General features: G+C 40.0%; 11 protein-coding genes across 30 annotated transcripts; 6 read left to right on the forward strand and 5 right to left on the reverse strand.

Moving 5' to 3' along the window:
* Positions 1 to 4,971: 4,971 nt before the first annotated feature.
* On the forward strand, positions 4,972 to 92,212 carry ITSN2 (intersectin 2). Its single transcript, XM_074895539.1, has 40 exons — positions 4,972 to 5,021; positions 19,822 to 19,885; positions 37,982 to 38,074; positions 41,460 to 41,523; positions 43,273 to 43,436; positions 44,770 to 44,967; positions 45,251 to 45,347; positions 46,975 to 47,117; positions 48,409 to 48,472; positions 50,300 to 50,437; positions 50,532 to 50,617; positions 51,594 to 51,856; positions 52,539 to 52,688; positions 52,917 to 53,057; positions 53,864 to 53,951; positions 54,540 to 54,679; positions 55,554 to 55,634; positions 57,590 to 57,726; positions 59,628 to 60,073; positions 61,162 to 61,283; positions 62,882 to 63,057; positions 63,341 to 63,485; positions 63,936 to 64,141; positions 65,015 to 65,079; positions 66,006 to 66,172; positions 66,483 to 66,528; positions 66,717 to 66,838; positions 68,299 to 68,395; positions 69,503 to 69,694; positions 82,921 to 83,042; positions 83,943 to 84,049; positions 84,681 to 84,864; positions 85,702 to 85,800; positions 85,970 to 86,137; positions 86,998 to 87,210; positions 87,947 to 88,068; positions 88,590 to 88,672; positions 88,835 to 88,918; positions 89,215 to 89,388; positions 90,557 to 92,212. The coding sequence occupies exons 2-40, from the start codon at positions 19,855 to 19,857 to the stop codon at positions 90,712 to 90,714; spliced, it is 5,376 nt and encodes a 1,791-aa protein (XP_074751640.1). The 5' UTR covers positions 4,972 to 5,021; positions 19,822 to 19,854; the 3' UTR covers positions 90,715 to 92,212.
* A 1,805-nt stretch (positions 92,213 to 94,017) lies between these two features.
* On the reverse strand, positions 94,018 to 108,240 carry FAM228B (family with sequence similarity 228 member B). 6 transcript variants are annotated; one of them, XM_074895541.1, is made up of 8 exons: positions 108,151 to 108,240; positions 106,491 to 106,575; positions 104,321 to 104,425; positions 100,418 to 100,492; positions 99,540 to 99,737; positions 95,732 to 95,809; positions 94,804 to 94,891; positions 94,018 to 94,698 (listed from the first exon to the last, which is right to left on the reverse strand). In XM_074895541.1, the coding sequence occupies exons 3-8, from the start codon at positions 104,411 to 104,413 to the stop codon at positions 94,514 to 94,516; spliced, it is 717 nt and encodes a 238-aa protein (XP_074751642.1). In that variant the 5' UTR covers positions 104,414 to 104,425; positions 106,491 to 106,575; positions 108,151 to 108,240; the 3' UTR covers positions 94,018 to 94,513. The 6 variants fall into 6 exon arrangements, with proteins under 6 accessions (XP_074751642.1, XP_074751643.1, XP_074751641.1 ...); XM_074895542.1 differs by lacking the exons at positions 106,491 to 106,575; positions 108,151 to 108,240 and adding an exon at positions 105,916 to 105,970; XM_074895540.1 differs by lacking the exons at positions 106,491 to 106,575; positions 108,151 to 108,240 and adding an exon at positions 105,357 to 105,455.
* A 10,761-nt stretch (positions 108,241 to 119,001) lies between these two features.
* TP53I3 (tumor protein p53 inducible protein 3) lies at positions 119,002 to 123,325 on the forward strand. The gene is made up of 5 exons (XM_074921870.1): positions 119,002 to 119,139; positions 119,805 to 120,072; positions 121,283 to 121,495; positions 122,085 to 122,281; positions 123,047 to 123,325. Exons 1-5 carry the CDS (start codon positions 119,002 to 119,004, stop codon positions 123,233 to 123,235), a joined length of 1,005 nt encoding a protein of 334 aa, XP_074777971.1. The 3' UTR covers positions 123,236 to 123,325.
* A 1,453-nt stretch (positions 123,326 to 124,778) lies between these two features.
* On the forward strand, positions 124,779 to 129,841 carry SF3B6 (splicing factor 3b subunit 6). Its single transcript, XM_074895549.1, has 4 exons — positions 124,779 to 124,926; positions 125,241 to 125,359; positions 127,719 to 127,857; positions 128,358 to 129,841. The coding sequence occupies exons 1-4, from the start codon at positions 124,897 to 124,899 to the stop codon at positions 128,445 to 128,447; spliced, it is 378 nt and encodes a 125-aa protein (XP_074751650.1). The 5' UTR covers positions 124,779 to 124,896; the 3' UTR covers positions 128,448 to 129,841.
* Positions 129,842 to 129,985: 144 nt separating this feature from the next.
* FKBP1B (FKBP prolyl isomerase 1B) lies at positions 129,986 to 222,832 on the reverse strand. 3 transcript variants are annotated; one of them, XM_074895552.1, is made up of 5 exons: positions 222,604 to 222,832; positions 181,983 to 182,063; positions 176,717 to 176,764; positions 136,406 to 136,518; positions 129,986 to 133,823 (listed from the first exon to the last, which is right to left on the reverse strand). In XM_074895552.1, the coding sequence occupies exons 4-5, from the start codon at positions 136,514 to 136,516 to the stop codon at positions 133,695 to 133,697; spliced, it is 240 nt and encodes a 79-aa protein (XP_074751653.1). In that variant the 5' UTR covers positions 136,517 to 136,518; positions 176,717 to 176,764; positions 181,983 to 182,063; positions 222,604 to 222,832; the 3' UTR covers positions 129,986 to 133,694. The 3 variants fall into 3 exon arrangements, with proteins under 3 accessions (XP_074751653.1, XP_074751652.1, XP_074751651.1); XM_074895551.1 differs by lacking the exon at positions 181,983 to 182,063; XM_074895550.1 differs by lacking the exons at positions 181,983 to 182,063; positions 222,604 to 222,832 and adding an exon at positions 179,482 to 179,637.
* Positions 193,862 to 212,382, forward strand: LOC141955904 (WD repeat and coiled-coil-containing protein-like). Of its 3 annotated transcripts, XM_074895548.1 has the most exons (4): positions 193,862 to 194,363; positions 194,895 to 195,955; positions 206,696 to 206,816; positions 210,497 to 212,382. In XM_074895548.1, exons 1-4 carry the CDS (start codon positions 194,039 to 194,041, stop codon positions 210,655 to 210,657), a joined length of 1,668 nt encoding a protein of 555 aa, XP_074751649.1. In that variant the 5' UTR covers positions 193,862 to 194,038; the 3' UTR covers positions 210,658 to 212,382. The 3 variants fall into 3 exon arrangements, with proteins under 3 accessions (XP_074751649.1, XP_074751647.1, XP_074751648.1); XM_074895546.1 differs by having other exon boundaries at positions 193,862 to 195,955; XM_074895547.1 differs by lacking the exon at positions 206,696 to 206,816 and having other exon boundaries at positions 193,862 to 195,955; positions 210,497 to 210,659.
* A 123-nt stretch (positions 222,833 to 222,955) lies between the features above and the next one.
* On the forward strand, positions 222,956 to 233,389 carry WDCP (WD repeat and coiled coil containing). Of its 4 annotated transcripts, none has more exons than XM_074895553.1 (5): positions 222,956 to 223,059; positions 223,534 to 223,648; positions 226,057 to 227,938; positions 230,582 to 230,699; positions 232,774 to 233,389. In XM_074895553.1, the coding sequence occupies exons 3-5, from the start codon at positions 226,076 to 226,078 to the stop codon at positions 233,040 to 233,042; spliced, it is 2,250 nt and encodes a 749-aa protein (XP_074751654.1). In that variant the 5' UTR covers positions 222,956 to 223,059; positions 223,534 to 223,648; positions 226,057 to 226,075; the 3' UTR covers positions 233,043 to 233,389. The 4 variants fall into 4 exon arrangements, with proteins under 4 accessions (XP_074751654.1, XP_074751657.1, XP_074751655.1 ...); XM_074895556.1 differs by having other exon boundaries at positions 230,585 to 230,699; XM_074895554.1 differs by having other exon boundaries at positions 222,957 to 223,059; positions 223,573 to 223,648.
* Positions 233,390 to 244,969: 11,580 nt separating this feature from the next.
* MFSD2B (MFSD2 lysolipid transporter B, sphingolipid) lies at positions 244,970 to 284,077 on the reverse strand. The gene is made up of 14 exons (XM_074921883.1): positions 283,943 to 284,077; positions 278,488 to 278,604; positions 274,439 to 274,563; positions 269,907 to 270,030; positions 267,841 to 267,919; positions 262,649 to 262,818; positions 257,823 to 257,913; positions 257,609 to 257,730; positions 255,181 to 255,264; positions 253,420 to 253,500; positions 249,181 to 249,290; positions 247,766 to 247,909; positions 246,048 to 246,224; positions 244,970 to 245,027 (listed from the first exon to the last, which is right to left on the reverse strand). The coding sequence occupies exons 1-14, from the start codon at positions 283,985 to 283,987 to the stop codon at positions 244,970 to 244,972; spliced, it is 1,527 nt and encodes a 508-aa protein (XP_074777984.1). The 5' UTR covers positions 283,988 to 284,077.
* A 1,774-nt stretch (positions 284,078 to 285,851) lies between these two features.
* UBXN2A (UBX domain protein 2A) lies at positions 285,852 to 303,202 on the reverse strand. 2 transcript variants are annotated; one of them, XM_074895557.1, is made up of 7 exons: positions 303,080 to 303,202; positions 299,900 to 299,953; positions 298,323 to 298,458; positions 296,416 to 296,525; positions 294,699 to 294,839; positions 290,122 to 290,286; positions 285,852 to 287,479 (listed from the first exon to the last, which is right to left on the reverse strand). In XM_074895557.1, exons 2-7 carry the CDS (start codon positions 299,938 to 299,940, stop codon positions 287,191 to 287,193), a joined length of 882 nt encoding a protein of 293 aa, XP_074751658.1. In that variant the 5' UTR covers positions 299,941 to 299,953; positions 303,080 to 303,202; the 3' UTR covers positions 285,852 to 287,190. The 2 variants fall into 2 exon arrangements, with proteins under 2 accessions (XP_074751658.1, XP_074751659.1); XM_074895558.1 differs by lacking the exon at positions 303,080 to 303,202 and adding an exon at positions 300,405 to 300,435.
* Positions 303,203 to 311,431: 8,229 nt separating this feature from the next.
* ATAD2B (ATPase family AAA domain containing 2B) lies at positions 311,432 to 389,801 on the forward strand. 3 transcript variants are annotated; one of them, XM_074895559.1, is made up of 28 exons: positions 311,432 to 311,846; positions 326,539 to 326,693; positions 328,174 to 328,220; positions 329,260 to 329,413; positions 331,623 to 331,725; positions 332,177 to 332,285; positions 333,554 to 333,670; positions 335,130 to 335,205; positions 337,435 to 337,533; positions 338,687 to 338,798; positions 339,422 to 339,537; positions 340,320 to 340,494; positions 341,274 to 341,362; positions 342,377 to 342,536; positions 343,511 to 343,601; positions 349,178 to 349,489; positions 353,240 to 353,372; positions 355,312 to 355,498; positions 356,174 to 356,359; positions 356,919 to 357,054; positions 357,363 to 357,559; positions 360,060 to 360,219; positions 363,900 to 364,022; positions 368,681 to 368,818; positions 381,246 to 381,941; positions 383,566 to 383,693; positions 384,835 to 384,963; positions 386,340 to 389,801. In XM_074895559.1, exons 1-28 carry the CDS (start codon positions 311,691 to 311,693, stop codon positions 386,379 to 386,381), a joined length of 4,326 nt encoding a protein of 1,441 aa, XP_074751660.1. In that variant the 5' UTR covers positions 311,432 to 311,690; the 3' UTR covers positions 386,382 to 389,801. The 3 variants fall into 3 exon arrangements, with proteins under 3 accessions (XP_074751660.1, XP_074751661.1, XP_074751662.1); XM_074895560.1 differs by having other exon boundaries at positions 357,363 to 357,544; XM_074895561.1 differs by lacking the exons at positions 368,681 to 368,818; positions 381,246 to 381,941.
* Positions 389,802 to 398,206: 8,405 nt separating this feature from the next.
* Positions 398,207 to 801,526, reverse strand: KLHL29 (kelch like family member 29). 5 transcript variants are annotated; one of them, XM_074895564.1, is made up of 15 exons: positions 801,410 to 801,526; positions 733,915 to 734,021; positions 649,719 to 650,024; positions 547,086 to 547,199; positions 540,666 to 540,807; positions 539,367 to 539,909; positions 472,242 to 472,380; positions 456,605 to 456,804; positions 449,917 to 450,176; positions 436,881 to 437,079; positions 434,010 to 434,192; positions 431,025 to 431,205; positions 420,871 to 421,064; positions 412,460 to 412,604; positions 398,207 to 400,551 (listed from the first exon to the last, which is right to left on the reverse strand). In XM_074895564.1, exons 3-15 carry the CDS (start codon positions 649,977 to 649,979, stop codon positions 400,368 to 400,370), a joined length of 2,745 nt encoding a protein of 914 aa, XP_074751665.1. In that variant the 5' UTR covers positions 649,980 to 650,024; positions 733,915 to 734,021; positions 801,410 to 801,526; the 3' UTR covers positions 398,207 to 400,367. The 5 variants fall into 5 exon arrangements, with proteins under 5 accessions (XP_074751665.1, XP_074751663.1, XP_074751668.1 ...); XM_074895562.1 differs by lacking the exon at positions 801,410 to 801,526 and adding an exon at positions 759,080 to 759,190; XM_074895567.1 differs by lacking the exon at positions 801,410 to 801,526 and adding an exon at positions 754,456 to 754,497.
* Positions 801,527 to 1,153,433: the final 351,907 nt, after the last annotated feature.

A 1,153,433-nucleotide genomic window follows, 5' to 3' on the forward strand; every position in this document is an offset into this window, starting at 1 on the left:
GCATTTGCTCAAAAGGAATAAAACAGTTGAGTACTGATGTAAAAAATTAAACCTGGCAGCAGCATTAAGTGAGGGCTCATTGCTTCTGTATTAGCCGAAGGGAAAAAGAAGAGGCACAAAAGGAAATTTAGCATGAATAATAGAGCTGAATCTAATAAAGGGGTCAAAGCTGTCACTCATCGGGTAGGTGTGGCTGTTTCTAAGTAGTTCTTTATAGCTGTGACAACAAGCTGAACTCTGCCGATGAGGAAATGCCTCTCATTAGCAAACAAAATTAAACAGGACACCGCATGAGGAACATGTGCAGATCACTGTGCTGCAATTACTACTTTTTGAAATTCAGAAATAGTTGTTGGTTTACTTTAGTTTCCTTGATCCCTGATCAGTAACTGTACACAAAGCATGGCTTCCTCTTGGCAGTAACTGATTTTTGGTGTTCATTTATGTTCTGGCTTAACTTTACATGTGTTAAACATACACTTGCAGAAACATGTCTGTCAACAAACTTAGACAGTGCCTGGTCAGAGGGCTTGGACAGGGAGAATAATGCATTCACTTCTGGTGTGTTTTTCTGCACTACAGCAGAGAAAATAATCAGTATTATGGAATAAACTGAGAGCAGGGGAAAAGTCATATTATCTACTGCTGCTCAGTTCAGGCTAAGCAACTTTACTCGTGATGTCTTTTGCTATCAGTGGAGATCTTCCCTTGCTACTCTAAAGATAGCAAAATTGTTTGTAACAGGAAACTGAGGACAGAGTACAGATAATGATTGAAAAGTAAAGCCTTAATGTAAAACTTGTGTTGCTTTTAATATTTCTAGTTTCTCCATCCTCATTATATCTTGTTAGCTTTTGCTGTTGTATGTTGGTTTTGGCTCAGATATGACAAGGATGTGCAGGATAGTAAATGATAACATAGTAATACTAGAGGATGAGACATTGCTTATAGTAAATTCTGCTTCTCCCACACATTTCGTCTTAATTGGTCTCCTCTGGGTAGCTGCTGTGCTGCAACCCTGCCCCTATGTCTGGAACAAGTCCCTGTGTTATCATACCATTCATTGGTTTCTTCTCCTTTCAGCTGTCTTTTCTATTACTCATCAGTTATTATTAAGTAATTCCCCTTAATGGCTTTCTGAGACAAACTAATTAATTCCCACTGTTTTAAGTTCTTTTGCAACTGTCTACTCGTTGCTACAAGAGTACTACCCAGCACCAGATGGGACTTTTATTTCACCTGATACTTGACATCAGCCCCCAAAGCTGCATGTTGAAGCTTGCAAAAAGCACCCTCCCCAAACCCTGAGATGGCCAAAGGCAGCATCTGCAACAGTGCCTTTAGAAACTCCACCTTCATAAAAGTAGTGGGTTTTTTTGAACCTACTTTAAACAGGAGTCAAACTCTGAATGGAAACAATTTTCATTCTAGCAAACCAGAGGACAAAATTCTTCATTTTAAAGAAATGGTAATGCAGTTACTGATTAAAACAGAACAAAGCAAAAAATTTAGGCAAAGTAGATGTAGTTTGTGCCTCAGACATCACTAAAAAAAACCATCCCTGTAAGAGTCTTCCCAGGTGGGGTAAGAGTTCAGCTTCACTTTGAGTATGCATTTTTTATAGCTCATACTAAACTTTGGATGTCCATACACTCCACTTCCAAGGAAGAGTGACTGAGGGGCTGCTGCATTCAAATGTGTCTTCAAAGCAACCTGTGAGTCCTGCTCCTCTTCCTGTTGCTTAATTCTTACAGATATTTATTGTTCTAATACGTCTGATTAGCTCTGGTTGTTTGTGGTAATGCCGATGAAACAGCATTCAATTTGTCTAGAATAAAACACACAAAGCTTTGATATGCTGATTTTTTACAGAAGGTTTTCTCTCTACGAAGTCAGCTGAATTTTTCATTTTCTTTGACTTCTCCCTTCCCAGGCAACACAGTTTACAGTATTGTAGGTTTTCCTGGCTTCAGTTTTGTATCAAAGAATGTGTTAGGCAACATCTATAGTTCCTGCAAATGAGGTGAATTGCTGCTTTTCTATAGGGATCTCACATAATATTAATAACATAGAGGGGTCCTTCCCCATCTGTCATATTTACAGAATCAAGTATCCCAGCGTTCTTTATACACTTCCTGCTTTGTGCACTTTGTCCCCTCAAAGTCAGTGGTTAAGCACTATCTTTGGCTGACATTTTTTTAAAAATAAGTTTAATAACTTATCTTCAGATGGCAGTATGTTTTCAGACAGTAGAGAAGAAATTTGGGATTTTTTTCAATATCATATAAGGAGTCTCATTTCCAGTAGTTAAGAAGGCATATATATAGCCACTATTGCCTTTATTTAGCATATGAATTATCTAGTGTGGGGAGAGAAGAATTTTTAACAGTAAGAACACAAAATATCAAACTATGTAATTAATAGTTGTCAACATTATTAGGCTACAAAATTTCACATGGTGTTCTAAGGTGGTATTCAAAGCTAAGATGTTACAGCTTCTAGGTATCCCTTATTTCTGCTGGAGTTCGCAACAGAGGCATCGGAGGCAGCAAAGCTGGTAATGAGAGTCACTGAAGGTCATATTCTAGCCTAGTCATAGGCTTAAGTAGTTGCAGAACTGTATATAAAATTAAAATCAACGAAGTATACCTTAAAAATCACCCCCCATATGATTCATCTTCCCTTTGATCGTGTGCACCAAACACACACCCTACCACACACCCGGCCCCCTGCGCAGCTTCCCAAATCTCCCCCCTGACTTTCTACACAGCCTTTTGTCCAGTGGGATGAATATCACACAGCACAAGTCTGCTCACTTGGCGGAACCTGGCAGTGACATTTATTACAGAATAAAGCTGTGAGGTTCCTTGAGAAGACACCTAATTCGGTGTTCAAGCCAGGATCAACTGTATTTACTGGACTCCTCATAGGTTATCTGTCTAACCTGTTTTTAGACACTTTTGTTGATAGATTTTTCCACTGCCCTTCCCAATACTTAACCACTTTAATCAGTAACCTAATCTTTTTCTTTCTATGAGAAGAAACATGTTTATCTGGTTTATTGTTATCTTAATTCTCTCTCATAAAGTAGCCTTTATGAACCTGTAGACTGTTATGTCCGATGTAAGCACTTGCCTTGGATCCAGAGCAGGCTGTAGGTGTTGTCGACACAACAAAGTCACATTTAGGAGTATTCTGTATCACTATAATGTATACTAAATGGATTAACAGCTGCATTTTAAGAGCCATAAGAAAGTAATTCAGATGAAAAATTGTCAGATAAGAGACTTTTTAAATGAGCTCCACATAAGTCTGCTCTTGACCCAGGGCTGCTCTGTTATCTCAGTCAATCATTAAATGAAGCACTGCTCATGAAATCTGCAGGTCACTTCAAAACAATCGAAAGCCAAAGGCCACCTGTGCTGGAGACCACTGAGTGATTTAAATCATCAAGTCAGCAAGGACCCCTTCAGCAACATGTGTTTTAACCCCCTACATGGCAAATATCTACGCATCAAAGATGAGGCCCCTGGCTGTGCACAGGAACAAAAATACGAAGCATGCTTTGGGGCTGGGAATAAGGAAGGAGAATACTGTATCTTCAAAAGCATTAAATCAGATGGGAGCTGAGGAGATCATGAGGGATAAATACATGGATGTGAGCTGCCAATGCAGCGGGGCAGCTGTAACAGCAAATGCAAACATTAGGTGTCTAAGCAAAAACATTGAGGAGTGTATGTGCTATTATGTGAGTATGACCATTACAGGGCACAGTAACAAGACTATAGGGGAATCACAATGAAAGATAAAAGGTGTAACAAACTGGAAAGGCTCATTGAGATCCCAGAAGAATGAGTCAGTGGAAAAATCTGCTCTGTATGAAGGTGGTATGTAATTATCTACACAGCAAAACCATAGCAGAAAGGCATTGTAATCTTCTGTACATAGCAAGATCCACTCAATGAAGACGGAAAATGATTAATGTTTAAAAATGATGGCATTTTTAATGTACTTCCTTTCTATAGGATTCTTTAATTTTCGAAAAAATAAATCCCTGAAACCCTACCTATTTCAGTATGCTGAGCAGTGCCTGGTGTGAGCCAAATTTAGCTCCTTGTGCCATCCTCCTCCTCCCCAGTGCAGGTGGCCCCGAGGGACAGGCTTCTCCCGGGGAGCACCACCAGGCACTGCCACGGGCGCCGTCATCCCTCTCCCAGGGGTGCAGAGTGTGGAAAAAATAAATTAATCTGAGAGTCCGGCCTGTGCAGAATGATCAAACCAGAGGCGTTAGCTTTTCAGCTTCCACAAGAAACCAGCAGTTAAGACTGAGATTATTCTTGTTTATTACCTTCTTTTCCTAAATATATACAGCTAGAAACTAAAGAGAAAGTACTTTATGGAGCAGATGGGGAGGCAGCAGTTAGAAGCAACAGTGAGAAAAAATTCAGCAAGGATGTGGTAAATTTTCAGATCTTTAAACAGCAGCTGAGCCCTGCAGGAGCCACCCTGCAGAGCTGAGGCCCCGGGCCGGCGCTCGCCGCCCAGGTCAGGCCGGGCCGTGGGCACAGCGCTGCCCCCCAACCCGCGGATCCCGGCAGCGCTCCGTTAGCCCGGGCCAGACCCGGGAGGCGGCACCCCAGGGCAAGGCACAAGACCCTTCCTTCATTTAGGCTCCGGCCTTTCACCCCGCGTACCGGTGCTCGCCTCGCCCGGGGCTGCCCGTCCGCCTCCCGGGACGCGGTGGAGCTCCGCCAAGGGGCCGCCGCCAGCCCCACGCCCCCAGCCCCGGCTGCCGGGCACGGAGCCGGCACCCAGCGGCGCCCTCGGCCCGCGCCCGCGGGGCCCGGCTCCCTCCCCCTCTTCCTTCCCGGGCGGCCCCCGCCTCCGCCGCCATGTTGTGGGGCTGACGCCGCCGCCGCCGCTGGAGGAGGAGGAGGAGGAGGAGGAGGAGGAGGAGGAGGAGGAGGCGGCGGCAGCAGCAGCAGCCCGCGCGGAGCAGGCGCTCACGGGCAGCGCAACAGGTACCAGCGCCCGGGCGGCCTGCGGCTCCTCCGCGCCCGGAGAGCGGGACCACGGCCCGACCCGACCCGCGGGGCCGCCTCGTCCCCAGGGGGCGGCCGGCGGAAGGGAGGTCCGGTCCGGGGCGGGTGAGCGGGGGGACGGGGAGTGGGGGGCGAGCTCCGGCGGCGCGGAGCTGTCAGCCCGGCCCTCGCTGCGGGCCTGGGGCGGCCTCGGCGGCGCCGTGCGGGGAGGCGCCTGTTCTGCCGTCCTGACAGCACCGCAGCCGCCCGGGCGGGGGGCGGTCCTGGGCAGGAACAGGCGAAACTCTGTTACACCGAGCAGTTTTATTTCGGGGTTTTTTTTCGCCGCTTTGAGCGTGGTGGAGTTTGGGGTTAGTTTTTTTTCTCTTAAAAATAGCGATTTGCGGACGTTTCTCTCTGCCGGAGAGCAGCTGACTTGCCGATTCCCCGGCGAGGCCGTGCGTGCCCCCCCGCCGGCGGCGGGGCCGGGCGCTGTCAGGCAGCCGGGTTGGGCAGCGGCGGCCCCGGCCCCGCCGCCGTCCCCGTCGTTTCTATGCGAACTGCTCTTCCCGGGAGCCGGCTCCATCGCCGGGCCCTCAAGTTTGCCTGGTGAGCTCCGCTGCCGGTCTGCGGGGCAGGGGGGAGGCGGCGATCCGGGCAGGACTGCCGGGAGCGGCGGTGGCTCCGGCTGCCAGCCCTGCCGCCCGGCTTTGCTGTATTACGGCTCTGCAAGGGAAGAAATACCGGTGTCGGTGCCTAGACAGCTCCCTGCCCGCCCAGGTGAGGTAACTCGGACGTGTGAAGAGACCCCGGTTTGCTGTGGCGGTGGTGATTTTGTTTCTTGTTCTGTGAAAACCTAGAGTTTGGAGAAATTGAACTGGTTTCTGCAGTTAAAGTTTGTAAACTGTTTTGTCTGTAAATAAGACTGGCTTTCCTCTGTCTCAGCTTTGCACTGCGGCATGTAGTAATTCAGAAAATAAAATGAGGCCAAGATACCTGATTCGGTTCCCTAAACATTAAGATACTATTTTGAATATATTAACTGGTTTTCACAGCAGTTGCATTTTGACATCTGTCACAAAGCAGAACTTGAAAAATAGATGGTGCTTTCCGTAGTACCTATGATCTTTAACCTGTGCTCATAGCAGTTCTCTTGAGCATCAGCTGGAAATTCCCCATCTACAGCACTGGAATGAGAAGTTACAAGCTGCTTATCCTTGTGTTCAGGCTGCCCTATTGTACACATCTCTTTTGGGAACATGTTTTTTAAACTTGTTTTTGTTCATGCTTGCCTGTGGTGGCAGCAGCTCCCATGCTTGTATGTACACAGGAAAACACAGAAAGCACGTGAAGCAGTACAGCTTTGCCGCGGTGTGGGTAACATCAGTGGCATAGAAAATGGAGCTTGCATTCAAGATTTTTAAATTGTTCATCTGAAATTTGGTTGAAATTTAAACGCTTTTTACAAGGGCATGCACTGATGGGACAAGGGGTAAGAGTTTTAAACTGAAAGAGGGTAGATCTAGAGCAGATGTAAGGAAGAAGTTCTTCCCTGTGAGGGTGGTGAGGCACTGGCACAGGCTGCCCAGAGAAGCTGTGGCTGCCCCCTCCCTGGAAGGGTTCCAGGCCAGGTTGGACGGGGCTTTGGGCAACCTGGGCTAGGGGAAGGTGTCCCTGCCCATGGCAGGGGGGTTGGACTGGATGATACTTAATGTCCCTTCCAGCCCAGACCATTCTGTGATTCTCTGACTATAGCTGCAACATCTGTATCCACTGAAGCGATGGTGATGTTTAGAAATAATGAGCATTACGAACTAATTGGATAAATAGCTAGCTGGGCTTCATTCTACTACTAAACTTTGTTAATTTTTATTTCCTTGTTTCTACTCTACCTTTCCTGTTTGGTTTGTCTGTATTTTTGTAGTCTGGCTAAGCTGGGAGGGGCATTCACACCACTGTACCCCTGGATACTTAGAGAAACCTTAGTTCAGACACTAGGCTCTGTATGATGTTAAGAGAATCGGATGCATCCCTGCAAAAATGGCTTCAGGCTGCTTCGTGCTCTCTGTTATGCAGACATTTTGGTCGGATTAGCCTCCTAACTCAGATACCTAAATTAGATCAAGTGAATATGCTTCTCCTTTTAATTACTATCCTGAGGGAATTGCATGTATTTTTTTTCTCCTCTGTCTAGACAAGATCTAGGGTATGGGATCTGTCCCTGACTGAGTTGTTGGCTACCACTGTAATAATATAAGCAGAAAGTATGTTCCTGTGGCACTAACAATAACAAAAATTTGGTACCTATGGCTTGTTCGTGCTAATCACCATATGGGGTTATCTACCATAGGTGGTGCTCTGCTATCAGAGCTTTATGGCTACTTACTTTTTTCAACATTCTTCTTGTGGACGGAGTGAGATAGTGACCCATGGATGATTTTGAACTATGTTTTTGAGAAGACTTTACTTATTGAGATTCAGGTATTACAGTGATTGGGACCACGGCAGTTTTTACAGTAGGTTTTTTTACAAGTATTTCTGTTGTAGTCTTTAATATTGAAAAGTGAATTAATTCCATGCTTTAATAGCAGAGTAGCAGCTATTAAAAATGAAGCTAAGTTCTGTAGGTGATAGTAATTCTTCATTGAGCTACTCATGTGGAGCTGGTGGGGGAAACGGGACAGCATCTGAAAAGTGAAAGGTGATGTACGCACTTTGCTTGGGGCATTATCGCAAAGGTTCACACCCCTTGAAAACAGGTGTCTGTCAGGAAAAGACCTTGTGATTAGTTCCTAAAGAGCAGTGTAATCCAGATCACTAGTCTTGTTAAAAATTGAGATAGAGGTCTCTGGTCTGAGAGATAACCCACTAATTAACAGTTTACAAGTAAAGTCTCTGCTCTTAACTCAAAAGATTTAGTTTGATCAGCATGTATAATTTGTGAAATCAGCACTTAATGAGATTCTTTTAAAGTCCAGAGCTGTTCTCTTTACCTTTTTAAAACTGGTTTAAAAGTTGGGCATCTTTAGTTTTAATGTTCATTTCTTGAAAGGAAATATCTCCAGTATCTTAGTTTTAAAAATAGCTTTTAACTGCTTCCATTAGCTTTTATTTACCTAAAATGTAGTCATAGAATAATACCATTTTGAAGGAACTTCTGGAGATCATCTGGTCCAACACTCACTAAAAGCATGGCCAGCTTTGATCAGGTTGCTCGGAGCCATGTCTGGTTGTGTTAGGACTACGTCCGATAGAGCTTCCACAGACTTACTGGGCAGCCCTCTCCACACTTGCTCAGAGTATATCCCATCCTGTTGCCCAGATTGTCCGTGAAGACATTAAACAGTACAGGCCATGGTATCAACCCCTGGGGAACATTATTGGTTCCAACCAGATGGATTTTGGACTTCTGGTCACAGCCCTTTGAGTCTAGTGGTCAAGCTAGTTTTCCACTCAGTTTATAGTCAACCTATTCAAACAATATTTCACCAGTTTGGCTCTAAGGATACTGTGGGAGACGTTGTTGAAAGCCTTTGTAAAGTCAAAACAAGCTGCTCTACCTTCATTCACAGAGCCAGTCATCTCAACACGGAAAGCTATGTGCCAGGCGTGGTTCGTCCTGAAGAGATGCGTGCTGGCAGCTTCCCATCACCTTTATGTTCTTCAGGCACCTGTAGGTGGCTCCCAGGAATATCTGCTCCATAATCCTTCCAGGGACTGAAGTCAGATTTAGCAGCCTTTTGTATTGTTGAACTGTCCCTCTTGCCCTTTTGAAGATGGGTGTGATGTCTGCCTTTTTCCAGTTATCAGGATCCTTGACCGATCACCAAGACCTTCCAAAAATCATAGAGCTTGATCTTGCAGTGACATCAGCCAGTGTTTCTGGCAGCACCAGTGCTGTCATATGTTCCATATATATAAATATATATATATATATATATGCAACTGCTATACTTCCTTGTTTTCAAGTTACTTTATTTTGAGTTCTGAAAGCTGCTTTCAGTTCAGTGTAATGTCACATCTCTTGACAGGGTATATTAGATGATGGATCCTTACATGTTTTTAAATTCTTGGGGGAAGCTTGATGTAAACATAGTCCTTTTGAGAAGACTGAGAGCAGTAGGTTGTTGACCTTGTGAATTTGTGATGTTGCTTTTAGATTGGAGGGCTTATTTCATGTGACTGAATGATGTGGGAAAGCCAGTGACCTTTCTTTACCTTTTTCATCTTAGGTGATGGTTGGTGATTATAAAGATAACAAAGATAATGTAGAGCTAATTAGAGAATTCTCTTTTTTTATGACTAACCTACTTCAAGTGCTATCACTTGTACGTAAAACACTAAATGTACTTTGAGCTTCAGAGGTTGATCCTTGGTATGCAGTGAAATAGGGTAGTTACTGTATTCTTTTTAGCTTTAAAAACACATTGGCACCCTTTAACTTCATCTTTTATAACTTCATTTTCCTTGTGTACCCTGGGTGATGACAGATGATGCAGCAGACTATTTTAGTGGGAAGAACCCTTGTTAAAGTGCCTGGCTGGATTTTTTGGAAGTGCTAAGCAGCTGGGTTAAGTGATCCTGAAATTTTCAAATGCTTAGCTGCACATATTGCAGATGCCTGAATTACCTCTGGAAATCTGATTTTTGAATCCTGATAAGTATAGAACTTAGAAGCTTATCTCTAGATAAAAGTTCAAGTTCCCTCCAGAGACAGACCAATGTAAACTGAAATTTTAAGCCAGCTGTGAGCTGGTGAAGCCTTGTTTTCTGTGGTGTTGGCAGTCTGAGTCTAGTCAGATGTAAGCGTGTGCTGAAATTTTTCTTGTGGTTAGTATATTTAGAGCAGCTTTTAGCCATATGGATTTTCTGGTGTCTAATACTGGTACCCAAATGTCCAGCAGCCTTTCTCATTGAAGGAGGGCACTACATTTGGTAGTGTCTTCTCTGGTTGCCTATTTTCATGAATCTTGTAGATCTTTGCGAAGTACACCTTTCTGTTAAATTTGGATCATGTTGGATGATGGGATTCATCAAAGTACATACTAACTACTTGTGTCTTATACCCATAGAAAGCTAAGCTAAGAATTTAAGCATGCTGGTTACTTGAGTTATGAGCATATTACTCTTTTAGGGATTTTGTCTATCAGGATTGGGGTTTTTTTATTATTCTCAGATTTATTTAAGCGTAAGTCTTTCTCTAGAAAACCAGATAGGTGTTTTTGTTTCATGAGGAGTCTTGGATTCTTCTTACAACCACGCATACTTTGTTTTATTGCTCACTGCAAGATTATACAGAGACTGTAATAACTTGTTTTTCTGATACAGTTGTGCCATTAGCATCAAATCATAGAATGGTTTGGGTTGGAAGGGACATTAAAGAGCATCTCATTCCAACCCCCCTGCCATGGGCAGGGACACCTTCCACTAGCCCAGGTTGCTCAAAGCCCCGTCCAACCTGGCCTTGGACCCTTCCAGGGAGGGGGCAGCCACAGCTTCTCTGGGCAGCCTGTGCCAGTGTCTCACCACCCTCACAGGGAAGAACTTCCTCCTTACATCAAATTCTAAATGTTCAGAAGGTGAGGGTTAGGTCACATAAAAATCATAAAGTACAAGTGGAGCTGATGAAATTTAATTTTTCTTCAAATTCAGAATATTTAAGACTTTGTCAGTACAGGAACACACCTGGCCAGGTTGGTTACTTGGATCCTAGAATTAATAGATTGAACATTAATATATAGGTGAGCACAGTGTTGTGTAACTCTTATTTTCAGAACACCAAATGAAATTCAAATGATGTAACTTGATGACAGTAGCAGCACAATGCATTGGAATTGCCTAATAGAGGACAATTAACCTGAGAACTATTTTTGAACATTTTTGCAGTTACAGCTAGTTGAAAAAACATTGTTGATCCAGATAAGTCACAGCTTCTTTGGAACAGTGATTCTGAGAGCAGCCAGTTTGACTTGAGACATTTTGGTGCGGGCTGTTATTGCTTCAGTAGCAGATAATAATTCTGAGCTGGCTCTTCTAGTGAAAATTTTCAAGGCTGATGCAAGTGGAGCTTGTGAAATGCTGTGGCATCAGTCATGAGCGATATTGGCAGTTAGTAATTCAACAGCATACACATGAAATAAGGGAAGAACAGGAAATGGGAGTTACTCTTCTTTGTTTCTAAAAATACTACAAATGGAATGCAAAAAAAAATGACCTATTATGGCTATGCTAATAAATGTATCAAAAATCAGAGCTGATTTAAATAATACTTTTAGTCTTAACTTTCAAAGGTCAAGAATTTTCCGAATCAAAATCTAAAACTCTTGCTTTTTTCACTACGCTCTTAGCGTAGTCATAATATTAGGAGTTTCTTAAGGTGTAGAACAAGTGTCTTTCTGACTGAGATATACATTTGCTCGTAGGGTCTTTACATGATGTTGAGATGTGTGTCTAACCCAGGTGATACTTGATTCTCCAAGTTACTTAATTCATTTGTAATGGTCAAAACCTTTAACGCTGAGCTCTACAGTATACAGTAATGATGTTAAGAGACCAAATTTCAACTGGATGCTTTGAAGGACTGTATTTGGTGATACAGCATGGATGAGACTTGTGGCTGAGAGCAGGTCAGAAGCAGGAGGCTTCAGCTGGGGCAGGTAAGAGGTGCTGTGGCCACACTGCCCAGGTCCTGGGTCCATCTCGGGACCAGTGTGCCCCCCAGGGCTCTTGTACTGGGCTGGATCTCTTGGACCTCCGTTACACCCACACTCTTCTCACTTTGGACAATGCATTTTTACACATCTGTTGCCCGTCCAGAGTAATGCTACCTAATTAATTTTTCTTATTTTGACTACCTTACGCTAATCTTTGCTTTTTCTTCCATGAGATTTCCCTGGGTTTTTTCATCAGTGATAAACTAGATTTATTGGCTTTAAAGGTCTCTTATGGTCTGCATCCTCTCTGTTTGTCATTTCATTCAGTTTTGAGAAGTTAAGGTCATGACAGTTCTGTGCACCTGCCCAGTTTGAAAGCAGATAACTAAATTGTAAATCCAAGTCTCGCTGAATGTTATTACTTTCATTAATTTTACAAATAGTAAAAGATTGTTCTGTGCTGAGCATAGAAGACTGCCTGTGTATTCTATATCTTTTGGTTTATGCTTAGCTATAGCAATCCATTAGATGTTCTGTATGCTTTGCACTTTTACCTGGGACTGAAAGCTGAGCAACAGCAGCAGTTCTTGTATCATAAGGAGAAGATAATGTAAGAATTCTGCTAGGTTTTTTTTTTCTCTGTTAGGAGGCTTATGCTTCTGATGGAAGGACAGAAGGGGGCTCAAAAATTTCCTCTAAAATGTCAAGATTTCAAATGGATAAGCTCTTAAATAATATTCCATAAATATTTCCAGTCATGGTTAAGGTAAGAAAAGCAAAAAAAGAAACTCATCAGAGATTTCTGTCTCGTCTAAATCCACGTTAGCATAAATTAGGAGTTGCAGTGTGGGAGTGGAGAACTGCAGGATTCAAGGTGTGTAGACCCCACCAAACAGCATCTTAGGGCTCCTGTACAATGCTTGGAAATGAATTAGATGTGAGAATTGATGTGTCTCAAAACAGGATCTAGAAAAAACAGCATATGGAGTGGGGAGTCATGCAAATTAGAAAGTAGGAAGCAAAAAAGACAGGAGTGTATTTTAAGTTACCACCCGTTCAGGAGAAAGTGTATCTCACTCAGCTCTCTGGAAAGGTTATGATATGCAGCCTGGAGTTCCTTCTTGAAGGTAGAAGCGCAGAGCCTTTAAAAAAAAAAACCCAAACCAATTTATACGTAATCCAGCCTCTGCTTCTTTCTCTTTTTTTGTTCTTTTCCTTTTTTTTTGTTCTTTTTTAAGCGAAGCAAGAGGGGTGGTGATGTCTGTCTGTGTCTGGGATCAGGTTAGTGAATGTATTCATCCAGGGCGTGACAGAGCTGGGTTCAATTCCCATTTTTTCCTGAGGAAGTTCATGTCTCCTGGGAGAAGGGCCAGGGATTTAAGTAGTGAGCTTCCTGAAGTGGGATTCTCATTCCCTCCTTCAGAATTTCTTCTTCTTTGCAAAGAAGAAGCAAAGCCGGAGGGACAAGGACAGAGAAGGACCTGCGGCTCTCTGGCTTAATGGTAATTTCATGTGGGGAGGTTGAAGTCCCGAGTTAATATTACAGTTTCAAACTCTGTGCCTGGGTTTCCTTAAACGACTGTGCGATAAAATGTGGGAAAGCCTTCTCCTAGGAGGAAGGAAAGGTCGTTTTCAATCTCCAGAGATAGAGGAGAGAGTTGAACTGGTTCTTGATATTTTGAATGGGTGCTTTCACAGCTGAGCAGCTGTGTAAGAAGCAAGAGTAAAACCATCAGTACTGACTACACAATTATGTTTTTTAAACAGAAACAGAGATTCTTGTATTTTGTGTGGTATCCATTTTGTATGGTCCGTATATTCAGAAAGCCTGTTATGCAGGCAAGGTGGGCAGAAGGATATTTATCAAAAAAAGTATTTTTTGTGTTCTCTCTTAATCACTGTTTGGATGCAAGTTGCTCTATAACAGTGAGCAAGGAAGGGACTTAGTACCATAGGGTTAAGAAGTAAAATATTTAACTTTATTTTTCCTGCAACGTCAAAATATTAGCTAAGGCTTGCAGTACTCTTATTCACATTAACAGCAGGGAGCAGGATCGACTTCTTCGTTATGTTACTGATGTCATTCATTTGTTATCAGAGTGGGTGGACTTTGTGAAGCTGGGCACAGTACATTTTGAAAAGGCCATGTCACTTAGTATAACTTCACTGTATAAAGAAATAAATTTTTGGCCTGCCAAAATGGTGTGGGTTTTTTTTTTACTTTTTTAATTGGTAAACTTTTCTATGTCTTGAACAAAAAGAAATTCTAGATTGTGCTGGTTTATAATGCCTTACTAATGCTTATTATTCTCTGATTTTCGAGGGGATAATCCCAAAAAAGCACAGAACAACCACATGGGCTATTACACTGTCACTGCTTGGAAACACTAATGAGTAGCTTTTGTGTTGTCCACATCTACAGGTGTTGCAAAGAGTAAATTGGTCACCTAGTACTGCAATCTCTGTCCTTTCTAATTGGTTCTTACAGCAAAATCTGCGATCTATCTTCTTTCTGTCCTTGAGAAAAGCAAAAGAATAGTAGTGTGTCCACATTCTGCTTTTACGGTATTTGCTTTCTTCCAGTTAAAACTAGTGGGAGAGAGCCTGATGCACCAGACTTCATTCCTACTAAAACTATGTGGCTGTGGTTTTTCTGAGAAATACTTTGAAAAAAACTGATTCGAGTATAAATACTAACAAAGATTGTGGTAAGGCTGTTCTTCATAAAATGGCAATATGCCTATGATGGAAAAGAAATTTTTTCTTTTCCCTTTCTCCTGCATTCTGCTCAGCTCTAATGTTTTCTAATGTTTCTGGCGTAGTTGTAAGGTCCCCCTTCATTGCTTCATTCAATCTCTTAATTTCATTTCTCAACCTGTATCAACTATAACGAACACTGAGTGAGGGAGCAGAAGCTGCAGTTTGGTAGGTCAGTTTGTGAAAACAATTAATGCTTTAAACATTGGGACTAGTCAGATGGTTTGTTTACAAGAACTTGCCGTTCTGCCATTTAAACGTAACAGCCAAGTTTTCCTGTTTTCACTCTAAATGGCAGCAGAGCTTAATGTTGTCTACAGTGTTCATGGGGATGTTTGATCCTGTTTTGTTACAACAGGGACTTCATACTGTGGCTGCCACAGTTTCTTAAGGCTGATAATTGAGTTCACCAAGCACCTCTCCTAGAACATTTTGCAGAAACAAATAATTTTCTGTGTGATATTCTGGTTGTGCTGGCCATTTTTTCATAAATATATGTTTGAGATACTGGTCTTTTCCTGAGTTTTTTTTCTTCAGTAAATATTTTTATATGGCATTGGGTTTCTCTGTAGTATTGTATAATAAGGTTCTCTGGAAATTTATAGCTTTCACCTCAATTAATGCTTAAAAGTTATCAGAGTTGTTCTAAAAAAAGTAAGTTTGGCCTCAAGTGAGAATATTTTGCTGAGATTTCCTTTAGTAAATAAATGGTGCACACCTGTGTCCTAAAGGTGCAAGGTGCTTTTACAGATGGCAACTAAAGTAACTTTATTTGGAATTTGTGAAAATTAGCTGCTTTTAACTTTGATATATGCATAATATCCAAGCCTTTGGGGCATGCTGTGGAAACATAGAAGACAGAATACTTGTTGAGGCAAGCTCCATTTTTTGGGAAGGATCGTTTCCACAGACCTTTGAAAAATGTGTGTAGACTTTGAGTTTACTGGGCTGTTTTCTCCTTCCCTGAAAGATTGAATGAGGGGAAATTATATTGCAGTGATATTTTTATTTTTCCTTTTTTTACCTTTCGATACAACTTCTGCATCTGTCACCAGAGAAGAGCGAGTGCTTGGTGTAACCCTGGTGTCTGGATGAAACTTGTTTGTGCAAAGGGATAGAATGGGTTCTCAGTGCTACAGTCTGAAATCCTGTAAAAATTCTTTTCATGATTCTTGGTTGTTTCTCTAAGGTCGTAGTTTTCATTATTATTTGTGGGGGTTAATATAGGAAGGTTTTGGTGCCCTCAGGTCTAATATTTTAAAATATGACAAGATCTGCCTATAGACCTAATAGTGAGATGACAAAGCTAAATCGTGAGTTAATTGCATCACGTTGGTGTAATGTACTCTTAGTACAGATCTGTTGGGCAGTTCCCTCTTGGTTTTGGACCTAATGTTGGTGCATCTACATGGCAGTGCCTGGTGCAGACTTAACAGGCTGGGTCGGCCCAGGCTTGGGAAACTTGGGGAATTTTTGGGCATGCTGAAAAAAACCTGTGTTGATAACTTGGGCTGAACTGTTCATTATTTTTGAGAGTGCTGCACTGGAACAGACTATCAAACTGTGGTATTAGGAACATCTAATCTTGGACTCCTTCTTTTGAGAGGACAGATAGTGGTATGGATGATAACTTGGGTGTGCTCTACTCGGTATCTGACTACAGTTTCTAATTCTGCTTGACATGACCTGTGTGTTCTATTATCACAGAATGTTTTGGGTTGGAAGGGACCTTTAAATATCATCTAGTCCAACCCCCCTGCCACGGGCAGGGGCATCTTTCACTAGATCAAATTGCTCAGAGCCCTGTCCAACCTGGCCTTGAACACTTCCAGTGATGGGCATCCACAGCTTCTCTGGGCAACCCATTTTGGTGTCTCACCACCCTGTTTGTAAAGAATTTTATCCTTGTGTTCAACCTAAATCTATCCTCTCTTAGTTTAAAACCATTGCTTTTTGTTCTGTCACTACAGTCTCTGGAGAAAAGACTCCATCTTTCTTAAAAGCCTCCTTCAAGTATTGCAAGAAGGTCTCCCCGGAGCCTTCTATTCTCTGGGCTGAACTACCCCAACTCTCTCAGCTCTTCTTTGTAGGAGAGGTGTTCAAGCCTCCTGATGATTTTCATGGCCCTCCTCTGAACTCGCTGGAGAAGGTCCATGTCCTTCTTATGTTGGGGGCCCCAGAGCTGGATACAGCACTGCAGGTGGGGTCCCAACAGAGCAGAGTACAGGGGCAGAATCACCTCCCTCAACCTGCTGGCCACACTTGTCTTGATGCAGCCCAGGACAGAGATCACTTGTTTTACACATTAGTGAAAGGTGGTTGCCTATATACATGTTGACAACAGTTGGCTGGAGTTACTCCAGCTGACGAACTAGGAACACAAGTGCTCTGTAGATGCAGAGCTTTCATAAATAGGAAAGACCCTCACCAAGTTAATGTGGCGGGTTTTACCACAAAATATTTCATTTGAAATTGATTTTAAAATGCGGTATCATTGAGGCTCTAAGGGATGTCAGAATGAGGGAGAGGGGTTTTACACCTTTTGTGTGCGTGAAACTGGGTTTGTTACTTCTCCCCCATGTGGTCAGCAGTTGGGAGTTTAGAAAGCTCAGTCTACGTGAGCCATTTCAGCAAAACCAAAGGCGGTAAAGTCTGACTTTTTAGCTGTAAGTTGTAGAAAGTATTCTAAAAATATATGTTAAAATTTTGGGCCTTAAGAGTTAATTGGTTTGTTATCAGACTTGTAGTGCCTGATAATTATCTGACTTGTATTGTGAAGCCTCACCTTGAGTACTGTGTGCAGTTTTGGGCTCCGCAATGGAAGAAGGATATCAGAATGTGTCCAAAGGAGGGTTACAAAGATGGTGAAGGGACTAGAGGGCAAAACTTATGAGGAGCAGCTGAGGATACTAGGTTTGTTCAGCTTAAAGAAGAGGGGTGACCTCACTGCTGTCTACAGGTTCCTCATGAGAGCAAGCAGCAAGGGAGCTCTCCTCTCTGGTCATAGGATGCCAGGGAATGGGTGAGAGCTGTGTCAGGGGAAGTTAGGATTGGATATTAGGTAAAAGTTCTCCACTGAGAGGGTTGACGTGCACTGGAACACGTGGTCATGGCCCCAAGCCAGTTGGTGTTGATGAAGTGTTTGAACAATGCTTTTAGATACATGGTTTAACTTTTAGGTTGTCCTGTGTGGAGTCTCAGGTTGAACTCAATGATCCTTGTGGGTCCCTTCCAACTTGGGATATTTGGTGGTTCTGTGACTCTAATTACACATTTGATAAAAGCAATTCAAAAATAAGGGAATGAAATAAGTTGGAGGAAAGATCAAACGTGTAGCCTTTATCCAATAAGACTGTAAATCTAGAACAATTCACGTGCAGTGGAAATGTCTGTCAATGCAGAGCTCTCCTGAGCTTTGCTCTGTTGATTCTGGGGATATTCTCCTGCATCCTGCTTCTGTGTCGCAGTTTCAGGTTTTCGTTTAGCCCTCCTTGACAGAACAGCTTTTGCAGAAAAGCATGCTGTAGAAATGTTTAACAACATTGGAAGCATTTTTCAGGAAGGCTATATATAGATTTCAAGTCTCTCTTGGTAGGTTGCTGGTAAGGCCTAGGAAGGGATGCTGGAAGCAACCTAAAAATACTCCAGTTTGTTTTAGAATTCATGTCTTGGAATAGATCCATGCTTCCTCTTTCCATCTTTCTGCAGCTGATACCTAATGTCACCCTGAGAGATCATTTGGACTCACCCATCATTCCATTTACTTTTTTTTTTAGTATGTATGTATATGTGTGTTATATAAATGCATACATTTGTGTATAAAAACCCCTGGAATATCAAGCATCTTAATGACACTGGTCTGTAATATGTCAGATTTAAAAAAAAAAAAAAAGTTTATTCCGCTTTTGACAGTTATAAATAAGACACAGCAAGATAACTTCAGATAATACTGTTCTTCATTCATTTTAGGGGGGATGGCCAGGTGTGCATGTGGCTATGAGGTTTATAGATGACCCAGTGACAATGAATTATTTGTGACTTGTTACAGTAGTATGATTTTTAGATGTTATTTATAGGATATAGGAATAATAATATAAATAATATATAAACATATAAATTAATGCTATTATAATAATGTAAAATATATATAGAGAGAATTATTAGCCACTGATCCCAGACATTTTTATTGCAGAAATGTGCAGTAGATACAAAAAATGCTTTCCTGTCCACATGTGAAACCGGAGTGCTTTCCAGTTGTGTGGTTTTTGTGACGAGATGTGCAAGAGTTTTCTTGGAGGAGGGAGTGTGGGGGATGTGTATTTCTGTAATTAATTTAAAAATCTATAGTTGTATTAAGAGGTGAAGGGTTTTTTGGTGGGAGGAGAAGGTTTGGTATCTGAGGTGGGATTCTTTTTTTTAAAAAATTAAAATAAAAATTTCATTTTTGTAGCTTAACAACAACATTTTCTCCGTGTAGAGGGCAGGATAATGATGTATAAATTTCAGTATTTACCTAAAATTATCTCGTCCAAATCAAAAGCTTGTTGCATTGTCTTAGTTCTACATTTGTGAAGCAGTGCTTATTGCTTATAAATATTAGTGAATATTTTGCAATTCTAAAGAATTGATAACATGAATACAGGTATTCTTAAAAGGATACATACTAGAAAAACAAAATAAGTCTTAGTACCCTGGTACTTATTATGAAATTAAATTATATTGAGACCCCTTTAAATGCTGCTTTTGAGTCTTTATGCAGTAGCTCAAGAGAAGGAATAACTTTAGAGTGTTGGTTATGGAAAACTGTCTCACCACAAATTTGTATTAGGCCAAGTCATTTTTTCGAAATATATCATGTGAGAGCATTTTCTTTGTAAATAATGTGTGGAGTAGTGGAATGCATGAATTTGAATAATAATTCTTCCACTTTTCTCAGCAGAAGCATTCAGTTACAAAGCTGTGCATTGAACTTTTTTTATGATATGCATAAATATTTACCAGGGAGAGCTGGAAAGGATCTGCTAGGACCCTGAGTCTGTCCTCCTGCCAGGAGAGGGCTGTTCTCCACGCCATATGTTCTGACATGTTGTCAACTGTTTGTGTACATTATGCAGCAGTTGCTAAACAGTTGGTACTGTTTTCCTTTAAGAATGTGCCACTAGCTTCAGGACTGCACTGCATACCCTATAAAAAAATAGGGAAAAAAAAAAAAATATCCCCCACCCCCTCCCAAATGTAAATTCAGCTTGTTCAGCAGCAGCCTGAAGCCCGGCATTGTTTGCTATCGGAAGTGTGAGCTAAAGGGGACAGGCATTCCCCCTGCTCAGCGGGAGCAGAGCTACGTTTTGCCCTTGTTGCATTATTAATGGCACAATGTTTTTATGTTGCAGATGGCTAAAAGCTAGCAAGGCATATTCAAGACCATGATGGCTCAGTTTCCCACAGCTATGAATGGTGAGTAGCTCGGATCGGTTTGTTTTGGTAGGGGTGGGAGCATTTCTCTATTATTTTATTATTTAAAAAAAAAAAAATTAAAATGCTGGTTTTAGTACCTGCAGCAGTGTTATGGTCAGTTCGCTCCAGATTGCTTCCTGGAGCCTAACTTGTACTGTAGGACTGGGAGAAATTCATGGAAGCATTACCGCAGTGTGATTTACAGTACACATAAGCCTGGAGCATCTAGTAATCTCAGATCGTTTAAAGGGTTGAGGAATGTGTGACTTGTAGTGTGAATACTGTCTGACTTCAAGTGGGGAATATGCTAAGTAATAATTGATTGAACTTGCATACCTTTTCTGTTGCGTCATTCAGCACAAAATTTTTTTCATTATAATATGCCATTTATCTTAAACCAAAATACTTTAATGCGTTAAGCAATTTGCTACACTGACAAAAATAATCGGTCTTTCTCAAAAAAAAAGGTTAAGAATTTTCCTCTTGATTCTGTTCCCCATCTACTATAGAAACTTTTGGATTTGTTTCTTGGTGATTTCAAAGACATATGAGAGTTGAAACCTTAGAAGGTTTTGTGTGTATGTATGTGTTGGAGCTCTTTATTTCTAGAGCTAGCTTATTTTTGAAGACACAGTTTGCAAATATCTGCTGAAAAATTTGATGTTTACATGTTGTTTACAGAGCTGGTCAAAATGAGAAGTATAGGAACAAGGCTTTGCACTTAAGATATTCCAGATGGGGAGTATTTCTCTTGATAAAAATAGGGGAATAGATATAAGAGAAAGTATTTCTTTTCTTATTTACCAGTGAAAGTTACTGCAGGACTGGGAGGTCTTTATTTAGCTAATTTAGAAAATCATCACTACTGAGATAAATTTCGTAAGGAAAGTGATTTCTTTTTTTCAGAAGAACATGCAGATTTCAAATTAAACCTCTGTTTTAAGCATCTGTTTCACATGTGCATAAAACATTTTGTGAAAAAATAATTGATGTGATGAACGCCTTTTTTTTTTTTAATAAAAAAGTTTATTCCAGACTTTGTTTCACAGACTTAACAATAAAAGAGAAGAGTCAATATATTGCATATAATAGGGAAAAACCTAAATACCACATTTTTTTTCCCACGTTCTTGGACATAATGAAAAATATATATTTTTTCTTTTTTATTGGCACACATGTTTTGCTCCTCAATTTAAAATAAACAAACATAAGTGCTCTTCAAGGAAGATATGTGCTTGTCTGTCTCCATGGTTGGTTTATATATAAACTGGTGTCTTTTTGGTTTGGCTTTTTTACCCCTTGGTTCTGTTGGAGGATTGCAAGTGTGTTGACAGCATTGAGCGTGTACGTGACTTGATGTCAGAATTCTTAGTTTGGGAGAGCAATCCTTTCCTTGATCTGAAATCCCTTGGCCAGTACTGTCCACCACTCTCAGAAGGAACAGTGCCACAAGATGCAGCCTTTCCCCTCACCGAATTTTTACTGTTGAAAAACATAGTAAGAGAACACGAGTAAGAGGGATACCAGGCAATAGTTAAACTATTGCTCATCACAGAATATTTGAATGACTATGTAGTCTTGCTGTCATATTTCTTATCAGAATCGATTAAATTTCAAACAAGTTAGGTGGGGAAAAAAGAGTAGTTTTAATGTGATTTCTGGATAAATACTGAGCAACCTCTGCTGTTGAAATAGTTCTCTAATCTGTGTTCCTCTTTGCTACTTCCTACCATTATTGTTTGCATTTGAAGCAGATCACCTGCATTTACCACTCATTGCTAAGTAGAAACCTCTAATTATGTTGTTAGGCATTGAATGACTTCAAGCATGAGATGAAGAATGAGGTTATGTGTGAGGCATCTAAACCATTAGGCATGGCTGCAGCCTGAGAGCACTGGCTGCCTGCCACACCTTTGTATCAGCAGAGCGGTGACCCTTTCATTTTGTATCCTACTAGAAGGAAATGGTCTTTTACTTCTGGGGAAGAAAACTCTTACCAATGTACAATATACTTAGCTTTTAGTTCATTAGTAGTGTAAAGCATGAAGTAGCTTCTGTTTCAGAATTATTTTAGGCATTCTGTGTTATGTAAGTGAGTGGATAGCATGGAGCAGATGTGTGTACAAATACATGATTATATGACAAAGGGTGACAGAACACAATACAGAGTCTCAAAAATATACAAGTAGAAGATGCTACAATTTATTTACCAACCTAAGCAGAGAAAGGGAAATCTGTGCAGGACTTCAAGAGTTGTGTGCTTGAGTTCCGGTTGAGAGACTCCACTGAGGACACCTTGAGCTGTTACTCAGAATATACCGCTACCAGGGCAGGCTCCAGGGCTATCCTGCCTCAGCACATGGCTGATGGTCAGGCTGAGCGTTATACTGAGAACTGGCATATTCTTTTTTAATTATGTGGCCACGTGTGAACTTCAGTTTGTTTTGGCACTGTGCTCTAGGGCACGTGCTCTTGCTAAGTCGCTTACCTTTCTTCTCTAAAGTCATGAAAGGACGCAGTGAACAGAAAGGAGTTCCCTTTGACTCTCCATTTCTGCCCAAGGTGACCTTTGCAGATGCCTTACTAACAGGCTAGAAATTCAAAGATGAAAAGCAGGACTTAGAGTGCCTGTTGATTTTTCTGGAACTCAGGCAGACCTGCCAGTTTTGCACAGGAGATAAATTTGTAAAGGTTGTGATGACATTTTATATGAACAGGCAAGGCTAAGTAACATGTTTCTTCTTATGTAGAAAGGCTGCCAATTACAGAATATACATACAGCACCAGATGGATAACAGACATTTATCTCTGTGAAGTCCGTTTCTATCAAAGAGCCCCTCCAGGCATATCCAATCTCCCCAGTCCGCAAACAAGATCAAGGATTCCTTACTGAGGATTTTGTTTTGTCCTGTAACTGTCTGAATATTGATCATTATTTCTGTGAAAATGATAAAACTAACCCAGTTTCTGGTAACTTACTTTCCTTACGTGCAGTTCTCCATTTGGACAAAGCTTTCTTAAGAATTCATCCTGTGTCTTGCAAAAGCCTTTGGAAATGGCACTTAGTTAAGCTTAAAAAATACCTTCAACAATTGTATTTCTAAAGAAGGAGTTAATATACTAACCACAAACAGCAGTTAAAAGGATAAAGGCTCCAATAGGTTAAAATGTACTTCTACTTAATTGGTCTCTGTGATTGCTGTCTTTATCACAGAGCAGAAAAGTAGTGTTCAGTGATGGCAGATGCCTACTTTACACCTGGAGAGCAGTTGCAAAATGTTGCTGTTCTCCTAACTCCCCTTCTTCTAGAAGGCTAGATTTTTTTAAGGGTTTAATATCCATGCTGATGCTGGGTCTTGGTTTGGGGAGATTTAATCTTGACGGTCCAGCCGGAACAAGGAAAGCAGTATTTGCCGATCAATATCTTTCACATTGTTTCCTTAACTACCATTGGAATTTTTGGGCTGTGCTTTTTTCTGTTTATGTTTTTATTTGTCCTTCCTCTTCCCTCCTACCACCTGTTTCCTTTTGATACAATTTTTTGTGGTCCAGCAGGAAAATAGCTCTGATAAACTGAGGTGCATAAAATAATACTCATAACTCATTTCACATTCTTCTCAGCCTTTATAAGTCAAACTGGATTTTATGCTGCTGTGAATAAAATTTAGTTTTGTGTCCCCACACTTGGGTGTCTTGGAGTGTAGGGTAGATGTGAAGTCCTGGTTCTGCTGGTGTCAAGGGTAAACACTCACCGATGCTAAATTCTGCTGCATCTTTTTTATTTAGAAAAGTTTGCTTCAAGATCTGTGGCCTGAAGTTTTTTGAATTACAAGGAGCCCTGGTCATCACAGTTCAATTAAAAACTACTCGAATGCAACCTGACTCTTAACGTTGTGTGCACTGTAGATTCGGAAACTGTAGACTTGGATATCAACAGATGTAGATAAAGACACTAAGCTGAATTAGACCTTGCAAAGAAAATATCAGAACTTATTCTCCCATCTAAAAGAAGGAAAAGGAAATAAATTCTAAGGCAAGACCAAATATTTTTTGTGTCCTTACTTATAAATTAATCCTTCCTGTCACTTTTCAGTGAGGACAGTGGTGTCAGTTGATATGGAGCAAAATTCATATGCTCAAGTCAGTGGCATAGATCTTCTGCTATCACACCCTGCAAAAAATTAGTTTTCCAATTGTGTGTGTTGCAACAAGTCAGAATGAATGCTATAGGACTGTGGAATACAAAGTGTCTTATTTTTAATTATGAGGATAATATGATTCACACAGGAGATGTAAGAGGAAATCTTGGAAGGAAGAAGTAATTAGACATGGAGGTAAATGTTAAATGCAATAAATAGAACTAGGTTTTAACAAAGGAAAGTTTCACCTTATGCCTTCTTCAGTAACTGAATTTTGTAGACGAAGTGTAACAGATCCCATGTTTGGACTTCATTAGATAAATAACTGTCTAAAAGGAGAGAAAATACAAATTTTAAACTAGGATGTTGTAATAGTGATATTCTTCATGGATTTTTATCTTGACACAAGTCTTAGTTGTTATTATTTGTGGCAACATCATCAGTAAAAAGCAAATGCATGCTGGTTAAATTGGTTGATTACACAAATTTAGGAGTAATTTTCCATCCAGAATTATACAGTATGAACTGCCTATAATTGGTTAAATTTCATCACGTTTCTGTTGTGCTGTCTTCAAATAGCTTTTTAGTCATACCATTACAGGCTAGAAGAATTTTTGCTGTATGCTGGGAACTTGGCTGTGACTAAGGAGGAAGAGAACCGGATGTATTAGATGATCACAGAATAATTACATGATTTGAGGGAAAGGAAATGCATCCTAAAATGTGGTGGGTGAAATAAGGAGTACTGTTGGCTATTGCATAAGGCACTGTTGAGACACCTTGTGGGTTATAGGGTGGAATTTGGGTTATCTGCCTAGGAGAAAAAAAACACCAGGAAGTGTAATATAGAGATGAATCAGCTGTTGGTGCAGTTGGTCTGGAAATGGGAATGGTTCTGTCAGCAGTGATGTTCTGGACCATGGTCAAAGAAAGAGTCTGATTCCCTTAAGGCAGAGCCTGCGTTTTAATTAGGGTTTCTTGGAGTAGCAGTGATCTGTACATGGTGACATTGGAAGTCCCTTTCTATCCTATGCTCCTGAAATGTAAAAAATAAATTTAAAAATCAGGTCATAACCTAGTGAAGATTCGTGTTCAGTCTTAATCCATTAATTTACTTTAAGCCTATAGCTACTTTGTCTTGCGAAGATTTTGTTAGTATCATGTGTTAGCATTTATAAGGTAAGATACACTGAGTGGGGAACACAGGATGGTTTTTATCTGGAATAATAACACTATAATGTAAGCTGCTTTATTAATTTTGGATGTCAGTGAGAATTCCTGATGATTTTTCATCAAAGCATATAAAAACCTGAACAAAAAAACCCAAGATGATCTACAAATACTTCCCCAAAATGGGGAACTGAAGGCTTAACTGAAGGGACTCAGAAACATAAATCTCATATGGCTGAGCTTTAATGGTCTTTGACTGTTAAAATTTTCATTTCCTGAAAGTTTAGCTCCAAAAGTTTGGGAAATGTACTACTCTGATAAACCACTTTGTATAGTAGTTGCAGTTTAGGGTTGATGGACATTGTGTGAGGTGGTACCATCTTAACATCTACTAAATTCCATGTTGTCTGTGATTGTTTCATGGCTGCTTTGAACAGGCCATAGATTATATTAATTGGTATTGACAGAATGAGTTCAGCTTTAGCCCTGATTATAAGGGTAAGAATAAACATGTTTTTTGACATTGTGGTCTGTCAAATGTATTTATATAGTGCTGTGTTACTTTAATTAGCAATCTTGTATGTTCAGGCTTTTTAATATACTGCATCAGTTCTTTAGGACATCTGTTCTTCCTACAGTGGAACAGTAACAAATCATAATTGAGATAGCTAGAAAGGGTGAAACCCTGGAAAGCTGAAAGAATCAGACTAGCATTCTTATCAGGTACCTTAAGAGGAGATAGTTTAGTAACTTAAAAACATTTGTGGTTTTGTTGGTTGTGAAGTCCTCTGTGTGCAAGTCTCAAGAACAGGTAAGATTAACTAAATATCAAGAGCTGTCAGTGCTGTTTATTGAAGTAATTTGTTTAAAAGTTTGAGGGGGTTTTTTATTAATAGTTGGTATATTTTAAAGCACGTACCACAATTTGCCCTGCATCTCTTCTCATAACCATAATTTTGTGTTTAGCTGTGATCTCTGCATTATAGTTTTGTTTCTTTAGGAAATATATATTTCCTGAAAGTCATGGCTTCACTATTATCAAAGAACTCTGCACTTGTTACAGTGTGTGTTGATACTTGTATAACATTATGGAAAAGGATACACATATTTTCTTAAGAGCTACAGGTAAAATTTGCTGTACAAAAAATGGTAGTGCTTTCAGAACACACTATTTCACAAGAAATCTTGGGGGGAAAAAGTACAAGTGCGAGTTAATGTATAAACTGTTTCTGATTTAGATTATGTGGGTTGCAAGGCCATCAGAATTACTCCTGTTTCTCATGTTCTTTGTGTTCAGACTGGATTAAGAAATACACGGGCAGTACTTTTTTAACCTATCCTGAAGATAACGTCCACTAGGCTCACCTTTCTGGAAATGATCCACTCTGCTATTGTCAGGATCTGTTACACTCAAGGCTCTGGAAGAACCTAGAATTAGACACAGAGTAAGGATACCTGTGAAAAAATTGGCCAAAGAGAGAATGTGGCTCCTGTGTTAAGGGAGACTAAATGGATTAGAGTTGTTTAGTTTAGTTTAGAGAACAGACAACTGAGTTGACGATATGACAGAAATCTGTAAAGCCATAATAGGGTAGAAAAGTCTAACAAGGGAAAGAATCTTCACTGTTTTTTTCATAACTGTAAAGGAAAGCAATACTTACTGAAATTATTGAGCTCAAGACGGGCAGAAGAAAATGGGTTGACTGGTTGGTTTGTTTGTTTCCCTGTAATGAACAACTCAGTTTTGAGACTCACTGTCTCAAGATGCTTTGGAACCAAAAATTCCAAGTACCTGGGATCAAAACTTGAGGAGATCTATGCCATGGCTTTTAAATGCTCTGTGTGTGTGTGTGTGTGTGCTTTTTTTGGCTCAAGAAGTCTGACAAATTGCTGATTTCTGACAGTTGAGGAACTGTTAATACCCAGGGAAGAACCCAGTTCCTAATTCTATTCCCTAGGTGGCCCTATGAGCCATTGTGGAGGCAGGATTAGGGACTATGGTATAAACCAATACCAAAGGTCTTAGGAACATAAATCAGACAATTTTTAAATTTATTAATATTTAAAATCAAACTCCCTAGGTTTATGGGAAAGTAGTACTGTATCTGTATTGGATATAGTTGGCAGGTTCTGCTAATTACTAATTTAACATTATAAGGAGTACTGTTTAAGCACACTGTCTTATTCTTGCTTTTGTTACCTTTTCGTTTTCTTCCAGCTTGCCCTAAACATTTTCTTCCTGTCAGGACTAGAAATTACAAAGAGGAGGGTAACAAGAATGATCAAAGTTACAGAACAGCTTCCTTGTGAGGAATAATTACATTGACTAGGTCATTTCAGCTTGGAAAAAGAATGGTGGGGATGGTGGATACAGTAGATGTCGCCTTCTCAAGGTCATTTGTCACTTTGTAGGCAAGAGAATGGTAATTAATGTCTGATAACACGAGAATAACCGGTATCAAATGAAAATACCATTGGCAGATATCAAACAGAGCACTTTGCGCAGTGTCAGATAAACAGTGAAAGCTGTAGGAAGCTGTGGATGCTAAAAGGTTACTTGGATTCCTTAAGCGATTAGAGACAAATGGATTTTCCTTCCATTAATGAGGTACCATCTCTGGGGGCTGAGAAAGACGTCCTGGGGAAGTACTGCCACGTGCTTGCCTCAGCCTGTCACTCTGTGCTGGGAGCTTAGCTAGGTGAATATTTGTTCTGTGCTGGCAGGGTTGTTACTGTGTTTTGTTTCCTAAATTAAATTAGGAGCTAATTTTATTCTACAGGTCATTCAGGAAATGCCTCTTCATTTTCCTTCTCTCCCACCCTTCCTGCGTAATTTTTTCTTTTTTTAAAAATTTGATGGTTCTTCTCTTTCCTCTTTCCTTTCAAGTCTGTATTCCAATTCTCCATTGTAAATATAGCCCTTCAGCCTTCCTCCTGGTCCCAGACTTCCTCCTCAAGTCTCAGAACTCAGAAACGTCAATTTTATTCTAATGGACAGCTAATAAGAAGAACTACAAAAACTACTGTGAAGGATCTAATATTCCTTGAACAGAGATCTGCTCTGATTTTGTGTCAGCATATGTTTTTTAGGAGAATCATTTCCTTTACTCCACCTAATTTTAAGCTTCATTTCGCATCCTCTTGCTCGGTATTTTTACTGCCAGTATTTCTCCTGGTGTGGAAAGATTTACTAGCTGCTGCAGATGGAAACTCACCTGAATCTTATTAGCTTTGCTGAATTTCACAGAGATTTGCTAAACAATAATTAAACATATTGTCCTTTTGTAAATTTTTAATTAAGTTGTCGGGGTTTTTTTTTTTTGTGAATGCAGAAGCAGCATAAAAAATGTTTTCAGAACTAGAAAAATTTAATTTAAGCTCTGGTGGCCTTTTTCCTCAAACATAGTGACTGAAACCCTTTATTTTCCTCATCAAAGACTTTGATGCTATACAGGTTGACAGGAGTTTACTCAAAAAAGCTTCTCACTTGTCCTTAACTCAAGGGTAAGCATAACTTCCATCTTCTGTGTCATGCTGGGAAGGAAGGCAATGGAGTCCGTCAGCTGGAAGTATGCTTATCTTAACAACAAATGGAGGCAGGTCTTGCAGCTGGTAGGGGAGAATTTGGCAAAGTATGCTTATTTTATGCCTTGATAATATTGCTTACTTTGAAGTTTTCATACTTTCCATTGGAAAAATCCTTGTTGGTGTGACTTTTTTTTTCTTCTTTTTTCCATCTCTAACATCCATTTGAAAGTATTAATTGCAGGTTTAGGGAAGTGATCTTACCCCTGTACTTGGCACTGGTGAGGCTGCACCTCGAATACTGTGTTCAGTTTTGGGCCCCTCAATACAAGAAAGACACTGAGGTGCTGGAGCATGTCCAGACAAGGGCAGTGAAGCTGGTGAAGAGTCTAGAGCACAGGTCTTACGAGGAGCAGCTGAGGGAACTGGGGTTGTTTAGCCTGGAGAAAAGGAGGCTCAGGGGAGACCTTATTGTGCTCTACAACTACCTGAAAGGAGGTTGATCAAGATGGGGGTCAATCTGTTCTCTCAAGTAACAAGCGATAGGACAGGACAAAACAGCCTCAAGTTGTGCCAGGGGAGGCTTAATTTGGATATTAGGAAAAATTTCTTCACTGAAAGGATTGCCAAGCTTTGGAACAGGCTGCCTGGGGAAGTGGTTGAGTCACCATCCCTGGAGGTATTTAAAAGTGTAGATGTGGCACTTAGGGACATGGTTTAGTGGCAGACTTGTCAGTGTTAGGTTAATGGTTGGACTCAATGATCTTAAAGGTCTTTTCTAGCCTAAATGATTCTGGGCAAAGACATGACTTATGTCACTGGATAGAAGAATGGACTTGGTTTATGTGCTGCATCAGTGTTAGAGACTCAAGAACTATAGATGATGTCAATGGCATTGTTTTTCCAGTATTAGGCAGAAAATACTTTCATATTTATTGCTAGTACTGAATCTATATATGGGGAAGGCTTAGGTTAAGTCAGGTCTGTGTACCAGCTTTTTCCTATAAGAAAAGGAAAAGTTAAATTAGCTTTCAGGAATAAAGAATGAATTTACCACCATTGCAGGTTACAGTAATTGCACTTTTTGATGAGAAATAGAAAACTTGTTTCATTAAAATATCAGAAAATACTGTAGAATGAGTTGTCACAAATTCTACAGAAAACTAGTATAAAAGGTAGCATGCTAATGTGCAGTTGAGAGTACTGTCATGCTTTTATACATTTCCCAATGTATTTTTTACATCAGTGGAGCTCTAACAAAATTTTCCAAAAAAATTGGTTTTTTACACATCTTCAAGTAAAATTGCTGCAATTTTTTGCTTTTTTTAAAAAAATTATTTTGCTTGCTTGGTATGTTGCTTTGTTTCTAGTGGTGCTTGGCAAAAATTAAAAAGTAGCTTCTGAAAATGTATAGCCATAATGAGCTAAATGATTCTGTGATTTTTATAAAGTGTAGAAATACTATCCTGTTCTTGTAAACTGATAGTTTAAGTGCTTTGGAATCGTCAAGTTCTGCTGTAAAGTTCAGAAAACAAGTGGATCTTTACTATTACTGTGGTCTAGACTATTACGTATCTCTAAATTGTTTAGGGATTATACTCATTCTGAAAGCAAGGATTATGTTTCTACATTGAGATCATTGCATGACACAGAAATTTGAATGTTCTTCCTTTACAGACAGATTTTTGGTATGGAAGTGGCAGGATGCCAATGACCATATCATCAGGCAAAATACTGCATCATATGGAGTTCTGTTCCTGTTTTGTAGGAGCAGGTGGTTAGTTTCAACAAGCTCAGTACATGATTTTGGTGAACTGCTGAACCCAATATGCCAAAATATCTAGAAATCCTGTATGTAATGTAGAGAATATGAATTGTGCCCTGAAATACAATGTGTCTGCTGCTGCTTTGTCCACATTTCTGTAAGCGTGCTCTTCAATTAAGCAAGTATTTCTTTGCCAAATCTGTCTAGCTCCACGCTTGCCTTATGTTATTTAACAGCCTGTCTGCAGGTAACAGTTGTTTTTGGATAGCACATCAGACACTTGAAAATCTTTAAAAACTCTCTTGGCTTCAGTGGACAAAATTCTTGTAATTTTAGTGAAAATACAAAACTGAAGGAGAAGCGTGTTTCCCTCTGTTTAACATGCTTTAGCTACAGGTGTTTCCATTTAGCTGTGTGTACATTAAAGAAGCTGCTGAAGTTGTTGTTAAGTGTAGACATACCCTTTTCTTCTGGCAGTTGCTGCAGTGTTGCTTAATATGCCAAGGGCCTCCGTGAAGCATTTCTGATAGGACAGGTAGTAGTGGGATTAATGTGTGCATTGTGAAAGGAGCTTGCATGTGACTCCTGCCATGGCCCAAGAATATGGGAGCTGGGAATAGGAGGCGCATTCCTCAAGGAAGAGCAGGTGCTACTCTGGGATGGATCCAAAGCTACTGCGGTAGTGGTTCATAACAGGTTTGCACACCTAAATAAAAATAAATGCCTGTTATCGTTCAGCATTTTCTCCTACATTTGATATAAAGAATCAACAACAAAGGAGGGAAGCAAATATTGAAAATAGCAGAAATGCTGATAAGGAGTCTGGAAATTCAGACTAATGGTAAAATGTTCCGTATATTTTCAGACTCCTGGAGTGTTTACTCACCACTGAGTTAAAATTTGAAGTATGATTGAACATCTTAGTTGGGAACACTAAATCCGATCTGTAATAAGGAATTCTGTGGTAAACTTACCTACAAACACAGACTGAGAAGGAATGGAATTATTAGATTTATACCAATATATCTTATACCAAATAACTCTCTTGAGGCTTCTAATGGGAGACAATAATGTGATTGCTGGTTGCATTAAGGAAAAACCCTTGTTGTGCAGCTCGGGGCATGCTGTTGCATGCCTGTGTTGAAATTTCCCCGTCTTTAAACATGGGGATAAATATTTATTTAGGGTCATTATGAAGCTTAATGTTAGTTTTTTTGATGGTTAAAAAGGTGGTGGTATAATCACTCATCCTTGTGACTTACAAGGAATGCTCTTTCAATTTAGGTTTATTATGTCTGCGGGGTTAATTAACTTTGTAGGTCGTAGAAGCATAGTTTTTATTGGAGAAAAACAAGCAACGCCTATTGGTGAAAAACAAACACAGTTCTTTGGAGAATGTGAGAAATGTCTTACGGTTTTCCACAAGTGAAAAGTTGCCTTCCTCCTTTTTACTAATCATACTGCTCTTGGTACTGCCATTTGCCTAGGTAGTACTAACCAGTGGCAGAGGTCTTACAGAGCATTTTCACATCTATTTACATATAGGATTGCACTTTCTTTTCTCCCATCTTTTTCAATGGCAGCTTACCATTTTAAGGAAAGAACACTGTTTGTTTCCGTTTCTGATGTTGGCAGCCCATCAAAGCAAGTCCTTTATTTTCTTCAGAAGATTATCTGTCTAATGCAGTGTTGTAAAGACATTTCTGGAGCTGCCCTACGAAATGCTGTGATCCTGCCATAAACAGGTCCTCACTCTCTCATAGAGAAATATCTTTTATTTTAAATGACCTTGAAGGAACAGAAAATGTTGCATAATCCCCAGCATAGTCGCTTGTTTCCAACACTGTAAAACTGTGAGTGTTGGCACATTGAATTATTAATACCTGCTACATGAAGGTGAGGTCGGTATGTATTTTGTCATCTTTAGAGAAGCCTTGAAGGTACATTAAAATGATGTTTAGCACCGGGTTGTTTGTGTGTGTCTTTGTCATTCCGTATGGACTTTTTATGTGGGTAGAATCCACATGTGACTTTCAAGTCTTGAACATGTTGTAGAGCTGTGGAGTGGGCAAGTAAAGGAGCTTTCTCTGTTTATTTTCTGACTGGTATAAGGAATCCACTGAGAACTTTCTGGACCTCAGCTCCAGGTTTCCCACAGTGGATCCCGTGAACAGTCCTGATGTTCATCCAGAGTCTTCTCTGAAAGTACCAGCCTTCTCCAAAAAATAAAGACAGTTTGACATCTATATTCCAGAAGTATTCCTAATATAGAAATGTGTTTTTTCATAAACAGAAGAATCAACTGAAGGCAGTAGTTACTCTATTCTAGGGAAAATCTTTGTGGGGAATATCTCCCAAGTTCATAATTTCTTGTGTGTTGATTTCTAAAAATGCAGTGTACTCAAATACGGTGTTGGCTTCATCCAGGTGGGTCTTGCTTCATGTATGAAGTTGTGAGATTGCAAAGTAACCTCTTTTGAAGAATAGTGATTTTTGTAAGATATCTTCTTGTCAGAGAGATTGTACTTATTTTTTCCCCTCCAAAATTGTACCATCTGCCATTGGGAAAAAATTATTTATCTCTTGAAACTTTCCAGAAAATTTAAGCCAAGTCAGAAAAGTAGTAATGTACTATTCATTGTCTGCAGTAAAGACTGTCATGAGAGCATGTAGTGGCAACTGTATTTTGATTTCTGATGCTGAACTGATTTGTAAAAGTACTGTACTTCTCTGATGTTTGGTACCAGCTGAAAGTCACTGGAGAGCCAAAGGTTCACCATTGCTCCACCAAGGAGATGCATGCCTCTTGCCCCATCCTGTGCTCAGAGAGGTGTCTGTGAAGAGGGGATGCCTGCAGTTTGGTTTTGTGATTTGTGTATGACTTAACTGTGAGTAAGGGCTGGGGCTGTGAGGAAGGAAGATGTCTCTGGGCAAAATTAATTGTTCCCTTCAGCTGGATCTGGTTTATGGGCAAGACGTTTCTCAGCCCTGGGAATGAAGGCGTGTTATTGCAAAAAAAAATGTTGAGGTAAGCCAGATAAGTTTAGATGATACATTTTGGATGGCAGATGTTTCTGTTTGATTCTTCCTGCAGCGCTGTCCTTCCAGGAAAAGGAGTAGTCTTCCCTTTGTCACAGTTCAACATGCCCAAAACTTGGTTGTAAACCAGGCAGTGTAATTTCTCTCAACAGTGATGCTGAGTGGCAGGTTTTACCACTGATGGTAGCTTTGGGAAGCAACCCACAGTATTTGTGAGATTTATAGTATGTTTTGATGGTGATTGCACAGGAGAACCAAGTTTCAAACTAATTTTGTCTGTGGTAAGTCTTTATTGTGATGGTCTTGGTTGTACTGTAAGTAAACACAGCAATTACTTTGAAGAATGGTTTCATGACGTGCTTTGTGGATTTGCCAAGACCTTGTGATCCCCATTGTTCAAAGTGTTAATTTCAGGTAGACCAATGTGGTATTTTTTGCTTGGTATTTTGAAGAATCCTAACTTAAATGACACTTACTGTACATAGATTTTTCTTTTCTTATTTGTATCACCAAATGATAACATCAAAAGACTCATGAGCACCTGCTTAAGCTAAAAATAATGGCTCACAATGCTTTTAACCTTCCCTCTTGTGCTATACCCTTTATTTTGTTTCTGTTGGATATTGGGGTAGGAGTTGGAAAAAACAGTGAATCCTTTAAATAAGAAGTGTAGGGTGAGGCTTGAATGCCCACACTGTGGACCCCTACCCTAAGTACTGGGTGGGGGTTTTTTTCTTTTTTTTTTCCTTTTAAACAAACATTTTCATTGTCCGGTGGTTATTAACCTGTATTCATAAAACAATGACCTGTTCTAGTTCAGGCTGAAAATGGCAGACACTCTCTCGTAAATGATATTAGGTTAAAACTTAGTTTTTTGGGACTTGGTTCAGTTATAGACAAGCACCAAAAAACTCATTATCAGACTGGGAGAGCTGTGCCGACTTGAAGGTATGCTGTTCTCCAGTCCTAATTCCTGCAAAAAACCCCCTCCAACATTACTTTCTAGACTTAGCTTGTAAGGGATCACAGCTTTGGAAGGACTTTGTTTGGACACTGCTTTGCTTCTGTTGCCCCTCCTTCCAATCTCATTTCTGGTTGGAATTTAGTATGTTTGTATTCAACCTTCTAAATTAAGACATGCTCTATCTCCTTTTAAACATCTAAATTTCAAGGTATCGTTGAACATTGATAGATGTTGAGAGATGTGGCTAACACTGTCTGAACTATATTTTCTTGAAATTTATATTTACAAAGTATGAATATTTGTATATATTTACTTTTAAATAAGACAATCAAATTATGTGAGAGGAGATCTGCTTTGGATTTTAAGACTTACTACATTATTTTCTTCTATGCCTATAAAAAAAGCAGTGGAGAGCATATCTTTATGGAATTGGTCATCCAAAAAAAAAAGTTCAGTCCCTGTCCTCAGGGATAGGTAAAAGCTGGAATTTTTCTTACCTTTGACAGTAAATCATTAGCAGGTTGGTCTTTTCACGATATATATTCAGGTTTTTTAAGCATTCACACGATGTACGTTTGATAACATGTCTGTTCAGTTACCGCTTTGCTGTGACAGTAGCTGCTTGCACTGACTTGCTTGCACTATGCTAGAAGCACTTGTTGCTATAATAATCTGGGTTATAGCCAAATTTTTTTTTTTTTTAACTAAATTTATACTTGCAAGAAACCTGTCATGGAGATGATTGCTGAAGAAATGCTTTTGCATAGTTAATCTGGAAATGAATAAACTATGCTAACAGCATAATTTTAGTAGTAGAGCATGCATCTAAAGGCCATTTGTTATGGCTGCATCGAAGATTATTTTTTTTTTTTCCTAGCATCAGCAGTGTGAAGTATGTGGTGGTAAGTCAGCAAAGCTGGAAATGGGGTGCGAAGAGCAGTCACGAACCCCACACACTCTGCCTTTTAGAGAGCTCTGTGATGATCCTGAGGTTATGGAGGCAATGACAACACTTCTGTGCTCAGCACCTCTGGCTGTGAGAGAAAAGCCATCACAGTTTGAGCAAAAGTGCGCAAAATATTCAAGGTGCAAAAAATAGTGAGATTCTTGGGGAGTCTTAACGAAGGCAAAAATGAGAATGAAGGGTGAATGCAGATCTTGAAACATTCCCTGAATGAGATGGTAATTGTCGTACCACTATAGGTTTGAATCTGGTGATCCAGTGAACTGCAGAATTTTAACACATTTGAGATGATGCCATGCAGAACTTCAAATTTCGTAGTAGGAGAGGAAACATAATTTACCAGATTGAATTCAGAGATATTTTTCTGAAATATATTAGAAGAGTTTCAAGATTGATTGCCATCTTCTTGCTTACTTTGTGACATATAGATATGAAATGGTGCATTTGAGGACATGTTTAAAGAGAAGTTCCCTTACAATGTAAATTGGATTCTTTGGAGAGGCTACAGTAGTGGCTGTAACTCCAGTCAAGGAATTCTTACTGTGTTTTTAGCACTTTGCAGCCACTGGCCACATGAATATATTATGGGGGTCTTAATCCTTCTGTCACTGATTATAAAAAGCTGAGGAGTGTTGTAGCTACCTGCTTCAAAAGATGATCAAAGCATGGTATTTCATATAAAGAATATGTGATGTTGCTAATACTTTATTTTCCATATATGAAAAAATAGTCCGGTTTTCTGAAGTTGTTGCTGACAACTTTAGGAGCACTTCTTCATTTTGTCCAGATAATTTCTATAAGCGTTAATTTTAATTTTAAGTGTCACTCTTATTTTTGCCATTGGGTGTAAATTGTCCTTGTTTGTGCATTACAGCAATACTCACACTGCCTATCCACTTCTAGGCATCTGATTTAGATTTATTCAGATTTATTTTTGGTATCTAATCTAGATTTATTTAGGTTTATTTAACCAGAAGAGAGAAGGGCAGTGGTTCTTGAAGTGCAGTCTTGCGTGCAGCCTGCAAGATGGCCCTTTTATTGAGGCCACGCTAAAAGAAATTGGTATATCCTTAAGAGAGGGAAGCAAAACTCCAAATTCAGGTGCATAGAGGTTGCATCCTAATGCCCTCCCACTTTTCTGTCATCATATCCCCAGTTAGTTTCTCATTTGGTTTGGGTTGGGTTTTTGAACTGTATTTCCCTACTACACAACAGGGGTAAAAAATAAATTTGTACACATGCGAGTAGAATGACAGTCCAAAACAGAACCTTCTTAAGAGGAGACATTAAGTCTTCTTAGAAAGTGTTAATGAGAGATGAATCTCATGCAAGATGATTAACATCCTTAATGTGTCTATATTGGCATGGGTGACAGCTTGCAGTCCCTTCACTTTGTTGTTATTCTCTGAAAAATAGTGAAAAAAGCTGTTGAAATTTTGTCGATTCAAAGCTTTGAAATTAGGTTTATGTAGGAAAAGAAACATTTTATAGCAACTTTCTTTCAAAGTGCTGTGGTTTTTAAAGCAACTTGTTAATATCTTACTAGAAGAATCATTTGCTCCCTGGACTGTCTTTTAGTGAGCAATACTTGACAGATTAACAGTTCTTTGGAAGTGGTAATGCTCAATAGAATGTATTTTTAAAGGTGGTATTTTAAGTAATAACCTTTTAATGCTGTTTTAGGGGTTTCCATTCAGAATTTTGGCTAATTCTTGCATTCGTTGATTTCAAGAACTTCCTGACTAAAACTTCCTCCTGCCTGAAAACCAAACCCAGTTATTTCTGGCAAACTGCTTTTCCTGCAGAGGACGCACACCTTGACCTTTATACAGCAGGTTGGAGCATTTCTGAAAGTCACTCTGGTTCTGCCTGGTATATCAGCACAGCTCTGTAAACATGATTATTCTCTGCAATTTCTCTTTGTTATTTTGAGGCTGTAATATTTTATACTTTTTTTTTTTTTTAAGCATTGAAGAACGGTAAATTGAAATTGTATGCTGTTTTTAAAAAAAACAATGTTACTCCCTTGTCAGACAAAACCAACATAGTCCCAATTTTGTTCTTAGAGTATTGGCAAGACAAAGCATGAGTCTCTATGGCAGCTGTAGAGTGTTAACCCTCTGTATGAGAACCTTTAAGTGACACCGAACACCATTTGTTTATCGGTGAACCAGAGGAGTATTTGGTTCACACAGGCTATGGTGAGCAACGTGCATCCTGCGCGGGCTGCAAACAATCAGCAGCAACAGGAAACTGCTTTGCACCAGCTTTGAAGGACGACAGAGCTAGCTTGAAAGCCGAGTGTAAAGCAATCTAGCGGAGGAATTGTCTCAGCTAGTGCTTGCACATCTGGGAAGCAGGTTTGTGTTTCATAACGCCCTTGCCAAACTGGTAGGAGCTGGGTGTGTCTAGATCTAACTTTGTCTCTTGAGAAGCCGAGCTTTTATTTTGCAAGCAACATGCTTTATTTTAAAGTCTTCAATCTCTTTAGTTGTTTGGTTTTGTTGTGTTGGTTTTTTTTTTCCTTTAGGAGGTCCAAACATATGGGCCATCACCTCTGAAGAACGAGCCAAGCATGACAAGCAGTTTGATAGCCTTAAACCCACAGGAGGCTACATTACAGGTTGGTCTGAGATTCGGTATTATACATTAACTTCTGTGTACACATAAGTATCTTTGTAAAACAATTTGAAAACTACATCCTATTTCTAGCCCTTTGTTGTGTGACTAATAACCATTCTAGGGCAAACAGCTACAGGTTATTACAAAACTTCTACAAGCTTTGGGCTAAAGTCTCGCACAGGAACACTTTTATTAACCCTGTCACTTCTGCAGCTAGTGGTTATGTACTGTTACTCCGTCTAGTTTCAAAAACCAAAGAGTATCAGGCAAAATCTCTGTTCAGATGGGAGGCTGCCAAGGAGAACTTACAGTAGCTATTGTGACAAGTGACGCCAGAGACACCAGAAGTGGCTCTCCTCTGTCTGAACAGTGTTAGAAAATACTGTTCTGTTAGATATCTTTGTTTTGGGGGAGGAGGCAGGGAGTGAGATGATGACAGCTTGTCCTCATTAATGACTGCTTGAAATTCATTAACCCTTGGGCCTTCAGCAAGTTCTAGATAGGCTAATAGCATTTTGCAATGGCCTGCTGTCAGTTCCAGTTGCATTCAGCTGCTTCTCCTCTGAAACAATTGGGTCATATTGCTGCACACCTCAGAATCTGCAGTTTTCAAATTTAAGAATCTGCTTGTGACATCAAGAAAAGGCTCAATTTCCCTAGCAAAGACGAGTTAATTTAAGAATGCCCCATTCTTTGTGTGCAGGTGGGCAGTAAAGACCAGCCCTGATAACTATCTGCTAATGCCCTATCTGGTGACTCCACTGACCACAATTTTCCTCATTTTGGTCAAGAAAAGACTGAGGAAGGAGTGGGAAGTTGTCTGTGTGGAACATGCACATCTTCTGGTTAAGTAATATGTAACTCTTGCTTTGGCCAAACAGCTCTGGGATGCTGGGGATGCTGGTGTTTACCACCAGCTGAAAAGTATGCAGTCCCAGGGACTACCTTTAGGCCATATCTGGGCTCTTACCTGCACATACGTCTGCAGACTTCATTATTTATTTGGCAAGTGCTTGAAATGAAAAGCTTTGTATGAATACAGAAATCAGGAGGTCTAAAGCCCAGCCAAATTAATCTGGCTTCAGCAATCAAGGACAACAAGAAATATTTCTATTAAGAATGTGAGCAGCAAAAGAAAGACCAGAGAGAGCCTCCATCCCCTGCTAGACACAGGAGGAAACATAGTAACAAGTGATGAGGAAAAGGCTGAGGTGCTTAATGCCTTCTTTGCCTCAGTCTTTAATAGCAGAACTAGTAGTACTGAGGGAATCCAGCCTTGACCCCCAACATTCCAGGAGGAGACAGTCAGTGACCTACTGCATCACATAGACACACACCAGTCTATGGGACTGGATGGGATACACCCGAGGGTGCTGAAGGAGCTGGCTGGGGGGATCACCAAGCTGCTTTCCATCATTTACCAGCAGTCCTGGCTGACCAGGGAGGTCCCGACAGACTGGAAGTTGACCAGTGTGACACCCATCTATAAGTAGGGTTGGAAGGATGATCCAGGAAATTACAGGCCTGTCAGCTTGACTTCAGTTCCTGGGAAGCTGAGGGAAAGGTTGTCGATGTTGTCTATCTTGACTTTACTAAGGCCTTTGACACCATTTCTTCAGCATTCTCCTAGCAAAACTGGCTGCTCGTGGCTTGGATGGGCTCACGCTTTGCTGGGTAAAAAACTGGCAGATGGCCGGGCCCAAAGAGTTGTGGTGAATGGAGTTAAATCCAGTTGGCGGCCGGTCACGAGTGGTGTCCCCCAGGGCTCGGTGTTGGGGCCACTCCTGTTTAACATCTTTATTGATGATCTAGACGAGGGGATCGAGGGCACCCTCAGTCAGTTTGCAGATGACACCCAGTTGGGTGGGAGTGTTGATCTGCTCGAGGGCAGGGAGGCTCTGCAGAGAGACCTGGACAGGCTGGAGCCATGGGCTGAGCCCAACTGGGGGAGTTTCAATGAGGCCAAATGCCGGGGGCTGCCCTTGGGCCACAACAACCCCCAGCAGGGCTACAGGCCTGGGGAGGAGTGGCTGGAGAGCTGCCAGTCAGAGAGGGACCTGGGGGGGTGATTGAGAGCCGGCTGAACAGGAGCCAGCAGTGTGCCCAGGTGGCCAAGGTGGCCAATGGCATCCTGGCTTGTGTCAGCAATAGCGTGGCCAGCAGGGACAGGGAAGGGATCTTGTCCCTGTACTCGGCACTGGTGAGGCCGCCCCTCGATTCCTGTGTTCAGTTTTGGGCCCCTCACCCCAAAAAGGCCATTGAATGATTCGAGCATGTCCAGAGAAGGGCAACGGAGCTGGGGCAGGGTCTGGAGCACAGGTCTGCTGGGGAGCGGCTGAGGGAACTGGGGGGGTTTAGTCTGGAGAAGAGGAGGCTGAGGGGAGACCTCATGGCCTCTACAGCTCCCTGAAAGGAGGGTGCAGAGAGCTGGGGATGAGTCTTTTTAATCAAGTAACAAGCGACAGGACAAGAGGGAATGGCCTCAAGCTGCACCAGGGAAGGTTTAGACTGGCTATTAGGAAGCATTTCTTTCCAGAAGGGGTTGTTGGGCATTGGAATGGGCTGCCCAGGGAGGTGGTGGAGTCCCCATCCCTGGAGGGGTTGAAAGGTCGGGCTGACCCAGCGCTGAGGGATCTGGTGGAGTTGGGAACGGTCAGTGTGAGGTCAGTGGTTGGACTGGATGATCTTCGAGGTCTTTTCCAACTTAGATGATTCTGTGATTAATATAATGAAAGAAAGAGCTGAAGGAATAACAAAGTCTTAGCTTTAAGCATCTGTAATTTACTCACAGATAAGCATAAACACCGCTGTCTGTGGTTTATTACGACTTTGTTTAACAGCGCTATCAATACTACTTGATGTGGAGCTTGGTATGGAATTGCACAACAGTTCCCTTTCCATACCTGAAGGACTGAAATAGTGGATGTTCTCTGATGGAACAGAATATTATTTAGGACACTGTTTTTCCAGTTTTTCTGGAGAGGCAGTACTGGCTAAAGTTAGATTGGATGAAGAAGGAAAAAAATGGCATGCACTTCCTTTCCTGTAAAAGTAATTGGGTCAGGACTAAATTTTCAGTTATTTTTACTTCTTTAAATCTTGTATCTATGAAACGGTTGGCAGCTGTTGATTTGTGACCTTTTAAAACTTTTTATAGCTATTGGAAATCACTTCTCAGAGCAAAGATTCAGGATTACAGAATACATGGGTATCTCACAGTCACTGTTACCAGGGAAGGAGTTAGGTGGTACAAAATTTGGAAGCTTGGCATCTAGTGTGTTGGTTCCTTTTGAAATTCTGTTCTCACAAGAGAGTGCTGAGGTATTCTAAAAATCTATGTCTCTAGTATAAAAGTTTTATCTTTCTTTCTTTCTTGTTTATCATAGGTGACCAAGCACGTACCTTTTTTTTGCAATCAGGTCTACCAGCTTCAATTCTTGCTGAAATATGGTAAGGTATTTACTTTTTTTTTTTTTTTTAAAGATAGGAGATGCATAGCATTCAAGTACTATCTTTGTTATGTTGTGTTGTCTCAGACTTTCAGCAGTCGATAGGAATGTTGTCTGAATCAGTTTTAATTTTTCTAAATTTAGAGGAAGGATTGAGCCCATATGTGTACCAACACAATTAAAAAGCAATATTTACAATCATTATTATGATGTTAATTCAAATTAGTTCATATCGAACACAGCCTTTTTAAACTGTAGTAAGTGCTTGAAGCAAAAAGTGATGATAAATTTCAAGGCTTTTATAGAGGGAGGTGCTTTTTGGACTGCCACAAAGGTAACTCCTAAGTCTTGTCTTTATATTTTAAATACTAATACAGAAAACAAGGTAGAAAATAACACTTTAAATATAAACATGGAAAAAGAGTTAAGTAATGGGTTAATGAATTCCTGGAGATACCAAATTGAATGATGTTTGAAATACCAGTAACCACTAAAAAATGGGAGTAAGATTAAGTGTGGGAAAATTATACGTGACTAAACTGGGAGTGGAAAATGCATTGAAAGTAGAAGACAGGAAAAATATATAAAGACACAGAAAATGTTGGTAGGAGGTCAGTTATAATACACTGTTAGATACCAACCAATGCTGTAATACAGGAACTGGAAAAAGTGCCGCTCTTTGCTGCATATATGTGGTGGTTACACCTGCAACATTTTCTCCTTTGCAACTCAGTCTTCACCAGAATACTGTGTTCATTTTGGGGTACTTGGTTGTTATCAAGCTGTACACGTGCTAGAAGACATGGAGTGGAGGCTCACAATAATTAAGAACAACTCAGTTGTGAAAGAATATTAAAGAAACTCACTAAATGCAAAAATAGTTTCGTCTTCAGAGACTTAAAGTGCCTAGAAAAGAGTGTTAAGGAAATTTTTGTGTAGGGCCTTTGTGTTTGATACTGAATAATAACAGAATGAAAGGGAAAATGTAGCTTAATATTAAATCTGATTTGGTTTTCCCCTATTTTATTTACATTCCTGTGCCTGGCCCTCGCATGTTTAAGTATTAATAAGATTTTATATTTTCTGTCTGACCAGAAATTTTGTCTACCAGTGTATGCACTGTTGCATGTATTTCTTGTTTTATTTATTTGGAAAAGTGTCAAAGGCATTGTGGATATCAGGCTTAAAAAAAAGCACTGCTGTGAATTAATTTAGTTTTCATAGTGGTATATAGTGCCTTTAGCAGATTTTTGCATCTTCCCATTTCAGATTCTTGCATTAATTCCTTAAGTTACCAGACATTAATTTAAAGTAATTAGGCTGGCTAGTAGTATAGAAAGAAACATAGTAGAGGTGTATCTGTAGCAACAATCCACTGAGAGGAGACTACTGCTTTTCTGAGTATCTTCCTACTTTCTCAGGTGTTAAGCATTTAATATCCAGCAACTTTAAAACTGAAATCTGCAGAAGACTACCAAGTGTATTATACTTAATACAGCTAGACGAACATTATGTTTGGAAGTCCAGGTTGACCTTCAGTACCTGTAGATTGGCAAACCAGAAAAATTAAGATCTGAAAACTGCTGAGAGTTTGACTGTTGTAAAAAAATCTCCAAATGGTTGCAATAAGTTTGTTGGTTTATTGTACAAAAGCAGTCAATAAATTTGTTAGAAAAGCTTCTCATTAAGTGAAAGAGTTTACATTTCTTCCTTGGGAGTGTGTTAAATTTAAATTTATTTTATTTTTAAGGACACTATCAGACCTAAACAAGGATGGAAAAATGGATCAACAGGAGTTCTCTATAGCCATGAAACTCATCAAGCTGAAATTGCAAGGACAGCACTTGCCTGCAGTTCTCCCTCCTGTCATGAAACAAACTCCAGTATTTTCACCGCTAATGTCAGCTCGCTTTGGTATTTATGAATATATAATTACATAGTGTTCAGAGGTAAAAAAACAAAGTTAATTGCAACCAAATACAAGCATTAATCTTACCATGACAGTTGAGTGAGTCAGTAAAAAAACCCCAAGGATATTCTGATTTAGGAAATTCACAAAGTAATTTTCTTGACATTTTTGATAATTTCATTCTTTGAAGACATTTAATAATAAAGAAAAACCTTCTGTTGAGTTTTGACATGAGGTGCAAGAAGGCCATTCACATTTGCCATCTGACTTGTAGGCTGTCATCTTGTACTGAAGGTCTTTTTTTGTCTCCCTCCTACTCATTCCCCTATTTATACTTGGGGTTTTTAAAGTTAAACTTAGTGAAGGTCAAAGTTTTGGTAGAACACTTCTTTTAAATATTTTTTTCAGTATCAGTCAGATTGTCTATTTTGGTTATATGATCAATTGAGTATAATTATTTTTAACTTTTTATTAAATTAAATTTTATTATATTAACTTTTTTTTCTCTTCTGATGGCGTTTTGGGATTCAGTGCATGCCTGTTACTCTGTCCTTTCGTAGAACAAAATATACATGACTTCAGATGGATTACAAAATCAGTGCATAATTCTATGCTCAAATTAAATGTATGCATATATTAATTACATACATGATTTTAAATATCTGCCCATCGGTAAATCTTGTGTGTTGGTATACAAGTGCATGAATGTATAGGCAGCTGTGGTTGGCGTATGATTACTTCCTATTAACTTTCTATCACAGCATCTGCGTACTGTTGTCTTACACAAAATTCAGCCAGTAATTCAAGTGCCCTTATTTGCTTCAGGCAGCTGCCTTAAAGAAACCATTTGCTAGGCATGGTCCCTAAGTATGGACTTCTCGCCCATATAGATTCTTCCAAGGCTGGTGCTTGGAAGAGACTTAGTTGAGAAACAGTATCAGCTTTTCCCTGTCACAGATTGTCACAACTCTTGAGTTGCATTGTCATTTTCTCTCAGGGGCCAGACATGGAAAGGCTTGTTGAAGAACTAGTTATGGCTGCAATTACAGAAAACTAGATCTTACTCTTACGTGAAATGCTAGCTAAATCTACCTTGAGAATTAATTGTTTGTAAGGATCTTCTGTTCTTTTAATTCATGTTCTTCAGTATATTTTCCTCTGTGAGCTGTCTTGTCTAAACTTTAGAGAAAAAGTAAATATTATACACAAGCATCTGCTTTAGCTCATTGTATCTCTGGATGCAGGTTTCTTTGTGTAGTTTCTGCCTAGCATAATGGAGCCAATTTCTTGCTGGACCCTCTGCCATATTAAATCATGAATTGTTGGATTTTGCTCTAGGAATGGGTAGTATGCCAAATCTGTCCATGCCAACATCTATGTCTACGATCACACCATTAGCTCCCATGTCTCTGACCTCCATGACTTCCATCCCTCCTTTGGTTATCTCTGCTCCCCTGGTGCCTTCTGTCAGTACTTCCTCGTTGCCAAATGGAACATCCAGCATTCTGCAGCCTTTGTCCATACCTTTCTCTTCAAGTAAGTATAGTACAGTCCAGTACTCACTTTCAGAACTGTGAATCTTATTTTCTCTATTACTAATTTTAGACAGGAATGTTAATACTTGCATGTGACTTAAAAAATAAAAACCGGTATTTTTTCCAGAGTTTACATTTGTCAAGTTGTTCCTAACTGGTTAATCGTAACAACAAAGCACTGATTAGTTTTCCTTCTGTCAAAGTCTTGAGTGTTTATTACAAAGCATTACCTTCTACCAGGTTGCTTTACATTTTTGGTTTTGTTTTTCGTTTGTTTGTTTCAGCACTGCCTCACACTGGTTCTTTAGGTCCCATGGCAGGAGGGTTTGGTGGTACTAGTATACAGAAGGCACAGTCACTAATTGATTTGGGATCTAGCAGGTATGAAAGTTAAGTTGGTTATATCTTAAACTTGAGTATTATGCCTTCCAAAACTTATGTAGCATTTCTATTTTCAAAATATATTCATTAAAAATTAGTCGATTGAATATGACTTACGAAGTCTGAAAATAGATTGTTTTGATACGCACAATAAACAATATTTTCAGTAAATCTGACAAAACTATCCCAACTAAGTGAGGAGTTCAAATGAGAAAAAGTGTTGCCAAAAAGAAGGGAATGCACCTCATTAGTAAACAGAAGTAAAACTTACCAAGTGGATACAAAAGCAATGTTTATGGATTGATGTGCTCATTCATTATAGAGGACCTCATGTAATTAGCAGGCATGTAAGAACAGTATGTTATAAATATTTATGTGCAAATTTGTTTTATGAATAATAGAAGATTGGGAGTCTTTGTAATCAGCTTCTCTGTACCACTGATTTTAAAGCTTTGCCATAGACAAAGTGAGAGACTAGGCTTACCTATGCAATTGGTCATCCAGGGAACAGTCTCCGAAAAGACAGTCCAGAGGGCATCTCAGCCCCAGCTCAGTTCCAGAAAGTGACTGAGAAATGCTTGCACCTCTCTACTGCTAATACAAGACATCTAGGATGAACACATGCCTAACTTTGGGCTCCTTCTACAGACACCTGATGTTAGCAGATGTTCAATAAGATGATTGTAGGCGTGGTGTGTGCCTGTATTTTTTTTTTTTTTTTTTAACTGGAAAGCATTCTTTTGCTGCTGTTCCAGCATTGCAAAGTAGCTATTCATCACTGTTACTGTTGACAGCATTTTCACCATAATGTCATCTAATTCCATGCAAAGAAAGTGTATCCAACATCATGCCCGAAAGGCTTTGTTTATATCAATGTTCTTTACTTTGTTGCCTCTGATAACACTGCAGATACTTTTTTATTTGACAGAGTAGGGCATTACCTTAAACAAGGTGGGCTGGATGCACCTGGTTTTGTCTGTTCTTCAAAGATGAGATACTGTGAAAATGCTGGGACTTGCAGGTAGAAGTTTTATAGGTATAACTAAACACTCCATCAAGTGCTATTCTGCAGAAACAGTGAACTGGAAAAACTCCATTCAGCCTGTCATTGTCACTAATAAAAAGAGTAGGTAGAGGTGGAACATAATGGCTTTAGCAGCTTTGGAAGCTGGTTTTGGTTGTGAGTTTGTAATTTTTATTTTATGCTCGTGGTTATTCGTTTGCATACATCTTAAAGTTACTTAGACATCCACCCAGTGCTTCACAGCCCTTGTAAACATTCTTGTGAAAGTGGAGATGTTTTCCTGTGGTTTCCTGTAGCAGTATTTTGCAGTGGTGGACCGATTAATTATGTGGCATAAGTGCATGTGATACCAAGGGAACAATATCTTGAATTCAAGATTTAGTTTTTAGATATGTGTCCCTACTTTCACAGTAAAATTCCATATTAACAATGAAAATATTTATAGCAAATTAGCAGAGGCAAAACTTTGTGGAAGTTGTTTCATGTTGCCAGCAAATGTTACGTATCTTCTGTTCCAATGCCTGTTTATTAAACCAAGTGACTTAGAGTTTTCTTTCTTTTTTGTTTTTATTTATTTATTTATATTTTTTTATTGTATTACAGTTCAAATTCTTCCTCTAGTGCTTCACTAGTTGGGAATTCACCAAAGATTGCATCCTCAGACTGGGCAGTTCCTCAGGCCTCCAGATTAAAATACAGACAGAAATTTAACAGTCTTGATAAAAGTATGAGTGGATATTTATCAGGTGAGTATGGCATTTGATATGGAGGGGGAGAACCAGCAGTGTTTTCTGCCTCTGGAATGTTGCAGGCTGAGGGATGGAATCCCAGCTTGGGATTTGACTGCCCTATGAAATAAAAGCTGAAATTGTTGACATTCAGGTTTATGCAGGAGAGGGTGGTTTTCAGCTATTGGTTCTAGTCAGCCAAGAAACAGAAATAGCCATCAGTTGATTGGCTTGGGCTCTGTGTTTAGACCTGGAGGGGTCTGAGGAGATAGCAGTCTCCCCAGGTAGACTGGGGAAGCTACAGCAGCAGTTGAGGGCAAGATAAGAGTGGTGGTGGTGGTATCTAACTAGAAGAACCTGAGAACCATAAGGCTGGGGAAGATAGCTCCATAAAGTCAGCAGTCATAGACTCTAAGGACTTTGTAAAATGAGGGACATCTCATCATTTTTCTGCCATGTGCTGCTATGCATATGTCTTAGTAATTGCTTAGATATTTGGGCTTTATCTTTTCAAAGAAAGCAGTTTGCGAAAGACACTGCAGTACTGCACCTGTTGATTGGAATTTTTCAAAAGGAATTGAAGGGAGTAATTCCTTGTTGACTCTTAGTGACATTTGTGCTGTGCAACAGCATTATGGTGGTTTCAAAAGACTTCACACAAAGTTAATAAGAGTGGAGTTTTATGAAAGTTCTTATAAAACTGGATTACTCACTGTAACACAGTGAGCAGAAGGCTGGCCAAACAGATGATATAAAGTCAACGCTTATGTCTGTAGTTGATTATATTTCCCATTTTGAATAAGCACTTATCAAGCCTCTGCCTCAGCTTCATAGCCCACAAAAAAGGAGGACAATTCTCTCTTTCAAGAAAGGAGCTCAGTGCTTTTTATCTTCTTCAGCAGATTTTATGCTGAAGGTTTCATCAACCTGCCTAGAAAGGTATATTTCTGTGTTATCAAAAGGAAATCTGACAGCTTTCCAGCATGCTAGTTCAAGCTTTAGTGTAGACAGTCAGCTGTGCTTTTGTAACATCTGTGAGGATTACCATAAATACCCCTTTTTCATGTCAGTTTTTCTGTTAGGTGCTCTGAATGAAAAAAAGTGTGTGAGAATACTTACATCTTCATTGTGTCCAGGTTGTAATGCCTGTTGTTAAGCCTGGAAGTAAAGCCAACTGTCAGCCACTGATGAAAATGGATTAGATTGATATTAAAAATAAACATGCCCTAGTTCATGACTCATTTTTTTGCTACATGTGAATCTTTGTTCAAATAATTTATTTTTATTTATCTTTTGCACTTTCACTAAGGATTTCAAGCAAGGAATGCCCTTCTGCAATCAAACCTTTCACAGACTCAGCTGGCTACTATTTGGTAAGTTTAGTTACTGATTATGAGTTCAGTGCATTTGTGGTGTTAATAGAGGAAACATTGTCTTTAACAAGAAATTATGAAGGGACACCATAGATCTACAATCATAAACTGAAACTAAGCTACTTCTTAAACTAGTTTGTTCATTAGTACATTTTCAAAAGACACTTTGTAATATAATTAATTCTTTTCACTCTTTGTTTAAGTCCATATAATAGTACAGGTATTCATTTCAGTTTCCAATTCAGTGATGCGCTAGTTTAGATGAGACAAGGGTTTGTTAATTTTAAAATTAGAATTCTGAAATCAAGCTTGTTAGTTTTAAAATATGGAGAAATATTAAAAATGAAGTAACCCTTTAGATTTTTAGAATTTACTGCAGTTCCAGTAAAGATGTCTGTGTTTACATATTTGTTAAGACTTGCCTTTACTGTGGTGATGGAAATGGTTACAGTTGTCTGAAGTCTTGAATAATCTGCCCTGCTAGATATGGGAGTTTGGATTACGCCTTCAGACATAACTTGAATGTTATACATAAAATGTACTGGCCCAGCAGAATTCACAATAGCTTGGTGCTTTCCATCCCTTTCTGAGTTCCCTTTCTTCTTCATCTTTATCCCAGGGCAGTCATTTGACTGTCTCTAGTAGCAGCAAGCTGAAACATTCCTTATATTTGTTCAACTTGCTTGGTTTCTTGCCTTGAAGGTAAAAAAGAGAGTGTTGGGTTGTAGTCCTCCACTCTGGAGTATGGGGAAAAAGCATTATATAAAATTACTGGCTGTTTTCCTCCTGGGTGCCGAGCCTGAAGATAACAGTAGCCAATGCAAGGAGGTCTGTGTACCCCTGTAGAGGATTAACAACTCAAGTTTCAGTTTTGAAGGAGGTCTGTGTACCCTTGTAGGGGATTAACAGCCTCAGTTTAGTTTTGCCCAAAGTAAGGAATTACCAGTATTTCTACTGGGGTACTGTGTTCATAGTAATTACTGTAATAATGGTACTGTTATGTGTGAATAGTGCTGGTCTGTAAACATAATAAAAATCTTGTTTCATCATCTCCTGCTTTTGTTTTTCACTGTGGGGTGTGTGTGTGTTTGATCGTGTTTTTTGGTGGTGTTGTTTCCATTTTAGTAGGGTTTTTTAACAAGCAGTTATTTTATTAAGCATTTTACTTAAGCGCAGTCTAAGGACACAGTCCTGTAATTGTATCTACATAGATAGTTTTTTGAGAAAGGTTCCTGCTTTCTTGCCTGCATCTCTGGAAACATTTCACTGGTTTCCCACTCACCCCTCCTCACCCGCCCCAGTTGTGTAGGAAGCATTTTGTAGGCTAATGATATGATTGTGTGCTTTGCCTTCTCCTTAGAGGGAGTAGGTGATCCTTTTCCTAGGTACTCTGGGGCAGCTCATGTCTTCCCTGCACTGTCAGGGAGACACAGGGGAAAAAATGTTCCTGTTGTAGAATTTGATGTAATTTTATACAGTATTTTCTTTTGTTTTTTAAAAAAAAACCTTTGAAAAATTGGTTTCTAGCATTTTGAACTGGTTACGAGCAGTCCTGGATTCTATTCCCAGCTCTTCTCTTGGAGATGCAATAAATCAGAGAGATCTTAACTTTTCCTATCCTTTTTGCTGTATTTTATGAAAACATCTGAATAGCAGTACATTATTAAACAAAACCATATCTCCCTTCATCAGCTATTCATGTTAATAATAGTAATTATTTTTACCAGACATTTCACAGGAATTCTCTATTATTTTACAGTGAATTGTTTCATTGGTGAGTGATTGTGATGTTTGGTTTTAATTCTTATTGCTGTTAACACTGTGCAGGTCTTTAGCTGATATTGATGGAGATGGACAGCTGAAAGCTGATGAGTTTGTGTTAGCCATGCACCTAACTGATATGGCCAAAGCCGGACAACCTCTGCCACTAACTCTGCCTCTTGAACTGGTACCACCTTCTTTCAGGTATATCACTGAGAGCAGTGAAACATAACCTATTTTCAAAAAAAATTAATGTGTTATTTCCCTAACAATGGTACAAGTTTTTTTTTCTCTCCAGGAGTGGAAAATATACTGAAAATATAAATGGAACTCTACCATCTTATCAGCCTGTGCAAGAGGAGGAGCCACAGAAAAAACAGCCAGGTAAAATAGGGTTCACATTCTTAATGTATAGTGCTGTGTTTGAAGGGCAGTGAAACCTTTAGAAAGTGGAAGACTTCATCAAATCTCTCGGGAGCTTCATTTCAGGAGCTAGATTCCTTTTAACTTGGATGGTAGGAAGGTTGTTAAGTGGATGTGGTCAGCCTATTACATCTAATAGAATTGAGAAGGCAGAAATAGGAGCTATTTTTAGTTCTAGGAAAGGAAAAGTGTGCTGATTAATAATGTATTTTGGAAAAGAAATTCTTCATGGCCAAATACTGCCATGCCGTTGTAAATTTTTTTTCAGTTGAAAGTTCCTGGCATTACTTTGTTCTGGACATTTTGAAAGCAATTGTTTCCAGGGTAGCTTTATTCTCTGTAAACTAGCTGCAGTTTGCACATAACATAGATTCTACTATTGACTCCCTGATGCTACCAGCAAAGGTCTCTTACATGCACGCTGCAAGACATGACTTGCCTCTTGGAAGGGTGGTTGCTGGGAGCCCAAACCATACTTTTGTGTCTCTTTTTATTCTATACTTCAGTAATTGAAGTTTTTTTCCTGTTTTGTTTTCTGCTGTTTTTAACTTCAGGAGCTCTCACAGGGAACACCCTTCAAAATTAAGCTCTTTCTCTGTGTTAATGTTTCTTGTGTGGTAGAAAAACTTTCTAACAGAAGATAGTCTCCTAGCTTATAAAAATGCTTATTTTATGTTTCCTATAAAATTAGAGTAATTTTTGTGGATGGTTTTAAACTACAGCTTTTTTTTTCAGTTGGAATAGACTTAGGAAAATATAAAGGTATTTTTGAAAAGAAAAATAATACTTCAGCAAATGCAAGATGCTTATATCATCCATGACCCAACAACCCAAGCTTGCCAAAAAGAAAGTATCTATCTTTAGTGGCATAACTGAGATACTTGTTTGAGAGCAGTGTTTTGCACAGGACAGAAATAACTACCTTTCCTTATTTTAGTGACATTTGAAGACAAAAGGAAAGCCAACTATGAGAGGGGAAATATGGAGCTGGAAAAACGCCGTCAGGTGCTGTTGGAGCAGCAGCAGAGAGAGGCTGAACGTAAAGCTCAGAAAGAAAGAGAAGAACAAGAACGAAGAGAGAGGGAACGTCAGGAGCAGGAACGGAAGAAACAACTTGAAATGGAAAGGCAGCTGGAGAGACAACGAGAGTTGGAAAGACAAAGGGAAGAAGAAAGGAGAAAAGAAATAGAAAGGCGGGAGGTTGTTTTCTTGAAATTATTTTTTAATGTTTTAAGTAATATGTACATGCATACAGTATCCACTTGAGAGAGCATTCAGGATTTGAGTGCTGGCTTTGGTTCTGTCTCCTCACATGGCCATTGGCAGAGAGATTGTAATTTCTGTCTGAAAACATTGTGTCTGTTATAAATTAATCAAGTGTTGGTATAGGCTGAAGATTTTCAGATACTTCATAGGTCAGAAGAGATTTTCTTGGACAGATTTTTTGAATTTATGCAAAAATCTCTGTCAGACAAGACTGTACTGCATTCATAATTGATAATATTTTGACAATTGAACTTGAAACAAATTTGCTTCTACTTGGTGTTTCAGCGCATGCATAAGTCTTGCATATTTTATGTAGTTCTAGGAAATACGCAGAAGGCGGTTATGAGTAATATCTGTCAATGTGCTCATTTATGGGCAGTATTCCGAGCTAAACAGACTTTTTCTCTGAATTATGTAGCTTTTTTTCATCCAGAGTTAAGAGCATGGCATGAAGAATCTTATAGGATCACTTCCTCCATTCTTTGATTCTGAAGTATATGAGTACTTTTTACAAAAGAAAATGTGTTGCTGTTAGAAATAGAGTACATTATATTAAATCGTGGTCTCTGAGTTATATGTCTCCATTGTAATTTAAGGTAATGTAACTTTTCTGCAGGCAGCAAAGCAAGAACTTGAGCGCCAGCGACGATTGGAATGGGAGAGAATTCGTCGCCAAGAACTTCTTAATCAACGTAACAGGGAACAAGAAGAAATTGTCAAGTTGACCTCTAAAAAGAAGAGCCTTAATCTTGAATTAGAAGCCCTGGTGAGACAAAGTTCACTACACATCTTGAAATACAATATTTTAAAGTATACAAATCTTGGAATCTACATTAATGGCCCACTAGGAGTTTCACTCTGTTTTGGATGAGGAATCTAAAGCACATCTTTTGCGTTGTTTTAAAGAATTGATCGTAAACCAGTCTGCACACAGATTTAGTAGACAAGCAATTTTTGTTGTATGTGGGATCATTTGTCTTTGCTTTCTTTCTAGACGGACAAACATCAGCAAATCTCAGGCAGATTGCAAGATATTCGAAGCAAAAAACAAATTCGAAAAACTGAACTGGAGGCTTTAGATAAGAAATACGACCAAGGAATAATGGAAGTCAAGCAACTACAACAACAGCTTCAGGTATATAACTTTTTGGTTAGCTTGTAGTTTTCCTCTGCTTCCTGTTCTGTGTTTCTGTAATGCTGTTGATAATGCGTCCCATAGGGAGGAATAGCTTATAGTGGAGAGGGGAAATCGGCAAGGCCGTCAGCATTGTAGAGTGGTTTGGTTTTATTAGTGTTAAAGAAATGATTACATGTACAGCTTGTTAGCTGATAGTTAAATGAGGATAGTTGTCAAAACCTCAGCTGTTTTGTTGTGAACAAGTAATAGTGACTTCTCTTTAATTATGAATTCTTTTATGACTCCAGACTCAAATTTTTATGAGGAATGTTTTCGTATATGCAGAGCGAGTTGGTCTTTGGGCTGAATTACCTTGCTGCTCTTTTTTTCTTTTTTTCTCTCTTTGAATAGCAAAACATGCATTTTTTCAACTCACTTGACGAGCATAAATCATCCTCTACTGTATTTTTATGTAATGCTCTTGCATGTCAGGGTAACTTCTCATGTTCCTGTGTGTCACAGAGTTACTGTTTTATGTTAGGCTTGGGGCAGTCAACTTAAATGTGCTCATGATATTATTTACACTTTTAGCATGTCTGCTATTTTTTTTTCCAGCTGTGTTAATGTTTTCTGGGTCAAAAAACATTAAATTTTAATAGTATTTATGTTGAGAGTATAGAAGTAATTTTTTCCTCTACTCCATAATGATAACTTACATCCACATTTCATTAACATGAGTTGAAGTTACATATGAAAATTCACCCATTTTTACTTACTGATTTATAAACAATGCTAAAAATTTATGTTCTCTTCAATATCTGCAGGACTATCAGAATAAACTAATTTATTTAGTTCCTGAAAAGCAATTGTTAAGTGAAAGAATAAAAAACGCTCAACTTGAAAACACTCAGAGTAAGTACTTGCAAATGTTCTTCTGTTTGCTTTGCTAGCTTTTCATCACTTGTAAAAAAAGGCTAAAGAATGCAGAGGTGTTAATAGCACCTTCACTTTTATATCTTTTCTGTTAATGCCATCTTGGCATTGTTTCATCTGCATTTCATTATTTCATTCATGTTCTAAATAAGGGGCTAAACCCACATTTTTGTGAGAAAGCACAGATTTTGTTTGAAACTTTATACAGACTATACAGCCCACAGATAATGTTATACCTTGTCTTTTTTTGGTAGTGTAAACTCAGCAGAGTTCATTTATGTAAAATTTACACTGATCTTTACATCAAATCATATTAGAAGTCTATCTAGAGAAGTTTGCTATGAATTGTTCTGATATTAAAAAAAACAATTTGTAAATTATTCTGTATGTATTACATGTAATGCCTGTGTATCAGGTGTTGGGACCACTTGGTGTTGTATATGAATAGAAAGGTAAATCAAGGAATTTTTGAGGAAAGCAGTTGGGACTCTGTGTGTATTCGGAAAAGAATAAAATAATTAGAGAAAAGAGAAATCCTTGTAAAATTGCTTGTCTTTCCTCATGCAGGTACAGGAATCGGTTCAATTCACAAAAAGTCCCTAGAAAAGGAAGAATTATGCCAAAGACTTAAGGAACAACTAGATGCCCTTGAGAAAGAAACTGCTTCTAAACTTGCCGAAATGGATGCATTTAACAGTCAGCTTAAGGTACATCTGTTCTCTAAATACTTAGTTTTACACTGGTAAGCAGTATCTTTGTTTCTTCATGCAGTCATAAAGATTAGTGACACTTCTACCAGGCTCCCAAAAAGCTTTTCCCAACTTTCAGTGTCAAATAAGAACTAGAAAAGTCTTGGAGTAAATAGTGCAATAAAAATGCATTTAAAACTATTGCTAATGTACTAAAATATGAACCTCTTGCTAATCATTGCTTTGCATGAACCAACTGTTGCTCACTCTCAACTTTTGCCTTCTAGAATTCATTTTGATTTAGAATTAAAGTTTTTCAGGCCTTTGCAAATTCTGTTCTTACAGTACTGAGGTTCTGTTGGCTACTATTTTTGAATTGTGGACTGAAAATTTAGCTTTTATGGAAAGAAATACAGGATTTCATAGTACATTGTACAGGATCTGGTAGCAGACTTAGGTATTGTGCTGAAGGCAAGCACAGGTCACTTACTTGTGTAGAAGTTAAGGAATATTGACCACTGACCCTGAAGGTGTTTTTGTTTCAGAGGCAACTCTTCACTTGCCTAAAAACGCATGCAGCTCTCAGGCAGAGTAACATGCATCCACTTAACTTCATTTAGCAGTTTATTCCTCATGGCACTGAGGTGAACTTTGTTCTTATGTAATGGCTTTACGCTGGGCCGGCATGAGAGCTCTGCAGTCTGAATAAAAAGTTTAAGGAGTTTCTTTTCTTTTTAAAAAATGGCTATATACAACATGCATTTTTAGTTACTTGTTTCTTGCATGGCTTGCTGTGTTCAGTGGCTGAATCCACCATTTACTCTTCCCTAAAATATGTTTTTCAAAATACAGTGCAAAGATTAATTGGCTTTTTATCTGCCTTATCTTACAGTGTGAGAATATGGATGATTCTGTTCTTCAGTGCCTTTTGTCTCTGCTAAGCTGTCTCAACAACCTCTTCCTCTTACTTAAGGTTATTTTCTAATCTTTAGCTCTTTTGGTTTTTAATTATTTCGCAATTTTTCTCTGCTTACCCTTTCTGTTTGGTTGTATTAAATACATTTTCCTAAAACAAAATCAATAGTCTCTTTTTCTTTCTGCTAGCTTTTACATCCTCTAAAGACTTAAAATTTTCTTACCTGCTTAGAAATGCAAACTGTAAAATACTGATAGCCATTTTATTTTTTATTAAACTATGTTCAGTAAGTTGTTTTACCCAGATATTTTTCCTTTTAGTTAAGGTAACATCAACCAAAAAAATACTGGGTTAGATGGAAACAGTGTCTTCCACTTTTCCTTCTGTTGTTCTCTACCTATATCCATACATCTTTAAGCTGTAAGTCAGGTTATATGAATTCTCTTCCAAGTTTAAAGTCTAGAAATAACATCAATATCCAGAATATGACATATGACATGGCAAATGCAATGATATTAAACCTCCAGATTAACCCAGTACTAAAACCTACTTGCTGTCTTTCCTCAACAGTGCTTTTGTCTGCTGGGGTCAGAAATCTGACTTTGAGAATAATTTGAGGGGAAAAAAAGTCAGAATTACTTAACTGACCTTTCCATTTTGTATAAGGGTTATTCTGTCCTTAAATCAAATATGTGAGAGTTTTTATAATTCAAGTTTGTTTCTACAGGGATCCTCAATTTTTATGCAAAATAAGAAGAAAAGGTATTCTCAGCTGTGAAATATGTTTAGGGGAAAATACTAGTCAGTTGTTGGTTTAGCTTGTTGCTACAGAGACTTTCACTGATGTAGAAATCTTGTTATCTTGCCCTTTTCATGTAAATTGCACAGTATCTTTTAGGCAACATGATTATTGGTAGAGGTGCATATTGTAGTGGGAATAGATCATTCTTAATTGCTTTATTTGCATTTATGAGATCAGATATGGAAAGTCAGGGTATACCTGTTGCATTGCTCAGTCTGTATCAATAGAATTCTTAAGAAATAATAATGTAGCATCTTACAGGTGTTCTATAACACAGTGAAGTACAATCTGAAGTAATTCTATTGTTGATTTTTTTTTCTTCTGTAAATTTCATTATCCCAAAGATTCATGCTGATTTTCTGCTGTAGCAAAATTTGTTATCAGAGCGAGGTGGAATAGGAATTGAAGGATGAAAGAAAAAAGAGTGAAATTGTGAAGTTTACACAGAATCACAGAATTGTCTAGGTTGGAAAAGACCTTGAAGATCCTCCAGTCCAACCATTAACCTCACACTGACCGTTCCCAACTCCACCAGATCCCTCAGCGCTGGGTCAGCCCGACTCTTCAACCCCTCCAGGGATGGGGACTCCACCACCTCCCTGGGCAGCCCATTCCAACGCCCAACAACCCCTTCTGGAAACAAAATTACAAATATAGGAAAACTACAGTCTGAGTGTCTTTAGGCTATGGCTTCCCACAGTGATAACCTTACTGATATTTTCATGAAGTTTTTCTGATTTCAACAGAATGGGTCTAATCATTCAGATGGCGAAGAAAAGGTGAACACCCTACTAAAGGGATGCATTCTCAGGTTTATGGTATTCTGTTGGCTTTCAGTTGAAGTCTGCCTCCTCAGCAAATGCATCTTGCAGTTATTTAAAACATGCCTGATTGCCTTGCGTGTCCTTAGATAATGTTGTGTTTGAACACTGAGTTTTATATCTTCCCTTCTCTGTTGTATTTGCCATTTCCACAGGTGTATGACTCTTTGAAAGCCTAAGTTATGTCAAAGGCTTTGCAAACCTCCTCACTGCTTTGATACTTCTGTTTATTTGACTTTCTTTACAGTGACCTCCAAGGACTATTAATAACTTAATATTCCTTTGTCTATTCGTATTAAAACGTGGTTTACAAAGTGTTAAAATGCCTGGATACTTTTCTCTAAAGATTGGCTTTCCTTTTGATGTACTTCATTGTCTTTCCTCTTTAGGACCTGAGAGAAAGTTACAGTACACAGCAGTTAGCCTTGGAGCAGCTCCACAGGATCAAACAGGACAAAATAAGAGAGGTAGAAAAAAGAAGAGCTGAACTTGCACAGAAAAAGCGACTGGAAGATGAGGCTGCAAGGTACCATGTCTGAATGTACCAGCATTTCAGTTTAAAGCAAAAGAATGCTGTGGTGACTTGTAAGACACTAACTGTAATAAACAGGAGGTCTAATCAATAACAATACATTCTAGTGAGTTGCCTTAGAGTAAGCATTTTATATGGAGTACCATGACATAAGATGGTTTGAATTTCCTCTTTCCAATCTGTTTTTATCTTCTTTCAAAAAAAGACAACTTATAATTCAGATAAACCAAGTAGTCACTTTTGCTGATAAGATTTCTAGGTCCTTTAACAGATAATCCTCACACTTAAAATTCCTTATATTTTCTGCCTTGTTTTGCTGGCCTTCAAAAGATCTGACCTGTTCCCTTAAAAGCATTTCTTACTATGAGCAGGTACTATTTTTTTGTCGTGTGCATCCATACAGTTGTGAGATTGATACTTAAGACAATAGGAAGGGCATTGACTGCTTAGTTCCTGTGTTAATCTTGAAAGCTGGATGAGTGAACAAATTTTGAGTTTTAAATTCAGTTCCTTTTTCAGGAAGACAATGAGAAAATTCAGATATGTGCCAGAGAGGATCATCCCTTCAAGTATATGGTCCCAGTTTTGCTCAGCCCAGACTTGTATCAATCACCTCTTACTTCTACTGTTCTCAGCTTTTCATTTCTCATGATCTTGTTCCCAATTCATTTTATTTAATTTTGTTCCACTGATTAAGAAACCAAATTTTCTAGGGTTTGATGCTGGCTGTCTTAATATGCCACTCTGGTTTTCCTCTCTCCAGACCTAATGCTATCAGCTGCCTATTTTGTGCTTAGCAGCCCTGGATTAAACAGTGCCAGAGAGAGGATGGATTGGCACTCTGGATGGCTAGTCCTCAGCTCTGGAGTTTCTTTGGTGTACTACTTCTGACTTCTCATTCAGAGAATAGTTGTGGTTTTGTCTTTTTAATTGGAGAGAGCTTTTCTTTTTCAATGATTCATATTTGCTTTGACTTTTTAATGAAGCAGACCTAGTGACCTTGTCGCATGTGTCATTCATGGTCTTAACTCATGACAGCATTTTTCTGCAACAGTGTGATGGAGTTTCATAACATTTGTGACAGCTTCTTTAAAAGAACCGTATCCCACATGTATAATGACATCCCATTAATTTTTCTGTTGAACATGGCTGTCTGCTAGAGTAACAGCTCCTACTAGATCCTGTCATGTCCTTGAAAATACAGTAAAATGGCCATCAGATAAGTGGACATCCCACAGTCATTTGATGAAGCAGTCTCCAGTAGTCATGGCTTTTCCTCAGCAACCTCCTCAGAAGGTGGCCCAAAGGGTTAGGTCTGCTCTCTTCAGAAGAAAGATCTCAACAGCTAAAATACAGTGATTTTTAAGGGTGTTGAATTGGATAATAACTTCTTTGGAGAAGTGAGGCACAGGATAACATCTGAGTAATTTCAGAGAATACAGTTAGACTTCCAGATTCTGTCTGCTGAAGAGTGTGACAGTGGCAGGGATGAGCATATTGAATAGATTACAACTGTTTGGAAATTTTAGTTTCCAGTCATGAGATTTGGTGGACAGCTTAAAACCACCTTTGTTCAATTAACAGATGACTTCTTGATCATCAGGATGTAGGTGAGCAGAAGTGCTCGTAAAGGCACTACACACATAACCACATGGCAGTGTTTTTATACCAAGAATTTTAATCCATTTATTATTTATGTGTGAAATCTACTGGCGGTCATGTTAAGACAAAGCTTGGTCTTGCATGGAAGAACTTATTGCCCAGAAAGAAAATTAGTCAGTTGAGTCTCTGATGACTCAATTTTACTTAAAAGTGCAGTCGATTACTCTGTGAACACAATCTCATTTGTTTTTATCTGAATGTTCTCCCACTCCTCTCTCACTGTTTTCTTTCAGAAAAGCAAAACGAGAAAAGGAGAACCGATGGCAAGAAAATATCCGAAGGGAAGAGGAAGAGAAAAAGAAGCGATTGGAGGAAGAACGAATGCAGGAAAAAGTTCAGGAAAAGCTGAAAGCTGAAGAAGCGATTGCTCTGATGAGAGAAAGGGAAAATAAACAACAGCTTCATGCAGACGAGGAGAAAAATAGGCAAGCTACAGTCTTGAAGGAAGCAGAACAACAAAGGCAGAGGCAACTGGAAGAAGAGAAAAGAAGGCAAGAACAAATTGCAAAAGAAGCTGAGGAGAGGCGTAAGCAAAATGAAGAAATAAAGAAGATAAAAGAAGTGACCAACTCACAAGAGGTGGAGAAACACACTTCTAAACTAAACATAAATGAGAAGTTTGCAGATCTGTTGAAACCAACAGAGGGTAAAAGTCTTAAGCCACCCTGGAAAAAAGAAGGTAATCTCAGTCTGTTAGATTTTTACTCTATTGGCTCTGATTCTCCTGAGTGTTGTTTCATTCATTGTAAGTATTACTGCTAATGTGACACTATGGCAGGCTTATTGTCTAAAATATTACAAAAAACAACCATGTTCCATGTCTTCATTTAGGTATAAATCATCCTATTAACTTAGGTTACTTTTATCAGTTTTCAGCACCTATGACTCTGATGACAAATCTTCCAGTGATCATGGAGAACAAATCACAGATGCTGGAAACAGGAATATTTTGGTTTTTTCCTCAGGCCTGCACTTGCTGTCATTGAAGCAGAATGTTAATATAGAGGAGTTTGCTCAGTGATGAGTGGATGGACACATAACGCTCAGCAAAGTGATTTGTTAATGTTGAAATCTAGTTTATTTCTGCATTTCTCAATGCCTCTTAATGAAAAACAGAGAACCAAGGTCAACATAACTAGCTGTGGGACTTTGAAAAACAATGTTTTAACCGTATTTTTGCTAAGGCAGTTTTGATTAGTTCCATCCTTCATTAGTTCTTGTCAGTTTTTATTAGCTACTTTTATCACTGAGTTTGACAAGAACCAAATTAGAACAGTGCTGAAAGGTGTTTGCACACCTCAGCTATACCTTGTAAAACATTCGTTGTTAGCAACATCAGTTGAAGCTTGGAGAACACAGATGCAAAAAAAATAGAAATCATGATGTTTTAGGTTTACAAGTAAAATCTTCACACCTACTGCTGAACACTTACTGTTTTAGCAGTACTCTTTTCAACTTGGAAAACTGTAATTGTGTTAAACAAGACTATATTAAAACACTGGCTTAGCCAGAGCAGTTGGACATCGCAAGATGAGAATACAAAGATGTTATTTTTTGCTTCAGAAAACAATGCATTTTATTGCCCACATTATGGTTACTACGATTACCACGTTAAACTCTTGAATTGTATGCAATCTATCAGCTTGTTGTAGCTGGTGATCTCCTTTGGTAGTTCTCTTATAGTCATACCTGTTGCTTAGAATGGTGGGGCTCCACCTAAGTGCATATTTTTCAGCTAGTTTTTAACTAGTTTTCTTATCCTTTCAGGCAATGCAGTTACTATCTCAGAGTCTAGGAATTCGGTTGTCTTGGTAAATTATAGAGCTTTATATCCATTTGAAGCAAGGAATCATGATGAGATGAGCTTTAATACTGGAGATATAATCCAGGTAAGATTTGCCATTGACATTTAACTTGCAAAAAACCAACACTGCTTCCCCAGCCTTGATATACACCAAGGTCTTAAGTGTCTAAAGCATTATTTTGATATAGTTTAAGACTTACTCAAAATGTAAATTTGATTGTTTCTTTTGGTTTGATTTGTTTTTCTTTAGCAGGTGAAATTAGAATTAGTTTACCTAAAACCTGCCTCTGGATCTTACCCATTGTAGAGGTGTCGAGAATCTGTTTAGAAAAATGGTAGTGAACTCTAAACATTAAAGTTATGAAATTAGTTGATCAGGAATGATGTAGCTGCTGCAGTTTGTTCTGTGTGTATGGGTTGGCCTTTTAAGTGTCTACTTGAAATATGAGTGTAGAAAATAGAGACGTGAATAACAAAATTATTAATGCCATTTCAATTCAAATTAAACAAACTAGCTATTCAATGAGTAGATGTGAAAGGTTCTTCTGAATCTTAATACCATTTTCTTTGTAGCACTTTTCTGGATTCAGCTGAATATACTATCTATAATATTACAGCAGGACCATAAGATTGGAAATGTCTTCTTGCTTCTCAGTTGAAATCTGTGTTATTTCATGTAATTATATCACTTGTCAGCATACATGTTTTTGACACAATGTGCATTCAGGGGGACTTGTGAAAATTGACTTACAACTGTGGTAATACAATTAATATATATGTATCTAATACATAAGTACGTATTGTTCCTCCTCATTCAGACTCTAAGCAGTGCAGGTAGGTGATAAGGGAGAATTTACAAAACAATGTGACACAAAATATTAAAAATTAAGTATTAGGCTTCAGCTTAACAGTGTTAAATCATTTATTTGCATTTTCATACCAGTGAAGCATGGAAGAGGGGACAAGAGAAGTAGGTTTTGTTTTGTCTTCTCAGATATAATTAACTGTGTCATTTAACTAATGACTTATTCTATAAATAGGCTAACAGTCGCCACCACTGCTGCCTCTTCCTCTTATACCCCAAACCTCAAATAGGGTAACTAGCTAATGGTATTTGACAAGCTGCTGATTTTTAGCTAATTTTGACAAATTTGCTAATTTGCAGCATAATGGAGGCTCCAGTATTGCTATGAATGTTTAAGGATGCTCTTAATCATATAGTAAATAATGGGATTTTTGAACGTGTTTTGGATACAGTCGAATGACACAGTTAATTATATCTGTAAGCAGAGCTGCAGAAGGTGTTTTCATGCGGTTAGACTCTCCAGCTGCCGCCTCTTGGCTGTGCATTTGGCAAAATACAACACAATGCACTGTAACATTTGGCAAGCCGGAGTGGCTCCAGGTATCAGTGTGCATGTTGGGGAACCCTTTGAATGAATATAATGTCTTTGAGGCCTGTCTCTACCTGTGTCTAAAAGCAGTGCAATTGCATCACCCTGTTTCTTGAACAGGGCAGAATCAGCTCAGTTTTGAAAGGGAAGAGAATGAAAATGCTGATCCTTGTACGAGTGCTGCTCATGGTGTTCAATTCAGAGTGCTAGCAGGTGCTGATGCACTAGATACACTGTTTGTTTCACACTGATAATTTTGTTTTCTTTGTATTTATCCTCCTGTCCATAGGTTGATGAAAAAACTGTGGGAGAACCTGGTTGGCTTTATGGGAGTTTTCAAGGACATTTTGGTTGGTTTCCATGCAATTATGTAGAAAAAATAACAGAAGGAGAAAAATCTTTATCTCCTAAGAAGGCCTTACTTCCTCCTACAGTATCTTTATCTACTACCTCAGCTGCTTCAGAGTGAGTTTTTGTTATGTTTGTGCTAAAATTTCTTTTTCTAAATTTAGCTAATATGTAATGTGCTGTATAGTTTCATTTGGTGTTTGTTTTTAAAATATAAATGCAGAAAAGTTATTGAAGAACCTACCTTGAAAGTCTTAGCTTGGAAATTTTAAGTATTTGATAGTGTGCTTCACATTATATAGAGAATCTGTTTTACGTACATTAAAAATGGTTATTCTGCTGGAGGTACTTCTTCAATAAAAATTGTAATATGTTGAATATGCCTGCATTCAATTTGCAGACCACTTTCACCAAGTAAATCTGCAGAAGAATCTGATTACCAAAACATACCTTTTTCTAGCCTGAATGTTAATACAGCATGGCAACAGAAATCAGCTTTTACTCGCACTGTGTCCCCTGGATCTGTTTCGCCCATTCATGGACAGGTATGTTGTGTGAGAGTGGAGAACTTGCTGTATTTTAGATTCCTGTTAATGATACTGATTTAAAGAAAAACAAACCACAACTTTTCTAATACGGCGTGCACTGAACAAGCTAGAGGATAAAGAAGCTAGTCTGAATGTGCCACTGCTGTGTATTGACATAATTCCATATGTTTCCAGGGACCACTGAGCTTGAAGACTCATATGTTTCATAATTCTCAAATCATTTTCACTTGTAATTAGGCACACAAGATACTTCTAACAAATAAGAAACAGAATTGAGAGATTGTTCCTCAGTCAACAGCTTGTATACATCAGTGAAAAATACCACTTATTCAGCCATCACTTAGGAATGAAGTTGCTTATACTTCAATAAAAGATACATCAATGTTTGACACTTGCACCAGTTTGGGGTAGTGTGGACAATCAACATCTCCGCTTCTGTTTTAACAGGGGCAGCCTGTCGAGAACTTAAAAGCACAAGCACTTTGCTCTTGGACTGCAAAAAAAGATAACCACTTGAATTTTTCAAAAAATGATATCATTACAGTCCTGGAGCAGCAGGAAAACTGGTGGTTTGGAGAGGTACATGGAGGAAGGGGTTGGTTTCCAAAATCATATGTCAAGCTCTTACCAGGGAGTGAAATCAAGAAAGAGGAGTAAGTGCTACTTTTATTTTTGTTTTATTCAACGGTTTACAGAAATAGATGGTTCAGAGTGCAAAATTCTCTCAGCGCTTTAAAGTGCAGAATATAAATACTGTTTACAATTTACACCGTGCCATTTTAGGCTTTTATTATTTCATTCTGTCAAGCCAAGTAATGTTGGGTTCACTACTGTGTAAATAGACAGTCTTCCAGGGCTGAGTGTTGTGAAAAATCAGTGGTGTTTATTCATCAAGTGCCAGACTTTGTTCTGGTTCCTTATGAAGTCAGCTCTCTTGCAATCTGTCTCTGACGCTGCCAATTTCTAAGTGACCTACAAATAATTGTAAGCTTATAAGGCACATCTTGCAGAACTAATATATTTTTCTTTACTTGAAAAGATCATTATGCCTGTTCTAATGCTGCAAGGTAACTGTTCAGGTAATAATTCAAAGTCTAGTTACTGCTGGGATGGCCGCACCATTGCGTGTGAGTTGTTCTTTTCATGCATTATGACCAAATGTTCTTAGAAATTCTCTAGAATGAGAGAATTTAGACAAAATCTTTAATTTTTTCTACTTTTGGGTAGTATAATTTGTAAATATATCCTTTCATCTTTCATCACATTACGTTGTTTTGGGGGTTTTTTGGAAGTGGTGTGCTCTTGGATGGCATATCTTAATATCAGTATCTTAATCATATCTTAATATCAGTATCTTAAATATCAGTAATACTTGTGTGTGTTTGGCAGTCAGGGAAGTCTTTGTATTTAATTCAGAGGCAATGTCAACTTTGAGATAACTAAAGTGATCTTAGTCTCATCCTAATAAAGAGATTTGTTCTTGATGAGCCTTTTAGTTACTCTAAACTTTTTTTTTCTTTCTGCAGACCAGAAGCTATTTATGCAGCTGTAAACAAAAAGCCTAATACACAGTCTTATGCAGCAGGAGAGGGTAAGACAGCATGAAATATGCTACTTAATGATACAGTCTGTTTCTGCTTAATGGCATGTGAATAAGCTTAAATATGTGAAGAGTTTCTGAGCAGACCTTTTAATGCTTGTCCAAAAGGTAGAGTGCAAACGTTTTGAGCTACTGTTCTGAGAATTATAAACCAGGAACTTCAGTAAAGTTTATATCAAATTCAGGTTGAGCATAGGCCTGGGCTTTGGTTTTGTTTTTAAGACTTTTGCTCAAGCATTAATTTATTTCTGAAAACTTAAATATCTCATACCTGTAAGCCAAGTTCTCTTCCTGCTGTTCTCTACTATATTATGTTATACTGTAGAGACATGAGAAGGGATTTTTAGTCTCCTGAGTATGGATCCTCCTCTTTTAATCAGTAGGGAGTAAAGAAAATAAATATTATTGAAAAAAAAATTGTGGGAAGCACTCTCTAAGGCTTTTTAACCCAGTGTATCTCCTTGCTTCCCCAATTATATTCTAACTTTGCTTGTGTTTTTCATTTTTGCTGTGTTAGTCAGATATGAATGGTTTTAATCAGGTTTAAGTGTGGAATGTACATGCTTGCTGTGAAACAGAGCTAAGGTGGAGTACTTAATGCAAGAGATGAGTTTTCAAACTGTGGTCTACAGGCCTCTGCTGATCTGCAGGATGATCATAGGGTAGTAACTCTCACTGTGCCAAATTCATCTATCTGTTCAAAGTTGTGTACCCATAATTCAGAATTGTAAGCATGAAGTGAGATGTGATTACAATCAAGCAAGTAGGTAGGTTGATTCACAAACTTGTGAAGACATGATCCATGTTATGAACACACTGATGAACGCTGATATCGGATACCTTTTCTTGCATCTGATGTACTTCTGTCCTCTTACCTGAAACTGTTGTCTCCTTCTCTACATGTGCTTTTTGCACAGAGTATGTTGCGCTCTATTCATATTCAAGCTCTGAGCCTGGTGACTTGACTTTCACGGAAGGTGAGGAAATCCTAGTGACCCAGAAGGAAGGGGAATGGTGGACCGGGAGCATTGATGGCAGAACTGGAATCTTCCCCTCCAATTATGTCAGACCAAAGGATCAAGAAGTGAGTTCCTATGCTGAGAATTAACACACACTGCTTTCTCTCAATTTTATTGTATTATTGGTATTGTTATTTAGCTCTTAAATAGTGATTTTAAGCAGAGATTATTGTGCTAGACAGAAAAGAAAAGCCTAGGTAGCTTGAGTGCTAAATCACTGCTCTCGCCACTGTGTCACACTGTACAGGATGGTACTTTGTTCAATACAGGCTCAAAATTTAAATCTCCATGTCCTTTTCTGTCCACATGCTTAAAGTTGGTGTAAACTCTGCTGGTTTTATTGCACATTAAAAGATGATTGTTGTGTCTTTGTAGGCTTCTAGTAATGCTGGCAAAACTGGAACAATAAATAAGAAACCTGGTAAGTGTGTGATAACTTTTTAATGTTTAGGACTGTTTCTTAAATGACTGTAAGCATTTAAGTTCATAGCAGTGTTTTAATGGTGGCTAATGGGCTTAGCTGCAAGATACGTATCAGGATATTTCTGTGGATGTAGCTCTTACTGTAATGAGAAAATAACAAATGCAATTAATATATTATCTTTTCAGAAATTGCTCAGGTTACTACTGCCTATGCTGCATCGGGAACTGAACAGCTTAGTCTTGCTCCAGGACAGCTAATACTTATTTTGAAGAAAAATGCTAGTGGATGGTGGCAAGGAGAGTTGCAGGTAGTTATTGAAGGAGAAATAATTTTGACTTCATGAATGGCAAGGAGGTGATCTTGGGATTAATTCAAGAAAACAACTAGTATTCTAAAAGCTGTCTAGAAAGTTATTTTCATCTTGTATAAATCTATTTGGGAAAAAATGTTTTTAATTAAACCTGTGGTTTTGTGCTCTGGTTTGGTTTTTTTTTATCACAGAAAATAGTAAAACTGTCAATGAACATACACATAGGAGGGGGAAGAGGGATATTAACAGTTGATAAATTGGTTAGGATTTAATTGGCAAAACATTAAATTGTAAAATTATTCTAATGAAAAAACAGGATTTCTTGGAAGTTAGAGTTGGAAGCTAGCATTGGCATTCAGTTTTGAAGTAACATGCTTAAATTCAGGCTATTTACAATATTGGGACTGAACAACACAATAGAAAGTTCTGTCATCTTAGTATACTTAATTGTCCTTTCCAGAGGTATTCTACAACTGCACACACTCTGTTTTGTGTGAATACTCTTGTTAACACCTGTCTTCCCTCTCCAACAGTTTGAACAGGGCTGATCTAACTATTCAGCATCTGTTTTTAAAATCAGCCTGCTTTATAGATACAGAAGGAGAGATTGCAGTGACCAAATTCAGAAATTGGTGCAGTGAGTTTCTGTCAATTAAAAGCAGTGGAAAATTTATTCATAGCATGTAAAAAAAACCCCAAACCACAAAACAAAAAAAAAAAACAGAAAACAATAAATAGTTTGTATTTTAAGACAAATAGGCCCCATGCTGCTTCAGGAAGACCTTTCAAAGAATCAAATAAAAAAAAGGTGGGGGAAGGGAAACTGAGATATGTAATTGTCAATTTTTGCTAGTTTGAATTTCTGTTTTCATGTAATAGAGCTCACTCTGCAGTTACTGCTTTCTAAAATCTATGCTCACTTTTACATCCTGACTTTTTTGTGCACTCTGAAGTATATTTGTTTCTTCAGTGTGCAGAGATGATCTTTACATGTGGGACTAAAAAAACCAAAGACTAACAGATGAGAAAATTCTTTTCAAACCCTCACATGCTGTACTAGGTAGGAAGTGGTATCAAACACTGAGGTCAGAATATTCAAAAGTAGCTTATGGTAATTGTTACCTCTGTTCTGGGTATCTCATCAGAGATTGCTTATATGATGCATAAGTGGAATGTTTATTGAGTGAATTTTCAGCCCTGCAATTAAATTGCATACTGCAATAATTAGCCACACTTGAAAATTTTGTATTAATACATTTGCCAGAACATATTAGCGTGAAGCTTTATTTGAATTGGGTTGTTTTATCCTTTAGATAGATTTTTTTCCTTTTGAGATCTGTTTAGTATTTAGTTGGTGTTTTTGTTGGCAAAACCATGAGACACATTCATTGCATTTTTTGTAGTCTATAGACTATTTGGTTTCTTAATTATGTAGTAACTATTTTAAACATTTACAGGCAAGAGGAAAAAAACGGCAGAAAGGATGGTTCCCTGCCAGCCATGTGAAATTACTGGGTCCGAGCAGTGAAAGAACCACATCTGCTGCTCCCTCAGGTGAAAAAAAAAGACTTTATATTTTGTTCTGAGTATTTTATGTAACTGCTTCAATTGTTCACATAACTAGTGTAATACTGTGTTTGATGGCTGTATCTAATTGTGGTGTCATTGTGGAAGGTAAAGTCCTAGTCAGAATCTGCGTCCTTTGACAGCCTTCTCTATTCAGCTCTTATCTCTGTCCAAGAAAGGTAAAATCTTACAACTTCTTAATCAAAGCTGTTCTTCATAGGGTCCCTCCCTAGCGTATACTATCCTCTACATGCCTTACAACAGAAAGTCTCAGTCGTACAAAGATGTTTATATCCATAAATCTGTGAGGATCAGCAGTCCATATTCTATGGCAAGAGTTTTTTAATTTTGCTGAATGCACTGAAGAACCACACTCTTCTCATTTGGAAACTCCTTGTCTCCAAATACTAGCAAAAATCTTATAGAAAACTAGCAATCATTGACAGACACCTTGGAATTACATGCACTGCTCCTCATAAGGAGGGAAACTAAGCAGAGATTTTCACTAGATTTTTCCAATTGAATGGCTGAGTACAAATGAGATTATTTCACAGAAAAGGAGCTTTTTTGGTTCTGCATGCTTAAATTGTGCTGTTCTCCACAGCTATGATTTGCTTATACAACAGCTTCCTGGGTATTACTGGACAAACCTTCCCTTTGACTAAACTAGCAGCTCACAATTAGCTAATGCACATTTCTTCTTCCTTTGCCACATTTTTCTCACAAGTATCAGCTAAGATAATCAAACTCACTTTCTTTTCTGAGCCAGTAAGAGAGATGGAAGCATACTTGATTATATTTTAAAATGTTTAGAAGGTCTCTCGATGCTATACTAACTGAATCAATTCACTGTGTAAGTGCATAGATATATAAAGTGGAAATAAAGATTACTGCCTGGCTCAGTTTTTAAAAAAAAAAAAAAAAAGTAAAAGAAAAGGGAGGACAGTTCCACATCAAGATAAGATCATGTGGCATTTTTCTTATGTAACAGTGTATGTGAAATTGCTGTTTCTTTCCTGTGGTTATGTAAAACACTCAAAAACAATCTTAATACTTGTGTAACAGTGTTCTGCTATATTTGGTTTTGATTCACAGTGTGTCAAGTGATAGCGATGTATGATTATATGGCAAACAATGAAGATGAGCTCAGTTTTTCCAAAGGGCAGCTTATTAATGTACTGAGCAAAGATGATGCTGACTGGTGGCAAGGAGAAATCAGTGGTGTGACAGGTCTCTTCCCCTCAAACTACGTGAAGATGACCACGGATTCTGACCCAAGTCAGCAGTGTAAGCAACTTTTATTTTTTTAATTAATTTTGTTACTTGTATTTCAAAGGTGCATTGCTATTCTTCTGCTTTATGTTGAGTTTGGAGTTCCAGGCATCAGCTGAATTTATTGGCAGTTTAAATAACCTTTCTTTAAATATTTTACTATAGTACTGAGTACTTTAAATACTTTTCTGTTTAACCTACAAACAACCAGCACATTACCAACCAGTCAGTGTGTAACAGTCAGAGTGCTAGGGTGAGCTAAAATAGTAGATTTGGTAGATGTTCCCCTTCCATTAAAGGTGCTTTGATAACTGCCACTGACTGGAAGTCAGTGCAGGCATACTGTGCTCAATTATAGAACTTGCTCAGGTTTTATAAAATACATAAAAGTGTCTGCTGTAGTCATCTTTAACTGCCATTTAAACTACTGATCAGTTAAGTAAAAATAGCCATAAAAAGTATAGGGAAAAGATTCATTAGCAAGCGTTCTAACCTATGGTAAATATGTTTGTCCTGACTCCCAGCAATACAGCTTTCATCCAATTCTGAGAAACCAGATATATTTCAAAACACATGTTAAGCTGAATATTATCAGCAGGGGCTGAGAACTGAATGCTAGAATATATAACTATCCAACAGTCAAAATTTTCTCTGCCTTTTTTCATGTAAACATAGTAAAGGTTTCTGGTGTCCTCCCCACTTGCACTCCACCATTTTTGCTCCCTCAGCTTTTCATTCTGGGGCCCTGTGATTAAACCAACTTTTATATCAACCCATGCCATCAGTGAGCTTGGGAACATATCTTGATGTCAAAAGTTGCTCCTCTGACATAACAAGCCTTGTCCCTTCACTTAATGTTTTTTCCTGAGGCATCATTTGTAGTTTTCTCAGTATAAAGAAGTACATCCAGAAGTCTGGTTAACTCTTAATAGCCTATAGCTGGTGTGTACAACCAGTTTGCACCTAAGATTTGATCAACGTAGTTGTGTTCTCAATTCACAAACTCAATAATGAAGGTACAGCTTGGATTGGAAAATTAAAATATTTTTCCCTCAGTAGCTTGTTATGGTACTTAGGCAAAACAGTATGCATCTCTGCTCACATTTTGTAACACATTGATTTTATTTTTTTTAAATGCCTCTGGCTGGTGTGGCTGTGATGTCAAAAACTTCTGCATTTAGATTGAACTTAACATTCATTTGATTAGGCATATCCAAGTCATTAAAGTGATACTTTGAAAGTTTTTTTGTGGTTTATAAAATCTCAGTTTTGCGGCAGTAGTATAGACTAAATCCAGATGGGCTATAAAATTAAGATTCTGGCTGAGTATTAAAGCTTCCTGAATTTTCAAAAATTATAGAGATACTAGTTTATTACACCATGTGTTGCCATTTAAAGTTATGTGGCTGAATGTGGTAAGTGCAAGGTGATTATATATACCACTAATTTTAAACAGAAGCAGTGCTAAGACCACATTGTAATTGGAAACTTCAGATGTGATGATTAAGTTTTTCTTATTTTTCGCTGATATGTTGTTAGGCTTTTTCTCAGATTTCAGTGTTGTGGAGTAAAAATATTTCCATCCACATAAAGCTGTGGCTGTGTGAACACAATTTTCCTTTGAAAGTGTATTGACGCAGGTCAGCCAGTGACAGTCAGATAGTAGACGTGCACCAGGTCACCTGTACTCGCTTGTTAAACGTCTGTCTATGAGTTAGTCTGCTGTGAAGCACATATGCTGGTGCTTAATTAACAAAACCCACCTATTGGTGTATGAAGAGTATGTTGAATTTTTTTTTAAAATCAAATTCTCTGAGTATTTCAAATAAACTAACTTAGATATCAGTTTTGTGCTGGGATTTGCCACTTCTGTGATATTAAAAAAGAAAGTTTGGAAACTTCAGGAAAAATCCTGCTTTAAAGTTCAGAGCCTGCTGAAAAGCAGCATGGCTTGTTATAACAGCTCAGGTGCTGCATTGTACAAATATCATCATTACACAGATTTCAGCTGTGCTGCTTTCATATGGTGTGAGGCCTGCGCTAGTAAGTTGCGTTAGCAGTATGCTAGTGCTGTACCATTCCTCTGTACCAGAGAAATATTTAAATACGTACTCACTGAACTTCAAAACTTCCTTGGATTTCCTTAAAATATTTTTTGCTCTTACTTAAACATAGTGCAGAAACTATCACTAGTATTCTTGAGAAATCACTAAGGAATTGTCCCACAGAAATGTTGATGTGGCCCTCTAGGGACCAGTTTAGAGATATGACAGAATATAATTTAAAAAAATGCTTTGTTATATTTTAAAGAACTGTTAATCTGAGTATGGTAATGTTTCTGTTGAAGAATAGCAGTTTCTCCCACTGTCTTTTCTAGATGGTCAAGTATTTGAAAGAGAGCAGGCAGATTTGGTTTACCCAAATAATTTTGCAATTTAGGAAAATTCTGCTTTTCCCTCAGATTTAAACACTATACACCTTTGTATCCAGAGTCTTTCCTGGAACTTACTGGTTATAGTTGTAATGGCAAACTTCCCTAGCAAAGAAGGAACTTGGGGCAGTGAGATGTTTCTCCTCTTAGGTTGCTGAAAAAGCTCTCTGAACAGAGTAAGCTGTGCTGACAAGATCAATTTTCCTGCTGGTGTAGCTGCACATACTAGCATGGGGTCTCTGCAAGGAAAAACAAATAACATCAATTAAGGGTGTTATAGGTCTGTTAACAGGTCTTTTAAATACAGCTGAGTTCGGGTGATTGCAGGACACAGAATATTCAAGAGTCATGCTCTCAGTGACCTTGGTGATGGTTAGACTTACTCATGTTTTAATGGCATTTTAATAGCCCTTATTCTAAATGTTTGCACTAAAGTAATCATAAAGAATAAGTAAGATACACAGAAGGTTTCAACATATAAATAGCTATAGATTTAAAGTAAAGGAATACACATAATCTCATCATCTTCTCTTCTTAGTTGAGTGCTTGTGCTTGGTCCACCGTTCAGGGTCAGATCTTCTGTGTACTGCCAGTACCTGTTTAGGACATGTCTACGTTTTCTTCACGTTCTTGCTAAGGGCTGGGTAAGGCAGGGTAGGTAGGCATGGTGCACTTAGTGCTTTACAGTTCTTCCCAATGGCCTGATCTGGAGAGAATTTTGTTATTTCAGCCAGTCTGCATCTGCCTTAAACAGTTTCTCTTAGAAACTTGTTCTCTCCTTCTTTGTTGGCTTTTTCAGTGAAATAGGTTTTTTCAGTTTGTCATCTTATTCATGGGACCAGTCTGAGCTTTGTTCTTATATTTTCTTTTGTTGATATTTTCATCCCTCACGTACCTCAGATGGAGGCAAAACAGATCCTCCAGCTACCTCTGCATACGTGATTGCTGGATATCTCTTGGTGTTAGAGATGTGCTCATCTCTCAGAGACGTTCTGGCTCAGGGCTGTACAACTCAGCCAGGTGGATATACCTGTGCTCAGTGTGCCAAGGCTTCTAGCTCATCTTACCTGAGGTATCTCATCTCCCTTTGTGAGACTGGGCTTTCATAGAACTGAATGGTGTACCAGTTCTTACTTCTCCAATGTACGTACTGTCTTCACTCTTTTTTCTTTCCATAGCCTAGCATTGCTGCAGTTCCTCAGGCATCTAAGTTACTTCTTCAGGTGCTCAGACATGAGCTACAGGTAGTCCCCATAGCCCGAAAAACACCTCCTGCCCTCGTGTAGACCTGCCTGCTCTGTCTTCTTCAATACAATGACAAAAGTTGGTTAGACTGGGAACAGATCCTCACTGTAGACTGTTCTTGACACAAGTATGACAACAGTGTGAATTTCCTTAGGTACAAACTTGATGTTTATAGTAATACCACTAGATCTACCTATTTTCTTTCCTCCCCAAACCTTACATGTAGATGTGACATGTTACATATATGAGCAAGTCCTGTCCTTTCAACAAAGATCTGTATTTCTGGAAGTTTATCTCCATGCACAAAAGATCATTAGTAATTCCTGGCCACCACTGTCTAATGAATGAAGCTGACCAACTTTCAAGGGTATTCATAGTGAAAAAACAACTTATGGACATGCTTGTGGCAGGTGCATTTCTGTGTCTATATATGGGCAACACAATTTGAAGTTCTCTACTTACTGCCAAGTAACTTCTCTTTATGATTATGTAGTAAGAGTTTGTGGTATCAGTGGCTTTGAGGTGGTGCATGTTGCAGGTCCACATTAATTTTTTAACACATGAAGACTAATAATTTATTCTAAGATTTTACTCAACAGTTCCAGAATTTTACCCCTTTTACCAAGGATCAAATACAAAATCAATCCCTTAGTTCATAGTAACATAGTCATCTTGTGTTTCTAAAACTATTTGGTGACTGTCAGTCAGGCTTGATAAAGCTTCCAGGTTGAAATCCTGGGGTCTGGAGTAGTCTCTGGATTGCCCACAAGGTGTGTGCAGCTACAGCCTACGTCATACATTGCATTTAACCTGACTTTGCAGTGCCTCGTGTAGATGGTGTAGTGGGTGTATTGAGTGATGTGGTGCATCCTACTTCATGGATACATATTACTGAGACAAGGTTTTAATTTATTTCAGGCTTAGAACGGAGTCAAACAAGTTAATTTTTATGTGCCAATATGAATAAATTCCAGTGAGTCTTTCCTTTACAAGTTTAATTTTTATTTGATTTTCTAATGTCTCATTACAAGTTTCTCAGGAGAAATCCTAACTTTGTTGAAATCTCAGGGAATTTTGCCATTGCCTTTTAAAAAAAAACCTAGAGCTTGGCCTTATGTAGTTGAGTCTACATAACAGAAGTCTTCCTTGGGAAGAAACTCTTCGAGTAAATCAGCTACAAGTGTTTTTCAGAGTCAGTGATGACTGGTCACAAGTACTTAAAGCTGTGTGTGTTTTATAAGTATGAAATTGCAAGAGTTGGAAGCTCATGATGTCTGTTTTCAGAAAGTTGAATGTTTGTCATTCCTTTCTGACCTTTCGGTGTTGTTCTGTCGTTGTCCATAGAACTCATATGTTTCACTCTTCAAATTTATGTTCATTTTATCCTTCATTTTTTTTGTTTTTTTTAGGACCCAATGTTGTCTTCCAGTGTGAAAGCACCTCAGAGACCCACTATCCAAGTTTGACTGTAGCGTGGAGGCAGGGTGGCCAGCCCTGCTCACATATCTCTGACACAATCCTTTTGCTTCGTTTGAACGTTAGATCCAGTCAAGAAATTAGGTTTTTCTGGGTTTTCTTATAATCTACAGTTACAGTTGATTTGTAAAAGCAGAAAGGATAGTGGGTCTTTGTGTGGCTTTCACTGCTGTTCATTCTTGTTTCCTTCAGTATTTTTTTTTGGTATTGATAATCGTAGATCATTAGCATGCATATCAAGTTATCGTTTGCATGGTGGGATTGCAGACACACAAAGACCCACTATTTGCACAGTTTCTGAGCTGTTTTGAATGGGCAGTTGTGTTCTTTTATGTTGTAATGTACATACTTTGCAGAATTAAAATGTTCACTCATTACTGTTCTAATGGACTTGATTTAATCTCTTACATATTGAGCTTTTAAAATTGGCAGCCTACAAGGCTCATCCAGAAAACAAACCCTACCTGTCTCTGCTGCTGATAGGCACTGTGATTACAAACATGCTGCAAGATCTAAGATTTAGATCTGGTGCAGTCCATACAGCCTTTTAATACCCTTTTTAACTGGGGAAAGAATTAAGCATAGAGTGGAGGATATTTGAAATTTTTCTTCCTTCACAGTAGTACTATAGCAGGAATTCGAGCTCGATATGTCCTATCCCTAAACAGTCTCCTTACTTTAAATAGTTTATTCCGATAATTCATATTTGTTTTCAGTTTTAGCAAACATGTACTAGCTACTGCAGTAAGTAGTTACACAGCCTCTGTGCTGCTAGGCCCTTTCCCTGTCTCTTTTCATTAAATAGCTAACAATACTGAATAGTGTTTTTATCTGGCTACGGTCTGCAGTGACTTAAAGTACCGTCTGAAAGTTGCTGCTCTTTGTTAAATAAGTTAGCAGCCTAGTACATAGGTAACCTCGATAAAGAGGTGTTGCCAGGAAAAAAAAAAAAAACAAACACTAACAGCCACTTGGAGCTGAAGGCAGAGCATTTGGGTTTAGGAAATGGAACCATACACCTCAGCTCAAAAGTGGTCCTTAAAGGTACAGTTATGGCATTTCAGCAGTATGGTGCAGTAAAGGTGTCCATGTTTTATTAGTTTGAGGGGAGGGAGGGACCAGGATTTCAGGACTATAACTCTGATACCCCTTTAAATAAAAGGGTTAATTTAATAGGAGACTATTTGTCTGATTAAGTAGTTCTGTGCTCCTGTAACAACAGGAGAGATCTAGTAGACACGGTATTTAATTTAGTTGGTTTCCTGAACTTGGTTATGAAACGTTAAAGGTCACTTATGCAATCAGAAATGTTTACAAAACACTGCTTGTTTACTATATACATATATATATATATATATATATATATATATGAATGTTGTGAAGGTACTATCAGGAAAAGGTTAGTCCAATTGCAGAGATTTAAAAGCCTTTCTCCAAAATTTCTGTGTTATGTATTTAATATACTTGATCGAATAATGTATATGTGCCCTTTAGTTCAGAGATATATCTTTTGTGCAATACGGACTACAGCAATGTGCCTACATAAAAGTACAAATGGATTTTTATTCTGGATGTATTTTGTCTAAACCTTATTTTATTATAGAATGAAATCATGTTATTGTAGGCAAATAATGTGCTAGATAATTCCTAAAGTATTCTAGCTGACTTGATTTTCTTCTGAAACTACATTTTAAGTATTTCTACTAAAATATGTTAATCACCCTGAACTGCCTTCTCTGAATTTCTGACTTTGAAAGCTTGTTTAATACAGGCTGAAGCATGTAGTGCTACACCAGTGGCATCAGGCAATCACTTACTGTAATCTAATAATTAGGTGATCTCATTTCTAAAAGGCACTGTTAACCTGAGGGATTTGAGCCAAACTGACTTCCCAGTGTTCAGTGACAGTTTTTCTTGAATGCCAAGTTACCACTAATTGTCTTTGAAAACTTAAAAACAACTTCACATCCTACCTGGGATGTTCTAGGAAATAGTTACATGGCATTTTCCAAAACCAACTGGCATTCTACCCACTTTTTAACTGATACAATTGGCAATCAGGGTAGTATTAAGGTCAAGTTTCACACAAGTACCCCTGTTGTTGGGTATGTAGGTATAAGCATAGATAATTATTGAAACAGCTTCCCCTCAGTTTGAACTGATGAGTATTGAAATGAAGCATTTGGGGGCTTTCATGGTTACTTTTTCATGTTTCAGTATTACCTGAGTACGTTCTAAATTCTCTAATAACAAAGATAATAATAATAAACCTTAATAATGCTGATTGAAAGAGACATAGTCCTATCCTTCAGTATTTGTCTCTACTGCAAAAGTCTGCCTAACACAGCTCAAGCACAATCACTGAGAGCGCTGCTCTCCTCTGCACACTGGCACAGAAAGAATTGAATACATACATCAGATCATTCAGAGGCAGGACTATGCCAAGGATATATTTAAGGCAAGATTATTTTAAAATAATGTTCTGTATCAATGAAGAGGTGTAGCTAATAGAAGCTGGGTTTAAATCAGACTTTTTCTTTCAAAAACGTTACTTTTTCTCTGGTTGTGTGCAATCCACTCTTTTTGATAAAAGTCCGTAGAGTTGAGTTCAGCTCTCATTCCAGTCAGCCAGGTAAAACTAGCATTCAAATGTTCATCCCTTATTTGGGTGAAGAAGGTTGGCTTTGGAACTAAGGACAATTGAAAAATAGAGATTTTTGTCAAACTGATGGTCCCCAGTCAAGAGATGAGAATCTAAATGTCGCTCAGAGGTGCACAGGGTTAACAGTTAAAACTGAAGCCAACTGGGAAAGCGAAATACGATGCTGCCTGCAACGTAGTACTTGCTTAATATTGTTTCCTGTGGGCCAGCAGAGATTAGGAGCCATGGTGTAATTGGGGGCAAGAATGTAAACGATGCTGTAAATGCACAAGAACAGGTACTGAAATGCTTCCTAATTTTGTAGCTGCCTAGTTTGCATAATGGACTAACAACCTCCAGAAGTGTAGTTTTACAAAAGCTTAGTTTACAGAGCTGAGTTCCTGATCCCGCAGTTGGATCTATGCAGGAAAGTCTTGTGCCACCACCAAGACCTGATTTCAGGGCTGGGGTGTGCGACTAGTCACTGATCCTGAAGGGCTGTGAAAGCATACGGCACACTATCGTAATGTCAGCGTTAATAACGTTACAGTTAGGAGTGCAGAAGGTGTAAAACACCATCAAAAAAGTTACATGGTAATAATTGAAATGTCTCCTACCAGTCTATTTATGCCATCTAGATGCTTGGTCAGATCGTACCCCTGTGTGATTTTTGGGTTGAAAACACTTGTAAATAAGTCTGCTCATAGGAATGCCGACAAACCTTGACCTGTAGTAGTGTTGGGAGCTGCTACAGGGTCATGCTACTTCAATGTAATGAACTAATAAAACTGCTACGTAATGGTGTGTGCTGCCTTAAAATTTCTTTTGTTGTTCTTTTCAAGCTAGAGTATTAATGTTTGGGGATGATTGTTAAGACATGCAAATGCAGGCCTTGCTTAGCATGAGGCAATTGTTCATCTTTGTTTTTAAACAAAGTTGTAAGATAACTATGCAAATGTATTTTATTAAAGGGACACATGAAAGGATCTAGTTTGTCTGTTGTGGTTTTTTTGTCCATCTGTGGAGGACTTTTTCCCATCTGAATAGCTTGATATGAGCATTATGTTATGTGGCTTTGTGGCGGAGAGACTTCATTTTGCTTTTTACCTCTTGAAAATTGAATCATAAATATTTTATGTTGTAGCAGAGAGAGTATACTGCATTTACTGATTAGGTGAGATCAGATAAAAGTTTTTATTATTTTTCCCAGGGCCTGATGGAAACCAGCTTTTCCACAGCAACAGATTTATTGGATTAGTTCCTTTTATGGGTTTCAGTAGGCACAGAGACTACTGACAGCTACAGACAGTGACAGGAGTACATCACAAGTGAGTTAGCCTTATGTGTGCCAGCAGAGATTGTAAAATGGCTATGGGTGATGTCCTGTGATACCATCAGTCTGTTCTCTGGCTGGACTAAGGGGACTATTTTAATGCCAGACCATGGTACTTAAGGTGAGATGGAGTCTTTCTATGGTAGCCTGGGAAAATAGAGGCAGGCTAATACAGGCAAAAAAACCCAACCCTTATCTTCTTTTTCCAGCCATATCAACTGGCCTGAACTAAAAAAAAAAAAAAAACAAAAAACCAAAAAGTGTAAAAATCAAACAACCCCCCCCAAACCACCAAAACCCACCCCAAACCCAAACAGCCAACACCTCCCACTCCAATAAAAACCCAAAACCAACCAAACCAACAACTCACAACCCTAAACAAACCAAGCTATTTCCTTACAAATGCAGTTTATACTACATACTCTTCACTGGTGACCCAAAGCAGTGAGGCCTCTGATATAAGATAGATCCTTCAGGACAAGTGCCTTAACTCATGTTTGAGGCTTAAGCTGACTTTCCAGAATGGTCATTTTTAAGGTGTTTTTCTCATTCTTCATTGTAGGGAAGTTTGTTGGGGAAGGGGACAAAGCACTCAGTGCCCAAGAAGATCTGGGAATCATTGGAAGCCTTTTATCGATCTGGTTTTTACTTAAATTCTCTGGAATTGGCTTTTAAGCAAAGAATTTTAATTCACTCCCCTTTTTTTAACAAAAAATAAGGTGGGGGTTGTTTTGAAATGGTGTTAGGTCTTGTTCATCTTTCTTTCATTTGAAGATTTCTTCAGAAAGTGTCATTGTTCCCCTTGAACATACTCATATTTTTGATTTGAGTAATTGGAAAGTTGTTCTCCCCCAGCCCCCATGTTTTTCAGGCATTTGAATCTCCTGCAGAGAAGAAGATCTTTTGACTGTGAAACTCAGTAGATTCTCACGCAGGGTTAATTATGTTAGTAAGAAGAAAGTATTTCTTGTTCAGGTATATTTGGAGATGAAGTATAATTTTAAACACAACTTTAGAGACTGGGATTTCCTGTTTATAAACTCTCCAGCTTGTTTTACCCTGCCCCTGCAAGACACCTGCTTCCTCGCCTTGGAGAGCAGGATTTATCACAAAAGGTACCACCGTTGTAGTAGACATCCCTCTCTTGCTATGCCCTGAGTTTCAGAGGTATCATAGCAGACACCCACTGCTTGCTCTGTTAGACAATGTTCTGAGGGGGAGCTAGGCAGGTCCTGCCCCAGATTGTCTGAAGAGCGTGGCAGTACCCTGCTCTGGGGGGCACAAGTGGGCTGGCTTGTCCTCCAAGGGTGATGTAAACCTCTTACCCAGTCAACAGAGGGAGGTGAGCCCCCAGCGAGGGCAGCTGAGAGTCCCCTCTGCAGGTGCTCCCCAAAATCTCACTGCTTTTCTTTAGCTGTATGGGGAGCTTGGGATGAAGCTTTACAAGACAGAAGCCAAACCAACAGCTTTCTGCTGCCAAAAAAGGCAGTTTTATTGCTTCCACGCACATTCCTGGCTGCTAAACTAGCAGAAAACTACTGTTTTCTTTTTTCTCATCAGGATTTCTTTGCTGCCAGGATGTGAGCTGGGAGTCAGATAAGTGCCAAAATTGATGCAAGGAAAGGAAGGAACAGGAATGGGGGAGGAGAGTGAGTAGAGATGCAGGTCCACCCTTTCTGTACCAGTGAGCCTATGGGTTGCTATGCCCACTTTGGGAAAGCATTGGCAAATGTGCTAGGCAGGTTGTTCTATTCTTTGTCTTGTTCGCTTTTCTTCCCTTCAGATCCAAATGCCTGAATTCACCCTCTAAAATCAGATGTGTGAATTGTGTACTATGTTTTCACGCCAGTATTATCAGACCCATCAGAATTTGGGGCATTTTCACTAGTGCTTATTTAAATATAAGATAGCACCCATCCATTTCCCAAAAGCTGACAGTCCAAGTACAAGGTTAGTGCAGGAGCCAGTTAATTTAATTGCATTTTTGTATCTGATAATGAGCTTATAAACCAAACCTATTTTAGGTCCATATAAAAAGGCCTGTTTTCCTTCCAGTGTTTGCTTCAACTTCAAGTAGGCAGCATGAGACAGACACAAATCTGAGCGTGTGGGTTGTTGTCACAGTTCTGAGATACAAGCAAACAGCAACAGGAGCTTCAGTCTGTCCCTGCTTTTGCTGCAGGAGTGTACCTTGCAGTAGAGAAGAGAACCACATGGTCAAAGCTGAGACTTCCAAATCTGGACAGATAAAGTCTGGTTACTGTGCAAGCCCTTGATTTTCCTCAAATTTTATGTCTTAGGAACCAAGTGGGCTTAAACTCAGTCCTATACAGACTAAAGGATGAGGCTAGAATCCAGAAGTAGCACATATTGGCCACAGTCCATCTTGATGGATTGAGATACCAAACTTCACAGGAATCACTTTGATCTGTAACTTTACTCCTTTTCCTCACCTAATTTTGGCTTAATTGTAACTTTGGGGATAACTAAGACCAGAAGCAGCATTCTGCATGATCAAAAGAGCTGCAATCCCAGATCTGTGCATAAAAAGTGGCTTTTTTTTTTTTCAAATCTTGTCAGAAAGCTTAAGATCTGTGATCTTCCTTAGGGGTACAAAACAGAACTGAAAAGTCCTGATTTTAAATCTAGCTATTGTCTTTACTGTTTTACTTCTTTGTGGTGTTCAAAGGATTTCCCTGTTCAAATACTTCAAATGGTGTCATAAAACTTCATTTGACAAGTGTTTCCCTTTTGCTGAAGGATGCTGCTTCTTCAGAGCAGCTTGATGCCTGTTCAGCAGGAAGGGCACAAGCCCACGAGGTTCTCCTTAGGCCACAGTCACATCAAGTTTAGCCAAATGCTTACTGTTTCTTGGGTGGTTTTCCCCCCAGATTTATTACGAACCATTTTAATTTCATTATTTAGAGCAGCCTTCCCATAAACAGATCTATACATTGGCAGTGAATAAAGTCACCTTCTGTGTCGTAGATGTGTTAGAGTGGCAAGGGAGATGTAGCCCTTCATGCTGTAGGTCACACTGCCTTTCGTGACACCTGTAAAATTTCAAAAAGTATCATTCCTCTAGAAATGACAGATCTAAATGAGTGTCCCTGTGATGTCCTTCCTGCTATTCTGCACAATCCACAGTTCACACTTTTTTAAAATCCGATGCCATCACATCAAGTGATAAATGTATGTTCTCAAATGCTCTGTAACTGTTTCTGTTTTTATTTTTCCCCACCCTGCTACTTTGCAGTACTCTGCTAGCATGGGATCAGAGTTTGACTGTGGGCTCTCCTTTACTCATCTAAACATGTGCTCCACTTTGTTTTTACCAGTTTTTGATTCAGTTACTAAATTTCAAACATTGCTGTCATGCTACTAATATGTACAGTACAGAAAAAGCCACGTGAAGCTGTAGGGTCTGCATGTTATTACAGAAAACTTGGGGTTTGTGTCATGGAACGTCTGTGTGTCCCTCTGTATGATTTTGATCTTTCATACTCGATGCATAAAAAGAATTCGACGTATTTCAGGCTCATTTTGTTTCTAAATGAGGAAAAAAAAGTTTTGCAGCTATGAAGTTATGCAACTATAACATTATGCTTTATAATTTTACAAATTTGTACTGGTGGTTTGTTTTATAAATTAATAGCCAAGGCAGAGTACTTTAGGAAAGGGGTGGAGATTAAAGGTGCAATGTCCTAAGTCAGAACCAGACACATTTTAGATAACTTCATCTCACAAAAGACATGGCATAAGGTAAGACAAAATCACAGTTTTTAAACAGTATGGCAGAAAAGGAGAAGAGATGAGAAAAATCATGAGACAAAGTGGCAGGAAGTCAGGAATTCTTATTCAACATCACAGTACAAGAACAAGGGATGCTCAAAGAAATAAAAAGGTAACAGACTGAAAAAATGACATAAAGGGGGAAGGGTTCAATCACTGCATCACTCGATTTTGAAACCTGCTGCTGGTGTGGGCAGGGTGTTTAAAAAGAACAATTGAGTATATAGTCTGAACCACAGGTTGGTGTATGTTGGTGCAATTTTGTTAATTCATCAGATCTGATGACCTGAGTGTGTTCTAAACTTCTGGCTTACTTCTTGTAGGGTGTGCTGATCTCCAGAGCCTTGACACCATGCAGCCGATGGAAAGGAAAAGGCAGGGCTACATTCACGAACTCATTCAGACAGAAGAAAGGTACATGGATGATCTTCAGCTCGTCTTAGAGGTGAGATGTGTTGGATGTGAAAATGCATTTTGAATAAGAACACCTCTGTCCTACTGAATAATGACAATAAAGGGATTTTTATGCATTGTGAAATGCTAGAGGAAGAATGGTGTGTGAACACCTTCTTTTCTAGCGAATGTTACGTGGTTGTCCACCAGGCAAAAACATCCCCTTGTGAAAGCCATCGTCCTACAAGCACCTTCCTGTTTTCCAAATCCTGTTCTTAGGTGTTTGAGCTCGGTGTAAAGATGATGGGCTGGGCCAGGGTGTCTTAGCAGAGCTGCACAGGCTCAAGACAGAAGGTGTATAAGCACCATAAAAGTTTATCATCTGCTTTTGTCTCCAGTTTTATTTCTGGAAGCAAGACCATCTCACTAGAGGCAGGGCAGGAACAGGCCAGCATTAGGTGGGCTTGGGCTGGGCGTCTCTGTGTAGAACAACTGTGTGGTGAAGTGATGAAGTGCTGAAGATGTTAAATAGACTGAGTTACACAGGTATTCTGCTATCCAGAGGTACTGCACTGAGGGCCTCTGAAAGAAGCTGTATTTCTGCACGCAGGTTGACTATGACTGCTCTGGATATGGGGATGGATGTGATGTGTAAGTGTAATTTGTGTAGCAGTTGACTCTGAAATCATGGGAATGCTCTGCTGAACTGTCAGGCTGCAGGTCCCAGTGCTTGTCCCTGCTTTGCAAATGGTGGCGCCGGTGTCAGAATGAGGTCACACGCTTAGGAAAAATAGTGACAGCTGTCACAAGTGCTAGTAAGGAATTGCTTTTAACTTCTGAGGAACTGGACACCGAGCATTCAGAAAAAAAGTGAGATCGCTGCTAGGCTAAATGAGGCTGAGTCATTTTTGATTCTGAAGAATTGCTCACCTTTCTGATTGTTTGACTGCAGGTTTTCCAAAAACCGATGGCTGATTCGGGTTGTCTCACAGAAGGAGAAATGGGGCTGATCTTTGTTAACTGGAAGGAACTCATCATGTCAAATACAAAGTTACTGAAGTGAGTACTTATCTGCATTTTTATGTTTTCCTCTTCATCTTTATTCTCTTGTTCCTCTCTCCAGGAAGCTTTCTGATTTTACAGTAAATATTTCTGTCCTTGCTGATTATTGCCTGTGATGCATGCATTCAGAACAGCCAAATGCATTCAGACTACCTCATAAAGAGGGAGTTTTTATGAGAGAGAGGGGTGGAATAAACAGCAAGAACAGATGCACATTTGCTATAATACCTTAGAAACAGAGCCTACGCAAAAGCATGTGCACAGGAGGCGTTCTTCCCAGTTTTCTGCAAAGCAACCTTTTATTCTCTAAAAATAAACTCTGGAGAGACAATTCCATTGAAATGGAATGCTGCTTGAATGCAGAGATTGATCCTGCTTGTTCCAGAAACCTCAGAGGAGAGTCTCAGTCCCACAGACCCATCAGGCAGATTGTTCAGCTCAGCGTGTTGTGCCAGTGACTTTGGGGGGTCAGGCAGGGCCCGGCGCCACCTGGAAGCGCCTGTGCTGTGTAAGGGCGTTCACCTCGCGGGCCTGTGTCCTGTCAGAGATAGATGGATGGTGTAAGGATCTTGATTTAGGCCTCGCAGACTTGGCAGCAAAGTTGGATGGTGATTTCTTTCCTCTTCAGAGCCTTGCGAGTGCGTAAGAAAACAGGAGGAGAAAAAATGCCAGTGCAGATGATTGGGGACATCTTAGCAGCAGAGCTGTCTCACATGCAGGCCTACATTCGGTTCTGCAGCTGCCAGCTTAATGGAGCTTCACTGCTGCAGCAGAAAACTGATGAAGATGCCGATTTCAAGGACTACTTAAAGGTATCTTGTTCAGTAGCTTTTGTGCTTTCTCCTTTCCTCAGTGACAGGAGCCCATCGAACCAGCATCGACCAGACCAAAATAACCCAGAAGAGTAAAATCTTATAAAAATACCTAAGAACCAAGGTGTATTTATATGATAACCATGGTTAACACTGTGTGTGCTTTTTATTTATATACATGTCTTTCTCTCTAACTAATTTATTACTCCATTTCCCACTTCCATTGCTTGTTACTTCAGTGTAACGCTAACTCCACAAAGTTACGGTGCCGGTGTCTGCACCTTCCCAAAAATTCCTGCTGTCAGAAGGGTAAGAGCCTGTGGAGTTGAAAGAAAAAAGCTGTTCTGAACATGCTTGTAATTCAGTGGGGCATGCAGTGTGTGTCAACTGTGGGGCTGCAGCCAGGGCCAGAGGTGTGCTGTGTCACAGACAGGCATGTTGCAGAAATAAATAAGGAATTGCTGCCATACTGCAGCTGATGTGTTGGCTTTGAGGCCATGAAAGGAGAAATGCCAGAACTGTTGACATCAGGCGTTCGTTTGTTTCATCGCTTTGGGTTTTTTTTGAACCTGAGTAGAGCCTGTAATGTCAAAATAAAAGCTGGAACGGTTTTGAATGTACGGGTTCTGCATGAGCAGTGATCCTATGGCTGGCAAAGCGTCTGAGTACAGTTTGTTCTAGATACAAGTATTGTTTGCTCACTGAAAAATCTTAGGATTTTTTGGAATGCCTGGAAAAATTAATCTGATCAGACAGTTTCAGTTTTCAGTGCAGTGAGGCAACTGTTTCTTGATGAGTAATGCAATGTCTCCATTAAATCTCTGAATTGCATCGTAGAAACTTGCCTTGGACCCTCGCTGCAAAGGAATGCCCCTCTCCAGCTTCCTCCTGAAACCTATGCAGAGGATAACCCGCTACCCTCTGCTCATAAAGAGTGTGAGTACCCTAAGTGAGGTTTTGTAGGTGAATGCTTTTGCATTTGATCTTGATAGCAAAAGCAAAAAAAAGCCTTGTCCCTCTATGGGGATTTCTCTGAGAGTGTGGAGTAGTACCTGTGTTTACCTCTGTTTTTATCTTGTTTTCTCCCCTTTTTGATCCATACCAGATTCTAGAGAACACTCCAGAAAATCACCCCGACCACAGTAACCTCAAGCTTGCCTTGGAACGTGCAGAGGAGCTGTGCTCTCAAGTTAACGAAGGGGTGCGTGAGAAAGAGAACTCGGACAGGCTGGAATGGATACAGTCCCATGTGCAGTGCGAAGGTCTTGCTGAGGTAGCTGCATTGATATGCTGTACGGCAGAGACTTCTCCGAGTCACTTCAGAAAGGCTGGGGGAGGGAATAGGGTCCTTGCTCACATCTGTTATTAGAATGTGATCCACTGCTGAGCTGCTGGCAGAGAAGCTTTTATTAAATTCAGCTCACAGCCATAATGTGATGAGCCCTCGTTTTTGTGTGATTTTGGAAGTGGAAAAATCTTGATTTATCAGCTTAAAACTGACACCATTTAAACTGTTAAATGAACAGAAATAACTCTTATCTCTGAAGTTCTGCTCGTGCTGCCACTGGGCTAAGTCAGGTGCTACTCTGTGGAATTTCACTTTGTGTGTGTTTCCCAGGGATTTTGTTCACACAGAAAGGACACAGAAGCCCTCAGTGCCAGATCCTCAAAGATATGTGGGGTTCAGGCTCCTGTACCTTTCAGGACAGCCTTCAAAATGAGGTGTTATGACAGTTCTCCACTGCCTGCATAAGGAACTGGGGCTTAACAGGCCCAGGAGGTCTGTCCTAGTTCCATCACCTAATTGTGCACCCATAAGATGTGACCTGACTGCCGACTCAGCAGGCTCTGGACACAGCTTCTGGACAACAGAAACGTGGCCACTAGGTAGATGTCTTCACCCAGTCAGACCCCTCTGTGTGTTGCTGGTAAAGCTTAAATCTCCTTTAAATTGGGAGTAGTGCTGATACCATGGCAGATTATGAAGCTCTTTCCCTTCTCTTAATTTGTAACTAAATTCATTAAACAAACCAGAACAGCATTTTGAGCAGCTTGAGCGATCTCCACTGTGAAGAGGACGGGAACTGATGTCTGCATTAACTTGCTGCTGCTAATGGGTTTTGTCTCTCCTAGCAACCGGTGTTCAACTCCCTTACAAACTGCTTGGGACCACGGAAACTCCTGCACAGTGGCAAGCTGTACAAGGCCAAGAGCAGTAAGGAGCTGTACGGCTTCCTTTTCAATGACTTCCTCCTGCTCACCTACATGGTTAAACAGTTTGTATCTTCCGGCTCCGATAAACTCTTCAGCCCCAAATCCAACTCCCAGTTCAAAATGTACAAAATGGTGAGTGAATTGAAGTGCCCCGTGGTCATGTTGATGCAGTGGGACCTGGCTTCTGATGAGGAATGCTCTTCTCCCTGCTGGGATTGGCTCTCTGGCCCCACCTGATCCTTTGCTGTCACACGGGTGTGTGCTGGCAGCCAACATGCACGAACGGCATTGGCTTAGTCACTGGAAAAGGACAGGCTTCTGTGTCTTGGTTTAATAAACACTTCTGTCCACTTTGTGCTGAAGGGCAGAAAGAGCATCGTGCCTGAGCAGCTGAATGGGATGTTGGGAAGCAGGAGCCTTGACCTGAGTTTGCACAAGCTCCTGCATCCACAAGAAAATACCTGTCCTTCTTTAGAAAGCAGTAAAAGGTGCAAAACTTTGGTCTGTGTGTCCACACAGTGCATGGACTCTCAAGATTCTGGAGTTGGGGAGATAAATGTAAATTTCAGGTCTGCTTTCCAACAGAGAACCTGAGATATTCCCAGATTTCCAAGCTCTGCACTGTAGCTCTGCTTACTCAGCCCTGCCCTTTTCACAAAGCTCTGTATCTGGGAAGACAGAATGGGGTTATCGCCGGAGTTTTTCTCACGGTTCTTTCTCACATCCTTTACACGGTGATCTGATTATTTGTCCTGTGTCCTAAGACTTTCATTTTCCCTACAGTAAATCAGTGTATTTAAACATTCTTGTAGAGTCTCCACTGACTGTCAGGGTGATGCTGCCACAGTGATGCCTGCTTTTCTTTCAGCCTGTTTTCCTTAATGAAGTCCTAGTGAAATTGCCCACAGACCCTTCAAGTGATGAGCCAGTTTTCCACATATCACACATTGACAGAGTTTACACGCTTAAAACTGACAACATTAATGAGCGGTGAGTAGTGAAAATGCAGATCTGACCTTAAACTTGTTGATCATGGCTGTAGGCTGTGTTTCCAGTGAGTAGACTTGGGGATCTCTGAGTTCAGGGACAGGGTTTAGTCTCTTGCTCAGGAAATGAACTCATTTGACTCTCATTTGAATTACAGTTTTTCTCTGATTTTGTTCTGCTTGTGTGGCAGCTTTTGTAGTGGAATCCAGTCACATCTACTGCTCCTCGATGTTACAGTTGTACAGAAGAATAGTTTAGGCGGCAAAATCAGTCTTTAATGTGACCCAGCAGTCTTTAATAAAACAGCATCTCCATCTTCATTTATTTAAGCTGATGTCTAAATGTGGCATAAGATTAAATCCAAAACCTCCACTGCATTAGTCCTTGAACTAACCTGATTTGTTGTAATGCCCCTGAAACCTCGTGGGGGGAGAAAATGACAGAAGAAAATGGGGCAGAGTTGCTGATACTGAAGAATTTCCTGCCTGTGGTATGACCCTGACTATAGGGATTCCTCTTTGCAGTACTGCCTGGGTCCAGAAAATCAAAGCAGCATCAGAGCAGTACATCGAGACTGAGAAGAAGAAACGTGAAAAGGCTTATCAAGGTACCTGCTGCGTTCCCTATTTCTCTCTCATCCACACGGACACGTGGGTAGGGCCTTTTCTGGAGGATGACACAGTGTCTGTGTAGGATCTCCCTCTTCAAATCTATTGCCAGTTTTTACAGTTACAACCAATCCATTTATTTGCTATTTCTTTGTTCCCAGCTCGCTCACAGAAAACCTCAGGAATAGGACGGTTGATGGTGCATGTGATTGAAGCAACAGAACTAAAGGCCTGTAAGCCCAATGGTAAGTGAAGGAAATAGTGTCAAATTACTTTTATTCCTGCAATGTTTGGAATGCCTTGCTGCGAGTTGTTCGGTGATTGGGGAAACATTGTGGTTTCAGCTACAGCTTCTGAACAAATTAGTCATTATTTAGTTTAGAGAGCCGAGTGAAGAACCAGCTCTGTGCTGCTCTAGGCTATAGGGATTGCCTGACCCACATCTTCTGGACAGCAGCGTCGGTGTGTGTCCAAGCAGCCTCCAGACAGGGAAGGAGGTTTTTGTGCTGCAGAGGTGTTCCACTGCTCCTTCTGTCTTTAGGGAAGAGCAACCCGTATTGTGAAATCAGCATGGGCTCCCAGAGCTACACGACAAGGACCCTGCAGGACACCCTGAACCCCAAGTGGAACTTCAACTGCCAGTTCTTCATTAAGGACCTGTACCAGGATGTCCTGTGTATCACCATGTTTGACAGGGATCAGTTCTCACCCGATGGTAAGTGTGAATATTTGTTTGAGGACACGAATGCTCTTTTGTGACTTGGGGTACACAGTTCCTCACCAGCAGTTCCAGGAGCCTGTAGGTATGGTTGCTTCCTGAGAAATGTTGTGTAAAAATGATGCCTCCTTTCTCAGGAGGTTCAGTAGCCTTCCAGAGCCAACAGCTCTGGGCAGGCACGTTGGATCCTGGTCTGGCTTTTGAATCAGACACAGAATTATTTTTCTGTCAGGCTGAGGAGACAGAGAAGTTGAAAGCAGAAGCTTTTCACTCACACTATAGGTGCCCGAAAATAAGGTGCTAAATTATATTTGCACAGCAACAGCTTGACAAGCTTTCATCTTTTGCTTGGAAACATGTTTTTTGTAGTCAGTTGCTTCTCTTTAAAAGGTTAAGGGCTTTTTCAGGGCTCAGACACATGAATTATTGCAGATTTGCAAGGTACTGCCTTGACTTGAGTTGTCCTGTGTGTAACTGTAGCTCAGTCTTTTCTCCTGTGAGGTAACATGATTTTACTAGGCTGCTTCTCCCAGTTGGACAGCCAAGTCTGGGGTTTTTTCAGTTCACAGTAAATCTTTTAATGCACACACACACACAATATATATCAAATTGCTACAAAGAGGGTATATAATTTCAGAATAGGACTGTAAACCTACTAGTGGCAGTAATTGTTCAAGGTCATTGTTCATGTGAAAAGAATGATATATGAGCCTAATTAAAAGTTGGCTGAGCCGAAATAGATTTTTTTTTTATTGCCTTCATAGCACCACAGCTGACTTGTAAACAGGTTCCATCACTTAATCTCTGACCTTCCAGCCCTAAGACAGGGTAACATTTGAAGAACCATATGTCCTTCAGTTATTGTATCATTTGAAATTGTGTTCCTGTATTTTTGAACTGTATTTTTAAAGCCCTTAGATCAAACTGTGACATGAAGGCATGTTTTCCGTCCTAATTCCATAGCATTTTTGTCTTCTGAAGAAAACCTTTTTTGTCAGTGCTGGCTGATACACGCAGGGCTGGTGGCGAGTCAGACAGGAAGCTTGGGACCGGTGCTCTGGAACTGAATATACACTGTGCAGCGTTGCTGCTTAACCTGACACTTTCAGATTTTCTAAGCTTAATGTCTTTGCATAATGAATTTTCTTATTCACTTGCCCAACAGATTTTTTGGGTCGCACTGAAGTTCCAGTAGCAAAAATCAGAACAGAACAAGAAAGCAAAGGCCCCACGACCAAACATTTACTGCTGCATGAAGTTCCAACAGGCGAAGTCTGGGTCCGTTTTGACCTGCAGCTCTTTGATCAGAAAACACTCATCTAAGAACACTTTTTTAAATTTATGAAGGACAACTGAAGCTGACAGACTGAACTTTTTCTGTAAAAGATTCCCTGCCCCACGCTGGTTATTAAGAGTTCCTGCTGCTTCCATATTTCCTCTGAGTTACTGGGTTGTGTTTAGTTCCTTGCAGCGTTCAAATATGTTGTTGATCTATGCAAACACAAATGTTACTGTATATACAGTACTATAGCTCAGTGCCTTTTTATTATGTTGGAATATCTTGGTTTTGGATGCCAATGTTTCCATTTTCAGGGCCATAAAAAGTATTAAGTAGAGATGTGACATCAAGATGTATGTATATTTTACCACTTAGTCTAACATATAGACTGAGGAATGGTTTAAGCTCAGCACTAGAATCATTCCATTTGAAATCTGAAAAGTGATATCCACTGGAATCTTCCCATCTCAGGATGATAGCTGTAAAGATTAAATGCTGAAGAAGCCTTAGCACTGGAGAAGTCTCCGCTACATTGCATATTCTTTAAGAACCAAGTATAGTTCTTTACTTGACTTAGTTCTGCACTGAAATCAGTAACTGCTACTTGATTTTTCTTTCTGCTTCAGTTTGATTCATCATTCTCTGCTGAGACAATGTGGTTGTGAAGAATAACTAAAAAAAAATATTTTAAATACTGTGACCCACAATAATGTGGAAAAATACTCTTCAGCTTTTGTTTGTTTTTTCCAAAATGTAAGTTATTTGTGTACATTTCCTTGGTCTTGCAGACCTCCATGTGAATCTTGAAGCTTTGACATTGCCAACATGTATATAGAGAGTAAAATATAAGTTTATTAATGTAATTTGTCTACAGATGTTTATTGATGCATAGTGATTTTTTAAAAGTATATTTTATTGTACAGGGGAATGTGAAATAATGAGGAAAAACTTACAGGATTAAATTCAAGAAGAGTTTATTACAAGTTTAAAAGGTTTGCTCGGGGGAACTGTTACTCCAACACAAATCTGGACAATGAGACTGATTGAAACAACTTTCTCTTGGCACCAAAATCAGGGATGGTACAAAAAGAAAAAACAGAAAAGTTTGTTTATAAAGGATTTGATACATTCTAAGCATTTTACTGCCTCTTTAAACTGCTCTGTTGAAAAAGCCCAGCATGCAGTTCCGAGCAGCGCGCCCGTTCCCGCGGGTGCAGCGATACTGATGTCTGACGGTGTCACCCCCCGGCGCCAGCTGGGTACCCTCCTGTTGCAGGGCTGAGTGAACCTCTCTTACTTTTAACAGTTTTCTGTGGTTCAGTATTTCTAATGCTAAATAAAACTAAATCTTGGCAACTCTTGAGAGATTGTGTCTGTACAGTGGGAGTTTGAAGCTTCTTGAACAAGCACAGAGAAAATTCTGTTTTCCAGCTTTGACAGCAGCTGCGCAGCCGCTGGAGCTGGAACCAGAGAGAAGCTGAGCTGCGGGGCACTGACTCTGAAAAGCACTAGACATGTTGTACAACACCTTCCACCTCCTCTCTCCTCATTATTTCCTGCCTTCTCAGAACAATCAGTATGTATGTTAAAGTCTGATTTACTGCTCGTACATTGCCTCCAGGAGAAGGTCCTTTGAAACCTTGGTAGTACCCTTAACATTATTTTGCAAATATTTTGCAAGACATTCACTATGGGAGTTCTGATAAACATTTGAACAAAGAAAACCCAATCATTATTTCCCCATCAGTGCTTCCTAAGCTGCTCTCCTGTACACATCTGCTAACCATGCACATCGCCAGTGGCACCTCCTCCTCCTGCTCATTCAAAGAAGGTTTGTTCTTAAATCTCAAGGTGACCTTTTAGCTTCATGCAAAATTGCAACAGCTGCAGCTAAAAATTTTGCAAGCTTTGCCATTCCCTCTGCCCACTGCTTCTTGTAATGTGAAATGCAGCAGACTCACAGCTGTAGCTGCTGCCCCAGCGAGGGGTAACAGCCAGATCCTGCTCTGGGTAGAAGAGGGGTGAGCAGCCTTCAACTTTTCTCACCAGTTCATCTCCTTTAATACAAAGACTCCGTCACCCAGAGAACATCAGCACTGTCTTTGTAGGGCTGAGCCCAAGTTAAACCTCCTAAAATAGTAGGGTTTGGCCTGTAGAGCATTGGGGACTGGAGCTGGAAATAACAGGAGCAGCATCCCAAACATTTCTTTGGCTGCTGGGTTCACTCCTTCAGAACCGTGTATTTAAGACAGCGAGTTTACTGCAGTTTGCCAGCAGACCAGGCCTGTCGTCACTTGCTTTGGCAGAAGATGTAACATTTTGCAGGTGGTACTTTGTTGGCTGTGCTTGCCACTGCAGTCAGCTCGAGGATGGCTGACAGCACTGGCTCTCTGACTTTCTGCCTTTAAACAGAGGTAAAAAAACTCTTGCCAGTCCGTGCAGCATGAAGGCAGCAGTAGCCCAGCACAGCTTCCTGCACCAGCTCTTTTCCCTGCTGAGTCACTCCAGGAAATGTTTGTCTTTGTGACCAGTTTTCCTTCTAGAATGTGCCGTTATCCTATAACGGCTCTAAACATGCGCTGGTAGGAGGCATGAAACTCTAGGGCAGGGGCTGGGGGGAGAGAGTGGGTCAGGTTCAGGACATCAGGCTCCCAGTTCAGCTTTCATGTTTTTGTCACTGGGGAGCAGGAGTTCCCTTAAGGGTTGTGTAGAACACAGAGCTTTCAAGAGGGGTGAATCAGAGCACTGAGACTTTAAAAAAAACAACATAATTTTAAAAAAATAAATAAATCACTTTGCTGACGGCAAATGCTCCTCTGTCAGGGCAGGCCAGCTGGGTCTCTCTAGTGTTCCCAGCTTGGGCAGCCGCATCCCTGCTCCAGATTAGTTCACTGTTAGCAACCTCTACTGCATTTTGAGTCCAACCAGCCTCTACACCAAAAAACCCTGTGAAGAAGCTTGGCTATAGGATGCAAGTTTCTGGAGTGGTGGAGCTCCCTCGGCACGAGTACCAGCCTCGTGGCTGGAGGCAGGATGCAGACCCTACCTCAACGGTCAGGGGACACTGGTTGAGCAAACATGAGACGAGGCCAAGCAAGCTGGGACTTGTTCAACTGGACCAAGTTCAGCCTGGAGAAGAGAAGGCTCAGGGGGAGCCTCCTCAGTGTCTACAAATACCTAATGGGAGGGTGCAAAGAAGACAGAACCAGGCTCTTCCCTGTGATGCCCAGTGACAGGACCAGAGGCCATGGGCACACACTGAAACACATGAGGGTCCCTCTGAACATCAGGAAACACTTTTCTACTGTGAAGGTGACCCAGCACTGGCACAGGTTGCCCAGAGGGGTTGTGGAGTCTCCATCCTTGGAGATATTCAAAACCCATCTGGTCATGGTCCTGGGCAACTGGCTGTAGGTGGCCCTGCTTGAGTGGTGGGGTTGGACAAGATGAGCTCCAGACATGCCTTCCAACATCAACCATATAAGTGTGACCTCGCTCTGCTCCCAAATTCTAGAAACTAGTAACAAAAAAACCCACCAAACCCAAAGCAAGTATGAACATGAAATACTTTCAGATCTTCCACCAAAGCACCCAGGAGATACTCCATGGCTTGACCTGTAGGGCTGGCTGCCAGGCTGCACGCAGAAAATGCAGGAAAAACTCCCCACCAAATCCACTTTATTTCAAGACTCAGCTTGGCCAGCAATGCTCTACTTTAATACATCCTGTTATCCACTCCATACCTGAAGGTTTCCCTTCACCAACACTCCTTTCTCAGTAGAAATATACAATTAAACAATATTCACCATGAAATGGAAGTTTTAGCAAATACTTTGCTGCGCCTCATCCTGTGTAGCTGTTGCACTGCCTCTCAGTAAACAACCTCTTGGTTTTGTGGGCCTCACTAGCAATGTAGGCGTGTGGGAGCTTGGGCCACGCAGTCGCGTCCATCCGCTGCCGGCCCAAAGGGAGCAGTGGCAGTTCTGCCTTCCTGAGCTCCTTCAGCTCTCTGGTAGAGCACGGTCTTCCTGGCAGGAAAGTAACAAGTGTTTTGTGTGAGCATCTACTGTCACAAGCAAGGATGGTCCCCCCAATATGAAACACTTCCAAGGGATAACAACTGTTTAAAATACCTGTCTCACACTGCTTGATAATGCCTGTCTCAATAAGCTTTCTTTGAATGTCTTTTAACAGAGGATCCTGTAAAGTTGGTATTGAAACCTGTGACAGAGACAGTTATTTCACGCTTATGCACCAACACAAGTACTCTGTTAGAGAGTCTCAAAAGACCAAAGTCAGAAGTGAACCACTGGTTAGCAGGGAAGGAGCATCAACCTCATTTTTTATGAATAAAATCATGAGGCACAGACCTGAGAAACGCTGAGCATCTCAGCTCCTCAGGCAGACCATAATGCATTCAACAATTCTGCCACTAAGCCAGAGCACAGATGCGAGATCTGATCTCCTGGAGGCAGCTGATCTCCATGAACCCTGCGTGGCACTTTGCAATGAGGTGTCGGCTCAGTCCCCACAGCTGCTGAGGGCTCAGACCATCCAGAAGGGATTTAAAGAATTGCACTTCATGGATTTGTGTCCGAGTCCTCCCTAACTCTTGTACTGGGTACCCAAGTCTTTGGTGCATTTGAGTGAGTTTCTGTAAAGATCATCTGAACTGTCAGATGATTTCCTTTTACAGAGCACACACCCAGCTTGCCTGGGAACTCACCAACCCCCGTTAGACAGGACACTTCCCACACTGCCACAGCGACTTTGAAATGAGGAAAACAAACCTCCCCCACTGCCACTGCCTATTGTGCCTCCAAATCTGCCTGAGTCTGGATCCAAACCATGTTCCCAGTGAAAATCATTTTCAAATGCTCTTGGGCTTAAATGCATTAGGAGCTGGGACCCTTCTTTGTTCAGTTAATAAAACTACAATGTGTTGCTCTACACCAGTCCCACAGCAGCACGTCAGTAACACACGCTGCCTCCTCTCCAACCATTAATTTCCTGCTGATCAAAGGGTGCCTGTAAACCTCACAGCATAAATAACCATCACACCTTCCAGCAGTCTGTACTTGTCTTCAGGAAGAACGGATCGTACTCTGACGGGTCATAAGCTTCCAAAGCCACACAGCCCTGTGGGAGAAGCAGGCAGCAGGTCAGAAGCTGCTGGTGGTAAACGAGTGAGAGAGCAGCCAGCCCAGGTATTCCATGGCCAGGCATGGTATGAACACTGCACCAGAGGCAGCGCAGAGAAGGACTCCCAAATTTTCACACACTGCACCTCTGAATGAAGGTGACTGAAGTGTGACAGAAAAATTCCTCCATCCATTTTAATTTATCGTAGGCATAAATATATAATAAATTTATTTCAGGAAGCATCCAGAAATGATTACAGGCTAAAATGCTAATCACAGCCAGGGCAGTCAAGAAAATGGAAATTCCATTCAATGGAAAATGTTTTGACTGAGAAGGAAACAGATATTAGAAAGAAAAAAAATTAAAGAGGTTGCTGAGCCCCCACCACCATAGCCCCAGGCAAGTTACTGGTCTGCAAGATGTGAGCTCCACGTCCAGGTCATGAGCATGCTTTTCTGTCTATAGATACGCGTAAAGACCTGAACCATACTCAGTGGTCCAGACCGCAGCTCCACCTCAAGAACTCTGCCTGCAGCAAACTTCATAGTCAGCAGCTCCAGCTCCCCGTGACCAGAGTTAGCTGAGGAACAGCAAGTACCACCGCTTGGTGTTCACTATTGATGCCAAGACCAAAGAACACCAGGTGGCACAGGCTACCAAGAAGCTGAACAGAGACTGAGGTCGACACACTGATCAAGCCTGATGCTGAGAAAGGTGAATTACAACCATTTGTCTCCAAATTACAATGCATTATTTACAGCCAGTAAGCCAGGACTTACCTAAATTGCATCAAAGAAGAGCTCTACAAAAGAGAAAGCAAAACATAGAAGTAAAAAAAACCCCAAAAACAGAGGCCACAAGTGATGCCCTAAGAATAGTAAGAACAGGGCAAGCATATAAAATACTCCTCCCTACTACTCTCAGTTATTCTTTCAAAACCTTGCAAATGAAGTTTTTCAGCTTCCTTGTGCAGATGATTCTCCAGGGGTCCCAGGAAGGAAGGGATCATCCCATGGCCCTCTGGGTCACAGCCCTACACAGCCCCCTTCTTTTTGGCCATCTGTGGATGTGCTTTCAAGTTGAGAGTTGGAAAACCCATGTTTTAATGTGAACAGTTCAGGAGTGCTACAAGACGAGTCCAACCCAAAAACCTGGCAACTCTGCAGAGAGCAAGCAGCGGCCTATACTGTCTGTCTCCTCTTTCCATCCCTGGAAGCTTTCAGCCCTAACATGCCTCAATTTGCAGAGTTTTAGTGCCACCCCTTGGTTTATTATTCCATATCAGCCCGTTACAATGTGCTGAGACCTCGGTCGATTGTGGTAGGTGCTGCACAGCACATCCGTGTTTGATCCCTTCACGCAGTAGACGTATTCTCACTCACACACCCCTTGGCAGACAGCAGAGCAACAGCCTGATCTTAAAAGCAAGTCGGAAGGGTCTGTTACTCTGCAGCACCTCAGCAGATAGCCTACGCTATCCCGGACTACCAGAAGCTGAGTTGTGGCTAACACAGCAGCAACCCAGGCTGGGGAAACTTCCTCCTCCTTGTGGGCTGCAGAGTGGCACTTTTGCCAAGGCTAGGAGAAAAGTAGAACTGCTGCCATCTTCATGCTCTGACCAGCCATCTCACTATACATCTGCAGTCTGTGCCCCTGGGACTGGAAGTAAGGGGGAGGTGAGAATGGAGGTGAAAAGGAGGCAGATTTAAGGTGAAAAAAACCATGTACGAGCAGGTCACAGGAACAATGGAGAGTCAAGGAAGGGAGGTAAAGAATGAAGGCTCAGATGGTGTGAAAAAGGAGGCAGAAAAGTGAGCTAACAAGAAGGACTGAGATGGAGGAACCTGGAAGGACAGTGAAAGTGTTAGAGGGAAGGAGGAGAATGGACGAAAGGGGGAGAAGACAGCTTTGGAAAGCAAAGGACAGTGGAGAACTTGGAGGAATCATCAGAAGCAACAAGGAGAGGGAGAGACAACACTGGGGAGTCTGACAGAAGAAAGAGGGGCAAAAGAGTGGGAGACTTGGGGATGGAGTAAAAGGGTGGACTGGAGACAGAAAGAGAATGAGAGACTGGAGGACAAACAGATACGGAAAGGGGGAATGGACTGGTGACAGACACAGGAAGGTGAGGAGATCTGGGGAACAGGACAAGGAGAAGCCTAATAGCAGGGGAGAGAGCAAAAGAAAATGGACAAAAATAATATCCCTGGCTATTAGGAAGCATGTCTTTCCAGAAGGGGTTGTTGGGAGTTGGAATGGGCTGCCCAGGGAGGTGGGGGAGTCCCCATCCCTGGAGGGGTTGAAGAGTCGGGCTGACCCAGTGCTGAGGGATCTGGTGGAGTTGGGAACTGTCAGTGTGAGGTTAATGGTTGGACTGGATGATCTTCAAGGTCTTTTCCAACCCAGACGATTCTGTGAAGGGGGGGGGGGGGGGAACGCACAGCCAGAATTCAGTAGATCAACCAATCCACAGAATTGTCTTAGATTCTGCAAGATTTATCACCTGCTGCCACAATTAATGCAAATTTATGCAAATCAAGTGTCCTGTTACTCTGAAAGGTTGCAGCCTGCTTTTCAGAAATGCTAATGATCAAGCCACCGCAGAGCAGGGAGAAAAGCTGGAGGCTGATCACTGGTGCTGTGCCTGTTCAGGGAGAAGGACACACCCCAGTACACCAGACACTGTGCTTTTGGAGGAGACCCAGCAAAGTCCTGACCTGACACAGAAGCTTGCAAGATGGACTGATGCAGACCCAGACACAGACAGCACACCCAACACGTCCTAAATCTCAGGACTTGAGTCCTTTGTCGTTATCTGCAGTTTAAATGCATGGGCCTTTCACACAAGATCTTTATAAAAGAGATCATCTGCTCTCATTAAAACAGCACAGCTCCCATGACATTTTCATTTCTGGATGGGAAGCTTGTTTACAGTCTCATAACTCCACTGTGCAGTGGTTTCCACTGACAACAAAAGTCTGCTCTATATAAAATACTATTCTCTTTGTGGCAGATGATGGAACTGTTCTTACTGCTCTATATATCCATTCCTCAGATGCAGAAAATTGAGTCATGGAATCTCAACAGTGGTGTGAAATTCAGAGCAAAATGATCAAAACCAAGCAAAGATTTCCTTCAGTGACTGCAATTTCTATGAGTATTGAAGCACACTGAACTACAGAATCCACGAGCTGACTCTATTCACCTACATGCTGACTTAAGAAAATTGTTTCTGTCATCCTGTTCCCCCCTTTTTTTCTTTTATAAAGCTGGATCAGTAGCATCCAAAGCCATGAAATGGTTTAACTTGTGCTCTGCCAACATATTGCAGTACTGCTCTAGCTGAACTCCTGAGGCATGAGACTGCTGTCTGCTCCCTGGTCACAGACTCAGCCTTCGGTTTCCACTGACAGAGCTCAAGGGTTTCCCTCTAACGGGTCTGGCTCACAGAGGGAAACTCACCCCAGTATGGTCTCTCACCATATCCAGACCCCAGCACATGCTCACTACACCAAACAATGCTACCGTTTGTATCTGATGGTGATCTTAAACAGCTGTAATGATGTGTCACCACTACAGAAGTCCTTGGGAAGCAAAATTACAGGTAGGGCATATCTGAACTCCAGGCTACTCAACAGAACAGCAAGTAACAGCTAAAACCCTGATCTTGTCCACAACCCTCTGTACGCAACCCTCTCCATGACAGAAATTTACTTCTTATTGATACCTTCTTTTTACAGTAGCTTAAATAGAGAGAGAGTTGTTCTTCTTTCCTTTTCCGTATTTCTTCGCTTGACTGCCTGTCCATTTTGTCCTCAATTTTCTGCAGCAGTGGCTCTGAAACATCCTCAAGCCATTTCTTGTACAGGATCTCCTTCTTTCTCAGATTTAAGAAATCATTGTGCCTCAAATATCTGTCCACCTCCTAAGTAAGAAATGGAAGATAAAAACCATACAACCTATTGGCCAACCACATTAAAGATTCCACAGGTGAAGCTACGCAGCCTGGCTGTCCTGATCTGGCTGGTCTCTGAGACAAGGGCTCTGTTTTCCAGCCCTTCTTTCTGCTCCTCCCTCTCCACTTCCCATCACTTGTTTCCAAGCTCTCCCTTGCACAGGCTGTAGCATTCAGACTCTAATTTTTCAATCTGTAGTGCAAGACTGGCAGAAAATCATTCACTTTCTCTCACCGGGTTAGTGAGCCGAAATCACTTCAGACTGGGGGTCTGATAAGCACCAGGCTGTGCAAGACAGGCAGCAGGACAAGGACCTTCCCCCTGCAGCGCTGGCGATCTGCTAGAACAGACCAGCCCTCCTGCCCTTAATCCACAGGCCCACAGTGACCACCTAATCACACCCAGAGAACAGAAGTGAGCTGCAAACAGGCGGGTAAATCACCAAAGGCGGATGATCCCTAAGCCCATATTTAGGTTTACCACTTCAGTCCTATCCCGAGGAGACTGAGGAGGCCAGAAATTTGTACTTCTAAATTTAGTTTTTCAAGAATACAGACAACTGACATTTTCTCCTAAGTCACTGATGGAGAAAAAACATTGACATGCAGGAAAGCACAGAGCAAATGAGAGAAGAGATACCACTTCTTACCCTCACAAAATAATTTTCTCTGTCCAAGATGCACTGGGCAGAAGCAATGATGTCTTGACTTACATCAGGTGCTGCCTAACAAAACATAAAAAAACCCACATGAAGTCAAAGCAGGACTTTGGAGTCAGGACAAAGCAAGACTTTGGACAAAGCAGGAGTAGGAGTTGGAATTACCTTTGAATTCAAAATAATTACTTGTGTTGTGATTAAAGGCACATTATACCATAACCCAGCTGGCAGAATAGCACAGGCAGACAAACCCTTGTGACACTTCCTCTGAGTAATTGGGTTAAATGTAGCAACGGGAGAGTGTTGGAAGAACTGGAACGTACATGTTCAGTGGGACCAGACCATACACCTCCTTGGCTGCTCCTCACTGCACCCACACCACCGCTTGCTGCTTGCCGCTGCTGCTCCCACGCACCCCAGGAAGGTAGCAAGAGGCATCATTTTGCATCTTCATTTTCAGAGACAGCCACAAAACACAACTAGCAATCAAATAAATTTGATGAGGTATTATGTCAAGGAATTCATAAAAATATAGAAGAAAAAATAGAGAAAAACAGTGAAGTGTAAGAGGAAAGATAGTGAGAAAAACCTTTCCAAAGCAGGAAACTGCCTTGCTGCTGTCTCTGCTCATGAATTTGTCTGCATTTTAAATCTCAGTTACTTTTGTGACATCAGCCACATTCTCCACCTGCATCATCCTCATCTTACTCATCCTGAAGATCAGAATAGGGAGAAACTGTTCCCTGCATCATGAATATGAGGACGCTAAAACGTGATTTAAAACCAACAGCACCAGCAGTGCACTGCTGTTGTCAATTTGAATTTTAAACAGGTAATTCCTTGTAACGTGGTTTATTGGCTGCAACTCCTGCACTCTGGCCAAAGAGCACAAGCAATAGAGGCCGAATTTGTCTATCGTTGGGGGATGGAGTCTCTCCAGCCAAGACTAGAGCAAGCATGCCATGGGGGTATCTCCCCTATGATCAGGCAGCACCAATTCTGTGGGTTAACCAGAAAGATCTTGTCTTCGTGAGTCAATAAGCAGCTTTTATAAGCAGCAAATTCATGAAGAAGTTTAGTTCCACAGCAAAATTTATCTTGAAGAATCCACTATAAAAAAAAAAATTACAGGCTTTTGAGCATTACACCAAAAAGTCAGGAAGTTGCAATGCAGGAAACTAAAATGCAACCTGTTTTAGACAGACTATCTCAGTGAAGCTAAAACAAATTTACAATCTGTTCTGCTTTCTGGGACTAACCCTCAGTTCAGACACTGATAGGAACTTGATTCACTTGCTCCAGCTGAGCCGAAGAGAACAGGCAGGCAACTTCACAAACCACCACGTTGGCTGCTTCGCTGCACATGACACGCTCACAGCCTGTCCCAGCTGAGAAACAAGTCTCAGTTTACTGTGTCTATGACTGCCATCACTTTCAAGTTTGCACTTCACATGAGTTGCACAGATGCTATTACCAGTTTAGTTATCACTAAAAGTTTAAAATCAGTTTCAGCACATCCATATTAAATATTTCTACCAGCACAAGTTAATCCTGGTGTGACCCTGTTTTACTTGGACCTAAGGCAGAGACAGGGCTGAAATATTCACATTTGACCTGCTGCCTGCCTCCTGTGGTTTCCATAGGTGTATTCAGAGTCATCCCTGCTGTGACTTCCTTGTGCCATTTAAAAACTGAGCTACAGCCACCACACTTTTGCACAAGCCTACAATGCTGGTGGCAGTGCAAGACTCAAGGAATGCAACTGATGCACAGAATGGAAAAATACTCCCTGTGCTTAATATTAATTTTTGATCCCAATAAACAGCATAGTTTCCAGTCATGTCTTGACCTTGTTGACCAGCCCCACACTCCAACAGGCTTCTTATCCTGACATGAGCAGGACATCAAACATAAGAGTAAGCAGGGAGGAGATAAACAGCATAAAAAAAAACCCAAACCAAACAAACAACAAAACAAATGAGAAGGGAGAAATCTAAATTTCTGACATGTTTTGAGACACTTTCATCCTACTGGTTGAAATAACCAGCATGTTGCGTTACACCTGACAGATGTTATTTCACATAATCACAGAACTTTCTAAATCTAGTACCTTAAGAGCACCAGGGAGACACAGCCCCCTCTCCAGCTGAGAACCACTAGCAGAAGGTACTCAGAACACACACTGGTGAACAGGTGAAAAGTTCTCCGTCATGATGATACATGTCTGAAGAATCCTTACAGAACCAAAGGAATTAGGTCTCTGTCAACTGAAGGAGTTAGGTCTCTTCTCCTTGGAGAAGAGAAGGCTCAGGGGGAACCTTATCACAGTATTCCGGTACCGAAAGGATGGCTACAAAGAGGTTCGTTCTTCACAAGGAGCCATATGGAGAAGACAAGGGGCAACAGGTTCCATTGGGAGAGGTTTCATCTCAGTGTAAGAAAGAAATTTTTTACAGTGAGGTGAATCATTCACTGGAACAACCTCCCCAGGGCTGTCGTGGGGTCCCCAACACCAGAGGTTTTCAAGATGTGATTGGAAAGGGTGCTAGATAACCTCATCCAGTGTCTCTTTCCCAAGAAAGGTTGGACCAGATGATCTTCTGAAGTCCCTTTCAGCCTGGGCTGTTCTATAAGTCAGTAATTCCAACTAGTCACAAGCTTGTTTAAAGGTTTTATGGGAAACTTTTCCACACACCAAAATGCATGGAACTCAGTAAAGCTGCCTCAAAAGGATGCAAGGGTTCAATAAACACCCTTGGATTGCTATTTCCAGAGTTCTTTGTTCCCCTTCCCAATGACCACTATATCTCAGATTTTACAGGACTTTGCAAATAAGCATTTTTCATTCCTCCCTTTATACCTTCCATTCCATTTCACTCCTCCACTCATACCTTCACATAACAGAAGCCCTTCCGTGTTAGCCAAACTTTGGTATTATTTTTCTCCCCAAAATGTCTACTGAAGTCAAAAGTATTTGCTGCACCGCTCTTTGCTGGTGCTGAAGAGAAACTCTGGATAAATGTAAAAAAAGGGAGAGGCCTGTATAAAAAGCCAACCTGCTTTACATAGATCAGGTTCTCATCTAGGTTCCACAACCAGGCTACGAAGTGGGATAGACTGGTAAGAAGTGGTAAGAAGTCCACCTAACACCTTCACACTGTGCTGCCTTGCAAACTTCATTATTTCTGTGCAGGAAGTACAACAAAACATCATTGTAGCAGCTCCCAGGAATACTCCAGGATAGGAGATGGAGAACATTTCACACAGATGAAACAGAAACAACAGAGATTGGGATATCCCAATTTAAAGCCATGGTTTTAATGATTTGGGCACTCTGCTTTGAAGAAAGATATATATAGAGAGATATATGTCCAATTCTACCCACTCACAGTTTAAGCACCTACTGTAATATCAGAGTGCCTCTTACTGAATCATCAGCCTACTCATGCAGATGTAGATGGGCTCTGATACAACTTCTCAATGTACTCACGCTGCTGACCAGCTTTAACTTCTGGGATTGCTCTTGAAGCCTCATGCAAAACTTGGAACAACAGGCAGACTCTGACAAGTTAACAAGAACAGAGCACACCCATCTTCCTGTAATACACATTTCTGAGTGTGCCTAGAAGGGACAGGCTAAAGCACAAATTTCCTGCTCAGGAGAACTCATAAATCAATTCAGGCACATGCTGGGGACTGCAGTCCTGGAGCACAGACAGACCAACCAGATCGCTGTCCAGAACTTTGGTAGTATTAGGTGGCCAGTTCCAAGACAGAAGCTCAATTACACCCAAATATTCTGGGATCCCAGTTACAGATACTGGTTTCATGTGTCCTGAACTTGGGTACTTCACATTAGAATCTACAACTGAATGAACTGAATGAGTCACTCACCTGCCAAGGCCTTTGGTGACTGTGTTCTCTCACAGGTCTTGGACATGTAAATCTTAGTAGCCAGGGAGTCTCTGAGCTATTCACACTATGCATTGTTGGACTAGCCTGGGAGAAACATTAAAATATTCAAAAACATATTAGGCTATTGTATAAACAGCAAAACCCTAGTTTTCTTACAATTCCCACCAAACAATGAAACAAATCTCTAAAGGAATTCTAACTGCTGATACCAGCAGCATTTCCCTAACACAGTTAAGTTAAACAGAGAGATGAAGTATCAGGTTTATAGTCAGATACACTCTCTCATAGTAACTGTCTGTCCTCATCTCCATGAGCAATGGATAGTAGTACACTGTGTTTCAAAGAACAAAGCTATTCACAAATTATTCCAGAATGCTTGTCAGCTTTGAAAACATTCCACCTCCTGACTACTACTTCTTTCCTTTGTGTCTTTTTCAATTACATAAAAGTCACTCTCAAATAACCACTACATTCCACCATAGGGATGGTTGCATTTTAGTGGATTTGAAAGTTAATTCTACCAGACGAGGCTTATGCTGACGCACTAACTCTGAGCTCCAGCCAGAAAATTCCATCTCCTCTACTGTACGTGCACATATTTGTATCAATTTATTACAGACAGTAGAACCACAGAAGCAAAATGGCCTTTACAGGAACCTCCATTTAAACCTCTATTTATTGCAGATTCTGAAGGCACACTGCTTCCAGGAAACAATGTATTCACAACATTCCTTAGGTAAAGAGTAGACCAAAAGAAAAGCTTACTTCTGCAGAGATACTGACCTCCACACTCTTCAGCCACATCTTTCAGCTATGAAAAAAAAATCTGTTCTTCAATTATTTGTGGCAACATCTAGCTAAATGAATCTACAAAGACTCTCTGAATCAGGTATTCATACAAGAAAACAACATTCTTTTGTACAAGACAACACTTAAGAGTTTACTCTGTCCAACCCAGCACTTCAGTTATACTGCCTGATTCCCACCTGACATCTCTGGACTGCAAATCTCTTACCATTCGTTCAAGGTGAAGTCTTTAATCTACATCTTTCTTTGTTTCATTTGATATTCCCCCCTGTGATGCACTGACAGACTCATCTGCTAGATATTCCGGCCTCCTCACAGAAATGTTTTCCTGTCTTTTCTGACTGAAAGAGTCAGAAACCACAGGAAAGCACATGTTGGAAGGGGCCTCTTAAGGTCATCTGGTCCCACTGCCTGCCTGAAGAACAACCAACCTCATAGACAAGATTGCTCAGCACCTCATCCAGTCAAGTTCTGAAAATTACCTTACTTGAATTTGCAAGCTCATGTCCTTCACTTCACCTGCTTCTATAAAAGAAAAATCCTCACTTCTGCCATGTAGTCCAGGACAAACCAAAGCAAGGAAAAAAAACAATGTAACGCACATGGTATGAAAGACTTCCCTCCTGCGTAGCATTGAGAGACTTCTATTCTTTCATGAGACACAAGGAAAATCAAAAGATTCACAGTGGAATAGGTCAAACATTGCAATCCTCTACTGTATTTTTTTCAGCCCCTATAAAACAGCTTCCAAAAGCAGAAGTACATACCAGCCTGAGCAGTGTGGCAGGCTAGCAGGCACTTCCTGTAACATGATTTCCTGCCTGCGCTGTACAGAGGAGACAAAAGACACAGCGTAAAATAGTGGCTTACAATTAGGACACTACTACCTGATTTGGAAAGCAGGTACCTTTCTCCATCTGGAAATGCAGATTTTTTTGTGTGTACATGTGCCCCATGGTTTCTGCAGTGTCGTGCCTGCCATGGAGGCTGATATTCCCTGTGAGAAGTTCCCTGCTCAGAAAACGATTTCCTCTTTTTCCAGACAGTCCAAAACAGTCTACTGAGTTCCAGGGAATGCTGTAAACCATATCCAACCTCGTGGTCTCTGAGGAGCAGGGGAAGGATTCTCACCGTTTATTCTTCATCCTGCAATGACTGATTAGAGGAGGCTGTGCACTACATTACTGACATAGATAAAGAACAGCAAGTGCACCCTGATTATCAGTGAACTAATTTCCGATATAAAATGAACAGGCAAACAGAGGACCGAAAAACATCCAGATGCTGGAGGTGCTACAAACTTGGCATTTCAACACACTTCCCTATGAACAATATATCCTACCTAGCTGCAGCAGTGCCACACTTCAGGCCATCTTTTGCAGATTTCCTTCCACTCAAAGCAGTTTAGTTCTTCTGAGATACAGATGCTGTAAATCCCCGGACAAGATTAAGATTAGGAAAATACATATTTTTATAGATTCTAAGTTTACAAAAAACAAACACCCCCACTAGCCTCCTTTTCATGTGTTTTCAGTAACTAGTACTAAAACTTCATCTGTCTTAAAGGCTGATCTTTTCTGTGAGCACAAAGCAAAGGAGATGTTTGCTCTCATCACAGAGGGCTGGGACCCCAGGAGAGACAGAACAGGGCAAACACAGAAAATCTGCATGCTGTAGCAATCTGCCTTAGAGAAATCACATGTGGTAAAGTCTCTAGCTGCAGATTTTTTCCCCCAATATTAATAGCTAAAGCTGCCACAGAATCTTAATTCTTCCTCCTTCTGTTTTGTCTGGCTCTTGCTATGAGATGCCAACTCTCTGTGGCTGGGAAAGGCAGGCTTACTTACATGAGACACCGTTTGTTTTGCAGGTCTTAAAACCAGAAGTTTAATCATGTGTTGGGATAGAAACACAGTGAAGGATTTCCAAAGTCTGAGCAGATATGAGATTTGAAGTTAATTTAACAGTTGTGTCTGCAAATGCTAAACCCCATGAGCTGGCTGGCTGTTCTGTATTAGGATGTTATGAGCAAATCTGAGAATAACCTGCCTAAAATTCCTTGCTAGATATACCTGCATCCTACTTTGCTGTCAGCAGTACAGATTTATATCAGTAATTTTTTTTTAATACAGGTTTCTCTTGCCTCGTGAGTCCTGTTCAATAAAGCAGAACGTTCTCCCCCAAACACCCATCTGCGGAAATTTACAGTCTCTGCCCAAACATGAGTCTTTGCAGCAGCCTTAAGACAGATTGTGATGTTTTCTGTGACAAAAAGTATCCTCACACATGCCTCAGCCCTCTCAAAAGCCCCTTTCCGACAAAAACCTTTGTGCTGGCCACGCCTGTAGGCTTACATCTCCTGGCATTCGGGGATGCCAAGCTTTGCAAGCACAGCTGCCTGCCTTTACTGGTGCTTGGTCCCCTCTGATTCCCTCAGGTGCCAGGACAGAGCAGGAGGAGAGCCCCGGCCTCTCGGACAAACAGGGCAGCTCTCTGAACAGAACCTAGCGGCAGTGCATGCTAAGCTAACCGATAACGGGGACACGTCCAGACGGCCCAAAGGCCTGGCGCCGCCTTGCACCTCAGAGGCAGCGATAGGGGTGACAGCGGTGAGGGGAAGGCGGGGCGCCCGCAGGGCCGCAGGGGCCCAGCCTGCCCCGCAGCCCGCCCAGGCTGAGGCGAGCCCCACGGGCCCGAGGGCAGGCGGGGGCAGGCAGCAGGGCGCCGCGCTCCCCCCGCCGCCACACCCCGTACCGAAGTCCCCTCACCGGCTCCAGCGAGGCTTCGGGAGGCCCCAGGGGAGGCGGGAAATACCTTCGGTGGGAGCCACCGCCGCGCCAAGGGGCAAAGCCCAGCCGTGGGCAACACGGCGGCGGCACCCCGGCACGGTCTCAGACCGCCGGAGGAAACAGCCACTCCTCCCTCACCGCCAGCCGCTGGGGAAGAGAAGGGCCGCCCGTGGGGACAGCGACCCGGCTCCCCGCCCGCAGGCCAGCACCCACCGCCGGCCGGCCCGGGCACAGGCACGGCGGGTCCCTCCGCGCCGGGCCGCCCTGCGTCCCTCGCTGCCATGGCAACCCGAACCGGGGCACGCTCCCCCGGACCCGGCCGTCGTGGGCAGGTGTTCCCACCAATCAGAAAGGCAGCGCCCGGGTGTGCGAGCCAATCAGGAGCGAGGGCAGCGGCCTCCCGGGCAGGTGAGGGGCAGCGCCGAGCCGAGCGCGTCCCGCCCTCCTGCGGTAGATGCCGCGGGACCACAGCTCCCAGCGCGGCTGCGCACGGCCCCCGCGGCGGGGCATGCCGGGAGCGGTAGTTCAGCAGCGCAGGGGGGGGCGCAAGGGGCGGCGCGCAGGCGCAGAGGCCATTCCCTCTCGTCCTGGCGCTGGGTCCTCGGCTCAAGAGACTCATCCCCCCTCTCTGCACCCTCCTGTCAGGGAGCTGTAGAGGCCATGAGGTCTCCCCTCAGCCTCCTCTTCTCCAGACTGAACCCCCCCAGTTCCCTCAGCCGCTCCCCAGCAGACCTGTGCTCCAGACCCTGCCCCAGCTCCGTTGCCCTTCTCTGGACACGCTCGAGTCATTCAATGGCCTTTTTGGGGTGAGGGGCCCAAAACTGAACACAGGAATCGAGGCGCGGCCTCACCAGTGCCGAGCCCAGGGCTCAGATCCCTTCCCTGTCCCTGCTGGCCACGCCCGTGCTGACACAAGTCAGGATGCCATTGGCCTCCTTGGCCCCCTGGGCACACTGCTGGCTCCTGTTCAGCCGGCTGTCAATCACCCCCCCAGGTCCCTCTCTGACTGACAGCTCTCCAGCCACTCCTCCCCAAGCCTGTAGCCCTGCTGGGGGTTGTTGTGGCCCAAGGGCAGCCCCCGGCATTTGGCCTCATTGAAACTCCCCCAGTTGGGTTCAGCCCATGGCTCCAGCCTGTCCAGGTCTCTCTGCAGAGCCTCCCTGCCCTCGACTTAACAATAAATGCTCTAAGCCGATGTCTCCATGACAGGCTGTCCACTGCCTGATAAACCCAATAGCTTTCATTGCAATATTAATGTCATTCCCAATGCCCTCGTGTAAAATAAACCCTTCTAGGTTACATAGCAATAAAGCTACAAGGTTTATCCAAAGTTAGTTTACTAAGTTCTATTTACAAGATTTCATAAATTATCATGTAATACTGACTTAATGAAACGAAAATCTGACGGATGATACGGCTGCACTCTAGTGATAAGAAAATCCTACTTTTCTACTAATTTTGACTTGAGCACAATGACACAAACGGAACTATCAGTCTGAAATCTTTGCCAGCACCTGGCAGCTGGCCACAACTGAAGTACATAAGATGTGTAGTGGCAATTCTCTGAAGATTTAATTAGCATCTAACTTTCCTTATTCAGACAACCAGAGATACCATCACATGAGAGAAATGTAAGATTTATTCCCAAGCAGCACCCCAGTAGTGTTGCAGTGACCAGAGGTCTAACAATAACCATGTTAGTGCTGACCATTTAAAAGGAAAATAATTTTTGGTTTTGGTCAAGCTGGGACCAGAATCCACCCACAAGATCTGCTGGTTATAGCAAGTTTTATCTCATTTCTTAGTGTTTTCACTGCAGACTGTTTCCTCAGTGAAACGAAAATTAAATGCTGGGAAAAAAAGAACCCAGAAATACTTACACTATAAAAATATAGCTGGACTTTTGTGGCCTTTCTGAGAAAGACGACCATTTTCCTCCTGGTCTGTTCTGCTGCTCTCTTGTTTTTAGGATTTTTATTTTGTTATCTGGGGCCTAGCATTACTTCTGCTGAAACTCTGAATTCCATAAGGAGGAAGATCTGGTTTCAAATATAAAAGGGAAGGGGAATGAGCATTTATACATTTATTTCTTTTTACAGAAGAGAAGGAAAATGAACTAGCTGGAGGCTTTGCTAAATAACAGTCTTATCAGAACAAAGCATGTGGAAAACACAGCTATCATCGACATAATGGAAAGGTAAGTCTGTGCATCAACCTTTGACTTTAAAGTAAGAGATCAAAGAGCGTCCTAGGAAGCAACAGCAGAGGTAGAAACTCCAGAAATCTAGAGCACAAAGTGGCAATAGTGGCAGGGAGCACAGCGCTCTACTAAATACATTTGCTTCTTTCAACCTCACAGACCGAGTTATGGGTGTACAGCCTAGCTGCCGTGCTGAGAGGCTGACTTGTGGAGGTGATTGCTAATGTCAAATGAAAATCTAATTTTTTGTGATCTTTGGAAGAAAGATGCCATTTAGCTGGCATTTACAAGGAGTCCTTTTTCACCACTTTGTGCTCAGTGATTCTACCGGTAAAGCAAGATATATGTAGGTGCATTCTCTGGTGTGGAGTGACCAGATCTGCTGGTGTGGAGTGACTCGTGCCCACACTATAACCCCGAGCAGAGTGGCTGTACCAGGGTGCCTATGGGGAGCAGTCCTGGGCCATTCTAATTTTGCAAATTGTGCCTCAGAATTGTTTGGGAAAGTGCTTGCTGGCCCAGGCCAAAACTCTGCCTGTGCTGTTCTGACAGTACTGAGAACCCCTCCCCGGCACTTTAAATTTGCTGGTATAGATGTAGCTTATCTGTTTTCATTGTCCATCAGATGACAAACAGCAGAATAACAGCACTTCTGGTCATGTTATGTGGTGAAACTAATATGCACTCCCTGACACTGTCAAAAATGCTCCCGACATCACAGTCATCCATATCCTCTCCTAATCCCCATGATACCAGCTCGCAAATGCTTCCAGGCAGTTTTTCCAGGGGTACCTCTTGCCACCATTGGCATTCTCAGAAGAATGTGTTCAGAAGATGAAGCTCTTGTTAAGACAACCCCATCCCTGGGGGCAGATTCTCAGCAGAGGGAGTCATCAGGTAATAGTGACATTGTCTTTTATATGTAAATTATCTTTAATGTAAAGCACAGTTTTTAGAGATGCCAGCCTGCTGGCTCTTCAGCAAGGCAGATTACATGCTGAGGTCCTCAGCCAGTGTAAATTATCACCAGCTCCACTGACTTGAAAGAATTCCAGACCAGAAGGGATCATTGGATCATCTCAGCCAACCAGCGGCATATAGATCTGCCAAACCAGTGACCCAGTTACACATGCACTGAGCCCAAGAGCTCACTGACATGAATAGATTTGTGACCTGTGTAGACTACTCCACTGAGCTGTGATGATCTGGTTTGGACTTGCTAAAAGTTCCCCATTGAAGACTAAGAATATTTGAAACTGGCATCCTTTGGTGGGCTCTGCTGAAGCTTAGGGAAAGCTGCATCCTACCCTATATTGCCTTTCATAGAAGCATCTGGTTGCCACAGGACACAGTGGCTACCTAGGGAAGTGTCACTGAGTAACGGGACTACACAGATAGTAATCACAGACTAAGCAGATTGTTTCAAATGAGGCTTTGAAAATATAGTGGACTGTACAGAAACTTGGTCTAGTTTCAAATCCAGGCAGATTTTTTTTTCTTTATTTTACATAATATTTTTAAGTGAACTATAAAAGACAGTGGGAGGGTGGAAAGCAGTTCATTATTGCAAAGAGGTGCATTTTTGGTCCATAACACTGTGTTTTGATAACATAGGTGCCACCAGAGAACATTTTAAACCTTATCTATGCTTTCTACAAGAACTTATGACAAGTTAGAAGGGGAAGACTTTACTTGAAGGAGAAGTACTATAAATACGTCCATGCGGATGAGCATTCCATCTGTCTTCAAAATATACTTTGACAGGAGCTGTGGCTGGCCTGAGAAATCTGGAGACTTCCTACTTCCTTCCCTCCCTGGCTGTGTGAATACTGTAACACAAGTAGAAAACCTTCACATGCTCCTTCCTTCCTTCCTTCCTTCCTTCCTTCCTTCCTTCCTTCCTTCCTTCCTTCCTTCCTTCCTTTCCTTCCCTTTCCTTCCCTTTCCTTCCTTCCTTTTCTTTCTTTATTTTCTTTCTTTCTTTCTTTCTTACCATCTCACCTTCCCAGCAGGTGTGAAATGGAATTAGTGCCGAATACAAAAAAGTGTTGGGTATATAATAGAAGTTTAATGGCTAACACCATTCATTTCCCTAACACCAGCTGCAGGGCTTGTCATGTTCTCTGTTCAATTAGTTCATTCCTCTAAGCTGAGAAAAAACTATCACTTCATTTTTTCACTGGGTTGGTTTCTTGCCTCATTAATGAATTAATCAGGTAGTAGGAGGGCCAGAATAAGGTAACAGGAGCAGGTGAGGGTAGAGGACAGACATAAGTGAGCAGGACTTTGTTTGACAGCTTACTTGTGGCACTCTGGCCTCAGTAATTCACCTATGAAATTCAGAGACAGAGGACACAGCTGCATGCAGCCATGCTCAGGATAGCAGAATACTGCCAAGTCACACAATCTGAAGTAAATACATCCAACTGATTGTTACTGGTGTCTTCTTAATTCTTCCCCTCCCCAGTAAACCCATCCTGAAATGAGCTAAGCAACTCACAGAACAGGCTGAGCAGCTTTTAAATTTGGATCCTGTTTCAGAAAAATGCAGTACTTGCAATGTCTTTTTCCATTCCTTATTACAAATGAGTGAGGCAGAGTTTGGGAGGCAGGGTTCATAAAACACTGGGCAAGCTTTCATGTTTTATTTGCATTTATCAATGCTTTTGCACATGACGCTGAGCACTAGGATAACACCTCTTCAAAATGCTGTGCGATAATATATTAATCAATGGAAGTGAGAATAGGCAATATAATAAAGCATTTGACTTTCTTTAATAGTCAGCAGTCTTCAGAACATGCACTGTCACTGTCTGCATCCTGGCTTAGACTTTGAGACAGTATTTGCCTTTTCTTCCCCAGGAAAACAGGTAGATTGGCAAAGAAAATGCCTGTAATTGGCCCAAATTGTAAGGCAATATGTATACCTCTATTTTTTTAGAACCTTATAACTTCATACCAATTTTCCATCTTATCTAGGCAGACAGAGGCCTGATAGTTGTGAAGACAAAGGCATGTATCCCAGTGTGTGCATGGAAGCTGTGGAGACACTAGGTAAGAGAAATGCCTGTATCTGTGTGCCTGCATGCTGGCATCTCATTGATTAGCTCCACCTTGCAAACACCTTCAAAAATTAATCTGATGAAATACCAAATCCTGAAAACCTGTGAAACTGAATACAGACACGGGTTATTGCTCCATGGCTAAACCCTCTTCTGACATCTCGTCCCACTGTGCTAGGTACACGTGCACCATAACCTCTACAGGTGTGAACAGGTTGCAGAACTCTCTCTTTCCTTGGCTGTTCTGGCACGCATTTTCTGTTAGTTACCCTTTCACAAAATGGGACCTGACAGTCAAGTTTTCTTGACCTCATATACTGAGGTTTTAAGCAAACTTTTGTAGAGCATCAGCTTTGATACTCTCTTTCACAGTCCACTTCTTCAATGACATGAACTCTCTAAGAGTTTCAGACTTTCTCTAGAAAGCCTAATCTCTAGAAAAAAGCTGGAGTCTCTTTTCCTACATGTGGATCTTGAGACATCGTGAAGCTAGTTTCCTTGTCTCACAGTAACAAAGGTGTGTCTTCTCTATAAAAAGTGCCCATTTCCTTCCCTCTCCTGCTCAGGTTTTGTGTGTGAGTCCTCTTAAATTCCTCTCTCTTGGGCTCAGTGTTTTAAAGACCTGGTGTTAACGTCTCTTTGATCCCCATTAGGGAATATTGCAAAACCCAGCCCTTTGCAGAATCCTGATTTCCCTTTGTGTGAGGTGCTGGCAAGGATTAGCCACTCTTCATTGTCCTTGGTTCAGGAGATCAATAACAGTTACACATTTTATTGATGTAATATATGGCTCACTCCATATCAGGGATACAATCATTTTATTGCATAGTCCCAGAATAGCCTTGATTTTCATGGGGTAATTCTAAGGAATTTCAAGGGTATTTCTAAGGAATATTTTGTAAAGCAGTAAGACTAAGTCTATGCATATGCCCATCTCCTTTGACGGAAAATTAATGAAATTGTAGGCCCACTGTGCTCTTAGCTTTTGTTCCTTATTTAGATGTCTAAAAGTAAGTGGAATGCAATTCGTGTTTTGGGGCATAAGCTGTTTCAGCTGGAACGAGCTATAAGACTCTCAGTAACAAATTTGTCATCAGACCTTTTTAAAAAGGCTTTTACAATTCAAAGAACTAGCTTAAGGACAGGATTTTTAGAGGCTACAATGCAGGTTTTAAAACAAACTTGTCTGCTGGACCCTCAGAAGCCTGGTTCTTGGCTGGTGGGTCTGTGCTTGGTGCCAGGCTGGAAGCAACTGGCTTCTGCTGCAGCCTCTCCAGTTCACACTTCACAGCCCCTGCACTTCGTTTAACCAGAACACATCTGACTGCAGACAAGCCAGGAGAAGAGGAAAGTGGATTGCCTGTGGTTTTTGGATCTTTCCTATGTTCATTCAGCCTCAGCTACCAGAGCACAACCTCATTGTTTTTGTCAGCATCTCATAGCAGGTTGAGCACAAAACCACTATACCAGCACTGCACTGCCTAGAGAGCCTTGACTTTCTTGTGCTCCAGACATGATTCTGCCTCATCCTTGTCATATTTAGCAGCTGTGAGGGATCCATTAGAAATTAGGTATAGGTCTTTGTCACTGACATGTATGGCCAGCACATTAACTTCAAATTATATGAATTTTGGGGGACATTTATGTGCTGGGCTATGAACTGAGGAACAGAGAGATTTACCATCCTGGTAATGTTTGGCATAAGGTAAGGACAAACAGCTTCAAGCAGTAACCTCAAGGACATCCACTGGGTTAAGTCTACTGAGAGCATCAATAGGAGTTTTTAATCACTGGGACAGAATGGGTATGAAATACTACCAAACCAGAATGGTCCTTCCAGGTGTGGAGTGTTTTCAAGGGACTGTTTCCATCTAGAGTGACATTAATGAGACTCACTAAATCTAAGAACTGGGCCTTATATTTTAAGCTAACTTCAGACTAACTATCCTAGTCATTTTCTCCAGTACTACAAATAGAGCTTGTGCAGATCCAAAAGGTGTCACTGTGTTATTTTTATTTAGCCCCACATCTGTTCAGCTGGCTCAGTAATACATTCAGGAGCCATATCACAATTGATTCTAGCTTCTTTGCTGTCATGGGAGGAAGGCAGAAAGAGTAAAGTTGGGAGATTGCAAAAAATGCTAATACTTACAAAATCCTCTAACACTTTGCACATAAGTTATTTGGTCTTGCAGATAGTCACACTTGCCATAACTGGCCACTGCTCCTGAGTAAAGTCTAAGGTCTAAGTGTTACCAGAGCCAGATCTGCAGTGGTTTTGACAGTGTGTATTTTCTGGGGTTTATGCTTGCTGTCCTGGATAATTTATTTGTAAAAAGAAAACAAAGTAGCTTTTCTTCAAATGTTATGAGAGATTCCTGAAAATTATTTAAAGTATTCACTGTTTATTCTTTAAAAAGGGTAATACCTCATGAATGTAGGTATTAGTATTTTAAATTTTTAGCTAGAAATACAGCTGTCTTCTTTCGAGTACAGTAAAGTTTGAGGTGGATTTGAACTTGAAAAAGAGCATCTTAATTAAAGCAATTCTGTATATGATTTTTATTATTGTTGACTTTTTTCTCCCTTGTGTTATTATAGCAGACTACTTTAGAGAGAAAGGTAGCTGAATCAGCAGAAAACTTGAACTTCATCAACCTCAGAAGGACTGCTCACAAGGAAATACAAGTCTAGAATTTTGAAGAATTATCCAGTTTAAACCAGAAACTACTGCTTTACAACATTCCAGCTGCTGAGTTACCTTCTGTTTTTTCATGAACACTTGAGGGCTCACTGCTCATAAGAGGACTACCCTATGCTTCTATCATCTAAGTTTCTTAACTGAATTGAAAGTAATGTCTTCAAGATTTGGTTTAAGATGCTCTGCTTAATCCTTGTAATGTGGTCTTTTAGCCTGTTTCCAGGTAAGAAAATTATTAATTTCCCTAAGCAAAGAAACTTCTCTCACAACATTAAAGCTATTAAAGCATCACAGACCCAAGAGACAAAGGAAATTTTTACATTAACAGATTTCAGATTCTCCTGTACATCTTTCAATATTACAAATAAAACACATTTTTAACATGTCAGTTTGCATTGTAATTGACTGCTATAGAAGGTTATTTTAGACTGTGGTGGATTGCAAAGTTCTGGGAGGAGGGACAACGTCTCTACCAGGCTTGAATCAGACTGTGTGTGCTATAAGACATCAAAGAATCCACATTTGAGTGAAGCCATTACTGTACAGGGGACAGCAGAGACTCTGCCTCATCTCCAGGTGAAGAGCTGTCTCCAGAGGACCAGGCTCCAGGATCTTTTCATCTGAAGAAACGAATAAATTACTAGCTCTTGGAGTCACATGAGAACAAAAGAATTTTTAGCTAGATTTAGTCTAAATTAGTTTAGTTTCAAAGAAGAGTTTAAAAGCCTTAATCCAAAAATCTCAAAATCCACAGAAGAATCGCACACACGGACAGATGTATGATCTATCATGTTTAAATATACTGGAGTGTCAGTTTTATTCCCTTAGGACACAGAGAAAGGCATGATCCTTCTCCTTCTGGGGGAAACAGCAAAGCTCAAGGATAAAACATCAGGTGGAAATGCACGGGGCTGACAGACATGAACCAGTAAACTCTGAACACTGCGGTCTTACAGGAACGAGAGCACAATAAGGCCTCCTCAGGTGGATATATAGCACAAGGACTGTCAGAGCTCACGTGCCTTTAATGCAAGTTAAGTAAATCCGGTCTGCATTACTCGGAGTTCAGGGATCACCCCCCGGTTCAGTGCTCTGCCTGGGAACACACAAACGCGCACACATCCAGCGACGGGCACAGCCAGGGCATCGCACCAAAGCTCCCTGCGTTCGGGGGGAGCGGCGCATCTCCACCTCAGTGCCCCAGCGGAAAGTTGATTTCTGCCTCAACCCGTGGAATAAACCAGGTCCGTGGGTAGAAACACTGTTGAGATATTCTAATATTTGTGACTCTGCTCGTGTCTGTCTCTCCGAATTAAAACACAGGCTCGTCCTGGTTCCACCCCTGGACTTGCTGAGGAATGGCTGACAGCAAGGGCAGAGCTGGGAAAGGAGGAACTGGGGTCAGATTCTGCTCCCGGGGACACGCTGGATGTGTTCCGGCTGTGGAGAACGCCCTCCCTTCTTTACAGGAAAAAGGTGAGTTACAAATTGTGCTCGGGATCCACGGAACTTCTTTCAGTCATTGTTTTGGGCCACTGCTGGCAGATCTGACAGTTTGAAGTTGTTGCACTTGGTTGGAAACTTGGGTTTCAGTTCCTGCCATTTTCTGTGCATTTGTAAGCAACGTAGGCAGTTGGATCCTCACTATATATATATATTTTTAATCTTTGTGGGTCTGTTCTAGCAACAAATACAAGCATTTATAAAATGGAGGTTAGTGGAGTGTGTTAGAAGAAGGACAAAAGCTTCTTTCACATCTTCTTTTTAATTGACTAAATTCAGACACAGTTAAGAGCAGAAGCATCTCTTGTGGGGTGATATCGGGTGGGCTTCTCATTAAATTTTTGTTCTAATACATACAAATTTAGTGGGACTGGATTAAATAGTTCTGCTGAAAACAACAAATAGCCCCTGAAAGAACAGCCTTTAAGTTACACTTTATGTGAATAACTGAAAGTGTTTATTCATGGTAAAATAGCCATAGAGCACCACCCCGTGGGGATTTACATTCCTGGGGTTTCAGGGTGTTTATTATTACATGTTTTCAGTCTTACAACAAATAATAAAGTACATACTTACCTTTTCCTGAGCAGATACCATAATGCAAGTGACTTTTACAGCGGGCATGGTGGTCTGGCACACAATGCTGTTTACCTGAAGAGGCTCTGACTTGCCACCCACCCTACGCACAATCTTGGGCAGCAGCCATATACTGTATTCAGTATAGTACCAGCTCTCGGGAAGTAATACAGTTGTTTCTGTTGTGATTCTCTCTTCTTCTCATCTCCTTCCACTCAGCACCCAGGGGGCAGAGGGAAGACTGCTCCCGATTTGATTTTGCCAGGCAGGAGGAAGCTTGTCATATCGGCCCATCTCAACAACCGCTGGTGCCAAAACTGAGGAACCCAGGAGCCGTGTCTGAGGAGTCACTTGAAAGACTCCTGCAACAGGAGGACCCTCTACCAGAGCACATCGGGCACAGAAGAATCACCTGCTGAGGCAAGGGAAATAAATAGGATTTTTTAAAACCATTTGTTATCTTTTGTCCGCACTAACCCCCTGCCACGCCTTTGTGTATCTTCAAGTTGTCCTCAGTGGGCTGAATCATTAGACAACACTTATGTGGTGTTAAATGTGTCAGATAAAGGCTCTTTCTGCTGAGAGGTTTAAAATCCCAGTTCTGTCTACTATTTTAAGGGCCTGTGTCCTTTAGTCAGTTGAGCACTGGCGCCCTAATCATGCAGGAAGTCCAGAGCAAAGGATTTTCTTTTCATTTGCATGCTACTTTTTACAGTGGGAGGCTTTGTGCAGGGTTAAGCACTGTGACTGGATGCAAGGTGATCTACAGGGTTTGTGAAATGGCTTTTGCAACAATACGTTGTATCCTATTATTAATATATTTCCTTGCATACAATTCAGCTGTCTCTGGCAGCTCTCCCCTCTTCTGCCTTCGAACTGTGTCACAGTTTGCATTGTCCATCTGCAGAGCGGAGTGTGGAGCTGTGGTTGCTGATTACTGAGATTTTCCAGCTGCACATGAGTGTGCCTGCATTCATGTTGGGTTTTTTGGTTTGTTTTTTTGGTTTTGTTTTTCCAGAGAAATGTTGGCAGCCTATTTTGATTCCCCAGGAGGCCCAGAAAATCTCTATGTGAAAGAAGTGGAGAAACCACATCCAGGAGAAGGAGAAGTTCTTGTGAAGGTCTCTGCAAGTGCTCTTAATAGGGCTGATTTACTCCAGGTATATATATATATATGTGAAGCAGATTTATGCATGTGAAAACTATACCAAATTTTCAAGCCCCTATGTGAAGTCTTGACAAATCTGAAGAGTTAAAAGAGCTTGGGCCTGGTGAGCATTGGGATGGGAGAGTTCACAGGGCTAAAAAAGATGTCTGTTGATTCAGCAGATAATTGTTTTTACCTGGGTCACTGCAATGCTGGGGTGGCATGAAAAGGCAGCTGCCTTTCAAGAAAAGATGTAAAACTGAGCTCCAATCTTTCCATATTCTCTGGGCATTTGATATGAACATGAAATGCTCTACTAGCTCAGTTCCAGTGTGGGGAAATCACATTCAGTTTGTTAAATCTGAGCTGCTTTAATTTGAGCTGAAAGTCTGCAACTGGGGACCATAATACCTCCCCAGCATGCATTGGCATGGACAAAGGGGACTTGCAAGAACCTGAATTTGCACACACAGTTTTAAGAATAAAACATACTTTGGAAGCGAGAAGTGTTGCCAGAGGATAGAAGATTCTCAAATTACTGGAACATTTGCACAGTGCAAAATCAGGATTAAATAAATAGGAATTTAGGTTAGAGGCATGTGAGTAAAATATCACAGGTCATTACATTCATTGATGTGTGGCTTTTCCTTCCTTGCCCTCTCTTTTCTTTTGTTTTAGAGGAGAGGGAAGTACCCTCCCCCCAAAGGAGCAAGTGATATTTTAGGCTTAGAAGCAGCTGGAAGTGTGGCTGAGCTCGGACCTGGCTGCAAGGGCCGGTGGAAGACTGGCGATGCAGTGATGGCTCTGCTCTCCGGAGGTGGCCAGGCAGAATATGTTACAGTACCTGAAGGCTACCTGATGCCAATTCCCTGTGGTATGACTTTCATTCAGGCTGCAGCCATTCCCGAAGCCTGGTTAACAGCCTTTCAGCTGCTGCATTTTGTAGGTGAGAGGTGTATTTGCAAATCTGTCCCACCAGAACAGCTCATCTTCCTTTCTGTTATGAAATCCTCTCTTTGTTGCCTCCATCTGAATGCTGTTTGCCTTCAAAGAACTCCGTCACTCCATTCACATGGGTCAGAGTCCAGTATGCCAGACCCAAATCCTGAAACCTTGACCACATCTCCCCCAGTCACAACTTACTCTGCTGATTGCATATTTACAAGGAAGGGTATGGAAAGATGGTCAGTTTTTCTTTTTGTCTGTATTTCTCAGATTGAATGGCAATTTCCATTAAGCCTAAACCCTGAAATAACTTACATGTTCTCCAAACAACTGAAAATGCATCCTACTTCTAAAGATTTGACTTCACTGAAAGCATGACCGTATCATGTACTTTCTCACTAATTGCCCATGGATCTACAGTAGTACTTCTTGTACCTTGTTTCACAGAGACATTAATTGTAGGTAAAATCTGCTCTGAGCTGATTTAAACCAGATGTAAACTCACACTCTTCGTATTGAAAACGTGCTACAGAGGCACTAACAGTAGCACTTGCCAGGGTTTTCCTCCGTTGACATCCTTCTTCTGTTCTTCAAATATCCTGTCTTCAGCAGTAGCACCTAAATCTCCACTAAAGAACAGGAGTTACAAACAAGTAACTTTCCTCACTATCCAAAATGCAGACTCACTTCGAGCAGTTTTGCGTGGTCAAATAGGACCATGCACTCGGTGCCTCACTTCCAGCAGCAATTGGTGGAACACAAACAAATGTGTTAGGGCAACTGGTAGATAGTAAAATGAAAGAACTGGTCTACCTTTCTACCCAGCACTTTGGGGTAACACAACTTCGTTGTTGAGTGACGTGATTTCTCAGTATTGACATCCTCTGAGTCTGTTTTCTGACGGTGGCAGTGGACAGTTCTGGTATAAAAAGGCTGACTGCACTCACCTAGGCAGCTTGTTCACAGATGCCCAGAACTGGACACGGCCAAGCCAAAGCCATTCCACTGAAGTCAGTAAAATGGAGTCCTGTCAGTACGCTGCGTGTTGTGTTAGTGCTGGCTTTGTTTCTTTTATGAAGGATATGAAGATGTAAACAAATCCCACTCAAGGGCATCTCTTTCAGCTTCCTCTTCAGTATTTTCCACCTGATCATGTTTTAATCCAAAGGTGATGCCAAAGAGGTGAACATTCCCCTTATGTCCTCCTTCAGGTAAAGTACAGAAGGGCGAGAGAGTGTTGATCCATGCTGGAGCTAGCGGAGTTGGCATGGCAGCCATTCAGTTGGTAAGACTGGCAAAAGCTATTCCCATCGTGACAGCAGGAACTCAAGAGAAACTGAAAGCAACAGCAAACACTGGAGCAGCTGCGGGGTTCAACTACAAGAATGAAGATTTTAGTGAAAAGGTCTTGACATTCACCCAAGGTAAGAACCTGTATGTGAAAGACCTGGTTACAGCTGAGGAGGAGTGCGTACCTCCTAACATAAGTGCCCACACACTCCATTCCAACTGTCACCTCAGTTGGTGAAGGAGCATACAGTAATGACCCCATTGGTACAACTTAACGTACTATTCAGCCCAAGAATCTGTCTTTCTTTAGTGTAATTGTGCTGTTTTCTGTATGGACTCTCTTTGGCTTTGTGTTCATTTGGGGCATAAATATTGCACCTGTGTTATTGTTGCCTCCACAAGGAACTGTGGGACCTAATCCTCATACTTGTCTTTGTGTCTGGATATGGAAACAAAATTTAGTTATCTGTTAGAAAAATTTAGCTTTTCTAGGCATTTCAGATGATTTATGACAAAGTCTGCATCTGGATATCTATGGTTCTTTTTTTTGGTGCTTGATTCTAGAATTGCTTAGAGGTTGAGCCAGTTCCTAATTTCAGTAGGAAGATTTAAATAGCAATTGCAGGATTGATTCTGTACCTATAAAGAAGATTTTAGTTTTCCCTGAAATTCTCCTGCATTTAACGCAGCTCACTGCTGAAATCTTTTCTGTTTCTACTTGAGGTTCTGGAGTAGATATTATTTTAGATTGTATTGGTGGCTCATACTGGGAGAAGAATCTCAACTGTCTGAGTACTGATGGCCGGTGGATTATTTATGGACTACTGAGTGGAGGTGAAGTACATGGACATTTGTTTGCAAGGCTGCTTTCCAAGAGAGCAAGCATTCATACAAGTCTATTACGATCACGAGACAAGGAGGCAAGTAATGGCTATCAACAGTGTATAGAGCTTGACCTTAAAATCGATGACAGTTCTGAGAGCTTTTGATATCAGTGTTAAAGCTGAATCTAACACATTATTACCCAAAAAGCACCACCTTGAACTGTTACTACATACTTTGGAAAACATTGCAAAATTAAGTTATAATATCCCTTTTCTATTTTTATCAAACACCTTCCTTTTACAACTACTGAATCAGAGGAATGATACCCAGGACTTCTTAACGTGCTTCATGAGTACCATAATCTAAAGATTTGGCCTAAGGAGAAACAAAGCTCAAGTGATCAGGCAACTTGATCAAGTTGGGGCTGGAGGAGGGGGAAGGGAAAAACCTCTAAATTTTTCAAAGTAGAGACTGAAGCTATTTGGATGCCCAGAAATTACCCTGTAAATATCATGTGGAAAATTCTCAGATATTACAGTAAAAGACAGCAGTGCAGATCCCTAAAATAGATTCTGTCCATGGTCTAATTTTTCTCAAGAATTTTATTGGTTTAGTTTAAATGGCTCTGCACTGAGCTTATACCACTTGCTTGGAGAATTTAATTGAATTAAAATATAATTAATCTAAAAGTTTTCTTGTTTGTAATTTACACCTGTGAGGTGTTTACATGTCTGTCTTACTATGCAAATGTCAAGTCTCCCCGAGAAGTGTGTACATTTTGTACAGTGTGCTTAAAGAGATACCTCTGTGAACAAAAATCATTGGAAATATCTTCAAAGTGCTTTTATTTTTTTCTGCAGTATAAGGAACGGCTGGTGAAAGCCTTCACAGAAGATGTGCTGCCATATTTTTCTGGAGGAACCTCCCCTCATCTCCAACCAGTTGTTGACAGCGTTTACCCTCTGCACGAGATTGCAGAGGCACACAGGCTCATGGAAGAAAACAAGAATATTGGCAAAATTGTCATCAAAATGCCTGCTTCATCTTAGAGAAAGGCCTACTGCTGTAGTTGTTTCAGGGACGAAATTGTTACGGGTGTTTGACAAGCAGAGATCTGCTTCAAATCTGCGATGATCTGTTGTGGGAGGATGACAAAAAGTAGGGGTAAAGCAACACCTTACAGGACGCACTTAATAAAAGGTCCATATTGCAGCTGTGGCAACCACGTCTTGAGTAAGTAAACAAAATGCTGGTGAGCGCTTCTCGGTGGAGAGCAGCCTGCCAGGCACGGACGGCCAGTCTCAGCTCTGAGTTCCCTCGCCACCTGCACTCCAGAGCCTGCTCACCCTCCATCATCACTAGCTGCGGCCTGGACCATCTCCCCTGACAGGAACCTGGCTGGACGGCCGGGCCCAAAGAGTTGTGGTGAATGGAGTTAAATCCAGTTGGCGGCCGGTCACGAGTGGTGTCCCCCAGGGCTCGGTGTTGGGGCCACTCCTGTTTAACATCTTTATTGATGATCTAGACGAGGGGATCGAGGGCACCCTCAGTCAGTTTGCAGATGACACCCAGTTGGGTGGGAGTGTTGATGTGCTCGAGGGCAGGGAGGCTCTGCAGAGAGACCTGGACAGGCTGGAGCCATGGGCTGAGCCCAGCTGGGGGAGTTTCACTGAGGCCAAATGCCGGGGGCTGCCCTTGGGCCACAACAACCCCCAGCAGCGCTACAGGCCTGGGGAGGAGTGGCTGGAGAGCTGTCAGTCAGAGAGGGACCTGGGGGGCTGATTGACAGCCGGCTGAACAGGAGCCAGCAGTGTGCCCAGGTGGCCAAGGAGGCCAATGGCATCCTGGCTTGTGTCAGCACTGGCATGGCCAGCAGGGACAGGGAAGGGATCTGAGCCCTGGGCTCGGCACTGGTGAGGCTGCCCCTCAGTGAGTGGGTTCAGTTTTGGGCCCCTCACCCCAAAAAGGCCATTGAATGACTCGAGCGTGTCCAGAGAAGGGCAACGGAGCTGGGGCAGGGTCTGGAGCACAGGTCTGCTGGGGAGCGGCTGAGGGAACTGGGGGGGTTTAGTCTGGAGAAGAGGAGGCTGAGGGGAGACCTCCTGGCCCTCTGCAACTCCCTGCCAGGAGGGTGCAGAGAGGGGGGATGAGTCTCTTGAACCAAGTAACAAGCGACAGGACAAGAGGGAATGGCCTCAAGTTGTGCCAGGGCAGGGTTAGACTGGATGTCGGGAAGCATTTCTTTCCAGAAGGGGCTGTTGGGCGTTGGAATGGGCTGCCCAGGGAGGTGGTGGAGTCCCCATCCCTGGAGGGGTTGAAGAGTCGGGCTGACCCAGCGCTGAGGGATCTGGTGGCGTTGGGAACGGTCAGTGTGAGGTTAGCGGTCGGACAGGATGATCTTTAAGGTTTTTTCCAACCCAGACGATTCTGTGACTCTGTGAACCGCCACTCACCGCCCGCCCGCCGGGGCTGGCGCCCGCGCCCCTGCGCTGAGACCGGGGGGCGGGGCCTGGGGCCGGGGGCGTGGCCACGCGGTCACGTTGCCCGCCCTTCGGGGAGGGGCGCGGAGACGGGCGGGCGGGCGCTTCCGGCGCGGTGCATGCCGGGATAGCATCCGGGCCCCGGTGAGGCGAGCGGCGCGGGAGGCGGCGGGCGGTTCCTTGCGGGTGTTTCTCCTCCAGGCCGCGGCCCCCCTCCTCGGACCGCCGCCATGGCGATGCAAGCGGCCAAGCGAGCCAACGTGAGTGCTCTCCCCTGCCCCCTCCCTGGCCCGCCTCAGCCCTCCAGGGGCGTGAGGAGGGGTCCCGGGCCCGGAGCCGAGAACAGGCCTTCCCGCCCGGTCTGGGCTCCTTCCGCGTCCCTGGCCGAGGGAGCTCGTCCCCCTCCAGGCAGGCCTCTTGACTGGCAGAAGCTCGTCAAGTTTGTAGTTGTGGAAGATTATAAAAAGACCAGCGAAGCTTTGTTAGCCCCAAGATTTAGCACGTAGGCTGCTGCTTCTTTTAAGGTTTGAAGTGAGTGCTCTAGGTCTAACGCCGTATGTTGTTCCTGCATCAGATTCGGCTGCCTCCAGAAGTCAATCGGATCCTGTATATTAGGAACCTGCCATATAAAATCACAGCGGAGGAAATGTATGATATTTTTGGGAAATACGGGCCTATTCGACAAATCAGGGTGTAAGTATTTCTGTTTTCTTTGAAAAGTTAAGGTTTTTATGTAGCTTTAATATAGCTGTTACATGTCACTAATCCTATTGCAGAAGGTAGAAACTGAATTTCACAGCTGAAAAAGTTAAATGCACTTTAGCGGTATCCCTCTGTGCCAAAGGTGGATGTGATGATATTTCTCTGTGAATTCCTTAGACAATAGCATTGCTGGCAGGTAGGGTGAAAAAGCTTAAACTGGATGTGAACTTAGGTAAGTTGGCAAAAATATGAGAGACTTACTCTCAAGTAAAGCTTAAATACAGCTTGAATACAAGCAGTTTTCATGTTTAATGAGTGTTAGATACTTAACTAATGGGAAAATAGAAATGTTACTATTGCTGCTGGACCTGTTGAGTAGAAACAAATACTAGCAACAATTCCCTGTCTGTTGAATACAGCTTGTCCCTGACCCACACGTTCTGGATAATGGTGATCTGACTGTAACTTTGTTTTAAAATGCATTGAGGTTATACGTGGCTACAGCAAATCAGATTCTTCTCCTTAGTTACTTCAAATATTGCAGAACCGAGCTCTGATATTGCTTGTTATTCTCAGTACTGTCTGATTGTTGTGGATTAAACCATAACTTTATCTGGTTAGTGTTTTGTTAAGTTTCTAGGGGAAAGAGTTGGCTGAAGCTGGAATTTGGGAAGAGCATTTGAGAACCATAGTAAGACTGGTTGGAGTATGACACTCATACAAAAGGATTTTTTTTTTTCCTTTTCTGAAAACTATATAGGAAGGGGAGGGAGAGGAGACAAAATGATGTTTAATACTTAAAAGAAAACATTGTAAGTCACGTTTCAATAGATGTACAAATAGAAATGAAATGTAGATTATATTTGATACGGGGTTTTTTGTACTGCTTTTATCTGGATGGTGGCAAAATAACCTGCAACATGAGTTCTCGACTAGGTTGCTGATCAAGATTAGAGCAGAATGTATCCTTGTCACATCACTCTCCATTTCCCTAAGCTCTGAGACTGGCGTGGGTAATTAATCCACGGTATGATTGTTTTGACTATGTAGGATGTAAATATGTAAACAGTTGAACAACAGTTAAAGTTAGTAGAACTTCACTAACCTAAATAGAACTGCTCATTCCAGAGCCATAGAGATTAAAAATGGTTGTTCAGTGTATAGAATAAAGTGAGTTTTATGTATAGAATTGCCTTCAGTAAACAAACAAGGACAGGGTGATGTACTGCTGATGCTGTGTTGGAACGTGTAGCTAGTGAGATCCTTTTTGACCAGGAAAGGGCAACAGAAGTGACTGGGGAAGTGGCTAAAGGAACAAGGGGCAGCATAAACTTACTGCTTGGCTAAATATGTGGAATTCTTCTCTAATAAGCAAAAAGACAACAATATTTAAGGTTTCTGAAAACATGTAGGTTGGAACAGTGTGACAGTGGGACACAAAGAATTAAGGCTTGTTGGGGGAGCTTTCCATCAGAGCATTGTGTTGGCGTATGTGTCTGACACGGAGCTGTGAACAGCCTCCCCACTACTAAGCTGTGTTGTTTTCCACAGAAGACCTGACATCGTGAGACAAGACATAATGTGGAACTCCCTTTGTAATTACTTTCGTGCTTTGTGCAGTTCTTATCCCACTCCTCTTCATTTTTGTACGTACCCTGGTGTGGACACATGTAATATCATTTGTCCTCAGGCATTTTCTTCTAAGAAGCAAGCACTTTAGAGACAGTTCTCATTATTAATTTTGCTATAACTATCTTTTAGCTGAGATTTTTTGGATTTAGGAACTCTGCAGTCTCTCTGGGCTAGTTAGTGTTATGTGCCCAGACATGTCTCCTGTCCCTCAGGCAAAGGAAATTGAATTGACAATCCAGTAGGTGATGGTTGGGTGTCTGAAGTGGTCTTGTACCAGTGGGGCTGGATTGACTCTCCAAATTGACTTTGTGATGTGCCGAGAGCCATAGTCTGTCCTAGGGAGACATCTGATCCAGACAGCCATTAACTGACAGCCTAATCTTGTAATATTAAATAAAGCAAACTAATCACCATAATAAAAACCTAAAGTATTTCCAGAAGTAGGACAACCCCTGACAGCAGCAGCTTCTGATAGTTGTTGTGAAGTGAATTTCCTTTAATACAGCACATGCCTCTGTCACATTTTCCTGTCATCTTTGACTCTGAACTGTAACTGGAGATTGGTGTGGAAAGCAGGAATGTATTTTAATATCTAGAAAGAAAAAAAGTTGGGTTTTTAGTGAGGTTGCATTAGTTAATCTAATCTGTCACCGCTAAAGATTAATAGAACTATTTCCCGTTCATTTTGTTTAACATTAAAACTGATCTTGCTCTGCAGTGGAAACACTCCTGAAACTAGAGGAACAGCCTATGTGGTCTATGAAGACATCTTTGATGCCAAAAATGCTTGTGATCACCTGTCGGGATTCAACGTGTGCAACAGATACCTCGTTGTTTTGTACTATAACGCAAACAGGGTACGTACACTTGGGGTTTTTTTGAATTACCTGTGAACATAACTAGCCCCCCAAAAAGTTGTTTGAAAAGATAGTTTCTTGGATATTTTTAAGAAATAAATGCAAACTGGTAGAGGGAGTGGATTGGATAAATTGTTAGCATCTTTACTTGGTGACTTGTGTGCAAAAAAAAAAAAGTGCCTTTGGACGAAGCGTGTGAAAAACATGTTTCTGGTGAGTGTACTTTGGAGAAGAGGAAGCAGGGGCCCTAAAACTGCACAGTTGCAACAGGATGTGAGATCTTGTTTGCAGGTAAAAAGCCTCTGGGTCGTGATGTTCCCACCTGTTACTGACAGTACCCAGGATCCTGTGGCGTCCTCTGAGGTCCAGGACTAAGCAACGCTGTTTGTGTGTGGTGTTGGTGTAGTTCAGAGTGACGTTGGTTGCAGTAACTGGGAAATAACATGTCATCAGATGAGATTATATTTTTCTTCTCACATCTTTTATTCTCCTAATTACAGGCATTCCAAAAGATGGACACAAAGAAGAAAGAGGAACAGCTTAAGCTTCTCAAGGAAAAATATGGAATTAATACAGACCCACCAAAATAAACTGATCTTTTTGGAAAACTGTTTTCAAGCCCTGCCACTGAGTTCTTGAACTAAACGTAGGAATTCTCAATGAAGTATAACTTTTTTAAAAAAAATTGATAAGCTGTAATTTGAAGCTTTAGATCTTCACATTAGAATTAAATGTAAAACACTGCAAGATTTGCTTTAAGATTAAACCCCCTAAATGGACATGGCTTCTCTGTGTTGTAAGGGTGACCTGGTAAATGCTGCATGACTGCAGCCCTGTTTCTAGCGGGACCTTTCAGGATCAGACCAAGCAGGTTGAGTGTTTCACACCTCCTGAAGTTCTGCCCAGTCTCCAGGGTGGATTTTAAGGGTGGCAGCCAGTTAACCCAGAGAGCTCAGGGGGCTCTGTACCAGCTGCCTACACAGAGGTAAACTTGTTACTCTCTGAAAATGGAGTGTTACAACTGGTCTGCCTGCCACAGGGATTTTTGTGCTTTTTTTAAAAAAAGGAAGTATGATTTGATACTTCATCACACCTGAATATTGTGCAGAAATTATTGTGCCTTTCTCCCTCTGGGAATGTTTGAAGGAACCTGACTCCATCGCATGATCATGAGGTTGCTTCTTGCTAGAAACCAAGCCCAAATCCATCTTTATAACGAAGTTTCTTTTACAAACTAGAAAATGAATAGCCTTTTAAAATGATCTAACTGCTGAGGTGACTTCAGTCAGAATATCTTGTTTCAAGTGATTCAGACAAAACTGGTAAGCTGCACTAAAATAATCTTGCTCTAATAGTGTGTTGCTGCAGGGCTGACAGTGGCGTGCGAGATCTTTATTGCTTGTACCCGGTTTGTACTGAGGTCAGTAGCTGCAACAGGAACACACTTCACACCTTTTAATGTTAAGTGGAGAACACCCGACCAAAATGAGATGATAGATGATGGCAGTAATTTTAGATACATGTAGTGTGATTGTTTTCTACTCGGTGTGGTTGAATTGTAATATATTTCATGTAGCATCTAGTGGAGGAAAAACATTTGACACTTTTCAGCACTTGTGTCCTGTGAATAAAAATTCGTGTGTTACAGAATATGCATAACCAGTATACTTTGGAACTGGAAAAGAATTAACTTCTGCCCCTGCTCTGAACCACCTGGAAGTCATGTGAACATTGGTAGTTTTCCTGCCTCGGGAGGATTTATTTTCCTGGATGTGATGTTTAACTCCCTGACCAGACAACTTCCAGCCCGTGCAGAACATGAGCAGATGCAAACATACTTTGCTTGAGGATTTGTAATTTAAGTTAAATTTTTTCAGTGCATTATACTGTCATAATGTATCAATTTCCTCATCCTTAGATTTGTATTGAAATCTGTCACTTAACCATGCTGTTCTGTCTGACTAGTAAAAAATAAGTGTGACTACATTGTTTTGCTTTTTTTCATCCAGGCTTGCTTTGTGCTGTGCTTCTGCATGTAGCCTTTCCTGTTGGAAAGGAAGTGATTTGTCACCTGCATGTTTGTGATACAGGTAAGAATTTGTAGAGCATCCCTCCCCGTATGTATGTGAATGCTCACGCGTGATCGGCCCCCGAGTGCTGGGGAAGGATGCCTGGCTGTGGGTACCAGCCTCGAGCTGAGGAGTTGCGTGTCACTTCTCAGCTGGGAGGAGCATGAAGGATGGTGGTGACGCTCCCAGCTGGCTGTTTGGCCCCAGAGCAGCAGGGAGGAGGCAGCTGACACTCGGGTGCCATTTCAGCTTTGAGTGGGTGCCCGGAATCCCACCTTGTGCCTGACCCGGGAGCGGTCTTGGGGACAGGGCTGCGTGTTCTGCTGCAGCTGGGACGTGAGCGAGAGCTACATTTGGTGTGTGTAGTGAAAAGCCTTGCCCTTACGCTGTGGCTTTTCCACACCTCTGTCCTTCCCGTAAAACTGACGCTGCTTTTTCAACAAGCAGCCTTGCAGGCCCCAGCGCAAGGGAGACTTGGAGCCTGAGAGCAGCTGGGGTTATGCCTCTGGACTACAGAAACGTAAAGCTCTGTGGCGATGTCACTGCTATCCCACTTGCCCAGCCCTGTGCTGCTTCTGTCGGGTGCAGCTGTGATGCACGTACATTAGAGCAGCTGTGATCTGCCGTCGTCCTTCTTAGGTGAGCAGTACTCCTGCAGTGCCAGCTTGGTTTTCAAGTTTTGCCCATCAGATTAATACAAACCTAAGGCAAAAACCAGCTTGCCTTAAAAATGTCTTAAGTGAATGAAAGGCTATTGGAGGCCTTGCTTCTGTGTGAACATCTGGAGCTTTTTAAAGGTTAGAAACAGCGCCCCCCCCGATATATGTGTACACATACGCACCATGTAGGCACATACACACACCTGCCAAACAGCAGGGTAACGGGGGCTGTTTACACCATGTGCTGGGCATTTGGAAGGCCTCTTGCTGTAACAGGAGCTGGGAGTGCTTGTTACCAAGCTGGATTTTGCCTCTAATAAATAATAATAAATACTACTAATAAAATATCAAAATGCTAATAGTTATGCCACATGCTGCCAGCCTTGTTTAAAATCATATGCAAATACCACATTGCTTCTGTCAATACCAGAGAGCATGGTGCTTGCACTGCAGTGTCTGTTTTGATGAGGATTTGATGCTGTTTGAAAAACATATATAAAAAGCAATTCTTTAGGGTAATAAGATTAATAAAAATTCCTTCAATGAATCCTCAAGATCAGCAGCTTTTGATTTCTCTGAGAGCTCAGCTGCTGCCTTTCATTAAATATTCCATTTCATACTTTTTCTTCTAGTGCCTGTTTGGGGCTTTGAATGTCCCTGCACATGTAAAATGAAATAATAATTTGTACCTGCAAGACAGAGGGAATGGAAATCGAATGCCCGGAGGATTGTTTTGATGAGGTCTGCTCAAGATTTTGTTTGAAATGTAATATCAAAGGACAGGGAAATGAGTTTAGTTATATGAATGGCAGAGGGGGCAGCAAATAAGGCAGATGTTACCAGCCTTGTACTCTGCATCTGTGCTGTTTTTTGTGTGTGCTCACTTCCCATTTAATTTTTCAGGAAGTAGGGCATGAAATTAAGCCTGGAAGGTCATTTTTTTCCATAGATGTTGTTCAGAAATTAGTAACAAGAGGATATCTGATTACACAGGCAATGACAGTAAATTTTTTCCAATCCATTATGTAGTGTTAATAATTATATGTACTATGTTGATCGATGATACAATTAAATAAATTAACGCATTTGCAGTCAAATAAAGAGCTGAAGATTACATTTCCTTGAAGACTTAATTTCCCTAAGTATCACAAAGCACAATTAGTTTTCCTTTCAGATTTTTTCTTTTTAATGAAATTGGCATGAAAAATGTAATAATCTCTGCTTCCAACAAAGGTCTCTGCAGAGAAAGGGTGATGAGGGAAGAGAGCTCCATCACCCAGCTGTAATAAGGATTTTACAGACTCGGTAATGGCTGGGTTGTACCGCTGAGGGCAAAAGGAAAGCGCACAGCAACTCTGCAGATACAGACGATAAGACTGAATATAATCAGCTCTTAAAGCCCAGCAGAAACACGTTTTCCCCTGGTAAGAAACGCGGCAGAAGTGGCAGGGCAGAGCGATGCCCTGCCCCTTGCTTTAGACGCAGCAGAGCGTTGCCAACGGCAGGGCCCAGGGCTGATGGGGAGCACGTGGCCACCCCAGGAACGCTGAGCCACTCCTTGGCACTGCTGCTCGCTTTCGGGGCATTCAAGAAAGGCCCCAAACCAGGTCCTTTATGTTGTTTTTTTCTTTTTTTTTTTCTTTTTTTAATGAGCAGCTAACTTAAACAGGGCCTGGTAGGAGCGGCTTTAGACCGATGTGCTGAATCAGCCAATGTTTGACAGGCGCGATGGGGCTGTTAGGTTTAACCAAGTCATCTACAGGAGCTCACACATCTGCCACTGCTGCGACCCAGCCTGCCGTCTGCAACCCACCGCTGAAATCACAACCAGCGACAGGCCAGGACAGTGCCAAAGGAGCCCGGGACCTTTTAAAAGAATTTGGGAGAGCTAGTGGGCACCAGACCCCAGCAGGTCTAATTCCCTAATTATTAACAGGAATTTAGCCTGTCCTAAACAAAAGAATTATTATGGAAAAGTGGATGTGTAAGGTTGCTGCTGCAGCGATCCCAGATTTCCACCAAAAAAAGGGTCCTAAAAGGCTTTTCATTTCTTTACAGAGAGGGGAGCAAGAAAAACAATTATTCCACCAACCCTTGGTGAATAATAGTCTGTAAGTGATGGGTTTTACAGGCTTATTAATTAACAAACAAAAATTTATTTTCTAAAGAAAGAAAAGCGTGAGCTGTAGTCGCTGCCAGACTGCCAGTCTTGCTTTTCTGTACTCCTTCTCTCTCAGCTCCAGGAGCTATCACCTGGAGACACCTGTGTAGCTTTGCCGTCTGTCTGCTCACGCTAGGTGTGTTCTCCTTACACACGCTCACACAAGGAAACAGCTCACCACCTGCTTGAAATCCTTCCATCAAAAAATCCGTTAGTTGACAGCTACGCAAAGAGTTTATAGTCAGTTTAAACAAAAATAACATCGTGACCCTGTGATGCTCTATTTCTTTGTATGAGAAATAATTAACAAAAGAGTTGATGAGTGTCTGAAGAACTTATACACCAAAAAATTCCAGTGGCCAGAGGAGAAAAACAGGAAATTGAAACTGTAAATATTGAGATTTTATTTGTTTTTATATATACTTTTAATTCTTAAATGAGACTATATTTTAAAACAGCAGCAAGCAGAACGTACAAGTTGAGAAAAGTGGCAGCGCAGGTAACTCTGTTTGGCTAATGCCCGTTCATGTACAAGGTGTACATTGGATTTTTTTTTTTTGAGCACCTTTTGTGTTTCTTTTTTCTTGGTTTAAGTGTACAGTAAGGCAGTGGTTTTTCAATAAGGAATATATATATATTTATATTTTATATATATTTTCAGTCATCACTGTGAATTCTTCTTACATGCAAATTAAATAAAATGTACAACTTGAAAATGTTACAACGGTAGACATTTTTCCCAAAGCAAAGCTTCTAATAAAAGGCAAATACGGACACCACAAAGTTAAAGAGAAGGAAGGCGTAAGAAACCAAAGGGCAGGCGCTATTGACAGGACAGCTTGAGCGGGGAAGATTGGGATTCCAGTGGAGATTTCTCCCGCTGCTGGCAAGGCGAGAAAGAATGGATGGTTATTAACAGATGTCTGCAGCCAACTCCCTCGAGAAGATTCACTCTAACCTGAGAAGCTCCACATCAAAGAGGAGAGTTGCGTTGGGAGGGATGACCCCAGGGTGGCCTGTGGCTCCATAGGCCATCTCAGGTGTGCAGGTCAACTTTGCTCTTTGTCCTAAGCTCATCTGGGTTTTGAATGTTGGAGAAAGAAAAAGAGAAGACAAGAAACAGTTATTAGGAGGAAAACAAAGGACAAATCACTGCGTGGCAGATTTACAGAATTGAGGAGAGTTGGGACCATCAGACTCATCTTTCAGCTTCAGGCTGAAGCTGCCCCCAACAGCTCGGACATGGGTCTCCTGACTCCTCTGGCTTCTCACAGCAGTTACTGAGGTTGCCAGAGCCGGTCTGGGAGTCACACCAAGGCTTTTAACACAGACTTTGGTCCATCCTGCCTATGCTGGGGCCAGCTGGAGGTGTGAGTTTTCCTTCTGCGGAGCGCAGGTACATGTAACACCATCAGCAGGCATTAGGAAAAGGCTCAATAACAGACAGGACCGGAGCTTGTATTCAGGAGAGATCAGTGCCGAAACACAGTTTGGTTCAGATTCTGGAAAGCACTCAGCAACATTTTTCCTTCTCCAGGCACCACCAGGGACAACTTCAAAACCATTGCTCAAACACTAATGCTGCAGGCACACAACCTGCTGCTGTTGGGCAGATGCAAAGCAAACAAATCCTACTTGAAAGAGGTACTTACTTCCCTAAACTCAACCCAAGCTCGAGGACAGGCATCTCTCCTCAGGGACTGCTTATTCTGGCAGAGAGCTCTTGCCCCTGGGATGGACAGAAATGCTGATTTCTCTCACTCCTGACTAGCTCTGAAGGTAACAGTGCTCACTGAGATTTGGGGTATCAAGAACCAAATCCCTGCTCTTCCAACAGAGCATTTTTGAGGTGGAATGTTTTTAAACTGCTATTCATGCATCATGTACAGGTGATTGAATATTCACTGGCCAGGAAATAATCCCTGCTTTGAAGCAGTGATTCAACTTGGGCCTCTCTCCCAAGATTTGGGCACATCACTGGACTACAGATTACATGGTATCTCCTGCTGATTTTTTTCAAGTCCTACAAAATATAGCAAAGCTTTGATCACTTTACGTGGAAGAAAAATGTGACTGTGAACTTTCCCACAGTCAGGGAGTATTCATACCATGGGGCTGAGGGTGTAGGGGCTGACGACCTCCCCTGGTCCCTGCAGGGGTTAGTGTGGGGCAGGCTGTGCTGCTCCGACAGCCGGTAAGCCATGCACGGGTTTTAGGCACGGGGCAACCTTGAACTGTCAGAAGTTGAGCAGAGAAACACAGACGCTGCTGAAGTGTCAGTCATTAAACCAAGGTTTGAAAAATCGACGTCCTGCACCCTGTGAACTGCCTTTTTCCAAGTGCCTAATGTCAATCACGCTCCTCAAACCCCTCAAAAGCCTGGGGTGGAAGGCAACAGCCACAAGCTCAACTTCAGACAGTGTTCCACTAGGAGGAGCAGGAGGGCAGCGCGTTGCCTCACCGATTACTGGAATGGCTTTCAGCCGCTTATTCATTAAGGGACAGGAGTCGGGGAGACAGAGCAGTCAAGGAAGGGATAAACAGATTCACCCAACACTCGTTGCCACTTCCTTATCTGCACTGGCGTCTGGTATCTACAGCATCCTGGGGTCCTGAGCTCCTCTTAGGCCTTACTGCAGAGCAAATAATAGAGTCCAACTCAAATCCTTGAGAGGAAGGTGGGTATTTTTCAGAAAGTCTAGAATTCCTCAAATGGGTTTCTTCTCAGGCTGGAGAGAAGGGAATGCTTGCACTGCTTTCTCCATAGGGCTGGAAAACATTTTTCTCTTCCACCCCTCTCTGGAAAAACATGGTCGCACCAATTCTCAGTGGATTGTTTCTCATTTAGCATTCTTCCCTTCTCTCTATTTAAGCATAAGAAGTTGTTCCTATTATAGTTGTCCCTGTAATAATATTTGAGCAGTTTCCTCCTACACTGAGCTCTAGGACCCCGAAACAGGGAGTCACGAGGAATTTGCACCCTGATCTCATTCACTCTTGCACTTGATCAGCCTGATCGCATCCCTCCCGCAGCGTGCCCTCACAACACTGCAGACAGAGCAAGAGTTGGCAATGAATTGCATTGTGTGGCACTTTTAAGGTTCTGCTGTGTTGGCACTCAAACTGCAATTAATGGAGGGCAGTTTCCTTTTTCTCAGCATAGGGCTGGCCAGTGAATGTTAAGTTTTGTAGCTGGGAGCCTGAAGTCATAAAAAATTTAACAGTGCAGTTTGGTACCTTATTCAGTAAGGGTCAAAATCTGTAGCTCGGTCATGGATGTCATCAAAAACAGCAGCTTGGATTTTTATGGAGTAACTGGATAGAGGTCACTCCATAAAACGCTGCTACCTGGAACATTTTAGAGGCCGCTGTTGTCTATTTGTGGAGCTGCCCATGGGAAACACTGGCACTTGGGGAGGGGACTTCTCATCTCCCCTCCCAAATGCACACCACGTGGAAAGCCTCATGAGTAGGGGACATCCCTGGATGGATGGAGGAGAACTACAGGAATTACTGTGCTCAAACGGACCATGCTTTCAGAAAACCACTCTATCTTACACTGTGATTTCCCACTTGGTCTTGTCACCATTGCACTGGACGTTGCTGTGCTCACACACCCTTCACCTGGCTTGAAGTTCAGCCAGAGTATTTCTTTGTACCTGTGTAACACCTTCTTCAAATCCTTTAATGACTTCTTGCCTGCCAATCTTGAACCTGAAAGGCTTGTTTCTGTCTCTGGAGGAATCAAACTTCTTTCCGTTCTGTAGCATTCCTGCCAAAACAAGACACAGAGTTTCAATCTATCTAAGCTACATCTAAATGTAAGTGCTGGCGGGGAGGGAAGGAGTGAAAAATTAATGTCTTGGTCACATCAGCTGCTCATTTCCATTTTCACTTTGAAGCCTTACCCAAAACAGATAAGGCAGGAGAGTCAAACGCAGTGGTACCATACTGTTACCTTTGCCTTCTAGTAATTTAGGCTCTAAAATGGAAATATATTCTTATTATTAATGCATTAGGTTATAACTCATATCATAACAAACACTGCACAGACATACAGAAGAGCTGTTGCTTGCACAGTGGCATTCCCCTGCTAAAGAAGATAAAAGCAGGCAAGCAACAAGTGGGACACAACAGAAGAGAGAATCCCAACGCAGATGCCTGATCCAGGCCTGCTCCTAAACACAAAACACCTCCCTAAAACCTACAGACAAAGAAACCAAATTTAATCTAAATTCAACTGGGCTTACTTCTCATCAAATACTTGTATTTTAAGACATTGTATTAAATACACGTATTTTAAGACATTCTTTTAACATCATAACTAACTAAAGGGAATAGTCCTCCCAAGTACACGTCGGGTAACCAGGGACTGTTGCTATGTGTGGTCCAAAGCTCACCCCAGTCAGCAGGACCCTTCCACCTTTGGGTGGGAACGTAGAGTAAAGTTTGGGAACTTTTGAGGCAAATTTACTGCCAGTTAAACATCTGCAAATACAGAGGAGCTCCTTTGACTTGTTCCTACAAATTTACCTGAGAATACCTAGAAGGAATATTTGATACTTTGGGCTGTTTAACCTTCCCTCCTTGAGATACTCAGGAGTAGTAGAATAATGTGCATTACACAAGCGTGGCCATTCCACAGCACGCATGTGAAACTTCTACACAGCGTTACAGCTTCATGTGTCTCCTCCTCATACAGAAAGAACAGGAAAGACTCTGCATTCAAAAATCTGAAAATAGCAAGGACATTTATATGAATACTCTACTACCCTCATTCTTTATGTTTTCATTCAGCCACAAGAGACAGTCACAGGAACACCTTACTCATTCCTTTTGATGGGCACAACACTGTTCCAGCCTATATATTATGAACACATGCCCAGATTCTACGGCAGTACTACCTGATTAGGTATTTTCATTCTTTTTTCAAACAGTGGATAATTATGGTCATTTTAAACTTAAAAGTCCCTGGTAATTATTCTTTCAAAATGCTATACTCTGGATATTGCAAGGTTGGTCTGATATTTATATATCACAATAAATCTTTTTTTTGTAATGCTTTAGTGCCAGTATTCTGGGCATATACCATGACTGTCCTGTGCAAGGTGCTGCACAAAGTTCATGAATAAGCAAGTATCTGAAAAAGTTTCTAGTTGAAAAGAGCATTATCAGGCACAGCTTTGACAAAACATGCTGAGAAATACTGCCTTTATGATTCAACATGAAAAATACAGTCTTACAAGTTTCTTTTCATTAAAGCAGTTGATTAAGAGACCAGTTTGATGCACAAGTTTTATTTTTCAATGAAAACCATCAGTTATTGTCTGGACAACAAAGAAAAAGTCATATTTTACTTGTTTAAAATGTCTGTGTTATGAATTAAAGGTAAAATATATGAGATGCGCCAGAATGAAAAAGCAAGCATAAAAGAGTAGGATTCCTCTTACTAACCTTTATGATTCTAAGATGTAGCCAGCTACTTTTGAGCTAATTACTCTGCTTCCCTCGATAATCAAGTCAGAGAAAAATGCACTTTCAGGGGGTAATTCGTCTAACGAAATCTAGGGATCTACATTAGGACATAATGAATTGCATCCTAGCAGTGCCTATTTCTCTGCAATGAACATAAGGGGAGTCCAAACAACTAGTTCAGACATCGATGTCTCCAAATTCATTAGTAGTTAAATCAGTGGTGATGGCATTCTGGACTTGCAGTAACGAGTACACAGTACCTGATCCTTCCAGTGGGGTTCTGCGCCTATAGATATTTTACACCAATATTAAAACCAAATGCCATATTAAGGCAAATAAGCTGTTGACCAAGTCCAATGTTTGTCAAAGTCGGTACTTCAGAGACGCACGTGTCTCTGTGTGTGTGTGTGTATAAGGCCTCAGGAGGAAAATGATGGAATAACCTGCCCGTAAGGTATGTTTCATAACCTTCACCATTAGCCTTGTCACATTCCTTAAGTTCTTCACCATAACAGTGAAGTGTCTTAGATGTATCCCGATGAAAGTACATACACATACTATGAAATGTATCATCTCAGTGATACCCCTAACCACCACCACCCCTCCACACACACACAGGCTGGGAAGTCGCACCAGCTGCCTGCACGAGGCTTTCCAGTTACAGACAAACATGGGTTCATTTGTAATGCAGAAAACCAGCCTGCGTATGGAGGAGGGCAGGCAGGGAGAAGCAGCTCGGGGGGGGGGACATGGACTCTCAGGCACATCACATAATCCTTTTTGAAGTATTTGATCTTAAATTTAAATGGCAGTCCTTCCTCACAGCAATTTTATTTTTAAATATATCATAAAACCTTATGAGTCTATGAAATGGAAGGAGACTATTACAGAATCCCAATATTTAGTAGTTTTAATATAAAAACTTAGCACTGTCATTACAGTCTGCCTGTTCAAAGCAGTATGCAAACATTAATTATTCTTCACAGCAGCTCAAGGAAGTAGAAGAAGATATTGATTATAAAATAGCCTCAGTCTGGAACTTCAGATTCAGATGCAAGTTCCACAACACTTTAGTATGCTTTCACTTATTCTGTAACTAAATCCTATTAACATACTTAGCTTAAAGGTCTGATGGTTTACTAAATACTACACATCAAACTGGTAGCGGAACCAGAATTAACTCTTCAGAGGTCCTGACAAGAGCTACTGGACAACATTGCCCATTTAAAATAATGTTTCTATCTGCCCAGGAGCTCGCTAGTCTAACATACATTATATAAACACTGACTGTCATTTCACCATCAAAAGCCTACAGAAGATGTGTTAGGCCTTACAGAAGAAAACAGGCTGCTTCTGTGCTTACAGCAACATCCTATTTTCAGCAACGGCTGAAAATTCATCAGGCGATGAATTCAGAAATGTAACCTCCTCTGTCATCACCCCACCTTATTGCTTTTGGAGGACAAACTGGGATTCAAAGAGTCAGATGTGTCCATATGCGCTGAAGCTCTGTCAGGAGGGTCAGTTTTTATACGACTGCCCTTTAAATGCACATCTAGTTTAGAAATGAGTCAGAGTCCCCATGTGCCCTGGAGAAGTTCCGATCCGGATTTAGATCTGAACTTTAGATCTTTTTTATCTCTCTGCTTCTGAAAGTTAGAGTTGACTATTCAGGCTCCTGGGAGCTAAAGCAGCATAATGTTTTATTTTCTCTTGCTAATGCATCAATTGATTTTCTTTTTGTGAAAAAAATTGATTTGGTTAATAATCTTCAACAAGGATGGATGCCCATCTTCAGCCTGCTAGCACCTGTATTTATCTAGCAAGGAGAAAAAAACCCACAATTTGGAACTGAACGACAACACTGTTTTGCAAAGTCAGAACAATCAATAAGAGTTTTGACTGAGCAAGGGCATCTAGATGCATATATGCTTACTTGCTGTAATAACCTTACATTTGATTCTGAAAGTTAACAATCATTGTGTTAATTAATCGTTCAAACTCAGTTATCATAATATTGTGCGAATTTGAAAGCATTCTGATCTACATGGTGTCCTAATTAATAGCTAGGCTTTAAAAAATTAGGTGGCTGTAGAAAAGGAGAAGTTTCAGATCATGTGTCCTGCTGAATCACTGCAGTTCAGCTCATTGAAGCTGAAGATCAAAGAGTAGGCAAATCATTTTCTTAAGGAACATGACTAGGGATCCATCTAAACTGCCAAAAATACAATGCCATTTGGGCTAAACCAGCATGAAACCAAAACTTCAGTCTAGGTTTAACACAAGCTATTATTTCTTATTAAACCATAGGTGTGTCTGCACTACTCTTTTAACACGAACTCACTAACTGAGGTCAGTCAACCTCAGCTAAGATTGCATCATTTAAGTCTGTTTCCTAAGGGGAGAGGGCTAATGACACTGTCTGTACTTGCCTAATAACTTTTGACTCTTTTAGCCTATTGCAACCAAGTTTGACAGAGGAGTAGGGTTCATACTGACATAAAGATCCTATGCATGTAATGAAAAGAAATCTGCATAGGAAGAATATTCTGTAAGTGCTTCTACCAAGAGAAAGGGTCAGTCTTTTTTTTATCAGAGAACCTGTATTATTGAGAAGAGGTCAGGAATGAGAAGACATGAATGCTGCTGCTGGACCACAGTCCAAGTTTCTTTCTACCAGAGGGCTCCTTCATCTGAGAACGATTCAGCTGGGAATTCAACCAACCACATAACACAAATCCACAGAGTCAGCCCAGCTATTTAGACATGTAATTTACACCCCTGGACCCCAAACCATTATCTATACAAGAGATGGATGGAGAGAGAACACAGAAGGCCCTCCACAGATAGTCTGTCAAGCTTACGTGCCTGAAAGGTAGACACTGTGTCCCAGTGTGCCATCTAGGCTACTTCTACAGTTAATGGAGAAAGAGAGGTATCTCCAAGAATGATTCATCCCACCTAGATTTAGGACTGCAATAACCTCCTAGAATTGCTTACCATTCTCAGTCAACTAACTCAAAAAAGATAAAAAAGTTAACAACATTAATTTTAAATGCTAGACTGCCAGCTTTTTATAGGGCCCTAGTGAGGAGGTGTTAACTCATCCATCCATACCTAAATGAACTAGACCAAATTGCATCCCAGGCTTCACTGGCTCCAGTGTTTACTGAATTATCTGTCTTTGCAGCGTTGACACATTCTGGGAATCAGAAGATGGAGATTCTAATCCAGGACAAATCCTTTGATTTCTCTAGTTGCTCTCCTTTTATCCCGTACAATGGGATTCACTTACCTCACAAGTATTAAGGGGATAAATTGAATTGGTGACTTTCAAAAAACAGCACCATTCACCTGCAAGTATTCCATTACCTTATTTTTTCAAACTGTAGTTACCTACACAATGTAAAGGCAATACATACACTTGAAGACAGATACTTTCTGAACATATGTTGGCAGCAGAAAGAGGGGCAGATATTCAGAAGGTGTTTCTAGGACACTATCCTGTTTCATTTTATGTAGACCGGAGGTTCTTCAGGACAGGGACTGTATTTTGATGCCCTTTAATGCAATCACCTTTCCAATTATGCCTTGTAATAAATCTGGGCTGTTATAAGCTTGTCATTCGGTTTGGTTCCTAGGACTCTTGGAGGCAGCATTTGCTGCAGTCAGTGTTGCTGTGGGTTAAGAATTTTTGATCTCAAGGGTTTCTTTTCTTCCTTAAAATATATTGTTTCTGTGTCAAAACACGTCAATATTCCGTCAGGATAATATCACAAAGGCTGAAAATTCTGATTTTCCCCCCCATTTACAACATGTAACTGTTACTAATACACACTTTTAGTCTGGAAAATGTACTATTGTCAAGTTTCTGGAAATTGTACAAAAGCCTTTGTGTCAACACTGACACCTTCAGAATGTATAGAGGAAGGCACAGTTCAGCAGAGTTCAGCGTAATTGCATGGGAGTGGCGGGAGAACCACAGGCACAAAGTCACAAATCACATCCCAGGTTGCTTCACATCAACAGAACTCCACTGATTTCGGTGGTGTTATTCACATTTGACATTAAAATAGATCAGTTCTCTTCAGGACTCAGTTCTGACATACTGTGGTAAAGCAGGACAACTCCTCCGTGCTCAGCAGCACTCCCTCCTAGCGCGTGGCTGAGTCTCATGCTAACACACCTGAAAAACTTGTGGTTTCCCATCAGGAACGAGCACAGTTCCCCTATGTCTTAGTGTTAAATGGAGAGATCCAGGCAACACTTTTCTAGGGAAATAGAGTTGGTGCTTTGTGTTTCTGCTTCCCAGGGAAATGCCTAGAGGACCTAACATGCCTCAGCTCTCCATGCCACCAGAACCCAGACCTGTGTAAGCCGGGTATCTCACACCTCTTACATCTTCACTGGCCATTTCAGTAGTACCTCAAAACGCAGTTCACTGTTTTACACCTTTTCATCATAACAACAGCTCCCAGCAATCTCTAGTTATAATTGGCCATGAGCCTCCTTCTGAACAACCATGCAGTAAGTAGCCTATACCTCTAATCTCCTTGATTTGATTGCAAAGCAAACTATTTTCTGGAAAGATTTGGCATCTCAGCAATTTCACTGATGAAAATTGTTTCCATCAGAAATAATGATTGTGCTAATGGAAATAAAGAGTGTTGAATGTGACCTGGAGGATGCTCTCATTTCCCACGCTAGGTTTGAGCTGTGGGCCATCTTACTGTGTCCTCTGTGGGGACTTGGGCAACTGAACTGAGAAGGGAAGCACTGGCTTTTCAAGGGAAAGTGGTTTAGTACCTCTGTAAACACAAACTCGATTTTTCCCTGCTAATGTTTCCTCTGCTTAACATAAACAAAGCCTTATGAGGAAAAAAGGATTTGCTGGCTTAGACTGTATTTTTCTGACAGTTTACAGACACTTAACAAAAAATGATTAATCTTTTTAGGGGAATTTTCAGTCTAGAGGGCTAATAGTTGAAGAGACTGGGGGGGTGCATTTCTGCAGCATATCAGCTCTTTACCACAGTTTTGTTGTTGTTATTTAAAAAGGCAAGAGCAATGATTTGAAACTGCCATTTGTTGCCATGACAAACAATCGCTGACCCAAAGTACTGAAATGGGAAATGGATAGTGGTGGTGGTCACTTCTTAGCTCCAGTTACCGCAGTCCACTTCAGTAATGGTCGATCTTTTCAACACAGGCAGCCTTGCTGCTTCATTTTCTTCATGTATTATATACTCATATATCTTTAATGTGGAGTAAGAGCAACATAATCAATTATTTATTATGCAGCTGACAGCATGCAATGAAGACACAACAGACAACTACTCAATAATGCATTACCATGCACTATATATCAGTGTTGCGTACAACTACAAGACAGTATGAAAGAGCCTTGCACTTAACTTGACTTCACAGCCAAGAAAATTACATGCAATTGTCTAGTTCACTCTACTGAAAGGCATTATTCTGTCCTAACGGCTTTATAGATTTGCATATTTTTAAAAGAGAAGAAAAAGTAGATTTACCCTCAAGGCAGATATGAGGCTCAATAAGCATATTCTGCATGAATTGTAAGGAGACCAAAACGATTCCTCTGGTATCCCGTTGCCTTAAAACAGTCATTTTATTTTAGGGTTTGATTCTGTTGCCATTACAAAGTTCAGCTGTAAAAAATACATGCTCTGCAGCATAAGGCAAATTTCATTTGAATAAGCATGGCAGAATCAGGTCACTCTGGGTATGCTAATGAGTAACACAATAGATGTCTAAAGCAACATTTTAGAGACAATATACTACTACAGAAATACTTTACATCTCTACCCCTAAATACCATGTCCTGTAACAGAGGTTCTGGAGGGAGAGGGAATGTTCCTGATCGAGCTAGGTCTTTCCGTCCCTGCCCTCTGGTATCAGCCAAGAAGCACAAAGAGTAGTTCAAGAGCGTAGCTGTAACACAAAGACAACATCTTGCAAGATTTCCCACCCAAACACATGCAGCATGGCTTGGCCGAAGAATCCTGGCTGTCTAGTGCACAAAGATAATAGAACAATACAATTGATCTTTTTTCTTTTTTTTCTTGGTTTCATCCTCTGTCTCATCCTATGCCACAATACACACATGTATTTCTTTCCCCCCACCCCTTTTGTTTTATGATTGCCTATGCAATGGTGGTATGGATTTGACATTTTAGCCTGTAGCACATACATGAATGTTGCAGATGACCTTCCACTGGGGAGTTACGCACTTCAGTAGGGGGTTAAACCTCACTTGAAATAGGTGAATATGATCACCACCTGTGCTTCAGTGTAGAGAAGGTCTCCAGCTAGGTCACCAAAGCTTCTGAATATGGATCTGGGTAGAGGGAGCATGGAAAAACACCACAGAAAAAAGATCTTCAGACATTTAGAACTGTAGAATGGTTTCGGTTGGAAGGGACCTTAAGGATCATCTAGTTTCAACCCCCCTGCCATGGGCAGGGACACCTTCCACTAGCCCAGGTTGCCCAAAGCCCCGTCCAACCTGGCCTTGAACCCTTCCAGGGAGGGGGCAGCCACAGCTTCTCCGGGCAGCCTGTGCCAGTGTCTCACCACCCTCACAGGGAAGAATTTCCTCCTTATATCTGACCTAAATCTACGCTCCTTGTTCTATCACTGCATGCCCTTGTAAAATGTCCCTCTCAGCTTTCCTGTAGGCCCCTTTCAGGTGCTAGAAGGCTGCGATAAGATGTCCCTGGAGCCTTCTCTTCTCCAGGCTGAATAATGCCAACTCTCTCTGCTTGTCATCATAAGGGAGGGATCATTTCTTGGGAAAGCTCTGAGATCACATGAGAGAGAAGCTCTAAGAGAAAAGAACCAGCTACCCTACTAGTTAATTCCTCCTCTGCTTAGGGTAAGGGGATATTAAACAATCTGCCAGAAGAAACACCTTCCCAACCCAGTATAACAATGCTGCATCAGCAGGTAGGTGTGCTTTAATGACGAGCTACTCCCAGATTGGACATCCTTTTATTTTTAACTGTCTAGACTTCCAGTATGTGTGTCCATTTCTTTCTGAATAAAACATGTGCTGAAATCTTAATTTATCAGTGCAACACTTCATATTCCCTTGGATAGATCTAGTAACAGCCTAGTGAAAAATCTACCCATCTCTAGTAGGGCGCTGGATTAAGAGGCTGTGCACAGCCAAAGACAGTAAATTTGACCATGGAAAAAGTATATTCATAATGTGTTACCACTTAACACCAAGATGTTAAATGGCATGTTGGCTTTTGGGGCATTCAGAACTGAAAAATAACATTTCTCCCCACATCCCTTGTGAATGAATGCTTTTTCTCTCCTGCAGGCCCCTGTTTACCCAGTTCTTTGTCACATCCAACCTTCTTAACGCATAGCATGGCCATACCTCATTCACAGAGGAGTGTTTTACTGAAACTCATCTTGACAAACACTTCAATCATATAACGTCGTGCAAAGGACTTAGCTACTGCTCTGTCCTCAAATAAGACGGAGAAAAAGAAAAACATTATTGGAAAAAGACACGCACAGAAGAAAACCAGAGAAGAAAACACAGTTTATAAAAAATGGGTGTTGTCTGAGCCATGGAAGAAGGCACAGTCAATACGCCAAGATTACACAGACTGTAAATAAGTCAGAAGCAGACACTACCTTTCCGTCATGATCTCATATGTACATAAAACATACATAATGCAGAATTCAAATGCTTTTTATCCAGGGTATCCAAGTTTCCCAGACTGGTCAGATATTCCTGTAATGTGTCTTATTTTAGAGATGTGGTATAACTTTCCTGTCTGGCATTATGCAATACCCCCTCCACAAGCGTTCGGAGAATTCCTGGGGAATCGTCTCCTGCCTGTGATTCCACGTGGGAAAATGAGACATGACTTCACTGGCACCAATTTGGGGCCACCATATAGGGCCTCACTTCAACATAATACACACAGTTTCCAGGGTAATCAGGTAAAACACACTGCTGTTTCACTCAAGGAACAAGTCCCTTGCTCAAGAGTGGAGAAGAACAGGTATCTAGATGCTGCGCTCTCTCCACTGACATGGACAGACCGTAGACTTACAGGTAGCTAAAGACAGTTGAGATTAATTCCACCCAAAACAACTTGATCGCAGTCAAGTGAAAAAAAGTGAAAGTTAGGGAAAAAAAAACCAGTTTAAACCCAAGCTGGTTTGGTTTGTGTACCAAATGCCTTCCTGTGGATTATTTTGCCTAAGGTCCTTTAGTTGTGGTGACCAGAGATCTACTTAGATCTACCTAGTCACTTACTGTACAGCAATGCATACAGTAAACATGCTGTAGAAATAATAGAAGATAAAAGCCACTTCCAGCCTTTGAATGAACTCTGAGAAGTTTTTATTACCAAGTTATGTATTGGGTAACCTTCATTATGTTGTCAGAATTTCAGCCTACCATTAAGATCAGATAAAAACCCAGCATTTTGCTAAGCAGTCTTTATCATTTGCTGCAACACTCCAGTGGAAGTACGTCTTATTTGGATACCATTATTTTTCTAGGCTGTCTTTTTAAAAGATATATGAGATACACTCATCAAAGGAACAAATCTTTCTATAGCTGTATAGTTTGTTCTTCCCACCTACTAGGAACACATCTACTTTCACAAAAAAGAGTATTTCTGCAGTATTGTTTTCAATGTAAACAGTGTTTTACATGCTCCAAGGCAGACCCTAGCAGTGTCATAAATACCACTCTGCCTGTAAATGATGAGAGTATTTTCTGAAATAGTATTAGCTACAAAACTCTTCTTTTGCCACATTCATTTCCTATTTTTGTTCATTGTTTCTGGTGTTGCAGATTCTCATTGGTGTAAACTGGCACAGTTCCCCTGATATTAATGAAAGTACAAAAATATATGTAGCAGTTTAAGACCTGGATCATGGTAATTTAAAGCTAAGTTGAATGATGCACTTGGGACTGTTCTCCAGAGCAGAATCCTGCAAGAATATGGAATAGTGTAGATTTGTGATCAGAGCAAAATGCTGGATGTCAAAAAGAATAGGTTCTGTCACCAGACAGCTGTGTAAGTATAACTCACCTTCATTTTATTCCCTGTGAAACAACAACTGTAGTTTCACCAAGGTCAGAAAGAGAGTCACTAGCATATCCAGCAATAATATTATTAATTAATATACTTTGCCTTAGGTATCTTGAAAGGCTTCATTCAGTAATCCTGTAAAGTATCTTCAGAGCCACAGTGGAAAGGAGCTATTAACAGCGCAGTTTGTTATTATAAATAGGTCTTTTCCATCTCTAAGTTTTGATCTTGGTGATCTTATAAACGAACTATGGAAAAAGTGGCAGCTGTTATCTTGACAGATGGGTCTCAGCCATTGCTCTGCTGGACATTAGACAGTCGTCTCTCTGGAGAACAATAGGAATTTCCAAGTGCATATATCTATTTTCATCTACTTAACAAGCCACTCATGTCTTGGACTAGTGAAGGGAAAAAGCAAGGAGAATGCAAAATAAATGTTTTAGGGGAAACATCTCTGAGAAATGGGTGAAAGTCAGATGAGTATCACCTATTAGTGACTTCCCCCTTGAGTTTTACTGAAGTGACAAGACAGAAAAAGAATCAGATGTTTCTCATAGACACAGTGGAGACAGGCACTTCCAGAAGGTGGGATACAGAAAGCCTTGTTCGGAGTGAAGTGCAGCCTATAAACAGCTAGCAGGACATGGTAAGTACAAGGATGCACCTACATCTTCCTAGAATTTAGTATCATTATCCATTTTGGACGTAGAGCTTTCAATCCGATTTTAAGGACAGCCTGAGGAAGGTTCATTTTTTTTTAAAGGGTGGTGGGTAGAAAGGGTGGTCCTGCCCACCTTTTCTAGTATAAACACTTGCCAAGAGCACCACGAGTTCAACCCTACCTCAAGCCTGAATTTAAACCCATGTCCTTCACCTTTTCCGATGGTATTCTTGCCATTGGACAAACAAACACTCAATGGGATCACCCTTGAATCTGTGTGGTAGCTGGAAATGGAAAATGATGAAGTTAGGGAAAAACTAAGCAAGTAGTAATTAGGAAGGTTAGTGGGATGGGCAGAGACCTGGATCCCAATCCTTGCTCCCAGGACTTGTTAGATCAGCTGTGCCTGATGTTGTGTAGGGTTTGTCCCTGCATTGTTTTCATTAATTTTAGTAAGAGTTTGAGCATGGACTGCACAGACCATAATGTTTTTCCAAAAGCAAAACTATTTTCACACTCGGGACTGTTGCAAACAAAACACACTGTAAATTAAGCCAGTTTAGATACTACAAATAGAAATAGTAGTCCATAGACACACAAACAACAAACATAAACACTGCCCAAAATACCTCAATAGCACAACAGAGTGGAAAACAACACAAGTTAAAAGTGGACCAAGAAGTGAAGCATTACATAAACAAATGTATTATTACACCAGCAATGAAAAGCAGAAGATTTCAGATTCTGAAGCGAAATGTACATTATCATGTCTAACAACAAAGACAGAGATGGTGAATACATTGCATAACTCAGAGGAATCGCTGTAGACCAGACAGCTCTCTATCACAGGTCACGCTATCTTTTATCATCCCAGTAAATGTAACTGAAAAAGTAGCATCCTGTATGAGTGACTTACTATATGAAGTCAGTAAAAATCTGTTCCTAACAAATGGCAAAAACAAACAAATCACAGTAACAAAGGATGTTTTTCTGCAGAAAAATAATGGATGTCCTGTTCAATTTTATCCAAAACTCCAAAGAAAATACAATTCAGGGTTGAATGGAATGAACCATTTTGCTTTAGGGAAAAAAAAAAAAGCACCTTCTGTTCATCTGAAATGTTTCATTCTAGTGAGAATACATTGCTTTGTTTTCAGATTACTAATACGAACTATTTACATTCAGCTTTGTTGGGGTCTAGGGAGTTCTTGAACACCACCACCATTCCAGTTATTTAACACCAAGTATTGTTTAGCTACATCCAAGCTAAAAGACACCAGAGCTATTGAGGAGAAAACATAAAAGGAAAAGAGAAAAGTTAAAAATCATAATGACCATCTGAAGGGGAGGCATATCAGATAAAATTCAAGTATCCAGACAGCCAAACCAGAGAAAAGAAAGCCAGAACTGACCTAAATTTCGACCAAAGAAACTGAGATTTATGTGAGAGGGATACAGTTATCTTTTCTAAAATAATAGTTCATCCAGACACTCAGACATATTCTACAACACTTTTAAAAATAATTGAACAGATCTCCCCTGACCAGGTAACATGGTTTACTCTGTAATCCATAACATGCAAAGTTATGGAACGTGTAAAGGCTCAGTTCATTTAGGCTGCTGCTTCCATTTTCTCATTTTGCACACCAAAGAAAAAGGTTTGTGGGAGTTAATTTATCTCAGTTTTGTGTACCATTTTAATGCTTAAACACGTATCTGCAGATTTACTGGCTGCCTGCATAGGGAGTTTTAGTGATCCTGCCCACAAGGGCAGCAATCACCCAGGCTACTGAGTCTTTGGAAATAATTAATCAGAATTTTAAGTATTCTGGCTGTTCATGTTATCAAACAGTTGCCAGGAAAAAAAGGAAATAAAATGGAAAATTACATAAAACCAATGAACTTAAGTAATCTAAGTTTCAAACAAATTAAAAAACCCCTGCTGATTCAACTCAAAATTGACATGGTTACAAATCTCTCTCCTAGGAAAACAATTTTATTTATGGCTTTTTCAAGAAAAAGGATGCAGACAATTTAAATTTCTTGGTATATCTAATCTATGTTCCCTAACACAACTGAATATCTGCGAGCTTCTGCCTGCTCATGTGACCAAAGATCGCTACGGACACAGCCAGGCACACTTAAGCCATAACTCTATTTTAACAGGAACAAACCACATGAAAGCATGTTCTGCATCTCATTTTGCATCTCACGTGTTCTGCAGTCTGTGGGCTCAGGCAGTATCCTAGAGACACAGAGCACCATATATTACATTCCTATTTTGTCTATTATAAGCATCCACCTAGCACAATAAGTATCACCGTGTAGTAAAAACACTATTTTCACCAAATCCACCTACCATTTTTGGCTCCATTTTATGGCTTTCAACTTAGTAATCTGCCCTGAAGACAGGACTTTTGATTCATGAGAGACACCTCATCATCAGTACTTGGTCTTTACCCACATGTAATTTGAATGAAGACTTCTGTAAGTCCGTGTCCCTGGCTAATGCTCCAGATAAACCTGTGGTTTATTAGCTTATGATGTGCTCCCAAATGACAGCTTTCAAATTTTTTTGAGTCTTTCTTTGATACCAGAGTCTCTGCTGAGATCCTTCACTGGCTATATTTTCTTGTTGATAAACTGAAAGGTTTAGCTGACTTTTGGTCTTGTCTTGTTTCACATCAGTGGTTCCTGTCTCTTGCAGACATCATGGCATGATGAGAGAGCTCAGGTAGTGCCTGTGGCTTTTCCTGACCACCAGCTTTGTGATGGTACCATGCAAGCTCTCTCTGCTGTCTTGTGCAGCTACTTCACTATTCCATCATACCCCATATGTAGGGGAAAGCTTCATTTCTATTACGAGCAGGGTTTTCAATTCTGATGCTTAGTGGAGAACTTCGTGTCAGGCAGGTTGTGGCAGGCAATCCTAATTTCTGTTTCTGAGCTCCTTCTGCCCTACTGTACAGGTTTCATGGGATGGATCTCAGGACCACCAGTCCCTGCAGGCTTGCAATATGAGTCTCTTCTCTGCCTTCCATAAAGTGTGGCAAGTCACTGATGGATGGACACCTGATCTTACATATATAGGGCACTGCTGCTTGCCCCCACATCCCGAATGTCAGCCTCACCACTTGGTGAAGGAGAGAGAGATATCTAACGCTATCATATTATTTCCTGGATCAAAAGTCTAAGCCAGCCATAACAATTTTGGTAATTCAATTCTTGATCTATGCCGATTTCTGTAATTTTTGTCTGCTTTGCCTTTTCAAGTCAAAACATCATCTGCCTTGCTTGTGCCCTATGTGCCCTAGTGTGTACCTTCTAGCGAGAGGATTATATACTGCTTGCTGTTCACGGGCTTCTTAGAGAGGCAGTCACATCTTTCAAAACCCAGTATGGTTGGTATTGCTAAATACCAATTGCCTGCTAAGGCAATTGTCCAGGAAAAAAAACCTGCATATAAGTTTTTGCACGGCTTGTGAAAGAACCCGCGAGCCTTTCTGTGATCTGCCCTTAGTACTAAGGTGGCTTCCATCACATAAACAGCCCTTTCTGCAAACATCTAAACACCTGACTCCTCTGAAGATTATGACCTAAACAGCAAATCTCAAATTAACATTTTGCTAAACAGTTTCAGAAATATATCTTTCATCACTGCTTTCCCAAGGTTTAAAAGAAAGTAGTGTGATTTAAAAAAAATCTATAAACCAGCTGCATTTGAACTGTAACATTGCATCAAGCAGAGAAGTAATTTTTGGAACAAATATAACAGCCTGCTTCTTTTTACATCCAATATTTTTCCTACTTCTGTTACACCAAATTATGTTGACAATACAGGTGCAGAGCTCCTTGCCAGGAGCCAGAACTCAAACAGTGTTCAGTTGCATCTCTTTGAATGGACCTGCTTTATAACACCGTGAAACCTAAATATTGGTGCATTGCAGATTGTCATTTTTAGCTGCTGCAATACCACGTCTTGTTTTGGTGCCTACTGCCAGATGACATCATCTTGTAGCACCTTTTTTGGTGGAGCAGCCAAAGCTGCTTTTCCCAGGGTATTGTTGACTAGAAATTCAACAATACCGTATTTTCTTTTTTTTCTGTCTTCCTGCTGCAAGTAAGACTGGAAGGATGAGAAGAAGGAGAAAAATCATAGAATCATATCAGCAATGATCACAGATGGCCCTGGGAAAGGCAGTGATGCAGATACTGTTGTAGTACAGCCTAAAGGTAGATCATATCTACACCCAATAAACACATAAGCAATATCAATTCTCCAGAACCAGTGCAAAGCATGGATACATAAAATTCTATTTTCTCACATTAGCTTGAGCTCTGTGTCAGGTTCTCTATCTAGTAATCCATTAATGGCTAGAGGTGAAGCCCTAGCAGAGAAAAAAAACCAACATAAAGGCCTTGTTTGCCATGCTACAAGGATGATTTCTGCTACAAATGCTTCACAGGCTGAGAGCATGACACCAGACTGTCATGTAACATGGGCTGCAGGTCCCGACTGCGTGTCTGAATATATTTGTCTTGGCCTCCATGTCAAGTTTGAATTTTAGAGATGCACTGTGCATGTTCAAATCAAATACCAAACTTCCTCTGGGTGAGCTCCACGACCTGTGTTGACTCTTGGTATTGCTTTATAAAGAGGGGAGGCCAATTTAAACTACAGATTTTTGTCATTTTTTTCAGATGATCTAATGCTTTCCACAGCCATAAAAATGATACGGATTTTCACACATGCCATGAAGTTGACAGTGAGCATGTCTAGCTATGGCACAACGTATGTTTTTACTCTAAGGCAGACAGATTTTGTCCCAGTGACTGGGAGAACACGTTATCTGATCCCTAATTTGTTTAACAGTCCATAGAACCATTTTAGGCTGGTGCCCAGATAGGATCTTTATTTCTGTCTTTGCGGTGACAGTGCTACCAGACTAAGTGCATTGGACAACGTCTCAGTTTGGTTGCTTACATCTCAATCATTTAAGGTCTCAGAAGAGAACTCAGATCAGCATCACCTGTATTTTTAAGGTTTCAAGAACTTCTAAACCTTGTTTTGATCTCATTCAGAACAACTTCAACATCCTGCTTGCTCTGCTGAGTGTTAAAGAATGCAGTGCAGAAGCACTACCCTTTTATCTGCTTCAGAAGCTTTCATGGAGATTAGGAAGTGTTGCTCCAGTCTCTCCCAGTTCTATGCCACCTTGCTATCTGGACAGAAAAGGTCAGATTTTAAGCTGGGGTAAATCAGTTGAACCTCAAAAAGGTCAACAGAGCAATGCTAGCTTGTTCCAGCTGAGGACAAATTCTCACTGAGCCATTCCTGAGATATGAGACTTGGGATACATGTTTTTTTCCACCATACACTTTCCTATAACCATTTTCTACTCTCCTAGGCACTGTTTCCCTAGCTCCATAGATACTCTGCTCAATTTCTTGCTATATTTTTTTTTCTTCGTTCACTGTGTTTAAAGATAATTTGCCTTCATGGAAGCCAGAAAATTAGTATGTTTTAATCCTTGCTCCAGTCACTTTTTCTAACATGGATTTATTCTGTTGGACCCTGGACTAATAAACCTTGGTGGGATCACAAAAGATACAGTGAGAATTTTTACTCACAACTACTTCTTTTTAACAATAATGAACAGCACACCTGGATCCAAACTCCTTCTTCATTTGTCCTTGCATCAAGAGCCTTCTGAGAAGGTAGGAAGGAGAAATGATATAGCCTCTCTTAGCGTCCTTGCATACAGATTTTGAAAAGACCTGAATTCAAGAGGTCTTTGTGGTTTAATTTGTATGAAGAAAAAAAAAAACAAAACCTGTGTACGAGACATGAAAATAGTTAGATCTCAACACTTTCCACAGCAAAAGCAGAACATCTGATGCTAGATGGTCGTATCAGTTGGGGACTGCAAGAATAAAGGACATTGTATAAAACTTCCCACTACAGACATACAGACTAGTGTGTTAGCTGAGCACAGAATTAGATGAGTAAGTTTCATTACCTTAAGATAATGATTGTTTTGGGCTTTTTTTTTGTTCACACAAATTCCAAGCAAACTGAGCCAGGTTTAGCTTGGCTGGTTTTGCTGCATTGGTGTGACTTTGCTAAAAATAGGTAAATCAAACCAGAGCTCCCTGCTCAAGTTTGACCCTATATTAATAGAAAAATGCATGACCCTGAGACACTCCTACGTTAAACAGTCTGACTCAGGGCAGACTCCCTGACTCATCCAAATCGCTTTTTTCATTTTGGGTAACTTGGAAATAACAGTGGCATACATGTTGCAGGAGGGGCAGTAAGCGATACTTGTATTAACACCTTCATTTTTGGAAATTTGGTGTGACTGCTACAGACAGCGAGAGGAAGGAAGGCAAAAAATAAATGAATCAAACTCTGGCTTGTATACAGAGACAGCCATCCTTCCCTATGAGTGGGGAAAGTGCCAAGGAACAAATTGGATAGTGTGTACAAAAGAAAGAAAAAACCCTCTATCCTGCTGTTTACTTGCACCAGCACATGCTATTAAATGCGTATGTCTTGGGGGAGTGCCAACCTACCCCTAGGAAATTCCGGCTCATCTTGAAAAGAGTCATCATTTACTATGGGGAAAAAGAAAAAAAAAGAATTAATAGGGGCAGTAAGAGGCTAAGATGATCGGGTTTAACTTTTGCTGGCCCAAAGCCAAATATGCAAGCAAAGGCTTAAGAGAACTTTCTTCTGATGTGTCTGTGCCAACAATAGATGTGGACAGGACAAATATTTACAGACCTAAAGTGGGGGGAGACTAAATGGGGGGAGCCAGACTCTGCCCGAAGTGCTTATTATAACGATTAGCCCGTGGCGGCTTTCTGGCCCTGGAGTGACTGCTCCCCACAGCCGCAGACGGGATGGAATGACTCAGTGACGATGCCGCCAGCACAAGATGTCTTTTCACATGTACTGTACCATGCACATCCTCCCTTTCCCTGGGGGTGTATTAATAGCAGTGTAGTCATACTGTACATACTACAGTATAACCACCTCTCTCTGAAGTGAGCACCGGCAAGGCTGCCAGAGGGCTAAACCACGTTCAAAACAAACAATGATTTGGAGACCCAGAGGAGGTGTTGACTCTTGTGCTCCATGCCCTGACTGTTCTCTTTGTCTCTGAGCATCTCTCCAAGGCCACCTCCCTCTACAAGCATCTCTCCTCAACACCCAAACGTGCCCTAACATTACAGAAAAATGAGTTATTAAATGGATGATTTGGCTGAGAGATGTCTCTTACTTTATTTACCTTTGAAAATAGAAAGTCAGTATAATAGTAATGTATATGTGCATATCTGACTGGGTCCTGTCCTCCAGTGTTCTCTGTTGTTCACCTTCCTTAGCTGTCTGGGAATGAGAGTTTCTCTTAATCTGTTTTTTGCAGAGTTAAGCACAACAGAGCTCTTGAATGATGCTATGACACAAACATAATCAAATTATCTTTTCTCTGTTCCCAGAAACAATGATGATGCTATTAAAAAAATAATGGTGGGAACATCTACAGTAGGGGGGGGAATGGTTGAGAGCAGAACTTTGTCCAAAAGCACCTGCATTGAAAGCAACCAAAGGATCATGAAAATGGTTGTTTAGTTGTGATAACTGGATAGCTCATTCCTTATTTTTCCAGAGCTGAACTTGTCGCTCCACCCTTAAAATTGCTGTGGATAAATTTGATCTGAAGATCTCCACAGCTTTGCCTTCCTGAATATTTATGTCTGAAGTCCAAGAACTGTCACTGGTTGATCACTGCAGGATAGATCTTTAGCAAAAAGGACCTTGAAATGAACAGCTACATCCTGTAGCATCTGATTACAGGGGTTTATTTGCATTATTTTCAACCACTTAAAAAGCAATTATTCCCCTTCTTTCTACACACCCATGTTTACTAGAATAACTGGAAACAGTCAGAGATGCATGGAAAAATACAGAAATTTTCTGAAAAAGCAGTTACGTAAATTAAACATGTCTTTTCAGTGGGAGGTTAAATAATGAAATATCTTCTGTTTCTCAGTAACCTTGAGCTTTCATACAGGAGTCCTGATGTCCAATGCATGCCAGGGTGAATAATTTTCTATTTACCTTTTCTCCTAAGAAAATAAAATCAGTAATGTAACCCTACAAATCTCACAAACTGCAGCAACATGCAGTCTGCAAGAGGTAGAGAAACTTTCTTCCTATGTAGCCCTAAGAAGACCCATAAAACAAACACAACCCTGTGTTCTCATAGATAAAACACTGTTTACCTTGTGTGCCCCTCACATTACACTGCAGAGTACCAGGACGGTGTTCCTTGTGACTACTCCACAGTGCTCATTAAATACCTTGCTTTCCCTCCCTCTGCCCTTACATGCAAGAAATTAGATGGGCATGTCCTGACCATCTGCAGCAGCAAAATCATGCACTGGACATTCTTGTCATCAGGCTCTCAGTCTGCCTGAAGTAAGAGTAAATAAAAGAAGCAATAAGCTGCCCAGTGAGGCCAAGTAGCCAGCCCTGTGGTTGGCTCCAGAGCCACGCTTAGATTTGCAAGTCAAGCGAATGCTCTGACATGCAGCCTGGATGCTGCTCCGTGAGCATCTTACGTGCTGCCTTGAGGAAGCAGCTCCCAAATGCTGCATGTGTGTGTAGCTTTGCTACTGCCAAGACAAATGTAACTGTTCTCAGACTAATCCTAAAACTTTTCATTATTCTTCTGGTTTGAGCTGTTTCTGTTCCCCAGTCAGAAATGTCTAAGCAGGAGCTGACCTGTCTGATCCCAGCTGGGGTCTGAGCCAACACGGATTATCACCAGTGGAGAGCTACAAAATCATGGCTGGGGCATGTCGAGGTCATGGATGTTTCCTCAGCTGAAATTGCTCTCTCTTTCTCTCCCTCCTTCGTAGCCACGTATCTTCGACCTAACTTTCCAGCTTAGAGAGCTGGCTATGCTCTGAGACTATGGGTATTTCCACATTGCATGCTGGGGTCATCCAAAGGCTGCCCTCTGGATCAGACTTACTCTATATTCAGACAGCGAAACTACAAGTGCAACCCCAGGCACAGCCCAAGGGACTCTATGTCTAAGCCTGTCTGGCAGTTTAATATTCTGCCAGGCACCTTAGCACACCCGACCGGGCAGTCTGCAGAGTGCCTGCAGGGCAAGGCTGTGATCAGAAGTGGTGGCTCACACAACTGTCCTGCTCCCGGCCCTTGTCAGCTGTAATGTAGACACGGCCTGGGGTGGTGTTCAAGAACCAGAACGTGCTTGTCTCCGACACAGCAGATCCTCTCAAGCTAGAGGCTGAACGTGCCATGTCTCCTAAGCCTGTGAATCACACACAAATACATAATAAAAGGCAGTCAAAATCTTTATTAAATAAACTAATAAGTACTTAAAATTGCAAGCCAAATGGGACCAATCTTCATTTAATGTGGCCAGAAATGTTTTATACTCCCCTGTCTCTATGACTCATAACATCAAAAGCCCAGTAAAAGCCGAGAAACACTTAGTGCCTTTTACAGAGCAGCAGACAATCTTCTTTTAACTGCAAAAGTATACAAAATGCAGTATAAATTAATCAGATTAAAAATGTCATGCCTATCAGGATAGAGAAATGTTGGTTGAAGATACAACTTTCTCTCAATACCTCTGCAGTGCTCCCATCAAATGTATCTACATATTCCTACCAGAAAACACACTAGCTACAAATGGCACAGGTTTTGCAAGTAAACACAGCATAAAGGGCAGATAGTTGAAGATAATTAGGCATCTAAAGGTGCAATAGTCATACTGTGGGCATTTCAAATGCATCTGGGCATCTAACTCCTTTGATTTCAACTAAATTATTTTAAAACCTTTTCAGCTCTAAATACCTTCTTAATTTCTCCCCAGTCACAAAGTTACAGTAATTACCATCACTCCAAACCTAAACATCTCATTTAAAAAGTTCAACTTGCTAAGCCGCAATGCTGTGTGAAAAACATGCACGACATTTATCACTTAAAAAGCCCCAACTCTTAAAAGCGAGGAAGTGGACATGCAAGAACATTGCAAATTTTATCATGTCCACATAGTACAAAACATATATTTTTATTATCTGGTATGAAAAACATACACTGCATCACAGCAGGCAGCCATAATTCTGATCTGATGATATTTAAAGTATTGTTCTCCTCAACTTCAGTGTGTAGATATTTTAAGAAATATTGGGTAGTGGAAAATACCAGTTAATATGTGTATTAATAAATCATTTATCATTATTCATGCTTACATTTTGATAGAGTATTCATAAATACTAATTCTGAGTCAGTTTTGACCTGGCAATTCCCATGGAACAGACTGAGGTCCTACTTGGCTGAACTTGCTCACAAGGCACATCCATCGTTTTAAACCTAAATTTATTTCTGCCCTTGTCAACCTGCTATCTCATTATCTCACTATTCACTGACAAAAGAAATGATGAATCATGAACACTGGGGTACAGGGAACCAAATACACTCAATAAAATTAACATCATTATGTCAGTTGTGTGTAGCATGATGAAACCCTCCAGTGGGACCTCCAGGGGTTACTGTAACACACGTAACGACTAGTTGCATTGTATTGAAAATAATGATGAATATATACTTCAAGAATAAAATACATACCATGATTGGTGCATGGCAAAATCAGGGCTACAGGTGGATTTGCATTTGAGAGTTACTGCTGTGTGATATTCACAGAGAAGAGAATTTTAATGTCTTTCACAAAGGTTTTGTTATATATTTAGTTTGATCACTAGGCAATTCCCTCTAGAAAATACACAAAGTAGGTATCATTTTCTACTTAACAGAACAAAACTATTACAAAATCAAGTGAAAAGTCTTATATTCAAACCATCTATGGGATAAAGCTGTATTTTACCAAAACATCAGCTGCCAGTCTATCCCTGCATCTATTATTTTATGTAATATCCATGATACCAAGGTGCTCAGGACTGTCATGCACCAACTGCCCCACCTGCATTGCCCGAGGACGTGTGGGCAATCCCAGGCTTCCAGTGTGTCCACGCAGCCCCCAGTCATGTTGTAGCTCCATCCGTCTCTGCCTGCACCTTAGTGTAGTCATGTCACAGGTCCTCTGGTGGCCCCAGGATTTGTCCCCAAACCACTTCCAGTGTCAGCGGGACTTTAAAATCAAGGTGAATTTCTGCGCTAGGTACACATCATATTTTTAGACGGGATTATTTTATTTTACAGTCACTCTCTAGAGAATTTTTCCATGTGCTTTCCAGCATGGCTATTTTTATTTTTACCATACACAGATGTCCTTGAGGTATGCTTAAAGCACAAACTGTGAACGCCGTTTGGCAACGTAGGGTTTTCTTGTAACGCGATACAGTTCTGATGTGCGTGCAACGTACAGAACCACACAACCGCACGCCCTGCGAGTGCGACCACGCAGCAGAGAGTCAAGCAGTTCTGCTGCAAAACAGGGCAGAGCTGAAGGTGGGACAGGGCTTCAGATGGCCAGTACTTAGCTCCTGAAAATACCTGCTGCAGAGACTTGCTTTGCCCGTACTAAATTGATAAGGCAGAGTTTTCCAGAATACTCAAAGTTTTTCGAGAAAAGCAGACTAGTGGTATGTCAGTTAAATGAGACATGATGACTACAAGGGGATTTATGCAAACAGCTTTTGTTACCCTGAACAGCACACTGGCTTGTCAATCTTTCTGAGCTGCAAATATTTCTGTGCATTGCAGATCATGATGAAAAGCCTCCCTTCTTGTAGATACTGCTGTCTTCTGCTAGGGATTTCTAGTACTCACCTGTTTTTATAGAAAGAGCTCTTACAGCTGTCTGGTCAGATTCACAGCACTGATCAAAGGTTTCTGCCCAGTAATCCCCACATCAAAGGTGTATCTTGAAGTCAAATACTCATCTGTTTTGATGCGACTATTTTGTTTTTCATATACAGCAAGCACTATCTAATAAAAATCATATCAACCAAAGCAGCGTAAAAAAATAATTAAGGCCTCTGGCTAAGCATGGAAAATTATTTTGAGTGAAATGTGATATTATGTTCCATAACTGATTAATCATTTTGTTAATCACCTTTTAATATGGTCTGATTACTTTTTGGAGAAGTGACCAATTCTAAGGATGCCCAATGCAAGCTGGTAATCAGAATGCAAGTGGATATAAATGGTTTCAGAGCCCTGTACCAGCTCATTTTTCACAATATGGAGCATCTCCTACAAAATGCTGACTGTCCTCTGATGTCAGTGTACTCCACCTGTGGCAGAGCATTTATCTGACCATCATAAACCCCAAAAAGTTGAAAAAGCAGATAACATTTTGATCTACCCCATTTTTAGTTTTCATCCATATATATACACGAACACATCTCAAAGATATGGACACACAAAAAATGAAATGCAAAAGAAAAATAATTGATGTCATTAAACCTAGGGAAGCAAATGAGTTCAAGCTCAAACACTGGTATGTGGGAAGTCAGACTAATTGCCATCCCAGCCTTAAAAACTATGAATCTAGGAAAGATCTGAAGCCTCCAGGACTAGGCTACAAGAGGAAAAGACCACTGAACAAGCACGCAACCAGAGCTTCCAAACTACATGACAAAACTATTAATTAACGCACTTATATGCCAGAAGTGATCCTTGCAATCTCTTCATCTGACTGCCTACTTCAATGCAAGCTGTAGGATTTGCACTAAATAATTCCTGTTTGAATTAAGAGCTGATTTAAAGATTTCTCGGGGCGATGAACTGACTGCAATTATTGATTGGTGTTCATTTATAAATCAGTATTTCCAGTTCAAATGTATTCCTTATTTTAAGGTGAATTTGTAAAATTTCACTTTCCAGCTATGGTATCTTAATGTATCTTGGTGAACTAATAGACCAATTCAATTGTCAATTTTTTTGTTCCACAGGTAAGTGCCAAAGCATCCCTTAACCTCTGCCGAACAAATCAAGTATTTCATGTTCAGGAAGGTTCCGCAGTACTTCTACCACCTCCAGCATCGTGAGCTACAAAATTGAGCACACTGGTTTTGAAACAGCCATAGTAGTGTGAGGCCTCTTGACCAACTCCCTTTTCCTCAGTGCTCTTATTTATACATTCATGGATTGCAGTCAGCTTTTGGGCTAAAGAACAGCTCTGGAGCTTGTGTTCAGTTGATAATCAACCACCACTCCCCAGATCTTTTTCAGAGTCACTGCTTCGCATGACAAAGCCCTCCTATCCGTAAGCACAGGCTTCATTCTTTGTTATTCCACCTACGACTTCATAAAGGGTTTTACAGAAACTGAAGTGTATTATTGACTTCTAACCATTTTACACAGTGATCCCTATTACTCTGTATCAATGACCTATGGGATGAGACCCTTTATTTAGGATATATTTGTTAATTCTTATCACCTTGATATCTTTCTCTACTGATAAAAATGTCACAGTGGAGCTAACACCAGTCCATTTTAAGGCCTACTGGAAAGTCCTCTACTCAAAAAGCCAATTTTACATCCACTGGCATGTTTATTTTGTACCTTTTTTAGTTTATTATTCAAAGTATCATGAATTCCTTGCAGATCATGATGGCAAACCTTATGATCATATAGAAATATTGTCCAGTCATCTGTATACCTACTGCTAGAGAGCCACCTTGACAACATTTGCTATCTATAACCCCGAAATTGCCTGTCAGTGTTTAAAAGGCATTTGGACAATGCTCTTAACAACATGCTTTAAGTTTTGGTCAGCCTTGAGGTGGTCAGGTGGTTGGACTGGATGATCCTTGTAGGTCCCATCCAACCGAAACAGTCTATTTTACTTCTTGTCTGTTCTATCCTATTCTACTCTATCCTATCCCAAAATCAGAATTTTGCCACTATAACTGATCAAAACCACAAATAAGAAAGACTTGCTGAACAAGGTACAATACAATATAATAAATTTCTGAACTGCAATACTGAGTAAGAACAAGAATGAGAATTTATCTTAAAATGTTTTGAATACTAAAAAAACCCCACTCACTTTGACCTGAGATTTTAACATTATGATCTAAGATCTTTATACTTCAAGAGTACACTACATACACCTGTATTAGAGATGACTTACTCAAGTAAAACCAAGAGCAGGAAAACAAATTGTAGGAATCCACACTAACCCACCTTAAATATACAAATGCTGATCCCATATTTAGGCTAATACAATATTCTGTTGTATAGGATACACACCACAGTTTAAAAGTATTTGGCATCCTGATTTAATTTTTTTCTAAGTTGTCTCCCCAGCTCTTTGGCAAACAGCAGATAGAAGACTCTGCATGAGTTGTCACTTCCCACTATAAAAAAGTCCTAAATATCTTCCTCATATGCAGGGGCAGTCATTGAGTCCATCCTCACTCAGCTCAGTCAAAAGAAGCATTTCAAAATTAGAAAACACTGCTTCACGAGGAGCAGTAAAGAAAGGTTCAGCAAAACAGAATTTCTTGACTTTTAAATCTAAGAGCCATGAATATTTTGTGGGGGGAAAAAAGTAGGTGGATCATCTTGTGCAGCACTGCCAGTATTTCACAGTAAGGTGGGGGGGGTCTTTAAATACTTCACACTGGTAGGACTTACCACATGCAAGTTGTTACTGCTCCTTGATCAGGAACAAATGCAGTTCCGACGAATCCTGCTCAGTGACAGATTTATGCAAGTCATGTTCAGATGTTACCTTGGCTAGTGACATTGATTTATTTTCTGATAAGAAGCTAATTATAAAGGCATGAAATTTGCAATCACTCAGTAGAAGGGCAAGAATGCTTCCTTTAAACAAAGTCATGTACACTCTACTAATAAACATATTAATAACAATAATTCTTTCCCTGTGTATATCTTGTCTGCCTATTCAAGGTAAAATGCTCTCATTGTGAACCATAATCTCAGCCCTGAAATCATTGTCTACCCACCCACTAAACAACTGTACACCAAAAATGTGCTTTAGTGCAGAGACTCAAGTAGGAAATTTTTTGTCTTCTTTTTTTGAGGGAAAAAAAAGTCAAAACCAAATTTATTCTGAGATTAATTGTATAAACAAATAATAGTACCACTAGATAGTCCTCACCACAGCAGAATTTCATATATGAAGCCTGCTAAAAAGATAAATTCGTTCCAGTACATTATTGCAATAGAGAGACTGCGAGTGTGCTATGGGAAGGTCCCCAAACTGGACACTACTGAGAAGTCTGACAGGTCAAAAGTGTGAGAAGGAAACGGAAATAAATATTCCCCCTCACTCCCACAGGTAAGTCACCTTCTCTCTTCTCTACAACCACCTTAACGCCTTGGTTCCCCACATCACTGCAAAACTCTGGACCTGCAGCAATGTTGAATTACAAGCGTTGCTGTTGCTCTTTCCATCACCCTGTTGTCCTGCTGTCCTTCACAACCACTTCCTCCCTCCTTCCCCAACTTGTTTTTCATTCATGTCAGATTTTCAGCCCATTTCATAGTGCAGCCACTGCAACATTTCTATGCACAGGATGGAGTGGTGCAAAGGCAGGAGGAAATAGCTGGGCAGGTTTCTGCATCCCCTGTTTCAGCCCTACCTATTCACCTTTGGTGCCTATGACGAGCAAGTTATGCTGCAGAACAAGAAACATTTTCAAATGTGGGCTGCACTCACGTGTTCTTTGGGAATGTGTTAAAACTCTTCACTGCTTCATCCTCTGAGGATGCAATCAGAAAACAAGTCCTGTCATTTAATGTAATACTAGAACGTGCTTAGAAGCTGCATGACTAGTAACACTGAAAACTGTAGTAAAACTTGCATATGACTAAACAAACAGACTAAAATTTTTTTCTAAGAGTCTGTTGCAACTTGTTGAAGTATCGAAGAAAAACTAGAAGGGTGGTCTTACACATAGTAAGAGAGTAACAGGAGGGTGCAGTGGAAGGGCACATGGGGATATTCTTTCATTCATTCATGACAATGTCTGGTTTCTCTTGGATGGCAGGCTCCTTGACATCAAATCCACGGAACACTTCACATTTGTCTGGCTTTTGTCAGCTGACACCCCCTTGGCCTGTATTGTACATCACTTTCTCAAGGGAAAAATAAGCACTAAGATAACTATTGCCCCAGCACACCCCACTTTTTCAACACAGCTACTTGTCCACAAAACGCAGAGGTGTCCGAAATCTAAAGTAGATGTGGCAAGTACTGAAGACTAGGAGCTATTCTTATCTCACAGTCTTCCATTAACACAATGGCTAACCATGTCCTGTACTGCCTAATACAGCTGTCATCATTTAAATGCTTTGTAATCTACAAATGGGACAGTCCTATGGTGACAGACTGAATAATAGAAAGATTACAGGTTGTATAACTCCATTACAGTATGGAGGAATTTTGCAGTCAGTCAATGTTTCTTCCCACGCTTATGCAGGGAAAAATCCCAGCCCAAGATTTCATTGCTCTTCTTTTCTGCAAGGCAAATAATTTCTCAGCTCTCCATCTCCTGACTCCTGTGTTTATGGCTACAAGCTCTCTGAGGCCCAGTCTACTTTGTTTGATATTGTTCTTACAAATGCTTTAGAAACTTTTGCATCTGAAGAGGATCTTTGAATGTGGTATGATAACAAGCCTTAGGAAGGCATTACAGAAATGGCTCTGCAGTTTTAGTCAATCAATGTATTGCAAGCTTTAGTTACTTTATTGAAATAGTGAATCATTACAATCAAATCCCCTATTATTCTTTACAGCAGAGAAGGATTGAGCCCTTAATCTGTTTATAATGCTTATATAACCAATCAAATCAGGACTGGTTAGAGAAAGACAGAAAACCTAATAAAAACTAAAGTACTACGTGATTTTCCACCATTCATCTTAATTTGAATAGTTTGTTCTCAGAAGTTAAACACTTCTGAGGTCTGGAAAAAAGAAATAGCGCTTCTAAAGAGTTGATACAGCCTATATATATATATATATATATATATATATATATATATATAAAATACATAGGCTGGTGATGTAATAAATAAATAGATAGGTAAATATAATAGGTAAGGACTTTAAAAGCACATAAATTTCTACCCCCAGCTTTATCAGAGGCTTACTGTGTTGCCTGGACAAAACTTCCCCTCTGAATTTCCCTGTCTTTCCAAGGTGAGTAAACACTGCTCTTCCCTTTCCAAAGGGATTTATGAATGAAGGGTGTAGCACTTTGATCAGACTCAACTTTTTGAACTGTCCAGAGGGGATTAATGACAGCAGTTCTTCATGATTGTATCAATCCTGAATCTGCATTTGACTCATAAGCATTTAAAACTCCTATGCTCCCAGCCAGGAATTGGAATAAATGTTGAAAAGGTGATGAGCTATATAAATGGTTTCACATAGAACAAGTCTTAATGGCACAGGTAAGGACCATTTTTTAATGAGGCATTTCCATCCTCTTCTAATGCCTTTTCAACACCTCTTCTTATATTTACAGGCTCTGGAATTCTCTAGCATTCAGATATAAAAGGTCCTTTGAGATCCAGACAGGAAAAGGTAGTTTAAATGTGTGTGGTCACATACAGAGGTACTGCAAACTACAGCTGGATGCTCCCAATGTGGCTGCACACGTGTAGTAAGGTGGCCACTATGTAGTGTAAGTTTCAAGCAAGAAAGGGTTACAGCAGGGTCAGACAGAATAACTTCCTAGTAAGAAAAAAAAATTTTGCCTTAAAATGAAAATGGGCAGAAACCATGTAAGACTTAATTCAGATTACAACTGAAGATAAGCCTGAGATTCTCAGATTCACAACCTTAAATGCTGCCATAAATTTTGCTTAACGTACAATACTTCAGCGCAGACCAATATGACTAACCTGATGGCCTTCTATGATGGAATGACTGCAGTGGTGGATAAAGGAAGAGCAACTCATGTAATCTGTCTTGACTTCTGTAAGGCCTTTAACACAGTCCCAGACAACATTCTTGTCACTAAATTGGAGAGGTATGGATTTGATGGATAAGGAATTGGCTGAATCCAGATGGCCACATCAAAAGACAGGTATTCAACGGCTCAATGTCCAAACGGAGATGAGTAACAAGTGGTGTCCCTCAAGGGTCCATATTGGGACTGGTACTCTTAAATATCTTTATTAATGACATTGACAGTGGGATTGAGTGCACCCTCTGCAAGTTCACCGATGACATCAAGCCAAGTGGTGCAGCTGATTCGCTTGAGGGAAGGGATGCCATCTGGAGGGACCTTGACAGGCTTGAGGAGTGAGCCCATGTGAACCCCATGTGAAGCTGAGCAAGGCCAAGTGCAAGGTCCTGCACATGGGTCAGGACAATCCCCAATACCAATAGACAGGAATGAATGGATTGAGAGCAGCCCTACGGAGAAGGATCTGGGGATACTGGTGGATGGAAAATTTGGACATGAGCCGACATTGTGCACTCACAGTCCAGAAAACCAATGGTACTCTGGGCTGCATCAAAAGAAGTGTGGCCAGCAGGTCAAGGAAGGTGATTTTCCCTCTCTATTCTGCTCTCATGAGATCTTCATCTGGATGGAGTACTGCATCCAGTTCTGGGGTCCCCAGTACAGGAAAGACCTGGACCTGTTAGAGCGGGTCCAGAGGAGGGCCATGAAAATGGTCAGAGGACTGGAACACCTCTCTTGTGAGGAAAGGCTGAGAGAGTTGTGGTTGTTCAAGCCTGGAGAAGGCTCAGGGAGATGTTATTGCAGAGTTTCAATATTTAAAGAGGGCTTATAAGAAAGATGGAGAGAAACTTTTTACCAAGGCCTACAGTGACGGTACAAGGGGCAACAGTTTTTTAACTGAAAGACAGTAGGTTTAGATTAGATATAAGGAATAAATTCCTTATGATGAGGGTGGTGAGACACTGGCACAGGCTGCCCAGAGAAGCTGTGGCTGCCACCTCCCTGGAAGGGTTCAAGGCCAGGTTGGACGGGGCTTTGAGCAACCTGGGCTAGTGGAAGGTGTCCCTGCCCATGGCAGGGGGTTGGAACTAGATGATCTTTAGGGTCCCTTCCAACCCAAACCATTCTGTAATTCTACAATACAGAGTTGGCAGCTAGTCTATAAATTTCAGTCTCAGTTCCTCAACCTTCAAAACAAAATTCGTAGAAAGGCTTTTCCACCAAAATTACAGTTTTCACAACAAAAATTTACTTCATTTTTTCAGGCTGAAAATTGTACATTCCAGTCTGGAAACAGCAGCACTTCAAGGTGATGCCTGAGGAACTTGTCCACTGTGTGACTCATCTTCTGTTTTCTTTTATGCACCCTATAAATGGCTAGATTTCACCTCCCAAAGTACAAGGCCCTCCTCTCTTCCTGGAAATCCCTGCTTATAACATAAATAGAAATTTATCCACAAAGAATGAAAATATAAATTCCCATAACTACAATACCTATATAGTAGTATAGTGTAATTTCCACACAACCACTTGTTAGTTTTGTAGTTTGGTTTTGGTGGGTTTATGTTTTGGGTTTTTTTCCTAATGTAGGGTAAAGAATTTCAACAGAAAACTGCTACTTTTACTGTTACAACAGCAGGAACTTCAGTGGGTTTGGAAGTAGCAAAACAGCATTATCACTTTGGTCATTTAAAACTGGACAGAACCAATGCATCAGGGGGTTTGTAGCAGTCATAGATTGGAAAATGAACTAATTAAGTGTTAGATCCTTTCCTCTGTTCAGGAGGAAACCACCCTTACCAAACCAGAAGTCTTCAGTTTCTCACGGAGAACAGAATAAAAGAAGATGATCTTGATAAATCAAGGTAGTTGCATCATTAAATGTGCAAAGGGAAGTGAATTAGAGCAGCAAGAGACAACTGAGAACCAATAACTATGCAGGATTAAAAGGAAAAGATCTGGAAGGGGAAACCAGACTTGGGATAGCATAAGCAGAGACAGATGGAGAGCTACAAATCAAATATGCCTCAAAACCACTGCTGTAACAGAGTTTTAGAAGACCCAGGATGTTGGACGGGAGATAAGGGACTACACTGCCTGACTGCATGGATCTGCTGCTGCCTCAGCTATAAAGATCCACCGGCTCTGCCTGATGACACCATGTCTACATTTAAGATCCCTCACAATGAGTGATGTGCAAGGGAGTACAAACTTCTTCAGCCAGCACTCTTGTGAAAAAAAATTAAGTAAGATTTACAATGCCCTTGAGTAACTAAAGCTACATAATATATCTCAATTGAGAGATGTTGCTTTCAATATAAAGCCCCCTAGCAGCCCCCTGGCGCTGGTTCAGCAAGACTCAGCAGAACTCATGCCAACGCCGACTCGCTGCTTCCCACAGCGCTGTGTGTCTCCTCCAAGGCTGCCCATTCAATTGCTTACCAGCGCCAAAAGACGGGCACTGTATGAGCTCCCTGGCAATGGTCCTCCCCAGGAATCTCCCACACACATCACGGCAGCACTAGGACCAACCCAGTGAGCTCTGAAGATCACAAGCCTGCAGAGATCTCTGGCCGCACAGCGACTGCTCGGGGGATGCACCTGAAACGTGGCTGCCAAGCATCCACTGCAGAGAGATGACACCGCACATTGTCTAGTTCAGAAAATACCACCCCTTCCACAAACCCTGCTTAGCTGAGTTACCTTAGGAACCGTATTAAGGTCTTTATCTAATGAAGAGAGAGGTGTATCCAAAAGCTAACTATTTAGGGAGTCTAAGGTAACTAAGCTCTCAATTTAGACTTCTTAATTAGGTAAATACGGTGATGTCAGTTCTATTTTGTCAATAAAGGGAGACAAGCCTATCACTGGTGCCAGCTGAGAGTTTCTCATTTAGCTGATGTAGTAACCATTTGAACATTTTAAACTAACAAATACTATTCACTGCAGAGTTGTTTCAGCAATTCTTTGAATTGGGGGGGGGGGGGGGGGCATAAACTATTAGAAAACCATGTCATTCTTGTGAGGACCTGGAATTCTAGCGATCAAAAAAATCGATGCAACCCTTTCAGGTCCTATTCCTTAAATATATGTATGAGGGGTAAGTAGGTAGAGTGGCACAGTGGGATCATTGAAAACAAATGCAAAGTGTTTGAAAACAGCAGTCTAATTTTTTAAAAGACGGAACTATTTTGGATCAGTTCTGAGCTTTTAAAAACTTGATGAACAGAGGCTATTAGTTCTCTGGTACTCTACATAATCTACTTTGTGAACTTTTTTTTTTTTTAATACCTTGAAATCCAGTTCTTTAAGGCTTTTGTGAGGTTTAATTACTTGTAAGCAGTTTCATTTCTATGCACAACAGGAAGGGAGCACGATGCTACAATCCCTCCGTGGAATGAAATCCTGTAGAGGTTAGCAGATGCTCCAAAATCAAACCTGACAGTCACCAAATCATTCAACATGTTTCATACTGACAGAGAAGTCTCTGTCAGGGGAAAAAGTGCCTGTGTATGTTATCTTGAAGAAATCTCTTTATAACCATCTTTACTCTGCAAGAAACAAACTCATCCTGTCTTTTTCCTAAATGAACATAAGACAAGTGTTTACAGATAGTCCTAAGTCTTCCCTTTCTTTGCACAAAGCGTATTAGCAGCTGTCCAAATAACACCTCAATGCCATGGAGACCACCTTCAAGGGGAGAGACTTCCAATTCTTAGTCAAACCATTGCTTCTCAGCTGAGGTTGAGTTGGATAATGTCAAGCTCCTTTTCTGTTTCACTTACCCACATTAAATAGCATCTAATGCCACAAGTAATTTCAGTGAAAATGATGGGCACAGTACACAGCAATGCAATGTTCAGTGCAAAGGAGAAGCAACTGGGAAACTCAAGGCTATGTTTATTACACTGATCCTTTTCCATCAGGGAACAATCTGGTATGTTCAATTTAAACTCACTAATTCAGCATCTGAAGCTGATAGATTTTTTCCATACTAACCTCTAAACCTTTTTTATTCATCAAATCATTTTTTTCACATCAATAGCCTCTTCTTACAGCAAGTCTCACAGTACTTGCAAACATTAATTTCATGACAATTTTGAAAGGCACAGCCCCCTTTTTCCGTCAAATTTTAAAAATGAAAGAGCAAGTAATATACTTGAAATCAGTCATTAAGCTGGCAGCAAAATGCGTAGGAGAAATCTCTTCTTGAACTTTTGCTTCTGGACTCTGATCACTATCAGCCTGAAGTCACCGCTAAAATACTTCCAGAGGTAACCAATATACATTAAATAAACAAAGATTAGAATTTTACTCCTTTTATACAGAGAGTTTTAAGACTTGGAAATCGTTTCTGAGGGGCAGCAAAAGACCACGTTCTTCAGCAAGGACTAGAGCTACTTTTTGCAGTTATGATTCAGCAAAGAAAAAGGATACTTGTAAGTGCTTAGCTGCCACCAAGATCTCCATAGAAGAAAAAGGCTTTCATCCTTTCAAACCAGGACAATTTGAAGAAAAAATGAAAAAAAATGAAGAAAATTGGCAGGCCCCAAAAGATGGGCAGACATCACACTCTCCTGGTATAACATATCTTGGGAACACGCTTGATAAAACAATTTAAGTTCTTTCTAGGTAAGCAAGATTTATTTGGCTATAATTCAAGGCTCAATTATTATGTCTGTTACAACACAATTCTTATTAATGATAACTCTAATTGTAGTGTTCACTATCCTCTTCCAAACCCAGCTAGACAGCTTCCTGGAGACAAAGAATTTTGATTTAATTCCTTACTCAGTTCAATTTTCCTCTCAGATACACATGCACAGCTCCCGCCGAAGTGGTACAGATGTTTCTGAAAGCGCGACCAGAGAAATAAAATATTCCTGTACTCTCCTGGCATAAAGTGCTCTCACATGAAGCTAATGTACATCCAGTCATGCAGATACTGAGGCTCACAGACAAATACATGACACTCTGCAAAGTTATTCTGAATTTACGTTAGTCTTCTTGAAAGTATGTTGGTATAGACAAATCTCTGGCTATTACTACATACACTTAAGACTGAGTTGATTTTGATCCAAGAAAAATAGGCAGACTGTTCTCTTTTTGGCAAGAGTTATTTCAAGAGAATTGCATTATATTTGTATTGTGTTAAATGGATTTTTTTTCAATAGTGATAAATCAAGCATATTCTATAAATTACTGTTCATCTGCATCTATGCAGTATGCTTTTGTTATAAAAAAGGTAAAAAAAAAAAAATACTTTCAACTTCACGGACACAGCCATAACTCTCAACACTACACCACTGCCAAAGCTAAAGAAACAATATACAGTAATGTTGGCAATACTCAGGGAAAGAAGGTGACAGGAGTTGGTCCTCAGATCACCAGGAAAAGAACAATTAATCATTTGTTCTGCTTTAAATAAAGGTCTGCTTCCTAAACTGAATGAACTTTTACAGCTCAGCTGAAATAAATGGAGTAGTATTCATTTATTTCAATAGGGAATTGCACTTTAAGCATTTAAAAAAACCAATCAACTTCTTGGTATTGAAATACTGAAGTGGAGAGCGAGGTGCTGATCTCTTCTCCCTGTTATCCAGTGACAGGACTCGTAGTAAGGGTTCAAAACTGCACCGGGGCGGTTTAGACTGGTAATTAGGAAGCCTTTCTTTACTGAGAGGATGGTCAAACACTGGAACAGGCTTCTTGGAGAGGTGCTTGATGGCCCAAGCCTGTCAGTGTTTAAGAGACATTTGGACAATGCCCTTAATCACATGCTTTAACTTTTGGTCAGCCCTGAATTGGTCAGGCAGTTGGACTGGATGACTGTTGTAGGTTTCTTTCAACTGAAATAATATTCTATTCTATTCTATTCTATTCTATTCTATTCTATTCTATTCTATTCTATTCGGTGCATTTTTGTGGCCATTGCCCTAGCCTAAAAAGTCTATGGAAAAATCTTTTGTGGAAGTCCAATTTACTAAGTAATTAATGATTTAATGTGCCTTTATAGTTTCACTCAAACAAATCTATTCCAGCACACTACAAATACTGAACATCATCAGTTCCTTAAAAAGGGTAATTGTATTACTATCACAGATTTACAAGTGGCCAGGGAGAAAGATGAAGAGGTTAAGGATTCAGCACTGCTACAAGCTACATGGGACAACACAATAATTCAGCACCGAATAACCTGGAAAAAAAGCTGCCCTCTCACTATTAAGAGCAGATTTGGGACCAGTATACACAAAGCTTGTTTGAGAGCAAACCATCATCCAGCAGGAGGGCCAGGAATAGGATTCAGCTTCCCCAGAGTGCAGGTTTTACCCCACAGTGTCTAGACAGAACATTCACAACCTCAGCAAAGGTTTTGTTCTGGGGCATTTCTAATTGAAAGTCACATTTCGTATCACCTTCATAAATCTTTGAAAATTTTGCACTGCTAATTCCCCATTGCCAGAGTCAACAAATTTAAATAATGGGAAACAAAACTGCAGAAAACACCTCAATTCTGTTGATACACTCCAGGACTAATGACACTAATTTGTTTACTCGTATTACTATCAGTACCATAATGTAACCTGAAGACCGAATCAAGATTAGGACATCATTACGTTAGGCCTGAAGAAGGAGGCAGTTCATATCTCAAATTGCTTGCAATCTATCTACACAAGGCAGACGAAGTACAACTATCATTTTGCAGATGGAAAACAGAAGGAGTAAGCAGATTGCCAAAGGCTTTCAGAAGCTTGCTCAATGAAATCTCTGACAAAAACATGACATAAACCATTGCTGCTGGAAATGCATTTCAGTGCCAAAGCACTACCTTATCTATTAATCCCATTACTTTAATATTGTGTCAGGTAACTTTTGAGACACAACACAGATGTTGGATGATAAGAAATTACTATATTTGTTATATTTCTTAACAAAAATAAAACATACGAGGATCTGACCACATTCTTCTATCATATACTAAGGTCAGGGCTCAGTTTCATGTTCTATCACAGTCCTCCTATCTAATCTTCTGCAGTGATCTGCTGCATCTATTTGTGTACTTAACTCAGGCTGTGCAAAGCTGAAAAATTAACAGGTGATTTACAGTACCAAAGTTAGGCACTAAGGCGTCTTATGTAGATAGAAAGGGCAATTAGGTACTTCTAAAGGATAATCCAAAAATCCTGCTCTAACAGTAAAGCAGCCAAGAACTACTCCTTAAGGGAAGAAAAAAAAAAAGAAAAATATTTGCTTAAACTAAGAGGTTCTTTCTATACTGTTCCCCAGTGAGGTTGCACCTTAACTCCTGCTGCCACTGGAACTTAGGTCTGTCCCTTAAAGCATCACAACGCATTTGGGAATCAAGCCACAAAGTCTGCTCCTGCGATTATGCATCTATTTGAACAAGGAGAGAAAGATGCAAAGCTGCCACATATAACAGCCTAATAGCTGGAGTGCTGACAGCAGAAGTGTAAAACTTGATCACAGTTCTCCTTCATTTTGAGGAGATTCCAGTTCTCACTTCCCACTTCTCTGCAACATGTAGGGTCGTCAGACTAGAAACTACCCTGCTGAATCCCTGCCTTGGCAAAGCATGGATCATAAGATCCTGGGGGATGAGCAGACAGGACTCTATAAAGTTCTGCCAAACGCCTAGGGTACCAGCCTTTGGTCCTCTCTGAACTTCTTCTGCATGGACTGCCAGGACAACTCATACAGACAGCTTGCTCCTAAAAACCTTTCTCCCAAAGATACTTCAGAAGCAAGCTACAGGCCTTTTACTCCTGTGGTGCCAGCAGTCCCCTCCTGTCCGTGCTCGCAGCCATCATCACCCCATCACATGGTAAATGCACATCTATGGGACATCTATGAGGGAAGGCAACAGAGCCCACAGCCCACTTCTTGTTTGAGTCTCCTTAAAAATCCTAACTTGATCTGGGCAGAAGCAAGCCCCTTCTAGTCTTTTCCTCCTCCTTGCTGGAAACTCTTGAGACATGAATAATTAGTGGACATGCAATGTTTTTTCTACTCATGGGCAAAAACTAGCCCTTCAGGGAATCATGGAACCAACCATGTTTGTGCTAAGGAGCTGTACTGCCACACAGTGTGTGCTTTGGTGTGACAGCAGAAGGGCCACCACAAGAAGTTAAATGGCCTACCAAGATGTCAAGACTAGGCACCACCGTTTGGTAAAATCATTGGATTAAAAAAAATATATATATAAAATTAATTCCTGAAGGCAGGGACTGGAATACAACTCCTTCAACACTCTTGCACGAGTGCCTGTACCAATTACCCTTTTGCCTGCTCCTTTTCTTGCCCGTGGCTCCTGCATTCTTCACTGCTGAATGTCCCAAGCTAAACTGGAAGGAGCAGGAAATTTCAGCTTCTTCCCTCCCCAAGAAAAAAATGGTTGCAGTTAAGGATGTGGCAAGTAGAGCTATGACCCTCTTCTGTTGGAAAAGGCAACTAAGGCTAAGTTTGCCACGTCTGGAACAACTGTTTGGTTATTAGACATAAAGTGGGCTCCCACAGGCTGTGTTTTTGACTGGAAGTGACAGTCTCTGCCGTGCTTGATGCTGGATGTGCTCAGAGCACTCCAGTGACGTTAGGCTTTTCTGGGGATCCAAGTGGTCTCTAGATCTTGGTTGAGCCCAGTCAGTGCATGGTTCCCTCACTTCCCAGATTACAACACTTCCCTACAGGTATCTGTGCCTAGCTCCTGAGTGTTCACAGTTCACAGGCTGAACATGGAGACAATTTGTAAGCTTTACATGCTCTCAGTATTAAGCAACTTTTTTTTTTTTTTTTTTTTTTTTTATTTCTGGATCACTTTCTTGAACCTACCTATCTTAATTTTTCCTAACTCCCATTTTAGGTGACAAGACAGATGTTCTGGATATCTATGTGGATGGACATCTCTGTAACTTAGCTATCCACTTCCTAAAGCAGGACTCACAGGAGCATGGTGAGGATAAGCATTAAGTATAGTGAGGCCTAATAAGACCACAAATATAAGACAGATCATTTCAAGATGAATCCCAGACATACCCGGAATTGCATCAGTATAAAAACAAGTTATACTGTATTCAGATAAAATGGTTTTAATTTAAAATTTGACATTCATATGTCATCTTTCCCACAGACCACCGGAAGAAAACACTTAATCCACAAACTATGGGCTCCCTTTAAAAATATCACCAGCAAAGTCTGCTTAGACATTGCAACAGCACTGGAACTGAGGCAATGAGCTTTTTCTGATATCTGTTCTAACCTGGAAGTTAGAGAGGTTGCACAGCACCAATAGCAAGATATATGGAAAAAGCACAGTTTACACTGGAGACTGATTTAATGAGTTTTCATACGGTCTTTTATGTCAAAGACAGCTTATGATAGCCTCATCGAAGATGGCATCTAATATCAATAAGAGCATGCAGTATCTTGTTATCTTTCCACATTTACTGTTCACACCCTCTTTGAAGTTATCCAGCAAAATTGTACTTTGTGGGAGCCACGGGTCTCAATTTTTTTTGCCTATTTCAGTTCAGACATATAAATTTATCTTGAACTAACTGTGGGTGGGAGGTGACAATTTTATTTCATAGAAACTTTTGAAGTTTGGACCGGAACAGAAACGTATCTTTCGGCATCTTCACAAAAATAGTTTCAAAACATCTATTTTCAGATCTAAGTTACAGAGGAACGTCTGTAAGAGCCGAGACTGACATGGGAGACCCATGTGTTTAACTACTTCTGATTCAAACTGGAAATCCTCATCAGATCAAAATACTTTGAATACACTAACATGTAGGCGCTTAAACCAAGACATCCTACATCCCAAGCCAGTGTACCATATAACCTTTTGAAGAGTGGTATTACTGAAACTATATCAAAAAGCTTCTTGAAAATACAAATAGGTTTACTTCATTAGTTATATTTACTGAAAAATGTTCCCACCTTGCTGCAGCCGTGAGCTACAGAACCAAGTAAAAAACTGAAAGAAAGCAACAGTTACCAGTGAGAATTTTCTTATAATACTGAACGCTAGAGGAAAACATTCACAGATCTAGGCCCAGATCCGTCGCTGTCAATCCTCACATCACCTATGTTTTGTCTTCTTAAGGAAAAGATCACATAAAATGGCAGGTCTTGATGTGACGTTCCCAGCTGGGGACTTGGACTGCAGAGGTCTTTGCATCTTTTGACAATTTACATAACTATGTACAAAACATAACATTACAAACTGATTTAAAGGACATTTTCCCTCTGCACAAAGGTGCAGCATAAACAGCTCCATTAACCAACTCTCCACTTAAGATTCATGTAAGTCTATAAAGTACATGTTAAATAGACCTTGCATTGATCTCTTCAATCTGAAATGAATTTTACTGCCAATACACAGACCATGCTTTTAAGATATATACAATCATTAATTATCTGTATCAAGATCAGAGGGTGGAAAAATATGAGGCCCGCATTTTCTCTGTTTCATGCTGGATTTCATTAGCTAGTACAATGGCTTAATGAATCGGGTCCACAGCTTCATCTGTTAACCTCTCACCACTGAACGCTGCACTTGGCAGATGTACTAGCATGCACAACTAGATACTGTAGCCTGAACTGCTCAGTTTGAAGTGAAATATTCAGGAAGTCCATCAGAATATAATCAAATGGATTATGAGTGACAGAACAAAGCAATAAATACAACAAACACACTTGAAATGGCAAATCACTCTTGGACACAAGGCAGTTGGCATTGAGAGAATATTTAGAACACGCCTTACCTGTGTAGTGCACCACACACGTCTGACCCTTCTTTGGAAACGTCCGTCCTGTTAAAATTATAAAAGGTTATTCTTTTATTTTCTCTGATTAATCTGTATGGCTAGGCAGGTTTATCTTTTAAGAGGAAAATGTCAGACTGAGATTTGTATTGACTATGTTTTATCAAATCACTAATATGCAAGACAGGAATGGGTATGGTTTATTGTAGAAGGTCCCAGCTTGTCTCCTATTTAGTTAGACCAAATAATATCTTCCTTACATAATTTTCCCTATATATGTGGGCATTATATAGGCATTTACATTCTGTAAGTGCAAAACGACAGTCAAAACTTCACAGATTATAGCACTGAAATTCTCAGAATGTTTTTGTTAAATTTTTTCAAATAAAGTCTTCATTTGACATTGTGAAAATATTCCATTTGTATTCACATTTCTAATGCCTTTTACTCAAGACAGCTCTAACAAGTGCATCTTTAATTAGCCAGGAAAGGTTTTAAAATATTTTTACATACAATGGCAGCTTAATATTGTAGCATCCAGCAACACTAAAGCTGTGATACACTGCTTTCTTGTAAGAGCTTCCTAAAATTTTCATACTGAAAGAAAAAGAAGGCTTAAACTATTTTCTTTCAACTGGAAGACAAAATTACCATTTTCATTTTGCCTGTTCTAGATACTGCCAAAGGCACAAAAAATTAGGGGAAGATTTTCCAGGCTCAGTTAGGTGCCAATGGCATATTAAAACAAGCTAACCTTGGTTTCTCAAGTAATGTTGGCCAGGGGAGGGCCCAGGCTCAGAAGAACTTAAAAGTATGAATGAGACGAATTACTAAGGAACATCCTTGCCAGAAAGCTAGAAACTGGAGATTCAGATAGAAACGGAGGCTCGTATCTTAGTTGGCTTTCTGGTCTGCTTAGTCTGAATTAACATGGTAACTTATGCACTAGAGGGTTAATCACAGGGTATAAAACATTAAGTAACATATAAACTATAGGGCTTATATGCCGAAACCACCATGAGCAGTAAATGGCATGAGGGCAGGCTAATATAATGAACTGAGATTTACAAGATGAAATTGAGAAGATGGTTCTTCCAAGCATCATCTGAACAGCCTTGTTCACCACCTCATATTTGGCTGCAGTACCTCTAGCTGTGGGCTGCATAAAGCACAGCACAATAGGTATCCAGTCAGGGAATCACTGTAACTCTGAAGTGAGATTCATCTCATTTAACTTCAGCCATCTAAAACACTGGCAACTATCCCATGCCAGTCTCCCGGGCTTCCCCTATTGACAGCGGAGAATTAGCAGTGCTTTGAGAAAAACCCAGCCTATCCAGAGAAAGGCGAGATGAATTATTCTCTGGAGAGGACTACAGAAAAAAAACCTAGAAAACTGCTTTAGACTAGCCACCTAACCTGAGAAAAGTTACGCGAGATGAATCCTACCCTTGGCAAAACAGGTATTAGTCAAATGATGCATTATTATACAGAGATCTGAGAAAAGGAGTGTCAGACCTTGCTGACACATATTCTGTTGTGCGAGTAGAACACCAGCAAAGTCAATGAAGCTACATAAATTCACATCAAAGCTGAATTAAAAGCAGAGATTCTCAAGACCACTGACTAGCTGTGGTTTTAAGACAGTGTTTAAAAGTCAGCTGATTTTGATTAAGACTTGCAACCAAGAGAACTAATCCATATAACCCTATTTGGAATAGCATATTGCTTACAAAGACAGCCTTGATATATTTAATAGGTAGAAAGTAGCATTATATGGTTAAGTTCCACCCTTCTTTCTACCTGCTACCCAACAATGTTACTTATACCCACATAAGTGTTCTGCTTTTACGTCTGTGCAACCAAGAGAAGAATTCGATCCCCAGAGCTAAACAGCACGGAGGAAGAAGCCAATTTCAAAGCATACACAAAGAAAGAAAATATACTGGGCCAAGAAAGTTAAGCTGAGATCGACTTGAACAAATTATTTACGGTTGTGTATCAGCCAAGGATGAATCTGGCCTATTAGAGAGATACATACGGCTGTATGTTAGAAATGACGTCCTCTTAGAAAAAAACCCAAACCTTATGAAATGAGATCGTAAGGCCACGGAAGAGCGGAACAAGACAAATGGGCTCTGGAGAGGAGAGTCTGCGCCAAGCAGCGGGTACCGCCACCCGCGCTGCCCCGCAGCCCTGGCCAGCACCACCCGTTTCACCGGGAGGAGGCGGGCGGCCGCGCCGGGGGGGATGCGGACACAAACGGCCGGTGGCCCCCGGCGAAGCCGGGCGAGGAACCGGGGAAAGTTTGCGGCGGGGCGCGCTCCCGGCGGAGCCGCTGCCCCCCGCGCCCGGGTCTGTGCAGCTGTCAGCGGATGCCAGAGAAAAATCCCCAGCCCCCTCGCCGCCCCTGCTGCCGCCGCCGGGAGCCGCCGCGCTGCCGCCCGGGGAGCCGCCGGCTTCCCCCGCCGCCGCCGGGACCCCCGGGCGGCCGCCCGGCCCCGCTGCCCCTCTCCCGCAGCAGCGGTTCATGCCTGCGACCGTGGGGGGTGCGGGGGCGGCCGTGCCCCCCCTCCTGCACCGCCGCCTCCCCGCGCTCCCTCCTCTGCCCGGCGGCGGGGACGGACGGACGGACGGACGGCGGCTCCCCCCCGGCCTCGGGGCAGCCCCGTGCGGCACCCACCGGGTCGGGTCGCCGGTCAGACCCGGCCGCCTCCGCCCCCCGCACCGCAGGGCTGCTCCGCCCGGCCGCCCCGGTCCCGTACCGTCTCCCGGAGAGATGACCTCGATCTCTACCCCCATGGCGGCACCGGCGCGGCTGGGCTCGGCTCAGCACGGCTCGGCTCGGCGCGGCCCCACTCCCCGGCGCCGCCGGACCCCCAGTGCAGGCATGTCCCTCCGCGCCCGGCTGACAGGGGCCTCCCCAGCTGCCCGTCAGCCGCCCGCAGCCAATGCGGGGCAGGGGCGGGCAGCCCGGGGAGGGGAGGGGAAGGGGCCGCCCGCCCCCGCCCGGCGCGCCCGGGGGCCGCCGCGGCTGAGGGGCACCCGGCGGCGGGACCCGCCGCCATCACCCCCCCGCCTCCCCCCGGCCCCCGCCCCGGCCGCGCCGCTCCCTCCCCCGGGCAGGGCTCGCTCTAACGGGGCTCCCCGGGGGGTCTTGCCACCGTTCCCCTGCCCCCCCCCCCCGTCTGACCGTGCCCGCCGCGGAGTGTGAGGGGGGTGCGGGGGGTGCGGGTGCGGGCAGGCAGGGGAGCGGGCAGCGCGCTCCAAAAATCCCCCCAGCCCGGGTGCGGGGGTCGGCGTTTTCCCCGTTAACAAACGCCCGCGGAGGCTGCACCCGGCCGTGCGGGTCTCGTCTGCCCGTTTCTGTTGGGGGGCAGCGGTGCCGCCCCCCGGCAGCCGCGGGTCTCCTGCAGGCCGCTTTGAGGAACCTTTGAGTTTCACTGCAACACAGTTTATAACTCCCTGCCCGAATCCCTGTTTTAAATAAGAAAATCTCTGTAGGTATGTATTGCTCAGGTGCTCCCGTGGTGTGAGATTACAGATTCAAAAGCCCATGTGAGAGCTACTACTTCTGACAACTGTACCCGAAATAGATGAAAAATACTGTTCCCTCATAAACTTACTGTGTACGTGAATCTCAACGGTTTCCACTGACTCTAAAGGAATAGTTCTGTTTACAGTTCTGCGTGTTCTGGGTTAAAAGATACAAATGGAACCTCAACATCATCAGTTTTCCAACTGAAAGAGCTGTCTGCATCCATCTAGTTCCAAACTGGGTTTCCCTGACATTGCTCTTTCAGGATTTTTATCTCTTACAAATTGGATTCCATTCATGGAATAAGATCGTCATCTACACGGGGCAGTTGTCAGGATGATGGAACTGGTGGTGAATTACTGTTTTGTAACTGTGATAATGTGACCATTGCACATTGCACAGTGACATTGCACTGAACCGTACTGACCATCTCCTCGCTGATTTCCACACTGCTCTGATCAGACTGTTCACCCCGTGCTTTATCACATGGGTGTTTTCCTGGGAGTCGGACACTCCAGAATTACTGGGGCTGGCTGGGTGAAGCTCCCCCAAAAGTGGGCAAGTGAGGAAAAAGCCTGAGTTTGCATGAGTTTTGAAGCAGTAATGAGGACTGGACAGGGATTCCTTCAGCCTGCCTCCCACCCCAGTTAATTCTGCATGTTTATGTAGGATATATAGAATAAGCAGGCATTTACTTCAGTTGATCGGAACAGCTCTGAAAAGGGATTGTTTTCAGTGCCAACCTCAGAATGTTATTTGTTTTCTGGTTAGTAAAAAGATTCTAAAAGCGCATCTGAGAAACAGGAAAATGCCAGGTAGGAGATAAGTGGCATGGAAGTATTAAGACATGAACATTGCTAATTCCAGATGTGCCTCAGAGTCATTACAGAGCAACAAGGATGGCACAGCCAAAGCTGAGCATCTAAGGGGAGTTGTAAAGTGAAATTCTAGTAGTAGGGCCTTTGACTTTACAAGAAAGGGCTGCTTTCATCCAGGCTCCAGGTAGATGTCTATGTCCTCACAGACAATCAGAACATCAGAAGGCATAACTCTGATAGATAAAAACAATTTATACTTTGCTGGATTGCCTTTAGCCTTTATAAATACATGCTTTCTTTGATCAGGGCTACACATCTCTCCATGAATCTGTGATTCTATGATGATGGGAGAATAGCTGTTCCCAAGTCATGTCTTGTGACAGGAGGAGATTGGACTCAATCACATAATAGATATAGTTCAGAAGGGACCACAGAATATCTACTCCAAGTGTCATCACAAATAACAAGCCTTAAACACAGATCCCAGCATCCTCAGGCAGATTTACAACCATAATAAAAAAAGCAAACCCACCAACAGCAAAATGCACAAGCCACAAAATGGGATTAGGAGGGACCAAGAAGTAATCTAGGTCTAGATCTGTGGTATTTATAAGCACCTTATCCTATGGCCTCTTACCCCATGCTGGATCCCTAAATGCAGACATAGAGATTTTTTGGGGGGAGCATGAGCTCAAAATGAGCTTATGTAGATCCCCACACCTGTATTCCCAAGCACATGGAAAGAAAGGTGAGACCAAATTCCAAGATAGAAGAAAGGATCTGTAGAGGGTATCTCAGAATTGTTGGGTGAATATTTTAAAAAATATTTGTCACCACACACATTGAATAACAAATAATATTGGTTTTATTCACCTTATAGTACTAAACGGAAGCATTGAGGTTCTCAGACCTTGTTGTTAACTACAGAGCACATGAAGATCTTGGAAGAGAAGACTGAAAGAAGGAATGTCCCATATCTTCAGGAAAGCCTCTGAAATACAAAGGAAAGTGGTTTAGGATTGGCAGAGAATTGGAAGAGAGGCAAAGAGGACAAAGCGGCTAAGAGGGAAAGTCCATGAGCAAGGAAATTGCTAAAAACAAGTTATCAAGGCAGACCAGGAGATTAGTGTTTTTAAAAAAGCTCTTTGAAAGCTTTTGCACGATATCCCCCTCCCCCCTCTTTTGGATCCAGCGTATCTGTATCAAGGGTAAAGTCCATTAGTCTCAGCTTTCAAGGCTCTATAGAGTTCACCTTCCCTGAACAGTGGTTTACCACAAGATCTTCCCACAGCACGTCTTTCTACCCTGGCAATAAAAACAGCGGCCTGGAGAAGCACAGGTTCTCTGAACCTTCCTTCGTGAATGTTATGATGGAACCACATGACTTCAATGTCTAAGATTCCTCAGTGGTCACAAAGAGGACAAGTTGATCACAGTCGTTATGAGGTTTTGCAGAAACACAAAACCTCAAAGTTTAGCAGTAGAGTATCTAATTTTCTTTAGTTAAAGCCCCTACAGCCTGCACTGTTTACAAACTATTTATGCATTTCCACTTTTAGGAAGACAAACAGTTTTCAAATTTTTTGGGTGTTTTAGTTTAGTTCATAGTTCCTGTATTGTGAAATACCATTCTTCACTATTTTTAAAATCTACAAAGGATCTACAAATCATTTGTAATGGATTCCATATGCACACAAAGAACACCCCTGGAAAGCCAAAGCACTAAATTGCCCATAAATGGAAAGCACAAATTCTGAAAATGTATAAATTCATGGAGGCCACAAAAAACCCCAGACAATACACATTCCCTTCACTAGCATCCACGTAAAAGGACTCAGTGTTACTTTGAAACCCAACCGCTGTTGGGTTGAATAATGAAAGTGAACTAAAAATGTTTTACAAATACTGACCTTTCACCTCACTGAACCAACATGCACCATCAAGTCATTTTAATCCAGAAGTGTACAGGACATGAAAAGCAGCACCACGCCAGAAAAAAAATGACCAAAATAAACACCAGCCTGCACAGCTCAGCAGGTCATGTCACTGCGAATGTTCCTGTGCATCACTAGCCTTGATTGAAAAAACAGAATCATGCCAGAATCAGTGATTTCCCTCAAAGCAGGTGCCCTGGACAATTCTGATAGCATACCCACAGTGATGATGATTTGATGAACTGATCAAAGCACACCAAAAATCTCAATGTGCCTGTCATAGGAGGGCCACCTCTTTCTCATCACTGCTGGTTCACAGATCACAGAATCATCTGGGTTGGAAAAAACCTTAAAGATCATCCAGTCCAACCATTAACCTAACGCAGATAGTTCCCAAATCCACCATATCCCTCAGCGCTATGTCGACCCAACTCTTCAACCCCTCCAGGGATGGGGACTCCACCACCTCCCTGGGCAGCCCATTCCAACGCCCAACAGCCCCTTCTGGAAAGAAATGCTTCCCGACATCCAGTCTAACCCTGCCCTGGCACAACTTGAGGCCATTCCCTCTTGTCCTGTCGCTTGTTACTTGGTTCAAGAGACTCATCCCCAGGTCTCTGCACCCTCCTTTCAGGTAGCTGTAGAGGTTGATGAGGTCTCCCCTCAGCCTCCTCTTCTCCAGACTAAACCCCCCCAGTTCCCTCAGCCGCTCCCCGTACGACCTGTGCTCCAGACCCTGCCCCAGCTCCGTTGCCCTTCTCTGGACACGCTCGAGTCATTCAATGGCCTTTTTGGAGTGAGGGGCCCAAAACTGAACACAGGAATCGAGGGGCGGCCTCACCAGTGCCGAGTACTGGGGTAAGATCCCTTCCCTGTCCCTGCTGGCCCACAAGTTATCACAGGTCTGCAGCACAGTCACCTCCTCCCAGCTGATACTTGTTCCAAATGCCCCAAAACAGAATAAACCTTCCTGAAGCAATTATTTTGAATCCTCGTTTCCTCTTGGATCTCCTCATGCACATCTGTATCCGTAGTTTGTAGCTATGAGTGCAAAACTGCAGCCGGAATTTTTCAGCAGCAGCACTAAAACTGACTTGAAAGCTGCCACCACTCTCCGGCATTCTCTTCTGCCTCATCAGGCTCTTCCCAGCTCAGATACTCGTTCTCTATCACAGCACTTACATGTGAGTCATTATGAAGGTTTTCATCCTGATCTTCAAAGCTTTCTACAGGACTATGTGCGGTCACCTCAGATATGCACAGGGAAGAGCTCCAGCTCCTCAGGATATACATCACCAGCTGCTATAGCCATGATATTGGTAGCTTATGCTCCATAATGGAGGCAAAAATTCCACAACACCAGGACCCAACTAATGGAGCTCACTTCCAGAAGAGATTTACCAATGCAATTTACCACTTCCAAAAAAATGTGGGTTTAAATTAACGTCTTCAGATGGAGTCACACCCTGATAAGCTTCCGTCTCCCCAGTACAAGAAGAGACACTGACATAGTGGAGCAAGTCCAACCAGTCCAATGTAGCTAGTGGCTGGAGAATGCAGAGAGGGCAGGAGCTGGGTTTGTTCAGCCTGCAGAAGACAAAGCTAAGGAAAGATCTCAGGTGCTGGAGAGGATGGTGCCACGCTCCTCTCAGAGATGCCCAACAGAAAGACAAGAAGCAATGGACACAAGTCACAGCAAGGGAAATTCAGAGTAAATATGGGGAAAAAAGTCTTCACAAGATGAGATATCAAAGAAAGCCTTGAGTATCCTGATCAAAATCTGAAATCAAAAGCAAGCAGTTGGACCATATGGCCTCTAAGGGCCCCTTCCCCTAAATTGCATTGAGTCTGTGATATTTTTCTTACAGAATGAAGAACAGAAGGAAATAAAGAAGTGGTAGTGAGGTTAACCACAGTTCTGAAATTGGCTGCATGATTCTAAATCACTTTGGTTCTGTTTGCAATGCATAATGCTCCAAAGCAGCTAATGCATTTACTGGGCACCTCACCAAAGTATGCATAAAAATTAGCTAGCATCTCAGATGCAATATAAATATGAAATTGCAGCACCCATCCAGGCTAATTAGCACGCATGCAGATTGCTGCACTGGTATTGCTTCACTGCCTACCGTTTTGAAGCCAGCTTGCTGAACTGAAGATATGCTCTGAATTGCTCTGTGCCTCAGTATTTCATTTATGAAATGAGAATGATCATCCTGCCCATTTAGATTGCAAAAAATTCAGGGACAGGGTTTCTCTTTTGGACCTCTGTAACACCTTGGGGTCCAGAGCCTAAATTTAGGGTCATGCAGTGTGGTCTTACAAATAAAATTTCCAATAATAACATATCATAAGCAGACAGCCCAAGAGGATTAAATTTTCTCTTCCATCCAATCTTACATAGCAAAAAACGGATTAAAAAGATGTAAGTCTATCTTTCAAACTGAACAAACCAGAACTGGAATCACATCTATAAACAGTAAACTAATTATTCCAGCTCTGTCATTTCCTTGCCATGGAAGTTAGAGAAGGAAGTCAGTGACTTTGAGAAACTTTGTATTTACAGTGCAACACATTTGCTGCTTTCTGCAGTAAAACTCTTTTCTCTATAGTTTTGGTATTTATTCTGCTTGTTGAAGAAATGTCACTGGCAAGACATATTGGAAGCAGTTCAAACAACAGGAGAAAACCAAACAAACCACAAATATTAGCTACAGGCTTCTGATTAGTCTTTCGATGATTTTGGAAAATGTAACTGTGGAAAAGAAATTAACTGGCGTTCTCAATCCTCCAGATAAATGAATCAAGGGAGCTGGGTAATAGATTCAGAAAATTAAGGCTGTATTTGTTTTCCTTCATTCTGCATGTGCAATTATAACACTATATAATGAGTTTCTAGAACCTTCCAACCAAAATGATCTGAAGTTACAACTAAAAGGTCAGCAGGCAGTCAGGCAGGTTGTACGCATACCAGGACAGCTACAAGTAGGACACCACAGAAAAACCGTAAAAAGTTGGGGGTTTTCTTGCATGATACTCCAAGGACAGCTTTAACTCTAGGGAAGTGTCCACAGATCGACAACAGCCACTAAAAAATCTCAGCCTTTTCCATTCAGCTCTGAGACAAACACAAACACTGATCTTTCTGGTATTCAGTTCCTCATCAGGGTTGACCCAGCATTTGGCCTTTATATCTCTTACAGAAAGGCAATGCTGAGTCAGCTGTACTGGGTTTTCCAACTATGGAGTCAAGGTGGCTGAATCCTGGACAACAGGTATTTAGGCTTAAACTGACCCTCAAGTGGAAAAATTTCTAATCCTTCCTACTAGTGAAGTAGGATTTACCTTTCTAAATTAGGGCCTTATCTGAGATGAAACAGAAGGATAAAACAGAACCATTGCAGCCTTTTAGTAAAAATTTAGACACAACAGGACCTTCAGTACAATTCTACCTAACACTTAAACTAGTTTAAGGGTTATGGATTAAAGTCATCATTCACTGTAGCTCTGTTTCAGCTTACACAGAAAGTTATAGGTGAACTATTAAAAAAAGCATGTGGATAGCATAATGTTACCACTGTTTCATTTTAATTATCAGGTTTGTGTTAGAACACATTCACCGATATATTTGTCTATATTGTGGGGATGGGTAGGGAGATCCTGCTAAGTCTAACTAGCGAGAACATTTCTAGGGAAAACCAAGTCAAAGGTGATTTGTTTTAAGGGTTTTCAAATAAAGCTGGGAGGCAGCTCTCTTCAGATATTTCTGAAATTGCCCCATAAACATCCCTAAAGTAGAACAGCTCTACCAGTGACAGCAACAGCAAAACTGTTCATGCAACCTGGCCATCAGAAGTGTTTTCATCATACACACCCCATTCACCAAGCAAAATTAGATTCAGAGAGAGACCCCACAATCCTTCTCAGTCAATATGCTCAACTGTGGTTGAACTGCTTGAATAGGTACTGGAATTCATGTGATTCAGAAGCAACCGATTTTGATATATGTTATGAAATTTCCCTTCTAGTGCACTTTCCAAAATAGATGTTGCTAAGAGTTTGACTCTGTCTACACTGTCAACCAACCAGTTTCAATGCAGGGTTATGTCAGGCTCATACTGTCCTGACTTATGTTACAATAATAAATTATTTTCCCAGTGTAGACAGAGTTTAAGTGACCCTTACAAATTATCAAGCTGTATCTGCTAAAAATATTTTTATCCTTTGTTCTTTTCAAGTCACTTTCAAATGAGAGTGATCTATTTATCATTTAGCCATGCAAGAACTTCCTAAGTCATCTGATGTCTTTGGTGCAAATGATAAGAACATCACTTCAAAGTATAAATTTACCTTATCATGTGAAAAAGAAGGTACTAATAAGAGACGTCTTCAAAAACAAATACAATTTAATGCTTATGAAAGAAAAAAGACTGGCATAATTTGGAAGCTGAATGTTGACTTACAGATGGAAAGACCTATTAGATCATTCACTCCCTCTCTTTGCCAAGGCAGGAATGTTTCCTAAAGAACATTTCATACTCTTCTGCCTAGTCTAATTTTAATAACTTAAGTACTGGAGTTTCTGTCACTTTCCTTAAGATTCTGTTCCACACAAACACGGCTCAAGATCAGGAAATACTCCTTTTTAAGAACATCATCAAAAACTTGATTGCTTTATAAAATGAGCACAAGAGACTGGCATATATGGATGGGAGTATTAAGTCACAAAATAGTGGTCTGAGACAGAGGGGGCATTCGGCAGTGGGAGGGATGGTGGGATGTAGGAATCATGCAGCTCTAGAAAGGGCTATCAGTGGGCCGATCATTGATAAATGTGCTAGTTATAACAGACGTGTGTAATGACTGCGCAACTTAGCATTCATCTGCCCATAACCATGTCCTATCTGGGTACTTCAGCTAGACTCATAAAGTAAGAGTCATTTATCTATTTTAGTTACTTGAGGATGGAATGAATCATGCCCTAGAAGTCTCTGCTTCTCACCACGGACTTTTAAGCAAGTCAATAAGCAGGATTAGACTTAGACAACTATAGTGTCTGTGTCTAGAGATATGTTAGAGAGGTGAGCCTCAACTCAGTTTCCCAGTGGGAGCTTAGGTACTACTTTCATGTAGGCAGCCATACGTATACACCTCAACACAGAAATGTTAATTTGTGAGATGAATCCCACCCCTACATTTAAATCAGAAATGAATCTCATTTTCTGTGACCATATTTGCATAAACACCCTTTATGTGCTTTCCTTCCCAATTCCTCACCTATTTTGCTTTAGCGTTGTGAAAGCCAGAAAAACATCGAGCTCAACAGTCTTGCTGGGAGCAAGAATGAAGTGGCCTTCTGAAAAGATTTGGTTCTTTTCTCCCCACCCCAATGAACCACAAGAGTCTCACTCTAAACCAAAAGGGAAGGCTTGGGAGTTTAACAAATGCTCTGCCAACTTCACTCTCCCAAACTCGCTGGACTGCTGTGTTAGCATTGCATGATATTTGCCTTTCTATTACAGAAGAGAAGGAGTTCCAAGAAGCACAAACATCAAGAGGACTGTTGACAACACTCCTGCAAGATTGATGGACAGCTCAAATTGGAACAATATGATGGAGCATCTCTGGTGGCTTCCCTGAGATCCAGGGGGATTTCAGAGAATTGGAGGACAGATGTCAGCGATCTCCCTGCAGTCAGCTATATACTTACTACATTTGGAAAGTTGCCATCTAGCAGCATATCGCTGAGTGTGGAAGTGAGTTCACAGAAATGGTGAACTTCTACAAGAAGCTGCAAAACTTTTGTCTGTACTCTAGCAGCATCTCCTCCATCATATGTGTGCCCACACCAGATGCCTCTATTTAGCAGATGACAGACCAAGTTAGCCTGTTACATTTGGCCCAGGCAGTCACTCCAGAAGGATAAGACCATGGTGCTACAACTATAAAAGAAGTAGTCTTAGAAAGAAGCTGTGACTTTCCTGCCTGAAGTCTCTTTAAGTTTGAATATAGCTTGCATAGAAAAGATCAGGGCCTTACCTTTCCATAATAATTTGCATAACTGTTTTTTTAATTAACCAAACTTCTAAACAGTCTCCTTAAATATATTTATGTAAAAAAGATAATCTTCCATTAGATCTTTCCCACTTTACGTGACATACATACAAAAACGTGCTAGCTAGTGGGTTAAATCCCATTTTGAGAGCAGTAACAGCACACAGACATATCACTGTCAAAAGAATGCTGATTTACATAGTGTGATCAGTAGATCTGCTCTGACAGATTACGTATTTTGTATCTTTATTAACTGTGCATCATTTTTACATTCTGTTCCAGTTAGCTTGTGACAGTTAACTATTTTTTAAATCAGATCTCAAGGCAAAGAAATGTCAATGTAGAAAAATAAATACATTACTCAAGCTTCTTCAAAGTATTGAACTAAATGACACATCAACTTAAATTGGTGAAATCACAGTGAATAGCTTTAAATAGAAATATTTTTGAAGTAAAAATACCACAGAGCATTAGATATTTTATAAAGTTGAGTTAAATTAGTATTAGAAAAACTATTACTCTTATGTTTTTATTACATATTGAGCTGGATCTGTCTTCCTCTGAAGTCACCAGGAATATTAACATCAATTTAATTAACTTGAAGCAAGATTTAGCCCGGAAAGAATTATTTTACCATGAATAAAGGAGCAAATGAAGTCTGAATCTCAGCTTTTTCCAGCAAGGCATTGAACTCAGATCCACAGAGATATTTAGATACCAAACTCCCACTGGACAAGAAATAGGTAAATATATTTAAGAACCCGGAACTTACTAGCTCTGATCCATATTGAACACAAAATGTATTCACCGTTTCCCAAGACAGGTGAATAATAAGTATAGCAATGTGGGAAACAGCAATATAAAATCAGTATTATAAGAAAGGGTAGCTCAACCTCTGCAATGATGAGGGCTGGATTAATTTTCCAACATTCATTACGAACCATGGGAACTCATGGCTACTAACAGCTACATGCAGCTCGGTGGGTGGTGGTCAGTTTTGGACTTTGTAGGCTGTTTCTAACAACCACCTCCTCCAAAGCAACAGAGACAGGCTGGCTGGAATCACTCTGCAGGACAGACCCGGCCAAGGTGCACCAGCAAAAGCACCACCTTGTTTAAACCACACGTGACATTCTGATCTGAGTTATACCAAAGTTAATCAGAGGCACTGAGATGCTAATAGGATCAGAATCTAGCTTAGTATCAGTGTAAAGACTGTGGTCACTCACTGAAGTATCTCAGATTACTAACAGATTACTCTGCATTGCTTTCTCGGGTCTCAAAGGAAAACTGCAGTATTGCCAGGACAGTTTTCAATTACCAGCCTTTATTTTGAGCGTGCACTATATAGATCTGTGCATGCCAAGGTGACACAGAAATATTTTTTTTTTCCCGAAAAATACACTAAGTGAACAAGGGGAACTTGGTTTTTTCCCTCTATTTTTATCCTGTTTTCAAAAAATGAGGCTGTGCTAAATGAAAGTTCATTGTATCTTCCATTCACCTTGTGCGAATCTGGAATTTGCTTTGATTCCAACTACAACTTGTTTAAATTCTGTAATCATGGCATAACTTATATTTTTTTTCCCCTTTGTGTATTTTGCAAGTGTTCCATTATTTACATAGTTTTTAAAAAATACACTCTGAAATGTAATCTTATCTGAAATTAGTTTCATCATATATGGTGTTTACGGAGGTACTAGATGATTCTGTTCTCACAGAAGTTTCTTGCACGCATTATTCCCGCCCAACAGAAAAACCCACAGAATGAACCATGGGAGGAAATTTTCCTTGCAATCTTCAAACATCCCAAATGGAGCCTGAAGCTCAAACTCAGTTGCTACAGAATAGGCCTTGTGGTGTGTCCAAATCCTACAGATTTCAAGGAACACTGAGCCTTAGAGGCTTTTCTAAAAGGCCACAGCAAACTCATCAAAGGTTTTGTGTCTCTTCATGAGTCTGGTTTCTCGGTGGGCCTCAACTCGCTGAAGTTGTATTACAAACATTCCATGTAGTCAGAGATCTCTGAACCTCCTTTCCTTTAAATGAACTGTGTAACTATCTGCTAAGCACATTTACTGATTGCCTTCAGACTTTCTAGAAAAAATCTACCACAGGATGCAAAGATATTATGTGATAGGAAACAGAAGGTAAATTATCCTGGTGAACTAAAGGTGCTAGAGTTTGGAGAAAGAAAGATCTTATCACCAACAAAGCAGTAATCATCTGTGAATGTATCATGCCTTCCTATGTCACCACCTCACTACCATGCCAGTGGAACTTTGTGGATGTTGTAATTTTTATATCTGCGTATCTTAGAGAATTAGCTAGAAATAAATTTGAGTACATCAGATGAAGTCCTTTTCCTAATGCTTTCAGAGATAGATGAAAACCTTACTGTGGCTCGGCTACAAGTATTTTTCAAGACCTCGGTGTTTGTGAGACATCCTTAATTCCAAAATTGAGGATGATTCTGTTACTGGAAAATCTCATCGATTCAGCCTTGTATCACCCTCTGATAATGTCACAAACACTGCTGAAGAGAAGATGCATGCTATGAGAGATGATGAAATGAAAAAAACCTAGCAAAGGAAGTGCAATCTTCCACACGAGTAGTCCATGCTCTCAAGATGTCTGCAAAGCTGGCAGAACACACATCATCCTTAGTGAAACATCTGAGCATTTCAGTCATACTGAGGCAGAAGTTTCTGCATCAAAACACATTTTAGGTTGCTAGAATCCAGCTGCAACATAGTTTTGTTATGATATTTAAAGCACCATTCAGAATGTAGATGAGATGGCTGTGCTAAAGAATAGCTTTATCAGTTTCAGTAAAATACATCCAGAAGACAGCAAAGCAGCAAAAGCAGCATTTTTTTAAAGCAAAACAAAAATATCTTATACAGACTCTGCAAATTTGTAGAGCTGCTGGGATTGTATTTTAATGCAATCTATTCATTATAACTACTATGGGCAAAAAGCTACTGCTAATATATTACACAATAATTCTGCTATCACTTTGAGAAGTATGGAATAGTCAGAGCTTCTAGTGAAACAGGTATGAACAGTGCAGCATCTTAAGCATGGCCTGGGCATCTGTGTAAGCAATGGGTAAGGTAAAATTTAAAAAAAATGGTTTCACTGCAAGCACAGACAGGGACCAAAAATTTATGAGTCTTGCATAAAAAGGGATCTTCTAATGTGTATTTAACTTTTAAATTTTTACCTAGTCCAGTCATCACTGCTGACTTGTCCTTGATGAATATAAAAAAAAGTCTTGATTTTGAATGTAATCTTCATGAAATAATCTACAAAAATGAAGTGGCTGTGAATGAAAATATGATATGATTACTTTACATAAATTTGGGAGGTCTTTATTGGTACTCACCATCCACAGGAAATACACCTGGAAAAAGGCTACTAAAAAATTCTTACAGCAGAGGTCCAACTGCCATCAACAAGATGTTTGTTTTTCCTTGGTATATAAAAATATATAAAGTATAAATCAGCCAAAAATGCAGAATGTGTATAATTAAGTCTTACATCTTTAACCACAGTGATTATATTGATAATTTGTAAACCTCTGCCCAGGTCTAATTTATTCACATAATTTATTTTTTATGTAAACAGCAAGAGACACAAGTTACATCAAAGCAGAAAGGAAATGCTGGCAAAACAAAAACTACAGAAAGATGCTGAGGATGCGATTCAGTTATCTGTATATAAGTTTCTAATGGCATCTTGAACAGTCTAGGGACTATCTAGGGATCATCTCTTTCTCACCTGCTGCCACTCCAGAATGGTACTACTTCTCTGTAAGTCCTATGCCATACGTGACAGACCAGTGTGGCTGTCTCAGATATCCTAAGGCATTGAAAATAGTAATGGTTGCTTATATTTAAGTGACGAATCCCACCCTGACAATTTATGTTCAGTGATACGCAATCTCTGTCCGAGCTAACCCCAGAAAAAGATGCAGAGGAGGGGAGAATGGGGACACCCAGGGTAGTCCATCTGAACCAGCTCTGGTCCTGAAACAATACAGCCAAACCAAACTGGAGTATCCTCACACGGCCCCGCTGTGCTACGTAAGTTTATTGGTTGGGTTTTGTCAACTCAAGGATCTTTTCACGATGTTACGTTACGTATTGTAGAAACTGCAGAGTTTAGGGAAACAGGAAACTTTTGTCTTCCTCTGCATTTTGGCTATATGATGAGGGAACAGTCCTCAGATACAGGTGGCTGAGAAGACCAAGGAAGAAATACATACATATTTGTAGCTAGGAAATCTGTCCCAGTAAAATGAACACTAATCAGCTTCTAGACTGCTTTGCTTTTTTTAAAATCTCACCTTCCTTCATTCTCTTGTAACTACTAACAGAACAGAGCATGATTTCGCTTTTCTACTTTCCTTTCATAGCCACTTAGGATCTTGTATCTCTGAAATATGCTGTCCATCAGAGATTGCAATCTGCCTTGTACAGTTCTCAGGTATGTTTAAATCTTCTTTTAGCCTTCAAAGGCTGGCTGAAAGAAGTGCCATTATTTCAGGCTGTAGCTTAACAGTGTATGATCTCTCTCCAGCCTTCGCCAAAGACCTTCATTCGTTGAAGGTCAAGGTATTAGAGTGTTATTTTTAAATATACTCCCAGCAGTGAAGAGTTAAAAATAGACTTCTACAAAAACGTACAGTAATTGGTTAAACCTTGTTAGCCATCACATGAAGATGATAAGTCCTCCCAGGAAAAGACATAGTAAAAGCAGCTTTGACATGGATTTATACTTAGAAGACCAGCTGCAGGCTTACTGGGAAGAGGTTCACAATGTAGGCTCTTGGATTATTAGCAGAAAAACAAGCTTGATTCTGGAAAGGAAGGGAAGAAGATACAAGAAAAAATTTTCCTCATTGTGATCTCCAAGTGAATTCCATGGATTCTCTACTTTGGAACAACCACCAGTAGACAGAAAGCTTGAAAAGATGGAGCTAGGAAAGGCAAAGCTGCTGAGAACTGGCCTCAATGCTTTATATCAGGCCATCCACCCCATGCATGGAATTGCCTGGACAGACGGGAAGCAAGTGATACTGACTGGTTTACACTATCATAATGGAGAGCTAAAGTTTGGAGACTCAAGCGTGGTTCGTCAATTTGAACATGTTTATGGGCTTTATTGGGGCCCATGTTGCTCTACAGACACCCCAGCTTTGCTTGCTGTTCAGCATAAGAAGCATGTTAGCATCTGGCAGCTGGGCTACAGCACTGCAGAGAAGAACAAACCCTTGATTTCTCAGACTTGTGAAGTTGGTGAGCCGTTTCCACTCCTTTCTCAGGGTTGTGTCTGGCATCCAAAGAAGGAGGTCTTGGCTGTGCTTACAAAAAGAGATGCTTCAGTCTTGCATGCTGTTCGTACTGACAATACCAGAGTTAAGGCACATATCAAAAGCAGTGGGCTTATTCACTGTGCTTGCTGGACTAAGGATGGTAATCGTTTAGTAATTGCTATAGGGAGTGCCCTGCATTCCTACATATGGGATGATGCTCAGAAAACTCTAAAGACCTGCTCCTTTTGCCCAGTTTTTGATGTAGGAGGTTATATCTGTGCTGTAGAAGCCACACTGGATTTCCAAATTGCTGTAGCTACCGAGCTTCCTTTAGATAATATCTATGGTTTGAAGGCAGGCATTGCATTTGATATTCTATCTGGCACAGAAACTGGTTCTTTAGCCTCACAGTCTTCTCTGGTGTTTGGTGATGAGGAATACTCCATGGACCTGCGAAGAAGGTCCACAGATTCAGGTAGATCAGGTGCTGATTCAGTTGCTTCTTCTTCATCAGGTCCTGTGGATTTAACCCGTATCCTTGCAAACCACCGTCGATCTGATCCCGGTCCTCTTATTACTCTGAAACGCAAAAACTCTGCAGCAACAGATGGTCAAGATTCTTCTCATTTGATCTTGGTGACTTTTGAGAGGAAGGTAACCACCACCAGAAAAGTCACTATCCCTGGTATTCTGGTTCCTGATATAATGGCTTTTGACCTTAGAGCTCAGATTGTGGCAGTAGCCTCTAATACTTCTAATATTGTTTTAGTGTATTCAGTAACCTCTTCCTGCATGCCTCGTATTCAACAAATCCAGCTGGAAAAAAATGAAAGACCAAAGGGCCTCTGCTTTTTGACTGATAAACTTCTATTGATTCTGATCGGCAAGCAAAAGTTCCCTGAGCCTAGTCTTATTCCATCTTCAAGTTCAGACAGGTATGTAATGCGTTTGATGATCAAAGAATTGATGCTGGAAGAAGGTTCTTCAGCATTGTCTGAGACTAAGCAGAATATATTTTATAACTTTGAATCCTCTGTTAATATACCTGGAAAAAGAAATCTCTTTGAAAACCTTGCTACAGAAGACCGACCTCAAAACAGGGGTCTGTTAATACCAAGAAGCACAGTTCTTCAATCTCCTAGTGGCAGAAGAAGACTCACTGAAGAAGTAAAGATCCCTAGTTATGATCAGAGCTCTTCATCAAGTGTGAGTGACCTGGATGAAAAAAGGCTTCCAGGCGACTTCTCAGTGACCTTGGAAACATCGGATGCTGAACCTACCAGTTGTTCAGTGTCTCCTCCTGGTTTTGGAATACCTACCAGGCTTTCCAGCAGACCATCTTCCCCTAAAGTGCAGTTCAATGTGATGCAAGAAACATCAAGTTCTCAAAAGAACAATTTGCCAAGTGAAGGAGGAATGAGTCACATATCTAGAAATTTAGAGAGAATTTGTGGCAGCTTCAATGAGTTACAACTAAGTCTTTCTGAAATAACAGACTTTGCTAAGAATGGGAGGAGGATATCCTTAGCCTATCCATGTTCACAGGAACCACCTGTCATTCATGTCACTTACCAGGTAACTTTTTTGTCATCTTAAAGATACTGTGATAGGACACTGAATTTTAAACAATCTTGTATTTATTTAGCTTTAAATCAAGAGGATGCAGTTTAATTCTTATCAACCCATGAGAAATGTAACCTGAGTTTGGCATCAAGCTTCATCTATAATGGTATTATAATTTGTCATTGAAACAATAACTCAGGATCATGTGGATAACTTGGAGAATACTTCACATGGGAGATTTGTGTCTGTTCATTCTTCTTTGATTATGCACAACTGTCTTGGATACTGATACTCTGTCACATATCTGTCTTGGATACTCTGATTTTGTGCGCATCTATCAAAATGAGAGAACAGAGCCAAACAGTTGTCAAATGTACAAAAGGTTTATATGTTAGTTTAGTGTAGAGATGCGCCTATGAGTAGGGTGGTACAGTAACCCACCAGAAACATAATAAATTCAAACCTGAGCTCAAATCCAAAGTTTAAAGATAACTAGACTCTCATGAAGACTGAAACAAAGTATTGAATCCCAATTTATGGAAAATTCAGATGGGCATGGCAAAAAGTTGTCTTATTTCTACTTTAATTTCTCACCACTAATCTTCACAGAGCTGGACATACTCAATTTGTAAAACATATTACCACTTCAAATTTTCTGGAAGAAAAAATAATCTTTTAATATGTGATTATCATTTTATTAAATAAACAGATGAATGTCAAATCATCACATTCCTATCCCACCTTGTTTTGGCAAAATTCCTACTGGCTTCAGTAAGAATTTCAACTAAGGAATGTAGGTTTGGTAATTATGTCTGGTTATTATTCTTAGTATTATTCACAGTAATACTAACATTATACTGATAATATTTTTGGTCATGCTGATGCTAGTGGTATTGTTGCTAAAACTGGGGTCCCTTTCAGGATGTAGATGCCAGTTAGAAACTCATTCTTATCTACTGCAACATAAGCAGCATTATGTCAGAGCAATACATTACATTGTGATGATGCTGAAGTATGTACTTCTCAAACAAATCTGACTTCCTTTTACTTTAAAAGAATCCATACAGACATCTAAGTACCTCTCCTTAAACACACATTAAGGGAATGGTTACTCAATTCAATCATATTCATTACTTTTTAGCAATTGTTTACCTGGCATTTAAACAGATTCTAGTATGTTAGGTACTCTGGATAAAAGAAAAGCTTTCAACCTGAATTAGTCAATAATTTAACTCGAATACATTATACAAATTCTGGTGAAAAAAGCAACATGTCTATTTTAAATAATTTAGGATTTTATTTGCCAAGAAGCAAGCCCTTCTGTTCTCCAGCATGTTCAAATTATTTCTGATCTCTTAACATAAATCAGCTTATTTATTTAGCAAGCAGCCCTATCTCTTGGATTGGGTTGGATTAACCTTTGCAAAGAGAAGTTTTGTTTGTGACACGTAACATTAATCTAAGATCTGAAGTCATTGTGCATGTTTGGTTGCACAAGCAGTAAGAATTAATTATCCTGATTTTTCTTTGGAAGGAAAAAAAAATATTAGTGCTTCTAAAATATTGCCAGACTAACCACATTTAGAAAGGAAGACTCTTATTTATCTGAATAGGTTAGTTTCACATTGAGCCAGCAGAAAGCGCTGGTAGTACCACATTTTAATGACTCAGAGAAAGTACCACTTAACGTCTTTCCGACACACATAGCTTTTCTGTGTAAGTCTCAACTAATGCCTTGCATAGCTCAGCCCCTCTTCTGAAATCTAACAGGATCACAGCATGATGCCAAAGAAGAATGAAAAATAGACTGATGGCAAAAAGGCCTCCAGACAGACAAGGAAATATTTGCTTCATAGGCAGCTAATAATTTTCTCAGAAAATAGTTGTTTTGATTAGTTTGGATTCAGACATCTGAACCTTGTTCCTCCTTCAGGAGTTGATTAGCGCTCTGTGAGCTCAGAGACCAGCTGGGCTGTGGGTTCCAGCCAGGCTCTGTGTTCACAGTGCAAAAAGTCAGGAAATAGCTTTATTGCCTTATGATATAAATATCAGCCTGTGGAAAACATTCTAAGCTTTAGGAACACTGCAGTCCAGTCAATAATATGGCCATTATCTTTCAGCTTTTTTGTGCCAAGAGCATGTCTTCTTAAGTCTTTGTATAATCCCCAACACAGCAGAGGCTCAATCTTGATTGAGAAATCTATTGTACTATAAAATATAATAATCAGTACCGCATAACCATATTTATGCATTAAAAACATAGAAGAAAAGTTTAAAACATGATAGATAAAAATGTAGCAATAATTAACGGGCAATTGTTGTGCAGAAGCATTATTGACATATTTATGTATGTTTTCAGTTCTGCTTAGAAAACCATAATGTAAAGCAGAATGTGTATTACTTAATAATTCATAACGTCTGCTCGCAAAATAGCCTTCAAAACCTTTGTTTATTCTGTTAGTGCTAGCCTACCTATAACTCCTCTGAAGTCACATCCATGCAGTACTACCAGAATTTATATTCTTTGTAGCCCATAGCCACAAAAGAAAAACATGATCACTCACACTTCGGAAATGTCACTGCACTATCACTTGTGTAATAGCATTCAGCCACCAGAGGTGACTTGATCATTCAACCCTGAAAAGCAAATATTATTGCTCTTTCATCACATACAGACTTGTGATTCAGGATAATGTGGGAGGGCAGACAGACGAACGCAATAAGACGATATTATTTAAAAAGAAAAAAAAAAAAAAAAAAGAAGAGCTGAGGATCTGTCACAGATTTGTTTCTGTTTCATTTTGCAAAAAGATACTTTTATCATCCTTTTCCCCCAGAAAAGAAACAGCTGCAGAATATTTAAACTAGCCTCATTCAAAAGCTAATTACAGTGGAAATAAAGCCAATCTGGATTTGAAATTAATGGCATTTAGGCAAATCTCTCCAGGAGGAATAAAATTCATCTTAATCTGAAGAATATCTTAAAACTCCTACATTTTGCTTGCAAGCAGTATTATATCAGAAGTGTGTATCACTGAGAGCATATATTGCATAATTAAACAGGAAATAAATATCTTTTCAGCAATTAGTCATGATGATTTCCTTTTCTTAGCACTCACCAATAACTGTATACAAGTCAATTTGTACTTTTATAGCATCTTCATACAATTTACTATGGGAAACTTTATTGCCAAGGTCAGCTATAAAATAAACAATTTTTTTACACAGAGCTGAAAGATGAATAGAAAGGGTCCAAACACATGGCAATAAAGTTCTTCTGATAGAAATACATGAAGTAGAGATAAAGGAGGGGGGTAATAAGGGTGGCACAGTAAAATGAGCAAAGACCAGGCTGCAATGATCAGCTGTAATAAGACCATGAACCTTTCTGAAATCCAAAGGGCAATTTTGACTCAGGTTGAGCAATAGAAAGAAAGTCATGAAAATGATGGAAGAGGAAGGTGATATGACTGCTCCCTGGAGTAAGAAACTAGTCAGCCATCCTGAAGTTTAGAAGGAAGAGATTTAGGATGACCATAAAAGAAAGACCTGAAGTAGTCAAGAGAAGGTGTGATTAATGCATGGATAACATTTTGAGCAAAGGTTGAGGAATTTGTTAGGAACAAATTCTGACAATAATGTTCTGAAACCGATCAATAGCAGACAAGCAGGGCTTGTAGAGGAAACACAATACTTTTTATTAGAGATTATTTTTTTGTTGGATACATAGATGCAAAAGAAAAGGAATATGTAATGTCAAAAATTAATCCATGTTTTCATACTGTGCAAAGGAAGTAAAGATCTGAATTAAAAAAAACCCCACGCTCAAATCATAAAGATCATGGAAGCACAAGCACGAGGAAAAAGGCTGTAACTTAGATGCCTATATACCTGAAACAGTAGTTGTATGACTATTAACAGGGAGCCTAAAGTAGAGAAATCCTAGCATCCTATCATCTGAAATGTTGATATGCACTATAAATGCAAACTGCACTGGGATTTAATCACCCCTGAGCACCTCAGATCTCTTCCAGCGTAAACATTTTACAGGCTTATGCTTCTCTGATGGGTTAACTAAGGTTGCAAATGGAATGCCCCACATAAGGGCAAGGAAAGATATTAAGATCTCCACCAAAATAAAATCAGGATCCCCCAAAAATCAAACAGGAATCACAGCAACAGCAGAACTAATGACAGGAAAGGGGAGCAGTGCAGGCTGCCAAACCTGATTAATACTACCTGGGGCAATGCAGCACAAGGCTTAATGAGACACAGTACTTTGAATGTCAGAAATCATAGTTCTTATTCCTCTTCAGTGCTCTTGCTTCACCATGTAACTCTCTTTTTGTTGTCTTCTGGGCCAGAACCCCCACATCTATAATTTACTAGCTTTTTTCTCATCCCACACAATTAATGTGGGAGCAACGCAAAAGCAAGCTGACAAATGGGTACTAAGGTATCAAAACTGAAATCACCACTGAAGCACAACACAAAGAGCTGAAATCAAGGGTTTAAGAAAATGAAAACAGAGTTCTAGGCAACTACAGCACTATTCATCTTACAATGCAGAGATATCACTGACTAATGTGATACCTTTCCTTTGTAAAGGAACAGATTATTAACACCAAGGATATGAGGAATATTTAAAATACATGTAATTCAGTACAGTACTTGAAATCATGCCACAGGGGAAATTATTTGTTCAACAGCAGAGAATAGGGATTAATAGAAGAAATATAAGATGGTTAAGGAATTAGCTGGAAGGAAGATAGTAAATCGTTATAGTAATATAAAAGAAAATGGAAGAAATTTGCTAGTGGATTTTCTCATAATTGATCTTCAGGCTAATCTAACAGTTTCATTAATGATCTGATGAGATATGCTAATAAAATCTGTGTATGGCAGAAAGTCAGTAGTATTTTCAATAGAGGACCAGGATATCAGGCCTATAACTTGACGACCTAAGCATCTAAAATTTAAAAAAATGTATTGAACTAATATGAAGTGCATAGTGATATATTTCAGGATTAATAGAAGGAATTTCTGCTGTAAACTGGGTATTCATTAGCTGGAAACAACCAAGGATGACAAAAGCTTGCACATGCTATGTGACTACAAGATAATTATGAATCAAAAATGTGATATGTTCATGAAAAGAACAAAGGCAGTCTGTGAGTACATCAGTGAGGTTCATCCCGTATGTAATGCAATACTGGGCAACACAAAAGCAAAAACGGGGCCTGGAAGAATGAGAACCACCCGCTGTATGAGAAGGCCAGGTTCAAGACTAAGTAACTTGAAGGTGCACAAGTCCTTGGGACCTGATGAGATGCACCTGGGGGCACTGAGGGAACTGGCAGGTGAAGTGGCTAAGCCACCATTCATCGTATTTGAGAAGTTGTGGCAGTCCGGCGAAGTTCCCACTGACTGGAAAAGGGGAAGCATAACCCTGATTTTTAAAAAGGGAGAAAAAGAAGACCCAGGGAACTACAGGCCAGCCAATCTCACCTCTGTGCCCAGCAAGATCATGGAATGAATCCTTCTAGAAATGCCAGGACACATGGAAAATAAGGAGGTGATTGGTAACAGCCAACATGACTTCACTAAGGGCATATCGTGCCTGACCAATCTGGTGGCCATCTACAATGGGGTTACAGCATTGGTGGATAAGGGTAGAGCAACTGATGCGATTTACCTGGACTTGTGAAAACCATCTGGGACTGTCCTGCACAACATCCTTGACTCTAAATTAGAGAGACATGGATTTCATGGATGGACCACTCAGTGGATAAGGAATTGGCGGGATGGTCGCACTCAAAGAGTTGGGGTCAACAGCTTGATGTCCGGGTGGAGAGCAGTGACAAGTGATGTTCCTCAGGGGTTGGTATTGGGACCGAAGCTGTTTAACAATTTTGATGGTGACATGGACAGTGGGGCTGAGTGCACCCTCAGCAAGTCTGACAATGACACCAATGTGTGTGGTGCGGTTGACATGCTGGAGGGAAGGGATGTCATCCAGAGGGACCTTGACAGGTCCGAGAGCTGGGCCTGTAGAAACCTCATGAAGTTCAGCAAAGCCAAATGCAAGGCCCTGCATATGGGTTGAGGCAATCCCAAGCACAAATACAGGCTGGGTGATGAGTGGATTGAGAGTGGCCCTGAGGAGAAGGGCTTGGGAGTAGTGGATGGAAAACTGATTATGAGCCAGAAATGTCCGATCTCACAGCCTAGAAAGCCAACTGTATCCTGGGCTGCATTAAGAGGAGTGTGGCCAGTAGATCGAGGGAGGTGATTCTCCCCTTCTACTCTGCTCTTGCGTTCAGCTCTGGATAAGAAAGGCATGGACCTGCTCAGGCAAGTCTAGAGGAGACCACGAAGATGCTCAGGGGGCTGGAGCACCTCACCTGTGAGGACTGGCTGAGGGAGTTGGGGTTGTTCAGCCTGGAGAAGAGAAGGCTCTGGGGAGACTTTATAGTGGCCTACCAGTAGTTAAAGACGGCTACAGGAAAGCTGGGGAGGGACTTTTTACAAGGGCATGTAGTGATAGGACAAGGAGCAATGGCTTTCTTTCAGAAAGAGGGTAAATTTAGACTAGATGTAAGGAAGAAGTTCTTCACTTCTGTGAGGTTGCTTGAGACACTGGCACAGGTTGCCCAGAGAAGCTGTGGCTGCCCACTCCCAGGCAGTGTTCTAGGCCAGGTTGGATGGGGCTATCAGCAACCTGGACTAGTGGAAGGTGTCCCTGCCCATGGCAGGGGGGTTGGAACTAGATGATCTTTAAGGTCCCTTCCAACCCGAAACATTCTATGAACAGGGCCATGAGGCCTCAACTGGATAACATTTTACATTTCTAGACATCCATGTGCAAGAAAGACACATTCAAACTGCAATCAATCATTAATCCAGTGTTAGTTAAAACAATTCTGATTGATAGCATATTCTTATTTACCCCACTGTTTTATCAGTCATTAAATTTATGTTCATGAAGATGATCTTAACATCCAGGCAAGTGTAGGCAGTGCATTAGAAGATACAAGATAAATAGTGAAAAAAGTCAAGAGGCAGAACTAGCTGACCGCTCAGTGGGGTTCAAAAACGTGATAGAAGACATGTTTGTTTATTGTGCAAACTTACAGCATATAACATAACTAATATATATATATAATGCTATATATACATAACTAATGCAGGAACCCCATTGCCTTAGTAAATGATTTTCTTCTTGTATATATTTGCATTCCAAAACATGAGTTTTGAAAGACAGTTTGGCAATGCTGTAATGGGCTGGCTACTGCCCAGAAGACCCTTTATAGGCTATAAAATCTGATCAAGGGGCAGGCTGACACGAAGGAAGGGAAACAATTATTGAATTGATGGTTTCTTTCTGTTGGATTTTTGTTGAGGGAGAGTTGGATTTGACATAAAAATTGCATTTAAACATTTAAACTGCATTTGACATTTAAACTGCAATAGAGGAGGTTTAGACTGTCCATTAGGAAAAAAAAATTCACAGAAAGAGTGGTCAGACAGTGGAATGGGCTGCTCAGGGAGGTGGTGGAGTCACCATCCCTCGATGTGTTTAAGGGTCGTTTAGATGAGATGTTGGGGGATGTGGTGTAGCGGAGAAATTTGTAGAGTTGGGCTGATGGTTGGACTCGATGATCCCAAGGGTCTTTTCCAACCTGAATGATTCTGTGGAAAAAAAAGAAAAGAAAAAAAAAGAAAAGAAAACATACTAAACATACTACAGGAAGTTGGTTAAAGAAACTTAAATCTGAAACAATCTGAAAATATCTTCTCACATATATGGAAATACATTTGTTTCTTCTGTGATTAATATGTTCTTGGTCTACCAGTAAACTCTAGTTTAGGATAAAGCAACTAACATTAAGGAATTTTAATCTGAGATATGCAAGTCCTCTGGCTTCTACTGGAGATAAATAGCAACATAGTAAAACCAGATACATATTTTGAGAAAAGGTGGATTAAATTTAGATTTGGCTAGAAAATTGACTTTAGGTTAAGGCAGGAAAATGGGAAGTGCTAAGGTGAGATTTTAGCTGTATTTCTAACTCTGTCATAGATTACTTCCATGACCTTGAGTAAATCTCTTAATCTTCCTGTGTAATAGTTTGATCATCTATAAAAAGGGAATACTAAGAGTTACGTGTCTCTCAAGAAGGCATGGATTTAAATCAGTTAATCTATGATATGATGTGTGTGAACATATTCCTCAAACAGAAGGCATGTTATCATCACTTAAACAAATAAAGGCTAAATAATTAGAAGATTAAAACAGAGGAGGATTCTTGACCTGACAGAATTTGCTAGCAGACAAAAATAAATGTAAAGATGATTAAGTTTATCATTATGAACAGAAATATATGACAAAGACAGAGAGAAGAGCCAATATGAATGCTCACAAGTAATGAAAGACAAACAACTCTGAAACTTAAACTTTGAGATCTGTACTTGAAAAACTGGTTACGATAAAAACTAGATACTGTGGAGTTTTGTATTTACAAAAATGTCTTCCACTTCCAATGGCTGTTCTAGTAATAACTTGCAAGGCTAAGTAGGAAACATACTAGAACCAAGTCATCCTTAGTATACATTTCCATTCAACTGATTTCAAGTCAACAGAGACAGAGCTAGATTGTTTTCTGATTATTCTTGAGTTGAAGCATATCTACATGAAAAGAATTAATCCCTTGGATTAAGGCAATGTGCCTGTCTCATTTACAGTCCACCTTTTTCTATAATTCATCAACTGAAGTATAAGTTTGAATAAACTCTGCTACTTCAGCCTGAATTCAGGAAAATTAAATAGTCATGAGATGTGCTAATCCACAAAATGCAGCAATGAAAAGCTTTGCACAGATACCTGTACAGGCAAATAGCATCTTTGCAATGCAAATGCAAAGCACAGGCTCACCACTGAACATTCAGCCCATTGAGTTTTAAGTGTATTTAGGTTCAATAGAATCTAGTACTATATAATCTGAAGAGACCTAAAAATGACAAGGAAGTTCTGTTATATAGTTATAGCAGTAATAAAAAGTTACTATAAGTTTATGATGAAGAAAATTATACTTCTTTGATGCATTCCTTAGGTTTTTCCCCATTAATCACACAGCAACAAATTTCTGGATGTTTTTAATAGAGAAAAATACAAGAAGACCTTTGAAAGTTGGAAAGTTTACACTTTTAATGGAAAGATATTTTTACAGTTCTTACATCTTCAGTCAATCATAATATATAAATAAACAATCAGCCATAGACTATCTGCATGGCCAATTTATGATAGAGTGGGGAAAAAATATTTTGCAACAGTTGGTAGACATTCTGATTTACAGAATCCAATGTGGTTGCATGACAGCACACATACTATGTACAGAAAAATGAAAGGGATTGATTTAGAAAGGTTGTTACACAGCAGAAAAAGCACATGTTCTCTGAGAGAGCAACTGAGTCAAAAGACAGCACAATTAGAAATGAAGACAAGCATTACAAGAGACATTTATTTAGTCAAAGATTAGATTACTATGCACAGAAAGAGAAGATGCAGTTGTGAATTCATTCAACTGTAAGATTCATATTGGCAGGAAAGATTCAAGGCAGGGTAGGACTAGAATAAGAGTTAGGGTAGATGACATCTTTTCAACCCATTCTAAAATGTTAACTCGGATCCCTTCTGAACGTACAAAACAGAAAGGTCTAGGAAATGGGATAAATAGCCATAAAGGATGCCAAAGGGAAAAAAACCCCAAACATAACACATGGGAACTACACAGATGGAAAGTACAGAGAGGAAAGAACAAAATGAAATCCACAGGATAAAGTATAACAAGATGATTTAGAAGAAAAAGTCCAATTCACATATATTTGATAATGGCATTGAGTCCCTGGAAAATTCTTGAAGCTAAAATTACTTTCAAATTATAGCAGATAGGAAAGTGTAAATGCAAATATATACCCACTCCATAACCATATTAGTTCAACTATTTTGTGATCCTTGCTCTTTCTAGTAATCAGAATGATGGAACACAAAGGTGTTGATTCTCAAGGCCAGCTAAACTTCATGAAACACAAATATGCCACCTCTATATTCAAGTGTGTTGTTTCAGTGAATGTCAGAGCAAATTCCAGGGCTGTAAATCCATACATTCCCTCTCAAAGAAAGTCACAGGATTCCCAAGCTACCTTGTTATGACAGCTTTTCAGAGAGACTGTCACTGTCGCTATGTCCAGTCTCTCTGCAATTCTCTCTGTGCCAGAACTGAGGTTATTTTACTGGGGTGGAATAGCTGACCAAAGACTATCAAAACCATCCATGCATACAACTTAAACTGAGCAGAGGACTCATTTGCTCTGGTAGCATCTTGGACAATTCTATTCCAGGCATGATATATTCCCTTCCACTGAACTGACTCTTCAGGCAGAAATACCCAACGGACGTGTATATGCGTGACCTAATATATGATATATACAGGGCTGGTGCTGTTTTTTGCTGCATAAGCACACAAAGCAAAAAGCAAAGGGTTACATTCCTCTTCACATGGGACTATGAGATTGTGCTTAGAATTGTAGTGCATGATGGTGTCATCTATAAATTGTAGCAAAGATGGACAAACAAAAAGCAAAATGACTGAAGAACTGAAAGGAGTAAGAGCAGACAAACGGTTAAAAGAACCCAGGCACAATGTCTAAGCTTTTAACAAGATCTTTTCTTTTACATGCATGCCTTTGAAGAAAAGTTTTTCAAATGGAGCAGTTACTGAAGAAACAAAAGATGTTCTCCTCTGTAATGGCAAGATCCATTTGAACTTAGTACAGCAGCTGTTTCATCTGGCTGTTATTGAAATGAAACATGGTATGTTTATTTTACTTCTGGTATCTGGTTTCACCTGGTTTTTAGCATAAAAGAGGCATTTGTGGTAGACTAATTAATTACCCCATACTGTAGTAAGCTGAGATAGCTAACTTTTTTTGGTAAATTTTTTTTTTCCTTTGTCTGAAATATGTAAGTGTCTCCTGAAATCACTTAAATGCTAAGTAACTGCAGAGCTACCTATTAAGAGACTAATATGTTACATGCCTCTGCAGAGGAAGACTGAGAAAATAATCAGTACAGTGTGTTGCCTGGAAATAGATATGCTTCCTTGAGACCTTTTGGCATTTTGCTTTGCCCACCTTTACAAGCATGTCCCAGACCTGATAATAGAGAGTAGGTTGGAGAAAAATTCATTCTCAGAATATTATACATACATGCATCTTGTAGCATTTGGAATTATTTAAAAGATAAACAATGAAGCTCAATGTTCTAATTTGCCAATCTCACATTTCTACCACCCACCACTGATTAACTGGTAAGGACAGAAGCAGCTAGGGAAATCCTAGCCCCAAACTGGTCTCTGAATTACCTCGTCCCTATCTGTTCATGTATGCTACCTTCTCAACAACATACTGTTATTTTTTAGCCATTTCTCTATAATGCTTCTGATGGCTTTTCTCATCACAGTCGAAGTATATGATGATCTTACAGTACAGAGTAGTTGGCTATAATTATGATCTCCTTGCACAGTTTCCACACTGAGAGATTCATAAATTACTCTCTGTCTTACCCCTTGTTTTAGCCCCTGACAAGCTGAGACATACTGGCTTAATCGGTATACTCTGTCTTATGAGAAATGAATTCTACTATTGGTGAAATCAAAAAGAAAAGGAAAGTAATACTCTAAGTTATAGTTGTCTAAATAATGACAGTTACATGCCAGATTGCTATATAACAGGCTTGTTGATGAAAAATAAACCAGGCCTGGATGTTACTCGTGCTGGCACCAAGGACTGTGGGAAAAAGAGATGTAAAATATGCACCATTCTGCCATTCATATTCAGTTTATCTCCTTGTTGATGTGACCACAAGAATGAAGAAAAGGGGCAACAAATACAACACAGATCAGGGGAGCTGCCTTTATAATGGCCTTTATTGGCCCATTTCTGTTTTGCCCTAGCTTACAGCAGTTCCTGAGAATTGTTCCAGAAGGTAAGGATATACAGGTTTGATATTTTTGTCAGCAATCTCTCTTGACTGTACAGTGCAGGCATATATGAAAAAACTCTACTTGTTGAGGCCTGAGCTATTTCCCAGCAGGCTTCTGCAATAACACAAGGCTTCGCGGGGCAACAAGGCTAACATTTTTGGCCTGTAAGTCCCAGCTCTTGATTTTGGAAACAAATGCCCACAAGGAAAAAAAAGGTTTAGAATTCAGTATAAAAATAATAAATAATAGGCCTGAGAAAACCTAATTTCAGCTCTACAGAACAGTTGAATATTTAATATTTAATTAGCAGAACACCACTTCTTAATTTCATGCATTAGACTTCAGAGATATCAAAAAGACCATGTCTCAGAATCATCCTAATGTGTCCCTCTTTCTGTTCAATGTGGTGCTCAAGATTTTCTGAAACTGAGTCTGTTTGTTGACAGCAAAAAGAACAACTGAAACAGGAATCTTTCTAAAACTCACCAAAATACTGCAGAATTATCAGGTTTGGGGCAGAAATAGTTACATAGCTCTTTATTCAGTTCTGACCACTACAGGTTTATATTCATAAATCTTTCCTTTGCCACAAGGCATGAATATTAAATGGGATGTTTAAAAATATAACTCCCATCCTTTAATACTATATAATTAAAGGGGATGTAATGAAGAGCATGCTTATATTACAATGACAGCCTGGCATATTTTACTTTGAATAAACACTTAAACTTGAATATATTGGGGGAAGAAAGTTCACAACTGTAGGCCAAATTCATACCCACAGCAAGGCTATTAAGATCATCAGAGTTATATGGGCAAGGAACTTGGCCTCATCGTTTGCACTTTAATCCCAGGACTGTAATACCATTACCTGTACTAAATATAGCCTGTCATATAGTGCCCTGGTATTAGCACACAGAAGTCTCTCTTTTCAGCAAGTCATCATCATAATAATAGTGCATTGCAAAAGGGTACTACATTCTGCATGTTTTTCCACCATTAAAATAGTTCATGGGACATGCTCCAAAGCAAGTGTTAGCAATGACACAGAGAATTTCAAACATTTCAATGGATAATAATAAAAAGTCCCAAGAATTTGACAGAAGAGTGTGCTTTATCAATTTGACCAACAGTGTAACTATCAATTTGGACAGCAGAATTTCCACTTTCAAGTCCATTGCTTACAGAACCTGAAGACTGTCCAGAATTGGAAAGCAAGTGTTAAGAGTAGAAGATTAAAGATTCATGGTTTGTAATTGCAATCTTCTTATGATGTAACAGGTGACACGACAGCATGCGATAGCATAGAGCCTGGAAAAGTGCTTTGTTAATAGTGTAAGGAGGGGAGATTTGTCTTGTCCACGAACATGCTTTGTTATGACTGACAAAAATTAAGCATTGTTCTGCTAGATTTTCTACACTTCCTTTTCAAAACACAGTTTTATCTCCCACAATGAAAAATTTCAACAACAGAACATATCAGGGCTTTCTTTACCTCATATCCCAGGTAATGCCCGTACTCAGTAATGACAGGATCATATGCTCTAAGAAAAACATGTGATACAAGGACTCCCACAATGCCCTTCAGTTGCCATGAATTTTTTTCTTTTCCATACAACGTCAAACTGAAAAGAAGGCAAAAAGAGAATTCACTATTTTCTATAAGAAGTGCAATATCCAGTCCAAAAGGAAAAAGATGAATCACTAGAAAAAATATATATGGTATAGATAGCTTCATTTTCAAGCTGACTTGCAAAGGAAAGTAAAAAACAAAGAGAAAGGTAGGTTTATTTTCTGCTTCTATGCAATACAGAAAGTGAACCTCAATGATTTTGATGTTTTTGTTTTTTAATCTTGCTTTTCTTTTTCAGAAAAAAAAAAAGGATTAAAAATGTCATTCAGATTTTGTTCATTCTCTTTGAAAAGATTTGATAAATAATTAAAGGACAAGAAATTTTATTATATCAGCTTTTGTAAATCATCTTCAAGGTGTAACTTCTGCTTGCTATATGAATTTGAAAACATACTGAACAATCTTGGCTTGACAGTAAAGGAGATGGAAACCCCTACTTCCTTCTAGAACAAATACAGCACAATCAGTTTCTTTGCCAGCTTTTTCAGTTATGATCTCTCCATCATTTGGGTAGAGCAGATGAGCAAAAAGGATAAGCAGAAGTCACTAGAACAAAAGTCAGCATGGGAAGGCTGGATGAGTTTTCAGAAAATGGAGATACCTATAGTTTATCAGAACTAGGAAAGATGCACCTTGGCTTTCAACTTAATTTAAATAGGGGCCAAAATACCTCAAAGCTTTAAAGAGCTTTCAATTAGCCCCCCCTTTGCGTTTTCACAAAGGTGTGTTTAGCATGGATTGTCAGATCTTAATGTCATCAGTGTAATAAGGGCTTTAGTACACAGAAAGAAGCCTGCGTACTGGCTGACTTTTTATTTACAGAACCAGAGCAGTCAGTACACTCATTTTCTTTTTTTTTTTGCTTAATTTTTGTAGGCTCTTCTTGGATTGTGCTCACTGCAGACAAGGACGGCTTTGTGCCATTAATATTCAAAGCAACACAAGAGATAATCATAAGGGATGGAACTGACAGTTCAGAAGTCCATGGAGGTCACTCCTACAAGAAAAGCATTCAGTGCGACCACCAAGCAGAGTGATGTAATTTCTGAACAAAGAACACTAATGACCTTCTTTTCTAATAAAACACAGAGACATTCTTCAGTGTCAGAAACTGAGTGACTAGAAAGCTGTCTTCATTACTTTCAATGTATTTTAACTGTTAAGTCTGTGGCATTGTTACACTATAGCTAAATCCTAGGGTTGGCTGGTCTCTCATGATTTTTCCTGAAGGATCAGACCTAGAGTGAAGTTTACCACAGCTGCTGCTATTAATAGCTGCCTGTGGACTGGAGCAGAGAGACTAACCTCTACTTTAACTGTGGTCAGGATGTTCTTGGAGAAACAATATTATGCTAAAAATCATGCAGTAACAACAAGTCTAGCTAATACAGGTGTAGAGTCCACCCAAAAGCTCAAGAAAATACAATGAAAACTGGGAAGGGGAAAAACCCCACCTGCTTCAGGCTCTCTTTGTTGTTCCAGTTGGATCCCATGGAAACCTACAACGTTTTCAGAAATGCTTAATTTTTATATAAAAATGTTCAGTTACTAAAAAGGCTGTATCACAGGCTCTTGTCAGTGTCTTACACAGCACATAGATTTATACACACACACAGAAGAGAAACAAAAAACCTTGCAAGGTAAATTAAGGATCAAAGACAGTGAATGTAAATTTCATTTGGCTCAGTGCTGGTGTCTACACTGAACTTGTCATCTAGATTCCTGTATGATCAGTCAAAAAAAGCAAAGCACTTCTACAGCAGATTACTCATGCCCTAACAGATTTCTAAAACTGATCATAGTGAACCATCCCTATTAAGTAAGTAAATAAATGCCTATTCCTTTCCACAGACTGCAAAAGCAAGCTTGGGTGACCAGTTTAAATATAAACATTTACATTTAGTCAGATGCACCTCACCCTCAGAGTCAAGAGGCAATACAGATACATCTGAGAAGCAGGCAGACAGATTCATGAAAATTAAACTACCACGATTACGTGACAGAAATAGGCATAAGGGAAGAAATGAATGAAGTCCCTAACTTTTCTTCCTCTAAATGCAGAGATGGGCAAAGTGTAATGAGCAGCCACGTGTGTGAGGCTGAGCATTTCGTACTGCTGGACAGGCCCCAGCAGAACCTGTGGAAAGGCATGCCTGCTTCACCCTGTACATTCGGGGAAACATAGAAGGGTGAGACTTATTTAAGCTACTATTAAGACTTATTTTTCATACTGTGCATTTTGAGTCTTGTTAATATTCCTAGAGAGTCTTTTTTCCCTGCCTGGGAACCACGGCAAGCCTGTTTATGGGGCACAGATACGCTAAAACGCAGTTAGAGTAATTCACCCCATACCAAGGCTGGATAAAGAAGGCAGATCTATGGTCTGAAGGCACCTAATGGGTTTGGAGGTTTGGCATTAGCACTATTCCAGTGATGCAGCCAGAAATCTCATGAGGAATAGTTTCAGTTCCGGAAATTAGGAAACAGTTTCAATTCACTAAAATAAATAATGTTCTTCTCATGCAAGTATTCTCCCGGAGACAAAGGAATCATCATTCTAAATCACCTACAACCACAGGTATGCAATGTAGCCGGGTATCTTTGTACTACCTTGTTTGCAATGATCTTTTTAAGTAGCCTTGAGGAGCATTCCTGTTTGTAAAGCAAAACAAAATAAATCTGACCTTTGAACTATTAAACACATCTATTACTTTACAGTTATTTGGTTAATTGGATTGCCTGCTACTTTACATTAAAATTGTGTTCAGAAAGGTATTTGTATTATTATTTCTTTAAAAATTTGGTTTAAGTCCTGCTTTCCTTCACTGAAATCAGCACAAATCATTGAAATCAAATAAGTAACATGGAGGTTCACAGACTTAGCATGGTGAGGGAAGACATTATCAGATTTCTAAGAGACATAGCACATTTTGAAGCAGCAGATGTTTCTAATCCTGCAAATACACACGAACAACATCCTTGTGACTCACAAAAGTATCTGGTATTTACAATACTTCTGTTATGGCCAAGCAAAATAAAACTCAGTTATATCTAACTAGAATAATAGGAGGATATATTTAAGAGGACTACCTAGGCTCAACTAAAGGAAGAACTAAAAGGAAATTTTTCTCACAAGTATCTTCTACAGGTTGTAGTCCCATAGTTTGATTCACTTGAAATGAGGCTAATGAACCACAAAAAATGTTACATGGAACAGTCCTGCACTCTAAACATATGAACTTGATGAAAAATGGGTTGATAATACACCAAGACGCTTTTGTTTGTTCTGTGTAGTTTGAGTTAATTATATACATTATTCATAAGGACTTCCTTGCTGCTAGAGAAATAGTCACGTTCCACCCTCCACCTTACGCCTTAGTGCTGTCCACCAGCCAAAAGGGGATTTCTGAGAAGGTGAAAATCTTAACTAGCCCAGGTCAGCGAGTATCTAGGCATCAAAGATGACTCATAACTTACCACTAGACATTTAATTGTCAGTTTGTCACACTACCATTTTAATTTTTCACATATTACTCTTCTACAAAACAATCTGTTGAGAAGATCAGGAGTGAAAGGATCTGCTTTGAATGGCTATCAAAGTTTGGTCTGGTTTGGTTCAGTTTGGTTTGGTAGAGGTAAAAAGAGGCAAATAAACTTTTAGATGGCAAAACAACTAGTTTCAGGGAATAGCTGGCTGTAAAATTCAAAAACTTAGTTCTGTGATGCTTAAGGAACTTCTGGATTTGATATACTTTGGTGACATTGTTTCCCACTGCTCTATGATTCAAGGGTTATTCAACCTAATCTGCCTGAAGGTGCTATCATCAACGAGCACAATTAGTTAGGTAACAAATGAGGATCCCAGTTAATCTTGTTGGACACTTACAATTTTATAGGAAGGCTTAAGAAAAATATTCTACATACCAATTAAAATTTTATAATGTTAAAGAACAGCACTGCCCGCCCTTTATGAACACACTATGACATACATGTAGTTGAAAATAAGTGTTTAAATCAAATACATGCACTTGATGTATTTGATCGAATGAAGAAATATTTGTTTTCATGTAATGATTTAGAAGTGCAGTGCAGAACTATCTTACATAGTGTCTATCACAGGGCTGTAAAGTTAAAATGGAAAGTAATAAAAGCACTGGAATAAGTGCTGAAGAGATTTATGCAAAGCGGAGGATAAATTTTCAGCTTTGGTTTGGATGGAGAACAGATGGAGAATCAGTGAAGTAAGAGATATAAGATGACTGTTCTATTAAGCACAAGCTGTACAGAAGATTTTTGCACAAACAGTGATAAAGGCATGTGGAAAGATAGAAGGAGTTTGTACTAAATGAATTGAGCAGACAGTAGGCTGTGAAAAGGAGAAAAGCATGGATTGAAAGCATTCACCATCCTCCAGAACTGCTATTTTATAGGGCCAAAATTGATCAGTTTAGAAAAAGGGGGGTTGTTCAGATCACCTAAATTTCACAAAGACACTAACACTCTCTTTTAGGTTCCTTATTTCACCAGCAGAAAGGACAGACTCCTTTGAAAGAATAATGAGACTACTGGTGCTAGGTTCCTGTCCAGTCACGCAGTAGGGGAGTCTGTCTTCTGTAATTAAAACAGAGGAAAGCTAGGAAGACTAGGAGCTTAAATTAGAAGTCAAAGCAGACTGACTACATTCAGTATGCTGTACCAGTGGCGCTCAGAAAACTAAATGGTGTACCAGCTCCTCCCCACATTTCCCCTGTGGGGAATAAACAGCATACCAGAAAGTCTAAATTTCCATTTTAATTACTCTGCATCTTTATCCAGCACATTTATATGCATCCTAGTATATTTTTAGGAGTTGGTATATCTTTACTTAAAAGTACAATCTGCTTCAAAGTAAAGCTAAAACTTACCTTACATTTTCCATAACTTTGCTGCTAAGCATACAGCAGTCTGCTTTACTCTTCATGGTTTCTTGTATTGACCCACTTCTTGAGAAAATGCTAACAACGGGAGTTCTATATGCCAGACAGGCTTTTTCTTTTTTGATTTTGAAAACAATTTTGTGAGAACAATAATAAAACAATATAAAAATTAAATGCAACAAAATCAAAGTCAGCTGAATTTCTGCTGGCCATCTATGATGCTGACTTTGCACAATGAAATATTACTTTGATATTCTCCATAACAGCTAAAAAGTGAGAGATCAGTCCAAGAAGCGTATAAAGTAGGCCCTGCATGACCCTCAACTAGTTCTTTCCTTTTCTCCTCTGCTACTCCAGAACAGTATTAGCTATACTCATGTGAAAAATCTTAAGTATCAATTTCCTTTAAAATATTTTCAACCACAGAAACAGTATAAATAGTATCGTCAAGCCTAAACTATTTTTCCCCAATCCTTATTTTTATTTATGTTTTCTCAGGTTGGACAATGAACTTATTTTTTGCCATTTTTACTTTCAGGTTTTCCTAGCTTATCAGAAAACCACAAGCACTGGACCTTCTTCTCTGTCCAATATGTAGCTGAAGAGTCCTTCTCTCTAACCCAAGACAGTGCCAGTTATTCTTAAGTAACTCCTGACAGACGTTTCTCTAACTTGTTTTTGAAAAGCAACATATAGTACCAGATTGCAATTATGAAACCAGTCCTCTAGACCTGGACTCATCTGACTTAACTTTTAAGCATGTGAAGTCAGGTGAGGTAAATCCCAGGGGTTATGCAATCTCACACATGAAAGTATGAATTTATTTTCCATTGTCCCACACAACAGAAATTAATATATGTATTAGTGTTTGATATGTTAATAGTAATTGTATATGTTTATATATATGCTAATTAGTCAGTATTATGGCTTCATTTTTCTAAGGCAATTTCACAGTCTTTATGTTAAATGCAAACTGACTTTGCTGAGATTCAGTACTCCCCTGCTGGTGCTATTATCTAACGGACAAGTAGAGGACTGCCATTATCTCCCAGCTAGTGACATTTGGGTACCTCTCATATGAGTTTCCAAAGTGCTCAGTGCAATTCAGCTTCTGCTTGCAGCGAGCCAATACCGCCCTTGAACTCTATGCTTCCCTTTCCTCCACTATTATTTGACACATATGTGTGAACAGCCAGGTGTGACCAAATGTTTGGAGGCATGTGGTGCCAAAGTTCAGTACTGGCACGGAAAGACTTCCTGCACAGGAGGTGACATTTGCAGTGTTATACAGACTTGCCAGTTAAAACCATTAGTACTCGACAACCTCTGTCCTTTGGCAAGGATCCATCCCACTTGTCAGCAGGCATTGTGATATCTTAACAGGCAAGTGATACGCAGCCAGAGGAGCAGTCCATCTAAACACCACAGTGTAATACTACAGGCAAAAATGAACCAGACCTCCAGACAAATGCAAACCATTAGTTTGTTTTAGAGGCAACAGCTACTTTGTTCAAAACAAATATACTTAATACATTTCAAAAATATAAAAGGCAGTACAGAAAGATACAGTCCACAAACATTATTTTAAAAATCAGTACAAAATTCAAAATAATGTACTTATTTCAGGAATCAAAATTTAAACTTTTGCCATATAAGAAAAGCTCTAGCATCCTAACTGAAATTTATCTGTGGGATGCTGAGGTGAAGTTTTCCAAAGCAATACCGTTGAAAGGCCTTCTCATTCTCCACTCAACCCCTGTTCATTCATCCTACAGTCCCCGGATGGAAATGTATGGACCCCCAAATTTATATGGCTAAAAAGACCTGCCAAAACAGGTCCACTTTTCAAAGTGGATCAGTTTCTCAATTCAACGTGCAGCTCAGCTGCACAGTTGTGCCAGCAAGTGGAGAAGGCGTCATGACTCTCAAGTCACAGCAATCAATTACTAACATGCCCATTGCTATCATATCTCATACCTTTTATCTATCGGTGAATTCTGATTACAGTGTCTCTGTAACTATCAATAAATTTCATTTCCAGTTCAACACTTTGGTGCATTTTACAATAAGGCTAATTTTACCTACCACAGATAGCATAACCAACAATTAACAAAGTAGTCACAATTTGATTTGTAAGTATGTTGCTAATTGTTTCCCTTGCTATCCCTCCCTCAAGAACTTAGTTCACAAAAAAATGTCAAATAAGTCAAAAAAAAGTATAAGCCATTGCAAATTATTGTCAAAATTTCCCCTGAACTTTAAACATGCCACGATTTCACACTCAGTTTGTAAATACTCTTATACTCATGTAACTTGTATACAGCTGTCATCTGTTTCCATGTCTACCTTTCTTATTAACATTTTATTTAGATACTACTGACATTGTTATCAACACAAAATGTTGCTACGCTGATCTTCATTGATACACTGTTATCTCAAAACACTTGTACCTGTTAATAGCATAAAAGAAAACTGCATGGTAACAGTGTGCCTGAAATGCAGGATTAACCTAAGAAGTAGCAAAGATGAAAGTAGTGCTTTTGCACATTAGTTACATAAAAGGAAAATAGAAAATGCAACAGTAGGAGATAGAAGTATCTAGGACAGAATTGTTTACTGACACAAGGAAGGGTTCTCACAGCAGCGTTTATGGAGAAGGAGGAGAATAGATGTCTCTATATGGTGACACAAGTAAAATGGAACTCCAGGTGCCTCCTAGAAGGATTAAGATTTGAACAATCTCTCTTACACGATATTGCTAAATATCTGTAAGGATATGATTTGTGTATTAGCTTGGTTCTGGACTAACCACAGTTACAAGGATGTGTAATTTAAAAGAAGGTATTATTTGTTCTGAAGAAGTAGATCTGAAAATGTCCTTGGAAAGACTATTCCAAAGGAACACTGTCATATAAAAAAAATCCTTATTTACCACATAATTGTTTCACTCAAATCAATTTTAAAATGGAAAGACTCTCAAAAGGTATCTCATTTTTAATATACATTATGTTATTTTGGTTTTGCATGTTATTTATGGCACACAACAAACTGTGTGACTAGTCAGGAGAGTAATTTTTACTTCCCAGCACTTTCACAGCAGTGCAAGTACATTAGTTGAACACAGAGCTTTATGCTAGTGGACTAGCAGGTCCGTTTTCCTGCCCCCGAGATTTTGACTAGTCGCGATTTTTGTCCTTTGCCTTTTTCAGCTGTCTGTTAAATACTTGAAAACTGGTATGCCCATTACACCTCCTTTTAGTCTTTAAGCGATACCGCTCCTTCAGTTTCTCTCACAGACATCCACCCTGGGCCTCTTGTTGCTTTGGCCCTATGCTAGCATTCAGTATTTCTCTTAAACTGCAGCAAAATTAGTACAATTTAGTTGCAGGCCTATTTCAGACCTAGAAAAAGCACTGGTGTGGGTTTTTACATATGGAGGAAGTGGGCTGTCACAGCGTGGACAACTGCAGGGGATGACAAAACATTCCTGTATGAGTTGTCTACATTGCCTAGGCCTTCTTCCCAGTGTAGATAATAATCAGCTGTTTGAAAACTAATTTAGACAACAGCCCGCATCTCCTTTGTCTAGGCAACAATCAGCAAAGTATTGGACCTGCTGAAGTCCAACCTGCTAAGGCAGGTGTCAGGAGAGGTGGAGTGGCAGCTGCTTTAGGAGATGAGGCCGGTAGCTACTGCTGCAGAGAAAAGCAGTAATTCCCACTCACTTTGTCACTGTCCGAATTTCCAAAATTTTCACTGATCCTGTCCATTTCTCAAAGCTTGGAGCCACAAGGAACCTCCTGCAAGACCCTGTGCTACAGAGCACAAAATCCAGTTTTGCCTACACTGTGGAAATACTGTGACCCCTTCTGGCTTTATGAAGCCACTGAGAACAAACCAGATACTTGTGTCTGGCACACAGTGATCCTGTTCACCATGTTGCACAACAGTGTCTGCCTTCTTGTAACAGCATATATATATCTACTCAGGTCTGGGTAATTTATGAAAAATTGCTCATTTTATATTAGCTTTATCACTAATCACCTCCCAAAATTAAGAAGAAACATTTTTAACCTAATGACAAAAAGCACATAAAATATCTGTATCTTTTAGCTACTGATCTTAGGCTTTAGCACATCATACTTTAGGGGTCTAAATTACATGACAGTGCCTCATTATATTTTCCCATTAAGAAATATGATTAGACCAACTTGCTCATTCAGTAGTGTCCATACTATGGATTAAATATATATTTTTTTAAATTACGCTTACAAAGTTAACAGGAAATATTTTCAAATTATTCTTTTCACTTATAACACTATGTTCTCTGAATGTGTACACATTCATTAAGAACAAAGAAAAAAAATCTACAGAGTGCATAAATACTAACTCTACAGCACATCTCCCCCCCATTACAACTGCTTCACCTTCTTTCCCTGCCGTTCTTTCCCTATAACAGGTATTCAAAACTCTTCTTTCTCACTGTTCTATATTCTTATTGTGTTTCAAGCTAATTTGAAAAGCAGACACCCAAATGATACAAGAAATTAAATTATAAGAATGGAAATCTGTTCTCGGTGCAGGGATTGAGAACAGATTTGTGAGACTGCTCAGTGTTTAAGGATAAGCCTGACTCAGTGCAAGCACATATTTTTAAAAGACAAATTGTGTGCTTTAAATGAGCATGACCAGAGGAAATTATTTCTATAATTTCAGCTTTTTAAACACTTTTCCTTGCATAATTTCATTGCCCCACTTTCTACCTTATATACATTTCCTAAGGGGTTCTGCATCATTTAAATCACTGAAGTAACAGAGACATCATAAATATCAGCAGTAAACAGCTTGAAAAGTCGGGAAAAAAAAAGAAAGAAAACAAGAGATGTTTATTTGCATTACAGCTACTGAAAAATAACCCCTCTGGCTATGCACATCACGGCTGTGTGACTAGCCATGGCTAGTGGCTGCTGGCCAACCAGCCTACAGCAATTTTCATGCTGTTCTAAGTTGCAAAATAAACAGCCTGTGGTTACACAAATAAGATACACACTGTTGCACATGGAAATAAACACTAAGGTGTAATAATAGCTACCTACATACCACCCTGACACTCTGGTAGGCTGGGACAATTCCATTTCAATCAAAATATTATATAACTGACCATATTTTATGGATTTGCAAATAACTACAAGTTTTGGTGATAGTTTTGGTTCATTTGTAGAACTCAATTAGCATTTATACATATAAGGGAATTTACATGATGAAAATAAAAGTCTTTAAAAATCCCTGTATAATTTAGCCATAGGAAACCAAAATAAACATGCCATGTCAAAATATCTTCTGAGGCATTGTTAAATTGTGGTCTCTTCACCTGATAAGAAAATTCTAAAATGTTTGTTCCTGTGTATTAATACGGATAGTCAATTTAAGTTTATAAGAAAAGAGAAAAATGTGAAATCATTACTGTTAAACAAGTTTCTTTGTGAGATTACAGGAATAAAATTATACTCAGTGAACTGTTACTGTCTAGTAAAGCCCTCTGGTGGCTTAGGCTCACAGGCACCGAGTAAACCCGCTATGCAGCAAGCCTCACTACTGAAACCTGTGCCCAAAAGTTTTCTTATTTATAGATGGCTTGACAGCACTTTCAAAGCACATCACCATCAATCTAAAAAAATCATAGGGCATATCATTAGTGCCTTAGGAGGTGTATTTTTCAGTCACTCTTATTTGTTACCCATAGGGAGAATGAGATTGAAAGCACAGACTCTGTCTTACCCTCTGCAATGCACAGGACTAAGCACCCCAGGCACCTCCTATGCCAATAACTGATGTAATACAGTGTTGAGTGTTCCAGCATATGCAATCCTGTGGAGAGATCGGAGTTGAACTGGAAAATAACCCTTAACAACCTACCAGGTGAGACACAGGCACAGGCGAGAGAGAACAGAAATTCCTAGTGCTGTTCCATTCTTATAACTCTGCTAAGTATGTACTTCCTGGAGCTAAAAGAACAAGAGCAAATAAAATGATCGTCATTGCCATCTCTCAAGCAGGGCTCATCTCTGCTCACCTCTCTGAGAGGCATAATATACTAAGGCCCTAGCCCTGAGAGTGTATTAACATGTATTGTGAACATAAGAGTAGATTTCTACAGGAAATTTTTCAGATTTCCTTTTCAGTTCTGGGTTAGTTCGGGATTTTTCTCTCTACAGTTGTACCCTGTCTGTTGTTAATGACAGAGAAAAAGAAAAATAGAGAGGAGAAACCAAACCCGCGTCTGTTCATTTTCTGATATATTCTCATACACCTGAGAGTCTGCATTTGTGGAGCAACACAGAAAAGCTGGCATTTGCGTTCACTGCTTATCTTTCTAAAGTAAAAATATAACCTTGGAAATCTATTAATTATCTCTAATCTGGTTTTATTTATTTATTTACTGCAATTTGCAGCATTGGGTGCCCAAAACTGGCAGAAAGACTCACTCATTTCAAAACCACAACAGTTCAAACAAATTCTATTCTCCACCTATAGCCACGCACCTGTCTTATCCCATGGCCCCTTCTCCTTCGCTGAACAAGCTCCCAAAGCAACCTGGAAACTAACTTCTTTCAATCTGAATGGTAGGAATTTCTTTTCCACAGACTTTTTCCAGTATAATCATGCAAAAGAAGAGTTTGTACTCCTTGCAGTCTTCTCAAACACACTAACCTATCTTTCAGCACCTTGCAGGTGCCCTGTCAGGTATAAAACGGTAAAATTATGTTAAGCTTTTTTGAATAGAAACAGTACATAGATTTTTATCTTGTATCGCACAGACACATAGATATCCTCCCCTACAGTGCATCACAGGCATTGAATTTAAACTAAAATCCATTTACTGAGCTCAGAAATTTGTCTGTGACCGAGACAAAATCTGCATTTAAATAGTAAGTCCCTGAAAGTCACCAAGTTTTAACTTGAAGATGCCTGTAGAGGACCTGCTCTGTTGGTAGTTTGTTCCGGTGACTGCAAACTCACAGCTGCGTCTTACATATTTTAATTAATCCATGGCTCTTGTTAAACCTTCCTTCACTAACTTAAAGAGCTCTTTAGTTCTGATTTTTTCTCTGTAAAGGCACTCATGCAACATAGCCAAGTCACCACCTAGTGTTCTTCTTTAGGTAAGTTTAAACTGCTTACATATTTGACCTTGCAACCATTTCAAGCATTTTTTTCACACCTTTCACAGCTCTTTAAGGCCCCTTTTGCAGTGTTTCTACATCTTATCAGAAGTATGAGTTTCAAAAACGGTACAATGATGAGACTGCTCTGCAGTACCAAGTGATAAAGTGGCACAGTCTTGCAGTACAATTAACTTTAAAAAGACCTCAGAGATTTCTAAGAAGTTATACCCGATGTAATAAATCAGGACCAAAGAAGTTGTATTGGAGTAGTTCTGTATTGTATTTATATACTTTCTTCATTTAAATCACAATCATCTAGGTTGGAAAAGACCTTGAAGATCATCCAGTTCAACCACTGCCCTAACATTGACAGTTCCCAACTCCACCAGATCCCTCAGCGCTGGGTCAACCCGACTCTTCAACCCCTCCAGGGATGGGGACTCCACCACCTCCCTGGGCAGCACATTCCAACGCCCAACAGCCCCTTCTGGAAAGAAATGCTTCCTGACATCCAGTCTAACCCTGCCCTGGCACAACTTGAGGCCATTCCCTCTTGTTCTATTGCTTGTTACTTGGTTCAAGAGACTCATCCCCCCTCTCTGCACCCTCCTGTCAGGGAGTTGCAGAGGACCATGAGGTCTCCCCTCAGCCTCCTCTTCTCCAGACTAAACCTCCCCAGTTCCCCCAGCCGCTCCCCGTACGACCTGTGCTCCAGACCCTGCCCCAGCTCCGTTGCCCTTCTCTGGACACGCTAAATGTGACCTCTCAAGGAAAAGAAAAAACACCACTAAACCCCACAGAACAAAGCAGGCACATATCTCATCCTGCACCTTTATCTTGTGCAGGAGGGTCCAAGCAACTCTTGGAACTTGCAGGTTTTGCGTTCAGACCAGGGTCGTACCTGCCGGGCGGTAGGAGCGATCTCCGGCCCCAGGGGGTGAGCTGGCCGCCGGCAGTCACACCGCTGGTGCCCAGCTCACCCGGCGGGGAACGCCGCCCTGCGGGCTCGGCGCCTTCTCAGGCCTCACCGAGAGGAGAGCCGCGCGGTCCCGCGGCCGCGGCCCCCGGGCGGGGCGGAGGGGACAGGGCCCGGCCCCGCGCCCGGGCGGCCTGAGCGGGCGGCTCGCGCCCCGCCCCGCTGCCTCCTGGGAGCTGCAGCTCCACCGCCCGCCCCCTGTGGGCGCCGCCTGCCGGCTCATAGAGCTCAGGAGCGCCCGGCTAGAGCGCCGCCCGCCGCGGCCGGCGGGGCGGGGCGGGGCCAGGAGGCGGGGCCGGGCCGGGGCCCCCGGTGCCCGCCACAGCCCAGCGGCGCGGCCGCGGGTTCGCCTCACCGGAGCCGGGCTGAGCCGCTGGGCGGGTGAGGCTGCCGGCCGTGGCGGGGAGGAGGAGAGGGCGGGCGGGGAATATCGGTGCGGGCGGGCCCGCGCAGGGAGTGGCGGGTCGCGGGAAGCGGCGCGGACGGGCCGGCGGGTTCGGGCGCTCTCTCTTGTCCCCCGCCGAGGATCCTCCGCAGCGCGTCCTCGGCTGCCCGGAGGGGCTGGGGACAGGTGCCGTGTTCCACCGAGCGTCCCGGCCCGCCCGCGCGGCTGTGGCAGTGGTGTGACACCAGCCCCAGCGGAGCTCGGCCCTTGCCAGGCCCGGGAGGGTGCCAGGGCGGGAGGTGAGGCCCGAAGCGGCTGCCCGCCGGTGAGGAGGCGGCTGGCGGGAGCCTCGCCGGTGGCGGCACGCCTCGACACCCCGAGCATGGCCTGTGCAGCTGGAAGCGGCGGTGGGCTGAGGGATGGGGGTTTGGGCACGAGGCAGCTTGGACTTGCTGCTTTTGCTTTTTCAGGTCCGCTGGGGATAGTGTAAAACATCTCTTTTATCACAGGAAACTACCCAGGTGGCCCAGGAGGCTTAGTATCTTAGTACATCTTCTGAGGCACATTATCATCTCCCTTCCATTAGTAAGTATTGCCCAGCAGCGTATGTGTGATACAGAGCGCCGAAGAGCGAACAACTAACGTGTTGATTTTCCTGCAAGTGGTGGTTGCCTAAAGAGTTTGAGGTTGGTTATAGGGGAGTTCAGAGGAGAGCCAGGTGGATGGCGGAGAACTTGATTGGGAAGTATCTTGAGTGCTCTCTTGCTGTGAGTTAGGATCCAGTGTACTTAAACTTATCCCCGACAGACATTTACTAAATTGGCTCTTACAGATTATGAAATTCATGGAGTGTCTTCTCCCCTTTTCCAAGGTAACCTGCTTCAATGCTTAGCTATCATTTAGAGTCAGAATTTTTCCCTGACAGCTGACCTAAATCTCCTTTGTTGAAACTAAGCAGATTATTATCTTGTGCTATCCAGAGTAGACCTGGAGAACAATGGGTCAGTGTTTTCTTGTCAGCAGACTGGTGGTGTTAGTGAGTTTCCACTCACAATCCTCTCCAAATTGAGTGAACCCCTTCTCATGTTACTCTGGTCCCTGAGCTCCGTTAAGCATTTCCATCATACTCGGACTGTTAAACTCTGAACTAGGCGCAGTACTCTGGTGGAGATACTGTTAGCTCTGAGGAAGTGGGGTAATTGTTTCCCTTGTGCAGGGCATCCCACTTAAAAACATTCCAGAATGATACTGTCTTATTTGGCAACATTCTCACTTTACTGAAATACTCAGTTTGTGATCCACTGTAAGCCAGATCATTGTTTGCTGTACTGCTACCCAGGGAATTATTCCTGAAGAGGTATCCATGTTTAGGTTTTTTTTTTCTTTTACTAAGTGTATTATTTCGCAATTGTTATTAGTTTGAGAAGAAGTTATCTTGATCATCATAACATAACTTTTTCTGTCTAATTTTGGTCTCTGAAATCTGCTCTTTCAATTCCCTTCCTCCAAGTGTGGGATCATCCACAAATAGTTAATTAAAATATCGGGTAGTGCCAGGCCCTGCACATTGTGATAAACCCGTCCAGTTTAACAGTTCGACTTCCTCAAACACTTCCTTCTTGTTTTTCATGTTTCCTACTAAAGCTGCAACTAATTCTGCACCATGGCTTTGCAGCTGAGCCAAATCCTACAGACAATCTTCAGTGAGGAAACCATCAATTCCTTTGAATTAGCTGCTGTGCACAGAGTAGAGATTGCTCACAGCTCAAAAACTAGAAATATGTGTAAAATTCTGAACCCTTGTGAAGTTTTGGTGCCTTGCATGTGGTCTCTGGATGTCCCAGAGACCTGGTTAGATTATGGAGAATCATGATTGCTGGCAGTTTCCCATTCTTGTTCTTGAACCTGTTATGCTATGTAGAGAGAACTGAAAAGGCTTCCCTTGAGACATCAGGCAAATCACATAACCCATTCTTCAAAAATAGTGCAATGGAGGTTTTCTGTGGTTTTATTTCCTACCTATAAAACAGTAATTTCTACTTTGTAGGACACTATGAAAGTAAGTACTCCTAAAGCGACATCCAAATGATAAAAATGTCCCCAGAATTACTGCAGATATTTAAAAAAGAAAAAAAAGACATTAAAAAATGTATGTATATTTTTGTGTGAATATTCAGATATGTGGAAGTACCAGTCTGCAGGTGTAGTCAGCTGACTACTGCTTCCATCCCTTCTGCCCACCAAACAGTAGTGAGCTACAAGGTGGTTTGCGAACTTTGACAAAAAGGTGCTGAATCACTTAGGAAAAGAAAAAAAAAAATAAAATCACTGTATTGGAGGATGTCAAAGATTGTGAGTCATTTATATGCTATCTTAGTATGGCTTGTGCCTCAGGTAGATGGGTCTGTCCTCCTCCTGTGTTCTCAGTTGTTTTAAATTCTTTTCTCATTAATTTCCTCAGAAAAATCTGGTTTGATCCTAACTTTCTTCAAAATTACATTTGCTTTTTTAGAGAGATTTCTGGGATAATCATACAAATGTCTCATTCTCACCCACTTAATACAGGATCAGATTTATAGATAATACATTAATGCTTGGTTATACTTGTAAGAGATAACTTAATCTGATCACAAATGGTCCATAAAGCTGGGAGTGAGAGGTGATATTTTGAAAATTTTTAATGCTGAAGTCATTAGAAAATATTCTGAGAAGCAGCAACCTGCCGATTAGAATGAAAGGATTGGTCTTGTGATGAAAGTGCAGCAGACTAAGCCTATGCAAACCACAAAGTTTCTTTCTCTTAGAATTGTATTTCACTGTGCAGTCATAAAAAATTCTAGAATCGAGGATTAAACATAGGTGAACATGATGTGTATATTGACTTCACTGGAAGGAAGAGTCCACATTGGCAGAGTCATAAGCTAAATCATTGTACAGGTATTGTCCTCTGCCTACAATAAATTATTTTTTCTTTTCACTCTTAATTTGTTTAGATGTTTCACATTAAAAATCATGGAGCTAGGAAAGGCGAAGCTTCTGAGAACTGGCCTTAATGCCTTACACCAAGCAATTCACCCTGTGCATGGAATTGCCTGGACAGATGGGAAGCAGGTGATATTAACTTCTTTACACCTTCATCATGGAGAACCAAAATTTGGCGACTCAAGTGTTGTTGGTCAGTTTGAACATGTCCATGGACTCTACTGGGGCCCATGTCCCCCTGATGCCCCAGCTCTGCTGGCTGTTCAACATAAAAAGCATATCACCATCTGGCAGCTCTGTTTTAACGTTACAGAAAGAAACAAGCTCTTAGTTTCTCAGATATGTGACATCAGCGAGCCATTTCCAGTGCTCCCCCAAGGCTGCGTGTGGCATCCGAAGAAGGAGATCTTGGCTGTGCTGACTACACGGGATGCCTCTGTCTTACACTCTGTTCATCTCAACAACTCCAGAATTAAAGCAGATATTAAAGGCAGCGGTCTCATCCACTGCGCTTGTTGGACGAAGGAAGGCAATCGCTTAGTAGTGGGAGTAGGCAGTGCCCTTCATTCTTACATTTGGGACGATGCTCAGAAAACACTGAATGCTTGTTCTTTTTGCCCAATCTTTGATGTGGGAGGTTACATCTGTGCTGTGGAAGCTACTCTGCATTTTCAAGTTGCTGTTGCCACTGAGCTTCCTCTAGACAAGATCTGTGGCTTAAATGCTGGTGTTGCATTTGAAGTTCCAGCGAGCATTGAAACAGAGTCCTTCCCCTCACAGTCCAGCTTATGCGGTGAGGAAGAGTATTCCATGGATGGGGGGAAAAGGTCACTGGACTCCGAGAAGACCTTGTCTGTTGTTACATCTCCTGTGGATCTAACTCACATACTTTCTAGCAAGCAGGGTGCTGATTCCAGTCCTCTTCTTCATCTGAGGCCCAAAGACTACCTAACGGGAAGTGGCCAAGATTCTTCACATCTCATCTTAGTGACTTTTGAAAGAAAGGTTACCTCTACCAAAAAAGTTAGCATCCCAGGCATTCTGGTTCCTGATATAATGGCTTTTGACCCCAAAACTCAAACTGTATCGGTTGCCTCCAATACTTGTAACGTTATTTTAGTTTATTCACTGACTTCATCCAATTTACCCAATATTCAACAAATTCAGTTAGAGAAAAATGAGAAGCCAAAGGGTTTGTGCTTCTTGACCAATAAATTGTTACTGATACTGGTTGGAAGACAAAAATTCACTGACCCTGCATTTCTTCCCTCTTCAAGATCAGACAAATACATGATCCGCTTGATGATTAAGGAACTAATATTTGAAATGGGTCCTTCAACATCTGCATCACTTAATGGGAGCTCCAGTGTGAACCTTTCAAGCATGCCTCAGGATCTCTCTACAGATGTTCACCCACTCAGCCGTGGACTCTTGATACCAGATCGTGCTGCTGTTCAGTCCCCTACCAGCAGAAGGAAACTCATTGAAGAAATTAAGAGTCCTGTTTATGAACAAAGCTGCTTGTTGAACGTGAGTGACCTCAAAGATAAAAAGATTTCCATGAATTTTCCTCCAGCTGCTGAGTCTCTCAATGCAGAACCGGTCAATCGGATACTGACGCAGTCTGCCCCATCACTGGCGTTTTCTAACAAGCCAACATCTCCAAAAAGGCAGGCAGATGCAGCTTCCAAAATACCAAATTCATACAAGAATAACCTATTAAGTGAAAAGGAGGCGAGTTACTTCACAAAAAATGTAGAAAAACTGTCTGGTAACTTCACAGAATTACAGCATCATCTCTGTGAATTAACTGAGCTGCTAAAATCTGGGAAGAGAAGTCTTCCAGTGTACCCATCTTCTCAGGAACCCTCTTTTATCAACATCACCTGCCAGGTAATTTTAATATTAGAAATCTTAATGACAAAATCTGTTTATGGATGTACGTTCCTTTTACGGATTTTAAACATGAAGTCTTGTCAGGTTATGCACAGGAGGGATGACATCCTATGAATGTTCAGTATGTGCAAATTTGGTACATGTGAATGATCTCGCTGCATGCAGGTGAATCTGACAGGAGTCTTATTTAGACTTACTTAGGCTTTACGTAAGCCTGGCTTGTTTTGTTTTTTTGTCTTCCCTACTCTTCCTGCAGTTGCATCTCAGTCCCTATCTACAGTTCTTTTAAAACTATGTATTTGTATTTTTCTCCGATGGGAGATAGAATGAGGGAAATATTTCAGATAATTTTTTATACTAAATGAATGTATTGAAATTCACTGCTATTTCAGATGGATGCTGTAGTTAGGCTTTCATTTTTGCACAGCTATCTGTACCAGTGTTAAAAACAGAGCATTTCTGGAAAAAAAAACAAACCACCATTATGATGTAATGGTCAATAGCATTAGATTTCCATCCTGTTCCTGTAGGTGAGACTGTTACAAGTCCCATTACTCCGCAGGCTTTCAGTGTTTTTAAAGCTCCCTGTCCCCGCCTCACGCTGGCCTGAGCTCGCTGGCTGTGACCCGGGCAGGATTACCTTCTGCACAGGCGCTGGGGGGACTCCAGAGGACCCATGTGTGACAGTTCAGTTGCAGAATTAAAGACCTGTATGACATTCTGGGAAGGTAATGTTTTTCCTAGGCAACATAAGCTTTCTGTTCAGAAATTTAGACAAGTGAAAGTTTTTATGTATGGGAATTGGTATCAATCTCCCATCCTCCTGTGAGAACAGCTGAAATAATGGAGACTGAGCCAGAAAAGAAAAATGCTTTGGCTCTGAAACTGAAATGCTGCTAATTAGTATTGAGAGCACCATCTGAGAAGGAAAGAGACCCTTAGGGACACCATAGATAATTTCATTAACATAGCTTAAAGGTAGATTTAAAAATCACATTTCATGTGAAAGACATTTTCCTTGGCTGAAAGAAGACTCTTCCACATCTCATGCTAGAAAGTGTAAGTTACCAGATTATCAAAACATGCCACAAATCTACGAGGTCTCTTTTGGAATTCAGATTAATAAACTGTAGTCATTGTTCAGAGTCACTTAAACTGCCATTTTCCTTTCAATAAGCTCTTATTTTTCAGCTTATTATTGCAAAAAATTATTATTCTCAACTTTTGTAGCATTGAACTCTTGGGTCCTAGATCACATTCCCTCACTCTCTTCACTGTCTTCCATTGTAAACATTTACTAATTGTAAGAAGAGAGCTAGAAAAATTAGTTAAATCTTAATTATATATGGGACATTACTCTGAAAAGTGGAAGTTTCCCTCAGCAAGTCTGGTGTCCTGTTTATCTGAGGAGTTTGTTTAGAAGGCTACTTTAATTTGAGGTAGCACAAATTCTTGTTACATTTTTTATATTCAGTTTCTTTTTACATATAGTTTGAAACTGAGTTACGTATTGGCTTGTCTTTGTGTTCCAAGAGCAAGATTAGCTGCACTTGCGTGGGGGTGATTCACAAATTCAAGTAATGCTACAATTTTACCTACATAGTTTGATCACTAATGATTTGTGGCAAGAAATTTTTTTTTTTTTTAATTACAAGTGAAGTTGGAAAGTCTGACAGAAAAGGCTGTGTTTTAACTTTAGTCAGAGTGTATTTGATTAAGAAATCATTAACAGGCAAAGAAGGATCCTCACCTCGTGTGCTGAGCCCTGATCGTTTCTCTATTGCCCAAGTTATTAGCTGTATTTTACAAAATGTTGAGGAAACCCAAAATGTCCTAAAGGAGCAGTGTCTCTGAGAGGGCAGGGGTTATCAGTGGAGGGGGCAAAGAGCACACATGCATCTCCAACCTCCTTGCAGATGAATGGGTCTGTCCACAGTCTGGAAAAGGAGTCAGAATTTACTGTGTTTTTGTCGTGACCCGGAGATGTTAATCAGGGCTTCTCTGGGAAGTGACATGGTTGCCTGAATTTTACCCTATCCAAAGACAGAGTTTTGGTAACAACTGATCTTTTGCAGATTTTAGAAATACTTTGCTCTTCCCCGTGGGGGATGCTCTTTGAAGATACTTTTTGGATTTTAAAGCTTGGGGCAGTGATGGTCAGAGGTGAGACAAATAAGCTCTTCTTGATCTGCTAATCTGTTCCTCATCCCAAATGTCCATGGGCAGCAGTTCTCACCTCTTCTTAAATCGTGGATCAGAGAGTGGGGAGGATGGAAAACCTGCAGCTTTACAGACTCCCCAGGAGAATGTCCCTCACAGATGGTAGGATGAGAGTCTGGATTGCACTGTGGATGAAGCTTACAGTTTCTCCAGTAGCAATGTATGATCTCCTCTCCTGTGGTTCTGACACATGCCAGGTTACCTCAGTTACTTGCTACTGTCACTCACAGATCATCTTTTTGAGAGCTGAGACTTTTAAAGTATAAATCTTGCAAATGGGCCTGAATGAATGTAGCATCTGACTTTCTGTAAGTGATGTAGTTGAAGGTGTGTCCGTGATCCTGTTTTGATTAATGCTGTTTTGACATCTCACCTTAAATATACATCATGATATCTAATGATTCTTTCTTGAATTTCCAGAAGCAGCTTTCCAGAAGTGATTCAGATGAAAGACGAGCTGTTATTCTTTGTGGTGGTAAACTCCGTCTAAATATAGTCCAGCAGATATTCAATCTCTCTCTTGTAGAAATGCAACATGGTATGTTGTAATTATCCAGTAATACAAACACTTTAAACAATGAGACGTTTTCAGTGAGCAGTAGCAATGTGCGTAATCCCATCTGGAAAAAAAAAAAAAAAAGGAATGAATAACGAAAGATTATTAATAAAAGTTTGCTCATTTGTTTTATAACATAAAGATTCTTCTCTGGGCTTTTGCTGAGTATAATCTTTAAATTACAGGAAAAAAAAGAGCAAACTTTACATACTGATACCCCCTTATCAAGTAGGTAGTTATACAGAAAAATTACTGTCACCCAGTATTTTATTTATGTTTTCAGCTATTCTAAATAAAGAAGTCTGAGTAATGAGGAGGTTAGAGTTGACTGGTGGTTTTGGAGTGCACTTTTCCATATTTTAAACTAGTTCTCCTTTAAGAAATCCTATAGGGTTTTTGCAAAAGTAACTCTAAATTTTAGCAGTGCATCTCACTTCATTTTTTGCTGTGAAGAAAACTAAAAACTACTTTCCTTAGTGCTGTGGTCTCTGCTGTTATCCGTTCATCCCACGCACAGCCAGCGTGTCAGGGTATGTGTCAGTTCTGTGAATTACTATTGGAAAAGGTAGAAAACGTACTTTTGGGATACGATCTCTCACTACTACATATAGTCCCTGTACTATATTCCTGCTACTTGCCTACAGTGTCTGCTGTCTTATTACTTGCAGATTACTGAGCAACTATCCCAAAGCCTTAAGGCTGCTGTTCTTACCATTGTGCAAGTTTTATTTTTCTTTAAGTAGCTATTGGAATATGTTTAGTATTCCAATAACTAGATAAAACTGTAGTCAGATAATTGACTAATAATTGAATCTTGGAAAGGTTCTTACCACAATCTCACATTAGTTTAGTAGTTTTCCTGTTACAGGATCAGTTACCTGCACTGAAACAGTGACTATTTTAATAATGTTGTGTCACAACCCAGAAATGTGTGACATACCCAGTGATAACGGTAGGGAGTCTTGTAGATACTGATCTCTCAATTTTTCAAACTGGAATTTCATTTTGAGCTATAAGACTTTAAGAACTTCTCTTTCTGGCAAGAAAAATGTCCCCATTACCTGTGTTAGTTTTGACCTCTCCTTTTTAGCTTAAAAATATAAACTTAAACAGAATTGGTTACCCAGAATTGAGTAATGATCATATGACTAGTGTTACTAGATAAATTTAAAAAGTGTTACAGTATGCTTCTTTATTTACTTTACAAATGCTACTAGATAAGTGGACAAGGTAGGAGTGGTATTTTCAAACTCCTGAATTGGATTGATTAGATATTAAGCCAAAAGATAAAAGGGTTGTGTGCTTATAAGCTACAGTCTGCTCATGACCTTACTTGTGACATAAAGTTACGTAATGTAAATTTGCAAACATCTGGAAATGTTTCTCTGAATTCCCCCCCCTCGCCATGAGCTCTGTTTCATTTTGTCGTCAACTTAACGGATACAAGTATGAACATTTTCTGGTTTATATGAATTGGTAGAAGTCAGTGTTTTGGATTCAGTAAACAATTTCAAATTGTAAAAATAATGCTAATGATGATGTGAAGTCAGATAGCAAATGGACCAGACGTGGGGGGGGGGGTACAGTATTTCTTCCTGGTATTTATTGGAATTAATTATATTGAAATTACATAATCGAAGCAGTTTCTAAATTGTCTTTATGATATTAATTTGTCGTTTAATAAATTTCTGCTTTTTACAGTATCTGCACAGCTTAAGCACTGTGAAGTAGCTTATGAATACCTACTTAAAAACAAGTCTGGATACTTACGAATTCTGTTCAGAATTCCATTCCCCCTCCTTATTTGAAGCATGCATTTATTATAGTCTTCTAGCGGCAAAATTGGTCAGAATGCTGTTTTGCATAGTTGTTAACTGTCCTTTATTTTTGACATTATACAACATGTACCTCCCCATACTTTTTTTTTTTTTTGGTGCTAGAAAAGCTATAAACAGACCGAAGCATTTAACTTTAATTTTAGAAGAAATATGTTTTATACCTTAAGCATACCTAATGACAGGAAAACTTATAAACAGACATTTACGTGTCTTCACAGGTTCATCTTGGATTGTTCTCACAGTGGACAGCGAGGGCTTTGTTCCATTAATGTTTACGTCCATGCAGGAGATAGTTGTAAGAGATGCCAGTACGAAAGGCTACAGCGCCCGTTCTTCCAAAACTTTGGACATCATCAGTTCTACAGAAGGGTGTAGACCCACTTCTGAAAGTCTGGATATCACGAGTTCTTTGGAAGTGCTCAGAGACTGCTCCTCCAAGACATTAGACAGCAGCAGTCCTCCAGAACAGCCCAGCACTAAAATGTAATTTTGACCATGATTTTGTAATGCCCGTCTTATGATGGGAGACTTGAATTTACTGTATAGGACTGCAAATTCTAAACAACAGTCTGTCTGAAGTCTCTCTTGGATTTACATAATTTTTTTGTTGTATATCACTGTAAATTATTTATTTAATCCTTGGAAACATTAACTTTTTTTTATACTGATCAGTGTTTTTTAAATATGCCTCTTGCAGTATAGACCAGGTCTTTGTATCAGTGGTTGAAAACAGGTGTTCTTACAAGCTTCTGAGCTAAAGTTTACATCTTGGTCTTTACTATGTTGGTGGTTTTAGATGATAGTAAACTTGCATAATAAAGAAATCCTTGGAAATACTGCATTGTCCCTCATTTCCTCACTTCTGTCAAAGCCTGAAACATTGCACTTATTTAGTGCCTGTGTTTTTGCACTGGTGTTACTAAGGGTGTAAGCACTAGTTTTGGTATATGGAGTGTGGGTCAAAGCGTGCTCGTGTGGAATATCCACAGTGTGTAGGAGCAAGACCCTTTTCCCCTCCTGTGCCCGCTGATAATGCCTGTGTGCTTCTCAGCGTGGATTTGGGGAAGAGGCTGTCACATGTGTCACCTCCTGTGGTGGGCTGAGCTCAGGTGGCAGCTGCACCCCCATCCAGCTGCTCACTTGCTCCCCTGAGCAGGGCAGGGAGAGAATTGGAAGGGCAAAAGCAAGAACAACTCCTGGGTTGAGATAAAGGCAGTTTAATAGGTAAGAAACAAGCTCTGTGTGCAAGTGAAGCAAAATAAGGAGTTTATTCAGTATGTCCTGTCGGCAGATGTTCAGCTTCTGGGAAAGCAAAGATTCATCATCTGTAACGGGTACTTAAAGAAAACTCCAAACGTCCTCCCCTTTCTCCCAAGATGCCATACAGTGTGGGTGTTATGGAGGCTCTCAAACAACTAACCACCAAAAATTAAAAATTTGTTATTAACACAATTAACTAGCTCTTCATAAATTACAGGTTCCAATGTCTGTGAGAGGAGAACAGAACAACTTCCTATGGTTTAATGACAACCCAAACCACAGCACAAAGCACCACTCCTTAGGGTTTAACGGCAACCCAAAACGCTGTCAGTCACCTGACAAGTGAGGGCTCTCAGCCTGGAGGACCTGCTCAGGGCAGCGTCCCGACCCAAGTCAACTCAAGGAGTTTCACTGGGCGGTGTCCTGACCCAAGGGGAGAGGCCTTGACTGCAGGATGCCACTCTAGGGGACAAACTCAAAATGGCTGCCCCAGGGGACTCCACTGATGCCCAGGCTGAATCTGACCTGTACCTCAGTAGCAGCTGCCATTGGCCGAAGGCCCCAACTACCGTGAATCCCTGAGAACGAAGGCAGTCGGGAGCGGCTACACGTCAGCAGCCAAGAAGCTCTGTTTTCATTGGGCGGGTGCACCTGCTGCAGTGGGATATCCCTTTGGTCAGTTGGGGTTCACTGTCCCAGCCGTGTCCCCGCCCAGCTTCTTGGGCACCCCCAGCCTGCTCACTGGTGGGCCAGAGCAGGAGGAGGAGAAAACCTTGAGGCTGCACAAGCACTGCTCAGCAACAGCCAAAACATCGATGTGTTATCAACAGTGGTTTGCTCACAGATCCAAAGCACCATACAGGCTGCTACAGAGAAAACTAACTCCATCCCAGGCATAAAATTGCTTCAGTTATATTTAAATAACTAAACATTTGCTAGTAATATTTTTGAACATCTCTTGTCTTCATATTGAAATTTTTCCCTATTACCTCTGAAACAATACTGTTAATATTAACAACCTTGCCTTCAATACAACTGTTTTAATTTTCATAGCTAATACATGCTGAACAGGCAGAAGGGAAGTCCCATAATCCATCACCTTGAGAACATCCAATTTAAAGGCTGACAGAAGAAAATGTTCTATAGGCTTTTGTAGTGAGAGGGAGAGAGAGAAAATGCAAAGGTGAAATTTAGAAAACAGCACGAGTTTATGTAGCGTGGATTGCAGCACTGAAGATAAGGGTAATCCAAGATTGCTACCCATAAAATTAAAGAGTGATAACATTAAGCAGTTCATCAGCCTTTCACAGTGGCACTTACTGCATGAGAAGGAATCAAGTGATGAGATTATAGAATTGGAACTGCTGTCTCAGGACTAATGTAATCTCTTTCTTTATTGCCTATTTGGAAATTTAGCCACTGCCAAAAATCATCTGTCCACAAAATACAATATTAAAGTTACAATGTTAGCAGAAGATTCAAAGAGCCCTCAGTGTGGCGTGTTGCAACTGGAAGCTAACAGCTTTTGATGAACAGGGGAGGAGGAAAACAGGGAAAATAACTTGGCAGTTGTGGGCTTCGTCCTGTACAGTACAAGCATCTGTTGTCATTGATTAATCAGGAGGTGGTCCATGGTCACCGTTACTCTTACCAGAAAGTGACTGAATTCAGAGCCTTGACACTGGTGCATGTTGAAAGCAGGAGAGATGCTGGGGATGGTCCATGCTTCTTCTCAGCTTCCTGACCGTCCTTTTTCATGCCAGTTCCTGGTTTCGACACCCCACTAACCCATGGGAGGAGAGGGTTAGGGCTGAGTGCTCCTGGCTCTGCAGGAAACCTCTGCCACCTGCACTGGCCTTTGAATTGCACGTGCTTCAGACACCACTTCTATAATTTCCTTATGCAACCAAATGGTGCATAAATATTCACTACTTATTTATTATCTATTTGTAGTATTTCTAGATTGACAAAAGACAGTATCTCCCACCAGAAGTGTGCTCAGTCTCGGGTTGCACCAGACAGATTTGTAGGACCCTGCCAGCTCCCCGGGTGAGCACCAGGAACAACACGTGCACAGGGCATTGCCGTGTTGGGCAACTAGAGCAGACACAGCAAGTGCAAGTCATCCGCTAAAAGTTGCTAATAGTTTGGTCAAGGGATTCTGCTAGTTCTTCATGGTGTGTTAAGTGCATGTGGACAGATACTACATTTGAAATATAACCCTAGGAATCTCAGAAGGATCAAATCCTTACACGAAGAGAATTGCTTATTTCTAATCAAAAAGTCCTTCCTAAACCTATGGGCTGGTCTGCAGCAAAGCTGAACGTTTAACAAAGGCCCAAGTCACTGAAGATATATCAAGCATGATACTAATGGTAATGAGACTTTATTTTTCAAGGCTGAAATCTTCAGAGAGGGATGTGCAAGAAGTTGGAAGTCACCATGGTCTAACACGGGGGCCTGGGGACAGGAACTAGCGGAATCTGCAACTAAGGCTGTTGCTCTCTTGCTAAGGTACCATTGGTAAATTAATTACTTTTTCTATTTCAGCTGAATTGTCATATGGGTTAGTAATAACCTTTTGTATAGGTTTTGTGAGGCATAATGCTACAAGTGTACCAAATATTATTTATTAATAAATTTAGTGGGATAACCAGTTGACTTCTTCCAGACAGCTCACCAAAAGGGTTAGAAAAGAGCACATTAAAAAAATTCCCCACTCATACACAAAACCTTAGAGATTTTAAACTTTCTTTTAATTAACACCTCTCATCTGAAAAAAAGAGCAAAGAAACTAGTGCAAAACTGATTAATTATCTTACTTGTGTGCATTGTTATTTACCTACAGGACAACTTCAGGCTCTCTCGCTGCGTGCAAGCATGAGTTTGGGGAATTGCATTTGAAATAGAGCTCCTAATGTACCTGCTTTTAAGTCTTTTTCTGAGCTTGGTTTCCACTGTGGCCAATTTCCCTGTGTCCACAGTTGTAGATGCTACAGGTAGATACTATGATGGCGAGGAATGGTGTGTCTGATCTACATAAGTTTGGGGATGGGGACACGTATACAGCAGGAGATAAAAAGCACTTGCTAGAATTTCCCTTGATCTGGAGGAGAGAGACATTGTTACACTCAGATTTACGTCCAGAAATGCACAGCTAATGGCTTTCAAAATCTCTTTGATGAAATGTTATTAAAAAATCTTATTTTCATGTATTGACTTCTCATTTTCTTTTACTGAAGCTTCTGATGGTTCTTGATTGAATGTGGATTTTGTTCAAATCTGTACAAAGAGCCTGTGCTCCCAGTGCCTTTGAAAAAGATAAAACCTTAAATGAATCTTTTTCATCTCAAATCAGAGACTTCTATTCTGTTTGCAATGTCCCCAAAGTTTAAAAGACGAATTAACATTCATAAACCAGATAATGATGTCAGTGTCTTTTTATCTATTGCATCTTTTAGGTCTAAAAGCAACCACTAAAAGAACTTGCAACTTGATTCTATAAAGTAAACCTTATTAAAATATAAAGGTTCAATAAAACTACTGTTTCAGCATCACAAAAATGAATTAGCCTGGGATAACGTGAGTTTCCTCATAAGTACATTTTCAGATGTACACATTTCTGTGCTGGTTGTACATTAATATGGTCATTATCTATAATGTGTCTAACTGTCATGTGTAGTTAATAGCTTATTACTTCTATCTTCTAATTACAGGTATTATCCATATGCTCCATGGGATGTATCTGGAATTTCAGTCAGCATTATCATGTTCTTCTTATGTATAACATTCATAAACATCCAGCAGTAGCACCGAGCACGGATGCTGACCAGACAACAGAGGGTCGTCCCCTTCCCAACGAAGGTCCCTACTTCAGAGGCACCTCAGAGCCGGGGTCTCCCAGGAGGCAGCCAGACACTCGGGTGAAGTTAAGGAGCTGATAACCACCTTCACTCAGAGCTCTAATGCCTCTCCCTAAGGTCTCTGCTTACGGTAGTCCTCTGGCTGCTGGTGAACGCCAAGTTGGAGACCAAAGTAATGGCATTGAAAAGCTGCCATGGGAGTTTTTAAGCAATAATTTGAAGCCTTGCGGGGGATGTCTTCTTTGCACTGGTCAGCTCTACTTGGGGCAGCTTTACTGCTGTCTCTTCTGGGAACCTCTATTAGAAGTTTCTCCCAGTAGCATGAGTCTCCAGTTCTACCATTCTCATGGTCGCTGAGAAACCACAGAGCAGTTGCAGTTAAAATGGGCTGAGCTGCATGGAGGGTTTATTTTAGTTTTAAAAATTGCTTTTCTTGTTTTCAGGAAAAAACACCTTTTCTCAGGTGTTCTGAAATTCATCGTGGAGGTTTTATTTACTTACTGTCAGCACGTCTTCCTTTTCTTTTTCCTTATTTTTTATTGCTCTCTTGTTAGAAAGGGGAAAGGAAAGGGAAGAAAGCCAAAGCCACAAAGCCCAGTGGCAATCACCACGTGGACCAGTAGATGACAAATCATGGCATCCAAAGACCCTTGGCTCTTCCATTCTGCAGAATACAAGAACACAAAACCAGGTAAATGGCTTCTCACAACCAGGCATCAAAGACATAAAAATTTCAAGGCTTCTTGAAGCCAGAAACCTTAAAAATCAAGTATAGCTTCTGCTGCCAAAGTCCCACCATGTCCCAGTGCTTTATCCCCAGTGGGAGTGTTACACTTCAGGAGCAAATCAAATCATTCATCCTCAGCTACCAGCTGTGAGTTTTTCAAATTAAATAAGTGGAGAGAAAAATCAGAGAGGTACAGGAGCAAGTTGGAAAGCAAGGGGGTTTTTTTAACTCCATCTTATTTCTTCTAACGTGGGCAGGTGCTGTGCTTCCTTTACCCCTAGCAGCCCTGGTTTTTGTTTTTGCATAGTGGGACTCCAACCCCAGCTGGTGGTGGGAAGAACCATCTCCCAGTAGCAGTCTATATCCAACACGAAATGGGTTTGATGGATTAAATCTGTTGCCCGCTCTGTCCCCGGTTTGTCCCATGAGACACAAGTCCCTCTTTCCCATCAGTCTTTATTACTTTTCCAGGGACATCTGGCTCCCAGGAACCCTGAGCAACCACCCGAGCACAGGCACACCAGTGTTCACCAAGTGCCACCACTGACTACTCCAAAACTATGTCCAGTTTCAACTGAATTCTGGTTTAACTCCGCCTGCCCTGCAATATGTCTTGGTCCTGGATTTATCATAGTTTCCTTTACTCAGGTCCACCCTGTAGGCAGCAAGTACAATACTATCTGCTGGTAACCAGAGAGAACGCGGTGGGGTCTGAAAAGGAAGGTGAAGGAAAAGAAATATTGAACTCTGGTTCCCTTTGTGTATCTTGTGTGAGTTCCTTGTGCATTACACCCTACACTTGCCTACTGGTTCTCCTCATTTAGAGCGGGTCTATCAAGCACTTCCTAACTGGCTTGTTACTGTCCGCAGACACCAAACCCGCACTCAGGACTCAGCGCCAGGACCAAAACACATTCTCTTCTGTGCTGTGGCATGGAGAAGGCTGACAGCCCAGCCTGTTTTCTCACTGTGCCCTCTATCAAAGCTCCTTGTTATTTCAGTTGCACAGCAAGAATAATTAAGATACGTCTTTCTTAGCTTTTATAGCATTGCTTCTGCTGACTGTCCAGTTCCTGGGAATCCTCCAGCACAGAAATTCCACCCTTGTTTGCTGCAGTCCCTAATAATCTCTTGGGTCAAGTTGCTGCTTTTTCTATTGATCTGCTTTTGTATGAACGTGGGCTTGGGCACGGAATCAGGGAGGGACAAGCTGAGTGTGGGAATATCTGGTAACCAGAAAGTGTTAACTGATTCTCTGAGTCTCCTCTGCTCTGCATGTGGCATTTGGGTCTCCACATCCAACACCTTTCCACCTGGTCATTGATGTCAACCACAAGTCCTTCGGAGAGGATTGCAGGGTGTTTTTAGGGATCTTGCTTGTCTTACGGCTCTTGATGGTTGGACTAGATGATCTTCAAGGTCTTTTCCAGTCTAGACAGTTCTGTGATTCTGTGATTCTTTTTTCACGCCAAGAGGTCACTTAGGGAATTCTGGTGTTTCCTGTTCTCTCTGCCTGGCCAGCTCAGCACAGCTGAGACTTTGCCAGGAATCTGGAGGTGGCTACAGTTTTGCATTCATCTCACACTGATGTCAGCAGGTACATCTATGCACTGAGACTCACAATCCGACATGGCCAGCACCAGTGGAATTGTTAAAGCTGCTGGATGTGGCAGATGTTCAGATTCTTCTCGATGACTCAAGGTGAACAAAGGGTGAGTTTGTTTTGGAAACACAAGGGAAATACTTCCTCATGGGCTGCAGCCAATTTGGGTAGAAACTTCTCAGCCAGTGTAAACCTGGTTCCATCATCATGATGACAAGCTGGTGGCCTGAGTTGGCCTTAGACAGGTAAAAACAGCCTCTAGGTAAAACAGAGATGAAAGTCCATGATGGAGAATACTAAGCTGTGAAGGAAATCCTTTTGATCGTTTGCTGACTGTAGATGATTCCACACACATCAGCAAAGACGAGCTGGCAGGGGATGGGTGCTGGGCCTCCAAAGTGTACCTCCATTGATGAAGCTGAGCAAGTGACCATCAGTTCCACAGGGCGTGAGCAATCCTTCCTTTACCATCTATGGCAGAACACAGCAAAAACGAGGATGGAAAGCTGAAGGGTGTAGCTGAAATTCGTTGTCTTTGTCTAGCATCATTCGGGACAAGAAACAGATCAGGAAATAAGATTTATTTCTGCTTGCACACTTATAAAGCAAACATTCAAATTTCCCTACTATCCAACTGGTGCTCCCCAGTTAGGGTTAGAGACTGCTGCTCTGAAAACACCTCTGAAATGATACCAAGGACCCAAATTTTCTTCAGAGTGCCATGGCTCTAGAACTGTTCTCCCTCCTTTGTTTAGCTCTGTGTCATGCCAGTTTGTGTCTTCAGAGACTGTAAATTCTCAGGTGCAACATAGCAAAAAGTCTCCTCCTCTGCTTCAGGGACAGAGACACATGCTGCTGCTTTGTCTTTTGAATGAACTTCCCAGTGAGTTAGCATCTGTTTTATGCAGCAGATTTGGTGCTTAATGATGTGAAAGCTAACTGATTTCATACTTTAAGCCCATGACATATATACATTTTTGTACCATAATACACAGCACTCTTGCCATGGTCCTGCAGAGAGTTAAGGTGAAAAAAAAGTTCAGTGCAGCGCGAGGAACTTGAGATCTCAGAAACTGCAGGAAAACAAAAAACTCCCTCCCTCCCCTGCTAGTTGTATGAATTCAACTGACCTTTCCATCAATCAGTCTGGAAGTTTTCTGGAAGGAAAGACTCTATTGTAACACTCTGAGACTGTTTTTTACATAACTATTACATGAAATTGATACGAGGTATGTGAGCGACCACTATAAACTACCTTGCTACCGGCTGTGCCCTACTGCATGAGACTGGACTAACTTGCCTTCTCTTTCTTGTCTTCAAAGCGCTGGACAATACATACTAGGTCTTAAATGACCTGAGTTTCCCTCAGTGAAACATCTCCTCTAAAGAACATTGATTTAATTTTAAGTTTTCTACCTACAGCCCAGAAAGGCAAGTAGAAAAGGAGATGAACAAGTCATATTTGGCAATAAACTATGAACCCCAAAAACCCAAGGTTTGGATTTAAAACATTGTCCACTTCGACTATGTTACTTGGAATGCAGAAGGTGAATAGAGATGAGAGGATGTGGCAGGGACTGAATCTAGCAGCAATACTTATCAGTTACAGGAGTGACTTAAGGAGTTAGTTCCCAAATCTACAGAGCCCTTCCTGAAAACCCAGTGACCTGAAACCAAAGGTCCCCGCCTGCAGGGACTCCTCAGGGACAGATGTCCAAGGTGGTATTACTCACCTGTTAAAGTGGGGACTCAGCACAAGTGATCTAATCCACCTAAGCCGTGGCAGGTCAGCAAGCTCAGGGGCAGACAGGGTACAGCAGGAGACAGAGCTGGTGGCGGTGGCTAACAGCAACCCCCTCCTCCTCCTCGGCGCCCGCTGGGGAACGGCGGCTCAGCTACAGTCAGCCGTGACCCACGGTGAGACTGGTCACCCGCCGTAATGGCCGGGGGGCAGGAAAACCTTGGGAGGTTTCAACATTATTTTTAGCCACAAACTACAAGGACGGTGAGGCTGGCTGAGATGGCTAGTGACTGCCCCAGCAGTCAGCCCAGATTGGGGCTGCCACCACTGCACTTCAGCAAGGGCAAGGAACGGACATGGTTTGCCTTACGGGGAACTACCCGGCGACACGCAACCCTGGTATCCTTTTCTTTTCTTCCTCGATTTGTGCAAATCCATCTGTTGAAACGGTTTGCATGCAGATGGGAAGTGCTGTCCATTAGGCACCCAGCTGGTTTAATCCAATCTCCCATGTTCTTACGACTGTATTTAGGTATTACTTGAATGAGAACCCCCAGGGAGTGAACCTGGCCCTTGTTACTGCCAATCAGTGCAAGGCAGGAGGTTTACATTAGATTAGCGTTTAATCTGAACTGTTGTCAATATAAGAATCTGCTGCTTTGAGTCACACGTTCTGAAAGTACATAAGGCATACACATAATATAAAACTGACAAGGAGAAATACAAAGCTCATTCATTTTATAGCACCAACACCGAGTCCTAAAAAAAGAAAATTACAAAAAAAGTCTTACCCTGCACTTAATCTTCCATTTTTTTACTTAGAAAATTATATTCATTTTCTTAACAAAAGTAGAACATTGATGATCAAGTAAAATAATGAGATTTTCATATATAAAAATACTCTGCTACATTTCATTTACAGAAGCTTTCTATTTTATTTTGGTAGTTCCCATCATTGCTACCGTATGCAAAACGAGGGCTGAGTACATCTCTGTTAGAGAAATATCATGTTGTCTCCCTGGAGAAGGGAAAACCAGTTTACAGCCAACAAAGTTTACCTTGCAAGAGACTGAATTCAGATTTGGTGTGGTGCTATTTAGAGGCAACTGCACAACTGATCTAGAAATAATATCTTAAGCCACATTCTAATTACTCCAATCAACCACAGCCAGCAGTTTCTGCAACCCTTTTATCACTGGGTTAAGTATTCAGCTTATGTAAACTGACACAGATCCACTGCCCTGTAGCTACAGATTTATAGCAGCTGAAAACATAACCCATTAAAAAAACATTAACAGCCTTTACTGGGATTTCTGGTTGTTTTTAAAGAAATACACAAATATTACAGAATAAATCAAACACCCCAAAACTATTTTCTGTGATGTTTTGGAGTTATGTGATATTACTACATAACTTACCTACTTCAAAGTGCAGTAAATCTGCTATTTCAAATTCCATCAGACTCACAATTGTAAACAGGCTTATGGTTCAGATTGTTGTAAACACAGGCCCCAGGCATACAAATCTTGATTTGTCCAAGAACCAAAACAAAAAAACCCCAGCCTTAGATGTCAATTCAACAGAAGCCTTGAACATAGTTAACCCTTACCCACACACACTCAAAATATATCCTTAAAAGCTCATTTATGATTAAGCATTCTGATGAATTAGGACAGTTCATTCAGCCTTAGACTTTTAACTTGCCTGAAAAGGTTTCAGTATTAAACTTAGTGAGACCCTCATTGGATGCACTGATTTCACTTCACAGTGTATCAGTAAAAGCTTTCCCAGTTTCCAGTCCCAGCACCATGAGTCACTTCCCAGATGTCCCTGAGCAAACTACTGGTGGTCACTGCCTCCAGTGACACCTACTGCAAGTGCTCCCAAACAGCCAGTCCTCCAAAGGCACTTCCTAGTACAAAGTAAAGGCAACCTCCCACATAGTCATACAGTGAAGCCAGTGGGCTGTAAATTTGTGTCTTGTCTTGCGTTGTGCTAATTTCTTCAAAGCGAAGAAGCTGCCAGCTCTTGGATTTATTACTCTCCTCGCCAGATTTAGATACGTCTTCAGAATCCAGTCATTTTAGCTTAAGCTTGGCACCAGCCTCTGGAGGTCTCAATCTCCACTCACTACAGAAGCAGCCCAGAACGACCAGGTCTGAACTTAAGTGCTCCAGAAAGTACCTGAGGTTAGGCGTGCCTTTCATCTACAAAATGTGTTCAGCAGTGTGAATCTAGGGTAGAAATGAGGTTCCAGTTAATGTATCTAAAGCATGATGACATCCCCGACTGAAAAAAATCCGCATTTATAAGTCAGGTGTAGTGTCATTATTATAAAGCACTGTGTGCAAGCTGAGATTCAGCAGCTATGCCATGGTGTTTTGTGAGGCAGAGAGCCTACACCACATGAGAAATGGGTGAGTATCGTGATTACTTAATGTCAAAATTTATAGAAATTTGAGTTGCATAGCTAACCTTTGGAAGGCACTGCTGATTTTGGGTATCGTGAGTGGAGACGTTGATTTTGAAAATGTTAAGTACTCATTCTCTGACAAAGATCAGTATACAGGTTTCAGAAACAAGGAACTCCAGTAAAGGGAAATGTAAAGTTCTGTTTCATATAAAGTATATCAAGTTAAATTACATCAAAATCTCTTTCAGAAAAACTCTATGCGAGAAAATGCTCCAAAGACGTCTGCATCAGTGATTTTCTTCATTTCAAAACAAAGTAAATCCTAACTTTTTATAGCATACTTCAGGATTCCCAAGTGCTTTCCAAACACGCTAGGGTGCAATTTATAGGTAGAGATTATGTTCAAAATCCACCCCAGCCTCTAAGGGTGAAATATATCACACGAGTTAAGATTTGGGTGGTGCATCACATTTACACTTTTTTCTCTTGACCTACAAGTCCACAGAATCTCCTGTTGCCATGAGATCATAGCTTTCCATTAATCATTGAAAACCAAACAAAAAAAGCCTTCAAGCCTTCAATAGCTTACATCCCTGAACATCTGTAATGTCTTTTTTAGCACAGTGCACGGAGTTAGATATATATTTTGTAAGCTGGTGTCCTCTCTTGCTTTCATTACTGACTGTGTCAGAACCATCCATTACCCGTTTTGCTAAAATGTGAGCAGAGAAATGACCCAGAAGACTCTTACAGAGTTTGTGCGTGGGATGTGAGACTGTATTTGGAAAGCCATTGTATTCAGAGCTTTCAGACTGAGGTGTCCTCTTTGTGGTCATCCAGGTTCTCTGTGCTTTGATGGCTCCTTCTGTTAAAAGCAGAACAAATGACATGTGAACAGACTTCTGGCTTTTATTGCTAACTAATGAAGCTACATTTGGCAATCTCAAACAACTGAGAACCACCAGCAAGGTGCAGTTGCTATAGGCAGTTACTAAAGTACCTAAACAGAGGGACACGTCAGGACAGGTTGTTTAGCCTGTCCCCTCGGTCAGCAGTCGGTGGCCAAGAGGTCTGTGCTGTATCTGTCAAGCCCACGCAGGTATCTTCGATACCTTAGGGCAATGAAGCGGTCCCAGATACACATACTTAGGCCCTGGAATTGATCCCTTAGCAAGGAAATCAGTTTCCAATTCCAATAATTTGAGATAATAAAAAGAAGACAGAGTAAGAACATATTTTGCTATTTAATCCATCAATCTGCTAGGATAGACTGTTCTTACGTATGTCCTCAGTATACCAAGGCTGCATTTGACAGAGGTGGATGATTTTGAGCTAGGCAAGATTTTCTTTGGAGAGCAAGGAAAAGAGAGGAAGGGAGAGTGATAGGGTAAAAAGGGAAAGAACAGCTCAAAGCTGTTCTTTCTTTTTCTCCCACAATCTTTCCTGCCTACGCCTCTAAATGGTTTGGATGTTTCTTATATGCCATAAACACCGAGAATGCAGTCCAGAATCCCATTTTCTTCTCCAGAAAAGTAAACTGCAACTATTCACATTTTCTCCAGAAATTTGATCTACATAGAATATTCTTCATTTCTGGCTTGAATTACTGTACTGCAATAGTACTTTGTGTGCCACCCTAGAGAAAAAATAAAACATAGCAGCTGATATAACTGATAAATTGTCCTCTAAGCAGGTTGTACTACGCTACAAAAATAAGATACTGGAGATATAACGGTGCCACTCACTTAATTCAACTAATAGAGTGTTGTTTTGGTTTGGTGTAAGGAATATAGAAGTGTATGTTGGTAGCTAATAATTTTTTGCCCTGTATGACCAAGAGCTACTGCAATGATGTTATTGCTGTTTGATGCCAGTTTAAACCTACCTTAACACTTCAAGTGCAAGCTTTGTTTCTTTCCGACTTTCTTCAGTGATTGGGTAGAAAAGAAGTATAAATAAGCCTACAAGGATGAGGATAGCAGGGACTGCTCCGATGAGGATTTTCAGTGTGAGGATCACACCATCTGATTGTCTGCATATCCCTGGTTTGTATCCAGTAAACCTAAACAAATGGAAATAACAATGGTGTGTGTATGTCCAAAGCTAAAAGGCAGTTGTTCATCTGAAGGTCCCTTCTAGGGTGACTCCTTTCCCCCAAAACTCTTTAAGACTTTTCTCCCATTTTTTCCCCACATCTCACCTTTTCCTTACCCTCATTACAGGTTTCAAATCTTGTTTTTCAAATCTCATCTTTGTGCTTGATTTCAGATTAACTTCATTACCTCTGTACTTTCTTGTTATTATTATGTAACATTTAACTACTAAGAGGACAATGAAACCCCACACAAGGAAATCAATCTATTATGTTTCTTGTTAATATTCAGCAAAGTATTTAGGCTCCACTTTAAAAGTATGCAAGTAATCTGACCAAATTCAACAGCAATAATTAACTTTAATTTAAACACACACTTAAGCACTCTTCTCAAGATAGACAAATTTACTCAAGTGCTTAGAGTTAGGTACACACAGTTCATTGATTCGGGGCTTCCATACTCAAATTGTCGTTCCCAATTTGTGGAATTAGTTTATTTTCCTCTAAACATGCACCTATGAAAGCTACAGCTCATTTGGCATCACTCTGTCTTCTGCATTCTCCCACAAACGTCTGCCTTGGCAAATTGCTGGGAGCTAACTGGAATGCAATTGGCAAACAGCGATTTGTTTGAGGGTGTTAGCAATAAGCATCTAAAATTCCTAAGCCCAAAATGTTCAGCCAAGCACTGCCTGTTATTTAGCAGTTTCAGCTGAAGGTCCTGAAGCAAAACATTCTGGTTACCAAAACCTAGCCTGGATCCAAGGGCTAGATAGTATTTCAGACAAGTTCCCTTCTCAGTGTTTATTGAGTGTTTGTGTGCTGTATGTATACTGAAACCTAGCAGCTGCAGGCAAAGCCCCTTTCTGCTAGGTCATGCACGAAAGCAGGGCAGGACATGGCTGACCACTTTCTCAGCCTGACTGTCTACAGTCAGAACAGACAAGGCAAAAGTGGAAGGAGATCACAAAGCATCCTCCAAACTGACATGGTCTAGGTGATGGGCAGAGCTGTGAGAACGACTGTTCCTAACTGAGATCAGTGGCCAGTTCCCTAAAACCATGCAGGAATCAGTGATCGTTTTATCCTGAACAGGCCACTAGACACCCCTGAAAGCATGTAAAGACTTACAAGCTCATATACATAGACCAACCCAGATGCAAGGGGAAATGCACAAAGCAGCTGTATCACTTGTGGGGGACCTTCATCTGCTGAGCTTTCATGTTTAGTTCTTTATTCATATAAGCCACTAAAATTTACACGAGTTATTTGGAAAGAGGAAAATCTAAAGCAAAGTCAGTTTTTCTGATCTGAAACATATTAGGGCAGGCAACAGTGCTCAGTGGTCTGGCCTAGAGGATAACAATCCTGTCCTTAGTGGTTAGAAATCTGGAGCTGCTGGCACTTTCAGGCTCAGGGCAAAAAGGCAATTAACTCCACAGGGTATAGGTGGAGTAACCCTTGAACGCTTTCAGAGTAGATCCACTAAGTGGAAACACAGTGTTACTTACTCCAGACCTGCTGCAGAAATTCCTAAGCCAATTCCTGCTGACATCTTGGTAAAGAAAACGTAAGAAGAATAGAAAATGGTTTCATGTCCTTTCCGATGAGGATTCTGCAGGCGAAAGTTATCAACAACATCAGGCAGCATCGACCTAGAGAAGAACAAGATAAAAGAAAAATGCAAGCCAAAATCTCTTCTTAAAGTCCAAACTTACTGAAAGAGTGAACCCCTCCTCTGTTTTAAGATTGAATTGATGTAGTCAAGCACATGAAAGAATCTGTTCAAAAAGTCTTACTGCTGGACAGGAGGGCAAAAATCCATGTAAAGAACACATGGCCACATATTACAAAGTAGAAAACCATCTGAAAAACTATCAAACACTTGCTGGGAGGTGACAGAATTCTTTAGACTGACTGTCATTCCAATCAGAAGTTGTGATACCAAAAAAAAGAACAACAAAAAAACATGTTTCTTAAGATTTCAAGAGACTCTGAATCTCTGAACAGTTTCACTCTGAAATAACTCTTTTGACAAGCTAACAAAATTTTCAGAAACCTATGAGACCTATTCTCTCTCTACTTCAAAGAGACTGAATTTGGTAATAGGGAATCAGAATGGAAGCTGCTCAAATGTCAATTGTGAATTGATTTTTTTGTTTCCAATATATGTCATGATTTACTGTTGGAAAAAAAGGGCTTCTCACCCTCTGTGCAGAAAAGCTTATGTAGTCTGACAGCTTATGTCAAGCTATCTTTCCATGATCTCTTGAGTTTTCAAGGCATTGTACAAATGAGTAATGCAAAACAGCTCTCTCAGCAACAGTTCTGCTTTCTGGTCAATTTGACCTGAATAATAATTATTCCATCTGGAGAGGAAATGTCCTATCCTGCTCATCCTTGAGTAGTTTTTTCCTCACATATTTTCAGTCCTTGAGAGAAAAATACTTTGAATTCTCAATTTCTTTTAATCATATCCTTGTGTTATTTGATCTGTAACAGAAGACTGCTCAAGCAGGGGTACATGGCTTGGCTTATGTTTCCTCTACTGTGTTCTTAACTGCTCGGCATTAATCGATTTATCTAACTTTGTTATTCCTGTAATTCTGTTAGAAACCAAACCTAAGCAACTGATTATGACTGTTATCACACATTATACTGTTCTATAGCTACTTAGATTATTGATACATCTACATAATCTTACGTACAAAGAGCATCTACAGTTACAGTAGCTACATAATTTGCTAACAACAGGGCAACCAAACTCACATCATTGCAAATAGTCTCTATTACAAAAGCAGAAAAAGATTCTTGGATGTGACTCTTGCCAAATTCTGCCTCTTTTGGGGGTAAATTCCATGCAGTAGTACATGCATGTAATGTAGACATATAAGCCTTCCCCACCTCAAATGTAAAATTCTCCTACCATGGCAACAGAAGAGATGCTGCAATGCTCAGACCAGAGATGAAGGCCACGAAGTAAGCCAGGATCAGGTTTGGAATGGTCACTAGCATGACTGCAAAAGGAATCATCCACTGAGGAAGAAAAACAGTACATCTTAACTTACCAGTATGCACTGCTCAATGGTATAAAGATTGTTCCTTTCAAAATCTAAGATTGTGTTACAGAACAGTTCACACAAAATAATGCTTAACACTTCAGTATGTTGGTGAAATGGCAACTTCCAAAGACCCCTGAGCCAATCTGTATTTACCTATCCAGAAGAATCAGAGAAAAATAGGACAAGCCTTCTCTGGTAGCAGTATTAGGGCCATAACTGCGTTAGTAAATTAAACTAGTCCCAAGAGCCTGTTTATCAGTCACAAGGCCAACTGGCAGACTCTGGCCACATTCATACCCCTACAGACGCACAGTCTCCAAAAGAAGTGTGGCCATATAAATATCTTCTGTGAAGAGCATTTAAGTGGGCTAGTTCCCAAACTGTGCCCAGATACTTCTTGGGAGATTGCTAATCAGCTTGTGCTAAGATTTTTCTGTCAATTTAGTAATAGAGGTGACCAAACACCAGTTTCTATTCCAGGCCAGTGGAACTATTTAATTTACTATTAGAGACAAAGCCTTGAAACGTCATCATGCTGCATTTTCAGGGGAGGGACAGGGATTCAGTGGTCATTTAAAACTGTAAATATCCCATTTTACAGGTCATCTTGAGTCTTGAATGAAGAAGAGTTTGCTTACACCCTCCTTTCCAATGACTACTTTAGAACAATCTAGGTACTCAGCAATAACTAAAAGCAGGAAGGCAATGTGGTTTACTCCCACTCAAGAGAGCCAGATATGCTCACGACATTGCACAAGCCACTAAGGCTACCCTCAAAACCAAACTAATTTGAGATGCTCAGGATTAATTTTCTTACTTAAAAACTTACTTAAAACCACCAGATTTCCTCAACTTCAACTTGAGGCAATGGGTTTACAGGCCTGAAAATCCACAATTTTAAACACTGACTGAATGCATACAGCCCAGCTGTCCCGTACCCATCACATGCTCCAACTCCCACGCCTGTGAACCACGGGCACAGCACACATTGGATCCAGAACCAGGGGCTTATCTACAGGGCTTTTTCATGATGGGGGATTAGTTTAACATTAAGTGTTCCAATCCTCTATACTTGCAGCTTGGGAGTTGAGGGTATGAGAAGAGCTTTCACAGAGAGTGATTCCCCTAAGCACTGCTATTTACAGTTCGGTATGATAAGTAATTCTGGGAGTCCTGGAGTCTAATCCATTATGTTTATGTTTTAAATGCATTTCCCATCTAAAGTATTTGCTCCTAACCTAAGGAGGCAGAAAATAACCTTTCCTGACTGCAAATTCCCAGCGCAGACAGATAATCCTTGCATTAGTCCAATGCTGTGGCAAAATCGTTATTTCACCACAAGAGAGCACTCCAGCAATACAAGATTTTATGTTGCCTATAAGCAATTTTATGACTGCCTTATGCTCCACATGGGGCACCCACTCAGAAACCAAAGCACTTAAACAAAATTCTAGATCGATAATAATAATCATTGTAACTGTAATTTTCTACTGGAAGAGAAGCATGACCCGCAGGACTGAGGCTACAATGCCCTGAAGTCTCACTCATGCAATGGTAGTGCAATCATGGGGCCAGTGTTCCTGCTGCAATAAACAGCTAATGCAGCTCCTTCTTTCCTACTTGTAAAGCAAAAACTCCGTTATTGGCACCCTGCTCCCTAGTCACAGGCTGCTGCCCTCCAAGTCATAAACGATATCCTACAGTTATCATGTGTCTTCCATCCATTCCCTGACAGCACTATGGAAGGCAACCCTGCTGGGATGCTAAAGGTGGTACTGGTCTGTGCAGCGGCACATCATGAAGAGTAAATCAGGAAAAGGCACAGCTAGGATGTGAGTGGAAATGGGGATGGGAGAGTGGAAAAGGGGCTGCGCAGTCAGGATTCATCCAAGGGCATGCCTCCATGCTGTGCACAGTGCTGATAGATGGCAAATAGACAATTGAGTATGTGTGGGGAAGTGAAAAGATTTGGGGCATTTTAAAATTTGTTTTTATTTGTTACTAAATCCTCCCAAACCCACAGCCAAAAGCTGTTATTGGCTGGGATGGAAGCTAGAGTTGTGAGAGAGCGCAATCTTTCACTTTTAGACACCTTGCCAAAAACATGAACCAACAAGCTGCCACACTTCTTCAAATTTTTCATGACAACTTCACCTCCAGTCACCAGCTGAGACTTACTGATTGCAAGTTCAACATTTTCCCCGTGAGGGCAGAGCAGATAATCTAAATGAACACAGCACGTGGAAGCAGAAGCAAATAAACAGAAGAGAATAATTTCTAGCCTGTGCACCACCCTGATCATGGGAAGAATGCTATCATGGATCCTGCTTGGGTACGACCCTGTAATTCCAGAAAGTCTAAGCTTTAAATTTCTAGGAAGTTTAGATACTTCGTCAGTGATTAGACTGCTGGTCATCTCTTGTGGAGAAATGAGTAAAAATGGAGCAGTATCAGTGAAAAGAAGCCAAGATTCTTGTTGTTTATCTACCTACCTTGCCTTCTATACACTTTCAGGGGTCTTTTCAACATAGAATCACTTTAACGTGAAAAATTAGTCTGGAGCAGTGTGGTATTTTTTTCAGAAAACTGAATTTCAAATTACATCTTCACCCTGAAAGCTGAGTAAGGTTTTGGAGAAACAAAACTTGTTTTCTCCCCTGTCTCCTTTCCTTCCAGAAGAACATTCCTCAGTGACAAACATAGGAGCCTTAAATGATGTGATTTTATTTCACAGTGAGGGAGAACAGATTAGTTGTACAGATCACACAAGGTGGTAGTATAGGAAGCCCCTGTGATGCATTGCCAGACACAAAATCCATCACTGAGCACACAGAGTCCCATGAGAAATGTCTACAAGGTGAAATAGAGAGGTGGCTTTTTTTCAATGCAGCCCCCACTCAGACCATAATACAGTCAAGCAACTCAACTGTAAAATTAAGTTAAACCATGTTTACAGAGGTGCTGACAGGCTTTCCAGTCATGTTAAACTAAATTTATAGAGCCAAGTTGGTTGAAGAAAGCATTTTTCATAGCCAAGTAGACTGAAGAGATTTCCTACGGAGGAAATCTGCATTCCCTGGTCCAGTCAATGGTCCAACACTGCTTTTGGCAATTCTCTTTGCTCAAGCGGTAAAATGAGGATGAGACTTGGATTCCAGATGCCTACTTCAAAACACATAACGATTCAGCTTACTTGGAACTTGGGTTTTAAAATTACTTCTCATTCTTTGGAAGTCATTTCAACACACAGATTTTAATTCCAAAAATTATAACTGTTCAATTATATTCAACAATTTTCACCAGTCCTAAACTTTTCATCTTTGTTCAGATTTTGACATATAGCTTCAGGCTGGATTTTCCAAGTCCTCATGCTTCATTGTGCACAAAGCAGGCAATTTTTCTTCCTTCTTTCATAAGTAATTGAAGGTAAACAGGGGAAAAATGGGGAGGAACAGGCCTATACAATGACTCACTGAGGATGATGACAGAAAATTGCTGCTGTCCGCACTAAGTGAAGGACTTAAAATAATCCATCAGAGACGAGGGCAGACTCGCTGAGCTGTGTCAAAGTTAAACTAGGCTTCTTTTCTCAGACAGGTCACCTATTTCTTTACTTCACTAATAACTGTCCAGCTCTGTTCAGAGGGATGTGGGCACTTCTGCCTTCTTACGTTTCTGGAGAAGGATGTGTAACAGACTTCTGTTTCCTCCTCTGTGACTGAATTACAGATGCAATCAACTCAGCACCATATACAAAGACAAAACAAGCCCCAAACAACAGATAACTTGTCGACCTGAGGCAATGCAGATCTGAATTTACAAAACCTCATTGAGATTCACTTCTGAAAGCAGTCAAACACACAGCTTATGCAGATTCTTAAACAAACTGGGACCTCCCTTCAGAGTCAACCCATTTCTCAAAAGTTTCTCTTGGAAACTTGGAATCTGTCTGGAATTTGGTAAAACAATTTAAAACAAACTCTGAAACAGAGCAAATTTCATGTAGCTTGAGGTTATAAGCACTTGAAAGAGCTCCTGAAGTGGCTCCAATTGTCAAATGAAGGGAGCAAAAGCAGATTTTTTTTCTCAAAGGATTTGCTTACCGAAATCCCACATGCTGTACACTTCTTGCCAAATCGCTGCAGAAACTTCTGCCAGATGGGAATGCTCACAGCTGCTGATACCTACAATTGACAAAAAAAGGTATCTGTACTGTGCTTGCTGCCACTGTCTTCTTCAGCTGTAGAGCTCACAGACATCTTTCTGTCTACTACATTATGGTCTGAAAAGAAGGCGAACTTGCAGATTCCTGTTTCTTGTCATCTTTTGAGTGTTGTTTTTTTATTTTTTAATTCACTATTATATATTGCAAACAAAAGCTATCTATGAGAGTTTTCCACAGTCAAATATCAGAAGGCAGTGTCTTAGAATTTCCTTTTCCTAATGCAAACCACAGCAGTTAAAGCTATACATGATACGGTCATTAAAGTTCAAACATATTGCAAATAGTCATACTTTGTGATAATGTATTTTGCCTCATTATCTGAACCTGACAAAAGATAAGTGACTTAAGCTCTACTCCATCATTCAGGAAGAAAGCTGAAACACAAGATACACTTATCTTAAGATATACTTAGAGTACATATCTCATACTACATGTTTATTCTTAGCAACAACCTGTAAGATAAATAGTTGTTTACAGGCAACATGAATTACCATTTCACATACTGCAATACTCACCTGGTAGCAGCAACAACTACAGGCAATGTAGTACCAATGTACTGAAATATGGCTACTAATAACAGGCTTACAATTGACCTAAGTTCAAATGTCATCTCATTGCTAGAGTTATATTCCACTCTTTACTGACTTTAACTCTACTGTCTCTTGTCTCTCTTCTTGGTGTCCATTATTTCCAGAGCTTTAAGATATCCAACAGTCATCCCTTGCTCTCCAATATTTTAGTTTTAATCACCAGAAAACATCTGTCTTATAATGTGGGAAAGGAAGAATCAAAAAGATGTAGAAAGGGTGGGAGACTAGGACCAAGACATGGAAATTAAGTTCTCAGATGGTTCCACAAAGTGTCTGGGCCAAATGGGTCAGAAATCATGCAACAGCTTCCCTGAAAATGACTGCTGCATTACATCTACATGGTAGACAAATTATCCACAAAAGATTTCAAGAATGCAGTACATGCACATCCCAGTAATTATGCAACATTAAATGTTCTACTTGTGTTAAAAGGACTTTGGTCAGAAGGATGAAAATGGCAGTTTTCAACTAACACTACTGGTAATCATAAAGTAAATAATGCAATGCAGGAGCACTGTGTAACTGAGTTTTAAGTATCACCTAAGTAAGTAAAATTTTACTTCTGCACGTCAAGAAAAAAGGTTCTGTAAAAGGATCTTTTTATCACACTGCCAAGTGCTCTAGAGAGGAATCTTCATATCTCTGGATATTCTAAATATTTATTCTTGCAAGCTGCATAGCCCAGAAGGCTCATGTATATGAATACACAAATTAAAGTTGTTTAATTTTCAGCATATCAGGCTGGGGAAAGGGAAAAAGGAACTAAAATTCCAGATCTCCTTTCCATCAGCAGCTTTTGCCCTTTATAGGAGCAGAAAGTGCTTTAAAGGTAAGAGCAACAAGGAATGAATTAAAACCTTCAAATTATTAATTTTTTTAGAAGCACAGTAGGGAACACCAGCTTTATTTCAAACAGGCAATGCAAAGATGGTGTAGCTTCTTATCAGCTCTGCCTAGACACAAAACTCTTCTTGTCTTCTGTTATTTTGTGCCAAAACCCAGTGAGAACCAGCTACCAAACAAAGACATGGGAGAGAAGTGCAACTCACCAAGATGGTCACCACCAAATACTGGAAGTGATTGCGAAGATCAGCAGCATGAGTACAGAATAGGACAAAGTTGCTCTGCTCCAGCTGTTGAATACATTTGGTGACCACCAAAAAAGAAAGGAAAATTTTAAAAAAGACAAAAATGACATCACACTCCGTACTAGGCAAACATAGTTGGTGACTGATTTGTTAAACGTAGGATTTGGGAGTCTTATTCCTCCTTTGTTTTCAACAATTTAAAGCAGCAGTAACTCTCTTGCTATCACTGGAGTAACATACCAATAATACTGGGGCAAGCAAGAGATAAACCATGCACCTAATACAGCATAAAAGTGACAAAAACAGGAACTGCCTTATGAGAAGATTCCATCTAAAGGCTTTATTCCCTATGTTGCAATTGCCTTGTGTTGTTGTCACAGCTGCAGACTACTGCAAGAAATTGCCTTTTCTCTTCCATAGCAACGCCATAAATCTTTCACCAGCTCTGACTCCGAAACAAGTTTCTCTTCAGCTGCTATTACACTCATGCCAACGTCCTGTAGTAAAAGCAGCTAGCTGCTGGTTTTGTGTACAACCTTGGTTATGGAGTGTAGCTTTGGGTCAGATAGCTCCGTAAGTCTGAGTGCTCATTGGATGGGAGGATTTAGCTGCACTATGTTATAATTTATGACAGATGAAGCCACAGCCACCATGCTTTTGCAAAACTCAGGGGGGTTCTGAACACCAGAATATGGTTTAGGCCCAGCTCCAGCAATTCTGCAGAACTGGAATGACAGAGGAGGATTTCATACTCATGCCACAGCAGTGTGATCCACTCTTGATCCTTTGTGCACTTTTAGATTGTAAGTGGCCAATCATCTGTATATAAATTAGGATGAAAGTTATATCCCTTCTCCACTGTCACCAGAGCTTTCTCTAGCTTGCGTCCCAGTTTCACTGCCTTCAGTTTAGATGCAGAGTGCACTCTGGCATTATGACCAGTGCATCTTTACCTGCCTATTCCTTTGCTCACCAGTAATCCACTCACTAAACTCCATGGTCAGTGTTTCTCCCTTGAATTACAATAGCAAGGGTTGCTCATGGTGGCTGAACTAGAGCCAATATACCTTCCAGCTTCTGATTCCCCTCAACACCTTCCCTTCAGTCTGCACAAACAGAAAAATAAAGAGATATGGACCGACAGAACATCTTTTCCTCTCTGGGTGTTGTCATCAGCAAGTAGCTGGCTGCCAACAACCAGATGTGCGCTCTATCCTTACTGAATGAATGGATGCTGGAAGGATCTGGACCGTAAGGGACCTTTCATCTTTCATCTTCTCCTTGCATCTGCTGTTGCTCACAGTGCCTGCAGCTCCCAGATGTAAGCAGAAAGGCTTCTGCTATTGTTTCTCATGCTTGGGCCTTCCAGCAAGGACTGGCAGATGCTGTAAAGGGCAGCCTACTAACTGCACCCAAATCCAGGCCAACAGGAAACGTCAATGTTTCTTTGGCAAACAGACTTTTAAGCAGCGCTTCCAAGGAACTTACTAGTTCATCAGAACTGCTGGTGAACACAGGTCTGCTCTCTTACATGCCCTGTTCTTGCCCCCTGTCCTGATATTCACTTGGTCAATGGCTCACTAAGAGTCTGTGGACAAAAATATGAATATTATTTGCTTTTCAAAATAAAGGGAACTTCAACTGATATGTACAGGTTCATATTAAAATAACATATTTATTGAGTTGAATACACCTCAAAAACCAAGTTTTGAAAAGACTTCAGGAGTAAAGGTTTCTTACTGAGTGGCTTTAAGTTCTTCTACAGCTTCTCTCTATGGGAGGACACGTTGCACCATTTTGCAAGCACCACATTCAACTGCAGGTCCTCATTTGAAAATTAGTTCTATCTAGCTCTGACACAGGTAAGACCTCTGGCCTCTGAACACCATCTTACTCTGACCTAGTGCCTTCCATCACAAAAGACTCCATGGGAACCAGTTCAGCCACTATCTGAGAACAGCCACCTATGCAAAGGAAAGGGGCAATGGTTTAAAGCAGCACACACTATAGAGAAGAACAGAGAGAAGAGAAAAAGCATTCTCTAAGCAACTGAAACCACAGGAGACTGTAGATGGATAACATATAATGACCCAATCTGGGTCACTAGGACTAGTTCCTCACCTTTTATGAAAAAAAAAAAAAAAGCCATCTTTAAATGGTCAGGACTTCGGTTTTGCTTCTTGTTTGAAAGAACTATCTCCAGCTGCTCAGGACCCCAGGCACCAAAAAAGGACTCTGGCTCCCTACTGATTTGTAGGGGAAGGCACCACCCCTTAGATCACCACCTCCGGTCACCAGCCAAAGGTTATTTGCATTTCAGCTGCTGCAGACTCTCCCATGCTGGGACTGGAATGAGGCCAACACACAGACTGAGACAGTCTGAAGTTACCTGAACCGCTGTCGAGATGAGAAGAAATGAAGCTGTAAGCTTCACATATGGACCGTGCTTCATGGTGAGTCCAAGCCCCTTACAAAAAGGAATTGCTCTGTCTGAATTTAAGGCATAAGGATCTAAGAAGAACAGAATACATAAAATAACAATCTTTTCCAGAGATGAATGTGAAAAAAATATTATAAAATCTAGTCATATTTAAATGTCTTACCATCTTTTTCCTTTACTCCAAGAAAAAGAATGACAATGCCAAGAAGATACACACCTCCTATGACCCCTGCTGCAATCATATAAACTTTCGCCTTTGAAAAGAAAAAAAACATGTCTGACACTGTGACAGGAGAATGACAAGTCATTACAAAAATTTCAGTCTCTTTCTGGTGAGTCATCTGCAAATGACAAAGTGCCTGTCTATGTACAGCCAACTGTCTGTCTTTTACCTCTCTGAAAAATGTTCACTTCTGAAGTTCATTTATAAACAACACCTACTTTAGGATAAATCCAGGGCACATAAGTATATATTTTTTGAAAAAAAAAAGAAAAAGAAAAAGAAGAAGCTGTGAACAAAAGGGCTACTGTGTTGACAACCTGAATGTTTTAAAAATTTGCTTATGTTGAGACTAGCTATAGACTTATACAGTCATCTGTCAAAAACATGCAGCATCCATAGTGTGATTCTAATTTTTAGTAAATCCAGTTGATCTAGTTATGCATACTGCAATTTGTATATTCAAGCAGGGTGGGAAAGGCCTCAGCACTGATGTAAGCATAATTAGTACAGTTACTGCATTTATACATAATGATAATAAAAACTTCCTTTAGGCTCTAATGAATTATAGAAATCACACTTTCATGTCAATGTTTTCGGAATATGGCATCTTGCATGCTCGTTTTCACAGTTATCTAGTGAAATACTCAAGCACCCTGAGAAATCCTTGCTATTAGCCAGGGGAACAAAGCCTCCAAGGACACCTCCCACATCAGATCATATTTATTGTTTCTAAGTCTGATTACACTGACTCTGGAATTAAGCTTTAAAAAATTATTTTGCTTTAATATTCTGCAATAATTTATTTTATACGGTGTTATCAAAGATAAAATAACTGCTGGTTACACAGCTTTATGACATGATTATTTGATACAAAGACTGAATTCCAAATTATCAGTTATATGTTGCAAATGAACTGATTATAAATCTAGGAAGCAGTTGGTAAATAAGCATGCAATTACAAGAATGTACTGCCAAATATAAAGTCACAGTATAGATGCAAAGGTAGTCAGGTGAACCATGTAAGTATAGACAAACTTCAAGACAATAGCTTTTGTTAAGATATTTACCTTTCAGAAGGGGACATGGTGAAATAAAGAAATGCGGGATTATTCTTTATTTGGGATAAAGGTATGGGTTTTTTTTTCATATCAAAGCTATACATTAAATCAGAGTACTTTGATACTATTGGTTATGGCTTGCACAGACTACAGTATTGCAGATACCTGAATTCACTTAAACGAGGTAATTGCAGCCTCAAAAGCAGCCTAGCCAGCAGAGAAGGGGCTGAAAAAAAAAGGATAGTGACAGGACTCCATTATGAATTTTATATTTTGTGGCTATTCATTTGTTAATTTGTTCGAAGAAATTGAATTAAATGCTTTCTTTCAGACATCATCATCAAGTGTAATTTTAGCTTAAACTATCAAGGATATTCATGGTGGGCCAAATAAGATTCTGACCCTAAACTAAACTTGTTAGTGCATCTACAAACTATATCAATATCTGTGCTTGGTTTTTAGTAGGAAAAATCCACTCCTAAGCTTTCAGTAACAACTTCAGGAGAGCTTAGAAACAGTTTCTTCCACTTCCTTTCTTTAATAATGAGCAAAATAACATCAGTCATTCACTAGGTCTTCTTTTAAATTAGGTGTGCTCTTGAGCAGCTAATAATTAGTCCTCATGACAGAAAGGATCAGGGTCATACTGCTGAATGACACTAAAAGAAACAGTCAAGATGTGTCCTAAATATTTTTTTACTGATGGAGTCAGGTTCATAGACCCTAATCCTGCCTCAATTTATAACTCAAATTCCATCAGTCATAAAACCAAAATTCAAGATCCAACAACTCCTGCTGATTGTGCAGTTAGGTGCATATTCTGTTGTGCGTGGCGTGAACAAAAGGCAAATGGCAGCTCCCACACATGGCTCGGTAGCCATGCATGCTCCGATAATCCAACCAGATTTATGACAGGTTATGTGAATGGCAAAAAATTCTGATCCTCACAGAACAGGGTAGCAGGGGTTGAGGTGGGTTGCTAGAGTTGTTCATTCAGACTATGACCTCTGTCCAGGCCTGAGGGTGCTCTGGGAAAAAGGTCAGGAAAGAACAAGGAGTGAGCAGAATCTTATCCACATGGAAAACAATTGGACACCATAATCCAGACTGTTCTCAACTGTAGGGTACTACTCATCTACAAAACCTGAGAAGGTGACACAGAACAGTGGAAGAAGGAAAAAACAAAGACCAAACCAAATTAAAAGGAAATTTTCACACACACACACAAAAAACAAAACCAAAGAACATATGACTGCTTGTAAATAAGGAAGTGAAATGAGGAATGTAATATCTTTAATTAAATCAACCCATATAGTTGACAAAAAAAAGAGACACGTTTCCAGTCACACTGCGACACACTTCTTCAGATCTGAAAAACGTTTATGTGTCTGAAAGCTCTTCCATTGTTTCCCAGTGTTAGCAACTAGTTTAATGAAAGATATTACTTCTACCAACAAACGGGCTACTTTAGGCTATGTATCTTTGCTGTTTTTTCAAAATAAAAAACCTACTTAACAACTCATTGTGAAGCTTCTTTCTCCACCTCCCTTCTACCTCAAAAAGGACAGGAAAGCACATGTGGTTAGACAGAAAGGAAATAAATCAAGATCATGTATTTTCCTTGAAAGCCATTTAAGAGATTTGAAAGTGAAAGTTGGTGATTATGGCACGAAGCAGATTCAGACAGGGAATCTGCTGTGCAGTAAATTCAGCTTGCTCCACAACTTTTCAAGCTACTCCTCTTGACAGTGCAGAGCTGTAATAGCACAGTGGTTTCTACATCAAGCCATTGTCCTAGAAGCTAAAAAAGAAGACAGGATGATGTTCTGTGTCTTGTTAAAATATCCACTAGAAGTTACCTAACAAGCAGCTTCAAAAACACTTTAATCAGCTATGAAATGACATGCCCACTTACAGAGGCAGCCAAGCTCTCTCCAGGCAGTTTCCAAGATCAGCTCTCTGAGAAGCCTTACAATGTCTTGTGTCAAAAAACAAGGATCAGGTAGCACAGAGGCAGAGAATAGTGTCTGGGAGTGGGGGGAGGCAAGGGTTGGTCCCTTCCTGGACTGCCAGTGCTGGTGCTAAGGTATGCAAACTCAAACACTGCATAAAATCATGCCTTTAGGTTGTGATTTTACTGTTCCTGAAGAGTGGCAATAGAAAGCTATTCAACTACAATAAGCAGAACACGAATATATACATCCTGATTTGCACCAAGCGCCTGAGATTAGGCTCAGGTTGAGGAATCTTCTTTGTGGGAAATTTTATGTATCAGGTTAGTACATGCACTGATAGAGAAATAGATGAAAAAAAATTAAGAAAGACTGAATCTAGCAATTGGTAAAATGGAACCAACAAACTGCTGATTTCACAAGTGACACAGAAAAAAAACCACTACACGAGGTAATGTTTGATTCAGGGCCTGTTTCAAGACCACTGGAAACAATGGAAGACTATTAAATTGTGTTCATGGAGGTTTGGATCAGATTTTAGGATTTCCTCCCAGATATAAAACCTTCTCTGTTTCTCAAAAAATAGCAAACTGAAGCATGAAGAGATTAAATTACTTGTGCAGGATTACAGGAAAGATCTGCTGTGGAAAATGAAATAAACAAGCTTGGATCTCTAGGTTCATTCCACACGTTAACCACCGAGCCCTGCTCCCACTAATTGCCTGTTACCAAGCATTTACTTTCAAGAGTGCATTGTACCTTCACAAGAATACAGATTCCAAATAGGACTTAGAATTTCGTTCACATAACAGCCACTAATCTTTACAGGAGATCCCTAGCAATAACTACTTTGAAAAGCAGTATTGCTGAACTGAAAGACCCTGCTACCGTCACCATTTTTTCATAGAATCATATAATTATTTGGGTTGGAAGGGGCCTTTAAAGCTCACCCAGTTCCAACCCCCCTGCCATGGGCAGGGACACCTTCCACTAGCCCAGGTTGCCCAAAGCCCCGTCCAACCTGGCCTGGAACCTTTCCAGGGAGGGGGCAGCCACAGCTTCTCTGGGCAGCCTGTGATAGTGTCTCATCACCATCATCATAAAAAATTTCTTCCTTATATTGTCTAAATCTACCCTCTTTCAGTTTTAAACCACTGTCCCTTGTTTTGTCACTACAAGCATTGGTAAAAAGTCTTTTAGCATCATTTTATAATCCCCCTTTATATATTGAAAGGCCACAATAAGGTCTCCACGAAGCCTTCTCTTCCCTAGGCTGAACAAATCCAAGTGTCTCAGCTGTTCTTCACAGGAGATGTGTTCCAACCCCCTGACCATTTTTTTGCCCCTCCTCTGGACACGCTCTATCAGATCCATGTCTCTCTTGAGCTGGGGACCCCAGAGCTGGATGCAGTATTTCTGGCAGGGTAAAGTTAAGCTTTTCTTACTCAGCTTCTATTTTAAACTGTAAATCAGCCCCTAGTGACAACAAAGGGTGGCCATTATACCTCCTAGATACTTCACAGTTTGGCATCTTTCGCAAAGTCCCCCAGTGCAATTCTGCTGTCATGCTGAGAAGTGATTGCAAAGAAACAGATGGAAAGCCTTGTTTGCAACAAGGTCGTTGTCTCAGTTCCAGCGTCACTGATTTCAAAGACGTCATGTTCATACACATCTGGCTGGATGATATGATATGGTATTAAAGAAACACCCCACCCCTTTCCTTAAGGGATTTTAGTGTGCTCCCACAGACACTTACTTGATGAGACAGGGGATCTGAGGGGTCTGAAAAGCTGGGAGTGTCATGCCAGGAGTCAGTTGTGTTTACTGGGGGATTCACAGTGCAGTGATGAGAGACATGAGCACTGGCCACAATCTGCCCCTGGAGTGCAGCTCCAATCAAGGTCCCAAGCACTTCCATGGTCATTCCTAAAGAAAGAAGCACAAATGTGCACTGAGAATGAGAACTCGATTCCTCCACTGTCTGCAAGAGTGCTCATTTGTGTCACTGAAGAGAAACCTCATCAAACCATTTTCTTTTACAGGGAACAAACAGAAGAAGCAATACCAAGAACAGCAGAACTGGAAGGTCAGTAATAGAACAGTTTCAAGAAAGAAGAGTTTTGTCATCTATTTTCTGATCAGCTTTTAGAAGCTTCCATAGAAAAGACTCTTTTATACAAGATGCATGATGGAGGTGGCTGAGATTAAGAGCCACAAGCAGATAACAGAATCACAGAATGGTTTGGGTTGGGAGGGACCTTAAAGATCATGTAGTTCCAACCCCCCTGCCATGGACAGGGACACTTTCCACTAGACCAGGTTGCTGATAGCCCCGTCCAACCTGGCCTTGAACCCTTCCAGGGAGGGGGCAGCCACAGCTTCTCTAGGCAACCAATTCCAGTGTCTCACCACCCTCACAGGAAAGAATTTCTTCCTTACATCTAGTCTAAATCTACCCTCTTTCGGTTTAAAGCCATTACCCTTGTCCTATCACTACACCCCCTGATAAAGGGTCCCTTCCCCCCTTTCCCGTAGCCCCCTTTAGGTACTGGAAGGCTGCTATAAGGTCTCCCCAGAGCCTTCTCTTCTCCAGGCTGAACAACCCCAACTCTCTCAGACTGTCCTCACAGGTGAGGTGCTCCAGCCCCCCCATCATCTTCATGGTCTCCTCTAGACTTGCCCGAGCAGGTCCTTTCTTATGCTGGGGACCCCAGAGCTGAACACAATATTCAAGGTGGGGTCTCACAAGACCAGACTAGAGGGGGAGAATCACCTCCCTCGACTGCTGGCCACACTTCTCTTGATGCAGCCCAGGATACAGTTGGCTTTCTGGGCTGTGAGCACACATTTCTGGCTCATAGTCAGTTTTCCATCCACTACTACTCCCAAGTCCTTATTTGCAGGGCTGCTCTCAGTCCACTCATCACCCAGCCTGTATCTGTGTTTGGGATTGCCTCAATCCTTGTGCAGGACCTTGCATTTGGCTCTGCTGAACTTGATGAAGTTCATCTGACCCACCTCTGAAGCCTACAAGGTCCCTCTGGATAACATCCCTTCCCTCCAGCATGTCAACCGCACCACACACATTGGTGTCATTGTCAAACTTGCTGAGGGTGCACTCAGCCCCACTGTCCATGTCACCAACAAAGATGTTAAACAGCTCTGGTCCCAATACCAACCCCTGAGGAACATCACTTGTCACTGCTCTCCACCCGGACATCAAGCCGTTGACTACAACTTTTTGAGTGTGATGTAGAAACCTTTCACCTCGAGGACCAGAGGGGAACTACAGTTTGAATGTTGAATGCCATTTTCCCAAAGCAGGACTAGGAGCCACAACATAAGACTTTTCATCTCAAGCTTGACGGTAACTTGTGAAATATTTCTCAAGCCCTTTTCCTGATCAGACCTCCAAGTGCTAAATAAAATTATACTTACCACAGGCCGATATTGGAAATAACAGAGCTGCAAAGCTCTTGGAAACAGCAGATGCTGCTCTTAACAGCCTAAGGCCACAGTCAGGCAGAACTAGCTACCTCAGCCTCAGAGAATGATTCAGATCACTAACACTCCAAGCACCATTAGAACAAGGGATCATCTAGAAAAATAACCAAAGTCTCCATCTGGGAAAGCAAAGTTCTAACCATGGGCATGCAGTTCATGCTTCATGTACTCATAATTGCTCAACAAGGTAGTGAGTTGTTACAGCTCCATTGCAGATGAGCAGTGAGTAATCTGGGTTCCAGAGTCTTCTCAGCCTGAGGGATTTCAAGCCTAACACTCCTGTTTGCACACAGTATGGCCATACCCAGCAACACCATGGCAGGGAGATAAACTGAATTTCTGTCCTATCTCCAGACACTATTTACGCATTTTGTGTAAAGATACATATGATTATATGAACAGATTAGGAACAGGGACCAAGACTCCCTGTTTATGAGGGAATGCTCTTCTCATTGGCCTAAACATCAGGATTTTTTTCTACTTGTTCTTTGACAGTGGCTCCAGAGGTCCTATGTTCCTTTTTCTGAAGGACCGATTTTGAAGGGCCACTTCCAGAGTGGGTTGCATCCTGGTGATTATCATCCTCTCCCTGGGAAGTGACAGGCATTTCAAAAGCTCCTAGGCTCAGGTTTATTCAAATTCCCTGCTTTATAAAGCCTTCCTAGGTGACCTTGGACACATGCCTTTTTGTGTATCCCTGTAAAGGAATAAAAATACTTCTCCACCTAACAGGAAGGCAATGTACACAGACTGCGGGGTGTTCAGACAGTGCAGTGACAATGGCTGTATGTAGTTATGGAAAATCAAGTAAGAAAAAGGAAAGAGAGGTTCCCTAGGAGACTTGGATCATTTAAACTATTGCTAGTATGTCCTCAAACAGAGAATGCTTCTAGATGGAAAATTTGAGGCTTCACGTAACATTAATTTAAACCAGTGGGAAGTAAAAAAAAAAAAAAAGCTTCTTCCCCAAACTTACCATTCAATCTTACCAGTAATGCTACAGTTCAGTCCATACACACAAAAATGCTGGCAGACGGTGGAAATCCTAACCTCAACCTGATCTGAAGTGTTTGGACACAAACTAGTCTCAGTTGGGTCTTGCAGATCTTCCAAACTGTTGACTGCTCAGTGCAAAGTCACACCTTTCATTCAAAACACCACCTACATATTTATAGCCTTTATCTAGGGCTCTAATCTGCATTTTACCAAGCACTTGTGTAGAATAAAACTCAGAAACATCGTTAGAGGCAACAGAAATGCAACCATTATGAAACCTTATTTTCTAAGGAGTAGCAAGAGCTGTGAAAGGCATATTTCAAAGTTCCTGTGTGCTCAGACTTTATAATGTATTGCTGTGCACCTTAGCCAAGTAAACTGATCTTTCAGAAAGCAGATCGTACCTTGAAGTAGATTATATTTTGCCCAGAATTTAATTAGGATTTATGTTAAAGCAACTTTGGAATCTAGTATTTCTACCTTGCATTTACAGTAAGGAGCAGAACAAAATTTATAATAAGCAGTTCTGCCTGTCTCCAGTAGAGGGTAATGGATCCTCTGATCCAACCTTTTTTTAAAAGCACACTTCAGATTACACAGCTGTTTTTCTTTAAACAGTTGAAGAAATGCCTGAACAACTGACTGCATCCAGGAAAGTCTATCAATAATAAGAACTCTCTCTGAAATCCAAAGAGAGACAAAAGTGTTTAACACTTGTTAAAAAAAAAGAGAGGGGGAAAAAAAACCCCAGAGATTCTTATATAAACCATTACAATAAAACTTGGCTCTAAACAAATATAATTTCAAAATATATGAAAATATCAGCATTTGAAAAGTCAAAAGTATGGTTTGTTCCACCACCCTAACTTGGCTTAGGAAAACAGCTGTACACTCAAAAGTTAAACCCTTTCTGAACAATAAAATGACACTATAAATGTATAACACCTCTCAGCCATGGAGTTCAACAGCTTTTATGAGCACAAATTTCACATGCCTATGAAGTCTTGCATGGGACTAGCAGATAGGAAATCACATTGATTTGAATCACAGCTCTGAAGACATAAACCCAGACAATAGGAAACACTAGGTAAATGGATTTAGTCAGAATTTAGGCCAGATGACTCAGAATAGAGTCAGTGCCAAAGAATATAACACAACTGGAATCTCCCTCTGTTTAGTCCTGTCCTATGACTGCTAGCCCAGACTTTCTCTTGAGATAGTTGATGATAATGCAAATTACAACTGTTCCATGTGGCCAGAAAGGGATTGGGTTGCTCAGGGGAAACTCTTCCTAGAATTTCTGACACGATTTTTTTAGCACTACTGGCCATTTCATTGTGCCTCTATGGTCTAGTTTTCCACATACTCAAGCAAGTATGTTGAGGGTTAGAAGGACTAATGGAGAAGAAAAGGGCGGCTCTTGCCAGGAAGAGAAAACATATGCAACAAAAAAATTACAAGTTATTCTAAAGAAACACTGAAGGATGAGTTAAGACACAGAAAAGTCTTCCATGTGATATCTGACTCTTCTCTTTACCTTGCTTAATGCTGGCGGCCATGAGAGATGGCAGTTACATAGTAAAGAAGGCGTGAGAACAGTGCTGAAAAGAGTAGGAAGGGAAGAAACTGTTCTTACATTCAATTTATGATCTATACAGGAAACCCTGAAAATATTTTAATTGCACTTTTTTGGTCTGAGTGATTTGCTTCAAAGCAAAACCTTTGTCTGGTTTTGATTGTTGAAGAGCCAGAGATATGGTCTGGAAGCTTTCATTTTTTTTAACTAATACAGTCAGAGTACTAGTTATATTACATCATGATCTGTCCTTAAACTACCTGGTATATGTTAGAATTAAATAAACACAGATGAAATAAAAAGAAAGCTTTCAGTTGGTCTGAACATGCACACATAGTTACTCTCCTTTGTTGGTGAGGTCAACGGTCTTGGTTCTATGAGTTCTACAATTTTTCTCAGAGAAAACAGGTTTGGGATTTGAATTTATAATATAAAACACATAAACCTAAGGAAATCTGAAAAAAAAAACCAAACAAACCAAAACCCCCCTCAAAATTACTTTCAGACTTTCTTTAATTGAATGTTCAAGATGATTAGTGCTTTCTTTCCCCCTACAAATCACCTTTACATTAAATCGTTATTCCCTACCCTGGCCTGGGTAAGAGTGATTTTTATTGTTTTGTCTGGCTAGCAATAAACCAAAAAGAGTTTATAGCTAATTAGACAATTTGAGACAACAAAACATTAATATGTCCTGTTTAGCTAGAAAAATGGAAGCATTTACAAGACAAAATATTTTTCATCAGATATTAAAAACCTCATATAAAAGTCAAGTTTAGGGACACAAACCATTAGGAACTTCTTATAGATAAAGGATGATTTTAAATAAAACTCAGCCCTAATCCACATGAGAAAGCCCAGATCACACTCACGGTATGCTGTTGCAGAATCTCTCTCCTTCTGGTCTGTGCTGAGAAACATGGTGAGGGCAGAATATGGTACTTGGAATAACTATGCAAAGAAAGAACATCACTTAGGAAATGTTAGGCTAAATGCTGTATTCCTTTGATATCCAGGAAAATAGTTTAATGCGACCTTCAAATTCACTTTAGAACATTGTACTTTTTAGCACAAAGATCTGTCTTCTCTTTTTGATTTCTAAAGCATATAAAAGGAAAAAGTATGTTTCATAATACAAATACTAAATACTAAATTACCAAGAGGCTTTACCTTAATGCTGTGCTCCTTCACCTTCCTTGGGAATATGTTCTCACAGCTAGGCTATAAAGCATCTAGTTTTCTTTGCACTAGGAGACTATCATCTTCCTAGCTTGAGCTAACTAGCAGGAAGTCATAATGAAGACAATAAAACCTTCCATTTTATTCAAGCCAGAACACTGTATAAATTTCAAAAATATTTCAAATATCTGTCTCACTATGTAATTCCAGGAGGTAACTGTGAAAACTACTTTGTCTTCGTCAACATTTTGCCACACACTCCTTAATTTAAGAATAGTTAGAAACACCCAGTTGCTTTGTCCATGCACTGAGAAAAAGGTAGATGAGGAGTGTTACTTGTTTGTTTTTACAGCACTGTATCTAGCATGCAATTGATACCTTCCTGTAAAATCTTTGTGGAAACAATGCACTGGTAATATTTATTGCAATTCTGGGTAAATGAGCCCCACTTTCACTGCAGGAGAGGCCTCATCTTCAGTAGTACTTCACTGAAAATAACTACTGAACATTAAACCTTTTGGATGGTCATGATGTGAGTGGGACCCTGTCCTCTTACTGCTGAACCAAAATAAAAATCACTTATAAAATCCTGGAACAACACACAGGCCAAACTCTCACACTATTGTGAAGTGGGACAGGAACAGTCAAGTTCTCTGTGGTATTTCCACCACCACAGAGACGTGTAGTCAGGCAAACTAGGTCTCACAATCTGCATCATACTCTGTACAAAATGCATTTCTGTTCACCTCTATCAAATATGGCAAGTGTATATGTTTTCAAAGCTCTGCCATGGAAAACCTGTGGTTTTTCTTCAAAAGGGAGAGGGAAGAAAATTATTTTAACACATTGTGAATGTTTTCTGCACAGTCTCTCTCCAGAGGGAGCAAAGGACCTAGGGAAACATTCCTGTGTTAAACTGGACTACAGAATTCCCAGGTCCAACAGATCTGTAAACAGGAAAAAAGCCAAAGTCAAACAAGAAACACAAACATTTTAAATGTCTGGGAATCATTTTTTCAAAATGTGATCCAGTGGAATTCAGGATACACCCTGCCAAATTGCAAAGCAGCTGTGTAGCTTCCAGTTCTCATCTGCTATGTGATACTGCTTTGCACAGAAGATACCTTTTTGTTCCTTGATACTGGCTACAAGGCAAAAACAGGGCAATGCAACCTCTACGTGTCATATGGCGTCAGAGAACCCACTGGGATCCACTGAAATGATGGTTTCTGCATAAACATTGCAAGTTCGGGGCTGTATTAAAAAATTAATGTGCTCAAACCCTTATATCCAGGCATAAACATCGTGATGACTACTATCAGTACTATTTCAGCTCGGTACCCTGAGTTTTTATTGCCTTCTAGACTCAGTCAAAACACCCAGAACTAGAGCCACAAACCTACTTGGTATTCTAATCTGTTCCTAAAAATAGAAGTTATGAGAAGTCAGATGTCTAACCGGAATTAGGAATCTGAATGTTTCTGTGGGTCTATACAAGAATGAGTTGAGTATCTGAGGCACTGCCATTGAAAGCGGAGGTAACCTGAATTAGCAGGTCATTTGCCAGAGAAAGCACTGGCAGAAGCCATCAACAAGCAGGGAGTTGGATAAAAAGACATCTGCCTATCCCTTAAATTCACTAGATGTTGAAATCAAATGTAAAATTTTGGTAAACCTCAAACCTAAATCTGAATGAATTAATATAGACAGAAAACAAGCAGGTTACTGCTGAGAAGATCATGACTTGTAATCTACTTACTGTGGTCAGTGCTTGGAAAAGGCAGTAGAAAATCAGGTACCATGCAACTCTTCCTGATACAAAAGGAGGCAGGTACCACATAAAAAAATAGGACACTACTGTGAAGGGTGTACATGCCAGCATCCTACAAAGAAGATTAACATGTCAACAATCTCAATGTAATGATAGTAAAGAACTTTACATTTTTCTGCTAATAATCAATATAATGCCATTTATTTTATGTTAAGTTTTTCTAACTACAATAATGCCATGTTTTTAAGTATTAACTAGTGTGCATTAAATACACAGATTAATATCAAATGCACAGAAGTACTTCCATAAAATGAAAAAGAGCCAGCAAACATGAAGGAAAAGAGCTATACTTAATATCCCACTCAGAACAGACACAGTTTTCTTGCACGTGCACTGTAACAGCATACCTATATATTGCCATTCTTTAGCACATGTCTCAGACCACACATTTATTAGAAAGAACCACAGAAAACTAAACTCTATTGTCACATGTCTTAGCATACTCCAGCAATTTTTACATGAGCCTACTTATTACCAAGGATTTCCTCTTCCAATTTTAATGCCTTCAGTTTTCCTCTCAATTTAGCCTCTTCATTGCTACTTCAAGCAAGTGCAAATATGTTGATACACTTAAAAATGCTGAAAAAAGCATAAAAGATAATGGACAGCCCACTGCAAAAGTTCTTACAGTCTGTATCTACTTGGGTATATGATAATTTGCTCCGTTTAACTCAACAGCAAAACTCCCAATCACTTCAAACACAAAAACATCATCTTCTGGAGAAGGTGGCTTAAAAAAAAGAACCACAGAAACTTAAATTGCCATTAACCAGCAATTAATTACGTTAGTCTAAAAATTATTTCAGGCAAACAACACTTGTCAAACTCCATGATACGGAATAAACAGTCAGATGATAACATTTCCTAAAAATCTGAGCTGCAGCAGCATTAGGGTTCTCCTGTATTCTTGTAAATCAGCCATTAAACAATGTAATTAGATGACCAAGATCCCAACAAAAAATATCCAAACATGTAAAAGAGAAAACAGATTAATCCCTTCACAACAGCACTACTGACATTGGGGGTCAGCTGATTATTTTGCAATCGTGAACTGAAAACCTGGAATACAAAAGAGTAATGTGGGTAAATAGTTTAGTAAAACAATGGCTTTCCCACACTGCTCTTTGGGACGGATAGCATCACTGGGAGCTGAGCATTTATAAGGAAAGTGCCAGGTTCTGGTATTCTCTGTCCCTCCAGTCCCCAGGCCACAGTACATCCACAGCTGGTCAGCAATGAAAAATGCAAATAAAGGTAAAATCCCAACACATCTCAACACCTTCCTCTCCAGAAGTGTGAGCTCTTCCAGACTGATGTCCAGAGAGAGTCCCAACTGTAAAATATTTTCATAGTCAATTTTTCATGCAACTTTACAGCAATAACCCTTTCAGTAGTCTTCCCCCTTCCATCCTATTTCCACATTTTCCTTTTGACATTAATGTCAGTGAGTTTTCAGAGCCTTGCTGAAGTTGCGGAATATCTGATTGTCTACTATTATCTCCTTTGACAAAATACTTGCTCAGGTTTGCTATCTCAAGCCAATGTCTGCTTATGCCTTTGTGATTGATGACTTCCTATTATACTGAGTACAGTATTAAGCCATAGTTAAATGTTCACCTTTACTAATGTTCTTGTTTTGCTGGCAAGCTTTTCTCACTGAGCCAATTCCATTGCTTCACTCTAGACACTTAAGAAGTCAGAATAATTTCAAAATAGGGAAGTATTTTTAAGATAATGGAAGAGCCATTTTTTTTTCTATGTGTAAGTCTGTTCTGACCTCCAAAGTTGTGTTGGATTTGTGTGTGGCAGGGTTTTGGTAGCAGGGGAAGGGGTTACAGCAGTGGCCCCTGTGAGAACTTCTTGAAGCTGCCCCAGCTCCAAGTTGGACCCACCTCTGGCCAAGACCGAGCCAATTAGTGATGGCAGCTGCACCTCTGCGATAACGTACTTAAGAAGGGGAATTTGAGAGGAGGAGGAGGAGTGGTGAAGACGACAGGTATGCAAACACCAAGGTCAGTAGAAGAAAAGAGAAGAAGAGAGGGAGGTGCACTAGAGCAGAGACTCCCCCACAGCCCGTGGTGGGAGGACAGGCCGTGCCCCCGCAGCCCATGGAGGGCCACGGTGGAGCAGATGCCGACCTGCAGCCCGTGGAGGTCCCCACGCTGGAGCTGGTGGCTGCACCTGAAGAATGCCGGGACTCTGTGGGGAGCCCGTGCTGGAGCAGTTCGTCACTGAGAGGACTGCAACATGCAGGAGGGACCCACGCTGGAGCAGTTCGGGAAGAGCTGCAGCCCGTGGGAAGGACTTGGAGAAAGTTCAGGGAGAACTGACTCCCATGGGACGGACCCCATGCTGGAGCAGGGGAGGAGTGTGAGGAGTCCACCTCTTGAGGAGGGAGGAGCAGCAAAGACAGCGGGTGATGAACTGACAGCAACCCCCATCACCTGCCCCCCTGCACCGCTGCCAGGGAAGAGGTAGAGAAATCAGGTGCAAAGCTGAGCCCAGGAAGAAAGAAGGAGTTTTTGGTTGGCAGTGGTGGTGTCTGAATTAAAGTGATGTACTTTTTCTTCTCCTAAGGAGCCTGTCTTTTGCCCATGACCATAATGGGTGACTCATCCCTCACTGTCCTTATCTCGATTCCAGAGCCTTTTAGTTTTTCCTTCCCATTCCTGAGGGAGGAGTGAGTGAGGGGCTGTGTGATGCTCAGTTGCCCTCTGGGTTCAAACCACAACAAAATAGTAGGAACGAAATTCCCATGAAAAAAAATACCATTACCAGAAGAACAGACAAAATCCTTCCAAAAAGAAAGGAGCTGTTTGATGAATGTATATTAAAGGCTGGGTTAGAAAAGCACTTCTCCTGTACAAGTTGTACAGTAGTTGGTTACAGTGCAAATTGCTGATAAATTCATGCTTGTGCTAGGATGGGGGTTATTCTAACATCGATTTCACACTAACAATAAATGCGTATCTGCATTATTTTCAGAGAACTGGAAAAAAAAGGCATCAGAATACATCTAACAGCATTTGTGTAGAAATTTCATTATTTTCTTTTTGAATAACTTTGTTATTTGGTTAATTCAGTGCTATTTAAAAAGCACTCCATTTACCTGGCCACAAACCAAATCCTGAAAAGAGAAATAGCAGCAAGCTCTCTTTTCCCATGGGGGTCTTGACAAAAAGCTTAACTTTGATCTGAAGGCCCTATGCCTGCTGGGGCCAAGAGCAGCTGATCTCAGCCTTCTTGCAACATGTACTTGCCTTCTATTCTTTGCCAGATATCAGCTGCCCACGGACAAGTTTCTGTAGCCTTAAAACCACATGACAGCAAGAGGACCACCAGTTTAAAAACTGGGCTTATTTTCCATGAAAATTCAATTTCTTTGCTTAGGATATCACATTTACATTTTTGTTGCGAATCAAGTTTGGGGATTATATTAATTCAAAATTCATAATTAATTCAAAATATTTTACAATACATTCTTACAATGCATGAGATAGAGCAGTGATGAAAGACTGCCTATTTCACAAACTACTCAGTCTCCCCTTGACTTCCAAAATATAAAAAAAACAACAAATGCATGCCCCGTGGCATAGACAAGCTTGGGTTCCTCAACATGGATCAATCCTTTCCAATTTTCTTGCTTCACACTTGTCAATCTCCTTCCTATATGAGTAACATTCATTCTTCTGAACTCTTCTTATAGCACACGACAGCACATGCACAAGCATGCTAGCTAGAGTGCACAGAAGGGATAAGTCTGTCACAGTGAAACATCACACTGTCCCTTTAAAAATGCTGATCAAAATCTTACAGCATCACACTCATTATAAAAGTCATGATGATTTTTTAATTAAGTATTCTGATTACAGGGATTAAGACAAGCAGGACCAGAATGACTGCTGTAAGGAAGACTGTAACAGAGTGTCCGGGCAGTGGTTGGTGGTTGCTGAGCCCTTCAGTGCCATGGTGTCACATCTGTTCCACATGTATGCACACATCCTTTAGTAAACTGAAAACCTAGGGAAATAAAGTTAACGGAATCCTGGAAGGCTGATGTGAGAAGTGAAGACACAGTAGGACACATGTAGAAACAAGTTCCAACTTTGTGAAGGGGTAAAGCCAAACTAAAGGAATCTAGACAAAGATGAAATTTCTACCACAGATTCAAGAAAGTTTTAAATCTCAGCTTACAGTTTTGTTAATAATGCAGTGTCTTGGGTTTACTTGTTTGTTCAACCAGTGGTAGAAAATCTCTTCTATGTTTTCATGGGTGAACAAATTAAAGGGAAATAGATGACATGACAACTTTTGTGTTTGATTTTATATATGCAGAATTAGTACAATCACTGTTGTCTGGGAAACAGGCGAAGAAAAATGAGTCTAATTCAATGAGATGACTGTATAATGACAAAATACACAATATACATATGCAAATATATGTACACATTTATGCTTACCAAGGCATGAGCCGGCCAATTTTTGTCCATCTACTTTTGCTAATAAAAAAGCCAGCAACGGGATCAGTAACTGCACCTGAGGCTTTGCCAATGAACAGCACCAAAGAGGCATGAAACGGAGTAATCTGAAAGTACAGACAGAACACTGTAAACAAGAGCCATTGTTTCACAATACAATGAAACAGCATAAAGCAACTTTCCAGAAAAAACCCTCAGTGTTTTAAAGTATAATGATAGCTCATTTACAAAACCTGTCTGCTGCTGTCATAGAAATTACTATTGGTTACCCATAGCAAACAAATGAGACATTGAGACAGGCATCATGCAAGAAGGGATTAGAGGGGAAAAGTGCAAGGAAGGAGAGACATTATGAATGTGTTTAGAACTAGGAAAATGAGTCAGATAGTCAAACAGTAGGCTAAAGTCCTCGTTTTATACATAAAACCTGACAGAGTCCCTCTATAATTATCCCCTCACTTTGCTCCCCACACAACCACATTTCCCCATACCTTTATCTTGACCTGATCTAGAAAAAGGTAGAGGGAGAAGTTTACACGTATTCATGGCTTTTCATCTCCTGAGATTACCAGCAAGGTGCCAACTGGTGGCATGTGGCTGTGGAAGAGGCTGTAGCACAGCAAACTTTATCCACTCAGAACTGAACTATGACAACTGAACTGCATAAAGCACATCTGTTCAAATCAAAGTTTCCAGCACACGTCCAACAAATTTCACTCGAAAAATGTTCATGGATTACATAAGGATAAAATGGCCAAGAAGAAAAATCTTTGAAGTTAACCGAGGAGGACCACACTTAAGTGCCTATATAGAAACACAGTTTATCCCAGGCAACATAGTTATTTTTCACATGTATCTGTAGAGAGCTTAGGCATTCGTATCACACAATGGTTAAAAAAGGTGAGTTCTCTTCCAAGTGCTCAGTTCATGTGCCTGAAACTACAGGCCTGAAAAAAGTCATGGAAATCTATATAAACATGAATGTTCCTCACATCAATTATCAAGACAGAGAGAGTTTGCTGAAACAGCCTATGTGGCTTAAACAGTGATAGCAGACAAACCCCTTTCATCTACGTACTTCTTCATGCTACCAGCGCTCCAATGCAGCGGGAAGCCTGGCGAACGCAGCTGATATAACACCAAGGTTGAGCTAGTAGCCCTGCTTTTCTGCAGAGCTTGTTGCCTCCAAGGCAGCACCACATGGCTTCCAGCTGGTGCAGGTCCCTGCCCACAGAGGTTGCTGTAGGTATTCCCTCAGAGGTGAAAGAAGGAAGCAATAATCTTTGGATATTCTGGATGACCTCTGTAAAAGGCAGATGCTACGCACTTTTGTAATCACACCTGTTAAATTTTAGCCCAAATTAGGTGAAATTGCAGGGGAGGTCAACCTTCCTGACACCACCAGCCCCAAGACACATACTCCACCCTAGAAAGCTTATGAACAGGGAAGGATTGGGAATGGTAGTCTCCAGCAGGTAATGACAGCGGCTCTCCAAGCATCCTATGGTAGGACAAGGCTGGGACGAGCATTGGGCTGTTCCCCACAGCAGTTTGCCGATGTTCACCTCATCCACCTTTGTTGACTTGTGCCCTCCCACAGCCAAGGTGGCAAGTAGCCCACCAACCCTGAGGCAGACTTGCCATGGGGGCTGCACTGGAACTGCTCAGAAGTCACTACTGCTGCTCAAGAGATAAGTCAGTCAAAACAAGAGCAAAATAGCTCAGATACAGGCATTGGAATACTGCAGCTATGAGGGACACAGGGACAGAAAACTTCAAATGAGGTGGGTTTTGCATTGGTATTCTGTTGAGATAACTTAAGTAGACTGAAAGGAAGTGGCTATTAGATAAACAGAGGTGGAAGAAAGCCTTGAGGAAAATTAAAACCTCACTTATGTTAGGAGTGGAGTATGTGTAGTCACCCTGTATTCATCATCAGTATGGGTTTATACATCTATTGGCTGTATTTTCTTAGCCCCTAAATCTGGACAGTGTCTGTCAGTACCAATGCCAGAAACTTTTCAGTGTTAATAAAATACAAGCTAAAATATGCTAAACTCATCCATCTCAAAAGGAATAAAGACTGGGATCCTATTATCAGAAGTTTTGGTGTTTTCTAGTAATCTGACTCAAGGATCCTGTGTGGTTTGGAGTTACATTTATATGTCTGTAGTCTATACACAAGTGATTTAGGCAGAACATGGAGCTCAAATGGAAAACTGTAAGCTACAGAAAGTGAATAAAACGTAATTTTCTTAGAAAGGATGCAGATTATGTATGAAAGATTACACCTAGTGAGTTTCACAGTCTCTCAAAGAGGTAAAACAGTTCTGTCCTCTAAGTGGGCAAGAATTAAATCCAGGTAGTGACTGTAAAATTACATGCTCTCCCCTGAAAATGTGTGGAAAAAACTACAGGATTTCAAAGATGTTTATTGGGCCTTGAAATAAATCCTGTCCCTGCAGAATTATTTCAGGGAACAAACTAAATCATCAAGGAACAAATAATCAAGCCCCTTAATGAAGTAGTAAGTGTATCATTACAAAGATTAAGCAAAATTGTTGCGTTTCAGTAGGAGCTTGTTAACAAAATAATTACTATGCCATTTGTTTAGGTAGCACCCGACAATGCAAGAACGGGACCCCAGCTTTCTGGACACTGTACACAAACACTAAAGAAATAAACAGTCCCTAGCTTCAAGAATATTCAATTTCTGTGATAAGCAGAGAGTGGGGGAACTGCCATATTTATAAGCACCCTGGGAAAACTGTACTAGTGTCTTTCTCATTCAGTTCATGCTTCATCATCTCCAACGGCTTGTATTGCTATCCTTGAAATAAGTGTGAAACAGCTGTAGTCAGAGCTGCATCCACCTCTCTGATGCACATCCAAGTTACCTGGTCCACCTCCAACTCCTCAGACTCCACACCACCCACTTGACATCTGTGACACTGCTGTCCAAACCTGGCTCCTTTTCTAGATCTTGTGACTTTGATCTCAGCATGACACTCAAGATCTCAGTTTTACATGTCAGTCTTATTGTGTTGCCAATTTTATCAAGTAACACCTCAGCTTCTGGTATCAGACTTCTATAAGAAAATCATAAGCCCAATCTTTTGGACACCTTCACTCCCCAAGTCATGATATCCTTCCTGTCTTTCTACATTTTAAACAGCAAATGGATAAAAAATATCTGATCCAGAACCTCCTGGTTTTTCCAGCAAATAAAAAGTCATCACTGCTGAAAGCCACTCATATACTTTCAGGTAGAGCTGTCCCTGCAATTTGGCCCTCTCCCTAAAATCCTTTTTTCTATCCTATAATACTTTATCTGTCCACCTAGTTACCATGCAGACATATAAGACAATCCAAAACAGCAAAAAATGCTTATGGATTGATTTTCTTTGCTGTTCTGAAATCTAGCTGGAGCAGCTGAAAGTCAGATGAATGGGATGATTCCTACTGCTTTGTTTTACCAGGTCTGCTTCTGCACCAGAAAGTCACAGACTGGAAGCAAAGAACCTTCAGGAAGGATAAGTCAGCTTTCTTTACAAAGAAATTATCCCAGAAAAACCAAATAAAATTTGTGTGAAATTATGTTGACTACTGGATGCAACTGCAGTGATTTTTAACTAAACCAAATGAACAAAACTTCACAACCTCAACGTGGTGATACTAATGTTTCAGAAGTCCCATACCTTACACTCTCTGACTCGACATAGAGAACTGCTTTTTCGTGTGTCTGTGAGTGTGTGAGCTGTACAGTGCCTAAAGCTCTACCAATAATCCCAAACTAAAAGCAAATGATGGCCACTTCAAGGAAACTAGGGAAAAAAGAAAAAAAAATAATATTCTGGACGAGTTTATGCAGTTTCCAGGATGTTGAACTGCTAGAGGCAATGATAACAAGACAATTTAAAAGCTTTATTAGCTAATTCACCTTTTATCATTCCAGAGTCATTGTCATTATCATTCAGTTGACAACATCTGAGTTAAGTCTACAGTCTATAAAGGTTTCTTGTGCTACTTACATGGGCTATATCTAGCAGGTAGATCTGTAGGAAGAAAGAGGCAGCACTCCCTGCCACTTGATTTGGGGCACCTCCTATCGCGTAGCATAATTTGCCACAAAGCGAGAGCCTGTATCCCTGTCCAAGAGGAAACAGAACAAATGATGAGAAAAACAAGGTACATAAGTTAAAAGCTGCAGAAGTCATAATGTTAAAGTCTAAGGTTAACACCACATTCACGTATTCACCTCACAGGTATTTCATTAATAAATCCGTATGTCCTCAACCCCTATTACCAACAGGCATTTGGATGCTTATGGTTTTGATTTTTAATGGTTTTGTTCCTTAACTCAGACTCTAACAGATTAAAGTGTTCCTACAAGGGAATCTAGGTTTACCTACCTGCTTCTTGCAAGCTATTAAAAAGGAACAAGTCTACAAACAAGCAAGAAGCAGCAAAGAAGTACACAATGTTACAGCATTTTCTGAGCTTAGCTTTGTCTTTGAATGTTTAATTCAGATATTTTTAAAGGTTGAAAACTTTTTAAAAAAAATATTTCCTATATTAATTGTTCAGAACATAATAATTGATATATACTCTCACACCACAGTAATTGGACAACATTCATAAAAGGAAAGTTCCACAGTCAAATGCAAAATGAATAGATCCCAAACGTTTGTGCTCCGTTCCTTCCTGCCTTTGTCACAAAATGCTGATGCTACCCTGGCAAAGTCACCTGACTTTGCACATCTTCCTTTTGACTTGACTTTTCTATATCTTTTGTGAAAGTTGGCATAATAGGGAAAGTGATTTTGGGGCCCAAGTCCTCTTTAAGAAGGACTCTTAAGTCACTCTAGGCATGTTTAAAAATTTTGCAAAACTGTGCTTTCTCATTTGTCTTTTGATGTTTGAAAAGTACGGTAAGCATCCAAAAATAGTCTCTAATAAAATTGGCAAGTAACATAAAAGCTGAAAATAAGGTTTTGTAATAGTAATTAAAAGACAAAAAATGCACAGAGTCTAACAGAAAAGTCTAATGAAGAACACTGTTGTTCTGTAGTAGAAGTTCCAGGTTACTGGAAAGCCTTTAAAAACATCTTAAAACTTAATTTCATGCCATAAAATTCAAAATACAGGAATGACACTTCATTAATCTTGTATTCCTTTCGAAGGGACAACATATCCAACCTGAATTTAGGCTTCTAGGCTTTCAATCGCTTTTTAAAGATTGCTGTCAGCAGGAACCAGGAAACACGAAGAGGAGCATCCTGGGTCTGTCCTCCCTCTGAACTGACTACACAAGCCCGTGATTCTTATATTAGATAAGGATAAAAATAGAGATATGGTAATAAGATCCGCTATGATGATAATATTCTGATACATTACCTAATTTCTGAACATTTTAAAATTTACCAAATACCATCAGGTTTACTACCTAACAGAGTTTTAGTAAGTCTTAGACTTCTAAACTGAGCCTTTCATTATCTAATCATTTTCCTTTGAACTGTTTTATTTGAGCGAGTGTGAACAAGCAAGCATGAGTATCAGGACTCTTTCCTTTTTGTTTTGCCACAGAGAAAGACGGGGTGGTATCCCATCACTACATCCAAGTAAAGCGGACAGGGACAGGTCACAAGCGACAAAATGGTATTGCCACAGCAGGCCTCACTTGTATTCCGTACTGGCAATTTTCTTCTTTCCAGGAAAAAACCCACAGAGTGGTAAACAGTCACAATACAGACTTCTGAGCAATATACTATTTAATTTGATAAGAGTTTTTAAACACAACGGACTATATACATATTTGCTGTATAAAGTAACTCTGTTTTTCATACATATGTCCTATTAAATGCGAGCTTTACTAGACTTGTGGGGTCTATAGAACCTTGTTTGCTTGACTCGCAACCCTCTCGAACTCTGCTCCAGGGGCTGTGTACTTCTAAACTTTATCGTATTGTTTTATTTTTTAATCATTCTGTTCTCCTAGCCTCACCTCCATCCTCTCAGGAACTAAATTACTTTGAAGGGTTATTTTCCTTTGATACCATCCCTTTTGATCTCTAAGCACTGGCAAGATGACTGTCAGCTGCAATCAAGAGACATAAACCACTGCTATGTAAATCCTGTATCCCATTCCACCCCCAAGACAAGCTGAGAAAAACTTGTAGATTCATAATGCTGTTTTCCCACTTATTTTCCCTAGTATCTGCCACAGAATCATAGAATGGTTTGGGTTGGAAGGAACTTTTAAAGATCATCCAGTCCAACCCCCCTGCCATGGGCAGGGACACCTTCCACTAGCCCAGGTTGCCCAAAGCCCCGTCCAACCTGGCCTTGAACCCTTCCAGGGAGGGGGCAGCCACAGCTTCTCTGGGCAGCCTGTGCCAGTGTCTCCTCACCATCATCATAAAAACCTCTTCCTTACATATCTCTTTCAGTTTAAAACCAGTGTCCCTTGTCCTTTCAATAGCTAAGGCAATTATAACACAGAAAAAGTAAATGCCTCTATATAATATACAATTATATATACAAAAAGCATACAAATATTTTTATAACACAAATCTTAAGTTCTTAAAAATTAGTCTAATTAAAGTTGTGGTACAGGAAGCAGTCAAGATCTAAACTTACAGGCTGTAGGCAATACTCCTTGTCTTTACGTCAGTTTCATCGTTAGAAAATTTACAATCTTAATACATTTTCTTTAAAAAGTATCACTGTGATTCCACACACCCCCAGGATGATGGTCAACTACTTTCTGAATCACGCTCCCAGATCACCTTGAAGCAAAGTTAATACTTTAGTCACAACAGTAGTTAAGTTTTAAGTGAATTTTGTTTATAAATATTATTTTCAGAATAGAACAAGCTGTCAGATAGACATAGCATACAGAGATGTTCTGTTCAGTCAGCCACAGAAATGCAGGGAATCAGCAGCTCATGAACTTCCTGAAATGGAAGTTACCTCCTGATCACTGTTCAATACCTGTTTTACTTTTACTTCACCTAATTACTTTTGGAATTCATTTGTACATTAAGCCATAACACACCACAGCAGTTCTACACATGAATGACACGTACCATGACACGTTCACTGCAGCTCTGCTACCTGGTAATTTCATTGAACGCCCCTCAATTTCTATCTGCTGAGAAATAATCAGACTCTACATTCTGGTGTGTCTTTCCAAAAGCAGCACTCCATAATCTATTCTGACTCTCTGTATTGAAGTTCTATGGTAGTCACTATGTTTTCTACCTCAGTATCCTATGAGACAGTGGTAAAAATGAAGGTAGGTATCTGCAGCAGTAAAGCTGAAACATTTCCTTCTTTCTAACTTCCTAGGCTTACAGTTAAAGAGTAGAAAAGACAAACCGTGGCAGGTGTCCATTACAGGATCTAGAGGAGTGAGTCCTTCAGCCTCAGTTGGGTTTACATGATACTGCTAATAAATGACACCAGAAACTGTCTTGAGAAGAATAACATCGCACTTGTGCAGAGCGGCGTGACCAACAGTAGCGCGTTATGAGCAGCTAACAGGGTTTTTCTCTTAAGGCTGAATTTCCCTGCTGCATTGCTTCCTCGAGCAACAGAAATTGCTTGATTTCTGTGAAATCCAGTGAAAGCTTTTTCACCTGTGTAAGCTTGTCAGTAAGCTTAAAAAGTACTCCAAAAATTCACTAGAGATCTGAATGTGTAGGCAGTGGTCAAATACAAACTATTTACAATGAAAATTTTGTTTGAGACCCCTGTGGTGTAGTTGAATGTCAACATCAAATTGCTTCTACAAACTTTAGAAGAAAACACAAGAGGATGGGGTGGGGAATGAGAGAAAGGAAGGTAAAATTAAGTTATAACCTTCTTTTGTTCTCAGATCAACTTGACAATTTTGGACTTATACATGCCTCCCTATCAAAGTTAATTGTGTTTCAAGGTAAACCAAGAAAGCATAATAGCTGAGAGATTTGATTTTGCACCTTAAATGAAAGGGCAAGTTTAAACATTGTCATAGAAAACTAATGCATTTCATACACTGTAGTTCCTTTATTTTTAATTCTCTTGTAAGTTAAAACCATACTTTTCATTGCTTGTAAATTTTCCCTTCGCCAGCAGACCAGAAATCAGCGTTTGTAACAGTTAATCTTATTTCTAAAGAATGTATTAAGTACACTGAAAACAACTCTTTGCTGAGAAGATGGATATTGGACATTTTGAGCACAGGGAGCAGCCACATTTTGTCCCAAGCTATTCTTTATCAGTCAACTCCAGAACTGAACCAACAAGTAATTTAAAAGCAGTAAGAAAAGAGAGAAAAACCTGTGACTCAAAGATAAACGCTAGTCTAGTTTATCTGAGAAACAATGAAAACGCAGCTAACGAGGAACAGCTTTTGAGTCAGCTTTTCTCTCAACATAGAATTAATACTGGTAATGTTTCTGTTCTGTGAGTGACCATACACACGACTGTCTCATAAAACCGTGAGAGTAACCAAGTATTTCCAGGACTGTTTTTGGGTTTCTTAAGCAACATCAGCCCACCCCTGGGTGGAAGAAATAACAGCAGCAGAGCTTGGGTGCACACACCTAGAGAGGGCAATACAAACAAGTGGTGCTTCCCCAGGATATTCTTCCAGCTGCCGCAACATCACGCAGAGGGGCTCTGTGAGTCAAAGACGGTGTATCTCTGTTTAAAATCTTCAGATTTCTCTTATGAGTTCACCCAGATGCTTTCTGAACACATAAATGCAAGCCAGAGCAGCACATGCCCACAGCGTCCGAGGAGCTCCATGGCTTGAATGCCCTCCACCACCTCGGGGAAGGTTCCCTCGGCCTCTCCGTTTTGAAGATGTCCCATCACAGCTTTACCAGGTGCCCCCTCAAGAGCCACAGAGCGAGGGGGATCCTCACTCACCTCTTCTCTGCCTCTCCACTCTGATCTCGGCAAGCACCGAGTCTAAAGAGGAAGCATTCGGATGCTCCATCACTCGCAAAGCTCATCTGGAAGTTCGGAGTCGATGAGGCTTGAGGAGAGTGACCCCCGCCCCTCTCTCCTGCCGCCGTACCCCACCTGCCTCCACCCGAGAGCCCCGGAGGGAAGAAACAGTGGAAAGCAAATGAGCTCTTCCCTGCCACCGAAGTGGACAGTAAATATTGCATAGTGCACTCGAGGGAAAACATCAGCGTTACACGGAGCTTCGCGGTGAGAGAGAGAGAGAGGGGCGGTAAAGATTTATTTCAGGTACCTCGTTGAGACAGGCTGCGCCGTGCAAGAAGCGCCACACAAAACACGACAGCAGCAAGTGCGGGCTGCTCCAAACCCCCTGAGATCCCCCCCCGCCTTCCTCGTGAAGGAAAATAAAAAAGCAGCGGCCGGAGCGGGAGGGCGCGGCAGGACCGCTCCGCACGCCCGGGACCCCAACCCCGCTCCACCCCGGGACCCCCAGCCCCACGACGGCCGCCGTTCCCCTCCCCCTCCCCTTACCTCCTCCTCCGGGCGCTCCGGGGTGTCCTTTGCAGCCCCCGCCATGGTGGAGCGGACAGCCCAGCCCCGTCCAACACCTGCGTGCCCGGGGCGGGGCGGTGGAGGGAAAGAGAGGGAGAGCGGGTGGCGTCCTCCCTCACCCTCCCGCAGCGCCCGGGGCGGGGGCAAAGGCGCTATCGCTGCCCTCCAGGCTCGGGAGGGGGGATTCCCCGCGAGAGGAGCCCGCTCCCCGCCTCGGCCGAGCCCCTTCCCCAGGGCGGCTGGAACACCCCCTGACCCGCCGCCCCTCCATGCCAGTTCCCCCGCGGAGCGGGGCGGCCGGCGGCGGGCGCAGCCGCGGGAGCCGTCCAGAGGCGAGGGCCAGGCCCTGCGGGCCGGCAGCCCGCGCCCTCGGCAGCGGCCGCTGCTCCCGCCGCGGGGCTTCCTCAGCGGGTGGGCGCCAGGCGGAGAAGGCTTGGGGGGCCGCTCTCATCCTGAGCCTGAACATACCGGCTCCCCCCTTCTGAAGAGACGCGCTTCTTTCCGATTTACGTGAATTTACAGCCGCGCCAGCCAGCAGCGCTGTCATCCGTCGGCTGGACGCGGGGTCACGCAAAAACCCGCACTGACACTGGAATGCGCCGTGGAAAGAGCTGCTGCCGCTGCCCTCGAAGGCCCTGGAGCTGACACCGTTATTTAGGCACTGCAGGTTCGCCACCGCCACCACCCTGCCCACAGGGAAACGGTCTTGCAAGCATGCTCCGCATCGGAGAAACTAAAAATAATTTAAAATTGCATTTTGATGTATGAATTCTTTCAACAGCGAGACAGCCTCAGAGAAGAGGGTTTAAGCAAACCAACAAGCTCACGAGGCTTCAAGACAGAGGTGGACTGCTCAGTCCTATAGCCCAAATACATTATTTGTTCTAAAAAACTAAGCTAGATACAAGACATGCATGTAACGTTCAAATTCAACATTTAGGTTGTTTTCTCTTCACACAATGTTCTCGTAACACGTTAAAACTTTACCACCTGCATTTGCATGTTTCTTCATGAAGGAAAAAAATACTGAACACATTTCCTTTCTTTGTTCTTTTCTAGGCTATTTCAATTTTGCTGTAAATTATGTTAATGCACAGGCTTTACTCAAAACAGCGAAGGCTTGTGAAGAAACAATGAATAACTGATAGTATTTGTGTTTCACAAACTCAAGCATCGATCAAGCTAGTTTTACTGTTGTTTGACCAATGCCCAGTGGCTGTCTACAGCGCTGAGCAAGAGATTAGGCTGTCCAGACACTACAGGTAGCTAATCAGTCTTTACAAATTGACCAAAACCAATTAGATTTAGCAGAGCCCTGTATTCATTCCAAGGATTTTCTCCAAATTAGGAAATAAGTTAGCCAATGACAGTTTGTTGCCTTTTTTTAAAGGCACTTTCTAGTCCACCACGGGATTAGTGCAGTCAGCATCACTCTTGCCTTCTTAAAGATTTGCTCTCAATTTTGTAATTAAGATCACGACACTGTCAAACTGCAAACACACACTCAAGTACACCAAAGCTGTAGCCAGAAACAGCTGATTTCAGTCAAGCACAATATATAGCCAGACAGAATCAAGCTATCCAGTCTCTTAAAATACTGGTAGCAGACATGAGTCAACATTGAAATACTGAATACTTACTGTTCCTTTCCAGAAACATGATCTTTTGGTAACAACCAAAATGGATTTACCTACCTTAAAATTTGATCCCCCACCCCTTCAATTTAAATCAGTCTTGCACTAATTTAAATTTCTATGTTGCAAATACAGGAATAGTATACCGTTACTTTGACATTTCATGTACCTTTTAGATAGGAACAACTGAGCTTACAATCAAGCATGTGTGGTTTTCTAATACTTAGTTTTACATTAAGACAAATTCAAAAGCACCGATTAATAAAATTCACTGTTGGACGCTCCGCAAACTGAGGGTTTTAGATAGAATTCAAGTCACTCCAATCCAGTAATTTTCTATTTAGAACAAAATCAGGAAATCCCAAACACATCTTTCATTTAACCATGCAAAAGAAGTACAACCCCAACAACCACCCATTTGCGTATGTAGCACAAACTAGTCAGCACTCACTGAAGACCCCAGGAAAAGTCTTATCCAGAGACTCTAGTTCTGTTCACAAACCCACATGCTACTTAGCAAATGCAGTACAAAATACTTAAGTCTTTATGTTGATTTCACCTTCAGCAAAATATAAGAGTTGACTACAAATGTTATGCCTCAAGTACAGGAATAGCAAAATAAAAGATCTGGATGGGAAGGGGGGGGGGCAGGGGGGGGGAAGAAACCTCAATTTTTAAACAAGGATTTTCAACATCTTTGAAACTTGGTAACATGCAATTGATGTCTCAATCAGCTGGCCAGTTCTGGACAGAGGCAGCTATACAGTACAAAACCAACTGTGTTCCCCTAAGCCACTATTCCTGTATGGTAATCTCCAGAAAAGCTGAAGTTTTTGTGCGACAAGGCTAAAAGGGAATCTCTGTCCTAATGAGTTAGGTAGTTTAACACCACCCTATGTAAGACACCTGTAGCAGCACAAGAGAGGCAGAAACCACTTCAACCATTGGTAATAATTCCTTCAGAGCTTACTTTGAGGCACTTCATACGCAGTATGCACCAGACTACCTCATTTCTATCTGCTCACACATGCTCCTACCACGTGAAGACCTGATAGAACTTTACACTGCAAATCTTGTGATAAAAGTTAAATCCTGAAGATACTGATACTGAAGATTTTCAAGTTAGTTAGGAGTTCAAATGTGAGCTTCCCTGCAGCATGTGTTGCCTAGAAGTTACTGTGAGAAGAACGCAAACTGCAGTAGCCTACATTGAAATGTAAGTGAAACCAGTCAGTTCCACTTTAGTCCAAAGTGCAAAAATAAATACTATTTTACCTTAAAACGTGCTATCAGTAGTAATTAAGTCTCAGAGAACTGTTCTCCCTAAATATACTCTAAAGAACTAAGAAGCTTTCTACCTAAGGAAATTCTAAGGATGACCTGCTGTACAGTTACCTCTGCTACGTTATATAGCTAGGCTCTGACCACCAAATTTAGTTGAAAATAATTCTATTACAGCAGATGATAGCATAGCACACATTTTACTCTCAAAGAGCACACAGTACGTGAGGATAAGAGTGCATCCAGATATTGCTGGTTACATTTTTGGTTTTGTCTAGTTCCACCTGTATGTACTTTTTGGCCAGTTAAAAGCTAATTTGATCTCGTACTTTTGATAGCATTCTTTTGCTCATTCTTGAGCTGTCCATTAGGTGTAGCAGCAGTTTTATAGTCATTGTCAGGTGCTTTTATCACTAAGAGCCGGAAAGGTTCAGTTGTTTTCCGAAGTCTCTGAACAACAACAGCATTTTGCAACTTTGCTTCCTCTAGCGTGAGTGTCTCATCTCGCAGCTCTCGAAGCGGCAGCGAAGTAGTCAGCGTGAAAGGAACACTTCCCTCTGATCCTTGATACTTTGTTATGAAGTCTCTGACATGGCTTATTCTGAAAAGAAAAAAAAAAAGAAAATTCAGCATCAGTTGGTCTAATCCTGATACTGACCATATGCACAAGACACACAGTCACCACAAGAAGAGAATGAGACACCCACTTCATGTAATAGCTGATGGCACAGAAATGGAGGAAGAGAGATGAGGCGGTATCTTGAAGTGCCTGGTCCACTGAGAGGCAAGGACCAAGGTTTGCATGCTGAGAGCAGTCCCAAGGGAAAAAGGATGACTATCTTATTCTGGGCACTCAAATGCTTCACTGGCTCAGATGGTAGTTTCACAAGCCTACCATTTCTAACTAGCTGGTGGAGCCCTTACCTGAGGTTTCTGTAGGCACAGCCTAGAATAAAGATGCCTCCTGTGTGGTACACGTAGCAGAACCATAATAATATTAAAGAAAAAGGGTTTGCAGAAATTGTCTGTATAGTTTACGAGTTAACTAGGTCTAAATCTAGTCTTCTTCTACCAAAGCAGGGGCAGCAATGAATTCATTACAGATTCAAGCAGCCTGTGAAGGTGTAAAGAACCTTGCAACAAGTGAGCAAGATAGAGGTTTTGCTGTGGAACAATCAGAATTGACCAACATAATTAGAAAAGGACGATTACAGGATATGTCTACAGTAAAATAAACATAGTGCCAATGCCCATTCTCTGATCCTGAGGCCAACTGGTATGCTCCGGCTACTGGCAAATTACTAAACTCATCCTTCATCTCCCTCATGCCCATGGGGTTTACTACCTCCTGGGAATGGTCTGATCTAACATCTGAACCAAGCCTAGATATTGAGAAGATGCTAGTTGGCTTGGGGGAAAGTCATACTAACAGTTTAGCAGCACAGATGACCAAATTTTCATGGCTTAGCCATCTTACTAAGACAGATATAGCCAGCATCTAATTCCTGTGCACGCAGGCCTCAATTAAGACCAGTCAGTTCAGTTCCACTTTAGTCCAAAGTGCAAAAATAAATACTATTTTACCTTAAATATTAGATATAGCCAGCATCTAATCCCTGTGCACGCAGGCCTCAATTAAAAGACCGCACTTGGTCTTATAAGCCTAGAGTCTGAAAAGCTCAAGCAGGCATAAATTTTTGGCTGGACATTCGCAGGCGTCTACATGAATTATATCAAAGTTCATTGGGTCCCAAGAGCAACTCAGGCAATTAGCCACCAGCCATCTGCTTTAGGATGAACAAGTTCCTTTCCAGACTCCATACTTGATGGTCCAGGGTCACACTGACCCAGCAACTGCTCAAGAAGGGACACAACTCGATTCAAGACATCACTACGTGTGCTATTCCTACAACACTGCTCTGCTAGTTGCTTCACTCTCACATCTCCTATACATGCAATCACAAGGCTTAAGGATATGTACTCTAAATGGATTTCTCCCTATTTCTTATTAGGTCACACACAAGTACTGTACACAGTACAAACATGCTGGTCTTGTGGAAAGAGGATATGTTATGATGGAATATTTACTGCAAATCACTTTAAAAAGAGCATCCCATCAGTAAGGCTCTTGTTCTGCTCATCTCAGACTTTTTTTTTTCCCCCTCAAAGCACTTAGCAGCTGTTCAAACTGCTATTTACCAATAAGACAAAAAGCTTCTAAATATACTTAAATGTGTGAAACCTGGAATAATTAAGATATTAAGCTCTCCAATTAAGTATTTTTAATTAAAATAGCAATTGACCCTTCAGCAGTATACCACAACAGTGTTTCAGTTCATACCTCAGGCCACTAACAGTAATAAATTAGTAAGCTAAAGAAAAAATTACAGTCATTAACCATCAACTGCTGAGCTTTTCTTCCGACTAAAGACATACACATTTATCTTGACAGCAGCCTGGGTTATATTGGATCTATGATCACTTAAAATTGCTTCACAAAGCAGCACTGGCATATGATGTGACTGTATAGTACCAGAGTAATTTCTCAAATTACAAATTTGAGAAAGGTCTCTAAAGACAGTAGTTCTACAATTTAAACAGCTAATCCTACCTTCTCAAAACTCCTGCATACATATGCTGCACTGACACCTTCTGACATTATTCCCATTTATAAGTCTCTTTGGGAACTGGAAATTTTACTAATTAAGAATTAAACACACTGGAGGCATTCTGTTCTGTTCATGTCGACATGCAGGTGATGAACCTCCCCTGCCAAGGGCACTGACTCTGGCCCTTCCGAGGTTTCACTGGCTCAACTCTAAGTTACATCCTCCAGCTCCCAGCTGTGGTGCTGTCTATGCCCAATGACTAGCAGGCTTTTTACTAAGCAATTTGCTCCAGATGTAGTCATTTTGTGAGAGATCTGTCATCCTAAAAGCTGTTTCCTCTAGTAATGAACAATACCTTAACTTCCACTAACCTACAAAGAACTCCTACAGTTTCCTCAGATTTTCATTTATGCTCAGTTATGTGCTATTAACATCAGTTTACATTCCTCATCTACTCCTCTACTGTCAGCTAAAAGATTCTCAAAATTTCAAAGGTTTTCTAGATACAGCAGTCGAGTGTTAAGTGAACTGATAAGGTAGATTATTCACAGAAATTACAGACTTATCATGCATACAGGCATAGTCCAAATAGTTCAGATGCAAATACATGTGACAGCGCCAAAATAAATCTTACCTGTGAGAAACATTGAATTTCTGAATTATCCTTTCCCCATCAGCTAACCAGATCTGGATGTTAGTGATAGGCTCCAAATCATTTAAGGGTACTAAAGGCAGGTGTCTTTTGTTGTCAGGTCCTTGATGATCATCTCTTACTTTAGAGACTATCCTTGGAGTAGCACTGAAAAGCAAAGCCATATGAGGTTACACCTTCTGTGTACACATGGAAGCTTTAACCTCCCTCCAGACCTCTGCTTCTGGAGCTTTCTGCCCTTTGACAGGGTGCACTGATGACTTTTTTTTTTTAACAAATATAGGAATATTGACATAAATGTCAGGTGTTTTTAAGAGTATGCCAATACTTTCTCTTGAAGACTTCAACAGGCTGAAGAATTTCAGTTTGCTCATGCTAAGCATTTTTACAAGATGGCAGGAAACTTAAATATCAAAGGATTAAATATGAATACACGAGAGATGAAACAGTCTGAAGGTTCTTCATGCATTTTTTTGTACTCTAATCACACAGGTGAAACTTTAAGGAGTTTGAGTATTGGATTTGCATACTCAATGTTAATTTTCCCCGTAATGTGATTACAGTAATTCAATTTAACTGAATGTTGTTAGCCTTGATTTAGACCTCAGCATCACCTATTTCAGCTTAGAAGCATTACTCATCTATCAGAGAAATTGACTTAATGTGAAACTCCAGGCTGATGCACACAGCACTTGGATTTAGTTTTTTTCTAGGGCACTTTTGACAGATGACCCTACCATAAGGGCAAATATCCATACAATTACTTGACAGAATACAGGGACCTCACTCCAAGTGTGTGGTCTTAAAAAAATTACTGGCAAAAGTTTTGATTCTGAAGAAATATTTGGAGCTTAGAGCTTCTTTCAGGACTACACTTGTTCAGCATGTACTGTTTATCATCATAAGGCCTGATCCAATGGGCACATCCTCAGCTCATGTGAGTACAATCAGATGTTTGCTTGCAAAGCAATAGCAGTGATTTAAGGCGTTACCATTTCTTCTCTGAGCTCAGCTGTGGTCACTGACTATATGAACACTTCATGGTGGTTTGTGTGACAACTTTCTCTTTGCACAGAAAATTGATGAGTTAGTGTTTCTTGAGAGTCGGTAACCAACAGCTTCAAGAAGCAACAACTTCTGTTCATGCTTGATCTTAATAGAAAATAAACCCTAATTGCCCTCCAGATCTGGAAAAAAAGCAAGATAAATGTTGAACAGTCTTGAGAGCAGAGCAACAACAAAAAAAAGTTTAAGTCATACTTCAGTCCAGCAATGATCAGCTTTTGCTGTCTACTTGATCAGTGGGGTTCAGTTCCAGGTTCAGACACTGAAGCATAAGCACGCATGTGTGAGCTCACTGTCTCCAGCACAGCGGAGGCTGGAGAGGCAGTCAGCCACGCAGCTGTCAGGCCTCTGGTTAGCCTGGGCTGAACTACATCTTAGCCCATCAGTCACAGCTGTAGTTCAGACAACTGTCTCAAATGGATACAGATTTTGGTGTCATTCTCAAACCAACTTCCCTCACAGTTACATCTCAGAATTTGCGGTAGGCACTGGAGATGTTTTTTTCAATAGCAAGTATGTGAAACTGAAGCCAACATGTTAAGCAAAGCTGCAAGAGAAAGTTCGAAGGTCTATATTCACCAAGGTTTAATGCATTTCCATATTCAATAACTTCGTTCTTGTAGAACTGACAGATAAAGCCATCTAGTGGTGGGAGCTTTGACTAAAGCCACAAACAGAATCCAAGTCTCTTATTAGCCTGAGATCAAAGCATTATCACCCCTTTTAAAGGCTTATTCCTTTTATAAGATTATCAAAAGATGATGTAAACTACAGATCAAAGAGACGTAAGAGCCTTCTGTCAATTTTCTGACAAGAAAAAGCCCAAAAGTTAGTTATCATGCCTTACCCTGGCTAATGGTGAAAAAGCTTGACACACAATATTTTAGCCCAGTGAGGTTACAGAGCAAGCCCACTTTGCTACAAGGGATTTCAGTCAATAGTTTAATTAGCATGCTTCTGAGGTAGTCTTTAAAATGTATTGATAAGCTTAATAGAAAAGTGCAGGTGAAAATCTTGTTATAAACCCAAATTATTAAATGCAGCTGGACAGTGGTAGATACAACAGAATACACCCATTATATCGCTTCATAAGATATATTGGAAAAGTCTGATAAGTCTTATTTGTTTCTCCTGTACAACAAAAAGGGAGAGGATCAAGCTCATCTGAGTTATATCAACAAACATATCATTTATAGTTCCTCCATTTTTCCTCCAAGAAAAGTTTTAATGAGCCAGTCAACATACTGATTCATAACGTTTCGTCCACCACATAATCCATCCATCTGGGAACTCTGGCAGAAAATCTATACACTATTTAAAAAAAAGTTTATTTGATAAATGGAAATTTAGCTAGGTCATAAGCTGAAGTAAACTGTTCGATCATTTGCCTCTCTCTTTTCTGATTAAGCCCCACAAATGCAACTGTGGAAAGGGAGTTCTATAGCTTAAATCTTGTTACAGTTCTCAGTGCTAATATTTCCCCACAAGGCTTTTCTGCTGAAAGAGTAGCATATGCATGCAATGGACATTTATTAACATCAGGAAGTGAGCACTGTTTACAAAGTAAGAGCACTTACAGCTCATGTTCCCAGCTCAGCAAAAATACTTAGCCATCTTTAAAGAAAAGGCTCTGATAGCATAGCACTGCATAGGCTAGCAAGAGTAGGAAAAAAAAAAAAAGGCATTTTATCCAGTCCATAAAGGAAAAAAAATGCTGAGCAAGTTGTAGGAGGTCTCAGTGTACAAGACCAGTCAAATGAAATTCAGAGAATAGCATGTCTCCAGGACTTAAGTCACCTATTGGGAAGCAAGATCATTACCTGCTGTAGACATGACAGAGCACAACAAGCAACTGAACAAGCTACCATTTAGCACTGGTTAGCAGTGGAAACCAGGCACACTGAAGATCTTTTCGCTTTTGCTATATACAGGTCTACTTGTAGATAAAATAAGATTAAGTTCTTGAATGTCGTTTGCTCAGGATTTCAGTGCTACTGAAAGAAGTCTTGCAGCATCTCATCCATCTCTCAGGGAAAGACTTTCCCCATTGACTGTATCTACTCAAGCATGTAGCAACTGAATGGACTGTGCTGCAGAAACAGATGAAACTGATAAAACAGATACATGCTTCTCTGCAGCAGCCTGGAACCACTTATCCGTTACCGTTATCAGTCTCTTACTCTGCACATTATTATCTTCTTCCCCTGCCTCATCCACTCCTACCCAGGTCACACTTTCGCCCAGCACAAGCACTGGGCCTTAGCAGCAAGCCCTTACCACTTAATCAAAACAAGCTGTTCTCCAAAGGTTTCACCACAGTCAACTAACCCCAGTCGGCCAGTCACTAAGCAGTCCCACCTGTGAAGAATTCCTCTAGGCTCCTGGTCACTGAAAATGTTCTGTTCCCTTGGCTGAAGTCTGCTTTTACAGGCATGTAAGTCTTAACACAGCAGGGATATGTGAAGCAGATAATTTGGCTGAAGTAAGCAAAAGTCACAGGGATCAAATACATGAACTCCTGGCCTGCCCCTCTATGACAGCCATCCAGAACACAGTACTGTTGGGTTATAAATCAAGTCCAGTCTTAGCACTGGCATTAGCAGCTGACACTTCAACCACAAGAGAGTCAGGGAGTAAAGGCAAGAGGATCACTAACACACTAAAATGTCTTACTGTAATAAATGCATGATTAAATACTGAGGAATTTTAAGAGAATGCAAAATAGCCTCTTACTTCTTCAGTTCCCTTTATGGGATTGTCATACTCCCCTCTTCACACACAAAGTATTGCACATACAGCTTTAAAAGAGATTCTTTTAAATCACAGCAGAGTGACAGCCTTTCAGATGGAAACAGTTCTGCTAATATTGAGACCTTGAACAAAAAGCCAACAGCATGCTGGCTGTATTAAGAGGAACACAGCCAGTAGAGCGTGGGAGCTGATTATACCTCATGCAGCACTTGTTAGACACACTGAAATAATGCATTCAGATCTGGTACCCAAAATAAAAGAAAGATGTTGATAAACTGGAGCAAGCTCCACTGAGGGCCACCTAGATGGCCACAGGCTAGAGCATTCACGCTGTGAAGAAAGGCTGGAGGGCCTTGTTCAGCCTGTGGAGAGATGGTGTCAGAGGGGCACACCTAACAGCAGCCTGCTGGGGTCCACACGGCATCATCAAGAGGAGGAAGCCAGGCTCTTCATGGTGGACATAAACTGAAACAAGAGATGTTCAGACTGGATACAAGGAAAAATTTCCCATGAGGACAGTACAGCACTGAAACAGGCTTTGCAGCTTCCACTCTTGCAGGATTTCAAGGCCCAAGTGAATAGAAGTCTGAGCAATCTCATCTGTCTCCACAGCTGACCCTGCTTTGAGATGGAGCTCAGATTAGAGAACTCCACAGCTTGTGTTGGAAGTGACCTCTGAAATCCTTTACCATAGCTATAGCTCCCTTCAGCTACTCAATCACAGACCCCATCAGACTACTCACCTTCCTAATCTGTAACCATGCCCAGAAAAAGGATGAAACATTGGCTTTTTCGATGACAAATACACCTTATCTTTTTTATCTTCCACTTTCATGTCTACCTCCTCCTTATCAAAAACTTTCCGTAGCTCAAAAGGCAGTTCCCTTAAGAAAGAAAAGAAAGTATGTCAGAAAAAGAGCTACTATATTGTTTTCAGTATACAAAATAGATTAGTGATTAATACCTGTGCTATGTTTATCCTTTCAAGGACAGTGCTTTTAAAAAAAAAAACAACTTCACAGGTATTTACTAAGAGTTATGTTAAGTGCAAGACATACAAACAACTTCAAGTTCCTGAACTGCAAATTAACTAGAAAGTGAACAATAAAAAAAAAAAAGACATCATCATGCAAGTTCTTGAATGATGTTCAAATTTACTCAGCAGTTACCACTCCAAAGCACATAACATGTAGGAAGTTCAGTATTGCCATACACTGCTGCAAAAGATTCATTTATTTTATCCCCATACTAAAACAACAACAAAAAAAGACAATTGGCTCTTAAAGAGAAACAACTGAGTTTAGACACAATACGTTTAATTACAAATAAACACGAATCTCAGCTTTTAAAAATTAGATCACCACTAACTACACTCTTTAGTGCAGTAACACCACCTCAGTAATGTTTTATTTGCATTAAGCAGAACACAACAATGCCTTTCTCTATCAGCTCTGATGCAGATATTACATTTTTGGGTGGTGGGGCTCAGCTGGCACAGGGGCTGTACTAAGTGCTACTCTACCATCAACAATTATGCAGGAACTATCTTGTAATTAACATCTTCACAAGCAAACGGCGGAAGAAAAGTGGCAAACTTTTGATGAACACATACAAAGCAAGCAAAGGGCTTTAAACAGTGCAGTTAATTGCTATTACTACTAACACAGGTCACAGCAATAGAGGAGAAATAAAATGTAAAATTAGTATTTCTGATGGCTAGCAAAGTATGGAAAAGAATAAAAATACAATGTAATTTCACATACTTGAAAAGGAGTTATTAAATTATATTCTCTGTAAATTTGTATTCTTAGCTCCATTTTTATGGGGTGAGGAAATAGACCACAAAATAAAGGCTTGTATGGTCAACCTGCTTTTTTGAAATAACACTGCAAACACTAGCAGAAATCAGGATGTCACACTAACTTTTAACAGGATGATAAAAGTAAGATTGCTATATACACACAAATGACTAAGATAGCAAGTCTGTAGTAAAAAAAACGTCTGAAATTTAAGACTGATCAGTGTTTCTTGATGTTACATGGAACAACTGTGTCCATTTAAGGCTTTTTATCACCAAAAAGAAAACAAAGACCATAAAACCAGAAATACTCAACCACTTGGGCACCGAGATCATTAATCAAAGCACCATTTGATCAGTAGCTTTTACTGGGCACTCTGATTTATTCTTTATTTCATTCTCCACCTGCTGTGCCCCCTACCAATACTCGCTTTTATCTATTTCATCAGCAACTGTACAACTACTGCAATTGAAAGCTATATTAAACCTGTTGATGTTAAAACAGCCATTAGCCCTGCAGGAACTGAGACAGGCAGCGGCCTACGCTCCTACAGAGATGCTGCAGCGTAGCAAAGCCAAGCAGCTATGTAAAAAATTTAGAGCATAAGCTAAGTGCTATCCAAAGCACATTAACTCAGTCTGATTAAGAACACAAAACTCACCCTTTTTTAATGGAGTCCAAGAACTGCTGGTTTGCAACATCAGTGTAGCTCCTAAGTTCACCCTCATTTACTGTAAACCCATTTTTCCAAAGTTTAACAATTACATCAACCTATAAAGTAAGAACATCTCATTATAACACTGATGTAAAACCAGCTTGATATACCCACAGTACCCTATGATTGCAAATCATCCGCTGCACAGACTAAAAATACTGAGAGAAGGCTCGCTATAATCTGTTTCGGCCCCGTGCCAACAGACAAAGCAACTGCAATGAGTAAGTGACATTTCCAAGTATCTTGTGTCAATCAGGGTTAGAAAGAAACCTTCCCCCAATCATTTTGCTTTCCTAGGTCAAGAACACTCCTTCAATTCAGCAGGAAAAGGAAAAAAAAAAAGCTGGAAGATCCCAGCCAGCTGCAACTCTTCAAGAGCTAATTTGAGAGCACACATGCCTAGTGTTGGAATACCAGCTACCAGAATAGTCCAGATGGGGATTTATTAGGGTAGAGCCTTGTTCTGATCATTCAGGAGGATTTTCTGAAAGCAAGGCATTGAGATAATGCATGCAGAGGCCTTTCACTCAGAAAATGCAGCAAGTATCAGAAAATTTACTTTCAGACAGTAATACTTTTATATTACCCTGGAATTTCTGGATATATTCAAAACCTCGGTGTTAGGGAAATGAAAAAATAAATTCTCAGTAATTCATTGACTTTGCCAGAGAATATCCACTAAAGACTTGTAGCCTTCACACTGTTTGCTGATATGTCTTCAACTTCAACATGGATATATTTGGGATTGCACTTTCATATTTATGCATCATGCCATTTAAGGAAGCATTTGATCACCCAGGTCTGATCCCTGAAATAACCTTGTCTTGACAGATACTTGGCCACATGTACATGCTTCATATACTTCAATGAAGTATATGTACAATACAAATGAAGAATTGACCTTAGCTGGAAATTAGTTTGTTGATAGCACTTGACAATTTTCTTTTTCTTTTTTTTGCAGTTTGACTTATTACAAGATGACCGCTACATAAATACACAGTATGTGCAAGCTACTGAATAAAATTCCTTCTCTTTTGGTTGGTTAATCTGTCAGAAAAGTATACAGCATTCAGCAAGATTACCTTCCTTTAAAAAGTCTTGTGTCTCCAATGCATATGGAAGGAGTTCTCATCATGAGAAGGTTCTTCTGTGGTGAACCAGCATGGAAGTTAACATGGACTAATTATTCCACACCAATTTCCCATTCTGCCATTGACACAAGTACTGCCACAGAAACCTCTTCCAGAACCGCAGTTTAAGGTATTGCTCCTGACACTCCTCCCAGGCTCAATTGGGGATTCATGAACATAATTTCCAGCAACGCCCACTCCAAATTTCTCCTTGATATCTTTGTTCTACATGGCCTTTTTGCCAGCCCCTTACCAGTCTTTGGGAAGTAACACAAAATTACAAAAAGGACAGAATCACTGAGATACAAACCCATACTAACATCCCACTACTACAACTATACAAATGAGAGCAAATGGAAAAAAAAAATTGTGCTATGCCTCTGCAGAAAAAGGCTACAACTCTTTAAACAACGTTTTATGTAACAGTAGTTGTCATTTCTTGCACCTCACGATCAGTGCACTTTCCTCACTAATAAAGTAGAAGCACATTAGCCAATGCCAGCCCAAGTCCTAGAACAACACTAAAACCACTATAAAAAGTGAGAGCCAGAAGCACAAGCCTCACTAACTAAAAGATGAGAGACTGTTCCCACTGCTGTCTGAATTCTGTGCATTTATTTACAGATGTCCTGGATAAGACTGCTGGACTTCTTGCATTTGTATTCCAGAGTGTTTCTGGAGTGCTATTATGTTAAACTTGAGTATTTTTTCTTCACCACCTACCTGGTTCTTGACTGTAGTTGGGGGCATACATATAGCACCAACCTTCTGAGCTTCTTCAAAAAGGTTATCTACAAAGTAGTCACAGTTTTGTTCTCTACCATTCAAAATCTGATCGTCAGTTCCCGATTTACACATCCTGCAGAACAAAGATGTAAGTAAAAATAATGCCTCAGAACACATTAGGAGACAAGCAGTTACCCTAACAGTTCAGTACCAAGAGGCATAAAAGGCATGCTCCCTTGCACCCAGCTTACTTGGTTACAAAACACTGTCAACTTTGTGTTGTGCCTTTTCTATAAGATTCTTACGAACCTCTAACTGCTACTATTTTCACTTCAGAAGCACGAGCTAAAGAATGACAGTAGAAAAGGTGGATTCATCCATGCAGAAGCTTCTAAACTTGGTATCAGAGCAAGGAGTGCAAGTTAGATGATTCATACTCCTAATCCAGACCATCAAGCATTTAACTGCACACCAATAAAAGGCCCTCCTTAAAGCATTTCCATGATATAGGCTTGGGTGACTTCCCTCGTCATAAGTTTTAAAATAAACACATACAAGAAAATTGCCCTAGGATTTACTCCCCCACCCTGACTTGAACCTCCACATTCCCAGCACCATCACAGAACCACCCTTACTGTCTCTGATAGTGCATTAGAGAAACTCGGGAACAAGTGACTCAACACCACTTGAACATCCTGATGAAATACAATAGAAGACTTCAACACTGTGGAGACTGCCAGAGTATTAAAAAAGATGCATAAACCACTTTTTTTTTTAATAGAACAATGTGTATGTGACAGCTGTTTCTGTTAGATTTTCACCAATCAAAACGCAGAAATATGCAACCTAAATGAATGATTATCTTTCAGTTTAGGTTCTTTGCATAGTAAGAGGATTATGAAGCTTTTGGTAAACATTGCAGGAGTTACTCATATTGGAGATTCAGAAAAGTCTATTTTGAGCAATTAAAAAAAAAAATCCCAGCTCTTGAAAAATATCCAGTTTTACATAAAACTCTGCATTGAATTCAAGAGCAGCAATGCTTACTTGAATGATAAATAGATACATTTGCATAAAAAGGAATTGTTTGCTGTCCATCTATGCAACACTAAGAAACCCTACAGATTGAGATCTTTAAACAAAAGAAAAACTCAAAAAATTAAAGAAGACATTTCAAAAGTACACTGTCCTCATTTCAGTTTTCTAATAGGACAAAAGAAACTTAAAATGTTAATCTAGGTAGTCACTATGTTTTACCTCAAAAACGTAACTGGAAAATCAAACATCTCCATATCACATGCAGAGGTGCACAGTTAGCAATTTGTAAAGCTGCCTTACTATTTTAAATGAAAAAATTTATGCAGCTTTTTGCATCTAGGAAACATTCCAGTTATGTGAAAAATCTTTTAGCAAAACAATTTCTTTTTTTAAAAAAACCCTTCAGTATATGTGGAACAGGTGAATACAGGAAAAAATAATTTAAATTTAACATAAAGTTTGAAAAGTCATGACAAGACACACAAACAGCAATAGGAAAGGAAGAGAAAAAAGGGGGAGGGGGAACTGGCACCTACCATTCTTTCTTCACAGTTTTCATATTCTCCATGTCTTTCATTCTGGTGCTTCGCCTAATTACAAAAAGAAACATTTTTTTTTTAAAAAAAAAGCAAAACAAAACAAACGACAAAATGCCCAGCACACTTTGGCTCCTTTTGTAGCTGAAACACTCTTTTTAGTTTTTCCTGTGTTGATAGTACGTTTAACCAGAAACCTCAAGCTCCCCCCCACCAAGTCTCCAGATGGTTCTTTGTTTTCCTGCAGTTTCTAATTTAATGACACATGAACCATACATCGGTTTCAGACATTCAAAAAGAAGATCACTTTATCATAAAAGTACAAAATAAATTCCACAATAATCATGTGAATTGAAAATACATGCTCATACTTATGCTAAACGAGGAACAAATACCACATTCCTTTCCTGAGCAGTATGATTTAAACTGCCCTGATTTTTCACAACACAATGAGACAGTTGCAGAAAAACTGCACTGCTGCTGCTGGCATTCTAATGACCTTCACCTTAATAGTATGCATTATCTTTCAGGTTCCTCTTCCCACCATACCTCACCATATTGGTGCAGCATCCCAGACACTGAATTATCATTTCTGGTCTACTGTTTAGCTGGAAAGAAAATCCTGGATTTGCAAATACTAAATATACTACAGGATTAGTGTGCCGAGTCAAAAGAAATTAATGCCATACTGATCTCATTACACTCATTTCTGAGCTCTCTAAGAAAAAGTTATAAAAAGTCACAAAAAGCCAGGGACCCCCCAAAATGCCCTTGAAAAAAATAAAATAACTTCAAAATTAGCCCCCAGGAGAACATAAATTTTAAGTTTCAATTGTGTTTAAAGAGTTATTCCTGAAGACTGATGGGTACAGGTTACACTGATGATGTTCTGCTCCTGGCAGGTTTGGGATTAAGTCATGATACCGTGCATGGCTTTTAGAGCGTGTCAAACTAAGCAGTGCCAACCATCATACTCCTGGAAACTGAGTATGCACAGCAAGATGAAAATAAATGTTAAGTGGTCTTGACACCTAATTTAACAAGATGGAGAGGTTAGGGGGAAACAACATTCACTGCAGCACTGACAAAACAACCCCATTAATTTATTCAGTACTAATTCATGTTTCTCGGGAGGTTGATACTGGTATTCTTTCATCTTGAAAGTTAAATCTTTGTGCCACATGTTCTATAGAAATTTATACAAGCCTTCAGAAAATCCCAATAACAACAGAAAGATTCGGTCAATATGTCCATAACAGGTTTTGAAATTTAGGCAGCCTTCAATTTAATGCTGTTAGGCGTAAGATCAAAATGTTATACTTAGCACACCTTTGACATATCACACAAGATGCAGTAGAGTCTTGCTGAGGGTTTTTTTTCCCCTACAAGTGTTCTGCCAGAGCATTTTATATATATCAGGCAAGCCTGTGCTGGTACATTATTACCTTATAAGCATATCTGATTACTGTACTTGGAACTTTGTACCTGCACTTGGAAAAAATGAACTTTCAGTATCAAGCATGGTGAATTTAAGAGTGCTTAAAAAATACAACTTTTCAAACTTCTCCCAAATTAAGCTTTACCACACTTTAGCACAAAGTAATTTTTTTGTGTTCTATGTTAATGTGATTATCTTCTAATCTTTCATTATTCAACAGACTACTCCCCAAAGCAACAAGAGCCACCTCCAGCCATCTGCTTTTGTTGATTCTCCGTGACTTGTCATCAGAGCTGTTAAAAAGAGACAGACACAATGAAGCAGCTCTTCAAATTAATTCTTTTGCTACATTAGGCTGGCCTCAAATGTGCATGAATAGTATTCAAAACTGGTCAGCTGTGAAAGTCGCTGTTCCTTCTGAAGTACAACAGCAATTACACTTAGAAGAAGTGTTTGTGTTAATGTATCAAGGTAAAGAAATCAGCCTATACAGCGTATTAATGTTTATTATGACTGAAAAGCCATTAGGAGATAGCGATCAGACTGCACGGCAAGCACTTTAGCTCAGCAAGCCAACCCAACGAGCACAAACAACCTCTCCTGCCAACTTCTGACAGACATCCCTAGATGTCACTTAAAACATTAAAGAGTTTTGGGGTTTTTTTGTGTGTCTGTGTGTGTCTGTGATAAAAAGTATCACAGAACTGAACTTCCACCTCCGGAAATTAAGTTTAAAACACAGGCCAGCAGGCCACCACAGCTACACCTGATGGCAGCGGTGGGGCACTCAGGGCCCTTCCCAGCTCGGACAGGTTCTGCCGTAGGTGGTCAATACTGTTGAGCACACACACCCAGTTATTTTGATGCAAGAAAAACGAAACAGAAACTATATCTGATGCTTTAATTGCTCTGAAGAGCGGAAGCATTCAAGCAAGCCCACGCAGCCCTCTCCCCCCGTGGAAGCCTGTCTTACTAACTTTGGCAGAAAGTAAACTCCTCAAGTTGAAACCCGCTTACAGCAGAGCGCAGTCTATCGCTATACCACACCGAAACAAGGACTGAAAACTGCACCGCACCGTGCGACAAAGAAACAAGCAGCTACAGAAAAATGGCATGTGCTACTGAAAGGCGAGAAGGGCATCAAACCTAATGGCCTGAACGTGACTGATAACAAATCACAGCGTAAACGTTTCCTCTCCAGCTGCCCAGAAGGGCTGTGCGTTTCGGAAACAAACCTAAGACGCGCCCCCCCAGGCCTGCCAGCACCTGAACTCCTCTGCGCCCCCGACCCAGGAGCGGGGCTCTCCCCGCCGGCTCCGCGCCTCCTGCCAAAACCGCTGCCCAAACGCGCCCCGCCGAGCGGCGGCCCACGCCAGCACCCCGGCGCCGCGGGCAGGCAGGGAGGTATTTTTAGAGACGACGTGACAATAACGCAGTAACAACGCGGAGGAGTAACGCCTCGGGGTGACCCGGCAGGGCCCAGCCCGCCTAACGCCCCCCCCGCTCCGCCCGAGCTGAGGGGCGCCTCACGCTGACGCCCCCCTCCACGCGGGACGGGACCGGGGGCCGGGGGCCGCGGGCGGAGCGGCCGAACAGAAGCCGCGGGAGAGCTCAGCTCGCCCTCGCCCTCCGGGCGGCCCCGGGACGGCCGCAGCTAAAGTTGAAGCCCCGGCCGGAGCTGAAGGAGCGCGGGCGCGGCGGGTCGCGCCCCCCCGGCCCAGCCGCTCCCCGCAGCAACTCACCCGACGGCCGGCGCCGGCCTCCCCCGCCGCCCCAACTCCCGCTGTCCCGCGCCCCACCGCGCACGCGCGGCCGCCAACGGCCGGGGCAGCCGGTGCCCCCGCCCGGACGGGGCGAGGCGGGGCGGGGCGGCAGAGCTCCACCCCCGCCACCCAGGGGCGGGGCCCGGCCGCCATATCGTGGGGAGGGGGCGGTTCCGTGGCGTCGCGAGTGGGGTCCGTGGGGACCCGCTCCCGCTTGTGCGGGGGGAGACGCGGCTTCTTCAGAGCCGGCCCGGCCCCGCCCCACCCGGGTTTGCGGCCCGGTGCTCCCCGCCCGAAGGAGCCGGCCCCCCTCGCGCCGCCGCGGCTTGTCCTCCGAGGGCAGGGGGCAAAATGTCCGGGCGGGGCCGGCGGGGCCCGGTGCAGAGCCGCGGCCGTGACTGGCGCATGGGGCTGCCGCCGCCCAGGATAAACCTCCGCCTGCCGGGCCAGCGTGTTCTGCTGCAAGGGCGGATTTCTCCTCCCGGCCGAAGGATAAAAGATGCAGTTTATATGTCTGTGCGCGCACGGGCGAGGGACAAAAAGCGGCATTCAGCGAGCGCCCACAATAGCGGAGAATGGGCCCAGTGTCTGGGCCAGACGGCTGCGCCCGCACCTCCGCCCCGGCCCCGCCGCGCCGCGCTCCCGGCCCCGGCGTGGAGCTGCCCCCGGCTCTTTGTCCTCCCAGCCCCGCGTAGACGGCAGGAACAGCCGCACACTGAACCCTTTGGAGATGAGGAATGCCTCATTATGCTGGAAGGACTAATTAAGGGCGAGTGTTGACATATTTGAAAAGGAGCTCTGCCGAGGCCTTGCACCGAGGACAAAAGAGCGGTGTGGTGGCTGGAAAGCAGAGCCCCCGAGTTCCCGAGGGTACATTAGAAAGGAGAAAATGGGACGGGATCCCCTGGGAGGCGAGAGGCATTTAGCGGAGTCTCCCTGCCCGGTGCCGAGCCCTCGCAGCAGCCCCGCTCCGTGGGGCGAGGAGCTATCCAAAGCAAACACCGCGGCGGAGCCGCCAGCGCCGGCAAAACCACCGATTCCTTGCGATTCCCAGCTCGCACCTGCGTGCTTTTTAATAAGTTGGGGTTTTTCCCCCCCCCCCAATAATTAGCGATGCACTGTAAAACACTTAGAATTTACCTAAATTGAACAGCCACAACTAGCTAATTCACATTAATTAGTGAGAAATCCACTGCGAATTTACAAGTGCGATCAAAGATAATTCTAAAAGGTAACACTTCATTGAACGTCGTCTTCACGTAGGCGCTGTTTCTGGAATCACTTAATCGTAACAAAATCGCATTCTTCAAAAAAACTGAAATAAGATGCGTAGTCTCAGAGTTCAGTGAAGGTAACAGAAGTACAGTCTGACCCTTGACAGTTTTAATTCCTGCCTCGCATCACAATGCACTAAACTTTCGCAGGCAGTTTGGATTAATCCTTAAATTTGAACGGAAGGAGATCTAATTACAGCTCCTGCCAATGAATCTTCAGGGAAAATAGAAGAAATTTGTGTTTTGTTTTGGTGTAAAATACATACAGTCTTCTCTTCCAAAATACAGATTTCTGAGATTCTAGTCTCCTTGATTTAGTTTAATATTTTAAATAACTTTAATTTTTTTGGATAGAAGGCGCTTGTTTGTTACAAGTGTTACTGATTCTATTAGATGACGTTTAAAATGTTCAAAACTTAAAACAAGAATACCATACTGTTGTCGAAAAGTTCAAGGAATTTACAGAGTTACAGGTAAAACTTCAGAAGGTTGTTTTGCAGTGCTGGACTGATAGGTATTTTCTTTTAAAATTGTAAGTACATTGGCTCCATTTCATTAAACACAGAAGTTCATTAGTGTGCTTAACTCTTGCTTGGGGCCCCTTTTTGCAAAAATTTCATAGACCCACAGGTAAGTATAGAAGGAGGCAAGATTGGACTTACCTGGTGTAATGATGCAGGCTTTCCAACTGCAATCATGTATTGATTTAGAAGATTAGGTCTATTACTGGAAATCAGAGTACATCTGGAGACATGCTGACCTACTACAATAGGAATTGGTGTCCTAGTGAATTTAGTGGTTTCTTAAAAGCTCTTCTGAGTACAGCTGTTCTCCCTCAGGACTGAAACTATTGACAAAGCAGAGGAGTAAGAAAAATCTTATGGAAGATACCACTGTCTTCAACTCCAGTATAACGTGAAAAATCAGTTTTTTCTTCAAAGCTGGAAATTTTCAAGTGAGTGTTGTTACAATCAAGAGGTCACTAAAATCCTTTTAGACTTTGCATTTCATACGGCTTATTCTCTGGCAAGAAATAGGACATGAGATGAACAGAGCAAATGGTCCTTTTCTTACTGTGTGGTGAATAGAAGCAAACAGCCCAGACTGAGTTCACTGAAAAAAAAACTCTTAACAGGGTATTCATGAGATGAATACAACCATCTCATGCCCCCTTTGTCAGGAGAGATCAGATGCACTGGTGTGGAAGATAGTAACAACCCCTGAACTTGTTTTATAATGTCGGAGTGAATCTCAGTGTTGACAAAGTAAAGCAGTGTTTCAGCTGTCACCACCCAGCCCGTCAAGGTCACAGAAGAACCAGTGCACATAGTGTATCTAAAAACAAGCAGAAAATTCATTTTGAAGGGATATTTTTTAACCATATATTTAACAAGGTTAACCCGAGCCAGAGGAAACCATCAGCTACCTATAATTAAACATCAGCTGTATTGATTGACCTTAACTTGAGATAGCAGTTGTTGCCTGAAGCCTTTTGCGAGTGTACGCATACAGAGCTGGAACAGAACGGGAGGGAAAGGGGGCTGTAAAATAAATAGGAAAACAGAATCTGGTTATTCTGTACTTGGCAATTCCATTGACAAAGACAGCACGTTCCTCTGCACGGTGTCCTTTCCCCACACAAGTGTTAAACCTTGTAGGCTACCACACAGGGAGAAAGGCACTGATGTTTCTGGAAAGTTAGCTGCGCAATGGGAAAGTGAGTCATTGTTTTATGGGAGATGTTGGGTGAATCAGCATTCATGAAGAGGGTGTTACCCCCATGCAATGAAAGGAATATCCACACATGCTGCTGGGCTCTTGGACTGTAAATCCACAACAAAAGTGAGTATAGCTTCAATTTTAAAAGTAATGTGGAATGCATAAAACCATGAAAAATTCAAGACAGTCTGAGCAACTGTTTGTACCAGATAACACACATTTGGAAATAACATATGATGTGAATTCTCAAAACAAAAAACACTTTTAAGTGAAATTACAATGATGATATGGTAGTACAGTTTATGAAAATCGTTCTTGGATGTGTAACAAGAAAACACGCTTCTAAAGCTAAGATTGTGTGTGAGGACTAGGGAGATATATGGGCAAATAATGTTTCCCCATGTGACCTTAATCAAGCCATGATGCATTTGTATGTGCCTAAAGCTTATCTACAAATATGTTAATAAATGCCTATTTTTATTGTAAACCTTTTAGGGCAGAGTCAGTTTTTTACTACAAAGCTATATATCACCCAGCATAGTAACAGGCTGGCGGTACTACTTGCATATGATTAATGATCATAAACACCAAAGTGAGATGATTTGCCACTTTTGTCCAAGACAGAAGCCATTTACAGTCTGAATGATAGTGAAAAACAGACTCTGTGGACTCCTGGCTTACAATATCATCAGCCTGTGAGTTTCACACAATTATTAGTATTAGAAAAACTATCTACTGTAACCTTAGCTCAGCGGGAAAAATGTTATGGAGGCTAATGGCTAGATGTGATGGGAAGATTATTTTGAAATATTAGGAGGTTAGTCTTACCACTCCCATTTAATGTCATCTAAGAAATCTACTCTCTGATCCTGCTTCAAGTTGCAGTGATGTTATCTGTTGTAGTGTGGAAAACAATCTTCAGATAGCTGTGCTGATTACAGGACTGAACATTAACTATTTAATTTTAAAACATTATACGTTTTAAAATGATAATGGTAGTCTTCACATAACAGGCTAGCTTTAACAACGTTGGAGAATGCTTGCAGTCTGGAGTGACTGTATCACCTTACGTGTTCAAGTTCAAGGTAGTACCAATCCTAACTACTGGACACTCCTTGTTTGATGTTTCCAGACTTACATCCCATGGGCATATCTCAGTAATGGACAATTCTCAAAGGAGAAACTACACAATCTTAATTTCCTAAGAAGCCCCCGGGAAGGGATTTAGGGCAGGTTTACATAACCAAGAGCTCTTGTGAATCTTTTATTTTGAGATTCAACTGAAGCCAGGATGAGTTGACAGCATGATGGAGAGAAGCACACAAGAGCTTATAAATAGAGTCCTGAGAAGATGATTTGATTTCCATTCTTCAGAATGTTACAACTATTCAGAGATATTGCAAAGTAATCTCTGGTAAATTGCCCATGATTGGAGCAAATGGTAACTCACTGAATAGAGCCCTCTGGTCCTTACTAGGCTGAAACCCTCTGCAAAAGTTTTGAATAAGGGATGAAGGACTTTCTCTTTTGTTGTAATGCATTCCTCATTTCTTTGGAAAATAGGGACAGGTAGCAACAAAATCTTCCATCTCTAAATATTTCTTCTGTCATTAAATACTACTCACAGAGCAAACAAGGCTTTCCATCCTGGGGCATTTTTTAATGGCGTTTTAAGTTGCTAAGTCCCAATAAGATTTCATTCCCCAAGTCTTGTTTAATGGAAAGGGATTATTTTGCTCAAATACTTTGTAATGTTTTTCCAGTTTCCCAGTGGTGTACTTGCCACAGCAGATGTTGTGGCTTCTTCTTAATACATGTTTCAGATATCTTAACTTTCTTTTGTGACAACTGGAGAGAAAAGGCCTGTAAGCTTCCGCATTTGGTATAAATTGGTTCAATTTGAAATGTAGTTCTTCCCAATGGCTTTTCTTTTGGGAAGCATTTAGACATGTGTAAGACCAAACTACAAATCTTGAAATTGAATCTTACTGGGAATGAGCTCTACTAAATTTTTACATAGTACTTGTGGAGTGTGGCTCCAACCCTTCTCCCCTTCCTTTCTTTACTATCTTTTGTCTTTTGCTACTTGGAGTTCCTATATTAATTTTTTCACAAAGCTTTTCTTACATAAAGAGTGCAGAAGAGGGTCAAAATAGGTTTTTAATTCTGTTCTGTCTTCATGTGACATTTGAAACAAACAACAGATATAAAAAATGAGAAAAAGTAAATTCTTGGATTAGTGAAATTACTCTAAATCCATTTCTACAGCAATTATTTAATTGTTAAACCATATTTAAAGCTCTAAGTAGGTGTGATATACAATATTAATCCTATGTTAACATGTTCTCTGTAGTAAAAACAAAAATTCCAAACAAAAGTAACAAGCAAACCTTGTAATTTATGATTTATTAATTTTCATTTTCAGTACTAAAAATGGCGATGGAGCTCATACAGAAGCTATAAAGCCATAAGCTGTTTGAGTCAAGATAACTATCCACACCTTGTAAGAGGAACAAGACAACTAAGAAACCTGAAAATAAAACCATCTGTGAAAAACAATCAGGGGGGTAAACATGCAAAGTGAAGCATGTCTTCACACGTTCCCTACTATGCTAACATAATGAGAATAAAGCACTAAAAATGGTTCAAAGCAGTGAGCAGGGGTTTTTAACTACCTCAAACCCTCTACAAGAGTAGTCCCTCTGGCGTCATAAAGAGTACTCACTTGAGCGTGGCTCACAGGAATGAGATCAGAACACTTAAAAAAAAAGAAGAAGAAAAAAGGACACAACTATGTTAAAAATATTCAGTAAACATAAACAGTTGTGGGTTTTCTGTTGCTTCAAGCAGATCTGGATAGGCACCCCGGAAAATCAATTTGCTTGCATAACAATTAAGTTTATTTTACTTTTAAAAAGTCATCAGCGTTCATGAGAGGAGGAGTGCTGGTTTGAATCAGGCATGTTGCAAACAGATGTTATGCAAGTTTCCCCAAACAGTCCTGCCAATGCATTGCAATCCTGAGTTATGACATCCACTATAACTGCTGCAGTCTGGGCCCTTTTTTGGGCCACAGATTGATCTGTTGGTTTTCCCAAAATGGGGATGATATTTCTGTGATGCACACAAAAACTTGAAGAAGATCAACATATTATTTCTAATTTTCAGACCAAAAGACTTTGGACACCATGTCTGAGTTACACGGCCTACCAGTAGTACAGGACAGAAATGGAAAGGTACATTATTTGTCATCATAAGATTGTAATGCTAACTCTTAGCAAGCGTATCTCTTGGCTCATTCCTACAATGTGTTTGGTAAGGGACAGTCTCTTGCAGTTTTCTTCTATTCCTACTTTTGAAGGATAAAAGGAAGTAATTTCCAAATACTGTTTTCAAAAACCATTGTAGGTTTTGAATTAAAATACTCCTTTAGCCTACAAGTGTATGAAATGGCTACATGCTTTCATAAACTTTAAACAAATAAATGAAGAAACAAAGGATATGAAGCATAAGAAAACTAATCTCACAGAGCAGAACAACCATACTTTTGAAAGACCCTGCAGATTCTTGAACAAGAGATGAAGTAGTGTTGCTAATACAGATTAAAAGCTCTAAATAGAGAATGTCAGATGAGGAAAAGACCATAGTTCCTACTCTGAAACACACTGTATTTTAGAGTATCTCATAAAAATGAAAATTTGTCGCTATTCACAGTAAGGAAATTTTTGCTTGGAAATCTAAATAGCCCATTTTCTTATTATACATCCTAATATCATCGTTGCATATTTTATACTTTTAAGTACATGCTCTGCCGTAAATTTTCACACTTTATTCTTGAAATATGTGGGAGTACGCAGGTAAAGCAGAATAATAGTTTTTACATTTATTGTTCTTTACTAAAACATTATTGCACTTTCCATCTTTAAACAATACTTTGATAAAGCTTGCTTGAGCCTGACAGTCTGAATCATGCGATCAGTAATTTTACCATTCTTTTTTGTTAAAGAAGCAGAAAGCACTGAAATAACTTGCCCAGCAGTGCCAAACAAGTCAGTGTGAAAATGCAAAGGTTGAGGCTTTGTCACCTACAGCTCTATGCTTGTATTACTCGGCTAGATTTCTTTACAAAGCTTTTGGTTTCGGGGCTTATGTGCAGGCACTGTGATAAGTTCAATAAAGGGCAACAAGTTGTGAGAGAGGAGCGATTCTTACTGCACATGAGCGAGAAGGGATTGAATTATATAGTTCGTGAATAGTCTGAAAAGCATTTAAGCATCTAACGTACTATAACACAAACTATTCTTCCCTCTGCGTTTAGGGGATCTGTGATAGAAGAGGGAGGCGAGAGAAAAAAAAGCTTTCCAGCGTCTGAGCAATCGACATCGAACGCCAGCCCAGGCTACCGGGCGATAGACAGATGTTGTCGGTGAGTTGTACGGCAGGTGAAGCACGGGCGCATTCCTGACAGCCTGGCTCTCGAGGGGATTTCTTAACAGTGGGACTCACCAGGCTGTGAAGTAGTTTTCCACGGCACATGCTGGAGATCCTCCCCTTGGAGGATCTGTTCGCCTAAGCTGTCATATCAGTGACTGGGCAGAGCCTACCCGAGCGAGCAGAGCCGGCAGGCTCGAGTCCCCCAGGTCCCGGGGCGGAGCACCCCTTCCGGCTGTAGACGGTGCCACCTTTCACCCCCCGCGACCCCGGGCTGCCGCTTCTGCCCTGCCCTTGAACTCCTCCCCTCAGCGCACCCTCACCCCTCGGCTTAAGCCTTCAGGAGGCGGCGGCGGCTCCACCGCCCCGCCGGGCCACGCCGGGCCAGGCCGGTCCAGCGGCCGGCCGGCTCCTGACAGGCTGCGGGCAGGTCACGGCCTGGGCCCTGGGCCTCAGCGGCCACTCGGGTCCCGCCGCGGGGCCGGTGCCGTTGCCGCCGTCCCGCGGGCCCCGCCGCTCCCCTCAGCCTGACAGCCCAGCGCAACCCCCCGCCCCGGCTCCCCTGGAAACCGCCCCGCCTGCTGTGCACCCGGCAGTCGCCGTCCCTCGTGTTGCGTGGGGCGTCCCCGGCCGCCCTCGCCCCGGGACACGGCGGGGGAGCGCAGCCAGGCGCGCCCCCCCCTCGCCACCGCCCCGCTCCCGGGGGACCCCGCCGGGGCCGCCGCCACCCCCGCGGCGGCCCGCGCCAGGCCCATAGAGCGCGCCGGCGCCGGGCTAGAACGTACGCGGCGGGGGCCGCCTCGGCCTGCGCGCGGCGCGGCGGCGGCGCAGCGCCCCCTGGCGGCAAGCGAGGGCCTCGCCGCGGACCGACGAGAGAAAGGGAGAAGGGACAGTAATGGCGGCCAGTTAGTGCGAGACTGAGCCGAGGAGGCGGCGGCAGCGACAGGAGGAGCCGGCGCGGCTCCGTCTGTGGCTCTGCCCGGCGGACCGGCTTCCCCAGAGGACTTTTTCTTCCTTCCTCCCCCTCCCCCCTTCCCCCTCTCCCTCCCCTTCCCCTCCCTACCCGAGCCCCCGCCTGTCCGCCCTCCCTCCTCCCTCCGCGCCGGCGGCGGCAGCGGCGGCGGCAGCGGCGGCGGCGGCCCCCCGTGTCCCCCCTCCCCGGGGCCATGGTGAACACCAGGAAGAGCTCCTTGCGCCCCCTGGGCAAAGCGGCGGCCGCTGCGGCCGGAGCCGGCAGCCATTTCATCTCGTCCCGGACCCGCTCTTCCAAAAGGGGCACCAAGGCAGATGCGGCCGGGCTGGAAGAGACGGCGGCAGCGCGGGTGAGGACCGGCGGGTTCACGGGGGGGGGGGGGCGCAGCGGCGGCGGTTGAGGGCCTTGGCCAGGGAGTCGCTGGGGACAGCGCCGCTGCTGCCGGGGGGGCCGCGGGTACGGGAGCTGGGGGGGGGGGGGGGGGCGGAATTGCCGAGACGGCTGTCGGCATGAGGGAGGGAGGAGGGACCGTGGAGCCGGCGGGGAGCCCGGGGTGAAGAGGGACCGTGGAGCCGGCGGGGAGCCCGGGGAGGCGGGGCGCAGGGGGGGCGGCTGCGGAGAGCCGCCCGCCGCGTCCCAGCTGGGTTCCCTGCGCGGCGGGGAGAGGGCGGTCTGCGGCGGCAGGCGCAGGCCGCTGACAGGGGCTGGGGGGCGGCGGGGGCGGCCGAGGGGCGGCCGGGGACACGGGAGGCGAAGTTGCTGTCCCGCCGCTGCCGCTGCCGCCGGTGTCTGCGCTGGGCTGGGGCAGGCAGGGCCGGTGCGGCGGCGGCAGGCGGGGGTCCGGCGGCGGCGCGGGGCTCCCCCTGCGGCCGCGCCCGGCGCTGCGCCGGCTGCCAGACAAAAGTTGGGAGCTGAGCCTGCAGCAACTTCGCAATCCTCGTTTCGTCCACTCCCCCCCCCTTTTCTTTTTTTTCCCCTTTTTCCCCCCATTTCCCTAAATGACTTCGGTTCGGCTGAAGCGGGTGTTCGCGGAAGCTTCGCCGGGAGAAAGCTGTTGTTTGCGAAGGGTCCCACGTTTTTGTGGCATACCCCCCCACCCCCGCCAAGCAGGGAGGATGTAATTTTGCCGTCAGGTTTAAGTTGAATGCTTTCCCAACGTAACTTACTATAATAGCTTTGGTTGTACGGTCTAATGGCAAAAGAATTCTACAGCCTGATTTGGAAAATGAACACTTGGTAAATTCTAATTGGAAGAAAGAATTCGGGAGTCTCTTTTTTTTTTTTTTCCCTTGTTGTCTCTAAACAGATTTGTTGACAACGACTGCGTTTTCTAAATCACAGGCAGGGCTTTCTTTGTCTTGATAAAACTTCACGTGTTATTCTGAAGATTTAAACTAGTGGTTATAGTTGCCTGATCTGCATAGGTGTTTTAAAAGCAGTGTAAATATGGAAGTGAAATGACAGTCGTGCACCAACTGACCATGTCCCAGCCTCTGCTAAGGAGGAAGTTAATCAGGTAGAAAAACAGCAATAGCAGCTAGAGTCAGATGACACCTGGAATTGTCAGAAAATCTTTTGCCCCATCCTTTTAGTTTTAAAATACTAAAAAAATATACATCACTGACTAGGAACTCTATACCTTCCATGTTTCTCTTTCAGTTCTTCCATGCTTCACAGTTCTTCCCTTCCCCCATCTTATTTTTACTCCTTGTACCCTATTTCTTCCTTGTTTAGTTTCATTAGACTCATGGGGATGCAGCACCATAGCTGTAAAAGCTGATCTGCTTGTTCTAGTATGCAGTTTCTATTTATTCATATCGTGGGTTTTGTGGGTTTGTGAGGCAAAGTTTGGTGTAACCCTTACTGGCTTACTGTGCATGGAGTTCACTGCTGCTAAATAAAAGTAGTTTGGGCTTCTTTCCAAATATTTTTCATCTATGAATAGTATTTTTATACTAAAAATCATTAAAATATTTAAATTATCTTATTGTCATGGTGTAAGGAAAGGAGATTGTACAAAATTTGTAAATACATCCCAGGATATTGCCCATGCTTCTAAAAAAGCATTTCTTCTAAAGTTAAGTGTATATTTTGGTGTATGGGAAGGGACTTGTTTCACTTTACAACAAATCTCATGTGTTTGAGGTAGATGGGTTTTTTTGAGATGTGGTTGCCAAAGATGAGCAGAAGTTTTCCAAGAAGGTTTTTTTATTCTTTTTTTTTTTTTCCCCCAGTGAATTTTGTGATGTGTATATATATCTCTCCCACCGCATTTTAAAGTTGTCTTTGTAGAACTGTTTTTATTTTTGAGATGTAAGTATTTGTCAGAGATATAGCGTCTTTCTGAGCTCCCAAATCTTCTTGAAGTAGTGCCAGAGAAGGATTTCAGTGATTAGAACATGAATAACTATAGCAGTAGGAAGACAAAGCCTTTGCTTTTGGAAGGGACTGTCGGCAGACGGATAGTGAGGCTGTTTTGTGCAGAGAACGTACTGGGATCGTTTTCATACAGTTGTATGTATCTTTTTTTTTTTTCCCTTGAAGTTGACTGGAACAGTGCGTTCTTTTAAAATCTTTCGGGTGTCACGTCAGGAAACCAGCCTTACTACCAGCCGTTAATTGGGTTAATGGGCAGCTAGAGTTTGGAGCTCTGGCAGAGATGGTGTGCTTCTTATTTGCACTGTGTGACTCAATTTTCTTCCATGGAGGTTCTGACTTGGACTCCCAGAGAAATGCTCTTCAGTGACAATGCTTGTAATTACCTTTCAGAATGCATTTTAAAAGATCATCTATTTGTTCCTTATTAGCCACAAAAACTGAGTTAGTAATCTAATGGCATCCTGCAAGATGACAATTAGACCAAATGAGGAGGATTAGGAGTTGCCTTCCACCTTTTATATCCATTTCCTTTATCCTTCTCCTTTTTTGCTTTTGGCTTTTTATAGTGTATGTAGGGATTTGGGGGGTTTTTTGCATGCATTTACAAGGATAGGCTTGAATCAAGTACTTGAGTTAAGTTTCTAGTCTTCCAGTTCAATATTATGTTGAGTTACATATTAATGTCCAATTTCATTTGATCTGAATCTGGAAGCAGCACACATTCTGTAGAAATGGGCCATAATAGTCTACATGCCTTCATCATATTCTCTGTATTCCCTCTATAGTACTTGCTCATCTTAGAGAAAGCAATGATGTCAGGTTTTTTTTACAGAAGTAAACTGTTTTGAATTATTGACTGGCAACCACACATTCAGCAACTGAGATGAATACATGTGTGTCCACTGACCAGAAGCCAGATTAAAATGAACAAAATCCCTCACTAAATGGATCAAGGAGCCAAGAAGTTTATTCTCTGAAATGATGTCATAGCAGAGTACATAGAGAGGGTATGGCGAGGAAAAACTGGGCTATGTTTTCTTCCTGTTTCCAGGATTATTTTACACGCTATTTAATAGAAATTGAAATTCTCCTTTCTGAATTTATATTCTATCTTATATAAATCATCTGTATCTAGCATTAAAACTTGGGAGGTGTTATGGCTTTATATTAAAGCATTCTGACAAGAAAAGTGCATAAATATCTTCCAGAGTTTTCAGAAACATAGAACTGTAACACAAGGCTTATAAATCCAGTGGACTTCATTCACACTGTGAAAGAATTGAGGATACTGGGACTGTAACTGGTTAAATTTGTGCTCTAGATTTGGTAATGTCTGATGTTTTCAGATTGAACTGGGATTGTTAGTAACACTTACTTGGTAGTTGAAATTATTTTTCTCAGTCATCTCAAAACATCAAAAATGTTGATCAAGAAAATGAATTTATTGTGAAATAAGCACTCTTAAATCACGTCAGCGTATTAGTTAGACATTTTAGAAATGTATACAAGATTAGCTTAATTTAATTAGCCAAGAAAGCATTAGCAGTACCTTGAGAGCTACTTGAGGGCACTGTGATAATTGTAACACGCAATCCTAGCTAAAAAGTAGTACTGCCAACATTGTTCAACTTACTCGGTGGCAACCTAGAGCTCTCCATTGTACTTAATTGCTAATAGGAGCAAACACGGACTCGAGGATTGACATCGAGTGCTGTACTATGGGAAGGTATAAAGCTAAGCAGCATTTTTGTGCTCTGTAATACCAATACATTTCAGTGTCTCCTGCTGTAATTTCTCAGTCTGTAACAATTTTTTCTGTTTTCTGGGTGATTATGCAGCTTTTGTAGCATAAGCTCATTGCTGTGTTTTACTCATTGAAAAGCCTTAAACGATCAGCTATTGAAAAAATAAAAACGAACTTTAAAAAATTTACTATTATTTCTCTTAAAATACTAGCTTTAAACATCCCCTTTAGAGCTTTCTAAAAAAAAAAATTGTTTTATGAAAGAGTATAATTGAGATTAACACATTTTCTTTGTCTTCTTTGCAAAGTGTCTCACAGTGTTTTGGATGTTCTACGGTTTAGAATAAATCTATATAAGAAGTCAGAGGTTCCTCCTTATGATGGAAAAGTTACATTTGCTGGCCACCGTACGTAAAGCTCCTTAGGGGAAAAAAGCTCTTCTCAGAGTATCTGTGTTTTTAAACTGTCTTACTGTTCCAGTTTCCAGTAGTGTCAGTAATGGTGCTGAAGCTGATGCTTTTACAGTTCTTTGAAATACATGCTGAAATACAGAGCCTTGTGAAGTTATTCCAAACAATTTAATTTAAAGGAAGGTTCCCAAGAAAGCTTATCTTTTCAGTGCGTAATAAAAAGTCAGGTTCTTTTGGTCTAGTGGTGTGCTGCTCTTTGGGGACTTAGCAGGAGAAAATCAGTGATCTAAAATGAATCGTGCAGTCTGTTCCTTGGTAGCGTGGTATTAATACATCTGTGAACAGCGGGAAATTGAGCAATTGTTGGAAACAATCTATGTCCAGGTTTCTGTCAAAATACCCTACAGTCAGCATTTGTAATCCTTCCATGTTTCCGGAGGGGTGTCCTGAGTTTCAGTTCTTTCTACGTATCTTGCCAAATCAGTCTGGGCCGCTCTCAGAAGTCAGGACACCTCCAAGGTGTGCAAGGTTTGTTTTGGGAGGCCGTTGCACATCCTGTTCAAAGCTGGCTATCTTTGCTCTCACACTGTTACAGGACACTAAGAGGAAGCAATCTAAGGGCTAATCCAGAGAGTGGAAAAGACCTCCACAGAATACTCAGGAAATGGCGTTGATGTTTGGTGTGCTGCATTGCTTCCTCTGAATACTGGGCTTGTCCCAAAGTAATATTAATAAAAGCTGCTTCTTCAACTACTGTCTCTCAGCTTAAGCTTAAAGCAGGCGGCTTAACCCATTGCCGTGAGAGATCCCACGACAATTTTGCAAGAGTGGCATACAGCTTGGGGTTATGCAAGATAATTAGCTCAGGTAATTACATTCTGATCACCTCCATCCCCCTGCAGTTTCAGTTGGATGTGATATAGTTTTGCACATCCTGCCCTAAATTATCGAGTATATGCTATACTGTGGAAAATTTTTCATTCCAATCTAATGAGCTTTAAATACTTCTCTGTAAAACTTTATAAAACCCTTCTCAAACCAAAGCGTTCAGCAAGTAGGCATCAGTGAGCTGAAGTTTTCACTGCTTTTATTTTGTAGCTGTGACCATTTTAAAGGCTGCTGATTGTTTATTAGATGTTTTACCTCTAATGTATTACCTTGTGTGTGGGTAGTATCACTCATGAACCACCCATGACAATATTTTTTCAGCCTTTTTCATCCTATCTTTTTTTTTGTACTCTTCATGCTTTGGTGCTTTTTCTAAACAGTTTTTCTGACTCTGAGTTTACTCTTGAAATATTGTCTTTATTACCTTTGATGGGATCTTCATGGTTTATTTTAACCATTAATTTTGCTTTAAATTGTTCAAGTGTTGTTTTGCATTTATACTTGCATGGACTCTTTTCCTGAATAAATTTAATTTCTTTTCTCGATAGCTGTTAAAACAGACCACTTATCAACCAGTTGTAAGATTAATGTGATAGCTTCTGTAAGCTTTTTAATTTTGCACTGCTGAGTACGTGTATGCTATAATAGCTTCAACTCAGTTGAAGTAGGTATAAAAGGGGTAGCTTTAGTACTCCTATCAGAAATTCGTAATTTACAGTCTTGTCCAGGTTCAGTAGTTTTTGCAGGCTGCTCTGAATTTTGTGGTTTTATCTTTATGCTTCTAGTAGTGTATGTTAATGACCTAACAAGCAAAGCTTTGGTGGAAAGTTTGTGTACAGTTGTAATCATGTCAGATGCTTCACTTTGGGCATTTTTATAATTTGGGAAATGGGCTTTTTGCTTTTCTCCAACCTCCAGTCAGTTGCTTTATTTTAAGTGGATAAGTAGTTGAGCCGAGCTATTTAAATAACCTGAAATGAAGAAGCTGTTCTTTCTGTACACATGGAAGAGATTACTTGCATTGAAATTTGTTGCCATGCTTCAGCAATCCCTCATTCCAAATACTTAATAACTACCTTCTATTATTTCTCTGATTTATCTTTCAGACCTTGAATGTTGTTTTTATTATGATTTAAATTTCAATACGTTAATCTTAAGATTTCATATTACAATTTTATGCAATTTAAATTTTTCTTCTGAAATACTGTCTTCAAGTGCATTGTAGCTAGAGATACAGAAGTGGTTTTAATCCCACTTTTTTCACACAGAAGGCCACCTTCCTGTAGCATCACCTGCTGCAGACACTTCCTTGCTTAGTTTACTGAGTCAAGTACCTGGTCATAACCAAACCTTCGGGGACCTTCTGGTCCAAGGGTTTTCGCAATTCTCCTGTTTGCTATCCTCATTCAGATCATTCTGCTTCTTTATTTAGGTTTATACTAGTACTAAAAAGAGGCCATGTCCTTCAGACTTTCTTTGGGATGGGGTTTTTCAGCAGAACCAAGATGGATTTTGAGGACTAAGAGTAGGGGAAAAAAGTGGTTGTTTGACACCTTTATTTCCACTTTTGAATTGTAATAGTTCTTGAATGTTTACAGAAATATAATTTTTGCTTTAAAAGTCTTTGTTAACAGAATTTACAAACTCATGGAAATGGTTAATATGGTTCTGACTAAAAATGTCTTGCTTTTAGTATTTCTTCAGTATTAACTTAGGAAGATCAGTGGTTTTAAAAACTTCTGAGATCTTCTAGAAGAACTTCTGAGTTGTGGGCCCCCATACAGCTAATAGAGACCTCTTCTCAGTAGACTTGCTCATCTGAAGGTGTGTGATTTCACATGTGCTGCAAACAACTCTACAGTTGTGAAAATGAATAGACTTGCCAATATTAATGCTTGCCTGGCCACTTGATCAGCTGCATCAGGATCAGGTTACTGGTCCAGCTGAAATAAACCCACTTCCCCAGATCTTCCTGCTTCCCCTTGCCTCTCCTCCCCTCCATGCGTCTGATTTGATTATCAGCTGAAAATTCACAGTGTCACCCTAATTTTAGCGAAGGCATAAAGGAGGGTAGAGGAATGCTTATGGTGGGAACGCTTGGAGCGGGGCAGTGAGGATGGGTGGAGGACAAACCTCAGCTTGCTATTTATGGGTTCTGTCTTAGTTTGGCGGAGGCTGCTCTGTAGTTCACTCTCCCTTTCTGTCATGAATCCACAAGAAGCCTGTAGATCGCAAGAGATTTTTTTGGATGTCAGCTCAAAAGCTGTTGAAAGGTGCTCAACCTGGATATGGAAGGGTGTCTTTTTCTATTACACACAGGGAGAATGGTTGCAAGTCTGAAAATACACAATAAACAATGTTGTAGGTAGTGGTTTATCTTTTTCACTTGTAAACTTTTAATTTTTCTTAAAGGCTTCTTAAAGCCTTTTTCTTAAAGGCTTTCATATTTATCAAATAACCTGAATTGTAGAATTGAAGAGTTCCAGGAAATAAAATGGAAATCTAATAAAAAAATTGCGTATCTTCTCCTGGAAAAAAATCTGTTTTTTTACCTGAATGAGTTGGGAAGAATTTATTCTTCTGAAGAAGTCTTGATGATGGTATTCTTTATATGCTCAATGGCTATTGTTGCTGTAAGCATAGTTTACTGAAAAAAACCCCCACCCCAAACCGTAGGGGTTTTTTAAGCCAACTTTGTCTCTTTTTCAAGCTATCAGTAAGGTTAACACAAGAGGTCCTTAACGAAACTTGAAGTTCTTAGTAAGGTAGTTAATGTGCTTTAATACAAATACATTTTTTCCTAGCTTCTTTTTACTTGAAGGCACAGGCAGTATACTTAACACTGGGTTTTTAGGACACAAAGGTAGATGTTTAGCACGCAGCAGTACATGGTGTACCGACAGGAACAGAGTCTACTGTATTATGCTGTGACCTGGAGTTGAGTCAAGTTACCTTCTTTCCCCAGACAAGTGTATCAGGTCTTACCTCTTCCCACCAAGCAGGTAGGCAGTCCTCCCATAGAAGAGGGACTAAAGGCATTTGCCAGGGAAATGTGGGTTGGGGTGGGGAGGAGAGAGGAGCTGGTGAGGATGTGTTGGTGCTGGAGAAAGTGGGTAGTGCAGTGTGTCATCCTGAAATTAGGACACAGTGCAAATGCGTAAGGTGAGGTGTGGTCCTTAGTTTGAGCACAGGGATGAGAGAGCATTTCAGCTACTGAAAATTCGTACTGAATATAAGGACAGTTTTAGTCTTTTTTTTTTTTTTTCTTTTTTTTTTTTTTTTTTGGTGAAGATGCTATAAAGCGAAGTGGTAAACTTAAAAAAAAAAAAAAAGAAATAGGATTTGAAGGGATTTACTAGATTCTGGTCAGATGACATTTTTGCAGTCATGGTAGAAAATTTGATTGATCTAGTTAATAGAACTTGGAACCAAATAACAGTAAAACTAAAAGTATCTCAAAGAGATTGTGAAGCCTTTTGAATTTTTTTTAATTGTTTAGTATGCATAGTCCAACAGTGCATTAGGAAGAACATGTCGCTCTTGCCTAATTTTCTTCAACAGATCTTAAAGTAGATCTTTTAATGTGATAATTTTGTAGAATTGAATGTTTTAATCCGTATTTTTTACCTTTGCAGAAACTGATACACAAGGGAGCAAGTGACTTATGCAGAATCACTGGACAGACAGATAGAAAGTGTTTTTGGTGTATTTTATTGGTATGTTTGAAATGCTGTTATAGTTTAAACACAGAAAAAGCGAGTTATTTGTTAACTGAATAGTTATCTGAGGGCAAAGATGAGTGATGGGCTTAACTAATTGGTACCCTGGGTATGCAGTCACATTTTATTTATGAATACAAGTTTTGTTTTGGAAAAACAACTTTTATCTTTTTATACCGTTGGGATAAAAATGTTTATTAAATGCATTAAATATCCCCAAGTATGTATCTTATTTCTTTTAATGGACCAGTCCATTTCCACAGGAACTTTGCATGAATTGGTATGGGAAAAGGCAGATCAGATTTTTTTCACACGTACTTTTAAAATATCCATATTCTTAATATTTGGGGACATCTGATAAGATGTGTTGTTATTACAAGATACCTTTTAAATTATGTTAGAAATAACTGGAGAACCTGGATTCAGTTTCTCCAGTTAGTTTCAGTTAGTAAAATAAGATTTAGAGATGTCTGAAGTCACTGTTGTCTTTTCAGAGAGTCAGATGGAGAGGAATAAGTTACTTTTCAATATCAGAAGTGAAGAATTAACTGAAGTTAGAAACACGAGTATTTGAAAACCTGTAGCTGAAATAGATTTCTTGAAAATGTTTATTTCATTGTTATTAAGACAAAAAAGGAAATTTCAGGGTGTTTTGTGCTTGTTCAGGGGGTCAAAAAGAAAAACTAAAATGGTTTGTGCTTTCAACAAAATGTGGAGGAATAGGATTGATCACTTGAAGATTGAATGTCATTCTGTCTTAATTTCATGCCTTAGACGTGGGAAGAAGTCACAGAAAAGAGAAAAACATGGGTGCTGAAAGGTTTAAAACACTATGTTGAAAACTCTCATGTCTTACTTGCGAAGCTGTATAAGCAATCGTGCTAACTTTCCAGGTGTGGCACAGAGTTAGTCAGAAGGAGGGTGTGACCCACAAAATGTATGGCAAGGAAAGCAAGTTTGACCACGGTTGAAAACTCAAATATTTGTGTCTGCATACCTGTGTTTTAATATAGCTGAACCTGTGGCAAACCAGATGGAGTCTTTTTCAGAAGTTGCAAGGTGTGGTTGTGGTTTGAATGTTGTGTCATCCTGTACTTAAAAACTCAGTAAACTTGCCTTCACGTACTTGGAGATGGCAGTGACAGAGATGGTTTGTACTTGACCTTCATTACCAGGATTACGGTTGTCTTGGGGTGTTTAGACCATCAGTGTAGTGAGGATTTCTTTGGATATTCTCTTAACCTGAAGATCCAGCTTACTTAACAGAAGAAGACCCCCCAGCCCTCTCCCATTCAATATACTAGAACTAGTCTTTGTATTTTAACTTGAAAATTAAGTGGCTATCATGCTTTAGCTAGTTGGTCCCTGTGATACACCTGAAGGCAAGTCCTTGTTGGTGAGGTCTCCCTTGGTGTGTTGAGTCCTTCAGTCACGCTGAAAGACTGTATCAGTGTAGTCACTTTTATCTAAGAGGATGGACTGAGAAGATAGAAGTCAGTTTTATTAATTGATTTCTAGTTTGTGTTCTTTGAAATCTTAAGGACTTGTCTCTAAATGTTATAACTAAGGCTCTGGTAGTATTTGGAAATCTAGGGATGGGTATGGAAGAGAATACAGGTAATTTTGTGTATCAGTGTTTTTGTAGCTTGTTCATGAATGTGTATTATAATATTTTTTCCATCTTTCTCCTTTTCATACAAAGTATGAAGATAAGTATGCAGCTATATTTATTGCTTTATTTACATACTAATTTTAGATTTTGTTTCTAGATTTATTGCTACCATCATTCAGCTGCTTTCAGTGAAGCTGTGTTACCAGAGTTTGCCCCACTACCTCTGCAAGACTATCACTGTTGAAACTTAGCTCAACAGCTAGTTTTCAATATTCATTTAGCTGTCACATTCCATTTTACTCCTGAATTCAAAGATAATGAAGACTGTGTTTTACCAGTCTAGACCATGGATGGTACCCTGTTAACTCCAGTTATTTCCTTACTCATTGTTAGTGAGAGTGCTTTCCATAAGAAGCTGTCCTGGGTTCTGGTTGTTCTGGATCACAGCTGGTGGGTCTCTCATTTCTGTTAGATCAATGCAGTTGTGCTAAATTTTGTTTACCTCCTTGTATTTCCTGACAGTATTTAAACTTATTTTTTGATTCTTCTGTGCTTGCTTTTTCTTTGTGGCTTTGGTATGCTTTCAGGCAATTTCTGACATGATTAAGATTTTATTAATTCATATTCTCTGCATTCTCTCAGCCTGTGTTTGCTTCAGTGCCAGTGTTTCATTAGGAGCTTTGAGTTCAGTGCATTGGTTCCTACTTCTGCAATCGCATTATTAATTTCTTAATTTTTAACTTTGATGCTTGTATCATACATTTCTCTTTCTAGTCCCAGAACATTTTAATGATGTGTACTGTTAAGTAGTAAGTTTCTGGGTTGAAACTGAAGTACTATTTTTAATCATTAAAAAGGCATAAATGATTTGAGACCCAGTTACTTGAGGGAGAAAGTTGAGTGCAGTAGAATTGTAAGACCTCTTTTGCTCTAAGTGGGAGGAAGAGGTGGATAGACTGCGCTCTGTAAAGGCTTCTCAAATTGAAATTAATTTCTTTTCTTGTTCTAGCATATCCCAGTCTGGCTAATCTCTTGAGTGTAATGAAAGCTCTATCTCCATATTTTACTGTAGGTAGGTGAAAGTTCTGGATGGGAATCTAGTTGTGATTTGATTCCCTAGAGCTCGAATTTTTAAGATTGTCTGTTAGCTGGAAAATGGAGCTTGGATTCTTATTAATATATTAAAAATTTAAATGTTTTCTTATTGTAGTAGCTTTGCCACTACTTCATGGTAAAACATTTTGTATGTTAGTGCATCTTCTACAGCAGGTGTCCTAACTTAAGTTAGTATTTGGGCTTGACTTAAAATTTGGACTTGCTTTATTCTTTCTAAGTCACTGTGTAGAGTTAATATGCAGACAGATGAGGCTCAACTGAAAATAATGTGTTAAAGAATAACTAGAAATCATTGCTTATTTTAACTAAACCCCTTCATTGCTAGTCTAGTTCTTTAGGCAGCTGCACTGATGTGATCACATTGATGATTAGCCAGTTTTTGCAGTTTTTGAAGCTATTGGCCAGTATCTGTTCATTTGACAGTATTTAGAGATCTCAGAGATACTCAGCTTTTATGAACTTTATGAATATTGGTAACTCAGTAGCAGAGAGAGACGTGAAATAGCAGATTTTTGTCTCCAGGTTTATCGCTAAAATTTTGTTTTACCTGCCAGCTGACCACTGGGCATGCAGTACCTCAGAAGTAGCTACATCGCTGTATTGCCTCTGACCAATAGACAGGACAAAGGAGAAATACTAGCTGTTTTTGAGACTTCAGACCAGAGGCAGGGAACTGGAGGAAATGCAGAGAACAGTGGTCGTAGGAGACGTGTGAGGAGTTAGGATTTTTTCATGGGAAGGGGTAGACATGGAGTATAGGAACATATGCATTACTCATTTCACTGCTTGCAAAATAGCTTTAATGTTAGCCTTCATAAAACTTCGTTACATGCTTGTTCCTCTTTCTTGGTTTCATTTTCTCTGTCTCACCTAGCCGGTTTAAAACTGGTTCTGTGGCTTACCTTGAAACTCGGCTTCTATCCTGTACAGGGTAGCTCTTGTAGTTTCAGAAATTAGTTACTAAAATTGACTTTGCAATGATGTATTTCTCTTAAGTCGACAAATAAACTTGTGGCTGATTAAAGCAAAAAGTACATACACAAATGCTTACAGTATTCAGAAGTGATGTAGACTATTAAAATGTGAGAAGTTGGTATTTTGTAGTTGCAGAGTGTTATGGCAAACAGCTTGATAACTGCAAATGTATTTTTCAGTGCTATGCAAGGTGCAGGTATTTTGTACTTAGGAACGGTGGTAGATATCTCTGCGACAACTCTGGCTAAGCCTTGGTTTTAGATCCCAAAATCTGCTTCATCTAATTTAAAGTTTTAATTATGATCTAGTTATAGATACTGAGTTACATTGATGTACTTACTGAAGAAGTGAAATAATGAAGAAAAAAGAAGTGTGGATTTTGTTTTGGTTTGTTTTTTTGCTAGGGTTATGTGAATCCTAAGATTGAATCTTTATATAGACCTCTTTCTTTCCCTGGATTTACCTTGACAGGCTAAAAATTATCAGTGTTAAAACCGCTTTTAAAATGAGTTGTGGACGTGGGCTAGCATTTAATACTAGTTTTTAGCATTTAGTATTTTTTAGTATTATCAAAAGTATTTACAAGTATTTATAAATAATCATATATAGCATATTCAGTAAATAAATACTATGTCATACTGAATAACATATTGATTAATTTATTAGTATGAGAAGTATTTAATATTAGCTAATATTTGTTAAAAATATATATTGGGAGACAGAATGTTAAGGTGTGATGCAGACAGTCTGTTTGACTTGTAGCTTTCCGTTCCTGCAGACAACGGTCCCATCCTCACCTCAGGTTTTTTTCTTGCCTTATCTTTTGTACTTGTCTGACCCGTCAGTGAAATGGTTGAGCTCACTAACCAGGTAGGAAGCTAATCTAACAGAACGAAAGTGAACTTTTGAAGCTGTAGTGAACTGATTTGGTTTATGAGTGGGCCAGAGAAAGGTCAGCAGAAGATCGAAGGAGGTTGGAGTGGTGCTGTGTAGCCAGGCAGGGGAGAACAAGGGCCACTCCAGTCCATGGATTCAGTGGTGCTGAGCTGTCTTGTCAAACTGCACCCATACATTTGGATTTCTTTAGGCTTTGCCACTTTCTGAATACTGTGTTGTGATAGTCTGTTTTTCTGTCTTAAGAAAAAGACTTGTTTGGGGTTTTTTTAAATTTTCTTGAGTATGTGAGATATCATGATGTTGAATTTATCTGGAGTACAAATCAGATTGTTGTTGTTAACAAGCTTGATGAACAAATGGGACTTCCGTGATCATCTCCTTGCATACACGTAAAAGTATCTTTTGTTCTTTAGTCTAAGTGCTTACTGACAATTCCTGGACCTTAATATTCGGAAATTGGTTGTTCTGTTGTTGCAGGAGAGGATATTTAGTACTTTAATCAAGGCTGTTTCCATGAGCTAAAATTTATAGTTTATGGAATCTAGATTTTTTTTTTTTTTTTGTAGTTCACCTTAACACAATCAGATCCTCCAAAGTTTGCTGTCTGTCCACTTCTGAAGCACAGCTCTGAAGTAATCCCTTGCTGCTATCTTTGAGTTTCTGTCTACGTTACCTCTGATGAAAAAAACCCTTCAGCAGTGTTTAGGAGCTTCTTAAAAGTGTTACAGACTAGTGTTGTTAGTAGGTATAATGCCGTTAATGTACATGTTAGACAAAAAATGCTGTAAAAGTATAAAGTCCACTTTCAGTTACTCCTAGCTGTGTGTTTGGTAGTCTAAAGAAGAGAACAAGGTATTGCAAAACTCTTACAAGAAGGAAGAGATAATATGATTGCTGAAGCATTTTAAAGATGAAGATATCTTCAATATCATTAGAGTAAATTCATGCTATGTTTCTAAGGCTCTTAATTTTTCTCAGTCTTTTTTTCCTTTTTATTGCACTATTGGTTCTTTCACAAGTAGGGTAAGAGTAGCAGCATCGTATGTGATATACAAAGTACAGTGGGTTAGAGATACAGAATGCTTGTTCAGAAATAAATGTAAAATATTATGGGAAAGTTTTAAACTAAATATTTTTGTAGTTTCCGCCAGTGTTTTCATAATAAACACTTTTAATATTTCACACAAGCTGGTTACTGAGAGTTTGATAGTCTTCCCTTTTACTAAGCTGAAGTTTCCTCTTTTTCTGTAAGGATGTATATAAATGAGTCAAATATTGTCTGGTGCTTTTTTTCTTTGCAGAAAGATGAAGGTAGTGATGCTAGTTTGAGTGATAGCCACATATCTCCTCCTGCCAAACGTACCTCAAAACATGCTGATCCTGTGTGCAAAGACAAATCAAAATCACGCAGTACTGGGCAGCGAGAGGAATGGAGCATCTCAACTGGACAGTCCAGGTAACTTGGTGCCAAGAGAAAAATGAAGTCTTACCGTTTTTTCTTGTATTGTTAACCCACTTATGCTATTTCTGCAGTGAACTGCAGCTCACAGACGAGTGTACTTTTGAAGTGTGTTATTTTCATACAATTTTCTGTTAGTTTAAGACTTCAGTAACATGGGTTACGTCAGTCCTCTCATCTCTGTATTTCCTTTCAATGCATATTCTTGCAAAAATGGAAAGTAATTTCATTTGAGGGGCAGTCTGAATTCTAGATTCTTGATATATCTGAATTTAGTGACTTAATTGGTATTTTTTATGTACTCAAGCTATAAAAAGACATGACATTTTAATTAGGGAATCAGTATTATCATCTTTAGGAAATGGATAATGGTCAAGTTTCTTTCCATTGTAGTTTTCATCCTCTCTTCCCTGTTTGGTTATAAGGACTCAAATTACTGTATTTTATTAAATGTAGCCGCAGTGCCGCTACATTTTTGTAAGTCAAAAGAGAAGTAATTTGTTTCATTTTGCAATTCTGATTAATATTTTACAAAGCATTCTTGCATTCATAAGGTTCTTCACATGATTAGAAGTAATTATGAGACAGTGTAGACAGTATGTTCCAGGGCCATGAACTTTCAGTTAATTCTTATATTTGTGTACAAACCAAAATGGTTCTTGCAGTGCTTTGTGTGTAAGAATGACTAATTCTCTACTTGCCTGTTGTCTGCTAGGATGAAGTATATTTAAAATCTATGTAAACCTTAAAACAGGTATCTTTTTTCCCTTTTGAAATTGAATAAATTAAATATAGCATACTGTGTGCCATGGTCATCTGGGAATGTATTGAAACTCATGCACTTCCTATTTCTTTTGTTTGTAAGTGTAGACTTGTACTGTACCTGTTAGAAATGCTAAGAAATAAAAAAATACTTAATGTGGCTAGGAGAGTTTAGATCACTCTGTCAAAGGAAATTTGGCCAGGATACTGAAACTCAGGTTGTTACTCATGTAGAACCCACTACTCATGACATGTCATTGCATCTGAGGATTTTTGTTCTTTTCTGCCAAAATCCAAAGTGCTGGGCCTAATAGTGATCTTGAGTTGCTAAGACTTTTTTTTCCAAAATTTTTGTTGTTTCTACTATTTTATCCAAAGTGTTTGAATGATAATTGCCTTTTAAGAGCTGTGTCAAGTTTCGGTCCTGAAACTTAAGGGGAGAATTAATAGTAGGACATAGCATGAGGGAACATTGGAGGAATTAATAAAAGATATTTGGATAATTGGGGATTCACATAACTGGTATTTGACAGTTTTGTCCTCATGACAATGTTGGGCATGAAGCAAGCTCTTCAGAGGCTACGTGCCACAAAGGTTTTGAAGTCCTAGTGTATCATGGAACATTCTATGTTTAAAGTTCTGTTTTCACTGTGTAACTTTTGCTTGGCTAAGGAGTGTTAATACTGTTTGCGTGTGTGATATAATTGTTTCCTAGGTTAACTTCTCAGCCTGGTGCTACACTACCAAATGGACGTAGCTTATGTAAGTGTATTACAGCAGATTTTTTTGTATCTACTTTAACAATTTTATGTCAGTGGTTTTCAGTTGCATATATTTTTGATAACTTTACTGATTATTCTGACCATTTTGACCAGAAAAGTTACTGTTTTGGCTCACCTTTTTTTCTGTCAACATCTTGGATGCTCTCTGTGGACATGGGGAGCATTCTTAGATGAAATTCCATTTCTCTTCTCAATTCAGACCTCTTGGCCATGATCTTGATGTTTTCCTTAATTCCCAAATTTACTGTTATGAACTAATTTTGACCTTCCTCTCCCAGCTGGTCTTTTTAATTTACTTACTCTTGTTACTCATTTCAAATTCGGCCTTCTGTGGTTCTTGACATTACTTAACTCTGCTATTGCTTTAGAGAGACCTGCCTTGTCTGCAGCTCCTGCTACCTTGAACAATTTTCCTATATGTTTGTACCTCACAAACTTGCCATCTCCTTACATATCTCAGCTAAAACCACTTTGTCTTTCATGTCTCTTTCTCATCAGTTCTGTCTTGTTTAGTTCTTTGTTGAATCTGTGTAAGTGTTAATCCATTAAGCATATTTGGTATGTTTATTATTTATTATGGTACCTCAGGAATGATCAGGAATGGGATCTCTTTTTGTTTGGCACTCTACAGAGTAGCTGATACAGATTTGCTTGTGAAGTCAATGTGTTTGTATCTGACCTTTTGATACTGTATTTGAAAGACTGAGAATTCCAACTGTGGTCCAAGCGTGCATTTTAGTATTGATGTTAATTTAAAAATATTGAATGGATATTTGAATGCCAGATTTTCATCAAAGTAAGATTATCATATAAGGAAACAAGCTCGAGTCTGAAGAAAGAGGTTGTAAAACAACTTTGATAGGAATTTTAAAAATATATTTCTTTAGTGAATATAAGGGTGCTCATACTGTGCTCCATAACTTTTGGTTTGTTGTCCTTGATAAGTATTCTCTTTTTAATTCATGTTTGTGAAAATGTTGTTTCCTGTATTTTGAAGTAGTAATACAAATTTCTCTTAGCTCTCAAAAGCCATCCCCTTCGAGGGGAAAAAAAGGGAGATGGGGACCATGCTTGCATAAACGGAGATATAGAAGTCAGAAAAAGTTGTCGGTCCAGGAAAAACAGATTTGAAACTTTGAATCAGAGTTTATTGTTTGATCAGCTAGTAAACAGGTATGTGGGGATACTTCAGTTGTATTCACAAAGCATCTTAATGATTTAAAAAAAAAAAAACATTAGAAAATCCTGTCTTCCAGTGCCATCTATGTGTTTTACTGTGGGAATGTATTAGCGTTGAGGCAAGCTAGATTGTGGTTTGAGTTACAGCTGGGTTCTGTGCTGTAGCTGCCCATGTTATCCATTCTCTAAATGCAAAGCAGCTTACCAGACTTTCATTGAGGAGTAAGCTGCTCTGTGTTTACACCTGGATGAAACTGTGTATGTTGGCGGTTATTGCAGAGTGGCTGACATGCTGTAAATCCACACCCTAGTTTGTTTCTTAGAGTATCACTACATAAACAAGTTACTAAATGTGATGTAAATTGGGGGTTAGCAACAATGCTCGGAAGCTTTCCAGATTTTGCTTGTATGATTTTGATCATAAAATATCAGAAGTTTGTAGCTTTCTTTTTTTTGTTTTTGTTTTTTACCATTTGTTAGTAATTCACATAGGGTGGGTGTCACTTGACATTTACTGTGCAGACAAAGTAGGTCAGAGAGGGAGGCGTGGTCTGGTCTGAGCATAGGAATGGGAGCCAGAAATACTTTTCTTGAAATAATACTTCTGTGTGGCCCTGGGCAGGTCACTTAATATGTCTTGATTTTCCCACCTGTAAAACAGGTTTTAATAGTCACATCTGTGAGAGACTGCTTGCTCTAGTGCTTGGAAAATGATTTAAGAATAAACGTTTTATTGCCAAGTATGATCTTTATTGTTAAATATATTCTGTTGAATTTTTCATTAATTTAATTTTCTTTTTCAATTTACTCAGTAACTACTTGGTATTAGTTTACAAATTTATATTGAGTTACATTTATTTTTTTGAGTTGAATCTCCCTCTCCTCATCAACAGTAGGAAGAAGTCTACCATGAAGATTGTAATTTGATAAGATCATGGTATTGAAGTCTGTTTATGGATTTACAGTGATAATAGTGTGCCCCACGGTCATTGGAGGTTTTTAAGAACAGATTAGATAAATGTCTGTCAGGAATGATTTAGGTATTGTGTAGTTTGTTCTTGCCTGGCAGAGCAGGTGGACTTTTCCAGGTCCCCTCCAACCCTGTTTTCTTTGACAGCAAACTATAGCATGATTTAACTTGAAGTGGTTATGTAATACATGACAGATCTTGTAGAAGAATTGTTTAAAATCAGAGGGGTGCTCATAACGAAATCTTGACTTTACTGACTCGTGTCACCAGATCTTCCACTGACTTCTTTCTAGGCAGGATTTCACCCTTTAGATTTAAACAGCTTGAAAGAAAGGAGGTGAAGGTTTCTTCCCTTTTACAATTATTATACAATTATAGTAGAATTCCAGTGGAAATCTACCATAATCACCACAGAGAGCAGTAACTTAGTGTTCAGGACAGGTGGCCAAATAATTGACTTGGCCTGGGTAATACTCTATTGTTTTCTTCCTTAGCAATGAAGCATCTTGGCCAAGGTTGTTATTTATACACCACCATTGTTTTGACAGCTGTTTACGAATACTTCAGATAATGAAAATATAGACTAATTAGATAGTAGATGAGAGATGGTAGAGTAGTGAGGTCAGATAATGAACGATGAAATTTTAGGTGTTACTGGTTAAGCATTTAGAAAAAAAAATTAAATCTTTATGTATTAGTGTCTTTCTGAGGCCAGGGTAAAAAGCTGTAAAGCTTATGGGGTAGAGGCATTAATCGCTTTCCTAATATTATATATATGTAGGTAAAAAGCTTTACTTTCTTATTCTTCAAACTTAATCTTAGCTGACACCTAATCTAACATCTAAACAGTTAAAAATTTATATACTACAATTTTGGCTGAGCAAAAAATTAAAAATTTTTTTTTTAAATCCTGCAGCCTAGTTTGAACCCCAAATTTTAATAGCATCAGCATTTATCCTTTTGCATACTCCTTAGTTTATATTCTGTAGATTCACCTTTCACTTTTCTTTATTATGGTTGGTTTTATAGTTAAATTTATAGATTTAAGAAGCTATTCTAAACTTTTCAGATTTTAATTAATCTGTATATTTAGTTGATTTGGAGACCTGGGAATAGTCATAGCAGATCATAGAATTAGATATGTTAAGTTGTTGGATGCTATGTAAAAAGTTTGGCGTGTGTACTATTTTAAGACTGAAGGGTTTTTTTTGTTAACTGTTGCATATATTTTAGTACTGCTGAAGCTGTCCTACAGGAAATGGATAATATTAACATCAGGAGGAATAGGCGATCTGGGGAAGTAGAACGGCTACGGATGTGGACAGATACAGAATTTGTAAGTGCAGAGTGTCTCAGATCGTCTTCACTGGATAACATTAAAAGTCTTGATAAACTCACATTCAGAACAAAATTCGTGAATATATGCTAAGTCATATTTTCTTTATTGATGAATTGACTGCTATGTTGTCGTGATGTACTGTGGTGGTTCTCCTTTGGTTTGAAGCACACACTGGCAGTCTGAAAACAGGACCATGGACTGTCATCTGCTTTGTTCCCTAAACCAGCTTGATACTCATGTTAACTATGTATTACATGGACTGGGTACTATCTGAGAGTTATTTTACGACCTGTGAAATGAGACTGCTTTGATAGCCTACCTGTGGAGGGCTCTGTTGGAAAAAGACTTGAGGGGTAGAGATTGTGTGGAGTATTAGTTACTGAACTGTGGGCTAACACTGTGAGTGACATGGGAAAGTACTGATGGCATTATGTGAATTTTATTCTAGGAGAACATGGATATGTATTCTCGAGTGAAAAGAAGAAGGAAATCACTGAGGAGAAATAGTTATGGGATTCAGAACCATCATGAAGTGTCCACAGAAGGAGAAGAAGAAGGTATGGGTTGTAAAAAATTGTAAGGGTTTGCTGAAGTACTTATCTCTTAAGCTCTCCTTAACTTGAGATGGTAATATATTGCACTACCGAAAGTAACTTGGTTTTAGATCTGGATTTGGAGTTATTAAATAGACCAATTTAAAAGATTATTGCAGATAAGTACACACTGAAGGGTTCCTCCTCCTCTTTAGAAGGAGAAGTTTTAGGGATCTCTATGTAGGTTTTTTTAAGCAAAACTAAGTTTATCTGAAAGTAGCAGAACAAAGCCTGATTTGTAAATGTTTAAGTTGTTGGAGCTTTCCTTATATTCCTTATTACAATCCTCTGGTGGAAACCAGGATGTTATACATGTAGTCTACATGTATGCATGTTCTAACTGACTCGTTATTTCTCATATGCTGGGTGGCAGTTATCAGAAAGAATGTGTAATAGTTTTGCATCCTTCCTTTGGCAAAGGTATTAATTAAAGTCTCCGTTTTCTGTTCACCTGCTGAACTTTAAAAGGCTTGTAGAAACACAAGTATATTTGAAATTCTACCTTCCTTTAAAACTTTGGGTGAAACTGGCCAGTGGGTTCAAAAAGTATTGATAAAGAAGGGATTATGGCTAACTTTGATGGCATGATCAACAGCATGCTTGGCTTCCTTAAGAAATCAGACTCAAACTTCAGGGATCCATACAGGGTTCAGCGTTGTGTGTCTCAGTTTTGAACTGAAGCTGCTGTAAGAGGTATGGTCTGTCCCAGAATAAGGATAAGAATGCAGTCTTAATTCTGAAATCCATGGATGGAAATTCTGATCCTGCTAATAGATGGACCAAGGTGGTACCTTTATACCATGTGTCTATTTGCTTTGTGTAAAAATGATATTGTGAAGTTGTGCTTACTTTCATACTGTGTCAAATACTGGATTTTCTGAGAGTCCTGTGGGAAAAGAGAGGAAAGGCATTATCCTTGATTTGAAGGATAATTATTTAAGGAGAAGGATACTGGATAGAAGTGATATTTGAAGTACTTTACAACTAAACTAATTTGACTACATTTATTTTTCGTTCTGTTGCTTTACCAGAACCTTCTGTGGGAAACTAGAAGGAAATTTAACAATGTGTTGTAGGTTTATCTTGGTCTTCAAATTGTCAGTGATTTGGCAAATTGTGTTAATCAATAAGAGGGGAATAATTCTCAGTGACCATTAAAATGTTAATTTTTAGGATGAAGGTAGCTCTGGCATCAAGTAGAAGTGTTCTGAAAATATTTTTCCCCCCAACAGAGTCTCAGGAAGAAGATGGAGATATAGAAGTAGAAGAAGCTGAGGGAGAAGAAAATGATCGGCCATATAATCTCAGACAGAGAAAAACTGTTGAAAGATACCAGGCCCCTCCAATAGGTGAGGAACTAGACAGTGCTCATGCAGTTCTGCTCAACTGACCTCCAAGAATACCATGGGTGTGGGAACAGAAAAGTTGGATGACTACTCATCCCTGACAGATTTCCCATGCAGCAGTTTGTGACTTCCATCTTGCCCCTGTTCTTGTTCACCATGTGAATAGGACTACTGAGACACAATCTATCAATCTGTCAGTGGTAGTGGCATTGCTAGTGCATGCTGTTTCACTGAACTTTGCAAATACTGCCATGTGCTAGGCTCAGAGTTGGAGGTGAACAGGGTTTAGGTCAAGAAATAGTTGCCTGAAGTTGTCTGGAGCACATGTTTTATGAGGAGTGGTTGAAATCAGGAAGCAGTTGAATAAGTTAGGTAATTACATAATAAAAATAGTTACTGTTACACTTGCTTCCCTTCTTGAGTGGTAAACCTAATTCGTAACTGTAGGTAAATAACATTGCAACAGTTACCACATTTTGCCTAGATGAGAAGTTTAGAATAGAACAGTTCAGTTGTAAGGACCTACAATGATCATCCAGTCCAACTGCCTGATCACTTCAGGGCTGACCAAAAGATAAAGCATGTTATTATGGGCTTTGGTCCAAATGCCTCTTAAACACTGATAGGCTTGGGCCACCGACCACCTCTCTAGGAAGCCTGTTCCAGTGTTTGACTGTCCTCTCAGTAAAGAAATGCTTCCTAATGTCAAGTTTGAATTTGCCCTGATGCAGTTTTGAACCGTTCTCACACATCCTATCACAGGATCCTTGGGAGAAGAGATCAGCACCCCGTTCTCCACTTCCCCTCCTCAGGGAGCTGTAGAGAGCAATGAGGTTCCCCCTCAGCCTTCTTTTCTCCAAACTAGACAAACCCTGTGTCCTTCGCTGCTCGTCACAGGACATACTCTCAGGGATCCATACAGTGTTCATTGTAGTGTCTCTTGATTTTGAACCTTTTAATACTTGAAGACTGTTTAAAATAATGTATTCCTGCATATTTGGTTTAGATCAGTGTTACATGCAGTATACTGTATCTTAAGACAACTTGGACATTAAGACTATGATAGAGAAATGCTGTGGTTTATTTATTAAGAGAAATTTCAAAACATCCCATATTATCATCTGTGAAGAGGTTTCAGTATGGAGCTTCATGTCCTGCAGAGAAACTAAAAACATTCTGGATGATTTACATTCTCTGCCATAATAGCCATAGCTGTGATGATTTGAGGAGACTAAAGGTGGAATTCCCATGACTTTATCAAGCCAGATATGGTAAAAGTGAAATAAAGCACAAGAAGTTTGATTTCCCTCTACCCCCCAGTTCTTTTCTTAATTTGAGCTTTTAGAGAAGCCAGTGATAACATTATTGGTAAAGCAATAATCTAGGACTTTTGTGCTGCATTTAGCTTACTTTATTATTCTTTTGCAATTGATGTTACAAACCTGTAACTTCTCTTACTCAGTGCCAGCTCATCAAAAAAAGAGAGAAAATACACTGTTCGATATTCATAGATCTCCTGCAAGAAGAAGCCATATCAGGTAAATGTCAGTCTTTTGGTACATAGATGTTTGCTTTCCCTCAGTGCATTTCTGTTAGCTTTTGATCTTCAAAACATTCTTGAGTGAGTTGTACATTGACGCATGTGTGTGGGTCTTGCATTGCATCTTAGGTTCAGCTCCTGATCATCATACAAAAATGAATTTTGTAGCATTTCATAACACTGGTAGAAGCTTTGTGATAAACAGAATGGGAAGAGATGTGCTGCAAGTACCAGAAAGAGGGTTGCGCATTATACACCGTAGCTGTTTCTGTCTTATATTTAGTGTTTAAATCCAAAGTAGCAGTTTAACAAGTATACCCTTTCTATTCTACAAAAATAAACCAATTGGGGTATTTAATAAATTATTTACCAAGTGTAACTTTTGACTCTTACCTTTTGTGTCAGAAATGTCTGGAATACACCAAGTTGTCTTGGAAACTGTCAATAGGCTTTATTTAACAGAACAGATGAGACCAGAGCTCAATAAATTTTTTAAAAAATTAAACTTATTCAAAACTTCAAAAACATAAATCTGTCCATGAACAGAATCCAAGTAAACAAATGCTAGTCTCAGCTGAAACGCTTGTTTTATTGCTCAATTTAATGGCATAATGAAAATATTAAAAGTAAATAAAATAGCAGACTCTTATGATTCTCCGAGTTTCTTTGTAATATAAATAAAAGCATTTAATTTTAAAGAGCTTTTTTTTTTTTGTCTTAAATGTCATAATTGTTGGATAGTCTCGAGATTTGTACTTTTAGTAAGATACAGAGTGTAAAAGCCATTATCCCTTCAGTTTTAGCATGCTTATTGCTGCAGTCTCTTTTTATCCCTTCTTGTCAGGACATTGTCATGAAATTCCTCCGAAGTGCATGATATTCTCTTTGATGTATTTTAAAATGTACCCAATTTTTGGTTACTGAACAGTAAAACTGATTGACTGTGTTATCCTTTAGCAAAAAACCAGCTAGTCATTGTGTTATCATGTTCATTCTAATGATGCAGCTCACTGTATTCACTAAAAATACATGTACTTTTACTACTCGCCAACTTTGTCATTCAAACTGTGTTAAGTTTTGGGCCCCTCACTCCAAAAAGGCCATTGAATGACTCGAGCGTGTCCAGAGAAGGGCAACGGAGCTGGTGCAGGGTCTGGAGCACAGGTTGTACGGGGAGCGGCTGAGGGAACTGGGGGGGTTTAGTCTGGAGAAGAGGAGGCTGAGGGGAGACCTCATGGCCTCTACAGCTCCCTGAAAGGAGGAGAGAGAGGGATGAGTCACTTGAGGCAAGTACCAAGCAACAGGACAAGAGGGAATGGCCTCAAGTTGCGCCAGGGAAGGTTTAGACGGGATGTCAGGAAGCATTTCTTTCCAGAAGGGGCTGTTGGGCGTTGGAATGGGCTGCCCAGGGAGGTGGTGGAGTCCCCATCCCTGGAGGGGTTGAAGAGTCGGGCTGACCCAGCGCTGAGGGATCTGGTGGAGTTGGGAACTGTCCATGTGAGGTTAATGGTTGGACTGGATGATCTTCAAGGTCTTTTCCACCTAGACGATTCTATGATTTTGTGATTCTGTGAAAAAAAGTGCCGACTTTTTTTGAGCTGAATGCTTTTTTGTACAGATGTGCATTCTCTAGTATTTTGGAAATACTCAGTTTTTGACATACTGCCATACTAAAATAAGAGGTTCATGCAGACTTTGAATAGTAATTTTATTTAGATTCAGATCAAAAGTTATGCTACAGTTATTTTGTGAAACTGTTCTGATGTTCAGAATTAATGACCTCATACTTTTGGAAGGATAGATTTTTTTTTCCAAAGAATATTTAAAGGGAAGCATCAAACTGAGTAAGGAAATCTTGATATTTCTGTTAGGCTGGAGGTGGCTGCAGTGGTTTGAAGCTTTTCTACGTACAAGTGCTACCTTATGAACTTAAGCAGCTTATTGATTGAATACTCAGTCACACTTGCTGAGGTAACATAAACTGAACCATGTGTCTTATGGGGATCTGCTATTTTAGTAATGTTCATGTTTGTCAGATATCCCTGTACAGTAAAAGATATTCCTCTCCCAGATTATTTTGATACTTAATAAAACTAAAATTTGCATACATCTCAAGCCTGAACATTACTGTACTTGCTGCTTCAATTTTGTTTTTATCAAAGAATGAAAACATGCAATTCTAATGCAGAAAGGACTGAGTTATTTGTTTATTTTGCAACTTCAATAGGAGAAAGAAGCATGCCATTCACAGCAGTGATACAACTTCTTCAGATGAAGAACGTTTTGAAAGAAGAAAATCTAAAAGCATGGCCAGAGCAAGAAATAGGTATCGAAACATGCTTGGTCTTTAGGAGGGTTTGATTTTTATTGTTCATCAGAAAATAAGCAGAATTATTCTGTAATGTTCTACCAGTTCTGCAGACTTTTTTGAGTCTGCCTGTAATTATTTGCAGACACAGTTTAGGAGGACTGCTGGTTTCTATATTAACATACAGTTTGAAGTCTTGTGAGTAGATAATTAACAATAGCGGTAAAAAGATGGAAAGATAAGAATATCTGTTTGATTCAGCTGGGATATAAGACAAACAATTTCTGTTGGTTAAAACAGATTCTTACTGTTGGTGTTACTTGGTCCTAGTTTAGTTCAGTTGTACTCCTAATACTAGCTCTTATTCTTCTCTCTTCCTGTTGTGTAACAATATGTGCATTCTACACCCTCAACACATTTTTTTGACCTTACATTTATTTACCAGTTATCTAAAAGTGGAAGGTCTATAATGTACATCAGTAAATTTATGTACTGCCACAGGTTACAGTAGTTGGAATACTGAACAGAAAATTTAAAAAGCATATTGTCATCTTCTTCCATCTCTTCGTGTCTGCCACACCATTCTCTTTTCCATCCTGAGGAATTCCAGTGACGTACAAGTACCAAAAGTGTAGTTCCAGGTGTAACCTGTATCTTACTGGTACCTTTCTTCCTCCCCTTATCTGTGTATTTGACCTGATGTAGTATCTGTGTAGGGCCTTAAAGCTTCTTTATATACACTAAGAAGCTGGAACAGGTGGATGTAAGTTATGGATGATCTGCAAGAAATCTTTTTATTTCCTTCCTTTGGACTCTAGTGAGTTGTATTTTTTAAAAAATCTGTTTTCCTTGTGCTGTTAATCTTTTTTTTACCATACTGAATTTAGGCAGTTCATCACGGGCACTGGAGAGTGTCCTGTTATTCTGGTCGACGTTGTTTCTTCAGCATTTATTTAAAATAGTCTGTAAAGCTATCTTTATATTTAAGGAACTTCCAGATATACAAGAATAATTACCACAGTAAAAGGGTTATCTTAGATTACCTTATCAGTCCAGAAGGGTTGCCTCTTTAGGTAGCAGGAGGGCATTTAATATCTTGATTATTTGTGTTCAGCAAAATGATCAAAACAAAACAATGTCTATTTGGTGGTTTTTTTTTGTTGTTGAACAGGTGCCTGCCTTTAAACTTTAGAGCAGAGGACTTAGCTAGTGGAATCCTGCGAGAACGTGTGAAAGTTGGGGCAAGTTTGGCTGATGTTGACCCTATGATTGTTGATAAATCGGTAGGTTTTCTTACAACTTTGTATTTTCCTTCCCCCAATTATGTATAAGCAGAATTCACAACAGCCTCTCATAAATCAAGCCAAAATATCAATTGCCCAACTATATTTCTTTGTTTACAGTAATTTTGTGATTACTTGTAATAGTAGAAACTGGGATAATGCTAAGTAGTGCCAAAAACAGGAGTACTGACCACTTGGGTTGGTTAACTCAGTGCTAGCCATGTGGGCCCAGTGCCTGTTCAGAAGCAGTGATCTACATGAGCTTATGGTGTGTGTTGTGCAGAAGCTGCTGAATTATTACTAGAGCTGAACCACTCTCTAGAAGTACTTTGGCTATATTCATGTTATGCTATGCCTGAGCTTAAAAATGCTCTTCAGACTTAGGCTGAATCTGTGTAGATGTCCACGCATCCCTGGCACAGTTAACCTGTGAACCAAATAAACCTTATGTAGGCAACCAAGAGCTGACTTGCCCAACTTTTTTTATGCTTTCAAAATTCAGGAAACTCCTGTTGATCAATGCAGTGTTGTTTGGAATTTGTTGTTAAATATTTTGTAAGTAAAGGTACTTTTGTGGAAAGCTGTTACAATATATGTTCTCTCTGCTTTTTTTTTTTCCTAAGGTGCGTTTTGATAGTATAGGGGGATTGAGCCATCATATCCTTGCACTTAAGGAAATGGTAGTGTTTCCTCTTCTCTATCCAGAAATATTTGAAAAATTCAAAATTCAGCCACCAAGGTAGGTGTACTTACTCTTATTGTTGTATTTTATTTTATTAAGCTCTGAAGAGTGTGTCACTTGAAAACACATAGGAGATTGATTCTTTCCCTGAAGTGTTTACAGTTCAGATAGACTTATGTGTTTGCTACCCCACTTGTCTATCAGAATGTAATAAGTGGGATGAAGAGTTACAAAAATCTAGTTTATTTTCTTGTGGTAGGAAGGTAAACTTTGTAATCTAGTCTAAGAAAGAATTCTCAAATGTTCTGTTTAGTAGCACCTTGACTTTTTTTCCATTATGTTATCAAATATTTCACTAAATCAAGTTAAATGTTGATGTTTCTTTTATAGAAGTAATCTCAATAATGTTATATTATGGTTTTAATATTTATTAGGTATCTTGGTATGTGATGTAAACAGGTACGCATAAACTAAGTAAATTGGAAAATTTGGGGTATTTTTGTCATTTAAAGGCAGTACATCTTTCCAAAGACGTAACAAACTCTGATTCAAATATTACCTAAAATTTAATATTCGAGGAGACATTTAACTAGTGTAAAACAATTAATTGGAAGCTTAGTATGCCTTTGATTTATGTTCTCTACAAAGCAAAGATTTACTGATTTGAAAGCATAAAAAACCTTTTAGATTTTATGAAGTCATGTTCAGTACACAAAATAATAATATTAGAACTTCAGTCTTTCTTCTCCAGGCTCCCTGTCTTCATTATAAAATTTGACTTGGAGTTTTTCAGGAGACATAAAATAAGTTTGTGACTGTGTTGATCCATTTATCTTCAGGGGCTGTTTATTCTATGGTCCTCCTGGAACAGGTAAAACCTTGGTAGCTAGAGCTCTAGCTAATGAATGCAGTCAAGGAGACAAAAAGGTGGCTTTCTTTATGAGGAAAGGAGCAGACTGTCTCAGTAAGTGGGTTGGTGAATCTGAACGCCAGCTTCGACTCCTTTTTGATCAGGTTAGATGAAAATACATATTTTTCATATAATTTCTCTGTATGTTGCTTTTTTTGTGTGTTTTAGGCAAAGTTACTTGCAGTTGAAACTAAATATCTGTAAAAATTTGTTGATTGGACAGGATTTGTCCAAATTATATATTTAGATGAAAAAAAAAAAAAGAGGAATGGTGACAACAGTTTTTATTGCTCTGAAAACTGAGAAGTCTCTTGACTTGTCCATTAATGAAGCAGACAAAATAGTTTGTGTAAAAATTGGAAAAAAAAAAAAAATCAGTAAGTTTGAGTTTGACTGGCATGTTAAAGATAAATGCTATATAGAGGAAGATGCAGAATTTCATCAGTTGTGTGTCCTTATTTGGCTTGGAAGATGATGGGCAGAAGAGAGAGTTGCATAAAGCAGTGAAATGCAGTTGCTCAAACAAAAGCTGTTTTCAGACACAGATGTCTAAACAAACAGATTATGAGCAGTTAAGATACTGTTTCTGTAACTGAGTATAAGGTGTCAGTTTGTCTTTAATCTCTCTAGCACACAGTAAAACTGATACACTGGTGCCATCTTGCTTATTCAAAGGAGAATGCAGTCTTTCTTGCTTTGTCTGAAACAGTACTGTAGTTGAAAATCCAGTTTTATTTTCAGACTATACACTGTTTAACAAAGTTGTCTCAGTATATGTGTTAGTTTAGCGTGTTAATGCTTTGTAATAAAAACAAACAGTTTTCAGTCTTGATGGATAAATGAATTAACAGGGAATTCAATTTTTTTTTTTTTAACATACTAGGCATACTTGATGAGACCCTCTATAATCTTTTTTGATGAAATAGATGGCTTGGCTCCAGTTCGTTCTAGTAGACAAGATCAGATTCACAGGTAATTTTTCTCATATGCTACCATTATCTTGGTATATGCTGCATTATTTTGGTAAACTCTCAAGTGTAATTTTACTTAGTTCCCAAGAAAGGTTTTTTCTTTGTCTTAAGTAAAGGACTTGAGTTATTCTAGTGTAAACTCACTTACACTAGAAAGGATTGTTGAGTTTTTTTGGTGTCGAAAGTAATCTTTTCAGTTCTTCAGACAGATTGTAATTTGCTGGGAATTGAACTGCAGTGGAGATTACCCTTCAGCCACATTATTAACTTCAGGATTTCCACAGCCTGCCTTTTTGGTTGCTGGTTTTGTACAGTAAACAGGTTATCTGTTATCAGCCCAATAGAATAGCTGGTTGAAAAAAAATTATATTCTAAAATGATGAATTGTAATGTTCTATGAATGAACTGGACACTCCTATCATTTTGATTCTGGATGGTGTGGTGTGCAAATCTATCTTAAGTTGCTATTGTGTCATTTTTTAAAAACATTTTTTTACAACAGTTTACTGCTGACTGAAATTTTTCCTGGCTGCTTTCAATCTCAGTTCTGCCATGCTTTTTATGGCAATGCACTTGTATCTTTGATGCTATAGGTGGTGGCATTTGTGTGTGTATCTCACTCCACTCAGCTAAGGGGGCGTAGGAGGGAAATTTTGGGGCCAGCGGACTAGATTATGGGAACATGTGGCTTTGCCTTGATGCACCTTTCTTCTGCCTGATTGCTCTAAACAGGATGATGCATACACTGTTAATGGAAGAGAACTTTTCAGAAGTGCAGTAAATGCATTCCTGAGCTCACATTCCTCAGAACTTTTAAAGGAGGAAGTTTTAATTTGATGTAATCCTTACTGGAGTCAAAACACTAATACAGTTTATATCAAAGGGTTCCTTTTTGCTTTGAGGCTTGAAACAGTTTTGCAACTGGTTTCTTTGAAATTATGAATGTTGCAGTTGAAAAAATAAAAAAATTCTTGCAGTGTTCCCTACACATTCTTTTTTTTGAAAACTCTTTTAGCTCTATAGTGTCTACTCTTCTTGCCCTCATGGATGGACTGGATAATAGAGGTGAAATAGTTGTAATTGGTGCTACGAACAGACTGGATTCTATAGATCCTGCACTCAGGAGACCTGGTCGCTTTGACAGGGAATTTCTTTTCAACTTGCCTGATCAAAAGGTAAAACTTACAGAGGAGATTTATTAATAAACATTTTTAGTATATTAAACATCTGAATGCCTGACTACCAAGCTTATGAAATAAAAATATGCATTGTAACTTGTAAGAATGTTTAATTTTAGGAAGACATTTTTAGTAAAAACACATTGTGCACATAGAGTTGTATTGAACTTCAAGTCTTAGTTAAAACTAAACAGATGTGTAAATTGTTTGCATTTAACTGAATTGCTGATCTGAAAACTGTAGTTTTATATGGATTTGTATAATGAGCACCAACTTGGAGTTTTGGAAGTTATGTTAAGAGAAAACAGCTTTATTATCATGTAGACTGCTGAACTCAAAAATTGTACACACAAAGCCAGATGTTACTATATTGGCAGCAGGAACATTTCTGTTCCTTGCCTAGATTCTGTAAACTCAACCATAATGTTTCATTAATTTATATTTAAAATTAAAGTACTTTGCATATTGGTAGGTGTATTTGGCTTCTATAGATTTTTAAAATGAAATAGTTTTGGAGTTCATGTGTATGTACTGTGCTACTTGGCAATAAATTAATTGGTGAGGCAATTGACAGTAGGAGCTTCTAATCATAGATGCAGCAATTAAAAATTAAATTATAAAATTATAATTCCTAATAGAACATGAGTTTTGATCAGTTCATGTATAATAATGTTGTTGATTAAACAGCAGTTAAAATGTGTAACTGATATACTGAAAAAATTACTGCTTATATATTAAGTTAAAAAAGAAGGGAAAACCTTTGCTCTTGAGAGACTTTTAAGTGCTAAGTTCTATTTTATGCATCTCGGTGACATCAAAAACAGGTAAAATAGCTTTATATTCACATGAAAAATTTTTTGTCTAAAATATTATGACATGAATTTGACTTGCTAATTTTGATCTCTCCCTCTTTTTTCTTCTTTTTTTTTTTTTCCTCTTCTTTTTTTCTTTTTCCTTTTTTTAAATGTCAGGCACGAAAGCACATTTTACAAATTCATACCAGGGATTGGAACCCCAAGTTGTCAGATCCTTTCTTAGGAGAACTGGCTGAAAAATGTGTTGGTGAGTATTACGATGTTAGTACTTTTACTATAGGTGGCTTTCTTTTCTGTGTAAAACTTTGATGGTGTGTTCAATGCATCAGGATGTTTTATTATTTTTACCTTTCTCAACTTCTGTACTTTCAACAACACTCTTTTTGTAATAACAAAATATGCTTCTGTCTTACTAAACCACAAAATGAGTAGCTAGTAGTTGTTTGAAAGTAGTCATGTTTCCTTTCTGTAACACCACTGTCCTTATATAGGATGCATACCCTCAGAGAAGCAAAATGAAGTGGAAATTAGAATCTTTAGGTAATCTTCCCATTAAATTAGTATATTGCAAATGAGATAGGAAGACTTGGGGCTTTTTTCTGTCTACTTAGGGAGGGGGTAAAAAAATCAGTACTCGTGTGTGGTTTTTGTTTGTTTTTGTTTTTACTGACTGGCATGCTCTCCTCTGACATAAATCCAACAAACTAACCAGCCTTTCTAAAGATGAAATTTTTTCCAGATTGCTAGCACAGAACCTCAAAGAGTAGATGCAGGCAGGGGGCAAAAAAAGCACCACACCATGAATACATTAATTATACCTTTGGAGCGCCCAAAGACCTGCTGTACTGAATGGAGAATGGTTGTTCAAGATAAACCTGCTGCTTAAAAGCTAATCAGAAATAAACTCAAATATTTTAATAGTGAATTTAACAGAGGAAATGACCCTAAAACACACACCACAATCTCTTCTCAACAATTTGTCATGCAAAGATCCATCCTCTGTCAGTCATCTGCTTGGACAAGCACTGAAGTTCTCAGAAAAAGGACAGTCTCAAATATCTGTGCATTGGAATCCATCATCAGAGATAAAAGAACTTTAAATTGAACATCAGTCCATTCAGTCAGCTACAGTACATCCGAATTATCCTCTTCATCCACAGGGACATCTATCATCGAAGCAGCATCCCTCCGCTTTTGATGTACAAAGACCTCAACATCTTCTGGTGAGGAGAAAACATAACTATCCAGCAAACTCCAGTTTAAGCTTTGCCGGGTATAAGACAGCATGTGCCAAACCCATTTCATGTAAATTCTGCTTGATTTGTGCAAGGACGTGGTGCTGCTTAGTGGGAGAGAGGGGAATAGATGGGTTAAAACCCAGTTGTTTCTTTGAAAATTCACCATATTTTTGCATTGAGAACGCAATTATGTATTTGAAAATTTCAGACCATAGGGAAAGCCTTTTGTAGGTTTGATTGGAAGACATTCTTTGTGCTCAATAAAGCCTGTCAGTTCTGTGGAAAAGTCAGCTAACAAAAAGAAATACCCTTTTCTGTTTTCTTTGGCTTTCCTACTGTCCCAACTACTGTGCACTTGATTGTCTCCATTCTGTATCTTGGAATTTAAATGTTCCCATACATCCAAGATTAAAAACTTTTGACTATTAAAAGGACAAAGGACTCTTTAAGACAGCTGAAGTAAGCCTTGTTTATCTTCTTCATCTTGAGATTGCTTCATCATTTCTGTAAGTTAAATCTGCAGCAACTAATTTATTTAAACAGACTTCCCGGATTCTTTGTGGCCATTACAAATTGGACTCATTGGCACACTTGTCATATGATACAGTATATACTGGTCTGCTGTCTCCTTCTGTGTACAGGTTTTCTTTAAAAACAAACAAACAACACCCCAGCCCCCCAAACAACACTCCCTCTCCCCCAGAGTAAAGCCTAGTCTCGACAGGCTTTTTGCACAGCATGGTTTATACCTCTCTCCAGTTCAGCAAACTTGGCAACACTTAACTACAAGCGTATGGATTCTAATGAAGAAAACTACTGAAATGCTACCAAAGTAAATGACTTTGGGGAAGCAGATGTATGTGCGACTCAGAACTTTTTAAGATCCAGGGGTGTAATTATAAAGAAATTAGAAGGGGAAAGCCCCAGGACTTGCAAAAAATAGGTTATTTCCTGAGGGTTGATTTTTGTCCCAGGTGTTATAGATTACATACCTTTTAGGAGATTTCTATGTATGTGAGAATTAAAAGAACCCACTTCACTGAATGGCCGCATCACTGCAATGTGTGTGAGACAAAGTGAAGCAGCTTGGGGAGAGCACAGAATTGCTCAGAAGACCACACGCTGATGTCTTATTAGTGCCTTCAATAAACAACAAGTAATTATTATGTTTTTTCTGCTTACTGGAGATGGGCCCCAGATATCCTGAACCTTATAAATCCTTTCTTGTGCTTATTTCATTGTTCTGAATGATAACTTCCTGTAGGTAGAGAGACTATTATCTATTAACTCAGTCTTGGAGGAAATAAAACCTATTAGCAACTGAAAAGGTGTGAATTCCTTCTCTCTCATCTTGCAGATGAATCTTTTTACAATGTAATAGGAGTTATTTAAATAATGTTAAATAGAATTGTAAAGAAGCAAACCGTCATGCTCAAGATGCTTGTTAGAAATACTCTATTCTGTGCTTATTATTGCAGGAGCATTTTGTGGCAAAGTGATACTTTGTTAGATTTTCCTTTTGCATCCTAATGTAATGATAGAGGGGAAAGTTTTGGCATTAGTGTTCATGTTTTTCACATTTTTTTAAAAAAACATAGTTATTTTTCATTTCTGTCATCGTGCTAAATTGTTCACTAACTCCCTTTCCCTTCAGTCTATTTTAGGAGTTTTAGAGAGTTGCACAACATAAATTGAAAGAAGTGCTCAAAAGTGCTCACCTAAATGTTTTACCCAGCAGTTTGTTGTAGGTTTTTGGGGTTGATATTAGGCAGAATAAATTTTAAAGAGGACCATTTCTGCACAGTAGAGGTTGAAGAGTATGGCTTTAACATTTCAGTGATCAAAGTGCCTTATTTGGAAACCTATATGGGAATCCACTTGTTTGCTGTCCCACTCTTTGAAAGTGGTACTTAGAAAATGTTTAGTGTAGTGTGGTGGTGATGGGTAGAATATGCGGGACTTGACAGGAATGCCTATTTTTGTGCTAAGTTAAGGTGTGTCAGTACATTTTGCCTGCCAAATTGAACATCCTTTGTGAGATGCTTCAAAAATGGAAGCAAACGCACTGAACCTTCATTTTGTATTATAGTGTCAATTTGGGTAAAAATAAATTTGGGTTATTTACTGTTGGCATGATATATTTTATTTTGCTTTGACAATACTTTACTCATGTTTTTTTTCCTCTTAATCAGTGTGCATTTACTTAGAAATAAAAAGCTCTTTACTGTTCTGCAAGATACAGGATTTTTGCAGTTTTCCTGTCACTGAAATGGATGTGCAGTATGCACAAGAGAGTCCCTCAAAAAGACACACCAATTATTAGTCTTCAAATGTAATTGCTCCTGAGAAATGAAAAGTAGAAATGGAGACTAATTGTGTATCTGATCACCTGAGAATTTAATTTTAAAAATAGGCTACAGGCTATTATTTCCTAATTTTGCAATTCTTTGGAGATGTACAAGCGGTGATTAAAATGACTGTTAGAAAGTGATATTACAGCATTTATTAATAGAAAAATTGGAAAGGATATAGCTCCTGAGCTGTTGAATCTTTTGTTACAAAGATACAGTTTTTAAGGTGACAGGCATTCAGGATGCTGTATATCTCTAGCGCATCTTTGATTTAAGCTTTGGGTTCGTGCCCCCCAGAATTTTTTGTTTAATTTAAATGGGAATGTGATACTTGATACTGAAAGAACAAAGCAGAATTTAGAGGAAAAACCTCGGTTTTGATTTCTGTGATGCACGTGTAGCTACTGTCTGATGGGTTCACATGGTTGATGGAGTGCGCCTGCATGGTTTTGATTTTGTGATGGGGGTTAGTTAAAAAAAATAATCTTAGGGTAGAAAATAATTAGTTGCCTATTGATTAATACAGTGGATGTATTTGAACATACTTCATATGTCATGTGTATTTATTTCAAGGTAACTTGTAAATGTGAATTGTTACATACTTTTTTAGATAACAATCACAGTGTGTGCTCATCAAGTTTATGTAATTGTAGCTATTAACCTTTTTATAAAATTACAAAGCTTAATTTTAAAGTTGCAGGAGGAGACTGATATTTATGGTGATCTTCCATCTGTGTGGGTTTTTTTGCTTTTCAAAAATTGTTTTCAAGTATATATGAGAAACGGGTGGAATTTTAAGTCTCAGCTGATTTAAGTCACCTTTATAGCTGATAAGTTGGTATATTTTATTATTATCCCCCAAATTTACATATCTGAAAGTTGGGGATGGAGAATTGTCTATTTTCCATATTAATTGTTCCCTTTTTTATTTTTCAACACTGTGTGTGTAATCAGCTTTGTTCCTTGTTGCTGTATGGATCTTGTAAAAATATGTATGCCAGCAGCACTGAAAACATCAGAGGGTAAAGAGAGAGAAACAAGCCAGGCTTCAGTTTTGGGACTCGGTGCTGCCAAAAGACCAATAGAAAAAAAGAGTAGAAAAAGTACAAATGGTGTAAGACCTCGTGGGGAAGAGGATGTATGGTTAAAAAAAGGTTGATTAAGAATAATTTAGCTAAAGAATTGATTAATTAGCTGTTACAAACACTTCGATGTAAACCCATGAACTTTTATGTGGCAATACCTCAGTGCAACATGTTTTCCTATAGTGACTATATCTCTCTAAAAGAGTTTTCCCACTGGTATAGTGTTTTACATTTTTTGAAAGATGGAGCTATGGTGCTACAAAATACAGTGGCATATTAATGTCTCTTGCTGAGAGATAGAGAAAAAATGGAAATCTAATTTCTAGCTCTGGAGAACCCCCCCCCAGACCATTAGTACTGCAAAGGACACAGCGGTATTAAGTCTTTCTGTATTTCATAATTACCAGATCTGTGTTTTTCAGTAATGATGATTAAGCAATTATAGGTAGCCACCTGTAGATATTTATGAAGCTAGGCTAAATTAAAATTGCCATGCTTTTTAATAGTTTTTCTACTGTTTCAGTTATATTAGTAAAATTAGGAAACTCTAAAAAGCCTGAAACGTTTTTTTTGATAGTAAAAGTCACATTTTTTCCAGGACTCCACAGTATGCTTTTTTAACAGATTTCATCTCTTCCATATTCTACTCATGAAACATTTTTCTTTATACTGCTCATTTTCTCAGTCTGTAAAAGTTTAAAGTCATTGATGTTCATCTGGTATAACAAAATTACTTTGCTATTAAAAAATATATTCATGTAGATATTAAAGTAAAAAAGAAGGAGAGGGGCTAGCCAGTTAAAATTGCACACATATTTTAGACAATATTAAGGAAGAAGAAAGTGATGACAGACCTATAACCCTGGGCTGAAATACACTGTATATTGCACTATAAAGGGAAAACGTAGGTCATTTTAACCTCAGTGTGGAATTAATTTCTTACTATATTTCAATATACCTGTACATAGTTTGTATGTACAGTTGGTACACAACACTGTCACTGGATTATGACTGATACCTTTTGGCAGATGCTTTGTGGACCTTGACAATTAAGTATTACTGATTGTTTTTAGCTTTAGGCATGTTTGAAATATATGTAGCACAGCAATGCTATTTCATGGAAGATATTTTTGTTTTTGTGTGCACTAGGGTACTGTGGAGCTGACATAAAAGCACTTTGCACTGAGGCTGCCTTGATTGCCCTGAGACGACGCTATCCTCAGATTTATGTGAGCAGTCAGAAACTACAGCTTGATGTTTCTTCAGTAGTTCTCAGCGCGCAGGATTTTTATCATGCAATGCAGAATATTGTGCCTGCTTCCCAACGTGCCGTGACATCTTCAGGACATGCGTTATCTCCTGTGATCAGACCACTGTTGGAACGTACCTTCACTAAACTTCTTGAGGTTTTACACAAAGTGTTTCCTCATGCTGAATTTAGCCAGGGTGACAAAAGTGAAGGTATGCGTTTTGGTTTTTTTTTTTTTTGTGATTGCAGTTTCAGTTTGGAAATATTTCAGCTGGCTTTTCTGTATTGCTAGCCTTAAACCTGATGTGTATTTTGGTCAGTGTTGTTAATAGGTAAATACAATTTGCTTGGATGTTGCATAATTCCGTCTGCTGATTCCAGGTTGCTGTGGAATTTAATAAACTGACCCCTATATAGACCAAGATTCCATAGCTGCAAGTGCCACCTGAAAAAAACGAGAACTCCCGAGTAATTTATGGTTTAAACACAAGAAATAATGGGGCATAGTCAGATGGCAGAACAAAAGAAAATAGTGAGATAATGTTGCTCAGTGTGTTAGGACCTGACATTGGTGCTCCTGTCCTGAGTGTCAGCTGTCCCCTGTCCTTTGCTTATTGATGCAGAAGCAGGCTGTGCAGAGGAGTGAGTACTATGGGGAGCTTGCAGCTCAACACGTGAGACACTGGTTAGCCGAGATACCTGAGCCTATGTAATGGTCATCTACTGGTTAAGGAGAAAGTCCTGAAGCTTCCATCCCCTTGAATTGGCCCATGCACTGCTGATCCTCTGAGTTGATTCTGCTGGCTTAGCAAGTGGAGAACTATTTGCTGTTTTGTCAAGTTAGCTTTTTGCCAAATTAGTGAGTAAAATCAACTCAATGAGGGGTCAGATGTATGCCAGAACCCTGCTGGGGTGGGAGCGATGTGAATGTGTTGAGGAAGCAGGGAATAAGAAGGAATGTGACTGATTATTTTGACTGGCAGTGACTCAGTAGATTCTGGGGTTTTTTTACTCAGCCCTTCTCTGAGATGTACTTAAATAGTTACCCTGGTCATTTTTTGGAAGTTAAATGTTGAACAAGATATGTTGGTTTTGATACCTACTTTTTCTGACACTCTATTTTTTATTGTTCTTATCTGGGATTGCCCACACCCCTTAAACTACGTAAACAGTACTTGTGGTTGTGCGTGATTAACTTGAAAATAGCCCAGTCATAAAGTAAATCTGTGACAGCCATGACTTTCTTTGCATTTCTATTCCAGAGCATGCTTTCAGACTGCAGCCCAGGCAGCTTAAGCTGATCCTTGTGCTGGCTGCTGCATTTCCTCCAGCCCAGCTGTGCGTTTTTGTGCTATCCATTCCACTTACTTAAATACGTCAGGCCCTTTGTTAAACCATTTTAGCCAGCAGACTCATCCAAAAATGATGTATTTTTGTCGGGTTAGTTTCTGCTGACTGTGGGATAGATGGAGTCTTTAACAAAGTGTTGAAGTTGACACGAGGTGGGGCCTGGGAGTGTGTGGTGCTGGGTAGGGGGAAGTGAGCTGGTTTGCAGCTGCAGCTAGATTGTTTTAGGCTCCCATGGTCATATAAGGCTCTCATAACCAAAGTTCTTTAAGATGCTTAAGTCTGTATACTGTTAACCTGTTGGTAATGCCCAATTTAAAAATTGTCATTATTGTTGAAGAATTGAATTAAGTGTCCCTGTCTTTGTAAAGTTCTACTTCAGAGTATTTTCTTTGCCTACATTCTTTACATTTCTATTTATTACTTCTCTTTATTGCTAACAAAGTGAGTTTGGAAGCATTTACTGATTTAAACAGTAGTTTTACTAGGTAATTCTGCTGCTATGGCTACTTTAAATGTAGATAATTGATTTTGAAGATACATGAACTAAGGTTTCTTTTAACATTTCCTCTGTACCTTAGTTTTTTCTTTTTACCCCCTTAAACGCAAGAAAATACTGAAAATAATATTAATCTGTGTTAGAAACAGCAAAATCCATTTCCACGTACAATGATTTTAAATACAAATATAGATTACACACTAGGACTTCAGGTTTTCTTGAATTCAGAGCCAGGCTTATAGCAGATGCTTACTGGTGTGCTTGCAATCTGCATATCTAGTTTTCTACAGTCTTTGCAGTTCACTAATGACTCCTGTTTCTTGTAATTCAGTGACACTCAGTGGTGTCACAGGGATGTCACAGAGGCTTGATGCTTGGGATTGGAAGATTGGCTGCCTTTTAAAATAATTCTGTATTTTAGGAAGCGAAAGCTGTGTCCCGTGTATGAGCACAGGACCTAGCCTATGGCCTACATTCGGTATAGCAAAAATTCTGCCAAGAGTGAGGAGGCCTATATCTGGTTGAAGGCCTTTACCCTTGCCCAGAGCAGAATGTCCAGCAGCTTCTGAACTGCTTTTTCTTGCTGTAGTCTAGCTTTTGGTCAGTGATTGGGGTCTGCAAACCTTTTTTATCTTTGCCCCTTGAGGAATGACTGTCAGGTGTGTGACTGCATCATGCCTTGCCAAGGGATGTGGCATGTCCTCATCCCATACCAACAGAATAATATTCCTGCCCAGCCTACTCTGAATCCAGTTTCTTGCTTCACACAGCCAACTAGGGGAACTTTTGTTGTCTTTTAGTTTTCCCTCTGACCGTGTGTCTAGATGCATAGCCCTTAGATGGTGTCTGCATTCAACACTTAATACTGGCTTGAAAATGATTCCTTTGCCCTGTGCTGGTGGTTTGATCAGTGTAGCAGGACCTGTGCCATGGCTTCATGTAAATCAGGCAAATCATGTATATTTGAGAATAACACTTCGATCTCTGTATTTCACATTTTCATTTCACAGCAGTTTATTTTTCTAAGTGGCTGTGGCCAGCCTGAGCTACTGTTAGGATGTCTGGTGGTTGCTCTGAGCAGCAGTGTGCTGCAGTGACTGGACTGCTCTCAGAAATCTCCCCATCCATCGCAGAGCATTTTGGTCCTCAGGAGACCTGGCCTCTGCACTGCTCTTACTGTACAGCTGAGTGCCTGTGACCATATTCATCCCACTGTTGCAGACGGATTTCTCCATGGGAATGAGAATGAGTGGCTTGTGTGGGGGTAACGCCAACTAAACCCCTTTACTGGGGCAAATGAAGATCTTGCTGCAGTTTTTTCCTATTATCAAATCTTAGCGATCTACTCTTAATTCCATTGCAACTCTGGTAGCTAATTTAGCTGTACCTGATTTCCAGCTGCTAACTGGTTGTTTTGTTTCAGTGCTGTATTTGTATTTTTTGCAGTTGTTTGTCCCTGCAGTCTGTTTTTTGAATGTAATCAATCTTTTAGCTTGTTGTTTCTGAAGGGCTATGTAGAAAGTACTTCAATTCATTATGCTACTATATTAGCAAAGGAATTAAAATAGATTAAGGTATAGTATATAAACATGGGATGAATTGAACTGATTTTCATAAAAATTATATTATTTGGCAGATTATCAGGGTGGAAAACAATTCTTCATAAAGACACATTGTCTAGGTAGTCATGCTGAGAATAATTTTGGAAGAAGTATACCTGTAAAAAATTTGGGCACTTAGAACAAATAAAGTATAAAATTCTGTATAGTCTGAAGAATTACAGATTTTATAACTTTGTCCTTGAAAAACCTCTAGCTGTGAAATAAAACCAAAGGAAGCATTTTCTAACAAGCTAAACATTTGTTGTATTGGTGAAGTTGTTCTGCTTGATGGTTTAAAAAAAATTGTAATTATGATTAGACTTATACAGTATTAAATTTGGTTTTGCTTTTGAAGTAATAAGTACATATTCTGATATTTAGACAGTTTTAACTCATTTTTTCCACATTTGAAAATGTGTTATAATTTACATGAAGAAAATCGTAATGTCTATTCTTGTTTGTTGTGCGTGTACTTTGAAGTGATAAGGTTCTAATTAATACATTTCTTGGAACAGATGTACCAAGTCTAATATTAGATGGTAGTGAAGATGAGAATGCTTCATCAATTTTTGAGACAAGCTGTCACTCAGGATCACCAAAGAAACAGTCATCAGCTGCTATACATAAACCCTACCTTCATTTTACAATGTAAGTATTTCTCTAAATGCATATACCCAGATAGATAAAGCCATGGAATTCTTACATCAGGAGAGTAAATAATAATGATATTTTGCTTTTGTGGTGGCAATGGTGTTCCGTAAAGAAATAAACATGTAAGTGTATGGACAAGAGTTTTAGATATCTGAATGGTCTTAGGAGAGGTCACATCCCAGACACAGAAATCAGAAATATTTGGAAACAGACAAGTGCAGCTTAAAAGTAAGGATGTTAACAGCAATTCTGAATTTTAACAAGCCATTTTGATTTGAAAGATTAAGAACTGGTAAGAGAGGTTTGTAGGAATATTTTGGAGGGATTGTTTGCTTTTTCTTGGTCTAAAGTATTGTTGAGCTTCAGTGTATGCAGCTATTTGGATACATTATATAATTAATGAATTCAGCATTTCTAACATCTCTTTTTTTTTTTTTTCCCATTCTTTTTTCATGGAAAGTTTCAGGAAAACGGGAATTTAGAAATTGTGTGTGAAATTTGGATGAGTCTTTCCTGTATAAATTGAACTGGCTACAGTAATTATTGATAATAAACTAACGTTTCTTTGCTTTGTATTAAGAACAGTTTTAGACGACTTCATGTGATGTGTTCTGCAGTGATTGTGCTAAATAAAGAAAAATGAAGTTAAGAAAACTGTTCAGTAGTAGCGCTGTTTAGTAGAGCCATCTTGTGGAAAACCGCTAAAGTTTCTGTGCTGAAGAGTAATACCAGAACAGCATTTATGGAAATCCAAGCTTAAAAATAAAGATTTAAGTTCAAATAGTTTGAGGTACATAGTCAAGTATTTTAATGTTGAATTTAATCTTTTGTTGTGAGATTAGGAGGGGGAACCCCAAACCAAACCAACTACAGTTGTGTGGATGTATATCTAAATAAAATCATCGTGAAGAGTGTGTTTATTTTTTTTAAAGTATGTAAGCCTGCCTTAATCTATCTTTTTGAGCATTTTTGATTGGTATCTGTGAGTGTAACCACCATCACCAGAACTGAAAAGCCAAAGGTCAACTATATTCATAGTGGTTACAAAATATTTAACCTGAAATAAAACCAGCCAGTCTTGTTCCACTGCCTGAACTGAATGATGTGCAGATAAAAGCGCCTTAATAAGATAAAATGCAAAATAATTAAAATCTTGTTTCATAATCAATTTATATAACTGGAAAATACTTTTAATGCGAGAACATAATGCTTCTCTCTTCACGTCTCATTGATCCCCAGAACAGGGCAAAAACCCCCCAGACAAAGACAGGCCCCCAAAAATCCTCATATTGCACTCCTTAGGATTTCTTCTCAACAGGAAAAAACAAAATAAGTTTACCTTTGCAGCTTTTCCTTTAAAATCTTTCTTCTGTCTGGAGAGCTAAACAGAAGTGTATGAATATGCTAGAAGAGAAGATGAATAGTGATTTTATTTAGTCCTACTTCAGATCCTATTTCTTAAAGAAATGAAGCATTGAAATGTTAGGTGGTTCTTGGGTATTTTGGGTAGCACTTAAGGGATGAATGGATTGACCTGGGATTCCTGAGGCTACTGAAGAAATGCTTTAGTAGTTAGGACTGAACTAGATCTGATTAGACAGATAGCTTAACTGGAAGTCCATTAAGTCTTTTTATATGATCAAGGAATTGGTTTTAAATAAAGCAGTTACAATAAAAATTTCCATGAATATGTGCATAGCTTTGCACAGATGAGTTTGAATTAAATTGTTTTGAAATCAAAGAATAGACAAAGCTGGAATTACTGAGACTTGGAGTAGTGTTGAGGTATAGTAGAGTTAGTTGAATCCTTTTAGACTATTTTAAGAAACTATTACTTATTACAGCAAGTCCTTTGGATTCTAAAATACCTTCTATATATCCATCCACTGGTAACATGGCATATTAATTGTATTTTATAATTATTATTGTGTTGCAGGTCAGCTTATCACCAGCCAACCTCTTACAGACCAAGATTACTGCTATCTGGAGAGAGAGGTTCGGGCCAGACTTCGCACCTTGCTCCAGCATTATTGCACACTCTTGAAAAATTCTCTGTACACAGGCTAGATCTGCCAGCACTTTATTCAGTCAGTGCCAAAACGCCTGAAGAATCATGTGCACAGGTGACACTTCAGATTCTCTTGTAACGAGTAAATGACGTAGTTCTGGAACAGATTAGTTGCATCAGTATGACGGCAGCTAACTAGAATGTAACTTAAAAGCCAGGTTTTCATAGGCGCCTTCTATTTTCATGTTTAAAAGAAAGGGGTCTCTAGAGGGCAATTGAGATTTCTCTGCTGGCTAGTTAGAGTAATTACATTTTTAACTTGCCCCCTCAGTCACATACCTAATGTCAAGTAAACTTAATCTAGGTATTTGGTTCCTGATTTACATTTTATTAGCTTGTGTATGAATTGGTGCGCAGTGGTTCTAGGTTGATTGACTTAAATTTAAATGTGTTTGGTTTCAAAAAAGCTTGTGGTGAATTTTGCATGGATTGCAAAGTAATTTAATTTTAATCTTAATTGTTCTGTCTTAGCAAGTTTTTAAAACATATGACAAGCAGTTGTTTTGTAGTCTCCCTAGCAGATTGACATAAAATAATTGAATGATACAGCTAACAGTCACAAACACTTGTTTAGAAAGCCTTTATCTTTAGATAATTTTATTTTACTGAAACATTTGTATATAGAATACCACAAACTTGAGTTATTTTGTAGTCTATAAGAATTTAATTACTCATAAGTGATAATAACAATTAGTTTCTTAGTTTAAATGCCACTGTTTCTTTTAATTAGATCTTTCGTGAAGCTCGCAGAACAGTACCAAGTATTGTTTACATGCCTCATATTGGTGATTGGTGGGAAGCTGTCAGTGAAACTGTGAGAGCTACTTTTCTAACTTTGCTGCAAGATATACCATCTTTCTCCCCTATATTTCTACTGTCTACCTCTGAGTCCATGTATAGTGAATTGCCTGAAGAGGTAAGTTTATTGGGGAAGGAGGCATTGTTAGGAACGTATGTGCTCTTCAGAATGTTTTGATCATATGAAAACATTCTGTTTTCAACGGTTTTCTAACTTAATTTAAAATATGTCAAACAAAGTGTAATATTAATTAAATGTTTGTAATTTTCTTTAATGAGGGTTGTACGTCCGTATTACCAATTTTCATAATCTCCATGCTACTTTGCTGAGAAGACAAAATTGTTCATTTTGTCAATTGTTCACTTTGACAAATTACTTCAGTATAATTAAATGCAGATTTAGTCTAAAGGCCTTAACGTGTTGCTTTACGTCTTTTGAGGCTCAGGATGGGGGAGGGGAGTTCCAATTTTTTTCCTGCAAGTTTAATTCCTACAGAAAATTCAGTGAGAGTTACAAATGTTTGTTTTCCCTAGGCTGTGTACACAGCTTTGGGTAGAGTTTACTATCTTCTACCCTGTGGCTAATTTTGAAAAATTGTGGCTAGTATTTTAATATGGTCACTAATCATGTATTTTTGAGTGGGAGCTCAGTTTTCATGTGGCTTTTTTTTTTTTAGGTGAAATGTATTTTCAGAATCCAGTATGAAGAGGTTTTTTATATTCAAAGACCAAGTGAAGAAGACAGATTGCGATTTTTCAAAGGGTTAATTCTTGATGAGGCAGCAATGCCACCGCCAAGAAGGAAACAGGCTGGTAAACTAAGTTACAGTAAAACCAATAATAATGTGATCTGAATGTTTTATTTTGTGATTTTCCTTTTTCAAAAGGTGCGGGTAAATGACAGTTAGTGTAATTAACATTTGACAGTGTTAATCAGTGCCCAGAATAAATTTTGTGCATTACAGTTGTCAGTTTTGGAAAATGGAGAGCTGTGGGGTTAAGGGTGCAGTGATAGATCAATGAGGCAGATTAAATATATAATGAAATATAGAGTGGCATAATTGCAAGAGCCACTGTGTTGTTAGTATTTCCATTGTCTGACTTCTTGGTTTTTTCCCTAGCTCTTCGTGCTCTGGAAGTTCTTCCTCTTGCACTGCCGTGTCCTGCCCGTGAGCTGTCAGAAGCAGAAAAGCAGCGAATGGAGGACCAGGAAGAGAACACATTGAGAGAGCTGCGGTTGTTTCTCAGGGATGTTACCAAGAGGCTGGCCACAGACAAACGCTTTAACATCTTCAGCAAACCGGTGGATATTGAAGAGGTCTTGTTTCAGTAATGTGCAAACAATGAAGTTGAAATTATTCAAAACAAAAAGTTAAACAAAGGAAATGGATAAGTTAATAAGAAAAATAGATGTTTGATTCCAATCTAAAATGGTGATTTTTAGCTGATGAGATAGTCACAGCTGCAAGGAGTTGGAGCATGTTCTTTGGCTATACTGGTGACCTATTGAAAAACCTTGTGCGTTCCTGTGAATTTTATAACTGAAATCAGCATTTAAAAATGCCATCACTTCTATCCCTACCAGTGCTCCTGAAAGATCTGAAACCATAAATATAATTCTTTAATAAAAGCTTTTACAACATTGTAATCATAGGCCTGATAATATTGGGAAAGTGATCTGTGTTCTGTAATGTATTCAGCATTAATAGTATTGTTGAATAATTTCAGCAGTAATGCTTGTGGATGCCATTAATCACAGATGGTAGCACATTATAAGGCATTAACTGGTCGATTATGGAGTGTGCACACCTAACTGATGAGACAGTTTGATCTGCAAATCTATTTTCAGGTGCTGCTATATGAATAGGATTGTGTTTGGTCTGACTTTGAGATTAGATGCTGGCCTGCTGCAAGCTAATTAAAAAAAAAATGCTTAATTGCTTCTGAAGAGAAACATCTCTTTTGGAAGACGTGAAGAGATGAATATAGGACATTAGAAGTACAGCACTGTAAAAAGCAGTTCTGCGTGTAAATTCCATGCAGGATGGAACAGGCATCTTTCGTGGGCCCATGCAGTGCTCTCTTAATTTGAGTTTTCCGTAGTGTTTGGTAGCTGACTGTTTTTGAAAGACTGACAAGAGCTTTTTAATTTGGCAGGTTACAGTGTGAGCATGCTCTGAGCACTACTTTTGTTTTGATTTTTATTATGAAACTGCTTAGGAGGTCCTCTATTGTAGGAACCTCTTCATATTTGTAGTAAAGGCAGTTTCATTACCCAAAAGAACTTGCTTTCTAAACTTACCTCAATAAGGGCATGTAAAGAAAGAAGAAATTACCATCCTTGTTGTGTAGATGGAGAGTATTGAAATGTCAATTTGTTATTTAAAGACCTGCCAAAACCCCTGATAATACATCACAGCACTAAAAATTAAATGTAATCCTTTTTGTCTCACTTGGTGCATTTAAGCATAGACCTATCCTTTTCTACAGCAGCCTGTCTGCTTGACTTTGTTAGAAAATATGTTAGGTTTGTTCTACTCCTACTTGTGTTGCAGAGAATGCTGCTGTGTGGTAAGTCAGGGATTTTCCTGACTAATTCAGTAGCAATGTTTACAGTTTCCAATGAATAGTCTTTCTGATGATGTGCTAACAAGAAAAGGAAGCCTGTGGCTTGGCTTTCCAGTCACTGAACCAATTATCATCGTGTTTCCATAGAGGGAGACAAAAAGAGAATTTTTGCAATTTTAATCTTTCATTATAAATTTCAGTGTGTATATTTAAGGAATTAGGCGATAGCCTGCTGTCCACTGGAGTAATGCATTAATGTCAGTTTACGTTGTAATATATTTTTGTATGAATGCCTACAGATACATTACTAAAAAAAAATTCTTATGGAGCCATTATGGCTTGATCTGAATATGTATTTAACTCTTCAGTATCTTGGCAGCCACCATCATATGTGGGTGATTTCAAAAGAAACGCCTCCAAGTTTCTGAGGCTGCCAGTATTTTTAATTGTAATCTTAAACACACTGAAACATTAAAGTATAGGTTTTTTCCTTGGAAGTAAATAACAAATTCATAGATGATTTTTTTTTTTTTTGTGAATGTTGTTATAGCAGCTGTGCTGATGCCTTTGACTATCAAGCTTAAGACTCATATGGTATAATTAATTATGTTAAATACTTTTTAGTGTACCCTAGTGGTTGCTAAATCTCCAGTTATGAGCTAAGTTCATAGTAAACTGTGAACTATGACACAAGACTTTCTCTTTAGACTGACCTTCTGTACAGTCAGGCTAATGTCTTCAATCGATAAAACCTGACTTTTTTTGTTAAACAAGTGATTGAAGGAACTATTCAATAGAAGGTACTTAAAAAGTGATAATTTGACTATTCAGTTTAAAAACAACCTTACCTACAAGGTGGACAAAATATAGCTTCCCTAGTTTTTCCTAGGGTTTTGAGTTAGACTGATTGTTTTTGCCTTTCTAATGCAAGACAGTGTTATACAACGATAAAAAAAAAATCAGTCTAAATAAAATTTAAAAATTATGTTAAAATGTTTTGCCTCAAAAATTCCGTTAAAATAATTTTCAAAGAGAGATTGGTGAGCTGAAGAAAAAGTAGCCTTGGAAGTCCTGTGTTTTATTTAGTCTGATAAAACTTCTGGTTTCAACATAACATTTTGATTTCTAAAAAGTTTTTAGTGTATTAGAGCTAAGCATGTGAAATGAATGAGTATAAAGATGTGAAATTTGCAATGTTCAGATGGAATGCATATGGTTCTGTGTCAGTTCTGTATGCTGTTTGTTTACAGGTTTCAGATTACCTTGAAGTTATCAAAGAGCCAATGGACCTATCAACAATAATAACCAAAATTGATAAACACAACTACTTGACAGCCAAGGATTTCCTAACAGATATTGACCTGATCTGCAGCAATGCATTGGAGTACAATCCAGACAAAGATCCTGGAGGTAAGGACCTGCTTTGTTTTGGCCTACCTAAACTGAAAAGCCTGGTATTTAATCACGTTTTTGGTTACTACTTGGGCATTTAAATAAACTGTAAGCCATGTGATAATTAGGATAAGCAAGTCCTAAGGGTCTGTGCTTTTAGTATTCTGAGGCATGTGGTGCACTGGGGGACATTATAAAAGCAGGAGAACTACAGCATTCAGAGTTGCTTTCTAATAAATTATGTTTTGTAGTTCCTTTTCAAATTTGATAGCTCCTTTTCAGTGAATAGACTTTGTATATGCATCAAAACCCCAACGTAATTTGGAGAGCTCTGTAGAGAATCCTGTGAGCAATCTGACAGTGGCCTGCTTTATTTCCACGTCAGTTTAGAGCATGAAATTCACACACAGAAATTAAGAACTATGTATTTGGGGATAGAAATAAAACAGGATAAATCATCAGACAAGGAAGTCAGTTGCGGCTGATTAAGAGAGATTAGAAGGTATTGTCTTGACGAAGTGTGATGGGATGCTTCCAATTAAAATGGAATTTGTAGACTGAAATGCACGTAAAAGCTGTTCGTCCTCAAAACTAAGGAAAGAACATCTTGTGTACTCTTTGCTAGGGCTGTCTTATAGTGTACATTACCAAAAGAAAACCTTTCAATTGGCAGCATTAAGACTCGTCAATAAAACAACAGGAATAAAATACCCTTTTAATGTAGGTGTATTTAAAATGTGTGATACTTGGAAATCTGGATCCATCTATAAATGTAGTCCAAGGTGTTAAAATTTTTTTATTGAATGTTGTGAAATATTTTACTGGGTTAAAGCATGATTTTTCTGTACTTTTATTGCTTCTCAAATTTCTCATTTTCTTGTGGCATGTGCAAATGTCTCGTGTGTGGACTAGATACAGTGTAGTCTGGTCAAGTGGTTACGCTTGTTTTTCACATTCGCTTTTTGAACCCATTGCTGGTTCATGGTTCATATCTGTGGAAAATAAACTTAGATTTCTTCAATTTATGATACATTTTGTTTTGCAACTAAAAAAAACCCCAGGTAAAATACAGCAAAAGTTTTTCTGTCTTCTTGATAACACACTTTTGAGGACTTCTAATATGTAATTGATGTGAATGAATCAAGGCCTTGATGGACACTTGGGGTTTGGAGTGTCTCTAAAGAGCACATGTTTAGAAGATGAGGACTATGAGTATGAGACACAACTCCTGCACGCGACTGTCATATGTTTGCAACTTAGTGATGGAGTTTGGGAAAATATGGCATTAATATGCACCATTTGGTCTCATTTTTAGGCCATTTGGGTCTGTGGGCTTAGTTGTTTAATTGTAGGTAATGTAGTTTGAAGAGGGTTTTTTTTAAGTTTTAGAGCAGGTGTTACAGGACTACAGATGTCTAAGGTCAGATTTGCTCAGTATCATCATACAAGTTGGAGGTTCAGTGTGGTAGAAGCATAAAATAGTGAAGACAGCTTGGGGACACATTTAGTGGCAGTTTTCACTGAACTTGTCCAAAGAGAATGAGTCTTAAGAAATATATTTAGGGAACGAAAATAGGGATTTTTTTTTTTTTTTTTTTTTTTTCCCCTTGCTATTGGGACTGAGCTGGGAGAAATGCATCTGGCTATTTCTAGGTTAAGTTTTGGGTCGGAGTTTCTCATCAAGTAGGTAGTGAAAGATAGTTCTGTCCTCTGTGTTGTCAACAGTTGATGATGTATTGCTCTTCTGGCATGCAAGATTTCTTGAGCTGTTGTGTGAATACAGTGCTGAAACAGCACATCATGTCTATGTATGTAAGCATTACATGTATTCAGATGCATTGACTGAATACTAGCCTATAAATGCTTACATTTAAAGCTGGGCATATATGCTTGCTTCTGCTTCATGATTAAATTTGCAGAAGAATACTACTGTAACTGCTTCTATCCTGTCCTTCAGTTGAAAAAACACCTGGTTTTATATGTAGTACAGATACTCAAAACTGGCCACTTGGTTTGGTTTGGTTTTTTTTCCCTGGTATAACCTATCCGAAATCTTATAGCAAAGTACAATAAGGTTGTGGTATGGTGTTTTTTTTTTTTTTTTTTTTTGTTCTCTCTCATTGTTTGACCAGAAAATGGTCTTAAAGTCATGGAAACATAACCACTGTGTGTTAGATATAATAGTATTTGCCTCTTTGAAGCACTGTCTATTGGAAAGTTTTGCCCATCACAGGATATGAGGAAAGTAGTAGTTCAATCCAATACTCTTGATTTGATTTTCTTTGATTTTTTTCTTCTTTTTTTTTTTTTTTTCCCCCCTCTCTTTTTCTTTTGTGAGGGCACCTTAAATTTTATTATCTGACCAACTTTTTAAGGTCTAATATTGCAAAATTACATTGACAAAAATGCAGTGTAGTTTTTGTGATTATAAAATGCAATGCTTCACAGTTATATGAGGGTAAATATTTCTAGTTTTTGGTTGATATAAGTGGTAGTGAATTTCCCCAGAAAACATATGTAGGACTCATGTGAGCTGGATAGTGGATATTTTTTTTTCACTCAGCAGTTTTTCCAGCTGTAAAATTTGCTGTTTCTAGAATTATAAACCTTGTTTAATAAATGGTCACTGATATTTTCAATTGTTGCCTTTAGTGATTATTAAAACAGATTAAATCTGGTAGTTGTATAATATGTTGTAGACGTTAATGTTGATGTTTGCTGCTGAAATACCTCCATCAGCTGGAAAAATTAATTCAGTATGGATGAATTGACAAATTAAATATGTCTGTACTAAAAGCAAACAATGAGTGTTGTAGGGTGCATTGTGAAGCAGCATTCTAGACGTCAATCTCCACATATGGGCTTACTTATTAGGCTACAATAACTTTTCAAATTTCAACAGCTTTGGCATAATTTCTTTTGTGTATTTCAAAGGTATGGGAACTGGTCTTCTCTGAAAAAATTGTTTTTTCATGAGTCACATTTCAGCTTCCAGTGTGGGCAATATTTTTCGTCCTGTTCCCCGAGTAGAGATGAAAATGTAGCAAACTCAAAGCTTAACTTCTTGCTGTTTTTTCTCAATGGATTAAAATGAGAAATAGCTATTCAACATAAGTGATAAAGTAATTTGTTTTAGCACAATTTTGAATTTTCTAGCAGTTGTTAAATAAAAATTAAGCAATAATTTAAAGTTAAAAAAACCCAACAGGGGAGGAATATAAGCAAGCCAGGTCTACCTTACAGTTTCAGGAGACATCCAGTAAGATTTTGCAGGGACTATAATTGTATGAATGTTCCTAGACCCCAGTGAGTAATTTTAATTCCTGGACAAGTCTCTTGTTACTTTTGGGACTCTCTGCACTGTACTCTGTTATACTGTGTAGTTCTGCCTGTAGAACCTAGTACACTTGCTGATTCTAGCAAGTTTCTAAGGATTTCAGGTTGATTTAGGTGTGTTCATCATTCACTGTTTGCATTTGCTTATAAATGCCACTATTGATTACTTCTGAGAACTGCTATATCTCTTAAATAGCTGAGTTGTGAATTTTGAGTTGCTATGGTATTGATCCATTTATATTTTCATACATTTATACTATTTCCCAGTTACTTCTGTTTATATCAGTGTTGTAATATACAATGCAGATCAACAATTTATGTAATTGTGATAAAATTAACAAGTGTGCTGTCTTACTTTCTAGATAAAATAATTAGACACAGAGCTTGTACTTTGAAGGACACTGCTCATGCTATCATTGCTGCTGAACTGGATCCAGAATTTAATAAGATGTGTGAAGAAATCAAGGAAGCAAGAAGAAAAAGAGGTATGTTAACCTCATTTATTGTAATGTATATGGGATAGAAAACAGAATTTACAAATGTTCATATAAAAAATTAAGATGAAATACAGAATGCCTGTCAGACTCACACAGTGCATGTTAAAGGACAGTTGAGCTTGAAACTTGTCTACTTTTTCCAGCTATGTGAGCTGGTCCAGTAAGACAACCATCCATCTTTACAAAAGAAGGATGCATTGCCTGTTGGTACAAAAAGTATTGTAGAACATGATGAACGAATAAATGTTGGGAATACTGTGCTAACTGAAGATGTAGTGAAACCAGAGCTGTATTCTAAAAATGCCACGTAGTGCAGTGTAATAACAATTATGAGTAGGGAGAATGGCATTTAAAACAGTGGATTTTCAGTTCTTCCTGGTGTGCACAAGTGTTACTTTTGATGTTAATGGTTTGATTAAAAAACAACTATTACATCCACGTTGAGGGAAGCATGATATTGACATTCTGATAGTCCAGGAAATAAAGTCCCATACGTTGGAGGACATCACTGACTTAGTTTTTGTTTAAATTAGTGCAGGTTTTTTAAACTTGTCGTTCATAGACCTCCAAGTCTGTGGACAGCTTCTAAAATGACCAGAAAAAGTAAACAAAAGCCCAAACATATTCCCAGTATGGGAACAGGGCTCTGTTTACGTGAAAAATTCTGTACTTCCGTGGAGAATTTTTCAAGTTCTGAAAATTGAAAAAGGTTGAAAACCACTGAACTATAACGTTAGAACAAAATTTCACACTGATTTGGAAATTGCAGATTTCAGTAATTCCAGTTTTGCCTTGGCAAGTTGTTGCCTGCTTTGCCTCGTTTTTTGGTAAAAAGTTGCATTACTTGATTTCTAGGTGGAATTTGGTCTTATAGCTGCTGGTTCTTGAAATACTTCTATTGATAGATAGAAGACCCTTTATTAATAAATTTCTTTGAACTATGCAAGTATCTGTAGGCTTTCTGTTCAGGTTTAAATGGATACAGTTCCTTTTATTTTCTCATTCAGTCATGCATTTTTTTGTCTAATTCTGTACAAGCTTCCAATATGTGTCTTGAATTGTGAATAAGAGAACCATTTGTAATTCACTGTGGTTGTAAAATAGAACTAATACAATGCCTTCATTTCTCCTCTGTACTTTTCTATTAGAAGTATAAGAATATTCAGAATTCTGGCCTTAGTGTCATGCTGTGAGCTATGCTCAGTTAATTATCCATTATGAATCCCCCATGATTGTTAAAGGTTATTGCTTCCGAGGTTAAAGTAGCAGTTTGTAAGAGCTCTTTGTTACAGAGAGTGACTATATAGCTTGTAAGTCCCTCCTTGCAAGTCTTCCAGGAGCTAACTGGAATGCTGCCCTTCTTTTTGTGGCAGTGACCAAGTAATATATATTTCTGGGGGCAAAACCTGCAGACCCTATTGAAAGAGGTGGGTTTTCAGAAGTCATTGTTAAGGCTGATTGTGTCATGCAATGAACTTCTTTAATCAGAAAAAGAAGATACTATTGGGAGTCAGATGCTGCTTAGTGGACCTTCAGATATAGGTAGGTGACTACTAGTACTGGTTGGTTGAAAGTGACAACAGCTCACATACCATGATGGACAAGTTTCAAAGTGCATTCTATGCGTTGACCTGGAAACTGCTACACTGTCACAGATACCTGCAAGCCACATTTCAAAGATGCTCATACTTTTGGACCACATTGTTGTGGTTTCAGGAACAAATAAGTTCTGCATTTGGTCCAGCTGTAGAGTGTGGAAGGCTAAGACTACTGGATTAGCAAGGACAGAAGATTTGGAATGCATGGCAGAAGCTGTGTTAGATTAACTGGTTATGAATGAAGAAAACATTATCAAGGTCTTGAGGTCTGAGGAAACATCATGCTGTAAAGCAAGCACAAGAGGTTGTCCTATCCCTGGATCAGGAGTTGTGTCAAAAGGTGGTGTTATAGAACATCAAGAAGACAACACTTCAGGCAACGTAGTCTTGGCACTGGTAATTGTAATGAATGGAATGGATGTGAATGCTGATCAACCTTGCCATTACTCCCGTTTTGCTCTACAGATTATGCTCAGCAAGACAGCAGATCAGCAAAATCACAGTGCATCTGCTGGTCTAGATTTTGACATATACCCAGTTTTGGAACATTTTGGACACAGGATGACAAAGGCATATACTTGCATTTTCTTCTTTTAATTGGATGTCCACAAGGTTATTAAGGGATTTCTGGTTTCTTCTTTGAATTGATTACCAGATGGTCAGGTATAGAAATGACCCTCAGATCCTCCTTCTTCCCCTCTGCTTCATAATAAGATTAAGTTTTGAAATAATGGATTGTTTCAATGAGGAAATACTTGAGAAAAAACGCATAAACAGTATAAGCTATGTCTTCTGCTGTCCAAAAGCTTTGTGCAACTGGTTTCTTAAATGCAAGGGTTGTTGCTTATACCAGGCTGTTTGCTTGAGTGGAGCTACCCAATGAAATCATGCTGAATCAAGCAGCCAGCCTTGTTGCCTGACTAGTGTATGAGTGGTGGGGAATTGAACCCTTAAGTACTGCTTCCTAATATCAACAAGAGATGTCCAAGAAAGGTCTTAAATGAATGTTGAGACTGAAGTCACAGTGAGCGTGCTGCAGTGTCTGATGCAGACACTTTCTTCAGCTCAGAGTACCCTAAACTGCCTTCTTCATCTTGCTTTAAAAGTGCCAGACAGTCTGATGGAGAAAAAGAAAAAAAAACAACATTCAGTGTCCACATTTCTCTGCGTATTTTTCTGGACTCATCTTGATAAAGGATCCTACCTTCAAGGCTTATCGGAGTTAAAGTTCTTAGCTTGCCAACAGGACTCTTGTGAAGGAAGGGCAGTAATGCACACAGTGAGCTATGGAGAAAAGAAAGTCCAAGTTTATCATGAGAATCTACTAGTGGTTCTTGGGCTGAATATAAAACTTGTACAAATACTTCCTCAGAAGAGGTCACGGTAGTGTTGCAGTCACAGATTGAGTCAAAATGGGTGGCTGTGGCCATCAGAATGGAAATTTGTCTTCTGACAAAAAGAACGTGCCTCATACTTAGGTAGATCTTGGGCAATATTATCATGGCTAAATTTGGAGAGACTTCAACATTCAACAGGAGATTTGGATGGAATCAAGCAAGCTGATCTGCATGAGGCTTCTAATAGATTCTCTGGAAATGTTATCAAGTGTTTCTGTCTGGAATCACAGAGGAGTTTGGAAGGCAAGTGACACATACTGTCGGCTTTTTAATCTTTACCCAGTTAAAAAGACATTGATTTTTCTGAATTGTGCCATGTATTAGCTCTTAATTTATTTCCAGGATACTGAAGGTGAGGGTTAAGGCTAAAAAGCTGCATATCCATTTTCTTCACAATTCTCTTGGCAAGTTATTTAGCAGTCTCACATAGTTTTAAAATGGAAGGTATTTTCTGCATCACTTTTTTTTTCCCACAACTTTTCTGTTTTTTTTGACAGATCTGCCATTTCTATTTAGTAGTGAGACTGGTGACCAATCTCAAAAAAAGTACTGCAGTGTAGCAGAATAATAAACTGTGTAATAAAATCAGTATCTCGAAGTTAAACTAGAATTTCTTGTTCTTGTGTTACTGAAATGAGGTGCTGTTGAAAGACTAAATCTAGGGATAACAGTTCTAAACTGGTAAATTACAAAAATAAATATATATACTAGATTATTGGAACTTGCAGCTTCTTTTTGAAACCAGCAGATAGAAAGGTAGAAGTGGTGGATTCTTCGAGTAATGAAATATGCTTGATACGCAGTTGAAAAATACTTGTAATAGTACCTAGAAACTTACGCTGTAACTATTAAATGTTAGGTGGGAGTTCCTTTGTGAATCTTTTAATTTCTACATCCATCAGTTTTAGAGCTTCTTGTCAGCGGTTGATCACTTGGTTCTGGTTACTGTTGGAGACATGGTATGAAATTTTGAAGACTGTTGTAGTGAATAGATAGGAAATTCTAATTCACAAATATGAAACTTCAGAGATTTTTTTTCTGTCTTTAAAATGTGCTTACCCAATATGAAAGTTTGCATTTTTAGAATTTAATTAAAACCCCCGTGAAATAGTAGAAGCTATGAGATGAACATTATATTACAGAAAGCAAACCAGACTTTTTGTTAGAAGCAGCATTGCATTTATCTTAATCCAAGAGCTGATACTCACTCTGAAATGGATCCATCTTACATAATATAGATCATGATGACAATACAAGGTTTTTATTCAGATACTCAATATGGCATACAACGCCATTATGAATTGCCACTTATTTTAAATCATCTGCTTAAAATTAGGAAAAATTGAAAATGTCAATAAGAATGTGCTTTATTGAGGAAATATGGATAGGAGAGTGCAATCATTGGGGGCCGAAGTGTGAGAGACAGTTGTATTTTTCTAAGCTGTCAGAGATGACAGTTTTAAGACCATAAAGCCAGTAAGTTATTTTGTCAGTAGGAAACAAATATTTTTGATTCTAATCTTTGTTTTGAATGTCCAGCTAAATATTAATTGATGTGTTCTTACTGCAGCATCATATTCCAAGTTTCTTCCAAAATTAGTTTTATGCAGCTTGGTTTATTTAAATAGGTATGGTTATTTTCTGTGTGCAGGTTTATCAGTAACAGCAGAACAAATAAATCCTCATGGTTCTACTGTACGGAAAACAGAAACTAGAGTTGAAGAGGCTTTTCGGAACAAACAAAAACCCACAATGGCAGTATGGCCCAACTCTGCGAATAAATGTGCATGTGAGTACCTTGGGTGGTAATTGTGCAAAATTAGAGATACTTCCAATGGCAGACATTTCAAATGTGTCTCTACTGCTGTTTACGATTTATTTCCAGAAGTTATTTTAGGCGTGAAATGCATGGAATTTTAGGAAATACTCTTTTTCTGACTACATGAAATCTCTGCCCAAGAAGTTGTAAAGAAGCAGGATTTCTGTTTTTGTGATAAGGAATAACTGTTTTCAAATGTAATATTAGTATTATATTTTTCTTTGTAAAAGACTGCTTTCCATATAACACAACTCTGATCCAATGAGAAGATTCCTTTTATCCATTCGATGAGTGTTAAGATTTGTTTACTCTGTGTATTCACAGGTACATACCTACATGCTGCTTCATACTCTCTCACATGCAGTATAGTTACACACTTCCTGTCTTCAATACATACAGTATCATGTAAGAGTTAGAAAAGAGTTTACAAATTTAACTGTATTTTCCTTTATGGCACCTAGTTTTCAATAATCAGTACCCATTAGTGGAGGATGTTAAGATACCCTTGCTGCAGCCTACTGGATTAGTCCAATGAAGTGATCAAAATATATAGAATTGTGAGGAGTGTCTGTGGTGTAGGTAATCAGAGGCAATGCTAATTATTTCTAAGAGGTAAGTTGATTAGAACAGGTAAATACACAACAGATTTTGGTTATAAACAAAGAAGATAAGAGAAAGTGAGTATGAGGGAGATACTGATATTTGTGCATGGCTTTCCTGTTGAAGATGTGGAATCCATCCACTATTGACGTATTAGTAATAGCACTACCAATATATTATTAATAGCATTATCAATTATTGCTTAACAGGCAAACTGATAGATGGAAGCTGACAAATTTGTATTGGTCTTTATGCTTTCCTTCATGGTGCTTTTCCTTCATGAGAAAGAGTTCTCTAGGCATGGTGGTAACTGCCCAGAGATGAAAACTGTTTATATATGAATGATAGTGTTGATGTGAAATAGTTTAATTAATTAGAGGTGTATGGTTTTATTTCCTGAAGCAGTAATTTCTTCCGTTAAAGGAATTAAAGTCAATCATACAGAGTTATGGCTTGAATAAATTGTTATATAATAAATTGATGACGTGGATTCAAGCTGTTCTTTATTCATTTGGCAGCTCATGCAAAAACAGAGGAGGGAAGGGATTCTCAATTTTTTTTTTTTAGTTTCTTATGAAATCTGAGATGGAGATTCTCACTCTGGCTGATCTACAGAGCACATTGCTGGCTTCGCGTGCTGTGCAGCAGACGGTAGGGCTTACAGACCTCCAAGCCAGACTTCTCTTGGGAAGAGAGATAGCAGTCATTACTGGTGATTTGTATAAAAGAGGCTTTGGTACCTCTGCTCTCTTCTCCACCTAATGTTGTAGATGCAGTGGCAGTTGTTTGAAGACTAGAACCATTAACTGCAGGAAACTGCCAGCATTTCTGCATGTAAATAAAAAAGAAGTTAATGTTAAGGCACTGTTCCTGCTAGTGTTTTGGTGATTTAGGTTGGAAGGAAAGAAAATTTGAGACTTAGTGGTGTTTGGGACTATGATCAAATGAAAATCTGCCTTTTAAGGCTGAGTGTGGGAAATATAACTAGTCCGGGAGGGATGTAATGCACCTATAGTAATCAAGAAAGAGAACTAGGAATTGATGAGCAAGAAATCTGCAGAAGGGATTCAAGTAGTACATGGGCACAATTAAAGATTGATGTGGTAAGTTCAGTAGAGACTAGAAACTAGAAATAGAAACAGTCTTAAAAGGATGTTTGGAGGAAGGAGCTAGATAGGGTAAGGTGAGAGTAGGACTGAGCAGATTGTGAGGAGCTTGAATATCAGCCAATTATATGGTGGATTGTGTTTGTATAAATGGAGGAAACAAGTTTAGAGAAGGGATTTCTGAACAGAGATAATTTTAGAGGTAGAGTGGGAATTTTTTTATTGTTAAGAACTAAGATTTTTTTTTTTTTTAAAGACTAAAATGTATTACACAGGCAGAGTAACAAGGACAGTGATTCATGTATTTTAATTTCACAGGATAAAACCAGTACTTTGCAATTAATAATTCTGAAAATCTAGTATTTTTTTCTGCTATTTGAACTTGAATTAATTTGTTTCTAAGGAAAAATTACCATTATTTTCCTGATTAAATTACTTTTTTAGGAGCTTTGTTTACAGTATTTTAGAAAATAGCAGCAGTACTTGAGAACTCTAAAGGAAATCATTGTCAAGCATCTTCTCTAAAAACAGAGTGGGCTATGGACAGTGCAGCAGCCTCGCCCAATTTAAAGCCTTGTTTACTGTCCGCTACTAGTACAATAGAGAACAAGAGTTAGTTTATCATGTGTTGCTTGTTTTCTGAGGTTATGTGTTTTGTATGAAACTTTACTTAGTTTTTTATTTACCTATTATTTTGTGATTTATTTACTTTGTCTAATGTATTTTAGTTTTTTTAAAAAATACATGATTAAACCAGATGGACTATGAGACATGGCACAAAGTAGTTGTTTTATTTGAAGGCATGTTCCTGAGTTAACCTACACTTTCATTTCCCTTGTTGAATCCACATGTGGTGGATTGTGTTTCACAGTATATAGATGGATGATTTTTTAAAAGTATTGCATTACCAGAATTTGCTGAAAATCCATTTGGGAGAGTTCTGCCACAAATCATTTAAATATTTCTGTACTAACTGTATATTTTGGGAGAAGTGCAAGTGTTCTGGTAGGATCTTAGAATGGGTCATAGGTTGAAAGCCTGATATAAGTAGTTGTATGAGCATAGAATCACAAAATTGCTGTAGTTGTAAGGAACCTCTGGAGATCATCTAGTCCAACTCCCCTGCTCCTAGCTGGTTGCTCAAGGCTGTGTCACTTTGTGCTTTGAATATTTGTAAGAATGGAGGCTCCTCAGCGTGTCTGGGAAACCTCTTTGAGTGCTTGACCAGTCTCAGTAATTTCTTAATTTTGGTTTGAATGTCATGTATTTCAATCTGTGCCCATTACCTCTTGTCACTGGGCACCGATGAGAAGCATCTTGTTTCGCCTTTGTATGTACGTATGTGGAAAAGGAAACTACGAGCAATGTGCAGTTTGGTGTGTCTGGTAAATTAATCATTGCTAAGTGGTTTGCATACACATTAGTGCATAAAACATTAGCCTCTCTTTTAATTATTGGAATGCTGTATAGTAAAACTTTGTCTTACTGCTCTGTTTTGCCAGTAGATGGAGTATGATGCATATTATTTTACTGTCTTGCAGTTGCTTGCTTTAGTGTTAACATATAAAGAAACTGTATGGGGAAGATTTGGATTTACATTTTTTTTTTTTCAGTATTTAATGATAGTATATTGTAGTGATACACTGCAAATCTTATGTTTTCATCATAGAAATGTCTTTTATACCACATGATAAATATGATAGCTGTGAGAATGGCATTTGGGGAAAGGAAAAAATTAAAATATTGTGTGTTATGTGAAGGATTAAAAATATAAGTTTCATATAAAAGTAGTTCTATGAAATATGAAGTAAACACACCACAAACTTTTCCCAATAATTGAAGTGATTAGTGTTCCCTGTAGAAAGAACTGTAGGGAGATCAAGCAAGGATTAAAAAAGCTGCTACAGAACATCTAGTTCCTAAATAAATAATACTTTGTGCACCTTTTTGTGGTGCCCATCCCCACCCCCAGTGATCTGGTGATCTTTGCTGTCATATGAAACTATACTGCTTCATCGTGAAAAGGAGGTTTTGTCTGTAATTCTAGGATTGTTTTGACAGAAGTATTTTTTAGAAAGATATTTAGGAGGTCTTTCATTCATAATCTTTCTCAGAAACCATTTTATTCTCAGTCTTTGTCTGATTTTCATCTGTTTAGAGTTCTTTGAACTCTCTGCTACACTGGTGTCAGTAATTGCTCTACTTTAGACGTTCATATGACTGCAGTAATGCCTTATCAAAGGATGTGGCAGACCATATGCCATATGGTTTTCATTATTTTAACTATTTTCTGCCTTTTGGACTAGTTCTGAATTTGGATTCAGAATTTAGATTCTGCCCTATTAACAGTTATCCAGATGCTAACACTAAAATCCTGGTAGCTGTTGTTTTGTCACAAATCCTATACTTGCTTCTGTTTTCTTTTCTCTTCCTGCTCTCCAGATTCCACTTGGATTAATTCTCACTTGAGATGGAGACAAGTACTGTAACTTGACAAACACCATTAAAAATTCTTTTCTGGAGTTTGAGGATGTCTTTACTCAGAGCTGAGACAACTGTTTCTCTTTGCTTCTTTATAATTTTGTTCTGGGTTGTGTAGTAGTTGGCATCCTGGATGAGAATAGTTTGATCTCCTGTATCTGATGCTTCAACCAGAAACATTAAAAGAAGCTGCAAACATTTGAGAAATAAAAAATAATTTTTTTTATGCCTGATTTTGAAGGAAATACCAACTTAGCTGATTCTGAGTTGGTTAAAAGTTCTTTTGAAACCTATAGGCTTTGTAATTCTTCTAATTTAAAATGCCACCTAGTGAATTTATGGGAGCTCTAATAAATTCTGACTACCTATTCTTTTTTGGGATCCCATCAAACTTTTGGACTCAGTAATATCTAGTGGCAAATATTTTGTTTTTTATCACTATTAAATGTCTGCTTCTTGAATTAATCAAATGTCTTTTTTCTCTGACAGAGGGCAAAGAGAGTCTACAATTTACCTGATCAGTGACTTTTTAAAATATTTTTTTGTTACTCATTTCCTTTCTAACTCAGTAATGCAAGATTACTCATCCTCTTTAAGAAGGAGTTTTTTCTGAAAGCATTATCACCACCTTTCTTACGGTAAAAAGAGATACTTTTTAGAAAAATGTTTTTTTAAATGAGTTCTAAAATATTTTTCTTTAAGTGGTGTGCACAAGTGACATAGTAAACATTTTTTAGACCTTTTGATATATCCTATTCCTTCCTCTCTTTTGAAAGCTGTGGCAATGTTTTCTTTAAATTGTTTAAAGACTTGGTGTAAAGTTTCTGTGTGTAGAAGCTGTTGATTTTCTTGTGATTATTACCTGGTTTTGAACTGCAGTTTTCTTTGTAATTAAAAAAAAAAAATTTGTCTTCTTGACACAGAAACCAGGCAGCAGTCATGAGCCTTTCAGATACATGATATGAATGAATGTTGTAAACTCTATTTAATGTAATCTTAAATTAAAGAGTGGGAGCCTCTTCTCTGCTTGTGAAGTTGCAGGAGAACCTTGTGTTTGTTCATGCCTCTCTTGCACCAGGTAGTGTCATTCAGTAGTCCTTAAGAGCCAACTGAACATACCAAAAATAAATATAGCTGTAGTAGTTGCTACTGTACAAAGCTACTCAGCAGATGAGGGATCAGCAGATCTATGGAGGTGGAAAGTCTAAAAATGATTTCCACAGGTGATATTAATCTGATTGTCTCTTCTCTTTTGACTTCACTTTTCTCTTTAATTTTTCTATGTGACTGTCTTGTCATGTACTTACACTAACATAATTACTCTGATTTTATGTAAATTATATTTTTAGATTGATTTCCCAAGAAAATACCTGTGCTCTTTGCCCATATCTGCTCCCATAATAACTTCTGAATCATTTAGCTGGGTTGAGACAGATTTGAAAGGAGTTGAGAACTGAAAGATTATATTCCTGTAGGTTCTGTGAAAATGGGTAGCTGGATAAATCAACACAACTACTGAAGGAAAAGTTGAAGGTGGCAGTTACTGTTCTGCCTGGTCTTGTTAACTGATCAGTTAAAACTCTGTATTGCCCAGGCATGACATGCAGACCTCAGATGTGTAGAATTATCTTGTACCCAGGTCAGCTGAGGTGGGGAGGAATAGAAGATACTGAGAGATTTTTGTGAGAAATACTTTGAAGATCTTGAGTTGAGAGCATTGTAGTGCTTGGTAGGGGAAAACAGTCGACTAGGAGGAGAAAATGCTGGGGATACTGCAGCCAAGATTTTTCTTGGAAACATGCTTCATCCTGCTTATGGAACTTGACAACTCCTTATTGAGCAGAAGTACCCAAGTTCTTCAAATATTTGTTTATATAACATAAACTGTTACATATACTGATGAAGATCATAAATATGTTAAGCTGTTGCATACAGTTTTTTTAACATATTTGTCAGGTCTGTGCCTTGCATGCCTTCCATCTAGGTGAAGAATATGACATGTCTTTCGCGGTTAGTTCCACAGTCACTTCAATCTGGTCAAACTGCAGGTTACTAAAGGTGCTGTCTTGCCTTTTCACTGGTTGCGTATTCCCACCATCTCCCCTGTGCCAGCACTGTCATTCATGAGTTGGAAAGCTCAACCAAAGATGTTGAAAACTAACCCAGAAAAAAACCCATAACATCTCATACAGATTTAGTTCCCTTATCTGTTTTACTGCAGGAACAGTCGTGCAGCAGCCACAAATGAGGTAGTGGAAATGCTATAGCTGGCTTTGGAGGGAGAAATGGCTTTGTCTGTTAGTGGAAGCTGGCACCTCATTTTGCTTTTTAAGCCATTGTGGAACTGCGCTCTGTTCTTTCTTGCTGCTTATCTCTGACTGCAGTTTGGGACTTTGTGACTAAAACTCCATAGACTTTCAAGTGGACTATTCAGTGCCCCTTGGTAAGGAATGCTGAGCTACTGGAAGCAGCTAAATTACTGTGGCAGATGTATAGATGTCCTGGATGCTGCATAAGAGAGTGTAAATTGCTGGTAATAAGTGCTTTCTCAAGGCTTTGAGTTACTTTACACACAAGACATCAGAAAGAAGTTTAGGGTTTTGATCATGGAAGAAAAACTTAAAACATGTGCATTGCTTCAAGTAGTTCTTGATGATACTGCAGACACAAAATCTAGATCCATGGTGATCTTGCTTGCCATGAGAAGCTCCTTTGGATTTTAATCCCCAGGAATTCTTCATGAAATAAAAGTAACAACAGAGAATCTACTGTTTGATGGATGTGAGTTTTATCGTTTAATGACAGAGGATTCACATTCTCTGATGGACTTTTAAGCAGTGCAGAGGCATATAAGGGTCTTTACTGCAGCAAAAAGTGAACTTGTTAGTCTCCACTAATACTGTACTACACTGAATATACTTCAGTAGTTAAACTACAGAAATTTGAAGAGAAACTTACCTCCTTTGACTGCTACATCTTCTCATTAGAGTTCATCCACCTTAAGGCAAGCAGACTTGCTTGTTAATGATCTTTGAATCTTCTAATTATATCTGCTTTCTTTTCCAACTGTAAACTTTATTTCTATATAGTCTATCACTGTTGCTAGACCTGGGGACAACAACAGTGTATATACATCAACTCTGAAGCTTCTGTACCATTCACCTATGTTTTTGAGATCTTTTTTTCTGAGAATGTACTAAACAGACAGGTCACAGTTACCTCTAGATCTTGCAGGAATACTTTAGGAATGTGGGAAGGATTTGGATTTTTTGGTTCATATTGTTTTGGAGGGATTTTGACTATCGCTGTTCTTTAATATCCAAGAACTGTGCTCTGCTCTGGATAGGGTTGGTGTGTACCCCTAGGTAAGGGTGCTTATTTCTCCAGAAGATGTTGTCATTACTTGGTGTATCAGACTAGAGAATCTCCAAGCAGAACTTGTCAGTGGGCAAGAATTTGAAATTTCTGAAAGTCTGCTACAAGGTTTCATTTTACTTAGCTTATGCCTAGAGGACTAGTCCTTCTGAAGTAAGTACAGAATTTTTTTCTTAATCATGGAAGGCCACCTCTGGGAAATGCTGTCTGCCTTAAGTTTAGGGATCTTACAGCCGACTCTTAAAGTGTCTCAACATAAGAATGGAAGAATTGAGAAACCTCACTTACTGCTTAATGAAATGTAGAGTAAATTTATATTCAATGATTAATTACATTGTATTACATTGCACTTTTTAAAAATGCTGCCTGCATAGACTGTGCAGCTTAGGGAAGAAAAAAAGCGAGGCAGGTTTGGTTTTGATACCAACTTCATGTGGACCCAGTGAAATGTTAGGTGCGACTTGTGATCAAACAGGTATTTATTGTCATTAAAAATTCTGAATAACGATTTACAAAAAAGCAAACCAGAAAGAAACTAGAACTGAAGTGAGGATCCCCTCAGCAAATCTATGGAGGTTATGTGAAGATTATTGAGAGAAGAGTTCAGCAATTCAGAAGGCAAGTGAATGTATTCGTGTGTGAATAATTGGTATTATAATAGTTTGAGTTACAGAAATTCAGTTCTATAAAGCAGGATTCCTCTGACAATAGTATTTCTACTGCCTCTGGCACAAATACTGCCGAAAGACTGGATATCAGTGGCTAGATTTCAGATGAACAGTTTTAGAAGGAATAATTGTTAAGGAGTTAACTTACAATCATATATACTCTGTTAATTTTTTTAACAAAGTTAACAAAGTTTTTCTTCTGTAAATAGCTATCCCATTTTGTTACTGAAAGCTTTAATGTGTCACGAATCATACTGAGTATAAAATAAGAAGTGTGAGATTATGCTCTTGTTAGTTTATTCTTATGAAATATCAACATTAAGGTAGAGAAGAGGGGACTCCAGGTGAAGTTTATTTTTTAGCAGCAGTTCATTAAGCCATTAGTTCTTGCCCATTAGCCCTTTAGTTTTGCATCAGTTTTACCCCGTGGTAGCTCATTCTTCCTTTTTGAATCATATTTAACTATGTTGCAGTATTCAGAGATAAATTTTACTTTTTCCTGCCTCGTATGACAGCTTCTTAGGTCTGTGTTACTCTCACAGTAGTACCTTTTCCTATCCAGCAAATATAAAGGGAATCATTCTAGATGTTGAACTGTGGTGTCAACATCTGTGTTTGGTCACGTGGTTCCCTACTCCATCAAACACTCCTCCTACTTGTACCAGTCCTTTGGCTTTATGGGGGGAAGTGGGCAGAAGAGAAAGACAGGACTGATGGTGGGTTTTGTTTTTAAATGTTGTGTTCCTTGGTCAACTTTTCACTCTTCCTAGAGGTTTGGCTGTCTGTATAAAAGAAAAATCTGTGTAATAATGTTGGTGCTAAGAATCTGGAATGAAAATTTCTTCTCATATCCCAAAATACATTCCTTTGCACAGAGCAGTGCAGCCTAGGTGAGAAGAAAAAGGTGTTGTTTTGAAGGGGCAGTTTAAATGTGAGGACTAGAAGTCAACTTTTGATATGATCAAGAAGGTAGACACTGGTAAGTGGGCTGGAAGATAGGTAGGGGACTCAGAATCTCACTGAGGTAGTGAAAATGATGTGGGCAGTTTTGTGTTAAATAAATTCAAATGAGAAATTTAGGTGGGTTTATGAAAGCCAAGCAGAAAAGGCTTCAGTGGTTGGGGAGGAAAGGAGTTGAAAGCAGAAAGGCGTTTGTTTGTATGACAAGGGGAAAAAGTTGATTCTTAGAAGTATAGGGATAAAAAGAATCAGGATTTTAGACGTGTTGGTCACCTGTTGGGTACAAGTCTGGGTGTCTCAGGTAATGATGGTACTGCCTTGAAATAAGAATTGGTCTAGGAGTCTAGTCTGGGAGGGAAAAACTACAGCATTAAATGAGTTCTGTTCACTAAATGTGGGTGAAAACCCAAAGTAGTTAGATGTCAGTACAAATACTATTAAACGGGTGAAGGACATGTTCTGCAGTATCTGACAATGAACTGCTGTTGTTCTTTCCAAAATCTCAGGAGTTGTTGGAGGTATCTTTTTTTTTTTTTTTAATATTGTGACATAACACTAGTTTTATAATAAGAGCAATGTTTCAACCAAAGCTCCGTTTTGTGTGCATACTTTGATGAGGTAGCTGAAAATTTTCCTGCATTTACTGGTTTTGATATAGTGTAAACCTCAGAATTCCTAGGAGGACATCTTCTGCAGCACTTTTTGTGGTTGCTTTGTCCTAATTAAAAACAGCAATAAGCAGCAGCATGCACAACATATGTTTGAATATTACTGCATGAGAGAGTAAGTGAACTGGACTTGCTGGCTGTCACTCAGGAAGACTTGAAATTTAATGAAATGTATAATACAGAGATTAATTCCAGTTTGCTTTAATTTGATTTTTCCCGTGCTTAGGAATTTTAGGAATGTACCTGTGTGTTTAGGCAAATTATGGCTTCTCATCCCAGGTAGAACTCAGAGGGTGGCCAAAATGGATGCATTAGTGGCATATTTGAAGTACAATTCATTGATACAATAAATGTCAAATATATTTGACATTATATCTGACGCTTACAGCAAATTCAGCCTAAAAAGCCAAAATCAGAGTACCTTTAAAAATTTCAAATTTCTTATTAATTTATACACCTTAGGACATAAGACTTTTACCCCCCTTCTGTGTTTTATTTACCCATCTTTGGAGCTGACGTGAGGCTAAACCCATTGCCCAATAGGGGATATTTTGTCTGTAAGTTTATACCTCCCTGTTTAGTTTCAGATTTGCTGCTTCTGTTATTAATGAAAATCTGTTTTACAATCTAGGGAAGGATTATGTGAGTTCTTGAAAAGTTTTATGTGAATAAATTGTAGTTTGTCATCAATAAAAACAGTGACACTGACTGTAGAAGCTGCTATCAAATCTACAAAACAGCTGGAGAACAGGGATTTTTTTTCCTCAAATCTTAGAGTTCTCCATAAGGATTATTTGTAACAATAAATACATATTCCAAGTGAGAATATGTTTTTATTGCAATGTGATTGTATGTTTAATTGGTTTTAAAGCTAAAAGGTTAAGATTTATTCCTAATGTAGTGGTTAAACTACCTGCTTTCATACGCCACGCATGGGGAGGAAATTCTGAAGTACAATTCTGCTTCTCTGAGCTTCTGTGAATTAATTCTCAACACATGTACCTGCATAGTGCTTGTATCTTCAAAGCAAGATCTTTGTAGCTCTGTGAGGTTGACAAACACAGATCTAGGACTTAATACCCCATAAATCAAAGCAACCTACAGATACCAAGAACATCATGGAGGTGCTCAACATAGGAATTAATTTTGAAATAGAAGACAATTTGTTAATCCCTGGTAACTGTTGGCTGTGATTTTCAATTATAATCACTTGACTGCAACTTCAGCAATTTTGCAAAAAATATGAGCAGTCTGCATCTTTACTTGAATTTGAATGTAGAAGTTTCAGTTTTTCCCACTCTCTTCCTTAATCTTCTGAGCTGTGTCTTAGTGCTCTTGAAAAGGATGTTGACAATAGTATTAGGTTTGAATGGTCTTCCTTCCATACTTGCTGATCATATTGCAAATGTGCCCCCAAATCTCTTTTAAACTGGTGCCTTAATTGTATCTTGCTGCAAATAGGTTACTAAAAAAAAAAGCTCATTCTAAAAAAGTTTTATTATGTGACTTTTCAAAGGCACAGAAAGTACAAAGATGAAATAGGGGGAAAAAAAAAAAGTAAGGATGTAGAAGTAATGAAAAAAAAAATCACATGCCCATGGCTTCAAGTTGAGTTGCATAATATTGAGGGAAGGCATTCGTGATGAGGCTTGTTTAAGTACCTATGCTTCCCCTTTTGCTTACAGACTCATTGCGTGAATGCAGATGTTTGTGAGGTCTTGCTGTAGACAGGGTTGCTGAATGGTTTGAGTCTAATACAAAGATTCCCATTTTTTGTCAGTGCAGTGAACTTGAGTACAAATGTGGGAATGAATGGAAGGTTGAGGAGATTTAGCTGATTTAAACAGTAAAGATGTCTTTGAATTGACAGTGGACATAAATTGAAATGGGAGGTGCTGACTGGATATAGGGCAGAAAGTCTTTTCACTGTTAGGACAATTATGCATTGGTACAGGATACCCCTGAAGGTCATTTAGTCTGCATCTGTGGAGATTTTCAATACATGGCTGGATAAAGCCCTCAGCAACCTGGTCTTCCCTCATAGGTGACCCTGTTTTGAGTAGTAAGTTGTAGTAGAGACTTCCTTATGTCCAACCTGAATTATTCTATGAATCTATGGATTGCACTTCCATTTGTTTTGTTATTTAATGATTTCAAATCACTGAGGTTCTAAAAAGGGGAAATGGGAATAACTGGTTTTTAGTCAGTGTTACGCAAACGAGAATGACAGAGTTCTACATCATTTGTTAGCTGTTTTCTCTTAGTGTTTTACCTACAAATGTATATATGTAAAACACATTAAGTAGGAAAGGCTAGCAAGTCTTCCTTGATTCCATAGTTCAGAGCAGGAATTGTGAACTCCTTATACGTATAAAAGTCTTTGGAATCTGTAATTTGCTCACACTGCAAGGCCCCTTGCTTTTTTCATTGAAATAACACATTTGATTGCCTCACACACTACAGCTTATTCTAATATCCTAGTTTGTTTACTAAGGGATACCTCTGCATCTAAAAGTTTACTTTTTTCGTTATAATTCAGTTCGAATAAGGAGAAAATCAAGACGGCGTTCACAGTGGGGCAAAGGCATTATTAAGAAGAGGAAAGTCAATAACTTAAAGAAAGATGAAGATGATGCAAAGTTTGCTGATGATGAAAATCATGGGGAGGACAGTAAATTGCTGGAAAATGGAGAGCTAGAGATCAGCACTGACTGCATTGAGGAGAATGGAGAGGAAACGGGAGATCTTTCCATGACAAATGATGAATCTTCTTGTGATATTATGGATATAGATGCAGAGCAGAGGCTTAACAATGGGACATCAGGAAAGGAAAACAATTTCGCATCCACAGAAGAAGAGAGCTCAAATGAATCTCTGTTAATAACCGACAGTGTTACCCTGAGTGCTGAAAAGGAATTAAGGAAGGACTCTACATCAAAAGGGGACTGTGTGAATGGAGAGACATCTGTACACAGCTCAGAGGGTATACCTGTTCCAGCATGTCATAATGGTAAAATGGAATTAGTTGATGCTATTTCACCCTGTGATAGCAGTGATGGGTCTAGTAACAAACAAAAATCTTCATCTGAAGATCAGCCAAAGGAGAAAATGGAAGCTTCCAGTGAAAGTCAAGAAGCTGATCTAGTGAAAGCTGAGTTACCACATTGCAGCAATAATGAAAAAACACTACAGAGCACAGACATTGAAACTAAAGATGCTGAAGCAGATAAAGAAGGTATAGCCTGGTTTCAGTGTTTCTGTCCTTCTCTTAGTGTCCAAGTTAATATGTGTTTATTTTTCATTGTAATCTCTTGTTTCATTTATTATTATATGATAATATTTTATGAACTCCTGTCTGTTTAATTGAAACTTTAAGTATGCTTACAACATCTACGCAGATAAATTAGAAGTCCACCCTTGACTTGCTGTTAATGTTATCTTAGGCAACTAAGTGTATCTCCATACTTAAACTATTCTGTTTATTTTTGTAGGCCTTATGGGAAATACTGTAAATACTGAGATAACATTTAAACGATAATTAAAGATTTTTAAAAATTATCAGTGCAGATAAATATGATATGTTTTGGTCTGTATGTTCTATCTGATCTATATTTTGATTTATATGATGTGTTTTGACTTGCTTTGTTAGATGAAAGTATCATTGACATTGGGTGAAAGACCACAGAATGTATTCCTTTAAAAACATTTGCTCATAGCAAAAGTTAAAGCAATTTAACTCATAGCAAAAGTCAGATAAACAGTTGTTTATCTGTTGGAGAAGGTGTCTTGCTTTGGAGTCAACAGAGTAACAGTGCAGTAGAAAGATAAGAGAAGGAGAAGGGAAATCCTGGTGGTGCATAAAAGAAGGGGCACCATCCTTTGAAGACAAGAGACAGTTTCCTCAGGGAAGAGAAATAAAAGCCTTATGCATGATTGCCTTTTTAATTATCCTTTTAGAATTATCTAAAAGAACGAAATCTTTACTTCAGAAGTTAGCGCTGAGATTTACAAAGTAAATGAGCTTTAATGAGATCTCTGAATTATGAGAATATCACTATATACATGTTGACTGTGTTTGTACGTACATATTTTCTCTAAGGGTAAGGAGAATAGTAGAAGAAAGGTCCTAAGAATATCAGAAGAAGGGTATGATGTATGTTAAGAGCCTTTACATTTCTAAATTCTGTAGTTGAATTTTGTATATGTTAAGGATGGTTATAACAGGGAGTCCTCAGGAGAAAAAAAAAAAAAAGTAATTTTAAATAGTTGAGAAGGAGAAAAACAGTGAATGAGTGTAGGGAGAGAATTAGGACTTACAAAGTCCTTATTTATTATCCACAACAGCATTGAACAACAGCTTTAATGCAGAGGTGGAAGAAAACAGAAATGTGTCACAAAAACATTGAAGTTTCAGGAGTAGAGCAGAGGTTAGAATTACCGTGGTGATGAAGACATGGGATGCTTTGGAGAGAAAAATGAGGATTTGATTCACTTAAGCAGAACGATTTTGAGCATTAGCTTAATACCTGAGCTTCCCTTAGAAAATGCATAATTTGACATTGCTAAGTAGAAATGATACAATGGGAAAAATCTTTCAGTAGCATTCAATTTTCTGTTGGGACTTTGGAGTTCAGTTTTAAAGATGATCAGTTTCATGTGTGTTTTTTGAAGTGTGATTTTGTGCACCTATAGACTTTCAGAATTCTGTAAGGCTAATGAATAATGTGCACTGCTACAGTCATACTTGCTTGGTTCAAAAAAGCCCAGCAAACCAAACAAGCAAAATCAAACCAAAGTGAAGAAACAAACTGTTCATTTGGAGAGACTGACAGTGCTGGTAATTGTTTTTCAAATTACAGGTATATTCAAAAGCAAGAAGACAAGAAAAGTCCCTATGGAACAGTCAAAGCCCACAAGCTTGGAGCAGGTCCCAGAGGAACCATCAGATCCCTTACCCTCTGTAGTTGTTGACCATGACAGACTAAAGGTAATGGAACTGAAAAATAAATTGAACTGTTAACAGACTCGATGAAAAATGCTTCCTTTCTCTATTCTGAAGCAAATTTCCTTTATTTTTGACTGCAAACAAGTATTCTGGCAGCAGTAACTTCTGAAGCTGATTTGTCGATTGGTGTGTTTTGGATGAAAAGTTAACAAAAAATACCGAATCCTTACCGTTCCATCATTACAACCTTTACAAAGCCAGTAATGGCACAGCAGTCCACTACTTTAATTGCAGTTTTTGCAGGTACTCATATGTGTTAATTAGACATGCCAGTTACTGAGGAACTGCTGGGTGCCTAGTAATTAGGAGTTAACATCATCTTTTTCCTTCCCATGTACATATACTTGGTGGAAAGAACTGTTAGTAGATTGGAAAGCAAATTGGAATTTGTGCTGATGTTTCGGTGTCATAGACTGAACCCCTGCTAGTTAATTTTTTTTCAGCTTTGTCTCTTTCTAAGGAAAGTGACAACAACATTTTCTGTCCTCTGTTGTAGGAACTAGCTTGACCTACTATGAAATTTAGATCCCATTTGCTGTGAAGTACAGATGATCTCTTTGGTAACAACAGAACTGTTATGAGAGGGGAAAAAAACTCTTAAATTTAATTCTCTGCTACTATGTAAAATACACGCTTTCACCTTTTGTTTATGAGCAGTGTTTTATGTGTGCTGTGTCCCCTCCTTTTTTTCAACATTTGTGGAATTCCATATGTATTTCTGTTTGGTGGTACTCAGAATGTCACGCCAATGCAAGTTCTTAAAAATGTCTGCTTTAGCTATCAAGGCACTTTTTATGGTTTGGTCTGTCATAATTATTGACCAAGATGAAATAGGATTAAGTATCATTCAAACAGGACAAACATTGCTCTAGCTATACTGAATATAAAACCTAAGACAAGAAAAAAATATGTGGTTATAAGCAGAGAAGTGAAAAAAGACATTGAGTCCTTTTTAGATCTACATGGAAGCAGTGGCCTTACTGATACCCAGCTGTGGTCCATTTTATTTGTATGTATCACTCCAAAATAGAGCTTCAGGAGGAGATTGGATTTCTGATTTGTCCTTAAAAAAACCCCGAAGTGATAATAAACCCCCTTTTAACTTCACCTTTTGTTCCGACAGAAACTGCTTGATTTGGTGGTTAAGAAAAGCGACAACCTGACTGTTGACCAACTTGAGAGATTGTATTCGCTCCTCAGTCAGAGCATCTACAGGCATCGTAGAGACTATGACAAATCACAACTTATAGAGGTGATGTTGAAGAGTTTCTTTTATTTATCTGAGTTTTGAGAGACTGTTTTGTCAAGAACTAAGTTAACCTATCAATTTATTGTTGTACTAGCTGGCAAAAGCTTTAAATAGACTTTGAGGAAGGTATCTGTAAACAGAAAAAAAGTTTAGTGTAGTAATGACTTAAAAAACAGAGCTTGTTTCTAGTAATACTTTCTTTAGAAAAGGGTTAAGACTTTAACCTAAAAGAATGGAGGAAAAGGAGAGAATACAGCAGCATGGAAAAGCACATGCTAGCAGAGTAAAAAGGGAGCTAAAGGACTTTCCACATTTGTGGTATGAATAACAGTGGATGTAAAGTGGCTGTGTTATAGGCACAGCGAACCAGCGTGGCTGCAGTTGCCCTTACTTGCATTTGTGTAACTAGGCCCCCCAAAATTATGTACCTCTGCTTCGTGCTGTTTGCTGATTGTGTCTTTCATACAAGACCTTAAAAGTTTGCGAACTTTCTCTAGATTGGTAGTATACCCTTGGGAAAGTTCAATACAGCACAGTCTAAGCCAGTTGTCTGCTTTGCTGTCATCCTTTGCCTCTGAAGTCTTGGCTGTCAAAGGCCTCCTGTCTGCATCAACAGCACATTGGTCATTTTGCCACTGGCATAGGCTGATCATAACTCTGGACATGCGTTCCCTCCAACATCATTGTTCTGGCTGTAGGGGGCTTTGGATCAGTTTGCTGATTGAACTGATAACCAACCCTGCTGAAAAAAGGGACAATTGCTAGCGTCCAGTTGGATCACTGAACATTAAATATTTTTCTCCATGAATATTTTACAAGAAAACCTGGAAAGGCCTTAGCATGGGATATTGTAGAGTTTCTGCAAAATACTTTTCAGACCATTTTCATGCTATTCTTCTGCCGTTTTCATCTAAAAATATGTTAAAAGTCTGTGCTAAATGTTAGGTAGATTAAAAAGACATACCCAGCGGGAGTATGTAGAGACCGCTCTCTACTTTGATTCTCCAAACTGTGCAGATACATGTTTACAGCTGTGTCACCAAGCGTAAGTGTGCAGTAAGACTTGTTCATGCTGTGCTATTGCAGTGCTTTCTTAATACATATTGAGTACATTAATTATCGAAGTGACCCTAATACACTTTGATTTTTCTCATGGACTGTCATAGTGGAGTGCTTTTCTGCATTAATACTTCTTTAATTAGTTTCCTCTTTTACCATATTTTCCTATCACACAGCAGTTAATAAACAGAAATGTCCATTTTCCTATTAATTATTTGTTCAGATTTAAAAAAAAAAAAAGCTTGTTAAATGTGATGATACAATGTAACTTTATTCCTGTTTGTATATTTATGTATAATTGATGCTCTGGTTTCTTGCAGGAGATGGAAAGAACAGTTCATGTGTTTGAAACATTCCTGTGAACTCGTCAAGATGGGTGGGTTTATCCTCTCAAACTGCTCATGGGAGAGCAGTCCTCTGAGCCATTCAGTTTCCATTTGCACCAAGTATGTGCGGAGCCTTGGTCTTAAGTGCTCTCTCTTTTTCTTTCTGTTGAATTTGGTGCTATTGTCTCAGGTACCTGAAACCAACCAGCCTACAAGAACCAAACGGAACTTCATATAGTTGTATCTGATAAATAAAGAATACAATGCCACAGCTTGGAGATTTTTGGTGCTACAGAAACTGTTCTCATGTCTGCTCTTGTTCACTCTACATGCATTAGCTTTGGGGAAACTTCAGGCAAAGTGGAGACCAACACATACAAGAGGACTGGAAAGAGCAGATCTAAGTTGAATATTTTTAAACAGGCAAACTTTTTTTATTTTTTTTTTCCAATTTTTCTCTTCTCTGGGGTAATGGACAAAAAAAAAAATCTGTTCTAAAGAAGGCAATGATGCATTGTGGTAGGAATCTTGAGTAACTGGATGTACAGTAATTTGAAGATGAGGCTCTCTAGAACTGCCTTTAATGTGCCTTTTAGTCAATTGAGAAAGATAAGGCTAATCAATTGGTTTGGATTATAGCAAATGGCAATGTTAGAAAGCTGTCTTCAGAATGAAGATCTCCAAAAGGATGATTTGTATTCTCTTCATTGGATGGCAACCAGTAGTATGGTTCTATAATGCCTGTCTTACTCTACAGAACTAAACTAAGACACGCTGAAAAAGCCACATACTTTACCAAAATGGTGAAATTCCGTTTTCATTGGTATATATTTGTTTTAGAAACAAGTTACACAGTGAAACTCTTCTGTGTTGCTAAAAATGAAGCATTTTCCCACCATCTCCTTGTTTTCCATTTTGAGTTCTTTAAGAAAACCAAGTTTAATTCTGGCAGGTTTCTTTCTGAAGTTCTGTGTCTGTAATATAGCTTGGACTGTGCAGTGCAGGTAAGAAGAAACTGTAGTTGGTCAAAGTCCTGGAGCCCAGGCTCACTTGAAAAGAAAACTTAAACTAGACTTCACAACTCGGTCCATGCAAAGCATTGTTAATGTTGTGGGGATTGGAGGACCGACTTTTGAATCGATCTGTTCGGACCCAAGTTCTCTGGGTCCGAATTGTGTAGTTCAAAACCTTTCCTTTCTGGCAACTGGAGAGAACAGTCTAGGCAGTTTCAAAGAAAAACATGTTTTATCACCAGCTCGGGAGTAAAACATAACCTGGGCTGATTTATTTCAAACCTACATGGAAAGTGTTATAAAGAAGTTGGCTGGTGTTACCATCGTTAACCATTCATTGTGACTGTCCCTACGTAGCTGCGGAAGTGTCTTTCCAGAAATATGCAACACAGTGTGATTAGTTTTTAATTAGAGAAAACAGACTACTGCAGAGATACTGAGCTACCTCAGCTTTTTGTATTTTAGTTACCAACAGTGTTTATGGAGGACTGTAATCACTCTGCTCCCATTTGCAAACTGAAGCTAAGGTACTTGTCTCCACCTCTATGGCTAATAGTAGTATAGCGCTGCAGAGAAACAAAACGTGGGCCTTGGGCTACTGCAGTAATCCAAAGTGCTTTGTATATTATGGTTAAACATAATTCTATCTTAGATCTTTTTCTCCCCTGAATGCCACTGTTTTTCATTATAGCTAATGGCAGAAAAAGGTTTTAAGCATTCATGTACATCTAGTTACACCTTCTAAATGCAACCCATGCAGAAACACTGTATTTTTTAGGTGGGAAAGTGCGATTAAAAACAACAAAAACAAGCAGAAAACACATTTTAAATGAGATTCTTTGATCTCAGATTTGATTATGGGATTTTTTTCCATGTTTCATTTAGTATTTATTAGCATCATACCTGTTTGAGATATTTTTGTGTCTGGTACATTAACAGCATTTTGTATTTTGATGGAAATTGTTACAAACTTTAAGATTTGATTAAATAAAATGTAGCAGATTTTTTGTAGCAAGTTTCTGATAAAAGGGTTTTTTGCAAGTCTCAGGTTCTTGCTGCAGAATTTTTTAAAAATATTTATTCCAGTTTCACTTACTCAAAGAAGTTTTTGTTCAAGTAACAGCAGCACTTGTGGAAGATAAAACTGCATACATTTTTAAGAAGATAATAAATTTATATGAATTAAAACAGTTGAGAATTTTAGTCACCAGTGAGTGTGAAAAGCAAGTTTAAGCTAATGCCTAGCATTAAAAATGGTTCTAAAAGGTCAGGTTTCTAAAGGAAAATTTTTACTGTCAGTTGTTGATTGGGAAAAATTGTAAGAGGCAACTTTACTAATTGAGGAGCTGCCATGTTGTTTTAGAGAAAAGTAGCTGATATCAGACGTTCTAGTGGACAGCTTACCTAAAATGATATACTTGCCTTCCTAGCCCAAATAACCACACTTCAGTTTTTGTTTTCCTTTACAGATGTCTGGTGGTTATAGAGTTAAAACAGCTGTTAATCTATCCATGTGGTCTAAACTTGTTTACTCTTTGTATGTTTTTAATTTTTTTGCCATATAGCACTGGCAAGAGTTTGTACAAATTGACTCTCTTCCTTGTTTCTTGTTGTGAAAATTGCAAATAAACTCCTGTGTGAGTCCTTTTGCTGGGGTCAATGAGATGTGGCCGGCCAGAAGTAAAGAGGTTTCGCTGGGGGGCTGGTGGGGCTGTCCTGAAGGTGACAGATGCTCTTGGGTGAAGTTTGATGGCTATGGAGTTAATTGTATTTGCAAGCTTGAATCTCACCTGTGATTATTTTTTTGTTTTGTTTTGTGTCCTCTGTATTGTTACTTGATTTCTTCATATGCCAATGTATTTATAGGATTACTGTTTTTTGTAATATCTTGTCTTCCTTATTGTTTTTTTTTTGTTGGTGGGTTGGTTTGGTTTTTTTTTTTTTATTAAGTTGGTGGGTCAGCTCTGGTTTTACCTTCAGTCTCCTGAATGGCAGGTCCTGCAGCTGATAGTCATTTATTTTGTTTTTATTTTATTTTGTAATCACAACATAAGCTTGAATTTGGGCTTGTACTTGCATCTTTTGTATCTTGTACATTGGGTTATTTAGACATTGGGGAGTCCTGTTTGGTTTCATTAACGTGTGTCTACTTTGTGGGTTAAGTAGACTTCCTTCATCAACTATGGCATATTTTGGATGATATAGTTTTATTCAGAACTGTGTTTAAATTGATGTTTTGCATTTTGACTTCATTTTACGTTAGTTTGAAGTAAGTTATTTAATTTTTTTGAACTTCTGGAAATTTTGAACATTTTACTGTAATTTGTAATATAACTGCTGTGAAATACTTGAATAAAGATGACAAGAAAACACAGCTTTAGCTCCTTCAAAAATGTATTTAAAAGAAATGCTGCCTCCTAGCTGATTTCAGCCTTCTTCTTAACAGACCTCCTTGATTGCACAGTTCAGATGTTTTATTCTGGGATCTTTCTGTTCAGTTAATTTGCACCATTTAATCCATAACTTGCTTTCAGTGTTTATCCATTAAAGAAAAAAAAAAAATTAATTTTGACTTGAGAAGTGAACTTAGCATTGTGGAATAGAGTATGAGAAGCTGTTCTGTAGATCTGTTAGGGGCTCTCTTGAGGTGTAGGACATGTAACTCATCAGCTCATTTTCCTCTTTTCCTTTCTGTGTACCTTAAACTAAAGGACTCCTGGGCAAAAGGTTAGTTGAGGATGAGGGTGGTAGTAACTTATTTCATGTCTGACTCTGATTCCACTTTTATGTGCAGCTTTGAAAACACAATTAGGTATGAAATACATATTATGTAAATTATTATATAACTATAGTAAGCTCTTCAGTGAGGGCCTAGGCTTATTTTTGTGTCAGCATGGTCAGATGTGTTGTTTTGATCTGAATGGCCTTGCAGATACCAGCATCACATTTGACACCATCCGAGGGGTTTGCAGTCTGAATAAAGAATGTAGGGTATGAGGTCTTGCGTATCTGTTTCCATCTTTTGGGAGTGGTGATAGTCACGTTAACAGAATTGTTTCAGGCCTGATCTCTGACAGTGGCTTTAAAAATAATGAGTCAAAAGGGACAAAACTGTGCTTTATTTGGGCATTTGACAAAAGGATTCATGTAAAAACACTTGGTGAGCTTTGAGTGGTGCTTCCAAAGCATGAATTAGGGAGGAATAGTCGGGTTGCATAAAGCCTTAGTAAAAGCCTGTGTAACATTCTATTTGTCAAGTGTTCACTGCTTAACACTGCTTCCTTCTGCGCTTGGTTTCTGCCTTGAATGTAGCTTTGAAATGCAATTTCCCATATTTCCTTAAATTTGCAGTGCTGCACATCCTGTTTCCTCCTTTAAGCTCCTCAGATAATTTATTTAAATAAATTAAAAATGAGATCTTTTGTTCTGTATCTTGGGTAGGATTTGGATTTGGACTTGTAATATATGGGCTTTTAAGCTAGCACCGCATGTGAATAAATTTTGCAAGCTAAATCAGTAAACCTATGAACTGATTAATGAAGCCAAACACTTCATTTTTTTTTTCTCCTCCTTTTATGCATCACTTGTGATCATGTAACTATTATGTAAAAATGAGGGATTATAAACTTTAACACTAATTAACTCAGCCTCATTCCATTTCTAGGTAATTTTTTTACAGTGTGATCATTTGCATAGGGAATATATTTCAGTTGAACCCACTGCCAGTAAATGGCTGTGACTACTACTAAATTCCATTTATTTTAGGACTGCATTTGAGTTATGCTGTATTGAGCCTTACTTTAATAGTAAGGAAAATCCTTTTCATTTAAAAATATGATAAGCTGCTAAGATTTAAAACGAGTTCACCGCTTTTAGAGGAACGTTAGTGTAAACCTGGCCAATCCACATTAAGGTTTGCTGATACGTGGATGCTGATTTGGAATAAAGCTGCTTTTGAGTTTCAGGTACAAGAAGTAATCTGGAGTTAGAAGGCTCCTCACATTCAGTTACAGGAGTGGGGCAGGTTGAGAGCAGAGGAGAGGTTATTCAGGCTCCACATCTGAGCCATCAGTGCTGCGGCACTTTGGATGTGTTGGCGTACTGCACAAGTTGAGTTTGCTCTGCTCCAGTGGACTCCTCTGTGTGGTTTGTGTTGTTTGCTTCTGTCTCAGCAATTGGGGATTTGGCAGAGTACGTCTGAGAAATGTACGGGTCCCTGAGACTGGATGGCTGCTGGGAATGCTTACACCATTTGTCATCCTGGGGTTTTTGTGGAGATGAATTACACTGTGATGGAAACCCCTTTGCAATGTGAAATTAGAATTGTGCTGTAATCCACAGGTGTTCAACTGTGCCTGTATGGAAGTAGGAGTCTGTAGAAGATGACCTGTCAGATTCAGGACTGTGGATTGAGGGGAAGGAAGGACCTGTGGAAATTTTAAAAGGGCTCCCTTTGAAATATTTCTTCAGCAAAGGACGTAAAAAAATAGACCAAAATATTCATCTTAGAAGATATGTTAAATTTGGACTAAATTAAGTTGATAAGAAATTGAGTCTTTTTGCTGTAGACAGAAAGAAAATAATGCTGGTTTAGTTAAAGAACTATTTCTCATCTCCAAAACCTCAGCTCAAGTTCTATCATAAAGATCTTGTGTTCCCTGGCTGACTTCTTACACCACCTGTGGAGGCTGCCTGGAAGAACAGTGATAATCTTGGTGATGGGAAAGGATGAATTGCCAATCTGTTTTAGGTTTCTTATGAATAGAATTCTGAAATGAGTTCTGAAGTGATGCCTGCTGCATTCTCTGTGACGTTACAAAAGGTTTAGTGAGAAAAAGGAAATACAATGTGAGTAGTCACGTGTTGTATGTGACTTAATATCAGTTTCGTAATAGTGTTTTGTGTAGACATTTTAAATATCAGAAATATAAGCATGTAAGACTGTATTTTCTTGAAGCACTGGAGATGTAATTGGTTTAAAATTAACATTTAGCCTTTATATCGGGGTTAGAGTGCTTTAGAATCTTCCTCTAAAATGTAAAGCATGTCCTGAAGGCAGGAACCTTTTTTTAAAATAAAAGGCTTCCTTGTCACAAGATTCAGAGAACAGCCACAAAAGCACAAACCGAGCATAAATTTTACAGTGTTAATCTTTTCAATACATGAGAATAAATTTTGGAAATGGAGGTGAGCTGACACCTAATGATGATTTAAATGTTTAGAATTTGTCACAAAAATTCAGGTTTATTCACGGAGAATAATGTTAGCAGAAAGCACTGTTGTTTGATGGTGTGGCACGTATGATTTAATCTCATGCATGCTCAGGGTCTACTAATTTACGTATGGTTTAACAGTCTTTTCAAGAAAGGCATCTAGTCCTGATCTGCAGAGTTGGCACATCTACCCTGCTCTTTGAGCTTTTCATCAAGTGGTTAAGCTCATGGGTAGAAACACATGCCTTTTTCCTCATTTGTTTTGTTGTGGCTTCTACTTCCGGGCACTGCTGCTTGTCTTCTCTTTATGTTCTAGACTTTTCATACATAGATGATTTTTTTAAAAAATTTTTTTTTTTTTCTTCTCATGAAGATACTAATGCACTGTGATCAAGTAGCATCTCAGTCTTCTTTTTGCTGAGCAGAATGAGCTCTTTATGGCTTTCACTGCATTTTCTCCAGCCTTTAAGTCAGTTTTGTGGCTCTTTTCTGCAGTAGGTCAATTTTTCAACATCTTCTAAAACATTTGTTCACAGAGGAAATTGATGTGATATTCCGGCATTGGTCCCATCAGTGCCATATATAGAGCTAAAAATCACCAATTTCTGCTCACTGTTCCCCTTTTTACACATCCAAAGATCAATTTAGCCCTTTCATGCCATGAAATTGGGCTGGGAGCTCTTGTTGCTTGACTCTTCCCAGACTTGCAGCCTTTCATGATGCTGTTCTTCATCCTGAATGTCAGCCTTCCTCATTCCCACCTCTCTCAGGTCCCACTTAGCTTTATGAAAAGGAGTTTTGGTTTAGTGCTCCCAGCCAGCGAGAGGAGCCAGCATAGTACCTATGACTTGTTTGGTTCTCATTATCTTTTGCTCTGCTCATCTGTTTCCACAGGTCTGTGACTAGTGATTTATGTCAGCGTTTTCCTTGAAGAACTTTGGAAGAGGATTTCCCCATTAGAAACACTCTGATAATATAAAACTGAGAATAACTTGAACAGAATGGATATTCCTCAATTAATCTGCCTATTCTTAGCCCATTTAATATTTGCTGTCTGAATACTGTACAGTGAGAAATTTGAAGTATTTTGTCACATGCTGTTGAAAATCTATTACCTTATCAATCAAATGTGTAATCCTGTCAGAGAATGAGATCAGGTTTGTGTGATACAGCTGATTTTCTAGAAAATCATTGTATTTATTCTTATCTCTTTGATTCATGATCAGTTTAGTTAGATATCATCTTTCCATTTTTACTTGGGATTGATGTCAGGTGAATGCCCTGTAATTACCCAGTCATTTCACTTGCCCTTTTGATAACTTGTCACATTATCGGCACTCCTTCTGAAATACCCACATGCTATTAAAAATGAATGTCAGCAGGCCAGAGACTTCTGGGTATTCTGGAGATTGTTGAGTGTTAGGTTACCTCATGAATTTGAAAACCCTTACCACTAGGGAAAGTCTAATATGCTCTCCAGGTAGTACGGAGTCTGGATGTCTTAATCCTCATAGGGTACTTCTTGCCAATAGGAAACAGAAAGGTGAGCTGTTCCCAAGCACTCCCTGCCACACTTTCACTTTTCATTTTCCCTGGAAAGGCTGTGTGACATTTATGTGTTCCAGTGCATAAACAGAAAAAAGCTGGGCATCAACTGAAGCAGGTAAAATTGAACTTAAGTGTCAACAAGCAATGGAGCACTGCATTCATTGGACATGAAAGTAAATAACTTATTAAAACATAATCTCTTTTAATGGAAACGGAGTGGCTACAGAAATTCCAGTAGGCTTGGAAATTTAGGCTTGCTTTGTGGGAGGTGGTTATTTTTACTTGAATGGAGGGACAGTGTTTCTGGTAGAGCATAATGCTCATTGTACTCTTAAGGTTTAAAGCATTTGGTATGTCACCTTCACTATTCTGTTCACCGATCCTTACTCTGATGCTGTCCACCAGCACAAAGACATTGTATTTCAAAATTAAGGACTACTTTGCTTAAGTTCTGAAGGTGTGGGGAGGAATTGGTTCCTTTCTACCTGTAAGAGGTATATATGTTTTTATAAACATATGTGTATATGTAAGCATATAAACATATGTTTTTATAAATGTATTGTTTTAATGAGGTGGGAAGCTGAAGCTTATGTAGGAGTGTCACCAGTGACCTTAGTTAGGTGTCTGCTCTTTAGCCACAAAAACACACAAAAAGGTCACTGATGCTGGATGATGGCAAAAGTGTGTGTATTGCCTGTGGTACAAGGCGTGACTTTAAGCAATCCTCAGGTTAGCCCCGGTTGTCATCACAGTTCCTCGTTCTGTATTAACAGCTTGACAGGCAACTTTTTTGCATGTAGCTTACAAGCTGCACACGGAAGTTACCTGTCAAGCTATTAAAAAACTGAGGTTACCAGTGCTGTTCTCTGGACAGGTCATGAAAGAGTTTGATACCACTGCTAGCATGAATCTTGCTGAAGATCTGGGATATGCACTCCAAAGGTAAAGAGAATGGTGTTCAAAAATAACAGATGATGAAATTAAAACTAGCAGGCAGCCTTTCAAACCTGCATTGTACAGACCACCACTAATGAAAAATTCAGAGCCAGATTTGGCTTGATGACAACGCTGGAACTTTCCTCTCCCAGGTAGTAACTGAGTCAACACGTTTAATTCTGTGTGTAAAGCTGCTACCGATTGAAGTAGAATTTGTTTAGATAAAGAAAATTGGAATTTGTTACTCTTTCAGAAATCCGCTAGCTAAATAGAAATTACTAAAAGTAGGTGTTATCAAAAGAAAAAATAGTGGTGACTAGCAAAGGGAGAGTTGGTTTTCAGAGTAGTCAGTGACTTTCAGTCTTGGGCCCCTCATTATAAGAAAGACATTGAGGTGCAACAAAGGGCAACAAAGCTGGTGAAAGGTCTTGAGAATGAGACTTAGAAGGAGCGGCTGAGGGAACTGGGGTTGTTTAACCTGGAGAAAAGGAGGCTCAGGGGAGATCTTACTGCTCTCTACAACTACCTGAAGGGAGGTTGCAGCAAAGTAGGTTTCGGTCTCTTCTCCCAAGTAACAAGCAATAGGGCAAGATGAAATGGCCTCAAGTTGCACCAGGGGAGATTTAGATTGCATATTAGGAAAAATTTCTTCACCATAAGGGCTGTCAAGCATTGGAACAGGCTGTCCAGGGAAGTGGTTGAGTCACCATCCCTGGAGGTATTTAAAAGATGTGTGGATGTGGTGCTTAGGGACGTGGTTTAGTGGTGGACTTGGCAGTGTTATGTTAATGGTCGGACTTGATCTTAAAGGTCTTTTCCAACCTAAACGATGCTGTGATTCTATGATTCTTTTTTGTTTCCAGTCTCCAGCAGTTGGAGACCATGCTGGACTGCTTGTCACGCTTGTGCAGCTCGGCTAAGGAGCCTGTGATGGCAGCTCTTGCTTTCATGGATTCTAGCCTCAGCGAGTATTTAATCATGCCTCAAATAGATTAGCTTTTTGCAGGAAAAACGGTGTTTCTGTTCTGGTATCGCTGTCCAGCTTAATGTAATGAGTGATGGAAACATTGTGCCTGAGACACATCCATCTGCTTCCCTCCAGACCATTTTCTTTGTGGCTTTTTCTGCACTCTGAAGTTATCAACCAAGAACACTCGCAGATGATGGGAACTTACTGCTGCCTTTCTGTACATGCTGGCATCTACTTCAGCCGAAAGCATGTTTCAGCTCCTGTTTTTGAGCTGACTTGAAATGGGAAAGAAGGCATTAAGGGGTGAGCTTAAGTGTCTCATCCAATTTAAAAAGCTTGTATTAGCATAACAAGTTGTAAAAATGTCAAAGCAGATACGGAGTCAGTGTCTTCCTAGGGACCTGGCACAGGTTGCAGCCTGCCAGGACTTGACTGTATATACTGTTCGTAGGTTTATCCCCTATTATATTATATTACATTAAGTCACCTGCTTCATTTGGTGATGGGGAGGCAGTATGGTTCTGAGACCTTGCCCTTACGTTCGAGACAGCAGAGTAAAGCTTCAGGATTGGTTCAGTTTTTTTCAGAGTTCTTCAGGAGAAGCCACGCGGGTGGGGAAGTACCTGAAGCAGTTTGTGCCTTTGCTGCCTCTGCTGATTGAACATAACGGTACTTGTGAAGTCAGGCAGAATTCAGGCTGCAGCTCCTCTCCCAGCTGATCCCCACAGCTGCGGAAAGCGGGTGCTGCTGCTGGAGTTTGGTTTGTCTGGACTCCACCAAGAGCAAACTGAAGTGTAACGAATACTCTAATTAGCTTGCTCCAATTGCACTGTGCTAAGCTCAGCCTTAACATCTAGCCGCAGTTAATTAAAAGAGGGGGTTGCTGACGTTTTGTTAGTACAGTGTGTTTGCCACTGGATGAAACAACAGGAGAAAGGTGGATGACTTGTGTAAATTGTCAGGGGTAGGTTTACCTGAACGCAGTGAGCAGCCCCTTTTGGAAATCACTCTCCTTCCCAGGTGAGCCAGGGAAGAGTCAAACCAGTGAACAAAAGAGTTTTTATCATTATCAGGCTGCTGAGCCAGCCTGTCCCCTGAATTTCTTGAAGCTTTTAAGTAGAAAAATCTTTGAGCAGATATGTGCACATGATTCATTTGGCAAAAGCGCTCAGCCAACTTCCCAGAGGGGAGCTAAAATAATTTCCACATACAAGTAAAGCAAATAGCCTGTGTCTTGTTCATCCTACCAAGTATTATTGACTAGTGCTGAGTAAGAGATCTTTGCAGAGCGCTGATGAAAGGGTTGGCAACTCATTCCACTTGGTCCGGATTATTGCAGCATGGTTGTGTAATATTGAATTGCACGGCTTTCAGTAATCTTTGCAGGCTGTTCAACCTGAGCCACCAAGTCTAAACTAAAATGTTTAAGAACTGTGGTTCACACTCTTAAGTACTTGCAAAGATGGACTCTAAGAACCGGAGACTATTTCAGTATATGTTAGATTCTTCCTGTTAATGTGTAGAACAGATACTACATTCTAAAACCCAGCTGCAATGTTCCACTGCAGTGGTATTTAAGACTAGTTATATTTGGCTCATCTTTGTTCCATACCCAGTTTTACAGCTACCAGATGACACCCTCATGAAACATCAAAGAAACCATGAACAGTTGCACTGAAGTGCACTCTGAAGGATGTAACCAGTGAGGTACAGAGGTCCCACTGTGGATAGAAGGAATTTTGACCATAAGGCAAAAGTGTCTGTCATCTTTTAGACATTGCAGGAGCAGTGGAGTACAAATCCTAACTTTCATCTAGAACAAAATGAATAAAAAAAAAAAAAGAAAAAAAGCTGTTTATCAGTGTTTTTTTCAAGATAGTGTCCTAAACTATCTTGAGCTCTTTTGTTCTTTACTTAATAGTAAGTTTGAGGATATAGATGAAGAAACAGTCTTGCTGAATAAAATCCAAAATCACTTCTAAAAATTTTCTTTGAAAGGAGAATGGAAGTACTTTGGAAGCCACTTGCATTTAAATATTAGCAATATGTTTTTGGATTTGCAAGAGAAGCTAGGGGGGTGGAGTGAACACACTTTCATCCAGGATGAAACCTGAAGTCACCGTTCATTCAGTGTTGTTTCTTGTTCAGTCGTGACAAAATTAATCCAATCTGGATGCTGAATCTAGATCTATAAATATATTTATTATAATATAACAAGAACTTAACAGTAAACATAAACTATATACAATACCATTACAGATAACCCTGTTTTTAATATTATTCACAGAAATAGCCAGTTTTGTTCCAGTGTGAGAAATGAAGAAATAAGCTAAATTGGAAATGTTGAATGTGTTTAGGTCTTGTTGACAGGTAGCACCTCCTTTGGAGGTAGACACACACCAACACTAAAATTAGTCCTGCCCCAGGCAGTTAGAAACTTGTGCTCCAATCTTTAGGTTCACACTTGCACCCTGTTTGACATAAATACTTTAAATGACATACTAGTATATAATTTTGTTGTGCTTATTTTTTTTTTCTTTAAAGAATAAATAAACTGCATAACAAAGGCTGGAACCTCACTGTCAAAATGAGAGACTTGAGTCACCCTATAGCTTGACTCATCTGACTTGAGCACTTTTTCTTTAAATACTGCAAGATACAAATTTCATTTTTTTCTTTTATTTTATAAACAATTATTAATAAAATAAGATGATTAGCTAACCATCTGCATTGATTTCCCCAAAGCTGTAGGCAGACCTCCCGCTGTACAAAAAGGCTAGTGTATTTGGTATGAAATTCAACTAGTTCTTGACTGTGAGATCTCATCCACGCCCTGTGTAGGACCCTCCTTCTTGAATTACTGGCATGGCATTTGGGATTAGAGTCTGCAAAGGCAAGTATGGCAACTTTTTTCCCTCTGTTTGGAAAGAAATCAGACAATCCTTAGCTTGGGGTTACTTATTTGTGAATTTTAAGATTCTTTCCCCTGCCCCCTCTACGTTACCCGGTCCATCTCCCATTTGATCCTTTTATGTATAAATTTATAAAGAACTTCCACATCACAATGCTCTCTGGATAGACAATATTTTAATATATATAAAAATATAACCCCTGTGCTGTGCATATACTTACAACTCTACATAGTAATAATTTTAAGTCTCATATACTGGGCTTAAGTCTATGCATTTTTCTACCATGGGATTTAAACTCGTGTGTTTAAAATCTGTAAATAAGACAAGTAGATGGTTTCCACGCTTACGGGGAAACTTGAAAAATAAAATCAAATAAAAAACTTCTCAGACTTTACATAAAAGATAGTGGCGTATATCCCAACATAAGGAATTTTGGTTGAGAGCCAAAACTGAGTGCGTAGCCACAACAGGAGGCATCTTCTCCATTTGATAAAAACATGGAAACCCCACACTAAGCTGTGTGTTTTAACGTGATCCCAATCAGAAGTGAAGAGCAGGTTTATCAGGAGAATGCCTCTGGAATTGAAACCATTTTCATTTTGCATTATAGGAATCGAGCACTGCCAAGTTTGTTCATCAGCAGAAACAGGGAGCAAAGGTTTAGAAGCCCCCCCCCCCACCTGTGGGCACGGCCATGTGTGCCCACACAAGTATCACCGGGAGCAGAAACTCATCCAGCTCAACAGACCTTTTTTTTTTTTTTTTTTTCCCATCATTTTACGTGGAATTTATTAGCAATGGCTATTCTTCTTTTCCCCAGTCCCCACCTCACCCTCCTTCTGGGTTCTGCTCTAGAGGACTGAAAGTTTCATTTGATCTGATGGAAGACTGACATCAGTGTAAGCCATCTGTCACACAAGATTTCTCTCAGTCATTGGTATTGAAAAGCATGTATTTGTTAAAAACAAATGTAGGAATCAAAGTGATAAGGACACTTTGACCTTTCAAAGAGATTGATGCCTAAAGTGTAATAGTAAAACTAATCTGCATGGTTATTTTAAGAATCAAGCTTGAGCTCTAAAGTAAAATGCAGATATTTTTTTTTTCCTCTCTTTCCCAGCTTAAAAAATATGTGAAATTCTATTGCACCTGGGTTGACCAAAAGCCGATGTCCAGAACAAGTGCCACTATAACATCTAGTGACACCCTTGTATTATTAAGTTACAATATCTTACATAGCACGGAGCTCTCTGCTCCTTGTTCACCAAAAGGTGAGGATGATTTTTCTACATTCAATGTAGACACTATTCAAGACTTTAGAGCAATATGTTCACTGGCTGGCTTTGCTGCTTTTGTTTCTTAAGTAGTAGTATTCTTCTTGCCTGCTTTCAACAGGTACCAACAGTTCTCCATCCAACTCCTGGGTAACATCAGCCGCTCTGAATGTACTTCTTGATTACTACGCAGCCGTGTCGAAAAACAGGGCAGGGCATATTTGGTAGAAGTGTCCACGTATTTGTTTTGGGGTCGTAGGCTTCCATGTTTCCCAGGGCAGGTCCTTCGCTGCTAACGATCCCACCAGTGGCATAAATTTTTCCATCCAGAACCACAGCACTGTATTTTTTAAAAAAATAAAGTTTTAGTTAGTCTTCTTACCCAACAATTTTCTTTTTTAGGCTTAAAACAAACCCAGTCTTTCATAGCAAGGGGTAAACAATGAATACACTTTTTATTCTTATCCATATGAAGCTGTTGGGCATTTCTCTTCCCTCTCCCTTTCCCCTAAATTAATCCTTTTTGTGTTCATGCCAGGTAGGTAAATGTCTCTAGTTTGAACAACAGAAATTAGTCCAAGTAGGATGTTTGTCCGACCCATGTACAGGATCTGCAGCAAATGTAGCAGGACAACATGTCCCTGTAATACCATACACACGCAAAAGCAATCCAAGCAATTTAGGGTCACTGCAGCCTCAGTTGGAATAGACCCTTGCTTCAGGTTACGCCTCTAATTATCAATAGATGCTGCAAAGTGGGAAAAAAAAGGACTCCAAAAAATGTTCTGTTGCTTCAGCCCCTTCCATGGTTGTGCTCTTGTGTGGAGGCCTGGAGGTCCTGCTGACTTGTCCTCTTTGCACACCCAGAAGGGGTGGTGTCAGGTGGAAAGGCAACCTGGGGCACACAAATCTGATGGTTGGGGATGTGCAGCTGAGGAACTGGCAGGGGAGCTACATTTGGGAAGGGACCTTAAAGATCAACTAGTTTCAAACCCCAAATCAAAGTGTTTGATTTAAGACATCTCTTGCAAACCAAGGATGACAAGGCTGGGCTAATCCCGTGGTCTGTAGGCTCTTGATAGGGGGGAAAGTGCATAGGTGTGGAAGGTGTTTGAAAGAAGAATTTCTTTTCAGCCTCATCTCTTCCTCCTCCTTCCAATTAACCCCTTGGCCTGTCCAGCAATCGTGTGCAGGGCATGATACTCGCTTTGGGTTAATGACGATGGACAATGAGGGGCTGGGCTTCCGTGTATTTGGAAAGGGCAGAAGGATGACAGAGGCAGCAGGCAGCCAGTGGGAAAAGGCTGCTCAGGGCTGCTGTGCTCTCCATGCAGCCTTCCCACTGTGTGGAAGGAACCCAAAAGTGGGGGCAGCTCTGCTTTTCATCTGCTGGGAAGCCTGAGTTTGACCCCACAACATTTAAAGATGTTAAACTGGATGGGATTGACGTGGCTGTTCTGGTGGTTGGGGTCCCTTCCAAGAGGTTTTTTGGTGGTTGGGTCCCTTCCAAGAGCAGCTGATGGATGGTTGTGTTGGGAAGAAAAATGGAGACTTGGAGTGTACACACACACTAGAGGACAGCAGGGAGAAAAAGAGAGGGTAAGACAAGAAATTAATTGCAGCTGGGACGGTGTCCTAGATCTAATAAGGTGGAGAAGGGTAGTAACACTATAGGCTGGGTAAAAGCAAAGTAATTTCTTTGGGCTCATTTTGGAGCAGTGGGAAGGAGGAGGAGGATAAAAACTGATAAAGACAAAAGACAGAGCACACTGGAAGACCCAGGATGAACTAAGACTAAAATGGCAGTGACAAAGCCACGTGTTTCTGAAGAACACAAAACTCTGATGTCCTTGTGGAGAAGCAGAGCCTGAGGTGAAAAATAAACCCACAATGACAACAGTAAGGACTCAAATAAGCCTAGTCCCTGGGTACCGCCAGGAAATAGGAAATAATGAGAATCTTGTCAAAATAACTGTTAATCTGAAAGGAGGAGGAAGGAGCGAGAGACTTGAAACACTTGATTAGAGCCTATCCACAAATCAGCAGGGCTGGATGATACATAGCCCAGGGTCCTAAGGGAGTTTGCTAATGAACTTACTGAAGCACTGGTAATTATTTCTGAAACGTCAGGGAGAAATGGGGAAGAGCGAGGACTTGAGTAAAGCAAGTGTAATCCTGAAAGACAGCTCTGAAAGAGAATGATGCCACCTCTGAAGAAGCCAGAGCTGGTGGTGGAGAGGCGCTCCTGCCAGGGCTCGGGTCCCTACGGCCAGCAGGGAGCAGAGGTGGCAGGACCAGCTGACCCAGTGAATCAGACAAACGTGCAAATTAAACCATGGTTTAGGACCTAAGATATTTGTTTGGGGTGGGAAGCCCATCTCTGTACTGGAACAACTTACTATTTAAAAGCAAGATAGGCTGGGAATGACAGCTTGCAAAATACGGCATGAGGAGCAGGGGAGGATGGTCCCACCCCATGCTGGAACAGGCCCAGTGTGGTGGAGGGGCTGCTGAAACCAGCAGGATGAGAGTTTAGAAATGAGACCATGGGGTGGTGGTTGCTGTTTGTGTTTCACTTTTTTTTTTTCAATAGCGAAGCTGAAGGAGATGGAAGCTTATTTGAATTGGGATATGGTTTAGGATGTGCTGGGCAGAAGAGGGTCCAGTCTCAAAAGTGGACTGCAGTACAGAGTAGTGCTGCTGCCACAGTTCTCTAATGAAATGCTGATCAGTCATTAAAAAGTACCCTTACACAAAGCTTGGCCAAAAAAAATCCCATGAATGGGTTAATTTAGCAATTATGTTTTAACAAAGAAAAGATCCCCAAGAAAGATCTTGCTGCAGAACTATCGATAATGGGCAATTAAAAGAAGCACTAGTGTGGAGCGTGGAGCTTGGGGCTGGTCAGTGCTAATGATGAAGGTCTAGTGCCCATGAATGGCCTCAGCTAAGTTTTAATTTACTGGTGTGGACACGCTAGTGTAGATGACAGCCCCTCACACCAGCACAGGAGAGACCTTAGTGGCTGTTACCACTTACAAACGGGGCCTGTCTAATCCTTACGGGTCGCTACCTGATGAGGCCGCTCTGCATGGAGCTTTTGAGCTGGACGGGAGGAATGGGATGGACGGAGGGAGGACTCTGTGCAGAGACCCTTCCATCTACACTGTGGATGACCCTGGGAACAGATGCCAAGCAACCACCAGTCCTTCCTAGCTGACTGTGTGTGCTGCGTAGCTAAAGTCTGGCCTTAAGTGTCTGGTATCTCCTTGGGCACCCGGTGTTAGGTTTCTAAACAGGGACATGGGTGCTTTACAAATTCTTATGTAGTATTTCCTCTAATAACGTCTTCTCTGTGGCATGTTTAGTAGAAGCTACTCTAAGCTAGAGCTGATGCCACCACAGAGCAGCTGAGTAGCCAAGCACACCCTCCCAAAATGATCCGGGCCCCGGCTCCTTCCAGGCCACTCTCTGGATTAGGGGTTACAGCGGGTGAGTAAATGTTGCTCTTGTCACCAGCACCTGGGTCATGGCACTGAAAGAAATTCCTGCCCAGTGGCTGGGACAAGCAGCTCAATACTGTAGCCTCCCACCATGGTGCTAATGTGTTGGGGAAGAAATGGATGCTGAATTCCACCCTCTGAAAGACTGTATGAATTTTAAATGCTGATTAGAGTAGCTTCTGCCCCCTCTGTATGCAATTCCCATAGATAAGACTGACACAACGCTTAGCTTGTGAGTCATGCCTGAGGTTAAGAAAAACAGTGAGATACTCCCGTTATCAAGAAACAGGCAGTTCTAAGTATGCAGCCGGTACTTACGTGTGCCGGGGACTTTGGAGACGTTCAGGCATCTCCAGGGCTAAAGTGGCAGGTAGGTACTTAAGCTCAATTAGGAATATAGTCCTAGACTGCTGCTACTTTGCAGTATTAGGACAATCACTGCTAATTTCTGGGACCTTAGGGAATAGAAAACTCAAGTGGGCTCTAAAACCTTGAGGAAAGTGAGTGGAAAGGAGTATGCTCATTGCTTTTTCTTCATTACTGTGACAATATTTCTTTTCTCCCCTCCCTTCCATCCCATCAGCTGTAAAAACATCATTACCAAGGCTGACGTACAAAGAAAGAAATAATTACAATAATTAGGATGCAAGTTTATTGCTCGATGCCATTAATCCTGAGAGATAAAATGATTACAGGCTGTCAGAGCCTGGGAAGGAAGGAAGCTCCATGCTGCAGAGCCTTGCTCTGGGGATGTGAACCCTCCAGCAGCTTCTGGGGCAGCGACCTCCCCAGCTAAGGAGCAGCTGGACCCCCATCTCTTCCAGCAGCACACCCGGGGTGAAGGTAATCAGCATCAAAATGGAGGTCACTTCATCTACTCCTTCCAGGAAAAAATGTCTCAGCATTTTGCAAATTACTACCTGGCGGACTAACGACCCTGCTTTCTACTCCCTGGGTGAATACTGCCGTTTACTAGAGAGGCTTCACCTCCAGCCCTGCCGCCGATTCACCTGAGGTGCCAGGGTGTCCTTCGCTGCCCAAACCATGAGCAGTGTCAGAGGATCACGCTGTGACTGTCCCCAGACGCTGCCACCTCTAGTCTGGCCCATCTGCTGACTTCCATGAAGCCATGAATCATGCTTCTAAGAAAATCCCAGTGAGGCTGAGGTGCACCAAGGGCTGGGGGGCGGGGTGGGGAGGGACACAGGACCTGGATGTCCATGGCTGGAGTGCTTGTGTAATCTAAAACCCCTTTAAATCTCTTCTCTGCCTATCCACCTTGCAGTCCTTCCCCAGCCTGAGCAAACAGGTGGCAGAGAAGATCCCTCTGACAACTGGCTATTAAAGGACCTGATGGACAAAGTGGATCACTGAACCATAAAGTCCCAGAACAGCCCAGATTGAAAGGACTTCAAAAGATCATCTGGTCCAACCTTTCATAGGGAAGGGACACTACATGAGGTTATCTAGCACCCTGTCCAACTGTAACTTGAAAACCTCCAGTGATGGCAACTCTAGCACGTCCCTGGGGAGCTTGTTCTAGTGGATGATTGTTTTCACCATGAAAAATTCTTTTATTGAGATGAAACCTCTCCTGATGCAACTTGTACCTGTTGCCCCTTGTCTTCTCCATGTGTCTCATTGTGAAGAGAGAGCCTCCATCCTCCCTGTAGCCGCCCTTTAAGTGCTGGAATACTGTGTGAGTCCCCCCTGAGCCTCCTTTCCAGGGAGAAGAGACCTAACTCCTTCAGTCTTTCTCATAAGTCAGGTTCTCCATCCCTTTGATCATCTTTGCGGCCCTCCTCTGGACCCTCTCCAGTCTGTCCGTGTCTTTTTTGAATTGTGTGGACCAGAAGTGGACACAGTACTCCTGCCGTGGCCTGACAAGTCCTGAGTAGAGTGGGATGACCACACGTCTGTCTCTGCCAGTAACGCCCCTGCAGATGTAGCTCAGGAACTGACTTGCTTTTGTTGCTGCATTTGACTTTCACTGCTTTTTAATTAACTTTTTAAATCACATGTGAACAAACCTCTCGACCTCCGGCATGGAGCCACGGGGCACGGCACAGATGAGCTGCTGGTGCTCTCACCTGGGACCCCCGCTCAGGCAGCTCAGCTGCCATTTGGGTGGTGGCCGCCTTCACACCAAGAGTGTTATGGACCCTCCACTTCTCATTCAAAAGCATCTTATAGTGGAAGTTTCCTGATGGGCAGTAATTTGGAAGCAACCCAGAGTGGAGGATGTCAGTGCCTCTTTTCTGCAGTGTTTGAGAGCCGAGTGCCTGGGAGCTCCTGCTGCAGACCTTCCCTCTCCCAGTTGTGATGGCTACACATAGCACAAGGCAGTGGGACTACCAGCAAAGTTGGTTAATTTTGCTAGTTATTGTTATTTTAAAATTCCCTGCTTAGTTCTAAAGATCACAACAGCCTTAACAGGAAATATTAAAAAATAGTTAAAAAAAAAAATCCTCTCTTGTAATGTCTGGGGTTGTAAAAGATTTGAAATGGCTGAATTAGTGTGTTGTTTTGACTCCCTGAAACTTAATATCTTCTGAGGCCACAAACAAAGCTCCTCTCCCTCCTCAGTCCTGGCTATGCATGCACACGCACTCACTAATTTATTTGGAGCAGTTCCATAAACATTATTAAATATTATCACTTAGATAGACAGAGAATCTGCTAAAAAAAAAGAGAAAAATATCCCTGCATTTATTAGTGGATCAATTTCTTTCCAGCCCAAAGATTTCAGGAGGGCTGTACCGGAGGTGGAGCTGAATGATGCTCATAACAGGGTGGAGTTAGCCCTAAGGATAAGAGAAGCCTGTGGGTACTAGCTACTGTGGGAAGAAGCTCTGTGCAGTGCCAGTCAAAGCTGCAGGTGCCCCTTAAGCGTTTGCTGAAACCAGGGACATTTCAGTGAAACCTGCATGGTGGTTTGCAACGCCGAAGGGAAAGGCACTGCCACCTCTCCGTAGGTGGTGGCGATCAGGGTGCCAAAGAGTCGTCCTGAGTTTGTAGCTGTGCTGGCAACCTCCGTGGCTGTTTGCGGCCGGGTTGGCAGCCAGGTTGTTATGTTTGAGAGGTCTCGAGCTCGGGTGGCCGTGTTGTGCTGCCAGAGGTGTCATCTTTACAATGAGATGGATAAATGAGGGTCCAGATTAGTCATGGTCAATTAGGAGGATATCATGCCACTTCTTGGAGCAGGATTATTAGTGTGGGTGTTTTGGCCAAGCTCCAGTTATATTCTCCCCTACCCTGTGAGCACTTTCCCTTGCTAATGAGCTAAAACCATCACGTGGCATCGTTACTTGTTGCTGAAAACCAGCAATGTTTTATTCCAAAGTCCATTGCACATCAGTAACGGCCCAAGTGCTCTGTCTATATCAGTTACGCTTTAATGCACACTGGAATCCTTCATGTCATCAACTGCTTCAGAAATTATTGCTATTAGTCTGGTGCAGCAGTTTTTATCCACTGTCTGTGGAGCACAGTCCCAGCCACACGTCTCCTTCCAGATATGCTGGAAGATTTCAGTTTTCCCTTGTGGACCACAAATGCTTCCAGCTGCAAATGCTGCCTGCTGAACAGACCAGCCTTTACGTCTGCAGGCTCAAAAAGTGCGCGGCCATTAAGGAATCGTGCTCCGTAATAGCTTCACCTGGGAATATCCATCCAAACAAGCTGTGCTCTAACCCCTTCCAGTGCCTGAAGTTACCATGAACTTTGCAATGAGGAAAGAAATCAGCTGGGAGAGTCTGTGGCTGGTGCCGTACATTAGCAATGCCTGGTAGTTAAGCACAGGAGTCACCATGCTTCGCTGTTCAAGAACAAGGACTTATTTAAAAAGAAGAGGACAAAAAAAAAATTTCCACAAACGGACCCTGTTTTTGTGCTGTTCAGCCCGAGTCGAAGTTTTATTAAAGATTTCCATTTGGCAGAACCATCTAATAAATCTTACTGGTTAACAGTCAGAGGAGGAGGAAGAAAATGCTTTTCTGGTGCCTGTTGGGAATAGCTGGTACTAAATTAGCTGCTCTGGAATTATTGCTGGCACCATCATGCTGCCGCTCGTGGAGGCTCTCTGTAGCACACGCCTGTTTGCACGCCGCCTGCATTCTAAGCAAGCAGAATATGGAATTTTTAATCATGCACAGAAATGCATTTGGTATTCTTTTTGCTTGTGGAAAAATAAACCCTTGAAGGGCAAGGTGGGAAGGGAGAGCACCCGCCTGCCAATGGAGGACTCGCCAGAGCTGGACGGGAGGGATGTCTTTTCAAGTCTTTCTGGAGGGAGGTGTCGAGCAGAGCAAAGAGTGATCATCCCAGCTCCTCATCCCCATCGGTTGCTGTCTGCCATTACCACCTCCAAAGATCCTGCAAATGAACAGGGGCTGCCAGAAGGAGATGGGGTCTGTGGTGGCAAACAGGACATGCTTGACTGATGTTTGGGAAATATCAGATATTTCCTTCCCCCTCACATGTGGCATGGAAGATGTTCAAGACCTGCATGTGAACTCTCGTAATATTATACAATGATTCGGGCATATTATTGCTCTTTGCCCACTTGGCACCATCCCTCAAAGGGTTAATTCTAGGCCAACACAAATTTCTTATTGACTTCCATCAAGTCAGGCTTATCTGAAAAATGATGCTGAGTTTGCTGTTCTGTTGATTGTGAGCTTGAGACCTGAACCTTTTTTTTTTTTTTTTTTCATTAAAAGTAATTTAACTTGATATTAAAACCATTTGAATGGACCTTTAATTTTTCACACAGAGGGAATGTCCCACACATTTCTCTTCCCCATGCTCAAAGCCATCACGCTCCCTAGTCACTAACATGTAGAAACAGTGCAGATAAAAATAAAAGGGATGCGGTCAAGATTTTTCCCAGCAAATTCGGTATCGAGTGATTCCTGGTGAGAGGAGATCAATAGCATGAAGTTAATTTTTAAGCTGTTTATGTTGCTGCTTTTAAGCCATGTTTTTTTGTGATCCATGCTAATGAGTGGAATGAGGAATTTATAGATTCACAGACTAAGGTCAGAAGGGATCTCTGTGCTTAGTTAATCTGAGCTTGTGTATATGCAGGCCGTGGACTCTTCCCCACGCAGCATCTCTCTTGGAAATGTATCTAATCTCCTCTTAAAAACACCAAGTGCTGGTGAGTTCACCCCCTCCCTTGCTGGTTCACTGTTTAATTATCCTTGCTGTTGGGAAAGTGCCTGACTTCAAGGCTGAGATGTGTTACTTGACTTTGTAGCCTCTGTAACCTGCTACGCCTTTGTCTGCGAGACTGAAAGCTTTTCCACTTGCTCCCAGTGATCAAGTCACCTCTCAACCTTTCTTTGATCAACTCCTTAAATTTCATGTCAAAGATTTGATTTGCAACCTGGGGTCATTTTTGCAGCTTCCCTTTGAACTTCTGCTGATATTTCCACATGTTGATGCGAGGACCCAAGACCTGCATTCATCCTGCCAATGCCATATGCAGCAGCACTCTGTCTTCCCAGCTTCAACTTGTTTTCATTTCGGTGTTAGGGCTCATATTATATATCCAATATTGCATTGACCTTTTATTCCACCGCACTGCAATGAGAGCTCATGTTGTGTAGCTCTGAGTGGCCTCCTTTATGTCCTCCTCTGAGGGCCTGACCTTCCAAGGGGAGCAGGGCTGCTGTGATTCTGCTTCCTCCATGAAGTACTTTGCATTTAAAATGCTGCTGCTGGCTTGAGCCTGTCTTAACTGAGACATGCAGATAACTGGCTAAAATAGCTCCTTCTGTAATATTTTTTACCCACTAAGTGTTATACCACCTGTAGCCTTTACCAGAGGAGATTTTCTATTACCTGGATTGTTGGTAGATATATTAAATCGCACTGAAGAAGAATCAATGCTTCCTACCGGTGGCCTTGCTCAATGATATCCTCTCATTAACAACTACATTTTGAGATCTGTCAGTGAAGCAGATTTAATCTCTCTAATGTGTGCCTTGTTAATTCCATATAATACCAGCCAAATACCTTGGAGAAATCACAGTATATTATAGCATCGCTGTTGTCTTTAGCAACCAGGCATGTTTTATTAAAAACCAAAACAAAGAACCCAATTTCTCCCCCAAAAAGCAAAAGACAACATGTTGGTTTAACAAGACCCATTTTCTGGGAAAGTGCATTGATTGCTGTTTATTGTATTATTAGCATTGAGTTATTCGTTGATGAAAGCTCAAATTAACCACTCTGCTATTTTGCAGAGGACCAATGTGAGGATAAGTGAGACCACTTAGCCTGATGTTTGTACTTTGCAAAATTAATTGCTGCACTAAAATTCTCCCTTTCACCTTTTCAAAACATGGAACCACTTTGGCAGTGCCCTGATTCATCCTGAACTGTAAGAGTTATTAAAAATCAACATTAGTCATTCAATCAGCTTCTCAGAGAAGTCTCTAGATGCCTGCGTCTAATACAGGTGGGTTGCCTGATCTGATAACTTAATTTCTGAGTTCACATCTTTCCTTCCTACCAACAGTGACCACTTTTGGCTCCTCGCGGCAGAATACGGACCCAAACCTTCTTGCTCCCTTCCAAAAACAGATGAGAAATATTCATCCAATCGGTCTGTGTTATACTTCGTTACCTCATCAGCCTAATCAGCAATGGTTTTCTAACTGATTAAAATTACAAATTCGATCCCAGAAAGTTTTAAGTGCCTTTCTTTTTACGCCTGGTGAGCCCTTAGTACTTCACTGGTTTCCTCAGCTTCCTGTAGCAGCAGCCAGTTTTAAAGCTGTTTGTTACTGCTAACTCCCATTTTCCCTACTTCTATACATACTGATTTATTCAGTTTTTGTCATAGGTTTTACATCTCCTTTTAGCTGAAATATTTTTCCTTCACTGTTTCCCAGCACATTTAAGAATTTTTGAAATTGTGCCTTTTTTGGCATCCAATCGGAATGTACTGAACTATTCCTTTTTCTGGAGACTATCCCACTATAAATGTAGGTTTCCAGTCCACTGTTGCTTTAAGCTTTAGAAAAAAAATGTATTTTAAAAGTCTGAAGTTAATTTTTACTGATGGGTATCTTATTCTACTTAAGCAAAGCCAGTTTATTACAGTGCCTAAGCAGCAGCTACTATTTAGGTTACCAGTTTAATCTTGGTCCATCACAAGGTGTTCCACTGGATTCCCTTCTGGAGGGTGCAGAGCAAAGCCTCCCTCACGTTAGAAACCCGGGGAAGTTTTCAGGTGAAATGCTCAGCCAACAGCCCGGGTTGAAATCACCATGCAATTTCTCTTGTAGCATATTCCAGATACTTAATTAACAGATTTTTGTTATGTTTTACAAAACAGGGATGTTCAAATAGCAGTTCATCTCCCTCCACAGGAAGACAAAGAAATGTTATCAAATGTACAAGTCCCTCATGTTTCATTTTACTGGTTAGGGCTCTAAGCCTGAGTTGTATCGTACCCTTTATTTCTGCTTTTCAGGAGAAAAATATCATTAGCAGCTGCCTGAGCACTGCAGGCTTCTCCTCATCCGGCTTCACCTCCTGCTAGAGCAGAGGACAAGGCAGACCTGTCCTTGGCGCAGGGCGCACATGGCTGCAGCCACCAGGGATGGAGCCGGTTGCTCCGACCCCTTCACTTACAGCAAAATATGCTCCAGCAGCCAAGAGAGGGCGCTCCTTAAATTAATAAAAGGTGAAAACCAGAGAAAAGAGAAAAACCGAGCATGCGTTCTTAAAAAGGAATTTTTCTCATCTGCACCAAAGAGGAAGGTTAAACGCAGTAAGTTAAAACATGGGGGTGTTTTTCAACCGTAGGCTGAGGGCCAGGGACACCCCTGGGGCAAGGAGCAGAGCTGTTGGCTGCTTTGGGGAGCTGCGGGTCTGTTGCAGTCCCAGCTGCTGCCCCATGGCTGCTATTCCTCCCAGCCCAGGCAGTGTTTTGCCCGCACAACCCCTCTGCCCTGGTTTTGCTCAGTGCCTCAGTGCTGCTGCATCAGGCATCGATAACAAACCCTCACCCAGTGCCCACAGACGGCTTTTCCCCGTGAAGCGGTTAGCTCAGCCAGTCCCCAGCGTGGGGATCTTCTCTGCGAGGGGCTGGCGCTGCGCAAAGCCTGAAACAAGCCCGTCTTTCCGTAACAGCTACGTAATATTTTTTTAAAAGGCCTTTAAGTTCTGCCAATACCTGTGATGAGTGCCAAGTTTTACTTCTGTTAGCCAATTTGGGAAGTTTGTTAAACCTAAGACCGGGATCGGGGAAGCGAGCCCAAAAAGCAATCAAAAGCACATAATAAATAATAATTAATAACAGTGTGTGGTGCTTACTCAGTTGTTTTTTTTTTGTTTTTTTTTTTTTTCTTTCAAGGATCTTTTAGCTAGTTAGGAAAAACATGTTCAACATTATGGTGGACTCTCCTACAGCTAGTATATATTATCTACTGGTTACACATGGCAAAGTGAGGAAAACGGTGTTCCTGTAGTCACTGGAGGAGCCCAACACATGGCCCTCACTGTGATCCACTGCATCTGAACATGAGGAGACACATGAACCATAGCAGGGTCTTGGATGCACTTTGGGAAACGCTGAGTCCCTGAATACGTACAAAAAAGATATGAGGAAAACCCCCAGATGGTACACACCTCCCTTCCCCTCTCCCCTTCACTGTTAGGTTGTATTAGCTTATTTATCAGCAGAAAATGTTAAGGCACCAGTAATGCAGTTGTAATGTTTTTTCTCACCTGCAGAACTGCCTGGAGTGGTTCATGTTGGGACCTGCTTTAATATTGCCTTTCTCTGGGTCATAGATGGTGGTTGCTCGTGCATAAGCTCCTCCAAGAATAAAGATGAACCCATTGAGAGTGACTGCAGGAGCGTATTTGTTATCTGTCAATGGAAAGCAACACTGAGATCAGTTTTAGACTCAGGTTTGGAGACTTTTTTTATTTATACATTCCCCTTATTTATAGATAAGTCACGTTTCTCTAAACCTCCAAGGCTAGGGAAAGAAAAATGACGACACCTTTCCTGGTTTTGTTCTCCTCCCTCCAAGTTCTCAAAGGCACTTTTAAAGTTCATCAGTCCTTCATTCCCCAGTACGTGCCTCCCTCTAAACTGGTAAAGTACAATTATCCTCTCCCGAAGCCTAATGGAGTCACCGTGAAAGCTCCCCTCTTACATATGAAATTAAGATGTCAAGTTGTTTCAGAATTTTGCATTGCTGCAAATTTTAACTCCGATACTTCCCATGCCTGTGCAGCAGCTAAGTACAGAAGAAACCCGCAGCAGAGACCCGCTTAGTAATATCCAATAGTTGATTCTTTTTTGTATTCTGCTTTTGCTTGTGGGAAAGTCACCCACATAATCCAGAAGATTTTCTGAGACCCGATTTTTTTTTTCCTTTCATCTGTCTCATAAGTTCACCTGCATTTTTATTTTCAGATGTGTGTGTACCTCCAAGCAGTCCTGTATTTTAGCAATGAACTGTGTGAGGCTGGAGTTTGAAATTAAGCAAGTCCCTTATGCTAAGTCAAGTTCAATCAGAGTTTCCAAGGATACTTTAAAATTCTTGTGTTAGCTATGGCATTATTAAAAATATTGGTAAAAACTAACCATAAATTATTGAATAAAATAATTCTAATTTAATTAGTTGACTTGTCCCGTATGCTGCTAGCACGCCATATGCACATTATTAAATATGAGCCAGTTGGGCTGAAATTTCTCATGATGGTGTCTGTCTTGACGCGATACAGCTTTTTTAATCAACATTTCAGTGAAACCAATCGTCTGGGAACAAAAGACAGGAAAATTCATTGCTTTATTTGAGTTAAAATAAGCCTCACAACCAGTTCTCTAAGCAGCAAGTGCCTAAGCACTTTGGGGTGTGAAGCAGACATTTCCTGGGTGGCTACCCTGGTGTGAGGGGACACTTCTATAAAAATTATCTATATGTAGCTATATGTTAAAGCCTCTCCAAAATCTTCATTTTCATATGCTCGGAAGAGGGTGATCCCCTTGCAGCGGAGAATCAGCCTGGACACAGTTGTCCTGGCTTGAGTCCCTGCAACCCTCCTCTGTGTCCACTGGAGACGAGGTGCGGTATCATCTTTACTACACTCTGACATCTCTGCTAACGGCCCCTGTGTAACACTGAGAGAGTCTGTACGTCTCTCCCAGATCTATAACACTACGACTGTGTCCTTTTAGAAAGAGATGGGCTAAAACTAGCCCCAGCAGCTTTACTTTTGGCGTTTTCTTACCTCTTGAACGACTGGCATTTTAACCCTGAGGTTCTTTTAAAGCCACCTTATTCCATTAAATATTTAACACGAGCTTTGGCTTGACATGAGTTAAGCAAAAGCTGATGAATTTCTCCAGAAGAGAGATAATTTCCTTAACTGGGGTTTGAACTGGTTGAACTATAAGGAAAATAATGGGTTTGTGGGGCCTGCTCTGTCGTAGCATAGCCACAGGGTGGTCTGGCTCAGCTCATCTCACCCTACCTCGGTGCATACCCAGGGAGATGTATGGGGGTGCAGCACTCGGTGTGAAAACAGACAAAACATGTTATGGGTTAAAGTTGGGCTCCTATTATGCTGAGTATCTACAGGCATATGTCAAAAAAACATGGATGTATTAGGAAAATGTCACTGATCCTTGGGAACAGATGGGAAGAAACTAATTCATCCAGAAAATAGAACAAGGAGTATTCAGTTTCTTCTTGGTGCCACTAAGCCACTATAATTCATCAGAAAGACTTATCTGTCCTAACAACACGGCTCAGATCCCTTTTCCAAATCAGACTTGCATATGTGTCATTTTTTCCAGTTAAGACACTCATCAGAAATTTTCCATATTTAATTATCACATCTTCCTGGATTTTTTTCTTTGACTAGCACTGTTTTGCAGAAGAATAAAACTCTCACATAAAAAAACCCCTCAGCTCCCAAATCTCACAGGGAAATTATTTGGGTCTCCCTCAAGGCAGAAACAGAAGCTTCTCAGGAGACTGAATCACTGACTTCACATTTCTTTTTGTTAAAGAAAGAGAGGGAAACCCCTTGGTTATTTTTATAGTGACTTCTTTTTTTTCCTTTTCAAATAGGCTGAGTCTGGTATTCTTTTTCTAAGAGGCAATCCTGTTTGATTCTCATCAATTTTTCAATACATCACCTATCTGTTGTCTTTTTACTGCTTTTGGCTTTAGCTACAATTTCATAAATTGGTATAAAGTAAGCCTGAGATAGAGAAACGGAGAAATCTCTTCTGTTTCTTTCAGAAAGGGAGAAGTTCACAGCAAACAGTCTCCTGATCCTGATGAAGATATGGCACAGAGCCACGAGGGACACCCCTCCAGAGACAGGTAGAAAAGTGTGGTTTATTTTTATTTTGTTACCATGGAGGCAGAAATTGTTCATGGACACAGGGAGCTTGGAAAACTCAAACTCATTCCTGCTACTTAGGTGTGGATGACTGCCTTCAGTCTTTAACATTACTTCATCCCAGGTGCTACCCACACTCTTCCCTTGTTGTCCTTTCCAGGGCTTGGTAACCTCAGCCAAACATGGTAACCTCAGCCAAACATGCAGGAGACTCCAACTTCTGTTGCTGCTCTAAGTCCTAAACGTGTTCATAGTGCAAGGTGTGTGGTTGGGGGAGCCTAATTTTGTAAAAAGCATGTTCTGTTTGGGCTTTTTGGTCAGTGCTACTGGGTGTGAACATGAGCTTCTATGGGTCAGAGGCTTATTGTGGGATATAGAGGGGACACTGGTTATTTCAAAAATCTGCCAGGGGAAGGAAGAGAGGAGAGAGGAAGCACAGAAACAGAGAAGCAGCCTCCTTTCCCCTCCAAAATTCAAGTGTTGGGGCTGTCAGGTAGAGTAATCCATTTCAGGCTGGAAAATCTTAAATGGGATTTGTCCAGGACAGCAAGCATACTTGAGATTAAAAGGCAGAATAAATGTAAAGGAAATAATAGATACAAGGTACTCTTCCCTCCAAGTGGATAACATCATAACATCACTCTCCTTTGCTGTTGCTATAGGAAAATATGCAAATATTTCTATTCTAGTGACAGGTCATTGCAGGAAGGGGTATGCACTCAAAGACAACCCTTGAGCCGGAGGCATACTTCACATAGGGTTGGTAATTTAACCTACAAGTGTGCTCCTCACTTAGTAACAACAGCATGCTGTCTGTGATGGGTTTTGTGGCTCTCGTATCGCTCAGTAGATATATGGTCTAGTGTCTGAGGCATATATGGTACATATATGTATATGATACATAGTATATGGTCAAATAAGGTCAGGTAGCACAGTTCTGCTTTCCCTTCCACGATTGCTTAAAGATCCTATGTTGCCTTCCAATAAGGCACTCAAAGTGGCATTACAATGAATATGAATCAATATGAAGCAGCACTTCATATGGAAAAAAGTTATTAAAACCAAGCTAGTCAAACATTTTTATCAGGAGGAAGAGATGTGAGCATGCCACCAGTCCAGATCCAACTCCAACCAAAGGGTCTCTCTGCAGGTGTGGGTGGCCAGTGGGGGGGGTTGATGCACATGAAGAAGCAGACTGGAGAAAGGAGACTGGTTAATACAAACTAAATCTGCTTTTAATAGTAAGTGCTGCTTCCCCTCCCTGCATACTATGCAGACAAGCTCAAGAATGGCATAGTAATGGAGAAGATAACGTCCTGTGGCAGCTGGGAGACTGTGGTCTGATCCTCAACATAGCTCCTGAGGCCAAAGTGCAGATACTGCAATTAATGGCAGGGTGTTGGATGTCAGCCCTTCTGGCACAGTGCTCTCCTGTTGGCTGACTTCTCATAACTACACCACTGGTTGCAGGGCCCTATGGTTTCCCCAGTGACCCTTGAGCAAATCCTCCACAGACACCCCGAAGTTGAATGTCCTCACCTATGTGTGGCAGGGATCACCCATGCCAAAGCAGAACTCTCCACCTGCCATCGTGGGGCAGTTTCAGCATCAAATTTACAGGCAAAATGTTGACACACTGAAGAGAGTTGGACAAAGCATGGCCACACAGATGAAGCAGAGGTAGGAAGTGAAAGGGAGGGCATCTGCTAAAGGGCAAACACAAAAATACTGACTTTGCTGGGTAGAGCGCAGAGTAAATATCTGTAGGGGGAAGACATCAAGGAGTGGAAAAGCCATTCTGAATGGACAAGATGGCATATACAGGGAATAAAAGGGTGAGAAAAAGGAAAGGAAAATTCAAGCTTACTAGTGGGAAAAATGCTAAGAACTAGTCATGGGAAGAAAAACACGTTGAAGGATGAGATGAAAATCTCATTGCTTTGAGACTTCTAGGTGAGAGCTGGTCAAACCCACACACAGGTGCTGACCTATTGACCCTGGGGAGAGGGACAGGCTGACGTCTGATTTTTCTTGTAAAGTCTAAAAATAAATTCATGGGAAGGATTATGCATTTTAAACAAAATTAATCATGGGACAGTGCAGTAAAAATGTGGCTAATGCTGTTTTCCAGGTATTTCTTGCATTGTTAGCTTTTCAATTGTCCCATTTTGGTTGGACATATCACTGCAGGAGTAAACGGTATGGTGAAAAATTAGATACTTGGTTTAGAAACGAGAAATGCTCATAGATCTTTGACCTCGGTGTTCCCATAGTTCCCACCAGATTTTAAAATTTAATAATAGTGAGGATTAAACTCTGGTTTTCTTAAAATCCAGAAACATTAAAAACCCCCTTCAAATTCACCAGTACAGATATTGACTGTTCAGGGTATCATAAAAAGCTACCTTTTAGTGCCCTGGCATGAAGGCACAAAGCAAATTACAAGGCAGTGACAAGATAATTAGGCTTACTTGCAATCACTGATTTCAACATGTCTGTGGCCATCTTGTTAAGTAAGACAAACCTCAGGAAGCTGAGCATGAAATAAAATTTTAGCAGAGCTATATAGGACAGCCTGGCAACAAACTGAAAGGCAGATGCTGCAAGTATGTAGCCTGGATTCCTTTACTGTTGTAGGACTTTGGCTCAACAGCAGCAAACTTCTTATAGAGCAAAACACAAGAAGGGGATGTGCAAGGTGGTTTACCAAAACTCTGCAGTGTGAAACCCCTGGGAGGCTCTATTACCCCAGTAACATCAAGTTGTGGGCTGCACTGCTGCAGGAACATCTGCCAACTCCAGAGGTGGGGGGAACAGATGCAGGGCAAAGGATGGGGCACTGAGAAAGACCCTCTCCTCTCCAAACGTATATAATAGACACCTTCCCAAAGGCTACCACAGCATCCATGTGAAATGTGTTGGTGAGTGTCATACCTACTACACACAGGCATCCATGTCCCAACACCTCCCGGCAGGTGAAGGCTAAAGAATAAATGGAAACTGGGAGTGAATTCGCTGCTTATTCCTCAAAGAAATCCAGGCAGAAGAGAGCAAGGACTGAGCTGCATGGACTTGCTATTGGTCCCCACTCTGTATATCCTCTGCACAGGCAGGATGTCAGGATCCAGCCTGCTTGACCTTCATTCAGATTAGCCAAAAAATGATCTTCCCCCTTGCCTTGGGTTAGGTTGACACGTGAGACTTTGGAAGAGATGGACCTGTTGGGTTCAAATGTGAGCCAAGCTGCGTTGAACTCACTATCATAAAATAGAACAGTGACTTGTGACAGGTACTACTGGTCTAAAAAGCTCCACAGACCTTGGCTATTTTCAATATCTGCATCTACTGGTGCATATATAAGCATGCTTGAGGTGTTTTTAAATATTCTGCTGTCCTATTTAAGTTCAAAGAGTTTTCACTGATCTCTCGACTCACCATCTCAGTTGACTTAGCTCAGAGGGACACCTTAAGAATTCCCAAATCAAAGCAAAGAGGCTCTGAGGCTATCAAAGGCACCCCAGCAGTGATCGTATCAGGATTAATCTCAGATCCATTTTGCAAAAAGCACACCAAGGCTCCTTCTACTCCCTTCTGTTTTAGATGGTACTATACTTGGCACAGCATCCAGTTCTTGGGGGATACTTTACAAATACAGGTTATACTATGCTTCTTGTAGAGCTGGAGAAATTAAAGTATATTTCCAACATTCCCACTGCCTTTTAGTGAAGATCAGGCATCCCATCAGTACAGTTTCCCAGACATTCTCCATGGGAGTACAATTTTTCAGGCTCTGTGTTATTTTACTTTATTTGCAAATAAACTGACGTTATAAATTTCCCAACAAAGGCACACAGCAACTCCACATTCGATCATATATTTTATGCCTTCATCTTAATTAATTTACTTTGATGACACCAAGAAAACATAAATGTCATCTTTTAACTTCACCAGTATCTTTCATGTATTTTTGTTAGGAAATAATAGTACATGCCCATTAGAACAATGGCTGATGAACCCAACTCTGGAAGGTTTGGATGATTTTTTCCAAGCACGCATGGTATTGGTGTCTGCTAGACAGTACAACGACCCCGGGGAACAATTTCCTGTGGCACTTGTACTATTTTGGTAAAGAAAAGGAATGCCTCTTTGCATAATGCATTCATTTTTGCAATATGCTGTGAGTACAGGAAAACCTCATACTGTCAGTCAGTGGATTAAATGAACAGCAGCAGCTGTAGCTGTGTGATGAAAAAAGCCAGGCAACAGCGTTGTTTGCACTGCTGTATTACATAAACATGACTTTTGCCAGTTAATGCCCTCCCGCTGGGCGCTTCATGCTGCATCATATGCATGTCATGTTATGTTAGGCTGGACACAAACAGCAGCAAGGGAGTTGGAAAGCAGCAGCACTGTCTGCACAGGGGAGGCTACAGCTGTGGCTCTACCAGCTCCTCATGACCTGGATCTACTAGGGAACCCCAAGAAAAGAGTCATAATAATTGTAACAAGCTACAATAAAAAGAGCAGCTTATTTTAGCTTTCTGAATATGCTTAGGCCTTGCCTGAATACCTTATACCTGTGCTTCTGTAATTTATTACTTGCAACTCCTATTGCTCTGCCAGACTCAGTACTGAGACTGTGATTTTTTTTTTAAAATGAAGAACCTCATGTCACAGTTTGAAACACTGAAACAGGTCACCCAGAGAGGCAGTAGATGCCCCATCCCTGGAAACGTTTAAGGTCAGGTTGGATGGGGCTCTGCGTAACCTGATCAAGTTGAAGATGTCTCTGTTCATTTCAGGGGTGTTGGACTAGATGGACCCTAAAGGTTCTTTCCAGCCCAAACCATTCTATGATATTCAATTCTAGAATGCACAAGCAAGCCACCCCAAAGCAGCTTCTCTGACAGACTCTATGAGCATTGTTTCTTTGCCCACCCGAGTATAGCCAGACTGAAGACTGCCCACAGCCACCCAGCACAGAGCAGGTGGCCCAGGTCAGCTGCCACCCTGCAGTAATGTCCTTGTGAAACAGAATGCTAAACCCTGTTTCCAAAAGCAGCCTAAACACTCAGGGTGCAAATTGCCCCATAAAGCAAATAAGCTGCAATCTTCTGAGTGCTATCCTAATTTTGGAAGGAAGTCTGCACCTCTGACATTGACTGGTATGGTGGCAAGTTCGGGCCTCTCGTCTTGCTCTTTGTAAAACGTCCTTCTGTAAAACATCCGTTGAGCTTGAGGGCATCACAAGCTAACGAACACAGTTTTAATAATCTACATGTCTCAGAGATTTCAGCCTCTGAAGCACATAGGGCTTTGGACACCACTGATAAATCCCAGTTAAGAATGACCATCACTTCCCATAGGACAGGCAGAATTTTAACAAAACCATGAGTAATCCATTAACTGAGCAGTGTTGTAAAAACCACATGGAGCAACACATGATGCCAGGATGAAGTTTCACTGAACTTTGCAATTTTTTTGGATCTAAAATTACTAGTTGTCCATACCTAATACGTTTTCTTTCTCCTCGACTTTGAACTCATCACTTCTAGCCGATTAGCTGTATTAATGAATGACAATTGCCTTTAGTAAAGATCCAAATAATTGCCTCTCTGATAAATATACCATGCATTCCTGCCAATCTGCTGTACACATATCTCCCCTCACCCACCAACTCATTTGCTTTCCACAAAGGCATTAAAAAACCTATAACACAGAAATTTCTGTTGTAGTACAGGTTTACTCTGACACCATGTATTATCCCTTACCAATCATCGGAGACTCTATAAAGCTCCACGAATTAGTTTGAGGGATGTAGGACTGCAAGACCCCTGCAGCTCGGCCGGCTTCATTCACCCCGCCGAAGACGTAGATCTTCCCACCGCAAACAGTCGCAGCAGCTGAATGGACAGCCTTTGGCAGAGGAGCGATGGTCTCCCACTGGTTGGTTATCGTATCGTACCTAAGGTGACAGCAATTAGAGTGAGCTGAGGTGGCACAACACTGGGTGAACAGCAAAGACACGACAGGCAGAGAAAGAAGCTAGGATATAACAGAAAGGCAGCTTGACAAGCAGAAGAAAAGCAGAGGTGGAAATACATTTTTTTAACATCTTACAAATTCACCCACTTGGTAAACAGTGTAATTAATGCTTTTTTTCTAAGGTTTTAAAACATCGAGAAAAGGCCAGAGAAAGCTGGTTCTATTTTCTGTATATGCCTCTCAAATCTCATTATAGTCCAAGCTAAAGAAACTCAGGACATCTCTGTTGAGATGTCTTCCACTAATTAATTTCTTTTAATGAGTATACAATGAGATTATTCTTGCAAATCAGTGCAGTGATAACCAATAGCAACCGCAGGCAGGCAACTGTTAATATACTTCAGTTGTTCAGCTTGTGGAACACATCTCACCTGCAACATAATGCAACACGATAGCTCTTTTTACTCTAGTTAACTGACCAGCGACGCACATTTTGTGCCAGAATAAGTTGCTTCCATTTAATTTTCATTGTGCAACCCAAACTACTGTGCTTCATTGCAGGAGGCTGCAAATGTTAATGCTGGAATAAGATTTCACTATTGTATCCATATTTGACATGAAGCAAACAGAAAAGAGTAGGCATGGAAGTGCTAAATTAGTTTTAAGGTCATCAGTCTCTGATATAATTAAGCCATTGACCATAAGGGATGTGCAGTTAATAATCCATGGATGAAGATTCATTTTAGACAATGTCACAAGTACAGATGTCAATTTTTTTTAAAGATAATGTGGCAGGGATCCAAATAGCTGCTCTAAAATGAGTCCTGGAGACAGTGGAAAATAATGTGATTTTTTAGGCTTCTATATTTCCATGTAATGGCACATTCAGTCAAATAGGAGTTTCCTGCGTAGTGATTATTCAGAATTGTTGACTGCAAGAACAGAAGCCTTCATCACCCATTCTGGGCTTTTGCTCTTAATATTAGTGATATGCAATATGCAAATGTGAAATGAATCCATGGCCATAAACCCATCTGTAAGAAATGATTTAGCAATAGGGGAATTCTCCCTTTGTAACTCATCCCTCAAATTCTCACTGCCCAAACTTGGGGAAAATCAAAGAGAGAAATTATATAAATGGTGGAAACGGCACAAAATAATGTGCTTAATGAAAATGCATTAATGAGTTTCCAAGTAATAACTGAAAGTAATTAACACACTCATAAAACTAAAGCAAAAGCAAGAGGGAGGCAAACTTTAACTAAAAAAAATAAATTAAGAAAGTCCTTTAAAATGAGCATGGAGAACTGCCTTGCACAATGCTCTAAATTAGTTACTGAGAAATTAAATTCATCTGCAACAAGTGATCAAAGGGGAGAAATATAACAAGATTAAACAACATGGTGCTGGGAGCGTTCAAGGCGACACACCTATATTGGGCTGATTCTTAACGTTCGGTACCAAACCCCAGCCTGCAGAGGCATTTTGACTGCACAAGCAACTCCTCCACGTAAGGCTGCGTATGCTGCATCTCCTGCATTTGCCCACAGCGCTTGGGCAGCGCTCACGTCCATCCTGGCAAATATGCAAAAATCTCACATAATATAAACAGTTTCATACTCCGCTTTTGGGTTACACTTTGCTAACTCACCTACTGCAGTAATTTGGGGCTTGGTAATTTAATTGTTGATGTCTTATTAAAAGCTGGTTAAGAAATTGGTTAGAAACTGGGAAAAGCTATAGAACTGAGAACTGGACTAATGTTCCTTTCTAGTTCCTTGGCTTCTAAGATATAAATTATACTTGTCACCTGATAGTTATTGTGTGACACCATCCACACTGACTTAGCACCAGGAACACATGTGGCCAGTAGAAGTCACCTTTGCTGGCACTGGCAGAAGTACCTGGCAGACCACAGTTCCCAAGACACGTTCCTGACAATGACTTTCTGATCCTCCTAATACCTTTACGGGAAGGAGGGGTTATATCCACATGTGCTGGAGGCTGGGTGTGGTTGAGGACCACATCTATAGGAATACTGGAGAAAAGTTCAAATTACAAAAACAATCATCCTTCTTCTAGACAATTTTTACTATTGGGACGTCAGGTCCCCTAGACCCTATTTTCCCCCCATTTTCACTTCTCTCTGTTTATGCTCTATGAATACAGAACTGATCTTTCTTTCTCCTACTCTCCTTCATTTGACACTTGGAAACAAAAATGACCAGTTTCACTTCAGCTGCTGAAAGTCAAAAGCTGCAGATCTGCTGGATATAGATGCAAGTGAGGCAGCTTAAAAAAACACTTCTCTTGAGGGTTATTTGGTTTAAAAAAATCAGTGAACCATAAAGCAGGTGAAAGCAAGTCCTTGTCCACCTAACACAGGCATCTAACGTGGGTTTTACATAGGCTGCTGTAGAAGCAATCCTCTTAAGTAAGTGCCTAATTTACCTTTGGGGCTGAAGAGAAGTTGGTGCCTTCAAGGCTTCCTGACATCCGTCCATCAGGTCCCTCTATCCTCTGGGAATTTATTCCCCCAGTTCATTCTCTCCTTGAAAACCTGTAGACCTAATTTCTAATTTCTGTTTTGCTTCGGTTCCCACCCACCACAAAGTAAGGAGGGTTTTTTTTTTCTGTTGGATTATAAAACCATCTGCTATCAAATCTCTCTCTTTCACGTACAGACTTGCAGAAAATAATAAAGTCACCTCTTCATCTTCTATGGGATAAACTAAGTCGCTTAAGCTCCTTAAGTCTCTGCAAGGCAGGTTTCCATCATTTTGGTCTATCTCAAGTCAGCTCTTAATGTGTTCACACAAGGATTTGCACCAGATTAACTAAATTGGTTTAAAAATGAATAAAGTTGAGTCTTTGTAACCTTCCAGGACAGGAAATAATGACACCTGCTTTACCTCTCTGCCCTAGGGCCTTTCCATCTGTTGTGTCATCTCTGGTGTTGCCATCACTCCACTGCCACCGGTGCTAGTGGGGTTCCTCAGCTGCCTTTAACACCAGCTCTGCTAAGCGGCCAGCAGGGAGGGAACTGATTTAAAGAATAATCACTTTGATCTCTTCCCTTTAGTCAAGCTTTGCATCCGATTCCTCTGTTTGAAGCCACAGACAGAGACTTAATGGAAGCTGGCTTCAAGCCAGGCAAAGGTTTTTCTTCCCTCTCCTGCACTGCTCCCTCCAGTACTGGTGTGTCCATGCTTGTCCTTGGCTAGGGGCCTACCAAGCCCATCCAATTTGCTGAACTTGAAACTTCATCTCCTTTCACATGACTGACTGCTGGTTTTGCAGTCTTTGCACACTACGGACTCGTGTGTGGTTTTACACAGATGCCCTCGCACGCCCTTCTCTGTCCCCAGAGCAGTCCCTGCGGTCCATGGCCCTGCTGTGCTCTGGACATCAGGCTCTCCACCTGTGCAGGGTGTGTGTGTCCCCACCTTACACTTCACGTGCACCGAGCACTGTTGTCTCACCTGACCCTTGTGCAGTCACTATTCTCTGATTTATATGTTATTTATATACCCATGATATGGCAAATGATCTAAACCCAGCAGAAAACACAGCTCCGGCTTGAAGAGAGCACACACAGAAATAACCTTGCTGGTTTCCACAACTCTCCACCTTTATGATTTCATCTGTGGGCCCGAGCTTCCTCTTGCTTCATTCATTTCATTCAACGCCTCCTTTCTTGCTCTTTCCCTACCACCTCAGTGTTAACAGCAGAAAACCCTTCATTTCAAGCTGTGCGGTTTGCTTCTCTGCCTTCTTGACTTTTGATCTCTTCAGTACCTGAAAACATTTTTTTTTCTTTTTTTTTTTTCTTCAGGCTCTTAATTTCTCTCCTTCTAGGTTAAACAGCCATATGAGTATCTTCAATTATTCACATTATAAAACCCTTGCATCATGGTCAGTCACTTCTAGACATGCACCCTCCAGTTTCTTATACATTATTTAATTCTGTGTGCAGGAAAGCTGCTATTTAAAATAAAGCTGTACAGTGTCATATTGATCTGCTCTTCAGATGATTCACATGTTGCTTAAAATCACATCAATGGATTACTATTTTTTGCCTTTTTTAATTTTATTCTGACTGTTCTGAGGGGCTTAAGAAACTATCCTTACACAAGGCTATATATTTAATTTTCTTAAGACATTGTATAATTATAGAATCACAGAATTATTTAGGTTGGAAAAGACCTTTAGGATCATTGAGTCCAACTGTTCACCTAACACTACCAAGTCCGCCACTAAACCATGTCCCTAAGTGCCACATCTACACTTTTAAACACCTCCAGGGATGGTGACTCAACCACTTCCCTGGGCAGCCTGTTCCAATGCTTGACAACCCTTATGGTGAAGAAATTTTTCCTAATATCCAACCTAAACTTCAACTTGAGGCTCTTTCCTCTTGTCCTATGACTTGTTACTTGGGAGAAGATACCAACCCTATCTTGTCACAACCTCCTTTCAGGCAGCTGTAGAGCGCAATAAGGTCTCCCTAGAACCTCCTTTTCTCCAGTTTTAACAACCCCAGTTCCCTTAGCCACTCCTCGTAAGACTTGTGCTCTGGACCCTTCACCAGTTTTGTTGTCCTTTGGACATGCTCCAGCACCTCAGTGTTTTTCTTGTACTGAAGACCCCAAAACTGAATATAGTATTCGAGCCCAAAACTGAGCAAAGAGTGTTGAGTACAGAGGGACATTCTCTCCCCTAGTCCTGCTGGCCATGCTATTTCTGATACAAGCCAGGATGGTATTTGCCTTGGCCACCTGGGCACACTGCTGGCTCATATTCAGCCAGCTGTTGACCAGCACCCCCAGGTCCTTTTCTGCTGGGCAGTTTTCCATCCACTCTTGCCCAAGTCTGTAGCAGTTACATGGGGTTGCTGTGACCCAAGTGCAGGACCCAGCACTGAGCCTTGTTAAATCTCATACAATTGGCCTTGGCCCATTGATCCAGCCTGTCCATATCCCTCTGTAGAGCCTTCATTCCCTCAAGCAGATCAACACTCCCACCCAACTTGGTGTCGTTTGCAAACTTACTGAGGGTGCACTTGATCCCCTCATCCAGATCATTGTTGAAGATATTAAACAGAACTGGCCCCAGTACTGAGCCCTGGGGAACACCACTTGTGACCGGCCATGCAGCCATGGATTTAACTCCATTCACCACGACTCTTTGGGCCTGGCCATCCAGCTGGTTTTTACCCAGTGAAGAGTGCACCCATCCAAGCCATGAGCAGCCAGGTCCTCCTGTTTGCTGCCCATGCTGCATGCATTGGTGTAGATGCACTTCAGCTGGGCTACTGATCCCACCATCTTTTTTGGGGGGTGAAGTCCTAATTCCTACATGACCATGTCTCAATAAAACAGTAGGTTCTGAAGCAGTTTCTAAGGCTTATAAACCTTATTCTTTACACTGAATTTTTTTAGACTGTCTTCCAAGTACACACTGCCAACCGAAGTAATCTTCCAATTTTACACAACCTTATTGTAAAAGTGCTGTCAGGTCAAGGGGATTCATCTTCTGTCCTTCAAACAGATAATAACCACAAAGCACCCACATTTCCACACTTTTAGTCACATATATTGTCTTGTCAGCACATGTAGTCTTCTCAGCTCTCAAATTGCATATATTATAGGGCCCATCCATTATCTAAAAACCTAGCTCATGGATCCACTTCATTTCGCTGCCTCCCAACCCTATTCATATCTCAGAAGACAGAAAATGTAATACCCTCTCTCCTAACACCTAATGACTCGCTCCCTGTCACAAAGAAACTTGCCAGAGGGGCTTGATGGAGAACTGCAGCCACGCCGTTATTTCCCTAAACACTCATTCCAAAAACATAACTCTCCCTGAATATACACCCATGTACAGCCACAAAAATGGACTTATAACTCACCCCCTCTGGCACATGCGTATTGTTTTAAGATGAGTAACGAATGACTCATACTTGTCTGTTTGTGATAGTCCTGTAATATTATCCATCGAGTCGGAATTTTTACTGCCTCTTCACAGACAAATGGCAGATAAAGGGTAAAAAAATCTCAGCCCTATTGATGTTGATGGGAAAACACCCACTGATTTAAGTGGCACCAGAATTTCTGGTTGAAGCTGCATCCTTCAGCATCAATGACACAACTGAAATCATGAAGAGAAAAGCACATGAGCTGATGCCATAAATCATTAGGAGTCTGGTGGTCCCTACTTGCTTTAATGCTTTCTAATAGTGCAGCAGATGTATTAGGTGCAGTCAGGTGGCAGTATGTATAGCTAAGATGGTCTGACATTTATTTTTAAAAAACAAAATGCAGTAAAAACATCTTTGTAAGATTTTAACCATTGAAGATGAAATACTACAAGAATTCCAGGAAAAACAGGTGGAGAACAAGAGAGAAACTAGGAGAAAATGTTATTTTCGCTGTCTTCAAAGACCTATTGTGGTGAGACACCCTGTAGTCTCCATGCTTTGGGACTGCTAACTGGTGAGGTCAGGGTAGGTCACTTTGGACTGGAGATCTGCCCTCCACCACGCTAGTGAATATGCATCGAAACCATGCCAAAGCTGGGCATGGTCACGCTTGAGCTAACTGAGCAAACAGAAAGCAAAATGTGGTTGGGAAAGATAAGCTGCATGTGTACGAGGGGAGGTGATAGGTGGCCCAGCAATGGAGGGTGTCCAGTGACTTGCCCTTCACATTGGTGGCACAGCCCAAGACTGCACTGTGCATCAGGCCTTGATAAGACTCCATACCTCCGTGTGGGTGGATAACAGGGCTATAATCTCAGATGCCTCCTTTGAGGCAAAAACCTAACCAAAACCCCAAAATGCACAACCCTGAAATTCAGCACTGAGGGGAACAATGTTAACCTCAGAGGTAAATGTGATTTTTGGCATAGCCTAACCCAAGCATATAATCATGTCACCTTATAATTAATTTTAATATAGTGCTTTTGTAAGACCTGCTGGAATGACAGAGAGGTTTCCCCCATCCTGAGAGATGGTATCTTAGAGTCCCACCCAAAGCAGCACAATATTTGAAGAGGAACGTGCAGCCCACACAGAAGTATGGTGGGAGAAGGTCAGTCACCTGAAGCTCTTGAGGGGGGAGAAAAAGAAAGAGAAGGCAAGAGTCAAGAAGTGGGCATTAACTGCTCATAAGACAGCAGACAGCTGAGCAATTAAAGTGACTACTTTGTATTTAAACGTTTGGGTTTTTTTAAGCTGCAACCCAAATTCAGGAAGTCTCATTGTTTGCAAAAGCAGGTACAGTGATTTAAATTCCTGAACACTCGCACAAATTAGTTGCGTGGTCCAAAGGGGAAATGCTTTTGTCTGAAAAGGCCTGACTTTGCTCAGCACAGCTACGAGGGTCACCTTCTTCTGACATGGATTTCTAACAGCAGACCCTGAAACATCCTTTCCAAAATTCACAGCTTCAGCCATGCCATTCTTTGCTTCGGTCATCCCCCACTGTCATTTTAATACAAATGATAAAAAAGGAAACATCCCCAAACCTCTCTCATTTCTTGGCATAACCCAAAGGAGGCCATGTTGCACTTTTTCCATAGCTTTGTCTCACAAGTCACTTTATAGACAATAGCAGATTAATTATAACCACGGGTTTAGCAAATCCCCATGACAAGATGTCCTTATTGTGGTTGAGACAGCGTGTGCTGAAATGATAGGGAGGAAATCTGCTCCTTTCCCACATATAAGTCTCTTGGTGGGCTTGTAACAAGTGAAAACTAGCACGGCTGCTCTCACTGAGCCATGCAGGGTACGCTGAGGGCCTGAGTGTGACTTTGCAGGCTGCAATGTCATTTGTAGCGAGGGCTTGGGTGACTGAGATGAGAAGGAAGGAGAGGGGGTTACTTTACTTGATTTGGGGTTCATTCAAGTGACCAACGTTTTGGATGTTTTGTTAAAAAGAGACAGTGAGAATCAGAGCACAGACAGAAATAAAACCCTGGGAAAAATAAAAAGAGGTAACTGAATCAATGACATCCATCAAGATACCTATCCATGGTAGCATTATTTTGATGTTCAAGTTTATCAAGAGATGGAACAAAATGCTCCCTCTCTTTCCCGGGTTCTCTCCTTTCCATGTTCACAAAAACATTTCTGCTAGTTAAAAATTTACTGACTTAAATTACAGAACAAATACCTTCAGAAATCAGAAATATATCTGGATAAAATGATGAGATTTCTTTCAAAGCAAGTCCCAAGGGCAGTGCCCACTGTAAGCTCAGGGTTAAGGAGGGAAGCAACGCTCACTAGTTGCATTCACTGCTACAATTTATCATTCATTCTTCATTGTCTGCATTCTCCTGCCTTGCTGAGAGCATCATCACCAATGTCAGTTCTTCAGCCCATGCCTGAGCTGGGAGGGAAGGCTACCTGCAGACCATGTCCCACTGCACGTGTCCTTTCCAGGGGCTATTTTGTCACATCCTTGTCTCCTAGGCAAAATAGTGCCATATTTGTGAAGATAAAGAAACACAAAACTAGGGCCAAAGGTGAAGTGTGATAGATCAGCACCAGACAGTATCTCCCTGGCCTTGCATACAGACAACTGGTCTGTCCCATGCACCAAACTAGAAAGAAATCCTATGGGAAAAAAAAAGTCATCCCATTATTAAAGACTGTACTAAAAAGTAGATCTGCAGAAGGAAACTTTATTTTTGGCTTTTTCTAATTTCCTGTGTGTTTGACTTTGAAATATTAATAAACTTTTAATACAGATTTTGGTATTCGGTATTTATGGTATCTACTTAAATGAAAAAATAAACATCCCCTGCATAAATGGAACATAGATGTTGCGTCACCAGAGGAAAAAAAAAAAAAAAAAAAAAAGACTGACAGCATCTTTAATCCTAACCTTTTGAAAAATGTAGGTTTTTTTGCAAATCTTTCTTCTTTCTTAATGACTTACTCCTTTTTGGCTTTCCTGTTAAGGCAACTTTTATTGGCAAATGCCTGTTTCAAAACATTGCTGAAGAAGTATTCAAATTCAGCACTTAAAACTGACAAAAAGAGAAAAAAATCCTCATATTTTTGGTTGCCAGATTGACTACGGAAAAACATTTTACAAAAAAGTATCATTCATCTATTGTCACAATGCATTTTTAAGTGTTTGGGTAAGGCTAGGACTGTATTGATCTTTCTGGAATGGAATATTCCTATATACAGCATTTCAAAGCAGTTTCTATATTTTAATGAAAACACTGATATGCAAACAAAATGTATGGCTTTACTGAATGGTATGGTTGACATGAAATTAGTTGGTTCTGGAATTTGTGAAATATTTCTTTTGTGCTTTTGTTCCTTCCTTTTTTTTCAAGTTCCATGTGAGAAAAGGAAAGCTTATATCTGGAATCTTCTTAAGAGAAATTTCCATTCTCTCCCATCTCTATTCAGGCCCTCTCAGCCAGGAGTTCAAAACTGTTTTCATTTATTGGTTGTTTTAGTCGGGGCCAAGCCCACCATTCCTTCCACCAGGCCAAGGCTTTACCAGGAGAGTGCCTGTGAGAAACTCACTTTGCCGTTGCTTTCTTTTGGTTTAAAAAAAAAATAAAATTATTGTGGTCTGTAAGGACTTTCATCAGTACTAAATTCAAATGAAGTTTACTAGTTCATTGTATAATCTGTGTAAAGTGTCCAAAGAAGCTTAATTCCTCTCTTCCCTCCTGTGAGCAAACTGACAGACAGCTTTTGTCTTTGGTTTTGAAACAATAGTTTCCACTGAAGCTTTAAAAAGAAATCTAATCCTGCATAGTTTCCTCCTTTCTTAGTTGTAATAAAAACTTATTTTAATACATACAGTCCATTTGATGTGCCTTTTAAAAGGGAAATTGTCTTTTAGCATAGCATGAAAATAAAAAGCTCCAGCACAGCATTTTTTTTTTTTTTTTTTTTTTTTTTTACCTTTCCACATGGTCAACGTTGCCTGCCACACCGACCCCTCCAATGGTATAAATTTTCCCATCGTACACCAGACTGTTATGCCGACACCTTGGGACTGTCATGCGGGACACGAGGTTCCAGTTATCGAGCAAGGACATGTAACACCAGACATCAGCAAGTGTGACACCCGACTCCATGCCGCCTGGCACCGATGTGTGGGTGAGGGAAAGAAAAGGGGAGAATTACGTGAGATCCTGGAATGGCAGCAGCTTTGCACACAGCAATCAAAGCCAGTTACAAAGTAAAAACTCTTCAAATGACATTTGACTAATTAAAATAAATCACCCTCAATACTGAGCATCTGTTCCAATGATGCGTATCTGTGTCATTTATTCATGCGCCCCAAAGGCTGGTTTTTTTTATAAGATGACATGAAGAAATCAAGATGTCAGACTACGAGGGACATGTACATAAGGGGATAGACCCTTTCCAGTGTTCATAAATAACTCCCAGTCTATTCAATCACTGTAACACTTGCGAGAAAGTGTCAGAAGGCAGAGCCTATCTTGGCTTGTGAGACACAGGCTGGTCTGAAATCTAAAATGCTTAATACAGTGATGGATTGAAGCAACACATACATGGGCACAATAAAGTCAGTGCTTGCACTGTAGGCTTAATGTCTAATTTTCAGGAAGAAATTTCTTATTTATTTTCATTTGCTGATAAAGGAAAGAACCACCTGTACCACTCCTGTAAAACAGCTGAAGATGCTCTAGTTAAATATTTATATTGGTCATTTTTAAACTTCTGACTGAAGCTCCCAAGGTAGTCACTTAGTGGGTGTCTTACTATCCCCATTTTGAAGCACAAAGAGTGAAACGATTTATTTGAGACCACACTAGGAGTCAGCGGTTGAGCCAGGAAAAGAAACTAGACTCAGTTCTGTGGTTTAATGAGAAATCCTGGCTTCCTCCTTAGTATTTTGCTCTCCAAACCTATGCTATGCAGTGTGGGATCCAGTACTTGGAGGTTGCAGGAGTTCATTCCCACTTCTGTTGGTTCCCTTTCCCTTCTTCCTCTGCCTGATAAATTTTAGCAAAGCAAAATATCAACCAACACTCAGCCACGTTTCTAGCCATGTGGGACTTTCAGCTCTCCTATTGTAGCCACCGAATACCATCAGATTGCTCATCCAGATACAAGGGAAAGAGATGAAATAAGCTTTGAATTTAGGATTCAACAGCTTTTTTTCTTTTCTTTTTTTTTTTTTTAGCAGGTATGGCACAGCCTAAAATGGCTTTACATGTTGGAAAGTACCTCAGCTAAGAATAACTAAAAGTCAGCATCTCACAAAAGCCTCCATAGAAGGCTTTCGCTCCAGCGGCAAAATGAGCATGGGCAAAAAACTGTCAAGAAGTAATTTCCAATCAATCCTTAGGGCCTCTATGCAGTATTAATGGAATTTAACACCACAGGCAGCAATTTACTGCGGAAAACGCAGTGAGGGAACTCGGCAAGGGAAAGGCAACAGCTGTAACCCCTTACTGGTACTGCCTGGCACATCTGTGCTCCCAACTACACCCTCGGATCGCACACATCTGCACCTCCCTGCCCAGGCTCCTCTTTTAATCATCAAACCTCCACTCAGCTGCCATCAGACCATCCTTGCATCGCCTGGTGGGAATTGCTTTTCCCCCTCCAGCCAAGCAGAGGTACCACCAGACTGCAAAAAACCAGACACTGTGATGCTACGGGCACAGTGTAGACAGCTGCTTTGGGAGTTAAAGCCTTTTAAGGAGCATGGTCTCAGTTTCATTGAAACTAAGAAGATTATAGGGCTAGTGACTACTGTCAAAAGAGAGGTCTCAACAACAAGTACAAAACGTGAATGCTCCTGTAAATAAATACTGTAAGTGTAGGTCACATATTCAGCAGTTCAGCCTGTCTGTCTCAAATTCCACAACCCACCATTTAGACTCAACTACAGCCAGTATTTTAAATTGTGTTTCTATGGCAGTGAAACCTCTTTGCATGCTTGATGGTTGTCAGATCTATTTTCTTCATGTTGCATCTGCAAAATGTTGCTGTTGACTGCTTTGAGAGAACTTTAACGCCGCAGAGAAATGGAGAATGATAAAAGCAGGGAAATCCCTCTCTCCCAACCTCCTTCCCACTCGTCTTTTTTTTTTTTTCACCAGGAGCAGCTGGGTAAAACTCTAGCATGTCCTTCTTTGTCTGTGCTGCTTATGTTGTAAGGAGGACACTTTTCACCCAGCCCAGTAAATCTGGGGGATCAATGGATTGAGAGCAGACCTGAGGATAAGCACTGGATAAAAAATTACGAATGACCTGTGCATTTGCAGCCCAAAAACCCAAGTGTATCCTGGGCTACCTCAAAAGCAGTGTGGCTAGCAGGTTGCAGGAGGTGATTCTCCTCCTCTACTCTGCTTTGGTGAGAGCCCACCTGGAGTAATGTGTCTAGCTCTGGGGTCCCCAGCACAAGACAGACACGGACTTGTTAGAGTGGGTTGAGAGGAGGGACATGAATATGGTGAGAGGGCTGGAGCACCTCCCCTGTGAGGACAGGCTGAGAGAGTTGGGGGTGTTCAGCCTGGAGAAGAGAAGGGTCTGGGAAGACCTTCTTGGGGCCTTTCAATACTTAAAGAAGGCTTCTAAGAAATATGGACAGAGACTTTTTATCAAGGCCTGTAGTGAAAGGACCAGAGGTAACAGTTTTAAACTGAAAGAGGGTAGATTTAGATTGGACATAAGGAAGAAATTTATTGCCATGAGGGTGGTGAGGCACTGGAACAGGTTGCCTAGAGAAGTTGTGGATGACTCATCACAGGAAGGGTTCAAGGCCAGGTTGGACGGGGCTTTGAGCAACCTGGTCTAGTGGAAGGTGTCCCTGCCCATGGCAGGGGGGTTGGAACTAGGTGATCTTAAAGGTCCCTTCCAACCCAAACCATTCTGTGATTCTATGTTTCTATGAAATCTGCTGCTTACCTGAGAGATAGATGTTGTCCCCAGCGCTGACCACACTGAAAAACTCTCGATCATAGAAAGGCAGGCTGGCCAATGGGTACCACTTGTTGTTTTGAGGATTTAAGCAAGTGACTGCTGTTAAAGCACGTTGATTCATGCCAATCATCTGACGACCCCCAACTAAGACTATTACCTCGGCTACACCTAGGATTCAAGTAAGAAAAAGAGTATTATAAAAAAGTGTCATCTCTCAACCAGGCAGGACCCTATCAAAAAATACTTTGCAGTCAGGGTAATTTTAATGTAGCGTATATAAATCTGTTTTAGACTGTGCAGTCAAATCAAGAAGGGTGAGAAAAAAGGGACTCTGTGTGTGGGGGAGAGTGGTGGGTGAGGAATGACACTATGAACATGCTTGGGAGAACTTGAGAGGGAGCATGCCATCTGGGCAAGACTTGAAGAGGAAAGAAATAAAAAAACAGTTCCATATAAAGATGTCCGTTGACTTCAATAGTTTCTGAGTGAGACCTGCATGTAGCAAATTCCTGTTTCACTGAAGAAAATGGGAACTTTATCAAGGCTTGTGATAGCTTTGGAGCTTAGGTATTATCCAGGAAAAGTATGTTTGGACTTTAACCTGAAGAAAGTGTTCTTACACTAAAAGCTAATGTCTGGAGAAGATTTAGGTTATGGTTCTTCACCCTGATCTCTCTGCATATACTCTATTAACATATAATTTTATAATTTTCTTTTTTTTTTTTTTTTTTCTTTTTTCCCTTTTCGAGAGAAAGCAGGTGTTCCAGATGTAACTAACGTGCTCAAGTCTCAGATCAGAGTCTTAGTGTACTAGGTGCTAGGAAACGTGATGGAGATAGCCCCTGCCCTAATATAGTTATTAACTGAGATTTATCTGTGTTTAAACAGCTCCCCCAAGCCCATAACACGCAGGGTGTGCAGCAAGACAAATTCTCTGCTCTTGCAAATGGATCAACTTTTGCAATCCACATCTCACATCTTTATTACAATTTCACAGCCAGAACTGAGTCAAATCTGATCTGAGTGTTACTCCAGGCTCATCCCTGCAGTGATGGGTCACAGTTTAGCTCTGGGACATTTTCTGGCTCCAACCCCAAGAGTCAATTGCTGGGGATAGTTTGGATTTAGCATTTAGCATAAGTGTTAAAAATCTTTCTGCAGCAATTGTATGTCCCAGTGCAATTTGTTGCCAGGACAGGTAGTCTCAGAAGCAGGACCATGAGTCCACGAGCTGGAAGGAATCACCCATTTCAGGAGCTGTGCTCATGGCTGGATCTGTTGCTGTGATGTGTTATGGTGCCCATCCTAGAGACAAGAGTGCACAGGCAGTGGGGGGGTCACAAGTGAGGAACTGGGATTGCCAGCAAGAGAGATCAGGAGTGGCAGCAGAGAAATGTGTCTTCGGAGTGATGGATTATCGTCATTCTTCATTAGTGTTTTCAAAAAATGTATATGTGTCATTCAAGCAAGGTTACTCTCTTAAAAGGTATTAAGTTAAAGTGCTGTACAGTTTTAAGTAAATATTTCTCAGTAACAAGAGATCATTATTTTTGCGCCATACCAGAAAATCTAATCACTTGTGCAAGACATAACTTGATTATAATCAATGACCTCGAGAGGACATGTGACACGATGCAGCGAGTCCACAAAGGGTGTTTAGAAATCCTTTGTGCTTACATGAATGCCGTTGATATGCAAAATAACATGATTCTATATAATTAGACTCTGACCTAAAAAACTATAATCACCCTCTCTTACCCTGAGAGAATCACTTTTCCCTCATCAACAAGCTTCTGGAAATGGATCATATTACACCTACAATTTTATATACATAAAATAAGCACTTTTCAAAAATCCCTTCAAACATCACACCATTAGTCGTCTTCAGTGAAAGACTTTTTAGGGTAGATTGTTATTGAAAGTCCTCTACACTTCATCCTTCTGAAAGGTGCCTTGATGAGGCAGTCTCCAGAAGCTGCAAATGCCGTGGTTTGATATGCCATCTCGGTGCCACATTAGCATTAGTGGCAGTGACAGAAAGTTTTGCCTGGCTTTATGATTGTAGTTACAGGAGGAAGAAGTACAGGCAGCATGTTAAAACAATTCACCTGTTTCATCTGACTCCTTCTTGGATGAAGTTTGCCTACATATTTGCACCACTCTGCTCAGCAAATATTTAGGATATTTCTTTCTTTACCATGACATGGGCTCTGCTGGGAAGTTGGGCACTTGGATTCCTTTAATGTATTTTTCCAAAAAGGAAAATGCATGTGTTCCTCAGGTGAGAAACTTCTTGAAGACACACAGTTCTTCATAGCTGCTGGGTTTTTAAAAGGGAATATATAATGTGTGATCTATTTGTTTTGGAGGCAGCAAACAGCCTGTACTGGTACTGAAAGACTCACCATATCAAAATAATATATTTACATAGGGCTGTGAAAGTGAAGCTGTTTTATGAATGTTAGCTAATTGCCATTAGCTGAATGTCAAAGAAGCAAATTATTTGCCTGTTTTTGCAGCTAGAGAAACTGAGGCATGGAGGGCAAGGGGCTCACTTTCAGGACAATTGGGGAACATCACGGTCTCTGCCAAAGAAAATAATTCCTAAAAAGTAGGCTCCTTCTAAATCTTGTTTCAGAAGCATACATCTAAAAACTCACATCTGACCACTGGGGAGAGGCTCCTAAATGCTCGAGCAAAGTAGAAATGGAAATTTGAGCTTGAAATATCACCAGACTCCGAGAAGGAGCCAAGGGAAGGAGCTGAGGTCTGTGCCCCGTCCCAGGGCATGTCCTGGCCATGCCTGGGAACTGCTGAACCAGGGAGCTGCTGCCACTGAAGGAAGTTTTCCTTTACCTGCAGAGAGCCTGGGCCGGGTCCTTGGCGTCTGCATCTCCTGTCGGGCGTGCGGCAGCATGTGATAACGTTTGGCTTCATTCACGAGATCCCGGCAAGCCTCTGAAGACTTTATCAACTCCTCGTTGTCAACAACATTTAGCAGATAGCTGGGATGGATGAAGGGGAGGCGCACCACTGCCAGCAACTCCGCAGCATACTGCGAGGGGGGGAAAAAATAATAACACACTGTAGACTTTTTGTCAGAGTTTAGCTGCTTGGCATCTCCGCCTCCTTCCCTGCAAACCATCCCGTCACCCAACCTGGAAAGACACTTGTCGCTGATGCTGCACCTGAGCCCTGCCTAGCAATCAGGTGGGACAGAGACAATGCAGCACTCAGTGCTCCCCAACCCAGGCCGGTATTGGTCCCAGGAGACTGAAAATAAACTTCAAAAGGTGGCAACTCCTGTTACATAGCGGTGTATGGAGGGATTTTTGAAATAAAAGCTCATTCTGAACTCAGGCTGAATATAACAGCTTGTGCACTGGAGACATGGAGTAAGCTTTTGAGTCTTCTGAATTAACCTTGAAATGTGAGCATGGTTGTTACACTGTAAAAAAACCCCAAACAAGTCTTTTTTGGCACTAGAAATGTGAAACAAAAGCTGGTAAATAGGGTGGATTTCAACAACTGCTATGGCAGAGACAGAGTAGTATCAGCCAATTTGCTAAAAATCTTTTAATTAATAGGGTTTATTTGTTGGTGAAACAAATCATGTAGTTCTAGATTTTGGGAAAATCAGACTCCAGAGGGTGCTATACAAATACTGACAGTAAGTTTCATCTTCTAAATAAATACATTAAACCTTTGAGGGCAAAGGACACCCGAGCAAATGAAGCTGTCTGTAACTGAACACAGCTTAAAGAACAAAACCCCAAGAGAGAAAACTGCAATCGAAAAACCAAGAGTTCATCCCCAGATTATTCTTTTTATATATAATTGGTTGTATCACAACACAAGAGTTCAGTGAAAAGCAGAGTAATAGGAAAACATGGTTCTCGAGAAGTGGCGCACACACACAGGATGCAAACTAAGGGTGCGCAGCAAGAAAAGACAATCATCTGTTGTAATAAATATTCATATAGCCACTGCATCCAAAGATCCCAACTGGGATTGAAGCCAGGACGCAAATAAATATTCCTCAGGTCCGTGCAACTGGTCCTGAGAAACATCAGGCACCAGCAGCATCTGCTGGCCTGCAGATGCCTCTGGTTTTCCAGAAGCTACTTGGCTCTTGCTTTCTTTTTCAGCAGCGTGCGTGTCCCTGCAGCACGTGAGAGCCAAGTCACAGTAGGAGCAGGGATGGGAATGGGGCAGGGACACAGCGAGATGGGAGGGTAGGGATGTGGCCTGAACCAGCTAATGGGCTGCCCAGGCAGGTGAGCCACAGTGACACCCTGGACTGCTTCCAGGGCTTCCCCCTTCCCCACCCAAATTGAAGAAGCAGGCTTCATTAAGGATGAAAACAGAGGATTTATCCTTCCAACAGCAACTCACACTGCTCTCCGGCCAGAGAGCCACATCAGCCTGGTGCAAGCTCATGTGACCGCCTGCGGGGAGCTGAACCCCACATGGCAGCAGGGAGATGACCATAGCCTCAGGCTGACTCCTGGCCCCCTTCTCACCAGCCCTGCTCGACACCTAGGCCAGCAGTTTTAGATACAGCCCAAAGTGTTTAGGTCTGGTTACCCTGAAGTTGTTGAAAAAGTGATACAAAAGGCACAGAAAAATGACAGTGCTAATCTTCTGGAAAAAATCCTAGCAGTGAGTCTGTGGCTCCTCACTATTACCTCTGGCATGGCATGGCTTGAGATCACTTCATCAGCCTCCAAATCAGAAAAGAAGACACTCCTCTCTTTTCCACTGCCGGAATCCATTTCTGAGGTGCTTTCTAGGAAGTAAAACGGCTGTTTCCCTTCCCGGGAGTCACGAATGTCACGCACTTGGCTGCAGATATCTTAATACCATTAAACGATACCTTGTAGGAGAGGGAGTAGTGGACATATGGCAGTGGGTGGCAGAGCTCTGATTTCAGGAAGTGCTTTTTTTAAGAAGGTTGGGGGCGTTTAACCTTACATGGGAGCCAAGATGAAACGTGGCATCGAGACATGGGAAGAATGCAGATAGCGGGTGTACTGGGGATGAGCCAGACAACCCCCATGGGGGAGGTTAATCCCCACTACAGGCTGCTCAGGAAGCAGCACAAGTCGCTAAAGGGCAGTTTAAATAGTTGTAAAAATATATGGAGTGTATAGCAGAGCCAGCACCTTCCCTCAGTGTGGCGGGACATGCCAGAACTGCCACTGATGCTCCTGAGTCAGGTCTGCGCTGGAAGCAGCCATAACACAGAGCAATGCAAAACACAGGCACAAACAGTAGAGCCACTAAATTAAGACACGGGGGTTTGACAGGCACCACGATGTCCTAAAGTTGAGCGTGAATTACCATTGGGAAGAGAGCTCCCATCTGTTCGGGGATGGACGATCCCATGGGCCCGGCGGAGTGACCGCCTCTGTCTCCCACCTTTCCCAGAACAAACGGGGCAGCGTTACTGCCTGAGCACGGTGAGCTCTCCCTCTCGCTCGCCCACTTTGCTTTAATTAGATAAGTGAGAAAATGTGATTCTGTTTCCCTCCTGGTTTCCCCCCCCTCCGCTTTCTCTCCTCTTTTGTCTGAGCTCGTGGCTTATTTTGAAGGGGAATAATAATTAGAACATGTTGCTCCCTTTCATCAGCTTGAAAGTTAATGTCACATATCAAAACCAATGTCACTTTTCACTTGTGTTCTTTCCTTTGCTCGAACATCTAGAAAAAGCTGGCTCTGCGTGTGTGCGTGCATGACCGCGCACAGTCGCGACTCAGGCTCGTGGCTGATAGCATTAAGGGTACATATAATTGTAGTGTTTTTCACCGAGAGATTTGAAGAATATGTACCATCGCAGTGCTTCTAGAAGACAGGAGACGCTTTTATAAACCAATGGCTTTTTGCACCAGCTCTTTTAAGCACTATAGTCAAGGGTGAATTTCATTTAGCCTCACTGATTTAAGAATATTCAAGTGATTTAGGCAATCAGCAGCCTTTTTCTTTTGGATTCTCCCTTATGAAGGCTTCCTAGCTCTGTTAGCTATGATTGTGCTAAATATCCTGTTACTGTTATCCTTTTCATTTAAGACTGGAATAAGCACCATAAAGCATTTCAACCTCCTTACTGTCTGTTATTTGCGCTCCATTCTCTCTTGTCTTTCTGTTGTTCCCTATACAGCTATGAAATAGCTACTGCACCTACTGATTTTTCCAGTTTTTATTAAAACAGCAGAATACCTGTGCGGGGCACATTGCCAAATTTAGCAGACAACAACCTCAGGTCCCTGGAATTGCGGTTTGCGCCTGTAATTCTGAGGATGTTTTCTTCTCACTACTCGGCTACAGGTGCTGGCTGGACAAGTAGAAGTATTTCTTTGGTCTTTGCTGGGAATCACTTAGGACTCCTCTACAACTTGCATCACATACCGGGGTGAAGCAGAAAATATTTATGCACCTTCAGGCCTAAAATTAAGAGTTATAAACTCATAAACATGGGAGACTGTGCCTCAGCTCCTTGAAAATGGACACCACTATGCAAAAATCTAACCAATTTATTGTTTGAGAACTGTCAATGTTAGGTTAATGGTTGGACTAGGTGATTTTCAAGGTCTTCTCAAACCTAGATGATTCTATGATTCTGTTTAAAATGCTAGAGGAGATTTTGGACACCATCAGCACTGGGTTTTCAGGTGACGTGAACCTCAGCATAGCTCCCATTGGATGAAGGGAGCTGCTCGGGTTTTGCACCAGCAGAGGATCTAGTTCATAAACTCCTTGCTGAGCACTGATGCTGCCAGATACCTCCGTGGTGCCGTGCACAGCTGGGATGATTCTACAGGAGCCAGGGCACTGCTACCACATGAGTAAAGGCTTTTTGGACAGTCACTGGGGATACAGTAGAGTAGTGCCTTTTGAGCGATGCTATCTGGACTGCTTCAAGGCACCTATTTCACAGATACTGATTTCAGTGTCTGAACTGAAAGTAGGGTCTTCAACCAGCCTGCAATCACAAGTGTGCTTTATAAAAAACAGGGAAAGAAAAATCTTAGGAGATCTTATCTTTCCTTAATTACCTAAACATTTCAAGGGAGAGATTCAGCTGTAGATTCAGACATCTAAATAGGTACATACAAGCAAGTATTTACTTGTCAGCTAGACATGTGTAAACTCATGTTATAATTAATAGAGATTTAGTCAACACACTTAACACACTCCCCAGAGCAATCTGAGCTGAGAGGATGCATCACGCACCAGGGGAAGTAGAGAATATCAATGTCCCCTTCTGGCCTAAGACTGTGAGCCATCAGCTCCTGGAAAAGGGAGTGTGTTCCTCAGCCCATGTCACATGGAGATGGCTATAACAAGACATCAACCCGAACTGGAGGGTGATTCTTTACTCTGATGGGAATTTTTGTGTCCGTTTGCCCTGGGCACTGTGCTTGGAAGGCCATGATCATGCTACAAGGAAGCCTAAATGTTATCATTGGGTCAGTGTTGACTCAATGATCTACATGATCCTCTATACTTTGAAGATGATCCTTTCAAGCCTTTCCCTAATAATCTGTTCATACATAAATTAATCCCATTTTGGCAGGCAGGCCAGAGCTTGAGCACACTATATTACAGAACAGTTGAATACTTTTTTTTTGTTCCTGGCTGGTAGTTTGAGTGAGGACATTTACTTTGCTAAACTTTTTGTGACATTTCTTCTCCTGCTGATTATATTGGTCTTATGAATGCTTGCTTGCAAGCGAGCTTTGTTCTGGTATCTTCTAAGTCTCAGTTTCAAAACCCTCTTCAGTATCACATTAAAAATAATCTTTTTATTCTCAAATCTCTAATCCAGTAAAATCCTCACAGGTATTCTCCAAAAGGACTCTCAGTGTGCTCCTGCAAAGACTTGGGCTACAACTGCATACAGTTAGTTTTAAAAGGAAGTATGTTTACTGCTAGAGTCAAATTTCCTGCTCCTTAAATGCTACACTGGAAAGCTCTGAAGATTTTTAACATTTTTGAAGTAATGCCCAGAGAGGTTAAAATAATGTTTCCCATATGCCTTATAACTCATCTGTCTCTCTAGTTTACTGTTCTTCCTACAAAGGACCCTTTGTGCTATCTGCCTAAAGAAACAGGCTTCAGCTAGAAATACAAATAAAGAAGTTTGATTACCCACATTATGATAGGGGTTTGCTCCAATAAACTGATGTTTCAGCTCTTTATGGATAATTCTAATAGTTTTTAAAAATAATATGAAGTAGGAATATATTTGATTCATTTGAGATTTATGAAGGGGATTTATGTCATCTCACATAAACCCTGGGTTCAGACTCTCTCCATGTCTTGCACAGGCCAGGTCTAAGAGCTGCAGCAAGGACCTCCTCAGATGGAGGAAGCCATCAGGGACAGATCTGAAGCAGAATCAGTTCCCCACTGCATAAATCTCCTTCAAATGAGAAGAGGGCACTTTAATTAAAAGCAAAAGACCCAATCCCCCCAAAATGGCCAGGTAATGAACCAACGGCTGTGCCGATGGTGGCAGTTGGAGATGCAGCTTGGTGGCCAAGCAAGAAAGCTCACTGGAGTGGTGACATGAGCGGTCCCTCCTCGCAGCCATCTCCAGTCCAGCCCAGGCTTCCCCAGCAGGATACCCAAACTGATATTCAAAATGTTGCTGGCTCCAAGTGTCCAAATGCAAGCCCAGCAGGGAACTGGCTGGTTTGGGGAAGCCAAAGCTGTTGGTGCATTGCTTTGCCATTTTCAGAAATTTGCCTTTTTCAGTTAGGTTTTCACTGTGTGTCCTGCTACTTGGTAACGAGGGTACTTGCTTTGATACCTCTAACCCCTGAGTATTACAAAGACACACTGTGTTTCCAGTAACTTCCTGCACATTCCTACATCCAAGGTCACATCCAAGCCCAACCTAAGCTCTCTGGTGTCCTTGGTATATTTATTAAACACCTGTACTGACTTCTTGGAATTGCAATGCTCCCTTCAGATTAAACCAAACGGCTTAGTAGCATGTCAGCCAACAGCCTCATAATATCATGAGATAAACATGTGGCAGAAAATCTGGTTCACAGGCACTGGGTTCAGCTGGTGGCTTGGTGGCGGGATGCCACGTGCATAAATCTCACGCCTAGCAAGAAAGAAAGAGCAGCTTCTCTGTCTTTCTGAAATAAGGTTTCAACATGACATCTTTGCGGCAGCACAAGCTGACTAAACACTGTAATGTCATCAGCGGCATGTAAAGCGAACTGCTGTCCTCTTCTCTGAAATGTTTGCAAAGCAGCACATGGGTAGGTATTTCTAGCAGTAATATGATGAGAGTTTTTTAAATACACAGGAAGATAAATCACTGATCCATTGTACTTGGAATTTACCTCATACTAAGGCTTAAAAATCCTTCACTCTCACCACCCAATCTCTAACTTGCTGACTAAACTCTGTCAAAAAACCCCTGAAGTTCCCCCAAAGGTTACTATAGAGGTGAGAGGCATTTCTTTTGTTTATGGGCAATCACCTATTCAAACACCCATATGCACACAGATGCACTGCAAAAGCATGCTGACAACAACAGAATGGCTGAAGCTTCTAAGATGCTTCATAGAACCAAGTAAACTCCTGATACACCCATCCCTACAACACACGGACACGTGAACCTGTGTGCAACAATTCTCCAAAATGCTTCTTGCCTATTGTGTAAACCAATTTTTTTTCTGGGGGTCTGAGCGCTGGGGCCATGTGCAGCACAAGGCAACGCAAATGAACACATGTGAGGAGCTACTTGCAGATGTGTGGCTTTGTAAGGCCGTTGCATCAGAACCAGCAGAGAAATATTTTCTAAAAAAATAGGAAAATGTGTTGAAAAAGCCACAAATTAAGAGGCTGAGCTGACTGGGAGACAAGGGAGCTTCTCAAACCAATTTAAACTTCACAGAAATAATTCAGTAGATATTCAGTTAAGGGTATCCCTTTAAAAAACTTACAAGTTTAGTATGGTGAGAATTTAAGGAACTGTTCATGTCACCTGCATCTTCTTTTTTAAAAAAAATTAATGCAGTTTCTTCCTCCAATATATAGCTAAGGGCATGTTCCTGCACTGATTCTGTTCCTGCTGCTGCCTTTTCTACTCCCTCTGTAAGCCCATACAGGCTCTGAGTGTGTCTGCAAAAGATTCATTTAAATCTGAGCTCTTTGAGCAGCCCGTCCCTGGGAAATCACAGGGGTTACCGCTCATCCCTTGCGTTTTCCACTTTTAGAGAAATTGGAGCTTCTTGCACTTTCATTATGGCATCTTTCAGAATTTGTCTGCTCTTCCCCGCAAATGGATTTCAAAGCATTAGGGTAGTGTGGGCTTTTCAAAGAAGCCTAATTGACTGTAATAGAGTGTTAGTGCCTAATTCACTTAGGCTCCCTTGGAAGTTTCCTTTTCGTACTCATTCCGATATTGCTTTCCTGAAGCTTAATGACTTAAGTACATTGAGTGATCAGTTAATTTCCTATTATGATGAACTTCAGTAATTTGTACATGCTGGTATTTGGTATCAAGTTCTGAATATATCATTACCTCCTTGTTAGTGCAGGGTTGGGATTGTGCTTGTTTCTTGTCAGATTCTCCATTTTCTTGAAGCAAGTAACTCTTCTGCATAGCTTTGGAGACTCTTTAAAATGTGCCTGCAAAATTACGCTACCATCTCAATAGCCTAACTGCAGACCAAGGATCTTCCATCTGCTCTCTCACGGTTACCAGCCCCTTCTCCTCTGTAGGATCTTGCCTCTGAATTGACATTCTCTCTCACTGCTAAAATATAGCTCATGGGCATTTGTAACATTTTTGACATAAATCCTCTTCTTCTCTCCATCACCTTTCCTTACCTTCACTGACAGATACAGAGCTTTCAGGTGGGCTTTATGTTTGCTTAGACTAATTTGCCAAGTCTCAAATTCATCCCAGGGGTCCTTACTGTTGTTACACCCCTTGCATCCTTCCAGGCAACTCCTCTCCTTGGGGCTTCAAACACTTGTAGAAGTTTATCCCTCTTTAGCTGTCATTAGGCCAAGTCATGCATATTCACATCTTTTAATCTTTTTTTTCTCACATCAGTTCCTTCAGTCTTTTAATCATTTGTGTTGCTCTTCTCTAAATTACCTCCAATTTGTCTACGCATCTCTGGTTCTCAGGCACCATGAAGATGCTGTTTAAACAAATCTGCCTCTGAGGACACAAGTTCACAGGCGTCTTGTTAATGCCTTTATGGTGGAGACATTTTGTTTTGTTATTGGACACCATGATTTTAAACAGGGTTTGAAAAAAGGGCACACGATTATATCCTTGCAGAGTCCCACAAAAGGTGACTGCCATTCAGCTGAGCTTCTCATCTGTCACTCATCACTGCAATACTTGCCTCTCTTCCAGCACTACTCCAGGTAACTTGTTGGAATGTTTGTCCTCCCCTCAATTCTTGTCCTTCCTCAGGGTGAGAGGGAAGCTTCATGCAACCGGGAGTCTTGTTTTCCTAGGCTTTCTGTTGTTAATAAACATGTTACTGTGCTTTCATGTCAGAAAAACAGATACAACTTTGGACTTAGACCAGAAGGTGGGAAAATTTCCAATGAAATTTGGTACGTCCATGCTCTGAGCAGGCAGCAAATTGCTGTACATCCAGAAACTTCAGATATTCCCCATCCCACACTAATGCTGCAGCTCTGCACAGCTCTGGCAGTCCTCAGTACCAGTGGACAATATGGCTCATTAACCACCGGATCCTTCCAACAGCCCATGTGGGAGGCATCACTTTCCTCCAGCTCAGAGTGTAAGAGATGGGGACCCAAGACCATGCAGAGAGCTGGGGAATGAGCTCAGGTGAAGACTCCTTGGGCCCTGGCAGAAATCTTTGCTGGTTTGGACAGCTGAGGTTGTGCTGGTTTCCAGACAGTAAAGCCTCCATTATACAATATATTTTTTGCATGAGTTTGCTGGAGTTATAATAAAGCTTATCAAGTGGATAACTGTTAGGATAAACCCTACAATCTTGTCCATCAGTCAGAAAGAGAAATAAATAGGCAAAACCAGTAGATTCAGCTTTTACAGATGTGTCAGTCAGCTGCAGGCTTTCCACTCAGTGACAAGCAATCAAGAGGACTCCTACAACCAGCGCTCTGTGTCTGCTGGTACAGGAAATTACCTACCTAGTCCAGACCTCACATCACAGGTTGCTTCTTTTGGTTAGACCAATTTTACGTGACTGCACTACCACCAGCACTGAAATAGCTCCATAAACATTACCATATGAGCTGCTGCACTGCTCCAACGCACTGGATACAGTTATTTACCAAATCCTAGCCCAAGACATATGTCATTGTCTGAGCTGCCTTTCTGTCTTACATAGATGGATCAGTAACCTTTAAAGCACTGTTATTCCTTCTTTGTAACAAGGCTCGGATGTTGTTTTTTGTAATGCCACAGAGTACTTTTATAAGCACTGTAAGACTTCGTATGAGCACAATTTTTGAAATTAAAAGTCAGCCAGAGCACAGCTTTTCAACTTGCCTTGCAAGCAAATCCTGGTTCCTTCCCTGTCACTGCCCTCCAGGGTGGAGAAAGAATTAACAAAAGCAGAAACAATTAGATAACCGAATAAGAGCTTTTAGAAAGGCAGACAAGAGCAGAAAGATAGTACACCCAACGCCCTTCCAGGAGAACAGGAGGCTCCATTGAAAATCTCCTTCCCAGAGGCTCTCAGAAAGGGATCCAGACAGGAGAGGAGGCAGTGATGGGTAAGTTCTCTTAAGAGTGTGGCACAAGGAGCTGTGGTGTGGGGAACACAAGTGGTGAGATTTACTGTCTCCAGATGTAAGCTTGCACTCCTGAGTGACACAAAGCCATTAAAGCACAAGGAGTTTTGGAGGGCTGCAGCTGCCCTGGGGGCAGAGGGTGCTGATTTAGAGAGAAGGCTCCTTCTCCGAGCATCCCTGTGAGGATATCTCTGCTGAGCAAGCCCCTGCCAGGCTCTGCCAGGGAAGATGGGCATGCAGGTGAGACAAAGAGCACAGACCTTTCCCTGTTTATGCCAGACATTCACCTTTGGGAGAATCACCAATTCAGTGCTTGGAAGAAGCTGCCAAAGAGGCATTTTAATTACCTGCTATTTGAGCTATTGAAAATAAAATCATGACAATAGGTTGGCCTGTCAGGCAAAGGGAGATGGGGAGCGGGGAGATATGAAGAAAGTGCAGACCCTGGAAATCCAGGCCCTGAAACATTTAACTGCCTGGACTGTCTTTGGGAGAGAGAAATAAAACCAGACCGGTCACCTGAAGAGTGCAGTAGAGCAGGAGTGATGTCTTGGGGCTGCTGCAATTCATGGCTAAAGCCTCTCCAGCAACCCTCCCAACAGATCCCACCAGCTGGGTGAAGAAACAATCCTGTTGCTGCACTGGTGTCCTCCACCGGCTGGTTCCCCACCCCAAAGAGCCTAAAGAGAGCTGAGTGAATCTATCTCACCAAACTGTGCATAAAGCTGAAATATGTATGCACAGCTCCTGCAAGAAGCCCATCCTGCATTCAGTATTGCCATGGTCACCCAGTTCTGCAAACCTCTGAGCATCCTGCGCACCTCACAGAAGCTTTGGCAGTTCCTGGCATGGTGGGCCTTGCCACACACCAAGCACAAATTTTCAAGATTATTTAGGTTTATTTTCCTTCCTATCCACTGTCAGAGCTATTTGTTCCTGGGCTCTGAAAATGCAGAAATCATTACTGTAAAGATGGTACTTTTCATGGTAAGTATGAGTTCCTACTTTTAGAAAATAAGTACCTATTTAACTAAGAGCTTTATAATAGATCAAGCAGTGCAGAGAGTACAAAAAAACGTGAGAGCTACAGCCTAAAGAAACTAGTTTAGTGGTAGGATTTGGCAAGAAAATAGTTATCTGCTTGGTATCTTTAATATTAATTTATTCAAGACCCTCATCTCTGGATAAATACAAATTAAAAATTAAAAGCCCTTGTAAAGTAATGCATGAAACCAAAGCACCACAGAGAAATTTGGAGAAGCAAATAAAACTGCCATCATAAACTACAAAGGCACTGCAGAAGCCAGGCAGAGGGGAAGGCAACTTGGAAATAAAAAAAAAACCAGAAAACCAACCCAACCACAACATGAAAGGAAGAGAGCAGGAGGTGGTGGTGGTGGCAGCAGCGAGAGGGGGGCAAGGATAACCACCACTTAAAAAAATAAATTCATAACATCACCACAGCAGGGCTCAGAGGAAATATTTAAACCAGTAATTTTGAAATCACAACCCAGACCGCCTGGTGAGTGACACCTTCTGTTTGCACCAGACAAACAGGCTCTTGCCACAGAGCTCCCGTACTCCAGCCCCTGGGAATAATCTCCAAGGTTGCATTAGGTTCAGAGCTCAGAGCTGCACAGAGCTGACGGCTGTCATCAAACTTTAAGCAAGCAGGGAAATACTCTGTAAAACAGTGTGTTTTTCAAGGTCAGCGAGGGCCAGAAAGGGGCCCATTTTAATAAAATAATGGTATTGACTAAATGTTTTAAGCAATAATAATATTGGGCAATACTAAATGGCATCACTGGCATGTGGAGTACGTGGTCAGAGAGAGTGGTGAGTCCCCAGCACAGGACTGCCCTGCTGAGCTACATCACCTGCTTGCACAGGGCGGGACAAGTTTGGAGAAAGGCCCTGGAGGGGCCGGGGGCTGAGCTGGTGGCAGCAAGGCTTGGCCTGGCATGGAGTGCCCCACCATCCTTAACGTCCTTACCCTCATCCAGCAGCACAGTGAGGCTGGGAAATGCTTTTTCTCCCACTTTCCAGGTGAGGGACAGAGATGCAGATGCTCCAGATCACATCCAATGATGTATTTAACATCCCATTGCACATTTAGGTGCTTGAATTCCCATTTAAATCAAGAAAGTACAGCCTTCCACGATGTGGGACGGCATCAACAATGGCCAAGGGTTTCCCTGAGTCCCAGTCTGGTCCATAAGCAACTGGACTGCCCTCCTTCAACCAGCCAAAACTTTGACCGGGGATCAACAGAAGTAAGCCTTGCCAGGATAGGCTGCAATTTTGGCCTCCAAAGGAGAGGAAAGGAGGAAAATAACCTTCCCCTTCTGGGGTCTGTGGGGAGAACTGGCCTCCAAATGGAGAGGTTTGGAGTTCAGATCACCACAATTCACTACACACAGAAGCTGACATGCAAGATCTGCACTGAAGGCAAGTGGCAGGTTTTTAAATATCACCAGAGATGTCTTCTGGGCCCAAGGAAAATCACCAGCCTCCAAACAGTCATTGCTTCTAGCTTTTATCTGGAGATAGTGCTGGGCAAAGTAATATGCTCAGTTTCTTTACTCAAGAGCAGACTGCATAGCTCAGATGGTTGAGGAGACGCTAATTCTAATAAATATATAATACCCAAGGGGTTATCTAAGCAGCCAATAGAGATACAAAATCTTTTTTTGTGTGTGTGTACTGAAGTTATACTCATTCAGTATGTGGCATCAAAAGAAATACAGATTTTCTGACAGATTTTTATTTCCCACTGTTACTAAAATGCATCCCCTTCTTAAAGCAGCGTCTCTCACAACTCTAATCCTTCCCAATTTATCTCTGACCGAGTCTGCAGCCAACAACTTGAGGCCCTAGCTTTGTACCATGCATGTCACAAATGAGATTTTCATTCTAAATGATCAGATACGGGGATCAGATTTTAAAATTACATACATTTTGTGCGTAGCCTGCATTCCCTTTCTCTTTTTTTATTTGAACTGCCCATCCCATCTCCTACACACCCTCATGTTTAAAATTGCACGGGGATGGTTTCTATTTTAAAAGAGGCATTCATGGGAACGGAACAGAGTGAGGCTGCTGAGATTATTTTTACCTGAGCTCTGATTGCAGCGTCCTTCTTAATCCACTTTATCACTGTTTCATACACCAGCTCCTCTGCTTTGGTGTTTAGGCTGTCGTTGGACATGTAGGAAATGAAGTCATCTTTTGAGATATTAAGTATCTCTTCTTGATTTGCCACCTCTGGGAAAATTTGCAGGGCATATGCTTTGGCCATGTTGTATAGTTCAGTGCACTGCATGGCTTCAGCCATGGCTAAAATTCCTAGGCAGTTGCTAGCAGTCAGCTGTTTTTCTAAAAGGAGCAAAGCAAAATAAAAAAGCAAGTGAGAATTATGAAAAGCAAGATTCACATTTTTACTGACATCATTAAAAAAAAAAGTGCCACAGACAAACCTCCAACCCTAATTAATTTCAGGGAGTTAATTAGAAGCAGCACCCTGGGTTACTTTAGGATTGGGGTTTAAAATACAAAAATCAAAGTCTGTCTAACAACTGAGCTGGGGATGGGGAGAGAAATACACTTTCTGAGTTTGCTTTTCATGTAAGTCTTCACAAGGCACTGGGGAAACCTACTGACATAATAGTATCTGGGGCTTCCCAAGGGACGGGAACCCAGCCAAGAGACTGCTGCTATTTCTACCGCCTACAATGTTGCTTTAAGAAACAGCAAAGATGTAAACGCCAGTGCAGACACTTAAGAATAAATGCAAACAGCACTAAGGACATTTCTGAGGATGCTGCAGTCGCTTTATGATAATTTTTGCCCTGTTCAGCTACTAAGCTACTTCAAATAAAAAAAAAAATCCTTCCCTTTTTTTTTTTTTTCAAAGGAACTTTGTTACTGCTGAATGTGATGACATCCCTTATGCAAAATACAGATTATACTAACGCCTTCTGTTAAATGTTGTGTAGTGGGTTTCAAAGAAAATCATGCACAGAGGAGACAGCATTATCTCCTACCCAGCAAACAGAAGTAACGGCACAGTGTGTAGCTTTGTGTTAAAAGTGTGCTACACCATACATTTGACTGTACTGTTTTCCTTTTCAGTTATTCTGAAGAAAAATCCACCAATTTCAGACATTTATAAGAGGAATTCTCAGATTCTTCTCAGCTTTTGTTAACCAAGCTAGTACTAATACACAAAATATATTCTTTTAAGATAGAGGACCAAGAAAAAAAAAATAAAATAAGAGAAACCGACTGCAACAGATCACAAAAACATCAGTACCAGTGGCAGGCTTCTCAGAGAAGTATATCACATTTGGGCAGTATCATATCCTAGTGTATGATTTCAGAGCACTGGACAGGAATGTGTGATAGCCCCACATCTCTTCAAATGAAACTGCCATCAGATTGCTTCTGCTGGAAATGCTCAGGGATTTTTCCCTGTACTCAGTCTCTGCCTTCATCAGATTTAAAACCTGCACACTACACGTGGCTTTTATTAAAATGGGATTATGATTTTTTTTTTTAACCTGGCATAAGATTAGGAGTTTTGTGTTTTGTTTTGTTCTGTTTTTCTGCCCCCCCCCCTTTTTATTTTCTTTTATAGATCCAGCAGTCTTGAAACCAGGCTATCTCATTTCGCATCAGTTGATTGTACTGACTCCAAGGAGCCCATTTCCTCTAGCAGACAGGAGCAGCAGCACTATTTGCTGTCAGTAGATTTTGTCACTCAAAGGCTGCCCAGAGACAGGCTGCAAACTGATAGCTATGAAGTACAAAGCTCCCAAAATTTCTTCTTTTACAAAAAAAAAAGAACTAAAAAGCTCTTCCAGGTTCCTTGGTTCTGTGTGTTGGCACAGTTTCATGTATACATACAGTTGAGGGTAAAACAATCACCTAACAGAGCTCAAAACTCTCATCACCACTTGGCAAACTCTCAAGTCAAAGACAAATCTGACACGGCTCCACCTTATCCTCACAGGGTTTATAATAAAGGTAATAATCTAGTTTGACTCATTCAGCAGCCTTTTACTAGCACACGATGAAAACGAATTGCAAGAATGAGTCTTGGCTTTCAAGGGACTGTTTCCGCCTCTATCAGGAGAGATTCCCATACCTTTTCCAGATAAACCTGTGGTATGGGGCAGAAAAAGCACTGGTCACGATTGGCTTCTTCTGATCTTGACAGATTTTTCTACCTCTAACAATGCTGAGTGACTGATGTAGCCTGGTGCACTGTTGTCCAAGCAGTTCCGCCTTGTCCCTTTGAGCTTCACTCCTTTGTCTTCCTTGAGAAAGCGCTCAGTGGCAGACCCAAATTATGTTATCCCTGTCAGATGCAGCAAGCATCGTAAGGCCATTCAGAGAGTCCCAGGGAGATGCAGTCTGGGGTACCTTAAGGAGGCTGGTGACACACTTCTTTGCACGTCATCATTTTTGATGTGATGAGCACCACAGCAAGGTTGGCACAGTGATAGATTTTTAAGATGAGGGCTGGCATGTGAACTAGAAGGAGTCACTGCAGGTGAGCAAGAGAGAGGCTGGGGCAACAGCTATAGGAGGTACAGAAAATCTCTATCCTGTGAACAGAAAAAAGGTACCCTCCATTTTTCACCTCTGACTCAAAATTTGAGGGCAAAATATCTCTCTTGACTTCAGCTGCCTACAGTGCAACTGAGCAACCACAGTATCCTTGTACACTCATAAACAATTAATTTAGAAGCAAGCTGTAATATTTTGGATTAATTTCGTAATATTTTGGATAACGACTTCAGGATGATAGCTGTGCCCTACCAATGCCTGTTACTCTTCACCGACCATAAAGGGAGCCTACCCGACTACTTAGATATGGCCTTCTGCTATATAATATAGCCCATCCCAAGTGACTGCATTCAGGGGGAACTTCTGGATGCTGCCATGACAAAGACATGTAAGGGACAGTTCTGTTCCATCTGCTCCTGAGCTGTTTTTCTTTGGACACTGACATGTCTACAATAATTGCCACTTCTTGCCACGGTGACACTGGACTTGTAACAACACATTTTTGTGGTAGTTTCACCTTGAGCCTATTCAGAACAGGACTGCTGACTACTAAGCCATTCCCAGTGCTCAAGGACAACTCATAACAGACTTATGAGTGGACTTTGAGGATATCAAATGTAATCTAGTAGGTTCTCACTGTTTTGAGATAGTGTTGGGTAGCATATTTGTTTCTATGTATGCCAACAATATTGCAGATCAGCAGCTGGTATTCTCCACTTTTATTAGATGTGATTTTGGAATCGGATCCTGTACGGAGTCACCACGAGATAATCAGCCAGGCAGACTGTTAAGGCCGCACTTCTGGGGGTGGGACGACTTGAGATAAAGTCAGAGCTAGATGGTATGTAGGAAGGATTATTCAGCAAGATTGTGGTAACAGTATGATGGAAGCTCAGTGGTTGATGTAAGCCCCCTCAGTGTGCATTAAATACTCTATTTTCACTTAGAGATGCTTTCTAGATGATGACTTGGATATCACTAAAATTAATATAAAAAGTGCATTTCCTCATCATACTCTGTGTACATTCTGATGAGGATCTTATTCTGCAGGTATCCCTACTAGTGTCAAAAGCATGTGAAGATGGGAGATAGGTGGAAGTCTTCCAGATCCATTCATCATTCAAAAGATTTCACTTCCCCTGTGAGAGTGTTCCTCATTTTTCCTGTCTCCAGATAGGAGATGCTTCAGTTTCTCCAGTGCTGGGCACCGTGGTTCTCCACCTTGGATGCACAAAAAATTACTCACAATACTTTCTCTGGAATTCATAAGGACCATAAAGGCCTCTTCTTTCCTCAGATGCCTATGCCTGTTCATGCAGGTCTCATTGCTGGTCTGTCATGCAGTTTTTCTCATGGCTCCCTCTCATACCCTTTGCAAACTTTGTCTTTGTGCCCTTTGCCCAGGAGACTAAAAAAATTCTAGCACCTGCTCTTTCCTATTGTGCTTCATGAATCTAACAGGTTCCGCCATCTTCTTTAGACTTAAGGAAGAGTACTTTTATGTTATCAGCAGGAGGCTGAAGTACAAGCTCAGAATTAGTTCACTCCTGTGATGGGGGTCCCTGCATCACAGATCCAAACCATGATACTGATGAATCACCTCAAACCCGATTTGAGCCATGACTGTGATGATAGTATAAAACAAATACTTAAAAAAAGAAAAAAAAACCCTCTTCAGCCATATGGGTGGAGGAAATACCTATGATGTCCTGACCAGTTTGCAAACATTTGCCCGGTTATCATATGGCGCTAGCACGAACTTGTCAGCATCATTGCATCAGTCGGCATAAAACTGTTGTCATTTCTCATGGTCTAGACAAAAGCAGAGGAGACAGCATGTGGGGGAGAGAGAGAACATGGCTATAATTAGCCCAGTGAAGCTGGTTAAGAAATCTCCTGTTGAAATGAAACGATTTTCCTGACACATTTTGCAGCATGTTTCACCAGAAAGTGCAAGTAGATTTGCGGCGCCTGTACCCAACACTGCTGAGAGGCCCAGGATAGAGACACAAGAGCTGCCTGGACATCAACCAGTTAGGACCCTGCTGGAGCTTCACACCTGAGCAAGGATGACCTGAATTTCCTCTGAGATGGTGCAGTGCTGTGCTGTGCTGAACAGACCTATTAATTTGGGGCTTTTACTTCTTTGGGACTCTTTGGACTTCCCTCCGCTTCTCTCACTATTTAGACGTGGCCACTGATAGGAAAGAATTGCTCTTTATACTGATGAATCCTCCATAAACCCTGGAAAAAACCCCAGATTTTTATCATATTTTTGCTATGTCAGGAGCAGAGGTGGCTGGGAAGAAAAAACACAGCCACAGAGAAGACAAAATACCTTTCCCTAAACTTTTTAGATGGCAAATGCTCTACTATCTCTGTAGAGCAATCCAGTCACAGCTATAAATAAAAATAAGCAATTACACTCCATGAATTCTCCAAATGAGAATACAAAATTCTAGCGACTCCCCATATATCACTAAACTTATAACCAACTCTACTATTTCATACCATAACATGGTTCACTGAATTCAAATATTAACTATCGGAAAAGAGAAATCTCACATTGATTTAGTGAAATAAATGTATTTTAGTTTTGTGGCTGAATCTTTAGAGATAGCACAACTTAAACACATCTCCTCTTCCTTGAAAGGCAGTAAGATCTAATGACATTAAAAGGTGATCAAGGGAAGCAGGGGGAAAGCAATGCCAGAACCAGAGCCCTCACTCAAGTTGCATGGTCAACACAGTGGGATTGCAAAGCATAGATTTCATTTCCCCATTTCCCACCCATTTCAGAACAGACTTTTAAACAAGTGACATATAAAAATCTGGAAAGAAGAGAAGAACACAACATCACAGATCCTTACTGATGCCTGCATTGTACCAGCCTAGTCACACCACTCATCTTACCAGCAGGTCAGCTTAGCAGTAAAAATTAACTCAGCAGTAAACTGGACTCATTTGAGTTTTTTTTTTTTTTTCCTTTAAATGAATGCAACATTTTCTAAACTCTCATCTTCCACACTCTGTAATTCTATATGTCAATTTTAAATGTGATTTGTCCAAGAAAAACCTATCATTCATGTGTTGAAGATATATTTAGGATCCAGAGTGAATAACATCTTCCATACCAAGTTGAGGGAGCCTGAATAGATGTTCAAAAAGATACTTGGAATTTGGACGTGGGAAGTAACTCATAATAAGATCAAGCTCACACTTTTTGTATTACTAAGTTTGTGTTAATAATTTGAAAATTATTACTGTCTCCTTAACTGATATTATAGCCATGTTAGTGAAGGAGTGGCATGTGATACAGGCAGGAATTTGAACCAACATGTGTTTCATTTGATCTCCAGTTCTGGTTCCTCTTCTGCCATGACAAAATGGGGCTGGATGGTTCCAGTTCAGACTAGTAAAGCTTAGTTAACAGAGTTGGTCACCTTGGACTGTTTTGCAACAGTCTGTATTGGAAAATATACAGAAAATCCACAGAGCAGGATGACATGGTGCTTCAGACAAGAAGAAAGGACTTTGCATGTGGCCATGAGAGGAAGGACAGAGGCACTGGTGATGATGTTGATCTGGACACCCTTGCTGGGGCAAACACTCCCCATGCACACCAGTTACCAAGGGAGGGCACAGCAACCTTTCATTCCCATCTACCATTAATGATGACACAACCATCAGACCATAGTGAAAGAACAAACCCTGCAAACATTCAACTTGGAGTATTTAGTCAGATCTTATTTACAAGAACATTGGACATGTGAAAGACTTTCTCATGGATGCAAGAAAACTGCAGATCCTGACTCCTCTGTGGGAGTCCACCTCCAACTCTTTCAGTGCTTGACCAAGCTGGCCTGGTGTAGCACCCACCATTTGCTGTCAGTTATAAGCAACCAATACATTACAGCCTGGTATCTGTGCAGTGATCAATCTCTGGGAAACCAAGTATTACCGTGATATCAAGTATGAACCAAGACTCGAGAAAAAAGTCTATCCAAGATGTGTTACTCAAACAACAGGTTACAATTCTCTAGATCATTTCCCACTTGCCACCATGTTGGAATTTTGAATTCAAATCTTAACACAAACAAATACTTCTTTTTTATTTTATTATGTTTAATCTCGTGTTTCCTAATTATCTTTTAAGAGTTGTTAGAAGAAAAGCTTACAAACCTTAAAATAAGATCTTAAAACTGCACTAGATGAGATGGAGTGATTCTTACCTAGAAACGAAACGCAGACTTTACAGAAAGTATGAAACTGGAACTTGCTGGCAGCTTCCAGTAGAGTTTTTGCATTGGCTGAATCTATGATCAAAGAACCTGTATAAACAAACTCCAGGAGTAATTCCAGGACATCTGCAGTGAGGTTGGACATGGCCAATTCCAGCTTCTCCCCGCTTCTGCTACTGTCTCGTGGTGACCTAGTAACAGCAGACAATTAAATTACGGACATTACACCATCCCCCTTTTGTTGGCATTTATTGCTTAGTGAGGGCTAGAAAATCGCTTTGCACCTCATTATATTTCTCCATTATTTTTGTTTACGGAACTGAAGAATATGAATTTTAAAATAACTGAACTTAAAAACTTTAACTGGATCTGAAAGAGAAGAGTCTTAAAGCAAGTCTTACGCAAAATCTGTTTATTGCTACTCTGCATTTTCATGCAAAAACAGTTGCAAAAGAAAAGGAAAGGAAAGGAAAGGAAAGGAAAGGAAAGGAAAGGAAAGGAAAGGAAAGGAAAGGAAAGGAAAGGAAAGGAAAGGAAAGGAAAGGAAAGGAAAGGAAAGAATAGAAAGAAAGAAAAAGAAAAATGAATGAGCCAACATTAATGAAAATGAGGAACAGGATTAGCTTTCAAAGGGAAACAATACATTTTAACATCTTGGTTAACATCTCATCTTCTGTGCATAATATAACTGTTAAGGAAAAAACACTCTCCAATTTCAAGAGAAAAGGTCATCTACTTTTTCAGGAATCCAGCACTGGAATAATTTTAAATGTCATGTGCATTTAAAGATACATTTAAAGACCTTTTCATAAAAAATAACAATAATAAGTATTAATTTCTGTTTAGCGTGAATTTCGCAGCATGTTATATTAAAGTATAGATATGATATGTATATACAGGGTGTAATATAAAAAATACATATATGCTTATTCTAAAAATCTATTGTTCCCTTTTAGGCACTAAAAAAAAGGAAGCCCTTCATGGCAATTGCTTTGAAAACTGAATACAAGACAAGATAGACAGACAAAATGGTTAGAGCAAAGAAGGGAGAGGGGGGAAAACAACAACCAGCTCTGCCACAGGAAGCCAGCAGCCATCCTCTAGGAGTTTCATGACTGTGGCCTACGGTTTTTCCTGCATGAAGTGCTGAACAATTTGGGGATCAAAGTATCTCCTGCATTTGAAGTGTGGATTAGTGCTTGTGAAATTATTGGACAAAAAGAAAATTATACTGAATTAAAGTAAGGGCCCAGTTCTTAATGCATGGTTGGCTGATGTGTCTGCAACACTAAAGACAGGTTACACCTGAAAGACAAAAGTGATGATAAATTTGGTAACATCAAGGAGGGGAGGGGAAATCTGTTGGAGTAAGAAAATAAACTCTTTTAATGGTTAGGACCATCCAGCACCTTCTCAAAGAAACATGAACTTCTATTCACTGGACAGTCAACGTCTGCTCGTTCCAATTCTGCTAGAGTACTTGCAAAAGCCATTGCACAATCGACACAAAACCGACAGAAGATGTTGCGTGACTTATATGGACTGGCCAAAGCATCACTATTCACAGGCAATGCCAATTTAAGCATGAGTAAGAGCACTACCAACCTCTTGCATTCACAAAGCTGCCTAGAAAGGTGATGGTCAGACCTCTACTACTATAATGGAGGAAAAATAAACAACATACGAGGTTCGGTTTTCTTCCCTCATGACACCCCACCCCACCCACCCAAATAACCCCTGAAGTCTTTTTGGGAAATGCTTAAAACTTGCAGTGGATGCTTTGACACGGGTCTTCCATTGACTAGCCCTGTTCAAGCCAAGGGCTCAGCTTTATTTCAAATGAAAATTTGCAGGATCAAAGCTTTAAAGATATTTCATTTTTCTACTGAAAGTATTTAGATGGTGTCCATTGCCACAATGGAGGAGCAGCGAGCAGTCCTTAATTTCATATGCTTCTCCAAGGTAGTAAACAACAGTTACTCCTATTCACAAAAGGAAACTGAGGCACAAGGAGAGAAAATCACTGGCCTGTGATTATAGAGAAAGTCAGGGGCAAATCAAGGAACTAAAACCCAATTTTTCAATTCTAAATATTGGTCTTTCCCTTTGCATGGGAATACAGGTGGGTTAGATCCTATTGCACAAGCAGATGGGTAAGAATACATACTGATCACGATCCCTGTGGTACCCCCACAAGCACAGATGTACTACCCTGTATGCTACCCTGAATCCTTATGCTTTATCACACCACAATATTCTTTCCGAACTCTTGCATATGGATTCAATTTCGCACTCAAGGCAGAAAACCTCAGGTGTCAGAACAGAAGAGTTGCCATTTCCTAGATCCTCAAGAGGATGTCACAAAATGTTATTTGTTTTTCTTTCTCACACTCACATAGCAATAACATGCCCCCTATCTGATTTATCTCCAGTTGTACACACATCCAGTGCTGCACCCTAGGCTATCAAAATGCCTCCTGGTACTGATGTAATTCCTGCTGAATTGTTTCCAGAAGCGGTTTGTACCTGACAACAAGTTCACATTCATGTGGTCTGGTTAATAAGGATGTTGCCTAAAATTTAAGTGGGATTTAGAGGTACCCAGCAAGTGACAGAATCAGGCTCTTCGCACTGTGGGAAGCCCCACCGTAAGCAATTATTTATTTAACACCACTAATTGCACTGCGCTGGCGATGGCTGCGGCAATGACTGTGCGTGAGCCGGCACGAATCACATGCTCTCTTCCAGAGCAGAGATGAGGAGGTACAAAGGAGAGGATGACGTGACACCAATGTCAGTGTAGACACATACTGATGTTAGCAACAACTGCATGCTGCTATTTTTCAGAATAATTAAGTAATAATCTCTTTTACTTTGTAATACACCAAGCAATAAACTGTGCTGCAATTGATTAAACGTCAAAGAAAAGCTAAGGTGTTTAATCAATCACTAGAGCCACTTATGGCAAGTATAATACAAAGCTACAGAGATTATTGATATTACACAATGAGCCAGAAATGGGAAAGAAAATTATCCCTATTCCTTCCTCCATGATGCTTTGAAATACGTTGCACTGTTGTGCTGGTTTCCATGCTTGGGGTCTGGCTTCGTATGGGCCAGAGAATGGACAGGGAATTGGTTGAAGCAGGACCTAATGGATCAAAAATGAGCGTTTGAAGGAAGAGAAGAAAATAATGTGCGGAAACAGACTGATGTGACTGAAGTGGGCAACTCCATAGATTTATTCTTAAAATTATTTCAGTGAATCAGGTTGTGGCATCCCCCTTCAAGCCTGACTAAAGCTTTCTGTGTTCCTTGTTTTCATGTGTATTAGAACATCAATATGCTCTGTGCAGTTATACTTCATCTATTTGGGATGGAGCCTTCTCTCAGCTACTCTAGGGGAACTGCAATGAAGTGGCTAAAGCTGTATCACAAGAATAGAATTTAGTCCTGTAAAAGCAAATGCAGTGAACTGGGGAAAATCTGTACAAATGTATACAGCTGTGCCCCAAATAGCTCATCCTGTATCACATCAGGAGGAGTTTTGTCAGTGGCATCGATAGATGCAAACATTTAGAAAAGTTTGCTCTCAGAAAAGCACTGCCTTTTGCCTTAAGAGCTGGGAAAAGACACAGTCTACCTGGTAGAAACACTCCTGCTCCCCCACTCTTGGCACAAATACGGGGTATTCTGGGGATGAAGAGCCTGCTTGCTTCATGTTTCAGTCTCACTTGAACTCAGGCAATGTACACTTATCGTCCGTGGACATCATTAAATGTGGTACATTTTGCTGTTTGCCCTGTGAACTCTAAAGTTTAAACAGAATGATGTCATTTTATTGGCCTTGTAATCATTGCTCATATTATAAAGGTCACACATTTCACATTGTGGCAGAAAATCAATAGCTCTCCCAACAGCCTCTGGGGGAAAAAGTTTTGCTTCTGAAGAATAATATATAATAAACAATTTTAGTCCTTACTTTATCATGGCTGTAATCTTGGAGAATTGCTACAGTAAAAATCTGGCAAAGGCTGATATATAAACTCATTAAAATCGGGAAGTGATTTAGAACAGGACTTTTTAAAAGATTTATCTTGAGCTAAACAGCAAAGAGGTTTGTTTAGGTCTACATATAAACAAGCTCCAAGAGCTCTTTAACAGCTTAATTTTATGGTAGCTGTTGGGGAATTCTTTCAGATTTACAAATCATGTATTTCTCCAGCAAGGTGACAGACCTGAGCAATGTGCAAGCAGAACTGAACCCGCAGATAAGCAGGAAGCACAGATACACTTGGAATGGGTAAGGGGAGAGTTACTGAAAAGTATTTTGTATTGTCTGGAATAATTAGGTCTAACAACATAAAGCCAAAGTCTGAATATACTCTGGCTACTTATCCTTCAACATAATTACTTAAACTAGAGAAGACAAAGGCACAGGGAACCTTTTAAAGCAAAAGATGGCTTGACTACACTCTCAAATAACAAATCAAAATCAGTGTCACTTTCTGTTAAATAATATATAGAAAAGAGCTAAAATCTTTCGATCTGATAGCAGGAAAAATAACCCTAAAACCTCATCTGCAAGATTTAGAAGTGGAACCGACAAAACAAGAAGTAGACAACTTTACATTATTGGTATTCATTTGTCCTTGAAAATAATTTCCATACATGTAATACATGCAGACAAGAATCAGCACTAGTGTTTTCATGCTGAATAGCGATGCAACCGAGTTTTCTGCATCTTGAGTTATAAATATATGTATATCTATGCATTTTCCCTGCATTATTTGTATCAACGTTTTCATGTAACAGAATGTCTGTGTGATTCAGTTCAAAACATTTAATAGTGAGATGCCTTGATTTGCGAAGCTGCATTTAGAGTCTGGATAAAGTAGCTGTGTAGGTGAAACACTGCTAGCGCATCAATTTGTCAATTTACGGACAGCGCTACTGCCTCTAATTCAGGCTTCCCTCATGGTTTGGATATGCTGCCTTTAACCAGCTTGCAACATTATTCTGACTGACTAATGGTTTGGCTACAGCCTCACTCAATTTTAGATCAAATATGAAAAGCTACCTATACCCGGTACAGACGCCAGCCAACTCTCTGTTTACAAGCTATAGTCACAAAGTCAAAACAAATTCTGGATGTTCAAAATGGAGCCATCTGCACGAAATAAACATGAAAAATGTGAAACATTTTATGTAAATGTACATTACTGCCTAGGAACAGTTGGTTCAGCTTCCTCCCAGGCTGCCTGGTTGGGAACAGGAGGACTGACAGAGTTTGTGACACCTATTTACATTCAAAGCCATATGACTCACTGTGCCGTAGACTCAAAGGTATGACATATATTTTAGCTTTGTGCTCCAAAAGGGTACTGAAAAAAAGGATTATCTTTTAAAATAAAGACACATTCAGAATTATCATTTGTGATCTTTCACCAGACACATGGGACTTGGTGTGTATCTTTTTCTTTCTGCCTCTCCAAGGTCCATCACTTCTTGTGAACAGAGAGCCAATCAGCATTACCTGCTTCTCCCTACAGGAGACAATGGCAAAGAGCTAGCTCCATAATATAGCCTCAATTTTCTTCATATTACACTCAGAATTTATTTTTAAGAAATAGGAATACACACTGATTCTGTACTGCAGTAAAAAAAGACTGCTATCTTTATTGCTCAGGATCTCGTACAAGTCAGGAATCTGAATATCCTCCACTAAAAGCATGTTTGATCTAATGGGATGCTACAGGACTACCTGCATGCTGGCAGGAGCTCCAACTCTACCTGGACTGAGGCATCTGAAGCCCATATTTTGGGGTTGGTCTCTCCTTGTATAGACCAAAGCAATGGCCTGTCCCACCAGCCAGCTGTCTGCTGGCCACCTCATGCCCCCCCAGGATCTGCCCCATCAGCTTGACATGCCAATCTTGCTGGTTTGCTTTCATAATTAGGAACATAAATGTTTACCATACATGAACTGTGTTCCCACTCTACTAGGACAAAATATTTGCTACCCAGTTAGAGAGGACACACACACACACACAAATTTTTTTAAAAATTGCTTTTTTTCCTGGACAGTGTTTTGGTCTCCAGAAAACAGGAAGACCAATATTTTCATGTAAGATGAAGCACTTAAATGAAGAGAAACTACTTCTTTTTATCTCTGTCATATTATTTTGATTATCAAAGAAAGGATTTCAGACTAGGAGAGGCAACTTCTCGTGAGGCTTAAGAGTCTGTTAGCTATGTGCTCATTAGAAACTCCAGTTCAAGTCTATACAATTTAGACTGAACGTGTTGTTTACTGTGGAACATAGTCCTTAAAGCATTGAAACTCCAGGCAAAGAAGAGATTGTAATGTTGCTGCATCTTAACTGTCCACTGTTTGACTTTTCATCATCTTCAGAGTTATTAATGGTTCAAACCCCACATATCTATTTATCTTGGGAGAAGCAGCAAAGAAACTTTGTTATATTATAGCCAACCTTCAGCTATGAACAGAAGAGACACAGCACTCTACATGGAAAGTTGTATTTCGTACTGAAGAGCTTGATTTATCATAATTACATGCTCATGAGGTATAAAAGCATAGATGCCTAAACATACCGACATACATTTCCATGACACATGCACCAAGATGCATGTGCATACTGAGGTAACAGGTTATTTACTGAGGTATTCAAGCTTATGCAGCTGCAAGGTAATCAATCATGTAAATGATGACAGGAAGGGACATTTATAGAGCAACATCATTGCAGTATGTATGTCATAAGGCACTGAATGTTCTATTACATAGGATTTTTTAAAAAATAAATTACACCCTAACATCACTTCTCCTTTGGAATTATTTTATCAGCTCAAAATGTATTAACTTGCAAATCTCTACCTTCATTATACTATCTTGTAGATAAATATTATCTTTGAGCCTCAGCCACTATCCATCTGCCTCATGAGAGAAGAAAATATATATGTAATGGTGCTATTGTATGATTACGATAAAGAACTAGTAAAATCACAAGATTAAATAAATTACATTGTTTAAACACAGGCTTGCAAATTTGTCATGAAAATTTACCTGACCAACAAATCCATTTGCTCACTTTTTACCAGGATGTTGATACAAAGAGCATCCCTTGTTCCAGGCAAACAAAATTTGGCAAGACTAGTGTAACTTATTAGGGTCAAATGCTGCCAGTTTGCGCCTTCTCTATCAGAAGAAAATCAGGAAAATTAATGTCTGTGAGCTTGGGCATGCACTAGCAGCTCCTGCTAAATCACCATCACAGAAATGATCATTACAAACCAAGACGAGCAATGGGATTAACAGCAAATGCTTTTGTTCACAGACAACATGGCCAGAATAAAATAAAACAAACAAAAGAACCACGTCTCCTATATAGCCTTAATGCTATTCACTAACGGAACACAATCTAATTGCTCGGTCAAGACTGTTTCTAAAGGCGCGGGATCAGTGGCAGTCTGTAACGCTATAGTGTCGGAGATCACAGTCGGAGGCACAAATCTGCCTCCCTGCTGAGATTTAAGAAAGAAGATGACGAGTTTGAAGATGCTGGCTTAAACGACTAGCAAGTGAATGAAGAAGTGAATAGCAAGTGCCCTTGGAAGAACAGCATTTCATGACCTAGACTTTTGCTAGGGGCTGAGAATAAACTGAATCTCACAAGGTACTATTGGAGAAGTAAAAAAACTGGGCCAACTTACTAACAGCGTGGGATCTAACTTGTTTGCAAGTATCTCTGGCAGCCTAATTCAGCAAATATGTGGCAAAATAGCCTGGGGTGAGGAATACTATTTGATAAAAGTAAATAAAAGATGCAAGCAGGTTTTGGTGGATTATATAGGAAGGAAGATTAAAAATAAAATGACAGAATAAAAAATTTATTCTCATCAAAGTTAAAGCTCACCCCCTTAACCAACTCCTATCTGATTTATTTTAATGATATTTATTACACCATCAAAAACCAGCTTAGCAGAGAGCTGGCATTATGCAGCTAATAAATCTGTTTCTTAGGAATGTGGTGAAATTTATACAAGTAATTATCTAGGTAAGTCTATCCAAGGCTTTTTCTCATCATTATAACGTCTAGAGGGAAAATAATAATAAAATAATGATAACCACAATTATTATTTATTACGACTACTATGATTATGGTAGTGCCCAAAGATCCCAATCAGCATTTCAGTAATTAGAATTAATTCTGTCAGCACAGTTTCTTTCTTGCTCAGCTATAGGGTGTTGCTAGTGCTTTTCTACAGTATATGTAAAGCCAGCCTGTTCTCTAGACATCAATGAAAGGTAATACATCGCATCATCTATGGCCACAGTGTATGTGGGACAGGGCAGGTAGCTCTTCTCACCCCGTCAATCCCTGCCCACACCACCCTCCAGAATTGCTTGGAGTATTTTCGCCACCGAAGCTTAGCGCTATGCAAGCAAAAAGAGGGGATCGTGATCTGATATGATCATAACCTGGTCATATTAATTCACATTCATTATTCCAATCCAGCAGTGGCTAATCCTTGATGATTTAAATGAAAGGAAGTGAACTGCTGATCCCTGGAGCTACCTGTGAGCACGCTGGAGTCGGAAATTTGATTACCCGTGTTTTAGGGCAAGCCTGGCTTTTGGAAATGGCCCAAAAATGACAGCTTTCAAGAACACAGCTCCTGTTTCTGTGCTGTGGAAGTTTTTTTGTTGTCTTTGATCCATTTAGCTTGAACTGCACCTTGTTAGATAACTGTTCCCTTTCACCCCTAAATTTCAACACAGTTGAGCCTAGACAAGGCTGTGAGATGTAAATAAATATAGGTAGGTCACCCACACCGGCATCTTATGAGTGCTTGTATGACAGCTGCATGGCTTGCAGATAGGTCTAGCCAGAGCAAGAGGGGTGATTAGTCTGTCATTCCTTGGATAAGATTTGTAGGATTTGTAGTTGTGTCTAGAAATTATGTGAGCGAGAAGCCCAAACTACAGTAAATAGAGATGCTGTCAATGAGAGAGTGGAGCGTGAGGTTAAGTGATTCTGCTCGGTGCCTCTGCAAGCTGCAGCCATTACGAGGCAGAAGCTTAATTTCTGTGCTGCACCTCAAGGCTTGAAAAGGAGCATTTCTGTCCTCCTTACCACGGTTTCTCTTCAGAGCAGGGCACATCAATGTGTCCCTCCTTTCAGACCAGCATCCAGCCCAAGCCCCTCACCCTTCTAATCCATGGCCACGCTCCCCACGCTAGAAATAGCCGGGCTGCAATGCCTGCTATGGCTTTTGTGGCAGTTCCTTAGCGTGGCAGCCCAGAAACACCACTGAATATTTGTAAGCCGAATTTCATTTATGTAGAAGACCATACATTTTTGCTTGATGAAAACATGTTTTCCAAGGCCTGGCAGCTGCAAAATTTGAAACCCAGCAGGCAGCTAAGACAGGCGGGTGGGAGTGTGGCTGCTCGGGCAGGCAGAGCAAGTGAAGCGCGCTCACGGAAACGGGCCACCGAAAGCAGAAAGCTGTTTCCTGTGCCAAGACTTTGTGCCCAACACACAGCAATTATCAGTCCCTTGTTTAAGGCAAAAATGGCATCCGTAGCATAATTTACACCCGCACCCTGGCAGTAAAGGGTGAAGAATATTTTACAGTCCTACGAACCTCCCACTCTTATAGATTCCCTTAAGTGGTTTAACAGAAACCACTGATGCTGTATGTCTAGGCACAATATACATCTCCTGGCACCTGAAACAAACATGATATTTTTAACTTCCTATTTCTCTGTTTTCAAAGAAATGTTATAATTTGTTTCCACATTCATTCTGTTCTACAATGGAGCTGAAGCATGCAGATGTAGAAATGCTGCCTGCTTCTCTCCCGGAGTTAAAAGCATGGTTCTTAATAAGCGGGAAAACACGGAAGGGTCACTAAGAGTAGATTTTTCTTTCATCTGCTATTTCTCATTTTGGGCTTTTTACAAAGTAAACACAAACCAGACAGTCTGTTTTCCAGACACCTTAATGCTTCTGCAGTTTTGTCAGACTGTTTCAGATGGATAGTGGCAGGTTTCTCTGTCTTGCATCCAAATGCTGCCTTTCCACACAATGGTGTAAAATGCAGAATGACATCTCTGTCTTCAGTATAGGTGTAAAGCAAAAGAAATTTGGTCGTCTCGCCCTAAATGCTTTACTTCTCCTGCCCTCCTGCCCTGCCTTCAAGCCCTCAGAGAGTATATACAACCCTATTTTAGGAGAGAAAAAAGAAAAATCTGAACACTTGCAAAAAGAGTCAAGGTATTGTGGAAAAGCAATTTGGCCATGAAGTCACTGGCTCTGCTCCTTACGAAAAGAATGATGAACATAACGTTGCCAGATTACACTGCATCAAAAATGCTTGCTTCTTCTGATCGAATCTCTTTGTGTATGTGACTTACTGCTCTGTGCAAGTGGAATCGGGCAACCAGGATGACTTCAAGATTAGAAAGCATCATTAAAATGAAATCTTGAAAAGATAAAGGATCTGTGTATCTTTAGTAACTGACCACAGAGAAATAAAATTAAAGTCTGCTTATAAAAGGCAGTATTTTGGCCGAGACGTTTATGTTAAATGCTTCTGATTATTAATGTCATATATGGTAGAGATTCCAGCACTTTGGGCTGGGTTGAGAAGAAGAAAGCAGCAAATTAAAATGTTCTGGTGGAACTCTGTTACAGAAATATCAGCCATTCCATTTACCCAGCAGCTATATTTGTCTACCCCAAATACAGCTGGAAAAAAATGATGCCTCTTCATGGGATTTTCCACTTCCTTCCTTCCTTCCTTCCTTCCTTCCTTCCTTCCTTCCTTCCTTCCTTCCTTCCTTCCTTCCTTCCTTCCTCCCTCCCTCCCTCCCTCCCTCCCTCCCTCCTTCCCTCAACACACATCTTCCACCATTTCTTCTAGGGGAGATACAAAGACATAGAGCTCATTTCTCTCTTCCCCCAAATGAAGAATGGTTTAAATAAGAAAATCTGTGCTCTGTGAGAGGGGCATTTTGGAGATATTTTTTCTTTCTAATGGATTCTGATCTGTTTTTTTCTTTCTGTGTACATATTTAAGCATATGTATGTGACATTAACATTAGTTTCTGGAAGGAATCATTCATGTACTTTAAGCCAACTACAATTCAGGCTGGGTGACTGGCTTTTCTCTCTGGGCAATGAAAAATGAGCACTTCCAGAAGACAATTCATGCTATTTATCATAAGGTGGGATGAATCACCCTACAGATATTCCTGTCTTCCCTCACGGCTGCAGAGGAAGCCTAGATAACCAGCTTAGGCTGGACCTGAAGAAAGCAATGTAATACTGACCATAATTTATAGTCTAAGCAAATCACCTTGTCTCTGTTTTTAATAGTAGAGAGGGATAGCCTCCTCCTTCACCTCCTATCTTAGACACCTATTTTATGGTGAGAGGACTTGCCTCCTGGAGAGGTCAGTCTCCCCCTCTGCAGACTATAGCAGTAGTCTAGAAGGTGAGGTTAGACTAAAGCTGCCTTAGATGCCAACCTTGGGCCTTAATGTTGGTTGACTAACAGCAAGAGACAAGCACCTCTCATTGCTCCAGAGGGTTCTCCTACCTGCCCGCACATAGGTACCTGAATTAGAAGAAGCTCCTTCTGGAAGCCTTGAAGGTGTTTCTCGTCATTGTCTGTACCATAAATTAGGCCCTTGCTTTGGGAAGGCTGATTACTAAAATATAGGTACAAATTAGAGGCCAAAGTCAGGCAGCTTGGAAGCAACTGTGGCTGGTGGTGCACTCAAAATAACCAAGATGGCATTTAGGGGACAGAACCCTATTCTAGCTGCTATTTATAATCCATTTTCTCCTGCAGTCCTATACCGAAGTAATCTTGTATGGGTCACAGTTTGAAGAAGCTGACAAACCACATGATTTCTGTAAGAGCAGATAAAGTATATCAACTCCTCTGTAGGCTCTATGCTTGAAGGAGCAAGCAGTAAGGCCAAGTACTCAACCTCATACCTGTCATAATGTAGGCTCAAATATTCACCTCCTCATAAAAATGTACTTCAAAGATGGTTTTATGAAGAGAACTTAAGGAAACCTATCAATCTCCAATTATGTTTAATATTGTATAAAATCGGTCCTGAGTTTGCCAACTATAGCTCCAGAGCCCCTGAGGTTATTGCAATATGTCCTACTGGGACCAGTGGGATCAGTGTTGGGCACGTACCCATCTTAACACATCCCCATCCTTCCCCTGCCCCTCACTTTTCTCCCTTCATGGGCACAGTGAACTGGAACAGGCATCAGGAACATTTCACACCTGCTGTTCCGAATACACCTAATCCTTTTCAAACGATTTTGCAGTGAAAAGGACTAAAATTGTTTTTTTATGGTCAGCTGCTGTTGGGAGGGAGATTAATGTTGAGTCCTGGTTTAGGCTAGAATGTTGGGCAACTCTTGATGGGGACTGGTTAACAGACTTCCAAGAGCACAGTGCTTGGTACAGTGCTGAGCTTAGGCTCAGGACTGGACTAACCCAACCTGAAAAGGGTCATGCTCATATATTTAGAGGATAATTCACATGGAACAAGAACTTTTCTAGATGGACCAGAATGCTCAGCACGTTGCAGGATTAACCATTTTCTGAGAAAATAATTGGGTTTCAAAAGGCGCTTTTATCACCAAATTTTTTTCGTAAATAATAAATAACTTCAGAACTGGTCAATCAAACACGGCTATCATGTTTTCACTACAGTGCAATAAAAACAACATTTTTTTCCCCTCCTATGACTCATGAAATAGCCTTATTTAAGATGGGCAATAAGTCTAGTTTTATTATGCCTTTTGTCTATGTTTTGGGTTTTTTTTGAATAAGGGATAATTAATCTTACTTGGTTTTGAACATTTCCCTTTTATTCTTTTGAGACACTACTTGCTATTCTACCATCAGATACCAACTCCAACACACAGTGGAATCAATGACAGAACATGAGGTTAACAATAACTAGCCTGTGGTAAAGAATAGCTGAAGTAAATACTCTGAAAGATCATTTTTCTGCATGTTTATATGGATGCACATAGCACCTACATGAATAGATCATCTTCTCAGTGATGTTTCTGGTGACCCATGGGTACCTTCTGTTGCAATGGCATTCGAGTTTAACCTTATAATGAACTGACTGAAATGGCCTTTGTATTATACTTAATATGAAGAGATCTCTTTTATTCTTTAAGAAAAACTGCCATTTCTCCATTTGATTTCTATAATAACATGAAGAATGCAATATTAATCACATAAAGCTTTAAGTACTGTCTCAAATGAATTGCTAACAAATATGAGGACAGGATTCTAGACATATTTATAAACACACTGACTCTGTGAACTATAATGGTTCTGTATTATTAAGGGCATGATCCTACAAAATACTGAGTGCCTCTTACAACTTGAGTCCTTGACTTTCGTTGACTTCATGGGGTTTCTAAAATGAGTAAGAGTTTACACTGCAAGTATCCTCGAAAAAGCAAGTCTTTAGAAATTCCACGCCACAGCCCTGAGTTTATTGTCTTGCAAAGACACATTTGCTCAGTTTACAGGTGAATATTTATTTTTCTCACTTGACGGTTTTGCAAACTCAACTAGACATCAAGCTGGATTTTTCCTTATTCAGGCATCATCATCAGTAATAAAGGTGGTTTGGCCTTGGATACACCTGTGCAACTCCATTAGCCTTCATCAAGGTTACATGTGTGCAACTGAAGTTATATATGGAAGACAACTGGGATGAAGAGACGTGACTGTGGACATAAATTGACCTCTGGAATATTTATTGCTGATGATGATGTGAAAGAAGGCAAAAAGTGGTGAGGTTGGTAAATGGGCTAAAACTTGCACTATTTTTTTCTTATAATGCATGTGAGCCTTACGTGAGCAGCTGAAAGACAATAAATGCTGAAATCTAGGGTTTTGCTTTCATAGTCTCTTTTCAGAGCATTTAAAAAGTTTGGGTTTGTTTTTTAAATGAGTTCATACCAGGGCAGTGATCAATCTAAAGTATGCAGTGATCAATCTAAAGTATATCTCCATTTGATAACTAAATAATAAAGTAGCAAGATTCCTCAGTGTTCTAGAAATAGATGCTGCCTGGTGACTTCTGCACACAGGCAGATGTCTTTGCAGCAAAATCCAAATGACAGTCTTTGGCCAGTCAGTTATTGGATTTCTGTAAACTGATTCTAAGATTCTTCCTTCCCTGTAGACTCTACTCCTTATCACCCTAAAAAGCATATACTGTAGCCTTAACAATTAAATGATAATGAGCAGACAGAAGAGAAAGGACAGGAGAGATCTGGCATAGCTACAGCTAGCAATCATTAGATTTACAGAGGGGAAAAGACACGCTTCCCAGGCCAACATATTTTTTATGAATAATTGATAAGGCAGTCAGCACAGTTATATCATAGAAATGTAATATATATCCATAATTATAAAACCAGCTTTGTGCAAAAGGACATAATACACTGAAAGGAGATACCAGCCAATATGCCATCCTGAAATAAAATACAGTCACTATTGTGTTAGTTGGCAAAATTTAAATACAGGATTGGAAGCAAGCAAAATGTTCTTTAATCCCATTTTTTAGCACAGTCCAGGCTCAGTCTGCTCAGGAAAATACTGCAAGGCAAAATCAGCAGCTGCATTAATTTGCTGATGATTGAGAGAAAAATGAAAGTTATCCTCATGTTTTTTTTCTCCCTACTTGCTACTCTAACTTACTAATAATACGAGAGTACCAATTTATTCCTATGCAAGTATATGAAGCATACAAATTGAAAAATCAATGTAATGGAAAAAAAAAGATTATCATGCACTGTTTAGAATCAATCAGCTAGAAACAGAGGGGGGAAAATGCGAAGGCGGAGACATAATGTTTAGAAAATGTACATATTGTACCTACCCTAAGCTAGAGTGTTTGTAGGAAAAAACTACCCTTAGTCTAACATGCAGACTGAGCTATATTTTGACCAGAAAAACGTCTTATTTCCAATCTTTTCTAGAGAAATTCATCAGTTGTCTTTTCTTTTAAAAGTCCCCAAATAATAAAAATATCAATCCCTTTGCCCATAAAAGCCACACAAAAGCATGTAACAAAGATTTCAGGGTGAAGGGATTACAATCCTCAAAATGCTTTATTAGCACGACGTCTCAGCATCGTTCACCAGAATGCTGATGGCTTATTGTAGCCCGAAGGACAGACTTTTGTCATATGTGACAGAGTCCCTTTAAAACATTGGCAGCAATAGTTTTTAGTTGTGGTCTGAATCACCATTAGCAGCTGAGTTTAAATCTTAGATCTCTCAGTGGTGGAACACCTTCTTCGGCCAAAACCAGCCTCTACTCATCAGAAATAATTACACTGTACGAGTCAGATGTGTAACAAATGGGTCTGAGTCTCACTTTGGAAATACATTCAGAGGAGGTGGAAAGAATGGCTACTGGCTCTGTGACAGGAGATTCAATCTTCATAAACCTGCAAGAGAGGGGAGGAAAAAAAAGCGACACAAATGCGCCCTACAAAAGAACAGAGCAGATCACAGCTGGAAGGAAGGCAAACCTTTTAATCAGGTCCTTGAAATACAAGCTGCAGGAAGCTAGAACATTTTGGTGGACTTCAAACTCTTTGCCTTCAACAATAATTTTCAGGTCTGTAAACTCTTTCGCTCTGCGTTGCTGGTTCAACTCCTTCAACATTTCTGCAGAACAGAGAAGACAGACAGTGCCAGGGATCCCATTAAGAGTTTTTTATTTTTACTTTTTACTTTTCATTTTTTTTTGTAAAGAAGTAGAGAAACAGGAAACAACTGATATTTTTGTTGGTAAGATTGGCTCAACACAGACAGAAGTTACGAACATAACATATTAAAAAAAGAAAAAAGAAAAAAGCAGGAACCAGTAGGTCTAAACAACTGAAATATATATACAGAAAAAAAAGAAAAAACAATCCTAAATTTGGAAGGGTTAAAAATGAAAACAAAATATTTCAGCATCAGCAAATCAGAAACACAGAGAATGCATTATCACAGAAAAGTTAAAATAATTTGTTATAATAAAAATCAAGAGCTAATGAATTTCTATCCAAATGCAAATAAGTTTTGAACATACTAGAATAATATTAGTAAAAATATGGTATTATGATGCAGTATGAACTGGATATGGTCAAAATAATAAAACCACAAGACCTGCAAAAATAACTTATCCTTAACATAGTAAAAATGTGTTAAGCCTCTCAGTTAACATAATAAAATAGTATATCTAAATAATACATAAATCACAGTGCATAAGAAATTAGCCAAATTATCAATGTATCTTGCTATATGCCTTAGCTATATAGACTACAATTGTCTATGTTTCAGAATTATCTTAAAAGCATCCTTATGATAAAAAATAATCTCACGCAGAGAATAAATTACTGCCTTTTATAGCAATTCCCATTTTTTGCACTCCAAGGATTTTTACCATCACAGCATTTTTATTTTTTAGCCTTCAATGGCTTCATTTACAGCAACAATCAACTTTCACACATCATGAAAGAATCATAATGATTAAAATAACCTATGAAAGTGTTTCCATCCTGCAATAAAGCACCTACCTTGCATGATGCCTCCTTTTATGAAGCCTATTGGTACTAACAGAATGAAATAATAGCATGCCACGTCTTCATGTGTGGATGTGAACTACTAAACAACCTACATGTTTTATATGCTGGCTGGACTTTTAAGGGTAAGACTTCCCTCCAACTCTGCAGACCAACGTGGCTATCAAGATGAATAATATACTTTTCACCTGGGCAATAGTCTGGTGGTTCAGAAGCCAGTGATCAAGATGATAGAAGAGCTGATTTTAAATACTAAAGGATTTTGGTTTTATTTTATGTTTGCAATAGGTCAAGGTTCTCATTTTTTGTGTAACACCCTGAACACATTCCTCTTCAGACAGCTTTGTAAATCAACAACAGTTCTTTACATGGTGTCCCTCTGTACACAAAGTAAAAGGGACCTGAAGAGCATGTAACTATAACCACATTTAATACCACTATTTGGCTCAGGCACCAGGCTGCCAAAGCACTGCCGAAGGCCTTATGGTGAAATGAAGACCCAAATGATGTTTGCGTTCTCCTGCGTCCCCAGTGGAACTAAACAGGAATCATTTCGGGGCAGCACTAGTGCTTAAACAACATGAAAGCATGCAAATATGCAACTGTTGTGTGAAAAGAAACTGAAGTTCTCCCAAGCCCCAACATCTGTGGTGCACATTTTTCAGGCCTAAGTAAATAAATGTCACCTTGCACATTTATGTCTATTTAATGGAAACACAGTAGTGTCTGAAAGGCTAATTATTCTGTGCTGAAATGGGTCAGTGCTCTCCAGAGAGCAAGCAGATCATTAGAGAGGGCACAGAAATAACAGCAGGCTTGTGTCAGATCTATAATAGGGGAAAATAAACCACTCTGTCCTGTGGGTGCTATAGGAGGGATTATTTTTAACAAATTCATCTGAGCTAAACTACAATGATACATTTTAAGCAGAATTTAAAAGAGGAACTGAATGTTTACTCTACTGCAGGAAAGTTTCAGGCTTTTGCTGGAAGTGTGGTGCCTAAAGCCTGACTTAACCATGAACACTTCAGGCCTCAGTTAAAGACCAAGGATGTTTAGGACACAAAGTGTGTTCTACCTGTTTTAGGGTCAATGTGACTAAGGTCTGTGGTTTCACAGGAACAGCACCAGGTGCTTTCTTAGCTGCATATTTTTGGAGGAGATTTTTCCATCTCTTTTTACATATGAATGACTTTATTTTTCAGTCTTGGTCCATTTTCCCAATTTCACTTAAAGCAACTACGTTTTCCTCCTAACCAATTTTCTGTCTTAAAGACAGTTACTTTTGCCTCTAAACTTTCTGATTCTCTCTTATCCCCTACTTAATTTCACTTTTGTTTTCTGTCATCCCCTTTTCAAATCTGCCCAACTACTGTCCTCCATCTCCATTTGCACTTTCCCAAGTTCCTATTCAAGATCCTGTTCTCTAGTATTTGTGTCAGCCCTTTACCATCTTCTTTGCAGAAGCCTTTCAAGACAAGGGTTCCAGCCAAGACTAAGTTATACAATACAAGTTTAAATTACACTTACACAAGGGGGTCAATCTCCATCTCACCTCATTCTACTCCCTCCTTTTAAAGGTCATGATCAAGTATTCTTAAGTGTTCAAAGAGCACAACTGTATGAATAGCAACCACATAGATGAATCTTGCACTCCAGGAGAGAAGGGAGGAAACAGAGTTTAGTTGCACTCTGAAAGGGGCTGGGTGTTTTCAGAGGTGAGCTCAGGATAAGCAGGACAGTAGAGACCACCCCTGAACTCATGATTATGGCCAAGATTGCTGAATAACGAGACACAAAGTTCAGCCACTGCACCTATAGATGTGTTCTCCATGCTACTTCTTGTATTGTAAGAGCTGGTTTGAGTATCTAAGTCTTCAAATGGCTCCCCCAGATAATGGGTTGATTACTTGGACTTTACTAAGCACCACAAAATCACAGAATCATCTAGGTCAGAAAAGACCTTGAAGATCATCCAGTCCAACCATTTACCTAACATTAACAGTTCCCAACTCCACCAGATCCCTCAGCGATGGGTCAGCCCGACTCTTCAACCCCTCCAGGGATGGGGACTCCCCCTCCACCCTGGGCAGCCCATTCCAACGCCCAGCAACCCCTTCTGGAAAGAAATGCTTCCTAATAGCCAGCCTAAACCTTCCCTGGCACAACTTGAGGCCATTCCCTCTTGTCCTGTCGCTTGTTACTTGGTTAAAGAGATTCATCCCCCCTCTCTGCACCCTCCTTTCAGGGAGCTGTAGAGGGCCATGAGGTCTCCCCTCAGCCTCCTCTGCTCCAGACTGAACCCCCCCAGTTCCCTCAGCCGCTCCCCAGCAGACCTGTGCTTCAGACCCTGCCCCAGCTCCGTTGCCCTTCTCTGGACACGCTCGAGTCATTCAATGGCCTTTGGTAGCGAGGGGCCCAAAACTGAACACAGGAATCGAGGCGCGGCCTCACCAGTGCCGAGTACAGGGACAAGATCCCTTCCCTGTCCCTGCTGGCCACGCTATTGCTGATACAAGCCAGGATGCCATTGGCCACCTTGGCCACATGGACACCCTTTAATTACACCCAATCCTGCAGTTTCTGGGCAGAGTTTCTATCTATTCTCTTTGCACACTTCAGTGTGCTTTCACTGCATGCATTCATTTATGGATGCAAACCAGAAAACATCAGTCTAGACCAGTGATGCAATTTCACTCATAAAAAAACAGAAATCAGAACAAGCCCTGATCAGAAACTGAAGCTCCTTTTTTTCCTATAGATATTTGGAGGCCATAATTCCCTCCTTGTCCCCCTGACTTGCTGCACTGCTCTCCACAGAGAGATGACTATGAACAGTCCTATATTTTTTGTAGCTCAGTTTCTGAACTAGAAAGAGAAGAGGCAGGTGGAGAGGAGAAGGAAGTCAGGAGACTGCATTGATTCATCGATCTTCCTTGCTGAGGCTCCTTTGTATTACTAAATAACTAGCAGGCATTAGTATTGGACACAAGGCTATATCAGAACGGGCCCTCATTCTTTGAGTATTTGTAATGCTCACACTGTGCTTAGCCAGGCATTAATGATTTATGAGGACTCAGGATGAGTTGCAAAACAAATTTTTTCACCAGGTAATAATGCCTGCCAATGAGTTGTAAAAGGAGAGACAACACAGTGCAGCCCTGGCAGTGAAAAATTATCTCAGCTGTCTCCTGCTAGTCCCTTTTCTGGGCTGCTCCTAATTTTCAGCGTTTCCTCCAACAAATGGAATTTCCTGAAACCTTCAGAAAGGGATGTGCTGGGCATTTCCTAGTGGTTATTTATTCCTCTGGTTTCTTTGCTCTTACAAAGAGTTTTTTCTTTGCCTTTTTTCTCGTTTGATTTTTTTGGGTTTTTTTTAAGAGATCCAGGTGAAAGTGAAGTGCAAGAATGGTTAATGTGCAAGGTTTCAACAGGGTGGGCACTGATGTTCCCTCTCCTCAGTGCATCACTGCAAATGCTCTCACATCTGTAGTGCAAGGGTTTTTCTTTCCTGCCCCAGGTACACACATGTGTTAGGACTGGAGAAACCAAGTTAGACCTTTTTGTCTTCTTCATCATCTAAATCATGCTCAGTCAAAGACTGGTTAAATGTTTTCTTCATAAAGAAGTATACAATAGACACGCCCATGGCCTTCCATAATTACACGAGCCACATAGCTGTAGAAGCTAGAGGGGACTTGACCTGAAACCTGCAACTGAACATCTCTGTGGAGCTTGTGAAAGGAAGCACTTTCTATCTTGCCATTATCAGCTTTCATGTCATTGCTTGGGGGCATTTAAACATAATTATATTGAGAATCCCAGAGACAATATGGGCCAGAAGGTGTCTTTCCTCAGGGCAGGAACAGAGCCAGGAAGACTTGGAAGCTTTGATTCCTGGTCCCCAGCTCCACCCATCACACTACATTATCTTCTTCTTAATTAATGGACAAATTACAAATTAAACTGAAGAGTCCACAAGCCTTGGATCAAATGTAGGACCAAGAACTACTGTGCAATTGTGTAGATGAAGTAAATGGAACAGAAATTACATAGTGAATCTTTTTTAAAATTAATTATGATCAGATATAAAAATGAACAAGGAACTTATTCCCCAAGTTTATTTATTCTGCATTTCAAGCACAATGGAGACTGGATACCCAGTCAAAGATCCTCCCTAATGCACACTCCTGTGGCATGATGGAAGCTCTCAGGTTTATTTCCACTTTAAATGAAGAATTCTTTACTTAAATTCTAGTAGATAAAGCTTTAAAAGGGGGCAGCAAGAGCTAAAATATAATGAGCTGTGAAATACAGAACACGTTTTGCAAACAGTATTTTTAAAAATTTGCTTGGAAAAACTAACCTATTATAAAACTGCAGAGGGTAAGTGATGAAACATCAGTAATTATTCTTGTGAAGAACATGCAAGAGATCAGTGCTTGCTCAGACAGCCCCATGCTTTCATGACTGGGACAGAAAATGTGGGAAAGCCAAGAAAAGTTACCAGAAGGAAAATCCAATTACTTTCTTGCCTTAATAAGTAAGGAGATTAATTACCAAGGTTATGCTCTAGTTACGTAAAACAAGCATTTTAACCATTAAGTGCCAGCACTGCACACAATTGCTCATTTTGATAGGCAGAGGTAGAGCTTGTGTAGCTACAAGAAATTAAATTATGAAGCAAAAGACCTAGCAGTCAAACAGGAGTTACGAGTGATGGGAAAGTGTGTACCATGGTGAACCTGTCCTATTGAACCACACAAGAATTCATGACTTTTTGCCACTTTTGACAAGTCTCTCTCCTCACTGCTATGTCCACAGGCACACAGAGAACCCCAAAGCTTGGCAAGTGACACAAAAAACTGCTCCATCTACCCTCCTGCTGTTGACACGTAGCTTGAAGCAGCTGCACATAATGATAACAACTAAATGCCTAGTTGTCTCACTAGGCCAGTCTGATGAAATTACACAGACACACCTGGCGTTGAAGTGGCTGAGGCTGTTCTCCACTCCCCTGGTGCATGCTGACACTGCAGACAAACTACCACTGAACATCAACCCTTAGGGTCTCCCATGATTATCAGGCAGGGGGTTAGTTATTTCCCAGCTGACAAATACACCATCAGCTATGGCACCTTCCATGTGGTGTAAAGACAAGTACACACTTCTGGAGATCAGCTTCTTACTTGGGATTGAGGACAAGAAATAGGTCCCTTATTGTCTTTTGGCCTGAAATGAAATGGTATTAGAGAAAAATGGGAATGAGCAAAGCCTTGTGAAATCATTAATAGATGAGGATGTCTCAGCTATTATCTTGTGGTAATCAGTATCCTTCCTGGACTCTAAAAATTAAATGCCTGGTTATCTGGACTGCATCTGTAGACAAATAGAGACAGAAACATGTCTCATGTACAACCCAGCCCCAGCCCCTTCTGTGCACTCAGTCAGGCAGGATGCACTACCATGGGTGTCTCCCCAGGGAGACAGATCCAAGGGAGATTAGATAATTATCTGACACCACTCTTTTTTTTTTTTTTTTTTTTTTTTCCCCACAGAACATGAAAATTAATCTCTTGCAGATAAATACTTTCACTTTCCCTTCTGGATCTCAAATCCAGTTGAACTTCTTCATCAAGAGCAGAAGGAGAAGGGGCGTAACAAAGCTGGGACTTGCCTATATAAGGATCCTTTATTGGTGAGATGGGGGAGGCAGACAAATGGTGAAACACTCTTGCTCTGTGCCCTAAAGTGACAAGGCTGCTAATGGCTTGGGTGGAGGTGCAAAATACTGCCTATGATAGTGGTGTGTCCAGTCCTCCTCTCCCAGTCTGTATTGATTACGGAGTTTCCACAGGATTTCATCCTGCTCCACAGGCATCTGAAAATGTTCGACTGCTCATGGCCATCTCCTGAATGCCTTGCTTTCATATGCTCTTAAGCCAGACAAAATGAACTGAGAAAAGCTCAATACTGACTATAGGAGCCCTGCAGCCCACAAGCACAGGCTCAGCGAGGCTGTGCCCTACAGAGTCTCTGCTACCCAGCTACAATCCCTAGTGAAGATGGAGCATATGCTGATGGAGAGGTATGGCTGCTAGCACAGCTACACCTACCTCTGAACAAAAAGCAAAGAGAGTCATCTTCTGCTGGGTTTTGTCAGCACAGCAATGTGAAATGCAAGGTGTGAAGTTGTCATACCCTGAGCTGATACAGCTATGGCAGTAGAACTTTGTAGTGCAGACCAACCTGTCTAGGTCTTAGTCTTGTTGACACTGTTACACACCTGTGCTGTTAAAGAAAACAGTAACAGATGCTGGAAAGTGGGAAAATATTTTTAAATCTCAAACTAAACAACACATATGTGGCTGTATATGGTAATTCTACTCAAAGGATCATTGGGCATGAGATATCCCATTGTGCTAAATAATTTTTCATTGTTCATATAGACAAATTCTCACCTTATAATGATGAGAAAGGGTCAACAAAGTCAGCTGTGGTGATTACTCACTTGAGAAAGACAACTACGACTCTATGTGTAAATGGAGCCTTTCTAAATATATTAAAAACTCAGGGAAATCACTGCATTGTGTTTTGAAACAAATTTTCAGGCTATTATCATCACTAGAACTGACATTAGGAGGTACCTCAAGGATGCCTTCACACATTACAGAGTTGATATTTCCCTATATTAGGCTGTAGAGCTATTTCAACATATTTTCTGACTATATTCAGAGATAAACTACACCTCTAATTTCTAGAAAATCTACTTTAAATGTAACTTTGGAGAGATTCTGATATCACAGTTATGTTTAAAAATAATAAAAAGGTAAGTTTGGGGCTAGAATGCCTTTACTGCTTTGATTTATAAGGTAAAGTCTTCTATGGTATCCATGCCTGCTAATTTATAATCATACAGGGTTGCAAATGCACAGCGAGTGTATGTGACAGGGTTTGAAAATGAACTGCATTTACATTACATATGTGGATGCACAGAAAGATGAGAAAAAATATGGAGACAATCTGATCTCTTTAGTTTTCCAGCACAGGCTGTGATCCATGCAAGGACAAGCAGCAAGTCCAAAGGATCCAACATAAAAATACCCCCTGAGATGTTGAGATAAAGATGCAACTTCCCATATCTGGATCTGCTGGGTTTTTTTTCAGGATTCACCCCTGATTAAATATAAAGTTGGCCGCAGCCTGTTCTATATTGGTCAAGGCAAACAAACCCCAGGGGATCCCAGCAAATTGCCAGCCTGGCCCCCTGTTCCATATATAACATGCCACTATTTCAGTTAGCACTGTAACTTGATTTCCAGGCAGACAATAATTTTCTCTGGAGACAAAATGAGAGAGAGAGAGAGAGAGAGAGAGAGAGAAAGAGAAGGAAAAAAACCCAACAACCGTGAGTGCTGGAAACATAGAATAGCCCAGATTCAGAGAAATTTAGTTCTGATTGTTTTATTTACCAGCAGGCAGCCCTGAATATCAATACACACTTAAGGGAAGGCTAAAATATTTATTACTACATGAATCTGGGATGGATTCAGTATTATCCTAATTGCTTGTAGCAGAAAACTAGCAGATAGCTTTTAGACCTTTTTGATCTCTTTATGTAGTGCAAGGCATTAGCTAAACGTTTCCTAGTTTTGAAGGCTTTGAACAAGAAGCACCCATCTGTGAAACTGATAGTGTAATCAACAGGCTCCCTGACATGTCAGCAATAGTCAAACGCTGACCAGTTTTGGTGGTGTAAGAACAAAAGCTGAGAACTGTGGATTAACAGCAATCAGTCCCACACGTGTGCATACGTACAGCTGTCAAACACTGTGCTTGTTTTCCAAAATAAGAAAATAAGAAAAGATGGGTTTCTGAAAATAAATCAGTGATGCATCCAGGACAAATTGCATATATTAGAGTAAAAAAAACCAACAACAACCCAACAAAAAACAACTGTAAGGTGTAATACCTGACAATCAGACTTCAAAGAGCTTAATATACATTAATTATCAAGGAGGAAGGGTTCCTCTGCCCATTGTAAACAAAGGCAGTGCTGCCCAGTTTCAACAGGGGCAGAACTTAGTTTTATTCTTAAAATGTATGAAAGTGTAATCAACACAATTCTTTGAAATAAACATCTTTACTGACCACTGGTAAGGCACCTGTTTTCTAGCATTTATATACTGCAGTATATGATGCCTAATGAAAGCAAGTAAAACCAACTCAAATCTTTGGCACTGAAATCTTACTCTTTCAGAAGATATTATACATCATCTATAAATAATAAAGCACTAAATCTAATTATTTAGGCCTACATACTCAGGGGGTTGGTTAAGTACTGGGCATATGTTATACACTGGGTTAAAAGTATGTGATGGCATCTCTTGGTCCAGGAGATGCATCACAACAGAGAACTGTTATTTTGGTACACACCGTCAGAACAGACAAGTGTAACCAAATATTGCAAAATAAAAAAATGAAAACACTGCCAGTCAACTCTAGGCCCTCCCTTGAGGGTAGTCTGCAACCCAACAACTCTGCTTCAACAATTGGTTCCCTGCTCTATAGCTTCAGCATGTGTTGGAGGTTGCACTCATGTCCACTCACAATTACAGAAGTAATTATAATAGTTAAATACAAGGCTGTTAACTTACATAAAAATCAGAAATGACTACATGTTTGGATAAAATATTGTTATTTTTTGTGCCCCATGAGTTTTAGGAACATGGTATCGTATGTTAAAAAAGCCATAATTTGTGTCAGATTTCCTTTCACATCTCTCTACTTATCACATTTTCAAATCTCTAGATTCTACCTGTCTTAAAGATGTGAAAGGCTTTATAATTGATTTTTTTTTTTTCCTTCTTTTATAAGAGCTGTAAATTTTTCAAAGTCTAACAGTGTTGTAGCTGTTTAGGAAATGTTTTTCAAAATGTCCTCCTCACTTCTGCCTAACTCATGTTTCCCCTTATTTTTAAATCTTTACTTTTACATAAACTTTTTGGAAGGTATTGTTGTTAATATTAAGTATTTTTGATAAATCCTAGCAAAGTCACTTCCTAGCATCCATGTTGCCTGAATCGTGAATTTTTACAGTATAGCAAGAGAATACGAGCTGTGACTGGCTGATAATATAAGAAAACATGTAACTGCAAATGTTGTTTATATTCATAGAGGAACAAGTTATCAGGAAGTATTTAAGTAGCTGCCTTACCAAACTCAGAATAAAAAAACCCAACATGCTTTTAAGAAGTCTCTTGAGATTAAAGGACAAAGATTTATTTAATGAGTATTAAAATTTATGGGCTCTCTAAGAATTAAGCAAGCTTATAAAGACTAGTTTGAGAGCTGAATGGCTTGCACATAATGAAGATAGTTGATAAGACTAGGCTAAAACATTTCAAATACAAATGAAAACAAAGGGACACCTCAGAAAACACGGTGATTAAGTCAAAATTTCAACTGTGAAGGCAATATACAAATTTCACAATCATTTAATAATCTGAAAATGCTACTAAGACCAACCCGCAAAGGTGCTGAACCTATGAAAGGATGACAACAGGCAATTCTGAATCTAGACAAGCATGAAAGAAGCATGTTTTTCTCCTCCTGTGTAGTTATGGAAACAGAGAGATATAAAACCCCTCCTAACTGTACAAGGGCTTTTTTCCTCTCTCTGCTCCCATCCACAACTTTACAGCTGTCACCACAAGTCATCCCGCTCGCTCCTGCAAGCCAGCAGGCAGCAAGCAGGCATCTAAGGCGAGGAGAGAACAAAAGAGGCTGCAATACAGCTCCAGTTCAAATGACAGCCTCACCAGGGCTCCAGCTTGCACTGGGAAGACAAAGTTGTAAAGTTTTAGGAAAGAATTGAAGTAAATTTCTTTTCTAGAGGTCTTAGCGGGAAATCAAAGATCTATTTTAATTTAAGATACTAGCAGCTTCTCTTGCTAATGACCGAAATATCTAGACCAATAGCTGCCCAACAGTAGTTTGCGGGATAACAGGGGTCCATAAAGCCACTTGTACTGTTCTGAAAAGCCATATACAGAGTAAAACATTAACTGTTTCTAGTTTTGAATCCGAGCATGAAAGATAGTGAAATGTAAGGAACATTGAGGGCTGACAGGTATCTTTGAAACATGTTGTTGAAACCCTGCAGATCTGGAGAATGGACATTCTGCGGCTTTAGGTAAACTGAAAACAACGGGATCTAATTTAGATAGATTCTTAATGAGAATTGATTTGTCTGTCTCACAATGAAAATCAGAAATGCACTGATGTAGATGATGTAGAAACTTTCTTTGGTACACTGGACTTAGTGGAAGTCACATTAGTATTCCCATTGATTAATTTCTCGGGTTTAACTAGAATATAATCTAGGGTGCCAAATTTAAAATGGAAGTAGTTGTCCATCCATAAGCTATTTTACTGATCTGTGACACACTAAATGACTTACTACTAATTTGGAGAAGAGGACTGCCTTTGAAGTCCTCTCAAAGAGCAGATGCATTCTTGCAGCTTTAAAGTCAGTGATGAGATCTCCAAAAAGGAATGTACAGAACTGGAAATGAAATAATTACCGTTTATTGTCTGTGGCCTTTTTACTTTTTATTTTGCATTCTTCTGGAATAAAACAGTTGGTGGTTATTTACTTTGTCTTCAATGATATTTTGCCCTATGACACAGAATAGAACCTGATGTCTATAACTAGTGTGAGCTGTGTGTCTGAGCTGATTTCAGGAGAGATAATTATTATAATTTTGTTTATTATTTCTCATTTCTCTAGACCATTAATTTTCATATATCATATACATATTTATGAAAATTGTGGTACTTTTAATTATATGGTATTAGCAGTTTATATGTACAAATGAACAACCCTGGGAACAAACTCATTAAAAATCCATGGCTAAACTTCAAAGGCTTTGAGATTTCACCTCTTGCGTACTTGCCCTCTCCCCGCTCCAGCAGCAGAAGGCTAACACATATTTAAAAAGAACAAATATCTACCTGTGCAAAAGCTGCCCTTTACGTTTCACAGGAAATGTCAATATTTCAAAAGTTGGTTTTGTCTTCCGAAGTTATCTGTGACCCTTTCTGTGGACTGAAGATTTCATATACATGGTTCTAAAAATGAAAATTGTTCTTAATTTTATTTTTTTTTATTTGTATGTACATTTTTACATTGCTTAATAAAATGTCATTAATAGTGACAATATGGCACAACTGTCATGTCTCACTGCGCTGACGTCTTTAGGGTAGTTTGGAAGCATTTTTCTAGGTCATTATTTTTAATTAATACAACGAATTAGTATATTTTTATTCAAAATGTCAAACTCTTTTAATCATAACACAAATATGAAACACTGACCTAGAAAATAGGATGTTTCTCTGGTACTAAATAGCAACAACATAATTAAAAGCATGACATTCTAAAATGAAAATAGAGTATTTGACCATTTTACATCTTAATGAACTATCATATCTACTTGCTATTTAAATTTTATTAAACTGGATAACAAATATAAAATACATTTTGAAACAGCTTCATCTCTTGAAACAAATTCTGGAAATATGTACCTTGTTAATGATGGTTAAATGACTTTTCTAATTAGTGTGATTTGGAAAAACCTCTGATTGAAATGGTGTCTTACAGCAAAAAATAGTTTCAAGGACAATTTATTTCAGTGAAGACTGCCAATTCTGCATCAGGCGGTAGCTATTTATCTATAATCAGAGCCTGATTTAACTCAGTTATGACTGTGCAGTAACTAGTAGAGTTAAACTGATACAAAGCCCTTTTAAGTGACACTAAGTGTTTACCAGTTCTAACCAACACACCAGTTTAACTGAGAACAGAATTTGTTTCCCACTACTGTACTGTAAAAGAAATAGTTATACAGACACGTTCACAATACGATCAAAGGAGCATTGTTTCTTGATTTCCCAACACTTTTTAATGTCAATTTTCTAGTCAGCTTAACTTATGTCTTCAGTTTTGTTTAGTTTTCCTTTTTTCCTTTAACTGTTACATCTTTATTCTTCAGCTCTTGTACACTTGTGGTATTCTCCTAGCAGTATTTTTTAAAGGCAGTAATACATCATTGAAGAATGTGATCAAGATAATTCGGTGCATTCCTAGACATTAAATTGCCAGACTGAAGTGTAATTTGGGTAGGCTGCAACGTTTTTTGAAAAATACATAATGCTGTAAGTGCAAAATAAAACTGAAGATGAAGCAGCAGCTCTAGGTTCCTTATCTGCAAGAACTCTAAGTAATGAAAAAAATCAACCTAGAAGTTTTAGATTGAATTTTTCAGAATGCCCAAGTAACTTCCGAGCCTGGGCCATAACAACTCTTGAAAATTTAACCTATCTATAATTTTTCACAGTGATTGCTCCTGAAATAATAGGGTCAAACTGCTTTTGACTAATCTAAGTAATGTCAGAGGTTAAAAAGATAAAGCTGTAAGGAAAGTACCTACTCTATAAAACAGCCATTCATTGGAGCTTCACATCTCTGCTTGCTCTGCAGGGAATAGTCTGCAACTTCACATAGAAGTAAGACATCGCCTTCTGTAGGGAACTATAAAGTTTTTGGTTTAATCACACAAATTTTACATCATTTTAACACCAGTCTTTAATACTGGTTTAAGTAAAAGAAGTCAGAGTTCAGAACTGGAACTGTGAACTCTAGCTATTTTTATTTTTTACTCTGTAGTTGATGGACCCAAAAAGCAGCCCAAACCAGTTCTTTCATGGGCTTTAGTATTCAAGCTATAAATGAGAAAAATGAATATAACTCTTTAAAAACAACTGCAGAGTACTGAATAGAGCTTCTAGAAGGGAAAAAAACATACAATAAATTACTCGGTTTTACTCTACTTGAAAAACAAATTTTTTCATGTCCATTTTGGAAGCAAAAAGAGAATATGGTTGCTGTACACTCCAGTATTTGGTGGTGCACTGAAACAACATCTGCCCTCTGCCAAAAATTAGAAAGTCACAAAGACTTCCAGTATGTTGAACTTTAAAAAAAAAAAAGTCTTTTTGTTTGTTTGTTTTTAAATGTGTAACAAGCCAGCTGCTGTAGATTTGTACAGAATCTACTGACAAATAAGGCTGGTACTAAATAGCAACAACATAATTAAAAGCATGACATTCTAAAATGAAAATAGAGTATTTGACCATTTTACATCTTAATGAACTATCATGTCTACTTGCTATTTAAATTTTATTAAACTGGATAACAAATATAAAATAAATTTTGAAACAGCTTCATCTCTTGAAACAAATTCTGGAAATATGTATATTTTTGGGTTATTTTATTTTTTTCTTGAAAGAAGAGGTCCAAGTAGACTTACAGGCAAAATTCAGAGGAGAGAAGCTAGAAGTAAACCTAGTGAAAAGACATCTTGGATCAGCTGAAATGCTGGGGTTTCAACCCCAACCCCAAATTAAGGCTGACGTATGGGTGATTCCCCCAGCCCTTCCCAAAGGGGGGTGAGGTTCCCTTTAGGCTCCCCCCCAGGGTGGGGCCGGCCTGGCAGACAGAGCCATTGGGTCAATGAGCCCCAGGGGTCCCGCAGTGAGTAACCCAAGGTCAGGTGTCCCACTGAGGGATAAAGCTGGGACCCCTGGCAGGAGGGGCAGTGTCTGTCTGTGAGGTGGATGCCCTGTGCAGAGTTCCCTGTTGGGGAAGGACCTCCCGCCTCCCTGGGACTGGGCTCCACTCAGGTCTGGCCTTTGTAAATACGGGCTGTGTAGAGATTCAGTGTGTGGCTTCCTTGGTCTCATGTATTTGGTTTGTTGACTCGGTTGTCTCCTGTCCCTTCTATGGGAGACTGCATTTCACCATTTATTCCACCCATTGTTGGTCATGCAGTGTTGTTGTTGGGGTCAGTGGGATTGATGTCCATTATGTATAATCTGACTGACTTGTTTGTACCCCCAGCGCTCACCCATGTACTGACCCTTTTGTATCAAATACAATTTGGTTATTGGTTCATCTTTATGCTGGCTGTGTCCTTTATGCTAGGCCTAATAATTGGCAAAACATCAGCATAACCATAAAGTAAGACTGTAAAGCAAGAAAATTAAAAAAATAATAATTAAAAGGACCTGGAGTTTCAAGGGACTCTGCTAAGCCATAGAATATGGAAGAAGGCATGTTCTCAAGTGCCAAAGGCGGAGGTCAGGATCATAATGAAAATCTGATACTATTAACTGTGCAAAGCAGGGCTGTTGCAGGACCATGCCAGTGGCAGAAATCAGCCTACAAATGATCAAAGAGGTTGTTTTATGTCATGAAAAGCACATACCACCTCACATACACACAGTAAAAGTGATCCAGGAACATTAATAGTTGTTATGTTGGAGTTAAATCCTCATAGACCAGGCTAACTCTAAAATAATGCAAGTATAAAAGATTTTTAGAAGTTATACAACTTCATAAGTGACAGGTATGGAGAGAGAAACCCTCTGCTACATTGGACCTTCCTCAAAGAGACTTTTTTCCTCCCATGAAAACAGAATTATAACTATGCAGCTGTGGCAGATGTTAGTATATGAATATTTATATATCCAGAGGATATTTTGGTCTACCTCACCAGGCATGTTAATATTTGAATAGATTAATCAAAGCACTGAGTTCATGAAGCAAAGTGGCCCCTTACCTCCTCATAGATGGATGCGGTTCATATTCTGAATGATGTGATGCTCCTGATGTACTCAGCCCCAAAGCTTATGCCTGCATCACCTTGTTGGGTACCTCTAGATCACAAAAGGGAATGCTGGGTAGCAGCACCATGTTTCAAAGGGACCCAAGGTATGACAGAAAAAGTGCACATGGCACAGTGATGTGTGGGCATCACTAGCTCAGGACCAAACACAGGCTGGTCTGATGATGCTGTGCTTAAGCTTATAGCTAGGAAGGACTTCCAGCTGTCCTAATGGCTCACAGGTGTAACTAGCCTGCACTTGGACCTGTGACAACAAAGCCCTCTCATCACAGTACAGCACAGTTTGCCCCATCAGCTTAAGTCTCCTTTAACTCAAACTGCTCTAAATCACCCTTCTGGAATCTAAGACGAAGCACCACACATATCCTGAAGCATTGGCCATGATGGGTTGGTAGAAACTTCAGCAACAAACCTTAAATGCCTTTTTTTCATGAAGCTATAGAAAATTTAAAGGTTGCACGAATAGTGGTAACACGACAAAAGTTTTTAAACCAGAACTGAACTAAGTTTTTTTTTTTAGAAACATGTTAAGTAGATGCTCACACACAAGAAAGGCGCTGACATTACTGTGGGAGGAATCTAAATGTCATTAAAGCAAGACTACACTTCAAGTTGCTTTTCATGCCTTAAAACCCATCAAAGAACAATGTACTGTACATGCCTATTCATTTCTACTAGACTGGAAAGTAACAACTCTTGCACTTTTATCAACTTCAACTTAAAGTATTTATATTGTATACTCATTTTCAAGTTTCTAACTACACATATATGATACACATGCACTGGCAATATATATTGTTAACTCAGTCTTATTTCCCAGTATTAATGGTTTCCTATACGGATCAATGTTTTTAATAAGAAGAATCACAGCTGTCCTTTAGTGAAGAAAAAATAACAGAGCTATCTTTACTAAAATATTTTTTTTTTTTTTTTAAAAAAAGTGGGGCATTTTGGAAAATCTACAAAATATTTAAGGAAAACATCCGAACGGGTTGTTTTTTCTCAAGGTTGGGAAATGCTAGAAAGATCTTTGATGTGTCAGCTTTGACAGTTGTTTCAGTCCACCTCTGCTAGCACTGCAGCAGACGACTGAGGATGTGATTGCTTTCCTTGCGCTCGACAGTCCCTCAGGTAGAGGACGGGGGAGCTCTCCTCAAAATACTGCTTATTAAGGTCTAATTGTGATAAACACACTTGCATACCTTTATACAGGGTACATATTTTGGGCTGAAATTAATCAAATCTACAGTTAGCTGTGTAAAAGGCATTTAGCCTTAACTTTGTTTAAAGGCTCCTTCCGCAGAGAGACACAGGCACCTCCAGAGGGGGAGTCTTCTTCCTTCCTTGGACATCTGTTTCAGCACAGCTGGGTTTCCCCCAGGATTGTCCATCTCTCTCTATTAAGTACAAAGGAAGGCTAGCTGATTAGCTTTGATTAGCTGTCTGCATTTTTCAACTCCTTTGATCCAGCTGGGTTGACTCTCATCCACTGAAAGGCAGAGATTGCTGAGGGCCTCTCACGTCCCTCCCAGTGGATGGGGAGCACCCAGGACAGGAGCCATTGGCATGGACAGCATGCATATGCTAGCAGCTGATTAGGACAAAAAGAAGTGTCCTGGTCTGGGGAAAATCAGCACGTGACTTTTTTCACTATTTGGAAAGTCACCAGGAGGAATTGAAGAAGCTTCTGAAGCCATAAAAGCTCTGAAAGCAAAGCATGTGAACTGAATGCAAAGAGGGAAAGGGGAATTCAAATAAAAACAGAAGCAAGTTTAGGGCTTTACTTTTGACAACAAAGCTGTTGGTCTGGGTATAACTGAGGTGGAAACCTGTTACAACGCAAAGGCTGGATGGCTGCTTTTGAATAGTAGCTACATAAAAGCAAACCTTAATTGGTACTGTTTTGTTCCTGGCCTATTCTAGTGCAACTTTCATTACAAAATTGCCATTCAGAGTCTAGGAATATTTGCCATCCAAAATCCCATTGAAGAAAATGAGTAATAATTCGTATATCCATAGGGAATGAGGAAACACAGTAGCATATCAAAGAGAGGAAAAAGAGAGCTGGATATGCATAGGGGGCAATTTATTTACTTAAAAGCTTTCAGGAAAGGTTGTCTTTAATCTGAACTACTTCTGCCAAAAATAATAATTTGAATGAGCACTGAATGAAGGACAACTTAAGACTTTGATCTCTTTATGCATTTATGCCACCCCACTGCTTGACGGCTTCAGCATCCCCTGCCACATGTTGCTGGCTGATTTTCTTAGGAGCTGCTACTCATCCCTGGTCCCACCCTCTGCCACGGCTGAGCTGTGATCCTCAGTGCGCTGCTATCCCAGAGCTCCCGACTCTGCTGGCACAACAGCCCTTCCCGCGACATTTCGAGGACAGGCACAGTGCAACCTCCGCCGCCTCATCTGATGGTGAAGTTGACAAACGATGTGTTCACTCTGCCTCTGAAAGTCCAAACGCGCCCTCCGCGATTTTGATCAGAGAAGCAGCGTGGCTCTGTTTGCCTCAGAAACCACGCATACATCATTTGAAACATTAAGAGCCACAGACTGGGACTTCGCACTCCAGCTTTACACTGCAACCTGAATCTCCCAGCTGACAATGAAATGCTTCGTTGCTGCTCTGCCAGGATGTAATTTTCTTTCCACCCAGCAACAGGCATGAAGGCATTTGAAATCACACAGTAACCCCGACAGCACTCTGAAGCCTTTCAGGGCCAGCAGAAAGAAAAGACAGAGAGGGAGTGAAAGACAGACAGAAAGAGTATGCAAGAATGGGGAAACTACACTGAATTAGAGTTAATTAAACCCAAGCTTTGACAATGTTTAAATAACAGGATTCTACACCTAGCCCTAGAACGCTTGTATGAGCTGTCATTTAATTTAAAAGAGCACAATAGCTAAATGTCAGTCTCTAGGAAGATCTTCTGCATCTTTCTGATACTGTATTAAAAAGTTATTATAAAGCAGAAGTTCAGAATTTTTTTCAGAGTTTGATAATAGCCTTCTCAAACTTCTCATAGCAAACACTTGTATGGCACTTGTCTTGTGAAACTGGGAGGAGAGTTATCCCGCATAGTGCTAGGAAATCAAAAAACCCCAAAATCTTGAAATCTCCTAAAATAAGTCTCAGTCTAATCTGAAGATGAAAAAAGCAAAGCATTTTCCTAGCAAGACAAATCATCTAATAGTAAAATGTCCCTATAATAAGATCAGTTTATAAAAAATATCAGAATCCTCTCCACATTTGTAAGACATTTGATCAAAACTTAGTGAATATTGCATTGCATGTTTTTAAAGAGTGGTGCTAATACTTGGCAGTGCTATGTTCAGCTTTTCATTTTCAACATGCTTTAAGAAGGATCTCATTAATTTGCCCATATCCTATTCAGTGATGGTTGCAGATCTCTTTTCAACTGCAGTTTTCAAAAATGATTTCTCAGCTTTAATTTATTTGAATTAGCATTTGTAATAGAAATAAAAACAATCAGAAATTAAGTACCATATTTTAATATAAATGTTGATAAAGATATCATTCATATTTTAAGCTACTTCCTTGAAAATAGTGTATCTTCGATAAAATTTGGCTACTATTTCTTCAGCTATTCAACATTCAAAATTTTGCTACATTCATATTTGGTTTTGGTATTTAATCTCATATTACTCATGAGATACTCCAAAGCAGAAACATGCAAAATGACCAAACTCTCAAATCAATGCACAGGAGTTATATGAAAGAAAACCACAGCTAGCTAATATTTAGTCTCTCAGTAATGATTTTGATGACCTATAGAACACCAAGAATAGTATTAAGGGCTCCTGTTGACAACTTGACACATCCATTTGAATATATTTTTGACACAATTATTAAAATAAAGTAAGGTCAGAGAGGTAATCCACGGCAGAGGCAGCAATTCAGAAAATATGCTAATTTAGAAGCTTCTCACTCAAAAAGTGGAAAACAATCTTATTTTGCAGTGGTCAGCTGGAAATACCACACTAGTTGTGCGAAATCAGAGGATGGCAGCTGAGCTTCAAGTGATCTTGGTGTAGATAATAGAAACAGGATACTTGAGTTCAGCCAAAAGTACAAGCAGAAAGGTAATCACCAAGGACAAAATTCAAGTTGCCTTAGATCTCGGGTGGACACAAGCTTTAGGGTAACCTAGAAAACATGTGCATCAGCACTGCCTGACACTGGATAACCCAAAAACTCACTGGGCATCTTGCTTGTGAGGCTGCAGCTCCCTGGACAACAACCCTCCAGCTCTCAGTCCCCAGTCTCAGCCTACACTAAACTCCACTGTAGTCCAGAGTATGGCATTAACCCTGTCCTGGGTCAGGTCCAGAGGATCAAAGTCTCGGGGATACATTTTCTAAAGACAGTGAATAATTGATTTCTGGCTGAATGCTGGAACCTGAAAGTTACATTCAAATGCAGGTAAGACTGAAAGTAGGATTTTCAAAAAGGGTTGTTTTTGAAAGTGTTTAAACACTAGCAGAAATCAGCCCAATGAGGTGGATGAGTAGACTGCCTGTCTGTAATACAGGCTGAACCTCTCTCTCTCTTCTAGAATGCATTTATGTGTAGAGATAACCCTCCTTTCCTTTTAAAGGCTGTCAAATGTTAAATAAATGAACGGCTGAAATATCTACAGACCGCTCTTTGTGGGAGAATGCAACATCAAACTCTTTTAGGCATTTCTCCCTCTCTTGCGTACCTGAAAGAATTTCAGTGTCGTACTACAATATGATGGGGTCGCTGAGACACAACATTATCCACACTGAAAACCATGGAGCCGAGCAAAAGGTGCCAGGAAATCAAATACTGTGATGCAGGACAAATGACATTTCTAAAGACAACAAATGACTCTTTATTTCAATCTGGTGGAAGCAAAAGCAGAAAGGGACAACACACTGTGAAAAATACAGGAAATGAGAAAAGCCTGGGCTATTAATAGTTTCAGTACAAATTAAAACAGCACAGAGAGAAATACTACTTTTTTTTTTTTTTTTTTCCTCGGTTGGTCTCTAGCGCCCTACTAAAAATCTTCTCTCTTTAAGCAGTAACCTTCACGGATCTTAACATGGGTCTAGATTTGCTTGCATGCCTCTCTCTTGCTGAGAAATCTGTCCTTCCCAATTACTTCTAGAGCAGTGACAAAAACCTTGTTGATTGGACCAGACAAATTCTGGCAAGTAAAACATTCAGAACTGTAACTATGAACATGCCGACTGCTGAGAGACAGGGATGATAATAGCACTGTTCATAATAAAAGGGATATAGGAAAGGATGAGAACTTAATTTTTGGCCATGTTCCATTTAAAGCAACTATAAAAGACATCTAAAAGAGATGTCAGAGGCAGAAACTATGACAAGACATCTAAGAGAAGATGTCAAAGAGGCAAGGGACTGCTTACAGAGTTTTCACTACCCGGCTGAAGTGACACAATCTTCCTTCTGGACTATCTGCCCAGAGACTGAATATAGGTATAATGTAAGTGATGATTTCTTTTTGGGTTTTTTTTTGTAATTGAGAAGGCAAGACAGTCTTAAAGGATCTTGATACACAATATATTTTTTTTTGCAAAACCTCATGTTAGGAAGTGTGTGGCCATCAGAAACAAGCACTCTCTTCCTCTTCTGGAGAGAAAACATGCAGCAGTTCTGTAGTTTACAGTAGGCAGATATACTAGTGGAAATGCTTTGGTGCTTTACTGTTTATACTTTAAATAAAAAAGATATTTTGTAGTGACTGGTGCCTTTCTGCATATTTGACTAATACTTGTTTGGAAGATTCTGAGTATTTCTTTCCTCCATTTGTTCTGGAGCCAGGTTTGTCTGTTCCCAGGATGAAGCCGATGCCTTCTAAAAGCACAGGTTAAGCACTTTCTGCACAAGAGATGCTAGTATAACCTCACGTCAGCATCTGTGTGCAGACTAGACTGATAAGCATCAGTATCAAAAACAGTGCCAGTGACAAGGGAAGGAAATGTACCTTCTGGAGGATAAGGAGTTAGTGATACAGAGCTGGATCATCTACATGGTTGTATTTAGGGGAACCTTCCTTGCAATACAGAGCCTTTGGTGTCCTTCATATACCTACGGCAGGTATTCTTTCCCTATCTCTATAAGTGGCTTTCTGGATAATTTAAGTTTCAGCTTGTCCTACAGTGTTTCTACTGTCTTGATCCTTCAACAAGGTCCTTCCAAGCAAAATGTTGATGCCTGCTGGACATTTCTGCAATGATAGTTTTGCCAGGAAAGAACAAGTTTCTTAGAAAAGCCAAGGAAAGCACTCCTACACCCTGTTTTCCACTTGCTAGAGGTTTGCAAGATGAGGAAACCCTGTGATTCCCATTCAACTTGCTCTAACAGAGTTTTCCATATAGCATGCATGTATGATGTACAGCACACATTTTTTTTTTACCTGAAAACTGCCCTTATTTTCAAATGCTATCTACGAGATAAAAATATACACCCATATAGCAGAGAGTCTGTTACTACCCATACATCTGTGAGGCACATTGGGGAACATCATATCACAAAGAACTTTTTTTGGGGATTTTCTTTTCAGTAATTCTGCAGTTGCAACACAGAAGTCAGTATTTCAGAAAATGCAAATGCTGCTGAATTAGTGGTTCTGTGGCACTTAAACCCCCCTGAGCAGCATAACTGAGAGAACCCCCCTTGGATTTTCAGTGACTTTTTTTTTACAGTAAATGAGTGATAAAAGATGCACTGCTTGGATTCTTGTCTTCGCTAATAATTTCCAATATATATGAAGAGAATGAAACGTTTAAACTCAGGGATGGGGGATTAAAGGATATCCATGATGGATGAGCTGTAGAGCTGAAAAGAATTTGTTGTACATCCTGACCAATATAGCAGTGAAAGTAATCAATCCATTACCTCTCTACTGAGAGAAATGGCAGAGAGATAAGAGGATAATGAATGCCAGGCACAATACTGATAAGGAAGACACTTAAAATGACCAGCCAGAATATATTCCATAGTTAATAGTGCTGACAAAAACAGTGACAAAGTAATAATTTATTCATGGAGTAAGAGCCATTCCTGTGAAAATCAAGGTAGCATTTTAAATTAAGGCAACTATTGAAATCAGAGTAGCCTTATTAACCAGTAGCCATTAATGAAGTATTGTAGAAAAGAATACTTTTAAGGGCTCATTTTTCCATTAACATATGGGCTAAATTGCAAAATCCTGTTACTTAAAAGCGCAGATTTTTTTTTTTTTTCATCAAACCCTTCTGGCTTTTTCCTTAACCCTTTTCTTTAATGCAATAAAAATTCATATGAAGCTCTGCATATTCACTTGCAGCCTGAATGGATAATGCTTTTGCCCAGTGCTGACATGCTCCCTACCCCACAATCTTTTAAGAGGTTGACCTAGATATTGAGTCCAATAATAACATTGAGTACTGCCAAGACTGAAATTGAAATATATTTGATGATTCAAAATTCAACACTTAATTAAGAAACCACACCTATCTAAAACCTGTTAGTTTTTATCTCTGTGCCTGAAGATTGTGCAGTATGAACATACTGTGCAACATGAAGTGTTGGAGATATATAAGGAACAGCAGTGACTGTGTTGAATGAAATAAAATCTGCATTTGCTCCAAATGGCTAAGGTTATGACTAAAAACCATGCTGCTCCATCCTGATTTTCTTTTCACATTTCATCATACCATTTCTTAAATGTTTATACTATTTCTAAGAATGTTTGGGGTCATTAGCTGCTTGGAAACTGAACCTGTGGTCAAGTGTACTGGTTTTCCTGGTACACAAAACAAGCTATCTAACCACATAACCTTCTGACCTAAAAGTCTATTATAAATACTTTTAAAATTTTATTTTCAACAAAAATATCTTCCAATTATTCAGACACTCTCTTTCTCATATTTCAGTCCTGGCGCCAGACAGAGATGGGTTTAGAGGGTATATCACTTCCTACATACAATAATTTTCTCCCTGTATGTCCATGACAGATACAAAGATGTACTGTCAGATTTGTTGTCTCATCTTACACAAAATTAAAACATAACTTTTAGGGACTTAATATTTTGAGAATTCTATTTTAATATAAAAGCAATTTTATGTATCCATTATAGTTGTGAAATTATCTATGCTAATAAATGTGTCCACCACAAACCCTAATCAGGCAATTACATCTTTCCTCCTTCCTAATAAGGATTTTGAAAGATTTTCGGAAGCTTAGAAGTATTAGTTATGTAGGTCTTTGCCTGGAAAGTGTCTGAGGGAGAAAACAGTAACTAAATAAGGTAAAGGTTTCTTTGGTGGACAGCACAGAAATGCTTAGGGGACAGGGAAAATAGGTCTTTAATGTACTTATACGATATCTTCTGTTGCAAGTGAGTTCACAGAGCAGACGGCTGCAAGACAGAGGAAACAGGCTTCAGATCCCCCAGCTGCCTGTATTAACCCACAGTCACCGAAAGCAAAAAGAGGGCTTGCTCGGTACTCTGAGCACAAAACAGACTTTTATTCAATTCCATCTGAGCTCACGCAGAGATAGTGACAGTTTTCTCAAAAGGGAACACAACTCGCCTTCTCAGCTCCTGAGCGTCGGTAACGAGCCTCTCAAATCGCCTTAGAGTGGCTCAAAATAACTGGGCAAAGGAAATACTGCTAAAAAATTTGCTGAAGTAACCTCTGTTTTATGCCAAAACTATGCTGTTTTGTCATGTTCTGTTCTGGGTTTTCCAGGTGCAACTCTGCCACATTCCTGTGGGTAGACAGATAATTTCGAGAGATCTGGTAATTTTCTTAGGGTCCTAATACCCTGATTGATCACTGGTCCCTGTGACTAGAGCCTTCAAAAGCCTGAATATTTGGTCCATGTGCACCCTCAATACTGGGGATTCAGAAAAGAGATGATACACCCTTCCCACCTCCCCCCTACTCCCACTCTTCTTTCCCTCCCTCCACTGACCTGCTTTCCTTCCTGCCTGCTTTTTCCTATTTTATCAAGAATCCTGTATCACTTTTGGAGGTCTTGTCCTTTCTTTCAATGACTGGAGTTGGCAGGAGTGGATTTTGCAGATTCCTGGGGGAACTCGGGTTTCCCTGCATTGTGGGAATACACCGCATTGGTTCTAAAGAAGATGCAACCCAATACCATGATGACAGCTGTAAGGAGATTCTTTCAGGGGCCCACAGCAACTGTTCTCCTAATACAGAGACTTGGACTAAATAATCTCTTTGAGGATTATTTTAATTAATGAGAAATGAAATAACTTCTCTAAGTGAATGTGGTCTTTTCTGGTTTACTTTGCACATAAGGTTTTATATGATTGGGAAAAATTATGTTTAAAACACTCAGTGCTCATCAACACCAATCCAACTGACAATGGTTTCCAGCATACAAAGCAAGATGAGGAATATGAGAAATAAATTAAATGAATAAAATTAAAATGTCAGCAGAGAAAGTAACTAATCTCCATCAAGTCTCTTATGTAATCCAGACCCTTTTGCTGCTGTTATTATTCAAAACCCTTAGGGAACCAAGGATCTAGGTCATCTGCAGGATAAAGTGTACTATCCAGGAATCAATATTCACAGTAGTAAATTAAATTATAGTCCTCTCCATGCAAAGAGTTTTATTATTACAAAGTGTGTTGACAATTTAAACTCAACAGGAAAAAGTAAATCTAAGCTATCAGATAACTTTTTCACTATGGCATCTCCCTCTATACCATGCTGTCACTTAAACTATCAATAATTATTTAACTTTCACTGAAATAAGATACTGCACTTTCCTAGTAAGCATATGGCTACTATAATGATAGGTTTAGATAAGTCACCGCATATGTTGGAAGGGCCATTTCAGTTAATACTGACAAAGTTATACCGCCATTAACACTAAAGAAACATCAGCATCACTGGTGAGGCATTTGAGACATCCTGCAACATGCAATTGCCATTTGCAATGGGACTTCTAACCACAGCAGTGTAATAACAGAATTTCTAGTGCCTAAAATATGATAGAGAAGTTGATTACAGGAATGGTGGTAAACCAGTCTTGCAGCTTTAAGAGTTGCCATAATCTGCAGTCTCTCCGTGTAGTCTCCTGGTGTTTCTTGCACATGTTTTGGTGGTTCAATTGTATTTACCTATGACCAACACCCCAATTTAAGGCACTGCCCAGATGCAAAAGTCAAATCTTATGATAGTTTTCAACCTAACGGAAGTTGATAGCATATGATTGAAAACTGAAGGCAATTGTATAGCGTTTATCTAAGCAGTCACATTTCTGTTTTTAAACTTCCACGGAAAAGCTTCTCATTTCATGGTACATTATGAACCTCATTCATTGCATTAACTGATGAGGAAGGCAGACTGGTTTGACTGATTGCTTAAACTGGCATCTTAACCGCACACTCTAGGGTATTCATGTCCTGCTCTCTGCACCGCACCGGGTGCTGGCACAGCCCCTGCAGCCTCCCTTGATCAAAACCAAAGGGAAGTGACCCAAGGAGAAGACAGAGATTCCACTTCCCATCTCTAACAACACACTGTTTCCTTGTCTAGCACTGGCCACGACTTTTTTGACTCAATTTCTCTTTGTAATCTGGTAAGAAAAAATGAAACGTGTAGATCAAGGAGAAATGTTGCTAGAGAAATGCAGCACTATTCATGTAGGAGAATCTGCTGATTCCTTTTCTCAGACGTATATAATCCCACACAAAAGATTCTATAAAGCCACATAACAATGCTACTTCGGGAAACTTCAGAAACCTGAAATTCATAAAACTGTGCAAGTAAAGCGTTAAGATCAAAATTAAGGAATGAGAGAATTGCCTCATTTTTAGCTCAACAGTCATGCAAGGTTCAAATACATCCAAACGCCAAAGTCACAGTTTGCTAGTTTATTACAGAACACCCGAGGCTCAGCTTGCACAGAAAATTAGGAAGGTTTTCCCTAATTGTTTCCCGAGTGTACAGATGACAACACATAACTACAATTAATATATTCTTCTGTTTAACTTGGGAGGTGGAAGGCATTACTATGAACCCGTGCTTCTCTTGCCAAATGAACCAGCAGATGCAGTAGGCCCAAGAGATGCTGTGAACCTTCTGATCCCAAAGACAGCCAAGTTGTCATGGTGCTTCAGCAGCATCAGATGCCTTTGAGGAACATGAAAGCACCAGGCACTGCATACCGACACGTGAAACGGGTTTTCACGTGCCACTCCAGCTGAAAGTGTTTGGGAAGAGAGCACGAGCCTGTCCTTCCAAGTGTGCGTGACATCTAGGTGAGGGGAAAGGACCTCCTGAGATTATCATCTCACTCTTGTTTCTGTAGTGCTCCTCCGCCATTCACAGCCAGAGGAGGGCTGAAATTGCAGGACCCACAATGTCTGTCAGAACAAAGAGCTTCTGTCAAGTGCTTCTGCTGATCATAATTAAAGTGGAACAAAAAAAAAAATATTTAGAAAAATGGAGAAAGGAGGGAGCAGATGGATGGAAGTAGGAGCTGGTGGTTCACTTCTGGCTGCTTCTCCTCAGCAGTCAGACTGCAGCAATAACAATGGGTTTTCTTTCCTGATCCTATCCTAGCCAGATGATTAAATACCCCTTTTTGTAACTGCAGTCTCCTGGTGACTGAGATCTGCTCTGGTTATACATGAACTATTCCTTAATCATAGTGAAAAAAAAATCACCAAAGCCGCTGTGTTCTGTAGCACTCTGCACTCACCTATTTGCTGCGAGCAATGCAAAAAAATAGTAAAAATAAAAAGCTACTGCAGATTAACCTACCTGGCCCAAGAAACACATGTTTAAAAGACCATTATAAAGGACTTGTTATGTTTGAGCGTGCAGTACAAGGTACTGCTGGAAGACAACTGATGGACAAAGCTGAAGAGGAGCCAGATCTGACCAGAATCCAAATCTTACCCCTATTTTATTCTCTCTTTATCAAGCCTGAATCACACTCTCTCCATCTCCTCTCTCTCCTTGTCTCTACACATACTGAGTTAACAAAAAATTTCTTGTAGCTGTTAATGAAAGCTTATAGCCTGCAATATACTGTTGAGCTGCCCTGATTCTATCTAATACACATTTTATTATTTCAGGATTAATAACAAGAACAACCGACAACACTACAATATACTTACATGGCACCTTAATTTGAAGATTGTAAAGGATATTACAAAAGACTGAATAAGTATTAATATGTCTTTGTCCCCAGCTAGCAGAAAACACTGATACACATACAAACAAAATTCATTTGGGACCTGAACAAAGAACCTCCAGCTCTGAGTGAGGAGGGTGTCCATAAGCCTACTTGTATGCATTAACTTTAATTAGGTATTAAAACACACTGCTGCCCCATGACCGAGGTCAGTATGGCATGCAGAAGCTCAGCAAGCTTAAAGTCGGCCTCAGATGGCTGCGGTGGGCTGTCCCCCCCAGCAGCCTGCACAGTGCACCACCGTGTCCTACAGTGCTGTGAGCTCCTGCCAGGCTCCCATGTACTGCGGCCACTCTGGTTTACACGGTTTATGGATTACACAGTTGAAACCAATCCTATGTTATGGCTTTACAGCTAAGAGTTAACTGCATGGCATTCATTTATTCTTCTGGGCTTTAGATTTTATCAGAAAGGTCTGATTACTTATCAGTGCTGATGCCATATGAATTACATCAAGATGGAGAATTTACATGAAAATAAGTCATCAGCACTTCATGCTGAGTTCCATATGACTTCAGAGAAAATTATAACCTTTCTATATAATTTAAAATACCTCCTTTAAAATCTCTTTACAATATTCTATAGGAGGGATGAAAACCTTCCCCCTTTTTCCTCCCACTCTCCCACCACAAAAATCCAGAAAAGGATGCTATTATCTATTAAATTATGTATCCAGATTAGTTTACAAAAGCATATATGCCGTTAAAATAATCTCATAATTTTTATAATCGAATCAGACTACAATAACTTATAATTTTATAGGCCTTATCTATACGATCTTATGCCTAATTTTAAATGCACAGATACTTGCAAGCTAAAATGACCATTTTGAGTATACAGATTGCAATATATTATTACATGCTTAGATCATAATATGGCTGAACAGTTCGTTCACTGTGTGTAAAAGAGAAATGTAACACGTTCAGAATTTGAATAAAATGTTGAAATAATCCAATACCAAATTGTACACATGCATACAAATATACAGCTTCATTACTTCTACACTGAATTTCTTCAGGTCTAACAGCATCTAGATGAGGTTTAAACCCAGGTAATTTCTGAATATTTGGAAACTGCCCCAGTACGATGAGACTCAGACATGTGTTTAATTGTGTGCTTTGCAGCCCACTTTAAGTTATTGTTAATTGTGGCTACTCTGCTAAAGCTTCCCATTAGCACATCCCTCTCCAGTTTCCAAAGCAAGGCAGTACCATAAAGCACAGACTCCAGGGCCATTGGCTGCTCTACAGGACACATTAAATATGTGCATAAATCATTGCAGGATTAAGGTCCAAGTCAGTTTGGAGTTACTGACTGAAAGCTTTCCTTTCTGCAATAAACTAACACTCAGCTCACTGAAAATGAACTCCAAACCAGACAAACCACATTTGGAAAATAATTCAGCTGGTGTAAACCAGTTGTACCACACTATGATAACACTAAAATGGCCAGAGAGAACATGGCCAATTGTAAAATGCACCACTGTAAAGAAAGCAAGCACCCGCTCTTCCAATCCAAAGCCCTGAAGGGATGTATTTTTTGCCTGAAACAATTATAAATAACTAAAAAAAAAGGATTTGGTATGAAAATGCCTCCCACACAGCCATCTCGACAGCACTGCTAATGTGTTGCTGTAATGCTTTCTGTGAGTGATTATATATTTCAGCTTTCACATACCCGCTGAGTTCAGTCCTTTATTTCGATTAATTTAAATGTAGTTACAAATAAACATTTGAAAAATATAGGTAAAACGTGATTTTATTTTAGTTTTCAATTCCGTGATTTAACTTTGTCTTTATTCAAGTCTTCCTGCTCTTCCCCCAGAGAGACACATCTCTCTCTCCTCAATTTTCAAAGATGAGCCTTGTCACTCTATTACTCTTAGTCTGAACCTGGGAGATAATAGGGCAAATTTGACAAAACCTGTGCAGGAAATGAACATTCATTCATTTATTAGGGAGTCTCACTGGGCACTATTAAACTTGTAATAAAAAAGTTACCGAAAGGAAGAGAACAAACCTACTGAATTAGAAACCCAGACATTGGTGATGCCTTCAGCTTTTTCACTAATTCCGAACAGGTTGTTAATGGGCAGCACTGCTCCCAGATAAGGGAATTAAGGAGTTAACACTTAAGGCTGACACAGAGAACAAATTATGACCCCACTGTACAACATTACGTGCTCAGTATTGCTGCCAGGGGCAGCAAAGGTTCGGGATCAGTGCACTAATCTTACTGCATAATTATAATATTACCTTTCCACCTGTTTCTGGGAAATCCTGAAGCTCCACCCAAAGTGTAGGTGACTACAGCAATCCAGAGATAAGCAACACTGACTTGGCAGTCTCATTTCCCTAGCCTAACAGTGATTACACAGGATAATTGGAGATGGTTAGTGGAGGTGTAAGCATCTCTGGTATTTTATATCCCGCGTTTTCAATTTATGGGTAAGTATATGAAATACTGAGACTCGGTATCTTGGGAGATTTTATGAATATAAATAAACAAAATATACTTTGGAAAGCAAGTTTGAGAATAGTTTTCATATTCAACAATAAATTACTTTTCAAATGTTCATGCATTTTATGATTAATGTTATTAGCTGTTAATTAGCTAAATAAATATGATTAACTGTGGGAATTTCTCAACCTTCCTATCTGTTGCTTACATAAACAGTTACACAGTGAATGCTTTATTACATACATAAAAACGTCTCATGTTATAATGCATAAGTACATATTGATGTTAGATTTCCTTGCTGTGATATATGCATTAAGTCCCAGGCCACTTTGAAAAGAAACTACAGATCTTAATAATTTATGTTCCAAGTTTTAGCCAGGATTATCAATGGTAGCTTTTGAGCTTTTTCTTTTAGTAACATAATATATCATAGTAAAAATGCACAGACAAGCGATGTGTCAGTTTGATTTTTTCCACCTGATTCAGCAACCCAAAATTCAGACACAGCAGTTTAAGCAGAGTTGCACACTGAAGAATTTAAGTCTAAGCATTTAATCTGTTCTTTCCATAAATTTCTGCTGCTTGTGCTATTATAATGATGTTACCAGAGGAAGTTTATTTATATCACAGATTTTCAGCATCAGCACATTCAGAATACAACAGCAATCATTCATTCAATAGCTAACAGCAATGTAATAATATCATCACTAACACTCTAAATATCAAAAGAACATTTAGAGAAAAAACAACAGAAAATAAAGTCACTTTGAACAATCAGTAACACAGAATTCACTAAACCCAAAATGTATCTTTTAAATACACGTACACACAAGCCAGCACAGAAATAAATAGCAATTATGCACAGCTATTTTGCAGCAAGAGGTTGCATATAATTAAACAATAATAAATAAGGGGATCTTTATGGGCCCATTAATAGGAACATACACTCTAGAGAGCAGCATTTTAAGATCTTAAGCTTTGTGCATCCCAAAACACCTAAAGAGATTTTGTTCATGAGCAAACTATAGCCAGCATGACTGTAAAGCAGCGGGGGCAAACCTGACACTGCTCTGTCTAGACTATGCACAACGGGATCACCGTATGCAAACATGAAATGCCAAGACCGATGGTGACAGATATGAACCAGCCCCCTTTTTTTTTTTTGAGACTATGCACCATAACTTCTTTTTTAACAGGCTTAGATCTACCATGAAAGCTGTTCTCCCTGCTGTTCCTAATGTATATTGTAAAGAGCTACCGAGAACAGCACTTTAAGGAGTCACTTGTCATTCTCTCTTCCCTTCCCTGCCTGCTTCCCCAGTATTTAGATAATAATGGATGTGGTTAAAATTATAAAGTCCAAGAACATATTGCAGAAGGTTAAAAAGGCTAGATCTGTAAAAGCACAGATAAAGACTTCTATTGAAATTGATGTTAACAAAGTGATACTCTCAAAAGGTGAAGTGGTCAATCCTGTGTGTATTCACGTTTCAAAAGAAAAAGTAAATTAGTTCTCCTTATTTGTGCAGCATGTGTAAGTGTGAATGTGTGGTGGTGGGAGAAGTGCAGCTTCAGAAAATGAAAGGGTGAGCACTGGAAGGGGTAAGGCAATGCAAGTCAGAACAAAGTTTGTCCGAGCAACAGGAAATGTGAACACCAAGGATCCTACGGGGTTTCAGTCAAAATGGAAGTGTAGATGCAGACCACTGCACATGGCCAAAATGCTGTCTGGTTCAAGGGGACAAATCACAATATTACTCTTCCAAGAGTACTGGCAGCTCAAAGGTACTGATGTGTGAGTTAGCTATGGACATGGAGGTGTCTCAATGGTGATGTAAATTGCGTTTAAGCACAGATCTCCCAGAGGTACCCATGAGCCCATGCTAAACATGAAGGAGGAGAGTTTTCCAGATGGACTGGAGGGAGAACTATGTGGTGGTCTTAGAGATGCTTACAGGCATACTTTCCCAGTAATGAGCAGCATGGGAAAAGAAAGTACTGGGTTGAGAAGGGAAGAGATGGTCTCCTAAGCAGATATGATGTCTCAGGTATGATGTCTGAGCACAGAAGCTTCTTCAGTAATTAACAGTACTGGCTAAAAATTGGTAGGCAGGAATCATGTAGGTTTTTAAAGACCTTTAATGTGAATGCAACGTATTTGATGAAGCAGAATGAATGAGAGCAATAAAGAGATTCATAAAGTTGGGCAACCTGAAGACAGCCTACAATCTTTCCAGTAGCTTCCTCAAAAGCTCTGAAAGGAACAGGCCTGGTCATGTCAAAGGCAAGGAAAATGATGCTCTAGTAGTCAAGATGTGAGATGAAGAGAGGTGGGAAAAGAGCTTTGGCTATGAGAACGACCTGGAAAGCCAGTATCATGGAACGGAGAAAAATCTGCAAGATGTGCATTCAACCTGGCTGTGAAGGAGATATACGTGTTGAACATGGTAGCTGGAGAGCCCAGGTGAGATGATATAGTTGTTCACAGCAAGTGAGTAAAGGAGGTAGTGAATCACTGGGTTGAGTAAAAGGAGCTTGAGCTGGTGGAAAGACATCTGCAGAGTTACAGGATGAGATTTCAGTAGGACATAAGGACTAGGACCCATCTGACTTGGTGTAGATGTCTACAGCTGGGCCAGATGTTCATGGGTCTCTCAACAGACAGTGGAGATGTAGTCAACAAAGCCAATGGAGTCATATGCACAATTCACATTTTGAGGATCAGACTAATTACCCCAGACTCCTAAGATGCTCTTGTATAGATCTCCACTGACTGGAAAAAGAGCCCTTGACAACCATCTCAAATGTCAACATCTACCCTGTCAATTGCCTGAAGTAAGGCGAGATGAATCTTACCCCAGGAAACAGGTCTAGAGCCCAGGGGAGATCCAAAAATCATTAGACTAGATACGTCTCTCAACACAAGTTTTTCAGTCTTGCTGCACAGCGTAACTCTCTTCTTGGGAATCTGGGGAGCAAGTGGATAGTTAGACATAGGTTCATTATTATAGAGGGCAAAGATGATAATATATAAAGTTAGAACATATGGTTCAATACATTGAATGTTGTGTCTACTTAAATAATATGAATAAATCAGCCTGGTCTAGCCCAGGTATTTAAAACTATAGAACAAAATAAATAAATATAATTGTGGACAGAGAAAGCAAACTGCCTGGAAGATAGAGGCACAGTCACATTGAAAAATGCCACCTCATAAAGGCAGTAATCTCTCTCAGACAGATCTTCATTATAGCTAATCACTATTTTGCCAAAGGCTCTTACAGCAACATATTTCTAGGAGAAGGAACAGGAAGGCAGTAGGGAAAAGGAAGAAATTTCTCAAGCCCCTGCCCTCTCACCCTAAAATTGCAGCCCAATGCGAAAGTCAAATATTTCACTTCAGCTGGAAAATTCTAAGAAAGAGTTCAAATGGAATATTGTAGCAGGTGAAATTGAAAACGGGGCAGATAAGTGGTTGCAAGGCATATACTCCCCTCTGGCACTTTTTAATCAGGAATACAGGACTCTTAGGTGGAGGCAATATCACATACTTACACTGGATTATATGGTCCAAGTAATAACCTTGCATTGGTAATAAATTAATTTTTTTCCTATAAAAGTTGGTTTCATTTTAACACAGATATCTCCGCTGAGGGGTATGGTTGGATATTTCCACATCAGCACACATGCTTAATGCAAAATGAACAACTGTGCTCTCCCCCTCCCTCCTGATGAAGCAAAGATAGTCCAAGACAAAGCCTGGTTAATAAACCAGTTGTAAACAATCAGAGAAGACAGGCAATGCACTGAGCTGTGAATTGCCTTCCTACAAACCAGGGGATTGCAAGGTAGATATGGTGTGAAAGCCATCTTAGAACCAAGATAAAAGAGACAATAAAAAGAAAGAGGACAGCAGACAGACAGAAAGCAACAGGAATATAATTTCCTTTAAAAATAATTGCATTCAATTTATGCTCTTACTTTACACTCCCAGTACTAAGTAATCTAATCAGATGCATATGGTTTTATTCTCCAAGGTACACACAAAACATGCAATAAAACCCCCATAAAACATGACCTGTGGTGACTCACTGCAGATTTAAGAGGATATATCTATTCTTTCTCCCTCTTGCTCTGCTTAGCAAAGGTCTTTTGCAACCTTGTGGTCTCCTTCAACACCCCACCTCCTATGTAAATCTCTCCCCTTTGTTTTAATTATGGTTTTGCTTACTTGCTCCTGTCATCTTTTTGGTTTAGGGGCACTGGAGGTGAATCTTTCTTTTTCTTTAGGCAAGAAGGTCTAGCTAGAGGACCTCTCCTCACTGCAGTGAAGTAGCCATTCTTTCTGAATCTTAATTTTGCACAGCTTCCTTTGACCAGCTATTTATGACACTGAAAATTCCCTTTGGTTCTCCCCTAATTCAGTTGTAATGTAGGAGAACACACAGGCATTCATATCAGTCTAGCAGCATCTGTAAAACTTTCTCCCTCTTTGCTTTGCCAGTGTGAGCAGGACAGTTTCTTCAGTAGCAACAATGAAATCCCAAGTTAATGTTTTCCAGCAAGAAAGCTGAACAGGTATTTCATGTATTTGATTTTGAAACGGAGCTTGAAAGTAGCCAGGGCAAGACTGATATTCTGTAGAATAAAGGCAACAATATTGTGGATTTACTCTTTTATATATCTAGGTTGTGTATTACATATCATTAACAGATTTTGAGCCTTTAAAAAAGTTTAAACTATAAAAGACTATTTAGCAGAAAGTATGCAGATCAGGCTGTATTTCACAAATTGATTTACAGTTCTTCTCTGATTGCCATGCAGTTGTTCAACAAGCTTTGTACTAGACCCATTTTAAACAGCTAGGGACTGAAATCAGCCCAAGTACAACCCCATCACGCAGAGACGTGACATTTTGATCTCATTTCCAGCTGATATATTCCAGAAGGCAACGGTTGAGGCAACCTCCAGTGTGCCAGTTTTCTACCTCGGAAATCTTCACCACAAATGTTTCCCCTAATTTCAGCTGTTATGCCCACACATAAAAGAAAGGTCTCCTTTAGACCCACAGAACACAAATCACGTAGGGCATCACAGATCATTATGAATGTTTTAACTCACCCCTACGACCAAATGGAAAGCTGGGGCATTTTTCAGGGAACTCATAAAATCTGATTCTGACAACTGTACGTGCAGAAAGCTGCAGCCCCCTCCTTGTGTTGCTCTGCAGTTCTTTTTATTAGTAGCCCCATGTGTTTGTTTTATTTATTAATTTGGGTTATTTATTGCCTTATACAAGACTCCAGACACTCTAACATTATTAATTATATACACTTATCTCACGTTACATTAATTATACAATATATATAATTAAAGTAAAGTTTGGCAGCCTCAAAATTGTCAGTTCTACAGGATCTCAGCCAGTCACCTAGGAGCCTGTTTCATCTTCAAGGAGTGATAGCCTTAGCCTTTCTGTCAAATCTTTCTTGAACACACACTGTGAATATCACCAAGAAGTTCAGATAAAAAAGCAGGGGAGTGATTTCCAGACTCCTTGCAGACTGTCCTGCCAACCTGATTTATGACAAGGGGACTTAACTAGATGCACATCCAGCACACAACATAGCATGCAGCGGGGGGTCAGATCATTAGTGAGGTTAAAAAGTGAAATGGCACCACAGTCACAACCATTAATGGTAACCAGCAGAATTAGGATGACTAGATGTACACCTAACACTGTTACGTCCCTGTATGGCCAGTGGAAAGGACCTTTGGCTGGAGTGACTGCTGCTTCCCCACAACCATATACTGTCCCACATCTCTGAATTTCCTGCCTTCTTGTCTCACTGCTCCAGAAGACCCTTGGGATCTGTAGTTAAACCAAGCCCTGCAGGTTTTTTTCTCCTTTGCTGCTGGCTGTGCAACTTTCCTATTTGCTTGTCCCATGAGGGATGTCCTTGGGGCTACATCTTCCTTGTAACATCTTTTCTACAGAACAGGTATTTACTATTCAATAGCTCCAAAGAAGGCATTGAAATTTAGGCCCTCTCCCACCCTCACAGATGATTGAGCTTCTAGCTCCAAGACAGTCATGCAGAACAGTCTGACTTCAACAGACAGTGTCCACACTAAGGCTATTGAGGCTGACTACTTCCCTGAGATGTGAAGGACATGAGTTTCAGTCCCTAACATAGAGAAGGGAACTGAGTCTGAGTTTCCTATTTGTAAGGCAAAAGCTCTACTCAACAGACTGCTCTTCCTTGACATCCCCCATCTACTTGGTAATACATGAATTAAAGGTCTAAATTATGGAGTTTAAGAGTATGAATCCAAGTTTCCAAAAGGGACCTACATCTTCAAAAGAGGTGAAATTTTAGATGTACCAATTTTTTTGTTCTTTTCTGTTACCTTTCCTATGCGTGATGCCCTGCTGTGCCAGCTGCCCCTTGCAATCTCTGTTCTTAAAGCCCAGCTCAGAACTGCTAACTCCAGCCGGGAGCCCAGAGCCTGACTCTGGTGCACAGGAGCGCTAACGCCTAAGCCCCTCTGGGGACAGGGGGACAGACAATGGTAGGGGTAAAAGAAAATAAAAGCAAGCAGAGTGGATTGCAGTGCCAGGGCTGGAGGGCAGCAATGAGACAGAGGCTAGTAGGAAGCTGTAGCAGCTCAAAGAGATTGCAGAAGTGTCATGGTGAAAGGGGAAGAAGGCTCTAGGGATTCAGGGAACAAAGGAATGGACAGAATAGTCTGCTTCAATATCTAGACCATGCAGAGGTACTATAATCTCTTTTTTGCTGCTGTATACCCAGTGGCTTTCTCAAGTTGCATATTTTCATTCCAGGCTGCCTGATAAAGACCGTTTCTGAGGTGGGGTTGGTTATTTTTTTTGAGTAAAAATACAATTTTTGGAAAACAAGCCCATTTACGTGCCCTTGTAAGGATTTTAATCCATTTTCTGTAATGAGAAAAAGTGGGGGAAATTCAGTTAAATACTATTATTATTTTAAACTTATTAAGTGAATTTTGGTTTTAATATGCAGAATTTCCAAGCTTTTTCTTCTATGCTGTTTTGCCCATACACATGATTAAATCTATTGCGCTCTCCACAACAGCAACAGCAGAAGTTAGAGGAACCAGAGAAAAGGGTTTGCATAATGAAAGCACAGACACAGCTCTGTAGATTTGCGAGTGTGGCTATCATGATATTCAATTGCTGGAAAATACAGAACAGCAAATATCTCATATCTAGCTCCATTCTGGGGGAGTAAGAGAAAGGCGGTCACTGAATACCTAAAAGAGAGCTTTCCACAAAGCAGACTGCAGTATATGGGTCTGGAATTCCTGAGCAGTTCACAATTCAGTTCTTACATTAAACAAAAGGAGACAGTCAAGAGATAACGAACGGGAAACCCCACGGGGAGAGCAGACATGCCACGGACATGACTGGCCACTTTGTACTCCTGCTGCCCTCCAGTAAGAGAAGGCTGAATGCATTGTTTCAAATTTTTGAGTAAATATTGGTACTTGTAGAGGTTAAACAAGATGCTGTACTAGGACCTGCCAAGCCTTTATTTATACCTAGCCAGGGGACAGGGTAGGCAGTTACAGGATGAGCATACGCTGAATACGTCTTTTAATCCAATCACAAAGAAACCACCACAGGAATGGAAAGTAATTTAGCAGGCAGGCTTGTCTGACTTGTCCTCATTCTCTACACTGAAGATTTTTTATTTATTTTGGTTTTAGGATAAGAATATAAGCACATGATAATGACATAATATACTAGCACCACAGACCAGCAGAAACTGTGGTATCAAACCTCAGAGAAAACAATTCTGGAGTCAGGGTAACAAGAACTCACTTCACATTCAAGACCACTCAAACTAGCAAGCTCCAGACAAATGCAGTATGGTCCTGATGGGTAAATTGCAAAGGCAGCTTGAATCATTCGGTCAGTGAAATCATGAAGTGCCACCTACTTCAAGTCCCTAATCCTCCATAAACATGTATCCCCTGCAGAACTCCCACATGCCAAGTAGGACATATGCAGAGCTATTCAGGGTTTGATGCAGGACTGTGCTGGTGCATGACTCTGTCCTGTAAGAGTGAAAAAAAGAGCATGTGTGGGAATAACGGTCAGGAGAAATTGAAACCCTGTTGGTAAATCAACATTAGGGACTGAGATCTAGGTGAATATGCGTGTAGCATGTGTTACTCTCATTTCAGAAGAGGAGAACTCGACACCAAGTGCTGTGATTCAAAGCTGTGTGGCAGATATGCTCTGTGAACCTTAGCAAGTCACCACAACTTTGTGCCTTGGCCTTCTTGTCTGAAGGCTGCGGGAATGAGTGGGAAGGGACCCGTTCCAGCCAGCGACTGCTGGGGCCATGCACAGTGTCAGCCCTGTCAAACTGTTTGGTCACCAAGAATCTGGCAGCCCATACAGTGGTAAAATATTTCCTCTGCAGATACTTAACTTTAAGGAGCTGCATTGCTCTAAGCAGCTTCCTTTGCTGAGATTTCTCGGAATCCTTGCAATTAATTTTATTTTTGTATTTTATGCTTATTAGTCAACAAGCCAAATGCCTCAGTTATATCAGCATAATGCAGGGGGAAGCAACACCTGGCCACTGGACATTCATTCAAGAAAAACAAGTAAGCCTGTGAGCATGCAAAGATGGTTTCCTAGGGAGGGAGTCGCATGGTTGCATTTTCTGGTTTTCAGGAAGACTGACCTCTGATAGAAGAAGCGAGGCCTTCCAAATGCTCCTGAGATGTTCCACATTTCTTCAGTCGAGGCAGTGTAGAAGCCTCTCTTCTCTACTCATTAGGTATTTAATGAAACCGGGAAAAAAATAACAGCCTTTGAGGACAGGAACCCTTTGCAGAACTTGGTTTGTATGGGCTAATCAAATTAATAATAGTGGAACAATAGTGAGACCCACTGATATCAAAATACTGTGATCATACAAGCTTCACACACTTACAGGAGTCTTAGAAATCTCTTTCAGTTCTCAGTACAAGCTGAACTGATTTTGCATGGAAGTAAACATGCTGAAGTGACAATAACATAGAAAACATTTGTAAAAAAATCCATCAAATGCTTCTTATTCCTAGAGAAACCCTACTTACCTTTCTAGCTACCTTGCATAAAAGGCAAACAAAGAGAAAATCCTGTTATTCTAATCCTTCTGCCATATGGATTTCTTTCTACTTTGAAATGATGAAATATTAATAGAAAGAGATTTCAAATTAAAACAATGAGCTATATAAGCTTAGGAGAGGTCCTACAAGTGCCTCTTGCAGAATTTCTTCCACTTTTTTTACTAAAAATGAGATGTAACTAATGTACCAGACATGATGGCAAAGCAGGCAGCTCAGAGCACTGCTTTAATTTAGCTATTTTTACTCTCCTTTACATTTTCACATGTAACACAGGTTGATGAAAAAGAATGTTTGTTTAAAGAGATGGGAGAAAAACCTTACAGTATACTCTAAGGATCTGAGTTCCATAGGAATGGGAGTTATTCTGGTCACATCATAGTGTGAGAGTTGGGTCTAAAGAATCAGTGGATAATTTTGCATATGCAAGCGACCCCTTAGGTCTTTAGTCATCTGTCACATGCATTACTATCAAGTTTACATACGTAATTGCTTTAAATCATGCATACATTTTTGCACACATCTGTTTCTGAGACTCATACCATATACACCTTGCTTCATTCAGCTAAACAGAAATAAAACATTTGTGTCTGTAGTTTTTCGCTCTACCTCTCAGTCGTAAATGATATCACCATCACAATTAGGTAGACTTTAATAGTTCTAAGGCTTATAACATTAATTTATCCATTAAATTGCTCCCTCTGTTTTACTAACCATAAATAATATGGCAGAGAGACAGTGTGTCTTTTCACTCAGCTGAAATGTCCCCTGTTACATGATGAGTTTCTATCGCTTCTTTGTGATCTGCTTATATTCCACTGGCATTCCTAAGCCTCTGGTATCCCGACAGACTGGGGCCCTCCAGAAACCTGCCCCCATTAGTCTATTTCTGGTGACTTATTGCAACCTTTGATGAACAACGACATGGAAACTGTAACCTGAGAGCTGTGTCTTTCAAATCTCTTTGTAGGAGGTGGCATGATGGGTTCTACCAAAGTAAGAATGATGGTATGGGAGGAGAAGGAGGACGAAAAGATGAAGGAATCCACTGTCAGAACCCTCCAAATTAATTCAGGAAATATGCTGGCACTGCTCTGATGCTGTGCTTCAGGAAATTTTCTTATTGGGGAAATTTTCTTATCCCAGGCCCTCCACCAGGCATCCAAGACTGGTAACATTTGAGAAATCTGCCTATAGAAGCTTTTCATCCACAGTAATGAGGCAAACTAAGGCAGCAACAGACCAAGTCTCTCCATGACAGTATATTTGGATTTCTAAGAAACTGATGGCTAAAATGGATGGCAGATATATCACATTTCACCATTTAGCTGTACTTTTCCAGTCACTGCATTACTATAATAAACTCTAATACCACTGCTGATACACATTCATTTTCTCTTAAGTCCTCAGCATGTTGGCCCATGAGAGTATGCCTCTCTGTGTTTTAAATGCTTTTAGGTTTGCCTTCTCGTACTGGAGCATCCTCAGATGGCCAGCCTTCTCAAAAGTTCTTTGTAATTTTCCCGGTTGGAAATGGCTTGCTATTTTAGACTAATGGCTGTCTTGAAAGCTTAGTGGATGGGGAGGGAAAGCTGCCTGGGCATACGCACAGATTACAATTAGTTATTCACAGAATATTTGATTGCAGAACATTTTACACTTTATGTTCATTAAAGAAGCAGCTTTGCTTCTGTTTTTCCCATAGACAAATCCGTAAAAAATGAAGTTATTTTCTAATAATATCTAATTGCTACAGAACTACCAATGGATTTCTTCTAAAAGAGTAGTCTTGATCCACAACCATAGAATGTTCCTAATACTAACAAGGAAAAATTGTTCTTACGAAACCTTTCATCTGTCTGAAACCAAGCGGAAGACTATCACACTGACAGTAAAGAAAACTGAAGATATTCTTCGGGGAAATTTTTAGAATTAAGATAAAGCAATGATAAGAATTATTTTTTGGTTCAAGTGAAAAGTCAAGTTAACCACAGGAAGGGAAAGAGCAGGAGCTGTCAGAAACTGATAATATTGTGAAGTTTAGGGGTAATCCTCTAATGACCCTTGTAAGTATAAAGGTAAAAAAAAGTTTTTTAAAAAATGAAACTTTAATACAAAACAAAAATGAGAGTTAACCCAGAGATTCAAAGGAATAGTCACTAAAGGGGTGCTGAATCTATACTGAGAAATTCCAAGAGATGCTGGATCTTCCTTTCAGATGTAGAAAGACCTAAAGGTCTTTAAGGCTGTATGATAAAACCTCTTTGTGAAGATGAAAGAAGTGTACTTTATATTACATTTGGGTTTGTACATGCATCATCATGGGCCATGCTGTGAAGCTGAGAGCCCTCTGAAACCCCACCACACTTTCAAATGACTGCTTCAAGTTTTAATGAACTGGGTGGACTTTCAAAATTTGTTTATTATCCATTTGCCTCAAATAACTTGGGACTAACAAATCACAACCCAAGCTTGCAGACTTTTTATCTATCACCAGCACTAGCCCAGGGGAAGCAAGAGAATGTCTTTGAACAAGGATTGATAAGATGTCTATTGACTGAGGATAAAGCCGAGCCATGCTGAGAAAAGCAAAGCAGTTCATGGTGATTTTGTACAGCTAAAGTCTGATTGGTGAAAAGGCGCTTCTGAAACATTCTAAAATTAAATCTGTCTCAGTGGCATAGATGGATGCAAAGTACCATTAAACACAAGATCCAGGCAAGGCAATGTACCCCCATAATGGTTTCTACAAAAGAACGCACAGAGTAAATACACAAAAGCTTTATCTTAGGTCAAAATTATTCTGCCTCCAAGCCCTGGATTTTGATGATAAGTAATGTAACAAGATTGGATTGGGATCACCAAGTTGTTTTCACTCAACATTTTTGCTCCTGAGTACTCATGTACTCTACTACTACAAAGCTCTGGCAACTTGAGTATTTCCTTTATTGAATATATAAGTTTACAGACACATAGTGTTGCCATCTACATACTTAAATTTTATTCTTACTGGTGCTGGCAAAGAGAATGAGGCCAAGTGTTATTTTTGCTTTTGGGATATGATAGGCAGTAGAAGACAAAAGATAAATTGAAAAAAACGTGGCATTCAGGACACGCTCTGTAGCTAGAACACATATGACTTCCTGACTTCAGGCTGTCAGTAATCCATTAACTAAGAGAAAACTGAGTCTGACACAGACAGGAGACAAGACTTCAGGGACTGTCACATTTAAAATTGTAACTTATTTAATTTCTGGGAACAAAGAAAGCCCAAAGGAACAAAGCTCTGAGAGTGGTCACCAATGTACTCATGCTGAAAACAGGTGTTGAGGACTAAAAGGGGCATTTTAACATCTTTTCAAAGATAAAATACTGCATTAAAAACTTTCAAAAAGGTCTAATAAAATTTGCTGGAAAAATCAAATGAGATGTTAAGATGCATGCGTATTTTCTTGTAGAAAAATCCTCCAAATCTATTTTCTCTAATGACTTTGTGCCACTTCCTTAGGATTGATGCCACAGTATTGTCAGCAACCCCAATGCTGGGGAAGGAGGGGACAACTAAGCACAGACTGTGCCTGCTTTTTTCCTGACGTGGGCACTGAAGAACATGCTGTGCTGGACAAGGATATCTGGAACTCTGTTCCCCTCAACCCCAGGGGCAAATCTTGCTGTGTACTAGACATTGACTCCTATGTCCAGCTTAGGTTTCAGTAAATGAATGTGAGAAGGACAATGAAAAACAGCTTCAGCCTTTTGCCAGCTTTAAAAATAAAAAAAAATTAAAAAGGAGACAGGTAGGAGTAAGCAAGCCAAGTCAGTTCCCATTCTGGCCTTTTATTGCTAGGTTTATTGCCTTGGTATTTCATGAAATGCTTTTGAAAGTGGTGTACTTTAAAGTATAACAAAATAAAAATGCTAATCAATAGTCTCTCTATAGGAGCAACTGCCTTATGCCAATTAAAGTGCCTTAGAGAAAAAGAGACTTCTAAAAACCAATTTTATATCTTACAGTGGGTTTTGAGGTGGGAGAGGGGCCGAAATCCAATTTCCCCTAAGGGAAGATTAGCCAAACACGATTTAACAGCAAGGTCTGCATGTAAAAGGATGCAGCTAATATGCCTGTCTAGCTGCCATGTTGTAAGCCAAGCTAACGGCATTATAGAATCTATTAGGGCGTCACACACAAATGTTACGGTTTGATCAATTCCCACTGCTGGCAGTGGTTTTTTAGTTTTGAAAGCAGAAAAAAAAAAAAATCCTCACATGAAATAACATGCCATTGCAATCTCTGGCTGCCTGCTTCTGTGGCACTTAAAACTACTGAGGAGGAATGTTTGGAGAATTCTGGCTACTAAAATGAACTACAACATCCACTGGTTCATTCTATGTGAAAATGCAATATATTTTGCAAGCACAGTGGTGGTTTACTAGATGCCTTATAAAAACAAAGCCATGAGACAGCATCTGTGATAAACAGCCCATAACCAATACCCTGATAAGGATGCAATATGTGAGGGTTGTATAAAAACTGGCCTTAGTTTATGGAAAAGAGAAGGACTAGAAAAACTGGATGTGTAAAGTATATAAAATTGTGTTCAGTACAAAGTCTGTAAAAATAAAATAAGCTAAGTCTGCCATGCCTCCCTCTAGCGGTTAATTCACAGAATGATGGCGGTCAGTCTACACTCATTTATTTAATTCGGGCAAAGAGCCAGGATTTGAAGTTAAAGGTTCAGCTTCTCTACTGGCAGTTAGTATTACAGAGGATGCTGTCCATCTGATGCTGTTCGTATGTGGGCTGAAGGAACAGCATGCTGTCGTTCCTAGCCCTAATGAATCGGGAAGATTTGATGGAAAGCATCAGAGACCCTGTGAAGTAAGGGGTAATAAGCAGAACTTGCAATAGAACAAAAAATAAACCATTTTTAGAGTGAGTATGGGGGAAAAGCAAAAAAAAAAAACCACCCCAAATCCAATAAAACAATCCACAGAAGCATGCACCGAGAGGAAGGAAGACTGCATTTACTTGGAACTCATGAATAGCAGTTTGTAAGCATGGGCTTCCTGAGGACACATATGTACTAGTAAGTTCAACATTGCCAGGAAATACTCTTCTGCACTAGGACTCAGTTGTCTCTGCCACTCATGTGGTTTTGGTCTGGGCCAAATAACATTCTTCCATCAGGACAGGGACCATTCCCAACAGACTATTTACACACAGGCACCCTCTCCTGATGAGTAGGTCAGTTTAACAAGAAGGATGCAGGATGTTCTGTGCCAGCTGGATCTCTGTACCAGGGACTCATCTCATAAGTACTTCATTTATTAGTGTAGATGGGGTCTGAGGGGCTGAATTCACCCAACATATCCAGATAGTACTGACTTCAGCATCAAACACATCAGCTTCTCATATGGGAACATATAGGACATCTAATGGGCTTGCACAGGGGAAGAGAGTGTCTATTTGATTTGTGTTCTGGCCAGGAGACTCAAGAAAAAAAAGAATCCCAGCATTTTTTTCATCTCTCTTAAGAACCTGATTTGCCAAAAGAGAGCAAATGGGTCCTGGAGGGCAAACTGCACAATTCAGACTGCAGCCAAAGGGAAACTTTCAAAGAAGAGATTTAAAGTAGCTCTGTGACTAGTTGAAAGTTATACTTTTCCCCACCTAATATTAATTTTAAGGAACTGTTAAAAAATTTAGACTCGTAGAAACACAGAATAATTTAGGTTGGGAGAGACCTCTGAACTCTTCAAATAACTTCTAACAGAAATACAGAAGCCCAAGCCAGCCTTGCATTTTGGAAGAGGAACTTGAAATCCAAAATAACCATAAACCGCCTCTTCCCCTTAAATATGGATAAGATGAATGAGGAAACAGAGACCTGCAAGGCAGTCTGTAAGAACTACCAGCCTTACAGTTCAGCAACTAAATGTCACACCCCTAGCCCAAGCCAGCTGCTGAAGTTCGCTCTACAATCAATAGAAAAGATGGCCAGCCCTCTAGAAATGCCTCTTTCTCCACTGATGATAGGTGGAGCCAGCTTGTGAGCAATTCAAGGTCTAACAATATATGTGGAAAAGCTAGGACCAGCACTTAAAAACAGATTCAAGGACTTAATCATATTTTTCCTTGCTGTAGCTGAAGTAGTTGATGTCTCATGTAATAGTGTGGGGCCTGGCTCTGCAAATGCTTTTGAGCAGGTATGGCAATTTAGGAAGGATATAGTCCCCCTGACATTAGTGAAAAGCACTATTCCTGGCTGAAAGACCAGGGAGGCACTCATAAATCACAGGCTGTTTGATGCAGCGACCTTTTACTTTTTCTTTTCTTGTTATAAATGTTATTTGTAAAGTATTTGTATGTAAATAAAAATCATGTAACAACAGTGTAATGGAGCAGCTGTACAAAATAAACCAAGGTAACTTTCAGGCAAAGTGTAAAAGTTGGTAGAGGCTGCAATTCTCATGGCCCTGCTAGGGATTATTATATTCAAGTTTGTCTGAGTAGCTTCATAAAGAAGCTCCTAAAATACCCTGTTTTAATGAAGTCCTTGTTCCTTTCCTTACACCTGGCTTGATATATAAAGTTGTAACACTTATTGATGTTGTTCATGGGGTCTTTGAGATGATTATGCTGGAGAAAATGGAAAACATTACAAATACCAGAGTTAGAAAAGTTAGAAACCAGCTGTTTTACAATATTGCAGGGCAGCATCCAAAATATCGTAAGATTAAAAAACTATGTATTTTTAAAAGTCTTCTTTAAGGCAAACTTGGGAGAAAGATAACAAATAGCCATTATGACCAACTAGGAAGTATTTTACACATTCTGGGAATCAAGCTGATGAATTAAGCTTGCAAAAAGCAAACAAACCTCAACTGGGTTTATTTAAGCTTCCAAGCAGACACATGCAGGCACATCTGACTTTGGAGGAACAACAAACCAGAGATTACTACTATTTGCATATGGCAGTGCCTCGAGGTTCAGTCAAGGATCAGATACCCACTGTGGGAAATGCTGTCAGGACACACGGTAGAAAGGTAGTCCCTTCCTCCCAACATTTGTGATTTATTGGCCCAAACTTGCAGCAGATGCTGAGGTTGTGAATGGAGAGCATGATGCCTCCTCAGCACTGCCTGTTCCTGGGCTTGAGTTATGCTCAACAGCAAGGTCGAGACATAGAGAATGAGGTAAAGTGATATGGTTGCTGTATATTAAGCTGAGGATCTTTATGTCCATCTAAGTGTTGTCCTTGAAACAGAAAGGAACACTCTCCTCTTGAGCTCTGTATGCTGTCTTGATTGTATGGCCAAGAAGCAGTTAGAGAAACCCTATATGGATAGCTGGAGACAGAAGGGATCTGTGTGGTGGTGTGATGCTCCCGTCACCTGCAGATCCTGTGTTAAACCAAATTCCAAGCCACCTTTAGGACCATGCCCACTGTTCCCTCTCCTTGCATGCTGTTTCACACCTGGTCTGTTTTTCTCTCTTCCTCGGCTTCCTTTTTTGTCTCCTGTCTAATTGATTCCAAGCTTGACTGGCTTTGGAATTAATTTAACTGCATGATATCATCAGCATGACGGGCTCAGCCAGCTTGAGCTGCTGCAGCCCAGTGTGAAGGAGAAGGGGTGGGAGGAGAGGCGAGTGTGCTGGCCAGATGTCCTCCCAGAATGGAGAGGTAAGCCAGGGCCAGAGGCTGTGCCATACCTGTGTGCTGTGAGCTGCTCTCTTGTGGACGTGTGCAGCATGCGAATAAAGCAAACCAGGAGTTTCTCTCTTCCTCCCCATTTTTTCCCCTTGCCTTCTTTTGTTGTGTTTGTCTGAAGAATAGGAATAATCTTCCAATCTGTAGCTGAGCCTCCTCAACTTCATATTGTTCTCTTTCTCTGCGAGGATGTCTGGCACCACCTGAAAGGTGGCTAAGCAAAGGATTTTGCTTTTTTGTTCCTTTATAACAGTCCTCCAGCTAAAGCAAAAGGAACACTCAGGCTCTTCAATAAAGGGGCCATGTAAATGCCTGGGTGAAATTAAAGTACTGCAGATTATCAGAATGGAAAATATTATCTTTCAGGTTGTCCTTCCTTTTGCTTTACTTGCTGATCTCAGTAGAAGATTACAGAAGGTTGAATGTCCTTTTCAAACTCCATCTGTGCTAAAGCTGCATTGCTTCGTATTTAAGCTTTTCACAGCATTTTTGCTATTAAAAGTGCTACAAAGAATCAAGTCAAATTAAGGACAACACATCTCAGCAACTATACATGATTTGCAGCGAGAGGCAGGGCCCTCACATGCTACTCCAAAACATTCCAGAAGTGACACTCATTAATACAGTCACTGCCATGTGTCCGGCGTTATCTGAGGCTAATGTAGTGAGCAACTATAGGTGCAGCCACAGACGAGAGAAAACAGAGGGTGTAAAAGCCTCTGATTCCTGATCACCCCAGGGCCCTTTTCACCAAGAAGAATTTTCATTGCTGCTAGATTCCTCTCTCCCTCTTTCCCTTTCCAGTTGGATGTGGCATTCTCTGTTTCCTATATTTAACTACGGCTGCCCGGCAGCTGCTGCTTTTCCCCCAGGAGCTGGTCAGCTGTGAGAATTCTAAGAAAAATGTTTAGAGCCCAACAGGTGCTGGATCTCGCCGGCTTGCATCCTTCAGTGCCAAATGGCTGCAGGCTGCTACCAAGCTCTCTAGTACAGCCACTTGCAGAGCTACTTTGATTTACAATTCTCTCGAGCTGGCTTCAGTTTAGGTAGGCAACTCAACAAAACCGAACAAATTCCCAGGTACACAAACAGAAAACTCTGAGAACCTAAGCTGTTGGTGATGCTCTTGAGTTTTCTTCCCATCTTCCTTTGGCACAGTACAGCTATGACCTTCCGTCTGTCACTACATGTCATAAATTTCAGAGTGGAAATATTCTGTAGCCCCTGGTATTTGCACTGGCACGTAAGGCAAGTGGTCCTTGGACTCTCCTAAACTACATGTTTCGCACATGGTTACCTGTGATTGCAGAAGATGGGACACAATGACCCACGAGACCCCTTCTAGCCTTGCATTTCTAAAACTTGCTGCAATCCAAACAAATAAATAAGAATAGTAACTCAGCAGTCTTGCAATTTCCTCCAAAAGAAAAAAAACCACCTAGTTCTTGTATCCTCCCTGTTCTATTCTTTGTTTTGACTAGATCCCTATTTATACACATATGCATTTTAAAACACATACGATCTTTTAATGAAGACTTCTGTCCTTCAGCCGATATCTGGCATCTGCATGATGTTTCCCACAGTGCCACCAGCTGCTTCCTCAGCTGCTTAAAAGCATACATATTTGGGGCCACCATGGCTACAGTCCTCCCGGCTATTTCCAGGATCCACCACAGGAAGGCAGTGGCTCTGGTTATTGATTGGTTTCTGAGATGCTACATAAGGATGAAAAGAAACCGTGTTTGTATATAAGGGTCATTTGTATGAAGGTAAGTGAATCAGCATGTGTGGCTAAGAAGAAACTTAGGCCAGATAGAGGCATTTCCACAACAGATTCCAGGAAGGCAAGCTAGGCAAAAGGAATTTCAAGTAAGATGAACCATTTTTTCATTATTAAAGACGTTAACAGTAAAGCATAGCCTTAGGAAGGCGTATGTTTGAACAATTTGGAGCAGGCAAGATTCTCAGTGAAAATCAGTGAAGGTTCATTGCTTTCATTACATTGCTGATGGTTTACACCAACTGAAGAGCTGCCCACTGTGCATAATTTCTCTGGACCAGGGTGGAAAAACCATTAGGTTACATGCTCTTTTAATTGCTAATGAAACTGCAATCAAGACTACTTCTAAGGGGATTTTAAAATTATCTGGTTCCTTTTGAAAATCAGCAAGGAGCTAGACTCTTCTAACACCACCGAGGAAAGTTTTTATAGCACCAGTACGTTAGTTGCAACAGACATTAAACTGTTGGCCACACCAAAGATTTATCTTAGGAGAAATGCTAATAGGTCTATAATTCTTTGAGGTAAAAGTCTAGCATCATTTAATAAGAAGGTGAAGTTATTGTACATACTGACTGCAGCTCCTTCTGCATTGCTATAGATAGCTACTGTACTTAAAGTGGACATTAATGCTAATTTACAATGAAACGCTGGCTGAATTACGTATCACATCCCCATGAGACTATAATGAACTCCTTATAATTAATATTATTAATCATAGGCCTAGCACAGGGGGCACATATCATGTCAAAGGTTCTTATTAATAAACATTTCCATTTTCCCAGCTGATGAGAGCTAACAGCCTGCCAGAATTCCTTCTATCATTCAAACCTGTCCCAGCTTTATAACCCGTAATAGAGCTCAGCTCTGCCTAGGTATTTCTTCCCTCAGACTTGGGGTGGTCAGCACTTTGCAGGAGTCACTAGGCAACCTGCATGATGTATCAAAGCTCTATTTTCACCGAAACAATTCTACAATAAATCTGCATGGGGTCAACGGGGCCTGAGAAGTGACCCCTACAACCCCACGCGGCGAGACATGAAACACTGAAGATCTGACTCAAACGCTGTAGAGAAAGGAAGTTCAAAACTGAGGTTCTACTTTGATTTTAACTCTCACTGATACGCATGGGTCTGTGCCAAGTCAGAGCCCCAAATCTATCATATCATCATGGCTATACTCATTTCTGAGATCCAGTTTTGCTGCAACAGATAATTTTTAAACTGCTGCTATCAAAATCTTTCAATGCAAGAACTGAACAAACTCCAGATCTTTTTCTCCCAGCTGCCTATAGTTTCCATCAGAGATGAACAATATTTTTCATGTAAAGCTTTTTGTACTTCATGCTTCTTCTGGCTTCCTTTTTTTTTACTTTTTAATAGTGATGTGATGTTAAATAATGAAAATGTCACTAAATTTCCTGTTCTTTTATGAAAAATCATAGTAACCTCTGCTGAAGATAGCTCTACACTCCATATCACTGACAAGATAATGGTTTCATTAATGTGTACTTTGGGACCCTATACTTATGTATCTGTGGCATGGCTCCTCTAGTGTTGCTATGGTCTGTGTCAATGCCTGCTTGAGGAGCTGAGAATCTGTGGAATCCAGAACAGCTCTGTGCATGAAGACTTTTCCTTACATAATATTTCATTTACAAGCCTTATTTTTTCTTTCCAGTCAAAATTACTATTCTACAATTTCTAGTCTGGACACAATTAGAACAGCTTACAGATGTGATCATACTATCACTCTCAATTTTTATTCTTTTCTCCTTCCAGAATAAGTTATTCTAAGCATCTTTGTAACAGTGCAATTGCATCTACACTGAGGAGCTGTGCTCTTCTCACTACAGAAAGATAATTAATACAAAACTTGTAGAAGACAATCCCTTCTCAGCACTTGAATGCAGGGGATGGAAGGAGTGTATTTTTTTTTCAGTGCACAGACTGCGAAAGATCATCCAAGCTCTTAACTGAGCTGCAATAAGCAAACAAACCAACAATTTCATTTCTGAACGCATTTTTGTGTCTGCTATCCATCTTTATTAGTGGGTATTAGTGGATAGAAAACTATGAGCCGGCCATGTGCACTCACAGCCCAGAAAGCCAACTGTATCCTGAGCTGCATCAAGACAAGTGTGGCCAGCAGGTTGAGGGAGGTGATTCTCCCCCTCTACTCCAATCTTGTGAGTTCCCCCTTGCAGTGCTGTGTCCAGCTCTGGGGTCCCCAACGTATGAAGGGCAGAGACTTGCTTGAGTGGGTCTAGAGGAGACCATGAAGATGATGGGGGGGCTGGAGCACCCCCCTGTGAGGACAGGATGAGAGAGTTGGGGTTGTTCAGCCTGGAGAAGAGAAGGCTCTGGGGAGACCTTATAACAGCCTTCCAGTACCTAAAGGGGCGACAGGAAGGATGGGGAGGGACCTTTTATCAGGGGTGTAGGGATAGGATGAGGGATAAAGGTATTAGACTGAAAGAAGGTAGATTTAGATCAGGCATAAGGAAGAAGTTCTTCCCTGTGGGGGTGGTGAGGGCTGCCCCCTCCCTGGCAGTGTTCCAGGCCAGGTTGGACGGGGCTTTGAGCAACCTGGGCTAGTGGAAGGTGTCCCTGCCCAGGGCAGGGGCGGTTGGACTAGATGATCTTTAAAAGTTCTGTCCAACTCAAAACATTCTATGATTTAAGATGCTATTGTTTCAGCAGCTGTGAAGGGCTGCCTGGCTCTGTTTCCCAAACCTGGTTTTAAATGAAGAGGGGCCCACTGCTGAGAAACGGGAGAGCTCTGGTCTCATGCCTGCTCTATCTGAAGAATCTGCAATGGCTGTTAACTGTTGGAACTCCTGTATTGGCACTGAAAATTACCTGGCAGGATAAAAAAGCAGGGCTACAGTCAGGACCAAGGAAATACAGTCAGTTAGGCTCAGACTTCATCTCAGGCCTGCATTCTCTCACAGTGTTAAAAATGGCAGCAACCCAAAGCGTGGCAAGCTAAACTGTCTTCATAAGGACCCACTGCTGACAACTGCTGTCACTCTTCTATAGTGCAAACTTCCTGGCCAGCACTTGCTTGCCTGTTGCTGCTGACCTACACAGTTTGCTTGCAAGTTTTTTGGGGTATTTACAGCATTTCAAGAATTCAGACTGACCATTTTGTCTACACTCCGACATTCTTCCTAAAAGTCAAACTGGAGAATAACCTAAAATCTGCCAGAATATATACAGAATTTTCTAAACCGTCCCACATCTCCCAAAATCCCTCACTGAAATGAAGAAAAACAAGAAATCCAAATGTTGGCGAAGGAAAGTGTGAGAAAAGGGAGGGAGAGAGGGAAGTGGGTGAAGACAAGTTGTGTCTTAAAAAGTACAACTGTTATTCCCTTTTCCTTCCTTCCATTATCCTGTCCTGTGGGCATGTGGGCTAATTAGCATGACTTGTACATGCCTGCCATTGTATTACATAGAATTTATTACACGCAACTCTTTGTTGAGAATTCTGCCTGTGTGGGAAGCAGCTGAATTAAAAAAATAATAATGAAAGTAGTAACTTTCAAAGCTGAACTTTTTCTGCTTTTCTAGGAGCTAGCACCAGCTGTACAAGTCAGTGAAAATTAACCTTCCCCCCTACCCCTTGGATATCCAGTAAACTCAGATTTGATCCGGATGTTCAGATTTCCATGCAGCTAAAATGCAATCAAATGCTTGATTTTGGGGGATAGATTTGCTTAAATTGTATTAATTCACAAGGATAAACACAATTAGTAGAGCTCATTAGCTTGCAAAATGTAATTTATTTTCTTGAATATACCCATTTCCTTGGATGAAGAGCTCCATTAGCTTTATTATATTTGAAAAGCTTATATAAAAATCCAAACCATGGCAACAAAGAGAAAATTGTTACTACACAGTCACAGCAGTCACTTTTCCATGTTAAATAAGTTTGGCATTTATTTATATTTAAATGAGAATATCTACAACTATCAAGACCAGGATATGGGGCAAGTACTTATACAGAATATAATTAAAACTAATTCAAGCAACAAATGTGGCCTGAAATTAAAATACCCCCCCAACTTCTTTAACTGAAAAATGATTCAATGTTCTCCCTCAAAAACCCTGTTTATAATCGCTTAATTATCATAACCAGCAATAGTAAAGGGACTCTAGCTGTTTACAGTCTCATAAGATGGGTCTGCATTCAGGCACGTCTGGTTTGCTTAGTGCTGTGCTTTAATTTCGCTGTAATATAAAGGCTAGAGAGTGGAGAAAATGAATACATGGCAAAGTACCTGTCATTACTTGTATCATATCACTGAGGTATTCTACATGCACAATATGAAAGTGGCCGGTGCAATTTTCATACTGTTATCATTTTTGATATTATACTGTCTAAAAGCAGTGACACACAAAAGAAAAGCTTTTATCATTTTCAATGTGGGGATGATACTAATTACATCATCTGTCATCATTATGCAGCTAAACAAAACTTTTCTTTCATAGAAAACTGCCATTTAGCAAATTAACGGGTAATGACCCATAATATACAGAAGATTGAAATTTGGGAATTACATTCACATTAGTTTGTTTTCTGCTTTCCCCTGAATTTTATTCCCTGATACATCACGGAAAGGAAGAGAAGAGAGATGGAGAATTTCTCCAACTATCTAATTTGCCAATAGCCCTACCGTTCTTTTGGAAATTGGTACAGGATCATCTCCATCCATATCAATGCATAGTTTGGTTCTACTTAATGATACAGACTGTCTGCCAAGCCAGTAAAAGCCAGATGTTAGTATACTGATGCACAAAAAACCTGCCACTGGGGCCAGATTTTCAAAATTAGACATGAAACAACGAGCCTACATTTGCTTGCAAATAACGGATGGATGCTTGGAAACTAGGTATTGGAACATGTGCTGCCTCCTAAAGCCTGGCCAGGTCACAGAGGATGATGGCACACAGGAGGTACCTGAGGTGTTCCAACAAGGAGCCCAGCAGTAAGGCCAGGTAGGGTAAACACCGCTCCAAGGGCCCTCCTGAACATTGCTCGGTGCCTGGTCTAATGCTGCAGTGAGCTGTATTGTAGGAATCATTGAAGTGCCACTACTGAAAGAGAGATCTGTAGGGATTACAAGAGGCACAAACTATTGTGGATGATGCCTCAGCTCAAACTCCCATGCTTTTGGGAAAGAAGAATAATAAAAGGACTTCATTTTACATTGTGTCTGATCATTGCTTCCTCAACATAGAAGCAGAAATAAAATGTAGGGTAGCAGGTGGATAATAGTACAGATTTTAGGTGTGATGTACTTACTACCAAGACAGTGCAGCGACTCCATCTAAATCCAGAAAAGTACATTTTAGCCAGATCTTTGCTCAATCCAAATTTCTGTGGCCCAAATCAGCTATTTCCTTTCATCATGCACCAATTACAATCTGAGGAAAATTACAAGGGAAATTCCAAGGTGAATTAAGAATAAAAATAACAGCGAAGATCAGTGAATTTGCTACAAAGTAGCCATGTCAGTGGAAGTTTCAGTCATCAGTAGTTACTTCGGAAACCTAGTACGAGCAATTGAGCATTTGGCCTTTCATTCCCATTGTCCACATGGGGTGTTTAGGACTTTTCTCTTGCCCATAAAATGATTTCCTGACTTAAGTGAAATTCTGAACTGAATGTATCTGTAAAGCAAGGAGGAGTTCTCAGTTCCAATTTATCATTGTTAAAGTGGATTAAAGGATTTTTTATTAGCAACACTTAGATCTCACTTGTTCACGTACCTGGAGACTTCTACCAGAGGAAACCTTCCCCAGCAGACAGCCTGGCCAAATCAAAAGCTCAAAATGAGCAAGTGATGAGCACTTTACACAGGCTGATGAGGACCGTGATGAGCTGGGAATTAGTGAGGAAACCTTTGAGAAAAGACCAAGCACTGGTGGAAACAGCATACAGGGCACTCTTTTTTTTCTGAGTCACTGCTGAACCAAAAAAGCTCAAGTACCTGCAGGACACCACACTACTGCAAGTGATGTCTCCTGAATGAGGTACGTAAAGCCTCTCTCTTAACCTTAACCCTCTTAGCAGGCCTTAATATTTTAAACAGTGTAAGACAGCACTGGAAATTATGTGAGTTAACAGTGTAAGCAGCAGTTTAACAAGCCATGAATCAAAACTGTTGACAATATATGCCCAAATTAGCTTTAGTTATGCTATTGAAAATGATGCCCGGTAAAACATTGGGTGTATGACATTCAGAAGTATCTTTCCATGGGCAGATGAAGAAAGCCAGACTGATCACAAACAGGGACTAGATATGTTTGCTTAGCCCACCTAGATCAACGTTTCAGTGTTAATAGGCAAATATTATATTTAGTTAATTTTATACCAATAACATTAAAATACACTCTTACTACAATGACAGTAAAATAATACAAGGGTTGTACTTTGTTATATTGTACTTCTGACAGTGAAGCTGTGTTCATGTTGAGGTCTCCATCTGCTGAGACTCTTGACCCTATTCCTGAAACTTAGAATGGGATTCAGGTTATGATAAGATATTTAAATTCAAGTGCATTCAAGCTGGTTACGTGTAGAAGCTCCTGCAATATCTGTGCAAACATAATTAGGGCAGTTACCAGAGCCAAGAGTGATTCACAACCGGGCAACAACAGAAGTACAATGCAGTCGCTGACACCCTGGTTCCTGATGTCCTCTGACATGTTCTGAGATAGCTAAGACCCCTATGAAGAGCCAGCACCTATGGAAGAGCTGTGTCCTGCCCGTACCAAGACACCACATAAGGTGTACTACGGCCACAGGATAAACATGGCCCTAGCTGCCCTTCTTTAAATGACTGAGTGACATGCTTACTTTCTAAATTTAAGTAAGTCAGGGAGGAAATCTTAACTAACAGACTTGATTGATGGTTAGGATTCTTTAAAATAAAACTACATGTCTGAATATAAACAACTATTCTTTCTTTTACCCACCACATAATAACATTCAAAGATGTCACTGTGTCCTTTCCTTATTACGATGTCTTTTTTTAGATATTCTGCTGTGTGTTTGAGACTTTAAGTAAAAGTCTCTTCATCTGGTTTTGGGAGACAGATTCAAGGTTCAAGGTAGGTTTCCTGTACTCTCCTGGTTCTGAGTTCACAGCTGATAGACAGCTACCAGTTCAGCCAAACATAATCTCATTTTTCTTCTTTCCAAACTTGAAATATTAATTTCAGTGTCTTGGCATAGTTTCAGACCATGTAATTATAATCTAGATCCAGACTGGGTAATTATAAATTATATCCTTAAAAACCACCTCTCTTATTTAATTTGAATGCAGTATGGCTACACCTCTTGCTCTGTCATAAATACAGTGTGGTCCCACTCTACTCCAGGGCCGGCTACCTCCCACTGCACTGTGAAGTATCTTAAAAATCCAACATTGCTCTCAGGGTGTTCAAAGGGGTAGGAACCAACCAATGTTACTAACTCAGTAAGTGCAAAAGGACTTTGTATTTTTGAAATAGGGTCCTTCTCTTAACTGTTTATTAAAACATATTTTGATATTTACAATTTGTCTTCTAAATATGTTAACACATTAATTCCAGACACTTCCATAGATCTTCAGTATATAAATAGCCCTTTTCTACTTTCTTTAAAACACAAAAAGATGCAGTCTCATGAAATACCAAATCTTACTGAAATACTGAATCTAGCACTCCCAACTTCCAGGAGTTTGGAAAAAAATATATGCTAAAGTAATTTTATGGCTTTAGTAAAATTCTTGATTGAGTTCATCCTTAAAGCCAAGAGGTGTTCTCAGCACGACTTTATCTCTATGGAAGTGAATTAAAGCATCCCTGACTGATAACACCTAGATTCACTGCACATGGTTCGCCTATATAGCAGTTTTGAGAGAGAGGGGAAAAAAAAAGTAAAGTAATGATGGCTCATCCAAAGACATAAGGGAAGGGCTGTGGAACTTATTTAAGTTTTCAAAGAAGAAAATCTTATTGGTGTGGGGCTTTAACAGATTGACTGTTCTTGTAATGTACTCAGTTTCTACTCATGAGCAGATCTGACTGTCCTTGAATAACTGATCCTTGGACAGGATGTCAAGCTGGCTTTTCCCATTCTCGCAAGTAAAACACATAAGGAACTGTGTTATTCTGGAGCTGAAGGAACATAAGCCCCTGTTCTTGCTACATTTATACAAACGAAAGAGAGATTCCTGTATTTCTTCAGAGTGCAAGAATTCTCTACATACTGATGGCTAAATATCTGTATCTGTCTAAACCTGAAATCACTTCCTGATGGAGGTACCTGCTATCCATCTAGCAAAAGTTCTTCTGGAATGCTCCTGAAAAGCGCTTTTCTACTTGGATGCTCAATGTAGTTTCCAAATCTAACCATCGTACAGAAGTATTAAAAAAAAAAAACCCTCAAAGAAATGCACTGTTCATAAAACAGCACAGTTTGGCCATGATAGGAATATATGTAGCAGAAAACCATCTAAAATCCAGCAAATTCAGCCATCTAGAAAATTCACATCTACAAAAAGTCTGCATGGCATACAGGAAAAGGCAAAGAGCAGGATCTCCTATTTCCTAGGTTACAGGCAATAGGAATCTACTAGCATTGCTCCTCCATCTGTTTTCCACAGGATGGTGGTGTTTTGTGCAAAATGATCCTTGTTTTAGAGAACATCCACTGCTTTGGGATGCAAGGAATATTTCTCTCTTCAGTCACAAGGAAAAGGTCATGCAGAGGAGATGGGCTTGATGTTGGATTTGGGTCTTCTATAAAGCAGTCAGACTGAAGAGGAGTGTCAGCTCACACAGTTCTTAAAGAGTTCTCTTAAGAACTCTTCCATTTTAGCCCATTTTGTCTTTTTCATACCACCTTCCTCATCCTCACCCAAATACTGCAGTGTGCAGATTGATGGACAAGACACATTTCGTCTTCCTCTGAAACATCAGAGGAATCATGAAAAAAGCCATAATGTTCTCTTTAATCCTACGTTCCTGTTTTTTTTTTTTTTTTTTTTTTAATTTTCTGATGTTGCAATACCAATGAGCATTGTGCAAAATATAATGTAAAACGTCCTCAGGCAAGCCCTCCAATCTGTTTTATCTCCCTGGAAAGTACTACATAGTCACACTGTGCAAACTTGACCAAGTATCTTGGCACCTTGTCAAATGCTTCTGACTTAATTGTCACTACACAGAGGTGTATGTATATATTACTATCTATAATCCTGGTCAAACACTTATATTGAATCCCCTGATTTTGTCAGCAGCCCAAGGATTTTTCCAGTACGGTAGTAAGCACGTACAACACCACATGCTGTAAATTTCTGAATTTAGTATGACAAGACTTCATGCCGCTTTTACTTGCACATCTAGATGACGGAAGTTTTGTCTATGAGTAATCATTCCTGCAAGCATATGTAGCTCCTTCCTAGTGATGATATCATCACCTTATGATACTTTCTATAATATCTAGTCTGAGAATCTACTGTAATGATTTGTAAATATTAAGATGGAATTACATACAAATACCTTGTTACCCTGACTTGGTACAACTAGAAACCTGAATATATGCATAACACAAACCAGACTGAATGCAAGAAGCTTAACCATCCTACCACATGGAAAGACCTTAGTAGTATATCGTTGTGACAATGTACAGGAACACCACATACAGAAACAAGTATGTCCATTGCTGGGAAGAATTTTCTTGCATGAACCATTCATATTGTTGCCCAAATTATTTCCTACTTAAACAATGAAAGAAAACCTAAAGAAAAGCAAGCATTAATACAAATGTTCGCGAAAAATCATTCCTCTCTTCATAGTATGCATCCTGTGAATATTGAAGACATCTGAAACAAGCAGATTGTGGGATGTTACACCGAAACTAGTTTCCTGACAGTTATTCTTGCTTTTGCTTCAGACAAAGTCCTCGTATCTTTAGTCTGACACGATATGCACATCAGTTATTTAAAGACAGGTATTATTTTTAAAAAAAAAAGTCCATAAAAGCACTTTAAAGATGCAAGGCATTATGTAATCCCACGTTATTATTATTATTATTATTGACTGCTGCTCAAAGCCCAGCCTTGCTGTGAGACAGCAGAGCTTATCATCAGCAATCTCAAGACACAGCAGGGTAAGAAAAGTCGCTATTTGGAAATGTTTGTATTTCACAAATCTGTTTAGAGTTTTTGTATCTAGCATGGGACAGAATCATTCTCGTTCTGAATGCAACAAGACAGAAATGATTCTTCTTCATTCAGAGTTCAGGCACTGCTCCATGGAGGACTGGTAATTACAAAAAAAGCAGTATTTCCACTTTCTTGTAGGGAAACCAAAAACCATTTGAAATTTGATAAATCTACTTGTCTGGAGATCTCCAGAGATCATAGAATTGACCATTTTGAGAACATTGTAAGTGTATACAGAAATGCACAGTCTGGCTCCTGATGTACCCAGCTTGTTCAGTCTGGACTGGGCATGGAGTTCCCATTCTCTGCTGACTCTGTAGTAGCTATAACTTGACTGTCCATTTTTAATGTCATGACAGCAAAGGAAGTGGAACTATCCTGCCGTAAAGACAAAGAAATCTTAGTGGAAAATTCAAAAGCCAAACTTGTGGAGACGATTGACCATGAAGGAAGAGCACCTCTAAGGTGGCTCCAACTATATGAGGACAGCATGAAAAGGAACAGGTATGTTTCCCATTGCATCCAAAGGGTTGGATGCAGACAGGGGTTGCATCCAAGTATGTGTCTGGAGTTGAACAAGACAGAGGACCAAGGGAAGACAAGGTCAGAGAAATCACACATTAAACATGAGTTCTTAAAGGAGAACAGAGACTCTGTGAGTGTTTTGGACAATTAGTAACTTTAATCCAAATTCAGTGCCAGCTCTCTGCAAGGGATTTTTGGAACAGCATTTGGGTGGATGGATAAGTAGCCTGCCTGGAAATTTGAGCTGTATTTATAGAGTTACCACTTATGTATTCTGTGCAGAAAGGGAGCCTGGATTTTGTTTATCATCCAGCCCCTAAGAAATTTTGCACTTTGTGAGTATAGTGTTGTGTGGATAGGAGAGAAAATAGTAGTTCAACAGAACTCTGCCCCCTCTCAAACTTATTTTGAATGAATTTAGTGGTCAATGTCACGGACAAAACCGTATTTGTTAAGAAACCACATTCTAAGCAAACCATGTCTTAGACTTCAGGGTGGGAAGAAACTCAAAGCATCTTCAAATGTATCACTAATTGCCTAAGTGGATCTGAAATTGATGACATAATATCACATTAACAGCAAAATCAAAGTTCTTCAGCTCTGTGCTTTCAAGAACAGATTGAACTACAGTTACAAAGCTAATGCTTATTTAAAAAAACAGGTATAAAAAAAAGCAGCATGGAGCAGATGACTTTTAAGAGCAGTTTCAGGGAGTTTTAACACACTTTAGCAACACCACACTTTTTTTTTTTTTTTTACAATAACATTCATAAAATATTGGTAGTGGTGAGAGACTACTCTCCACTTGAAACTTGGAAATCTCAAGTCACTCATATACTGAGAGCTGTCAATCAAAAGAGAATTTGATGATCTTCTTTATGCTGTACATTTAGCATAGCAATGTTCTAGGACTATTACAAGTCCTCTCTGATGCTTCAGTGCACTAATCACTGTCTGTTATGACCTGACCAATAGTGGCATTAAAAGACAGGGCATGAATTACTGAAAATACTCCACCTGGAACATAAAAAAATGTATTTCAATCTTGCTCAAGCGATGGCTTAGATACCCTCATCAACTTTGCAATTCTTTTAAGATTATTCTAATGACAAAAGACTGTAATTAAGCTTGAAAAAGATTTGATTTTAGAGGATCTGTTCAAGCAGTTTGCTTTAAGATCATTACTCTGCATGAACATGCTAAAACATGAGCCAGCAGTGTGTTCTTGTGGCAAAGAAGGCTAATGGTATCCTGGGTTGCATTAAAGTATTGCCCACAGGTCGAGGGAAATGATCCTTCCCATCTACTCAGCACTGGTGAGACCGCACTTTGAGTGCTGTTTCCAGTTCTGGGCTCCTCAGTACAAGAGACACATGAACCTACTGGAGACTCCAGCAAAGGACCATGAAGGTGATGAAGGGACTGGAGCATCTCCCCTATGAGGAAAGGCTGATAGAGCTGGGACACTTCAGCTTGGAGAAGAGATGGCTCAGAGGGATCTCATCAATGTATATAAATACCTGAAGGGCGGGTGCAAAGAGAAAAGGTGCCAGGCTCTTTTCGGTGGTGCCCAGTGACAGGACCGAAGGCCATGGGCACACACTGAAACACAAGAGGTACCATCTAAACACATTCTTACTGTGAGGGTGACTAAGTACTTGCCCAGAGAGATTGTGGAGTCTCCATTCTTGGAGATGTTCAGAAGTCATCTGGACACGGTCCTTGGCAAATAGCTCCAGGTGGCCCTGCTTGAGCAGGGGAGCTGGACCAGAAAATCCCTGGAGGTCCCTTCCAACCTCAACCATTCTGTGATTCTGTGAACTCTTATGTGTCGTTACCAAGTTGAGCTTACAAATGATCACTAGTCATTGGTATCTTGGTACCATTCAGGCTGCCCCAGAAAATCAATACTGTCTTAAGGAAAACACAGTAAGAACCATGTACAGTGCTAAAAGATTTCCATGCTAAAAGATTTTTTTGCTAACCTAACTCTTCCCAGAAACAGGAGGTAGAACACACTGTTATTTCCATTGTAGACTTCCCTGCCCACAACTATATGCATACACATTCATATATATATATGCATATACATGTACACACACATACTAAAATTTTACGTACAATTTTATATCTATATTTTTTATAATCTATTTATCTATCTACCTATCTATGTCTATGGATTCAAAAATAAGGAGACTTTCCTAAGGTTACACAGACCACATATTCTGCTGCAAGGCAGAGAACTGAAAACAGGCTTTCTAGAGTCTTCATCACACGATATCCTTTAATTAACATTATTAGAATTCCAAATGCTAAGTTGCACTTTGAATTTAAACACCCCCCAACCTCCCAGCATTCATGTCTAGAACTAGGTACACTCACAAAATTGCAGGTCAAGCTGAAATCCCTTTGAAAATTCAGCCTTTTGTGAAGAAAAATTTGATGTCTATTGACAAAATGTTGTAGCCTGCCTTGTTACTATTCATGATTAAGGAAAGTAAATATTGTCTGAGGTCTAATGAGAATTCCAATGCAATAAAGTCAAGTGGGAAAGGTGCAATCAATAAGTGATGATGCAACAATATTCGTTTGTAGTTTTATTATTGTTTAGTTCATGGTATTTGGTGGTGCTTGAAAATGGTGTTAAGGAATTAGTGCTACAAGGATTAACATTCAGATTTTATTTCTGATATTGTTATGTTTCTATAGTCATTACATTCTGAACACTAATTAGCATCTGATTTCTTTTCCCACTAGTTGAGGACCGCAAACCAAAGAATTATAGAACAAAAATACTATGGAAATGAACATCAGTATTATCCATGAACATCCAGAAATGAAAACCCATAATGTCCGTGGCTAATTTTACACTGCAGGAGAAAGTACTGCAATGAAGAACTGTATTTTCCTTATTTTTTGTGTTAGACCATGCTTCAAAGTATACCAAGTTAATGAAGAAAGTGTCTTTTCAAATGTGTAACAGATCTGAGAGTCCAAGCTGGAACATTTGTGTCCTACATACGGCAGGGCTATCCACCAAGGGTTCAGTTTTGGATTTACTGGAAGACTTGGATATAAAGGAGCATATTGACCTATGAAAAAGTCAAGGACTAAATCTCACTCAGTTATTTCTGCAAGGAAACCAATCTCTTCCTGTCCTTCATCAGACTTATTAACTTCTCTCCATTTGGGCTCAACTGGATTGGCAGGTACACAGACATCGGTCTCTGTCACTGTGCCATGGCATGGGACACCAGTACATTGTGTCAGAAACTGAAGCGATGATTGCCATCCCTCTCTCTTCTCTGCAGGCATGTTGTGCAAGCGACAACTTGTGCTGGCACATCATGCAGCCTGAAGATACTGAAATTATGTTTGAATATCATTTGCAACTCTGTATTTTCTGAAGAAGCCACATAAAAATTTGGCTATGTGAACTTCAGTGGATCTTTGCTGAATGTTCAAAATGAACATCTTCATGGTTCTAAATATTTTGCTTTATTTATTCCCCTGGCACTTCATCTTTAGATTACAGAGCAAGACTTACTTAAAACATGGATAGAAAACAAGGGCTGATTCTGTTCTAAAATATTAGGCTATGTGTCTGTGTTAAGGTGACATGGCTTTTGAAGTCAGCTAGGGGTATCTGGCATAAATCCTATCCAAAGGGCAATTACAGTCCAAAACATACACCTCTTAAAACTGCTGTTGACTGTGTATGGTGAAGGATCCCATACATTTCATAAGGCAGCTCTACTGTTCTCCACACATTGCTAAAAGCAATAATTACTTTGAAACATTATTTATGTCTCTCATAATGTGACTGCTTTATAAATTCACTAAGTAAATGGATCATGTAGCTAAACTTAACATTCATATTTAACGTATTACAGAAGCAAGAAAAAATCCTTTCACAGAATATAACCCATCCAGACCAAGAAGATTCTCTAATCCATGCAAAAATTATTTTCTTACAGGTAGTTTCAATGTCATTAGGTAGGAATTAGTTGTGACACTGTAAAGAGAATGACATACCTGTCTTACATCATGACTCTTGTTATCAAAATGTATTTTCTGCAGAGCCATGGAAATGACTCTTCAGTCATGTAAGTGAGATCTCTTGACCTATTGCAAATGAGATGGCATACTAGCAGTGCCTTTAACTTTTGGCAACTTATTTGTTTATTTTTGTTTAGAAACAGCCAAATAAGAAACCTAGTTCTACATGAATATAGTATAATATGGCCCAAACAGATACACAGCCAAATGAAAGATAATTATGGGAAATAAAACATGACATTTCAAATCAGCTCCCTAATAAAGTCTAAAAATATAAGAAACCCTATCATATTAACCAGCAAGAGCTGCTCTTTCACTTTCAGGATAGTTGGGTAATTATTCAAACCTGTACAAGAACGGATTGTCAACTGAAATAATAGTAGAGTATCTCAGGATAATGAGATAGATCTTAAGGCTATTAGCAGTGGCTCTTATTATAATGCTGACCAAGGTTCCCAAAGAAAGAGAGAGAATATTTAAATGCAACTTGTAGAGAACTAGTTTGAACTTGTATATTTGAACAGCTTAGTACTGTCTCATAGTTTCCATTCCTTCCCCAGAGAGAAAGGTGCCTATCATGTAAAACTGTGAAACCAGTCATGCTTTAGAGACTGAAATCCCTGAGGGAAGAATGTAAAAGAAAGAATAATTTGAAAATCGAGCCACACTGAAATCCATACAATTTATATTAACTCTCATCCTAGTGAGGTTTTAAGGTCTGGTTAGACACTCAGTTGTCGTCTCTTTCCTGATTCTTTCTCTATCATTCAAAACAACCAACACCAACACGTATCTTCTCTGACTTTAGGTTTGACAAGAAGAATTATAGCTTTAGATGTAAGGGCTTTTACCTTTGGAAATGGAAATAGAGATTACTTTTTCTCTATAAAATAGGTCCTGCTTATGAGATATTTGTATATGCATGCTTTGTTATCTTACATTTGTTTATTTTTAACTACTACAGGAACGGAAATAACTCAATAACTGATGGTCATAGAGAAACTGGCTAATCCCTGGAAAAACAGTTGCCTAGCTTGCAGTTTATAACATACAGTATGGCTAACGTGTCAGCAGTTGTCATGGATTAGAAATACTGCTTTGTTTTAATAATCTCCTTACAAGCCTCTCCTAGGTACAAAGGTTTCCAAATACCTGACCAGAGCTGGGTGTGGCATGCCTGGCATAATCTAGGGAGGAACTCTCCTCCTCACTTAAATGAACGCCTCATCAGCTGACCAGTGGCACTCAGTGAATTAGACTAGACTAGGGTTTATAACAAGAATGCTGACTAAGACTCTGCAAATCAAATATTAAAAGAGTGGTTAAATATTTTACAATCTTTTTACTTAGGCTTTGAGTTGAAGCTTAGTTCTGCTAGCCAGAGATATGCTGATGGTTAATTGATGGAGGAAGAGTAAGTAACAGCTGATGCTGCTAGCCCTAAGTATGCAAGGCATTTAAGAGTATTCCTAACCTCAAGTGTGCAGTCACTGACATGCTCATTTGTCTCACTAGGTTAGTGTCACCAGGGCTCAGATATGTGATCAAATTACCGCAGTGAAAGTGGTTTAAGCTTATGTGTTTTTCCTTGTATTGTATATTTGCACGTCTCCAATGACACCAAGTAATCCTTTAAATTGTGTTAATTTGATCATGTATCCGAGTATCCAGTGCAGTAAATTGGGATAGGTGGCTATGAAAAGTGGAGATGATGCCTTTTAGAAGACAAATAGCTTCCACAGAGAAGAGAGACATCTAGCAGAACCACTACAGCTCAGTCTACCAGAATTATAAATCTATCTCCTTTCTCCTTCCACAACACCAAGGGTTTGTAAACTTATAAATCTGAGCTGATGAATCACTTTTGTGGATTTTGAGGTTTTTTTTAAGGGAAAGAATTAACAAAACTGTTATAAAGCAACTGTTGGTCAATTTTTGGCTACCTGGCTGGGCCGGTAAGACTTAAAGCCCATCTAGATACTAAAGAAAAATTCCGAAGCTTACCATCCAGCTATCATTATCACCATTATCGTGTTTGGGGCTTGGAGCCCAAAATTTAAAAGCAGTCCGAATATTTAGCTTCAGAAAAGTACTGCTGAGCTTGTACCTGAACTCCTTTTCAAGAGACGTTTGGTAAGGATTTGCACATACCAAATTACGATTTACGTAATGAGCAGGAAGAGTTATTGGACTAATCATTTTTAATAGAGATTCCTTGTCTTTAATACAGAGCTACACAACAGAACTTAATAGCTTGTGGCAAGTAAATAATTTACACATGGATTGTGTCTGAATACAAATGTATACATAAAATATCACAGACTTAATGAAGTCTTTGGGGTGTTTTTTTTAAAATCAATTTAATTGATTTTGCTGATAGGTCTGCATTTATATTTTTGTAAGCTACATTTTGCTTTACCTGAGCATGTGGCACAGTCATGATTTTTAAGGGAGGCAGGGAAAACTCTGCAAATTAAATAAGAAATGAAGTACACAGAGAGTAGGTATTTTTGAAGCGTCTAGGGTAAGACACTCGGAAATAACACTCCAACATGACCCAACAGTGTGGCTCATTTAGAAACTACTTATGAGAAAAGGTCCACCTCTCAGGAATGCTTATGACTATTCAGGGTGTTTTGCAGCATTTGAGCCCAATGAAGCTGGTAATGAAGAGTTTTCCCCTAAACGCTGAACATTTTGGGTCGTTTAGCGTCAGTCAGCAGGGTTACTTTGTATTTGGCTTGGGTTTTTACTCGAATGGGGAAAAGACAACGGTTGAAGAAGAAGGTTAGTGTTGTGACTAATACAACTGAAGCCAGAAGGAAAGTGGTTCGATGGAAACCCGGGTGCGTGTGTTTCAAAGGGAGAGGCACAGGATGGTGGCTGCTTTACCATTGGGAGCACCAGCTTCTCTGACGGGCCCAAAAACTGTTTTTCACTACAAAATACGCCCACAGATCATCCTCCCTCTTTCTAACGCACTGCTTTGTGTCACTAACTCAGAAAAGCTATGCATTAAAGAAAAGCACAAAGACAGATGCGGGAGCTGGGCGGGCGGGCCCGAGGAGAGCAGTGGGAAGGCCCAGGGCTCTGCCGCCATCCTTGGCCCCGCTGCCCACCCCTGCCCATGCGCCCCATGGGCCGAGCTGGCCTGCCTTACCTTTGGGGTGCCAGGGGTCCGTGAACTCGTACTTCCCCACGCCGATCGTCCGCAGCATCTGCACCCCGTTGGTGTTGTCCGGGCCCCCTGCTGCGTTGGGGGGCAGCGGGGCAGCCGCCTGCCCGTTGGTGGCAGGCGCGCTGCTGGGCAGGGCGGCCGAGGGCAGGGCCGGCGGTGGCGGCGGCAGCATGGGGCAGGCCAGGTGGCCATTGCCCACTGCCCCGGGGCCCGGGTGGGCCACCGGGCCCACGCCGCTCATGGAGGACATGCTGAGGGGCTGGCTGTTGGTGTACAAGGGCTGGCTCTGGAGGTTGACCACCATGTTGCTGAGGGGCTGGGAGGGCTGCGGCTGGAGCTGGTAGTGGGCCGGCATCAGTGGCAGCTGGGGGTTGACGTGCGGAGGGAGGGAGGGTGTGACGCCGATAACGGGGGCCTGGACGTTGGCGGCCGGGCTGAAGGTTGGCGGCTGCGTCATCCCATAGGAGTGCGTGATCAAGGCGGGCTGGCTGCCTGCTGCCACCGTGGTGACCCAGGGCGCTGCACCTGCAGCATAAAGGAGAGGCCAGCAATGGCGGTGGGCTCGGCATGGGGGAGACCAGAACAAAAATAAACACCTGCAGCCTTCCCCTCCCACACCTGTGTCCACTACTGAATTGTGCCGACACGCTCTTCTCCTTCACGGTATCTAAAGCAGTTCAGGGTCTGGAACCATTCCCAACCGGTAAGTGCGTAAAATTGCTACGGCAATGTGAGTGCAATTGTTAAAATACTCATCAGGTGTCATGCGGCATGTTTGTGGTTTTATATATTTTGCGCTTTATGCAGCTTAAGCGCACGCTTCCAAGAAAATTAACCTCTTTCCCCACCATGCTTTCATGGCTCCCTGACAAACACTCTGTGTGTATAATAATGGTGCTCCAGCCACTACAAAGAGATTGTAATTAGGCGTCTGGCATAGTAGCACAATGTATGATATGTGTCTGGAAGCTGGAAATCATTTCAGGTAGTTCTGGACATAAAAGAGGTCTTAAAGTATTACAGAGTGCCTTTTCCTCTAGTGAAGGCAGAGAAGGAGAAAAAAAGTCCCACTCTAATGAACTTGCAGGCATCTTAATACATTATATTAGCCCCAGCACAGAAGAAACTTGAGGGGTCTTTACAATGAGAGAAAAACGCTGCTAAAGAATAAAGAAAGGGCTCACAATGAAGTCTAATTTACGGAGGTAAATGGAGATAGTACATTGAATTTGCTTTGAACGATTTTCCCTTGTAGAATTACAAATAAGATTAGAAACATACCTGGGTTTTCATTCTCCCTCATCTGTTTAGATGGAGGCTCATCAGTGTCCCAGGGCGTGGACTGATTGATGGGTGTCTGTCCCCACCTGACGCTCGTTGCAAGTCCTTGAGGCTGATTTTCAGTCTTGGAAATGCAAGGTGTCTACCGGAGAGAGAGAAAAATACAGAATAAAAATGTTTAGGCTACTGGGAATAATTACTGTTCCTATAGCTAGTAGCTTGCTTGTTTGTTTGTTACAATCCAAGAGGATATCCTAAGATCTTTAAATATCATTTTCCTCCAGGCTTGCATGACATGTCTGTATGTGAAATACAATACATTTGAAAAAAATACTTCTGGAAATCTAATAGTTCACCTTTAAAAAAAAAAAAAGTCCACAACAAACTTACACTTTCAGAAGTAAGTTGCTTTTTTGCCTTGAAAATAAAAAAAACCAAACCAGATATGGTAATATCCATTCAGTCAGAGCTTACATAAAATGGACTATCTTCTCTTTGCTCAGTCTCTTCCAAAAATAGTGAGTTTTGTTTAGCAGAAGGCAGAACAACAGAGACTTATTTACAACCGTAGGACAAATTACTGTAGAACAGTAAAGAGAAGTCTTAGTATTTACTGTCTGTCAACCCTTAAAATTGAATGCCAATAAAAAAAAGCAGCATAACAGTCATTGGCTGCTAAAGTGGGTATGTTGGCAGTTCTTCAGAGATGTTAAAATAACTGTAAAGTAGAGGAAGGATTGGGGCTGAATAATCATCAAAGGGGATATGATGTGAAAGAGATTTTTTGATAAAAAACTATCACATGGATTTAAATGCTAAGCTGGTCCCCCCCCCCCCGAGTTTTAGGGGATCTTCCCAAACAACCATGCCTTTGCTGAGAAAAGGCCTGTAGAAAACAAGGATGCTCCAACAGGTCTCATTTATTTAACTCTGCTGCGTATTTAATTGCTGAAAGATTAAAAGTTTTTTTGTTTTGTTTTTACTGGTGTCAGAACTGCTATACCAAGAAAACGGAACCAGCTGCCTATTGCTGAATGAGTATTGAGGACTGAAGCCATAAAGAACAGGAGACCAGTCTGAGCGATTGCTTGTTTGCCTTACATCTGGGAAGTAATTTAGCTCTGAGACCGGGGCACAGCAGCTCCATAAATGTCCTGGGTCACGTAGTACCAATGAAATCTCTGTCAACACCAGCAGCATTTTTCCCCATCATCAATACCTCAATCACCCCATGAAAAGAAGCCATTAGTGGACCCATTTATGCTCTCTGCAAATACACGCACACCTTTCCCAAGCCCATCAGTCATTCCTCCTGTCTTTAAATCCATTGGAGGTGCTTGCTTACTCCTGCCCTCCCTTCTACCCGACTCACACCCCCCCTAGCACTTCTGCCCTGTTCCAACACTTCCTCCTTCATCTGAGTGCCTCTGACACCTCCTATCACCCATTCCCTTTTCCACCTGAGCTTCATCTTCCTTTGGCTCTGGGAGTGAGGAATCCTGGGTGCATACCTTGATGGAGGAACGGGTTTTGCTGTGCTGATCTCTTTCCTCTCAGGATCCATAATGGGAATATCTTCCCCACTATAAATGCTGTACTTCATTAAATGCAGATGTTCACAGGGAAATGTGAGTCTTAATGTCTTTTTTTGCAGGGAATCTTAAAGTTAGAATTTTCAGCTTCCGTCCAAATTTTTTTTTTTTTTTTCCCAAATGCATGAATTTATTTTTTCCATGTTTTTTTGGTATTTTTAATGGGGATTGTTTGTTTGTTTGTTTATTTAACTTCTACAGATTTTTTACTATTCGAATGGCACCAAGGACAACAATACCCAGGTTTTAGACTCACATTTCCTTCTGCCCCCACCATTTCAACTACTTGTACAACTTTTGCAATTGAAATAGAAATGAGAGTCAGAAAAGGCAAAAAGAGAGGACATGCAGACAAGCAAGAGCTTTAAGATTCATTGTGTTGTATTCATGGCAAAGAAAGGGCAGGAGGCGAAGAAATAAATCTCAGTTTTTAAATGCTTTCTATTTATAAATTGTCCTAAGAAAAGGCTTAATCTGAATACCTTTAGCTTTTACATTGTACAAGGTCTTTGACACAGGAGGATATAACGCTGTTGGTGGTTTACCAGTTCATGTTAGCAGTATCCCTTTGGATCTAGCTAAACTGTTTAACAGTGGCCAAAGCACTCTGCAGCAGAAAAAGAAAGAAGAAAAAAAAAGCACCAGCAGCATTTTCTGCCTGTGTATCATCTAAGATACTTTCCACAGAAACACTATTATTTATCCCAAAGCAAAGCTTTTAAAAACAGTAAATGTAATACAGAGAGCTGGGCATTTTTACGAATCATCAAAGACAGATAGGAGGATACACAACTCAAGTCAAGCCCTACACGTTCCACATGTGGCAACTGTGTATTGCATTTCTTTGTTGTATGAATTGGGTCTTAGAAGTGGGTTTGAAATACATACTTCTCATTATCATGTGGCATTGTCAAGATGTGCAGCGTCTTGTGTAACTCTGTTACATCCCCAAGCTGCTTTAAAACAGTGTCAATCTAAAATAAGAAAAAAATATTCCTGTACCTTAAATAATACAGAACCACACACGCTATAATTTTAAAAGAACCCATATGTTCTGTACAGAATGGGTAAGAAAGGGAGTATGTGACACAGCTCTCTTAAATCCTACAAAAATCCGGTTGCCTATTTTGCAACTGAAAGCTTGCTTTCCAAAAATCTAGAGCACCAGATCAGGCACATTTGAAACTGGTGGTCTTAGCACCCAAATCTAGATCTAAATTCCATACTTTGAGCATTAATAAAGAGGAAGGAGGTTTACAGGTTTGTTGTCAATACTTTTCCACTACCATAAAATGCTATTTTTTCCATATTTTTTTTCACTAAATACATTCACAAACCCTGCTTCTTAGAGGCTCAGTGGATTTAAATGCACAAGTCCAGCACATTGGTTTCAAACTGTACTCCCGAGCTTGTATTTATTTGATCAGAAAGAGCTAGAGATTAGTTGGTACGAAATCACAACACACATTCATGAAACACCGTTTAGACAATGGTGACAGAAACAGAAAAACAGCTTTCTGAACTTCTTTGTGTATATATATATACGCATATATATATATACACACATTTCTGGTCTCTGATCTAATTTCTGCATTCATTTTCTTAATACATGAAGGGTTACATTAGAAGTGTTACATGTCTCTGATCCGATTGCAGCAATTACCCATTTGCGTATCTGGAAAGCAAAATTATTTCCAATCTTATCAAACAAAGGAACTTTCTGTCCATGAGCTCAGGCACATGACAGCACTCTTATTTGATGCTTTTAATGTACAACACAAATGACCAAAAAATGGCCTGTATTATGCTGGTTGTGCAGGGGGAAAAGATGTGTTCCATTAGTGATCCGCAGACTTCACAGAAACTAATTGTACTATGTTACACTTTTATCTTCAGCTTTCATGTCAGATGCTTGTTTGAATTAAACACGAAACACATGAAAAAAGGAAATGCATTATAAAATCTACTGGGTATACATTTTAAAATACTGCCAAATGTCTATTTACATGAAAAGACAAGAAGGTTTCTAAAAGGTCTGTTGAAGCCTGGCTAGTCAACAGCAGCACTGGCTATTTAATTGTTGACATTCACAGTAGACTACAAAGATTACTAAAAAAATCATCAGCATCTTTGTAGCACCCCTAAAATGTTCAATCTGTGCTCTTTGTGATAGAGTACCCCAAATCCAAATCTGAGGATTCTAACACTCTTTTGTTTGAAATAACCATTAAGAACAAATAAAATTTTCAGTTGAAGCTTGCATTTCACCTCAAGCCTGCCACTTTGAACTCCAGCAGTGAGCAATCTCCCAGTTTTAAGGAAATTAACTGCAATACAGATGTACAGGCAGAACGGAGCAAGATGGAACAATTTCAGAATTACATGAGACTAACACAGACAAGTTGCCAGGTTGTCGATTTTTTGTAGCTCCAACAGTCATAAACCATGGCCCATAGGCAACAGTAATTGGTGTACAGCTGGTCCACTGAACCTTATTAAATTAAAACATTAAAAACCTTCAGATTCATGGGGCTTTTCAGAATATCCACAAGAAAGTTCGCGAGTTCACAGCAATCAGCTGGTGCTAAAGATTGGGAATTAGTGATTCAGTCTATACTGTATCGGTTTACATGGTTACTATTAGGTGTGCAGGAGGCATAGAGACAACTGTCTGACTTCAAGTTCAAAGTTTTACAAATACTTGATGAAATATGACCTAAACATTTAGTAAGACCTTTTTTACATCAATGGAAACATAAAGCCTACTGCACAACTACCAGCATTACGGAATATGTTAGTGGAATTAAAAAAAAACAACAACAAAAAAAATTCCAATACAGTTTTCCCCAGGCTCAACACCACCAAACACTTCCTGGGAGGTCCTTATAAACACATTTGAGCAATTTCCCCAAAGGCTTGTAAAACTGCTGACATACATCCTGCTACGACTCAGAGTGCTAAGACCTATTCAAACAGTTTCATGAGCACAAAAGAACTAATCTGGATAGAGGGATCCTATTTGTGGTTCCCAGCGACCAAAATTATTTTACTAAGGCCTTCATTTAAAGTGATGGATGAGAAGTAGTGATTCTCTGTTCCAATTATCCAAAAGAGATTGGGAATGGCAGCTTAATACTAAGATAATGTATCCAATATGCAACCCACTCTATTTTCTCTCCCCATTGAAAATAAAAAGGCTAAGACACACGCATGCATAGAGGCAAACATTCCCTCCCATGGATTCAGGTTTTATGGCCTGTCATGGGTAAAAGCAACTTCAATTTAATGAGGGAATTCCTTTTAAAGCTGTTAGCTATGCCTCGCTCTAACAAGTAATGACTAGTGGCCCTGGTTGGGTTTTAAGCCTGAACGTGTCTGGTGCTCTAAAAAGCATAGTGGTCTCTGCACCAAGGAGTTTATGGTCTAATTTGTAGTTCATGCTGCTAAATATTGCATGGAACAGGTATTATTTGTGTGCATGAGGCATGCATGTGAAATCTGAACCACACAGGGATATATCTTCGTCTGGGGTAAATTCCTATACTGTACTGGACAGGATCCCAAGCATATTTCTGAGTCTAGTCCGTGTCCAAAGAAGCTCTTAAGGGTGGATGTAGAGCTTTTAAAGATGCAGTGATGACAGCAATATCTCCCCAGCACTGGCTGTTGGGCTGGGCTACAGAAATGAAATTGTTGTTTTAAGAGATGGATGTACTGTAATGTATTAAAAACCTAAGAGATATGGACAGGCCAGCGTGCAAGAGGAACAGAACAAGCTGTCCTGCAGTAAAAACTCATTCAGGAACTTGCTCATGGGTGGAGAGAAGAACTCATCTACCTTACAGTTCCCATCACCAGGCAATTCTGCGATGACACAGCGTTGTTTTTCTCTTTCCAAAGCTAATGTGAGAGCAGTGAGAAAGAGAACAATACAGTTAACTCATAGGAAAAATGTTGCTACCCTGCATAAAAGACAAAAGTAGTCTTAGTTCCCTCTTGAGTGGAGAGAATAATTCAATACTGGCATCTTAAACACCATCCAGCGACGAGCCACCAGCCAGTGTGAGCTCTGGAGCACTAAGGTGTAGTGTCCAGGCAAGACCCATGGCTTAGCAGCGGGGTACAGTCTGCATCCATTCCCATTTTCCAGAGGATTTAAAGACACTCCCCACATTAAGGTTAATGACACAGGCTTGGAGAAACCCATGAGTGCAGTGGGGCTCACGTCACTGACAGGCACAGCACAACTGCCTTTACCCAGCCCTGATCCCAGCTTCATGCACTGCAGAGCTTCTCACCACCCAGTCTGTGAGCTTCTAAGGTGGCAGATGAATAGGCGTGTCCAGCTTCCTCCCCTCACCAACACCAACCCCATCTTCCCTGGACTGAGCCTCTTTGCCGTCTCATTTGCATCTGTGCCTCAGTTACCCCCCTAAGACAGTCAGGCAAATTCCCAAGCTCTGACAATGCAAGGGAAGATAACTCCACACTGGGAATGGGTCATTGGCTACTGTCTCATTAACCCTTTCTAAGGCTCACTATCCACACTGGCTGCAAGTCTGGGGAGGCAGGAGGAAGAATGAGGTTATGGAAAAGGAGAGAGAAAGATGGGATAGAAGGCGGCTGTGAATTGACCATAGGTGGTATCTACTTCCTTCTGGTGGCTGCACTGCCCAGGACAGCCACCACTCTCACACCAGTGCTCTAGTTAGGTGCTCAGCATTAGCTGGGAATGAATGAGGGAACATGGAATGATAAGAAGTGCTTCATAAATGGCACTCTGTATTCTGTCTTGGCAAATTTCACCAGCAGAGGCTCAGGTACTCACCCAGCTGCCTTCGTTTCTCAGCGAGAACATCAGGGAACGGAGCTGAGGTATCGAACCAAGGTCCCGGCTGCGACACTTGCTGCTCCAGGACACCAGGGACATCAGCGCACGACACTGGGTTCGAGCACAGAAGCCCCACTTTAGCCTGAGCAGAACCTCCTCTACTAACACGGTCGGCATGCAGATCAACCCCAAATCAGAGCAAAGCTACGAATGCAAAATCATCTCATAACGGAGGAGAAAACGCGCAACATCAGGAACAACGCAGCAGTACGTACTACAGAGAACATGCACTACGCAATGCAAGAGGGCTCTCAGAGATCCTGCAGGCATCCCAGGATAGAGGCAGATGAATCCGGTTCATCATAAGTGCTTTTTGTCAGAGGGCAAAAGAAAATATGTGTAATAACAGAGTAAGTGCTTGTCAGACCAGAATCCCAAGGGCGTACAAAGGATGTAACCCTTGTGTACTGGCAAAGCTACTCAAGAATGACCTAATGGCAGATTGCTTGGAAACTAAACATTTATCCTGAATGGAAATGCTGGCCACTGATAGGCTCAGAAGTCACTCCATATGGCATTTTTGTCTCAAATTTCCCATGGATTTCTTTTAATTATCCAAACAGGACCCTGAATTTCAATCTGAATCAGGGCCTAAAAAATTAGAGATAAAAATAGGAATACTTATAAAGTAAAAACTGCCCCTTTAGGCTCCGATCCCAGTATTAAGTTACTTCTTTAAAAGTTCCTTTTTGTTGTATTGGATGCCGACATTTTACATTCAAGCCCTCTGAATCCAGTGTTTCAATTGTAGTACACACTCTGTGGCAGAAAAGTGCATGTTCTCTGCCTACGCAGCAGGCACATGAAAAAAAAAAGAAAGAAAACCAAGATAAGCCTGTGAGTGTTGAACAGTGCTGCATGATATTACTGATTTATTAACTTGGCTTGATCAATAAGGCTATCATCAAGTGCACATTTAGTTTGCACATAAATTTCACTTTCTAACAAGCACTTTTGTGTGCTCACTTTAGTTTCCATAACCTGATCCAGGTCTCGGAAAGCTTTCTTTAAGGGAGAACAGAGAATTCTTTTTCTAAAAAAAGGATCAAAGTATACTCAGTCAACTCTCAAACAAAAGGACAGTCAGTACTGTAGAAACAGCATGCTTACCTTTCAGAGCAAAAAGAAAAATAAGCCTATAGGTCCAGATTTATCACTGCCTTAAGTTCATCAACATCAATTGAGCTATTAAATTGTGCCTGAATTTGACTCATAGCAATTTAAAAATTTCAACTTTGAGAGTCTTCCATCAGTAAGATGCTAATTTAATGCATAATTTAAACTCCACTGTCCTTTAACTCAGCGTTTGTAAATAATTAAAAAAGAACTAAAAATCCTTTTACATGTATAAAGCTGCCCCCCTTTTTCTACAACGAAACAACAAAGACTTTTCAATCAAGAATTTATTTATTCTTTCAGTCTGAAAGTAAATGCCTTATAAAAGATGAGGAGAAACTGATTTACAAGATAAAACAATTAGCTCTGGGATATGTACATTAAGACTATTAAATTTTACATCATATTTTAAAGGAGTGGAGGAGGAATCCCAGATATATTAGACTTTATTCAAATTCTATTGAAATGTTCAATTAAGAGCATCTTATGAAGGTAAGTTATGCAGTCGCTAAAATCAAGATGTGGAAAACAGGATTAGAACGCTGCATCTCTCAAAGAGGCTATACACTTTAATAATCCATTCCTTTTCCTACACACAAGATAACATCTAAAATCTGTCTATTCCTGTAATTGCTCCAGTCTTGTTAAAAATTTCAGTTATGCAGGAGAAACACAAATGTATTCCACAGTAAAAAATACTAAAATAATATACTGCACTCCCTTTTAATCCAAAATCACGTATCTCAATGAGTCTTATTAAAATGTTATTTTTCTCTGCAGACAGATGAAAATGCATTTTAAGACTCAAACAAGTCTGTGCAAAAACAGCTCGAACCCATCAGTCTCCCAGTTGGTTCTTAAAAGAAGCTAAACATTCACCAAGCTGTTCTGACCAGACGTGACTGGCAGATCCTTTTTGGGAATGAGGTCTCAAGATGCAATCCCGCTTCCATTCAGATTCATAGCTTTAATAACACAAGAAGTTCAGTGCAGGATCAGGCAGTTGGGCAGTCATTTAATTTGATTTACAATAGAGTGCTAATATCTGGGTTTTTTTCTGGAAACACAGTCACTGTTTTCTCCAATTTTTCCACTCTGTAGGTTTTCCATCAAAGCATTCCTGCTCATTTTGTTTCTGTATCTCCATGCTACCGGCAGGAAGCTGCCCAGTTCTCCTGTTTTCCTTCGGCAGAACTGATTCGTGGACTAGCATGAATGCTTCAGCTGCCTCAGCCATCATCTTTCTAAAAGATTTATGGCAAACACATCACATACCAAGCTATAAATCTAGCAAATGGCTATTAGACATACTTTGCTGTCCACAGCCACACAATTTAAAGTAAAACAGATAATGGTATAGCTGTGGCGAGCATTACTAGTAGGCCTGCCGAAATTGTGCTATGTTGCCACCCATTTTTTCCAGACACCTCACTCTCATTTTTGGGGTGTGAATGAGATGATCCTTCAATATTACTCTGTGGCAACAAGGATAAATGGGTACTATTAAGATTAAGCTCTACTTACATTTCCTTCAACAACAAATTGCTTTACATCCCTTTACTTTTTATTCCTTTAAGATTAAATTCTTCTAGGTGTCCAGTTTGGGCCATTGGACTAATTAAGAAGAGGAAACCCTGCAAAGGTGGGGAGTTTGGCCAAAGACTGTGCTTTTGAAAATCCTCTGTTATGTTATCTTTCAGAGAAAATTTGTGCTACTAGAAACATAAAACCTCCTACTCTCTTTTGCTCCTTGGAAGTTATCACAGAATAAACCACCTCTAAAAATAATCTCCTACTCAAGAAACTTCAGGGTGACAGGGAGGGAGAGAGGGGTTATTGTGAGCCCTAAATAGCACAGGTTGGTTCTGTAAACCATGTAGGGAAGAACAAACTAAGATTAAATGACCTCTGGTAGGGATACCTCATCTATAGCAGCACGTCATGATCTGATCTTCCTAATTCTCCGCCTCCACTGTTGCAGGTCATGGTCCATCAGAAGCTACTATTTCTGCTAGGATGGGTGCAGGGCAGACAGTGCCCTCGTAACCGCCCAGGAAGAACTGCCAGGGAGACCAGCCCAGAGTCTTTGCAGATAATACCCCTTAAGAGGCAGCATATCCCCAGCTGAACTTGCTGTGGCTTTCAGGTGAGGCAAAGGGAGTTTTAGCTGTTATTTGTGCAACCATCACCTCCAGAACACAAACAGAGCCATGGTTTGCTGTAATACAGCTTCAATTAGAACACAAATCTATAAATATCTAACAGTGCAGGTCAAAATGGCCAACTTTGGTCACAAGTATCGATCATAGTGAGAGAAGAGTCAAAAAAGGACCAAAAATCTACTTTTAAAAAGGAATTAAAAGTGTGATACTTTCCTTTCCACTCAAGAGGTAAAGATCAAAACAATCTTTGTTGCAAATCCAAAATGTCTGCTCTCACCCATAGCACAGTTTTTGGAGTAACCGTCAGCTTGAGACAAGCCCTGACTGTACACTAGACTATCCGGACCTTATTAGAACAAAGCACAGAGCCTTGGTTTTTTACTTTTATTGATTCTGTGCCAAATCCAAACATAGATCACAGGCTGATTCCCTTAAAATCACCGAGTCATTATGGAAGTTGAGTCATTAAGCAAGACCCTCCACCCAACACTCACCTGAAACTACTGTCTCAGAAAGGGTCACAAAGTTTATGAGATTAAGATGCTCTGAGAGGAGATATAGTTAGACTAGATGATCATTGTAGGTCCCTTCCAACTGAACTACTCCTGTTCTGTTCTACTCTATATAAACAATTAAATAAATATATGTATACATAATCCCCTTATACTACTGAAATGTGGATGCTACTAAAATGTTAATCTCTGCTTTTTTCTCCAAACTCCATGTACTGAGGAAGAAAAACATGAGGTAAAAGCTAACAGACTAGCTGAGGATCTGCTTTTCTAATGCTGCATTTGATTAATTATGTGATTTATTTTCAATGACTGGTTCAATCAATCCTGATCAAATTAACAAAGACAACGATCAGAAATACCAGACTAAAACACAATACAAATGATTTGGTTCCAGGGGATCCAATCAAATGAAACAGGATTAAATTAACCAGTGATCGGATTAAGAAGTTGCTGTATAAAGTCAGAAATGTATCAGTACTTGAGGCTCTTTGCTGTGTCTGTAGGTTGCCATTTCCAGCTCTCCCTAGAGCTCTCAATAAACTTTAAAGAAAATTGTTTTTCCTAGGTATCACAAGGGCAATGTGGAAATTATTATTATTATTATTACTACTAATAGTGTTACTATTATTTCACAGTACCACGGTATCTGTGGCCCTGCCATAGTAGGCACTCTCTAAAGAAAAAAATACACCACTATGCATCCCCCAGCAGTCTGAACCTGGAGGAGTTTACAGTCTATATGCACAACACAGAGATCAAAAGGTGACAGAATATCAGGATACAATCAAAAAGACAGAAAAACCCATTTAATTCTACAACGTTAGCAGAGCACAAAGATGAAAAAGCTACTGTTCAACAAGGAGCGTTAATGAAAGTTGCCAGTGATACAGCTGGAAATGTAGTTCTTACCTAAAAATCAAAGTAAATACAAGTATCACAGGAAAAGTACTTCCATTTGCTTTGTACTGACCTACACACCTTGATCAGACAACAAGGTCCTACAGCAGTCAACAGAGATGTACCTTCTAATGCCTTGGCATATTTTGGCAAGTGATAGCTGACCTCTGGAGTGTGGGTTGGTCCTTGTCCCAAATGAATCCATTGGAGACATCAGACTAACTTCTGATGGTCAGCAAGCTCGAGGCTATCCCACAGGATCTGGTTTCTATGGCCGTGGCCATGTGTCCTATCCTTGTAGCTCACCATTTGCACCACAGATAGTGAAGCGCTATCCTTGTAAGACTGAACATTTGATGAGCTGCTTTACTTACTGAGATTGAGAAAGTATTTAGAGAAACATTCTTCTCTCCCTTCTCACAACTTAAACACTTAATATTTTATCTTTGTTTTCAGCTACCAAGATGACTATATTTTAAAGCATCAGCTCTTTCCAGCCAAAAGACATTTGGCATTATGATTAAGAATGTATTATTTTCTCTCTTCTGTCCCCTTAAAGAGTATCTTATTTGTATGTGCAGGCTTTTTCTCATGCTCTTCCTTGCTGCATTTTTTTTTCCAGTCTCATTGCAATTTTCTTCATGAGTATTCTCAGTTTCATTTTCTTACTTTATTTTCCCCATGTCTCTATCTCTCTCCTCACCCTTTCTATCACGCTCTCTCCTAAGTGAAATGAGAACCCAATTATACTCCTGTTAGAACTGAACTTTCAATCCATCATGTGCTAGTGGGCTCAAAATTAGGCAAATAAATTCCCTCAACCTTACAAATTAAATTGAGTCTTTGCATATGTTCTTTTAAGAGCACAAAGATGTCAAGTATTCACCCAGCTGTCACAAAATATGATGAGCAGGCACTTTGTATTCATATAGATTTTCTAAATCGTTTGTCAGATTTAACAGAAATGCTAATGGATCCAAAAGTAAATTCTAATCTATCCTAAATATCTGGTTATTATTTGTATTACAGTAGAACTTAGAATTGTCAGTTGAGGATCAGGGCACAATCTCAATGCATTTTGCACACAAAGATCATTTGGATGATGTGCAGGTATTATTTTTCACTTTCTCAAATTTCACCTCATTATTTTAACCAACAGCCTTCTTATAGTTATACTAAACTTCATTTAAAAATAAAAGTACCATCAGCTTATAAGAATCATTACCTAATGTGTCTGCTATTGAAACCTAGGTCTTACATTTGCTAAAGCCCGCAACCGTCTCCCAGGTGTAGATTTTGAAGGAAAAAAGATATCATGAAGGTCAGACTTTGCTCATGCTTCATTTTGGTCGAAGCTCATGATGAAAGCAGGGCTGAGCACGATCAGCCTCAGCATGGGGATGGGAGCTTGCACGGAGCTGCTGATGCTGGCAGGTTGGACATTACACGGTGCACCTGTAACCGGTCCGTGTAGGTCCAGCACGTCCTGAACATGTAGGATTTGCTGCCCCAGCACTAAACGCCTGCACAGTATTTCTCATGTAGTCAATCTATTCGGGGAACCTGTGATGTGATGAACATATCCTGAGAGTTGTTCTCTATGTACTGCCCCGGCTGTTTGTCTAAAAACCTATTAGAGCACCGCTTAAAGCAGGAGGGCAGCAGATCCTGGCTGTCAGTGATAATCCACTGCCAAAATCAATACCGTTGGCAAGCTTACTTCATGGATATTTACGATCAAAGAGCACATTTTCCAAGAAAGTATTGTCAGTCCCACTGTCTTGGCCCAATTTCAACTCCAGTAATTACATTTCTGCCTGCCTAATATTCCCCTGCTGCTTCGAGGACATGTGGGAGCCCTCTTATCCAGTCCCATGTTGCTTTGTGGCATCATGGCCACATTCAGCACCAAAGCAGACACACTTCAGCAGTGGACGCAGCCTTCCCTGTGTACATTGTACGCAGCAGTTACTTCTTAAACAGCTTTGTGATTCTTCAAGAGGTGAAAAGCATAAGATATTGTTGTCGCTGCTATTTAAAAAATTATTTATCTGCCTCTGGAACTAGTCATCTTGAGACATCTTTTAATTTCCTTCTCTTTCATGAGTAAATTTGTACATTTAAATTATTTACCAGAGGTTGAGCTAGGTAGGTCTCAGTTTGTATTATTTTTTTTTAATTTCACTAATGAAAGTAAAATATCTATAAAATGTGACTGTACAGCTTTTCAATACCAGGCTTCAGGGAGTTCAAGCCCTTTCAGATCTAGCTGGGAGAGCTAACTCCACCGGCAAACTAAAAATCTGCCTTTCTCAGTGGAATAAAACTCCTGTTTACAGCTGTATAGGGCATAAAATGGGAGGTTTTAAACTTGTGACATTTCCATGTCTGGATAAGCTGTCATACACCCAGCACAGCATATTACCTTGAGCTGTAAGCCCAGGGGCATTAGTAGCATTAGCCCACCTGTAAGAGTACCAGAGGGAAAGAATGGTGTAACTAAAAATCTTTAAAAACCTCCCCAAATCTTTCCTATATTCAGAAAACAAACGTTTCCCCAGTGGGAAGGAACTCCTATTTCCAGCTGTATGTGCTTGCAATCCCGCTTCTCAAAAACTTCTCAGTAGTGCTCCACTGACTGACTTCTGCCCATCAGAAATTCTGGCTCACATTATTTTGGGAGAGATCTGTGAATGCACAAAGTGAGAGAAAGAACTGTTCTTCATTTTTAAAAAAATTGTTTTAAAGACTAAGCAACTCTTGGAAGATGCTCTGAGCCAGAAACTGGTCGAATCAATCCTGTAAACATGGTTTTGTGGGCAAAAGAAGATGTGTTAAATACAAGTCTGTCAGCTGCCTTTGTCCACGTTCCCTGCACTCCTCCCACTTCTGAAAGGGACTATTTGGAGCGTTTAAGCAACTGCAATTTTAAATAAGCACTGTTAAGCATATATTGTATTAAAATGTAAAAAGAATGCCAAACAAAACAGGCCCAGAAAAAAAAACCCAAACAACTAAAAAAGTACGCATATGAGAAAGACTAATGAAGTACTAGTGCATGAATGTATTCTGGAGCATTTGCATGTGTCAGAGTGGAAAACAGGTGAGTGGAAGATGAGAAAATATGAGATGAGAGACAAAATGACAGAAAAAAGAACCAGTTTGGGAAGAAAGAAGGAGGCAGGGAAAAGACTGTCTTGCAGATAAGCAAAGACTCTGTGTACAACATGGGGGAAATTTTTAAACGCTGAGCTTTTACCTGCTAACATCAATAGGGTTATTATAACTAACTTGGTAAGATCTAGGGGCAGCAGTTAAACGATGTAACACAGGTACCTAATTTAGGTGTCATGCCTACTTCTCTCCACTGGCTCTGTTAGAAGCTGGAGTCTGGCAGCCCTGGATAACAAGTGGTCTAAATTACTCATCACTCTCTGGAAGGTAGGAGCTATTGTAAACTCTCTGACTATGCCCCTGTGTGCACTGCAGCAGAACCAGAGTGAAAAAGGAAAAAAAAAAATGACAAAGAATATCATCCAGATATATTACAAGCAGAAGAAAGAAATTCAGGAACTCTATGAAGAGAATGATGACCTAAACCAAGGAAGATAGGATACTGGAAGTTGAATTATCTGTGCAGAAAATTTAATGTAAAAAGATTCAAATTAAAATATAGTCAATGTAGCTGCAGCCTGGTGCATCTGAAGGGGAAAAAAACATCCCTCTCACCCCCCAAACCCAAACTAAAGAAAACAGAGTGCATAGGAAGGAGAGAGATTTTTTGTTTTGTAGTATCTAGTTTCTAATTTAATCTTAATCCACTCTGACATTTATCCTCATGGATAATTCAGTATACAAAATTAGGGCAGAAAAAGAATCCATAAAAATAATAAAATAAGAGCTGCTTGCAAGGGCAGTATCGGTAAAAATTGCCCTTGGGTAAAAATAGTTCCTACTGCTTTGTGTCCCACTCAGCTTCAGGCAATGTACCAAGATCCCAGGAACTACTTTTTTTTTTTCCCTTGTGCAATCATTTGTGGCTCTCATCCAGCCTCTGATTATGCTAATTGTATTTGATGGAATTTGTATGTACTCTCCTTCACTCTCGTCTCATCTGAACATACACAAGATGCATTTTTAATTTTTAACTCTTCAAAAATAAATAAATAACGTAACTTTCTCCCCAAGGTTGTGTAAAAGTCAACCTTATTACAGCAAATATACAGCCTTTATTACTAGCAAAACAAATAACCCCTTCTATATTAATATGTTGCAACAAAGCTTTTAGTTAGTGTGAGAGGAATGTTATAATGTAGGAGTTTGCATAACACAGTCAGATCATGTCACCTAGACACAATTTCGTTTGCATTAAATTAAATCCACCATCATAGGAAGTGTAACTTTAATAGAAAGATATAGTCAAGTTGGCTAGATCAAGAGCCGACATCATTTTGAGACAGACACTCAAAACAAGAGAGACAGTAAACTGTTGTAAAACCATTCCCAAGAGTTAGCAATAAAACCCAGGACTTAAATTCCTGAATAAATGGCTTTTTTTTTTTTTTTTCTTTTAAAAGTATTCTTGACCAAGCAACTAGACCTCAAAACCCACTTGATTTTGTGAGACTAAATCAGATGACCTTAATGGCCTCAATCCAGGTTCCTTGACTGTCTTTGAGGTCCCCAAACGCAGTGGTGACTGGGTTATTTCATACTTCATGGAGATCCTCTGAACCTCTAAATTATTCTTTAATTTTGCTAACTGGCAGCTAAAGAGAAATGTAATTGAAAGAGTAAAGGACTTGCTTCCTCTCTTAAATCAAAACAAGACTGGCTATTCATTCTTTATTTAAGTGAATTTTAGTGAAAACCACCCAACGGGCAGCCCCATGCACCGCAGTTCTGCTCTTCCACAGCTGAAGCCTCCCACTGCTCAAGTCTCTCTCCAGGATGCTCACCCCCCACAGCACCTCACGGGAGGGATCGTCCATGCTGAACACCACAGCTGGCAATGCCTCCTAGCACCCAATTTTCAAGGGTATTCAGGTGTCTTAATAGCACAGGTAGGCACCAAAGGGATTTCCAAAAGTGCTGAAGTGGAGAGGGCACTTGATTTCTGCCAAAGTCTGGAGAGATGGAGTTAGACTGGCCAAACCTGCAAGGCAGAAGATCCAGAGACACCTAAAGGCTTTTGAATGCCAGACTTCAGGGGCCTCATTCACCTCCAAAACCAGGACATGGGTGCATTTGGAAATGCGAGCTTCCAAAACCAGGACATGAGTGCATTTGGAAATGCGAGCTTCCAAAACCAGGACATGGGTGCATTTGGAAATGCGAGCTGCTATCTGCATTGGAGAGCATCAACAGACATGAGGCAGGGGATTCAGGCCAGACACCCAGTCCCCCTGATGCAGAGTCCCAGGCCACAGGCTTTACCCATCCTGCAGAGACGCTACTCACGGTACTGGCCTGTGCTGCAGCAGCAGGGCCAGACTCTGACCAGCTCCTCCTGTCTGAAATGAAACCAAACTTCCAAATGCAACAGTGCCAACTGAAATGGCTTAGGAAGGTGCAAGGCACATATGAGAGGGAGAGGAACACTGTCCATTTGTGTAAGGGACAGAAAACCCCTTCTTTGGTCACACAGATCCTGGTTAGTTGCACAACAGAGTCCCTTCAAAAGGTGAGAGTTTCTTAGCAAAGAGCTGAAGAGGAAAAGCAGAGCAGGCTGCCTAGTCATCTACCATTACCGCCAGGGCGGGTTGTGGACACATTCGCTTTTGCTCCCCAACCCCAACATACATGTATGCACACACGTTTTGGTGGTGACATCTGAAGGAGGCAGTAGTGAGCCATCACCCTGTTCACTGCTACTCATACTAGAGCTTTCTTCAAATGTGTTTTGATTTTTTCCAGGCATCTGAACCATCTGCACAAACTACTGGTGTAAATATTAGATCTGGAAGCTGGGTTCCTTGCCACCCACAATTTTGGACCCTGATAGGAGCAGTCAGTCCTTCTGCGATGGGCTCTTTGAGCAGTTTGCTGGGTGTGAGAGCTCTCTGCATGTCAGTGCAGATGAGAAGATGCTGCCTGACACGTGAACCTATCCGTGGGGAAATTGGCTCTTCTCCTCAGCCTCTGTTTGTTCATTCTCCACCCTTATACAATGAACTGACTGCAAACCACTTCTCTTGCAAGGGTGGCTACACGTCACTGGTAAAATGCATATATTTATTTGGAGATCAGTATAAAAATAACTCTATTTAAAAAAATATATATATTCTTCAAAGCTCTTGGCCTCCCTGACATACTCCTAAAACACAATACCACAGGAGTTACAAAACATAAATCATCCATAACAACAGAAACACTTCTCTCCACCTCATGTCTGCTACTACCTAAATTCTTTGTGATTCTTCAGGCACAGTTCTTATATACATGTAAATTTTAATTAAGGGAAAACTTGGCTGAATACTAGATAAAATTATTTGTTGTATAGTATATTTGAAAAGCAATGCATCATTCTAATAGATTATTCAATGGATATTTGCAACCTTCTATAGAAGTGTTTAGGTAATGCAAAAAAAAAGATTAATTGAATAATTTATTTGATGGACGACAACATTATTCATCAAATACATTATTCAACCAATGGTATTCAAGCAGTACTAATTAAAAGCAGAGAAGCAATTGCTTTCAAGTACAACTCATTCAGATTCCAGTTTTGGCTCCATTAAGAAAACAGACTTTGCAGGGGAATGTCTCAATGCAAGTGTAGATGGTGCAGATATTCTTCGTGCTAAAGGAGCCATGTCCTGGATATACAGTGTCCTTGACCAAATGTATCTACATGACTGTGGTAGGGTTTGCACATCTTAATGAATTGCTTGCCTGTACTGGGGCTGGATTTGAGCACCCTCAACTGTGGAGATATTTCAGCCCATGGAATAGATTAAATGAGTATATTTAATATGTCGTCTGCAGGGTAGGTCCAATATGCTAACTGCTTCAACAACACCACTCTTACTTGGGACTTCCAGATAGGAGAAAGAAATAATCTGGCATCTTCTTTGCTATTTCGGTTTCTTAAGCATTTTGCAAACTCTCTTCCATCCTGTGACTAACACCCATCATTACCATCATAACGTTTCCTTATCCAGCCTGGTACCATGCCATGCCTATGTCCCATCATGTTGCAGGACCAAAGAGCATTGTAAACATTACTTACACAAGCTGTTGTGCCATCAGGCATGCACCCAGCAGAGACTCTGCAGCTTTGCCCTGCAAACAGGACACCACTGGGATGAGCCCGTTAGATCACCTGTGCTTCAGACATATCACCTTCTTATGCTACATTAGCACAAACTTTTAAATATTTCTTTTATTGAGCAAGGAATGATGAAGAACATTAGGCTTTAAGAGCAAAAGGCTGACAACAGATGAGCCCGATCCATCGAGGGAAAGGCAAAGACCGTATCTTAAGTACCAAGTAATGACCTCCTAGCAGCACACAAGAGTAGAAAAATGCTCATTATCAGCCAATGTCATACAGCTCACTCAGTCACCATTCCCACAGATGGAAAAACCACCATCTGAATAAAATCAGCTTCATGATCGTGGCGGAAGGCACGTTTAACATAGCCTGCACATGACAAAGAATAAACATCATGCTAGGACTTTATAGACATAATAAACCCTTGCTAAGTTCCCATCAAATATACCATGGAGAAGGCAGCCATAATGGTTAGCCCATAAAGACCCTCTTAAAGTTTAGTAAGCTTTAAAAAATATTTTACTATTTAACCAAAAAATGTTTCCTGTATTTTGAGGGAGTTCTAGGATAATTTTCAGGGAATAACGTTCAAAACAGTAAAAGAAGAGTTTGGATCATACTGACTAAGTATTAACTGAAACAATTTTGCTAGCTTAATTTACATTACTATTTTAAGCAGAGTTTCTTTTAATGATTCAAGACACATTTCCACTCTAATCCCCTACTCCCATTTGGAAGGAAACAGATGAATGTGATGAAATGCAATGAAGATGATAAATTCTTGCCACTCGAAAAGTGGCAAATGACATTTACTGGTCTCTCAGTTCCCATTTCATGATTGATATAGAACTATAAACAAGAAAATAAGTACTGTTAAAAATCTTTCTATACAGTGGCAAGTAGGGTTTTAATGGTGGTTTGCCTGTGCTTATTAACAAGCCGTGGCAGTTGCTGCACACTGATCAGTAACCGCGTAAGAGCTCAGCCTACTGTAGAAGTCCTGAGTCTATGTACTTTCAATTTTAGAGCATAACCATCATACGCTCCACAAACCAATGAAATTTCTAATAATACAAACCAATGATGTGTTAAATTGAGACACTTCTAGCTTGAATGCCAAAAACTTCACTATGATTTAAAGGATCTGTGCTTACCTTTCTCTATCAATTTACTATTAATTTGCTACTATTGGAGCAATTTACAAAAAGAAAAAAAAAGGTAATATTTTATTTAATATCTAATACCAATCCTGGTCATTTCAAATATACACTCAAATGCCATTTATTGTACAAAATGCAATATAGTAATTCAAGAGGAGTAAGAGATGGCATGAGAAGTGTTGGGGGGAGAGCAGGAAAAAAGAAATCACTCTGCACAATTTCTGCATTTAGAAATCGGTGGCAATACTCACTACTTCCCTTAAAAGGGGCACAGGCATTAACAAAATTTTAGGTCATAAATGTTTGCCTATTTCAACTGTACCAAACGTTACATATATCGTTTATTATTTATTGCATGGTTTTGCTAGTGCGCTGGTTATCACCGTATTGTAGCTTTACAGGTAATCTGTATCAAACAACATGAGAATGTCCTACAAATGTGAGGTTTTCTAAATGTGCTTTCCACCTTATTTCACCCCAGCTCCTCAAGACAGCACCCAGCTATCCATTTATGACTTTGTTTCCACTTTATACCAAAATCAGACATACAGCAAGTTTTTTTTCCTCAGTATCCTGTTCCCACTTTCTACTCAGATACAAAGATAAATTGTAATGACCTTGCATGAATCATACTGACGTCACATCGTCTAGTCTGTGGAATAATTATGAAAGCACTGTTCGATCTCTGTCTCCAGGGGCTCTCTAACAGTCCCTTAAAATCTTTGCCACATCTTTCCACTCTGCAACAGGTTTCTGGGGCAAATACAAAGTCACAGCTTGAAAGGGAATGGAAACTGGTCAGGGTAAATTCAGGCACCTGTAATAAAAAAAAAAATAATTTAAAATTGGCTTTGCTATTAAACTATTGCTTAGATGGGTTATGTGTGGCCTTCAGCAAATCAGAATACACTGAAACCACTGTAATTCTTTTTGCAGCAGTTACACTGCTAAGCAATTCGAGAAATTTCAAGCTTTGCTGCTAGACAACAGCAGAGCATAGCTCAGGTCAAACTGATCCCTAGCAGAAATTTAGTGAAATGCAGCAGCTCTACCAAGTATAGATCTGATCCTCAGAGTTCAGGTGCAAGGTTAGAAATCAATAAGTTAATTGTCCAACATCAGCACCTGCAGCAAAAGCAGGTGCAACAATTAAATGTTAACTTTATGTATCAAGGGAAAGCAGGAAATACACCTTGCCCATCAGTATCTTGTACTGACCTTCAGTTGGCTGTGTATCACCATGCTCAGACCACCTTGTTCTTTGCCAAATTCAGTGCACAGTGGAGGGAAATGTTAACCACACAAAGATCTCAGACCTCATCTGTGAATACAAAGTGCTAACCACTCAGTTTGCCTTATGGACATGGTATTTAACAATCTGCCCTGGTGCACTGTTTGCTCCATCTATCTTTGGCCCTACACCCATCCCCTGCACTGCTGGAAACCCCAGAAAAGCAGCACAGTTTACTACAAGGTATTGCAGGCACTGTGGCCCCAGACACAAAAGGAGAACAGAAGAGACTTTTAAAACAGCTCCTGCATTGTCAGAAAGTCAGTGTTAAGAGCGTTACGTTGACATGATGAGCTGGACTAACTGGAGCTGGTTTTAAAGATTTTTTTATCCTGTGGTTTATAAAATCACAGCATAATTTAAGTTGGAAGGGCCATCTAGCCCAATCCCCTGCTCAAAGTAGGGCCACCTTCAAAGTTAGATCAGTTTGCCTGGGGAGTCTGGAGTAAAGTCTGGAATATCTCCAAGGATGGAGATGCTACACCTTCTCTAGGCAACCTGCTCCAATGTCTGACCACCTCATTTTGTTCTTAATATCTAATTGGAATTTCCTTTGATGCAGTTTGTGTCTGTTGCTTCTTCTTTTGCTGTGCTTCTCTGAGAAGAGTCTGGCTGTCTGCTCTTTATAGGCAGCTGTACACAGCAAGGAGAGCTTTCTCTTACTAAGGCTGAACAAAACCCAACTCTGAGCTTTTCCTCCTATGCCATGTGCTCTATGTCCTTAACAATTTAGTGGCCCTTCATTGGACTCAGTCTGGTATGTCCATATGTTTCTTGTACTGGACTATCCAAAACTAGACATGAGTGTTGAACAGAGAGGAAGTAACACTTTGCTGGACCTTCTGGCTACATTCCCACTAATTCATACAGCCAGTGTGCAGTTCACTTCCATTTCCAGAGGAGCACACTGATGGCTTGACATTCAGTTTGTCCTCTGGTCCTTTTCTGCAGAGCTGACCCCTGAGGAACCCCCCCAGGAACGAGTCACCAGCTTCAAGCCATGATCACAGTCCTTCAAGACTAGTAGTCCAGTCAATTTTCCACCCACCTTACAGTATAACTGTCCCAAATATATTTCCAATTTGGAAATAGCAGCTCCAATTTGCATACAAGGGTACTATGGGAGACTGTCAAAAGCCTTGCTTAGGTCAAAGTGAATGACTTCCACTGTTCTCTCCCTGTGTGGTCCCATGGACCCATATGTCCAGGTGACTAAGTGGCCCCTAGGCCAATCTTCTTCTACCATGAGTAGTACTTTAGTCCTCCAAACTCTGCCACTAAGAAGGGAGCTGGAGAGACCTAAGAACAGACCATCCATGGATGATAACAATAGCTGCTCTGCTACTCATATCCTTGTGTGAGAGTTTCTTGGGAAAATTTTGAGATTAAGTTGGGCCTGATGAACTCCCTGATTTCTAAGAACATAACATCTGTCTGTAGCAACAGAAAATACTGGTGTTTATATCTACAGAAAGGCACTACTACCTGCTGTCTGATGAAGATAAATAAGCACTACGGGACATGCATGATGTCAGTTCTTTCAGCAAATCACTTGAGTACAAGGTAAATTGGTGAAAGTGCTGTATCACTTGGTAATGTCTGTGCTATGGGAAATGTGGGCCCTGAGGCATAAAGATGCCAAATGCTTTTCATCAACACTGCGCTGTTCCTTTGGCAACAGTGAGGTCCATTCCCTATGAGACACTTGGGGAAAGCGGGTTCAGTACTGCGTAGATGCAGTGGGAGAAATCTGAGCAGGAAAAATGTATAACAGGCTCTTAAAATGGGTAATTTGTGGTTGTGAATGTCATGGATGAGTTGTGTTTTAGGTGACCTTACCTGATCTTTCATGAGTTTTAGATGTTTCACAATTTCACTGACAGCTCCCCTACTCCTTTCAAGAGGAGACACAATTCAGTTCCCTGTGCTGTTTGCCATTGTACTTATGCACCCACATACGTATGTCTACACGCAAATGAACCTTGATAAACTACACTTTTTTACAGCATGTATTCCTTCCTTCTCAATTACAACTTGCAACTACCAAAGCATTAATTCCTGACCAATTTCTCAGTATTCAACACAATGGTTGTGCTGCCTGTATTGCATTTGCCGACTGCCAAATCTTTCTTTGGAAATGTAGAGATACAGAGGAGAAGCCAAAACCAGTCACCAGCTGTAAAGTCTCTCTGTACCTAACATTTTCTTATTTGTCTTAAATTGAACACCACCAAATAACTTTGACTCCTTACAGGCAGGGAGGTGATGCTGATTGCCTACTGTAAACTATGATGCAACAGGTTTAAATGCATGCTCTGCCTCCAGCTAAATCCTGAGATTTTTCACAAGCTTCAGCTTTTCAGACGTCAATGTGTGTGTTTTGACCACATTCCTACAGATGAAAGTTTAGTCACAGAAGCAGAAACTTCTAAATGGTTGTAGTTATGTTATAAACTACAAAATTTGCCACTACAAAAGCTTCTCTATTATAAAAGTAATATCAATGAAAATGCTGAGAAACAAACCGGTGGTTGCAATGCAATTCAACATTTCTTTCAATTTTTTTAAAACTTAAAACTTCTTTTTATTCCCAATGAACTTTTTATCTATTACACACCCCCATAAAATTTCAAAGTGACTTTGAAATAAGATCAGCCACGTATATTAAAAAAAATAAAATCTTAATGTTCTTTGAAAGAGGAAAAGAAAAATCCTTATTTCCAACGTCTTTTTGTGTATTGTCTTTCTTTTTACCCCCTCTAAAGAAAGCTACCGAGGAACATTGGTGTCTTGCTCAGCAGTGATGCCTGTGATGTAGAAAGAGAGAAAACATCCAGCACTTAAAGCAGAAATACCCTGAGATATTTCTTTGAATACCTTTCACACTCATCAAATACATTTCCCTCCATTCAAAACAGTAAGTTGCCTTATAGCAGATCTTTCTCCTTGTGCACAACCAACCACTTGCCCTGACACCCCTCTGTTCTTTCCATCCCACTTCCGTAATAGGCTGTGAAAATGAGACTGAGGAGACGTGGATGTGTGTGTGGGGGTCAGTTTGCTGTTCCAATTTGTTTGAAAAACGTTTCAAGAGACATATTCTCTGATTAAACCATTTTGGAAGCCCTCTCTCTGTGCTGAATTGTGGCTGTCCCTGGGGACACGGACTCAGCACCCAGGCTCAGGGGGAAGCTCAGGCTCAGAGCTGGGTGCTGGTGGTGCTGTGGTATTCCAGGCTGCTTCGCTGTGGTCTGTTTGGAGATGCTGAGCCTTCTTAGAGCTCATCATCCTTCTGCCCTCAGCCAGCCTGTCTGGGAACTGTATCAGAAAGTGACCTGGAGCTACAACTTGTCTTGTTTTTTTATGGAGGTGAGAAAACTTCAGATACACCACAAGTTCAGAAATGCCTTTAAGCTACCTTTGAAGAATTCCTACTAACAGGTGCGGTTTAAAACGTAAAAGAGAAAGCTAACACCTGCTCTGCACTGTTGAGCCACATGAATTGTTTTTGATCTTAATGACTGTAAATAAATACTACTTTCTGATCCACTTTGTCCTTCTACACTGCCATCCTGGCCTCCTCTCCGTCACCACTTTTACCTCTCTCTTACATTGATAAGCATATCCTGAGCTCCGCTTCTTCCCCGTCTTTAATATCGGTGTGCAGTGATTGCCCCATCTTGCCAATATATTTATGAAAAATTTCAGAAGAACAGATGTAAATCTGATTTTTGGACACTTTGGGTACTTGCCCTCCACTCACCATCTTTTGCTTTGCCACATATCAGTTATCACTCTGTGCACAAAGCAGGTTGAACATTTGCAGTGCAAACTTCTCTGCATCACAACAGCACTGGCCTCAATTTTCAGCGTCATGACATCGTCTGGTGACTCCATGTCATCATGCTGTCCATTAGCAGAATGCAAGACACGATTAAGATCACTAGCACGGTTCTTCCATAGCACACATGACGTGGACAGCACACATAGTAAACCTCACTTGAATCACAGCCATCAAGATGCATTTTATTTCACCCAAGGACATTAAGGCTATGTTCAGAACAGTCAAACAAGTTGTGCCAACTTTTGCAATGTGACTGGGAACAATTTGGGAGATTTTCCGCTGGCTCAAGACAAAATTGCACCAAGAACCATTTACACAACGGAGCATTACCAGATGCCACAGACCCAGTCTGTGTCTGTTCATTGGCACTGCTCAACTTAATGGTAAACACACAGCCTGCACTTACTAAAGGAGTACCACTGCAACGGGGCAGCTTTTGTGTCTATACACATTTTTTATCATGAGACTGTTTTCTGCCACAGACACTCAATTGCAGCATCACTGGCATTTTCCAAAACATTAGCTCTCAGAATGTCAGCTGCTGCTAAATTCTCAAAATGCTCTAAATAATATCTGTGTTTCTAGAAGTTCAGCTTCATTTATGGACTCTGAAAAGATGATGTGCAGACTTACAGCTGTCTGAAGAGACAAAAAATAAAACCTTGAAACAAACACATCCGTGGATTCTCATTAGAGCCGTAACAAGTGAAAAGTCTGTAGTGCTGGCACATCTGAGGTCAGGGGAGACACAAAGGAAATACCCTGTGAGCACAAGGACCATTCAGACTCTCCAGAACAACCACAGTGCTGAAGAAGCTGAAAGAGTTTTATTATAAGCAGCTAAAGACTTATTGCACTGAGCTTGACAATGTCTTCCTAAGCTGAAATGACAGAAGGGCAGACAGTTTACGCAGTGTGCAGCTGAAGACTATTTCAATGCCCCAAATTCTTCCCCGTAGCCATTTCAGTAACTTCAAGGGAGCTATTTTGCCAAAAGTATTATGAGAATATTTTTATTTTGATAACATGGCTACCTTGCTGGAATTAATTCCAACAGATGTTTTAGTAATTACGAAATCACTTAACTAATTATCTCAAATACCTTTTTGGCCATCTCCACCGTGATAAACACCTCAAACTAAATTATACTGAGTAAACCGCAGTGGGATTGCACAAAACCTTGGCTTTGGGAGAGACAGGATGGAAGTTAGTGCTTGGCACTTAATGTCATCAACATTATAACAATTCAGCTAGAGTATATATAATTTTGTTGCTGACCTTACATTATTATATAATTAAGGTAATTTAAGTAATTACTTGCTAAAAAGACTAATTTTGTTCATCAACGTAAAGACTCTCAAAGCACAGCAATATGAGTGAATTAGATTCCAATACAGCAGTTTTGGAGAATTAGACCCTCCAGTGAATAAAGTGAAGCAGGAGTAAGCAGTAAAATGGAAGAAAGGACAGTAAAACTTCATGGAACTGGTTACTACTCTGTGCTCTCACAGACATCCCCTGAAACTCACCAGTACTGTAAACACAGTAAGGATTTTCTTGTTGCATGTAAAATATCCACTGTGAGACTTGTAACTGGAAACTTAAATTTAATAAGTGAAGAAGCCAAAACTCTTTTCCAAGCCAGACAAGCAAAAATATTTCCTTAGAGATGCCTGTAATCAGAGCGACTCTTCTGAAAACAATTTTGCATCTCCCCTTCAAAATAAGATTATCCTAGAAGATCCTAACAAATTAACTCTTTAATTGAGTACACCAAGTATGCAGCAATCTCAGTTATTTCAAGCCATAAGCTCATCTATAAAAATAGCCCACCTCATTCCTGCACAATAATGTAATTTTAAACCACAGAGTTTTTCCTCTGGAGACATCTTATTATAAATGATCATATTAAACACTGGCATCTTTTGTAAACATACCAAGAATTAAAAAGAAGACTCTGATGTCAAATGAATGTTATGTTTGAGGAACTCCAAGAAATGTTTTTTGGATTACTGTCAATTCGTTATTTCTTTTAGAGGTGAAAACCTGATTGTTTATCTGTGTTCAGACACTGTGAAACTTCTGTCTTTAAACTTTTCATCTTTCCCAGGGAATAACAGAACTAATGTGGAGGGTTTTTTGCTTATTTTTTGACACCATTTTTTATATGAAGAAAGAAAAAAACAGATTTATGATTAATAACTTCCACTTCCTTTGTTTGCTTACTTTTGTCAGGTTTTCCTCCAGGGCATGGTAAGAATCTTTACAGTATGACACTAATAGGATCGTCATGTCCCTGAAATTGCATCGCATAAACAATTACATGTAATTCAGTTCATCGTTTCCTCAGAGGCTTCCTCAAAGGCTACATTATTTGGTTCCTAACTCCAAAATATTTTCTCCTTCATACCTATCAACACTAAAAAGGATAAGAGGGGACTTCATCAAAGCCTAGTGCTACCCTGCAATGGTAAAAACCTTCTCATTCTTTAACATAATGGACAAAGACTAAAGGGATCCAGTTGCTGGGAGCTGTAGAAGGGTACATTCAAATGGGAAATAAGGTAAAGGTTTTGCCATTAGTTAACCACTGGAACATACTGTCAGGGAACAATAAGGATTGCCCATCATGAATCAAACTAAGGACAAAGGGGATCTTCAAGCCATGTTGTTGCTTCATCATAAAGTATGGGACCTGTTCCAGGATCACTGGGTGAAACTCCATGGCCTCTTGGAAGGTAATCACAGGCATCATCTGTGGCCTTAAACTCTATAAAGATATGGAGACTTATATGTTGCCCAAATTGGTTATGAAGAAATATGTCACATAAAAAAGAAAGGTGGTGGAGATTAAACGGTATAAGGAATGCAATGAACTACTAATAAACAGCATTGACTGGCTTGAAGAGGGTTTGTCTCCCAAGTGCTTTTAATCGGAAAAAATGGTGGCTAAATTTGGCTTCAGGCTCATAAAATACAGTTGAAAGCTGTGGTAGGCCCGAGGAATAAAAAGCCTGGAGAACTGTGTTTTAGCAATGGAATACTGAAGGATGAACTTCTGCTGTGGAAATGGGACCTTTTCCTTTCACTTCCAAATAATTTTTATCAATTTTGACATTTATGTGAAATAGAACTTATTTTCCATAAGCTAGAGAAGAAAAAGTATTTGCTTGTGAAATAGCATTACTTGTGTTTCCCTGTGTATCAGTGCCATCATCGAAGGAACATGCAGATTTCCCAGAACCTGTCTGAAAGGTCCAGCCCTTTCATGCAGGAATAAAGTGGATTGAGAAATATAGATAGGTCTTATGGCTCTGGGTTTCATGCCAGCCATCTACAAATACTTTCATACAAGTAAACAATAGACAGAGTTAGAGAGAACAATGAAAAAAATTCTGTAAACCTCCATGCAGTCTAGGTTTTCAATGTGAGAGTATTAATGTGCTCATCATTCTTCAGAATTGAGCCACTTCTAGATGAAGTCCAAAAATAAAATACAGTAAGCAGGATGAAATATTTTCAGTCATGAAACATTTCCATTGCACCTTACAACTTGGGAATCCGCTGGATGAAAAATGTCATTTCCAGGAGTAAAATAAAATAATATGACAACATGAGAAAATGATTGTTATAAAATATTTACTCCCATCCATGAGCATGTAAGCTCTTGCTGTCCTTGGTGGGGATAAATTTGATAACCACTCTAACAGGTAATGTGAACAAAAGGTGTATCATATCCACCAGTGTGAAGAAGTGATCTTCATGACATGCAGACAGCATGTCTGCTGATGTTGATTTTTTCAGCTAATTCTGTGTTTTCCAATTGACATGCAGCTTCCTTATTTCTGGAGCTATTAGCATCCTCGCTATGGCTTCAAGGCTATTTCCTGAAATTGTCCTTTTTATAATATTAGTCTAGTAAGACTGGCATGAAATAAAACCCTGACAAGCAATCAAACGAGTTATTTTCTAAAGGAGTTTCTCTAGAGAATTGGGTCAAAAGCCTACTTCTAGCCTTGAACACCTGGAAGACATGAAAGAAAGCTTTGTTTTAGAAGCTTAGATGTCTACACACAAAGTTGATAATTGTTTTCTCTTTTTTTCTGTTTACTGCTTTTGAAGAAATTCAGTCTGAGACCTGGGATGCATCAAAGAAAGATGTGTATTTGGATGAGCTTTGTTTGATGGCAAGAGCTTTTCCTTATTAAGTCATCAAAACAGCCTGGAGCGAGAAGGTAGCAGAAGACTTCTGGAAAAAGAGTACCAAGTATCACTGAGGACAATCACAGGGCACAGAAACTCGACAGCTTTTATGTTCTCTCTTTTTATATCCACAGAATTAGGAAGCTAGATGTCACATGTGTGAAGATCCAAGGTCTGTGATCCAAAACTCATCAAGTCAATATAAACATGCCCTCTGACTTCAGATGAGCTTGGGATAAGCCCTCAAAGATTTTAGCACTAATGAGTTAAGAGCTTTTCCAACATTACTTGGATAATCTTCCATGTGGGGGTGGTGGAGGGTGGTTTCAAAAGCATACCTGAGCTCTGCATATTGGTTGTGATCCATCAGAGGACACTTTAGTTGCTCAGGCAAGGACTGTTTTTCTTGTATTCTCTATCATGGTGTAAGGAATACCAGCACATACTTATGTACCTACCAAACTTCTTGCTGCTGCAACAATCTAGGACATGTGCTTCTGTGTTAAAACACAGTTTACAGTTTTTGTTCCATTTCAGAAAAGGCCTTAATCTGTATGGAGTGCTAGACATTTCTTAGAGCCTCTGGATATTGCCTATGGAGTAAACATGGATGTGCTGCCTATGACTTCACTGCCAGTGTACAGAAGGACTGGGCTATTCTGTCAATTCTCTTTAGTCTTATGTGTCTTCTGTATTTAAAAAGAAGAAAAGGAATTGTATGCCCCAAACCACCAACTTGCACAGTTGCATCAGAATATTTCTTTTGTTGCTTTCAAACCTGCATCAGCTCAGCTTGTATCAGTCACAGGTTTCAAACCCAGCCCATTTTAGGGGCAAATAATGAAAAGGTTACGAGGTCCTGTGAGACTGTGTCCTTGCCCTGCCTGCTCTACTCTTACCCTTGCTCCTGGCTGTCCCTCACTTGCCAAGAAGCCACTGCTGCTGCTCTCTGACAAGTAAGGACTGGTATAAAGATGCTGGAGCACATTTAAGTTGCTGGAAACTACACAGAGAGGAGGAGGCAGAGCAGGGGTATAGAAGACAAGCCATGGAATGAGAGAACAACGCAGGTGCCACCTGAGTCATCCTTCTGTCACTCCCCTTCTGTCCTTTCCTTCCATCCTTTTCTTTGTTGTGTCTAAACCAGACCCCTTATGATATTGATTTTCAACCTCTAACACCTTCTCCAAGTTATTTGGGCTTTTATACTATTGCACTAATTATAAGGCCAGAGACATCACTATCTGCTCTGAACTCCTGCATAACAGTTAGAAGGCCTCTCCTGAAGTGTTTGAATAACAACATCCTTTTAAACAGCACCTCTCTGTACTACTGCCTATTTTTGATTTCTAAGATGTCACAAACAGAAATCTGCAACAATTCTTGGTAAATTTTCCCCCAAATAATGATGTCCACTATGGATGAAATGTATTTAATTTCTAGACAAATCCAGTTCAGATTCAGCTTTCATCCCCGAGTATCTAAGAAACTGTTGCCTGATTGATTGTTGAAGTCCCCCTTCTCTTGCAAGAGTTTCTGAGTTTGATTCTTACCTCAGCCCCTGGACAGAGAAGGAGGCAAGAGGTCCAGCCTACAGGCATGCCTTCCCTGTGAAGCCGTCAGAAGCGTGGTGTCGCAGAGTTTTTTTCTTCACTCAAAGGTCTTATTTTTATTTTCTGATTTTGTTTTTGCTTTTGAGAGATAATCTCCATTATCACATTCTTTCCTGTTCAATGCTTTTTAATGCATGTATTATTTATCTTAGGAAGGTCCTTTATGCTCTTGTGTGAATTCCAATTGTTATGGCTCATTTTAATTTCCTTTAAGGCCCTTGGCCATTTTTCTGTTGGAGTATAGCTGGTTCCACTTAATAAAAGTTTTGCTATGCAGATACATGAAGCTTCTGTGCCCCACCTTTGAATCTCTGAATAAACAAGACTACTCTATCTGATATATTTTATGCAGTCAAATAGAAAAGCGATAACGGAGACTAAAGCATGGGAAAAGTTGTGCTTAACTCTAGTTTGTACTACAAACAAAAGAATTTGGGATATGAGTCTACAGAAAATTAAGTAATTTAATTTTCAATTAATTTTACTTTTGCACAGTTCAGATGTTTATTGGTATCGGTGGTAAGGAACATATATCTATCATGTGGCGATATATTTGGTATAAATAAATCTTGTTATACCTGGAAACCTTCATCAGAGGCACAATTAGAAATAATAGAATTACATAACAAAGAAAGATGCTTCTCAAACTCATCTCAAGTCAACCCCAGAGGATGTGATCTGAACATTGCTTCCGAAGAATACTGTTGTCTGAACATTAGATATTTTTCAAGAAAATGGTACTGTTTGACAATACCAACAGTAATTTCAAGTGTTTTCTCATGTGTAATTTCTTTTTTCACAGTTTATCATATCAAAGCAGTTTACATAGAGAAAATAGCCATGACTTTTTTATTTAACCAAAACCTTGTTTTCTCTCATTTATTTGTTGCCTCTAATCATGAGACAATAAAGTAAAATATTTGGGAAAAGGCCCTTCCTTTCATTGCGTGTAACATCATTAGGGACTGTGTGATTTGGATTTCCATGTCTGAATAGAAATAATTAGAAAATATGATTCAAGTATTTTATGTCTGGAAAAGATGCTGGGATAAATTCTGCATTTCTCTGCATGGGGTGAGGAAAATTAAATTGGGTAAAGGGCTCAGAAGCAGTCTAGAAAGCTGTATCCAAACTAGTGTGTTTGATAGAGACAAGAAAATGGAAGCTTCCAGGATACGGCAGAAGACAAACCAAGAGAGGGTCCCCATCTGATGTACGGAGAGGTACATCTGCCACTGCTGCTCTCTGCCCAGCAAGAACTGCAGTAGGTATCTGCAGATGGCTCTTCATGTAGCGTCTGTCTGAGGTCTACAGGGGACAAGCCATGTTCTGTATGGTACCCGTCTGGTTAATGCAAACCCAGAGGCACCTTCTGGAAAGAACAAGGATTCATTTTGGCTTTCATGGGTGCTGCAAGACTTAATGGTCAGGAGCTAAGCCAGGCGTGCCTATTTTTAAAAGCACACACAGGGTTGTGGGTTGTGTATCGCCAATGGTGAAGGTATTTACCATGGACAGTGGTGCACTAGAATAAATAGGGTCACATTTGCTCCGTTCTTAGGGTTAAAAGTTATATGATTTGAGACCTGACCTTTTCACAGCCACATGCCTGCCTGTGCATGAGGAACCAGTCAGACAGCAGATGTATTGCTGTGAATATTCCTCATCTAAATGTGTGCAAGTTTGTAGCCTACATTTATGTTCTCCAAATCCAGATCTAAAATATTGTTATAGGTGCCCTAAACCAGAAAACTGAATATATATATCCTTTGTTCACCAACAGAGGCCAAATTCAATTCAGTGTGTTCTTTCTGATCTTTGACCAGCACAGTTGTCTTGCACCACAGCAGAACAAGAAAAAGTGTATCATACCACAAATCCCTGAGATTTCATCAGAAAGAAAAAGATCACAGCACTACTGAGAGCAACTTAAGTGTCAAAGTCAGGTAGAAAAGCTTTCTCTTTGGGAGCCTTCAAAGCAACTGCTTCTCCCCAGTGACTCTATAAGGAATTTATGCACTTACTTTACAGGGGCATCTTCACCAGCCACCTCAAATTGAGGTGCAAATTAGGCACCTACATTCCTACATACAATGCACTGGTGACTGGCTTGAAATAAAGAGATTCGCAAAGGATTGAATAAAACAGCCTGAAGGATGTACAAAATACACGTATATAAAAATATACCGACAGTGAATGTTGCAGCTACATAAGACAAAACTGACCGCAGCACAAATGCTCACAGCAGCCAGAAATATGAACAGTCAGATTTAGAGCCAGGCTGGACATACCTCTGCATTCTGCACATGGGGATGGGCAACACCACAGTCCTTCACAACGCTATCTGGCACTTGTTAAGTCCAGATAAAAGAGAATGGTTTGAAGCTGGGGATTCTACCCTGCTCTCTCACACGCTCAACCTCTGTGCTGCTGATTTTATAAGATATCCAAAGACAGATACCGGAGTAGGAAGGGAGGAACGTGCCTAAGGGCTACCAAAATATTCTCAGTAATAGGTTAAAAATGTGAAGCATTTAAAGTGTCTGATGTTCCCGTTGGTATTCTCCAGGCAATTTCCTAAATCAGCTTCAAATTTTACTCATTTTCGGCTTTAAAACAAGCAGCACCACAAATGATTAAAAGAAACAACAACAACAAAAAATAAACACACACCCAGATGGCAACTATTATCTGAGCCAGAAAATAGAGACAAATACATCCACTTAGGGCAAACTAACATATTGTATTATATCACTATGATGTACTGTAATGGGATATGATTTACATTAAAACTTGTTGTGAATTAGAGATTTAACTTATGGCCTTTCCCCACAAATTACAACAACAAACAAGAGCACAAAAATAAGCTCTAATAAGGGCATGCATCCCATCACCATTAGCTAGGTTATTTCTAGACCAAAGCAATGGATAAAATTTCAAAAGTGCTGTTTTGTAAAATTATTCCAGAAATGTAATTTAAGTGAAAATCCTGAATCCCTGTGGTCAGCAAAGATTTTATGGCAATTGTCACAAGAATTGGGGTGTTCTAGGTGGGATTTTGACTACAACACACTCCAGAACTGTTTAGCAGATGGTGTGACCATGGCTTATTACGTTAAATGTAACAGTCTCACTTGTGGTCCTTCCATCTGTTTGCTCTATCCACCTCTTGTCTTATATCATAACCTCATAAGATACCTATTTCAGGGACTATCTTTTAGCTATGTATGTTGAAGCATCCAGCACAAAAGGAGCCAGTGCTTTGGGCTTTCCTTTGTTAATGCAACTGAGCTAAATAGATAAACAACTTGTCAGGGATAAGTTTGCCACATTTATTCTCTGTAGCAAATTGTACTTCTAATTGGATAAGGCTCTCTTCCCCGTGTGCCATCATCTGGTTTGTAATGTGGTGCACCTTTTAAGCACTGTGAAATCTCTTGCTGAGACAGCTGCATTTTGTGATGGATACTACACAAACACACAAGTAAACACAACAAATTTCAGTTCCCTAATTTATACAACTGCTTCCTACAGAGATCCTAGCACTGAAAGTTGCTCTGAGAGGGAGGATGACACGGTAAGTGGATTCCAAAGATTTGAGGTTTCTTCTCCCTAAGTGACTTGCCAGAGCCAAGCTCATCTGTATGCGCCAATATTCTCTAAATAATAAAAAAAGGATAATGTTTCCTCTCCTGACGAATGTGCACTCAACTTTATCCAAACGGTGCTTCAGCAGCTCTGCAAGAATGTAAAAAAGCTATCTAATTTCCTGTTTAACTTTGTCTAGAAACAATCACTGAGATCATGGAAAGCAACTTCTCCCTGCTGAATCTGTGCCTGTCCAAAAGCTTGAGACTGGGAGGGGAATGATGATTACCCACCTCCAAAGTTAAAATAGCCCTATTCCTTCCTGCTTGGTTGCAAAGAGTAAAAAAATATATTTTTATACGTTTGAGCCAGAATTGATAAGCAATTACAATGCAGCACGTCTAGCAGTACTTGAGACAATGTTAATCTAGCTGCCTTGGGTAGCAGTATGAAGCCTGGTTCCTCACCCACATGCCGAGCCACAGATGACATTTATCCTGCTGCACCTTCCCTGTTTTTGTTACAAGCTATTGTGATTAAGGCTGAGACGGTGTCCTGACTTGTACCACAGTCGCAGCTCTGTTTACAGCACAGATTGACCTTTCCTTACTGACTGAAGAAATATGAATGACATACCTGTAAATGTTAGCCTTTTTTTTAAAAAAACCCAAAAAAAAACGAAAAAAAAGGAATTTTATTATCTAGCCATTAACGACAGGAAAGTAGGAGCTGAAAAAAGGCAAGACAGTATTTAGCTGCTGGTGTCTCCTTGGCTTTGGGAGAGATTCTCACATCAGTATGTCATTTCTGAAATGAAGATGGTAAGAAGAAAGTGATGTGCAGAGAAGGGAGAACAAAATCCCATTCAGGACAAGTGTATCAGATACTCAGGCTAGTGTGACTGCTCTGCTCCGGGAAACAGCTGAGATAGCTCCCATTTTTTTGAATCTTCTGGAATTTGTGCTCGCTGCCAAAGAAAAATAAAGGAAACTACAATGAAACAGAGATGACAGTGTTATGAGAACTACGCTGGCAATGAAGTGCCAGAGAAAACAGGAGCGGGAAGCAGAATGCGTCAAGGAGAGATGACGTATGGTGTCACCATGGTTTATTCTGTGGCAAAAGAGAGATCAAGTTTTGCAGTGCTCAGGGTCAGGCAGTAACAAGCAAAGTCACAGAAGTGACTCACAAGCAGAAGGTTACACTCTTCTATGAAAACTGGAACTTCCCATGAATTTCACAGTGACAAAAAAGTTTTTAGCAATTACCATACAGGCTCATTTCTACTTCATTTGTAACTGCCTAATATGCTTTTAATAACTGCAGCTATCCCCAAGTTAAAACAGTAAAATAAAGAAGGCAGAGATTTTTCTTGCTACCATTTTTAGCATTTTGTCCTTTTTGGATGAAATGAATCATATTGTTTACTACAGTCTTTCATTTTAGTCTTCTCTTATACTCCAGCTGGAAGCCGGTTGGATAACCAGCACTCTGCCCAGTTACCTCACAGCTGGTGTTAAGAGAGTATGTAACACCTGGAATGAGATGGAAAATATATGTAGGAAGTCAGAAAGACATGCCATGGGGACTGTTCCTTTGCTGTTACACTTAAAGAGACAAAGGACTCCTCAGCAGAGCAACGGGGACCTCCCAGCTCTGCCAGCATGGCACCTGCTAGCCCTGGGTCTGAACGTGGACACTTGTGACCACCCTGTGGCAGCAACCTTACACCTGCTACAAGAAATTAAAAGGACAAAACCCACATAACATTCAGCTCTCACACAGCTTCAACTGTAAGCTCTTGCCTTCCCCCCATAAGCTACGCAAGATGTTTCTGCAGAGTAAGGAGTGATGGGCAGTGACAAAGCTTCAGTCCAGAAATGAAGTGCCAGCTAAACATGCGCTAGGAAGTATCAGTACCAAAGAGTTAAAGGAAAGCAAACAGAAAGCAAAAAGATCTGAAAAAGAAAGAGTAATGGTAACACGATATAAAAATATCTGATGTAACTGAGAGCAAGCGGGATTTAATGCACGCTACCCTTGTTGGTGCTGTATAAATGTCTTGTTCTGTTCCATGCTGGTGTTATTCTAGGGTCAAGCATATTCAGTGTCCTTTATAATCAAGCTGTCAATATACAGTCTTGACGCTATACATTGATTTTCTGCCACAAAAAAGAGGAAGTTATGCCTTTGTGTTCAGCAGCGTTGCAGCAACTTAATATTTCTTAGACCACAATATTCAGCATCACCACAAAGACCAGGGCATCTTCCTGGCCCCACACATTTTATCTGCAGTTTTTATACATGCAAGTTCTTTACAAACATGTCGACAACGTAACGTAGCAATTTATTTAGCAGTAATGGGAAATATGTGAAGTTCCAGTTTGTAGAAATAAACTACAAACTTCTGTGAACTAAAGGGAAAAGGGCAAGAAAATGCCCATGAAAACATCTTAAGGAAGATACAAAAATGGAGGACTTTAATAAAAACTGTTCACAGAATAAATGATAGTAACAATAATATTTAGCACTTACATAGATCTGTCTCTCTAAATTACCCCAAGACTTCACAAAAGAGATTAGACTGAGCCTCAGAGCAGCTATGGAAAGTAGAGAGTTACGTGACTTGCCCAAAACAGCATATAACACAGCTAAGAAAATTTGCACTTTCAGTCCCATTTCTTGATATTAAGCAGATTCTTGTCTTGCCAATTTCCCCATGTCTTTTTAGCCATGAGCAGGGATGATACAAGGGCTCTTCTACCTGAGCTCCCAGCTACTTAAACTGAAAATGAAAGCCCATAATGCTTTTTCTAAGGAAATTTAAATGCTAGAAAAAGCAGACGTTGTCAGAGCGGTTCTACAAGCGTAAAAATCCCATCACCATAATTGTCAGGTGTATTTCTTTATTCTGTGTTCAGATTGTATTTGTCAAGAAGTATGTTACAAATTACAGGAAGATATATTCAGCAGGAAAGGAGGTGGAGGGCTGAGCTCGCAAAATGCCAAAGCTCTTCCATTACAGGGTATTGATTTGGTGAGATAGGAGCCCAGGCTGCAAGGTATTATCCAAACCCAGAATAAATAGGAAGCTGAAAGGAGCTCTACCGGCCACCTCAAAGGTGGTGCCCACAAACACAGCCTGCCCCTGGTGTACATGTCTCATTGCTTTTTAAAGGTCTCCTAAGACAGTTCAGAACCCTGCCAAGGAGCCCAATCCAGTGCTTAACTGTATCTGTCACAAGAAACATTTTCCTACCAGCTGACTTAAAGCTCCTCTTTCAGTAACGCTTTCCAGCCAGTGAGCTCCCCTTTTATATTTATGCATTTGGATGGGTTTTTTTCCTTCTTACTTCCACTTCTGCTTACAGAATTGCATTGCACTGATAAAGCCAACCGAAAGCTGGCTTTCTCCAACCCTTTCATCTGCTCTCCACGCACTGCTGCCCAGCACTGTGTGTGCCAGCAAGGCACAGCCATGGGACAGGCCAGCCCATGCAAAGCCATGTCTTGGGCTGCCCTCTCAGCTCAACCACGCTTCTCTGGTTTACTTAAGAAAATGTTACATATGACCATAACAAAAACCTTATTCAATTCCCAACATACCACCTTCACCATTTCCTTCTCACCTGTCGGATGGGTTCTGACACCCTGCTACATGCAAGCAAAATTAATTGGTTTTTTACTTTGACAATAAACCCCAGTGAAGTACCTTTAAATTACTTTCAGTGAAAAGTTTCTTACCACACTAAATGTTTGCTTTTTTCCATTTTATTTGCTGACACAAAAGCTTATTATTTGCTAACACCACCTCTTTAGGGAGCTGGCTGGCTCACAGTCTTCTTCTAATAGGATCCTGTAGGTCTCTGGATAGTTGTCATAGGTGGTTCCCATTTCCAAAATACACAGGGAAACTTTTTGAACAAGATCCACAGAAGAGTAAGATCCATCTGTCTGAATGAGATCCAGCCGAGCTGTGTCAAATGACTACAACTATTTCAGAGACATTAAGTGGCCAAATTTACTTGGCTTGCAGCTAAACTTCAAGATCTACTTTTTAAACAGGAAGATTTCAGATCACAGGTTTTTAGAATTTTGCTGAATTATGAAAAATGCTGGGAAAAAAAGACAAATTTGGAATATATATTTGTATATATACATTTACATGTATGTAGATGTGGCGCTTAGGGACATGGTTTAGTGGTGGACTTGGCAGTGCTACATCAACAGTTGGACTCAATGATCTTAAAGGTCTTTTCCAATCTAACAAATTCTATGATTATATGTATCTGTTCCATAAAATAGGACCAGCACAGGATATGTGACTTCTTGAACTACCAACTACTGACATAAAAGACATACTTCTTCCCCTGGGGCTGTTCTGTTCAGAGCACAAGGATGCTGGTCCCCAGGTGCCAAGCTACCCCCCCCATCCTCCCTCAGCACATTCCTCATGCAGTTTTTTGGCCTAAAGCTGCAGTTTTGATCACATTTCCATTAGGCATCACCTATTGCGAGTACCCACACATGCTGAGCGGCACATTAAAACTACTTTTTAATGTCTCACTATAAAACTTGCTTTCAATATCAAACAAAACATTAAAGATCCATTATTTCTCCATACCAGCTAAAGACTTTTTAATGAGATTAATTACAAGAAAAGAAGAACGTATTTTTCAGAAGATCAGTTGAATAACAGAATGCCTAATGTTTAGCAACTTTAAACAGCCTCTATTAGATCTGATGTTATTTGAAAAATGCCTGTGAATATTTATAGTATTTCACGTCGTTAGGCTGGACACATTCTAAAACGGTCAGAAATAAACGTGCCCATTTTTCTGTCACATGCCTGTTAGAGCTCACTACACTTTTCAGAGCTCTACAGCTTTCACATGCCTTTAAGAAATTTATATGTGCTTTGAATGGGAAATTATTCAATTTTGCGGAAATGAGTAAATAAAATGTCCACCATGATCTATACATAAAATCTGAGATAAAGTAGAAGCTATCAGCATTAACCTCTCCTGTTCTGCTTGCAGAAGTCAGTAAAAAGAGTATTTTAATATGGCTTTCTAGGATGATAGTTTTGTCACGATGGTGACAATCTTCCTGCATAAAAAAACAAAGAGAAGATGAGAGTAAGTGAATAAAGAAATTATTACATAATGAAATTTAAAAATACTATAAGAAAGAATACTTATGAATTTATTTTTAAATCTCATTTTAGGCTGTGAGAAAAGAGAGCAAGGAGAGCAAGCACAGGGGAGAGGATGCTTCACTCACTCACTGGGTCTCTTTGCGAATATCACAGCCTTGTCTGACAAGGAAAGAACAGCAAAGTTTAGCTATCTGGATTTCTAACCTCCCTGACCTTGTTTCTTGATAAAGGTTAATGTCTAGGAGAGGAAAAAAATTGACATACTTCTATGAAAGCCTAAAAGTAAAAGACAAAGGGCAGTCTCAAGTGGATACTTTTCCAGGTAGAAAAAGCCGCTGCAGATCAGCAAAGGCACCCAGACTTACTTTTGCTGCTATTTTAATTATTAATATAAACAGTCTTTATTTGCATGGAGAGTTCTAATTTTGCCAGAGATGCTAAGTGAGAGGCAAATGAAAACATTAATGCTGATGAACCAGGATAAATCAAACACCTGAGCATAGGGAGCTTCATGTGAAGCAGCAGGAGACTAACAGAATTCCTGGGGAAAAAAATCCAAGGAAAGTAGCCTATTTTCTCCATGCCCAACTAACCAGAAGAAGTGGCTAACCTGGCTGCTCTTGTCAAGATACAAAGCTGAAACACAAGTTATAGGAGGGAGACAAACGACAATGCTGAAATGCAGTAAGAAGATAGGAAGCACCAGTTTGGTTTCAACTACGCAATCAAATGTGTATCTGTCCTTGAATACAAAAGAACAGCATAGGTCTTTGTGGAGGACTTGGCTGCAGACTGTGTGACACAGCCAGAGGTGATGGGCTCCCTGGTACCAGTCCTGAGCCATGGAAATGCACTTCTCAGCATATGCTACTGCTTCTCCTAAGTACTCCAAAAAAAAAAAAAGAATCTATTCAGGACACTTTTAACAGATCTATGATATCAGCCAAGACAAAACCCCACCAACATTCCCCCATAACTTCACAATTTTAAAGCAGAGGTTTTCAAGCCAAATGAAAAAAAGCCACGACAACAACAACCATCATTCTCTCTTCCCCTTTTCAATTCAGACGGTACTGCAAAACTTGCAATCAAATAACAGGAATTGACAAACCTGAAGATATTTACAACATTATGAATTACATTATGTCTCAGAGGTCTAAATCCCTGGGAAAGGCATGTCCACAGGCTATGGACGTCATGGTGACCTTACTTTAAGAGAAAGGACAGTGCCAAGGTTGACAGGCCCCCAAATTAAAATCTACTCCAGAAAATACATTTTTCAAATGTCCTCCTGATTCTGAAAAAATCTATCAGTCTGCCAAAGCAAGGGCTGCAAGATTATTAAAGTGCCAGCTACAATTTATGCCCAAGGTACCTAGCTGGCCATCTCTCATGTTACATACTGCCAAGGCTCCGGGTTGCCTATCTTTCAGGGTCCCCCTTTTTATTCTGATTGAGGTCAGTTCTTTTCACTCCAAGGACTCTGACGGCAGAGCCCCGTCCCTGACCATGCTTCCCAGCTTTTCCCTGCTTTCTTCTCCAAAAATTCAGCATAAGATCAAGCCAGACAGACTATTCTTGCCTTTTTTTTTTTTTTTTTCTTTATTAATGTTCCACTGCTTTGTTCTGGGTAGTTGCAGGAACATCTGCTACAGGAACAGACTTGTAGCAATTGCAACTTACTGCTGTGTGGTGGCATGTGTATGTACAGCAGGTTTATGTGTTTGGTACAGAGCAGAGTTGACATGAAAAGGGACAGATTAAGGAAACCAACTTCAGTACAGTCCTCTTGAGAGGTGGGAAATGGGCTCAAGCCCTGCCACAGCCTGTCTCAGGGGCAGAGGCAAATCAAGCCCTCTGCTTTTCAGGAGAAAGCCTCAACTCCCACGTGGCTGCGATTCATTCAGTGCGGCCTGCTGGGATGGAAATATTTTAACTATTCAGCGTAAAGAGAATATGAAGGTGTGAGTAACACCATGTCAAGGACACCCCCCTTGCTGCTGTGAGCCCCCAGATCTGTGGCAGCGATGATCCACCCAGGAGGAGAAGCAGAGTGGGTGCACGGGGCTGGCTGCTCACAGGGGGCTGGATCCAGGATGTCCCAGGCAGGAGAGGGATGGCAGCCCCGGCCAGTGCCACCCTGGGTGCAGAATCACTGAGCTATCAGGTGAAAGGGGAGAACTTCTCCCCCTCTGTGAAGTCTGCCTTTCTCTCCCCTACTTTTCTTCAAAGGACTAATGCTTCACTTCGAGTGCATCGGACTCCTTCATTTGACACTAAAACCTAATTCTTCCTGTACTTTCTTTATCCTCTCCATTTTGCAGCTGCCATGTCGATCAGAAGAAACAAACCCAGAGCTGTTTAGTCATCTATGAGCATTTAATATGACATCGGTGATGACTTTTTCCAATTTGGCAGTCTAACAGATGGATCAATTATTCACCGAGCCCTAATTTTAAAGCCATTCACCATATAAACCACAGGTCAGGACAGCAAGGGGTTTTTTTGCAATCAGCTTCTGTGCAAGAGCAGGATTCCTCTATATTACAATACTCTGGTGGCTCTTGAGCAGAGAAAGGGGTGTGATGTGCAGACACACTCATGAGCACAAACATACCCAGAGCCCTTGGGTGGTGGTGGTAGTTGGTCACCTCATAGATTAGTTGCTGTTTTAACTATTCAAGTTCCCTGGACAGAGGAATTTTTCATGTATTGAAGTATCTGCTTGTTCAAGAAGAGCAGGGACAACAGGCAGAAAAGCAGGATGGTGAAATAAGCACATAGGCATCTCTAGCAACATAGCACCACTACTGCACGTTTACAACATCCCTACTTTCAGACCTCGTTGGAGCCCTGTTTGCTTCCACACACACCTCCTCTGTAAATACAGACACTTTTATATTAAAATCAGCAGACTCATGGATAAATGGACCAAAAGGCTGCCTGGTTCCACTGCAGCTTACGCTCTTCTGGTACTGCTGTGGTGCTGCTTTGCTGATTTCTGCAATACCCCTCATTTCATTGCTACAGCTACCTAAAATCCCCAAAATGCTTTCTTTTACCCCCACTGGGCAAAAAACCAGGGATGCCTCATGCAACTCAACCAGTGGAAAAGCGATACAGCAGAGAGCCAGGAGGGAAGGGAGGAGGAAGCAAACAGCGTGTGGCCAATGTGCCACCACGTTGCTCTATGCTCTACCACTGCAAGAAGTTTGGACACAGCAGGGATGAGTATGGCATGAAAACTGCGAGGAAACAGCTATGTGCTACTCACTTAGTTAGCCCTGCTTGGCCCAGCTCTATGTTAGAAAAGGACAGGTCCTTCCTTTCCTTGCAGGGATGGTGTTAAAATCCCCCACATCCATGCTGGATTCAGCTCATATAAGGTGCATCAGATGCCTTGTCTTCACCTCACCCTGCATCTCACCCAGTCTTCAGGCTTAGAAAAAGAAAGCGGCATTAGAGACCACAGTGTCATCTCCATCAGAAGAATTCCACCCTTCCCAGGAAGATTCCCCATAGGAAATCTGTAGCTGATTTTTAGCCCAGTTTTGTGAAGCGGGAGCTCTCACACACTGGAGAACACAATCACAGAAGCTTAATGGAAGCACAGGAAAAACATAATTTAAAATGCAGGGAAGAAAGCGAGGAGAGACAGTCCTCAACTGTGAAAAGTTTGGGTTTATTTTCCAATTTTACTATAGGATGCAGCAGACGAATCCGGCGATATTATTTATTGAGAAGTGTCCCATGTGCACAGTAGGGCTTTGCACACAAATGAGACAGTATCTGCTCCAAGTCGAGACACAAACAGTTTGACATCTGAATACACCAGAGACAAGCTCTCCGTGAAGTGGTGTGGTTATTTTCAGAGATCATTGCTGGAAGTCTTAAGGGAAACAGGGTGTTTGCAGGCAGAAGGCGTTTCATAGAGAGAGGTATTTCTTACTGAATACATAATGCAAAGGAGTTTCAACAGTACACAGGACACAAAATGGGTGGGCAGAAGACAGATTTGGGGAAAATATGAGTACAGAATTGTTAACAGAGGGAAGTTAGGGAAGAAACTACTGACAAGACTGAAGTGGTGTCAGTGCTGACCATGGAGCTCTTGATTCAGCTCTGATGTCACCCACAAACCAATTGTGTGATGGGTGAACACTACCCCAAGACCTCCATGAGAATGGGCTGGTAGGCTTTGCTATTGATGAAGCTGTAACTGCTATGGACAGGGTACCACATGGGAATATGGATCCCAACAAGAGACTCAGTACAGTTTAGGAACATTCTGAAGACCAGGATTTCATTAACATAATCTATATTTAAATAAGGAGTATGTGGAAGATGACTTGAGAGCCCTTCATCACCACTTGGCCTGCAGTGGTTTTGCCCATCTTGAAGCAGTTAGCCAGTGACCAGGAGGAGTTAGGGGCTGCAGAACTCTACAGTGTGACAGCCCCTCTCTTGAGCCTGAGTTTGGTGTCTTCAAACTCTCAAGTGAGGATGGTGATAGCAAAGGCATCCTATGTCTTTAGTCTCAGCCTTGATGCCTCTCCACACACAACAACTCTGTGCCAAGCACTGGCTGTCCCATGTCCCAGGAGTATGCAGTCCCATCAGCCTGAGCTTGTCTCCATGCCTAGACCCTTTGGTAAACTGTGAGCGAAAGAGTTGACATGACAAGGACTCCAGGGAAGCTATTTAGGCTCACCCTTTCCTCAGGGTAAACAAGGTGCAAAAGGCCAAACATCAGTTTGTAAGTGGTCTCCACAGTCCTGTCCTGCAGAATTAGGGATATTTTGGTGCCTCACAAGTGTACCTTAGCCAAACCTGGAGTGGTGAGTTGGGCAGAGCAGCAAGTACCACCTGGAAACTGCAAATGCAGGAGGAACTGTATTACAAATGATGCTGCAGTGCTGATGGGTTAATATCACCCATGTGAGACAGACAAGAAAGGACAGCACTCAGCTTCCTGGAGCTCTGCTGTTGCAAAAGGAGAAGTCTGTTGGATAGCCACATCTCAGTACGCTTCAAAACGTGTGTGCAAGGATACACATTGCCCTGGCCAGACCACAACTGCTTCAGAATACTGCTTTCTCCAAATAATAACTTGCAAAAGTGAGTAGCCTCAGCACAACCCCACTGAGCCACAGATCCCTCCTAATTGCCCACAGCAGACTGCCACAACAGCACAGCCAGCATGACCACCAGTCCTGACCCATCAATGTTAGAGGCAGATTGAGACATGATTCCTGATGTCCATACCAGGATTGGGTTTGTTTATGGAGACAGCAACACTTTCCATTTTGAAATTACATGGTACTCACAGCGGAGGGAAACACCGTGAGAGGTTGTCTGCCCAAGGTTGCGGAGGCCAGCAGCTAGCAAGTTTTCAATTTTACTACAGGATGCAGCAGCAAGTGCCAGAAATTGCTTTCTGACTCCTCAGCCTCCAAGTCAGACCACCCACTTCTTTCTGAAAGAACCGACTTGTGTAGTTATTTTTTTCCAGCAATTTCTTTGCCAACCCTTTGAAAAGTAACTCCCAGCGCTAGCTGGATACGACAGGCACTGATGCAATGCCAATGAGTGGGGAAGTGGGGGCAGCCCCCTGCCAGCCACTACCATCAGAGGACCCACAGTTTACAGGATGCACTATCAAAACCCCAACCTCTTTAACCTCATAAAACTGAAACTAAAGCACAGGAAAAGAACATGGGAAATTCTTCTCTCAGCAATGAACTCCCTTGGAAATGCACGTAGTCTTAGCTCCCATTTGAATTTGGCTGGTGTGTTTATTAGCCATAATGCATACAAATGCATTTTGCTGGAGAAATGCAGCATAAACAACGAGCTCATCAGGCTGTAGTGAAATGGGCTATACTATTAAGTTATCTCAATTAGCGACTCTGTTCTGCCTGCACAGTGCTCTCAGTCTCCTCCTGCTTACCTCATCCTCTCCAGGGCTCTGAAGGTTTCAGCCATGGGTATCGGGCTCCAACATGAAGAGCTGCTTCCTTGCTACTTTAAGCAATCCATGAAACCAAAGGGGAGAAACCTCACAAACTAACCTCCAGACATTCAACCCATCTCAGTGAGTTGTGTACTACAGGCTTTGCAAGGAACTGTTCTTTAGGGTAAGAACTAAAGTCTACTGTTCTTTAGGGTAAGAACTAAAGTCTATCTTCTTCCCTGTCTAGGCTTCAGCAGCAAAGGCTGCACAACACAGAGGCACCTTTGGTTTATTTGGCTGGGCAATTCCTTCCACTGGGAAAAAAATCTTTGATTGATAGAGGCAATTCCTAAATGTCAATACACACTTTCAAATGCAGGGTACACTTCAGTGTCAATATAAGGAATTGACAGGACATCTGATATTAATGAGTATTGATGTGTGAACATGTGCACACACAGACTGATGGTGAAAATCTGATGGCATGAAGCTCTGAATGAAAGTGCCATGGAAAAGAATAAATCATTATTTAACACAAAGATAAATTGTTATGGGTCTTGTATCTTGCTAGAAGATCTAAAATGCATTACAACCCAAGAGTGACTTTCCTCCTCCTCCTGGTACAGGCAGGATGGGATATGTGGAGGAGGGAGAAGAGGGGAGGAAGACTTCTGGGTCACCAAGCGGCAGGGGAAGAGGAGTTTTTCACCCCTTGGAAGGTGGAAACAATCCGGGCATCACTGCTGTGTAAGGCAGCAGAAGACAGCTACTAGGCTGAGCATGTTGTCCTTACACAAGCCAAGAAAAAGGGGAAAAGAAGTGTAGATGAGTTGTACAAATTAGAGCTCTTGGGCTAAAAATATGGAGGGGGGAAAAAGAGAACAGAAAGGGAAGACAAATAGGTACAAGCAGGATTTTATACTTTGTCTGACAAGCAGATGGAACCATATCATTCAATACATCCAACAAGAACAGGGCATCCAACAGGAATGGGGTTTTCTATGAGCCAGAAACATAAAAAGCATGGACTCTAAACAATGCACATGTGCTAGCATAAGAAAGGCTCAGGCAAGACATATTTCTTGAGGTCATGCAAAAGTCACTTGAATTTTTGATTGCACAAAAGAATTTGATGAATAATCAGACACATCCTTCCCTCTTCCTGGAATTGCAAGAAATGACGGATGGGGGGGGAAAGTCAGGTTGTACAGCAGGGTGAGAGAACCCACAGCACGGATGGACTCTTGCAATGAGAAGCCACCTTTCCTTAATCAAAACACAATCACTGAACACGAAGACTTGCACAGCTGGTACTGCAGTGATAAACTTGGACTTCTCCCATACTGCCAGCTTCATGTTTGCCCAAGAATGTTTATTTTTTAATACAGTACTTTTTCAGACACTCAAAAGATATGGTCCAAAAAATTGCTGCTATACTGCCAGATGCAATAATCCTAGATGTACCTCCAGTCTAGTGGTAGTTTGTGTTTTCTGTTGAGACCTAGATCTTTGTCTATGACAGCTAACAAAGAATATGACTTTCATTACTGATTTCTAACTGCTTTGGTTGGGAAGAACTCAGTCACTGAAGGCTCAACACCCAGACAGTAAACACCTGAGCTTCAATTTTGGGGTGTTTTGTAGTAACACAAAAACCAGTATCTTTGTTTTAACCTTCTGTGTGTGTCAAAAGGATTTTTTTCATCATTTTTAACAATCTAAAATATAGCAGACCTGCTCTGGGCAAAGAAGGGCTCCCAATTTCATCAGTAACACTAGGGTATCCATGGAAAGCAACATTTGCCCATTGGTGCTAAGAATCAATATATGGATCCCATATTACATGCATATAGGTTAATGAACTATAATCTCTTCCCCTCCAAGACATGCCATTTTTGCTTTAGTTTTCTGTTTGGAATATGGAGGGAAAACAACAATTCTAAGGTTGGTCACAACTGACATAACTAGGTGTATTGGGTTTGCGTGGCAAGGTTTTGGTAGAAGGGGGGCTCCAGGGGTGGCTTCTGTGAGAATCTGCTAGAAGCTTCCCCCATGTCCAACAGAGCTGATGCCAGGCGGCTCCCAGACAGACCCACCGCTGGCCAAGGCCGAGCCTGTCAGTGATGGTGGTAACACCTCTGTGAGAACCTGTTTAAGAAGGGGAAAAAACCAAATGTGTGCAACTGCAGCTGGAAAGACGAGTGAGAATATGTGAGAGAAACAACTCTGCAGACACTGGGCCCAGTGCAGAAGGAGGGGCAGGAGGTGCTCCAGGCCCGGAGCAGAGATTCCCCCACACCCGTGGTGCAGCCCATGGGGAGGCAGCTGTGCCCTGCGCCCAGGGAGGGGAACGGTGGGTCAGACACACACCTGCAGCCCGTGGGGGACCCCACGCCGGAGCGGGTGGATGCCCGAAGGAGGCTGTGACCCTGTGGAGAGCCTGCACTGGAGGAGGCTCCTGGCAGGACCTGTGGCCCCATGGAGAGAGAAGCCCCCGCTGGAGCAGGTTTGGTGTCAGGGCTTGTGACCCCGTGGGGGACCCGCGCTGGGGCAGCCTGTGCCTGAAGGGCTGCACCCCCTGGGAGGGACCCGCACTGGGGCAGGGGAAGAGCGTGAGGAGTCCTCCCCTGAGGAGGAAGGAGCAGCAGAGACAAAGGGTGATGGGCTGACTGCAACTCCCATTCCCTGCCCTGCCGCACCACTTGTGGGGGGGAGCTAGAGAAATCACGAGTAAAGTTAAGCCTTGAAAGAAGGGATGAGTGGAAGGTTTTATTTCTCATTATCCTACTCTGATTTGATTGGTAATAAATTAATTTTTTCCCCAAGTTAAGTCTGTTTCACCGGTGATGGTAATTGCTGAGTGTTGTCTCCTTGCCCTTATCTCGACCCATGAGCCTTTCATTGTATTTTCTCTCCCCTGTCCAGCTGAGGAGGGGAGTGACAGTGCAGCTTTGGTGGGCACCTGGCATTCAGCCAGGGTCAACCCACCACACTGGGACAAGACTACACTTTAGAGAATTAATTTTAAAAAGAGAGCCTGTTGTCAAACACTCTTAAATGACCTCATGGGCTAAGCCCCCTCAAATCTAGGGTTAAAATATAGCTTAAATAGACATAATGAAATGCAAAGTAGGCTAGTTATGTGTGAAGGCATGAAATCTGCCCATGGGAAGCATGAACCAAAACCCATGTGTGTGCTCAGCTTCTACCATCCCAGCTGAAGGCAATGACAAAGCTCCTTGATTTCAGCTGGACGCATCGTGCCCTCAGTTTTTATTTAATCAGCAAAATTTCTGCACTTGCTGGGGACAGAAAGAAAAAAAGTAGGGAAGAGGGGATCTCCTAATATAGACACAGCATGGCTCGTTTCTCATTTTATGGCTGTGCAACTGGAAGTGGAGAAAGTTCTTCCAAGGCCCAGCAAAAATCTTCCATTCCCTATCATGTTGAGGCTTGTTTTGGGCTGGGGAAAACATGGCCAAGGAGCATCCCTGAACGAATACCTTCAAGCGTTTTCTGATCCTGCCACAGTGCTGCCTTTGCAGATTTCAAAATCCTTTCATGCGGCATTTATAAATAATCCTATCCATTGCAAAAGGTGGCGAGCATTGCCTCAGTTACCTGCTGGGAGCACATTGACCAGCTCCTGGCCTTCTGCGTTGACCTGGCGGTTAACTCGGAGCTGCTGCTTGCCTGGAGCACTCTCCTCCATGCTCCATTTCATGTAAAGAGTAGAGAGAGCTGATAGCATTTGCTCAGGTTTGCTCCTTCCTTTTTTCATTTGTAGTGCATGGGGTGGGAAGAAGGACAACTGGGATTCGGGTTTGCAAGCGAGGTCATAAGCAAGCATATTCCCACAACGCTGCAGGAGCATATGCAAGTGAAAATGAGATGGTGAGGGATGTGAGAAGGCATTTTTACCTAGAGCAGCTCCTTCCGAGTACATCCACAAGCCTGCTGCATGGTTTTGCTTCTGCGAGCCATGCTACAGCTATGCTAGCTGGTGTGCACCTGTATTTACAAGGCAAACTTAGCAGGATGTTAAAAGTCAGCTTTGGAGGAGACAAAACAGGAGAGGACATGCTGCCTGGTTCTCAGTCTGCTCTTGGGTAATTTTAGTACTTTCCTTGAGCACCTAGGTGGCACAACGACTTCAAACTGTGGCCACCACTGTTAGCACAAAGAATTAAGTACATAAACAACATTAGCTATAATAGTGTTATAATGTACGTAACCTCTTACTAGGGAATTGGAAATTTAAGCTGATGTTTTCTTTTCGCAGCAGAGGTAGGAAGTCAAGACAACACGTTAGGTGGTGAAAGTTAGAAGGGAAAAAGAACAATTTTTTTCAGACGCTTACTGTGGAGTGCCTACAATATTGTACAATAATAAGCTGAAAATACAGACTTTATTTCCCTTTGGAATTCAAATGCTTGTACATCAACAGGGCACCTCTAATATCTAAGTAATAAGCATAGCTGCTCCGTAAGGACACTATTGAAACTCAAATTCCCTCAATACAATTTCAGATTGAGAGTGTGAGCTCAGGGAAGGAGAACTTTATTACATTTCATAAGGTTCTCTTAAGCATCTTCTGAATTTAAAGCTAAAACCACAACCTCCAGTGGGAGAAAGTACTGCACTCTTCTCCTTTAAATCTGCATTCCTTTATCTGATACACTGCCACTGGACAAAGTAAAAACGCTTTTATTATTTCTGCAGACCTTGAACATTACATTGAAGAGTTCACGGAGGCTGAGAACAATGATTGTGCAATATATATAATACAACTATTAAGATGTTCTGATTTGTTTGCTTCACTTTGGTACATATAATGCACCAGGAAAGCTCATAAAAACTGTACATTTTCCCTTTCTTCTTCATATCTGATTACACCAGGCATGCCTGGGCAAAAAGCTTTTGCTACACTGCTTGAAGAATCCAGGCACAGTACAATTTGCCGGTCATCAGGCTATGAGATATGCTAGTGAGCTGCACCAGTTAAATGGGTGTCTGCACAGCAGTAATTGAAGAGTTAATGTTTTTCAGTTGTCCCTGGATGAGTGAAATATTTCTGTATCTTCTCAAAGTTTAAGATTAAACAAGTTAGGAGTTCAAAGCAAACAAATGCCTAATCAAACAGCAGATGCCCTGCGAGGATTCTCTAAATAAACACTATTGCATTTCGTACCACTACCTCCGATTGCACTGAATGTCTTATTTGTTTATGGTATCCCTGGTTCAAATGGCAGGACCTCCAGATCCAATTTAAAATGCTGAAGAGGTCACTTAGAATTGTTGACTGAACCCCGACCAAACCATAAAGGAGACTTTGTGATGAAATAAATATTTACTAATCAGATTATCTACCCAGAGCAACAATCTTTGTTGGTAGGCTTCCATTTATTACGCTTTCGATCAACCCTGTGGCTTCTAATAAGCTGCGTTTTCATGTTTTTCTTAATATAGAGCTGCTTGTCATTCAGCATCGTACAATGCGCTGTTGTGCTCCGGGAGAGACACGGTGCCTGGGGTGAGGCGAAGGCTGACGGTGATGCCGCCGAGCTGCTCGGCACTCTCCGCTCACTGACTTGCCAGGGGCGGCTGGCAGAAGCCGGCAGCAGCACACAGCTCCCCGCCGGGCTTCGGCGGGACCTCCAGCGCCCTGCAGCATGTCTTGGCGGAGGGCTGCGTTCCATGCGCAAAAACGTCTCAAAAAACAGTTGTTGTTTTAGAGATGCAAAGGGGAAAAAAAAAAAAAAAAAAAAAAAAAAAAAGACTGCTGTTGAGAGACTCCTTTTACCTGTGCAAAGATGCAAGTGTTATTATCCACACGTGGCAGGCACGGGCTGTTAATTAGGAAAATGAATAAGAAAAAGGGTTTCATGAGGTGCACGGGTAACGATACAGGTGCTGCTAAGTATAAAATATGCTGAGAAAAATGAGCCCTCACAGAGTTTGAGGAGATGGATTATCAAAAGCACGCAGTCGCTCTGACAAAACATACACATCTGCTTTGCCAGTACAATTATGATGCCTGCACTCATGAAACAGGGAGTGGGATAATTAAGTGCTTGGCTGTGCATCCTTCTGATTATTGCTGTAGGAATATATCTAATATTTAGTATTGGTACCATATCCACAGTAAATGCATTTGTCCATTACATGGCTGCTCACTTGAGTTGGAAGATGCAAAATAGGCCACCTGAAAATGTCTAAAGTTACAAACCTGCCAAAGAATATTCCCTACCAAGATACAGCACTCCCTACCCAGATAACTTACTGTTTTACGCATCCACAATTAGCAGGTTTAAGAAATTTCCTGCATTTCTATATATCAAATCTGTGGATTTTAATACTGCCTCATAAACCAGCCACAGATTCAGTAACGCACGCTGAAGGCTATAACTATGTCCTTCACTCACTGCCACGTGCCTAAAAAATCCTACAAGCTCATCAGTGGTTAATCCATTCTATCAAAAGTGCCACAATACATCGACAAAATTAGAAATACAAGTTTGTTATTTTAATGAGTCATTGACATCTGCTGCTTATTCTTGGTTTTCAGTCGTAGTTCCCTGCTCTGACATCATGGTGCATGTGATTTTCATTTGGTTACTGCTCTTAGCACTAGCTCAGTCCTTTATATTACTTTGACAGCATTTCTCCTCATTCATTATTTAACAATAACTTTTGCTTACCAAGCACATTTCAACACAACTAACTAAACTAAAAGCATGTCCTAATCCTTAATGAAGTCCAAATGTTTCCCCTGGGAGGCAGGTAAGTATCATCATCATTTTCTGTATGGGAGAGCAGATATTAAGTAATTTGCCAAGGTCATGGAGCTTGTCTGTGGCACAGGTTGGAAAAAAAATGCTCTTGGGAGCTCTGACTATCTGTCCCCAGGCATAAGTAACAACCTTAACCAGCTCAGGCTACTCTGGTCCCAGAGCAAATGCAGGGGGAGAGAATGTGAAGGCAGGAACAGTCATGAAGACGAAGGTCCTGCAGCAGGGTCATCTCATCACCGGAAGGCTGTGTGCCTCCACAGTTGGCTGACAACAACTTTTGTTATCAGATAACGCTGAAACAAGGCAGTCCAGTGCCCTGCTTGGGAGCCCAAAGGTCTTGAGATACTAACAGTGGATTTTTTTTTTTAAGTCCTGCATTTCTCAGTCTCTTTTCAACTCCATGTTTTTAACAATGATGTTATTTAACACATGCCAGTATGAATAAGTTTATTCTTTCTTCTGATCTGCTCCTATAAAAGGAGCTTGTGTTACACAGACTGCCTATAATTCATTAAGCCAAATTCCCTTCCATCTGGAGGCTTATACAGTTGTTGAAAAGCTGTCACTATAACCTATTGTCACTGCAACTTTTTATGAACCAACCTACATTTTTATGTCAAAATTTATCTCAACAATTTTGCAGTACTTACTTTCAATTATTTCTATATCATCAGCCTTTAGGTAATGCAGCATTCAAGATACTGGGATAACCTTCTCTCTCTGGCTTTGTTCATACTGAAAATAAATATGGTTTTGTATTTTAACAAGAGCTATACAGAAGGAAACACAGCTTCATGTGCACATCCCAGTGGATGCACAAACCAATGGCATGTATTGATTTCACCCACCCCCAAATGAAACTATCATGAATAAATGCAATGGTCTGTGTTAGAAAGAAAGAATGGCTATAAAAAGGGAATTCTTCTCAATGAAAAAAAATAAATTAGGCTGTTCTCATTTCGTTTTACAAGAAAAAGGCACATATGCATGCAAATTCCACATGTTCCAAAAGGCAGATACATAAAATGATGCACCAAGGTAACAAAGGCCAAAGACTAACAGCAGCTGCTTTATTTGTCCCAAGCTACAATTTATAGAAAGACATGCTTTCCTCATAGTATCCACCTGATACGTAAAAGGAGATTAAAAATCCAGCAAGGACTCAAAACATCCTAAATTTTGGCCAACTTGGCAAGGAGCCTTAGTGACTGAAATTCCAGGAATCAGAACATGGCCCTAGTCCCGTAAGTCTGTAATAGTCCTTCAGACCATCTTTTCCTGATCTTTTATAATGGCTTTACAACAGATTATGGTATTGCCTATACTAGAGGGTTGTACTGGCATAAATTGTACCGATATGACCAGGACTCATTCTGCAGCAAACAGAAAGCCAGAACGCTAACACACAAATTAAAAACACAGAAATATAGTTGATGGGTAGAAAAACAGGTTTTGGCATGCCACTCTGTCACAAAATCAGCGAGGGATGTATCTGTGGCTTTACACCAGCATCACCATATTTTCTAATAAAATAAAAATCACAACATGAACTGGCATGGTTGGATCAGTAAGATTTAAGTCTTGACTAAGCCCTTAAATTAAAATACTGTTTCAAAAGGGGGTGAAATATCAGTATTTTCCAAAAGCTTGGTGTTGTCCAACTGAAAGAGTTTAAAAGGCAGGACTGAAAAAGGAAGTGTCAGTTTTGGGAAGCGACAAAGATCAACGTGTCTCCAATATGGTATATCTGGCAAATGGCTGTGCAGTAAAATAAAGTGTGATACATAACTGCTGAAGCAGTCTTGGGCCAAAACTCACGATTCTTACTCATCTCGCACTAAAGCAAAACTCTGTCTAATTGAAATGATGGAGACAAGCTGAACTGAGTAGGAACAGTAGGGCTTGGCTCATGCAGTATATATATGTATGTTCTATTGGTAGCTCAACTGCAGACCATACAAGTAATTTAAGGTTTTATTTCTTTGGTAGAAGTATGCATGTTTGGGTGGAGAACAGAAACAGATGGAATAAAAGCAGTCGCTGTCAGGTCTTATGTTCATAAGACTATGTTTCTGAATATAGACACAGACAACCTCCCCATGTACTGCATTTTCTTGTAGCACCTACCACCCTGTGAACTGAGGATCAAGACAGTATTATGTGAAGTCCTTAACTGAAAGGGAAAAGGAGGACCGTTTAATCAAATGCTCTTGACCGGCTGCTATCAAATGGTGGAACAGTCTACAAGGAAAAAGCAAAAGCCCAGTGGTTCAAATCTTATTAAACTAAGCTGGAATAACACTGCAGGGCCTCATTTTATCAAAAATGGCAACAGAAATTCCTTAAATCTATGGATCAGTAAGATCAGTGATATCAGCCTCTCGTGCTTGCCGTGGTATTGGCTATGTGTTCAAAGGCCTTTCACCTTGTGCTGACTTGGGCTTAATTGCTGTGTTTTTGGATCCACTTTAAATGTTGAACCTATAGTAGAAATTTCAAGGACTGATTTGGCTACAGAAAAAACAAGTGGGACTGTATTTGTAAGGTGCACACACCCCCCTTTTGGCCTCCCTGCTGGGTATTATAGATTTTGGCACCAGACATGTCACGGGTCTGCTTGGTTTCTGCACTGAAAGGAGTAGGAATATGGAAGGGAAAAATATCTCTGTGTTCTCAAAAAGTGCATCCTTCTTGTCTCTGTTTTTGGGACTGAATTGCTCTGTTACAGTCCTAAGAAGGAGTTATGGTTCTTTGCCTTTCAGCCATGTAGTAATCCAAAGAAGAGCACCCTCGAAGTGGCACAAGTCGATTTTTCTCCTTATGTCTTCATCCAGAGAAATCTCTAGCCAGGATATTCTAAGCAGTTTTCTTACCTTCTTGACATGCTGTAGCTTGCATGCTGTGGTCTTTTGGGTCCAATTTTCATAACTCACAACTAACAACAAAACTGAGAGGATGCCGACAGGAGGAAGAGAAACAAACAGATTAGATCATCTACTTAATATCCTCCTGGTGAGCTCACCAGGTCTGAAATAGCAGTGTTTTATAATAGGTATAATCTCGATTTAAAAGCTACAAACTGTGTTCTTTATCAGAGGTAAGTTCATGGTTCAATCTGCCACCACGGAAAGTGGATCTTCTAGGGAGCACATGGTCAGGAAGCCGACAGGAGAGAGGTAACAGCATAAGGATGTATAATTGCTCTCTGTTAATACAGGGGGTAAACTCAAAATAAGGTTTGTTCAATAACAAATAGCCATGACCTGTCAGTGAACACACCAGCAGAAAAATGAAATTCTGAAAGGGCTTCCTTAGGCAGTGATGGGGATTGAAACTCTACCTGGTCTTTAGGTAGTGCTTCATACATTTATGAATCTACTTCAAATAACATGCAATGTCAAGAGTTTAGATTCCAGAAGCAGAAATATCCTTTCCAGGTCTACATCTTACAGGGGGAAAAGAGGACATTTTATGCCCTTTAAAACACTTTTAGACTGCTTTCTTTATAAATAAATGCAGGTCCATGACCAAGGAAGCAACTCCCTTTAGACTGCTTAATACTCTTAAATGCTGCAGGAACCTCAGCTTGGATGAAACATGGCTACAGGCAGGAGCAATAGGCATATTTAGGATTATTCCTCAAGACTTCTTCTGCTAGCTCATCTCACCACAGATTTTTTGCATAGTTTAAAATAAAAAGACATTACAAAAATCTTCTTTTAATTGGAGTAACTGATGTTATGTGGCCACAAAACCCACAGGTTTCTACAGAATATGCAGACATTTTTAGAAGTATAAGGGAAGAAGTCCAGCTGAGGAGTTACATGTGCTCTCTAGGGAAGGTCCCTTCTAGCAATTTAACTTTAAAAATCCAAGATCAAGACCTTAAAGGAGCACAAGGAAGCCATTACCCATAGCCTTCTCAATGGAACAAACTTATCTCAAAAAAAATATGATTGTTCTGCAATATCTGAAGGGGATATTCAAAGGAAATAGAACAGAAAGATTTGAAAAAATGTTTTCTTTTGCTTTAATGATGGGAAGTTCAGAAACAGTGAGGATCTCTGGGATGATCCCCAAAGGCCAGGAGCTGTAGTGGGAGCTTCTGTTGCTACCATGAGAGAATCCTGCTCCTCTGACAGTTCAGACAGTCTGTTGAAAACGAAAGGTCCGTTATGAAACGGATGTTTGCCTTTGGCAGTAGACCGAGCAGCTCCTCTATGTGTCATCTACAATCTCCAAGCAGAGCTTCAGTCCTCACAGGGATGCTGGATCGTGGGAAGAGAAACAACTGATGAAATGAAGATGATTTTGAGTAGCACTGGTTTCTTGCTATGTGTGATGGCCACACATCAGGTTCTGGACATTCTAAGAGAATATTAATTACAGATTTGTTATCCCTTGTATCTTGTCTTCAGGTGCTGCTGAAAGGTGAAGTCCAGGGTCCTCTGCCAATGGGCTCTGTTAACAACTCTGATCTTTGGTGAGACCAAGCAAGCCACAGTTTAGCCTCTGCTCCAGTGACCAAAATCTAACCTTGTCTTGTCTTTTCGCTAAGACTGTGGGAGAGGCTATGATGAAACTATTTTGACTTAGCCAGTATCCCTTGTCCTTTGACACCCTGAGTTTCAACTTCACCCCGTGCAACCCCTTACAATCCCTACTGCAGTCAGGGGATTGCATCAACTAAATCAGCTGAATCGGCTAAAATCAACTGCTACCAGCCCAAAAGATCATGAAGCACTAACTTAGAAAGAGCCCAGAAGGCAAACCTTCTGCTTGCAACTCTCTCGTGATTAGGCATAATCCCACTCCATTCACACGCAAGGGAAAATGCTGAGATTCAATTAGGAGACAGGAATGGAGTGAATTCAGGAGGCTGGCAACACTAAGTTTGTGTTTCATAGTTCAAAGAGACCGTTCCTTGTGATATATCTCCTCCACTGATCACCTGCTGCAGGAAGGTCGAGTTGGAGGAGCCAGTATTTCCCTATAAATACTCAAAGAGCCAGAAGGAATGAACTTCCAGGAAAAGCTGCCCAGTAGAAACTTGCCTGAAATGGGAGCATACCCTGCATTTTCAGAGGAGAGGGCCCTTCCTTCTTCCCCTCTTAGAAGAAACTTTCCAGGAGAAATGTGTAATAAACATGATTAACACTAATTTTTATTACTACTGAGGAGGTTATAAAAAGAAATGCCTTCCACACAGGCTTACGGGCTAACCACTCTCCTTCTCTGTTGTGAGTGAAACAGCTAAGAACTATCCATCTTCAGGGCATACCATAAACCTCATCAATTTGTCAGGTAATTTCCAGGGGCATCTCAAGCATGTTGAAACTTGGTTAATTATTGCTGCTGAATAACTCTGCTCCCTTCTCCTGTTTGGATGGAATTTGTCATTGTTTTTGCTTTATTGTTGTTTTCTTTGCTGCAGATTTTGCTTGTGATGCCTGCTGGGGTGCTTCAAACATTGAAGACATTTTTTAAAATGCTGAAAGGAAACTAATAATCATAAATAAATAATTCTTTAATTTCTCTGAGGAGTTGTCCAGCAAAAAGAGAGAAATTGCTGAAGTAGTTCAAATGTACGAAATAAGACAGGAGGAAGATAAATGCTTTCCAGAATCTCCCTTCAGGCTTCCTTTCAATGACCATTGCAAGAAAACAAGAGAAACAAAAACAGAAAGACAAATCTGATTTTTCATTTATACTATGAAGGTGATCTACTGAAGTTAAAATTTAGGTTTATCATATAAGATGGAAAGCAAACTGAACCCCAAGATTGCTTTTGGCTTATGCCTTTCCAGACTGGGTTCGCAGTCAAGGCACCAACAGGACAAAGCCACTGTGGATTGGAGGGGAAAATAAAGCAACCAAAATACAGAGATGCTGCCTTCAAAAGCCTTCTGATATAAAGGTGATAGGAAACATACATTATTATTACTTCATTCGATATAGTTTTTCAACACAGGTTTCTGGTTTTCTAAATTTCACATCTATCACTTTAAACTTGCCAGAAAAAAAAACAGCATGTCAAAAGTAAAAATAGTCTCTTGCTAGGGGACTTCTACTACTGCCCATCATTCGGGGGGACATCTGTTTACTTCCCTGCTTGAGGATGAGCAAGGAGAGGACATGGGTTAAGGTGAAGAGGCATTAAAGAGTCAGCAACATGAAATTAAAGTGTACTTCTCTTTGACAGCTGTAGGCTGTTATAATTTTTTTTTTTTTTAAATTATGCATTAAGATTTTGGTTAACATATCTTACATTCCATGTAATGTAGATTTTATGGCACTCAACTTCCAGTAACAAGGATTTTCTAACCTGTATAACAACTTGAGTTATGCTCGATATACATTAACCAGTACTTGTTATTCCAGTTTAAATTTTCCACATCAATCCTCTAGTTTCTTACCCAACTAACAGCACATGCACACAGTAAAATTGAAAGAAGACGACCTTTAGACTGACACAAAATACAAGCAAAACAGAACCATAACCAGATCTACAAAGGCCAAACTGAAATGTGAATTTAATGGAATTTTTTTGGAATTACATTAAATCCTTCTGCACGGGACTAAGGTTATACACAGATGACCACAAGCAACTGAGTGACTGTAAAATAACAAGTAATAACCAGGCTGCAGTAACATATCATGTGTTTTCCCTTAGTGTGCCCCTCTGGAGAAGCAAAATGAGCTTAAGCCACATGTGTACATTTGAGACTTAAGCTAACATGTTTTTCTTTAGAAGTGAGGCAGGTTATAAGCAGGCACACAGTCTGTTACTGCTGCTGAGCTGACGAAAAATATCTCACTACATCATGGTAACGCTGCCCACTGTGATCAGGCATCCACAGCACTGCTCAGACTCAAAGTGGCTTTAAACTCTCAAGGGAACTAAACCAGACTCAACAGAAGGCCAGTGGAACACTGAATTAGAAGGCTCCAGTATTGCCTAACTCATTCATTTAAAAACCTCTTCATTTTAAAAAGTTTGCTTACCTGCAGTCTCTATATTTGCAAGTTCTTTATCTTAGAGGGCTCTTAATTTTTTATTTATACATGCACCCACGGCTTGAAAAACTGTGAAGAAGAGCATCACTAACAAAGGATCTTCTTGTCACTGAAGGGAATGGACTATCTTTCTCTCTGGAGAATGATGGCGTACAAAAATCAGTCCAAAGCAAACAAAAGAAATAAGCTAAATAATTAAAATATGCCTTCCCTAATTCAGGAGCTACTTTCTCATTTTGCTCAAGTTCTCCCAGCTCCACATTATTCTGGTGACTTTATCCATCTACTCGGGGGCCAGATCTCACTACTTCATTTCAACAAGGGTAGAAGAGGTGCCTTAATGGCTTTGGAAAGCACGTTTGATTTTACACATCTCTCACTGAGATAGCTGTTTACAGTTGGTGTTGAACAACTTTTCATTTCTTTACCAGGCAATGTACACTGGAGAAATTTCAAAATGGGAAGTATATCAGGGCCATCCCAAAACTGAAATTTTATACCCTGCTTAAGAAACCAGAAGTAGTTACTCTAAAAATTCCTGAAAATATTCAATCTATTGCCCTAAATGTGCACTATTTAAACATATACAGGGGTCTCTTTTCTTATTGCAATGAACAACGAATTCTATAAAAATCTAAACTGATATTTCAGGCTTCCAGAATATACGTTTGTTTACTATAAATTTGCACTAGCTATATGCAGCTTACATTATGTTTATACAATGTTTCTAAAATGATATTACTTAAAAATTATTGCATTTAACTGCCACATCTTAAAAACACTGTTATCAAATTAACTCCAGTTTTATTCTTCAAGTGCCGCCAAGATTTTTTAAGTATTCTAAGTAGGTGCTATAAAACAAAGGACATTGATCAAGCAGTAGGATTATCTGGGTAAGAAGAATAACAAACAAGAAAGAAAATGAGAGGTGAGGCAGGCAATAGCAGCCGACTTACTACTTTTTGCATTTCCTGAAAAGTGATTCATCTGAAGCTGATGGTATGAAAAAGAACATTTATGCCATTGTTTGAAGTAATTTTGCTGCAGCTTACAGAATTCATGTAAAGGAATTCTTTGTAGCCTAAGTTGGAAGGAAAATGTTCCCATTCAAAGAATTAAGTGAATCGCTGAATTACTGGGTTTTGCCCAACATAATCTCAGTTTTTATTCACTATAGTGGATGATAGTGTTGTTACTGTAAAAAATACTCTTCGGGAACCCTTTTAAAGATCACGTTATTTTTCTATAAATGTACCTCTAATAAGACTGTGAACAGATGTATTTTATATAGTCAAGAAGCAGAGGCATTCTTCCTACCCTGCCACAGTAACTCAGACTTTCAGGGGTCTTTGTGCTTACCCAAAGACGTGGGATGAAATTCTGACTTCTACCAAGTCAGTGATTTCAGCTGGGTTGGGATTGTACTCCTACAGGTAAAGGTTATTTTTGTCTTAGTCTGAACAAACCACAATGAAAATGGCAACATACATATAAAGCCTAAGTTTTCAACTCATCCTAAACTATCCCAAATATTCACTAATCGGTCTTACATACTGTATCTATCTGAGCAGCTCCCAGTAGAGCATTAAGCAGTGACTCATATTTGGTACAGGCAGGTTGTACATCTAAAAGGTGCCTGTACACTGCTGTATCTTCTTTCAAGGTGAGCGTGAAAGATGGTTTGGGGAATTTATCTGGTTTGCTACTTTTTTTTTTTTTTTTCCCTCTTGCTCTTGGATTTCTTGTGATTGTGATTTGCTGCTGTTTACGCTATAAAATGCATGCAAAAGAAATGCACCTTGCACTGCAATTAGAATAGTGAAGATCGCCTGACATATATTGCTAGGGAGGTATCACCTTCCAACTATTGCCAGCAAATTGAGCCTTACTGATGAATTAGAAGAAACATTTTTCAGGGCTACCTCAAACTTCTAACACCACGGTTTTAAGGAGATCTTGAGGTTCTGAGAAAAGTTCCAAATGGATGAGGACTACAAATGTGCATTCAAATCTCACTCCTGCAGCACTGACTCCACACACAATGACCTTTAACTTTTCAGTAGCACTGAAGTGAAGGCGTATTATTGCTAAATAAATATGCAAAGCAGAAGTTCTCTGTGCATTTGCAGTAAATACTGCCTGCTGAATATTGCTCTTGCAAACACTGGATATCTTCTTTATCTCCTTGTTTGTTTTGCATTATATAAGATGAAGCCAAACAAGCGTATACCCCTCCCAGAGGTTCACTAGATGCTATCTTACCTATGCAAGTGCTTTTGCAAAAAGGCCAGGCAAATTCCAGTGGAGCCATGCTAATCACTGAGATTCTGGATGAAACCTAAAGCTTGAGGGGCATTTTTCTTTCTAACATTTATGTGCACGCTGCATTTTTGCAAAATAAAATACAGTAGAGGGTGTAAGGACAGAAAGGTGTTTGTTTAAGTGTTGCTCCTTCTGTGAGCAAAACCCTAAATATTCACAGCAAAACGAAAAAATCCAGAGCGAACTTGCATTAGACTCCTCCATCTTGGAGCTGGTGGAAATGTATGGTTTATGAGCAAATGTATTTGTTAATACTATTATTTTTAATTATTCTTATATTGCTAGGAAATTAACACTGCATTAGCACTTCTTCATGCATTGCTGGGCTCATGCAGATGGGCTCTGTTGAGTCATATAATGTGTTTAAGCTATGAGGATCTCTTTCCACCAAACTGAGATAGACCACAAGTGCCAAATACAGTAGTATCTCCTTAGCCATAAAGCCAGGTTTCTTACTACAGCATGAGATTACAGAGGATCCCAAGTGCAATTTTAGAATTAACAGTTAATATTCTGTATCTTTTTATACTTGACCTTAAAATACTTGTATGTCTTCCGGTTACCATGGTGCTTTATGTAGATTACTTCACACAAGGCATCCTTAATTACAAATCATACTACGTAGCAGGTCAGGACTCCAGAAATCATGTTGCCAATAAGTAAATAAACGTACAAGGGCATCTTATCAGAAAAAAACCCCACACAAGCCCTTATGTACAACACACTATTTTGTTGGCAAGTATCATAAGAACTTTGTAAAACGGCTGTACCTTTGGAAAGTGTCTGGTGATGAGAAAGAATTTTAGGATCTTGTTTATACAGAATTAGTACAAAGGGCAGTAATGCACAGAATACACTATTAGAATTATAAACTGTCTGGTCTTTTTGCCTCATTTGTTTCAGCAAGGAAAGAAAAAAGCACTCATTTAAAGTTCCACCAAAAAAGATTAAAATATCTCTATATAAACACTGTGTTTCTACAAATATTAGGAAATCCATCTATAGGTGTGAAACTGTACTTCTCAGTGGATACCAACTATTTTTACAGTGCTTGCAGTTCTTAGGATTATACAAGTTTTTCCTCAGTTGCATATTTACAAACATTTTTATTTGAATACAGACATTCCATATTATAACAGCTTGATTACATTTACACAAATGCTGTTTCATGTGTGCTTTTGTTTGATGCTATAACCAATTTCTAATATGAGGCACTATCTGAGCATAAAATGCTGTGTTAACTGAGAAACTAAGACAAGAGTTAGTTCTGCAGGGACCAGTAAGGAAAAAGGATATTAATTTACTGAGTAAATACTTGAGTTGAAATTTAGAACTCTTATTTTCAGAGAGGCATGCTTTAAATGAAGGAAATAGGAATGGGGTTTGATTTGAGTTAGTCCTGACAGAACTAAAAGGATAGCTCAGAAAATGACCTGATCAAAGAAAAGACTAAAAGTTTTCCACTGTAACAACAAAAGGAATCCCAACCCTTTTGGCGACCCGCTCTCCAAATTTATATTCAGGAGTGGAAGAAGCTAGTGAAACCAAACCAGAGAGGTACCGAGTGAGAGAAAGGCAGCACTGGTTGGCGTCTGAATTCAACCACCACCTTGACAGATGATTTTAAAGCAGAAACTCTCTCTGAACTGGGGCTGTGAACAGCAGCTGCCTCACCAAAGCTATTTCAGCAGCTCGGCTCACTCCAAACAAATCTGCAGCAACAAATTGTTAGGAACAAAGGACCCAATGGCACTACCAAGGAACAGCAAGTCCAGCACTTTTTCAACTCCTTAACAATATTTAGGCTTCAGCATCACTGGTGAGAAGGCACTTGCCAAAGTACTTCTGCTTGCTTTGGGTTTTCTTTGGTTCCTCTTTTTTGCCCCCTTTTTTACAGCTTTATACGCTCCAGTAAACCAATTACTTTTAATTTCTTTATTTCTGCTTGTATAATGGCATACTGAAATATATCTGCAATTTAACAGAGTAACAGCTTTGCTACCTTTAGTCAAATCCCAGGTTGCACAGACTATTATTTATCAGAAATAGAGAAAGAGCAGGACCTACTGAAGAAATAAGATACTAGTATTAGTGTATAGACTACCTCAAAGGCTTCTTTCAGAATGTGTCCTGGAAAATTTTCTTCAGTTTCCTTAAATGAGATTATCTTTAAATGTTTATAGCCTGTTTTTTTGTTTTTTTTTTTTTTTTTTTTTAAAGATATCCAATGAAATTTCATCTGGATTAAACCAAAACCGCTTTAGAAATATTGACCCAAAGGAAAAAACAAAGGGACGTTCCATTGTCATTCTTAAGACTAAAGTAATAACAGTGAGTATTCTGAGGTGACATGAACTGTTGATTTTGGAAATAAGATACTTTGATCTAATATAAATTAATTTTGACTCTGCTTAAGGTATAATCTGTATTGGAGAATTTTTAATAAAGTGACATAAAGCATCTCCAGTGAAGAAACGGCAGCACAACAACCTTCTGATCTTCCACTTTAAACTCCTTTCCCTTCCTTTTTTAATAATAAAGAGCTACAGTTTAACCTGTGATCAATTTGCTGTCTTTCAGCTAGTGAGTCCCCAGAAGGATAAACAGAAATGTGAGTGGCAAATAGTATGAATCATGTCTTTTAATTATTATTAGTGGAGATAATTATTGACATTTAGGTGACCATATCTCCTACCTCTGGACCACAAATGTTCAGAGCAGTAATCTGAGGGGCATGATTAGGGACACTCAACCACAGAGAAGTTCCTAACATCTCACACCACCTCCATTGCAGTGGGGACATTAGCTGGAGTCTCAGATCAATAGTGAAAATACAGTTTCCAAGAGAAAATTCAGTTTACACATCAGTTCTTCCATGTTCACTCATGATGAGGAGTAACTCACCCCCTCAAGCACTCCTGCTGATTTCCAGAGTGATTAATTCCACTGATTAAAGGTGTCTCTAGCTGCAAGGGCTACCCCTTGGTGCAAGTGATGGAATTGATACATCCTGCAAAAATGCGTATTTTTAAAGATGCAGAGCACCATGCTATCTCTTGGGGTTGTGGCAACACCGAAGGACTGAATATTAGATCAAAAGGCAGCAATGTTTATGTTAAGGGATGTAGATTCTTTTGGCAACCTGAATTAAAAGAAAAGTAGATGCTGTCAAGACTATTAATGTTCAGGCAATGGAAACATTTTTGTAATCCGATCTCTGGACATACCTACACAGGTAACGTTGATCTGATAGAACTGGGTGGTTAAAGTGAAGAACAAGCATATCACTTGGAATAAATGTGAAACACACTCTCCTGAAGTATGACTGAAGGCTTCATTTCTGCTGTAAATGATTGTTTTAATTTATATGGAAGAGCAGCAGTAAATCTTCATAAAATTAAAAACAATACTTTATTAATAACGCGAACAAAAATGTAAAAGTTCAGTTGCTAGCAGCTATCTGGAATTACACGAGTAGCACAAAAATAATTAAAACTACTTGTGTTTCAAAAATAATAAATACATGTCATGACCCTAAGCAGCAAAACAACATTAAAATCCATTTGGTATGTAAATTCACTAAAATGATAACAAGTCACATATCTCAAAAAAGAAGAGAAAAGAAAAAAGAAAAAGAGAGAAAGAAGAAAATATTTACTACATAAATTATGAAAGGAAAATCAAAGAATGTAAAAAACTCAGTTGTGTGTCTACTCATTATTTTGCTTTAATTTCATCTAACTTTGTGAAAAGCCCCATGGGCTAGGGACATTAATTTCTTGCTTTTGCTGTTTTACTAATTCCTAATGGAGAATTACAAAAGAATTTCAATCACATGAATTGGAATCATGGGAAGGAATGGGAGAGAAAATTGAAGAAAACTGCAGGATACCCAGAAAGCTAAAAATAAATTAATATATTCTAAACGCCTTTCGAAAAAGAGGAAAAATGCCCATGTCACAACCACAATCCAAGCTGATTTCAGCACCAGCGAGACAGAAAGAAAATAATCTAGAGGAACCTTAAAAGCAACAAATCTCTACGACCAGATGGAAGTTATCCCTGGGTATTAGAGAAGATCAAGAAAGAAACTTTCGGGCTACTGGCAGACATCATGGAAAGGCTGATAAGTTCCAGATGGAATACAGAAATCAGTAAATATGGCACCAGATTACGAAGCGATATGAAATAACATTTTAGTGTGAAATTAGCAATAAATATGGTTTGTAACATGGCAGCATATCACAATTTTGACATAATTTGACAAGTCGCAATATAAGACACAGTGTCAGAAGCTATCAAAGCAAAACAAAACATATCTCCCAGGTGGTTCGCTGGGAGAAAAGCAGTTATTTCGCTCAGAGTTTTCACACAGTGGTTCCCGGTTTACTCCTGCCCAGGCTGGCAGCGTATTAAAGTATTATTCTTTTAATATGGCTAGGGGTCCAAATGGGAGTCCAGCCGTGCTAGGCATCGGCCCAGCGCTACAGGAGGTCATCCACCTCCCGTGACCTTATGTCCTAAATGGGTGAGATGGATGATTCCCAGGAGGAGGTGTGAATGCCAGAAGGCAAGCAAATTTTTCAAGGTCACAGAGCTGGTTTGAGGAAAAGAATTCATATTTTCTCAGTCCAGGCCCCAGCCATTAGATTACTATACCCAAATGTCATTGCCTATCTGTGTATTCAGTGACAGTTCTTCAGTTCCTCCTTTTTCATAACTATAATCATATCTCACTTCTCCTGGCACTCTTTCCACCTTAGCAACTTCTACTTCTGAATCAGATCACTTGGAAAAAAGACGGTATTCTAAATATTCCTTTTTTTTTTTTTTTTTTTCTGTCCTTGCAAAATAACCCATTTGCAGAAATCTACTGACTTCTTTTTCTCCTCCTGGCTTCCTCAGGTCTTCCTCTGCGCATCACCTGCCATGGCCCCTGGGTAGCATGAGGATGTCATTGCTTCCATTCCTCCTCCCATCAAAGAAAAATTCTTAATCAACGTAGAGTGTCCACTGTTCTCAAAGGCATATTTGCTTAATTCATTGAAGTCTGTAACAAAATTTATGTGAAGTTAAGCTGAGGGACATTTATTTAAAAGGAGTGAAAGCACTCAGGTAAACGATCAAGATGATACACAGCAAGTTCATGTACTCTGGTATTTGGAACTGGGAAACTTCAGCTTGGATCAATTTTCTAAACATCTGAACGAGATGTCTCAGGCATGTTGTTCCCAAACTTTCCTCTGTGGTCAGTGACAAGATGAGTGAGACCTTCACTGAGTACTCTCCTCTGATTATATGGGGACTATCCTAACTTTGGTGTCTCATTTAAGTGTCTAAAATTAAATGGGATGCATCTGAGTCTCTCGAGGCCTGCTGTGAGATACACACCACAATATGATATGAGTCAGAGATAAAAGCATAAAAAACAAACTTGAAGCAATTATTCACCACCATGGTAACAATGGAGTATAGGTGTTTGATCCTAACCCTCTACCCTATTCTGTGATTGACACCATATATGTTAAAAAAAATGACTGTGATGCTTGGCAGCAGAAAGAGGGACAATGAAGAAGGATCATAAAGTTTCTGTGAAACAAAGTTTGACAGAAATGTAAAGCAATGCACTGTGGTCTCTGAAGTAGGAAACACATGTCAAAAATAAATGGAATTGAACTTGACCACAAGAAGGACTTTGGAAACGCCCTGGAGTAATAGCAGAATTCACTCTTGAAAACGTCATGGCAATGTTAGGGAAGAGTCAAAGAGCAGAGTGGCCGGGAGGCAGAGGGCTTAGGCACTGATGTCAGACACAAAATAAAAGACAAAAAAATAGTCCATCACAGAAAAGCACACTCACAGTAATATTATGGGCTGCGTTTAAAATGCAAGAAGAAATCCAGAGTCAAGACTGATACTCTTGCTCTCGCATCACAAAAGTCACATTTTTCAATTTAGTAATTCTGGGACAGAAGAAGGTAAGATACATACCCTAATGAAGTGAGTTGTTTAGTGGTAACACTGAAAGAAACATTATCTGTATGACCTACCAGGTCCTCTCTAGTTGTTTTTCTTTTAATGAAAGCACCTGTATCATACAGTGATACAATATCAAGACAAGACCTACCGATCAAACATTATCCTTTCCTCAGTCTGCTCTAATCCTAGCCTTGTTTTCAGTCTGCAACTTTCCTCTTTCCCCTCCCAACAAATATTTTAACTGCAGTTAAGTTATGAGAGAGAACAAAGCTGCTTTCAGGATTAAAGAACAGAATCTACAAAAGTCATTCCAAGAAGCTTAATTCATGTAGCTTAGGAAATAAATGAAAAAAAAAAATAAATCTACTTAATTAAAAAAGTCTTCAGTCCCAATTCCGAACCACTAGAAAGCACTGTCAGATAATATATAAGGAATACATAAGGACAATCAACCTGATGATATATAGAACTGCGATCTGCATAAAATATCTTTTTCAGTGATGGCAAAGTAAAGAAATTGTGACTGATTGAAAGGAAAATGCAAAGGTAATGTACCAAACCCCTCTTCTTTCTTTCCATAGTAAATGTAGGGAAATTTACAATTTAAACATTCACCTGCAGCAAGAAATCTGTTTGATGAAAAAGAAAAAAAAATTCCACAACTACCAGGAGGTTCTGAAAAAGTGAAATGTCCATGCTGGAAATAACAGTTACAGCTTCAAGACCTACCACAGCTACTTTCAAGGCTTTTTAGCCGCATTGACAAAAAAAAAATAAATCACATGCAGCATCTCATACTGAGGTACTCAAACATTTTAAGTTTGTGATTCCATTAGAAACACTGCAAATACTGCATAACGACTAATGTATTACGTACAGATAATGTGTTCAGTGCCTCATGTCAGAGCATCATAAATCTTTACTTAGCTACAACAGTCATTCTGAGCTTGGTTATGCTATGCAATATAAACTTTCCCTTTTCCCAATGTAATGTTTATTCTTGAGATATATACACATATTTTCCATGCATTAAGCTTTAAGATTTTCTTTCAGACTTCTCAATTAATATATTTTACTAATTGCAGATTTCTCAGGAGCCTGTAAATCTGGCAGCTGAGCATCCTTATTTATTTTCCTTCAATGACCTCTGTGTAAGACTTGCTTAGTTTTCTCTCCGTCAGGCACCTTGGGATCCATATTTCAAGATGGATACTTTTTTCTTCTTATCTCTAGTTATTATTATTTGTTTGTTTGTATTACAGCGGCATCTTACAATCCCAGCTGGGGCTAGACACGCCAGGAATACATAAGAAAGAGTACCTGCCTCTGGAGAGAGTCTCTAGCTCAAAAAAATTACAGAAAAACTAAAAATCAGGAAGAGGATGGCAGAGAAAGAGATGCAGAGGGGTACTGTGACTCTCCTAATGTGACACATAGATAAGAGCTGTCTGGACCCCATCCTATCACATATACACTGCACAAGGAACCATCAACACTGACAATGAAAGTATTTAATTTTTTGAATTTATTTGAAACACAAGAGAGAAAGGAACTCAGCTTGGCTATTCTACAGCAGTTAAGTTCTGCAAATATCAACACAAGAGGCTTGGTATTATCAGTCTGGACTCATGCATGAGCAGCAATAATCACGATGTCTTTACTGTATGGGTGATAATAGTCCTTACTATTACATATCCCTGTTACAATGCCAGTGTTAGGTCTTTTGTCTCCAAGAAATATGACTCATATCATGAGCTTTAGTCTACGTTACTCTCAGATTTGAGGTGGAGTTTCTGCATTGTCTTCTTAAGCATCACAAAATTTTCTCTAGAAAATAATTTGTTTGAGGGAGCACAAGAACAAAAGGACAACTGGAATGAAAATAAAAATAATGCTGTGTTGTCTAACCTATTAGGTGACTACACAGTTATATAGGGGGAAGAATGAAAAAAGAACTTCAGATTAGTGCATCAGCAGTCTAAACTCTGAAACAGGTATTAAAAAAATAATTAAGAGAAGCTGGGGCTGTAACATGTATCCTGTTCTGTTCCATGCAGTACTTTGCTGGAGCCGGCATTGCTTTCCAGCGTAGAGTGACAGTAAAACCACAAGGAATTCTGCTGGAACTGTTGGTTGCCACCCACCTGCTCACCTTGAGGGCTTCTATGCCATAGGGCAGCAAGGACCAGAGCAGGCACCTTAGCAGTCACTACACACAACAAATATATTGCTTGCTGGAGACCAGCAGACTCAATGCTCTTGGGACATGGCACAGTAGACATGGCTACAGCGAGCGATGTCTCAAGTTGTTGTGCATACACCCAGCCACACCAATCAACCATCACAAGGAGTGGCCAACATATATTCTCTGTGTCTCATATTTCATTTTCCTAGCAAACTGGGCATTTAATGCAAGGTCTTGCTTCTGTTTAAGACATTCCAAAGCCTTAGTCCTGAATACTTGAAAGATTGTGCCAAGGTGTTGAATGAAGATGGCAGTCAACAGCTCAGCTCTTCAGGTGCAGACAACATACCATTGCCAGGAAGCTGTGGAGGGGAATCCTGCCCCACTCCAGGGCAGTAAAAATCATTGCTACTCACCCCACGGCATGCTCCATGTGGAGGGAAAATTGCAAATTTCTTTGATCTTGTCATCGCCAACAAAGATGATACCAATGTAAACCAAACAAAAGTAAACAAACAAATCCCACGGTACTACACTGCATATGCTTCCCAACATCTAAGCAGACACTGAAGGGTGATTTGTACAGGAGAGAAAAGAGCAATTCACACATGGACTAAGTGACATAGAACTTTGAATCTCTATTCCAAAGTATGTTCTCAAAAATGTCGATAGGGAGACAAATCATAACCACGTAGGCTATGAATATGTATTTATCTTACTAGAGACAAATTTTATTTGCTTAACCTCAAAATACAGTGTGTTCCAATCTCCAGCATAGCTGCAGTTTCTTAACAGTGTTCTGAATAATCTGCTAGATTTCTTCAAACATTCTGCAATTCATTTAGCATCAGGCAAGAGGAGAATTGTATTTTATATAAACTGTGATTTTTTTTTTTAATGGTCTTTTTTTCATAGAGAAAGCCAGAAGGGACCTTTTGAAATTACCCAACCTGACCTCTTGCATAAGAAAAGCCACAGAACTTCCCTGAATTGATTATTGTTTGATCTATAGTGTATCTTGTAAAGAAATGTCTAATCTTCATATAAAAATCAACAGTGATGGAGATTTAGTGCAAAAATCTCTTGGTATATTGACCTCTTGGTCAATTGCCCTCTACTTTTGAAAATCGAGGCTTAATTTCTGAATTTATCTGCATCTGTCAAGCTTCAATTTCTCAACACTTTGGTAGACGTATTACTTTTGTTTCACAAGGATAACATCGCATTGTTTATAATAAACAAAGCAGGCAGAAAAATGCATCTTCTTTCCAAAAGTGTTGATTAAAAATGAATACGTGCCAAACAGCTGACTCATTCCCACACTTCAGTCAGAGCTGGTGCCACCAATTGTCTCCCTGATATTTAATGTCAAATGATCTGCTGTATCGAACTGAAGACATGGTCTCACCACAGTTATATTGCCTTTAAATCAGCTAACTTGGTTCTGGTAGCAGTCTGACCGTTACAAATCAGGCTGATGGAGAAGGGAGAAAGGAATCAGTTGTCTCAGACCAAATGCACATTCCATGACCAGTGTGGTTGCAAAGCATTGCATAGAAAACTGGAATAACCCAGGAAGCTTTCTACAACCGAGCCTACACAGGATTAAAAAACCTGAGAAGGTGGCAAATGCTCAAGAACTTGGCAGCGGTTACAGTACAGCCATATCCGTAAGCAGAGGGGAAACCTCTCTCCCTGCTCTTGGCGCCTTCTCACTTTCTACTCCAGCTACAGAAGACAAAGGTCCTTCAGTCACGGGATGCCAGACCCGACTCTCCTCGCTGCAGAGATTTACATACGCATGAATACAGCAATACTGAGTGGAATTGGTTTGGCAAGGCTTGTTAGGTGCATTTTCATTATCCTTGGAAAAATTCTTAATAGTTACCAAATTGGTATCTAAATTGCAACATCTAATACAACAATTAACAAGCTACAGTGCAGAACAGACCTTTGATCTAGGCCAAATAACTCTTATCCGTTGTCCTAAAGAGCTTCAAAATTAAGTCTGCCTTTACCCAGAGCTTATCTTCAAGTGATAACTGCTGTCCTCTGCCCAGCTCAGAGCAATCCTCCCTCTATTGCTTTTTTGCAATACTTTGTTGTTGTTTCTTTTTCTTCTTAGTTGGAAAACGATTTTATTTTCCAGTATTAAAAGGTGAACTGGAAGGCTTTTTCACCTACGCCAACCAGAGTTCAAGTTTCTTTATTTCCCCAGAAACTACTGATGAATAACTAACACCTGAAACAAAGCCTAACCTGGATTCTCCGAACAGCCTCGGGCATTGGTGATTCATCAACCCCTGCACAAGACGCAACACAACTTTCAAGTCAGTACTTTACAAATGCAGAAAATGCTGTTTAAATATTTTGCTTTAAAACACACTTGCAAAGTTAAAGGCTGCACAAATAGGCTGCTAACAAATCTGGTATGTTAAAGTATTATTTTTAAAAAAGCGAGTTATTTATTGAAGTGATTTCAGTGCATGGCTAAGGCGCGCGCTGGCTGGTTTCAGCACAGCTATTTCTCTTTGTGGATGTGCTGGTTTATAAATCACTCACTCGTCGTGAATCCTGCTGGATACCAGAGGAATCCTATTTAAGCTTCTGGTAAGCAATTTGCTTGGTTTACTAAATTTTCCAGTCACGCGTCCATGCAAAAGCTGCTTTTACTTCCCACTCAAATTCTCCTTTCTGCCCGCTATTTGTCTTTGCCACATCTGTGTTTATTGTGCGGCTGCGGGCGATGGCAATGCCTTCGCAGCTCGGATCTGCCTGATAACTACTGTAGGACTTGGCAGCCTCTCAAAGGTGACCTGCCAATCAAGTTGCCAAATTTTTTCACTCATTTTAGGCCACACGAGCCAAATTCCCGAGAGGAGAAACAAGCAGGAGGAAGGGAGTGCCTTGTTTCAGATTCTCCTCTCTGTCGGCATTAGCTTCGCCCAGCTATGGCTGGCTGGCTCCCGCTGTGGCGTGTCCCAGAGCACACCAGACGGAGGCTTGAAAGTACATCGTGGCAAAACTTTAAGTTTACTACTTAAGTTTTCTCCTCATGCTGTGTTCTTCAGTGTTGACAGTTAACTCGCATTTAAAAAAACCCTCTGCAACAGAGCTGTCATCCGGAGATGTATTTGAGCCACACAGACCCTTTAAAATTCTTCCCTGGCTGAAGGGACATCAGTCAGCCAGGAGAGACCCTTACCTCTGGGTTAGGAGTCCGAGGGATATACACAGCATAACTTCTTTAATTTTTTTTTTCTTTTTTTTTTTTTTTTTTCCCCCCAGTGTTACTATGCAGAAAAAATTGAAAGCAAGGAAAAACAGGTCACGGTGTGGAAAGGTAAGGGAGAATATTGATCATGTTCCTGGAGGAAGGGTCTTCACTGAGCCCACCACCTTCACCCAAACACTAGGGACTGGCTCCAAGCCTGCCGATAGCGCTTGCAGCAGCTGGGGCCTCTTCAAGGTTTGTATTTTACTGAATGGGGACATTTTCAATTCTGTTGATGCAGTCCATCTCTGCAGCTAGCCTTCAGCTGGGGTTCACACATGTAGTCCAGAGGTAAGAGACTCACAAAAGGGACATATTTTGAGAAGGCAGCTCATAAACTGAGTAGAAAGTGTTCTCCATATACTGGAAAACACATCAACAGCATCTACTAGAAATCACACTGGCCACATTAATAATTACCTATAGGTTTTTCCCTTTCTGATTTTACCTAGCTGTCATGAAAACAGTTTGATAAAATAACTCTTTATGAATAACCAACAGCAAAATTAGCCCAGCAAGCTATAAATAAACAAAGAAAGTGAAGACTATAGGGCCTCCGCTGACACACACATACACAAGCCACCTGGGAAAGACAAACTAAGACAAAACTAGAATAAATATATTTCTCTATAAAAATACAACTGCATTAAAAAAAAAAATCCAGGAAAACAACAGGAATATCTCTAGCTGTCTTGCAGACCAGATCTTATATTGTCCATATACAACAGGTGGCCTCATGCATATCATCGAGCATCCTGTAACCTTCTCTGACGTCCCATCCCAGCCACGTCAGCCAGCAGTTTAATACAAAACAGTACTGACAGATATTGTAGGCATTTGCTGAATGCAGTGAGGGGCTCTTTGCAGCTTCTGATCTACTTGGATCAGAGTTCTGCGCTCTGATTATTACTTCATGTTGTCTAATCTACACTTTCTGAAGTTTGAGGGATAAAACCAAACAAACACCTCTGCACCCTCAGGAAAACAAATTCTTGCATCACTGTTAAGCTAAAAAGAGAAAACTCCCATAGCAAATTGTTGAGGGCACTTTTGCCCTTTTGTTTTTGAACAGTCTTTTCTTCAACAAAAGGCAGGATAATAATAACGGGATCTGATTTTTAATATTTCTGATTCTTTGATTTATTTTAGATGTGTATTTGATAGTTCAATGTAGAGTTGACCTAATCTCATATCAAACCCCACTTGACACCCTATGAATCTGACCTGACTTCTGAAACAAATTCCCTTGGATTTTCCTGCCAACATTCTGTTAATTTTCCAAGCTTATTTCTAAGAATAACAGAAAATTTCCAAATATGTAACACTATTTATTCCCTGTTCACCTATGATATTCCAGAGCACTGCTGCTATACACAGTATGGACCGTACAGCACAACAGGAGCTGTGCCAGTAAACTAAAATATTCATGAGACGTAGGGTTATGTGAGACTGTTAACATGATTTGCCTCTCATTTAGCACTCCATCGGGCTGTACCGATGGCAATGTCACTGGTTCCAGATGACTCTTCCAGGCACCAACAAAAAAAGAGAAGAAGGCAAGAAACTCGCCATGCGCAAGTGCAAGGCATGCAGAGCAGGCTGGAGGCAGATGGGCGTGCAGGAATATTTAACGGATGTCTACTCCTCTTGGTACACACAGACCTGCAGCCACGGATCACTTTAAATGGCATTACCCCGAAGAATTCCCTACCTAAACACCAACAATGATGATTAGAGGTGATAAACACATGACAATGACACGGTATCAGCATTCTGAAGACAGCAGTGGCACAAACAAACACCTCAGCAGGAAACGTTGGGGGAAAAGCAAACATTTATAAAAGCCACATTCTGCTGCAGATGTAATGGAGGAAAAATAAAACAACTGAACTGCTGGCTTTCCCAGTTGGCAGGTATTTTAGAATCTAAATGGCCCTGAAAACTTACTACAGTATAAAATTGCTGTAATTTAAAAGACTTCTAATTAAAAAGCTATAACATTAACTTTTGGTCCTCTCCCAACCCCCCACTTCTTTTCCTTAAATATTTGCCTCCACTGTACAATAAAAATGAAATAAAAAAGTGTATCTAATCACTGAAGGAACCACATCAGGCTGAAGATTAGAAAGAGAAAAGAAAAAATGCCAGAAAATACATATAGGTTTAGATTTACTCAAGGCTACTGATATGTACAGCAACCCAAGGCCTTAATTTTCCATGAAATCCACTATGTAATTTCTTTTTTGCTCATTCCAGCTAGATTGCCATTCTGATTTGATCACAGGCACTGCACAGGAAAAACAGCCATTAGCTCATCCAGTTCATGCTGATAGCGCAGGATTGTCCCCTAATATGGTTTCTGCAGTGATATCCCATGCAATTATGCAGTCAAGAGTAATACGGCTTCCTCCACATCACCCAGAAATACAGTAAGGCTCACTATTAGCAGCTGTCCCCCTGGCTTAGTCTGAAGCTGTCCTCTTCTCAATTTTTGTTTAAGTCTTCAGAATCCCATCGCTCACTGGGGGGAATCTCTGCTGCCCCCCTGTGAAGGACAGTCCTGCCCATGGTCGATGGCTGGAAGACGGGACACACGGGTACCTCACTGCTGCACGATTCACTAATCCCGACAACCTGCTGACTCGCTGCATTTCTGCTGCCTTTGCGAAAAGACTTCGCAATTTAGCACAAAATAAATTAACAGTGGTAGAGGGTTCAGCTGCTTACACTTTAGAGTCTAGTGCTGATTTAAATGCCTGAGGTAACTCAGACATCTGCACCAGTCTGGACGATACACTAGCCCTATAGGTACCCTACACCCTTGTGAAGCTGAAGACCTGGTGGGCTACACCATTGCATCTGCAGTATCTGTAGTCACTTATTTTTAAAGAAATTCAGTCTCATCCTTTCTATCTGAGGCCCAAATGTTTATTTTTGGTGAAAACCTCAACAGACTATGTTTTGAATACACGCAATACCAACACATACCTTCGCTGAGGTATATGATGATACAGCCCACAACTGAGATTAGCTACATTTACAGGTTGGATACTCATCATAGTTGTACACTGCAACATTTCAAATGATTCATGGGGTTATTCCTCTGTTCACACTTATTCAAAGATACTTGTGTTGCAATGCGCTTTCTGACCTGTCCAGGTACATTTCCATTTATTACTGCAACTGCGGTACCAGCTCCTCAGTGTCACCGCTGTGTCAGTCCTGCTGCTTGGGAAAATATGTCACTGGCTTCTGCACAAATAGTGCAGAAAGATGCCGATTTACTTTCCTTACTGCTTTGTCCACCTCAGTCATGTACTAAACTTCTTGTGTAGTGCATTGTCTTTTCAGTAGAAGAAACCATAGGAAATTGCACGGGATAGTATTACCAGGAATGACGTACAAAGTGCTAAATGTTTTCATTTAATGTTGCACTTTGATGGGAGGTTCTGGAGGTTAGATACTAAAGCCTCGATCCAGAGTAACTGAAAAACAGATTTAGGTACCTAAATAAATAGTATTCTCAGCATGCATCCATCTCAGTCTCATAACATAAAAGGTATCTAGAGTGGGATGCAACAAACTGTAGATTTCTACAGTGCATAGATTTCTCTGCATCTCAGCTAGTCATCCTGTGCTACCTTTGAGCTTCTCCCAACCCCTGTGTATACAGTGTATTTACTTCAGTTACTTTCAGCTGTAGGAAAAATTGTTTGGCAAGCCACAGACTGTAGTCACTTGCTTGGAGAATTTTCCATTTATGAAATATTGTCTATGTCCTGAAACCATTTTAGCTGCCATATGTGCTCCAGACAGGAACACTAAGATGTCTGTATTAAGTGTTTCTGTTACAAGTCTGTTTTTTTTTCCTATTGCACCAGAATTTTACTACCTGACAATCTGCTGTATATGGTTTGCTTTGCCAATCTGCATGTTCATCTCCTACAACAGGACTGCCTGTTGCTTCCATTGATAGACATGGAATTATTAAGAATTGTATGGACACAGTAAAAAAACCCAACAATCAGGACTTTACTTTTATACTGTTCTTTAAAACACAAATAGAAAGTCAATGAGAAATTACAGCCCAGTTAATTTCTTACAATCAAAAAGTAAGTAACTGATACTGATTAATCAATTCATGTTGTAGAAGTAGTGACAGCAGAAGAGGGCTGAATAATTCAGCTGGACTAGTAAGGTAACTTTTGCAACACCACATTGTAGGGCTTTTAAAAAAGACTGAAAGAGTTATTTCCTGTGCCCAGAAATATGGACCAAGAAATAGATCTTAATTTAACATCCAATTAAGAATATCCCCTCAAAACCCCTATAGGTCCAAATAAATCCAAGATCCAAATGGAAACAATGTAAAAAATGGGTCAAAAAGTCAAAGCTCACAGCTCTTCACCCCAGGCAAGCAGAAATTAAAAGCCAAAAATATTCTTAACCTGTGGTTTCACAGCAGCAGCACCATTAATCCTTGTCCATTGTCCCCATCTGCATTTTTTCTCCAGTGGCACATGCTTACCTGCCCTCATACCACGAGCTACTGCTGTGCAGTGGCACGCACCCATATCACTGTCGGCAGGGTTGTGCTGGGAACTGCAGACCTCCCTTAAAAAACGTTCTGATGTTTGCTTCCAGTCCCCTTTAGGCACTGCCGATACTGCTGTAGACTTTGATGCTTGAAACCAGAGCTTTAAAACGTCATTGCTGCGAATGTGCAGGATTGGGAATCGGAGAAGACTATTTCTATGGCTTCATCTTATATGGGGGATATAGGATTTTTGGATCATTTTCGCTCTCCTCCATGCTTTCCCAGGTCCAAGAAGAACCCTTAACTCTGTGTCAGGCATTTGGACTTGTACCATGCACCACACATATGTACTATATATCACAGAATCACAGAATCATCTAGGTTGGAAAAGACTTTGAAGATCATCCAGTCCAACCATTAACCTCACACTGACAGTTCCCAACTACACCAGATCCCTCAGTGCTATGTCGACCCGACTCTTCAACCCCTCCAGGGATGGGGACTCCACCCCTGCCCTGGGCAGCCCATTCCAACGCCCAACAACCCCTTCTGGAAAGAAATGCTTCCTAATAGCCAGTCTAAACCTTCCCTGGTGCAATTTGAGGCCATTCCCTCTTGTCCTGTTGCTTGTTACTTGGTTAAAGAGACTCATCCCCAGCTCTCTGCAACTTCCTTTCATGTATTTACCATCTCACAGAAGCCAGCAAATCCAGCAGAAAACTCCCAAAATACAAGAACCTCATTAAGTATCTGCAACCCAACAGGAAAGCTGGGGTAAGAAATGAGTCTGAAATCCTCCTGAGCTTCTCTCAGGGTCATCTGACTCTGCAGCCCCATGGTGGGATAGGGAGGTCAGAGGAAGGTTCGTATCCCTGCTCTTAGAATACTGAATATTATTCAGAAATGTTGAAGTGTTACAAAATAGTCCTGGGGACTTAGGAAGTGTAAGTCTGAATCTCATCAAACTGAGGAGGCAACTGAAATAAGTCTTCAATTTTACAGGCTAATGGTCTGCTGCTGTGGTTATTTTATAAAATTAAAGGATTTTTTCATACTGTTTCAGACATGTGACAATCTGGGGCTTGTCTGGTGCACTGAGAACTTCTCTGCCTCTTACAAGAGCAGCCTAGTTTATATCTACATGGAAATGCTTCTCTCCAGAGCCCAGTAACTTGTGATGCTCTTACAAACCCTCGTTATTCAGATCGAGATAAACCCACCTCCCAGGCTTGCAGGTTCCCTGACGCATGCTGCTGTAATTGGATTTTTCACCTCCAAAGGACACATGCATCCTGGATTTGCAAGCTTCAGACAGACTGACTTTTAATAACAGACTGATTTGAGAGTGAAAGCATCACAAGAATATTCTTGTAAGATGGTGAGAATTATTATTTGCCAACTTAGAATAATCTTTAAAAAAACCCACTGCTAGCTCACTAAAATTAAACATATAATTACAGCACGATCCTTTCTTAATTATAACATTATGAAGTTATGTTTTGCATCAGTTTGAGGGACTGAAAACCAACAAGTTGCCAATACTCTTACCTTCATTTCACCGTCCACAGGATCTGAACCCCCGAATTGCCCTGCAGCTCTGAAGCCTTACCCTGGGACTGCACACTTGGAGACTAATTTTTTTCCTTCTCTTGTTTTAATGAAAAATAAAGTTTTTCTTTTTTCTCTGTTTCTTTTAAACTGCAGGATTGCACCTGCTGGGCTTGCATTCCTTGTGTTGAATACAGGACATATCCTTTCCTTCTTCTTTGGAGACATCATCTTTTTTCTTTTCCTCTTAAATATGAACAGAGCATCCACTGCCAGGCCTTGAAGGAAAAAGCTTCTCCAGAGAGCACACACTGACCCCAGAGCAGAGATGATGAACCTGCCACTTGGAATGTTCTATCCAAAAATCCTCGTTCCCCACAGTTTTTGACAGTTTTAAGATCTCCTGGTGCTACACTGTTTTTAAAAAAGAAAGCTGCTGCTGACCTTATGTCTTGTATTCAGATTTCCTTAAATCCTCTTTTTTTGTAAGGCTTACCCTGAGAATTGCCACTCTGTAGATTTAGGTAAAGGAATACCTGGTTTCCATGTCCCAGACAGGTTTAGCTGTAAGCCAGGGACAGTTCTGGCACATACAAATATACAGCTGAAGATGCCCGGGGTATTCTGAACTGTCAAAAAGTAAGGCACCTATGGAGCTTGGAGGTACCCCCAGGATTAGGCAGCAGAGATTTTTTAAGTTTACAACTCTGGATTCACGGAGGCCAGCTCTGCTTTCATTTAAAAAAGAGAAACACTTTCTAATCCTGATTGTTACTGGGAATAATATGAAATACAACCTGACCATAGTCTGAAACTTCAAAAGTCATAAAGGAAACCAAAGCAACTCCAAATTTATAATGTTGTAAAAATCTTACAATTTTGGGGACCGCGTCATGAAATCTGAATATCTGGAACTGACAACACTAGAAGTCACTAATGTTAACAGGATGAAAAATGTGATAAAATAGATAAGCAATGTGTACCACAACAGGGCAGATTCCTGAATGTTTTATAACTATGTAAACTTTTCATTTTTATGAGACTAAATGAGATTTCATATGCCTTTTAAGTTTGCATTTCGATCACTGTCATCACACAATTACCTAGAAGGGTCTCACAATTTAGCCTTGAGAAATGTGAGATCAAATATAGAAAGGTAATGAGGCAAAATCCAACAGCTGAGTCAAGCATTGTGACCTCCAAACTACGCTACCTTGTACGGACTCCTACACCCTGTTCACCAGCAGCTCAGAACATCGCCGAATGCCTTTCACTGCACCCTTCAGTGAGGTGACAGTGAGTAACATCTGTCATGCAGTTTGTTTTCACATCCCTCTCCTTCTGTACCCAAGTCTTACAGAGAGACTTATATAGGTTTATGTATTGCTAGACACAAGGAATGGGCTCCCTGATGCCCCATTGTTGAATGATCCTAAAATACTCAGTGCAATTTGATTAATTGCTACATTATGTTAACAACTGTATGTAATCCTCATTACCATGTCATTGCTATTTAGATAAAATGAGCGATATGATTAAAAGAAATATTTAAGAGCTACAAAGGCAGGAAAAAACCTAGGCAGGAAGCAGTATTATAAAAATAAAAATGGTGGAACAAAAGAAAGAAAACAAATGTGGACGTTTAGCAACACAATCCAGCTGAGGACCTGACATTTACAGTAGACCTGATAAAAAACATGGTAAAGTTGTAAGTAGGATTAACACAGCAAGCATCTTTCTCTAACCATAGTTCTAGACCCCAAACAGTGCTGCAGCTACAGGAGTTTCATTTTCAGTCATTTTCTCCACAAAGACCTTCATGTCACATTATCCAATAATTTTGCATTAGAAGAATTGTGCTCTAATGCATGCACTGAAATCTCTAGAAGGAATAATAAGAGGTTTAAAATCAAGAGTCTTCATGGAAAAAAACCCCACAAACCTGTTTTCCCCCAATTTCTGCAACTAAAGAATGTACTCCAGAAGAATCAGCTAAATTTTTATGGTAACTGCAAAATAAATCTTTGGAGTGAAGATCCACTCAAGTCAAAACCTTTTAGGAGGATATGAGCAGACACCACAGAACCTAAGTGGAAGACTGTGGTCCTTTAGTCATTTAGAAGTGCAGGTTTTGTCAAGTGTTCTAGTTCTTTTAGATCCACCACATAAGACTGCAAGAACTCGTAGGAGCATTTGGGATATCTTGATTTCCCAATATCAGCTAACTGCTCCTTCCAGTCTCTCACTATTGTTTGCAAGATTTACATGTTCCCCACTTCAGCTGTTTTTTCCATGTGTCAGCACCTAGCAATCAACTTCTAACCTTCCTTCAGCAAATGGAATAGATTTTATGGCTTATTCTCCAGGATATTTTTTATGGTCCTCCTTAAGACTTGCTTTAGTATTTTTCCATCTTCTTCATTCACGGATATTAGAACGGGACAGAATATTTAAGCATCAGTCTTACTAACAGAATAGACTAATCAAAATACTTTCTCTACTTTTACTTGATATTTCTCCTTTTACACAACGAAGGTCTTTGCTGGCTCTCTTAATTACACTATTATACTGACAGCTAATTTTGAGGTGATTATCTAGGAAACTGTGATGCCCTTTCCCGAGGGCTTTAAGAGGATAAGTCCTGATGGTTTAGCCATGAGACCTGGGATGGTGCTGTCTCCAGAAGTCTATCTCATGGGAGAGCAGAACAGGAGGAGTATCCAAGCTTCAACTGAAGCAGTTGAGCAGATCAGCTTTATGCAGAAATCTGGGTTTCTATTCATAACCAAACCAACAGCACAGGCAACGGAAGCTGCAGTTACATATCCTCAACCTGCAGACCTTGCTATAAATGAATTTGTGGCAAAAGGACAGACAGATGGGGCAGTCATGTTTAAAAACAATGCCACCGTGTCTTCCAGAGTTTACTTTTAGAATCTCTTTCCTATGATTCTGAAGCCTAGAATCATGTTTTTGCAAACAGAATCATCCTACAGGCATGTCAAAGTGTCTTCGTTTCTTGCTGTCTTATTTTGTGTTTTCCTGGACTATGGAGTATTCCAGATCACCTTAATTTTTTTTCCCATCTCTCTTCAGTCAGCTGTATTTTCTACTAGCAACACTGATATATTATAATTTGATAACATTTGGTAGAATTTTTATCAGCTTACCTTCACGGTGCTTAGTACAATTTGTTCTTGCATTGTTCTAGGAATTTTAGGGGTGCTTTCCCCCCTTTTACAGTTACTGAAACAAAACACTGAAGTTCAAATCCACAGCTGTCCACACCTAAATGCTACCAAAATCGGGAGGCAATAGATATTCAAACATTTGGATGATTTGCCCAAGACCAAGACCTCTGTGAAAAACACAGTCAAGAGCTAAACTCAAACCCCTCAGATCTCCAACTAGTTCCCTCACCACTCCATTACTGAACAATTCAGGGTCCTCCACTACCAAGTAATGGAGACTGAATATATTTATCTGCTTTCATAATCATAGAGATTAGACATCTGCAATAGGACCAGCACCTCCTGCAAGCGTAAGTCAGCATGGTGGGCCATCAGAGTACAGCTACTCCGGAAAGGAGCACAAGCTGTGGCTTCTTGCAGCTGAGTTCCTCCCCTTAGTGCTTCAAAGCCAGCCAAGATCTTGTTTATTTTTGTCCTTTCTCGGTTTGAAAACAGTGCCCCATCTCCTTGATAGCCTCAAAACTTTGTTGTTCTTTCTATTCGTTTTCCAGCTCCCCATGGCCTCAACAAATACTCTATCATATTCCTTTATAGTCTTCCCACATAACTGAAAATGAGCAATTTGATCAGAGATGGTAAACTGCTTTGTTTGTGTGGATTTGCCTCAAAATCTTGAGGTTGAGTGCTGTCTCTGTAGAGAAAATAATTTTCAGTAACAGCAAACTCCAGTGTGATAATGTCACCAACAATCCAGAACGAAAATTTCTGACACTTTTCTGTTCATGAGAAAGAGCAAATACCTTGTTTATGACTAAGCTATGTGTAATGGGCCAAGCGCTTCCTACTAGTGTCACAAATGAGAAAAATTTGCATTAATGAACAGCAAAAGAAAAAGCAAAATAAAGAGGGGAACTGAGTGTATGCAGGGAAACATTGGGCAAAGTTTCTGCCACTCTAACGATTCAGTATAAGCAAGATGTGACTTTCTCCCCTCAGCAGGTGGATAATAATAGTAATACTTAGAATATCCATGACCATTTACAGAACATGTATTTTTTCACATTTAGATCTTTACATACTTATACAGCTTTTGCTGACACGGATAAAATAATACAGAGTGTGAGGACAGGCTTTGTTTCAATATCAGATATCCAAAAGTGATCTACAATGTCCCCCTGTAGCCAACGGTAACAGAAAAGCACACCAAAGGAGAGCTTCAACCCACCTGTTTTAGAATGAGAAAAATCATCTTTTGGAGAGTGCTATTCCTCTCTGCTGAATGAAATGCGAGGTTGCAAGCTAGCTTTAAATAGATGCCTAACGTTTGGATGGATAAAGATATACAGGTGAATCAAAGCTTCAATGATTCATCAGTAGCTGTCAAGTGAAATAGTATTTAGGCTCCAGGTTTCCCTAAACTTATGCCTCATCTGCTAGACTCAGCCTGTTCTCAGGAGTGCAACAGAGTGCTTCCAGGTACCCAACACTGTTGGAGGTAAAAATAAATGGAAAGGCATGAAAATGGATGAGTAGCAAAAAAAAAAAAAAAAAAGGTGCATTATATATGACAAATCTGTACAGCAGGCACAAAAAATAAAGCCTTTCAAGAGCAAGAAGGAAACAAAAGATGAGCCAGTTCATTTATATCTCATCTATTTCATTTTCAGTGTTTAAGTAACAAAACAAACCAAAAAAAGATCAATGAGACATTTGAGATTTTCTGTTTTCATACATTTTCATTAAAAAGAAACAGCTTTTTCTATTTTGTTTTTTTCATTAGGAAGAGTGAAAATACAGTTGAAAGACTTGATGAGTCAGGAGAAAACTCAGCAGAGAGAAGGAATGTTTTGTCAGGATCAGGAGAGCAGACGCAGATGTGCAGAATGGCCCAATGAGCCACAGAGATTGCTGTCTTCAGGAAGATCGCTTTTTTAAGGGAAATGTTGCCAAGTCTGTTCTTTTTGTTCCTAACACGAGACACAGTCCATGAGCTCAGAGTTTCAGATGACTGGCGTAGCCTCTCAGCCAGGCCTTGGTCTTGATGACACTGTAAACTTCTCAGTTTGGTCAAGGACTGACAAGCTCAACTTTGGTAGCAGTGAACAGCATGCAGCACTCCTTCTTTGCCACTGGCCTGACATCATTATATTTACTCATATAAGGACAAATCAAAGACTTGCTGTGAGCTAGCTCTTTTATAGACACTTTTCTTGAAGCACCTCCATTCAGTCTTAGACAAGCTTTTTCCAAGGCTAGGCTCCAAAGTCTATAACAATACCTAAATATTCAGATTAATATCTAAAATTATGTGACCATGGTCCTGACTATGTCAAGCAGAAGCTTGCTTCTTCCTCATATAAATTTTTCAAAACAGTCATGCTTGTGCCAACTCAATCCTCAGGCTCTTTCAAAAGACCTTCCAGGATGGAAACACCCCAAAATGGTCTGAATACCAGCAAGAACTGGACCTCTGCCTAGGCAGGAATTTCAAAGCTGTCCCATGCTCAAGTAGTTCATAAGAGCTGTTCAAGTAATCTAACAGAGCCAGAATAAATAAAAGTATATAATATTAGTCCTCTATCTGTAGGAGGTGGAAAGGAAAAAAAAAATAAAATAGTGGAGTCCTGAAGCTAAGAGTAGGCCAGGAGACCTCAAGGCCAGTCACTATCTAGTTTCCCTAAATCCTGCTGCTCCAGAATTGTGTTGTGTTGCAAATGCCATTGATTTTTCATTTTCTTCCTCTGAAACCCCAAAATGTAATATTAAATAAGATTGAGAGAATTTAATTTTGTATCCAGAATACACTAAGCAGACAGCAACCCACTATTGTCTGTCCTAGCCCATTAACTTTATTAAAAAATGCAACAGAGCTTATTTCTGAAAAAGCAATTTATCAGTCTGCAGTACAAATATGGTAGCAGCTGAAAGTTATTTTATCTGAATTTAGGTGTTCCTTGGCCAGGATGAACCATCATACTTTCTAAGCTTGTCAAGACCGATAAAAACACAGGTCAAAAGTGTACGATAGGTATAATTGCCTTACTCTTCCTTATCTCCCCTTTAACCAAAATGTGTAAGCTTTTATTGCATTTCTTTACAGAAGAAGATAATTATTACTGTCACTGTCACATTCGTTTCTCAGTGTTGATAACAAATGAATTAAACCTGGCATCTGACCAAAGATCCTTCAGTTACTCTGTCAATGCTAATTCACGATACAATACATTTTGTACAGATTGGTGTAGGGAATGAAGGATGGATCTATACTGTATAAAGTTCAGAATTTGTTTAACATGGAAGACTTTGGTCCTTAGTTAGACTATATGCCCCAACAGGCTAGGCATGTTTCCAGAGGGTGGGAAAAAGAATTCAGATGACAAGATTCCCTGGACATTAATGGATATTATGTCACCAAATCCTGAAACTCAGTTGATGATAGTATTTGCCATCACAGTTATTGACCTCTTTATGATTGAAGTCCAATGGGTAGATTCTAGATTTTCAAAAGCAGTCAGATTTCAAGAGCAGCTTGAACTCTTTTGCGACTTACTAGGGTTACGCAGCTAAAACAGACTAGAGACAGAAATAATCACACCTCATGCTTGAGAGTATGCATTAATTTGAGAAGGAATTCTCCCTTTACTCAGTTTGCTGCAAATGCATTGAAAACACTGTGAGTTTTTCCCAAAGAAATGTGTAGACTCACATACAAACTACTTAGACATGATATCACATCTAGTGTATCAATATTCTGTCCATTATATGACCTAGCTTACTGAACAATTATACCTAAGCTTTTGGCAGTGGCAAACTTTGTAGGCAGCTGTAAACTTTATTGACAATGTAGAACCAAAGAAAGGTTTGCCTAAGAACTCCAATTCGTATCTCGGTGCCAAATTAGCATAAGTGAAATATGAGTATTTAACATAATAAAATATGTGCCGCAAGCATCTAGCCCATCCCAGGAAAAATGTGAAACCAGAAGGTATTTTAATGAAAAACTGGAAGCAAATATCACAGTCTAATGTTTAAAAGCCATAAGAGTTAATTTTAGTTTGAAAGGAAGTCATTTTTCAAAGTTCTGTACTCTGTTTAAAAACAGATTGAGCAAGTTTATTAAATTAGCAGACCACTGCATTTATGAAATCCATAAGTCAGATCAATGGTGCACAGTCAGCTCTAGAAAGTAATTGCTGGCTTCTCTCAAAATGGACAATCCAAAAACTTCCAAGGACTAGTTTTTCCCTCCATTATTTATAACGAGCAAAACATGGTGCAATAGATTCTAATTCATAATGCCTTTTTAATGTTTTTATAGCACAACATTTGGACTCATTTCTAATCTCTGTGGATGACAGGTTGCCATTATTGAATTTCCATTAATATGAATTATGGGTACAATATATTTTACCCAATATTTTCTACCCCGGGACTAACGTGATTCTACAATAAAAAAACCACATGGTCAGCATTTTTTTCAGAAATAGAAAGTACTAACAGCCATCAGAGATTAGTCTTACTACAACACTATGCATCTGACCTTGACCCTGCATCCATTTGACTCTATGGAATCACCAGCCGTAATTTCCATGCGCATTTATGGTTGTTAAAATGCCAGTATTAGGTAAGTGCCTAACTATGGCTTCCAAGTAGCAAGTCAAGGCTTGCTCAGTGGGCTTTCCCTCCTCTGCCCAGCTGGAAATTACTTGGTCATTTGGGCCAGGTAATGCAAAATGAATGGACATAAGCTGAGCCCTGTCCCTCTTGTGCATGCCTCCGGATACTGATGTGTGTCTGAAGAACTCACTCATTCTCCCTAATGAAAACAACTCTTAAGGCAGACTCGAGCACACTTCAGCTTCTTCTGTTTTGCACCCTGGCAGCTACCTGCCATGGATATCTCTCCATAGGAAAGCCTCAATCCATCTAAACGATTAAAAACTTACTAAACCGTAGGCATGAAAACAGCCATCCTGAGGTCAATGGGGCTACTTGCACGCTTGAAGACAAGCGTACACTTCATGTTTTACCAGATGGTTGAAAGACAAAGAACCAACATGTGGTTAAAGAAATCCCCAAGCTGCAGGCAGCACGTACCGGGAAAGCATACGTACAGCGTACTTGCAACGTGTATCTCCCACTGGAGGCAGAATATCGAGCTGTATGAATGCATAGTCTTGCCTTCTATGGCTGTTCTTGTCTTTTATGGACTGAACTAGGATTAGTAGCAGAAGACATACTTTAACATTATCACTAATACAATAAAGTATGGCAGCTGCTTTGGAAAAAGTCTTTTTTAATGGTTGCCAATGAACTTTGCAAAGACCTTGCTGCACATGGGCAGAAAGGCAATATAGCATTTTTCTTTGATTTTCAAAAGACTTGTAGCAATAAAAATCTATTAAATGAAACAAGGAACTTCCCAAATGCCAGGAATGGCATGGTCCCTGCCCTGTGGAACTCACATCTAAAATGACAAGAAAATGACGTGTGAAGAAAATAACACAAGAAGCAAGTAAGTAGATGACAGGTAATGATGTTGAGTAATACCATATGTTTTTCTGTACACACACTCCAAACAGCTACTTGGCAAAGTCTGCTCCTAAATACGGATGCATTCAGAAATACTCACAGTCCAGCCGTAATCAGAGCATTAGTTTTTGCCAGCATTGTGGTGATAAATAGTTCTTTAGAAGAAATCCACGTACAAAGAGGGCAAGGGGCTTGCAAACAATCTCTGGAAGCACATGCCAGGCACAGAGGATAAACAAAACATTTATCAGAAAAGCAAACAAAAAGGTAATCAAAACTGGAGTCCTTGGGATAACAGATGGCAGGATCGGGGACACAAAAAGATACATGGGTGGAAGCCGAGCAGGGGGTTGTTTGAATGCTTCTGACATTTCTTTAAATGTCAGCTCATAATTATGACGCCTCCACCACCACCTTGTAGGTATATAGCCACTTCTAGCAGAGGCCTCGCAGCTCACAGAGAGCTGCACTTTAGCATTTTGAGCTACCCGTCATGTTCCCACCTTTTATTCTGGTGAGAATGAACAAGCAAACACCAAACTCCCACTGAACACCTACTATTTCAGTTTTAATTTCAAGGTTTCCTCGCTGTTCAGTTAAATCTCTGGGTGTATTATACAGATTTATACGGAGTGCTACACACTGAAAGCACCATGAGATAAGTGGGAGAAAGGGCAATATTTAAAGAAGTTTGGAAACCCTGTGCATACAACGTACTCTATAAACACTCCACCAGAGAATGAATAGTGTGGTATAATCTTTTGCATAAGTTTACATGTGTAAAACCTATGTTAATAAAAATCCATCTTTGTTCACTATTTGAACACAAATTCCATTAATAATTCCATTAAGCTACCACTTGAGTTCATTATTTTACCGGTTTGCACTTTGCTGTATTCACTGTCAACATCTGCTACTTTCCCTGAGAAAGAGGGTGAACAAGGCCACGCAATTGCATTTATGTTCAACGCAATACCTTTGGCTTGCTGGCGAGTGGTGCTGATATAAAGGGCATCTCAACTCTCTCCTACCCAGAGACAGAATACATTGCCTTCCAACACAACCAGCCTCCATCCCACGACTTAACATCTAACATCCATCCCCGAATTCAAATTACCTAATTATCAGAGCTACTCAGCATGCTTGTTCAATACTCTACTAAGCAGATACTTTAAAGAGGAAAGGGGGGAAAAAAAGAAGAAAAGGAGGACTGACACATGGATAGTAACAGATAACAAGCAATCTAAGTTTATATTTTGAAAGGAAAAGCTGGGGGGGGGGGGGATCAGGAAAACAGACCTAGACAAAAACTCCCCCCAAAATCAAGCCCCACAACACAACATTTTGATCATGTTAAACATTCAGGGAAGCAACAGATAACATAATCACAATGCACAGCAGGGTCCTCAGTGAAGAACGGGTACACGACTCTTAAAAGGTTATTACAGCAAATTTAAGCAAACCAATTGCACAGAGACCAGGGAGCAGCTAAGCAGAGGTTTTCAGGACTTCTGATCACTGAGGCTCATTCCAACTGGCTCAATTTGATCTAACAATCAAAAAGTCAAATGATATGAAGAAAGGTATTTCCTCCAGTAAATTGAAAAAGGTGGAGTGGGAGCTTATTTAGATTCGCTTCCTGCAACTGCATTTCTTTCTTTCTTTCTTTCTTTCTTTCTTTCTTTCTTTCTCCAAGAAGTATAGCTCTTGTAAAAGGGTTTCAGCAGTGGTACGCACATTTGCACATTGCTCCATCTATGTACTTTTATTCTGTCCAGGAACACTCATCTCCAAAGGAAAAGTGAACAGCCAGGGCACTAAACACAATGAAGCAGAAACACAAAGGGAAAAGGGCTGAGAAACAGAAGCTCATTTCCAACAGCACTGAAGAACTACCCGGTGCTAACAGCGTTACATTTGACTGAACCTGACTGGCAAAACAGCCCACTATTAACCCCTAAGCTGTTCATCATATAGACTCATAAACTGTTCCTCTACAAAGGTATGGTAGATTTGGCAGATTTTATGGCTGACGGGATGAAGAAAGTGAGTAACCAGAGATCTTCGAGAAATAACACCACAGGTGAGATGGACCAAGGTTTGTTTCTATAGCCTCTTCTGAGGGGAAGTATCCCAAATACAGCATATGCTCATGGATTTCTGTCCAGATGTCATCATAATTAGGCCAGTGGACATATCCTGAGACAAATACTTCAGATAAAATATCTGGGACTGAAAAGTCTCCAAATTTGTCACGAGTGACTGAAAATCAAGGCCAAATCCACCCCACATGGAGGCACACACATTAACTGTGCTACTTTAATTTTGTTTGTACAGGCTGTGGCATATGCAACAGGGTGTGTACAGTCTGTGAGAGCCACTTGTGGGAACACTCATTTTAGCTCATATGATGACTAAAATGCTGAAAGTAAAGTAAAACCTCAGGTCTCTCTCCTTGCAGTGCTAGAAGGATGCACCAAGAAGGCAGTTTATAGCTTTCTGCTCATGGGATCACATAACTTCTGATAATAAAGGCATTCATAATTTATCTCAAAAAAATCAAGATGTATATGTAATTGTACCTCAGGCAGCTGGAAATGCAAGCGTGCAGATGGAAACGGGGCAGGACAAAAGGATATAACCATATTCTTGGAATTTCCCCAGTCCTGGCAACTATCACGGGTTTATTGGGCCTTCACTGGCAGAAAGCTGTATTATTTTCTATTCAATGCTGTGGTAAGAAAGGAAGAGAACAGTCAGTCTACTAAGTGAAAAAACAATCGTGCAGGTAGTGAGACGTGTTTCTACTTCAACACTTAATGGCTAATATGAACTTTCATACCAGCTGTATGCCAACATCTGTCCCATATCTAAACCAATCTCTTATTTCCAGATCCAACAGAAAAGATAAAAATCATTCCCTGGCACCAGGAACCTCTGCAGAACATATTCTTCATTCTGATAACAGGAATTGAATTTGCCAGCAATTGGTGGACCATGTGCAAAACCATGACAAAAATTTCTGAAAAACAGCTGGAACTCCCTAGAAGATACACTTCTAGACTCCCCTAGAGTATACATTTCTATTCATAATGGGAAAGTGGGTTCACAAATTATTTTAGTTGCTGTGACAATTTACACCAGGGACAGACCACACCATCTTAGCACACAGGTACACTGGCTGAAAGAATAGACAAAAGTGGAGATGTGCTCGTGCTCCTTATTGTTCACATACAATTCAGTCAAGTATGAAACTGTAAGGTCAAGTAAAATCAATTACGCTTGCCTCAAACACAAAGTCATCCCAGTAACTAGAAAACTAAACAGGGCCAGGACCTGTTATACAGCTCTGAGAACAAATGATATGGCCTGGCCACATTCACAGGATTATATACTTTTACCCTCCAAAACAAGGTGGTTATATCCAAAATGTCTATTGGGAATGGCTGCTGGCCCTTGCTAATCCCCAAGCCATGCCTGGGAATTGTTTATGACAGAGTTAGCTGGCCCTGGCTGAACGCAAGGCAGAGCCTGTGCTAACAATTTAATGGTATAGATGGTCAAATTCCAGCTCTTGGGCCTGTGCCCTGGCACTGCTTAATATACTAGCATGGAACTAGCCAAATGCAGTTGTATTGTGAACAGAGCTGGCTGGAAAACAGACACAAAAAAAGAAGTAGGAGTATCTGACCAAATATAAAACCTCTACACATTTTCATGATGCCCTTCCTTATTCTTCTGGGTTTTCTTCTTAAGTTTTATCTTCCAGATATCCTTATTTCCACAGTGGTGTTCTATTTGTCAAAACAACAGAAGGTCAAAATAGTTGTGGTTAAGTGTCGAGTGTGTTTCATTTCTTACCAATGATTCAGCGATAGTTGCCAGTAAGCTATGGCACTTCCAGTACAGTCAGATACCCTGTGGGAAGTGTCAGAAGAGTTTAAATCAAGTGTCTGATGGAAAATCATAGATTTATAGAATCATAGAATAGTTTGGGTTGGAAGGGAACTTAAAGATCATCTAGTTCCAACCCCTTGCCATGGGCAGGGACACCTTCCACTAGCCCAGGTTGCCCAAAGCCCCGTCCAACCTGGCCTGGAACACTGCCAGGGAGGGGGCAGCCACAGCTTCTCTGGGCAACCTGTGCCAGTGCCCCACCACCCTCACAGGGAAGAATTTCTTCCTTATGTCTAATCTAAATCTACTTTCTTTCAGCTTAAAAAGGTTATCCCTTCTCCTATCACTACATGCCTTTGCAAAAAGTCCCTTTCCAGCTTTCCTGTAGGCCTCCTTCAGGTACTGGAAGGCCGCTATAAGGAGCCTTCTCTTCTTCAGGTTGAACAACCCCAACTCTCTCAGCTTGTCTTCATAGGGGAGGTGCTTCAGCCCACTGATCATCCTTGTGGCCTCCTCTGGACTTGCTCCAACAGGTCCATGCCCTTCTTACGTTGGGGACCCCAGAGCTGAACACAGCACTACAGGTGGGTCTCACGAGAGCAGAGTAGGGGGTGAAAATCACCTCCCTCGACCTGCTGGCCACACTGCTTTTGTGGCTGCCCAGGATACGGCTGGCTTTCTAGTCTGCAAACACACATTATCAGTTCATGCTGAGCTTCTCATCAACCAACACCCCCATTCCTTCCTCTCAGGGCTGCTCTCAATCAGCTCATTGCCCAGCCTGTGTTTGTGTGGGATTGTCCCAACCTGTGTGCAGGACCTTGCAACTGGAGGACAAGGACAAAAATGTCGAGAGTGAAGGAGAAAGGTGAAAAGGTAAATGAATGAAAGCTTGAATTTGTCCATAAACTTTTCAGCATTGCTTAAATTTTGTTTAATCTCCTAGTTCAAAGAGTTGGATGCAAAAAGCTACACAGTTCAACAACTGCTGCAATTGCATTACCTCTCTTTTTGAGAGGTTTTGAATGACCTTCTTTGTTCCATATCAAAAGAATGACCCAAAAGGTCTTTGCTGCAGAGCAAATCTGCTTCCTTGCCTACAGGTCACAAGGCTCTCAAGACTGGCTATGCAGACATATTTCCGAGGACAAGGTAACTTCCATGACTATCTTCATGTGGCACATGTCACCTCTCTGTTTTCTGAAGGAAACATTCAAGAGTCTAGACCGACTCCTCTCCATAGCTGTTTGCAGGCTTTCACTACCAGACAATAACCAGACTGGTTTTGTTGGAAGGGGATCTTGAAGGTCATCAGGTACATCCCCTGCTCAGAGCAATCCAACAACACACTGGATTGCCTGGGGCTTTGTCCACTTGAGTTTTAGATAACTTCAGGGTATGCAACATCTCTGGGCACCTGTGTCAGTATTTGGCTACTCTAAGTCTGAGCAGGTTTTTCTTTCTTTCTAACCAGGTTTTCCTTTGCAAGACTTTTGTGTGTATTGCCCTTTGTCTTTCCACTGTTCACCTCTGAGAAGACTCTAGCAGTGTCTTCTCCATAAGAACCCACTAGAAAGCTGAAGAGAGCAATCACATCCCCCTCAGCCTTCTCTCCTCCAGGCTGAGCAAACCCAACCCTCAGCCTCTCCTCCACCATGGGCTCTGCTGTACTATTGTACGGGACAACCACGCAGCACCCTGAGGAGCCACATGGTCCACAGGGAACAGAGGAGGAACACAGAGTGAAGTGGCCAGCCCAGGTCTGTCTGGATGAATTTATAGGTGTCTTGCTCCACTCTTTTACTTCTGGTTATTTTGAAAGGGTTCTCTTTCACTCCACTCAGTTCACCGCACCAGAGAGCATGCTCCAGCTTTTACAAAGCACTGACACTGAACTTTTGCTGCCCTGTCCCTTTAAAAGCAACCAGTGATGGAAACAATGGCAATTTATGGGAAAACTCAGGAATTATCTACATAACATGAAAATGGAAATGAAGATGGATCTGTTGAAAAACTTGAAACAGCTGTACATAGCCTAGATGACATCTAAACCCACCTGAAATAGCATTATCCTGCACTGCTCCAGAGTTAAATGGTATTGTAAAGCAGTTCATATTTCTAAGTAAGCTGAGAAAACAAGGTGAACGGCAGCTTTGTATGTGGCAAACACAGTATCTGTGATCCACATCTTCAAAAACTGTGTACATGTGTATGCCTTAATCAAAGCAGTACATCTAAGATAATTATGCATGTGCATGATGACCTTAAAAGCCATCAATTCTACACATCAGACACTTTGGCCACAGGAAAACTACCAGAAGAATTATTGCCAGCAGTGGAAAAAATGTTTATGAAATGGAGTTTAAAACTTCATGAGCAAGAACAGAATTAATACACTCAAATTTTCCTCTATAATCCAGCATGAAGAACCTTGCAAAGATAAATGCTAGACCTTTAAAAGCAGGAATGATAAAGATAATTAATGGAAGCTTAGAAAGATAATAATGTCTCAAATCCATGTGGGGTATAAATATTGCTCAGCTTTTGAGGAAAAGGAAGATAAATTATTCAGTTTTATTCCATCCTAGCATGAGGCAGAAATTCTAAAGGAAACAAGCTGTTCAAAAACAAAACTGTGATGACTATGCCAAGATAGGAGTTAGGAACAGACAACCTAAAATAAATCCAAAGTTCTAGTATCTACTGGGCGATGAGGATTCTGGGTATTGTTTTAAAGCAAACTGACAAAACCTCTGCCTTGTGAAGTATATTTAAGTGGTGATTCAATTCTAGGATGATGATCATATAATGCTTTTGGTTGGAAGGGACCTCTGCAGATCACTTGGTCCACTCTTGCTCAAAACAAGGTGAACTTTGCTGTTAGATTGTGTGCTCCTGGTCACACCCAGCTGAGCCTGCAGTGTTTCTAATGGAGATTCTGCAGCTGCTCTGGGCCTTTGCTCCAGTTTTGGACTGTACATGGAGAATTTATTTTTCTTTCCTTATATGTAATGTGAATTTCTCTTACTACAATTTGTGCGCATTGCTGCTTCTCCTTTCACAGGGCAATTCTGAGAAGAATCTGTAACTCTTCTTTATACTGTCCCAATTAGACAGGCGTAAAGAGGAATCAAACTCACCCTGAGCCTTCCCTTCCACAAGCTCAACAAACCCAGCGCTCAGTTTCTCCTTGTATGTCTTGTGCTCCAGTCCCCAGCTCACCTTGGTGGCTTGCCACTGCAGTGGGTCTTGGGCCTCTGCAGGGTCTCTCCAGCAGGTCAGTGTCTGTCTTACGCCTGAGAGCCTCAAACTGGACATGGTACTCGAGATGCAGTCACAGAAGAGACAGACAGAGCACTCTGCTTGAATTGTTTGCTACTCTTACAAATACATCCCAGCATTTGGTTGACCTTCCTTGTCACTGCTACTCATTTTCAACTTGGTCTCCACCAGGACCTGCAGGTCCTTTTCTGTAAAGCTGCTTCCTACCCATTTGCTGCTCAGCCTGTACTGCTGCATGAGATTAATTCACCCCAGATGCAAGGCGTTTGTCTTTGCTGAACTTCATTAGGTTACGAGCAGGCCATTTTTTCAGCTCATCTTGGTCCTTTTGAATGGTAGCACTGCACTCTAGCATATTTATTGCTCCCCTCAATTTGTTATTTGTGTATTCATTGCAATGCCCAGGTTATTAATAAAGTTATTCAATGCTATCAGCCCCAATATTGACCACTCATCCCACTGCCAGTGGAACTTTGAACCGCTGGCAATCTACTATTCCTGAGCCTGGTAGTCTTGTTAGTTTTTCACCTATCTGTAGTAAATCCATGCAGTACATATCCCACCACATTAGTTAAAAGGATACAATGGGAGACTGTCAAAACCTTGATAAAGTAAATAAAAGCCCCCCTTGTCCATCAACTTAGTCATATCATCATAGAAAGCCATCAGGTTGGTCAGATATGATTTATCCTTGGCTGCTCCAGTCACCTTCTGGTCCTTTTTTACCTGGAAATACCTTTGAACAAGATCTGCTACACAGTCCTCTTAGACATTCAGGTTGGGCTGACCTGGATCCCTCTTCTTGCCCTCTTTGAAGATGGCCATGACCATTGTCTTCTCTTGACGTTGGGAACATTCGATGATCACCATGGCCTTTCAAGGATGATAGCAAGTGACTTCAAAATGTCATCAGCTCTTTGGTCTCTCCCTCAGTATCCCTTGATGTGTCCTGCCTGGTCCCATGGACCTGTGTATGTCCAGTTGACTTACATGGTCCGTAAATTCATTCCTCATCATCTATCCCTGTCCTCATGCCTTTCCTTTACCATGTCTTATACTTCACTCCCCCAGACTCTGCTGCTAGGCAAACACATCTGGGAGAATCTGAAAGCAGATCTTGCCAGTAAAGACCAAGGCAAAGGAGGCATGAGTAATTCTGCTTCTCCTATGTCCATTTGGGAATATGTCCCTTCAACAGCTGCGCAGTGGGCTCAGATTTTCCTTTTGATGCAAACGTATTTACAGGCACTCTTCTTACTGTCCTTCATGTCCCTTGACAATTTTAGCCCCAGCTGATCTTTGACTTTCCTAATTTTAAACCTGCACAACAAAGCAGTATTTCTAAATTCCACCTGTGTAGCCCCTTCTGTCTCCTATGAGGAACGTCTGAGAGAGCTGGGACTGTTCAGCCTGAAGAAGAGAAGGCTCAGGGGGATCTCATCAATGTATATAAGCACCTGCAAGGAGGGTGCAAAGAAGATGGAGCTGGGCTGTTTTCAGTGATGCCCAGTGGCAAGAGGGCAAGAGGGCAAAATCTGAAATACAGGAAGTTCTGTCTGAGATTGTCCCCCCAAAACGGTGGTGGGATCAGTAGTCCAACTGAAGTGCATCTACACCAATGCACGCAGCATAGGCAGCAAACAGGAGCTGGAAGCCATTGTGCACCAGGAAAACTATAACGTAGTTGCCATCACAGAAACATGGTGGGATGACTCGCACTGCTGGAGCGCTGCAATGGATGGCTATAAACTCTTCAGAAGGGATAGGCAAGGAAGGAGAGGCAGGGGGTGGTCCTGTATGTTAGGGAGTGTTTTAATTGTCTAGAGCTTAATGATGGTAATGATAGAGTCAAGCGTTTATGGGTAAGAATCAGGGGGAAGGCCAGATATCACAGTGGGAATGTGTTATAGACACCAGGATGAAGAGCCAGACCAAATATTCTGTAAGCAGCTGGGATGGGAGAAATCTCACAGTTGCTAGCCTTTGTTCTCATGGGGGACTTCAACTTACCAGACGTCTGATGGAAATACAACAGAGCAGAGAGGAAACAGTCTAGGAGGTTCCTGGAGTGTGTGGAAGATAACTTCCTGACACAGCTGGTGAGTGAGCCAACTAGGGAGGGCAGCCCGCTGGACTTGTTTGCAAACAGAGAAGGACTTGTGGGTGATATGATGGTTGGAGGCCATCTTCGGCATAGCAATCACAAAATGATAGTTTCTAATTCTTGGTGAACTAAGGGAGACAGAACTGCTGCCTTGGACTTCTAGAGGCCAGACTTTGGCCTGTTTAGAAGAGTGGTTGTCAGAGTCTCATGGGAGGCAGTCTTGAAGGGCAGAGGAGTCTAGGAAGGCTGGACATTCTTCAAGAAGGAAAGCTTAAAGGCGCATAAGCAGGCCCTTCCCATGTGCCAAAAAATGAGCTGGTGGGGAAGAAGACGGGCCTGGCTGAACAGAGAATTTTGGCTGGAACTCAGGAAAAAAAGGACAGTTTATGACCTTTGGAAGAAGGGGGAGCAACTCAGAAGAACCAAAAGGATATTGTGAGCTTATGCAGGGAAAAAAACAGAAGAGCTAAAGCCCAGCTAGAACTCAACCTGGCTACTGCCATAGAAGACAATTAAAAATGTTTCTATAAACACATTAGCAACAAAAGGAGAGCTGAGGACAATCTCCATCCTTTATTTGATGTGGGGCGGAACATAATGACCAAGGATGAGGAAAAGGTCCTTAATCCTTCCTTGCCTCAGTATTTACTAGTAAGACCAGTGGTTCTTGGGGTACCCAGCCCCCTGAGCTGGAAGATGGGGACAGGGAGCAGAGTGAAGCCCCCATAATCCAAGGGGAAATGGTTAGTGACCTGCTACACCACTTAGACACACAAAAGTCTATGGGGCCAGATGGGATCGACCCAAGAGTACTTGAGGGAGCTGACGGAAGTGCTCACGAAGCCACTTTCAATGATTTATCAGCAGTCCTGGCCAATCACGGAGATCACTGTTGACTGGAGGTTAGCAAATGTGATGCCCATCTACAGGAAGAGCCAGAAGGAGGATCCAGGGAACTACAGGCCTGTCATTTTAACCTTGGTGCTGGGGAAGGTTATGGAGCAGATCATCTTGAGTGCCACCACATGGCATGTACAGGACAACCAGGTGATCAGGCCCAGTCAGCATGGGTTTATGAAAGGCAGGTCCTGCTTGATTAACCTGATCTCCTTCCATGACAAGGTGACCCGCTTAATGGATGAGGGAAAGGTTGTGGATGTTGTCTACCTAGACCTTAGTAAAGCCTTGGACACTGTTTCTAATAGCATTGTCCTGGCGAAAGTGGCTGCTCATGGCTTGGATGGGTGCATTCTTCACTGGGTAAAAAACCAGCTGGATGGCAAGGCCCAAAGAGTGGTGGTGAATGGAGTTAAATCCATGGCTGCATGGCCGGTCACAAGTGGTGTTCCCCAGGGCTCAGTACTGGGGCCAGTTCTGTTTAATATCTTCAACAATGATCTGGATGAGGGGATCAAGTGCACCCTCAGTAAGTTTGCAAACGACACCAAGTTGGGTGGGAGTGTTGATCTGCTTGAGGGAATGAAGGCTCTACAGAGGGATATGGACAGGCTGGATCAATGGGCCAAGGCCAATTGTATGAGATTTAACAAGGCTCAGTGCTGGGTCCTGCACTTGGGTCACAGCAACCCCATGTAACTGCTACAGACTTGGGCAAGAGTGGATGGAAAACTGCCCAGCAGAAAAGGACCTGGGGGTGCTGGTCAACAGCTGGCTGAATATGAGCCAGCAGTGTGCCCAGGTGGCCAAGAAGGCAAATACCATCCTGGCTTGTATCAGAAATAGTGTGGCCAGCAGGACTAGGGAGGAGATTGTCTCCCTGTACTTGGCACTGGTGAGGCCGGACCTTGAATACCGTGTTCTATTTTGGGCCCCTCACTACAAGAAAGACATAGAGGTGCTGGAGTGTGTCCAAAGAAAGGCAATGAAGATGTTCAAGTGTCTAGAGCACAAGTGCTATGGAGAGTGGCTGAGGGAACTGGGGTTGTTTAGCCTGCAGAAAAGAGGCTCAAGGAAAACCTTAGCACTCTGAAAGGAGGTTGTAGCAAGGTGGGGGTTGGACAGGACAAGAGAAAATGGCCTCAAACTGTGCCAGGGGAGGTTTAGGTTGGGTATTAGGAAAAATTTCTTCACCATAAGGGTTGTCAAGCATTGGAACAGGCTGCCCAGGGAAGTGATTGAGTCACCATCCCTGGAGGTGTTTAAAAGATGTGTGGATGTGGTGCTTAGGGACATGGTTTAGTGGTGGACTTGGCAGATTTAGGTTATTGGTTGGACTTGATGATTTTAAGGTCTTTTCCAATGTAAATCATTCTATGATTCTATGAACATCAGGAAACACTATTTTACTGTGAAGGTGACCCAGCACTGGTACAGGCTGCCCAGAGAGGTTGTGGAGTCTCCATCCTTGGAGATATTCAGAAGCTGTCTGGATATGGTCCTGGGCTGTAGGTGGCCAGGTGAGCAGCGCTCCCCTGGTAAGCAGGGGAGTTGGACCAGATGACCTCCAGAGATCCCTTCCAACCTCAACCATTCTGTGATTCTCTGATTCTCCCTGTTTCCATACAATTCATTGTTCATTTGATCTTGCTCAGGATTTCCATGTTCAGGCAGGTTGTCCTCCAGCCATGCCTGCCTGGCTCTTGTACACTGGCTGAGCAACTCCTGTGTCACAAGGAGGTTGTCACTGATGAACTGTTGGATCCTTCCAGGGTCTTGTACAACACAGCTTCTCGTACAAAGACTGTTACTGCTGAAAAATAATATGGATTTGCAGGGGAACACAAGGTCAAATTATGCCCAGTGCTGGTCTTTGGTAGTATTCCACTTGCTGGCTGACAAATGTACCTTGATGCATTACTTCAGTGGTTTTCAATGCATGGACTTTGTATAACACTTTATGTTCCTTTGGGATAAAAAGATAACTTTAATTATACATAATTTTATAATATAAACAGTATATAATCTTAAGCATTCAAATTACACAGCCAAAAAAGCTTCTTTTTCTTGACATGTTTGTGCAACAACTTAGCAGTAGTAAATATTATTCACATACTTCTCAGTGCTTTGTTCCAGGATTACCATAAAAGACCTGGGATCATAAACACTAAGAAATAATGCTATGATATGAAGAATTTATTACTAGTTATTATTCATTATTTATACAGTGGGTGCATATCGCTTTACACACAAACATCACTTTACAGACAGCATATATTTCTCTGAAGGACCTCTACAAGCTTTGTTTTCCAAAGTGAACCAGTTTGGTGATGCTAAATTGGAGTAGGTAACAACCACATACGTTTCAGCTTGACAGAAGCAGAGAACAACCGAAAACAGAAGAGGCAGATCAACTTCTGGGAGAATTCAGAGCAGTCAGTTCCTCCAAGTCAAATGTGCATTTTGTTTGCTGAAGGTCCCAATTTCATCCAAGAACAGAGTGTTACAACCACTTAACGAACTTGGACATTTAGCAATGTTTCAAATTCCAAGAAAAAAACCAACCAAGTAACCTGAGTACCTGCAGGTTTATCCTGTTCTACATGCTACTTTGAAAGGTAATGGTGGACTGTAAATCATTGTTAGAGATGCTTCTAGAGAGTGAAACTGGAGTTGGGAGAAAGTGTGAGGAATTCTTTTTGTGGCCTCCCCTACAGTACTCTTGCAGGCGTTGACAATAAACCTGCGCTGTGCCCACTCACAAGGTAGCTGAGTCATTGTATTTCCATTTATGCAGAAGATTTCTGCACTTTGTGTGCATTGTTCAGCTGGGATGGAGCACAGTTCAGCACTGCTGATGTAACGTGACTCCTGGCATTATTTCTGTGGCATCGAGCAATCTTCTGTCGAAACAGCACAGGCTGCCTACATTTCATGCCATCAAGTCACAAGATCCTCGTGCTCCTCTTAAGGGTCTGGGCACTTTTTCAAGAGGATTTTCAACACTGTAGACAGGATGGTGGTGCTGCTTTAATGTCAGTTTGGAGTGTCAGCTCTGGCTGATCTGAGCTTCCAGTATGCCCAGAGCGCAGCAGCCTGTGTCCAGTGTTTGCAGGTGAAGCGTTCAGCAGTACAAGGAGGCAGACAGAAGAGTTTAATCTACTGTTTATCACTCCCAGGGCCAAATTTATTTTTATGTCTATCAGCCTCATAGACACCTGTCATACCAAGCAGGAACTCAAGGCCCACAGACATCACAGGGAGAGGTGAAGCTTGGCTCACTTCCATTTCTTTCTTTCTTTTTATTCATTTGGTTCATTTGTTTTGCAAGCAACTTCTAAATTAAAAAGTGCAAATCAATCAGCAATTTGAGGAAACCAATGGCATAAAAAAAATATCTGTTTGGAAACAATTTATTTTTCTTCTGATATGCATTAAATCTGTATTTTTAAAAAATGGCCATTGTTTTCTTGTTATACCAAAAGTTATGGTATGGAGACATCCCATCCAGCCACTTCTGCAGCCTTCTACAAACTGTTTGCATCAGGCTCCTCCGCGCCCAACATATACCTTAATCCACACATCCCCTCACTCAATGATTTCTCTGACATTATCCCCTTCATGAAATGCCAAAATCAGAAATTACATAGCTGAGAAGAGATCAGTTTTCTTGAAAGTAATTTCCAGGGCCTACCTGGTGAAGTTAGGCATTGACAGCAAAAATAATAGGAAACCACCAAATGATTCCTGTAAAATTCTTCTTGTAGCTATGTTTGACGGTGACAACAGCAACACATTCGTAAATGATAGCAACCAACACTAGGATTTTATCCATCTACAACTCAGATAACCTGCCCTCCTTCAGAAGTACTGCTCCTTGAAAATAAACCCTCTAGTAATCAACATCAAATCATAGGCAAGGAAGCTCTCAGGCAGGCTTCTTTAGCCTGACAGGAGGCTGGGACAAATTTTTGTGACTAAACACCCATGGCTTCTGAATGGTAGAATATATATTCTGCTGCATTTTTAATGGATAATCTCCAGGGAATACATGTGAAAATGAAGTAGTGATGAGAAAGAAATAAGAAAATAAAAAGAACTCTTAATCATTTCAAAGAATCAAGCACTTAAATCCTGGCCAACATACATTTTGGTTAGGTTACACTTATTACTGATATTTATCCCTTTTGGAAGTCAAGATACTTTTGATCAAAGTGCCAAAGCCTAGAAATGCTCCTTTTTCTTTATCCAAATCTGTCATGTTTGTGACCTTGTAAGTACTTGGCTATGTCAATTAGTGCTTCAAAAATGCTGCCTTTCATCTTCAAATGGAACTGGGCCTAGAAACTGGCCAGACCTCTTAGCTCTTTCAACAGATGATAAACACATTGCAAGTCAAAAAATCCAAGCAGCTTTTTATGACTTTACAGATTAATTAGCATGCCAGGGCTTTTAGACCAATTTCAGTCCAATAAAGTATCTGCAAAAGTTGACAAAAAACTAGAATCACATTTTGTACGTTCCAAGTTCTACAATATTAAAATATGTAAAAATACATCTGAGAAAAAAAATGCTAAAATAAGACAGTAAGAGGAAGTGACAGATCATCAACGCAATTTAAGCCCTCTCTAGGGTCACAGATCATTAAGAACAGCCTTTCACAGTAGAGCCTCAAAAATGCCCAAGGCACCTCTCCAGTTTGTTCAAAGAAATGGTTCCTCTATTTCAAGGCCTTCAACATGTCAGTTTTGGAACCCACCACTGATCTTCCTTGGTGGCACAATTACCTTCCAAGAGTTGTAACTTTTTTGTAGTAACTTAATATGATTACTTCAGCAGAAGCCATTGCTGAGTTCAATTTACAGAGATTTTTGGTCAATTTGTAATTAACAAAAAGAAAAAATGTCTCCTGGGAGTCAATGATCAAACCTCTGTGTTTCCCTCTCTCATTCCTGGCACAAGCTCTGTCCATTCCTCAAAAGCAACTCTCAAAATTATTTGATGATACTGGGAGGATACTATAATGATATTTTTTCACGGTGCAATCTGCTGGTTTCACCCTTGTGAGCCATTGCTGGTGCAATGGCATGTCATTGCCAACGTCATACACTTTGTCATTCCTTGCTTGCAGACTTCTCAAAGAAGTCACAGTCTGGAAGCTGCACTCCAGATAAATGGTGTGTCACCCCATAAAGTAAGTTGTGCAAAGCTTATTAACTTTCAAACCTAGAGAACCAGGAGTATGTGATTTGGGTGCCAGGGAAAACCTGTCCTTGTTTTCTGTTACAAACCATCGGGGGTTATATACTCTGGGTATTGTTCTGATTTCCTATACATTCATGTAATAGTCTGACATAATTAGAGCTTCGTATGCACCAGAAGTCTCTGCATAGATGGAAATGGGCTTGCATCTCATTTACCAATGAAAGTAGATATTAATCTATTTTAAAAATTTATCCATAGGTAAAAATACACTCCTGAAAAAAAATCAGTCGCACTACTTGACTTCCAGCAACTGAAGCCTCACTTACCATCACAGTGATTTGCCAAAAGAATCAGAAAGATCTTTAACACAGCTTTTGCCATTATTGCACTTGGGCTGGGCTGCTACACCGTGTCCAGATCAAAGAATTGACAGGCTACTATCTGAAATGGTGACAAAAATATGCCAGCTATCAATACAAACCCTCAGGGGAGTGGAGAGTAGCTTTGCACAGAGAAGCTGGAAGAGCAAATCCTATATACTTCATCACTGCATGTTTTGACTGTTTTCTAGCAACTGTTGTATTCCAATATTTATAATCTCTCTCTTTATGCAAGCCTCTTATGTTTTATAATAAAAAGAGTACATAAATTTCAGTTACCGTTGCAGAGCAAATTGTTGTATGTAATTAGTCATGTACAACATAAGGCGTAACTTGAAAAACAATTCATGTTTATTTTTCCTCTGCTTAATCAATATTTTAAATATTTGTGGAAGCTATACACCAGCTTAGCAAATCATCACCTCCGAAGTGAGAGAAGACAACACAAATTCTGCAATGTACAGCAAATCATCTGCATATGACAGACTGCTGTTTATGGAACTAAATTTTTTTGGACCATAAAGGAAAGAAGCATATAACATTTTACTTCTGTGTTGTTCCACCTTATTCCTTTTTACCATGCATTCCTCAGCCATACTGACTTGTTTTTACTTTAACATAAGAATTTTCTTCCCTCCCCACGCATTTTTTTTTAATGCTATTTAGTTGCAGTGATGCATGGAGACAAAGACAGTGGGGGTGATTTTTTCGCCTGCAAACCTTGCCTGACATTCCAGAGAGGTTAACAAATGTTTTACCCTCTCTGTCTTCTCTCCCACATCATAACTGTGGCTAACCACAGTGGGATAAAAACTACAGTAGCAACAACACACAAGTAAGTCTTAAATGCTACGGGAGCACTGTAAGTACAGGAGGCCAGGATCACTTCTCAGTTACACTATTTAAAGACTTAAAATTATACAGTTATCCCTGAGCTCAACTAGAGAAAATCTGATCAAAACTGAAGACTGGCATTTTTATAAAATTTGTCATAGGTTTAACCTTGAGAATAACAAATCATTAAATGTGTGGGGGCTTAAGAATCAATTTATGTTCCAAGCAAAGGGTTTTTAAAATTAAGGTTGAAAAAAAATTAGATCTCGCCTGGTGTTGCACAGATTCTGTTGATGTATCAATCTTTTCAGGCATTTAAAAATAATATAGAGATGATAAAAGTAAATGTTCTATAACCAAAAAATCTCTTGGTAATAAAATTTCAAATTACAGCCCATGACAACACTTCTAAATTGAAGCTGTGATACAGGAGCTTTGATGGAGAAAATTGTACAAGTAACTCGCAAAGTAATTCGGAAAAGCAACAAAGAATGAGGGTGCTGCTGAGATGAACAGAAAACATAGCTGGAATGGTGTGCAGCATCTTTAAACGAATTTTAGACTGTTTTGTTGCCAATATCTTAAGCAGTGCTGCAGTCTTACATGGATTTCTTTGATAGCTTCCTTCTACCAACAAATAACCTTACTGCAGAAAAAAAAAACACAAACCCCCACTGCACATAGACAAACCCAAACCTGAGCTCAATCATTGTACAAGCCTGGGCTCAGAGTGTGACAAATTGATCCAAATGCAGCAGTTTAATGGCAGGAACTGCACTCTCATATCAACTACTTCAGGCATTCAAGGGGTTGAGGAAGTATCTCCAGAGAAGGACTTATCCCTTCAAATTGCAGTGACTCTGGGTGCTGGTCAGTGGCCCAGTGCGTTGGATACAGGACCAGGGTAGAAAAGGCAGACTGAGTAAAACAGCTGGAACTTTGCTCATAGTGGCACAGAATGAGCAGAAAACCCAATAATCATTACCTCCGAGTGCCTCACTTTCCCTGCCAGTATCGTGGGAGTGCAACATTAAACTATTTCTTATAGGTTGTTGAGATCTAAACAGTATTTCTGATGTCTTCTGGCAGCCTCTGATGAAATGGGTTACACCAGTACAAAGTATCACTGTAATTTAGTTCAGCACAAAATAAAGCTCAGGAAAATACAGCTTTTTTGTTTAAATAACTCAGACCAAACATCTATAACCACTTAAATGTGGCAGATCCACTAAGTGTGATTTGTACCAAAGCATCTGTGGTAAGAAGGTTACAGGTATGCTTTGAGAATAAATTTCAAAGGTCTGCAAAGTATAATTAGTTCTAAAGTTCTCCTACACATTAATAATTAGTAATAAAATCCTTCTAAAGCCCTCCACAGAAAGATGTAAAAAGCTCTTCCAGAAGCATAAAACCAGACCAAACCCAACCCCCTCATAGTTGGTGTTATATATCTTAAGCTTCCCTCTGAAGATGGTTTCACCTCTCTCCAACAGTTAATGTGATCAATTTTTTCTCTCTTCCAATGCTTTTTCTGTTCATATCACATAACTCGGGGTGAAGTCTTTAATCTTACATACATTTACATAATAATTTAAAGACCAAATGGTTCAGCCAGATTAGATAGTCTAGTGGTCCTTAAAACCATTTATCTATGAATTCCCTGACCAATTCCATCACCAACACAGCAAGTTTCACAGTTCAGTTACATGTCAGAGAGAAAAGAAGTTTTTTCCTCCATTTTTAATTTGACACTTCAGGATTCAGTTAATTGGGAGCTGAAGGAGAGAAATATGCCCAATGTCTGCCAATATGGGTATCCAGAAGACAGATCTTGTCAAACAGACTTCATTTCAGCCTTTGACAAGATTACAACTCTGATAACATGTAATGGAGGACGATGGCATATATATGTATTTTTAATAACTATTGACTTAGCACTTTGGTGAAAAAGTCTGCAGCAATTATTGGCTGTGCAGACACAGGAACAGAGGAAGGGAGCAGTATTATTGCCATGCAAGGGAATAGCGAGTCTGATGCTATAAGGGAATAGTGAGTCTGATGCTGAAAGGATGCATATGGTTTCGGTACCTATATTCTGAAAGACAAATGAAGAACGGAGAGGATGCAAAAGATACACAGTTATCTGGAGGCTACTAAAACTAATAAACAACAGGAAACTAGAGGAACCAAGGATCAAAAGTTTGAAGATAGACTAAATGGTTTATAATGGTTAGGTTAATGGTTGGACTAGATGATCTTCCGGGTCTTTTTCAACCTAGATGATTCTGTGATTAAAAAAAAAAAAGAAAAAACCAAACTTTTAACTAGGAGGGTAATTAATTAGTAGGAAAACAAAATGAAGGGAGATGGACAGTTGGCCTCTATGCTCTGAGATCTTCAAACCTGCTTAGGAAGATATGCTAAATTCACAACTACTAACCGGATGACACAGAGCATCCTTTCTGTCCTCAGCGTGGAGGAGGAACATTGTTGGCTGTACCCATATGCTTGGACAACAAGACAAGGAGAACCAGGCTCTCAATCTTCTTGCTCCGTAACAACATAATACTTTCTTTGCTCTGTAATACCATGTCACCTCTTGTGTGGGGCACCCCCTTGCCACTAAATTTAATGACATCTGCCATAATATTGGGGAAGGTTCAGACTGCAGAAGGGCAGCTAAGCAATCAAACATCCCACTCCCGACCACAAAACAGAACTAAAAAATTCAGCTTAAGATGACACCTGCCCCCCATGAGCTGGTACCCCACAAACATGCTCACAAACAGGCTGCAGAGGGTAGACTGTGAACTCTCCACAGCTCAAGGCAACTCGGCACATTCCCGTTTTTTAAATAAACCAAGCAACCATGTTATTCTCCTGACTTGTGATTTCCTCATTATACGGATTTAATTTTTTATGCCTAACCATTAGCTGGATTCTACAAGGGAAAGGCACTGGCTGGTTACATTGCTAACCACAAGTGTAAATCTGCTGTGTGTGAAGGAGAGAGAGAGAGTCAGGCAGGGTGAACATGAGTATGTATGAGCACCTGATGCTTTTTTCTGACACTGTTTCACATCATTAGTGGCAAGCTTGCTAGGCACCATACCCTTACATCTCTGTTCATCCTACCTACCTCACTTCTTTTTCAAAGTTTTTTTCCTCTTAAGTACAAGCAATTTTGAATTTTTAGAGCTGTTTATCTGATTCTCGGTAGGAGAGGCTGTGGCAAAGACTGTATGCATTTTTGCACATTTATTTTATGAAGATTACACAGCTGATTAACAATTCTCAGAATAAAAAGTGTCCCATGTTACCTCGATTCTTGTCTATTTATTGCTTTTGATCTATTCATGCCAAAACATTCTTACTAATGAAAGCCATCAGAAAATTGTCTAATAAGGTAATTTAGAAGACAGTTCACATTGAGCATATGATCAAAAGGCATTTAACTTGCTTCTCCTGCCTCCTCTCCCCCAATAAACACATGGTTTACTGGCACTGCTACACTTCAAAATGGTTTTGAACATCTGGGAGAAGGGCTGATCAGCTCCAGACCATCGCCGGACTCTAAACACATCCAGGAACAAAGGTCATGATAAATGAAATTACTGCTTTGGCTCCAAAATTGCCTCAATCTTCTCCAGACAAAGCATGATTGAAATGCATCTATCGGTGGATAGCATCTGGAGAACTCTAAATATGTTTTGATCAGAATCTGGTTGGCTTCTTTCAAATGAAAATAATTTGAAGATGCTATGGAAAATTTTTAAAACCAATCACACTGTAAACTTTGGCCTAATGTTTCCTTCTGCAGCATTGACCTTGTTTTTCTACAGTGTGAAAAAAAATCAATATAATAATGGTTCTGCAGTAAAATTTCAGCTTGCTCTTGGCTTACTTTAAATAACTTTATTGTCTCCTTTCCCTCTGTCTGCGTCTGCTGTATTTGGCACTTGCAGTTATTAAAATGAAACCAAGTTGAAAGAAAATGTTAAATATCATAAAAAGAAAACCAGCAGTGCTTCTGGCTCACTTTGCTAATGCTGTGGTCACCTTTACAATTTGCCAGGATTTTCTATTCCCCAGCTGTTCTACCTGAATTTGCATGCAGAAAGAAACCCCAACTTTCTGGTGGAATAACAACTTGTACTTTGCAGATTTAAAAGAGCTAAATGTTTAAAAATAAAGGAAAAGTCACCCTCTTCCCTTCAATTATATATTAGAACAAAAAAGCCCAGTGGTTTACTAGTAATTTCAATTCTTTGCCGTTTAACATTTTCCTACTCCTCAGTGTGCATTTCTGCACAAATGAGAGAGCCTGGTTATAGCAATCTCACTGTTACACTCCAGTCTGCACTAAGAACAAGGCTTTGAGAACCTTATAGGAAAGTACCAACTAAAGAGAAGAAAAAACACCATTCAGCCAAAATGATGCCCTTCAGTCACTTTCTACTCCCTCTGGATGGAAACCACATCCACTTGTCAACCATAGCTCTGCCTTGGTCAGCAGACAAGGAGAGCATTCCCAAAAGCAAAAATGGGAACGTTCCAGGGAAAGCAACAGAAAGCCCAAATGTAGGCAGTGCTGAAAGGAAAGAAGCGTTTGCTGTGCTTGGGCCTCTCAGGAGCATGGGAACCCTCAGTCTCGGAGCAAGAAAGACCTATTCTAGCGTATGCACAACACGTGAATTTTTTTTTTCCTCCTCTTGGCTATACCATGAACACAGAATTTGCTAAGTAACAGATGAATCTCCATCTCTAACACCCCTTCAATACACCAACCCTGTTAAAAAAACCCCTAAAACCTTACTTTGGTAGTTGAAGCTGGAGACGAGTTGGCCACCAGGCTTGTGATCACATCACTGTTGACAGTGGTGCAGGCAGCGGTGGCCGGGGTGGGGAGCCGGGAGGGGACGATGGGCAGGGGCAGCAGCCCAGGGCGGTTGTTGCTGTTGGTGCTCACAGTGCTGCTGCAGTTGGTGCTGCTGACGTGATTGCCGTTGGAGCTCCAATCCCTGCGATCCCACCCGGCCCGATAATCTCTTTCAAACCGGCTGTGGTGCCGTGACATCTCGATGGAGGGCAGCTTCTTCTCAAAGTAAACTTGAGAGCTTGCCTGAAAGATTAAAACCAAAGGGGAGTTAGGAAAAAGGTCCCAGCACAGTGACTGTACTCTATAATCACCAGGGCAAGTCCTGGCCATGCCTCCTCTTCTTTAGGAGAGCACTGTTCCTCCCCATCTCCCAGCTAAACACCAGAAGGAAGAGAGTGGCGTAGTAAATGTTAATCTAGAACACAGTTGAAAGAGTTTGGACAATTAGCATGCAGTGGAGAGACCAGTCCCTCAGATCTGAGGAAACTTCAAATGCCCAAACGCTCCAGCAGAATAACAAGCACACAAATCATGAAAAGCCAGGTTAGAAGAAAATGATCATTCAGATCTTCTGATAGCAGAAAAATGTTTCCAACAGCTCCGTCTTGCTGTTTTCTTGGTAGCCTTCAGGTCACTTCTGTAGCAATTTTCAGCACCTCATGTTTTGACCAAATATTAATCCTAAAGATCAGAGGGATAAAAATCTGCCTCATAAATCTATCCATTACTTCCCTAATTTCAAAGTCACACATTACTTTACGCAGCTGCCTCCCCTCCTTTTAGTTAGACCTCCTCACTGGAAGCTCCTACAAGAACGCTTCACCCTGTGACGCTCAAGCCTTCCACAGTGTGGCTCCTCTCCAAGGGCAGGCAAACATACTCTGTCTCCTCCTGTGCTTCTGACTAGACTTAAAACACTTAATATACCTAAGAAGATCAAATGACCAAGTCGCTTTGTGTGATCATCCTGTCTTCATCATTACTTACCTCCTCAGACTTTGTTATACATAGATTTTATCTGCCAGGAGCAAGACATCTGAACACAATGCTGAGAGTTGAGAATCCCAATATCTAATCCTAGTTCTGATAATTATATGTTATGTAGCCTAGAGCAGTTACTTGAGTCTTCCTGCCAAGGTCTCCTAACCTGCAGAATGGTGGCAATAATGCTATTTTCCCAGCAGACTTGAGTAAGTGAAACTTTACAGCATTTGGAATTGAAGAACAGTATAAATAAATGCTAAATATATTTATTCCCATAAATAAATAATGAGTATCTAGGTCACTGCAGCATCTGATTTATTTTATTTGCATCACACGATCCAGTAAGTTCTTTGTAACAATAACATGAGGTCAGTTGAAGCAATTTTGTTTCACAAATTCTTAGATACAAAAATGGACAGTAAAAACATCTGCTTACAGCAGCTCAGGAGAGAGATGGAACCAAACTCACCCAAAAACTTAAAGATAAAAAACTACTTAAGAGAGATGTAACTTAGAAGTGGTATAAAACAGTCCACCTATCAACAATGTTAGTTAGTCACATGATAAAAAAAATTTTAAAAGGCAAACAAAACCAACTATTATGACTAAGTAATTAAAGGTTCACCTGATTCACCAGAGAGCTACTAGCTTGGGATGAAGAAAACTCATCCTCAGTTAAAAATTCAGTAATATAAATGTGCATTAAAACAACCAAAAATTCCCTCCCACAATCATTATCTTCAACAAAAGGCTGAACCAAATCTCCCAAGAATCTGCATTTGCAATGGCTATATTGCCCCTCTGCAGGAGGAAGAACCTCAGCAAGAGCATACATTGAGGAGCACACAGCAATGTTGTAGGTATTGACCAAAAAAAGTAACGTTCCTCTTAACCCAACAGAGACAGCTATTTTTTCACCAGTAGGATTTGATGCAAGATTTGGCTTGATGTTTTGAGGGTTGATGATTCACTGATATTTACTTAGATTTTCTTTCTTGTATTTTTGTGGCCATCTAACACTTTAATTCAGAAAGCTCATTTCATATTTTCCAGAGGACCGCATGGAAATGACAGGTAATACACTAAACACGGCAAAAACCAGAGACACAAGTGCTGTGAAAGACACTGTAATGAAAACAGAAGCTTGTTTTAGTAGAGGTGAAGAAAGCAAGTTTTTCCTCTAGTGGCAACAGCCTCACAATAAAATCAGTACCTAAAGGCAGTCTTTAGAGGTTATAAATTCCACAGGTATAAACCCCCTTCCTTTTGTTTTATAAACCTTTTGCAAAGCCAGGCAAAAAGGGAGACTATAAACTGCAAGCTACAATTTCAAAATAGCTTTTATTATTTCCTTGCCTTTGGAAAAGTTTCTTTTTAAATCCACGCGGTCTCCACTGCAGTATGAAGCTCTCATTTTTGACTGTTTGGATGGTGGCTGTCAAGTGAATGCCCTTCTGCTTCCGAGCTCGAGGATCTCCATTAGCTGTATTAGTGTACTTCTTGACAAGGCAACTAGAGAGAACCAAATCACATATCCCCCACCCACCCACACACTTGAGTATATCTGACATTTAATTCAGCGGAGAGCAGAGGCACACATGCACATAAGTCAATAGCTAGCAGTTTTTGCCACACGATCCAAGACATCATGCCCCCAGCAATTCTACTATCAGATGAGACTGACAGGCAATTACGTCAATAACAAGCAGGAAAAAAGCCTGCGACTAAGCCACGCATTAAGAAGTTTACTTAAAACCCACCACTCTCTTCACGAGCAAATTCACTTCTTTGACCAGCTACTGTATTTCATGATATTTCCAATAAAAATAAAAAGCCAGGGCTGAATATCATGTCTTTTTCTGTGTTGCATTAAAGATACACTGCTTGTTTCAACATGTCATCTTTGGCTGGGTACAAAGATATTTGACAGCAACAAGATGTGCAGAAAAACCAGAGGGGATAACTATCTAATAAATGAGTATTCAACTGCTAGTGCTTGCTATTAATGTTTAAAATTAGAAACAATATAAAATGTTCTCATAAATAGCTGCTGGGTGAGTTAAGAAATGGTTTGTGAACAGGCTAGCTAATTTTTAAATGTATTTTTGGATCCAGAGTTTATGCTTTGTCTAGACTATTTTTGTCAAAGATCATAATCATAATAATAATGCTTTAAACATACTTTGTACTCATAAGAAAAACTTCAACAAAGTGGTTCCTGAGCCAAGTATAATCATCACATTCCTCTGCACAGAACTTGACAGAGGGCAGCATAAACCATCTTGAGAAATGGCAGTGACGGAGGCCAGTGGAAACCACACACGAACAGCAAGGAGGACAGCACTCACTGTAATCAAAGATGTGCGAGCATTTTCTTTTCATCCTAACACAGTCGTTACTGGTTCCAAAACACGTGATTTTAGGCTAAAATTTTCTAGACATGGATTCTTCTGAATTTTTTTTTTTTTTTTTTTTTTTTTTAGAAATGAACAAACCCCCACCCTTTCTGTTGCGGAGACAGGGACAAGGAGAACGATCAATACCTAATACTTACAAATACTAATATCAATAGCTACAAAGTTTTCCCTTTTCAAGGGAAGTTTTTGTCAATATTCCTACGCAGGCATTTTTCTCTTAAATAGTTTTAGGTCCCTCTAAACTGCACCAAGGAAGAGAAAGAAGGGTTTTACCTTGTTCTTCAGCCATGGGGAACTCCCAGCGCTGTCTGCACTGAAGTCATCGCCCCAGCCAGGCCTTGGCTAATCATACCTCTATCAACCTCAGTTTGGGGGCTGATTTTTCAGCCACCACAAAGCTCCCCGCTGTTGTATCTAGAAGTCAGTTCTTGAGCAGATAAGCTTAAAGCCATCTCAGATACATCTACCCTACATCAGAGTCATAAAACCACAATGCAGACATAGCTGACAACAGAATGAATGTATGATTTGTGTATCTTAGAACAAACGTCCATAAGGAGGCATACGGCATGCTGTTACTGCTGAAAATCACTCTGTACAACTAATTCAGCTGACATACTATCTTGTGAAGGTGGTAAAGTCAATGAGACAGGCCTTCCCCCACTCTCTACTCAAGACGTAATCACTGGAGTAGCTGGGTGTCTTTAATCTTGACTAGAAATGAAATGTGTGTTCCTGTTTGTCACATAGAATCAAAGGGTTTTACTGTGCGGACTAAAGGAACAAAAACTCTCTTAGAGGGAAAAAAACCCCACCCTACTAAAGAGAGAGACAAGAGAAGAGAGAAACCCATAGTTGTTACCAGATGAACTGATAAATTCAAAGCAAAAAGGAGATCAAATTGGTGTTAAGGGAGAGCCATGGAAAAGGCTATAAGCTAAAGAAGAGAGACCGAGCAACTAGAGGAGAATAAAAATCCCATGACAAATCTGAAATGAGATTTAGTGATATGGCAAAGCAAACAAAATGCCTATCTCGGTCCCTAAAGACTGCATCACTGTGTACGTGTTGCAAAAATCATGCCAAAACATAGACACCCCTCTAGGTTTCAGAGGACGGTTATGCAAAGTACTCTGGAGCCAGGCATGAGGATTATAAATGCACCTGAGCCTTTCCTCCTTAATTTACTTTCACAGCAAGATGGGCTTGAAAGGATAGAACAGGGAAGAGCAACAGACTAACAAAACAATACTGAATGCCCTTTTGAGGAATGCGACAGCCATCTCTCTAGCTGTCCAAGGCCAAAATATGCAATGCAGCAGGTGAGGAAGACCGTAAAAATTACTTTAAAAAGAAATTACTTTAAATCTATCACTTTTGAGGGAAAGTACAATGTGAGAGAACCCCTGCTAGAGAAAACAATTTTTTCTGTGACCAGGAGTTTTAGAAATGCCTCATATAAGCAGCTTGCTCAACAGTATAATTTGGGAAGGTTTTTCTGCAAAACATGAGCGTCTTTAAGACTAACATGTAGGGTACCTACACAGATGACTACATTCAGCCTCCAAATTTACCCCAAACACCTTTGGCCGTTTGGAAATCCTACTACCTTCTTAGTTTAAAACCACGTTCCTCCTGGTACTCATTTTTCACCACATCTCTTATGCAAGCTCGTTTGTTCCTTGTTTTCACAACTTCCACACACATACGCAGAGGCAAGAAAAAGACCAGAGGCATTTGAGATAGCAGTGTGCTAACTACAGGCCTCTTACCAGGTTCAAACAGATCATTGCTGCAGATTTTTAAACTTAAGTGATTAACATTTCATTTTATGCTCAATACTTTTAAACACAGCCCTTCTTCCCCCAAGCCCAAAACACTCACTGTTCTGCAGAAAAAAATGCTTCCTATTCATGTTTCTCTAAATGACAGTCCAGTCTGAGCCTTAGAGAAGCTTCTTCCCTACTCTCCATGCTTATCTAGTCAAGGTCTCCTTAAAACGCCTGTCCTCACAGATATAAATATAAGGAAAAACAGGCTTTCAGTCAGTCTGAAGCTAGAGAATCAGATTGCTTAGACTATTAGTCAACTTCATTAAGTGACTACAAAAATAAAAGTCAACCTTTTAATTTAAATTTTTCCTGAGTAAGCATTTGTTTCCAAATTTACCTTTTAAATAATAACATTAGAGAAATTTGATAGGCAAGAGAGTTTGGGAGACAGAGCAACAGAAGCAGATACACGGTCATTAGGGAAATGGAAGAAAAGAAGAAAGAGTGAGTCCGAAACATTAAAATAAGCAGCTAAATAGCATTATGTGTTTTCAGACTGGATGAACGGAAGTACAGATAAAATAGCCTATTAGAGAGCTTCAAAAGCAGTTAAGGGCATGTAAAGCCTAAGTATTTTATGAGATCCACAGAAAAAAAAGATGAGGAAGAAGAGAGAGATTTGCTGTAATCAGATCTAGCATGAAGAACGGTAACTGATAAAGAAGATGTCTAAGTACCTAAGCTTGAATGATTTCAGATAGACGCTGCAGGGAAATGTTACTGGATGCAGTTTTATCAGAGCATACCGACACAACCATCTCTTCCTGAGGCACAGGACAGAACACATTAATTTATGCATATGGCACCAAAATAATATTGAAATATATCAGTATTACTACAATCTCTGGATATAACTCAACAGTAAGGTCATACATGCACACATATTACACACATGTAAATGTATCTCTAAGAAAATCTTACAGATAGAATAGGGTACCAGTGGACCTGGCAGCTTCAGGAGATACTCTTTAGAAGTGTGATAAACAAAATGTTTTATTTGAGCTCAACATTATTTATAACCTACAGAGACTTTCTCAGACATATGGAATCACTGTTACAAGCCTACATGGATCTGACTAATCCATTTTCACAATTTTTACTTAACTTCTTTTTTTCCATTTGGGTGACTTCATTGAAAGACTTCTTTGTTAGACGAAGGCGGTAGGAATCCAATCAAGAGATTCTGTAAAGCTGAACTACAAGCAGCTGTGTAGAAAGATAAGACCCAGAAATATTTGAGGGGCAAGGAAACAACTTTATTATCAAGCAAGGTCTACTTTTGTAAACCCCTGATTTAGTCCTGTAAACAGTTGTAAAGCTCTTGTAAAATCCAAGACAAGGCAGAGAGACTTGAGCTGCTTTGCTACAATCAGATCTTAAAAGAAAAAAAAAAAAAAAAAAAGAAGAAAGAAAAGGCCAAATCCTAACCCTGTAAGTAATAAAGAAGCAGTAGATTTAAAAGATTATATAGGATTTAATTTTCCAAATATATGCTGGAAGAAACAATGCTTTGGGACATATAAAAAAAAAAAAAAGAGCAGCAACACAACAGTGTCTTCTCAGGATAGAGTTCACTATGCAAGAAGCACAAATGAGACTTTTCCTCTCTGTCTCGAAATATTGTAGATAAGTGTGTACACTTATTATTTCTGAGTACTTCAGATGGATATGGAAATCTTCTCTTTAGATAAATAAGATAAACTAGACTATCCAACTGAAAAAAATCCCAGCCACAACAAAGAGTAAAACCATACCTTACCAATCTGGTTTCTTTTTCTCCAAGCTGGGAGAATATGGTCTTCCTAAATAAGAGGTTACTAAAATATCTGTATGTGTATGTTTTATTACTAAGCTTCATGGAAATTTATCTTCAATATGATCACTTCCTAAATTTCGTCATTTTGCTTTCAAATGCTAATTCCTTTACAGCCTGAGTGGAGTAGATAACACATCCTGCAATTCACTGATCATGAGTGTTGGTAGGGCGAGAAAAATTCACAGCAGTCCAGAGGTGTCTGTGATCCTGCTGCTCACACTGTTGGACAGAAGATGAAGACCAGTCCCACCCTCAACCCTGCTCCATGCCAAATTTGGACACACACAAAGTTACGGGGTTTACATCAGGCAAAGGAGTTTCGTTCCAGGGAAGTGCCCCGTCATCCAAGTGTCTCAGACTATTTTGGAAGGCCTTCATCCACATCCTCAGATGCACTTATCGCCAATTATAAATTGATAGAAAATACGTGAAAAATATACTGGTTTGGTATATGTATCTGAAGAAAATTCCTGACTCCATTCCTCTCTCTTAAGGCTTTTATCAGAAAGATCTTGATCTGATTCTCCCCCTTGGCTTGTTGCAAACACCCCTCCAATAGCTCAGAGCAGAATTTGACCCTCACCACCCTCCATTCCCAAAAATCAATTCTAGCTGCCATTTGCTTCAGATTCTTGGGCTTTCCAAGGTCCTTGTGCAACAACATGACTGCAATTTTGCACAACAGCTTTCTAACTGAAAAAGCACCAGAAATTTATACATAATTTACACATAATATACAAGGCATAATAGCTTTCTCAGATGTCTCTACACGGTTCTGGGTAGCCAGCACTCCCTGGAACCCAGCCTTGTTAAAAATAGAGAGAGAGAGAAAAAAAATTTTCCTCTGTAACACTCCTGCTTGAAAAACACTGCCCAAAACATCGAGTTCCTTAATTAAATTATCTCATTAGTGTGAAAAGCAAACAAACAAAATAATCCCAAATGCCAAAAGCTGCTATGTTAAAGGCAAGTTCATGGAAGGTTTGTGCAGAAAGACTCACATGGCCAGCACCCCGACTCAGGGCATAGTAACTAACTGAATGTCAACTGGTGGCCTGGGTCCAAAGGTGCCCATCGGGGAGAGACAGAGGGTGGAAGACAGAGACATGACTAGATTTCTTCTGGAGAAATGGGCCATCTTCTCAAAATGCATTAAGTGGTTGCCAGCACCTGACACACCTAATCTCGCCTAAGACTTCATAGTTAATAAAGCAGAAATGTAGAATAAGCTACTGTCAGTGTTGCCAAATGTCACAAATTAAATCTCACAAAATTTAATTAACAGGATCTTGGCTCTTTTGGGGCTGATTTCTTGGGGGTTGGAGGAGGAGGGGACTAGGTCTTCAAATTACATTTGGACAAGGCAGGAGAAATTTCCTTTGATTTACTGCCGTTCTCAAGTTTCCAGCCCTTGGGGAAGACTGATCAATCAGTCGAAACTATTAGAAGAGAAAGCTCTCTACCAAGGAAAGGGTTAAACGCAGCATAATTTACAGCATAAGCTCTCTCTGGATCACTCATACTGCTGTGAAACTCTATAATAAAGAAACTACTTCAAATTTCCCTCTTAGAGGCTATTTTTGGGTCATCCCACCCCTGCCATTGTTCACATTTAAAAAGCTTCAGCTAGCACCAGGGGAAGTAATAAATTTTCTCTTCCAGAACCAATGACCTCTGATCACACAGGGTTTTCCAACACGTGTTTTTTTAAAAGCAGACATATATCACTCCCCCAAATCAAGACCACATGTACACTTACATCATGAAACAGCCACTAAGCATGTGGTATATAAAATGAGCTTATTAGATGCAAAATTCCTCAGAAAAAAAACAAGAAACATTAAATCTACTATCACAGTCCATATCAACATGCATCCAAGAGCCTTGGAAGTTTTAACATGATGCACTTCACACTGAGGCAGGAAAGTGTGGTTATTCCAATCCTGCAATAAGAATTTCCAGATACTACACAAGATCCTTACACTGAGGGGAATAACTACTGTTTTTCCAATTTCTGGTGCCCTAAATGTCGGACTGTCGCCAACCTCCACTCACATGTCCTGAAAAGCTACCCACCTCGCTCTATATCCATTCCTGTCACACTTTGGGACGTTGTGAAGGCCTGGAGAGGGAGCTTCACTGCATGTTTCCATAAAATTTGTTTTCTCCACGGCACCGATACCATTAGTATCAGTATATCAGTATCAGGTGCCCTTGTCCTGGCTGGAAATACGGGACTTGTACCTCACCTGGCAGACCCTTAGGGCTCTCGAATCTTAAATGTCTCCTTCCTGCTGAATGTCACTGAAGTTGGCCAGAGCCCACGTTACCTGTCCATCTGCAGTCACAGCTCATCACCTCTTGTGGCTTAGCCGTGTTTCATAAAATGGATGGATTTTATTTTCAGTTGATTCAATAAAATAAGTATCACTTACATCCACTTGCTGTTTTTATTTTGTTTTGAAAGGCAATGCTTCAAGAGTTAGAGTGACAGTGCCACCATCCTAATGAATTAATACCACACCCAGTATCAAAGTTAACTTGTTTCTCAGCTTGCTCCTCTGCCTTTCAAAAGCCATTCCTGTTATCACTTCTTCCACCACCTTTTCCTGCTTCTCACTTACAACTGCCACCAGCAACTCATGTTTTATCTTTTCAACAGTTGGATGAAGACTGTTTGCTGAATGCAGTAAATCAGCAACCTACCTTTCCTAGGTCAGAGTTTCGAAGCTTTTAATTAGCTGCTTTAGGGAAAACATGATCAAATAAGAATCAGCTCATTTCTCAAAAGCATGAACTACTCACATATCCCTCTCAAGATATGTTAAGTGATGTAGAACCTTTAAAAAATACAGAAAGAAATCAAATCAAATTTGGTAAGCACCTACTTAAATATAGACTTAAGAATACCAAGAATTTAGGTAATATAATTTCAAAACTCCCAGATTTGCAAGCACTGGCCAAAATGTTTGCATTTTATCCAGAATAGCCATCATTCATTTTCGCTCAACTGAAGCTGTCAAAAACTCTATATGCAGTCTTGTAGTGAGATTCTTATATACATGCCAAATGCCTGTATAGCAAACATCTGGCCTCACTTCTGTTCCATGGATTTGCCAAAGCATTAAGTCCATCAGTTGTTTTTAACTTGTGACTTTTTTTTTTTTTTTTTCCTCTGCTGTGCCTCAGGTCGTTTTTCTGAAAATGAAATCATTAAAACAGGCAGAGAGAGCAGAGGAAGGAGGAGTAAGAAGAAGAGCTGTAGCATCTGAATAATCTTCCAGTGGGACTAATTTTACTAAGTATTTGTGCTACTGCTACCAGTCAATCACTACAAGTATTATTGAGAAGCTAAAAAATATAAAATAAATTAAACTGCACTTAGCAAAGAATATTGGCATAGAAAGAAGGAAAAAACACATATGCTCTTCTATAAACTAGAAGTTCAGTTTACTCAAATGTCCTCAATATCAATATAAAATGTATCAACATAAAAAAAATAACATGCTGTTCCCTTATTTTGCATTCATTTTACATCCATACTTCTCCGAGGCAACAGATCAGAATGGTGCATTGCCTTCCCCTCAGGCCAAGTGTAATAAACAGGCAGGTGTAATATAAGGCTGCAGCGTCTCAGCTCTCCTCCCAAACAATTGATCTTCCAGGCCTACGGTGTAATTCAGTCTTGGTAGCTCCCTTCACATGCCTCATTCCTGATCGGTCAATTATTTCAAATCAAGCAGAATTAAAGTGTTATTTTTTGTGAGGGGGGTGATATTCACCAGTGACCAAAGTGAAACTAATAAACTAATTTCCGTTTACTGCCTTGGGCAAAACAGAAAAATTCAAGTTTATGAAAGAAAGACTGCAGCTGTTTCATCAGTCTGTTGCCCAAACGCGCTTGCAATTTACTATCTTTAAATTCAATTTTTGTTCACAGGAAAATTTTGGAAACAGAACACAACAAAAAACAACAAAAAAGGAAGAGGCAAGGGTGTATGACTGTGCAAGACTGAACTGTGCAGTGTGAGCTTCCCGAATGGAGGGGAATAGCACTCTCCTGTTCTTTGAAACAGTGTACTCCTCCTGCCAGTAGCAAATTTATCCAGTAGATGTCAACACCAGCAAAAAATATCTGTAAAGCCAACCTTAACAGCAACAGCAGTCACTACAATTTACAGGAGTGCACCAGAGTATAGTTTAATATTTGGAAGCATCGCATGCTTATTTGCTGCTGTCCCACCCCTGCATCTTCCAGGATGGATCCAGCCTGGCCCATCTGTCAATAAACATATGTAAAGCAAAACAATTTGTTTTTTGCTTTTAGAATAATTTGGTCTGGTTTGCTGAAAAATGGAAAAATTGCTCATGAGCATGTGATTACTTTCAGAGTAGATCAGATGAAACATTTCAGAGGAGGAGGAGGGAGGAGGGTGGGCAAAATACTATGCAGTGCAAAGCAACTACTACAAGCAAAATCTTCATAGTTACTAAACATAATCTGAAGAGGGCTCTTCCTTTCTGACCTTTCGCTGCATGGTTAAGCAATGCAATGATTTCATGGATTTTGCTCTTTCCTCAAGAAGCTTCTCAGCCTACAACAGTGACCTGAGATTCCCACGCCGACCCCAGGTCAACAGATACTTGTTGTTCCTGTAAGGTTTTTTTTCTTTTTTGCAATACACCAAGGACAGTCTGTTGTAAGTCTTTTAGTGTTATTATCACTCAGAAGACAGAATTTGCTGACAAGTTTTAACCATGCAAAAAAACCAAGGCCATTGCTGTTGACACTTTTAAATCTACTATTAAGATCTGACTGTTTGAACAGCTTGTGTGTAGAATCTGAAGTACAGATTTCTGTTTCCTATTTGTTTATTTTTAGATAAACCTTGTGTTTCTACTCTGCACTGTTTGCATTTGGCTGCTGAGCATGCAGTAATCGCATACATTATATGCATTGCTTTAGAGACACTTCGCATCACAGCCCATCAGGGTTTTTTGGATAGATAAAGAGAAGAAAAATAACAGATCATTTTCCTGATTGATTAATCTTTCCTCACATTGCCATTTCCTCAAAAACATGAGGAGGAAACCCAAAAGTATGTTGTGACATCTAATAGCAAGACATTGAAGCAAATTATTTTATTACTGCTACAAAACTTACTAAGGAGTTTGTTTTCACAGAGATCTAAAACATGGCAAGGAGGCATAAATGAATATATTACAGAGACATCACTCTGAGCAGTTATTCCTCATGTGTAAACATTACAGCTCTTAAGAGAAGCATATATCCTACGTAACAGCAATGCTGTAATTGCAGTTTATCTAATCAGTTTGGCCAGAAATTCAGGCTCTTTGAGAAAGTAAAAACAGTGGTCAAAAGGCGAGACTGTGAATTACCATTATTTTAAGCAATTCTTAGGCATCAACAGAAGCGGGCATGGGAAGATCAGGCAAAGGTACTGCACTCCCAGTAAATAATCCTAACAGATGATGGCATGTGAGAGAACAGTCACAGCTCTGAACACTGGGGAAAGGCATCGAATGCAAAATCCAGCCCTGTGCGACGCGAAGCACCAGCAGCACACCCTGTTTCAGGGAGCCACGTCCTGCTCCACGGCTCTGGGTGGAGGCACGTACTACCCAAGATGGAGCCATAAATAGTTTGGAGATAAGACACTTATCTTATGAGGCACACCAGAGTTTTTCAGCCTTGTATGAGCAATTCTTTTAATTACTGTCAACATTTTCTCTGAATCCCCGTCTCAAAGAAGCAGTGGAAACTTTTGATTTGCTGTGACACCTTGATTACTGCGTGGATGAGTCACTGCACCATTCCTGTTAGTCTTACGAATTTATAGATTTTTAAGGCCAAAAAGCACAAGAGGCTGTTATGAACGCTCTGCTCTGACTACGAACAGCACAGCCTCCCGCCTCATGCAGCAGCCTGCCTGCCTGACAGAAACAGGTAAGGACTAGGGAAATCACACATAAAATTACAATATACGTCTAAACTGGCTTGTAAACACCTGAACAGTTCTCTATCAATAAAAGAAAAAAAAATTGATTATTGCAGTGAACTAACATAACTTTCTCATCAACATCTTTTCTCCTCGTGGTGTATCTGACGTGGGAAGGCTGCAGGGGTGGTGTCTGCAGGAGGAGGCCAGGGGTTGCCCTGTGCTGCTCACTGCCGGTTCCAGATGGTTCCATGATGGCCCCACCACAGGGCATGTCAGCCAAACTGGTACTGCCCCTGTGAAACATTTCTAAGAAAGGGCAAAACCACTGCAACCGGCAGTGAAGAATGGGGAAAAAAGTGTGGGGAACAGCCCTGCTGGCACCGAGGTCAGAGAGGGAGAAGGTGCTCCAGGCGCTGGAGCAGGGATTACCCTGTTGCCTGTGGAGAGGACCATAGTGGAAGCACGTTTCCACACTGCAGCCCATGGACAACCTCCTTATCTTCTCCTCATGGGCAGGAGCCCATCCTGGAGCAGGGTCCTGGCAGAACCTGCAGCCCATGGAGGACCCATGCTGGAACAGGCTTATCCTCAAGGACTGAAGCCCATGGGAGGGACCCTTGGGGCTGTTCTGAAATGCTGTATCCCATGGGAGGGACCCTTGGGGCTGTTCTGAAAGGCTGTATCCCATGGGAGGGACCCTTGCTGGAGCAAGGAAGAAGCATGAGAAGGAAGGAGCAGCAGAGAGGAGCTGTTACAGGCTGACTGCGACACCCATTCCCCATCCTCCCACTGGGGATAGGGGGAGTGGAAGAGCTGGGAATGAAGAAGTGAAGTTGAGATTAGGAAGAGGGGGCTGGGAGAAGTTGTTTTACCACCTTTGCTTCTCACCATTTTAACTGGCAATAAACTAACTTTCCCCAAGTTGAGTCTGTTTTGCCCATGACGGTGCTTGGTAAGAGATATCCTCATCCTTGTCTTGACCCATGAGCTTCTTCATCTTATTTTCTCTCCCCATACTGTAGAGGAGGGGGATTGACAGAGTGTCTGGGTGGGCATCTGGATGCTGGCCATGGCCAACCCACCATAGTGAGTTAAGTCTTGCAGCAAAAAAGAACTAAGTTTTTTTTTCTTTCAGAATCTCCCAAGGCAGTTCACACACTCATTCTCTGTAGTAGTAGGGAGGAGGAACAGAAAGGACTGAATATTTCTGCATCCGCAATATTTTTAGTGTATTTATGAAAGACACCATGGGGAAGACTCCTACATTATTACGAAGGCTGGGTTTTTGCTTTATTACTAGCTTTGAAGACATATGCTTTATTCCCAATTTCTCACAAAATTCTGCTCCATGCATTGTATCATTATATTTTTGCCTACCCACTTGTAAATAATTTCAAAGCTGACGCAAGTGTATGAGCTGCTTGGAATGATCTTCACAGATGGAGTGCTCTACCAATTGCTTTCCTGAATAAGGTACATATCCATTGTATTTCCTTGATCTTCTAGGTAAGTAATAATATACACTGAGGATGGATTAGACATACACTTCAAAATAATGCCTGTCTATAACTAGATGTCTTATTCCCATAATGGCCCCATTACATGCTTGATTACTGTGGTCAGGCTAAACAGAGTAATTTGTTTAGAAGTTTTCTTTCTTTTTTTCTTTACTAGCAGAAAAGTCCAACTTTGTCTATTTACTAAATCCTATGATTTTTCAAAGGTTATTTCCAATGGTCCCGAAGACTGCCTCTGCTAATTCTTTAGAGACAGATTCTCCAGTGCATTTAATTCAAAATTCTTAATACAGAAATTTTGCAAGATGTCCTTTCTTCTCCCACTTTGGTTTTCATTCCTAAAGTTACAGTTTCTAGTGAAATTTTCCAACACAAGGTTATCCAGTTCCTCGTATTTTAATACAATGATAAGCATTTATGTGGCACTCTTTGTCTTCAAAGCACTTTGCAAACCTTAAATATTTAATGCCTATGGCATCCCTCTTACTCTTAGCCCCATTTTACAGTTAGGGAAGCAGACTCACAGGTTAAGTGATTTTGTTTCAAGTCACATCACAAGTTACTGACAGATGTGAGACCAGAATATACGAGCTCAGGTTTTCAGTTCTGTACTCAAAACTAGACCAGCCTTGTTCTTTCACTTAAATAATAAAAATAATAATTAAAAACCCTGCTCTTGTTCGGGGAGAATTCATCTGTCCCTTTGGAGGTTCTAAATGCAACCCAAAAAACCCACAAGAAAAGCACACCAAAATAACCCATGAGGGCAGCTACCAGCTTTGTAATCCCTGTCCTCCCTTTCCAGTGTTCTAGCGGGAAACCCACAAATGTATGTTGTCAGAAAAGGGGACAGTATGTTTTCAAGCTTTTATATACAGCCACACACACATATCTCTACTCTCAACCACTACCTAAACCGAGAACAGAGACCTTCCAGCCAGAGAAGAATTTGCAATTTAAAAACTGAAGTTTCAAAATGGCATCACTAAAGAGCTTTACTATTTGATAAGAAGATTACAGTATATTCAATTGCACACAGCAAAAGCCTTTTAAAATAAAGTACAGGAATCATGAAGCCTGGCATTTGCAACAAGATAACAAGAAGCTAATCGGCCAGTGGAAAAGGTGCGCCCTGCTGCAGAGAGCGTTCAGGAGCCAGTCAGGTTTCGAAACTCAAATAATGAGTGGGGGTTTTTTTAGCTTTAACATTTTTCATAATCCAAGCGGGAGGTCTAAACACAGGCTGTATGCAACATTAACTGTATTTCCCTTTAACAGGCTTCTATGGGAACAAATGCTCAGTGTCAGGCTGGTACTATACGTCCATTTAATTGAGCTGAGAGAACTCTCCTGCCCCCGAAGAAAGCTCATCTCTTCTCTCCATGGATGCGACTATAGAGCTAGCAGATAATATCTGGCCCTCGCTCATTATTTATACAACCACGTAATTATCTCCCAGAGACAATCCGTTCTGTAGAAGTTTCTTTCTGGAAACGTCATCCACTGGCTGAATGGAGAGCCCAAGCCAGCCCTAAACACCATGACAGTGAGTGCTGTATCCACTGACAGTCAACACGAGAGTATCCCTTGCTGTGATGCACGGGAAGCGGCATGGGAGCCCGCAGTACTGCTCACATGAGACCTGCTCCTGGCATTACACTCGGCTCTGTTTAAGACTTCTCTTGGGAAATGCACACACACATGCAAGATCAACAGTATGAAAACACACTTAAGAGTTTAAGAGAAACATGGTATGGGGAGGAGCTAAAGGTAAACAAAAATAAAATGCATATTGCACAATTTCCACCTCTGCCATTGGGTTCTGTCTTACTGCTTACATTGCACCAGTGTCACCACATCTGAACACCCTTGATGCCCATTCAACTCTGATAAAATCTTCTGATGTTCTGATGAACTGTTGTTATCCCTCCTCTCCAGCTGATGAACTAAGGATGAACTGAGGATGGAAAGAATACAGGCCAAAGCTAGAACAAGCCTGCAAGTAGGGAGAGCAGAGCTCAGACTCTATACCCAATTTAAACACGTACAAAACCCCTCAAGGCATATGTACCTCAGAGTCTGCAGGAAATCACATTTTTGCTAATAAAGGTATTTAGGTACCCAATGCCCTGCTGTTGTCTAAGCCAAATGGAACATCATTTGGGCATTTATCACTGCAGGGACATTGGAAATTCCCAAATGAGTCAACCACTGCCCAAATCCCACGGTGTCATGTCATGAGCCCCTCCAAAACACACAGATGCTCTGCGTTCAGCACTGAAGGAAGGCAATACAGTATCAATCGTCCTGCTGAGGGATCTGGTTTCCAGCTTTGGCTCCCTATATAATTCAAGCATGAGGCATTAAAAAAATCTGCTGGGCTCAGAGGTTTCCATGCCAGGAGCTGGATGTCGATGCACCCAGCATGGCTGTGTTCAGCACAGCATTGAGGCTAGAGCTCTCTTTTAGGTAGTACTGACTATTTTTTATCTCCAGCTTTAGACTGAAGGCAAGGAGTGGGTATAATCCTCTGCTCTCTTGAGATGTCCTATGTGACTCGGCTCAGCTCAACAGAGCACTGGAGCTCATTGGAGAGAGATAAGAAAAACAACCAAGGACGTGCCAAATCAGCACCATGCCCCCACCACTCTGTTAACAGAGCTTTTGGGCAGACTTAGCCTAACCCCACATCTCAGCTAAAGCCCATGAGGGAGGACACTGGTGTTTCTGCTGCCACCACTCTTTGGGAGTGAATCCACTGCAATTTAGCAAGTGTGCCATTATCTTCCTCAGGCACGTTACATGCTCAGCTACTGCACGAAGTACATGCTTCTGCCTTCCTGGTCAGATGGAGGCTTTTTTGGAGGCTTTTTTTTTTTTTTTTTTCCATTTCATTTTTAAGATTATAGGATTTACACAGACGCTGGTAAAATATTTTGTAGCACTGCCATAATACAGCAGAGTGGAGGCAACAAACACATATTATGAAAGCTATGTCATTATAATATGTAGCTTTTCTGTTCTAAATTACATTGACCAGCTAAAGTACAGGTTACAGTGAAGTCTACACAAGTCATGTTGTGTCAGTAATGCGCATATGGAAAGAAAAAGAAACAACCACCTCCCTGTGGATTTTAATACACTTAGCAAAATGGCCAAGATTAAATTCCTTAGGGATGGAGAACCAAACCATATTCATGAAGTCACTGTGACTTTTTTAAAAGGAGAAGTACAACTATGCAGTTGTACTACAGAAATACCAAGTAACACTGAATTAAAGTCTTTTTCAGGAATGTACAAAACACAGCTTGCTGTTACTGTCTGTTTTTTAATCTTGAACCACCAATTCTCTGAAGCAGCCAAGAAAACTGGACTATCTTACTCGTTTGCCATGTAAGCACTTAAAAGTTACCGTGTCCATCCCTCCACTTTTCTGATATCACAACTTGGGTGCAGCTCAGGGCTCCTTGCCCTGGCAGCAGTCAGGTCTCGGGGTGATGGAAAAGGCTGAGGGAAGACCAGTGAAGGAGGTTCTGAGCCAGCTTGGAGGAGTGTGGGGAGGAAGAAGGGGCAACAACAGACCACCTTCACATGCAACTTAAAAGCTGGGACGTTGCAGCATGTAGGAAGCCCCCTTGCAGCCTTTCCTAGGTTTCTCCCCCAGTGCAGATCATTTTTTCAAGCAAATTTATTCCTCCGTCCTTACGACATCTCCATTTCATCTCATATTTCTACCCATCACATCCCCTTCTACCATGTGCCCCTGTTCAGGTCCCTTCCTCTCTCTGTTTCATGTCAAAGTAAGAATTCATCCAAGATGTTTCCCTGTCCCCAGACAAGACTGACCCCAACAGGCAGTTTTTTATTTGGCTACTCTTACCTTTTTAACCTTTCTTTTTCCATCTTAAAATCCCTAAATGAAACCATTAGGTGAGGAAGAGTGACTTGTACCAGTAGTTTGGCAAGCTGACACAATTAAAAAGAAACAAAGGACTCATATCCTATTCTCAGATGTAAGGAGGAGAAAATAGAGGTGAAGAAGCAGGTGGGAATTTAATTGTGATGAACAGGAAGTGACAAGCTTATAATTTATTAAGCTTCTAAGCACAGTGTCATCTGAAAACCAGGGGAAAAAAGTTCCCTGCTAAACAAGGTATTTAGCAGAAACCTTTAAGAGAACCAGCAACCCCTTTCTCTCCCCATTCAGCTATCTACTGATAATGCCTCGCAGGAGACTTTAGTTTTGGACAATTAATCTTATTAGCTTAGAAGGGAAAATTTCAATGGTCAGCAGGAAAACCTGCCAATAGAGCAACCATTCCTATCTGCGATGAAATTCATGGAATTAAATCCTGCAGTGCATTTTGTTTCAGGAGCATCCCTGCCCCGTCTCAGTGCTTTGGTGCAAAAGTTGGGCCAAAACCAGTGATTACAATTTTGTAAGTGAAAACAAAGTATTTGCTCTCGGTGGTATCATTTTAAGGATGGCAAACATTAATTTATTCTTTTCTGCATTGCCTCTGCATACCCACTGCTGGCAGTGGGACAACATATAAGCACTGAATGTTTTGCTTAGGAGCTTAAGAGCTCCAAGACAGATTGTCATTTTTCTCATTCTTCCTGGGCCAAAATGTGTTTTCCCAGAAAAAAAATAAATAAATCCCCTCCTCCAGAAACAAATACACCCCCCGTTTCCCCATAGTCATCTTCAAATTCGAAAAGAATTGGAGTGGCACCACCCTCAGAGGAGGCAAAGGAGGGAATGCATCCTCGGGAGGTTTTTATTCTAGACAGAGAAGCTCTCCCTGAGACAGCTTTTTGCCAACTCATGGTGAGTTTGGAAAATGAAGGCAAAAGCCTCCCATTTGACTGAATTCAATGGGAAGGCAGCGCGGCGCACAGAGCACTGGGGCAATTTGCTTTTGGCAGCCTATTTTGCTAAGTAGGTGGGCTGCATTCAGAGCCAATTAGAGGTTGATGTTTTCTTCCTTAGGTACAATGTGCTGCGACACAGCTCGGACTATTCTTCCCTCCCTGCGTCTGTGTTTACTGTGGCTGTTCATTTTTACTGTTGGCAACAGGGATGTTTAATAAAGCAGGCCATTCCCTAGTTACAAACACGGTATATCATCGTTTGGTGTATGTACACATATGGTATGAAATAGAACGCTGTTAAAAGTCAAAGCAACTCCTGCCAGAAATTTTTGATGGCAGCGTTGTAAAAAAAAAGTGTTGGGGCGCGATGCAGTTCTCTGTTTTCTGATACTGGGGGGAAAGGGGGAGAGACAGCATGGTGGCTTTAGATCTGAAGTTAAAAGGGGGATCGCAAGAGTGGAGAAAAAGGAGCAATATCCAGATTTCAAAATTCACTATTCCCGGTTCAAGGTCTAAGCTTTGCTTCCATTTGTGCAGCTCTACAAATGGAACCAAATTGGTTCTTGATCCAGCTTTTTATTTCCAGCAGTGCTAAACTACAGGCATGTTCACATCTAGGGTCTGCTTTAGTCCCATCTCTAATTAAGGTAGTTTATTTTTTCAAACATGCTACCTGAGACCTGCTGATGTTGCTTCAGGTCATGCAGCCATGCTTCAAACTGCTTTCTAATATACCTAATAGTGCCACAGTGATGTGTTCAGCTTATTACTGTTACAGCAGCAGTAGGGTCATGGTATTCTCTGCAAAATACTTCTGTAATGGAGTGGATTAATTTAATGAATGCCATTTACTGCAGCAGAAGTGACAATGATTTGATGTTTTGTTACAATTAAGACTCATTAGCCAGTGACTTTTTTCTTAGTTGTCTGACACCATAATAGATATAACACATATCAGATACAAAAGTTCTGAACTTCTTTCTAGTCATTTTTAATAAACATGAAGGAAGCGAGAATGAAAGTCTCAGCATTCAACTGCTTAGAAGTGGCCTGCTTGAGGGATGTCACATACACCTCCCTGAACAAATTACGGGGAGAATGCAAAACTGCACACAGTTTCTATCACTGGATGATACATGGCATTTAAGCTTTCAACCAAACAACTGGAAGTTTAATCCAAGACATCCCATCACCTGACTAAGATGCAAAAAGGCTTTTGAGAAAGCTGGCAGAGCCAGGTCCTGATGCTTCACTTTTAGTAAGATCTCAGAGCTTCACCAAGACGGGAATCTCTGCATCCAAGAACCTGCTTGTGGAGAGGCAAGTGCGCCCTACCACAAGACTGATGGAAAACTCAAACTCTGTTTTAGTAATGATTCCATCTTTCTCAGCCAGTGTTTGAATGCTGAAAAATGAACCCCACATGCTTCTGCCACTGAAAACCTTTTTGTTCCTTGGGAACACAACAACTCATTTGCTTTTCACAAATCTTGAACAGCAGTATGCTGAATGCTCAGAAACCGAGACAAAATCCCCTACTAAATAAAAAATACATTGCCAAGTAAAACAATATTGGTCAAACCAATGTCACTAAACTCCAAGTTAAGTTTTCAGACTACAAAAAGTCAAAAGCCAAAATAATATTTTTGCAAATGCAGCATTCCCCACGATTGCTGGGGACACAAGATCACGCTCAGCTATACAACCTGCAAGCACATCTTACTCAGCAAAGAAGTGAAGCTACCAAAGTAATTTAATTGTCCATGTCAATAGCATTTAAAATCTGGATTGCACAAATGGTATATATATATAAAAACCCCAACACTCCACAAATATCCCCCAAATCCTCAGAAAGACCCGCAAATTTAAAAGATTTCATCTAAAAAAACAAACTTAGGTATTAACTGAAGGGAAAAAAAAATCTTAAACATACAAATTATGAACTTTTCCTTTAATATTTGGCAATGATAATTTAAAAAAATGTTTTCTGTCACGGGTACCTTTTCTTTAATCAAAAAAGAACACCCAAAGTTTTTAGCTTTTAGCTAAACCTAATTCATAATCTAGTTGCGCTTAGTGCTGTATAGAAAATCAGAATACAAGGTTGTGAGTGAAAATAATGTAGCAGCAGCAAAATGAACACCCACAAAAATAAGTGCAGAAGAAACATAAAGGGTGACTTGTTTGCCTTTGAAACCCAGAATAAGACACACACCCCCAAAATATAAAAACAGGCAAATAAAGTAAAAATCAATACCACATCTTACTCTTCTTGTGCAAATTCAGCATCATTGACTTCCATTCTGCCTGGGATGAACACACATGCACTTGCCAAGACAGACAGAAAAACAGACTGTATTGTCAAAATTTCCAGCCGATGCTGCCAATGACTTCTTCTTGATCGACATATCAAGTCATGGCAGTCTTAAGATGTAAGAAGAGAGCAAGAAGTAGGAGGGAGGAGATGAGTCAGCAGGCAGGACTGGAAGCCTGAGACCCAGACGTTTTGACGGCAAAAAGCATCATGGGGGGAGCTCTTTGAAGCTTCCCCTGCCCGTAGGCTTCTCCTGCTCTTCTGAGCACATCTTTGGTAGGGAAGACTCTCCCTAAAACTACTCGTAGAACCTGGTATTTAGACACTGCTCATTGCAACCTGAAAATCAGCCATCCGTGCAAATTCCCGATTCACTTTCACCTATACGCAATCTCTGTTAACTCTCCCATGCAGATGCAAACCTGAGCAGTAATGTGCTAATGAATGGAATACAAAATCTGTTTTTTCCCTTCTATTGTAGAGTGAGGATAAAAATCACACCTCTGCTCCCTTATCCCATGCCAGAAGAGTTATAACCCCGTGAAAATCACTTGAGTTAAAGATAAGCTGGGAGCTTCAACTTTATATTCATTTTTATCAAATCCTTGAAACTGCTTCATGGGGTTTATTTTAATAGGTATTTCTACTAACAATAATAACCCCCCTTATCTGTACTAAAGAAGAGAAAAAAACAGATTGCATCATAAATCTTAGTCATACCAGCTAATAATCTTCAAAATCATCCTTTTAACATGGATGGCACCTGTTAAGTCAAAGCACTTTTTTCCTTCCGTTTTAGGAATACAGTCTCATTCCAACTCCTGTTATGAAAATGGAAGGTTTTCAACAACTGCACTGGCAGCTGCAGGATCACAAAATCCTTCAAGGGTCTCTGAAGCTGAGCTGTAAGCATGGCACCCTTTATCTATAATTTGAGAAAGGGGAATAAAATCTCTAAAATGCTGTGTTTAAACACACCCACCCACCCCGCACCCCCACCCCCCCGCCCCTCACTGTGGGGCTTTGTCCCTGGGTGTTTCTAATAAAAGAGTTTCAAGTGTCAGCTGCAATGTAATTTTGTTTATTAAAAGCAGAAGAGTTATGGGAATGATTATGTCAAACCTGAACTACAAAAAGGACCACATATTTGCAATCCTTTTACATAAGGCACAATGATAAACATCATTTATTTCAAAATTGCCTATGATATGCCATACAATGTACCTTTATATATGTTTAAAGCAGTTTTATTCCAAGAGATGCACATCTGATTTCAGTGGAGGGTATGTTTTCCAAGATGCATTAAGGTCTAACTGAATTTATTTTTTAAAAAAAGAAGTGTAACTTATTACAACAATGCAAACTATTATTGTCATAACAATGTAAAGTACCCATGGATTTAATACTACAAATGCTCTATTCATCACAATCTCATTTGGCAATAGTGTCATTTCACAGTATTTTATTATACAAACATTTCTCCAAAGGCGATGCCATCTCACAGAAGAGGTGCAAAAACCAGGGCACTTTCACTCCAAAGTATCTGAATTGTAGTTCTTTATCAAATTCTTTTAAAATAAATACAGTCACTCCACTAGCATTTCTTTCTTCTTCCAAATACAGTAAGGATGCAAAACTTTCAGCTCTACAGCGTGGAACTTAACACAAAACTAGAGTAAATTATAATCTTGGCTGGATGGAGAAATTGAGGCAGGGAGTGACCTACTCAAAGTCACAAACTATGTCATGAACAGAATGAAAGTAAAGGTTTGAGATGCTGATGCAGGTCTGTGGTCAGCCATCAGGCCACACTGCTTCTCCAGCTCTTAGATGGCTCTTAGACGGTACCAGCTGTATTTACATTAGCGAGTTCTAATGAATGGATTAGCAGAACAGACTAACATCAAAGTCTTATCTGTAATGGGGTGGCATTGTATATGCAGATAAAGAGGTCATATGTAACGTTATAAAAACGTTCAGTATTTTGATGGTTCTCTGTGAACTGACTTTTTCCTGTGTCACACTGTGAGATAACTTGGTAAAATTCCAGTGGAGAGATTACAGATAACACCCATCCAACCCCCTGGGAATTACCACTGATGCTCAGCTCCTGCTACGCCCTGACTACAAGTCACCCCAACCAACAAGAAAGTCTAAACACAAGGGAGCAGTTTGGGAACAATTCTTTAGAGTAAGCAGGCAGGAGGTAACTTTCCATTGCCTATCTAATTTTCTGATGTAACAGAGAAATCCAGTATCACTCAGGCATAAATCAAACCATACCGTATGTTGTGAGACTTATTTCAGATGATTCAAAAGCATTTTCTACCATCAGGGAGAAGAATTGGATCAAGACATATTAATATCAAAATGAATGCAAATACCTGAGTTTGAAAGCATAAACTCCTGGATATCTTCTAAATGCACCTTTTCAAAATCCTGCGTTTTTAATTTAGGGACTATGAGCTAAAGTGCCTAAACTATTCAACTGTATGCTCTTACCGCCTTTCTTCCAGCTTAAAAACCCCGCTGACATATATGCCATACATCTCGAAGCTCAGATCATGCCACCCCCTCCTGCAAAACCCTCCATGAAGTTGTAGCTCCCCAGTCTCACCTTCAGGGCCCTGCACCCTTCGCCCCTGATCAGTCTCCACTTTCTTCCTTTCTCACTGCCTGCTGTCGTCTTTGCTGCTCTCCTGCGCTGCCCTTCTCCACGTTTCCCTCTTTCAAATCTCTGCAATCATGGAGCCTAGCAACGTTAATCTGACACTCATTTATCATATTTCAAGCTCAGATATACAAATCTGCTTCTCTTTGTCCATTTGGATCATTGTGATTCCATTTTGTGGTCTCAATTCTTCTTTTCTGGTCTTTTGCTTACAGGCTGTTGTTTGTTACTATTTGCCTATCTGGAAGTTAATCTCTCTGAAGGCAGAGTCCTTGCCACTGCCTTTCGCCGTTCAGCATGAAGCCGGGTGCTCTGTCGGTGCTTCATAAACCATTTGTCATTCAGGCAGCGGATAATGCGACTGCACACATGTCCATTTTAAGCAGTGTATACTAAAGTACTGAGAATATAAGTGTTAAAATAGCACTGAAGGATTTATAAATATATATGTGGCAGTTTTTTCTCCATGAGAAACACAGAAGTTGCATTGCTGGGCCAGGCTTGAAGACGTATTTAAAACTTGCAGATCCTCGCTATTTCAGCAAGGGCTTCAGTGACCCTGGACTTCTGTAGAAACTCCCCTTTTGATTTCTCCAGCTGGACAACAATACTTGAAAAGACACACTGAAAGCCAGGGTCTTCAATTCTCTTTCTCGTCTTTCTTATACGTGTTATAAAGCTAACACTTCTCTTTGTTGTCCACCCACTATTGGAGGTCAATTTAATGAAATGGTTTGGAGAGGACAAGCATTAAGGACTAAGCAGAACTACAACCGCTTCTCCCTCTTACGTCCTGGCAGCAGCAAAGGTGATAGTGGTAGCTACCTGCAGGTTAAATAGAAATTTCCCTTTGGTATGAACAATTCAGTTGTTCTCTATGTTCTCTGGATTTCACACTGTGTGTCATGTCACCGTCTGAGGAATTATTTTTCTTTCACGCCATCTTATCTGCTGTCCGAGGTGGTCAATATTTATATGCTCAAATCTCACAACACAAGAGAGACTTCATAGCGAAGATGAAGAGCTCCTTGCTTTAATTCCTGCTGTGCAGGAGAATTACAGATCCATTTGGAGATTTTTGAGGTGTCAATAAAAGGGAACTTTTCAAAACACTTGTTGAAGACTTTCCTAGCAGCTCAGCCTGGGAGGAGCTGGAGCTGCACCATACTCCTGCCTGGGCTATCCCCAGCAGACAGCCCAGCTAATGGATTTTTAATAGACTTTTAAGAACAAAACCAAGCAAACAAAAACCCCAAACCAGAGGCAGCTAAAGTAAATCACATGTTTTAAACCAGAGTTTTAACTTGAGTCTCCAGGTCACTTTTTCACAGGTGTGTCGGGATGGCTATGGGTTAATACTGCCATCAACAAGGATACAGCTGGACAAAACAAGTAACTTTGGAGATTTCAGGAGGTTTGTGGTGAGCAGAGGCTGTTCAAGACCTCTGGGGAGGAAAAAAAAAATCAAACCAACTGCATTCACATCTTGACATTATCACCTACGGGCAGAAAGCTTCCCAAACCAAAGCTGTGAGGAAAGCACTGTGGGGTCTGGAAAAAAGGGAGATTAGCACAAGCACACAGAAAGCAGACATTTTATACTGGCTGCTTTAATGTCACTAAACAAGAGTTTGGGATTTCACTAAAACAAGATATGCAATACGTTCAAGTAATTTTTTAAAAAATATTTTTAATAACTTCTTGCCTTTGCTTTTTCCTTTTTTTCTTGTGACAATCTGGGAAAAATGACAAGGAGGTCCAATAGCGTTTCTATGTGCTTCTAACAATTTACCTGAGGGAGTAAATCAGCAAATGTTTGAGACAGGTTTTTTCAGTTAATACATTAGAACTAGTATAGAGAAAAAATTATTTGAAAATAAAAAACCTCCCACCCTTATTATTGCTGTACAAACTTATTTGGACATTCAGATTTCAAAACCAAATCGTTCACAGGTTTTTTTGTTTGGAAAGTGGATTTTTGCCCCTCAATACAGTCTACATTTATTCTGAAATTAAGGCCATCTGTACACAAACTTGCACAACAATAACTAAGCTCAGTTTTTGATGTCCAGTTTAATTACTTGGGTCACAATACTTGCATATCAGCTTTTAGTTTTATAACTAATTAAAAAGGAAAAAATTACCTTTTAAAAAGCTCTTTCCTTAAAGTAATCTGCATTTACAACAGATATCCCGTTAGAGTTTCTAGTATGGCTTAGCTAACCTCTTCTTTTAGAAGACACTGAAAATATCTGCTTTAAACAAAAATACAACTGTCCTTCAAACCATTCTTAGATGCCTTTTTGAAGGATTGTTGAATTATCCAGTTTTGCTTTGTATCTGTAACATTCTCATATATTACCACATAGCTTTGGATGACCACTGTGGCTGACATTTATATAAGACTGAAAGCTAAACAATAAAAAATGAAGAAGCAAAAATACAACGTATATCCCACTTTATCCTCCCTGCAGGTGTCACCGGACAACTGGAGTAGAAAACCCAAGTGGATTAATTTTCTTTGAAATCTAAAACCAAATTCTAGTAATTTTTCAAATTGAGCCTGGCAGTTTCAACAATAATATATTTTCCTAGTAAAAGCTATAGGAGGCTGTAGAGAAAAAGGGTTAGGTTTGGTCTGTGGAACCTGGATGCAATTTTGGCTATAACAAGTCTACTTCTTTCTCTGTACCGTATCAGTATACCTCATGGTTCCTTACCTAAGTGCATTAAAAATGAGTCCTCATGCTACCACTGCACTGTGTCAATTATATGTATTTTGTCCAAATGTTGTAAAAGTGATATAGTTATTTCTGATCTGCTCTAAGTGTTTTTTAGTTTCTTCTCTTCAAAGTAATTTTATACTGATTTCTCAGTTAGTGCTTGTGAAAGCCAAGGTGGGAGAGAAAGGCTGGGGAACAGGTCTAATGTATGCACATCAATTTTTAAATAGTTTTTTTATGTTCCCTGGGATGAAAACGCATGCAACTTGGCTCATTTTGGAAAGTCTCAACATCCCACAAAGTCTCCTTCCTCATCGCAGGTACAGCTGTGTCACTTGGGCTGTCTCACTGGAAATCTCAAACCTTATCAAGGTCAAGTGCTGCAAGGAGGGAGCCTGGTGACCTCTTCAAACGGCTGCTACAGGGATTATTTTCCCAGACTTCTCCATTGCATCAGTGTGTGCATCTTTGCTCTCAGTGCCCTTTTGGACTGTCAGCCCTCCTGCGCTCCTGGCACGCTGACTCCCACCTTTGATCAGCAATGTCAGCCCTCACCATCTCAGCACAGCGCTCCAACATCACTCATCTGTAGCCGACACTCCCTGTAAATATTCACAGAACAGCTTGTAAGAGGGCAGAACGAAGCAAATCTCCCCCTCCTTTCAAAATGTCTGGTGCCACGCACAGAAGACACGACTATATGACAGGGTGCACTCTGACTCTTGCTTATCCCTCTGAATAATCGCGTTGCTGTGTTTCATCTCACATGCCACCTTTTGCCATGGTCCAGCCCATCTATTCTGCATTACACTTTGCACGCAGGATACTTGGAGCTAGTCCGAATGCTGGTTTTACTCTGTGCGCACACACCACCTAACATACGGAGATCTTAGTCCATGGCCCTGGCTTGGGGTATTTTCTGTAGGATTAAGTAAAGAAAAAATACAGTCAATTACTGAATCACTTACTACTAATAAAATGTTAAACAAGAGCAGGTGACACCTTTCTCTGACCCTTTTGCATAACATCGTTACCTTTTTATTTGGATTCAGCATCCATTCTGGCAGTTAGGAGTTTTGGCCACTCCAATTCCATCAGCAGCTGGCTGAATACAGTGCTCTCTGCTGCTCACCTAAATTTAACTTTGTGCTGCTCCATGGCATTAAACAGATGACTTATTCTACCTCAGGAGTCCCTGTGTGTCTGTTATGGATGGAGAGACTCATCTACAGAGTTTCCAAAACGTGCTGGGATCTTCCCCAAAGAAAGGAAACAAAGAGGAGCCGGAGAGCGTGGGAGCTGGTGGACTGCAGTGCCTCACGCTGCAGCTCTCTGTGAGCTCTCCTTTCATGGGAAAGTAAGAGATTTTTGGATCTGACAACATGGGGCTCAGAGGGGTAAGCTGACCTTTGGGTAAGAAGATGAAGAGCTGGCGCGATACTGTGTATGGCTAAAAAGTCAACCCCAGTGCCAGAAGCTCTTACCAGAACTGAAACTCAAAGGTGACTACAACCACTGGCTTCTTCAACAAAAGCTCATTTTTATCCTGTTGTAAAAATATATGTGTATTAACATTTATACTGCCAACCAATGGCATCAAATCCACCTACACTGTTTTTGATGTCCAGTTTAATTACTTGGGTCACAATACTTGCATATCAACTTTTAGTTTTATAACTAATTAAAAAGGAAAAAATATACCTTTTAAAAAGCTCTTTCCTTAAAGTAATCTGCATTTACAACAGATATCCCATTAGGGTTTCTAGTATGGGTTAGCTAACCTCTTCTTTTAGAAGACACTAAAAATATCTGCTTTAAACAAAAATACAACTGTCCCTCAAACCATTCTTAGATGGTTGAGCCAAACAACAGTGAGGTCTTGGCTTTCTTCAGGTTAAACCACCATCTCATAAGGAAGAATAGCTGCCAGTCAATGTATACCACAGCACAGAGCATTAGGCCAGCACCACCCTACCTCCAGCATGCCAGGTTAAAGCCAAGGAAAATAAGGATTAAACCTGTAAAACATTTGAAAGTACAATGACTATCTGCTATGTAATAAATCCAGTTTTGTCATTTTTGGTTTTCTCTTGTAGGAAAACAGGCCCTCAGCAATATGTTCCAAAGCAGAACCAAACTCCCATCACTTCTGATGTTTCCTACAGCTAATTTGGTATCTTGCTTCAAGGTGAGTAAGTGCAAATCAGAACTGTGTGCTGGAAGTATCTAAGTGTTGTACACTTCTCATCTAAACAAAAATGGTATAGTTCCTGTCTTCAAAATAAAGTAAAAAATCTTTAAAAAGTGGAGCAGAAACTCACAAAAAGTGACTGAAAGCTTGTCTGTCTCAGTACTATACTGTGACAGCCAAAACAAACTCAGATTTACTAAATACATATAATATTAAGTTCTCCTCTTTAAAATACTCCGGGATGTGTACACACAGATTATTAAAAGTAAGCATGATTCTAGGATAACTACTGATTAGATTTTATTTCTGCAATTCACTCTTCTTGGAAAGTACACTAGTCTGCTCCAATTCTATTCATAAGTGGTTTCAGTTTCTGTCTTTTATGCAATGGCACGGCTCTACAGTCATTAATTTTTTTAATATTTAATGTAGCTGAAGAGCCATAATATGGAAGAGGTTTCCAAACTGAAACAACAATTGTAAATATTTTCCTAAAGGAAACTGGAAGAGAGCTCTCCCTCAATCAGAGAAGGTATTTCTTCAGTATGTGGATAAACTGTTGAAGTCCAAACAAAATATCTTCCATTGGCTCAGTTTTTCCATTTTGCTAAAAATTTGTTTTTAAAGCATGAGTGGGAAGAGGAACTTTTAATGATTAAACCTAAATTTTCAGGCTAAAATACCAAACAACACTGTTTCAATACTCCAGCATAGACACTTGTTTGCCTCCCCCGCTAAATGAAGGAAGTCTCTGCTGGATTACACGTGAAGGCATCGCTGTGGAGCGAGAAAAGTACCATTACTCCAACCACAGCTTACACTATTTGTGAAGAAGAGGAGGACCACTGTCATTCCTGATGCATTCTGCAGATGCTGGGAGGGAATTACACCAAAAATCACAGCATCTTTTGCAGGAACTGAACTCCATATGTCTGGATGTAGCAAAGTTTGAATTGCTGCCACATCACTGGAATGACCTTTGACACATGGCAGTAGCTCTTAAACTCCAAATCCTTTATTTGATTAAGCCCTAAGAGTCACAGAATCACACACAACACAGAACCGCTGAAGCTGGAAGGCATCTCCAGAGATAGTTTAGTCCAACCCTGCTGCTCAAAGCCAGGTCACCTGCAGCAGGTTGCCCAGGGCCATGTCCAGTCAGGATGGAGACTCCATAACTGCTCTGGGTAACCTGTTCCAGTGTTTGATCCTCCTCACAGTAAAAAATGTTTTCTTCTATGTTTAAATGAAATTTCTCACATTTCAGTTTATACCCATTGTCTCTTGTCCTGTCACAGAGCATCACAGAGAGGAGTTTAACTCTGTCCTCCTTACTCCCCCCATGAGATATTTACCCACCTTGCTAAGATCCCTCCTGAGCCTTCTTTACTCCAGGCTGAACAGTCCCAGCTCTCAGTCTCTCCTCAAGCAAGAGATGCTCCAATCCCTTAAGTATTTGTCAGCTTTTGCTGGACTCACTCCAGTAAGGGCACGTCTCCCTTGCACTGGGGAGCTGAGAAATGGACCCAGCACCGCAGCTGGGTCTCACCAGGGCTGAGTAGAGGGGCAAGATCACCTCCCCCAACCTGCCAGCAATTCTCTTCCCAGTGCAGCCCAGGAGGCTGCTGGCTACCTTTGCCACAAAGGCACACTGCTGGCACGTGGTCAGCTTGTTGTCCACCAGGACCCTCAGGTCCTTTTTTGCAGAGCTTCCTTCCAGATGGTCAGTCCCAACCTCTATGGGTGTGGGGGGCTATTCCTCCTGCTGGCGCACACTAGTAGCGAATGGCATAGTTTTCAGGTCACCACACTGTGCATTTATCTAGCTTTTACCTCATCAGCCAGTCTTTGAGGATGTCAAAACCATGCCCAGAACCATGACAACACTTTGGTGTTTGTAGAACAGTACTTAAGCCTGGGTCCTGGCTTTGTTCAGTTTACTGGAAGGGTGTAGTCCCCAATGGGCAGACAGGGCTCTGCTGTACCTCCCAGTGGAAATGTTCCAAAATTAACATTTCACTGGCCAAAAGCAAGCTGCCAGTAATGTGGACCTGGAATTAGAAAGTTTCTTTTATGTTGAGTATATATGAACAGCTGAGATTGGCTGCACTGCTCTCCAATGTGAAGGGCTGATTCAGTTGCCTAAACACAGGCATTTAGCACCATTTGAGACGCCCCAGGGTATACAAGACATCTTCACAGAGTCAGCAAGGCAAATATGACAACAGACCTACAGGAAACCCATACCCATCTGGCATGGCAAGCTGGAGGCACAACGGGAAACCCTGAGGCATCTTAAGTGGCACTGGATGCCAATGTTTAGCCAACTGAATTGAGACCCAAGCATTCAGATTCAGAAACTTTATTCATCTGTTTATTTCAAATTCTCTTATGCTTATAATATTTACAAGGTGACAAAATCTTCAAGTTCCACTCCACAACCGACTACAAACCAACAATCCCAGCATTCACCAAAGCATTTTCATCACCAAGTCACGGGAATCCAGAGAGTGAACAACAGCAACAACAAATACACCAAGTATTGGGACTCAGTTAAGCATCCTGAGCTGGGTCCTCCAACACATTCTGCTTAAACACGTTGACTAAAGTTTATCACCACTATATTTCCCTTTAATCAGCTTTCTGCAGATTGCCTTCTGAGCAAGCACCGCGGGCTACCGGCAGGCCCAGCAGCCCATACCGCGAGTATCTCTGACTTGTGATTTTTTCACTCATTCCCTTCAGGAGCAAACATCACGGAAACCTGTAACACGATTAGTGTGCTATGCGCCGGGTAAGTAATATTTATAAGCTTCACAACTTTGCCTTCAAGGTAATACTCATCTCTACATTTAGAAACCATGGGTCTACCTTTGGTTTTGTTTTCTGCATTTTTAAGTCAAAACAATTTATCTGATTCAATGGATAATATGGTTGTGTAAAAAAGGAGAAGTTGCACAGGAGAGGTGAGACAGCAGAGGAGGAAGGTGGACAGGCTGTAAACTGCAACACAGGAGCCGCAGGAACCTCTGAAACTGGCACTGCCCTTGAGAAAATGCAATGCAGAATTACACCTTAAATAATACTGTAGGGCTTAGTTAGAGACATATCTTATCTGAGTTTGATTTAGAAAGCAGGCTTCTTACGGAAGGGCTATGTCTTCCTCTGTAAAACACACACTAAATGTGTTGCTCCCAATTTATAGTATTTGCTTCTCAGTTGGATGAAAAGACCTTTTTTTTACTATGCTCCTGCCTGGAGATATTTTTCCCTCCCCCCACTCTCCGCTGTGCTTTCTTTTTAATGTAAACATTACTTGAAATTATTGCAGTACAGATGAACAACTATTAATTAAAAGCGAGGAAGATTTATTGCATCAGACAGCACTGCTCTAACAGATCAAATAGCAAGAAGGATACGGAGCACAATGTGCTGCAATTAGCTGCTTAATGCCTCTTAGATCACAGCCCCACGTTTCATAGGCATCAAGGTGGGTTTGCACCCCATGATTTGGTTGGTTGCCTGCATTTCAGCCTTACCTGTAACATAAGGTCATGCTTTGTGAAGAAGAGTCAGATAAAAACACGGTCTTACAAGGAGGCTGCAAGAAAACATATCCCAGCTGACACCGGAGGTTTTATTTGTCCTTGTGTTAACTCTTACACTTTGCGTTAGAAGGCTTTAGCAGTGGGATCCACTGTTGCATTACATGGGGTTCCTAAGCACCATTATCCACCCTGTGCTCTGGAGAACTAAGAAAGATTTGCTTTGAGCTCAAGTGACAGATGCTCCTAGTCCAAAAGCGTGGGGCTTTGGAGTTGTAGCCCTACTGCTGCTGTGAATTTGCAAATAGCTCTGTGCACAGGTAATGAGAACTCGGATGGCACAAGTTGGCAAGATTTTTTACTACGTTGTTTCTGCAAAACTACTGCAAGATCTATCAAGAGGTTTTAAGCAGCTCCAATGCCTGCAAACGTACAGGAGTGCTGGCACATAAAAACAGTCCTCTCTTGGCAAAAGGCTGAAAGTACCTCACTGTGAGGAACGCTGTACCACCTCAGTGAGATCTGTGCATAAAACCTCAGAAACAATCATCAAACTCCATCTACACAGAACATGCAGGACAAATCAAAAATTCCCAGATTAGGTATTTATTAATCAACCAACCAGGAATTCAGATGGTGCAAGATTTCTGATTATATCTCATGTACAGAAGCAATAAGCCACATGTAAAAAATCCATTTCCAAGATTAATAAAATGATCGGTTCAGGTCATTAGAAGCAGTTACTTCTTTAAGACAGATAGTAGGAACTGAATGGAGACCAAACTCAATACCCAAATGGCTGCCTATCAACCATGAAATGGAAACAGTCTATTGTTGCTTCAGTTCGGACCTGAACTAATGATTTGGGGGTAAAGAGTTATCAATCTCACAATGAGTTCACTGAGACATTCTTTGACAGTCGTGTGTGTGGCTTAAACCCCCCCTATTTCTGTTTCTAATAAAAGACAATAGAAGGCATTTTCTACAGCTGATTTGTTACCTGCCCTTTTTTCCCTGACTAACGCCAAGTGCCGGGAAGCCGGGACCTGTTTCCAACCTGTGTGCTCACATACTTATTGCAGTTACAACTCTGAAGCTCTGTTTCCAAGCGTAAGAAAATGTCTGCACATATGCGAAGCAAAGAGTTATTAATTCTTCACAGCTTCAGCTTCGCTATTTTAAAGCTCACACCAGCTTCAAGCTTGGGCATGCTGATGGCAAATGAGAGTTACATTTCTAATTATCTTCTTCCTTACCAAAATAAATAAAATTTACAGATTCAGGGCTATGTATGCACAAAAAAGATACTGCTATTAAGAGACAGGAAGGCTGTGCTAGAACACCCCTAGGCAAACGAAACAATTCCTTTCTCATCCCCCTCTCCTCCTTCCAAAGACCTTCCCATTTATAGCCTGTCACTTACAGACACACTTCCAGCATTTAAAAATACTCCCCATGTTTGTGGAACCATTTTCCAGAACAAAACGTTATCATTCATCAGGAGCAGAGCTGTTTGCAGTGTGAACAATTCGCTTTCGTTAAGTACCATATGGCCGCCCGTAGGAAAATGCCAACATGTTTCAACTCTACAGCTGGGCCACGGTTCCTTTATTCATCGTGCAGATGGTTGTAATTGACACCACTACTAAAACAGGTCTCGAGCACTTCTGTAGGATCATTAGAGTAATTAGTTATTAAATACAGTTACCATTTTTAGAAAGAAGGTTTTAAGGCTTGGCATGTAAAATGCAATATTTTGCTATAATGAAATAGACAGGCTAAATGTTATGGGGAGGGGTAAAGCTTCTGTGATCCTTTTTAGTATTTTATCAGAGAGGCTATGGAAATTGCTAGAGCAAAGCGAAGCTCACAAAATTATTTGCTAAGGAAATCAGCTGAAAACAGGAGTATTCTTAAATAACCTCCTAGCACAACTGCATACTAAAACTTCTGCAGAAAACAAATTCAATATTCCAGGGGGGAAAAAGCAAAACTTCACCTATGACCAAATTTCAAGGCTGAATCCAACCTCAAATGTGGGATGTTAACACTTTAGTTAAAGCACAAAAAAGACGACTGTTGATTCCATATTCTTGATACCCTGATGCACACATTTTCAGGGTTAAAATCTGAACGTGTGGTTTCTTTTAATGGAATTGCAGGGTCAGATTAACACATATTATTGCAGGGGTCTTGCTCAGCTCTTTGAATTTCAGTTAATATATAGTAGGGTTGCAACCTGGGCTGTGTAGCAAGGCAAGATTGGCTAAAGCACCTTTTACTTACAGACCAGCAAAGAAAATTCCTCGTAATAAAAGCAGGGTTTCCTTTTGAATAAAATGTTTGGGAAAAGTATTACAATGAAGCTCAGTGTGAAATGCACCATTAGAGTCACAAAGTCACATCTAAAAACTCAGAACTCCAGAAAGGAGACATTCAGCCTTAAACAGCAGAATTTACATGGCTTCTGTGTTGCTGGTCTTCAGAGATGAGAGGAGTCAGAACAAGCATGCGAGGACAGCAAAACTATTACTGGAAATTATAGTAGCTTCTACTGCAACAAAACCTCAAGTTTTTCATTACAAACCTAGTACTTGGTGTTCTAGACTATTTTAAACATTAATTGCAGGCATAAATCTGGTAAGGATTATCAGACATAAAGCAATATTTTCTTTCATGGCTGATGAAGATAATCTAGAATTGAGGTACCTAACTGTAGTCTACAAGAGATACTGAAAAATGACATTAACAAACTGTGGTATAAACCTGCTCTGAATAGACCTGGGTTAGAAATCAGAAGCAACTTCTAACTATGAGACAGGAGAAGAGGGGAATAGCTTTCCAACAGCAGTTTTAAGCCAGTTTCACTAGGGAGCACAGTATGTTTACGACAGAGCTGTATCTCTTAGCTGGGACTTGGAGACTTAGGACCTCTCCTTGGGCTGCATGTTCCTATGCATTTCACTTCTCAAATTAGATTCAGATAAAGTACATTACATACAACTTTAATAATGAATATCAGAAAGCCTTTATATAGCACAGCAGACATTAAAGCCATTTACAAAGAAAAATAGATGCCATTAAAGTGAAGTTATTTATCTCAGGTGGCTGCTGTTGTGTGCTTACAGCTGAATCAGTTTTTATGACTCTTTTTTCAGATGAGCTATCAAGCAGAGATCCTGAGTGCTACAGTCAGGGTGATGGCAATTATCCTGGGAGTAGCAGAACTCACCCCAGCTATCCTGGCCAAATTTATCTTCTGATGATAACCTTCTGCCCACCTTCGCTCCTCACAGAGTTTCAATTAAAGGTGGTGTTTCTGCGGTGCCTGCCCTACGGAGTCGTGCAGGGTGGCTGGGTGCCGCTCCAGGGCTGCCACGCTGCTCCTCAACGGGAGCTCCAAGTCTGCCGTGTTATGCTGCTCAGCCAAATGATTGCCACTTAGACAGTGTATACAGTTTGTGCAAATTTTTCTTAAAGTTATACATTCACTTATTAAAAATTGCTAATTTTTTGTCTTTGCATAAAAAGGGCTTTTAAATGTAGATTTTCAGCTTTGCATATTAAACTTTGTTAGCAAGTCTCAATTCCCCAAGCAGAAAATTATGGCAGGATTTTTAGCATAAACACATATTTCTCACATGCAGGAGTTGAATTGCCTAATCTAAAAAGTATCAGTTCTGGGTATTCTACTATTTACTTGGATGCTATTATGTGTTTTTCAAAGTTTCTAGCAACTTTCTATCAAATAGATCTCAGGAGTATATATGGTTATGATAATCAATATTATACAGAGATATCATGGCAGGAGAATTCTAATATTCAAGCCACCCTTTCTTCCCTCAGAAGAGGCTAGGGAAATCAATACACCAATGCTAAGAAGGGGTTATCATAAATTACTAACTGAGCATTAGATTTCTACGCAGTGTTGCAGTTATGAGGTTGAATAAAATCCTTCAGTATATAGGAAAAGCACAGAGAATGAATAAAGCAAGCACTATTCTATCTGTTTTAAAACAGAGAAACTAAATCAAAAAAGCATTCACTAAATAAAATCTGCAAATGCACAGAAAACTTGCCTTATAAATGACAGACTTAAATGCTATCGGTTTTATCGAGAAGGAGGTTAACAGGGGAGCTGATCGCTGTCTCTAAAGACAGGTCTTTAATCTATCGGAAGAAGATTCAATTGGAAGACAAAGCCAAAATTAACACCAAGACAAACACGCAACCATGTATTAACATACACATTAAATATCGTTCACTTTCATGTAGTAATTAATCACCATGAAAAAAACATAAGGATGGTGTGGATTTTTGATCGCTCAGAATTTGTAAACCAGACAAGTTCATGTCCTAAAAGATCTGCTATAGCTCAAACAGAAATTAAGGGTTTGAGGCAGAGATTACTAGGAAAGTACATTAGACTTTCTAATCATTACGAAGTTGATTAGGTTTGTGCTTTGGGATTTGGATCAGGCCCTAAAAAGTAGATTGTGAGACATTTTGTTGTTATTGGGGTTTTGGGGTTGTTTTTTCTTTTTGGTCTTTATTATTCCTATTGGGAAGTTAATGTAGAAACTTGCTGAAATGCTGCTTTCAAATCCTATTTCCAGTCTGAACTTTACTGACAATACATTTATACTCATTTGTGTACTGCTAACGCAAACTTAATTTGCAAGTTACAAAAGTAGCTGAGATAAAGAGACAAAGAAAGCCAGGTTGTAAGCTGGAATTTGAATGGTTTCTTAAAGGATGGAGATACACTGGCATGACACGAGAGCCCTTCCCAGCCCGGCATTCCCTGGCATTACAGTCTGAAAACTTCATGGAGAATTTCAACATCTCTCTGCTCTCTTAAATTTATGTCTACTCTACACAAAGCAGCAAGGCGTATTCACCTCTGCATCTTCATGTTGCTGAGGTATAATTGACAATTAGACTACTGCAGAATGGTACTCAAACCATGGAGGAGGAGATTAGACGGGGAAGGAAAAAGATTGCGTCTCAAGCAAGCAAGTTAGAACAGGAAATAATAGAGAAGGAGCCCAATTGAAGACCCTTGTTACCTGAAGATCCAGGCTTAATGTTCTGACATTTTTAATTTCAAATCTGAGGTCTAACTGACACCCAGGCAATGCAACCTTCTTATTGATTGATGAAGTGAACAAGGCTTGAAATCAGCGGGGAAATGAAAGAGTTAACACAAAAAAGCCAACTCAAATAAAAAAATATAGTACCATCATGGCCCCTTTATAATGTCAGAAGGAAGTTGTTAAGCTGTCATTCCACAGATGTTCATCCACACATATACAAGAACACAAACAAATCTCATGGGATCCCTAACTTCATGTGTGGCATACATAAACGTTAAAATTCTTCCATCATCACACATTTCCCCTTCCTCCTGCTGCGATAACAACACAGGGAATAAAAGCACACCACTTCCAAAAAAAGGATTAATCGAGCTCAGGAAACATGGACTAGCCTATGAAAAAGCTTATGAAAAAGCACTGCCGTCCTGGAAATGCACAAGACAAACTACACTGAAATTACAGAGGAAAACAATACTAGTTTATATCGGGTACAGCAATTATTCTTAAATACTACAGGTCTGCAGATTCACATCTGTTCTGCTGGATTTCTCCTTGTCTTTAAAAGGAGAGAATAGCAACAATTTTACTATATAATTATCTTCTTTCCCTTCAACAAATGTTGATTTTTTTTAATTGCAGGTAAAAAGACAAAGCTCAGCCATTTAGGCAAAATAGCTTAGAATTAATTTCCTATTTTGAAACACTAGCAAACAGTAATAAGCTTCTCTGCAAAAGTTTCTGCAGACTAACATCTCTTTGTCTTCACTGCAGTACCACACTGATCATCAAAGAAAGAAAATGCTTCTCATTGTATTTAGGACACAAGTGGTAGAATTAAGGAGAACTCCTCATCAGGAAAAGTTTAGAACCGTTTTTTACACTTTTTAATGCAGAAAATTAGGGAGGACAGTTGTAAATCGTATCTCCAAATTCGGCCATTTCATTAAGTTCTGTGGTTGCTCCTGAGAGCAGACTGCAAGAGTAAGTCCTCCAATGGCTTCAGCTACCCTGCTGTAAGAACCACTATTTCGAGATAGCAAAGGATGCTCGTCAGTGAAAAAAAAGCTGCAGCTGGAAAAAATTTCCCTGTAGGAAGGTTCAGAAAAACGACTGTAACAACAGCTGACTGGAAAATAAGAAAATTATTGGTGAAGAAAAATTTCCATTGCCTGGAATCAAAAAGCAGCTGAACCCCAAACCTGGTTGCTTCTCTGGTTTACATATTCCCAGTGTGTCACTGTAAGTCATTTTGATCCAGTACAAATTTTGCACTGCACATCCTTATGAGTTTATAAACTTCAAATCCTGTAGCAGCCAGGGCTGTACAAATAATTGGGTTTAAAACCAAAATTGGTGGCTGACCAAAATAAAACATAAAGTATAAAGCAAAAAAAAATGTTTGGGCTCAGTTTTAGTAAAAGCAGAGATGCTCGTGGATATCTCCCACCCTTTCTTGGGTGGGTCCTTCCCAGTTTTTCTCTTTTGGACGTATCACTGCTCGATATAAAGTAGGGAGAAACAGCCAGCAGCACCACTGATGGCCCTAATCCTGAGGCAGGGAAGTCTCTCATTCGCTCCAATCCTGTAAATGCAGAAACACCTTATGGAAAGTGGAACAGCTTTACTGGCAGAGATTGACAGAGGCTGTCTGGTGCTCACAGCGCTCTGCCAAGAGGTGTGAGATCTCCCTTCACATCCCATCACAGACCCACACGGAGCAACTACTTCCGTCTGGCTGTTTGTTTTTTGGTTTTGGTTTTGTTTTTTTTTTTAAGAAAGTCACCGAAACTGCCTCTTTGTCAGAGATTTTGCTCAACCCAGTGCTGTCGACAGCGTCCACATCAATTTCTAGAGGTGTAAGGCCAGGCAAGAAGGCACTGGCATGCTCTGCAGCATGAAAGTCAAATTTGTAACCTCCCTCCATGCAGTAAGAGCATAGAGATGTGAGCTCAGCATACTGTCACAGCAGGTGGAAAAGCTGAACACCCAACTAACCCCAAATCTCTAACAAAAGCTAATAAGGCCTGGAGAAACTCTGATGTGGAGCTAGTGATCTTGTCCAAGTTTTTGTCTAAGGGGAAGTAATAGTCTTGTAGACCAAGATGCTCAGTGTCACGAAGGGACCAGGTGAATTTTACTTGGCGAGAGGCTGGACTACCAAGGACCAAATCCTTTCATAGCAGCTTCTAAGGCTGAGCTAGGCTTGAGCAAAAACAGTGTTTGTTTTCATGTCTTGTGATAAAAGACCTACTGATCCATGTCAAACCTCCAAAATCAGTGAAAAGGAAGAAAAAAAAAAAGCCCACCCTGGAAAAAAGGGATTAGGAACTGCAGTCCTTCTGCAATATTGCCTAAAGCTATCTGGTACTTACAATTGTAACTAATCAATGACTGCAAACAACTTTCTCCTTAATAAGAATGACAAGCTCAGGACAGCTAAAAATAATGCTCAGATATTTTACATCTGAATTTTCACTTTAAAAGGCCATCACCAAAAGTCAGTAACTCACAGACTGGAGGAAAATATTCACTGTCTAACAAGTTGATGAGTCTTTTAACAAATGACCAAATCTGCCGTTCACCAGAAATTAAATCTTCTTCTTAATGTTTGGCTTATCCTGAAGCAGTAGAGATGCGACTGAAAATAACAATAATAACAGAAAAAAAGGCAGAGCAAAAAAAAAATCTGGGAAACATGAGTAAAAGGAAAAACTACTGGATAGTTCACTGCTTTTAATTCACAGTGAAGTATTTATAGATGCTAAGGGTCACTGGTAGTCTCACTAGTAAACAACAGCAGCTGGTTGAAATTGTACCTCTAGAATTTCATTCATTTTACTGCTGACAAATAAACTCAGTGAATTAATGCCAATGTAATATAGTGTCTGCACAGCAACATAAAAAACAAAACAAAACCAAACCAACAAACAGTTTGAAAAACCCCAACTCTCAGGAATTACAAAGGGAAAATGCCATTAAGAGCAGATCTGACCCCATCCACGTCACCTGTCTTTAACTCTCTTCGTATTTAAAGCCTTTCTGTTAGCCAGTTTTCTGCCTTGCAGTTGTTTTGGTTTTTTAAAGCAGTCACGAAAATATATGCTTCTGCCTGTATATTCTGTGCAAGAATTAAACCAACACTGCTGACCATTCCCTCCCTGCTTACTCACTGGAATCTCTTTATAACCTGCACTGGTGACCTCACTGTCTCTCTCGCACCCGAATTAGCAGCACAATGTTATCTGATAGGGAATCTCACGTTTCATTATCTAATAGGTTTGTGTTCATCATTTCACTACAGCCACTTGCAGTAAGGCCCCCACTGCCGCGATACAGTCCCTTCTGGAAGCATTCAGCCTCTCAACAGTGGAAAAAAAACCCCCAACTGTAACGTACATCTGAAGCACAAATAAGTGAGTAAACAAGTAGCGAGACTGGTGGCTTCCATCACTGCCCTGCACATAGCTAAAGCACATGAAGACAGTGGCTTCATAAATATGGGATGCTTTATTCTGACGTTGATGCTCATGGGGATTTCTAAAAATGACCTGAAGCTTAAAGCACTTGTTTTCAGATGCAGGAGAAAAATAACCATTGGAGAGTCCCGCTCCAATGTAATTTTCTTGGTAGAGTTGTTTTTTTTATACATATGTATGTGTATATGACAGAAGTAAAACTAAAAATCTGTAAGAATAGTTACTTATACAGCTTGAATCAGTTATTAGAAAGCAGAAACCTCCATTGTGTGGCTGCATCACCACCTCCACGAGAAGCAACAGTGTGAGTCTGACCGCCACTTAGATCCTCACTCAGCTCAGGGAAATCTGATCCAGCAATCTGGCATCACCTGAGCCCATCACAGGAGGTTTTCCTCTGGAAGCAGCTTCCCTGCATCAAATCACAGCACTTCAGGGCAGGACAGCATCTATCTGTAAGATGCTGAGGAAATGGATACTTTCCTTTCACAGGAAATAAAAAAAAGATGCTTCTGTGTATGTGAATAAATGGTTTGTGAATAAAGGTTACATTACAGATACGATTTGCAGTTTTCAAGCTGTGAAGTCTCGCAGAGCCCTGAAAAGGTTTCCTGGGATGCCCAGACCAACCCATCCCATCCCACTAGTTTGAGGCTGCCACACACATGGTTTGGCAGGAGGCAGAGGCTGCCAGAAAGCTTGGCACCTCACGACAAAGTGGCACAACAGCAGAGTGCCGCATGTGCCCAGGCAGCTCCGACCTCTCTGCATCACTCCCCAGTGGTACAAGGAACAACAATGCCCTGATTTTTGCTTTTACAGATACCAGCTTCTGGACGTCTGGAATCGCTTTCCCATTCTCTCATGAAAGCCACTTTTTGGGTGTGGAATTTTTACTCTTGTTTTGTTTCTATCCTAACCTTCCCAGAGCACACATCTAGAGACACGAACTCAAGGTCTGACTGCCCACAAACTCACACTGCACTCTGCTCAAGCAAGTGGGCACAAATACATTGGTTTTACATGAGCACAGCTGGGGTGGTGCAGGTGGTAGATCTGTTGGCTCTGCACAATTCAGGCCATCTCTCTATCCTTTCTCTAGTGGAAATCATAGATCACAGGATACAAGGTTGGAAGGGACCTCAAGGATCATCTGGTTCAACCTTTCTTGGTAAAATCTAGCAGAGTGAGACCAAGCAGGGAACAACAGTGGTGCTGCTGGGCTCCCTGTAGCTGTGGTACAGCAATCCTCCCTGTGCCACCAGGTAAATGACAGTGGGAACAGCAATGGGGCACTCCATCCCACATAGACATTGGGTGCCCCACAGCACCCACACCTCCTCTGCAGCAGTAAGCCCACTGTATCAACAGGGTCTTCTCTACCAAGAGTGAGAACCAGTCTGGCCTGTGCCACTCAGGCCATGGGGCTTCCCTTCATTCCCACTCAGCAAGAGCCCTGTAAAATCAAGCCCTGGGCAGAGGCAAACAGCAGTGAGCTTAAATGCTGTGCAGCTCTGCTACAGCCATATGGCAACCAGTCCCCATTGCAGAACAGGCTGCAGGACCTGACGGGCGCAGAGAGAATCAGCATCACGCTACAGATTACTCCCTGGCTTGCAGGATTTTAGGCCACTAGACCATGCTGTATCTGGTATCATAAAACTGCTCCTGAGCTGGCCTGAGGTCAGAGGGTGCACTGACTTCTCAGCCATCCTGACGGCAAGCAGCAGCCAGTACGGACCAAGCACCAGCTCTTCACCACTAATTCCCAGTGTAGGGTCTTCCTAAAGCATCATCTAAATTAAGCAACCAAGGGCAGAACCCTAAAAACCATCCTTGGGTAGCCAGGGGTGAGTAGCAAAACAGAGCCAGCGCTGAGCAATCATTACCTGACCCAAATATTGTGCCAGCTAGCTTTTAAAAGCATACACATAAAATAAATAAATTAAAATTATTCTCATTCCTTCCTTTCTTGCTCTCCCCTGCACAAAGAGAAATCCCAGGTCAGGGACTGCCCACACAGCACCCTAAATGCAGGGCATTAGGCTTCCCACAGAAAATGTGGTATAGATATATTTTTAAGAGAATGTGCCATTTTTTGATCACATAGACCTGCTGAAGACACAGATTTGCTGCACAGTGACTCAAATACATTTTAAGAGATTTTAGTGCCTGTGTTGGAGGTTTGCTGTTGGATGGAGTGTTGAGCTTGACTACGCAATTTTACCATAATAGCTTGATTGAGGTACAAGAAAAAGAACCTGGGACCCTTTTTATATATTCTCTCCCTGTGATGCAATTAAAACCAACATTAGCATGTTTCCTGTTACAAATTAGTCCCTCTTAAAATATAGCTGACTTGGCATGATGGTTTTCATAGAATCACAGAAAAGTTTGGGTTGGAAGGAACCTTTAAAGATCAGCTAGTCCAACCCCTCTGCCATGGGCAGGGTCATCTTCCGCTACATCAGCCCTGACCAATCTGGCTGTGAACACTTTCCTCACAGCAATGGTCCTGCACTGGATCTGACACTAGGTCAGACAGGCATATTAGCTGGGATAGTACATACAAACAAGGCCATTTGTTTATTTATTTACAAGGTATAGCATGTGCTGGAAGATCCCTGGCCTGAGTCCTCCCTCTGGAGAAACCCCCATGCCAGTCTCCAGTGCACTTTTCCTGGCTACAGCTGAAAGGCTGCAATTCATCCCTACTTTTCTTGACCTTTCCGCCACTTTATTGCCTCTGATATTTTCCTGTCCCTTGGCTTGCCTCCTCTCCAAGGGCTGTTTTTTCAGCATCTTCTCAAAGAGAGAAGGTGAGCAGTGGAGGCTTTTCAGAGCCAGAATCCAGGGGGACCAGAGGGGACCAAAAGCAGATCATGGGCAGCCACCACAGCTCAAGTCTGGACTCAATGCTTCCAAAGGATGAGAGAGGGAATGTCTGTAGCCACAGAGATGGGTTATGGGATTGCATATGGGTATCTAACTCTAACAGGTGTGTGCTTCAACTTACACCAAAGGAGTACTTAAGCTCAAGGACTCTCATTTTATATTTCCCACTGTGCCTAACCTCAGCAAGGCTAGTGCTGACTTCTCATGTTTACAAGGGAAAGAGACAACAGAAATACAAATGGCCATTTGTGGGATGCTTCAAAGCTATGAGACTCTGCTTTTATATGGAAAATACAGAAAAGAAGACGGGTTGAAAGAGAACAAAAAGTGGAAGGTAGCAAAATCAGAAGCAGGGAAAGAAAAGGAAAAAAACATTGGGAGAAGGTGGCAGAGAGCAGAGTATAAACTACAGCTAGGTGAAATACTTTCTGAATCTGTCAGTGCAGTAGGGAAAACTATGAATTTGAGGGAAGTTACTAGAGATCACTGAAAGCGCAGGACTGAATGCAATGAGTAAATTTTTTATTAAAAATAGCTACAAAAATGTGAAAAGCAGGAAATCAGTGGGGGGATCTGTAGTTTATGCCTCACGGTTTCACAGCAACAGAGTAGTAGGAGAGGAAAAGGGGGAAAATCCCAGTTAAAGATGACTGTGAAGGGGAAGTATGTCAGGTAAAAAGGAGATAAATAGACCAGGATGTTTAAGTCACAGAATATGCAGGAAAAAAAAACCTACAGCAAGGAATAAAACAGGGATCAGAGGAGAAGATCAGAAAAGAAAGAGTGCTAAAACACCCAGGTCCAAGAAGTGACTGTTTTCAAAGAAAACTAATTCAGGTTTGAAGGTCAGGACAAGGCCAAAGAGTAAAACCAGAAGACAACAGGGAAGAAACGGCATAGCAAAAATCAGCAGAAAACCGGGGGGGGAAAGTGGTGCCAATGGACAAAGTTACAAGAAAACGAGAGGTAAGAGGAACCAAGCATAGTGTTGAGGAGAAGGAGAAATAGGATGCTGAAAACCAGCAGCAGCAAGATCTTCTGAACAGATCAAGAGCTAGAGACAGATGCTAACTGACATCTGCACGCAGCACAAACCTCAGCCTGTGCTGGAGAAATATTTCATTGTTCCAGAAGAGAGAATTTCTTCTGGTACCTGATCATATTTCCTTCCCTTCTGAATACTGAATAGAAGCACTTTTAAACAGGACTTAAACCTAGCAGTAGAAGGTGCTAATATTTATATAACTAAGTGGCTTTAAGCCAATGGAAAAACTATATACTAAAAAATGTGTGATTATCTGATATTTGATAAAGATATTAGAGGTTGCCAAGTTTTTAAAATGACTTTATGTCATTACGTAATGATTCTTTCAAAATCAATGAAGAGCAGACACTAGCCGAGGCCATTCATTAGCACGGCCTTCTTTGAAGTATAAAAAAATCCCGTGGTCGACCTTCCAGAATTGGCTGTGGGTACTTACAGACTAACCTGCACACAGGCAGTAGCTCCAGTGGCAATTGGCAAGTGTGCAGCAAAACCCAGCCAGGCTCGTTGGAAACTGGACAAGCAGCAAGCCTACTTTTAGTTCTCGTACTAGACTGCATTTCCCAAAATGCACATATTATCCAAGAACCCCAAAGAAGAGAGCAGGACCTAGAGCAAATTGCTACAGTGGCAACATGAGTTTTCAAGTCTATGGGAACAAGAGGAAAGGTATCCATCTTCCTTAGATTCTGGGAAAATAAAAAATCTAAATACAGCAAAGGGACAGAAAGAATGAGGTTGTAGATAGAAGAACAGGTCAGGAAAATCTTGCCTAAAAACTTTTTTCATTTTGTTTCATTAGTCAGATTTATTTATTTATTTATTTATTTAAATAATAGATGCGATTTAGATGAAAAGGTTCTCAACCTGCCCCTGGATATCCCTGTTTGTCTACTGAGTAAACTCAAGCCCCTCCATGAATATGCTCACCAAAATGTTTGCAGGAGGAGAAGCACAGTGCTTTGCCTGGAGGGACCAGTGCTACAGCTCCAAGTCAGAACCCCTGGCTCCGGCATTGTTCCCTTGTCACACTGCTCTGCTCTGCTAGCAGCTGAGTATAATGCACTAAAATCCTAATCTCTAAAGCACTCTGTGCCAGTGCTTCGGAGATCAGCATTTCAGTCGATTTTACTTTGCTGCTGCCATTGCACACAAGAGAGTGGCACAGCAGGGGAAAAGCAACACAATATGCAGAGATGGAGAGGCACACATGGCCAGGGAGGGGCAGGGGGCAAGAGCATGGTAATGCAATATAAAGGGGTGGAAAAAATAAAAGAACAAAATAGGGAAAAATAGGACTATCATGCATGAATAGGAACCTTGGGCTCCCTCCTTCCCAGCAACCTTAACAACAGGACGTCTTCAGTCACAATAGGTCCGCCGTTTTCTGAGCAAGAATTTGAATGACCTGCAGAATTTTTTCTATTTCTTTCCTTGAAAAGAGAAAGATTAGGAAATCTCTGCTACAACCCTCCTATGCATCTGAGTATCTGTGAATATTTTAAGATGACTTCCCTCCTGCCTCTACCATGTGCTTTCAAATTAAAACCAAAATGGCACTGCAGAGGCTGGAAGAGCTGAAATCTGACCCAGTACTATCTCAGTACAGGCTACACTGTGCCCTAGACCCAGTCTGGCACGCACACACAGCACTTGACTGAATGAGCAGAGCCTTTCCAAGTTCAAGGCACAATTGTCACAGCTAAGGCAAAACACCCCTCAAAAAATAAAGCAAATGCTACAACCAAACACTAAAAAAGTCAAGAGAATCAAAAACAACTGGGTAGTAATTTTATTATTACAAAGGTCACAGCATGTTAACTGATAACCCTTGGGGCAAAAGACTCATTGCCATCAATTAGAAGAGCGGTGTAACTTATAAAAGTATTTTGGCCTGTCAACTCTGACAACATCTTAATGTCTTTGCTAAACTGGTAAGGGCAACCTACGTCACCAAAATCTACTTCACCATACCTGTGTCAGGCTAGAGTACCGTTACATAGGATTAGCGTTATACACTGATAATGCTCTTTGGAGTGAAAGCTGATTGAACTTTGGCCCTTAAGAGCATTTAGATACTCTAGTGGTCTGTTAACCCCCATGAGTTTGCCCATGGTTCTTCCATTACAAACAGGCAGAGAGCATCTCAGTCTCCTTGAGCCTCTTCTGCAAACTCCACCTCATCCTCACTTATCTGTCACATAGGTGGGGAAATACTCATCATCCTCACTCCACAAGCCATTTAGTCACTGATTTGGAAGTCACTGAGTAAATTCTGTATCACCTGATGTCCCTTCTGAGTAACACTGCAGAAGTGGAAGCTTACATTACCTTTTCTATTTAGGTGTTCTGACAGATAGCTCTTGCAAATTTAGTGGCTGTGGTTTCACACATTATTGCTCTGGCCTTCTGCAAAGGTTACTGTTCTCAGATCAACAGCGGCCAAATGGGGTGTGTGTCTCTGCCTCAGCAGCCACAGCAACTGCTAGCAAAAGTGGGCTTGCATTAACATATCAACTACAGATCACCAGCACTGAGATAACAGTATGGTAGCTGCTCCAAGAGCAGAAAGTATTATAGAGATGTACAGTGAAAACATCTGAAAACCTTTGCAGCAAGGTGCATGGAAACCCATCTGCCAGGTGGAAAGCCAAAATTTCCAGGGAAAAGTTGTTTTATGGAGTTCCTATCTCTCCCCAACCTCTAGTGTCTTGCCCCCATCTGTGCACATCACTAAATTGTCCTTCAGTTTGAGCTGTTGCAACCATCTGTGGAGTCATCCTGCAAAGCGGTGAACTGAGGCAAATATTAAAAAAAACACTACTCCTCCCCTCCTCCCTATACTGAAGGATTATTTTTAGCCCAGACAAGTTGATAATCTGGTTCATGCCATGTCTCTCAAACTACAGCATCAGCACAACTGAACAGGCAGCCTGAGAAGGCTGCAGGGTCAATGACTACACAGAAAAAGGGTGAAGCCTTTCAGCCACTGCTGCTGCTTTTGGACTGCAAAATTGTGGCTTGACTAGCACCCCTAAACTGCCAAACAGTCCATTATCCAATAATAATGTAAAGAGTGCAATCCAGAATTCCAAAATTCCCCCAACTCCAGGTGCTCTTCATCCCATGTAGAAGTTTTTGAGATCAAGACTACAACCAGTGGTGGAGATACCAAGCACAAACCGAGATGCCTTTATAGGGAAGGAATTAGTCAGCAGTCTAACACTGAAGGAGATGGATTTACATTTGAAGGTGTCTCACACATGGGATAAATGTCACTCCTTCCCTGCGGCCCCCCCTTCCTCCTACAGTCACTGGAAAACAAAACAAAACGCAAAAAAATTCGAAGAGAGGAAGTTAAAAGTGGAACCAAACCAAAAGTAAATAAAAATGTTTTACCTGACTCCCCTGGGCACAGAACAGCAGGCCTCACAATAATGAGAGCAAGGAATGAAATTTTAAAATGAATGCAAGTGGGAGAAACTGCAGAGAAAATTGAGACAGAGTTTCACTGTTATTTATCCCAGACAAAGCGTACATGCTCAGCTCTGAGCAATCCATGGCACGGGAACAGCACCAGGATGGAGCTCTGACACAACTAATCTTCCTTTTCTATTCCCTTCTGTGCTTTTGAGGAGGAAAGGGGAGAGAAAGCAATTTAGTGTAGCGATGCAACTTGTTTACTTCTCTGTACCTGCTCGGATATGTTGGCTGAAAGACATTTTGGGAGGTGCAAGAGGGAAGGAAAGAAAGAGGGAAGGAAGGAGAGAGGGAATTATAGGAGTAAAAAGACGGTGAAATTATAAGAGAGGCCTCCAAATTTTGCCACTGCCCAGTGGTTCATGCAAGCGGCATCCATATGGCCAACAGCGTGCCAGCAAAATGACATGGGTTACCCAAGACTTAACTGTGCCTGAACTGTTTAAGCTCTGGCTTCTTTTACTGCCATGGAAATGCTCAAGCGAGCAGCTTAGATGGCAGATCTAATGGGGCACCATGTGTCTGGCCCTATTTACCACCATGAAAATCCAGCCCACTCCACCGCCGGGGCCAACTCCTGCTGAGATGGGACATGCTCAAGCAGTTGGGTAATTCAGCTCACAGCACGGCCATGCACATGGGCATCCCCACCCTTTGCGGCTGGGGATATGGAGGGAGGTTTTGGGTCACCCTCTACTCCCAGCTCAGATCCCTTTAACTCCAAGGGGAAAAAGCAGATGGAGAAGATGGAGCAGGGGAATGTTTATTAGCAAATACTGGCTCATTTCTTCTGTCACTCTCTAAAGCTTTTTCCTTGTCCCTAATGAAACCTAAATGATATTACAAAGGCAGAGATGGTCTATTAGGTTAAGAAAACAACAAAACCTAGCAAGTCACCAACTTCTGACTGCTTTATAACCCCCTCATTAGAGCTGATACATCAACATTTACATGACAGAGCCCTTTTTATTAGAAGCAAACTGTTCTTAAAATACATTAACAACTGTCACCTACATACTCAGTGGCTCTTTGTAGTTTCCCTAACACTTCAGAATGTGTTAAAATCACACATGAAAGTTATAGTAGCCTAATGCTCAGGAAATAAGAGTCTTTTAAAGGTTTAATTCAACCGCTAATGGATTTTCTCCCAAGTTAGCAAACATTTATATATTGCTGATTTACTGCAGGTGTGGTAACTGAATTTGGACTTACATATACCAGCTGCAAGCAAATCAAGGAAAAGGCTTCATAAATCAGTTTAAGGCCCTGTATGCTTCATAGTGCTTGGACTGAGACAGAATTTCCCCACACAAGCACACAAAACAAATGGGAGTTTATAATTTTCTCTGTCACAGCTCATAACTTTTAAAGGTTAGAAATCAAAGCATTACCGCACTGGAATTTCATACATTTGAATGGGATGGACATAAGGCATCCCAGAAAATGATTTATATCATCCTCTCTTCACAGAGTGAAAGAATGAAGAATGCAACAGTTGTGAAAAAGGCATTGACTAAATGTGTTATTTGGTAAATACCCTCCTTGAAATTTTTCTGGATAGATCAAGACTTCTGACTTTCTCTTTGTTTTACAGAGACTGTTCTCCAGCAACTATTCTGCCTTTTTAAATGAATCTTCCAACGCACACTGCATTTTGGAGGCTTTTTTTCCAACATGCTGCACTGCCTCCAAGTCAGACATTTTAAGACAAGAAGCCACAGTGACTTTATCCAAGAAATATGAGGTGGCAGAGATCCAGTATGCCCAGCACTCAAGGTGAAAGAACAGCATGGAAAAGGATTCACAAATTAATTGTCAATTATGAAAGACTGCTGGAGTGAATACTAGATGCATGCATGGGATAATTTACCCAGGCACCTGCACGACTGAGCTGTGAATAGAGCTGAAGCAATTACTCTGTTTTTAAAAAGGATGAGATACCATCATTGGAAAAGGACATAAAAAAAGAGGAGCAAGTTTAAGTGTTTCCATACACGTAAATTGAGCAGAGTTAACCACTGAAAACTCAAACAGATGATGGTCCTCTGGAAGAAGGGAGGTTAGAGTACCTGGCTGAAGGAAGCTGCCTGCAAGAAAGGCAAAGAAAGGAACTGCTTATAGGATTCCACTGAGTGCAGGCAACCAAAAAGATTCTGTTGTGCCCACAATATGGGCATCCTGTGGCAGGTGGAACTAAGAACTCATTTCCCATACAGTGTCCCCGGAAAGTCACCAGGTGAAGACTTCCTCCTTCTCTGACACAGGTGGTTTTGACAAAGAGCCTGGGAGTGCTCCATATCCAGTTACCAGCAATTCCCCACACATGCTGCACAAACTCTGGATCCCTCCTGAACAAACATCAGTGAACCACTTCTTGGCTTGTGAGACTCAAGGATGACACAGCAAATTCACTTTTTCGTCTGTGTTTTCCACGTGCCTCCTTAGTCCTAGCTCCCATTGGCATGCCGCAGGAGTGCGGGAAGAACTAGAGATTAGAGTCAGCGCAGCAGCTGCTCCTCCTGGCTCTTTGAATAGAGGAAAAACAGCTTTTGCCCAATGCATGGGGAGTGATATCATCAAGTTAGCAAGCCAAGAACAGAAGGGATACATCAGAAAGGAAACAGGAACAAGAGCTTCCCCTTACAAAGCAAACAGTCGTGCCTTTTTAAAGCAAAATCTTTGCCTAAAAAGCTCTCACAAAGTACCTCATGGGAGGTTCAGACCATTTTTAAGTGCTAGAAGAAAAACAGACCTGGGGTTAGAGGGGTAACCTGGATCTGGGGCGATCCACTTCAATTCTTTGCTCTGCCAAGCATTCTTGCATGACCTTAGGCAAAAACACTGAAGCTGTAGTTAGGGGATACCTTGGCTTCAAAAGCAAAGTCAGCCTAAGAAGTTCTTGCCTTCCCCCTGCCTGCCATTTGCTGCCTCCACACTTGCACTGCCCTGAGAGCCCACAGGCACTACCCTGTAAACTGAATTACTGAACAGAAAGATGTTAAAAGCAAGTTTTTAGTTGTATTTTGGAGGAAAGGGTAATTTTGCATAGGACTGCTTAAAGGATCCACAATCAATCAGCTACAGAAGCAAAACTGCAGGAGAAGAGTGGAGGCTGGGGGAAGCCTGTGGTGGCAGAGAGGCTGGAATAAGCAACCAGAAGGAAGGCTGCAAAGCCAGCGTGCTGTCCAAGCCAGGCAGAGGAACCTCCTCCGTGGTGCCAGATGCGCTCGGACAGCGTTAGCTGCTGCTGTTGGAGACGGATGCGGCCCCAGCCCCCTTTGCAGGGATGGCTGCCCTCCTAGCAGGGGCAGCAGAAGAAAACATATGTCAGCACTTCACCTGCTGCCATTCCGAGGAAGAAACTGCCAGAAATTTGCTTAAGCCAGCACCACTACCAAATGCAATGCGCTGTGTAGCCTCCTCCCTAAACCCTGGACTCGCAGGCGTTACCTCCCAGCTGAGGATGGCAGCACTACTCATGCTCCCGCGCTGCTCAAGAATAAATAGAGTAAAGGTGCTGAGACACCCCAAGTAAATGGGGGCCATGGGGAGACCAACAACAGAAAGCAGCAGCCAGTCTCGTTTTGGTAAGCTCCAATTTTAAAAGCTGACATGCAAATCTCTGCTTACCCTACATAATATGAACATTCTCCTACAAACCCCGGCTCCTGATTAACTCAGTACATCACTTGCCAGCACTATCTGAATGAGCCTGGGAGCCCAATTAGCAGCAGATGCAGCACTAACACTCCTCACCTGCTGTGCTTACCAGTCTTCAGATCAGGAAGGGAAGGGAATATATCAAAGACTTGCAGAGGGAAAGAAGCTTAGAAAAGGGCTCAGAAAGGATGAGGGAAATAGATGTCTGCAACTGTTCCTCAGGCAAGGAAGCAGAGCCCTATATAAAAGGGAAAACATACAGGCCTAGGGAAAACATCGTTACAGATCATGAAAACACCCAAAGGGCTACTCTAGTGTCCCTGGAGCATGGTCCAGGGTGTAGCCAGGAGTGCTGCCGAGGCTCAAGGGACCTCCTGGCTTCACCTGAACCCTGGGGAGCTCTGTCATATGCAAAGCTTCTTTCCATGTGCTTTGGTCCATCAGCACAGGCACCTAGTTCATCGCACCTTTCCCATGAATTCTCCCTGAGGTGCCTGTGTTTCTTTAGTGCCTCAAACAATTAATAAGAAGCTTCTTGTGCCTACAGCTGCAATACTAATACAGCCAGGACAGATAGCACTTAATTCTTCTGAACTCCCAAACTCCAAACTTATCTCCAACTTTTACCTCTGAACCTCACACCAGTGAATTTACTGCTCTTACCAAATCCACCAAACTATCTATCAGCTTCTGCACTTCAACTGTTGGCATCGTTTTTTAACAATAAGAAAAAAAGAACATTGTATGTCAGTTCAGGATTTTGGTCAGAAGAGCTGAGAACCTGCCTTTGGGAGGAGATCCTAAAATAAGGGTTAGATTGATGCAAATCCCTGAAGCTATGATGTTGGTAAAAGTGGATTTAATGCTATATTTAATGCTATACTTTTCTACCAACCTGTGGAAGGCAGCTGCATATAGCATGTACTGGATGCTTAACCTCATTCCAAGAAGCCTAAATCTCTCTGAGTACTGGGAAAGGAGAATCTGGGCATGCCACATAAACCAGTGCGCAATTTAGCAGTAACTTCTACATGTCCATCTTTTATATACCTGAGCTGTCCCAGAAGTAAAAGTATAATGGATTTTTTTTAGAATAGTAAACATATATCTTGTACAGATACAGCAGTCACATATTTAGTGAACTTTTTTCGTTGCTATCTTCAAGATAGCCATTGTGGCTGTAAGACATAGATGTAACAGAAATAAGACAGTCTTATACAAGGTATAGCCAAACAAACCATCTAGGATCCTATTTCCGTACATTTTAACCAGTGCCTAGATATTAAATTAGTGGTCACCGGTGACTGCTGGCCAGCCCCCAAGTGCCACCTGCACTTCACCCACTGGCTTGACAGCAGTCTCAGTGGAGAGACATCACCCAGTCAGAGCCAACTGGACTGTACAACACAGAAAAGCTTCCTGCACTTACTGACAGTAGTTTCTATAAAAAGTTCTTTGGTCTCCAAAATATGTCACAAATGGCCAACATTTCCAAACAATGCTCCCAACAGAAACACAATTAAATAGCGGGTTTGTTTGCTACGGACACATTCCCTTATCTTTGAAATGAGAATGATGATGCATTTTCAGAAAGAGGAAATTAATGTCTCTTTCTCTGGGCTTTACAACTGTATTTGCTTTTCAGACATTTACTCCTCATCTACAGCACAAGAAACTACTATTACAGGCTGATAGAAAGAGCCATCATGGTGAGACACTCAAAACCATATCTGAATTCCACCCTTGCAGGTCAGGTACACAGATCAGAGGCAGAAACATAGATGCAAAAGACCAGAAGCAAACAAACAGCATAGGAGATTTTTAGCTAACACAACAAAGAAGTTTTTAAATTACTTTTCTAATCTAGTGGTTCAAAGCAGAAGGAAGACTGAAATCATGCAAGAATTCTAATTTAAATTGAAGAGTGAAGGGAAAATCTGTTGTTAATACTGAGAATAAAGAAGAGCTGAGGTAGCAACCTGCTCTTCAGTTGTCTAGAAGACAAATAATAAAGCAGCGTACAGCAGGTCCAGGGCCAGGTCTACCATGGGACCTCTGGTCATCTCCTGGTTGTTAAAGGAGCCTCAAGACCTGGCGATGCCCATGATGGGTCCTCCTCTTTCCCAAGGGCATGCTGTACTTTGGATTTTAGTCTTCATGTTCTTCCAGAGTACCAAATAGTAGCTAGTAGTATGGAGTACGAGACAGAGAGTGGACATTTGCCAGCATCTCCGGACTGCATGTGTAAGACAGCTGCTGCCTGACCTTGCAGAGAACTCAATCTACATGGTGCCTTACATTTCTTGGCATACCTGTCCCGTACCTGAGAAGGCTGTCATTTTTAAAACCCTGTTCACCAAGTACCATTTCATTTTTATGGCATGACAAGATGCATAAGCATCTGTGAAGTCCCTCCAGTTGAGCATGTATTATTACTGTGCCATGCATCCATCCTAGACCGTTAGCTTTAGCTAGAAGATGAGGAGCTGCAATTTCAAAAGACGTAAGTAGGCTAGTCATCCTTAGTAAGAGTCCAAATCAACTGGCTCCTTTTGCTCTTGGATGTTCTGGTACATTTTTCTTGACCCAGCATCATGATCGCATTTATTCAATATAATTTGTCTTACTACAAGGCATGTGTGGGTCTAAAGAACAAAGACTGGAAAAACAGATTTCACAGATCTGGCATTCAAATTGTGACAAATGTGCTCCTACAGACACATCCTGTAAGACAATGAACACTCAGATTAAGTTCCATAAAAATATCTCTTTTTAATACAAGCAATCACAATAGTCCAAAGCTCGTAGCATGATGAAGTATTCTGGGTTAAAAGGAATTTGGGTCATGAAACTCTGAGGAAGCAAATTTTCTTTCACAGGGCCTACCCTCCACTGCTTTTGATTCAAAAGCAAAGAAGTGCTTTTGGTCTGTTCCCAAAACAGTCTTTTCAAAACCAATCCTCCCCTTCCCTCCCCTGCTTTTAGAGAGGGTAAAGGTGTTGCCCTCATAACTGTCCAGCATACACCTGCATCAAGGTTAGTTTCTACCTAGTCAAACACACATATCCTGTATAGATATGGCTTTAACAGATGAAAACCACACATCAAATCTCTCTTCTTGTGTGTAACCTCGTTCCTTGTATTACATGGATTGCAACACACAGGTGTTACTGGTTACATACTATTTCTCCCGGCCACCAGCAGGCAGCTCTCATTGAGTCAACATCTCAAATTCTCATGGTTTCACTTCATGTGTGTAGATGGTACAAACATGGATGACTGAGACAGCCAGCAGAAATGCCACGGCCGCCCAACCTTGGCCAGCACCACCACACACAAAATCAGAACAGGGCAGCAGTGAGGCTCACTTAACGTCAAATTAAAGCCTGTGTGGTGGATCACACTTGCCTATTCTTGACTCTTGAGCTTGCTAGGAGGATTGGGTTGTTGAGTGCTCTGAAGTGTGACATCATTTGAAAAAACCAAAAGGTGTGAATAATATATGCATATTCTTCTATCCCCAGAGAAGAAGTTAGTGTATCATAAACTGTAAATAAAGACACAAAGCCAAGCGCACCCAAAAATATACAGCTGAATATATCTGAACTGTGACTTTACAGCTGCAACTTGGGATTTTACACATAATTTGGCATTTTCTGTTCTTCATTCCTCAGTGGGGGGAGGGAAGGAATGAGCTCTAAAGAGAACTGACAACACAAAAGTTAACTGTAAGATCCATTTGCAGTCGGTTTTTGTTTGTTTGGGGTTTGTTTGTTTGTTTTTAAATCAGAGGGGGAAAAAGACCCAATTACTGTGCTTAAATCAAAGATTCACTCCTGACAGTCACTGACAGTTGCCAGACTGCACTTTATAGCTTTCTTTCATGACCACCAGTACAATAAGCACCCAGGGTTTGACTTTTAATGCAAACATTTCAAAACAAGTACAGGAAAACAGTGTGCACAGAGTATCTTCATGGTAGTCCCTAAATGTTCTCCAATGTTATTCAAAGAATGAGAAAAATATTTGTTCCAAGATATGTAAAAAAGCAGAAAATTTAATGTGATGCTACTTCAGATTAAAACCAAGCAATTTCATTTTATGCTTTATATGGTCTCCAGTCCCACTAAGTGTAATTATAGATGTCTGTCTACTTACAAATCTCTCCATACAACGGAAAAAGGAATAGAGTTTTTAGCTATCCAAATTACAAGACGGTAATACACAAAAGCAATAAACACAGGTTCTGCCAGCAATCAGATAACACTTATCATAAACAATAGCTTCTGCGATTTATTTGAAACAGGTTCAGCTGCTACAACTTAAGATTTGGTTATTCTTCTTTTTGTGCTGGATTTCCAGCAGGTGGTGAGGACATGATAGAAGTATTTAACCACAAAAAATTTTGAAAAGAGGCTAGTACTGCATTGCATCTGAAATATAAACAGATTTATTTTGCAAAATCAGTTTTCCATCTCCCAGTGGCCTCTACTAGTTTGTAGAGGCTACTTCTGAAACTTACTTCTTCTTGGCTCTCAGCTCTCCCAGCATGGCATACAGCTTGATACCACACAAAAGGTGACCCACATTCACAAGTGACTCCAACCCTCAGCACTTCTGTGTGCCAGTTTGCTGGTTTTGGCTGGGATAGCATTAGTTTTCTTCATAGTAGCTAGTACGGGGCTGTGTTTTGGATTTGTCCTGGGAACAGTGTTAATAACACAGGGATGGTTTAGTTATTGCTGAGCAGTGCTTACACAGAGTCAAAGCCTTTCCTGCTCCTCACCCCACCCCACCAGTGAGTAGGCTGGGGGTGCAAAAGAAGTTGGGAGGGGACAGAGATGGGACAGCTGACCCCAACTGACCAAAGGGATATCCCATACTGTATGATGTCACGCTCAGCATATAAAGCTGGGGGAAGAAGGAGGAAAGGGGGGACATTCGGAGTGATAGAGTTCGTCTTCCCAAGTAACTGTTACACATGATGGAGCCCTGCTTTTCTGGAGATGGCTGAGTATCTGCCTGCCAATGGGAAGTAGTCAATGAATTCCTTGTTTTGCTTTGCTGCATGTGTGGCTGTTCTTTACTTACCACACTATCCTTATCTCAACGCACGAGTTTTCTCACTTTTACTCTTCTCATTCTCTCATCCCACTGAGGAGGAGTGAGCAATTGGCTGTGTGGGGCTTACTTGCCAACTGGGGTTAAACCGCAACAGCTGGTTTCTTATGCAAAAGGCAAATTGTACAGTGCACTGAAGTAAATGTTAATTGCCGATACGAGCTCAGAAAAGGAGGACTAAATTTCCTGCAACAGTATTCAGAAGGGTGTGATTTACTGTAGCTCTGGAAAGCAGGGAGGGAGCCCTCAGAAGTCATAACGTCCTGCTTTGAGTGAATACCACACCATGAAAATGCCACACAACATTACTGTGTATTGTACCAGAACAGCAACCCCAGCATGTGCTCAGTCAACACGATGGGGATGGATCTGCAATTAGGAGGCAGACTTGGAAAGAACCTTAAAGGCTGGGTAGGACAGGGTAATCCTCTCCATGGACCCCACCTCTCAAGAGATGCAATGGTTTCACATGCTCCACGCAGCTGGGTCCCCCTACTCACCTCCTTGCTCCCAGCATAGCAAAAGGCTGAGCTCACCCACGACACAGAAAAATGCTTTACAGTCTCTCCAAATAGGTAACTGTTTTCCCATTGGGTTTTCCGTCCCATTTTCCCAATTTCAGGAAGACCAGACCCAGCAGGTCCGTTGATAGCCTCCATGAAGACAAGGAACACTTTAGCATTAACATCAGTGACCAAGGATTTGACACTGATGAAGCCACAAAAATTTCCTGCAATCTAACAATATCTCTCTCCCTCCAGGTATACATCACTGGGTTGCAAGATACTTAAGATATGTACTTTGTTTATTTTCCTAAAGCAGATTAGCAAGAAAATGGAAGGTTAACAGAACATTAAGGTTGAGAATTTAAATGAACTAGTTAGGAAAAACAAGGCTGTAATTCTCATAACCACTCTACGTCAACCATCTTGCACATATTCAGAATTCAATGTTGTTGTAGAGGCTGGGAAATTTATGTTGCAGTATACCTGTAATATGAAAGAGTCACATTTATTGCAGGAACTTTTAATTTCCTAACTTGTACATTAAATTCCCAATATAGTTCTGCGCTAAGTCTCTTCTGCTGGTGGTGGGTTTTTTTAAACACTCATTTCTAATGTTTTAAAAATAAACAAATGAAACAGTGTTTGAATACTGAAATAAATGCAGATGACTTTTACCATTTCTACATACAATTTACAGACTAAATATATCAATCCACCTCACACCTATACCTTTAGAATCAATTACTGAAATAACCATATTTAGTGTGCAGAATCCAACGGCACATGCAATTGGAGTCTTGCACATTAAAAGTTTAGAGAAACCTTATGGATGTGTGACTAGAAATTTATCAACCTAAAGAATCACCTCAAACAGCTCAAAAAGGTACAATATAGTTAAGGTTCAGGGTGGGAGAAGGGGATTTGGAAGTCTTACAAACTCCTCCCAGAGGGAACTGCTTTATGTTGTGTCAGCCTTCCTCCCCACCCTTCCAAAGACCTCAAAACCATGGCTAGTACAATTTGTCAAATGGAGGTTTTTTTCTGTAACTGAGTTAATAAAAGTGTGGGCCAAGAACACAGTGGCAGCCGTCCCAGCCAAGATGCCATCTACACCTGCTTGAGCAGCGCTTGGTGCCTTCAGCAGCCATAGCTTTGACTTGTGTTTTTCCCATCTAACTTGAACAGAGCCCCTTTTCTGTATGATGCACTTAGCACGAAACTTCTACCCTGATTAAAACTTCTTGACCCTCCTGCAAATGGCCAGCAAATTCAGTTAAAAATACTCCTTTTTCTACCAACTCAGTAAGCAGGCTTTCCTTAGTAAGACATCAAATGCACTTGATTAGCACAAATGATTTCTATCCTGACTTGCATGAGTAAGGGAGAGAAACTACTGTGCTTCCCCTGGCTGAGGCCGCCTTCAGGTTAGCATCCTTGCCAGTACAGCCCAAGTACACACACATTTCCTAAGTTTATTTCAGGGAGGGAAAGATGAACTGAAAGAGGGATCCAGGACAAACACAAGACCTCATACCTGACATAACCCAGCAAACATCTTCAAAGCTCTGTCCTTACAAAATTGAGACTAAGGAGCAAAACTACTAAAACTATTCTCTGTCTACCCAAAATTTGCAAGCTAGCCTAAACAGCAAGAGAAGGATTACCATTTTGTCTCTTGCAAGAACATATTTCAGAAAGGGAGGTTAGCAAATGACAGACATTTTTACTTCTGCAGCCTCCAGATGTAGAGCAGATCCCAAATGCCATTTATCATTGCCACATTTGTTCATAGTTCAGTCCATCTTCAACAGAGGCTGAACCTTTGAAAAGGCTGCTGCGAGTCATCCCAGCAGACATATTGCACTTTCCTAGACCAAAGTTTATAAATCCCAAAATAGCTATAGCAAATGAGCTTGGTATGGACACTGAGGAAGGGCAATCTGGGTCATCTTCTCACAAAACTACACTGAAGTCTGGCTGAACTTCAGAAATGCCTATTTCTCTGCAGATGGCTAGAGCAACGTTCAACAGTAGGAATCATAGAAGACTTCCACTTCTGATTATGTATACTACGATTTAATTTTTTTTTTTTAAGAGGGTAGGCTTCTCCTCACAAAACTACGCTGAAGTCTGGCCAAACTTCAGAAATGCATATTTCTCTGCAAATGGCTAGAGTAACGTTGTAACAGTAGGAATCATAGAAAACTTCCACTTCTGATTATCGATATTACGAATTTTATTTATTTATTTTAAAGAGGGTAGGTTTCTCCCCTCTTTTTTTAAAAAAATATTTAAAGATAGTCATGTCATGCTTGGATTTGCTCCTCCAGCACTTATTTAGCTTTAAGCTACCTCAGGCAAAAATTATTTTATCTGTTCAATATATTACAGTCCAGTACACTGCAGAGCAGACTGAATTACTGCCAGAGTACTACGTAAATCAAACCCACAAGTTAAGTAAAACAGTAATGCAATGCAATGAGTGTCTGTCCACAATCATTCAGCTATAGGTGTCACTCCCACGTTTACCATATGAATAGATGAAGATTCCCTCAAAGGGACAGAATCTTAATTCTCCCCCCAGATTCAAATGTATGCATTAAGGAAACACTTCAAACATCAATATCTTTTTCTCCTAAGGCACATTTCTGTCTGTAATTAGTTTCCATCGGTCAAGTGGTTTTGCTTCTATATACCAGGCTATAGTAATGTTTTAAGTGATGCTCTGTGATTCATCCTACACTGTCTAATAGGATTTTTTTTTTTTTCCTTTAACCCAGCATAAGGAGGCATGGAGAGAAAAAGGAGAGAAGGGGAAAAAAAGATTGCCTGCAATCATATTGTTACACTGTGCACAGTTTATGGCTGGCACACATCCAGTTGCGGTTGCGATAAGAAATGTGTAATCCTATTATACGGAGAGGAGTCAGAATGTACAAATAGGTCCTGGAAATAGGAACTTCTCCTGTAAGATTATTCTTTTCGCCATAATAGTTCTGCAAGTAGGTCTAGATGGTAGCTCTTCGCTATTCTCCCCACTGCTAATGGAAAGCCAACTGTCAAAACAATTCACCACACATGAGCTGGGATTTTTGCAGAAGACAAAAAGATGTGGTGCTGTACACTTGCATACCACAGTAACATTAATTAGAACAACGGCTGTGAGTCCTCGCAGCCTAGCACACAAAGAGTGTATCACGTTGCATAAAGAGAATCTGGTTTGCCCCGATGCTGCCTCGTTCTGCGAGGTTGTCAAATCCTGCACACTAAGCAGTTTTTAAGAAACATTACTGCTTACCGGCAACAAAAGCTGGTTCTCATGGCATTTTGTGTCGCTGTTTCCTTAATAAGACAATACAGAAACCATTTCCCGAGCACAGGGTTATTGGGCTGCTAAAAGCACATTCTTGTACTGAAAGTAGAAAACCAAATACCACCTACCATGGAAGTCAGCATGCCTGTGGAGTTAAATTCCTGGATAATTCCAGCCCAATTATCTATTTTTCTCATTTCCTTCGCGTGACAATACTGCATTACTGTGGTTATGATTTAAAGTGGCTATGCTTTCCCTGACTTCCCCCATGTGCGTAAGTACTTTTGACTTAAGTGAGATAAGTTAAAACACAGGACAACGCTCTCTTGAAAGACAGTAATTTTCTGCATAAGAACCCTTGCAGCAGGGAGGTGATGAGATCCATGCCAGGAGCGGCTGTGCTCCCCAGTGAACCAGGTCACCACTTATTCTTTGGTCAGACAGGAGGAAGGTTAAGTTCCTCAGAGGGAAGGGCTTTTGAAGTGCAAAATATTATGAAAGAATGCCTTTTTCCTAGGAAAAAGAATAAATAAAACTACCCACTTACAAGCGTGTCATGCAGAAGAAAAGGACATGGTCATATGGTTGCAAGGTAAATATAAGCACCATAAATTAGCTCAAACAGCAGCAGGGTACCCTAGCTTATTTAAACCCCATCAGACTGTGTTTCAAGTATTATCAGCTTGTGAACAACCTGGTTTGGTATGTTCGTATATACCAAGGTAGATTGGGTATAATTGCATGACACCGCAATTACTTCTGTGACTGCAACACAGACATACTCAGTACCAAAAAATGCCTTTAGCATCTTGTTTTCCAACTTGCTGCAGCAGCAGAGCTCACAGGTAGGAAATGTAATTCTCTTCAGGGTAGAAAAGGGAATAGACAATGGGAAAGGGGAAAAAAAAAAGCAAATAAATAGTTGTGTTAAAATCAAGATACTCTACATTTACAGGCATACAGAGACAGTGACTAAATGGTGCCCTAGGTCAGAGGAGCACACACACATTTCCATTAAGCTCAGCAGGATATGTGTGTGTAAGCCAGAACTTAGACATACTAAATAACTAAGGTGTGTTGTTTTTTTAACCTTAAGCAGTACTCTCCCATTAAGATCACTCAATTTTGGATTTTCCCAACTACTCTACGATCAAAGCATCAGGCCATGCAGAGACTGAGGGCAGCCCCAGGTCAGACTGGATGAGGTGCCTGCCAACCTCAGCTGTTCTGTGAGTCTCTGGTAATTAAATAATATTTATTTCTTGCAAAAAAGGTTGAATGTCACAAAATCTAAGTGTAAAATAACAGTGAGGGAATCAGATTAAAATGATTCTGTTGAGTTAAAGTGGGCAGTAACACATGTATTGCAATCCAATTAGCAAAGAAGCTTTTCCACATGTTGTTAAAGCGCCTTTTGCACCAAACTACCTTCAACTGACCTGACAAGCAGCAAATGATCTCTTGTAGCTGGACTCCGTTGCAGATTAATTAAAACAGCAAAAGAAAGAGATGGAAAAGAACTATACAAAAACTGCATACTTTTCCTATTAACACACTAGTTCATATTAATACAAACAGCAGTTCACAAAATCCTCCAATAACAGGAAAGTGATGAGTAATTCAAAGTAGTGAAAGACACAAAACCAATCAGAAATCAGCTCCTTAAAATCATGAGACTTGTTAAAAAATGTAACATGGATTCTCTATTTCTTTTGCGAGTTTTAGTGGTTTGTTGTTTGGGTTTTTTCCAGCTTCATCTCACTACAGTTAGTGTTGTCATTACAGAAAGCAGCAGAAGACACTGTTGCGTGTACATGCAGACTCAAATCCCCAGCAATTATTCTGTGAACAAAAGCAACAACATCGCTGCACTGTGTGTGGCAGGGCAGGCCATTTAATCAAAAGAGCCTTTAATATAAAAAACAAAACAAAAACAAGACTCGTAATCATCTTCCGAGGGTCACTTGAGGTTTCCTGCAAGAATCACATGACTACTTGGATTATCAAGTGCCACTTTGGAGTCAGCTCAGGAAGACCAAGAGGGTCACTGGCAAATCTGGGAAGAACTAACCAGCTGACTTGTATGGTCAAGGTCCAGCAGGACAGCAGCATGGTGATGCTGCCCTTCTTGCTATTCAGCACTGGGCACTCACTACGAGAGTGACCCCTACACACAACAGGTACGAGCCACACACACTCCTCAACTTTGCCTGGGAGGAAAACAATGGCACTACAGCCTGGAAAAGTCTCCACCACTACCCCCAAATGCCCTATTTTAGACTCAAGCTGTCCTCTCCATATTCATGCAACACCATCTCCACTGCACAACTCTGGCACTGCCACGCAGCTAACACTAAATGAAGGTCTGTTGTTTCTGTTGTTTCCTGCTAAACTAGATCTTCCTCTACCTGGATCCACCAGCTCCCTTGTACTTGCTCCTTTCCATGAGTGACCTCCTGTAGTATGGAGCTTCAAGAGGCACTGTCACAATGACAGGGAACAAGGTGTCACTTGGGAGGTATGTACAGAAGTATTTTGGGATGTAAACCACCTTACTTTGCCGACATATTTTCTTTAAAACACTTCTATCCTTGCTTGGGACAGGCAAGCATGATTAAGAGTCATCCTCTGACTTCTGCTGTTTTCTGCGCTGAAATTACATTGCTGTTTTTTGGTATCTGGCTGAAGTGTGAGTAACTGATGTCGTTATCAACTCAGAGCTATAGAGAAAATGGAATCTGCTCTTTTGCAAAATCCTTCAGCTAGGATAAATCATTTTGCCTCTATGGTCTATGTTTTACATAACAAAATGCACACAGACAAAAATAAATCAGCAGCTAGAGCTTCAGCACAGTCCACTCATGAGAGCAGATCCTTCCACATATTCTCCATCATCTCCTGACAAACAGACAGCCAAATTACTGGAAAATCTTGTCTGCAAATTTCTTGATGACTCAGAAGGGGTTCCTAGTACCTGCAACACTGCTTAAACTATGGAGGAACAAATACTCCCCCTGTACAAGTGGGTCTGATAACATCACAATATACCTTTTACATGTATGTTTTAGAAAAGACCATTTACTTAACTTTTAGTCCATATAGGAGGCTAGGAAAAAAAAAAAAAAAGCAGCTCGTGTAACCATATGTCATTCAACAAGTCATGTTACACCAGGAAGGTCTGAAGAAATGCAGAAAAGAATTACATACTTTGATGGTACAAGTGACTTTTCCCTCTTCTGCAATTTGTTCCTTATTTTAGCTAATATTCTGCAAGTATTTATTTTGATCTTTGTTTTAACTGTACAGAAAGGAAAAAGGAGAAAAAAAAGCATGAACTAAGTAAAGGGTGCTGTACAAAATGTGAGGATAGGTACTGGTGGAGGGAGAAGACAAAAATTGTACTGATCTATGAAAAAAACCCAAAAACAAAAACCCCAAAACATACTTGGGCTAAGAAAAATTACAGATGAGCCAGAAGAAATCAGTACTTTTCAGTTATTTTCATAGAAATCAGTAATTTTCAGTTACAGGTCAAAAGACCAGTTATGATCTGAGCAATTATGGTAGTAGCAACCCAACTTCATTTAATCATTTAATATATAGAAATATAGGAAAAATCTTCAGATGAAAGCACTTTTTTCCACGTTCTAGTTCCTCTGAGAAATGGTAAAAACAGAGGTAGTCTATTAAAATGCCTACTCCCGATCAAATTCCAGTTTAACTTTGGTCCAAGAAAACCTAAGTATGAAGAAATGCCTCTCTGCATGCAAGCCCAACTCCCCTCCCCATCAGTCTCCAAACCAAAGACAATACTGTACAAGTCTAACCAAAAGAATGCATCAGTTGCATTAAAGTCCCAATGCAGTTTTAATTAGCCGCTTTAATGAAAGGAGGGTCCAGATGATTATTATCCTGGCAAAAATAAATGGTATAGACAATACAATGGCAGATTGCCATGATCATTGTATCTTATCTCTTAACTGAAAATACAGCTAATGGAAGAGGATAAAACAAGCCCACTTTGCTAACCACCAAAAAAGCTGACATCTTCCAACCATTTCCATAGAAGTACAAGACTCAAGTGCTGTCCAGTCTGACAACTGTTAGGTGCTGTAAACATGACCATGATCGGCTTAAGCAGGAAAACTTACCATCACAGTATGCTACAAGGACAACTTAGTCATCCTCCTGGGCAATGAAGAAAGCAATATTTATGATCCAAACACTGGTCTGAGGCTCAGGTGGTCTGGGATCCAGCCCCAACACCATCATACAGTTTCTTAGGGAAATGTACTTCTTGCCTCCACCATAAGGCCAAGGTCATATTGAGTTGATAAGGACCATATAAATATCTAAGCAGAATAAAATTATACAATTTTAAGGAATATATAAACAGCTCAGGGCTCGAAGTTCAGCCATCTACAGAGCTCCACTCAAATCAGAAGCAGCAAGCCTTCTATGTAAACCTTTCTGAAAACCACTCTTGGATTAGGAATATTCCTTAAAGTTCTGTAGGGACATAAATCAGCACTGCTGCTCTGCACACTCTTACAGTTTGAAGCTTAGTAATACTAAACTGAACTTCATTGGCTGAGAATAAATATTTCCATGAGCAGACATTTCTAAATTAGGGATGCTTTTGTTTTTTTTAATGACTAGAAGATATTTTTGTATGTAATTTCATTTTCAATCTACACACTCCCAACTGAAAGTTTTTCTATTAGTATTGGGCAAGAATATAAAAAGAAAAGGAATAAACAAACATATTCAGTCACTGCCCAGTGGATGGATGTTTTTAATAGAAAAGCAAATGCATAAGAAAAAAAGGTCAAATTATTTAACCAAGGTCAAAAAAGCAAGCCTGTGGGAAAGCTAGGAGTGAAGTCAAGCCATGATTTCACTGTCGATTTCAGAGTTTGGGGCCAACTACTTACCTGATAGACCTCCTCTTGTCGCTTTGGTATCTGTGTATCTAAACACATACTCCAATCTTAGAAATAAATAAATCTTACTAAACTGGAATGAAGACGCTTTGGTTTAATGTCTGAGAGGAAAGATGTTTTAGTGAGTCAGAAACTAGCTGTTACAGGTGAGAAGAGGCTCAAGCCTACTCCTTCTCCAACAGCCTTTGAGACACCACAGAAATGATGGGACATTAGGTAACCAAACAGATTTCAGTAAGGCAGCCTCTGATCAGTCTGTCTCAGTTACATTTTTGAAACAGAAAATAGCCCACTATCCCTGGGTTAGGTTTTACAGGAGGTGCAGTGAGCATGTCTAACATGATTGTTTTGGAGAACAACTACTCTAAATTCAGACAGAGATTAAAATACTACCACTGTGGTCAAAGTAGAAAGAATGCATTTTAAAGCTGAAATAGAAATAAAGTCTTTTCAGATCGGTGTATGCATCTTCTCTGTTCATTTCCAGTTTAGAAGACACAACAAGTGAAAGAGAGACCACAGAATAACAGGAGTAGCGATCGGTTGTCTTCACCTCCATCCATTCCCCCCCTCCCAGTTTCAAGTGCCTTCTGCACTAATGCACACACGTGCACACCACGGGCAGCCGCTATAGCTGCTACACCACCATTAAGTGATTACAGGAGACAGGAAAAGAGCCTCCTGCAGACGTGCTCTTCCCTAAGCACACCTTTCATGCTGCAAGAAGTCTGGGACCTTCCCAGCTCAGGTAAATTCTTCGACACAGCTTAATAAAAACCCATCCACACAGCAAAGGATCTGCCCTCAGCCAGCAGTAATTAAAATTAATCATTCACAATTATTTTCATGGGCATGTTCAAAAAGAGACACTGCCAGCTCACTGAATCCTCAAAGCTGACAGACCTTGAAATAGACTGTGGTCAGGTACAGTGCGTTCTTGGGTTTCAAGCAGTTAAAAACATGCTTTGCATATCGATTCACCATCCCACTCAAGACCCACAGCACTGACAGTCAGAGCCACCCTGGTCCTGCAGTCAGACTACCTGAGCTGGCATCAACCAGTGGGATTGGTAAGGAAAGAGATTTTTCAGATAAATATTGCTATGTCTAATTATTGCTGCCCTGATGAGATTCAGGGCTGTGTCAGTGTAAAATTTCTTATTCTTGGATCTTAGTGTCTTCTGAACTTGAGATTCTTCCCCCATCCACACATTTGTATTAAGTTTTTAATCACTGTCTTCCCTTTCAGCTTCACTGGTCACTGCTTATGCTATTTTGAAGGAGGTGAAGAGGTTTCTAAGGTACAGAGGAGCTTGAAGGTTACCAGTTTCCAAGCTTCAAAAACTACTGAAGAAATTACATTTATAGAGGTAAAATAATAGATAAAATTTGATGTAAGGGATTAGGACTGTCACCTTCTAGAACACTGTTTACTTATACAAGCAATTTTTATGGGAATGAGCATCTACTATTCACAACAGTAGCCTTGAACAATTCCGTCCTTTTGAAACTTACCATAAAATGTAAAAGTTCATGTCTTACGTATATAAACCCAAAATTTGTAGGCAGTATGTAAGACCAAGACTGTAACCATTGCAGAGAGAAAGCAATCTCACACCTAACAGATTGCAGATCCCTAGGTATCAACCTGCGTACCGCTCCTTCCTTCCCATCAACTGGAATATTGATTTTCGCAATAAATACTGGAAAAGGGTTTTCACCAGATACACTGAAAGAGGAGCAGGGTAATGGGATCGTCTGCCTCCCACCATGTGTGTTCTCTAGCTGGAGCTCAAAACTGGAAGTAAAAGCAAGAGATGGTGGAAGATCCAACTTTTTACATTAACTCTCGGCATGGCTTTCAGTCAGAAGACTTCAAAAGAATAAGATATCCTCTCTTTGCTGAAATAGAGAAATACCTGATAAATATGTTTTCCTTTTTATCTTTACAATCTAGAGTGATTTTTCTATACTGTATGTAGGTATGAAGCTGCGCAGGGAATAGCAGCACTGAATGGAGAGGGAACAGTTCCACAGGCAGGTCGCAGGAAATATTTCTCTAGGAAAATCAACTGGAGAAAAGGAAGTAAACAGTATAAAACAACTGCAGCACTCAAGCTGAAATGTCTCTATGGCTGTCAGCAACACTGCAGCAAGTCTGAAAATGCCACCCCAGACTTTATATTTTATGCAGGGTACCAACTTTTTTTTCCATACATTGTGTATTTATCCCCTGCTTCTGTGGTATCATTCACCCCAATTTTTAATCATCATAGTTTCCTAATTCACAATACATCCTCATTAAGCCAGTTTCCCACTGAAGATGGCAGTAAAGGCATTAGGATCCTAAAATTTAGGGCTTCCCCCTGCTCCTTTCTGCACCATGAGCCCCGTGCTTGCAAGACGGCATCCCAAGATGTAACTTTAGACCCAGGATGAATATTGCCAGCTCCCGGATCAGCTCTCACTTCATTCCCTCCTTCCACAGCTGTGAGGGTTTGCAGCTCAGAAGAGCAGCAGGGATCGGTGTCTCCTGCCAGGCTACCAGGGAAAGCCCAGCCAGTGCCCCAGCTTCTCCCCACAGGCATTTGACTATAAAGCCTAATTTTGACTTGTGCGCTTTATATGATTTTTGCTCCACCCCTCAGAGTTTTATACTTATCTGGAAGAAGGACCTCAAAGATGTGAAGCAGAATAAAATTTAAAAGGGTGGGAGCCCTATTTCATCATATATTATCCCTTTGGAAAGTCAAGACTAAATTAATTACAGCTAAAACACTTTACAAGCTTTTACAAACTCAAAGGGACCTTGGCTGAGCTCTAGCATGTGGGGAAAAAAACCCCAGAGGAAGCAGTAACGGGAGACTATGAGAAGAGGCACAAAGAGCCTTAAAACCACCTTGGGAGATAAGTAATAGAGCAGGCAGGGGCAGTGTGGGTGTGGACACACATGCACAAGGAAGACACAGCTGAAAATTCCTGGCTGTTCAACATAAAATGAAGACAGCCCAAATGCCCAGGCACTGATATGTTCTCCCCTGAGCAGAGATGAAAGCCCAATTTCCTCTTCCAGCCATTAGACAATCTTGCCAGTAACAGATTAAAGTGGTTTAAGCAACTATACATATACGGTCAGAAGGGCAAGGACAATCACATTTTGATTGTTTTGAACTACATATCACTTTGCATTTTCGTTACTGTTTTAAATACAAAAGTAGCATTTTTTGCCAGAGCTGACATGGTCTGAGGATATAAGCACGGCGAAGAGCACCAGGAGAAGTACCTTCTATGAGTCCACTGACAAGAGAAAACAGAGGAGCTTTCAGACACCAAAATCTGCCGACACGAGATCTTCACACAGCAAAGACCACTGCTCTTTAAATACATAAACACATATATACACACACACATATATAAAAACTTCCTATACCTTGCTTTAAAATCTGAAAAGACTTTCTCAAGTTTGCACTGCCAGTAAGAAATACAGTTCATCTTTTCTTTGGTTGGGGAAAGAAAATCACAGCTGAGGAAAACAGACCATGGCCAGACCCCCGCAGCAGAAGACACAGTTAGCTATTATCTACTGTGATTACAGAAAAGTGCTATTTCTTATACTGTGCCTCACTTCTATTTGCCATTCTTTTCATCCACCTTAAAAATGATTTTAGGATTTAAGCAAATAGGGTCATTTGGGGAATTGTACACTCCTGGCTAAAGCCTTCCCTGCCCCTCCTGGGGGGGGGGGAGGAAATAAAAAATGAAATCAAGCAGCAAAGAGAAGTTTGTAGCTCTTCAGCGTTCCCTTTCCTCCTTTCCTAATGCAAATTCAGAGCAGTTCCTGTAGAAACTGTAAACACCCACACAACTTTCCAGGTGGGGAAAAAAAAAAGAACCCTACACCAGTAAATATGTAACAGTAATTTCTTTACCCTTTCTTTGCTAAGTGACTGGATATAAAATCTGTCACTGCCTCATGGACAAACACACACAGAACCTTCAGCAGAACAGAAAGATGTTTCAGGGTACTGTGACGATTTGATGGCTGTCTTATCTTTCCTTGTACTCTGAACAGTCTGCATAACCTAATAGCATTAGCTTACTAACAGATATATTAATAGGTGTGGGGGGAGGGAAAAGAAGAGGGGAAAAAAACCCACTGAAACATATTCCACCTACACATCTTGCTACTAATCATAAACTCAGGTAGAAAGCAAATTGCTTCTCCCGGACCAGAAAAAGTGAAAAAACATAAAACTAAAAGAGAAAGAGGGGAGGGGGAGGGGAAGCAGCACCTATTTTCCTCTTTTTCTGGAAATCGTCGTATATAAAAAAAAATAACCTTATACTAATCGCTGCACTTATCAATCCATGACAGGGAAAGAGAAAGTAAAAAAAAAACCTAACTCAAGAACTGTCACAACATCTTACAGTTAGTAATTTCAGAGTGATAAATATAATGCTGGCCTCAGACTGCTAGAAGGATTAGATTTAGCTGTAAAACAAGCGCAGTTAACAGTTGCTGTTGGGTCTGGTGTTAGGATTAGAAAGCACTGCTAATCACAAGAAATGTAAAAAGATTAAGAGGTGATGGTTGCCAGTAGGGTTTTTAAGAGCATGTAAGTGCTGGCATTCGTTTTGGGATTAAAATTCCTCAAGCAAAAAGAAAAAAAGAAAAAGAAAAAAAGAAAAAAAAGGATAGACCATAAACAGAGCACCCAGTTTCACTTGCTCTATCTACAACCTATTCCCAAGGATTAGGAGGGTTAAAAAGAGTGGAAAAGTTAAATGTATGCCACGGCTTACACTGAAGGGTCCTAGGAGGGCTTTAGTCAGGAGAAGCAAGCATTTGTATTCTGGTACCTACTAATTAACTACTGCAATCTAAAACCTATTGGAATAGTGGGCTTGGGTTAGGAGATTTTGCTAACCTGCCTGAACACAGTGGAGTCACAGCCTTTAAAGGCACTATAACAGAAATGATGATGGCATCTAGTATCTGCATCCTTTAAGTAGGAAGAATAAGACAACTCCTTAATCTCCTGGTTTGTTTGCAGCTGGTTTAGATTCACCTATATGATCTATTTATTTTCTTAGTTACCAAGGACAAGTAAAGCTCCCCTTATAAAATACTCAATCTAGAGTGTTCCCCGGGGGGGGGGGGGGGAATAAAAAAAGAACTGCTATCTTTTAAAAAACAGATTTGAATTCTGGATGGAAAATTTCACCAAAAAAGACATTTTAAGCAGTGCAGACCACAACATCATGTGGTCAGATTCCCTAGCTCGCTTATGACAGAATGGGCTCCATCAGAAACAACTGCAAAATTCATTGCTGTCACCCTCAGCCGCCACCATCCCAAACTGCACAGCCTGTACTAGAACATCCCACAGAGAATGCAGACCTCTGCAAAGCCCATCGGTTTCTCCACAAGCCTGATGGACAGTCAACAGTTGTTTAGTGGTGAGGCCACCCAAAACCTGCCTCTCTCCCACAGTGTCCCAAACGTATCCAGTGATTCAGAGTAAACTCAAATGCCGCCACGTGATTTCATGAGCATTCGCTCTGCTCAGCTACATTTCCTCCAGGGCCTCCAGGGAGCTCAAACGTTAATTCAGACCAACCTGGTTTCACTCATTAACTTACCTTCCGTAAATCTGGACCTTGCTATTCAAGGGGTTGGTGTGTGGTGACCATTTCATCATTTTCTAGCCCGCCTTTCAGTCAAGTGCTCCTGGTGCATCTGTCTGGATTTTCAGACTCTGTAACAGACTACTTTTCCCTGCTGTTCCCCCCCAAAATGAACATTTTTTCCAGATGCCTGTAGCAGAAGCAGAAATAACCATCTTCCAAGAGTTATAAAACAGTCAGATTAAATAATAGAGGTGAAAGCACTGTGTATGATTTCTGCAGAAGTCTTTTCAGTAGAACAGATAAATTTATTCACTGCATTATGGAACAGTTTGAGAAAACAAGATCATACAATGTACACTGCTTCTATTTAAATTGTTTCATTTCTATTCATGAGTGCTCTGATTAGATACACTGAAAATATCATCAGTAAGAAATAAATAATTCTGCCAAATTAATAGTTGTTGATTTCTTTTACCTGAAAACGTAAGTAGCATCTCATTCTCACTAGATAAAGCTTCTATAATTTGGATGCATCAATCTTGTTGGTTCAAGTCTACACATCAGACTGAGACAGGTATTCATCTGTGTTTTAATATTAAACCCCTTCTTTCAAAACAGTAAATTCTTTAGTGAGTTAAGATGGGCTAGTATATGCTTTGCTTGAAGAGGTTTAGTAGCCAAGTTGGTTTTTTTTTCCCTGTAGTTTTTTTCCCAAACAGTGGGTTGAGAGAAATAAATTGCTTGAAATGTAGAAAATGGTTCAAAAATGGTATTTCAGGGAATAAAGGTAAACTTTTTGTATCAGACAAAATTCACCTCAAGGTCAGCAAACACTCTTTAATTAATAACACCTTTCTGGCTCAGAAAGGAAGTGGCCAGAAGAAACCATCACTAATATCATTAAATGATGGGAGCTACTAACCAGCCCCAAGCTAAGGGCTCTCCAATACCCCCCTCCCTGTAAAGTATTTCGCTGGAGAAACATGCAAAGGGGTGGATTTGTGCAAATGGAGCAGAAAAAGGTATTATTCAGCAGAAAGATCAGACCAATATTTTCTTTGAAGAAAAATTAAAAAAGAGACTAAAAACATAGAACTAATACATGTTTTCAACACTGCAGAATGATGAATACAGAAAGCTCAGCTTATGAACAGCTGAGGAAAAGCCCTCTACATTTTGAAAAATTCATCCAGTTTGACTTGACAATGAATTCTTCCTCTAAAAATCAAATGATTGCTGTAACATTTTGAAAAACCTAAATGCACAGCTGAGTATCTTAAGAACACCCTGTTTGCAAAGCAGCCAAGTGATACACCTCAGAGAGCTACTGTTAGCTACTGCAGGCAAGATAAATCAAGAAAATGCTGAGTTGAGGTGCAATTTGACAGTTATTAGCAGAACAGGAGTAATTCGATGAAGAAAAAAATTCTGACAAAATCTCAGTTCACAGCAACAGATTTTGGAAGCCTATTTGCACATAAATTGGAAAAAACAATTCTTGCATTAGAAACTGATGAAGATGAAACAATATACCCTAAATCCTAACATATCTGAAATTATTTTCTTTGATTCAAAGCTGATAATCCTGTAACAGGCAGTAACTAAACCAGGGCTTACCAGACTTGCTCTGCATGTTGAAGAGACTGCACAGTCAGATCCTGATCTAGGGCCATTCAACTATCAGAATAACCGGATTTACTGCTATACGCACCTTTGTTTTTGCCATTTGAAAGCATCTACAGTGCACAGAACATTCGGTTGTGTTTTAAGCATTAGCGGCATAAATATCCCCTCGTGTACCGTATACTTCACCACTTCTGGCTTCCCATAAATCAAACATACAACCAATCATCTTTTTTACATTGGACGTTAATGGCAACTCTATTATTCAAATCCAGGCTGTGTAGAGTTGCCTTTCACAAGGATGTAAAGCAGCTCACGAGCAGGCTAACAGCTGAGCAAGGGAAGATTCAAATTTGGCTGTGATCTTAAAACTACAAGCCCACCGTCATCAAAGATGTAATATTCTGCATCTTTCAATTTATCTCATCTGTGTAAAAGGCTTTTAAAAAAAAACTCCTAGCAGCAGGATGAAAAAATTAGAAAGTCTTTTGCGCTGTTCAAGAACTGCCTCTTTGTGTCCCCATAAACATTCAGCATAAATGTTTTCATTCATATACTCCTAAGCAAAGACATTATTCTTTACTGCATTACAATTAGACACATAGATTAAGAAATGTTCCATGTTGTTATATCAAACTTTTCTACAAATGTACAAAGAGTTTTTCTAGATTGTCATCTTCTCTGCTTCACACTGAATTTTCACACTCAGTACAAGACGCAGTATCTTTCGTTTTTACCTTCCATGTGTTTACAGTGCCCACCAAGAACCATTTCAAAACCAAATAAAACAACTTAGCTATGATTTAAACAGCACAAACTGTTCTCCTACGGGGTTTCTTTTTTCCTTTTCCCTTCCCCTCATCTTTCAGTTCATGAGAATAGGGCACATGAAAACTAAATTGATTTATGTTTAAATAATTCATCTTTTCAGGCACATCAAGCCAAATACTAAAGTTCATCCACAGGGCTGGCCAGATTTAGCTGATTCAACTGGTATTTTAAACAGCATTCTGGAGACCTAGTCACAAAAGGTTGCAAGGAAATGCTGAACATCTGTGATGATAGAATTGTTTTGAAATAACATGTGTTGAAATTCTACCTATTCTTACTAAACACAGCTGACAGGGAGACATAACCAGCCGTCCCAAACTGCCACTACATTTTGGAAACTCATGCCCATACAAGAGATGCTTTGTGAGCGGGGCGAGCTCTGGCACATCCTGGGAAGACGAAGAGAATTACAAAGGCTGAGCATCGTTTTCCTGCCAAGTGGTAGGAAAACGTGCAGCAACATAAAGCATCTTTAGGAGCACAAGTCCCACAGGGTTGACATCCACACTAGCTGAGTTGATCCTGCAAGCCAAGTTGCCTTAAACTAAGGTCCCATGGGGACTAAGAAGTAAACCAATGGTAGTAACTCTCCTCCTCTTTAAGCAATAGAGGAAAAAGAGAAGTTTGTGTATTTTTTAACATCCTAAGTACAAACAACAGATTTACTCTTGCAGGAAGTCCAACAATATGCCTTTTTAAAATTGGCTATGCTTGCACTTCAAGTCCCATTTATTGTGCTAAATAAACTGTACCAAATTCTTGCAGCTCAAGAGGTTGGGGGGGGGAAACTAGGGACTTGGTTTTGGGTTTTAGTCCCTTAAAAGCCAGAATCTACACCTTTCAATTCTTAATATTAACTGATTGCTTTAACACAAGTGGTCTCTCCTACACATGTCTATCAATGTGTTAGAAGGGTCTGCAAAAAGGGACCAGGGACACAATTAAGATCTGGTCCCTCAATTTATACCAACAACTTCTTGCTGTCTAAACTGAATGAGAAAAAGCATCAAAGAAATATAATTAAACTTCAGGATTTAACAACAATTGACAACAATTTTAGCAACACTGCTTTGCCTGGGCAGAAAAAGGTTGGTTGCCGTAACAAAATTATTTTGCCACGTGAAAAACTTCAGCAGGTTAGCAACCCACTACTGTACCACAGATGAATTCCTGCAGTCAGGTCTGTATCTCCAAATTCACTGAAGTGGAGACTTATTGCAACAAAACCAGAGAAAACTGCTGGAGGTATGTGTTGGAAATGGGGCAGGACAAAGGAAAAAACATCCCACAGAAAATACATTGTTCTACCTGAATTTGTGTAAAGCATTTAACTGTCACATACATCTCTAAAATGTTCCCCTTGTCTCTAAATTGACAAGACATAGATTGGATGGATGGACCACTCAGTGGATAAGGAATTGGCTGGACAGTCGCACTCAAAGAGTTGCGGTCAACAGCTCAACGTCCAAGTGGAGAGCAGTGACGAGTGGTGTTCCTCATGAGCTGGTGTTGGGACTGGTGATGATTAACATCTTTGTTAGTGACATGGACAGTGTGATTGAGTGCACCCTCAGCACATTTGCTGATGACACCAAGCTGTGTGGTGCAGTCAACATGCTGGAGGGAAGAGATGTCATCCAAAGGGACCTCGACAGGCTGGAGAGGTGAGGCTGTGCAAACCTCATGAAGTTCAACAAGGCCAAGTGCAAGGTCCTGCACATGGATTGAGGCAATCCGAAGCACAAATACAGGCTGGGAGATGCATGGACTGAGAGCAGCCCTGAGGAGAAGGACTTGGGAGTAGTAGTGGATGGAAAACTGACTACGAGACAGCAACATGTGCTCACAGCCCAGAAAGCCAACCATGTCCTGGGCTGCATCAAGAGAAGTGTGGCCAGCAGGTCAAGGGAAGCGATTCTCCTCCTCTACTCTGCTCTCATGAGACCCCACCTGGAGTGCTGCATCCAGTTCTGGGGCCCCTAATATAGAAAAACATGGATCTGCTCAAGCAGGGCCAGAGGGGCCACAAAGATGATCAGGGGGCTGGAGCACCTCCCTTACGAGGCCAGGCTGAGAGAGTTGAGGTTGTTCAGCCTGGAGAAGAAAAGGCTTCAGGGACACCTTATGTACTTAAAGAGGGCCTACAGGAAAGATGGCAAGGGACTATCACAGTCTAGTGACAGGATCAGGGGTAACAGTCTTAAACTGAAAGAGATCTAAGGAAGAAGTTCTTCCCTGTGAGTGTGGTGAGGCACTGGCACAGGTTGCCCAGAGAAGCTGTGGCTGCCACCTCCCTGAAAGGGTTCAAGGCCAGGTTGGACGGGGCTTTGGGCAACCTGGCTAGTGGAAGGTGTCCCTGCCCATGGCAGGGGGGTTGGACTGGATGATCTTTAAGGTCTCTTCCAATCCAATTTGTTCCATGATTCTAGGATTTGCAGAGCAACCCTCACTGATTTATTCCAAATGAGTTTGTCTAAATTAACATAGCTCATAATACTATAACCTAAATTACACAGAGACAGGATTTGCTAAAGAGTTAAGTTTTGCAGAATGTGTTTGGGGTAAGTTTTATTAGAAATAGCTTGAAACAAGTATTATCTTAATGACCTGCTTTCTCTTGAGGGAAAATTTAGCCCTTCTGCAGAAAGCAATCTCACTGCAAACAGGACCTTAATGTCTTTGAGCTACTGTTTATGCAATGGGAGCCGTCTTTAAATCAAACATGCTTAAAAGTGTCCTTGTTTTAAGTTGCCTGTACTGGGCATCCCATCACAAATTTACATCCTTATGCTTTACAAAGTAATGATACCTATATAACCACATAAGCTCTCTGTAAGCAACAGACTCTTCCACTTGGCTAATCTTCTCACATTAGGTGGGAAAATTAAGTGCCTCACAGTCCTTGTGTGTGGAAGCCACTCTAAAACAAAGTAAGCAACATTTTCTGTCTATGACATACACATAAAATACACATATGATGAGAAAATGTCTGTAAATTTATTCTGACAAAGAACCACCACAACGCAGTCCATCATCATAACAAAATGCTTACAGTAATGGCTATCGAATTACAAGTTCTGACCTTTGGTGACATGGAAAACAGCATTCATTTCCTTCTTCATAAAACAAAAACCATGCTATAACCTTTTTTTTTTTAGTTTAAACTGAAATTGTTCTTACTGTATCCCAGCTGACAGTGGTTAGCTATGGAGAGGCCCGCTTCCAGAGGAAGTGGAATGTAAAAACAAAGTTTCTGTGACCTTAACAATAATCATGTTTGCATATTACAATACATTTTCCTACTGTAACAAGGCAAAGTCCCTTGTGTTCCGGTCAGAAAAAGTCATCTTCCAGTAAAAGCATACTGTGATCAATAACATTTTCTTAATATATTATATTATCTCTCACTGAAACACTTTTTCACTTGGCATTTCAGGCTGCCGAGTAGGGGAAATTCATGATAAAACTAAGATGGTAAATGAGATACTGCAAATTAATTCCATCCAAGAGCAATCTTTTCGTTCATGAACAATTCAACAAGCCTGTGTCATCCAACTTCAGCAGAAACTTTCTCAGCTTTCAAATACACATGAAACTGAAGAATCTGCTCCAGTAACACAGCGATCTTCACTTTAGCCTGCATAATTTTGTGTTGAAATATATTATAGTTTCATCAACCAACTTTAAGACCAGAATTGGTGGGGCACACTTTAAATATCAGTTTAGAAAACACTCAGAAGTCTGAAATGTCAATTGTCACAGCCCAGAGCATGGCAGAGCACAGGCATCCTGCACTTCTGAAGCAGTTTTACCACCGAGTCACCTGCAATCTGATCCTGAAAAGGCCCGAGTGATGAAAATGCCAGCTGAAGGATCTCAATTTGGTACCAGCAAAGTTCAAAGAGACCTCTGTCACAATGGGCATTATAGTAAAGTACTTCTTTATCCGCATGTCTGAAATTACTTTTGCTATGATGAATGAGAGCTTTATTCTGCCCTTGCAGCTAATGTCCTTCTGCAGGCTAAAATGGTGACACGGTGGCACACAGCTAGGAGCAGAGCCCATGCTCTTCACCCTCCACATGGAAGCACATCACCATTTTAGCAACAGCAGCTATAGATCCAGCTGCATTACTGAGAGTAATTGGTGTTCAGCATGCTCCAGAAAGGCATGATTCTTCAAAAAGGCCTGGGTGTGTGCAGGATACTGTCACGAGGATTATACTTGATCTCAACAAGATAAGGTGCAGAAATCACTGCTGTATTAATATTTCAGCATAAGGAGTAAAGGACAAGCAGTTGTTGAATATTCACACTGTAGCAATGCTCTCTGTACGTATTCTCTAACAGGAACACATAAAGGCTGTACCTATACCCTGAAGGGTTTACCATACAACACCCTAATTAAAGAGATACTTTAGTATGTACCCCATTTTAAGTCCACAGGGCAGGCTCATTGACTAACTGTATTCCTACAGTGAAGGATGTGCCCAATTTATTTACTTAAGGAAGACTCATGTTGAAAACAACATAGAAGGAATGAGAGAAAATAGATCAAAGTTTCATTTACATCTGCAAATCCCAACACCTCATGAGATCCCAAACATGTGAAGGCCCAAACCACTAATCTAAGATGTCATTCATAAAAGATAAACTTCCCTTTTAATTGTTGAGGAAGTCATGCAGGGCAGATGCACAGTATTCAACTGATGAAATAAATCCAAGAGGCAGCAGATACATTTATGAGAGAGAAGGGAGAAAAGTAAGATTGGTCTCACTGATAAGCAGGAGCAGAGATGACATAAGCAAACTGAATGAGAAGGATAAAATAATCAAGGTTTCAAAGGACAGGACAAAGCTTGTGGGTTTTTTTCTGGTTGTGGTTTTTTGTGGGGTTTTTTTAAACAAAATAAATTAGGCAGCAAGTCTTCATGTAAATGAGCACTTATAAAACAGCCTTTCTAGGTGAATAATATCTTTTACGATTAATAAAATCTGCAATCTGAGTAACAACATTCTGATGACTTTTTGCCATTTGCAATTATCGCTCATCCTGGCACCAAAAACTCATTATTATTAAAGCTGACAAAAAGAATACTTAACTGCTTCTACAGAAGGACTTAATTTTTTTAAGAATCTAAAGTTTCTAAGCTTTGTTTCTAGTTACAAATCTTGAACATGAAAAATGAGGCCACCCTAGTAACCCTTGTGTATGTCTCCTTCAATCTCCAACATGTAATTTGGATAAAAGCATCTAATTTTTATGGGGATGCAATGTACTACAAAAGCATACATTGGTTTAAAGTCAACCTACAAAGAGTATGAAGTTAACATAACCCTGTATAACTACACGTCGTTTATATTATAAAAATACATTTTTTTCTTTTTTTATACCAGTTTTCTCCCAAGGAACTAAAAGCATTTAGCAGTTACTGGAGGACTTGCAGCACTCTTGTGAATAAGAGCATATAATCTCCATTTTAACAGCATGGAAGCTCAGACACAACTATTACAAAGGCAGCGGTGGCAGAGATAGGAACAGGAAGCATATCCAACTCTGAGCTCTGTGAGTAAATCCAGGCCCACCCAACATGTATTATCTATAGGCAGAAAGGAACATAGTTATTTCTGTGTTGGTGCCTATTGAGATGTTAGTATGAACATTGCCTGTGCCTCACTCCATCCTTGTTCCCTGACGTAACAGCACAGCAAGGTCAGAGCCCTGTTAAAAACACCCCAACACAGATGCTGTTAAATGGACTCAAACACAAAAAACCCACTGCCTGATGTGTAGATGCTTGGCAAACACTGATCTGTGTTCTTTATAAACACGGCGAGCCAGGCTCTTCCCAGGGCACACAGTAAAAGAAACAACAGGGACAAACTGCGTCGAGGGAAAACCTGGCGAAAGATAAGGAAGAAAAATTCGGAGCAGGTGCTTAACCAGCAGAACAGCTGCTTGGGGAGGCTGCAGAGCCCCCGTCCTCAGAGGTACTAAAAGACCTGCTTGGACATGGACACAGCCCTGAACAGCCTGCTCTGCCACTGCAGGTGGCCTGCTTTGAGCAAGAGGTTGGACAAGATGACCTCCCAAGGTCTTTCCCAAACTGAATTATTCTAGGAATATCATACCAAAGACAAGTGACCTTATTCCTTGGTTTGTCTGCTGTATCTAAAGCCTATTACAAATTCATATGAAAAGTGTGACCCTGGACTTCTGTGACCAGCTTTTTCTACTTCATTTGACTTGCTCTTTCTCTTCAAAAGGGTAAAATGGAAGAAACCCAAATCTTTGCTTTCACCCACCTAAAAACTACAAAAATGAAAAGCAAAACGCAATCATTCTGTTCAAGCTCCTAGACGCGTGTGGTCATTTGAGGTCTCGCTTTGTGTTTACATACCCTCTTTCCTCCTAAGAAATACTCCAAAAAGCAATCAGTCTGCCGTACAGAGAGACCCACAGTTATTAAAATAACTGCATCGCAGAAACAGCTCTCAACTTCATTTAAAATTCCTCCCCCCCACCCGCACTTTCATAAGAGGTGCTGCATATGGTGAAAACTAACTCAGTTTGAACCAGAAAAAAATAGGGTTAAGTACTTCCTCAGTTGGAATACAAAAATTGCAACCACACGTGACTGTCAGGATATACAGGGCTACAGTCAACATGCATAAATACTTTTTATATCCTTCAGAAAAACTAAGTGAGTTGAAAGGCCTTTTAAGGGGAACAGCTGAGCTCGGAATATCCAAAAAACAGTAAAACAGGGAAGAGCACAACTCCTACATGCAGCCCATTCCCAGGAGACAAAGTCCATCCTGGATTTCAAGCCTCTTTCAAACAGCTTCTCACATACGCCAGAAGCCTTCAGGAGGAAGCATGGACACAACTGGTTTCTCGTTTCCAAATTTTTTTTTTTCCTTCTTCTTTTGTTACAACCAGTTCACAGCCATGATGGCAGAAACCCCCACAGGCATACCACAGCCTAACAGAATAACTCTGTAATAATTTGATATTCAGCCTAAGACTATCCTCAGCGTTTCATGTTGATGTGACTAGGTGATGCTGCAACTTATCACAAGCCAGATTTGCTAGACATTCCCCACCACAGAAAGTGAATTAAACTGTCAGTCATCACTGCATGAGTTGTTCTGCTATAACTACTCCTTCATGAGTTGGACAACATTCCTCTGAATTAAAACCAAAATACTTCGTGGCAAGTTAAAGACTTCATTCTCATTTCTGTACCCTTTCTTTTCCTTTCCACTTCTCTTATTTTCTGCTCAACTGTTTTTCTCCTGACTCAGTATGTTTAACCCTCTCTGCTCCGCTTGCCCCCTCAATGGTTTCTTCTGGTCTCCTCCTTTGTAGATATAAATCAAGGAACTTGTACACGAGCACCAGACACCCTGGGCAAACTATTATGTTCTGAGCACTTAACTACTGATGTCCTCTTGGTCCTCCCCCTGAGGCCACTTCAAGTGAACCAGTCAAAGTTCACAGAAGCACAGGAGCATATATCTTCCTTCCCCAAAATCATCTGCTCACCGTGCAAAGTTAAGGCTGAGACTGTATTCCTGAGTGTCCATTTTCTGGCATATCTCCCAATATACACGCTCTATTAAGATATAGGAAAAACAGATATAGTATCATCATGAGGGCTACTAAAGAAAAGATTGGAGAACATTTGATTTAACTACAACTACAATTACAGTTGTTGGTATCTGCAATTGACAGCATTAAACACACATGCAGGGACAAACATAAAGAAGGAATATAAAGTAAAAGCCTTATTCATAATTCAGACTCAATTTTCAGCAACAGTTTCATATATGTATTATTATATACACTATTTATGACTATGTACTGGCAGCACAGAAAAAAGGGATTAAACACTCTCCCATACACACTTATACACACCCAAGCATACACACAATTTTCTGCTTTGCCATGAACATACTAATGATAGGAATTGAAAAAGATTTTTAAATTATCAAAGCTATATTGAAAGCTTTAAGCTAGCTGCTCAGGGATATATGCTCATTTGCAAGAGTGAAATACTTGGAAATGGGTTTTCACTGTTTCCAAAGTGTAGTTCAAACTCATTTATGAGAGGAGGCTGCCAGAAATATTACAGTCAAGATGCACTGGAGATAGCAAGGTGTTCAGTAAGGAATCCTGTGAAGGAACACCAAACACTGAAAGTAAGGATTGCACAATAGTGTGTGAGAAAGATTAAACAGATTAAAAATAGGAAAAAAAAAAAAAGGACTTCATGATCTTGGCAGACAGCAAGTAGAACTTGAGCCAGCAATATGCCCTTGCAACAAAGGCCAAGTACATCCATCCCAGGCTGTGTTAGCAAGAACACAGCCAGCAGGTCCAGGAAGCAATCCTTCCCCTTCACACAGGATTTGTGAGCCCTCCAGATCAAGACTTCGACATACTGGAGCAAATCCAGTGGAGGATACTGGTGTCTCAAACACAGGCTGAGCTCCTATGTTTGCACCTTTCCTTCAGGGAATTGGAAAAGAAGAGAGCGAGCCTATTCTTGGAAGGGCGCAGAGATATGACAAGAAAAAGGAAGCTACAACAATAGAAACTCAAGGTTATAGATGAGGAAAATACCTTCATGAGGTGGTGAAACATGGCAACAGGGGCCCAACACTGTTTTGGAGTCTGCATCCATGGAGATATTCTAAATCCAACTGGATATGGCCCTATGAAACCTGCTCTAAGTGACCTTGCTCTGAGCAGGAGGTTGGACTAGGCAAGATCCACAAGGTGCCTTCCAGCCTGAATTATCCCACAAACCTACATCTCTGGTTGGGATAAGCCAGAAAGCTGGTCAAAGGAGGCCAAGAAAGATATCAAACAGCATCAAGGGCCAGGGTTAGCTACATGAAGAGAAAACACAAGAGAGGATTGCAAAAATAACCTAGGAAAGGGGTGATGCAAAAAAATAGCACATTGAAAGAGAAGGTGAAGCAGAGGATCAAGACTAAGGGAGAGGTAAAAAAAAAAAAAAGAAAAAACAAGTCTGTGTCCACTAAATTACACTTTCTTCCAGTAGCTGGGAGGTGAAATATTCCACAAGAGTCATTCAGCAATGAAGTCAAGTATTTAAGTTTCTACTCTGATGCACATAGTGGAATTGGATAAGAGAGGGAATCAGTTCATTCTTTCCCCTCCACTGTGCCCCCAAGAAACCAAGTAACCTTTAATCTCCCTTCTCCAAATATTTTAACCTGATCTTGCAAGCTTCACAGATATTTATAACTACATACATTATGAAAAATGTTTCATTTGTAATATAAAAATACATGCACATTTGTAAGCTTAAAAGTCAAAGTGTTCACTACACCCAAATGTCTTACATCTTTTTACATTTTTATAAGATATAGGCCTATGAGTCTGCACATGTAGAAACTTGGCTCCCTCTTGAAGCTATACCACCAAATTCAAATACTCCTGATCAAGTTTACAGCATTAGCATTCACCCTACTACATTATATTTCTATTTTAACACAGATGCTCAGTTGCCCATGCTCCAGTAAGGACTTGCTGCAGTCACTGAAAGAGAAAGCACAGTCCAAATTGCATTCATGTAAGCGAATAAGAGAGAAAAACAAACTACAAAAATAACAGATACCTGCACACTTACCCCACAATATCCAGAATCTATATCAAAATCAGCCTCAGGTGTAACAGTCAGTAAACAGGACAGCAAACCCTTGCATTTAGCAGGAGGTTTCTGGGAAGCCAGATTACCTAGAAAGAGTTGAAAAGAGTTATTTTAATACATGAAGATGAAGTCACCTGTGCTTAATAAGAGTAGGCTTCAAATGAGCCACAGCACAAGAAAAAAAAATAGCTGCACAATGGGAGATGTTTACATGCCACCATGATCGGCATGGAGAATTTAATCCCCTGAAGGTGACAGAAATTTGTTACGAAGCACGGAGAGTTAGATGCTGGTAGATATTTAGGGTTTAGCAAAGAAGATCTAATACCCAAGATAACATGGTGTTAACCCTCTAATCAGGGATGTGGAGGAGACCAGACAGAGCACGATGTTTTGCTTAATTACTTGCTATCAAAGAGAAGACGAGTTCAAGCACTTACAAAAACAAGGCAATCTAAGATTATTTAAAAGTTTAATAGCATTCTAGAGCCTTTGGTAACACAGGGTTTGCCCATGAAATGAAAATAATCCCTAGAGATGAATTTAAAGAAATATATCTTATTTTAATGCCCAGAGTAAAATGACTATTCATTAAAGCCAAGCAGTTTTATACCTATGTTCTCCATCTCAGATGTAATATACACTGAAGTAATCTTTATGACAGGAAGTGGCATGTAATCCTGCAAGAATGAACTGCTGTCATTATCTACAAATCAATACAATTTTTTTTAAAGTGGATATAACATTACCTATTGATTTCACATTTTTAGCACTGGAGTTTCAGTTTCTACAGAGGGGATTCTTACAATGACAAGAGCTGCATGCAAGTAATTGAGTTGACACAAACTAATTTGAAGTTTACACTGAACTTCCCTTGAACAATGCAATAACGGCTTCCCTCCCATTACCTCACCTTAAGCTTTTCTATTTTATAGAAGCTTTGTTTTGTGTAATTAGAATAATTTTGAGGTGGTAGAATAACACCTCACTAATCCTACCTGCAAGTTGCAGGAAGTTTACCTTTCAAGGACATGTTTTGCGTGGTATCTCCCTACCCTGCTAGCATGTTATTACAGAATATTTGTATGACTTTTGCTATGTTTAAATAGTCTGACCAAGTAATTTCCCTTGCGCAAGCCTAAAACTTGCTCAGTGCTGAAGAGCTTATAGTCCAAAGAGTGGTAGTGAAGGTGAGGATGGTAAAGGAACAGGAAACAACCACATGGAAGAACTAAATGACTTAACCAAGGTAGCTTTGTGGATCAGTCAAGCTGTGAGCTCCACTGGGTCATGCTCTATTCATTTAGGAGAGTTTAATAAAACTGGTAAATTCCTAATATATTTCTGCAGATGAAGCATATAGCAACTTTGGCTTGACTGGCTGACCAAATGGTTTATGCTGCAATGAACGATCTGTAATGAGAGCTGGCTGCAAGGCAAGACATGCCATCACATGGAGGAATTAAAAAACAAAGATCAGACTACTATAAAAAAGTTTAAAGGGATGGGATTAGGGCCAGCTGACATCCCAAAATTCATCTCAAAGCAAACAGTTAACCCCCGTCATTCTTGTCCCCTCTGTCATACTGAGTTCCATCCTCCTCCTTAACTTGCTTTGTTTACAGGGTTAGACTCATTTTGGGCTTAAAGCTTTTCAGATAAGTAGACCAACTATTTATTTAACACTTCTCAAATGCGTTGTTGATACATTTTAACTGAGTATTTTTGCCTTTCACAACATGACTAAAGAATTTAGCGTGGAACACCTGAAAAAAATCAAACAAAAATGGAACCTTTGTTTTGCTTTTTATTTCTCAGAAAGAACACTGTTTTCATGAAGCAGTTCATGGAAAGGAAAGAAAAAAACTCAAGGGAGTAATTTCTCCTTTGCATAGTGACTCATCATATCATAGTTACCCCATCATCTCCAAGGGCAACACTAGGCCAGAGCTGCTCTGGAAGATCTCCTTAGGGAAAACATCCACTTTTCAAAGCCATCTCAGGACTCTTGTTCTAGGACTTCACAGAACAGAAGAGCCTTTGATAGTAATAAAAAAATAAAACGGGTTTCTGACAGAGAAGAAGCCTGAAAAACCAATGACAGTTTTACATGAAGGAAACTCTTCTTTCTCACCTCAATAATCAGAGACATGAAGAATATTTACAAAGTGTATTGCAGACTCTAGATGGCAGTGCATAGGGAAAGGCAAAAGAGACCTCACACTGGATACAGGACATCTGAAGACAGAAGGATCAGAAGGAGAAAAGGAGCAAGAAAAGCAATAGCCTGTCACCATGAAAATGGTTCACAAAGGCAGGCTTAAGTTCAGAATTTGTCTGCATGCTCCTGGACATGCAGTCCCAAAGAAGATGCAGAATTATTACTTGGGGCAAAACAAAGACAGGATTAATGGTCTTTACTGCTTAACACATTCTTTACTAGTATTTGGGTGGGTTTTTCTTCCCCCACTTTAGAAAGTTTTGGCTGTTTAAAGGAAAGTATTTTCATCTTACAAAAACTTTCCTGCAGTTGCAGCTGAGAGGGAGCAAGGAGAGCAACACCTGCCAGGCAGTTCAGAACCACTAAAACAAAACGCTGAAACTGGAAGAGGTAGAAGCACAGCAAGGAGCTCTGAACACCAAAACCAAGAGTTGCCATTGCTCATCACAGCACTATCTGTAAAGGTAAAGCTTCAATTATATGTATTGATACTTATGAAGTTGAAGGTACCATACAGAAGCCTACAGCAGCAGCCATACCTCTTCTTTGGGAGCTTAAAAACCTCAATATGGACAGGTCATATCCTATACTGTACTTAAGCTTCTGAATTAAATGACTTGAAGCAACGTGATAGAAACCAAGCATCTGCTTTAGGTATTACATCACTGTGGTAGCAAGCTTAATGAAGTATGCAGCTCATTTTCAGGGTAAAACTATCAGGAGGCCAGGCAAAACATGGTGTAAGTTGGCATCAGCTTACCTACCTCATCAACATAGACATCTTCGTGAAGGGATAGAGTAATCAGAAACGTCTTTGGCTCAGAAAACCTGGAGAGTGAGAAGCTGGTCTGGATCTTTTGGAGAAAGCAACTCTATCAGTTGGATTCCCCCAAACTTCAGCAGTTCTAGGTTGGACAATAAGTTACCCTTCACTAGCAAACAATAAGGTAACAGTGACAGCACAAGCAGCTAACAGAAAGCTTACCATGCTTCAGCTTTAAATTGTAAATTAGAAAAGGAGGTTTCCAAGTGGCAATAAAGGATGAGGAAGAAAATAAGTTCATGTGATGTCAAGTCAAAACCACAATTTTCTTATCCAGCAAGACACTATTTCAGAGCTTCTCTGTAATAGATGAAGCATCCCAGGGCAATACAGCAGATCAGCTCATCCACCAGGAAGTGCATAGTTGAGAAGCCTACGCAGATTTAACCAGTACCCTCGTGACCTAAAGGTATCAGGCAGGAACATTTGGCAACTCAGTATTGGAATGAGGGACTGTTCTAGAGCATCCCCAAAGCAGAGATCACCCAACTGCCTGTAGTAGGGGTGCACAACATGGACCTCTGAGGATGCAATGACCCTGCAGCACCTGCCCACATCACCCTGCTTGTGGAAACAATAGGTGGAAAAGAAGAAGAAAGTCAACGACATGGAGACAGTTACTGTAGGTCAATTAATCAGAAAAAGTTTAACTCAAAAATACTCTATGAAAGCCTGCCCATGCAGACAAGCTATAAATCTCATGTGAAGCGCAGTACTTAAAAAATGCCCTTTACAAGCTGCTCTGCACTGCAAACATAACCTCTCCCATGTCAGGTACCACAGCTTGGGGCAGAGGCTGAAAGAGGGAATGAAACACTCAGAGGCACAGCTGGAACACACTCTCTTTGCAAATAAACAAGACAAGTCACAAGGGGGGGGGAATATAACTCCAGTATAAGACAGGCTAAATAGATGTTTCATAAGCAGCAAAAGAAGGGTGCTTATAGGCAGTGTATCTGGTAAATCAAAATCGTTCACCCTGCAAACAGCCGAGCTTAGCACAACCAGAAAAACTGTACAGACACATGAGTTAAGTACAGACCAGCATACCCAAAGCTCCCAGTGCTGCACAAGTTAGGGACTACTGCTGTGCTGTCCCAGTTATCTTTAGTGTATTTGGACTGGAACTATTCCAGCTCTACAAGGAAAATCTCTGTAATGCCTGGTGTGACCTGTTGTCCTAGCGTTGCCAGAAACAGAGCAAGTGGTCTGAGAAGGGAGTAATTACGGATCCCACGAGAAGCTACGCAGGCTCTGAAGTTGGGTGAAGCTGCAGTCAAGAGTTGCAGGCTGGGATAGAAAAAAATAAAACAGGGGGCTGGAACTAAAGGATGAATCCATTTTCACAGCCCCACTTGACTTTATGGGAAGGAGTGACTGCTCTGCACCATGACGCCCACAGAACACTGTGTGTGTTGACCCTAATCTATTATTTATTACAGAATTTACAGATCTCTTTTCCCCAACTGTCAAGCAGCCAACTACTAATTTGCAGGCTAAAACACTGCAAGGTCTGCAGACCCCAGAGCATTTTCAAGCCAAAAGGATTCTGAAATGTTGGGAAAAAGCCCAGCAATGCTGCCGGTCCTCATCAAGGTCCAAAAGAATTTAAGCTACAGACACTAAAACTAAGGAATCACCTGAGAAAAATGACCAGAGATAAGGATGTCTGCACATGCATAAAGTACAAGCTATATAAATCTTTTAGCAGCAACAAATGAGAGCATCACTGGATGTACTAACACCTTCAGGTCTGAAACGATAACTGCTGCATTCCTAAGATTACTTGGTATGTTTTACTCAATGTTTCTCACAATCACACTCACCTCTCAAAGCAGTCTGGGAACTATTAACATCTCTTCATCAAAGATTTAGACAGACTGACTGTAACCCCAAGGTTATTCTGTGTAATACTTTGAAAAAGTTCCCCAAACTTGAATACTAGCCTCTGCTTCAGAGTTAAACTGGGGAAAGGGAAGGGGGAAATAATTTTAGCTCAGTACCCCCCTGTTCCTTTACATCAACAAATTAACTCCTCCTATGACATTACATGACTTTTGAGAAAACATTCGTGGTTTAGAACTGACTGTTCAGTTTGTAACCCTGCATGGATAATCACTTCTTTAAAAGGAAGTATACATCAATAATATTCATGGGGAGCTTTATAAGAGCTTGGCAAACATTTCTGACAAAACAAAAAACTCAAACAGAAGGATTACTCATAAGATGCTACATCAACAACTCTTGACAGGCATCTGGATTGCGCTGCTCTTTAAATGGGAAAAACAAAGATGTCACGTCGAAGTTTAAATGGAAACTGAAATATGCCATTAAAAAATATCAGATCATAAACAAAGCTATTTTTGCAAACTCAAATGCAATGAGCAATTACGACAAAGTTTGTCAAGATAATTTACAGACACTTTTTTTCAAAAAATACTTTTAAAACACTGCAAGGTGTACAGAGATCACAGGTTAGTAATGACTTCACAGACCTAGAAGAGCAGACATCTGGTGTTAATAGTCTATCAAGTCTCATCTATGTCTTCAAATGGCCTTTAGTTAACACTCTAAATGAAGCTAAAGCATACACACCTGCCCAACTGAACAAAACTCCAGAAGGAAATAAATGTAGACAGACACTTTATGAGCCCATCTTCAAAGGATGTGTTTCACTACCCTTTCCTTAAACCATGTTAAACATAGAATTGTATTATCCAGACAACACTGATTTCTGTGTTATTCTGTAGCAAGACTCAACCAGATGACTGTGATGAAGCAAATAGGAATTTCTTACTCATTCTAAATTTACTTAATTTTTCTTTCCCAGAAAAAGCTCAAGGAAAGCTACCGAGATGTGTGGAGTTCAAAAGAGATATGCAAAATACTCACATGCAAAAAGAGACCACTGAAGAGACTGCTTATTCAAACGAATCTGGAGTTCTAATGGATCTGCAGTGTTCAGTTCAAAACTGTTCACCCGAGTAGTATGGTTTCTTTGAAGACAAATACATACAGTCTAGTAAAAGGGGTAGATTTCCTTAAAGTGGAGTCAGCTTCTTCACAATTCATTGAATTCCACTGGCTTTGCTGGAGATTCAATGAAGGCAATAGGCAAGTACATGTGTTGAAAGGTCTTTTATTTCTTTATTGAAGCAAAGACTAGCAAAGATACCTTCTGAAATGGTTTGAAGGCACTGGGATTAAAAAACTGAAAAGTTTTAGGACAGCTTGACTAACATATCTTCCCAACTCCATTGCTTCACCAAAGCAGCTGGAGAGACTAGCATTCAAAGCGTTGAAGCATCTGAGACTGAAAAAACCTCAACTTCTTTGACATCATGAACTGGCTTTCTGTGGTTCAAGGTCTTTTCCAGATTTTTGTCAAAAAAGTCAATAGAAAAAGTAGAAACAGAACAAAACCTGTTGGTTTGCCATTTGCAGACGGTTTTTAATAGAAAGTCCTACTCTTCCAGTAGGACTCTCAGGGACTATCAGGGAGTCAGGTAACAACCAACTGTAGGTGATGTGAAGACAGCCACATCATGCCTTTTGTAGTGTGTGAGGAATGCTATTAAGCAGCTGAAGAGCAGCAGGATAGGAACAGGCTGCTGCAAAAGAGCCAGAGCAGTGAAGTAGTAAGTACCTGGCTCTTAGCAGAGTCTTCTGTGTCTCTCTTTGTCTTACGTGAAGCTTTGCACAATGCAAAGACAGTCTGAGCGGAGAACAGGAACTGCACTTGGTTCACGATGTACCAGAGACAGCAGGGATGAGGGGAAAAACCTAAAAGCTCATTCAGTTGGGTCTCATGCTGAAAAATGGGAAGGGAGAGCACGGTATCATTAGCTTGGAAAGAAGAGCCTATATTCAAAAGGGCAAAAGCAACCGTTTCTCTTGCAATCTAAACTAACACTGCCATATCCCAAGAGAAGGTAACATCCTTATGCCATGTTCAGGCCCAAAGTAGTCTGAAAATTAAAAATACAGCCAAGGTGATAACATTGTTATGGTGTGGCATGGCTAGCAACATACTGCATCCCAAAAATGTTTTCAAAGCTATGAGTGTCATACCTAGAGGAATTACCCTCTGGGTATAGAGGGACTGACAGAAGACACCTGATTCATCAAACACAGTCTTCATTTTCTCTGACTCATTTTGGACTGACAACTTGACCATGGAGGGTAAACCCTATTCTCTTCACAGGTACCATCATATTATTTACTGACTAGATAATCCTAGCAGTCCCTTTTTGACCTTAGTCCAACTCTCTTGCATATTATAAGGCACAGGACTCAATTTCTTGCCTTGTTCAGAAAGAAAAAAAAATTTTCTGTCATGATTACCAGATTTCTAGTGATGCCTTGGGGGTGTTGGTGAAAGGTTTTAGTGATTAATTATTCCTGCTGTCAAAATCTATTTGTTTTTTCTATTATGAATTTTCTTGGCTTTCATTTCTAGACAACAAATCTTGCTACATTTTTGTTCAGACTGAAGACTCTTCCTTTCTTAAAATTTCCCATGTAGAAAAGCTAATCAATTCTTTTCTTCTCTTGTGTTGGGGTAATGAATGATTGAAAGAAATCACAGTGGCCTGAAGGCATGTCTTTCTACTCATTAGCCACCATTATCACTCTTCTACCATCTCTCCCTATCTCATCAACCTCCTTGAGGTGCAGACAGACCATATCACAATATTCTGGGAATATCTGCAATATGGTCAGACCCAGATTTAGCACAGCCTCCCTGAAGTTCTCCTATGGATGTACACAAAGATTACCAACACAGGCAACGTAACAGCTTTGTTCTACAAACTCACATTCCTCTGGTGTCAGCTCAGGGATGGAACAATAGCCCCCTCTCCTCCTCTCCACTGATTTCTAGGACAACTCGTTTAGAGTAGGACACCAAACTGTAAATGGCTGAAGTTGGACAAGCTCAATTCCCATTCCTCACACATGCCAAATCATCTTATTTTGTTCTAGTTTCTTAATCAAATTGATGTCACCAAGTCAAATGCCTTGTAGAAGACATAAATATCAAACTTGCAATTACATTAAAAACACTTAATAGATATCAGGTTAGCTTGACAGGATCTATTTTCTATAAGCTCATGTTGATTGGCATTAATTATATTTCTCTTACTCAATCCTTTATCAGTACTCCCATTTATTATACACCAAATCAATATTAGAGTGACAGGAGTCAAAACCTCACACCTTTGAGGCACAGATCTTGGCCACTTTTCCAAAGTAACGAACCAAATTTCCAAAGCTGACTGCCAGCAGCACAGTGGCGTAACAGAGCTCTTAATCTCCTCTCTCCACCTCCCAATTACAACACTAAAAAAAGACCTGTAGCTTAATTTGTCATCCCCAAAGAAACAGCAGAATAAACAGATCAGTTACAAAAGATCCCTTTCAGAGGAAAGAGAAGAAAGCAAGAGAAGACAGAAGAGGAAGTGTGGGAGGTGAGCAGGTTACAGTCAATCAAACTTTTGATTCCATGACAATAATTAAGAAAAGAAGCAATTCCTTCACAGCAGTAATTTGTTCTCCTGATGCAGATTGTTGATTTTAGCACATAGGACCATCACAAAACTCATTCACTTGTGAGATAATGCTGTTAAAATTGAGCTGCTAGATTTAATTTAAGAATTAGGTTCTAGAAAAACATAGGGTTTAGGCTTTTTACATATGGTGCTGAGAAACTTTCATCAGCGGGTAGCTTGACAGCTATCCTCCTCAAGAAGTCAGGACTGCTTACAATTGTCCTGATGCCTACATATGAGAAGTGGAGGGAAAGCATTTTCCTAGAAAATTCATATTTTCCTGACAATCACATATTTTCAGTTGCATGCTTGGTGGGTGGCACATAAGTGCCACCTTCAGCACCTCCCAGCTAGCAAGCTTTCTCAATAAGCTTGGTGGACAGTCTCCACACAACTACTGTGAATGAGGCATTACAGTAAGTCATTTCATATCATGAAGTTTCTACCATCTTTGTGATGCTTTCACCTTATCTGGAGAGACATGAATGCTCCAGGTGAAGAACTGCAATGCTTCCCTCGACACACTCGTTTACAGCTCTAACACACATGCAAGTTCAGCCGCTACACAGATAGAGAGCTTGCTTGAGTCTTAAGCCAGCAGAGTCGGAAAGGTATTCATTTTTTAAAAGTCAGATAGCACCCATGGAGAAGACTACTATTATTTGTCTTACAGCCACAGGCAGTGTCCTGCAGCCTATCATCAAAGGTGCTGAATAAAACTATCACAGACCCATTTCTTGACATAGAGAATATGTTGATAACGTATGATCATGCTGCAGCACCAGGGAAGCTGTTTACTTCGCGTTTTCTCCTCATGACCTAACAGTGATGTCAGGATTAGTACGAAAGCCTTCTCCACAACTCCAGCTCTCTGGTGATGTACTTACCAGGTGTAAGCTCTCCATCTCTTCTAACACCTCCATTCAAATTCTCCTCACTCAGTGCCCCCTCTCATGGTCCTCATTTATCATATGCATAATTCAGAGGCTCTCAAAACAATGACTGCCCTCATGTGACGAGTCCAGACAACTGTCTGGTCCCAGACCACTTCTACAAGCTGTACAACCCAAACGCCACACTACAGGCACACACTGTTGAGGAAAAGGTTTATCAAAACTGTTTTGCTGTGCTGCATGGCACCTGCAGCAACTCATATTCAAGGATGTGCAAAGCCCACGCACAATAATGAGATTTTCTAACAGTCCAGGACAAATCAACTGAAGATATTCACGCTCCAAAGAACTTCAAATATGTTCCTCTCATGACCCATCAAAGAGGTAATCAAGTTACCAGTATAAAAGAAAATGCTCATTGTCTCATGTTTAATCAATTCTTCCCTCCTTTGCATCAGATTTCATTGGGTGTGTCATCACATTAGTAACTAAACTTCTGACTACATTACCACAATTCTCATGGAAACATGGGCATGACCTAACACCCAATGAGAAAAAGCCCATTTATCTTTGATATCTCATGCATGGAGGTTACAGCTCAGCATTGGGCCCTCACTGAGATACAGGTAGCATGAGCTCCCCTCAGCTTTAAAGAAAAGCAGTATTGTCCCAATTTCCAAAAATATGGCTGAAAAAACCAGCTATTTTAATCATCATGTCAGGGATAGCACAGGATCTTAATCTATATAGTCAGTCTATACAGATCTTTGTTCAGCACTTAACACACAACTCACCTGCTTCTTTGGACTCTTCCTCCCAAACTACAACAGGCAGCCCCAGAATTAATCTTTGTGATTGCAAGGGTAACTTCTCAATACTAGATTAGTGTGGCCATGGGTTATTAATGAGTCCTGATCAAGTGCACATTCAGTCCAAATCATTTGCTAAAAAGTTATCCTCCTATAGGCTACATAAATACATAATACATCTACATTAACCTGTGTGACACTGAAGCAGCCTTTCCAGAAATCTGGCCTACTTTATCTCCAGAGTAGACTCTTATATCTCATTTGAGTGAGTGAGCACACATTTTAAATAATGATGCGAGACTCCAATTTTCACATTTTCATGGATGCAGTGTCAAATCTATTTGTAATAGGATCATCTATTATCTGTCAGCACTGAGAAAACTAGGTGAGAAAATAATGGTTAGTAGTATATTATCAGGAATGCTGATGAAAATTAGCATGAGGTAAGTGGAATTGTTGAAAACAAAAATGTTACTTGTTGATTGCTTAATGCAGCCTGCCTTGACTTATTTCTAATATAAGATCAGAAGTTGGGGGTTTTTGGCTAAAAATAAAAGTGAATTTCCTCCACCCATTCAGTTTTAAACATGCAGTATTTAATCCACTGAAGCACTCTTGTACATCACCCCATAGATCTGTTTACAGCAAAACTTATATCAGTGACAGAAAGAGGAGGAAATTTTGTTACCAACTTATGTGAGAGGTACTGAAGCTGTGAATTTCACCCATTTGATCCTGACTTTATGGCTTCCATGTGTACAGATATGCTACCCTTTATCTGGACACCCCACAGGTTACAGGAAGAGCTGGAAGGCTGGCATACCTCCTTGTTCATTTTCTCATCTTCACCCTACAAACCAGGGTGAACAACACCCAGTTAGTTAGACTTACTGCCCCAAGGGTTTCCTACCTTGTAAAGCAAAGCAGCTTTTCCTTCTCGAAGAAAAAAAAAAACACACACACACCAGCAGCACAACCAGATTACAGACCACTACAGTGCTCAGTATCACCGCAGCCTCTTCTGAAACTGGATGAAAGAAATGCCTGGTGGTAAGGATGTCACCTCTCCATAATTCACTTGGTCTCTTATCCCTTCTTCACTTCCCCAAACTGTATTCAGGTGTGAGCTTCAGATCACTCCTGTGGCAAGAGGACACATTATTAACAACTGTTGCTTCTTGCCAAGCCTGTTTTGATACCAGAGCACAAGGCTTCAGCACTAGCTGCCTTGGGTGCCACAGCCAAGAGCAGCGCTGGAAAAGATGCTGCATGCCAACATGAACTGAGGAACTGAGATTTGCTTTACCAGATCCACCCAAACCCTGTGTTGGCCAGTGGAAAGAGGATGAGGAATCAACACTGAGGGGGAGGACAGGTCTTCTGCTGAAGTTACACATTATGACAGCAGAAACAGGATCTGCACACACCCACACGGTCTCTCCCTTGGTCTGCTCACGACCTATTCAAGGACGGGGTAAAAAGTCACCAGAAAGAACTAGATAACAAATGGAAACATCATGCTTTGAAGCAAATATGAAATTTTAATAGAATTTTGTTTGTCAGGCCTATTAAAATGGTCCTTTGATTTGTGGAAGAAATACTTTTATTTTTAATTGCTATAAATGAAATAGTTTTACATGTCCACTAAATGAAAATACTCTTACAAGAGAGTAAAATGTTTTTTCCCTGAAGAAAGCATAATGAAATTCATATGCAGTTGTATTAAAATAAATATTTCTCAGTTATATGGGATTTAAGTGTAATACTTTCAAATTTCATTTAAAAAAACCAAAGTATTAAAACTTAGGTTTAATATAAAGGCTTAAACAGACTAAGGTTTAAAGGAAAAAGTTACATTATATCAGTGAATTCTCACCAGGATATGAATAAAGGGATAACAACTTGAAATCATACAAAAAAACCTCCATGGAAAACCTCCTTGCCATCTGATATCAATTCAAGCATGTTTGCGTATTTAAACACTGTAAAACTCAAGTGTATAGCTATATTATTACTTTTACAACTGCTCAAGTGCTACTATTTTTATCTTTTTTCTTCTGTAACCTTTCCCAAGAAGTCAGATTTTTCAGCCCTGGCTGTCCAGAACTACATTTTTTCTTTGTTTGTTTCAACATAGCCAGCAGTTATTCAGAAACTATTTTCTTTACTGGGACCAATTCGCTGAAAATAACACAAAGAAAAGTTAACTTCTCAGTCACAGGCTGGAAAGAGAACCAAGTGGGAGAGAAAGACACTGCAGCCTTACAGACATGGGGCTATACAGTAGCCAGTTCAGGTCCCTAAAGTACATACAAGTGTTTTTGGAAAAATCTCATTACAGCACTTAAATGCTTGGACACCAGAAGTTTGCCTATATGTAACTGAAAAACTCTAAAGCCTAGATACACACAGGTTATGAGGTAGGTTGTGACCAGAGGATGACATTAGTATACAACACAGTTTTGGTAAGCTTTATATCCATGGTATTAATGATTTAAAAGCCACTTCTGTGTGGGCTTTTCTTTATTTCGACTGAAAGCTTTCAAGACTTTTTTTTTTTTTTTTTCAAATGTACAAGAACTGTGCTAGTTGAAGTAGCAAGGTTGCAGTCTGCCTCTGCAATCTAGAAACTAAATGAAGCAGCACCGAATACTGCTAAGGATCCACCTTACTTTGTGTTAAACATCAAGAACTCTCATAACAAGAGGCAGCATAAGATACTGTCTATGGGTAGGACACACGAGAAGTCAAGCAGTACAACCATTCTCATCCCTCACAGGTATATCCCAGAAGCAGGGACCAGACCCTGGCCTGCTGTTCAGTGTCATAAACATCAGGTCCTTCAAGTCATAAGCACCAGTTCTGCCTTGTTCTGTGTCTCTCCCATTTCTACTCAAAACAAGGAGCTTCACTGACTGTAGGTGTTCAGAAAAATATTCAAAGTCTGGATTGCCATGAATTAATTAATCTGTTAAAAATTTAATAAAGCTACAATATTTATTACTTAAGAATATAAAGCTTTAAAACCTAATAGTGGGCAGAGATAAGAGTGTACTATTATGATTAGCACAGAGTGGTATAAATGAGGTATTTAGTTGCATGTCATAACATTTCAGTTATTACTAACTGGAGAATATTATGGAAATAAGTTATATGTAATACAAACCAAAAATAAATCAATTGCTTAAATGAGCATTACTCATGTTAAACCCTAAATAATTTAAATCCTAAAGACGGCAGTCATTTTGACTTAGAGAATTTCATCCTGACATATACTTGGGAGTAAGAACAAATGTGTAGCAAATCACCTCTAAAATAACTGGGTATATCAGGACAGAGTGAGAATGGAGCTATGCTAGAGATAAGAAACACTTCAGGAAACCATCAAGGCAAAGAAGAAAATGTTGGACAGGATGTCAATGAGAAGCAGCTTCGTGCTAAGAGGTACAGGAGCACCTTAATCAGTGAAGCAAGGGCAGGAAGGAGAGATGCTTCTGGATGAGCTGGCATGGGAGCACAAGTGGCCTGTGTCAAATTCTTGGGGTTCATCACCCTCCTAATGACCCGCCAGAGAGGAACAAAATGTGCTTTTGCTCAGTGCACACCACGACTGACAGGTGAAAGGAGGTATGCAGCTTTATTTTGAAGGTTTACATAAATGCTTAATGGGCCGGAAAAAAACCCACTCATGGAGTTTTGCATTATTCAGTAATTTCTCTAATTATAAAGTGACTCCGAGCACCACTATTGTTGCAGCCAGTCCTTTCCTATTAGGGCCCATTGTTTAAGAAGCCATGTGTGAGCACTGAGAACCCCCGCACGCCACAGTGAGCATCTCCTAAGTGTCACTTCAACACAACCATCGTTCCTCCAGCAGGTAATATGCGCATTATCTACACTGACCTCTCCTTAATTTATAATACCTCTATGTCATAAACCAATTATCAGCATTTGACACAAGCAGCACTTGCTAGTTTGAAAAGCAATTAAAATTTAGGAGCTGTCTCTTGCAACAAAAAAGCATTCACAGAAGTAGCACTACAGAAAAGTTGCAGCATGCAAGCCATCAGTCTAATTCTGCCTCTATCAATCACACTAGGTCTCACTGAATAGTGATGTGCAGGCAAGCAAACAGCAATGTTTACGAGGTGCAGCTGGTGGTACTTACATTAACAGCAAAAGCAGCATCAGTTAAATTAACATTCTTCATTCTTTCATTGCTCATTATGGTTTGACAGACATACCCGCAGTCCACATAAATGACTTAGAGCAGGAGAGCTGTCTAGCATCCTGCCATGAAACAAGACCACCTAATGGGAGCAGCCACTGTAATTAAAACTCTGGAAACCAAGATTTATACCAGTTTAAGGATGCAGTGGTGGGTATTATGACCTACTTCAAGTTTATTAAAGTAATTGTGAAAGCCTGTGCTGTTACTCAAGTGAAAAGTAAGAGCCTACCGTTCCTGGTATTTGTCCAATAAAAGGGACTTGAACATTCTTTTGATCTAGGAATCAGTTGTGTTGTTTCAGGTCTGAAGATGCAGGGGAAGAGGAAAGAAAAAGATATTAGTTACGTATTAACTAATCAGCTTCCCCAGGAGAACACTCTCCCTAAGTCTTATTCGTTCAAGTCCACAAAATTTTCTTTGATGGGGAATTGCAGCAACTGGTTCTGCTTAAAAATTTAGAGCCACATTTAATCTCCTGGATCAAGAAAAGTTAATTTCATCAATTGAAGGCTGTATTTCATGAAACTGTGTCAGAGATGAATACAGTACCAAAAAGGGGGTGAAAACCCACTAGTATTTTATAAAAGCACCTCCCAAGCCCCCGAATTAGAACCAACCAAGTAACAAAATCAGTTCAGACTGGAACTCAAGTGCATTAAGGAGGAATTAAGATCAACATCAGAAAAAGTATGTTTAAAAAAACCCAAAACCCACATGGACTTGTAGTTATGCATCACCTTTAAAGCACTGAGTCTTAATACTCTTTAGTTATTAAGCACAGATTAGGTCGTGAAAAGCAACTCAGCATTTTGCAGAAGGTGCTGCCGAAGGTGGTACCTATGGAGGAACATGCCACGTGGCATCAGGGTGTCCCCGCTCCTTGCTGGGCACGTGGCACTGAGCGAGGCACGCCAGGCATGGGCCTCGCAGCAGGCTGGATGCTGGGCAGGCAGGCGTCCGACATAAGCCCAGGAAATGCTGAGGAGAGGAACCAATCATTAAAACTGGCTCTCTGTGGAGAGGTAAAATCCTCACTTCACTCTCCCAGGTGTGATCTCTCTACCAGAGTTTGCTCTTTGTTTCATCTCCCTTCCCCTCTGCTGACAGCAGTTCCTTCCCCTTAAGCAGTTCAAAAGCATCACTCCCTTTCCCTTCAATGGCTCAGTGGTTGAAGCACTCTCCTTAAATACAGATATCTGTGGTTCAATCCCCTCTGCTGTCTGAGATCTGAAATCTCACCTTCAGCCCAGAGGAGGCAGCTATAACCACCAGTACATCACAGTCTGGGACATGAGCATGAGTGCAGGACCCTTTCCACCTCTCCCAGCAGGGCAGCTCTCCTGTTCCCTGCTGCAGCACAGGAGAGCAAGTCTGCTCCCCACCACTGCACTCCCATACGGGCCAGAAACTGCTCTGCCACCTCGTACCATACAGCTGCATGTACATACACATGCTTATGAGGTCCAGATGCCCAGAAACCCAAAACATAACAAAAAAGCTCTTTACCTTACTAAATGTATTATACCAGTAAATAGCACTAGCAGGCCAGTGCCAAATCTCTGGCACAGCACAGCTCCCACATACATGCCCAGCATCCCCTCCAGAGATGTATTTCTGTCCATCCTGCCTCCAGAGACATGCCTATACCTGAGCATGGTTCAGGGAAAGCTCTCAGCCAAAACCCTGCCCAGGAAGGTGCAAAGATCACACAAATGCATAATTACACATGAGCCTGTGCCCTGACCCTGGTTAGTTTACCAAGATTGGTGTAGCCATACAGAATCAAGCTCAAATTAAAATTCAACCTTTATACTATTTATAGTATTTACCTTGGGTATACAGAGCCTAAAGAAGGCCTTAAGTGGCAAGGATGGCCCAACCCACAGCCAGGACTTCAGCTCATGCTGCTTTAACTGGCAGTTTCATGAAGCCAGTATTGGGGAAGGAACAAAAATCCTCAAACCCAAACCCCCATGTTTCCTGTGAAATATTCCCACTTCTTGCGAGACACAGAAGTTAGGGAAATGAGTTCATTAACTAAGGACACATCTATATTTTAGAGCTCTATTGTGAGGGTGCCATTGCTCTTGCCCACCACCCCGGCAGCCTTGGGGTTTGCTGCTCCTCACACAGAAGACTGTTTTATAACAACCAGCTTCCTGACACGGAGGGCTGAGCAAAAGTTCCCTCAGGAACTAGTTAGCACTGATCTTGTTTACTTCCCTGGTATCTCCAAACATCTGGGCAAGGGCTCTGGTTGCCCCAAGACAGCGTATGCAGCATCTCCCTAGCACCCCTACCCAGGAACCAAAGCCCAACCTGCCGGGGTGACAGACTCTTATGCCCAGGTGTGACTCCTGGCCAACCTCAACATGAAACAAGTTAATTCACCAAGAAAAGGTTTGGGTTTTTTTCCAGGAAGTTTAGCAGGTGCTAGGAAACACCTTGCTGCAAACAAAAATGGATCCAGAGCTGCTCACTCTAACTTATTTCACTGAAATCCCTACATCAAGGACTTTGCTGCAGGGGGTGTAGTTTTGTTTGTCCCATGATGAAATTACAGGGATATTTAGGGAGGAATACCATTTGGGACACACATGGGGGGAATGGCTGGAAAATACTGAAGTTTTTGTTTGTTTCCTATATAGTTCATCCATAATTTAATATAGGTAATTCTCTTAAAAGAATGCTTCCTGTCACAGAAATATATGAAGAAACCATGCTTTCCACCTGTTTCCTTATTTTGTTGTGTTTTTTTCTCCAAGACATAGTTAAGAACAACTTAACCTGAACAACTGACATAGTACAACTCCTCCTGGATATTCCTCAGCCGGAACAGATACACTCCGCTTCTTAAAAACATGCTTACTCAGAACAGTGCTAGAACATGAAGATACTACTTATTGTCAATAGGAAGACTAAGCACAGAGTCAGGTATGTAAACACTTGAGATATAAGTTTTCTGCAGATGACATTGTTGAAATTTCAGGGGTCATGTGCCAGAAAACCATTCCACTTTTTTCTTCCATACATCAGTTTGTAATATTAGAGTTACCTCTAAAACTCTGCCTTGCTGGCATCTTAGAAGCTTATGGAGATACTACCAAGGCCAAGAATCTCATATAAACTCAATATGGTTTCTATTATTAAAATTAAAACAGCCCAAACAGAGTAGTGGGGTGGGTGGTAGGGAACAAACAGAACACATGCCGAGTTGTTAAATCACCTCATTGTTTCTAGTGTCGTAGGACTTGATCCAAAGTTCAAACACAGAACATCCTTTTCATCGATTGTAAGGAATGCTGGATTCAGGACTGGAAACAGTCCTTTTTTCTGTGAAGAAGAGCTGCTGGGAAGGACCTCAGTAACTGCTTCATGAATATTCACGTAGTTGATTTAATAACTCAAGTTCTAATCAAGCAATTAACTGATTAAGGCTACAAAGATCATCAAGCAAGCTTTATTTCTTACAAAAAATCCTCATACCTACAGTGGCAACTCAGCTTCTGCCTTTTATTAATTACAATTGTAAATCACTACTGTTTAACAGAAGTGAAAATCTCTGTATTTAAAACTTCTCCAGGTTGTCCCAAGAGCAACCAGGTTACTTAATTTAGTGAAATGCAGACCCAACAAAACACATTACAGCTTCTCAGAGAACCAGAGTAATAGGTATCTACATACAGCACATAAATCAGCTATTCAAATTGAACCCTTCTAACCTAAGAGACAAAGCTTATGTGCAAAGCAGGACACGCTCTTTTTTTAAAAAAACAAACAGGTGCAAGCTTGTGAAAACGTGTTATCTTGTTGTTAACAGCTATCACCAACTGGGATTTGATAAAATGACAACTAGACTTAGCCTACTTCAGAAATGGACTCATTAAAAAAACAGAAGAAAAGAAAAAGCACTCAACCTAACAAACAAGAGATTATCCCCTGCAGCAGTCTCCACCTGTGATTACATGCATTACCAGTAATATGTAACACTGTCCAAGATCCCAAGGAAACCTGGACATGCATGCTTGCACATTTTTTCACTGTACTTCCATGTCACATAAATGAAAGAGATTCAATTAATACTCATGTTGCATTCAGAAGATTATTTCTTAATATACATATATATTAATATATATAGCACATATACATAGCTTAATATATAGTTACAGACATAGTAGAAAAGCCAAGGAACCTACACATGGTAATGGACTGAAGATTACAGATCAGCATGCCATGCTATATGACAGCAAGTCAAGTATCATTTTGGACTTCCTATACAGATGTCACAACTGCAATAGGAAGGGCTATTTCCCTGCCATGCACACAAAGCTGGACTAAAAAAAAAAATTAAGTAGAACAATTTTGTAATCATTGCAACTCTCAAAAGTACATACCTTTTGAGTAAAAGGATTGAGCACACCTAGAAATGGGAAAGCATCCATCTCTAAGAAAATAAATCTATCATTTAAAATTTAACATAATCTGGGCCAGTGGTCTTTTCCTTAGGACCTGCATGTGGACATGGCAGAAGAGACTTGAGAACATCATGGGAACCTTGTGAGCTACACCAAGAGTTGCAACTTCCTGCAGTATTGGTTAAGCCAAGACAGGCAGGTCACGAGTAAGGATCACATGAAAAGCAAGTCATTTGCTGTGTTACAGACCCACTGACTTCCCAGTTACCCTCAGCAGTGCACTCAGATAGCCAGGTAGGGTGGTTAAGTCAAACCAAACAAGGTTGCCACTACAACAAACTGCACACCAAAAGAATGCCTCAAAAATTGAGCCTTTAGAGAAGCTACCTGGATAGTGAGGCTCTGACAAGCCAGCTTTGCCCATGGACAGACAGGAGCAGCTGAAGACAGCTACTATGCTTTGCCACTTCTAATAGTTACCTGCCAAGCAATGGCTTCATCTCCACTGCACTTTGCAAGCCTCTCCTTGCTGGGTTAGTCAAATCACTTTTCGACGACTTCTCAGGCGAAGCTGGCTGTGCTGACTGACAAACTGGAAACTAGAGTGCTTCCATCTCCCCATTCACCAGCAGTGCTGCACCACGCAGCTGGGGAAAGCATGGAGGAGTGGCAGTAACATATTCCAAATGCAATAGCAATTTCCAAAATGAATGCTTCTCTTCTACCAACTACAATTATAGCTCTCTGGGATACCAGAAATCAGCAAGGTCAAAAGCTATGCAAGTAACAGAGAAACCAGATGAGCACGTTCTCAAACTCCACAGCTTATGTAGATGCTGACGAGTGGGTTAAAAGACATAACTAAATATAAGAATTCATCATACACATGATGAACCAAAATGGGAAAATGGCCTTCCCTCCCTGCAGAAAGAGCAACATTAAATTAGGATTTCTAATGCTGAAAAACTGCTGAAGGACTGTGAGCCAATTAACAGCCAACTACTGCAAGCTGCATTTCAAATGTGATATAGGAAAATGACAATTACAGGATACTGCACACCAACAGACAACTGTGCTGCTGAACTCACAGCTTGCTACAAACTGTGGCAGTGTCCTCAGCCATGACATCTGCTTACATTGGAGAGTGCTGACAACAGCCAGAGAGAAGAATGAAATAGGTAAATAAATAAATAAAAATAATAATAAAAAGAGTCAGGATGGCAAAAGACTGACAGAATCGCTCTGGGGTTTCTTGTTGGTAGAATATTCATTCCGCTAGTAAGATATCTACCCATACATCAGATTAAAAACCTGTCTACTGGAATGAAAACGTAGCTCAACTTATCCAGGATATTAAAGTGTGTAGTGCAGCTGACATCTGATCTGATCACTTTTCATGCAAAGCAAGAACAAAAACCAAACTTTAAAAAGGCAAAGCAAAAAGTACTGAGAAAAATCCACATTGGAGGACTAAACACGATTACAGTGGCAATTTCAGATCAATATCAATAAAAGATTTTATGGACTGTAAGATGCATATCGAACACAACTCAAAATTGACATGTTATAGGCTACGCACCAACCGCTTCCCACAACAGAAGGTAATTCTGGAGATGCGGAAATCAGGCAGGGGATATTCTCTGTAGGAAAGATGATACAAGACATTTAAGTTCTCACACACAGCTTCAGAGAAATAAGCAGCTGACATTAGGGATAAAATGAAAAGGAAAAACAGCCCCAAAAGAATTGTGTAGTTAACGATATTAAACGCAGTGTTTGAAAGAAGCTAAAATAAAATGCCTTCTAAGTTCAGGGGCCTGACCCAGAAAGCTGCTATCACCTACAAACAAAGTAAAAACATGCACCAAAGAGTGTAATGGGGGGATACCCACAAACTTTGTGGAGGTGCTAAGCAGGCCAACTATTTAAAAGCACAGGCTTTAACAGAAATTAAACAGTCATGGCTAAGCTGCTTAACATTTCACACCACAGACAGTGGCATGAAACATACAGTAACAGCAGCTTAGGGGAAAGCTGCCAGTGAAAACCAACTTGGAGAAAATATTGGAACTCTGAGATAAAGAGATGACTAAAAAATATCACAAATTCTTCCAGGCCTAGAAAAGAACATGGAAGATAAAACAGGAAAATTAAAGTATACTTAAAATATCAGATAAAGATGACTTAAAGAGACATTATGCCCTTTCCAACAGTAAACAAGAAGTTTCCTCCAGCATCGTCTTTACCATGGAAAAAGGAAGCAGCAAACCTGCAGTTAACCCACAGTCTTCTGGCTCAAAATCTAACAATAGCATATCAAATAGCAAATGCTCTTCCAGTCTCTTTTCCTTAACCACAGGGGCAGGATAACCCCCCTGTGATGCCCTCACAGACACCTCCTGAAGTGTTGTAACATGAAAAGTAAAACATCACCATCTGCATGTATCCTGCACAGTTAAACTAAACTGAAATTCAAACAAATGGTCTTAAAACAGTTACCAGTGCCAAACCCCAACACCATCTTCCCCCACCAGAAGGGCACTGTTACCACAGACCTCACTCCACAAAAGGCATGAAAAACTACCCCCTACTACACTCAGTGACACACTGAGTGAGACACTGGAACAGGCTGCCCAGAGATGCTATGGATGCACCATCACTGGAAGTGTTAAAGATTAGGTTGGACAGGGCTTTGAGCAACCTGATCTAGCAGAATATGCCTCTGCCCATGGTGGGGGGATTGGACTAGATGGTCTTTAAAGGTCCTTTCAAACTCAAATCATTCTGTGATTCTAACTAGAATAATGTAATTTGCTGATATACATATACTCTCCAAGCAGTAACTCAGCCAATGTACAACTAAAGATTGAAGTGTACAGGCAAGGGGATCCCATCCAGCATTAAGTATTAACTTCACTTTTTTTATTTGTATTTTGAGTACTTTTAATATTAACTGGCTGTAAAACCCAAGGCTCAACAGTCTTAAGTCAATCGTTGTATAAGAAGGGAGAAGAATACAACAATGTAAATAATCCTCCCAACTCATCAAGAAGAAACAAACCCTTAGAGCATGGACAGGACATATGCTGGAAGGCTCTGGGGACTGGAGGAGGGGTAAGGAAGATGACTTGAAAGTTATTTCCAACTTACTGTCTGGCAGCAAAAATAATCTGAAACTGCAGCTGGACATTTTAATACCTTCAAAACAAATTTTGTGGGAATGACCAATAAAAAAAAGTCAATGAATAAACAAGAGTCATCAGAATTGATGTTTCCCAAGAAAAGATTAAAATATTTCAAATCTGTTATATTAAGGCAAACACGTCTGACAACATCTACATGGGTAATTAAACCACTGGGAAAAAAATGCGGAAAAGGCTGAAAAAATATTCCTGTGGTACCTGAGAAGTGGCCATTACTTGGAAACTAGGTGACACTACATCACATCAAAGACTGTTGGCCTTGATGGCATAGCCAAGAAGCAGGCTTAGGTAACCCAGAAAGTACAGAATTAGATTCAGATCAGAAAGATGAATCTGGAGCTTCAGGTATGGTTTCTGTTCCCTTCTCCATGCATTTAATTTGCTCATTTAGGAGAAGGATTGCCTCCAGGAGCTTGAGCAGTGTCTAGAACAGCTGGATCCAAAATGTGGTTTCTATTTGTCTTTATGATACATCAAAATATTAGTCCTTTGAAAAAAAAAGCAGTAGATTCCAGTATCTATAGCTCATATTCACACTGGAAGAGAAAGTAGAAGCATATATTCTTTAGACTAAGTTATTTTAAGCTGTCAACAACGGGGAAAACATAAAAGGCATTATTTTGCTTCCAGAAATTTCAGTTCATAATTAATGAGCAGATATCAGGTGAGATTTACAACTTTCTTCTAAGATTTGATGCAACCCTTGGCATTTCCAAGGGTTGTCTACTTCTTACCAGGACACCTTTGCCAAAACACAATTTTAGTTTTTTATTAATGTGAAAAAGTCTTTCTTTTTAAAAACATCCTGGGCCATCTGCTAATTAAATGGAATATGCTGAGGTCAGATAACATCTCTCACCACTAAGCTACACCAAGTGGTGAATAAGGAGGATAGATTGCCCAGTGAAATTACAGAGTGCTATGTTAGAAGCACGTCAGTTATAAGGAAGTATTAGCTCTCATACTTTTCGGATATAAGCTACACTTTTGGGTTTTTTTAGGATAAGAGACCAACAGCAAAACACTTTCTTCTTTAACCCACAGCACACCCTTCCCTCTTACCCTCTCCATTGTTCCTGCACCATAGTTATAAACTGGAAGGCTGGGGCTGAACTGCAGGTAGGTGCATCCCACACCCATGCAGAGCCTGGCAGCTCACACACCATGCAATGTTCATCAGTTGTTATTCAGCAGCATCAGTGACAGGACTCCATTTCCAGCCTGTGATTATTTGTTACTGATTGTTATTTCAACTATTGTTGAAAATTATTTTCAAAAAGGACAGGTAAAGAGCAGACCCAAGGGTTGTCTGATAAAATGATTACTTATAAAAATGGATCAAAAGTTGAAAAAATAGTTATCTGTGACAGTGCAGTGGCCCATTTCTACAATTTATATAAGTCCATCCAAAGATTTCCCTCTGAGCATCTCATTAAATCTAGGCTCCAAAGCTAGAATTGAGTGCATTTATATATTTCAGCTGCTGAATGCTGTCAGGATTTGAAGATAAACTACTTCCAGACAATTTAGATTTTATAATATTTGTTGGCTTCACCAAAGATGAAAGACTGTTGTTGTTTTAAATCATTGCTTTGTACAATCTGGTTTGCATACATTTAACAGAGCCATTTACAATCCCATCAGCATTTGGAGAGCAGCAACTGAAAGGTAAGCCACAACTGGGTACTTACACAGGCACAACAGCTCAATTTTCACACAATCTTGGTTTTCCCCACATTCTTTTCCTGAATTGATCATTTGGGGGCAGGGAGGATTTTGTTTTTAAGATCCCTACCCATCTGCTTTACTGAGGGTATGCTTCAACCCATTCATTTTTCAGTTTCATTTACAGCATTCTTAGCAGGTATGAAAAAAAAACACAACCCCCCCCCACAGCTCAGAATCTTCTCCTATAAAACAGCACTTCAGTTCAAACTCAACTCATCAACATACTACTTGAATACATTTGATCAGCAAGTGACAGGCAAATTTAATTGCTTTTCAAAGGACTTCAAGTCTGCTTCGTCTACTCAATGTGCCTAGTCCACCTCACAACTACAGAGATTGTTGTCCAGGGAACTCCATGCTGAACCACAGGTGCCTGAAGACAGGAAAGAAGACAAGTCATAGGGTAGCAAACCTTCTTCCTTCTGCCCCTCCAAAGGCAAGGGCAGTGGAAGTGCAGACTTAATACCATCTCGGCAACCCCTCTGTACTGACAGTAATGTGAAATGATAACGGGAAAAGAAAGGGGAAGAAAAACCCTCTGCTTCCCACATCACACGTTTCTCCAAACAGCAATCATCCACAGGGAAACATCACTTCTCAAGCACTCCATCCTTACTTGTGTCTGTTGCCTCCAACTGCCAGAGACAAAATGTCAAAATGCAGGATGCAGAAGTCAACCACACCTCCCCTCGATTTATGAGTGGCCTGAAAGCTGGGCTGGTGTCTAAGTTACCTGTAACTATCCATTTTCCCTCAGGAGCATACTCAGGGCTGGATTCAATCACAACTGCTCAAGGAAAATTTCTGGACCTGTACTTAGAGGGACACCTACATTACCTTCTCTGCCCAGCCAACTGCAAGGCCACAGCACACTGCCTGGGTGTCCTCCAAACCCACGGCCTCAGAGATGTCCATGAGTTCACACAGCCCCCTTGTCTGGGGACGATGGGGTGACACAGCCATTCAAATGCTCTTTTGGACTGACTTAACCTTCCCTGAACTGGCACAGTCACAACACCTCAGAGAAGGTCTCTCCAGGCCCTTGAAAAGTGATACTAGCAGCTCCTGGTCACTAACGAGCACTTACCCATGAGCCAAAGTGTAACATTTGATAGTCTGTGACAGATAAGAGATTAATTTAATTTGACCAGGTGCCAGTGTGGGACTCCGTACTCTATCAAACCCTCACCAAGGCCAGTTTTTAACATTCTCTTTTGATACTGCACAACTTTGGTGTAAACAATAAAAAAGAATCTACTTATTAATTCTTACCTATTTCTGTCAAGCCATTCCCAGACTTCCAAAAAACTCTTTTCAGCAATAGGAAAAACTATTACATTAAGAAAGGTTTTTATGTCCACAGGTCTTGAATTTCTATTTATCCTTCCACATCTCTCAGCTTTACAATGTGGGTGTGCCTGGATGGCATATATGCAGCACTTCCCAGGTTTGGATTCCCAGTGATTTTAGTTGTCCAGTGAAGAGCTACAGAGCCTCTTCTGATGGCCAACAGAACTACTCTTTTTCCTCTCTAGTTTATTCCATTAAAAAAAAATATTCCAGCTTTAATCTTCCCACATTTGCTTTTCTTGGATGGTTACTTCTCCTCTTTGATAGAAAATCTTATCAGCTCATTCACACATGTGGCACTCCACTGCATTTCATATAGTTTTAATTAATAGCTTTGCTGAGCTACTTGATGTTTAATTCTAGAGAGGTGACTATTTTCCTTCTTTCATAACTGTTGCTATGATATTTACAGTATATTTGAAGTAAGCCTCCAACACCCTACTTGATATGACCTAAATACTATCGCTATAAAATTCTAGGAACTGGTTCACCAAAAATAGCTGGAGGAAAGAACAGTATCCCCATTTCCAAAAAGAAAAAGTCGTCCAGACATTAAATTACAAAAGAGTCTGTCTGAAACAGTTATCTCAAAATATCATTAAAAAAATTAGCTTGTGATTCTCTTCAGTGTAATGAACTCATTTCAACTTGCACTTCTGGTGAGAAGTTCCTCTCTCCATCACCTGTATCAATATAAACATAAATATATTCCAAATTAGCATTATTTGAATCAGAAAGAGATCAATAGAAGGTTACCAGCCCTAAAAAAAATGCTCATCTAGAAGACTGTCAAAGAACAATAGACCTTAAGAGCTCCAGTTACTTTGCTGCAATACACTCATGCATAAAAACTGAGTAGAGAAAAAAAGAATATACAGCAACCAACCAGGCTCACTGTACATTTACTATCTATGTTAACATCTGTCTGACATGGACTGACATCTCCACAGATGCAGCAGGATCACTATCAACAGCCACAACACAAAGCCCAACACATAACAGGTCTGGACAAAGTTAAATTCACAGAATCACAGAAAGGTTTGGGTTGGAAGGGACATTAAAGATCATCTAGTTCCCACACCCTGCCATGGGCATGGACACCTTCCACTAGCACAACGGTTGCTCAAAGCCCCGTCCAACCTGGCCTGGAGCCCTTCCAGGGAGGGGGCAGCCACAGCTTCTCTGGGCAACCTGTGCCAGTGTCTCACCACCCTCACAGTAAAGAGCTTTTCTTACATCTAATTGAAATCCACCCTCTTTTAATTTAAAACCATTACCCCTCATCCTATAACTACACTCCCTGACAGAGTCCCTCATCGCCTTTCCTGTCGCCCCTTTAGGTACTGGAAGGCTGCTATAAGGTCTCCCCAGAGCCTTCTCTTCTCCAGGCTGAACAACTCCAACTCTCCCAGCCTGTCCTCATAAGGGAGGTGCTCCAGTCCCTGATCATCTTCATTGCCTCCTCTAAACATACCTGAGCAGAACCATGATCCTTCTTATACTGGGGTCCCCTGAACTGGATGCAGCACTGAAGGTGGGGTCTCACAAGAGCAGAGTAGAGGGGGAGAATCACTTCCCTTGAGCTGTTGGCCACACTCCTCTTGATGCAGCCCACAATAACGGTTGACTTTCTGGGCTACAGATGCACGCTGACAGCTCATATTCACTTTGTCATCCACTAATACCCTCAAATCCTTCTCTGCAGGGCTGCTCTCAACCCACCACACACCCAGCCTGTATTTGTGTTTGGGATTGCCTCAACCCATGGGCAAGACCTCACACTTGGCCTTGTTAAACTTCATGAGGTTTGCCCAGGCCCACCGCTCCAGCCTGTCAAAGTCCCTCTGGATGACATCCCTTCCATCCAGCATGTCAACTACACCACACAGCTTGGTGTCAGCAGCAAACTTGCTGAGGGTGCACTTGATCACACTGTCCATAGCATCAACAAATATGTTAAACAGCACCACTCCCAATACTGACCCCTGAGGAACATCACTCATCACTGCTCTCCACTTGGACATTGAGCCATTGACCACAACTCTGAGTGTGACCATCCAGCCAATTCCTTATCCCCTGAGTGGTCCATCCATCAAACCCTTGTCTCTCCAATTTAGAGACAAGGATGTTGTATGGGACAGTGTAAAGTGCTCTGCACAAGTCCAGGTAGATGACATTGGTTGCTCTCCCCTTATCTACCAATGCTGTAATCCTGTCACAGAAGGCCACCAAGTTTGTCAGGCAAATTTGCCGTTAGTGAAGCCATGCTGGCCGTCACCAATCACCTCCTTATTTTCCATATGCCTTAGCATAGTTCCCAGGAGTATCTGCTCCACAATCTTGCCAGGCACAGAGGTCCAACTGACTGACCTGTAGTTCCCTGGGTCTTCATTTTTTCCCTTTTTAAAAGTGAAGGTTGTGTTTCCCTTTTTCCAGTCAGTGGGAATTTCACCAGACTGCTGTGACTTCTCAAATATGGTGAATAGTGGCTTTGCCACTTCATGCACCAGTTCCGTCATGGCCTGTGGATGCATCTCATCAGGTCCCACAGACTTGTGCACCTTCAGGTTCCATAGATGGTCTCGATCCTGATCTCCTACAGTGGGTGGTTCTTCATTCTCTCAGTCCCTGCCTTTGCCTTCTGTGACTTGAATGGTATGGCTGGAGCACTTGCCAGTGAAGAGGCAAAAAGTAGCTCAGCCTTCTCCATATCCTGAGTGACCAAGTCTCCCATTTCCTTCCACAGAGAACCCACATTTTCCCAATTATTATCAAATTAACACCAAGATTGGCAGAACCCCGCTGATAACCTTGCAGATGAGTAGGAGAGGTTGAATTGAGAAGTGGCAAACATCACCTGAGAGGAAAAACCTCCTGTTCTTCTACAGGTATTTCAGATAGCACTCTGCACTTACTATTTTAGTGTTAAAATCATTTGGGACCAACCACTATCATAGCTTTATCTGCAATGCACAACTAGCACTGCCTCTCTCAAAAGCCAGTCAAAAAAGCAGAGATGGAAGCTAGGGGAGAAAGAGGTAGACCTTAGAAAAAGAAATGGCAACAAGAATTATGTGGGTGATGTATCTTTACATTACTCCCATTTATTTTTGTCTTGCTGTTTCTGAGGCAAGGAAAAATGGGGGAAAAAGATGACACAGTAAGAGGGATGAGGGAAGGTCTGAAGCCCATGGTAACAAATGAGTGCCAAAGGACATTGTGTGGGAAGACTAGAAGAAAGGACTCCAGAGCAGCATCCTCTCCCCTGCACACAGCCTCCAGGCAGTGTGTCCGTCTGCTCCGTCAGCCCTTGCTGAGACAGCCCACCCCCAGGATATTTCTCTATCTACAACCTACATACTTTTCTAGTGTACAGTTAACCTCATGCAGTTCTTGGTCCTATTATCTCTTTTAAGACAGTACTTTGACATGCTTTGGGGAAAAAAAAAAAAAGGACATCACTACAACATCCTTGCAACAAGTGTTCCCTTGGGACCTTTGTAGGGTATGATTTAATGTCATGCAATCCTTCCCAGTTTCCTCTGGAAGAGATTATGAATTTACCCATTTTACAGCTTCAAAGGCAGACAGACTGAAAAGCTAAATGAATTATCAGAGGCAACAGTGGATTAAGACTCATGAGCTAATGTCTCAGCTGCATGCTCATTCCATTAAAATGCAGAGTCTTGTTTAATATTAAACCAGCCACAGCCATTGATTTACAGCCAGCATACCAGAGGTGGATTATGGAGCAAGACTCACACACTTACTCCCATTTAATTCCATTATTCTCCATCATAGACATTAAGTTTTGGGCTTCTGTTTGTTGAAATTACATCATAACTCTATAGGAAGGGCAGTATATGTTCCTTTAGTTCTGAAAGAAAAGTTGAGCATCACTCAACTCATTACTAAGACTCCAACTTCATGTTCCACTCCGAAAAGTTAGGTTTGGTTGCTTGCCCAACTAATATCATAAGGTAGAAATACAAGGCAGCAACTGTATGGAGCAAGTGATGAAAAACCCTGCCTAATCACTCACATTGGGGAGAGACAGCATCTCCTCCATATGCTTCACCACAAGCAAACCCATCATTTTGTAAGCATGTCTTTAGCAGTCAGTTTTACAAAGACTCTTGCCAGAGTCCCATTAAATTCATGTCAACATACCACAACCCTGCAGTTGCTGCACCCATGAGCTTCACCACATCTCCAACAGTATTTTTCTACACAGAATGACTATGGAGATTTCTCACACTTTTGAAAATTATTACAAGTCCCCAGATGGTAGTATAATCAACAGTTTTTAAGAAATACTTTAACAGAATGGGAAGATGGCTAGAAATCCCATGTTCACAGCAACACAGTTAAGTTTTACAAAATATGCAGGCCTCAAATAATAACACTTCCCTGCCTGAAGCTTTGACTGGAAATATTCCCTGTCACATCCGCGGGTGCTATTCTGCAACCTGTAGGATACCATTAGCAGGGGCTAAAGTTAAAAAAAGGAAGCAATCATAATTGCTATAACTAAATATTTGTGATGTCATGGAACTCTATTTATGTGAAATGTTGAAATCTAGCAAAAGTGTCTTAAAAAATACTAATTATTAAAACCCCCAATACTTTCCTTATTTTTTTCTACAGTTTATAGCATTTGCTGTGAAAGTACTGTGAACACCTATCAACCATCACAGCTTGATAAGGTGCTTTCTTTTCCAGTCAAAATGTAGGCTTTCAAAGCCTCTGTTTATGCCTCCCTTTCGACAAATTCTGTGGGATTATTTTATTTCCTTGGTTGTCACAGCAATTAAATTAATCCAGGTTAAGAAAAAAAAAATCCTATTCTTTAGCCAAAGAGAACGTCCTTTAACCTTCCTGTGACATTTTAATGGAAGAACAACAGAATTTTTAAATAACTTCAAAATGGGATGCTACAAACTAAACCCCATGTATTGAAGGGGAGATGGGATAAGAAGGGAGCACTGAGAACAGAGGTAAATGCAACAATAAATATATACTTAAGAATGCATTTGCTAGCTGTCTAAAGACCCTTAAAATTAGAGCCTAAGGGCTCAAATTCTTTAGTTACCTTGAAAATTTCAGCTCAGCTCAGTGACATCGTTTTCTTGTCCTAAAGTTGTGTCCTACTTAAAAACTACTTTGTTTTGCCCCAGAGACATCTGTATTTCAGTTTTCTGGCTAATGACCACAGGGACTGGGTTGTGTTGTATGACCTCCATTTGTAGCTTGGAAAGTGCTTTGGGCTTGTTTAGAATAGACAGAAAAAAATAAAAGGAGTAAGGGGCTCTGTTTAATTGCTGTGCCTAAGTTTTCAAAATTCCAATATTTAAGTGGATGGCTGCATTTATTTTTATTATTTTTTTTGCTTCTTGAGGGAAAAGCCTTTAAGGCACAAAATGGCCTGAATTCACAGAGAACTTGTTCCACAGCCTTATCAGTTTAAGGTAATTTTCACAAAATGGAATATTCCATATAGAAGAAACTAGAGTTCTAGCTTTTTCCTTTTTTCATTCCCATACTCCAAGCAAGCAGCTCTCCTCTAAGTGGACTGAAAACAAGATTTCCTTTAAGGGGATATGGAGGGGAATGGGAAGAGGTGGTAAAAAAGGACTTTAAGAGGCCCTGTGATATTCCAGATTTACTGTGTTTCCATGATTTTATCTCAAGTCTCAGTTTACAAATAAAATATGTTCTCTCAACATTCCCACCTGCCAGCCCTGCAATACACTCCTGAGTCATTCTGGACTCTTTTTTCATTGCCCATCACTACCAGTAACACTGGGACCACAGGCCAAGCCCATGCACAGGGACACGTGCACATTCCCAGTGTCCCCAATGGGCTTGCACAGCTGTCAGCAATGCAGAATTTGGCAAAGCAGTTGATAATTCCAACTGCTGCATCTGCCAGCCCCCCTTGATCAACACTCTGCTAGCTCTGCAAAACCAACAAGAGCAAAAGCATTCATCAGGAGGAAGGAATAAAATAAAATAAGGAAAATAGACCCTGAAATACAGGCTAGAAACAGACCTGCTGAGCCAGACATCACCTTTTTACATTCACTTTTCTGACAGCAGAGTTAGGATAATACTGGTCTTCCACTTTCTAGAAACTAAAGCAAGTATTTTCTTGCTTCTAAACAGCCTAAGCATCTGGTCTCTGAGTTACAGGCTAAGCAATTTTACCAAGGGCTTTTAATTTTTATTTTGCAGCTTAAACATAGGCTTATGCTACATTCTCTGCACATCACTTAGACTTCACAATGTACAGATTCATTCTGTTTAGATTTATCTGTTTAACAGCATTCTGTGCACAGCAAAACTAACTTTATCTTAAGAGTCCTTCATAGGTCAGCAGGTAAAATTCTTCTTTGATAGAAGTAAACAACAGTACACTTAAAGCTCCTTCTGCCTTTAAGGCAGTAACTGAATTATGTATCAGGAAAGAGATAGGAAAATTACAGACCAGGAATATGTTTCGGTGTCAACTAAATAAATATAATTCATTTTGTACAACTGCTCAAACTGAAATACCCAGAAATGAAAACTCACAACCACCAGGTTCCACACCACTTATAAAATTATTATTAGCCTTGCAGTATAAACTACTTAATTTTTCTGATCACTCAGATTCTTGATCCAGTCATCACACCGTAACAAGTCACCATGTGTCAGCAAGGCAAGTACCCAGCTGTATCCTCTTAGCTTGCAGGGAATAAGGTAAGTCTTACACTGCTTTCTTCCAACTCTCTCGAACACCCTGCAATAGAGTGACTTGCTCAGTGAACTGCCACAGGCCAGATAATACTGTTACCCAGCCTTGGTGACAGCCAGGATCACTTGGACTTTGTCAGGACCAACAAATGCCCACGGTGTCTCAAAGCCATGATCCTCTGCATACTCAAGAAGTAGTGTGTCCTGTTTCTAAACAACTCAGTAGGAAACACGACTCAAGATTCAGTAGAACTGGGTTCTCACTGCCCCTTTTAGCAAGGTCTGTGGGATTTCGAGCCAAGCCACAGTCTCTCTGCTGGCACCAAATTCGATTAGGGACAAAAATACTTCTGTAACACCTCAAATCAAAGGATGAGCTGATGTGCTCATATACTTAGTGATGTCAACCTATAAATAAAGGCACCATAAAAATTCCTAACATCCAAACAGTTTCTAGCACTTCCTTCCCCACAAATGCACATTTTTGAAGCAAGTCAGATCAAGTATTTCTCCAGATGTTACATTCTATGCTTGCATTTTAAGAGATATTGTTCTTTAGACTCCATGGTAAGGATAAGAAAAGGAAATAACTAGTGTATCATCTCCTGAAACCAAAAAAATAGGGAGAGACAGGCCCATATATTGTAGACATACTAGCCTGCCAAAATACAAATACTGCAAGTTACAATATTTGGCTTCCTCGTTAGCTAAATTGATAGCATTTCCCTGCAGTAAGTAGAGAGGAAGAGTTGGATGCAATGGTCCTATTAGGTTGTCATACTGGCATGTAACAGCGTGGTAACTTTTTTTTTTTTTGAAGACAAAACACTGATGTTAATTCATATTGCAGACAGAGGCACAAGCCAGAGGAAGTATTTACGCACACACTCTCCTATTGCATTCAAAACAGGAGCACTGGAAATTGATATTTTTGTTTAAAATGAAGTGTCAAGCTTTTACCCAGCAGAGAGCACTGAGGAGGATCACTGGAAGCAAAGCAAGCAGCAGCACAGAAGCAGCCAGAGCTGAATTTCAGGCTGAGTATGTAATGAATGCAACTGCAGCCCTACATCAAGTGCAACCACAAACCAAAGTAGTCTTCTCTGAGCCACTTTTTTCTCAGAACTGTAAAAAATTTTTTACATATGTCCAATCTAAATCTGCTTTCTTTCAGTTTAAAACTGTTACTCCTCATCCTGTCACTACAGGCCCTGATAAAAAGCCTCTCTCCATCTTTCTTGTAAGCATCCTTTAAGCATTGAAAAGCCACAATATGGTCTCCCTGGAGCCTTCTCTTCTCCAGGCTGAGCAATCCCAGCTCTCATCCTGTCCTCACAGGAGAGGTGCTCCAGCCCTCCGATCATCTTTGTGGCCCTCCTCCAGACCTGCTCCAACAGGTCCATGTCCCCCTTAGGTCAAGGGCCCCAGATACAATTGGCAGCCCAGGATACAACTGGCTTTGTGGGCTGCAGGCACACACTGCCAGCTCGCATCGTTTTTCATCTAGCTATATCCCCAAGTCCATCACCCAGTCTGTACTGATGCTGCTGACTGTCCCAACCCCAGTGCAGGACCTTACACTTGGCCATGTTGACCTTCATGAGGTTAACAACAAGGGAACAGGTCAGAAGCACAAACCGGCCAAGAGAGAAGCTAACCCTAGCTAAGCTCAGCACCTACAATATTCAGAACAGGCATGTTCAGAGGGCAGTCTATTTCTTTCTCCTGACTGTGCAGGCACCCTGGGGCAAGGAGCTTAAACTTAGATGTTTGAAGTAAGGGGAGACGAATCCCACCCTCACTGCCACAAATGTAAGCAGCTTTTATTTTAAGAAAGGCAATCAATGCTAGAATATGCTTGAGTCACCCTCGCAATCCACCATGGCTACCTCTCAAATTCCTCCAGACCTCCAGCACTGCTACAGACCATTCCCAGCCTGTCCGTGGTTCCTACCACCAGACATTATTACTACCCTGTGCATCACCATGCCCATTGCCACCTTTACTAGGACAAACCACCTGCAGCAAGTGCTGAATGCCAGAAAAATTTTTTTGTTTTTAAGTATTTTTGAGATCTGTCAGCTACAAAACTGTAAGCATCATTTATGTACAGCATTTACCCGAGGCATCAGAACAACGGAGCAGGCTCTCACCGATACACAATTTTGAAGCACATTACTTACCCCTAGTGAGACTCATAGCTTGATTTCTAGTAGAGGTTTAATTTCTTTGCCAATTAGAGAGATACATGCTTTCCCCAGGCAAGTCCCTAACCTAGTCTGTGGTTTGCACAAATAGCAATGTAAAAGACTCTGCTCCAGAATAATAATCGTGAGATCAATCAAAATGACTAAGTGTATCTGCAAGACTTCATTCATGCAGAAATCATCAACTAAGGAATATATTCCAGGTACCTTTATTTCTCCAGATATAGTACCAGACTGGTTTGCTCTCAAAAGCCAGACAGGACATACAAGCTTGCTCCTACTGCCATGCAGGCTTTGGTCAGAGCATAAACCAAACAGGAGCTTAGCAGGGAGTGGTGCTGGGGAGCAGATGTTAAATTTTGACTTATGTACTGAGAAGTAAATGCAAAAAAAGAAAGTAGTAAGAGTTCTTATTGACAATTAGTATAGAACTAGCCTGAAAAAGTCACAGGAGCCTGGATAGCCAGTGGGACTGCCTGCGTGGGTACGGTGAATGCACCTGAACTAATTCTGTGTAGCATCTTACACTAGCAGTACCTATTTTGGGAGCAGCACAGCATATTTATTTATATATTCTATTTACCCACAACTAAAACCACCAATATGTCTGCACCGCTCTTTGCGTCACAATTTCACCACATTAGCCAGCAGTTTGCTGTTATAATCCTGAATTTTTACAGGTATTTCTGATCATTTCTTTCAGCTTCACACTCTTGGGGTGAGGGGGGAGAAGATGAGGGAATAAATCTGCAACCTAAATTGCAACTCAGTGAAGAGAACACTCCAGTCTGGATTGCTGTTACCACTTAGGAAGCTCTATGGCAGGTGGAGCTGTCATTAATCACACACAGTGACAAGCTGCTACTCTCAATCACGCTTTCTGATCAAATTCTGCACTAATCAGGAGCTTCAGAGCAGGCTGGCTGTTCAGCAAGGTTAAAAATGCAGATGATATTTTCCTTAAGCTTCCTAACATTCAGTAACAGAAACACAGAGACCAAAAAAAATAATGCCCACGCAACCTCCCAACACACTGATAAACATCCTACATATGAAAAGGAGCAGCCACACCGCACACTTTCAGCTGGACTGCTCTCTAACATCCACATGAATTTCTTAAATGGACCAAAGTTTGTCTTGCAGTTTTAAGGATATAATAATCAACAATCCCCTTTCAAAGCTCTATTACAAACAATACAGCTGCACTTATTGAATATGTTAGCTTAAAAACACCTCAGAAAAAAGGCACCTTATAAAATCAAAGTTGCAACAAAAATATTTTTGGTAAAGTCAGTATAAGGAGATTTTTATCTGCTATTTCAAGGTAATTAGGTGTGTCAGGAATGATACTTAACACAATGCACAAATACACAGTTAGTAAGTTAAGTGTCAAAAGGTATTCATCTGCCTCAAGGGAGGGAGAACATGCCTGTCTTTGCTGTTCTCAAGAGGGCCACATTTTAGTCAACAAGATGCCTATGACAAGATGCATATAACAGCAGGAGCAGCCCTGTTCAGCTTTCCCATCAAAGGTGGTTTCCAGAAACTCAGAGCATACAGGTTTTGACAGATCAATACCTAAGTTTCAAAGAATAGCTAGAGTAAAATCAAAAAGAAAAAAAATACCAAGATATCTTAGCTTGTGGAAAGCCAATGCAATGTGTCGTCTGACAAAGTCACTCAGAAGATAGTTGCTCTGCTACCTGTGGCAGCCAACGTCCTGCATGTGCCAGAAGTCTGGGGTAAGCTGAGCCTTCAGAAAAAACAAAACTTCATTAACTAAACACACTGAACAAGGAATCAGAAAGGCAACATAAACATGAATGTCATGATACCACTGCTGTCAGTCACCTTGCAGGTATGGATGACACTTAAGACATAACTCTCCCTTTTGCAGTTGTTCTCTGCTGCTGATTTTGGGCCCATCACTGATGCAAAGCAGAAAGAGCCCAACATCTCAGAAGCACTGTTCTCTTGCCCATCCATCTAAACGACATCACGCCACCATCCAGCCTCTGACACCCACACAACTCAAGCAGGAAGGACTGAAAACTTGCAGCTTAAATAATTTTTCTGCTCATTAATTCTCTGAGGAAGCACAGTTCAGCCGGAGACAAGTTTTAGCACAGGCGCTGCCAAGGTTTTGGCTATTTATTATCTCTAATTTAACTGAAAAGGCAGAAATTGAGTGACTTAAGATTCATTAACAGCTTCCTTATAAAATTTAATTTTGGCTACTTACTTCTGTATAGGGAACATAAAGTAACCTAATTAAAGCAGATGATTGCACTGATTGTAAAAGGCTGCCTCCTCCGTTTTCACTGATCACTCCATCTTGAGCCATGCTAACGAGTTGTAGGTTAAAACCCTCTGCAAGATCTTGAGTGACCATTCACCGACTCTTCTTTCCAAGTAATTAAATTAAAGCCCTCCTCCAGTGTATTATGTCTTGAGGGGAAAAGGAGAAACAAAAACACCACAGACAGTAATGACATGAGGACAGGACTTGAGATCATTTACCTTATCAGCTAGTTACTGTCAGCCAACACAGAATACAGAGGACTACAGGGAAAATAAAACCCTCTAGTACTGAAACTGCCAGCACTTTAAGACAAGAAAAAAAAAAAAAGGAGAAAGGACAGTGACTTCATTTAACATAACACTCACCCAATTTGGTTTGCAAAGTAGTTGTTGGTCACATCCTGCTGGTTCTGCTCCTTTCTTCAAGCTACCAAATTACATTTAGACACTTAACACGCTTGCTGTTTATGCACCCTCAGTAACTACAGACCCATTCACTGATGGAAGGTGAACAGGACAACAGGACTGCAGAAGCAAGAACAGTCTATACCACATACTACTGTGGAAAGATAAGCCACAGAAACACAGGGTAGGGAGGAAGATGCTGAAAGAAAGCAGCAAGCATACAGCAACACACAAAACCAGACAGCAAGACAGATGTGAGGAAATAAACACCTTTAGAAATTCAATTCAGCTGCAGTGAGTTGATTTTTTTTTTTCCCCAAGCATCTGATCATGGTCTCTGGTCCCATGAACAGAGATCACTTAATTCCCAAGACCCAGACAACTTTTTATTCATGCAAGTCTTACTGCTAAAAGAGTTGGTAGGGCTGTGTTCTCCGAACTCTGCTTCAGAGAGCTGCTGGGGAAGGAAACACCGGAGAAGCAGGGCAGGAGGCAGAAGCCAGCTTGGATGTGACTTCTTGGAGAGATGAACAGACCTGTTCACACATATTGCATACACAGCTCTTCCACGACAGATTTACATCTTACCTTACAAGTAAGTATTGTTAACTTCTATTTTCAGAAAACTTAAGTTCTACTTAAACTTGGCGTTCCCTTCTATTTTGGGGAAGATTTGCTACAGATTGTTTTTGAAGACATGGAAAAGGGATGGGCATCAACAAAATCTATGGTGCTACAGCAAGGACAGTAACATTGACATTGCTTAGATGGCTGGTGGAGTACATCAATCAACAGGATACCAAGAGATGCCATAACAGACAGATGACCAAAAATGTCTTAACTCATGTCTAGGACGAAGTTTCCTTAGGCCTCCTATAAGCTGCTCTCGGGATCATGTACAATATAACACTAGTCTCTGAAATATGTACAGGCTCCCTTCCACTTTGCAGAACTCCAATTAGTGTCCAATCAATAACTTTATTTGCCTGCCTAAAAGTATGATCCAACTTCTGGTTTACACGGGAAGCATTTTTAATCAGGCAGGCTGAAGCAGGTACTCTTTCTGGAAGATAAAATTCTTGGAAGCTTTCCATTAAGAGACAGTAGAAACTCCACCACTAACTCTTAATTAAGTGCTCTATTGCTTTGGGTTTGTTTTTAATTATTTTTCTTTGTAGATAAGTCATTAATAATTGAGTATCTGCTTGCCTGAGTCATGACACTGAATGTACTAAGAAGAAAACTGGTGGCAGTTGTCCATCTGAGCTGCAGTCCGTAGAGCTATTTAAGTGGTCTAAAAGGCATCTTTTCCTCCAAACCAATTCTAATAAGTTTTTCAACAACCCCCAAAATAAGCAGCATAGAGACTTGTGCTTTAAAAACAAACTCACCAGCAATGCACACTGCTACACCTGTGTATTTTGTTTTGCCTCTATACAACAGGCATCCACACTCTGCCAAGACACCAGACATGCTCTGACAATAGGTGTGCAAACTCACCAACATCCTCGTATCAGCCATCTGAGAAAGACACCCCCACCAGGAGCACATGCTACTGCTTCATGAACAGAAGTGTACCCTTCTCATATTGTACCACCTCCCTTGCTGTCTATATAAAAAAAAAAATCTCTAATTAGGACTTAAGCATCTAGACAAGAAAAACATTTCTTCTCTTTAATAACCTACGTCCAGATTTTAGTCTACGCAGGACTGTACATCCAGGTCTTGATCACAAAATTACTGTGCAGCAGAAAGAGATGTGTTCTCTTTGTAAGAGACAAAGTGAATTTTAGCTACCGCTGCTTTTTAAAATTATTATTTTTCTGTAAGTAAAAGTCTGCCTTTCCAACAGAGAAAAAAATATTTTCAGATCACCTTTTCTGGTCAGCTCTACTAAACTGTTGACTCTAATGAGTTTAAATAGCCTCCTGGAGACAGGCCTGCAGGTTTGGGTAAGGCAGAGGGAAGAGAGTAAAAGATGCTGCTTCAGATGCTTTACACTGGCTGTATCATTTGACACATTGTTACTCAAAATGCTATCTATTCAACACAGTATGCAGCTAATCTAACCTAAAGCAGCACCTCGAGCACTGCTGTGCTATGGAACTGTTCAACAATGCAAACATGATTAGCCACATAGGTGGAGCTTTACATGCAATTGTTTTGGGAGAGAGATTTAAGTGCCACAGTAACAACATGGCCTCCCTCTTCAAATCTATCTTATCAACACTCACTTCAGACTAGGCTTTAATCTTGCCAACTGCAATTTTCCTCCCCTTCTTGCTAAAGTGTAGGCTCACCTTGCAACAATTATGGCAATTTAACAAAGAAGAAAAAAAATAATTAATAAAAGCATTTGCTGTTTATGTTTTTGGCCAGACAAATTACACAAATGATGCTTAGATAATTTTACGAACCTATAAGGCTATACATAAGCTAAGAACAAAAATATTTTTGCCACATAACAAGTGACATGAATTGAAAAAACAAACAGTAACCCACAACTCAAAAACCTCAGACCTAGAAATTAAGCATAATAAAACACTCAAGGCTCAAATTTCAGGAATATCCCAGAAATACAGGAAAGGAAAAAGATTTTCTTTCAAAAAGTTTGACCACGGTAAGGCAAAACGGAAAGAATTACAGCATTCCTCTGCAACTGTGTTCCTCTGCCACCATTTCAAGATGTGCCTACTCTGCCTGTTAGAGAGCTAAGTTTCCTCAAATTACTTTTGTAAACAGCGTTGGAAGGGTTGGGTAACATTTAGCTTAGTCCACTCCAGAGCAGCTAAGGCAATAATGTTAGTCAACCCAATACTATGTAATGCCAGCACTAAGCCTTTTGGTATACCCAGTGTGAACAAGGTATTGCCAGAAGTACAAGCAGCTTTACACGAGGTGAATGCATGTGTATTTAAGGGCTGTTCCTAAGGTTCAGCCAGCCTGTCCTAAGGGCTTACTAAATACACCAACATCCAGATCTCAATCATCATGAAACAGGTTGTGCTCACCTTCCAAAAACGTCTCTCTGCAGTTGTGAGTAGCGTTGTGCTGCAAACTGACTTAAAAATATTAAATAAAAAGAGATTAAAAGTTCTCAAAGAGGATTTAAATACAGGCAGCAAGACAGCACTTCACTTCCTACAATCCCTTCTGAGAGAGATTAGGGCACAAGGGCTCAATACCTTGAAAGTAAAATAGCTACAAAGAATGTTGATTTTCTTTCCTAGAACAGTGGCCGCATAAGATAAGAGGCACAAGTACTTATGTTTTAAAACCGAATACGGGAAGTATTTAAGAGATACCGTCAGTGCAAGTCTTAAAGTGATACTGTCAACTTCACACCTGGATTCTTAGAATAAACCTGAAAAACTCTGCAAGAGAGTTTGAGTCTTTTTTTCTTATTAATTCTGTGGGCCTTCAGTAAATATATATAGCAATATACATCCATAAATACATATATGTGTATATATAAGCATGTAAATGTGTGTATACACACATCAACTTGGTATCAATGATGCCTGTAATATAAAACCAAGTCCTGAAGCAGACTAACATTGCTGGAGTTTGAGTCTCAATCCAGACAAGTCTCTCCCCTGAATCTCCACAACAACAAATCTCAGATATAACACCTACTACACCTACTGCTTTATTTTGTTGCTTATAAAAAAAAGCTGGGCATAAAGAAAAGGTAGCCTATCCTCTTACAGGTTAAATAGGACGTTTGTCTAAGACAGGAGGCAACAGTAATCCCTGAACGTCCAGTGAAAATACTTTGAGGTATTTGCAGAGTTCTGCCAACCCAGCACTAATACTGAACCGGTGTGCGCAAGCGGTGTGCACTTTTATTACTCCAAATCCTCCCTGGAGACCTTTGACACTTGAATGGGCCTGTTCACTATCCTTTTATGCCAACAGACCCACAGGACAGCAGCTTTAGAAAAAAGGTGACCTAAAACATCCCTCCCATTTTTTCCATCTGTACTTCCGTGACAGCCTGCTGCCTGCTCCACTGCCTCCACCCTGCAAACAGCACAGCAGCAAAACTCCAACCCCTTCCCTCACTCACAACACAAATAAAATAAATAAGGCAGGAATTACGCGTTCCCTCTGCCACCAGACTAAGCCTGCGGCAAAGAAGTTCTAAGATACCTTAATCCTTCTGGCTGCCTTCCGTCACGCTGTGCCTCCTCGACGCTCACAGCTCTCCCATATTACTCTGTAATAATGCCAGCTGGCCTCTTAGCCAGCCTTTTTTTTTAAAAAAAAAAATTTAAAAACAACTCCAATTTTAAAAAAAGTAGAAAAACAAATCCCTGAATATAATATTTCATTCATGGGTTGGTTCTTACCAAGTTGTGACTTGTATAATTAATCATAATTTAAGAAGGCATAGCATACGAACAATTATTTAAACATTTAAAAACAAAGTGGGTTGCTGGCTCTTTACAATGCTGACATATTTAACACCCAAAACAAATCCTTTTACTGCTTTCTTTAGAAGAAAAGCACACATTTTTCTGAAAGCGAGATCTCATATTGCAGCACTCTTCAACCTTCTGCACAAAGAAGGCTATTTTCAGTACTAGAAAGTGAAGGGACAAATATAAAAGTTGTTTTACTGGGTGGAAAAAATACTTTTAGTTGCATACCTGGTTGATGACAATCCCCTTATGCCACTCAATAAGAATTTTCAACTCAAATAATGGAGGGGGGAAGAGTGGAAAATTGATAAATATTTCCCTTCTACCCACCATGCAGTATTAGGAAGGGGCAGACTTACTGTTAGCTGATTTTCTTCTAATACCAATAGCTCTTTGAATATATTTCCTAGTGGTTCAGCTATCATTACTCCAGCTTCTTTGCTCACACTGGCAACTATTTATTTAGGCATTCTGTCACCATGGGAAGGGCAGATCTCTATTCTTCTTTGCATTGCAGAGCCTTCTGGGGGGAGTATGTTTATTTTATATCCAATAGGGCACAATCATGTAAAAATAAAAAGTTGTGGGAGAGGGTAGAAAGGGAAGAACATGCCACGCACTCCTGCAGATAAATTCAAACCACACACCAACATTTAAATGACTGTGGAAAAGTCCCAACTTGATATTCCTGGTACAGAGGTTGAAAGCAAAATTTTAGAAGGCCAGCACCAACTCTGCTCAGTTCTACAGGGTCAAATAATTTCCTCAAAATCAGTTTGGTCTCAGTTTTGGTTTTTATTTACACAGAATAAAGTCAGCTTAAAAATCCTAGCAACTAGATCAAGATAGGAACTGATGTGCCCCTAGTGAATGGTTTTAGGAATCTTGAACTCCAATGACATTTATTAGAATAATCCCAATATGCAACTCTTGCAATTATGTTCCTCTTCAATCATAGAACAGTTTGGGTTAGAAGGGACCTTAAAGATCACCTAGTTCCATCCCCCCTGCCATGGGCAGGGACACCTTGCACTAGCCCAGGTTGCTCAAGGCCCCGTCCAACCTGGCCTGGAACACTGCCAGGGAGGGGGCAGCCACAGCTTCTCTGGGCAACCTGTGCCAGTGTCTCAACACCCTCACTGTGAAGAGCTTCTTCCTTACATCTACATTACAACCCATCTTCTTTCAGTTTAAAGCTGTTACCCCTTGTTGTATCCACATTTAAGTTCTCAATGACAGGCAGAAAAAAACAGAATCCTGGCTGAGTCCAAGTGTTGCCAAAAGGCTGATGCTGGAGTGCACACCCTAGAGGAGTCTCATCTCTACCCTTCTGCTTATTGACTGGACCAAAATTCAGTAGCTTCAGTGTTTTCACAGCATAGTGCAAGAAACTCATAGCTAACTGTTCCTCTAACTAATTTCTCAAGGACCTAAGTGCTAGTCTTATGAAGTGCATTCTGTACAAAGGTATCCAGTTTGAATCTTTGTATTTTGACAGTTGGCAACACACCTGACAGCTCAGCATTCAAGCATTCAGAACTGTGTAACCAAAGATGCTTCATGAGCCTAGTTTAGCTGACCTGGCAACTAGACACACAGTTAAGTGCTGGCCATCATAGCAAAATAAAAATACTCACTTGGAAATAATGCAAGAAATCTTCTCTCACACAGGAATATTAACTTTAACACAGCACTTGGCTTTGCTGATAAGCCTTGCTAAATGAACCATATCTCCAGCATGCCTGAAAAAATTCTCAGCCAGAGACCAAAAAGGGACAAGTTCCAGTCTAGAGTTGACCCAGATGATTCCCTATGACAACAAAGGGAAAATCCATCCCCATAGTCTTCAGTGATCACAGAGTGGCTTGAGATATGACATCATCTCCAGTTCAGTTAGACACAGATGACTCTTCCAGAGAGCTATGACAGCCCATCGCTCTTCATGGTCTAGCTATCCCAAGTTACTAATCAATCTGCTTTACCACAGGTTCTAAAATTAACTTGTGTCTCTTCTAAAACCACTGGAAGTCCTTCAGCATTTTAGAGTGAAGTTGTAATACCCTGAAAATAAGGAGTTCAGCATGAAAGACAGCTATTTGCAACCCTCCAAACTTGCCAGCAATACAGTTAATGGAGCACTGGAGACAAAGCATAACCAACTCCTTCAATCTGGTTTTGCTTATCATATTTCTCTAGATAAAGAAACATCTTTTAAAAAAATCACCAAATGTATATGCCAATCATATTTTAAATAGAAGAGTTTGGGGACAAAATTTAGAATAAATTTTAGATGCACATTCCAGACAAGATTAATTAAGAGTATGCAGGAAAGCACCAACTTTGTGCCAAGCTCACTAAGACAATATAAAGGAATATACCTCTGACCACAGATGCTACAAACGTCTATGCCAAACACAGGAAACCGATCAACAAGTGCTTCACAAAGAGAGGAGCAAGCTCTTTACCCGCTACCTAAGATGAAGAAATAACATTCAGGTACAAGGACAAAATGGTTTCTTCCTTGTCATCCTGGATGCTAGAAACACTAAGGAGCTTCTGCTATGTCACCTCATCAGTGTATCTTTGCCACTGTGGTCTTTTCTTGGCTAAAAACCTCTGAGGCTCTTTGGCTGGTTATCACTGTAATTGACCTCCTCATTTGAGTCCTGCTTGGTGAAGCAAGAAGAGTGACATGATCACTGTTACTACTATCCAAAAAAACTCACTGAAATAGCTAGGAAGACACAGATGTGGAACTGCGAAGTGCTAACATCTGATCAAAACACAGTTCAAAGAATTACAGTTTCTTTCCTGTAACTCTTACTCATTAAATTCACCAGTCAAGAGGGAAAGCTCCTTGATACAGAGGGGGAAGAACCCCACCCCTGCCACCTTCACACAGATGCAGAAGCCTCCTCTGTTGCGGGGATTCAGCTTGTGGCTGTGACACAAACAAGTGCTGCATTCCCGATGTTGGTAGCATGGAAATGCTTCAGACACAGACATTAGCTCTCCCAACAGCAACATGAGAATTTCTTCTACGGTCAGTTTTCACTAATGCTATTCCCAGCCTCACAGACAGTGAAGGAGCTGGCAAGACTCACCCCAATTTCATCTTCTATCTTCTGGGAAAGCTATGAGTAACAGCGTAGGCAGCTGCAGCTCCAGCGGGTGGAACATGAAAATGGCCGAGCTGTAGCCCTTACCTCCCAGCATGACAGGGAAAGGCAAGAGGCAGACCGTGGCCCGGGTCTGGCAGCACAAGAGGGTCTCTGCAATACCTCTGACATTTTCCGAAAAAATCAAACTTGAATCACAGAGCAACTGGGCTGTGACTGACAACACAACAGCAAGTTCACCGCTGTCCTGGCAGGTTGCAGGCAGCTGGTTCTCCTCTGTCACGAAGGAAAGCTTAAATTATGCCTTTAAATTCAGATCAAGCCAACGAGCGCTTAGCAGTGTATTGGTCCCAGTCCCAACAATTCTTGTGTTCTTTCCCTGTTCTCAAATTTGCCAATAAGTATCACAATAGAATCTAATTAACACTCACTAATGAGTGGGAGACCAATTGCTAATCCAAAAGAATTTGGTTATGTGCAAGTAAGCAAACAAGTTAATGTACCATAAACTGTGTTTTGTTCATTTATTTTGACAACTGTAGTTTGCCTTTAATTATAATACTTTGTAACAAACTAGTTCGCCTGTTTTGCAGAAGTGCTGAACTCTCTCTCATGCTATTATGTTTTTTCCCAATGCTACTATTTTTTCCAAAGAAAAAAAAAAACAGCCCAAAACCAACTGATAGAGAGAAGACTGGCTGCCCTCTGTCACTAGAAGTTATGAAAGAATAGTAAAGTACCTCAAGAAACTTGCCTGATGCATGATCCACATTTTCTACTCCTGAATCTCTTTCTGGGGAAGGATCCATCAGTGGTACTTCATGGTGCTGGAGAAGTTTTTGGTTCAGGCATCTTTCCAGTGGGACTAACAGCACTTTGAAACAGATTTGGTATCTACCTGTGCTGCTGGTTTTCTTAAACTGAAGATGTCCAGCGGGATTCATAAGGACATCCCTTACTGTAAACTAACACATCTCAACATTTTTCTCTGACTTAAGAGATCTGACCAGTTTAAGTCTTTAAATAGTTTAAGCTAGGTCTCCATCAGTGGGAGTTTCCCTATTATTGCCCTGCATTCCACCACTGCTTAGAATATTAACTGCTGAACTTGCCAAAAGTGGCACAAGCCACTAACATATAGCCATTTGTGAAAACACAGCACTTCCTTTTGTAACTGTGTAACAGGCTTTTTTTTTTTGACTGTCAAACATGTTTTTAAAGGATACTTTCTTATGGTGTTGAACTACTGATTTGTTTTGTTTGGGCTTTTTTTCCTCCATAAAAAGCAAGCAAACAGTTGACTCTGTAATCACAAGCTTTTACAGGACAGCATAAACTCTGACCCTTCTCATGTCCAAAGCACAAACCTTTGTCTCTTAGGTGAGATGCAGGTGAAAGCTTGTGTAGACCAATTATTAACAGATAGACGTTGTGTGCACATTGCCAGGATTATTTGCCAGGCAGCAGGTAACTATAGGGGAACACCCCAACTCCAGTGTTTGGTTCCATGCTAAGAAAAGATTGTGGTCTAGACTCTGGAGTTACCAAACAAGCACATCATCTGGCACATGCAGCTTTGCTGGTTGGGTGAGATGTCACTGCCAGATGAAAGAAGTAGGTCACTTCAAGAAAAGATGCCCTACTAGAGCCTTTCAGTTTAGTTCTTAAGTGGCAGTCAAGTACCAAAGCCAGCAGACTCCTCATTCCTAAAGCAATAGCTCTAGAGAGCCAAAAAGGGAAGTGGGACTTATTGATCCTCAGGTCAGAGCAAGTCTCACCAGACCACAGCAGAGTTGCCTTGGTTATAGAAAGTAAAAAAGAAGGTGGCCCATCTAGTTTGTTAGGAAGTAACATTTCCCCAAATGGTTGAGTATTTTAACTGTTTTCTGCCACAACCCACTATTCAAAGCTTAAAGACTTGTCCTACCACCTGCACAAGTATGTTCCTGACTGATGGAGAGAAACCCCCACAAAGCAAGAACTAAGAGATAAGGCAATTAAAGCAAGCAATAACTAAAAAAAGGGAGGTCATTGGCAACACATTCTCATGCTGGAAGCAAGGTCAGCCTCTATGAGAATGCAACTGGAAGATAGCTGGACAGTAATTTCCTTCTCAATAGTTTTCAAATATGGAAATAAAGCAATTTGAATAACTCAAAGGCTCAAGCACCTAACAGCTCTCAGCAGCAAGATTAGTAATGAACAACCTTTACAGTTGGTACTTCTTTCTGGAAGGTCTTCAGAATTATGTAAGCAACACTGCAGCCTATTTTTAACTGAAAGCCCCCTATTTCAAGTAGAAAGGAAGTATTTTGCTCTCTGTAATTGCTCTCCTTTTCCCAAGTTCTTCCTTCTTTCAAATGGAGGAATGTCTCCACTTGGCCCACCCACAGCTGCATCCCTCTATCAGCAGCTGGCAGCCATGGGTGCTAGGAGAGGACTGGTGCATCACTAACACAGCAGTACAGTAGCTATCTGGCAGCTGTCACAGCAGATTATCCTCTTAATTCTCATTTAAACTCAAACAAGAAAAGCTCTATCATCTCCTTGCTTCACATCGCGCTTTCCTTCTATGGACGCTTCCCTTTTGCACAGTGCTTCAGATTTCCAACACCCTATTTGCTCTGATAGCTGCTGCTTATAGCACTCATCTCTGCAGCAGCATTACCCAGCACGGCTCTGATCCCAGCCTGAGCCCCAGCTCTATGCTCTAAGGACATCCTCTGCTGAAGAGTTTCAGTCCCACACCACAGCCTTGACTTTCCTATGTTACTAAGAGGTACGCGACAGCTATTGCTAGTGTCTGGGCGCCCAACACCCAGAACCAAGTGTAAGAGGATCTTCCTACCTCACGACTCGCTGTTTTTACATGCCAAAAAATCCACCTGCGAGCAACAGAGTAATCCCCACAGCCATCCACCAGCAACAGGATAAGGACTACCCATCAAGATAGCCTTGTAACAGATCAGGGCCAAGTCTACCACAAGTCTATCAGCTCCATTCCTTGCTGCACCAATGCAAAGCTCATTGCATAGCACTGGTGCCAGAGGTGTTACTTTGCGTTGTATTGCAGACTAGAGTTACCCACTTTCTTCTAATTAACCAGAATGTTGCTGCCTCCTGCTACCCAACCTTACATGAAGCATCTCATTTAAGGAAGCAAGCAGCTGGGAGTAAGTGTCCCAATTCAACTACTTGCACTAACAAATCAGCACAGCTAACCCAATAATTTGAGACCCTGCAGCTCTAATCTACACTAGCATCCTATAAACACTGAACCAAAGATACATGCATTTCCCTTGAGCAGGACAGCTCTTCCATCTTGCCTAAGCCACTTACACCATCCACAGAACAGCAGCCTCCAATGAGGCTGTCACAAGCCATGGCCAACTTTGTTTTTAATTCCAGGTTTACTCACATGAAGTCTCCTGTGTTCACTCCCAGGTGGCTCTGAGGCAATTCCCATCACTGCCTCCTCTGCCAGGCTCAGAAAACTTTGCACCAGTCTCAGCTTTGAAATCATGACTTTGTCTGCTAGAGCTCCAGTATTCTTTTCTGCTATGCTACATAACATGTTCACCAGCTTCCTGGCGCGGTCCCTGGGGCTGTCAACCATCTGAGCCACATGGGAGCCGATTAACACTCTTGCTGAGGACCCTACAGTGTTCCACAGACCAGAGTAAAACCAAAATGAAGAACAGATATTCCACAAAAAGTGGCAAAATTCAAGTGTTGAAAGCCACAGGCCCTGTGGTGGCAGCATATGACAAAGTTTTCTCAATCTTTTTGAGGTGAAGGACCACTTTGCCTTTGGAGGGAAAAAAATTATAAAATATCACTGTCTCGTGTCCATTTATTCTATAAAGACTAGGATGGACAGCTATACCATAAGTAAATTTTACTTTTAGAAGATCAACTGAGTCCTTAGCAGTTGGGCAGACATGGCTTTATTATCACCACTTCAGCCTGTCCAAAGCTCAGGCAAAGCTTCACCTCCCCGCTGCAGCTGAGAGCCACCAACCCACCCCCAAGGGCAGGTCCACCTTCGAGACTGCCCAGGCACAAATAAATAGTGCTTGGCCTACAGGACAGATTACTTGAGTCTAAAGAGAAACGCGCTATTCGCAATTTTTGCCACCAGAACTGAGAATACATTTGATCCAAGAGCCTCAGGCAAATCCCTTCTCCTCTCTGCATCTCAGCTTTCCCATACGTACAGCTTTGCAAAGTCTGACATACACAAGCAAAAGGCACCACAGAAATGCAGAAAGTCACTGAGCAGAATGGCAAGATGGGGCCAGACACGATCACCCAGATTTTCCAAAGATGGTTATTTATTCATTCTCCTATTGTTTCAGGAACACCGAGAAGCCTCAGCTGTGATAAAGGTCCAACAGTTGCCAACTGAGTATTTTCTTTAATCACATTTGATGTTGTTCTTAAAGCAGTCTGCCAGCTTCTGGAGTCATTTGATTATAAACAAGTATTACTTCAAAGCAAACAAGCAAGGGATACATTTTTATTTGTTTGTTTCAGTGTTTATAAGTGATATTTTCTTAGAATTTGCAGCGTGAAGGAAATTCACGGTACTTATGTTTGGATCTAATTTTCATGAAATTGAATAAGAACAGAAAAACACCAGCCACCCAAATCCTTCCTACCCCCCAGTAATTAAGTTCCCATGAAGTGAATAAAAAAAACCCTTTCTAGTCAGCCAAATTTGTTTAGGATATATTTCATAAATCAGCTGTGTTCAGCTTAAATCAGCACAAACGAAGAGAGAAGTAAAAACCTTGCGGCAACTATTCAGACACCTGAAAAATGACAGCCAGAAGCAGAAGCCACATTTGTTGGGGGGAAGGAGGTTGGGTTTGAGGAGGTTTTGATCAAGTTTTTGAAAGAAATTCAACTTGACTCATTATAAAGGCAGCACGGGAGAATGAGTGGGATGGCGATGAGACACACAAGCAGAGAAGGGCATTGCTCAGTTGGGGGAATCCAACATACACCGGTGTGCTGCAGTGTAGACCTGGAGGACTGAAATACAAGACTGTCAGCACTAAAGATACTGCTGCTCCAGCTCGAGCCAACAGATACCTCATGGGCTGTGCAGCCTGTCAAACAGAGGGGGCATGATGTACACTGACTCATACTACTCATTCTTCCCCTCCTCTTCATGTTCTAGTCATGAAAGTGAAAGAAAAAAAAAAAAAGAGACAAAAGTTAGGGTCTCTAATCCTGAGACCAGTAAGGAAGCAGCTAAACTTTAGCAGATCACCATCTCCTACTGATATAAGGCTTGGTAAAGAAAGGAAACCTATGTCACTGCAGGACCTTTGATAGAATACACATCTTGACATACACAGAAGTAGTCAGCATCCATCCACAAACTTCCTGACATTAGCCTGGTTCCAAAGATAGAACGAGATCCAGTTCAGACTCCCAGAAACATCTTAATCTGCAGGACCCTCAGAAGAGCCACTGATGTAAGCAAAAGGGTAACTCCCATCCTTAAAAACACCAACAATAACCTGTATTGAAATAAGCAGAATAGACTGAGTTATTTCATCTCAGGAAGAACAAGACAGACTTCTTTTAAGTATTTCAGCTAAATTCATATGGGCACCATTCTGGAGAGGTCATGGAAAATCCTGAAATAACTGCTCAGTGAGACAGGGAAAACAATACCAAAAAATCTTCAGTGTGTTAGCTTGAGCAATAACGCAGTTTTGAAGTGCCGCTATCAAATCAATAGTATTGCTTCCTTGCTCTCTGCGCTAGACACCCAAACCCAGGGGAAATACTGTAGACTCAGAAAGGGCTCAGAGGACCATAACAACAACATTTTGGATGTGGAGATGCTTATTTGAAGGCAGACTGAAGACTGAATAGCAGACTTTAGAGACAAAATAAAAATGTAAAATTGTGACTAGCAGAGAGAAGTCATAACTTCAGTTTCTCTCCTCTTGGTCTCATAACAAAGGGGAATTCAATAAAAGCTACAAGTTATAGAACAGATAAAAATAAGACAGTCTCAAAATGTCTAACCAGATTGCAGAGCTTGAAGCCAGTAGCAGCTGTCAAGGCCAAAAAAGCAAGAATTCCCCTCAACACAGTCAGACACATCTATATGGTTAAAAACATCAAGAGGTTTAAGAGTTTATGATAAAACCTCTTGCTACAAGGTATTTAACTTCCAAAATAATCCCTGAACGGTAACAAGACACAAAGATAATTATAACTGCCCAAATTAAAGTATCATGTCTTCTTTTATAAATGGCTGACCATGGGAACTGCTGGAAGTAGGTACTTGATTAAAATTGTCCAAAAGCCTGGCAGGTCCATGGTCAGCCTGTTTTTAAGCTTCAGTTGGATACAATACATTTAGTCTGTGAAAAAGGCATTTTTCAGAAAAAAAAAATATTTGCCAAGTTAAATGAACATTCTTAAAAAAGTAACACCGCATGAACTTAAATTCAAACAAAAACCACATTATCATATTTCCCATCTTCCGAGGGCACAACAGAACCATAAAATCCACAAAATGAACAAGCCCTTCCTTTCCTTACACATACCAGTTAACCCCCTTAGCTGCTCAAGACAGCACAAAAAAAATTGTAGTATTAAAAGCTGTGTCCTCAAAACACACCCAGTTCTGCAGAAGTGTAATTTAGAAAACACCCCTTAAATTTTATTTTATTTTAGCAGCCTTAAACCTCTCTAAATTCGTATAGTATATTTAATACAAACAGTACATACAATCAGTACCATATAAAGTTACTTTCAGTGCAGGAGTAGCTACAAACCAACCTATGGAGAAGTTCATGGGTGGTTTTTGGGGGGCTTTTTGTTGGATTTTTATTTATTTTGGTTGGATTTGTTTTGTTGTTTTATTTGTTACACCAAATATCCAACACCACAATAAATTTTTCATTTGCAGTTGATCAAACTGATGAAGAAAAGTTCAGACTGGACAATTGGAAAAGGTTCCTCACTGAGAGGATGTTCCATCACTGGAACAAACTCCCCAAGGAAGCAGTCACAGCATCAATCCTGTCAAGAGTTCAGGGAGCACCTGGACAATGCTTTTAGTCATATGGTTTAGTTCTGAGGAAGTCTTGCAAGGAGCAGGGAGTTGGACTTAATGATCCTTATGAATCTGTTCCACCTTGAGGCATTCTATGATTCTCCACATCACACTCTCCAGCACTATAAAATACCCGCCACCCTCCAACAGGAGGCTTACTGCCCACAACTATGGGCCAGGAGGAGACATTATCCGTGGAGGAGGTACTGCAGCTCTGGTGCCAGCTCCTGCAGTTAGGCTCTGCAAGCCTTTATTTCCACAGACCACTTAAATCCAGTAAATCAACCTTCATCCCCAGCAGGTGACACCTGTTACCCCTTGTCTGCTCCTTGCTAGTTCACATTTCCCCCAGAGTCCCCTCTTCTCTGGGGGAAAACTCACCTTCTGAACCATCAGCAGGCTCTCCTGATCGCTAAGGAGAGCACTGGTCAGACAAAGAGTTGGAAACAGCTGGTTTTGTGCTTATGTCAAAATTAAACCACATGGATTTTCCTCTGTTCAGTTCAAAGCTGGATGTCCTGAAGGCATCCAAGTTTCTTCCCCTTCCCTAGGCACATGCTGCCAACTTCTCTGAATATTGGCAGGCAGGCTGCCTCAAAGCACAAGAACAATAACAAGAGTGAATTTGTGAATTTTTTTTGGAGGGGGGGGGCTTTATTTTGAAGTTGACAGAATGGAAGGACAGCTTTTCTCTCCTCAAAGATACTTTCCAAGCAAGGTAGTCACCTGGCTCCAAGGCAACAATTTTTTCCCCCACCTCCAGAGGTGCCTTAAATCAGCGTTCAACACCAGACCAAGCAAAGCAGCAAAGTCAGCAAAAAGTGACAAGTAGTTGGTTTCAATATGAAAGGCTTCTGCTGAAGCATGTCAAAATATTAATTCAAACACTGGACAATCAGCATGCTTATAAGATTTCAGATTGGTACAGGCTACTTCTGTCAAAAAAAACTGTTGGCTGCATTGTCCTCCTAACCAACCAAATAACTCCCAGGACTCTGCCACAGACCTATACACCAAAATGAAAATATATTGAAATTAAGTATGTTTTTGCGTGTACTTTGGAAGCCAAAGAATTGATTCTGACACAGTAACAATAGTGCTAATAAGTTAACACCAAGCTACAAACAGCAGCCAGGTCAAATCCTTAAGTCACTCTGTAGGAAACCTAGATATGAGCTTGTTTTAGCTCAGAATTACACTGAGACCTCATATGGTCCTTGCTAATGAAATGAGAGGAAGCAGTAGTATCTATTCCCAGTGTAACAGCAGGGAAACCAGATTGCAAGGTTCTTCTGCTAATATGAGTTACTATAGTGTTGCGGGAGCTTTGCACTGTTGCAATAATTGCAGATTTAACAGGCTTTTTCATCCTTCTCACCTTCAAATCCTCTCTCCCTCAGAACAGCTTAGTGCTGCCATCTACTTTTTTTATCCTAACAGTTTTCGGTTTTTTTATCCTAACGAAGTTCTTCGCAGACTAGCTCACACGCTACAACAACACTGGCTCACTTGAGTCTTTACAGTTGAGTCTCCACATTTATACCTAGTCCAGCTCATCACCACAGACAGAATTAAAAACAAAGGAAACTGAATACAGGATCAGATCCTAAATCCTTTTAATGTTCATTTACACTTGAGCCCTCAAATATTAATTAAAAAACCTCTCCCTCAGCTCTTAACAGAAAGATGTCTTTTATAACCCTTACAGGTATTAAGTTGGTCAACTCGGGGGTTACAAGGTGTGGCTGTGTGCTCCACCTGACCTGTATTTGCCATAACCCTATTCAAGTGATAACCAAAACCACCAGTGGCAGTTGTAATGGATGTGTCCAGTTATGATGCCTCTATCCCACTCAAAGTGGATTTCGGGGAGACAGATAAGAATACAACAGCCAAATTTGGAAAAAACTAACACCTGTAGTCATGTTTACATACTGACTACAAGTCAATTATCTTACTCCACAAAGGATGGACAGCCTGGGGCCTGTTGAGCTCTCCTGCACAGCTGTGGGCTGCACACTAGGATCTCCCCCTGAGCAGGGACTCCTCTCAAGGTGAGACTGAGAGTCCTTGCCACAAGAGATTCTCAGTAAGTGATTAATAACATGCTAAACTTAGGATTTCAAAGTGATATAAGGAACTGATTGTACACATATAATCCTTTAGACACAAACTGTTGACCAAGTCTAGGACTAGGAGTGGATCCAGCTGCACCTTGACTCTTCTCTGAGGATGAGTTTAGAAAGCAAGGAGGTCCACTCTGAATCTCATGACTCAACAGGTCTTCTTGACAGCTTTATCTGACCCTGTCCTCTGTGCAGTCAATATCAAGTGGACCTTGATGCACAAATCTTGTTAAACCACTGTCACATTTACTATCAAACTTTATTGATATGGAACAGCAGTTTAACAAACATACTGCTACTTCTCTCTTATGAGTCAAGTGTGTCACTCCCTCCACAACACAAGATGGCAAAGACTTAGGTCTTATTAAATCAGGACAGTTCTGGAAAGCAAATTTATCTAGCTAAAAATGTAATTCAAGATTTCACTACTAGATGATTAATAAAAATTACTTTGTAAGTTGTTTATTTGCACAGACACTAACACTGCTGGAAAAGAAAACCACAGAAATTCCTGGCTAAAGGATCTATCATCTGAATAAAGAGGCTAAAAAACATTCAGGCATTTTACTAGGAGACTGCCTGCTGCTGATCAGACAGGAGCTAGTCTTGAATAATTCTCCACCTTACTTTTTTTTTCATTGCATTTTTTTTAAAGCATGAGCAACTGTTTCCATACAACTCCCCAACCACCATTTGCTAAGGGTCTTAACCCTATTTTGGGTAGAAGGAAGAGCTGTTCAGACCTCAGCGCTACTCTCATCTTCCCATGAATCACCAGAAATAAGGTGAGGCCATAGCACCTTCTGCCTCCCCACTAACACCCCACAAGAAACAGAGCATCCATCCTCATTGCAAGTATCTCCCCAGACATTGTGCTCCGCAAAACTATGCTGTTGGCTTATATTTGCCTCACTCCATCCCAAACAAGATCACTGTAACCTCTATGGGCCAAATTCTCAAAGAAATCAAAAAGTCTCTATGTGAGCTTCATTCAGGGTGGAGTGACAGGAGGTCTGCAGGGTCTGTGCTTGCTTCACCCTAGCAAGGTGCAGCTTTTTGACCTGAACAATTTGGAGAACAACAAAAAAAAATCCTGCATTTCATCATTATCAATCCTCATGACATCAGCAAACAGACATGCTCCAAATAACTTCACCTTTATCCAGATGTCCACAAAAACATGGGGTCTTAACCAGAGTCCTAGAGCTGCACTTATGATGGGTATCCAAATCTCTACCCAAATCAATCACAGCATGTCCCACACACATGCAGAGAGGATCCTACATAGGGAGGAAGGCTTTTACTACTGCTCTGCCTACAGCACAGCCTGTGCCATGACATGTCTCGTATGACCCCAGGCCTCTGCTGAGGCTGCAAACAAGTCATGGGGGCTCTGGTGGAGTGAATATATTTGTCCACAGGGAACCAAAGGGAATTAATCACATTATGTGTGCTGTACCAGGTGGACGAAGGTCACACATCTGAACTGGGGCAGCCCAACCTTCAGCACAGATGTCAACTTTACAAGGAAGCACCCTGAAAAGGGGCAAGAGAAGGTACTTTCAGAAGTGGATTTTTTTTTCCCCTCCTTCCTGCCCAGGCTTTATTTCATAATGGAAGACGGATGGGAGAAAAAAAAAAACAAAACAAAAATAGTTTTTAAAATAAAAATTCATTTCCTAGCTGTCATTCTTGGGTTTTGCATATCATGCCTTAGCATTAACTGCTGCCAAACACAAGATGTCAGGTCCATCTGGCAGATGTACACTTCCACGGCTGCCAAGTGTTTCCTTAAGATTCAGGCACTTCGCTATTAAATATATTTGCAAATTCCAGCCTTCTAAATGAGTAGGGCTTCTGAACAGCAGCCTCTGCTTCTGAGAGTCTTGGAAAGGGGGGGTGGGGGGAGCAGAGGTACACTGCAGTCATCCAGAGTGTCTGCTGCGCTTGTTTGGTAGGGAGGACAGTTTCCTGGTAACCGATGGCTACACCAGCTGTGGGAGAGCTTTCAAGAATTCCTTTTTCTCCAGATTATCCCTAAGTAAAATTAGAAAGTATTTAGGAAGCAGAGGGGAAACCCAACCATTCAAGCTGACATCATTACTTATTTACATATAAATACAGCCAGGAAATAAGCATATGTATTTATATATAAACAAAAAAGCTATCTGTACGATGTTTCATACACTGCTTTTCCATCCAATATTTACTACTTTATGCATGACTTCAGAAAAAACTTTCTCCCCAAGAAATTGGTGATAAAATGCCCTCTGGTGGGCGTGACTGTGGACCTCTATGGCAACAGCCATCTCCTAAATAGTTCAGAGCTTTCAATGTATTCCTGGGTTTACTATTTTTAATGGAGTGAGACAAAGCACATACTTGCTTTCCAGAAGTAACAGATACACCCCTGACTAGCAAGCCCATGTTCTACTGCTATGTATCTCTGGATTAGAATGAGCTATAAATTAATAAAAATCCTATTAAAGCATTCCATGATTCCTAAAGTTACTTTAATGTTCATTTTACTTTAGGATACTTCTCCCTCCTCAAAAATAAGTAGTCAAGAGAAACAGAAGACAAAAGCAGCATTAAGCTTTGCTTTGCCTCAGCATAAGAAAATCTTTGTAGACTAAAATGAAGAAAGGAGAGGTAGAAAACAAAAAGCATTTTTTAAGCTTGAGTCATTTTTGTCCTGTTAGAGCACAAGGTGCAGCTAGGAAGGAGACCCTAACTGTACAGGCAAAAAACAACAGCCCTTATCCCAGAAGGGTTTACTGCCTAAACAGAAGAGGCAAGGATGGAAAAAACCCTCAAAAATAAACTGAGTTAACAGGATGTGTTTCATCCTTAAAATGGTCAATAATTGGTGGTGGTGCTTTCATTACTCTAAATAAGATAAATCTAAAAAGAGAACTGAAAGTTTAAGATAATGACAGAAGAGGTAATTCAGCAACTTGGGGGCAGAGTGCATGTGCAGATACTTTGAGAATACATATATATGTGCAAAATAGACTGCTTTACACAGCCAGATTGGAAAAGGAGAGCCACCAGGCAGATCCGACTTTGCAAGCCTGACCCTAACACAGCCAAAGGAAGCTGCAGTTACACACAGAACTGAAAATGACCCCGCATAGTTTCTGAGGATTTTTTTTTTTGTGCAACAGAGAAGATTCAGAGAAGCTTCAGTCCCACCTAAATAAGGATAAGCAGAATAAAACACATCCCATCAAGGAAAATGGAAGAACTCCACTGCTTTCCCGAGTTCCTTGGGAAGCCTTTGTGCTTCCATTTCATACAGGATACGGCACTCCCTCTGTTCACCCAGATGGTTAGAAATTTATTTCCAGCTTCCACAGTACAATTTGCAGCTAATTGTTGCTTTACGCTAAGAATACCTAAGAGTTTGATCTATATGTGGAATAGGAAGCATTTCTGTCTTTTCAAAGATGTTTCTGGGCAACCAAGCCTTGCTTGCGAAGTTGTTCTAGGGTATGATTTAACATTCACCCTCTCCTTTTCTACCCTCAGAAAGAAAGACAAAACTCAAAAAACCCACTCATTTATTTTAAATTTGCTCTTTATATAAGCAATGAACCCCTGCTCTGTATAGAGCTCCGTCCCTCTCTAGTGGCAGTCAGGTCACATACCAGTTGACAAGCCTGCTCTGGGCTTTGCTAACATAGTTTTTAGCTCAAAGATCAGAAATTTCTACTTTAAGATTCAAAGATTCCCCCATTTATTCCTTTTTGCCAACAGCCCACCCGGAGATTCAGCTACATTTACGATTTTCTCTGAAGACAGAGGCTAAGGATTGCACAGAGCAATGCTGTCACTCAGTGTTGTACTATATAAGCTCTGTCACCACGATCATCATTCTTGCAAGCATCTCTAGACATTATGTTGATTGCAGCTACTGAAACATATTTCTCTTGTTAGATACAGCAAGCCAAGATTAAATGGTGTATTTGTGCATGTAGTAGTTACAAACACAATACCCATGCTCCTAAATATTTGTGTAAAATTAACAGTAACGGATTATCTAGGTAAGATTAGTAGTGAGTCTTCTTGGTTCTTATCCTGACTGCCTGTCTTTTCTTAAAAGCAGCTTTGCTGTTAGAGTAGCAATTACAGGTGTAAATTACACTATTCCCTCCTTCTTGCCCCCTTAAAACAAATATATAAAATATTTATAATATATAAAAAAATACATCACTGGACCTAACAAGCACAGAGGAAAAAAAAACAATTTTCTTTGGACAGTTTTTTTTTGTATCTTCCCATTTTCTCATCAAGACGGCCCAAAGCCGTACAGTTCTGATTGTTGTTAAATCCACCGTATTTACATATAAAGTTTTTGTACTTTTTTTTTAGGGTAAAACCATCTTCTTAAGCAAACTTAGAAACAGCTATAGTAAACATTCAAGAGGTTGCAGGTCTACTCAAAACCAAGATCTGATATATTCTAATTTTACAAGATAATATTTAGACAGGAGAAGATTAATAATCTGCAGTCATATGTGATGTCATTTTAGTAACTACCTGGAGGAAATCTGAGCCTGTTCATATTTTCCTAAAGATGAAGAACTACATGATAAACAGTGTAGCCTGAAAATACGAGGAAGGAAATGGTTAACCAGGACTTCCACTCAGATTACATGCAGCAAAAGTCTAACCAGCCCACTGGCTTCTCCAAATGAGAGGTACCTAACGTCCTGATTAACCACCACTTTAAACAGTAGATGTCTGCACTCAAACTGCACCTGCATTTCCATCATAAATTAGAGTTTAAGCTTCTCAACTTGACCCAACACAGTTTCATTCTTCATCTCCAGCCTAGACCACCTTAACTCTGCCATCCAAGCACTGCAGCTGCAATCAAGTTCTTTGAATAAAGAAGCCAACACAAGGTTTTGGGTTTGGTTTTTTTGTTTTACTTGTATTATTCTTGAAACACAATACCTCAGTAACTTAGTTGTTGCAACCACAAGATTTGTCTAAGAACAGTTTTTAGAACGCTTGAAGGATGCTGCTGTGAACTGTTCAACTGTGATATCGAAACACTGAGTTTAAGGAAAACTTGCTGCAATTTCTCTTTTAGCAAGAGCATCCCCTCCCCACACAGAGGCTTTCAAAATTTCTATCTTAAACAGAGGAAAAACAAACCCAGATAAACAGTATTGTGGCAGCAAATGAACCACAATTCTCCTCTTCATCTCTGACTGCATTTCTGTATCCGAGTACCACTTTTAAAGTTAGTCCTATATTTTAGAGACTTCAGGCAAACCTTTTTGTTTCCTTAATTCCTATACCATTTCTATGCTCTATTTTTTCCTCCTATAAATAACAACCCAAATATCAGCCACAACTTCCCATTGCCATTTAGTTCACAGAGAGATAAGGTTGTGATGTTGCAGAACTATAACTGCCCAGAAGTTTAATCATAAAATTACACACTTCTCTTCTAAAAAGAAAAATGTACTAGAAAATAGGCTTTACTTTGGGGATTTGATAATCTTAAAGAACAGGCAGAACATTTATCTAAGATTTTCAGGGTACCAAATGTAACTTCATTTAACTCCACTGATTCGGGCCAAGGACAAATTTGGCCCATTTTATATAATACAGAAGTGTCAGAGTAAAGAAGAAAAAAGGTATTGAAGCACCAGGACCACACAAAACAGGGACCAGAAAACATGACTACTCCTCAACCAGCCAGCCCCCTCTTTTGCAGTTGCTGTCATCTACTGAGATTTGCAGACTCTTTCTCTGACCTTAAGACCTTCACAGTTGAATTTCACAAGTGATTTGTTCCTCACGGTACAGAAGCACTGTGCAACATCAGATACATATTGGAACATGTCAGCTCCACAGGTGCTAACTAGATCAGGATTTGGTCCACGGTTCAGCAGCTCTTGTGACAATTCACACATCGAGATCAACTGAGAGGTCCCCCAGAAGGTCCCACGCAGCCACATCCCACACTCTTACGTGCTATAGACAGCTTTTAATCAAATCTCATTACATTTGTTTGCAGTCTCAAGGCTGACTTCAGAAAGCAAGAGGGTGGTTTTTACTTTCAGACTTGTACAAAGACCATAAGGAATAAAGCATTGGCACAGACAGCTGAATCTGAGATTGGGCATTCAATCCAGACTGCACAAAATCCAGACTAGCATCAGTGTAAATGAGATAAGGGTTAACTCACAAAAGATCAAATCCAACTTTCATTTATGTCCATGCAACATTGATTTCTGATAACTACATGCATGCAACCAAGAGCAACATTTGATTTGAAGCCTAGTACCTTGATGTCCAGCTATTGCAAGACAGAAGCAAAGAGGTAGCTACAAACATTTGACTGATGCTGCCTGCAAGCAGGGCATTGCAGAAGGCTGTACCAACAATTCATATTGACAGAATCAAGATGGAGCATGGCAAACCTCACTATTAAATGTGATCGCACAAATATTTGGAGCGTTCTTAAAAATGACATGGGGGACAGGCAACACAAAGCCACAGACCAAGAAATAAGCTACTACATGCAAATACATGCAAGCTTCTCCCAAGTTAATTCTCTTCTTAATGGAATATTGATTGGTATGCTCAATGTTTAGAGATGTGAAATAATGTGGGGGAAAGAATAAAGGGAAGACACACTCAGAACAGTGAGGTTTGTTTATTATGCTATTTTTGGCTGATCATACGAGGAAAGTATATATTAAAGAGGGAAGTGCAATATATTTAACATTTTACCTTGCATTTTATTAGCAAATCTGTCAGAGATGACCTAGAAGTGTTAACCACACACTTTTTTCACCTTTTTCCTAAAGAAGCAAAGTACAGCATTTTTTATAACCTCTCACCACACAGTTACCCTTACTGTATCTGGTATTTCTCTACTCCAAGTAGGACAGACTACAAAGCCTCTGTGGCAGTATCTAGGCTTTTCAGATGTAATCTATCAATCTGTTTGTGAAATTAGGGAGGTACCTACTGTCCGGGGGGAAAGCAGAGGAGTCCTCAATTGTGATGGAGAACATCTGGGTAAGTTTTGTGGCATCTGTTCCTATTCCCAAGGGAAAAGGGAGGATGAGGAAGAAAAAGTTGCATCTTTCAAGCAGTTATTTATATGAATCTCTCATTTCTTCAAAAGAACCCTTAAGATATAACAATGTCATATAATCAAGCAGACACCTCCTCCTACCTTCCAGAAATCTCTACCTGTTCCAGGGACTGCTACCACCTGTACAATTTTAGAGAAAAGAGTTTCTTCTATCATTTTCCTTCTGTCAGAAGAGTCCTCCTGATATATCTTTACAGCCTCCAACACATTTTGCTAAAACATGCCATTCAAAAAAAGGCAGAAGAAAAAAAAAACCTAGAAGAACCAACTTCCACTGCCATCAGAGCTCCCAGCCTTGACACTCCAAGCAACAACAGCATCGTGCTCAACAGCCCTGCTGACGCATCCTGCTACCAATATATTAAGGATATACTTAAGAATACAGGCACCGTCAAGGAGCCGCTTCATAGTGTACAGGTCGATGCAGTTGTGTATATGAAGTGTACAAACTAATTCATGTATTTTTATGCTCTGCCCCTCATTCTGAAACATAAGAAATTTCATACAGGATTAACTTCTCCCACCTGCTTCCCAAACTTTACAAAGGGGTAAGGAATAAGCTCAAAAATATATTGCTTAAGTTTAGTTATTCTGTCACATTTCATATAGTTTCAAGAGCATTTTCCAGACACTTATATACCCAACAACATTCTGTAATATGAAGTGTTCCAATTTGGCATTGTTCCACTCTTGGCAAGCAAGAGACAATAAAAAAAAAATCAAGAGAAAGTTAAAAATTAAGTTTTTGAAGTATACAATATGTTAGGAATCATTTAATGAATTCAGGTGTTCAACAAGCTACAAGTCAACCAAAATTTGCAATACATATGTATTTCAAAGCACAGGTAAACACAGCTGCATCCCCTGTAAAGTTACTCCATGTCACAGGATACAATGAACCACCTGAACTCTCACCTCTCTGCTTTTGATCTGGGGTTTACCTATGGCTGGAAAAACTAAGGGCATTGAAATTCTTCTCCCTCTAATTAAGGGAAATGGCATGTTTAAGCTTCAGATAGAGGAGAGAAACTTTTGAGTAGTTACAGCATGATGCAATCAGCAAATCCACTGGCACTGCTTTTGCAGACCTAAAACCAAAATCCTACAACAAGGTCTGACAAAGCATGTCTCATAGCAGAATTATCTGATTTAAATATTAATTACTCATCAGCATGGACTTTAAGAAGCATCTGAAACAAAAGCTCTTAAATCACACTTTAAATCCAGGATTTCTACTGTCTGCATTGTCATGCAGATCATGGTTTTGGGGTGGGGTTTTTTGGTTTGGGTTTTTTTGCTGTTTTTAAAAAAGTGAAGGCTGATAATGAATGTCTCTCTCAAGGTTCAAAAATATCAAGATATGTACAAATAAAGTCTGGCCCAACAAGGTATACGCATCTTTCAGGAGACCTGCTACAGGACAACGTTATTACCCCTGTATGCACTTGAGGGATTCTTCACAGTAGGTTTCAACTACATTGACAGTCAAAAAAAAATCCTCCTACCACATGCACACCTAACAGCTTTTAGTTAACAGCTATGGTGCAGAGGGATTGTATCTTTGTGCAGATTTTCCTGCAGACTGGTACACTGAATAAGTTCCAAAGCATGCCCCTAGAAATAATCTGGTTTTCCTCAATCTAATTGCATATTACCTGTATTCATGTACAGTTCAGCCCTAAAACTTGAGACAAACCCAAGAACTGTACATTCATGTCTTCCAGTAAGCCAAACCAAACCTGAAGAGAACTCCCAGCACTTAACATCACACCACATAGCATCTTGTAACGAATGGCAGGGAATTAAAGAAAACTAAAACCTCAAAACACTACAAAAGGAATGCTGAATTAATTTTAAACTGTCTTTGTCTGTAGTTTCAGCAGACTGCTTCAGTGAATCAGTATTACTATTGCAAGCCAGCACTATAAATTACCTGAAGTTTAAGACCACTGAAAAACTGTGTTTTTCTGATGTTAATGCCAATTATGGCAAAAATCCAAGTTGAGGATATTTGAAAACCTAGACCTCAGCATCACAGATTAAAAAAAAAATTAAGGAAAATGCTCCCATGTTCCAGATATTCTAATCTACAACATAAAATTATTTATGTAAGAGTGTGACTAGGAATTCAGTTACTGTCATTTATCAGATGGTCAGGACAGCACAGAGGTAATCGGCTGCATAACAACAGCACCAGGAAGGCTTCTTGGGGCATCTCCTGTACCAGGTCTGTTCAGTTCTGGTTTAACATAACAGGTAAACAGCACATAGTCACACCCTGTGAAGTGCGTTGACTTTTAAAAATCTGACAGAAAGGCGTTCCCATAAGAAATGTCTAATCTATTTCCTTTTAATCTATCTCTTTATAGCTGAGGAAGAGTTCTTTGTACTTCTGGTAACAAAGGAAACATAGAAGTGACAGAAGCATGTCAAAGCTGTTTACGTTTCATACAGCCTCACACTTAAGAGTTGCTGTTGTCAGGTTACTTCTTGAGTAGACAGTCTTCAACCTTTGAACAGGAGCTCCATCTTCCTACAAGTAACTTTGTGGAAGAGTTAAGTGCATAGAGGGATGCTAAAACCCTTCCCCACTCTGGGTAAGCTAGCACAAAATCATAAAGAGAATTTTAAAAAATTCAAAAAGTTAATACAATAATTTCAAGTACCCATAACTACATTCAAGGCAACATTATCTAATTTATACTTTTATAGGCTTTAGGATACAGTTATTTATACAGTATTTCTTCTGTGGAGAAGATGAGTACATTAAGGGAGTGATTAGAAACACAAATAAATCACAGAATCTAAGGATACTCTGTCATATTTAAAGTTATTGAATCAGCATACTGCAAGGCTGAATATTGCAAAATGGAAGATCTGGAGAGAAAAAAAAGCTGAAGGACCAAATAAGTCACTAACCCATGCTGAGATTTTAGCTAGCTAAAAGCCTCAACTACGGCACAAAGAATTAATGATCTGAAAATGATGTAGACCTCTGTGGTGCACTATGAAGTCGATGCTTTGCAAACAGAACAGCTTCAGGATCAGGCCTTCAGGTGTCCAGGCTCCCTGGGTCCATAGGCTACAACAGCAAGTTCAAGTGCACTGTTCTGGTTAGAGGACAAGTCACTGTGAGAACCCGAGTAACACTACGCTCAACCTAAAGTTAAAGAAAGGATGCTAAAAAAATTAACAAAACTATTAAAGAGACTGCAAAATTTAAGAGTGCAACAAAAAACCCCTCCAGATCAGTTTTAAGATTAAAAAAATAAATCCCACAACAGGCATATAGTGGAAGGGGAGGGGGTTTAACAAGACAGGACAGACTGGAATATCTCTCTCCATTTATGGATCCAGGGGAACTTTTCCCCCCTCTAAAACTGCGTGTGAGTTCCCACCACAGCACACAGAGGCTCTACACAGAGAAGAGAAGGAAAAAAATTACATGTATTAATTTTCCCCCACCTTGATTTTTTTTTTTTTTTTTTTTTGCTGTGCTTCAGAAGTGGGTCCATTGGTTTTTGGAACTAAATTAAAAGGTCAGGAAAACAAGTAGTCATGGACAAGACTGAACTGCAGATGAGCACGAAGAAGCAGAGAAACAGCTTTGGGATGAGCGCCAACAACTGCAAATAGTTACGGCCCCGATTCTGGTGGCCGTGATCACTGTGCCGAACTGGAGTGACTCCAAGGGAAACAGCGGATCACAACCCAGGAGAAGGATGCATGAGAGCAAAGCAATACTGCTGGTGAGATGAGCACAGCAAACCTGGGGATAATGAATTCTCCTCACAAACAGGCACTAAAAGTGATAGCACCAGATACGGTACACAGTAAACCCAGAAATCATATCTAATTTCTAGATCCGTGTTTTCCTCTCCCATCACTGAGAGGATATCCAGTCAACAGACACACTATATACTTTTTATTATTGTTTGAAGAGCAGCAACCCTGGCAGCATGCTAATCTAAAAGAAGAGAGAAAACAGAGGTGGTTACTTTCTTTCCTCAAGATTTCCGCTTCGAAAAAAACAAATGAACAAGAAAGGGTTTGCTCCCGCACATCACCACTTTGTTTCATTTCAGCAAGACTTTGACAAAATCTAATTCGCTATGCTGTGTATCTAATATATTGGGTACTTGAAGTATGACCATCACTCATTAGAAATGTAATTAAAAAGTGACAAAACTAGATTCCCCCTCCCCAGCATGCAGATGAAAACCAGTAACCCTGCCTCTATTTGTAACCATGACAACTATAGAATATTTTATTTCAGTAATATAATTCACACTGAACATTTGCTCATAGGTTTTGTTGTTAAGGGAAAGGTTGACACATTGTGCATGCATTTCATAAGCTACCAGAAACAACAAATACAGGAAAGTCAGGCAGTTTGAGAGTATGAACCTAGTGTATATTTCAAAGTTCATTTAAGACCCTCTACAGGAAGCTAAATGAACATGAACAAAAATTCATCCAAATTAAGTGTTATTGGTCATTACTTGCAAGACACTACTTGGTATGACCAGATGTTTTTCAACTTTTAAATAAATCACAGTGATACTCTCGTATTTTAGAAGAGGTAGTAACTTAAAGCCCAAACTTTAATTTTCAATTAAAATATCATAGGCATTATTCAGCTTCTATTAAGAAATATCAGAATAGATGTTATAGGAAAAGATATCTATATGAAACAAGGCAATGAAAAATGTAATTTACATATGCTGGCTAAGTCTTATTCTGGATGGGTCGCTAAATTATTTGCATAGTTCCCATATTTCATCTTAAATTGAAGACAGCTTCCATAAATACACACAATAAGGACAGGTTATAAGAAAAAAAAATTGTACATTGCTCAGAGAAGATTAAACAACCTCATGAGCATAACTAAAGTTTGATGCAGATAAATGTCAGTGTAAAAATACAGCTGTACTTTATTTTTCTCCACATGGGGAAAAAAAAAAGCCATTAGCAGTTTAAACCAGAATACAACAATAATAAAAATCAAAGATACACTGTTGCTTTTTTTTGGCGGCAAAAAAATAATGAAAAGAATAAAGCTTGCTGGAATACTATTCCTTCTCTTACACAGATCATCATATCTATCAAGGAGGATTTAAAGTTTCAGCAGATTGCTAATTACAAGAGACAGTAATATTGTTATCTGCCGTCACCTTAAAGCTACAGTAGTTTGGGTTTTAAGTACCTCAAATTTGTCCTCAAAAGGATAGCCCGATAAATGCGTTTAAATCTGTCCAAGAGACTCACATGTGCCTACACGTACACACACACACTTGCTCAGTTGTTTTAAAGGATTATCAGGAAAAAGAAAGTTTGTTCATTTATCAGAAATATGCTCTATGTGATCTCCCATCGAAACAAATAATAAGCAAGAAACATGCATGTCTTTTTCCTTCATCGATGGAAAAGTGATTAAATCCCTCTTAATCTAGTTACCAAAACAACTGCATTTTTTCCCTAAACAGTTTTCATATACAATAAACAAAAGCTAAGCCATCAATTACATGACCAGGGCTCCATAATTTTTGGTGGTGGTAGGGAGATAAATCTATCTCCAGAATTCTAGGAATTTTTTCAGTTTAATAAATGAAGCCAGAGGGGGGAAAAAATAAAATAATCCGGGAAACTACGAGCACACACTATTTATGAAGTGTATGAAAAACACCATCATCCATCCCCAGAACTCCCTCCCTCCAGACCTTTCCCCACCCTCTGGGGAAGCAAAGGAACCTGAACCCAAAATCCCGGGGACCACAGACCTGCATCCTCACACGACAAGGACAGCTAGTCACATCCACTCAATGTCAAAAAAAAAAAAAAAGTAGCTTTTCCCTCCCATCCTAAGCAAGACCTTCGAAAACAGGTACCCAGGGGATGCGCCTCTGTGCTCCTAACGGCACCAGACAGCACTTCGGCTCAAAGATAAGTTAAAAGAAAACAATCAAAAAAAAAAAAAGCATCAATAGAAAACCCCAGCAGAAGCCAAACAAAACCTCACACCGCGAGGAATGTCATACGGCGTGGCACGGCACGGCGTGGGAAAGGCGTACGAAGTGTTTTTTTTTTTTTAAATACACCTATTTAAGCAATATTGTGCCGAGAAGTTCCTCGTACACATCACGCGTGGGGAGGGGGCAGAAAAAGGAGGGCTGGAATAGAAATGTATTCCAGGCACAGGGAGACGACGGGGCTGGCGGAGGCATTTGGGAAGGGAGGAGGAGGCGGCGGCGGCAGGCTGCTGCGGGGTGCGCGCCGATCCATTCCCCGGCAGTTTCGGGGGCGGCTCCGGGTGCGGGCCCGGGGGTGGGAAGCGGGGATCCACCGGGACAGCCGCCCGCGGGGGGCCCACAGGGACACAGCCGCCGCCCCCCGGGGCCGGGGGCTGCAGGGCCGAGCCCGCTCCCCGCCGCGGGCGAGCGCCTGAAGTTGTGGGTGCGCGGCGGAGCGGGGGACCCCCGGGCCAACGTGAAAAAAAAAAAAAAAAACCACAAAAAAACTGAAGGGGGGGAAGGGAGAAAGAAAATCATAATAACATTATTATCCCCCGCTGGCTCCCCGCACCGCACACCCCAGGCAGCAGGAGGCACGCAGGAAGTTTTTAATGCGGGCAGCGAGCGCAGGCGCAGGGCAGCCGCCAGCCCGGCGATGCCCGGCACGGCCGGCGGGGAGCTCCGCGGGCGCGCAGCCGCCGCGCCGCTTACCTCCCTCCGCGGGGGCGCAGGCGGCCCTGGGCCGGCAGCGCGGGTGCGCGGCCGCGTCCTCAGGCGGCGGGAGGATGCGCGGCGGCGGGAGGAGTAGGAGGAGGCGGCGGCTTGTGCATTGCAGCCTCCGCCGCTAACGCAGAGCCCCGCGCGGCTGCGGGCGCCGGGAGCCGCGCTGGAGGCCGGGCAGGGGGGCGCGGCGCGGCGGAGGCTGCTGCGGAGCCGCGACCATGCTCCCGTCTGGCCGCCTTCCCCTCACCTACTGCCCGCTTTAGCCGGGGAGGGAGGCGGCCTGGGCGCCGGGGCGAGGGGCGGGCCGGGCCAATCACCGCGGCGGCGGGAGGCGGCGGAGCCCGGCCCGCCCCGCCCCGCGGCCCGCCCCGCCCCGCCCCGCGGCCGCCCCCGCGGGAGGCTGCCCCGGCCCCGCCGCCGCCGCCCGGGCCCGCGGGGCCGCCCCGCCGGGCTCCCCGCGCCGAGCTCCCCCCGCCGGGCTCCCCCCGCCGGGCTCCCCCCGCCGCGCCCTCGTCCCCCGCCGCGGGTGCAGGTGCGGGCGCGGTGGCTCCGCGCCGCGCGGCCGGGGCGCGCAGCTGTGCGCCGAGCGCTGCCCCTCGGTCCGCGGGAGGGACGCGCGGGGGGGAGAGCGGCTGCTCCCGAAAAGGTCACCGGTCCCCCAGCTGTCTTCAAAAGTAGCGTGTAGCTGGGAAGAAATATTACCCCGCTTTATTAAATCATCGCTCTCCGGGGGCGTGATCCAAAGCCTCTTGAAGTCCACGGGAGTGTTTGAATAGGTCGGTACGATTCTCTCCCGACACCGCTCCTTTTTTTTTTTTATTTTATTTTTTTCTCTTTTTTTTTTTAAATTTTTTTTTTTTTTTTTTTTAAATATCCGTCGCGCTGGGAGTCACTACAGATTTTTCCCGTGGAAATCTGCATCTGTCCCCCTTACCCGTGTAATCTTGTATCTGCGTGTGCTGCTTTGTAGAGATCTTTCTGATGTGCACACAAGCTGCATATGCTGTAGTTTTAAACATAGAACACTTTGTCTTTTATATTTCCTGTAAGCATAAAAATAAGCTTAATCAAATTCTTTTCTCCTTACTTTGCCAGTTAAAAATGCATCGTGGAGGAATATATGCTGTAACGTGTTGAAAGTGAGGCAGTTGTGCCAAACGAGAGCCAAGCAAAGCAAAGGGAAGGGAGGGAAGCACACAACCCGCAGAAATAGGCAAATGCATGTTTTTATTGAAAAAGGGACACACGCTGCCCGATGCTTGGGAGGAAGCAGGGTGCAGCGTTAAAAGGGTAATTTCATTTTCTCTCTCCCCAGCCTCACAGAGAAATGAAAATACGTTATTGCAGTGGACTAAAACATGTCTAAAACCAGCCATCATCATTAATATTAGAATGCTTTTAGCAGAATATGGCCTCACTCTGAAACAGGAAGGCTCCATACATTTTTGTCATTAATATATTGTGGATTAACACTGGAACCTCCAGTCCTGTGCACGGCAGCGGAGTGTGAGGGTCGGAAGTTCAGAACAGTTTAAATCTGAATTATTTAGCAAGCGCACACATGACATACTCTTCTGATTTCCACGCAGCTTTTTGTTTTTTTCCCTTAGTTTTCTCCCTTTTAACCACGAGAGCCCCACTCGGTGTTATTTGCCCTGGTGTGGTGTTATTTGCCCAGCATATATAGTTGACCCAGAATCCGACGAAACCGATGAGAAGAAGTCTCAATGGGACTGTTGACCTAACAAGTAGCATGTCAGTCTCCCGGTGGCATTTGAATGTTCTCGCAGCAAATGCTTCGAGACAGGAGAGAGCATAAAGCAGAGATTCTCTGGAATCCTTAATTAGACACAGTGATTTTGGAGTACCGGCTTCTGCCGCTATCCTCTAGTGCCTAGTACTTTGTTTTGTGACCTTGAGGTTAAGGATACCAACCAGCCCTGTTTATTTTTAATAAAATCTTATGGTTATATGAGACAGTTCTAGCTTTTATTTATTTTTAGCATAAGTGCTTCCATCTTATCTGCCTCGCAGGTTTATAGTAAGGATTTAGCTAATATTTGGACAGCACTTTTAAGCTATGAAGCTCTATAGGTCTATTATACTGACCATTTTCTGGGTTTTTTATTTTAGGAAGGTCCTTTCATATTATTTCCCTTCAGGAAGATAGAGTTCAAATCTTGACCTTAGCTTTCCCTTCAAATTAGGTTAAATACCTGGTTTACAAATGCTGATATAGGGTCAGATTCTGATTTCACTTACAGGTAATGAATTTTTTAAAATTTGCTGCTCCTCAGTGACTTTATTCTAGATCTAAACTAGTTTAACTCAGAATTTGAGCCACAATTCCATATTCATGAAAAATAAGCATATGATTACATTAAATAACAGTATTTTACCTTAATTTTCTTGCCTTGATTTTTGTATTTTAGTAACTTCAGTAAAGTAAGAAGAAACTGCTTGATTTTATTAGGTTTTTTTAGTTCCTTTTTTTTTTCAGATCTAGTTCGGAGAGAACGACATGTACAAGTGGGCTTTGTAGAGAGGGGCAGATGGCTGAAAAATAATTTGGGGGGCATTCATTCTGCTCGTGGTTTGGTGGAGTCACAGCGTGCAAAAAGTTTTTTAAATGTTAAGGTTAATACTGGGGTCTGGGGAAACTCCTCTGTGCTTGGCATGCTCTTCCTGGCGCTGGGAACGATGCACTGCCACTCACATGCTTTCTCAGTATTTGGGAAATCCTGTCCTCTCATTTTTTATGCATGTTTTAAGGGTGGCAAACCTACGTCCAAGTAGTAGCACTGAAAATAAGGATCCTCAAACTGCCAGTGAAACAAAAGATCTATTTACAGAAAAACACATATTCTGTGGTGAGGTTTTTATTTGGATGGGTGGGTGGTGGTTTTTTAATAGAATCTGTTAGAGGGTTGTACTTGACAGGCTGAGGATTGTTTGTGAGAATCCCAGTTTTGGATTAGGCAGCTGATAGCCTGCAAGACTTTGGTGGCTGGTAAAGCTTGCTCCACTGAAAGAAGAGATTTCCTCTTTTTGCAATAGATCATTATGTTACAAGGCGTGTATTAGAATGAGAGTAATCCAACTTCCCCTGTCTTTGCTGATCATATCAAAACTAATGGCATCTTGAATTGTCAGAGCATCAAGTCCATCTTCTGATAAAATATTAGAAGACACACAGATCTATTCATCTTATTGGAGATTTCATTTTAGTCTGCAAAATATTTGATGGCAATCCCGTTAGATTAGCTGTGGTCATATTGAAGGGACCAAATTCTGCAAAGCGGTTCCCATAAATATTTCCCACTTTATGGTAAACTTAATCTCCTAGGTTTGGACATGCCTAAGGGAGTGAAATTCTTACTTATTTTGAGGGATTTAAAATATAAGGCTTTAAATTGTTACTAAAAAATTCTTACTTTTTGATGAAGGTTGAGCCATTTCAAAGGTCATGAAATTTCACCTCCAAAATTGTTGTATGAGATTTTTCTAAGCCATAGCCAAAGAGGAATGTCTGCTACCTAAACTTTAACTGCAGGGTTTGACTCCTGCTTTCAGCTAATGAAAATCTCCTTAATTACAGGTTTACAACTTGGATACTAGTGTCAATGCATTAATTTTCTGCTGTCTGAAAATGGTGACAGATATAGTAAAATATCTAGAAAATACAGTAATAGATATTTTGTGTATTTCCAGCCTTTAAGGGTTCTGAAAAAGTCAGTGGAGATCAGGAAGATATTTTAGTTGTTTTTCAATCATGTATTTTTATTTATTTGAAGTATAAAGACTGTTCACTGGTACTTTTAGCATTCATCTGTACATATCTGTTACAATTATCCTTAGCGTTTAGCAGAAAGATAATCCCCAAAGGGAGCAGGAAGCGACATTTAAAGTAATTTTCAGGTGTGCAGCTTGAGTTAATTGCCAAAATATAAATTTAAGATGGATTAAAACTGCTAACCTGTGGAATTTAGTGAAAAACATCATTGACTTCTGTGGACACACCATGTTTAATGAAATATTTCCTTCCCTGAGCAAACCTTCTCTCTTCTGCTGAGTAACCAAAGCTGGTATTGGGGTGGGAAGGCAGAGCTGGTAGGTGCGATGTCCCATCACTTGGAGCTGGTTAGAAAGGGATTCTCTATTTCATGCATCCCAAACTGTGCCCACCTCCATGTCAGTTATAGGGTAGTCATCAAGGCAGGCAACTATTCTTGTGAAACGAATCAGTCTTCAGACAAGAAGGTGAGTGTCAGACGGTCACTGTTTGACTGATAACCTATAGAGGGACTAAAATTATTTTGCCAAGAGATGAGGAAGGGATGTGATCATCATGTCCTTAATATTGGACCATTCCTCCCATATTTATTCACAAGAGGATGATATTGTAACTCCCAGACTTTACATATCTCTGATTTTCTCAGGCATTTAGCTTTTTAATCTGACCACAGACTGTTTGCAGATGCATGCATGGCTCTGGGGGCAAAGGTTATGAAGTCATTTGCTTGGAACCGGTGAAATAAAGATTTGTGTGATTTTAGGTGTGTGAGCCGAAACTTCCTTGTCTCTGACTTGTCAAGGGAATGAGAAGAGTCTGATCCTCTACAAGCAAGCAGTATATTGAGTTGATTTCTCTTAGCTGTGACAGAACCATTTGCTAAAACTTCCCCCAGAAGACAGAAGTGGATTCTGCTGGAGTCGCGGTTTTGATTTCTGGTGGGCAGCAATAAAAGTAAGATCTATTTCACTATATTGGCAGAGTTGAGAGCTCTGTCTTGAATTATGTGAAAATTTCTAATCGTTGGGAATAGCACAAAAGTCAGGTTTTTCTCTTGACTTTTTGTTATAAATATTTTGCTTAGCAATTTTATTTCTGAACACCTCTGGTCCCACTCAGTCACACGGAGAGACATTTTCATTGCTGTTAAAGTCATTGCATCAGTTGCTTGGGTTTTGTCAAAGTAACTCCACTACACTGGTTTATGAGGGGAGATGTGGGAAGAATTGGAGTTTCAGGGTTATTTTGGAAGGAGTTGCATTTTTTTGATTTGTTTGTCTAAAACAGTAACAATATGTTTACACCTATTCCTCATAATTATACATGGCAAACTAAAATACATGCCATTTTGAACTGAATGTCTGTATTAAGTTGGTTTGACTCCTATTTTCTGCCATCTGTGGCATAAGTAGAACAGAGATTGAGAACAAAAAAATATAAATGACTCAGTCACATTTCCTTTAGGAGACACATCATGCCCCCCATTCTTGTCAAATAATTCACTCAGCTCTGAGTGAAACGGTGTTGTTGAAATGGAGAAGAGATGCTGCCATTCTGTCATTTAATAGAGGGACCTGAATTTATGCCACAGTATTTTGCTTAAGCTGCTACACATGATTTTTCTGTATATTTAGTTGGCCTCCAAAAAAATCTCAGCACAATGCTGGAATGTAATTCAGCTTAATTAAATACTGAATTTTCATGTAAATGTTAAGTACCTCGTAAACCTGACTGTGGAAAGAGCCAGAATTAGGTTCACGGAGAGGAAGCCGAGACAACTAGATGCTTCTGAAGCCTCACAGAAGATTTAGTTGCCACCTGCTTTTGTTGCCACTGGCTACAGGGAACCAGATGTAGGCTCTGGAGTGAGATGGAAACGATACTACACCCCACAGTCTTTGTTTTCCTTTTATCCAGACTGACCAGAGCATGTCCCTTCAGACTCATAGAACAGCTGATGATACATGGGGCTTCCCTAGCCATGGATCTGAGGTACAGCCAGGCGTGCCAGCATACCTTGGGGCCTGGAGGCACTCGGAGGGCTCGCATACCTTTAGACATCTATTTTAGAAGGGCTGATCTACCTCAAAGTTTACATATGAGGCAAGTGTATGAGGCAAACAGATTGTCCCTGCAGTACCTTAGGGGAGTTCATCATCACAACACCCTGGAAGGGGGTGGCATCATTGCTCTAACTATGACAAGAGGTTTTCTTCCTTTATACTTGATGCCTGGTAAAAGTCAGGTTGAAAATGGTGATGGTGCTCCCGATTTTGATATGGTTAATGCTTTGCACAGGCTCTGAATGTTACATAAAACTCCTTTTTAATGGATTCCTCTAGGAATCAAGTTTTGAGTAAAGGCCACATGTTTTTATCACTGATGAAAGAAATGATACAGAATCAGGTTTACACAAGGCACAGGTTAATAGTGAACAAATGGAATAAAAAATGATAAAGGGACAAATTATTATTGCTGAGTGACCTGAAGTGCTTAATGAAGAGGTCAAAATAAAAAAAAAAAAAAAAAAATTAAAAAGTTTGAATATTAGCTAGGTGCAAAGCAATGTAATAAAGAATGAAGACAAGAGGTTACACAGGGCAAGAGGCTTTCTTTTGGAAAGCAAGGAATTTGAAAAAGATTTAGGATTCTTTTTGGCTAAGCACCTCAAAATGAAACCTCACTGTAATTCTGTGGCAAAAAGGCTAACGCAACCCTGAGATGTAAAAAAGAGTATTATCAAGCAGATAAGAGGATTTGATGTTGCCCACATGCACAAGAGTGAGAAGGCTACTGTTACAAACTCCATCCAGTTTTGGTGTTCACAGTTCAAAAGCAATGTAGAAGTAGTATGGTAAGTTCAAAGGAAAGGTATGAAAAAGGATTCAGAAAACAGGCGTGACAACATGAGGCATAAGCAGCTCAACATATTTAGCTCATCAGGGAAGAAGCTGAGAAGTGACTTGGTCACCACAGGTAGGTGCTGACCCATGGAAAAGATATCGAAGAGTCAGTAGCCACTTTATCTTCCTGACAAAGGCATTACAGGACCCAGTGGTTGAAAGCTTAAGTTAGACAAATCCACCCTTGAAAGAAGAGACAATTTCCTATTCCACAGAGCCCTAAATAATAAAACTGTTTGTCCTGTAAAAGCTGTCACAGGTAGGGATGTTTAAGAGGATGTTAAATATGTATTTTTAAATACATTCTTTCATCCGCTTTGTGGAAAAATCTGTACATCTATCTGTGCATGTGTGAGTGGGAGCTTTGTCAGGAGATGGGTGGCAGTTCCTTGTCTCTCAGTCTGAGAGCCTGTTATTCCGCCCGTAATTCAGTCCCTGGTGAGGGTACGGGGACCAGCACTGCCGGTGTTGCTCTCAGCATCCTCGTAACACTTGCAGTTTCAGAAGAGAATAATTATTATCAAATAAACATTCTCCTGTTTCGTGGCTCCAGTGAGGTCTTACAGACTGTCAGGAAGGATTTATTTTTTCTCTTGGATGAAATTGGCCACATATATCTTGGTTATTTGGGAGTTGTTTCATTTTTCTGCATTCCTCTGGAGCGTAAGAGGTGAACGGGAGGCCTCGGATGACCTTTTTGCCAGTTCTGCACTGGTGCAAACCCACCCTTCCCTGATCATAAGTGCCTCAATGGTGTATTTTCCTTTCATATCTATGGTCAAACTAATTGCAATAATTAAATTGATTAGGACTTTTACCCTGTGTCAGATCGGGAGGTTGCACAGCTTCTCCAGTAAATCAGGCACAACGTGCTCACTGGAACCAGCTAGATGTTTCTTATTTAGTCCATTTTTTCTGTTGTAGAGGTCTTGATATTAGTGACAGGTTCTTCTCCTTTTATATATAAATCTACTCTCTGAAGGACTAACTGCTATGATTTAATTTGGGGGGTTAAAATAGGGATAAAACATATCGATTTGAGATATATAGGAGATCAGGCTCTCAGCCCTGTTTTTAAATTCTGTGAAACTTTCTGCAAATGATTTGTATAGTCAATAAGCATATCGTGATGAATATTCCGCACAAAATTTTGGAACTGGGAAATTCCGAGGCTTTCGTATCCAAAAGGAGTGACGTGATGATCTATATGCCTTCTTTCATTGAACAGTCTATAGAATTTCCCCTGGTAATTCTTGCATGGAGTGTAAATCTTACAGATAGATAATGAGAACATTTACGAACAAGCAAATGCAAACACCCAAATCTTGATTCTCCAGTATTTTCTGAAGAATCTATTGCATTCCTTTCTTGGTTATTTGGAGTAATAGTTAGCCAGGCTGATACTCATAATGTTCTCTAGCACTAATCACAGCCCTGTGAGCATAGACTAAAACCCTGGCACCGGCCGAGCTGTGTGGGGGTTTGGTTACGAATAAACCCATTCAGTTATATCCCTTGTGTGGCACACAGTTAGTAAGGTTAGTAAGCTGGGATATGTACACAGCTACATGCATGTAAATAGTGAGAACAGTGCTAGGGAAGTAGAATTCCTCAGTATTTAGGAGAAAAACATTATCAAGAGGAATTTTTTTTCCTGCCTATCCCTTTTGAAGCTTTGTTTCACGGTAGCCAGAGGGAGAAAAAAACACATTATATGAGTAAATTGGCTGGAGAATGTAACCAGGGCCCCAGTAAACACTAAGAATAAAAACCCATACGAATGTGTATTCAAGCAAGTATGCACAAAGATGGTGTTTTCTGCAAGCACTCTCTTGGAGGAAAGTGCTGTTCTGTAACTAAATAACTGGGAAGAAGTTGAGGTTTGGCTGAACTGTTTGGTGTTTGAATTTTCACCAAGGTTCCCCAATTTCTCCCTTTTGTTCCACTTCCTCTCTGCCCCAGAATAATTTGTGTGGTTGTGCCTGATACTCTGAATAATTCAGCTGAACTCTGAGATCCCTGATGACCAACACCGATTTTTCAAATGATCAGACTCAGACTGTATGATTTTGGAGTGATAGAGTTGGAATATTTTAAATTCTGTTCTGTCAAGGAATGATTAGGACATTAATTTGGGCCATATTAGTACATCTCCCCTGTGCTAATGGGAGGATAGACCCCCTTTCATGTTTAATCTAAAGAGGGATTGATGACTGGTGAGGTTGTCTCACATAGGGATGTCTGCCACTGAAATAAATTATGAGCTCAGTGAGTGAAAATGTTTAGGCTGCACTGTCTAAATGTGGATTCCTTCTGTGCCGACGGCAATGAAAGCCCTTAGGTGGTGGCTGTGTAGATTTTTCTCATTGTGGGCAAAAATGAGGATTTTTTTAATTATTTGTTAGCCCAAGGCTTCTTTCTTGAAGTTGCTAGCGACTGTTGATGCTGATTTCACATTTCATAAACATCCAAGTCAAGTTCAAGAGGCAGAAAACTGGCCTCAGAGATGACATAGTCACTGGAGGCGGAGGAAAGCGGCAGCATCCTCGCCGTCTGATGGTGAAAGAAAAGGGCACCTTTCCTCGGAGTTTGCCAGCAACTTTGACTTGATGTGTGAATTTAGTACTACTGTGTTAGAAGAACAGTAAAGTACCTTTGAATTAGAACACACTAGAAAAGTTGCTTAATGTGCTTTTTTTACTCTATTACTTTTAACCCACCACTGCAAAATTCCTCCTACCTGTAACGAGTAATTTAATTTGGAAAGGCAAATAAGAGCTCATTAGCTGATGCACTGCTACAAAGTAAGTGAGCAGATTTTATGCCTAGGGACAGACTTTTACAACCATTTTGAAATGGCACAATACAATGCAATAAATCCTGTAGCCTCCTTAGAGAGGAAGAGGAGAATACCCTCCTTCCATTACTTGGATGCAAGTTATCTTCATCTTAAAACCCTTTGTATTTGAATACTGGGGGAAAGGATGTATTCCAGGGGATCACACACAGAAGTAATTTAAGCATGTGAGCGTTCCCCAAAACTAGTGCTATATCTTGTGCTTTTCATTATATTCCCTGTGTATTGCGGCTGGACAAAATTGCCATACCTGAGCGTTCTCGGTCATACTCCTCAAAGAAGAGGCAGTCATATTTCTGCAAAATATATTTCTTAGTTTCTCATGCTATACCTGGGTATTTGGGGAGATGCTGATTCCTTCTTTCTCTAAAAGCTGGTTTGATTCTAGTCTCACTGTCAGAGAGAGTGTTTAATATAGAACTTTTTACTTCTCCAATAATATGGGATTTTCTACAAGGACTTTGCCTTTTATGTTACTTATCTTAATGATTTTCAGAAATCATCTTAATGATTTTAGTGAACATCCACCTTAATTTCTGGCAATGTGTGCATGTAGATGTAAAGCCCAGGCAGAAAACTGTCCACATCAATTGGTAACTGCAGTTCAGGGCTTTTAGTATTTTACAGCATCAGGCTTGGATATATTATGGCTAAAAATTTTCAGTGCTCAAAGGATAGATCTGGTAGGTATTCAGAGGCTCAGAAATCATATTAGTGTCTTTTAAAAGTTGCCTTTAATTTAAATTTTGATTTAGTAACGCATAAGATATTCAAACTACAGTGAGTTATCACTCATTGGCGGTGGCTGAAATTCTTGCCGTTTCCACCTCCAGAGGTTGTTTTATGGTTACCCCAGAACTATGAGAGCGAAGCAGATTTATGACTTGTGAAACAAATATTAGCATGGAGCACATCAGTCACTTGGCGCAGCTAGGAACATGTTTTCTCCCAGTTGGGAAACCAGACAGGTATCATCGTGGGGGTGACTCTGCTCGCAGGTGTTGTCCCTTTGGCTTGAATGGAGAGTTTTATATGTGTGCAGGTGTTTGCTGGCTGGAGCCCAAGAAGGAACCTCTGGGAACCCTTTATTTCACATAGTACTGGGGCTGTAGGCTTGCAGACCCTCACTCAGCATTGAGAAATAACCATAATAACCTCTCATATTCCTGGAAATGGAGCGTGTTTGGCTGCTCTGTCAGGCGTTGTGATTGGCAGGGTTTCCAGGCATGTGCATCACCTCTGGACTTAGGGCCCGTCACAGGCAAATAGCAGGTGCCAGCTTCAAAACAGCCCGAGGGAGTTGTTCTGCTCATGATTTGTGCTGGACAGCTTCTCCATACAGGACATTCACAAAACTGAGTGCTCCGAATGCCAAAAGTTTATGTGGGTTCAGAAAAAGCTCAGATGAATTCCCAGAAGAAAGACATGTGTGGAGAGCTGCTGAACACAGAGGCAGTGGCGCCAGCTGAAGAAATCTGTTTGCTGTAATTAGTTTGAGTCAGGGAACACATGCTAGCAAGGTATTACCATGTAATCTCCCCATTTTATGTTCTTCACTAGACATCCTCCCTTAACCCCTGCCAGGTAGGATATAGATGGACTTCTGGTTTTAGATGCTCTGGGAAAAGCTTTTGGTGGTTGGATTCTTCTGGGGAAAATGTAACTCTTCAACTAAGTTGTGGCTGCCCCATCCCTGGCAGTGCTCAAGGCCAAGTTGGACGGGGCTTTGAACAACCTGGTCTAGTGGAAGGTGTCCCTGCCCATGGCAGGGTTGAAAATGGACGATCTTTAAGGTCCCTTCTAACTCAAAGCATCTATGATTCTGTAACTTTCCCACTAGCACTCTGCAAAGACAGCACAGGCTCTCTGGAGGTGCAAGAGAGGCAGTAGGTCTGCACTGCAGGTGTGTGGGATGAAGACACTGCAGCAACATCAAGGAGTGAGGATTGTTCCTAGCTGGGATTCAAGCAGCTCTAGCAAAAGGAGTTTCATGGAGCCATCTCATTTAAAGCTTAAGAAACTGAGGCTTAATTCCACCTGTAAAGCTGTCAAACCTTATTTCAGAAAAACCAATGGGGTACCTGTTGAGTCTTACCCTTACATTAAGGTCAAACCTTCAGTGTACTTTGTTTTAACTATGGAGAAAAAATCCTCCAGTTTCTTTCCCTTTCTGTAGGACACTCAGCATGTTAATAATGTATCTAAATTACTGTGGAGATGCAGCTAGGGACATACTAGAATAACTGCTTAGAATGTGATTTGATTGGAGAGATACGGTGGTTCCAGTTTAAAAAGACAACTTCAGCACGGTTGGAGAAGAAAAAAAAGATCACCTACTTCGATATTTGTCCTATCTCAGAATCTTATTTCCATTCTTTTCCGGCCCTCTGTGGCTTCTTCCCTTGCACCTTGGCACCACACAATTCCCAAATAATCCCTACCACTTTCAAAAACTGTTTAAAAACAGGAATGCTGAACTCGGTATTGAATTGTGGACTCACAATTTGAGGCTGAATCTACAGGCCTTAACAGAGATAAAATTTGTATTGACCCTAGGCTCTTTGATGGCATATGGCAAATGTCACCTGAGTTATTAACAGCCAAACAGAATAATGGGCTCCGTTCAGTATTTGAGGAAGCTTTTACCAATGAATTGGAGGAGATTTCTTCCTAATCCCAGATGCCGATTAGTTTATATTCCGATCCACACAGTTTGCTAACCTTTATGATTTTTATACTAGCTGGAATGAGTGCAGAAGCCGTTATTCAGACTGTAAATGGCTAATCTTTTTAGAAATTTAAGATTAGAAATGTACATTAAGAGTGTTGAATTTAAATGTAATCCTCTGTTCACTCACCAGTGCAGACTGTTTCAGGATATTTGTTACTACGCTGAAAACATTTTCGTCTCTCTTGGAAATGGCATTTATATTTCCTATTTCTGTGCACCAATGACTGTTTTAAAGAGCAATATCTTGTTAGGCACTAGGGATAAAAACCTAATCCTTGCATCCTGGGAAGCTGGGACTCCTTCATGTCAGAAACCCTCAGCCAGAAACACACACGTGCTTCACTTGACTTGTAGGAGTAATCCCTTGGTCTTCGGCTACTCATGTGGACTTAGGCATGCGGGTTAGCGTGTCCAGGGCTGGAGTCCCAAAATTAATCACTTCCAGCCCCTTTGTTTCTCAGGGTAGTGGTGCTCATAAAGGCGAGGTGGTAATGGTGATGCTCTCTCAGACATGAAGCAGAGGGAAGACGAAACATTTTCACATTAGGGACAGTGAAAACTACTGTGTTATTTTGTCCCTGTGAATCAAATTCATTATTTATCGCAACTCCAGATCAAACAGGGTCATCATTGTTTTTCCTTTTAACACAGCCTTTCCATCCCTGCCTGGTGTCAGGGGCTGCTGTCCTGTGAACTGCCTAAGCTGAAACCCCAAGATGTTCAATCATTCACCCAAACCTTCTTTTTCTTTTTATTTTTTTTTTTCTGGCTGGTGTCAAGATGGATACAGTTCCATAAAATGGGGGTGTTCCTCTCTAGGAAAAAAAGAAAAAAGCAATATATGAAATTATGCCAAATCCTAAATGTCCGGCGTGCTTTCTGCCCGTTCGCAGGAATATTTTGACAGATACCAGTAAAAATGTTTTACAAATCAGTGCCAATGGTGATTTCATGCCACCCATGTGCACACAAGAAGGACAGTGAGAAGGCTGTGAAATGTGTGATCGATTTGAGCGCACACAGTGAATCCTGCAGACCTGTATCAGGTCCCTGAGGTCTAAGTAGTCTTCTGAGCACAGATGGTGGGATGGTGGTTGCAAGGGAGAGACTTCATGTGTGTCCCAGGTGCGTGTGTTGCCTTCCCAGCAGCATCCCACGCACCGGTGCTGTCTGCGCGAGGGAGAGGGCAGCAGCAGGAGCCTGCAAGTTTGCTGCTTATATGGAGTAAAAAGAGCAGCTGCACCCCTTAGAGCAGCTTTATGAACCAGCCTGTCCACCCCTGTAATACTCCAATTGCTCTTCAGTAACTAGATCAATTGCTGCTCTTTGTGAATGGTCACCGTTCCCCTAAAAAAACAGGTATGGTGCAGATGTAGGATGGCAAAACATCTGCCTGGCAATTTAATGTAATACACATAATTTGCTAAGAGGCACATCCTGCTTTGTCTTTTACTGATACGAATGACATTTATTTTTTGTTTAAGGAACAAGTCACTTATTCTAACGGCACATCAGGATTTTTAGCAGAAGCCCACAGTGCCTGTGTGGGGTGTCTTGGAAGGATGCTGTCCCGTCTGTTTCTCCCAGGGTGTGTGAGGGGTTAACCCCAGAGGATAGACCCAGCATGTTGCCTGAATCCTTCATCTGCAGACCCTGCATGGATGGCAATTCCTCTGGTGCCGAACAAGTCAGCAGGGATCCCTTAGGTAAGGTATGTTTTTGCAGCCGATTATATGTATCGTATAATTGCATCTGATATACAGAGTATTTTCCCCATCATTCTTCTTTGAACCCACCACACACATGACCCTACCATGTGAGGTAGAAACAGACTTGTTCTTACTCTGAACAGCAGGATGTGAAACGCTTTTGTGATCTTCTTTCCATAACGGACAAATGCCCTGTGTAGAGTTTCAGCAGCTTGTGATTCCTTCAAAGTATTCTACTGGGGGAAAAAGCAGAAAGACCTGCTGGAGATACTGAATTATAAAATATTTTAAAACCAGAGAATTAATTAAAATGAGTGTTTTAAAAAAATTAAACGTCTGGATGCTTTCAAGATGTTTTCTGTTGGATTCCAGAGAATCCAGAGGGAATAATTTGGCAGCAAATCATATTCACTAAACGATAACCAAATGTTGGGTCACTACATTCAAGGAAAGCCAGATGTAATCTGAACCAAAGTGTGGCCTGATCCAAATTACCTGAATAACCTAGCCTACCTCAGTTGTACTACTGCTTGCAATAAAAGTTTTGACTGCTGGGAAATTCTCCTAGGTGCAAATATTTTTTTTTTAATAAGAATAGTAGTGGAAGGGTTTCAAAGTTATGCAGGTATTGAAGTTTCTAATTAAATAATTCATATCTAAGTCAGAGATGAAAAATCCAATAACTGTAATGGTATATAAAGCTGCTGAAAGGTGTTTTAAATATATGCATCTATAAAGCTTCATAGCTGGATTTCTAGCCCAGCCTTCTTCTGTATTGTAATAAATCCTTCTTTTTCTTATATGTGTTATCCCATCTTATGTCTGTCACAGAGCACTGGGCTGAGAGGCAGGCGCTGGGATACTCCCTATAGACACAGGCAATAAAAACGTTAATATCCAACCTTTCTTTTTTTTTTTTTTTTTTAAGGCTCCAAAGTCAGAGAAATGTGGAGCTGGAGGGCTGGTGACTGATGAGTAAGTGGGGAGAAAGAATGTTCATGCCTAGGTTATCTATCTATTGTAAAATAATTTCCTGGCTCTATTGGTAGTTTAGAATTTAAACTAGTCGCATATTTGCTATTGAAAACAATTTTTGACAGAAAAAAAAAAAAAATTGAAAATAGGAAAGTGTCTTCTTTTGTCAGAAACTTTTATTTCTTTTTCAGCTTTGACAGACTTGAAAAATTTTCCAGTCCCTTTCCTTCAGAACATTGTTATGTTGAAGACTATATAAAAATCGAAAGTATATACTAAAAGACAGAGGTTTTCCTTTCCTTTGATATTTTTCATCTGCTGCAATATATGGTATATCTCAATTCCTTTGAAGTCAATGGGAGCCTTTTCATTGATTTTAATGGCAGCTGGATCAGACCTTTAGTGAAAAGCAATGTACAAAGGCGCTGTGCTAACTTCAGACTAGAAACAAATCCTTTTAGGCGAGTAGCACCTAATGGCAGCCCAGGCTTCGCCGGCGGAGGATGATGCCTGGTGTGGCACTATTTGTTTCCCATTTCAGTACTTGGATATATGCAACCGACCTTTTGCTGCCTAGACCCTGCTTATTTGGGATAGAAGATAGAAAAGGCTGTTTTTTAGAGTGACTTGAGAGTGAGTCTTGAAATAAAGTAGATGCAGGAGACTAGTAGGGTTACATTGAGGGCGGCTGTATGGGGAGAGGCTGCCTATAATTGAGAGAGCTTTACCACATTTGATTCTGGGAAGGGTGTTCTTTCAATGTGGTGTGTTTTGATAAGCGGTATGAGAATTTTTAAAGTCAATAAGTTGGTTTATAAACTTCAGCTCAGCTGGACTTAATCCTGCAGCTAGCAAATCCACAGACCAAGTAGCCCAGCTGTGTCCTCATTTGTTAAGATCATAAACCCAAGAAGATGTCTGGGATGCTGAATTTTATTTTATTTTTTTTCTTACACGTTTATAAAAATCATAATAAAGGCAGACAAGAATAAGATGTGCAGCAAACCCCGCTCTTTCAGTGGTGAAAAGAGGGAGAGGAAAGAGATGCATTTAAATTATCTTTGGGCTGGCCCAAATTTGGGATCTGTGTCTGTAAACCTTATCTCTGCCTCCGGGAAAATACTTACAGCAATCAGTCTGATTCAAGGAAGCACATAAGCACAAGCCTAAGGCTTCTTGTTTTAGGAATATTTTCCTAAACAGGGGTACTTTACTGATTTGAAGCCTGTACCGCACCATTGTGTTTTGTAGAATGAGAGCCTCACTCTGTTACTCCTGAGCAAAATCTCTGGAGGTAAATCCCAGGGTTTGTGTGATTCTCTGTTAAATGAAACTCTGCAAATTTGAGCATGCAGACATCCTATAACAGGGTTGGGATTGTAATGAAGAAATCTTTCTCCTCGCAGGAGTGAAAAATTATCAATAATTTAAAATGTTTTATATTGCTGTCTATACTGTTAATGAATATTATAGATTATTTTATACATCATATTAATAAAGGAAATACTAAAGAAAGAGCCTCAACATGGGATTGTTTAAGAAAGTCATATTCATCACAGGTGTAACTTTTTTTAAAAAGCCACCCATTATTTGTAGCACCTTTTAAATCTGTGTATTACTTTATATTTAGCAATTGCTGGTATTTCCTTCTCTCCTTCTGTTTCCAGCTGAGCTTGATTTTAATATGGCTTTTTTTTTGTTTACTTCAGCACAGATGGCGAGATGTATAAGGAGAGCTTATATATAGAGCCTACTCTTCCTCCCTGTGAAATCCATATGAATTTTGGCCACTGACTACAATGAGGGCACAAGTGGGCCTGGCATAAGAGATTGCAGTGTTGAATTGTTTTTCTTATAAGCAGGAGACCGAATGCAGATATTTATGATTACAGAGAACATAAATAAAAACAAAGCAGCCATTTCTTGTTTGTTGGGTTTTTTTTTTTTTTTTTTCCTCCCACTGTTTTCCCAAGGGGAAGAGAAAAATAAGTGTGCTTCACTGAAGTAGGTTGCACACAAATTTTAAGCCAATAGAAGGAAATATTTCCTCATGCTGCACTGTAGACAGGCTGTTAAGATCACTGCTGCTGCGGGTCGTAGACCCAAAGTAGTTTTCAAAAGTATGCAGTAATTTTTGGACTCGTGGTCACAAGTAGTCAGATATCAGAGTGAAGAGTGCTGAATAATTCCAGTGGCAGGAGTACAGTGTTCATTCACTTTCAGGAGGGACACCACACACTGCTTCTTCTTCATGAACCTAGGATGAAACCTGGCTCCCAGACAGGTCACAAATTCCCTTTCTCTCTGTGGGATAACAGTTTGATGCCCAGAAGTTGCCAGTGCAGGTTAGAGCGCTATTATCATAGAACTAGCATGATTTGCTTGGAAAGAAGCAGCAAAACACTGTGAACCAGGCAGCTGTGGAAGCATCATTGTGATGACTTGGATAACCTCTCTATGAATGATTTAGGATACGGATGATTTAGAATCTGCCTGAAGCTGTAAAGATGACCCCATGAACTTCTCCAGTAGCCAGGCAATTAGCTATTTGCTGACTAAACATATCTCCACCAGACTAGGGACAATAATTAGGCATTAATGATTGCTAGCCAGGTGCAGAAGGGAGTTTGGCGAGCTGAGACTCTCCAAAGGCAGGATAAAAACCACAATCCTGGCTGCGCTCTTGGAGTATGCTGCTGCAGTGAGTCAACAAGGGCTGTGCAGAGCCTTGGTGGAAAGGTGTTTTGGCCAATTTGACCAATAATGTCTTTTGGCCAGCTTGGCCAACTTGACCAAAGGATGGCTTAAACAGCTTAAATAAGTGGTCATTGCTTTTCATTGTCTACATGTGGAGAATTGCTGGTGTCAAAATAATGTCAGAATAATTTAGGGTGAGGGTTGGGACCAAGAGTTAACTTCTAGTATAGGGATAAAGGGAGATGGGCAGAGTAAGTGCACTTACTCTGTGAGTTGTCTATGCAGTTGGCCATTTTACATATCCCAGCAAAAAGGGCAGTGGGTTTGTAAAAAAGAGAGAAAAATGGAGATTACAGTACAATGTTGGACAGATTATAGATATTTATTCAAGTAGGTCAAATTTTGTGACTTATCTACTTACCAGTGTCTCTCAAAAAATCAAGCATAGCTTTAAAAGTTACAGTATTTATGCTAATGTAAAAGTCACTGGAAGATCACTGGCTTTTATTTCATCACCTCACAGAAATCATAATCGCCTCAAAACCCTGCTGTCTCAACAAGTCCTTCCAGTATCTTGTTACCCCGTTCTTGGTACTGCCACAAGTGATGCTCAGATAAGTCTCCCAGGAGGCCTTGCTGAAATCCGTGTTTGCACAGGAGTCCGCACACAGGGAGCTCATTGTAGGGCTGGGGTGTGAGGCCTCATTATATTTAAAAAAATCCAAGGTGTTACGCTATCAAATATCACCAGAATGAGACTCAGCTATATTTCCCAGGATAAATGAGCACATTTGCTTTAATATTGCGGTGTTCACATTTAGATTTTCTTTCTGCAGTTTATTCACTTATTTTCTAATTCAGAAAATGCGCTAATTTGCAGGTTTGCCTGTTACTGGTATGAATTAAGGTGCTTTTACTGTGTAGTAAAATTAAAAACCACAGACTAGCAATAATATCTGTACTGCAAAACACCCTCCTTAATTAAGCAATAGGACATGAAAGGCTGTATATTTCTGAGTCATTATAGCACACCTCATGTTGTTTTATAAGGCATGAAATCTAATGCAGAGTGACCACCCAAGAATTGTAGTAATTGCCCTAAAAACACTGCCTGGAGTGCCTGGTTGCTATTGTGAAATGCAATCAAGATGTAAAAATAAAGATTAGAAAGAGACCTGTGCATGAAAAAATGCCCTCTCAAATATCGCTGTTGCCCTCCATGATAGCCTCTCATTCCAGACATGTCTTGTGCAAAGTTTTAAAGAATGTAATGGAACAGTGAAAACGCAATTAAAGATTTGTAAACTCATTGTAAACAGCATACTCTTGACATTAAGTTGTTTAAGGAAATTAAAACCCCTTATAGACAGGATCTCACATGCTTGCCTGGATTCTTTAGGTTTATGTTTAGCTTTTTACACACCCTCCTTGTTTTCAAGTTTTAGCTAGGATTTTTTGGTATTTAGTTAATCACTTCTACATAAACAATAATTAAATGGCCATCACCTTGGAAACTGGCTGCAATGTTAATCTTGAACTCAAATATAGGGTCTGTTACAGCCAACTAAACAATTAACTCAATTTGTTCAGACCATTAATACAAAAGATAAAACATTAAAAAAAATATCAAACCTTAGTAGAGACAAACATAAGCCACATTTTGCAGGCAGTTGTGTTCTCTGCTAAGCCAGGGAGTGCTCCAGTTTTGTATGTTGATGTGCATAAAGTAATCGGCAAAAACCCATTCTGTTGGGCTGTTCAGTTTAGATAAGGATATACAGAGTCCTGTGTGGTTGTGGTAGGTACCACAGGGTGTTTTAACCAGACTAGGAGTTAGGAAAAATAGTGATTACAGCCTGCTATGGACTGAATAACTACTTTTGATATGTCCTAGTAGCATCCTGCAGTGATGCAGCCAAGGGTGAATACAGGTAAATGTAGTTTACCCCCTTCTAACTTGGGCAATATTGAGTTTATACCAAACGGGTAAGGATGTCTATTTTTTATTTATTACTACACCACTGGAATGATGCCATTTGTGTTCCCCCCAAGAACACTGCAAAACACATGTCTGTTTAAATGGGTGCTTTAGACTACCCTTCAGGAGACAGGAGGAAAAAAGAGAGGGTGACAGACAGCCATAAATACCTTTGCTGGAAACTTTCAACCCAACCTTTTCCTTCTTTTTTTCTTTCTCCATTTTCGTTTTGAATTTTCTTTAATTGAAACCTCTGTGGCAATTCTAGCCTTCATTGAACATTGAAATGCCAATAGAGCTGCTCTATAATGGAGGGCTGTGTAGCAAGACTGTACAATAATATCCTGGTGCAATATAACAGTAGGTAGCTGGGGAATGTAATCGATTTCCAAAAGAACTGGAATGACCCTCCTTGCAGTCACACAGCGCTCCGAAACTCCGCTGACTCCAGCTCCGATCAGTTCTGGTTCACTTCCTTCCTTAAGAGGAGGATGTTTAATCTTACCAAGAGCCGGTATGAAGCTTTTTTCCCTTCCCTTTTTGCTTTAAATAGTGTGTGCACCATTATGTTCTCACCTTTATTTACCTGCCACACGTTGCCTATATGCAACAGTGTATTGTAGGTGTATTTATGCAAAGTTGTAAGTGTTAATACTGAAATGATTTCTTTGCTGGACAGTGATTGTGGATTAACACCAAATGCCACCAACTGAAAGAGGGGAGGATGGAGCAAGTACTGAAAAGGGGAATGATTCAATTTAATTTGTACTGGAGACATCCTGCATTTCTGCACGAAGGAGTTCTGACAGGGAGAGCTGTGCTTCCACTAGAAAAGATCCTTAGTTGTGCCTTAACATGTAACTTTACTGTGTATATACAATAGCTATGAAATGGTTCTGCTTGTTTTTTAATGTGTCTTTCAATTTTTAAGAACTTTCCTTCTGAGATGCACTTGCTGTGGGAGACACATGAATATTTACAGTTCTGAAATGAAATTCTTCTTCTATGTATGTATCCATACATAGACTCAGGATCGAAGTAAAGTTAAGAGACTATGCTTTTGTTGTTTTTTTCTTGTTTTGTTGTTTTTTGTTTTCTTGATCTCTCCACATCCTATTAAGGTCTTCTAAGGGGTAGCACAAAACTGGGCTTGATGTTCAGAAAAACATGACAGACCCTAAGATGTATGTTGAAATTTTTCTTATTTGAATTATAGGAAGCAATGCAAAATATCATAGCACAGTCAACATTCTTGCCTTGTAAATGCTCGTTGTTTTCTAGCAGATACAGCACCATCTCTCTTTAAATGAGAGACTTTAGGAAACAGCACTCCTGATTTAGCAAAGATTTTACACTCACCTTTCTGTTTCATAAACATGATCTTCAGGTTTTGAAAACTCCCCATTACAGTTCCCTTTTAAAAACAGTTAAATATATTTGCATTTCAGATGAAACTGTCAGACAAACCAAACTCTCCTCTTTAGATCCTTCTTTTGCTGCTTGCCTGTGCTGAATACAGTGTTTATTACTTCCCTCTTATTTTCCATGTTTCATGCCACAGTCACCACTGCCTCTGTCTCAGCTCTGCTTGCTTAGCCTCTGCTACATTCGGTGATATTTAAATAACGTAATACAGGATCAGGTTTTTTATAAAACCCAGTTTAGTCAAAGACTTCAAATTCAAAAGCATAAACATCGAGTAGTCAAAAGGAACATCGTTTGCCTTAATTTAGCTGCATCAATAAAGTCTTGCAGTTCTACAGAAACACGAATATGAGAGGATTAGTCTTTTTTTACAGTTTTTAATGCCATTTCCGAGTGTGCGCAAAGCGAATATTTTAACTAAAAAGGGGTAACACAGCTCTTAGTGACAATGTTCGCTTTTTTCCCTCTGCCCGTGTATATTTGCCTGCACCGGCAGGTCGGGCGGCCCGCGCTGGCAGTTCGCGGTTGGGCGCTTGGCCGCCAGAGGGGGGCGCCCCGTGATCCCGCTGCCCGCACCCGCTGCCCGCACCTGCTGCCCGTACCCGCTGCCCACCGCCCGCACCCGCTGCCCGCACCCTCTGCCCGCACCCGCTGTCCGCACCCTCTGCCCGTACCCGCTGCCCATACCCGCTGTCCGCACCCTCTGCCCGTACCCGCTGCCCGCACCCGCTGCCCGCACCCGCTGTCCGCACCCGCTGCCCGCTGCCCGCACCCGCTGTCCGCACCCGCTGTCTGCACCCTCTGCCGGTACCCGCTGCCCGCACCCGCTGCCCGCTGCCCGCACCCGCTGTCCGCACCCGCTGTCCGCACCCGCTGCCCACACCCGCTGCCCGCTGCCCGCCCCGGCTGCTGCGCCGCTGCCTGCAAATCTAAGAGCTGCTGATTTCGGTTTGTCCCCTTTCAGGCTCAGCGTTAGAGATGTGATGCAGTTCCTCACATCACTGCAGTGAGAAAGACACCGAACAACCCGGAGCCTCTTTCTTCTTTACCCTGCTATCAATCAGGCATTAATGAGTTGATTGTGTATTTTTCTCATACTAAATAAAGAAGCTCAGGGACTAAGGACCTTTGCAAACCTTATCACCTCCCACTTTCCTGGACGTCTGCCTCTTTCACCTGCCTTCTCCTGAATAAGAACGGACAATTATATTAATCTCCTCCTTTCTCCTCTGAAAATCCCAAGTCCTTTTAAAACAAAATGTTATACTGCACACACAGTTCACCTTAATAACAAGCAGGAGAAGATGAATGATACCTGAGAGGTATTTATCATGTCACTGATAGTACTACTGGTGAGCAAGGTGTACTAAAAAACTACCTGGACTAGAACAGAATTAAAATGTGCAAATTTCCCTGCGTTTAGGGAAACAGGGGAGCACAGGGGAGCTGCTGGGGAAAGCTGGGGAGTATTTTAAGAATCTAATTGCGAACAGCTGTTATAATTGCAGGTACATATTTAGTGGGTCAGTTAATAAGGTACTATGCATTTATGTTCAGAATTAAACCTGAATACTGAGGTTTGGCCACTCCTGTATAGAAAGGTCCCAGTCCTGCACCTACCCCATTGTCACCGGGCATCCAGGGTTACACAGACCTTGACGGATGTCACTATGTTTGCCAATGATCTTTGTGTTATAAAACCAGGGTTTCGGTCCCAAATGTCAGTACTGTCCGAATCTTCCTTTCTTCCTGCAGCTGTCCAACACTCTCTTTTCTGGTTTTCTGTCTTCTCCATCCAGAGATGGTCTTGTGGTTACAAAGTCTGTGAAGCATTTTGGAAATGAATACCATTATGCAAATTGTTGCTAGAAACAGAGCACAGACCTACATGTTGTAGATTCAGACTGAGCTCTCACTGAGATCAACTATAACACTTGTCTAAATAACAGAACGGTTTGCAAATCAGATAGGTACGCTGCATTTATTTATATAGCTTTTGGAGACTAAAAGGTGAATTTTGGCATGCCAAATTGTCAGCACCATGGCAGCTGAACCGTATTCCGTCTGTTGCAAAGTCTTGTTGGATTTAAATGATTTCTTTTCAGAATGCTCAAGTCCCTCCTTGACCTGCTGGAGCCCCCATTTTAGCTGACCATTAGGATGTGAAAAATTACATCTTTAGGTAAGAAAAGCCTTTAGCCTCATTGGGTGGAAAGGACATAAAAGGTGTTTGACATGATTAAACTAAGCAGCCTTAGTCATCATGTGGCAACAAAACACCTGAAGGAATTAAGTTTTGAAACAAAATAAGGGTAATAAAAAAAATGTTTGAGGTAGGGCATAGAAAAGGGTAGAGGTTAGACTAGTTAGAGATGCCTATAACATTGTATCAGTGCCCTCAGAGGAAAGGACTGGCTTTCATATCGCTTAGGCTGAACTAATCAAAAAAGCAGAGCATCAGTCTTGTACTGAGGTGGCCTAGGCTGGAAAACATACTTATATCCTAAAGGTGCTGCCCAGTAACTTCTTGTGAAACCACGTTTACTTAAAGCAAACAATGTTGTTTGCAGAAATGCAAAAATTTGGTGAAAAAAACCCTCAAAATACTGTGTTTCTGGCCCCATTCATTTAAATCTTACCTCTTCTCTGAGTCATAATGTTTATTAACAGTACAGTTGCTAATATCATCCGGATGGAAACAGTGGTCATGGAACAAGGTGTTCTGTAAGAATAAAGACCAGGGCTCTGCTGGCCAGAGAGTGTCTGAAATATGGATAGGCATTGGGCTGGGATTTTCCAGAGCAACAAGTGATTGCTTACCCAGATTTACAAAAGGCAGTTCCTGAATATTGCCTGGAACAGGTTGCTCGGCAAAAATATTCAAGTTGGTTTTAGGATATTATGGCTGCATGTAGGAAACCTCATGTCAGAGTGGAGGAGGTCTGCTTTTAGGAGACTTGTTGGCTATATTGCCATTTACAGTAGTTGATACAGCTGATTACCATGGTTACCACACAGAAGCATTATGCACCTTGTTTGTAATTTTGGTTGCATGCTTAGAGAAAGAGAGAGGGAGGGATAAAAAGCATATTTGAGAAGTGTAGCCTGTACTTAACTCATAGGGGTCTCGTAAGGTTGAATTAGCTAATATTTTCTGCTTTGCTTTGGAGATGTTAAAACTACTTATGTTTCATTGCTGTTAGTTGTTTGTTTTGTTGTTTGGTTTTGTGTTGTTTGGTGTTTTTTTTAAATTTTTTTTTTTTTTTTTTTTTTTGACAAATCTTGCCAGGTTTAAGAAGTCACATTTCTTAAATAGCTTAACCTTTTAGACCTGTAAAAAGAATTTTATATTATGGGAAAACCTTTGCTCCTAAGGAGAGGAGAGGATAAATGATCCAGTAATTAAGGTGCTGAGCTGCACCTTAAAAGATCTCAGTTAAATTCATGTCTGTGAGAAATCCTTCCTGTTAGTCAGTTACTTCATCTAACTAGGACCCTAGTGCTAGTAAGACACTTCATCTAACTTTATCCTCAGTGGAGGGGAATACTTTCCTTTCTCATCTGGTCTATCAGATTGTAAATTCAGAGACTGGAGACCATCCTTGACTACGTGTTTACATCTAATGCAGCTGTAATAAGAAGCTGGTTCTAACTGTGTCTTGTGTTTCCTTGAATAACCATGTCAACCATGAACAGTTTAAGGATGGGATGACTGTTTCGCTTGTGTTGTTTAGGCATCTTCAGTGGACGGTCAAAAAGGCAAGGGAATTGTAATTGTAAATTAGCTACTTTTTCTGACTTTAGCTGTACAAACATTCATAGTCAATGGACTGCAGTTTTATTACAGAGTCATGGGAGCTATTTTACTCTGGTATCTTTAAATTAACCAAGGTGTTAACTAGAGTAGTAAAGATAATGGGTCTTTTAGGCTTACTGATGCTCCACGCAGACAGGGAAGCCAGATCCTCTGCTTGCAAACTCTTGCGTAGCAAGTGTCATCATTTTGCATCAGCTGGACAGCTGTCTTAGTATCTTGATATTAAAAGGTAGATTCTCACTTTAAAACCTTAAACAAAGTGGAGAAGGGATGTATAAATTACTCTGATTCATCTTAAAATTGAGAATCAGGAGATTAATGAAAGCTTTAGTAGATATGAATGGGAAGATGGGTAGAGAAATAAGCTTTTTCTCAATCCCTTCTGTGACAGGGTTATGTTGAAGGGCCACAACCCATTATCCTATCTTGGAGCTGCTGGGCAGGATTGATATGGAACATCAGGAATATAGTCTGTCCAGATTCCAGAGGACTTGCTTATGCTGAGCTCCGTAAAAGTAAAATACGGGCAGAATCTAATCCAGCAGCTCAGGGTGCAAATTTTAGCACATGGCATAAACTGGAAAGCGTGTGAACTCCTTCTGCCATGCAGAATGGCTAAAAACATTGCATAAATCCAAGCTGAATGCTAGAGGCCTTTTCTGCTTTTTCCTCCTAAGCAGATCTCTGGTAAAAATAATTTCTAAGCCACCAGAGAGATCCAGCAAGAATGTACTCTAAAGGCTGATGGGATGGGCTAGTTGAATATGTTATTTCTCAGGATATTTTAAAAAATATGGGTTTAGTTTTATTAAACTAATGTGAAAGTAGTAAGTGCTTTGTGTCTCTTTGGTATGTAACCTTGCCTCCAGACTGTGCTGACCAGGTCTCCAAAACAAAGAAGATAAATACATCCCTGCAAAAAGCACGAATGTGTTATCCCTGATGCAAATTATTCCAAAGAAGAAACTTTTTTTTCCTCATATTGGTAGGTATAACGTTATATATGACACTCCTAGTAAGAGTTTCTAAAATAGCTATGCTACATAGAAAGGTGAGAGGGATGAATAATTAGGTCTAGGCAAAGAAGTACTTAAAAACATTTATCCTACAGCCACATCACAAGAGAAATGACATCCCAGTTTTAACTTGTCAGTAAACTGGACAACTGGATGCAAACGGGTCACTCTCACAGAACACAGATAGTCTGGCTGCCTTTCCCTGCACAGATGCAATGACATTTCTTCTTTTCCCTCCGCTACAGATGCATCTGAGTTTGTTTCAATTACATTTTTTAAAATTAATTGTACTTTTGAAGTTCTGTAGATATTAAATGGAGGATATTGTGAAAAATCAATGAATGAAGATATTAATGAAATATTTTGCTTAAATGTGCCCAGACTTACACTGAGGAGGAAAAGATGGTTTTCTTGGACTGAAGTAGTCCAGGCCTCTGAGCAGTAGAATGGTGACTGAGCACTTGGCTTCTGTAGTTGTATCTCAGGAAAGAGGTGACAGAAGATACTGCAGGCTTGATAGCAGAGAGAGGCTGCTTTGGGTCACATCACCTCTTGTTTTAACTAGAGACTGGTTCTTCTCATTTGCCATTCAAAACTCTGGATTTATAGTAAGTGTCAGGATCCTTGGGCCAGCAGAGCAGTGAAAAGGCTGGTGTCCCAGCTCGGTGGAGCTGCGGGGAGCTCACTGCTGGTTCTCTCTGGCAGCCTGGCCCGCCTTGGCTCTTCAGCCAGCTGTGCAGTCAGGCCTGGGACAGCAGAGGTGTGGAGGCAATTCCAGCTAGCGCTCGGTGCCTATGGTATATCGCCTGTGTTTCAGTTCAAACTATTTCACACTGAGAGCCCTCTTCTAAACACTGAATTAGGTGGACTCTTTCACAACTTCATGGGTGATAGCCCTGGAAGTAGAAAGTCTTCATGACTCACTGAGTATTGTCTGTGAGGAATGATTGAAGCCATCTACTCACAATCCCACTAATCCCCTGCTATGTCTCCAAGATGGGACATCAGAATTCCTCTGACGACTGTATCAAATGCCATGCTCAAGTCCTGGACGAGGAGTTATTTTTCAGAGTTCCGATAAAGGGAAATGTAGGTTATTATGAGAAATGGATATAAATTGAATAACAAGGTCTGATATAAGCAGGAAGGTTTTTTTCATTGTCTGTTCTGCTAAGATTATGGACAGCCTCTATAATGTGATGTGCCAGCAAAGCAGAAAAATGTTTTATGCTATTACAGCCTGGTGCTGGGAGTGTGGATCTTCCCTTTTCAGTGATTTAAGTGTAGTGGAAAGAGATTTGTGTGCAAATAGCAGAAACGAGCAAACAAACATAAATTCAATAGCTGAGAAAATATTTGGATACTATTACTATTTTCCCAGAAAAGCTAGTAAAGTGTATCAAAGTGAATGCTCCAAAAATCTAACTGTACTTTTGGAGTTAATTCAGGAATTTCACTGATTTAAAGAGAACGCTGTATAGATGGGACATGGCCTCTTAATACAGGGCTTAAGCACTTTGCTACCTGATGCTTTGTGACCATTTGCAGCCTTAATGAACATAATTACTCACAGCAAGAGGAACAGATCCTGTTGGAGGGTTTGTACAATTGGGCATTTTGAGGAGGTACTACTGTTGAAGTAAGAGGGAATAGCACTTGTTTTGTGAAAAGGCTGGTTTACATTTAAGCCAGTAACCATTGTGTTGATGGTTGCTACAGAACAGAGATGTACTGGTTATGCTGAATATAGAATTAATTAGCCAAAGCTCTCAAGGTTGCAAGGTATTGGACCAGCGCTTCTGGTTGGAATTCAGTGGATTCTACAGCAGAACACAGCTATTAAATAGGTTAAATGGATTAAATAGAAGAATGATTCAAACTCAAGAACATCACAAAAAATGATGACCAGATTTCAAGCAAAGAGATCAGCTGGGATTCAAAAGCGTAGGGAGCCTTTCCTTGCTGTTGTACAGTGAATTGATTTTTGTTAATGCCTGAATGAAACAATGGCAGAACATTATGCAATTTCATAGCGGTGGAACATCCCAGGGTATCTCAAAAGAGCATGAAGACAACAAGGTGAAGTACCCACCACTCAGAGCTGGCAGTGCTGTTTCTTCAACTGGTTGTCTTTGATTATGTCGTCTTTCAGCAGGACCCATTTTTCAGAATGTGCCAGAAAGGGCACAGGCGACTGAATCAAGGACTCTCGTCCATGTTTATCCTCAGTGCTCAGCATAAGGTCCCCATCTCATTCACTGAACACTAGTCGAATCTTGTTCCAAACACAATGTTTTCCCTGCCTTGTAGAGGGATGCTTGTCACCATGGTGTCTGAGTGCCTGATGTATGTTGACAATTTTACCCTTTCCATGTCCCAGCGAGCGCAGGATGTGATATTAAGAGTATTTCGTACATGAAGGACAGAGACATAGAGAAGTGAAGTGATTTATGTGAATCCATACAGGAAGTCTGCAGCAAAGTTGGAAAAAATGTCACCATGGCTGGGCTTACATTAGCAAGTAGTGGGGCCCTGTAGAAGGGGGCTGTAATACTGAGAGGAGTGGTGCTGAAAACCTGACATCCACACTAAAATTGTTTTGGAGGCTTTACTTTGGATGGTGTCTACTCTCATTCAGGGAAATGAACACCTGTTGCAGCTGGAGTGCACCTGGAGCACATCCTTTGGTTTAATTTAACCCCTAAAGAGTCCAGTTTGCCTACTCTGAAACCACTTGTGTTATGAGCCTACAGGTGATGATCAGTTTTATTTCTAGTGCACAATCCTGAGTGGAGCTAAAGTACTGCTGTAGGAACATTCCCTGTCTCCTTCCACTCTCCATTCCTCTACAGTATTTAAGGTGAATCCCAGAGGCACTTCCTACAGTGTCTTTGACATCACATGTGAAAACAGGCAATTATTTGCGATTATTGATACTGTTCTTGGCTCACTTTTCTGATTTTAAACCTTCCTCTCAGTGAGCTCACTGCCTCACATGGCTTCAGCTATGTGCTTGGTACCAATGACTTACAAATCTACCTGTTCTCTCTTGACCTCCCTGCCTCTGTCAAGTCCAGCAGCTTGTCATGTTTCTCTCTGAAATTTCCCTTTGAATGTCTTGCCCTCCACTTAGACTTCACATGGCAAAAGTATCATAGCTCAGTGAGCTGCTTGAAGTCATTACAGCAGGAGCCCAGACAGCCATTAAACATAATAAAATTTTACATATGTCTTAGGATAGTGGTAGAAAGAAAAATGTTTTGACTAATTGAGCTAATTTTTTATTAGGTATTTTATTTCAGTATTATATTAAATAAGTGTGCTTCAGTAACTGTGCTTCATCTGTTTTATGAAGGATAGAAGTTTATCTGATACAATGTTTAGTTCAGATTTGGAAATAAATTTCTCAGTCATCACAGAAGACAAACATCCATTCTCATACTTGTGGATCTCTCTGTCATGTTTGACATTGTTGGCCACAAGCTACATTTGCTTGTCTCAGGGAGGCTGTGAGTCCCAGGGTAATGAGCCTAAGTGGTGTGAGACCTGCTTCAAGGCATAGGTGCAGCAGGCACTAATAGGAAACAGGGCTGCTGTCAGGAGACATCTTGCCGGTGTGATCCCACACAGACTACCCTCTTCCAATAGTCTTGTTCCATATATGAGTCAGTAGGATATACATATCTCTGAATCTGGGATCTGGAATGGCTAAATCCTCAACACTTCAATGCTGACCGAGGCTGTGTTGCCATAGAAAGGCTGCTCATATCTTTGCACCAGAGGGCAGGGTCATTAAATGCCTCAAAGGGAGTTATGTATCTTGATGCTGTCAATGATAACAGACATGTCTGGGTCAACAGCTTTTCTGTGACTCATGGTGAGCCTGAAATGGAGATCAGGAAGGGCCCAGAAGAGGTGGTGCTATGTCCTGGAGCAGCAGCTATGCACAGCCACCCAACTGTCCTGCTTCCGTGGGGAACCCTGCCAGAACCTCCCCAAACCACCTCCCTTACTGCCTGTACTGGGAGCTGCGCAGAGGACATTGTATGTGAGGAGTTAGCAATCCTGAACAGGCTTTGTCTGCTCCATTGGACGTTGTATTTAGGGCTTGAGAAGCCCATATGGTATTAATATAAAGTGTAAGTTATAACATATTTGGGAAAGTAAAACTCTATGTGAATTGAGGGGTGGAATGTATTGATCTTGACCAGGAGACTACTGCATGTTGTGGAGCTGGTGATCCGTATAGCAGTTAACCTGAGCAGCCTGTGCTGTGCTGCACATCTAGCGTGGCCTTCAGGATGGTTGTGCTGCACAGAACCTCTGGCCGCAGGGCAACCTCAGCCAGATCATTGTAAGGGCAATCCTGCAGACAGCCCCCACCCGATATCTGTGATTACACAGGCTGCGTGGCCTTGTCTTTATCTAAAATTTCAGTGAGAAGTTGTCATGCAAAAGTCCTTTGTGAATAGAGTTGTCTTCTTGTAAGAAAATTGTATATTAACTTGAATAACAAAAAAGGAGATATTTCTCTCCATGGACAAGATCCACTCCGTGCAGTGTGCTGTGGGAAAATCCCTCCAGGGTGTGTGCTGCACGAACAGGGGGTACCATTGTCAGAAGGGAAGTAAGGTTTACTTGCTCTCTATATTCCTCTTCTTATCTGTCTTATTAAAACAGTTATCAATCATCTGCCTACCCAGTGTTCTGATCATCACAGAAGAGCTGGCTGTGGAAAAGTGAGCTTTCACCCACATCATGCAGGGGTAGGATTGTTAGTTTGGGATGACTTCTGGGATAAAAGATTTCAGGCAATCTTCCCCAGTTCCTGGATAAAATGTGCCTAGAACCTCACAGTATGTCCAGTTAAAACTGAAATTGCGGTTTCACTTCATCTCATGAGGCAGCACAGGGTGCTGCTCTCCACCAGTCACTAGGAGACTTAACCTTGCCCAACCGTCCTGAGCAGTGCGTGTCTCTGGGTACTTCTGTTTGTCAATCCCACAGTTTACTGGTATTTACCTCAGCAAGAGAATGTCTGCTGCAGTTAATAAGGAGAAAAGTGGAAAAATCTCAGATTTGGCAGAAGTCCACCTTGATTGATTTCCAGATCACAAAAGATAACCAGCTGCCAAGCCTCGGGAACACTCCAATTAAGCATTCACATAAGCAGACACCACATATTTGACAGATGTTAGTCACATTGCTTAATGCTCCACTGGATGGTACAGATGTGAGCGTGGTATAAGAACTTACAGAGGAAAGAAGGGGATGGAAAACAACACCAAATGACAATTTCCCTGAAGAGATCATTTCCTCACTCCTTGTCTAGATTCTCAGTGCAGGTTCTGTTGTATAATTAATAGCATATCACCTTTATTCCCATACCAGTCTTATGCCTTACAGGCTGTCATCTGAAAACACAGGCATAGATTTTGTGCTGTGCCAAATTTCAACAAAAGGTTATGGGAGAATGTTAGAGTCGGTTATAGAATTTTAATTCCAGATTATTAACCTATATATATATAAATATATTGGCATAGGTTAAGTTGATGGTCCTCTCTAACCTTTGTCTGCTAAAAACACTCAAAGTACTTTCCCTAAGCTAGAGGTGGGAAGGTGGAGGAAGGCAGGAGCAGCATGTATCTACTTTGGTTAGCAGAGATATATGACAAGAAGGCTCAGCCGCAGGAAATGGATCTGCACTGCTATCCTGTTCTGGGATTTCTTTGAAGCTCCACACCACAATTTATATTCCTAAAGTCATGAGAAATAACATCTTTCCTGAAACCAGCTCTGTGCTTTCTCCAGTAGCACTTGCCACACTTCAAGATGTGCATGAGCTGTGAACCCTATCATGCAGGACAGAGCTGTCAGCTGTCAATATCCTGCTGTCTCCTGCACCCTTTTCCTTATGAGCTCAGAACAAGGGCTGTAACAACATAGCCCAAGATGTCTGGAAGAAAGGATGTCTGATGCTGCATGCTCAGAAGATTAATAGGTTTGGGAACATGAGATCAGTTGTACAGGTATTCCTCAGAGCTGAACATATCCCTAAATTTTTACCTCATACCATTATTACAAGACACTGTGAAATCTCACTGTTAAATATTTTGTTCTCTTATCCATGTTACATAAGGCTCTGGAATAAAATCTCGAACAGTTTAGCTTGCTTGTGTATACAGAGCAGTAAACAGATACAAATTCAAAAGGAAAAGGAGAAAAAAATGCCCTCGAGAAAAGTATGAATGAGCTTGAAAAGGGCAAATAAAACAGCAGAGACATTTATATTGGTCTCTTCTACTGCTCTGAACAAAACAATTATGAGATAAGAGAGGCAAGAATGAGAGGAAATTCTTTCATTTTTCACGTCGGAAGTCCAAAGGATCCAATAGCCTGTTTATGAAGAGCAATAAAGAAGATACATGAACTTGGTAAAGATGTTGTTACAAATATATTGGCCTGTTTGGAAAGGCCAGGAGTTTGTGGTTTTGGGTTTTTTTGTGTTTTTTTTTTTTTTTTTTTTTTTGTTTGGGTTTTTTTTTTGGGGGGGGGGCTTTTTTCTGGTTTTGGTAGTATTGTTTTTTATAGAGAGCTATTAGCTAAGTTTTTAAGGGTAGAGGGCCTTTTTTTTTTTTTTTTTGTCAAGAGAGCAATAACCGACAAGAATGCTTTGTTATAACTAACAGAGAGGACTAAAGCTTTTATTTAGAATTTGGAAATGGTATGAAAAAGAGGCAGATGGGAACATGAATTTAATGAAGCTTAAATAAGCAAATATAACATTGGCCAGCTTTTAAACAAAGTTAAACCCAGCTATTTCTTGTTCCTCATCTGAAGCTTTAAGAAACAGAATGCATTTGCCTGATACAATGATGGTAAAAATGGTGGCTGATGTTCAGAGGGGAGGTTTATCACTTTTTTTCCTTTCTAGTCTGAAATGTGTGTTCATCTGAAATGGTGCAGGGAAGCCCATCCTTCTGCCAGTTAGGGGATGATGTTCACAGCATTATCGGACTTAACAAGCAATAAAATTATTTTATTATTATTGTATATATATATATATATTTCCTGAATTTTCCCTCTCTTGTCTAAAGATAACAAAAACCCATATTCCAATACAGAAATGTGAATTTGTTACCAGCCTACTAGTGACTGTATTATCCTGTGGAAGAAAATCCAGGCTTAGGAACAACTGTAAGGTTTCCTCAACTCTTCCACTGTCCCCCCTACCAAGAAACCTATTTTCTTAACAAAATCTGTCAGTCTGAGTGATGTGTATGCTGCAATAACTTTTACTAGTGCTGTATTCTCCTATCATAATTAGACATCAAAAAATGTTTAGACCAGAAATCTCTCCAAGTCAGGAAATCAAAAATTAAGTAATTCCATAATCTTTTTAAAATTATTATTGGTGTAATAACCCCCTCTGGGGATTAACTACAGTAGCAAAGCCTGTGATTAAGGTTGCTCAGCCCTTATCATTGTTGAATTCTGTTTTCAGTGGTTTATAACTTTGCCAGACTGTAATAATTTGGATTAAAACTTTCTCAAAATGTGAAAAGCATCTGTGTTTAGCTGAATATTTTAGGAAGCTTTAAAGAAAAATGAATCAGCACTTTTCAAAATTGGGTCAGGGAAAATATGTTTTTCTGCCAATATTAAAACAAAAATCTTACAGTTGTTTTATTAATAAGTTTTTGCCTGTTCTGCTTTTAACTGTTATTTCAGGCAGGGACTTGAAATTTGGCAGATAGATTGCCTGTGTGTCAGGGAGGTGCTGTCCTTGCACACAGCTATGTCCATTTAGCCAAACTCTTCGTCTCTGAAACATCTTTATATGCTTTTTTTTTTTGTCGCTGGAGGGTTATTCTAGGTCCTAAAGGTTTCAGATCGAGTGAGCACTGTGAGAAAGTGAGGCAAGTTGGGGACTGCTGCAGCATGAATGTCTGGGATGTGAAGCATAGCAGGAGGAGGAAAATGGATGTGGCTATAGTGGTTGGGATCAGGAGCTCAGAGGTGGGTCTATGGTTTGGAAGTGGAGGAGAAAAGTCGAAAAATCCTGGTAAAGAACTGGGGGAAGATGTGTGAAACAGTACCTGGGATCAGTGGAGGAGCACTGGGGCAGGTATTTGTACCAAGACAGACTATTGTTAGACCTGTATTGCTAAAACAATGCTAACAGTGTCAGGGCAGATGTCCCAGCACTGTAGTACTATAGTTTATTTGTTAGCACAGACTAAGGTACAGTTTTGGCCTGCATAAATCACAGAATCACCACACTCCCAAATGGTGCTCAGGTGTAGTCCCAGCACGTATCAGAATTTGCAAGAGATGGTTTGGGTGTAGGCCCCCTGTTTTGGGATGATGGGGAAGGCTAGCTGTTTTGAAATGAACCATCTCATTCCATCTGGGTTTAGTTGTAAATCATATTGGAAAAATACCCATTTATTCTCCCCATCTGCACCCAGAGGATGAGAAACAGTGGCTACTGTATGATACTCTCTTCCCTCTGCTGGCAGACTCTGAAGAGCAGATCCAGAGGTTTCTGTCAGGCTGGGAGAGGGGACAGGAGGCAATGTAATGCTATCTTTTTTTACAGTTATTTTAAGGATTCAAGTTCACAAATGCTTTGGAAGTTACATATGAAAAAACCCAAACCCACACCAAAAGAATATTTGGCAGCAAAAGTGAGGATATGTGGCATGAGAGAATGGAAGAGGCTGTGCCCTGCCAGACTGCTTGGTGTGGGTCTGACTCTCTTCCCTCTGCAGTTAAGTCAGAGTTGCCCTGGGACAGCAGACTGTATTGGGTTTGCATGGCAAGGTTTTTGTAGCTGGGGGGCTCTAGGGGTGGCTTCTGTGAGCGGCTGCTAGAGGTTTCCCCATGTCCAACAGAGCCGATGCCAGGCGGCTCCCAGACAGACCCACCGCTAGCCAAGGCCGAGCCCGTCAGTGACAGTGGTAGCGCCTCTGTGAGAACCTGTTTAAGAAGGGGGGAAAAAAACCCTGCAATTGCAGCTGGAGAGAGGAGTGAGAACATGTGAGAGGAACAACTCTGCAGACACCCAGGCCAGTGCAGAAGGAGGGGCAGGAGGTGCTCCAGGCACCGGAGCAGAGATTCCCCCACACCCGTGGTGCAGCCCATGGGGAGGCAGCTGTGCCCTGCGCCCAGGGAGGGGAACGGTGGGGCAGACACACACCTGCAGCCCGTGGGGGACCCCATGCTGGAGCGGGTGGATGCCCGAAGGAGGCTGTGACCCTGTGGAGAGCCCGTGCTAGAACAGGCTCCTGGCAGGAGCTGTGGATCTGTGGAAGAGAGGGACCCACTCTGGAGCAGTTCGTGAAGAACTGTAGCCCGTGGGAAGGACTCATGTTGAGAAGTTAGTGGAGGACTGTCTCCCGTGGGAGAGACTCCACGCTGGAGCAGGGGATAATTGTGAAGAGTTCTTCCCCTGAGGAGAGGCAGAGATGTGATGAAATGACCCTAACCCTCATTCTCCCTCACCCTGCGCCGCTGGTGAGGAGGAGACAGAGAAATCAGGGAGTGAAGTTGAGCTCAGGAAGAAGGGAGGATTATATAGGTCTTCTTATTTCCAGCAAAGTGGAAATACATCAACATAGATACAGAACGGTTTGCATATTGATAATACATGTGTGCTAGAAGTGCTAGTATTGCCTTGGGTTGATTATACTTATAGATGGGGTTTACCTCTCCTCTGACAATACAGGAACAACAATGTCGTTCCCATCTGTTGTTTTATCTATTTGGATTTTTAATTATAAATTATTAACTCAAATATTGGCTGCTTGATATGACTATCTTTTGCATCAAATCAGAAATTAGAAAACATCTGTATTATTTACGATTAAAGTACAGTAGCAATATTTTTAAAAGCGTAGTTGTGCATAGAAGGGACTACAGTGCCAAAAGTGACAGCAGAAGAATTAATGCTTTCTCCAGGCCCTTTTTCTCTTAGAAATGATTGACAAAGTAATTTTCTTCTTGTACTTTAATAAAAGTGTATACATTATACACACCAATAAATCCTCACCGGGCCAATTACATATCATATGACTTATCTTGTCACAGCACCTAATATCCAAACAATAAATTAAAAGGTGTGCTTTATATGCAGATTTGCATACAAGGATGTTTTCCAGTCCCCAGACTCAATTGTCTTATGAACACTACAACATACAAGAAAAAGAAACAAGCTGGCTAGGATTTGTGACTAATAAATCCTGCCTGGTGAAACAAACTACATCTGTATGACTTACAGGAGTGTGCTGTATAAGTAACATTTGTTTTACATATTGAAATTATATTGGGAGATGAAATACTGAACAAATATTGAAGCGCTTCCTTTCACACAAGATACTCTGTACACATGCACAGACATATTAGCTATATATATGCAACACAATATATTTGATTCCTATTCATACCACTTTGCAATGTAAAGGGACCTTTCTATAAATGAGAATCTCACTTGTTTTTCATTTCCAAGTGAGGAATTTAATGGGAGGTGGAAATTCCAAAATTTGCTTTCATCCTGGTGGTACTTTCTGGGCTTCTGAAAAGCTTTGGTTAGATCTGAATGCATGGTTTCTAGGAGTGTTTCTGGTCTAAAGGCACAGGCATGGCTGTGGATTTTTCTCAGTGAGGGTTATCAGCCTGGTTTGTCCTAAACTAAACTGTTTAACAGTATGGAGGCAAAAAGGGGGCCATTTATCTTTATTTCCACTATCCTAAAGCACATTAATGCATAACATCTAGTGCAGCATGTGCAATGTTCTTCCCATTTTCTGGTGTGGGGCAACCCATGCATTGCAGAGGGCAACTTCACTGGAGGAGCGACCTCCCCGTGGACATGTGGAGGTGATGGATTAGGTCACGGTTCTGCACCTCCAGCAGGCTTGGGTATTACAAGTGCCTGAGGGGAAACAAACTGTTCAAAATAATAGAGCTGAGATGGTTGTGCTGAAGGGAATTGGGGAAAAGATTGTGGCCTCTGAAACACCGCCTGTTTCTCATTCTCCTCCTTGGCAGTGAATCATCCTGCTGTCCCTCCTTTGAGCTCCTGGTGAAGCCACAGTTTAGCCCTTTGTGAGTCTATGAATAGAATTACCTGCTTTGTTGCACTCTTGTTGGTCAGGATAGCTTGCCTGAAAAATCAGTAAATTGTTGACCAGGTTTTTAGCATATGCGTGATATCGTTATGAAAGTATGCACACATTTGGTATTGGAGAGTGTCTAGACTTTGCTGAGGGCACTGAAATTGCGTACACACCTAGGAGCCCAGCTAGCACCCTCCCCTCCATATAAATCAATAATCACCCTAGAAGGCAGACCACAAGAATAGTCTTCTTGGGTTTGCCCCTTTAGCTGATAGTCTGCTACTTCAGATTCAAAATGTGTTTAAATTACTGCACTTTCCAATTATTTTAGTAAGATATTGGTAAGATATGTTCTTCTGGGTCTATTTTATTTAAACTACTGCTTTCACTGAAACAGCATTAGGCCCTAAACATTTCAATGCAAAAGAACCTAGAATTAATTAGTTAAAATTAATTGCTCTAGCCTGGGCTCTTAGTTGCCCAACACTTAGCTGTTTCATCAAAACTGCAACAAATACAGGCTGAGCCTGAGTGATGCGTACATTTCATGAAGCATAGATCAACACTGCTTAGGTTCCATTTTTGCAGAGCCAGCAAAAAGAACTGTGGCCAGCCAATGTATGTGCTCCACAGACTAGTGCAAGGGCATATGTGATGCCTGTGTTCAAAGAAGAAAATAAACAAATGAGGAGTTTTTGCTTTATGGAAAGGAAAATGTTTAACAAAATCCAGTCTTCTTACAAGCATTTTAAATGGGTGGTGGTGGTGCTGTTTCTACCAAACTTTAGACAACAGTCTTTGGACCTTAAATTAGGAGATGCATATTATAAGCCTCTTTTGCTGGTCAGTAGAGTTAGAAACTGCTTCAAATGATGAATCAGCACAGAAGATGGTTTGAGATGCTCTTCAGAACAGCCAGTCTTTCTCCAGCATCAATAGTGAGAGGCTAAGATGATCAGCCTTCTAGCTTGGCACCTCCAGCAAGGTGTCTGACTTCATACCAGGTGAATATCACCAAAGACTTCAAGTGTTTAAAGCCAAGCTTAAAGAGGAGCTACAAAGCTGTATCGCCCATTTGTAACGACAGCCACTGGATCACAGCATCACAGACCATTGGAAGGGTCCTCAAGGATCATCTGGTCCAAACTTGCTTGGCAAAATCTCTCTTGACAGCCACTGGATCGCAGAACGATAATCCCTGTCAGATCACACAGACACTAATTTATTACATGTTAGCTTCCAACATCTAATTGTGGGCAGTGAATAGAGTTAGGTGTGTTGCTAACTCTGCAGTGTGTCACTTTCTTATTGCACGATTGACTTCAACAAGCAGTCAGTACTTCACTGGCTGTTATGCAGTGGTGAAATCTCATTCCATTGCACTTGGCAAGGGTAATGTATTTTTGTTTATCATGGGAGTACTGTAGAATTTATGATGTCTTTTGCTCTTAATTTTCTTGCTTTTAAGGTTTGGTATTTTTAGCCAGGTTTCCTGAGGAAACAAGGCTTACACCATTATGCTGTCTGTCAGCTCCCTCCTTATGACTTCTGAACTCGGGGCCAATTTCAGCTCTATTTGACAGAGGAGTAAAGGTTTCAAAGGTATTACATTCCCACAAGTTTTGTGAAAATCAACGGCTTGGTAGATGAGAGAATATATCATTGCTTCAGCTGAAGTCATGTCAAGGACAGTTCAGCCCTTATTTATTCTGTTTGGCAATGGTCAACTGGCCAGTCCCTGTGCAGCGGTCGGTCAGCCCTAAGTAGTGCTAAACTAACCACAGTCCAAGTCATCTTTCACCTGCCTAGCAGGCAAGCAAAGTGGAGAAAGATGATCTGGACGTGGCTTTGGGAAATTGAGAGGGATTTTATGCCATAAGGAATGGTGGGGAGTTGTAGTTGTAGTGGTATGTTTCAGAAGATGAGGAGGAATTGCAAATATTCTGATGGGAGGGATTTTGGAAATGCGACACAATGAAATTCTTTTTTCACCAAACAACTTCTCCTCATCCTTCTATGTTTTGTCTTGTATAATTAACTGAAGATGTAATAAATATCCTGATGACTTAGGGGTAGGAAGGACAACCATTGAAATAGAAAGAGAGGCAAAATTCTAACACCTGTGGGTTTTTTAAAAAGAAGAAAAAAGTCTTTAAGATTGCATTGCAAACAAGTTCATACAATGATCCAATGACCTATTGATCTATCATCTTTTTATTAGCCATAGATGGAATTCATTAGCAAATGATACATAGATAAAATATTTCCTATTAGGATTTGCTTATTCTTTAGCCTCCAGTAATGATCTTCAGTAAGTTTTCTATCAGTGACGTGTTAGGATTAGAGGAACAGCAACAGAACCTGTTAAATTATTAGTCTGTTCCAGTATCCAGTCTCCAAAAGTCATCATAATGAGATACATCTAGGAAGGGTGCAACTAATCTCCTAATGAATAACTGTAACAACCAGACCTTTGGGGAGATTTCTTCTTAACCCCAAACAGTCAGCGATATGCTTGTGCCCTGCAGCAAGAGGGCTTATGTCCATAATGAATCTATATTTCAGTCATTTAGCTATGGACAGTCTTATTAATAATATAAATGTAATAACTCAGTGTTGGGGTTAAAAAAAGGAAAAGGAGAAGAAAGTGTAGGAAAGAAATTGTTACTGCTCAGTGAGCACAAGGATGGAGAAACTGGAGTTTGTAGATGTGACAAAAACACCAGTGTCTAATAAAATGGCTTTTATTAGCTTAATTTGCCACATATAGCGCAAATATTTAACTTGAATGAGGCATGAATTAGTAAAAAATTATGCACTGTACCATTTAAAGTGCTATACTTGAATAAAATAATGTATATCTTTTCATATGCAGTCCTTGAAGTCACACTACATACATCTTTAATTTCTTCAATTAAGAAAAAAAAGAACAAATGGAGTTAGATTTTAATTATTCATAGTTCATTTGAGAAAAATCTTTGTAAATGAGAGGAAGAAGAGTTGTGCTATCTATCACAATGAGAAAAAAGGATAGAAAAATCCACTCTATGAAGTATCTGACAATACATAAGCTTCTGCCTTCATTAAGTGTTGCAGCCTGATGTGTAAAGAAAGAAGCTTATAGGAAGAGCTATTTAGGAGGCCATGCCATGGAAATCGCCCCCCAAAATACTGAACTGCTTGTTGATAACTAACCACAGTGCACGTTTGATAGTGTCCTACCAAAGTATGTATGTGCAGACATGTCCTTGAAGATTATTTATAAAAAGATGGGAATATAAGGAACTGGCATATTGCATCAGACTTATGGTTCATTCAGGCTACCTTTTGTCTTTAGCAGGGGCCAAAGCCAGATGAGCCGACAAACATGTGGGAACATTGTAGGAGATGTGTCCAAGAAAGCCCATAATCATCAGAGTCTGATACCTTGCGGTATCTATTTCTTCCAGCATACTTTTTTACATTGTTGCTAAAAAGAGGGATGGTTTTGTTGTCAATAAGAAAGCAAGTTCCTCTTTCGGTTTTACTAGACTATTGATCTCAAGACTGCTTTGCAGCAGTGAGTTCCACAGTCTTATCATGCACTGGATGAAAAATGATTACTTTCTATCAGCTTTGAATTGATTATCTTTCATTTTCATTGAATGTCTCCTTGGCAAAGGAGAACAGAGCCAGCAATCTGCCTTTCTGAGCAATTCATTATTTTATACACTTTTATGTAGGCTTTCTAGGTCTTCTAATTTGCAAAGTCAACAATCCCAGTCTTTTCATTCTGGTTTTACGTGGGTGACCTCTGTACTCTTAATGATTTTCAACCTGTCTCTGAACATGTAATTTTTAATAACTTTTTTTGAGATGACAGGGTCTGATTTGGATACAATATTATAATGGCACAATATTGTTTCATACACTGGCATTATGACTTTTCTTGTTATTAAATTGTATTTGCTTGTTTAATTGCAATTGCAGTTACATGGTTATAATTGTAACCAATTTCTTTGCTAACATAGTTTAAAGCAGTGCATGTTGTATGCGTAACTCAATTTCTTTCAGTTTGATGCATATTACTTTCCATTTTTCAGCAGTGAACTTTATTTGCTATTGTGTTCATTAAGCTAAGATCTGTATAGGTTAAGTTTCTTTGAGAATCCCTGAAATGGTTCCTGGTCCTCAGCTATGTAAATAATATATTGTCATCTGCAAATTGAGATGCTTCACTGTTCATCTTCCTGTTCCAGGTGTTAATAGGTATGTTAAATAATGCCAGTGACAATGTAAAATCTCAAGGCATCTGCTGTTAAATTTTTAACTTGGCCATTAATTCTTACTTTGTTTTCTGTCTCTTAGCCATTCTTAATTCACACGGATACTTTGCCTCTGTATGACTTTCTAAGTTCAGTAATAACATGTTAACAACCCTGTCAAAAACTTAGTGTAATCAAAGAAATCTTTTCTCCTTTACCTGCTAATTTATCAACACATTCAAAGAGTATTAATAGAGTAGTGATGCATAGTTTGTCTCTGCTTTATGCTGATTAGATATTGTCTTATCATGATTTATCAGGTAGCATGCTATTCTATATGCAGTGATTATTTTTTTAAAAATTATCAAGATATATCACTTTCCAGTGTATAAATCCATCCTTTTCTAAAGTATAGGGCCAGTGTCTACAATCCCACAAAATAGTAATAGAGTACCCACCTTGAAAGAGATACTGTGTTTTACTATCAGCTCAGCTACTTTATTCTTAAAATCCTTGGAAGACTTGAACTATAACATCCTTTGTCCAGAAAGTCAATCAGTACAAAGAGAGAATCAGTACAAAAAGGAGTTTACAACACTGGTTCCCAAAAAACAAAATGTGCCTACAATAAGGCTGAAGCCTTGAGCAGAGCCCAGGACAATAAATTCTAGTCCTGATAAATATGATCATTTCTCTGATACGTCCTGTGCATCAGCCACCTTAAGAAAGAGCCATTGTAGCATCTCCTGTGGAAGGGACTGGGAGTGAGAGCTTGTGAAAAATGCACAAGTCCACTTATCAACAAACACCCTGAGCTGAGAGCACATATACTGCTGCCCCGCAGACTACCAAGTCTGCCAACAAACTGCTGCCAAGAATTCAGGAAGCTGGTGGTAACAGCAGACCACTGACCTGTTTCCTTAGGAGAATATGTTTTCCTCACCTTCCCTGAACTGGGGAACTGATGTCAGCGATGGAGTTCCATCTGGACTTCACTGTGTGAGATGCAATGGAGCATCCTGCTGGCTGGTTTTTGTCAGGAATGCTTTGATCTCCTCTTCAACTCAGATTTCTTAATCTGTTTGTCCACCTACTTTGGTCTTTGTCCTGGAGAGGCCAAAGAGCTAAATTTGTAGTTGCTGTGAGTGATATTTTTGAGTAATGTTTTAAGATGACCCACTGGACCCATATATTTGGTCTAATAAAAAAAATTTTTGTTGAATTACTTTTTAATCTTTCTTTCCATATTTTAATTAATGTATATGGTGCCTAGAGCAAAGGAGGGCAGGCCCTTCCAATTAAATTGAAATTAATAGTAATAAAAAAATACAGAAGACAGAAAATAAATCAGAAGCATAAGGATCGGAATGTATCACATTCTTCTTGGTTTTCCCTTACCATATGTAGGAGTGCTAAGTCCATGCCCAACTTAAAATATATTCTGGAACTATGTCAATTTTCTACTAATGTAAAACTGCAGAACACCCCAACTCTGTGGTGGTCCCATGGCCACATTAATCTAGGTAATTACGACTTTCTGCAGTTCAGCTAGCCACAAGATAGAGGATACAGCTTTGGTTTAAATTTGCCACATTATGCTTATTTTCTTGGATATTTGATTTGTTTCCCTGATGACTTTTTCTTTGACACAAATTATGCTGTTTTCAATCCAAAGGCCATCCTTATGTGTCTGAAAAGAGCCTCTCTGACATGGGTGGATCGTCTTGTGTGGATAAGAACATCAATTACAAACATTTATTTGTCATATTGGATCCTAAATGCCATAGAAACAACAGTTGTCCCTATTTTGAAGAGAGAAGACTTGAAGTAAAGTAATGGGACAAAAGACTATACAAAAATAGAAAACCTTCTGTGTGATGCGTGTGTGCCAGGGGATTATTGTTCCTTTTACACAGACCTTGACTTGCACAGATATTCAAACACACAAATGATCACTCACAGTGTCATAGGCTATCAGCAATAGGATGCTGAAAAAGACACGAACAAAAATTAGTAACATCATAAAAAACAACATAAGGTTTTCAGAACAGCATATTGTGAAAACTGTTTTGCTTCATGCCCCAAAGTAAAAAGAAATGTTCATTTTTAAATCAGTGCAATAGAAGTTTTGAATATCTTAAGTAAAAGACAGTGGTGATAGAAGTTACAAAACAGTAACTTATTTTAAAAATGTTCATAGCTTACTGCCTGAAATGATCACATAAATCTGTTTTTAGGAATATAGATGTAACTTGTTTTTCAGATTTGCTGAAAATAGCACACAGAGTGAAGTGTGTGTGTGTGTTTCCAAAAAGGTACAGCAGATCTGTGTCCTGGAAGACCATATTCTTTGGTGAGGAACGTAAATCTCAAATTACTACCTCTCAAAGCAATGTTCTTCCAGATTATGACACTGAGCCCTGCATGTTTCTGAGATGCTGAAGCTGGGGAATGCCTGGAGCAGAGGCAGATAGAAAAGAGTTGTTTGCAGGTTCCTCATACTCTAACTGATATTGCAGTTACTGGTATTAGATTTATGTAACTCCATCACAGACTGAGAAAATATAACAAACACAAAAAAATGTTGGTCTCTTTTATATGTTGTCTATGTACATGCCTCTGAATTTCTTCTGCCTTACTTACATTGTCTTCTTTCTTCACAGGTTTCTTAAACTCCTTTCATGCTGTTTTAGCAATACAAACATGAGATTTTCTGTCTTTGTAGCTCTTGTCATTTAGAGCGTCCTTCCTAGATCTCTTTGTCTTCTTGTTGCTTCATCTAATTGGAAAAACATGTATTTTCTCCAGGCTCAGAAAAGCCTATTGTTCAGCCACCCAGGACAACTTAACAACCAGTCTGGACAAATGTAATTTAATTACTTCTTCCTCACTGGCTAAGGTGCTGACCTGCATTTAAAGATCTTGTGTGTTCTCCAACCTCATGCTGAAAAGAAAACTAGCTTCCACCTCAGTTTCTTTTAAGTGCTGCCTAACAGCAGGAAAAGAAAGGATGGCTTTGTTCAACCAACCATTTTCTCAGCTTCTACCTCTGTCTTGTTCACCAAGTGCGTCTCCTTAGCAAAATAATGACAGTGCTGACATACATCACCGAAGAACCAGGAAAGCTACAGTTCTTTGCCAGAAACCAAATTTACAGATTTTTTTTTTTTTTTGGGGGGGGAGGGAAAATCACCTGAAAAGAATATACCTAGCTTTTAATTGATCTTTATTTCTCTTTCAAAATGCAGATTATTTTTGCAGCTTCATTTAACTCCAGAATAGGTTTTAAAATATTGGTTTCTTCTGACCTTCTCCACCACTGGTGATGGCTCAGGGACATTGCCTAGAGTTTCAAGGTCTAGTGGTAAGAAATCAATGGCCACATTTCCTTGTCCCTGTCAGATCCACCAAGGACCAAGAGGTAGTCCCCTTCTAATTCCTGGCCTCTCTACAGACAAGGTAAAAGTTACAGGGTACTTAATCCTAAAGTATGGACTCAGTTTGACAGGTACTTGAGTAAAACCTTTTCCTGAAATGAGAAACCACTTAATCTGTGATAACTGCGTTATTTCCAGAAGCTGCAAGACAACTTGTCTGGTCAATTATCATCAAGATGGGAAAAGGGTATTTTGAAAACAAAATTCTGATTCCCTGATTCCGCTACTCAGGAGAGAAATTATATCTAAAAGGAAAAATAGCTTAGAGGTTAAAGGGTCTGCCTTGGACTTTGTAGAGGAGAAATAGCTTTCCCTGTCAGTAACGTTCTCTGTAGCCTTGGACAGTCCCTTGGGCTTTGTCAACCCCACAGCTCATCCAGACAATTGAACTCAACTGGCACAATTCGTAGCTATCGAGAGTAAGCTATCTTACATTACAATCAGATCCGTCCGTAATTTAAGAACACATATCTGTCTCAGCCTGTGTTCATAGGTGCCTTTAAAATCAACCTTATTGAAATCAGTGGCTTTAGACTTTCACATGACTTTCACTGGCTAGCTCCAGGCAGTTGGAGAAATACGCTCTGCAGTGCACCCTGCGGTCCTGGTTCTTTACCCCCCACCCCATTTGGGATCTGGATGGGGTATGCAATAGCCCCTTCTAGCCTCCAGCATGGGATTTCCTTAATGGTGTGGATGTAGTGGGGAAGGGGCAGTGGCAATGGGACCATGCAGTGTACTTCCCAAGCTGCCAGCCTCCCCCAGTTAAGACACAGGTCTCACTGACTGCTGTAAAAGGGGGATGCTAACACTGCCTTCTCACTTTCACAGCTGTGTGGGGAGGAAAAATCCATTAAAGTTTGTGATATGCTGATATACTATGGTTCTGGGAGCCACAGAAGTACCTAAGATAGACAGCTAATTGTTACAATTTTGGCAGTACATCCCATGATGAGGCACACTGTGAGCTCTGTGAAAACTCTTTTTTAATAGATGATTTTCCAAAGCTATTCAAAATATACAGTTTTATTGTTTGGTGTATTCCAGAAGCCTAGAGGCCCAAACTGAGAATGAGAGCCCGTTGAGCTTCATGCTGTCCAAAATGATATTAAGAGATGTACACACATTGCCCCCATAAGTTGAGTATATTAGCCGAGAACTGAGGATGTTTTGTCACTGCAGTTTTATTAATGAGCTGAGACTCAGGAATATGAAGTCAAACTCCCAAGATCACACAGCAAGACTCAGCACAGCTAGGACCTGAATCCACTGCCATGCCAGATCCATGGTCAGACACAAGACTATCCTCCCAGTACTCTTTTTTTTTTTTTTTTTTTTTTTTAATTATTAAATGTAAATAAGTGCTGAATTCCAGTTGCTCCCAGCTGTTGTCAAAAGTATGCATAACTGATCATTGGTTTTCACTACATTTTACTTGTTCTTTTGCTTGGAGCATCTGTAGTGTGTGGTGTGTTAAAAAGCATTAGGGGAGCCTGCAGTCATGCCACGGTGACTTGATGAAGTGACTACATCTATATGGCAAACTAAGCAGCGCTAAGGCCTTTGACTATGGATAGAGCATGACAGTACCAGTCCTTTAACACAGGGTAGCTGCATCTGACATCCCTATTGGGAATGGACCATAGCCCATGCTAACGCCTAAACTGTGTCTGAATATATTTTTGAGAGAAAGCTAGTTAGCTTTGGGAAAAAATATGCCACACACTGTTCAAACCATTTAACAGGACAGACAATTGGGCTCCAGGGCCTGTGCCCTAGCACTGTTTAATTTAGCACAGATGTAGCCAATAGAGTGAGTTTGGGTATCTTGAATGTAAATTCTTTTTGTCCTATGCATACGCCATCCTCAGACAGCTCCTGTTGGGTTTCTGTACTTTAGATCAAGATAATGGCTGAAGGAGTCGATGCTGAGATTCATCCATATTCTCCAGGTGGCTTTGAAAAGCCAACCCAATTCTTAGGACAGAAAAAACAATCTAAAGAGAAAGAATATGAGATAATTTTAGACCTCGGCACTATGATTGCTTCAAGCGGTGCAAAGTTGTAATGAAAAACTACGTTCTCTTGTGCTCACACACAGGCACAGATACATGCAGAGAAAGTATGTAACAGATATAACAAGAAGCCTAACGCTAGTTGGTAAAAAATGTCACATTTCATAGCTTTCACATAATAGCCACCTTTTTTGAAACTGAAATACAACATCCAAATGTCAGCCTACTCTGGGTATCTTCAAATCTCTTTCTGATTTTTTTTTTTATGTGTTACTGCTCACTATATTGCATTTTTCATTTCCACTTGCTGTGATATCATGGCATTTGATTTTGTTCTGGCCAAGAGGCCAAGAAGCTCAATTCAGTGTCAGGTTTCTCACTGGTCCATGGATTTGCCACTGAGACACTGTGGATGATTGATGTAGCAAGTGTCCCACCTTGCCCACGATAGGAACCCATAACCCCCACTAGGAACTCATTCTCCACCTAGTTTGGGGCCAGGAGTACAAATCTTTTCTCATGCTGATGTCTTCTGACTTTGTGACCCAAATCCTTAGTACATCTTTGTTTAGGTTTTTTGGGGTTGGTCTGGGTTTTTTTTCCCCTTAAAGTTTTAATGTCAAGGGACCTTCTTTAATATATTTCTTTCACAGATGAAAGAAATGAACTCCTTATTTATTTTTATGGGAATGTATGTAGCTTTTTCATCATCAGTTTTTCAGCAGTGACTAGTACCTTTATATATAAAGCGGCACGGCACTCCCTTCCTTCTACCCTTCTTAATGGAAAAGTAAATGCTTATTCTTTCCTTCTACCTGATGCATGCCTTCAAAATACTATAAAGATATGAACCCGATGGAGTTTCTAAATTATAAAGCAGGAGTTCTTTTATATTACCGTGAATAACAACTGGAAATCTAGTTCTTTATAATAAGTTATTTATTCTCCATTTTGAGGTTTTATCCACACCCCAGGAGGTGGCCATGTATATTTCAACAGGTGCTGCATCAAGATTGCTATGATACTCTCAAACCATATTAGATTGTATCCACTGGAAAGAAATGAATTTGAGAGCAAGACTTACAGGCTGATGAAAAACGAAAATCTTTTCTCTTGTTGAATGCAAAATTTTCTATTAGGTTCATAGCTGTTATCAACATCAGCCTCATGTAAATACATATTTATGATCTAACACACAGCACTGACAGTATGTCTGGGAGAACAAGTATCCATGTAGTGTACTCTGGTCAGAAAATTTACAGAAGCTTTCCAAATCTTCTGAAAAACGTAACAATAGAGTTCAAAAGGGACTAAGGTGGTGGGCAGGAGGAGGCATTGCTGTAGGATCACCACATGCCATGGTTATTTGCTTGCTTTTAAGGAAATGTAAGCATACCTATTTCTGATTCTTGACAAGAAGTCAGGAGGGACAGCAGCATGGAAAAGAAATGGTACATGATCTTACGGGGAGAGAGGGCATGTGATGGTGGCGGAAAATTTTTCTCCAGACTGAGTGATCCTCAATTTCCATCAAACGCAATCCCTCTAAACCATAGCATTGTATTAAGAAAGAGGAAATTACTATTTCAGTTATTCTGAAACAGCCTCTAATGAGATGTGTGTTGAAGTTCCTGTTCATGGCTCATATAACCTGCCTTACCAAAGTACACAAACACTTCATAATCTTCAATGCTCTCTTTCTTTCAAACTTGGGAAAAGCTTTTGTCCTCATCACTGCAGATGAAGCAGGCAGACAGAAGGGGTTATTTCCACACGGTGACTTCAGATGGGGTGTCTAATGCTTCTTAGACTGTGTCCTTCACCCATGTGCCTCTTGAGGTCTCAGTTCTCTTATTTTCATGAAGCTGTCCCTTTCTCATACAGCCATAACATGACCTGCAGAAGCAAATAATCTCTTAGAAGACAAGTCTTCTTTTTTCAAATAAAGCTTTAGCCCAACACCCTTAAACTTCTACCCAGAAAGGACATAGCAAAGTCTACTTCTGAGCCTGCTTGGGTTGGACATATGCACAAAGAAATTCGTTGCAGTAGACATGTGGAAAGGACTGTTGCAAAATTAGATTGATGGGACCTTTCAGTCCTCCCACCAATACAGTAAGATTTTCTGCTCTTTCTTTCTTCTTTTATAGTTAGCTGCTTTTTGTACATACATGTGAAATATACAATCTAATTTTGATTTTAATTTGGTAAGTGCAGATGGCTCTGTTTCACAACAGCTAAGATCACAAGAATGATACTAGCAAAAGGCTTATGTCTGTCTCTGTTTGACAGAGAACAGGAACCACTGTTTCTAAAGACCATTTTCTCCAACTGCCTAATTCTTTCCAAACAAATTCCTCAAACTGTATTGAACAGTTGGGGCAGACTTCAAGATTAAGAATCTAAATTTATGTACCTGTAGACAGATGCCTATAGATACTAGGCCAACCCTTATAATCAGAGGAGAGGTTATCAGTGCAGTCATTGCAGCCTACAGAGCTATTCAGATGGTCGACAACTGGAAAACAGATTCAGTTGTCCATGCAGTCATCCAGTGGCCTCTGAATTGGCCTAGAGTATTGTACCTGCATAGAAAGGCTATGAGCCTGCTCTAGGTCCTGTCCCAGCCCAGTGAGGATATCTTATATGGCATTTGATGTTAATATATATGCCTGCTTAGCCGCGTAAGCATAGGTGTCTGGTATCATCTCAGGCGTGGTGGGCTACCCTGAACCTCTCTTTCCTGTCACCATTCTTATGGTGTGAGGGTCCTGACCAATTTAGATGAGGTGTCTGGGGTTACAAGGAGCTGTCTGAGAAATCTCTGCTCTAAGGAGCAGCAGCAGCAGCTCTGCACCCTTCTCTTGGGAGCTGCATTTAAGTAGTCCCTGCTTTACCAGTGTTGACCTAGATGACTGTGAGCAGCCATGCCTGTGACTGGCCATGTAATCTGTCCGTTCAGTCCCTGCCCCTGTCCTGGATCTACCTTATCACTGTGGTCTTGTCTGACAATCTGGGCTCTTGACTAGCCCTGGTTACCACTTCTGGACTTGCTATGCTCACCTTGCTGGGGTACCATGAGGCTGCCCCTTTACTAGTGAGGTCTTGGCCCTACCTGCCCTGATGTCATCCTTGCTCCAAGCTCCGCTTCACTTGTGGGACAGCATCACACCTTGCTGCTCCCTGGTGCATGTGATGTATTAAATCCATGGGACATCTCAGATGACACCGTGTTTAGAGAACTGTGTTGGACCTCTACCTACTTTAGTGTGTGCTAAGTCACCCTCTAGGTGCTATTGCCTGTACCTACTAAAGAGGAATTTGTGTGCCCTTCTGAAGCTGCAGCTGGAGTTGTTAAACCCTAAGGAATCTTAAATGAGAGTGGAGACTGGTTATGGGTGACTGAAAGAGCCTACAGCACCATCTGAACAGGAGAGGCTGAAGTTATCCCAGGTTGTCTCTAAAAGTGGGCAGGGAAGATCAAATGTAGGGAATGACTGAAAGGTGACAAACAGCAGAAGCTTAGAAGCGCACTTTCTCAGGGTAAACTGACTGAACATTTTTGAGAGGCCTTTAAAATTAATTACAATATTTTCTTCTCTTGCAACGAATCTAGGAAATATGTTGAAACTTTACATAAATTATAGACAGAATCAATTTTTTCTTTGGGTCAAGGAATCTTTTTCTCTACTCATGTGAAATGTGCAAGGTAATAAAATACAGGATCAATGTGTCTTAATGAAACTTCAGGCATACATATTTATGCATAGATTTAACATAATGATATACAAAAAATTTCCAGTGAAATAATAATTAAAAAATCAGCTAATCTTTGCATTGTTTTACTTTCAATTTCTCTTTTTTCTTTTGTTCTGTAATTCGGGGCACTTATCCAGCAATTATTTAAGCCTCATGCCTATTAATGTCATTGGGGCTACTCGTATGAATAAAATTAAGTGAATACCTAAGTGTTCTTCAGGGCTGAGTCTTCTATAACCAGAATCTAATATGCATGACTATTTGTTTCGATTCTGAGTATCTGCTCTACTTGACCACAGTATCTCCCATAGTATTTGTGGGAAAGGGATTTCCTTTGCTAAAACACTTGAGAAAAAGTAATACTTTTTTGAAGGCTTGAGAATCCCGTCTGGTTTTGACAATGGAGCAGGTTTCCCAAATATCTCTTTCATGGCCATACACATGGAGATTGCCTGGTGAAGAACAGTGGGTTTCGTGCAGCTTAAAAACTTGGGGAAAGCACTTTTGAAGCAGTAACGTACATCTGCCTTACCATGCATTGAAGCCTCACCAAGCATCACTCCAAAAGAGATTGAAGGGAAGGTATAAAATATGCCTGGGGGGTTGTGAATACTAACCCTATAGGAAAGTGGTGAGGTGATAATGTAGAAAACTCACCATCCTTTGTAGGATCTGAAAGTGATCACTAACCCTCTTCTCTTTCCCTATTAGGAATTGTGGACACCTCCAAAATGCTATTCTGCTACAGGTCCTAAAGACCCTGTCCTGCTTTGTACTCCTGTACCCCATGTCCTGTTGCAGGCTTTGTGAACCCTTCTGCACCATTTTGGGTGCTAAAGAAGTATGACGAGGAAGCCACAAAAGGGGACCACTGTGCAATGTGCAGAACCCCACCAAAATCACGAGGGACCTCCAAACAGTGTAATGCAGACATGATTTGTAGAGAGGTCTGTCTTGTAAAGCAAAAAAGAGAGAGGGAAGAAAGCAAAGGATATGAAATGGAGGTGAACACGTGATGAACAGTGCAGCGGACAGGTTAAAATCAAAGCCAGATTTGGTTAGGGTTAGGCAAATCCTGGTTACTCCTTTATGTAAATACTCAGGTCCACATGCAAAGAAAGGTGATCACATAGAACGATATCTGCTATTCACCAGTGGTTATTTTTTATTTGTCTAATTAAATTTTTAAAAATGTTCAAGCCATCCAGTCAGGAAACTGTCAACTGACATAAGTGCCCTTCAAATGCTGTGAGTAAAGAATTGCAAATAATGAAGGAGCTGAATCAGCTTCCCCCATCTTGGAGATTTTTTTTTCACAGAGATGACTTAGAGAATAGTTGCCAATAATGGATATGTTTGTAGGAATCAGGGCTCATTTGCCTGCTGTTAGGAACAATGCTTGTGAAACACAAGAATGTAAGGATCCTTTTGTCATCTTGTGGGCAAAGATGTCTCCCACAAACCCTGCAAATGGGAGATGATTTACCAGAGGAGTCCGAGATAATTCTGAAAACCAGTAAAAGTTTTTTTAGGAGTGTTGTTTTGCATCTTATCCAAAGCTCTTTTCACAAGGCAGTAAAGTACAGTGATAGACTTAGCTGTGCTGTTACACTAAGGCTGTCAGAGTTTAAGCATCACTATAATGTATCATGAAGAACGCTGTACCACTTGCACTGGAAATGTGTCAAAGCTCTTTCTTTTGCTCTTTTTATTTTTTTCTCTTGAGCTGCAGAAGACAGGAGCATTTGTAAGCCATGAAGCACAAAAGGCAAAACAAAAGCAGTTTTATTACTATAATTGAGAATTTGGAAGAGGGGAGTTAAGTGCTTGTACCTAATTGTACTGCAATTACCCTGTTTAATCCAGCAACAGTCTTCTTTCAAGCCTCATCACTATACCTGTGTAGAAGAATCTCATTTCACCACTTACGAAAGACTTGTCACTTTGGATATTAAGCACAATAATGCTTCTCGTTTCCTCTGCCTTAATTTTCCATAGGGATCATCAGAAAGATAAAGACACACAATGCAGAATGTGGCCTCGTTAATGAGATTGTACCAAGAATGAATGGGACTCAATGTCTACAGTATTTACAAACAAATAAGACACAAGTTATTAAGTGTCTGATTGTTTACCTTACCTTCATTGCTCATATGTTCTTTGCTACTGTTGTACTGTGTGGCTCTTCGCGATCATTGATGTGTTTCTCTTCTTAAAACCCAGGCAGAGTCAGGTGCTGCTATCCCTGTTTTATAGATGGAGAAATGAAGTTCAGAGAGATTAGGTCTGGTCTTTTGAGGGTATTACCTGCTATTTAAATCAGCAGGAGTGAGGTGCTCATGTTGCTCCATCATGTGCAAACTGAGCAGGATGGGACCTGAGTTCTAACTAAGTCCTTTAATGGCTGGTCTGACCCTCCTAGGTATTACTTATACAAGCTCTGATTTTCTTTTCACTCTACCTGAACAACACAGAACTCCTTACTCCCTTTTGTATTATATCTATTTAGGAGTACCTGATATGATTTGTCCTGTCATCCCTTGCTTCTGCAGGTGAGGAATATAAGCATGTCTGTGCTTCAGAGTTCCCTTGATGCCCAAGTCATGTGCTAGCACCTTCTTCCTCTGTGCTGTGCAGTGTCCTCATTGACCCCCAAAATCTGCTCTAAATGACTCTCTAATACTTTGCTATTTGTATCACGATACAGGCTGCTGTCTGTCTTCTGTTTCTAATGGTTCAAATTATCCCGGCCTCTCAAGATTGTGGAGCAACTTGAGGTATACATAGTATTCTCTGCTACTCCACTTGAGTGTTTAAACTTTTTCTCTCTTCCTGTGCTCTGTTTTTCTTGTTAGATAATTCTCTGTTTGAGCCTGAAGAGATTAACTGTGGTGTTCCTCGGCACTCTACGTGGATTCCTACACTCTTTAGCATTTTTGTGCTGGGAACCCACTTCCCTCTGTCCTAAAACTTTGATATAGCCTAAGTGTTCCTCCCAGCTCAGAGGGTAGTTAGGTCCTTTATGCTTTTGCTATGTTAGCATATTCAGGTAGTGTCACCTTTACACCTCTTTGATTTATGCTGGACATTTGAGGCTGCGCATTTAAAAACTGGCTGAAGCTCAGCTTCCATAAAATGAGAATTCTACTAATTGACAAACAGACAGGCAAACTCCCAGTCTGTTGGTTATTTCTTCATTTTAATGGTAACTCAGTTACTCCCTTTAATGATAGTACAGAACTTTGTATTTTAACAAGGTCTTGTTTCCCAGACAGTGCCAAAGTATTTTGCAAACCCAGTCTGATCTAATCTCTCTCTTCTGCAAGTTCTGAACTGCAGCTTCCTTTGGAGTGGAAAGGATTTGGGATGGAAACTCTGTACAAGCAGAAAGAACTATCATATACTCATTGTTATCTTTTGATTGTAAACAGGATACAAAGCCACCTAGAGAAACAGCTTGTATTTGCTTGCTATTGATGCTGACAACACTGTTATTGCTGCAGGAGTAAGAAAGAGGAGTAGACTGGGAGGAGAAGAGGTGATGGGGAGGCAAAGCTGATATCCCGAAGCAATGGGAGGTAGAGGCTAATCCTGCAAAGTGTCAAATATTGTCAGTTTTCTGAGGTTATGCTTGGTTATGGTAAAATGCACTGGACTAGAGTAATTGAGAATAATTAATTGGGACATTCATTCTACAGCTTACAAACAAAGTCCATTTTCGTTCAAATTGACTTCAATCCAGTAATTTCCGTTTTTCCTGAGGGAAACATAAACTGCTGTCATTTTATCTTGTCTCTGATCTTCTCCACTGCCAGATATAACTAGACTCAGACTGTATGTGCCTAACCTCGCTTCTATCACTATGCTGCATTTTTACAATGAAGAACCATACTTCAGAGTTTGGGTAAACAAAGATCTCATGTTCATGGGTGAATGATAAAGGCACAACACGGTTGGATTGAATTTCACTCTGTAGTTTGCAGACAGTTTATTTCCCACCACTGCTCCTCGGAGTTCAAAAAAAGTTGATTGTTGCACATTAGCTCTTAACATCTGTGGTTTATGCCTGCCGTATGGGAGGGGTTAATGCATCAGTGAATGATGCTCCAAACATATGTTTAGAATGTCATTTAAAGTAGCTATAGTTATGTGCCCAAGAAAGTCTCAACAAACAAGACAGGTAATCACTATTCATCTTAATTATTGTAACAGCACATCCAATATTCAGGAATAGTCTGACTGCACTGTCCTGTATTTATTTTATTACTGACAGTGACACAGATCTTTAAAGTTGTGTGATTAATTAATGCTTTTACCAATAACTTCAGTATGTCTCCTGCTAGGAAGTTATGAAACTGAGTTTTCAATCACTTTTAGATTCTGGGATTTTTTTTATTTATTTTTTTTTTTAAACACAGAAAAGCTTTTTGACTTTTATAAAAACTAATTTCTCCATGTTGGCACTAAGGGTGAGTCTGTGGTCTGAGCCCTAGAAACCCCTTGGCATATTTCATTGAGCCACAAAATGGGCAATGTGGAATTCTAGTGCAGGAGCAGGAGGTGCTGATGCTTCCCTCCCTCTCAAGGTTGGCTGCAAGGTCCAGAGTCCATGAAGATGTGGGGCTGCTAAGCAGGTTACAAATATCCGTGGATAGTCCAGGCAGTCGTGGGACTGTTTTAGATCGTACTTGAGATCATTCACATCTCCATTCATCTCCCTTCACTCCAGGTGGTATAAAAGATACCTCCTTTGCTCTTTCTCTGTCAACAGGTAACATAGCATACAATTTACAGTTCTGCAGCCTATCCACAGTGTATTTTTGTGACATATATTTTTGCCTCTTCAGAAACACTCTCTGTTCCCCCTTAGATTTTCTCTGTTGGCTATGTATACTGGTTGTCATGACCCAGACTGGAAGCCCAGAGAGTTGCAATGGTTCTGTGATGCCCTCAGGTTAAATTAAGGTGAAATGACACGTTAAAATGTTTTACTTGTGGTAGAAAACAATTTTACTTGTGATAGAGAACAATTTAATCTTGGAAAAGGATAATAAACAATGTGGTCTCTTACAAATCTGTAAGAAAGAAAAGAAAAAGAAAGGAGAGAAAGAGATTCAAAGAAATCTGGATCACCACCCAAGGATTCAGCGTTGTCTCAGGTCCAGTAATCTTGCATGGTGGATGCACACACAGAAACTTTTCTGTCACCTTTTTAAATTCATCTTATCAACTGATCAGCATGCTAGACAAAGAGAGGCAGGTATTCCATGAACTCATTTCCATGAGAGACAGGCAAAATATGAAGCATGGGTTCTGTGCATGCATTGTGGGGGGAATGGAATACAGTAACCCTTCTGTCCAGTTGAGTTCGTGGTCATGATCTCCCCCTATCACCTTTACCTTTTCCTCAGTTTTTGTTTCCTGGGCAATTATCCAGTCATTAGCTCCATCTGGTGTCAGTTGTTTATCTTACTTATCACTCTTTTAGCTCTTCTTTGAGGCTATAGTTGTAAATTAAAGTGTAGACCTTAACCCGAACATATGGTTTTACTCAGTCTAAACCTAAGGAATTTATTATACAACTGCAAGGGAGCAGATCCATGCACCCTTCGATACACCCTGTGCTTCCCTAGGCAGATAATTAATTCCTTAGACTAATCACAAAGGCCACAGTTTGTCCTTGAGGTTTTCTGTGTCAATTAATATTTGAGCATTACTTCCTTCAATTCCTTACACTGGTAAATGCACCTGCCACTGTTTTGTCTCCTGGCAGCCATGTAGCGCAGAACTGACCATGGCTGCACTATCAAACTTTCTAACCACCGAAAATAAGGTTGTTGTGTCCAAACAGCCTTCTTGGAGTGGTTTCTGGATCATGGTAATGACTTCACTGTGCCTAGAAGTTATTTGAGCTTGTTAGTCCAAGCCAAAACCATACCAGCAACTAGTTTAACAATTTAAAATTATAGATTTAGTAGCATAGATAATTATTGTCGACATAGTAATTAAGTATGTAGAGACAATGATTAAGATTTATTAGTATAAATTACTCCATTACCTCAAACACAGTTTATAACAAGGAACTTGGATCAGAATCATCTTCTCTCTATTGACACAGAGGCAAAATATGCAGAAAACAAACCAGAGCTGGTTAAGGATAGTTTGGTTCAAAATATGATATTAGCAAATCAGGAAAAAGTACAGAGGGCAGTGGGAAATGTCAGGGGACACATGGTCATTCTTACCACCATCCAAGTAAGAGTGTGGGTAAAATTAATTTCTAGTATAGACTGAGCCAAACTGAAGGGATTATCAGTGAAATTAGTTTTTGAAAAGAGGGGTTATTTTGTATTAAAGTCTTGTTTTATCTGAAATGCTGAGCTTTGTGAGACGGCATAGATAAATGCTTTCAGTCTGGACACGTCCTTCAATGCTGGTTGATAGCCCCACAGGAGGAGGAAGTAAAGTATCAATGCAGAACAGAAAATGGCACTCATTAGTTTGTAATTAATGACAAGTGAGATAGGATAGCAAATGGAAGTGTGGGAGTGCTCAAGGGAATTCTTCTACAGCTCTTCCAAAAATATAATTTAAGTCTTTATGTTTCTGAATTATAGTGGAGCAGTTGCACTGGTTAAATCACCAAATTTACCATGATGTTGATGATTCATCATTGGCTGTATTGAAAGAATGACCATAAACCTCAATTAAAAATTGTTCCCAATGCGGCTTGGTCTTGAGTGTAGCAAGAGTCAAGGTCAGCAGAAGGGGAAGAGAAAACATTTATTTTCCGATTTTATAGATGCACAGGGGGACTAATGTAGCTTTTCCAAAGTCAGGCTGGATGTCTGTGGAAGTGTTGGAGAGAGACTTTCTCTCTGGGGACTAATTCAGTGTCTTACCTATAAGACCATCCTGCTTTCCTACACAAATGGTTGTACAACATAACCTGTGTTTTTAGTGTCACACTAAGAAACACTGACCCAGTTAAGTGAAAAAAAAAAAAAAAAAAGGTGCCTTAGAGTGATTGAAGCTGAGCATTATCTTTGTCTCGATCAAGGACAAAATGTAAATCTTCAGTGAAGGTGTGAATTCATAGCAACAAACACTCACGGTGAGAAAAGCATTCAGGAGATAAATGGAATTTATCTGACAGTGTAAGTTCAAACTAAAATCTAAAGTAATGCAGTGAACAATGTTTAACAAGATTTCAGTGACTCCTGGTGCCTTTATAATCTGCCTAGTCTTTTGAAAATGTTTCCTTTATACGTGTTTATCCCAGCTGTCTAGTGAGATTAAGAGCTTTTCTCCTTGAGTGCCATGTTCGCCAACAGTCCAGGATTTATTTGCATTGGCAATTCCTCTGGCATCAAAGGTGTGGTCATTGCTCCAAGCTGTCATCTTCAAGGGCTCATCCAGCTATTACTTCCCATGGGAACGGCCATGTCTTATCTCTTTTGGGAGAACTAAATCTTCATGCCCATCAAAGCATACACTTAGTAGTGGTCAGTCAGGTCTGTTGCCCTTTACAGTTTGTTCACATATTGTACTTGAATCTTGACCTATAGAGCTGGTTGCCTTGCATGAGGTACTTTGTGCCATCTGAGATGCTCTACAGCATCCTCAGCTACTGCACAGACTGGCAGATGGGATGCAATCTACAGGAAGCCTGTGTCCTTCAGGAGTGGCAGGTGGGCTCTGGGGAGGGCACTTAACAGTGCTTGAAATAGCATAAGATGTTTCTGTTTGAGTGGCCCAGGGGCTGGGCATTCAAAGGTTTTTTTAGATTTCACTGACTGCAGTGAGTAGCACCTTGATTCAGTTATCTCATCAGGACTTACAATGACACTTTGAGGGACCGTAGTATGTCCTGCCTGGTTTCCAGCTGCTTCTCCTGAAAAATGGGGTTCTTGTAGGTGATATGCAGAATCAGAATTTCGCCCCAACATTGGACGATTTTAAGATTCAGCTGGACAGGGTACTGGGCGATCTTGTTTAGACTGTGCTTTTGACAAGAAAAGTGGCAAAAGTAGAATGTTGAACAAGATTATTGCAGTCTCCCGCTGTAGCTTTGATAGTTCTTCAAGGGTTGGACTGATGCTAATAGAGAGGGTTTTAGCATTGCATGTTGAAAGTTGCCATGTAAATGCAAAATGAAATCAGCATTTTAATCACGTGCTTTTGTGAAGACAGACACTGTTAAATGTCAAGGAATGATGTTGCCAAAGTGGACAAGAAGGCTAACTATAAGTAACACAGCAAAAATTGAATTTTTAGCTCCCAACAACAATAGATTAAAAAAAGGAGACTTTTTGACAATGCCAACAACGTGGTAACTTGGAGCCTAAATTGATTTATAATTTATATAAGAAGGGAATCAATTGGGGCAAGTTATTGCATCAGAACTATTAAAAGATTTCTTATTCTTTCCCCAAAACAAGTGATGCTGTTTATTTTTATATGGGACCCAGGATTAGATGGACCTCTGACCATGAGGAGAGTGATTTTTCTATCAAATATTCAAGATGGAGAAATTTTACTTAGGCTTTGGACAGAACTGAGCAATGATTAAGTTGAAAATATACTTTTTCTGTGTTATGAGTTAGAGATTGACTGATATCTTCAGAAATAAGCCACTGTTGTATTAGCCAGTTCTACCTTGCCAATGGCACTTACAGGGTTAAAGTTTTCTGAATACTCCACCTGGTAAATTACTGCTCCTACACTCAGCTCAAACTCAATTTCATTTCTTCAAGGTTTCAGTAATCGTATCGCTAGGCAATAGCTGAGCTGAAGTTTCCTTTGAATCTGAAATTGTATAATTGAACTTTTGAACTGAAGTCCACCCATCACTTTCTAGCCACACTCCTTGGTGACAGAGATATTTTTCTTTAGTTTGGTGATAGCTGATTACTAAACCCTTGCTTTTTTCTTTATTTTTAATGCACCACACTGTATATTTGTCTGTGATTTTACCTCAATCAAAGAAATCTATTATCATTGGTACTACTAGCATTTATAACCCAGCTTTCACTGCAGGCTTTCTAAGCACTTCAGAAGCATTAAGCTCCATAAGAGGTCTATAATGAAGATAAACAATTTTAAGCTCTGGGGCAGAGACTGTAATTTTCCATATTTTACTAAAGCACAGTGGGATGCTGAGCTGGTTGACCTCTAGGCACTATTGCTATATAAGAAACAATAATGTGCCGACATGTTATAGATGAGGAAACTGAGGTACCAAGAGTTACCACAGAAATTTTCAAAATCTGGACCTTCACAAATCCTAAAGATTAAAGACAACACACGTAAAGAGAAGAAGCAGTATTTGACATCCATAGGTAGACTTTCTCTACGGCAGTAGTAGAATATATTAGGGGACTGTATTAGCCTGAGACATTATACTACTTTTAAACATCTTTGCAAAAGTTTTGTATCTGTTATCTCATTTTTATTTTAATTCATTAGTGTCCCTTGCCTGTCACTAGGAAAATCAGATACCCTTGGAAACTGAAAAATCTGTTTGAAATAGGTACATTATAATAAAATCCAACTTCTGGTTTCCAGTTGTGTTAGGTGCTGTACATTAGAAGAGATGTTTTTCTGTCTAGGCAAGTCATCGAGAGGTCTGCTTACACATGCAGGTTCAGATTCCCAGGCAGGGAGAAGAGGGAAGGTTGCCTGACTCAGAGTCCAGAGCCCCGCCTGGTCCATGCAATTACTTACACAGGCCAATATCAGAGAAGGTTCCTCACGCTGCTTTGAAAATGCATTTCACTCTTAAGGCAGAAGAAACATACAGATCACTGGGATTTTGGGGTGAGGATCCATGTGTAATCTCTGCCTGAGGGGCTCAGTGCTAATAAATAAAGTACTTTTTTTGTTGGTTACAAAAATATTTTGAACTTATTTGTTTCAAAGACTTTTTGAAAGAAATCTTCAGCTATCGCATGGTTTGCTTTGTTTTCCTCCTGGATTATGCCCGATATAGCACACTGATCACAGAAGGCAGCTGAAAAATGCTGATGCTTTCAGCTGTTGCTCAGGGTGTTTTTTTAACATTGCCTGAGTACCATACATCCAAAAATGATTCTTTACAACACAGCAATTATTAAAATGCCTCAACAACAAAGGTTTTGCATATACATAAGGGAGCATGATCACACTGGTGAGGTCATTTGTGAAGTTAAGGAAGCTATTAGTTACAGGACAGATAGATGACTGTGGAAGTAATGTCCTTGTATTTGTAATTGTATTCACAGAGCTCTTAGCTACAAATAGGCAGTAATGGAACATCAGGGTGAAGGAAGCCACAGGACTTTTTAGAGGGAAAAAGCATACTGTATGGTGGGAAATACATTCAAAACCACCAGTAAAAATGGCTCATCAGCATGATGCTATGAATTAAGCTAGAAATGCTTCCCCTGGTTTGTCATTTGGATCTACAGCTGTCCTGGTTCACCATCTTTAGATAATACAGTCATCCTAGACTATGCAGGACTCAATGAGAAGATGCTTTAACCAGCTTCCTTTGAGTTAGTCATTGGTTTAATGATGAGGACTCATAGATGAGCATTTTCTTTTGTTTCATCAAATTTACGTGAGCCAGACGGAGACCATGGAATCATCTAAATGAAGAGGAACTCTGCTGATTTCCCAGTGATGCTATCTTTGAATTTATACAGATGCACTTATAAAATTGTTACCTGGTTTCCTGCTGGCTTTGGCTAATAACAGGTGATAAGAGTTAAAAAACAAACAAGCAAACAAAAAACTAAACAATCAAATCAAAACCAGAAAACTCCCCCTACTACCTAAGGAACGCAGCAGGTGAGATTTTTATTAGCATTTTTAGGCCTCTTACAAATCTTCAGGTAGTATTTTCAAACATGATCTCTTAAGGACATGGAATGTCCTGTAAAGCCCCATTGTCGGAACCTAATTTGGCTTCTCAAATCATTCAACAATTCTTCCGGGGCTTTATGGTCAGTGGAGAGAAACAGATTGCAGAGCATGACTGAACATTTCTCAATCTCTCTTGGGAGAAAGACACTCTAAGCTTTTGGTCTTTGTGCCCTTTGTGTGTAGCACTAAAAAAGAGCCTTGTTCCACTTAGAGTCTTTACATACTTCTGTAGAAGAAGGAGTAGCTAATCCCAATGTTCCAGTGCAAACCATGTGTACACATTTAAATATTTGGGTGTGCAAATAAACTGGTGTGTCTTACTAAGGTTTCAGAAGTGGTCTTGGTTTTATATACAGAATGCAGACTTTTGGAGATATTGGTCTGTTGGAGCAACATTCTGACACTCCAACAGCTTTAAAAAATCCTCCTTCCCTTTCTCATTTTTATTAAATAGCACACTTTTCTCCCTTGATCAGGGAATAGCCCTCTACATCTGACTCTATCACCTTTCAGACTTCTGCACTATTGAAGGGCAGAACGGCAAGTTAACCATCTGTATTGGGAATTTTTCTTGCAATTCATTGTGTCCATATTCTGTTCTTTTATGAATATAAATGCCACAGAGTATCTGGGTCAATGATGTCTAAAGTTCTTTTTCTCGCATCTTTAATTGACTAAACTTAAAACAGACCCTTTTGTGAACTTCTATGGGCTGTATTGACAGAAATTTCTTTTAAAGCAAATGTTGGGGAATCTTGCTTTCAAGAGTGAATTCATCCTATGTCTATATGTTTTTCAAACCCTTTTATTGGAAGGGGGCTTGAAATGCGCTCACACTGCTCGATGTTTGAACATTTGGATCTGTACTCCACTTGTTCCTCCTTGTCTGTATTTTTTTAACTTTTGTAAGAAGAAAAAATTGATGCCCTCTCTGGTGCCATTTCAATTCGTTTATAGACTGCTAGGATCTCACAGAGATTTACAATACTAATTAATTAACTTTCACATTTCCCTTGGGTTGTAGGTAAAGATTATTATCCCCATTTTACAGGGGTCACCAGTGCTCTCCTCCTATTCAACCTTGTGTAAATCAGCAGTACCTTCACTAAAATCAATAGTGTTATCATGCAGTAGAATTGATATGAGTCAGAGAGGAATCCGGTCCAGAAAATACACAGCCTGAGCTTAACTGTGCTTAGATGCGCGTTTCCTTCATGGGACTTTGAGAGATGAATAGGGTTGAAGGTTTCATGGGGATGTCTTGGAGGTGGGGTCTACTGAGGTCTGGAAGACCCTATATGATTGGGGCGTGAGGGACAGATGGCTTCTGCAGCATTCCTGGTGAACGGAGGCACACTTACACTTGGCAGAGATGCTCCAACCAACCCTCCAACCAGCATATAGCTTGGGTACTTACAAGGCCTCAAAAGGGGCCAGGAGCTGGGGGAGGAGAGCAGAGAGAGAAGCAAGCTGGCAGAGGGATTTTGTAGAAGCCTGGTCCCCTTCCAGAATTTCAGTGCTGTGCATGCAGATGAGATCTAAGTGTGATCAGCCGTTGCCTACCCACACTGATGGTGTATTCATGGCCAGTGCAAATACAGCTTTGAGAACAGATGCCATTCTTACAATTCATAACAGAGTACTTTGGCAGCCACTGTCCTGGGATGAGAAGTACCTTCTCCATGCCCGCAAGAAACAACAGTGTTGGCAAGGCATGTTTCTAAAGGCTTCTTTAGTTCAGGAATAGACCGGTTGGTGCTTTTCAGGTCTAAGCCCAAAATAACTTCTCCAAGGTCAGACAGCAGAACAAAAAAGGAATACCAGCTCCCATTTGTCTGCTCTTACTTTTGGATTCCTTCCCCAACTAAGTTTTTCATTTAATGGACTTGGTCTTGAACTGTGCTTGGTTGTGGTTTGTTTCTGATCTATCCATAGCAGCTGTATTTATGATGGCTTCACAGTCACCTCTTGATCTGTCTCTCCCAGTGGAATTGTCTATCAGCACTTTTTATGAGCTTCTTGATTTAGAATATGCATTACGAACTTTGGGAGCACTCTCTGGACAATGACTTGTTTATGGTGCTCACGTCATTCTTAGTTCAGGGTGTTTATTAGCCCAAGTCTCTCTGTCACTATATTGCTTTGGAATAATAGAGATCTTTATCTTCTATGTCCTCTGATTTTTCTAGTCATGCAGGAGACACACCAACTCTCCAATTTTTAACAATTGTCTCATTAAGATATTTTGCACTTTTCTTTAGTAAATCTGGCAAGTACAATAAAGCAATTCCTTCAATTTACATGCTGGACATGCATCTGGACACTTTATCTACTCCTTCCATTAAATTACTCTTGCTTTTGCCAGATTATATTGGTGCTATCTCTGACTGCTTGAAAGATAAGACTGGCAAATAAGATTAAAAATAAACACAATTATTTTTAAAAGCCTTTTGTGCATACATAGTTTTTGAAATCTTGGTACAATTAAGCCCTTTTTTTCCTCAGAGAATTCCATCTAGAGCATATTATCTTTATTGTCTGACCTTTACTGAGGGCCCTTCCTGCAATTGCTGGTCCCATGATGCGAGGTGCTGTATGAAGAAAGGAGAAAGGACATGCCTTAAATAGACAATGGATGTGGTTTTATCCATGTTTTACAGATACAAAATTGAGGCAGGGATGTTCTCCAGATTGCCACCAGACCTGTGGCAATATAGGAATTAATTGTGTTCTTCTGAGTCCCAGTCTAGTACCTCAACCATTTGACTAGGCTCTCTCTGAAAAATGATGTTTATGAAATCCCAACAGCTTTGTTGGCCAGTCCAGCAGCCACGGGACACAGCCTGCAGTGGGGAATGGGAGATAAGAGCTTTTATGGACGTTGTGCATGCTACATCCTTGCAGCTGGTACAGCAGATGCTGCCACTTTTTTATTGATGTAAGTAATTTGAAGGAATGGGGAACCTGAGTGAACTACCCTCGTGAAGGAGAAAAGTAGAAAATAAAACTAGCAAAACCAGGAGGATGTAGGAATATTTTCTACTGTATTACCCCTATCATTGTAGTTTCCTCACTGTCTCCCCTTTGTCCTCTGTCAGCTGTCCCTGTCACTGTGCCACCTGCAGTCCCTAGTGGTTTTCTCCACCAGGAGTGATGGACTGGTTCAGCCACAACAATGATTCACTGCATAGGAAACTGTCTCCCAGCTGAGCCAGGCTGGATCTTACCATGCAGTCAAAACCACCACTAATCCCATAGCAAAGGCAGCGTAGGGGATTTGTGTCATTGGCTCAAATGTGACAGCTCACAAGCATATTGAAGGTTGTTTTGGTCTAAGATGTCACCTCACATTGCAGCAGCAGGGTGTCTTCGGACGTGTGTTGTTTTGCTGGTGCAGCTCTGGCCACGCTGGTAGGGGGTGTATGCTCCCCTCCCACCCCTTAACAGCAAGATTTGGCACAGCTCACTTCCCAAGCCCACAGTCAGGAACCCAAGTGCAGGCTGAGGAGGCACAGAGAGGCTGGTGAGGGCTGGAGGAGAGGTTATAGATTCCACAGTCCTTTTTAATGCAAAGTTCTCTGTTACGCATCCGCTCATACAGGCCCTGTGTACCCACTGGGCTCAGACACCAGTTTAGTCAATTCCTTTTTCCCTACCTGCATGTCAGTAACAGTTTGAACTGTGGATTTTTCTTTTTTCTCTTCTGTTTTATCCCACCCTGTTTTATGACATCTATGCTCCAGCACTGAAAGGACTGCTATGCTGCAAGGTCCATATAATATTGGGCTAAAATTAAATCAGAAATCAGTTGTGTGAATTCACCAAATGCCTTTTTCGTTACTTGTTCACACACTTTGTGTATCTCCTTGAAATCTTTCCTTTTGCTTCCCTGTAGAGGGATACATCTTACAGTCCTCACCCCACTGTTGTTTTGTGGCCCTGTACTTCTGTACTGCTATAAATATCTCTGAAAGAAATCTCACTTCTCTATGATTATTTCCTCATTAACATCCCTAGTCTCTTTGCTCATCAGTTATATTTTGTTTCCTTTTCAGAAGGCTCCTGTATCTGTTGCCTTAATCCCTCATCGCTTGTTCCTTCTACTTTTGTCTGTTCTTAGTATTTCTGCTTACAATTCACTCTATCCAAGGAGAAACTAAGTTAAGGAGACATCAGTCACTGATGCGAAGCCTGCTGAGGGAGGAATGGCAGCAGGGGTGCAGGAGGGATCATGCTGATATGTGCCATTCCAATGGGAAAAGTCTGTTCCCAAGTAGCAGGAGCAGGCACCTGCTCTTCCGGGGCAGTAGCTCTAGTCTTTCTGTGAGCAAATTTTCATCCCTAGGACACAACGAGTATACCAAAGCATTTCAGGCTGATTAAAGATTGGTTTCTTATTGTATCTTCCCCACTGACCCTCGCTTTTCTTAATTAATTTTCCAATGTCTGCATCTTTTTTACCGCTCCCACTTATACATGCCAACAAATCTACTTTCCTGTAGTGAAAACCTCAGGCAAACCAATTCTCCAAAGTTCAGAGGATTAAATGATGACTCTTCTGGGCTGGCCAAAATATTTTTGGACAGTGCCCAGCACCATGGTGTCATAATCTGTCATTTTGGCTCCTGCACAGTAGGTCTGTTGCTCATTTCATCTAACTTTCAAGTATTTAAAAACTGGACAGTGAAGTATGACATAGTCATCCTAAGCTTCCTTTGTAACCAAAAGAGAAAGACAAGGCAAGACCTCTATCTACTTTAGAAACCTGTCTCCTCTTGGGATAAATCATTATCTGGGTCCTCGCCATTTTTTTCTATTGATGGTTATGGTTTTTGTGACTTGGGTGATTAACTCAGCTGTAGACTTTTTGAGGTCTGTAATGTGCAAGGTATCAAGATAGAGCAGGATCTACGACAGCAACAGTAACAAGAAAATTATAGGGACTGAAATAAATACTTTGAAATTAGAAAGAACAGCTCCTCAAGAAAAATAACAGGATTCGCTTTAAAAAAAAAAAAAAAAGACAACAAAAAGCACACAATGTGGATCAGAATCAATGGGAAATGCTAGTGAGGTGGTTCACTGCACATTTCTGTTTAGTGTAAATGGTCGGGGTTGAGAGTGCTCTGTTCACCAGGACCCCCCTAAGTGTTAAAGGTGCTGTTTTGGGTAAATCATTCATCTGATGAGGCTGCTGGGTACATTATTAATGGTGTATCCTGTGGGGTTCATGAAAATCTATGCTCATATTATGGGCTGGGAGATAACAGAACTGTTATGTAATTGAAAATTTGTATGATATTTACAAAATATGGCAAAATCAAGAGAAGATTTTACAATGCATATTAAGCTGTCTGGTAAAAAGGATGGCACTGCTAAAGCTGTAGTTAAATTAGCTTCTAATTTTTAAAAAAGCAAGGAATAACAAGGTGGCCGGAGCAAGTCAGGCTCCTAACAGGGTGCTCCTAACACCACCCTACCCTAGCAGCTTTGCTCACTGAGAGCAAGGAAATTCCCATTTCCATTAGGAAAGAGCTGACCATCAGTCATGCATATTAGTTAGCAAAGGATGTAAGCCTTGGAAGCTGTATTCCTGTTCAATAGCAACCAAGGAACCTGTCTGGAAATACGGAGCAGAAGGAAGACAGATGAAGCAACAAAATGAAAATTTGAGGGGAGATGTGAGCAGGGACACAGGGACAGCTTAGAAGGAACCTAGATTTCTTTGCATAATCTTGCACCCAAATTTGCGAAGAGTGTTATATTTCTCTTTCTGGGAATAAATAATAAACTACTTCTACACTAGTTATCCCAAAAGTGCCAGAGCCTCGAGGCTAAATGTCCTCTGAGACCTACTGGCAAAAGTTTGGCCACATCTGTACTGTTCCTGGCCTCTGGAAACTCTCTCATCCCCAGAACAGGAAGGCTGGCTGCACAGAGACAGAGTTGTCTGGGGAGCAGTAGCTGAACATGCCAGGGATCTCACAATTTAACAACACAGAAAGCCTGGCTGTAGCTACTGTACATGGTTGAGTTACAAGGTGGGACAAAAGTGATCCTGCTCAAATGCTTACTTTGTGCTGGAAAAGTAAATCCAAGTGGACAGGGGTGTCTTCCTTGAAGTAGTAAATTCAAATATATAGTGGTGTTTGAGCAACTCTTGGGACATCTGATGCCCATGATGACTTTAAGAGGTGCAAGAATATCTCCTGTAAAGCAAAAGGATCAGTGAGGTCAATTCTGCCAAGCACTGCCTTGGAATGGATTTCTCATTATCAAACCAGGGACCAACTTGGAGGAAACAGGCTGACATTTCAGATAACCAGAAGCTATCATATGGTTCCAGATAAATCCCAGATTTTTTTGTGTGAATGAGCAAAGAGGAACCCAAAAAGGATAACAGCAAAGAAACAGAGCCACCCTGTGATATATTTGTATCAAGGACCTGGGGAAAAAAAAATTAAAAAAAAAAATTCATGTTTTTCTAGAGTCTAGAAAAGTGTTTGGAACTGTGAGCAGGAGAATTGTTCAGGGAAAAGGTATGTTGTGTGCTAGCTTTGGGAAAAAAAACCAACCCATCATACGAGTGCATAAATGCCGTGTGACTCACCATTTTTCTTTTCAAGGGATCAGCCCATGTGCCCTGAAACATGAACTGCTTGGATACAAAATAATATTCCCCATTCCCTTGATGCAAAACCTGGACAGAATCTGGTTCCTTTTGTTCCTGGAATGATCAAAAGGAGAACTGAATGTAACAGTGTGTCAACAGATAATTAATGATATCCCAGATCTTGGTTTTGGTTTTGGTGTTTTGCTTGTTTGTTTGGTTTTTTCCTCTGGATTTAGAGAATATGTCACCTAAAATTCACCTTTTGTATCATCCTCACAGAAAAAGAGACTGCTTCACTCGCTAAACACTCCCCTGAGTTTTGTCTGGTGTGATCACATCCCTTTCTCAGCAAAACCATCTGTGTTGTTGCAGATCTAGTTGCATCTAGATGTGCACATAGAAGGAAATGTTTCTGTCTTTACAGCAAACACCCCCACAGGTCCCAGAACTGAGTGTTTTGCAGACTTTGTCAGTGGGGAGATGGATTGGAGGAGAAGAGAGGAGATGCACGACTACATGTTTGACACATGACATAGGAGGACATACCTGGCAGGCTGGAGCTCTTTAAAGTTAAATTCATGTCCTTTTAATTTTGCCTGATGCAATAAATCTGCACTTCTTTGCCAATGCAGCAGACAGGCTACAAGCAGAGCTGTTGATGTGGTGAGACGAACAAACAGAAACCTCAGGGATTGCTCCCAACTCTACTGCCCAATGACCTTCTTGGTCTGCGCCAAATATTGCTCTCCATGAGATTTCCAAGCCTATGAGGACTGAAATATCGTTTTGTTACTTTATGGTGCCTTTTACACTGTTGCATAGTTGTACTGGGTTTGTGTGGAAAAGTTTTGGTAGTAGGATCCCATGCCAGAGCAGGTGGATGCCTGAAGGAGGCTGTGACCCCACGGGAACCCCGCACCAGAGCAGGCTCCTGGCAGGACCCGTGGCCCCGTGGAGAGAGGAGCCCCCGCTGGAGCAGGTTTGCTGGCAGGAGCTGTGACCCCGTGGGGGACCCGCGCTGGGGCAGCCTGTGCCTGAAGGGCTGCACCCCCTGGGAGGGACCCGCGCTGGGGCAGGGGAAGAGCGTGAGGAGTCCTCCCCTGAGGAGGAAGGAGCAGCAGAGACAAAGGGTGATGAACTGGCTGAAACCCCCATTCCCCATCCCCCAGTGCCACTGGTGGGGAGGAGCCAGAGAAATCAGGAGTGAAGTTGAGCCTGGGAAGAAGGAAGGGGTGGTGGGAAGGTGTTTTTAAGATCTGGTTTTATTTTTCATTATCCCACTCTGATCTGATTTCCCCAGGTCAAGTGTGTTTTGCCCATGAGAGTAATTTTCTCTCTGTCCTTATCTTGACCCATGAGCCTTTCATTATATTTTCTCTCCCCTGTCCAGCTGAGGAGAGGAGTGACAGAACAGTTTTGGTAGGTACCTGGTATCCAGCCAAGGTCAACCCATCACAATAGTGAGTTCAATATGGGTGTAAACTGATATGTTTACTCATTTTAAACTGATTTTCACATATGTAAATGAACACACATGGGAAAAACCTGGATGGTGGAAAATTGAGCCTCAGCGCTACATGTCATAAAGCAGATTTAGTAATAATAATAAAAGAAAAATTGATCCACTTGTGTTGCAAGATTTGGTGGTTTATGTATGTGAAGAGATTTAAGGTTATAAATGTTGAACATTGTTGTTATTTAACAATGGATTCCAACAGGTTTAATAAAACATTTGCTTGTCAGTTTATGACAAAATTGCTTTTAATAATGTGCACTGAAAAGCCTTGCATTTCAGGGATATATTATATTTTAGTGTTGTTACATTTGGAAAACACAACACAAACTTGTCTTTAAAATCACTGCATTTCCAATCCGGCCTCTGTTCTCAGTGAGGACAAATGTTTCTGTCAAGTTTGAAGAAATCCTGAGAAAGACACACAGAGAGGACTCTCTTAATGAGCTGCATAAGATGAACTGGCCGGGGACGTTACTTTGCCTTTGCTTTCTGTGAGCACAGGTGTATAAGGAAATATGTTCACTTTTATCTACATTCAATATGTAATAAAAAAGAATTTGTTTTTGAGTTACCTGAATGAAAAATGCATCTTTCACTGTTAAAGGACAAACATATTTTCCTACTGTGGTGTAACTCAAATACAATTCATCTACTTGCTTGCCCCCCAGTATTTCACCCTTGTGCTCAGCCAAAGCAATGAGAAAATGGAGCCCTATAGGAATGTTTTTAAAGAAGTTATGAAGGATAAAAATAGAGGTCCGCAGAGGATTAGCTATAAGGTTAAGGCATTGGTGTGAAAATTGGGAAATTTTTCTTCAGTTCTGAGCTCTGCTACCTCAGGAGAGTGAATAAGTCTCTCTGCCTCAGTTCCCCATCCTCAGGTTCCCTGTTTGCTTACTCCTCAGATATCTTCTCTATTTAGGCAAGAACGGGTTATTTCTTTTTACTATACATTTGTACACTCGGGAGCTATGGCTGTCTTCCGGGGGCTGCTTTAATATACCTGACTGCTACTTGAATACACCTAGAATTTTTAATAATTGTGATGATAGTAAGTGAGGAGGAGTTCTACTGCAAACATTCATTCAGGGCTGCCATTCAGGCAGAGGAACCCCCCCACTTGAAGGTAACTGGGAATTCATGATAGCATCCAGTTTTGTTGACATGTCAGGGAAGTTTGCTGCAAGCTTCTAAAATGCAGAACTTAAAACTGTTAAAATCAGGTGCATGCAATTTTTGCAGATTTGTGCTTTTGCAGGCATTGGAAGCCTTGCAGCTTGTTACGGAGTGTGGTGGGATCAGATGCGCTCCGTAATGAGCACCACACCTGCTTAAAAGGACTAAGAAAAGGCAAAATCTTTCTGACAGTATTATTCTGGGAAGAACTCCAAGAATGGATGGCATGGCTTTTGGGATATATTTTTCCTCTGACTTCTAAAGTGTATTAAGGAACAAAGATGACCAAGGAGAAAGGTTATATTCTATGTGCAGAATTCCCATCAGCTTCAATAATGGCCACAGATTTTACCTCAGGACTTCAATGCTGCAAAACGATTTGACATTACAATGGAAATAACCCTTTTGGAAAAAAATCACCAAAGCCTGTTTTGATCTTACAGTTTTTGGACAAAAAAAGTAACTTCTTAACTTTTCCATTGTCCTTTATAAAAATTAAATGAATAAAAATCTGAGTAATTTATTGAATTTAAAAAAATATTCAAATGTTCTTTAATAAAGCACAAGTGTAGTCCTGAAATGAATGGAGAGGATTCCCTTGACCAGTGATATTAAACTTAATTCTAAGAGAATTTGTCAAGTGTCTAAAAGCTGAATTTTTATTGTTAAAAATTAAGTTGTAGGATATATGACACCCAACTTTGTTTACTGTAAAGCTGGATGTTCATTTCTCAATTAACATATTGAAGTTGTGCCATTTTTTAAAGTATTTCCACTAAATTGCTTCTGCCAGAGCAGCCACAAGCTATCTGTCTGTGTTATTCATGCTCATCCTTATCCCGCTTGTGCTCTTTCTATTAGCATAGGTATTTCTAAAGCCATTTTGATTTGGCCCTTTGTGCCACTGTTCATCCTCTACTTGATGAATTTTCAAGTATACTTGTGCTTTTTCCTGTTACCTTCCTCATAGTAATGGAAGTTCCACAGAAGTATAACTGAAATTATCATGTCACCTGCTTTTGAACTCCTCTTTAAAAAAACGTATTTTCTGTGGTGCCCTCAAAAAAGGGAATGATGGTTTGGCTATATGTTCACTGACTCCATTCCAGTTTGTAATGACTGACTTGTGCCTCATCATTTCCCTGTGTCCTTCTGATGAATGCACCCATCTGCTGTCTCCTGTTTTATATTCTGATTATAACCTCTTTAGCATAGGAACTGTTGCTTTCTCACTTCTTTTAAATTATCTGGTACAATTTTGTTCTTGTCTGTGACTAAGTCTCAAGTGTGGTGGAAGGAAAATGTAGTTATTAAGATGGTTTAAACTTAAAAATAAAATAATGGTTAGGTATGTATCTATTTTGAGTATGTTTCAACTTTGGCTTAGGATCAAACAGGTTCTTCTTACATGTGAACTTACTGTGAGGATATTGAAAAAGTCTCTAAAATCCTTTTATTTAGAAGACTTGTAGTCTGATAGAAATTTCCAGGTAATTAGGTGGCTTTGCAAGTCTTGGGCTGAGTCATCAACGTTCCTAAAATAGTTGACATTACTTCTGTCTTTTCTCTCCAGGATTTCTCTAATTCCATTCTTTAAGTAGTTATTTGAAGACCTTTTATTCTAGTTTTTTTCCACCAGCTGTTTTGTTCACAAGGAAGAAATTGCCTAAATATATATACCTGGTGCCTTATGCCCAGGATATGAGTGCTCATTTCCAGCTGATGGTCTGGAAGAGTGCAGGTATCCCACAGGTCTTAGTCTTAACTAACCTGAGGTACCTCATACAGCACTAGGTGGTCTCAGTGATTGAGCCTTGGTCTCAGGGGCCCAGTGGCTCTGTTAACGACTTGTAATTGCGATCACATTCATGTAGTCTTATGAAACATCAGTATTTGTGTCCTTCTGGAAGAGTCTGCACTTCATACTACAAGGTGAAGTCATAAAAATCTTCCTTTTGTAATTATGAGTGTTCAAGAACAGTTTGGGCAATGCTTTTAGATACACAGTTTAAGTTTTTAGCCCCAAGGAGTTAGGAGTTGGACTTGATAATCTGTGTGGGTCTCTTCTAACTCAGGATATTCCATAATTCTGTAATTCTTTACTAGCTGAGATATCTGCTCCCTCCACTTCTGTTTCCCTAAGGAGAAAACCACTGGCCAGCCAGGCCCCACCAGTTTATGCCTTCTGTCGCATAATCTTGGTGCTAGCATCGAGCATCCATCAACTGATGATGTACATTGGAGTCTCTACGAATGCTTTACATTTTCTCTATTCCCTTCTAATTTATCCTAACCATGCTGTGTGAGAAGCTTCATTCTGAGCAGCTGTGATGGGGCCCTCATCTGGCTGTCCTAAGCCAGTTGTTTCATGCCACTTGCGGGAATTGTCATCACAGCTCCTAAGAAATTTTGCTCATATTCTGTATGAGAATTCTACCTCCCATCTCAAAAACCTGCGTGTGTTTTTTCCTCGTATCTTCAAAAACAAGTGGTTTATTACCTCTGAAATATTTAGTCAAGGGATATTTTTTCCTAAATACAGGAACTTCAATAATTTTCTACTCCCTTCTTTTATGTGTTAGCCTGGCAGCACCTGCTTCTGCAAGCAGACCTCAGTGTACGGTGAGCTCCTTCCTCTCCAGCCTGTCTCATTTCTTACTGAGTGGTGTCCATGATATTGGAAGTGCAAATCAGGGCAAGGATAGTATTTTTATTAACATGGTTGGAGGGTTTTTTTTTTCATAAATTTCTTGAAAAGTTGGTTTCCTGCTCATTTTTCATGGAAATCCTAATAATGGCTGATATTCCTATAACATCTATGATTGATTGGGCTACTAACTATTTTATGAACATTAAACCTCTGAGAAACCAGATGGGATTATGTTCTGCTTTATTTATAGGAAACTTGTGGTAAAAATATAAGCAACTGAACAAAGACTGCATAGGAAATAAGTGACAGAACTAAGATAATTGTTGAAATCCCCTTTTATAATTTCTGGATTAATATTTTTTTTCCCTTCCTTTCTTAATAGCTGCTTATTGGTTCTTGGTCAGCAAAACTTTAGGATTTGGCCCTGCTAGGTGGAGTTTGAGACTACTTAAAATTTAACTTTCAGTCTAATTTGTTAATTTTCAATTTCAAATGTATTTTATTCATGATTCTCTTTGGATGAACAGGCAATTAGATACACTTTAAGGGAAAGGAGGAGTACACAGTCTGTATGTAGCCTGAATACCCAATACTTTAAAAAAAAAAGGGTTTTTGGGGGGTGATTTGAGATTTTATGCTCCTTAGCATGGAGTGTGTGATCTAAGCAACTGCCTTATGGTGTCCCTCTGAGAGAACTAGCAAAGTTCAACTATTTATAGTCTGAAATAAAACACACCTTTACTAACTGTCATTTACAGTAAATGGACTTTCATAAGCACAGGGATATGAAAGAACATCCATTTTGAAACACTTTTACTTATTATTTTCAACATAATAAATAACCTTTTAGAGATCTACGTGCATTTTGTTTGCATTCTTAACTGGGATAAATCTCAGGGTTAAACTCTGTTCTTGTCTTTGCTTGCTTTTATTGTAATTTTTACAATAATGGACACGAGCTACTAAAGCAACAGAAAACATCCCATGACTGATCCTTAAAACAGTTTTGCATTTTGTGAATTTCTCTAATTCTCATTTGCCATGCCAGAACTTGATAAGGCACCTGAGAAACTTGAACAGTGAATCTTAATTGTTTAGGCTCAATTCTTCCGTGCTAAGTCCTCTGATAATTTACAACCTTTCAAAAAGATTTCAAGGTGGGTGTGAAACAGTGACATTTGGTTTAATGATCTTTTTGATCCAATTTGGTTTCATTTTATCGGGCTGCAGAGGCACAGACAGGGTGCATGTCAAAAGAGAATCAGAACCATAAACACTTTTTTTTTTTTTTTTTTTTTTAAATCAGACTACTCATAGGATTATCACATTTGGGAAAAACAAACAACCAACCAACCAAAAAACAGGGGGTATACATACCCCAAATTTGGCAACACCATGGCAGAATAAAATGATGACTGACCTGAGCATTATCTTGAAAGAAGACCTGTGAATTGGCTGTATAGAACAATAACACTGGGAGTTTACTGGAAGGGAGATATGGTTGGGAGCAGTTCGACTCCGACTGGTCCCACACTGCAAACACCAGACAGTGTGACCTTTTGTTATGGGTCTGCCTGACAATTTATGGTACTGAAATCAAAATGAGGTGCAGGAAGAGATGGTGGGCCAGCTTTTAAACTGACTATGCTAGAAAAGATGCTTGGACTGCAGAAAGAACAGAGCATTGGCACAAAATTCTCTGGATTTGAACAGGAGGAGTTGACAGGTACGGAGATCTGTGTAATGTGTGCTAGGGGCATGGGGATGTGTGTCTGTGCATGCCCAGTTTTGAGGTATTATCACTTTGAGTGAAGGGGCATTATTTTAGTAGGCTTTGGTCCCTCAGGCACTTATTTCAATCTGAAATTGTCTTTTAGACATACTTTTTGCCAGAGAGTTGAAATTTCCAATTTATCTTATTTAGTTTATGTAAATTGCGAACATTATTTTTAAGACACATACATTGATGTTTATGAGAGTGGCAAGATTTTTCTCTCATAAACCAGCCAAAAATGTCTTATATAAATTCTGTGTTGTAGATTGGCTATTACAATTGCAAGATCAAAATTATTCTTGGAGGTGATAGCTAACACAGCAGCCAAAGACCTTTCTCTGTTCTATTTTCTTTTTCTTATCAATTATAATACTTAACAGAAGAAGTCAACATGTTCCTACCACTGCAGAAAATGGATTACTGAAAAAATTCACAGCTTTGGTGTGTTTAGGGACTTGAGCTTAGAAGCATGAGTTCTTGGAGTTTTTCTTCAAGCTTTTTTTTTTTTTTTTTAAAAAAAAAACCCCAAACTCTTCAAACTCCTACAATACCATGTAATTGTAAAATAGAGTCTGATCCTGCAGAACATTTCAGATGGAATTCATTTCGTCTGAATTTAGCTGTCCAGTGAGTCATCTACAGACAACAGAAATATAGGTGGGTGGTTCATTTCATAAGATAGGTGTCTAGGATAAACAAGATGGATTGGATTCTGGAGGTGCTCTAACATTTCTGGGTGTGTCTACCATGCACAGGTTTCTCTCCAGGGAAAGACAGAGGATAGAGGGGGAAATTCCCAAATTTTAGTGAGGATATTTGTGTGGCCAGTGCCCAGTCCTGGGAATATGAAGAACTTGTGAGTCCTATGATTTAAGTACAGCTGCTGTCTCTTCATTATTTATAGATGGAAAATAAATATAGTCCCTTGAGAGACTAAATGTCTGAATGTTGAAGCTGTGTGTGATGGTCATATTTTGCTGCTGGATGTAAACAGCGATTCCTTCCAATTCCTCCCTTATTCTCACGGTTCTTGAAGTTTATTGCATGTTTCTAGTCCAATGCAGAGAAGCTTTACGTGAAGTGGCATGGGGTCTTATTAATAATGACCATGTTTGCTTAACCTCATCCTATATGATGGGAGCATGTGTGTGTTTATGTCTGCCCATTCTAAGTGCTGTATGTGCTGTATTTATATGTGTGTGTGTGGTAGGGTCAAGTAAATGTACGCTTAGCAAACAGAGATATTGGGCAATGATTTGATTGGCTCCAAACATACCTTCAAGGAAAGAGAAAAATGAAGGCTTTACAAGTCTGCATATGAATCTGAGGAATTTGTAGGGTTAAACATGGGAAAACCAAAAATATCCTCTCAGAGGGGGCCAAGTATCTACATCTTTGACAGCATGCTCAAGGGAATCTAAATAATGAAAATGAATGGCCAAGAGTTTTGGGTAAGCCTGTAGGGAAATACAAGTTCTGTGTCAGGAACCTGGCCTTACTTTTAGTATTTCTCTCCTCCCATTAACAGCACTTTCCTTCATAGCTGCCACATTGTAATATGACAACCCCGGAGCATCTGGAGATTAAGCTGGCTGTTGGATTGTGGAGTTGAGCACCAGAGCTCTGGTAATAAAACCGTATTAACCTCCTACCTGTGTGTTGTGCCTGGATTTACTACCACAAGACAATACACCTTTCAGGCTATTAAGGCCTTCTTTGGCCCTACCTTCATGGCAGCACAAACAAGATTTACCTGTACCTCAGCCTACTCCATCCTCATTGTTTCTCCTGATGAAAGCAAAAAGGCTTCAGCTTTTTCTTTGCAAAAGAGAAGGTCTCAGCATGCCTCTAGCTGTAGCTCTGAGAGTTCCTTCAAACTGCCGTGAGGCCTTTCACAACATATGTTTGGAAAAAAATTAAATAACCCCAGGAGATGTTTTTTTCTTTCTCCTTCAAGTAGGCACAGGGCTAAAGCTTGCTTTGTGTCGATGACATTGCAAAGCAGTTTGTACTTCATAAAACTAATAGTTAATGCAGATGCTAGTAGTAGGAGACTGCTTTTGCAAACATGACTTTCAAACAATGCATCCTGCTGAACACAAGCTTTAATAATAGAGTGCTTGGATGGCCAGCTGTCTGTCAAAAATCTCTCTCTGCGTGCTGTAATAAACTTATTCTGTTTAGTGACAGACCAGAGAAGTTAGGGTTGTGCTCTGCATCTGTACCTGGACCAAAGTGCAGTGGGATGGTTTCTTAAAAGAAACATTTTTTAAAGTCTCAAGCTGTGTTAGAAGGAGAGAAGAGTTCTCAAAATCCTTATGAAATTGAAAAAGGTGCCATACCTTTTTTCTGGAGGGATTAGAGCTGCAGCTTTACACCGTCTTCTTATAATTTTTTTTTAATCTTCGGTCATGGCCCACTGGTCTGATTTCACTTGAATGTCCCAGTCAGTAAACAGGATGCTTGCAAAATTTGGCATCAGAGTGCAAGCTGGAAACATTTTTCCAGGAGCTTTTGCTTTCAACAGCTTGCCTGGACCACATTCATATGGACTCTCCCTGTTATTCAGCTCAGGAAAAAAAAACACCCAGGAATGTCTGCTTTTATTTCAGAATGCAGAGTTGTTTCATATGGATTTAGCAGCAGTCCAAAGCAGCTGCTTTACACAGTGCACAAATAATAGCTAGCTACTTTTCCTTTTCAGCTTTGTTACAGGCTACTTTGGAAAGCTATTAAAAGGTATTTTAAAGGCACACCTATAATGATCAAAATGCACCCATAATCGTCAGCTGAAATCATCAGTGAATATGGAGAGATAGTAGAGGACTAAGGGAAGCCAGCAAGAACCCACCGAGAACCAGGAATGGTTTCAGGATCCCAGCTGCTCTTTCTTCTTACAGGGGCAAGTGGAGAGCAGAAGCAGGTAGTAAACCTGGTCTGGCATCTCTCAACCAGATGCTTTGCTCCTGGGCCAAAAAAGGTGCTCTTATTGCCACCTATGAGTTTGTCACACCCGTGCACTTGCCAGTAAGTTGGCATTAAGTCTGTTTTTGCACTGCTGGAGTTGCACAAAGCAGATTTAAGAGCCTGGTCACTCAAAAACTTCCACCTGTAATGCTGGGGGCCAACACCCAGTGAGTTCAGCACGGGCAGGATGCTGCTTTAGTACCCTCTGCTTGGTAGAGATACAGCGTAGGAAGAGGCTGAGCACATATGCTGCCTGATCATCAGCCTCATGCCTGCCTGGGAGAGGCTGCCTGCATCTGGCAAGGTGCCCCATTGGTGTATTTTATGTTCAGCGCTGTAATGATACACAGTCATTGCATCAATCATATATTTTATACCAATGACCTTAATAAACAACTGCTGTACATATTGTGTCTCCCATAAATACATTTCTATAATTTTAGTGGAGACCTTCACACTTAAATGGTATAACATTTTTTACAGTTAATCGGTGAGCATAAACAACCAATGCAGTAGTGTGCGCATGTAATGAATACAAAGCTCAGTCTCATATGTGAAAAAAAATCCCCCCCCCTCCAATTTAGTAATTCAAAACTCTCCAGATATAATAATCAAAATGCCAGTTCTGTTCCTACCTGCCACATCCTCAAGTGCTTCCTTGCTACATTTCCTCAGTATGTTGCATAGACATGACAGAAAATTGATCTAGGCAACCATTTATCGATTTACCTTCTGGTATGAAAAATTGTGCATTAAGCTGAACTGAACTGGTTCATCATTCCCTTCCTTCTTGCTCTGACATTCCAGAGAGAGGAAAGCCCTCTCTTGGGAAAAGAGATCCCTAAATTACCATAATACGTCATTTATTTGTCATTCTTTATCCTGATTTTTTGTTGTGTTTGTGTGAAAATGCTGACCAGTGTCAAGCCTGATTACAGAGTGGTGGGAATTTCAAAACAGGTAAGACTCAATTAGAGTCTGAATGATGGAAAGGCTCTAGAGTAACTACAGACCAGACACGGGAGAAGCCACATGGAGGAATATATTCTATGCTCCAAAACAGGACAAAGATCTTAGCTGGAACATACAATTTATTACACATCAGGAGCTACAGCCATAAGACATGATTCCTTAAGGAATAAGGCTTTATTAGTTTTAGTGTTCATAATATTAATGACTAACATTAAAGACAACTGTTAATTATTAAAATAGATTATTAAATAATAAATAATCTCATGAAATGGTGTTTCTTGGAAGACTTAGATTCTGTAGCCCGAGGGAACTATTTGTCAAATTCACACATGTGGATGAAAATGGGGAAAGTTTGAATTAAATTGGATTTTGACCATTTTTTTTTTGAGATGACCTTTTAATTGAAAATAATGTATGAGCAATTAACCTTAGGAGAATGGAAGATTTAATTGATGTGAAAGCCAGATAACATCAAACTTTTTGTTACATTTTTGGCTGCTCTTTATGCTCCTGACTACAATCAACCTATATTAAAGCTATCTATGACAGACTTTAATAGTTCTGAGAACAGTTCAGACCTTTGCCATTTTAAGATGATGCAAAGTGGCCAGGGAGGTGTGTTGAGAGACACAAGGAAGGTTCTTGTTGACTCAGGACACCCCTCGGGAGGTGCAGGTGGAATCACCAGCTCTATGACACCTTGTAACCTCAATGGAGAGGTATGTGTTGCAAGACAAAGTGGAGCACATAGCCTTGCTGCTTTGGACAGTTTGACTTAAAAGAGCTTTCAGTTTGTTTTAAATGTACATCTGATGCCCTTTCAGTAGACCTTGGACTTGAGGGAAAGAAAAATATGTGAGTTATTGCTGTCCATTTTTCTTCTTAGCTGTGTGGAGCGTAGGCAACTGCATCGTGCTCAAACCCAGCACCTTACTCTTCAGGACTGGGCTGGTAGGTGTCCAAGACAGAACTTCCTCTCTGCGGTTCCCCCTGAAGAATAATGAGTTTCACAGATATGAAACCATAATGGATGAATCTTTCTTTTTTATCACTATGGGTGCTTAAAATAAATCCGTCTCTAAAAGGTAGAGGAAAACAAAAGCTTGATTCTCATCTAATGTAAACTGACACAACCCCATGGAAGTAAATGGAGCTCTGCCAAGCTCTACAAAAGGACAATATTGTCTAAGCTCTATGCATATTCCAATCTGCTTGCAAATGTACAAAGAAAGAGAAAAGGAACACTTACGTGTCCTTTAAAAGAAACGGTATTTAAAAATATTAAAGGAACCTCATGAAACCAGGGGAATTGTAAATCTAGGTTAGTTTATAACCACAAAATGTTAATTTCCTTAAAGTATTAGGGATTTCTTACTATACTACTCTCTACATGGCACATAATATAATTACGTATATTACAGTAATTATTATTAGCTATTATGCTATACATAGTATTATAATAACTTCCAAAAGGAAAAGACTTGCAAGCAATGGATCTGGAAACAGAGGCACTGAGCTGGCATAACCAGTCCAAGAACACAGAGCAGATTGTTGACAGAGTTGGGAGTAGGAAAGTGTCCCCTGGCTGCTGGGCTAGTGATGCCTCATACAGAAGTGTTACTGTGATAATAATAAATAGAGGTGGGATATACGCCTTTGGCTCTGGGAGAGGATTATTTTCCTTGGAAAGGTGAACATCACCTTTAGTACAGTAACTTTTTCAAGAGGCAAATGTATCTAATTAAGTTAAGTGATTGTCAAGTGTATTTTAAGTTTAACAAAGCTCACATCATATTTTATTTCCCTTTTACATTCTGTACAGTAATTGTGTAAAGTGCATGATTTACTGTGGCAGCATTATTCAAACTTAATTACAGTGTTAAGAAGCAACCATAACTTGAAAGAAAATAGCTGCACTGCTGTGGGGATCCAAATGGCAGCTCTGTTTTTTAAAAAATATTTTTCTTTTGTAGAGAAAATAAATTGTGTAGAAAACTTTTTGGCTCCTGAAATCACATTTAAGATAAACTTTTGGTAGGCTTCTTAAAGGATTGAAACAGCTACTTTGTCAAGGGATTTGAGATCTTTCTTTCTTTATATCCATCTTGTGATTCATCCCTATATATATACCAGATGTTGTCCGGTCCTTAGGGGTATATTCTCTTATATGTAGGGCTGAATCCTAAGAAGGAAATAAAAGGATTTAAAATATTATTATATAGCAATAGCAAGATGTCTCTGGTGGATCAATACGTCTGCTACCTAGAATACAGAGTAGAGACCATTCATTCGAAGTACCACTTTTATACCAATGAGGGAGATAACCAAGGTTTTTTTACCCACATTTTTTTTTTCTTAATAAATGAAATAAGTGTTTATTTATGACATTTAGGACTCCTTCTCCTTAGACCTCTAAAATCTGTGCTTCTTAGTAAATGATAGATCCCAGGATCTTATTTGTATTACGTGGGGTAGACATTAAAGAGAAGACCAAGACATAGTTCTTGCTCCAGACCCAGAACTCAGTTTTTAGTATTTAACATCTTTGGTGCTTAAAATCAATGAAGCATCAGCAAACTTTGAATTTTCCTGGCGATGAGACATTCCTTGTAATTTCAAAAGACTATTTTACAGGTGTACCGAGCAATGTAATGAGACGCTTATGGCTGAGATAAAGTGTAGGCTGCAGAGCCATCTACAGTTTACAGGCACTGATCCTACAAAAGTCAGGACCTTTGCTGAACCTTTCAGATTGCCATCTGCAGGTGTCATAATTATTAAATCTTTAATGACACAGAGGTGTAGATGACTTCCATAATAAGACCTGTGTTGATAATTAGTGGCTATGAGATCTTGATAGTAGGCCATAGTTACTAATGCTTCGGCTTCATTCATTTTGCTGGGATCTAGATACATATACATCATAGATACAATACAGAAGTATTCTGGGGTGAATATCCTTTGTGTCCCTTACGATATTAGGCGAGGATAGGAAATGCATTCAGCTGAACTCAAACTCAGAATAGCGTGCTTTAAATTGGACTGCCACATTTAAGAAAATGGGAAGTGCTACATCTCAAATTAATGTATCTAATATTAAGGCTTAAGTACTTTCATATGATTCCTCATTCCAGGATCAGGTTTCACTTTTGAGCTGTCCCTGTTCCATCTGATAAGGGATAGCTTTCTGCTTTGGGCTCTGCTTGTAAGTTATAGTTACTCTCATCTTCTTTGGAGAATGATGACAATATGGAAATTGATCAAACTCCAGTTTAGGTCAGAGTCATATATCTGCAAAAGGCTGTAAAATTCACTTTTTGAGTTGGGCTGTGTTCATCTCCCATAGTTTTCTACCTGCCTGTTTCTGTGAACAGACAAAAAAATCTATACTAGTGCATATACAGTGCATTACATGCACTTTCTTGATATAATTAGTTGAGTCTCTTTTGGCTTGAGAGAACTTTTTCCCTTGAACAAAATTGATTTTTTAAGTTATCTGATTTGTATTTAATAGTGTATTCAAATCTCTTCCTCCAGAATCTATAGACCATCTTGCCTGACCTACATCAACAATGAATTTCTCAGAATACATTAATCAAATACAGTTTCCTTGAATTTTGTGCATTTTTCTCCTTCATTTCAAAAACGAATGACATTTGGTCTATTTTTCCATTCAGCTGAAAGTCAAGTTCTCAATTTCTCTGTTAGCTTAAAAGCTGAAAGTGCAGCATAATAGCATTATATAAGGAGCAGTTCAATATGCATACACCGATGTGTACCTTTTATGTGTGTGTGCGTCATCACACCTGTAGTCTAATTATGGTGGTAAGACAAACATTAAAGTGAAACCCATAGGTGTTTTCTTGCAGAACTGAAGGTCATTTGTATACTTGGCAAAGACACTTATATTCCAAATTCCACAAGGGATTCTCCACTGGCAGGATTCAGCAACCACAGGTTCCTGCTGACTCTTAAAAATATTTCATTTAAAATAAAGGTTAATGCTTTTTTTACCCCCAAATAATACTTTTTTTTTTTTTTTTCTTCCCACCAGTGCTCATGTAAAATGCATAGGACTCAGATCCTCAGCTGCTGCTGCCTGGAAAAGTGCCACTGGGTTCAGAAGGAGCTGTGTGTGTGTGCATCATTGGAAAATCACTTTCTGCAGTGGAGACAGTGATGGCAACTGCCACATGAGCGTCGCAGAAGGGTTTCTGCTTCAGACCTCTGTTTTGGATGACTCTTTCCCATGGTGTTCCCAAAATGTGTTTGGGATTCCAGTCACTTGCCTTTAGCTGTCCAAATCCTAGGCTGTCTAGCTTACTTGTGGAGTCACTAAGGAGAAAGAGGGACTTTCAGAGGGTGGAGAACAAATAGACATTTGACCGAAGTGAGATGAACTGCCTTCTGGTATTGCTGGTCCCTCTCCTTTGCCTGTTGAGGAACCCAGAGAAGTAGTTTGAACAGGATCACCAAATCTTTAGGCAACTTAAGTGAGAGGAATCCCATTCTCTGTATCACCCTTATTTATCTTCTAGCATTTACAGATAAAATAGTTACAACTAAAAAGCATTTTCATGTCAAGAGGTGTCAATTAGGATTAAAAATCCATTTGTTGTCCTCACACAATAAAGCTCTTTAGCTTAGTAGTTTTTCCCTATAGACTCAAGACTCTATTCCTCTGAGCCCCACGGATTACTTGGTCCAGCAATGTACTGGTTTTATCTGGGAGAGGTTTGAATTTCTTCATGGTAGCTTTTAAGGTGCTATGTTTTGGATTTGTGTTGATAAAGTGGGAATGTTTTAGTAACTGCTGAGCAGTGCTTTCACAGCATCAAGGCTGCCTTTGTTTCTCACCCCGCCCCACCAGTGAGTAGGCTGGGGGTGCACAAGAAGCTGGGAAAGGACACAGCTGGGACAGCTGACCTCAACTGACCAAAGGGATATCCCACACCATATGACGTTTTGCTCAGCAGTAAAACTGGTGTGTGTGTGTGGGAAGGTTGTCTGGGGCTGCTGTTGTCTGGGGACTGGCTGGGCATCGGATGGTTTGTAGTGAGCAATGGGGTTTTTTGCATCACTTGTTTTTCTTGGTTTTGTCGCTTTTCTTATTTGTTTGTTTATTTGTTTTTATTTATCAAACTGTCTTTATCTCAACCCATGGCATTTCTCGCTTTTACTCTTCTGATTCTCTCCCCCATCCCACTGCAGGGGAGTGAGTATGTGGCTGTGTGGGGCTTAACTGCCTACAGGGGTTAAACCACAACAAACAACAAACTCATCTCTTTCTTCCTTGTATTTCTCTGATGGATCAAGAGATTTCAGAGTTGGAATCTTGCTAAAGCATTTCAAAAATAAGCGTCTGAAACTATGAGAAACCATTAGCCCCTATGCACACATTCATATGAGCCTCTACACAAGAGTTCTGAATTTCATTGAGTAATCGGCACTATCGTGAACTGGATGTTGTGTGGTTGGCCAAGCTGCATTGACTTCACAGTGGTACATACCATCTGGTCTCCACTAGAGGAGATGTGGACATCTGTGGAAGTATGCCAAGAGAAGCTGAAGACTGCTTTCCATTTGCTACTGGCCCATTTTTCAAAGTGGCTTGGAGGAAAGCAGCTTCTTAACTGACTGAGAGATACAGAGCGGGAACATTGTTTAATCTCCTTCAAACTAAGAGATCACCTCCTCTTTTCATCGTTGAAGCACAGAGAAGAGACCACACTCTCCACATTCACATTGTGCTCCTTTGAAAGCCGACACAGAAAACGCCCTAGATCATCTGCAGGGGAAAGCTAAAGGCAAATGAAACTGACAACCTTGTTCACTTAATATGCAAGGTAATTCAGCGGGTGTTGAATTCATTTGAATAGATATGATGCAGTGTAGACACCTGCTGCAACTGCACCTTGCATCCTTGTTACATGAGTGATTTCTCCCAGCAAGAGCCAAGAACATGCTTCAAAACCCTCTGCTTTGAAGTAGCAGTGATATGAGGCTCCAATATGCAAGTATTGCTTGTTGAGGAAATATCTTAACATATTTAAATTGCTTTGATGAGTAAAAGAGAAGCTTAGAATGTTGTCATTGTCATCTGCAGGGTGACATTTACATTTGAGATACTGGGTTTCCATTCCTTGTCATTGGGGTGCATGTAGAGGATTCAGGATTAATTCAGTTTACATTTGACTTCTTTGTATCAGACCAGGTTATCAAGCTGATTTCTTTTTCTTCTTCCTTTTTGTCTCTGTTCACTCTTAGGTGGTACTGGAGAGGGCAGATAACTCTGAGATGCCATTTATATTGCTTCTTCATCTTCTTTTCTTTTTGAGGTGGAGTTATAGCACTTCTGCCTTACAGAGGTTCAGAGGAGAAAACCTGGCCACCTGAGAGTATCAGTTACCTATTAGATTAGAAAATGCTGTCAGTTAGTGGAGAAGGGCATTATATGGCACATATCTTCTCTTCATGACTCTTCAAGAAAGGAAGAGTGAGCTGCAAAGCAGGATGTGCCAAATATAATTGGTTCACCCATATTTAGAGCTGACGTTAGAGAATCTGAAAAATTTGTTCATCAGTGTAGGCCTTCTCTCAAAAAGGAAAATTTCACCTACATTGTAGCAGCTATAAAGTTTTGCTGCCAGAATGAAGTCTATTTATATTTAGATTCTTGAAAAAATATTTTTCAAAAGAATTTTGGATGAAGTTTTTCACAAAATCAGTACTTGCTGTGTGTCCAGAGCTCTGATATCTAAATCAATTTTAAAAAAATAATTCTAATATAGTTGTTTGAGATGGTTACAGTGAAGATATGAAGAGACCTGTCTCTCATTGTATAAGAAGGCTGGAAAATTAACTACCTAACTTGGCCTAACTTTGGATATTCAAATTATGATTCGAACATTTAAATTTGGATTTTTTTTTTCCCATTCAATGCAAAGTGCAAATGTGCACACAGGAAACCATAGAAATGTCTTTTGTTCATACATGGTAGTCTTCAGCAGTATGAGAATATTGGGGTGATGCAGATGTATCTTATTCCTGTTGTTGCAGGTAAATTCACTTAGCATTAGATAAAATACTTTTTTTACTTGTGTTTATGGAAGAGACTGTGACTTTATATCTGTTTCAGATATACACTGCATGGAAATATTCCACAATTATCAAAGCTTACTAGCTATCATCTCTTCTACAGTTCACCTGGAAGATATTTCAAGCCATGGAGGAGGGGAAAAACACTTATCTGTACAGTTTGTGGCTGTCAGGTTTATGTGAGAAAGATGTCTTTTGTAGTCCCTGTTACAAATAGGTAATAACAGGGAAATTTAGGGAGGGATTCAGTTTCAGTTCTTGATCCTTACACAGGCAACTTTGCTGCCAAAATAGGAGTGTCAGCTGACAGAAGATTGGGAGGGTGAGAAACAAAATAGTAAAGGGCAGTTGAGGATAATGAGAAAAACACATCTCTACAGCTGATTTCTGCTCGATCTTACTTTCTTTCTCAGGTTGGCATGAGATGAGAAACCCATCCTTTGAAATCTGGACCCTCTGCTACATAAAAGAAAAAAAGTGTCATGGAAGGAAATATGGCTAACAAAACTACTGGAAGATGTATTTTTCTTTGAGTGTCTTGGTTCTTGGCATTCTGAAATACTTTTACTTTTTTTTTTTTTTTTTCTTAAGGGATGGTGGCTTGTAGGATTACTGTGTTCAGCAAAGTATGACTGAGCCAACCAACAGGACTGCAGAAAGACAAAATGGTTTTGTGTATTCATCCAACTTTGCACACCCAGCATCGTCGTAATTAAAGTGAGAGGCAGCGTAGTCTGACAGATGAAGTATGCGGCAGAGCTACTGGGGTCTAATTAGAGCTGGGAGCAGACTGTATCTGGGCAACTGTTTCCCCGTTTTTGTTTTTGTTGTTTGTGTTGTTTTTGTTTTTGTTTTTTGTTTTTTTTTTTTCCTGTTCATGGATTTTCCATTCTTTCATTATTCATAATTTATAATATGGGTGAATCAAAGGTCTTGGTCAGAACTGGAATCCCACTGTGCCTAGCATTAATTAGATGCACATGCATGTGTGTTTGCGTGTGTATATGTAGGCACATGCATGTATGGAAGAACCCCTGAGTGGAGGAGCCTGGCTCTAAAAGACACAGGAATAACCAAATAGTGGGGAAGCAGAGAAATAATGCGGGAATTAATTATCAGGCACTGATTAACACACTTAGTTGTATCATGTTTGGTTGTTTGTACTGATATATCTACAACCAGATGGTGATGTTTAAACATTTGTTTGGTATTTAAAAATGTTCCACAATGTTTTTCACAGGCAAATGTTGATACCACTCGTTCTGGGTGCATTCAGTAAACAGGGAGTTCATGGTGACCGACTTAGATGTGGAAGGCAAACTTTCAATACCTAATCCTGGTGAAATGGATTTTGACCTGAATGTAGACCCCTGTTCCCTTTCCTGGGTTGACAAGAATTTGCTCCACAGGGATCAGAATCCCACCTGGACCCCTTCAGCTGCTACCAACAGCTGACATTTTGAAGAGCTGTATTAGACTAGATGTCTGATGTAGGTTGAAGCTTATCCTAAGAGACTTACGAAAGTTTCCACAGCGAGGCTACAGAATATTGAGGATTTAAGCACTCTCAAATAAAAAACATTTAAGTCCCTAGCTAGTGCTGTAAGGACTAGAACTGGGTACTTTGTGCATGCAGGAAGAGATGGTTGTGTTACCTGTTACACAAACTAAATCAGACTTCTTTCCTGAACTGGATGGTGTTGTCCGGGCACTATCTATACTTTGAGGGGTACCGCTAACTCTTGTTTGCCTCAGGAAGAAGTAGCTGAGAAATGGCAAAGGATTTCTTCTTCTTGATCTGCCTTTGAGTGTTGCACTAGGCAAGCTGAAGGTTGACACAGGTTGTTCTTACAGCCCTAGAAGAGATGTAAGATGCTGGGACATGTCTTTAGTACAAATGTGCATTGTCCCTTGTAGAGACAAGAAAGCAAGTTAGGTCATAGAAGATGGGCCTAGCTAGTCCTAGGGGGCTGAAGTGCCAGCAAGAGCATCTGTGAACTTGAAACTGGAGGCTTAAAAATGGGGGCAAAAAAATGAATCAATACGTTAAGAGTTTCATTGCAATAGACAGTATTATAAAAGGCCAAGAAGTGCTGCAGAAACAAATGCACAACATCATGTATGTGCAGAGAAGACTTCAGAAAAACTCACGAGTTATCAAGACATTATTGCTGAAATAACAGCATCCTCCCCCCCACTTTAAAGTGTCAAACCTGATTTCTGTTTCCCAGGACCGAACACCACTGGGTCAGCCTGGCATGTCCCAGAGAATTGTTTTGCACCATCATACTAAGCCATGCCTCATTGTTATTCATCACTGAAGTGTCACATGGAGAGTTGAATCTGAGTTCATTTGTCTTAGATTAAGGACAGTTTCAACTTTGGAGATTTATAGGGCTTCCTCCAAATTTATTGCAACTTTTTGTCTGCAATGTTAGTGCACTGGCATTGGATCACACGGACACAGTAATCTTTCATCTGCCTGGACAGCTGCAAAGCTGAATACCCAGTTTGCTTCTTTTTAGATCTGGTGCATGTGGGTAACACTAGCTGCTCCCTCTCCACACACTTCAAGCCATTTTCAAATACTGTTGCACTCCACATTGACCACAGTATGGCACGTGGCATACGTCCTCACTACCTAACAATATTGAGATCGCGTTCACACTGTGGTCAGAAATCTGGTTACTTAAAACAGTGCTTCTGCAGTGAACTTTTTCTGGGCCTGCCCACTGATGTTGTTGCTGGTTTTTTAGATACATGGTGGCTACATAAGTCTCTGGTGGCACCATGTCCTTACGGAAGGTGAAAGTTTGGAGATTGTGATCACGACAATGAGTAGGTACTACCATGTGGGGCAGTGCCGTGTTGTAACACATGCTGTGCACATGGAATAAAACTATGGTTGCTACTCCGAAACAGGACTAAAAAAAGATGAATAAAATAATGATTTTGTCTCAAACGGACTGAAAACATATTAGGAACAAATGCCAGAAATTGGGTCTCAGTTAATGTTTGGAAAGTGCACACATGTCTGAAGGGTGGTTGAAGCAGTTCTATTTTTGCTTTGAAAGGGAGCAGGAGCACTCTCAGCCCATTCTCAGCTGACAGGATCACAATTGGTAAGGGGGGCAATGAATACTAAGGCTTAGTAGCTTATTAAATTGCTCCAATTATGTCACTGTTTGAATATGGCAGAAAGCTGAAGTCATTTAGATGCCTTTGAAAACTTGCTTTTGTGGCTTCAGGCTTTAGGGCAGTTTTCCTGTGGTGATTTAGCCTTCAGAAAGGAGAGATATTTCAGATAGATACTGATTTACAGTTTAGATAGGTAGGCTGTTATCTCCTCACCTTGTGATACAGTGTTGAGTACAAATTAGGAAGTTTGCTAGTAGTCAGCTATCAGCTGTGGATTAGAGCAGCATTAGATCCCAACTAACAATATTTTCACCTAAGTAAGTTCTGCAGAATTTACAATAATGGTGTTGTCAGCTGAAGACGCAGGTAGGACTTTGTCTTATATTTGCATGTGCTGTATACTACTCAGCTTTCCTTCCAGAAAGTTCAGACATGAAAAGTGTGTTGAGATTACAGAAAAAACTGAGTATTTCAGGTGGGCATAAAACAGAACTGCTCTACTCTCTTTGGGTGAACATCGGAACTAGTGGGTCAGCAGTGGGTGTAAACAGGGACAAGCAAATCCAGCATATCTGTGAGAGGCATTCATCTCTTGTTGGAACACAGTGATTTTTCTACCTACCAGCTGATGGCTTTGAAGCCATTTAGCTTTCTTTGAAAATAATAATTCTGGTGGTAATACAGCTGCTGGATTTTTATCATAGTTATATCATAGATGTATCACTTTTCTAACCTTAGTTTATGGACAATATCTTTCATGTAGCTGGATGTCATGATATGATAAACAGTCTTTCTAACTATTCTTGTCTTGCTGCTTTATTTGTAGTGACTGAGGTATTAGAAAGCAAGAAGCTTACATACTTTTTTGTGAGCAGTCATCCAAAATGGGGTGAAGAATGCCTGTCCAATTAATTAATTTCCCTTGCATTCCTGTTAGGTACAAGCTGTTGACTCTACTTAGCTATAAAGGTAAGATACTTGAATGATTCTGTGAAATCTATTTTTAATCATATGAGCACAAAGCACCTGATATAGCTCTTGCTGACATTGTTTTAAATTAGAAGGATCTCTGTTAAAGTCATTAAAGCCTATGATGATTCGGGTTAAAACCTAAAATATAATGAAACTAGGCTAAAGTCAAAATAGAACAGACTTATGTAATAGCAGACATAATTGTTCCACTGACTCTTCTAAGTCATGAAATATGCTACTGTCTGAAGTTTTTCTGTAGAAAGGTATCAACATCATATATTATCTGCAACACGTTTATTTTTAGAGGGCCATAGCCTTTTTCATTTCTTTGATATAGTGGAAAAATCTTGAAGTCTGGATCAATCTGTCTTAAAATCAGGGCACTGAGCCCAGTCCTAAACTCATTCTCTTTTATTAGGCCAAATAATCCTCCTTCTTCTCTAAGTACAAATTTACTTATCTGGTTTTACATCCATTCATCCATCCATGTACTAATAAAATCCCCATCAGTGCAGAATTTCAGGGATCCATTGAACAGTTCTACTAGTCTTTAAGAGACAAGAACTTTAGTAACCCCATTTACAGTAATTTCATCACTGTAACTGAACTACCTTCAGCTTCATGTTTTCTGCAGAAATCTGATCACATCTGGATAAGGGCAATTTAACAGGTACTTTCTCCGCCCTTTGCCTCCCCTACTTATCTGATACTGTTAAACACCCAGCTTTGTTCTTTCTCAGTACTTTGTGACTTTGTGACTGTAATGGCATATCACATTATATTTCACCTTCTCCTTTGGTGTGGCTTTCTCAAGGTTTGCATTCTTCAGAGCTCCTTGTTTTGATCTCTCATAATGCCACGTGACTGAAGGAGAAAATTATAAACCATCAAACTGTCCCACTGGTGAATTTGTGCCCATCTTTGAAACACACTACAGCTATGAATGCCACTTTGCCTAGAACTGCTGTACATTTTTTACTAATGTATTTTTATCTATAGTAAGATAACGTTGATACAGAGGTGGAGCAATAGCAGTAGAAATAACTTTAATTATTAATTATTTTTATTCTTATGTAAAGCCACAGAAAGGAAACCTGGTGTTTTGTCATCATATAAAAGATGCATTTTTGCCTTTGTAAGATGTTGAAGACTGACCGATATTTTGGAGTTGTTTTGATGTGACTGGTGAGTGGGTTTTTCAGCAATATTCCCTTGTCTTTTTGAATATACCATTGCATTTTTATCTGTGTATTTAATAGACCACCTCTCCCTCCAAATAAAGCCCCCGGCACCTAATCTAGTACTCACTGAAGAAATCTGTGCAAATATTGACCAAATGGGATTCAATTGCTTGAACACAGGTGTGGTTTTAGATTAACAAGGATATTTTACTTGGCCTCTTAGCTGTGTCTCTGTGAGTTGTCCTGTTGGTCCTAAAAGGTTCTGCCTTTGGTTTTGTGGTATTTCTTTCACCCTGCCAAAATTCCTCCGACACCCTAGGGTATCTGTGATTAGGCGCCTGAATTACTTAGAGAGTTTGCTCTGAGTTGCCCTGTGGCAATTTCTCAAAGCCACGAGCGGATTCTAGGGATCTTGAGGAGTTTTTAATACTGACTTTCATGGAGGAAGAGATCTACAGTTAGGATGAAAAGCACAGTTCTTGATCCTTCAGAATGACAAGGCAGGTTGTGTGGAGGTATCTTTGTGGCTACAGTGACTACATAACGTACTCTTGGTAAAAATTTTATGCCAGGATTTGTTGACATTTTGATTATAAATATGAGTTAATATAAAAGAGAGCTAAATTCTCCCCTTTGGACTGAAGAAGATACCAGGCTACATGTATGTAGATCTGAGGGTAGATGTTGGCTCTGATGTGCTGTCCTCTGCTGCTGAGTAGAAAGTGAAAACAGCCATATGACTCATAATTTCAAGGCAGACACTCATGTGCTACTAACCAGATCTCCTCTCTAACATCACAGTACAGAACATCCTCTTAAATGGAAGGGAAATCCCTCCTCTGGCATGAATGGCCTCTGCAATTTAGGCCCTTTATTTCAATACCTTTCCCTGTAGGTTACTCTATATACAGGGCATAAAGGTCTTTTTGAAAGCTGTCTACAATCTGATGAGCCGTTTAGGGTTTGGTCCCATGGGTCTGGAGGCTTTTCCATCCTCAAATCTCTAATGACGCTGCTGCTTGTTCTATGAGAGAAGGTAAACCAGCCCTAACACATCTTCCCACTGAGACAAAGCAAATGTCACCACTGGGCACCTGCCCCTTCCCTTGGACAATCCAGTTTTGGATTGCCTGAAACGCACACTTGTGAGGGTGAAGCATGCCCTACTATTCAGTGCTGTGGGGGTGTTTGGTTTCACATGCACACTGACACCTTTCTTGGGTGCTGATGATGCTCAAGAACTGTGATTAAGTCCTTCAAGTGCGACTGTTCCAATAAAGCAACTCTTTAGAAATATCATAGAACTCAAAAGTTTATCCTGCCTGCCTTCTTACTGCTAGGTATCAGCTCTGCATATTCTGCTCCAGTTTTCAGAACAAAGCTGATTTCCTTGTTTCTTGAGCATCATCAAAAGCCATAACAGCTCTGGAGGACATATTATATAATAATAGCACAATGCACTCAGCACTGTCTTAAATGTTATGCAGGCATTTATACCTGTGTGAAAATAGCTGCAAACTGGCTGTAAAACTCTCCTCTGAGCTATGCATATCAGTAGGGAATTCTGCCTTGGGAGGTTTTTATACACTGTTTTCATGGAGTGGAGGAAAAGTGCAAGGCAGTTGAGTGTCTGACTTCTCTTCCTGCACGGTGTTAGTTTTGCATTTAATCATGTAACTCTGTTGTCTTGAAAGCATGAGGAATTCTGTAAACAAATGTATCGATGATGCACAAGTACTAATAGATTAATTCAAATTATTTTTGCTGTGCTGGCTGTGTAAAGCTAAAAGGAGTGAAAAGCACTAACTTATTTTTGCGGACAAGTAAATACATAATCCCTGAATGCACGAGAAAAAGTATCCATTGAGGAAGAAAGCAATATGTTTGCAGACTCCATTTTTACACTTCAATTTGTTCTTTCTAGCAGGTCACACCCAATTATCAGGTGATTTGTTAAACCTGTCACTGCATAGGAATCTGCTGCCATCCTCCTTGAGGATGGGGATTTTTGAAATAGTTGACTGTAGATTTTATGCCATCTGAATTGCTGGAGAGATGCCCTTTTTTTGGTAGGGTTTGGGTTTTTTTTGTTTGTTTGTTTGTTTTTTTTTTTTCTAAAAACCTAAATACAGGGAAGTTAAATTGTGGGAGAAAAGAGCCTTAAGACTCCATGCCTTTGCTTTCCTAAATAATTTTCTAGCTCATTTTTAGTAGCATAACTCTATTATTGATTAAAGTAGACTGTAATATACAGCCCTTACCTTACAGAAGAAAATGCACATCACTCATCCTTTCTTCTGTTAATTCTTGCAGCTGCTAGAATTCGGAGTCTGTAATGCTATACACAGAAAAAGATCTATATTCACCTGTGTATACAATGCATTATGGTTTTCAGTATCAGTAACCTAATACAGATAGGAAATAATTTACATAAACACTCCTTTTCAGTCAAACACCTTAAACCAACTAATTAAACATAAATAAAGCTTCACAGCTTCCTGGTGTGCGAGGGAAAGTTTGTTATCTTGATTTCACATGTGGGATAACTGAGGAACATAGAAGATGTGAAGCTTGCAAAGTCCACAAACAGAGTCTTATGGAAACAGGGATGGAATGCAGATGATTGGGCTCCCTGTTCTCTTTGTTAAACATAAAACATCATTTTTGCCTGGGGGCATGACTGTTAATAGATACTCTGAGGTTGGTATCGAAGGGAATGTGAATCATATTGTGAAAAAGGTGGATATGGTTAAAATGTTGGTCAACATCTGTTTCATTGCTCGATAGAAAAAAAAAAAGAACACAAAAAAACCTTGACAATGCATTAAGGACTTGTGGCTTCTCTGTGTAGTTATGTGATGTGACTTTTGTGGTCATCGTCTTTAGGGTGTTTCTAAGTGCTTTTGACAGCACAGGTTGTTCTCCCTTCTGATCTGTGTTGACATGACAAATACGAGGAGGATTTCCTCTTGGTGTAAGCCAGGATAGCTCTAGTCAGAACAGCTTGAATAGAGGGATGTCAATATGCATAATATTTGTAGGATATTTTCATCATATTTTCTCATCCCACATTTTGTTTCCAGATGCCAACAATTGATGTTAGATTTCAAAATATTTTTTTAGAAAGCAGTTTCTATATTTTCTTAGAGACTATTTTCAAGGAAGGTTGGCAGCCTGATTGAAAATTCATTAAAAAAGGAGAAAAGAAAAAAGGCAATGTGTTCTCTTAACAAGTTAGAGGGCTAAAAGTCTCCAGAATAATACACAACTTATTGGTTTCTCTGATATAATTCATTGGACCACCTGCTGCCCAAGGACATCTGCTAAGCTATAGAGTTGAACTAACTTCGATCATGCAAAAGAGAGATTGGACTGTGCACTTTCCTCCAGTGACTGGAAAATGGTTACCAACTAGGGGGGAATTGGCATATGTGATCTGTTTCTACTGTGCTGCTTGACTAGGTACTGATAATTCAGCAATCTGACAGGCTATGGCTTGGGAAAACGCACAGTCATCTTAAATTATCTCTTTAGCCTAAAATGTAACAAGAGCAAATATAAACAGTTGTGACTGAAGTGAAAATAAAATAAAATAAATAAAAGCATAAATGATGTCAGTCCCCAAAAAGGAAAGGCTCTCATCTTTTTATTGTATTTAATTTGTGAAGCATGAGATATCCGGAACTGCCAAGTTAGCTCAGGAAAGAAGTGGAAAAATGAATTGAAAATTTCAGAAACTTTTTTCTTGTAGTATAAAATGACATTTTAAAAAAGAACCACCAAAGTGTCCTTTTATCTAATGTGCAGCCATTGCTGGGACTGGAACTGGAATGATTTTGATTTATTGCTCTCTGGTTACTGGGGAGCCCTATAGGAACACTGTGGTGGACAGTGCAAAAGTTAAGGCAGTATTATCCTAGATGACAAATCAATCTGTGAAAAGACAAACTGTTTTTTATAGCACAAGGGTCATTCATTTGGACTCAGTGATCATTGCAGAGGCAGGAGACAGCTGGTGGCAATGGGAAATAATCAACCAGTTCCTTTAACAACTGGCTGCAGTGTGTTTAGTTTGGCATGCATATATATATATATATGCAGTATACACTGAAGTATTTTAAAATGTGTGTATGTCTCTGTGTGTCTGTGCTTATTACTGTCATCTTGTGAAATCAGTCCTTTCATGAAATAATTAAAGGTTTCAGTGATTTTTGCCAACTGACTGGCATTACAGGTGTTCTGGATGATATGCCTATTTCACTTGGTTTTATAAACTGACAGAAGGTGAATCCTGGCATTATCCATGTGTTTTCACACTGCGGTTATGCGGGAAATAATGTCTCTAGCCACTTCTTACTATTCAGGGAATTAATAAGCAACGGCAGTGATACAAAGAAAAAGAGTAGTCAAGCAGTTTTCAGTCCTTTGGAAATTCCCCAGCCATGGAACAAGATGCCCTTTTGTTGATTCTCCTTCAGGGAACTTTCTTACACTCAAAATTTCTCTAAGTAGGTTGTCTCCTTTTAATATCTGTATTCTTCATAGGTTATTTCTTTCAATTTGTTCATTGGAGTGTGAAGGAGAAACTGTTGTTCTTCAGGTAGAAGTCTCTAAGTCTCTTCTGTTTGGCTCTCACACAGCACCAAAAGCATGCTTATAACCAGAGGTGCTTCAGGAGATTAGTGGGTTCATTTCCAGATAATCAGGACACATTAATATTCAAAAATTCCAGGAAAGACGGGCACATGAGTGACCCAAGACTCCTGCTGTTCTGGTATTGGCTGTGGAGGAGCAGGGTGCGAGAAATTGCTTCAAAGTTAGCAATGTGGGAGAGGGTAAGACTGACATGGAGAAAACCAACTCTCTCTCTCCTTTCCAGGTGTGTGGCAGGGTTGCAGGGCACATCTGAAGCTGCTTCATCCCTTGTCCATAATCAATTAAAAAAAAAAAAAGGAATCATAAGGCCAGAAAATGTCAGAAATCTTCATTGCTCTTGGACCTGTCAGTGGATCTGCACCTGTTTTTCCTTTCGCTCCTATTGCAAATATATCTTTCCTCCGTTTGGCTGGCAGTGGGTACTCTGCCATAACAGTGGCACCCTTCAGAGTTTTTGCAGCTGGGTCTCCACCTGACGGTGCTCATCGATGGAGTCTAGCATGTCATCACTTGCTCTCGTGGGTTATTCGTTCATGCACGACCGACATGGAGCCTTTCCTTGGCAGGTAAGCGTGGATATTAAGTCCTAGCACTAGCAAGGGTTAGATGACCACTGAAGGGAGAATGCCTTCAACAAACCTCTATAGCAGCATTGAGGGTGGAAGCTGGCTGTAACGAGCGATGTAAATGAAGGCACTAGCAGGAGGTCACGCTGGTCCCAGGGTAACTACTGTGAGGAGCACTTTTCTATATATAGGCAGGACTCAGATTTTCTCTCATGACTGTAGTGATCCCAACATGACATCGTTGGAAAAGCGTGTGATGTCCCATTTGATAGAAAGGGCCAAGCAAATTAAAAGGGTGAATGCCAAATCATGAATACAAAGATGGACAAGAAATAAATTATAGGGAAAATTTATTTTCTCTTTGGTATTGTCTAGCCATATACACATTCATTTCCTATCCTCCTACAACTCTCTGAGTCTCTGTAATCTCTTTCAGGGTGCTTTTTGAAAAAGGAAAAAAAAAAATCACTTTTTGAAATAGTCTCAATTTGGAAAATAAATGTTAGATCGGTGATGTGCATTGCTGTGTAGTTTTAGGTGCAAATATGAGTATATAGTTTTAAGAATAAATGTAATAGAAACACTGTTTCACTTGTCCCGTGATCCAAGAAAAATCAGGTTTAGGCATTTCCCATAATTTTTGTCTGTGATATCTGGTAATCTTCTGAAATATTTGAAAATTTTAGTTATATCTGGGATTGAAGCCGTCATTTCGTGAAATGGTTGAATGTTTTAGACATTTTGTAAAATGACTAGTTTACTGTATGGCGACAACATACACTTATGCAGATTTATCAAGGAGAGAAGGGGATCGATGATCTCAGTCCTATGATTCCTCCATTTTCTTCTCATCCTTCCCAGCCTGCTATGGTATCGGCAGCCAGGACTTCTCATCAGTGCTGTGCTTTACAGGGGTTTTCTCTGGCTCTTAGAAGAAGAAAAAGCTGTCACTGTGAATTTTGGGTTAAGGGTCTGTGTCATGTCTCCCCTGATATAGGGACTGGGGTCTATGTGTTTTTTGCAGCTTGCTGTTTGTGTGGAGCACAAACATGTACCTCACTTCTTATTTATGTCAGATCTACCTCTGCCTCCTCTCTGCAGCTATTTCAGCAGAATGTGCTACATAGATTACTGATGAGTAAAAGTATAGATATTATTATATTGAAACAAACGAAAAGATTGTGGGATTTGGATCTGGCCCATAAGAACCGCTTCAAAATACTTTATTTCAGGGAGTAACATGTCCATAGACAATCATAAGGCTTGACAACTTGGGTGTGTTTCATTGTAAGGCTAATCCATCATAGCCCAGGGACAGATATGCTGATGTCCATGCTTTTATTTGACAGGTTTTAAATTTGTAGGTTAGGGAATTAATATTTTGACATATCTATGTATCAAAGTTCTTCTTGGATTTTAATTTACTTCAAATACTTTCTTATGGATCCTGGAATGTGGGGGAGATTCAGTTAATTTATCAATAAATTTTTTTCCTAACTGAAGTTCCTTTACCTTAGTCTTGTTCTAGTATTGGATATCCCTCTATTGCAAATTACAACCAGATGATACAAGTTTCAGATACGGACTTAGTAAGTTGTATTGATTTTTGCATGAATCTGAAATGCAAACTCAATGTCTTTCTTGTCCAAATAACAGAAGTCATGATTCTACTTAATGAACTGCAGAAAGGAAGAAGGAACTACAGTTGGCAGCATCTAGAAAAAAAATGTATTCCAGGTAATCAATTCATGCTTCATTGGCTCTTTCCAGTCAGCTAATGAATAAAGGTGCCCATTTGCAAGCTTTTCTCTGAAGTTTATTATTTATCTCCACAAAATTTACTTTATTCATGTAGTGATCATCTGAGGTTAAACAAATCCCTAAGTATTCAATGTACTTGTAGTCCATTAAGAAGAGATCTAATATCTATTCATCCATCCATGTATCCATCCGTTTTCAAAAAGTTCTGGTATTAATATTGGCAATATTTGGGCTAAAAGTAATTAATTTAGTATTAAAAGGTGAGATGAAACTGAGGAAAAAACCAAAAAAATCACTAAAATAGGGTAAAATAATTTAGATAGGAACTAATTATCTCTGTACATGACTCCTGATACAACACTGTAACTACCTGAGACCAGACCTACAAAGTCATGTAGGTTTGTAACTGGTATTGATTTCAGTGGACATAGAAAAATCTATATAACTTTCTGGATGGGAACTTTGGATCTTAAATTATTTTGTGTAGGACCCATCCTTCCCATGTTAGCTATAAAAATGGAGTCCAGATCTGTCCACTCATTGCAAGCGATTGATGATATCTGGCTTGATGGTCATCCTTGCCTTTTTTTTTCAGGAGAATGGGTGCTTTAAAGTCAGTATCTTGGAGAGAAGATTAACACAAAAGACTATAATCAAACCAAAACACACTTCCCAAGTCAAAGATATAAAAAAGACTGGTCCATTTAGCCCAAACAAATAGCTTCCTGACATCCATTCATAAAAAAATAGATTACTGTTCATTGTGGCCAAAGGAGTGTATTGATATTATTACTAGCTAAATCCTATATATAATTTATCCTTTTTAGTCATGACTCATGCAGAAAATTTTAAGGACAAACTGGAAAAGGACTTGCAGCCCTAAAAAGCCTTAGGCATTTTTGAAGACTTCTACCAGTTATTAATTTGGCTGCCAACATTTTTGCTATGTCTTTTATATCTGGATTGTTCTTATTACATGCAGCTCTTATAGACCTTTCTTGTGTAAATTATCAGTTAAAGTTTCAGCATTTTTTGAAGTCTGAAAGAATCTTGCAGATAGGGTGTGTGAGTTTAAATGTGTGTAGCCGAGAAAAACTCGAGAGGAAGAATCCCTGATTCTTAGTTTTATTTAAATGCAGTTGTTGCAGACATTAAAAGAATACATCCTTCAACCAGAAGATGCTCAGGCTGAACATAGAAATCTCACTGCAATTTCAGGAATACAAATCTAAAATCCTGTATTAGTTCCTTCATCTTTTAGGACTTGTTAAAGGATTTCACCAGATTGTGGGTTCCTCTAGGCTTGCATTATTAATCACTCAGAGTTGGGCCATCACCTCAGTGAGTGGCAACAGCTGACAAAAAGCACCCTCTCTATATACGATATAACATGCAATGCAAAGAGTCTCTGGTGATTTTCCAGGAACTTTCAGCTCTCAATTCATCATCAGTTTCAAAAGTCCTTTATTTTCCACAGTTTCAGCTAGTTCTTAACGTTCTGTTCCAATTCCTCTTCGGACACTACTGCTCACCGATGCTTCAGTCTTCAGTCATTATGGTTACTTATCTTCTGAACAATCTTCATCATAATTCACTTTTAGACTTCTGAAAAAAGACTCAAAATGTTCTGTTTAGCATGTACTTAATTTACGTCTATCTTTTCATTGCCTAGCCTTTCTAAATTTTTTAAACTGTCAGTATTGTTCCTAGGGCACCTGTGCATACTGTACTGAACTGTCAGTGGTGTTCCTAGAGCACGTGTGCTCTATAAATTAATCCTATAAAACAATATCTATTTATTAATTATTCCTGCTACTAATAATATCCTAAGAGAAAAGATTTTTCTAAAGCTTGTTCCTTTTACAGACTTGTCCCAATAAGAGGACCCTTTTACCCGGTAAGGATGTTTCCAGGAAGGGAAAAATAACCTCATGAAAGAGAAGCTGTTTTTACTAGTGTCTCTGTGTCTCCAAACAGAGAGGTAGGGCACACACCTAGGTCAGTAAAAATCACCTGGTTGAAATACTTATGTTCCTCTGTTGGCTACGACACTGCTGTCCTAACACAAATAACTAAATATTAAATTAGGCAAGATGCATCTGTGCTCCTTTCAGAGCCATACAGTATACAGAGACCCAGATTCCTCCAATCTAACCTTTGATGACTCTTTGGGAACACTGCTAGACCATCCTAAGCTTTGGTTATAGTCAATGGAAAGGCTATCGAGCTGATGCTGTCCACTAGAGTTTCAAACTGCACTTTTAAGTTGCTGTGGACTACAGAGGGATCCTGAGGGGAATGCTTCAGCTGAGCCTCAGAAGTTTGGACGGACAAATCTGTTCTGAATTTTTATGTGACTAATCAGCTAATGTTTAACAGGTCTGTCTAGAGACGTAGTTACATCCTCACCTAAGCCAACAACGGTGCAAAATTATGATCAGCTTCCCAGAAGAAGGCGATCCTTATTATAACGTTATTAAAATGGTTTTTGATAACTTATTTATATGCTAACATGATTTACATTGATGGCTTATGTATACATGATAGAAAGATGGAGTGAGAATGTGACTCTGTGGGAATCAGCTTGCACATATACATTTCTATTAAAAGTCACTATCTGCACTGTGGCAATGCTGAGTTTCTAGGCAGGTAAGGGAATGGAGGTGGGTGTAAAAAGTACGCTCTGTACCTTCTGGAGCAATACAAAAATACAATGAAGTAATCATAATTTGAAATATTCTAAGTTTTAGAATATGTCTTCTAGATATTAATATGTTAATAGAAACTGCTACTGAATACTTACCCCTCCTGGTAAAATTAGGCCTCATTGAAATTACCAATAATATTTTCAGTGAACTAAGATTTTCTACTATGGGATTTCCAAATGCTCAGCAGCACTCAGTTTATGGCCTTCAGCCTTTGCACTGAGTTGTCATCATAGTAGATTAAGGCTTACTCTCCCAAACATATTTGTTGGGTCTTTTAAGTGAGAGGAGTTTTTTATTTAAAGAAAAATATTTTCCTTTGAATTTGAAATAAGAGCCATTGATTTTTCTTCTGTTAGGCTCTGACAAAGAAAAATCAGTAGACAAAGGTTGTGTACCATTAACTACAAGTGAAGGGCTAGTTGACCTCAGCTGAGCCATTGATGAGGGTGAGGCTAATGGGAAAAAAATTGATCTCTTCATAATTTGTCAAGAGAAGTGTGGTTAGCTAAAAAATCTCATTATCAACCCTGTTCTTGGGAATAATAAAAAATATCCGTTAAGTCAATTTTATTAAGCTCTTCCTAGGTATAGCAGAAGTCTCAGTTGTCAGTCGCTGGCATGTAGATGTCACACAAAGTGATTGGTGATGCTATTCTCAGGTTTCTAGCAAAGGAATAAGTAAATCCATTTTCTCAAAATAAAGAGATGTAATTTAATAGAGGGCATTAAGAATTTCTCTTCAAGAGAGACCTAAGAATTAATTTGGGAACTCACATGTTCTTTGGCCTCTTTGTAAAGTACAATGGGCTTTTACTTTCTTTTTTTGGCCATAAAACATTTATCATAGGACTCATTAAAAAATCCTATTAAATTATGTTTCTGTGAGTTGTGTCCCTCATGCACTTGGGAAAAGTGTGAAATGCCTTTTCAATTGAAGGCATTTTTCGTTTATATGTGTAATACTTTCTTGCCTGGGGAAACAAATGATGTCTCCATAGGGTGCCTAACTCAGCATGGAAGCACGATCTCTATGTAACCCTGGTATCTAGGTCATCACTGGAGAGTGTGTCTCAGATATCAAATGCAAAAGACAGAACCTCTGTTGCTTGAGTTAAAGGACTAAGCCTCCTGTAGGCAGGTATAGCAGAAATATTCTCTGTGGATCAAATGGAAACAAATAACAACTCTTGGATAGAGGATACCATACAGAAATAAGGCAAAGCAGGATGATTGGAGGCTGAGTTCAATGTGGGGACTCATGGACATGTAGCCTAGCCCTATTGATTATTTCTTTACTAGCTAATTAAGCACTGTCAAGCACAAACCTAAGCACTGCACTTGGTTATCCATGCTGTTAAATGGTCCCTGGCTGTCCACTTTTGGCCTGGACCAATTATTGCTTTTGCTAACAATTACATGGTCACAGTTTTTAGAATGGGGCAAGCAATATTCTCCTCATGGTATGGGTTTTGCTGCCATGTTTTGGAAAGGAAGAGTCTAATGGCATGGGGATGTCCAGACCTTACTAGATGGCCTCCAGGACCTATTTTAGTTTGGTGTAGTAGTAACATATGCACCCATTTTGACAGAAATACTGCTGTCCATATCATTTGGGGCTAGGACTTCACCTATCAGGTCTGAATTCTCATCCTAATTCAGCTGCTGCTTTTTGCCTTTGGCCAAAACCTCAACTTTCTTTATCAGTTGACTTCCTCTGCAAATTTTTGATAACTGAAACTCATGCATTTCACAGGTATATGTGAAATATATACATGAATATATGTATACACACACCCATGCATAAAGGTATATGTATTTAGGCATGATACTTGGAACACAATGTCATTGTACATACATGCTCAGTGTAATTATTATTTTCTCTAATTATTGATTTTAAGTGACATGTTTCTTCTCTGTTACATACAGATGTGTCCATGGAGCCAATCCAAACACCATTCACGCTTACCTGGCTTGAACTGTTCTCAGGAAGTAATTAATTGTACAAGTTTAGTCTTTTAATTCTTATATTTGAAGAGGCCAAAATACATTTTTTGATTAATTGAAAGTATTTAGTGAAGGTTTCATGTGAATATACGTGAACCTGTAAGTTTATTTCTGAACTGTTCAATTCACAGGTAGTTTCAGATATTTGAATTCTTTAACTCGGATACTCTAGTCATTAATTTCTGTATTTGTATGAATTAACTGAAAAGGAAGTGGGAGGTGTCATCTGTGGTACAGGAAGGTTTGCTTGGGGTAAATTGTGTTCTATACGTATTTTACAAGTATTCATGTTACTTGCTATGCCAATATTATTTTAAATAACATCTGGAAAGAAAACGCAATCTTATTAAGCTCAGTAAGTGATTATTCAAAAGAACTTTCACAAATACCCTTTTTTTCACTGCTCTGAATGGGGTGAAGTAATGAGAATTCCTGCAGAAAAGATGGTATCGCTTCTTGTTCTATTCACAAAATGTCCTCCAATATTCCCTAAGGGGAATGGTAAAGTTGCTTAAACTCTCTCAAATGGCAATAAAGGGGATCACACTTTTAAAACATAGCCTAGGAAAATACAACAGCACATAAATTCCTTTGGAAATTGCTTGTCAGGTTCATTTGGAATGGTAAAAGCCAGAATGTGCTTCCAGCTAATAATTATTTCTGAGTGGGAGGGTTGTCTGAGCTCTGGGGAAAAACAAAAGATTTGAGTGCAAGTAGTGAATTTGTTTCAGGAATGCTTTGCAAAACAGAAAATTTGTGATTTTTTTTTTACCCCAACCCACACTTTTAAATTCTGATGCAGCACTGGTTGAAATCACAGGGGACTTTACTGTTGAATTGACAGGTTACTGGATCAGGCCCATAGTCTCCTCAGAGTCAACAAAGGAAAAAGAGTTTGATATTTCAATAGAAAAGGTGTGTGATCTCTTATGACTGGCTGTTAAGTATTATATCTATGCAAATCCTATTAAGAAGTAATGCTACGTTATTATCAATATGCAAGACCTATTGACCTGGTATTAAAAGCAAGACAAAATAAATACACTTATGATCTGTGAGTAATAAATGCAGCTAAATGATTCCTTAACGGGGACTGATTCCCTTTTAGTGCCCAGTGAATTCAGTAGAGAGTCACAGTGATTTCACCAAGCTTTGGCGGATGGGATTCATCAGTCTAAAGGTAGATGTCTGCATCTGAGCTAGTTAGATTCATCAGTCTAAAGGCAGATGTCTGCATCTGGGCTTAGTGCCCCTGCAGTGCACATAAGGCAAACTAATGCAAATGGGCGGTTGTATTCTGTCAAAAGTCCTCCATGTCCTCCATTCCATCATAAATGGTGCTTGGATCACACAGAAGTGTATGTAAACTGAAGCTCAGCTGAAAATCTAAGACAGTTTTTGAAAGAATAAAAATATTTCAGCACTGAAAAAAAATAGTGATATTTCCATTTCAAGGTGCCGTTTCAGTTGGAAAAGTAGCAAACTGTGATCATTTAAATTTACTTCAAATCAAAGAGTAAAGCACCAGCCCAAACTAAAGGGTATATATTACATGACATATATATATATATATATATATATTAACCTTATGTTTTTATGATGACTTTTTTTTTTTTACTTTTTTTTTTCTCCTAAAATAAAAAAAATCAGATATCCTATTTCCTCACTGCACAGTAATGTGTGTTGGCCCCTAACAAGTTGCTTTTCCCAAAGTTCATGTACTTGTAAAGCCTATGATGTGTTTTCTGTATCTCTGTATTTCAACACCTGTGTAGTCTTTGCCTAGGGGCAAGTTTTCATCAAAATTTCTTGAACTGCTGTAGCAAGTGACTACAGCCACAAATGGCTTTTAACATTATTGTCCTCAGCAGGCTAGTGTAAAGCTGGGGCAAATGTACATAAGTCAACGAGTTATCTGAACTTGAACTTGTGTAGCAGTTTGGGGTATAAAGCATGGGGATTTGCAAATACCCACTTGGTTCAAGTGGGAACATTAAATAGCAATGTATCCACTGCTGTTAACAGAGTCATACACTGATAACACTTTTTATTTTTCACTTAGTAACAGTGCAATTTAGCCCTTTCAACTACTTATGGCAGGGCCTCCCACTGATCACGGTATTGGCAGTCAGGGGAGGGTCCTTATTCTGGGGAGAGGATAAGATCTCACCTGTTTGCCTTCTTTTCAGCACTGCTCTGTGGTGCATGCAATGACTCTAATGTATTCACTTAAGCAAACTTCCTAGGGAAGCCCATATATCCTTGAAGTTGAGGATTGTTGATTTTTTTTTTCTTATTTTTTTTTCCTTCCTTTTTTTTTTTGTCTCTTTTCCTTTCTAGAAATAGATTTGTTCTCTAGTGGGCTGAGAACAACCATTGACTGCATTTCTCTGCTGTTGAAAAATTACTGTCAGAAGTGTTTGCTGACATCTAATCAAGGCAGAGATGAGGGATTTCTTAAAAACAGTACTTCTGATGCATGTCAGGTTGCTTTGCTTGGTCAGTTGTTGTCACGTCAGCTCTAAAGAATTTTAATTACTGTAGATGTTATGAACACATTCCCTCAGGGAAATATCATTTTCTTATATTTGAATTAATTTGGGTGAGTGCAGTTTACCTTCTCCTTAGAGTGGCTTGTCTCATGGTTTGAAATCAGAACTATCCAAACTTTCTGAATTTGTGAGCAGATGCTACTGGTGGGACTCCCCTATGTGCCAGTCATTTTCCTCCCCAGAATGATGTGTGCACCCAGGCAGGTTGTGGGCACGCAGCTGTGCATGAGGAGGCTGGATCCAGCCTCAGGAGTGGGCAGCTGGGCAGCTCCAATTCGACTAAAGGGGATGAATCTCTCTTACTGAGTTGTCATCATTGCTCTTAGACAAACCCCAGTGACCTCAGGATGCCTGCTTCATGTTAGAAATTTTGAAGTGAAAGTTTCACTGAAAATACATAAAATGCAATCTCCTGTTTGTCTGAATTCCTACGGAGAATGGGAATTTCCTCTCCAAGTTCTCTTTGTCACTTCTGAACAGTTTTTGAAAGTTACTTCAATCACAGATAAATTTGGAGTAAATCAGAATTGTGTCCCTGGGGGAGTTACATCAAGATGTATTGGTGGAAAGCTAATGTAAGAGTGCCTTGATTTAGGCATTTGGATATTTTCTTGATACTTCAAGCCATTTGGCAATAGTGTTTACCTGGATCCAGAAAAAATGAAAACTTGCCTGGTATGGGAACATGATTCTTCATTCTAAATGCCTTTTTCTCTTCTGCAGCTGTCTCAGATCTGATTTGCAGATAGGTGCCCTCAAAGACTGCTTTTCCAGCAACTTCATGGTTTTTATCTGTAGAAGTTGCAGTAGGTCTTTGGTTCTTAAGCCCATGACAATAATGGACTAATTTCGCTTCTGTCATTGTCTACATTACACCTCCTATAATGTTCCTATTACCATGATCAGTATTTTCATCTCAGTGAACAGATGAATTTCTGATATTTATGACTGTTTACTCTGCATGGCTATTTCTTCAGAGCACAGAGAACTGCATTTCAGTTCATTCACCTTCTCATACCTTCAAAGCTGTAAGCCATGTTCTATCAACCATAAATGCACTTTATTCCTTAGAGTACATGCTCTGAATTTACAACAGTTTGGTAGAGAAAAGTCTTTTGAGACATTATTTTTGTAATTTAGTTTATTCTATTTGAATTATGAGCCATGTAATAAATCTACGCTATTTATCTGCACCGGTGATTCCCAGCCAATTTTGTAGGTTATTCTTTGAGGAAGCTGTCTTCAATCCTTCTCATATTAAAAGATATTACAAAGTTTTTTCTTTCCCTGTTTGCAGAATTTATGTTGAGAGGTCTTGTTCAGCCTTTCAAGTGTACGTAATTCCTATATTGCTTCAAAGTCGTCTCCTATAAGTTTACTCCTATAATTAGGAAAAAAAGCTGACCAGGAAAGGAGAAGATGTCATATAACTTGACTCTCACAAAATACTAATCTTGTCTAGTAGACACTCTTATTAGCACACTGGGTTTATAAACCTATCATAAGGTGAGTGCAAAACTACTGGGGGAAAAAAAAGTTACAAAGGGATTAAGGGCCCATTCTGAAAAAGGAGTGCTTGCTGTAGGGATTCTTCTGGCTTGGAGTGTATAGAATAGTTTCATTAATCACCTTGGAAGATGGGAGAGGGAGTACAGCTGTAATATCTGCAGACAATACCAACCTGGAAGGGGATTGCAAGCTCTCGGGAGGAAACATTTGAAAGACTGAAAACAAGATTAAAAAAGATTCATGGTTGTCTTGACAAGCTGAAGAAAAGATCTGGGGGAAATACAGGAGACAACTCAGTGAGGAGAGGTGCAGAACACTACCCTGAGGAATAATTAATTGCATACATATAAGAAAGAGAGCGCTCTTGGCAAAGCAGAAGTTAAACAGACGCCACTGAATCACTAACTGAATATGAGTGAAGAATCCCACGCTGTGAAAAGTAAACCACATACTAGGGTGTATGGCTGACGTGCTGTAAGTTGTACTCCTTCTGGTTTACTCAGCATTCATAAGACCTTGTCCTGTTCCCAGTTTTGGGCAGTGCACTGTAACAGATGGGCCAGCTGGAGGGAGTCCAGCAGAGAGAGTGCAGCTAATCCACAGATGTAGAAAACATGACCTTTAAGGTGAGATTGGAGGAATTTGTTTTGCTTAGCCTGAAGATGAGAAGACTGAGGAGGACACGGTAACAGTGCTATAAAGGATTGCCAGCAAAAGGAAAGAAACAATCAGTTCCCTGTGTCCACAGACATGACATGAAATAGCATCTTAAAATGCAGCATGGGTTATTTAGGTAAGACATTAGAGAAAAGTATGTCACTGTAATGATATAACAAGTCTCTGTCTGGAATGATTTAGATATAGCAGGCCCTGACTTTGGGCCAATGCTGGATAAGACAAAATTCTCAGCCAGAGATATGTTCCTTTCTGGTGAAAGTGTTACTGCAGCAAATGAGGCATGAAGCACCTTGCTGTCCCAGAAGTCACACACTTGAAATGAGTCACAAAACAAAATGTGAGCTAAAAAAGTTGAAAGGCACTGGACTAGTTGATGGCAAGGTTCCCTTCAAAGCCCTCTTTCTCTGACTTTAGAATATGTCTTTAGATAACTTATTTGGGGGTGTCTCAGAAAGTGCCATCTAGAATAAATTCAGGAACACTTGTGGTCATAAATTACGGAGACATACTTTGCTTTTTGGTTGCACATTCCCTTTTTCTGAGAAAAGGAGGTACTGGACTAGAATATTTATTGCTTCCCTCACTTTTAGGCTAGGTTAATTAGGCTCCTCTACGTCTTTTGGACATAGAAACTTTCATTTTGATAACCACATTCAAGCCCCAGTGATTAGACTCTGAGAGTTTTGATTTTTTTTTCCCAGAATATGATTATAGGTACGTTATTTCTAAAATTTGTCCTTTTCAAAAATCATAGAGTGTTTCCTGTTCAATACCCCCCCATTTTGCACACAACTAAATCCCACCTGTTTGAGCCCAAGGATGAGAAATGTAATCCCCAGAATTTTGTAAGAAAGGCTAATTTAGGTTATCTGCAAGAAAAGTTTAGAGAGAATATCAGCTAAGATAATGTTATTGTTAGGTTATAGCTATTAGGATGATATAAAACTTCTGTGCTTAATGCAAATTTTGGCAATTTTCTCAGCTTTTGTTTAAAGAAAATTAATTTAAATAGTCTTCTAAATATATTGATTTCTGTAGGATTTTGTTGGAGGAGTACATAAAAACAGTACAGCAAATACTTTAAGGTTGGATATAGTGAAGAAACAACAGACTACCTTTTCCTGTTTGCTAAAATATTACTTTATGATAGGCAACACAGATGAGCATAATGACTGATGGATGATTCTCCTTTATGAAATTAGAATGTATTTAAATGAAATAATTATTTGTAAATATTTTTGCATAAGGGCAGTATGGTACACACTCAAGCGAAGTGTAATTAAACTGCTCTTGGAAATGCATGGAAATCCAAAACTAGTTCTGACAGCAAGCAAAAATCTGGCATAAGAAGAGATCAGGTAACAGTGACACATTAGCAAGCCAAATATTTTCATAAAGTTCATGATTTTTTCTTCTTTCCATGCCCCATCCCTCTCTTGTTCCCCAGACAAGGCCTAGGTTATATAAAGTTCATATGAAAAAGAACTTGATCCTATATTCATATAAATCAAACTGAATAGCTTTTCCAATGTTTTAAATAAGTTGCTGGTAATCTGTTTGTAGTCACTCATATTGGTTTAACATGGGCCTGTAACTGTTCAGCTTGTTCCTACATCTGGTTCAGCAATTTAGGGAGAACATCCTCTTGTACTGTATGTGAAAGTCATTTCCTAGAAACAGAATGAGCCTTGCACTCTCTGTTAAGAGACATTCATTTGGAGAAGGAAAGAGAAAAGACATAATGGCTATTAACTTGTTTCATGGTGTATTGATGAGGAGTCTCTCATTTCCAAGGTCGTAACTCTGAGAAGCGTTAGGATGCCTAAGACCCTGGGACAACTCCCTTAGATTTTACTCACTAGATTGTTCACTTTCTCCCCCCTTCTGATCTGTTAAAATCAGATCTTTTCCTCACACAGCCTCTCACAGCCTCTATACAATTCAGCGTATAGCCTGGTCCTAGGCTACTTTACCTCCAAAACAGGATGTTTCATGTCCTCTCTGAAACCTGTAAGCTGTAGCTCCACTATATACTTACTGGTTGCTTAAAAATTGGATTTTTGAGAACGTTCTCACCATGGTGTACATGTTACATTCATTAAGGTAGCAGGCTGAATGAACAAGTAAAATGGGCTTGTGCTAATATGGACAGTATGGAACTAGCTTTAATTGAAAAAGCTATTACAATCAGAGCAGTTTATATTCTATTTCTGTATGGAAAAAAAGTCTTCTTCGTTTTCTTTTTTTCTACTTTTATACAGTTGTAAGCATGAAAAAACATCTGTCCAACAGGCAAGTAAGGAATGATTATCTCCACTTTAAAAACTTCCCTAATAAATAATGTATTTACAGTTGGCAGTTCTAAAGTCCTAGCTCTTTTTTATTCTATACTGTCTTTTGAATGCTGCAGAGTGGAGTGGTAGCGCAATCTGTAGCCCGAAGTGTCCAGCTTCTGACTGTTTCTGTGTGCTGTATCATTACTGGTACAAATATACTGCAGCAATTGTGAAACAGCAGAATTCATTCTCCCTAAAATTAGATGTTGGTGCAAATCCTGGGGATGCAACCTGAGCAAGGAGAGGTTGCTGCTACAAGAGCTGTCATGAGATCATCTCCTTGTGTACTCTTTGATCAACTAGACTCAAAGCCTATGGTAGTATACCTACCCGAGTTTTGCTATATTGGCAAAAAATCTGGGATACTTCAACAGAAAGTAAATTTAAGATCATGTTGCAGTAACTTATGTAAGAAGAAAAATATTTGCAGGCACAGTTCTAAATAATATCATCTGCTTTCTTGGAGAACTCTATTTTTATGCTCAGCCCATTTCCTATTTTTCTCATGCCAAGGATATAATAGCTTGATGGCTTTCCCTTAACAGCCATTTCAGGACACAGATGATTTTGAGCATCTCTGGAATTTTAGTACACGAGTTAGCTGGATTTTTTACAATGTACAGCAGTAAAATAGCTAACAATACCCCCATTGAAATGGTGGTAGTTAGGTTTCAGACTTAACATTCCTTTGGAAAGTAAGGGAAATGCTATATCCTCAGAGCTGTAATTTCAGGTGTTTATCTTTGCAATGTCCCACATTTCACTCTCTCATGTTTTCACAGTCACGGCGATTACTAGTTTCATAATAATACAAAAGTAAGCTGAAACTCTTGTATAGCAATGTATAGCAGAGCATGGCTAATTTTGTGGATGGGGCTTTGCAGAACATAACTCAGGCTGGGAACAGATGTGCTTTTCTCAGCCCAGCTCTGCTTATGAGGAGATTACTGTGCATCAGTGCTGACTTGCTCTTATTTTCCAGCAGAACTGATGGTGTGAGTGGTTCTTCACTCATTTCAGTTACACCAAGTCATATTTAGCTTAAGTAATTGGTATAGGTCATGGCTAACCCAATTTATTTTGTTCAAAATGGGTTATGGAATCACAAGAACTGACTTCTGGAAACTGTGACTTTTTCTCAGAGAGCAGCTAAGGAAGAGAGGTGGAAGGTAGCCAGTGGACAAGCCTGTTTTCAGGGTGTGCATCTGCATATACCTTTTGAAAAATTTCACACATGGTAATGGGAGAACATCCTATTTGCCTTTCCTGGATGGGTGACACTCTGCATCATGAACAAACAGTGAAGTTGCAGTAAAATGTAGCTCATACTTGAAGCCTTAGGATAGATGAAGAGCATCCGTCTTTCTGATCACACACATGTTGTGCATGGGCACAGTGCTGAGAGGCAGTGAACCATTTCATTTAAGATTTCAGTGCTTCAGGCCAAATATTGAGATTACTCTAATTGATAAAATTGAGATAGTGAAACGTCTTAAATGAAAAGAGAAGAAAAGTTTTTACAAATGAAGTGATGAAAAAAAGTGTTTAATATAGCAAGTGAAACTGTGCTCTAACTTTGAACAAAATAGACGGTTACTCAAGCCAGAAAGCACATACAATAGTAACACAGGGCTTTTCTAGAGTCAGAATCCTAATAGCCCTGTTAGAGTCAGAGTATCCTCAATAGCTCCCTGTAGTATAAATATGAAGGAAAGTTTGGTTATATGCTCTAGATATTCATCTGGTAAGTGTGGTGCAGTGAAATGAGGTTGTTAGAGAAAGGGTCCACAACATAAATTCTTAAAATAGGTATGACAGGTGAATACTTTATTTAAAGCACTATGCTTCCTGATGCTTGAGAAAAGAGACCAGCAGCACATGACCTACTTCACAGCCAGTTTTGGATAATAAGACAAAGCAAACTAATTCCAGACTAGAGTTTTTCAATGAGTAGAAAATCTGCTGAAAAATGGTATTTGTGAGAGACTGAAATATTCAGTTAACCAGACAGAGTTCATTGACTGACTTCAGCTGAAAAAAATGGAGAAAATTAAACCTGGTGAAAAAGCAGGGTGAGAACATTCACCCTGATGTATTAAAATAGAGTATCCCCTTATAGAAAGGGTAAAAAACTGTTTTCTACATTTTTTTAAAGCATTGTATGATAAGAACTATGGACTTTTAGTTATAAACATGAAGCTCAAGTTCATTGTATAACCGTGGTGCAGCTCAGGTCTGTCTCTATGTGGAAACCCAGTGCACATGAGTTCCCTGGGTGTCCCAGGAACTCCTCATGTAGCTGCATAATAGACAGATCTGAATCAGTGGAGAGACTTGAGACAAGGTGAACTTAACCCCTAGCCTGCTTCACCACAAACCATTTGATTAACTGGCGCAGGAACTCTTCAGGTGGGAATTTCAGCCTGTCTTGAAGATTTTCCCCAGCAGCTCCGACTGTGCCTAGGCCAATCCCTATGCTCAAATGTGTTGATTATCATCAAGAGTGGAGAATCTGGTCATCTCTAAGGCTTCTAAGCTGATTCCTGCTGCAGAATTGATCAAATTGGACATAGATAAGACATTTTAAATGGTCAGTACAAACTCCTTCAGCAGGTGCAGAAATGGTCACGTATATGCTTAAGATAGGGGATGTTTTCTATGTAGTAGGTACACAGGCTGGGTGGGTGTAAGAATTGATTATAAGAACAGAGGTTTGGAGAGTCTCACTCTGAACAGTTGAAGGTGTCATTGCAAGGATGCTTGAAAATCTCTCATCACCATCCAGTCAACTATAACATTTGAGATGTTTGGTTCCCCTTGTGAACATCATCCTATGTGAAGATCCCAAGATTTTAAGGTTCTTTTTAAGATTCTGGCTGCGATTGTCCAATGGTTTATAAATCAGTTAAAAAAAGGGGGGGCGGGGGGGGAAGTTAAATAACCGTAGACAAAGTATTCTGATGTTAGTCAAATACATTTTCTTTCATATTGTTAATTTCATCCCCTTTTCAACAAACAAACCAACAAATTTCAGAACCTCAAATAAAATGAAAACACAAACATACAGGATTTTTAAAAATTAGGCTCTAGTTTCCCTTCTCCTGTTCCTGTTTCTGCAGTTTTGATCTCAATTGATAAATCCTCCCATGTTTTCAGGTCTGTCCATTAAGTGTTTGAGCTTAAACAGAAATTCTACATGCATAACTCGACATGTTATCATAGGTTTTGTGCTTTTATGTTCAGTGTAATTCTGTTCACTACGGGGTGAGTAGGTACATACACATTACTCTTTTTAGAAGGTCAAGGGGAAGGTCAAGGGCTTCCCCCAGGAAGCCATCTATTCACAAGACAGGTATTCATAAATATAACTCTCTTCTAGCCCTTGTGCCTCACCATAACCTGTCCTAATCATGGTAATTGCAACACTTGATAAAATATCCTACAGATGTGACCCATTCCACCCTGAGTTTGTTCTACCCATCTAGCATATTATATTTAAAAGAGTTGTATAATATAATATAACCAGCTGTTGATTATATTACATTTGGTTATATTGAGCATTGGAGAGGAGGAATCCATTCTGTGGGATGCAGCAGAGGAAATGTAAGAAGGGAGCAGCTGAGGTTTGTAGGTACCTTCCAAAAACTGCACAGGCTCAACCTAACTTCTCTGGGCTCCAACACCTTCTCGATGGTACAAATGCCATGCAAGGTGACTGCTTGGGCTGTGCTGACTACTGCTTTTCTCTGACTACAAAGACAAATCTGTCTTCTCCTGCAGGACCTCTTTCATGAACCCTTGTTGCCAACATTGCCTATTTAGCAAGACAGGGACCTGACAGTAGGACACTGGGCAAATGGGAGCTTTAGTCTCACCTAGTTGAATTACTTCTAGGGGTTCAGGAATTATTAAGGAGAAAAAGCACATTATCAAATACAGAAAAACTTTTCAGTCCCACAGTCAGCCAACAGACAAAAACCATATAGCCTTTTCAGCTTGTGGTGATCTGGAAAGACCTCAGGTATTTTTATATATAAGTTTCTGGGGTTTGGCCCAGCTTAAATTGCTTAAAAACCATGTAAGCGCAGGAGAGGAAGACACCAGTAAGTCAGAAAATATAAAGAGAATTCTCTTCAGCCTTTAAAATAAGCCTCCAAACTAACAATGCCCTGAGGCAGCAAAAGAACCCCAGCTTCAAGGCCATAGCTCACTCTACTCTTGCCCTAAAATAGAGTAGACCACAATCAAAGTCAGATCACCTTCTAAGTATTCTTTTGTCCCTTACTTGGTTTTTATTTGGTTCTTACTAAGAATGCTGCTGAGAAGAGTGAGAAAACAACTCGGGGGTTACACTGAGTAATTAAAGCTGCTGCCTCACTATTATCTGAACAGAGTATTCCTCATGTCCTGTGTCATATTATGAGGAGGAATTACTTGTTCACACTTCCCATCCCAGACCTAGCTGTATATCGATGACTGAAGTTACCTGTGCATAGTTTTCTATTTATATTTATGCCCATTAAAGCCAATTAAAATCTTGAACAATACTGAGTGTAGAGTATAATCAGCATGTAAAGTTTGTCGTGTGTCCTGGGATCTTTGGATGAAAAGCTCTCTGTATGCCTCATTGTTATTAGTTTTTCCTGCATCATTTGTCAAGATAAATACATGGCTGTTGTTTAGCACAATGTGCTGGAAACTTGTGACTTGCAAATTAATCTGAAACATAGAAGCATATAAAAACATTTTATGCATCCAGCACTGATGATTTAATTTCTGCTCTTGAGAAACAGTCAAAAAGGAAAGTTAGAAATACATATACACAAGTTAAAAGAACACATGTAATGAATTAGAAATCGTTGTCTTCAGTTAGACACCGATTGTCACTATGGAGCAGTGAGTATGATGGGGAATTAAATTAGAGTAACACAGCCAACACAAAAGCTTCTATTATACTGATAAAAATAAAAGCACAGGACCTTTCAGAATGCAAAGGCAGATTCAGCCATAAAAAATATTGTAGAAAACTAATTCTAGTACTTTTCATGGAGCTGAGCATGTAATGTCTGCTCACATGTAAAGATACCCTTGAGGAGGAAAAACAGGAGGAGGTGCTTTATGTTTATGCATTGGGTTGTCTCTGTGGAAGAAAACTGAGGAAGTTATGAGGTTGATTAAACTTAAGTTGTGGTGGAGAATCATGCACAGATCAGAAATGAAGGTTGATGATTCAGGGTCTTTCTGCTAGCAGAGATGATATTTTAAATAGTTTTTATATATTCTCCTTTAGTCAGAAGTGTCATATAGTAATATGTTACACTCTTTTATGCCGTGTTAAGCCATTTTCAGGAGGTCCACATGAGATAATGTTGGAGGAAATCTGAAACACATTATTGTGAGGGATGGGACTTTAGGTTCTGTGTAATAAAGTGGGTTTGGTTTCTGGGAATTTCTGTCAACAGTTTGCTGTATTCTTCACTCTATCTCCCTGTGAATAAATTCTGAATAACCCAGGAAACAACTCTTCTTCCCTCAAGTCTTGCCTCTCTCAACCATCACAAAGCTTCTTCACCCTTTTCCTAGCCTTTGTTCCTGACCATCCAACGTGAGCAGTTTGGGCAGCTCCAGTCCAGTGCAAACTGATCCTGGAACCTAACGATAGCTAGGAAAAAGAAAAAAAAAGAACTAAAGGTGTCCCCTTGTACATTGCCAATCACCGCCAATCACTATGGCCAGATGTCTGGTCTTTTCATGGCCTACTCTCTGCATTGGATGAGGAGTATCTATTGTCCCTGTGCAGAGGTATTTGTTCTGAATATAGATCCTAACATAAAACAGAAGCAATTCCCCAGGGAAACCCTCAGAACTACACCCAGTAAGCACTAGTTGGATTGCTGCCCATTTATGCTTGGTTAGCATTTTCTGGTCAAGCTATGTAGGGAGAATTCATAGAACATCTGTTGAGTCTTTGCTGGGCTGTGTAAGTCTGGGAACACTTATCATCAATCCTTATGGCCAAACACTGGAATTAGCACAACAGGCCCACACAAATACTGGACCTGACCTTAGGGTTCACTGTTTAATTTCTTCTGTTCCCTCCCTCCCTCTCAGTGGTTTAATATTTCATAAATGTTCTGACTGCTGGAGTCAGTAGATAGTCTCATAATTATGCAGATTCTGTTTCTCTTTTTAACCAAATGTTGGCCCTTAACTCTAAGTAGTGACCTTGAGGACCCAGATTTGTCAATATAAATCATTATGACATGGTGTGGTTTAAAGTTCAGAAAATGGTGAGATCTTTTGTGTGTTTCTAAGAGAAGGATTTTGCTAGCAAAGTTGAACAAGATAATGTGAAAGCTGGAAGGGAGATACACGTGCTGTTGGTAAGCCTCCTTCTAAGCAGGCCCACAGCAAACCTACCAAGCCCCATTCCCTAAGACAGAGGCTCGCTAGTTAACCTTGTCAAGGTACTCCAGATCTAAGCATCTGTCTCACTGATTCTCATACTCCTATAACTTCAATGTTATCAGGATGCAATTCTTGTTATATGGGTCTCTATAAATCCATGGAATGGGCAGTAATTTTTGCAAAGGACTTCTCTGATTTAACTTCAATTTTTTAAACCGAAGCATCTGTTATAGCCTAGCTGTCTAGACCACTGCCTAGTCAATAAGAATTGCCTATTGTCATGGTTGAAACCCAGCCAACAGCTAAACAGCACACAGGTGCTTGCTCACCCTGCCCCACCTGGGAGGTGGGAGAAAGTAAATTTGAGGGGTAAAGGGAGATGCATAGGTTAAGATAAAAATCATTTAATTATTGAACTAGACTAAAAAAATAACAATAATAGAAAGTACAAATGAGAAGTGCATAATGCGACTGCTGAACCTACTGCCTACTGACACCGAGCCTGTTCTCAGATAGGGATCCCAAATTACCAAGAACATGCAATTGCAGTCCTGGAAGGGAGAGAACCCCCTCTTTCCTGGCCGACTCTCCTTTATGTGCTCAGCATGGCATCACATGATATGGAATATTTCATTGGCCAGTTTGGGTCTGGCGCTCTGGCTGTGCTCCCTTCCAGCTTGTACACCTGCACACAGTCAGGACATGGGGAGTTGGAGAGTCCTTAATCTCTTAGCAACGACTGAAAACATCGGTCTATCATCAGTATTCTTCTCATACCAAATCTCATACTGAATCCAAACCACAGCACTATTCTAGCTAGTAAGAAGAAAAATTAACTATGCCAGCCAGAATCAGGACACCTATATCAGATGACTCGTCTTAAAATAGGTGCCTTAAATCAGGAAAGATTGTCCTCTGTCTACCTTTAGTGATCATATAAGCAACTTGGATAACTACTTTTAAGCAGATCCCTTATTTTTAGATGACTAAAATGAAGAGATGTATTTCACACATCAGTAGCTCCCATAATGGTCCATTCAAACTTCTTTATCCTTGACATGGAGGGAGCACCAGATGATGAGAAGTGTGTTTATTCCTCCATTCTTTATTTTTCCTTGGAGTGCTAACGAGGTAGGGGTAATATGAACCAATGGCAGTGGTAGCATTTGAATACAGTGGTTGCTGGAGTGAGATAAGCAAACTCACTTTTCATAGCCAGCGAGATACATCAGCTGGTAGGAATAGAAACAATTTGTATTCCTTAGATAAAAAATATTCTGTTAAAAACACTTCTGAAAGATATTTATATGAAACTTCTCACTGACAGAATTCTAGTCAAAAGACTATTCATCTTTTCCTAAGAGAGGTATCTAAGATAGGGCAGATGAATCACCTTCTGGAGGTGCTTGTCTCTGAAGACTTCTATTCAGACATTCTTCTTTGTCTGTGTTGGGTGAGGTAAAGCTCTGGCAACTGCTGCTTTTAACCCCAGTAATGAAAGTGCCTGGTGACAAACTGGAAAGAAGAGAGAAAGTAAAATACGCTTTGTTGCAGGTGATATGAAAATGCCAGAATAAACCTAGAAATAATTAAAAAAATAAATGCTACCACCTGGGAAAATATTCAAGAAGACATCACAGATTTTCAGCTTCCTGAAGAGATAAAACTCACTATTCTGGGAAATCTAACATTAGAAGAGATTTAAATGCCAAAATAAAGGTGTCCTTGAAGAACTCCAGAAAAAAAATTTCTAGAAATGGAACACTTAATTTCTGATTCTCATTTACACTAAAAATATTTTTATCACATTTACAGTGTGAATTAGCCTTGCAGTAGGTATAATTCCACCTATTTCCCACTAATTACCAAAATGGTGTCAGTTAATTTTTTTGAGACTGGTTTTTCCTACTTTCCAGTTAAGAGGCTGGCTTGAAACTGTGAATGAGCAAGTAACTATGAAGAGAATATCAAGACCCAAAAGAGCTCAAATACACTCAGTAAATTACAGTTGTCTTTTGTTATTACATGCAAACAAAGCATTTATCAAACTACAATGTAGTGTATTCTGTTCAGCTGAAGCTGTCATCATGTGAGCATTCCACATATAGAAACGAAAGATCGCAGGTTCCAAATATTTTCATAATTATCTTTAAATAATATAACATTCAACAATATCCAGGATGATGTTTCAGTTCTGTGAATTTCTAGCCCATGAAGCTTCAGAGACCATAAAGAAATAATGGGACTTAGGATAAGAAATGAACACAGTTCAGCACTGATTTATTACCTCCTATTTTTAACCTGGTTTCCTAAGAAATCAATGCTTATGTGATCATGCTGTGTATGTGTAGGTATTAAATTGGGCTTACTGGCCAATTTCAACTGCATTTGTGTGGAAAGGAATCTCAAAGACAGTAAAGTTGAGAGTAATCTCATGTAAATTTAGATGGCTGAAAGTGTGGATATGTCCATTTGAACTCAACATCCCAGGATCCCTTCATAGGCAGTGGAGGGGAATGGTCACTGTATAGTGTGATTTATGTAATCTATTTTAGACATTTATTGTAGGATGAGACAAGTCTTGCTATCTCTGTGTTATTTCTCTCCATTCTCTCCGAGCTAGATTACAAGCTGAAGTGTGAACATTTGGACTGGACTTCACCTTAATATCCTGAAAATTCTATGTGAATAAGAAGGTGGTGTCCCTTCTGGGATGGGGGCAGTAATATGGCCTCAGATCTTACCAGGCAGGAATGCATACAGGCAGGAACCATTATGGATGCCCCATTTTCAGAAAAGCTTTAATCAGTCTTCACAACTTGTTAGAAGCTAAAGAATCTACATAGGGATGATGCATTGACTGAAGAGTCAACTTGCACACACAGAGTCAATGGCAAGGTACTGTAAGGATAGTCTGAATGTGGAAAAAAACAAGCACTGAGGTTTCCTTTTAGTGTCTGTTTTCTGTGAAGATTCTCTGATGCATAGTGTTTAAGAGCAAAGGCCAGTTTGAAGACTAAATGGATTTGGATACCAAAACACTTTAATCGCAGAGATATGCAATTTTAATAATTACACGATCCTTTGATGTGGGAGAAGTGATGTGGTCCAGGAGAAATGTCAGAAGGGTTAGTGTAGTGGTTCCAGCTGTGCTACTCATCACTGTGGAGCAGGGTTACAGGTGCCCTGGGGTCTCTTCAGACCCCTGACTCCTCCTGGAGTTGGAAAAATGGTCCCAATTCACCACTCCAGGGTCATGGGACCACTCAGAGTCTCTCTGGTTCCCTGGATACCCCTGAAATATTCTTTATTTGGGTGGAAAATACCTCCCTGTTGACTGGTCTGTTCAAATTCCAGTGATGTTTTCTGATTTGCTATCAGCAACTGGCTGATTTCATTGTTGCTAGTGCTCACAACCTTCTTGTTCTGAACATGGTTGTACTTGACTATCAGCAGGTTGCCTGCATGGTTTGGCTCTCTGTTTCCTTGAGTGCACAAAAGCTATTCAAGGTTCATTCTGTTCTGTAGGACAAGAGGTTGCTCATATTCCACGTACTTCTACTTAAACAAAAGTTTGTTTAAAGTTTGTCCACTCCTACTGAAACAAAAATTTGGTTAAAGTGCTATCCTAACAGCTATGCTAACTAGGCTTAACTCATGCTAGCTGCTACATGATGTCACACCGAGTTTTTCTCCTAATCTTGTACTCATCTGACCACCTTGCCGTCTTGCAGTCCTGCTTGCTTCTCATCAGGCTTCATTACCACTGATGGTCAGTGGACTATTTGCCTAATTAGGCCAGCTTCAAAAGTAAAATCTAACCATTTTTTAGTTGGAGATTGGAGGGAAGAGATACTGACTTTTCCTTTTATAAGAATTTTTTTGTGGACATTTATACAAAAAAAGTTGGCAATGTGACTCTAGAGAAAGATACAGAGGTAGTCTTGGTAATGCTTTTAAATGGTCTTCAATCATACCTGAGACAGTTTTTCTCAAAGGCACTTGACTAAACTCCATGACATTTTGACTGGAAGACTTACATTATGTGGTAGTAATAAGGGTGCACAGGAGTTCAGTTAAACTCTGTCTCACTGAAATCTAATGATGCAGTAGCTCTTAGGAAGGTAATCATGAGAGGAGTTGTTTGGATTGGAACTGCCCCAAAATACAAACTTTTGCTAAAAGGCTATTTAACATTATTTCTTACTTATCTAGGCTATGATATGAAATGTGTGATAGATTGTTAAAATAACAAAATAACAGGGAAGAATCCTTAGGTGGTTCTAAGGAAAAACTAGATGGCTTTCTGAAAAATACGTTTTGCTCTAGCTGTTTGAAGAAGTTCTTTGGCCTGGGTGAGTGACAGCTGGGAGAAGGATTTGCATTCCCCGATCATGCTTTTTTTGTAGGCCTATGTAGAACTGTATTAAGTCAATGATTGTAATCAAAGCTAATGGCTTTTGGACTGTATGTGGTTATCTATAAGAGTCAAGGAGGAATTTTTCCCCTGCTGCTGAGTTTTTAGGTTTTTTTCCTTTTCTTTTTTCCCCCCTCAGAAGTAACAGAAATAAGCAGCAGCTGGATATTGGATAGGTCACTGATTTGGTATAGAGAATTCTCACAGGTGTCTGAGTGGTTTATTTTCTCACACACTTAGAGTCATATTTGTTTTGAGATATGTAGTTGAGAAGGAATTTTATCCTAGATTATTCTGAAAGGGCCTTTTGCTTTTCACTTTCTTCTTCAGCTGCAGATATATCTCTTTAGCTAACACATAATCAGTTTTCTTCATTCATATGGACCTTGGACACTTTGATCTCTATACTGTCATACCTCTCATGTTTTTGAGAACTGAAACATTTGTTGTAATTAAATACGTAGGCTATTTAGATGAAATACCATTTTCTCTGATAGACCTGAAGTCAGATTAGGTGACCTAATGGTTCCCTTTGGCTTTGTTTTCTGTTTGACCACAAACTATTTAGAATGTCTGCATATTGGGAGTGGATAAATTTTATCAATGTTCAAATTTAGTGGGAAGCAATGGTTATTCAGATCTGCTGACCTGTAGGAAAGCAATCCAAATGCTTCAAAATCTTGCTATTAAACCAGACAGGGTCTGAATTATATCAAACGTTGTAGATGAAGAATTCTTTTGACTTCAGTGAATTTTGGACCAGCTCCCACGTCTTAAAACCACACATGCTTTTGCATTATCACAGTCTTTCAGATAGGTAAAGTTGTTTAATGACGCCATTTTCGTTCCATATTGCAATTTCTGTTAGAGAACTAGTCTGGAAGAGAAAACCAATTAGAAAAGCTTCTTACTTGATGTCACCTCAAGGTCTTGTTTATTTCTACTGCAATTTGCTATTTCTGTTAGTTAGCAGAGTCAAAAATCCAGCAATATTGGGTTCCAAATAGTGTAGTGAGTTCTTGCATTTGGTGTTCCATTTCATTCAAGATACACTAAATTCTTCAGTCACTCAATTTTAAAATTTTTTAATAAAAAGGATTTTAATTACACATATTCAAAACATTACTGGAGTAATTTTCCAAATGAATAAATTGTCTTTTCTTCCTCATTGAACCTCAAATCTGAATATATCTGTTTGTTCATTTTCCTGCTCTTTGTTTCAGTGACCCTCTTTCACCTATCGTACTCACCATAATTATTTGACTTATCTGCCAGTGAGAACTCATCTTCTTTTCTCAACCATAATTACTTCATTGAGCATTAAAGTGAAAAGGCCACTTTCCTCTTGTTGTTCATCTTTTCCAGATGTCAAGTTATTTACAAAGCCTTTGAATTAGTAATGTTATGATGAGAATTTTAGTAAATTATATGTGAGAGAATTAGGCCCATTATAATCTTGAATTCTCATTTGTTCTGAAACATTTTTTCCTTTCTCAGTTTCCTAAGCACTGCAGTAGCGGTTTATTACCGTTTCAAAGTGTTCTGTCTATGACATTCTCCTTAATGATAGCAGGAGATGTGACCTAACCAATGGTACATTTTTCTGACAAGCTACTAGAATTTCAAGTGTTTTGATCTCTTTCTTTTTTAAAAGCATGAAACTAAAATAATATGAATGTGGCTGTAAATTCTATCACTCTTAACAGGACTTAAATCTTTGCTTCCTTCCAATAATAAACAAAATTGTTTCTTTGAAGATACTCCTCCAAGAGGTGTCTGAAATTTACTCAGCTGAATCGGTTTTATAAATTTACTTTTACTCAGTGAAAGAAAGGCCTGAAATTTGGTCTCATATCTGTTAATTTTGGATGCTCATTGCTGTCACTCACAAAGCAAGAAAGCTATTGAAAAATCAGATTTAGGTGATTTTAGACAATGTTATTTTAGACGCTAGATTTATCCCACTTAGTTTTAAGCATATTCTAGACATATCTGTCTTATCTGTCTGACTGCTAAGGAAGAGTGGCTGACACCTCAGATATGAATCGCATCTCAGGTGAGCCAGACTGCTCTCTGGAGAAGTTGCTTTATACTGACCTTACAGGGAGCCTAGAGCAAAAATTATCCCACCTCCCCAACACTGCTGTTTGCCTTCATCTAGGCGGGATGAGTTGGGCCTATGTGTACAACACAGCAAAGTCCTTACCTAGCAGCTGTCACGCCTCTATGAGTGATTGCAAGATTGCTTTCTGTAAAGATTCTCTTTTGCCCTTCTTCCCCCAGATATCTCTTTGTGTCTGACTTGACTAAGTAGCTATAGGACCCGACACAACAGCATTGTGGAAACAGTTCCTTCAACTTCCTTCTTCCCAGCTTGTTATCATTTACACTCTTTTCCTGCTTGAGAAGATACAAATTTATAACTGAGTAAATTTATTTCTTATTTACTGTCTCTGAGATTATGAGAAAGATCCTAGTAATTTTCCTAGGAAAATTTAATTCACTCATATGAATAGTCGTGTCCAGAGCACTGAAGAAGACAGAAAAATACAAATTCAATTTTTTTTAAAATATTACCTTTTATTTTTATTTAGCTTGCTTATATATAATTCAGCTAGAGCCAGCTAAATAAAATTTACATGGTTTTCCAGTAATCTCAATTATTGTTCCAGTGCAACAAGAGGTTTTTAAAAAAGCCTTTACACATAAGTTGGGCCTTAAATTCTGGATCTTAGATTGCTAAAAGAAACCTATTATACTGTAAAGCATTAGGTACACTCACTGAATTTTGTGAAATCAAACATGGTAATGTTGTGTTTGTGCATAAGGTACAGCATACTTGTTCTTGGCATTTCTTTGATGACCAGAGAAGTACTCAACACTGTAAGACTTTATAACCTGGCAGTGAGTGGCTTGTAGGTACAACTCTGGAAAAATCATTACATTAATTGTAATGAGTAACATGAGTGCCATTGTTTTCTTTTAAAATAGAACCATAGAATCACACAATTCTTCCGACAGAAATAAAAGGAGCAACTTTAAATAATGGTGACCAAAGATCTTGGTAGTCTAGAAGCAGTACAATAACTTACAGATCTTTGGAAGTATTCTGCAGCATTTCCCATTTCCATTCTTCAATTCTACAGGAGAGGGAATGCACAGTCCCTTAAAAACGCACAGTCCCTTACGAAAGTGACACTTATTTTCTATAATGATGCTCTAGTGTTTATTTGCTATATTCTGTAATGAACAGCATTTGGCAGCTTTAGTAACAGTGTAGAACCAATTAGAATAAGCAAAGAGAATGATTTTAAAAGGTCTAAATAAATCTTTAAAGACAAGAGTCTGAACGTTAAGGGTGAAACCTATTCAATGGACAGTCTTTACCAAACTGCACTGTAATTAACATTTCTCTAGGGTCTGAGTTCTTCCACTGCATCTCAGACTTAAAGTGTACCCCAACAACACACATTCCGTGAATTATAATGCAGCAGCTGCCCCATTGTGATCTGATCTTCAGAGGAATGTGTTAAGCTGTTGCCACTTTTAAAAATTTTCACAATTTTCTTTCCATCTGTCCCCCTGCTATTTTTTCACTGCGATATCCACTGTGTGACGTTCCTTGGAGCAATGTTCCTCTGACGTTCCAATGTTCCATCACAGTCACCAGCACACATTAGGATGTGTCGAACCAGCAAAAAAACATCAGGCAGCACAGATGCTGAATTTTCCTGATACGCCTGGAATGTTACACAGCAATGAGAGACTTGGAAAGTTGCTTCTATAAATCAGTTTTTGTAACTAAAGCACATGGCTTTGGGTTTGGGTTTTTTTTTGAGCTTGATTCTTTACTTAGCAGCTAGCTGCGCTATGCAATCACTTGTTCCAAGGAAATCAATTAGTGCAATCAGCCTGGATTTTCTTTGTTCTGAAGATGGATGTTTTTTTGAGACTGAGGAATTAAACATGTGGAAAGGGTGACCTGTTTTATATGAGAACTAAGGTGAATCAAATCACAGAATGTTTTTTCTTTGCCATTTAAATTTAAAATTTCTTAAAATCAAAAGCTAATCATAATTTTTATGTCTTTTTTTTTTTACCAAAAAGTTTCCAAAAATAGTGATTTGGTAAAGTGGCTGATACTTATTGCAAAAGTTCATAGTATTTTCAAGTTTGTAAACAAAGATTATATAATTTTTCCTGACTGAGACAATAGGAACTCCTAAAAATGTCCTTGCAGTTGCATAAATGCAGGAGGGGGTCACATTGCCATGCTGAACAGAATACAATGTTCCACACAGGCATTTTCCCCTACTGAAATGCTTAATAACACACCTCTCAAATACAGAGTTTGAAAATCCAGTCCTAAACTCTTAAAAAAATGATTGGGATATATTGCTCTATTTCAATGAGTAACTTTTTGTGTTAAATTAACATAATTTAATATTTGGGTCACTGTAGTCAAGCAAAAAGGTTTAACCTCTACATAGTACTGATTCCACACCTTGTAATAAAAGTTTAAGAGGAAATAGTAAGCTTTTATGCCAAAAATAGAAAATCGACAGGTCTGTGGTATTGACTTAGAATTGGCACTTAAGAATTTTAATCTACAGCTCACGACTTGTTTAATTTATACATTAGCACAATGTTTGAGTGCCTTGCCACCGCCAAGGGTTGGTAACATTATACCTATATTCAAGAAATGGAAAAGAAGAACATTCTCACACTTGCAGACTGATTGCTTTCATTAGGTTTAATTAGTTTCCTTAGCACTTGTAAAGAGAATTGTAGCTGGTGTTTAACTGGATGGGTGACTTACACCAATAGTGAAAGAGGACTGTAAACAGAGAAGATGCAGCAGCTGCTTAAAATGGAAATATTTAATTCTCTTGCGATAATAAAATAAAGCTCAACATGTTATCAATTTTTTTGGAAGAAACAGAGTATCCTCTTCTGGAATACTTGTGCCATCTGGTTGGGAGTCTCTGTGATGCTTTTAGGCTGTATTCTGAAGAAGAGACTGAAAAGATTAAGTGGTCAGATATTTGCAGGAGGAGTTATGGTACAAAAATAATCTGTACCTTTTGAACGTGTAAGATTTTATGACATATATACTTGTCTGTTTATGTTATGGTAGTAATGGGACATTTCCATATTCTTTTGAAATACCTGAGGCTGAAGCTCATATTATATATATGAAGCATGGGTATGAGGAGTATGTATATGGACATGTATACTCAGACATAGTCAAAAGAAGAGACAGTATTTCAACTAATAAAATTATTCTACAGGTTAAAATCATATAACATACAAATCAAAATTATTCTTTATATTTATTTAAATAGTTCAAAAGAGTGAAGACTTTCTTATTTTCCCAATGCTGACAGAGTGAAAACCATTTTGAGCAGTCAGAGCAAAGAGCTGGCTTTCCCAGACATTTCAAATGCTTTTCTCATGTCCGTTGGCTGAATCTGGGCTACAAAACATAATGGGGCATTAAGACTGAGAAGTACCAGCCAGCATGTCCTCATCACAACTTCCCTTGAATGCAAGGGAACACTGGGTGCAAAGTTTTATTTAAATCAGATTACCTAGACTGGTGCTGAAACTTTTGAAGACATAAACTTATCCTCATCTAGACGTGGCCCCAGCTGCAGCTATTAATTCTGTTCAAGTCAGAAATAACTTAAGCTTGTCACAATCTGATGTTTTCTGAAATGTTTGAAATTAGCCTGATGATTAGCAGAAAGGCCTCATAACAGGAAAAAAAAAAATGTAGTTGCAGCTGGTTTGGAGAACATATTATGCTTCTATCCATGTAAATTGTTCCTTTATGTCAATATTACAGCATTTTGGTGGAGACCTCTGTGGAATCTTTCACTGCTGCTGCCTATGATTTACTTTTTTTTTTTTTTTTACATGCATGGAAATAGTGTTGTTCAAGGGCAGACAATTTGGCATCATTTTATAAACAACATTACAAACACAGAGAAAAGGGATAGGTCATTTTATACCAAATTTAGCTGCTCATTTAGGGAGATAAAAAATGAAATAAGTACTGTATCCGTTAAAATCCTACTCTGTTGTCTTAATTGTTTGGGAAAAAAGAAGTACAAGAAAGCCATTGACTTTGCTGTTTCCTTTGGGAGAAGCACAGATGTGGAAGAACAATTTTTAACACCTAAGTGAGGCAGCTTATGAACTGTGCCTAAGTTCGTTCAAAGCCCTCCAAAATATGGAGTACATTTCCATCCAATTCACATAATAACTCAGGCTCTGATTCAACATAGCTTTTAAAAAATGCAAGTAGTTCCTCATCTGTTTAAAATTATAGTTTTGCTACGCGTTGTATTTCTCTGGGGTCTTATTTCAGATTTTACTTTTCTCATAATTTTTATATATATATTTATACAAACTACCAGATTTATTTCAGCATGTTACAATTTTCTGTGTGGAAGTTTTGTTTTTGAAAGATGTGATGACAAAAGGCAATGACAGCAGAAGATTTTTTTTTTTTTCACCTTCTTGTACCAGCTGGATTTGTCCTTGATTTGGAAGGGATGCCACTCATTGCAAGAAACTAATGTGGTCTAATATGGTCTCACCGATCGCTGAATTTTGCCCAGTTTACTGAGGTTGTGGATAATGTTAGTAAACAATGCCATTCTTTTCACAGTGATTTTGAGAGCTAGGAACAGAACAATGAAATGCAAGAGTGTCAACAAAGCCAACTTTGTGCCATTTCTTTTGTGTGGGCAACTTGGAGAGTCTCTGGTAGTCTCAGAGATGGTAAATATATGCACAAAATTTTGTAGCCTACTTTATACCTCTGCTGTAGAAATTGCGAGTGATGTAAATTATTATGGAGAAAGATTGTAAACCTGAAAAATTCCCCAGCTGTTGATACAATTCTCCCCTTTTCAAACAGGATTGACTGCAATAAAAAAATAACAAAACCTGTTTCTGTACAAAAGAAAAAAAAAGAATCTCTGCAAATTTTAAAATAAGAGCCAGGTACAGACTGGGCAATCATTACCTTGCTTTAGAGCTGTGCCCTTCCCACAGGTTTGAGAGCCAAGGACACAGTCAAACCCATGGCTATCACCATCATTTCAATACTAATGCAGACAAAAATTCAGATTTCAAACTCTTCCATTCATAAAACCAAACTATCATCACTTCATCCAAACTAGTAACACCAAGAAGCTGGTAGATCTCTGCAGTCTATAACTCCTGCAAACAGGGTTGGAGATGGATGTTTCACAGGGCTCACACTATGGAAATCATCAGAGGCCCACTGGAATGTGTGTGCAGGCGAAACCCTCTGACTTTCACACAAACCCAAGCAATCAGGCAGCACTGAACTATTTTTGTGGAAATAGAATATTATCCATTTATGAATTCCAGATGGGAAGGGACAGCTGTCATGCTGATGACATCATTCCCTTTGACACTGGAGGATGGAAAGGAAAAACTGAGATTCACATGTAAAGTATGTTAACAGTGATGACAGCATTGGGCAAAAGAATGTAAGGATGTTGGGCAAAACATCTACATAATGACTAAGACAAATAAGGTCAAACACACAGTAAAATGAAGGGGTAGCTATAGGGCGGTAGTTTAGAAGTTAGTCTGCAACATATTCTCTGTCATACTTTGTGTGCTAAATGCAGAAACAAAACATCAGGAATCATTTGGGTATTGAGAGATTTTATGTAACAAATTTGTGATTTTTGATACTTTAAAAAAGCCAAAAGGCAGCCTTCTATTTCTGTAAACTTTGAGAACCTCATCAAACCTTTTTTAGATAACTTCCTAATTCCTCAATATCAAATTAATTTCTAGTGTTTCAGTTGGGGGTTTTTTTGTTTGTTTTGGTTGTTGTTTTGTTGTTGTTGTTCGGGGTTTTTTTTTGTTTTGAAAACCTGTTGAAGAAAAAAAAATCTTAGGACTGAAGAAAGGGAGACGTTTTCACAGGCACAAAGGGATTATAGAAACTTGTTCCCTCTTAATAGTAGAGAGATAAAAGATTTAGGCAAAGAATTTGGTTCTGGGATGGTCTACTACACTAAAAATGAAATGGGATTTTATGTGTCATCCTTATCCAAATATAAAACTTTCTGAAGATCATCGGCATAGTGGAATGTAGGAAAGATTAATACTTCTCGCAATTCAATTATAAGAACCTTAACAAAGTTCTAATTACCAAGGAAATTCTCTGAATAGCAAAGAACTCTTGGATAATGTGTCATTTTGTAGTTTTATTTCAATGTCTAATTCCCAAAGACAAGACTGGTGCAAGTGATGATTCAAAGCTAACAGCATTTTTGTTGAATAAGAAATGAAAGAAAGATAGGGAGAAGAGAAAACTTGGAGAAGATTGCTTTGCTGAATGAATTTTGACTTTGTCACTAAACTTATGTGAGTGGCAGACCTTTAGAGATAAAACAGTATATGAAGGTACCATCTGCAGGAACTGGGAGGTTGGCGGATGTCTCTTGTTGAGCTTCAGGCATCAAGAGTGAGGCTGACAGCCCTAAATACTGAATTTTAGGGAATATTTTCCTCCTGCAGTCACAGACAAATGGTCTCTTGCAAATGCGTCATTCTGAGGCACCTCAGAATTTCGGGCGAATCCCTGAGTTTCTTTCTTTTCTTCCTTCTCAAATCTTCCTGTTAGCCTTTGGTTAACTCTATCCATAGATCACATACTACTGTTTTTTAAGCCTGGAATTGGCTGTGATTTCTTATGCTATTACCATGCTATTAGAGAAGCAGTCAGAAAGATGCTGTGACAGTTTTGTCTTTCATCATCAGTTTACGGCCGCTCTAAAGCACAAACGAGAAATTCTGTCCTTTTAACAAACATTTCAAGGAATAAACACTGTGTCCATTACATACAAAACCCTGAATAAAGGGCACCCATTTTTAGACACTTTCAAAGATAGATTACCGAAGAATTTCTATTAAACACATGGAAGTTTTGTAAGCAGCCTACAATATTATATTAAAACAGAAGGTAGTACTTGCTTATGCCCACACTAATCTGTAAAGTCTACCAGAACTCTTCTGACAAACATTTAATGACAATTCCCTCAGCTGGAGTATTTCTAGGTTGCAGATCATAGAGTTTTCTACAAAGGCCTTGGTTTTACCCAGTCATCACCCCCATCTCACAAGCTCTGTAAAACTGCTGGTAAAGCTCCTTTGTTAGCTTGCCATTGACCTCTCCATACTGATCGTAACACTAATCCACTGTGCAGCTCTGCACTGAGGTTCTCACCTACCAGTGCTTCTTGTTCCAACATGGCACCAGGTGATGAGATTTCATCTCAGGGATATGATGGATGTCTCCAGACACAACTATGCTGCACTGCTTTTAATGCACTGTCAAGATGACTGTACTGTTGGTACTATTGGTGCCCCAGCTTAGCTCACCATATCGATGCTGCCTTCAGGAAGTGAATTACATCAAGCCCTTATCAAGCTGTAGCACAGGAGATATGCTGACAAGCCATAGTAGTGTCACAAGTTGCTGATGACAAGTCATTGTAATTAGTAGCATGATATGTAAATATATTGTCTGGTATACCTGTGTTATTGCCACATGAGACATTTACAACAGTGCCAGAACATTCAAGAGGGATTACTATAATCAGAAGAGAAATGCTTCCTTCCTTCTTTAGGAATGATTCCTGTCATACCAATATTGTGATCATGTTATCTCCATGCTGATATCTGTCTAACTCCTAAGACAGGTTTCCCCTCTGTTCCTTCCACATGTAATTCATGGGGATGGCATGAGAGCACCTACCACTGTTTCTGGTGCTGTCCACTGGTTATTCTCTGCTGCCATGATGTGGTCCTACTGTGATAACCATGTTTCTCCTACATGTGCCCTTAGTTGATGCAGGATAATCTGCCTCTGCTTGTTTATCTAATTTGACACTGATAGGGACAGCACTGTAGAGCGTTATCTGTTTTGCACTTCACAATTTATTTGCAAGACAACGAGGGATTTGGAGCTCCCTTCTTAAGACCCCTTCCACAACATACTATCCAAAGACACACAGCAACCACTAAGTGGGCTGGTGCTGGTAAGGAAACATTATATGTAAGTGCTAAACATCTCACTTTTCTCTACACTTGCAGGTTCATGCTTCAGCTGCTGCTCCTGCCCAAGGTCAAGGGATAGGAGAACCGATTTCGGTGCCATTAAGTTCAGACTAAAGGTGAAGTAGGATTGCTTACTAGCTCCCACAGTCAATTCACACTTCCTCCTCTCCATGACTCCTCACATCCCAGAATCAGATCCCAGTGCTCCAGCCTGTACTCTCCAAAGAGTATCTCCCACATATATGACGTTTTCCTTTAAGAATCTGTTTTTCCTAGGATGTATAACTTATGACAGTTTGATATTTTTACCCTGCCAGGACTACAGTGAAGAAGAAAAACTGATTGAGCTATAGGCCCTCCTAGCATACACTGAACCCCCAAACCAGATGCACTACTAAGCACATAAATACTTTTCTGTTGTTGAGTGTGAAAACTATTTACTGATAACATCTGCAAGCAAAATATGTTGGCTATTGAGGCAGGTTATCCAGGTTATGGGTAAGCCCTGAAATCTAGGGTATACCTAAGGGCACCCGAGGGACTGCCTGCTACATGAGGAGACTAATAACCAAGAGATAGTTTGAACAGGAAGGGCAGCTGCTCTTAGAGGACCCAGACCACGTTATTTGTAAATCACAGTTAAGAAAATATTTTCATAGGGGACCTGCTTGTTTCCTGGGGCCATCTGGAATCCCTCAGAACTTGCTGAGATTAACCACATCCCCTTTAGACAGTGGTTTGTGTCAGGTTTCCTAGAGTAATTGACAGAGAACATAAATACAGTTCTGGTTTGACTGTTAGAAGCATCCTGGTTAAAACACTCCTGGGAGGATGGGACTGACAGGGGATCTGTCTTTTCAGGCATCCGCCCTGCTTAGCCATGTGATGAGTCTAGGCACACTGGGGAAAAAACATTAGTTGGGCTGGTGCCATGGCCATGGTCACTTGTAAAGTGTCAATTACCTTGCTGTTGCTCTCTCATGATATTCCTAGAGGCAGAAGCTAACAGATTTTTCCTTCCATCTCTTTGCTTTTCCCCCATCTGAGAAAGAAGGTGTTATCATGCCTCAGGTGATGACTTCTGAAACAATTTATTTCTGAGGAGTGTTTTGCTTCCTCCTCCTTTGCCTCAGATTGCTGATTTATAGACTTCCTTCAGATTTTTTAACCTTAATCTTGCAGTTTTCTAGTCTTCCTCTAAGTTATCTGCCAGCAATCTACATATGTAGGTGTAGATTTTGGGAAATGTTGCAAATATTCCAGTTGCATACGATTTCTGTCATAGGTGTCCTCTGGGGACCAGGTCTTTGCTAGAGTGGTGCCATCACATTACAAATGTGAAAGGCTATCAAAGTATAAATGCAGAAGATCTTTGTTCTGTTTGTCTATTGAAAATTCTGAAGAGGGGCTCTGTGAATGAGGGAAATTTGGCTCATGCTGTGGGGCTGATTCACAGCTCTTCAGCTAAAAAAGCTTCTGGATGACACCTTGGCTGAATGAAGGAGCACTCTGGAGGGCACTGTGAGGGCTGGGTGCCTCAGAGATATTGTTCTCGGGCTGGAGAAAGCACTCCCTCTCACGCCACACTGACAAGCATTCCAAGGAAAATACAGCCTGGGCAACAAAAAAATAAAAGAAAGAAATGTAGCTTATATCAACAGGTGATCCTCATAGAATACTTTTTCTCTTACTGCTTTGCAGCTACCGTCAATGTTGACAGTAAGAGTTCCCTTGACAGCTATAGACCTGAGAAGCAAGACCATCTCTGGGTTTTCAGAAGTCTGATTGGGAGCCACATTATAAGAGTGAAAATAAAAATTTTTACAAGCTGGTTAAAGTAAATGGATGCCCCTGTCTTTACTCTTCATTTTCTTGTTCTTGGTTCCAGATTGCTGTCTATCTAATCCTAGAAGGTTTCATCTTGTCCTTGGGCTGATGCGGGCACTGATTTCTTTAGTCTTGACACTGTACTTGACTCAGACCCCATCCTTCGCATTTTACTCCCTTTAGGCCTATAACCCTTGTTGTGACTGAACAAACCATATGTAGTGAGAGCAAAGGCCTTCTTATGATTTAGAAACCATTCTTCTATAGCAAAAGTCATACGGGTACTGAGGTTCAAATATTTCAGGATCCAATGACCCTACAAAGCCGCCTATTTCCCATGAGTCTTGCAGCACCATCCCCACTCTGCTTAAAATGAAATTTCCCATATAACTTCAGTTAAAAAACCCTAAAAACCTGGTGAGCATATCTGATAACTACTGCACCCTGTATCTAGGTCTTTATAATTGAATTGATTGCACTGTGCAGATATATATTGGCAGTATTATTTGCAAAATACATGATTTTCTCCCAGTGCATAACTTCCTCTTTTAGGCTAATCAAAGTCAAATATATCAGTATAGATCCAGTGGTTCCACAAATGCAGACTGGCTGAGATTCACACAACAGTTTAAATACAAGAGAGAAAAAGATATAAAGATCCTTACATTAATTTTTGGAAAGACTTAATCATTTGAAGTAGCTCGATCCTTACATTAATTTTTGGAAAGACTTAATCATTTGAAGTAGCTCTTTTTCTGCTGTTGATTTACTGAACTTAAATTGTGGAAAACAGTGAAAATAAAGTCATAGTTCTCTAAGCATTCTTCATATTTTGCTTTGGACTCATATCTCATGCTAATAAAACTTCCACAGGATCTACATCTCTTTGTGCATAACTCGCTTTACTAAAACAATGAATTCTCCTTGAGTACAAGATTTGCGTAGCATTTTCATGGTCAATTGCTTTCAATATTATTAGAACAAAGATGTCTTAGTGGTGCATGATGGTAATAGTCACTGAAAAACACACTGCTTTTCCTTGACATTTTGTCTAGAGCTAAAGAGGAAAATGCGGCTAAGTTATGTTCCAGTTCATTCTCTCAGTTTCTCCTCTTTTTGAGAAAGATGGGGAATAAATAAATAAGGAATGGGAGTGGTGAAAGGTGGTGGTAAACTGGTGACAGGAAGCGTTTGTAACACAGGGCCCATAACACTTCAGAAAATTCATCCTTACCAGTACAATGTCTCTCTGAGATTCTGGATGGACTCAACTGGGAATAAAGATTAGGAGAAAGTGAAGGAAGGATGCTTGCTCTCTAAGGTCTGTCTGGGAAAGTACTTTATTCTTGTGGCTAGGGTCTTTCTGGTAATATACTCCAAAGTGCTCTAGTTTCTATCAAATCCCGATCAAATCATTATTGTGAGGCTGTGTTCACCACCCTGCCTGCATCATCCTGCATCACTTTTATGATGGATGCTATATGACATATTACAAAAACTGAAAAGCTTTTTAGAATGTGTATTAGGTAGCATGGGCCAAGATGAGTTGGCTGGAGCTAGAATAAAAAGATTTCTTGCCAGAAATATGTAATACAAAGGGGAGGACTGTGAAACCCAGGAAGTCTTTTAGCAACAAAGAGGGCAGCCACTCTAGACAAGCCATTGATTCTTCATTTGTTTTCCACTAAATCAAGACTACTTAGACTAGCATATTAAGAGGAAGAGACAAAAGTTTATCTACAATCGGAGTCAGGGTTGCTATAAATGCAGGGTTCTGAGATTCTCTATTTTGGTTGAGATACTCCAGTACTGTTAGCCAGATACTGTGTTGTTAGGAATAGTGTAGAATTTCTTATATATATATATATATATATATATATATATACACACAAATGTTTTAGCACTTGCAGTCTCTTGTTTTTGATGTCTACTGCTACTACCCACAGATATTTACATTAAACCTAAATACATATGTATTTAATCTGTTTCCCTGTGAATCCTGCCTTTAGCAGTGAAACATGTCAGTCAGGGTCAAGGTGCCTTGTCCCCACAAAGGCTTTAGATCTGTATAGGATGAATGTGCTCTAAAGGACATGTTTAGACCAGGCAGTTCTAAGAATGAGGCTGCCTTCCAAGCCCCAAAAGGTAGGCAAAGAACAGGTATCAGTCTACACTTGGGGCTGGAGGTAGCAAGCATAGATCTATGAGCTAGAGGTGAGATGTTACCTGTGTGAATCCAGGTGTCCAGAAAGCCAAGTCCAGTGACTGCAAGCTGCTGTATTTAAACCTTCCACTGGTATTATATATTCAATCACATGCTAGTCCCTTGGTTATCAGCCTTTTATCATGTGTCTGTCCCGCATGCTGTGATTAGTTAATGGCTTCATTTAAATGCTGAAGCATTTACCACTGAAAGCTAATCACTGTTGACTTCCTCTGTTTGCTTGGTACACTAGGCCATATATCTTTGAATTCTGTACTTGGATTTTTCTCACCTAATGCTTTCTTCTTTGTGAGACACATTTCTTCCAGCTGAGGTAAGTCAGATCCCGGTATCCTTTGCTGAGTAGCCTGCTTAGTCACATATGCAACTAAGCAGTTTTTCAGATTGTGTGAGTGTATCTCACCTAGTTAATAGTATAGCACATTTAGATCACGGTGAAGACAGCTAGACTTCTTGCTTCTCAAACCTGCATAGTATTATCCTGTCTGCACACATGATATAGGAACCCAAAGCTATTGAAATGTGATGGGATTAAAAAGCATGACTTTTTAGACTCTTTTGAAAATCCAGGCCATAACTGAGTCATAAGCTGTGTATAACTGGGAGCATCGCTTTCAGATGTAGCAACCTGAATTTTTGTCTGCACTGATACAAAAGTGGGCTTATCTTTCAAAGACGCTGAGCTTTGATTAGCCACACAAAGAAGTTAATTAAAATCTTGACCTATTATTATAAATATTATTATTATTTGAGTGATTTTATTCTGCATTGCATTGTTCTAACCATCATATAAACACACACAAAAGATATATCCCTCCCCAGACAGCTTATAAAGTTACAGGCTTTGCCTATGTGAATCTGAAAACATGTTACTTATGTATAAAGTTTACAAATGTGATTCCGTATATTGAAATGATTAACAATTTCTGTAGGGTTACTGAGAAAATGTTTTAAAACAATATCCGGGTGTCCCTATGAAAAAAACCTGAGCCAAAACAGATTTGTATGCAGAGTGTTGGGAGGCCCATTTTTATAAATAATGCAAACTTCTTCAATATGAATATACTGTACATAGAAAGCTCATTTTCCTTGTGTGCTGCTCAGGCCAGTTATCACAAATGCATAAAATGTAAACATGATGTATTATAATTTGGTTAGGATGAACAGTGAGGGTTTTATGTCCTATTAGTTTTTTTAATGCAATACTTTTATTGAAGTTGATTTAGCCTGCCTCCTATGATCCTTGTTAGGTGCCTGCAAGATTGAAAATGAGTGGATGTCCAGAATAACAGCACAAATGTTTATATTATGCTGATACCATGCTGTGTTCGAGCCACAGATGGAACCAAATGATTAATTACATCACAAAAATTCCTCAGGCATCAAATTATTAGGCTGGATAAGTTTGATTCATATTAGTTACACCTGGAGCTAGATTTCAAAAAACCTCAATGCTTAAAATAGTTGCAGTGCTGGCTTCATGTTCATATTAAATCTCAGCTTTTGGCATTGGCCAGAATATACACTGAATGCCCTGGTTTTGTGCAGGACTCTCTCCACACTACTGAAATATGGTTGTATTTTTGCTGTCTGCTAGAATAATACTCTTAATCCCTGAATTTTAGGTCTGCCAAAGGGAGTCAGTAGGGACTTTATGGTGACACGAAGTGCACTAATGTACAGTTAGGAGAAGGGAAGAGGATGCTTTCCCAACTTTCTACTCAGTTCAGGAAAGATTCCTGACTTCTCAAGCACCTCTAAGCATGGGACAGCTTTGCACTATCCCAAAAGCTTACACTTGCTTTATAGACTTGTTTAAGCCCACTACTGCCTTTTGGGATGGATTTCTTATCCCATAATTGAAATAAGATATTTTGTCCTTTACTTGCATCCCTGTTGAATGGAGGACAGATATATAGATTTAGAGAGCCAAATCCTACTTCCAGGTGATGGCTTTTCTGGAAGACAGGGAGAATTGCAGACGCATACCAATGAATCTATTTACATCATGCGAGCGATGTAAGAAAAGCATTGATGTAGGAAGCGTTACATGACATGGGTTTAGTGTATGCTGCAAAGGGCAAGGGAACATTTTGGTTTTGGACACCAGGTAAATGTCTTCAGGGTTTTTTTTTTTTTTTCTATTTTCACCTGTAAAATGTAAATTAAAGATCTCCTGTATTTCAGAGTGGCAGTCTAAGAAGACGAGCTTTAAGATATGCAAACAGTATGCTACGGTGGTCACACGGTTAAAGCAGTAGATTGGAATGGGAGGGTTCCCTATTACTGATGCAGAAGGAGATGCTAGCAGGTTTGAATGAGCTAGAGAAGAATTTGCACCTAAAATGCTGGAAAGGTGCAAAAACTTCAACAGCTTTCAGATGGTGCTCACTAAATCTGCAGTAGGGCTTCTCTGATGTGATATGGAGCATGTAGCTGTTGAGTCCTGATGTGAAGGTGCAGAACACTCCTGTTGCTCTGTAACACCTTCCTAATTTGATGCCTGGCAAAATGAGATCTCATTTGGACCTTAGGATGGACACCTGCAATTTCTTACATCTTCCCTTCACTAGCAGGATTTTATCCTCTAAGCAATTTATAGGTATTTTAACTTGTGATATGTAGTCTGGACAGCATCCTCCTGCCCAAGAAAACTACAAAGATTTGTACGTATTATGATATTGCTAAGAGCTGTTCTGTGCAATGTCACTTTCTACATATCAGCTATCAGGGAAACTGAGGGACGAAGCTCAGATACTCTCTCAGATATTGTCTCTGATGCTAAATGTCCTATCATATTTACCTTATGCCACCAGAGGTCCTATTTAAATCATTGTATATACTTAGAGAAAAAGATACCGATATGAGAAAGCTGATAAGAACCTAGCTGTTGGGAAAAGGTATTAAAATAAACACAAGCTGCATGTTAATGGATAAGCAGTATACCTATATGTTTTTTGTAGCTCTACCTCTATGTATTCACTAGAAGATTAACTGCTGTTAGCAGAAGAGAAGAATTTAATCGGTCTAATTGTGTAACACAGAATACCAAATCCTCTGCGTGTACTCTGCTGGAATTGAGACTACAGCTGCCATTGACTTGAACTGGACCAGAATTTCAACTGTTATTCTTAATTTTTTATTTTTTTTTTAATGGATATAAATTGGTCACTTCTGACATCAGTTGGCACAGAGGGTCTTCCTTGGTTAAAATGTAAATTTTAGTGAGTGGAATAATAATAGAAATGAGACCTTTGTCTCTTGAAATTAAAGTACTTGTAAAGCTGAAGCTGCCAGCTTTGTATATTACAGCCTGAGGAGATAATATACTGAATCATTCATTTCCTTTTCCTTTTCTTTTTGCTTTTTCAAAAGCATGTTCTGTTTCAAGTAATTTCAGTCCAATAATGAATATAACAGTGACTGACTCACCGTCATACAAGATCTGCTTTGGGATATACTTTATCAAGTTTTGCTTCTGTTCAGTCAGAATACTGAGAAAAATGGGAAAAAGTAACATATCACGTGGTGAGCTTATGCTTCTTCTGGATGCTTTTAAACTATTATGCCTTTGTTTGATGAGAAGCCCACCTGTGTATGCCTAGGTTAATTTTGTATTATATCCCTCACTACTTGAAGAAAGCAGCTTCCTAATACTAAGGCTGCACAAGAAGAATTAGTTATGTTTATTGTTCAAATTATTTTTACCATGATAGGGGGCTGTCATCTCCAATACTATATTTTCATTAATAAATTGCATGATGAAGTAGAAGGTATCTTAGTTAATTTTTTCAGATGGCATTGTGCTGTTGTTATGTTACAGGACAGGCTTGCAAATGAAAATTGTACCGGCAAGCTCGGACATAGTACTGAAAAACGGATCTTGTTGAATAAATGCAGAATGCTGCACATAGGAAAAATTAGTTGCACATAACCAGTACACTGACTGGGAAGAAGTGCTTCTTGTTAGCAGATCTGCATAAAATCAAAAAAGATTGAGAGCTCAAGGTGTATTTTCATATTATTTCATGTTCTGAAAAAGATGTGCAAGCTGAAATACATCTTAGAAACAATGCATCATAATTCTTTAACTCTGCTCAAGCCTATTAAACTTTAGACAAGAGACTTTGTCCAGTTTGAATACTGGAGTTCAAACAAGACTTGAGCTAATTGAACATATTACAGGAGAGATGGGAATCCTGCAGTTATAACTGAGGAAGAAAGAAGGTATGAGTAGTAGTGGGTTTTGTCTTAAGGTGTTGTATTGGATTTGGTGGCAAGGTTTTGGTAGTGGGGTTTTACAAGGGTGGCTTCTGTGAGAAGCTGTCACCCACCAAGAAGATCAGATCCGGTGTAGGTGTGTTGTGCAGTGAAGAGGGGGATTGCAGTGTACAGGTGGGATTCCAGAGCTGGGGAAAACCCAGGGGAGCGCCGAGACCCACCAGGAGCCGGCAGCTCTCATGAGAGAGAGTTGAGGAGGTGCGGGCAGGGCCAGGAGTAACGGCAGCCACCCCCCACTCCAGCGGACAGCCCTGGGGAGCGCCAGGCACCAGAAGCACTGGGAACAGGGTGGGCAAACAGGCACCAGTCCCGTGGGACGGTGCCTCTTGGAAGGAGGGACATTCCACGGGCCAAGTGGAGAGGCTTGAAATCTACATAACCAAGCAAGTGGGATCCATTCTGTGACCATCTGCACAGGCCAAGGGCACTCATCCCACCTCACCCTCAGGGCGGGATGGTGGGCACTTGTCTGAGAGCAAGGGCTGCAGCTCCAGCTGCGGGGTCTGCACCATCCACCCGAGCGGTGGCCAACGCCTCCACCTGTCGGAGCTGCTGAGGGGAGAGGCCGCAGTGCAGACCTCAGGCCTTTCTCCCAGGGCAGGGACAGGCAGCAGACCTGCCTGCAAAAGGTGTGCCCAGGTGGAGGACATCCTGCAGCAGGTGGCTGAGCTGTAGAACTCTAGTCTGTGGGAAGGAGTCACATTGGAGAGGTTCATGGAGGACTGTCTCCTGTGGGAGTGACGCACGCTGGAGGAGAGAAAGCGTGTGAGGATTCCTCCCCTGAGAAAGGAGCAGCAGTGGCAACGTGTGATCAGCTGACCACAACCTCCATTCTCCATCCCCATTTGCCCTTGGCAGGGAGGAACTAGAGGAAATTGGGAGTGAAATTGAGCCCAGGAAGAACGGAGGAGTGGGTGGAATGTGTTTTAAGATTTATTTTTCTTTTCTCATTATCCTGCTCTGATTTGATGGGTAATAAATTAAACTAATTTCCCCTGGTTGAGTCTGTTTTGCCCATGACAGTAACTGGTGAATGATCTCACTATCCTTATCTTGACCCATGAGCCTTTCATTATATTTTCTCTTCCTTGTCCAGCTGAGGAGGGGAGTGATAGAGTGGCTTTGGTGTGCAGCTGGCGTTCAACCAGGGTCAACCCACCACAGAAGTTCAGGGACTGAAGACCCTAGTAACAGTCTTCATATACACAGAGAGATCCTTAAGAGAGTAGTCTGCATGTAGAGCCCAGGGAAATATAATGGACTTAAATTTCAGGAAAGACAATTCAAATCAGAAATTAAGGCTTCCCTGTAGTAAGGAGAAGCATTGAAAAGATTACTGTGTTTGCATTTCCAGCATGATCGATAGAACAATTTACAAATTCATCAGTTGGGAATGTCATTGACCTAATTGATCCTGTCTAGGAAAAGGAGAGAGATTACATGATCCATTCAGATCCCTTCTAGTCCTATTAATCTAAGACCTCAGGTACAGCTATAGACAATAAACTCTTAACAACCTGATTTCATTAAATGCAGCTTTAAAATTTTCTGTTTACATTAAAAATCTGTGCAGACAGCTATGGCACTATGAATGAGTTTAACATGAAAATTTCCTGGATTGGATTTTTCCATTTAGGAAATACACTTTCATAAACTGGAAAACACTCAATAATGCTAAAGGAAGATTATGGTAGCAGATCTCAAATTTGCATGAAACATTAGTACTCCAAATATTGTGATGCCTTTGAAACTGAACAATTGATGCAGAAAAATTTTTATAAGCTCAGCAGATTTTTAAGTAACTGTGACTTGATTTTGTAATGGGTCCAGTGCTTGAGTGAAAATGGACTTTAGACTGAGAAGTAAATGTTTTTTTTGAGACTTAACAGTTATTTTATTGAAACTGCCAATAACAGAAAGTAGTTGATACAGAATTATGTGAAATGACATAGCAAAGGGCTTTCTGTGAAGTTTTGAAAACTGAAAATAGTGTATTTTAGACAGTTGAAGCTGATCATAAATTGAATTTCAGTTTATCTGGCATATAAAAACTACATCTTGACCTTGCAGGTGAGATTAAATCTCAGTCTCTTAAAAGGAGTGTTTGCTGAATTATAGAGAAATGTATGTAAATTCAGTTAATAAATCTGGGTAATTTCCCATAGGAATAGTTTAAAAAAAAAAATCAGGAGTATACCAAAGAGATCCCATGAATGTTAAAGTGATCTGAACTGACTATGGATCTTTTAAGACACAAAATGATAATGATGATTTTTAAGCAAATGCACCAAATGACATCATATAATTCTGAATTATAACACACAGGGCTTTACAATGGAATTTGTTTGGGTTTAGAAATTCAGCAGCTTCCTTTGCACATTATGCTTAAACTTTTTTGTGGGGAAGAACCTGGAATATATGAGTGCCTATGAAGGACATTTAACAATTATGGGAGAACTATACGAAGTAATAATACAAAGCATACTGTAATACTTTGCTTTTTGTTTTCAATGTCATTTTGTAGAATAATCAGTGGAATTCTTCTGTTAAATCTCTAGGACGTTTTCACAGTGTGAAATATGAAGAAGGAATTCATGTTAGTGTGGGAGTCACAGAAGTACCGACCTCAACATAAAGCCTGGATTACCTATATGGGTGAATACTGGGTAGAGGTATAGAGTTTACACTAGATTTGGCCATCTGGCCATTTGGCCATTTGGTTTAGGCATTGTCTAGGCATGTCTGCAAAGAAAGGCCATACTTTCAGAATAAAACATGCTGCAGTGGTTTACATCCTAAAACAACAGGGGAGACCTGATTATGAAGACAAAGTCATTGGTGAGGTCAGTGTAATCAGGAGTTTTCTTATAGGTGAATAAGGACCAGTTTATCATATAGTTTACCAGTGTACAAGATGTAATCCAGTTTGGTGGATGTTCTGTGCTTGGCCAAGCTAAGGAAAGAGCAATACTGGAAGCTGAGATTAATTTGTTTAATTTCTGAGGTTTCCAGTGTTATCTCTATGTTTTGAGAACACATATGTGGTTTACTTACATAACTACTAAATGGCGTTATGCTGTTCTAAGAAATGGATGAGAAATACAGAGAAAACAAAATAATAACTTTAAATTAAATTCTTATATAATAATCCACATATGCTGACTTTAATAAATGTCTAACATATGTAAAACTTCAGCAAAGGTTGATTAGGATGTCAGGGTCTATATACATCTTGCACTACTGGATCTGCACAGAGTAGATGACTATTGTTTTTAGAGCAAGGGAAATATATAGGGGAAGATAGTTCAGTTATCACAGGTAAGAGCATAAACTGGGAATAATACCTGCACTGGTTTGGAAGAAAGCTTAATAGGCTGTGGATTAAAAGTTTGCCTTGGATTTTAAAAAGGTGAATGGTATTGTTTGACTTGTGAGCATTTGTGTTCATTTTAGAGCATGATTGCACTCAAAAATGCATCCTACTTTGATTCATACTTGTCACATGATTTGTTCTTATAAAAACATTTCCAATTTACATGCACAACTGATGTGAAATAGCAGCCCCAAGCAGATTTAGAAAGCAGTCTCTGAGAAGTCAGCCAACTAGATTTGCCCTGGAGTGTTATTGAGAGTAATATGAGAAACCCATGAAAAGTTACAGCCTTATAAAATATAGTGGACTTTAACTTATTCCATATTTATGAGCTATAGTGTCAATACAGCAGTGTTATGAAGTTGAAATGGTACAAACATTCTTAGGGCTTGACCCTGCCAACATTGACTCAATATTGTAGTAGTAATTTTAATCATGTAGTTGTGTATGTGCAGGATTAGATCTTTAATCCTTATTTTATGTTCTTGTTAGTCACTGGGTAAAAGCAAAGACACATGTGAAGGTAACAAATTTAGCAGGTATAGTGTTAGTCCAAAGGTGTACTGCATTGGAAAGTTTGAGGAAAATTGGTTCGGCGATTTTTGAGTTAGCCAAGTGTTTTTCAGCTGTTAAGAAAATTGTTTCAGCTATTTCATGCTTGGGTAACTCAGTCTTGTTTAAAAACATCAGACTTGGTGTGCATGTAGTCTTGAAGTAGAAATGTGTATTCTGCTTTGTGAGAAGGAAGTTACTTTTGAAATATTAGAGGTAATAATCATAAAACATTCAGGAAGAGGGTATTATTCCCTCTTATCTTCTTCTGGAAGAGGTCTGCAGCATCATCTGCTCCCTACAAGCTTTGCCTATCCGAAGGTTACCTACAGCTTCAGAGGAGTCTACCAATATTTCTTGTGAGTAAATGCAGACCAGTGGAGGATGGATTTCAAAGGTGGAGCTAAACTTTTTTTATTTGACCTAATTTAATATGCTATGAAAGGTAAGTGTTGCTGGACCTGATCTATTTATGAAGTTAAGAGCTGTACCTGTTAACACAGTGTATGTGGAACTACATTGTCTTTTGGATGTTAAGCCAGTTCTTAAAGGCCTTGGACAGGCCTAAAATCTTCAATATTTATTGAAAAAACACAATGCCCTGTAGTTCAGGAGAGAAGACTTTTCACCCCCACTCCCCTCCCTGGGATGTAGTGTGTTCATACTATATGCCAAATTTTTCTCCTTACTCAAATACATCTATACATTAAGTATTTTCTATTGATAGTGTATTTGAGAGTATACTTTTTATTTTATACATTTTTATTGGTAACTGCTACCTTGCAAAACAATTACATTATGGGCTAAAAATGTGCATGCTGTGCTAAACCAGAGGTTGCTGTGCTAAGCCAGAAGTTACTTTGCTCAGAACATATGCAAAATGTTTGATAACATTCTTTTGCTTTCCTGGGCTATGCATGCAAATGAATTTAGGTATTCTAGTGGTAGAACTATTTACTAGAATCGTCTTCTTAGAAAGGAAGTTAAAGAGAAGCAATACATTTGTGCAAGGAGATGGTCAGTTTTAATCCTCACTACTCAAGAAATACTTTTGTGTTTATTATAAAAGTGTCTCCACACAGAAATGAAAGGTAAGAAGAGGCCAAATCTATTTGTTATTTTCCCTATTCCTCACCCAGCCTCTAGGTATTTAAGTTCATTGAATTTCTTCAGCCCAGTATGATTTTTCTGTTTAGAAACTCTTAGTCAAGCCTTCCCTTGAACCCATATACATACAACTAACAAATTTTGGGGACTTTCAGAATTATCACCTGCTTTGGGAATAACCATGTATATTCGTTGATTTTGAACACATTTCCACCTGGTTTCGTTGGATGATTCCCAGCTCTTCAAATGGCAGTGTCTTACTGGTAGATACAATCTACCCTCCCAGAGCTAATCATGATTTTGTAAACACAGAACAAGAAATTATTATTCTTCAAAACTACTTTGTGAGTTAAAAACTGGTAAATAAGTTGTGTTTACAAAATGGAACTTTTTGTGAGTATAGATGCTGTTGTGGTTTGAACGCAGCTGGCAGCCAAACACCACACAGTTGCTTGCTCACCCACCACACCTGCCTGCAAGATCGGTAAAAAAATTAGAGGGATAAAGGGAGACTGATAGGTTGAGATAAAAAAAGTTTAGTAATTGTAATAAAATAAAACTATAGCAATAATAGAAAATACAAATGGGTAATGCACAATGTGATCGCTCACCACCTGCCAACTGATACCCATCCCGTTCCTGGCTAGCAACCCCAAAATATCCAAGATCCTACCATTGCAATCCTGGAAGTGAGAGAGAACCTGCCTCCTTCTCAGCCACCACTCCTTTATATACTGGGCATGGTGTCACATGATATGAAATACACTGGCCAGTTTGGGTCTGGCATTCTGGCTGTGCCCCCTCCCAGGTCAAGAAAAAATAACCCTATACCAGCTGACACCCAGGTCTGGCACTCCAGCTGTGCCCCCTCCCAGCTCAAGAAAAATTAACTTTATTCCTGCCGAAGCCAGGAAAGATGTACAAATGTAATAGTTTGAATTTTGTGCTTATGGTGGGTGATTCTGTAATGCCATACTCTGATAAATGTGGCTGGGCAAAGAAGTGCTGTAGTAAGTATAGGAGGTGAAACTTTAATCTTTCAGTCTGGTGCACATAAACCCTCACTTAGGGCCAGCTGTACAAGTTATACTCAAATTAATAAAGCACTTATTTGTACCATGTATTAGTTCCGTGAAACTTTGCACATGAATAAGTGTTTACCCCCTTGGTTTCAGTTTTTGCTGTATCTAATACATTTCCAGCATACTATTAATCTAATACATTTATTTTTCAGCATCCCACACTTACCAACAGAATATGGAACAAACCCAAGTTTTTTCGAAATTTTGGGAAGATATTTGTACCGTCTTTGGTGGCACTACATATCATCTGTCTCAGGCATCTGATTTAAGTGACCGGTGTCTTTGAGTTCTTGTTCAATGGAGAGGGATTTTCTCCCTTTTCAGAAGGTGTGTGGCATAAGCAGCTTATCTAGAGTACATGATCTAGAATATTACAATAAGAAGTATATCTTTTCAGCTGGCTATTTTGGGAGGCAAGCGTGGCTGTCCACACATAAAATAAGTGGTGTGAAAACCTGCTCTTACTTAATGAAAACCTTGAGGAGTATAGCAGAAGTATGGCTTGGTGTTAGAGGTCCTGTAGGGTCCTGTCCTGAACAAAAGGTAGGACTATGACCAACACCAGAAGGACATGCTCGTGGTTTCATGGATTAACAGCACCTCTTGAATTCTCATACTTGATTCAAGGAACTGGTCCTTCACTTGCTCAGAAATGAAACTTTTCAAGTGGGCTGCCCAAGGGAGGACAAACTTGACTCCTGTGTACAGAGAACAAATGAAGGGTGACATAAGTATATGTCTGAACAGGTCATTCTCATTCTGCTGCACAGGAAAACACATGTGTTTTTCCTTTGCTTCTGAATGTCTCAGAGACAAACTGAGTTGCTTTACTCATTCTGGAGAATATGAGAAACCTTGAGTAGACTTGTAATATAAATGGGTGTAATCACGAAGGAAGATACTAATCAGTGGGAGTAAAAGGTATCAGACTGTCCTTAATCAGTATGGTGAGAGCTGGAAAAAGAAAAATAACAATAAAAAATATTCAGCCCGAGATTAAACATTATACAGCTTGTTACAGCATTTTTGAATCAGCTTCATGCACTCTCTAGTCAGAAACCTATCGAAGTGCACTCTCTGCGGATTTTTTTTCCCCCTTCCCACAATGTAGTCCATATACAGCCATCCTGTGTGGTTACGGACAGCTGAGAAAATTTAGTGCAATTTCAGCTTCAATGCTCAAATTGTTTTTCTATAGGCCAAGTAGTTTAAAACAGCTTTACCTCTGGTCCCAGGTGTTGCTGAGGCAGCAAAGTCTCTGCGAGCCCCCACAAATCAGCAGGGAAAACTGCTGAAGCAAGAAAAATCTTTAATTGTGCAACCAAAAATACTAACAAAAAAAATCAAACAAGCAGCATTTTTTCCCAATTAAATGTTTCTGTGTTTCCATCAAGGAACAAATGTATTTGAGATTTTTAAGTGGTACCTGGCTCTTAGGATGGTTATCTTGGACCTATGTTGAGGTTAATCATTACCTGTTTATTGGAAATAACATAGTAGGTAATCTGGGACAGAGCATGAAATTCCATATGAAAGACATTTTTAATGTCAATTAAATACTTCAGATTTGTGTGACCACTGAACAGGGCAGTAAACCAAGACCATTTCTGGCACATGGGTGTCCAGATCATAACCTGTCATCACAAGTTGTAATTGGCATTGGTGAGAGTCCTGAAATAAGTAAAAAAACTGAATGATGGTGACAATTCAGTAAAGAGTCCATGCAGGGTGGAAGCTTGGAGCAAAGGTGAGACATAGAGAGGGACGTGTCATAAGTGCTGTCTCTTCATTTCTCATTTTAGAAAGAATGAGGAAATTCCATTTTCTGTAAGTTTTAATCTGGCAGTTTATATGAACAACGAATTAACTTCTCTCATCTCCCAGAAAATTTTACAGGAAAACCTAAGCAATGTTGTTTTTTTTCTTATCATGTCCTAGTCTCTCTCTCAAACTCTTGATACTGTCATGATGTAGAACAGTACCATGTCTGTTATCTTTGCTTGTCCCGGGGCAATAAGAATGCAGCCCAAGCTGGCAGTAGAAATGGTGGAGATTTCGATGCTGTCCAGCATGGTTAGTCCAGTTCTACAAGATAGTACTTTGGACATCGATACTCATTTTATGATAATTATCAGAAGGATGTCATGCAGGAGGTGGTCACCTGCACCAGGGACTCTAGGTCAGGACTGAAGACAAGGATCTGGCCATAAATCCATTCCTTGATGTTAAAAAGATTGTCTCTTTAACCATGCATCATGAAAAGAATCAAACACACTACTTTCTCCTCCCTCCCCCTCCCCCCCTCAATCCCTCTGCCCAAGTAGAGGCACATGAGAAAATGCTGTGACTAGCTTCACCTTCCCTGGTTTTCTTGGGATCATTCTTCATTTTATAGGAGGTAGTAATGTACGAGTTTGAAGACCCTAATGAGGATTCTGCCAGTGAGCAGTGAGCAGACCTTCAAGAAGATGTAATCCTAGTGTGGAAATGTTACCCACTAAACCTGTTTCAGACAAAATATAGCAATATAATAGGCAGCAGGGTGAACAAAACTAATTGAAGTAAGGTCATATAGATGAATTAGTGCACTCCCTGATGGCATAGAAACTCTTGAATGTCTACTAAAAGAAAATTAATAGAGTATTTAATTTATTGAAAGTATTTTTGAGTAAGAGTATGTTTCTGAGGTGGAGAAAATGTTTTTAAAATACTTTGATATATTGATTGGTAGAGTTAATTTGTCACCTGCACATTGTTATTTAATGTTTCTGGTTGTCTCAGTTAATGTGTTTCCTGAATATGAATATTTAATGGTCTTGTAAAGTGATCATTATGTTTTTTTAACCTTAATAAATTGTTCAGACCCCTCAAGCCGTTCATAATGGTGTTTTATTATGTAAATATAGCAAAAATAGACTACTGTCTCGCCGCTACTCAACCTTGGTATCTCTGTAAGTGGATTTCTGGTAGGCATTTCAGAAGAAATGCTCAATTTTTCAGAGAGGAACAGAGCTTCTATGCAGGAAAAATGGGAGGTCCATCAGCATCAAACACTGTAGAAAGAGAGAAAGGAACTGTTTGGTGGTGGGGTGACATCAGGTCTCAGCTGCTCCAAGAGGATTTTTTAACTAAATCAGTGGGCTGACTTTCTGTATATGAGAATGAGGGAGGTTTTTAAAGGTAAAATGAAGTGTTGACATATGGTCAAATAGTTAAAAATGGACCATTAATACATTTGGGTTGGAAATTAGGGAACACTATTTTACCATCTGAAGAGTGGATGAAGAGTTTTGAGGGGTTTCAAGGTAGATCTTTCTCAGGTTGTTGCCTTGGACAGCAAGAGACCGGACTTTATGATCCTGGTTGTCCTTTCAATTCCACCTTGTCTTTGAAAGATTCGCATCAGAGGTACTTATATGTGGTTTCATGCAAATGGCAAACAGTGCTAAAAAAATAAGAGAGTGCATGAGATCTACAAAGAGATTAAATTTTGCACTTATTTACAAAAATAAAACAAAGAAGACATGATTAAACTTCCACAGTTTTTAAATGTCGTGTGTCTATATGTCCACATCTAGCTAGTCTTCCAGTGATCCCTGAACTGTCACTGGTGAGAAATAGGCAATTTTAGGGTCTCATTTATCTAACCTAATTTAGATATCCACTTTAGGAAGACAATAATAATGTCCTAGAAGTGGCTATTTTTCTCCATTTGCCTTGGATAACTGCAAGTTTCCGTTTTGTGGAAGTCTAAACTGTGATCAGACATAACTTACTCAGAATAATTTTGCCATTAAGATTTGTTTCTATATTCTACTGTTAAGATGGATTTTTCTTATTTCAATTCATTAAACAAGTATTGATAAATACTAATTTAAGAATTTATTGCAATTGAAGTAAAAATGTTATTTAATAAGGGCGTTGTCCTAATTCAGACTAAAGCTGTGACTTAGATATCTTATCAGAATAGTTTCTTGCCTTTTCAGATGCTTTATCTCCTTGCAAGAGAAAAAAAAATGCTATGTATATTTAAAAAAAGACATATATCAACAAAGCAGTGAATGTTGCTTTAAAGTTCATAGAAAAATTCTATTGCAGAGCAATAAATACCCTGCAACATTGAACAAAACACATCAATCCACGTCTTCCTATCAAAGGTTCATCTTTTCAATCTAGGCTGATGATTGAACAGGTGGTGATGTGATAATGGATCAGATGGGTCAACAAGATGAAGATTTACATGAAAAGCAAAAGTGTGAAGAACTGGAGGTCAGAATTGCTTCTTATATGAGTCTGGTAGAAAATCACTTGAGCAATGATCATTCATCTATCAAGCATTTAGCATCCACTCAGCTCAATGGAAAAATCTAAACTGATTGTATGTCAGGTGGAAAGGGTATAAACCAAGACAGAGCAGAAATATCTGGGTACTTCAAAATTCTGAATAGAAACCCTACTAAAAAAATAATAGAGACTTAAAAACCACCTTCAGTTGCCAAGAAATTCTTTCAGCATGCTGAGGTCTTCAGTATGTTGCAGGGACACATAAAACAGCTGCTTAAATTCTTAATTTATGAAGAGGTTCTCTATAGGGATGGAACTTTCTTATTCCATGTTGAACCAAAGATCAATTCTTCCGGTTCCAGATTGTAGATGCTGTTATAGGTTCTTTCTTATTTGTCTCGGTATCTGTATTGATTACATTTTCTCTTCTATACATGCTTGATACACTACTCACTTCTGTGAGAAGCAGAATTCACCCTTTGTGATTTCCTTAGTATTTGCTGACATTCTGCTATTACAGTATAATACTGTAAGATTTTTGCATTCCTCTGGGGATCAGCTGTATTCTCCTGGTTCTCAGGAAGTACTGGAAATAGATTATTTAGGTTTCAGACATGAATTCCTTGGGGGAACATTGAAGTTGTCTGCTTCTCAACAGCTTTTCTGGCAGATTGAAGGGGACTAGTATGGAAAAAAGCCCCCAAGCTGTGGGGACTGCTGCTTGAAATAGCAGCAGCAGTAGTTTATGGGACTGGCTTCCTACCACACTGTTTATTTGGGAAAGACTCTTAACATCCAGGCCAATGTAGTGAGCGGATCAGCTGAGAAGCATTTGGTACCGTCTTCTGCATTTCATGCACAGTAGTTGCTATATGTTAAACATTGGTGCGGGACTGTGAAACAGATAGCAGGGAGAAGTGTTACACCAGTCTAGACAGACTTTTATGTCAGTAAAGGCAGTGAAACATCTGGGGTTTGATACAGCATTTTGTTTATTTTAGTAATCTTCAGACTTGTTAGCACAGTTGTCTTTTTATGGAATCCCAGTGAGAAAAAGAACATTTTTCATTTTCACCTGGACCATTTTTCCATCACCACTGTTCATAACCCACACTCCTGTTTTGACTCATAACATCTATCTATCCTTCCACCTTCATGGTACGTTTCTCCTGTTCTATTACCCCTTCTTAGGCAGTTCCTGCTTACTCTCTGCCTTGTTTATGGTCTGTCCCTTGTTCTTGTTGACACAAGAACAGATTTCACATTCTCGTCTTCAGCTCCTCACTCCAATGACTTCTGCCCGCTGGCCTCCTCCCTCTGTTTCACTCGCCTATTTCCCTCCTCTCCTTCAGGAATATTTGCTCCACCACAGCTAAAATCACAGCTTGTCACGACCACACCATGGTTTCCTCCCTCTGGTCTTTGGGCCTCATACAGATATGGATCCCTTCAAACAAAATGCTTCTAAAACTGCTCTTTTGCAGGTGATATTCCTTCTCTCAGGATTGCTATTTTGACAAAATCTTTAGGAGTCTGGAATTTTGAGGTGCACAGAACTGGAAGTGATCTCCTATGGGAGCTATCATGAGCTCTCTACCTTGTTATCATAGGGAACAATAGCAAATGATCACTTTATAAACCAATTGATTTTACAAGTCATTCAATTATCAACAGAAAATATTAACGAAAATGAGTCAGAGGGGAGAACAGTAAGGCTGTGACTGCAGAATAGTGTGGTTGCACATTTGTGACATTTACATTTAACATGACTATTTGAAGTGATGTTTAGTATCTTCTAAAAAAATTAATTTTAACAAATGCATTAGAAATATTTGTAAGGATCACAGACCTGGTAAACAGGTAAATTTTCTTTTTTGAACCAGAATCTGCTTGTTCTTCCTTATACTTTAGAAACATTTAAAGAAACTGAAAATCTGTAATCTACATGAGGCAAATACATTCTTTTTCTGGTTTTACAGCACTTTGCCCAGTGATGTCCTGATGTGTGACAGCAACACTCATAATAAGCATTAATAATAATTAGCTGCTATTTTTATGGACGAGCTTACTTTTTGTGATCTGTTTTTAATGATGATTTAAAATTGTAGCGCTTGATACTGTTGCCAACTCTGGGAAAAAATTATTTAACTTATATTAAGAAATCAGTTGATTAATTTTTTTTGGAAAAGTGCTGTCAAATATGTTCCAGGCATGGACCCTTTGAAAGACAAGTAGCTTCTTAAGAGGAAATTCTGTTGCTAGGAGACCATAACCATAATGTTTCAGGATAAAGTATTTTTTATTTTAAATAAGAAATGTTGATTAACGAACATGCTTAACAGGCGAAGAACAAAGCTCTCACAGCTATCTCTATTATATCAAAGACCAGTTGAAGCATTCAATGGATATTTTAAGAAGGAAGTATAAAGAGGAGGTCTTCAAAGGAAGTCTAGCCAAAGTTAGAGAACCAAGGAGTCCAGAGCATGCTGGTATAACAAAAGTGCCAAGTATCTGTAGGGGATATTAAATCTCACATTTGAAGTTTTAAACTTATCTGTCAGCAATGAAAATTAGATTTACCTTGGGAAAGAGAGACTCTCCCATCTGTATTTTCCAGACAGAAAGGTCTAAATGAAATGATCTCTTGAGATTTCTTATGATCCTGCCCGTCCGGGATTTTGCAGATTTCTAAAGCTTCTGGTGTTGCTCATCAGAGAAAGGTAAATATTGGTCTAGAGGGTCTTTGGCTTCAACCCACTGTGGAAATTCCTAAGTGTGTCAGTGATACCTCCCTATGTACAAATTTAGAAATGTTTAGAATACACATAAATAATTCCAGTCTCATAAAGTATTAGCTGATGCTAATGGAGCGTCCAGTATTGATCATCTTAGTTTCACTGAGTAGTACCTTAACCCACAAAAAGACTACTGAAGTCTAAGAAGATTTCTTTTGGAAAAACAACACAAGTACAGGCATTAAAATCTGGCCCCACTGGCTCAATATTTATCAAGTTGTTTAATCCCACAGGTCTTGATCCAGTTTATGACTGCTGAAAATTGACTCAAGAGTAGACTAATTAATAAGTTCATAATAGTATCAAAGAGCAAAAAAATCTTTAAAATGGCTATTTCTGCAAGGAAATCAAATTGCTTTCTGAGAACTAGCAACATGAAACAAAATGCAGACCTCTTCAAAGGGAGTTACATCACTTTCAGCTGTAAAACTTTGTGTTTTCCGTAGATGTCCACACAGGAAATCTTTAGAAAAGGATATTCTCAGCAGGTGAACTTTGTTTTCTTGAACTATTGAAAGCTCCTGGTTAAGTAGAGGATATCCTGGAACAGAGGTAGAGGAAGAGAAGATAGGTGTTATTAGGAATACTGTAGATACCGCACCTGTGCAAAGAGTAGGACATGGCAGCTCACCCAGAAAGAGAATGTTTCCACTATAATACACGCTCTATAGCTTTATTGGTGAGGTTTTCCTGGGAGGAATCTCCCTGGCAATTTGCACCTAGTCATCCTCTATCAGTTGAGATAGTCAGGGTACAAACTTACCAGTGAAGAAGCAAAAGTGAACTGTGGGACCTGAGCGTTTCCCTGACACAGGCTAGATGTGCCTGCCGAGAGGGACAGTACTTGGAAATGTTTTGCTGAAAGCTGAGGATTGATCCTCCATTAACTGCAGACCTATGCCATATTGCCTGTTTGCCCTTAGGTTAGGAAAGGCTAGAAAAGTTACAATTCTTCACAAACTTTGAGGGGGACAAGGGATACAGGCTGTATGTTACTGTCACCTTTGGCTCAGAAGGGAATATGTGTGTATTTCTGCAAAAGTATAGCATATATGTTGTTCTGAAGGCTTGCATTTGAATATACATAATAAAGCAAGATGTGGAAGTCTCTTGTGGATAGCAGATTTACTGTTTGATAGTGTTTGTTTAATGTACAGATACTGTTTACTGTGTTTCAGACTGGTTACAAGGTTTTAGGGATGCCTTAAATATTTGTTTTACTGAAGCTAATAATTCTTTTCTCAAAATTATTAACATGTTCTTACCAGAAATTTGCATGAACTAATCCTTTATAATGCTTTGAAAATTCCAGAATATATGAAGGTCTGGCTTGCGATACTACAAAGAGTTAATCTCAAATGCCAGACTACAGAGTAAACCAGAAATTACGTATCTCTGAGTATATAATGCCTACATTCCATTATATTTGTATTTCAAAATTTTGGGGCATTGGTTTCTGGAAACTAGTGAGAAAATTATGCTCTTCGCCAAGCAAAACAAAAAGGAGGTGCAGGATTTTATCTTTGCTCTGCGAAAAAAAAAAAAATAGTGTAAGAAGCATAATTCTTGCTCTAACAGAGAGGCCTTGGTGTTTTACACAAGAACAAGATCATGTTGATCCACAGCAGATTTTTCAAAAAGGACAACTAGACATCCAAATCCTTATTAGCCCTGCATAAAAGAAGCATAATAACTTCAACCAATTGTTTCCCACAAGGTGAAAAAGACCCAAACAAGTTGGGAATGAGAGTTAAATCAGATTGATGACTAATAAGGATCCTTCTCAAGGCTAATAACGAAGGTTTACCACAGACAAGCAGCAGATTAAGCATTTTAAGCCTCTGTTGGATAGTGCCAAGGAATCTGGCATGGTAATTCTGCAGTCTGTAGCTGTTTGGGTAGCTATCAAAAATAGTGATGACGAGAGCACACAGACCTGAAAGGTATTTGAGGTATTTTCTTCTGTATTATGAGTTAGTAAGGTTTGGTCTCTGTAGGAGGGGTTGCTCAGGATGGAGAAGAAATCCACTGGTTATGAAAGTAGTTGAGAACATCATGACAAGCAGGAGAGGAGGAGGAGAAAAACAGCCTGAGAGCATTGCTTTGCCGAAATAAGATAGAGGAGAGCTGTTTCCCTTCATGAGTGCTTGGCTGTACCACACGTTTAGCTTCTGTTTTGGGGGGTTAATGTGTCCCTATATAAACTAGCTTTGAAAATGATCTGCTGATCTGCGCTGAGTGTTTGAAAGATAATAATTTACTTTATAGCTGCGTTACCTGCTGCACATTGGTTGCATTGCTCTGGGCTCTGTCAGGCAGCTGTTTGTGTAGTAAAGCAGAATACATACTATAAAAACTTGTTTTTTGCAAAATATTTGAAGGAAAAGGGGTTTTCAATGGATTTACATGATACATCTTCACTTTGTCTTCATTATTTAAGAGACATTTTGCATGACTTGTGGCTTCTATGTGATAGCACTTTTCAAATCCTGTTACACTGAGTAGAAATAATCTACAATGAAGGTGATATAAACATGAGTGATCGTGACTAGCTTTTCTTTTAAAAGAACCAAGTATTTTGATAGTCAATGAAAGAGGAAAAAAGACAGTTATTGGCCCTGTACTTTTCTACATGACCTCTGTCTGAAGACGATCACCTTCATTCTAATAGTCTGATTTGTGTTTCAAATAAATTATTCAAAAATTTCAAGCAGAGAAAGCTCTCTGTCTCTTTTGGAGTGTGACTTCTTTTTTCCACCCAACTGAGTTGCAACTAAATGCTTCACTGTGCTCCGAACCAACTTTGCAATTTACTTCTGAATCTCTAATGCTCTTACCACACGTAACAGCTTTCAGTGGCAACAGAGGTGGTCCTGCAACTCACAGAGTCATCTGCTTCCTTTTATAAGTCAGGGACAGATAAAAAGGAGGAGAGTAAAAAGTTATTCAGAGGTGAGAGAAGGGCAGTGTAGATTAAGAAATAAAATGCTCACAAAGCAAATCCTACAGCCCCAGTTAATTGAATAGTTAAAATATCTCGGCTTCCATTTGTAAGTCCCAAAATATAGCCTTTTGTGATGGCTTTATTTTTTGCTTCTACAGACTTGTGCTAAGCTTGCAAGTCTGGAAAGCTGCTAGAAATCTCTGAAAATAAGTGAGCTCTGTTCACCCTATGGATTTTTTCAAGATACCCCCAGCTTGCAGTTTTATTCTGCATATAAACCTCAAGTGCAATGGGGCTGAAATTGGTGTCTTAGACCTTTCAGATTTTCCTGTGTTGAGGAATGCAATAAAGAAGATACCTGTCTGCGCTGCTACCTGATTTGTCTCCTGTCTGTCACTTGTAAAGTAGCAATGGTGGAATAGTGCCTTTCTCTTGAGAAATTCTCTGGGCTCCTTCCCTGTGGAAAATAGCACAGCATTGTGATGCAGATTTTCTGCCAAATCTCACAAATCCCTCACTGTGGGGATTTCTCTTTTCAGTCGTCTATCCTCCTGTCTGTAGAGCACTCACATTCAATACAGAAGGCTTATCACTTCCTTTTTAGAACTATAAGAACCAACATCACAGCCTGCAAAAACCCACCTGGTGAGCAAGATCTCATTTATTCAATTTTTGAATCTCACTGAGGACTGCTCTAGAGAGGAAGAGCCTCTGATAAGTTATTTGCTGTTTCCTTTAAAATATGCCTGCCTCAACTGAGTTTCAAGAGACTCCTGCTTCTATGCACTGGCAGATAGAGCATAATTATATCTGTTGCTAAACGAATAACTGTGATGTCCGATATTTAATTAGTATCACCTGTCTAACTGGATATGTGTATGACTGCAACTGTAAATTATGTCAGTGCCTTTCAGACATAAGGAAGGGAAAACCAGACATGGCTGTTAGGGGACAGACAGATTCATGGGCCGACTCTGGACTGAAAGGCAGATTCACACTGATTGTTCAAATTAACACCCAGCCAGAGCACATGAAAGCTGCCATCCATTGGATGCACTAAATTTTCCCATCTGTGACTTGTGCTTTGTACTAAGTTTCACCCTGACAGTGATGCTGCGAGGGAATATGCACAGATTTTGGTGTTCAGAAGCACTCCTGAATCCACATTTCAGACAGAGGCAAGGAAGCCCTGCATCACTCTGCTGATGTAAACAGGCTCACACATGTCCGGGACATATCGTACGTTCATCGATGTGCTCTGATGGAGGATATCCCACTTAAAACAGATCAGAACTGAGAGTTAGGCCTCTGAGTTTGACACTGTTGGGTCTTTTTATTTTTCTTTCTAGTATTTGCTTCTCTGTTTTTTGCAGAGTTACACGAATAAACTCGCACAGTTGTGAAAACAAAGCTGCAAGATCCTGAGTGTTGTGAGGCATTGCAATAATATAATAGTGATCAATGTAAGCACTTGTCAAACTCAGCTAAAAATACACCAATAAATAAATGCATTTATATCCTTTCATACCAGGGAATAAATTAATACTTTTTTATTACGAAAACCCTATTTCTGACTGAGAGAAAAAGCATAGACACAAATGCTGAACTGAAGACAAAATGGCTGATTGTTAACAAACATCGAAAATTTCGCTAATAGCCAATGACAAGACATACTTTGCAGTGTAATTATCCAAGTTGCAGTTTGACCTAAATGCTAAAGATAGACAAAAGAATGTCGATGTCTTCTTTGCAGATCCACAAATGACCAGGAATTAGACCTTATAATTCACCAGGTGAGCAACAGTGATACGAAGGTCCCATTGTATGACAGAGTCCTGATTCAGCAGAGACCTGGGATGTTTCCTGATAAATTACTGTCATTTGCTAATATCTGTGCAATACCCAAGTAGAGTCTACTGTAGGGATGCTCCAACTCCACTTGTTATATGCTGCAGTTTAAAAAGAAAAATAATCTGCCAGCAGCAATAAGAGTCATAAATCTGGCAGTTGTAAGCCTTGTTTTCTATCTTCTGGCTTCTTAATTTTGCCAAATCATTTATTTAATTTTGCCAAATCATTACTTTTAACAATTTGAGGAGTACTAATATACTATGTTGAGGAGTACTAATATACTATGTTAGTATAGGTCGGTCTCTATTTAAATAGGCATAGATAATATCAGAGCAGTGTTTTAATTTTGATTAGGTCCTGAAACCAATTTAGGGGCATTTCAGGCACTTAAGAAAGGTTCCTTATTTCAGAAACTATTTTTTTTTTTGCTCAACTGCATTTCCCCTCCCCTTTCTAATCAGACATTTTAAGTTTGTGGGTTTGTGGGTTGTTGTTTTTTTTTTGTTTGTTTTTTTTTTTTTTGTTTAGTGGTGATTTTTGGTGGCTTTTATTTGTTTGTTTGTTTTGTTTTGTTTTGTTTTCCCCCCCCCATGATCTTGACAGCTGTTAAAAAGAATCTTTCTTCTTTCAGAGCAGTTGTGACAATTTTGGACACGAGAACTGAGAGGGAAATGCTGAGGGAGACACTATTGTTTCAATTGTAATGTCTTCATTCTGGCATTATGGTCTAGTTTCACTTTTACATTGAAGACTCCTAGAAAACTCCCTTTGACAGTTTATACTTTCTGTTGTGGTCAAGCCTTTTCTAACAGTGAGGGGAGATAACTGTTTAGCTACTTGACCTTCCTGGCAATGGTCTGGTAGAAGATTATAATAATCTTTCGGCCTCCAACAGTGATAAGCTAGTATCCAGGCAGTGTTTTGCACTGTAATATTTATGAATTATCTGTGACTAAAATTTATCTAGCAGAGAAACTCACATATTTCTATTTAAAACATATACTCAGCAGAGATGAATATGTATTAACAATTTATTTTAAAAACAAAGGGGATCTTTTCTGTTAGTTGCTCTAGAACCAGGGTATAATCAACATTGGAAGAGACCACTGGAGGTGATGCACTGAGGCGGGTTAATCTTGTTTGCCCATGCTAGTGTAGAATTCAAGCATTGAGCTCCAAGTACAACATAACAAACAATTACCTGTATTTGCCAAACATTTTTGTACCTATTTCTTCATTTACTACTTCACAAGTGCTTCTAACACGTAAAATTTTTTTCTGTTTTTTTTTTGTTTGTTTGTTTGTTTGTTTGTTTGTTTTTGTTGTTTTTTTTAATGTGTACATGTGTTGGGAGCTTAAGTGTGTCCATGCACTGTAATTTTGTGATAGAGCAAATATTATTTTTGAGGGAATAAAGAGCTACTTTCACTTAAAAATATCTTCATTTATTCTTAAATCCTGCTTAGTTGTAATACTTTTCCAGTGTGCAAACAGGTACCCCTCTGCTGAAATGTTAATTATGAATTTATTCCATGAAAATAAGAACCTCAGACTAAGAAAATTATGATGAATTTGAATATGTGCAAGACTCCATCATGAATAGAGCAGCCTTGTGAATAAGATTTTCTCCATGAATGACATGCTGGAATATTTGGCTTTAATTTACTTGAGTTAAAATATAATTAAGGCAGTGCACAAAGTTATGATATCTTTCTCTCTCTCTCTCTCTCTCTCTTTCATGATCTTAAACTTTGACTGAATTAATTTTTCCAATTTTAAATAAACATATTTGTAGATAGATACATTTGCAGCCTGATTCAAACCTTACTGGAATCTGAAAGACCTCTGTGGATTGCAGTGAGGTCTGGTGTAGTTGTCATAATCTTGCAGCATAGGAACCTCTTAAAGACTGACATAAATCCTCAGAGACCATTGTCCATACTGACAGTTCAGTTTAGACAATTTGAACAATTTAGACAGCCTAAGCATTGTTTAGAAAGTGACCTGCACTTTTTTCATACCATTGCTCTCTCCTCTCTCTTACGTTAGTAAGCTTAACAATTCATATCCAATACCTTATTCTCTAAATTTTCATGCTCCCACAGGCAGTGTTGGAAACCCCAGAAAGGGCTAAAGCTTAGAATTCTGGAACTACGGAATTAAAAATGGTTTCTTGGTCTTCAAATGCAACCACCTGACATTATGGACAAGGTGTTACTTTTTTTTTTTTTTTTTTAAAATAAATGTTTCAAACAGTGTATTAATAGTAGCTAGATTTTTTATCCATTGTATTTTAGCTGAAAGATGATTTCAGAATCTTCCTTGTTTTGTATCATACTGCATTAACAGCCAGTTTATGACCCATTTTTACCGTGTAAACACTCTCCTTGAGTTTAAAGAACTTTTTTTTTCCCATGTGTGTACATGGGTTTATGTATAGGCACCAATCACATCCCTTTGGGTTACAAGGTGAATTCTTCTCTATTCTGACAAGCTCTTAGTTTCCCTCGTGATCTTGGTGATCCTTCTCTGTGCTTATGGTAATTTTATAAGTTCCTTGAAAATAGATGGCTAGAACTGTACACACTATTAGAAATTAAGTTTCATTAGGGCTTAGTATAGTGTAATTAATGCTTTTCTATCTCAGCTGGAAACACCTTGAATGATGTATTGCAGGATGGCATTTGAGTTTTTCCATGCTTGCCATCCCTTGCTAGCTTATAGTCATTGTGTGATCAGCTTGTACACCTGTGTCTCTCTCTTCCCAGTCACTTCTAACTGATGAGTTCCTAGTCAATAGCAGAAATTCTTGTTCATAGTCCCCAATGACCTTCCTCTTTTTATTATAAATTTAATTTAATTTAATTATGCTTACTCCCGTCCTCAGGGCCATGCAGTTCTTTTTGTGAAATACCCTAATCCTCTTCAGTATTGACAATGCCTTTTAGCTTTTTGTCTTAAGAATACAATTTTTTTAAGCCAAGGTTATTTACACAAAAAATTAACAAGATTGGTCCAAGGCCAAGCATTTGTTACCTCTCATGAGACTAGGTTTTTCCCTTTCAGTACTTCTCTACTAGCCAATTGTTTACTCACCTCACAGTTACAGTATTAATTCCCATTTTCCTAACTATCATAAATGCTTCTTCACATGACATTGTATTTACTGTATTTGTGGCATTAACATATGGCAGTATTTTGCTGAAATTCAAATGGATGAAAGCTAATGCCTCATCTTTGACTAGGCTATCTATACAAAGCAATGTAAGTGACCTGGCCTGGCTAGATCTTTGTTGAACACAGGTTGCATGTTATCTTATTTTTTTATGACTAATTATACTAGCCTTGAAAATGCATCTTGCATGCTTGGTGACTTTGAGATTAAGTTGGATACTCTTTTCTCTAAACTTAGCAGTCCTACATCTGGTGTTGTATATACATTAAATATATTTATTACAGAACTTAGGTTCTGTAGCCAGTGCTTTCAGATGGGCTTTTGTAGGTCCAAAGTAATTCAGCACACAAAACCCCAATTAGTTCAATGCCTCTCTTGAGATACTAAAACAAAAACAAGGACTTGAAAAGAACCATTACTATAAGACCTAAAGCATTTTTGAAGTAAAGCACAAAAGTAAAAATTTGAAAAATATTTTTATACTACAACAACTATACTTAATTTCTCAGAGCTTTGGTAATGATGACTGTACAGAAATGTTTATACTTTGGAAACAATCTATGCATGCTTTTGAGAAGAGCTGGGCATCCTTTATTACTAAACACTGGACTGGATTGGACTAATAACGAATAAAATATAATTTCACTAGATGTAATTGTTTCTGTCAGGCTCCTTAACCATTGCTTAAGCTCCCCATTTTTCTTGCATGGTAATTGTTTTCGTAGTGGAAAATATCCAGAAAGACTGATACTATGAAGGAAAGCAGTGAACATTGAATCACTTCAACATGATAAAACTAGGTCAGAATTCTGTCTTTAATGTGTTTAATTTCAGACAGCTTTCCAAATTAAAGATGATCATACGTTCCCAGAGTGTTATTATTCCTGACTGTCCTGGAATACACAGTGTCTCTTTGACAGCTGTACAGCTGAAATTCATTGTTATTGGTTCTATTTTTTAATTTGCAAATGCAATTTTAAAACCCTTGAAAAATGATACAGCAAATTTCAATACCTGAAGAAACAATAGGATATGGAATGGCAAATACTTTGCAATAAATCAGACTGCATAGACACTGGGAAAAAAAACCACAAAACCTCTCATTGGCATTAATTCGTCTTTCTCTTTTCTTTCTTCCTTTTTTTTTTTCTTCTTTTTCAAAAAAGCCGTCAATTACAATATAAACTGAATAAGGAAGTAAAAGGTTGATTCAGAAGCTGGGTTATCAATATAATACAGAAAGCAATCGTAAAAGCTAATAGATGAAGTGTATATGACCTTCACATCGGATTAGTGACCAGTGTAGTATATTAGCAAAATACCGTGCATTGTACTCAGTAGCATAATAAGATATTTTTCTTATTATAATACAAAAGACATTAATGTAATACAAATGTTCATTCTAGACTGCCTTATCAGGGATTTCCATGTTGTATTTCTAGCCCAGTCTCCTGCTTATTGGTCTGGTTTACATAATGGTATAAGTGAAAAATGGAGTATGCTTTTGAAATGAGAAGGACTAAGGTAATGAAGGAGGACTGAGGGAATGAAAACAAAACATAGAGGAAAGGAAAATGGGGAAAAATGATAGAAAGGCAGGAGAAAGTGAGACAAGCTATGTTAAATTAGGAAAGGAAGTAGGAACACTTTAACAAAGTAAGAAACAAAGAAGGAGAATTATTAATGACAAAAGGTAAGCTTGTCAGTTCTTATCCCCAAATTCAATGTTAAGATCAAATTTTCAGTTCTGGCTGAGCTGATTTCAGCTCAGGTAGTCATATGTTAAATGTGCATGAAGATGGCCTTTCATCATAGTTTCAGCAACTAGCTTCTTGGAAATGTACTTACAGAAGGAAATTAAACCTCGTGTATCATTAAGTATCGGAATTCAGATTCAAGTGCTGACAAGTCAGATTTTGTTAACATGAAGTTTAAGACTTAATGGAAAACATGCGATGTTTTGCTTATGCTTTTGCCTGTTGGGATAAGAGAGCATTTATACATTAATATTACATTTACATTAATGCAGCCTGACTATTTCAGTGATCATTTGGGATAACTGTATTCGCACTGAGTAGTACTTTCAACAGTTTAGCATCCCTCTGAAACTAACTAAATGCTTACAGGAGACGGCATTACTTCTTCTGAAGGTATCATTCGATTGTTTTTAGTTTACATGGGTTATCTAAAAGAGAGAAACAAAATCTTTCTATATTTTTCATCTGTGTTCAGGTGGAAAGAAAACTGCTTCTGAGCAGTTATTCTGATGTATGAAGTCCTTATTCCCCCGATAACTGTGGTCATAGAATCTAAATCTTCCTGAGGATGGGGTCTTTAAGTCATAGCATTATACATAAAATTATAGCATATGTGTCTGCATGCAAAAATTGCCAACGGGTAAACAAATGAACCACCAGCAGTATACTAATCTGCCAGTATATGTGAAACCGAAAGCCTTCTGATGCACATGCATATATTTGGCAAGAGCAATGTAAAGAGCATATTTGGAGGCTTTAGCATGTATGTTCTTTCGAAGTTTCTGCTATATGCAAGACAGGGATTGATTGGGTTATAAATGTGATATGAAAGAAAATTAATGCTAGCTAATCAAAAAGAAGAAAAAAAAGATGGTTGTTGAAATGTTAAAAATCAGCTGTTTGCTTCTTTCCACAACTGCTCCTCCCTATCCTGCTTGCAAGCTCTCTCCCTTTCATAAATGCCCATCACTGGTGTCCAGAATCAAAGACCTATGGTACCAGTCATCAAAAGCTCACTGAGGTTTTCCAATTGTTTCACAGAAAAAACCCCAACCTTTAAGTGCTCAAAAAGGAGCTCTATTCATAAGTAGCAATGCATTTCATTACCTGTGACAACTACAGAAGAGCGTGCTACACAGAACCTCTTATGCAATTATTTATGTTAAGCTGATCAGGGTTTGGACCCAGCAATTTTTCTGTTGATTCAGGGAAGTCTGTGCTTCTCTTCTCCTCTTCAGAAGTGCTCAGTTCAATATCAGAAAGTATGCATATTGTCTTGTTAGATTATTTCAGCCTAACACCAAGCCATCTGCTCTTTAATCAGCCCTGATAGATGTTTATCTAGTTTGTTCCAGTGATGGTGAGTTGAGGGCTGCCTTCAATAATCTGTTAAAATATGTAACTATTCTTCCAGTTAGAGAGTTCTTCCTAATATCTTATGCTCCTTGGTGCTATTTAAGCCAATTAATTCTTGTCCTATTTCTAGTGGACATAGAAAGCAGCTGATTAATTTCTTTTTTGAACCATCTGTTTACATAGTCTAAAACCATGTCCACATTCATCAGTCTCTGCTTTTTATTGAGCAAGTAAAACCATTTCAGGCTTGTTTTAATAATCTTGCTTTGCAGCCTTTGACTTTTTTTTGTTCGTTTGTTTTATTTTATTTTTGTTTGCTCTCTCTTAGAGCTTCTCTGTGAAACTGGGTGCAGGATTGCAGCCTTTGTCTATGGCAAGTGAATGTAATGGAATCAGCACATAATATATCTTATGTATGCTACCTCTGTTTACCCAGCTCAGTCTGCTTGCTTTCTTTGGGCAGGATACGTGCCAAAGGAGTGCAGTTTTTTGTGGAGAACCGAAGTTAAGTCTGAATACGCTACTTCCAGCACTGGGGCTATACAAAGACATTAATAGCTTTGGCACAGTGCTCTGCATGCACTAATTAACCCTGCACTACTACAGCAAAACCGCTGCTGTTTTGTTCACAGGAATATCTCCACACGACACTGCTTTAAATGGTATGGAAACATTTGTTTGTAAAGCACCTTGCACACTTGGGGAGAGAAGGATATGACAAGAAACATCTCAAAAAAGTATGGTTATTTTTGTAACTTGAAGAATAAATAAAACTTAATAGTCACTTATTACACACGCAGTCTGTCCTTCCCTACGACTTTCTTCATGAACATGTTGCCAGAGGATATATTACTTAGCAGTTTGAAAAATCCCTATTTGCCTAATGAGTTTCACTCATTTCACAGTAGTGTTAAAATTGAGCAGGTACTGGTTTTAGTCATTGTATTTGTCAATTATCCTGGCTAGAACTTTCAAAATAACGTAAATGCTGTTTTAGAATCAATAACAAATAGATACCTATATATTTTAAGAACATTTGACAATTTTACTCATAATTTATTCAGATGCCAGTTACATCAAGGTCATAGCTTTCATTCCTGTAAATGAAATATTTTAAATGAAAAAAAAACCCCAACCCCTGAACTTTATTCTGTTACTTATAGACCTAGTTTTACACATAACTTTCTCTTGAATAATGAAGTCTGAAGTGGAGTTCACAGACTTGTTAATACTTCTCTACAAAAGTCTGTTTGCATATTGAGTATTTCTTTTGTTTCTATTTTTAAATACTGAGTTTCTGTAGAATATTTTAGTTTCATTTTGGTCAATTAGCAGTTACTTATTTAGCAAAGGGTGTCAATGTTCTGGGTGTCCCTTTTCTTCAGGAAAGCGCCTTTGAGTGGAGATGGAGCTTGGTGTTTCCTAATGAGGGAAATGTTATCCACTTTGTGTATTTCCACCTCTGCATTTCATCCTCAGATATGGACAAACTCGGTCATGATAAAGTGAACCAGGATGTCTCTGTAGTGTCTGTGATTTTAAATTTTAGGAATTTAAAAAAAAAAAAAAAAAATGAAGAGAGGGAAATGGTTATTTTTAAGGTAATTGTTGTATGTGTGTCCTTTACAGTAAGAACATTTTTTTCTGTGGTGTTTGACAAAGGATCTGCCAGTGCTTAGTGAGGGCTGCAAAAATCATTTCCTGCCGCCTGAAGCAGCCTGTGCTTCTGGTGAGGTGAGAGCACAGTTCAGAGTCATCTGTTACACGAATGAGAAGATGCACACACTTCAGGAGGAAAGCAGATGAAGAGGGTTTTCTTTCCGCTCCAGTAACTCACAGCAGGTATTATAGATTTATTTCCCCTTCTCATGTTGTTTTCATTTTGCTGCATTGTATCAAGTCATTGCAGATGCTACAAATAGGGGTGTAATATCTAAGTTTAGGAACAAGAAAAGACCAACGGTGGTTACTTCATACAGACCAACATTTTCCATTGCAGTGTTTACTTCCCAGTGGAGGAAACTGTAGAGAGACTACATCACTGGATAACAGTAATTTAAATGTAACCTCTCGGGACTGTGAAGTCTGTTGGTAGATCTCAAGAAAACCTACATGTCTCCATATAAATCCTTCTGGCTGAACATACAAAACTTCTGCCAGGAGTCTTATACTTGTCCACTACCCTTTTGTCTTACATTCATTCAATTCCTCCCTGTTCCTTTTCCCTTCATATAAGATAAAGTTCCTGACCATGCCTGCAAAATCCCTTCATTGCTCAATTTCAAGCATGCCCTTAAAACTAAGACTGCTCAAAATGTGGATTTTCCCCTTTTTGCTTTGCCTCCCAACCTCTCTCCCTCTCATTCAGCTTTTGGTCTCCCTTCTCCTGCCTCCCATCATTCCTCAATATCGCTTTGTCTCTTAGATCCTTTAGGGAGAGGATGAAAGGCAGCTGGGGAAACAGAATGAGAGTCCAGCAGTAGAAAATGGTTTGTAAGTTAGGAAAGGAGATAAAACTGGGAAGAAACTTGAGAGCAAAGGAGAAAGATGGATAGGAAATTTGTGGTAAATATTTGTTGAATCAGTTACCTTGGTGGCTTGACCATGACTGGATGCCAGGTGACAACCAAAGCTGCTCTGTCACTGCTGTCCTCAGATGGAGAGGGGAGAGAAAATATAACAAAAGGCTTGTGGGTCAGGATAAGGACAGGGAGAGATCATTCACCACTTACTGTCATGAGCAAAACAGTCTCAACTTGGGGAAATTAGTTTAATTTATTACCAATCAAATCCGAATGGGAAAATGGGAAATGCAAAGTAATCTTAAAACACCTTCCGCCCACCCCTCCCTTTTTCCCAGGCTTAACTTTCCTCCTGATTTTCTCTGCCTCCTTCCCCCAGCAGCACAGGAGGGTAGGGAATGGGGGTTGTGGTCAGTTCATCAGAGGTTTATTCCACTCCTTCCTGCTCAGCAGGACTCCCAATACTCTTCCCCTACTCCAGCACGGGGTCCCTCCCATGGGAGACATTCCTCCATTAACTTCTCCAACATGAGCCCTTCCCACAGACTGTGGCTCTTCACAGACTGCCCCAGCGTGGGTCCCTCCCAGGGGGTGCAGCCCTTCAGGCACAGGCTGCCCCAGCGCAGGTCCCCCACGGGGTCACAAGCCCTGACACCAAACCTGCTCCAGCATGGACCCCTCTCTCCACAGGTCCTGCCATGAGCCTGCTCCAGCGTGGGCTTCCCAAGGGGTCACAACCTCCTTTGGGAATCCTCCTTCTCCGGCGTGGGGCCATCCCCAGGCTATAGGTGGGTCTCTCCTCCACCATTAACTTCCATGGGCGCAGGACACAGCTCCCTCACCATGGGCTGCACCACACTGCAGGGGAATCTCTGCTCTGACATCTGGAGAACCTCCTCCCCTCCTTCTTCACTGACATTGGTGTCTGCAGAGTTCTTTCTCTCACTCCTCTCTCTAGATGCTGTTGTGCAGGCCTTTTTTTCCCCTTTGTTAAATATGTTCTCAGAGAGGTGCTACCAGCATTGATGATGGGCTTGGCCTTGGCCAGTGGCAGGTCCATGTTGGTACCAACTGGCATTGGCTCTGTTGGATATGGGGGAGGCTTCTAGCAACTTCTCACAGAAGCCACCCATGTAGGTCCCCCTGCTACCAAAACCTTGCCACACAAATCCAATACAGTTTGAAAAATTTTCCCAGGTAATGGACTTTTGACAAATTCATCAACTCTTTTTTGTTTTTTATTCACTATTTTTGTACCATAGTGACAAAGACTTTGCTGCTCCTTGGCTGGATGCCTCATGGTTTTTTAAGCAAGGATATAAATAAAAAATGTTTCAAACATCATCCTATGCACTGGCAGGTTTTGTGTTGCCTCCTGCTTTAGCACCTAGATCAGTGGGAAAATCTAGCCAAAGCTGCTTCTATTCCAGCAAGTGCATGTAGGGCTGTTCTTTCACTGGATGGCCAGCTGGCTTGCGTTGGCACTGTTTGTGTCATTACATCCTCTTAGCCTCTGAAACAAGGTGGTGACATCCACCTTATCTGTTGGAACTGATTCCCAAACTCAGCTAACTGCCAGACCACAACTGCGAATTTGTTAGTGTTTGGCTAGTTGGCACAAGCCAAAACTGTCCCAGGGACTGTTCTAGCAATTTAACCATCTCTATGATTAAATTCCAGGAGTGCTCCATGCCTCTGATCGATTTACTAATGTAGATTTAGTTTAATACTATTTCTCCTCTAGAACAAACAAGAAATTCTTGTTGCCATAATTCTGTGTTATTTTTTTGACAAGTGAATATTTATGATTGTTGAGCTAGTATTTGGCATTTTCCAACTGTCGTAAGTAATGATGGAACTTAGATATACCTGGAATGATCAACTGGTCTATATTGGCTTGTCTTAGGATATGTTTTGTTTCTCAAATTCCAGCATTCTCTGAAAATAAAAAATGGAGGAATTGTTTAACTTTTGTACATATACCATGAGCTACCTATAACTGGAACATTTGAGTTTAGTGACTCCACAGAGCTAGAACAATAATTTTGAGCAGTGAGCTGCTTGGGAATGGTCTACATGCACGAGCTGATAAGGCTGAGTTAGCCCACTGCCCCTCTGGGGTGTTTTAGATTGCATAGACCTAACATGTCCAAACTGCTTCCCAAATCTTGTCTAATGGATGAAATCCTGCTGCAGGTGTCCCTACAAGGCACTTATTTTCTGTCTGGAGCATGTCACGTCTCTAAGAAAATCTTATTGTCTCTATGCCAGTTATCTAGACTTTTCTGTGCCCCTAATAGTAACAAGTGGAAAGAAAAGCAGAAGTCTGTAGATCTTATTAGTGGTCACGTTTGAAAAAAACCAAGATTTACAACTCAGTCAGGAATGAGCCTAGCAAGTAGTAGAGAAAGAAAACCACCATCAGGGAGTATGGTGTATTCTACTTCATCATCTTATTTCAGATATCTTGGAGTTATCTGTGTCTTACATAGAGTTTATTTTGGGACAGTAGAGCTCTAACTTTTAAATAACAAGCAACTGTGGATTTTTTGGTGGCAGGGTGGATGGGTTTTAAAATATATGTTTCTGTTCCATTTTAGTCAGTCCTGTAGTTAATAACAATTTTCTTATTTCAGGGTGGAGGTCCTCTTTTCTTGAAGCTCAAGATCCTGAGTTGTTTCACCTTCAAGATTTAGCTGATGGCTGTGACACTTTTCCATATGCAGATACAATTTCCCTATGAATTGTCTACCCATGGCTGGGTCAGCATTATAGCAGCCTCAGCTCTCATTAGTATATGGCAGCAGATGTGAGATGCTGACACTAGAAAGACAGAGCTATTCTAACCAAAAATATTCTGTCTCCCTTTGCTGCCTTCCTCGCTCATTTACAGCTCTATTATTTCTACTCTCTGTTTTTGTGTGCTTAAATTTCCCTTCTGTGCATTTTTAATTTTTCCTGTATTACCTTGTTTTCCATTTGGCCTAAGTATACTCAGCTTATTTCTTCCACATTTTTTGTATACCTCTGGAGAAATTGCAATACTGTAATTAATTAAAATAATTGCATTTTAAGTACATGAGAAACAAACCATATGATCCTGCTCATTCTTGCCATACGTATGGAAACAACTTGCAGTCACATGTTAGCAACCAGACTCCTGTAAAAATTCTGCACAGATATATATACAGTGGCCTTTTAGACACTATTTCCTATCTTACTGCATAGTTCTGAGTAAATTTATGTAAGCCTACACAGATAATTTGATATAGATGACCTGTTTGTGGGCTTGTTTGTTCAACTCCATACACAATGCACAGTAGTCTATAACAAAATTATATTTAGATGAGTTTTAGCCTCTTTTTGTTAAGAACTCCTGTCCAGCAATATGTTAGACCATCAAGGTTGCAGTGAGCTGGTGAGTAAAGATTCAGACTCAGATGTTTATGGATGCCAAACTACTTTAAAATATTAACAGAAGCACAACCTAATTTTTCTGAGGGCTGTGGCAAAAGGATGAAGGAGAGAAGTTATTTATTCTAAGAATATCAAAAGATGCTTGGTACAAACTATTTGAAAGCTGTGTGACTGGGGATATCAGTGGTGTACCCCCACAAAAAGGACACAAAGTGGAGGGAAAATCTTCATCCCATGGGTCATTTGGGACTGAATCAAAGATCCTATGTTTTAGTAATTCTATTTATGTGAATGCTGTTATGAAGAAAATGATAATTTCCCCCCATTTTTATCTTTTGATCTCTCAGTCCTTCCCTTTTATTTCTTCTTTTTTTCCCTTTTCTCCCCCCCCCCCCCCTTTCTGTTTTCTGTTTCTCCTTCCATTACCTCTATTTCAGTTCTTTTATACCTCTCACTCCTTTTCACTTTCTTCATCCTGAAGTACCCCAGTAAACATCCAGCTGAGGTACTTCCAATGAAAATGTCAGCACACTATACTCTGTTCCTGGTTATGCTTTTACCTTCAACAAGGGAGCTCATATAAATGAAGAAGAATGTCTGATGCCTGAAAGTCTTGGAAGTTCACCTTTTCCTAGAGAAAACAAAGTACTTAGTGACTCTCTTTTGGGATGGCTAGCAGTATCCAGCTGCCATTGGTCTCTGATGTTTCTGGAAGCAAGCTGTGTGACAGAACAATATCCCTAGACCTGAGGTTTTAACTCATAGACTTGTCCTATGCACAGTAATTAGTATTGATGGGGTACTTAAACTACCCATGCATCAGTCAATATAGGAACATAAAAAGAGAAAGGCTTATTCAAATTTATTGGTGACAACAATTGATACTAATAGCAGAGAAAGCAGAAGGTAGAAGACTCTTGTAGATTGGATCTTGATTAATGGAAAAGAGCTAGTTGGGAAAAGGAAAGTGGAAAACAACCTGGGTGACCAAAATCATTAAATACTAAATTCTTGATTTAAAAGAGTACAAGAAGGGAGAGTGACAAAATAAGGCTTTCAGGAAAGTCTTCAATTAACTGTTCATAAAGGCCTGTTGGAAAGCGAGCATAATAAAACTGTGGTCTGGAAGTATTTTAATGAAATAATTATCCCATCATGAACAGCATCATTGAAGGGTAGGGATAGTGACTTAGCAAAATTATGATGTCTTTCAAAACATGAACATTTAGCAGGCATCGTACAGAAGAAAATATACCCTCAGTTATTAGGACAAATGCAATATCACAAAGCAGGAACAAATCAGAAAGTTAAGGACACAGACAGGGGAAAATAACCAAGCACATTCTCAAAGTACATTGATAATAAAATGATCATGTAAAATAATTCAGTGGGGAAAGTTTAACTTGCTACAGTAAAGCAACTATTACTCTGAGCTCTGTAAATGGGAATGTTGTGTCCAAGCTGTAATCTTCTCCTCAGGGCTGATAAGCTTTCGACAGGACACCACTCTTCAGGCAAGATGTGGATCTATTAAAGAATATCCAGAAGAAAGAAATGAAAATTTTAAAATAAGCCTGCAAGCTTGGAAAAATGGGTTTGCCTTATCTTGAAAAGACTGATAGGGGCTAAAGAGATGATCTGAAAACAACCTTCCAATACATAAAAGGTAGCTGCAAAGATGAAATGAAATAAACAGTTCTGTGTGTCCACAGTAGGAAGAATAAGAAATAGTGAATGTGAAATGCAACAGTCCTTAGGAGGATGTGTCCTATGTTCAAAGATAAGCTGAATGTGGAAGGACATTATCCAGGAAGATGGCGGAATGTCCACACCACGGAAGGATTTTGGATGATATATTCCTATATTCAGACTCATGGTTGAAGGGGTTTTCTGACAACTGAAGAACTGAGGAATTGAGAAGCAGATAATTAGCCAGAGCTCCTCTACAGTGTGAGACTTTCATATTTATGGAAATTCAGTCATGGAAATGTTGGAATAAACTGGAAGCAGGTGAATTCTGTACTAACTGCTGTAAAGAAGACAAAATAAAAATCTTTACTGATATTTAAGGGTTTTGTTTAGTGCTCCAGCATTAGGGTGCATAGTAATGTCAAAACTCACAATGACTGTGTTTTTTCCTTTAGACTGTTCCACTGGCTAGTTTATTTGTCTTGATGACTACAACTACGCTGCTAAAGAAAACATGGGAAATTGTGACTCTTAGACCTACTGGCTTGGTCTGGCTCAAGTCCACAATGAGAAAAATTTATTCTCTTCAGAAAAAAATAGTTTGGTTATGCCCATTCTGTCTGTTAGAAAACATTCCTGGTCTATGCTGTTCCCCAAACTGTGCCCTGAAATTGTCTGTGAGAGTGTTAGTTGGCATAGGCCAAACCATGGTAAGGTGTGAGATACCTATCAAGCATCATGGGAGCACAGGTACAGGACAGTGCCTGAACTCAGATTATGGATGCCCCTTGTTTACTTGTATAGAAGTGGCCAAAAGGAATACTTGTGAAAGTAGTGGACATCAGGAGATCAGAGTTTGGCCTCTTTGAGGATCTGCTTACCAGAGTACCATGGAATAAAGCCCTGGAGGGAAGAGGGGCCCAAGAAAGCTGGTTAATATTCAAGGATCACCTCCTCCAAGCTCAGGAGTGATGCATCCCAACAAAGAGGAAGTCAGGCAAAAACGTCAGGAGGCCTGCATGGATGAACAAAGAGCTCCTGGACAAACTCAGACACACAAAGGAAGCCTACAGAAGGTGGAAGCAAGGACAGGTAGCCTGGGAGGAATAGAGAGAAATTGACCTAGAGCCAGGGATCAGGTTAGGAAAGCTAAAGCCCTTGTAGAATTAAATGGTGCCATGGGCATCAAGGGCAACAAAAAAATCTGTAAGTACCTCGGTGATAAGAGGATAACTAGGGAAAATGTGGGGTCTCTTTGGAAAGAAACAGGAGATGTGGTTACCCAGGACATGTAGAAGTCTGAGGTACTCAGCGACTTTTTTGCCTCAGTCTTCACCATCAAGTGCTCCAGCCACACTGCCCAAGAGGCAGAAGTCAAAGGTGTGTACTGGAAGAATGAAGAACTACCCACTGTAGGAGAAGGTCAGGTTTGAGACCATCTAAGAATCCTGAAGGTGCATAAGTCCATGAGACCTGATGAGATGCATGCACAGGCCCTGAGGAAACTGATGGATGAAGTGGCTATGACACTGTCCATCATATTTGAGAAGTTGTGGCAGTCTGGTGAAGTTCCCACTGACTGACAAATGCGAAAAATAATACCTGTTTTTAAAAAGTGAAAAAAGAACACATGGGGAACTACAGATCATTCAGTCTTACCTCTATGCCCGGTAAGATCATGGAGCAGATCCTCCTGGAAACTATGCTAGGGCACATAGAAATAAGGGGGTGATTGGTGACAGCCAACATGGCTTCTCTAAGGCCAAATATGCCTGACCAATTCGGTGGCCTTCTACCACATGGTTACAGTGTTTGTGGATAAGGGATGAGCAACTAACATCATCTACCTGGACTTGTGCAAATCATTTGGCACTGTCTCGCATGATATCCTTGTCTCTAAATTGGAGAGACATGAATGTGATGGATGGACCACTCAGTGGATAAGGAATTGGCTGGATGGTCGCACTCAAAGTGTTGGGGTCAATGGCTTGATGGCCAAGTAGAGAGCAGTGAAGACTGGTGTTCCTTAGAGGTCAATGTTGGGACTTGGACCTCCTTGAGCGGGTCCAGAGGATGCCATGAAGATGATCGGGGGGGATGGAGCCCCTCCCCTGTGAGGACAGACTGAGAGAGTTGGGGTTGTTCAGCTGGAGAAGAGAAGGCTCTGGGGAGACCTTATAGCAGCCTTCCAGTACCTAAAAGGGCTACAGGAAGGATGACAGGGACTCTTTATCAGGGAGTGTAGTGGTAGGATGAGGGATAATGGTTTTAAACTGCAAAGAAGGTAGATTCAGATTAGGTGTAAGGAAGAAGTTCTTTACTGTGAGGGTGGTGGAGACACTGGCACAGGTTGCCCAGAGAAGCTGTGGCTGCCCCCTCCCTGGAAGGGTTCCAGGCCAGGTTGGACGGGGCTTTGAGCAACTTGGGCTAGTGGAAGGTGTCCCTGCCCATGGCAGGGGGGTTGGACTAGATGGTCTTTAATTTCCTTACAAGCCAAACCATTCTATGATTCTATGATTCTATGATTCTATAATTCTATAAAGTAATATGTCTATCATGAGTTCAGGATTATGTGTTTTGTTCAAATAGTGAATCGTGAAGCAGTGAATACTGCTTCAAGTACACTCTTCCAAAAAATATCTGCAATTTGGCACATAGCGCAGAGCAGGGCTAATCCTGATAGACAGTTGGACATGATGACTGCTTTTTGGGGATAAGGGGAGACTTTATTGATTTTTTTTTTTTTTTTTTTCTTATAGACAGAGGAATTAGGTGGTTGTATATGAGGCTTAATTTTAATTTTATAATAAAGTATGTTTATAACCCTACTCCATGTAAAGGAACTTGTGAGGGAGAAAAGGGAACTATGTTTACTAAGAGTTGAAAAAAACCCAAAACATAATTTTAAAGCCAATCTCATGGTTTTCATGGCTTGATTAATGATTTTAGAGAGCTTATGGTTGGAAACATTTCAAGATTTGTGAAAACTTTTCAGCTAAATATTGTTATATCTTTAATATATAAAGCCAAATCCTTACCCAACAAACAAATACACTTCCTGCTGAATGTAACAGAAGCTCCTGGCTGCAATCCCCTTGAGAATTTGGCTCTGGCTTCTGATAAAAAATATGGACCTTGTCATGATTCAGGAATTTTAAAAAAACAATACTTAGTAGCATGCCTGACTTGAAATTGAATCACCTTATTTCTCTGTGGTGATACTCACGTTACAAACCTCACATGTGTATTTTGCTCTTCCTGTTACAGCTAGGGAGGTTAGGCAAAAATCTGTTTGCACAAGTACCAAGTGCTGTACAAAGTACACCGAATGACTGAGGTCCAAAGGTGCTCAAATTGCAGAATTGTGACAATGTACAGCTGTTCAAAGGAATCCCTCGTAGCAGCGGCTGAATTTTATATATTATATAATATATATGTATAAAATATATATAAAAGCTATCTTAACATTCACCTGAAGAGGTCTTCTGTTAAAACAATGAAAATAACAAGATACCCTACCTTTTTTCTTACTTTTTCTATTAGACAGGTCTGTCTTGTTCAACACCTGTTAGTGCACAGCAGACCGCAAAATGATTGCCACTGGCATTTGCATGCTACCACGATGGCAATGATGCTGATTTTCATGGTTATCAATATTAGTAAAGTTCCTAGAGGTTATATGCATTAATAGTTTTGGTAACCACAAGATTCCAGCATCATCTGTCCCAGAGAATGAATCAGGGCTCTTCTAGTAATATTGAAAAACTAAAATAAAGGTGACTTTTGAAAAAATGAAGGCCAAGCAGAAAACAAACCTAGTGTTGCACAGGTGTTGCAAAGTCACATTCTGAATTGAAATTCCCATTTTTACTGATATAATATATTGCTCTAGAGATATGACTCATCTGGTGCCTCAAAACTTTAATACAGTGTCACTTTTGTAATTAAAGCCACAGTTCAACTTTGAAACACAGTCAGGGTTGGAGCTTTTTCCAAATATCTGCAAACGTCACTAAAGTTAATACAACCTCCACTAGTTATTTTTCCACTGCCTCCCTACCTTCTGCTTTTTAAGGGTACAGTATATAATCAGCCAGCTTGTTAAGAGGCTTAACAAGGTGAACAATATTCAATCACTCCCCTTGTTTACAATGTATTTGCCATCCTGTAAAATAACAACATGGTGCTTGTCCTCATCTCCTGTGCTGATTAGATCTATTAGAGTTTAGTTGAGGCAAATTCTACTAATAAAATAGTGTTCTGAATTCATTTTTCTGCCCACAGTTTTCTTTTAAGCAAAGGAGTTTGTGTTTCCACACTGGGTCCTTCCTGCCTGTGTTTTCTCTTTAGCTGACTATGATACATAATCACCTTCTCCAATTGGATTATGAGCTGCCTTGTTCATGCTAATTTACTTAATTTATTCATCCTCCTTGCTCGTTCTAATGATTTTTCACATGCTTCCTCTTCCACACTGACAAATGATAAAATGATAAAACAGCCTGGTGAGCCCTATTTAAACACATTCCCAGAACCCTGTGTCCCTTTTGTCTACAGATGCCTGATACAATTTCAGTGGTTGTGCAGCCCTGACACTAAGTAATGTTTTGAAGCAAATTCAGGCAAGTCTGACAACCACCATCTTATCTGACAAGAGCAGAGCCGTTGACTACCAGGCATTGTTTATACTAATAAATTAAACATGCCTGGGACTGTTCTCAGGTGCAGAGGCTAAATGGGTGGAAGTGCTGTTAAACTCACTCTCTCTCTGAAACAGGAGGGTTTGCATCTGGACTGCACATTAGGAACGGTTCCTCCTGTTTCTACCAGGCTCTGTTCGGGAGGCTGTTGGCTGGCCTGAGCCAAAACCACCACCAGGGACCAACCTGGCAATGTCACCATCTGGTCAGTTGGGTTTTGGGTGTCCCGAGAGGCTCCCTGGCACTTTCAGAGTACCAGATCAGACAGACTCTGGGGGTACTGCTCTCAGAGAGCTACTCTAAATATAACCCACTTTCTTGTGACTCAAAACAATTTTTCACGTGATTCAGTACAGCGGTTCTTGCTAAAACCCCATAAATATTCACAAATATTTGCCAACCAGGCCTCCGTAAGCACAAGTTTTAATTAGCTTGCATCTCTCTTGCTTGGGCATCATTGAATGATTCTGTCAGCAGTGCTGAACAATTAACTGGACTTGAAAAAACAGGAATGTTTGTGTTTATGCTGAAACGTGAACATTACTTTCCTGAGTACATCGTGCCTGAACCTTTTTTTGTTTGTTTGTGTTAAAATCACCAGAATGTTGAGGTAGTATGTTATTAGATCAGTAGATGAGAGAGGAGACCTGATAGGAACACATTACTGTGTATTAGAGAACAGTAATAGTGACACAGGTTTAATGACAGTGCGATAAATAAGATAGAGAGGAAAGTTGAGTAGATATGGGGTGTTCATGCATAATAGAGTAGGAATGTGTTGGCTGCTGTACTTTTTCTATACCGGTAAATTGCCTTTAGATAAAAATACTATGCTTAACTACTCTAGAGAAGTACTGATGAAAAACTAATGCTAATGGAAGAATGCTGAGCTTTTTGCTCATTATTAGCAAAAGAAGCTGAGGAGAAAATGGCTGGGGAATGGAGGACAAAAGGAAACCAGATTCTTTCTTCAGATGCCCATTGGCCTGTGAGTGAGGCTGCAGCATTCCAGGGCTGGATCAGATTATGAAACACACCAATTCTTCCACCATAATTTAAAGCTACTTGCTAATGAGAGGCTGCAGCATTTCTGTTTGCTGGGCTGCACCCATTTCTCTAGCACAAAGATGCAGGTTTGATACCCAGCTGCATGCAGCCTCCACAGTGTTCAGTGTTGGTAGATGTTAACACAACACACCGGTAACAGAAGATTGGGATTTGTGGATGGAGTGCTTGAAATCCACTGAGATGGGCAACATAGTTTTTTGCTGGTGAGGGCTCCTGTGGAGTAACTTGCTTTGCAATCAGCATCTAAAAGATTGAGAAAGTTTCATTTGGGTGTGAACCTTGAGTTGTCTTCTATTTGTCTCAAAACTGGTCTGCAGGAAGGAGCTCCCTGGGAATACAATACAGAAGAACCTCAAAATTTAAATGAAAGCAGAATACACTGGACAATATCAATCCACATGTCTTACATTGTGTGACATCTCATTTCCCTCATGCACTCTGGGTGATTGTAGTGTGGACTGCAAATTATACAAACCGGCCCATGAATAAATAAAAAAAAATTAGAGTTTGTAACCATGAAGTGGGTAACCGTCCAGACATTTTCCCAGTAGGACTGTTGGGTCCAAGAACTGTCAGATAAAACTTACCAAAAGGGGTTCATTGGTCGTTACTTCAGATACCAAGGGAAGAGACTTACTGAACCTGGGAGGACCTTCCTGACTCATGTTTCTAGGCTTTGATTTTGATGCATATGTGCTTTTATAGGACCTTCGTAGGTGTCTTGTCTTCTCTTTTTTTTTCCTTACTATCACAACTTTGATTTCTGTAACATCTCAAGAACATTTCTATCAAAAGCAAAACATTTCTAGGAGATAGTAGGTTCTTCTGGGATGCAGTACACTCTTTTGGTCCCGATGAAGCTTTGGAGAGGACTGTTCCTCTGCTTCGCATACTGGAGAGCTAGGAAAAAATATACGCTGACTGACCATGATCTGCTTGGAAAACCGTAAGTATCCCTATAGAATAGAAATAGCACTTTCTTATCCCCATGGGCCACCACGAGAGATTAAGTATACTGAAGTCTTTAAATCACTCAGATAAGGCATAAGGGTATGCAAGTCTTTAATTTCTGAATGTTTGTCTGCAAGTGAGGGACGACCGGAGAGGGAAAAGAGATGGTATCAGTGAATGTGAAGGGCTCATCAGGTGCTTATTTTTTTTTGTTGTTGCTGTTGAAATTAGTCTGTGGGACAATGCTTCAGCAACTTGCCACTTTTTGTTTCTGATTTCCCCCAAAGACTTTCTTGTGCAAGGTGGCTTACCTTTCTCTCCCTCTCTGGCTACCTCTTGCGTTTCCTCCACAGCATCTGAACATCATCTGTATGCACTTAATGACCAGATGTTCTCTGTCATGCAGTTCCTCCAAAAGTAGGCTGGAGCAAAAAAAAAAAAAAAAGGGACTCAAACTAAATCATCCAGGGATTACACTAACAGAAAATGATGCTCTTGGTATGGAAACTATTAAAGAAAACCTGATTTTGTCTTCATATACTAGGGTTCATTAACTTTCTCTCTGGTACAGCTAATGACCTGAACAGAAGCTGTGGTTCATTAGTGATCTTTCTCTCTCTGCCTGGCAGTTGAACAGAAAAAAGAAAGAGCTGGAAGGAGACGTAGAAACTCTAAGTGAGACAGAACAGCTTTACATGTTTCCAGGCTAGCGGAAGGAAATTTTCTTCTGTTCCCGTCCTAGTAACAGGAATGATATGATATTTACAGCTAAACTCATCTTTTATGCCAGAGTGGGTTTAGTCACCAAAAGAGGAGCAAAAGCAGTTTGTTTACCCTCTCTTTACCAATATCTTGTTCCAGAGCTGCCAGGAGCTGCTTTGATCTATGGAGCTTGTAGCCTCTTAAGGTCCGTCCTGCCTTATGCATGACAGCTCCACGGGGTCATTTTGGCAGCAGGGAGTAGCTGCAGGGAGCTTCAGGAATACCCTGGCCTGATCTGCTTTGCAGGCATCCAGGTCCTGCAGGAAATGCCTTGCCGGTTTGCATCGGTGCAGTCATCTTCAGGCTGCCTTTGGCAATAAGGTTTGTTCAGCAGGATAAGGAGAGGGTGGACAGTGCTGTCGCCTCTGTATCTGGCTCAGGGGTGGTTCTGATGCAAACCAAAGCAAAGTCAGGGAGCCATTAAAAGGTGTTTCTCTTTCCCTGTGTGGAAAAAATTAAACTTTTTCTGTGTTACTTGTGAAAGCCTTCTTTGTGGAGCTGTGATTGTCAAGGAAATCTGTTCCTCTTCAGCATGCCATTCTTACAGCACAAGAAAAGGTCTTTAAATTCTATTGAATCATTATTCCATTTGGAGGTGGGAGAGAGGAGTGGGGCAAAGAAAAGAAAAGAAAGACACACTGCACAAACATTAAAACGTTACATAACTTAGAAAATAATACACTGAAACATTCAGCCACTCAAGTTTTCAAGGCTGTTTATTGTTTTTAAACATCATTGTACTTACTTTTTAATATCATAATAAAATTGAATACCTGTCATTGCCTCTTGTATTTAAACTCAACTTTCCCAGGAAAAGGTGTGCAATTTACTGTGACTTTAAAATGAACATTATCAAATGTAGCATGTGAATTCCAGGCAAGTAGCCAGCGAATTACCTGTCAGCGAAGGTCATTTTCTCTGTCTCCCTAATTTTTTGGTACATAATGCAACACTAAAATATAGATCTTAAATGTTTTTAAAGGAAATATTCTTACTTACAATGAAATGGAGAGAAGTGTTATGTGAAATAACTAATATTTGCAGATGGTTATTGAAATGTCAGACCTGTAAACATAAACTGGGTGTTTCGCTTTCAGTAGTTAGGCTTGCAGAAATCTTCAGATGAACAAAAGGATGAATGAATGAATGAATGAATGAATGAATGGACAGAGAGCCAGTGACAGACATTTTTCGACTTGATAAGGGATCCTGAGTCATACATAATGCTATCCTATAACCACCAAAATTAGGCATGGAAAAGACATGTCAGACAAAACAGTCTGATCCTTTTTTTTAGTGCAGGACTGTTCCCTGAATTATATTACTTTGTCCAATCTAGTTTTAAGTATTGGAAGCAGTAGATCATCCCCATGGAAGGCTGTGCCACACTCTAATAGTTCTCACTATTGAATTTTCCATGATATTCAGCCTAATTTTCCCTCTGTTTAATTTCTTGCTTTTGTTCCTACTTCTATCTATGTGCTCAAACCTTTATTTCTTTACATATATTTTTTTTAATCCTTGAACATGGAGAATAATGGCTTTAACATTATTTGTCTTACAAGTCTTTTGCGATTCAGAGTGCCTGTAAGGTTGCCCACAAAACAAACATCCCAGTGCCTAAGGATAAGATGATTGATTCCAGCTGCCTGGATGAGTTAGGTCCCTGGCACCCATCTGCACCTAAGGTAGGGATTAGCCTTTGAAGGGCCATGCAAAAGAGGGTGGTGAGTTATCCCTTGCAGCTAACCAAAAGCAGAAACTAGCCTATAAGCGATGTGTGAGCTTATCCACTATCTTGTCCCTGTTCAAAACACAAATGACAAAGCTGTCATCTGCTCCTTGTAATTTAGAGGTTAGGCAGCCCACACAGAAAATAGGATTAAGAATGGTGCCATAAAGCCTTGATGCAGTTCAGATTATTTGTCTGTTTTGGATTATTTTTCCCATCTAGAGCATCACTCCCTGTTGTGGGTTGCTCCTCTTCTGTGCCACAGATTGAAAGAGTAGCTCAGACACCTTCAAAAAGCTGCTGTTCAATATGTTGGACGTAAAGGAAATGGTGTTAGACTTGAGACACTTTCTGTGGCTCTACCCCTGCACCTGACCTTTCTGTAAGGGACTCAAAGTGGTGGATCAGAGAGATGCAGGAAAATGTTTCCATGATAAACTTTTACAGCTGGCCTCTAGGATTGTACCATGATTTAAGTTGGAAGGGACCACTGTAAATCCTGTGGTCTCACCGATGTGCTCAAAGCAGGGTCAGTTTAGATCAGGTTGCTCAGGGCTGTGTCCAGCTGAGTTTTGACTGTCTGCAAAGAGGAGGATTTTGAAGCCCCTCTGGGCGACCTGTTTCAGTGTTTGACTCTATCATGGTGAAAAAAGTAACGTATAATCAGAATTTCCTTTGCGGCAACTTGCGCCTTTGCATATCTTCATTGTGTTTCTAAGGCTGTTTGTCTGTTTATCCAGGCCTCATAAAAATAAAAATGGTATCACTTAAGGAGAGTTTTATGTTTACCTTATTCTTTCTAAAAGAAAGTGTTGTCCTAGATCAGTGGTAATACTATCATCACCTGTTATGCAAGTGGAAGTTTGGGAGGCCTGACATTGAAGTTCTGAAGTCCTGATATACCCTTATCATCCTGTTTCCCCTTTGTAGAAAGTGTCGGTGTGCTCACCGAAGTGCTGACTTGGCATACCCACGTACACCCTCCCGTCCTCAACTTTGATTGCATTATTATAGAAATGCTTCAGGCGTTGGGGCTTCTCCATGTGCATATTGAAAGTAGCAGCAGTGGTCTTGTTTGTCACTCACCAAGGACCCAGGAAAGTACAAAGAGAAAAAAAATCAGCAGGGAGAAGGTCCAGAAATACCTCCACTTTGAAGGTGAACTTCTGTGTGCATCTTACCGACAGCACGGTGATACTTGTCGTTGTCCACAGCTCCTTTAAGGCCCATCAATCTGAGAACAAGGTGCCCTACTTTCATTGACCTTTCTCGTGTATCGTGTGACCTGCACATACTGTGTGTGCCTGGGTTGCTTCAAAGAGCTGTTAGACTGCGGCTCTCCTTCTGGTGCCTTAATAGCATTAAGGTCATTATAAGCCTGAGTGACAATTCCTGGCAATTCCTACCTACACAAATGCCTTTCTTATTGGCAAAAGTGACACACATTCATAATTGAAAAGCAGGTACAGTTTGAATATTGTACTGTACCACTGCTACAGCAGTACGATTCATAAATAATACTAATAGGGACTGGGCTGGAGGACTGAAGGTGAGAGAGAGTCTTTTGGAAAGAGCTCTAATAAGAAGGTTAAAAATGAAATGCTGTGGTGGTGTACGATGTTATAATTGGTCTGTGCAATTACATTTTATTTACCTTATGGCAATGGAATTTATTTTCAAAGGTACACTTTGAGAATCGTAAGTGTTAGACGTACTGCAGAAGCGATCCTGACTACACTGATGTATTTCCCGTGGACCTCTGTGGACTCGGGAAGAATAGGATTACATGCAAACGACTCTTGACGGGTTATGTGGCATTGATTTGTAAAAGGGGCTGCTCTTTGATTTTCTGAGTATAATTACAGAATCTCACTGTTTTCTCTCTTTGTTATTGATGGTGGAAGGGCTTTCATAGCAGTGAATTTCATCTCAGGAGAACTGTGATCTCTACCTTTCTAAACTGTGGTGATGTGTTGCCATTGTCATTTGTACTAACGGCTGATATGGGTGGCAAGGAATCACTGCATGAATAAGAAAAGAAATGCATCATCATTTTCTTAATGAAAGCAGAAAAGGAGCTCTTCAGGCTCCAGATTTATAACTCTGGAGACTGAGGAGCTTCCAGGCTGTTTAACTCAAGTGGTGGAAATTAAGGCTACCTTATAGTGTCCTAGCAAACATGTTCTCTAGAGAAAGGCTGATGTTAGTCTGTTAGTCATCAGAGACAATTAATAGTAGTATAATGTGGACAATTATCCCTAGGACTCAGAGCTTTATTTGATCTGGAAAGCCTGAGTCCAGATTTGAAGGAAGTTAATAATTGAGGCGTGAATTGGAATTTTTATTACATGCTCTCTGCAGTTTGAAAAGACTGTTTTTTGTGAATGATACGGAAAAAATTTTTAGTCTGGGCTTTTCAAAGTTTTTCAGATAAGTGTTCTGTTTTCTTGCCAACAGCATCTGAGCACCAGCAATTTGGATATTCCTGTTTTACTTTGTGAGTGATGCAATGGATAAGTTACGCAATGCCGAGAGGCATACAGGTCCTGAGAAGTGAGCAGAGTAATAAGGATTTACAGGCAATACCTAGCTCTTGCCATTTATCTTAAACTTCACCACTACCTCAGTCCAAAGACCTCTCAGACTTTGGGGAGGCTGAATGGCTTGACACTTGAACTCCTTTCCCTGCTAGGCACTGAACCGAAATCCTGCTGGCCAACCCAGCCATCGGAGCTAACTACGAGTCGGTGACATGGGCGCGCTGGTGTTCTGCTGCAACATCCTTCTTCAAGGTGAGAGGAAACGCTATTCGACTGATAAAAGCTGGTGAGCACAGTAAATAAGTGAGTACAGTGGTAAGATAAATAAAAATAAATAAATGTATGGTGATTCAGCACCATGTCACTGCCAGCCAAGTCCTCTTGCAGAGCTGCCGGAGCCCTTCTCCCCCAGATTTGTCTCGTTTGTACCCAGGTTGCTTCACACCTTAATGTGGTACAGAGTCATCTGTGTGCTTGGGGTTAAAGAAGGCAAGTCTGGCTTGAAGCTGGCTGAATGCAAGTGTGAAGCTGGGCTGAAGTCAGACCTCTCCTCAGTTACAATTCAGGAAATGGTCATGCTGTCCTGAGCTGACACAAATTTCCCCACAAAATGATCCCCTTTGCATCTCTTCCCTTCTGATCCCTGGTGAGCTGGGCAAGTGGTTCCCAGCCAGGCTTCAGAGAGAGAAAAAAGTAGCAATACGTTTTCAAGAGCTCTTAAAGTGTTTTATTTTTTACATTTCTTGCAAGCTACTGCTGTGCTTATTTGCCTATCAATTCATTTTCTCGTTGCTGGTACATTTACTCTATATTTAGCACATTTTAAAAGAGGACAACTAGATTGTACAGACACAGAATCACACAGAATCACACAGTAGGGCCTTATTTACTATACTGTAATAACTGTGTTCATAAATCTAACTGCTCTCTGGCAACCTCATATACCTGTCTTTTCTTTCTTCCCTTTGATTCCTGTCCTTGCCTGTCTGTCTCTGCTGATAGCAGGCAGTAGGAGCTGCAGTCATTCAGTACATCTGAGTATTATGGTCCATTTACTTAAACATGGATGCTGATATTAAAGTTAAGGCATCCAAGTTTGACTCCTTTGTCTTACATTTTTGTGGTGATCTGTTGTTTATACATTTACAGTGAAAGACATTTCTGGGATATTTTAAGATTTATACCAGGCAGGAAAGAAGAGAGTGAATGTTTATATCAAATGCAGTTTCCTTGGTTATCTGGGTTTCAGAGGGGTCTTTAAATGTTCAAATGCACTTAGACTAGCAGGTGATGGTGTATTGAAAGCCTTTACTGGAAAATATTTAGTAGGATGCTTTAAGGACATACACTTAATTTTAACTTTTATAATTTATAATACTGCAGTTTTATAATAACTATAATATAATGCACATGGTATAATTAATAATTAAAAATTACAATATAGCTATATTTAATTTATTCAAATATTTATTAGATATCTTAAAAAAAAAAAAAAAGACAAATCCCCCGAAATAAGGTAAAATTAAAAACTATGAAAAGCAAATGTTCTTCTTGGACTCGAACTTCTTGCAATTAGAGTAAATGCTGAGGCAGAGGGAATTCAAGATGAGCCAGACTGAAAGAAATTAAAACTAGGATTTCCTAGTAAACTGTTGTCACTGGTCTTGAACAGCAAGTTCTGAACTGGTTTGTGACCCATACTGCGAGGCTGTGTAGCTGCTTGAAAAATTTCTATCATTCCTGTTGCATTTCCAGTAAATAGGATGAACAGGGAGAGCTATGGGTATTAATGGTAAATACTGAATATAGACTCGTTTCTCAGGTATTTTGGAAAAAATGGAACATGAAATTGCCATGGCTCTCCTTTCTGCTCAAGCAGTTTCATCTTGGTTATCCCATTCATAAAATGAAAAGGAAAAAAATGGGGTATATCGTCACGACGATGGGGGGAGTAGTTATTGAAGGAGCTGGGAACTGCTCTGTACCGTCCGCTGAGGAAGCTGAAGCATGTGCACTTTCACCATGCAGCACATGACCTGTAGCTGGTGTTGGGTAACTGTTAGGTGTTAGATGCAAGTATTCATAAGATTAAAGAGGGATAAGGTGCCTAAACACATTAAACTAGTCTGAAAATACCAGTCTTAACGACTGCACACTGTTTCACTATTAACATTACTGTAGAGAGGTATTTTTCCTAAATCCAAGTTTTTCCTGGAATAGGAATGGTTGTTCAGTAGCTACTGACTTCTATATGCTGAAGGGAGGGAAAAATATGGTTTTTTAATAATAATTTGTGTATGTAAGTGTGTTCACAACCATGTGAATGTTATGATTATTTCATTAACCAGGTAATAAATGCACAAAGAAGGATTGGAGAACTGAAGTCGTAGTTTCATCCCCCCAGCTTCTAAAATATTCTGTTTCATAGGGATATACGTGAAAAAGTAAGCATAACTTTCAATATCTTTCAGGTCCATCACATGTTACTTCCCTTTGGTGGTCTCACCACACTTAGGGAGATAGATGGATATATCAGAAAATTATCTACACATAATTTGTCATATTTGGGCACCAATGACAACAGCCTCTCTGCTTTGGAACAGCTCAGGGTTAGTATGGTGAGGGAAAGAAATAACTTTTTACCCTGAGGGTTTAGTTCTTCCCGCACAGCACGGAGGGCAGCTGAAAGCTCGTGTGGGGAAACTAAACTGCTGAAGCATTGCATGTTTAACGTGGCATGAGAATATGAATGAGACGACTTACTGTTCACCACTGCCAACCCTTGAAAATAAGCTTGAAAGAAATCCTGACAGGATTACTGCAAAAAGTCCCCCTGAAGAAAGTGGAGAGGTTTCAGAAACAAAATCTATTATCTGTCATCCCATCATTAACAAAGTGGAAGAACTGGCAGAAGAATTGTTGGCCTAAACTCGAGATGTCAAAAAATAGGTAAGAAAAATATACTGGGGAAATATTCCCTGGGAAGAGTCCTGCGTTAGCAGGGGGAGGGATTGGATGGTTTTGCTGGCCTTTTTCATCTCTCATTTTTAGGAGTCTATTATGTTATTTTGCAGAGTGAAGAGTGGTTAAAATGATTAATGGACTGCAGGGCTTGATGTACGAGCAGACAACCAAACAAGTGAATCTGTGCAGCATGCTCAGTGCGGAGCGGAGCGAGGGATGCTTGAGAGCTGTTGGGGTGGCAGGCAGGAGTGCTGTACCCTGCAATTTGAAGAGGTGTAATTAGCAGAAACTAAATTACAATTACCCTAGAAAATCTTTTAACATGGCATTTTATTGTGTCCACCTGTGATCTCTGTCAGCAGCAACGACATCCCCTCCCAGTCCCATCCCTCCCCAGCACCAAGTCAGTGCCTTCATCTCTCTCTGTGCTGCTCAGCTGCGGTGCAGGCCCCCGCGGCTCCCTCCCTCCCTCCTGATCTGTGGAGTCCCTCATTGTGGGTCAGGGTACCTGATCTGGCCCCCAGTCTGGCTCTGCAGCTCCCGCCTTGTCAGAGTGCCATCAGAGGCCATCTCCTGGTAACCCCCAGAAAAGCTGGACGGCGTGCTGCGTCACACGCCACGCTTAAATGAAAACGGACCATAGGCTAAAGGGGAAGAAAATCCCAAATGGATTAGATGGAAAGGCTTCAGTTGATGAAGGGGCAAATAATACTAATTTCAGAAAGGTCACTGCAGGTATGAAGACTCTGCTGACACCACCCCTGGAGAAACCAGCTGGGGTAGAAGGACTCCTCCTTCACAGCCATCCCCTCCTATCTGCCACACCAGACCAGATGCCAGTTCACCTGCCGACTTGGAGCAGAAAATTGAGAGCAGCAGATGTTGCAGCCTGCGGAAAGCTTGCTGGAAGCTGAGCGTTTGAACTCCTAAAGAAGAGCTTTCGTGGAGAAGGCCACTAGCTGACTGCAGGATTGCAGCACACTGTACTTTTGGATAATTTCAGCGTTTTACTGTGAAACCTCCCCATGGAAGAAAAAAACCCCATGTATTGGCATCTTCCTAGCGTTCTGTGCAACCACTTGATGGAATTTTGTCCTGCCACTCCACTGCCTTGATGGAGTCTTGTGCTGCGGTGCTGTTGGTAGTGTCCTTGTCCTGAGGTGTTTTGGAAAAGTGATGGGACTTTTTCTCTGCATGGTTAGATTTGAGTGCCTCTGTTTCATAAGGAGAAAAGAGAGGAAATGAGATTGCCTGAGCATCTTTGGGGGTGGGGGTGGGGTGGGTGGGTTGGGGAGAGGAGATATACATATATTTTTAATCTAGTGAAAAGAGGGAAAGAAATATTATCTAGATTTTCCATTCAAATTTTCCATCATGGCACAATCATGTCCCATAAGACGGCAGATATGAAATAAAACATATGCATTTTGCTCTTGCTTTAAGCCCACGTTCTACCCAAATAAATTTTACAGAATGCAAAGCCACAAAAATTGCTCCACGGTGTCAGACTGGAGGGTCAGCTGCCCCAGTGCTGCCCTAATGATGTCCCATTACAGCTGCTGATGAAAAGGTTTCTTATTCATACAGTGGATTTCTACAATGGCATAATATTGTTTTCCATTTTATCCTCTGCCTTATGCAGCTCAATTTTAATGGTCTGTTTTTCATTCTGACAACTGCTGAACATTGAGCTGAAGTTTTCAGAAGACTGTCCAGTGCTGGAGATGTAGAGTTGCTCCTCACTGTGTTCATTGCTTAACTCTTAATTTTGTCTGCACTCCCTGTTGTTGGCTTTGGTGGATTGCAGGTTCTATGAGAAAAGCACCAAGCAGGGTGCTGGGCCTGCCTGTGATGCTGCATGATGGCAAGTAAATTATTTGGATTTTTTTCTCTGTTTTCTGATGAGACTAATTAACTTCATGCAAAACATGATAAAATAATATATTAATGTCATTGCAAACCTGTCCTATTCTGCTTTCTGTAAAGCCGTGATATTTATCTCCTAGGTGAATGAATATGGTGTATTATTTTGCATGGCAAAGGATATAGTGGAGATTGCCAGTGTTTTGTAATATTAATATAAATAGGGTCAGCTGTACATGGTCTGTCTGATGCTCTTGTTTTTCTTTTTTATCTTTTTTATTTTACCTCCTTAGACCTTGTAGATACCCAGTGATTTTTTTTATTAAATTATTTATTGTATCTGGGTGATTGATGTTGTTTCACTTTGGTTCTATCCAGCTTCCCGATTCTTTAGTTGTCAAAATGACAAGCACTCAGTGATTAATTAAAGCCTTTATTTTGCTCTGTTATTGTTCATCTTCAGTCAAATCTAAATTCTTACGTATTCCAGAAAATAATAAATATTCCCCAAATGCAGGTTTCTAAAATTTTGATCAAGGAATATCTTCATTTATTTTTCATTATTATTATTTTTATTATACTTAATTTTTTATACACACACATGTATATGTAGAAAATATTTTCTTGTGAAAGATGCTAAATTGAAAACTCTAAACAAGAAACCTGGCAGTAAAGCCTGATGCTGGATGGTGACCACTGTAAACTTCTTCACAGAGCTCTCCTTTTTCTTAGGAAGGAGACAATAATTAAGAGTCACTTCTTGTCAGGACTGGCAAAACCTCCTCTTTCTAACTGTCATGATTTGCAGTTCTTTTTTTTGATGTTGTGGACATGTAGCATGGATTCCTCTCAGCTACCTTTAAGCGTGTGGTGGTGATATGTACATCTGAATTAGTTACCTTAAGACCTCTTCATAGCTGGTAGAAAGAAATAAGCACTCTCAAAGGTGCAATTCATCACATATTAAAGTAGACATCTAAAATAGGGCTGCTGAACATCTTCCTATTCCTTGATAAGAAAGGGATGAGCCTAGATATTTGGTCAGATAATTCCCACTCAGACACTGGGACTTGGGCTGAGATGACCGATTTATTTTGTGTAGCCGAACACAGAGAAAGCAACATCTCCCAGTTTCTGTGTTGGGCCTGGGACAGGCTGCCAGCTAATTCCTAGTTTCTTGTGACATCTTGTTTCTCAGTCAGGAATGCTGCATTCTAAAAATTGCTTTTCAACATCCCATTTCATATACTTTTACATACAAAAGCTTAGCTGCAGTGACAGCAGTGGTGGATGGCAGAATGCATTAATTTGAACAATTCATGACACTGAATGTGCAGAAATATGCTAAGCCAAGACGGCCCAGCCTTTTGCGGATGTTGCAGGGAAGCTATTACAATGCTAAAGTGACCACAGGCTGTGAGTGTTCTCCACTGAGGTAGGTGATGGGGAGGCACTGGGCTATCTGACTAGCATGCCAATCAGCCTTTACCCCTGGAACAGCCATTCCTAATTCGTCTCCAGAAGAGCTGATGTGTTGGCTGGGAGTGTTTTAAAGTATATTTAGCTTTCTGGAATTGCTTTCACAGACCAATTTCTTTTTCATGAGGTCTCACGTGAGAATAAGCTCATTAGATTTGTGATCTGATTCCCCAAATGGCTGACTCATGAATTCTAATGTTTCAAATTGTCATGTATATAGCACATCAGATTTTGCTGGCAAACTGGATTTGGCTTTCTTTTCAGTCTTTGTTTAGGATTTTTATCTAATTTATTTTGCTGCTTCTTGTTTCTTGCTTCCTCTGTTTAATGTTCCCAAAGATGTGATTGAGTGCACCTGAAGATACAGCTACCTGGCCTGTTAGAATAAGAAATGAATCGGCTCAAGTAAATTATGAAAGTAAAATTCATACAATAATACTTTTGCTGATTGGTTATAGTCTTCCATTATCTTAATTAGAAACAAAAAACCCAACAGATAAGCAAAAGGCAAGTAAAACCATTTTTTAAAACACCCTGAAGTTCCCAATTCTTTACCAGTTCCTTTGATGGTATTGAATAGATACTTACTCTGCTTTGGAACTCTACAAATGTCATTCCTGAGCTACTGATTCTGCTGAAAGGACAAGCATCAGATCTGGAAAATGCAAGGTACGAAAGAGTGTGTCTGCTGCCAAAGTGAATACCTGTGCATATTCCGTAGAAGATTTCTGTATATGTGATTTTCAAATTTTTGACAGCCACTAGCATGTCTTCCTGAGGTATTGTTGTACATGGAATGACCTTTTCGTGTAATTTCAGTTGTAGAGTGTAAAGAAACCTCCCCATCATTCTACATCATGAACTGCATAACAGAAAAGGATGAAGAGATTTCTTCCTGTTATAAAATCTGTTTGATTGTATTGAACCCAAAAAATGAGAGACAGCAAGAAAAAAATTCGACAAGTTCCCTCACCCCTTTCTTTTGCCAGAAGAATTAATTGTATGTTTCCTATGAAGCAAAGCACAATAGCTTTTTATGGTACATTTCTTGTAGTTTTGTTACACTTTAATAGAAGATTTTGAACTTTCTGCAGGTATGTAGACATGGCATTAAGCACTGCTTCATAGAAATCTGGCCAAATATTTAGGACTGGCTTGAAGAAGGGGTTTAGACATGGTGACACTCAGAGTGGCAACGTCCCTTAGGCTACACTAACAACCAGGGGTAGAGGCCATCCTCTGTCCGTGATGCCATCGAACAGGTTATTTTGCTCAGTTAAACACAGTTTATCAGTCAGTTAAACATGTTCCTTTCCAGTCCATATAAGAAGATTTCTAGATTCAAACTTGTTATTGGGATCATCAATGGGCTGGCATATATCCTGAATGATGGCCAGGCATTGTCAAGGGGACAATGAGTTGGCAAAGACCATATCAGGGACAGTGTTCTCCCTTCACATGTCTGGATGGTCGCAGGACGGTTCTTGAACATGTGCCCTCACCATGTTGTTTCTTTTATTTATTATTTTTTTTTCCTCTCTAAGGCAGACATTGCATCATATGGATTAAACGGAAAAATGCTGGGAAACTAAGATAGGGATAGCGAGCAAGGGGAGCACTGAGACACCTAACTCAACTAATGAAATCCAGCAAGGGGAGGTGAATGTCTGGAATGAGTATGCTGCATTGTATACAGTTATAAAAATACTGTAAGTCAGGAAGCTGTAAGTCAGAAAGAGGGCACCTGAATACCACATCTACCCTTTCTTAGCCAAGTTCTCTCACTGTTGGGTTTCCATCAGGCTTAATGCGGGCTGTCCCTTTGATACCACCCATTTTGCTATTACAGCTACAGAGATGTCTATCAGCAGTAGCAGAGGGAGAGTGTGCACCCACTCAGGACATCTTGCTGCCTCTGGTTAGAGCACTGCTTACAGTGGGAGCGGAGATGGGACTGATCTCAACTCTCTCATTTCCTGGACAAATATGTTAATTGGCAGGTCACGCTAAACTCCTCCTTCAGTTGTGCAAAATACCTGCTCAGCCATAGAACTTAACGTTACAAAAAAATGCTTTTTCTAAATACTCTGGGCAACTGAACAAGTTATGAATTTATGAAGTTTTTTCATCATTTTCCTGAATGTAGGAACCTGAGTGCTATAGTTAATAAACTCTGACTTAAATGCTTTCAATATCATTATTTATTTGATGATGAATCCATGTACATTAAATCCTAAAACTTCTGCGTCATGTTAGATTTTTACTTACTTTTTCAGGTGTGTCTCAGGATGTTCTCCACAAAATCTACAGTTTATTTGACTGCATTTCATTGACTTTATTAATAGTGATAGAATGACATGTTGGCTTTTTAGGTTGGCCTAGCAAGTGGCGGTAGAGTCCTTTGGCTTAATCAGTAGTGATATAAAGGATTTAAACCCACTTCATTTTTTGTCTTTCATAATATGAAAGCTTGAAGCTGGATGTAGCTGAAAAACACTTTTTTGTGTTCCCACCTGCTGTCATGCCTTTTGGCAACAAATGAGCTTGCCTTGACTTTAAAAAAATTTTTGCTTTACCCTTATTAAAGATAAGGGTAAAGTCATGTCTCTAAACTGGAGATACATGGATTTGATGGATGGACCACTCAGTGGATAAGAAATTGGTTGGATGGTCACACTCAAATGTTTCAGCCAGTGATGTTCCTCTGGGGTTTGTACTGGGACCAGTGCTGTTTAATATCTTTGTTGGTGGCATGGACATTGGGATCGATGCACCCTTGACAAGTTTGCCAACGACACCAAGCTGTGTGCTGTGGTCAACACCCTGGAGGGAAGGGATGTCATCCAGAGGGACTTTGACAGGCTGGAGAGGTGGGCCTGGGCAAACCTCATGGAGTTCAACAAGGCCAAGTGAAAGATGCTGTACATGGGTCAGGGCAATCCAAAGCACAGATACAGGCTGGGTGCTGAGTGGATGGAGAGCAGCCCTGCGGAGAAGGACTTGGGGGTATTAGGGGATGGAAAATTGAATATGAGCCAGCAATGTGTGCTCGCAGCCCAGAAAGCCAACTGTATCCTGGGCTGCATCAAAAGCAGTGTGGCCAGCAGGGCAAGAGAGTTGATTCTTCCCCTCTACTCCACTCTCCTAAGACTCTACCTGGAGTACTACTTTCAGCTCTGGGGACCCCAACATTAAAAGGGCATAGACATGTTGGAGGGCCATGAAGATGATCAGGGACTGGAGCACCTCTCTTATGAGGACAGGCTGAGAGAGTTGGGGTTGTTCAGCTGGAAGAAGGCTCTGGGGAGACCTTATAGCAGCCTTCCAGTGCTTAAAGGGGACCTACTGGAAAGATGGGGAGGGACTCTTTATTAGGGAGTGTAATGGTAGGATGAAGGATAATGGTTTTAAACTGAAGGAAAGTAGATTTAGATTACATATAAGTAATAAATTCTTCCCTGTGAGGGTGGTGAGGCCCTGGCACAGGTTGCCCAGAGAAGCTGTGGCTGCCCCCTCCCTGGCAGTGTTCCAGGCCAAGTTGGACGGGGCTTTGAGCAACCTGGGCTAGTGGAAGGTGTCCCTGCCCATGGCAGGGGGGTTGGAACTAGATGATCTTTAAGGTCCCCTCCAACCCAAGCCCTTCTGTGATTCTGTAAGAAAGGTAATTTTGCCCATATGCCAATGGAGGATATCTGTCAAACATGACTGCAAAGAGAATGCAATTCTTCTCTGTAGGTGAGATCAGAATATAGTCACTGTCTTTTCAAAAATATGTTACAAAATATTTAGATTAAAGTAGTTTTAAGTAGATTTAAAGCCAGATTTAGCGTGGCTTTTGGAGGTGTTGTTTTTCCCTTCCACAGTCAAGGAGGCTGAGGTCTCCTGAAAATGATTACATACTAAAAATAATCGTCCTATGCACAAATGAAAATTACAGGGAAAATTGCAAATCTAATAGTTCCTAAGTTTGGAGCATTTGATTTGTTTCAATATATTTTAGCTTTTAAACTGATCATTTTGCATGTATTTTCTGGATATTTTCAAAGATAGAAAAACATTTTTATATGGAAACTGAACAACTGAGCAAAGTTTTAGTTACAAACCTTCAGCAGTGCCTAATTTTTCCACACGAACTAAAAGGCTAGATAAGCGTGTTTGTTATTTCACATTCTGAGCAGTAAGAAGAATGCAGGAAAAATTTTATTCCCACTTCTTGAAATATCTTCCATGAGTTGAAGATTATTGTTGGAGTCTGGTTTATGTCTATCTTGGTACCTTCAAAATTAGAATAGCTGAGCAGAGTTTCCATGTGCTGACCTTAGAAGCTTTCTGGGGAGCTTAGTTTGACCATCTATTGCATCTCCCAAGAGAAGGCTGCAGGGATTATATCACAATTCTGCTGCATATTATACAGTCAATGGTGTTCAATCTGCTATCACAATTAACATCAATGACAAAGAGAAAGAAGAAACAAAGACCTGCTTTGAGTACACTTAGATATTTCTGATTCTCCAGCCCTGATGAAATCCTTCCTGGGTTTGTGAAAGCACTGTCTGAAGCAGTCTCAGCAGTCTCAATACTTTTGAGAATGCATGGAGGTCAATCAAATTATAGAAGACTGGAAAAGGGCAAACATGGGACTTTAACTTAAAAAAAAAAAAAGGCAAAAGGGAATGTTGTGGAACTATAGGCCAACTTCTTTTGTGGGAACATACTAGATCAAAAAGCCAATGGTCTTTTTGCAGGAGACCTAAAAGAACATTGGGTGAGTAAGCAGTAAATGAGTAGGCAGGAAATTCAGTGAGTGTTAACTCATTTGTCAGGATTAAATGATATCAGATCAATCCAAAATCTTTTTATGCAAAGTACCATGCCTTAAGGGTATAGACATTGTATAGCTAGGCTTTGTTCAGACGTCTTACATTGTCTCACATTACACGAGCAAGTCGGGATTATTGCAAAGCGGGGACAAAAGTGTCTGGGGATGCTCCGTACAGTGCAGTTGCCAGCGCTTCACTGTCAAACTGCTAAGATGAATTGAGGAGGGCTCCACAAGGATCTATCTTAGGCTTAGTATATTCAATGTTTTCATTATAATCCAACACCAGGTTGTTAGAATATGCTTAATAAATCTGCAAATGAAATGAGTCTGAAAGAGGCAGCAAACAGATTGAAAGATAAGAATTAATTCAAAATGATCACAACAATTTAGAGAAATAGTCCTGAAAACAACATAGAATTTAATTAGAACAAATGCATGGTTCTGCACTGAGGCAAGGATAAACAGCTGAGAAAATACAACGAGAAAAACTGAGATAAGATAGGTAACAGTCTCACAAAGTATTTGGAGGTTACAGTGGGTCACAAACAGTGTAGGTTGAGTGTTATGCTGTTTGTATTCAGTTTGCATGGCAAGGTTTTGGTAGCAGGGGGGCTACAGGGGTGGCTTCCATGAGAAGCTGTTAGAATCTTCCCCCATGTCCAATAGAGCCAAAGCCAGCTGGTGCCAAGATGGACCCAACGCTGGCCAAGGCCGAGCCCATCAGTGATGTTGGTAGTGCCTCTGTGACAGCAAGGGGAAAAAAACCTGTACAACAACCTGCGACTAGAGAGAGGAGTGAGAATGTGAGAGAAACAGCTCTTCAGGCATGAAGGACAATGAAAAAGGAGGGGAGGAGGTTCTCCAGATGTCAGAGCAGAGATTCCCCTGCAGTGTGGTGCAGCCCATGGTGAGGGAGCTGTGCCCTGCGCCCATGGAAGTTAATGGTGGAGGAGAGACCCACCTATAGCCTGGGGATGGCCCCACACCGGAGAAGGAGGATTCCCAAAGGAGGTTGTGACCCCTTGGGAAGCCCACGCTGGAGCAGGCTCATGGCAGGACCTGTGGAGAGAGGGGTCCATGCTGGAGCAGGTTTGGTGTCAGGGCTTGTGACCCCGTGGGGGACCTGCGCTGGGGCAGCCTGTGCCTGAAGGGCTGCACCCCCTGGGAGGGACCCACGCTGGGGCAGTCTGTGAAGAGCCACGGTCTGTGGGAAGGGCTCATGTTGGAGAAGTTAATGGAGGAATGTCTCCCATGGGAGGGACCCCGTGCTGGAGTAGGGGAAGAGTATTGGGAGTCCTGCTGAGCAGGAAGGAGTGGAATAAACCTCTGATGAACTGACCACAACCCCCATTCCCTACCCTCCTGTGCTGCTGGGGGAAGGAGGCAGAGAAAATCAGGAGGAAAGTTAAGCCTGGGAAAAAGGGAGGGGTGGGCGGAAGGTGTTTTAAGATTACTTTGCATTTCTCATTTTCCCACTCGGATTTGATTGGTAATAAATTAAACTAATTTCCCCAAGTTGAGTCTGTTTTGCTCATGACAGTAAGTGGTGAATGATCTCTCCCTGTCCTTATCCTGACCCACAAGCCTTTCATTATATTTTCACTCCCCTGTCCATCTGAGGAGGGCAGTGATAGAGCAGATTTAGTGGGAACCTGGCATCCAGCCAAGGTCAACCCATCACACTGTTGCACAGAGGTCAAAAGTTACACTGGATTTATAAACAACAGCATAGTCCATAAAATTTGTAATGTAATGCTTCTTCACAACATTGTTACAGTTTTTGAGATGTGAAACAGCTGGAAGGGAGTACAGAGAAAGGCTATGAGTAAGTCTGGGGATCTACAAAGGATAGGGTGTTTGGTCACCTTAGAAGATATGTGATAGAGAGGAGAGGTTATAACAGTGTTTGAATATATAAAACAGCTGCAAAGAGAATGTTTCCTATGGCCATGAAGGGTAAGGCAAGAAACAGTAGCTCAAGCTGCAGAAAGAGAGGTTTACTTTAAATTTTGGGAATTATTTTCTAACGGTAGGAATTGGTACGCATTGTCGTTGCTTAAGAATGTTGCACAATGTTCATCATTAGAGGTACTGAAGAACGGTTAAGCAAACAGAAACAAGATAATTTGGGAATGTGACAGCTACAGTAGTTTCTTGTTATAGCAAGAAGAATGAATTAGAAAATCCCTTCAAGTCCCTTCTAACACTTCTATGTGCAGTTTTGTGATCTCTCTAGGCTTGGTACAGGAAAAGAAAGGATAACAGGGAGCTGTCTCCCTGTGTTCTTATCTGCACCATCCCCTCTTCCCTGCAGATGTCTGCCAGGTCCAGACAGCATGAGGATATTTGCAGTGACTTCTCTATGATAGTGATAAGTAATCTTTCTAAGTGATAACAGTAATTAAAGATATACATTTAATATATAGAGATGACACGAAGTTGGGCAGGAGTACTGATCTGCTGGAGGTTAGGAAGTCTCTACAGAGGGATATGGACAAGCTGTATCGATGGGCAGATGCCAGTTTTATGAGATTCAGCAAGGCTCAGTGCTGGGTCCCACACTTGAGCCACAACAACCCCCCGCAACACTACAGGCTTGGGGAAGAGTGGCTGGAACGGTGTTCAGCAGATAAGGACCTGGGGGTGTTGTTCAACAGCCGGCTGAATATGAGCCAGCAGTGTGCCCAGGTGGCAAAGAAGGTCAACAGAATCCTGGCTTGTATCAGGAATAGTGTGGCCAGCAGGACTAGGGAGGAGATTGTCCCCCTGTACTTGGCACTGGTGAGGCCGGACCTTGAATACTGTGTTCAGTTTTGGTCCCCTCACTAGAAGGAAGACATTGAGGAGCTGGAGCATGTCCAGAGAAGGGCAACGTAGCTGGTGCAGGATCTGGAGCACAGGTCGTATGAGGACTGGCTAATAGAACCAGGGTTGTTTAGCTTGGAGAAAAGGATGTCGAAGGGAGACCTTATTGGAGGTTGTAGCGAGGTGGGTGTCAGTCTCTTCTCCCGAGTAACAAGTGATAGGACAAGAGGAAATGGCCTCAAGTTGTGCCAGGGGAGGCTTAGATTGGGTATTAGGAAAAATTTCTTCACCAGAAGGATTGTCAAGCATTAGAACAGGCTACCTGGAGTGGTGGAGTCACCATCCCTGGAGGTATTTAAAAGATGTGTAGATGTGGCGCTTAGGGACGTGGTTTAGTGGTGGACTTGGCAGTGTTGGGTTAATGGTTAGACTCAATGATCTTAAAGGTCTTTTCCAACCTAAATCATTCTATGATTCTATGATACTGTATTTGTTGTTGGTCAATAGTTAATGAAGCAAACCATTTATTCAGACACCTGTATAAATGTTCTGATTCTCCCAAAGGATGAATGACTGTGGCTTCTACTGAAATTATTATGAACTTCAAATATTTCAGACTTCTGCAGATAATATTTCTCCAGAAACATTTAATGGTCTTTAAAAGGATAAATTGTTTTTATTAAAGCAGTTGCTTATGATCAAATCAGAGCTGATATTTTTAAAAAGTCAATGTACAACAAAATGCCAGAAAAATATTTGTTAGACTTCATATCATTTGTGGTCATGTTGCCCATACCCTTTTTGTAAAAACAGGAAGTTATTAACCTCATCCGTGACTGCAGTCAATGTAAGAACTTCTGTTTCCAAGTGATCTTCAAAATAAAAATATTAGGAATAAACATGAGGGCTGTGTTATATCATAAAAAGTCATGAGTCTTTTTTTAGGACAGATTTTAAGAAAAAGAAGCAAACTGCAAACAGAGATGATGACAGTCTTTCCTCCTGATGTCTGTACAGTGTATTGGTGGATCTTTCTTTTGATGCTGCAATAGTAAATAACTGGTTTTGCTATATGCCTAGAAGACTTCAAAGCTTCCCGATACTTTCAATTTTATTAAAACATTCCACAGCCAGGTTTGTTCAATATGATTTTTTGAATTTCATTGGTAATAGAGCTCATTATCAGTGCCTTGTAATGGTGTTTTGTTTTTTATTTGGTTATTTCACCATAGCAATACCATTAAAACAGCCAAAGAAGCTATTAGAGCGAAAACATTAATCCCTGCCAGGTGTTGCTATTGCTCTGGAATAAATACTGTAGGTCCAATGCAGGAGCACTGGTGGCCAGAAGGATCTTCCAAAGGTGCACCGTTGGCAGCTGGGTAATAAACTCTGTTCTAAATTGGTCCCCTTTTAGATATGTGATGGAGAGGATGGAACAGACTTGTAATTTGTCTTTGATGGTGTGTATGAGGGCCAGATAGAGCTTAATTCTTTGTATATAGCAGATTGCAGAGACTGATGCCTAATTGTATTCCCTAAAAATGGGTGGGATCTGCAACTATGACATGGCATTTTTTTCCCCAGTGGATGGTGCAGTAGAGTGAACATAGATGTCTGCTTTACCGTATGGAGACACAAAGAGCTCCCAGCACTGGCTGGGGAATGAGTGAAGAGAGGAGAGGCTCCATGATGGGACTGAGGCTAAACAAAGTCTCAGGTTTCTCAGAAATTTCCTGTCATTGTCTGTCCTTTCATTCATTGCTGACACCACAGCTTTCTGGGTAATGAAAGGGATTGTCTGACTCAATTCTGAAGTCTTTCCATAGGCATGGTTCCTATATATTAGTTTGCAAGAGTGAACTCTCAGAACTGTTTTAGCTACCGCACTTTTTTGTAATTAGTGCTTACTAATTCAAGCAGAGCAAGGGGTCACAGACAATTCTATAAATGCTTACACTTTACATGGAATGTCTTGCTTTTTCCAGCTGTTGCTGAAAGCTTAAAAGTATGTGTAGTGTGTTTATTAGGGCAGGCTTAAACCACAAAGATTTTATGTGGGTTTGAACTAGCAGTTTGTCATGGAAATTCTTTTAAGAATGAGACAGAGTTCCCAGAATTATGATCTATTGTTTTGATTTGGACCCATCCCTAAATTTTATTCCTACTTCTATTTTTATTCTATCATGAAATGACAGAATATCTGAGAAAAAAAAAGGACAAGTTCAGACTACAAAATATCATCCAAAAATTAGCCTGCTCTTCCCTTCTTCCAAATTTCTTTTTATTAAATATGGTATGTTTCTGAAAGTCTCCAAAAGTATTTGTGATCAGAAGAGTTATTGGGACTCCAGTTTAGCTCCAGTGTTCAACTTTGTCTATAAGACTCTTGCTGTGGTGATGCCCAGGTTGTTCTTCTGTCATGTCTATCATACATAACAACTTCAAACTAAAGTATCTCAGGTAGTCCACAGATCTATTACTGGTACATACTGTCATGTGATTCTTCAACTTGCTCGTTCTTCTTAACTCAGGAATATGAATATATTTGTTGAAATGTAAAGGTAATTATTTATAAAAGTTACCCAGGAGAGGCGACTTTTACTGGATGATGCAGTCCTTCCTATCACTATGGCTGACAATAGACAAAGAAAGTTGAATCCCGTTGGTACCTCTACTGTCCTGTCCAGTGTACAATTTTGCTGCAGGCTGTTTTCACAGCGAGCAGGAAAATGTTTTATATTTCTCTCTCTGACCATTGCATCTTCTATCTATAAACTATCTCTAAAAGCACCCCAAAGTATTGGTATTTAACATGAGGATGACAAGTAGGGACTGTTTAACAACTGCAGAGGAAAACTGATTCAGAGTCAAATAGACTTTTTCAGATACTGCCTTTTATATTTAACAGGGTGATAGATGTGAACACTGAGAGTTGCAACTGGTGGTAATGTGAGAGCATGGAAGACATAGAGCTGTCACCCTGGCTGCTGCTGAGAAGAAAATACTAGGAGCAGAGCCTGCTCCACAGGCAAAAACCCAGGAAGTTTGTCATCCCAAAACTCCTTGGCTATTTTGTGAACTTTTGAAAAATTCACAGCACCAAGGAGATTAAGGGAAAGGTACCTATAGACTCACATGAGCAAAAGCACTAAGCTGTGTGGGTGCAGAAGACTAGCAGGACAAGACTCTGTTTTGTGCAAGTCCTTGCCCCACAGCTTCACTTATCAGAGGTTTCTCTATCTACTACCATCAATGTCTGCTTATCAGCAAAAGCATTGCTCTGTCCTCTTCACAAACTGCTTATCATCAAAAGTGTGAGCTGCACATACATTTTCCAGCCCTTCCCCTGCAGCTACTTGTCATTAAATGTGACAGGCTTCTGAAGAAGTATTGTTACTTGTAAATAAAATATGGTTGCTAAGAAACACTATGATTAACATGCTGACAATACAACCTTCTTTGATTGTTTGGGCACCAATTGTCTGCTTCTGTAATCAGTGAGGAAATAATTTTTGGAGGAGATTTGTCAGGCTGCAGAAAACTAGTTTTTTTTGAATTAAATTAGAATGTAGTGTTTCCATACAAAGAAAGGGTCTCCAAGCCATAACTTGTCTTTCTTTCTTTTTTTTTTTTTTTCTTTTGGCACATCATAATTTTTGTGTTTCTGTTTATGTTAATTTTTCAGCTAGTAAAATAAGGTTAGCGTTAATAATGTATCTGCCAAAATATTCAAATAAAGGAAACTGGAAGCTCAGGCTCATTAAATTTTTATGCGTAAATTCCATATATTAATTTTCTTTTTTGTTGGTTCTAGTCTTATTTTGAATTTCTCCTACTCTCAAATTCTTCTAGTTATTAGGGACTTTTGAAATTAATCGTTTTGATCTACATACAGAAACCACCTATGCCATTATTCCAGTACAGAGCAAGGGATTTGAGTCTCCATTTCCATTAGGGGGAGACAGAAAAATGGTGATATTTCTTCCTTTTTCAGTAGATTGTCTCTGGTGTTAATGGCTGAGGCTTGGTGAAAGGAGATGATCAGAGATCATGCTTCTCAGGTAGAAAATTACCCTTCTCACCTCCTATAACCGGATTTGTAACTGCACTTGCATATGTTGTAACAGATGGTGTTTCACTGAAGAATGGCTGAAAATGGCACCTTCCTACCCAATGTTTCTGCCTGCTGTGTGTATTTAGAGTCATGTCTGCTTACTAGAGTGTTTAAAAAAAAGTTGTGTTGCCTATTAGTCTCGCAGAGCCAACTGAGAGATGACGGGTGGCATCTCTTTTCTGCTAATGTAAATGGTATTCCAACCACAAGGCACCTGTTCTAGCACATGGAAAACAATGGTTCTGCACAGGTATCTATGTAGGCACAGCCTGCAATCAGCGGAGATGCCTGCTGGAGTCCAGTTCAGCCTGGATGTCCTCTATGGTGGAGATGGATACAAAGACAAAATCCTTGTTCTGAGACTTTACAGTAAATTTTCATCTACAGAATTTCAGAAAAATAAACTTACTATCCTTTTACTTGGGGATGTACCAAACTATAGGTTTTGCAGCATAACATCTGTGTGTTCACTGTTCTTGGGTAAGAAAGGCAGATGATTATACTGCAAGTGAGAGGACACTTTGGCATAGTTATATTTGTTAAAAAGAAAGAAAACTTAAACACTTAGATGTTTACCTAATGACTTTCAGGAAGAGCTGAATACCCTAGAAGATAAGCAGAAGAGTAAAGAAAATGGGTGATTTGTAGTCTGTCCAGCTGTACAAAGAAAGGTAACAGTTTTGCTGTTAAACACACAGACACAAAATCAAACTTCCACCTGGTGCAAACAGATTACATCTAACCAGTGTAACATTACCTCAATAAATGTTTCTGGATCCCATCGGACAGCTGGGTGAAACCCTGAGGTATGAGATTTGAGTACAGTCATTGTCTGCGTGCATTTCTACCCATGTAATGATTATGCTGAGTAATGTAGGTAATTCTGGTTATCCTGTGGCACATAAATATTGAGGGTAGAGAAGATGGTATTCACAGTTTTGACAGATTTTAAGGCCAAAAGGGTGGCCTATGACTGTCTAATCTAAACCCTTCCTCACACTGGAGATGTAAATTCTCTGAAATACCATCTATTTCAGAAAGCTATCTAAACCCACCTTAACAGCTCAGATTAATGGTGGAGTTGCTACCTCTCCTCATAAAATTTCATTTTCTATGTCGTGTCTTATTTCAAGGTTAAATTTTCTAACTCCAGCTTCTAGTCATTATGTCTAATGATTACTTTGTCAGCAGGTTTGAAAACCATCCTACTGGATGGGTTTTTCATATGCAATGATCTGCATGCATGGTTCAAGTCAGCTTTCAGCCTTCTCTAGAAATTAAGTTGTTCTCTTCAAGCCTCACACCTTTAGATTTGTTTTCTGGACTCTGGCCTGTTTTTTTAAACTTTGTCTGTGGTTTCCATGTTCTTCTGGAGGATCTGACTCCAGACCTAGCTGCCTTATTGTAGCAGCAGTTTTATCAAAGCAAAGTAGAGCAGCAGTAACACTTCCTTACTTCTATTTGATAATTACCTTTTATATAGCCAAGGATCATATCAGTCATTTAGCCAAAGCACTACTTTGAGAGCCTATTTTGAGATTATTATCTACAATGACTCTCCAATACTTTTCTGAGCTACTGCTTTCCAAGAGATGTTCTCTCCATACCTATAATTTGCATTCCTGGTCCCCAGATGTCTTGTTCTGCATTTAGGTGTCCTTAAACTTATTCTGTTGGAATTTAACTGTTTTAGCAGGCATTTCAGATATTTCTGCAGCAGAGCCTCCTCTTTGTTATTTACTACCCTGCTATGCTTTGTGCATATGCTCTTTTTAGTTCATTGCTCCTTATATATATGGAGCAATGACTATCTGGGGGAACCTTGTAGAAGCAGCTGTGCTCACTGATTTCTTAATGACTACTTTCTGAACTCTGTGAGATATTTTCTATTGTATCTAATGTACACTCTGTTAATTCTGCACAATTCAAGTTTGTTTTTAAACCAAAGTGTTTTGTGGCACTAAGTCAAATGCCTTGTTAAAAATGAAGAATGCTATGCCAATATGGTCACCTTTATCAATAAGACCTGTAATCCTGTCATAAAAAAGCCAATAGGTTTGTTTGACAAGATTTACTTTCTACAAAATTGTGTTGACTGGCATTAATTATATGTTCAGGCACTGTTTGTTGATAGAATCCTGATTTAACTGTTCCATTATTTTTTCTGAAGTACACGTCACAGTAATTTTTCTATGGTTCCTAGGTTATCTCTTTTACCCTTATTAAACATTGGAATTACTTTGGCAGTTTTCCAAGTCATTTCAATATACCAGCTTTCTAAGATCTGTTGAAAATTAAAATTGAAAAAGTGACTAATAACATATTTCAACCCTTTAAAAAACTGTTTGGATTTAAGTTATGAGTTAATCTAACAATTTTTATTTTTAGCAGATGTTATCTCATGATATTCTTTTGATAGAGATGATGTTTAGATGGAAAGAGTAGATAACAGTTTGTTTCAGATATCAAAACATATTTATAGCAAATGTTTCACTTTTCTATGTCACTGTTTAGAGTTTTTCCATCTACATCTCCTGAATCAAGACTTACAGCTGACCTAAGATGACACTTCTTCCTAATACATATGAACATTAATTCTCATTTCCTAAAGCCCTAGCTATGCTTAATATTAAATTCATTCAACTAACTTTCTCAGGAGTCGCCTATATTTTAAATTGTACACCATTCATTTATTTCCCATTTACTCATGTTATGTATAATTCATTGTTACTTCAAATCTTATTTTAAAACACTGGCCTTCTTGTTATAAGGAAGAAACTTTAGTGACCTGTGGAATCCTTTTGAGGACCCATGAGTGGTGTTCATTGCTCCTTCTTTTAGATTTCTCAGAATTAGACAATTAAATTTTTGCTAACCACTTTGAGATTTTTTACAGAGAAAAATAAGCACTTCTGGGGGGTGAATCAATTGATTTATCTTAGATATCTTTATTAGGATGAGATGAACCGCCCACTGGAACTGCTTATTTCTCCCTGAGATACCTAGGTTAAACTTAATGCTACTGAGGTTTAGATACCTGTGTTCTGACATATAACTCCCAGCTTTTGTTTTCAGTAATAAATTGAACCAGTTGTCCAGTTAATATCCCTTAAGTTAAAGTCACCCATCATTTCTTTCTACATCCTCAAGAGAGGAGTTTAGGGAGGCTCGGTGCGAATGCATGCTGATCAGTAATTTTTCTCTGCTAATCCATAATCATTCAAGGTTCTGTAACTCTGAATCATAACAACAATTCACAGTCACCTCCACCTCTTCCCTAGCTGTTACTGAGCCTTCCAAATCTGGCATAGAAACAGGGTTTTTTCTGTGAAATGCTGATCCTTTTTAAGCACAAGTGTATGAGACTTGCTGGAATACCTCACTATTTTTACCATGTTTGCCCTGTTACAACCTCTTGGTGCTGTCCACCTGGTTTAAGCAGATCAGCAAATGATGCTGAGATGAATCACTGGGGCTATAGATCATTTCAGCCTGTTATTTTCAGCATTTGAGAGTGATATACCTGTCATGGCACCATCTTATGCACAATGGCATTAAAATTGCAGCCTTCCTTTTTTTGGCTCCCCTATCATTCCTCTCTGCCTCTCTGTCAGATCTGTACAAGCACTGAATGTCCAGCTAGAAAACATTTATAGATCCTAGTGCTATGCCAGCTGGCCAAACTTTTTCCTTCAGCAATGCTGCTGTTAGTTTCCTACTGCTTGTTATCTTTCTGCACAAGCATCTCAGTAAATGCATCCATGAGAATTTTGCAGGAGGACATGGTCTCTGCTTGTGCTTGGAGGTAGCTGGATGCAGTGGCGCAGCCATCCTTGTGGGGTGTGTTCAAGCTGAAAGTCCTGCAGGGAGGCAGGGTACATTATCTCAGGCTTGACTGGGTGATAAATATGCCTTGTGGCTCCCAGATTGGAACTGGCTCAGGGGGTGGGTAGAATGAGATGGCTTCTGGCAGGAAAATGCCGTGTAGACATAGCCCATGTCTGGCTAATGAAGGAAGTGATGAATCTTTGATATTTGATTCTCTCGTAGATACTGGTAATTTGCTGTTCTTTCTGTTCAGTTGAACAAACAAGCATAAATTGCTGCCACCAGTACCTGGGAAATAGAAATGTAATCCAGTACCTTTGGCCAAGTCTAGAATTTAGTTACTGAGTTTTTGGATTATGTGTTTTCATATAATTTTCATTTCAGATTTCTAAAAATTCAGCTTTCCTGTAATAAATCACTTTAATAACAAAAAGTATTTCAGTTTCAGTAAATACAGCAACAGTCATCACATGGGAGAGCAGAAGAATACCTTTCTAACAAGGGTTTAATTTTTAAGTTGTTTGGTTTTGCTTCCTTTTTGATCAGTTAACCCAGAATAGTTCCAGCTCCAACTGGTCTCACAACTTCGGTGGTGATAGTTCAACAGGCTACTGTGTTTATCTCCCAGTGCATTTCTGACTCTCCTGGGATTTTCTTCCCTGTTGTCTCTGTAGCCAGCCCTCCTGGGAAGCTTTGTTCTTCTGCATATTTTATCAGTTCTACTTCCTAAGGCCTCTGGGATGAATTTTGAATCCCTGAATGTTGAAGTGGCTTAAACATAACCGTTTTGAGATCCTTGATTCTGAAAAAAGAAGATCAATTTAGGGACAAATGGTCCTGGAAGAAAATAGACACATGGGTTTTGTAAGGGTTAATAATAAAGTATAATTTTTGAAATCACTGTTTATTTTGACTAATGTCCATTAATTTATCAAAGCTGTCGTCTTTTCTCCAAGTTCTACCGTTCATATCATAGTGCTCTCTTGAAACTGGGCCCTGGCATTGTTCAGAACCTGTCTGATAGGTATGGATTTGTTCCCACAGAAAATATGTTTCTGCTCTTTTGCCCGTTTCTATGTCCTGATGGCTCCTTGATCTCTGTTTCCCTTGTTTATGTCTTATTTTACCTATGATTTTCCCTTGGCTAGACTCTGGAAGGAGTGTCAGTCTTCTGGTTCATTAGTTAGTGCATCTAGTTGTAATTTCTAGTAATGGACATGCTCTTTCCCAAATTATCTTATATTTATTAATAGAATAATAATCAATATTCAGTTCTAATGGCCAAGACAAACATAACTAGTCAATGCGTTCTCTTTCGTGAAAAAGCAACAGAATGCTTTTCTCTGCTTCTACATTTCATTGATGCTGACCTGCAGCATGTCTTAAAAACACATTCATCATACATGTCAGGTTTGGTTTTTCATTCTTGTGGGTTACTGACCATCCAAAGACATTTTCTAGGCATTTTGCATTCCAGTCTGGAACTCTACAGTCTCCCCAAGAATAATTCCTTAATTGAAGGACAGAAATTAAGGTATTCTACCCAATATGCAAGAGGATGTGGATTGTTAGAAAATTAAGTAGATTAATCACTGGAAAATATTATCAAAATTCCAATGTGTTCTCTTCCAATTCTTCCCATCTGATTCTTCATGGAGACTATAATTTAATCTCCAATACCTCCTGCAGTTATATTTTGGCACAGAAGTCTTGCCTTATGCATTCAACATTGCATTCTAATTTTTAGTAGGCTGGAAGATTTTTCTTTTCTTCAGTCAGAAAGTTGAAACCATAATTCTTCCAAATCCAGTAACTAATCCCTTAAAACATGTTCTCACAATCAAAAGTATAGGCTAGGTAATATGCAGAATAAACACAGTAGAATTCCCACCCCCCCACACCGCCACTGGAGGGATTTCTTTTCTACAAATCATGAGCTACCAAATATCAAATGATTATTTGCTAAATAACGAAAGGGAAGATTAAGATATTTCTTAAGCTCTGTTGAGTCTAGGAGCACAGTGCCTGACTATTAAATAATGCAGTGTTGGTGTGAGAATGCTTAAATCACTTTGTGAATCTGTCCCCGATGACGGTACTATTGCTGATGGTCCCTCTGAATACTTATTTGTACTATGTGCCTCCATTGAAATAGAAATAGAAGCTTCCTAAAAGTGTAATTGTGTGGGCCTAGTAGAAGATAGGAAGATCCGCTGAAGAGTGAGTTGGAGTTTGTGGCTCACTTTGAAAAGTTGGGATGCTCTCATCAGATAGGAAAGGTGAAGGTGACGCTGTGAGAGCTCGGAAGGGGGAGTTTGTGTCTTGATATAGACTGTGACTAAATGGCATGATTTACTCTCAGGACTGAGAGAAAATGCTAATGTGAGCCCTCTGAGGGAAAGGCGTTCTTACATCATTGTAGTATCTGCCACTAAAAAGAAAATTTTACTGCTTTCCCCTGTCTCTGTCATTGGGGCTGGATCTAAGGATGCTGTCGCACTTGTAATCCCCAGGGACCCAGCCCGCTTACAGACACATTGGAAAACTATTAACGTGTGGTATGAGCTTTCCTACTCTGACTGAAGACTCTGCAGGGATAAGAACTTGAGTCCTGTGGGGAATAATCATGTCTCATTTTCCTTTTTCTTGCCATTTTAGCTGTGAGGCACTGAAATTTCTGCCCTTCTCCTTAAACAGGAGACTTCCACCCACAATTGCTGTACTTGTCCCCATAGACAGACATTTACACAGTAGTTCTGAAGCTATTCTCCAGTCGCCCTTTGATGCTGTGGCTCTGGAATAGTCTGTCCTGTTCCTTACCCCATGCTGCATTCAGATAAGGAACTTAGGTCAGATGAGGACTGAGAAATTTGCACACTGAAAATTAACCCTTCTCATTGAGACCTCCATTTAATGTTTGTGGTGCTGGATTTCCTTGTCCTGCTTATCATTGCTACTGCCACTGGAGGTCAATGCCACGCACTGCTTTGGATAGCTTATCACCTAATGGGCTTTGTGCTCACCTACACAGAGCCACATCTCTTTTACTGCAAGTACACTTACAGTGTGATTGACACCATGTTGTAAATAATTAGTGAAAGTAATGATATAAATCCCAGTGGTAATCTCATCCTATTTAGGATACAACTACATTCTGAACTTCAATAACACCTTTGACATAATCAAACATCCCAGAGCCCTTTACAAAGCCATAAATTACTCACCTGTAAAGTAATGACTGCAGGGAATTACAGCAGGCAATGAGTCCATTGATCGGTGCTGGTACAAAGTGAAGGAGAGGAAGTACAGCAGAGGCCACTCCAGAACTCCTTCTCTTTCTTTGGCAGTTTCCATAACACCTTTAATATCTGGATGTGTCTCTTCCCCACAGATGAGACACAAGATGAGGAAGACCACCTTGCTCTGACACTTAAGGATACCTTCTTCCGTTCTGGTCTGTCAGTAGGTGGAAAGTGATGGGATCTTAGGCAAGATGCAAATGTATGCTTTTATAGCCTGCAGGGAAAACTGCTCTTTAGTCAGTGATGCAAATAAAGAGGTAAGTCACTTCCTTAAATTTACATGTGCCATTTCTGAAAGCAGAGTGTTTCTGTTGGTTTTAAGAAAAAAATAGCAGTGATTGCTTTGGACACCTCAGATGTTATGCTGCACGCGAAATCAGGGCTGCCTCACCTCGCATCCTAAGCTACCCTCTCTAAGACTCAGATTTGCCCTTGCACCATCAAATTAGTAGAAATTTTCTCCCTTACCAATTTTATTTAAAATGGACCCCAGTTATGTAAGCCTTAGATTAACGAGTCCATATATTCATAAGTATTCTTACTGAAATAACTGGGATTATTTTAGTTGGCCACTCCTTACTGTAAGAAAGGATTGCTAAATCAAGAACTGTTATTTATAAGGTGGTAATGAAGAATAAGGATTAAATTATTTTTGTAATTAAAAATGCCACCGTGATTAGGAAAATATTTTGTATTACATGAAATATCACAGTGATTTTTATTTTTTTTTTTAACCTGAGTGAAGACAATGGGAGCAGGCCTTATATTTGTAACATAAATACATATTTCTTAGAAACTGGAGCTCTTCTCAGTTTTGTAGTGTTCTGGGAGTACATGTTGATTATAGTCCTATTCTGGATTCCCAGAGTATTAGTGCACTTGTTATTGTGGTGCCAGCTTGACACCAGTGGGACTACCATATAGATACTATTGAGTGTGGATCTGAAAAACTCTGCCTCTGAGATAACAAATATTTGGCAAGATGGGAGAGTTACAATAGCAAATATTTTGTCTGGATCTCAAAGGTATACTGCAGTTTTATAACTTGTGCCTTAGTTTTAAACTGTTTCGTGTTCTTAATTGCTTATCTTGGGTATTGGACATGATGATGGACTGAAAGCCATGGGGACTTCTCATGGAGACAGACAGCAAAGTTTGATCCCAAAGGCTTAATTTTGAAATCCAGCAGAATTGTTGTCCTTGCCCTTTGGTTATGACTAGTGAAAGAGGGATTCATGCTGAATTTATTAGGTAACTTTTGATGGGATAGGGCTTCTTTGGAATCACACACAAATAGAATAATTTAAACTCTCATATTTTAAAAAATATCTTTAGTCGGATTATTTCTTGTGGTGCGATCCAAGGAATATTGAAGCCTGCAGAACAATTTCTCCTGTTTTTTTTGTGGCCTGTATAGTAGATCCTTACCAGTTTGTAGAGGATAGGGCAAACCTTTCAGGAGGTCCCTGATGAGTTGTGTACAGTGTCTCAAAGTAGGCACAGAAGGGACAATTAGGCTTCTACAAGACAGGATGTCACCAGTATTCTCCTCGTTGGGATGTCCTCAGCATTATAGTTAGTTCGAAACAAGACTGATCTCAGGAAAAGAGCACCCAAACAGAATGAAGCGGTCTACCCCCACTATAACTGATTTGTGTTTTTCTTTCTCATTTCCAGACTTTTTACTAGTTTATCTTACACTCAGTGTCAGACACATTACAAACATTGACAGGTGAAGATATTGCAATTCCATGGAAATTTGCAGATTTTTGCTGCATTTTGCTAGCTATGAATTAGTCTCAGCACTTTGAAATTTCCTGATTCAACAGCTTTGCCTTTTTTTTTTTTTTTGAATATTGATAACTTTCATTTTCCCTGCAGTCTAGCGTCAACTGAAGGGACCAAAATATAACTGTACGAATACTAACTGATAAGCATAATGAGTCCTTGTCTTCTGAAATCATCCCAATGAGAGCTTTAAGTTCTAGCTCCTGAAATGTGGTAATTTTCTTTGCATACTCCTTGGTTCCATATTGGTGCTGTTTTTGCATTCTGTGAGAAACCATGATGTTGCATTTATTAGCATCTTTCTAATTGTCCTGAGTTAGTATGCATTTGTTATCCTCCATGAGGAGATCTAGCTAATTAGAATAATACCAGAGAGTGATTATTGCTGTGTTTCATATTTAAACAAAGGAGCTCAACAGCTTTTTATACTTCAGTGAAAGTGATTTAAAAATGATTAAATCAAATGAAATAAGATTGATATAAATATTTTTAACTAACAGGAAAAGAGATAGTTGCTGAAACTAGAAAATAGATTGCCTTTGGTACATGGGAAAACAGATTTAAATTGCTGTGTAGTATAGCAGTTACAATTTTGCAAGATGAAAAATGATTGTTTCACTATTACCTTGTCTACTTTTGTTTTTTTTCCACCTGTTCTATCCAACTCTGTTTAGAAAGTAGTCTCTCTGGGGCAGGGAATTACATCTTTTATTAAATATGTGGCAGGCATCCAGCACAGAAGGGTCCTGATTCCTGGCCCTGAGGCTATGCATTAGTGTAATACAAGTGATAAATATAGGTGTATACCATATCAATCAGTAATACTGTAAAAATATGATTTATTATAACGCCCCCATTTTTACTATGTATTTAAGTTGGAGGACAATCAAATGCAAAAATATGACATGGAGAACAACTGTTTAGGCAAAATTCTGTAGAAAATGTAAACAGATAACAATGTACTGCTGTGAAAACGCTATATTGGAACAATGAATGCATGTATCTGTTTCTAATCTCGAGGTTACATTTTCATCTTTTAACTCAGTTATGAGACAGGCAGATGCCATGTTCACCTCCAATGAACAAGCACTTCTGAGCATGTGTAGGTGACAAAAGTTCATTAGCCATCGGCCTTCTAAGTCAGCCAGGAAGACCTCTGGTGAATTTAGCTGCCTATGGATTAGAAAGCTCAGGAAACTAGTTGTACCTGGTAGCTGTCAGGCTCTTGGATAAGTTTTAGGTAACTTGGACCTCATTCTTAGAGTATTGACCATAGCTAACCCACTCATCCTGCAAAAAGGGATGTTGAAAAGAAAACTAGGGAGAAAAGAAGTCAACACAAGCACTTAATATTACATTCTGTTGTAAAAAAGGAGTAGTGTCACTCTTGAAGCATAAATACTGAAACAATGCTTGGGAGTGGGGGGGGGGAAATTGAACTGGAAAGACTAATATTGAACACTATGCGCAGCAACATGTTGCCGTTTTTAAGAGAATGTTGAAAACCTAAGACAGCATAGAACAGACCCAGAAAAATTAGGTGAAAAAGCAGCTGGTCTAGTTTATTAAGTGGACTGTACTGTGCAAATCCAGCAATGCAGAGAGAATGCCTGATATTAGAGGCCCAATATTTCTTAAAAAAAAAACAAAAGGAAAAAAAAAAAAAAGAGAGGTAGCTGTTCTTTACTGAAATAAATTTCTGGCGAGGCTGGGTTCTCTGGGTCTCTGATCCATTGAATGTTTTCATGCATTTCTGAGGCATACAATTTGATCAAACAAAAGGTATTCATAGTGCAGGGATAAAGAGGTGATTTTTATGTAAAGTCAGGATATTTGATCAAAAGGTATTTTTTGGTCTTGAAAGCTGTGATTCTGATAAGCCTTTCACATTTCACTAACAAACTGGTTTTGAATCCACAAACTGCAGATACAAGGTTCTGTGTCCTACTAAAAATTGCCTCAGCTAATCAGCTCTTCCCACCCTTACTTTTAATCTTTAAAAATGTGAATTGATCATCATTCTGATAATTTCCAGACTAAAGATATTATATTTTTTTCTCTTCCAGTGGACACATAGTGAATTAAATGCTCAGGAGGAACAAAATGCAATTATGCAGGTTTTCATTTCTCTATACATGCTAATTAGAGCAGATAAACCTTTTGCTACAGCATTTACAGTATTTGTGGGGATAATGTATCTGGGAGATAAGAAGGGACAATATTTCACAATAATTTAAACATGAAATATTTTCCATAATATACCTATGGGGAATTGTTCGGTTATCAGATGCTGAGACAGCAATGTATTTATGAAGCATTATTGTAAAAACACATACAGCGATGGCAGACTGCAAATCACAGCAAGTCACCCAAATAATGTTATAACTCTTGGTGGAAAGCTGTCAGTACATTGTGGGTCTGAAATGTGACACTACCTGGAGCTGCACAACCAGCACCTGCTAGGTCATTACAAAACTTGCCTGGAAATTTTATGCTAGGAGTAAGAGAAAAGAATGGGAATGAAGTGTCAGAAATTATGACTGCCTTTCATAGTTTTGTCATCAGTGATAAATCTCCTTCTATAGTTAGAGGATCTCCTTTATTGTAAGGATTAAAAAAGAAGAAGGAGGAGAAAGGAAAAAACCCTGAGAGCTGATGAAGCTTTATAAAACTTAACTTATGCTGTATTTTCTTTTCTCTTCAAATCTACTTATGTTCCTGGGATTGCTGTAGTATCTTTTAATTTAGTCTGACTGTGAAGAGATTGTATTTTAACCTGACAGTTTGACTCTTGCATAAAATGAGGGATGTTTCTTTTGGACAATAATCTTTAAATCAATGAGGCTAATTGAGCAGGTGTTAGAAAAGTGTGAGGGAAGTTGCGTTGCACTATTTTGCTTTTCTCCATGAAAATGCTAAATGTATAGATGATCTTGTTACTCATAAATCCTGAATTAGAGGCATCCTATTGAACTGTCAATTTCTATTTTGAAGCAGAGGTCCTCCCCCTTTTAATATAAAAGGTTGTTCTACTAGTAAAATGAACAAGGAAGATATAACAAAAATTGACAAAGGAACAGTAGAAATGTGAATCAGAAATACAGTGGGAAAAATTACAATAAATTACACTATGGGAGATTCTCCTTACATAGTCTTGAATTAAACTGATGACATGGTAATGACATGAAGAAAAACCCCATATGCCACTTCAATATCTGTCAAGAAAAAAAAAAAAAAAAGCTAGATTTTGGTTCTTTATACTTCTTTATCTCAACAGGAAATTAGCACATTGAATGTACTCTTAAACTGCCCTTGTGTGCCAGGTCCTTATACACTGTGCTCCTTCATAAATAACAGCCTATTGCAATGATTTTAGCATCCAGTTTTGGTGCTCTGTAGCATAAAGAGCCTTTTAACTCTGTCCCCACAGCCTTCACACATGCAAACATCCCAAAATGCTCCTGTACTCCGTCACAGGGCACACAAGCACTGCTCTGGGCAGCTACACAGACCGCCTGTTATTTTATGTACTTTGAAAAAAAACCAACCAACCCACAAAATCGTTATACTTTTGAACCGTTCAGTACTATTCATGTCCCACAGCCAAGTACTATATGGAGGAGGTTGGTCTTTGCTGATTTCAAGTCTCTGGCTCTGTTTCATTCAGTGCTGTAAACATAGTTTTGCAGTTTCTGTATATCTTCAAATTCTCGAGAGGAATGGATTTGGACTCCTGGTACCTCTTCTCCTCCAAAACCTGCAAACCACTATAATACCACTGTCATAAATTAATGTGTTTAAATATGGTAATGGTGTCAAAAAATAATTACATTTCTTTCAGACTGTCTTTCTCACTAAGCATGATGGAAAAATATGTATCCTAAAATAACTTTTGGAGTCAATACAAGGAAGTGGTGGCAGTGGTTAAAGGTCTAGAAAAGTACTGGGTGGAGACAAGGTATCAAGACTGAATGACATACTGAAGGAATTAAAAGAAAATTCTGTCAAAATATATGTAATCCCTCATTAAATTAATCAACCCCACCTGAGGAGTTTGATGGCAGAAAGTATAATCACCTTTAAAAAAAGTGTTAGAAATTGTGGATTTCAGATTTGCTTCAGTATGTAAAAAAGATTTGAATTATAAATGAAGATTTATTTTGTTTACAGAACACCTTGATTGGTATCAAATGATAAAGCTGAAAAACTACGACTGCCATAAAAGAAAATCACACATCTCTAGCTTCTGAGTATTTAAACTGAATTGTAGGTGCAAGACAGTTATTATAACTAATCTGGAAATTCAACAAGCCTTTTATGAAACCCCTTGAAGGAGGCTTTCAAGGAAATTAAGTAGCTCTAATACATCAGAGGTGAATTCCACTTATGTACCAGAAACTGCTACAGAGACAGAAAACATGGGGCAAATCATCTTATCCTAGATGAGATGGCTCACCTTGTGGAAGTATTTCGTGTTACCCTCTCTCGCAAGGGAGCCTTGGTGCCTGGTTTGTACTACATGTTCTACTTTTAGACAGAAGAACATTTGATGAGGTAAACTTTATCCCTAGTATTCAATATAGAGGTAACTGGTGAAAAACACAACGTTCTGCGTAGTTTGATGTATCAGTTATTCATGAGCTAGAGAAGAGATGAACTGTGTAAGATGATAACACTTGAACGTGATACAATTATTTTGCTGGAGAGGAGGGAAGAATTTAATGTTCAGAACTGTTTGTTTGGGTATTACAAATATAAATTAAATTTTAATTCCAATTGAAAAAAAAAAATTGAAGTAATTATGGGTTAAAAATAAACTCTAACTCCCCAAACAGATAAACTCTTCTGTCATTTCTGTAGCTCTGTGATTCACAACCAGTTCTGGAACAATCTTGTTCCTGTGGTCTCTCCGAGTGCCCATCAGACTTCCATCACATCCAAACCCCACCGTTGCTCTCTCCCTCTACTTCTCTTCACCTCTTATTTTAAAGCCAGATACTTCTTTCCTCCTTCTCACCCCGCTCAACATATTGTTGTCACCTTACACCTCTCCTGCTCACTGGACCTGAGTTACTGAGTAAGTTGTGGGACAAACCCCAGGTGAGGTGACTGGGCTGGCCAAGCACGAAGAGGAGGAGGCAAGAGGTGGTGGGACAGCTGCATCCCGAGGCTGCTGGTGGTCTTTCTCCTCAGTCCTGATTCTTCTCTCACTGTTCACTGGTGAAGACAAATAGCTAAGGGAGATCAGCCATTGGCTGAAACTGCCGAAATGAGAGCAGGAGGGGAAAGCTATGTTGGCAAATTTCTGCTATCCTGCAGACAGTGTAGGGAGAACTTCTGTTAGGCAGAGGAGTAACTGAAGCAAAATACCACGTTGTGCTATGGTAAGGACTAAGATATAAATCATGCTTGCCCTCATCTTGGATACTGTGGTCTCCTGGTAATATTAGTGAAAGAAAATACAGCAGAAATAAATGGAGGCCAGTGACAAAATGATTAGAGGGTAACAAAGGCTTCTATGGAGGAAAAATTGAAAAGATGGAGTTTGTTTAGTCTGGGGAAAACAGGAGTGAGAAAGTTTATGATAGAAGTGTATAAATCAATGAATGGTTTAAGAAAAATAAAGAATTTTCTCTTACTTGCCCTTTTTGCATAACAGAACTAGAACAATCTCATTTCATATGATGGACATTTCTAAAGGCTCCCTGGTTTCTGTATAGCTGACAACCCTTGTGATAGCTTTCTGGAGTACTCTATCTATGTTTATTTTATTAACAGTATGTTTGGATTGTAAAATTTTGCATTGTAGATCAAGAGAAAAAAGTAGCAAAGTTAAATAATCATATCTCAGGTTAATTGTTAAGAGTAAGCATTACTGGCATTAACCTGTTCATATAGAAGTTTGAAATGTTTTGTGCTGATCTTCTCTGTTGTTTATTAGTTCTCCAATCAAACACGAAGAGAATTAGGTATGCAATTTATGCCAGTTTGTACATTTTAAAAGGGAAGATTTTTTTTCCCATTCAAAACCAAGTGTTTCACATTTGTTAATTTGTTTTTCTGCTGAATTTCACTCCTCTTTCAGGTAGGAGGTCATTTTGTCTATCCTCAAATATAGTCCTGGAAGTATAAAGGTGGGTCAGTCAGCAGCAAGTCTGGTTTACAGTGGTTTCATTATGTGCTGATAGAATATTTAGGTTAAATTATACAACCTTTGAAGGCCACAATCATTTAATACTAGTATTTTGACCTGACATCAGTACTGAGTAGCTAGTTTAAAAACAAAAAAATTAAGCGTTGTGATTGTCATGTAAGCTTCTATACACATGCCATTTCTCTCCCAATCAATGTTGAAGGTGCTTGTATTCTAGTAAGGCAAAGACACAGAACAGCTGATTAAGTAATGCTGGGATGGAAAGCCTCTAGCTACTATATAAACAGCTAAAGATTTCCCAGGTCTAATAAAGTAATGGCATTTATATGAATAAAGGCATCTTTTCTCACAACATACCTGAAATATAAGCTACATCTGAATGAACTCTTTGAAAAACAGAGACTCCTAGAAGGAAGTTTAAGTGATTTAAGCTTTCCACAGCCTATGTGAAGGCATTTAAAGAAAAAAAGAAGAAAAACATCTAACCTTCCTGCAATATGCCAAACTAGCACAAAGAAAGATTTTTGCATAGCTCGCTTAAAATATTCCTGAAATAGATGAAAAGGCAAAACCCAGACATTTGAATAGACATGGGCAAATACAGAAAAAATGATTAGCAAATATATTGGTGAATTTCAAATAAAATTTCTTTTTGTTGGTAACTTTTGTAGCTGAACTTTTTATTCTTTAACGATTGTGTGAACTGAAGCTCACAGATGTTTATGAAAAGCAAATTTTACATCAAGAATCAAGATTTACTTAGGCTGTGAGACAGAAGATTACTTAAATATATGCTTAACTTGGAGTCTGTGGAAACATTTGCATACTTATAAAACCATACTAAGTTTGTGATTAAATGAATCACATTGTAGGAGGAAGCAAGTTGTAAACTTTAGGTCAGCAATCCATCTGATAGATAACCAGTTATAGTCCAAATACTACATAGCACAAGTAATTATTTCTATATTAAGCAATCCAACGAATGAAATTCATTGGCATATGTCACCTGAATGGTGAGTGAATTTGAATATAAAATCGTTACAGTGTATTCCTCATTCCCAGGTGCTTACCCACACTTACATACTGTTAGGTAGGAAATCCTGGGGCAGATAGAACGCATTGCACCCAAATGTAGACACACAGTAAAGCTAATGTAAGCCAGAATTAAGCTTATTTTGTTCAAATCTGATGAAACATCTGTAAGTGATAAATTATTTAATAAAAACTTTAAGGTGCCAATGACTGCAGCAGAGAAACTGAAATTGTCCTAAGGGCGGAAGGAGCAATGGAAAGTTTCCTCATCAAATCAAATCAAACTATGTTTTCCCCAATTTACCTTATAGGCACAGAAAGAAATGCTTTCTGAATTCAGAACTAATAATCTTGGATAAGACATTTGTCTATTTCTTTAATGAACTTGAAGTCTAATCAGCCTGAAGACAAACAGAATATTCAGATTATTTTTTTTTTTTCCCGAAATATTTTATGGATACAGAAAATATCCATTGTGGCCATAATATTCAAATGCCTTATGTTAGAGCTTTCTAACATACTGGCCTTATTCTTTTCCACTAATTTACTGTGGCTGGAATATAATGCTTTTGGTAGATTTTTGAAGTTTTTTAATGTTTTAAAATCCCAAGCAAAGAGTCCTGAGCATATAGCTTTACTTTTCCTAAAGGCCAATGTAATATGTTCATAGGCAGTGCACAGTCAAGAAAAAGAAGCCAATGTTCCAATGTTTTTCTCCAACTTGTCAATGAAAAATGTTTCAGTGCTAGTGAAATGACATCTCCTAAAACTTTAATATAAAATTTTGAGTAACTTCTTATCCCTTGGTGTTTTCTGTTGGAAGTATATTTGGCATCTTTCAGAGCTTAATATCAAGGACTCAGATTTCTGTATTTCAGTCTTATCTTGGGAACTCAGCTTGGCCGTTGGCTTCTCTATATTTATCATATTCTTTCCCTGAACACGTTAAATTAGATCATGAAGTACTTCTAGACAAGATCTGTTTTTCTCATTTTGCATCTCATTTTGGAAAATTACAGAGCAAACAAGAAATCAACAAACTATGGTCACTGAGGGTTGCCCTACTTGTTAGAATAAATCAGCTGTAGGATCTTGGATCTGCATAAATCCTTAAGATGGTGAGCTAACATTTTGCAGAGACTTTAGATAGATTCATCCCACCTGACTATAAACACTCACAATGAATTGTGACCACAGACTCCCTTTATAGTCAAACTGTTGACTATGCAATAATTTCTTTCAGTAGTGACTATATCAGTCAGACTCATTTAATGTGTATTTCATGGGATTAATTTTTGGTGTATATTTTAGGAAGACTAAAAGTAATCTTTTAGGACAATGATCACCTGTATCTCTTATTTGATAATACAGACAGCCTGTGCTCACTGGTACAAATGTAGCCCTCTGTGTTGTAGTTATTTGTAGGTCACATGGATTGCACCTAGTTGTTTAATTGGTAGATGAAGACTCAGAAAACCAGAGTATTATGCCATTTAACATGCAATGGGGTTTGGGAACTACTGCATTATCGCATTGTTGCAATTTATTTTCTTTCCAGTGTTATCTTCTGCATGTGAGAGTGAACTTACATAATGCCCTAAAAAAGACACTCAAAACTACCTTGGTTCCCAAATATGGGTGTCTAGGGCTATTTGCAATGTCCTAGATTTAATGAGGTATCTGCACAACCTCAAGTAGATACAGGACCTGGAGAAACATTACTGGCCTGGCAGCTGGAGGCTAGACAGGAGAGCTTGGAAATTTTCACATTATCTTAAATGTCCATATGTGGGCAATTGGAATCAAAAAGTGAGAAAGTCAGGCTCAGAACATAAGTCTGTCAGGAAGTACTACCTCTAAGGGTTAAAAACAAATGGGACATAGAATAATGAGGTGCATTTCAAGTATTTAAAGCAAAAAAAAAAAATAGAGATGGCAATTTAAAACTGTGTCCTTGTTTTTCCCTTATGAAATCTGTCCAAACTACCCACAGAAGAAGAGATTATCTTTTCAATGAGTAAACTTTAGCTTCATCAGGCTGTGCAAATGCAGCCAGGAGTGGTTCACATTGTCTGGTGATGATAAGACCTCAGGCACTAAGATGGATCTGCCAAAATTAAGCACCCCAAAAAGACTACGAAAGTGTTAAGCTATGTTACCTCCTCTTAAATTTTATAGATCTGGTGGGCTGGGTTCAGCTACCAGCCAAGCACCTACCCAGCTGCTTGCTTACTCCTCATCCCCAGTCCTTGCACAGTGTTGAGGTTTTTCTCTCCCTCTGGCATCTGATGCTCTTTCTTAAGTATGTTTTCAGAGAGGTGCCACAGACTTAGCTGTGTCCTGCAGTGGGTTTGTAGTCAAGCTAGCTGGACACAACTGTCTACAACATGGGGCAGCCCCTGACCTCTTCTCACAGAGGCCAACCCTCATAACCTCTCTAGATAATCCCAGTACAACAGAACATGAAATTAGCCTTTCAACTTGGTGGGTCTCAGTCACTTTTGGTGTCTCTTTCCTCCGTTGAATCCTTTTTTCTCTTTAAAGGGTTCCTCATCCTTCCTCACCACAGCCAGGCACATGGAAGCCTTCTCTCTGCTCACAGCCACAGGCTTTTAGTGGTGCATAACACTGTACACTGCAAATAAACAAATGAAAACAAATGTCGTCATCACATTCATTATGGTTTTCCAGGGAAGATATGTGTACAGAAAAAGGAACCAAACAAATCATAATATTTTATAACTCTTAAAAAAACCCCCCAAAACATTCTGACTTTTCACAGCCTGAGTTAGGAAGATTATCTTCTGAAGGTCTGGAGTACTAGGATCTCCCTACTGAATCCTCCTGATTCCCCTGGTGTTTTATTGACAGTCAAAATGTTGTCAACACTGTAATAAGACCTTGTGTTGGGTTTCTGTGGAAAAGTTTTGGTAGAGGACAGGCTGAAGAGGTGAAGAGGTTTGAAGAGACCACAGGCTGCTCCCACACTGGAGAGAGCCAGTTCCATCCAGCTTCCAAATGGACTCACTGCTGGCCAAAACAGAGCTTCCTAACTAGTATCTGCTCATGTATTTTGCTATTCTTGTTCATACCCATAATATATCCTTGAAACAGAGGAAGCTTCAGTAGTGTTGAAGCAGAATCAGACCCCATTTTTCAGGTTAAAATTGTATTTCAAGATAAAAAAGAACAGCAATAACAAGACTATGAAAAGTTAATTGAAACTGATTTCTTTAAGCAATTGCCACATGAGCTGAAAACTGGCAGAAGGCTCATTAAATGAGAAAATTATAAATGGGATCATATACTCATTTGGAAGGTGGGAGGTATTGGGATGCTCTAGAGCTATGAGTTTTAGGCTCTTCAGTGAGAGCTGATACTGCCAGTGTCATGGAGGATACAGAGCAAGCTACAGAGGAATACTGAAAGGACAGAAATGTGGTAAGAAATTACAAAAGGAGATTCAAACAGAGACACAGCTGTGAGTCCTTTGTGGGAATACAATGCAAAATATAAAATCAAGGAAAAAGAAATTAGCCTGGGTGGCAGGAAAGTATATGTGACAATGAAAACTATAAAAAGATGGAATAGTTCCCAACAGGGAGACGTGGAATCTCCTACACAAGATAGTAGAACAAACTGGTAATTAATCTGCAATTGGCAGGTGACTAGGCTGGATGAAAGGATTTCTTTGCAGTAGGCATGTTCAAGATTACATACCCCTTCTCAGTTAAAGGAACCTCCAGATTACCAGGTTTTGATCCCAAGAAGGTGCTTGCTAGATTAGAATTAAAAAAACCCCCAACATTATGAATCCCTTAATGAAAAAGAAATCTGGGGAAATTCTAAGCACAGGTTCATCCTATTCTTTCAGTTTTGTTTCTTGCATACTTTCTGTATAAAACATGATTATACATCAACAATAAGCTGATATTTTAAGTGCAATGGAGTGCAAGCATATCTAAAAGCTATTACATGTAAGCCAAGGACACTCATATCCTGCTCCTCACCCAAGTAATAATATAAAGCCTATTTGAGTCCCTTTTTTGGATTTCACACTTAGAAAATAAAATGTGGAGTTTATTCCTGCTGAAGAGACTCTGTTATTATGAAACCTCAGTCTGCCGTGTTAAGCAAAATACTAGTTACCATAAACTAAACTCTAAAGCTGGCTTACCTCTTTCATTTACTCTCTCAATTTATTTTTTTTTTTCATTCCTTGCATTACCAGAACACCTGAATTCCAGGCTCTCTTCACCAAATTCTCATCTAAGATTTGCTTTACTGCCTCACATCGAGTGTCACAAAGCTCTCTCTTCCACTGAGGCTGGTGTTGACTTCCTTGTTGGCAGTGTTGTTATCTCATAACGTTGCAAGATGATACAGTAAGACTATTTATTTATCTTGAATCACCTTTGAAGTTGTTTCAGTGTATACAGGAGCCTCTGTGCCAGACAACTTCCAAGTACAATGCCTTTTCTGAAAAACTACCTGAACCACGTGTGATGGTTTGACTTTGGCTAAATGCCAGGTATCCCAGTTGCTCTGTCACTTCCCCCCCCCCCCCCCCCCCCCTTCCCCCCTTGTTTTCTCAAAAGGGCAAAGAGGGGAAAGAAGATAAACTAACCCTTGTGGGTGAAACAAAAACAGTTTTAATATAAGCAAAATGAAGCAAAGGTCCGCGCGCAGAAGCAAAAGCAAACAGATTTATTCTCTACTTCCCATGGACAGGCGATGTTGGGCTCCAATACACATAGTGGTTGCCTCAGAGGAGCAAGGGTGACCCCACCCCCTTCCTCCTTTCTCCCAGCTTTATACTGAGCAGACGTCATATGGTCTGGAATATCCCTTTGGTCGGTTCGGGTCAGCTGTCCTGGTTGTGTCCCCTCCCAAGATCTTGCCCACCCTGTCCCACTGGGGAAAATTTCAGAGAGAGCCTTGGTGCTGTGTAAGCACTGCTCAGCAGTAGCCACAACACCAGGGTGCTATCAACACCCTGCCAGCTCCCAGCACAAACCACAGCACTGTGAGGGCTGCTATAGGGGAAAACCAATTCCAGTTCAGCCAGACCCCGTACACCACACAACTCTGTCTTGCACAACAGTAGCAGGAGAACTGTTGGTCAAAAAATCTGGGACATCCCCTCTGGGTTTTCAGCATGACCTTTGAGTTTTCTTGACAACATTGAGGAGACTGGGTATTTCTTTCAAATATCTGTATTCCAAAAAAAATCTGCAAATCAAAACTGGAATTGAAACAATGTACTTGCAGTCATGCTTGAGAATGTGAGGTTCTTGAAGTTGTGATGCCTGAAATGTCTATCTACCTCTCATTCATAGGTTGCCTCCATCCAGCTGTTGGTATACACCACCAGTGTACAGTATAAGCGTGCTCCATTTGCAGTACAGTACTTGAGTTATTGGCCTGCTTGGCATTTGCTATCACTATGCTTTGCCACAGCTGTCAGATTAGTCAGGGTTGGAGTTTTTTTCAGTTTTATCTGTGTTGGCTTTATTCCCAGATTCCAGATAAAAGTGATAGTATTTTGCTTGACCATCCCATTCCAAGCGTTAAACACTGTGACTTCAGGCTTGGATGCTCTAATGGTGTGCTAAAACTGTCCAATTTTCACTGTCTGTCCTCCCTTCTGCCCACACATGCACACACAAAGCAAGCCACTGGAATACAATGCTGGGGTGAAGCCAGTATGTGGAGGCTCTAACAAAGAGTGTGTTTATCTGCTATTGGTTGGAAGCAACAGACTAGTCAGTAGGGTTAAAATAAACACAGTGTAGAGACCACAGAATCTGACTACTGATATAAACTCAAAACAAACTGTGTTTTTTTTAAGATTTTCCCTTAAGCAATGGGGGGGCAATGACCTCACACATTTTTGTGATGAGAAATTGTTGAACAAATTACTGACACTCACATGAAACAAAACCTCCATCTTCTGGGAAGTTTCATTAACAGGATGACTTTTGATAAAGTGCTTGCATCAACTGGTATTTTATTTACCCCATTTAGGTCTCTGTTTGTGTAGTAGAGTAAACTTGTGTAGAACTACCTATTAAAGACAAGAGACATCTGTAGATCACAGTGCAGTGTAGTTCTGTACCTCCCATGTTGAACTGCAAAACTGCATGTCTCTGCATTTGGACTGTTTTAACCTTCATTCTGTTGATGTCACCTATGGTCATCTTTCTAAATGGTCCAGTTAAGGCAATATTTAATTGCTTTACTCAATTTAGTGGTTAAAACTTAAGTTACTCTGCTGTTCTACTCTCCTGGCTCAAAAATTACAGTAGTTTTCACCATAGATGTCTTTGATATGAGCAGCTAAAACTGTAATGTTGGAGGGCTGCTTCCCCTCACCTCAAATAAGAGCTCATTTGAACGCTATTTTTGCTTTAGCTTTTTCTTAAATCAGGAGCACTACATCTCTAAAGATCTATTCTTTGACAGAAATCAAGGTGCCCAATACAGGCACCATTATCTGGAAGACATCTGTCATCTTGCCACATGAAACATGAGAACAAATGTCATGATCAGTTTTGGGCCCCAAATGAAAGACATATCAGCAAACTAGAAAATATTCAGTGAAAGATCGTTAAGATGGTTAGGAGGCTGTGGAATATGACAGGTGAAATGAAGCTGATTAAGTTGGTTTACTTAACGTGGAAAAGGGAAAACTAAAGGGGATGATGGGGATACTGGTGTCTTCCACAGCCTACAGAGAAGATGAAGTCAGGCTAATTTCAGAAGAGTGCAGTTAAAGGGCAAACAGCAAAGGATGGAAGACACAACCTCAGACATTTTGAATTATGGAGAATAACATTTACATAAGGGCAGGCAAATATTGGAACAGGATGCCCAGAGATGCTGTGAAATCTCTGACCTTAGAGATGTTCAACACTTAGCTGGTCAAAGTGCTCTTCTGCCCACCCTGATTTTGCCCTGTTTTATACTGGGGGTTGTATTAGAAGATCCCCAGACATCCTTTCCAGCTCAAATTATTCTATGAGTGTAAAATTCTGTCAAAATTATCTACAGTGCAATAACAGTCAAAATATCTGTGGAGGATCCTCTAATCCGGAAAGGCAATGGAGAAGCACATTAGCATTTCGTGCTTGTTTTCCTTTTCTTTGGAATTCCCCAGAGCACTGTCATTTGCTACTTGTCGCATTAGAACAAAACAGTGCATCTTTTGGCACATGTAACATTTTATAAACAAAGGAACTAAGTTGTTTGGATTCAGAGGAAAGCCAGAGGGACACTAACACAACCATGCAAAACAGTTAGAGGAGTCAAACTTCTGAAAGAGCTTCTTAATTTCAGCACAATTATCTATTTCAGTGAACATTATGAAAAGAAATGTTGATTCCAGAAAATCCAAAAGGTAATTGGGAGTTTCTTTTGTAAATTCTGGCCACTGCTAACGTGAAAATATTTTTCTTTGAAGCTCCTGGCATCCATGACAACCACAGTATCTGTCACTTTAACTCCTTTTCATTGCAGATATAAACTGGAAACATTTTTTTTTTCCTCCCTCAAGCCAATATCTCATTCTTTACCTCCATGCAGCTACTAGGAATGCAGTATGTATGTGAAGAGTGAAAAAGGATCACATGATGAAAGTAAATTAAAATCCCTTTAGAACATGTCATACTCAAATACATAAATCCAGAGCTGCTTCAAGAGCTGGATTCTGGGTTGCAAGACTTCAGTACAAGGTTAGGTTCTTAAATCAGTGTTTTTATTCCACTTTAAAAGAAGAATGATATACAGAAAATGATGAAAGACAAATAAAGAGACCACATGCTAGTATATAAATGGACAGAGACAGAAAATTGGGTTTTATGGTTTTATTTAACACTGCTTTGAACTAGTAGCAGCTCTGTATTTGAACCATGCCACTCTTAATAGACCATAAACTGTTACATCTCACCTCCCTTTCTTTTCACTGTTCAAAATTGACAACGGTTACAGTTAACAAAGGTTACAGTTTGACTCTTCTTTTTTGATCACCCAGTGAGTAGTGGTCAGGCATCTGAATATCAGTTTCTGTGTATGCATCTCTTTTGTTACAGTAATGATGCAGCAAAGCTGTATTGGAGTTGGTGTGGCACAAAGTCTCTCCTGATACCAGTAGACCATGGATACCTCACTCCTAAGAGTCCCATTTATTTCAGTATGTTTTCTGTCTCTCTAGACCTTACGCTCTTTTCTTCACTGATTTAGGCTGAAGAGTTTTACTTAGTCTGCAGGCTTATCCTTATCCTCTCTTGCTGGAAGACCATTCTTTTTCTCTTGTCTGATGGCTATAAGGGCCACCATTGTGTTTTCCTTTCTGTAATGGTTCTTAAAATACCACTGTTTCTTCCTTCTAACACTACTTGTATCCTCCTTCCCCAGTTTTATTAGGCCAGATAAGTGGGGGAGATGGGAAGGGATATGGAGGAGTGAACTGTTTATCTCTTCTCAGACTGGCTTAAATTAATAGACTTAGAATTTGAGGTCTTAAAAATATAATGCTTTAAAAATTCCCCTGGGAAATTTAAAAATCCTACAGAGGTTTAGCTGAATCTTAAGATTAATGGCCTACATATTTTTTTAACTAAGCTGTTTATTGTCTGGAACTTGACTTATTTTCCTGACACTAGGGGGAAAAATAGGATAAAGAAGGAAAAAAGTATATTTTTAGGTAGGTGAAAGTAATATACTTGTGTATGTAGCTAAGCAGACAGACATATTCCTCTACCCTTCCACAGACACAGACAAGTTGGTCTGTATTTTACTGTAATGTCATAAAGGCATTTGAGAGACTAATTTTGGTCTGACTGTTTGTTTGTTTCAGTTCATTGTGTTTTCAAAATCTAAAATACTAATCCCAAACAAGACCTGGCCTTGAAGCACAGCAGCTACTGTGCTGCTACTACAGTATATAACGCCTGTGTCACTGTATGGCTACCATAGCAAGAAAGACTTTTACAATCAAGTGCATTGTACTATTCTTCTCTGGAAGTTAGGATTTTGTGATATTAGACTCCACACCTCAACTGTTCAGTCCAAAACCTTCCTTTTTGTGTTGTGCAAAAAGCAATTTTAATGCTAAATTTGCTTTTGATATGGTCCAATAACAATGCAAAATGGATGAAATCTAATAAAATAACACAGAGTTAATAGCAAGTCTGAATTCTTGGCTTCGCTATCATTTTACCTGGATTTGATAAATGACATTGCCTGCATGGTAGACAATATGAGTTGTCATATTTTTCTAAGATCTTGTCTAGTGGAAAAGTTAATGTATTTTTTTTTCTCCCTCTGAATTTCTCAGTGTGATAATTGCTATGTATTTTTTAATTTAATTCAATTTTATTCTTCGAGATGAGAACCTTTAAGTTGTTCTGTCAGGATGTCCTTTGATGCCAGGTGCATTTCAAATTTGTGGACACAGACTTGGTTTAGAGACTCTATTCATACTTTACACATTAACAAATGAATCATCCAGAAACCATATTATCAAATTTTCTTTGACAGCCCCAAATTCATTTACTTGACATTAGCTTTTCTTTTTTTTTTTTAAAAAAAAAGCTTGCATGAATTTTTCCTTTAATCTACCCATTTGCTATAAAAGAAGGATGTAAAGAATTTGAACTTGCTGACTTTTCATTAATTTTTTTTCTGTCTCTAACTTCTTGCTAGAGATTTTACAAAAGGTATTTTAGCTCTGTGTTAATGTTTGGATTCTGGGATTTTTTAGTTTTGTATACTACTAAAGCTTAAATCTACAAGTTCAAAGATGTGAATAGAATCATGCTGTGTTGTAAGATTGTTTTTCCTTTTTTTTACAATTTTATATTTTTTTCTAAATAAAATTTCGATAAAGAAATTATTTTAGCTTTGTTTTTGTTTTGAGGAAATCATGTTGACTATCCTTGTAAAGAAATGGGAAAGACAAGCTAAAAGAATTATGGATTGCAGAAGGTGAATGAATGCACGGGTTTTGACTGACATATAAGTTTTCTTCATAGTAGCTTTTATGGTACTGAGTGTTGTATTTGTGACCAAAATCATGTTAATAACATACACATGTTTTAGCTATTGTTGATGATGTTAACACAGTATCAAGGACTTTTCTGTTTCTTATGCTAACAAGCAGGGTGGGTGTGCACAAAAAGTTGGGATAGGACACATCTGGGACAGCTGACCAAAGGGATATCCCATGCTGTATGATGTCATGCTCAGGAGCAGAAGCTAGGGAAAGAAGGAGAAAGGGACGGCACATTTGGAGTTATGGCATTTGTCTTCCCAAGTAACTGTTATGTGTGATGGAGCCCTGTTTTCCTGGAGATGGCTGAACACCTGACTGCTGATGGGAGCTGGTGAATGAATTCCTTGGTGTTGCTTTGCTTGCACACATGGCTTTTTGTTTTCCTTATCAAACTGTCTTTATCTCAACCCACAAGTTGGGTTTCATTGTCCTCTTGGTGGAGGTTCACATTCTCAGAGTCAAGCTGGTTACTAGACTTCTTTTAAGAATGAATTTTGTGTCACTTAAGGCTTAAAACAATCATTTCAAGATTTTATTTTACATTTTTCTCTAATGGTTTGTGACCTACTTCCTAAAACTTGCTGGAAGCACTTCAGCTTGAGGACTTGGACAATGCTGTTCACCTTTCCTGTTCTCTCCCTGTGGGTTTGGCAGTTCTCCAGGCTTATTGTCTTTTGTACTCAAGGTTTTGAATCTTACTTGGGGTGCTCTGTAGCATATGTTTGATAGAAGACATGAATGGATACTCATTTGTGGTTATAGATTTTTCTTCCTGTCATGACAGCAACAGTAGAAATGGACCACCAAAGCAGTCAGAGTGGTCCCTATATTCCTCTGGAAAACAAACTAGTTGCTGAGGTCAAATAAAAAGTGTGGATATAGGAATAAGGTCAGTAACTAAGAAGAGGGTTGTGAAGGAGTGAAAGCAAGCAGTGAACCTAGAACCATTTATTGCATGTAGCCTGATACATTAAGACTCCATTTCCACCAATGCCCTGCAGAAGTACAAATAGTTAAGATAAGAGTAATTGTAACCTGCTGAGGGAGAACTGAGTTTGAGATATATGAGTGTCTCTTGGTAGATGCAATTATATCTACACAATACTTCAGCTGTGGGTAGAGCCACCTGACACCACTATTTCTCCAGGGTAAAAATTTTTTAATTGCATACATGACTAGAAGTGGGAATTAACCTACATAAGTGTGAGATAGTCGAAGTGTGTAACAGGAAAACTTGCACATATCACACATTTTTTGCTCAGAAACTGGATCATTTTCCTTCAGTAGACCAAGCCACCATACCCATTCCATGTGGGACTGCTCTTCTGACTGTGTTGAAGAAAATTTGCCTTGTGTTTAATTGCTGTTTTTTCAATGGGTTTCTTCTGCACCAGCATCTCTGACAAGAAATACCATCTGCATTTCTTCTTGTGAAAGCTACTTCCCCTGCACATGTTTAACATAAACTTTAGTATTATAAAGAAATTAATTACTATTCTAATCAGTTTGCTGGTGTCTATCTGATCCCTTTGGAGTAATTTTTGCTTCTAAGATAGCCTCTTTTTTTCTACTATAAGCCAATCTTCCTTCATAACTTATGCACTCAGACCCTTAATCATTTTGCATGGCCTTTGCTGCACCTTTTCATTATCAGCAATGTCCTTCCTATAATAAGTAGAGTTGATTCAGCTGATACTCATTAGATATGCTGTCTCCTCCAAATACCATTGTTCCTGCAATATTCAGAGGAATTTCAGTGAATGTGGTGTGGGAAGGTGAAAGTGAGGGAGGCAGCCATCTAATCTTCTAAGCTTAAGTGTCATTTAGTTTGCAGTGACTTTGAATATCAATTTACATAGTTGTGAATCAGCTGCCATGCTTTGTTGTATACTGTGCTGACTCCATGTATGATCCTGTCCCTTTCTAACACTTTCCCCTCAGCATAATCTTACAGTTGGAAGAAAATTTGGCATTTGCTTGAGATACAGTGATGTGAGCTGATGGAGGCCCCTTAGCCCCTCCAAACAGATCCCAGCTCACTGTGTTAGGAGATGGATGGAGCACTGACACCAGCTTTTGCAGATGCTGACTTGATTCTCTGCCCATGGGCTTGATCTATAACCAAATGACATCTTGATTTGGCTCTGAATTTCATTAGCAGTGAGATCAACACTAACAATATGAGGTCAAATTATGGCACCTGTAATTCTGATGACTTTAAAAGAGCTGTGCAACAGGTAAATTAGTAGGGTATTTGGCTTAAGGAGACCAGAAGTGCACAATATTCATAATGTAGTCTCATTACTGCCCTATTTAACAGAAAAAGACACTGATTATATATACAATGTAAATCCCAAGGCCTTTTCTGCTTCTGCCAAACACTGTAGAGAGGGATTTACTGCATTATCCATTATCACGTCCAAGTCTATTCTTGGTTTGTATTGTGCTTCATTTTAGGCTATAGTCTCTGTGGATAGTTTTGATCCTCCCTTCTCTCATTACTTTATACTTCTCTATGCTGAACTGCATAAGCCAGTTATCAGACCATAAACCTCATCTATCCAAAACATTTTGAATGCGTATGCTCTGTGCCTTTGTGGCTGCTGCCCTCCTCCTATTTTGTGCCATTATCAAACAAAGGCATATTTTAAATATTGTCATACACGCCCCCCAGCCCCTTTCAAAGTCATTCTTAATTAGATAATGATTAATTAGATGTTTGTAAAGTACTTTGAAAAAAACAAAGTGCTATAGAAGTGCAAACTATTATTATTAATATGCATCATTGTCAGTGTTATTAATACTGCGCTTTGCTGCGGCAACCCTGTCATTACTGTTCGTCATCCTGAATTGTCCGCTCTTTTCCCGCACAAACCATTTCCTCTTTACAAACCAGCTTTTAATCCAATTCAGTGCATTTACCCTTTGTAATGTGCTCTCTGACTTAGTAAAGAAATCTCTCTGTAGTGTCATGTGGCACCAGGAGCAGTTGTGAAATGCAGACAGATTATATGACCATTCTTTTCCCCTGCATTAACAATCCAGCAATGTGTTCAAAGAATCCAAGCCAAATTGGCACACATGCTTTTCTTTTTAAGAATCCATGTAGTATCACCCTTACCGGGGGGTTGCACTATATTGTGAGTACCCCTGTTGTGCAGAAAAAAATGCAGAAACAAGACTGCTGACCTCGTCAGATGAAGCTCGGCAGGAATGCAGAAGATTGTCTTGGTTAGTTTCAGATGGTGAATTAAAAGAGGGAAAATAGGGAAGGTACATTTAGAAGGGACAAGATACTTTTCTATGGTAATGTCCTGTTCCACTCCAAGATATCACATAGCTCAAAGTTTACAGAGGTGCTGAGTTTAAAAAAAAAAAAAAGTACTAAAGGCAATAAACCAGTCCTAAGCCTACAGCTATCTAAACTGTAAGCAGCCTTTTCAACTGAAAATTATGCCTTCAGTTAACACAACTGATGCAAATACACTCACTTGGCAGTCTGTGCTCATCTACATCTGTTAGAGCAGTGTGAGATCTGCTTGCCTGTTGGTCAGAGCCTTGCTCCAACATACAGGTTCCAGGCAATTATAAGTTTACATGGGCAGACTTGAAAACACTGTGGAAAAATTCTCTTTTCTTCAGGAAGTCCTTTCAGTGTGCCAACTGCAAGACTTCGGCAACATATGCCAGCTACAGTCAATTACACTAGCTTATACTAATATGACATGCAGAAGTAAAGGCAGGCAAAGAGTCCATGGCTCTTACTGACTGCCAAAGAAAAGCTGCATTGCCCTAGGTGCTGCAAAGCCCATAAAGACCACACTGGGGTAAAAATGTTAGAGCCAGATGGAAAGAAGAAATATTGAAATGGTTAATAAAAGAAAATGAAATTTGGAACTTGTCCCAAGAAATAGCTGACAATCTACCAGCCCAGAGTTCTGTGGTAGTCAACAGTGGCCCTATAGCACAGGGGAGTAGAAAACAAGATCTATAGTCAATAGTCTTTATGTCTAGGAAAAGACCCTGAATGGGACTGCGCATAGTGCAGTTATAGCTTTGCCTATCAGGTTAGCCATCTAACTCCTGGTCCACAGTCAAAGCTGAGACAAAAATCAATAGGAAGAACCCCCTATAGCTACATGATCCAAAGCCAATAAAGCTGGGTACATTTTCTGGAATGAAAGTTGTTTTGCTTTTATGCTGCTGACCTTCCTAAGGCTAAATATGTAATCAGAGATTCTATTGTTTTCTATGCTCCTTTTGTTTGTCCTAGTACATATCAGTCTTTGCAGAACTGAGTCTTTGTTCCATATATTTACTAGTCATATTAACACTAGATGGCCTTTTAAAAGACATTTTTAAAGACACAAATATGTTTGAGAACATAGCCTATAGATGTTAGGCTCCAAATGAACTTGTGGATATCAACATGTAATTACCAGTAAAAAACATTCCAGGAGAATGAACACCTGTAGGAGGTAAACTCAGTGCGTAGGATACAACTCCAAACCGTGTCGTTTTAACAATTTCACATTGTAACATCTAAGGAGGAAGTCTGGGCTAGGTTGCTAATTTTCATTTGTGTTTTGTTCTCATTGCAATTTAAAAAAAAAGTCTTAGTCCTGGACCTTCCCAATAAACAGAAAATATTATTTTTTAAGACTAACTGGTTGTGCGGGGTTTCAAAAAGACAAACCCTTCATATTTTAGTGCAAATGAATGGTGATGATGAAGTTAGCTAGTGGTGGCTGTGCTTTCAACCAGTAAAGGCTATCTGGTTCTACAAACAGGTCTTCCATATTTGTTTAAAAATGAGCCACGGAAACATAAAAACTTGCTGACTGCAGTAGATTCTATTACTTTCTTCTGGGAGCTCTACAAGAGCAAATGTCACAGAAGGAGATGTGCTGAAGTGAGCCATTCTATCCAGGATACAGCAGCACAATCCGAGTCTCTGCTTAGGTCTTCCACTATAAAAAATTTATAAAGAAAAAGGGGGGTTTAATGAAAGAGAGTTTCAAGCTGTGGAGATCTTCAATAAAAACTGGTTTTAGCTGGAGTTCTCTATGCTACCAAAAGACATCAGATAAAAAATATGCAAGTCCAGCTGCATGCATCAGCCTGAGTGCAGTCTAGCCAACTTACAGAGGTCTTGCAATGCATTGCTAAGACAGCTGTGAGTGAGGTGTGCCTGGAGCAACACAAAGGGTCACACAAACGATAATTTATCATGGAGTCTTTATAAATCAAGCTCTGTATACCTCCAGCTTTATTTCTTTCACTTTATACACTCTATTCTATTCTGGACCTGCTCAGGTAAAATCTCCTACTACCCTCTTCTGGCCTTTTCTTATGCTCTTTCATAGTTTGCTTAATCAATCATTTCTCAGTTTACTTATACGTTCTGTCCAGGTAGCCAATGGCATATTCCCAGAGCAGCTGTAGTTTATCTTCTGAAATGAGGCCAAATTCAGGGGTGACTCCAGTTCTAGAGGGAGTAGAAGGAAGGAGCCTGATAGTATCAAACACAGAACTAGGAGTCAAGAAAAGGGTATTTTACCGATCCCTTAGTTAAATTTGCTCTCTCTTTATGCCCTACAGCCACTGGGGGACCATAAAGGTACCACAGGAAGCTCAGGACCAACTCTTCAGCAGTGTTCATATAGTAAATCTATGCTAATGTACCTCAAAGCAGAGAAGAGTCCCTAGTCCTATTTTATTCAGTGTTTTAGATACAGCCTAGTAATCCATCATGTGAGCTTCTTCTGCTTTGTTAAAACTGCAGAACCTTCAGGCTCCCTTAGATATTTTGTCATCTGTTTACAAGAATACAAGGAAATTCAAATGACCAGAGTCACTGAGGAGTTCAGAGACACGTCTTGTGAGTCAGTGGCGTCCATCCCTACCAGAATATTATATCCTGTGGTAAGATCTTTCCAAGTCTCACTTGCCTCTTGTACTAAGTGTGGATGGTGAACACAGCAGCACCCAGCTGTATGCATGCTCCCAGTATGGGAGGTATATGCCATACAGAAGGCACACTATACCTATATAGGATTTCTCAGGAGATATTTCCCTGGTTATTCCCAAGCTTGAAGAAATGGACATAGGGCAACTTGAGCTGAGAATGAAAATGTTTAGGAGCATGTTAGAAAGCCCCGACAGCCTGTGTTCTGAGATGTCATTCAAGATGTGAACATGAGATCTTGTTGTGCAAGTGGGTACTTCAGTCCTACTTTTTACGATGACATTGGTTGAAGTAGATTTATTGTTTTAAAAAACAAGTTAAGTAAATGTACTACAGAGTTCCTGTGCTTTTGTGTAGCTCTTGCAGATTTTTCTGGCTGTCCCTAAACTTTCAGAGACAGGTATGTGACAACTCAGGCTGAGTGTGAAAGGTGATATGCAAGAGAAATCTTCAAGGTCCTTTGCAAGATAATGGACAGCTTTTCTGTTTTCCAATAGCAACTACATAGGTTTATCTTGTTAATAGTATCTTGAAGAATAACATCTACTGTTCTTTCTTTCTGCATGTTACTTTTCTCTTAACCCTCCCTTGTGTTGTTCACGTCTCACCCCCCCTGTCAACTCCACCACAATATTTTCTATTGAATCCAAACAAGCAGAAAACATAAAAGTTACTACTGCTTTAAAGTGCTGAAATAAGATAAGATGGTTTCATTGGAGTGCTGTTTTCATATCAGGAAAATAAGTGTTGCATGTTCTAGTTTGTAGCATAAGGTCATGTGAAAATATCTGAGGATGTGAAGTCTGCAGGGGACATGTGGCAAATGCTGAAAAGAAAAGGAGCCAAACTTAGTGCAGTTTTGTTCTTACTGCCTACAAAGAAATTCTCTCTCATGTGTTAGCCTCTGATCAATGCCTATGCAGTACTGGGAAGAGTGCGAGCTGACAAAATCGTGATGAGAGTTAAATGCTCTGGACAATCAAATACTAGTGCTTAAGCCTATAGTGTGTTTTTCTGTCTTCAATTATTTCTAGTAGTAGTGAAAGCAGTAATACTATCTATTTTAATATTAAGTATAGCAGTGAAAATTATTCTACTCTGCTGGGATTAATACCTTTGGGATTCTTTTTTTTAATAATGCCCTTGAATTTAGACCAACATTTTGAAACTTAAAGCTGGAACTTAAAATCCACATTTAAATAATCAAAGTTTATATAGCCTGGATCTGTACCACTGAGTTTGGGCAAATCTTAAGGTCAGTGTAAATTAATTGAACTCAATATCTTTAAAAACAAGGTGATCCCTTTATTTGAATAAAGTGAATTAAAAAAGTCATGATTAGTTCTCTTTTTTTTTTTTTTTTTTCTTGCTCATATTGAACAGCTACTCTTCAATTATTTCTTTCAGACATTAAAGAAAACATTCCTTAGGAAATAAGAATACCAGAAAAAAACCCCAAAAAACTCTGTGATCACAGCTGGTATTTCTGAGTTAGATAACGTAACGGGGTTCATTAGGTATGAAGTGTGTAGTATAGATATGAAGTATCTCCTGAAGGAAGAGGGTTTTCTGCTGCTTTCTTGCACTTTTGGGCTGAATAAAAAAAATTTCCTTTATCACTGACTAAGAGTATGCATATAGATAGCTCTTTTGGGATAGGTGATGCATAATAACTTGATTGTCACAGTAATTTGATTAAGTATCTAAGCTTTTAAAAGTCCATAATATGTCAAATATTTTTGCCTAGATGCAATTTAGTGTCTCTTTAACAATACAGTGCCTGTTTTCCTCTAGGTTGTCTTTTGAAGGGTACAAAGGACCTTTCTCTACACTAAATCACAGAGATTTTTGTAAAGATTTAATAACAAAAGAATCACATAAGGTTTTAGTTGTTTAGCTTAGATAAAGTATAATAGACTAATTTGACTGACACTCTTGACCCTTGTTACACAAGTATAATAATAAACAAAATACACAATAATACATGAAGTTTGTGTGCAAAATAATAATTTTAGCAACAGTTTCACATAAAGCACCCATTCACCAATATTTTTCAAAAAAGCAAAAAATAACATTATTGTGACCAATTTAATGGAAAAAAAATGAGTAAATTAAAATTATTTTTGTAAAAAATATTATAGTTCCCTAATTTTTTTTACCCACTTCAATATTGTGAATATTTCCTTTGCTGAGGTACCAATGGCTGGGATTTTACACAGTGTTGAATATTATTTCTCATTCCATGGCAAAATCACTTTCATAGACAGGTCTTATTGTATAGATAAGAAGAACATATACTTTTATAGACAACAAGGATACAATCTGAATGCTCTGTCTGAATGGGATAACACAATTTCAGGTAATAGGATTGCCTTCATCTCACTTAACTTCATCCATCCAGAAATTAGATGTCTATTCAGAGGTAATTGCCTAGACTCTCTCCATTGCCATTGCAGCCAGAGCAGAAGCAGAAGAACCTGCAGGCTGTTAAATTTTTTTTTGATAAAAACACTGCTTGAAAATTATTTGTTAAACTGAATAAGAGAGATTAGAGTAATTTCTGAGGTATTCAAACAAAAGGACATTTGAATGTGCTGAAAGAGAATGTAGTGATCTCAAGAGAAACTGCTGTTGATGTTTCTTGTGGACTGATTTTCAGATTAATCCTATTTAATATTTTAACTAATGTTCTCTCTGAAAAAGATTAGAGGTTGTTAAAAAGAGGATGATAACAAAAAAAAAGAGGTGTTGTAATATAGAGGAAGATAAAAATCTCTCAGAAAGAACTGGCTGACCTCAAGACATTTTGTGTAATAGAAATGGTCTGACTATAAGTGTACAATATAAATTAAAGTTATAAGTCTACTGGAAAGTGTAGTAGGATTTTTTTTTTGGTGAAAATTAGAGGTCCATCAGCAAGAATCAGCAAAGGAAAGGAAGGTCCTGGGAGCACAAAACTATTTTAGACGGAATGACCATGAATGTATGAAGAATCCATTAAAAATTAAAATTTATTTATTGCATGGATCAGAAGAAACATTTCCAGATATTGCAGAGAAGTATATTCACATTGGAAACTATCATAATGAAACTCAATCTGGAATTTTATTCAGTTCTATAGTTGATCAAAATAAAGGTTACATCCACACTCAAAAGTAACTCAAACTGAAGCCCAAAGTTGCTTAAAAGACAAATAAGTTCTCATGGGGCCTAGATAAATTTAATCTGGATATTAACAGAAAGATTTTAACCACCAGAGACGTGAAGTTCTGAAGTAGCCTTCCCATAGGAGCAATAAGAATAAAAATGTGAAATAATTTCATAATGGAATTTATTACGTTTTTAATGAGATTATATGACATGGTCACCTGAACAGGAAGATGCTTCAGAACTTAAGAGATCTCTTCCACTTCTGTATATTTATGTCCCCAGATGCTTGTTGTAGGCTGAGTTATGCTTCATTAGAAGAAGTGGCAATATTTTAAATGTTGTAGACTCCCTTTCCCATGCAGGAAAGATACACTAGAGACTTCTTTCGTGGGTCTGTTTGACAGACTGACTTCAGCATGGTTAAAAATAGGTGTTTGTCAGATAGGTCATCTGTGACTTCTGTGGGAAGAGTTCTTCTAAGGAAAAAAAAGTAATTGGGCAGAAATATTTTGGTTTAGAAAATAAAAAAAACCCATAAGTGTGAGTTATATAGTGAATTAAATTGAATTTATCTTTTTATACTCAATTTTTATTCATTTTTTAGCATGCTCAGTATAGTAGTTTTTGAATTAAGTTTAGAAAACACAGAGTTTGAAAGGGGAGAGATTTTCCACCACTTACAGTCTCCTCTTGGAAGGTGTAGCAACAAGGTCAAGAAGAGTTAATCCAGTTTCTGAAAGGTTAGGAATTTATTCTGGTATAAATCTTGGATTTAATGTACCTTTTTATAGATTTTGTCTAAAATATAGATAAAAATTGTTTGTAATCAAGCATAAAAGACCAAGTCCTTGCTCTCAGGTATCATAATTGTTGCGTGTTTTCTGTATGTGAAAAGGAAAAGGAGGAAAACAGTATTTCTTGAAAATATTCTAGTCTATGAAAGTTTCAACTAGCCAGAAGTTCCACAAGGCAATTGCATAAATAAACAATTGCCTTTTAAAATAAGGCTTAAGTAATTCAATTGAGCCATGGGAAATCTAGTCCAAGTTTTGTGCTAATGAGGAAGTATCATAAATATTCACATTTTCTTACCATTAGCCTTAAAATTTACTACCTGCAGGTATGGAAATAGATGAAGAATTTTACACTTAAAACTTCACTGCAGAGTAATGAAGAAGGAAAGAAAGAAAATTGTCTTACCCAGCTACATATTTAGTGCGCAGCCACTAGCAACAATCGTGCAGGAACATCATTGATCTTGGGCGGACAGACTGAGCAAGTCAGAAATAGAGCGATATAAAAAGTAGAGCAGTGGAAATATACAGTGAATGGCTATGCTGGCAGGATATGCTGTTACTGTGATAGGAACTCTGAGGGTATCTATTTATTATTTGAATATGATATCATGAGGACAGAGTTCACAGAAATTAAATTTACCAAGACCAGGAAAGTATTCTATTTCTGCATCTGTACTGCTGAGGCCAGCATCTCAAATAATAATTTTGTCTTGACCCTGTACAGTCTGCAAATGGTTTATGAATGGGAATTATACAGACTCCCTGTTTTGCATGAACATTCACTCCCTTTGTTTGTACACACAAAAAATGGTGATGGACTATCATTACCCAAATTGATAGCAGCTGTGCTTACTAAAAAAATGTTTTCCTCAAATCTGTTGACATGTCAGTAGTAATAAAAAAAATAAAATATGTCATATGGTACACTGAAACTCCTGAATTACTTGTCACAGCCCATTTAAATGTGTATTGCATTCAATCCAAGAAATCTTCTGTAAAATTAATGTATTTGCTAGGCCCTTTAGTACAGATTCTGCTATCCTCAGGGGAGATATTTTGAAAATATCCTTAAAAATTGAAATATTTAACTTCCTTTCACATTTGCACAATTTAATTGGAAGCTTTCTTTTAACGTTTCTTAAAAAAAAAAAAAAAAAATGTTTTCCACCATTTTGTTGCTTGAAACTAATGTATTGTCATACTAACTGACCAGGGACCAACCCATGAACTCCCTCAGTAGTACTAGGTGACTGGAAATGTCTTTATACTGTATTTTGCAGGAGGAAACAACAAGCCTTCTTGTAGTCAAAACTGACAAACCCATGTGAATAAAGCATTGGGTCAGGTCCTAGCTAATAAGCCTTGCTGAGTAGCTGGGTGCATTAAGTGCTGCTAGCTTGTGTGTGGTGCCAGGCTAATCACAGTCATGGCTTTAATAGCTACCATCAGCTCATTCTCAGAGGCCACCTGAAAAATATCACACCCTAGAAAAAGCACCCAGCACTGTTTCTAGGTATCTGCAACAAGGAGTCTGCTTGCTACAGGTTAATATGAATTTTTGAGCTTTTAATTTTGAAACTTGCAGTTATGGTCTATTAAATTTGATACCTATCTTACTTTCTCCATGGGCACAACCTTAGGTTTTCTAGTCATTTTCTAGACACGACCAGAGGCAAAAAGCAAATGGCGGAGAGGGTTTTGGGGGGACCTGTTGCAATCTTACAGAAAGTGTAATATTCCTTTGAAGTTCAAAAATTGCAACTTCTGAAGATAACAGTGGCTACTACATAGGGAAAGCCCTGCCTTGTTTGTGTGTAATTTGATGCTATGTCCAATTTGAGTTCATGGATTGCAAGTGCAGTTGAGACTTTTTCCTAGTGATGGTACAGACATAGGCAATGGATGTGTGTCCCTGCTAGGGGTAGTTTACAGTCCCAGTTGAACAGAAAAGGAGACCTCAGGGAGATGAAATAATTTACTGTCATTCAGGACCTCAGACAGATTTAATGCAAGTCTTCTAAACCTCAGTGCAGTGACTTGTCTAGTAAGCACATCACCTTACCTTCTGTTCTCAGTGAAAAGCAAAGTAAAACGTGAAAAATCAAGTGATGTAGATAAGATAGACTCTAAAACGAGGAGATCAGAGAAAGGCAAAAGCCACTGGAAACCTAAGTTCAAAACAGGGAGCACTGTGGAAATACAGAAGGTTACAAGCAGCAACAGAAAGAAAAGGGAAAGATATTGTAAGACAGCAAATAGTGTGTGTGTTTCCTATTCTGAGAACAAAATACCTGTCTGCTGGCTGTGCCCTCTCAGAGGTTTAAAACCTCAAGTAACAGAAGGCACCATAAAGCCAATTTCACTGGCTGCATCATGATGGACTGGCCAAGTCCTCCCTTCATAGGCCTGGAAACTGTGACTCTCTGATCTCGAAGCAAAATCAGGAGATGAAGTCACTTGTTACCTGATTTCTATGGCAACAGAAGGCACTTCAGCCTCTCCTCTGCTTCTCCCCTTTTCCTGGGGAACTGAAACTTCTGGCTGTGGATTTATGCTTCAGCTGAGGCTGACATCACTTCCGATGATACATGGAAAAATAAGAAGTGACTCCTTTTAGAAAGAGTGATATGAAAAATTCAGGAGAATGACGTTTTCTTTCACTAAGTAATTGAAAAAAGAAAGAAGGTGTTTTTGAAGGAAGGGGGCTGAAGACAGAGGCTGCCTATTTTTGTCAAGACAACGCAGAGCGCAAATATATATGGAGAAAGTATAATTGTCAGTCACTTTCCCATGAAGGGTATTTTATGCAGTAATAAATGAGACAAACAGGCACTGAATAGGGCTTTATGGGAAGCTGTTTTGGCTTGGTTGTACCTCTGCCTCTCAGGGTTTCTCCCATTAGTCACTCAGCTGATGAATTTGCTCAGCAGTGGTGGCAGTTTCTAGAAAAGAAGAAACAGCTCTCAGAAGATTCAGCAGTTTAGTTTAAATACATTTCCTTTCCCATGCCTGCTCCATGCTGAGCTCCTGTCTCTCTCTCTGCAGCTGTTGCCTCTTTCACAAATACCCTCTCCTTCACGTTAATCACCCCCATTCATCCGTGGAGGCAGATGGAATCCTCCAGCACCATCTTTTCACAGCTATGTCATGGGAAGATATCAGGCTTTTAGAGCCTGCAGAGTTTAATCTGAACCCAGAAGAAACCAAGATTTTTGTTCAGGATTCAGAAGCATTGAGTAATTTCTTGGGATTCAGAATTTTTGGGTTCAAGTCTGATGTCTCCCTTGAGGTTGTGGTTGCTCTCTGATGTGGCTGGCATGGTTACCTGGTAGGTGTAGCCTTGTCTACCTGAATTGGTTCTGCATGAGCTAATGCTAAGGAAAATGATGCAGGAAAACTCAGGCTGTGTTTGCCTAGAGCCTACTTGCATCTGATATCTGCATAGCTCCATCGCATGGTGTTTTTCTCAAGTAAGTCAACCTGATTGTTAATACTTTTTGGCTTGAGCGGGCAGAAGTTCGAGAAGATCTGCGCTGCTTTTTGAATTTTGGTTAGAGGCCCTGTTTCCCCCTGTTTAAAGTAGAGGTAATGTTACTTGCAAAACATGCTGAGATCTGTGCTGGGATGTAAATCTGAGGTAATATGGCAATTTCTCTAATGGCTCTCCTTCAGGCTCTGAAGCAAGGCCACGTGAATTGGTTCTTCATCTGAACTGTGGGATTTAAGTCTTTTTTTGTGGCTGACAAATACCAATCCCTCACACCACAATATACGATATTCCAATTCACCCATTACATGACATTTGATGAAGTAAGGCACTAAACAATAATTGTTGTAGTGAATGGTAGTGTATTTGCTCACTTTTAGAGATTTCTGAAATGTTAACACATGGAGCTATAGCTGCAGCTGTCTCAGATATGTCTGCCCTGTGTGTGACATGTACTGGATGGTCTAATTAAACCATTTTCATTTAGTCAGTGGAAAAAAAATATAAAATCCAAAATTGCTTTTTGCACCAGGTAGGTTATTTAATTGGGATGGGGGAAAATAAGGAAGCAGAGTAAGAACAAGTGAGTGATCCTCAGCAGGAGACTGAGAATAAGCACTTTTTCACTTGGAAAATAATGGATATCAATCATTTTCCTGAAATTAGCCTTTAATACTATTCACTGGATTTTTGTCACAAGCTGGTAGTGGGATCTGCAGATGCTGTTGGAATTACATAACTGAGGTACAATGATTTCTTCAAGGATAGTGGCTTCTACTGGGACTTGGATACCTAATGGGATTGAAGAGTTTTCCCTAGAGATTGTCAGTTGTGACAGAACGCATTAAAATGAGAGAACAGTTCAGTGGTTTATGTAAAATGAGATGGTGGTATGAATCCAACTATTCAGTACACAGGTATCTCCACCTACACGCTGATACTGGAGATTTAGGCTTTTTGTGACATTGAAACTGTTCACGATGCAGAGTCCACCTACTATCAAGGACTTCAAGACTCCAGCTTTCTAATTCTGGCTACAGAGGACCTTGTTTTTATAGGATCTGTTCTATTTATATAAAATATTGATATGCTAATAAAGAAGAGACAAGAAACTATGTATCTCTTCCAGGAAATGATTCCCATGTTGGGATGCAGTGTCACCTCCCTTTATGTTGGTCCTGGGAATGCAAAATTCTCCTGTAACAGGTGAAACAGTTTAAAGAGATGAGTCTGAGAATACTCTGTGTCATGTCCACTGTGGTATGCAACATGACTACAGAAGCTCCTGAGAAACAGAATCACAAGCACCATCACAACCACTTTCAATCCCATGTGCAATCTTACCTAAGAGGACAAACTCTTAATGTCTTTAAAGGAGAAAATCAGGAGACTTTTATGGGTTGAAATGAAAAAAAGATATTATTAAAGCTCTGCCTCGAATTCTGTCAGAAGGATATAATTAGTAATATACGCATTACGATGTACCTAAATTAAGACTTCATTAAATTTCTAGGATTTTCCATAAGGGCTTGTCTCAGTCTGGAAATGTTAAACTGCCATGGTTGTGAAATGCCTCCTTCACTGCACAGAGATGCTTGGGGAAGCTGTCTCTGCCAAACCTGCTGGGCAGATACATGGATCTCACTCATTTGCTGATTTAAAATAACAGCATCATTGTAGGTATGGTTATTTAAGGATATAACCAAATGAAGTTTTGTTATATTGTTTATTAGCAGGAACCTTCATGTTCAGTACAGGTTCAGGAACCACTGTTTTGAATTTAACTTCATTATGTTCAGTAGTTATCATACCTCCTTTTCCTTCTCCAGAGGTACCAACCGTTTTTTCTCTCAGCAGTTTTAACTGATTAGCAAAATCAAGTGAAACTTAAAGCAGTTGTTCTCTACATGTATTTAGCTGGAAGGCTGGTGTCTCTGATTCAAAACTGAAAAAGCTTAGTGTGCTTTAAAACTTGCTTGTTTTTTCGAATTACTAGTTAGTTGATAAATTTAAAACACCACTCAAAACAACCCTCTCCTTGCAAAACATACCTTTTTTTTCCCTTCCCACCCCTCCTCCCCCAACTGTTCGTATGTACCACTTTACAATGACGAATGAAAATGCATTTTACTGCCCTCAGATTAAGGTCAAAAGCAGCCTCACACTTACTCCATTGACAGGGACATCTTTCTGACTCTGACCCTATGGAAGCAAACCATTTCTGAAATGTATTGTGTTTACAGGGCTTTTGGAGAAGAGATGAGACCTACTGTGTAACTGCAATTTCATTGAAACATGCAACTGTCATGTTATGCAGCAAACAAATTATGAAGCATATTACAGGCATGGCCTTGAGATATTTTTTTAAGTCCAAACACAAATTTTTTCTTGTTTTCTAAGTGAATGTCTTGAAGGTGATTGACAGCAAAGCAAAAGGGTTTAGCAAGTTGTAGGAACACTTAATTTCATACTGTCTCAACACTCAGTCCCTTTTTTATTAATGCCCTCTCTCCTTTCAAATAATTGATTAAAAACTCATCCATTCCACTTGCCCTAGCATCTATAATATCACTGTCTCACACCTGTTCTGGATGTGTATATATACGTATAACCTATGGATTAATAAATTTTCAGGGTATGGTTCTAATTTTGAGGGGGTTATGTTACTCCTTTAGCTAGTATTCTGCAGTGAAGTGGTAGTTTTATTTTGGTTCAGTGCTTAAAACAAACAAAACCAATACATTTTAATGTTTGCATTGACCTGAAAGTGAAAATAAATTTTCAATGAAGTGATTCTGTGGGAAGAGGAGCAGTGGAAAGGGGAGAATCACTCCATTGCTTGCTTCATTGAATAAATACTTTACAGTAAATAGAATTGGAGAGATTGAGAAAATCCCAATCTCAATTTTGACTTGCATTTAATCATGAAGGTGGTAAATAGGAAAGCTCATTGATTCAGGCTGGGAGGCAGTTTAAATGAGTGCCTTAATAGTATAGTAGAGCATATAAGGACTTCTTTATCCAGTCCTTACTGGCCTTGTGAAAATCATCTGAAGCCTATGGCTAGTCTGGCCTGAAAAAGCAAAACATTTAGAGAACATTAAAATGAATCATATTGACATTTACAGAAAACAGTGTCTGCTTTTAGCTGAGTTGGAACCATTTGCTGAATTAACGCTTAGGTTCAGCATAGTCCAAAACTGAATTTTTTGTGATTAATCCATCTAAACTCCTGCCCAGACATTCTTGCAAGTTTAAGGGAGAAACAGTTTCCCTTAATTCCATCTAGCAACATTGACTGCCCATGTCATTCACATACTCTTACTCACCAATGATCTCTTACTCACCAGTGATCCAAATCAAGGATTTTGGGCTCTGTGATTCTAGGCAATGTACGCGTGAAAGATGACATCTTCCCCAAAAGAGCGTATGATTTTATTTGGGATCTGAAGAACAAGATGGATAGAACAGACAGATAAGGGAGAAGGCAGCAACCGAACGTGATTAATATTAGTGTAATAAGCAGTGATTAAAGCACAGGAGGTTTTTCCACATGTCGCAATGTATCCCAGCAGAGGTGACTTTTGAAGACCTCAGCACAATTACTCTGTAGGTGTCCCACAACTCTGCTTAAAGACAGAGCTAGGACTCTAAAATGTCCATGTTCTCTGGCTATGACTGAGCCAGACCTGTGGTCTCTCCAGCGGCAGGAACGGAGAGTGGAGGGAGCCCTTTGTGGGGCAGCAGTACCGCCGGGGCTGGCAGCAGGCACCGGGGCAGCCCAGGGCGCAATCCTGGCAGCACACGAGGCAGCCAAGGGGACAGGATGGAGTTGGAGCAGGGAGCTTAATGTGTTTCTCCCTGCTCCTGAGACCACTCTTAAAAATGTGGTACCTCGTCAATCATAGGCTTACACAGAATGGAAAGTAAGCCCTTATGCACCTTTTATGGTCTGTATTAGCTCCAAAGCACCACATAGGTCTAGGATGTGATCATAAAATCACAATATAAATGCACGTTCCTAGAAGTTAGACTTTTTTTTTTTTTTTTTTTTTTTGCATATCTCTGCAAAACTATATTTCCTAACATAAAAGTTTTATTTGTTTTTAGATTACATCCATAGGAAACCAGCTTATTTCCAGCTTCATGAAGGGTGGGAAATGGTATAGGAAAAAAAGAAAATACTTGAGTGAAATACTATGATTCTAGTGTGCTCACTGCTGAACTATTATTTCGTGGTTTTGGCCACTGCAGTATAAGAATTTTGTAATACTTCAAAAAAGGGATAAGGAAACCAATTCTATTACTACTGAGAAATGAACTATGATATGAATGCAGGATAACAAAAACGTAAATCTACAGTAGCCTAGAATTAGGGAGAATGAGGGGGAAGTTTAAAATCTAAATGGTACAGAGTATGTCAAGCCAAGTTATTATTTTCAGTCATGCACAGATAATAGAGCAAAGGAAGTAAAAATGGAAATTAAAAAGAAAAAAAAAAAAGCAGTTGGAGGAGATGTGAGGAAACACTTTTCTATTCAAAAGAACATAAATGTGTGAAGTGGCCTACCAGGCAACACTGTTGAACTTAAACACTAGGGCTATTCAAGACACTATAAGGTAGTGTCTCAGAGGGATCATGGTATTGAAAATGTAATGAGGCATAACTTATCCCTAGAGATCTCTGATCTTATATTATATATGAAAGCTGTTCTTGCAAAACAGTAGCTGAGCCTGCACACTATCTTGCAGGAGCATGCAAAGGCAAATCCGCAGTTTCTGTTTGTTGGTTGGGTTGGTTTGTTTTTTAACACTGCTTATTTGTATCCTGAGATTGCCAGCTTTGCAAGGAAACTGTATGCATATTTTGTCTCTGGTGCGTCTTCATGTACAGTTTTGGCAGGAGGTCCAACAGGTTAAGAAGAATAGATGAAACTTAAAAGGGAAGGTTCAGGCAATGTACATCTACGTCTTTCTGATCATGCTGCTGCTGGGGTTGGAGACAGGATTTTGTGCAAAGAAAAATTCTGATCTGTTTAAAATGTAAAAAAGAGTCAGAGATATGATGATAAAGCACTGATCTTGTTAATGTGGCCTCCCGTGATTTCGATGCTGACTCTCCTTATGCTCCAATATTGTGAAAAAGGTGTAGTCTGTTTAGCTTTCTCTCTTTTTTCTTCTTTGTTTTGTTTTGTTCAATTTTGTTTTTTCCTCCACTTAGATCTGGAGAGTGAGGAGTCAGCTCAGCTAATATAAGAGGGGATCATTTTCTGTATATTGAGGAAGGTTAGGCTGGAGGCAGGAGTCAGATGGGGCAGAGAAAGAAGTGGAGGGGCAGGGAGAGGTGATAAGAAGGGGTCTGGGAACAAAACATTATTGTATCCAGATCCTGGAAGAGCAGAGGAATCTGCATCCCAACACTCCTTGTTATCTGCTGATAAAAAACAGGGCAGGGAGATACATGTTGTTCTATTAGCTGAGTTACATGTAGGGTAACAGCCCACTTCTGCTGCCTGTATTAAATCAAAAGAAGGAGGTCTGTGCTGTGCTCTGGTGTGTTTCATTTATCCATGGATAGCAGCACTGTCTCTAAAAATGAAAGGTAAGATGCAGATAGTGTACTGGTACACTTAATACCCAAACACAAGGTAGCAATGTGGGCTGCCTTTCCTCCACCAGTTTCTACATGTCTAATACTCAGTGGGTTCCTTGTAAATGTTCTTTATGGACGGTGAAGGAAAGGCACCAGTTTTCTATCTATGTTTAGTTGTAGCCCAGATTTAGGAGAGTCATTAATCTCCACTTCTCCACAAGAGAGACTAAAGAGTGCTAAATTTTTCTGATGTCCTGGCTGGCATGGGTATATGTTCTTGGTCCTGTATGTGGGGAGCCACAGTCTGGACCTTTTTCTCCTTAATGGGTTTTCAACCCACAATTTCTAATTTCCAGCACAGTGTCTTAACCACCACATTGCAGGTCATCCTTGGGGGAAACACTTTCTGTCTCCTCTAATGTAAGAGTGATTCAGACTCAGACCAATTGTCCGTTAAGTCTTTTTTCTTATTTCCAACATTACCCTGTAGTGACTGCTCAGGGATGGCCATAGTAACTCAGCACCTGTATGAAGCAGTCTATTCCCTAATATATCGCCTGGCTACACAGCAAATGTTCAAGACATTTTCTGAAGTGGATTTTTCTTTCAGGCCATTGGACTGGCTCATTTTTCAAATATATTTTAAAAATATATATTTATATTAATTGCTTCTCAACCTCATTTTGTGGCAAAGCGACCAAAGATTATTTACATGCCATGTACAAAATAGCAACTCTTTTTGCTTAAACTTGCTGATTAATCATTGCCCTTATACCTCTGTAATTTGTATGTAATCCTGTTCACTCAGTAACTGTATCATTTCTTACCCATGTCTTAAGTCAGCTCAGTCTGTTCTCATGGAAGAGACAGACCATACTTCTAATTGCCTTTTTTGCCTTGTTCTGTATCTTTTCAAGTCCTGCTATAACCGTTTTGAATTGGGGTGGCTGAAACTGTGCCTAGCATTTGAGATGCAAGCACCGTGTGCGTTTACATAGTAGCATGAGAATTATCTCCGTTTTGGTCTCTTTTCCTTTCCTAATAATTCCTACAATTCTACTGCCTTTTGACTGTCGGGCAGTGAGCACTGAGTGGATGTTTTCAGAGAACTATCCACAGTAACTCTAAGATCTATTTCCTGAGTGGTAATAGCTTATTTACAGCCCATCATTGTGTATGTATAGTTAGGGTTATTTTTTCCCTATATGCACTTATCAACATAGAATTTCATCTTCCATTTTATTGCCTATTCACTCAGTGTCATGAGCTCCTTCTGCAAGTCTTCACAGTCACTTTAGATTTAAGTATCCTGCATAATTTTGTATCATCCACAGCCTTTCTTCCCTCTTTATTTACCTCCTTTTCCAGATCATTTTTGAATATGCTGAATAGCACAGGTTCTCTAGTAATCTTTCTCCATTGTGAAGACTAACCATTTATTCCTACCTTTTGTTTCCTGTCTTATGCTGTGTATTAATTCTTAAGAGGACCTTCCCTCTTACCCAGACAGCTCAGTTTCTCTAAGAGGCTTTTGTGAAGGATCATGCTAATGGCTTTTGGAAATCGAAGAGCGCTGCATGGATTGGATCACTGTTTTCCACGTTCTTTTAGTCATCCACAAAGAACTCCTTCTGAAACACAGCTTCTCTGCACAGAAATGATGTTGACATTTCCCAGGCATGTCATTTTTACTGCTGTCACGACTTTTGTTTTTCTTTTTAATTTTTCCAAAACTTCAGGATATATGTTACTGGTCAGTTGTTCACCTTATCACTGTAATTAAATACTGCTAGTAGATTTGCCACCTCCCATTTCTATGCTATGGAAACAAGTAAGGGATAAGATACAACTCTATTACTAATTGAGCAATCTCACATTGAAGACCATAGCAAAATATTAATATTCAATTTACTCATTTTTTTTCTGAAACATCTATCATTGTCCACTCAGTCTGGGACAGTTCGTCAGGCTTATTTCCCATACACATCGTCTGACCTTGTGCTTGCTGAACGGTACTTTATGCACACTGATCGCCCACTGGTGATCACTAGCAAGCTTCCTGCTCTGATGTGTCTTATGATTAGCTTCCATGCCTTTAACAAGTTGTTCTTTAAATTCTTTTCTGCCTGTCTTATTACAATTCTATATTCAGCTTCCCGAGGCTTATACACTTTTCTATTTTTCTATTTATTTTGTAGATACAAATTCCATTTTTCTGAAGGATTTTCACTTCCTATAAACTCCCTTACCATTTAACCACGCTGATTTTTTTTTTTTTTCCTGACCCCTTTGGAGGTGGATTTTTGTTTGTTTGTTTATCTTAGGCTTCTGGTATTGTTTTAAAATACTCTCTAGTGCCACTTGAAAACATGTTATATTACATACTCGTGATGTTTTTTCAACTAACTCCCCTTTTTCTGTAGTCCCTCTTTAAAAGTAAAGATGATTGTTACAGATTTTTTTGATTGCTTTGTTTGATTGATTTTTATTACTGGCTGTTTTTTTCCATAGTCTTATTTTGAAGCAGGTCCTGAAACCACATGGGAATGCTTACTGTCATCTGGATTTCTGGCTCCAGAAATCTGTTGTTTATGATTACTGCAAATGTAGTCTTTCAATAACACGGTTTTTTTTTCGTAGTGGTGGGTTGGTTTTGGTTTTTGTTTTTGTTTTTTAAATTTCCTCATTGTCTTTTGGAATCTATTGGTCATTGCTATCAAACTAACAGTTTGCAATCAACAGTACAGCTCTGGCAATCTCCTTATCTGAGCTGAGAAAATCAGTCCTAAGGATTCTGGGCTATGGGTTGATCTTGTCAACTTATTTCACTTCTAATCTTGTTAAGTTATTTTGCTTTTGATCTTGTTATCTTACTTCACTTCTTGACTGTATGCTTCTCTCTTCTTCTACCTGCACATTTCTCATTCCTGTCCTGCAAGCCGTGAGCTGCCTTTAGCATCAACGCACACAAACCAGTGATTGTCTGATAACCATTAAAACTTCAGTGTGACCACTTGGGCATCTACCACTCTCTTGTGACTTTTGGCAGGTTTTTAGTTTTACTTGCAGGCTTTTCTTCTTTCTACCCTTTGCTATTTATCTAGTAATTTACTGTACTTTTGTTATTAATATGCAGTTTCTTTAGTTGACCTCTCCCAAGTATTGAACTCTCAATGTGTCTGATCTTTTCTGATTTTGATGACTCTTACTTCTTGAGCAGTCAGAAATGCAAGAGTCACAAGACTAGAAGAACATCAACTACAGGAAAGCCTTGGAGCTCTGTTCAGGGTTTCTAGGATGTTCATTTCACATTGGACCACTCCCAGGAAAACTAAACCCCAAGCTCATTCTTCGGAGGTTCCTAACTCTCTTCCTATATGACATGAGAAGCTACCCCGGTGAGATTAGGCAACAGAAGTTTTATGTATTTCATTGCATACTGTCTCTAATTTTGCTCTTGCTTTAAAAATTATACAGACAATCTCACTGTCAGAAACATTCCCCTGAAATTTGTTTTTAAGTTTCCCTTTCTTAAATTTGACCCAGTATTTCTTGGAAAATTCTCTGGTAACATAGGAAGTAATTTCTTTCACACCTAAGGGGAACACAAACATCTTTCAAACATTTGCAGATGGTTTCATGCCCCCCAGTCATCCCTCTGCATTCTACATATTATATCCTTTTAATCCTTCTGCAAAAGTTGTACCATAAAGCTGAAGTCTCACAAGAGCACTAAGGGAATGTTTCTGTCTCTCTCTCTCTATTTTTTTTTCCTTTCTTTTTCTCTGCACAACTTCAGCTGGATTCATTGGAAGTGGCATATATGCATCCACAAGCAGAATCTGTCCCTGTGAATATGAAGAAAGCTCTGGGCCAAATGATATTTTCAGTCACACCAGTGGGACCCTGTTGACTTCAGTTTTACCTTCAGGAGGTAGCCTTTTGTGTGTGCTGGATGAAAAGACACAGCTCAGACAGTTCTTAGAAATATTCTGCTCTGTTCAGGGCAAAGTGCCACAAAAGCCAAATCCCAAACAATCCCCTAAATTGTCCATCTGGAACAGGTGTTTACAGTCATATAAACAAAATAAAATTGCTTTTTGCAGACCTAGAGTCAGCCCTCTACTAAAATGTCTGGCACCTATTTTGAAACGAAGCAAACAAGCAAACAAAACCCTGACAAACAACCAGAAAAAATAGTATGGGGTAGGAGGAGGGTGAGGGAGGGAAGGGAGTGCTGAGAGATGAACTTCCAGAGACGTAAAGAGGGAAAAAAATCCTGATCAAGTTAATGAGAAAATTCCTGTTAATAACAATATAATTTCTAACTTTTCCACAAGTTTTCACCTGATGGCAAGATTTACAATTGATAAACTGAATGTGAAGTCATACCACGCACAAAACCTCGGCCTTTTGAGCCACAGAAGGATATCTTTTTTTTGGGCAGTTAAAAATTTGTTGTGGGGGCAAAGGAGGTTAGAATAAAAAGAGTGATACCAGAAGAAATCTGTTTTTTCCACTTTCACCTAAGATCCTATATTCTTTGGAAGGACACACTTACTGCTTTTGGTGGATCAAGCTGCCAGTCTCTTTTTTTTTCTAAGATTTTTAGGCTAAATTAAAGGATATTTTCTTTACCATTCCTCTTGCCAGTTGTTAAAAGACTACATGCTACTTGATGGCATAAACCACAAAACCCTAGAAAGAGCTGAAATAGTATTATGTTCCATATACAGAAGGTTATAACATATTGTAACAAAGGAATAACAGATTTGGATGCCTGGAGGTCTGAATTTTTGTAACTTGTCCATGGTTACAGATTCAGTCAGGGGTTAAGTTTAGGTTTCCAAGGGATTCCTGAAGGGAAACCTGTAAGTGAGAAAGGAAAAGGAAAGGGCTGAGAGAAAAATAAGGGTGGTAAAGGATGAAGACAGAAAAGACAGTTTCCTGAAGGAGTGTGGGCACAGTCACAACCTACAGATAATAAAAGACTAGAGCTTGTAGACTCAGGATTCAGTAAATCCTAATGCTTTATTTATGGCTTTGGGAATACAGTTCTCATGATTTCTGTTTTACGAGTTTACATCTGCAGACATAAAAGGATTTAAATAGGGTTGGTTTTTTTAAGCTTCAAAGAAGGATTCACCAAATTGAAAAGACTGAGGACCAGTAGTCTAGCAACATGTCTACAGATATCACTGCTTTTACAAGCTCACCTCAGCTAGCTTTCAACTACTTAATCCCAGCTGGGGTAATGCAGCTGTGATAACAGTTAATTGTAGGCAGAGTCATGCTGAAGAATTTACCCAGACATCAGTCAGGCTTTGCAGCCTGAGTTGAGCTTGGTGCTGTCTGACTGCATTAGTAGTAGTACTTAGCTTAGCTAGTTTAGAGCTATTATGGTTTGATCTATCTGTATGAGATTGTAATGTAGATGTAACTACAGTAACCAAACTCTTCATATGTCTTTAACCACTAAGATGCATTACTGCATCTCTCCCTTTTAGATTTTATACGTTTTTCTGTAATGTTGCACTTCTAAAGTAGCTCTACTTTGGCAACCTTTAAGGCAACATCCAGCTAAATTGAAAATACTCCTACCAATTCATATCATAGTTTATATAGGGGCTTCTCTTGCTTTTTTTGCCACCTTGACAACTGTATGAATGAGTTCAATCTCTTCACTGTGGTCTACTACTCCTATAACACGCTAAAGTGTCATGCGTATTTTTCATTATTTTCCCCATTACCTTCATTAAATTATACATTAAAATGACTTCAACATGGTCCCTTAGCAATATTTCCAATATCTTTCTTTCAACTGAAATGAGACTTAGAGCATTTGTCCCCTGAATCTTCCCTTAGTTCTTTCTTGATTCTGGGAATAGCTTTAGTATTCCTTAAGTCCTTGGGTACAGCTAGACTCCTTAGTGGCCTGTCAAAAACCTTTGCTGAAGGCTTTCCTATTTCCTTTGTTACTTCCTTCAGGATTCTGGGATACAATTTATCTGAGCCTGGTACTTTGTCAAATGTAACAGTCCTAATTGCCTTATTATCTTCTCCAGTGAAACAGCAAAGCCTTTTAACATTTTACTTTCCCCTCCAGGAGGATGTCTCAGTCCTGGAGATGCTAGCTTCCATTCTTTTTTCTTACACACACCACCACCCCCCCACCCCCCCCAGTGAATAATGAGGTGAGGAATTCATTTAGACCTGCAGCAGAATCAGCCTCATCTGTCACTAACTTTCCACTGTTCTTCAATGTCTCTACCGTCTCACTGCCTTTTCTTGAATTCTGAATATATATCTAGAATCACAGAATCAGAGATGTAAGGAATGGAAAACTCTTATTAGGTCTTCCAGTTCGTTGCCCTGCAGCTGGAGGATTGTTCTACGCAGTATACTTCTTCTTTCTTTGTTCAATCAGTTTTTTAACATCCCCAATATTTCCTTTATTTGGAGTCACTTTAATGTCTCTCACAGCAGGAAGTTTTCCCTGATGGTTAGCTGTTTTCTCTTTCTTAATGTTAAGAATCTAGTCTAAGTTACATGATCTTTATCACTTCCAATTTTTTCTCTGTTCATCATTTGTTTCATGTTTTTAGGCTTTTCAGGTAAATATAGATGACCCTCCTCTCTCCAGGAGAAATTTTGACCTTACATTCACACTAGCTTTCTGGAGCCAGAATTTCCCATAGACTCATAGTGATATAAAAATTATAATGATTAAAAAATTTTTAGAGCAAGTGGAAGTTGTCTCTTGAGTGGGATGACATTTCCAGCCTGTAATACCTAACATAAACAGTCACAGTTTGCTACCTACATACCAGATCTTCCCTGACTCAACAGAAAACCTCTGCTGAATAATGGACTGTCTAAACCGCTCTCTTAACTTTTACGTTGAAACTGTTCCACAAAAGTATTGTAAGAATTAGACTGTACCCCCAGATCCCTTAGGTCTGTCTATCTAGCTCAGACCAAAGTATTACAAGTGAACACAATATTCTAAATTCCTAGTTATTAGAGCCATGTTGGCAGCTTACTGTAGGCCATGAGCTTTTTACTAGTTGTAGATTGTTTATCTTTACTTTCTTTGCTATTTCATATAATTTATTAATCTACTGAACCTTATTCCTTTTTACATTTCATAACTTTTTCAGGCTTTCCCCCATTTATCTTTTGTTCTTTGATATTTTTCAGGTGTTCAGCATGGTTCAGCAAGGTTTTAATTTTCCTCATCAAGCTGTGAACCTCTTCCTTTTTCTTTCTAGACAGCTTAATATGGTTTGACATTTCTCCACATTTCCAACAGTCTGTAGCTGCTTCTACGTGTAGCCACTGTGATTGGAAATGACTGCATATGATTATTGCTAGACATAATATTGTGATTGTACTGCTGCTGGGCATTGCTTTAGAAGAATGAAAACCCAAAAGAAAACATATTCTGCTCACAAATATTTTATTCCTAAAAACAAGGCCAAATCATGAGCCAAGTAAACTTACCACTGTGCAACAGTGAAAAATACTGAGCTGTGAAAAACCAGGCAGCCAACATTATAAATATCTTTAAAAGCATTACGGAGTCAATCTAGTATACTTTTAAAGTAGGAAACTATGAAAAGCACATATTCTGCATTCTACCTTATATCTTTTCCACTATTCCCATACCAGCACTTCAGGACATGTCCCAGACTGCACTGTAGGTAAGGAAATGCATTATAGACATCGTCATAGTATTTCCATTGCCTCTTATACGAAAACAAAGAGTGTTACCTACATCGTGCATTCTGATTTGCACCACCATTCCTTCTTCATGTGGTAGGAGAGAAAATTGGGTAAGGTATTACCCAGCACCAAACATACTTGTAATTTCCAAAATTACTTGCGTGTTTTCTATAGTCAGACATAGTAGAAAAGTGTTGTTTTGTGGGTTTTTTTTTGTTTGTTTGTTTGTTTGTTTGAGTTTTTTTCTGAAAACACTGTGGGAAATTATTGCCTCACTATGACAAAATGTTTTGCAACTTAACCATATACTTAATGAAAAAATAACGAATTGTTTTAAGTCTGAAGCCTCTGAGTCTCAGTTAGCATTCCTTGGCTCATGTTAAGAACACATAGGAAAATATTCTTTCTTTCTTACTTCTTCTGTGTTATTAATGTATTATTTTTACATCTCTGCAATGTTTCTCCACAACCATGTGCTAAAGTTTATGGGTAAAAAACATTTCTCATTAAATCATGGGTCCTTAAGGCAGGGATGGGTTTAATTATAAGTGATCTGTATTAGAACAGAGGTACTGGGTTGTCACACACCTTAATTACATGAAAGCTGAGCTGAGCTGAGCTGGGGTAGGCTTTTACACCACCTGGACAATGATGTCTGAGTGGAGATGGTGCTGTGAAGTCAGGGATTACAGTTACTTTGTGCCAATCAAATAGCAGAAAGAAGCTGAGTTAACCTACTTTTGACCAGAATCCGTCAATTTGCAAAACCTGCAGAAGTCAGGTCCCTCCTAGGATCTGTGCATTTAATTTACACTGGTGGGATATGTGAGGGAATTGGTAAGAACACAGAGGTATGGATGCTTGGTCCTGAGATCAGGAGGAAAATGCATTATCCATGAAAGCCGTCAGCAGGGATTTGAGGACAGAGACAGGGTGCCTGGTGTATGAAGAGCACAAGAGTAAAAGATGGCACACAGTTTGTCAAGAGGTCAAGCAGGAGTAGTTAGCAAAGGGGGTTTCCCAGCTATAAGAATCCTTTTGTTTAAAAGAGGCCTCCGTTTATCATGATTTCAGAAGAATCTACCCAAGAAGAAAAGACACTTCATGAAGAAAAAGTGATGAGACAAACCCGAGCTACTCTTTTAGAAATTTAATATCCGTTTTATTTGATGGTTTCCGTTAAGAGTGGTGATAAGCACACACAGCTGCAGATCAAAAAAAGACTTGAAGCCAGACATGCTTACTCTGTGCTGTGCCAGACTATTTACCAAAGACGCTGCCAGTACTATGAGTAAATACATCCACTTTGCACATACTAGTCAATTTAGGATCAAATCCGTTTAACATCCTCTGCAACAGGGACTCAATGCACCTGCACAACATTTGATTTTCTCTAAACAGTTTGCCCATTTACTCTAAAGAAGGTGGGGAAACTGAGTTCTTGCATTCAGAACCATGGCTTTTTATTATGTATATGCTGTCAATTAGTATTGCCCTCATCAGCATCAAAATTAACCGTGTAGTGCTAAAATGATGGAGTTGAAAAAATAATTAGCACTTACCTGCTATTTTAGTGTAAGTGAAGCCAAAGACAAAAAATTATCATCACAAATTTTTCAGTGTAACTTGGCAAAGATTTAGCCATATTTGTTTTCAGAAAGCACATCCCATATCAAAAAAGAAAACCCCAAAACCCCCCAAAAAATGAAAGAAAGGTAAACGGAATATAGCTATTTAGTTCCAGATTCCAGTCAGAGAATCCATAGCAATTCAAATTTAATCTCAGAGTACACTTATACCAAGTTCAAATCCTTTCCTCCTCTCTACACTTGGCAATTTCTGTTCTAAATTTCTTTAAAATAAGTGTTCTCTCATTACAAAGTCTTGCCACAATGGCAGCTGTTTAGCAAATAAAGTCAAAAATAAAAATGTTGTCATTGTGAAATAAGATATATTTAATTAAATAAAATAGAGAAGGGAAGAGCTATTACAAGAACATAAAACTGTAAGGCACAAGATAAAACTAAATTACTACAGGGCTGCTCAATTCAATCTAATCCTTGAAGATAAAGATGGAGCCAGAAAATTGCATGTATTGTGAAATCAACATAAGCCCTAAGCAAATATTAACTAGGGATACATAAACTGATTTATTATAAATACAAATGTGAATGCTAGGATTAGTTAAGAAAATGCAAACCGAGACACAATAAGGTGTAAAATACTCCAGTATTTCTTAAAATACTGGGAAGTGTACACAGAAAAGTACGCAGTGTCCCAGACATACTTTCAGGTTACCTGATTTGACATTATATGGAGGGGAAAATATGGAATAGAGAGAAAAATGGTGTGTTTCTTTCTAATAATTTTGGATAGAACTTAATTCTTAGTGTTTCCTTATGTATTAAATAATGAGGTTTGATTTTTTAAAAAAATATTCTGCCTTTTTGTTTTTTTGTTTGCTGTTTATTGTAGTTCTACTTAATAAATTATTAGGAGTGCATAATAAACGTTGAAAACTGTGTATGAGGTTCTTCCCAGGATCAAAGGACTCAGATTTTTGTATGATATGAACAGAAGAATATCTAATGCAGTTTTACTTACTTCTACATCTTTTCTGAGAAGTCAACAGAATAAGTATGAACAGGAGAGAGATAACGGTCATTTGTGTCCGTGATAACAGTAGTTGCATACTGCAAATATATCTATGTGCTTACTTTAAGCTTAATTTTTACCTTTTGGTAAGGTAAAGATGCAAAATCCCTAAGGCCTGACCCATTTTATTCACAAAATGCTGTCAGTGGACTTCAGATTGCATGCATTATTCTGACCCACAAGGCTGATAAATGCCTTTTAGACTGACCTTACTCTACCTACAGTAAGTGAGAGTTTTGTGTAGTTTTCAGAGGATCTTTCCTGCCCTTATTTTTTTTTTTTTTTTTTTTTTTTTATGACACACTTCTTGTAGAATGGTAAAAATGATAAATTGGGAGCTTTAATGGTGTACCTTGGTATCTCATTTCATATTGCAGAGGAATGCCTTGAACTGTTTTGAAAGACCACTGCGTTGTTTGTGAAGTCAAGATTCCAGAACTAACTGCGACAGGCCATGCACCCCACAATGACCAAAGACAAAAGAAGTACGATTTGGACACCATCTATTTTCTGTCTTGAGCAAGACAGAGGTTCCACAGTAGAAGGTTTGTACAAGTACCTGTGCACAGGTAGGAATGAAGGAAGCAGGTGTTGTGGTAGGACACATCTGTTTTACAGCAGACCTAAATCCTGTAGACATATCCTGCAGACTTTCTCTTTTTCCTAAACGGAAACACTAAAAAAACCCCAGATTTTCATCAGGTGTCCTGCCAAGCTCCTTTCCTCCCTGTTTGACTCCACTGTTCTGGATGCTCAGCTGTGGACAATACTGAACTTATAGCTTACATAAGGGCTCTGAACTGCACTTGGGGATTTTTTCCCCCTTTGACAGTGGAAGTTGGCAGTGGGCAGTGGGATACTCTGAGAGCTGACCTGAGCCAGTTTGAAGTCAGCTTACTTTTTTTAAAGTTATCAAAAAACTCATGCAGCCTAGATGGGGAGATAACAGAGGCTTTCCAGAGTCCCAGATCTTAGCAGAAGCAGGTATTACAGGGCAGTTGCATCTCTGTGGATGTGAAAGAGAACTGTGACCTGTTACCTGAGCATGAACAGTGTGGACATGAGCTACTTGTATTACCAGACTGGTGAAACATGGGACGCTTCCAGACGATACAAATATAAAGAGCAGTGACCAGTATTGTCTGTTTGGTAAAATTTCTGTAGCATTATGATAACAGATTTCATGGTTATATTCTGATAGCCATTATTTCCCATTCCAGTTGAATCTCCATCCCTAACAATTTCTATTAACTCTTCTCAGCTTACTACCTACATCTCAGTCTTAACTGAACACACCAGACACGATTCCCTTTATCCAAGCAGTCCAAGCTACCATGTCCCTTGTTCCTTGTCAGTTGGTCTTCCCACAGCCTCCCATATTAGTTTCAATCCTTTGGTTCCTGCTTTACTTGAAGACACTTCTGATGGGGGCTAGGGGTGTTTCTTGGCACTCCTGAGCAGCCCAGTCCATAGGGAAGAATATCGACTCTTGTGTTCCCACCTCTCCATCTATATTACGTGTTTCATAGGAAGGAAATACCAGGCCAGAGGGAAACTTGTAGCACATTCAAGCCAGGTTCCTGATGTGGACAACTGGGATTGTGACTATCAGGGCCAGAGCGGCAAGTGCCCCAGGTTAATGTATCTGGCTGAATGTTCCCAAACTTTGCTTAGAAATTCTTATTCTTCTTTCTTGTTTACATTTATTCTTTTTCTTATTCCCTTATACAGCTTTCAACACTGTTTCCTAAGCAAGAACTCTTCTTAGGAGTTAGTCTTCAACCTCTCTGTTTCTCACACCAGCTCCTAATACAAAGGGATCTAATTCCTCTAGCCAAATTGTTCCCATGCCCACTTTTCCATAACCAAATTCTGGCTTGTCTCTTTTCCACACTGATGTGCAGTGTTGGTCTCTTTGTATGATCACTCTTGGCCAGCAGTCCTCCATCCATATTTTGCCTTCCTTGTGTGGCTATTCCATCCCATTCCCAAATCCCAGTCATCTCTTTCTCTCTCTCTACCATCCATCCTCTCCTCCCTGGTTTGAAAACAGATCCCTGAGCATTCACAGAGCACTTACTCATGTGCCAGTTGAAAGGGCATGAAAAAAAGGCAGTCACGTTTTTTGTCTCAGTTCCAGTTTACAATCCTATTCAGCTTTATGCAGACTTCAGAGGGAAAACCTTCATGATTTCCTGAAGACATGAACATATTTAGGTGTGTAGAAAATTGAAAAATGGCAAAAATGGTCACCAAAGAGGGAATACAGCCTGTTGCTGTTATAATTGCTTAAGCCCTTTGTGATAATATGAAAGCTGAGTTATTTGTTTTAAAAAATTATTTAGTTTTGACATCTACCTTGGGAAAATTTAGGCAGATTTTTCACAGAAGTGTCAAGAAGCACATCAGACATGAGAGACAGTCCTGCCCTGTTCGAATTTTTCTCACCACCCCAAAGGATGATGACCATTTCAAAGAATGATTGTCATGAGTGTTTTTATTTGGATAAAAAGTATATGTACTTATGCTACTCTCGTTCTTACTATTATTTTAAGTTTGACTGAAAATTAATATGCATAGAATAGCACAGATGATGTCAACATGATAGCTGATATTTATACATTACAAAACCTGAGAATTTTAATGTGAAATCTGGTGCACTTTTACTTTTAATGCTGGTGTGGATTTTATGTATTCTTATTTTTCTGAATTTATTTATGACTTATGTAAATTCCACTTTCCACTTACAACACATGCTGTCATTCTTTGCTTAGCATGTCCTGAATATCAACTGTGAGGTTATTCTGAAAGTTCTCACTGTGGCACAAAACCAGATGAAGGTCTTCAACCTTTCCTCTAGAGACTTGGATTAACCCTGGTTTAACCTATATATGATTTGCTGCTCCAGGGCAAAAAAAGAAAAAAGACAACAGACAAGAAAAAAAAGAAAGGAATGCTGGATGGAAAATGAGAACAATAAATGAATGATTCTGATCTCTTGTCTGACAACATTTTAATTTCTTTTGACTGCTGTTCCATGAGCCTGATATCCCCACGCAGTAAGCTGTTAATGTTTTTTGGATTCTCAAGTTCACTCACGCTGACACATCTTTCTTTTCCTTCCTTCTTTCTCTCTTTCCATCTGTTTGTCTGCAGATAACATCCTTTCAAGATTTCTTACAAGGCCCCTAAATCTTTTTCCCAGTCAGTTCACAGCATGATTTTTTTCATTCAGCATTGTTCTGGAAGGCACCTCTTTTCCATTATCATGCTTATTATGACGAAGCTAAGGAAAAACAATCTACTAACAAAAGTTAGAACTAATAGGTAATTTTTAGTTCAATTTTTAACAAAACAAAAACAACTCAAGAACAACAAACACCTAGGAAACTTCATAATCAAGGGACAAAATGAATGCTTCTATTGTTTCATTCATCTAGGATGTTATTGTATCTGCAGCTTTGATGCTACATGACAATTACCTGGGTTGTTTTGTCCCAATTACTGAGAGCAAAGTTGAAGGACTTTGGTGATGCATTAAGTCTACCAACTTTGATGTTATGCTGAACATCCCTGACTCAAATGTGAGTTGTCAGAATCGGCTTAGAATAGCTGGATACACATCAAAATACTCAGAATATAACCAGTGCAACATCAAAGCATATATTTTGATGTTATTTATTTTCAAGACCAAATATAACATCAGTTAGAAATGCTGATCGACTAGTTACCACTGGATTTTGTGACAAATTGCAGAAACCATCCCTTTGCTTCTGTCTCAGTTATTAAGCTAGATCGGTGCCATCATCCCTTTCAAAATACTACCAGGTAGCAGGAATACTATGAAGGCAGGATACAGGAAGGATCTTTGGCATTGTGCACAGAATATTAAGATGTCTAAAATTTCCAGTTGTGGAAATGGGAATTATAATGCTCCTTTGAGTGCATGGAATGAATGGAGGAGGAAGGCAATTAATTTGCATTCACATCAACTGGCACAGAGAGGGGTGGAATTTAAATTCTTAATTTCTTTCTCCATTTACAAGGGTATGAAACCTGGATCCAGAACCTGGAAAGTTTTCTAGGACCTGTGTGCTTGGATGACATTGGGATTCTTGTGCCCGGTGGTGCTTTTCTTCTTTTAAAATTGTGGCAATGGTGTTTCTGCTTCTTATCTCTCTCATGGTTGGAAGTGTATGCAGTCAGAGAGTGATAGATTTAGGCTGTAGGCTCTCCCTGGGCTCATGGCACATTCTATAACGTTGCATGTTGTTTCTGTTAAATTATTGTATGCTGCGGAGTGTTCAATACCTTCTGATTTGCCTTCTGATTGCAATTAAGTTTAGAATACAAAACTATGACTGAGGAAAAAAGAAATCACTCCTTGCATTTCTTTCTTTGGGCAACCTGTTATGCCAGAACAAATGTTCCAACTTGCATACACACATTCTGCTTGATTGCAGCCTTCTGTGTGATTATTTTTTTTTTTTTAAACTTTAGATATTTTCCATGACTTGATCCAGTCCATCTTTCACCAAGTAATGTAAATCTTGAAAAATCTTTAGAAAATTCAAACCTGAACTGGCCAGAGCCTGGTAAATATTTTCTGAGGTATAGTTTTGAAAATAATAACAAAATCATGTTCCTAAACAAGCTGTTTCCCTGTTTTAGTCAAAAGCTGGAAAATGGTAGAATTAATGAAAAAGATTTGTAAAAATTTAATGCCTTGTGCTCATAAAATTATTCATGTTTTACATTAAAACCAAATTTACTCTCTGGAATCTTGCAACATAATCTTTAAGACATGTATGTACTTAAAAGAGTGTTGACTAAAGCTGAGGAGGATTTGCATTGCATGGTGGACTCACAAATTGTAACAGTAAATGGAAGAAAATCATGAGAACCCTAAAATGACATTATAACGTGTCTTATGTAGCCATCTTCATTTGCTAAGCATTATTCAAATACTGTCTAATAATCAGCATTTCTCTGAGACTGGGTATTTAGAATTACAAAGACTGGCATATGGAATTAAAGCGGTTTAGTCTAGTATACAGTTTCTGATAGGGGACTATATCAGCTTCTTGAGAGAGGTGCAGAAGGAATCTTCTGCTACAAAATAATATAATTTTCTGTGGGGCTTTTTGTACTTCTTTTTCTTTTTTTGTAGATGTTTTTGTTTCTTGTTTTTTCTTTTTGTATTTAGCCTGCTTGGTCAGAATTTAGCGCTTGCCCTAAAGCATTAAGATTTTGCAAATCTTGCAAATATTTTATGAAAGAGAAATTATTAGAAATGTCTTCAACAACTTCCCTTTCAAAACTCTACAAAGTGCAGCTGAAGATCATTTCCCTCTGCTTGTCTGGACTTTTCCTGTGCTGTTGCATCCAAAACTAGCAGAGATGTGATGGGTTTGCTGTATCAAAACCAATTTTGTTGTCACTGGCTCTTTCCACAGATTTCTCTAAAGATTAATAATCAGATAGTGAAAAACTTAGTTATGTCTACCCTTATAATTTTGTGGCCCAGTGTTAATAACCTTGTTCTGTCTTATTCTACTGCTGCTTACACTTCTGCACTCTGTTCCATCTATAATGCAGCCTCTAAAATTAGAACTGTAGAGTAGTTTAGGTTGGAAATGTCTTCAGGAAATCATCTAACCCAACCTCCTACTCAAAATACGTCTCACTTCAAAGTCATGTTTGGTTTCTCAGGATGGCATCCAGGTGATGTTTGAACACCTTCAAGGATGGAGAACCCACAGACCCCTGGGTCCTTATGCCAGTGACTGACCACTGTCTCTTTGGAATTTAAAAAATAAAAAATTCTCTTATTGACTCTTTGGCCTTATGCTCTCTCACATACATATGACAGCTCTTTGATGGAAATTAATGTGGCCTAAATTTCATCTCTGTTCCCATTCGTGGTATTTGCTATTGTCTGGCTGAAGACCTTCAGAGGCACACAGTCAATAGAAAACAGCAGGGGCCAGGCCTTGGCTGAAATGTAGGCCACCTGAATCTAGGCTTTTGACTCTGTCATACACAGCTGCAACTTTCTACCTTTCCTCTAAATACTAAGCACTTTGTCTCCTGTCACATAAATCAGCCAGAGCCAGATTTTTCTATTCTAGCTGGGTTTGTGTGCCTTCCTCCTTGCTGGGTGCCTTCCAGTAGTGCATTAATCAATATGACTCAGAGCTGTCTCTGGTGTTTTTGTTGTTTTAGTCAGCTTCTCCTCTGAGGCTACTGCCTGGCCACCTTACAAGAAGCATCGTTTTTCTCAGCCTTTTCCAATTGTATGAAGGAGGGAGCATTGAGAGAGAGGATGAAGTTGGTTAAGGAGAGATAGGACTTTTTTTTTTTTTATTTGAGACATCTCTTTCTTTTGATCGTGTGCTGTCATTTTCAATGTGAATGTCTGGTTTTACATTATCTGCTAAAATGTCAGATCATTATGATAGAAGCCAGATATTGAGATAGGTAGATACACATATGCAGAAGTAAAGACATTTAATTGAGACCAGTAGAAAACTAATATTGCAGTAATATTTAAAAATGGTAAATGGGACAACCCAAGTAATTATAGGCCTGTCAGGCTGACATCGATCCTTGGTGAAATAAGGGAACACCTGATATAGGACTCAGTTAGTAAAGAGCTGAAGGATGGAATTAATGCCAATCAACATGAGTTTATGGAAAATAGATCCTGTCAAACTAACCTGATATCTTTTTTTCAGACTACAACCTAGTTTTTAAAGTAATAGTATTGATGTACCTTATTCTGAAAGTTATTTGATTTGGTAGTGCATGACACTTTCATTAAGAAACTAAAAAGACATAAAATGCACATGGCACACATTAAATGGATTGTAACCTTTTTTTACTGATTGATGACAAGACCTAATTGTAAATGCACTGTCATCTTATGGTAGAAGTTTTCAGAATATTTGTTTCTTGGACACATAAAATTTGACACTTTTTCAGCATCTAGAAGACTACTGCACATGTGCCACAGTGCAGTAAACTTGGAAGAAACCTTTTACCAAAACCAATTAAAAATCTACATCTAAGGACCTGGATGAGTCAATTGATTACAAGATATTTCTATTACTTTGGCATTTCGTCAGTGCTTCTCTTAGGACTTGTCTGAAGTTACAAGTTAACTCAAGCAAAGGTGGGCTGTGAATTTAAAATGAAACAACTACTCCTGAGTAGCTCCATGTACTCTTCTGCTGGAAAAAACAGTGGTCTACTCTTAGTAAATCCATCTGGAATGTTTCCACTTTTCTGTCTGAAAAACTTCAACAAGGCTTTTCAAAGTAAATACTGACCTGTGTTGTTTTGCAGCAATAGAATAATTTCTGAATAATTTCATGAGTAAAAAGCCCTTTTCTTTATTCAAAGTCCAAATCTAAGTAGGACCTACTCTGGATCTACCCTTCTTCACTTCAGCATTGTCTGCCAGCCCCACTGAAGGTTTCTTTACAGCCCCTGGCATTTTTTCAAGTTACTTTCTCATACAGTAAACAAGTGCACTAAGAGATACCTTTTGACTATACTCTAACAAGTCCCTTTTTAGAAGGGGTTGCTATTAAGATCCAGGGAACTTCTGCTTTTCCATCTTGCTTTATGCCATTCATTTTCTGCTATAGGCATATTTCCCCTAAGAGAATTCCCCAGTCTACAGTTACACTGTGTTTTCATATTTTTCAAGACCTCCTTTTGGGGAAACTTTCCACAGACTATTGGATACTATTTTACTTCCCCTCATTTGTGTATCTGAATTTCCTCTGACTTAACTTATTATCATGCTCATCATCTCCATCTCCTACCCTTCCTTGGGATTAATTCACTTTTGAAGTATATGGACTGCGGTTATTTCACTTTTGCTGTATATGGACTAGTTTTGAATCTATCATTTTCTTTTGTTATAATTGCCTCATGGAGCAATTCTTCACCATGAAGTACAGAACATCAGTGCCAGATATCAGGCTTCATAACTAATAGTAAAACTGTATAAATTGTGTTTAAGTATTATAATTGTGCCCAAAGGCCAAAGAGATAAAAAGCAGTTTGGTGTTGTGTAAATGGATAGATAATAATTGTCTATGTCCCAGAGGTCTTACAATCAAAAAAACATTTTTTGGCCTTTTAACTTAATTGGAAATAATTAATATTTATCACTTTTAACATCAAAATCCCAGACTGGGATCTGTTTTCTCCACTGCACTTCCCATCCTATATTCCTGTCTGCTTACTCAGTCCACCTGAGAAATAGTAGGTAGAAATACTGCTTTAATCAGCCATTTTAAGACACACTAAAGAATATTCCTGACTGGGAATGGTAAAGACTGTCAGATTCAAATATCTATTACTTGCTACAGAGCAATGAGGCTGATGAAGTTTGTGCAGATATGTTTGAGATTATCCAAACTCAGATGAATGAAAGTAGCTATGGGTGATTTGCCCACTCAAGCAGAGAAGTGATCTTTGCCTTTCCTGTGTTTAAGGAATTAGAACTGAATTAGCACCTATATTTTAGGCTGAATTGAACCTAATATTTTTAATAAAATTATTTCTTTGGTATCTAGCCAATACTGTAGGAGATATTATCGAGCTGAACATTCACAGCTCTGTAGTAGCGAACATCTGATATTTTAAAGATGTTTGCCTCTTTTTTTTTTGTTGTATTCTTGCAATGCACTTTCTACCTAGAGAGAATACATCCTAAAAGGTGCCATACTGACCAGAAAAAAGGTCTACCCTTGTACCTACTAACAGTGAGAAAAACGGTATAAGAAACGAGGTATATACCTTCCATAATATTGTATGATTTTAATCAGTAATTTAGAGGCTTCCTGAACTAAAACTGTATTGGGATCACAATGTTTAACAGCCACTAATATACTGACTAGATATTAGCTTGTTAATTCTGGGTTCCGTAACGTCCTGTGACAATGAGCTCCCCAGCTTTGCTGTCTGGTGGTTCCATGGGTGCTCTTTCTTATTGTCTTCTGAACAGTGACTGATCATTCCTTATTCATCTTCTCTACCCTACTTTTCATTTCATAGACCTCTACAGTAGCTAGCTGAAGAGTTCTAGAGTTTTAGTATCTTGCATAAATACTAATTTATGACTTTGATCCTTCGAGATGGAGGATCAAAACTACATTCTGGACACAGCCCTGATATAATGGAGGACCGGGAGATGAAGTCTCCCTCCGTGCTGGGTTATGTGATGAGTTTGTCTCATCTGTACTGATCACAATATGTACCATGTTACCACTTGCTTCTTGCTGAGAAGACTGGCAGCTAAAGACAATTGAATCCACAATGCTGTGGGGGAGCTGGAAACAGAGAATAGGGTTAGTGGTGGGGGAAAAACCTTCTTTAGGTCTCTGAAGCTTAGGATACTAGTCAAAACTTGAAAGCACCATGAATTTATATAGTGATGTAACAATACTTTCTGTTTGCTGTTCTATTATTGACAATCCCCAGTACCCTGACTGGTCTTAATTTTGGATGACTTTTGTACAATGAGTCAATATTGTCGTGGAGTCTTCCATAATTACCCACACAAAACAACATATATGTCTAAAGGATCTATTACCCTATAGGAAAAAGGGATCATTAAAGGCTTTTTTTTTTCTCTCTATGCACCACCTTCTACTTACTAACACTGAATTTTAGTAGGTGTTTTTGTCCAGCCACACAGTGTCATGAACTTCCTCCACAACTCTTCACTATCAGCTCCAGATTGACTACCCTAGATACTTCTGTAATATCTGTAAATTTTCACATATCACAGCTCTTTCTCATTTACTAAATGTTTATGAACAAGTTGAACCACACCAGCACCAGGCAGGAGTACAGGGGCAGCTTCGGAAAACGATGAGGGTCAGAGAGGAACTGGGTTTGGAGGAAGGAACTGGATATCAGAGTCAGGACAAACCGAGGACAGAAAGCCAGTGAAGCTCAGAGATGACTCCAGCAGAGAAGATGGCAAGACCTTAGCTGAGTCGGGACGCAAAGCAGCATCCAAGATGCTGAGTGGATGAGGCCAGTGCAAGGTTTGTTAGAAGTTGAATAGGAGTTGCTGCAATATTGTTACAGAGACTCTCAAATAAACAAACGACCACCAAAAAAAAAAAAAAAAAAAAAAAGATTTATTGTCAACACAATTAATTGGCCCTCCACAACTATTTCATTACAGGTTCCAATGTCTGTGAGAGCAGAACAGAACAACTTCCTAGGATTTAATGACAACCTAAAATGCAGAACAAAGAACAACTCAGGGTTTAATGACAACCCAAAACACTCTATCACTAGCCTTACAAGTGAAGGCTTTCAATCTTGATGAACTTCTCAGGGCAGCATCCTGACCCAAATCACCTCAAGGAATTTCTTTTGGTGGTGTCCGACCCAAGGGGAAAGTCCTCGACCTCAGCTGCTTCTCCAGGGGATGAGCTCAAAACGGCTGCCCCAGGGGACTCCATTGATACCCAGGCCGAATCTAATCTGTGCTCAATAGTGGCTCCCACTGGCCAAAGGCTTCACCTCCTGTGAAGCCCTGAGACCATGGGCAATCAATAGGTGCTACACTTCAGCAGCCAAGACCTATTTTTATTGGGTGGATGCACCTGCCACAAATATAAAGCAAAAACTAATGGAGAGTACTTATGTGACAGTACTACAGCTATTGTCACGTTTCCTTGCTGCTGGGATTGTCCTGATAGAGCAGGTCACAGGCCTATGTTTCACTAATGAGGTTAATCAAGACCCTGGGAAATGGGTCCAGACACTGCCTACAGGGTTAGGTTATACACAGAGGGTCTGGTATCAAGCCTCTGCAGTAATACTTGCAAAACTCCTCTGGCAAATGATAAATCATGGACCATTTATTTCTATCACTTGTTATTAATCTATGGAAGGACTTAGATTCTTTAGGAAATTTTAGTGAAGAAAACACATTTCTACTTCTATAACAATAGATTGCAATCCCTAAACTTGCTATTTGATTTTTCCCATTCTTGCTAACACATTGTCAAATTATTTTAATAATGATAAAATTACCCAACCATTAAAAAAATAGGAAAACAAATAATCAATGCTGAACCATGTTGGTTGACTGTTTTCCCTTCTTCAACAATAAATTGCTTAAAATGAAACACATAACCATCTTTTTTGTCTTCAATTTAACAATTTTGTCTTGTTTTAGAAATTCCTTACTTTTCTACTCTAGGGAAATAGGAAAAAGAGATGCAGTTTTCAAGATGTTCCCTGTGTTCTGAATTTTCACTGAAGACTAATATAACTATTATTTGGTAGATTAGGAGTTTTGTTTTCATCTCACCATGTAAATGACTGATACCTTTTCATCTAGTAATGTAGGTCTTCCAGTTATATGGACTTTTAGAGGAACAGAACACTAGATATCCCATGGATACTGGTGTGTGGTGGAAATTCTGTATCACTGCTGAAGATTTTCTTTTATATGCTCATATGGAGCAGCCAAATGAGATTAATAACTTTGAAATAAAGGCAATAATTGTGAAACATATTTCTTCTTGTGCTGGAGCAGGAATGTTGGTAGAAAAATATGTCAACCTGTGTCTTGGAAAACTTGTCTAATTGTCAAGAAAGGACCATCAAAATTATGTATAGAGTCCTCTATTAGAAAAATCCACCCCAAATGTAAATGCAAGATGTAAATGCATTCACAGGGACTGGTAGACACAGGACTATCTTATGCCACCACAGCTGTGTGATTCTGTCCTGCAAGCAGAATCCCCAGACTAGACTCTTCCCTGTTTCTGTTGGGTTTGCACCATGCTGAAAAAGTAAAACAATCTGAGAGATAAAGTGGCGTTAATGCAGTCTCCCTCACCCTTCTTAAGAGGCTGAATGGTCCAGCCCTCAGCTGACAACCAGTTGTGTTGCTGTGTTGATGTAGATTATGTCAGTTTACCCGATGTGGTCTTGTTCTGTAAATGCAGGCTACATCTACACTACTAAATGAACCAGGCTAAAGATCACCAACAGTATAGCACAGTTTGCACCTGAACAGAACCCTATCACAGGGTTCAGGCTACCTGAACATCCTCTAACACAAGACAGCTCCAGCCAAGCTTTGTTTTGGGCACGTTCACTGAGCTACACCAGCCCTTGAGCAGTGCCTAAGTATAGTCTGCCCAGACGGAAAACACACCACAGGCTGTGCTGGCAATGAAATAATATGAACTATTGTGTAATTTTTGGATAGTGCCTAGGCTTTGCTGATTGACTGTTACGGACACAGCTCCAGGTGCAGAGTACAGCCCGTATATCTGCATGGGCCAGGTCAGTGGCCTGCAGACACGTGCTCTGGGTGCAGCAGAGACACTCCACCATGGTGCATGGTCCCACTTCTGAGCCTGGCCACAGCTCTGAACCCATGTACCTGTGTGACTTTTGTTTCTGGATGTACCTGAGTGGGTGGAAATGTGCCTGTTGCCCTACCTGGGAAGGTCTGACAAGCTCTTGGGGTCTGTGGCAGCGAATAGTTCAGTGAGGAACCCACAGAGCAAAACTGATGTTGCATTAAGCATTTCCCAGCCCGTTTTCAATGACAGGCAAATTCATAATAATCAGAGTTTGTCGGTAGATAAGTTATAAACAGAGAAGAGGACTACATTTGTCAAATTGGTGATTTTCTACCAATTTCTCACTCAGCTACAATTCTCAGCGATATTCCAACTGTCCTGAGGATTAATTAGTTAATATTTATGGAGCACTTCGAAGATGAAGATTGCTAGAATGGTGCTAAATGTTTTATTTACATATTTATAAACAGCAGCCCAGTGGTCTCACACAGGGTTCAGCCCATCCCTGTGTTCACAGATTTCCACTGCAGGTTGAATCAGGATGGCTTTTATCATGATGTAATGTATTTTTATTGCGGTACTAGAGCAAATGTATCCTTTAAATTATGTGATTAGTTTCAGCACAGCTCACTCTCCAGAATAGCTATCATAAAGCGTGAGACTTTGAAAGCATTGCCAAATTTAAATTTAGACTTCAGTCTATGATTTCATGTCAAAAATTTATGCACAGCCTCATTTGTCAGGCAGCATTATTGATTTTATAATGTGTAATGTTTTTCTTATTGAAAAAGTGTTCCCAGGCCTGAGCTTATTAACACAGTGTTGATTACTCTTCGGGGGCAAGCAAACGGTTTTTCCATTTATTAAAGATGATAAGAAATGGGAAATCATGGTTTTTATATACACATGATGTGAATGAAAATTATGGTTACTGATTAAATAATATGAGGCTTGAAAATTAAAGCATAGCACAATGCTTCCCCTTTATAAAGTTGTGTAAGTTGCTAGAAAGTCTGCCTGTATTTTACACACCTGTTAGTGCTGTTACTTTTCCCTCTTCTTTACTGCAAAGTTTACATAAAAGTACAATATTGCATAAGTCTTTTCAGCAATTCCTACATCAATTAAAGTGATAACTCTCTGCTTGAGACATCATCATCATGTCCATAGTGAGCAGATTCAAACAAGCCAGAGGATTGTAGTTTCTATAAGGAATAAACAGCAAGAGAGCAGAACACTACTAAGAAATCTAAAATTGAAGAAAATTGAAGTGAGGTTTGGGGGGTGGGGGGTGGGGGTTGGGTTGTTTGGTTTTTTTTAGGTGGGGTTGTTGAGATGGTCTTGGGTTTTTTTTCTTTTCTCAAAGACAGGCATGGGATTTTGATACCAATTTTTTTTTTTTTTTTTTTTAGGGTGGGGACCTAGGTTGATGACGGACTGTGAAATTGTCAGTTAAATCTCTTACTAACCAAATAAAGAAGCAAACAGCCTTATGTCTTTACCAGCATTTCCTGTAGGGTTATAATGATATAAACTCTATAATGCTGCAATAGTGTAACATGGCAATATTAAACCAATGAATATGAATCACACTTCTGGACTTTTTGGAGTCAATGTCTAAGCACCTCTGACTTCATTATGGCCAAGACTTAATTTGTTATTTTTCCATGACAGTGCTCAGCAGGTAATCAGTCCTGCACACCCTCATGTGTGCTCAGTTCCTCAGATACTCAGATGAAGATTCAGATAGAAGAGATGCTCACTTCATGTTTTTCCCTAAAAGCTGTCATATTTGTACATTCTGGTTTTCACTAGGGAGTTTCCTGGCAGAAGCTCCTCTTATGTAGCATAAACACATAAATAATCTTTGTAGCAATTAATATTAGTCAAGTTTCAAGACTATCCCCACATCTCCACTCTGTTGGAATCCATTATCAACTTTTCCATTATTAACACACCACTCAATTTGGCTTCATAGACTACCTATAAGCTCCTCTATTATGCCATGTTCATGTTTATATCCCAAGTCTTTCTCTTCCTCCCAGAGGAGTCTGTGGAATTACGTGTTACTTTGAAGACATGCAGCACTGGGCTATTATGTTGCAGAGTTGATACTGAATAGAGACCTTCTAAGAAGCAATTCTTCATGTCCTCTCCTCCTTGATAGCTCAGAGTCTGGGTCTCCTCTGAACACTTAGTGGCAGATGGTGGTAAAGATGAAATTAGCTGAAATCCTGTGCTCTTCCAATGATCATCTTCCTACCCAGAATGCAAAACAAGGGTAGATATCTCCCTTGAATTAAGCAGATATAGTTCTTCGGTGGGTACAGCAGGGAATTCATTGCAGTATCTTCTACTGAGTTTTCAGCCTCCTCTCCTGCTTAAGTCCACTTGGATTTTTAATCATCTTTCAGATCCTCTTTTCATTTTGCTCACTCAGAAATACAGAATAAAGCCTACCCCCTGTTTTCCATCCAATTCACACACAGTCTTCTGTTGCAATTATTGTACTATAATCCTCTCTTTCTGTTTTAATCCTTTTCCATAGTAAGTTTATTTCAGAATTAGGATTCTTATCCTTTGATCTATTAATTTACAGTTTAACCTTATGCTCTCTTTCTGCTCTTTATTTGGGGCATTATGGAGGATTGCTTAAGTGGGGAGGAGAAGGCAGAGCAGGGCGTTCGTATTACACACTAAGGATCTCTAAAATTAAGGCATTAGGGGAGTCCTCCTAAGGGATGGCTACTGGGAGAAAAATGCAATTTGGATTTGGATTTGAAAGCTAAGAAGAGTAGGGAAGCTAGAAATGAAAGAGCTGGGCAACATTACTCTGATGTTCATTCACTGAATGAAAAGTCTTATGGTTAAAAATTTGCTGAATACCTTCAAATAAAGTACAGCTGATGATACATTTTGAAGAGCAAAGATCTCCCCTCCTCAATGCACACACCATACCTGTAAATCGTTTTGATTTTTTCCAAAGTGATTATTCTGGGTTTGGTGTCAAATACTTGAGAGAAAAAAATATTTTTTTTTTTTTCCCAAAGCCAAGAAACACTGGGAATGAAGTGAAACTTTAAATTGAATGAGACTTTTCCTTTCAAGTTGAAAGATCTATTCTTTGCAGAAGCCTGTTCATGTATCGGAGGTAGCAGGCTTAATGGCAATACTGTTTAATAGAAAATGGGGGAGCACACAAAAAGTGAAAGACAGAATTGTTGCCTGAGTGGACAAGACACAAGGATCACTACACAGTTAAATAGGTGGGCCTAGCAGAAGTATTGAGACATTCCAGAAATTTGTAGGTATTTTTCCTCATTTTCTTTTTAGTGCACCTGTTGGTCTCCTCTTTTGGGGGAGAAGGCGCAAGGAATGAGGGTGGGATCAAGGAAACTGATTTGTGTTTGGGTTGGCAGAGATGTCCATGGGGAAAGGGTTTCAGGAGCCCTGAGCTGAAATACTACTTCAGCTGCCTACTTCCCACATAACTGCAAGGAAATAAGACCGTAATTCAATTTCTCTCTTCCAAAATGGGAATAATACATCCCTTGCTCAGAGAAGTGCTGCAAAAGGGTAAACCATCAGTAGAAATAAAGCATTGCTGTGAGAGAGGCCACTGAAGAAATTGACTCAGTATTCTTACCTCCACCTGTCCTCAACTACAACCTATAGAAGATGAGGGGTCTTCTCACAGCAGTGTGTATCTTTGAAGAACCAATAATGTCAATGTGGGATTTTGAAAGCAAATATTAAAATACAAAAGAAAAAAAATGTTGCAAAGACTGCATGAAAATGAGGGTAACAGCTTCTTAGGAGTCTCTGCAATCTGTCATGTAAATAGAAACGTTACAGACATCTGCAGAGAACTTCTAGTACATATGGGGACACATTTCAGATTGTCTATCCTGCACCCAAAACATTGCACTGTGTTCCTTTGCCTATTGGTGCGTTAGCAGCAAGTGAAAGTGAGAAAAACTGCAGTCACCAGCCTCAATTTGTTTGCATAAATCAAGTGTACTTCAAAGTTTGCCCTTAATGACTTCATTATTTGTCTACCTGACACATAGTGCTCTAAAAGTATGTGCCTAGAGGTGAGCAATGCAGTCACACCCCTCGACAGCAAGAAACCAGCTTGACAAAATATCAGACAGAGAAAAAAAAAAAATCTGCTTCAATACCAGCTCTTTGCAGGCTGTGACTTTTTCCGAGGGGAAAAATAAAAAATCATGCATTTGCTTATCCAGATAAAAATGGTGCCATTTCCAAAAATAAAAAAATCCCTAAAAAATCAAAATATAACAAGTAGATCAGCTCCTTTCAATTCATATCTTTAAATTTGAAAAATGTTTTGGCTTAATCTTAAAAAGCTTTGCCTGTAGTGAATTTTAAATATTTTAAATCATCACAGACAATTCCAGTGGTATCTCTTAATTTATCTGATGCTTTTTTTTGAATCACTGTAATGTCTAAAAATCCTGATGTTATGATGTATGCTGATGCTACAGTAGATGTATAAATCCATAGGCAAAAATTTATTGGCAGATGGGAAGCCTTACTTGTCCTTATCCTCTCTGGTGCACTATCCTGTGTAGTGATGCCAGTGGTCAACACACTCTAAGAGTGACCTCTTTTTATCTGTACTGAAACTACACAAGGATTTTAATATTTTTGTCACAGTTGCTATAAATATTAAAACAAGTCCCCAGATTGTAACTACCTGAAAACTGCCAGCAAAGATGGAAAACTCTGCTAAGCCTTGAAGCGGGCTCTGACTCCTGGTTCTGGGACAAGTGGTCTTCATGGGCATGAGGAGGCATTTTGCTGAGCAACATTTGCTCTTTCTCCTCTGAAAAGGAGTTTCGTGGTCAGCTGTTTTTTTGCATATTGTTTTGTGGCAGCTGGAGAACCCTTAGTGGTGCATATGCCCCTGCTTTATAGCATAAAGACAGTAAAGGAGATAGGATAAGATGCCCTGTAGTCTAGCCCATTATTAATGTGTCTGCTTCTTTAAAAGGTCAACCTATTTTAACGATCAATTCTGTGCGAGAAATGTTTTTTGAAATGAGTGCTGTGATACTGTTCTGATTTTGATTCTCTTAACCCCCCTGTAAAGTAATAGAGGTATAAATATTAAATATCCCATTTTCTTTACAGTTTGGATTGATTGGGGGTGGAATTCTGATGGCCAGTGTGATTCATTCTCCAAAACCAAAGAAAATCACTCTGTGATAGGAAAAATAGAGTAAACGAAAACAAATTAGGACCTACATGATCACTGGTACCAGCCCAAAACTTAAATTGCTATTGTATTAGGATTCTGACAGCTGTTCTGCATAAGGGTGAGCTATGGATTTGTCCTCAGATCACACTTTCTGCTCCTTACTAAATCCTTCTCTGTTAGACTTTCCAGTTGGATCTTATACTTGGACCTCAGTTTTGCATTTGAGCTGCACATAAGCAAAATTTCTTAGAGGAGATCTTAGTAGGCTCAGAAATTTTTTTGTGTGGGTTTGATTGTGAACCAGGAGCTGATACTAGAAAGAGTATGTTCTGCAGTGATTGTAAACCTGAATGCTGAGTTGATTCATTGTTTGCTAAAAAACATATTTGGTCAAAAAAAGAAATGGTGTATTTTTCAACAAGTACACATACTTTTTGATCTTTTTTTGTGCTTGTTTGTTGAAAAAAAAAGGGCTTTGATGGCTTAGCATATTTGAGTGGAGTGTAATTTAACACTATTTATCCTATCGGCTATGAGAATCTCAGGATTAGGTTGCATGCCAGGGCAGTAGAGAAATTGTTCTAATGAATATACTCATTCAGCTGTGGGCTCTATTGTACAACCAAATGGTAATTGTCTGACTTCCAGAAATTGTCTGACAGACTGAGTTTGAAAATGTGCTCTTTCTTCATCTATTTCCAAATTCCTGGGCATGAACACCTTTATTCTTTTCAACAGCTTGTATTTATGTTCATAAATTTCTATGACCTAGAAACCTTTTCTTACTTTAGGTGAGTACATTTCTTATGCTTCTGTTGCTTGAGACATCTGAAAGTGATGTGCAGTGATGAACAGACATTCTTCATATTGTAATTGTTTATACCCAGGGAAAAAGCAACCCAAAAATGTAAATACTGAGTGGTTTCATGTAGTACATATTATCTGTTAAAAAGAAATATTAATCTGACTAAAAATTGCCAGGGAAGAACTAAAAAAACCAGTAACACAGACAACATTTTTCACTATTGCTCACTATGTGTGTTTATGTGACAGGGACACGTCTAAAACAAACAAAACAAAACCCTCAAAGATGCTTCAGGGTTTTATTCTCCTTATCACCATAGTGTTGAAATTATATTCCCGTTGAAATACATGCTTGGTCATCTTCCTCTGAACTAATGGGAAAGACATGTATGAAAGCAGTCACAGTTTGGAGTATCTCTAAGGTTTATATATACATGTGTATGAATGATACAAAAGATATATCTCTATCTCGTATACCTATAAACCACACACAAACGCATATACTTATGTAGATATGCATGCATTCATAGCTACATATACAAGATAATTTATTTTTCATGAAAATATTTTCAGTGGAACACCAGGAATCCAAATCCCTTTTTCCACTTAGAAGGCTGGTATAATATGGCCGGATATGGTACAATAGTACCTACGCAGTAAGGTTGATGAGCCTCGACACTTTTTCAGTCCCATTATTGCTATGGCTGGTGGGTAATTTGTTTTTATTGAAGACTTAGTTTCCCTGGCTAGACTTCCAAGGAGAAAATCTCATGTTGACTATGTGGTTTGGGGGCTGTTAACATTTGTTTAGAAATTGGATTGAAGTCACCAGCTTTTTTCATGTTATTGCCCAATAGAAAGCAGTTAGAATAATACCTTTAAATCACATGCAAATAAGCAGTAAGATAGAGATGAAGGATTTCATATTTCAGCACATCTCTACAATTCTTTATCCTTCCTTACATCTTCACAGTATTTATAAGTATTTAAAGCTAATTAAAATGACAAACTGGGTGATCTGAGAAAGAAAGAGTTTCAGTCACATTCTTTTTTATGATTTCTCAGTGAATCTCTGCAAGGTCTATCTTCCCTAGAAATACAATGGAGGGGAAGCTAGATTGCTCTGGGATTGGTAATATGATGTAGAGTCTTTTATTTCTGCATTGTCAGTCCAATGCCAGTCTAAGTCTGTGTGACTAAAAGTTGTTACCATCTGATGGCTCTTCAATGGGCTATTGGAAATTAGTTTCATGGTTCTAGTTTCCAGCAGTGACACATCCACATCAGAAAAGCCATCATTGCACTTGGCAGTACTAATTGGCACCCTTGTCAACAGCCAAGGACTATAATGGGCTGATGGTAGTCACTTCAGATCAGAGTTTAGGAACATTGCTGTTGAAGCTTTTATTCCTGCTCCCTGTGCAGTACTTTTTTTTTTTTTTTTGGACAGACAGAGACATTTCCAGAGCTGTCAGTCTGGTACTTTTTTCAACAAGTTACTATATTCTAATAAAGAACATTTTGTCAAAAAAATTTAGCAGAGATTTACAGTGGTTTTGTGTTTTAAGCACTGCATTTTCAACAATCACATTTAGAGCATATTAGGACTTCCTATATTATACATTGAATGTTGTTGATAATTTTGGGGAACATCATTAAAACAATGCACTATCTTAGGTACTCACATGGCTTCCAGAGTGTCACAAAATTTTATCTTCTTAATGTATTCTTACTACATCCTTTTGAGGCTAGGACACGTAGGCTTGTCATTTTAGAAAAGTGAAATAAGGGATGTGGACAGATATCCTCTTCCAGATCCAAATGCACTGGTTTGTAGAAATCTCTGTCCTCAGCTGTCCTCTTCCTAGAAGTTACTGACTCCACTACAGCTCTGACAGAGCAGTTTGTATGAATGTCCCTTGTGCTGCTCTAGGGAAATACAGACTAACTGTTTCAGACCATCCAATTACTCTACTAGGAGAACCCTTGCAAATTTTGCCTGAAGGTAGTTGGAAAAATTTCATGCAAGCTTTCACCAGCATTTACATGATCTCAGTAAATTATTGCAGTGTCCAACAATGAAATCCTAATCTCTTTTGACAAAGGTAGGACCAAAAGAGAAAGTTTCTCAAGTCCGGAGGCACAAGAAACCTTCCTAGGACCTCTAGGGAAAAAGAATAAATTTAGGCAAGTGCTAGGGTAGCCAAATGATACTAGCACTTAATCAAGGTATTTGTTACTGGAGCTATAGTTAAAAAGGATTAACGTTATTCTCATACTTCATTGCAGAGTCAAAGTAAGGTCCACTTCAGTAGGGTATATAGTCTTCTTTAAGGATATGCATATTTCTTTAAGGTAAATGAGATCATTTACATATTTAATCTCAGGCACTTGCTTACAAACTTTGGCAAAATGAGTTTTACAGTAATAGCATCATTAAAAAAACTATTAAAAGGGTTAAAAGAATAAGAGCACTGTTTGAGAAGCGGGGCGTGTGGAAGGGACAGAGAGCAAGAGAGAAAACAAGAAAGAAAGGGAAAGAGACAGATGGAGAGAAGAAAAAAAAGAAAAAAGAAAAAAAGAAAAGCCTTACATTTCTATTATTTTGCTAGTCCAATGCTATTTAAGATTCTATAATGTTTCAAAAATCACTTTTTACTTTCAATATTTTGCCTGTGATCAGAGCTCGAAGTGCCAAAACACTATGAGAAAAGCTGTTTTAATGTTAATTTTGGCCATGGACATAAGCAGAAGTGTGAAAAATCTCACCACCACCAATTTTTCACATTACATTTCTTTCCAGTTTGAAGTTTCAAGCAGTTAGGATTAACACTTGATTTTGGATCCTAATCGCAATTGAACCTGAACCTTTTCAGGTACTGTCATCACTAATTAGGAGAGCTGAGTCTGTGTTTACATAATAATAAATAGCTATTGAGAGCTACTTCTGAGAGGAATGAGTTGCAATGAACTTCCATTATATCACTTGTTCAGCAAAGTATGATAAATTAAATGGTGGAAGTCAATACCACAAGCTCTAATCAGGGTGAAAATTTTGTGGTTATAATAAAGACCTTTTATAGTCTAACTGCTTAGGTTCTTTTACAGTGCTTATAACTGTGATATCTGAACAATACCCGTGATCTCTGTAAATCTTCTTTTCCAGTCACTGGCATTCATTAAGAATGAATCTGACAGTTTGTGTTCTAATCATTATGATGCAGTAAAGAGTAATTATAGATTTTTATTATAGTCTATGTTATTAATGAGAATAGTAGCTGAGAAAAAAAACTTTTATGAATTGCCTGTACATTTGATTTCAAGAAAAAAAAAAAAAAAAGGCAAGTAACTTCTCGGAAGAGGAGGAGTTTTCTTGTATCCATGGTTTTACAAAATTACCAGCTGTGAATTTTCATACTTCCTCTGGTGTATGTGACATTGATAACTATATGAACTGGGCTAATGAACAAGACACAGGTTTGAAATGCTAGATATATATTTGAGTGTATTATTTGTAAAGAAAACAAAATCTGTAAGAATACAAAGTACCTTAGCAAATGGAGAGTCCCCTCTCATATTTACAAGGCTAAAGGAAAGAATTAAAAAGAGACTGTCTTTTCCAAAACAATAATAACCAAGATTGTAATCTCTTTCTGTAGCTAATGTCAGAATTAGAAAATGATAAAAATTGGTGTCTCCTTTCTACTAAGTCTTATATGGCTCATATTTTATGCCAAAGTAACTATACATGTACCTAGACCTGTTTTTCCTGTAAGTTCATCAGTTGAAAGATGATCAACCCTATTTTGTCATTTTAAGTCAGGTTCACTGCTGTTGCTGATCAGCTTTATTGAAGTTAGGGAAGGCATGGTATCCTACACCACCTGAAGATCCATCTCCTTTAGTAAGCCCTGTAATTATACATGGCTGTCTGTGTGATTGGTGGTTTTGCTGTCATCTGCCGCTTCTTATCAATATCTTGCCTCCAACAAATATATTTTTCTTCCACTGGAATGGTCACTGGGAATAAGTTCAACAGCATATTTTTATAATAGCTAGACCTATGATGTAGTAAAACCGTGCTTATGATGTAGTAAAAAAGATTTATTTACCTGTGAGTCTTTCTACTGACCATAACTAAATGAAAAACTGTCTTCAGAACAATTCACCATCTGATTCATGATAGAGTCATGAAGCCCTGCTGAAGTTGCAGAGAAGCCTTTAAGAATCATTCTGGCTGGAGAAAGTTTTGTTTATACATAATGCACTCATTTATTCATACATATATAAGTATATGAGAGCCGAGGTCTTAATCTGAGTGGTTGCATGCATGGGAAAATTGATAGAAACACATCAGAAGGACTTTTCTGATATATGAAATTCAAAGAGAGGGAAGTGAAAGAAACATGGCTGCTTGTGGAGGATGTGCTCCTCTTGGATTTCAGTCTATGTACAATGCTGAAATGATGATTCAGTTTGAGGTCTTTTTAAAGATGCTATACTGGAAGAAATGGGCCATCACTGAGGAATATTTTTGGACTGCAGAGTAAAATGAAAGTTCAAGAAGTGTTTGGAAAGTCAAATTTCCAAGCTATGCTGTATGCTGTGATAGTTGCTTCCACCAAAATCAGACATTTTCTACTAACAGGTTCTTGAACGGTACTGGACTATTGTCCATCCTCATGTTGTGATCCAGCTGCACGCCGACACAGCTTGTTGCTGTGCGGTGCAAATGGGATATCATGCAGAAGTAATTTTCAATTCAGAGGTTGCTTCTAAGTAATATCTAAGCCTTTGCCATTAAAACACAACCATCTGAAACTAATGTTACTTCAGCGTTACTAGTACCATATTACTTGTGTTTCATCAATAGGATCTTTGTAATAACATCATACTGCTTAGGTTATGTGACAGAAAGCTCATTTTCACACACACAGAGGACTGCAGAGTCAATGGCAGATGGGAGAGTCCAATAATGCCTCACACCAGCTACTCCCAAGCCCATCACAGGTGCCATCAGCAGACCAATGTCTTATCTCCACAAAGAACAAAGGAGCAGAGTGGTGCAGCGACTTGGGGGGAAACAATTGCCAGCATTTGGAGTCAGACCCCAGGTGAGAGGGCCCATGTGTGTGTGCTGCCAACTGGAGAGATTGGAGTGGGTGGGTTACAGTGCCAGCATCTGGAGTGAGGGAGGTATTCGTGCCAGTGTGTGGGCACCAGCAAGCATCAAACTTCACCAGTCACTGAGAAAGTGAAGTGGCCTAGGAGCCAGGTAGTGTGTCTCTAAGGGTGAGACCACTGATGAATTTGGCTGTTGGAGGGACCAGGGGAGTCTGGCTAGTTGACAAAGTCCCTGGGGTCTGGGGGTGGCCTGAGAGACAAATGTATGTGAATGCGTGTGTGTGTGTGTGTGTGTATGTGTGCACATGTCTTTGTACAGGAGACAACTGTGGAGAGCTAAGGTATGTCCAACACGATGGGCTGTGTGTCTAATCTCTGTTTCTGGGCACACCCACAGTGTATGTGTTGTGTTGTATGTAGGGTGTCTGTGCCAGCAGCCAGACTGTGTCTATGATCTCATGGCTCATTTATCCAGGTGCTGCAACTGGGGAGACTGGGATCCAAGCACAGCTACTGGGCAGATTGAATGTCTGAGCCTGGCTGCTGGAGGGATTTGTGTTGCATGGGTGTTGTGTATATATATTCCCACTACAGACCTTCATCTTGCTAACTAGAGAGTGGAACAGGATGAGGCCACTGGTGCTGAGTGGCTCCCTATGTGTTGATCTGGGTGGGCAGCTGTGTATGTATGTGTCTGTGTTGAGTAACTGTGTATGTGTGCCTGTGCCAAGTGGGAATACATGCTGAGCCTTGACAATGACTTGACCTGGGGATCAAGCTTGAGCTGTGACAACTTTCCTAATGTTAAGGATTTCCAAATGGCAGCTATCAACATACTAATATTGATATTTCTTGCTAAAACAAAGTGAGAGGAAAATTAAAAAGAAAAAAATGACGGAGACCAGACAATGGCTTTCATGTGAGAGCACCTTAAACACAGGATCAGATAAGAAGAATGGGACTTGGGAATCTGCCTTTAGATTATTTTTTTGTTGTTGTTGGTTTTTTGTTTGTGTTTTTTTTTTTTTTTTAATTAGTGTTTGTTATTCTGTTATGTTATTGGGACAGTAGTTGAAATGTTTTTCTTGTAAACTAGGAGCCTGGTCTTAATTTTTGGTTATTATCTGAGCGGAACTATTGCAAGATGGGTGAAATGCTACATAGATGGACTCACAGGAAAAAATGAGGCCAAATGTAGGGACTTCATGTTCTTTAAGGTATTTGTTTTCTGAATGCCGTGTACTTGTTTATTCTTTACGTCTTATGGAACAAGTATTTTACTGAAGAATGCTGTGCAAAATTGTTGTGTATCTCTTCTCACATGAAAATCCCTGAAAACCACAGGACGTGTTTTTGATAGGATTCTGTGGAGTGTGTTAGGACTGGAGAAGTTGGGTTGATGGCACTCATTTCAGAGCCAAGGCACTGACCTACTGCGGTCACAGCTGCTGCATGTTCTCTTACTCTGTGGTTAATGCAAGACAATTCAAGACAGCTTATATCTCAAGAGTACCCTGAGTGCTTCATTTTAAAAGTATAGCAAGGATAGTTACTGTGACAAGTGGATACTCCTGTGTAAGGCTGGTTTTTTTGTGTCAAAAGTCTCAGCAAATTTCTGGTGAGTATTCATCAGAAAAATCTGACAAGATCACTGGTATCTATATGTGCTTAATAGCAGTCTTTAAGGGTGAGCCTTGAAATGAACCCACATGTTGAAAGTCATGACCTAAATGCTTAATACAGATACCAGTGTCTCGTACAAAAATAAGCAAAGACATCTGTGTTTAAGTGAATCAAAGAAATTACATGATTAATAGAAGATATTGTAAGTGATGGCATGGAGACTCTCAGTGGACTTGACTCTCTAGAGTGAGGAAAGAATAGTCATCTTCAGTGGGGTACAGCCAAAACAATCTTCTTCCTTCATATACTGTGAGGGTCAGCTTGTGAGGGTCAGCTTCTCCACAGTTTCAGCACAAGTGCAAATGAATGAGTGGTTGAGATGTAATTCTCTTCTGCATTGCTCCAGATGAGCTAAAGATGTGGAGGCACTGAACAGCTCTTTTGAGTGTTGAACATCTGAAATTTTTAAAAGGAGAAATTCAGAGCAGTATCTTTTTTCCTTATTTCTGGAGCTCATAAAATTGCTCCGAAGTAGAAATATATACTTTTATAATAGACTAAATAGTGATAAACAGAAAAGTTTTTGAAGAAAATAGTCTATTGAGAAGAAACCCTTAAATAACTTCAAAAGGTTTTTGTAGAGCATCTTCCTTTTCCCACACAAATAGAATATGTTTCAAGGATGAAACATATTTTCAGGATAAAACTTAACCACTGATAGAGAATGCACTTCCTATCTCTCCGTTTACCAAGGATTTGTGTTCCTCCTTTATTTTGGTTGTAACTGTCTCACCTCTTTACTCCTTATATTTGAATGGAAACAAGCTGGTGGATTTCCTTGAACTGTATTCTGCAAGCCCATCCTCTGGGGACATTGCATGGAGCCTATCACATGCTCAGGAGGTGATCCGGGTAGAAGATGACTTTTACTTTGTTAGCACATTTCTGACAGGACTAGTCACTTGATCTGTCTTATCTGACACTGCAACACAAGTCATGAACTGACCATGCTTTCTATGGGAATATTTCCATCTCTTAGGACATCTTTTATTATTACAAGATATCACATTTTTTTTCCACACTGTGTTCCAGGCTACATATACATCAAAGTCTTTCCTAAGTCCTTTCTGACTTGGATTGATTCACTTCCTTATGGAGATAAGAGAGTTCTTTGTTCTCAAGCAGCTGCCACTTATCAGTGTTTCTCAACGTGTTCTGTAGACCATTGTCAGTTTGTAAGACCTGAGATGGGTGTCTGAAAAATGGCATTAAAACCTTACATCTGTGCTTCATATAGAAGTATTCCCACACACCTGGGTGAGCACAAAACCAAAAACAAACAAACAAAAAAGAAAATACATACAACAAATAAAGATTCAGAAACTAGTCAACTAAAAATTAGAGTAAGAGAAAACCATAGAAAATTGAGTCTGCTTTTTAAAATACTGCATGATCTTTTAGTTTAGGAAAACAAATAAAAATAAAATGGAGAAGCACTAATCTAGATGTTACTTAGCATAGTAAGCCATCTCATGTGGATTCATGTATAGTCAAGGAACAAGAATGCTTTTCTACCCATGATCTGTGGCCCCATGTGTCTGTGGCTTTTCTCAGAGGTCTTAAAACGTAGCTACCTAAAGCAAGTCTCAGTAAGTTACATTCCCTGGCCCAGGGTTTGACCACTGTTCGCATGTGTTTAGAGATCTGCACACTGTGCTATACCTACCCATGTGATGACTCCAAAAGCAGCAATTTTCCTTTCTTCTCCATTTTTTTTTTTTTTTTTTTTTTTTTTCCTAAACAGTTATTGAGCAAGATAGTAACTGTGAACCAGGAAAAACAAAAAACAAGAAGAGCAGAAAGGCCCAATGATTGGCTCAGGGCATGACGTGATGCTGGCGGATTATGATCAGTTGACAAAATTCTCTGGTTCTGTCATCCTGTTTTTAGTCGTCTTCTGTTGCAGTTTTCGTTTTAAATCCATAGTGATTGCCACTACCTGCCAAAAGCCTGACACTGCTGCCTCACCAGTTTCTGTAGAAACAAGTGATACCAAATAGCTAAAACTGTGCTGCACTACCCACTGACAAATGGACTGTTCCTGCAAGGTACTCACAAGTTTTGGTTTTATTTCAATAACTACCTCACAAGTTTTTCCTTCCACCATGTGAGAGCAGTTCTGCCCCATGGGCTGTTCTCTCCATTTAAGCGGATAACGCTGCGTGAGTGCTATTACTGCTCCATCTGTAGTGCTCCTGCCACATACAACTGGCTTGACTAAGGACAGGGGCAGGGGGTCTACCAAGGAGAAAGCCAACAACAGAATTAAGATACGATACGTTTGTTTTTCTTCTCATTGCTCTGTCTTTTATCTTCTTTTCCTTGGTGAGCAGTTTCTTTTCCTTCCTGCTAGCTGCAATTTCCCCCCTGCATTTCTCCAGTGATGCTCACCACCTTGGGCTCATGGAGTTCATTCAATCTAGAGAGCTGATTTTTTGGGGGAGCTTGCTTGCCAAGCAAGTTTTCCCAAGTTCTCACAGCTCTGCATGTAACTGAGGTAATTACGGGATTAAGCTCATTAATAATATGCATAGGAAAATCACTTTTCTTACAGAAGGAGCTCTGGAAAAGGGAGAGGTATTTAAATGTCACTGATGTGAATTTCTGTGTATATCTCTGGACGTACGTGTACATTTATGACATATGTATGCATTTTATGTGTGTATGTCTGATGTATATATATACTATTGTAGCTGCTGTTACAAAGTGCTGTTTCAGATGGAGCACTTATTGATAACAACTCTAAACCTCACTCCATATACTGTAAATTCTTTTAACACCCTGTGCTTACATAGTACAGCAGATTGCACATTCATTATGTGATGACACATGAAATAAGACACTGATAACAAGACAATTCTCTGTACATTTACACAGTTTTCCTCTTTTTTTACCATCTTTTTTTTTTTTTTTTTTTTTTTTTTTTTCCTGTGGATTTATTGAGCGTGTTGCTGTGAGGTCTGTATAAGATACACGATCCTTACTGCATCCAGGATAAACTGTGAGTAAATCCAAGTCATCTCAAAAGCAAAGAGGAGTGAGAAGTAAAAGCTAATAGTTACTCAGGGCTGTGCATAGGGGAAAGGAGTAGGACTCCACAATGTGTGTTAAAAATTGCATATCACTTTGAGCGTGCATGGGTGCACACATGCAGACAACATTCATTATCATTGATGGGGCCATAGTAATTATTACAATGAATTTTAATAGTAAGGTAAAAATTAGACCTTTTCTGCCATAATAATAGTCTTTAATGTAACAAAATCAATCCAGATTTTCAATGGAACCAGCAAGATTGGATTTTAGTTATTCATCTGCTCTGTTGATAATATACCACTGCATAGGGTGATGCTTCAAAAAGGGTTTTGTGTCACAAGTCTATTTTGGTCTGTTCTCACCATGGTGTCTCATAGTGCCTTCTTATTAAGTCAATTTTTTTTTCTTTTTTTTATTCTCAAAGTAAATGTGATTTAAATATTCCTCACAGGTGTTATCTGAATTAAAAAGGATGACTACTGCTAGTAGTGTGCTTTCTTCTTAATAGCACAATGCACACAGCTTCTTCTTCTTTCCATCCTTATGCTGCATGCTGCTTAACTGTGTCTTTTAGGGTTTCATCAATTCCTACTGACACTTTACTGATAAATAGGTCGTTCAGAAATTCAACTGCATCCTAGTCTGAAGGGTTATGATGCTGAGAGGATACTGAATCATTTCCTTGGTCTTTCTTTCACCTCCCACAGCAGGCAAATCCCACCCAGTAAATCATCAATGAATGGATTATAAATATGAAGGAATTCATAGAAGTAGATTAAATTTCCCATGAAGAGGGGAAAGAGGCACAGCTGGATGTTCTCCCTATTTGAACTCAGACTCAGCAACTGGATGGGGGTCACTACCCACCATCCTTGAAACACAAAACATGAAGATGCTCATTTCTTTGTCTAAAGTTGAACCAACATTTTCTAGAACTGTTCTGCAAACAGTGGAAGCCAAACACCTCTTCATATAACCCATTGAAATGGGTTTCTGCCTTGAGCATGTGAGCTGAAGGAGGGGTGGTACTTCTCACAGTATGATCCAATGTTCCCATGGATGGGAAGAGAGGGAGCAGGAGGACTGTCACAGCTTTGGTGTAATGGCAACCTCACATCTTGCTCCTCTCTGCTATCTTTTTTTTTTGAATAATATTCCTTTGGGAGACTCTCTTAACATCAACAAATGAGAAGAGGACACACAGGTCCATGGTGCCATGGTGCCAATATCCCCTTATCAGAGAAGGTGACAGGCCACAACTGATCAAAAACATCGTTAACAGAATATTTTACATATATGTAGATGAAAGAATAAACCTAGTGATGTCTCACTGGCTCAAGAAAGTTCGTTTTCCTTTGTTGTCTATTTCTTTCCATAGTGTTACAGGATGTTTCTTGCCATAATGTAGTCCTTGGGGGATTGTCTAGACTGCACTACTCTCTTGGTTTCCTCTGAGATAGAGTTAATTTCTTCTTAGTAGCTAGAATAGTGCTGTGTTTTGGATTTAGTAGGTGATACATAATGAGAAGAATGTTGATAATAAACTGATATTTTCAGTTGTTGCTAAGAGATCAAGGACTTTTCAACTCCCTATGTCCTGCCTGTGCGCAGGTCTACAAGAAGCCCGGAGGGAGCATGGCCAGAGCACCCGACCCAAATTGACCAATTAAATATTCCATATCATGTGACACCATGCTCAGCATATACAGGAGAGTTGACCAGGAAAGAGGGGGTTCTCTCACTTCTGGGATTACATTTGCAGGTTCTTGGTATTTTGGGATTGCTAGCTGGGAATGGGCTGGGTATTGGTCAGCAGGTGCTGTGCAATTGCTTTGTGCATTACCCATTCGTACTTTTTATTATTGTTACTGTTTCATTCTATTTCAATTGTTAAACTGTTTTTATCTCAACCTCTAAGTTTTCCTTTACCCCCCAATTTACTTTACCCCATCCTCCAGGTGGGTGAGCGTGAGAGAGCTGCTGTGTGGTGTTTAGTTGTTGGCCAGGTTTAAACCACGACAATTATGCCACTGTGTTACATTTTGTAAGAACTGGATCATAAATTGCACTGAAACTTTCTAACTTCTGATTTTCAATAACCTTTAAAACTAGCTATTGGACTTCTGCTTTTGCGGGGATTCCACAAGTTGCTTTTCACATGCAGAACTAAGGTGAGTAAGGGCTCACTTGGTTAAATCTGTGTAGTAGTCCAGCATATTGTAACTCTGGATAAGTTACATTTATTTATTGCCCTTATTGATTCACTGATGTACATGGAATGATCTGATTTCATAGTCTTCTTTGTCCGGAGGAAGAGGAAGGAATCAAAGGCCTTTTATTAGTATCAATTTTTATATGAAGCTATAAATGGTGAAATGCCAAGATGCAAGTGTTCTGGTGATATATTGGTTACAACTAGATTGAACAATGACTTGCTTATAAATCAAAGTAAAGGAGAAAGCATAAACCATTCCTAACCAAGTGACCACAGAGATTTTGAGACCAAAGGAGAAGCACAGTTGTTTTTCCAATGATTGATACTCCGTTTTTTGTGTCTATGGCATGCATGAATAACAAACATATATATAAATTATTTCACCTTAATATGTTCTTTCTTTAACAACTTTAGCATTGATTTATTATAATTTTATTAAGTACTGGTGTATATTTAGAACCTAAATCATACATGAAAAAAATGAGAGAAGCCTGAACAATTAAGGTTTTTTTCTGAAATGCCACTGAGACAAAAACATAAGAAGTTGTTTTTGTTTTTGTTTTTTTTCTTTTCTTTTGCTTCTCTGTCAAGTTACAGGCAAAAGAAGAGAAATTCACATTTATAACTTACTCAGCAAATTCGATTCCCAGGGACAATGTGTTCTAATGCAGTTGTATAATCAATTCTGTCCTCCCTCTCTTGAAAGCAGGGCATTGTGCTGTGATATAGCACAATAAACTGGTTTACAAAAGGACTTTTTGCTAGAAATAGTCTAATTTAAAGACAGGATACAGTAAATGATTTTATTATTGAATCACGTGTCATATGCTACTATATAGACTTTATAAACCTTAATGTGGATAAAGTTGACAACATAATGCATCTGCTTGTTTTATCAGTTCCTTGTTTTATTAATTCAAGACTTCTTGACATACCTGAAAAGAAAAAGCACAAATTTGTGATAAAAGCATCAAAAATAATGACAGTCATAGGACCTGGGCTCTATTCCTGATCCTACTGAAGATTTACTGCAGAAATATTACCTAAGCCACTATCTTCAAAGTTCATAGACATTAAGTTTGGATCACTTTTATGATCACCTCATCCAATCTTCTATATAACATAGGCAAATAACTTTTCCAGGGGTTTCTACTTCAAGCCTATATTGCACTTGAGCTGGAGAAAATTAGACACTTAAATCTCAGGCAGAAGGGGCCAAGGATTTGAATCCTCTTTGCCAAGGTGATGAACATCTTCCATTTTCTTCTTGAAGTTAAAGACAGCTGTGCATGTTCAATACCAGTAAAAATAAGGCCATCTTGAGCAATCTCTCCCATCTTTCAGGAAGGTTACTTAGATTTCTCTACCTCTCATCAGTGTTATGATTTACTGATATTTGTAAAGTACTTGATGGGAGGTGTTATAGAAATTGAAAATATGGTAATACATCATTTGCATTGACTTAAAAGCTCTGTGAGTGTGTGATCTTTCTAGATATGGAGATAGGGTATGTAAAAGGCTATTTTTCCTGTTTCCTCCCCATGCACTCATACCTGTACACACAAAATATTTAGAGAGTTATCAATGTCATATACAGAGGAAACTAAGACTTTGAGGCACTGGGGAGCAGTCAGAACAATAGGTTAATAAGAAGTCAGAAAGGTAGAGTAAAATAAATGAACTTGAAAATAGGAAAGGCAGTGCTGAAATGGCTTCATACTGGGCACCTTTTTTCTTTTGAGCAGAGGCAAAGCAAGAGAAAATATTTAGATGTTTTAAAATGCAGACTCGAAGCAGCCTTGCTTCTTGTATAGGTCTTCTGAATGGGATTTTCTTCTGTGTGAAATTAAGTGCATTGCTTTTCTAACACCCAGGACATATTAGAAAGTGATCTGCATTGCCTCAGGATTTTTAGCCCATGCACGATTTAAATACATTACCAGAACAATTAAAATGCAGGCATCCTTTCTCAAATAAATACTTGGTTTAATCTTCCATCAGGACGTTAGCAATTATATATATATAACATATATGCATGCATGTATGTATATAAATATTTGGATTTTTGTTTTTGTTTTGTTTCAGGGAGGGCATCGAGCTGATCATATGAAAAATATCTTGCCTTAACGTCGCGGTACAAGTAAATCCCCACAGAAAACATGCCAAAATTGTCAGGCATTGCTTGGAATATCTTTAGTATAGAGCAGGACACTTAACAAGATTTACCCACTGCCTTGGAGACAGAGGAGGGGCTGTCACGAGGACAGTTCTTAAGAGTTTTTACAAAAATGCATGGCTCCATCTGTCTTCTCTCTTTTCCTTGGCTACGAGAACAGCCTAGCAATTTCAATAACCCAACAAGGGACCTCATGCACCAGGAGAAGTGAGGAACAGATTTTTCAATTTGGCACCATTCTGGGTTTTTTTTTTGGTGTTTTTTTTTTTTTTTTTTTGTAAATGGCAGTTGAAATAATTATCTGCAACTACAGGCAGCTGATGGATAGCATGTTTAATCTATGGATCTAGCTTCATGCTCTCCAGTGTGTACTGAGGATAAACAGGGATGTTATGAGTGAGAGAATTGCATGAAATAGTTCAAATACAAATCAAAGCTAGAATGGTTTGTCTTTTTACTGACTTTACAGAAAGAAAACTATTGGAGTTGTTTCACAGGCATCACCCGGTCTCCTCAGTAATGCCACAGTGGCTAGAAGAATAAACAGAAAACGCTGTTGATGCTCTGACCCTGAAACACTCATGTGTAAAGCACCCACTGCCGTAACTAAAAAAATACAAATATTTGTATAAACATATCCACATAATCAGAGCATATAAATATAATAAAAGGCTAGCTATATTTCAGGATGAATGTATAGAAAAACAATGCTCAGTCACTGCCTAGGATATATGCCACTGTAAGTTTCAAAACTTACAATTGTATTTAGTGGAAAAAAATGGGAAGTTTCAGTAACACTGAATTCAGTAAGTCAATGACTACTTTTTAGCATGGTTTTCTAGCCCATTAGGTTGTGTTTGGAAGATTTAACATGTTGCAGCATCAAGTACTTCTTGATATTCAGATAATTTTGCAGGATTTTATGGACTGCTTGATGGGGTAGATGATATGGGAAGCATTCCCAACCTTCAAATCACAGGCTACTTGTTTGAGAATTATTTATAAAATTAATGTTTCTCTCTCCAACTGATCCCACTAGTCGGTTTGGGTTTTTTTCTACTTCACAGATGGTCATTTGTGGTCACAGGCTTAAAGGATAGACTTCCCCAATGTCTACAATTTTCCGACAGTGAATTTCGTGGTGGTTTTTTAACCACCTTTCAGAAACTATGCCTTTTGCAAACGGTTCTCTAAACAGAGGGCAGAAGATGAAGTTGTACAGATTTTGGTTAAATTCTGACCTCCAGGTAGACATTCTTTATATTATATTGCTGATGTTATTATGTTTTCTGCTACAGTAATACCTAGAATATCTAGACTTGGACCAACAAAGACCTAGCAGTTACTGTACTATAAGCTGCACAAACAAAGAACAAAATTAAATCTTTGTCTCAAAGCTTACAGGCCGTAGAACAGATGAGAATTGTAAAGGATGAGTGAGCAGAAAAAAATAATGAAAAATACTGGTTAGCATCACAGAAAGGGGTTTGGCATATCAGAAGCTTAATCATTGCAATTGTTTTCATAGGGAACAGAGCAAAGGACAGTTATAAACACAGATTTAAATGAAGGTAATGAAACAGCTCTGTTCATAGGGAATTCCTCCTAAACATGAAAAGAATAGCAAGCATGCTTAAAATCCAGTCCCAGTAGATGGTTGAGACTGGTTTGATGAACTGATCAAAAAAGACGTTTTGTCACTTTAAGATGATGTCCAGGAGACAAACAGGCTTTGAAGATGCAATTAGATGTTACTGGATGCAATAGAGAAGGACAAAAAAAACAGCGGGATGCAGAAAGGAGTGGATGGTGCATGGATAAATCTGAGAGGCTGTGAAAATCTTTGCATCAACCTTAACAACTGTTTTCTGTGGGATAAAGCTGTTTGCTTTGCAAGAGAAAAGAAGGATGGTGTTGCAGGAGATTAATTTTGCAGAGGATTTTAGAAGGAGAGGATCTTAGCCCCGTGGCTGGAACAGAAACCTTTGACTTGGCTGTGTTACCTGGAAAGCACCTGGAAGACACAGAGAGATGCCTCATTAGTCTCATGGCTACACCATAGCGCAAACATAGTTGTGTACGAACACTGGGCATGTCCATTGCTGCTGAGGAAAATTAGCTCAGACCCCTCCTTAGAGCGCAGCAGGGTTCGTATATGTAGAAAGGTGAGAGACATCCCTGGGGGTGGTGGGTGCTCGCTGCAGGGCACTGGCAGGCTGGCTGCTCGTGTCTTCTAAAGGCTTCACATCTGTGCCCCCTGCAGCACTACTTTTAATTATCCTATTAAGCTCTGCCTCTACCCACTTTAGCCAGGAGAGCTCGAGGAGAGTGTCAAGACAGGTTTGTTTTTTCTTTCCCTTGAATATACCTGCCTCTGAGACACCTCACAATTATTCTGTGTTCCAGCTTCATCTGATCCTTTTTTCTCCCTTCCCTTTTGGTGACTAGTTTTATTTGTTTGAATTTTATCAAGAGTGTTTTTTAATTATGTTTTTATTGCATTTTAATCATGGTTTTATTGCCCCTTACTGCACCTTGAGCATAGTATAAATATTATCATAGCTTTTCAATGTTTAAATGATACCATGTCTGCTATGATAAAATATGTCATTACTAAATGTGTCAGGAACAGTCACATTTTTTTTTCACATGGTCTTTGGTTGTTGTTCTGTAGCAAATATGCTTAACAGCCCTCAGCTTTGCTCTTCTGTGTGAAGAACTAGGATATCAACTTTTTCTGTTGTTTATTAAGAAGAAGAAAGAAAAAAGTGTGAGAAAAATCACAGCCTCTGGCTCAGTTGCTCAGCTAATGTAAAATGGCAGTGTTATTAAAATCAATGAGACCTGGGCCAGGTTGGGCTACCCAGGCTAGTGATACTAACATATCATACAGAATACAATATTTCTAGAGTAATAATATATCTAGAAATTTCTAATGGCTTCCCAAGTTTTAGGCTGATTCACTTACAAATTACAGTACTGGATGGAGAGCATCACAAACAACAGTCCTGGAACTTCATTCAGTGTAAGTGCATATTATCTTTCCCTGGGTGAAATTTTTGTTATCCAGCAGGATTTCAAACTATGTTTTTTAGATATGTGAGTTTTCCTTAGAAATAATATATCAATACCCCATTCTTGGTGCCTTTTGTTCTGCATAATAATATCTTCAGTCACTCTTCTGATTAAAGCAAGGAATGACCAATAATAGAGCTTTGATTTGGTAACTGAGAGCAACTGGACAGGTTGTGATATGCACACATAAGCTCATGAAAGACTACGCTAAGTGTAGCACAACTTTATGCAAGGGTCAGTGTGGCCTCAACAGCTTGTCTGTACGCTCTTTATTCCAGGATCAGGACCTCACCAAATCCTGTGTACGATAAATTCCTCTGAGTAGATGAAGTGAGTGCCATCAAAATAGAAACATTTTGATCAACAGCACAAAACGCAACTGCCTGCACAGAACCACATGAACACCTGAGACCACAGCATGGCAATGGCAACTCCCTGCTGCACAAAAGACAAATTACAAGCACATTTTTCTGGAAAATATGTCCCTGATGCTGTGCAGTTCTTTTGATGCTTCTGTTTGGATGTTTATTCTCTTAAATTTCATTATCATGGGGAAAATATTCCAGATTTTAAATGATCAATTTTAAAGACAAATTTTACTCAGTTACTTTCTTGATGATGACTGGGTTTTAAAAATTATTGCATGGATTGAAATGTCAATCAGTTTGGAAGTCCTGAAATCGTTATCCTTTACTGTAAGGCTGCACAGCATCAGGATTGCAGTTAATACTTAAGAAAGGACTCTGTATGGGTCAAGGTGAAGAGACTTCAGGGCAAGCCCGTCTGTATATAATCAGGTAGAGACTGTAGGAGAACCAAGGAGTAAAGCAAATATTGCAAGGCTATTGCATCTAATGGTAGTAGCAGGGAATGGTGCTTATTAATCACACTCCAGACATAGTGGAAATGTGGAGTTTCTGTACTATTGGAAGATTCCTGATTTTTTTAAAACGGCTTTGAAGCCAACATTTATGAAGTCCTTCTGAAAGTGTCATTTTTGTTAAAAAACAATTTTTAGGTTAGTCAAACCATTCTTTCCCCATTAAGGTGATTGTGTTCTATTTTTGCAGAAATTGTTACATCTTTTCACATTAAAATACATATTATGAACAGACACATAATTCTATTTAAAAACTGAAAGCCAAAATATTACATTTCAATCCTGTTAAAATAAATTCCACCAAATAATCTTGGAAAATAAAATTTTTCGGTACTTAAACAAAAAAAAAAATTATTCCAAAGAATGGAAATTTTCATAGGAAAAGAATTGTAAGACCAAAATGTTTTTCATCTGGTTTTAGTTGCTGAAGTTTGACAGTCTTCCGAACTGAAATGAAGAGATTTGTGAAAAATTCTGTACATTCCTTCTTGCCTTTCTACCTCTTTACAGAGAATTCAGCATCAGTTGGGTCTATATCCACACTGCATTATGTCTCTGATGAGGTTTGTTTTAATGAAAGAAAAGAGATAATAACTCATGGGTGGGTACAGTTCTTCAGTAATATCTCTTGTAATGATAAATGTCATAATTTCTCTAAATCCCTCTGTACCATTCTTCCCATCTCACTGTTAAGAATATTTTGGTCTAAGGAATATCCACAATAATTTAAAAATACAGTTTCAGATGGAATAAAAAGTTACATTCCTTCTGAAATTTAAATTAAAAGCATTTACCAAGCAATCATGACTCAATTCCAGTTAATAATTATATGATATATATGCTCCAAATCTCCATCACTAGGAAGTAGAGGAGGATTTTTTTGCTTTTGCATTTTACATAATTGTCTTTGTTACAGATGGATTTTTAAAACTTCTTTTCCACTTGAAATATCAAATACTGGTTACAGGGTAGTACAAGGGTGGCCAATCCTGTGTGTTTTCATATGGCTGTAAACAATAGCACACATGGTGAATCAATGGGAGAGATGACTGAAGAGCAATTCACAGACGGGAGATGACAATGGCTCATCATGGATTGTATTTGGGGAATTGGTGGGGCTATGCATGTAGTCTTTCAAGGTCACCCAGTGATATCAGCTTCATTAGCCCCTTCTGGCTTGGTACTTGCTGTTCGCAGGAGACTCTGATTATACCCACAGTCCCTGTGCCAGCATGGCCCATTACTCCTCTTTCTGCAGTGTGATTTAGCCCTGGCATGGAAACCTTACTTGAACAGCTCAAGAGGTGCATATGGCTCAAGAGCCACATGTTGCTCACTTCTGGTCTAAGGCCATGAAACAAAACATCGGTTTGATTGTCTCAATATACCCCCCCTTACATGTATCTGCAGATTAATTTTTAGCACATCTTTGATGGAAATTATTCCTCTCAGCAAAATCAACAGTTGCTCAGAGCAAATCTCATATGAGAAGACTTGATTTCTTTATTATACGTTACAGATCATGGGCTCTCTTGGATAAGGTAGCTTCTAACAGCTATTGGATATAAGTGAGCCCAGTACCTAGTGGCATTAGCAAGGAGATGATGAACACATCCAAATATCTTTCAATGCTTTTTAAATAGGAGTTTAAAATAGAAATGTTGCCTAATCTTTCTAATTTATCAAGGGTACTTTGGAAATCCTACCATTGGTAGTGGAGACTTAGATGATCACATAGGAAAACTTTATCCTTCTCTTGAAGCCATTTTGTCATATAACGATTGTATTATCAGTAGACAATGCATATGCAAATGTGTGCTCTTAAATTGTGCTAACAGAAATAACACTTTTCTAAAAAATGCTTTGCAAAATCACTTGTTCTGATTATGGTTCGTCTGCAATAAATCATGTTGCTGTGGAGACTCAAGGATGCTTGACTGGCTCTGCTCTACTGTTGGCTGCTAAACAAAACCTGTGTACTCCATCACTGAATTCTCCACCATCTTTGGTTTCCAGAGGGGCAGAGTTAAATGTTGCCTGCCTAAGAAACCCTCAGCTGAATAGCAAAGCATAGAAGCTCAAGCTGCAGCCAGCAGTCACTCACCTCTTTTCTTTTTCATGACAGTCACCAAGAGTGGAACAGTGATAATCTCTTTTGGTAACACTGCTACAACTGTTGCATCAGGAAGACTGCTATTAAGGATGTACTCAAGAGTTTCTGATCTTCCAGTGTGTGTGTGTACATAACACAATAGATACAAATCTCTTGGCTCTCTGGGTTGAGGAAGTAGAAGGCACAATGTCACCAGCATAAGCTAGACTGAAGTGTTACTCATAAAATCCACTGACATCTCTGCTTCCAACTGTCGTGTTATTGATGACACATTGCTGTTCAAAGGGACTGTTCAAGTGTTTAGGGTTAAAGTTGTGGGACATATTTTCAGTTGATGTAAGATGCCAGGTGTCCATCAATAGACCTATACTATTACAAGTTTTTGGTGGCATGGTTCTGTCTGAAATCCTCTGGTGTTAAAATTGTAGGATAAATACTTTTGACATAGCAATTTAGGAGAGCTAATTAAAGAGTACATAGCTTTCACTGATGACTTGGACATGTCATGCTGAATGCACCTGTCCAAAGACGTTGAGAAGTTTTAAGCTTGTTCTCTATTTGGATCAGAAAGAAGCTTGGCAAAGCCAAGGACACCTAGGTAAACATCTCCTTACAAAATTCAGAAAACTCATTTTAGCACCCTTGATGAGATGACAGCAAGGAAATTCTTGATAGACACCACTCAGATCTCACTGTTGGGTCTTCTGCTTTGTTGTATTCAAAGCAAATAAATATTTATGTTTGAACAGTTTGGGTAGAACTGTTCAGTAGTCTACTTTTAAAAAATGACTAAAAGGGAAAGCGAAAGCTAAAAAATCAGGTAAGCAAGCAAGGAATTAGCTGCATCATGCTGCCAGAATTAAGTCACAGCAGTGAAGTCCAACAAGGAGCAGGAGTACTTCTTTTAATCTCAGGAGCAACCATATGCCTAATTTTATTGTCAACACAGTGTAGCAATTGGATCTGCTAGCAGCAGACATGCCAAGTTTTCTGTCTTGCCTTGAGTAAAGTATGCTATTTACTAAATGAAAATGCATATTCACACTCACTTATGCATACTTTAAGCTGAAAATATTTTCCCCTGCAGCCAGTGGAGGTGAGGAGTAACCATGGAACTTCACAAAAGGTAGTCAATGGGGAATGTGGAAACTATGAGAGCAGAGGGAATGGTATACAGAGGGTATGAGGATGTCTGGTGTGGATAAATATTAGTGTCTGAGAAACACCTGAGAACAACCTGGACCGAAGATTGGTGGTAAAATGATTGAAAACTTGCTGAAAGGAATCTCAGGTGAGTGTAGAGAACCTGCTAAATGTTGAAGAAACTGCTGGAAAATGGCTCTGTCACCTTTCAGCTCTTTTCTGCTGGGTGGTACTGCCATCTACTCCCCCTTTCTTTCTTTGGACTAAAAAGAGACAACTTCCCTGTTTCTTTTTCAGCAAGTATTGTTCCTAATGGCCAGAAACCTTAATTACAAGCGATTGTTGCCAACACACTGAATGTAAACTTAAACAGAAATGTTACCAAATGCATGTGATATATGCTTCCTGGCCAGTCTTCAGGGCAAAATTTCCTGTTGACATTTTCTTCCTTTAAAATTCTAGTTACTTAAGTTGTAAAACTTAAAATACCTGTCATGTAATAGGCATTCTCATTAGATGGTTATTATTTTTAATTAAATGCTGAAATCCTGCCTGGGAATCAACAAATAGTTTTGAATTTTCAGGCTTTTCTTAGGGTGTTTAAGTAAGATCTCAGCATCGTAATTTTTGACAGTTCTTTTTGAAAATCCCAGTGTGTATAGCGTTATCTCAGCCAAATTAATTCCTAGAGTAATTCAGTTTGATTCATTAAGGATTTAGCCCTTGTGAGATTTTTTTGGCATGTCCATTGCCTTAGAGACATAACTGTGGAATTAAGTGTGTGGAGACTTTTGATCACCTACAAATTAAATTTTATCATTACTAGTGGCACTATCATTTTCCAAGTATTTGATGATTTGTGTAATAGTGTCACTATGCTTTAGAGATGGGAATTTCATATATGTGCCGTTTAAGATGTTGGGTCTTTTTCACATTAATCTCTAGAGCAACAATTTTCCAGCCCTGAACAAGGCATAAATCCTAACTTTACCTACCAATGTTTTCAAAATATTAGATGTTAGAACTTTTTTTAATAAGTCCTTATTTGCTTTTCTCTCTCCTTTTCATAAGGCCAGGAGCAAGGAGAGAAGGTGAAAACCAGGTCTGTTGAGGGATGGGTAGGAAAGCTCCCATCCTACTAAACTCAGTGGGGGGATTTCTACTGTTGTGAATAGGGATCTCTCTGATGCACACAACTCTCCTGTTAGATTCAGCAGGTATCCCAGCAAGTCAGTACAAGCTTTGGGCAGAAATGCATAACAGGGAATGAATGAATTTCTAAAATATTCCTTTATTTTTTTACTCTTTTAAAATTACATTGCCTATAGAAGGCACCAGATAGAGCATACAGTCTGTTCTGTAAGTCTCTGTGAGTAACTGCTGAGATTCTTGCTAAAAACACACAACAGAAAAGGAAGAATGCCCTAATAAAAGCCCTTTAATTTTCCTTCTCCTTCATTTTTCCTCAGAGTGCCTTTATGTTCTTTTGATAGAAGAAAACTGGAATTAAATATTGAAAAGAGTTAAAAAACGGGAAACGTATTTTCTCAGACTCACAGAAAAAAAAAAATTTAAATCTGTGAGACTACTTTGACCATACAACTTGAACTTCTGCAAAATACAGGACATGGAATTTGGCCTTGTCAACCCTGTAAAGACACCAGTAACCTGTGCTGGATTAAGGTATAGCTTCCAGAGAGACATCTTATTCAGAGACACCAGAACATGGAGAATCCACTACTTTGTCTGGAAGTGTATTTCATTTGTTAGGTTATTCATATTGTAAGAAAGTTGTGCCTCATTATTAACAATATTGGGTCCAGCCGTTGCTTTGGAAATAGGTACTGTTTATGTACTTTGCTATGTGAACAATTGTGAGCTATTGCTCCGGGTCCGAAGCCTTAATTTGAAAATGTCTGTGCAGCAGATTATCCATTCAGGTCAGGATTTATGGAGATCCTGTGGGGTGCCAGTTTCTGTTAATTAGCGTGGGAGTTGGAAGCCAGAGAAAACCACAGGATCCTCCTGTCCAGCTGTTGGAGAAGAGAGTCTTCTTTTCTTCACACTGGTGCTGATCTTCTCCACTCCTGGAGACTCCGTCATTACCAAATCACAAAAAGCTGATGTTTACTCCCTCATCTTGTGAAAATGGTTTCTTGTGGCAGATTTGCAGCCCACTGAAACAGCTTTCTTGTGTAACTGCCTGCTGCCTTGCAGTGCTGAGGAGGTAAAAAATGAGGTTGTGATTGGCCCAGAAACAATGAAGTTTTGAATGACAGCATCTACCTGATTCCTAGAACCTGTATTTAAGAGCCCCAATGGGGAAAATACATTTTGCAAAGCAAAGGGGAAAATGTATTTTATAGGCAGTTGTGCATGGCCTAAGATCCCAAAAGGAATAATTGACTTCTACAAATCAGAGAAGAAATGTATTTTTCAGACTATGGTTTAGAGGCGAAAGGGGGAAGAGGAAATCACTTTTTCCACAGCTGAAAACCAATACGTTTTTCAGGTGGCTCTTTGGAGTATAGTGGGAAACAATTATTGTCCTAAAGAAAAAGGAAGCAAAATATATATAAGGAAAGTGCTAGTAGAAATGGAGTGAGAAAAGACTTCATCCTGAGCTGATATATGAGGACTCACCTGACCACCACAGAGGTGATGGGGGTGCTATACAGCAGTAGCTCAGGGCAAATCAAAGAGACCTCTTATCTGTCATGGTCTGACACAATTCAGCATGGCACAGGAACTGCTCCATACATGCTCTACTTGAGGTAGCCTGAGACACAAACATGGAGAGGAAGGTTGCTCGGACTCACTGGTTGTGCTTTTCTGTGTAGTGAGAACACATGAGGGAGTAAAGTATAATCCACTAAGTGTATGGTGTTGAGGAAGATGCTATCCTCCCAAAGGGAAGATGAAAAATCATGATGATCTGTTTCCCCCCAAAATTAAACCATCTTAGGTACACCATATCAGTGTTGCCATATCTGTATTATTTCCAGACTGTTTTTTAGTGTGCCTGTGTCCTGCTTTCGGCTGGGATAATTTTCTTCCTAGTAGCTGGTATAGTGCTGTGGTTTGGATTTAAGATGAGAATAATGTTGATAACACACTGATGTTACAGTTGGTGCTGAGCTGTGCTTACACAGAGTCAAGGAGTTTTCAGCTTCTCATACTGCCCTGCCAGAGGGGAGGCTGGGGGTGCACAAGCAGCTGGGAGGGGACACAGCCAGGACAGCTGTCCCAAACTGGCCATGGGATATTCCAAACCATATGACATCGTGCTGAACAATAAAACTGGGGGGAGCTGTCCGGGGAGTGGCGGCCCGCTACTCAGGGGTGAGATGGGCATCAGTCAGAGGCTGGTGAGCATTGTTCATCACTAGTTTTGTCTGTTCTTTATATCATTATTGTTTTCCTTTCCCTTTCTTTCCTAGAAAACTGTCTTTATCTGAACCCATGAGTTTTACATTTTTTCTGATTCTTTCCCCCTTCCCACTTCGGGGGAGTGAGTGAACAGCTGTGTGGTGTTTAGCTGACTGCCTGGTTAAACCACAACAGTCCTTTTTGGTGTCCAATGTGGGGCATGAAGGGTGGAGATAATGACAGACCTGACCAGAGCATGTTAAAACAAATTTGTTATAAGCATTTATTCTATTAGTTTAATAGTTGCTGGTCACAATGCTGATTTACTGGCTCTTAGAGTTGTTGTGCTTCTTCTCAGAGCTGTTATGTAACACCTCACTTGCTGTTTATGTTCCCTGTTGTGCTGTTTATCATCTCTGGGGGCTGGATTAAGGTTATCATTTTGCTGTACTGTGTAACACTGGTTTATGATATGATAAAATTACTGGTCATGAGACTAATCTGGTATTTGTACGCAGCATTGCTGTCATCTCTGTACTTTGGGAACCATCTCTTGGAAACTATTAATAATTACACTCTATACCTTTTCTCGTTGGAGAGCCAATCTGTGGGGGATACAAGGGAGGATGCTTTCCCCCACCCCTTCCCCTTTCCTGTCTCCTCCAGACTAGTTACAATAGCCCATGAGAATTTTGGATATCCTTGGGAAATTCAAACCAGCATGCTCCTATTGTTACATCTCCTGAATTTTTCAGGTCTTAAGGTTAAACAACTATTTAAGAATAACACCCAGAGATCTGCACCAAGGCTGGATAGTTATGGGTGGTAGTGTGTGTGGGATAGTGTGGGCAAGTACCTAGGACAGTAGGCATGTCCAATATTTTAGAACTTCCCCCCTGAACAAGTGCAGAATCCTGAAAATCTAATGAAATATTTGGAAAAAAAGTATGCTGTTACCCTGTCAGTTCTAGAGACACAAATCACTGCAATGTGCCGGGGCCTGGCCCATGCCTACTAAGCCCTGTTCAACACTATTCAGTACCCTCAAGGGGAAAAGAAGGTATCTAGATCTGATGACAAAACGACAGTCATTGCAGCCACTCCAACCACCATGACAGGCACGCAGCTGATCCAGAAAACCAACCCATACCAGTATCAGTCACCCCTATACAGAAGAAGAAATATTGGATGTGAAAGTCAGCTTGTTTAGTAAGAGAAGAAACTCTTAATAAAAATGGGAAGGAGGAAGAAATGAACAAATCAGGCTACTCTGAAGCAGGGCTACCATGAGAAGCGGAGGAGGAAGAGGCAGAACTCAAAGGTAACCACCTGATCTCCATCCCTGAGTATTCTGTGAGATAAGTGAAAAGATTTCAGCTGTCATCCAGAACACATTGTCATCTGCCTGCTCTGATGCTGAGATAATGGGGCCAGTAGCCCCTAGGGTTTTGGAGTCAGGGATACAGAGGACCCAAGGCCTGCTATACTCCAGCTGAAAAAGAGATATTGGCAATATATGAAGGAGTTCGAGCTACTTCAGAAGTGGTTGGTACTGAACCACAGCTCCTCCCGGCACCTCAGCTGCTGGTGCTGGGCTGGATGTTCAAAGGGAGGTTCCCCTCTACGCATCACACAACTGATGTGATGTGGAGTAAGTGGGTCACACTGATCACACAACGGGCTTGAATAGGAAACCCCAGTCTCCCAGGAATCTTGGAAATGATCATTGATTGGAGAGAAAGCAAAGATTTAGGAATATTGCCAGAGGAGGAGGTCATGCATGCTAAAGAGGTCCCCCTGTATAATAAACTACCAGAAAATGAGAAGCAATATGCACTGTTCACTTATGGGTCCTGTCATATTATAGGAAAGCATCAGAGGTAGAAGACTGCTATATGGAGTCTTATACAAGTTGCGGGAACTGCTGAACCAAAAGTTGAATTGAGTCAGTTTGCAGGAGCAAAGGCCATACAGCTAGCTTTAGATATTGCTGAGTGAGAAAAATGTCCAGTGCTCTGTCTCTATACTGGCTAATAGGTGGTTGCAAATGCCCTGTGGAGGTGGCTACATCAATGGAAGCAGAGCAACTGGCATCACAGAGGCAAACCCATCTGGGCTGCTGCATTATGTCAAGATATTGCTGCCCAGATAGAGAACCTGGCTGTAAAAGTAAGTCATGGAGATGACCACATACTCGAGTTGGGCCACTGAAGAATATCAAAACAATGAGCAGATGGATCAGGCTACTAAGATTAAAGTAGTTTATGTGGATCTGGATTGGCAACATAAAGGTGAATTATAATTTGTTGGGCCCAGGACATCTCAGGCCATCAAGGAAGAAATGCAACATATAGATTAGTTCTTGATCGAGGGGTGGACACGGCCATGGACACTATCACACAGGTTATCATGAATATGAAAAGTGTTGCAGTCAAGAAAGACAAGCAGTTAAAGCCTCTGTGGTATAGAGGAGGATGACTAAAATATAAATATGGGGATGCCTGGCAGACTGACTATATCACACTCCTACAAACTTACCAAGGCAAGTGCCATGTACTTACAACAGTGGAAGCAACAACTGGATGGATGAAAACATAACCTGTGCCCCATGCCACCACCCAGAACACTATTCTGGGCCTTGGGAAACAAGTCTTATGATGACATGGCATCCCAGAAAGAATTGAATCAGAGAACAGGCCTCATTTCTGAAACAATCTCATAGACACCTGGGCCAAAGAGCATGGCATTGAGTGTGTATATCACATCCCTATTATGTACCAGCCTCTGGAGGCATGCCATGAAAATGGAGCCATACAACAGATTGTTAAAGACTACTCTGAGAGCAATGGGGGATGGGACATATAAATGTTGGGATACATATTTAGCAAAAGTTACCTGGTTAGCCAACACTACGGGATCTGCCAATTGAGCTGGTCTTGACCAATCAAAACTTGTATGTACTGTAGAAGGAGATAAAGGCCCTGTAATGCACATAAAAAAATGTTCTGGGGAAGACAGGATGGGTTATTCCTGCCTTGGGAAAAGGTAAACCCAACCATGCGATTGCTTTTGCTCAATGACCTGAGTGCACTTGGTTTGTAATGCAGAAGGATGGGGAAGTCCCATGTGTACTTCAAGGTGATTTGATTTTGGGTGAGAATAGCCAATGATTTGAATTATATGACGTTAAGTGTTATATAATACCGTATGTCATCATTACTATGGTTGCCATATGCCATATCAACAGTATTGAAGTAAAAATTACCCAGATTAAATAAAGAATGAATTATGATGAAAGTGAGCAAAGTGCAGTGATGATAGAACTGTACAAGCACGGTGATGATGGAACCAGAACTTGTTAGCTTGGAACACTCCAACACCACACACCATGTCTCTTGCCCTGAAGGACTGTTATGACAGATGGAGACCAAATACATGGACTAAATGAACCCAGCTGGCATTTTAGAGGGATGGCACATAGACTAAGTGAATGATATCCGTATGTATATATAAAAAGACGGGAAAGGTGGTAGTGATTCATTGGGATGTATTGGAAAGTGTGGGACCTGGGCACGACTTAGATGGTATAGAATAATAGGTGGATATAGTCCTGGTTTGAGCTGGGATAGAGTTAATTTTCTTCCTAGCTGGTATAGTGCTGTGGTTTGGATTTTAGATGAGAATAATGTTGATAACACACTGATGTTACAGTTGGTGCTGAGCTGTGCTTACACAGAGTCAAGGAGTCTTCAGCTTCTCATACTGCCCTTCCAGAGGGGAGGCTGGGGGTGCACAAGCAGCTGGGAGGGGACACAGCCAGGACAGTTGACTCAAACTGGCCATGGGATATTCCAAACCATATGATGTCATGCTGAACAATAAAACAGGGGAGTTGGCCAGTGGGTGGCAGCCCACCGCTCAGGGAGAAGCTGGGCATCAGTCAGCAATTGCATTGTTCATCACTAGTTTTGTCTATTCTTTATATCGTTATTGTTTTCTCTTCCTTTTCTTTCCTAGAAGACTGTCTTTATTTCAACCCATAAGTTTTAGCTTTTTTCCGATTCTTTCCTCCATCCCACTGTGGGGGGAGTGAGCGAACAGCTGTTGTGTTTAGCTGCTTGACAGGTTAAACCATGACAGCATGTGAACTCCTTCCCTGTTAAAACCTTAACTATCCCACAACATTTTTGGGTGGAAGGTGAGTGACTGGTTGTTGCTCACTGTTGTCCTCAAAATGATAAGAGGTGTGGTTAGCATCTCTTGGTCACTCATCCTTCTTACCTGCTCTTTGACCAGGTCCTTTGGCAGCATTTCCTCACAGGTTCAGGTTCAAATGCACTCACGGTGATTTGTCTCTCTAATGGTAGGAGTCATTTCTTGTTTCCAGCCACAGCTAGACTAAACTCTACATCTTTCCTGTTCTGGTGCTGCCACTAGCTGCTTCATTGTTGCTATTGGCAGGTGACATAGAAACTGCAGTTACAATCCAGGAAGATATTCCTTGCTAGTTTTGGTGGTAAAACACTAACTAGCAATGTGAAAAATTGCTGCCATATTATGATTTACATTCTTTGTGACTGACCATCTCTCCTGGTGCCACTTTTGTCTATGAGAATGGGGGTGACCCCTTCACTGTGGCTAGCCCTTGAGATAATGCTGAGACTTACTTAATCATCAGTTCCTTTCCTACCACAGCAGCTGCTGCACTGCGGTCTTAATAAAACTGCTCCATAGTGATATATGTATGTCCAAGACATAATCAGGGCTCCTACTATGCCTATTGTCATTGCCAGAGAGATTTCTTCACTAGAATACCCTTCTGATGGCTGATCATGCTCACCATTTGTGGCACCTGTCAGTGATAATTCAGCAGCTCCTGCTGATGAGACAAAAAGTCAGGTCCAAGATAGTTAATAACAGGGCAGCAGCAACAGAGTGGGGACGGCAGAAGAGTCAGGCCTACATAATCGTTTACAGAAAAAAAGAAATTAGGCTATTCAGTGGCAGAGCAGGAATTGGACAGTGCAGTGCTTGGTGCTGGTTAAACACCCATCAGATATTAACAGCTAAAGTAACCTACACTCTTTTTATCTGCACCACTAAACCAGCATTTACTATTGTTATAGCTCTTCATTAGGCCCTTTCCATGTTCTACAAGGCTTTTCAAATTCGAACAGTACATCAGTGGTTGTTAATGGTTATCATCTGAAACCATTAGCGGGTTATCAAACCATATGGTAGTTTAACCAAGAAGAAAAGGCAAGTGAGTTGTAGTGAAGAAGCACAGAACTGAATGAGAAAGTTGATGTGGGAAGGCAGAAGGTGGGGTGAATGCTTCAGTGACACACTGTAGGTAAGGCAGTACTTAGACCATGCAGATACTAATCCCTTCTTTACAAATTCTGGGATTTCAGGTGAGCTGTGTCTTCCCTAAATACAGTTCATTGCTGTCTTCATTTTAGAGGCCTTGAAATGCTGTCCCACACCTTCTACAGATCATATCTCCTACTGCAGTTGGGAACATGTTTTTAAGTCAGCGTTGTCCACACAGCCTAGGAGATGGCTGGGACTCCTTATGTGGTCTGGACTGAGTTGCTTCTCTTGCTGCTGCTGCTTGTCAAAGGGAATACCATCAACCATCCATTCAGACCGGGATTCTCATAATCAGTCTTGAAAAAGTGCCCCAAATACAACAAAGTACCCTCTCTCCTCCCCCTCCCTCTACTACTGTCTGTACTCACCAGATTTAATGAGACTTAGTATTTCTGCCACTACCCCTTGTAGAAGAGAACAGAAGAAAGCAGCATAATGCTATCTAAGTATGATGTGAACAGAACACATTTATTTATGTCGTTTCATTAATTAGACTGCTGTAATGCAGCCAGTTTCTCCTCCAGTTTTTGAATAGGAGTAGCGTGGGTTTTCATTCATCTAACAATGATTTTATGACTTGCAGTATGGCATAGAGTAAAGTCTCAGAAGATAAACCTGTCAGCTTGCCTTCTTTGGTGGCTTGAGTTTCTGGACACACAGGAATAGAGAGAGCCCAGTGGAGAAATAAACTGGAATTGTTTGGGTCTTGGCTATAAACAAGGAGCTGGGAACTCATTCTGTCTGGCTTTGTGTGCCTGCATCATTCTTTCTAGTGCCTACTGGATACTGAAATCAGAGCAAAATTTCAGCAATCCAGAGGAAAGAGAATGCATAGAAAAAGGACACCATCAGAAGAGCTGGTAACACTTCTTTACATATTTAAAGGCCAAAAATAGCCTTGGTCTGACTTCCTATGTATTACAGACAGCTACATTTCGGCCAAGTATTTCACCATTGAATCCAGGAGCTACCAGTATAAGCCACCTTTCAAAGGATATTTTCCACAAAGGAAACAAGAGATGTAAATCTGGTACCCTTCATAGTCTGTTCCAATGGTTAATCACACTCACTGTGCTCTATTTCTCATTTGAATTCATCTGGCTTTAACTCCCATTCACTGATTCCTGTTATGACTTTCTCTGCTAGATTGGTTTAATTTTGCTTCCCACATCCTGTTCCTTTCAGATTTATTGGCCAAGTTATTCTAAAAATAATATAAAAGCAACAACAGTCTGCAGAGGGAGAGAAGGGGAAAGAGGGATAGGAAGACAGAAGGAGAGAGAGAGGGATGGAGAGAAAGCAAGGAAGCAAGCAAGCACTCTCTCTCTTCGTGTTTTCCTGATGTACAATTCATTGAACTGTCATGATAGTATTCAGGGCAGTGAAATCTAAAGTTAGTGTCATGAGTCAAGATCAACGATGTATTAAGAATACTGATTAGAGCATGTCACATCTATCACTTGTAAGTCCATAGAAATGCCCATCTTAGAGTAGATCAGGAAGGTTGGGTTCTAGGCACTCATAAGGTGAAAGTATAAAAAAAAATGTTAATTACTATAATGATCTCTAAGATCAGCTCTTATACCCTTGCATCTGTAAATATTTTTCAAAGTTTTTTTTTTTTTTTCCTAAAAGCCAAGTATTTTTTAAAACATGACTTTATGAAGGGCAGAATAAACTCATGAAGTTTTAAATATAACTGTCCTACACTAGTCCCAAATCATGTTCATTTCCCCAATTCCTCCTTACCTGATAGGTTTCTTGACATGATGTGCTTTCCTTGTGTAACCAGGACTCAGGACATCCCATGGAACAGAGCTGTTCTGCCAAATCTTGTCTCTGACTCCTTGTGAATCTAACCATCTTCTCTTGATCTCTGACCTGAGGGTAGTGGTGGAAGGCCACACCTGGAGAATAACCCTCCAGTACTTCTGTCTATAACAATTTTAGTTCTTCAGGTACTGGAAGAGACTGTGAGATAAGCTGTGTATTTTGCTACTGTCATGTACATAAGCAACCATATGTACTTCAAACAAGAGTCCAATGACAATGGCTCTGTTATCTTTGAAAGCTTTTAATGAGCTCCATATGTCTAGCAATCTGCAGCACAAATTTGAGGCACAAATTAAAATTATTATTTTTTTTTTTCCTCAAGGACTCATTGGCTTATTACTATGGACAATGTTCTGAATGCTGTTAGGACATTGGGACATGGATATCTCTGGGTAGTGTGACTGGTTCCTAATCTGAATCCTGTATCAAGCCAAGGTTTGCAGGGATAGGTAACGGCTTTTATTAAACCAGCTCTTGGAGAAAGTAGAGGAGATGTCAGGAGCACAAACTCTACTGCCAAAACTTGACTATATTTTTCCCTGACTGTATTAGGTGGCTTAATCAGGCCTCACTTTGCAAAACTTTTTAGTCCTATACCTTCAGATCATTATAGCTTCAGTAATAAGGGTCTCTGTGAAAAGAACTGAGAAGGTCACATTAAGTCACTCTTATAATGCTGTAAACATCTAGTTTTGCATAAAAATAGACTAGTGGTATCATTACTAGAGATAGGTTTAGAGCAGTGATTGTTTTCTCTGTGCATTTTTGCAGGACTTTGCATTTGGAACCAAATTTTGTTTCCTGAGCTCATCTACAATCACAACAAGGTGGAATTCTATTTTGCATATCTTACAACACTCTCATGAATAGCCGCAAGCTGTGCATGATTACTAGCTTAGAGTAGGTTATTTCAGCACTGTACCAATCTACCTGGAATTTGATACAACCGTTACTGGCCAAGTCTTCTCTACTGGCAGCAAAGCTTCGTTGTTGCTGCAGCCACCTTCAATCACAGCATCCCAACTTCAAACTTTTGGAATATTAAAGGCTTCTTACAAAAGAAGAATTTGATTAATTCAGTGATGCATTAAGGACAGGCTGATGCCTTGCTCAGAAAATGATCTGTAGCTCTGCAGCTGAGAATTGATGAAAAGGAATGATCAAGCTCTCTTTGTGTTATGTCCTTGCAACATTGCTGTATTTAAGGTTCCTCATCCTCATGGCTTAACCAAAGTCACAGACAATGCAGAGTTAGCCAAGGATGTCCATCAGTCTGGAAGAATGTTTGGTTCCTTCAGACACAAAAAAGGCCACAGGTATTCAAGCAACTGGCTTCCTTGCAGTGGTAGTAGTAGCAGATTTTTTTCCTATGTTTTTCATAGAAGGGAAACTGGTGAAATCTGGCTATTTTACTTGGGCATTTAGCTTCAGTCAAAGGCTAAGTGACCTCTCCTGCTTCTTGTCGATAGGGTGAAATAACCCCAATTTGCTTTATAGTAGAAATTGCCTTGAGATTATCTAATGAAGGTATTATTATCATTATTATTAAGTGAATGGGAAAAGTGTTTGGATAATTGGCAGAAGAGAAAATGAGAACAGTGAACAGTTACAACACTGAGGCCCCTTGGCAACAGATACCTTCTTAAGTGTATCTGAAACAGGCAGCTCCCTTGATCAGTACAGACCTCTCTGCTGGAGAGGCAGCTTCCTCTAGAAGTGTAATTGTGAATTTAAATGCACAGGAACCAAGAAACAGAAATAACAAGGTTCTTGATTTCCACCCCTCCCACTGACAATATATGCATTTACTGCTAATTAACTTAGCGGTATAGACCACATTACCTGGCAGAAATTTGTTTCCTACTATTTGTTAGGCTGAATAGCAAAGAAACAACTTTTCCCATTTGCATTAGCATGTCCTTGTTTTGTTCTGTTGTGTTGTTTGGGGTTTTTTTAAATAGTTGATTTTACTACGAGAAAAATATGTCTAGATTCCTCTAAGGAGGGAATATCTTTCTCCTATTCTACTGAAACACAGGCGTAAAAGTTGGAGCAAATATTTTAGAGTAAATGCTTAGAGCAGCCTCAGGCCCTGTCTCTGAACCTGCCCCTTCACTCTTAGGACTGGTGTAATTGTACCAGGAAGGTGAGAGCCTTTCCGTGCTGCTCCGTACAGGGAGGCCGATGTGTGGGGTGAGATCAACTAACCTCCTGGGGTGCTGAGCTGGTCCCTGCTGCCACTCATGATGCTGTTCTCCATCCAGGGAGGCTCCAGGTGAGATACTGTGGATGCACATCCAGTGCATTTTTGCTTGTCTATTTACCTTTTTGTTTTGCTTTAGTTTATTTTAACCTTTAAACACAGGGCTCAAGTGCTTTTTATTTATTTTTTGTTATACTCTATTCTACCCGGTCTCTGGCTGTTGTGCCAGGAGGTCATAGAGCTCTCCTGGGTTCTACATCATGTCATCCAGCCTTTTGCAGGTCTCTCCAGCACCATCCCAAGGAGTCTAAGAGAGTACCAGCGGCACCTGTTTAGACAACTGAATTTATTTCCCTGAGCATTGTTCTGGCATCATGTTTATTCTCCCAAAACGTTTCTGTTAGTTCTCTCACTGGCATAGTTTTCAGGGGCTAAAGTATTCTATAGAAAATAAAAGAAAAAACAACCTGATCTCAATATTTTTTCTTATAAGAAAATATATGTTTTTATTCTTGGTAGGGGTATTGTTTATAAATGGGGGCTGGGAAGGGACTTAGCATGCAAACCAACTATACATTCCTTTCCTCCTCCTCCTTTTTGCATTCTTGTGATTTTTGGTATTCAGAGAGCCTTTGTTGTCCAGTTGCATGTCATTATGCTCCTAACTGAAACATCGAAATGGAGGACAGTAAATTTTGGCTGTTGTAATGAGATAGGAAACGTGATCGAATGTGTAGGGACTGAGGCGCTGCATGGTAGCTGCTGAAATGGCTGCTAGGGAAGGCAATTTTCTACTTCATGTTCCTTTTCTCCATTCATACTCATTTATATAGACTGTAAGTTCTTAGCATATTCCCGTGAATCTACACAATGCCTTATACAACATCGCTTCAGTCTCAGTTGGAGCCTGTAGAGCCCCTTGTCAGAACATATAATAAATACCTACAAACAAATGATAATAAATTCTAATAGCAGTTAGTACCACATGAGGATATCACAGAGTCACTGATTGTTCTTTCATTACACTGAGAAACAGAAACATTCAGGCAATCAACACAGTTTGTTCAAGACCTGGCCATCAGCACTAATAATGTCACTTGTTGCCTAACCTAAGCAGCAACCTGCCAGAGGAGGAAAGGGTGAACAGCTAAAACCCACCTCTAAAGTGACCCAACATGACACCGCCCAGATCATTTTTCCATGGGAAAATTTCAGGGTGTTGTTTTTTTTTTTGGTTTTGGTTGTTTGTTTGTTGTTTGGGGTTTTTTGTGCTTGTTTGTTTGTTTGTTTGTTTGTTTCTGAGAATAAACCACTGTTAAAATAAATGCCACAACCCTCATGGCTCTCATTTGCCTCCTGCAGTCTGATCACACGAATAAAGTATGAGAGCATGAAGCAGCTCTCCAGTCAAGCTGAAAGAGGAGGAGCTGACAAGCCAGGGAAATGTTCCCCTGTAACCTTGAACTTGTATTCACTTCCCTCTGAAAACAAGATGTCTCAAGGCAGACAGGGGTGGAGGTGAAGTACTTCACAACATCAATACCATGTTATAAATACCTCAGAACTGTGGTAGCCTGAAGGTTTTGTGGGCTCCATGGAATTTAAAATCAACCTACCATGGAGCATTTCCTTTTTACACTGAAAAAAAGAATTAAAAAAAATCCAAGTTCAGCTTGTTGCAATTATAAATCGTTGGAAAAAGAGGGCTAAACAAAGGAATAACTCTTGTTTGGTGATTCAGTGCTTCAGCTGATGGAGAGCTGAGCCAATAATCTGGGTGATACTCTAGAGAACTAGGGTAGGGCTGAGGAGCTATATTCAATTCCTGGCACATCCACACACTGTATAATACTGGACAAGTCAGTAAGTCTGATTTGTTCCTCAGTATATCCTTTCTGAAATGTATACACTCTTTCCCTACTTTACAGCATAGCTATGGGAATAAAAATCTTTAAAGTCTGTTAAAAATTATTTGCACAGGCAGGAGGACATCTTACCGTTCATGACACTCAGGCATGTTATCAGTTATCAGATGGAGGAAGAGGAGGTATGACTCCAAACCTTGGTCTCTCCACCCTTTACATGCTCAGTAGTGTTCAGCACATGACAAAGTACCTGGAAAACCAGGGCAATTCTGGATATCTTGTGAAGAGCCTGTATAGGAAGATGAATAATCTTCCTGTGAGAGCTTGAGCCTCTCGGTATTTTTCAGCTTTTCTTGCAACCATCCTGAGAGAAAAAGGGTTAAAATAAATAGAAATAAATACAAAATCGGTCAACTTCTCTGTTAGAAGAAGGAATGGAGAGAGAGACAGATTTCATGAGAGCACAGAAAACACAGACATGGGTGAGAGCCATAGAAAGGCAGGGACATAGTAAACAATAAAAAAAACGTTCCTGTCTCTCATGGCTTGAGGGGCAGATGAGCTCCAAGAGCCCCACTACTTGGTTTCACTGCTGCTTGTGTACACAGGATCATGAAAAGACAAAGCCATGCCCCCAGCAGGGTTATTAATTGAAGTCCAAAGGAGGAATGAAGAGAGATGAGGTTTTAACAGAAAACATCAGGAAAAAATAGTGAAGAAGAAATTTTTCCATGCCCCACCCTGCAGTGGAGTTTATTATCGTTTTTGTCCCAGGGAAGAAGAATGAGGATTAGAAGGCGTCCTGGAGAAGAATGGAAAAAGACAGATTAAAGATTCTGGAGACAAGTTGAGTGTGGGAATGACATGCTAAATCCTAAATGCAGCAGTGGAAAACAGATAAATGAGATGGTAAAAATAGAAAGGTTATTAATCAGGTGATTTAGTCAAATCTCTGTTGGAAGAACAAGACAGAAACATTGAAGGTGATAGTATCTTATTTCAAGATAAGGGGAAGAGTATTTTGCAGATACTTAGGTTTTTTCCAAAACTACTTTCAGACAGCAAAATTAGATGAACTGAATCTTATGTATGGGACAGACAGCAATGTATTGTACTTAGACCTTCTAAGCCTCAAATCCACATCCAACCATTAAGCTATATTGTCCTTTTTCATGTTCATAAGTTCTTCCTTCTTTTATCATCACCACCTCAAATGATGTTTCTAAACATGTTATCTGATCGTGTAATGGAACTGCGTTCTAAACAAAGATCATGACAGACATTTTCATAATGGAAATGTGGTGAACAAGCCAAGGCTTTATGATGTCCAGAAATGGACAACCACAGTAATTTCAGTGGCTGGTCACCTTATTGGAATACTCAAAAGTAGCTGGAACTGATTGGAAAGTGAAACATGGATTTTAGGAAATTCATGGGCACTTTTATTGACAGGGGAAAGAAAGAAAAGGGTAAGAATAAATCAACACCATGCCTTTTGTCTACATTTAGCTCCTATAATAAAGACCCTTGAAAAATTTGGCTGTCTGGAGTTCTTATGACAGTGCTGCACGGAAGGCATGTGATGGGAAGATTGAGACAGGTGTCTTAACACAAACCTGCTGCAGATAAAGAGTGGTTTGTAAGCAGGGTACTAACATGCATCATTCAGATCCATGTAATCAGACCAGACACTTTATCAAATCCCAGATGAACCTAAAGGCTTCACTTTTCTAGGCATAAAAAAAAAAAAAAAAAGAAAAGACGCGTGAATGAGAATATATGCACAAAATCAAAACACATGCACCCCCCTGTTGACATGAAAAGGACTAATTAATTATCTAAATTGTCACATCCCCAGCTATTCTGCATTTTGTCTTGCATGCACATTCTCACTCTATCACAGTTTTTTTAAGGATATAAAGCAAAATTTAAATTAAACACCTATAATGCTTTGTCTGATATTAGTGATCACAACATTTTAAACACAGTGAGGGAATGGAATAAAGATAGATTCAGAAAAAAAAAAAAAAAAAGGAAAAACAAAGCAAACATAGAAGGAAAGGTCAGAGAGATGCATAAAATCTTACAAAACCACACAGTAACAGGGGAAATAAATAAGCAACATGCATGCGTGCACAGACACACACACTGACACTCACAAATCTCTTCTTGGGTTAGTTGTGGTTTACAGATGCATCTAATATTTCTGGCAAACAGAACTACCAACTCTTTTTCTCTAAACTTCTAAACTCGCTTCCAAAACAAACAGAGCATCAGGCAGCTGTCCTGCCTGGGTACTCATGTTTAATCATAGGCTAAAAATCAGCCTCTTCTAGAAAAAATAAATAACCCTTACTATTTATTTTAGCTCTGGAATTTTATTTTGATTTAGCTGTGCTTTTCTTATCTCATAACGCTTTTGCATTTACGTCCTTAGCCTGTCCTTATTTCACATTGCTCTCTTGCTCACTGCTTGCTATACTTTGCTGAACTCATGAACAGCATCAGCACCCACATACAGTAGAGTCCAAAGCTTATATTTCCCACTGACTAATGTGCAAAGATTTACTACTCTAAGATCACATGAAACCAAGATAGAAATCAAGCCAAGATCTGTTTTGTAAAATCTCAAACTTGTTTCTTCAGCCTTTGGTTTGTGCTCAGTTTAGGACAAAGAGTATTTCTGTTTCTGTCACAGGAAAACAACATTTGGATAATATACATATTAAAAATAATATTTTATGTAGATTTTTTTTAAGTGGAGAAACAAATTGCAGTGCAGAATCCCAGGAGATCTAAATGAATTTTTTTAAATGTCAGTTAAAAATATAAATAAACACGCCCCCCTGATTTTAGCGTAAACCAGCTCCTTTTTTAAAGAAAAAAAAGAACTCCAGATATACAGATATAGTAATGTTAAAAAAAAAAAAAAGCCAAATATTTTCACGTTAACTTAAATTCCCCAAAACCTGAACCCAGACCCCACTTTCTAGTTTTAAACCAGATCTGAACTTTCATAGGCCTTAAAAACACAACAGCGACCATTTAGTCTAACAACATCTAAACCACCAAACCATTAATTTAGCTTCATAAATCCTACATCATACCCAATAACCTGACAATGAACTAAACTAAACTGTCTCAGAGAAATATTGATTTTTTTTTTAAGGTTTCCAGGGACAGGTGGTCTAACAGCAGTGTATGATTTGACAGTTATTTACCTGAATCATTAACAGTGAGCACTTCTATTTCCACTTTGAATTTTCTGTTCTCCATCTTCAGTCTCCCTGGTTCTCACATGCCTCTCTGAGATTAAACCTCTCAGCTAGATTTGAAAGTTGTCTTCTCTTGTAAACCTTCTCCCTATTTTGATATACATGACTATTTCTGAAAATATGCTCCCTATCACCAAAATCTCATGAAATATGATATATCTTGAAGGCAAAATCAAATGTCTTAGTGATAATATTTCATAGTGTCTCCAGCTGAAGACAATAATACAATTTATTTTTTTTTTATAAAGTTAGCCAAGAATAATAGAAATTAAAAAGAAACTTCTAAGCATACCCAAAGAAAGAAAAGACCTCCAAAAGCATCCACACACACTCACTCCAGGGTCCTGCTCACTGCCCTGGCTGTCCTTTGCTGGGTGGGTGCCGTGTCCCTGCAGCATCCCAGGGGATGTTCAGCTCAGACTGGGCAGAGTAGTGATGCCATGGGTCAACTTCTGACAGCACCAAACCAAATTCAAACAGCTGTCTCTCTTGGTCTGAGATCACTCCCTGCTTTTAAAACATTTCGAGCTATGTTGATGTGTCTTCTCAGGTTGACTCTGTTTCAAAAGTAACTTCGAAATTACACACTGATTATTTAGTCCAGTTTATATTCATTCATTTACCATGACGGATTTCAGCAAACACCCTTCAGAGACTGTTGTGTGTTTTATCTGCAGACACCGTGTGCTTTCAGATTTTCATCTTAACAGGGGTTACTGCTCAGGCCATTTGCAAGGGATGTTTGGTTGCAGGGGGTGAGCAGGCACCTGCATGTGGCCAAGTGTCATCTGCAGCCTGGCTAAGCACAGGCAGTCTGTGGTCTTTGGACTTGTTAAAATACAGTTACCGTAACCATGAGACCATCTGTATAGAGAATACTGACATGTAGTCAAAGTATGTTAGTCCAGTATAGTTAGGACAGGATTTGGCTTCCCTAATATCAGATGGCAAAACATTAGTAGTTTAGGTCCAGGCAAGACACATTTTATAGTTAATGGAGAGCAATCAGCATTACTGGAAGATGATTTATCTCAGTTCTCTCAAAAAATCATTTCAGGATGGGAAATTTTTCTTTCTGTTGACTCTAACAGAATAAAGACTTGCTTTGATTTTGACGAGAAACTGTTAAATGTCTCAAGGGTACTACAAGCATATGAGCAAAGGTATTTAGAACTGTCTCCTGTTTGGTTCTTTTTTTCATCCCCTATTTTGTTAGCATTTGTTTTTTAGGAATTCTCATGTTTTCTAGATCTTTTGAAAGAAATACACTAAAAAGCAGGCAAATGAGAAGGATTAGTAGGTTTGATCATGAAGTAGGAATGTCCTTGGAGAGAAAATTTACCAAGGGAAAAAGGAAAGATGAAACATAGTAAGTAAGTATTAATCCTAGGGTTGTTAAACTGAGAAAGAGAGCCAAGATTTTTCTGGGAATACAAGGGACTGTCTCATATCTGAGCTTCACCATAGGTCAGAACTAGGAGTATCAGTCATAGCCCTTCCCCATTACCATTTATACATTTGCAGGGTATACTGGCTTTTGCTTATTTTTCAAGGAAATTTTACAATCTCTAATGAAAAGGTGACTTTCTAAGTATATGTAATACCTACACATTTTGCATTATTTTCCATCAGGTATTTTGCATGTAATCAATGTTTAGAACTAGTTTGAAATATGTTTTGTACCCCACATACAGTTTGTTTTGGAACAGACAACAAAGAAAAAAATAGCTTCTTGAGCACATGCAGCCACACATGCACAGAAAAAAAGAGAAACTTGTTATAAGGCAGAGGGGCCATACTTTGGGCACAATCATCAGCTTTGCTTTAAGCTTATATCAGAGCGAGAGAACAAAAGATAGAGGGATCATAACAGTACACTAGTCTGGCCTTATTCTGGCTCTTTCTCTTAAAAAAAAAAAAGAGAGACTGTTTCATAATATGAGAGGCACACTTTTTCATATCTATCTAACCACTCTTTATCCCAAGCCATGTGGTTCAATTCTGCTTTGACATGAGAAGTCAGCTAAACAGGTGACAGTAGTATATAAGGGATTCACTCTCAGGAGAACAGCCTGCTTCAACTCAAATTGTGAGACAGACACACAAAGAGTTTCTGATGGCTTGGGTACCACAACCATCAAAAGCTGGCTGTATTGCATTTTTTTTCTTTTTTTTTCTTTCTTTTTTTTTTTTTTTTTTTTTTTTTTCCCCTGCCTCTGGGTTATGAAAATGTTCTTTACAACTCATCTGAAACATAACCCTTGCTTTCTTCTTTATTCAGAGTGAAAAACCTCAAACCAAATTATAACAAAACATAACACCCTGCTTTCACTGGCTGTATGAGACATTTGGAGATTTTCTAAAATGTCCAATCTTAATTTATAGTAAAGTGTTTCAAATCAGCAGACCAAAACAGAGCCCAGTCTGAACAAGCAGAGAAATTTAAAGGCTTTTCTCTTGGGGGATGGATGGAAAGGATCCTACAGGTCCATCCACCTCCTCCAGAAAGGTGAAGAGGAGATGGGCTATCCAAACAGAGGTTCCTCGCCTGAAATAACAGGGGTCTCTCCCCTGGAAGGATACAAATATCTAATCTGAAGAAGGTCTTCTGCTTCCTACCTGCCTGGAGCTGTCCCACTCCTCAAGTCCAGAGGCTTCCCTTGAATGATTGGTGATTTATTATCTTGGACACCACATCTCTGGAGAACACCTACACTTCCTGCAAAATCAATAAATTCAAAACCCAACAACAGTCTACTGTGTATGGTGAACTGTAATTATATCTTAGCTTGACCTGGTTTACAGACTACCATAGCTGTTTTACAACAGGTGAACATCTAAGACCATGGGAACTGAATTCTGAGACAAGCTTCTCCCTCCGACAGAATTATTTTCTCTGTAAACTGATACTTCTGAAATAACCATTCCCTCCGTTCAGTTTTGGTTGTTTTTTTGTTTGTGGGTTGTTTTTTGTTTGTGTGTTGTTTTGTGGGGGGTTTTTTGGGTTTTTTTTTGTTTTTTTTTTTTTTTGGTCAGTATGTACCACATGGAGTGGTGGTGGCATCCTCAGAAACAGAATTGGGTAGGGAGTAACATTAATTTTTCTCTCTCCTAGTTGCTAGGCAGGCTGTGTAGGGGCAAAAGGCATGAATTTTGCTAAGCAATCGTTACTTCAGAAAGGCATAGGCTTTTGTGTAAAGAGAGCATGGAAAAAGCCAAAAACTCCACAACTGCATTTTACATGTGCTTCAGGTATGGTTTCATAACAGACTACTAGTAGCTTTGAGAAAAAAAGATTATAAACACTTGGTTTAATTCTTATAATTTAGGTTGAGTTTTTTGTAACCTTCAGAAAAGCATCATTCTCTTCAGAAAGGATGAATTTGTTTCTTCTTAAACTGCCTAATGAGATGAACGAATATCACACAACAATAATTTCTTCTAATTATAGGAAGTCTAGAATAAATTAAAGTAGAGAAATATCTATTTCTCTTTCCTGTACAGCAGCATTTTCAGTGTTCATCAACATTACCCCTAAGGCAGAAACAGAGTCATGCATGATCAATTTGTCTTACAAGTCTTCCAAAATAGTTCCCTGTCTCCATTTAGCACTGTCAAGGTTTGTTCTAATCTGCCATTTCAGACAAGATTTAGAGCTTCCACACTTTGATTCTTTGGATGAACGAGGATTAAAGTTTTCATTGCTTGTTTGTAATGAGGCAAGCTGTAGCTCTAATTATGCAACCAATTTGCTGCAGTTAACTCTTGAAAAGAACAGCCATGGTCCAGTCAGAGGTTCATTTTGTGTTGATGAGGCCTGCAGTCAAGCAGACACTATAAGTTGAAAGTGAATGGGATCTGGGTGCCTAAAACTGATATGGGCTTTGAAAAATCCAATGATAATCATTGAATGACTGGAAAAATAGACACGGATAACAGTGACTGCTTAAGGCTAATGTAAGGAAATCCAAATCTCTCCGTGTGTTTTTCTTTGCGTTAATGCTGTTATGAGATCAGAGGAATTTCATTAAAAGACCCAAGCTAGTTAAGATCTAGCCTCCAAGTAATGCATTAATCAATTTTAAGGGAAAAAAGACCTTTCTGATCACCTGCATTACACAGATAGCAGAAAAACTTCACTTTTTATTAGAACCAATAACTTAATACCAAATTCATAACTTTTACAAAGGTATCTTGTCTCCTTCAAAAGACTCCTAAATATGGAAAATTCATTGGTAAATTGCCCCAGTTTTTAATACTACTATTATTAAAAATGAACAACTTATTTTTCATTGATTGTTGTTTGCTTCAGCCTCCAGACTTGGGATTTGTTTCTGTCTTTAAAGATACAGCATTAAAAGGACATGCACATTTATGGTCAGCATGGTCAGTCATGAATACTTCTTAGCTCAGTATTGTTACATCAAGATCCAATGCTTCTCTACATTTTCTTTCACTAAGTAAATGTAGACTGGATTTTTTCAGATTCTCATTAGAAGAGTATTTTTTTCAAGTCCCAGGGGAGAATTTTGGACAGAAAAAAACAGTTGGCTGGTCTTGGTACTTCTTTGGGTCAATATTGTGTCCAGTTTGTTATCTCCATATACTAGTTATGAACTTTTTTGACATCACTGTTCTTTCAAGGTGTAGTCCCTCATTTCACATGTGCAGTCCTCACTTTTCAGTCCCTGATGGATTATGCTTTGCTGTAATACAGTACAGGTTGTTTGACCACAGCAGACCTATAACATTATTGACTCAGTACTGATGGCTGACTATAACTATTAGTTAAGCCTAAACTCTTTATGTTATAAACAAGGCTTACAATGATATTTTCTTCCAGTTCATTGCTGCCTGTGAACAATGTGTTAAAAACACTGTAAATAATTTGTGATATCTCAGTGTGCCAGGCATATACATGTGTGTTTCTGTATCTGTGAGCACTTTCTAAATATACATTATTTTGTTGCTGCTGTTCGTGTTTAGATGTGTAGAATCAAGTGCTTTGTTAAAGTACTGTGCAATGTGTAACAGGCTTGTTGTCTTGTGGAAAAAAGACAGTGCCAGTTAGGTTTGCTACCTGTTAAGAGATACTCTTCTTTAATTCAAGTGGTTGAATGGTGGTAAATTTTCCAGTGCTACAAGTGAAAGGCTTTTGGAGCATCCTTGGGACATCCTTGAGAGTATAGGAAAAGAATAAAAGATTTCAGAAACCAGTGCAATTGCTTACATTGCTTCTGTGTGTTAGCAGCTTAACAGTGCCAACATGAAAGCCATGCTTGCATCTTTGTTGAGTTCCAGTGTGCTTCAGAAATTCTTCCCTGAGAAAGCGAAAGTAAATACATAAATATATTCTTGCACAAAATAAAACCCACACTTACACATTGGAGTTATTTCTCCTCTCCTAGTTGGGGCTTCATAGGCAACTCTTTTACTGACAGTTTGGCCCTTTGAATTGAGAGAGTTATGACTCACATTTTAAGATCAAGAGCCTCTTTCCTCTTGCCTCAGACATGCTGTGGGGCACAACAACAGGTATGGATGAGAAATTTACGCCCCTCCAAAAAAAAAAAAAAAAAAATAGAAAAAGGGAGCATGAGAGATTTGGAGTACAGTTTATTGTGGAAAAGTTTAACAACTTTGCCTGTGGGATTGTAATCTGAATGTTAATTTTCTGGCAGCATGCATAGGGAAAAAAAAAAAAAAAAAAAAAGATTTCCATGTTAGGCTAGAAAAGTGCTTATTAATACACAGAAAGCTGCAGTCAATGAAGCACACTTGATAGGGGATCAGAACAATGAAGCCAAAAAGGTAGGAGCCTAAAGTGCCTTTTGAGTAAAATACGGGCACCTACATTTAGGAAAGTGAGTCATGCAATCCGTCGCTGAAGATCTTGGGGTGCCTCTGCTGGGAGTTTCCCCTCAGATTTCTGGGATTGAGACAAAAGGCATCCTTACCGTAATTTTTCGTACACTCATTGGACTACCCCGAATTCAGCTGAGATTGTGAAGGTGGTGCTACAACGTGCCTTGTTATAATAGACTAATTGTTTATGCAGTTTTCAGGGAAGTGGGAATCTCGAGATACAAATATTTGGTTCTAGGTTATTTCTAATGTTTACAGAGGAAATATTTAAATACCCTTGAGACTATAAAAGAAACCTTTTTGTCAGCCTTCCCTTACAATCCTCTGATTCTGGTTTCTTGCCTGCAAAGTGTCCCTTCTCCTACTAGACAGTCAGAGTGTCTTTCCCCAGTGTTTGCCACAATTACACCATTCTCCTGGATTCTGGAAATGGAGGGTTCAGAATGCCTCCAACATCCAGGCCTCCCCCTTCCTGCACAGGCATTTCTTACCCATAAGCCCCAACAACCAAGCAAAAAGGGTTTCCCTGTAAATTTTGTCCCCAGATCCCTCTAAGAGAACCACAGATTCGAGCCATATTTCACAGAGGTGCCTTGTGGCAGCCTTCACACTTATGTTCAAGTTAGAGAAAGAATTTCAGTCATCCTTTTGCTTGACACTTCCTACCATTGCCAGCTCTGAGATGCTGTTTGTTGTGGCTCTCAGTCTAGGAGCTCAACACTCTGTCATACATAGAACACAGAGTTGCCTCAGCACAGCCAGCTCCACCGCAAGACACAAAAGTTTAACTTTTAGGCCTAGGACAGCAAATATGTCCGTTTGCTGGATCTGGACCACGCCTCTTAAATGTCTAGAAAACAAGCAGTGGTGAAATAAGATGAATTTCCGGACATCACTGACTGTTGCAAAAAAGTAAGTCTGAAAGCAGGAACACAAGGCATATAGACAAGTTGGCCCAAACTCACTGCTGGATCTGTGAGTGCAGCTTCCCTGTATGGCCATGCCTGTTTATCCCAGCAGTGTATTCATCCTGCTCTGCCCATTGAATGGGACCACATGGATTAGCATTTAGAATAGAGTGAAGACCTTTTCAGCTATCCTCTGATGACTTGCTTGATTCTGAAGCTGCTCTAAAGTCTATTGCTATGTCATGTTCCCAGATATTGTATTTTATTTACTGGTAGTGAATGGTTGTCTATGTCAGCTCAAGTTACAAAAACAAGTGGGATTTTTTTCTGGCAGATTTTCAGAATACAGTCTCTGAAGGGTGTAAAATGTTAAACCACAAAGAGCATATGAAATGGTGAATGTGAAATGTAAATTCTCACTATTTCTTTATAAGGAATGACTTTCTCCCCATAGAAACCTTGCCATGCAAAAGAGTGAATAGCAAGTGAGATCCACATTACAGTGTGCATAATAAAGCACTGATCACCTGCAGCACTGTCAGGCTGCAATGGTGAGCAAGCAGTGTGGCAGGGCAATGTTTTCAGACTTGTTAGCAGAAAACAAGAAATAATGATTATTTTTTTGTCACCGGTCCTCTCCTTTATGGATGATGGTCACTGGGAGAATATCCACTAGCTGGCTGCTGTGAGCCCGCTATGTTTCACCTGAAGATTTTTCAGATACCATTACAATTTGTGTGGTGTTGGCTGCTAATATTCCTCCTGAGCAGAGTTTCTATAATATTATTTGTCCCACTGTTGAAATGAGTTACCTGATATCATTACCAGTCAAGACCAAAAGGATATTGGCTACAGATTCCTCATCACTGGAAGTGTTCAAGGTCAGGCTGGATGGGGCTTAGAGTGACCTGATCTAGTGAAAGATGTCGTCGCCAGTAGAAGGGGGAGTGGACTAGATGATATTTAAAAGATTCCTTCCAACATAAACCATTCCGTGATTCTATGATTCTTTGATATGTCTGCAAGAAAAAGTTAAGAGAGGACTCATGAGTGTACTGTCTCCTAGGAATGGTCCATATTAATGCTTATAGTGTGTCTGAAAAACTGGCTGTAGCTATATTTCAAATAATTCATGCTGATCTTGTTACCAGGTTCTGAAGAGCACTGAGCTGAAAACGTAGATATACCAACTAAAGCTTATGTGTACTTTTAGAAAGTGGAACAGGCTAAACATCCTTCCTGAACATGTACTTCATTTGTAATAGTGTATCTGTGATGAATTTTAAAGAATTACAGTGGGCTTGGAAAGTGATGGCTGTTATCAGTCCACAAACACATCTAAAACCTAGAAATGTTGACAGTAGATGCAATGCTTTCAACCACTGCCTTTTGGCATCAGATCAGACTACATATGTGAGCCACCCAAATCACACACTTTCCCAGGTGGGCATTAGCAGAACCATCTGCCAATTAGAAGTCTCCAGGGCAGTCAATCCAACTTTGAGCTGGATTAACTTGGAAGTTTCAAATGCTGCCATTGCTTTTTGATAGTCAGGGAGGTTTTTGGCCTTTGTGAATCAGACAGACATTTGATCGGGGATAGAAAGAATTATTCAGTTATTTACCATCAGCTTTGTTCAGCTTTACATGAGGTAAGTCTACATCATCTCTCTTAGAGCACATATATTGAGCAAGTGTATATTCATGGCTCAAATCCAGCCAATTTGGGGGATGAAAAAGTTGGTTGAGCATGCAGAGAAGATCTGTAACAATCTTGGAGCTTTATGTCGTGTGGCAGACTGTGGGTAATTTTGGATGGAGAGTACCCAGTGTTGTTAATTCACAGAAATAGTTTAGCTTTTGCTGTATTTCAGCAGTGACAAAAGCTCCCACAGCCTCACCATAGGCCCTCTTGATAACAACTAACAAATCTGTATCTTCCAAATACATTATATCATTAGATGAAGTGGACAAAAACAAAACAAGTATGTTTATGACTTAGCCTGAGGAGATAATTAACTTCTGAGTGCTGAGATCCTTGATTGCATTCCTAGCATGATCTTAATTGGAAGTCTGAACTTGTAAAAGGTTGTAGTGTTTGGAGGATATCTGAAATGGTTCACTGAGAAATTGTTTGTTCATAAATTTGAAAGGTAATCCAGACAAATACCTTTTCTTTTGCCTTTGTTGTAATTCTTGTGGTTGATGATGATGATAAAAATAATCTATTGCAGCAGCAGCAAAGGCACCAGACTATGCAAAGAGAACATGTATCAAAATGTATTAAACCACTTCAGGGAATTTCAAAAGAAATAATGTTTTACAAAAAGACATACCAGATGATATTACTCTGAAACCTGTATCGCTGCTTCAGAGTGTGGTACAGTACTTTTTTTTTTTTTTTTTTTTTTCTGAAACTATTGACCCCTTGTGTGTCCTCAGCGAGAATTTTCATGATTTAAGTATTTTGCATGAAACTACATTATGTTGTGCAGGCAGTACAGTGGTTTGCTAGCATAAGATGAAAATGCAATTCTGTTCTGCTGATTTATCCTGCTGTTATATGTGGGAGGCCCTGGATGGAGATGAAGTTAGCTCAAATATCTGAAATGCCGACTTTGCGGCTGGACAATTACATTTTTGATATTTTAGAACCATCTGCAAATCTTTCTGTTGACCTGCTGGACTACCTGAATCCTATTAGGTACTGGCACTGGCAAAAGGTCTATATGGCACAATGTATTTCCATGCAGGAACACTAAAGCTATGGTAACTAGTAAAGATACCAGCACTAAAGCTGCTATGACATGGTGCTTCAGTCAGAGAAGGACTAATTAGATCTGCTGAGACACAGACTATAAAGGCCTGGGATGACCCAGCACTACTTCCTATACAGGCACTAGACTCTACATTGAGCTTTGTAGGTCTATCCTCAGAAGGCTGAGAGATGTAGTAAAGAGCAGATTGATGACAAGAAATAACAAGCCATGTCTTCAAGATAACTGCAGTAGCAACAAAAGCCCCAGAAAAAAAAAAAAAAAATTCAGAAACTCTTTAGTTATGCTGCTTTTCTGAGGCCAGCAAAAATCTTTGCCCTTTATCTGTCCCAGTTATAGGCACTTGGCTACCAAGTGTGGCCATCCCAGCTCTCTGTATGATCAGAAGAGGTACACAAAGTGCATCCTTCATTCTGTCCAAGGATGAATCCATAGAATCACAGAATCACAGAATAATCTAGGTTGGAAAAGACCTTGAAGATCATCCAGTCCAACCATTAACCTAACACTGACCATTCTCAACTACACCATATCCCTAAGCGCTGTGTCAACCCGACTCTTAAACACCTCCAGGGATGGGGACTCCACCACCTCCCTGGGCAGCCCATTCCAACACCTAAAAACACGTTCTGTAAAGAAATGCTTCCTAATATCCAGTCTAAACCTTCCCCGGCGCAACTTGAGGCCATTCCCTCTTGTCCTATCACTTGTTACTTGGTTAAAGAGACTCATCCCCAGCTCTCTGCACCCTCCTGTCAGGGAGTTGCAGAGGGCCAGGAGGTCTCCCCTCAGCCTCCTCTTCTCCAGACCAAACCCCCCAGTTCCCTCAGCCGCTCCCCGTACTACCTGTGCTCCAGACCCTGCCCCAGCTCCGTTGCCCTTCTCTGGACACGCTCGAGTCATTCAATGGCCTTTTTGTAGTGAGGGGCCCAAAACTGAACACAGGAATCAAGGTTCAGCCTCACCAGTGCTGAGTACTGGGGTAAGATCCCTTCCCTGTCGCTGCTGGCCACACTACTGCTGATACAAGCCGGGATACAGTATCAGAGATTATATTAATCTCACCTAAACTTAGTTGTTCAAAAGTTGAGAATGGGTGAAGACAGTCCTAGGTGTCCTCTAAAATCAGCATTGAAAAATAGACTGCAGGTCATTTAACATGTCTAATTTACATTAGACAAGTGAGACCTTACTGCAGCCTTTCAATAAAGTGGATTTATAAGAAAGACAGGGACAGACTTTTTAGTATATATATATATATATATATATATATATATAAAATAGGGGTAATGGTTTTACAGTAAAAGAAGGCAGATGAAGACTAGATATAAGAAAGAAATATTTTACAATGAGGATGGTGAAACACTGGAACAGGTTGCCCGGAGAGTTTGTAGATGCCCCATCGATGGTGAAACACTGGAACAGGTTGCCCGGAGAGTTTGTAGATGCCCCATCCCTGGAAACATTCAAGGTCAGGCTGGATGGGGCTCTGAGCAACCTGTCTAGCTGAAGATGTCCCTGCTCGTTGCAGGGGAGATTGGATTAGATGATCTTTAAAAGTCCATTCCAACTCAAACCACTCTATGATTCTATGATCCTAAATGTGTAAGATACAGAATATAAATAAATATCAAAAGGTGTTGAATATATGCAGAGACCTCATGAGAAGCTTAGACTAGAAAACTGACTTTGAGATGTCTGAAAGCTTTGGTGAGATTATAACAATGTGACAAAGTTATTTGATAGTTCCTTGTGGTCCTAGAGAAAGAATGACAGCAGGAATGTGGGCAAGTATTACATTACCTGGGTCATCAAGCCCAACACTTGACACAGCAGTCTGCCGTAAGAGTGTCTGCTCCTGTTACCTTGAGAAATCATACAGAAGAAGAACCAAAATGGTGAGCTTTCAGATGAAACAAATTAGCACGAACTGGAAGAGTGGAAGCTATTGGAACAGAAAATAAACTGTGGAGCTCTCAAGGGAACAAAGATGCTGTGAGTGTTAGCAAACCAATTGATTGTTTTGCAGGAGTCTTCAAAGTGAAAAATTTGTGCATGTCTCTGAATGGAGCAAGTACTTATTGTCACAAGGATGTAGTACAAGACAGGGTCCCTACACAGATAAAGTAGAAAGGACACAGTAGAAGACTTAACTGAGGTGGATTAGCCTAAGAATAGTTAATTAACTGTAGTATCAATAAACAGAAAAAGTCATCCATGGTTTGTGATGTTGTTGGTTCAGAATGTCCAAATGATTGTTTAGCTGTTGTTTATCCAGAAAACAAAGAAATTAGAGTAAAGAGTCTGGGAAGTATGAAGAATAGAATAGTGGGATAAAGCAACTAACTTTCAGGCAAGAGCTGAAGAAATGATTTTATAGGAAAAAAGCACACAAGGAAAATTAAGTGAAAGATGCAGGAAGTACCCTCTGCCCTGCAAACATAGGAGATGTAGAGAATAGTAGATGTTGTAAAATGTTACAGAACTGTACATTCAGAGTTATAAGAGGAGTGGGGTAAGAAACAGACTTTGAGAAAGGTCTTGTATGAATACAAAAGCCTAATCTTCATTTCCTCCTGCGGCTGCTGCCCAGGCTGATGGGGGAGGGAAAAATCTGTTGGCTGGGTAACAGCTCAGGGAAGGTGGAGAGACCAGATGATGCAGTGGTGGTGGAGATTTAGGTGCTAAAATATCTAATTCAGGCTCCACTTTCATCTTCTTAATCTAATCATTTGCCCTGTAGGCTATGTGTATGCATGTTATCTGTATGCTGCATAAAATGTAACATATATATTCCTATTTACTGCACTCCTGTCTTATTCTTTGGTAAATCTTTTAAAGTTATTTATGATAAGAAAAAGATTTGAGATTTCAACAACCTCTGAGAACCAAGCCACTAAAGCAATATTTCTTGATGAGATCTTTCATCATCCTCCTCAGAAACACATTAGAAAGGAAATGGTAGAAGAAAATTCACTTCCCAAATCCTCTCAACAACTGGACTGGGAGCAATGGGGACTGCCTTGGATTAACCATGGTTAGGGTTTAGTATCTTTTAGATGTGGTTTTTTTTCATAGAGATTGTACCTGTGAAAGGAACAGAAATTGTACCCTGTTTATGTTTGAGATATTGTTCAAAAATTACAAGAGCACAAGTTTTAGTGACTTTTCCTTCCAGAGTTAGGTTTCATGGGTCAGTAGATACTTCTACTTGCCCATGCTTATTGGTTTTAATATCCTTGTCATTTTTTTTAATCAAACTATTGTTAGCTATTGCTTTATATGCTGAGTAGAAAATCTTCCATATGTCCAAAGTTTGGCCTTGGTTGCTAGCAATTTAAAGCTGAGCCGTTGAATTTTGAATTACTCTAACTGAGGTTTTGGCTCATGGTTTCTACAATTATTTACCTTTCCTATTTGTTTCTTCAGATCATCTCTCTTTGTTAAATTCAAGGGCATAGCTTAGACTTTAAATTAAATAGCTTTGTTTCCAATTATGATATTGGGGTTTATTAAATTTTCCTGGAGGAAGTTAAAAATAGGTTTCTGCTCCTTAGGGTTTAAGGGGATGCTTTTGCCTATGCTGTTATCTTGACTTGTATTTTTTAAACACAGTAAGGAAGAAAATAATTCAAAAAGGAAAAGTTGGGCTTCTCTCTCTCCTGTACCCTTTTTGTAATCGAACATGAAATAAAAGCAAGTCAAACTGGTAGATAACATTGTGTTCTGGATGGTGCAAAGTGCCAGCAACTGTGTTTTGCCTGCACACAATTTGTTCTTTAATAGTCCTTTTTATTTTCATTCATAACAACAGAAGTGAACTATTAAAAAATAAATGTTGAGATGAGTAGAACTAAACAAAAACATGCTGAAGGCAACAGGCAGGGTTTAACACTCTGTAACTTTTATCTCTTTGGTGTCTCTCTTTGATGGTTGACATGGCAAAAGAATTTTCACAACACTTCTGAATCCAGATCACTTTGCTAATAACAGCAAGAGCACCGCTGTTCTACTCTTGAATCCCTCCAGACGTGATTCCTTGCTTACCTAGTTGATATTCATGTGGCACTGCTCAGCATCAAAGATTTGATAAAGGAAATGAGGAATTCCCTATGGAATCAGCAGATAATTTGGGTGCATTATTATTATTACTTATTTATTCATCAGTGGTGCCAAGAGAAACCAATCAAGGATCAGTTTTCTGACCAAAGACGTGGCAGATAGATCCGCAGTGGGATATATTACCATGTAAATTAATGGAACTGGGATTGTTTAAACCAGTTAAGTCTCTAAACTTATGACAAACCCCAAACAGTGGGATAAGGTGCAGACAAGTAAATGGAAAATTGAGCATGTATCCATAGCTACTAAGATGGTCTTTGTTCCACAGGCTCCCTGGCCACCATCAGTCCAATACATTGAACGGGCTTACAGAGAAGTCATGAAGTATGTGATGCTAATCTACAAGAAGGGCTGGAAGAAGGATCTGGGGAACTACAGGCCTGTCAGTCTTATCTCAGTGCTGGGAAAGGTTGTGTAGCAGATCATCTTGAGTGCCATTACATGGCATGTACAGGACAACCAGGTGATCAGGCCCAGACAACATATGTTTGAGAGGCATGACTAACCCTCTCTCCTTCTACGACAAGGTAACCCATTTAGTGGATAAGGGAAAGGCTGTGGATCTTGTTTACCTAGACTTTAGTAAAGTTTTTGACACTGTTTTCCATAGCATTCTCCTGGAGAAACTGGCTGCTCATGGCTTGGACAGATGCACTTTTCACTGGATAAAAACTGGCTGGATGACTGAGCCCAGAGTGGTGGTGAATGGAGTTAAACCCAGCTGGTGGCTGGTCACAAGTGGTGTTCCCCAGGACTCACTATTGGGGCCAGTTCTGTTTAATAACTTTATCAATGATCTGGACGAGGGGATGGAGTGCACCCTCCATAAGTCTGCAGATGGAATACAGCTGGGTGGGAGTGTTGATCTGCTTGAGGGTAGGAAGGCTCTATAAAGAGATTTGGACAGGCTGTATTGATGTACCAAGGCCAATTGTATGAGATTCAACAAGGTTCAGTGCAGAGTCCTGCACTTGTGTCATAACAACGACACGCAATGCCACAGGCTTGGGGAAGAGTGGCTGGAAAGCTGCCTGGTGGAAGAGGACCTGGGAGTGCTGGTCAACAGCTGGCTGAATATGAGCCAGGAGTGTGCCCAAGTGGCCAAGAAGGCCAATGGCATCCTGGCTTGTATCAGAAATAGTGTGGCCAGCAGGACTAGGGAAGTGATTGTCCTCCTGTACTCGGCAGTGGTGAGGCTGCACCTCAAATACTGTGTTCAGTTTTGGGCCCCTCACTACAAGAATGATATTGAGGTGCTGGAGCGTGTCCAAAGAAGGACAATGAAACTGGTGAAAGGTCTAGAGCACAAGTCTTATGAGGAGTGGCTGAGGGAACTGGGGTTGTTTAGCCTGGAGAAAAAGAGGCTCTGGGGAGATTTTACTGCTCTCTACAACTACCTGAAAGGAGGATGTAGTTTGATGGGTGTAGGTCTCTTCTCCCAAGTAACAAGTGATAGGATGAGGGGAAATGGCCTAAAGTTGCACCAGGGCATGCTTAGATTGGATATTAGGAAAAATTTCCTCATTAAAGGGGTTGTCAAGAATTGGAACAGGCTACCTGGAGAAGTGGTTGAGTCACCATCCCTGGAGGTATTTGAAAGCTGTGTAGATGTGGCACTTAGGGACGTGGTTTAGTGGTGGACTTGGCGGTGTTAAGTTTATGGTTGGACTTGATGATCTTAAAGGTCTTTCCAACTTAAATCATGCTATGGTTCTATGATTCTAAGTCAGGACTAAAGAGATTTCAAATATGCTGGTAATATTGTTACAGGTTTTGTCAGTTTTTTCTCTACGGGGAAAAGGTCTTTTGTGAAGGCAGTGAGCTGAGGCTCAAAAGATTTGCACTTCATTCCTAGTTCATCATGGAATTCCTCTTTGATGTTAAGGAATAGCATGTTTTCCTCATGTGAAAATAGGAAAGGTAACAAGAAGCTTTTGCCTGCCCTGTAGGTTTAGGTAATATGAACTCTTTGGGCCATGGCATCCCTACATCTGTGTACAAACAGAAAGGGATATGCATTTAACTACAGTCTTCATTGACTGCTGTAACACAAACCATCATCAGGAAATTAAAATCACAGAATAATGGAATACCATTAAAGGAGTTTTTTTCTACCACTTATGCCATATTCACTCGGTCTAAAAAAGGCAGACAGTTTTGGTCCTGTGTCTGGACTTTTGTAAAAGTAGAAGTGAAATCCTGTCCAAAGGTGAAAGGGGTTTACAATATGAGGCGAGCTGATGTTTCCAGGCTTCTAAGAAATCGCTTGCTTTCTGGTTTTGTTAAGCACCAGTGATTAGAGGGGAACTAATGTGCAGCTTTGAAGGCTTGTGTTAGAGCCTTACAAGTTTTTAACATAAAATCAGATTTTTTTGTTTCATATTGCCACTGGTGTAGTATGTAGACATATAGGTATGATCCACAGCCTTGACATAAAATTTTCCCTGCCTCACTTGTGCTTGAGACTTGCATTTCTTTTTACTATGGAGTAAAGTTGCAAGTTTTCCTACCCTTATCTGCTAGATCTCTGCCTCCATTTCTAGGTAGGAAAGCAAATCAAGGGCTATATCTTTACTGGCAAGTTAAACAGAACCAAGCACAAACCTGAGAGCTTGTATATGATCACCCACCCTACTAGACTGCTAGCAAACTCTACGACAAGGATTAAACCGATGCCCAGCAACACTGCAGCAAACATTGCTTAAGCAGAGTAAAGGGTTAGCACAAGCCAAGAATCATTCCCAATACCTACTTCGGGTGTAGTCTCTTCCTTTTTGGTCAGGATTGGAAAGTTTTGCTGTGTGAAGGTGGGCTGTGCCACACCATACCTCAGTGTTAGAGAACAGTCCCTAGTCTGCTTCTTTTACTGGTACAGAAACAGTAAGTTGTTCTTTACTGTCTGGGAGAAGAGACTTGACTAGAGGATTTGTCATTTGAGCATCTGTCAACTGATGATGAAGTCAGGATAACTATTTGTGTAATAGAACTGTAAAATATAAGTGTGGGAGGGACATAGGTCCAATTCTTAATAAAAATCAAGTAGAGTTAAACTACTCTAGACAGATGTTTCCTTAGGTGCTTCCAGATGTTTCTAAACATCTTCAATGATGAAGAATGCACAGACTCCCTGAATAACCTATTCTAGAGCTGAATTAGCCTTTGAGATGGGCATTCTTTCCTGTAATTAGCAGTTGATAATAATATTTGTTCTTCACGTGAAGAAGAAAGTTCTTGGAGGTAAAAAGTTTAGCAGTCTGCTGCCAGTCATGTGTTCATCCAGGATCCCTTCATTATTATTATTTCTTACCCTGGTATAATTTCATAAGAATAAGGGAACTGGAAAGTGAAAAAGAGTTACAAGAAGGAATTGGAAGGCTGGCAGCTTGTAATTTGTAGTAGGATCCATGTATTATATAAGATAAAAATAAAACTTGGACAAGGCTATATTTTGGGGTCCTAGTGGCATCATAAAATACTCTTGCTTTATGCTTTTATGGCTTATTTTGATGTCAGCAGAGCCCTGAGGTATATTTGTAGCCTTGAAATTCACAAACATCTTCTCTTTAAAGCATTTGGTTTTAAAAGGAGAACATTTGTAAGTGATAAAAAAAAAAATTCTCTCCATTGTGAAATATCAATTATTTGTAAGTGCTTGGATTAATTTATTGGATTTTATGGGTAAAAGAAATGGAAATTGTTTCTTACATTAAAAATTAATATTTTACATCCAGCTGAGTCTGGCTGGGCAATAAATCAGCTCCTTACAATTACTTATTTGTCAGCCAGCATGTTAGTTCAAAAAGCTAGGGAGCTTGCCTGTGGATCCTGCTTTACTTGAAAGGCAGAGAGAGTTCAGGTCAAATCAATTTGAGCCACAGTAATTAAGAACAAGATTGAAGATCCTTCCCCACCTACGTAGTAAGCATCTGGAGTTGCTTTTTAGAACGGATCCGCTTCTCAGCAGCAGCAGAAAATATTACTGGCAGACAAAACTACCTAGGAAGAGCTTTTTAAAATTCTTGAGAAGGTTATATACAAACCAAACACTCAGACTTACTTCTGAATAAATCTGAGTACTTTATATTTACTAAACATGAAAACATTTTCTTTTCAGCTTGTCTATTTACAGCTGAATATCATGTAACCTTCAGAAGTTTTATTTACAGAGTGTCTCCCTATATGAGCAAATTAAACAAGGCCAGCATAAAATAGTGTCCCATGATCACCAACAGAACAGAATTTTTATCATGGTATCTAGAATTTTTTTTTGCCAACAATCCATACTCTCCCTGGCACTGTCTAAACATGCTTCAGGAGTTATCCGAGGGACCATCTTCAGTACGAACTTGGAGGACCCCTATTTTGGCAGGTAAGAAAGTTCATCTGTGTGATGGGAGCGTTTTGCACCTTTTGAGGAGGGTCAGAAATGGACACAAGCTCTTTTTACTAGTATAGATGTAGCATAACATTTGAGTTGATGCCAGTAGAATTAAAATGTAATAGAAAACTAGTATCTTTATCACATGAGTGGGGAAGGAGCCACAAAGTTACACTGAAATTGGAAAAAAAAAAAAAAAAAGGTGACTCTCTAATAGCTGCTGATGTAAACAGGAAGTCCCCCTCAAAAATTTCTTTAAAGTGTGTTGATTTGACAAGAAAACAGAGAATGTTAATTTTGGTAGAACATAAGTTTTGAAGCTTTTCCTTGGACATCAAGATGAAAAATTAACTGTAATCACAGCTCTAGTTGTACAGCATTTCTAGTGAAGAGTTCTGTCATGACAGGGGAACTAAATTAAGCCAATCACATACCCAAGAATTATAATTAGTTACATATTTCTCATACATGCAATATCATATTGAATTAGAGGTAAATGAAATAACTGTGGAAATAAGATCACTTGAACTTCCACTTTTGAAATCATGGAAGTTGGAGAGAAAGCTCAGGCTTCCCAGACATCCTCATGTATTAACATCACTGCCTTTCTTCTGCACTGGGATTCTGCTGGTGAAGTGCATGGGGTGTGCAGGGCTGGGGACTGAGGGGGAGATAGCAGTGTGATGTTGAAACCAGGGTGTGCATTAGAAAGCATGTTTCCCACCAGCAGCACCATGATATAGAAACTCCCATGTCAACTGACCCCATGTTCTATGTTCTGTGCCTGAAAACCTGCCTCTTATGAATGAAGCTATTGTATGCCTTGACATGCATCCCTCTCATACAGCCACTTGCTCACACAGTACAATTTCTCTAACTAAAACCAGAAATACTATTTGGCATGTGATGAAGATTAGCTGGTTGTATAAAACCCTATGTATTTCTGAGTGTTAGTTACTGACATAATTTGATCTCATATATACCTGTATATAGACTGTCTTTTATTGAGCCTGTTGTAATGAGAAAAACGTTGGCTGGTGAAACTAGATCATTCCCTCACCTACCTGTAAAATGTAGCTAACTTGAATGCATTTGAATGAATATATATGAATTAATTGGAGACTGAGTGAATGATTTGTTAATTTGTGGATGAATAGGCCAAACCAAGGAGGTTACAATAAATTGGCACTGGTTATCTCAAGATCCAGCAAAGCTGTGTTGTACAAATTCTAGTATTAGCAAACAATGAAATAACGGGTTGATCTAATTAAAACTCTATAGTGAGTTATAAAAGGGAGTACAAGGGTAAACAAGTGGCAGAGTCTAGATTTATTTGCCATAAACATGAAAGCAATCACAGCATGATGTTGAGGTGTCCAGCACAAAGAATTAGGATTCATAAATAAAAACCATCCTCTGTAAGCCTGTGTCGCTTTCAGTATAAATGACAAAGCAATAGCAAGTCTGTTTCTGAATGTATAGCTGCAGACCTAAAGGTCTGATTATGAAGATGATGAAGAGGTGTAGTTCTTTGAGAGCTCCTCATCAATTTAGAAAGTAACATTCCACAATGGATTGGTTTGTGAGACCGAAGACAAATAACTGAATCAAAGTGAATTTCATCAGGTGCAAGGCATGTATGCAGTGGGATCACAGCAAGCATAAACAGCAGGAGCAAGGCAGCAGGCACCACTACGTCATACATACTGTGAGCAGAAAACAATCCCCCTTGGCCACATCTCAGAAGATTATGCCACATATACTTTGGCATGCTGGCATTGTAAGCAGCCATAGTACAGAGAGGAAGGGAGACCTCTCTACGGTGGAAATGGTAAAGGGCATAATCCCATTGACTTCAGCAGAGATGTAATATTTTCAACAATACAGCTATAGTGAAGCTCTAGTTCATTGCCAATTTATAGCCAATTACACAGATTCAGGAAGATATTAAGTTATGAGGGTTTTGTGTTTGTTTGATTTTTAACTATAACTGATTGGAAGTCATATATTTAAGCCCTAGAAGTTAATTCATATTTTTGGAGTTGGCTGAGAATAAAAACATGCGGACAGCAAAGTAGAAAAGGGCTATATTCTTCCTGATATAAATGTACAGCTTTCACTGGCATTTTAGCACAACATTCTCTCCTTCTTACATAATATGACCGTGCATGATGTGACTTTCTAGAAGATGTCACTCTCAAATTTTGTGATATGCCATACTACCTCAAACTTTCCTTTCCCCTACTGCTGCCTCCCAACCATTCAGATAACTCAGATTTTTTTAGATGAGAGACTAACTTTTCTTGCGCTCTTTCTATGGTAATATTATTTCCAACTTCAGTGGGAACTGAATACAATACTTCAGGTTGGGGCTGACCAGCACTGACTTTATAAGCAGTGTTAGTTTGTATCCTTCTTTGGCAATAAAACCATGTATAGCATTTAACCTTTTAAATGGCTGTGATGTTGGAAGCTTCCTTTTCTCCATTATCCCCAAATACCATTTTTGTCACTGAACTGAACAATTGAGCCATTTCTCCCAATATCCTACAGACATTTCCCTTGGCTCAAGAATAATTATTTCACAGTGAAGTACTTTCATCCCCCACAGGTCCAATCATCCAAACCATCTGAATCTTGCTGAATCTGAACTCTTTTTCTTCATTATATTTTTCTACCTCCAAGGGAGTAAGTGTGGCTCTAGGCCCTGGTATTTTTATGCACTTTTTACTGTATCACACTCAATACTGGGGTTTTTCAGAGGTTCCTAACATCATATCTCTCTCTCTCTTTTTTTTTTTTTATTTATTTTTTTTTTATTTTCTGGTAACTTTTAATCATTCTTTAATGATTTTCTCTGAAATAGTCCATGTTTCATCTCTATATCATATTTTTAATTCGATTTAGAATGACAATGGAGCAGTCAATTTTGAGAAATTCTTTCATATATACCTTATTAAGACTTTTTTAATTTGTCCTTTCTGGGTTACAGAAGATATTTCCAATTAATCAAGGGCTAATCGGGGCAAATTAGAGATCTGTTAGGATTTTTCCATATATCATTAGATTTGACTGCCTTACAAGTGATGGGAATACCGACACTGGAAAATAATATCCTTATAAAGGCTTCTTTATATTTTGACTGTTCTCTTGGCACCGAACATGCTTTCAGACTACACAGCTGACCTCAACAAGAGACATGCAAGACAAAACAGGTTGGTGCTTTCTGTGTGGTCTTTAAATCTCCTTTTGCCTAAGGCTGTGAGACAGGAAGAGTGTGAGCTTTTTTGACATGTATTAAGAGCCTGACTTCCAGTTCAACTAATTCTCCCTCAATCCTCTCTCACATGTGGGTGATAACATGGTCTAATGCTTAAACTTTTTTCACTAAGTGAGTGGGTTTAAAAGAAAGCTTAAAAATATGGTAAATTGAAATTCATGATTTTGGAACCAGTGAAATTCCCCAAGAGGATACAGAAGTGTAAAAAAAAATAAAGTTGGAAGCTGGAGGCAAGAACAGCAGTTTTTGAGTATTTGGAGCATGAGAGAAGCTAGTTATATTTAAAGTCAGCTAGAGAAAACAGTTTCTAAAGGGAAGTTAGCAGTTGGAACTAAAGGAGATATCTGTGGTAACCAGGAAAGATGCCTGAATGCATAGCAGGATAGGACAAGTGTGTAAGTAATTATAGCTCATCTCAATAGAAGCCTTGCATTAAAAAGTAAAGGAAGAAAAGGTACTGACAGTGGCAAAGAGACAGCGAGACCTGAAGGATGAGGGGTTCTGTAATTTACTGACAAACTGACTATGCTTTCCTTTAATATCCCTAACACTGCAGGCAGGCTCAAACCTTTTGTTAAAGGGACAGAGGGGACCTGAGTTGAACTGGCCAGGCTGAGGTGCTCACAAGCTGTGAGGCAAAGTGTACCAAGTGCGGATATTCCTCATCCCCTTTCCTCCTTTAAATGTGGTTGATATTAGGGGCTGGATATGACTTGCATTCTTAGAAGCATCTTTCGCGCTAGATACTAGGCAGGTATTTAGAAGTATTTTAAAGCAGTATATTTAATGATGGGGGATACCACCTGGGAGTCTAAGTGAGACTTCAAACTGCCTGAGCTAATTGGATTGCTATTATTTGAGATAATCTTATTGGAATGCTTGGAAATGAGTTTTATTCTTCATTAAAAGGACAAAGGGCTGTGTCTTTAAAGGGCAAAACTAATGTATGCACAGAGGGCAAAAAATAATGTTCTCTAAAGCTCTCTATGGGCTCCTGCCAGTTGTGACTAATGTTGGTGCAGGTATTAGGAAAACATAAGCAAATGTGATGATGAAGAAGGAAGAATGGAGATTAAAAGAAGAGTGGTTTGAAAGCTCTACTCATACTACTGTATGAAGAATAATATATGAGGCCTGTGTAATGAAAATGATAATGTGTTCTGTCGTTTTATTTCAGATAATTATTCTGTGATCCTGGAAGACGTTTTTTGTGGCTGAAGCTCTGTATCTCGTTAGAGTCCTACATTTCCTACAGTTCCCATCCGGAATTCTTTCCTGATGCCTAGTTTGATTTGCAACGAGTTCAGGCTTGACAAGACACTGATGCTGTGATGGGATACAGTGACAGGGTCCAGGTAAGGTCCCCTGCCTGTTCCTAACATGCTGCTGGATGGACTGTTCTTGCTCAGGCTCAGATTAGGAGGGAGCCAACTGGTTTACCATGGATGGATACTCAAGCCCAGAGAAGGGGAGAGGGGCTGGATCCAGTTAGAAACTACCTTTAACACCCACCACAAAATTGCTGCTGGGACACATGGTAGGTTCTGGTAGAAAATTGCAAGCTGGTCTGCTGTCTTACTTTCCTAATCTTTTCACATTAACAGATCCACTTTGCTCAACCAACTGCAGAAAAGAGTGAGGTAGATGAAGGATCCATACAGGAGGTCCAACTCTTATGCGAGTGTTTGTAATAATAATTATCTATAAGCAAAGGGCTGCTTTCTGTGACTTTTTGGGGTCTGTTTTCCTTCAGAGTAAAATCTGTCAATCTGCTAGTTTGTATTTTTTAAGTGCTTTCCAAGCATCTTCAGTAGAATGAAACAGGATACCATAACCCTGAGTAACCAAAGATCAGTAACAATTCTTGTCAAAGAAAACAAAGTACAGAGAAAACCAAGGACAACTAAGGTGCAAAGAACTGCCTAGTGAATAGTTGTGAAGAGCATACAGGAGGTTTTGACTTAGCGTGTGGGAAATGCCTGAAAAGAAAAACTGGCTACCTTTATTAACCAAAGTATTTGCTAACACGTCTTGCTTTGTTTCTCTTTCTGTCAGATGCCACATTCAGCTGTGTCTAAACTGCTGACACCAGTGAGAACTGTGGCTCTCTATCCCTCTTCTAAGATCCATGGGGTATAATTTGCCTATTCAGCTTGATATAGTAGTGTCTTAGACAATATATAGACAACTGGTCGTGGTAAGTGATGAATATAAGCAAGAAGAATTTCGGGCTGCAGGTTCAATATAATTAATGAAGTGTTACTAAAGCGTTTTAAGAGAAACTGGTCCCTGCATTTACAATGTGCTATAATGATTTACTTAGAAGTTTCCCTTTAGACTCAGTATACAAGTTACAAATGATGCAAAATGTTGCTGATCAGAGATATTGACAATCGCTCATTGGTATTGACATATACAAGAGTCTCTACTGGTTGCCAGTGCAATTATGAACTGACTTTAAAGACTTACTTTTGGCCAAAGCCTAAAAGAGGACCTTATTTCAAAGTTTCTCCTATATTACTCTTTTGTTGTTTCCTCCAACAGATCAAAATAATAATGATAATGATGGCGAGGAGGATGAGGATGATAATAATAATAATAAATATGCTGAAAGTTTTATGTGTTCTTCTACTTTATCTTCCATCTGTCTGTTCAGGACTGTTCATTCAATGATGACATGGTGATGACTTCTAAGAGATACCTCCAGTATTACCCCTGTAAAACTTCATTCCTATCAATGAGATACTTGGAAATAAGCTTAGATTTTAGATTTTAAATATGTTCTTCAAAAGAGTCTAAGTGATTGAAGAAAAAAATCTCACGGGTTCTCTTATAGAACACAGGGTTCTGATTGAGCCAGCTGAATTTCTACCTAAGACCCTTTGTCTCATGTTTCTTTTGACTAGGAATAACCAAAAATATGATGGAGTCTTGAAAATAAAAGTTAGAGAGACAGTATCTTGGAGAAGTTTCTGAAACAAACTCCAGTAGAAAATAACATTCTCCTTGGAGAAGATCTATTTAGCTAAGCCATGATCTAAAAATTTGACTCATGCCTACAATGGGTCAGAGAACCACAGCGAAAGCGGCTCTGAAATGTCCTAACATTAAACTAGGGAATGGAAGGCTGGTTAAAACATTTTAGTCAGACTGCAGCCTTACACCTTTGTTCTTGCTTGAACTTCAGACTGTGAACTCGCTGAGTTCTGCTGCTGTCTATTTCTTTTGTTTTGCATGAGTATCAGGAGGGCATGCCTATCAGCCGAGATGGGTTATTCCTGACACAGCCTGAAGGAAAGCATTTGCTCCTTGAGTGTGCAGGATACAATGCTTCTGCTTCTGCTTTAGAAAGTCTGTTGCTCATTACAGAAATGTTAAGTTTATTCTTCACTCTGGCTCCACTCTGCCTGCTCTGTTTCTGCAGGAAAAAAAAAAAAAATCGTTCAACAAGTTATTGTAACACTTATGGACTAGCACCAATAAACAAATCTCCGTCTCCTTGTGCTTGAAACAGCTGCTGGTGATTACCCTCCTCCCATGGAAACAGAAACACATCTGGTGTCTGCAGAACAGCAATGAAACAGAAAGGAGAGGAGCCAAAGCAGCCATCCCAGGTGTACACATCTGCATCATCCCGAGGCTGCTGCTCCACCTGAGAGCCATGTCTCATGTAAGTAGTGGGTCAGGATGCTGATTAAGAGAAAGAAGAAAGTACAAAGGCAACTTTTCCTCCTTCATGTTCCCCATTGTGGCTGAATGATTCAGCTTTGTCCTCAGACCCGTATGTGGTGTTTGCTGTTCCTGTTCTTCTATGTTCCTCATGGTCATGTTAAAAAGGTGACCAAAGTTAACTGTCCTAAATTATCTTGCTTATGATCTTTGGTGAAAATTCCCTGTGTGAGAAAATATTTATTGCTTGTTGGTTCTTCTAATGGCTTATGTTATGACTTGTAGAAATAAAGTAATTGAGAAGTTTTTCTGTCTGAAATGTCATCATTTCAAGGTTGTCTACCAGCAAAACACATCAAACCAGAAGTCCAAACCCTGTAGCTATAAGGTGAATTTTAAAGAACTGTAAGGTTTTTAAAAAATAAAATGTAAAGGATATGGAGAACATGTGTGTTGCATCATAATTTTATCATAATTTTTTTAGCTTTACATATCAGGATTAAGGCTTGGAACATTTGACTATGTATGAAAACGAAAGATGAGATTCTCACATGTTGCCTCATATCAGTGCTGAGGTTCATAAGAAAAAGAAAAAATTATTAGATATTGTGAAGAGTTGCTAACATGTTTGTGTAGTGTGTGGCGGGACATGTCCATATGTTTGTGTGGACTGTTTTTCCTCTTACATTTATGAACTAAAATTAAGTTTTAAAATTTCCTTCCTCCCACTTCCCCCCCCCCCCCCCCCCCCCCCGAGCAAAAGGAAGGGTTAATTTAAAATAAAAGAAGAACTCGATGTTTTGTTTTCCTCTTTTGTCAACTGGGTCTTTGATATTGAAGACACCTGCATGAAAAAACCCTCAATGTTTCTTCAAAAATCCAGTTTCCGTTCCAAATGACACTTTTCTAAGAAACCATTTTCTGTCATGTGAAGCGAAGATCTGACACAAATTGTGCCATATTAAAACATATTCTAGCTTGAGCCAAATTCATTAATACAAAATCAATATAGGCTGGATGCTGGAAAAGCTGCTGTAATCTGGTATTAGCTGTAGAGGTATCTAAGAGGTAAGAAGTTACTAAGAATCAGCTCTCAGCAGGGTGTCAGACAGTGAAAAATGCCAGAACTGACTTGACTTTACATCTTCATGTTCATCTGTTTTCTTCTTTTCTTCCTTTACACTTTTCCTTCCCTGTCAGCATATGTTACTTGGCAGTTGAGCAACCATTATTACTGTTGCTATCTTTTCTATGCTCTTTTTTTTTTTTTTTTTTTTCATTTGGATGGTGGATAGCCTTGATTTTATTAATTATCATTTGTTATCATGCCAAACAAAGTGAACAAGTCAGAGAAGACAATAAAACTCTTCTGCACTTAATGCCAACTGTGAGAGTCGTAAGGGGTATGAGAAGATGAAAATGCAGGAAAGAGAGGAACTGTTCCTGTATCATAAAATGGTCTTCATTACAGTGTTGAACAATGATAATTATAGTCCTGCATTTTCCTTTGCTTATTTGAGGTCCAAAGTGAGACTGGGTAATTATGTATGTTGCTCTGCTATATCCAACAGAATAATGTTTTGTTTTTATCAGGTTTGACTTTGGTTCCACTAGCCCTCATTTTAGTATATTCTTTCTTGCTATTAACTGTTTGATTTCTTCTTTAATGGCATAAGGTACCAGTACCCAGCACAATGGGGACGTGAGATCTACCCCTGTCTTTACACATGATGAGTTGGTACAGGTTTATTTTATTTTATTTTATTTTTATTTTATTCTTTAAATGACTGTTTTCTCTTGAAGTGAATTACCCATTGTGATGATATTGTGATAACTGTTCAGGCTGAATGCTTGTAAAGGAGAGGAATACAGTAGGCACATACATTCTGTGAAGATTTTTTATGAGAATCACTTTTTACCAAATTTCCCAATTGATTTCATACGTTATTACTCCTCTGGCTCCCAATAATGTTATTTAGACAGAGAAATATTCTGACAGCATATCTTCCCATTTACACTTTACTTTCAGCACTGGCCTATAAATAGACCATTATAGTCTGGAAAAAAATACAAAGAGTAAAACTTTTATGTTGCTTAAAAAATGCAGTCTAACTAATAATTGTCCAACATGCATCTCCTATTATAATTTTTAAAAATTTCTAGCATGCTAAGGGTTCTGAGGTGGATTAATTTGATTAATAAATAGGTAAGTATAACAAATAGGTAATTTTATATCCACAGTGCAGACCTGATTACTATGGTATACCTCAATGTGTTCAAGGAAAGAACTACCAGCAAGCCCTGCAGCAATAGGAGCAAGCCCAGCAGACCCATTACCGTGACATGAGTGGGTTTTAGGTCAGTGAGGTTAAAAAAAACTTGCTCCAGACCAACCCAAATCTAGGTAATCAGCTTAGACAAGGTAGTGTCTAAGACACTATAGACAAGTATGTGCTAATAGAACGCCTACAACAGGACTCAATGTGGTAGTCCTGGACCAAATTCTGCTTGCCATGTCTGTGGAAAGTAGTCCCATTAGCTGTAGTCATAATGCATACGCAGGAGGCGAATGCATTAGTAGCGAACTAATCAGAAGAGCTCCTTGGAGGAGGCAGCAGGTGGCAGATGCCTTGAGGGGCTGCTCTGATTAGCGGCTTGCCCCACTTCTTCCACTCAGTGTATTAGTCTCCTACTGCACCAGAAAAGGTTGGAGCTAGGGCCACCTGCTGGTGTAAAAAATGACAAAGTTTAGATAATTGTAAGTTATCCATTGAAAAAGTCCCCTTGCACTATTTGTGCGAGTGCGGGAGTCTCAGATATTAATTGTATTGAGTGGACCCCTATTCTGATTTTAAACCTGTTGTGCCTCAATGTGAAGTCTTTGGGTACAGCAAATTTTATTTCTGGGTTTATCATCAGTGTAGGGGAAAGCTTATCTATTATATTATTACTATTCTTTTCTTGTCATGAATCAGAGATCATAGCAGAGAAATCCTGAATCTGGTCTAACAATCAAAGCCTTGTTTGTCTGTAGTTAGGTAATTTTTCAGCAACAGCAATGAAATAGGGAAATTAGCAGCTTTACATCAGTGTCAGCAGAGCTCAGTATAGTGTATGGTGCTTGAGCTATTTATTAAGAGACTCTTAAATGGGACAGTTTGCTCTGGATATTGGAGATATATATAGATATAGATATATCTCAACCTGTTAAATTCACTGCATGAAGGTTAAAATTTCACCAAAATTTCACTCCCTACAGAATTCTTGTATGTGCTAGACCGCCAAAATGGTTATGTCTCTTGTGTGGAGTCCTACTAAATACCACCAATAAGGGCCTAATTCTGCTCACTTACAAGTAGTTGTTTATCTTAACAGATGTTGGCACTTACATCATATTGCATGACTTGGAGGAGACTGGCAGAGCAATGATAATGAACAGAAGGTGGTGACTCCTTTTTTGAAGGATGGAGGTACTGCATGGGAAAGGTACACTGGTAAAATTGAGAAGGGTTGCACCAGTGAACTGAGGAAAAGTCCCAGGGGCTCAGACACAAAGAACTTGTGAAGGAGAGATGACTGAGTGATGACTGAGCAACAGCAGTGAAGAGTTGGCCTGTCGAAAGAAGGCATATGTTCAAATTGAAAACAAAGATAAAGGCACTGATTGTTAAACACAGGGTTATGGTAGACATTAAGAGGTGAAATGTCTATATAAACTGATATTACCACAACAACAAAAATGTATAAACTTGCCATGAGCAAATTAGGTTGGATATTAAAGCATTCCCAACCACCAATGTGATGCCTGAGCAGCCATCTCATAAAAGTAGTTGAAGCAAGAAACCATTTTCAGAGGGAACTTGATAACAGGATTATGTGATGAGGTTACAAGATAAGACTGGCAGGATGCAATTATCTAGATCCCTTCCAGGCCTATTCCTCTGGGGGAAAAGAGGAAATCAAAAGCAGTAGCTTACAATGCACTGCAGGTGTGCATGTGGCCCAGCGTATAACCTCAGTTTGCCAAAGCTGGATACTAATCCGACTAATCTAGAAGTGCTATAATGATCTATTCTCCCCATTAGCCCCTAGATAAGCATGTAGCTGTTAAATGCACTGTCCAAAGATATGTATTGATATGCAGCTAAGGATACAACTCCTTGTCCTTCACTGTAGTAATGTTCCTACCTCCAAAATAGTCTCATGCTTAAAAGACATCAGCAAGTAAATATTAAAAGCTGAGGTAAAATAGCAGTGATGCTATTAGAAAGAATAAAGTCTTCAGGAAAGTTTACAGCTCCTTTGCCTTTTTCAGATTTTTGTTTGCAGATATTTATCAGCAATTCATCAATTTGTCCATTTGCCCCATAGTCTCTGAGTACTCTAGCTAAGATCTATCCTAGCACAATCAAAACTTTCTCTCCAGTTGTTAGGTAACTCCAGTGTCTGTTCGTTTGTGGTATCTCTTATGAGCTGTTCACATCTTTGTTTACTTTTCATCTTGACTGTAGTAATGTGATATAACTGGACAGGGAGCCTCCAACATTTGAGAGACTGCCAGTTACCAGTGCTGCAGTCCATCTTCTCATCAACATTGGCTGCCCTCCTCACAAACATATGTGCTGTTCAGCTCAAGTTAAAAGGAGGTTCCAGTTCTCATCTTTGGTTCATTCTATGCATATTTTAGAACTACTTCAAAGTTGTGAATTGGAACCATTCTATATGAGATCTGATCCTCTAAAAGAATGGATCACTTTGTGATAATGTTTAAATCAGCCTTCTAATTCTAGGGAGGGAAATAAGCAAAGAAGGACATAAATGGACAAAAGCCCAAAAACCCTTCCCCATGAACTAGGGACCACAAACTCATCAGTATCTGCTATAAGAAATAGAAAAGCAACATATGTATTTTCAAAACTTTTAGAAAAACCTTACCAAAACAAACTATTTTGAACATTTCTCTTTTGGGAGAAGATAAAAAGACAGAAAAAAAAATATGCATAGCCATGCTGTTTACTGCATTGTTTGGAATTCTAGTGAGAAAAGTGACATAAAATTATATGCAAAACTAAAGAATAGAAGAGCAACTGACTTTATTGTGTTGAATTGCAATAGCTTCTAACAGCCTTATTCTATTCTAACAGAAGAAAACACCTATCTCACACATGACAGTGAAACATCCTACTCCTGAAATAATTGCTCTAACTACAAATCTAGGGACAATGTGAGGGTACAACAAACAGGTGGAGCAGGAGTTCAGGACAAGATGTAGATAACTGTGGAGATGAACTAGGAAATGATCAGAGTGTATCAGCTACGTAACCAAGACCCCAAGGGATGGGGAAATCAGTTTTGACACATTTGCTCACATTACTCTCTGCCAGAGGGACGTTTAGTTGGTAGTATCTGTTACATAGCTGGATCCATATATGTCTAGCCGTCTATATATCTGTCTCTATACAGAGACATTTATCAACTAAATACACACAGAAATTATTTATTTATTAAGGAAGGAATAAGGAAGCAAATTCAGAATTCTGTCTGGAAAGAAGACCAGTCCTGATGTTGTCCAGTCACTAGTGGATGACCCTTCTTTGCTTTGCTTAGAGTAAATGTACAGTAGTTTATAAACTTCCTTCATAGAATTTCTTGGCAACCAGGAAAATGTTATGAACTGCAGAGGGATTTGTTAAAATAGTTTTAAAATCAATGAATCTACTGATCTAAATATATAAATAATAGAGAAAGATTTTACAAGTGGTTTCCTACAATGTGTTCTGAGTGATAATAAGACATCACTCTTCAAGTGTTTCATCAATTACTTACTATAGTCAATAGGCTGAATTTCCATCATAAACAGACAGCCTTCTCTGTAGAAAATGGACAGATAAAAAGCTCTTGATAGATAGGCACTCCAGGATGCTGTATATAGTCAGACCCTGTTGGCTGGTGCTAGTAGTTCGCTCTATATCTTTTTATATTTAAACCTCCTCAACTTCCCCTTTTCACACTGTTTTACTTGGAAAGATGTAATGTTCATAAGGTTCTCATTTACAGTACTATATATTAGAACACCTTGAAATTTTGTTTATGTTAAAGCCTTGAATCTATATTCAGAACTCAGAGTACATTTGAAAATTATTTCCACACAATATTATTTCATTCTTGATGAGAAAAACTGCTGTCTTGGAGAAAATCTGTATGTTTGACCTTTAGGCCACCCATCCATGAAATTCAGGTTTGCCCTCCGACAAGGTGATATATGGAATGTAATGTATTTTTATTTATGATATTTATGTTATCTTATTTATGAAATGTGCATGGCACTTTATATGTCTAATAACACACAAAGTATTTTATAAACTCGAGTCAGGATTTTATCAGGTGATTGGGGCCTCCCTGGAAGAAGCTATGTCCACAAAGTCTACTGAAGTTGGTCTTCAACCCATGGTTTCTTTCACCACCCATTCTTGCTCTGATTACCATTTACCCTATACACTGAATAAGATTGGAAATGAGTCAGTGATAAATCAATATCAAAGTCACAAATACCAGAATTAAGTTGCATGAGCAATCTTAGAAATAGTTTCAAGTTTTTGAGGTACTTGGCTTTGTATCCTTAATGTATTGTTAGTGCGGTGTTCTTTTTCTACTCATGTACATACTTGAACACTGATGTGCAGTATATCAGAGAGCAAAGAAGAGAAGAAATATCTTTGCTTGCGAAGGGATACAATTTAGGGTGTCCTGGAAAAAGAATGTTTCTTTGTGCCTTGACTGACAGTATATTGCCTTTAAATAGCACAGTGGGATTGATAAATCATATTCAGACTACCTTCGGTAGCTGCCCACATTAAATGTTTCATCTAAACCCCCTTTCCACTGCTTTACAGAATCACAATCCTCACGGCTACTTCTTTTTCTTACATTCATTTGCTTCCCAGGACCCATTTTCAGCAAGAGGGCAACATGTGTTTGAGATTATTATTCTTTTGGGAGATAAGAGCCCCCAGAGGCCGAGAAAGGAGTAGACTTTAGCTCTCACGTGTTGTTGAATGCTTTAATCACTGAAAAATTATATGGAAGTTTCTTTGCTTGACTGATTTTGAGTTGAACTCAGTGCTCTGTATGTGTACTAAGGATAATTTGTGCAGGACTAGGTAGTGTTTAGGTGCTTTCCAGCTGCAGGTAGTGCATTACAATATAGGCACCACTACAGCTCAAACTGCGGAAAGGAGTTGAAGTTCAGATATCTTGTGAAACATATGATCTAATATTGATGGTAAGTACCACTAGAGCCATGTTGTCTCTGACTACAAGTGAGCAGAAATGCACTCCACAACTAAGGTGCTTAAATTCAATTTAAGATTATTTTGATAGTGAAATGTATGAATAGATATCCAAGTGATCTGTAGAAAAGAAAACATGACAGAGGTTAGATGACCATTCAATGACTGAGGCATCCAATCCAGAAGAATGACAAAGAATATTCTAAGTGAGAAAATGAGATTAAATTAGGTTCTGTCTTATCAGGAAAAAAGTAAAATAAATTATTTGCACCTGTACTTTTGCGATTCTGAATTACATACAACCCAAAAGGAGTGGGTTGCAGTGAGGTTAAACACAAGGTTGGAGGTGTTTAATATCACAGGAAGGAAGAAGTAAACAAGACAAATCTAGTGGATATCTTTCCCAGTAATACATAGGAGGTAAGCCAATATCTAGGTATCCTGGTAATACCTAGGAGGAAGTGGTGCTTTCCCTTGTGTGAACCCACAACAGTGTTTGTCATACCCAGCTTCATGGAAAATAAATATATTGTGAGCTATTATATGCAAAACCACTCTCTGATTCACGAATTCCCTGAGCTACAAATCACTGGAGGCCAGGAGAATTTTGGGTAGGTCTTATCATATGTGTTTTGTGGCTTCTCTCTCTATCTATTATTGGTCAATTTGAAGACCAAATACTGGGCACTGTCTGACCTGCTGGTCTTGTTCTTGCATTCTCAAGTTAATATGAACCATCTAGAAGAGTGTAGTCTAAACTACTCCTTTGGGCTGTATTTACTTAAAGGGAGAAGACATCGTTCTCCAGAAGGAGATTTATCTTACCTTACCACTTTGTCAAAGACAAAAGAGTAACTCTCTGGTACTGCCTATCCTGCCCTACTGACCTGGGAAGGAAATAAATAACTAGTTTAAATTGCTTATTTAACTTTCAGGTAGATAATTTCAGGCAAAGTAATTCCTACTCTTAGTGACTGGTAAGGTTGGTTCACTGCTCTAATTTTTATCTTGCTAGAAACAAGACAAAAAGGCTAAGCAAGACTGTTTCTTCTCCCTTTAACATATAATGCTCAAATTTTCCCGATTATGCCCTGCTACAAATCACTTCGCTTTTCTCACTCGTCTTTCACAGACAGACACTTATCTTCGCCAAATACACATTAGCTACTTCTGTGGGTTTATCTTCTCGGTCTCCTGAGGACCAGCATTGCACCTGCTTCTTTTTTTGCATTGGCTGCCTTCTCTTTAAGGGTCTTAATGGATGTTTTATTAAAACTCACTCTCCTTTGTTCCAGGGAGCAGGATTTTTTATTTTTTTTTTTTTTTCAATGGCTGAGCAAAGTCTAATAAAAAATGTAGTGCTCTTTGGGCAGAGTAATCGCAGCCAACCAGTATTTCAAGCTTCTATTGAAAAGAGAACTTTGGAAATTTAGTAGGCAAAATTTCCACTTCTTTGGGTGGAAAATTATGTTTTTCACTTTCATTGCAAATTCCAACAGGAAAGAATTTTGGGTTTGAAAGGAGGATGAATATTTGAAAAGAGGATGATTATTTTAGTTTGTAGCTAGCAAATAGATATTCTGCAAGGGGAAAGGGAGGTAAAACAAATATATGCTTAGAGAAGTTACTTAATGTGAGGAGAAACTCCCTTCCAGCTATTTCAGTGAATCCAAGTATCTTCTGGAAATGCTGTAAAGCATATTTTTCAAAGTACATAAATCCACATGGTCCTGATGTTCAGAAGCACAGGAATTTCTCACAGTCCATCAGCAAAGGAAGATGATAACAAATGGGACCCAAAAGGGCACCATTTTCCTTCTTAAAATATGGCTTTAAATATTACTTCTTAAAAATATCCATTTCAAAATTTTGACCAAAATTTGATTTAGGCTGTGAGCTCAGGATAATATCTGGTTAATGTTCTATTGGTATTCCTTTCTTTTGTAACCTTTTTGAGATCTTATTCAGGAATCAGAAATGGATTCAGAGGGCAATACAACTACTACCCTTGCCCTCCTCCTCACAAGGCATAACAAGCCTATTTCCACAAACCTCTTGCAGGTGCCTTAAGGTCCTAACTACCTTTCATCCCTGAATAGATCCTCTCCATTTTCTTAAAAATCTTCCTGAACTGGGGGCCCCAAACCAGTACTAACCCTCTGTCTACCTTCCAGACTTCTTTGTGATCCCAAACTCAGGCTTCCAAAAATTTCATACTGGGCACAGTGGCTCTTCCTTGTTTGCAAGCAGCACAACAAGTTGAAGATTGCTGGTAGCACCGGCATACAGAAATTGCCACTGTTGCTCTTCTCTCCTTCTTCCCCAGATTCAAGTTTCAGGCATTTGGCAGAGAAGCACCTCAGTGTTGAGGAACTCTCACTGCCATAGTCTTGGCTGAAATGTGTAGAGTTTATTATGTCTGATTCCTGAAAGCTTTTTGGAACTCCTCCACTAGAGCTACACTGCTGAGCAAGGCAGAGATGCTGTTTTGGCACAAAAAAAACTCGTTAGTGACCCAGAATCATCATGTTAAAGAAAAATTCACCTCCTTAAGGGAAGTATGAAAATTCTTTGTCCTGTCAAGGACAAAGCTTTCATTAGCTCATCTTTGCTACTAGGGAGTTTGAATTGCTGAACGTTTGAGCACTAGTGTTTCATCTTCTGCTTTTCTCTCAATGAAAGTGTGCAAAAAAAGAGCCTAAATTTTTACAGGCTTTTGCTCTTTCCTCAAGCAAACTTCTGACTGGGTTATCATTCTTACCAAAACAGTCTTGGCAACTATGCTTGAACAGTGCTGGAGCTTGAAAATAGTGTATATAGAATCATGGAATCATAGAATGGTTTGGGTTGAAAGGTGTGGCATATGCACCCCCCCAATGAAAATAGGTCTTCTTGGCCACTGAAGTGTAGCAGCTCCTGATTGTCTTTGCTCTCAGGTCTTCACAGTAGTTGGGGCCTTTGGCCAATAGGAGCTGTTGTGGCTACAAGTCAGATTTGGCCTGGGCAGCAATGGAGTCTCCTAAGGGTGTGAAATGCTGGGGTTTCAACCCCAACCCCAAATTAAGGCTGACGTATGGGTGATTCCCACAGCCCTGCACAAAGGGGGGTGAGTTTGCCTTTAGGCTTCCCTCCAGGGTGGGGCCAGCCTTGCAGACAGAGCCACTGGGTAAATTGACACCCAAGGTCAGGTGTCCACTGAGGGATAAAGCTGGGACCCCTGGCAGGAGGGGCAGTGTCTGTCTGTGAGGTGGATGCCCTGTGCAGAGTTCCCTGTTGGGGAAGGACCTCCCGCCTCCCTGGGACTGGGCTCCACTCAGGTCTGGCCTTTGTAAATGCGGGCTGTGTAGAGATTCAGTGTGTGGCTTCCTTGGTCTCATGTATTTGGTTTGTTGACTCGGTTGTCTCCTGTCCCTTCTATGGGAGACTGCATTTCACCATTTATTCCACCCGTTGTTGGTCATGTAGTGTTGTTGTTGGGGTCAGTGGGATTGATGTTGATTACGTATAATCTGACTTGTTTGTACCCCCAGCACTCACCCATGTACTGACCCTTTTGTATCAAATGCAGTTTGGTTGTTGGTTCATCTTTATGCTGGCTGTGTCCTTTATGCTAGGCCTAATAATTAGCAAAACAGGGAGCCATTTTGAGTTTGTCCCCTAGAGCAGCAGCTGCAGTTGAGGACTCTCCCCTTGGGTTGAGGCACCACCCAAAGTAACTCCTCAAGGTGACTTGGTCTGGGACGCTGCCCTGAGCAGGTCCTCGAGGTTGAGAGCCCTCACTTGTTAGGTGAGTGATAGAGCACTTTGGGTTGTCGTTAAACCCTAGGGAGTGCTGCTTTGTTCTGTGTTTTGGAGTGTCGTTAAACCCTAGGGAGTTTTTCTGTTCTCCTCTCACAGATATCTGAACTTGTAACTTGTGGAGTGCTAGTTAATTGTGTTGACAATAAATTTTTAATTTTTGGTGTTTGTTTATTTGAGAGCCTCTGTAACAGAAGAATCATCTAAATCACCTAGTTCCAACCCTGCTGTCACAGGAAAGGACATCTTCCACTAGATCAGGTTGCTTAAAGCCCTGTCCAACCTGATGTTGAATATTTCCAGGGAGGGGGCAGCCACAGTGTCTCTGGGTGACCTGTGCCAGTGCCTCACCACCCTCACAGTAAAGAACTTATTCCTTATATCTAATACAAATCTACCTTCTTTCAGTTTAAAGCCATTACCCCTTGTTCTATCGCTACATTCCTCTGTAGAGTCCCTCTCCACCTTTCCTGTAGCCCCTTTAAGTACTGAAAGGATGTTATAAGGTCTCTCTGGAGCCTTCTCTTCTCCAGGCTGAGCAACCCCAGCTCTCTCAGCCTGTCCTCATACAGGAGGTGTTCCAGGCCCCTGATCACTTTGTGGCCTTCTCTGGACTTGCTCAAGCAGGTCTATGTCATTCTCATGTTGGGGAACCCAGAGCTGAACACAGCACTCCAGGTGGGGTCTCATGAGAGCAGAGTAGGGGGGGAAAAATCACCTCCCTCAGCCTGCTGGTCACGCTTCTTCTGATGCAGCCCAGGATGTGATTTTCTTTCTTGGCTATGAGCACACATTGCTAGCTCATAGTGAGTTTGTCATCCCTCAATTCTCCCAAGTCCTTATTTTCAGGGCTGCTCTCAGTCCACTCATCACCCAGCCTGTATTTGTGCTTGGGATTGCCCTGACCCATGTGCAGGACCTTGCACTTGGCCTTGTTGAACTTGAGGTTTGTACAAGCCCATCTCTCAAACCTGTCAAAGTCCCTCTGGAAGACATCCCTTCCCTCCAGTGTGTCAACCACACCACACAGCTTGGTGTATTGATAAATTTGCTGAGGGTGCACTCAATCCCATTGTCAATGTTGCTGACAAAGATGTTAAACAGCTCTGGTCCAGATACTGATGCCTGAAGAATGCTACTTGTCACTGTTCTCCACTTGGACATCAAGCCGTTGACCGCAACCCTTTACTTATAACCACTGAGACAATTCTTTATCCACTGAGAGGTCCATGTGTCAAATCCATGTCTCTCCAAATTAGAGACAAAGATGCTGTGCAGCCATCTTAATTTTAATTCAAGAAATGTATTCCTGAGATACATAAATTGAAATTTATATAAAAGTTAACATAATTAGATCATGATTTCTCCATTTCCATGAAGTCAAAGGAATACTAATCTGTCAACATATTGGGTTTGCGTGTCAAGGTTTTAATAGCAGGGGGGCTACTAGGC

The sequence above is a fragment of the Athene noctua genome, chromosome 1, assembly GCF_965140245.1.
Source record: "Athene noctua chromosome 1, bAthNoc1.hap1.1, whole genome shotgun sequence".
In the NCBI taxonomy this organism is placed as follows: Eukaryota; Metazoa; Chordata; class Aves; order Strigiformes; family Strigidae; genus Athene; species Athene noctua.

What these genes read in the sequence shown, in the direction of transcription:
- ITSN2 (XM_074895539.1), top strand. Translation starts at nt 19,855, where the DNA reads ATGATGGCTCAGTTTCCCACAGCTATGAATG. An exon ending in ATTGATTTGGGATCTAGCAG is followed by an intron (nt 45,348 to 46,974) that starts GTATGAAAGTTA and finishes ATTGTATTACAG; the next exon opens with TTCAAATTCTTCCTCTAGTG. An exon ending in ATCTTCAGCTCGTCTTAGAG is followed by an intron (nt 83,043 to 83,942) that starts GTGAGATGTGTT and finishes GTTTGACTGCAG; the next exon opens with GTTTTCCAAAAACCGATGGC.
- FAM228B (XM_074895540.1), bottom strand. An exon ending in GTCACCAAAGGCCTTGGCAG is followed by an intron (nt 100,493 to 104,320) that starts GTGAGTGACTCA and finishes ATGTTTTGTTAG; the next exon opens with GCAGCACCTGATGTAAGTCA. An exon ending in TATCAAGCAGTGTGAGACAG is followed by an intron (nt 94,699 to 94,803) that starts GTATTTTAAACA and finishes CTTTCCTGCCAG; the next exon opens with GAAGACCGTGCTCTACCAGA.
- TP53I3 (XM_074921870.1), top strand. Translation starts at nt 119,002, where the DNA reads ATGTTGGCAGCCTATTTTGATTCCCCAGGAGGCCCAGAAAATCTCTAT. An exon ending in TCAGCTGCTGCATTTTGTAG is followed by an intron (nt 120,073 to 121,282) that starts GTGAGAGGTGTA and finishes GTCCTCCTTCAG; the next exon opens with GTAAAGTACAGAAGGGCGAG. An exon ending in GGTCTTGACATTCACCCAAG is followed by an intron (nt 121,496 to 122,084) that starts GTAAGAACCTGT and finishes TTTCTACTTGAG; the next exon opens with GTTCTGGAGTAGATATTATT.
- SF3B6 (XM_074895549.1), top strand. Translation starts at nt 124,897, where the DNA reads ATGGCGATGCAAGCGGCCAAGCGAGCCAAC. An exon ending in CCTATTCGACAAATCAGGGT is followed by an intron (nt 125,360 to 127,718) that starts GTAAGTATTTCT and finishes CTTGCTCTGCAG; the next exon opens with TGGAAACACTCCTGAAACTA. An exon ending in TGTACTATAACGCAAACAGG is followed by an intron (nt 127,858 to 128,357) that starts GTACGTACACTT and finishes TCCTAATTACAG; the next exon opens with GCATTCCAAAAGATGGACAC.
- FKBP1B (XM_074895550.1), bottom strand. Translation starts at nt 179,518, where the DNA reads ATGGGGGTAGAGATCGAGGTCATCTCTCCGGGAGACG. An exon ending in GGTCATCTCTCCGGGAGACG is followed by an intron (nt 176,765 to 179,481) that starts GTACGGGACCGG and finishes TAATTTTAACAG; the next exon opens with GACGGACGTTTCCAAAGAAG. An exon ending in TTGAAGAAGGTGTTACACAG is followed by an intron (nt 133,824 to 136,405) that starts GTACAAAGAAAT and finishes TTCAAAACCCAG; the next exon opens with ATGAGCTTAGGACAAAGAGC.
- LOC141955904 (XM_074895546.1), top strand. Translation starts at nt 194,039, where the DNA reads ATGGAGCTAGGAAAGGCAAAGCTGCTGAGAACTGGCCTCAATGCTTTA. An exon ending in TCATTCATGTCACTTACCAG is followed by an intron (nt 195,956 to 206,695) that starts GTAACTTTTTTG and finishes ATGCCTTTGAAG; the next exon opens with AAAAGTTTTTCAAATGGAGC. An exon ending in TGTTATTGAAATGAAACATG is followed by an intron (nt 206,817 to 210,496) that starts GTATGTTTATTT and finishes TAATTTTTGTAG; the next exon opens with GCTCTTCTTGGATTGTGCTC.
- WDCP (XM_074895553.1), top strand. Translation starts at nt 226,076, where the DNA reads ATGGAGCTAGGAAAGGCGAAGCTTCTGAGAACTGGCCTTAATGCCTTA. An exon ending in TTATCAACATCACCTGCCAG is followed by an intron (nt 227,939 to 230,581) that starts GTAATTTTAATA and finishes TTGAATTTCCAG; the next exon opens with AAGCAGCTTTCCAGAAGTGA. An exon ending in TCTTGTAGAAATGCAACATG is followed by an intron (nt 230,700 to 232,773) that starts GTATGTTGTAAT and finishes GTGTCTTCACAG; the next exon opens with GTTCATCTTGGATTGTTCTC.
- MFSD2B (XM_074921883.1), bottom strand. Translation starts at nt 283,987, where the DNA reads ATGGCGGGGGCTGCAAAGGACACCCCGGAGCGCCCGGAGGAGGAG. An exon ending in TTTTCCAAGCACTGACCACA is followed by an intron (nt 267,920 to 269,906) that starts GTAAGTAGATTA and finishes TTCTTTGCATAG; the next exon opens with TTATTCCAAGTACCATATTC. An exon ending in ATTTGGTGGTGACCATCTTG is followed by an intron (nt 253,501 to 255,180) that starts GTGAGTTGCACT and finishes TGTCAATTGTAG; the next exon opens with GTATCAGCAGCTGTGAGCAT.
- UBXN2A (XM_074895557.1), bottom strand. Translation starts at nt 299,940, where the DNA reads ATGAAAGACATGGAGAATATGAAAACTGTGAAGAAAGAATG. An exon ending in AAAACTGTGAAGAAAGAATG is followed by an intron (nt 298,459 to 299,899) that starts GTAGGTGCCAGT and finishes TTTGTTCTGCAG; the next exon opens with GATGTGTAAATCGGGAACTG. An exon ending in AAATTCAATGTTTCTCACAG is followed by an intron (nt 287,480 to 290,121) that starts GTAAGATTTATT and finishes TTTTCTTTTCAG; the next exon opens with AATAAGCCATGTCAGAGACT.
- ATAD2B (XM_074895559.1), top strand. Translation starts at nt 311,691, where the DNA reads ATGGTGAACACCAGGAAGAGCTCCTTGCGCCCCCTGGGCAAAGCGGCG. An exon ending in CCCTACCTTCATTTTACAAT is followed by an intron (nt 353,373 to 355,311) that starts GTAAGTATTTCT and finishes ATTGTGTTGCAG; the next exon opens with GTCAGCTTATCACCAGCCAA. An exon ending in ATAGTGAATTGCCTGAAGAG is followed by an intron (nt 356,360 to 356,918) that starts GTAAGTTTATTG and finishes TTTTTTTTTTAG; the next exon opens with GTGAAATGTATTTTCAGAAT.
- KLHL29 (XM_074895564.1), bottom strand. Translation starts at nt 649,979, where the DNA reads ATGTCACGGCACCACAGCCGGTTTGAAAGAGATTATCGGGCCGGGTGG. An exon ending in TTCAAGGACCTGATTAAAAG is followed by an intron (nt 456,805 to 472,241) that starts GTTTGCCTTCCT and finishes TGCTGTTACTAG; the next exon opens with GTCACCACGAGACAGTAGCA. An exon ending in CACTCCAGGCAGTTCTGCAG is followed by an intron (nt 400,552 to 412,459) that starts GTGAGAAAAAAC and finishes TAAAAAATACAG; the next exon opens with TGCTGTGGTTCTGGATGGAA.